At 35.4% G+C, this 968,485-nt stretch overlaps 1 protein-coding gene, 2 long non-coding RNA genes, 1 other non-coding gene and 1 pseudogene across 5 annotated transcripts; 4 read left to right on the top strand and 1 right to left on the bottom strand.

Annotated features, from left to right (window-relative positions):
• The first annotated feature begins 2,883 nt into the window (after positions 1-2,883).
• Positions 2,884-106,134, top strand: LOC109455449 (uncharacterized). Of its 2 annotated transcripts, XR_016021731.1 has the most exons (6): positions 2,884-3,461; positions 6,282-6,391; positions 6,518-6,881; positions 88,159-88,217; positions 88,371-88,506; positions 95,787-106,134. It is a non-coding gene; the product is annotated as an uncharacterized LOC109455449 (long non-coding RNA). The 2 variants fall into 2 exon arrangements; XR_012491585.2 differs by having other exon boundaries at positions 88,159-88,506.
• An 11,475-nt stretch (positions 106,135-117,609) lies between these two features.
• On the top strand, positions 117,610-127,560 carry LOC148757789 (uncharacterized). The gene is made up of 3 exons (XR_016021732.1): positions 117,610-120,854; positions 123,916-124,037; positions 124,666-127,560. It is a non-coding gene; the product is annotated as an uncharacterized LOC148757789 (long non-coding RNA).
• A 5,612-nt stretch (positions 127,561-133,172) lies between these two features.
• DPYD (dihydropyrimidine dehydrogenase) lies at positions 133,173-930,212 on the top strand. The gene is made up of 23 exons (XM_019747023.3): positions 133,173-133,505; positions 167,618-167,728; positions 215,061-215,143; positions 291,423-291,510; positions 310,155-310,316; positions 331,692-331,888; positions 342,478-342,559; positions 353,703-353,790; positions 430,339-430,446; positions 432,201-432,370; positions 457,088-457,298; positions 488,796-488,980; positions 516,871-517,086; positions 563,805-563,969; positions 622,301-622,369; positions 631,622-631,705; positions 686,802-686,922; positions 687,768-687,887; positions 781,589-781,731; positions 809,461-809,640; positions 912,763-912,906; positions 925,573-925,713; positions 928,770-930,212. Exons 1-23 carry the CDS (start codon positions 133,467-133,469, stop codon positions 928,938-928,940), a joined length of 3,078 nt encoding a protein of 1,025 aa, XP_019602582.3. The 5' UTR covers positions 133,173-133,466; the 3' UTR covers positions 928,941-930,212.
• LOC141568769 (U6 spliceosomal RNA) lies at positions 146,017-146,123 on the top strand. Its single transcript, XR_012491963.2, has one exon. It is a non-coding gene; the product is annotated as a U6 spliceosomal RNA (small nuclear RNA).
• Positions 297,406-298,097, bottom strand: LOC109455461 (N-alpha-acetyltransferase 10-like; annotated as a pseudogene).
• Positions 930,213-968,485: the final 38,273 nt, after the last annotated feature.

Genomic DNA, 968,485 nt, shown 5'->3' with positions numbered 1-968,485 from the left:
GGAGAGCTAGAAAACGTCCCCCTTGATTCAAACCCACAGGTCAAATGACACCATCTCCCTTGCTAGACGCTAATTAAAAGCAACTGTTGATAGGCATTTGAATCAAAATAGTTGAAATTTTCTAGCTCAATAACAATGTGCTTCTATATATATAATCATATGTAATCATATATGACTTTGGAAGAGAGGTGAATTTTATTTTCTTGAAAAATGTCCACTCACAGACAACTAGAAATGTTGGCTGCAGGCAACCAGTCGCTATTCTGGCTTCAACTTGTGCAATTATTAGTACAACAGCCTACTCCAAAGCCTCTCTTTGCTTGGAGTAAGAGTGTTAGTGAACTGTAGAGGGCAAGATCTTAATTTACAGATGTAGTGTTCTTCTGAAAATTAACAACACGCTTTAAAAATGTAATAAAACAAGGATAGGCATTCAGGTTTTTGTTGGTTGCTTGGTGGGTGGGTTGGTTTTCTTTTTAGATTTGTTTAATATATGACATATCCCCTCCCCCCAGCTCCTATCCCATATTTCAATTCTGGAGGATGTGGAAAGAGGATCCGTGGTTAGGGTAAAAAACCCTCCAAGAAAGCCCTGAGTTTTGCCACTATCCTGTATTTAATATTTTTGTGAGCATCTCAGATACCTCTAAGATAGCAGAATACATTTCATATTTCTAATTATTTCAGCACAATGTGGAAATAATACTTAGAACACTTCACTGGGTAAAATTCTTAATGGTTGTTAAGTTGGCATTAGAATTGGTATTTTTCATAATGATATTCCATTTCTCAATGAGATATGTATTTAAATAATAAGGAAATACCATTGCAGCGTTCTTTACAAGTCAGTGTGAGTAGCCATATATGACTTCCAAAATATAAAAGAATCTTCCCATAAACCTTATGAAATTATTCCCGTAAGCCTGCTCTACTATCTAATACTGTGGAAAAGTTGATGCAATTTGATTTATATTCTGTCAACAATAAATTTATTTCATCTTGGCAAGGTGCCTTGTTTGGAAAAGTTGATTGTAGGGAAGGAGGATGGGATGGCAGGAGCATGAAGTTTGAAATTATGTTTCGTTTCATAATCAAGAAAAACAGTGTAATTGTCCCCATCATATCAGCAATAGGAAGAATCTGAAAGGGTTTGATTTGAATGCACTTCAGTGAGTCTACGAAGAGCACACTGACATCCAGGAGAAAATTATTCAGGATTTTTTTTAATTATTGAGAAATCATAATCCCAATTCTGCTGCATTTGTTTTTGAGTTGTGCTGGGTCTTGTGGGAAAAGGATAAGGGAAGGTGAAAAAACTATGTTAACTACATCAAGGTACTGTGTGACAAGAAAGTGATGGTCTGCTTCACCCCGGCAAAATTTTCAGAAGGAAAATTGAAATCACCTATATTTAAATCTCAGTTTTGAAAATTTAATAGCTATCTCTAACTAAATAGTTTAAACTATAATGTAAACAAACTTAAAGTTAAAAAGTCAACTCTACTTAAATATTGCGAGAGAGTGAATGGCAGGACTACCATAAATTTCCTGAGGACTTGGCCAAATTGTGCCTGCACTTTCAGCCTAACCTGCAGGGGGCAATAGCTTGACACGAATGACAACAATGGCTGCTGAGCTATTAGACTTGGATTTCTGACTATGACCCTGGAATGTTGTGTAGGTTGAAAAGAGTGTTTAATGTATATTGAAACAAAATATCAGGTAAATTGTTTGATTTCTTTTCAAGCTATATTTTTAGACTAATCTAATTCATAACTGTTAGTTTTTTTCTTAAAGAGATTATCAAAGTTTTCAGAGACATGTTCAGCTATCTCAAGAATTAGCCTAAACGCTGTTTACTACGAATATACGTAATTATGTTCTCAAAAAAGGCAATAAAGTAAATACAAACAGTTTTCAGTTTTGAAATGGATGACAAATCAGAGGAAATGCGGAGTATTAGATCTAGATAATGAAAGGATGTCACATATCTAGATAATACACTGTATTTCATTTTTTAATCTTAAAATTACAAATGGATGGGGTACAGTCACACTGTTGCTTGCAATATATATTTTTCACATATAAAACATTAATTTTGGAAACTGATTTATATTTAAATATTATGATTGACAAATAGTAAATGATCTCTTTTATTGCCATCATTTTTTTCTTATTACAGATGGAATATGATTTATTGGCTATTGACAATCTACATTCCCCAGTGCCAGTCATCCCCCGATATCTCCAGTCCCTCCTCAATTCTTATTGATCAGGAAAGGAATGGAAACAGACCAAAAAGGGGTTTGGCTGGAAGGAATAATTGTAGAATTAAGAAAGAAAACTCTACCCAACTCCTCACTGCAATCACATTTAACATTTATTATGTCACTTTTCAATGATGCAAAATGTCTTGCCCAAGAGGCATCCTGATTTCAAGAAGTCAAAAGGGTACCTGGCATTAAACAACCTCCAGTCAATCCTGGTGGGATTAACTGGGCTGAGTTTCTATATACTGCACTTGCTATGGGATCTATTTTGATCACCGTAAGGAAAAAAATATAATAGGTTCTTTTTTTTTCTTTTTCTTTTTTTTTAGGATGGCTGCACAGGAGTGCTGTTTCTTTCTATGGCAGAGTTTAATCTTGATAAAAACCTTTTAAAACATCCTTTTTCTTCCACTGTGGTAAAGATATGGTATGTATTTTTGCTTTTCTTTAAGGAAAGATGATGGGGATTGCTTATACTGGGAAAGAAAATTTTATTCTGAACCCTCCCTCCCCCCATTCTACTAAACCGTTTTAGTCGACATATGTTTGTTATCAGAGAGAGGTGCTGTGAACACACAGCCATTTTCTTAGCAGCTTTTTGACTGTATGTTACCATAGTCCCACAAGGCATTGGTCCTTTCCCATTGGGAAGTCATGAATAAGAGACTATGAAGCTTGCACGTCAGATCTTCCTCAATTAATCCACCATTAGCATGTTTGGGAGCCACTACTGGATGGTGAACAGCAGCTTTGTAACTGTACGCCGACCATCCCCAATTACGCTCTGCTAAAAATGAACTCTTTGCAGACCAACCCTCTCGGGCTGTCAGTGTTTTCCGTTTTCCTATTTTAACGTTTGTGTATAGTGGCAGGCGACAGATGGTGTAGATCAGATCGATTTGATTGCATTAGATGATTTTTTTCCCTTCCCCACTCCTTTCTGGAAGCTCGCATCAGCTGAAGGCTATCGCCTGGGACTCCTCGGAAGCGTGAACAAGCCGCCACCACGCGAAGGCACTGGGGCACAGCCAGCGCGAGGCACCGAGGTCCCTTCCCAGGGCTTGTTAACACTGTAACCCGGCAGTCGGAGGGAAACAGCTCCCACTGCCCGGAGCCTACCTAGCCGCTCGTCTGACGACTCTCTGGCTTCTACACACAGTTGGAGTTCCGAGTGAAACCTGGATTTAGAGGGTAAGCACTTCAATCGAGATGGATTTGTGACAGTTACTTTGCTATACCGCAAGACAAATCTCAGCAAACGTAAAGGATGGAGTATGTGTGCAAGAGGGTGACTATGTTTACATCGATAAATGTGTTTCTTTTTGTCTGAGAAACAGTATTATTCAGTAAAGATGTGTAGTGTTTTTCCATTGATTGTAAGAGTCCACTACCACCCTCCTCCCGAATTTTTCCCTCTCCTTGGTGTTTCTCCCTTTCTACTTGAGAGGGAAGGAAAGGGAGAGGGAGGGAGGCAAGGGGGATAAGGGGGTGGGAGAGAGAGAAGCATTTCTGCTTTAGCTTAATTGGCTTATTTCCTCAAACCGATTGCTTTGTCGCGTTTCTTTATGTATATTTGGTTGCAAATTACCAAGCGTTTGACTGGGATGGATTTTGGAGTGTGGGGGACAGGGTGTGAAAGTAGTGGGGACTGGCAGTCAGTCGCGGTGGCCTTGAGAGATCAAAAGGTGCTGAAAGCCCCCCTGCCCGCAAAACACATCTTTAGTTATTGGGGCGCGAGAGAAATGTAGATTCTAATAAACATGGCTTGCAGGAGTCGATGAACAAAGGTACTTAATGCGGACCTAAGCCTCCGTTGATATTGCTCCGCTAGCAGTATCTAAATATTCAAAAGCAAAGTGTAAGTTGATCAACATACGCCCTGATGGTATTGGGCTTCTTCCCTCTTCTGTTTTTTGTGTGGAGGGTGGAGAAGGGGGGGAGGGTGGATGGGTGGGGGAAATCCGACAGCTTAAGGAGGTTTGAATTGAATATGCACCCAGCGGCAGTGGCCTCGTAGGAAATGGTGTTCTCGCAAGTCAGGCTGCCCCGCTGAAGCACGAGAGAGCTTTGGTTAGAGCTCAGAGCGTCAGTACGGCTGCGACTGCTGCCGGCAGTCGGCCCGGGCTGAGCTGTCCACTCCTCCAGGTGCTGAAGCTGGTGGAACATTTGTGTAGGTAGGGAAAGGACTGGCAGTGGCTACTTGGATAAAAAGAAAGCATATCAACTGCGTTGTTTTAGTTTCTTAAAGCTTGTGAGTCTATGGGTCAATGTGTGTGTGTGTGTGTGTGTGTGTGTGTGTGTGTGTGTTTTATTTCGATTGGGAGGAAGCAAACTAAAGGGGATTACTCAGAAAGCATTGAAAAGCTGTGTGGATATTTATGCTGTGATTCTGATATGCCATGTATTGTGTGCGTGTGTGTGTGTGTGTGTGTGTCTGTGTTTGTGTGTGTGGTGTATATATGACTTGATAATCCTTTTTATTAAAAAGGAACATGCAATGTACTAAATCCGAGTCTATCTGTATAATGTGTTTCTTTTTTTTCCTTTTAATGTTAGTTGAGATTTAAATGGAAGAGTTCAGAAGCAAATGTACACTTTACTCATAGACTATTGCATTACTTTCCCTAAGGGCTTTTGTTTCTAAGAGTTCAAGCTGAAGAGAACCTGTCAGTTCTCTCTCTCTCTCTCTCTCTCTCTCTCTCTCTCTCTCTCTCTCTCTGTCTGTTTGGATGTACCATCCCCAGGGAAAAGCTCCACTTTATAGCTATGTTAGGTAATGGCAGAAAATAGTACTTATTAATTTGTTTAATTGGTATAAGTCTTTTTGTGAAAAGTATACTTAAGAGTCATCTGAAAAAAACTGTAAAATAGGCTGTTAATTGGGCAATGCTGCTTTTCTTTTGAGTTATTTTAGGCATCAGACATTATATGTTAAACAACTGTTCGTAAAAACTAAAATTCATGTTTATTTGTCTATTTGTAAGTAACATGTCAGGGAAATGATGAGTTGGTGTGTCTGGAGAAGTGATATATTAAAAAATAAAAAGAACAAGGACAACCTAAGTGCCTTAAATTGCAACCAGGTCAGTTAGAGATGAGTAGTGGTAGTGGGAGAGATTCTGTTATATAATTACCCCTTGATGAAGAGCTATTTGCACTTACATAATTTGAGGAATCAGAATGTCTATTGCCATGTTTCCCTATCCCCTCTGTATTTCACTCACATGGATGTAGTTCCATGTATTTGAGAGTACAAGAAAAAGCAAATTGAGAACTTTCTAATGGAGCTACAACATGTCTTGGGTAGTGACGTTGCACTTGTTCATTTTATCTAGTGAACAATAAACCCTTATTATCACAATATTCACTGCAAGGTCTTAAGACAAAGCTTTTGCAGTAAGAGCCATATTGATCATCAAAGAATCACAGAGATTCTCTCTCTGAAAGCAAAAATTACAGTCACTTTGCAAATGAATTTTTATTGTTTTTTTTCTTACAATATGTTTTTTTTTTTTTATGAAGACAATGCTTCAAAGTTTTTTTTCTGTAAAGGTGTTCACAACGACTGCACAGCAATGCATTTATACTGTATATTAAAAATGTGGGCTATGGAATTACACATTGTGGTCTTACAAAACCATGCTTAAATCATGAAAACTCTCCCAGCTTGTCAAACTCAGTGAGTTTTGATACTATAGAAAATGAGTTTAATCATTTTGTGCTTTGAAGCTTTTTTTCCCCTTTAAAAATCATTATGGTATATAGCTCTAAGGCCTTCAAAGGAGAGATGCCTATTTTTGTAGATCTATAAGTATTTGATTTCAAGTAGTAAATTGAACTAGTGTTTATTTTCTGTGATCCGGGGCTTGAGAAAATGCATTTCCAAAACACACTGCTGAAAATTTCACCCATGCATGACCCTATCTTTATTTGAGCCTCACTTCTTCTTAAAGCCGTCTAGGCAAATACATTTGTAATATTTGTGTGCTTAACTATGCATGTCTCTTACAGGGCTCTCTCGCTGCCATGAAGCCCAATCAAAGCACCTAGAGTGGTCTGGCGGAGACCAGAGGGGGCACCAAGCAGAGCAAGGACAGGGGAAGGCACTGGGAGAGCACCAGGTAAACTAAAGGTTCCTTGTCACACCCATCCTGTGTCCAAAGAGCCTAACTACATCCTCCTTCCTCACCGGGAAGACAGCACTCTTCTTCTATGTTAAGTGCTTGGTTTTGTGATTTGTCTTTCAGAATTGGAAATAGAGCAGCCATTTGGATTTGGGCAGGAAGCAGCCGAGCACAGCTTTGGATCCTTCTTTAGGGAAATCGAGTTATGGATTTATGGTCCTGGTCAAGCTCAGCCCAGCCCCAGCCAGGGGCGGGCCCAGCAGCAAGAGTTCTGGTGGCGGCGGCGGCGGCAGTAGCAGCGGTAGCAGCGGCAGCAGCAGCTTGATCCTCTGACTCTCTTCGGTGACGGGTATTCTTGGGTGGATAATACGGATTACGTTGTTATTGCTTAAGAATACGCGTAGTCGAGGAGAGTACCAGCGGCAGGCAGGCAGCGGCCGCCCCTCCCATCCCACCAGCCGGCCTCTGAACGCCTGTGGTTGTCAAGGTAGCACTTTTTTTTTTTTTTATCTTTTCCTTTCCTCGCTGTTTTCGCTCTTGGTGTTGTGTTAAGTGATTACAAGTCACATCCCACCAGAAAGGTTCTATGCGCCGCACCTCTGGTGACCAGGGCTGTAGAATGGGTGCGCGCAGAGGGGCGGGGGTCGAGGCGGAGGGGAGGGGCTGGGAAAGGATGGGGTTTGTTCTGCTGAACCTGCTGGGAGTTTCCGCGTCACCTGCCTGAAAGTCTCTCCCCGGTGGGGTGCGGCTGGGGGAAAATTCGCGGACAGGGCAAGTCTCTAAAGTTGGGAATGATTGAAAGGCCCTGAGCAGTTTGGCAGGGTCGCGAGCGAGGAGCTGGAGCTCAGCAGAGGGTCGCGGGGGGCTGCGTCCGCAGGAAGGGCGTGTCCGTGGGCAAAGGTGCCCCTGCAAGCCGCGGAAGCGCGTGACTTCGCAAATCGCGGGCCCGGGGTGGTGCTGGAGCCCCACCCCCGGCGGTGCCAGTCCGCAGCCAGACGTGGTGTCCCGGGCGGGGGAGGGAGTGGGGGCAGGAGCCTGGGTTCCCGCGGAACCTCCAGATTGGAAGTGTGGCGGGTCTCCCAGGAACCCATAGTTTCTTTTCGGATTCTCCGCGAAGGGGTGGAGAAACAAGATGGGAACCGGATTGGTTGCGGTGTGACCCAGAACTGGAACCTTCCTGAAAGTGGCGGGGGCAGGCAGTGCCTGTTCAGTCGTCCAGTTTCTTTGGGACACGTCTTCAGCGTTGTCTTCCCTGCCTGCGCCTATGGGACGAGTCTCAAACACCAGCAAACCCCGAGCACGTTCCCCCTCTCAGGTCTGCTGCGAAGGGACGAGAGGAAGAGCCAGTCTTTCCCTTCTTCTACTTGTAGCTTTTGTTTCTTTCAAATACTAACGGACGATGAAACTATACGGATTCGTCCCCTCTTAGCGAAGAGCAGCCACCCACCCACCGAGCCCCTCAAACACACCCGGGCATCGCGGCATCGCTGGAGACAACCTGACATAACAGGAGTTGAGATGTCCAAGATGGAGCTGGAAAAGATGGTCCACCGTGGAAGGAGCGAACCCAGAAGTCTCCTGCTCTCAGCTCTTGCGGGAGGCAGATCCGGCAGTTCGGCTACTCTCCTTTCCCTGTTCCCGGTGGTGGTGCTTCGAAACTGGGGCCAAGAAGGCACCAGGCGCCTAGAAGGTTTCACTAGGCTCGGGAAGAACCTCCTAGGACACTAGAACCACGTTTCCTCCCTGCGTGGTGGCGGTTGGTTGGGCACGGGCTGTGAAGACTGAATTCCTGACAAGTCGGAAGCGACAGGAGAGAGAGAGAGAGAGAGAGAGAGAGAGAGAGAGAGAGAGAGAGAGAGAGAGAGAGAGAGAGAGAGAGAGAGAGAGAGAGTAGGGGGGGGAGAGAGAGAGAGAGAGAGAGAGAGAGAGAGAGAGAGAGAGAGAGAAGAGAAGAGAGAGAGAGAGATTGATTCTCCCCCACGGCGCTCCCAGACCAGCTCTAAGCTGAGCTACGCCCCAGACACCTTTTCCCTTTGGAGGACGGGCCTTTCCCTGGCGCGATGTGCCTGTTCCCCACTGGACTCTGGCCCACAAGAGCAGCTCTGGTCCCTGGAGTCGATGAGAGCCAGGTGCCTCAGAAGGAAACAAGCACACTCTCCAGCTTTCCCATCTAGAGTCTCGCTCTACTTTCAGTACCTTGGATTCCTAGTAAGGGATACACCAGATCACTCCTCAACCTGTCCTTTTTTCTACCACACCGTGGCTGATCCCATAATTACTCGCAGGGTATCAACACTCAAGGCTTTTGTGCTCAGGGAAGATTGTTTACAAGGAAAATGAGTGGGGTCCTTCTTAGGATCTCCTAGGGCAAGTCAATTTTAAGAATGAGTTCCAAATAGAAAACAGACGCTATCTTTGCACTTGACATTCTGTCACCAGTAAGAAAATATGTAATTACTGTTCTTTCTTTCATTGTTCCATGAATTACCCTCTTTCTCTAGGGATCCACCAGTTGATGATTAACGACTTTTAAATATTGTGCTTGTTATGTATTTAACCAAAGTCAATATGTCTACTGGTGGCATTATTTTATTGGAAATTAGGAAAGTAAAGAGAAGCTACAAATGGATGATCATTTGAAAGTTGGCCTCAAGCGGGTTGACTAAATATGTGTATAAGATGTGAAAGGCGGAAAGAGAAATGGGAGCCTAGGGATAGAGTCTTCCAGAAATGAAAGATGTAATACTCCAATATTTGTATAGAAAATGAGGAAGAACTTTTGAAAAATAAGTGATTTCATTCAGTTCTTTGCCACTGGTACTTTAGCTTATGACTGCAATTGCTTCCTAAGTGAATAATAATAAGTTTTAGACTGGGAGAATTGTAAATGCTAGTGATGAAATCTAGAGAAAACCTTTACTCATCTTATGGTCAACAATAAGTATTTGATTTCCTTGGTTCAAGTGGTTTAAATATTTATCTCATTGCTTTCTTTCCTTTGCAGAATTATTTTCTTATAAAAGTTTCCATTAGGTGTCAGTCTGACTGAGCTGGTTCTTATTTAAATTTGAAAAGGAAAAAAAAAAGAGTTTTTGTCAGACTCGGCCTTTTTAGATAAGGAGGAGGAAAACAAAAACCAAAACTTTATTAAATTGAAATTACTGTAGTTAATTTTAATTGTTATAAGACAGCTTTTTTCCCTCAGAAAATAGAATTTTAAATTACATCACCACTTGCCGGTTATAACTTTTGTCCTGTCAGTATCCATAGACAAGATTAAAGAAGTAAAAAGTTTATTGTGTGTGTTTTTCATGCGAGATCCAAGTGATTTTAAGTACTTATAATAATTGACTTGTTTTTCAACTCATGTCCAAATGCTAGTAGGGTATGCATTCCTTTTCTAAAATTTGGTTTTCATTACAAAGGTGATAGATTTCTATTTGAGAAAAGCATGTGGATACAGCTGACTATTCATATTACAGTAATACTTGGGGTACAATGGAGAGGAAGTAACAAAGCTTATCAAAATTGCTTTAGTCAATTATTTTTATCTTCGTTAAGTTTGCCTAAGTACTTAAATTTTTGTGAGCACAATTTATGGTTTATAGATGGAAGATTTTAGATTTCCCATTAGAAATTTAATAATGCCTATGACTACTTGAATTTATACTGTGATATTTACTAATAGGTGTAAGAAACATCATCTTGGTTGATGAGTGTCAGTAGGGACTTGATGGGAATTGTCTTAGCATGAATTTGCTGATTTTGTTCTTTATTTGTGAGTTGTAGTCTGATATTTTTGCTTGAACAGAACTACAGGGAATGGTGGTAGTCAAGGTTAAAGATCCACTGAGGATTGTGACAACTCCTAATGTATATATATAATATGTATATATATTGGACAGATGATTATGCTGATGTACATTTTAAAATAAATCATCATGTCCTGGAGCCAGGATCGCTACCCCCATGTCCGCTGTTAGCCCTAGAATGATGCGGTTCTTGGAGTCACACCAGTGCCTACCTAGAACCAGAACAGAATTGTTAATGCATATCCAGGCAGAGGGGAGCAATGATGAAGTAGCATTTTGATGGATGGAAACTTCCATAAACCATATTATCTTTTTTTTTCTTATTATATTTCATATCAGTAATGGTATATTTTCAAATATAAAAATAGACATCTTTTGGTCCAGGTGAAGATGATAGCTATATTGGGGAATATTCTGTGCTTTTATGTAGGACAGAGATGAAGGACTAAGGACATAGAAGACAATATCAGACCATCAAGATGATTCACCAGCTTTTCAATAATGTGCTGTATCAGGTATCACTGTATCACAGAAATGACAGAATGATGTTCTTACATTATAGAGTAGTATAATCAGTATATTAGACTTACTATTTGAAAGCAAATTTATTTTGGAGATAAATATTTTCAATAAAAAGAAAACATATTAATGATAACACTTAAGGACTTTTTTAAATTATTGTGTTTAGGTATTACATTTAGTTATTAGTAAGTAGCTATAGACCTATAACCATAAATGCTAAATAGATTTTAAACAAAGAGTTTTGTAGTACAATTTGTTTTTTAGATGTTTCGAGATTTTCCTCCAGCACCTATACTTTAAATCATGACTTTTAACTCTTAAATTTCAATCCACAAAACATTTTTTGTGAGTGTATAAGATTTTTAAATGAGAAAACATTTTAATTCATCTAAAATGCCATAAGCTAAAAAAAGGTATTATGAAATTTTTAGTTTTTTTAAATATGTTTAGTATTTAGTGATTCGTTGAGTTTACTGATTGAAGCTTAAAAACAAAACCAATGTATTGCTGATAATTTGTATTGCCCAGATTACAAATATGTGACTACCTAAATCTTTTGAGTTCTGAGTTCTGTTATATTGTGGTTAATAATGAAAGCTAAGTAAGACAATCTAATTTTCAAAATCAATGAAAATTTATCTATACAAGTGTAAATACAACACTTTATTTTGCTGTGTTTGTGGAAATACGCTTTGAGACTCAGTAATAATCCATAGTATCTGAAAATGTATACACATGCCAAAATCAGCTAGAGTCAAAGTTTTAAAAAAAGGCTAAGAATAAACTATGAACTTTAAAACATTCAAAGGATTTTAAATAAGGCTTACTGCATTTAGTTTATTAGCTTCAAATCAATACTGAATCACAATTAAATTTCAAATTAAAACACTTATATTGCTGTAATCTATTTACTGATACTATGTTCCTGATTAAAAGTACAGTTTATATCGTAAAACACTTTTTTAAAAAAAGTTGGCAAATTATAGTATAGTAGTGGCAAAATTACATAATTTGAAAGTAGTGTCTATTTTTAAACTTGAATAAAGTGTGTGCTAAGAGACACTGTTTCTAAAAAATTCTTTTTGTAACAATGATATAATTTAATTGGAAAGTTGGTATTTCTTGCAATTTTGATTCTTAAATTTATATTTAATACGCAAAGGAAAAATAATTGTTTGAGATCTATTTTTATCTCTATGAGCAAATGTGGGCAATTTTAAGGATTGGTTCAAACAAATCCCAAGGTAAACTAAAGTTACTTAGTTGAGATAGTTTCTGTATTTCTATCACATAGTTCATTCATGTTTAGACTGGAAGAGGAAGAAGAAGAAGAATGAATGAATGAATGAATGAATGAATGAATGAATGATTGTCATGCCTAATAGTCTATCAGAAGCATACATAGAAAAAAATTTTTTTTTTAAATAATAGAAATGTATTAGGATAAGGCTTACAAATATTCTGGATTGTTTTATGCATAACTGTAGGGGAATTAAATTTATGAATGGTTACTTTATTGGTCTAGTTCCATGCACAATGTGTTTTCATAATTATTAGTTTAAACAGACTTCGACAGTGTTTAGAAAGACACAGGCAGTTACATGAGAAAACCTCGAATCTCATTTTTTTCCTCAAGTATATAATAATTAAGGGAAGAGAGTGAGTCGTATTGTAGGAAGGACTTTGGAATGAAAGCTAGAAAATCTGATTTTGAGTGTAGTTTCTATTATGAAGTATGACAACGGACTAGCCACAGAGCTTGCCTGGTCCTCAGCGTCTCATCCACAACAAGGAGGTCTGGATTTAGTTTCTCAAGGCACTTCCACCTCTTATGGACTCCATTTCAAAGAAAGCTATTTTTTCTGGCCGGAATTCTACTCTTCATTTTATATATAGACGTTATGCAAATCAATACCATAACTGAAAAAGCAGCTGTAAAGTCTTTCAAAGATATTCACCATCCTGTTTTGACTTTATATCAAACAGGAAATTGGCCTTCAAGATTTTCACTTAAATTTTTAAAACATGAAACACATAGAAACATTTTTGTCACTTCTTCGCCCTTTGATTTTTATTTCAAATTTTAATAGGCAAGAAGTCCCTCCTCCCAAATGACTTATAGATTCATCCTAGTGTGCTATTGTGGAAGTTCATGTATGTGTATATTTCTATATGTATAATATATGTGAGACCCCCCAAGCCACGGATCTGCCTCAAAACATTTCAGCCTAATAAAAGTGAATCACACACAACTCTTTTCAAAGTCAATGTATATGATTGTAGTAAATAAAGAATAAACACTGGGTCTTTAAAAAATTTTTTCTGCTTGTAAATATTTGTGCTACTAAACTTAATTACAATTTTTAGAGGAATGGGGACATTATTATTTTCTTCATTCTGATTAAAAAGGGAATACTAATATTTATCTAGGATATTTAATTCTAAAACAGCATAGCAATGGCTTAGCCTTTTAAAATACTTTATCCAGTATCTGGCACATGATAGGTGCTCAAAAATATTTATTAATTTAGTGGAAACAATTATATCCTTTCAGGACGTATTAATACCGAATTTTACATTTTTTTCCACAGTGAATATCCTTTTAAAAGTAGCTATTATATAAATTGGTTGTTGAACTGTATATATTTAATTTGAATTTCATGTTTATGCAAATTCTCAAATTTGTTTATTAATAGTGCACTTATTCTGTGTTAAGATAGAAAATTCATTTTCTCTGATTCTCAGATATAACTTCTAAATAATTGAAAAATCTATAAGAACATTTCTTTTAAGCTGGTATTCTTTTAGGAACTGCAATTAACTGTTTAATCTGGAATCATATCATTCCATATGAATTTTTATGTAGAAAATGTTACCTAATGTATTTTATTTAATATTAAATGTATAAATACTTGTTAGAATTCATACACTTTTAAAGAAATAATCAATGGAAATTTATTTTAGCCAACATAATACTTACGGTGATAGATATATTTTCAAAGACAAGGATCTGTGCAGTATTTTTTTCATTATTATTTGCAAAGCAAATTTAAATTGTAAGCAAAATTAAATTACAGTTTTATTTGAAAGGTGTTACTTTCCAGGATATTCCAAGTATAGTAAATAAAAGCTTGACGTTCTAGCCACAAAAGAGTACACCCATTATCTAAAAATTAAAATAATATGGTTTGTCAGCTATTGCTTTATTCAAATACTTTACATATTGTTTCATCCATAGTTTAATGAGGGACTTGACACATTATGTCCATTTAAAACTTTGAAGATAGGTACAGTAAAAGTTATATACAGCTTTCAAAGCAATTGATTTCAAATAGACTTCTGGAGATAGGAGCGTGTGGTTTAGAAGTCATTTACTTACACTTTTATTAAAATATCTCATATTTCTTTCTGTTGCTGTATGTGGTTGTCCAACACAGCTTTGAGATTTTTTAATGCTATATGTTAGGATAGAGTCGAAATATGAGGCATCTGTATCCCAAACAAATAGGTTAGTTGTGGGTGCTACATTAAAAATCGGGGTTGAAGTTAAATTGTTGAGACAGTTTCACATTTAGATCTGACAATTTGTGCAGATAATAACTGAATTTGACAAGAGACAAGGAAGAGAGAGAGCAAATGACAATATTAAGGATGAGGACTGTAGAGAGGATTGTGTAGTTTTTGGTGCAATGTTAAAGGAACAATATTGAAATTATTGGTAGCTGTTTTACTGGCAAACCTAATAGCTAGTACCAATGCACATTGAAAAAAATATCAATTTGGGGAAGCTTTAGAAGAGATTTTGTTCTTTATATAGTGCCGTTGTTCCAGTTGTGACGGGAAGTTGACAAAATTAATTTTATGTAGTGTATCTATAGAGTAGGAATTCTTTCATAGGATTCAAAAGTTCTTTTATTTAGATAGAAAGTCATGCTCTGATACAGAACTGTGAATCAATTAAAATAGAAAGAGTGTGTGAGTAAAATGGGCCTGGCCTGTAGGTAAAAATTGAGAAAGGCATGAAATCTGGATGTTTCGCAAGTCAAAGGAAAGATCATCAGTCTGAAAAGATAGACTTGTGTAAAATTAAGCCTAAGGGAGACATGACTTAAAAGAGATAGCCTTTTATCCATTTTCCTATTGGAAAAGATATATGTTATATTTGAATCTATACTTTAGAAATAAAGTAACCTAGGGGAATTTGTTTAAGACTGTATTAGCTATATTTCTCCATATAAAATACGGACACTCTGTCTAAGAGTTTAGTTTTTCCTATTCACTGTCATTGATTTAGATTTTAGGGAGGAGGGCGTCTGTTAATTAACCATGGTAAAGATAAAGAAGATTGACATGCTTATTCTTCTCTGGCTTGGCCTTTGTATACAAAGACATAGCATTTCCACTTGATCATTTGTTTTCTTTTGATGAAGCTATTTTCCAGTCTATTATCCACATAGAATACAAAATTTCATGAGTCTTAGGTAAGCCCATAGTAAATTCATATGGTATTTAGTTGTTATGATAATTTTTTTTATCTCAGATCCAGTTATTATATTTGGTGTATGGTCCTACTTCCATGCTTTATATGAAATCCTCACAACACAGAGAATTTTAGTTATTTGCCCATGGACACTCAGATAATATTTGGAACACATTTTCTAAGTCCTCTTGGGATGTTTGCTTTCTAACACATCACACATAAACTTGAATATTGAAGTTTTTCTTATAACTTTATTCTTCCTGGTGTCTGACAATAATTCTTATATTCTTATTAGTCAGTGATTCATCTGATTTGACCTTTTTCAGGCTCAAATATTATATGTACAGATGTGAATGTGCCAACAGATTCCAAAAATTCTATAGTGTTCTTAACTTATGCTGCAAACATTTTAGTAAAACAGGAAAATTTTAATCTCAATTAAATCAACTTGATGTAATAAGCTCCCCAAAAACATTTTTGGCTGAAAGATAGGAATAACAAATATTTGTCATGTAGTATATTCAGTGTAAAATTAAAAATAAGATTAGTAAATAACACTGACCCAATAATGTTCTCACACCAAATAACAGAAATAAAATAACATTTAATATACAAGTTAAAAATTTCACTTTTTAAATATCCAAAACTATCTTTTTGAATAAACAAAGACAAATCGATTCCTGAATTACAGCAAAGTCAATATTGTCAGTTTTACTAAACCTTTGTCCACTGCTGTTGTGTTATTTATGAAAATTGCATGGTGTTCAGCCACTGACATTCTGGGTTACCTGTAATGCTAAACATTTAGGAGGCTGAGAGGGTAATTTTTTCACTGTGTGGTCACCTAACTTATCAATCGAAGAAACATGGTTCTTATAAGTACTTGAAAGTCAACGGCTCACAAATCAGACCCCTATCTATCATAGCTGTGAGACTTTCACTTGAAAAAATGGTGTAAGTAACTATCATTATTTTAAAAATCATTAAGACCAGGGAGATAGCTTTGGGCCATTTTGTCCCTTTTCAAAGGTTTTTTTTTTTTTCATTAACTATAAACCATATCTATAAATAATTATGCCAATTATTTTCCTCAAATTTTAAAAACAATGTAAATATAACTCTAAGATAGATAGATGAGATAGGAGAGTGGAAGAGAGAGAGATTGAGAGGGCGAGGAAGAGGAGGGAGGAGAGACAGAGAGACAGAGAGAGAGGTTATTCTAATCTATTTTAGTGCTCAGTTGAAGGTAATACAGTCGCAGAATTGACTCTGAGAAGCCATACCTAAAATGACCAGCATTTTGTCCAAGGAAAGATGTTTTATGGATTCACATAATTTGGTCAAGAACAGAAGGCTTTAAAGTTTGTAGAGGATAGATTTTAATCCTCAAACCAGCTAATTAAGCTTCTTCTGTACAACATACAGTTTTAAGTTAACAGTAATTAATATGGCCAGCTTGGAACCTCGGGAAGCTAAAGCCAGCAAGTGCTTTTTGGTTCACTCCAGAGGATGTGGTTTGATTGCTGGCACCAATAAACAGGTTGGGAATTGTCAACATTGTAATTAGCAGCAAGTTTCTGGATTCTCAGCCTGCCAGACCAGTGGGCTGATGCTTGGAGCAGTGTGACCCTGGGGGGAGAGGGAAAGACAAAGGAAGGGGATTTGAGCAACCTTGCAATGCTCTGCCAGCATATGCCACTGGACCAATGTTTTTCTTGGCAAAGATCTATTTTAAGACATCTAGCAGTGGTTTCCACAAAATATGAAACTCACCATAGCAACCAAAATGGCAAGCATCTCTAGGAACCTTTCCTTGATTGGATATCAGGTCAAACTGTGTTCAGAGCTATATTGCCTTATGTGTAGTATGTGCTGTACTCTGCACAAATGTGATTAGTAACAATATGTTTAAAAGGGTTAAAATTTGTTTTGGCAGCAATCCTGAAATACTCTGCTGAAAAGCCATAAACAGTGAGGTTATGCAAACCTTATTAACCTGTCATTTAGGACAAACAGAACAGAAATGTCAACCTTAACACCATCAAGAATCCATTCTTCAGTACTTAAATGATAATTTAAATGTAGTTTTAAAAATTCCAAGCCATGTGATCATTGTGGAGAAAGATTGTCATAGATTTAAAATCCAAGCAGTATCTGTAGTGTTTCTAAGAATAAAGACTATGTTAATAAAGTTTGTAAGTAATTTATATTCCAATTCAACAAAATTTAGGCTATTTTTTGGAACCTACTTCCTAAAAGTTGAAATGTATGTGGCATACATGTGTGTATGTATAAAATTGTGCTGCCATTACGTGAGCAGAATATGATCTGAAATAAATAACATACTCAGTAGTTATAGGATAAGTACTAAATCCACCTACTTTGTGGTGAAAGCGTAACAACAAAATTTTACTTTTTCTTTATAGTAGCTCTGCAGTAAATTAATTTTCCCTCCCAGTCAAAAAAGGTCAAGGTTGCTGAGCATTGCTAAAATACACATATTAATTTCTCCCAAATAAATGCTTGGAATCACATCAGGGATGTTCTTACTGTCACTTTCTACCTTTGCCAAAAGAGGAGGAGGAGGCTTCAAAGAGATAAACAGCCTGCAGAGAAACAAACAAACTAATTTTATTTACTGTAAAAAAAAAAAAAGTTCTCAAATAGATCAACATTCTATATTAAGCAATTGCCATGTGGCAATTTCTGCCGGTGAATTATAAAAAGTGCCCAAGAAATGGCTGTGTAGATCTGGCACCGGGGTGTGTGGTGTTGCATGTAGCGGACTCTTTTGTGGGGAGAAGGATTGCTCATATTTGTTGGAGAGAGCACAGTTCTCTAATCCTCCTCCACAACAAATCCATGTTGGAGTGAACCAGCAACACGATTCTTATCCACTATCCTCTAGACTCTGAGGAATTCTCCACAGTTATTCATTATTTTCAGTGGAATTAGATGCCTACAGGTGGCCCCATAATGTGCCTCCAGGCATACAACCCACTGTAAATTTTTAAGTTACATTAACTCAGCAGTATGTTGTCTTATAACAACAGTGCATTCAGTTTATGAAGAAAGGGAGAAAGAAGCAGAAAGGCAGTCTTTCGTGTTAAGCACCGTTACAGTTCTTTCCTGCCCTGTCCTTTCTTTGGCTTCAGTAAGGGATGTTGGCCGCAAGCAGCGCTGCTGGCCGGTGCATTAGTGTGGGGCTCCACCTCTTAGAGAGTCCGCTGGGGGGGGTCGCGGCCAGCAAACCTCACTACTGTGTGTGCCTCAGGGATTGTTGTTGCACTGGGTGTCAGTATTAAAAACAGATGCACAGCAGTAAGACTTTTCTTTCATTTTCCTTTTTCTTTCTTCCTTTTGTTACAAAAAAACTTGTAAATGGCTCCTGTTATTAAAGTGTTTTTACTGGTTTTTCATATTCTGCCAGAAAAAAAATTAGTTCAGTTTTATCAAGACATTTAGATTTATCAGGTGTTATTGTCATTTCTCCCCTACGACGCATCCTCTATGCTATCACTGTTTTTCCTGAGTTTTTAGGTTACCAATCAGTGAGAGAAGGGGGGAACCCCTTCATAACTTTTCTGTCATTGGGTTTCATGCTCATCCTTTCTTTGTAATGATGTATTTGTCATTCATTGCATGCAGTGAATGCCCCGTGTATATTTTTGGGTACAATTCTCAGAACTGATGGAAAAACAGATAATATCTGAGCTAATATACTTTAGTAGCAGAAATTAGATTAACATTTTAGGGGCAATACACAGGTCTATTTAAGCCTCAGAGGCCCTAGTTCTAGATTATAAAGCTCCTTCTCACAGCAATAAACAGAGGAAAATCTGGCTTCCACCATTTCAGTCTCATTAAACCTGTAGCATAATTATACTACAAGTAACAGTGATGATGTGAGTATTTTAAGTATATATTTTATGTATACAGAGTCATATCTACATTATTAAAAATAAGAAAACGTGTTTTTAAATGTAGAAACACACTTTTATTGTAATGCCTGTAGCATAAACATTGGCAAAAGTAGTAACCTTAGGCCAATTTGACTCTTATCAAGTTATTTGCCTTAATGCAAGGATATTTAGACTATCCCACCTTTCATTTTATGGCATGCTGAGATCAAGCAGCTTGTACATTCAAAAGAGCTAGGATGTCTTCAGAATAAATCAGTAAATGTCTATTATGCATTTACTATTCATGAGACATATATTCAGGTCGGTCAACATTTATTAAGAACCTGCTATGTACCTGTGTTCTTTTAAATGTTGGGGTTACATTGTCCTTAAAGCATTCATGCCCTATAACACATCTCACAATCCAGGCTCTTATGTGCTCTCTGGGGAATTCAAAAGAATGTAAAAAAATATTCCTTTATTGAGCTTACTAGGTTGTGGTTAATATATCAAATAGTGTGTAAAACGATCGTTGCTACAAGCCATTACTGTTGTCTCTATTCACCAGAAGACACTTACACATCACAGATATAATAGTAATAATAAAAGTCTTTTCCAGAAATGGATTTGCTTTTTTTTTTTTTTCCTTTAAAATATAGGCAGTTTTTCAGAACTGAATAGACCAAGGAAACATCTGATAGGAAAAGAATAAAGTACACATTTTTTTTTTCACCTCAAAGCAATAGTTACTCTATTACAATTTCTGTTATTGTAACACCACTTGCAATTACCCATAATTATATTATTGTAAGAAAAACTGTTAGCATATCTATGGTTATCAAAAACCTTATTTTAGTAACTATAAAATGATGGTGAATACATGTAATTCCCAAATCCATTAATAGTATTAGGTTCTATAGTCAATAAATGCTTTTTGAGAATATGTTGATAGGCTTTATCAAAGAAAATGCTAAAAGGATTGTGCTACAATTCAGATCAGTGTTTCTCAAAATGTGGTCCTCTGATCAGTAGTACAGCATCACCTGGGAACTTGCTGGAAATGCAGATTCTCAGATGGCCTCACAGGCCCACTTAATCCAAAACTCTGGCGATACAGGCCTCCTAATCAGTGCTGTAACAAGCCTGTTAGAATTTGAGAACCATTGCTTTCTACTGGTTAAAAAATTACAGTTAGATTTAGGTTCTATGCAATGCTGACCCAAATAATTTAAGTTCTGTCGTAGATTTATAGTAACAAGTTATTATTAATTGTTATAGAAGGTATTTTAAATTAAAAATCAGGACTTTACCTGACTGGCAAATTCTATAACATTTAGGAAATATTTTAAGCTCCCAAACATTCACTGCATTTGGAGTTCTGTTTACATAGAATTTATACAGTATTCTTATTAGTATTATATAATACTCTTAATAGTACTCTTATTGCTAATAGCTTTATAATTATGATAATATATATTGAATTGAATTTCTCCAGGTCTTGAACTCTTCTTTTGACTTAAGTTATTTTTATTGTGGTAGTTTCAATAGCTGCTCAAATTTTACTCTGGTATTAAATTATTTCCCAGTTTAGAAGAAAGGAGAATCAGCTTCATTTTGTAGTGTTGAATAAGAACTTCAGATCGTCTGTGTGTGTGTGTGTGTGTGTGTGTGTGTGTGTGTTTGACTATCCTATGGACCATTATTAAAACTTTCTCATTCATCTATGACACAACGAATTCTTAAGTTCTCATGTAAGGGAATTGCCATGACCAAATGCTTTGAGCATTTACATATTGGTCCAGTAATATAGTAGTATAAAATAAATTTCCTAAATATGTTTATTAGAACGATTTGATAAAAATTTATTTAGGACATTGATTATTATATAACAGTAAAAATGAATGTTATTGGTTAAATAATTTGATTAGGTCAGTTTTTATTATGCCAATTGGAGACTTTCATAGAGCTATAATATGTTTTTAGTTTTTCAGACCATAGCTTTTTATTCAAACTTTCCTGGAGATACTAAAAATTCAAAGGCTAAAATGTTTACTATGTAGCTCTAAAGTGCAGTGAATTGTTTCTTGTTTATGCTTTAAATTCAAATTTAAAAGGACAACTCTTATACTCTGGACTGTAAGACGTAGAATAGTCCTCTGATCCATAAAAGTTGGCTTTTGTATTTAACACAGAATATAATCTCAAGCTTCCTTCGATTTAATGTTAAAGTAACCGATTGACAATATAACTGGGAGATTTCTCAGTCTAACATCTTCTTTTATTAATGTCTTCTTTCTATATTAGGTCAAAGTATAAATTTAATCACATACATTATAGGATGCCAGAATATGTAATGAAGATTTAATTATAATGTTTTTTAGTAAAATACAACTTTTGCTAATATGTAAAGAAAGTGATGGCCTGAGTATAAAAAATTTTCTTAACAGAGACTATACGTAACATTAAATAATAAATTATGTAGTATTTTTCTTTATGACTTTAATGCATTAATGTGTTCTGTAATATTGTTTTCTTAAATATTATATTTTACAATTGCTCCCTTACTTGCCAGAATAATAGAATTTTCCCACTCTAAAAATGCATCCTTATGATAAGCATAGAAGTGTAAATCCGTTTTAGGATATGATCTTATTCTTTTTCACAGTAGAGATGAGCAACACTGCCCAGACTTAAACTCTAACTTAAGAGAGAGTTTCAGTGGCAGAACAATTTATGCACACCCAGTTTAGATAGAATGGTTGACAAGAGATATGTAAGAAATCCAAGTTATTCTTATGAAGGAAAAAAATGTCCATTATTTTCACAGTTAACATTTTCAGATTAAACGCTTTAGACTAACCAGAAAGGAAAATGAAATCATTTTAGTAGGCCCGTAGTTTGATGTATTTAGTAATTAAATTAAATAGACACTAATTTAAAGGTTAATACTTCAAATCTCAAACAAAGGAATTTTGACTACAAAAAGAATATGAAATCATTACCAAATAGCTTATATTTAGGCAGAGAAGATACTTAAGATATATATATATATATATATATATATATATATATATATATGTGAAAAACAGCTCATTTTTTATTGTATTTTAATGAAGTGTTTCAGTTTATTATTGGTTCTGGTTCTTAGATTGTATGGTAGATTCATAGATGTTCAATTATTATTGTTGTCGATGTTTCACATATTTTTTAAAGTAACAAATGTTACGTTAAATATTTTCTAAAGGAAAAGTCAGTTTGAAAAAAAATTGTTACTATTACATAACCCATTGAAATCTTTCTCAACCAAGTACAGTATTCCTCCCTTATCCATGTTTTCACTTCCTGCAGTTTCAGTTTCCCCACAATCAACTGCAGTCTGAAAATATTACATGGAAAATTCCATGAATAAACAATTTATAAGTTTTAAATTGCACTCCATTTTGAGTAGCCTGATGAAATCTCTCGATGTCTGGCTGTGTCCCACCCTGGACATGATTCATCCCTTTATCCATCTTCTCCAGGCTGCACATCTTCCTAGCCCATTAGTCATATAGTAATTATATTGGTGATCAGATCAACTGTCGAGGAGGTATTGCAGTGTTTGTGTTCAAGTAACCCTTACTTTATTTAATAATGGGCACAAAGCACAGGAATAGTGATGCTGGCAATTTGGATATGACAAAGCGAAACCATCAAGTGCTTCCTTCAAATGAACAGGTGAGTACAGCACCACAATATAAAGGTCAGACAATTAAGTTCGCGAACTCATCCTAGAAAAAGTGTGACATACCTCATTGCTGAATATCACTTTGGTCATCTTCAAAATACTCCCCTTGGGACGTTATGCACCAATGCCAGCGGCTAGTCCACCCTTCAAAGCAATTTTGGAACTCTTTCTGGAATGGCCATCAGTGCTGTCATCGTATTACCCTTTATGTCCTGAATATCATCAAAATGTCTTCCTTTCAATATTTTCTTTATCTTCAGGTTAAGAAAGAAATCATTGGGGGGCAGATCAGGCGAGTAGGGAGGGTGTTCCAATACAGTTGTTTACTTGCTAAAAACTCCCTCACAGACAGTGCCATGTGAGCTGGTCCATTGTTGTGATTCAAGAGCCATGAATTGTTGGCGAAAAGTTTAGGTCGTTTAACTTTTTCATGCAGCCTTTTCAGCATTTCCAAATAGTAAATCTGGATAACTGTTTGTCCAGTTGGTACAAATTCATAATGAATAATCCCTGTGATATCAAAAAAAGATTAGCAAAATCACTGCAATAAGTTCATCAACTTAATTGTCAGATCTCATATGTTTTGAGAGACAGACCACATTCACATAACTTTTATTACAGTATATTGTTATATTGTTTTATTTTATTATTAGCTATTTTTAAGTTTCTTTACATACCTAATTTATAAATTAGACTTTATGATAGGTACGCATGTATAGGAAAAAATGGTATATATAGGATTTAGTACTATCCACGGTTTCACGCATCCACTGGGGGTCTTCGAACGTATCTTATAAGTAGATTTGTTTTTAACTGCATATTATTTGAATTATTCTGGGCCTATATTTCTGATAATCTCATCACCGTGGGGTTTATACTTAATGCAAATGTGTATGTTAACAGCTGGAAAAATTATCAGATATAAATAATCTTACTAATTATCAACAGTAAAACACTAATGACTTAACATCATTTCTTGCAGAATGCATGAAGTGTTTTGCAAAATGGATTTTGTCACACCTCTTGACCATTTTTTTTTGGCAGACTGCTACCTTATGCTACTTAGAAAGTTTTTGAGTATGCCTAGTAAAGCAGATCTATGAAGGAAATTTCAAACAATCATTCACCTAAAAATGTGTTATTTATAGTTTTGAAATAATGTAAGCTTAAAGTTTGTAGTAAATAAAATTTACATTTATAAAAAACTAAATATTTAATTTATTATAAATTACCATTCAAAAAAGAATGATGGATTGTGTTAGGAACTATTTATAACAGGAAACTACTGCATATTTCAGTCAGGTATTAAGTCCAGGCACTAAAATTAGCATACTAAAATAAAAAATATTAGGTGTAACATGTTTATTGAATCACCATATTTCTATTGTCCTTCCTTTTTGTTCTTTCTTTTTGATATACATATATCTTCTTTAATGCCACAACTGGCTTACTAGTAAATATCAGGCAAGATCTTAATTTTAGCACTTACCTCAAATTACATGAAAATAGAATTCAGAAGTGGCATACTGCAACAAGGTCTATTCTCTCAGACCAAAATGGATTATTGTGCATTAAAAATGATACTCCTTTATGTTTTTGTAACGATTCATGAACCTATGGGGCTGACATGTTTGTGCAAAGATTTCCATAAAATGCTAAGAAAGTAGGAAAAATTGCAAGGTACTTCTAGATGATGATAAAGCAAGATATTCAAATAATTCTAATCCTTTTCTACTTCTTATACTATTTTTAATACTTTAAAAAATCTATAAATACAATAAACGTACTTTTAATAGCTAAATTAATGGTGATTCTTACAAATCAAAGCTAGACAAGGATAAAAGACCATCACATAATAATTAAACTTTTGCTTTTAATCGCTTAGAAAAACATAACTACATAGAAAATGCCCCGTCTTGTGATTCAGTATCTTAGCCTAATATAGAAACAATTATAACATATAAAGAGTTATCATTTATTTCCTTTTAAAATTATGATCTACTTTTCTTAAACATTAGATAAAATTTGAAATTATACTCTGATTTATTAACTTTTATTCTAGTTTATTTCAGTTTCTTAATCTTTAAAAAGAAATCCCATATGTCTCACAGGCATGTCATATACATTAAATTCATTCAGATACAGTTTAAAATGTAAAATAATATTTTAAATAATTTTCACTTGTTAATTATATTGGTTTATTTGAAAAAAAACCTAGGCTTACTGTGTCAAGGAAGCTACTTCTTATTTTCAATCAAGAGATAAAAATCTAGTTTGACTTAAAAGATTCTGAGATGATTTCTGAAAATGGTATTTGGTACATGGTGATTACTATTTACATTTTCCTCTTTAACTTTCAATGTTGTTTATCAGCAGAAAGAATACTTATGGTAAAAATGTGTTTACAAAAATTTGTTTAAAAAAATTAGCTTCATTTTGATATCTCTATTTTTGGTAGGAGGGATATTTACGTGAATTTACCATTTTACATTTATTTTAATACGTAATTACAGTAATTTAAGTATAAAGTTTATATTCAGAAAAAGCATTTTCCTTATTTTATTTTTATTTTGTTATACACATAATTTGCTTTCTGTGGCTAGACCCATATGGTTACAAAATTAATTATTTTGGAAAAAGTACATTAATCTTTAATATTTAAGTTCCTTTTGTAGTATATTTTTTCAGAACTATTTATGTTCTCATTAAATGTTATACATACATATCTATATATTTGATTTACATTGATTTGTGAGGGTTATTGTGTTTCCCATCTGTCTTTACTGTGATTATTATATTCACTCCCAAGGTATCTAATTTTAACCAAAAAAGTAATCTGTCAACATGAACTTTTTGGGATAGCAAATTTAAAATTTCATCTACAAATAGAAGTAGATGGGAGCACATTTACTTAGCGTTTAATATGGACTCAATTTCTGTGAATTTCTTGCTCACTTATCCCCTTCATTTCTTTTTGCAAGTGGCCACTTTGTCATATGTTTTAACTGTAGGAGGATGAAAAACTCTAAAAGTGCCCACCATCAACATAAAGTGAGGCATTTTGAGCTCCACTGTGCAAAATGAAAGTGTAACAGTCACTGCAAAGAAGACTTAGAGTTCTATTATCCTGTCATTTATACTTAAAAGCACTTCGATTTCTAAATAGGTTAAACAAAGGAAATTTGGAATGATGTTCTTTAAAAGTATAAAAAAATTGGAATTCTGTGGCTAGAAGACCACTGAATACCTTCAGCCATGTTCCAGACAATACATGGATGGAGGAAAATTTGTGATACAATAAGCTATCAGTGTCAAGATTTGTGAGCATTAAAAAAGGAGCTTATTTTGTGACCTTACTGATATCACAGACTGATATCACATGAAAATGGGTTAGCACACTGCAACTGATACCCAGTTCTGGAAAATGGTGCGGTTCTGCTTCTGTCCCTGAATTTGGAATTTCCTGTTGAAATCAAAACTAGGTTTATGCTGTCCTGAAGGGTCAGGAACAAAATAGGTTGTGAATATGGAAGCTGTATTTCTGGGCTCACCCCTAAATCCTCTAATGCTCCTGGGTTATGGCTTGATCCATTCTGGGTCCATGTATAGGAAGAAAGACTCTACCTTTGAACTGGTGATAGAATTGTTTTCAGAGGTTAGTGCTTGAAGAGCGTTAAGTGGTCATTTGGTACAATCCCTCTTATTTTAAACATGAGTAACTGAGCTTTAGAGATATTACAACTTTCACTCTGAATATAATAATATTTTCTTGAGTAAAATTTGCTGATAGCAATAACTTCAAAGTCACATCCACTTCAACACACATTTGGTTGGACCAACTGAGTATTTATCGTGACTATCACTATTATTATTACAGAAATGATTATTACTACAAAAATATTTCTTCCTCAATGCAGTTTATCACTAATTTCCTCATTATTTACTCAATCACTAGATAATCTTTTGAAACTAATTTAGAAGCTACTTTAACACCTTTATTTGAAGTAAAAATACTGTTCAAATATAACATGACCAACAAACATTCTTTTCTCCTTTATGAAACATAAAAGCTGGAGGGACAACTCTATGTCCCGTTATTACTGCTAATGATTACATTAACATTAAAAATAACTGATTTTCACAGTGCATATTCTGATTGGTATTCACATAATGGCACAATCTCCTCCTTTTCCGTGTAAATCTGATTAAGGGGCTGCCCCTGCTGTCATTTTGCACACAAAACTTCCGTTCTGTTTCGACAACAATCGTATTTACTCAAGAACCTCTACGTTGAACATTTGGAAGCACCTAACCATTACTGAATACTGAATCACTTATCTCCACATAAAATTATAAATATGGTCTGAGAGCCTGTAGAGCCTGAGAGACTGTAGAATGCTGTAACATTACTCAATGATTACAAATCATTACATTATAGTAATGATTTGCTATAAAAACAATGCAAATTGTAAATAATAATAATAATAGGTACACTTTATTTGAATGTCTAACATGTGGCAGGCATTGTATACAGTATCTATTATCTCCTTTCCTTTACTTCAGAAAATGATCATATTCATCAGGTATTATTATTGACATTTTATAAATAAGAAAACTGAGTTTCAGAGGGATTGTCAGATACACAAAGTCACACAGCTAATAAATACAAGAGCCTAAGCATACTTTCTATTAAAGCCCTTGTTCAGTTCTTCCCATTACACTGCCATTTCCATGTCTTCTTAAAACGACCAGTGGAGATAAGTGATGCCTGAGAAGAACATCAATTTGGGAACTACTGCAGTAGCATTGAGTTCTATTCCTGCCTCTGCTACTAGCTGAAATGGGACTTTAGGCCAGCACTTCATGTCTCGTTTTTGCCATCTGCAGAATTACGTGACAGAACTAGCTTTAGCCTTCTGTGATTTTAAGTAATCTCAAAGAGGTCTATTATTTTTCTTTTTTTTTTTTTTTTGAGAAAGAAAATTGGAAAAAAAAAGTTAATAATAATACCACTGAACACTATTTCTCATCAATCTGGTTCTCATCTGATTTCATGGCTTCAATCACGGAACAAAATCCTTGTTGATATAAAAGGAAGTTCATATTCTGACTAGATCAGTGAAGCACAAAGAAAGACGAAATTGAGTTATCGTGGGTCAGACTCTTACAAAGTTCAAATTTTATATCATGCATTTATTATGCTGCATATATAAAAAAATTAAATGGATGATGTGAAGCAAAGTGGGCATATAGCACAAACATAAAGGATATTTACAGTATGCGTGATGAAGCATAAAAATACATTTCTCTCCCTCAAAAAGAAAAATGTTAGATATATTCATATAAAATACCTTAGGCTACCTCAAGAAAACTATGTTCAAATACTTAAATACATTTACATACTATTCATGTAAATATATTGACTTAGTCATAGCAGCTCTAGGGATTTATGATAAGCTGTGAAACTTATCTATAAAAGATAAGTGTATGACCCTTCAAAATAGAATAAAAATTAATTATAGCACAGCAGCAATTTTAGACATATATACATACCATTTTGAAAATCTGTGCTTTTGAAATGTGAGCAGTTCAGTTCCTTATGTAGTTCTCACAGTGATGCATCTATATTACGTATACAATTTCCTAAACATACTGTATTTTTCTTAGAACATTAAATAACGTTATATCCTATGTCAATTTTGTAATATTTTGAAAGAACAAAATATGGTATAGTGAGCTGACATATTTTCCTTCACTGAAATAATCTTTTGTGTGTAAACTCTTCACAGATTTTTTTCTCACCATTTTCTCCTTTTCAAAAATTGACAAAGATGTAAATCATGGCAAAGTCAATTATCATTTCTTTCAGCAGTTATTACTTGTGTTCTCACATTGCTATTGCATAAATATTGACATAAATTAACAACTTTTGTATTAGAAATAAATAATTGTTCCACATAATTTGTAAGCACCTAGAACAAGAACACCTTGGAATATATGATTTTTCCCACTAAAAATATGCCACTTAAGGTGATTTTGATTTAGTAGGAATTTTGGTTAAAAACCAAAACAACAGTGTGGTCAAGTCCAATTTCACTTATTTATGTATGCAACACATATTTACTGAATTACTATGTTCTAGGCACTAGGCAAGGTACTGAGTCTATATTGGTAAAAAATACTAAGTTGATACCTACGTAAAGCTTCCAACATGATAAGAGAGATCAATGAATGATTTAACAAAGAGAAAAAATAATTACAAATTGTGAAAACTTCCACAGAGGAAATTAACCCCTTGAGGAGTGAGAGATTAAACAGAAGAGCACAATTTATTATTTTATTTTATTTTTACTGTTTTATTCATTTTTATTAAATTTATTGGGGTGACATTCGTTAGTAAAACTATATAGGTTTCAAGTGTACAGTTCTATGATACATCATCTATATATTGCATTCGGTGTTCAAACCCCAGAGTCAGTTCTCCTTCCATCACCATATATTTGACCCCCTTTTCCTTCTTCTACCACCCTTCTCCCCGTTTACCCTCTGGTAACAACCAAACTGTTGTCTGTGTCTATGAGTTTTTGTTTGTGTGTTTGTTTGTCTTGTTCATTTTTGCTTTCAGTTTTATATCCCACATATGAGTGAAATCATATGGTTCTTGACTTTTTCTGTCTGACTGATTTTGCTTAGCATGATAATCTCAACATTGATCTACGAGATCTGACAGTTATGTTTGCCAACATATTGCAATGATGTTGCTAACCTTTTTTGATAACAGAGGGATTATTCATTATGAATTTGTACCAACTGGACAAACAGTTAACCAAGTTTACTGTTTGGAACTGCTGAAAAGTCTGCCTGAAAAAGACGAAAACGACCTGAACTTTCGCCAGCAATACATGGCTCTTACATCAGGACAATGCACCAGTTCACACAGCACTGTCTGTGAGGGAGTTTTTAGCCAGTAAACACATAACTGTATTGGAACACCCTCGCTACTCACCTGATCTGCCCAAATGACTTCTTTCTTTACCCAGAGATAAAGGAAATATTGAAAGGAAGACATTTTGATGACATTCAGGATATCAAGGTAATACGATGACAACTCTGATGGCCATTCCAGAAAAAGAGCTCTAAAATTGCTTTGAAGTGTGGACTAGGCGCTGGCATCAGTGCATAGCTTCCCAAGGGTAGTACTTCGAAGGTAACCATAGTGATATTCAGCAATAAGGTGTGTAGTACTTTTTCTAGGATGAGTTCATGAACTTAATTGTCTGACCTTGTATGTTGCCGCAAATGGTATTATTTCATCTTTTCTTATGGCTGAGTAATACTCCATTGTATGTATGTACCAAATCTTCTTTAGCCAATCATCTATTAAAGGACAGTTTGGTTGTTTTCATGTCTTGGCCTTCATAAATAATGCTGCAATGAACATAGGGACATATATACCGTTACAGGTAAAGGTTTTCAGAGTTTTTTGGTAGATACCCAAAAGAAGGATTGCTAGGTCATGTGGTAATTCTATTCTTAGTTTTTTGAAGACCCTTTATACTGTTTTCCTTAGTGGCTATACTAATTTACATTCCCACTGGCAGTGTATGAGTGTTCTTTCTCCCCCACAGCCTCTTCAACACTTCTTATTACTTGTGTTGTTGACAATAGCCATTCTAACAAGTGTGAGGTGATATGTCATTATAGTTTTGATTTGCATTTCCCTAAAGCTAATGAAGTTGAGCATTTTTTTCATGTACCTGTTGGCCGTTTATATGTCTTCTTGGGAGAAGTGTCTGTTCAGATCCTCTGCCCATTTTTTAATTAGATTGTTTATTTTTGTTGTTGAGCTGTATGAGCTCTTTATATTTTTTTTAGAGATTAGCCCCTTATCAGAAGTGTTGTTTGCAAATATCTTCATCTATTCAGTTGTTGCCTCTTTGTTTTGTTGATGGTTTCTTTTGCTGTGTGGAAGCTTTTTAGTTTGATATAGCCCCATTCATTTACTTTTGCTTTCACTTCCCTTGCCTTTGAGATCAAATTAATAAAATCTGGAAGAGGCCAATTTATATTAGGAGGAATGGGGGTATTTCTGAGATCTTGAAAGACAAGAATGAAACCAAGCGATGAAGAGTTTTCTAAGCCAAGTAATACCAAGTGCAGAGACATTATGACATATCAAAATATTTTTGGAATACATTCTCTGCTTTGTACTTCATTTATAATTAGCATGAGTCTCAGGGAAATTCCAACTCTGCACAATGATTTGTTGAAGAAATAGGCATTTTTGAAAAATTGTAATAATTTAGATAAATAAATTACTTCTAAGAAACAGTGTTAAAAGTAGAGATGGATGAAGTGCTTAACATTTAAAATATTTTTGCTGGATATTATGTTTTTAAGAAACTGATATCTCAGAGCAGTGATCTTTACTTGGATTTTCTGTTTATAATAAGTCTATAAGAAAGATTAATGTATTTTTATAGAATATAAAACTTATTCTGATAACATTTTTGTCCTTAGTGTAGTAACTGCTTCTTATTTATTTCTTCTTATTCACCATGAATGCATTTGATTTCCAAAATATACATAATGTTTGGAGAAGACAGAAAATACTAAAAATGGTCCAAAAAGCTGAATATATTTTCGTATGAACTCATCATTTCAGAAAAAATACACAGATTGTCTCCAAGATTAATTACTAACGTATCCTGTCATCTTATTACCTTATACCTGTGTGCTAGTTTGAAGATATTTTATTTTGTTTTGAAATGTTTATATTGTACCACCAAAAATAAATAACACTGTATAAAGCTATTAGAGTAGTTTTTATGAAAATAAATTTTATCAATTTTACGTAAAAACTATGATAATAATGGCATAACATATCTACATAATGACACACCAAATTAATAAAAAGGGAAAAATAAATTAAATTGGTTTTGTGTACATAATGTGAGGGTTTGCCTTTTTTATGACTATTATGACATTTTTTTTAGGTACAAGTGTTCTTAATTGACTAATGCAAAGTGACAAGGATTAAATACAGAATTGTGTTCGTTCACTAACTTTGCATTTCTCTGCTAATGATAATGCTACTAGACTTAAAATAAATAAACTAAAACCAGGATGTTTTATGAAACGTTGGCCTAATACTAGAAGTAGGCACTACTCAATCTTCAGATTATTTCCAAAAATTCTAATTCTTTTTAAAGTATAATTCCAAAACATAGACATCAGTGAAATGTCACTTTCTATCAATTTTTAAATACATTTATAGTTTAATAGGGAGCTAACACATCTCTTCTGAGTTGAAAGTAACAGAATCCAAATTCACGTTCAAGAAAGTAAATTCTAAAGCAAGAATTTTGCAAAACTTGGAGACGTGAGATAATCTAACATAGAGGCTAAAGCTTAAAAGTCAAAGCTAAATTCTTGTCCCATTTTCAAGGTTATAAAATAAAGCTTCATTCAAAATATGAATGGACACCAGGTAAGATTAATGAACATCTTTTCCATTTTTACATAATATTAAGAGGGAATAATTAATTCAGAAACATTTTACACATTCATTACACAGATGAAGTAAATAGAAAATTATGTTCCAATTTCACTCAGGGTTTGCTTGTTAAGGTTTAAGCCAGCTAGAAGTACTTCCACTTATACAACAATTGATGTCATTGAACATCCTTCAGTAAATCTTGTGTGAAAGAAAAATAAAGCAGATATTTATATGCAGATAGTGATTCAGGAAAACATGAAACCATATTAATCTGGATTAAATTTGGCAGAGTTAGGGGGTTTCTGTAGTTTTATATTTTCTTATGAATACTTTATGGTGCCCATCACATTTTATTGTAAGTATTCGTTCACATACCTTCTTCCTCCTCATTAAGGGCTCCCTGAATACACAGTAGTCCCCTCCAAATTTTCCATTGTCTTTCCTAAATCTCTGGTAGCTCAGTTACTGTGAAAGTAAAGTATAAATGAATGAATGAGAAGAGAGAATGGGAAATGTAACTAAGATAAAATTAAAATCAGCTAAGCATAAAACAAAAGTTGGTGAGAGAGGGCGAAAACAACATTTTTACCCCATCCTATTTACAAAACATGGAGAAATGTTGAATGATAAATTAAGAAACTATAAACTTTTGGTGCTCCAAAATTCATTAAAGCTTTGACATGTTTTGCTAAAGTGGCAGAAACGAGGTTGATAAACAATGACCACTTTTAGGCACGTTATATTCACATAATGATATACATCACAATTTCCTCACATCTTTACACTCTTGCCTCATATCACATCATCATGGTAGCATTATGGTCTGATTCCATGTCCATTGATTGATCCTTATAGCTCTGTTGGTCTGCCTCACTGTTCTGCAGAAATTAAATTTCATATGCTCTCTTATTTCAATAGTTGTCCTTCAAGCAACAAAGATGATATGTATGTAAGGATGCTGTTTGCACTAAAAATGTCATCTTAGCCAGTATAGAAGGATAAAAATAGAAACAATTTTGGATAACTAACACTATAAGAGTAGCCATCTGCTTCTCAGAAAGATAGGAATGTGTTTTCTTGTTTCGCTCCTTAAACTATCCAAAAGATTTCATTCCTAAAATCTAAGATTATGATATTTCTCCAAATAAAATTTCTGATATTTTATGACCAAATAATTAACTTGAGAACACCCTGGATAAACTTTAAATAACCCATCAAATATTGTTGGTGGATACTACATAGAATGATCCAGCAGCCATCTGGAGACACGTTGGATGATCATGCTACCATTTTCCAGACTGAGAAAGCAATCAAAATGAGGAAAATGGAAAGAGTACAACACCAGATGGTATTCCAGATGAACTGTACAAGTGTGGGTACACAGCAAATAGTGAATACTTTCACCACTTTTTCAAAACCATATGGACACAGAAAGACACAGATATTTGAGGGACACTTACTTCTTAAGAGAAAGTAAGAGACACTAAAGAGGGTACTAAAAGCTAGCATGCTAACTAACAGGAAGTTGCTATTTAAATTTTGCTATATTCTCTGTTATCTAAAATAATTTACTTTGGGATAATATCATGGCAATTTCTTAGAACTTCAAAAATATCAGTGAAATAATAGAATAAAAATAGTTTACAGAATATATTGAAATACGTTGAGTTAATTTGAACTGAACTTATTTTTTTCGGATCAAAGTTAATAAAAACGCAAACACTCTCAACTTTAGGTATTAATCTATTATTTATTTATGGTGTGAATCCCACAACTTTATATTACTTGAAGTCATAGTTGCTTTTTAAAATGTCAATGGAATGAAAAGCACTTAAAATAAAATATTATTAAGAGATAATATTTATGATTTGTTTGAATTATAATACTAGGTAATACATACTTACTCCTATCGTTGAGAAAAATTATTATCTAATAGAAGCCCATAGTGAAGTGTTTTTTTTTTTTTTCTGTATAAATATAGCAGATGATTTATTTGCTACTTATTACAAAAGTCTTGGGCAATCTCAGACACAGCAAAGGACTATATTCTTGCATGGTTTTGACCTCTGACCTCATACAGCAGCACCATGTTCACTAATTGTGCATTCAGTACAATATTGGAAAGCTCAGCCCAAACAAGAGAATTATGAAGTATTGAATGAACGTTTACATAAAGAGAACATATAGGAACATGTCCTGATTTTTTTCCTTATCTATGTTAGTTACTTTTTCTTACTTAGAATTTTATTATAAACCTGCTTGGAATACTTACTATAAATGATACATCAATAGTGGTAACTCCAAAGATAATTGAACCAATGAAACTGTTTAAACCCATGCTGATTATTGCAAAATATTTTATTTATATGTTAGTATACAATACAAGCTACAGGAAAAAAATAAGAGGCTTTTGGAGGTAATTTTAGAGATAGGGTCTTAGAAACATGTATAAATGGTGGTTCAAATGCTAGGCAAACAACTGAAGTTCCATGTTTAAGTTGCAGGAAAGACAGAAGTCAGAAATATGATCTCTCACAAACATATTATTAAGATTTGATAAAATCAACACCTTCAAATAAGTTGTAAGTAAAAATTTCAAACCTCCCAGTCTTAAAATTTACTAATTTATTTTTAAATGGAAACTATCTCAATTTTAATGAAGTTATTATTCTTATATCAAAAAGTATGGAGCATTTTTTATGTGCTAGGCACAGTGCTTAGTTTAAATGGATTATTTTGTTTAATTCTCACAATTATTCTGTGAGATAAGAATTATTATTTCTTCATTTTATTGATAGAAAAATGGACACAAAGCAATTAAGCAATTTGGCCAAGAGAAAATGTCAGAGTAGGACTTAAAAAAAACAAAGCAGTCCAACTGAACAGCTCTTTTTTGAACTTTATCCCCATGATATGCTGATTCTAGAATAATCTACCTAAAATATTCTAGTGTTTGTGATTTTTAGAAGTGAAGAAATCTCATAACATTTAAAAAGAATCATACTCAATTTGGTAACTAACATAAGATTTAGTTGCTTCTAGATGACATTCAATATAGCTATTTCTTTGCCTAAGGGTTTGGTAAAAATTAATATGCCAAGAGTTCTTGATACAGGTAAATCAATTTGCCAATTCAGTGAAAATTAACTGTCGTTATTTTTATTTATAACTGATCAATACATTCCTAAGGTATTTTACCCTTCACATGTAGTCTTTCTTTGTAGGAGAAATATTGATAATGCCTAGGTCTATATGAATAACTCATATTGAAAACCTGGAAAATTTCAAGCATTGGAGTCAGTTGAAGTCATGAAAATTAATCAAAATATTAGGAATCATGAATGTGTAAAATTTAAGGCATGGCTGCTCTAAGTTTAAATGGGTGAAATCAGTTATTCAAATATTAACTCTTTGACCTGCAGAGCTAAATCCTAAGAAAGAAACAGGTAGATATGGATTAGATTTAAAATTAATATTTGTATGCTAATGAGATATTATTACAATGCTGAACTGAAAAATAAACTTCTCAGCTACAATCATGAAAATATAGTTTTTTTCACTTGTGGAGTCTTACCTTAAGTTGCAAAACTGAAAAAGAGGAAATCAATTTTGTATCATATCTAAATGTTTTCTATGATGTCAGAGGTCTGATACAGTCTACTTCTTGGCTTGTGACTGTATATCTGTAGTTGTTATTCATGAAACCAATTAGAGCACTGGTGTTGGACCTGATTCCTGCCTCATAACCTCATAGCCAATTCATTCTTAGCATGTAAAGTTACATAATAGATGTGTTTGGGGCTTCTTCTGCTGCTGCTTCTCTTCCTCTTCCTCCTCTCTCTCTCTCTCTCTCTCTCTCTCTCTTTCTCTCTCTCTCTCTCTCTCTCTCTCTCTCAGCTTTTATTAAGCATGGAAAAATAAATAGTCACCAAAGTGACATAGGGGAGATAATTCTTACATATTCTATGTGTATCGTAAGTAACAGTCCAATTTACCTCAAATACGAAAACCTGAGCAGATTTTTTTCTTCAACTCCTTTGTTGTAAGGTTTATAAAATTAGCCTGTTGGTGAGATAAATAATATACTCTAAATTATTCTTGACAACAATTTCCTTAGTGATTAACAAATAAATGTCTTTGCGGTTCTTAACTTTTCTGCCAGGTGATATACAAATGCTAAATATTTGCTGTTTATACTACTTATAACGAATATGAATACACACACACAGCCAACATCCGCTGGCTTCATGTAGTTATACTTTGGTGAAAACCTCTGAAATATATCTTCACTTTTTGAAGGATTTCTCAAATTTTCACAATTACATAATTTCCACTTTTAGTAATTCAAGTTCAATAACTATTTCAGTTGTCTTTTTTTGAAAAACTTTCCCTCATTCTTCTATAATGTTAATTTATAATAAGTGACCAATTACTTCTAATGATGGAATTTATTTTTTCAAAACAAAAAGAAAAGAGCATTTGAGTATTTTTAAATAACATACAGATTTTTGATTTATATATATGTACACATATATTCATCAAAAAAATTGTGGTAAGAACACTGAAGGTGAGATCTGTGCTCTTAACAGAGTTGTAAGTGTACAGTATAGTAGTGTTAGCTATAGGCACAATCTTGTACAGAAGATTGCTAGAACTTACTCATCATACACAACTGAAACCTTATACCCACTGACTAGCAACTCATTTCTCCCTATCCCCAGCCCCTGGCAACCATCATTGTACTCTAGTTCTATGACTTTGACTATTTTAGGTACCTCATATAAATAGTATCATGTAGTACTTGTCCTTCTGTGACTGGCTTATTTCACTTAGCATAATGTCCTGTAGGTTCATCTATGTTGTTGCCTATAGCAGAATTTCCTTCTTTTTAAAGACTGAATGATATTCCACTGTGTGTGTGTGTGTGTGTGTGTGTGTGTGTGTGTGTGTGTGTATTTGTTTTGTTTTTTTTCTTTATTCCTCATTGAAGGGCATTTAGGTTCTTTCCAGTGTTGGCTATTATGAATGGTGCTGCCACGAACTTGAAATCCTAATAATATGTCACTATCCTGAATTCAATTCTTTTGGAAAAATATTCAGAAGTGGAATTACTGGGTCACATAGTAGCTTGAATTTTAATGTTCTGAGGAAGTTCCATACTATTTTCCATAGCAGTTGTACCATTTTGCATTCCGACAAACAGTGTATAAGGGTTCGACATCCTCACCAACACTCGTCTTTTGTTTTTTGATAACAGCCCTTCTAAAAGGTGGGAGGAAATAGCTCATGGTGGTTTTGACTTGGGTTTTCCTGATAATTACGGTTGGTGAGCATCTTTTCTTATACCTATTGGCCATTCATAAGTCTTCTTTGGAGAAATATTTTTTAAGTCCAGGACTCTTTTTAAAACTCAGGTTTTTAGATTTTTTTTTTTTTTGCTATGGAATTGTAGGAGTTTCTTACATATTTTGAAAATTAACCCCTTATGAGTTATACGGTTTGTAAATATTTTCTACATTCATTGGTTGTCTGTTCACTCTGTTCATTGTTGTTTCCTAAACACGACACACAGACAGACACACACACACATACATACCCCTATTAGCACTAAGAAACAAATTTAGTAAAGTTGCAGGATACAAACAAATATATAAAAATTAGTTGCATTTTTATACAAAAACACACTAATGATGAACTATTTGAAAAAGATATTGGGAAAATGGTCCCATTTACAGTAATCTCAAAAAGAATAACATACTTAGGAATAAACTTGACTAAGAAGATAAAGAACAAATTTAACTAAGGATACATACGAGGTGTGACAATTAAGTTCGTGAACTACTCCTAGAAAAAATGCTACATGCCTCATTGCTGAATATCACTACGGTCACCTTTGGAGTACTCCCCTTGGGAAGCTATGAACTGATGCCAGCACCAAGTCCATCCTTCAAAGCAATTTTGGAACTCTTTTTCTGGAATGGCGATCAGAGGTGTCGTCATATTCCCTTGGTGCCCCAAATGTCATCAAAATGTCTTCCTTTCAAGATTTCCTTTACCTTCAGGTAAAGAAAGAAGTCATTGGGGGCCAGATCAGGTCAGTAGGGAGGGGGTTCCAATACAGTTATTTGTTTACTGGCTAAAAACTCCCTCACAGACAGTGCCTTGTGAGCTGGTGCATTGTCCTGATGTAAAAGCCATGAATTGTTGGCAAAAAGTTCATGTCATTTTCGTCTAACTTTTTCACGCAGCCTTTTCAGTGCTTCCAAAGAGTAAACTTGGTTAACTGTATATCCAAATTCATAACATTGATACAAATTCATAATGAATAATCCCTCTGATATTAAAAATGCTTAGCAACATTGTTTTGACTCTTAATTTGGATTGATGGAAATTTTTTGGTCGTGGATAATTGGTTGACTTCTATTGCGCACGTTGACACTTTGTGTCAGGGTTGTATTGGTACACCCATGTTTCATCACCAGTGATAACATGGCCTAGAACATTGTCTTGCCTCTCCAAAAGGTGTTGGCAAACTTCGACTCTCCTTTGCTTTTGTTCATCAGTGAGCTCTTTTGGGACCATTTTTGCACACACTTTTCTCATGCCAAGTTTTCAGTTAAGATTTTCCTAACTGTTCTCTGTTGATGCTTAATTGGTCTGCTATGCTTCTCACAGTCAGCACAATTCAACAAATTTTTGCAATGTTTTCATCAGTTCTGCTTGTTACTGGCCATCCTGACCTCTCTTCATCAGTGACGTGTTCTATCCCCTCAGAAAAACATTGAATCCATTTGTACACTGCCATTTTCTTCATGGCATTATCCCTATAAGCTTGGACTAACATGTTCCTTATTTCACTTCCACTCTCGCCAGATTTAACAAGAAATTTTATGTTTGTTCATTGCTCTAATTCAAGCTCAGACATTCTCGCAACAGCTCACAAAAATTGTTTCCTTTTGTATTAACTTAGAGTAATTAACTAAAAATGTAAAATATATGGTATGTGATAATAATTAGCCTATTCATAACAATTATATCACTTTTCCTATTAATAGACTACAAATATGTTCCTATAATCTGAATTCAGTATATTTAGAGCATTTAGGCATGTGCAAATATAAACTATACAATATCATTATATTGGAAATAAAATACATATTTCTTGAGAATTTTATGCAGAATTGTACCAAATTATAAACAAATATGAATATGTTGATTTGTTACAATGAGTTTTGTATTTACTACAGAATTGAGGAATCCTGGCAAAAATGTAAAGTTTTGTGAGAATAGAGATTCAAATTCAGATATTTTTCCTAGGAGATTATAGTCATGACAATATTGTAAGAATAATTTATGACATAAGCTCCTTCAAAAGTATTTTGGTCTAAATGCTGTAATATCACTTAGTTCTGTGTTGAAACATGTTCATGGATTGGAAGAAACAACACAGTTAGGATAGCCCTATTACCCAAAGCAATATACAGATTTAGTGTAATCCTCATCAAAATTCTAATGGCATTTTTAAAGAAATAAGACCAAAAAATCATCAGATTTGTATGGAATCACAAAAGCCCCGAATAGCCAAAACAATCCTGAGAAAAGAGAACAAGGTTGGAGGTATCACACTCCCTGACTTCAATTCATGCTACAAAGCGACAATAATCAAAACAGCATAGTATTGGCAGAAAAGCAGACACACAGACTAATGGAACAGACTGAGAACCCAGAAATAAACTCACGTCTACATGGGTAACTAATTTTTGACAAAGGAGCCAAAAACTTACAATGGAGAAAAGAAAGCCTCCTGGTGCTGGGAAGATTGAAAAGCTACGTGCAAAAGAATTAAACTAGAGCTATCTGTCACCATATACAAAATTACTCAAAATGGATCAAAACCTAAATAAGAGACCTAAAACAATGAATTATACAGAAGAAAATATAGGTACTAATCTTATGGACCTTGGTCTTAGAGGATTTTATGAATTTGACCTCAAAGGCAAGGGAAGTAAAAGCAAAAATAAACGAAAAGGGATTGTATCAAGACAAAAAGCTTCTGTATAGCAAAAGAAACCATCAACAAAACAAAGAGGCAACCAACCAAATGGGAGATGATATTTGCAAACAACAGCTATGATAAGGGGTTAATATCCAAAATATACATAGAACTCATACAACTCAACAAGAAAAAACAAACAACACAATTAAAAAATGGGCACAGGATCTGAACAGACACTTCTTCCAAGAAGACATACAAATAGCCAACAAATAAATGAAAAATGCTCAGCTTCACTAGCTATTAGAGAAATGCCAATCAAAACCACAATGAGATACTACCTCACATCTGTTAGAATGGCTATTATTACCAAGACAAGTAATAACAAGTGTTGGAGAGGCTATGGAGAAGAGAGAACCCACATACACTGCTGGTGGGAATGTAAATTGGTACAGCCTCTATGGAATACAGTATGGAGGTTTCTAAAAAAATTAAGAATAGAATTACCAGGATAGAGGGGTGGCTCAGCTGGAGTGCGAGCTCTGGGCAATGGGGCTGCCTGTTGGATTTCCACATGGGCCAGCGTGTGGCACCCTCCCCAACTAGAATGAAGTCAATGAGCTGCCATTCAGCTCCTGGGTGGCCAGATGGCTCAGTTTGTTGGAGCACGGGCTCTCAACCACAAGGCTGCCCATTTGACTCCCGCAATGGATGGTGGGCTGTGCCCTCTGCAACTAACAACGACAACTGGACCTGGAGCTGAGCTGCGCCCTCCACAACTAAGATTGAAAGGACAACAACTTGACTTGGAAAAATCCTGGAAGTACACACTGTTCCCCAATAAAGTCCTGTTCCCCTTCCCTTGTAAAATTGTTTTTTTAAAAAAGAAAGAATAGAATCACCATTCGACCCAATCCCTCTATTTAGTATATACCCACAAAATCTGAAAATATTTATCTGTAAAGATATATGTACTCCTATGTTCATTGCAGCATTATTCATTGTGGCCAAGACATGGTAACAATGGAAGTGTCTTTTCATAAATGATTAGATAAAGCAGATGTAATACATATATACAATGGAATATTACTCAGCCATAAGAAGAGATGAAATATTGCCATTTGCGACAACATGGATGGATCTTGAGATTATCCATCCGCTAAGCGAAATAAGTCAGAAAATGTTGAGAACCATATGATTTCACTTATATGTGGGATATAAAACTGAAAGCAAGAAATGAACAAGACAAACAAACAAAAACTCATAGACACAGACAACAGTTTACGGGTTACCAGAGGAAAAAGGGGACGAGAAAGGGGTAGAAAAGGGTAAAGGTGGTCAAATGTATGGTGATGGAAGGAGAACTGACTCTGGGTGGTGAACACACAATGCAATATATAGATGACGTATTATAGAACTGTACACTCAAAAACTGTGTAATTTTATTAATTAGTGTCACTCCAATGTATTTAATTAATGTCTTTTTAAATGAAAGTTAACTTTTAACATGTGACATTAACTCTTCATTCTACAAATATATGAGGTTTTTGGTTTACTCAGAAAATCTTTTAAAAAGTGATGGAGCCACTTTAGGTCCAGGAGTGAAGTATGGAGAGCTTTATTTATTTCCATTTTCCTGTTTCTATCCTCAAGTTCCTGCCCTAAGCCATGTATGTGTTGAAATAATCATAGAGGCAAAGTTGAATCTCAGATATGCCCACTTGAGGCAAAGTTGAATCTCAGATATGCCCACTAGGTGCATTCTTTCATTTATTCAGCAAGTACTTATTGAGAACTATTCCCTGTTCTAGAAACTTTGAATTTAGCTACATACAAAGTCCATGCTCTCATGTAGTCTTTAATGTGGACAATAAATAATAAGCATATAATAATAACACCTTTGGAAAAAAATAAAGCCATGGAAGGAGATGGGAATTACAGATTAGGGAGCGCTACATAACATTTGATCAGAGAACTGACTGAAATGAAAGACTAAACCACTTGAATTCCTGGAAGACAAGCATTGCAGAAGGGAGAAGAGCAAGTCAAAGGCCCTAAGATGGGCACGTGCTTGGTGTATTCAAGGATTTCACTCATCAGGTACTTTGTTTTTTAGTCCTGTGTCCTGGTACTTGGTATCTTACTTGCCTGAAATTCCCTCCCTACTTCTTCACCCCCTATCGTTTATCCTTAAGACTAAGCATAATCTCCACCGTATGTTTTCAAGCCCTCAAACGGCCCATTGCCTTTCCCTCTTGCTTGCAGAAACCTCTAGCTAATTATTCTTCAGATACTGGCTTTTTTTAAATTCTTGTCTGTCTTCTTTACTTGACTACTAATGCCTCAAAAGCAGGGATTTTCTCTGATGGATTTTGGTTGTCACAGGGCCCAGTATGGTGCTCAGGATATCACAGCACTCAATGAAAAAATATAATAATATTTGGTCATAAAATAATTTTATGTAACCTATTTTCCTTTCCACAGATTATAATTGGAAAATCTTGATTTAAGTCACATCCTCAGGCAAAAACAAATAGCTAGTCCCACTTTTTGGATATGTTATCGTTATAGAAGACTCCAAATCTTAAAAATCAGCACTTCCCTGGGAATCTTATTTGTAAAAATTCTGAAAGGAGCTTAGACAAAATTAAGTAAAATAATATATTAAAAACTATTTGTTTCATGTCAGAAGATAGCAAATGACCCTGAATGGCATTTTTATTTAAAATTTTTATAGGAGAATCAAAAAAGTAGAGCTCTTCCAGATTGAATTCTCACTTCATCAGATTTTCATAATGAGAACAATTATCTAACTAAGAAATAATTTGTCTGGATCTGGTATCTATATTATTTAATATTATAATAAGAAAGCATGTAAGAGCATAAAGATCATTACAAAGATTATTCAGTGGCATACAGTTCAAATTTCCCGTTTTGACTGCAGAGACGACTGCAATTACATATGTGGTTGAAGTTTATAATTTATGCATTTCAAAAAAAGATACTCTATTTGTATTTTTTTAATTTGAAACATTATTGGGTTATCTTAAATGTTGTATTTCCTCCGAATATGAAACACATCTAGTTGGACCATACTGACAAAACTCTGCCTGGTAGACCCTGAATCTAACCCAATCATATGGTCATTGAACAAATGGCCATTGTATTATTTCTTGGATATGATGCAATTTTATTCTTCAGCGTAGTCGCTTCTTTCTCATTTGGCGGTGCACTGTGAGCTCTCAATGAACTGTGCATTGATGCTTTGTATATACTGACCACTGCTGCCTCTCTGCGTTTCCTTCCTTTCAGGACAGTGTCTACTTTACCTCATCATCTTGTTCTCCCAGATGGGCATTTTTCTTCATCTGGTTCTCTTATCAGAAATTCAGTAAATGTTTACTCTTCTAGACACTTTGATATGCACTAGAGATACCCTAATGAAAAGACATGGCCTAGTACTTTAATAAGCTAAAGTTTTAGTGATGGAGATATCAGTGTGGAGATAAGTGCGTGAATGGATAATCTTAATATAATAGGAAATATCATGAGAAGTCTGTATAGAATGCTGAGTAGACTCAAGGAAAGATGCTCAAATCTGCTTGGCAAGGTTTCCTGGAGAAATGAACACCTGAGCTGAATCTAGAATGAAAATAGCTCTAAGGTATAGAGATCATTTAAAGGTGGAGAAAGGCCATAGGTAAGGATACAGCCGAGTAAAAAAGACTGTGTGACTGATCAGTGGACCATATCACTGGAAATAGAAGTCTTTAAATTTAGAGAGTGAGGAGTATCTCTGGAAGGAACCTTATTTGTAACAATAATTCATTTCACTCTGTTAATCCCGTAGTCTGCATAAATAGGCACTCAGTGGGTGTTTTCTGTTTCAGCAAATGAAGATTAAACTGGCCTTTTAGCAAACTCAAAGCTGTCCATTGTTTAAAATAAGAGAATCAGTATTAAAGGATATACTGAAAGGATAGTAGACTCTTGATATTTTCAATTTTGAAACATGAAGTTTCGAAATTTACAGACATAGAAATGCTGGTACACTGTCTGCCTCTCTCAGTGAGAAATCCTTTCACCAGAAGTTAATCACTTTTGATTTTGAATCTAACGCCTTTATTGTTTGAAGACAACTTTCTTTCCACAAAGAACCAGTTTGTTTTATTTTAATCATCCTAAAAGAGATGCTTTGTATGCAGAGATGGTTAGAAAATAACACACAACACTGATGCCTAGTGGGTGACTAGACTCACACACCAGCTAAGTGATTCTCTCCAAATTACCAGAGTTGAAATGAAAATAACTTAAATTTTGAGCTTCATAAAATAATCACAATTTTTAAATGTCATAACTTTTGGGGCAGTTTGTGAGTAGTCAAATTTCAAATGGTAAATCCATAAATGATAACTCTCACATTTCTGCAGTTTTCCCATATATTGTTTCTCCTCTTATCTACTTATCAGAATCATTAAATCTCTCAGTCTTAAGGACTGCTGAACTGGAAAGAAAAGTGCTGAAGCAGTTACCCTCCTTTTTGAGCTACCCTTGTTCCTACTTCCATTAGGTTAAATATCCTAACATTGACTTAATTGCGATACCTAAAGGCAAGTTTGCAGTATGTGAAACTGCTTTAGAAAAAAAAAGAAGTGCTCTAATATTAGCAGAGCTTCTGAAAGATGAGTGACACATCAAAGAAATTTGAGCTGGTTTTTCCATGATAATCTAAGGGACTCAAAGTCCTTCTAAATCAAATCAGTTCTCTAATATATACTCTAGTTTAAGATTCAACAAAGCACAAGGAATAGAAATTTAGTGTTATATTTATTAACCAACACAAACAAATCGTGATACAGGTTTTTATGTTTTTTCCTCAAGAGGAAACTCTCTTCAAATTTCCTATAGAACTGTAAAAATTTAAAATAACAGGAAATACTGTACCCTACTAAACCATTTTAATAATAACATCATCATCATCACCAGGTAGAAAAGACTAGAAAAGAAAAACAACTATAAAATTTGATGGACTCATTTGTTTGCCCACCTATATTCTGCTTGTTTGTATTATTTTTTTCTAATTACAAGATGACATACAAATTTAAATTAATACCAATATATAAAGAATAAAAAGAAACTTGATCTCCGTCCAACCCAGTTCCCCTCCATTTTCTGTCATTCTTACGGATAATGAATATTAAAAATTACATTTAATTGTGGGTGCCTTATTATCTGAAGTAATATTAGGTTTCTGGATTTGATTCCACACTCATCATAGAATACCTGGATTCTATGCTGCTTCACTACTACCTGAAAAAACGATCTGCCTTTGACCAGTAGACTGGAATTCAAATCTTTTGTTTCTTTATAGTCAAATTGGTAAGGTCCAAATAATTAAATGTGGGATTTTTTAAAGTTACACTATTCCCTGGATGTCAGAGCAGCGTCAGTGACTACACAGAAGTGTATACATCTCTAACCCACACTTTAGAAGATTTCATCTTGTATTGCAACACATTATGCATTATTAAAAATGACAGTTTCCTATAAATTGTTCAAGTTTCCAGGCCAGTCTTTTAGGATTACAACTGCCAATAGGGGACAGTCAGGTACAGTAAATGTGTGAAATGGGTCTGCGGGGGCTGTGCTGAAATGGAAAGTACAGGTTGAGGGTGGAGGGAACAGCTGCTATTCAGTTCTAGCCAGTCTTTACCATGTGAGAATATGGGTCCAGTGTCGTCAGAGCTTACAACATTTCTAGAGAAGCTGGAAACACAGAGATTCATATAAAAAGCAAATACCCTGGTGTTTAAATACTGGCTTAAATGTTTAAAACATATTATGCAGGACAAACAACACATTTATGGGTCAAATTCAGTCCACTGGCAGCCAATTTGCAATTTCTGCTATCCATATAATATCAGAACTTTGTTAATTTTATCCAATGATTAATTTACAGTCAACATGTTTGATCATTGATCCAAATATGTCTGAGGGTGGTATCAATAATCTGGATCAACACATTTGCATTTGTGCCGCTCAGTTTTAATGATAAAAAGGAATTTGCTTTCCCTACCTTTGTTGTGGAGACATTTTCTTTTCTTTTAAATCCAATCCTCACTGAAATATTCAGATAAAATCTTGATTGTATAAATAATCCTTTAAGAAACTTTTGAACGGATACAATAAGTTAGGTACAGTTTACAATAAGCTTGCTTTCCAATCTGAAGAGAAATAAACATTTTCTAAGGAATTGAAGATGTTATAATACAACATTAACCCAGTGTTTTTCAAACTTTGTTCCATGGAAACTAAACGGTTTGAAATTCTTTAGAAGCCACATCAGGAAGCTAACTGAAGCCTGTCATTTAAAATATGGATTGTATTTAAAAACAAAAAGGTTGAGAATATTTGTCGATTAGCCCATAGAATAAAAAATTTGATCTGCAAGGAAAGAGGTCTTATCTTTAGATCAATGGATTCCTGTGTCCATAGAAAGATTTCAGAGGATCCATGAGACCAGATATACAAAGGTGTCTGCAAATGGAATTTTTTATTACTTTTATCATGTTCTCAACGGACCTTGTGAATCAACATATGATATTTAGAATAAATGATTGTAAGTGTTTAAAAGCATGGACTCTAAAGTTAGATCTACAGAAGTGGTTCATCTGGGACTAATTGCAAACATTTTCAGTGTCAGTTTGCTCATCTTTAGAATAGGAATAAAATAGCATCCACCTTATTGTGTTGTAGTGAGGTCCAAAAGAGATGAGCAACATAAAGGGCACAGCACAATGCCTGCATATAGTGAACACTCCACAAGTGTTCATTATTACTGTTGTCCTTATTATCAAACTGAAGTCCATCCTGGAAAAGTCACAAGAAATTAGCATAGTATTATGTTTGTCAATAAAGTGATGCATAGCAGAGGACAGAATATTTCTTCTTGGGTGAGTCATGGTAGACTTCCAGATGTGCCATTTTATCTGGGTCTTGAAGATGAATAGGAGTTTTACCAAGAGAAGAGGTAGGAAAAGACTTTCCAAAGTAGGGCAGGAACAGTACGGATAAAACACAGAGGGTTCATGAGGATTGGAGAGCTCAGTGGTGCAACTTAATCAAGAGGGGGCAGGAGAGGAGAGGCAGGAAATGAAGTTGTAGAAGTAAATTGGAGTTAAAATATCCAACTGAGTTTGATGTGTAAGCAATGTAAAGTCAATAAAGATTTTCAATAGGAGAATATGATCCAAAATTTTAAGTGAAGCTAATTTTTATGGTCTTATTTAGGATAAATTGAAGTATAAAGGTCAGCAACACTTGTATACATTTAATATATGCCAGGAATTGTATTATATTATACATTAATTTTCTCATCAAATTTGAAATGTTCAGATTATTCATGTTACACATGAGAAAACTGAGGCTTAGAATAATTAGCTATCTAAGACCACAGGACTAGTCAGCAGTGCAGCTGTGCTTTCAATATTTTGAAAGATTCCAAAACCCCATATATTTTCACTACTATCCATGGTAGGGAAATGAGATATGAAACTATTGCCATTCATCCAGATGAGAGGTGATGTAGTATTGAAATAAGAAAGTAGCGATGGGGATTAATATTCAGAAGCCATTTCTGAGGAAAATAAGCAGACTTTTTTTTTTTTTTAACAGATTCACTATAAAAGAGGAAATAGAAAGCACCAGTCAAGGATGACTTAGAGGTTATGAGACTGGGAAAGCATTAACACAAGTGGTAACAATCAAGATTGAGAATCCAGTAAATAAACAATTATTTTTTATTTATTTATTTATTTTTTGGAGGTTAAAGGAGCATTGGTCAGAGAAAATTTAATGTGTGACACATTGAGTTTTAAGTGCCTGGAGGACATCCAAAGAATGAGGTCCAGTAAAGAGCTGGAACTACAGCTGTAGATAAAAAGTGTCAAGGATGGTTAGGACGTACTGTGTTGAAGCCTTGAGGATCAGTGACCTTACTCAGGCAGAATGTGGAGCGAAGAGAACCACCGATATTATCCAGCTGGAATGATAGGCTTACATGCTTTTTTTCCCATTAAAGGTTGAAGTCTTCAGAACAGTACCTTTGTCGTCTGCACTCTTGAATCCCTCAGAAGTCTTTACATTATAGTTCACATCATAAATACCTCATAAATGTTCTTTGGGTAAATAAATGAGAATAGCATCAAAAAATGGAATCTACGGAACAGGAAAACGTAAGGGGCCCAGAAAGAAAGTTGACAAAGATTGGTTGGGTAGTGGGATGAGAAGAGAAGAAAACCAAAGGAAAAGAATATTTCAAAATACAGACAATTGTCGCAGAGATTGAAATGTTTCAGAGAGATAAGTTGAGACAAGGACTTAAAGTGGGCCATGGGGTTTGACAATAGGAGAACAATGGAAATGTGTTTCTTATTCTAAACTGATCACTAGAATTACTCCCTGGGATTTTGCAATGTATCCTTTGATGAATTGGGAGTCAATCTGAATGAAGCAAGTTTCCAAGCCCGCAATTTAGCAGTATAATTGACAGTATAGATCTAGTGTAAGAGACTAACAGGCAATTAAGTATGCTGAGTTTCATTATAGGTGTCCTAATTCAAAGAGTTTTCTACTGATAGGGCAGGCTAAGTGTAAATTAAAGGAAAAAAAATGAAACAAAATATATTTCCACTGTAATTCTTTAATAATTAAAAACCTTAAAACGCAAACAATGCACTGATTCGCCTCAAGATTGAAAATTGGGGCTCAGTTAACATCATCTCACACTGAAAAATATACTGAGAATACAAATATGAATAAAAGAACCACAATACTTTGAAAGAAAGCAGATGTCTGATATTTCTGTTTTTATCTTTCATTACTTCCAATGCCTGTATCTTTCCATGACAAGCAAATAGCCATTTAACAACTCAATCTAATAAGAATCATTATGTTGTTTTTGGAAAATTAAAGACTCATAAATATGTTATATCTTTCTGTAACTCAAATATTTTCATTATTCTCTTTAATCAGGTGGACTTTTTGCATAATATTCAGACATATTCAATTATGTATGATATGGTGCTGTTATAATATTTCATTGGAATGCTTTGAGAGAAAGGGATGAAAATCTCATAATAATCACATTTCAGTAGTGTTGTTTTATTATTAAAAAAATAATGGTAGAAAAGCAAGTGTCATTTCTTCACAAAAAAATCAGGATGGATGTCCTCTAGGCATAGGATACATAACAATACTTTACAATTTTATTTAGATAATGTCTTATCTTTATAAGATAATGACAACCAAGATTCTTCTTTTTTTTTAAACCCACAAGAGAATCTGACACCTCTGAATTACTGAGCAGTCACTGATGGAGAACCAGCATGGCCTCTTAAAGCCCGCAATAGCTAATGGGAAGTATAGCTATAGGCTATAGAGTTAGGGATTTTAAAATGTCAAGGAACACTAATAATTCATGCGTCCTGGGACCATAAAGCCAGCAGCATGTCAACAAGAATGGCATGCTCGTTGGAAAACAGGTAAAATTAACATGCTAGTGTTTTAAGTTAAGAGAATATTACAGAACTTTTGTAAAAGAAATCATTTTCTCTGGCATATGAGGTTGCTGATTTGTGTCCTATACTCTCCTATACTTTTATACTTATTATGCCTCCTAGACATATATCCCGAATAAGGGGCTACACATACTGTCAATTGACAAAGGGCCTTACATAGAGTAATAGCAAAATGGGTAGGTAATAAAAAGAAATGCACAAAATAAATATCAATACATGAGCAAGTCAAGTGTGCTAGAGGATACAAGAGATTTTACACACAGGAAACAGTTAAGAAAAGAGATGACAGAATAATGAAGGATGCCTTGAGGAAGCTTACTCTTTTGTTAAAATAAAATTTGCTGAGATTTATTTTTATTTTTATTATTTCAAGAGAGCCTGTTTTAGAAGCCAGACTTAGAAGCCAGACTTCAGTTCCGTGCCTAAAAAGCTTCTTGGCTCTTCAGATACCGTCCGCTTTTTTTTTTTTTTTTTCCCCATGGTCTTCACTTCAGAAAGAAGCTTTAAGTAAACAGCTACATTTGAAGAGGAGTACCCGACACAGAGAAAAGGAAAATTGTATTTTATTGAACAATTTTTTTTATTACCACTCTGGGAACCAAAAAAGTGACTACTGCTATCAAATAAGTCTCCCTCAAAAAAATTTTAGATCAATCTTTAATGAGAAAGAAAAACAAAAGATGTTCACTGAGGTCTTGTTTTATGCACACAATTCTATAGCTTTTCCTAACTCATCAGTATGCTCATGGTTCTTAAATGTAGTATTTGAATTAAATGCCTAAGAGCTTGAGTGATAGTCACCCACCCATTAAAAGATATATAGATCAATTATACAGCACTGATGAAATCCTTGATATGATTTGTGACCCTTTATCTACCGACATTTCCACTAAAGTGACAAAGTCACAACAAAACATAAAAAAAGAGTGCTTCATTAAAAGGAACCTGCCATACATTATTTAAATCTTTCCCTCTGAGAGAGCAAGAGCAAGAATGCATACTGAGTAACTGCTACTCAACATGAAACGACTCTTTTTCATGGAACTCAGTACTGATTTTTGACTGGTCATTCTGAGAAAAACAAATACCATCTGCAAGCAATAATTATAATGTAATACTATTTAAGCTTCTGAAAAGAACATAAAATATGTATCTAGAAGCTCTGAAGCTAATAAAAATATAATGTAGGTTACTTCAAAGCATTTCACATTTATATTGCTCAACCACTAATAAACTGAAACAATGTTAAATCCACTTTCTTAAGGCCTATTAAAAAATATCTCAGTTGATAAAATTGAACACAGCACCTTGAGCTGAGCTGCCGCTGAGCTCCGGAATGGCTCAGTTGGGTGGAGTGCATCCTCTAAACCACAAGGTTGCCGGTTCGACTCCTGCAAGGGATGGTGGGCTGCGCCCCCTGCAACTAGCAATGGCAACTGGACCTGGAGCTGGGCTATGCCCTCCACAACTAAGATTGAAAGGACAACAACTTGACTTGGAAAAAAAGTCCTGGAAGTACACACTGTTCCCCAATAAAGTCCTGTACCCCTTCCCCAATAAAATCTCAAAAAAAAAAAAAAAAGTGTAATATACGTAACACAAAATGTACCATTAAAAAAAAAAACAAAACTCAGTTGAATCAAGAATGGTTCAGTTCACTTAAAGTTACAGCCTGATTTAAGAAAACTACATTTTATTGCTCCTCTATTGATTTTTAGCAAATTTAAAACTGTCATTATCTGCTGATTCTGCTTATCTTTGAATTTAAAATGTCCATAGTATTTACATAGCACTGAAAAATTACTGTTTCAACGAATTGTATTTTTAATGCATCTTTCGTTTTGTGGTTTATATAGCTAGCTTGCTATGAAGAGGACACTTTGATGTCACCTTCCTTTGTAACATACAATGAAATCTCCTATTTTTATTTAATCAGCAACAACATTGATTGATAAAACGATTTATCATTTCCTTCCTCTTTTTCTATCTTTTTTTTTTTTTAATGATCAGTATTTCAATTGCTTTGCACCGATAGTTTTCAATAAAACTCATACTTAGTATTATTGGGTAGTTCAATACCTTAAAATTATGTTCCAACAAATAAAATGTCATCTTACAATTAGCCTAAGTAAAGATGTCAAAGTTCTAGTTTCTTAGTTAACGTACTGATACAAATTTTACCTAAATATTCAGCTCCTGCTCGCCATAAAACTATGTATATAAAAGACACATAAAATTGAAATCACGAGGCATTTGTTAAGTGCTAGTGCCATCAATTATATTTTATTTCCCCATGATTTTGTAAATGAGTTATTCAGAAGATGGGCTTGGGTAATGTTTAAATATCTTGGTAAACAATTAATGAGCATCAATCAATATAAAAAACAGATATTTTTCTAAACTTGAAAGTGATTCTTTTCCTAAAGTAGACATTATCAAACAAAAGCTATAGGTTCAGTTGCTAAGCATCCATTAACAATGTAATAGCCACATGTGATGAAAGTCACATCACTATGCAAAAATGAAATTTACATTATTCGTGTAAATTCATCATGATTGCAGCTCTAAGTAGTACTGCAGGGGCCTATCAGTAATTTTCTTTTAATCATGAAAACATATATTATGCAGTTATAATTTAGGCACATATGAAAATTTCTACTTACCTGAGACAAGAATTTAACTAAAAATCATAGCATTTTTCCAACTATTTGAATTTACTTCATTCTGGAAATTTAAAAATTTTGTTAGTCAAAACAAATTTATTATCATTGGGTTGTAGCCTGATAAATACATTTTTGTTTGTTTGTTTTATATCATTTTTAACATGAAATTTTCCAGGACACACTGCAGACTTGAATTTTTGACTTAGCTGTCAGTTAAGGAAGAAACAGAGATGAATTGAGGGGTGGGGATCAGGGCTCATTACATGCATATCATTTATTTCTTCATTTAACATACTTTCAACATGTTCCTATTACGTATGGAACACAGGCTACAGTGTGCCTTGTGCTGAGAAAACTTCATGCACATTCATTGCATGCAATTCACTCATGAACATTTTCCATACCTACATTTATTCCACAAAAAAGTGCTGAACTAAAGGTGTTAGCTGTGGTATTTACCATGAACAAAACCATCTCATAGCACCATTGTTCTTCCACAGACATCTATTATTGGGACAAAACTAAGCAGTTATGCCTATTTCCAAGATATTCTTGTCCTAAAATCATTCTTCCATTTCTGTAGCTACCAGCTTGGTGGCAATATAAAAAAACAACACTGTTAGTACTGAGGCAAAAGTCCTTCAACAACTGTAAGACTTGGCTTTGAAATAGCCTAAATGAAACTAATCACCTTCTATTAGTTTTCAAACATTATCAAGTTCACCATATTGTTTGTACAAAGGTACTTAAAGTATACATTAAAATAATGTTCATGTGTAACAAATTAATTTTATAGTATGTTCGATGGGTTATAAAGGTCTTATTCTATACGATTTTATAATTATGTCTTAGTCCTTATTTTCATCCTTTCTGTGGGATTTTAGAAAAACTTGCTCTTAATTATTTTTCACTTGACAAAGGAGAAGTATTAGAAATTTTACTATACAGTAAGCCAAGTGCCCTATTGTTAATAATAATTATGCAAACCAAGTTATCACATATATCTCAATTTGTCACCCGTGAGTAAGTGATAGGACATTTCAGTATTTGGCTACAATCTGACAGTGTTTATTGTGCTTGACAGGCAGGGACACATCAGATGATGAAGAGCTCTCTTTTTCTCCACTACCGGGTGCTGAGTCTGTTCTGTTAAATAAAATTTTTGTGATTATAAAAATAATTTCATGCAATTTTGAACATGTGTAAAGTGCAAAGAAATGTAAAAGAAGAGATGGGCATTTTATTATTTCCTTGAAGGTTCTATGTATTTTAAATATAGTCAGAAAGATGCAGAAATAGGTACTAATAGAGATATGCACATACACATGCAGATATAATTCCTCATAAATCTGTGTGATCCTTTTTAATAGTAGTTGTTTTTTAAATTGTCAGTTTTCATTTATTTCCACAGATTTCCCATATTATGAACAATCTTACAATTTTAGTTATTTGTGATCTATTTTCCTCATATGGATGTATTATAATTTATTTACCCAGTGTATTTTGTTGGATGTTTAAGTTATTCCCATATTTTGATATTACAAATGTCATTGTCATAAAAACCTTTCAATACAACTTTCAATCAGTATCCTAGTTTTTCCTTATGGCAGATCCTCGGAAATATAATTTATTACCTCAAAAGATACAATATTTTAAAATTCCTGATGCATTTTGCCAAACTGAATTTTAAAGGGATTTTCAATTAATTCCCACTACACCTGTTTTAAAGTGTTGATCTCACTGTATTTATATCATTTGTATTCAAATTTCAGTAACGTGTTGCTAATTCGATAGCTAGGAAGTGACAGCATGTGCTATTTAAATGTGTATTCCTCATCAGCTGAAGATATGGGCCCATAGCAGATGGTGGTGTCCTGCAGGTGACCTGGTCTGGCTAGAATTTCTCACTAATAAATGTATAACTAGACTTTCAGATGACGCTGAGGGCTAGGCAACTCAGGATTTTACACAACACATGCTTTGAACTTGACCTTCAAACAAATGATCTCTGTTGAGGTAGAAAGAAAAATAAAATTTCCCAAATACAAGACCAATATAGCACTCCCTGTCTTTAAAATATGGACTGCATGTTGAAATATATTTATACATTTGTAGATGAAGCTTCTTCAGCACGCAACCAGATACACAACCTGTCCATTCATGCTGTAGCAGTAAGTTTTAGATATAACCGTGATAATTATCTTTGAAAGATGATAGTCAATTACAATGGCAGTTTTCTGAGTAGCTGCTGAATGATTTGGAAGGAACCTCATGTGATTCGCCAAAAAAAAAATGGTTTCATCGGTATGCCTTACATAACTTTATGTATAGAAACAAGTAAGAACGTATAACTGTATCACTAACAATCAGATCAGGAAATTATTTTGACTTTTCTACTTTCTAATAATAGTTCACTTATTAGTCTATATATTGGGCTATTGGCATTATTTATGTAATAAGTGAATAGGACTACACTGCTGAAATTAAATTTTGTTATTTAAATCACCTTAACACAAGATCATTTAGATTAATTCTACATGTGGCCAAAATAAATTCATTCAGATTGATTATTGAATTATAGAGAAAATCTTGGGCCTACCCAGTTCATAAAAAAGGTAGTATTGTAATTACCTGATAGCTCAAATCAAGAACCTAAAAATAAAAAGAATAGCAAAGTCTATTTGACTGAGTTAAAAAACAGGTTTACGTAATTGGCGCTGATAAGAGACTGTTACAAGCAAAATCATAGCTCAGAAATGGCAAAATTTATATCAACTCGAAATTATGAAGTAGTTTAATAGAAAATATTAGTTGAAAGTGGTCTGGAAATAAATTTAACTATCATATAAATTTTTTCATGAATGAAATTTTTTGTATGGGCATCTTGAAATCTTCTGTTTGGACAGAACTTCAGAAGTTATACATGGCCAGAAAGACATTCCCCCAAATCTACTAGTGTTCAAGATTTATTTAATTATCAATTTGGAAAAATTTGAGAGGCAGAATGATTTCTAGATAATCAGTGAGATAGCAACAACTCACTTTGTTTCTCTAAATGCTATAAAATAAGATAGTGTGTATTTCCTCTGTGTTTAATAATTTTTAGGCATTGTTACTATGTTTGTATTAATTTACTGTTTACAATAAAACTAATAAATAGTGAATATATTTATTCACTAAATTTAGTATATTATACATACAATTATTGAGGCTCATTATAGGTAATGTTATAAATATGTTAGAAATAGTTGGTAGTTTCATGTCTTCTACATTTCAAAATGATAAGGAAATGAATACATCAGGTCCTACAAAGATGAGAAAAATGCAATATTTATCCATTCAAAGCACAAAATAAAAGGTACAATCAAGGGACACTTACTTTGAAACCAACAGTTTCTCTAGAACGTCCTATGACTTTTAAGGGTATGAGAAACTTCAAATAAACTTCAATAAGTTCTTCAGAAAATATTTTATGTTGAACAGTCTTCTCTAAGTTATTTCAAGTACAAGAGCTGACATTAAGAAGTCTGAGACAAATAGTTAGAGACTGGGTATTTTTCTGTAATTGTGATCCAATTTCACATGGGGTTTAAGGTCACAAAAGCTCAAAGGGTATTCCTGATGCATGATCTTAATCTCCAACAGCTGAGACTAGCCCTCATGAGTACATGTCGCAGTAAGACTGTCTTCAAAATTGAAGTGATTATTATGGAAGAATGTGCAGAACAAAGTGTCAGGAAATATGCAAAGGGTTGTTAATAAAGCAAAATGAGCACAGCAATCAATGGCTTAAGTGTTATTGACATCATAATGATGGCAAACAACTTCTTTTAGACATTTTTTGTTGTTGTTTTTAAGAGCTTTTAAAAGAAAAACAATTGACCTAACCTCTCATGGATAGACAGACTCATGATTGTTTTCCTCTGAAAAACAAAGCAGACTTTTTTTTTTTTTTTTTAATTTTCCACTGTTGGACACTATTTCCAAAGTTTAAAGGCTATAGAACAAGAGAATAGCTTTCATTTTATAGTTGTGTCAACACTATCCAATCATGGTTGTAGAGCTGGTTATTCTTTAACTTCTCTTACACTCCTGGGGCCCTCTGTGCTCCAAGACATAAAAAAAGGAAATAAAGTTGCATTGTAGTAGAAGAGATTAAAGCTACATATAACAATTTCTAGACAGGAAAAATTGTTAAATTTTGAACACACTAAGGGAAACTGATAAATCCATGTGTCTGTGTTTTGGTCTTTCTCTCTCTCCCTCTCACCTTTCTAATTCCTTTAAAAACATTTCTCTCTAAAGTTAAACTAGTTATCAAGCTTCATTCTCTCTTAGACATTGCCATTATTATCCCCTAGTTAGATGAGAAACGTTATATTTTAAACTAAAAATTAAAAGATATTTACAACAAATCAAGTTACATATGCAAACCAATTTATTCTTTTCCCAAAAATCATTAATAATTACCTTACTTGGGAAAAATTACTCAGGAATTCAGTTTGCTACTTTGAACCTGCATTTTTTTTCCCCTGGAATTTTTGAAAATTCCAGGAAAAAGGATAATCCCAGATCAAAAACAGTTTTACATTTGCTAGTTGCATTTACTTGAGATGTAAAGATCAAATAGTTATCTCTCTGCTTCATCATTGATAATGAATCATCAGAGATATTGGAAATAATCTATTTCAACAGAAAGCTAATATACAACATATAAAATTACTTCCTGCTAAAATTTAGGCTTCAAAGAAAAAAGAAGCTCTGGTCATGATGGCAAGTAGGCAAATACTGTGCTCACCTCCTCCTAGACCACATTAAAATGAAAACTAAACTACAGAACAACCATCATTGAGAATCACCTGAAGTCTAGCTGTATGTAAGTACTATAACTAAGGACATGCAGAAAAAGCCACGTCGAGACTGGTAGGAGGGGCAGAGCTGTGGAACATGCTGGTCCCACACCCATGTGTGTCAGTCAAAAACTGGGAGGGATATCTCAGCTGCAGAGATCCCTGAGAAGCGAGGGGTCCCAGCCCCACATCAGGCACCCCAGCCCAGGGTTCCAGTGCCGAGAAGAGAAGTCCCCATAACTTCTGGCTGTGAATACAAGTGGAGATTGTGGCTAAGTGAATAGGAGGGCACCTGAAGTCTCAGGAGTTCCTCTTAAAGTGTCTACGCATGGACTTACTCACTGATGACTCACTCGCTCTGCGCTCCAGCACTGGGTCAGCAGTTCAAAAGGCACCAGGGCCATATGGGGAGAAACTGTAAAATCTGGCTTTAGGGAGAGAGCTGGAGTGGCAGCTTTCTCCCAGATAGAAGTGCTGGTAGAAGCCATTGTTCCTTTCTTAAGCCTTCTCCCTCCCAGCCTGCACTCGCAGGCGGGCACCATAACTGAGTTTCCATCAATCTGGCTAACACCATTCATCCCACTCTGGTGATTCCCTGAGACCTCTCCCCACTCAACTTCCAGGTCCACCCAAGCCACTTCTACTGGTTTTTCCATACAAACAATCTGTCTTGGCTCATGCTGTGAAGTTATTAAAATCTCTCAAAAGTTACAAATCCCAAACAAGCAGCATCTCCCTTGACATGTCCCGTACCTCTTCCTAAGTAGCCCCCAAGTTGTCATTAGTGGCAACCAGCCTTGGTTCACAATTTTGTCACTCCCAGGCACCTCCAAGCCCAGAACAAGTGACAACCATCTGGAGATCACTTTGTAGCTCATACCAAATGGCCTGAGACAGGGCACTGGCAGTGGATGATCTTGGCCTGCATCACAGCTCCTCCCAAGAAGCCCAGAACCAACACACGCATGACCAGCTTGAGACCACACCAGAGCACCACCCAACCACCTCCACAAATTACATACCCAAAAGGCAGACTCAGCAGGCACCAGACCCTGCTAAAGTGAATCCTGCTCCATAGGATAAGGTAAGCTCCTTCTCCATGATAGTGACAGCCAATCCTCACAATCAATTAGCTTGAGGGTTAATCCCTCCCACTGATATGCCAACAGAAATCGAGGCTCAACTGCAACAGGTGGGCGCACACAACCCACACAAGAGACACACCTGGAGCACATGGCTCAGGTGACCAGGGAGACTGTGCCACTGGGCCCCACAGGACACCTACTACATAAGACCACTCTGCTAAGACAGGGAGACATAGAAGCTTTACTTAATGCATAGAAACAAACACAAGGAACCAGCCAAAATGAGGAGACAAAGAAACATGTGCCGAATGAAAGAACAGAACTTCAGAAAAAGAACTTAAACAAAACGGAGAGAAGCAATCTAACAGATACAGAATTAAAAAACACTGGCTATACGGATGCTCAATGATATCAGTGATAACTTCAACAAAAAGATAAGAAACATAAAAATGTAAAAAAGAATAATTCAGAAATTAATATAACTAAAATGAAGAATACATTAGAGGGAATCAACAGTAAATTAGATGGAGCAGAGGATCAAATCAGCAATTTGGAAGGTAAGGTAAAAGAAAACACCGAACCAGAACAGCACAAAGAAAAAAAAATTTTAAATAAATGAGGATAGTTTAAGGGGCCTCTGAGACAACATCCAGGGTACCAACATTTGCATCATATGGGTACCAGAAGGAGAAGAGAGAGATCAAAGAATTGGATACTTATTTGAAGAAATAATGATGGGAAACTTCCCTAACCTGGTGAAAGAAATAGGCATACAAGGCCAGGAAGTGATTAGAGTCCCAAACAAGATGAATCCAAACAGGTCCACACTAAGACACATCATAATTTAAATGCTAAAGTTTAAAGACAAAGAGAGAATCTTAAAAGCACAAGAGAAAAGCAGTTAGTTACCTACAAAGGAGCTACCATAAGACTGCCAGCTGATTTGTCAACTGAAACTTTGCAGGCCCAAAGGGATTGCACGAAATATTTAAAGTGATGAAAAGCAAAGACTTGTGACTTAGATTACACTACCTAGCAAAGCTATCATTTAGAATCAAAGGACAGGTAAAGAGTTTGCCAGACAAGAAAACACTAAAGGAGTTCATCACTATCAAACCAGTATTACAAGAAATGTTATTAAAGAGACTTCTATAAGAAGAAGAAAAAGAAGTTCAAAAATATGAATAATAAAAAGGTAATAACTACATATCTATCAATAACACTTTGTTGTAAATGTAAATGTACTAAATGCTCCAATCAAAAGTCATAGGGTGGCTGAATGGATAAGAATACGAGACCCTTATATATGCTGCTTATAAGAGACTTGCTTTAGATCAAAAGATACACACAGACTGAAAATAAAGGGATAGAAAAAGATAAATCTTGGAGAAAAATAGTTGGGGTAGCAATACTTATACCAGACAAAACAGACTTTCAAACAAAACTATAACAAGAGACAAAGAAGGACCCAGTAATTCCACTTCTGGGTAGTTATCCTAAGAAACCCAAACACTAGCTCAAACAGACATGCATCCATATGTTCATTGCAGCATTATTTACAATAGCCAGGATATGGAAGCAACCTAGTGTCCAAAGCATCCACACCTATTAAGCTGTTTTATTTAAAAACAAAGAACCTCATACTTAATATTTTGTTATTACTTTTTGTATGTGCAGGCTTCCATTTTTAAATTGAAGTTACCTCAATATGGCCTTTTATTGTCCTTAGATTTAATTTAGCAGACTTTGTCTTTAAGCAATTTCCTTGTGAAAATATAGCAAGAGGTATATATTTATATAAGGTTGGACAATTAAGTTCATGCACTTTGTTGCAATGATGTTACTAACTTTTTTTGATATCAGAGGGATTATTTATTATGAATTTGTACCAACTGGACAGTTAACCAAGTTTATTATTTGGAAGTGCTGAAAAGGCTGCTTGAAAAAGTTAGACGACCTGAACTTTTCACCAACAATTCATGGCTCTTGCATCATGACAATGCACCAGCTCACATGGCACTGTCTGTGTGGGAGTTTTTAGCCAGTAAACAAATAACTGTATTGGAACACCCTCCCTACTCACCTGATCTGGCCCCCAATGACTTCTTTCTTTACCTGAAGATAAAGGAAATCTTGAAAGGAAGACATTTTGATGACATTCAGGACATCAAGGGTAATACGACGACAGCTCTGATGGCCATTCCAGAAAAAGAGTTCCAAAATTGCTTTGAAGGGTAGAATAGGCACTGGCGTTTGTGCATAGCTTCCCAAGGGGAGTACTTCAAAGGTGACTGTAGTGATATTCAGCAAAGAGATATGTAGCTCCTTTTCTAGGATGAGTTCTCGAACTTAATTGTCTGACCTTGTATATCATATATATGTCACATATATCATATATATGTCATAATCTGTTTTTTTTTAAATGGAACTAATGCTATAGAAAAGTGCATTATTATACTAAGAAATCTAAGCCTTGATCACCACACAGAATTTTAAAAATATGTAGTAGCAGTAGGAAACTGCTTGTTTCAGGGCCATCATATTAATTTACCACATTTCATAGAAACATTGGGTGTACTAAAAAGTTGACAATATTTTAAAACACTTCTCTGTTACTATAAGTATATATTTACACATTGTCTCAGCCACCTCAAACCTCTATTCCTATAAAATGCAGGTAAATTATATTTAACGGATAGGTGTTAAATGCCAGTCACTATAACACTCTATTTTATAGCTCACTTAATTTCTGTTTGTGAGGTAGGAACTATTCTCCCCACATCAGCATCCTGCCTCTGTATCTTGAAATATTTATAGAATTATTGAAGTGAGAAGAAAAAGGATAAAATAAGACAAACAATATATTTCCACTTCAAATGATAGACATGGTCAGAAACTCAGGGATAGGCTTAGAATGAACTCCTTAGTCAAAGATATAAATGGGCCTAATAAGGTGAGAAATGGTGCCTGGTAATCTGAACCCAATGTACAGAGAACATGGAAACCCCTCTAGAGTTTTCAGTTAAACCAAAAAACCTGAGCACTTATTTTTAACAAGGATAATGATATCTGTTTGGGGATGATTATTTTCAATTTGTGTAAGAATGAAATGGTATTAAAGCAACTCTTTACTGGAGAGTTCTAGAGACAAGCATGGTGAGTTGTGACATATCAGCTGAAAGAAGGCAGAGTGTGTGTGTTATGTTATTGTTATATCCCTAACACCTAAAATTGTACTTGGCACAAAACAGGTATTCAAGAGATAGTTGCTAACTGTATAAACAAACTTGGGAATTAGAGCAGGAATTTCCTTAGAATCTTTGAAAATTGGTTATAACTCTCTAGATCTGGTGACACTTGGACCCAGTCATTTGTCCCTAAACTCCCTTCTGCATTTTGGTAAATCAAATCAATCAACTGCATAAACTGTAACCTCCACTAGAAGGTAATACCCTAAACTTCATGGAAGGGGATGAATTTGGGGTCATACAGTCCAGCTTCCCACATTGAGTAGCCATCTAGTCTCCAGATATTAACTACTACCCTATGATATCTTCCCCCATCTGCCTAAACATGAGAATCAATTAGAGCAATTATTTTAAAAAAATTAAGATTCTAAAGACTTTCTTTGGAAATTCTGACTCCAAAAATTTTGATTTTTAAAAACACACCTCAGATCATTTTTATGAACAAGCAAGTGTGTGAAATGCTTTCCTAGAGCATCCATCTCCATTTTGAAAGAGCATGATTAGAAACTTCTATGGACGAACTCACCTGCCCAAAATTTGGCATGATGGAGTACACTAGAAATGATCTTCATTTGTTTAGTCATGCAACATTTGTTTAACAATGTCTAATGAGACACTTGGGGGAGAGAAATGAAAAGACCAGACTTTTTCATACACTCCCAGAACTAAGTCCAAGTAAAACAACATTGTAATCTAATTAAATTTGTTGTGGAGTGAAGGGTAGCCACTGAAGAATTCCGAACCATGAGTGTGACATAATCAGATCTGAGTGTTGGAAAGATCACTCTGGGAAGGAAGTCAGACATAGAGTGGGTGGTGAAATTTGACTTGTGTCAAGTAGGTTGTACGAAGGCTGTTTCTGTGGTTCAACCAATAGAGGATGGTAGCCTGAAGCAGGAAAAGGCAGTCTAGACAGAGAAGAGAATTGCACAGGATTATTTTCATAAAATTTCTACAAACGAATATTAAGCTGAAACAATTACATTGAAAGCCATATTTATAAAAATTTGAAACCTACGTAACTTTACTAACCATTGTCACCACAATAAACTTTAATTAAGAAAAACTAATTGGGTATCAGCCAGCATTAAATATTGATAAGTCGTGCCATTCACATCTTAAAAAAAATTAATCAAGTACATATATGTTTGGAGCTGGGTTGGATATAAAGGTGTATACAATGAAGACGACACAAACCCTGCTCTCAGGGGTTTACTTTTAGCAGAAGAATCACAATCATAATTTGCAGAGACCATTATAAAAACATAATATTTAAAAGAAGGGCTATAATGTTAATATTAAAAAGGGAAGAAGATGCTTTTAATGGTTTAGGGAATATTTACAGGGAACATAATGAATAAATAATACTTTCAGAAACAGTCATTTCTTGCATAGTCTTCTGTAAATTATGTAATGGTTTAATACATCAATTTACAGTCCATTCTCTTTGAAAAGTAGTGATGGGTGACAGGATGACATTACTGATCCCAATATATTGAGAGAGGTATACAACTCCAACAGTAAAATTAAGTCCATAAAAAGCACAGAAGACTTCCCTGAATATTATTTACAAAAATCATCACATCATGAATCAAGCTTCTATTTAAAATTGTTTTGCCATATTTCTCTATTGAGGCTTCCTACTTAATGAGATATCTGATAGGGAAGATTTGGGGAACATTTATCCAAAATGCCAGAACTGCTTTCCACCCTGCTAAAATGCGAGCAAGGAGCTTTGAAAATGGCAACACATTTGCAAGACATCATTGTCAAATTTCCCCTGAAGGAACAATATGAATAGATAGTAAGAGAGCCGTGAATCAGATTGTCAATGCCAGGCTTATGATATTGAGTTTCCATAAACATGTTCCTAATTTTGCAGTCACTTCTCCACTTTAGATTCAAGTTCAACTTTTCAAATCATTTTTTACAAATGGCTAATCCCTTGTGACCCTTTATTCTATTTATTCTATCAGTCATCATATTTTATCGTGCATCCTATGTCTAGATCAGGGTGAGAAAAAAATATGTACAAGTGGACACTTTGGTCAGCGTTGTTTAAGCAGTATTTCACTTGTTACCAGAAATGTCTGGACGCTGACGGTAACCACTTTGCACACCTCTTGTAATTGCAGAAGTCAAACATGATTTGTATTCATCTTTTGTTAATGGTATATATTGAGTATTACAATTTTTATAGTTTTTTTTCCTTTCTTAAAATGTGTATATATTTTTTGTCACCCTCTGTATATAAGGAATTAAACCAATTCAAGGATTAGCCAATCCAACACAAAAGTTAATAAAATAAATTTGCTTAGCAACAATCAGAATGCATTCCAAATTGAAACAGAAGTAACATTCATTGCCTGCCAGGTTGGATTACTATCCAAAGGTCTCTCGGTGACTCGGCACATGTCTATGATAGATCTGACTACATTGTATTGGAGTTAGTTTCCACATCCACAACATCTACCTTTCCTACTAAAGCATGTGTTTTTGGAGGGGGCATCCTATGTCTTACCTTAGCATCTAAAGAAATCCCTGGCACAAAGTTAGACTTTCCATAATTGTATGTTGAATGACTGACTGACTGCCTGAAAGAATTAATGTGATTCTTCTGTCTTACTATTTGTGTTGGGCTTATGCTTTTATTAAAGCTCTGAATTGGACTCAGATTTTATTCTAAATTCTTTAAATTTATATTTGAACTGAAAGCCATGATATAAACTAAATACTGCATTAGCTGTTTTTCCATTCTAAAAATGAACAAATATATTACTAGGTTTTTAAGTTCATGAGTTTTTAAATAGATAATATTTATCTGAGCACTTGCACATTTCTGGAATATTTTTTTCAAACAGAAAGAAAAAAATTACCAGCAATAAGCTTGAAACACTGTCATGAAAAAAAATAAAAGTAACCTAGAGGAAAAATATGTGAAGGTAAGAAGAAAACAGTCACTGAGACTTCCAGAAATAATATAATTATTCAGTAATTCCTTTCCAGTATTCACCCATTTGTTCAACAACATTTTCTTCCAATGTTCTCTGAAGCGTAATTAGGTAAATACTTTGCATAATAATAATAATAATAATAATAATAAAGGCATTTTGCCATTTAGAGAAAATAAACAATCTAACAAGGGAAAGAATGCTAAAGAATAGACACGCGAGATCTAAGGGGAGAATAAGCATAAAAGAAGCAAATAACATAATTAACAAAGGTGTCATAATATAAATCAGTGGAAAACAAAATTGTTCTTTGATCTATAAATAAGACAATGGCCCAATATAATTTTTACTGTCTCTTTATGATCTCTGTTGTCATTTACACTGAAAACAGTGCTATATGAAATGTTGCCATTTGTATATGAAGATGGTTCTATAACCCGTCAATAACAAATCTACAAAATTGTTTTGTTTTTGGAGTAGAAAAGGGTTGGCAATATTTTCATTCACCCTCTCTCATCTGGTCCTCTTGTGAGCAATGGTATATGTTGGCAAGTTGAAGTTACAGCTGCATTCAGTGAATGTACAGCAAAACAAAACATAGCAAAAATCCAGGGAGTGAAAAATCAATCAGATTGGAATTAGTGCATGGAGGAGGCTGAATCCCCTACTATGACATATTTGCACTGATTCTGACCAGTTAAGCTTAACTATCCATAAGGTGTCAAATAACGCATCTATATTTAGTCCAGTCTTTAAAAAACAGACTGTATTGTTACACCTTGATGAATTTCCGAAAGTATCCCCAGTTCCTCCTTACTGTACAGCCTTCAGCATATGCATTAGAAATAGAATGGCAGGCATCACTTAACATTCTAACTATGAGAAAATAAGAGGAAAATGCTTGGTATGTCTCAACCTGTTTATAGTGGAAAAATAAAACCTATGTAATACGTTTTTAATAGTTTCAGGTGTACAAAGCAACATAATAGACATTTACACTCTTCACAAAGTGATAATCCCCCTCCCCCAAGCTACTACCCCTCTGACATCTTATATGACTATTACAATACCATTGACTATATATATATATATATATATATATATATATATATATATATATATGTATATTTAATTATAGGTGACATACAATATTCTTCTTCTTCAGCTTTAGGTGTATAGAGCAGTGCTCAGGCATCTACACAGTCTATGAAGTGATCCCCTTGATAAGTCCAGTGCCCATGTGGCACCTTACACAATCTTTACAACATTATTGATTATATTCCCCATTCTGTATTTCATATCCCCATGACTATATTGTGTCTTTCTAATCCCTTCACCTTCTCCCTCACCCCCCCTCCCATCAAACAACCAACAGTTGTTGTTTTTTTCCATATCTCTGTGTTTATTTCCGTTTTGTTTGCTCATTTAGTCTGTTCTTTAGATTACACATATAGTGAGATCATATGGTATTTGTCTTTCTCAGTCTGACTTATTTCACTTAGCATAATATTCTCAAGGTCCAGCCATGTTATTACAAATGGTAAGATTTCATTCTTCTTTTCTGGCTGAGTAATACTCTATCCTATAAATGTACCACAATTTCTTCATCCAATTGTCAATCAATGGACATTTTGGTTGTTTCCATATCTTGGCTATAGTAAATAGTGCTGCAATAAACAGGGGTGCATATATTTTTTCAAATTAGTGTTTTGTATTTCTTTGGATACATACCCAGAAATGTATGTATGGAATGGCTGGGTCATAAGGTAGTTCCTTTTTCAATTTTTTGAGGTACTTCCATACTGTTTTCCATAGAGGTTGCACCAACTATGTAATATTTTGAGTTGTTGATTTTTAGGAGCCAGCCCAATCACTGCAAGTGAGTTTGATGACCCCACAAAATAAGTAAATTCAGTAAGAATCATTACATTTTTGACTGAATGCCTCTGGAGAATGTTGTAAGGTGTGTTTAAAAGACAAAAGCCTAATCCAGAGCAGGTTTTGTAACCAAGCATGAAAAGGAACTATCATTGACTCAGAAACTACCCTGTACCAGGTGCTATACCAGTTCCTTAAATAATATAATGTGCTGGAGCCTAACAATAGAACTATGTGGTAGGTATTATCATCATTTTCTAGATAAGAAACTAAATCTTGGAGTAAAAAATCTTCTCCAGGGTCAAAAATAGTGAAAGCTTCAGAATTTGGCTCCAAAGGCTCCAAAGTCCATGATCTTTTTTATTTAAAATAAAGATAATATAAATATAACCAAAAAACTTGATAGAATTCATATAATTTGTATTATTTATATTAACCTATGGATGTAACTACTTGACCTAAAACCCAAGTGGAAGAACATGGAGTTGTCAAATGAACAGAATTTGTGACCAAGAGTTTTACACACGCAGGGCACATTGACAGAAATACCCTATTTTCACAGTCATTTTAGCCTTATCTTAAAGACTTTGCTAGATTGGCATAATTCCTGGGTAGCTACAACATTCCAGTGATTGTGATGTTTTGAGAGATGGTTATAACTCACAAATTAAATATCTCTTAGTTAAAAATAAAAGCATTTCTTTCATTAATTTGTCCAAGACTTTTTAAAATGCCATTATCAGCATGGCTTATCAAGACCTCTATAAATATAGATAGCCCAATATCCATTGTATTAAACTGCATGCTCCAAGCCCAATCAAAACAATTCTAATTTACCATTCTCCATGAGGTTTTCCTATTTGAACAAACTTGGGAACGTTATTTTAGTTACAAATTAGATGGCAACTCAGTTTAAAGTTACACACTACATATATACAAACTTGCAATCATTGATGTGCATGTACATAAATGAATCACAGTGAAATAATTATTTCAAAAATGACTGGAAGTTTGGTTCAAAGGCTCTTTGTCTGCGCTTCCTCGGCCTCCTATGAATTCTATTAAATTACCTTCCATGTTGTATTGTCAATTCCTTTTTTCCCTGACCAGAGTAGCTTCGTGAGGTCAGAGACTGTGTCTTTTCCTTTGTGATCCAGTGTAAAACATAGTTCTGGTGTTCACTGATTACTTATTGAACAAATAAATGAATGGTAGGAAACAAAATATCAAATTACATAATGGCATCGTAGGTTATAATCCATGTTTATATTTGTGAATTGATCTGGTTTCTTCCTACACACCCTTGAATGCTTGAAAGTACATCTTTAGTTCATCCAGGCACAAATTTTATAGAAGAAAGTTATATTTAATCATGTATAGATGAAATAGAATTATTACTCAAAAGCAACAGGAGCCACCTATAGTGCTTATGACAGAAGCTGAAAGGAGCTGACTGTCCTTGAATTCTAAGCAATTGTTGCATGCAGGTCCCTGGACAATAATACAAAGCTGGTAAAGTTTGTGTTTGAGATGACTTCCACCCTCCATTTTTTGAACTTTGACCTTTTGCCTCTGTTCCCAGACATCCAGAGCTTTTGGGATGTGCTCTGACTGTCAAGACTCTGATGTTGCAGAATAGAACATAAGCTTTGCTTCCACTCAAACCAAGTAACTGGCTTTGGTGTGAGTTAATTTCTCTGACAGTCTCAGTGTAAATTTAGAAAAATAATGATGTTCCTCTGAGAGAAATGGTGTGGGCCTATATTAAAGGATGCAAGTGAGAATGCTCTGTAAACTATAAGGCATTAAACAGATATTTGATGTACTTAAAAGAGACTTAAAATTGGGGAATGCTAACATCCTCTCTGCCCTAAAGTCTCTATGTTCTAAATAACTTCGTTCTCTCCCCATCCAAACTCCCATCTCTCCATCTCTCATCACAATTGTTGGGACATAAAACACAATGTGACTTATTCACTTTAAGCTAAAATGTCCAATAAACATAAAACCACCTTAGTTTGTTAATATTTTTAAAGAGGGGATTGTGAATCCAGTTTTTCTGGAGGCTGTTGGGTACAAATCCTTCTTTTGTCTAATCTGACTGCTTATCCCTACCCTAAGAAACACAGAGGTCAGGAAGATGGTATCCCAGAAAGAAAGGCTATTCATCTCAATTTTAAGGCTCCAACACATAAAGGATAGTAATTTAATTTCCTGGAATTTGCTAGTATGAAAGTTTAATTAAGAGAAACCAAGACACTAAAATAGTTTGATATCAAGTATTTAGAATTGTAATACTTAACTACTAGATGATTTATGTTTCCATAGTGATTGTTAAAATTATATTTATAAAAGAAACCAAGTGTAACCGTTTTAGCAATTCTAGAAAGGCACACTCTAAGAGGTAAAATTAAAATTAGGGAAAATGAGACCATTTATAATGGGTCATTATGACTCTGAATAACGATGATTATTGGTTCTGCTTAATAAAACTGTCACCTAAAACGAAATAGATATTAAGCTAAATCATATTACATTATCATTCTATCATGCTACAAAATTCAATGCAAGGTTAAAAAAAAATCCGCAAGAAAACAGACCCAATATTAACCTTTTCTACCTATTTCCAAATGGTTTTAATTAATAAAGAAACCCATGGGAAGAAGAAAAAATAACATGTTGTAAATGCTGCTATTTACTAAAGCTAATGACCAAATATTTATTATTTACATGTTTTGATTCTAGCTTTGATATGATACTTGATGAGGCCAGGGTCAGACTTTCTTAAACTTTTCTCCTGTTACTCAGCCTTTGCTCCTTTATCCCAAAGCTTTTCTTTCCCACCAGCATCTGCTGTCCTCTCTGCTGACTGAATCAGGTAGGGGAACCCTTGGTTTAGCTATCAATCACTATACCATTTCTACATCTGATTGCACTCAGGCAATATTTTTCTCAAGGATGCTCCTTGTGCTCCCAGAATGAAAATCAAACATGTTGTGAAAATATGGATTTCTAGATCTTTCCCCAGGCCTACTGAAACTGCGGTGAGGCCTGTGAATATGCATTTAATGTTCTCCCGAGGTGTTTCGTAATACCTCTGGTTTGAGAATCATTGTAATTGAGCTACTGACAATTAGTAAAGACAACCTATTAATGTTATTACTATGTTGAACTCTTAGTTGGTTTATATTTAATCAATTACTGAAAAATTTATTGAGAATGTACAATTTTTCAGGCTATTTAGTAGGTAATAGGGTTACCAAGATAATGAGACATCTTTTCTATCAAGCATCTTATAGCTTAATCAAAGGATTTTCCTCTCTGGAACTACTATCTCAATATTATAACATTATTTCTTCAAGACTTAGTATAGAATCCTGAGCTCCCTGCTTCCACAAGTATAAATCAGAGAGAGTTTTCAATCAAATAAAATAACAGAGTCATTGAAATAAAATAATAAGAAGAAGTATATAAAGTAGACTAGACATAGATGAAGAGAAAATGAGTACATAGGAAGATTGAAGCATTCAAAATGCAACACAGAAAGAGATAGAAAAGAAAGATATTAAAGATAATTTAAGGGACATGGAGGAAAAAAAAATCCAAGAAGTTTTGATATATGTATAATAAGAATTCCAGTAATATATAATAGTGTTCATAAGGAAGAGAAAATATTTGAAATAATGGCTGAAAAATTTCTTGAACTGAAGACAGTGAGGCGTTCTCAAAGCAAAAAGTTAGAGAAAAAGTAAAACAAATTAATCCCTTCACCTTTTTAAGAAACACAAATTGGTAGTTACAAAATAGTCACAGGGATGTGAAATAAAGCATAGGGAATATAGTCAATAATATGGTAATAACTATATGTGGTGTCAGATGAGTGCTGGACTAATCAAGGGGATCACTGCATAAACCATATCTAACCACTATGCTGTACACTTGAAACTAATATAAAATAATATTAAATGTCAACTGTAACTGAAGCAAAAAATAAATAATTAACAAAATAATGAAAGTGTAAAGATGGACATGGACACTCACTTGCCAACCTTAGGACAGTGATGATCGCTGGGCGTGAAGGGTTAGGAATTCTGAAAACCAATATGACAAAATGGTAGTAGGTGGTAGGTAATGGGTGACTAGTTTATTTTTTCTGTACTTTTTGGTAGGTCTAAAATATTTCATAATTAAACTCTATACAAACACTGACTTTAAAATACATTAAATATATGTAAAAAAGTGAACCAAAATAAAATACACACACAAGCACAATAAAACAAATTATGCTTATGTACTTTGTAGTATGGGTTGCAGAACATCAAGGACGAAGAGAAAAATTGGAGCCACACAGACATGAAGGAGAAATAAGTTCCTTATTACAAAGGAACAATCAGACTGGTAACAGACCTTCATCAGCATTAGAAAAGGCTAGAAGAGAGTGGAGTAATAACTTCAAACTGCTAAGGGAACAACATTCAAAGTAAAGTTAAACATTTGAGAGAGGGAGTGTAATAAAAAAGTTTACAGACATACAATGACACAGTTTCCTACCCTCACTTGAAAGAAATACTAAAGGATATATTTTATTCATAAATAAATTCCTAAAGGAGTGTGATTCAGGAAGAAACTGTGCAAGTAAGTCAGTAAAACATATTGTTAAATCTAACTAGGAATTGGGTAAAAATGACAATAATATTGCAAACACTATTTTTATTGTTTAGATGAAAATAGAACTAAATTATGCATAATGCAAATCTCTCTTGTCAAGATATTTATAAAAATAAAAAATTATTTATAAAAGTCTTGTCAACATGCAATGTTATAGCTTAAATTAATACGAGGAACTATCAAGAGGCTTGAATTAACATTAAAAGTGTCATCAAAGTCAGTTTATTTTCCTTTATATGACCAATTTAATAGCAACTTAAACTCTATTGATCTGAAAACAGATTTTATTTTTACCAGTTTCCCCCAAAAGGATTATTTTGTTATAAAACAATTTTGTTATATAATTTGGAAAATGTAAAATATGTCAAACATGTGATTGTTGAATAATTAGCTCTCCACAAAGAATTAAGTCCCCTATCTCAAAAATTATTTTCACTTATCAGAGGGAGTCTGGTTTTTCAAGTTAAAGACATTAGCTACTAGTACAGAAGTATTGACAAAGGGAAGTGGTAATATGTACCAGAAAAAAGAGCAATTTGTTTTTATATAGTTTAGGAGATTTCTTATAACGTTGGATTGGTGTGCTGCAGATCAATAACTTATTTATATTGTAGCTATACTTAAAAAAAAAATCATTCTTTCAATATTGTCACTGCTTAGTAGTGTAGAATCTTCCCTGAATTTAAAAAAGAAAAAGAAAAAAATCAAACAAGTTCTGAGTAACAGTTTCTGGTAAAGTCAAAGTTTGAGTAAGAGTTCCTGGTTAAAAAGACATGTTTGTCCTTTTTTGTAAGAGTATCTTTAAGAGGACAGCAAATAATTAAATATTAACTTTCATATTTAATGAGAAAATATGATTTCAGTTCAGTATTTTATATATGTATATGAACAAAGGGTGCTAAAAAATGTATACACATTTTAAGAAAGAAAAAAACTGTATTAAAATTATGCTGATGGTATCCACTTTGAACACCTCTTATAATTGCAGAAGTCAAATGTGATTTGTATTCATCTTTTGTTGTCAGTATATATTGACCATTATAATTTTAATGCAGTTTTTTCCTTTCTTAAAATGTGTATACATTTTTTGACACCCTCTGTATATATACTATAGATAGATAGATGATAGATAGATAGATGATAGATAGATAGATAGATAGATAGATAGATAGATAGATAGATAGATAGATAGATGGAATATATGTACAAACTGTTGGCCTTACTGACATCCATGTATTCAATACCGACTAAAAGTTATCAAGTATTTGGTTAGTTCACTCAATCATGAAAAAAATAGGTATTCAATTTACTGAAAACTTAATCTAATCATTTTGGTGTAGGTAACGCTTTTCGAATCTTTTTGTGTGAGGGATGTGACAATAAAATGCTGATTAATTAAAGTTTTCTTTTTTCTGCTAATTATTGCAGAAATATATTTTTTAGTCTTTTTTCCAGAATCATTTTTACTACATTTCCATGTAATTAGGAAAATGATCCTCTTATTTCTTTCTCTACAATTAATGTTCTTCTCTCAGACTCCCTAATCTTTTGTGCCTCACGAGCAACTCTCTAGTTATGTCACCATGACTTCATTCCTGAATGCAGGTTGTAACTGTGAAACATGAAGATAGAAGTGCCCTTTTCTCTCTCATGCTTCCGCATTTGAGGATTTTTTTTCTGTATAAGGAAAAGGCTAAAAATACACTAAAGTACCAGCACAATTAAAAGAAACACTATTATGAAAAAGTACATTCTACCATAAAATTTTCAAAAAACAAGCAAAAAAATCTGCTTTAAATAGGGCTACATAAAATGGAAGAAAACAGGTCAATATAGATATTGAGACCACATTAAATCCATCTTACAGTAATTCAAACACATTAAGTACTCTAATATACTTAAAATAATCTATGGTAAAGAATCTGAAGAATGAAAGAAAAGAAATTGTGAGAAATTTTAATTTGTTATAGTTTTATGTGAAAGTAAGAAGATGAATAGAAAAAGAATTATTGAGAAATGTTAGGAGAAAGTTAAAGAACATGAAGAAGCAGCTTAGAAAAAAGAGCAGGTAAAAGGAGTTCATTATGATGAAAAACTACGGCTGTTTTATTGATCGGTTGTCTCAATTCATCAAATCTGGGCATTCCCTGTATTTAACAATTAATTATTGTTATAAATCTTATAAATATTTCACATTATCTTCAGATTTGAAATAATGTTGGTTACAATGTTACTACCTCTTTGTTAAATCTTATTCTTGTGCAGCATATGTTCTAATGTAAATCTAAGATTCTGGTTTTCCATACCCATATTTTAAAAAGGAAATTTCAGAGACTGTAATCAATGAGTTGATTATTCATCTGTATTTGCTTGCAGGAAATTAATAGTGTAACTTGTCATAATACAATAAGCCAGAAAAGTGTTCTAAATGTATTGATAAGAAGTACGCTGCATAAATTTAACAAGGTTATCATGTATAGCATGCCTACTACATTCTAGGCATTTTACATTTGTTGTAGTAATTATTCTCACATTGAAAGGACAAGTAAAAAGAGGTTAAATTTTAAGCACTATGGATTTAAATTAATTATAAGGAAGATTTTCTTATAATATAAATTGTTAATCTTTATTTTAAAAAGGTAGATATTTGTTTATTTCAGATGATTTAAAAATGATCCCTTCTGGAAACAGGATTTTGAACATTTGGACTTATTTAGTTCAATTTCAATCCGATAATTCTGTACCTGACAGGTTCTCAGCTGCTTTTATTAAATAACAGATTTTATAAATAATGACTACAGTCAAACTCACTAAAGTCATCACTGTTCATAGCCTGATTTCTTAGTTTCATAGTTAACATGCAGCATTTGTCAAATTACAACCGTATAGGATACTCATTACTTATTTAAAATGGCCAAAGTGTAATAATTTTGATAACCACTTAGTAAATTGTTTAATTACATAAACTTTCAGTTTCTGATGTAGTGTTTTTTGAAGCATTTATTTATGTTTTTTTTATCAAATGTAAAATTCTCTATCAAGGACAAGGAAAGACAAAGGTGTTCCACAGTGAATGGTTGTGCAGGTTGCTCACTGCACAAACCTTAGAGGAGTCATTCACATTTTAGACTTTACACATTTAAGTATTTGTTACAACGTTTTTCTGGCAGATGGCAGTATAGTGCCTTGTTCCAATAAAATCAGTTTACTATGACAAATTGCCTACAGATGGACCGGAAGTGTCTTGAAGGATGGCACCTTTCCCAAATTGGGCCACAATGCCATAAGAATTAGTGGCTGGAGGCCCTATTAGGTCTGATTGTCCAGTGCTCTACACATAGAGAACACTGGGGAAATGCTGTATGTTCAATGAAGATAATTTGAGAACAAGGGATTTAATAAGAACAATTACTAAACTCTGCTGAGTTCTTATGAATAGGATTATATGTAATATGTAGTTATTTCATTCTGAATAATACTTATATAACTACATAAATCCACTGAATTGAAATAGGAATCCCAATTGAGTGTAATCTCACTGCGTGAATAATAAAATAAATTAATACTTTGAAGATATTTTATACCCATTTGTACTATTTGCGTTAATGAACATATTGTTTAAGTGTAAACTTTATCCTTATCTCTACTTTTCAATCATAGTCAATTTCTGAAGGCACCAAGTATCATTTGCTATTAACTGAGAAGAGTATTTGATAATTTAGTGAATAACTATAAGAAAATTGAGATTATAGCTGGATGTGATAACAGATAGGAGAAAGATCACTCTGTAAAGAATCAAGTTAAAATAAAATGTTACATTTGCTCTCATAGAGGAGTGAGTGGGCAAGCAGAAGCAAAAGGCTGGGGGTACAGTGGCGGGAGTCGGGTGAAGTGAACACTGTGGATTAAACCCACCTGAAAGAAGAGCCGGGACCAGCTTCAAACTGAAGATAATATCTGAAGGGAGCCTTAAAACTAGGCTTTTAAAGTAGGACAAGACAAGAGAAGTCAGATCAAGCGGAGGAAGTGGTATGAACAATCATTAAACATTGCGAAATTCCTAAAATGTCTTATTGTTAAACTACAGACACCTTGATTGTGCTCTCAGAACTCACTGTGCCTCCCTCTGTCTTATCATTTGCTACCTTATATTGACATATGTACTCAGAGTTGTTTTCTCCTATAGTCTGTTACTATATTTTCCAGGTCAGAAACAATACCTGCAACACCTAGGGCAGAACCGGGTATCATCAGTTTGCGAATTAGATTGAGCTCTGGTATTGCCCCCTTCACCACACTATCCATCATCCCCATTTCTACCTTCCTTTAGTACCCTGCATATTTCGTGTAAAGCACTCACCACTCTGAGTTCAATTATTAATATATTCTCTTCCTAATTAGACTGAGATTCTTGAGGACAGAGAGTTATTCCTATTCACCTTTAGGTTGTCAGTGTCTTGCTTGGCACATAGTAGGGTTCCTGTTTTTTTGTTTGTTTTTGGTTGTTGTCATTGTTTTTATAATGAACTAATATTAAGTAATGAACTAATATTAAGAGTCTGCAATAGGTAGGCGTGAGAGGAGGACAGATGCATCAACACATAAGGCTGGAAAAGTAGGGGGGATTTCATTGTTGGGATTTACTGATTAAAACAGAGGATTCTCTGTTTGCTGTGATGACGACATTCACCAAGGTAAACTACACTAGAAGAATAATTTGGGGAGATGATACTAAGTTGAGACACCTGTAGAATATCCAAGCATTTAGTAGAGTTGGATACATAGATCTGGAACTCATGAAATTGGGAACAAAGGTAGAGAATGAGCTATCTCGAGAGGCGATATAGAGTAATAATATAAGTAACTATTAAACCATTTTTATAAGTGCTGAGTATTCTTTTAAGTGCCTTATATATGTTATCCCACTGAATACAGAAACACTGGGAGACAGGCATAATTATCCCGATTTTCTAAAATGGAAATTGAGGCACAGATCCGGTAAGTTGTTTATGTCAGTCCACACAGCTCCAAGCCAAACAGTTTTCAAACCCAGTGTGCCTCTTTAATCCATACTCAGTATAGACCCAAAGTAGAAACCCAGATTTCCAGTGCTTCCTTTACCATCCATGAACTGTGTGACTTTGGTTATGTTACCTACCCATTTTCTGCCTCAGTTTCCTCATTTGCAAAATGACGATAATAATACTACCTATCTCAAAACAGTGCTGGGTATGTAGAGGTATTCGATCATTGTTGCCACTACTTTTATTAACCTATTAATGAATGTTGAAATCATGGAGGGGAAGGAGATTGGTGGGGTAAATGTGAGGAATGAGAAAAATGAGAGGATCTTTGATCCTTTAAGGGATGGTTAGATAGAGAGAAGCCTACTATGGAAGCTGTATGATCATTCCAAGGAGAAAAATGAGGCTTCCAGACCTGGGGCCAGGGCAGACTCTGAGAATCCTGGTCCAGTGAAGAGAGGAGAGTGTGCACTACTTATCTACAAAAAGCACTGCCTGGTGTTAAAGGGTGAATTGGGAAAGAAGATGCAAAATCAAAACCTAGTATTCCACCCAAGGGTAAGGTCCATGTAAAGGCATGGAGCAAAGAAAAATGAAAAGATTCTACTTAGAAGGTAGCAGGCAAGGCTCGGAGAAGCTTCTTAAGCAGGTGGCAGGGACTTTGTAGGAAGCCTGTGACTTGGAGGGTGGGCTAGAAGGCAGCTATTAAAGACAGTGGTCTTACCTGAGTGGAGTTTGGAGAAAATAGTAAAGGTAATAGGAAGGCATGAGGATGAAACAGCATCACAGAGCCAAGGGAGGAAACAGATGTGAAATATGTATGTGGGGAGTTGGCAGATTTGGGTGACAACACATTCTCTCCAGCATCCCCAGCTCAGTTAATTCCTGTAGCAGTTTTATGAGGTAAGCACTCCATTTCTTCCCATTTTATTACAATTTACAAAAATTAAGCAACAATAATTGCCAATACCTTGCCAAGGGTCACACAGCTTCTGAGTTTTAGAGCTGGGGATTGAACCCAGGAAGTCTGGCACCAGGGTCCATGCTTGTACCATCTATTACACATTCTTTATTCCCATCTCCTTTATTCTTTCAGGGCTCACTTTGTCACTTCCCTTCTATGGTTCTGAAGAGAGATAACCTCTTTATATCACTTCCCCTCTACTTTCTCCATGTCCAACAAGCCTGGATGCAGGTGGGGGAGTGACACATTTTTAGTTTTTAAGGAATTTCCCTCTCAATATATATCTATACTGTGAGTCTCTATTCCCCCAAGGGCTTCAGGTTTTTTGTAATCAGTCTCAGAAAAAAAAAGAAAACAAACAATATTTTTCTGCTTTTTATTTCTATACTTTGTTGAAATATTGACATTTTTGGAGCAAAATTAGGGATGAGGAGGGAAGGAAGTGGCAAAAGAAGAACGTATTACGAAAAAAAAACACTTGTTACTCTTTCAATATTAGTCAACGAATTACTGAGTCACCAACGGTGGTATTAAAAACAGTCAATTAATTTTTAAAACAAGAAGGGTTAAACAATACCGATTGGCCTCTTGGCAATATCAAAAATATAAAAAGCATTTCCAACTATGTGTTATATCTGCATTTAAAGAGAGAGCAAGGCAAATTAATGGGAACATTAAAAACTCAGAAGTGATTATGTCATTTATGCCATTTCTTTCTTTTAAGCTTAGTAATCAGTTCAAAACCTGTAATGAGCTTAAAGGTCCTACCAGGGTCCCAGTGACTCCAAAGATAATCAATACTGCTTATGATCCCATGAGGTGTATTAAGATTCAAAAAACTCTACCATTTTAAGTAGCCTGATATGGAATCACTTATGTACAAAATAAAATTTCCAATATGAAGAATGATAACTTAATTGAATATTAATGTTGGCTAAATGAATAGATAATAGATAATAAGTGTATGAATAAAATAAAAAGCCCAGCTTAAATTATGATGGTTTGCTTTCTGGTTTTGTAACATATGCTTTTTGAATAGTCTAATTTCAGATAATTACTTATAGATTTTGAAAGTCTAATTATCTGTTAAAATGAGTTGTTTTCTCTATGTGTATTTTCCATTAGCTATAGGTCTATTAAAATCTCATGCTAGAGACAATGAAAGGATTCATTTAGGCAAATTCGATTATTGGGGCAAATATAGCACATGAAAATTAATCTTTAACTAAATTCAAAATTCAAATTTCCCCAGCCTACACTTACTCTCTAGCTCAAAAGTTTTCAGCTTTGGGCATACTACAAATTGCCTGGGGAACGCTTAAAAATACCATTTACTGAATCCCACCCAGGACATTAAATCAGAATCTGAATTACGAATAGAATTGCCATATGACCCAGCAATCCCTCTCCTGGGTATCTACCCAAAAAATCTGAAAACATTTATACATAAAGACACGTGTGCTCCAATGTTCATTGCAGCTTTGTTTACGGTGGCCAAGACATGGAAACAACCAAAATGTCCTTCAATAGATGAATGGATAAAGAAGTTGTGGTGTATATATAATGAAATACTATTTGGCGGTAAGAAAAGATGATATAGGAATGTTTGTGACAACATGGATGGATCTTGAAAGTGTAATGCTGAGCGAAGTAAGTCAGACAGAAAAAGCAGAGAACAATGTGATTTCACTGATATGTGGTATATAAACCAAAAACAACAAAAGTACAAGACAAACAAATGAGAAACAGAAACTCATAGACAGAGACAATAGTTTAGTGGTTACCAGAGGATAAGGGGAGTGGGGGGGGTGGGAGATGACGGTAATGGGGTAAAATATATGGTGATGGAAAGAGAACTGACTCTGGGTGGTGAACACAAAATGGGATTTATAGATGATGTAATACAGAATTGTACACCTAAAATCTATGTAATTTTATTAACAATTGTCACCCCAATAAATTTAAAAAATAAATTAAAATAAATAAAAAAATAAAAAATAAAAAAAATCAGAATCTGGAGTTGGAGCATTATTGTTTCTCAAAATCTTCCCAGTGATTCCCGTCTGCATCCAGGGCTGAGAACCCTTAGTCTTTTTTTTTTTTAGCTTTGATCTGAAGAGAATTCTGTTTGCCAGCCTGGGATGGCCAGAATTGCTAGGATGAAGAGATGGTGGGTAAAGTCTACTTCACTCTCCCTGACTTCAAGTTGTACTACAGAGCAACAATAATCAAAACAGCATGGTATTGGCAGAAAAACAGATACACAGATCAATGGAATAGAATTGAAAATCCAAAATAAACCCACATAAATATGGACAGATAATTTTCAACAAAGGAGCCAAAAACATACAGTGGATAAAAGAAAGCCTTGCCAATAAATGGTGCTGGGAGAATTGGAAAGCCACGTGCAAAAGAATGAAACTAGACTTCTATATGTCACCATATACCAAAATTAACTCAAAATGGATCAAAGACCTAAACATAAGACCTGAAACAATCAACTGCATAGAAGAAAACATAGGTACTAAACTTAAGGACCTTGGGTTCAAAGAGGATTTTATGAATTTGACCTCAAAGCAAGGGAAGTAAAAGCTAAAATAAGTGAATGGGACTATGTCAAACTAAAAAGCTACTGCACAGCAAAAGAAACCATTGACAAAACAAAGTCAAGAAACCAAATGGGAAAGATATTTGCAAACAATGCCTCTGATAAGAGGCAAATATCCGAAATGTATAAGGAACTCATACAACTCAACAGCAACAACAACAAAAACACAATCTAATTAAAAAGTGGGCAGAGGACCTGAATAGACATTTCTCCAAAGAAGACATACACATGGGCAATTGACATACGAAAAGATGCTCAACATCACTAATCATCAGAGAAATGCAAATAAAACCACAATGAGATATCACCTCACACCTGTCAGATGGCTATCATCAACATGACTAATAACAAGTGTTGGAGCAGCTGTGGAGAAAAAGGAACCCTCGTACACTATCGGTGGGATGCAGACTGGTGCAGCTGCTCTGGAAGGCTGTGTGGAGGTTCCTCAAAAAAATTACGAATAGAATTAACATATGACCCAGCAATCCCTCTCCTGGGTATCTACCCCCAAAAATCTGAAAACATTTATTTGTAAAGATACATGTGCTCCACTGTTCATTGCAGCTTTATTTACAGTGGCCAAGACATGGAAACAACCAAAGTGTCCTTTAATAGATGATTGGATAAAGAAGATATAAACAATGGAATATTACTCTGCCATAAGAAAAGATGAAATAGTGCCATTTGTGCCAATATGGATGGATCTTGAGATTAATATGAAAAATAAAATAAATCAGACAGAAAAAGTTGAGAACCATATGACTTCACTGATATGTGGGATATAAACTGAAAGCAACAAAGGAACAAGACAAACAAATAAACAAACAAAAACTCATAGATGTAGACAATAGTTTACTGGTTACCAGAGGGTAAGGGGATGGGTGTGGTAGTTAAGGGTAAAAGGGATCAAATATATGATGATGGAAGGAGAACTGACTCTGGGTGGTGAACATACAATGTGATATATAGACAATATATTATAGAATTGTAAATGTGAAACCTATGTAATTTTACTAACCATTGTCACCCTAATAAATTTTAATAAAAAAGAAAAAAGCTACTTTACTCATTTTTTCATTCACAATGAAAACCTGTATTTTAAAATCCTAGAATACAGTGTTTGAAGGTCTAGGGGACACAAAGACAAAGAACACAAAGCCCCATATCTCAAAAAACTTAGTTTGTCATAAGGAGGAAAAGACAGAAGGAATATATCTTAAAAGATACAGAATAAAAAAGTAAAATCATACAGCCAAAACTTATATAATGTTATTAACCAATGTTACTCCAATAAACGTAGTTAAAAAACAAGGCCACACAATTCTATTTAGCCAAATATTAGAAAAATACTAGAAAATACTAGAAAAATAAAAATTTTTTAAATTATCCTAAAAAAGTCATTGGAGGTTTCTGTACATGGTCGAGTTATTTTTTGCAAGAAGGAAGTAGCTGGAAAGAATCAAGTTACGTAATTATTTTTATATTTTAGATCAAAGTTAAACGAAAGGCTAAAATGAGAATCCAGAGAATGGGGCAGATATTAGGAATATTGTGGAGGCAAAGCCCACACAGTATATAAACTGAAGATGTGTGGTGAAGAGGGTGGGAGGGGGAGTCCAATCCAACTCCAGAATTCAAGCCTGGGTTTCTACAATTATAATACTGCTACCCAAGAAATAAAGAACTGTGTGGAGAAAAGAGAGAGATGCTTTTGGACACATTGGATTTGAGGGGCTGGTTAGATGTCCAGCAGGTAACATGGATAAGAGATAATGATTTGGGGAAAAGCCTCACAGAGATTAAAGTAGGGAGAGACAACAGCTATATTAGAGAGAAGGTTAGAGATGTAAAAGAAAGAAAGCTGATTTTTAGGAAATAACTACCAGCATTCCAGGACAAAAAAAAGGATGAGGCCTCAGAAAAATTGTCAGAATTAAGAAAAGTCAAGGAAGCCAAGAGAAATAAGCTTTAAGATGGGTATTAAAGTAACAATCAAAAGGAAATTCAGAATTAATTTGGAGAAAAGGCCATGAGTTTGATTACTAAGTGTCCTCTTATCTTCACCAGAAACATTTGGATATAGGAAACCAAATGGCAAACAGTTCAGGAGTGAATGTCTGTGAACAGCAAGGCAATGAATATTGACTATTCTTTGAAGAAACAATCTTTAGAAGAAAAAGATGACCTTCTTTTGATGCTATATAATATAGGGCTATAATGTGTTTTTTAAATGATAGGAATAAATTTAACTGGTTCTCTGCAGAAGAATTTGTGAAAAGGAGGGACTATAGATGAAAAGAAAAAAGTAGAAGGAAAAGTTAGCTAGCTGACTAAAAATGATTTGATAACCATGATCTCACTACACCTGTTCCTCAGGAGAAATCAACTAGTATGGCTTGATTAATATTGAACCTCAATTGTACTGACAATTAATAGTAGGATAATGATAAGGCTGGTACTATGGGTACTTTATTTGAATATTGTTAAAGGGTAATGAAAAAAAGCAAAATTAAATATTCTGTGCATTTTAAATATAAATTTATATTTATGAACACATTATCAAGCAGAATGCAAAAAGTAAATTTATATTGTGAATATTAAAAATCATTTTCACATTAATTATTCAGATTCAATTAATAAAAATAAAGTATTATTGAAATAAATAAAATATGAGAAAAATGAAGAAAATAACACAAGACAAATTGAAAGCAAAATAATTTCTTTGGTTTTATAAATTAATGCATTTTTTGGTAATATTTCTAACTGCTCGATCAGCTCCTTCCACATCTACATGGGGGAAATGCTGCAGAGCAAGTTAAAAAACTATTTCTACACACCTTACTCTTTTTGATTCTTCTTCAGATAATTCTACTTTTTGTCTGATAGTTTTAAGGTCTATTTAATTACCTTTTCTTCTTTTTGGGAACTGCAGGGTTTAAATTAAATTAGAGCTGTGGTTTCTATTTCTCTTTTGTTTAGACATTTCCAGTTTGTCTTTACCATCTTTAATTTTATTTTGTGTCCTTGGAGGTTCCTACAGGGCTACCTCTTTCTTCCTTTCAATACCGTCTTATTTACGTGCCACCAGAGGAGGATTATTCCACTAATACAAGTTCGCAGCACCACAGCGTGCTTACGTACCTCGTTAGGCAGCAATGTCTTTACAGTTGCAGATCTTTGTCTTTTTGTGTATAAATTGAACAATTAAATCATTGATTTTAGTCTTATGGTGTAAAAAATAAAACAATATTATACAAAGTTACCAGGACCTTGAGACTTCAAATTGGTGTTTTATATAGTTGAATGCTGAAATACCAGAAACCGGTACTGAAGTCACTAAATTGCACTACTAACAATATCATAGCTCTTATGCCTTAAAATAATAGCATTCATATCAGGTGGACTTTTCTAAGTGAGGCATTGTATGTACAAAGGTTCATATTTACATAATGCTTTCTAATATTCTGTAATTTTATTACTATGATCCTATTGTAAAGTAATAAAATTGCTAAAGTGATAAAGTTGGCTATTAGAGGAAACAATTCTCTTGCATTTTAGTTGTGCATTCTTTACGTTAGACTGAGATGTCAGATGGCCACAGGAAAGCATACTGATATTTTAATAATTGTGTTTTTATTTTTTGAATTGTTTGAGATTTTTAACAATTATCATTTAATATAAAATATTATGTTTATTTGGAGAAAATTATTTGTTAAATTATTTTGTATTTGTAACATTTACATTTAAGATATGTGACAGTAAAAGATATACATGTGAAAGCAATTCTATTTCAAGAGTCCCAGTTTTAATAATTAAATATCATGCTTTGGTTGGGGAAAACTACAAAAAAATTAAGATTGCCTATTGTAAGTTAATTTTCAGTGTTTTAAATTTAGTTTATTTTCTGTTTCTAATTTTATTTGTTTTCTGACATTATTTATCTATCTATCCACTGATCATCTAGCTATCTTCCTATCTATCTATCTATCTATCTATCTATCTATCTATCTATCTATCTATCTATCTATCTCACCCACACATATTCACACACATATACATAGGTGTACTGACTTTACCCTGCTGTTTGAAAGTTTTGCCCTATCTAGAATAACCTAGTTTTTCCTTCCCACATTTATAAATCTCATCCATTCTTCAAGATGTTGTACAAATCCTACCTGTTCTCTAAATCTCCTCTGATGACCAGTGTGAAATCTTCTCTCCTTTCTTTGAATATCTGTTGTCTTTAATATTTGTATCGTTAACTTATTAAATATACACTTCCTCCTCATAATTCTTGGAATATTATGCTGCTTATTTTTTTAAATTTAACTTTTATATACAACCAACTAATTATTAAGAACAGAGTGCTTCCTGAATAAATCTTAATCAGTTTATGTCTAATTGTCTTTTGTAGAATCTAGCAAGAAAAACATAAACAAGCAATAAAATCTACACTGCCATATCTTACATTTTATATGGGAAAGCGATAAGACTTCAAATAAATATATTTATGATGAATATGTTGAGTATATACTCCTAATTCTCCCATGTGACATGTATCTCTGTGTGTGTATATATCTATATATACATACACATATATATACACATATATGTATAGAGAGACTAATAACAGTGAAATATAACAACTTAATTCTGATTAGCCTGTTACAACTTTTCAAAATTTGTTCTGTTGTATTGTCTCGTGACTGATAATAACATGGGAAATTGATGAGTGCCATTATAGTCCACATTTGTTTAAAAGGAAACTCGTATTCAGAGGCTTTAATTTGACCATAAATATTTGATCATTATTACTTAATTGGTTGGGGGTGTACCACAATTAGAGTCTAGGATTCTTTTAAACCAGTGCCACTCAAAATATCTGTACTGAAAGACCAGTTTCCCACCCATCCCCACTCTGTCATTAACCAGTATTTTTTAATAATATAAATGAATTGCTAGAAAAATGAATGAAAAAGTTATACAGAAAATAAATCCAAATTTTTAATTATTAGATTCAACATTCAATCAGATGACTTTAGCAAATAGCTCTAAGAGTTCTGAATGATTATCCTTAATATGCTTATGGTTTTGGACGGATAATAAATAGCACATGGGCCAGCTCCACTCTCTGGACCTGTGTCAACCATGACATATCCGTTCTAAAAGAATCATTCTCATGCAGAACATCAGCCATCCAAGTGGCCATGTTTACTCACAAGTGATCTCTGCCTTCTACCATTTACAACTGATTGGACTGGGACCAAAGGATAGGCTGGCCGGCAATGTAAGAACTGTGGCCAAGCTTCAAAAGATGAGCTGAGCCCATTTTTTTTTTTTTTTTTTTTTTTTGTCTCTGGATTTAGATTGAATAAGTGCATAAAGAATTTTCTATGATATCCCAAGGTTTTATACATGCTTAAAATATGAGCTAGTGGAAACTCTGATTAAGCTGTGGAAATTGGATTGGGGCTGGGGAAAAAGAGGAAGATGTGAAACATAGTTGAGTCATATTATAGTGGATAACTAAAGGTTCAAAAACTGCTGATGCTGAGACATAAAAAGCTGCCACGCTCTAGAATTACCCTCCGACTCCAATATCCCTTAGCCCCAGGTGTGAAACTGCATTTTCTTTGAATGTCCTAAGCTATATAGGACATACTTCTTTCAATGTGCATATATATTTAGTTGGCATAAATGGGTCTCTGAATTATTCAAGAAACTTAGTTTATCTAATACACAGTCCAAGGCTTTTCCCATTATACCAAATAAGCTTATTTCAGAAACAGTAAGTGCCATATTTGAATGACATGTTGTTAGTATCCACCTCTCCAGTTGACTTTCAGTCTGCAAAGATTGTAAGCCAAACAGGATTGTTCTGGTGGAATGGTTTGTTACCAAATACCTCCCTTCTACCTCCCTGCATATCTACTTTTCTACTGCTTTGTTTTCAACATACTCCCCCCCAAAATTGATTACAACATTTTCTGTAGTTAGTTATAGTCTGATTTTGCTCAAGATCCCTTAACATCTGTACCCAGTTATCTCATGTATCAAATGAGCCTCCACATTTCACTTGCCCTCTGTATGTCCTTTGATTTGCAGAGTTCTTTAGACCCAGACCACTGTCTGATGGACCACATATGTGCTTTTAGTTTGTACTAACTCAGACGCATATCATGTGTTAGTGGTTTCTGGAATCACCCCAGAAATCAAAGGTGCAGGTTTGAGATTGTGTGCAGTGATTCTCAAAACATGTTTTATGGCACAGATGCTTGTTTGTTTGTTTGTTTGTTTTAAAGGAATTGTTTAAGATTATTTTTAACTCCTTAGCTATTTTAAAATAGCATACTTGCCATGTAGTGAAGAAGTAGCTCTTAGTATAAAAAATGGAAACATAACTTTTATATGATTCTCCAGTAAATTCTAAATTTTAAATTTACTGCTAGATGAAATGGTTTACGTCAGAAGTTGACAATATGAGGTATTAGATTAAAACAAGCTCCATGTAATCTCATTGAGCCAGTAGGTCACAGAAATAAGAGAAAATGTGTTTGAATCACAGGACAGAAGGGATGTTCGATGGATCTATGAAATACTTTACGTTGTAGTATCAGCTGATTGATAGCAGTGATTCTCAGAAGGGTTCCAATATTATGCCATTTAAAAGCTGGAGATTAGTGCAACCATCGTGAACAGCACAGGGACATTCTGGCAAAGAAAAAGGGTCAGGGCTGGCAAATGTGGCAGGTGTCAAAATAAAAGGCTAGGCTCTGTGCCTGGGGACCCATCTGTCAGATATAAGTATGATGAGGCAATTAATGTATTTATTTATATTGCTCATGACAAACCATGTATTCCATAAAAAGGCTCAATTTAAACATTCTCCACTGTTCTCTAGAAATTAGAATTAATATAAAAATAAAATTCAAGATTAAAAAAACAACAACCAAGGTTTAACAATTAAATGGGTTGCTTACATAAATAAAGCTTTGATAAATTATAGCAGCCTATGAAAAATTAAAAACTATTAAATATAGCATCTTGACAATATAGTGATTATATTAAGGACTTATAAAATCAATGTTTATATCGCAAGATAATTTGGGTAGCATTCCTTGTAAGTTCTGCATGCTAAAAATAAAATGAAGCCCAGAAAAATTATGAGAAAATAGAAATTTAAGAATCCAAGATGTGTGTCTTGCATTTTCCTTAAATGTTTTGTTCACAACCTTGTCATTATTAGAGCTTTCATTTTCACTTTGTGATGAATCCTGACTCCTCTTTATTTATTATTTATTCCGCTTTCTCACCACTTCTGCTTTACAATCTGTTTAAAATAGAGTATGTTTAGGCTTAATATTCATTGGTGCTATCTTTTTTAAGTACAAGATGAATTATCATAAAATTTTAAAAGTCATATTATTTTACTAGTCAATAATAATCTAACCCAGAATTACAAGAGTCATGAGATTTACTACAGTCCAAAGTTTTATGTTAAAACTAACCACCTCCAATATTTTTCTCTGAATAAAATAAAGTTAAAGCTCTTAATTATCATGTTTTAATAAGTGCAACTCACACATTATGGTAATATCAAAATTTGAAGAGAAACAACATGAAAGTCTATAGTGTAATATGCTATACAGAGAGAAATTTCAAGTTCTTAATTATAGGGGGGAAATGCCAATATGACTATGTTATTGCCAAGTTGCACATTCTGTCTGCTAAGCGATGAAATTTCACAAGTAAAGCCATTGGAAGAGTAAAGTGGATCATTTATTTGGCTTTGGAAAGAACAGAGGTATTATACTAAATAGACATATTCTTTTTGTTGAAATAGCATTTATGCCATCATTACATTTATTAGAAGGATATTGTTTAAATTTTACATAAATAATTTTTCTCCCTAGAATTTCCTTCCAGCCTCTGCCATTATTATAGTCTTAAACTATCTTCTATTGGTCATATGAAACTTGGCTTTCTATAGTACAATAGCAATGTCCTATTTTGATGGTCTGATACATGATTTACAAATTAAGTTTGAAGTTTATTTATAATTAACCACTATTTAAATCAAATTCACTAATGGCTTCATTTCCTTAATAAGAGTTCAATGTTGTTCCTCTTGCCAGTTGTATTTCATTTGAACCTCAATCTTCTAAATTAGCTCTGTTTTCTATCTATTTATTTTCATTTGCGTGGATGCACTTGAAAATGCATCAGATAAAAAATAATTCCTTATTCATCATTCTGTACAACTCTTCAAAACTCTAGGATATGCTACATAATAAAACTAATAATTTCAACAGAAAAATCAAGATGTCACTGAATTTTGTCATGGAGCCACAAGAATAACACATCAAAGAAGGTAAGAGTTTTATTTTACTTGTTTACAATGCAAATTATTTTAAGTTAGCTCTTTTGTAGCCTATAGTCTGTCTTTACATGGGACGAAAATATACCATGGGCTTATTTTATAAAAATAAAAATCAACTTATGGTTTACTTTTATTTTTCTACAGAAGTATATGAGAAAATTTTGGCTTGGTATCCACTCACTTCAATTCTCTCATTTTAAGGAATTATGAAAATTCTGATGATTTTTAAAACTCTCATTTGTTGTGGCATATACAAACATGCATTGATCCATCACCACAGGTATGCTTTCATAAATTTCCTCTTACCAATCAGATATAAATTCATATCAATTTGCAAAATTGTTTTCTTTATTTTTTAAAGTTTAGCACATATATGATTATTTGGGAAAAAATAGATTTTCTCATTTGTCCTTCTTTCAATTCATGATGATGGTAAATGGTACCCATGAGTATCTTAATTATTTTAGAAAGTGATGAAAATTCTTAGTATATAATTTGTTATGTGAAGAAAGTACCCAAGTACAATTTTATTTCATGTTGTGAAAAAAAAATGCTATCACTTTCAAAAGTTCTATCGTTTCTAAATCTTTGAGATGTGTTCCCATCAAATATGAAATCATTTTTTGCATCAGCATAAAATAGTGTTGAATTTCACCTCTCAAGGCATCATCTGTACCTCATCTCCGACCCTTTATATTTGTGTTTCCTATTGTTCTTGTTTTTTTTTTCTTTAATGATCAATCATTCATACAACATAAGGTAAGTACTATAATTATCCTCATTTGGAGATGAGGATTTTCTGGCACTTAGCAGTTAAATAATTCTTAAAATGTGAACCCACCTTATTTTAGTAATTAGACATCTATTCATCTAGTTACTTGCTCAAACAAGGAATGTCAAAATGTTCAAGAATTAAAGAGTAGAAGTGTTCAAGTTAGGCTATAAGGTAAGGAAAAATAAAACAAACTATGAAAAGGATAAAAGCGGCAAACAGTATGAAACAGCAAAGGAATTTGTTGGGGGCCAAGTATAAGGATTTTAAGATGTAAAGTGGCAATCAAATATGAATAAGAAGTAACACTAGCAAAAATTGTGAAAGCTTAAGATAAGAACAGAAAGGGAAGAATAATGGAAAGGTTGACTGAGGAAGCACACAGATTTTCTTGGGCTCTAACATCTGTTTATTGATAATTCTGAGAGAATAGTCCCTGTATTAGTTTCCAAAATAGAATTAAAAAGAGTCTGCATTTCCGGGATTAAAGATTTCATGGTTTTTGTGATTTGTCAGGGGAATCATTTATGATGTCAGAAGGAATTATTATGCAATGGCTAAGAGGATGGCCTTTGTAGATAACCAGAAACTCAAGTTCTGGTTCTCAAATTTCGTATTGTGTTTCTGGTCTTGACAGTCATGTGCCAGAGCCACCTCCTACTGGCTCACAATAGTTTATAATGTGTGTGTCTTCCCAACATCATGTACAGTGACTTCACACTGGAAGTCTGAAATAAGCCAAGTTGAGATTATTTACACCCCCCAAATTGGCAAGTGGTATAAATCAGTGCTTAGTCTCCCATGAAGCAGCTTACCAGCACACCACTGGACCATGGGCAAATTCCCTAATCTCTCTGAAAAGAAAAAAAAAAAAAATAGATATGACAGGTCCTCATAGGATTCTGCAGATTTTTCAATGGATGATGTATTTCATAGGATGCCCACTACGCAGTAAACATCAATAATGGTAGCACTTTAGTAATTTAATCCAGTGTATTACACAGAACATTGAACAATTCTGTTTTTCTAACATACTAGAAAGCACTTCAGTTGGTTCATCAAAATTCCAAGAGAGGAGGATTTGTAAACATTATTTTACTGACTTTACAGATGAAATGGTTTCTCCTATATATTATTAGATTTTTGTAAAGAAGATGAACAATTACTAACACTTATATTGTAAATTTCTTCTGTATGATTAGTTTAGAAAAATTCTGTTTTCTAAAGTGATTCATATGTAGAAGCTCAAAGGTATCTCTTGGGGGTTTAACCCACCACACCCTAAACTAGTTTAAACCCATAGCTTCAGTTCTTTAAAACTTCTCGGTAAGGTAATAGAAGGCTTGACCCCAGTTTTTGGAAAGCTTGAACAGAAAATTATGAGCCAGAGGCCATTATAACTATCAAGATGACAAGCATGCTGTATACCTTGAAACTTCAAAGGTAGGCACTGCGGGAAATAGGAATTTAAGAAAAGATTAAACAGTCTAGAGGTAACTCTGCTTAGTTGTATAGCTAACAACTCTCACATCTAGGTAGTTTTAATGTAGATTATTTATTCTTAAAATCCTTATTTCATTTTTCTGTCCTTGGAATATAATTCTGTATATTTTAAAGTAAGTTATATGTGTACAATTTCTCTATAGCTCACAAAGTTTGAAGATGTTTTATTGTTAAAAATATTTTTAAATTTATTTAAGTAGTTTTGTGGTAGGAAAAGAAACTATTGAAGTTGAATTGAATTGTAATGTCCTTCGTTACATCAAAGGCTTTGTGGTAGATTGTTTACAAAGACAAATAAAATAATTCTTCCCATTTCCTACGCATACACCTTTGCAATATGCCTGCTGTTTCTCTCATCAAGAGCTAAAGTTTCTCTACCCCTTCGATCTGGGCTTTGCCAAGTTTCCGTCAGTTGGACACTAGCAAACATGACGAAAGCAGAGGTTTGACAAGCACTTGCACATTAGGCCTTGCTATATTGCTGCCCTGAGACCACCGTGTGAAAAAGTTTGAGCTAGCTTCCTGGAGAATGAGAGACCACATGGGGTGGAGATGAGCCATACCAGTCGAGGCCCCTGGACCAACCAATCTGCCAAACATCAGGCAGAGTGAGGCCAATTGAAACGACTTAGTCTCAGAGGACCTATCTGCTAACTGGACAACTGACTTACCATCCCACAGAATCATAAGCAAAGAAAGAATAATTGTTTTAAGCCAGAGGTCAGAATTGAATAGTTGCAACAGAAACCATATGGTCTACAAAGCCAAATATTTACTCTCTTCCTCTTTACAGAAAAAGTTTTCTGATCCCTGTTTTAAGCCACTGAGTTCTGGGGTGGTTTATTATGTAGCAAGAGAAAAATGGCTCTTATTTTAAAAAAGGGACTTATTGTCAAAAGACTTATTTTCAAAAATGGAATGTGCCTCATTTCTTTTTTTTAAATATTTTTATTAAAATATAGCTAACATACAATATTATATTAGTTTCAGGTGTACAACATAGTTATTCAACAATACCCACTTAGCAATATACAGATTTATTACCACATTATTGATTATATTCTCTATGCTAAAGATGTGACCACCATAAGTCCAACAACCATTTGACACTATACCATGCTAAGTCTTGTGCTCATGAAAAAAATAGGGACCTTGGGCAAATTCTTGAATTTTTCTTTAGGGTCAATAATTTCTTTTATGGCAAAAGCAATACTGTTCAGTTTGCATTTCTAAAGTATAGTTATGAAGACTGCTAGCTATCAACAAATATCTGTTCTTCCCTTTTTCCATAGTAATGTAATTGGAGCTGGACATGTCACTACTCAGTCAGAGATTACACTTAAGTGCCCCATTCTCTGCTACATGTGACCATAGGACTAGGCTTTCACTTCTGGACAATGAATGGAAGTGATGTATGCATTGCTTGGGCTTTCTCCATGCTCTCATTCCCTTTCTCTGGAACCTATGCAACCTGGTTTACCATGCAGACAGGCAGAATGCTCTAGAGAATGGAGGAATACACAATGAAAGAAACCTTAGTCACTTAAAAACCATGTGGAGCAGAGTCACTCCTCAACTTGGACCACTTATCTTAGATTATTAACATGAGACAGAAATAAACTTAAATCTTCCTTAAGCCACTAAATTATCATTGGCTATCTTTTATGCAGCAAGCTATTTTTATCCAAACTAATTCAATAGTTTTGTGCAATATACTTTGGCACCTAAAATGATATAGTTTGTAGAACGTTGGATCTTGGGTCAAAAATTCTAGGGTACTTTGAAAAATTTTGCCCCAATTTTCTGAATTGGCCAGAGGCTAGTCACTTATAATAATTGTGATTTTGTTTATCTAGATAAAAATATGCAACTCCAGATGGGCTATACAGGAATTTTGAAAACTGACCTTCCTAATTCCTACTTCTGCTAAGTAAGCGTGTTCCAATAACTGGTGATTGACCTAGGCATGTGTCATATTACTCCCAAGAAATGTTTATATACCAACATAGTGCCTTAGGTAATATAATGGGAAATAATCAAGGTGAGTTTTTGGCACTTGTGCAGCTAGGGATCGTTTTCCCTTGAAAACAGACACACACATATACTCCTATTTGAGACAATTGGAAGAAAATTTGGGGAAAGGATTTCAGTTACACACTGAATATATACTCAATGATGGCAAGCAATGTGTCTGAAATTGTAGTGTGTATGAGGGGAACTTGTTAAACTTGCAAATTTGAGTTTTCTGTCTGTCTCTCCTCATACTCCCAGAGATTATGTTTCCATAAGACTAGTGTGGCCACCTATAACCTCCACATTTAAATATCACCCTAAGTAATTCTAATATGGGGGGTCTATGACTTTCTTTGAGAAACCACAGCCACAGCAGAAATTAAATTCAGACATTAAGGCTCACTTCCTGGAAGAGAAGAAATCTAGACGTGGCAGATAAATTCTGGAGAAAAAGAGTTAAATCAAGGTTTCCAGAAGAAAGCCTACTAGATTTTAAAATATTCTTTTATGAATGATTTTGTTGAAAAACTAATAAGGAAAAATTACCAAATACAACAACAAAAGTTGAATTGGACCATTTTGCATGTGAACTTCCTACTCAGCACCCAGTGTGCAGTTTAAAAGGAATCTTGTTTGGAAGTTATGTTAGGTATCTCTGCCACGTAATTTCATCACACTCCATAATTTCTGGATCAGAGCAAGTAGCATGTTGAGTTTGGTTATCTAATTGCATGTCTTCTCTGCTGGACTAAGTGCTCTGTAAGGAAAGAAGAGTTATCTCTCTTGCTCACCAGAGTATCCCCAAAGCTTATCAGGATGCCAGGAATATGCCAAGTGCTTAACTAATATTTATTGAGGAATAAATCTCTGAATAGAAAATAGCTGGTTGAGTTTACATAGAAAATGGACATGAATAGTAATGAGACCAAGTGGAAATTGTCTAAAGGATGTGCTTATATCAAACAGATCATGACTTAAGTAGTATAGACCCAACAGAGGTATATTCAGAAAACAATGTTGGGCTATGTCCCATGAGTGCGTTCTAGTTGGGAGGATGGAGTAGGATCAAGGATTGGAGATAAAAACTCTTATTAAGACCAATTGCCCTGCAAGGACTATACATAACTTTGGAGAAGGGACCTGGAACCACTTTGATTTTCTGTTCTGTTATTCTTCTATAATTACTGTGGTTATTCTTCTATGTTACTAACTGTTCTTTTGGATAACACTGAGGATGGTGTGCTTGTGAGGAATGGAATTAATAATGTTTAGATTTCCCAGCTATCGGATAAGTGACCATTTCAGATATTGAAATCCACATTTGAACAAATAAAAGCACAACTGGAATGTGAAATCTAAAAGAGTCAAACTCATAGAAACAAAATAAGACAGTGGTTGTAAGATGTTGAGTGGTGGAGTAAATGGGGAGATTTTGGTCGAAGTGTACAAACTTCAAGTTACAAGTTGAATAAGTTCTGGGGATCTAATGTATAGCATGGTGACTGTAGTTTGTAATACAGACTTGTATACTTGAAATTTGCTAATAGAGTAGATCTTAAGTGTTCTAACTACAAAATATAAACAGTAGCTACGAGTACGATGATAGATGTGTTAATTAGCTTGATTGTGGTAATCACGTCACAGTGTACATGTACAGTCCACCCTCTGTATCTAGGATTTCCCATCCGCAGATTCAACCAAGTGCAGATGGAAAATATGTGGAAAAAAAAATCCAAGAATGTTCCAAAAAGCAAAACGTGAATTTACCATGCACAATATACTACACTGAATCCTCAAAAACGAAGTGACGTGTAGGCACACCCCGCTGTAGCCTATATGCAAATAAATATAGGTTATATGTAAATAACATGCCATTTTATATAAGGGACTTGAGCATCCTTGGATTTTGGCACCAGTGAGTGGTCCTCGAACCAATCTTCCAGATACCAAGGCATGACTGTATCAAACAATATATTGTACACCTTAGATATATGTAATTTTTATTTGTCAATTATACTTCAATAAACTGGGGGGCAAAAAGCACAACTAACTTAAAATATAATCCATATCTTCAGATTAGGTTTCTAACAGAATCGTTTAAAATTTAATTGAAAGATATAATTTTCGTGCTTTAAAATGCAGGTGTTAGGGTTTTGCGTATTCATACTGTGAAAGAAGTAAAAATGAAGGACACTAATACATCAAAGGAGAAAATGGAAAACACTTGTGAAAAAGGTATAAATGAAGAGCCAGTCCTACCAAGCAGTTAGCCAGAGGTTAAGTGAACTGGGAAAAGTCACTTAACCTCTTCTCTACCTGGATCTCATTAGTAAAATTAGGAGGCAGGATGAAATAATTTATAAGATTGCTGTTAGCTTTAAATTTTTTATGAGTTCAGAGCCTTTAAAAACATGGTGTATTCAGCAAAAAGCACCACTGCAAACTTTTTTTTTTCAATATTCCTTTTATCTATAATAAAAACAAGTTAAAAATAATAGGATTGTTTACAAATCCATTAAATATTTACAGGTTTCTCTCTTGATGATCATTTTGATTCAATATATGTATGTATAAATCATCAATATTTTCAAAATTCAAAAATGTGCATGAAGGACTTTTATAGCTTCTACGATGGCTTTGAACTGAAGTATGAAAAACTTTCTTGTTTATGTAAGTGGTTTTATGCTTTTCATTTGTCAGTAAGGCTAAGATTTTAAGAATGGTGTATTATCCATACACAATAAGTGCTTAGCTTGCCATTATAATTTTCCTCTTGAATTGTAAATTGTGTAACTTTTCTACATTCCCTCATTTATTTTTAAAATGTTAGTATCCAGTAACAACCACAAAGAGGAATTTCTCCATACCATGTGGTATGTTAATACTAAAAATTAGTGTTATTTCCCGTGAGGGAAATGTAATTAAGGATAAAGAGGAGATACTTATCAATAAGAACATTTGTTTATCCATACATCATGTGACAGCACTATTTTATAATTCTGTGTATTTATCTTATTTTACTTAATTCTAGTATTTTTGCCTTTTAATAAAAAAATATCATTTATTTTGCTTCTTAATGACATATCTATCATAATGTTTTTGTATTTTGCCAAAATATTTATAGAATGGTTCTCTGTACTAGATATTGTACAACAAATATTTGTTGATTGATTAACCTTTTCATTGCTGCTTCCAACACCTCCTTCCTATCCTCAGTGTGACAAATACTGTCAATTAGCTATCTTAACAGCCTGCCACCTCACTTCTTCTAGGGGCATGAGATGCAATTGTGGACAATGACACATAAGACGACATCTTCTAGAAAGATTTTTCTATGCTCTTCAGACAAAAGGAAGAGATGCCCTTTCATCTAACCTTTGAACATCCTTGTGAGAAGCTACCTGACGCTGCTGTTGTCATCTTGTAAAGCTAGAGAGATAACAAATATGCTGAGAATGGCAGAAAAGAGAGATTCTGAACCAACCCCATACAACCGTACCTCTATAAAAAATTCTTGATATGTGACATAATGCATTTTCCTTGTTGTTTAAGCCACTTTTACTTGAGTCTTCTTTTTCTTGTAGCTGAAACTGATACACACATTGTTTCTTTCTTTCTAATCTCCCCATATATAAATATAATCTATCAATATGTTTATTGATTATACTCGTAATTCATATAACCTTTTTCTGCCATCTGACAGTATAATTCTTTAATTTTTTAATTAAAAATTATTAAATTTATTGGTTTAACATTTGTTAGCAAAATTATATAGGTTTCAAGTGTACATTTCTATAATACATCATCTATATATTGCATTGTGTGTTCACCACCCAGAGTCAGTTCTTGTTCCATATATTTTACCCCTTTTCACTCTTCTACCATCCCCCGGCCCCTTACCTGCTGATAACCATTAAACTGTAGTCTGTATGTATTAATTTTTGTTTATTTGTTTGTTTGTCTTGTTACTTTGTTGTTTTCAGTTTTATATCCCAAATATGAGTGAAATCACATGGTTTTCAACTTTTTCTGTCTGACTTATTTGCTTAGCATGATAATCTCAAGATCTATCCATGTTGTTGCAAATGGCAGTATTTCGTCATTTCTTATGGCCGAGTAATATTCTATTGCATATATGTACCACACCTTTAGCCAATCATCTTTTAAAGGACACTTGGTTGTTTCCATGTCTTGGCCACCATGAATAATGTTGCGATGAACATATATATTTACGGATAAAGATTTTCAGATTTTTGGGGGTAGATATCCGGGAGAGGGATTGCTGGGTCATATGGAAATTATATTCTTAATTTTTTGAGGAACCTCCACACTGCCTTCCATAGAGGCTGCAGCAATTTACATTCATACCAGCATGTATGAGGGTTCCTTCTTCTCCAGAACCTCCCTGGTACTTGTTATTATTTCTCTTGTTGATAAGAGCCATTCTAATGGGTGTGAGTTGGTATCTCATTGTGGTTTTGATTTGTATTTCCCTGATAGCTAGTGAAGTTGAGTACCTTTAAATACATCTGTTGGCTGTTTGTATCCTTGGAAGAAGTGTCTGTTCAGATCCTTTGCCCATTTTTTAATTAGATTGTTTATCTTTTTGTTGTTGAGTATGAATTCCTTATATATTTTGGATATTAGCCCCTTATCAGAGGCATTGTTTTCAAATATCTTCTCCCATTCAGCTGATTTCCTCTTTGTTTTCTTGATGGTTTCTTTTGCTGTGCAGAAGCTTTTAAGTTTCATATAGTCCCATTCATTTATTTTTGCTTTCACTGCCCTTGCCTTTGAGGTCAAATTCATAAAATCCTCTCTGAATCCAAGGTCCAAAAGTTTAGTACCTATTTTCTTCTATGCAATTTATTGTTGCAGGTCTTATATTTAAGTCTTTGGTCCAATTTGAGTTAATTTTGGTACATGGTGACACGTAACAGTCTAGTTTCATTTTTTTGCATGTGGCTTTCCAATTTTCCTGCAGTCTTTATTGAAGAGGACTTCTTTTCTCCATTGTATGGTTTTGGCTTCTTTGTCAAAAATTAACTGCCCATACACTTGTCTTATTAGGGAGACCACTTCAGAGATGGTGTAGATGCCTCACCACTGCACTGTACACCTAAGGTTGAAGATGACTAACAATGAATGTCAACTGTAATTTAATATATATATATATATAGTCACAGGATGTGGAGTACAGCATAGGGAATAGAGTCAATGTAATTGTAACAGCTATATAATATGTCAGAGGGATAGTAGATTGGGGGAAGGGGTTATCACTTTATGAGCAGTATAAATGTCTAACTATTGCATTGCTTTGTCCTATTGCATTGTTTTGTATTGCATTGTTTTGTTTACTGAAACCGAAAAAAAAAAAAATCTGTCCCTATAGCTGTAGGTTTATTTATGGGTTCTCAGTTCTATTCCATTGGTCTGTGTATCTGTTTTTCTACCAATACCACACTGTGTTGATTATTGTCACCTTGTAGTCTAAATTCAAGTCAGGGAGTGTTATATTTCCAGCCTTGTTCTTTTTTCTTAGGATCGCTTTGGATATTCGGGGTCTTTTATGAATCCATACAAATTTGATGATTTTTTTGTTCCATTTCTTAAAGAAAATGCCGTTTTGATTTTGATGGGGATTGCTTTGGGTAATATGGCCATTTTAACTATGTTGATTCTTCCAATTCATGAACACAGAATATCTTCCTCTTTCTTTCTGTCTTCTTCAATTTATTGGAAGAATATGTTAAAATACCTTAAAATAGTTTTCAGTGTATAGGTCCTTCACATCCTTTGTTAAGTTTATTTCTAGGTATTTGATTCTTTTTGTTGCAATTGCAAAATGAATTTTTTTTTTAATTGAAATTTTTTGTTAGTATCTAGGAATGCAATGGATTTTTGTATTTTGATTTTGTATTCTGCAACTTTATTGTATTTGTTTCTAACAGTTTTATGGTGGAGTCTGTAGGGTTTTTAATATAAAGAATAATGTCATTTGCAAAAAGTGACAATTTAACTTCTTCATTACCAATTTGGATGTCTTTTATTTCTTTCTCTTGCCTGATTGCTCTGGCTAAGACTTCCCATATTATGTTGAATAACAGTGGTGATAGGGAGCATTGCCATTTTGTTCCTGATTTTAGAGGAAAAGCTTTCATTTTTTTCACCCTTGAAAATGATGTTAGCTGAGAATTTGTCATATATTGCCTTTATTACGTTGAGGTACTTTCCTTCTATAGCATTTTATTAAGTATTTTAATCATAAATGGATGTTGTATTATGATTAAGTAATCATAAATGGATATCTTATCAAATGCTTTTTCTGAAACTATTGATGTAATCATATGATTTTTTCCCTTTATTTTGTTTATGTGGTGTTTCACATTGATTGATTTGCATATGTTGAACCATGAGCTTTATATTGAGACTACCCAGTCTGAAATCTTAGATAAGAGTAAAATAACACACCAGTGGTGTTTCCTTTGAGAAAGAACTGGTCACAGGTAAAGCATTATCCCAATCATATATAATAATGACAACCGCTGACAATTAGTGCTTTCAATGAATAAAAAGTACGTTGTGCTATGAAATTCACATATATTAGTATTTTATCTTCAAAAAGAACCTCTAAATTGGGGAATACTATTATCACCATTTTTTTAAATGCAGAAAATGTGACAGAGAGATAGTAAGTAAGCTGCTAAGTTCCCACAGGTAATAAGTGAACAAACTCAAGGTCTGAGTGGAATCAGCTAGTAATCATTATGCTATCTCTTAATGCATGTGTACATAACAGACTAGCTCTACTTCTACTAGCATGTCATCTTGGTATTTTCTAAGATTGTCACTTATATATGATAGCTCTGTGCTTGAACTACACGACTGGTATGCAGGTATGGGAGTGGGGGGTATATAGCTCTATACATAGAGCATATGTAATTCAAGGAAAAGTAGTTAAATGACATCTAGCAATGTTGATATCAGTCTACATTAAGAAAAGTTTACATGTTTATTGGTGTTTCAACATTATAGAAACCTCACTAAATACAATTAGGTAAAACATGCCAAATTTCCCTGGACAAACTATATAGCTATTCTATATTGAAGAAATAGTGAAGTGAATTGGAAAGCAGACCATTATGATGAATCAGAGTTTAACAGCTTAAAAATTATAATTTTCTTGATTTTGAGAATTTAGGATGCTCAGAATAGTAAAGTATGATCTTTTCTGAGTAAATCAAAACTCAAGATCTACAGTAAACAAAACTTGGTGGTGAAATTTTTAAAACTCATTTTCCTAAATAATTTTATCAGTAAATAAATTGCTCTACTTTATAGACATGATCCTTAAAACTAATTAAAAAAAATCATATCATTTTATTATTTGATATATAAAATTTGGTATACAAAACTTGGTATATATCAATAAAAATAGTTGATGCATAAAAATAATGAAGCATGAAAATAAAACAGTCATGAACCTTCCAGCCAGCTCAGGAGGTAGAATATCTCTGAGGCTATATCTATGTTTGCCTCCAAATCTCATCTCCCTTTGAAACCCAAAAGGTAACCAATATTGTGAATGTTGGGCTTATTGTTATTTTCCTTTTTCAAATAGTTTCTATTATAAAAGTACCAATTTCTATATTTTGAGGTTTATAATATGGTACCATTGTGTATGTGGCCTGCAACTTTTCTCCCTCAAGACTATGTTTTTTAGATTCATCTCCTTGTTGCATGTAGCTGTAATTTGTTCATTTTCATGGCGACATAACATCCCACTAAGTGACTACATGACAATATTTTAATTCAGTCACTTATCAAAGAGTATTTTGGGTTTTCAAATTGCTATTAGAAATATATATTAATGTGTGTTCAAATTACTTCTATTTTTAAATTTCTTTCTGCTTAATGTTTCAAAATTGAAAGAAGTGAATGGAAGTCGCACTATGATTAGGGATTTGTCACTTTGTTTCAACCACTTTTGCTTTATATATTTTGAAGATGTTTTGTTAGGTGCATACAATTTAAGAATCAGTAAATCCTTCTGATGAATTTATTATTATTATTATTATTATTATTATTATTGTTATGTATTTAGCCACTTTATTCCTAATTATGCTGTTTTATTCATTAAAGTTTATTTTATCAGTCTTCAATACAACTACAGTAGATTCTTTAAAGTGAATATTTGCCTGCTGTTTATTTTTCTACACTATTTCAACATTTCCATGTCCTTTTAGTGGTGGTTGTTTAGAAAAGGGAATTGAAAATGTCTTTTTCAGCTAAGGTTTAGTACATGTCTTAAATATGCTTCCCTAGAAAACAGACCTTAGGCAAAAGCTTATGTGCGACTGCTTTCTTTGGGGTGCAATCCTAGAGAAGCAGGAGTAAAGAAAATACTGAGGCTAGTAAGTAGTATATTTCTGGGCTGGTCACAACTCTGCATCATAATTTGTTGTTAGTTGTTGCAGGAAATCTCCAGAAGGGCTCTATGAAACTATTGCTACTTGGAAAGTCCACGGAGGGGAATGTGAGACAAACAATTTATTTGATGGCTCCTCCTGCTTCCTATCCTTTTTTGGCTATAGTCTGCAGCATGCTGCATAAACTCCTTGCATTTTTGGGTTGTGTTAGCTGGCCTCTCCTTCTAGGTATATGTTGGGTAGCCTGAGCCTCCAGGTGTCCAATACAGCCAACGGGCAGGGGCAGTGTCTTTATGTCAGTTGGTGCAATGTGTGGAGGCTCCTAAATTCATGGTGATGGAGATGATAGTACCAGTGGCAGTGTCTAGGTTTTCACAGCTATGGAAGGTGTGTGTGCTAGAGCCTCTCTCTACCTCATCATCAGAAAGGCAACTGGCTAAGGCCTAGAGAGGTGGGTGGTTTCATGCAGAACTCAGGCAATGCGTAAAGAGAACCCAGTACCGTCCATCCCTGCACCACTAGGCTTGGCTTGCAGTCAACCTCATGTGAGTACAAGTGTCACAGTTTCTCTCTGAAGGCTGAAGTGCAAGTCCAATCTGTTTAGGAGGTAGTGAATTGTAGGAAACTGAAAAACTTAACAGAATTTTAGTAAATCATAGTTACAGTCCTCACTGCTACAGCTGGTCCAGTGCTATAATTAAAAGATTTAAGGAATAAAAAGTGCAGAGAGAGTAATAGAAATTCAGAGAGAAGAGAAGATGACATTATGTTAGGTTTAGAATATTTAAAATTTGTAAGGATTCAGAAATTATATCATCTCTAGTTTTCTCTTATTTTCATCCCCCTCCCACTAACCAGATGTTAAACGTATTTTTGCTAATTATGGAATTGATCTTTTTAACATTTACCCCTTCATGAATATTTTTAGAATGAAAAATATATTTTCTAACCTCTCCTGTAATGACAATGGATTTGCTGTGTAATTTCTATAACTGATTATACTTATGAGCAGTCCATCATGAACAAAATGTCAATTAGATAATGAAGTGTCTCACAATTCTACTTTAAACTTTGAGGGGGGCTATGAAGTTAAGCCACTGTAAAAAACGTAAAAACAAAACAGAAAGCCAATTGTTGTAGATTTTATACAGAGTTTATAGTTAGTACAAAATTACTTTGAAATATTAAACCAAAAAAATTTTCTAGTTGCAACTTGATGGGATATAATTCAATACTGGAAGAGAGAAAAGAACGTTACATATATTTAAAAAGAGGCTTTGTGGAAGGGGGATAGAAATAGCATTTTATGACAAGAAGATATTCCACACATCTTTAAGTGGAAATCTTTAAACTTTGGAAGGGATAGAGGGGATAAGGAAATGAAGGGAGGGGACAACAGAAGTAAAACCATTGGAGGATTTTGTAAAGAATCCCCATGACACTCTCCCGATAAAAAATCTCAAGGCAATTGTGAAGACATGGCAGTGTTTGTGAAAAAGGGACTTCCACCACCTGAGCTTTCTCCCAAAGCAGAAAATATGTTCATTATATTGATAATAAATGTATGCCCTAAAGTGTGCCAGGAAAGCAATAAGAGAATATCTAGAATTAATTTTCATTAATGTGGAAAAACCTACTGGTTTTACAAAAATGACAGGACCATTAGAAATACAGTGGGCATATAATCAATATGGTTCTTCTCTTTTCTGTTTGCTAGTTTTCTGCCTGCTTACCTGACATCTTACAGTTTCCCTTCCAAGGAAGGGCTCTGAGGGCAATTCCTGGGTTAGAGTCTGTGAGATAGGCCTGGTCTTGTAAGTAGGGTGAAATTCGTTCACAGACTGTAGACTATGGAGTAGAGAAAGGTTAGTAAGTCTAAATCACATAGGTCATATACATTTTTTAAATCTCCTTTTTTTATTGTCTCAACAGCAATTTATTTCTACTGAAAATACATACTCTATTATACCAACAAGTGGATGGACCTCTTAAGCAATACTTTTCAAAGGGATCACTATATTAAAAAAGAAACATTAATTCAATATCTACATAAAAGTTCTCTAAGTTAAAAATAAGTATATTTATATATTTAAATAAAAGACTGGTAAATATTGTCAGCAAATATAAAATGAGTGAATATATTATACAAAGAATTTATAGGAGTTGAGCAAACTACTAAGCACTTATCAGTTTCCTCAGCTTTGCAATGTAGCGATCCTTTCTGATAAGGTTCTGTAGCAGAAATAAATGAGACAAAGTATGTAAAGCACCTGGTACATAGAATATGCTATAAAAATATTGATTTATTGGGGCACCCCCATTCGGGACACCCTCCTGCTAGGGAGCTCTGACCCTTTGCTTTCAATAAACTATCCTCCTTTTTTAAAAAAAGAACTCCTCACCTCTCCTTGGTCCGTGTTTCCATTCTTCGGTCTCATGAGACACGATCCCGGTGTTCACAAAGAAAATATCCTACATCATTTTGACACAGAACCTTGATTTATTTCCATACTCAGTTTCTTCTCCCATTAACTTTACCCAGTCCTCACTAGTTTTATTTCATTCACGCAAACAACTCTCAGATCCATACCTACATGGAGCACATGAGGAGAGCACAAAATGTATGTGAAGCAAACCCAAGACTGGATCAGCTAAATTGGTCCTGAGAAAGGCAACAGGAGCATTTCCAATTGAAGACAGGAGATGATGACAGAGTAAAGAATGCCTAAGTAAAAAGAGGTCTTCAGCACAAACATGATTAAAATTACACTTCCCACATAATATCACAAAAATGTATAACCTACTTTTCCTTAGTATAAAACATGTCTCACCCACTTATGGGCTTCTATAAGCTTATTTGTCTAATAATAATGTTACTATTATTACAATAGATAACATTAAGTTCTTGCTATATGCCACATACAAGATAGGAACAACTATGTAAATCATAAGGGCAGTAAAATTAAAAATGAAAGTTTTGTGTAGCAAAAACAGACAGCCTATTTTGAAAGAATGGGATTTGACCAAGTTTAGCAAAAACCTTGCTGTCTTAACAAAAGATACCCAGGAGGGGACAGGTATCTTTTGATGAATACCAAGGGATAAAGACTTTAATTCCTGTGGTAGACACTGAAGAATGGTACAAAGACTATCAATACTAGCACTTGATAACAGGTCAGAAGTAGGAGAAGGGTGAGGAGAGAATAAAAACTAGCATTATGAGAACTCTCTTAGTATTTCATTAAATGCTAACTTAAAAAAAAAATCAGGATGTAGTATTATATTTCCAGAAGAAAGCCTGAGGATAACTTCATAAGGGCCAGAACTGGAATCCAAACTTAGCTGGGTTTCATTTCAAAGCCCATGTTCGACCCTTGAAATTGTCTGCCTTTGGACACCAACCAGAGCAGACATGCTGCTCTAGCCAGCGCTGAAAATGTCCTTAGCCCAGACCTACTGCAGATGGATTCTGGTAAACATCTAAAGCTAAAGTATAGTCACATATGTCACATTGGAATGTCAGGAGGTCATTTTCTAGTTGCTATAGACTGGCTTTGGATCATTGGGTGCAATTAACGCGAAATATTTTACAGCTTCAGGGATACAATTCTGGAATCAGGTTTTCTGAATTGATACCAAATTGAATAAAAGCAGTTCGTGGTAATTGTCACCAAAATGCAACCTCCTTAACTGGATATCACATTAATTGGGAATCCAGATGGATGGTAGTCCATCATGAAATAGTATCATTCCAGTTTCTCAGGCTACCAAATAAAAATATATTGATTTCTTTCCTTCTCTGATTTTGATGATTCATATTTCCAACATCTCCTTAAATTGATGTTATTATAACAGATTTATATATTGATTATTTTACAGACACAATCTTTTTGAGGGAGAGGGTCTATTAACTAATTAAAATTAAGGTCCTGATACTTGTGTCAAGTGCTTGCTAGACACTGTACTAGGTGATGATATCTGCTTATAATCATTAACCTTCCTTGATAACTGTGGTTATATTCTCTCTTTTATACGTAATGTAAAGGGCTTCTTTTTTTTTATTGACTAGGGTTTTCTGCAGTTTATCTGTTTTAATGGTCTTTTGAAGAGCCAGCATTTACATTTATTTATCATTCAACTATTTTTTTTTCTCATTATAAATTATTAATCTACAATTTTATATTTCTTCATGCTTTTCTTATACTCACTTTAAATATTTCTAGCTTCTTCACTTAAATGATTTTGTTTTCATTCTTTCTTGTTTAATGTAAACTCATTTAAGCTTTTCATCTTTTTCTGAGTAAGGTTGAGCAGTATTTCACCAGTTGTAAACCTTCTGTAATTATAGTTTTGATTTCATCTTGTATCTGAGTTAAGATAATTTTTCCATTTACGGTGGCCAAAGCTCCTGGCTGTCCCAGTACTCCAATACTCCTTTTTACGTGGTAATGTAGTTTTCAGCTGAGCTCATGGTCACCAATCTAAAGACTCCTACTTCCTAGTCACTCATAGCTAGGCATTGCCAGGTAACTTAATTCCACAAGGAGATCTGAGTGAATGTTATGTAGTGATGAAGTGATAAAAACTCTTTCCCTGAAAATGAAAGAGTGTGTCTTCCCTTTCTCAATGTCTGAAATGCGGACATGAAAGAGAGGAGCTGAGCAGCTAACTTAGACCACAGTATGGAGGTGACAGGTTGAGGCGTATGGAATAAGCCAATAGAAGACTCCTGGGTCCCTGACACCAAGGAGCTGCCCTGTCTACCCTGATGATTTATGACAGAATTGTTTGAGAGAAATGAACTTGTATCTCATTCAAGAACTGTTATTTCGAGGCTCTGCAAGAACAGCTAATTATAACTAATAGTTAATAATTTTTTGTTTCATTACATTGTTTTCAAACAATATAGAATGTACAATTTCTGCCCAGAATATGTTGACATATTTTAGTTGCCTAATAAATGATCGAGTTTGGTAAATATTTCCTGTATTGTTTGTTAGTTTTCAAAGCTACATAACTATGTGTATGTATAAGTTTTGAGTATTATTTATATATTATTCAATTTACCTAATTTGTGTATTATTCCATCTACCTAATTAATGTTACCACTTTCCATATCACGCTTTATGAAACACTACACTTATGAAATATTAATAAGCTTGCTGTAAAATAAAACATTTGATGATCCATATATGTTCTGTTTCATGTCTTTATTGTAGTGGTTAATAATGCAAACTCAGGACCAAATTGTTTGAATCCTAGAATTTACTAACTGTGTGAACTTGAGCAAGTTACTTAATCTCAATTTCCTTAGTTTTCATGTCAGTAAAATAGGGACAATAATAGAACGTACCTCACAGAATTGTTATGAGGATTGGAAGATGAATATATGTTGAACACTAACTTAGAACAGTGCCTGACAGAGAGTAAGCATTTTTATAAACAGCTAGATACTGATACATTGCAAAAGGTTCTGAGAATTAATGAAGTAATGGAATCTGCTTAATATTGCTTATCCTAACATTTCCCAAATTTACTTGAGTGTGGGATACTTTGGTCATAGTCAATCGGGGAAAAAAGGGTTCCTTGAAATATTCGTTTTGGAAATGGTGAACTAGATGTTTCAGAGCCACTGCATTACTGAGAGTCCTTCACCTTCACATGGGCACACGGGTGTAATCTGGGGAGGTCTGTTAAACTCTTGGAATTGATGAGTTTTATATTTAGAGGGGAAAGATCCATGAGTTGATCTTATTCTCAAATTTCTCCACATGTATTTTTATGCTTAATTGAAACATCAGAAACAAAAAATAGGGTAAGTTGTTTTCTACTGCTTGATTATTCTTTTTTTTCTCTTTGTTGTTGACCTTCTTCTCAGGTTTATTCTCCACATTATCATAAAGTTTTTTGGAGTACCAATGAATTTTCATTGTTTTAATATAATTTTTAATTTACTTACAATCCTTTCTTATTTTAAGTCATCCCCTTACCATTTCATCTGAATATTGTCTCTCTAAATTACTTTCTCCTTCTGTTACAAAAAGCAATGATTTCTTGCATATTTTATTTGAATGCTAATTGTTTTGTAGTATTTCCTTCTGGTTCCCACAGCAGCAAACAATTTTCAGAAACAAAGCCCTTCCCCTAGGTCATCCAGATGCTGTTTCCTTTCCATTGTTTGTATTGTTATTTCATATACTCAGGTTTGGCCTTTATTTGTTTTTCTCATTTTTAAACAAGATAATATCTAACCCCACTTTACATGGTGAGTAAGCTTTCTTGTTCCAGCACATTTTTCTTTCCAGCACATTTTTCAATAGTGATTTTGAATAACCATTTCAGATACAAAGCCGATGGGGAGAATGATAACGATGGGGAGAATGTATATTTCCCATACATTTAGAAATTTCTGTCACATTTTGGCTATTATTCCTCCCTCATTTGAGAGAACATCTTTTTATACCCATGACTGATACTCTGATACTTCAAAATAATGGAAATATCTTTGCATAAAATATAATTGAAATAACTCAGTTTATTAGGTTGGTGTTACTCTGATACACAAACTGGACAATGAATTGAGAGAAATAAAAATTCAGACAATAGTTCTCATGAATATAGATGGTAACAAATAGTAGTTACATCTTTATTTTTCTTATCTGTCCTAACATCCTTTTGATTGCACATTATTTTTATTTCAATCTTTACAACATCGTCTACCTCTTGCTTTCCATTATTTCTGTTATTGTCCTATTTCAGATTCTTAATACCTAAAATCTGGATTATTATAGTAACTTTCCAACTTGTCTCCACACCGTCACTCCTTGATTTTCACTGCCCTCCACCAGAGTTTTCTTCCTAAACCTAACATCTCATCATGTCAATCCAGGATTTGAGTGAAAGACTTTCAATAGTTTTATAGGTTTATTTAATACAATTAGTGACTCCTATCCCAGCATTTATAATTCTCCATTACAATAGTCCACCTATTTTTTTAGACTTTCATAACACTATACACACCAAATGCTCAGTCAGAGCTACTCTATAATCTTTCTCCATCTTTCTAACGTTAGTATTCTTGCTATATTGCTTTTTTCACATGAAATCTTGCCTATTAAAATCCTACTTCTTCCCCAGTTTTAATCTCTCCACTTTTTATGCTCCCATGCTATTTGGTTTTATCACACTCTACCTTATATCATAGCTGAATATAGCACTTATTGTTTGTTACGTATATTTGGGACATAGCAAATATCAGGTCTTATTTTCTTTCTATGGGTATTTACTGAATTTCTAATAAGACTATAAAACTTCAGAAAATAATGATCCTCTATTTTCTCATTACTTAACATAGTATTGTACATACATACATGTTAGATTATTAAAAAAAAAAACTTGTTGATGATGGAATCATATAGATTTAGTGGTGGATTAGAATAAAATCTGAAATGTCTGCCCCTTCTTCCAGATGCAAGCCTCATTTGGAAATATCTGAACTTGTTTCTCTACTTCTATTTAGCAGCATCTTTTAAACTGAAACTAAATCATACATATCCAAATGTGTGGATTTTCTGCATCCCTGATTCTGTAATTTTCTTGTCCAATGAATAATAAAAGTATTCTCACACTTTGGGTTAGTTCATGGCTATCCTTACTTATATCCCTATCCATCTTCAATCCTCTTTCTCCTCTCCCAACTCTAAGCTTTCTGTAAGCATTCTTCTATACAGTAGAAAAGCTCCTTTAATGTATATAACCATAAAATTTATTTTGAATATTTAAGAACACTTACTCATTTAACATACAGACAACTTGGGGTACTGAAATTCTCACTCAGCCACAGGAAGTATGATTTATTTTTCCATTTATTGTGAAATACAACATTAACCCAAATATATACCGAGTCATACACACAGCAGCAACTCATTTTAGCATAATTTCTTATGCATTTTAGAAATTTCTTACCTTCAGTTTGAGTGGCTATAGCTTAAGAAATACTCCTCTAAATATTTCACTTACTATCTAGATGCTTTCACTGTTTCTTATGTTGCTCAGGTTTATATTTTAAAACTACATGTTCAAGATGCATTGTTGGAAAGATCAATGCATTTGATACACAACTAATTGCCTTTAATACTTTCTAGGAATCAGACATCAGACATTTATACACTAGAAATAGAAATATTAAATCAAAATGTTACAAATCACAAATTTGCTTTATAAAATCACAAATAATGGCATCAAAATTCATATTTCCTTATTGTGTCTAATCAATAAGATAGAAAAATAAACCATAATTTTCATTAAATTAAAATAAGCAGCATATACAGAAGATTTATAATTAGTGGACAGTTTCATTTAGCATTAATTTAAAAAATATTTATTGAGCACCTACTTTATGCAAGGCATTAATTCAGTAAAGGATGATTGCTTTCTTAGCAACAAACAATTTCAGTTTAATTTTAAAATGAATACTTTGTGGGGAAATGTAATCAATAATTTGTCTCTCAACCTCAGAACAATTAAGTTGTCCTGTTTTCAAATACCCAATTGGAGCGTTTCCAACTTTCCTATGTCTCCATTGTATAATGAATAGTGTTTCTAGCTCACTAAATTTGCTGCTAATCAAACACTAAAAAGAGATTCTTTATATTTTCAGATATGCTTTGCAAAGAAGGCCTCCCAAAATATGCACAAGGGAATGATAAGCTCATTAGTATACAGGATTTCAAATCTTAGATTCATGGTTCATTATGTTACCTTAGAGATAGAACACAATTTTACACTTATATGACAGTAGAAAGAATTAGAATTAACATCTGATTATGAGCTTCAATTTTTTGAAATTAATCTACAGGCATCTCTAATTTAAATATCTCAAATCAAAAACTACCTTTAATATTTTTATCACATTTCACTGATATGTGGTATATAAACCAAAACAACAAAAGAACAAGACAAACAAATGAGAAACAGAAACTCATAGACACAGACAATGGTTTGGTGGTTGCCAGAGGGTAAGGGGGGTGGGGGTTGGGGGGTGGGAGATGAGGGTAAGGGGGATCGAATATATGGTGATGGAAGGAGAACTGACTCTGGGTGATGAACACACAACGGGATTTATAGATGATGTAATACAGAATTGTACACCTGAAATCTATGTAATTTTACTAACAATTGTCACCTCAATAAATTTAATAAAAAAAAAGAAAAAAAAATATTTTATCACAAACAATACTTAGAACTGAATTTAGATCCATTTACAGTATGTTTTTGAAAAACATGCAGTATTTTCAGATCTTAAAAGAATGTCCATCTTTTAAAGTGTAGATTCTCATGTAGACAAACCTAAAAATATATACAGACTTTGTATTTTAGAAATATTTGCCATGATTCTTATTTGACTCATTCTTTATTCAGTTAAAGTTTGTGGCTATATACTTCAATGGGAATTGATTGCCTGTAATCCAGTGATATGACATAACACTCTCAATTACAGAAGCACATATCACATCAATTTTGGCCATAGGAAATGTCTCATGTTGTTACTCCATGTCACTAAAGACCTAAATTAGCTTTGAGACCAATCCAGGAAATTTAGCTAAATACTAAGCCATCTAAAAGAACTTTTACCAAATTTGGAAAGTCTTCCACTGATTTCTACAAAGTTGTATAGGCTAGGATAGCCAGGTTGTGTGTCAGAAGAAATCCTAATCCAGCTGTCCTCACAAGAATATAAATTGCACAGATCTAACTGTAGCCATAACTGGGTACTAAACATAAAGCTTGCCCATTAAGTAGTATTTGTGTACAAACAAATTCTTTGATTGCAAAGCTTATAAAGGTAATAAATTCCAACAAAATATTTGTCTCTAGTTCCTGTGATACTCTCTATGGAATTACAAACAATAGTATGAAGTATGGTATAGGCCACCCTAAAAGAGATTTTGGACTAAACTAAGAATTGAGGAGGATTTTTTTCTTTTCTTTTTCATCCTGACTTAATTATTCTTTTAGTGACTTGCTGACTTTTTAGTTTTTGAATGTCTTTTACATCACAAGAAGACACGTTCACATTTATTTCAGTGACATTTAAATGTGTAAGGAAATGCTCTGCTGTTTAATGTCCAGTCAAAATATGACGATTTTGTCCAAAATAAGAAACTAAAATAGAAAAACAGGTATATACAAATACATGCACAATACCATTGTCAAGGAAAGTCAATATAAACAAAATTGTTCCAGCATGCCAGAGGTTATTCCTAAAAAAACTTTACATTTTTAAATTTAGTGTCATGAAATATACCAGGGCGATCATCAAAGTTACTTAACTAAAGAATTGACATTTTGATCTCTTAAGAGATATGGTAGCATTTCTAATTTGTTGCTATACGACATTATATGAAAGTATTTGACTCAATTGCAGAAGTACTTATTGACATGTATTGCAATTATTTTATATTTCTGTTTTTAAAGAAACTCATTTGAGATACTAGGGAAAGCTGCTGAAAACATTGCATGTCTGTAAGATACTTCATGATTTTGTCAGATCTCTTCCTCTTCTACCTTGTCCTGGGAATTGTCGCCAAATTCATACATCTGAAACATGACCTAATCATGTAATTTCCTTGCTCAGTCACCTTTGGGTAAATTCTTTAAAATCCCATTCACACATCCAGTGTGATCCTGAAGCACATCTTTATGTGTCCTTCTCAACATGGCAGTTTCCGCCCTGCTGCTGTGTCTCTGACCATGTCACACTTCATTTAGAATGTCTGTCTTGTTCCTGTGTGCCTGGCTCTTTCCAACTCCTTCCTATCAGTTCCTGATACCAAAGTGGCTTGTGTCTTTCTTCAATCGCTCAGGCAGGTCCAAATGTCTCCCTTGCTTGAATTACTGCAATAATTGGACATTACACCTTGAAGGTCTGCATGTGATGATACAGGCAACACCCAGTAAATTAATATGTTCTAAAAGTTCATTTATAAGTTACCTATTAGAAGTTGAAAATTCATTCTCTCACAAAGTGCTAAACACAATTAATATTCCATGCTATATTTTAAATAATCTAAAGTGTAGCTAACATATATTACTAACAAAAATACAATTTCCCAAATTTTCAGTAAAAAGATGCATATGGTAGTTGAGCTCAAAAGCTAAAAGTCAATTATGTGAAGTATTTAATTGGCCAGATTCATAAAATCAGAGTGGAATGGTGGTTGCCAGGGTCTGGTCGGGAGGGAGAAGTGGGTAGTTATTAATTAATAGGTATAAAGTTTCGGTTAGGCCGCATGAGTAAGTTCTAGAGACCTGTTGTACAGTATTGTACCTATAGTCAACAGCAACGTACTGTACACTTAATTTGTTAGGAGAGTCGATCTCCTGTTAAGCGTTCTCACCACAATAAAATAAAATAAAACTGGAAGTTAAACACGCATGACTCAATCATCTATTCTTTGTACTTCCTTGACAACTATGCAGTGTCAGATATTTAGGAGGTGCATTTTCTGCTTATTCATTGCTTCAAAACTAAACACACCAAAACTTACTGGCTTGAATCCACTATTTTATTTTCCTACCAGTTTGCACCTTTGCCCAGATTTCAGCTTCTGATTCTTCTGCTGGTCATCAAGTGGCAAGTCCGCTGTGGGCAGTGAGGAGGTGGAGGGTGCTAAGTATCTCTTTCCGTGTAGTCTCAGGGCCTCTCACTTTCCTCGTTGCTGCTTCACATGGTGTTTCTAGAAGCACAGCTGAACATCTTACGTGAGCTCAAGGTTCCTATGAGTGCAAAGTGGAAGCTGACAGACTTTTGAAGGCTTAGGCCTGCAACTGGAACAGTGTCACCTTAGACGTCGTTGTTTAGTTGAGCACATAATGACTCCAGCTCAGATTCAAGGGGAGAGGATTGCACAAGCGGGCGAACACCAGGAGACTGATTCATCAGGGGCCATTGATAGAACAGAATCACAGGGCTTAATCACTGCTTATTAAGCCGACTGCTGGTAATATAGAACAATGTATTCAAGTCTGTAATGGCTAGGGGTAAAATGAATTTAGAATTTTGGCAACATGCAAAATTCTAGTATGTTGCAAATTAAATGCTTTAGTTTGGCCTCCATTATTCTTTTGACAAAGTTTCACTTCCTCACAACTTAAGCTATAATTTCTACCAATAGGAGCTAAATTGAAAACTTTTTACTTTTTTTTATGCTAATTCCTGGTTTACAATGTTGAATACATTAGCAAAATACTAAGCCTTCTAAAATAATATATCACACGATTTGAATAAACTTGGAAAGCACTGGCTTTTTTTCCCTACCCAAATATTTAATTTGCAGTTGGCTTCAATTTCATAATTTGGAGTGTTTTCAGAAACCAATTTATTAGCGTCACATAGAAAAAAGTAACTAACAAAGTATCCCAAATAATAAGCTTGCCAGGTAAATATTTAAAGATATCACAATTACTTGCAATGTTTTAACCACAATGCAAATATTAGCCCTAACAGCTTATAATGAATAACTCCAGAGTAAATTGGGAACTTGAAGCTCCCTCTTCAAATTCCACCCTCTCTTCATCTCTATAGAAAAAAAAAAAAAAAAAAAAAAAAAAAAAAAAATATATATATATATATATATATATATATATATATGAGTTAGCATCTTTCGATTGCCAAAACCAGACACTCAGGTAATTCAAATAATGTTAGATAATCATAATGAAGATACAAATATAAATAAGAAAAACAAGAATCTCAAGGGACTCAGGGCTTGTCATATAGAGATTATAACATAAACAGGTCCCAGGATGATTTAAGACTCAAGACAACTCTAGGAAGATCTTATCACCTCTCAGAAAGTTGTCAGTTAACCACTATTGCCTTTCCAAACTGGCTTTTATTACTTCAAAATTAAAAACTCTATACTTTTCTATCTTTGTGTTTTTGCTGATTCATATGTCTGCATATTATTTTAGTCTGTGACATTTGAGATAGGGCATTTCATAACGCAAGACTCTTTCACACACGGCACAACGTTGATTGGTCCTCAAACACTAAATGCCTGTAACACGTATTAGCCATTGTCACAACAGAAAGTACTCCAACACTTTGTCAGACTCCCCTAGGGGGCAACATCTCTCCTCCTCATACTCAGGGAAGAACTAAGTAGAGCAATATGAGATTTCTGCCTCCTCTCTGGCTAACAAATGGCTAGCTGTCATAGTATGTAACAAGTAGGAGTTGTTCCGCAAATATCAGTTGCGATCTGTATCATATTCATTTGATCGAATAAAGAAACCATAGTCTTAGCACATATTTCAACAACAGTGTGTCTAGGTGTATTTACCAAATTGATTTGAGAATTATGCTTATACAAAAATCCGCACATGAAGCACGTGAAAAGCTTCTCACTGTCATTAGTCATTAGAGAAATGCAAATCATGAGTCTGATAAGATACACCTCACAATCATTAGATGGCTTTAATGAAAAATACGGACATTAACGAGTATTAGTAAGGATGTGGAGAAATTGAAATTTTCATACACTGTTGATGGGAATTTAAAATGGTACAACTGCTTTGGAAAATAGTCCGGCAGTTCCTCAAAAAATAAAGCATAGAGTAATCATATGACTCAGCAATTTCACTCCTAGATATATAGCCAAGAGAAACGAAAATATACATTCCTATAAAAATTGTACATAAATGACATAAATGTTTTCAGCAGTATTATTTTTAATAGCCCAAAAGTAGAAACAACCCAAATGCCCATCAACTGAAGAAAAGATAAACAAAGTGTGCTATATGCATATAACAGAATATAATTCTGACATAAAGAAGAACTATTATGGATTCGTAACTCAAGAAGTGCTTATTCTTCTAAAAAACCCTCCACCAAAATGACTACATAATCTACTTATGTATCTTTGATAAGCAGGAAGATTGGAAAGTAACTCCTTAGAAACATAATGATGGGGCTTCCTTCCCAGGAAGTAGATGAAGGGACAGAGGGAATTACATTTACTAATGAGTCACCTTCCTCAAATGATGGACAATATGCTTCTTCTAAAGAGACAACCAACCAACAAATGAATAAATAACAACAGTCCCCTTTCTCCTCAACACCACTTCTGAAAAGATTTTATTCCTGGGAACACCTGAATCTCTGCATAAAATTGTAAGGTTGAAAATATGATTGGGCCACACATTATTACAGGAAAATTTTGGCTCCAGGATCCCTAACAAACACTGGACAGTTAGATATTATTGTATGACCCCCTCACACAGAAGAAACCAGTCATGAGTACTTGGTCAGCAGATTACAGAATAATATTTTGATAAATTGGTATGCATTTTTCTTTTCCTTTCTCATTTTTGTTTTGCCTTTCCTCTATGATTCAGTGAGCTTATAGCCTCAAATGATGGTTGTTAAACAAAATGTGAATAAAAGGAGTCAATTTTAAACTTTTTCATTAGGAACAAGGTTGTTCTACATCGTAAGATAGACATAAGAGAATACATCGTTTGTCAATTTCTACACTGTTCATCTTTTCCATCAAGGATGGAAAAGTAGTCACTTGTGGGTCTCTGAGAAAAGAGCCTGAGCCGAGCCTGTTTCACAGCCCCTCACCCTCATCTCATCCCTGATAAATTTCCAGTGTGTTCTCTGTGCATCATAGGAGCCCAGCAATAACAGAGATAATAGGAAGCTTTGGAAGCCTTGCCTTCAGGAAATAGAAGCACATTGTACTTTCATGTGTGGACCAGTGAACAGGACGGATGATGTTCATCTCATCATTCATTACACGGGAACATGAAAATGACTGAGGACCAGGTGTCCACCCTCCTTACTGGTACAATGGCACGTTGTCAATGTCCTAGAATTTAGAAGTAATTCTAAGCAAAAGGGAGAAAAAGCCTTAAATACACTGAGATTTTGATTTTGACATTTGGCTGATTAAGGATTCAAAATAAAAATTAATGTTTATTATAGAACAAGCTAAGTTATAGTTCTGGTGAGCCTAACAAAGTCTGAGGTCTAAGGTTAGTAATGACTACATTTTTATCAACACTTGCAAAATAGGAAGAGTACCTTTCTTGATAATTATAACTTTGAGAAATCTTTGTTAAATATAAAGCAGAAGGAATTATATTAAAGGAATAAGTTGAGGAGGATTAGTTATATAAAATATTCCATGTGCTTTTTTTTTTTTTAACAGCTTTCCGTCCCCTTCCATCTAGGCAGGGTCATATAACTTATTCTGCCCATTGGACTATTAGTGGAAATGTCATGAGTCATTTCTGGTGTAAGTATTTAATTTCCAAGGAGAAAACTCTCTGCATCTTTTTAACATGCTGCAGTTCCAGAAAGAAAGAGAAAGTGGCATCTCTGGAAACCTCGGTCCCAGCATGATTGTATGGAGCAGAGGCTCCCTGTAAACCCACCTGAGTTATATAGCATTAGCAAGACATAAGCCTTTGTAGTATTAAGCCTCTAAAATTTCTGGAGTAATTTGTTATTGTAGCATAACTGAGCCTATACCTACTAACGCATTATAGAACACTCAAAATTTAGAATAATATGAATCTACTAAATATTATGTCTTATGTTAAGTGAAACAAAATCAGATTACAAATCAAATTTATTAAAATAATTTCAATTGTATAAAACAATTGTGTAAATTTGCCTACATTGAAGCATTGATGGTGGAATTATGAGTATTATATATTTTCTTCCTTACTTTTTCTCATCACGTATCTTGAAAAAATTTGAATAAAAAATTATCACATATCCCTTAAAACCTCACTAGTAGAAAACCAGGATATGCACTGTATCCAGTCTTAGGTACTGCAATAGGAGGTAGTGTTATTATTATTATTTTTTTTCACATTAAAACCAAGATTTCCAGGGGCATAGGTCTCTGAATTTCCATGATTTGATATTTTATCAGAATATCAATTGAAAGCTATATGCATTTGTTGAGCATTTATTCAGTGCCCAATAATGTGCTATATATTTACAAAGACAAAACAAAACAAAACAAAAAAAAAAAAACGCAAGTCAGTTCCTGGATTATTACTCTCAAAATCTTACCTGGTGTCAGAGACTTAGACCAACAAGAATTGGTATACAATGGCATATAAACACACTCTCCTTCTTCATTCCACTATATGTGTTAAATAAAGTACTGAGTTGAATGTACCAGCATAGCAATTTCTTACATCAAGCTTAGAAAGTGGTGGTAGAATCTAAAACTGGATCTTTAGGTGCTTAAATAGGATGAGCAAATCACAGAATATTAGGATTTGAAGAGATTGTGTGTAACACTTGTTAAGAAAATAGGCCGTTGAGTTAGAAATATCTGGGTTTAGTCTGAAACTTTGATATTTCAGGCAGTTTGATTATAGTAAAGGTGCTTAAACACCTGAAGGCCTAATTTCTTTTACTGTAAACCTCGCATAATAATATCTCCTGAGATTGATTTAAGAATTGAATGAGATAATGTACATAACACACTTAATGCAGTGCCTAGCATAAAATAATCTCAATAAATGATAGCTATTTTTATTACTCAGTCCCACCATCCAGTTTTACTCATGGTAAAAAGCATATAAATCTCCAGTTATGAAAACAGTTATGAGTATGTAAAGTAAAAGCACAGGGAATATAGTCAATATCGTAATACCTATGTATGGTGTTAGATAGGTACTAGATTTATCGTGTGATCACTTCGTAAGTTATATAAATGTCTAATCACTATGTTGTACACCTGAAACTAATATAATATTACACATTAACTCTAATTGAAAATAATAAAAATAAAAACATACAAGCTTAGGATATGGGAAATTGCCCAAAGTCATAAGGCTAAATTAACTCATAATATACTTGAAAAGTAGTATTAAGTGTACTAAGTTTCCCCCCAAACAACAAATGAAACTAATATATATTGGAAAATTGACTATAAAATGTAATCACTATGTAATTTTCCAACCCAGTTTTCTCAGAATGTACCTGTACCTTTGGATCTTACCCCATGCCTGACACTCTCCACCCACTTTCCCTTTCATCCACTTTATTGTGTCAAGTGGATGGAGACTTCCCTGGTTATAAGCATTTATTGTGTCCTTCATGGCTTAGGGTGGATAGGAAAGCAAGTTAGGGGAGGCAGTGGCACAATAAGGGCACCAGAACCACAGGTTGTCAGGGCAAAAAGCCAGGTGAGATTGTGGAGTAAGAAGCAGGATATGGCTCCAGGGTATGTAGTTAATTAATGGTGGTGGAAGCTGGGAAGGAGAAATGAAGAGAGAGAGAGTGAGGACAGAGGAGTTCAAGAAGAGTTACGAGGTGGCGACATTTATTCTCCCATCTACAACAGTGTTACTGATGCTGGTATTATAGCTACCATCAGGTAATTGGATTCCAGCAAGGTCATAAATGAGAGAATCTACTAATTGCAGGGATTATTGGGGAAAGTATCATGGACCTGGAGAGAGAATGAGTTGGGTTATTTGAAGGACTAGATTAGGTATGAAGAAAAATTGGACAACAATCCAGATGAGGACAATAGCATGAGAAAATGAAGACCGAGATAAAAGGAGACTGGCTTGCATTTGGGGTAATGAGGATATTGCCCTAAGTTTGTCCTTATTGGTCATATTCTCCATGGCAATTGAGAATAACAGGAATAGCTTTTTTATGACAAATGGACCTGACCATAAAGAAAGGAGCTTGAGAGCACTGGCACAGTTCATATAATGCTACAAACCACTGTCTTCAGCCCGTAAGCCACCTACCTGTGCCAGACTCAGACCGATGACTTTAAGGGAAACGGTTCTATTATCACAACATTTCTGATCACTAAGGCTTTCCACGTTTCCTAAACTCTTTTCCTTAATATTCTACAGTGTGTTTATTTTCATGGCTATAAAGTAGTCCTCAGATTTGCAATGATATTTACTACTCTATTGCAGAGTATTTTAACTGATGTTAGCTCAAATCAATTCCGGAGAAACTTTCCAGCCAAGGGAATTGCAAGCTAGCTGGTTGACATTGGAGGTCAAATACCCCAGGGTATGGGTCTCAAATCACTTAATTCTTCACAGCAAATTAGAAATGGGACTCCAGCTGGTGCTAAAGAATAAGACAGACTTGCTGTATAAGGACAAGCTGCTGCTTGGATTTCCGAGTCTTTATATTCCTAAAATAAAAAATATGAAACTCAACTTCCCTCCCCCAATCTCATTCTTTAGAGTAAAAGCTTTCTTAACAACAGCAAAAATCTGGCCATCTGATTTCAATACATAAATCTTGCCAAGGTATAAAAATAAAATATGATTTAAACAGCAACCTGTAATCTCCTGTCGACGACCAGCTGTGCCTCCTATTAGTATTAATGGAAGTTACACAGGCATAATAAGAAGGAGGCGAAATGCCACCTTATGCTTTTTGCACACCTTAACATTTTTACAGCAAGTCTGATTACAAGGGTTTACTTGAGCGGCAATTAAACACTGATTGATTACTAAGTACAATTTGTATTCCAGGCAACATGCAAATGGCAATGAAATTCTCAGATAAGAAATGGAATAAATTCTTCTCACATGGAGAGAGGATCACATTTTTTTAAACAGCAAATGTTTTCTTATATGGAGAAAAGAAGTTCATTCTAAGTTTTTTTATAATATATTTTAACCCAAAGACAATAAGCCTTGATTCCTTTTAGAAAGAATAAATGGTATGTTTTCTGCAAATTGCACTTCCCACTTCACCTTTAGACTGCAGCTTTCTTTCCATGATGACAAACCATATGGGTGGAAAGAATAACATTCAGTTACAAATATACTGACTTTGGCTATAGTTACAATTATAAACAATATTTTTTCATCAGATTTTGAAATAATTTCTACCTTTAATTTGAAAAGTGAAGTGAAAGGTTGACTTATTAAATGTCTGCCATGTGCCAGACACTATTCTAGGTGTAGGCAACATAGAAGACAGTAAGAAAGAAAATAATCCTTGACCTCAGTGCTCATAATAGAGAAGGAGAAGCTCACAATAAACAAGTGGACAAATGCAGATATAATGTCAGCGTGTACGCAGCGAAGAAAAATGTCCTGGGGAAAGAGATGGATGTTTATGTGTATGTGTGTCCATGCTTGTTCTGGGGACTTGGTGGAAAGAGAGTTCAGAGCTTTGCACTTGCTGTTCGTGTATGAAATACCCTGGTTCAACATTGTGGGATGGTCGCCTGTTCTGTATCATTTTGGTGTTAATCTAAGGACAAAGGATAGAAAGAGCTAAGAAGTGGTCTGTTAAATAAATGGTAAGGCCAGAGTGGCTGAAGTGGTGCTAGCTGGAGAAGAATGGGAGATGAGATCAGAGATATAGAGATCTTGAGATCATGTCAGGCCCTGTAGACCATTGTAAGGAATTGGGTTTTACTTTAATTGTAATGAGAAGCCATCGATAGGTTTTGAACAGGAGAAGGTTATGATTAAAATATGTTTTTCAATCATCAGTCTATGGATTCATTATAAAAGGGATCTACCTGGAATCTGCAATTTTTTTTCCTGAAAACCAGTGGATCCATAACTGTTTTTACTTTTGACAATGGAATGTAAAAGAGAAACAGCAATTAGTAATTTTATAATCAGATGTGTTTAAAAATAAAAGCCAGAAATTGCCTAGGGTATTGGTATGAATGGCAGGGAAAGCTGGAAGAAATGTAAGGAGAGAGTTATGATGCCTATAAAACAAAATGTAGGAAAGACTACTTGAGATGTCCAGAAGCTTGCCTTTTGTGGGGCAGGGATAAATGTCTGTTTATGTTCTTTTGCAGACTTCCAGGTATAAAGACTTCATATCTTCCTCAGTAGTCCGTGCTAATGTTTTATCATTTTGACATAAAGGTTGGTTTTCTTATATCCAATTAAACTTATATACTATTAAACCCATTTCCTTGTCTGTCAAAATAGAAAACTACTGCTCACTATTCTTATTAAAAAGAAAAAAAACCAACTTCATTTAATAACTTATTCAAACTTAGCTAGCTTTATCTTCTCTAACCTAATGGTCTCATATTCTTTCATCTTTCTCTATTTTTATTACTTTAGCCAAATTTTTTCTTATTTTTGAACAATCTATTTTAAAGTATAAATTGCTTCTTGTATAAATGAATCATATGAATTATTTAGAAATTTATGTTACATGTTTAGCAATTTAGCTTAGTTAAAACAATGGGAGAAAAAGACAATATTTAACATATTACATTTGTGTGAAAATCTGTGGTCCAGCTCATCACTTAGGCATGGATTTACTGTATGTATCAACGACAAATATATATGTTTACTTAGGATGTGGTTGATACATATAGTTGTAGACATAATTTATATGTAGTCCTATATATAATGTTTGTTTCTTATGGAGAACAAAAATGGTGATATAGGTAATATCATTCCCCAGACATCAGGATTATTATAAGTCATAGACATAAGAGATTAGAATAGTATAGAATAGATGATAGGTGATAAATATATAGGTAGATAGATAGGTAGATTGATAGATAGATACATAGATACATAGATATTGTAGGGGAACATAGGCTACTATTACTCTATTTCAAGGCAGAATAGTAAGATGAAAAGTATATTGAGTGAAGGAGGCCTGGGCAAACATCCAGGATAGGCCACCTACCAGTCTTGTGAAAATATACAGTTACCTTACTAAACCTGTTTTCCTTACACTGTGGTAATTAATATATAGTCTAATGCATTGTTGAGCAAAGTAGGAATTTTAAAAGTTAGTATCATTCTCCATGAAGAAAATTAAAAACGCACTTTTTACTTTTTATACATTTAAAACAAAATCCATAAATTTCTAGCACTGTTTTAAAAACTACCAAAAATTTGTTACCAGAAATTCCAATATGGTATAGAAGCATCAGTTTCTCTATCTTTAAATTCAAATTATTGTGCTGATTGAATAAAAAATTCTGTGTAATGTCTTAGGCATACAGTAGATGATCAATATAAACAGGTATTTTTATTAGCTCTAAGTAAAGTTAATGATTAGGCATGCATGGTTCAACAGAGGACGCAACACAGCAATCGATGGCAGTTAGGCTAGTACAGATGGGAAAGTGGCTTTGTCCATTCACTCTAGTTATTCATTATCCAGCAAAAACAAGTGTGGGCCAGGAAAATCTTTCCATAGAACAATAGTGGATGCCAAGATCCTAACCACTCAATATAATCTCTCAGAAAGAAACATTTGGTGGCCTTTAAATAGAAAATATGATGCCAAAAGAATGCTTTTGCTGCCATATTTTTAATCTCCAAATTGCCACTAGTGGCATTGAAATGTTTCTTGACTGAAAGATGTATTATATTTGTTAGAGGACCAAAGTCAATCCTGAAAGATATTAATGTTGTATATTCTAAGGGAGGTGCTGAGGGAGGACAAAAAAATATCAAAAAACCCTTCAGAAACAAACTTTTGTGTGTGTGTGACACAGATGGTTGGAATAAATTATGGAACTCAATAAAAGCCGTTCAACTCACTTAGTTTTAAAATCCATTTGGACATTCATCAAAGTTCACATTGTGAAATGTGTTTGTGCTACTGGAAAAGTCACACTAATCAGCATTCCCATCTCTCCACTCCACCTCACCGCTCGCCCCCCCCCCCCTAAAAAGGAAAAGAAGCAGGAAAAAACTAAAAGTTCTTTCAATTGAACCCTAAAACAAGACAGCTGACTTATGAGTTCTGTGATGACTCATCTCAAGCAATGATATGGGTGGATATGTATACACATATATATATACACAGAGACACATACACATCACATACAATGGCACAAACATGTAATGTATTAGTCATTCTAAAAGGATGTGGAAATATGTTAGGAATGGTTACTCTGCCTGAGATGTGAACTACCAAATAATTCTTCCCTCCTTTTTGTTTTTTTTCACCTTTTAAAAAAATTCTTCCCTTCTTGCAAATCACATGAAAATATTTTAAAAAACACATAATTTGATAACATTTTCAATAGATGGAGAAAAGACTACTCAGAATACTTGAAAAAACAAAACTAATGAAACTCTTTCAATGTGTTTAAGACATAAAATAAGGAAGTGGAACACATTTTTAGATTTATTGAAAATACTCTAGTTACTTTACATGAATGATTATACATACCAAATATTGCCAAGTGAGTTGCTAAGTAAGACAAGAATGGGAACAGGAAATATGTTTCAGAGTAAGTGTCTAACTTAGAGTTTCTCTGATTGGCATACATGATAAATTTCATTTTAAACATCTAAAGATGCATTGGTGTGCGAGCTATTGGGAAAGTACAAACATTCTGATTTTTAATCCATTTGTTTATTCATTCAACACATATTTGAGTACACCTACTTATTTCCAGATACTATGTAAGATAGGGATTCAAAGATTAATACGACATACTCCTTGCCTTGAACGATTCCCTCTGGTGGGTTAGACAGACACATAAATGTACAACATTCAATATTAAATACTAACACAGAAGTATGAAAATATGATAAGGGACTATAACCTACTAGCTGTTTCATGCATTCACCCAAAATACTTGTTGAGTATATACAGTGTGCTAGGCACTGGTCCAGGCACTGGGGATACAGCTGTGAGCAAAACAACCTTATAGAATTTACATTCCTGTAGAGGCAGTTATGTGATAAGCAGACAAATAATTAAGACAAATAGAATGTCAGTTTGTAAAAGGTGCTATGGAGAAAAACAAAGCAAGGAATGTAATAGGTGCTATGGAGAAAAACAAAGCAAGGAATATTGAATGTGAAACATTGGAGCTACAATTTTAAACACGGTGGTCAGACCTTTTGGTAAAACCTTATCAAAAAGGTGAACTTTCTGTGAATGCTTGAAGCTGATGAGGAGCTAACCATTGAAATATCTGGTGGAATATCATTGCAGGCAGAGGGAACAGCAAGTGGAAAAGCCTATGTGGATGGATGGAGTTGAAGTGAACATGAAGAGCAGGAATTAGGGGGAGAGAGGAAACAAGCAGTTGGATGATACATGCCTTCTCCGGCACTGTAAGTACTTTTTTCTGCTGAGTGAATTGGGAAGGCATGATGGGTTTGCAATAAAAGATCAACAGGGCTTATTGCTTTATAGATTAAATAAATCAGTACATTCAAACAATTATTTTGTCATAGAACATCATTCAAACATTCAGATTATTTTGTCTAGTTATGTAAAGCTTAAGTAGTTCTCACTATTTGCCAGTCTCTATAACAACAACAACAGAAATGTACCCAGGACAATGATGATCATTAATAATTCTATTTGCCAGATTCTATGAGTCAAAAACTTTTCATCAAGGAATATGATGATATTAATAATTATTTTCATAGAATGGACTGAAAATTGTATAGACAATTTTGGTATTCCATTTTTAATATTTCATACTTCACATAAAAATTACAGACTGCCTAAATATGTGCCAAGCACCATGGTAAGAACAAGTGTCTTAATGCATGCATACACATACAAATTTATAAAAGTTATATGTGTTTGTGTATTTGCTCATAATGCAATGAAGTTTTTAAATAACTTATGCTTTTTCCTATAATTAACCTATACATATTTGTTACTTGTCCATGAATTTAGACATTATACTCTCATATGTTCTTTGATACAGTTATTCACTCTTATCTGCAGGGGATATGTTCCAAGACCCCCAGTGGATGTCTGAAACGGCAGATATTACGGAACCATACATATGTTTTTTCTTCTGCATACATAAGTACCTATGATAAAGTTTAATTTATAAATTAGGCAATTTCACGGATAGAAGATTCATCCTTACTATAGATCTTAGCAAATTCAGCATATGATTTTTTTTCTTTCTTTATTAAGCCAAGAACTTTCACACTTTATTAAAAGAAATGCTTTCTGTTTGGTGTATCCGAATCGCCAGCATCACTGCTCTGTACTTCGGGGTCATTATTAAGCAAAATCTGGGATACCTTGACAGTTGATCTGATACCAAGATGGCGGCTATTAAGTGACTAACAGGTGGGTGGGGAGAATCGATAGCGTGGAGACACTGGACAAAGTGGGGATTCATGTCCTCCTAGGTGGGACAGAGTGGGATTTGAGAGATTTCATCATGCTACTAAGAACGGTGCAGGCACACAATTTAAAACTTATGAATTGGGTATTTCTGGAATTTTCCATTTAATATTTTTGGACTATTATTGACCACAAGTAACAGAGACCTCAAAAGACAAAAACATGGATAAGGTAGGACTGCTGTATATTCTACTACATATTGCCAATATTTTTTCCTGTTAATATTCTACAACCTCATTTTTAAAGACTACATAAAATTGAATTGTATCAATTCAATATATTTATTGATTAGTCAACTATTGTATGACATTTATGTTGTTACTTTTTTATTTTTGCATAAACAACTTTGGAATGAACCATATTTTTAGGTAAATTTTGCTATAAGCATAACTGTTTTCTTAAGATAAAAATATCAGAAACGAAGTTGCCTCAAAGAAAATGCACATGTTTAATGTTTGGCTACATATTGCTAAACCTCTCTATCTATATACTTACACCAAGTTTTTACTCAGAATAGAATCTTATGAATCTGTTAATTTTTCTTTTCCTTAACCATGCCTTAAACAATTTTTGTCAATCTGATAGATGAAAATCATATTTCATTATTATAATTGGCATTTTTAGTTCAGTTGATACAATTTCACTTTATCAACCACTTGTATTTTGTGTGTGTGTGTGTGTGTGTGTGTGTGTGTAAATTGCCCATTAATGCCCTTTATCTAATCTCATATTACTAGAAATAGTTCCCCCTTAGGCTTTCCATACCCTCTGTCATGTTTAGAGAGAGTAATAATGAATACTTTCTCATAAATATTTATGTACCTACTATTACTAGGTATACTGTGTTAGGCAGGAAGATAAAAAGATGAGATCCATTCAAAACCACCAAGGACCTTGCGCTCTAAGGGAGCTGGTGATCATGAAAACAAACTACAGAACAGGGCAGCATATCACTCATTATTCAGATGTTTAAAAATGGATCATTATAGTTTTATGTTGGAAAACAGAAAGATAGCCACTGATTGAAAGACAGAAATCCTTCTGGGGTGTAGGTTTTCTTTCCAGATGCTGATTAAAAACATAGATTGCTGCTTCATACATGTAAAAAATGCTCAATAACAATTGATATGGTAAGAAATTGATATGGTAAGAAATTGGTTTCCAATGACAATGATAATTGCCATCCAGTTTAGCATGTGGAGAAAAAGAGTGAGCCCACCCCCAAAAACAACCTGCCTGGGCTGGTTTTCACACATTCACCCAAGTGAGTATATGAATATGCAATTATACATACATTGCAATCAAAGTGATACTTCAAAATACATATTTGATCATGTTATTCCTCTGCTTTAAAAAACTTCCATGGCCTCCCATTTCTTATGGGATAAAGTTCAAAATCCTAAATTAAGACTAAAACACTGCGTGGTATTCTCGTTTCCATAGTTTCATTCTGGGTTACTCTCCTCACTAGCTGCTTGAGCTCCAGCCATCACAGCCGACTTCCCTTTTATGGGGATGCCTCTGGCCTTGGAGCCTTTGCACAGCTTACTTCCTTGTCTGGAATGTTTTTGATCGTCTTCACTTCCTCCTCTTGTTCCTCCTCCTCCCTCTCCCCTTCCTTCTTCTTTTTATATTAAATAAATAAAGAGCCATTTACCTTCTCAACTTTTTTTTTTTTTCTTTTTTAACTCTTACTGTCCTTCAGATCTTAGCAGCAAGGACATTTCATCAAGGAGTCCTTTACTGATTTCTCAGGTCCGTCTGCTACAACAGTGCTCCATTTTCTCTTGGTATTGTTATTCACAATAAATATTATATTTTTGTGTGATTACTTGATGAATGTTCATTTCCTTAACTCATCTGCAAGCTGTGTTGAGTATAGAGTTTGCTTCTATTTTGCTCACCGTGGTACCTGCAGTATCTTACACTGTACCTAGTATACATGAGATACACTGTTATTTGTGATATGAATAAATGGATGATAAGAATCCATTTATTTGTGGTATGAATAAATGGATAAAAGGTAGGACTATCTCAGAACATTGAAATAAATGAGGGGACCTTATTATATCAGTCAATTTTTATATCCAGACATGTGGATAGTTAAGTACATTTTACATGCAATATATTCTATCAGTTAAACAACATACAGTGGTGACAAACACAGCTTAGATTCCCTGGAAAGTGAACTTTGAGATAAAAATGTGCATACAGGAAGTTTATTTATTGGGAAGTGCTGTCTGGATGAGGACTTGTGAGGGTGGAGGCTGAAGCAGGATGGACAGAGGGAGAAGTTGAACTCCATTGTCATCCCAACAAATACCTCAGATGATTCCTCGAGGGACCTCTGAAGTTGGGATGGCCCCTCAAAGTTGTCTTGAATTGAGGCTAGTGCCAGGCCTTTATAGCTCCACATCAAGCAGTCATTGGAGGTTTGTTACCCAAGGAAGAGACATGATCCTTAGGTGAATGGCTCTTTGTAACCAGGGACAATTGCCAGGGAGGGACTCAGCAGAGAGCTATCAACCACCAACCCTCCCAGCAGTTGTGGGAATGAGAATGAGAACCTCAGTCGTGAATGGGTTGTGGGGAACTATGGGGATCTGGGAGGCACATCACAGCATCCACTACAGCTGACAAAAAAGAACAATAAATCATTTAAAGAAGGTTCTCTCTCAATTCCAAATATAAATGTACTTGAAACTACGAAAGAATAGAAGTCCAGCAAGAAAACAAAGAGATAGCTTTAAACACCAGTTGCTGGAATTATGGTAACTTTTGATGGTGAGAGAGAGGAAACAAGCTTAAAGAAAAAGCCTAGAGGTAATGAGGGGGATTCAGGAAATACTCATTCTAGAGGGTGTTTTTTTCCTGCTTTAAAGTCAGAAAAGTCTATAAACCTACTCACACTGCATTTTACCCCAAATCATTCAGAGTCAATCATATGTCAATCATACAAACTACTATCACATGCAATTTGCCATTAACTCTCACAATAATCCCATTCAGTTAGATCACTTACTCAAAACCATTAGGAGACAGTGTGTTTTTGAGCTAGTGGTTTAAGGTTTGTGATGCCAGGACCATGCCTTTATTATACACTGAGGTATCACTAATGCTTATCACAGTGCGGGAAACAGTAGCACACAACAAATAATTGTTGAATAAATTTCTGAGACAGGTTTGTAGTTTCTCTGTGTTATTTGTGCTTTTTATGGTATCACATAATATACATACATATATATAGAACCCGTGTGTGTGTGTGCGTGCACATGTGCATTCATACAGGGTACATGGTATATGTAGTGGAATAAATTATACCAAGTTTATCCATAAAATACAACTAATATATACGTTATGAGTGGTTTGTGTAGGAATACTAGAAATATTTGGACCCAGCTGATTTTAGGTCTTAATCCTCTTGGGCAGTTTGGATAGGAGTTAATCTGGACTTAGGAAATCAGGAGCGGGGGAAATAGGTCTCCTTGATCAATCAAAGTCTCTGACTTTTTTGGGAGAAAATTACCTTCCAAAGAGTATCTGGAAAGCAATCGCTTAATGCTAGACTAGAAGGGGGAAATGAAAGTACAGGGAAGTCTGAATTTTTATTGTGTTTCTAAATTTATGGTACTGAATAATTTCTCAGAAATGAAAGATGACTCATAAGCTTTCCTTCTGACTATGGTAATAATAACAACAATAATAATTTGTACAATGTAAACTATTAAACTGAGATACATCTTGGTAATTTGTATACTATTAGATGAAATGTCTCTTCAAAGCCTACAAAATAATAATGTAGAACACCTGATATTTGACTGTCTTCCAGATGGAGGGACAGCTTGAAAAATGCCATCATAATTTACAACTTTTAGAAAGTGGTGTGAATGCATTTGCACTTAGCTTTAAACAGCTTGGATTATTTACAGGTATAACTGTGTCTAACGTGGTATTTCAGTACATTTAAAATATTATTAGATTCAGTTGCTGATAACAGAGTATAGGTGTGTCCTGTGAGCAATTGATTAGATGCCTTAATTAAATATCTCAGAACAGAATACATCTGTTTGGTGAGGTGGGGGGGGGGGATGGTAAAATAGCATTTAAATTCTAAATTTGATTATTTAGTGTCACTGAAGAACCTCTTACCTTTCTAAAGACGTTGTATTTTGGGCTTATCTTCTGTGGTGTTTAGGAGAATAATAATCATGAAAAACAAATATGGAAATACAGTGTCTAACTCTAAAGGATAACTGGGACATTTGTACCCATAAAACAACTAAAGTATGGATTGCTAACTGGTCAGATTTATATTAGAGTGAAACCTAAAGGAGCACATGAGTCTATATCTCTGGAGGTTAGGAAACTTACATTGAGTCTTTCTGGTTAAATTAGAGAAGGAACCATAACATTATAATTATATATCATATTATATATATATATATATATATATATATATATATATATATATATATATATATATATATATATTATATATGTATGTATGTGTATAATTCTTTTACTCTCCTACCTATCAGTCCTAGGCTAGGAACTGAATATCCAGTAGACAACCAAGTCAGACACGGGCCCTCTCTTCCTGGAGCTTACATTCTAAAGGGAAGACAAGTATTAAAAAAGTCTCCCTCAAATAAATATCTAAATAAAATCTGACAGAGCTATGAGGAAAAAAATAGTGTGTCCCACAGAGACAAGGTGGGTCTAATTTTGCTGCTAGTGGGGAATGCATCAAGGAAGGCTTCCCTGAGAATGCTAAAGAATGAGTAGAATGGGAAGAGTACTCCAAAGGAGAAAAGTGATTGGAGGATAGAAAGATAGGAACATACCAGTCATAGCAAGAGTGGCCCTTGGCGAGGTTGGAGAAGAGGAAAAGGGCAGATTATTCAGAGGTCACCAATGGAGTTTACATTTTATTCTGATTGTAATGGGAACCATTGAATGATTTATGAGTGTGTGTGTGTGTGTGTGTGTGTGTGATGAGCCAATTTTAATACTTTTTAAAACTCAATCTGGAGTAGAGAGGGATAAGAATAGAAGCTGAATATCAGTAGCTTGGACCTTGGTGGGTGCAGTGAACATGGAGAAATGAAGAAACACTCCAAGATCTATTTAGGAGGTTGAATCCTGAGAACTTTGGGACAGATTAAATGCGGGAGAAAAAGAGATTCAAGGATGATTCCAAGGTTTCTATGTAACTTTCTAATTTTTTTAAATAATATTATTTGATTTAAGTGTTGACTCTGAGAAGAATCATATGAGGTTGGACAATTAAGTTCATGAACTCATCCTAGCAAAATGCTATGTACCTCATTGCTGAGTATCACTATGGTCACCTTCGAAGTACTCCCCTTGGGAAGCTATGCACTGATGCCAGTGCCTAGTCCACCCTTCAAAGCAATTTTCGAACTCTTTTCCTGGAATAGCAATCAGTGCTGTCGTCATATTACTCTTGATGTCCTGAATGTCATCAAAATGTCTTCCTTTCAATATTTCCTTTATCTACAGGTAAAGAAAGAAGTCATTGGGGGCCAGATCAGGTGAACAGGGAGGGTGTTCCAATACAGCTTTTTGTTTACTGGCTAAAAACTCCCTCACAGACAGTGCCATGTGAGCTGGTGCATTAACGTGATGCAAGAGCCATGAATTGTTGGTGAAAAGTTCAGGTCATCTAATTTTTCATGCCACCTTTTTAGCACTTCCAAATAGTAAACTTGGTTAAGTGTTTGTCCAGTTGGTACAAATTCATAATGAATAATCCCTCTGATATTTAAAAAAAAGGTTAGCAACCTGGTTGCAACCAGTTCATGAACTTAATTGTCACACCCCCTACATGCCAAGAAGGACTCCTTGTGGTTAACTGGCTCAAACTCATAATCAGAGTCTAGCAGCCTTTGCTGACAGGACCCTGTCACACAGGCTGCATAAAAAGGTAGAGACACAGATCGAGCTGCCAAGACTTCTGCACCTTGTCCCTGATGGCTGGTCCAACGCTTATAAAGAAGTTCTTGGAATCATCTTTTGACCAAGTGGCTGAGACCTGTCCCATCTCTTTGAAGCTGTACAATCATATCCTCATTTGCATGTTTACTGATCAATCAGAGTGGATTCGTAATGACCATAAGGACAGTACTATTTGGACAAAACTGTGAAATTTGGAGTCCTCGTTTGCATAAAATGGACCAATTAGGGACCAGAACAGATACTTTCTCTATAAAAAGTGGCCTCCCCTTTATCTTGGGGAGGGCACTTAACAGTTTCCTCCTGAGGCTGTGTTTCCCAGGTTTACAAACTGTTCATCTAAATAGTTTCTCCTTTTATTGCACTTTAGATTGGAGACTCCTGTTGGTATTGGATTGGTGGCAGCAACCTCTTGTTGACAGAAGGAAAAATGTTACCTACCTTCTAGTAAATTCCAGGTTCTGGAAGGTAATCTGATGGTTTGTTTAGAAAAGCCTTCCCCAGCCACTCAAGCTAGTGAGCACCCACACTCTAGTTATTCTGTCCTATTCCTGTTTTATCTTCCAAACACTCTGTTATCCCTCTGTTTACTTGCTTACTGAATATTATCTCCATTAGGGTGATGTGTCTTCTTGAAGACTACTATATTCAAAGCACCTAACACAGTGTTTGGCATATTGAAAACATTCAGTAAATACTTGTTGAATTAAATGATGAAGGAACTAAAGAAAGAATAACAATAAAGAGGAAATACTTGAATCCAAGGTGATCACAATCTGGCCAAGAGCAAATCAAATCAAATTCACCCTAGTGCAAATCAAATTCATGCTAGTGCAAATCAAATTCATGTTAGTGCAAATCAAATTCATGCTTGTAAAAAAAAAATTCACCCTCGTAAATCAAATTCACCAGTGTGCAAATCAAATTCTCATGTGTGCAGAGAATTCTCATCAAATTCACACTTGTGCAGAGCAAATTCACACTTGTGCAAAACAAATTCACATTTGTTTAAATCTAATTCACATTTGTGCAAATCAAATTCACCCATGTGCAAATCAATTTCAACCTTGTACAAATCAAATTCACCATTGTGCAAATGAACTTCACGCATGTGCAAAACAAATTCATCCTTCTGCAAATCAAATTCACCCTTTTGAGAATCAAATTCACCTGTGTGCAAATCAAGAGCACTAAGAAGTATGATGAGGGGCGGCGGGGTTATCTCAGTCGGTTAGGGCTCAGTGCTCTTAACAATAAGGTTGCAGGTTGGATCCCCACATGGGCCAGCCACTGTGAGCTGCACCCTCCACAACTAGATTGAAACAATTACTTGACTTGGAGCTGATGGGTTTTGGAAAAACACACTTAAATAAATAAAAAGTTTTTAAAAAAAATTAAAAAAAAGAAGTACAATGAAAGCCTTAATAGAAGTATGCAGAAAGTGTTATGGGAGAAGGGTGAATTCTGCATCTATCTAACTGGGGAAGAAGAAGGAAAGTCTGGAGTACAGATATACTTGAAGATGAGGTGAATATTTTCTGGATTGAGACCACCTGTAAATAAAATCGCTTCATATCCTAAGCAAGCTCTAAAACAAAATATAAAGTGCAAGTTTTCAAAAGAGCTTCACATTTTAGAATTAGTTTTTAAAAGAGCCATGAGAATGGATTATTCTGCAAAAAACACAACTTTGATTTTGTACCACCTACAGCACCTACTACTTGTCTCTTGTGGCTTGTAGGAATTATTGCTGGCCTGGTCCTCACATCCCTTTTCCCCACCCCCAGGGATTGTCAACTCTCAGAAGGCCCACACCCTGGCCTTCTCCACCTCAGTCCAGATCCTTGCCAGACTATTTGTTGGGTGGATGGAGGAACATTTACCAGCTTGTTCCTGAAATGCAATGTTTCTGCTTCTCGAGGGGTTCTTGCGGAAGGAAAGAAAAGGAACAATTTGTTACTTAGAGCGCGGACTGTTTCTACCTTTAATCCGTGGGTCTGTCACATCTGGTCCTCGCCTACCTAGCTCAGCATTAAACAGTTTATAGAGCAAAGAACAGTTCTCAGAGCGAGCACTCTCTCCCACCCTTCCTTCCGCCGGCAAAAGAAAAACAAGCCGCCAGGTTGGGGGTAGGGAACCGGAAGGGCTACCAAAATCTGCTCTCTTGGGCAGTTCAGCGGGCTGAAGCTGGCCCCAGATCCACAGGACGGAGCGCGAGCCCCGCCGGGGGCGTGGCCTCACAGCTCGCCCCGCCCCCGCCCCGGGCGTCACCGCCCCCCGCCCCGCCCCTGCGCAGCTCGCCCTGGGCTTGCTGTTTCCACGCGCGCTCCCGGAAGGTGTCACTTCGGTCTCTGAAGCCTGAGGACGCACGGAGCTTCTGCCTCTAGGGGACTCCGGACTTAGGCACTGCCATGGCCCCTGTGCTCAGCAAGGACACGGCGGACATCGAGGTACCGACTGCGCGCTGGCTTTCCGGGGGCGGGTGGGGGGCCCAGATGGTGGGGGCCCCTAAGGCACCCGGGCCACCGCCGCGCCCGGGGAAGAGTGGGAGCCAGGGAAACTTGGCCTCCGCGGGAGGTCGGCGGGGTGGCGGAACAGCCAGTTCCCCGCGCGGGCGGGGACCCGGTGGAGGAGTCCCATGACCCGAGCCGCTGCCCTTTGGGTTGGGACCGGGCTGTTGACTTCGGAGGGGACTAAGGAAGCCTGTCCTGTCCGGCTCTGAACGGCGGGACTGAAGAAGCACAAGAGTTGGAGAGAGGTGGAGTCTGCCGGACAGGAGCTCCCGCTTCCCAGTCCTGCCTCTCCGCGCCTCCCCTTGCACCCCGCGTGTGCTTTCAGCACACCTGTCTGCTGCTCCCACCTCCAGTGCCTGAATCCTGGATATTTGCCAAGGTGGAGTGTATCAAGGAAGATCTGTGTGTCACCGATTAGTATTGCTTATAAACTAATTTAACGTAGGAAAGAATGAAACAATGTATTGAGAACATGAAAATGCAGTGCTGCCAGAAAAACAAATAAACCGTGGTTTTTCTCTCAACAGTTTTTTTATTCCGTCTTGCCCTCTGTTTCTGTATAAATATCATCTTTCTTCCTGTGAATGAGATCTTACCTGAACTGGGCATAACTTTGAGTTCTCCCTAGGACCTTTATGTGTGAAATGAGAAGGATTTAATTATAAACAGTGACTTTAGACATACTAACCCATGTCAGCGTAGCTGAGATAAGATATACCGGTTTTTACTTTTTTTGTTGGGTTTTGTTTGGGGATTTTCTTTGTTTCACTCTCCTACTCTGGTGTATACGTGTGTGTTTGTTTTCTTTAGAAATGACAAAATTTCCTTTCCTCAGTCCTTTCAGTGGTTCAAGTAAAAGTTTAAAACGACCTGTTTGAAGAATAGCTGCTTTTGCCCCATTTTGCCATGTCATTGGTTGAAAGAACTTTGTGTTCTGTTTGGGGGATGGTAGTAATGTTTTCTCCAAATTCCATACACTGGCTTGAAAAATCCATTTTAGCAACAAGAGCCAAAGTATATTATATGGACCTCTCCAGTTAATTTACTTGTGGTTTCTCTTGTGGATAATTTACCTTTTCATATTAACCAATATGATACATTTAACCCAGTATTTATTTATGTGTGCACTGGGTAAAAGATACTTCATTTACTCATAGTCCTCATAGTACTCATACTTCATTTACTTCATTTACTCATTTGGCCCTTGTTACTTTGACTCAATCTAATCCTTTTTTTCCCCCTATCGAGTCAATAATAGCAAACTTCTGACAGCATTCAGGCAGTACGATTTCAGAAATAAGTGTCAGGATAGGTGGTTTTTGGCTTTTGACTTTTGAATTTTAGAATGGCATGTTATCTGCTTAACTGATTTCTTTCTCTGTACTCTCTTGCAGTTGTCTTTGAAATCAGTTCTTAACTACAATACACAAAAGAAAAAAAATGTCAGCGAAACATTAAGTAGTCTTATAAGTCTTATAAGGCTTAATGTCTTAAACTGTTTCAACCAAGACTAAGAAATCCAAGCTGTCTCATGTACTTGCCTCATCTAACCTTTGTCTAAGTGACCAGTCTGCCTGATGTTACTTGTCATCTAGAATAGTGGTTTTCAAGGGTTTTCAGCTTTTATGTTGTTCGTATATGCAAGACACTTTAATGAGTAACATCTTTCATCACACATAGTACCTTACTTTTCCCTCAAAGCAATACCCGTGATTCATGAGTACCACGAAAGAGCATGGAATCAGTAAAATATAATGCAGTGAGGAAAAATACATTAAGCCTAGAGGAACACGTTCAAGCATAGATGTCTTAGTTGGTCCTGACTCACGAAAGCTCACTTTTGTTTGAAGAATCAGAATGAATTATGAAAGGTCAGTTTTCTGTCTAATTTGAGTGCATACGCTGGATTGGCTTTCCTTGAATGAATTTATTAAATCTATTGTCTAGAGATTGATCTGATTGTGTGACCACTGCCTTAGTCTCAAATACATGGAGAAGGAAGTAATCTTTAAAAAAATGTATCAGTAAGAAACAGATTTACGTTCACCAGATAAATGTGAAAAGAACAGAAAGTGATGGTGACAACCCACTATACTAGTGATTTAGTTTTCCCTGAAAGCTATCTACAGAACCTTTGGTTTCAGTGAAGCAGCCAGGAAATATCTTTGTTTCTGAGGAAAAAGGTTATTGAGGTATAAAAAGTTGCTTTGTGTGCTCACTCCATGATTTCTAGCCTCAATCCAACATCACATCAGGGTTTGAAGGGTTGGGAGCATGAAAAAAATCAGGTCACTAAATTCCAAAACTGGAATGTCCCTAGGCTGGAAGATAGGCATAGCAAGGATGCATTAGTAGATAATAGATACTAGGCAATAGAACCTAGCTCATATACTCAAAAATTGTTGTCATTGTAATGGAGAAGTTGCAAGAGAAGTCACATTTTTTTTTCCAGACTCAATGTGGTTCGGAGCAAAGAATCTGGAGCTAACTGCCTGGGGTTAAGGTCTAGTTCAACCCTTTTTGGCCCTGTGCCTTTAGGCTAGTTACCAAGCTTCTCTAAGTCATATTTGCGTAATATGTTAAGTAAGGAAAGTAATACTTGAAAAGATAATTAACAAATATAAGTTCACATTTTCTTGTCAGCAAAAAGGACAAACGTGTTAAAAAATATATAGAAAAATATCAGGAACATCAATGCTAATGAAATAATTAGTATTCTAAAGTTCATTAGCAGTATCTATATACTTTTAAAAGTTACTTTACTTTGTGGACTCACTTTTTGGATACAGCTGAATTTTGTCAAGGATGGTTTTTGAATACAAGTTCTCCTGAGAAGATTACAAAGAAGGTGAATGTCAGACATGGATCACTGTCCCTAACATCAGCAGTACTTGCACAGTACTTTATTTAGTTTGAATTGATAACCAATATAGTATCTGCACATTTAAAAGCAAGTAAGAATGATTTTGGAAGAGTTCACTATCTTGTTCCCCTCCACTGACATGGATAATTGAGAACAGACTATAAAAGTGTAGCTGAAGGAAAATGTGTGCAGCTTCAGGGAGCTTTTAACTCTTTGAATGCTAGTAATTTTGATAAACATTTACAACCCAACTAAATTGCTACCAACCACTCCACTGCTTCCACAATCATAAGTCAAGTCCATCCTTTGAATTACCAGTTAGTATTAAGGGGTTATAAGCCCATTTCAAATTTACCCTGGATAAAAAGGGATTTCCGTCCATTGTCCACAAAATTGCAATGCATTTTGAGTCAAATAAAAATGATTTCTGAATTATACAGTAGCTTCTATTCATTTGAGGAGATAATTGAGAATTTTCTGTGTTTATTAGGAAAATAAGATAATAAAAGGATGGATTTGGAAGATGGAGTATAATGGAAACAACTCCGAGGAAGTCAATTTTAAGGAGTATTTTGAAAAAAGGAAAGTCATGGGGAATGAATTGGTAGAGATGGCAAAAGATTATTTCAGAATACCCTTTGTCATAACTGCTTTTGTCCCTAGGGAGAAAGGTCCTGGATCCAAGGAGAGAATAAGGATTCAATTTGCAGAAGCTATGGGTTATTTATTTATTTACTTAAACTTACATGCTTTTTACTCAGTGTAAAAGTAATAGTCTTTTCTTGTCTTTTTATTGACTGGGCACCACAGATCAATGGAAATGCTATCTTGACTTGCTAAGGCTTTTAAAGCATTTTTTAAAATTTAAACTTGAAACCTGTTTTGTGAGTTTGAGTTATTAAAAATGTGTTCGTCCTCCCTACTTTAAGTTGTCTAGTAGACCATACTTATTTTTGTGTTAAACTATTTCTCCTTTCTAAGGAATTTAGGTGAAAAGTAGAAATGTGTCTGATTATGTGATGTGAAAAGTGACTTCATTCTTGTGATGGCTCCTGGTAGTTTTAAGGTACTACACATTTCTATAGCTAAGTATGATCACATATATATTTTAGTACAGTTAAAAAAATTCTACCTCCTACACGTGAATTCAGATGACTGGGTTTAGTAGTTTAATTAAAAACTGTGAGATTAATGACTAATGATGAATCTGTCACTAGGGAGATTGTTTTAGATTGGATCTGCTTAACATTAATCATAGCCGATAGTGTTGACTCGTTGTTTAATTGTAAAAATATGCTAGAATTTCAGTAGCCTCCTTTCTTACATTTTGGAAGAAAAATTCAGTTTTGGAAAGCTGGATATTTACAGTAAGGAATTAATAAGAGTCCCCAGAAGATATAGAGTCAAAATACCAAGATAATTGGATGAAATTTAAGCAATCATATCTTTCTTTAACTATTTGAGTATAGCATTTCACCAAACTCTGTATATAAACAGGCAACAACAGAAGAACTGAAAAATAGAAGTTCCAGTGAGGTAAACGTGTCTGGTCACTATGGGAGACTTCTAATAATTAGCATAAGCCTAAATTACAAAGTTAGAAACACTAAAATTAAAGACAATGAGACTAAAAAGAAAAATAAGTAATAAAATTATAAGACAAAGAAAATATAAGAGATTTGATGTAGTTCAGGTATCAATGCAGCTACAGAGATTGAAAAGTAAGATTGGCCAATTTATTTTTCTGACTCTTAGCTATATAAATACAATGACAAATAGGCAGAAACCTTTAGTACTTAAAACGATAAGGAAAATTCTGTCATCTATACCCTGCCTTGATTTGAAAATATTTAATAAGACATTCTAAGCTTATAAATTTATCTATAATCAGGATTTTTATTTTCAAATGTAACATGTTTACCTTCTGGACTTCATTTGCTTTTAATCCTCTGAGACAAGTCAGGAGTTTTTGGCTTCAAACATCAATAGTGTGGGTGTTCACAGATATCCTGGAGACAGTTACACTACTGAGATAACTCTTAATAAGATTATGTCTTTCCTGTGGTTTATAATGATTACTTCTTTCATTGCTCTTAATTAAAATGTTATAGTAGTAGATATGAAATATCTGCATTTAACTCAGCATTTAACTTTTCTTTTAGACTGAGCAGGTATCTGTTTATTGATGTTAGAAATTCAGTACTTTTGTATAAAGTTATATATTTTGTATTTCACAACATCAAGCTTCAGTTCATGGTTAGTTAAAAAAAAACCCACAACATTATATTAAGGGTTCAAATCCTGGCACTATTATTTTTTATTTATTTATGCGATTGTGGTGGAGTTCTTTCTGGACTGTCATTTCTTCCTCTGTCATTTGTATTTAATCTTAATGATTTCATGCAGTAATTGGAGTCACATACATAAGATGCTTCAGACAGCATCTGTCATATGAAATGTATGTTTTTTTAACGGTAGTAAGTTTAAATATTATTATTGCATATGTCGTGTGTTATATCAACATCATTTGGCTATAGTTTTGTTCAACTCTAAGAATTATCTAGCAGTATCAAAGTCTTAAAATATATGAGGGAGGGTAATGAAGTTAAAAGAAATGTGGGGAGGCTCATTATAGATGCAAAAATGTTGCAGATATGTCTGATGGGAAAGTTCCTGCATTCTAGTTGTTAGTATTACCAATGAGATGAGGAACTCTCTGAAATTCAGGTCAAATTAAAGAGACACACCCCTTTTGCCTTTTGTCTCTGTTTTAAAAATATTTTTAATACTGACTGTATTGCCAGCCCTCTAGTGTAAGCTACAGGAGATTAAAGTATGTGTCATAGGCTTTGTCTATACAGGATCATCCACATCTAATACACTGCAGAATAAGATTCAAACCCAGGACTGGTCCCCCCCTCCCCCAACCCCACTGTTTTACTGCAGTGGATTGATTCTTTAGTGTTTTCCTGATTGTTTTTTGAGATTATATCGAGACCAATGCACTGGTGAATATTATTTCTTGGCATTCTGAGTATTTAGAAAGGATTTGGGTTGTCCTTTTCTGAAAAGAAATCCTTACACAATTATTTAAAAAAAAAAAAGCAACTCAGATTATTTCTTTGTACAAACAAGACTAAGCTTATAATTTCTCTAAGAAGCATATTAGCTTCAAATAAAGTTTTTTTCTCGATGTCTAAGCATCCCTGTACCTACTGTATTTTTTCATAAATAACGTTTGAAATCCTATGAAGGAGGGAGTTGGAGATCAACCTATTTTGCACCAGGAAAGGTAAACCATGCCCTTTCTGAAGTATGATTCAGATAATAAACTTTTTGCACTAGGTTGTAATAATTTTGTTTCTTTGCGAATTTCAGCTTGGTTGTATAATAGCATTCTCACTGTCTCTACCTCAACCATAATAATTAAAGAGACAATCTGTGTCCCTACCTCCCAGGTGTTTGGAAATTGATATTATGAGTGCTTATGAATGTCCCCTTGAGGCACTCCTGACTGGGCCACTTTGAAGAAAAATCTCTTCATCAATAATGAAGCCCTGAGGGCCACTTCTCTGGAGACCCACACAAAATTACCTGTCAACTCCAGGCCTGATTTATACAGATGGTGCTCATGGATGGAGCCCTGACTCTTCCTCCCCCTCCCCCATATTTTATACCAGCCACTCTCTGCTGTTACCCACTCCCCACCCACAGGACTTTCACTTCTCTCCCAAAACTTCATCCCCCAATTTTCAACTTGTTTTACCTACCCAGGATTGACTTACCTTTGTGGATTATTTGTTAAATCTTTGTGAAATCCTTTGACTGATATTAAAAATTTGTTATAGTAGCATACTAAAAGTTGGAAAATGTTAGTCTAATATGAAGACCATGTGAAAATCTTCAGCAAAACAGTAGAAGAAAATGAATATTTACTATATCTTAATTAAAATAAGTATTCTGGGATAGGGGTCAAGTCTGAGGATGTTTTGCTCTATGTGTTGCTATCTGACCTTGTGGAAATCATTTAACCCCTGTGAAGAGTGTGCTGATTCCTCAGTGAGTTTGCTATTGATTAGTCTTTTAAGGGTGGTTTGTAATAAAATATGGCAATGGTGCAATTGTTTGGAAATGTGACCTGCTGAGTGATCATATTAAAGGAATGCAGAGGTGGTGCTGTCTTAACTGCTCTGTTTTACGTGCCAGGTAGGATTAAGTGTACTATTTATATCAGCTATATGGATTTTATATACTTATTCACTTGTCTTCATGCTTGCCTGCTTCCTTTTCTTTTTAATTGAACAAATGAGCAAAATCTCTTGTGAGCACATAGAAAAAAAACCTGTTCCTTCTATATATGGCTGGACTTCTATAAGGTGATCTGGAATTAATAAATTCATATTTTGTGTCTCTAGGATAGCTCTTTTTAGCTAGGAATTAAGACCAGAAATTCAAAAAAAAAAAAAAAAAAAAAAAAAAAAAAGATGGGACTCTGTAAGTCAGTGTTTGTTATTGATAACTGTCAGTGGAAACCAGAGTACAAATGATGGCGTCCTCAGCCCCACGGGGAATTTCAGCTACCTTTCTCTAACTCTGTACCACAGGGAACTCAAATTTTGGGGGACATTCTTTTAGATATTCTTCTATGATAAATATTAGGGACTGCTGGGGGAAAATGTTTGAAATCCTACATAATTCAAAGATCCCTAGGGTTAAAGCATAACTTTCACAACAAAATATTCTTTTAGTGTTAATTTTCATTAAATTTTTTTTTTGATTTTTTTTGTTCCTCTGATTTAATTTTTAAATTATTTTTCATGATCATTACATAAATTTAAATAATACCAAAAAAAGGGAAAAGAAGACCCCAAACAGTCATACCACCTAAAACAGCCATGCTGAAGTGATGTAGTACTTTTCTTTCCTATGAATAAAGTTTCTTTTTTTCTTTCTAAATATGAAATATATAATTTTATATTTGCTTTCTTATCCTGTTAGAAGTATCAGCCCACATTCTTAGTACTAACAGCATGATATTCCATGGGAGTGGAGATACCAAAGTTTATTCAAGCCTCTCCTTTATTATCAAACATTTACTTTGTTTTTAGTAGTAGTTGTTAAGAATAATGCTTAAACTATTTATTTATTTATTTTTTGTGCTTAAAGCATTGTTTTGTAAATAGATGTGAGAGAGTTGGCTTCAATGATATATAGTGCATTTCATTTCTGTCCTTCCCATCTAAATGATTCAACTGAATTTCGTCAGAAAAGACCAAATGGCATTGGAACCAATTACCCATTTGTTTCATCCTCCCACAACTAATACAAGGCTACATAACACTTAGGCATCTGGATAGTGTCTTATGATGTGGACGTGGCTGGTGTGGACTCAATCCTGATCTGATGCTTCCTTGTAGATCGTGGCTTGATTGCATAGTTCCTTATTTTTATTCCTCTGTGAGAACAGGACGAGTAATTGGGGCTCAGATTGTTACTGTGAATGGATAAATCTCAGGTTGTAATATTGAATGAATAAATGTAACATCAAGAGCAGATATTTCAACAAGTGACCAAAGATAGAAACTTTCATATTGTACACATATTGTACCCCCCACCCCCACCAACCACTCTGACAGACCAGATTCTAAAAGAATTCTTATATCCTGGGCCTTTTACCTTAGAACTATGAGTGATGTGTGTGTGTGTGTGTGTGTGTGTGTGTGTGTGTGTGTGTATGTGTGTGTGTACAATTTTTCTTTTTTTCCTCATGGTACTGAAAGAGAAAAGGGGTAGTAAGAGTAACTACTTTGACTCAACACATTTTTCTCATGATGACAAATTTAATAAAGCAAAACAATTTCTATCATAGGTGTGTTAAACAAAATAACTTTAGATTCATGCTGCATTTTAAAGCTAAAATTTACTTGCAATCTGAACTCCAAACATTGGTATGCTTAAGCCTCAATCTTTTTGAAAGAGATAGAAACAGTTGAAGGAAATTCTTACATGGTTCGTGAAAGTTATTGCCCCTCACTAGATAGTAATAAACAAAACTTAAAACATTCTTTATATTTGTTTAAGATCACATTATATGAAAAGATTCTAGAATGAAAGTTGTCAATGCTAAGTATGACTTTTGTAAGGGTTTGAAATGTTTGTAGTTGTACCAATTCATATGGCTGCTATTAGTGTATAAAACAATACCATTTTCAATGTTAGTAATTATTTTTAATTTTTTAGTGAACTATTAGGTGAAAAGGAAAGTAGCTAGAAGGGAGAATAGAACATGTACATATGTTAATGAAAGAGATCCAGTAGAAAGAGACAGTAGTGCTGAAGGACATAGAGGGCACAAATGATTTGTTTGATGAGAGGGAATAGGATTGATAGTAAAAGCATTAGAGTCGGATGGAAGGCAGAGAGGATATATATGGGGTGGTAGGAAGAACAGGGAGTCCCACCTGATTGTTTTTATTTTTTTCAGCAAGAGTGTGATGCAAGATCACTGAGAATAAGAGGAAAACAGGATATAGATTTGAAGCACAAATAAAAGTATGAATCGATTTTCTGGAAAGTGAGAGAATGAAAATAGTAAGAAAGTATAATACGTTTGTAAGCAGTATTTGTTTTCCATTTTAAATTTGTCAAGAATTTACATGAGAGCAATGAATGTCATTGTGGCTTCTCTAGCCACTTTTACTGCTTGGGTTCAAAGTAGTTAAAGAAATGGATTTAATTGGGTTAAGATTTGCCTGGGCAATAAAATAAAAAAAAAAGAGAGAGAGAGACAGGGACAGGGAATTAAAGGTGTTGTGAGGATGTCATAATGGTGGATCATGAAATCTTTTCTGAGGGAAGTCGGAATAGAAAGGGAAGATGGGTGGTGAGAATACACGGGGGTGTGGGGTGGTGCTCAGTGGATTGGCTGTCTCAAGGTCAAAGAGTTCTGGGAAGGTGGAAGAGTATAAGGAGTGAGGATTAGAGTGGCATGTTTGACATAAAGCTTTTGGAGATAGTGCAGTAATTAATACCAATGTCAAGGGAGATGGTGGCTGAGGCAGTGTGGAAGGAAACAAAAAAATTATATATATAGATATAGATATAGATATAGATATAGATATAGATATAGATATAGATATAGATATAGATATATATAGAGATGGTGAGATGGTTAAGTAAGAGGCAGAGGCCAGATGTTCCAAGTGGCGGTGGAAGTCTAAGAATTGAAGGTAGTGAAAGACTGAGAACTCAATGTAAAATTCTGAGTTTGCGCAGAAGGTGGTGTTTTGACCAACAGGTTGGTAGATGACAGGAGCACAGAGTAATAAGAAATAGAAAACAGAAGAAAGAGGATGTGAAGATATGTTAGAAAAGATGGCCATATGACCACAGAGGCAGAGCTTGGAGTGATGCATCTAGAAGCCAATGAATGCCGAGAACTGCTAGCAAACACCAGACCTAGAAGAGGCAATGAAGGAGTGTGCACCTCAGGTTCCAGAGGAAATATGTCTCGGCCGACACCTTAATTTCAAACATCTAGCCTCCAGAACTCTGAGACAGTAAGTTCCTGTTGTTTTAAGCCACCCAGTTTGTGGTAATTTTTTATGGCAGCCCTAGCAAATGAATGCAGATTTTAGTATGAATTGTAAAGAAGCTGGGATAGTTGTGGAAAAGAAGGGAAAGAGGGGAAGGTATTTTGGAAGTAGATATTGTGAATCTAGGGATATCTAACATTTGTAAGAGAGAAGATCTTTATTAAATTCAAATTCATAGTTTAAGGAAGTAATTAGGGTTATATTTTAGAACCTAGCTATGCTGTTAAAGTCATACTTCTGCCACTTTTAGCTTTGTCAACTTAAGATAATTTCCTTGTCTGTAAAATGGTGATCAAGGTGCTTGTCCTGTCTACCTCACAGTTATTGTTTGGAGCAAATGAATTCAGATAATTCATACCAGTGTATGTCTGCTGGTATTACCATGAATTTGTTTAACCTGTATAGTCCTTGTATGAGGGGAAAGTATATTTATTATCAAATATGGTAAAGAATCAAGTAGATAACTTTTAAAATCTACACTAAAATTTAAATATACATTTTCCAAAGCTTAAGTTACCAACAAAATATTTATACCTTTATTTAATTTTATAACTTATTGTTAAGTATCTGCTATATCCTAGGCAGTACATTAAGTACTATGTGGGGACTGGCTAGAAAGATAAATGTGTCTCTCCTAAATGAGCTTATGATACCAGAATAGAATTTGAGGCAAATTCACAAATAACTATAAATCAGCTCAGAAAGTGAAAAGTGCCTGGGGGTTAAAGTATGCAGATTATAAACTCACATTCATGCAATTCAATGATTTAGTTTTATATTGTTTTTATTTTATTTAATAATTTATAATAAATTCATTTCAGTTTTGTTACAGTCTCCTCTCACCTTCATTCCAATTTCCAGTAATTCAGGGGCTATAAAATGAGATGGGTGTCTTTTTCAAAGCACAGGTGTAGAAGGGCTATCCAGGCTGAAATGGGCCAAGACAGGGGTTGGCAGAGTAAAAAGGGGTGAATATGTGTCTGCACTCTCACAGTAATTTTTTCCTTGATGCCTTACTTGAAAACCTGTTTCCAGCCGTAAAAGATGTCTCAGTTTCAGAAATGATGAAGCCAAGGGCATAGAAAGGTTGAATAGCTTGATGAAGTCACTAGGGAACTGGAGACTAAAACCCTACGAAGATGAGCCCAGTTTTACCTGGCTGTTTATTCAGACATTAAAATACATGACATGAAAATGCGGAATCAATCAAAAAAGTATAGGAGTGGGAAGTTCTTCAAACTGTATGCATTCACAAAGTGTTTCAATAAGATGTTTTGTATTCAGTTCTTCAAAGAGTCCTTCATATGTGTGAATGAAGCAAGGTATGAATGGCTTCTAAACCACAGGCCAGATGGTTGCAGTGGAGGGAGCTGATGAGATACCATCAATCACTTTTCAACATGGTGTCAACTGACCAGTTTTGCCCTTTGCCAGGCTACTTTGACCTCTGACAGGACAGATTCTGCATTTGTTGAAGAAAGTAGGAAAAAGAAATATGTTAAATAGGACCGTAAGACTGGAATTGGTTTTGGGATTCTGTATATTCTTTTCTTCACCCTTTAGTTTCTATACACTTACACATGTATGGTAAAACTTTGATTCACTGGACCCTTTTACTGAAGTACATTTTTCTTTTGCATTCAACTTTGTAACAACAATGATGTCACTGTCAAGACAACCAGTTCATATTTGAGGATTTTAAAAAATGTCATTACAAGGCTATGATCTATGATTAACTTATATTAGCTAACCCTTGCCCCTTTTGCATCTTTAGTACTGTACAATTTTGAATTAATTATGCCACAATGGCAATTTCTTAGAAGTACTTATTGTGTAATTCTAATTGCACTACAATGTTCAAAACAAAACGATGTGTCTAGTTCTCAGTTAATCAGAAGATGAAAAAAATCAGGAATCTATGCAATTATTTAGTGTCTCGATTTTAAAATAGTATACCTTCATAAAACTATGTGGCTTAAAAATAAATATAGTGTTCGTTTCGGCAGCACATATACTAAAATTGGAGCGATACAGAGAAGATTAGCATGGCCCCTGCGCAAGGATGACTCAACAATTCGTGAAGCCTTCCATATTTTTGGTGATGGAAGGAGAACTGACTCTGGGTGGTGAAGACAATGTGATTCATAGATGATGTAATACAGAATTGTACACCTGAAATCTATGTAACTTGGCTAACAATTGCCACCCCAATCAACTGTAATTTAAATAAATAAATAAAACGTTTGGTTATATTTATGGAAGGAGAACCGACTCTGGGTGGTGAGCACACAATGTGATATATAGATGATGTATTACAGAATTGTACACTGGAAATCTATGTAATTTTACTAACCATTGTTACCCCAATAAATTTAATTTAAAAATAAATATAACATTTGGGTTTGATAACTTTTATTCCTTTAGTCAACTTTTCTGGGGAAATTAAGTCACACTGACTAGTTATGCAAGTTCTCATACTCAAGCTCACAAGTGTCTTTTCATACCCATGGAAACTACCTTGGAGTGACATGGAACTGCGAGTTCCTTCCATTATTATTAAGGTATTGTCACTGAAATGTTGTGATTACCTTGCTGCCCAGTGAATACTGTGGAATAATCTCTGAATTACCCCATTGTTTTAATACTGGCATCTTTAAATGTGGTTTAATTTTTATTAGTATGCACAATATCAAAATGAAAAAGAAATTAAGAGCTTTAAGGAAAAGCAGTGGTGCTCTTTATTGTTCCTCCCAGTGACATGCTGGTAAATGACTAATTGGGAGTAAGGGAGAGGGGGAGCAAGGAAGACCTGATTTGTAGTGTTTGCTGATTAACATTGGGTGAACACATCCTGATCGGCAGATTAAAAGCTCTAAAAATGTGGAGTTGGAAAGAGATGTTAACTATAGGCTCTCCCATTGGAGGTGGGTGGGTCCAGCCCACCACTGACTTCTCTGCACTCCTCTCCATCTTGTTGTAGGATTCCAATTGCTATTCATCTGTCATATCTTGGGACACTGTTGTTTTTGTCTTTGGCCATATGACTAGCAGTTTTGGAAAAGTACAGTGTTTTTTTTTTTTTTAAAAGACCAACTGAAGTTTAAGATTTGAAAACACTAAATATTTGGATCTCTGTGTTACTCTAGTATAGTTTAACTAATGTAAATGACCAAATGATGAGTTAGAAAGTGGAAAGCAATGCATTTTAAGATATTACCAACAAAAGTTTTCCAAGGAATAATTTAAAAAAGTATTATTGATTCTAAATATACTGCTATGCTTATAACAGAATTAATTTAATAACCACAGGACATTTCCACAGCCTTGCCCATGTTAGATATTGGTTTGCTAAGCTACCATATTTTGCTATGTATAATGGGCACTTCTTTGCCCAAATTTGTGAGGGAAAAATAAGGATGCACATTATACATGGGGAGTACTAATTCCAAATCTGTATAAATAGTTTTAATTCTTTTATTTATGCTTATGAGTTAAAAATGTAACTCTAGAAATTAATAACGATATCCGTATGCAAAATAATACCCTGGAATACAATAATTGGTTTTGTTGAACTTATGACAAACTTGCAATGACTAAGAGTTCTTGACCTTTTATAATGCGTAAATGTCATAAATTTGTTACTGGTACTTAAAATTTCTTGTACCTTATGTCTGTTCTTGTGTTTTGTAATTATTTGTTACATAAAATTTCTTGTACATAATATGTTAAACAATAAATGCTGAAATTCCTTTATAATACAAAAAACAAGTACATAAATGTAAACAAGTAAAAATGTGAGTTGAAAAATTAAAACGAGAGATTTTTTCCCCTGAAAGTTTGGGCCAAAAATGTGGGTGCACACTATACACAGGAGCATATTATACATGGCATAATATGGTAGTATGTTTTGCCTATTTCAAGATTCTGGTTATAGCAGAAGCTCTATTTTGGAACTTATAAATGAATTGTGAGAAATACCATTTAAAAGTTATCAAGTGCTTCATCCAGTATAAAATAGTGGATAACTCAAAATATTTATTATCCTGCATTTTTAGGAGGGTTAAATTTCATTTTAATTAAACTTTTCTTTTTCCAGTAAAAATATATTATATCCGATATAGCAAATTTTAAGGCAAAAGGAATCTGAGATACATTTTTTGTGATATTGTTAAATACATTGTTCTGAGTCCTTTAAGTTTTTGTTTCACTTCATATAAATACTACAATAAGATGTATTAATCATCTACCTAGCTTTTGCTTTCTTAAATCTTAACAAGTACGTAAATAGCACGAATATGCTATGTAATTAAGTAGCAACCTTGTTAACTCCTATTACAGTTTTCCATTAAGTCAAATCCTCTTCTACGCAAGCACAATAACCTTAATTATAACTAGTATCTATCATCCTTGAGAAAAAATGTTTATACCTTTGAATAAGTTTAAGTTCCAGGAAAGCTTACAGAAAGTATGTTGATCATACAGTGATAGAAAGTACCTTTTATCAAACACCTGGAAGTTATTACACTTATTTAATTTGAGATGGAGAATAATAGCAGATTGTTTCCTAGTGGTATGCCTTATTGAAGAAAAGTCTTAAAAGGTACATGGTTCTGTTTCATATGTTCCTTTTAGAAAATAGTCTATGAATAAAATAAATCTCACTAGAAGCTGAATGCTACTAATTTGGCAAAATTATTACTTATTAAACAGCAATGTAACTGCTTAAAATTTATTTTCAGTATGAATCTGTAAAATGACAGCCAAAGTGATAGAAGCCCGTGTTGAAAGTCAAGGTGGTGATTTACTCATCTTGAGATGAGTATTCCAATGGCAATGGAAAATTTTTAATGCTTAAGTAATTATTTTAAATATAGAGATCATGTAGTCTTTCTTGGGAAAATAACAGAACTCCAGCTTTGTACAGTAAATCTAAAACACTGAACTTCTGACCTTTCTCCTGTCTTATTATTTATACATCTCCTGATTCTTGCTCCATTTCTACTTCTTTTACATGGCTTCCCATGAGATGTAGGTAGTAGGATCAGAGGACATATACAGTAATGGGTAAGTCAAAATATTTGGGAGCTTCTTGATAGTAATATTTTTGTATGAATTTGGTGATGTAATGGAGTCAGAAAACTTGGTCGTAATCTTCATAGCCCTTAACTCGTGTTGTCTTTTCACCTTACTAGGTCCATCTATAAATGGACGTCCCTGTGGCTCTTAACGCAAGAGGTGCAATTGAATTCATTGCAAGCTTCCTTTATATTATGTCCTGTACAAGGTACTGAAGGTATTGAGTCGTAGCCAGTCACTATACTTAATAAGCTCAAAACTGGTGGAAAAGATAGTCACATAAGCAAAAATTTTAGGCAGTGTGGATTTCAATAGAAATACATGATCTAATAATTTATAAATCAAAAGTGTTAAGTGTATAACTTCTATTATAAGGGAAGTAGTCTTACTTGGCATTTCTCAGTTGTAAACTGCATTTTTGGGCTTGAGAATATCTGGGATTTCTTCACAATTAAGGAAAAATCTTAGCTTTTCAGATAAGATGTCTGGATTTAATTTAAATCCAATAATTGAAAGGCACTTGAAGCATGCTGTATTTCACTGTCAAATTTTTTTTGGCCCATATGTCATTTGTAACATGACACCAATATGCAAGTGATGTGCCAGAAAGAATTGAACATTTTTTCCTAAGCTAGTTCTCTATCTTAACTTTTATTTGCTGTAGTTACCATTCCCCTTGTATCACAAATGTTGATATGGGAGATACATTTATTTTTCTGTCTTTCCATGCCTCTATTCATTGACATCAACTCCTGCTAGAACTTTCTTACCAATTTTTCTAAATTTTGCCTCTTTCTCTTCATTTAAACCAATAACAGATAACCAATGTATACTAGGCAGCTTGTTAGATACTGCAGCTAATAGACAGATGATAGACTTTTCTTTAAGGATGACTTCAGGTCTTGTTTACATTGTTACATGCAAAACTGAAAAGGAAAGCAAAACTGATTTCATTATTTACACTGAATGTACAGCAATCCTTGAGTTACATACATTAAAAATAAACATGAAGCTAATCGTGCTGCCTATGAAGAAAGCACAGAGTACTGATTAACAATGTAGACTCTGAAGCCAATATATGTGAGTGAGAATCTCTGTTACTTTCTAGGCAAGTTATTCAGCCATCTTGTAATTTTGTTTCCGTGCTTATAAACTGACAATAATAATACTAATGTCATCATGGGATGGTTGTGATGCTCAACTTTGAAAACGCTTAGATAGGTGCCTGGTATGCTGGAAGCCCACATTCAACATCAGCTATTAAGCAGTCATTTGATGCAAGAACATTAGAAAATTTATCTAAGTATTTTCTTCAATTAAGAAACAAAATTTTGAGAAAAAGGAGTTAAACTCTCTTCTTGTTTGAGATATATATTAAGCTGAAAACAAATCCTGAAATTACGTCAGAGAATATTGATGGAAGTGGTGTATCTTGGGAGATCAGAAGTGTGTTATCTCCCACAGCCTGGTGGGAGGTGTTTTAACACAGCTTGTTTGGGAGTGTGGATTGAAGGGAGGGAGTTGTGTGCAGGGGATGATTATGAAGGTTTCCAGAAAATAGTTTACAAAGGAACACTGCGTAAATTTTTATTCACATTGTTTTGCCATATTATAAAAAATTCATATCATTTAAAATGGAGAAACCTATTAGCAGCCGATCAATGGAGATTAAAATGAATCTTTTTTTTTTTTTTTTTTTTTTTCCTATGCTGGCACAACAACATTTCCATTGATTATTTTTTGAAGTGAGTAATTTTTGGTTTAGGATTTTTGACATGTTGATGTATTTCAAGAAAAATACTAACTTATGCTGATGTGATTTCCCATTTGTCTTTTAAGTACATAAGCCAAATGCTTCCATTTTGACATTTATATATACTCTGGCTCTGAATATTTTCCCTGTTGATTGGTCTATCAGTGCTTCCCACACCTAGTTGGCCACTAGAATCACCTCGGGCACTGTGAGAACCAGATTATCAGGCATAATGTAAAAAAATTAATAAAAGAGACATAAATAAGACAGTAATTTATTTCTTCCTCATGTAAAGAAGTCCAGAGATACTTAGTACAGGGTATGCGGTACCTTTTTCTTGTCAACTGGTTTTTATCTTTCTGCTCTTGTATCCTCAAGTCCACGTCACTGTTTAAGTTGGAAGTTAGGGCTCCAAAAGGAGACAGGAAGGGGAAAAGAAGGGTGCACCCATCCCTTTGATGAAACTTCCCAAAAGACCAACACTTCTAAATATGTCTTACTGTCTGGTACTTAGTTGAATATAAAAGAGTGGAATAATCACTTTAGTGACATTTTGAGAATTTTTCTGTGTGCTTTTGGTCAATTTGCTTTACAAAGTTAAGGCTGTAGGAGGGAGTGGCCATTAAAATATGATTCTCCTGTCTCTATTTCCACTTCTGCTCAAGGAAGCATAACGGGAAATGGGCTTACATTTTCTGTCAGGAGTCCCCATCAGGCTCTTTGATTCACTAGAAGTATTCACAGAACACAGAAGTTGTTATATTCATTGTTATAGTTTATTACAAAGAAAGATAGATTAAAGTGAACAAAGAGAAAAGGCACGTAAGTCAAAATCCAAAGGAAACCAGGCACAAGCTTCTAGGTGTCCTTTCTCAATGGCATTATCCAGGACATGTTTAACTCTCCCAGCAATGATATGTAACAATATGTATGAAGTGTTGCCAACCAGGGAGGCTGAACCAAGCCTTAGTGTCCAGAGTTTTTATTGGGCATTAGTATAGTAGGTATATAGTGCTGCATGACTGATTTTAGTTACCCAAACCTCAGATCAGCAAAGAAAAAGCAGATGTTCATCATTAATCACACTGTTAGCTTAAAATATCTACTCAAACTGGTACAGTGTGGCCCAAGGCTTTTGGCATGCACTGCACTCTTACCAGACAACATTGTCAGCTTGGTTCTCAGGAATAGGTGAAGGGCCACTTCTGAAAATAGGCCTTTTTGGGGAATGTGCAGGATTGGAGCAACTCAGGCCTGCTGAATGAACCCTTTCCTGCGTAAATTGCCACCTGAAATGATAAAAAAGGAAAAAAAAGTGTGTGAAGCAGTGGTTTTCAAGGTATTAGACATCAGGCAACAAAAAAAATTGTCCCTGAGAGACAATAAACAAACAAGGAGAGCCCCAGTATTTCCACAGCTTACTTTCTTAAGAGAGTTTATAAGCTTCAGCTCAGGAAAGGGGAGGCCACACAGAGCCTGGTGGACTCCTTCAGGTGAGGAGGCAGAGCTGACAGTCTGGGGAGACCAAGAAACTAGAGTTTATAGAACAGCGTAACAGATAAGAGAGCATCTCAAAGAGAAACCTGGAGATCTGCAGAGGATCCCCAGTGAGCCTTCCACAGAGTAATAATCAGCACATAAATGTAAGAAAAATGACCCAGGGCTGGGTAAAGAACAATCTGAGGAAACTAGAAGAAACAGTATGACATTCACACTGGTTTGGGAAGAGTGCCTGCTCCCACTCGCCAGACTGGAAACCTTGTGATTCACAGGACATTGGATACTCAGAAGTCTCTTGCCTCAGTAGTTTGAAGTAATTAGCCCTAGACCACATGCTGCTCAAGTACCACCTCACAAATCTTAAAAGGAAGACCCAAAAGGATCAAGCTATTTCCATGTAAGTCAACTGTCTTAGATCAAAACTCAAGAATATTCATGGGAATACAAAAACATCTCGCACCCAACAATACCTGACATCCAATTAAACATTACCAGGCATATTTGAAAAGAAGGAGGAACATACAACCTGTAATGAGGATAAAAATCAATGAGTTGAAACAAACTCAAAACTGCCATAGATGTTAGAATTAGCAGAAAACATTAAAAGTTATTATACTGTATTCTACATGTTAAAAAAGTTAAGTAGAGGCATAGGAGATAAAAGAGCCAAAATGAATTTCTAGCTAGAAATGGTAATTACAATGTCTAAGAGGAAAGATGCACTGGATAGGATTAAAAATAGATAGTGCAGAATTAAAAATAGTGAACTTGAGGACATAGCAATAGTAACTTGACCAAATGAAACAGGGAGAGAGAAACAATTTAACTGTGGGACAACCTCAGTGGCCTAATATGTATGCAAATGGAATCCCTCCAAAAAGAGGAGTGGTGGAAGGGATGGGAAGACAGAAAAACTTGAAAAAATAAATCAAAGGTCCAAAAAGCACAATGGAGCCCAAGCAGAAAAAATGTGAAGAAAACTAAAGCAAGGCATATAATACTCAACTTGCCCAAAACCAGCAATAAACGGAAAATCCTCAAGGTAGACAGAGGGAAAAAGGCACTCTAGGCACGGAAGAATAAAGATAATGTAAAAACAGACATCTTGTTGGAAACAATGCAAGTGAGAAGACAGCAGAGAAACATATTTGAATTACTGGGGGGAAAAAAGCTCTCAACTAAGAATTCTATATACTCAATGAAATTAGAGTTCAAAAACCTAGGTGAAAAAAGACTTTTTCAGACAAAAAAAGCTGAAAATTTACCAGCAGTAGCCCTGCACTATAAATTATGTTAAAGGAAGTCATGTTCTTCAGACTAGAAGGAAAATGATACAAGGTGGAATTATACAAAGGAATATAAAACTACAAAAATGGTGACTAGTTGGGTAAATAAATGATTTCTACCTATTAAACCTCATTAAAAGATAACTGTTTAAATAAAAATATATAGTGTGCAGTTTATAACATTTATAAAAATAAAAGACAACATGGATAATTCTTGAAAGCATTGTGCTAAGTGAAAGAAATCAGTTACAAAAGACCATCTATTGTGTGATTCTATTTATATAACATGTCAGAATGGGTGAATTTATAGCAAAAAAACAAATAAACCAATTAAAAATGGGCACAGTATCCAAACAGACATTTCTCAAAAGAAGACATGCAAATGGCCATTAGGTATATGAAAAGGTGTTCATCATCTCTAATCAATAGTAAAATGCAAATATAAATTGCAATGAGAATGGTTTTTACCAAAAAAATAAAAGACAACAAATATAAGATAAAAGTTCTGGTGAAGATGTGGAGAAAAGGGAACCGTTGTACACTCTTGGTGGGAATGTAAATTGGTACAGCCATTATGGAAAAGGGTAGGGAAGTCATGAAAAAATATTTAAAAAATACAACTATGATCCAGTGATCACACTTCTGGATATATATCTAAAGGCTAGAAATCATTATTTAAAGAGATATTTGCAGTCCTATGTTCATTGCAACACTATTCACAATAGCCAAGTTATAGAAACGACTCAAGTGTTCATGAATGGATAAATGGATAAATAAAATGTGGTATATACATACCATGGAATATTATCTTGCCATGAAAAGAAGTAAATTCTGTCATTTGCAACATCATGGATGAAACTGGAGAACATTATACTAAGTAATCCAGGCACAGAAAGACAAGCACTATGTGATCTCACTTATATGTAGAATCTGAAAAAGTCAGTTTCATAAAGGCAGAGATTAGAATGGTGGTGTTCCAAGGACTGAGAGTGGGGGAAATTGGAAGATGATGGTCAAAGGGTACAAAGTTTCAGTTAAACAGTGTGAATAAGTTCTAGAGATCAAATATGAGGTGTAATCAAACAAGATGGTGAACATTTAAATAAAAAATATTATAGTAAAAGACACATTGCTGTTAATCCCCCTCAGAATATTCCCCCTCGCTTCGAACACACTTATCCCATCATTCTTGCCACTTTCTGAAGCAGTTCTGGAAGTCCTCTTTCGTGAGTGTCTCTAGTTGCACTGTCATGGCTGCCTTGATGTCCTGAATCATTTTGACTTTGGAGAAGAGCCAGAAGTTGCACAGTACCAGATATGCTGAATAAGGTGGATGAGGACACACTGAAATGTTTTTATTTGACAGAAATTGCCATACCAGAAGCGATGTGTGACACAGAGCATTGTCATGATGGAAGATAATTTACAGCACACTTTAAAACATACCTTCTCTCAACTGTAGCTCACACCCAACTGACTGCACCGAACAAGTTGAAACTTGCCACACACTGTTAACTACGGTTCAGTGCGCAGCTTCCGGTATTGAACATCCCTGCCTTTCTTCTGTAGGATGGCACTGGTCAGCAGCATTCACCATACTTTGTGATCACAACGAAAAGGCTCCATGTCACACATCGCTTCTGGTACAGCAATTTCTCTCAAATATAAACATTACTGTATGTCCTCATCCACCTTATTCACTGGAATTGGCACTGTGTGACTTCTGCTCTTCACCAAAGTCAAAATGACCATGAAAGGTAAATGTTTTGAATCAATTCAGGACATCGAGACAACCATGGCAGTGCAACTAGACACTCATGAAAGAGGACTTCCATAACTGCTTCAGAAAGTGGCAAGAATGACGGGATAAGTATGTTTGAAGCGAGAGGGAGTATTTTCAGGGAGATTAATGGTACTATGTCATTGCTATAATTTTTTAAATTTAAATATTCATTGTATTTTTTTTATCACACCTCATATGTATAGCTTGGTAACTATAGTTAATAGTATTGTATTGTGTACTTGAAATTTACTGAGAGTAGGTATTAAATGTTCTTCCCACGAAACTAAAAAAAGTTAACTATGTGAGGTGATAGGTACATTAATTAGCTTGATTTGTGTGATTATTTCATAATATGTATGTATATCAAAACATCACATTGTACACCTTTAATACATGCAATTTTTATTTGTCAATTGTACCTCAGTAAAACTGGGAAAAAATAGACAAACCTGTAGAGTCAGACAGTAGCATTTGAGGACAATAAGAAATGACTGTTAATGGGTATGGATATTTTTTGGGAGAGAGATTGATGAAGTGTTCTAAAATTGATTATAATAATAGTTGCACAACTCAGAATATACTAAAAACCATTGAATTATACACTTTAAATATGTAAATTGTGTGGTAAGTGAATAATATCTCAATAAAGCTTTTATAAAAATCCCTTGGAAAGAAAAAGACACATTAAATATTTAAAAAAGTAAAATGTATGACAGCAGAAGCACAAAGAGAAGTATTGGGCAGTGTATTCATCATCGGGAACTTGACAAGAGTATTTCAGGTAATGATAAGAGCGGAAACTTATTTGCAGTGAAGACCATTTCTCTCTCTTAAATTGGAAATATGCATGCATTCCTCTGTGAAATGTTCATGCCATTTTCCTATTTACCTAATAGCACTTTCTTTGATAAATTCAGTTGATATAGTTCAATGAGTGTTTGGAATAGGAATTCCGAATTACGATGGGATATCAAATGTTAATATGTAAAGTCCATTACAACTCTAATGTACTAAATCCTAGAGACCCAAAGAAGAAGCAGAGAGTTAATTTTCTTTATCCTTGGATGGAAACCAGTTTGGGTCAAGTAGTGTTTAATTAGAAATGAAGAGTAGTAAAAGAAGCATTATTTCTTTACATCTTACTTTAGGTTTAAATTTAAATTATTTAAAGTGAGGTATTTATGCCCCTAAATTGGAATTGCTAGGTCATGTTTGGTAAAGAACTGAGATATGTTGATCTGACCTTATACTATAGATTTTCCACTTTATTTTTATTTATTTCTGCCTGTTCCCTGAAGTGGAACCACGTCTTTCATAAGTTGGAGATGTCTGTGTTGTGTAATAAAATCCAAAAATTTGACCCTAGAACATTTTGAGAGTGGATAGATAACAAATAACATTTGTTTTCTTGTCAGAACTCATTGCAGACGTTATTATCACAGATTGCCAATTTTACTTCAAAGTGTTTCACTGCTACTTCAGTGAGTACATTGCATAAGACTCCAATGAAAGTGGTGAATACAGTGACCTCCCATTTGGGAGTAATTAATGATTATATGGCTTAAAATATTTGTAACTGGTGAAAAGTACACTTTGTCCTCTGCAACAGAATCAACACTAAAAAGAAAACACAATTCTGTTTATTTTGCCGGAATTAAAGTCCCTTCACTCTTCAGTGGGAGTTTCTTGCTGCTTTTTGAGATTGTTTTGCTGAAGAATTTTTCTCATTAACAATTTATCTTTGCATATTTTCACTAATGAAGTATTATGCTTGGTTTTGAAGATATGAGGATATGTAAATTATATCCTTGCTTTTGAGGGTTTTGCTGACCAGTTTGATGGGAGATGGTTTATGTATATATTAATAATTACTTGATATATATCTGATGTGTCAAATGAATGACAGTGGCAACAGATTCTCTAGAAGTACATGGGTACAATCTAAATAGAGGGAGAATTATTTCTTCTTCATTTTTAGAGGAAATGGTTCTTAGAACTTAAAGAAAACTTACTACTTAAACTAACATAACTGGCTGCATTCTAGACATAGGCAGTGATGTGGACAGAGGTATGGACGTAGATTGTACATAGACTCAATAAACAAGAAGTAGGTGAGAATGGAGGTAGGTTGGAGTGGTAAATGGGTACCAGACTGGGTAGCAAGGTCATAGTTTTTATTGATATGTGTGTAATGTGGAGCCATTTAATCTCTGTGTGTGTGTGCACGCATTTATATGTGTGGATGGAGGATAAGAAAAAGTACAGACTTGTGAACAGTTTAATTAAGGAGTATTATTATCCTATAACCCAAGCATACTACGATCTGCAGTGGGTTGGAGAAATAGATAATGCAAAGGACAGGCCAGACAGGAATAACATTGACTGACATCGTAGTCAATAGTAGTTATGGACTGACCACAATATGAAGTCCAATTTACTGCAGAAATGGTGGTATTATTGACAGAAGTCAAGTGGAGTTAAAAAGTTGTGGGGAAAAAAAGGCAATGCATTGCTTGCTTTTTGATGTGAAGAAACTGGATGATGATGGGGCATGGAAGTGGGTTGCTTGGCATCCAGTGAAGTGGATGACTGTAGGTCAAGGCAGAGATCTCCAGATCTGGAAAACAGATATATAAAACTCAGCTGCAGAAAAGTAATCATTAGTAGAGGGGCATGCAGTAGAGATCTAAGAACATTTCCGTGTGGTCAAGAGGGGAAATGGAAGTCACAAAAGTATGGCGAGTGAATAGAAAAAGAAGTCTTAATGTCATGATGTCAAGGAAACCAAAGCATCTTCTATCTTCTGGATAGAAGAGCACATCAGCAGTATTGACTACTGCATAACAATTATGCAGAGTTGAGAATCATACTAACGCTAATAGCATAATAATAAAAGTGTTTTCAAATGTAGCATTTTATTGATTTTAAATAGTCCAGCTGCCTAACTCACCACATATTCCTTACCCCACTCTTATCCTTCTCAGGAGAAAAAGTATCTTATGATAATCCTTCATATTAATAAAATCCAAAATTAATTGTGTGTTTTTTAAAAATTATTTAATTCTTATGTCTGATATCAGTTACTTGTTAGCCCATACATGTTTCCTTTTAGCTGTTAACCAAATAGATGATGGACAACTAGTTGATTCTTGGTGTATTATAATTTTGTGAACCTGAAAATCATGCTACTTGCTCATTTAGTTAATTAAAAAAAAAAAAAATCTAAACTCAGCCCAGGTCTTACTTCTGTCCTTCTGCTTGTCTAGTTTCCCAGCTTTTTTATTTGCTGGCCAGTATTGCTTTATTTTTAGCATCCTAGTGTATACACTTAGCCTCTTTGGAACTAAAATGAACCTTGGTCTTGTAAATATAGCTTTTTTGAAAAACAATTTATCTTAAACACAAAAGTTAATAGATTAAAGGTAAATTATAAAGTTACTTTGAGGCCAAACATTTTCTGTAAACAAGTTTTGAAATAAAAAGACTACTTTTTCTTGAATGAAAAATTATAAATTCTCAAATATGAATTTTCTTAATTAACTAATGGACTGGTGAACTTTTTTTTTTTTTTTTTGGTAATGTAATAATCCTCATCAATTCTCTCCATACATAATTCTGTCTTGGGTTTTTATATATAGATTCATATATTTATTCAAATCTTGCAAGCAGATATTTTAACATGGATTTTCATAGCTATGCCTTTTCCAAATATTGATTTTTCACGTAAGTATATCATGCATGGATGCATACTAAATAAAAAATAGTTAATGATTAAAGTAGTGAAATTTTAAAATAACTATAGCACAGATTCTCATCTTTTTAACATTTTTTTATTACTTAATAAGTATTTGCACATGGTATATACCATGTTTCCCCGAAAATAAGACCTAGCCAGATGATTAGCTATAATGTGTCTTTTGGAGCAAAAATTACTGGAAGACCCGGTATTATATTATATTATATTATATTATATTATATTATATTATATTATATTATATTATATTAAGACCATGCCTTATATTATAATAAAATAAGACTGGGTCTTATATTAATTTTTGCTCCAAAAGATGCATTAGAGCTGATGTTCTGGCTTGGTCTTATATTCGGGAAAACATGGTATTTTTCAATTCCTGTAATGAAACTGTATAAACAGTATGTAAATTAGTGTGCATATTATTATTAATGCTTTGCTATTCAAATAGTTTAAAAAATAATTAATGGGTGTTGTTAATCTTTTTGTTAATGTTATTTTTAATTTAAACAATGTCATACGTGTTTTGTTATTCTGACGTTTCTTCTTGATAAAAGTGTAGACTCAGTGTGGTACCATTTGCAATCAAGATAAAACTGTTTTACGTTAATGCCCAATATTAGCAGTATTTGCATAGTTCCACAGATGGCAGAACCCTTTCCGTGACTGTTACAGAGTGAATGTTTGTGTCCCCCTTAAATGTCACGTGTTGAAGCCCTAACTCTCAATGTAATTGTATTTGGAGATGGGGCTCTTGGGAGGTAATTAGGGTTAGATGAGGTCATGAGGGGGTCCTCATAATAGGGGTAGTGCCTTTGTATGAAGAGACTTCAGAGAGCCCTTTGTGTCTCTCTGCCTTGCAAGGACATAGCAAGTAGATGGCTGTCTGCAAGCCAGGAAGTGGACTCTCACTAGTAACTGAATAGGCCAGTACCTTCATCTCGGAATTCTCAGCCTCCAGAACTGTGAAAAAGAAATGTCTCTTGTTTAAGCCATTCAATCTATGAGATTCTTTTATAGCAGCCAGAGCTGTCTAATGCCATGTCTAAGTCAGAATCAGTTACCACCTTTGGAATGCTCTGTTTTGTATTAAGAATTGTGAGATTAATACCAGATGTGTAAGTTATGGTTCCTGTATTTGAGTTCTCAATCTTTTGAGAAAGACAATAAAAAGACATTTTTTCCCAATTAGAGAGCACTTAGGTGCCTGGTGTGTGGTGTGTACTCTATAAGTGATGGAAAATCACTGGACCTTGCAAAGCCAGACCATAGTTTCACATGGCAGATCTTCTCATGTGGAATAGGAGAGTGACATGGTGAATGTGATATTTTATGATGTACAAACTATTTTATTTGTGTTAACTATTTGTTCAATAGAAATAAATCAAATTTTCCAGGGAATGTGACTAGCATTCTCAGGGGTTCATTCATTTCCAGTTGATGAATTTTTTGATGTTTTATAAATTCATCACTTTTGATCTGGCCTGTTTTTCTTGGGAAGGAAATGTAATGTGAATTCACCTAAACATGTTGGGACCAAAGGTCCATGAGTTATATACTGTCATATGTATTATAAAATGATATCTATATTGTTATATGTACATAGTAGATTTTAAAACTCTGTATTTGAATTTCATGACCCTTCTACACTATGATATTAATTTGTGAAGAGCATGTTGCATTTTTAGGCAGTCTGCCTTTGAAATTGCTGGCTTAGGGCAAAGATAAGTTCAGAACCAATGACTGTTTCATCTGGGATACATATTTGTCGTTCCTTTTGTCTTATTTATAGTTACCTATTCACCTTTCACCTTCGTCTTTTTCTATATCTGTATTTTAGAAAGATGATTCCCAGGTATATATTCAGAATTGGCAATACAGGATCATGAATATACATTGGTTGAATGGAGTCTAAAATCTTGTTCCATCACATGCTAATTGATAACAGGTAGTAAGCACTTAGTGCATGCACCATTCCAGACAGTTTTATGTATCATCTTATTTAACCCTGAAAACAACCCTACCCAGGTTGAGGTAGGTGCTATTACTAATTACCACTTTATAGTTGAAGAAGTAGAGAGTTTGAGAGTTTAAATAACCAGGAAGATTGGTAGAGCTAAGATCTAAGACCAAATTTAACCCCAGATGCTATGCAAAGTGGTTAGCTGAATACTTAATAAAATGAAAGTTGTAAGATTTAGAATTGTCAGAGTCCCCTTTCTTCATCAAGTATTTATTAACTGCAATGAGTTAGCATTGTGCATTAAGCCACTGCGTAGAGCTAGTAAATGAAAAACATGGAAGATAAATTATTTGGAAAGGCAGTCCAACCTAAGAGAAAATAATGCTGAGCCAGGACAAAGAATAGAAGTGCATTAAAAAAAAAAAAAAAAGAAAATGTGAAAGTCTCTGAATAGGGCTGATTACCATGGATTTTTAAGGTTTTTAGATCTTGAAGTTGTTTATATCTCAAGTGTGGGCCTGGGGTGCAAAATTCTTTCCTCTTCTGCTCCCAACCAAGAACATACGGAGTTTTGAAAATTAATTTGGGAGCGTAATCAATAACGTAAAGATTTTGTAGGGTATCCGATGGACACGTGTCCCATTGGGGAGACCACCTCAGAGATGATGTAGATGCCTGATATATGTATATGGTTACAGGAAGCGGAGTACAGCATTAGGAATAGAGACAGTGGAAATGTAATGGCTCTGTGCGATGTCAGAGGGATAGTGGATGGGAGGAGGGGGGTTCACACAGTGTGAGGGATATAAATGATAAACGTATAAGTAGTGCTTTGTCTTGTGCACCTGAAACTAAAAAAAAAAAAAAAAAAAAGAACATACCAGTTTTGAGCTTATCCAGGAACCAAGGGTGTCTTGTTAAATTTCTTAAAATACTTCCTTAATTTCACCCTACACTGTGACTAATGATGGACATGGCAAAAGGTGGGATAATTGCCTGAGACTGGGGGCTTGCAAGCATGAGAATGTTAAGCAAGGAAGTACTGAAAAGTTCAGTTCTCCATCGATTAATTTGTTAGATTGTTGTCTGAATGGAGTAACAAATACTAATCAAAAGCATTAATCAACAGGTATTTCTGTTTTCCTGTTAGCTGAGAATATTTATCAAGGAAAAAATGGCAACATGATTCAATGTTTTTATCAAAATATAGATTATTTATGCCCAATTGTCGAAACATGAGAAAAGCATGGTTTTTGTTTTTTATTTATTTTTATTGTTTTACTTGATGCAATGGAAAGTAGAAGATGATTTCCGTGTTGCCCCCAAAATAAAACCTAGCTGGGCCATCAGGTCTAATGCGTCTTTTGGAGCAAAAATTAATAGAAGACCCGGTCTTATTTTACTATAATATAAGACCCAGTCTTATTTTACTATAAGACCGGATCTTCTATTAATTTTTTGCTTCAAAAGACACATTAGAACTGATTGTCCAGTTAGGTCTTATTTTGGGGGGAAACATGGTTCTAGAGTACAAAGCATAAGCCATCAAAGACAAAATTTAGGGATAATTTAAATAAAACAAAATGTAACTCATCAAGTTCAGCCCGTAAATCTAAAGTGTCACTATATATGTATCATTTTAATGACTCAGAATTACAGTAAGTAATGACCAGTATTGAAGAGGGAATGTTTGTTTATAATTTAAAATGGAAAGAGTGAAGGATGCTTAATGGTGCATTATGCTTGGATAATCAATATTGTGATATAAAACAAAGCCATGATTTTAGAAGGAGGATATGTTGTCCAAGTGGCATCCTGCAATTGAAATTCAAGCTCTCAAATAATACTGCAGTTCCAGTATCTTCAGGCTAATACTTTGTGCTTTTATTTGTGAAATGAGGGCCTATGATTGTAGTTATCAATATAATGGAATCTTCTTTGTGCTCTCTCTGTTAGCATGGAAATATACCCTCAGACGCAGAATTCTAGTTTGTATATGGAGACATTCCAACCACTTCCCAGAACAGTGTTGACAGACAAAAGAGTGACAGCATATAACCCTGATTTGATCTCTTGTGTAAATGTCTCTGGATCAAATTCTATAATTTCATAAAATAAAATTAGTGCAGTGAAATGTTCTCAAATTCTGTTATTCTGCCTCTAGAATCACCAGTACATTTTTTATTGTGTTCCTGAAAGTGATTGGGAAAGCCAAAGGCCAAATTCTTTGCATGGGAGAAAAATCTCCCTCTATAAGTAAAATACCTTACATCTGAAAGGGTTAACTGGCTTTTTAAAGTGTTCAATTTATCCAGAGAGGGGAACTTGTGACCCTGTTAGGACCTGGCTCTGGTCATTTTTTAGGAAGAATGTAATTTAGAACTCCCCTGTATTATTCTGCCAGCTTCTTAGTTATTGATGATATTGACTTTTAGTTTTAAAAAGTCTTGCTTTTGAAAATTGTTTTTAACAGCTCTCAACCACTCATGTCCTGTATTTTTATTTTATATCACTTTTCATTTGGGATATTATTAAGTCAAATCCTTGGTAACCATTCTCTACAATTCAATTTATTTTTACCCAAGATCCATTAAATTCAAGTCACTGCCTTTTTGCAAAAGGTTAACCCAATATTTTATGTTATGTTATACTTTCTACTTTTGCTATGTAAAAGAAAAGTTACTGTGATAAGCAGCCAATAAATTGTATTCAGAATGCTTAGTCTCAAAAGTTACATTACTCTGCTGACATAGATAAACATAATCATTTATCACAATATAGATTATGGAAGTAAAAACTGAAATAAATGCAGCTATCTTTCTTGCAGGTTACCAGTTTTTTTTCGTTATTGTTTTTTTCGTTATTGCTTTGTTTTTGCTTTAAATGTTGGCTACAATAACTGCTTTTAAAAAATGTTATCTTTTTATTTATCTCTTTGAATTAATAGGGTTCAAGTTTAAATAACTAGATAAAAATACTATTTTATAATAAGAAAATATTTTTAATTTTTTTGTGTAAAAATGAGAGTAATTATATTTTAATGTTTGTTCTTATCAATAAGTGGCTTTGGTATTGTTTAACAAGGAATACACCATTTAAAACTCATAGCTATAGTGTATGTTTGTTGTCCAGAAGACATAGACATCTAAACAGATAGATTGAAGAAATGTCATGTCCGTCATATATAGGAATTACTAAAAATTATCGTCATTTGTATTGGGCTAATAAAGTAAGTCCCAATTATGTTTATTAGGGTGAATATAGTATATAGTGAAATCCACTGAATGTAGAATGTAGTGATTATATATTTTTGGTAACGGCTTTATTGAGATGTAATTTGCATACCACACACTGCACCCATATGAAGTATAGAATTCAGAGGCTTTTAATGTATTTATAGAGTTGTGATATTATCATCACAATCAATTTTCATCACCCCAAAATGAAACCATATACCCTTTAGTAGGCATTCTCATTTCTCTCTAATTCCCCAGCCCCTGGCAACGACAATCTACTTTCTGTCTCTATAGATTTGCCTATTCTGGACATTTTATATAAATGAAATCATACAATATGTGGTATTTTATAACTGGCTTCTCTCAGCATGTTTCATGTGTTCATTTATATTGTTTGTAAATTTCTCAAATTTCTTTTTGTTATTAATATCGAATTCCATTCCATAGTGGTTGGAGAACTATTTTGTGTGATTTTTAATTCTTTCAAATTCATCCCACTACTTTCTGACATTTATTCCGGATGTGAAGTCAACTTAAACTTGTTGGAGTTCTCTTGTACATGATGAGTCATTTTTTTGGTTTTCCTCTTGTCGCTTCCAAGATTTCCTTTTTGGTGTTGACTTTTAGCCTTTTTACTACTGGGTCTATGAGTGGAACTCCTCCTTTCTTTCCTCTTATTCTGGTACTCCCATTATAGTATTTTGTGTACTTAATAGTGTACCACATAGCTCTAAAGTTAATCTTTTTATTCTTTTTTGCTCCGTATTAATTGGATTGCATAATCTCTCTTGATATATCTCTCTTTAAGTTTGCTGATCTTTCTTATGCCAGTTAAAATCTACTACTGAACCGCTCTAGCAAATTTTTCCATTTAATTATTGTAGTTTTCAGCTCCAGAATGGCTATTTGTTGCTGTTGTTTTTTCTTATAATTTCTCTCTCAGCATGGATATTCTCTATTTAATGAGACATTGTTGTCATGTGTTCCTTATAATGGCTGCTTTGAAGTTTTTGTTAAATTTGATACCTGGGCTCTTTGAAAGGCAATTTCTGTTGTCTGCTTTTTTTCCCTTATATGGAAACACAGTCCTGTTTCGTTAAATGTCCTGTAATTTTTGAATTAAAAACTGAACATTTTAGATAACTTATTGTAGGAATTCTGGATACTAGTACCCTCATAATAATGGGGTCTTACTGTTATTGTTTGCTTATTTGTCGAGTAACTTGATGGAGTATTTTAGGGAAGTCTATTTCCCTCACACTGTGAACCTCTGATAGCACTTGCACTGGGTGAAGCCCTGGGCATGTGCACAATAACTGTGATGACAGTGGTTTTTAACAGGGCTCTCCATGCCTTTCCCATGATTTCTTTGTTAAACCATCTACCTGTGTTGGCATCACACCCAGCTATTAGTCTCCACTGATTGCTGGTGGATTCTTCTATTATTTTTGACAATGCCTTGGGATAGAAATTACCCCACAGTGTTATTCAATTAAATCTGGGTCCTTTCGCAGGGGCAGTTTTTGAGGTGAATCTTTGGTTTCTTTGTGACCCCAGGGGAGCTGTTCTTAGCTATTTCTTTCTCTGGTTCTCTCTGGTAAACTATCTGCCTTATGATTTTGTTTATTGCTGTCAGGGAGCTGCAAGAATGTTCTTATTTGTTTGCCATCAAAATCTTTATTGGTTTTGAGAGTACCTCTAGGCTTGAGTTTATCCACATACAAATTCAAATAAAGTCAGTTCCTTTTGGGAGAGCTGTATGTTTTTATGGCTTTTCTCTTCCTTTTGGATAAAATCTCTGAACCACAGTTCCAGAGCTAGTGGTAGTGACAGTGGCCTTCTTCTCTCAGAGTGATACTCCTGCTTTATGAGCAGGGCAGTGGTGTAGGCAGTAGCCTCTGATATCAGTTTGCTTCTCCTGATTATGTTCACTCCAAACTGTAAGGGAGCTGAGCTGAGGGTGATCAGGACCCCAGTCTTACTGGCATGCTGCTCCTGAGGTACAGCTTCTGCTCTATTAGTGGGGACTGGATGAAACAAGGGAGCTCCTGACTACTCAGCTGCACTTTCCCGGAATTTAGCTGCTGCATAATGGTGTGTGTGTGGTGGGGCAGGGACAAGGGATGAGAAATTATGACAGCCTGCCCCTCCCTGAGAGATACCACAACCTTAACTGGAAGCTGGGGCACAGGGAGCCCTGTGCTTTCGCTGCACTCACCTCAGGGGGTTTTCTGTCCCGCTGAATTGGAAATGTGGAAAGTGGGGGGCTGGTTTTACTTCAAATGTTAAACATCCTCACCATTCTTACCAGATTTCAATACATTTTTTTTTTTTTTGAACAAATGTTTCTTCATGTGCTATATGGCTTTAAGGACATTTCTGGAGACTTTAAAGGACTCTTTATTTTTATCAGTTATGTTTGTTTTGCTGGGGAGTTGATCTACAGAGGTCCTTACATCGACATTCCAGAAATGACCCCTAGTGGTTATGTTTTAAAGGTTTGCCTAAGACAGGGCTTTGAAATTAATTCTTTATTGAGTGACTCAGATGCCATATAGTATTATTTACACATGTGGTTGAAAAGGTTTTCTATTCTACTTCATACTTCACCCAGTCATAGTAAAATATAGACTTTATTTTTGGATGTATTTGAATGTAAGCCCAGCACTCAGAAGAACTGAGTTCTAATTTAGTCTCTCTGCGTGTTAATGCAGAGGGACTCTAGCAGGTTTCTTAACCACTGAATTTCATTGCTCATCCAAAATTTTGAGACAATAGTAGTTGATGTAAGTTTAATTAGATAGTGCATGTGAAAGCAATTTACAAACTATATAAACTTAAAAGTGGAGAGTATTGATATTACTATTTTAAATCAAATCTGGAATAAAGTGCTTATTTTCTGACATCATTTTCATCTAAGAATACTAAATATAAAATTTATATTAAAAAGTCATTTGTTATAGTTCACATGATTTTTAAATCCTTCATATTATTACTAATAAATATTCCTATAAAATCAGCTAGGATATCACCTAACAAATGATTACTTGAGATAAGTTTATTGTGGAATTACAATAGTAGGAGAAAATGACATTTTTAGGGTATGTCTTTGTGTGTGTGTGTGTGTGTGCATCCATGTGTGTGTGTGTGCGTGTGTGTGTGTGTGTATATGGGATCTTAAAATAAAAATTGATTTTTTATGCCACCATATTTACATATGTTAATACCTTGTTTATACTTCAGAGTATCCTGGCGTTAAATCCTCGAACACAAACTCATGCAACTCTGCGTTCCACATCAGCCAAGAAATTAGACAAGAAACATTGGAAAAGAAATCATGATAAGAACTGCTTTGTAAGTACCATTGATACTTGATTTCACACTGAAAATTATCTCATTCTACACATTGTCTGACAAAATTATGCATGTACTTACAAATACAATTAAATATACATAAAATACAGCTGTGATTTTTTTCTTATTTTAAATATTTTATATTAGAATAATCTCCAAATGTGCTTAGTTTTACTGCTTAAAAAAAATCTAGTGAAACAGTTAAACAACATATACATTTATTTTGGTGCCAGAATTTTTTTCTTATAAATCTATGAACTTTCTCTTAAAATTTTTCATATAATGACACTATGGTACAGAAGAATTTCCATATACAGATGTAATTGAACTGAAAAAGGGTAAACTGTTCTATAAATCTTTTGTAAAGTATGTCCTTGGGGAACATATGACATGAGATGTTCAATATGAACATGTAATATATCCAGGTGCAGTGCAGGAGCAAAAATCTCTGAGATTATTCATTGTTAGAATATTTTGGGCCTATGAGGTGATAACAAGGCTGGGGCTGTGAAACTATAAATGGGGATTAAGTACAACCTGCAAGACAATGTTTAAAATGCTATCTCAGGGATTATAAATCTTTAAATTTGTAAAGCAATTTCCTTTTTACCTGATTTTCTAAAATTGATTTTCCCAACATTAATTTTTTCAAATTAATTAGTAAAACAATAAATAGTATTAGCTTTTTTTAAACATTAGCTCCTTTGGTGCTTTGCATATACTGCTTAATATAATAATTTCGGTTTATTTCCATGTACTTCTTCCTTCCTTCATATGAACTCTTTGAGCAGGGGAATTGAGTGTACATATAAGTTTATAAATATGATTTTTTATTTTTCTGTCACTGGACAGCCAATAAAGTTTTTTGAATGAAACAAGAAATAGTGGCATTTGCGACAAAATGATGGATCTTGAGATTATTATGCTAAGTGAAATAAGTCACACAGAAAAAGTCGAGAACCATATGATTTCACTGATATGTGGGGTATAAAACTGAAAGCAACAAAGGAACAAGACAAACAAATAAAGAAACAAGAACTAATAGACACAGACAATAGTTTAGTGGTTACCAGAGGGTAAGGGGGGTGGGGGGTGGTATGAGGATAAACGGGATCAAATATATGGTGATGGAAGGAGAACTGACTCTGGGTAGTGAACACACAATGGGATTTATAGATGATGTAATACAGAATTGTACACTTGAAACCTATGTAATTTTACTAACCATTGTCACCCCAATAAATTTTAATTAAAAAAAAGAATAAAAATACAGAGAAACAGTATTACTTGCGATGATAACACAGCCACTTAATAGCAAATCTGGGTTTGGAAGTGTTTTCCTGGCTCCAGTTCTGTGAGCTTTGCATGATACTTCTAGTAGAGGTCCATATAAGGACACTAGTCTACATTAGGTCAAGGAATAGACCAACTATAAGATGTAATCCTATAGACTGATGTGAACAATTAAAGAGCACTGAAAAAAAATCATGTAATTTTCAGACATAGAAAGCTGTTTGAATTTTCAAGTCTGAATCTCTAATTTTAAAGGTGTGACAACTATGATCCAGATAAATTAGATGACTTCTTGAGGTCTCATTTATAGATTATAAAATGATTTGTGGTCAGAATTTTATTTGGAAAGAAGGCTTTCTTTATTATGATTGTTGTTATTATTTTTTGGAAATACCATTTTTATTCCATAATGTTATCTTCTAAATTGAGTGTCTTATTTTATCATACTTTTTTTAATTGGCAACGATGCAGTGAGATGGACCGTCTCCCTTAAATGTATAGTGGTACAAATTCCTAGAAAGCAGTTTGATAATATCTTTGACAATATTCATTAACACCTGTGTTAGTTTGCTAGGGCTGCTATAACAAAGACTGGGTGGTAACAGAACAGAAATTTTTTCCTCAATGTTCTGGAGGCTAGGAGTCTGAGATCAAGATGTCAGCAGATTGATTTCCTCAGAGTCCTCTCCCTTGGATTATAGATGGCTGTCTTTTTCTTGTGTCTTCACACGGTCTTCCCTCTGTACATACCTATGTCCAAATTTCCCCTTAAAATGACACCAATCATACTCGGTCAGGACCCATCCTAATGACCTCATTTTAATTGAATTACCACTTTAAAGAGTCTCTAAATGCAGGTACATTCTAAGGTCTTGGGGGTTAGGACTTCAACATATCACTTTGGGGAAAACAGTTCAGTCCATAACAATGCCTTTAAATTATCAAACACACACCTAGTAATTCATCTTCTAGTAAATAAACTATCCTAAGAAAAGAATTAGGAATGTAGATAAAGAATTGAGTAGAAAGAAGATTTTCACATTATATGTTCAATATAGAAAATACAGGGGAAAACCTACTGAATTCCAACCACTGGGTTATGATTCAGTAAGGTAGGGCAAATCCACTCAGTGGTAAATTATGTAACAATTAAAATTATTTTTGAAATAATTAACAATTTATAAAAATACAATCTATATTACATGAAAAAAACACATATGTCACTGTATTTAATATTGTGTGCGTTTGGATGTCTAACATGCATCTCAAACATAACATGCTGAAAATCCAAGGTCTGATTTTACCTCCAAAATCTGTTCTTGAAGTCATCACCATCCATTCTTTCACTGACAGTAAACTATTATGGTCCTAAATTTTCTTTTTCCTCTCACTTTCCATACCTAATTAGAAGATGCTTTTGGCTGTGCCTTCAGATATATCCAGAATCTGATTGCCTCTCACCACCTTCAACCATACCAACCTTTTAAAGCCACCACCATTATCTCTCGCCTGGATTATTTCAATAGCATTGAAATGTTATTGTCTTTTCCTGCTAAAGTCTTTTCTTAATACATCTGAGGAATCCTTTCAAAATTCCTCTGCTCAGACTGTTTCGGTGGTTTTCCAGCTTACTGAGAGTTTGCAGTTTCCTTTCATAGTGGTCACCTCAGCAAGGCCTTCTCCAGTGACCCTGTTTAAAACTGTAACCAGCCTCAGTATCTAGCTCTACTTAGACTTCACTGCTCAAATTTTCTTCACAGAAGTCATTACTAGTATATTCTGTTTTTCACTCACTAATTTGTTCCTCTGTTTTGTTCCACTAGAATATAAAGTAGAGGCGGGCAGGGATTTTTGCATTTTGTTCTTCATATGTTTTGTTTCACTAGCTGTGTCCCCAGCTTTTAGAACAGTTAGTGCTCACTAAATATCTGTTGAATGAATACATGAATGAATATGACTCTTCTTTTACGTATTCTTTACATGCAAAGGATTACATATTTTCTTATGCAGTGCTGTACAATTTCCAGAGTAGCTTTGCATATTGCATTCAGTTTTTACTGCGATGCACATGGACAACTCAGATATGCTTCCTAGTTTTACTGATGAAGCAGACTATGCTGAAAATGTTAAATCATTTACTTGAGCTTGTTAAAATTACTTCGTTTTGCAGCCAGATCTAGAATTCTGGTCATCTTACTCTATTGTGTCCTTTCCAATATATCCCATCTTCCTTAGAAAAGACAAATAAGATCATGAGAAAATAGATGCGTCAAAGTTAAGGAAACTAGATTACAATGGTTGTCATATGTATGACCAGTCATCTTACATATTTTTGGAAGACCACCAAAGAGGTACATTTTCAGCCAACTCTCTGACCACCAAATATAAAGGTTTTGTTTACTTATTTTTTATTTTGTTTGATTTTCTAACTCTCTTGTTTTGGCTTTACAATTTTTTTAAATTTGATTCAGAAAACCACAGACTTATCAATCTTTGCATATCTGCAAGAGGCTTGTGGATTCGGTTTCTTTGAAATCTCAGAGAAGTAGTTTTTCATGAGCTGTTTCTTGAGGTGTGATAAAAAAGTATGGTGAATGTTTAAATGAAAAATTTTATTACTGTAAAAGACACATTGCCATTAATCCCACTCAAAATACTCCCGCTCGCTTTGAATACACTTATCCCATCATGATTGCCACTGTCTGAAACAGTTCTGGAAGTCCCCTTTTGTGAGTGTCTTTAGTTGCACTGTCGTGGCCACCTCGATGTCTTGAATTGATTCAAAACATTTTCCTTTCATGGTCATTTTGATCTCTTGGAAGAGCCAGAAGTTGCATGGTGCCAGATCCAATGAATAAGGTAGATGAAGACACACCGCAGTGTTTTTATTGACAGACATTGCTTTACCAGAAGCCATGTGTCACATTGAGCATTGTCCTTATGGAGGATGAAACTGTTGCCCATTTCATATTAATGCATTGTGTGTGATCCATGATTTATGGCACACTTTAAAATATACTTTCTCTCAACCGTAGCTCACACCCAACTGACTAAATGGAACAAGTTGAAACTTGTCACACACTGTTACTAAGGTTCGATGTGCCGTTTCCCGTATTTACAATCCTTGCCTTACCATTGGATGGCACTCGGCAGCAGCCTTCACCATATCTTTTGATCACACCTCGTAGTTCTCTCTATCTGCCTTTTCCTTCTTCCCATCTTGGTCCTTGAAACAACCATATTTCAGGCACTGTGTTGAATGTTACCCAAAGATGAAGAAAATCTGCAAAATAAGTCTAAATTTGTCTATTAAAATAGATAAATTTGGTTTTAATAAATGAATTAGAAAATAGACATTTTCTTAGAAAATAGGCGTCTGTTTGACCTGTGAAAGTACCCTTAAGAATGACAATTCTGATTTTTTTTTTTACTCAGGAATTTCTTTCCTTGGCAGTTTTAATACCATTTTAGTACTAATTGGAAATTCTGAATTCAGTAGGGAATTTAAACTGGCAAATGTGTTTATACTGGTTAATGAAGCACAAAGCCGTTATTTCCAGTATCTTTTAAGCAGGTGTTCCATAACTGCTGTTTATTTTTGCCATTTTTGAAAATGTTGAACTATTCTAATTACATAAATATTTTGCACTCATTTTCCATTAGCAATTTTTGAAGACCAGGAAATGTTACAAATCAGAAAACATCAGAGTGAAAGTATAAAGGAAGGCATTAAAGACAGCCAATGATTAGGTGTTTTTAAGAATTTCAGCTAATTTGTTCCAAATACATGAGCCATAGTAGGTGCTCACAGTAAAAAAAATAAAAATAGGAATAAACCATAATTATAGTAATAATTTGCTAACTATAGTTATATTTCTGAGTCTTTTTTGTGAACTAACTCATTTAAGTAACTCAGAACCACATATAAAGTAGACACAGCATTTTATCTCCATTTATAGATGAGGAAACTGAGGCACAGGGCAGCTTAAAGCAACATGTGAAAAGTTTCACAACCAAATAGTTGAACTACAGGTTGAATCAATGCAACATGGCACCAGAGCTTTTTAAGTAGAAGTTTTTGAAGTAAATAAAAATGAATCATTGACTTTTTTCCTTCTAGACAACGATAAATGACTAAGTAATATATAGGTTTTGATAAATCTTTTTTTTTTTTTTTCTCATGTGAGCTGCACAACCTCAGCCATTACTTTGTTTCTGCATTTATTGCCTATTTACAATGGACCAGATATTGTGTCACTTTTCAAACTGGAATAAAGATGAAAATGATATAGGCCTTGCCAACAAGTTCTCACCTTCTTTTGAAGAAGGCAGAAATATCAATAACATAATAATAGTACCCTTTCAAAGGAAGGAGTTTTAATTATCAATGTGAGTCGGTCAGATTTACCTTTAGCTGAATCAATCTAACTTTCATTGTTAAAGAAGGATTTAAGGAGGAAGATGGGTGGCAAGGACTCTGGGACTGGTGTGGAAGGCTGGAAGACAAATGAGGAAGACACGGGGCAGTGGGTGTGCAGGAGAGAGGATCAGCATGGATACATTTAGGAGTTGTCTTAGTCTGTTAGAGCTGCTTTAACAAAAATATCATAGACTGGGCAGCTTAAACAACAAATATTTATTTCTCAGAGTTCTGGACTCTGGGAAATCCAAGATCAACGCACTGGCAGATTCAGTATCTGGTGAGGGCCGCTTCCTAGTTTATAGATGTTCATCTTACTGCTGTTTATCCACATGGCAGAGGGCAGGAGAGCTCTCTGTTTTGTAAGGAAGGGACCTATTCATGAGGACTCGATCTTCATGACCTAATCACCTCTCAGAGGCCCCACCACCAGGTACCATCACATTGGGGGTAGGATTTCAACATAGGAATTTTTGAGGGACGTGAACACACAGTCCATAGCAGGAGGTAAAATAAGTAGGACTTGTGAATTGACCTTATGTGTACATTTAATTGTTTTATAGGATAAATTGAGAGAAATAGTGAATTCAGTTTGGAATCTTACGAGTTTCTTGTGCCCGTGGGACATCCTGCTTAGTTATAAAAGTTGTAGCTCAGTAAAGGGGTCAGGGATGGAGATGAAGAGTTTTGAATCATCTGAATATATGTGGATAGTTAAAAGTCTGTGTGTAGAGTTACCCAGGAGGAGGGTATGGATAAGAAGAGAGTAGAGGTTAGACCTCTGGGACCTTTGGACAGGGATTAGGGAGAGGCAAGTGAGGTACTGGCCTCAGTGCAGAACATAAGGGGACACCAAAAAACTCAGTAATCAAGAGAACCACAGAGTAGTACAAATGCCAATAGCAGTAATAATGATGAGGATGATATTAATAATTACAGTTATTGGAAAGTTCTATAGTCTAGTTAAGAATTAAGATAAGTATGTGTCATCTTATTAAGCAAGCACAATCTCTGCTACATGATATAATTTAGAATTTTGCCATATATTAGACTCTCTTTGAACATATGTGTTTTCTTGGTGCGCCATTCCACGTTTAGAATAGCATTGTCAGAGATTTATTCTCCAGGCATAAATATATAATAAAATGTTAATTGACTAACAAGAAGAAAAGTGTTAACTCTTGATTTCCGGAGGGTGTTACAAGAAAGCTATGCTTTAATTATTTATTTCAGACTGATGACAACTTTCTCCACATCCATGTGACACACAAATTAAACTCGTTTATAATTGTCAGCCATCAGCCCTGTTACTTTTAGTTTGCGTTTCTTTAGTTTGAAATTTTTATAATGCTTAAGTGGTAGCTATGTTTGTTTGTTTTTAACCAACTTTAATTAGAATGGCACGTAGTATCTAGTCAGGGTTTAAATTGAACTGGAACAAACTTTTACCTAAGTAAGCTGTGTTTTACTTAGCTTTATTAGAAAAAGAAAGAAAAAACTTTCCCTTTAAAGCTAGCTTTCTTATTTTTGAGGTTGGGTTTTTATGAAAGAAGACAGTAGAACCAAAAGGGATGAGCTATCAGCTGAAAGAATGAGCTCCACAGATAAACTAATTGGGTTCAATTATTGGTTCTGCCATTTACTAGCTGTGTGACCTTGAGTAAATCCCTTAATCTTTTCCTGCTGCCATTTTCTCTTCTGTAAAATGAGGATAATAATAGCACCTACCTGATACAGTTGTTGTTAGGATTAAGAGTCAACGTGCCTACTATACTTAAAATAGTGCCTGGCTCTTATGTAATCCTCTATAAGTGTTATTGATTATCATTATCACCATTGATGGGTGATGCTCCCAGGTTTGATTCTTTTACTACGTATGTAATGTAGGTCCATCATGACAGTGGATATAGAACAGAATAACTAAACATGGAGAGGTAATAAACAGGAAAATACTAGGGACGATAATGGAAAACAAAGCATCTCCACTATTGCTCAGAAATTTCCTGGCAGCATATAGTGTGTGTGTGTGTGTGTGTGTGTGTGTGTGTGAGAGAGAGAGAGAGAGAGAGAGAGAGAGAGAGAGAGAGACTGACAGAGACAGAAATAGAGGAACAGAAAGACACCAGATTTTTTGAGCACTGCCTCATATATGAGAAAAGTTGTAATGAATTATCGTCCTGTGAATGTGTTTTTTTGTTTGTTTGTTTTTTTTTGCCACACTATCCCTTCCCAAAATGCTTCAGTGTGATGCCTCTGTCCTGCCCCATTTCATCAGTCTACAGCTCTGTGTTGTCATGGGGACTCCACCCTGACTGATGCTCTCTTGTGTGAGTCTCTGCAGGGTACTGACTGCTAACCTGACAGGTGCTCCTTTCTTAGAATGGCCTGAGAGTGAAATATTTCCTCTCCATGTTTGAGAAGGAAATTTCTCCTTAGAGAAGTTGCCATATAGATTACATAATAGTCCAAGAATATTGCAAAGGTACCCAAAATATCTGGAACCAAACTGATTTGATTTATTTATATAGAAATTCTTTGCCTAGTCATAAATATTAAACTGGAATTCTATGATGTATTATAGGTCAATGAGTACTATATAATAAAGCAGATGTGCGTTAAGACTATGTCTATAAAAACAATATGTATATTTTAAAAGATATTAATGAGCATATTACTGTATTTGCAAATAAGAAATATCTTTGCATATGGGAAAATAGAATGCTCTGAACAAAAGAAATCAGCTAAATTGTCTATAGAGCTTAATGGTATATTTTACCTTTGCAAAACATTTATTTGGTGCTCTTAGCAAATAAATATGCCAGTTTTGCTGTTTTCGAAATGGGCATACAATGGCAGCCGTCTTTTTAATCGCTCCCCTATTCAAACACTAATCGGTAGAACCCACTTAGAATGCTAGATGCCTGAATAGTAGACAATGGCAGCAGCGTTTTTAATCACAGTCCCATTCAAGCACTAATCGGAGTGATGATTAAGGGACATTAGAGGGAGCACTTTGACATCTGATCCTTTGAACTGACTTCTGTGCAGGCTGCACTCCACAGAGCTCACATGGTCAGACTGATTTCCTTAAATAAAGTGCCATGATTTCCAATGTAGGAAATATTACATTAGAGCCTATTGAAATGATTAGGAATTGAGGAGCTTTTCTTTGAGTTGGGATTCGGTGTATGCTGTATACTCACAAACTGAGAACATTATTATTGCATGCATTACTCTGTGAACATCAGGAACCATAGAGAAAAAGCATGAAAAAGATCCTCCTGTAGTCACATACTTGCAGTTGAATATGAATGGACCTGTGGAACTCAACTGTCATAGTTCTCCATTATGGAAGTTTATGAATTTAAAATTATTTGGATTTTCATATAACCCAATCAAGAACAGCACATCCTAACCACATTACAGTTTTTGTTTTCTTTAAAACAGGATAATTTTTAAGTTACCTCTCTTGAATTGTTTTAATCATAATTTTAAAAAGTCGTGCTATACCCTATCTGCCATGGTCATGCTTTGACTCAATGGTCTTTAATAAGACAGATGGAATCTTTCCTTTTTTTTGCTCTTGGAATTTTTAATATTAATTTTTAATATTAATGTTTAGATTTTACTGACCTGTTCTCCATAAAATTTCACGTGATTGATCCTGAAAATATTATCTATACAACATTTTCAGATTGGGTCAGTAGTTATAATTTCAGCATCAACATTTGAAGATGTAGCTCCAAATATCTATATCTACTTATATATATGTATGTATGTATGTACGTACGTATGTATGTATGCATGTATCTATCATCCACCTATTACCTATTTATCTTTATAATGTATGTAAAGGTGAAAAAAATGTTCTTCTACCCTTTTATGTTCATGAAATGAGGCCTATGAATTAAACTAGCGAAAACATTAACAAAAGAAAAGGTGTACACATTTTTTTTTTGATGTTACTATTTTATTTTTATGTGCACAGAGCAGTTAGACTCAGGGGCTTGTATACCGTTTTAACAAAGGGTGATGAATTGTGGAAAAGTGACAAGACAAAGGAAAAGGGGTTTGGGCTTGTATGGTGGTTAATTGTGGGAAGATAAATATGTGGGGAAAACTAATGAAAGATAAGAGTTATTTTAGTAAGATTTTTTTGTGCATCTTGGCTCCAACTTTCTGGCTACAGTGATAAGGGTTGTTCTTCTGGTATAGGAGAGGGGAAGAGGAACACTTCCACAAAGGGAAATGTATTCCTGCTTTTAGGTAGATAGGGGGAGGGCAAAGAGCTCTGTCTGTGTTTGTTTTTTCTTAATGGCTTTTAGCTCAGAATGACCTTCATGAAGCATGTTTGGGTTAGCATATTCTGATATTCTTTATGTACAACATATTATGACTGAGTTCCCTATATTTTAATGTTCTTTAGTTATAGGATTATTTTCTACAAGAGGTAAATTTTAGCATAAGTTCTGGAATAAATGTGACTGTGGTGTATACTTTTGAGAGTATCTGCCCTTAGAGCTGTATTTGTACCTCCTGACTCTGACCCCAATTCTGGTGACTTGAATCTGATCGGAAGAACTGACCAAGCCAGGAATCTCAGATTCTCTCCCAGAAGTCTGGGACAAGAGATTCTATTTCACTCTGTGCTGTCTGAACAGTTAAAAAAAAAAAAAAAGAAAGAAAGAAACATTGATATTTTGGGGTGTCCATTTTCCAGGTTCCACGTATGTTAAAGAGCAGAAAAAGCCAGTCTGAAAAGAAGATGGAGGCAGGTGTAGACACAAAAGCTGCCTGGGTTACTCATGGCTTTTCATAGAGTTTTGCAAGTTGTGTTTTATGAGTTGCTCTTGTATCCAAATATAGTCTGTCTCTCTCTTTTTTTCTTCTTAAAATATCTAAAACAGGTTTCAGATATAGACAACTAAAAAATCCTAAGGAACACAGTGGCATATGTCAAATTCTAATGACTTAGAAAAAGGTGCTTTATTTTTAGGGAACAAGTTAAAATCATAATTACTAAGATATAATCAGGCAAGTTTCCTGGGTTTGTGCAACGTTCAATATTTTTTCCCCAGAGAAATGTATTTGCAATAGAGTGATCTCAATATGCTCAGCACTGTAATATGTCTGACAGATAATTGTCTCAATGCAATAATGTTATTTGTATTGGCACATGGGGCAATAACTTAAAGAAAAAATACTTTATTATTAATTAAAATACAGAAGCAAAGATATTTTAATAATGGGAATCAATACTGAGAAAGATACATGTGAAAGATCAGTAACATTCAGTAATGTTGAAAACAGCACTGAAATACTGAAAGCAGTAATGTTGATGAATTTTTTTCGGTTAAGACTTACATTGTATTTGAATCTTTCACTGATCCTTTAGCTATACCATTATCTGTTAACACAATATTGGCATCAGGAGAGAACCTAGATAGAGAATATGCTCTAAGAAATCATTTGAAAACTATCATAAATGTAATATCAAGATAGCAACCCCAGATTGCATTTATAGAATGTCTTCCTCCAAGGAACTCAAAACACTTGACATTCATCTTACCACCTTGATGAAGAATTTCTATAGTAGGTATTGTTGTTATGCCATTCCTGAGGAGAAAATGCATTAACAGCTCAGCAGTTCTTTTCTGACAGTTACTTAAAGTTTTTCAGAACTCTCTTCAGAGATCTTCTTTGACCCCTGTGTTTTTTAGAATGTGTTGTTAAATCTCCACGTATTTTGTGATTTTCCAGTTGTCTTTCTGTTAATTGATCTAGTTTAATTCCATTGTGGTCGGAGAGTAGACATTGTATGTTTTCTATTCTTTTAAATATGTTAAGGTATGTTTTATGGCCAAGAATGTGGTCTATCTTGGTAAGTGTTCCAAGTGAGCTTGAAAAAAAATGTGTATTCTGCTGTTATCGGATGAAGTAGTCTATAGATGTTAATTATATCCAGTTGTTGATGTAATTGTTGAGTTCAATTATGTCATTACTGATTTTGTGCGTGCTGGATCTGTCCATTTCTTATACAGTGGTGTTGAAGTCTTCACCTATAAAAGTGGATTCATCTATTTCTACTTGCAATTCTATTAGTTTTGATCTCACATACTTTAATGCATGCACTATTGTTAGGCGTATACACATTAAGGATTTTTATAAGGTTTATTATAACATAGAATTGACTCCATTATAATTACGTAATGTCCTTTTTTCCTAAGAATTCTCCTCATAAACTTAATTAATGCATTCATAACTCACATATTTCCTTTTTCGTGTGAGAATATTTGTTATACTCTCTTAGCAAATTTTAATTATACATTACACTATTATCAGCTATACTCACCATGTTATATATTAGATCTTCAGACCATATTCATCTTATAATGGAACATTTACACCCTTTACCAACCTCTCCCTTCCCCTGGCAACCACTTTGTTTCTGAGTTTGACTTTTTTTTTTAGATGCCACATGGACGTGATACCATGTAGTATTTGTCTTTCTCTGTCTGGCTTATGTCACTTACCATAACTCCTTCCAGGTTTATGCATGTTGTTGAAAATCACAGGATAGCTGTTTTTTTAAAAAGGTTGAATAATATTCTATTGTACATCCATACTACATCTTCTTGATTCATTCTTCCATCAATGGACACTTAGGTAATTTCCATACTCTGGCTATTGCAAATAATGCTTCAGTGAACATTGCAATACAGATAATCTCTTTGACATAATGATTTTGTTTTCGTTGGATATATATCCAAATGTGGGATTGGTGAGAAGTACATCAGTATCTGAATCAGTTTTTTCAGAACTATATCCTCAGGACCAAAACAAATACTTGGCAATAGTAAATATACAAATTAATGAAGCAAAGATTCTGAGACTAGATTATGCTACTGTTATCCGAAAGTGGGCCCTTGTCTGTAAGGTGTCCAGGTTCTTGGCTTCTCGGGCAAAGAATTGAAGGAGATACCGAGATAAAGTAGTGAAAAAGCAGTTTATTAGAAGAGATAGTACACTTCAAGGAAATAGGAGCAGACCTGAGCAGTAGAGAAGGCTCAAGGTCCCAAGGTGGCATTATTAGGAGCAAAAGAGGCTCAAAAGGCAAAAAGCCCCAAAGAGCCAAGGGCCCGGGCTCAAAAACAAAAAGGGCATGACTGGCGAAAACTTGGACTTTTTATCTTTTTCCCCCCTATAATGCGCTGTTCTTTTCTGGGGGTGGGACCACTTGATTGACACGTGTGATTGACAACGTGTCATCTTTTTAAACTGCTCAGGTGTGACTGGTTTAATCTAGTTGGGCATCTTGTATGCATTTGTTTACAATGAAAAGGGGAAGTTTTGGACAGAGAAGGGAGGTCTTTAAGGGGGTTGAATACTATGGGTTATGCAGGAATGCAGAAACCACTGCCTATCTCTAACTGCCTGCTTTGTTTTCCCTTTGAGAGACATGATCCCCATATTTCTATGGGAAGTTGAGGGACAGGAAGTCTGTTCTCCTGTATCTGCTTCCTGCTAGGCAGGGGCATAGAGCTGTCCCTACCTATGGGAGGATTCATGGAACTCTCGCCCTATCTGATGTCAGATGAGAAGAGATCCAACTGGAAGACCATGTTGGCTTTTTTGGTTGCGACTGGCAATCTTTCTGGGGCATCCTCTGTATCCCCAAGGCCTCTGAATGAGAAAAAATAGATTTTAATTAATAAATCTGTTCTATAGAGTCTGTGGCCATTCAACCAGACGTTTAAGTGGCATCAATTGTCCAGAAGCAGGGCCCAGAATGGTTTGGACAATGATTACCGGCTTGGGGGGGTCTGGAATGGTTTGGGGGATGTTGAGAAGTCACAGGCTTTTAAGTAGTTATCTGAGCGACATCCTGTGATTCAGGCTAGGAGCAATCTTTAGTCTAGGATTCAGAAACTGATTAGAAGAGTAATCAAAGCCAGGGGCTAAGGAGCTAAGAAACTAGGAAAAAGGAGACTTAAAATTTCTATAGTGAGAGAGGCTTAAAACTTTTGTAGTGAGGGAGCTCTCCCATATCACTACTATTTCAAATCGAATTAAAGAAATTTAAATAAATACAGTCACACCTGTATCAAAATTGGAGTTCATATTTAAAGTTTTGTTTTTCAAATTCATTTGCTTCTTTGAACACCAGTAGTTTCATGTTGTATCAATTTTAAGGTAGATTAAAATTAGAAATGTTTATCCCCAGTGTATTTTTTAAAAAGGACTGTAGTAGTAGAATGCTTGATTTTCTCTTTTAGGATACCACCTAACAGTATCTTTTTTTTTTTTTTTTTTTTTTTTTTTAAGGTTTTATTGGGGAAGGGGAACAGGACTTTATTGGGGAACAATGTTCATTTCCAGGACTTTTTTCCAAGTCAAGTTGTTGTCCTTTCAATCTTAGTTCTGGAGGGTGCTGTTTATCTTCAAGTTGTTGTCCTTTCAGTCTTAGTTGTGGAGGGCGTAGCTCAGCTCCAGGTCCAATTGCCGTTGCTAGTTGCAGGGGGAACAGCCCACCATCCCTTGCGGGACTCGAGGAATTGAACTGGCAACCTTGTGGTTGAGAGTCCACTGGCCCATGTCGGAATCGAACTGGCAGCCTTTGGAGTTAGGAGCACGGAGCTCTAACCGCCTGAGACACCGAGCCGGCCCCCTAACAGTATCTTTTAGTGATGAAAATGATTCTCAAATTCTATAAGTAAATAATACAACCCAGCTGTCGCCTAGCCTTTTGACTAAAAAGGCTGTTTTAGGTCATAAGAAGTAAAATATCAGATATCTTCTATCTTTGGACTCTTATGCTGATAAGTTTTTATTTTATCTGGAATTATTCTGCGTAGTGGACTGGAAGAGGAGCATATTATGATTTTTCTATGGTGCCCGAATGAAATCAGGAATAATGTTTCTCACCCTGAGGCACCTAAGACCTGAACATTTTATAAAATTGTGAGGTTCTTGGTGAAATATTTTGTAATATTGTTTATAGGGTAAAATGTCACAAACGAATTAATCGAACTGATGAGATCACCACTGATTTTACTGCAAAGATTTGTCAGTTTTCCCTTCGTTACAAATTGAGGAATCGTTTAGTGTAGCACCTGCCAAACTTTTCTTTCTTTTGTTTTAAAACGCCATGACACACATAGATATTGATAATATTTGCATACCACACTGAAGTGCCAGGAAGGATTTTGAGGTGTCTATATGGGGCTTGGTGAATAAGTTAATCACATTTCCCTGTATCATATAAATAAGCTTACATAAAAAAATATTTATACATAAATAAACATATAACAAATATGTCATTATATATAAAAACAAATATATAAGTAATATACAATAAAAATCAAATATAGAAGTAATACATTAAGTATTTATAATTTTCAAATTAAGATTAATAAGTTAGCAGGACTGGTACAAATATTATCAAATATATTTTCAAGTGTAAATTTTATCAATAATTTTATCACCATAAGAAATGCTATCACTTTAAATACATCAATATGACCTGTTCCACCTCTGACCCATTTGCAGAAGGCCAGTTAATATGCTCCATTATGGAAGTCGTATTGAGAGGCCCTACCAGTGTGATTAGTCTGCATTTGTACCAATTAGACCACCTCCTGTGGCATCTCTTGATTGAACCGTGTGTTTCACTTCAAAGACTGTGGCAAAGAGGTTAGGAGGGTGAGTTGAAAGTAAAGATTCTTATGTATGTTTGGAAGTGTGTCTTGAGGATTCATCCCAGTTTTAAGGAAGAAAGTTTTCTGAGTGGCCGTGCAACTGCATGGATTCCCATTTCTTCTATTAATGTTGCGGGAAAGTGGTGAGGACCAAGAGAGTCAAGCAGCACACAGAGATCAGGGAGAACACAGCTTTATTATGCCAGTGGGCTCAGCAGGATTGTTCCCAAAGACTGAGCACTTACTGGGATCAGGCGCTTTGTATTATAGGGTTAGGCCTCCGGGTTGGGGGGGAATCTGGCTGCGGTGCCCGGGAGGTCCGTCCCTAACAGCTGTGATTGCTCAACACTGTTTTGACAGGAAAGCTTCTAACTGCTGTGTTTGTAGAAAATTGTTCCGAAAAGGAATCGGACGAGGAGGAGGGGGACGGAAAGCTCCTAGTGGCGGTGCCCACAGGAAAAAAAGTCCCAACATGATAACATCGGAGATGATTTGAGCTACTTGATGATAGTGCTTGTGTCTTAGGCATCTTTGCTTCACCTATGTCTGTATAACCATTTATAGCTCTACAATTTAATGAATAATAGAAATAAATGGAAATGTCCTATGTGTGGTCTTATGTATGTCAATTAAATTTGTGTCAGTTTTGATATTTTAAATTATTTTAGATACTTGTTTGTATTAGACACCTTTTTAAAACTAGGGGTTAGGCAAACATTTAGGGCATGGTTTGACCAGACAATTGGTGCTCAAATAAAAGTTTGTTGGTCTGACCATACACAGTTCTCCCAATTACCCAAGGAGTTCACTGATTCAAAAAGTTTTGACTTCCCATATTTTGAATTATTAGCATTTCACAATGGTCTATAATTTTCACTTTGCTTGAATAAGGACAACAGAAATTACATATATGCATATGGAAATTAGATGATAGTTTGTGTTCCAAAATTACAACTTTTTAGAAACTGACATTTTTGAAAAAAATCTAAATTAAAATATCCTTCCATGTATATCCTTTATATTACTATAGAGATGGGTACTTCCTTTGTCAAATATTATCTATTGAGCATTGTTGCTTCATGAAATGATACAAAACAGTGACATACTTAACTCAGAAAAGCTGTTAAAGTTCTATTTTGCTGTTTTCCATAAAATGTGTTGTTTTGTTTTATCCATAAACTAAGAAAAAAGAGGACAATGCAGTTTTTCCCTTTCATTAGAAAATTAGAAAGGAATCATGGGAGATATATTCTAAAATAGGACAGGTATTTAAAAAATCATCATTGGTTTGATTTTTAATATATCATTTATAGAAGAACTGATGGCAGAATTATAGTTATAAGCAATGAAATAAAAAAATCACCTAGCCTTATGGCTTTTTAGTAGGCAATTTGCATGATCAAATTAAGTTGGAAAAATAGACTTAATTCTATAGATGACATTATTGGTAGTTTTATTTTCCCTATGATCTCATGTATTTTTTTTTTCTGGCATGATTGCACGGCACCCCTCATATTATTCCTTTTCTCATTTTTCCTCCTATTCAGTTACTCTAGTATTCTGGGGCTGATTTTTTAGAGATTTTAAATCAGATTCTAGTGTGAAAATCCATTTATGTTAAAGATTTTATATGAAATAAAAGGACTATTGAATGAAAGCACAAAATTGTTCATTAAGAAGCATTGTAGAAATGAATAATATCCTAATAAAGAGTTTTAGATTTCATTTTCATAACTAAGAATTTAGTTAAGCATATCTTAATTTACTTTCTTAATTAATTCCTGTATTGTAAATTAAGTAACAGAAAAAAGTGGAAATTTAACCTACATTTTACCATTTGTAAGAGAGGTGCAAAAATATTCTATACCAGTTGTAATCATGCATGACTTTAATGAGATATTTGGAAATCTATTTCAATTGCCTGCAGTGTTAGCTATTCAAACTCAAAATATTCTTTAAGATTCCCTTATAACTTGGGAACCAGATGACTCATTTCACAACTCAGCCTGTGCAATTTTAACCGTGGATAACGAGCTGTCCATTACTCTTTATCACCATTCTCTGCTGAATGCGTGTACTCCTTCTTCCTTTCTATGGCTTGTGTTTGTTTTGTCTAATTTGGACTATTAGCATGCCATAATGGTCTATAATTTTTCCCCTCAGTCATTTACTTCTCAGGCAGGAAACTTCTTAGTGCTCTTAAGGACAACACTACTACGTGATATTTTGTTTTTGTTAAAGGAAAGTCACAAAATTAAAAGTTTAGAAAAGACTCAAGTCTTTAGGAAAAGTTTTATTCAAACATTGCTGCAGAATATTTGCACATGTTTTTTTCCTGTAAATACACATAAAAGGAGATACTGATCTTGGTGATAAATGCTAAGCGTGACAGCCTTAAATTCATTGTTCCCTTAATTTTTAATATAACTATGTATAATGCTTTGAAAATTATGAAGATAATTCAGTTATTTGTGGAATGCTTTGCGTATGGTGTACTTCCTGGTACCAAGCCAGAAGGTTTAAATCTAGGCTCTGTCAGTTTCTGCTTAGGAATCCATAGGCAAGTTATTTAACCTCTGTGTTCCAGTTTCCCCATCTGAAAAATGAATGTAGTAATGGCTTTTTTTAGGGCCTTTGTAGGGTTTAAAGGAATAAGACATATAAAGCACTTAGAACAATACCTGATATAGAGCAAGAATTTAGTAAGAGCTACTAAAGGATTTTTTATAGTGTAGAGAATTTTAAGAAATACATATGGACAGAGCAAAGAAGAGTGAAATCGCTTGAAATGCTATGACTCAGTCACTAACATTTTGAAGTGTGTTGTTTCAGTCTCAGTCTATGCTTCTATATTTTTATTAAAAATGGGATTATAGCATATATCTTAGTTTGTAACATTTTGTTTACTTTAAATAATATTTAAAATTTCCATATTATATATCATACTACATATTATTTAAATGCCTTTAGTATCACAGTAATATGATAATTTATGTCTAATGCCTTAGAACTGAACAGTGGGTATTGTTGTAATCATTTCACATATTTACATATTTAAGGTTATTTCCTTTAGATATATGAGAAATTTCTTCTTCATATCTACCTTTCAGTTATAAGTTATAACTGAAAGCAAATTGAAATGATACCATTTCAAATATTTGGAAACACATGACTCATAATCTTGTAATACACAGAGAAAAGCCTTTAATCTTTCCTCATTGTTTTCCTCTGAAAATTCTTTGATTTTTATTTGAGTTTCTCCAAAACAAAGATAGTACTGAAGATGCTGACCAGTGATGACATACAGAGGGAGATAACTACTTGCTGTTATTTATACAGCACAGTTTTTTCTTTCGTAACTATGCCTGAGTAACATTGATTCATATTTAATTAAAAATAATTGTATAGTCATTTCAAATAATATAGATTTATATTAATATTTTTAAATAAGCAATTTAAATGTGCATTATACACATGTGTATTTTAAATGATGATATACTAGTGGTACATGCTATATACACTTAAAGAAAACTTCTTTTAGTATATATGCTGCCCTAATAACATAATTGCGTATCACAGTCCAACCTCTGATCTCCTCTGCAGTGATATTTTTAACATTCTCTTAAAGGATGAACTCTGTTTGGATTTATTTTACTTACTCATTATGACATTTTAAGAGAATAGTTACAATCTTTAAAATATTCTTGAACAGAAATGGTATTTTCTCATTGTTAAGTAGAGAGATGTATTAAGGTTTTCGATTGATATTGACTATTTCTAAAATATTTTAAATGCTATGTTTTCATCTCAGTTTCCTACGATTATACCTTCTTTGTGGATTTTACCATTTGTCAATATAAAAGAATCTTGTGCTTTACATCTGCCTGGCACATCCTTTCATTTTAAAACTGACATTTGATATGGAAGTATATCTTGTTATTTTTCAATTCTGAGAATCTTTGTCTTTAATCGAGAAGTGTAACCATTTTGCATTTATGTTTAATTGGTATATTTGGACTTGCCTTCTAATGCTATCTCAGTCCCCACCCTATCCTCATCACATCTATGATTTTCTTTTTTTGCTGAAATTTTAATTCTTTTTGAATAGATGATTAAGTCACACACTATATTTTGATGCTGTAAGTATGTAATATTAAATTTTTAACATGTGAATTAATTGACATCTCTACCACAGTCAATAAATACTGAGTGAATAAATGGAGTTAAGCTCTGTCCCTTCATTTAAGCTGATAAATTTATTATGATTTTATTTCCTGCCTAAAAATCCCTTCTGTTATTTTGCTAGGATAAGCTTGTATTTAAAATATGTTTTATTTTTTAGGTACTATGAAACTTCCCTTTTAAGGATAATTTTAAATATTTCACTAAGCTTCATAGGTATATTAAGGACAATTATATTACCAGTTGCTTGAGTTTTTTTACGCTTTTATTTTTTATTTGTCTTTTTTTTTATACTACATCTTCTTTGTACTTAAAAAATAAAACAAATGGAGGGAGTTCTTGTTTGAATAATGATTTGACATTTTTTCATAGAGATTGGATTCTTAGTTTTCAGCTATCACTGTATCCCAAAATTATTTTGTTGTTCCTGAGAGAAAAATAGTTTATTTTGAGGAAAACATACAGTTCAGTGTCAAACATGTTGTGTGACATCGCCCAGTTTTAAATTCCTAGCAGTGAGTTGGAAATAAAAGACTGATTCTTAAGTAGAGATCAGCAGTGCAAGTTACATTTGATGGTGAATAACTAAAAATGATAATTGGGGCAGCCATTCTCCCCTCCCCTGTATTCTTCTTATTTAATTCCATAGTCTAAAAGGTAATGTATCATTTGTGCTACTTTTTTAGAAACCTTTATTTCCTGATGAATATGTCTGTTATAAAAACACATGATAAGCTAATACTTTAAAAAGTTAAAAAAATTAGTAAAGAAGGAATAATGATTTAAAAAGAGAACAGAAAGTATGATGTGCTGTGTGTTTTTTTTCTGTGTTTTTTTTTTCTGTGCTTTTAAGACAATGATGCTAAGCAACTATTTCCGTGTAAAGGCTTTATGCTGTAATTCCAATAGATTACAAACTTCTTGTCATGGTTTAGCAGATCTCTATGATGCGGACTGTGTCCATGTCTCCTGTTTTACCTTCCGTCATTATGTACTTTATCATGCTTTAGTCAGTCTCTCTCTCTCTCTCTCTCTCTCTCTCTCTCTCTCTCTCTCCTTTGCTTTCCTTGATATGGTAGCCAAGTTAATAGTCATCTCACAGTCTTTTCCCTCTCATAACATTAGAAAGTCCTTCCTGAGCCATGCTGTTTGTACCAGGCCCACATCTCCCTCACTATCACATTACACTCCTTTCTTTTCCTAAAGCATTTGACACTATCTGAAGCTACCATTGTTAAATGTTGACATTTGAAGTGTGTATGTGTACCATATTTAAATATGAGGTCGGACAATTAAGATTTTGAACTTATCCTAGAAAAAGTACTACATACCTCATTGCTGAATATCACTATAGTCACCTTCAAAGTCTCCCCTTGGGAAGCTATGCACTGATGCCAGCACCTAGTCCACTCTTCAAAGCAATTTTGGAACTCTTTTTCTGGAATGGCCATCAGAGCTGTCTGTATATTATCCTTGATGTACTGAATGTCATCAAAGTGTCTTCCTTTCAATATTTCCTTTATCTTCGGGTAAAGAAAGAAGTCATTGGGGGCCACATCAGGTGAGTAGGGAGGGTGTTCCAAAACAGTTATTGGTTTACTGGCTAAAAACTCCCTCACAGACAGTGCCGTGTGAGCTGGTGCTTTGTTGTGATGCCAGAGCTCCTTCGGGACCATTTTTGCACACACCTTTCTCATGACAAGATTTTCAGTTAAGATTTTCTTAACTGTTTCTCTATGGGTATTTACTTGGTCTGCTATGCTTTTCACAGACAGCCCATGATTTTGACACACAATTTGACACATTTTTGCAATATTTTCATCAGTGCTGCTTGTTACTGGCTACCCTGACCTCTCTTCATCAGTGGTGCATTCTCTCCCCTCAGAAAAAACGTTTAATGCATTTGTACACTGTGGTTTTCTTCATGACATTATCCCCATAAACTTGGATTAACATGTCCCTGATTTAACTTCCACTCTTGCCAAGTTTAACAAGAAATTTAATGTTGTTCAATGCTCTAATTCAAGCTCAGACATTCTCACGGTGGCACACAAAAACATGCAACAACAATAATGAACGCCACTCTGCAAGACACCGCCACACGTCTACACGAACACAACTATGAGACATCGTTATACCAAGGTTATGAAACCTTACCGAGCTGTTTGTACAGTGCTGTGTGCACGGTGTCAAGTTCGCGAATTTAATTGTCAGACTTTGTATGTCTATATCATTTCCCTGTCCTCTATTAAAATGTAAGCTTTGTGAGAACGGAGTGCTAGAATATTTAGAATAAAATCTAAAAAAAATAATTAATTTATTTCTAGTAAACCCATAAAAATCAAAATCATACAAGTGATTCATGTATACAAATACTATGGGTTTCTACTTAATTAATAAACATTTAACTTTCTCAAAGAAAGAAATGTGGCTATCATGTAATCTACCTTTTACACTAAACAAGGCAGCCTGATCATATGCTACGTTGAGTGTTTAAAAAATCAAGTTTATGTTTTCAACTTGGCTGGGAAAATAAAAGTTCGATACAGCCAAAATCATACTGTTTACTGGAAATCATTGGAAGGCTCCATAAATAATGTATTTGGGCCAGACAATGGAATTATCCAAAATCACCATATAATGGTAAATGGATGTTTTTAATCTATTTTGAATTGTCTTAAAATTGTATTCAGTTTACATGTAATCAGCTTATGCTAAGGGAAATTATGATAAAACCCTGTTTACTACACTAAAGGGAAGTGTACTATTTGCTATAAGAGAAAACAGTTTCTGCCACTAAATCAGTATGTTCTAGTGCAGGGGTGTCCAAACTTTTTTCAATGTTTTTTACCAAGGGCCATATGCGGTAAAATACACAAACAGCCAGGCCACTCACTCGAGGTGAAGTATGTATTGCCTCACCTGGTTTATTTAAGTAAACTAAATATATTTTTGGAATTTGCTGCGGGCCAATTAACAATGGATTGCAGACCGCAGTTGGCCCGCGGGCAGCAGTTTTGACACCCCTGTTCTAGTGAGTCCAAGTGTTACTTTGATTCCTAAGAACCTCTAGATTGAGGGGTCAGGAAGGGAGTTAATACTATAGTGAGAAGTTGGAAAGCAGTATTTTGTTGATTATGTTCAAAATTGGTTAAATTCATAGAACACGTTGTCCATTTTTGAGCTCTATTTATAAGAAGGGAAGTTGGAGAACCTGAAGTGGATTCCGTGTATAAATTGAGAGTTGAAAACAAATCAGAATGATGAAGCCAGGCTAAAGGATTGGATTGTTCATGATTGAGACTAGAAGAGTGGGGAGTTAATAACAGTCTTTAAGGATGAAGGGTTCTTACAAAAGAAAGATGACTAGCTCTTTTCCATCTCCAGTTAGTACAGGACAAGAGGACGGGATTTAACAAATATTTATTGAATATCTCCATTGAGTACAGAACAAGAGGACGGGAAGCATACGGGCTTTAGATTAGAACTACAGAATATCCTAAGAGTGAAGATTTTAATTTCTTGGGAGGATCTGAATTCGGTTTTCCAATCTTTTAAACAATATAGATTTTCACTTTATAACTCTCCCGATAGGCACTAGTGTTGCATTCTTAAGTCCTCCTCCAGTTCAGTGATCTCATCTGTAGGTGAGTAATGGGATGCTGAGCAGATCTTTGTAGAACTAGTAACATTTAAGCTCTTTACTATAACAATAACCACAATCAAGTTAATTATGATAATAATAATTTAGTGAAATTAGTAAAAGAATAAAAGTAAACAGTGGTAATAGTGCCATTTAGTAGAGAATCATTACACTAAGTTAGTCTCTATATGAACTGTAGAATATATTTGTATGTATGTATGCAATACATGTAATATGTCCGTAATGTTTAATTGAAGCATTAAGATATTTGGACTATTCAAATATGTAATATAGATGTCTCTGATAGAAATAAATAAATGATGTATTAGCAAGAGGGGAAATCATCTTGAATTGCAGTGTAGTATGATTTTCCTTAAAAATGTCCTTTTGAAAATTAAGCTCTAAAAGAATTTTTCTCTTTGCAATTTTAACATATTCACTGACAGTTTAATTTTATTATACTTGTTATTTTAGTAATGATTGAAGCCAATGTTTATTCCAACAAGAATGGCAAGATAGCTACCCAGTTTATCAAATTGAAATCTTTAATATGTTTAATAGAAATATTACCTTATAATTATTTAAATAATGCATTACTTTATGTACTACTAATGGTTATTTAAAAAAAAAAAAAAGATATGCTTATCATGTTCCCCTGTGTAGCAAGTCAGTTTTTAAGAACTGTATCAATAAAGCAGTGCTTATCAAAGAAGCTACTGCATACTAGATAAGGTCTCTGGGCCTTTAGCCCACAGGGAAAATGTCTATGAAATCTTTCCTTTGTTTAATTTTAATATTTATGCAAATTTTGCATTCTACATATAAAATGGTTTTTATTCATTCATTAAACACCTAGTAAGGTCAGGCACTGTTTATCTCCCTGGGGACACAGAAATGAACAAAATAGAGGAAAATTCCTTCTTTGTGTAGTTTGCATTCTAGTTTGCTAAAATTAAGGACAAACAAAATCAGTAAATAAAGTATATAGTATGTGAGATGAGTTTAAAATTTGTTCATTCTGACATTAAAATATTTCAATTGCTTTTGCCGAAACAAACATTTTTTCCCTAGCTACTCCTCTTGGGTAGCTGATAAGATGCTGTTTCAATGATCCTATCAGTGGTAGGAAACTGGTTTAAATTAAGAAGTACTTACGTATTTCACATAATTTGTCTCAGCAATGTAGTATTACCCTTCTTTTTTAGCCTTCACATCATTGGAGATTGCACACAGTTATGTAGGGAGAGATGCCATCACTTTCCTTTTTCATTGCTTACTAAGTACATCCAGATAATCACTAATAACAGATACCCAGAATCAAGTCGGAGGCAGTGCAGTGCAAGATTTCCAGGCTGTGTTGATGGAAATTTTGATAAGTATATTTTTTGATGACAAGTTAAGCCACTTGTGTTTTATGATGGGATAAAAAGGATGAAAGGGTCACTAATCTTTTGGTCAATCTTCTTTTGTCTCTGTGATAATCTCATAAAAGGCCTGGCTCAGGAAATAAAGATGACTGATAATGCCATTAATTTAAAAACTGATACTGTAATTTTCATCACATGTAAATTATCTGAGCCTTGCAATCTACATAATCAACTCTTCATTCAATTTTCAAATTTCATTTTCGTTGCAGCATTTTGGTCATGTACTATAAATATACTGTTTTCCTTACAATTTTTTTTTTTTTTTTTTTTATGAATCATGCTCAAACTTGTAAGGATATTTAAGTAGGCCAAATTTGCACATCTCTCTATTAGGAGGAGCAATGAATTTAAGTTGATTTATCTTATTTCAGTTTTTACACTCTGACAGAGCATCATTTTTCCTTCATGAAGAAGAATTCTTGGACCAGCACTTTCCTCCAGTGAAGTGCAACAGAGAAAACTACATATTCCTGTCTATTTTATTAAAAATGTCTAAGATACTGTTCTTAATATTTCAAACATTTAAAAAATAAAATTCAACTGTTTTGTCACTTAAACACACCAATAAAAAAGAGGCAAACTCTTGGAGACAAAGCACAATTTGGGAATGAGGTTCTAGCTTCTGGAGCATTCAGAAAGTGGCACGATCCTGATGAAAGTGAATCCTCTGCACGTCTTGCCTTTTCACGTGTGGCATCGCTGTGCATGTGATTCCGTGCATTTTTCTAATTAACATAATATTTGCTTAATAATTTAAAAAAGAGATAATAGCCTCTAGGTCCACCCATGTTGTTGCAAATGGTAAGATTTCATTAATTTTTATGGCCCAGTAATATTCTGTTATATAAATGTCCCACCTCTTCTTTATCCAGTCGTCTATTGATGGGCACTTGGGTTCCTTCCATATCTTGGCTATTGTGAATAGTTCTGCAGTGAACACAGGGGTGCATGTATCTTTTCAAATTAATGTTTTGGATTTCTTTGGATAAATACTATGCTTAGTGAAATAAGTCAGACAAAGAAAGAAATACCATATGATCTCACTTATATATGGAATCTAAAGAATAAAATGAAAGAACAAACAAAACAGAAGCAGACTGATGGATACAAAGAACAAACTGATGCTTGCCATGTGGGAGGGGGTGTACGGGGCTGGGTGAAAAAGATGAGGAGATTAAGAAGTACAAGTTGGTAGTTACAAAATAGTCACAGAGATATAAAGTTCAGCATAAGGCATATAGTCAATAATATTGTAATAACTCTGTATAGTGCCAGATGGGTACTAGACTAACTGGGGGGGATTACTTTGTTAATTATTTGTCTAATCACTATGCTATACACCTGAACCAATATAAAATAGTATTGAATGTCAATTGTAATTGAAAAATAATTTAAAAAAAGAAATAGTAGGAAAAAAACTCAAATAGCCTTCTGACATTCTCTACACTGATTATTTTAACTATTTGAAAGTTGAACCCATCATCAGAAATCAAAGGGTAAAATGGTGAATATAGCAAAAATAAGGGAAATTAGTGATGTTGATTCTTTCATCCAAGAAAAAGACAGTATCTTAACCTCTATTCTCCACCAGTTATTCAGATGTCATTTGAATGTATAAAATTTTATGGTTTAAACATAAATAAGTAACAACCACATTTTCTGCTTGGTTGCTTCTTTTTGGCCCAAAATAGACACAACTAAAATGTTACGGTACTGGGGCTTCAACAAGTGACTCCTATCTCATTAGACAAGTGGGAGGGGTTCTCTTTTCATTTTCTTTATTATAAATTGTTTTAAACACTTTACAATTTTCAGTACTTTATTTGTGTTTGTGTCCTTAGTTATCTCTTTTCATAAAAGCTATAAATTTTTCTCCAAGTTTCCATTTTAACTTGATCTCATAGATTTTTGTGTCTTTTTTGTTATTGTTTTTAATATATCCTAAAAGCAAACAAAATTAATAAGGAACATATGTGGCAAAATGTGCCCTAAACAAGTCAAATATAAACAATTGTCTGGGAGTAAATTTATAACGTAATGATAAAGAGAAATGTCAAAGGATATGAACAGGCAATATCTAAAAGAGAGAATATTAACAGCCAATAAACACATGAAAAAATGCTCAAACTCATTAGTAGCCAGGGGATTATAAAATGGTTTTAGTCTCAGATTGGCAAATGTATAGGAGATTGATAACATCAAGTTAACAAACTTTCAGGTAACTAAGCACTTCCATATACTGCTTTTGGTGACATATCTAGTAATGTATATTGAAATTTCCACTGTGAAGAATTTATCCTACAATGATAAAAATCACCATTACCCATGCACAATGGTACATATTATAGTATTATTTGTAACAATAAAATGGTAGGATAACAGCTACATTTCTATCATTAACAAAATTATTAGACAAAATACAGAATTTTAAGCAGCTTTGGAATTTTGGAGACATATTTATTGATCTGATAGGATACACACATATCCATGTTATGTGAAAAAAAAATTTGAGTGTTTAAAAAGTTGAAACACACACACACACACACACACACACACACACACACACACACCACATAAACCATGTGTTTGTGTGAGCTGGAAAACTCTATAGAAAGATAGTAATTGTGCTTAGAATGGCTAGCACAGAGGAGTGGAATTAGATAGGTTGGGGGTAGGAGATTATTACTTTTTATATAACTTTCTATTTCCTGTAGTTTAAAATTAAAGAAAAATTAACTTAAAAATGCAGATTCATTTATAAAATGCAGAATTTTCAATATATATATATTTTTAATATTGGGGAGTATGCTGTGAAAAGAGTGACAATTACTGATGTATTTATTACTAAATCATTTTTAAAGAAGTTGTGAAAGATGTTGATGTATTTTGCAGGAGAGAGTTTTGTCTATTGGTTGGTTTAACCAATGAGGAAAGAAACCTGATTTCAAAGGCTACAAACTAATTTTTCAGAAAATTGATTCACAAGGGTCTGCTGAAATCACGAATTTTAGTTCCTACATGCCTTTTTGGGCTAGCAGTGGTCCTGTTAATTTGATGTGACTGCAGAGTTTATGTTAAATATGGTAGTAATACTCAATTTCCATATTTGCTAATTATTGAATGCCAATAACTTTTCCACTCTGAGATTTCATGGAAAGCACACTGTATTAAGTAACATAGAAAAGGAGACTCTATTGATTATAGTTGGTGGGCAAAATTTCAAAACTTTTCCCCGAATGTCTTTTATGAAACTAATGTTCCAGGAAAATGTACCATTTTTTAAAAATTTGCCTTTAACTATTACATCTAAACATTATGGTAAGTTATAGCATTGAAGTATACAGAGACCTGGAATTTTTATCTTTGCTATTCTTAAAATGCTTGACATGGTGAGAAACACATGCTTTCTGGTATAGCTAATTAAATATAAAGATCACTGTCTAAGACTTTGGTTTTATTATGATTATTGAGCTTATCTCAAAATTCCATCTTTTGGTCTTCTCTCTTTAATCAGGGAAAAATCAAAACCCAGTTATAATTTATGATTATTGGAAGAGAGGGAGAGAATTTATTTTTTATTTCATACTTTCTGAAATGAAGGTCATATTTTATAAGAAAGACAGAAAATCATATATTGACAGATGATAAGTAACATATTTGATACATATTTCAGACACACAGATACTGTATTTCATGTGCCTCAGGTGTTGAAATAAATTGTATATATATAACTTAGAATTTCTAATCAAATCTATATTTCTATGTGCCTACAATCTGCTATGTTAGATTTTTATGTAGTGAATATATATTTTTAAATTCTTTACCACATTTAAATGTTTAGTTCTTTAGGATGGAGGGTTCATGAATGCTGAATTTATACCTTCCATATTGATCTACTTATTACTGATACTTAAAATTTTAGAACTGATAATTACTTATTATTCTGGGGACTATGAATTATTTAATTAGTTCCAAACTTTTGAAATAACTGTCTTGTGTTTTAGAAATCAGAAACAAAAATTATAATAGGAGTTTAGACTGTAATATATTGCTGCAAGGATAATTATTAAGGGAAAACACAGCTGACATTTTCTGATTTATGCACACAATCAGAGATGGAGTCCAAGGACTGTGACATAATTATCTTCATGCTAACAATTTTTGTAAATCTCTTGACAGAATTTTAGCTAATTTTAAAATGCCTTCTGAAGATTAGCACTTAAAATTGTTGGGGAAAATAGCACAATTTATTAGCAAGGGTATAATTGTAAACCTTCTAAATACTCATTGTGAATATCATTTAGACAGTAACTCCTGCTTTAGCAGCTGGTATATAAGACACCAGTTTATGGAGTCTTGAAACAACAGAGAATGGAATCTAATTAAAGAGGATTACATGCCAAAGAAAAATTATTAAAAACAGACTAATAGACAATTGTTATGAATTTAGAAGTCTCTGCCAACTTCTCTTTTTGATACACATTTGTGTAACTGTCAAGTAAAAGCCTTTATTTCTTCAAAACCAAAAGGCGATCAGGAGGTTTTATCTTTTGTGACAAAAATGATTGCTTTCCTGAATTGTAACTTAACACAGGAACTTAAATGGTTCTGTTAATCTTTTCTCACATATTTAAAACACATCTTCTTTTATTGATAAATGATTAAAAATACTGTTTTAGTTTTTTTTTTCTTTGTTTGATATCTATTTGATACCAACGATTCCATAAGTCTACATGGTGACATCTTAGGCATATTTTTCTTTATAAACAAAATCAGTTTATAAATTTACGTACTATTTGTGGAAGCTTATGTTGAATTGGTTTGCATATTTTTCTCTGTAGTGTACATTTAAAGTTTGTGATGCACTAAAGATTGTTCAATTCCAGTATCCCAATCTACTAAATCCCTCCTTTCTGTTTGAATTGACTCTCTTTGCTGAAGGTGTTTTATTCTAAACAAGAGAATTGGGGTTACTTAAAACATATAGCCAGATTTCAATTAGTTTTTAAAAAAATAGAATTTGAAAATAGCCTTCCCAGCGCTAGAACAAGGACTAAGTTCACATCTGTGAGTTTGCCAGGTGTCTAGCTTTACACCTTGCATACTCTGTATGGTACTGCTTCATGCTTTGCCTTACACAGCCCTGTGGTCTAAGTAGACTTTCGTAGATTTTGACCAATTTAAATATATTAAAAACCAGAGAATAAATGCTGAGAATAATGTGTTTTAATGTAACTAATAAGTGCATGAACAAACACATTGGACTCTGTAAATGAGACATTTGTTTAGCCTGGGTAATATTCCTAAAAATAATCCTCTTTATGAAAAAACATAACTATTTAAAATTATCTTTGATATGTAGAGAAACACCACAGATGACGGAGTAATAACAGAATTATTTGATTTTGTCCCGCTTCACATCCTTGACCCCAAAGTTTTCCTCATTTGCTTAGATGGCAGCTATTCTAGGACTACCTACTGCTTCCGTGAGAGATTCCCCAAGGGCAAGGGATTGTATTAAGTTTAAAGTCTCCAGATTACATCAAATTTTTTATCCGGAACAACTTTGTACCTATGGCTTCATCATGGTGGTAATTAATTTAGTGGTTACATGCTGATGTTAGTAAAAAACTATTAGTAAATAGTTTCTTTTCAAGCTTCCACATGACAAAGCTGTTGGATCGTGTGGTTGATGATCATTTTAATACAGGTTGCTCAGGATGACATTAGTGCTTATGTATGACAACAAGTCAGCCAGTGTGTGAAGTGCTTGGTACTGTGAATTTATTAGTATTAAAAAAATGAATGTAATTTTCTGTGTTAGTAGAAATACTTTTTATTTAAATAGAAGTTAATTCATAAATATATAATACCTGAAAACTTGTCTTTTGGGAAAATTCTAATCTTCTTGGAATTAAGATTTTCCTATTGGCCTCATTTAGCATAGCAGGGCTTAAACTATCCACCAGCAGGGCCTTTGAAGGAGCATGACGTTCTCTCATTCACTGGACAATCGTAGCAGGGAACTGGCAGCAGGGAGGTAACCTGCGGTGCTGCGGTCTGCAGCCGCTCTTAGTGCTAGAGAAGATTAAATGTGGGCTCACACACAAGCTTAGGCAACAAATAAGATGATCAAAGCTTCCATTCCTTCTGTAGCATTCTCTCCATCTTCCACAGCTTCATTGAACATAAGAAGGTGAGTTTGGCAAGTAGGTTTTTGCCATTCAATAAAAAACAAAAAAATACATATACCCATACTATTGAGTAGGTATTATAGAGCTGAACTGGAATGAGAGTCCTGTAAATGAACTAGGAATTGAAGCGGTCTTCAGAAAATGATATAAATGTAGATTATTTACCATCCAACTTTCCCACTTATTTTTATCAGATAGACTCTATATGAGTAAACACATCAGTTTCTGGCATTTTCAATTTTCTTTTTGTTTGCTTGTTTTTTCCTCCTCTATTTTTAGCAATTTGTTGAATATTTAATTGGGAGTCATTTCTTTCTTACTATCTGTGGTTTGCAAACAATTTTCTTTTTGATTGTTTTTTAATATTCCAGAAAGTGCCTTTGGTGTGACTTATGAGTATATATGTAGGAAAAATTTTCTTAAAAGAGTTCAGGAGATTCAACGGGCAGATCAAAATTGGTTTGGGTTAAGTCTACCAAAATGTCCTTCAGGAGGGTTTAACTCTAGAATCAAAGGAGACCATGAGTTATAAAGCCCAACAAGGGCAGTATCCATTCAAGCCAAATAATAACATTGGTAATGATCTCTCTGTGGAATACAAGATCACTCCACATAGTCTTTTTTTGAAATGAAGCTTTTTAAAATCTTTGGATTTGTTTTAATTAGAATCTAGTCATAGGCTCACTGAGCAACATTTGATTTTTATTTGCCATTCCATATTGAGTTTCCCAAAAGTTAAATTTCACTGATCATGTTATCATAATAGTCCAGTCCCTATGACAGTTTCATGTAATAAATGAGTGCATTTGCACTCTGGTTTTGTACATCTGTTTCTATTAACTTGGTTAATGTGAGGCAGAATGTGAAAGACAGACTACTCATGGAATGACAAAATTAACTTTGTTAGTTTGCAAGGTTCAAGAACCAAATTTGGACCATGACATAGTCATCAAGATGAGGCTACAATGGAAGGTCTCTTGGAGGAAAGATAGCTAGCTTCCTTCACTGACTTCATTTTGCATTCTTAATTGAAGCTAAAGCTAGCATCTGATTCATGTATGACTAAATATATGGGAAAGTTCCTAGAACATCCATGAGACAAACCTTTAATGCTTAAGTATTATGTGGAAATAAGTAGACAACAAACAATCTCTTGCCTTCATAAATACAGTCAAAATTTAAAAATAGAGCAACCACCTTTTACATTTATAAATTAGTATTTTAAAAATACCATAACATAATGTAATGTTATGTGTACTAAATGTTATGAGGAATAATAGTGACACAGGGCATGGAGGCAGAGAGTGAGGATGAGTTTATTTAAGCAGAGACCTGAATGAGATGAGAGAGCAAGCCATGTGAATATTTGAGGGAAGAACATTTCAGGAAGAGGGGAGAGCAAGTTTGAGGAGAGAGAGGGTGCTTTTGTGTAGAAAGAACAGCAAGGAGGCACTGGGACTGCAGCAAATAGAGGACAGGAAGCCTCGTAGGAAATGAGGTTGATCAGATGATACAGAGCTTGAAGGTGAGCAAATTCTCTGGGTTGATATAGGTTTTCTTTCTTTTAAAAGATTTCTATTAAAATATAGCTAAAACATAGCATTATGTTAGTTTCAGGTGTACACCGTATTTATTCAACATGTATACACCTAAAGAACTGATCATCATGATAAGTACAGCAAACATCTGACGTCATATAGGCTATCACAATATTATTGACTATATTCCCTATGCTGTACATTACATTCTCATGGCTTGTTTGTTTTATACCTGGATAGTAGAACCTTATTCCCTTCCACTCCCCCTTTTTCAGTTTTTCAATTACTGTTGACATTCAGTATTACTTTATATTAATTTTGGGAGTACAGCGTAGTGGTTAGGTATTTGTATATTTAAGAAATGATGCCCCTGACTAGTCTAGTACCTGCCTGATGCTATACATAGTTATATCCATATTATTGACTATATTCCCTATGCTTTATTTTACATCCCCATGACTATTTTATAAATATCATTTTGTATTTCTTACTCCTTTCACCTTTTACACCCTGCCCCACAACCCCCTCCCACCTATCAGCCAAACAAATCTTGTAGCAATATGACATCATACATACTTATTACAATATTATTGACTATATTCCTTGTGTTCTACCCTACACCCCATGACTACTTTGTAGCAGCCAATTTGCATTGACCCCAACCCCCCTCCCATCTGGCAATCATCAAAATGTTCTCTGTATCTATGAGTTTGTGTGTTTCTTTTGTTCTTTAGATTCCACATATAAGCAAAATCACATTGCATCTGACTTTCTCTATCTGACATACTCCACTCAGCACAATACCCTCCAGGTCCATCCATGCCACCGCAGATGGCAAGAACCCATTCCCTTCCCTGGCCGAGCAATAAAACCACATCCTCTTTATCCAGTCATACATCAACAGACACCCAGGCTGCCTCCACATCTTGGCCATTGTAAACAATGCTGCAATGAACATATGGATGCACATGTCCTCTCAAAGAAGTGTTTGGATTTCTTCAGATAAATACCCTGAAGTGGGATTACTAGGTCCTTCTTTGTCTCTTGTTATAGCCTTTGTTTTAAAGTCTATTTTGTCTGGTATTAGTATTACAACCCCAGCTTTTTTTTTTTTTTTTTTTCATGAAATATTCTTTCCATCCCTTTCCTTTCCATCTGTGTGTGTGTCTTTCAATCTGAAGCGAGTCTCTTGTAGGCAGCCTATGTAAGGGTCTTGTTTTCTTATTCATTCAGCCCTCTCATGTCTTTTGAGTGTAGCATTTAATCCATTTACATTGAAAGTAATTGTTGATAGGTATGTAGCTATTGCCATTTTATTATTCGTAATTTAGCTTTTTTTTTTTTTCCATCCTAAGTCCCTCTAAGATTCCTTGTAATACTGGTTTGGTGGCAATGAACTCCTTTAGCTTTTTCTTGCCTGCGAAGGTCTTTATCTGTCCTTCGATTCTAAATGATAGCTTTGCTGGGTAGACTAATCTTGGTTGTAAGTCATTGTTTTTTCATCACGTTGAATATTTGTGCCAGTCCCTTCTGGCTGGCAAAGTTTCTGTTGAGAAATCAGCTGACAATCCTATGGGAGCACCCTTCTAAGTTACTAGTGCCTTTCTCTTGCTTCTTTTAGGATTATCTCTTTGTCTTTCACCTTTGCCATTCTAATTATAATGTGTCTTGGTGTGGGCCTGTTTGGGTTCATCTTTTTTGGGATTCTTGGCACTTCCTGGACTTGTGTGTCTATTTTCTTTGCCAGGTTAGGAAAGTTTTCAGTAATTATTTCTTCAAATAGGTTCTCAAACCCTTGCTTTTTCTCTTCTTCTTCTGGTACCCCTACGATGCAAATGTTATTATGCTTCATGTTGTCCCAAAGGTCTCTTAAATTATCCTCATTTTTTTTGGATTCTTTTTTCTTTTTGCTGTTCCAATTGTGTGTTTTCTGTTATGGTGTCTTCCAAATTCTGATTCGATCCTCTGCTTTATCTCCTCTGCTGGTGATTCCTTCTAGTGCATTCCTCATTTCAGTTGTTGTAATCTTTGCATCTGACTGATTCTTTTTTATGATTTCTATATCCTTTTTAATGCTTGCCGTCTCTTTGTTGAAGTTCTCACTAAGTTCATCCTTATAACCATTGTTTTCAACTCTGTCTCTAGTAGGTTGCCTCCATTTCTTTTAGTTCTTTTTCTGGAGTTTTCTCCTGTTCTATCATTTGGGTTGTATTTCTTTGTTTCCTCATTTAGGCTGCTTTTCTGTTTGTTTCTATATATTACGTAGATCTGCTGCATCCTCTAGTCTTGGGCAGGTGGCCTTATGTATTAGGTGCCCTGTAGGGATCAGTGGCACAGTCTTCCTGGTCACCTGCATTGGGTGCTCCAGGAATGTCCCTTGTGTGGGTTATGTGTGACCTCCTGTTATAGTTGAGCCTTGGTTGCTATTGGCAGATCAGTGGGTGGGATTGACCCTCAGCCTGATTAGCTGTGGGGTTTGGCTACCTCCACAGCTTACAGCCTGCTGTGTGGGGGGCTCACCCCATTGATTGGTATTTGTGCCAGTGGGCTCTGGTGCCTGTTGAGGTCACCTTCTGGGAGTCCCAATTGTCGGGTTTTGGATGGTGCTCTGCTGTCGTGTGTAGCCAACCTCCCCAAGTATGTTGGTTCTGGGCCTCTTGCGAGGGGTTCCAGTGCAGGCCCAGGTCGCCTACTGTCTGTTACTGTTTGGAGACTAGCTGATAAGAGCTACAAAGTGATTTGCAGTTGTTTGCTGCTTATGCTAACCCTGGAGGCACATGGGAGAGGCCACACTACAAACTGAGGATATCCGCTACCAGTAGTGGGCCTGGGGTAGCTCTGCAAATTGCCAGGACACCCTGACGCCTACTGCCACCTGTGAGCTCCCTAAGGTTCAGCCCCTGATAAAGCCTCATACAGTATGCAGGTTGGTTGAGGCAGCATCTCAGGGAGACAGTAGAGTGGGAAGAATTATGGTCACCAGATTAATGTATATTCTGGTTTGGTGCCAGTGCTGAGCCTGCAGCTACTCAGCAAAAGTCTCAGTGCAAACTGAGACGAGTTGCCACCTGCCTGGGATCTGTCAGACTGATAGTTTTCAATAAAAGAGTGAAATGTGGACAGGGCTGTCTGCTCTTGGAGGAAGTACCTCCAGCATTCGGAGACTTGGGTGGAGTGGTATCCCAGTGAGTTACCAGGGAAGAGCTGTGGAGCTCACCAGACCAATCAGATTCAGTTTTGGCCATAAGCATAGGGGGAGGGCTCAACACAGGAAAGATGGCAACAGCCTACTGGCTGCACAGGGGAAGGACCCCACACAGAAAAATGCTGACTGTTCTCCAGCCCTCGTCCCCAAGGTACACAACTTAGTCTGCCTTGTGAATGTCTCTGAGACACTTGAGTCACCATCCCTCTACCAGAGTCCAAGGTGAGTTCCTGGGAGTGAGAGAGTTTGGCAGTGGGCCCTCAAGAGGACGACTGGGTTTCCTACTGCCCTCTGTCCCATCCGGATGGTTGGGATCCCCACTTTTCTCCACAGTCAGATGTTGTGGGGGCTTCTCCTCCCAACACCAGCACTTGGGCTGGGGAGACCAGCATAGGGCTGGGGTCCCTTGCTTCTCTGGGGGAGGAATCTCCATGGCCGAGGCATCCCTCCTGGTTCTCTAGATTTTCTTATTTAGATTTATCTTTGAAAGCCTTCCCCTTGTCAAGATTAGGTTAATCAGTAAATAAAATGACTTCTGAAAAGCACATATTAAGATATGTGTGGTGATTTGAGATTGGCAGTACATGACACATAGTACTCCACAATACTTGTTAAAATACTCATACTGCATTTTGTTTGATTATTCTGTAAACCATGTGAGACTCAATCAAAACGTAACCCAGTATTATATAAAGAACTGTGTGGTAAGTTTGAATAAGAAATTAAGTTAAAAAGTAAATACTTAATCTTGAATTTTGTTGCTCTCCTTCAGATATAGGAATTGATGATCAGCAGATAGAAATCAGCAGAACTCTTTCTATTTTTATTTTTGCTTATATTAGGAAAGTCCTAAAATATTACTTACTTCCTACCATGAATGAGGGTTGAACTCTTAAAATATCTCAAAGTAAATATAACTAAAATACATTTTGATTTAGACTATGAACCTGCAAATGAGATTTGTTCTAGCCATTTACAAATGTATAGTGATATTTGAACAGTGCTTTCTTGTTTAGAATATATTTTCACATACATGATCTCATTTAATTTACCCTCACAACAATACTTTGAAATGGGTATCGTTACTTTTATCATGTTCACTTATATCTTCATTTCATGAGGGAATATTTGCAGATTGAGATGTTAAACATTTTCCTAAGAACACGTAAGCAGTTTAGTTGGAAAACTGGAACTCAAAAACAAATTTAGTGTCTCCACAGCTTCTATTTCTTCTGTTATATTCCATTTCACTGTGACTCACATTAGATTCTACTAGACAGGGCCGGATTTTAAGCTGGCCACCATTAGTGAAATGACTTTAGCTAAATGTGATTATGTCTTAATGTTCCCTGAAAGGATTAGAGTAGCTAAGACATACTGAAGGGAAAAGCAATTATCTATTGAAATATGAATCTCTTGATTAGAAGTGGAAATCATATATTGGTATTAGGATGTTCATCTGGAATTTTTAAAAATCTGAATATCATAATTATTTCTTACTTGACTTGTAAAGAACTTCAGTGGGGCTAGTTTTGAGGCTTTTTCATTGAGCGCAGAATTAAAATATAACATTTTACCGGAACAGTAAGTTCACCTAACTGACTCATTCTCTAGGCCTTAGGAATTTCTAACTGCATGAGAAACATATGTGCTGTTATTATCTTTTCCCAATTGACCTTACTGCCTAAAGAAAACTATTACATTAATCAACATTAAATCACCTAAGAATTCTAGTAGTAAAACATGGAGTGTGCTATTTTACTCTAATTCTTCTGATTTTAAAATGTAAATTTATAATTGGTGATAATTCCCTATGGGTCCTTCAGAATATAGTATGCTGCAGGCTTCCCACCATCTGAGATTTGTAATGATCATTAATACATGATTAATATATGGCAATGATTCTCCCACTGGACATGGGCAAACTTGCCTGATGATAATTACCTTATTGCATTGGAATTTTATTTTTTGAAAAAGAAGAGGTTTTTTGTTTGTTTTGTTTTGTTTGTTTGTTTGTTTAAGCTTTCATATTCCCAGTGACTAATGTAGTATCTGGCACCTATTAGATTCTAAATAAATATTGAATGAATGAATTAGTAAATGACTGGCTTTCATTTCTAGCCTGGCAAAGGGATTGACTTTCATATCATATTTTTTATTAGTAATTTGAATACTTGAACTTGGTGTCATTATCCAACATTAATAGAAATTTGCCAACTATTGGACCCCTTGCTTCTCAAGTTACTGGACAACTGGTTATGGACAAAAAATATAACTGGTTATATTTGTAACTTTCATTTCCATATCATCTAGGTCCATTGCAAAATTATCCATCTTGGTATTAAAATGTTGTGAGCATAGACATAGCTCCATAGATGGGTTTCAGGGCATGCATTTGCCCACTGAAATTGTATATGGTATATTGTACGTATGTGCGTATGTATTGTTTTAAATATTTAATTTTTAAAAGGAAATGTTCATGATTTTCATTATACTTTCATAGGGTTCTTACGAACAAAAATTTTAAAATCTTTCTTTATAAATGCTGTACTTAATTTTACTTTATTATTCATAAGAATCACTAGGAAAACATGAAAAATGCACATTTTTTCTCTTACTCCATAAAATCTGATCCATTAAGAAAAAGGTGGGATTTATGGACACTCTTCCTGTTCTTCATCTTTATTATTTTCCTCCACCATTTCCATCATTTATTGAAAACCTTGTATTTGTTCAATGTAGTGAGTGATTTCCATATATTATCTCCTTTAATTCTGCTGGCAACTCTAGAAGGTAAGTATATTTCATATAGAATAAACTGAGTTAAGTAATCTGCTTAAGCACACCTAGTTTATAGGCGATGCCACTGAGTTGTAAGGCTAGAGCCAATTCTACTACCTTAGCCTTTTGTTTTTCTGAATCTGAAGAATTTTGACTCATTTCAAAGACACTTTCAGAAGTAATAAACTTGCAGACATCTCTACACCAGGAGAATTAATTTCTCTCTTCTCTGTATTCTCACTAGATTGTGATCAACTTGGCGTCTTATCTTATTTACCTTTATATCCTTGGAACTTGGTATGATGCCTGACAAATAGTAGATTTTCGATAATATTTTTCTGATTTGAAACTTAATTGATTAGTTTGAGCTTTTGTTATTTAATAATTCCGAGACTTAGGTTGTAGTAGCTGTGCTATTAACTCTCTGTGACCTCAATAGTGTAGGACTGAGTTTTCTCATTTATTAAAATTAGTTATCTAATCTAAAAAATTTAAGTTAGTATATAAATCTCAGATCCAACCTGTTTAGTTTTAGTTATTGTGATTATTTCATAAAGGAAATTCAGTCCTATGGAAATTAAGTCCAATAGTAATTACAAATTCTTTTATTTAATAATGTAATTTGCTATCGGTTTGCTTCTTTGCTGTTTCATGCAGCATATGAATCAGTAGATGTTTGGTTCAATTTGTTATTGTTTGTTTTAGTTTAAACAAAGATGACTCAGTTATCTTATTTAAATTTTTCAGCATCCAGATATTTGCTAGTGTGTTATTTTGCTCCTGTGTTGATGTTCTACTCATTTGTTTTATTATACTTTTATACAGTTCTTAACACAGAAGAGATATAAAATCTATCACAGTTGAAACTCTAGACCTTCCCTCAACCCATGGGGATTCACTTGGCAGGAGGCCACCAGAACCAGTTCTTTTTGATGCTTAGTTTCTGGTTTCTACTTTAATTGTTGCCAAAACCTGAGCACTTGGGAATTTGATTGCTCATTATATTTGTCACAGTGGTATCACAAACCCAAAGAAAGACTGTTGCATGCAAAATATTTATGGGTATTAATTTGGCCTAAACATGTGTATATTGAGTTCCTTATTTTTCTGCATTGTAAAGTATAACATCTCTAGACAGAAATAAGAATTCTGCAAGAACTTGTGCCTACCCCACTCACTTTACTGGTAGACTATTATCCATCCAGTCTAGTGCCCAAATTTAACAACGAACACCTAAAGAAGGACCTATTACCGAACTTTATTACATACACTTTATTTAATTTACTCTTTTGAAGTTGTCAGTCTCTAGGGGATTTGCGTCTGACTCTGAGGACAGACTACTTGGGTTCAAATCCCTGCCTTGTCCCTTAATATCTATATGACTTGAGGCAAATTACCTTAATCTCCCTGAGCCAATTTCCTCATTTGTAAAGTAAGGATATCTATGGTTCTTCTGCAGATTGAATGGGTAGAGTTCCTAGAAAAGTATCTAACACAGTAAGCCTTCAATATTAGCTAGTTTCCTATTATTCTTCCATATATGCCAAAAACTTACAACATTTACCATGATTGCTAATATGGATTTCCAGTTTCCTTCTAATTAAAGTAGAGATAATCTTTGCCTGTTGTGGCAAATGGAATATATAGTCAGCACTAAATTTAATACCTTTTATGTTTTTCTATTTTCCCTATGTGCTCCCAACTTGCTTGATCCACAATGTTCAGGTTAGTAGGCCTGCTTCTTATTCCAGTTTTATTACTAATCACTGATTTTTCTTCTTGTTGTACTTGCTAATCTGAGAAGTAGTTCATTTATTCTCTCCCTGTGTCCCCTCTTCCCTTTCATTTACTCTCTGCCTTTCCCTTCCTTCTTTCCTACACCTTGCTTCTGCTATGATGGTTGCAGCATTCTCATGCAGTTGTTTTGATCAGAGGAAATTATGATGCAATTAAAAGTTGGAAGTGTAAATTATCACCACGGACAAGGTAATTTTTAAAAATTGTTTGGTAGTTTTTTATATCCTGGAAAAAAAGTTGCCTATGTCTGAAATTGTGTTCTGGGAAAGTCCTCCTAACATATAGAATCCACTAGGATGAACAACATATTGATATTGGTTACTTAAAAATGAGTTTTTTTCTCAGATTCATACTGGTGAGCTGTGCTGAAAATAGACTTTGATAGGAGGATATTGGCTCCACTTTACATATAGTTTTCCTGAATGTTAGGAAAATATTATTCATAGTAGACATGACAGTGAATCTGTTTGCCTCTCACTCAATGGATCTGAGGCTTAATTTTATTTATGGAGATGATGAACAGATAAAGATGTTAGTTGCTTGAGATGTATATCTCATTATGTCTGAATTAGAATTCAACTCTTGTATCTTCTTGGTACTTTTATATATTGTTCTAGGGGGGAAATATATATATATATACATATTTATATATATCTATATAGTTCTATATAGATATATAGGTCTATAGATATATAGATATATATAGACATATATAGATATAGATATAGATATATAGATATATATAGACATATATATCTATATATATCTTGGATTTGATTTCCATTTCAGGACACAGAAGTAATTTTGGTCAAGATAACAATTAGATTTTTTGCATCTTTACTGACCAGTCAGAGCAGCTCCATAACAACCAATCAGAATGCACAATTTCGACCAATCAGGATAGTGCTATATGGACCAATCAGATTGTACAAATCTGGATTCCTCATTTACATAGAAATGGACCAATCGGGGACCATGTCAGGAACTTTTTCTATATAAATGTGCCACCTGTTTGTCTCAGAGGAGTGCACTTTTTATTTCCTCCAGAGGTTACATCTTACTGGTTCGCAAAATGTTCATCTGAATAAAGTTTCTCCTTTTTCCACATCCCAGAGCAGGGGCTTCTTTTGGCATTGGATTAGTGGCCGTGAACTTTTGTTGATCATTTCTTCTTTAATGTCTTTTATCAACTTGTTCTTCTACAGCTGTAGAGGCCAAGATAAAGTACAAATTACAATGCAGAAGGTGAAGAGGAGGAAGGTTATCTTTCCCTAGGCCAGCTACTCACTCTCCTGGATTACTACTTCAAGCTTTTTCATTTCTCCTGTAAGTCTTAATGACTTCTGTATCATTTTCATTCTAACATCACTTCCCATCTCATTGAGAATAAAGCAAACATGAAAAATGTTAACTCCATATCTATTTAACTACCTTCCTTGTTTCCTCCCATTATTGTGGGCATGCTGTGTGCATATGAGTATCAATCCTCACACTCTCTTCTAGATTCCGTTGCCATTTGCCTATTCAAGAACTTTGACTGCAGCAGCTTAACTCTCTCCCTCTCCTGTTCCATCAAAGCTTATCTAAATCATTACTACTAGCATATATTATTATGCTGATGTATATGTGATGCACAGGCATATTATTTATACGTTACTTGTGCTGTTAAAAATTTAACTCTCTAGTGACTGCCATTTTCCCATTTATCTGTCACATATTTTTATTTTCTCTTTGGGAGAAAAATTCCTTGATAAAGTTGTTCATACTAGTAGCCTAAAATTCTCTCCATATACACTCCCTTGAATCTATTCAAAAGACTTTCGCACCTAAATTTCTACCCAAATTCCTCTCTTAAGTCCAGTGGTTGTTTTCCAGTTCTCATCTTCAAAAAAGAAAAAAAAAAAGAAATAATAAAAGGTTATTTTTTATTTTTGTTTATTATATTTTATTCTACAGTTTTTCTCAAAGGACTTGAGACCTGGATTTGGGGATGACAAGATGTGTTTGCTTTTGATTCTAAGCTACTGTGTCATGCTATTGTAGCAGGCTGCCTTAAATATTTGCTATCTGTGACTTCCTTTTGCTGTGGGCATTATTGCTCTAGTTTAGAGAGAAACTTTAAATGGCTAAATTGAGATCTTAAAATTCTCTCTTAATTACAGTATTGCAATTATCAGGCCCTTCCATTGGTTTTAATGATTACATCTCACATTTCCTATAGCATTGTGGGCCTTAAAGTCAGTACCCTAACTCAAAACAATTGCTTTAAAATAAAGAGATTCAGATACACTGTTAATTGATTTTGTTAATCTCTGGTAAATGAAAAGTTTCTAAGGTTTTCTTTAAAACCAACCATACAAAACAAAAATATCCTATCAAGGGAAAGATTTCTTTCTATTAAATGACTCCATTTAGCAAAGATGATCATTGGAAAACAAAGTGCTAATTGGAAATTTTGAGGAGACAATTTGAAATATATAGACGAGGGTAAAGGGGATCAAATATATGGTGATGGAAAGAGAACTGACTCTGGGAGGTGAACACACATGTCACACATAGATGATGTAATACAGAATTGTACACCTGAATCCTATTGTACACCTGAAACTTTACTAATAATTGTCACTCCAATAAACTTTAATTAAAAAAATCAAACAAACAAACAAAAATATGAAAACTTTCATAAATTAATTGGCAAATAATCAAAGTAGGCAAAATTGTAATCAGTGACGTATATCTTTAATTGGAAAATTAAGAAATATTTTAAAAGTCCCGTCCTGTTTTAGTTTCTCTTGTTACTAGCATGTATTTTGTTGTGTTATATTTTCTGAAAACAGCATGTTTGACAGGGAATATACAAATATTTCCCAAATCTTTAAAAATCTTATTTATGAATTATCTTGAAGTAAAAAAGAAACATAAACCCATAATTGAAAGTTTGGAAAATAATGAAAAGTATAAGTGAAAAAGAGACACCCTTATTTATTCAACATTCTGAGATAATCTGAGTTAAACTATTTCATTTCTCATCTTTTTAAATCTGTTTGTTTTCCAAAATTGTAATCATATCACACATGATACTCAGTTTTATAGCGTCTTTAAAAAGTTACATGCTGTCATAAAAACATTGGCTTGTTAAAATTCTACCTTAACAGCATTTGTAATAAATGCATAACACCCTCAAATTTAAAAAGCCCTATTTATTGAACCATTCCTTTATTATTGAAAGTTTAAGATTTTTCACCCAATTTTTCACTGCCACGAAAATGCTGCAATAAACATCTATGAGCAAAAAATTATTTTGAAAAATTATCCCCATAGAAATATTCAAAAGGGCATTATGGTTTGTAAAGTGAAAAATTTATATTTGTCCTACCCCCTTTTTTTTTGGTCTCACTGCCACTACTAAAGCAAACAATAAAGAAAAACTATACTTTCTACTCTAGAGGCCCGGTCTCTAACTGGACTTATTTTTATTCCAGAAGTACTGGAAAAATATCCTTCAAAGGCCGTTTAATCCAAATAATGTAGTTGTTCATCTTTGCAATTATAATTGTATAAATGTCATCCTTTAATACTATTGACTATAGAGAGAAAAAGATCATAATTTTATTAATGAAGTATCAAAGCATATCAGGATAAGGAATTGGATTTTTAGTACAGAATTTTAACAAATAACAAAGTGTTATTTTATTAGTATTAGCTGGTAGCTAACATTTACCAAGTTTTTGATACTTGAATCTATTTATATGCGTTCTTTAATTTTAATTACAGTGATATGTGATTGCATTATAACTTCTTAAACAGAGTTCAAACTCTTTTCTTAAAACTTCTTTATTGCAGGGTAATTTTATGTGGAAAAGTAAACATATTTTAAGTATTTAATCATATGAGTTTTCACAAAATGAATTAAATAGTGTCCAGAAGACCTTCTTATGCCTCTTATAGTCCTGTCCACCAACTTTGAACATCTTGGTTAGTTTTGCCTGTTTTTAAAATAACAGCTTTATTGAGATATAATTCACACGCCATGAAGTGCATTCTTTTGAAGTGTATAATGCAGTAGTTTTTAGTATATTCAGAGTTGTGCATCCATCACCACTAATTCAGAACACTTTAGTCTCCCTAAAAAGTAAACCCATTACCATTAGCAATCATTCCACTGTTTCTCCAGCTGCTGCCAAGCAGTAATCTCCTTTCTATCTCTAAGGATTTGCCTATATGTACTGCCAGTTTCATAGACGTAGAATCATACAATGTGGCCTTGAGTATCTGGCTTTTTCATTTGGCATAATGTTTTCAAGGCTCATCCATGTTGTAGCATGTATTAAACTTCGCTTTTTATGGCCAAATAATATTCCATTGTATCAGTATACCACATTTGCTTCCATTTATCCTTTGATTGACTTGGTTTTTTCCTACTTTTTGTCTTTTACGAATAATGCTGTTATGAAAATTTGTGTACAAATATTTGTGCAGTTACATGTTGCTCTATATGTCTATTCTTATGCCAGTACCACACTATCTTAATTATTATAGTTTTGTAGTAAGTGTTGAAATCAGGAAGTATGATTCTTCAACTTTGCTCTTTTGTTTTTAAGAATGTTTTCATTATTCTGGGTGCCTTGCAATTTCATATGAAATTTAGGATCATCTTGTCAAACTCTGCAAAAAAAATTCAGCTGGGATTTTGACAGGACTTGCATTGAATCTTTAGATTAATTTAGGGAGTACTACCATCTTAACAAATTAAGTATTCTAATCCATGAACATGGATATGGATGTCTTTCCATTTATTTTATTCTTCTTTATTAATATCATTTTTTGGTGATGTTTTATTCTTTGTCTTATGCTTCTTTTCTTAACTTTATTTGGAAGTATTTTATTCTTTTTTATGCTCATAAATGTAATTACCTTATTTTCAATTTTGGATTATTCATTGTAGCTTTGCCTATTTTTGAACTTCAAGTAAGTGTAATAATTTTGCTATGTGTTCTTTTGTGTATCACTTTTTTGGCTCAGTACTGTCTCTGTGAGATGCATCTATATTACTCCACATAGCTATAATTTGTTTATTCTCTATGTAGCTTCCCACTGTATTAATATACTAATATTTATATATTCCATCTTGATGTGCATTTGATTTGTTTCCAGTTTTCAGCTATTCTAAAAAGTGGCACTATTAAAATTCTTGTAAAAGACTTTAGGTGAGCATATTATACGTTTGTTCTGAGTGTATTCCAAGGTGTGAATGTTGAGCTTTTGACAGTGCTGCCAAATCGCTTTACAAAGTGGTTGTAACAATTTACATTTCCATCAGCAGTACTTCAGTTGCTTTTTATACTAAAAACAAAACAAAGCAAAACAAAATACTTTCCGTGATCTATTTTTTTCACTTTAGGCATTTCCAAAGTCTGTCGTGGTGTATCATAGTTTAAATTTGCATCTTCCTCATGACTAATGATGTTGAGTATGTTTTTTCTTTCTTTTTTTAATTGGCTATTTGGATATTCTCTTTTACATAGTGTTTATATAAGTCTTTTGCCCATTGGGTTATTTGTCTTTTTCATATTTATTTGTGGGAGTTTTAAATTTATTATGGACATAAGTCATTTAAATGGTGTGATACTGGCATAAGTATAGGAAATTGAGCAGTTGGCCATAATGGACTCTAGAAACAGACGCCATACACAATGTGACTTACTTTATGGAAAGATGATTCTGAATTATAGTGGGGAAAATGATGGTCTTTTCAATAAATGGTGCCAATTTAATTGATTACCTATATGGTGTATTTCCTAATTTACACCGCATATAAATATCAATCCCAGATAGATTGCACATCTAAATATGAAATGTAAAATAATAAAGCTTTGTGAAAAGATACAGGAAGATCTATTCATAACCTTGAGGAAGTCAAAAGTTTCTTAAATAGGACACAAGCACTAAACATAAATTTAAGCAATAATACATTGGGCCTCATTAAAAATAAGAAGTTCTCTTCATGAAAAGACACTACTAAAAAAGTGAAAAGACAGAGGGCATGAGATGCTATTTCCAATTTACATACCTAAAAGAGGACAGTTATTCACAATTCAAATTATTTTAGATACTTTTTGGTAATTTTCATTATAAAGTATATAAATATGTATCAAAATAGATCTTTGCCTTAATTTAGCTGATTCAAAAATCGAAGTGAATATAGTAGTATATATACCCATAGGTTTTAAATAAATTAATTCTTAAACATTGGAAATTATTAATCTAGATTCTGTAGTTTTCTAAAATGCAGCATATTATTTACAATTCGAGACTAGAACTAACACATTAAGATTTAAAATTTTATTTAATTTTTCTGTTTGTTAACTAAAACAGTCAGTTCATATATGTTATTACTTAAGTACAATTAAATTCTACATGAAATTTAAAGTGCCAAAGATTCATATGGATTTATTTAGTCTAAAATTATATTTTCAAAACTTACTAGGGTCATGTAAGATTAAGTTAGTTTTAAATAAAAAATAGTTAAAATTGTAATAAAATTAAAAAAAGACTTTTAGAAAATTTAGCCCATTGATGCTAAGAACCTGATATAATGTCACTTAATTATAAGAAATGTGTGTGTGTTTAAAATTGTAAACATTATGTATACAATTGTTATTTAAAGATGTTATAAAATTTTTATTCCAAAATGTTGGAACTTTTAGTATCATATTATACCTGGGCTCTCTCTTTTCATCTCAGTAAATGCTAATTTATTTAGAATTAAATATTTATGATATACAGTTTATTGTGATTTCAAACTTTATTGACTTTCTCTTGTGAATTTAAATTGGCTTTGCTATACTCAAGATTATTTCAGAGAAGTGATTTTTATTCCCCCAAACTCAATAAGAAATACTAATTTCTTCTATTTTCCCAATTTTGGAAAATTGGTAAAAAAGACTACTGTGACAGCTGTATCATAAGAGGTTTTTATTTTGTTATTGTTGAATTCACACTGTCAATTTTAATGAATCCTACCCAATTAAAGTGGTATGCATATCTTTCATGAGCCCATAATCTATATAATCAATTATATTTTTACATAATTGCATAGATATAATTTTATCTCAGGATGTTGGAGGATTAATGCATTTTTTAATATGTTGCAGAATTGTGAGAAACTAGAGAATAATTTTGATGACATCAAGCACACGACTCTTGGTGAGAGAGGAGCTCTCAGAGAAGCAATGAGGTAAGTCTGAGTCACCATAGCAACAGTCACAGATGTGGTAAAGAAAAAGTCATTCTTCATTATTGGGGGAACAAATGAGTTCATTGCCACCATTCAGCTCTGTTCTCTAAGGTATTAATTTGTCAGTGGAGAGACTTCCCTTGAGGCTGTACTTTGGTTTTGAAGCTGCATAAATGTTAAGCCTCAGTGCACAGTAAAAAATGTAAATGTTTAATTTGTTACTTAAAATGCTTAAGGGGTGTCTTGTTTTATATTTATACTAAACTGTGTGATTGAATGGAAATATTGTTCATCTAAATTCTGTCAATATATAAAAAAATAAACAATACAATGGTGGTTTAACTGAGTAGTATTTCCTCCTAATTAATATTTAATTAAAAAAGAGGCACTTAAAATTTCATATTATGTTAGATTTTATAGGATTATATCATCATATTTTTAAACTGATTTACATTTTCACACTATTATAGAACATATGGATTTTTTTTCAAAGAAAGTAGCCTATAATAAGCCTGATGTTTTCTCTTTTTTCACAATTTAACACTATTATTTATGAATATTTCTCTGAATTTCATCCCAAACTGGATGCCTTTTTAATAACTTTTAGAAAGTAGTCTTTAAATCTATCTGATCAGAATCAAGGAATGTTTTTTACTAGACATTAAATATATGTGAGAAATAAAACTCATTATCGTTATAGCTATAAAACAATAACAAGTAATATTAACTTAAATGTTCTGAGTTGAACTTTTGAGTGGGATAATTTCCTACATCATGGTGCAGAAATAGCATATTTACCTTTATTTAGCTTATGAAATTAAAATTGATTTATATATATAGTACATCTAATATATATATATATATATATTTAAAAATATAGCTCCTATTAATGCTCATTTTTTTTAGGATCTTAGCTCAAGGCAAAAAAAATTTAAAATAAAAGAAAAGACAAACCACGAGGTTTCCTAGAAGGGTAGTTTGAGTACAATTTTGTTATTGCTAGCACACTGTTACCATATACTTTAGTTTAGAAGCTGCTCTCATTTAGCAACCTCTCTTTTACCATGCAAGCAGCAGGGGAAAGTAATTAAATTTAATAGAAGCTACCCTCATTTTGAAGCCACTTCTATTTAAAACCACAGGGGGAGGTAATTAAATTTAATGGAAACAGTAGCTTCTACACAAAGATACATGGTACTTCTGTATAGATGATTATGATGTCACAAAAAGAGGAATAATATATTACTAGTACAGAGAAATTACCAGATGGAGCAGTGAGCCTATTTTGTTGCTAATGTCTTTACTAATAAAAAAAAGAGGGAAAAATAAAACTGAGTACACAATAGAGAATTTAGATCTATAAAATGCAATCAGACATCCTCAGAAAGTTAAACTTATTGATAATAGTAGTGGATTAAAAATGAAGTGTAGAGTATATTGTGGAAGAGTTCAATGCAGAAATTATGAATGAACTTCTATTTTTCAATAGTTTCTATCCTCTGTCTAAAACTACCACAGTTATAAATTGAACACATCATTTTTGTGTATGCCTATTATAATAATTTTGAATATATTAAGCATGCAAACCAATATTTATTTAGAAAGCTATTCTCTGCATTTTTGTATCTATTCAGTTTAAAGTAAACACATAGATGTGTAGGAAGACGAAAAGAATGAAAGAATTGCAGAGAGACAATATGAATGAAAATAGATGTGAGAGGGAACTATAATGAACAGGGAAAGAACATGTAATTAGTATAGAAAATTTGTCATTAAGAAAAAACAAATTGAATTATGGGAGAAATGTGTATGAAGAGATTATTAAATTCTGCCAAATTTTGTAACAATTGCCATTTTGAAAAATACTAGGATATTCTGCTTTTTAAAAAGTAGAGATGAACTAATGAGAAAAACAAGTATTACTCAGTTGGAATAACCTCTGTAGCACCATGCTATGAGATAAAGCAGTAGTAGTCTAGATAATTTCAATCAGCATTTAATTTTATGGCTGTGTAATGTACTTTCTTTGCATAGTTTGCATATATTGCACACATACACAGACATATTATTGGTAATGTTTACATTCACTAAACACAATTAAATAATTTAGTAACCAAAAACATTTAACAATTTAGTATACTGTGGGCCTGGCACTTTTTTTTTTTCTTCTGCCTTTAGAAAATTCAGCAGGAGTTCATTCCTTTACGTGTGAGATTATGGAAACATAAACAAAAAATTATAATGCCGTGTGACTAATAGAGTAAGAGAAAAATGCACGAAGGGACAAAAATTAATTGCTCTCTCATCTATGATCATCTTTTGCCTTACATGAGGGGTGTCTGGATCGGAGAAGACCATGGAGAGGATGAGAAATTTGATCTAGGCCTTGAAAGATGGCCAGAGTTGCAGGTAGAGGGAACAGTTTGGGGCAAAGGCATGGAGGTAGGTAGGTGCAAGGAGGATTCCAGGAACAGTAAGTGCTCTGATACAGAGCACAATTTTTCAAGCTTTTTTGACTATACGTTTTACCACAAAACTGACATAGGCAGAGTTTTATAGGCAATAATATCTCTCCTTAGATGCCAAGAATCCCTGGGTGGAAATGGAGCAATAGGAGGTTGCCAAGGATAATGAGAGCAATTCAGAATCTCAGAGTGAGAGAGGGGACAGTGGGAGACAGGTATGAATAGTTTGCCAAAAACCTCCCTTAGCACAGGGGCTGGTCTCAGGAGCCTGGTTGGAAATGTGTTTTGTTGCCATATTCTAGAGGCCAGTTACCTAACATCTAGTTTGCCATGATAAAGAATTTAAGTTGTTTCAGGGAGTCATTGTGGTTTTTAAGAAAGGGAAGAGAAGATTAGATATAAAAACTATGAAGATAATTTTATAGCTCTGTAGAATTCTAGTAGGGGAAGAAGATACAATGCAGGGATGGATAAAGCCAGTCATTTAGTTAATAAACATTTATGGAGTTTCTCTAATATATCAGATAATGGGGTTACAGATATGAATGAGACACAGTCCCTGCTCTCAAGGAGCTGACAGTCTAGTGGAGGAGACAGGTACAAAAATCAAATGCTTGATGTGAAGACAGACCCCCAGTACTAATTTCTTGCCCTGGGCCCAAAACTCCACTCTAGCTTTCTGTAGATCCACGGTCAGGGCATTGCTTGGCTATGGAAGAGTCATCTTCTCTCACTACTTAGTCTCTGTGGCAGCCCTCAGTTGGTTCCAGTCACCCACAGTGGTGCTCTACTCCTGAGTATGTCTAACCTGGAGAAGCTGGAGCGGAACTGGACTGAATCTGAAGACTGACCTTTTGTGGCTACTCATTTGGGGTCCTTTCTCCAAGTTGAGTATACATCCTTGTTGATTAAGGCTCTCTTATTTGGATGAACTTAGAACAAAAAAGAGAGGATTCTGCCCTTGTTCAGTTCTCTGCCACCTCGTCCAGTCCTTCTTCCTGGCCCTTCCTCGCCATGCAGTCTTGAACCTGTTCTGTCAAGATCTCATCCATGAATCATTTCAGACACCTCCCGTTCTTCCCCCAACCCCCTAGTCCTCTGGCTGGCTGTATGAACAGACAAGGAGCTACAGCCTACACTGGAGTGTGCTGGCTAAATACAGCAGCTGTTGGGTTAGGTTTTAGTCCATAATCAAGATGGGAAAAATAACTTTAAAATTTTCACAGCAGAGAGTGGTGGGAATGAGAGCGCTGGAGAGCTCAGTGACCCCACTAAGATAAGGGTAGGAGGGTGTCAAGGTCACCAGAGGGGAGAGAAATGTGAGAAATTTAGAAATTTTAGAACATAAACCTGATGTGACTTTGTGACTGAATAGTCTCAATAAATCGTAAACCTGATTTAATCTGTGTGTTTAAAAGCTTTTAAAGTTTTCTTCTGCTTTTGGAATAAAATTGAATTTATTTGTGTGTCTTGGTAGATAGTAAATTGCATGAGGGCAGGAGGATTGCTATTTTGCTTCTCCTTTGTATTCTTACCCTTACTGTACTGTTGTATCATTGGAATTAACCTCAAGTCATTCGTAAAAGGTAAAGAAATTCATAGACTCAGCCTGAAATTCATAGACTCAGCCTGAAATGAAAGGAAGGAAGTTTATTCAAGGAGAAAGATGCCGGCATAGAAGTTGCCGGGGCAGACAACTGCCCCTCACTTCAGGTCAGCTTTTTCTTCTATAGGAAACGGTAGGTAAATTTCCTTACATTAGGAGATGTGACGTACAGACTGAGGTAATTTGATTCATATATGTTGGTTATATAAGTAGTTTCTTTCAGTGCATGCTCTTACCCAGAATGCATACAGAAAACCCACGGTGGTGGGGGGAGAAGCCTTAATGTTCATTTTATTTTAATTGTATAATATTGAGGCTAGAGTTGAAGTAATGGACAGATTTCAACAGTTTTCGCAGGTGTCAAAACCAGATTACTCCGGTTAAGGTCTTATCTCCTCCTATTAGGAGAGTTTGGACATCTTAGATTTATTTCTAGGGGATGAGCCTGGGCGGTTCCTGGGGAGGGGATGCGGCCTGGGCAGTCCCCCTTCAGGGTCACTTTTATTAACCCATTTTTGCCTCATCACATACTATTAGCATATAGTAGGTGCTTAGTAATTATTTGTTGGATTATTGATAAAGATAAAGGTAAGAAGGAGACTTATTAAAGGCCAGTGAAAAGTTTTTATTTTGAGTATTTGGATATGCATTCATTGAGATAGGGAAAGAGAAAAAAGAAGAGGATTAAGGAAAAATATTTTGGTTTTCAAATTAATGTGAGATAACTATAGTAAACTCACGTACAAATTTGCAGTAGGCAGAAGGAAAATAATTTACTATAGTTCAGCAAAAAGACTAGGGGTTAATGTGCCCATTTGGGACTTGTTAGCATTTTAATACTTGTAGCCATCGAAAGGCATATCATTTCTAAGAATAATGCATCGAATCAGAAAGGAGAGTCTAACCAGATGCCTAAGAAAATACTGGGCTTAGAAAAATATGCATCAGAGGGAAATGTATTTTGGGATTAAAAAAATTTAAATAGCCTTCTCCAGTAGTCAGTGGGGACTATAATATGGTGTGTCCAAGAAGAAAAGGGTGGGTGTCATTCTTGCCCAGTGTTCTGTGGCTCATGCAGACATTTAGAGCAGTGTTGCCCAGTAGAACTTTCTGCTATGATAGAGATGTTCTATATCTGTGTCCTTCGTTATAGTAGCCACTGGGCACATGTGGTTACTGAGCATTCGAATTGTGACTAGTGTAGGTAAAGAACCAAATGGTTAAATTTATTGAATTTTCTCTAATTTAAATGTAAATAGTTTCATGTGGTTAGTGACTATGATTTGGGCAGCATTGTGTTGCCCCAGAGGGATGTTTTTCTATTGCTATAGAGACATTCATCTGCCTCTTACTGATGGAATTCTCAGCAGTGGTGACGGTAAGCCTAAACCACATTCACACACATCACACATATACGTACATTACACACACTCTCACTTCCTCAGACAACAAAGAGTAAAAGGTGGATTCATAACATAGTAATGGATGTGAAAACCGAAATTAACAAGTATGACTTGATATGGATGAGACAAAGTGACTGTTACTCTCCAAAGGCACAATGTATATCTAGAAAGCCCAAAAGAGTTAACAACAAAGACACCCTCAGAATTAATAAGAGAATTTAGTAATGTGGTCAGATTTAATATAAAGATGGAAATTCATGAGCTTTTCTATATATTACCTACAACCAGTATGTGGTTGTTAGTCCTATGAACATCCTATGAAGTTGGTATATTATATAAAGTACCCCAAGTCTTCTAGGACATGCTAAATCAGTCACTAAATGGTATAAGAGGCAGTTATTTTGCTTTTTGGAAAAAATAATGCTTTATAGTCTCCTACATGCTAAAGGAAATAAATGAAACAGCCAAAGTCCAGTAGGTTATGGAAGTGACTGTCTTTTTGAGGCTTGGATGGGGAAAGAGAATAAGCCAAAAAGTAGTCGAAGAAATCGCTAAGTTTTGTTTCTCTATGTATGAAAAAGAAAATCACAAAATTAAACGACAACATCAATGTATTGTGTTCCCATGTGTATAACAGATTCAAAAAGATTAGGAGCTCAGTGGATAATTGGCAAAGTATGATTAAGAAACCCTTGACACTATTCAACTCTAATGACAAAAAATTATATATATATATGTGTGTATATATATATATATATATAATATATATATATATATATAATATATTATATATATATATATATATATATAATGCTTAAAATACTAATTTTTTGGTTATTGACATTACTACAATTTAGTGGCAAGGGGATTATGAGGGCTAGTGATGGAATGGTAAGAGAGCCATACTTGCATTCTTAGAGCCCAAGAGGAGTGGGAATGATTGCTGTCTTTAAAGAAAGGTGGTACCAATAAGTACTAAGAGCCTTAAATAAACTTACCCTTTTCATATTAATTTAACTTCCTGAAATATATTATGCAGAAGACTTGGAAATTATGGACAATCTGAATCTGTTCCTTAAACTATAGAATATAATGGTAAACAAATTTAATAGAACCTAATTGTCTACCATTAAGGAAAAAAGTAAGGAAATGAAGATTTTATATATGTAAATTGTGGCATAATTAATTCTATCTGGATATTAAAACTACCTTTAATACAATATTTTTAGTGACTTAAGAATCCCCATGTTATAATGTTCAGTGAAAAATACCAGGAAACTGAATTGTATGTAGAACATGATCTCCACCAAATATGAAGAATACAGAGAAAAAAGGTAGAAATGAAGTATAACAAAATAGTTATTATATCTGGTTGATGGGCTTACAGATACTTTTTTCAGGCTTACAATTTTCTGTTCTCCCAAATTTTCTATCCTGGGAGCATATTATAGATGATTAGAAAAATAATCAAGTAAGAAATGGAAAAAATGGAAAGAAAAAAGTATGACATGAATAGTAGGATAGATAGTACAAACCAGATTTGAGATCCAACTGTGATTTTAGCTAATTAATCTTTTGTTCAATCTTAATTTATTTTGTAATATAGGACATATGAAGAATGAGGATAATACAGGAGAAAATGCTTTGTAATTTATGACATTGACAAAATGAAAATATAAAGTTTTAAAGTATTTGCATATATAATTTTTATTTAATAGTGTGTAATGCTTATTTTAAAGCATTTACATATGTCATATATAGTGGAATTAACTAGAAAAGTTCAGTGTAGTCTTAGAATGTAGAAAAGCATAAGGAATAGTTCTTGTCTAACTTATACACAGTTTATTGTAGTTCCACAGCTGTGTGGATTTATGAAAATTATGACATAAGAAGAAAAATTTCAGGAAAGAAAAGAATGCATCATCTCTAGCTTAAATCTCTGACTACAGTATAATAATAGTGAATTTAGAGGTAAAATTCTCAACTTCTTTTCATCACATTTTCTTCTTATCTCTGCCAGCTCATCACTGTTATCATGCCAAAGTGATTTGATTTCTATATAATCATATTTTGCACTTGTCTTAGTCCTTGTAATAAATTCTAAACATGAATGGGAAAAGTTGGACTGTTTTTAACATTATTTGTCTCCCATTTTCAGTTCTAGAGGCAGTACTGGGCCATGTGTAGTAGATATATGAAACTGGAAGGTATTTGAACTGAATAACTTGAGAAAAGGGAGTTTCAAATTCTGAAAAAGAAAGGTACATATAATATATAGTTAATTAAGAAAAAAGTAAAAATGCTATGCAAAGCATTTTGAGAATAACAATACACAAAAATACAGATTTGTGGTATAAATTCTCTATGGCAAGAATATAAATTACATTTTTTGAGTACAAAAATTGCCAATTGGGGATTAGTATTTTACTTGCAGAACCAAGCCTATTCAATGGAAGCACTTATATTTAGATTATTATTATACAGGTGAACTATCAGAATGTCTCTGATATCTACTCTTCCGTTTTGCTTGGCGTTGTCACGTGTTAGGATTTCTGTCACTAGATGGTGATGTTGAGTTGCACAGTTTATGTTCCTGGCTCTTTTTCTGGTGTGTGTAATAGCAATTGTAGGTATGCCATAAACTCAGCCATTCATACAGAGTTAAAAATTAAAGTATAACTATGTAAACTTGGGAAAGAGTTTCAAAAGATACAACACATTCTAAATATTAAGTTGATAATTTAAAATTGCTGTAATGTGCTTGTTTCTTTAGACTCAAAGATTTGAGAGGTGAAAAGAATGTAAACAGTAATCTTACTTTTTTTTTAAGCAATCTTACTTCTCATTGAAAGACTGAGGTCTGAAGCGATATTCAAAGACATTTAAAGGACGTCTTTTTCAGTTTTTCCTTTTTAGATGTATTAGTCTAAAAATTATATCTTTAGTTTTACTCCTATGTTAATATCCATTGATACTGGGGCCATTTACAATCTGATCTAAGGGTTTGTTACTCCTGGTATATAGACATTGTTTTAGCTGTTATTTTTCAGTTATGTTAATCTTGCATCCCTTTAAAGCATAGTGGGTAAACTTCAGGATACATACTTCTTAAATTGATACTTCTGCATGAACTGGAGTAAATTTTGTTCATCTGAGTAAGACTTGAAGATAAGAATATTGTCATTATCTGATTTAATCTTTTCCTTGTAGATAAATTTGTATGTATGTGCATATATCATCTGTGTGTAAATGTGCGTTTCTGCATATATATATATGTATTTGTATATGTGCACTATCTATCTCTATCTCTATCTAAATCTCCCCCTTCTAGTCAAGAAAATGTTACATATGACAGCATTTAGAATTTGGGGATCCCTTTGCTTTTCAAAATATCCATTATGGTCACAAAGATTTATGTACAGGAGGTTCAATGAAATTGTTTTATAATGGTAAAAAAAGGTGCAGGGGAGGGGAAGGCCAACTATTAGGTTGATGCAAAAGTAATTGTGGTTTAAAAGGTTAAAAATAATGGCAAAAACCGCAATTACTTTTGCACCAACCTAATAAATATTTATGACTAGTGAATTAAATAAGTATTCTAGAAAACAAATGTAAGGCTGTGAGAAAACTTCAGGTAATGTTGAAGAAAAATATAAAATGAATAAAACAAGAAAGTATTAAAAAAATACTTCAAGTGAAATCAGCAGGTTGTTTAATAATGATTATAGATGATTTAACATTTGCAACGTATTTTTAGATTTCAAGCACAAACATAAATTACTTACATAATCATGAATGCCTGTGTGTGTCTGTCTATGTTTTTTAACCATATGAGAAGTTTGACCTGTAAAATTGGATTCAGAAGGAATGTGTTAGCTTTCTATTTTAATCATATTTCTTGATCTTATCATAATCATATTTCTCCAAGTTTTCTTTCACTCAGTGAATCAATAGGACTCTCTTGAAAGCACAATGCCTCCAAAACATCAGATACAAGAGTATCCTATTTTCTTCTATTCAGAGGAGAACATCTTGTTTTTATCATTTTTATTATAGGGAGGCTCATATTCCTTCTCCATGTCCACAGTGGGTTCCTGGATTTGGTTTATTTCACCTAACACGCGGATAGGGCAACACATGGATAGGCTGAATATATTTGGATTTTGTGAAATCTAAAGACAAAAGCACACCATCACTTTTTCTAGATAATGATGCATCTACTCTAATAAACATCATTAGAATGCTGCTTAGAAAATACAGGTTAGACATGTGCAAAATGATTAATTACATAAAACTATTTGTAACTAATTGTATTTGATTATATATTTTATGTAATCAAATATGTAATTTGTATAATATGAATGTATGTGTATATGTATACACACAGTTTATGCACATATGTATGCAAATGTACACACGTACACTGATGTATATAAAGTGAGACAATTAAGTTCACAAATTCATCCTAGAATAAGTGCTACATCCATCATTGTTGAATATCACTGCAGTCACCTTCGAAGTACTCCCCTTGGGAAGCTATGTACCAACGCCAGTGCCTAGTCCACCATTCAAAGCAATTTTGGAACTCTTTTTCTGGAATGGCCATCAGAGCTGTCATCATATTTTCCTTGATGTCCTGAATGTCATCAAAATATCTTCCTTTCAATATTTCCTTTATCTTTGGATAAAGAAATAAGTCATTGGAGGCTAGATCAGGTGAGTAGGGAGACTGTTCCAATATAGTTACTTTTAATGGCTAAAAACTCCTTCACAGACAGTGTCATGTGAGCTGGTGCATTGTCGTGATGCAAGAGCCATGAATCATAGTTGGTGAAAAGTTCAGGTCATTTCCGTTTAACTTTTTCATGCAGCCTTTTCAGCACCTTCAAATAGTAAACTTGGTTAACTGTTTGTCCAGTTGGTACAAATTCATAATGAATAATCCCTCTGGTATGAAACAAAGTTAGCAACATCATTGCAACAAGTTTGCAAACAATTGTCACACCTCTTACATTTGGTATCATCTGTTTACCACATAAGTTTGGAATATTATTTTCATTAACTCCACGGGTGAGTGAAAGATTTGCTGTTCAGTTTCAAATGGACCAAAGATAATTTAATTTTTTCATTATTTATGGGGAATATAAGAAAACTTCTATATTAATTCTCAGCTAATGTTTAATAAAACCAAGTATGTGCTTAGCATTAATACTTCTGGATTATTTATGGATTTGGTAATAATTGGCATATATGAATTTGGAACTATGTTTATTTACAATATTTTTCTCTACTTTGAACTTTAATTTGAAGCTGAATGTCAGAAATATTGACTACATACTTATCAATTATAAGCTTTGTGAAGCAATAGCACAAATGAAATCAGGCATAGGTTAATTTAACTATATGTTTGTAAAATGCATTATTATATTCATTAATTGAAGCATTGACTTATTCAGCCTGGCACCTAGTATGCACCAGACAATGTTTATTTAAAAGCAGTGTTTCTAAATTCAGTAGTACTCATTTTGTTCACAGTGTGGGAAATATGCTCTTGGATAAAGAAAAGTTTTATTATAGAAATGGAATTTGGAATAGGCCTCAAAATAGGGTGACTTTTGACTAATAGAGATTTTAATCTAGTCTTGTGGTTTTATTGGTATAGGTAGAATGAATGGGGAATACTGTGAACATAAATTACACGTTCAGCTCTACCACATACAGTGTTTCCCCCAAAATAAGATCTAACCGGAAAATAAGCCCTAGCACGATTTTTCAGGATGACATTCCCTGAACATAAGCCCTAATGCGTCTTTTGGAGCAAAACTTAATATAAGACCCAGTCTTATTTTCGGGGAAACATGGTACTAACTAAGTCAGGAACGTTTCTTAATGTTCATGTGAGTCAGTTTCCTCCTTTATAAGATGGATAAATAATGGTACCTACCTCAATTGGAGGTTATTATGAGGATTATGTTTTCAAAATATGTAACATGCTTAGAATAATTTATAGCATATAAGTACTATAATAATACATCTTTGACTTTTATTAATAAATAAAGTGGTTCTGAATCTATCTTGCATGATGGAAAAGTTGTCTGTCAATTGTAGAAAAGCTAGGGAAGGCATGTTATGGACACTGCTGTTAAAATATGCATATGTACTGATATGAAATATTTAAAAAACAAAATAAACAAAACCAGTATTTGCAGAAAAAATCAAATTAATATTATAACTGCCATTTTATGACAACTTGATATATTTAGAATAATAAAACTATAAAGAAAACACATTGTTGGCATATAGGATGTTTCTATTTAAAACAACAGCATAAATAAATATCATTTAGCTAAGGTTAAAAAAAGGCATTTTTCCCCTTAATAGCAAAAGATTGTGTATTAAAGACTAGAAAGGAAGCTTTTGCTTACTATCAAGGAAAAGTGCAGATCTAGGTCTTACTCTACAGTAGTTATCATTTTAGATACAGACTTTGAATGAGCAGCTAATAGCTAAAATTATTTAGGAGATAAAAATTGGTACTGTGAGGATTAGCTTTAATTTTAAGTATCCATAATTGAAGTGCCACATTATGATTTTAATGTTATGATAATCTTGTTAACAAGCTGTTGTATATATACTATCATATTTTAATGTAGTTCCAAAGCTTAAGTAAACCATAAAGTAAATTGCTTTTTGAATCAGGCATTTACAAGTGGAAAATTAGTGGTTTGCATGTTTCGAATATGTGTTTTGTAACTAAATTTGTCATTTTCTACAACTTTAAGAATAATAGAATAAGTTTATAGACAATGCATTATTATTTATGAGCAATTGGCATTTTTTGTTATTGCTCATTCTAATTAATTTAGGTTCATTGCTCATATACTATAATAGGTGATTGTATGTTGGTTTTTTTTGTTTTTGTTTTTTCTGTGATGGTCTTCTCTTCTGGAAGTATGCATTGCAGTTTAGTTATGATATTCCTCATTTCTCATACATTAGCAAATTACATTGAACAGAAAATCAATACCTTATCTAGTATTTATACAGGTGGTTATGATGTGTACTAGATTCCATCCATTGGGAGTGCTTATTTTATTTTTGGGAAAAAGTGTCCCATTCTGACAATTGGTGAAGATAGCTAGTAGGTCCCATTCATTTATTTTAGCTATTACTTCTCTGCCTTTGAGGTCAAATTCATAAAATCCTTTTTGAACCTAAGGTCCATAAATTTAGTACCTATGTTTTCTTCTATGCAGTTTATTGTTTCAGGTCTTATGTTTTGGTCTTTGATCCATTTTGAGTTAATTTTGGTACACGGTGACAGATAGCAGTCTAGTTTCATTCTTTTGCATGTAGCTTTACAATTCTCCCAGCAACTTTTATTGAAGATATCAAACTAAAAAGATTCTGCACAGCAAAATAAATCATTGACAAAGTAAAGAGGCAACTAATCGAATGGGAGAAGATATTTGCAAATAATGCCTCTTATAAGGGGCTAATATCCAAAATGTATAAAGAACTCATACAGCTCAATAACAAAAAAATAAACCTGATTAAAAAATGGGCAGAGGACCTGAAGAGACATTTCTCCAAAGATGCTCAACATCACTAATCATCAGAGAAATGCAAATAAAAACCACAATGAGATATCACCTCACATCTGTTAGAATAGCTATCATCAACAAGACAAATAGTAACAAGTGTTGGAGAGGCTGTGGAGAAAAAGGAACCCTCATGCACTGTTGGTGGGAATGCAGATTGGTCCAGCCACTATGGAAGGCAGTGTGGAGGTTCCTCAAAAAATTACGAATAGAATTACCATATGACCCAGCAATGCCTCTCCTGGGTATCTACCCAAAACATCTGAAAACATTTATTCGTAAAGATATATATGCTCAGATGTTCACTGCAGCTTTGTTTACGCTGGCCAAGACTTGGAAACAACCAAAGTGTTCTTCAGGAGATGATTGGATAAAGAAGTTGTGGTATATATACACAATGGAATACTACTCTGCCATAAGAAAAGATGAAATAATGCCACTTGTGAGAAAATGGATGGATCTTGAGATTATTATGCTAAACGAAATAAGACAGAAAAAGTTGAGAACCACATGTTTTCACTGACATGTAGGATATAAAACTGAAAGCAACAAAGGAACACGACAAACAAATAAATAAACAAAAACTCATAGACACAGACAATAGTTTAGTGGTTACCAGAGGGTAACTACTGGGGGTGGTAGATGAGGGTAAGCGGGGTTAAATATGTGGTGTTGGAAGGAGAACTGACTCTGGGTATTGAACACACAATGTAATATATAGATGATGTATTACAGTATTGTACACTTGAAACCCATGCAATTTTACTAAACATTTTCACCCCAATAAATTTTAATAAAAATAGAAATATGTAAGCAAGTTTAAAAGAAAAAGATAGCTAGTAAGTTAAAGTTACTTTTTTCTGAACGTGTTGCTTCGATTTACAAAGCATGGTAATGTGATAGTCTAAAGCAGAAGTAAGCAGACATCTTAAGTAAAATTAGTCCAGATAGTAAATATTTCCAGTTTTCTGAGTTATATGGTCTCTGTTGCAGTTGTTCAGTTGTGCTGATGTAATGCAAAAGCAGCCATAGAGACAATATGTGAACTAATGGGCATGGTTATGTTGGTGTTGGTGTGTTCTAATAAAATTTTATTTAAAGAAACATGTGACCAGCTAGATTTGTTCCATGGGTCATAGTTTACTGACCTGTGGTTAAGAGAAGACTTGTTCTAAAGTACATACATGATACCTGATATTGATTGGAAATTATTGATTGTGTTGTGTTCTGTGGTCCATTATATTAACTCCCTTATAAAATTTATACCCATGGGACTATCTTAAGGGATTGCCTCCATTTCCAAAATTTGATCAATCAATATTTACTTTATCAATCAGTGAATAAAGAATAGTTTTTTTCTAATCCACAAAGAAGTTTTTTTTGGATTAAATGAGATGCCATATGAGATAATCTGAGCTCTTTTTAAAAAATGCTCTTGATGTTTATAGTTCAATCTTCCTAATGTCTTTCAAGGAGCCTAATAAATTTAGTTTAATTTAGTGTATTTCTAACTTTTAGCCCCGTAGTGCTCTTCCATTTTCAGGGCCATTACTTTGGCTGGTGGATAAAATAAATGATATAATCGTTTTATTTAGAGAACTTCCCTAACATCAACTAACAGCAAATTTTAGTGGAAATGGGTGTTTGTCATTGGATCACAGAGGTACTACTTTTAGTGGATATCTGTGTGGTGTTTACAAAACAATTATCTTTCCAGTATCTTCCTCTATCTTTCTGGAGAGTGAGTAATCTTTTCTTTTCTTCTTCTTCTTTTTTTTTTTTTTTTTAGATGGGGAAGAAAAATGATTTACAATAAGGTTAAATTACTTACTGGTGTTATATTTGTCATTGTCATATTTTTCCTTCATATTTCATTTCTTCCTTCATTCCCTTAGATGTTGTTTATAATTTCATATTCTGTGAGGGAATATTGCTTGAGACATTTCTCACCCAGAGATAGGAACTGTGTTGAAATTTAAACAGTTTGGATGAAAAAGCTGTGTGGGGATTCAGATTTCTTTCTTTACAGTAATGAAACAAGATAAGACTTTTTTTTCACTGTAAAGAAAAAGTACTACTTTTGACACATAATTAGAGTTAAATTATTGCACATGAATAAAATGTGTTAAATAATTTAAGAAGCATTAGGTAGCCAGTTTGGGCCAGTCACTACCATTAAGTGAAGCCTGAGAATCATTCCTTGAATTGGGTCATTCCATTAAAATGAAACTTTGTTGTTATTTGGTATTAATATTAGACTTGTCCTTTAAATTATGTCTATTCAGATTTATTCTGCTCATCTGAAATTTTTAGAGAATAGATTGTTATTTCAGTAGTCCCACGAAAATATCTGCCTCTTTTTAAGGGTCATGAAAAATATTATTTGCAATAAATTACTGCATGCCTCTGATTATTAATTCTTTTATGTACTTATATATAACAACAAATACCTTTTAAATATGATGATAGCAATTGTGTATTTTAACAAATTACCAAACAATCCATTTAGGGCCATGAATAAATCTCCTTAAACTAAATTTTATATTTTATATCCTCCGAAGTATGTAACATGGTCAATTAATTGGAATTGACTAAATCCAGATTCTTGTGTTACTGTTATGGTGCTCAGTTTTTAAAATGCACTTTGGAAAGGAAAAAAAAAGAAACCTTTGTTGTTTGATAATATATAAATATTAAACGTACACATATGCAAAGCATATATATTATATACACACAGAGAAATACACATTCATTGTAGCATAATTCAAATTGAATAATTTTGAATATGTTACCACATTCCAGGTTTATTTTTAGTGTTACCGAAAGTGATTGTAGTTACCATATATATTTACTAAAAACAAAAGTAGGCACACATTTTTCTGTTCTTGGTTATTCAGTTCAGTTCAGTCACGGGCCTACCAAATATCAAGCATAATGCTGGATGCCAGAATGGAAGGGTGAGCGGCTCTGTCTCTGCTTTCAAAGCAGAGTGCCCACGGGTGGATTTACTGGTGAAAGAGGTGGCTTTTTTGAAAGTGTTTAGATGGAAGCCAGTGATGTGAAAAACATTTTGTAAGTCATTAGCATGCATTTATTAATTTTAAAATCATTAGAGAAGGTGAAAACAAAACAGTTTTGAGGAGCAGTGAATAAAACTAAAAACCTGGAACTAGTCACAGGGGATAATTGATAAGGAAGCAAAGAAGGTACCATCAGGAAGGGGTGATTCTCCTGTGTTAGTTTTTAAAATCTCAGTTTATACTTAGTGCTCTTCTGATCTTGATAGATATTCTTAAAATATATATTAATCAGGTTCTTATTTGTGGTTTTAAATTAATTTATTTAGGTGAATGACTTCAGGCTCCTTATCTATGTTTGGTAATTAAATGGTATTAGAGTTTATCAGGACTATCTGAAGCTAAGAATTACAGTGTGCCTCTATATAAACCTTGAATTCTAATCTACAATTTGGAGATTAAAATTTAAGAAAAGGTGTATAAATTTGCAACATGATTATGTAGTCTAATAGAATGTTAAAAATGTGTATGTATATTGGGTTGTAATTAAAATGCTGATTGATGGTAATTTATTGAATTTTAGTATGAAGTTATATTTTATACACAAGTCTCAGATCTCATCTATGACATTTTAGAGGATTTAAGAGAGCTTTGTTATTACATTAAAATATTTATTGCTTAGAGTAATGTTTGTATTGTGAACACTAATAGCATACGAGTATTATATCTAAAAGGGTGACTCTAGTATGATAAAGCCACTGAAAACACAGTGGCATTGAAAGGTTTTGGAGATAGCTACTCTTGTACATGGTTCATTCTTTCAAATATTTATTGAGTTATTTAATACGGAAAGCACAAGTAGAAACTGGCGATACAATTATGAGCAAATTTTCACGAGCTTTACTCTCATAAAGTCTAACGGGAGGGAAGGTGAGCATTTATCAAATTACCACACAACTGTATATAGAATTATGTATAACTGAGGTAATTATTCAAAGGAGATGAAGTATTGCTAAGAGGGAGTGTTACTAAATTATATGATAATTTGACAAGGAAGAGTTACATGAGCTGAGATCTGAAGGAAGGCTAAGGGACTATAGACTAAGAGAAGAGGGCAAGACATAAATGAGAGACCATTGTGGTGCAGAGCTCATTGGGGAAGGTCTCAGGCACCCTAGACCTTTTTATTATCACTAACTTACCTTGTAGTTCAACAGAAGTTAGCCTAGCCAAAAACTTGGGTCATTTTTGACACTTTGTCCCCCTCCCACTCTACATCACATCAGAGTATATCACAAAATATTGTTGACTGTCCTTTAAAAATATCTCCAGATTCAACACAATCCTGCTCAAAATCTCAGCAAGTTATTTTGTAGCTATCAATAAATTGATTCTAAAGTGTGTATGGAGAGGTAGAAGACCCAGAATAGGCAATATGATATTGAAGGAGAAAAACAAAGTCAGAGGACTGACACTATCCAATTTAAACACATACTATAAAGAATACTGTATAATCAAGATGGTGTGGTATACTGGCAAATAGACAAGTAGATTGATAGAACAGATTAAAGAGTCCATAAATAGACCCACATAGTCAATTGATCTTTGACAAAGAAGTGAAGGTAATACAATGGAGAAGGCATAATCTTTTCAACAAATGGTGTTGGACCAACTGGACATCCACATACAAAAAAAAAATGAATCTAAACATAGACCTTATGCTCATCACAAAAACTAACTCCAAAATGATCATAGACTTAAATGTAAAATGCGAAACTAGAATATTGCCAGAAGATAATATAAGAGAAAAACTAGTTGATCTTGAAGTAACAATGACTTTTAGGTGCAACACCAAGGCATAATTCATGAAAGAAAGATTAATAATGGGAACTTCATTAAAATGAAAAGCTTCTGCTCTGAGAAAGATAATGTCAAAAGAGTGTGAAGCCAAGCAGCAGTTTGGGAGAAAATATTTGCAAAATATATATCTGATAAAGGACTGTTATTCAAAATATACAATGAACTTCTAAAACTCAAAGTAAAAAAAAATAATTCAATTTCTAAATGTGCCAAAGATCTGAACATACACCTAAGCAAAGAAGATATACAGATGGAAAATAAGTATGTGAAAAGATGCTCAATATCATACATCATTAGAGCATTGAAAATTAAAATGGGATACTACTCTACACCTATTAGAATGGCAAAAATCTGAAACACTGACACCAAATGCTGGCGAGGATATGGAACAAAAGGAGCTCTCATTCATTGCTGATGAGACTGTAACATGGTACAGCCGCTTTGGAAAACAGTTTGGCTGTTTCTTGCAAAACTAAGCATACTAATCTTACTATATGACCCAGCAATCACACTTCTTGATATTTACCCAAATGAACTGAAAACTTATTTACGCACAAATACCTCCATGCAGATGTAGCTTTATTCATAATTGCAAAAATTGGAAGCAACCAAGATATCCTTCAGTAGATAAATAAACTGTGGTACTTCCAGACAAAGAAATATCTATGCTAAAAAGAAATGAGCTATTAAGCCATGCAAAGACATGGAGGAAATATAAGTGCACATTATTAAATGAAAGAATTCAATATGAGAAGGCTACATTCTGTATAATTCCAACTATATGGGATTTTAGGGCAGATAAACGGTTCTATCTGATACTATGATGGTGGGTATATGTCATTTCCTATTTGTCAAAGCCCAGAGACTGTGCAACACCATGAGTGGTCCCTAATGTAAATTGCAGACTTTGAGTGACAATGACGTGTCAATGTTGGTTCATTTTTGTAAAAAAATACAGCACTCTGGCATGGTATGTTAACATTAAGGGCATATGTGTGGTAGGAGGGGATGCATGAGAACTCTCTGTACTTTCCACTCAATTTTTCTGTGAATGTGAAACTTCTCTAAAAGATAAAGAACATTTATAGAACTTTTGTTTTAAATGGTGAAAAGTTTTTGAATAAAAGATATCAAAAAAATACCAATTTATGTGCACTTAATTAGTATTAAGCAGACTGACAAAAAACAAATTTGTTGGTGGAGCTCTTGTACATTTGTTGGTAGAACTCTGGTAGATTTTATTGTTATGGACTTTTAATTCATTTCCATCATGGTCATAATATAAAACTTTAAGATTTTAATCCTTTGAAAGGTCATTTTTTTTCTCAGCATATGGTTTCTTCTTGGTGGATGTTTCATGTGGATTTGACAAGAATATTTATTCTGCAATTGTTGGATGTAGCATCCTATAAATGTCAGTTAGAGGGGGTTGATAGTGTTACCTAGCTCTTTAATATCCTTACTGATTTTTATTTATTTAAATGTTTATTATTTCTGAGAGGTTGTTGTTAAAACCTTTAACTATGATTTAAGATCTGTCCAATTTCTCCTTTTGGTTCTAACAGTTTTCATTTCCTGTCCCCCTGTTCCCTTTTCTGTCTGCCTTTTAGAATTTTTAGCTTTTCTTGTAAGCCTCCCACATTCTATTGGAATTCCGCATATGTCCAGCAGAAAAACAGACATGTGTTTGTCCTCTTAATTTTCCAATAATAGCACCCCTTCCCCAATGCCAACAATCACTAAAAGATTTCCTAATCTCTCTTCAATTCATCTTGAGAACGTCTCCCCCTGCAAGAATTTCAGTTTGAGTGATATTTCTTGCTCTCTCAGATCTCTGATGCCTCTAAAAATATAATGTTTGTGGTTTTTCCAGCTATTTTTAGTTTTTGCCCATGGAAGCATTGATTGGTCTCCTGTGACCTTCTACATTCTACCTACAAGTTGAAGTCCCCCTCCATTTACCTTACCACATTTTTCAGTGAACAAAGTTATGTACTGGTTGAATAAAACCAACTGCATATCATTATAGGTTTAAAGAACAACGTATCTTGGGTATATTTTTTAATTTAGTTTTTGTTTTATTCATTTTAAGTAGAATATTTAATCTACTGTCTTTTTTTAATTCTATTATTTCTGAAATATAAGCATGTAAGAAGCTTTCATCTCTGCTCCTCTTCTCACTGTGCGTTCATGCCTTTGGTGATCTCATCTACTTCTTTTGCCTTTATGTATTCACAGTGTGTATGTTAGGGTCTCCTGAGTCTGTAGTATCTGCACCGTCACCCTCTTGAATACCAGACCGGTGGTTCTAAATGTTTATTTGCCATTTGAATATTCTTCGGGAACCTCACACTCAAGTGCTTAAAACCAAAATTTAGAATATTTGCTTTACCTTCCAATGGTAAATATTTGCTTTACCTGCATTCCTGGGGTTCTAATTTTACCTGCAGTCCCTGTCACTAGGACTGACTATAATTTTTTTTTTTGTAAGCTTCTTTAACCTACGAGCCTTATTTTTCAAAGCATTTTCCCATTTATATTTCATTTAAATGAATCAAAATAGAGTGAGGTCATTGCTTGTTTCAATAAAATATTTTATCAAGTGTCAAATTAGTACGGGTATTTATCTTTTTTCAAAGCCAAAATAGTATATGTTCAGGTTACCACACATGTAAATGAAATATTCTCTACTTTGATAAGAATTAGTTATTAATTGGTCAAGGTAAACAAGGGACAATTAAAGGATAACTTGGACCTGACAACTCAGTTCAATGCTCAAAAGTGTAGAGTCACAAATCCTAAGAGATAAAACTAAATTAGTTTTAATTGAGCTTTTTATATGACCACTTAAGCATTTACCTTTCCTAAAGTGTCTGTTTTTACAATTAGAATATGCAACTTGTTATCGTCTAATTTCTTTAATTCCCTCTTCTTTTCTCAGGAGAGAGTTCTGTATCATTGAGTGTGCTACACCTGGATGAACACAATCAAATGATTTAGACTTTGGTGTAGGCAGAAAAAATCAGTGAAATTCTGTAGGGAGAGATAATGTCAAAGAGACATTGTAGGATGTGTCTAATTAAAGTTTTATGAAATAAATGCGTTTATTTTTCTTAATGAATTTGTATAACATGTTAAAATCATTGCAGCTTCTCCAATACTGAGTTTTAGGATAGAATTTTAGGACATTATACCATTGGATATAATTTACAATATTATGTTTAGTTCCTTTCTATTTTTGTTACTATTATATTCACAAGTGTGTCTGTTCCTGAAGAAAGTCTGTATGTGGTTTTGTGTGAAATAAAATCTTTTGGTACCCTTATACTCTGATCCTCTGTAAATACTGATAGTACTTAAAGAACAGGTGTAATTTATATAAAACTCCAAGTTGGATGTTATATTAAATTTCGTTGTCATTTAGCACAATTGTTCATAAAGTACTTCATAAAACCATTTAAATGAATTTTATTACTTCAGTAGTAAAATAACTTCATGAAATGTTATTGTGACTTTTAAGATGGTCTTAACATGTGGAATCCAGGGAGAGATAGGGTAGAATTATTAACCATTTTCTAAAGATCACTTTTAATTCTTTGATGAACATATTAGCACTTTCATAAAAGTCATCTATTTAGCCATGGAGCACATGATAATATATAAAACACCATGGACAGTAACCCTAAATGATAGTCTCCAGATATACAAAGGACACTTCGCATTCAAGAAGACTGTTTTTTAGCCACATTGTATTTAATAATCAAAAAGGAAAAACCCCAACAACTTTGTAATCTTTGAGTAGTAACACATATGCTGTTAATCATTTTTTTTGAATTCAGAGAAGACACATTTTTCAGAATGCTTCTCAACTCTCTATTTCTGAATAGCACCATTTCATAGATATTTGGATATAATAAGAATGTATGCCCATATTTCTATTGTCAAAAAATATATGCATTGTCCAAAAAAATCGTATTAGGAGCAATTGTCATTACAAGGAGTTCTGAAACACCTTTTTGATTAAAGCCTTTAAAATCTTTTGTCATACTATTTTTATTCTGCATGTAAAACAATAAATCAGAAATTATTTTGGTGTATATAAAGGAAGAGCATGAAACAAGACTATTATAGTAACTCAGTGATATAAAGAAGAGTGTTTCCTGTAGGGTAGTCCAATTACAAAATAGTAAAACAGGAACAAAACACAATAAAGTGTTTTTTCTATTTGTTTCAGTAAGTTTAGCACAGCAGGAATTGTGGCATTCCTCTTGGCTGGTGCGTCAAATCTGCAGTTTGAAGTGTAACTGCAAATGGGAGTTATTTTAAAGACATCGTATATAAGCTAATAACCTTAGCCATACAAATGAGATAATTATACAGCACTTAATATATTTAATTTTCTTTTATTGTAATAATTTCATACCTTTGGTTTGAGAAAATAATGTGTTTATTTGAAAAGATTAATAAACTTGTATGTTGAAAGCATGCAGGAAAAAACTTTAAATCATTTAAAAGCTATTTTTGCCTTTATCATTTTTTTGCAGCTATCTATTTACTTCACTATGTCTTGATGAGACACTTCAGTTTAGCTTGAGGAAAAAATATTACTGGTGGTGTAAATTAAACAACAACAACAACCATAACAAAAATGTGATAGAGGATCCAATAGAACTTTTGAAAAATAACCTGAAATCATTATCATGGCCATACCTTGGACTGTAGCATGAGAAGAAAAAATATGTTCACTGTATGGACTTGTAGACTATATATATATATATATCTCAAGAGGTTTAAGTTTCAGAAAGGTCAGCCAAGGTAAGAGGGTAAGTAGGAGAGCTCTGACCTCCACATTAAAGAGAGTAAGATTCCAAAAGTCCGGGTTCCATACAGCGAGTCTTGAAAAGACATAGCTAGAGTCTTGGTAACACAAATATCTGAGGAATATGTCTGGGACATCCAAAGGAAAAAGAACACTTTGAGTAGTAGAAATTTCTTCTGACTCGGGATCCTTGTGTATTTCTTATACACATCCAGAGTTCTCACTGGAGCAGAGATGGCCCTGAACCTGTGCGTGAAGCTGTTCAGCTTAGTGGTTCCTGGTAGCATGGTGCATTGTACACTTTGTAAAATGAGTTCAGACAGCAACTTTTAGTCCTGCCCTCAGACATCTTGGCAGTTCGTATTCAGGCAAAAGAAAGATTTGTCTTAATTAAGGCTTATGTTCATATGTTCACAATTAAATAGTTTTAGAAACCTCAAAGAATTCACTAAGAGCCAACTGTCAGAACTGTGCTGTATCCAACTACAAATTTATCTGGAAGGCGTTTCACTGCCAAGATTTCAGAATATGTAGTCCGAACAGCGTCACTCCATGTCTTTATCTCCCAGTCATTCTTCAACCCACTACAATCTGGCTTCTTTGCATCTCTTTTTCTATTAGGCATAGTGCCCTTTACAAAGTAAAAGCTCAATTGACATATTGATGTATTTTAATTTGATTCATTCTGTTATTTATTACTTATACCCTGCTTACTTCTAAAATAAATTAAAAGGGGATCTGTTTGCATGAAGATAAGACACTACTAGTCAAATAATAAAATAAACAATATTTATCACTTATTGCAAAGTAAACAATTAGGGAGTCAGAAATTTAAAAAACCCTGCCATGCAGAGAATAGTTATTGTACATGGCTGAATATTCAGTAAAAGGGAGAGGAGACAAACCGTAAAAAAGTTTCACAGAATATAGGAGAAAAGATAAAGCACAGAGAAAAATATTTCTTTGCGTTGACAGTTCCCTCTTCCCCTAGACATCTGCATGCCCCGCTTCCTCTCAGTCTTCAGCTTCTCTCACATGTTGCCTTCTCAGGTAACTATCTAAAAGGAAGCTAACTTACATCCTCAACATTTTTTATCTGTCCTTCCCAACTTATTTTTCTCCTGAGAACTCATAAGTATCTAAGATACTGTGTATCTTACTGTTTATTTTTAATGCATCTTCCTTAGTAGAATGTAAGCGCTGTGACAGTTTTGTGTTTTGTTCACTGTACATCCCCAGCAGGTAGAGCTATTCCCTGGACATGGCAAGTACTTAGTAAGTATTTGTTGAATAAGTGAATGAATAAATGATTTAATAATTACACACATGTCTAAAGATGAGTGTGGAGATCTGAGAACGATGGACATATAGACAATAAATGTGGAGATATAATTGGAGCCATGGAAAGGAGAGTGGAATGAGACAAAGGGAAAAAAAATACAACAAAGGAGAAACTTGAAGAACTCTAATATTTACAATTATTTAGGAAAACAAAGGAGACTAAGTAATGGCCAAATAAGCATTGGGAAAATATTGTGTTTTAAAAGAAAAAGAAGAGAATGCTTTAAGATGGAGAGAGTAGCCAACTTTATTAAATGCTTCAGAAAGATCAAATAAGAGATCTGAAAAAAGTGTTCTCTGTGTGAGTGGTATGGACATAATTAGTGACATGAGGTATATTCATGGAGAAGTGGAAGCAGAAGCCAGATTGGACTAGACTACAGAATGCATGAATAAATTAATGGACAGAAAGGAAATGGGGACAGTCAGTATAGATGACAAACTGATTTTTTTGGCTATGCAGGGGAGGAAGGATATTCAAGGATGCATGTTATTAGATTGGAGTGATCAAAATAATACTAATAAGGAGGTTTCAGGAAATAAAAGAAGAGATTAATATTGAAAGCATGTGATTTTAGAGAAGGAAGAAGGAGATGAAATGCAGTTACTTTTGTGGTAATTCATCTTTGACAGTAAGAGGGCCAGAAACACCTTTCTGATGAGGGGCAGAAGAAAAGACAGTGGTCATGACAAATGTTATACTTTTAGAGAAGTGGTGGCAGCAGTGTTAGGGAATACCACCTACAGGCTTTCATTTAGTCACAAAAATTGAAAGGAAATTTAAGGAAATTTATCTGCTGAGGGTAAACTAATGGAACAGAAGTGTCTTGAAAATCAGAAGGAAAGAAGCGAGTTTTAAATTGTTCCTTTGGAGAGTGGAAGATTAGCCAAAGAAATTCGTCCCACTGCTTGGTGGAGTCTTGAGAACTCAGTTAATTGATAACACTGGCTATATCATGAGGCTGGCGTTTCTGCATCATGCTTTTTTTCTCTGTCAACATGGGTGTTTTCTTTCAGAATATGAATTTTCTAAGAAAGACATGATAGAAGAACTGAGCAACAAGGGCCTAGACATGTTTACAAAAGTTTCTATGAAATGATGAAAAATGGAGTATAAGCTGAATAAAAACAGTTGAACTGAATGGATAAAGAAGAATTGGAGAAATTAATAATATAGCTATATTTTATTGCTTACCATCTGCCAAGAACTTTTCTAAATAATTTACAGTGTTTTCTCAATTTTTGTTACGATTCAATGAGGTAGGTTATTATTACTTAAAGTTAAGGTATTATTCTTATATTAATTTTACAGTTAAGGGTATCATACCTAAGATTGCACAGCTAATAAAGAGCAAATCAGAGATTAGAACCCTGTGGTAGTGTATTTCTGGTGTCTTCACTTTAACCACTTTTCAACACAGAGTACAGCAGAGTTCTCGAAGAGCATGAACACCAGTATGAACAGAGGAATTGAACAAGCAAAATGGGAGGCTAGGAGATTCACGCTGAAAGCATTGGGTGTTTGGATTAGTGAATTCAGAAGGAATACACTTTATGGTGACATCAAGGTTCTAGTCTTGGCCTATGAACTTTTATTTCTTTCCTGCTCTCCTCTGATGGAAAAAAAAATCAACTCTGCAGGTATAAAATACTTTAGCCACATTTACTAAAGATTATGTTTTTCATGTATCATTTTGGAAAACATAGCAATTTAGGTAAATCATTGAGACCCTAGTAATTTCTATGGAGTTTTAAGAAACGGAGCTGAAGTATTCTCAGTAAAACTCCAAGGGAGAGCATCTTGAGGTAACAGTCTGAAGAAATGGGTCAGACTAGGATAAAGATCAAAATCACAGAGTAGCAACACATGTTTATTTCATGTTATGATGGATCATGTAGTTTGTACTTCACTTGTGTCCCTTCAGATAACTAACATGGACTTTCAGAAGGTGATTTTTTTTTTCAGGATGAGAACTTATTCATGCATGTATAAATTTGCCTCTAGAAATTTCTGTCATATACTCAGTAACTTCCTTGAAAATTTGCCGATTGATCACAGTTATCAGGGCCACGTTAGATTGCAAGGCTAGAATAATCATTAGTGTTTTCTAAGAAGTACGAAAGTTACTTAGCTGTATAAATTTCATGGAAATCTGTTACTCTTAGTTGACGTAATTTGACTAACCATTATATAAATCCTATTTCTCCATATTGAGTTCCATGGGTGAGGGGAGGGGTCCCACTGTGGTCAAGTACGTGGTGTTCCAGGATCACCTTGATCTGCGAACAAGCTTGGCATGTTTGAGGGCTCTGAAGAAGGTGGCTTGGATGGAGGTGGGTAGAGGAAGTTGAGTTCTAAAACAATATCTGAACTGTTGGCCATGAAAAGGAGTATGTATTTTATTTTAGCAATTATAAGCAGCAAGAAGAGACTTATAATCTCTACCCTGTTTTAGATAGAAAATTAAGATTCAAAAAGGTTCATTAATTTGCAGATGGGAACTCTCTTAAGTGTTCTTTTGTCAATACTACCTTTTGTTCCTGGTACATAGTAGATAACTTAGCAAAGGTTTCTGAATATATATGGGCTACATGATGTGGCATATAGAAAATTTAATCATTGAAGTAAATACATCTTAATTAAGTACTTTAGATGTGTTTAATAAATTATAACAATAACATAATCTTTCTGTTTTTCAATACTATGCTAAAAATACTTTGCATGGATTATCTTGTTTCTTTATAACAATCCCATGAGGTACTATTACTATCCTCATTTTATGTATGACGAGACTAACATTCAAATGGGTCAAGAAACTTGTATATATACACAGTGTGTATGTTCATATACTGAGTAAGTAGGGTAAATTCTTATTGGCAAAAGCTATTTCTCTATTTCTTTGACTGTCACAGAGAATTCTGTTAATCCATGGTTTATTAGCCTAGTTGGTGATTAACCTATTTGTGGTTAGTTACTATTAAAAATAAATAAAATAAAGTAAAATCAAATAGTAAAATCAAATACTGTAATTCACATTTTCCATGGTCTTTTCCAAGACAATGGCAAAGAGAATATTCAGAGATCTAAATTAGGAGAATAATTCTGGAGAAGTAGATTTCACAGCAGAGGACTCGAAATGTGGGGTAGGATATGTCCTTATTGGGGAGATGGCCATATAATACTTTTGAAAATATTTATTCAATTATTAAAATAATATTGAAAATCTACCATGTGCCAGACCCTTGGGAAAAAAACAAAAGGATTGGTTGGTAGGAGCCAACTAAGATCAATGAATTTCTGTCTGTGACTTAACTCTTTTTCTGAACTTATCACAACATAATAGTCCCTGAAATCAGTTATTTTGGTTGATAGGAATCTATGATATGCCAAATAAAAGACTTTCTAGTAACTATTAACCTTGCATTGCATATATGAGGAAACTATTACTCATCGAAAGCTTATTTTAAGTCTTAAGATGCAGTCATATCTCTAGAAATGGTTTGATCATTTCCAAATAGAAAATATTTTTTACAAAGTCTTATACTAAATTCTGAAGGATTCATATTTTCTATCTGATAAGTGACAAAATCATGCCATTCTCAGGGTGCTTGGTGTAGCACAGATACATGAATGTTAGCTAATCTAAACAGTATGCCCAGCCAATTCATTATCATCCTGGAATGACATTCAGGCTGACTAATATCATGAAAGATGTGTAGAAGGGGTGAGTTGGAGAAGGTGGCCACTGCCTCTTGCTTGTTAACCTATGCAAAGCTTGGGATGCACGGCTCTTTAAGTACATACCTCCAATTCAGGATTTTTTAAGATGTCATATATTTATGTTCTTCCATTTTAGTGTATACTGTCTTCAGCATTTCATGCTGAAAAAGTAGAAATGTAAGTTACTATCCTTTTGACCAAATGTCAGCTTTTCCTTCTGTGACTTTGAAGATAGTAGACTGCAGATGTAACAGATGTTCCTTCTTAAATGAATTTCCTTAAGCAAAATTGTTTTAAAAATATTCCTGGTGTCTTTGTTTATACCTAAGGGTTGTCTGGCTATCAGCTGTATGCATGATTTTCATTGAAGCATGTGTGTGTGTGTGTGTGTGTGTGTGTGTGTGTGTGTGTACATTTGTATATCTTCTAATAGCATAGGGGAGGAAAGAGAAAAGAGAGCAAGATAAGTGTATTACATTTTTATACTTTCTCCTTGTATTTCTTTTAAAGATAAGAAGTTGCTAAATATAAACTAGTAATTTGATCATTACTTGCTATTTATTGGAGCTACTATAGTCAACAGATAATGGACAGTGAATGGAGAGAACTCTTCTAGTAAGCCATGTAGTTTTTCCATGGGTGATTGAGATGCTATGTGTTTTTAGATAGAAGCTTTCCCCTGTATAATCAGCTTGCCCATTTTACTGCCAAGCATTCCTTCTCTATGGTAGCACAATATTGTTACCAAGGGAACAGCTTATGGCCGACACTTACAGTAGTGCCACAAATTAATTTCACAGTTATCAGGATATAGGGCGATAACAGAAACGTGAGCTACTGTGAAATTACCATTGTTCCCCTGGAGTTACAGTGTAATTATTACTTTTGTGGTAACTAAGCGCATAATTCACATCACCACTGCTGGATTTTTTACTCTCTTCTCTCTGTTTCTCTGTCTCTCCCTCCTTCTCTCTCTTTTCCCTTCCCTTTCAATATTTCTCTCCTTCATTGGTTCAGAATCTCCCTGATACCTTTTTCACAACTAACAATATGGAGTAATTTTTATATTGTCATTAAGAAAGAGTTACAGTGAATTGGGGTGAAGACTTAGTTATCTAAGTCCTGCCCATAGTTAGGATGTTTACTTACATCAAAAACATATAAGGAGTAAAACATAGATTTTTTTCTGATGTATTGAGAGTATATATTCAATTTGCAATTAGTGTGGAATGAGAAATTGCAATCTTGTTTTCATAGAAAATTAAATCCATATGTTGAATAGAGGGATCTGTTTAACATGATTAAAAACACTGAAGAAAATTGAATACCAACCTTCCTTAATGAGCGGTGAGATTTGACACAGGCTAAACAACTTCCTTAAGCCTCAATATTTCCAGTTATGAAATGGGGATGATAATACCTACCTAACAGAATTGATACATATATTAAAAGGGATTCTTGTGACAGTGAGTTTTAAACTGTACAGCACAATAAGAGTTTAATATGTTACCTTCGTTGCCCTGTCTTTAATGGGGGCATCTCTTGATAAAATATTGTTCTTATGAGTAAGAGAAAACTTATAGGGGTACTTCCAAATAACAATCATGCAGGGAACGATCAGTTTTATTAGAATAAGAAAGAGTATTTCATATCTAGGGTATAACAAAATGAGGTGTAATCATTATAATATCATAACGTTAATTTTTAACAATTAAATTCCTCAGAGAATGAAATTCACATTTTACACAATCTTTATTAAGCATATATATGTATGTATATTAAACAGAAGTTAATAATTGAAACGTAAAATAACAAGCATATGTATAATATGCTTATTTTAAAAAACTGCAATGATGACTATATGTGAAATTTTAATTGTTCACTAAGTCAAAAGGCAAAATCGTTGCAGTAAAGGTAAAAGTATATAAAAGAAGGTCAAATTTATATAGGAATATTTGTTCTGATCATTTGCTGTAATGTGCAGTGTGATTTTTATTCTTCATGTTAGTTTGCTTTTTAATGTATTTTCATGTATTCTATTAGGATCCACATATCACTTACAGTTAACATTTTTCACTAAATGTTCAATAGTTGATTGCAAGTTTTTTATTCCAACACTATAAATCACATACCTCTAGAATTTAAAAATTGATGCATGATGGAATAAAATAACCATGTGAAATTTATTGTGGGCAGATACATTTGTTGCATGAACAACTGAATGATGATGAATATGCAGTGAGCTGCCTCCCGTTGCTGGAGGACAGGAAATTACACATAGAAACTTTTTTCTCTCTCATGTTTTTACACTACCCATTTTGAAGTTACTTAACACTGGTAACTTACTAAGAAGCCTGACTTTAAGCTTTCTCCTTATCTCATTAATCATCACTGTTTTCTTATATTGTTTTAATGACACTATGGTATGCGTGGTGTGACATGACTGAGGCTTAGTATCATCATTGGTAAAGTGGAGATGCTGCTGCTGAAATGCTGTGAGGACTAAGGAAAAAATGTATAAAGTATTGAGCACAAGGAAGGTCTGATGCTGACTAAAGAGTGCAGTAGCAGTATGTTTCTCTTTTTTTCTCTCTGGGAGATGTACAGGGCCATGTGACTAAACTGGTGTCCGAGCAATGTCTATGTTTAAGGTCTTTTTACAGTACGATCCTTCCTTGTGGGTGATGGACACACAAAACAATTTTAAATTCAAGTATCTTCACTGTATACTGCATTATGACTATGCAGAATGGATAATAAAAGGAGGTTTTCTTTGACTTAGAGCTACTAAGAAGCATGAATCTATTCCCTCTTTTTTGTATGTATAATTTTTGAAATAATTTTCTTAAAGCCAAAATATGACGAATACTGCTTCCTAGAGCAATTGAGAAAATCTTAGTTTTTTTTTCCCTTTTCCCAGTACTAACTCCTTTTCTATATTTCCATTTCCTTGTCTTTCCCCACAATTTAACAACAACAAAAAAAAGATCGAACAAAATATTGGTGTAGCTGAATATTTAAGTATACGAATTTCAGTGATGATGATAGCTTTAGACAAGTCTATAAAATATTTATTTTTCTCTTGTCCAAAAATGTGTGATACTGATTGGGATGAATTAGCTCAGTTTATTTACTATCATTTAAATATTCTTTTTCTCAAAAGAAGGGGGTTGTGAAGTAGTAAAAAGAACTGTTGCTGGGGCCAACTGATTCATTAGCAGACCATGATGTTGTTACAAGACTTAAGGATGGTTTCCCTGTCAGCTTTCTGCGTTATCAAAATGCAGATTTCTCGGGCTGGCCTGGTGGCTCAGGCGGTTAGAGCTCCGTGCTCCTAACTCTGAAGGTTGCCGGTTCGATTCCCACATGGGCCAGTGGGCTCTCAACCACAAGGCTGCCAGTTCAATTCCTTGAGTCCCGCAAAGGATGGTGGGCAGCGCCCCCTGCAACTAAGATTGAACATGGCACCTTGAGCTGAGCTGCCTCCCGGATGGCTCAGTTGGTTGGAGCGCATCCTCTCAACCACAAGGTTGCCAGTTCAATTCCTCGAGTCCCGCAAGGGATGGTGGGCTGTACCCCCTGCAACTAGCAATGGCAACTGGACCTGGAGCTGAGCTGCGCTCTCCACAACTAAGATTGAAAGGACAACAACTTGACTTGGAAAACAGTCCTGGAAGTACACACTGTTCCCCAATAAAGTCCTGTTCCCCTTCCCCAATAAAATCTTAAAAAACAAATGCAGATTTCTCACTCCTTCAAAAATATTTAGCGCAGACACACTATAAATACTAGGCCATAAAACTTGTTACAGTACCGCTAATGCTACAGTTGCAGATGCAGATTGTGGTTTCCAAGTTAAGTAGAGGTTTCAGTTTTGTAAAAGATATTTTCCCTCCTGAATCATAAAATATATCTAGTAGTTCTTAACTGGGGAACATTACCCCTCAAAGGACATTTGGAAATGTGGAGAGGCAGTTTTTGGGTTGTCACAACGACGGCTGTGTGCTTTGGCATTTAAAAGGAGGAGATGAGAGGTATCAGCGTTCCACAAAAAGGAAGAGTTGTTTCTTACAAAATGTGAATGATGCCTCTTGAAAAGCTAGATAGAGCTCAGCTATTGCATTATTTGTTTATATTATATAGTAAACTCTTTATTTATACATACTTTGAACCAACTCTTAATTTCATGGCTGACTATATAAACAATAAAGAAGCTATACGCTCAATAGAGTACCATCTATTTATAAAATATATCACAGTAATTGAATAGATAACTGGAAATGTATTTTTCAATTGCGACTTATACTAAAGCAAAGGAGGACTTATTAACATGTAATAATTGTAGATAATCTTTAATCATGAATATAAATGTGATTAAACTTTCTATTTTTTCTAATTGAATATTTTGAATTCAACAGAATGTCCTCTGTACCAAATCTACTTTTCCAGTATAAGTAACCTTACATGAGCCTAGTCTTTTGAAGAATTCTAAACAAAAGTAAAGATGAGATGTAAAGAGAGTAACAAATAATATCCAAGTGATAAGAGGACATAATATCCAAATGATAAGAGAACTGTTTTCTACTTTCCCCACATATGTTATTATCCACATTCTGCAGAAAAATAGAATGTATTCAGGCGATTTCTGTGAAACAAATGTCAAAAATGTAGGAGAACCATATAAATCATACCTTTGCAGAATATTCTGTGCCCTGTGTGGAAACATTGTATTTTTGTTTGAAATGCATAGATTCTGTAGAAAATCCGTTCTCTCCTGGGTCCCCTGATGCAGAATCCCTGCGGGCATTGTACCATCGTTTTCAATATGTTTAAGAAAGAACTCTCAGACTAAAATGCTAATATTGTTGCTCTCCTTATGCAAGAGGACTGACCTCTTCAGCAGCGACTTTTCTGTTGCAAAAGAGCGTAATTCTGAAATCAGCTGGGTCTCTGAGTCCTGTCTGTTTGGAGCTCAGACTAACTCCAAAACAGAATTTATCACTTTTCTCCATCACCAGAAAGAGTTCACTCTTAGAAATTATTAGTAAGCAGTGCACGCACTGTCTGAGGGAGATGGATGAAGGATTTACAACGGAAGTCCAAACTTCCTGTGAAGGAGGGTCCTCAGTAGCTTTGCCCCTTTGCCAAAAGTGCCCCCCCCCCACACACACACACATCCCTTCATGTGCTGCTCCTGTGGCTCTGTGGTTCTTCTCTGCTCTTTGACTTGATTTTCTCCCTCGTAACCTTGAAGGCCTCCTCCATTATTTTTCTAAACCTTTCATCTCTAAGCCTATCAGATTTAAAGCATTATATAAATTAATCATTATATGTTAAAGCTTTCTTGCTAATAAGTAGCTGAGGTCAGTTCTACTCAGAGACTGAGCGTGTTGATTTGGGGAAAAGAGTTGAGTGATTTGGAGGCATGGAGTCCTTTGGGAGATATATCTGAAAAGACATATTTATGTTATACTTAATTTTATTATTCACATATTGCTTTTCGGGTGAATTGAGAAAATTGTGAAATAGCAAAAGGAACTCAGGCCAGCATGAAATCCCATGGGCTGAAAAATAAGTGTGGGAGGTGAGAGAAAAGTGTAGAAAAAGAAATGGGGCTATTCAACATTTTGCTTAACACCTATAATGAAAATATGATTTATTTTCTGGGAAGAAAAGCCTAAAATTCACATTCATAACTATTTTCCCAGAAATTAAATTACTAGAATTTACCACATAGATTTTTCTATCCTAGTGATCAGTAGTAGAATGTGAGTAATGCCTTATCATTCAGTTTTACAAAAGAATGAATTGCTGTTTAGTGATGGATACTATCACCAGTACAGACAGAAGCCATGTCCATTAAACCACATCTCAGACAAACCATTTCTGAGGGAGGCCGAGCTCACCTGGTCTAGTTATATTGGTTTCTGAAATGTAATATACGGATAGCACTTTCAAAATTTTAATGCTGAAGAGTAGGCAAATTAATTGTAGTATCTCAAAGTGGGGCTGTTATATGAATATCTGCCTGATTCTGGTTCATTGTGAATTGAGTATTGGATGAGGATATTAATGTAGGCCATCTCTTGTGTTGATTAAGATGAGTCATTTTCAGACACAGAATTTTGAGTTCAACTTGAGAACAGAGCTTGTGTTCTCGCCTTTGCTCTGCACACCAGTCCTGGATGAGGATTCAGGGAAATTGGCTTTTTGTTCTTTACTAGCTGATTATTCTTGCCAGAAGCAGATTAGATTCTATAAGCTTATGAGCTCCATGATTACTTTTTCTTTCCTTATCTCAGTTATACATTGCTACGTAACAAACCATCCCAAAACCTGTGGCCTAAACATTTTACTGTTTCCTGCAGTTCGTTTGTCTGGGCCCAGCTGGCTAACTCTTCTGCTCATTTTGGTTGGCTCACATACATGGCTGCAGTCGTGAGGGAGCTCAGCAGGCTCTGGGATGGCCAAGGCCTCCCTCACTTGACTCTCCAGCAAGGCCTCTGATCCTCCAGGAGGCTAAATTGACATCTTATAGCATAGCAGTTGAATTCTAAGAGAGCAAAGGTGAAAGTTGCCCAGCCTCTAAGCCTGGGATCAGAACTGGTACAGTGTTACTTGTGCTGCAATTTTATTGTGGTCATTGGGAGTCACAAAAGTCGTCCAGATTCCAAGGGAGAGGAAACAGACTCCATCTCTTAATGGGAAAAGCAGCATGGTATGGGAGGGATTGTAGGTACCCTATGAAGAAAATCTACCACGTATTACTAATTAAGTTGTTGGAACATTGTATTGCAGTTTTATCATTTCAACCTGTTATTGCGTGTTCCCCCACTACGGTATAATTTTCCTAGGGGAAGACTTATTAAACTTTGTCTCGGGGGTGGCCTGGTGGTTCAGATGGTTGAAGCACCGTGTTCCTAATGCCGAAGGCCACCAGTTCTATTCCCACATGGGCCAGGGAGCTGCACTCTCTACAGCTAAGATTGTGAACAACGGCTCTCCCTGGAGCTGGGCTGTGGTGAGCAGCCGGAGGTTGGTGTGAGCTACCTTGGGCTACTATGAGCTGCTATGGGCTGCTGTGTGCTGACCTGTGCTACCATGAATGGCCGGTGGCCGCGCTGGCCGGCAGCGGCTGGCAGCTGGTGAGAGCTGCCATGAGCTGCTGTGAGTGGCCAACTGATTGCCTCAGCCGGGGGGAGTGCAAGTCTCATAATACCAGCATGGGCCACAGAGCTGTACCCTACAACTAGACTGAGAAACAATGGGTTAAAAACCGGGAGGAGGAGATGGGAGGGCGGGGGCAAAAAACAAAACAAAACAAAAACAAACACCAAAAATCTTTGTCTCAGATGTGTGCAGTAGGTGACTAATAATGGTCCATGGAAGAGTGAGCTCTGTGCAGATGTACTGATAATGATATCAATGTTAATATATACTTAGAGCTCAGCATTTCCATAAATATCTTTTTTTCTCAAAAGAACATTTTGAAATTAACTGTTTTTAAAAGTACTGTTATTACCATAGCCTTACTCAACTGAACTTTTATTTGTTCAGAATTTCCCCTAAGACTTTAGCTTTTTCTTTTTGTTTTAAGTAGCAGACATCATAAAAATTGCATATGGATCATTATTTTGACTTTGTATCTTAGTCTTGTAGTATTTGCCAAGCATTATTCTTTAAAATGTTTGCTATTTCTCTGCCTTAGGGTAAGTTGAATCTTGTAAATAGCCCTCTCTCTTCTTCACCACCTATTTCAGACTAGCAGAGAAGTTGGCCGTGGAAGACTGCCACGATGCTAAATGAAGACTAGAGATGAAGGTTGACAGTTTAAACTAGCACTTACGATATAGCATCTTGAAATTTTTTCTTTCCAAAATGTTGTTATTATGATCTATTGCACTGTTTGGGATGAAAGTCTCACTTATTCCATTTCACTTTAGATATATATGCAATTATGGCTTATTAAGTTATGCTTTCAAATATTTTCACTGCCAGTATGAAGTATCCTACTGGGAAACCTGTGAAATGAGAGGGGAGGTTTTATTTTCTTCCTGAATTTAGGTATTATTTGTGTGCATATGTAACTTGAAATTTTTAGTGGTCTTTTCTGTAATTGAACAGAATGTTCAATTTTCTCATTACTGTTGTATGGAGAATAGAAAGAGGTATAAATATTTTAAGGACTGCTCTTAGTTCACAGTGACCTGTGTATTTTTCCCCCAAAGCCAAGGAAATAAAGCACAAAATATGAAGCTGTGATTAAGTAGTCTAGAAGTTAGGAACTTCCATGCAAAAAAAAGAACGATTTATACAATTTCCCCCCTCAGCAGTTATACCAGCATTAGCTTTTTATTTCAACCCAAATTCTTGCAGGTATATGCTATGTTTTAACAAACTTTGTCTTTGCATATTTTTTGCTATTTTTAAATCAAACAAAATAAGTGATAACTGCTTGTTGCCAAGATAGTGTAAATTAACTCATTGGCTTCAGAATGTGTAAATTAATAGCAGTCCCCAGCATTCACACTCTTGAGCCTAAAAAGAGTGCTACTCTTTAGGTGTAAACTTTAGGTGTCTATTCTAAGTTTCATTCAGAGACGAGTTAATAAAATGACTAATACAAATATCCTCTCAGGTGGGGAGGGCCCTGAATCTGTGTGAGCACATTTCCAGGATCAGGAGGATGAATATTTAATGGATGTTCCCTTGGTATAAAATAAGATAATCTCTGACAGATGGTGGTTTTATATGAGAACATTACAATAATTCAAAGTAGACTGGGCACATTTTATCTATATGCTTTATAAAAAAAATCATTTACTAGGGTGTTACCTTTTGTGTAGAAATGAAGGCTAATTACAGTCACAAATGTACATATTTTCATGTATCACCCTATTTTTTTCTCATCTGTACATTAATAGAAGGCATGGATTTCTGAAAAATATCAAACTTTTTTTAGGCACCAACCATCGAATTTGAAAGCATTGGTAAAGTAATAGCTACTAATAAATATATTGTAAAAAGAAAAAGGAATGCTTTTTAAAAAATAACCTTTGTTCTTTTTAGCATAATAAGATTTAAATGCCAGTTATCTTTTATGATTGTCTTAAATTGAGTATTTTTGGAGAAATGTTGAGTCTTTTATTTTATTTTTTTCTAATTTGGCAGAGGCATATTATTGACCTAAGATTTAAAGTCTAAATTGGGCACACATTATTTTAGTTAGGAGACAGTGACCTACAGGGAAAGGTCATTTTTCTTTTTCAACTAGCATAAAGATCTATTAATAAACTGGAGGCGTCTAATGTGCTTGAAATTCACTGCATATTTAGGTTTTCTTTGTGTTTAGAGAACTGCTATAAAAACATACGGCATGAAAGACTTGACGGATGGGTTTCATTGCCTAAATGAAAGCTTTGAATCACAAATGTGTATGTAGTAGTTCCTTTTTAACATTTGTAAAATACTACTCTAAATATATATTCAAACTGAATATGCATAGCATACAACAATAATCCAAGCCACTTTATGTGATACTAGTAGAGAAAATGTGTATTTTATCTGTGGCACATAGTTAAAAAGATAAATTTTGACTTTTCTCATATCTAGTAAAAGCCTTTTAAGATATGGTAAATGTTATCAAAATGACCAATGAAATATGTATATTCATTAAATTATTTAGTGGACTTCATGGTGTCTGAAGCTTGTTGGAAAGACAAGTGTGTTTTTATTGTGCTGCTATAGTTTTTTCCTTTCTACAAACCAAGGTCTGAGTTAACTTATATCCTCATTTAATGATTTTACTAAAGAACGTGATGTAAATCTAATTTCCATTAAACAACAAAAATTTAATAAATGTACTTATGTTTACTAAAGTCAGAACACTATGAAACTATAAAGTATTATTTTTTACGGATAGCTTCTTGACTTTCTTACCTTCACTCATAGTTGTACAGTAGTACCCGCTTATCCAGGGTTTTCACCTGCTCTCCGTGGTTTCAGGTACCTGTAGTCAACGGTGGTCTGAAACTATTAAATGGAAAATTCCAGAAGTAAACAATTCATGAGATTTAAATTGTGAACCTGAGACATTCTGAGTAGCGTGATGAACTCTCAGGAGCCCCATTTCCTCCCACCGGGGGAATCATCCTTTAGGCAGTCTCCATGCTATAAATGATCCCTGCCTGTTAGTCACTTAGTGGCCATCTCCGTGATCAGATCAACTGTTGTGGCATCACGGTTCTTTTGTTCAGGTAATGCTTATTTTACTTAATAATGGCCCCAAAGTACAAGAGTAGTGATGCTGGCAATTCAGACATGCCAAAGAGAAACTATAAACGGCTCCCTTTAAGTGAAAAGGTGGGTACACTACAGTAAAATATTTTGAGAGACCACATTCACATAACTATTATTACAGTACATTGTTTTAATTGTTCTATTTTATTATTATTATTATTATTATTGTTAATCTCTTACTGTGCTTAATTTATAACCTAAACTTTATCACGGATGTATATGTATAGGAAAAAATAGTATATATAGGGTTCGGCACTGTCTGAGATTTCAGGCATCCACTGGGGGTCTTAATATGTATCCCCGTGGAGACAAGGGGGGTTATTTCCTGACACAAAAATTACTAGCACAGGATTATTTTCCCAGCTTCTGTTTGTTGTTAGAATTACTCTGGGCACACATTTTTATGTATTGGTTGTCTTTGAAGGTGGTGTGTATCACTCTCGTAACAGTGCCACTTTGGATAACATACATTGGGCTAGCCAGTCCAGTAATATAAATCCCTCACATGTTTTTCACAGAAGTAGTTAGAAAGGACATTTTGAAAGGGAAGCAGAGGGAGGAGAGGTATTTGAACAAAGACCATCCATGAGAGAGAGTGCCTTCGTAGTGCCCTTATGGATAATAGGAAATATAATCTTTTTTCCCCTTTCTTATCAAATTAAAAGCCTATTGTATTAAGTGAGAATCACCCAGAATATATTGTGTATTTCATTTTTTCAAGACAATGGCTTAGTCCTTAAATTGTGTATATTTTACATTATTCTTAACACACTTAAGAGACTGAAGTATAGTCTCTTGTCCTGTGTGTCCTCTTCTAAAGAGCTACTTCATATATTCCCTAGAACTTTTTGCCAGGGAGACATGGTTACTGAATAGATATCTGTACTTTCAACTTTTGGTATGAAGAGCTGAAAAATTGGTTTTATTTGCACTGTTAGAGTAATAAAAAAAAGGAAATGGAAAAGTATGGCTCACACCTAAGGAAACATTACTGCTTGGGAGGTAATTATTACTGGGGATTGAAATGTCTTTAGGTTTGCTTACTATTCCTCCCATATTGAACATTTTTAATCTCTTGGGAAGAGAAATTCAAATGGGAACAAGTATTGCGTGTCAAGTTGGTTGTACCATAATGTGACTTCTGTCTCTTGCAAACTCTTACTACTGTTACTAACAAAAAAAGGAAGAGAAAAATATTGTCAGTGTAGTGTCAGTCTGGCTCCTGAAGCCACAATGTTTATTATTTCTACTCTGAACTTGCTTCTCCTGTTGCCATGGGAAACATAATTTTATTAGAAGTATGAGGGATTGTGTGGAAAAGCTGATGCTTCCTATTACCATGAGTTAGGGTCAGGTTTGGGATTTAGGACAAAGTACTGCTCTTAAGAAAGGAGTATTCATCCACTGAACGAGTTGTGCTCTGAGTCTACTCCTTTCTCTCTTCCCCAGCTTTATGACTCCCAATAACTGATGCCTTCTTATTCCTTGTGGAAGTAAAATAGTGTAGATTGTTTCTTCAGGTATAAACATTATATCTGGGGTAATAACCCCTCCCTCTCAACCCAATAAAGAAAGGACCTCTGATTTTCTATGGTCTGAGGTAGGTCATATAAAAATATTTAAAATAATGATCAATACATGTCCATATAAAATGGGCTGGGGAGTTCATTATATTGTAGAATAAAAATGATTTTAAGTCATGACTGTTCAAAAATTACTTTGTCAAAATCAAAAATTTTGATTGTGTTCTCATGTTCAACAACTTTTTTCTATAAGAATTAAAAAGGGAACCACTAGTGGTTACCAGAGGGTAAGGGGCGATGGTAGCAGAAGAGAGTAAAGGGGGTCAAATATATGGTGATGTTAGGAAAACTGACCCTGGGTAGTGAGCACACAATGTGATACACAGATGATGTATTATAGAATTGTACACTTCAAACGTATATAATTTTACTAACCATTGTCACCCAAATAGATTTAGTTAAAAATAATTAAAAAGGGAATATTTGAGGGATGGGTAACACAAGAGTTATAAAAATTAACATTTTGTGGTTCTCCCCCAAGCCAACCCTCCCTCACGCTTATAGAATTCTCTTGTGCCTGCCTCATCATTACACGTTTCTCTAGGATCATGCCTTCTTATATTGTCTTACATTTTATATTTTTAGTAACAAAGAACCATACAGCACCCTCACGGTATTGCCAGCTGATTTTTGGGGAGTATTTTATTAGCATTGATTCATATTGACAAATGCAGAAAAGGAGTTTCGTCATTTATTCTCTTCTAATTGTGGCAAAGGAAAATTGACTCTTTATAAATAACTTACGACAGTTTATTAATCCTGTTAATGATAGAGTGGGTATATATACAATAGTAGCTATGATTTTCTGACCTGTTTCTGAGTGGTCCTTCTCCCCCTCACCCCCACTGGTGTTGCCTTTGCATCACTTTCACTTGCTGTGCATTTGTTGGAAGTTTTAAATGTAAATAGGCAGCTGAATAAAATTAGAGTGCAGCTTAGTAGGGTGGGAAGAAAAGTGTGTATGGCAGTGTCCCCAGCAAATGGGTCATTAATTCCCAGTGCAGATGATGAAGAGCTCTCAGTGGTAGGCTTCCACAATCCAGGAAAGAGGTAGCTGCTAGGGTGAGGACCTCCTGCAGGACATGCCCCAAGTAAGGCTACAGTGATGGGTGCATTGTAGGTTTAACCACAGCAACTATCCGGTGCCACAAAAGGAAAGTGCAATGGTGGTTTGAAAAGAAAGGTGGCTTATTTTTGCTTTTACTCCCCTTGCCTTTGAGGTCAAATTCATAAAATCCTCTCCGAAGCCAAGGTCCCTAAGGTTAGGTCCTATGCTTTCTTCTATGCAATTTATTGTTTCAGATCTTATGTTTAGGTCTTTGAGTTAATTTTGAGTTAATTTTGGTACATGGTGACAGCAGTCTAGTTTCATTCTGCACGTGGCTTTCCAATTTTCCCAGCACCATTTATTGAAGAGTCTTTCTTTTCTCCGTTGTATGTTTTTGGCTCCTTTGTCAAAAATTATCTGCCCATATAGATGTGGGTTTGTTTCTGGGTTTCTCAATTCTATTCCATTGGTCTGTGTGTCTGTTTTTCTTCCAGTATCATGTTGTTTGATTATTGTCACTTTGTAGTACAAATTGAAGTCAAGGAGTGTGAAACTTCCAGCCTTGTTCTTTTTCCGCAGGACTTAAAACTGAAAGGCTTGTACACAACAAAAGAAACCATCAGCAAAATAATGAGGCAACCAACCAAATGGGAGAAAATATGTGCAAACAACACCTCCAATAAGGGGCTAATATCCAAAATATGTAAAGAACTCATAGACTCAACAAAAAACCAAACAATCCAAATAAAAAATGAACAGATACTTGTCCCAAGAAAATGTACAAACAGCCAACAGATATATGAAAAAAATGCTCAGCTTCACTAGCTATTAGAGAAATGCAAATCAAAACCACAGTGAGATACCACCTCACACCTGTTAGAATGGCTGTCATCAGCAAAACAGATAAAGCAGGTGCTGGAGAGGCTGTGGAGAAAGGGAGCCCTCATATGCGTTCACTGTTGGTGGGAATGTAAACTGGTGTAGCCACTATGGAAAAGAGTATGGAGATCCCTCAAAAAATTAAGAATATCTACTCAAAAAATCTGAAAACGTTTGTTCATAAAGATGTATGTACCACTATGTTCATTGCAGCATTATTCACGGTGGCCAAAACATGGAAACAACTGAAGTGTCCTTCAATAAATAATTGGATAATGATATGGTACATACGGGGTCAGACAATTAAGTTTGCGAACTCTCCTAGAAAAAGTGCTACGTACCTCATTGCTGAAGATCACTAGTCACCTTTGAAGTACTCCCCTTGGGAAGCTATGCACCAATGCCAGTGCCTCGTCCACCCTTCAAAGCAATTGTGGAACTCTTTTTCTGGAGTGGCCATCAGAGCTGTCGTCATATTACCCTTGATGTCCTGAATGTCATCAAAATGTCTTCCTTTCAATATTCCCTTTATTTTTGGGTAAAGAAAGACATCATTGAGGGCCAGATCAGGTGAGTAGGGAGGGTGTTCCAATACAGTTATTTGTTTACTGGCTAAAAACTCCCTCAACGACAGTGCTATATGAGCTGGTGCGTTGTCGTGATGCAAGAGCCATGAATTGTTGGCCAAATGTTCAGGTTGTCTAACTTTTCCACACAACCTTTTCAGCACTTCCAAATAGTAAACTTGGTTAACTATTTGTCCAGTTGGTACAAATTCATAATGAATAATCACTCTGATATCAAAAAAAGGTAGCAACATCATTGCAACAAGTTCGTGAACTTAATTACTAGACGTTGTATATATTATACAGTGGGATATTACTCAGCCATAGATGAAACACTGCCATTTGAGATTATCTTGAGATTAGCATGCTAAGTGAAATAGAAACGTCGAGAACCATATAATCACTCATGTGAGATATAAAACTGAAAGCAACAAACAAACAAAAAATCATAGACACTTACAACAGTTTAGTGATTACCAGAAATTAAGGAGGGAGAGGTGGTGAAGAAGAAGGTAAAGTGGGTCAAATATATGGTGATGAAAGGAGAACTGACTCTGGGTGGGAACACACACAATGCAATATATAGATAATGTATTATAAAGTTGTACACACGAAACCTATATAATTTTACTAACCAATGTCACCCTAAGAAATTTAATGAAAAGTGAAAAAAAAGTAGAAAGGTGACTTAAAAGATCTGTGAAGAAGTGAGGATTACGGGAAGTCGTAGAGTTGCAAGTACATCTTCCACAATGAAATATGTAACTCACAGAAACTAGGAAGTATGAACAATGCCTCCAACGCAGACCTTCTTTGCAGTGGCTTAGTTGTGCATCTATTAGTGTGAGAGGATGAGGTAGAGAGGATGCAGAAAATAGTGACTGAGTTTCCAACCTCAACCACTTAAATGCGATCTTTCAGTTTTCTTAATAGTTGCCTTACACCATGTGCAAAAGAACATCTTTCAGTATTTAACTTTTCTGCCTAAAAGATGATCAAGGGATAATGAACTCGACAGAAACTTGGATTGGACACAGTCGTGAATTAAATAGAATCATGGTACTCTCACTTTCTATGTGGTCTTAAGCAGCTCTCTCAACCTTGGTGAGGCTTATATAGATGCAATATATAGCTTTCTCATCTGTAGTATGGGTGGAAAGATGCCAATTTCTCATGAATAATGTGGTTATTGAATTAAAATAATGTAAAATAAGCATTTGAAAAGTGTATATTAATAAAATATTATTTAGTGTTGATTAAATACATTAAGATGTGTCACTGGTATAGAACAATGAGTCGACTTAAAATCATTTATATAATTTTTAGATTTTATTTACAAGGGAAGCAAAATGATTTGTGTCATTATGAATCTGATAAGAAATTGTTTGTACCACAGAGTTTTGTGAGAAATGTTAGGATTGCTCACGGGGACTCAGTGATCTCTATGACACTATGGTTAGACTGTCATACCCAGAGAAGACTGTTCATGATGTAATTAAGGTTCTTGATACAAGTCATTCTCTTTCAGGATTTGTAGGGTATATTTCCTGCCCTAAGCAAGACTGTAAAAGAAATGTGTAGTGATGTTGAAGGGATGACTCCATGGAAATGAAAATGTTATATTGTGAGCACTCAACAAATGTTTTTATGCAGACATACAAGAATGAATGAACAAATAAATTGACACATTTCCAGTCACACCTCATAGTAAACCTGGAACTCTCAATATGAAAAAAATCATATATGTCCAATTACAGTCTTAAGATCATAAGTAATTTTTGGTAGCAGAAATACAAAAAAAAATTACTAGTTTCTGATCTTTGTATACATATATTCACAATTAAATCTAGCCACAATATATTTAAAATTATTGTGGTAATTTCATATCGATAGAAATAAAAGTCTTGCACAGAGATGCAGGTGGAGGTTTAGCCATATAGCACAGCTAGGACTGCTATAGCATGAATAATCCAGCTTGTTTTCTGGGTTCTGTGGCTGTGTATGAAGCAGATTGCACCACTAACTGTTGTGAGAGGTGCCTGGTCATCCTGCAGGCAGAGTCATTCTGGACATTATTAAACATCTAGAATGATGCCTTTTACTTCTTTATTCTGATATTCTGTTAAAGGTGTAATCATATTCTCATTGTCTTTACTTTTATCGTATTCTTTTAAAGGTGTGGTACTGCCTTTACCGGGAATAACATCAAGCAGCTTTAGTTTTTTTTTAAATAGCAGTGAAAGTATTCTGCAAATTGAGCGACCACGTATTTAAAGCTGAACATGCAGACATCCATGCAGTACAATTTATAGTAATTTTTCACTTGCAATTTGACAAGTTGCATGTTTCCATCTGGCTTCTTTTCAGTTAAAAGAAGGGACAGAATAAGGTTTTGTGGAGTACTACTTGCTTGGTAGAACTTAGAATATACCTCCTTCTGAGTTGACAGCTGTTGCAGTATGTTCAAGAAGTACCCATGAATTCCTCCCTGTGGCGTCACCAGGTGCTGCTATGCCTAAAGGAGTTAAACGTGGCACTAACTTTTACAGATGTCTCCATTGTTATCCACGTGTAAAAAATCTCTTGATTAAAACTTTGGGCAAACAGCAAATCAGTAATTAAACTAAGCAGTATGTTATTGTGCACAAATTCTTTTCTTAATTTTTGTTCCTTTGCTCATTTCCATTTAACAGAAATGGAAAACTTCAGTGAATTGTCAACTTTTTTTGTTAAAACTACAGTGTCAAAGTCTTTATTACATTCTTTGTTTATTGATTTCTTATTTTTCTTCATTTACGATTTAACTTCAACTGAGCATTTCATTGAAATATTTTTGTTAATAATTCTGCATAGTTCAAAGAGAGTGTGAGATGTACAGCACAATGAATTAGTACTGTTTTTCCTTAATTCCAAGACATTACTGATTTAAAAACTGCTTTTTGGGGGAGAACACTACTGCATTAAATGTAACTAATAAATAAAACTTGCTTTCAGAAGCTTTATTCAAATAAAAAATGTAGAAATTGAGTTACATAAGTAGCCATTATATAGTAGGCACCTGATAAATATTAGATATCTCTAATCATTACGATAATTGTGTAAGGAAGATATTTTTCATCTTGATTTATAAATGTCAAATCTATAGTTTATCCTAGAGATCAAATAATTAATCAGGACGTTGTAGCTACTAAAATTTAGAGTTGGTTTTGGTTATTTAGGTTCCAAAATCCCTATTCTTTCCACAGTATGAAGTATTATATATACATAAAAATAAAAGTAAATGATACTATCAGGCCACAGTAAAACTGACGCAGAAAGTAAGATATAACCAAGAGTGTTAGTAGAGTACAAAATGCATGCAGTGACTTCTTATGTACTTGATAAATATGGACTATGAATGCCTCTGTAAGTACTTGAGCAGCTAATGCAAAAAAAAAGGAAAAGAAAGCCCATTCCAAACATGAATCACTGGATCCATAAAGAAAAATACACCAGCTATTGGGTAAAATCTCCATGTTTTCTAGTACAATAGAGATTTCTACTGTGGACATTCAAAAAGAGGATTCTGTGTAAATAACTACTTTATTTTGATATAATAATAGTATTTTATAGCAGTATTTATTTTGACTTATTTTAAATTTCACATAATAATGATTTTTTTTCAGATATACAGTCTTTTTTTTTTTCATTTTAGTGTCTCTTTCCCTTATACTTCCTTCTAATCTGAGCCATCGCAATTTTTATATAGATCCAATGAGGGGTAAATACTTTGGATATAACTCTAAAACTATAATTGAAGGTAGACCCAAAATTTTAGGTCCATTGCCAACATATAATCAGTTATATCCTGGTCTCTTGGATTTAAAAATGCTTATGTCATCAAAATCATTGTTATTCAAAATCTAAAAAATATTCTCTTAAATACAGCATTTTTCCCTCAGGCTATTTTCAATAAAAGGAGTAATTTTTTTTTTTTTTAATCAGATAATTTCTGTATTTTATGGTCATATTCCTGAATTTATTTTTAAAACAAAGTTTTCTGAAAATTAAGATATAAAAAGAATTGTCATAAGGTGGCAGTATGTTTCAGGGATAACTATCAGTATAGAAATAGAACTTGTTGCACCAAGAGGTTCCTTAGCCAGTGTTGAGCTGTGCATAGAAACTTACAGTACGTGAGGTTTTTTTGAGGAAAATTGAGCAGCTATTTCTTAGACAAAATGTGGAAAATTATTATAGATACTATGCTTTTGAGTTTTACTAGTCCTAACTCCAACGATCATTAGGAATTAGATTTATTCAGTATTTACTGCTACATAAAGGGAACCTTTTCCTTCACTCTATGCCTATAGACAATGATATAGCAGTGAGAAGAAATGCTTTCTGTTAGATCATTGACACATTTTAGTGAGAAGACACAAGTTTACATGTTTTAAGAAATATATTTTAGATTATATTTATTTATTTATTTAATTTTGAGTTAGCTCAAGATTTTTTTTTATTAGTTTCAGGTGTACAAAACAATGTAATAGTTAGACATTTATACCTCCACAAAGTGATGACCCCCCTCCCCAATTTACTATCTCTCTGACATTCTATATAGCTGTTACAATTCCACTAACTTTATTCCCTATGGTGTACTCCATATCCTGTGACTATATATGTGTGTGTATTTATATATATATATATATATATATATATATATATATATATATATATATATATATATATATATATAAAATTATAGTTAACATGCAATATAATTCAGTTTCAGCTTCAGGTGTACACTGCAGTAGTCAGGCATCTACACTGTCCTTGAAGTAGTCTCCCTAATAAGACAAGTGTCCATCAGATACCCTTCAAAATCTTTACAACATTATTGATTATATTCCCTAAAATGTCTTCCATATCCCTGTGGCAATCGTGTGGTTACCAATTTATACTTTCTAATCTCCTCACCTTCTCCCTCATCCAAATACCACATAATCTCACTTATATGTGTAATCTAAAGAATAGAATAAATGAGCAAACTAAATCAGAAACAGTCTCAGAGATATAGAGGAAAAACTGAGGGTTGCTAGATTGGAGGGGGGTGGTTATAGCTATTTTAAATGTTAAGTGTAATAATTTTTCATTTTGGTGGTGTTGAATACAAGAGTTTTGGGACATGGTTTACTAACTAGCATTAGTCTGTGGAAAAGCGATAGAAAGAATTTCAGCTTTTTAGTGAAATGTACTAATTTTAATTTCCTGCCTTCCCACTCAATAGCTTTGAGACATTGAACCAGTTACTTTGCCTCTGAGATGTTTCTTCTTATTAATAATTTGGAGATAATAATAATGCTTACTCAAAAAGGCCATTGAAAGATTAAATGAAATGCTGTTATTGGTGTCCTTACTAAGCTTGGAGACATTTTAAAATTATTATTAAAATCAAGGAAAATACTAGAGTGTATTTTGAAGTATTTTCTGTGTGAACTTCGTTTGAGAGAAAAATATGAGGGTTTGTGTTTGTTTTGTTTTTTTTGTCACATTACAGTATTATGATATGGTACATAATTGCTGTGTAACCATGCAGCCAAGTTAGAACAACAACAGAAAAACGCAAGCTCGTCTTGCTCAATATCCATCGTACATCAACATGTAAACATTTTTACTATCTACCAATGTTATGAGTGTGAAAGAGATTACTAAGGACAGAAAAGACATCAGAACTTTCCTTAAATGCCTTGCCATTTGGCAAGAAAAATAAACCTGGAAAAGAAATTGGGAGATCTGTGTTCCAGCCTCAGTTCTTGAGTAAGTCTGTATTCTTGAATAAGTCTCAGTGATTCTGTTCTCTCATTTGTAAATTGAACTTGATCATGTGTATAGTCCCTCTGGCACTTGTATACTAAGAATATTTCGTACCATGATTTTGTAAAGAATTAAGTACTAAATTGCATGTTACTGAGTGAACGTGCAATGTCTCCCCTGAAAGACAGGAGACTTTAGTGTGGACTTCGGTATTTGGAATATCTCTGATACTATTTCAAGGAACAGATATATAATTGGTCATAAGCAAAAGGAAATTCATTTTTATGATTGAGTCTTTTTTTTCTCTTTTGTAAGTGAAAAAGCAGACACATAACATTACGATAAACTGGTATATTTTGATTTTAAATATTATTATTATTTTAAATAATCTGGGTAAAAAAAGTTAATCCTTTGGATTTTTCACTACCAGCAGGAAGGTGGCAAATAATAAGTACCCAGGGAAGTAAAATATACAAATAAACAATTATTAGTTGCAGTTTTTAGTAGTTCAATCACGGTATCACACTTAATAAGGTAGCTTTCTAATTTCATTGAAAGTATATAATATCTGTCAAAGATATCTGTCACTTTAAGGATTTCTAGAAGCCCCTATTCTTCTATTTTCTTCTCCTACTAGACATCACTTAATTCTTTTAGAGCTCTTAGCAAAGGGTCTTATAGCCACAGCCTTGATTTGATTGTATTCCTTTGACATCATTTTACTTTGAAAATTCTTTTGCCAGCTGGATGATGAGAAACAATTTTATTTTTCAAATCAGCTACCCTTGGCTTCTCTATAATTCCTATAAAATTGGCTTGCAAGTAGACAAGTGCTTTTTGACTCTCCCCTTATCAATATCCCTTGTCATATGAAGCAAAACGAACTGACGTTCTGTATATATCGCCGGAAAAATCATCTTGCCAAGGTTCACAAATTCATTAGGTATATGATCTTGCTTTAAATTTACTACAAGTCACAATGTTACATTTGGGCCTACAGAACACAGGTCACCATTTTTTTCCAGCCTAGACTAATAATTTACTTGCCATTTTTCTAGCTTTGGTAGCAATTACCAGCCTTGCCCACTACCTCATTATAGAACCAATGCCACATAATTTATGTTTTTGGTATGATAGTACAGTACTTCTAGTTATATTCTTTCTATCAATTAGCTATTGTCACATAACAAACTGCTCAGTCATTGGTTTAAATCAATCTGCATATACTGATTGATTTTGATTGATTGATTGATTGATTTTCTCCCATTTGTCAGTACGTCCTCCAGAGTAAGGCTGTCAAGCACCTCTCATTTCATTTCCCAAGCCCACCTGAGAGGTGTGAGCTATTGAGTTGAGATGGCATTTGGAATTCCTCAGGTGGATACCTTGTATTGACTGTCAGAGCTGCTTGTCCTCCATGGCTCTGTGTCCACTGAGCTTGCGCCTGAATCACTCCATGTTCAGCCTTAGTCTAATGGGTTGTGAGTATATAGTGGCCCTGAGCTATCCAGTAGCCTGTCGCCGTAGCTCATAGAAATATATTAAACACAGATTTCTGCAAACATTTTGATGACGTCTATTAAATAATCAATAAAACCTAAACTACAAAAGCACGTTCTTCCCACAAACTCTATAAAGAACCTCAGAACAAGTTTAATGGCATATACATAAAACAAAAACCAAACAATCTTATCAGAGTGAATATTAAGTATTGGATAGTATTTAAATCTATAACTGAATGGAAAGAAGCTTAAAAGCATTTAAGCTTTCAAGTTTTAGAAAGGATGAGTTATTTCAGTGTTTTAGTATGGGGGATATCATTATGAAATATTTAAATGAAATTAGCTTGGTAGTGATGGGTGGGCTAAATGGAAGAAGCAGACACAAATGTGTCAAAAGTATGCAAAGGTTAGTTCACATAGGAATTAATCAAAGTATACATAAGTCATAACATCTCATTGATTCATTAATTCATTCAATATCATTTGTTGAATGTATAAACTTTTGGGCACTGTGCAAAGAATGAGAGCTGTAACGTCAATTAGAATTAATATTGCTTTCAAAGAATTTTCAGTCTACAAGAAGAACTGTGTAATCTACAAAATAAATCTTGCACATAAAATATGAGAAGCTACTAATAAGTCAGCATTGATCAAAATAAAATACCATTATTATTTATTCTTTGGGAAAATAATCTTATTCCTGGATTTTCATAGCTATTTTCAAATGTAAGTTAATTATGAATAAAACTAATTTACCTCTTTCAACATAAAATTTAAAAACTTAAAATTTGACAGATGACTGTGTAAAGCAATCAAGTTAAAAGTTTATTCTTTGTCTTAAAACTGCATGATGAATGCTGATAAGTATTAACTACTATTAACTTGAACATATAACACATATATGTAATGTTGCCTTTGTGCCAAACCACAATAGACTGTTTTAATCTAAATTAAAAGTGTCTTGGAATTGCACAAGAATTCCTCTGTTGGGAATGGGCCAAATACTATAAAAAAAATTCTGTCTTGGGAAGGCCGAGTTGTTTAACATTACACTATATTTTGATTATGTAATGCTAAAATTTTATACATGGTAAGTACCTTATCCATGTAAGATTTTTCCCCTTCTCTATTCTCTAATATTCTCTTTCCTTGTTTTTCTCTTTATTCTGTACTCTTCCTTCTTGTTTCACTGCTACATTTTATTTTATATTCACCCTTTCATCAGTTCCTTTTCTTTTTTATTCCATTCTTTTTGTTTCTTTATCCTTCTTTCTCAACATTATCACCTCTTCCTTCCAGTTTCTTATTCTCCGTTTCCCCCGTCTTTTTCATGCTTTCCATCTTACCTTAAAAGATTTTCAGCAATGTTCTCTTATTTTATTTTTATTATAATGTGATATTTTACTTCATGTTTATTGTAAATTAGTAAAATACATAGTAGCTATTAGTGCAAACAATTATGAACTGACTGGAAAAAATAAAATCATTGAGGATGTTTTCACACACAATAAATGCATGCTAATTAGGCTGGTATGAAGCTTCATTTTCAGAAAGAAATAAGATTCATAATAGATGTTTAGATGAAGACTGAGAATCGTAATATCCTATTTGGATTTTTCAATCCGCATTTCAAGTTCCTGGGAATAAATCAAAGTAATCAAATTAATAAATCACAATAATTTAAAATGTGCATTATTACCTTTTTACATGGTGCATGCTATTGCTATGTAAAAATCTTTTAATGAATAAACAAGATTATTCAAGTCAATTCAACTAATTTGAGCTCCTACTATGTGTGAGAAACGAGGCTAAGGAACAGAATATATTATTGGATATGATAGTTAAGGTCCTTTCTCTTTCCTTTCTTGGTTGAGGAGTTCAGAGAAGGGATAGGTCAGTTCTGAGAAAGATAATGAACAAAACCAGTGGAAGAGGTAGATTGGTTGTGCTTCTGCCAGGAAGAAGAAAGCTCAGGGGAATAACAGAAGAGCAGAAGAGGAAGAGAAATGTAAAGATAATTTAAGAAGTCTGTACTATGCAGTTTAAAAAAGCATTGGTTGTATGCAGTGCCAGTGAGTGGAAGATAAATGACTGTAGCAACATTAATTTGTTCATCTAACATTTATTAAGCCTCTACTATTAGCTGGGCACTGGGCTAGATATAGAGTGATACCAAAAGGAATAAAATTGGGCACTGCTCTGAAAGGATTTTATAGAGTAGTAGGGGGGAAAGCTGTGTAAATAAATTAGTTTAACAGAAACAGCCAAAGGTAAGGCACACCAGAGGCATTGGTCTTCTCTTTTTTGGTTAGGAAAATTACAGAATGGCTTATTTTGCTGGTTGTTAATGGGGATGAGAAAATAACATTTATTGAACATTTATTATATTACAAACATTTTGCTAGACTCTGGAGATATCTAGCCTACTTTGTTCCTCATAATAACTCTAGGTACCAGGAGTTTTTTGTTCCACTTCTACAGATTAAGAAAGTGAGGCTCACAGAAATTGACTTGTCACATACTTAATAAATAGAGACAAGATTTGAACCTGTAGCCATTTGACATTTAAGATAGAACTATTACTATTATCATTTCAGGAGTCTATCCTTGATTTGACAGTTATTGAAAAATAGTATTCCTGCCATGCTTAAAACAAATTGGAGATACATAGTCATTTTGAAAAGGAATAATACTCTGGGCAGCAAATAATAATGAGGCTCTATGCTAGGTGGATTGGAAGGAAAGGATGGAGATAGGAATACATGTGGAGAAAGGATCCGAGGCCGAGGAGGAGAGGATTCAAAAAATAACTGAAGATGGTTTTTCATCTAAGATACTTTTAAATATGGAAACTAACTTAGTGAAGTCAGAGAAAAGCTGGCGAAAAGAATGAATCTATTTCCATTCCTTCTACCACCTGTTTGTTCATGCCTTCATGATGCCTTGGCAGGAATATGACAGTAACCTGTTGTTCATTCTTTACACTGCCACCAGAATTGATTTTCCAAAGAATTGCCTTTGATGACTCATCACTATCTTTTTTTTGGGGGGGGGTATTTTATTTGTTTTTTTTAATTAAATTTATTTTTATATTAGTTGCTGGTATACAAAACAACATAATGATTAGACATTTACACCCCTCACAAAGTGATAAGCCTCCCCCCAAGTCTACTACCCCTCTGACATTATATATAGCTGTTACTATATCATTGACTATATACCCTATGCTGTACTTTTACATCCTGTGAATATATATATATATATATATATATATATATATATATAATATACATATGATATATATATATATGATATATATGATATATATATATATATATATATATATATATATATATATATATTATAGTTGACATTCAATATTATTCTACTTCAGTTTCAAGTGTACAGTGTGGTGGTCCTTTATACAATAATATCCAAGCTCCTTGTCCCAGAATATAAATTTGTTAATCTTTGTCTCTTTGTGCTTTATATGAATTACTGAGCACCATATTACAATTCACTAAATTTCTGAGTATGTCCTCTCTAGAATGGATCCCATCTATTATATTTTCATTTCAACGATAAATATTTCTATTTCCAGAATATCTATTTGGTTCTTTTTAATACCCTCCCACTTCTCTTTCATTTTTCTTGTTTTTGTTTCATACATTATTATTTTGTTTTTAGGGGATGGTATTCACTCCTTCATTATATTTTATAATAAGAATTATAAACATAATAATCTTAAAGAATTTTCAGATTTGTAATAAATTCAAATTTCACTTTGTAATAAATTCAGTTCCTGATTATTGGAGGTCTTTTAATGTGAGTTTTTCCTTTTCTGTTTTTAGAAATACTGTGTATTTGTGAATCTTGAGTGATTGTTGTGCTGATTTGTTTTTCTCTTAATGAACTCTCCCCTTCCCATCTACTAACTCCGTGGTTGCCTCAATATGCTTTATACAGAATCATGTCCTATATTAGTGGTTCTGGGAGTAATCCAATAGTAATGTTGTGTTGATGTTGTATGTGTGGAAACCAAGGTGGTGGTTTGACCCGTGCTTTAGGTTCCAGCCTGTGTTGGCTTCCTCCTGTCTCTCTTTGGCATAAAGCTTTATATTAGTCTTTGTCTAAATTAGTGTTTTCCTAGCACCTTACTTGAGAAAGGGAGTCCCACCCACTGAGCCCATGATCTTAAGCAAGAAGTCTTATTCCAGCCCCCTACCTCAGGTGGGGCACTTCTACAAAGGTGGGGCACAGTTATACAAAGGACTTAATAGGGGCTCTCAATGCTTACTCAGAACCTGGAGCCCATCAGGCCTGGTGCTTCAGTTCTGCCTGCTACTCCGTGATTTTGTTTCTTTTCTGATCTATTGATGTATCTCAGTTGTTCTTTACATTGCCTCTGTATTTTTAACTATATATATGTGAAGTGTGTGTGTGTGTGTGCGCGTGTGTGTGTTGTGTATGTGTGTGTGTGAATATGATATGACTGTATGTCTGAAATGAAGATGAGCTTCAAATCAAAATTTTAGTGTCATTGTAGCCAAAATTCTTCGAGAACTAGTAAAACTTAGTACTAGTCCAAACTAGATTTCTGCTCCTTTTTAAATTTTTTTAGCTACTCTCTGTCAGGTGCCTGTTATTCTAACTCTCCTGAAGGACAGAGATATCCCCTGAATACATTATGTACTTTTTTTGTCCCATGACTTTTCTCATTCTGCTTCTTCCACCTGAATACCCCATTCCATTCTCTTTCTGTCAGTCATTATTCTTTAAGACCTAGATCAAAAGCCACTTTCCATGGAAAACTTCTTACTATGAAGTTATCCTTTATTTCTTTATGTTTGTAGAGCATTTTGCACATTCTTTTAATTTATCTCATCCTGTATACCTATGGTCGGGTGTTTAAATATCTGATACACAACAGTATGTTTATTGTATAAAGTCATGCATCACATTCTGTTCACCTTTGAAATCCTGGTGCTTAGTATGGTGTTTGTTTCGTGGAGGGTATTTAAAAATTGCCCAATAAATAAAGATGCAGTTGTTGCTAAAACAGATAAATCAAATTAGAGTAATAGCATCTTAGCTTTGGAATGTGAGTCATATTAATAACATCTTAGTTTGGAATATGAATATACATGTAAAAGATTGTAGAAGATGACAATACATGTAAAATGTCTGTGTCTTACAAATAGTCATCTAAAACAAAAGTTTTTGTTCTGTTTTTTTAAAATAAGTGTGTAGTGGTTTCTATACAATATTAAACAAAGATATAGTCCTTTACTTGTCTTGTTAGAAAAGTATACCAATGTTAGTTTGGATAAAAGCTATTTGCCACTATTATAGAACTTGATGGCTAGGAGGGAAAGAAAACATCAGAGTTGTGAGGTCAGACGCCATATGGATAAATTTTTTGGATTACCTAATGGTAGATGAGCATAATATTAAAAGATAACCAGTCAGTTAAGACTCAAAAGCCAGGATTGTAGCAATTTTAAGAAACATAGACTAGAAACAAGGAGAAAGACAGGACAACAGGAATACAAAATCTGATGTAATGAGTCATTAACAGATGCTTTGGAGTTTTAGGGCCTTAGGAAAGTTAATGAAATGTTTCTGAATATCATCCCAGCATAGGTTCATTCATGTCTACAGGATTTAGTAATGCTGCTTTATAGCAGGGCAACAAGTAAGCAAAACACAAGCCAAAAGACAGCCCCAGAGAGGCAGCTAAGGTAAGGTGTTAATGGGGTAGGTCTGAATACCAGCAAACTGAATGTAAAAGTGAATTAAGTAAGTGTGTTTTGAATAGCTACTTACGCTGTGGCATTTCATGTGCATTATTAAATTCTCATGATTTGAAGGTAAGGGTTATTTCATTTCCTAGAAGGAAAAAGTTAGACATAGAAACATTAGGAGGCTTACCCAAACCCCACAACCTCCAAGTGGTAGTGACAAGATATTAACCCATGTTGATACGCTCCACCCAGTGTTCTTTGGAGTACTATTTTTTTCTAGTAATTTCGTTCTATTTATTAAATTTATTGGGGTGACATTAGTTAGTAAAATTATGAGTTTCAAGTGTACATTTCTATAATACATCATCTATATATTGCATTATTTTGTGGTATGCTTTTTAAAGGATTTTTATTAAAACATAACTAACATATAATACTATATTAGTTTCAGATGTACATCATTGTTACTGAACATTTATATACCTAAAGAAGTGATCACCAGGATAAAATCAGCAACCATATGACACTGTACCACACTATCACAGTATTATTCACTATATTCCCTATGCTGTATGTTACAACCCCATGACTTACTTGTTTTATAACCGGAGATTTGACTGTCTTATTCCCCTTCACCTTTTTCTTGCCTTTTTAAAATTTTCAGTTATAGTAGACATTCATTCAATATAATTTTATATTAACCTCAGGTATACAGCATAATAGTTAGACGTTTATGTAATTTAATCATTGATCCCCTGTCTAATCTAGTACTCACCTGGCACTATACATAGTTACTAAAATATTATTGACTATATTCCCTATGCTTTATGTTACATCCCCATGATTATTTTGTACCTACCAATTTGTACTTCTTAATGCCGTCACCTTTATCACCCTGTCCCCCAAGACCCATCCCATCTATCACCCCAATAAATCTAATACCTATCTGAAACTATACATAGTTACTACAATATTATTGACTACCTTGTTTCCCCGAAAATAAGACCTAGCCAAACAATCAGCTCTAATGTGTCTTTTGGAGCAAAAATTAATATAAGACCCCGTATTATTTTACTGTAATATAAGACTGGATATATAATATAGTATAATATAATATAATATAATATAATATAATATAATAATAATATAAGGCTGGGTCTTATATTAATTTTTGCTCCAAAAGATGCATTAAAGCTGATTGTCCAGCTAGGTCTTACTTTTGGGGAAACACAGTACATTCCTTATGCTATACCCTACATTTCCATGACTACTTCATAACATCTAATTTGTACTGCTTAATCTCTTCTCCTTTTTCACCCATTCCCAACCCCCTCCCACATGGCAATTATCAAAATATTCTCTGTACCTATGAGTTTGTTTCTGTTTTGTTTATTTTCTTCTTTAGTTTCCATATATAAGTGAAATCACATTGCATCTGTCTTTCTCTGTCTGACATACTATACTACACTCAGCCTGATACCCTCCAAGTCCATCCATGCCACCGCAGATGGCAAAAACCAATTCCCTTCCATGACTGAGCAATATTCCATTGTATATATGTACCACCTACTCTTTATTCATTCATTCATTGACAGATGCCCAGGCTGCCTCCGCATCTTGGCCATTGTAAATAATGCTGTAATGAAAATATGGGTGCACACATCCCCTCGAAATAGTGTTTTGGGTTTCTTTGGGTAAACACTCAGAAGTGGAATTACTGGGTCCTTCTTTGTCTCTTGTTATAGCCTTTGTTTTAAAGTTTGTTTCATCTAGTACAATGATTACTACCACATCTTTTTTTTTTTTGGTTTCCATTTTCATGAAATATCTTTTCCCCATATTTTGCTTTCAGTCTGTGTGTGTTTTTCAATCTGAAGTGAGTATCTCATAGGGAGCACATGTAAGGGTTTTATTTTCTTATCCATTCAGCCACCCTGTCTTTTAATTGGAGCATTTAATCCATTTAAATTTAAAGTAATTGTTGATAGTTGATAGATATATACTCATTGCCATTTTATTATTCATAATTTTATTTATTTTATTTATTTATTTAGTCTTAAAGAAATCTCTAAGATTCCTTGGAAAACTGGTGGTGGTGAGGATCTCTTTTAGCTTGTTCTTATCTGGGAAGCTCTTTATCTGTCCTTGGATTCTAAATGATAGCTTTGCTGGGTGAAGTAATATTGGTTGTAGGTCCTTATTTTCCATCACTTTGAATATTTCCTGCCAATCCCCCTTGCCTGCAAAGTTACTGTTCAGAAATCAGCTGATAGTCTTATGGGAGCTCCCTTGTAGGTAATTAATTGCTTTTCTCTTGCTGTTTAAGATTCTCTCTTCATCTTTAACCTTTGACATTTTAATTATGGTGTGCCTTGGTGTGGGCCTCTTTAGGTTCACTTTTTTTGGGACTCTATACTTCCTGAGCTCGTATATCTGTTTCCTTCACCAGATTCGGGAAGTTTTCAGTCAACCTTTTTTCAAGTAGGTTTTCAATTCCTTCTTCTCTCTTCTCCTTCTGGTATCCTTATGATACAAATGTTGATATGCTTGATGTTGTCCCAGAGGCCCCTTAAACTATCCTCATTTTTTTGGATTTGTTTTTCTTTTTTCTGTTCTATTTGGTGTTCTCTGCTACTGTATCTTCTAAATCGCTGATTTGATCCTCTGCTTCATCTAGTCTACTACTGATTCCTTCTAATGTATTCTTCATTTCCGTTATTGTATTCGTTATTTCTGACTGATTCTTTTTTATGTTTTCTATCACCATTTTTATGTTTCCTATCTCTTTGTTGAAGTTCTCCTTGAGATCATTGAGCATCCTTATAAACAGTATTTTTAACTCTGTATCTGGCAGATTACTTGTCTCCATTTTGTTTACTTCTGTTTCTAGAGCTTTGTTCTGTTATTTGTGACATGTTTCTTTGTCTCCTCATTTTTGCTACCTCCCTGTGTTTGTTTCTATATATTAAATAGGGCTGCTATGCTTCTGGTCTTAGTAGAGTGGCCTTATGTAGTAGGTGTTTTATGGGACCCAGTGGTGCAGTCTCCCTGGTCACCTGAGCTGGTTGCTCCAGGTGTGTCCCTTGTGCAGAGTGTGTGTGCCCTCCTGTTGTAGATGAAGTTGGTTGCTGTTTGCACATCAATGGGAGGGATTGACTATCAGGCTGATTGTTTTTGAGGACTGGCAGTGACTACACTAGAGGAGCTATTATGCAGGGGATGACCCTACAGAGCAAGGATCGCTTTAGCAGGGCTCTGGTGCCTGCCCAGTTTGCCCTTTTGTATCATCCTTGGAGGTGGCCAGGTGATGCTCCAATTCAGTTCAAAGCTGGCCACTGGGCGTACCAGCCCTGGGGCCTCCTGGGAGGGGTCAGACTGTGGGCCAAGCTCAGCTGCAGTCTGTGCCCTGCCCTGAGCCACCTGGCATGAGCCACAAATCAATCCACAGGTGGCTGCTGCCTGCACTGTGCTCAGAGTTGCCTCAGGAAGCCAAGCAGCAAACCAAGTCTAGCTGTCGCTTAACCAGGACTAGCTTAACCAGAAATATGGGACATCCTGAAACAAAATGCTGCTTGTTTTGGTTTTGTAAACCTTTCGGAGTTTTTGAGAAAGTCTGCATCATGACCCAAGACAGGCTATTTATGTGGAAAAGACACTGGAAGTGGTTTGGGTATGCCAGGAAGTTGGGTGGGGTGTGGTTTCAGGGAATCACTAGGGTGGGGCAGACAAAAGGTGGTAAGCAGCTTGATGGAGAGTCAGATGGGTCATCTGGCTGCATGCAGGGAGCGGGAGGGCTCAACAAAGAAACAATGGCTTCTGTCAGCATCTCCATTGGGGGAGAAAGCTGCCCCTCCAGCCCTCACCCTGCAGCTACACAATTCAGTTCCTCCCCATATGTCCCTTGTGTCCTTTGAGCTGCTGCCCCAGCCCTGGAGCTCAGAGAGAGTGAGTATGTCAGCAGGTAAGTCTATGTGGGGTCCCTTTAAGAGGAATGCCTAGAAGTGCAGCCACCCTCTGTCTCACTCAGCCACAATCTCTGCTGGTTTTTACAACCAGAAGGCATAGGGACTTCTCTCCCAAGTGCTGAAACACTGGGCTGGGGAGGGGGTGGACTCCTTGCTCCTAGAGGGGACCTCTGAAGTGGAAAAATCCCTCCCAACTTATAATGATCACATGCAAGTGTGGGACCAGCTGGTTCCATGTCTCTGCCCCTCCTACCAGTCTTGAGGTGGCTTTTTCTGTATGTCCATAGTTGTAGGGCTTTGGTTCAGCTAGACTTCAGGTGATTCTCAGTAATGGTTGTTTTGTGGTTTAGTTGTAATTGATGTGATCCTGAGAGGAGGTGAGCACTGCATTTACCTACTCTGCCATCTTGACTGAAAGGAAAACTGTGGTACACTTTTTAGAAAGTAGTTTGATGTTCTGCTGGATGCTAAAATAGCACTGTATAGATAGAAATAAATGGGGATTTCTGACTGTAGTGTAAGCAGAGGAGGTCAGTTCCTAACCCCTGAAAATGGAATTAAATGGCTTTTTTAATGACCTAATCCAAATTAGGTCAGACTGCCAAGAATACAGAGTGGAGAAATTGGAAACGTTTTATATCCTCATCACTTAATGTAGCTGAACATTTTGGACCTGGTCAGGGTTGTCAAATATTTTACCATTTATATTGGTGTGGGTTGGAGTTCTTTCAAGTTCTTTAAATTCCTTTTAATATAAGGATTTCCACAGTGCTAATGAAATTTTAGGAGAGGTTTCACTATTAGGTTCAAACTATGTTTCATTTTTTGAAAGATTTATTTTTCTCATTTTAAAGAATATGTTCAGAATTTTAAATTTTGGTGATTCTTTATAGACTTCCCCAAACTGAAACTGAATGTGGTTCTTATTATTGTTTTTTCTTTTTTAATATTTTCACTCTAATGATCTCATAGCATTTGAGAAACATGTGAAGAGGACATTGGATCATAGCTCTTTAGAAGGCACTTTGGAAACCACCTAATCATATACACATCTCTAAAAGATAAGAAAACTGAGGCCTAATAAGGTTAAATGATTTTATCAGGGTTAGTTAATTTGTTGATAATAATAGAACAGGATCTAGAAAGCCCTCTTTGTCCAGGGCTCTTTCAATGTAGAGGGGCAATTACAAATTAGATTTCTAAATTTGTCTTTCCCTAATAGTTTATTTTTAGGGTTCTTTGCCACATGACTGAATCACTTTGTGATGGGAGATGTCTATACATGAGATCATCAATCAGGAGCAGGTGTTCTTTGTTTTTTTTCAGGCAGTGTGTATTATGGGGATTCAGTAGTGCAAACAAACAAACAAAAAATTGTTAGTGCTCAAACTGGCTTTTTGGATATTTGTTTGGTAACGCTATGTGGAAAATGATAATCTTTCTTTTTTTTTTTCCTAAAGCGATTATATAATTTATATCCCTTTGGAATCCACAGTGAAACTTTTTAAATATTATAAATGTTTTCTCTGAATGCAGAAGTATGTAAGATGCTTATTTTTCAAGTGAGCTGCAGCATACATACTTTATATACTGTATACCTCTCTAAATTACTAAATATACTAAATATACCTCTCTAAATTACTTTTAAATACATGAAAAGGGAAAAGTCTTAACAAGGCAAAAATATTCCCATTTGTAGTAATGGGAAATAAATTACCTTGTAAAACTTTTAATTTTCCCAAGATAGGAATAATATAAATCCTCAAAATCCGGGCAAGTGCATAGTCCTATTATTATTATTATTATTATTATTATTATTATTATTATTAATGTATTTAATCAACGAGTGTTTGTTTAGCACCTGGTCTGGCCAGCTGCTGGCACTACCAGACTAAATCAGCAGTCTCCCTCCCCTTGTCAGCCTCTCTCTCCCTCACCTCCTGTTCCAGGCACCATGTTCTTCCTTCAAAGCCCCAACTTGCTGAGCCTCCTGCCATCTCATGGCATTTGCACATTTGTTTCCTCTGCCTCCTCCTTTCCTCTCCGCATTCAGGTAACTCCTACTCATTCTGAGATGGCAGGAAGACTTCCCTAATCCCATTGTTCTGTACTATCATCATTTATGTTCATCTACAATGAAATGTTTCTTTCTTTCTTTGTTTAATCCTAAGCTACAGAAAGGATGTGTCTTTGTCAGTCTCTAGCCATCATTTTCCCATGGCCTTGCACCAAATAGTCTCTCAACAAATATTTGTCGAATGAATGAATGTCCTCCTGGGACCTGTCAGCTACTTGGGGATACAGTTAGTTTAAAAATAATTATAGTATAGTGTGAAAATCTGGGGATATGAATAAATAAATGAATAACCTTTAACGGGGAGAGGGGATTGTTGAGGGAGGCTCCTCAAGAGATGATACATGTACTGCATCCTGAGGGAATGTTAGGTGAGGAGTATGAGTGATTAGTCACACATTTTGTATTGAGGGAAAAGCAAGAGAAAAGGCAAGAAAATGGAAAAATATATAGCAAGTTTAACTGAAAACACTGCTTTTATGTCAGCATTCCCCAAATTGATATTGTATTGTCGTCTTATATGTAGAATTTTAGCAACACCTATTCAATAAGAAAGGATTTATGTACCCTCTACTCTAGGAGCACAGATTAATATCTTTCTAGCTTGCAAAACAATTTCCTCTCAGTGGGATTATTCTGAAAAGTTCACCTTAAAAAAAAATATCTAGAAGGGAGCAGGTGGGACGCTTCACAGCTTGAATGAAAATGTAATACATAAGAAAAATGTGTTTGCTACAATTATTTTTTAAAATAAGTTTCTATTATTTCTCTTTCTGTTTGCTTAAAGTGGAAAATTTGGATGTTTCATCATCTGAAAGGCATTCATATATTGAAAAAATATCCATTTTACATGTTGGAAATAATGGAGGCAAAATATTGTACCTCTGTCGAGAACTTCCCTTCATAAAGGGAGAGACATGTGCCTCCTGGCCTATGGCTTGGCCGCCACCACAGACTCCGGTACCTGCTGTCACTGTCCATGTATACATCTGCCTACACAAGCTGCCCAAACACTGAATCCATTGCTGTAGCAGTTACATCAGAACTATTAATAATGAACTAAAGAAGAGGTGATTTGGAGAAACGAGATAAAGATTGTCAAGTCACTGCTATAAGTGACTCATCATGCTAGTGGGCTATCTGGAGAGCAGCTAATGTTTGGGTGTGGTGTGGCTTCTGCTTGTATTATAAACCTTATGGCTGCACATGGTAATCACGTCTCACATGTGTTATTCCTTATGATCTCTTATGGTTGTACAGTTTATTTTTATTCACAATGCTACCACTTCACTTCCGTAATTGACTTGGAAGATTAAGTTATTTTTCAAAATGTTTTCTAGTTATTTATTGAGAAATTACTATGAGCATGGCATTGTTGTTGGTGCTCTTCATAATTATCTCATTTAATTGTCACTGCAACCTATGAGGTAGTCATTATTTTATAGTTGCACCATAGCACTGTGTTTCCAGTAGCTGTTGAAAGACAGTGCTCCTTTACTCCATTGTTCCTAGATAATAATACAAATGATTTAAAACAATGATTGACATTACTGAGCACTTTCTATATGGCAGGCACTAAAAGTTTTACATACATTAATTTATTTAATCCTCCCTAAAATGGTGTGGTGTCTGCCTATAATTAGCAAGTTAAATGAGGAAGCTGCAACACAAATAATTTAAATAACTTTTCCAATATCACAAAGCTAATAAGAGATAGAGCTGGATTTAAATCCAGAATCTATCAAACTATATTTTCTCTTACATATTGTGTAGCAATGGATACCTAATGAAAAGTATATGGATAAAAGAGGAGAGATCAGTTGAAGAAAGAGATGATCTATTTACAGTGGAAGTGAATCTAAAAGCAGTTGGACAGAGAGCTGTATGCCACTTTCAGTAGATAGAAGTAATAAATACAGTCCCTCCCATTGAATATCTTCCTCAAGCCCTGTATTACTTGTCCTGTACACAGGTCACACACACACATTCTGAAGAAACATTCATTCAATGTGTCTTTAGCATTCTACTAGGCATTGAAAGATAGAGAAGTCAATGGATGGGAGTGCCTCTAAACTGAGGGCAAATCTGTACCTCTCTCACCTCTCCCTTACCAGAGAGTGTGTATTCATTTATCTGACTTCTTCACTGTGAGTTTCTCAGAACCCATGCCTTACTCATCTTGTTATCTCCAGCACCTAGCAAAATCCCCAGCAAATAACAAGTTCTCTATAGAAATTTATTGCTTGAAGAAGGAGAGAAGGAAAGATAAAAGCAAATGAACATAGGACATAACATGTTAGGATTTAACAGACCACAAACACTTTAAGTTCTATTACTTTCACTCAAATTCTTCATTCAGCTTTCTTAAATTTAATGGTGAATGTGCAAACTATGACAGCATTGTAATCCATTTCATTAGAAGCATACTTGATGGGATTTTCCATCAAGTATGTTGGAAAAATATATGTTGTTTGCCTTTATTTATTTTTTTTCTGTATTTAGAGTTTATGACATATTAATATGTAGGCAGGTAATTTTGATGAATGTGTTCAAGATTTTGTTGCTGAACATTGTATACTTTGGAGTCTACGCTAATTTTTTTTTCAAAAATCTTTTCGTAATGATCAGACCATCGTCAATTTAGTTCATTTTCCAAGCAATGTTATTGACTGAAACTTTGGTCCACCTTAAGATATGAATTAAATTGAAAAGATGAAACATTTATATTTTTATCTGTTTTTCTCCCATATTCATTAATTTCCTGAAATTTCTGCCTATTCTCCATGTACAATGTCAGCATTGTTTCTTAGGCATTAAACTCCTAAGCACTGAAATAGTGACAAAATCACTTTGAACAAACCTAGTGGAAAGTAATAGTGGTCTGCACAACAGCTTTAACTGGGAAAATTTGGGGCTTAACTATTTTTTGGCCACAATGTGTAATGTTCCAAGTGTTACTTAGTGACATATTTTAGGCTTGATCATGATTCTAGATGTGGAATGTACTTTTATTTGATCTCTTATCACTCGTACTTGTGGTATTTCTACATAGTGTTTCTAGTTGCTTTTATTTTGTCTGCTGGAAAGATTGATCTTAATTATTTCTATAGGTAATTTATGTAAAATAAAATGCTTTGTAAAGAACAACATGATATGCAAGCATTATTGCTGGGCACTTCCTAAAGTAAATGAGAAGTTTTGTTAGATTGCTTTAAGTCAACCATCTATGGAATATATTGTATAATAATCACTATAACATGTATGGTTTTTACATATTTTATCAGAAAACTTTTTCAAATTATCTGGATATTGTTATGAGAACTACTGTAGAAATATAATGATGATGCTCACAGGCTGGGCTTTGGAGAAAGTCAGATTTAGAAAGTCCTGAATCTGGCTTTCACAAACTGTGAGGCAAACTCTGACATCACCATATGGTGTTGGATTTTAGAATGAAGTAGAAGAGAAAACCAAGAATCACAGACCCTTAGAAGCTTTTTATTTTCTTCTCAATGATCACCAGGATCACAGAAACAGGCAATAAAATATTTCAAACCTGAATCAGAGAAAGAAATTCTGTGCCTTAGTATCTTTATCTTTAAAATGAGAATAACAACAGTATCTACATTATCAGGTTCTTATAAAGGTATAGTGAGTTAATATTTATATGTGTCTATATCATTGAGTGATTATGAAGATTAAATGAGTTAATATTACAAAACACATGTAAGTGCTCGCATATAGTATCACCTATATAAGTATTGATTAAATAAAGTAAACCAATTACAGATATTTTTCATTATAAGTGTATATTATTTATAGAAGTTTGCAATTATTCAAAAGAACTATTTTCCCAAACATTAAAAGCAATAGCTGGAGTATTCGCAGAATTCTGGCTGTCCTTTTCTTCCAATTTCAAATTAATCTATTGCCAAGCAGACCAACACCAAAGACAAAGGAACCCACCCATTTTTCTCACTGGAGGAGGAAACAGAAGGGAGAACAGAAAAGTCAATCCGTTGTTGCAGTCCCATGTGGCAACTGCTTTGATAAAACAGGGTACTCTGGGAGACACCTATGCTGAATTCTGAAACAAGCTTGAAGTGTGGCTCTTCAGGTAGGGGAACAGCGTGTTGGAATGCACAGAGGTTGAAAAATGACTCGACCTACTCATGGAACTAGGGAATTCTCAAGTGGGGCACGTGTTGCCACCGGAGCTATAGGAGTGAAATAGGCAGGAGCCAAGGCTCAAGGATCATTTCTGCCAAAAGTCTCCCTGTAAGTGGGAGAATGTCATGATCAGAAGGGTTTTTATAAAGATCCTCCAGGATTGTGTTAAAACACCTTTTTAAAAAAAAAAAAGATAAATAAAGTTGTGCTGAATACATTTTTTTTTTTTACTGGGGGTACTCAACATAGATACGTAAAAGGAATGAATATTTAAATATAAATGAAATGTGGGGGGTGTTTACCTTTTACTTTAGATAAAAGGGGGAGTGGCATCATTTTTATAGAGTAAAACTTTTAAATTAATCTGTATGGTCCCACACATGAGAATGAACAGTTCCAAATGGAAGAAAATTCAGATCTGGCTATTGCTCTTCAAATCTGTTCTTTCAGCATCTAAAATTTTGCAATCACTGTTGCATTTACAAAGGAAAAAATTTAGACAAAAATCTCTTTTACATGAAGTAAGCCCAGTATATTCTTAAGTCACCATCTTCCAAGTTACATTCAGTAAATCCCCACTTTCACCAGCACAGAACTTAAAATATAGTAGCTTTTTAATAAATAATTTTGACTTGAATTTTTTCTATTGCTCTATAATATCTAGATAGCTAAGATTTGGACTAATTTGTTTCTAAACTCTATTACTGGTGAATGTTATCTTATAACTTTAAGCCCATCTATTTTCTTCCACCTTTGTTTTAACTTAATTGACTTCCTCAGCACGTGTGCTGTTGCTGTTTATTTCTTTGGCCAGACATGACCCTTTGTTCTGTTAGCTTTGTGAACCATCAAATACTCCGAAGTAGATTCCATTGTGGTCATCCTATTAAAAGCTGTTAACTGGATCCTTTGTAAAACTCTTGAAGTATTTAGGGGAGAGAAAAAGAGACTATGGTAGCATCCTGGGTTTATTTTTGCCTGGTCAATTCAAATGACCAATGTGAAAAGAAAAAAAAAGAATTAGGGTAATGTGGTTTTAGTTGCTAACAGCATCTAAAATTTTTTAAAGTCCATGTTATATTTGCTCACTACAAAAATATTCAAACAATATAACACTGTATAAAGTAAAATCTACCCCACATCTTAGTCCACATGCCCTTAGGTTTATATATTTATACAAGTATTATTTTTTCATAATCAACATATCCCAGAAATCTAGGATTTTTATCGTAATAAATAACTTATTTTATTTATAGCTTAACCTATTTGACTTTGTTTCTCTTCTACATCTTTATCAGAAACCAGGTAAAAATCTATATGTCATTATTACTATTATATTATTTCTAAAATTGCCTGCAAATAAGTCATAAAATATACCGCTTTTTCAGTTTTATAATTTGCTGTAAAATTTTAGGGCATCTATGACTAACATCCATGACTCTTTTTGTGTTACCCTTCCTAAAAGGTCTTCACTGACATTAAGGTAAACATATAACACGTGTTTCGAAATTTGAAAAGCTCATCTGCACAGCATGTGGATATGCTACAAACATAACGTCTTTTTTCTCAGAAGCCTGGGAGGATTCTCGATATAAATCAAAGATTTTATGACACTACTGGGGAAATAGTCCAGGTGAAATAAGATTATTGAGTAGTAGGAAAGCTATAATAAAAACTGTCAGTACTGTCACCCAGGTCCCTCTAAGATCTGTAAAGGATCAGAAGTATATTGAGCATCACGTAACAGCTGTCTAGAATGTGAGGGGAGCCACAACTGTAGTGAGCAACATGATGTGGTTTGGAAAAAAATTCCCTGTGGCTTGTAGTTAAATTAAAAATAGTAGGTTGGACTATAAAAGGTATTGTGAAGCTTGGATTTTTGAAAATGACTGCATGCTAACTAGACTATGCTAATCCATTTAACTGATCTTTATTGTGGATGTATGTGGTCACCTGCATATAAAACTTATTCAAATTAAAATGCTATATAAAATATAGGCATTTTCTTAATTATTAACAGTTACATAAGGAAAGGCCATATTTGTACATATATAACATATTTTGTCAGGGGAAAGTGCTACCTTACTCTGGAGGGTGAGAAATACTTTGTTACCATCTTATCAGCTGACAGCCATTGAGAAGGGGAAGGGAGAAATATGGGCACTGAACATGTAGAGGTGCTAGGAGCTAATGAGCAGAGAAGGGATGGAAGAAAGCCTCTTATCACATGGATTTTTATGTTTACTAATTGCATCCTTTAGATGTTCAACAATACATCCATAATAAAGATCAGTTACACTGTTAGTTGTTTCCAAAGCACAGGTTTCACAGTGTACTGTGAAATTTCACAGTCCAACCTATCATCTTGAGTTAACTGATTTTTAGGATGAGAGTATTTTTATATCATACCACTAGCATGGAGAACCAACCAGAAGAAGAAAGGATTTCGTATAAATAGCATTGGATGAGATTGACATGTTGTGTTTTAGTGATTTGGTTCCTGCAGAAGTGCAGCGACTAACTGAGGAATTTTCCATAAACATGTATGGAAACTATATATGTGCCAGCTACTAGCATAGATACTGAGAACCAAATGTCAATTATAGTCTCTGCCCTGGATGAACCCATCATATATATTTTTTAATGGATTGCATCGGGCAATAGATTTTCCTTCCCATCCCTCTTTTTCCCTTCCCTTCCCTTCCCTTTCATTCATTCATTCATTTACATTATTGGGCGGCTAAAATGTACATGGTGCAGTCGTAGCTGCTGTGTGGAATACAGAGAATCACATGTGAATCTAGAACTTGCTGTCAATATTAAGCTCTAGTAAACTCACATCCACAGGGTAAAATCCTACTTGTTCTTTAGTATCCAGCATAAGTACCTCTGTCTGAGAAGGCGTCTTTCATTCTCCTAATGAAAATATTTTTTTCTTGTTCTGAAATCCCCTAAAGAGAAAAGGAAGACTTAAATCATATATTTGTTTTTTAGATAGCCACTATATTTAATGTATGTATGAGGTCTGACAATTTAGATCGTGAACTGCTTACAACGATGTTGCTAACCTTTTTCTATATGAGAGGGATTATTCATGATGAATTTGTACCAACTGGACAAACAGTTAACCAAGTTTACTATTTGGAAGTGCTGAAAAGGCTGCATGAAAAAATTAGATGACCTGAACTTTCGCCAACAATTCATGGCTCTTGCATCACGACAATGCACCAGCTCACACTGCACTGTCTGGGAGGGAGTTTTTAGCCAGTAAACAAATAACTGTATTGGAACACCCTCCCTATTCACTTGATCTGGCCCTGGATGACTTTTTTCTTTATCTGAAGATAAAGGAAATATTGAAAGGAAGACACTTGGATGACATTCAGTACATCAAGGGTAATATGACAATAGCTCTGATGGCCATTCCAGAAAAAGAGTTCCAAAATTGCTTTGAAGGGTGGACTAGGTGCTGGTGTCGGTGCATAGCTTCCTAAGGGGAATACTTTGAAGGTGATCATAGTGCAATTCAGCAATGAAGTAAGTAGCACTTTTTTCTAGGATGAGTTTGCGAACTTAATTATTAGACCTTTAAAAAATTCTTAAATGTCTGAAGTACAAATTATTTTCTCCATTTGCCTAGGGTTGTTAGGTCATTTGCCTAAAGTCTTAAAACCAGTATAGTGCAGTCAGCAATTAAGTATAGGCAATCAAGCACCAGAGCCCGTTCTTTTAACATTTATACTATGGTTTAAAACATTTAAAGGCTTTGGACAAGCAAGCACATCGAGCACTTAATTAATATTAGCATACACATAAGTACAGAAATCTGGGTGCATGCACACAGAATAGGTAGGTAGGTAGGTAGATGAATAGATAGATAGATAGATAGATAGATAGATAGATAGATAGATAGATAGATAAATGTCATACTTATATGCTATGTATTACCTGATTTGCTTATGCTGTCTATATTTATTCTGTCCAGATCTTACAAGGAACCCTATTTTAGGGACGGGTTATCACTCTCATTACTGCAAGACAGAGGAAACTCTATCTGCCTCTTGAATCTATCCATCTTCAATCCCTTTAAGTACTCTCAATCCCCACCATCTTTAAAGTGGATAAAGAATGGTTTCCTAAAACAGTGTTGCCAAGAAGACCATTGCCACAGGACATAAAGCAGAGCTTTTATCTACGCTATTCTCTGGTTTTCTTGATTAAAGAGTACCTCTGTTGTAGCTACACATGACGGATGAAATTTTATCAGAGGTTTTAGGGTCTAGATGTCTACTGGGCAGAAAAACATTTAATAAACTCTAATTTGTTCTGTATTCTTTGACTTTACTGTAACTGTATTATTGATGTATTCAAATTATGAATGTGTAATATTTAATTACTTCTAATAGTTGCAATATAACGTTTTTATTATATTTCAACAATTCAGTTTGTAAGTCATGGTCTCGTACTCTTTAAATAAATTTGTAACAGAGGAAGGGAAATGGGGATGCTCTTCCTTCACTGCTGCAACCTACCGTGATCTCATTTTCTCCAATAATCTCAGCATAATTATCAGCAGTACCATTCATGTGGCAAATAAAACTATTTTCTTTAGATATTTTGGTATTGTTGTTTAGTATTGTTAATTAAATCTTGTCTTATTGTTTATTATTTTTATTTCTAGTATCATAAAGCCCCAGTAGATTCAAAAAGCCTTAAGGACTGACCCCCCCGCTTCCTTTAGTTAGACTCAGTTCTCTGTTCATACCTAATTAATTCTATCTTATGCATATATGCATGATGTGTGTTTATTTCCTTTCAATAAATCTTCCTGCAGTTATTAATTTACTCTAATTCCATCCCATCCTTTTATTCTACCTCTGTACAACAAAAACATATTTTTAAGTTTCATCTTCTCTTGTAAGAAAGAGAAAAATATAAGTTTCAGCATTCTTTAGATATTCATGATGATACTCTCTGTGTTATTAAAATAGGACAATATGTTTGTTTAAAGTTTTCAGAAGGTGATACGTACTGATTTGTGTAAATATTTTATTTGCTTTCCGGGCAATACATATGCAAGTTTATGACTTCTTATGCTGTTGAGGTTTTTGTAGCATACTTAATTCTTAAAAAATAAGAATCTGATAGAAAAGTATCTTTCCAATAGAAGTGGCTATGCTAAAGTTGTTTAAAATTGTAATTAAAGTAGCTTCTTAATTTTAAGAATTAGTGCCTTGATGACTACTAATAGTTAAGGTAAAACCTTAACATTGTCTTCTTGACTTGAGAAACCTCTTGAGGAGACTACCTTTTACTTCTTTTTCTCCTTAAATTAAAATTGGACTCCAGGAGAGAGGATTCTATAGCCTTTTTCTAGCTGTGACTTAACTGCTTTTTTCTCAGTCTTCAAATTACTCTGGCAATGAAGAACTGATGTTGCCAAGAGATGAGGTCAGTACAATATTATCTTTTAAAATTCTAACCTGTCTTCATACATGAATAGGATAGTTCTGGGTGTAAGATGGTACATGTGTTCTAGTAGTTTCTTCGGCTGCCTTCACCACTGGCCTCATTAGGCTACTGGGAGATTTCTGGAGCTTCAATATGCTCATCTATTTATGAAGTGGATATAAAAATAGTCTTATTAATTTTTAAGAATCAGTTATATATGAAGATCAAAAATGAGTGTTAAATTTAACTTAGGTTTTTTCATTTAATTTAAAATATGCAAAAAGTGTATAATACACATTTTTTAGCCATTAGTGTCTGAGAAAACTAATAATGCTCTGACAGATTGCAGAAAGATTGTAGAAAAGTTTTTAACCATGTTTTATTTCTAGTCTCATGATCAAGATCACTCAGCAAACTATTTTGAGCATCAGTGGTATGAATTGTGTACGGTAATACATTTTGCTTCTTTTGAATTGTCTTGAAGTACCCACATGTGAATGGAAATTTTTAGTAGATAATTACCTCTATTTAAAAACTATGTTTTGGCCTTAACCTATACATTCAAATGTATTTTAAGAGCCTTAAACGTGAACATCATCGGTGTGACTAAAAGGCAGAATGGTGGCCAGCTTAAAAAAACTAAGTTGGTTTCACTCAGGTTGCCTTTGCTTTCTAGCCCAGCAGAATGTAGAAGCTGGGCCAAGGTGCATGTTGGAAATATTCAGAGAAATACCCCTGAGCTAGTAAAAACCTATGGTGTAATCAGAGAAGCAGAGTCAGAAAGTATATAGGAAAGGATATTAATGGAACATTGAGAGAAGTGAAGAGAATTATTGGAAGCTGAGAATGGTTCTTAACTGTTCAATGTATCAGAGTATTGAATTAGTCCCTTCATGTTTTAATTAGTCCCATCATGTCTTGGGTCCTTTCATTAAGACAGGTTCTGGGCACAAGGGACGTAAGCTGTGGAACTCAGACATATGTATGACACTTCTAACCTCCATGCCTTGATTCACACTCCTTATTCAACCTGATATTCAATTCTACTCAGTTTCAGTAGGAATATTGCTATTTGGGAAGGATATTAGACTATATATTTGCCTACACTGGTGATTTTTAGGGTAGTGAAGTTAGATACTGTACCCATATGCTACAATTAGTGTTTAATTAGTTAGAAATTCCAAATAAATGTACTGAACATCAAAGATCTGAGGAAATACGACATCAGTATTGCAAAATAGTTTAATTTTTTAAATATAAATACCAACTTGTCCAGTTTGATTGTGTATGGACTAATATAGATTATACATAGCTAGATGAAACAGTCCTGACATGGTTGAACCAAAGACTAGCAAAAGAAAAACAAACACAATGCAGTGTAAGGTGTTAAGCTTTTCAAATAGACCTGTGATTTTTTTTTTTTTAAACTGAGAAATTATTTAAATTCGTGGATTAGAAAATTCTTTAACAACCATAGTTTACAATTGTAACTGCTGTGGATGCTTAGCAGAAAAAGAAGCAGGAGTCTGTTTTTCGATGTGTGCAGAATGAAATGCCGCTTATTTCATTACTCACTATGATATTTTGGGGGTCATACTATGGAGTAAAACTGTTCAGCTTCACTGATATTTGAGGAGAGAAATGATAGCTCTCTTTCCCTGAATAAATGTATATCTAATAGTTTTTGTTCTTAAGTAGCAGCACTAAAGTTTTCATACATTTTTTTATGGTCATGTTGAATCAGGAACGATTAACATTGTTAAGGATTCTATACTTTGCTTGTAATGAAATCCATGGTTATGCTGTCTATTAAATATGGAACTGAAAACAAGTTTATCACTAGTAAAAAGCTACGATATTTCATTGCTTTAAAAATAATTTATATACTCAGTATAAATGTAATTATTTGGGGATTAAAATATTATGTAATTGTTTATCTGAATTAACTTTTGTCTCTTACAATGCATTTAAAAATAAACTTCATTATAACAGAGTAACTTTGAAACATAAAAAGGGAATTAAATGACTGGGGATAAAAACAAGTCTAATTTAAATGTTACTTCTAAGGGAAAATTTATGTAGAACTGTGGTTTGCAATAATTGTTGACATATTCCCCTAAGTACTGTGTCTGTGATTTTTCATGGTATCAATCATTTAAAGCAATTTAGGTAATAGCATTCTGACATGCATTTCTGCTATTTTATTTACACCATTTGCCTACATCATTGTAATACAGTACCTTTCTGATTTGGTACAGTAAATGTACTCTGTAATATCTATTATGGCATGGTCAAAGGACAATTTATTGTCAAATAGAAAAATAGGTCAACACTAATGTCACTTGATGATCAACCCCCACCAAGTTTAATAAAACATCTCACCAGTATGCATTCCAGTGCAGTGGCTGATATTTTATTAGGACTACCTGGCTATAGCAGTAGTGTAATTACTGAGCTGTCAGAGTGATAAGTGGGATTAATGGCAGCCTGATGCACTTTAGGTCTGCAGAGCGCTTAGAGAATTGCAAGATGGTATTATTATCAGAGTCAGCCCATTCTGGCATATTCATGGCGCCAAAGAAAAAAAAAGAATGCTACAATTCAGGTTTGCGTTGCCCTGCCTCATTAACATCTGACATTTCCAACAGCTGTTATTTGTGAACTAGCTCAATAATAAAAGGAGAATTATTTGGTAAAGAGGCTTAATAACCACAACTAAAAATCCTTACATTGTCAGTGTTGTTAAGTGAAACTATTTATGTCAAATTTAAGATTTCTCTGGAAGAACAGAAAAATACACTGGGAACTAATTTGAGTCATTCATACCTGGTGACATTATAACTTTATTTTTTAATTGCTTATTATTCAAGTGGGATGTTTAAAAAAAAGCAGAAAACTTCATTAGGGATAACACACACATGATAAGTGAGATTAATGGCAGTGGATCCCTGTGCATTTATATGTATATATACAAACATATATATGTATATATATGTTGCTTTATTCTTATTAAATGATAGATATTTTTAAAAACTGTTGAAATGGCTTTTTTATAAATTAGAAGATACTTAAGATGGTGTATGATTTGCTGCATTTTTAGCTATTTTATTTTACTACATATTAGGAAATTCTTGTAAACTATTATGAATGCTCAACATAACTATAAGTATCACCTCATTTCAACATCAAGAACCAAAAAGATGATGCATTCTGCTCTGTATGCATTGTTGTCCAATGTATGCTGCTGATAATACTTTCAATAAATTCTTTTTGAACTCAGTGACAGTGTTTTAGGAAAAAAATCATAAGGATGAGAAGATAGGAATTCAATTAAATGATAGATGTGAATCTAACAATGGCATTTAGAGAAATGATAGGAGAGAGGTTTAATGACTACATTTCAGAGAGGACAATTGATTATGAAAAGCCTTCGGTACTCATTGTGTAAAATTTAATTTAGAGTGAAAGCTAGGGGCATAAACCAGAGAAAAGAGATCAGATTTAAAAAACAAGATATTAATTAGGTACTGAGAAATTGGTTCAGATAATAAAGAGGACTCTTCTACTTACAAAAGAATGACAACGAGACTGGTATTGTTTTCTCGAAGGAAATGAACCAAGGTCTTTACACATGGAAGTGGATAGAAAATGAGCCAGCTAGTCACCTTTGTCACTGAGCAACGTAGAATTCATTCTCAGTGAAATTCTCAGAGAATTCTGGTCTTCTGACAAATGTGACAGTATTACATCTTAAGTTTTAGATCTCCAGTCCAATTTTTCTTACTCCTATTCTCACTTTATGCCAGACCAAATTCTACTAGTTCACTTATCCTTTCATATTGTTTCTCTCCAGGCCTTGGCACTGACTGTTTCTGTTCTTGGATTATTGTCTTGAGTGACCCTGAACTCCAAATCCCACCCGCCTTTTCGTCCCTAATGCCCATTCATTCTCCAAGCTTCCTTTAAGCGTTACTGCCCCCAAATATCTTTGCTTGACTTTCTCCCTCCAGTTCTACTGTTCCTCTTATACATTTCCTTGGCAGGCTATTTTCCACCCAAATTTACACTGACTACTACAAGTATGTTTTATATGACTGTAGTTCCTCCAAGCTGCAAACTCCATGACAGCAGAACCATAGTGGTCTTGTTAGTCACTTTTATATTCTCATATCGCAGGTTGCCATGTCACAAGGGTCATTAAATATTTAATAACTGAATGAATGAACATATATTAATGTATAAATTAAGGGCTATATTAGCCAGTGGTTCCAGACCTGAAGTAGTAATTATAGAATCGTGATTCTCACTATGTGGATACAACCACGTATATCAGAATCATTGCAAAGGCTTTTTCAAAAGGCAAATTCCCAGGCTGATCACTCAGACTCACGAGCGGCTCGTTTGTGGAAACTGAGACATTTACCAAGCTTTCCAGATGGTTCTGAGGCACACCAAGTTTGAGCAAGCCTCTGGTCAGTTCCACAGGAAGCAGATTCTAAGAGACTTAGTATGCAGGAAGTATAGAAGATTAACATCTACACAAGAGTGAAGGAATCGGAACTGGACAGACACAGCCACAATGAAGGCTGCAGTGGATCCTGCAGACTTGTTCCCCAAAAGATGGCAAAGGGACTGGGCCTCTAACCCCCTCATTGACCTGTAATTGGAGGCAGGCTGCCACTGGAAAGGGGGCATGACCTTGGTTGAGCCTGTTCTCTTCAGCTGAGGGCAGAGCAGCTGGGGGAGTAAATGCTTCAGTCTGGAAGGGTGTGGATTTGGGCTGTGCACTGAAGCATATATCACAAAGCTCAATTGCCATATGGACAGTATGTAGATTAAAAGACATCAGAAAACTGGATGAGGGGAAGGATGATGAGAGCAAAAGAAGGAGGAGAAAAAGGAAAGATGAAAGGAAAAGTGGGAAGGATGAAGGAAGGAAGAAAAGATGTTACAAGTGGTAAAATGAGAAACTACCTTTCTCACTTGTACAATACTTGTGGTCTACATAGCATAGAAAACTTTTCTCAAAAAAGTGTGTATTTTCTAAGTGTTATCAGTGTAGTGAGGGATCAAAACAAGACTGATTTAGTAAGTGAGTGAATAATGTATCTTAAATAATCATGATCCTCTTAAACTCTAAGAGGAACACCGAAAGAAGAGATGGTTATTAGCCTGAGTGGTACTAGTTTATACATCTCTGAAGGTGTGCAAAAAGTGAAAGAATATGATTACTTTATTGCTTAAAAAAAGATTTTGTACTTAAGAATGGTACAATTTTATCTGTTCTTACTAAACACTAACTGAATGGGCACAGGGCAGACAATATATACTTAGAAAGCTTCTTTAATCCATTGTTTTTTATTTCCTAGATGCCTGAAATGTGCAGATGCCCCCTGTCAGAAGAGCTGTCCAACCAATCTAGATATCAAATCGTTCATCACAAGTATCGCAAACAAGGTAAATTCAGATTTATCTCTGCAAATGAAATTAATAATGATCTCTATTTTGACCTGTGATTAAAGCATAAAGCTTGTCTTAGTGAATTGTGTGAACATATTAAAATATGATTTCTATAGGTATGTGAAAAAAGTGGCACATTTTATTAATTAGTCTCTTCCAAGTTGTGATATGATTATTGTGAAAATGAACATTATTGTTTATTGTCTTAATGATTAGTTTATGTTGAAATTAATGATCTTTTAACCCAGGCATTCACTGAATATATTGACACTAGCTTAAGCTTGCTAAATGCTTATGGATAGGAACTGTCATTGTTTATGAAAACACTTTTCAAACTTGATACTGAAAAAGAGTATTAAGCATGTAAAATATCTTTGTTTTATTTTATTTTATTTTTTTAAATTTTATTTTATTAAATTTATTGGGGTGACAATTGTTAGTAAAATTACCTAGATTTCAGGTGTACAATTCTGTATTACATCATCTATAAATCCCATTGTGTGTTCATCACCCAGAGTCAGTTCTCCTTCCATCACCATATATTCAATCCCCCTTACCCTCATATCTTTGTTTTAAAATGTGCTTTGGTATTAAGTCTGGCGCACCGAGCTACATCAAGGCAGAGGACTTCTCTGTTCTAAAATTCAGTTAATTAAAAGTTTGGAATAATTCATAGAGAATGATAGAGTTGTAAACAAAGATCTCCCCCAAACCAAAATAAATAAATAAATAAATAAATAAATAAATAAATAAATAAATAAAACAGAAAACAGGAGTTTATGGACATGAGTAGAACAAAAGTAATTTTGAGCTTCAAGGGTTTTTGTTTGTTTGTTTGTTTTAATCAACTTAAGACTAAACCCAAGCTCAGTTTTCATTCACTAAGTAAATGGTTGATTGAATGATTAGTAGTATCTTTTGTTTGTGAGTGGAGCATTGTAAGCTCTTAGCCAAGTGTCTTATCTTTTAACAATTGAGAAGAATCTGAAGGAACTCTTACCATAAGGATGCAGAGAATTATTTTCATAAGGTTTAACACTTATTTCCTAAAATGCTACAAAAATCCAATGTGCTCCTTCAACAACCAGGTCGCTTTTTATATATAAAAATCTTTACTTAATATGTCAATTATTTTAAAATATTTTAGGAGAAAAATGATAAATTTATATAGTGTTAGGATTTCAAAAGAATTAAAGATTATTACTTAGGTAAAGGGAATGAATGGTAGTAATCTACATGGTTAGATTTACTAGGATTTGAAATCTAGATTGAATTTTTAGATTGACTGCTTATTGTGAATCCAGAGAAAATTACTTATTTCTTTATTAATTTATGAAAGAAAGATCACATGTGTCTTACAAGGTTGTGGTATAAACTGAATAATACGAGTATGTGAAAATGTCTAACATAGTAATTATTCAACAAGTAATTGCTGATGTGGAATTATTAAATTTCCTATTCATTCAGTGGTAAATACGATACAAATTATTACTATTTTTATAGTTGTTATTTATTGAACACCTATTACCTACCAAACATTTCTGCCTTTTAGAAGTTCATAATCTATGAGCAATTACAGATATATTAAAAAAATAAATAACCATAACTCAATGTGTTTAGTGCTGCAATCCAGGAAGAGAATTAAGCATGTAAAATGGCAGGAATGTGGGTGTATACATGGCAGGTTTGGGGAAATGTAATAAATTCATTGTAACTAGAACAGAACCTAGATACATGAAAAAGAATGGTGGAAAGAGAATGATAGGATTAGGCTATGAAAATCTTTGAATTTTATGGTCAATATTTGAGATTTAATCCTGTAGGTACTAGGAAATATTCAATGCTATAAATTTGTTTTGTATCTAATAAGATGAATTCTGGGAAGGGATCTGTTATTTACTTCAGAATATACCAAACAGCCATCATCACAGGACCTTTGTCTTATATGTAAAAATAAATAACTCATCTGGAACATATATATGAAATCTCATTTGTTTAAGCTTGATGTTATGAGACAAGGAGTGAAACAAAATGTCCAAAGTTTAAAGTCTATAATGTTTTGGCTATAATTTTACCCAAGGTCGCATTCCTGACTTCAAATTATAATACATGCTAGCTAAATTTTCCCTAGATGTTCCAAAATTCAGTAGCGACTTTGTGACTCTAATTAGTGTATACCTCCTTCATTCAAATTATTAAAAATAAAAAAGATAATAATGGTATTCTTTGAACAGTTTATAAAATGTCTAAGCAAGATCAGAATCATCTGTATTTTAGGAAAACTTTGTTTTATTAATTTGCCCATATTATTTACTACCTAATGAAGCATTGCACTTAGGGTATTTATTTAAACAGATTTCTATATGAAGAGAAGATATTTGGAAATATTTAATTGAAAATTAAATTTTTTGCCAGACATTTAAGGAACTCTATTGTAAGTAGTATTTTGTTGAAGAATCACTGTAGCAATCATAAAAGGTTAGAGACTCTTGTTTTTTAAAGCCTGCAGCTTTTTAGATATTTACCAGCTGTGTACAATGTAGGCTGTCCCACATTGCTCTGCCAGTGGACCTGAACTCAGGAGGGGGGTTCTTTCCAGGTTGAGAGGGTAATTGAATCGCCAGACTCAATGAGCCTTACGCCTCTTTGAGAAAAGGATGTCACTTGTGTTGTATTGTGTTAGGTTTCTGTGATTCAGTGGAGTTTAGGCCAATACTTCCATTCTTTATTTTCTTACAAACTGGATTACAGCTATAGTTTCCAAAGGTACACTCAATTCTTTTGTAACTCCTCAGTCAGTTTTTCTCTGTTTCGTTCATGCAGGCTGTTGTTTGCAATTGTAACTCTCAATTGGAAGTACACGTTTCAGATTCATCAAACTGTGAATACTGGCTTATATTTCTTGATAGTTTTCCTTTGGGAAAAAATAGTACTTTATATTAGAATGCATGAGGTCAATCTATAAATGTAGTTAAAAATAAGGACTGTTTTAAAAAAATGTTCCTTTGTTTGCTTTATTTTAAACAATAGAGATATTTTCTCTTCAAAATTTTACATTAAATTGTAACACATTGATTTTTCCACTGATTGGCATATTTTATAGAATTTGTGTGCTCAGATTTGTGTGGCTTTGGTATCTAGATAAATAAATTTAATAATACACAGAGAAAAGCTGAGTGAATGACTCAATGTAAAATAAAAGGCTCTTTATCATAGATCCCTGTTGAAAGTAACAAGTCAAAGGAGTAACAAGAAGTCAGAGGATCAACAAGATTTAAGCAGCAGAATTTATTGAGAAATACTATTGACAACAATATTTTTATTTTTAAAAACTGTCAATATATGTGTATATGTGTATACATACATACGCGCACACACACACACACACATATACACATGATGCACATTACAAAGTAGAAGTATAATAAATAGCTTTAGTCCGTCCTCCTTTTGGGTTTGTTTTTCAAATTCAATGGCTAAATTCAATACCCTTATCCAATAAAACGTTGATAATTCCCAGAATAATTTTCTCAAAGCATCATAGCTCTAATTATCACTTCCTTTTTCAAAAACCTTAAGTAGCTCCCCAGTACCTAGAAACTATTGTCCAAATACATATCTATTATGTAAGCCTATGGGGCTTTCTCCCATTATTATGATAGGAGTAAGTAGATGAAAAAAATATATTAGGAAATCCACCCAGTATTTTGAAAATATACATGAATATTTTATATATATATTTTAAAAAATAATGATAAGATGTCAGGTTTTCTTCAGTACACAAGTCTAGTTTCCTAACTTTTTTGCAAGATAGTAATTATGAGCACCTGTATCCATTTCAAGCAGACTGACAGAAACTTACCTACCTGTATAAGATGGTGCTCAAGTGAAAACAACTTTTAAAAACTCTCTCTGTTATGCTCCCAGAGAGTAAACAAGCCATCATCATACACTGAATATGCCATTTTGTTTAAATAAATACTTCTGAAGTCATGTATCAATTTCCTTTATAGTTTAGATACCAATTTTTGAGTAATGTGAAAGAAAATGTATTTTTTTTCTAGGACTGAATATATTCTAAATTTTACAACAGCTGTATATTATGGGTCTGTGTCACGTGGGGTCTTAACCTGAGTGGTCTTGTGGCATAGAGTAAGGTACAGTAATACTAATGAGCTCCTCCATATCGCAGAAGATAATGTTTTCTGTATATTAATTCTATCCTTATAAAACTTGATAGATAGTATTGTTAATTCTTTATTAATCAATATTGGATTAGTTTTGTTCACATTTTTGCCAGTTTTCTTTATTCCTTTTTTTCTTTTCATCTTTTCTTTTTTTTGGTTGGAATTTCCATGGGAAAGCAGCTTACTTTTGGTTGAAATGCATACTTAAAATTTTTATTTAGTAAGAGTTTGTTATTGGCAAGCTCCTGTAGTTTTTGTTTCTGATTCTGTTTTTACATTTATTCACTTTTGAAAAATACCTGCACTAGGTGTAGAATTCAGGCCTGGCAGTTATTATTATTATATATTTCACCTCTTGAAAGATACTATTTCAGTGTCATTTTGCATGGTTTGATGCTATTGGAAAAAATCAACAGAAGCCTAATTGTTGATCATTTTAGAATAATATGTCTTTGGAGGGGTGCTGTTTTGAAGATCTTTTCAGCTTTAGTGTTCAACAATTTTATAATGATATATTTAAGTCTGGAGTTATTTTTGTTTATCCTGCTTGGTTTTCATTGGAATTCTTCACTCTGTGGATTGATGTCTTTCACCATTTTAAGGAATTTCTCATTGTCTCTCTTCTCTCTTTTTTGGAACTGTCTCTCTCTCTCTCTCTCTCTCTCTCTCTCTCTCTATATATATATATATATATATATATATATATATATATATATATATATATATATATAGCCAAAAAAATGTATACACATTTTAATAAAGGAAAAAAACTATGTTAATTGTAATATTCAATATATACTGATGACAAAAGATGAATACAAGTCATGTTTGACTTCTGCAATTACAAGAGGTGTTCAAAGTGGTTACCATCAGTATCCAGACACTTCTGATTATGGCAAACTACTGAGTGAGCAACGTTGACCGAAGTGTCCACTTGTATACATTTTTTTTTGGCACTCTAGGTGTATACGAGATCTGACAATTACATTCATGAACTTTTGCAATGATGTTGCTAAACTTTTTTGATATCAGAGGGATTATTCATTATGAATTTGTACCAACTGGACAAACAGTTAACCAAGTTTACTATTTGGAAATGCTGAAAAGACTGTGGAAAAGTTAGATGACCTGAACTTTTTGCCAACAATTCATCACAACAATGCACCAGCTCACCCGGCACTGTCTGTGAGGGAATTTTTAGCCAGGAAATAAATAACTTTATTGGAACACCCTCCCTACTCACCTGATCTGGCCACCAGTGACTTCTTTCTTTACCAGAAGATAAAGGAAATATTGAAAGGAAGACATTTTGATGACATTCAGGTCATCAAGGGTAATACAACGACAGTTCTGAAGGCCATTCCAGAAAAAGAGTTCCAAAATTGCTTTGAAGTGTGGACTAGGCTCTGGTGTGTACCTAGCTTCGCAAGGGGAGTGCTTTGAAGGTAACCATAGTGATATTCAGCAATGAGTTAGCACTTTTTCTAGGATGAGTTCTGGAATTGTCAGACCTCGTATGTATGTGTATGTGTATGTGTATAGATATATAAATTTAAAACACTGGTAGCTTTTAATTCATTTTTCAAGCCTATCTATAACTTCTTCCCTCTGCCAACAGGGTGACGTTTATTGTGAAACCTGGCGGGGAGAGGATAGGATGGGCAGGCCAGGGCTTAGAGAGGCGTGCTTGCAGGCAATGGGAGTCCTACTCGGAGGCTTCTGATCTGTCCTTGACATCGTGCTCTCTGTGGTCTTGCTGATCTTACTGGGGTCCTTGCTGTCACCACCGCTGTCCTTGACAGCCAGACCCTTCTCCTCACAACACGCCTCTCCTGAGCTTGGCAGTGACTTGCCCTTGCTCTCCAACTTATTCTCCATGGAGCCCACCATGTGCCTGCCGTTCTCCTTCAGCTCCAGGTGCCACCTCCACTCCTCCTCCATCTGGGTGAGATCCCGCTGTGTATGCACCTTTCCCATCTGCATAGTGTTTGGGCTTCACTTCGCTGATCTGAATGAAAGTTGTGGGTGTTGAAATAGAGGTGCAGGGTGACCCAGTTACACATCCTGTTATACAGGGAGATGTATTTAGCATTGATGTTCTCAATCATGGCAGCGAGGCCTGGTTGCTCAGCTTCAGAACCGGGCCGAGGTGGGGGTGGGAAGGCTTCACAGCCAGTGAGGTGGTAGGTCCATGGGGCGCGTCATCTGGATCCTCTTCCGTTATGGCCAGGACATACTCCACAATCCCCCCATTCTCGTTCTCAGCAGTGTAAGAGAGCTGGGCCAGGGGAGGCTGTAGTAGAAGTAGTGTTTCATCCGGTAGTTTTCAGGCAGCCATAGCAGGTTGGGCTGCTGTTTGCCCATCAGGTCCTCAGGCCTCACGTTGCAGATGCTCATAACCGCATCTGGGCTCCCAGCTCCCAGCCGCCGTGAATGTGCTGCTAAGTCACTGGGTGGCCGGGCGTCAGCCATGGCGGGCAGGGGTTGGGAGGAGGTGGGGGGGGGGCATCATTTCTTAAAATATAAATACTTATTTTTGTACTCTGAGAGTTCCATGATCCATAGTTTCTATGAGTCTGATTATACTGTCTGTGATTTCTACTGGCCACTCACTCAGAGTACTGTTTCCTTGTATATTTATTTATTTATTTTACCTTAGCTGCTTATGTTTTAGCTGTATTTGAAGTTCTGTGAGGATTGAGATGAATACATGATTGTTTAAGGGATTTACATTTGCTTTCTCAGAGGAACTGAAAATGTAAGCCTGTGTTCACCTGGTTTGGCAAATGCCTTTAAGGTGATTCCATTTATTTCTCTGGCTTAGTGCCTTGTCATTTTCAGACCCTGGACATGGCAGCTAGCTCATAGATGCATTCGTGATGACTTCTAAAAAAAGCGTTTTACCTATAATTTTAACTTTTAAAATTAGAAGAGTAACAGCAGATAACTATGTGCTCAATACCTGTGGAAAAGTGCGATACATATTTAAGATCTAATAGATAGTCTAGATTGCTTGGGACACAAATTTTTATTGGTAAATACTGGAATAGTAATTGGCAAGGTGTATGGAAGAAGGAAACTTGAAAAATAAGAAAATAAAGATTTGCCACATCAGCTACTGAAACTCACTATAAAACTACTATAATCAAAACAATATGATATTGGTACAAGAATACACATTTCTGGAACAGATGAAAGTCTGTAAATAGAACCAATTAAATATCAGACCATAACTTATAATGAAGAGGACATTTCAATTCAGTGAAAAATCATGGATTCTTTGAAAAGTGGTTCTGGTATAATTTTTACTTTTAGAACATTTCATCTGGCCATCTAACATAAATTTTAGGTGGACTAAACTTTTAAGTGTAAAAAGAAACATTTAAGGATAATTTTGAAGCTAAAAACTACATGAGGGCAAATTTTATTATGTGCATTGCATTTTAAAATAAAACTAACCAAGCTTGAAACCAAGTGAAAAAATTTTGCCATGTATATTTTAGGCTAAGTGCTAACTTCTCTGTTTATCAGGGTTCCTGAAAATTTAAATAAGATTAAATAAGTAATAACCCAACATACTATATGCATGGGCAAAGGTTATAAACATTATAGAAGAGGTAATACAAATAATAACAATATTGGAGATGTCCTAATTCCATATTATTCAGAAATATGTAAATCAAAGGATGGGGCATCAATTTTCTCTCATACGATTATTGAAATTGAAAGGTTCAGTAATCTCCTATCTTGTTCAGTAAGAAGAAAACAAGACGTCTTATACAGTGAAAATATATTTGACTATTACAAATATGTATACTGTTGTGCCATCCGTGTATTATTTTTTTCTTCCTGGAGAAATAAAAGTGCCACCATGTAATAGCATATGAACAATACTAGTTGTAATGATTGTAGGATTGTTTAAAGTAATGAAAAACTTGAGGCAACTATAGTGCCCATCATTAGGAAATTTGCTAAAATGTTATACTACATATTATGGAATATTATGAGGCTATTGTTTAATTAAAAATGCATTATTTATTGATCTACAAGTGTATCCCTATTAAGTGAAAAAAAGTAAGTTGGATGTTAATATGAATAGCATGACACTGTCTTTAGAAAAATTCATATATATACATATATGTATATATATTTAGGTGATATATGTATATATATATATATATGTGTGTGTATATATATGTATATAAGCTAAATATGTCGTAGAAGGATATAATTTAAACTTTAGTTTCCTTAGTTGATTGAGATTGAGGGAAGGGTGAAGAGAGGTTATTGACATTTTTCTTATAAATCTCCGTATAATTTTACTTCTACAGTTAGCATGTTTATTTTTAATAAAAATAATAATTAACATTCAATAGTAAAATAAAATAAAGCTGAAAGTTTACAGAGTAACATGTGACAAGCCCTAGTCTAAGTTTTTATTTTGGTGTAGAGTGCAAGATTTCTTTTCCTAAATGACTAATAGTTCCAAATCTGTTGGTTAAATAATGTATTTTCCCACTATTCTGGAATGCCACATTTATCACGTATTTAATTTCATATTCATTTGGATCTATTTCCAAACTCTCTATTTGTCCTAGTGATCTATCTATCTTTGACAGGACCATGATGTTTTTATTATTATGCTGTATAATACACCTTATCATTAAGTAAGACCATTCCCCAGATATTGCATTTATTTTCAGAATATCCTAACTTTTCTCACGTGTGATAAAACTAGTTTTATAAAATGAATAAATGTTGTACAAAATAATTATGGAATACTGCGTTCAGACTACAATAAAATACAAATTTAAAAGTATTAATGCAAATGTATGCTCATCTTGCCTCATTCATGTATCAGTTGGTATACCATTTGCCAAATTTTCCAGAACACAACCTTTACTTCTAATATATAACTTCATAGTATTGAATCTGTCAAATGGTAGGATACTAAATTTACTAGTGGTAAAGACAAAGGGCTGGAATATTATTTTCAAAATGTCCCATCTTTAATGTATTGTGCTGAAAAAGATTTATGGATGTTATGTTGTTTATTAAATCATTAATGCTTATATAAAATCTATCTCATTTTTGTTTTGTAATACAACCTTTGCAGCTTTAAAAGACTGTAGTTTTACTTTTAACCATAGCCAATACAATATGTGAGAGTAACCGCTTTTTCTCATATTTCCTTTAAAAAATGAGCATTTGCTTCTGAAAAACCTTCTATAACTCAAAGAATTTAGTCATTCATTACAAAATGTAAGCAATATAAAATTTAAAGTAATGTCAGTATAACTAAATGGGAAAAGGTTTTTATTGTACATCTTAAGCCATTTTTATATGAAATAATACCACATTGTTTGTTGTTGTGTGTATGTGCGGATGCATTTAAACATACTTTTGTGAATATTTTTTTAAAATTTAAACTTTTTAAAACAGATCAATGATTAATAGTCTATATATGTATATGTAAATTAACTGGAATTACAACTTTTTTCTTTAGTATAATCAAGACAAAGAAAACCTGTATAAACACATAAAATACTAGTTAGAATATGTTAGTATTAATAAAAGTCAATGTAACAGCATCTAGACAAATGAAATTTTAATCTAACTAGCCATGTCATTGTATAAAAAGGAAACTTGAAACCCAGCAAGGCTAAGTTATTTATTCCAGGTTACACAATACTTGATAATGTAACTGAATATTCCTGAATTCTTGCCCAGTGTGCTTTTGTCTGCATCACACTACACCAAATATATGAATAACATATGTATATTCTGCGTCATTATTAAAATATAAAGTGATAAATAAGTAATGCATTTGCTATTATGACAGAGTTTTATAAGTACTATTAACATTTTGAATAGCACAATAGACTATCTTGAAGAAATTGCAGTTTAGTGTTTGAACACTACTTTCATAAATTTAAGAATTTTAAGTAAATTATTATAATCAAAAACATTTATAATTTTGAAAGTCATAATGGGTTTAAATTAGTGTACGTGGAATGGAAGTTTTTCTGATAAAGCTATTTGTATCCACTGTACAAATAGTGGCTGACAGCTGGTTATCAGCCATAATATAATAACACACTATGGTAGATACCACAACACCCTGTCAATTAAAAAAATTTCTCATTCTTGTCAGTGAAGAGCAAACTCTCACAAAATAACTTTATTTTATTTGAATAGAAGAAAATAGGAGTGTTCAATTAGAGTCTAGCTCTACTAGCATAAATAATGAAATTCTGTCCTTGTTAAGTAATTGTCTTACACCTAAGATGTTCAACAATGGTCACTGAGTTTGTTTTAAATTTTGTTTGGGCTAAGATTATTTGGGGTGAGATTTTTGGAGCTCTTTCTCACTTTCAATTTGTAATTTTGCTATTACATCTATTTGTTATTAAGAATATCAATTCATTTTTAAAACTTGGCTAACAATTTCACTGAGCTGAATATTTTTGCCTTTTTAATAACAAATGATTTTTTAAAAACAACAAAAACCTGCAGAGTTTATTTCTGTGTTGCCAAACATTAGTATATTTTAAATTAAATCAGAGATGGAATAGTTATCAATTATTTGCTGAGTAGACAGTAACATGTGTGATATTGCTTTGTTTTCAGTATAACATCTTTCAGAAGAGGGAGATATATGAGTGCAATAGTAAACCCAGACACTAAATTTCTACTTCAAGCTCCTAGAAACCAAATTCCCTTTTAGTATATAGTATGTGTATATTTCTGTCTGTTCAAGTAAAAATAATCATTTTTGATCCATAATTATGGTTACCTTTAACAAAATATATAATTCAGTTGGGTTGTTACGAAAAATGATCTCAATTAGAAATAACATTTATGAAATAAAATTAGAGACAAATCTTTTAGCATTTTTTATGTGGCATATCATGGGATATTCTATCAGTATTAATCTTACTTCAGTTTCAGTCATTTCAGAAATTAATACATTTTCATTTGCTTGCAAGCTATGTAATATTTATAAGCGATACTTGTAGAGTTCTACTTTTGCCTTTTTCCCCTTAGCTTTATTTAATGATATTAACTCTAACATGTCTTTTTTATATTTGCATTGAAGTTTAGATGTAGAAAGGCATCTGTCTCCTTGAAAATAATTATATTATGAATTATTGTATATTATTATACATGAACTCTAGCATACACTGAATAAAATCATGCATCTTATTGTTTATCTCCAAATATAATAACCCAGTAGAAATGAAAAAAAAATCATACCTCTGTAAATTTCTTACAAAATCTATTGCACATTTTATTATTTGCTCTGGATAAAGTGAGCATTTTCATTTTCACTGCAGATATTCACGTTTACTTTAAAATGGTCATTCAAAAATTGTCAAGCACATTATTCTTTTTGAATTTTATAGAAATGTTTATTTTTGATAGTAAAAGATAAATGTAACCAAGTGAATTTCTAGTATATTTTACTAACTGCTTACAGGCAAGGAGAATAGATTAGATATGATCTCGGACCTCAAAAAAATAATAGACACGTGTCAGAAAAATATTCAATTATTGTAAATATACATTAACAGATATGATGATCAAAAGGATCTAATATAAAGAAAATATTCTGGTATTGTGCTTCTAGTTGGAAAATGGCTGAAATATTGAGAAAGCTTTTTAAAGAAAACCTTTGAACAATGATATAAGATATGTAAAGGATGGTTTTTGGTACAGACAAAAATGCTTTTCTGTTTAGCTGGAACAATCTACAGGCAACGATACTCATTCTTCATGCGTATACCAAAAGGCCTCTCATATAACAGATAGTTAATAAATACTTGACGGTTAATGAATTGAATACATGTGCATGTGTACACTATGTTATTATCTTAACTAACTCATGAGGAAAATGGTAAGTTCTCAAGTTAATCAAATACAGAAAGGTAGCTAGGGTGCAGAAAATAGGAGAAGTAGAAGTATAATTTCTATAAGATATGTAAAGAATTATGCCTCTATTTACATGCCTCCATGCCATTTTTTTATGGCTTAGTAGAGTGAAGATAGTTTTTCTTTCTATATATATTTTTTGCTTTTCTTATTCTATCTACTTCCCAACATAGTTTTCTTTAATAAACATTAAAATTTTAAACTTTTAGAATTAACATTTTAAGAAAATCTTTTTAGGGGAGAAAGCCCAGGGAGATGGCATGGGGACTTAATCTAACAAATTTATTCTATACTACATAATATACTAGGCATCTTATCTGTGTCGAGTTTAAAAAAAATCTTAATATAAATATAACTAATGAAGAAGGAATTTTGATCTGTGTTTCTCAAGTGACAAAACAGAAGCTAAGAGCTATTACATTTTCCCCCAATCATATGGTATAAGCAGGCTTCACATCCAGGACTGTACTGCTCTGAAGTCCGTCCATGCACACGTGTGTGTGCGTGCACGCGCATGTGTACCAATGTGTGTTTTTCAGTTTAGTGTCTCAAGGTCACATAAAATTTTATAAGAATGGCTATTTATTTCCTTGCACGTTAAGTTTAAGTAAGACTAAAGTAAATTCATAGTTCTAAAGGTCTACTCATATAACTTTTCTAAAATGTAGTATTTCTGAGATATGAAGAGAGGATTTTTCTTACTAAAACTAGCCAAACCTATTCTTGTGTCTCCATTTCTCCTTACAAGAATGTGAGTACTGTAACGGCAGACATTTTTGTGTGTTCTCTTCATGATTTATCCTCACTCTCCTTTGCCAAAGGTATGAAGATCCATAGGTTGTCTATTGAGGAATGGTGACAGCCTGACAGAGTGTTCCTTGTGTTGTTATTTTCCATATGTGTTACATTGAGACATTTTGTATTCAATGAATGTACATCAGTACACTCACCATTATTTAGCTCCATCCAGAAATATAAGTAATGTTAATTCACCCTTGTCATTCATGCAAACTTTTCTGAATTTTAGCCCAAGTATTTTTTTTTTTAAATGCAACAGATTGGAGTTTATCTTGGAAGGGTGCTTCCATCTGTGAAAACTGTCATTGGAAAAAGGAAGAACACTTTAAAATAAATCCACCAGCTGTATTGATAATGTTGCAGTGCTATGAAGGCCTGGATATGATAGAACTATTTGTGAAATTAGTTATACCATATGAGAGAATATAGCTGGCTTGTGGGTTTTTCATGTTTCTTTGTAATTAATGACTTTAAAAACCATTAAAGTGTAGAGGTATGGCACTAATGCGGTCTCAAGCTATAACTTTAAAATAAAAAGCGAAGAATAAAAGTTAAGGTTATTTTAAAGTTAACTTGCATAAATGGTACATGTTATACCTTAGAACTTGTTTTATAAACCCCAAAGAGTAATAGAAAATTCAACACCTATAAATAATGGGTAAGTTGATGGGCTGGAGAACATCCAATGCGTAGTCTTTTGTGTTGATATAAATACAACAAACATATCAAACATCATTTTTGTCTTTTAGATTTTGTTCAAAGAAGAGGTAAAAGACTTCATGCTTTATACATAAATCTATGCACAGAAGATCAAATATTTATATTTGATTCCTCCTAACATAGCTCTGTACATTTTTCTTCACACAATAGAAGGCTAAAATGCTTGTGACTGATTGAATAACATGAAGAAACCAGTTGAAGTGGTTCTATATTTTCTAGAAGGACACTGCTGGGGTGCCTTTAAAGTGCCCTTCTAAATTTAAATTTTATAGCCTTTCCTTTTAGAAAAGCTTAAGAGCTCACAGAATAGGAGTGAAACCTCTTGTTTAAAAGGAGGACTCAAGAAAAGTTCCCACTTACTATGGAGAGACAAAGTTGATATTGCTCTTGATGTTCAGGATGGGAAGAGTGGAGGTGTTCCCTGTCTAACAAAGTGCTGACTGTCTCTGGTTCTGAGGACACAGATCCCTGCTCAGCTGAGTTCTCTAGCGTGTCTTCAAAGCTATTTGTGAGAGATGGATTGCAAATGTGACTTCTGAATCGCTGCTTAATGTAGGCTCAACCCATTTTCATGTTTCTGTGTTGTGATACATGCCAGTGCTTTTCTTTTTTTAGGTGTGATCATGTCTGCTCCTTCCATTCCCTATCTTTGTACTCCCTTTCTGAGAATTTCCGCATGATCTATACAGTAATCTTTCCAGTTAGTGCCTTAATACTGTCACCTTCTTTTAAAAAGTGGCAATTAAATACTAAACCCTTAGGTTGGTAGTCAAGATTCTCCATAACTAGTTGCAAGCACTTTTTTCAAATATATCTTCTAATCATCATTTCCTAAGTGAGTGAAAGAACTATTGTAGCAAAATTGCCCAATCGTTATGCCAAGACATTTCTGAACTTTCTTGAATATTTACTGATATCAGTCCAGAGTGACTCATATGTCATTCTCTCTCTTCTCTTAGTCCAGAATCATTTTGACAGCCACCCATTTAAAACTGATTTTAAACCTCAGCCTGAAATGACTACTTTCTCTGATACCAAAATATCTTGATGTCAGGAAGCATATATTTACCTTTTAAAAAAATTCCTGTGGTTCTTTTTATTTACAAAGCATTTACTAATTTTTAAAAATTTCATACCCTCCCACAATTTCATTGTAAGGATTACACTTGGAGTTGTAAGAATGTTGAAAAATTACCAGACAGTTTCATCATCAGTGATATGCTGTGATAGATCAGGCCCTAGTAGTTTCACAGCTGTAGCAAACCATGAGTCATGAGTGTAATTTTAAATGTTTTATTTGTTGCACTTTTTAAACATATACCTCTTTCTCTTCTTGTGTCATCATTTTGTGTAATCTTGAAACTCAATTTGGGGTTCATAAAACAATCAATACTCTGTAGAAACATCCCTTGGTGTTTAATTACGTTATATTATTTCTGTGCTTTTTTTTTTTTTTTGGGGGGGGGGGCGGTAATATCCTTAAAAGTAATCTGCAATTGACATTTTTTCCCCATTATAGTGTTTTGATATTACAAGGTTGTTTCTCATTATGAAATAGGATTTTTGAGTCAGTGAGTCAGTCAATAAATATTTGTTAATCAAATATGTCAAATGTTCCTGAGAGATCAAATAAGAAGAGGAAAGAATACTGACATGACTTTGAGATTTTTTTCTAGCAGTGATTAACTGCTTAGTTGCTGGTGCTGAGTGAGGGGATCGATGGGCTTAAACAGGAACTAGGGTTGTTTTCTTAGGAATACACCAGTTAATTTTAAGCTATCAGTTGTCTATCATGACTGTTTTTCAGTAAAATTATCCAAAACCAGAAACTGAGGCCAATAAAGTAAGTTTGTATTATTTATTATCATACTAAAACATTTTTAAATACAAGGTGATATCTAAGTGTTATTTAATTTTCTAGGAAAAAGAACCATTGGTTGACTCTCCTATTTAATATTAATTAAAAGTTGAGACTGCCATTTTACATCTAAACTTGTAGATTTGTGTACAGTAGAGATGCAAATTATTTCTGTTCAGTAGAGGAGATAACGCCAAAAGTTATTTTGGAAGTATATGTGAGGAGTTTGTATAAACTGTTATTTAAATATTCTGTAGAATTAACCATTTAAGTCATGTCAGCCTCAAATGCCCTTTGAGTCATTTTTACTCTATTAACGATTCCTTATTTATTGAGTCAAGTAAAATCTTTGGCACGTTCTCCTTCTGTATGTGTAAGGGCGTAGTACTATGTTAACTATTGAAAATTATACTTTGACAGTTTAGTGCTTTATTATTGGTGCCTATTACTGACATTAATGAAGATATAACAAAGACAGTGGAAAATATGACCAAATTTTGGGGAACAAACAGATCTTAATCTCTGGAATGAAGAGAAAAAGACATTTACCTTATAATAACTTTCCACTGTACTCATGGAAAGATCAAAACTAAAGGAACTATGCGAGCAAAAAATCATCTAATGATATATAAAGCATAAGTAAGCTAATGGGCTAGCTACATGCCTTCTTGTTTATATTGAAAAGAGCTATATGCATGTATTTTACATCAAGATATGTAGTAGAGCTGAATAATAATACTGTAACTAGATTTTATAATCTATTAAGTAATGAACAGTATGATTTAATATTACCATATATCTTTGTTCTTTTTTTTTAAATTTATTGGGGTGACAATTGTTAGTAAAATTACCTAGATTTCAGGTGTACAATTCTGTATTACATCATCTATAAATCCCATTGTGTGTTCACCACCCAGAGTCAGTTCTCCTTCCATCACCATATATTTGATCCCCCTTACCCTCTTCTCCCACCCCCTACCCCCCTTACCCTCTGGTAACCACTAAACTATTGTCTGTGTCTATGAGTTTCTGTTTCTCATTTGTTTGTCTTGTTCTTTTGTTGTTTTTGGTTTATATATCACATATCAGTGAAATCACATGGTTCTCTGCTTTTTCTGTCTGACTTATTTCGCTCAGCATTACACTCTCAAGATCCATCCATGTTGTCACAAATGTTCCTATATCATCTTTTCTTACCGCTGAATAGTATTCTTTGTTCTTAAGAAGTCAGAAATATGGTTTTGAATGCCGGCTCTACCACTTTTGCATATACTGTAAGATCTGTTGGCAAATTATTTACCCTTTCTACCTCAGTTACCTTATTTATGAATTTAATTTCATAACACATTCCTCCTATGCATTAAGAAAATATGTATTGAAGAAGCATTCTTATGTATCAGACATGGCTGTTGGTTGCTAAGGAGACACATTGATAAAGCAAATGCAGTTAAAACACCATGAATTGTGTTAAAAACATGCATTAAAATCTATTTTTAAATGTTTTATTCAGTTATAGAATGTCAATTTGATTTTTTAAAGTAGATTACTTAGTATTCTGTTTATAATTTCAATTGTTCATCTATTTTGTTTGCCTTTTCTTTGCCTGAATTTTCATCAATATTATTTTAGTCTGTCTCTGCTAACTTCAATTTCTGGGTCACCTCTGAGTCTGCTTCATTTATTTATTTTTTTTCTCTGTTTATGAGACATTTAATTCTGTCTCCTGCCTAGAAATTTTTGATTGAGTGTTGGGCATCTTATATAAGATGACTGGTGGTAAAGAATAAATAAAAGCCTGGCAAAGTGCCAGGAATGCACTAAAGAGTCAATAAATAGTAAAGGTTATTGCTGTTGTTTATAATCATCAGTATTTTGTAGTCTCTCAGAATTTGTATTTATTATTGAGGTTAATCATGGAAGCAATGCATGTGTTTTCAAAGACCTTCAGAAATATCTTAAACAAAAGCTAAAGGAAAAATAAATGCATTAGTTTTATGTTGTTAAGTACATTCTACCATCTTTTAAAAATGCATTTTAGAATAGTTTTATATTTATAGAAAAATTGTGATAAAAGTAGAAAGAATTCCCATATACATCTGTACACAGTTGCAGCTATTACTAACATCTGACATTAGTATAGCACATTTGCTAAACATTTGTTAATGAAAGATTATTTATATATTGTTAGTAACTAGTTTGATAGTTTCTCCAGATGTCCACAGCTTTTACCCAATACCCTTTTTCTGATCCAGGATTCTGTCCAGACTAACAATTATATTTAGTTGTCATGTCTCTTTAGGATCCTCTTGACTGTTAAAGTGTCTCAAAAGTATCCTTATTTTTGATGTACTTGACAGTTTTGAGGAATACTGGTTAGGTCCAGTTCTTACTTTTGATTAGTGGAGAAAATGCTCCTGATATACTCAACTTATTATTCATTATTTAGTAAATAATGACATAGTTGTATAATTTTTGTACAAGTTGGATTCCAAACACTCTTGATAAAATGGGTGTGATTCTAAGTTGCTCTGTAATAGTCAAATATGCAGAAGGAAATGATGAGAGATGAACTAATCAAGATCTGGTCCAGGAATCCCTATAAAATGAGTTTCATCTGCATCTCTAGTTAGTAGGATGTTATTGAAGGGTGATAACACAGAATTCATAATACATAGTGTCCCTGTACAAGCCCGATGAATGAAGGGAAAGAGGGCCCTGGATGGTTTTAATTTATTTAAATGGAAGAAACCTGAGTACAACTTTTTTTTTTTTTTTAAGTTTTAAGATTTAAATTTTAAGCTTGTTCAAGCAATCTATCTAACTTACCTTTGTTAAAAAAAAAAGACTAATTCATGGTAGGGTATAGTCAGATGCCTTGTGAAAGAAAACTATAGAACATTTGTATTTTAAATTTCAATTTTCCAAAATTGATTAATTGTTCATTTAATATACCATATATTGAATATTCCTATCTGATAGATACTCTGCTAGTGATTACTGATGGTTCTGATGGTAAACAGTATTGTAAAGTCTGCATCTTAATATATGTCTTGATCTTCAACCCAATTTTCTAATAGAAAAATTAGGTCGTAATTTGAATGTTTAAGGTACATTGTTACATAATAAAATTTATTTTATTTTTGCAGAATTATTATGGAGCTGCTAAGATGATTTTTTCAGACAACCCACTTGGTCTGACCTGTGGAATGGTATGTCCAACCTCTGATCTTTGTGTAGGTGGATGCAATTTATATGCCACTGAAGAGGGACCAATTAATATTGGTGGATTACAACAGTTTGCTACTGAGGTATGTAAGATGTATGTGTACATATTTCTTTTTCCCTCCTTAAAGTACAAAAATGTTAAAGTAACTTTAATCCTTGGTGCTTTGTTGATATCCAACAATTTTAGTGTGATACGCAGCTAAAGGGTAAGTGTTTTGTGCCATAAACAGTATTTTTATTCAACAACTTAGCTACAAAAATGAAATTTTATAAAACCATGTCAGACTAATTGCAATCCCAGAAGGTTATTAAAATACGTTGACTGAAAGTTAACATAAATTAGAAGATCTAATAATAGAATTTATTTATTAACATTACAGTGGAGTGTGGTAAGGGGATCCCATTATGAAAAGGCTGATTCTTTTCCCTGCAACTCTCTTTAATCTTTATGGCTTAGAATAATATATCAGTATTATTTTGTAATATTTTTTGAGTAATAGAAGTTAGAGAATTTTCAAAAACCCTGAAACTGAATATTGTTATTTAACATTAGATTTTGTAGACTTATAGATTAGAAGTATATTACTTGGATACAAGTACATAATGAAATAAAATGAAAACATTTTTTCACTGTTTATGCCATTAGTTTAGGTCATGGTTTTCTCTTTTATGAATCCTTTGTAAATGACTTTGATTCTCTGGCACATCTTATTCTCTCTGGGGTCTCCTGTTCAGAGTCAACTACCAGGTCAAGTCCCATGTATCATTTAAATGATCAGCTTATATGGAGGTTACAGTAAGATTTTGTAACCCTTGGAGTCCAGTTGGCTAGAAGGCCAAATTAAATGCCTGTCAACCCTAGATTTTTAGTTAATGACTTCCCTATCTAGTTTTGTCAACTTAAATGCAACATATTCTTTCCTTTTAGGGCCCTTCCCATAATATCCTTTAAGCTTAAGTCTCACTTTGCTTTTAGTAATAAATCAGAGTTATTCCCTTCCTGCTTTCTGACAGGTTAATTCTAAAGAAGGGCTCCTGGGAATGAGAAAATAGAAACAATTTGAGGTTTTGAGTTGTTGCAATAAATTCTTGTATTTAATTTCTTTTCTTACGAAATTCAGAATTGCATTAGGCTTACCTGACCAGGGCAAAGTATGATCTTTACAACCTGAGAAAATCCTTAGTTGATGGAGAAGATTTACTTGAATTCTTCCACATCTTTCTTTGGGGACCCCGCGTCTTTTCATTGAACCAGGGCAAGCTTGCAAGGATGTAGTAAGTGAAAGGTCACACAACATGCATATGGACTAACACTGCATTTCAAAACAAAATGAGTTAATATGATATTGTTAGTGTGTCAGTGACCTGGATGATAAAGAAAGAGAGAAACACCATTTCTCTGAGAACTCTCACTTGGTTTTAATAAATTCCTACCACCCCTTCCCAAAGCAAGGTCTATTTATTTAAGACATAGCATAGAATAGGACGGCATTAAATGCATTTTAAGTGAATCATGGAATTTAGAATAGGAATATATTTTTTTTATTTCATTCCAATTATACTTTGTATAACTGTGACTTCCAATATATCTATCAAATCATAAATAAAAATTTCCCAGTGAGACTATGTAAAAAAGCTTTCCATTCATTTTTCTTTAAGTTGGCCTCTTAGGGCAAGTTAATTTAGAAAGTTCGGTAATCCCTAAGTCAGAGGGTGTTTCTCTTAAATTTACCCAGCTGTCAAAATTGTTGTGAAGATAAGCAAAACACAAACAGTGTGTTAATTTAATGCCAGTGAAAAAGAAAGATATAATATGAAAATACCTTCATCAAACTATTAAACTATTGATGTCAGTACTTAAGTCAGAGCTGAACATGATGAAAATAATTTTCTGTTTTGGTTGTTTGATAAAACAATACCTGGTTTTTGACCTTTAAAGAAATACTGACTCTGGGTGGTAAACACACAATGCAATATATAATTTTACTAACCAATGTCACCCCAATAAATTTAATAAAAAAATTTAAAAATACAAATTTATTTTTCAACCAAATTAAGTAAAGTTTAGGAAAGCAGACTTAAAATAGTATGATCGTTTTCAAAATTGTTTTCCTATAACTCATAAGTGATTTTAAAAATATCAACTCTGTAATCTGCCATTATTGGTTAAATCCATGCCTTATACTTTTCTATTTGAACATGGGTATATGATTTGGAAGGACTGTAGTAGAAAAGAAATAAATCACACAAAGGATAGCCTGCAGCCTGCAGTAGAATCAAGAGACCAGCTGCTCTTTTTATTTATTTATTTTTTGTCCTGTGTTGTCATTATTATTCAATCCTTTGCAATCCCCACATCTGCGGTGACCTTGCTTCAGACACTTTTGTGTGCCTTTGGGACAAATAGGCTATAGGGTGATTCCAACTCTCTCTAGGAGGCAGTTTTTCTTAGTTCAATTAGGTCTAGCAATATTGCTTCAAGATATTTGGCAATAATAATATTAATTTGGTTGGAATTTCTTATTAATCTCATGAGAGGTTTAACATTTTTTTACACAAATGTAACCCTTGAAATTTTAATTTTAAAATGTGTTTGCGAATTTAATTGAATTTTTTAAGAAATATATTTATCGCATAGAACAACTAGACTCTCATTGCCTATAAAATTTAACTAACGAATTGTTGCAAAAAGAGAATGAAATGAGAACAGATCTTTCTACTCATTTCCTCAAGAGTGAATAGTAACTATAAGTAGATAATTAACTGCATTTCAAATCAGTTCCCTTCTACTGATATTAAAGAGTTATGAAGGCCATATAGAAACATTAAAATCAAAATTCCAGGGCTCTAAAGTTCTAGTTTAATTGTCAGTGAGGGCCATAGGTCTGGTATTTAAACAATGCTGCCTCAATTATGAATTTTTAGGAATACAGTAGATTATGAAATTGGTATCTGAAAACAGTATTTGTTTTTTGCAATAAACACTCTGAGATAATTTATTTTAATACCTACTAAATATACTATTTGTGTGGTATATGCTTCTTGATACTGTACTTTTAGTTTAGTTTTTATATTTTTAGTTGAGAATGGCACTGACATGAAATTCCAGACTAAATCAGGTGACTCACTGAGAAGAGACTTACTCTTTAGATTTTTCTTTGATTGTGTCTTTCAGTAGGTTTTTTTTATATCACCTCTCATTTGACGTTACCCAGTTCTTGTCCCACCATCATACGCTATTTATACACCATCGTATACTATTTGCATTTATTTCTATATTTTATTGAATAAACAGGTTAAGTCAATTTGATCAGTACTTATAATACAGTAAAAATACAGTATTAAAATTTAAATAGCTAGTTGTTAATGAGACTACATTAATGAACATTTTTCAATTACTTAAATTACATCACCATTTATATTTTCCTTAAATGCTACAATAATTAGTTTGAAGAATTGTGAATGAATAAGGAACATGCTTACTTGCATTACTTTGTGATTGTTTTAATAGGACAAATATTCCTAACGTATCTTTTTTAAACATGGAGGTCTCTAAAAGCCTTCAACTTTTGCCTTGTATAAGCATATTCGAGGAGAATATAGAAATATATATGCTGATAAATAATAGAGTATTTCATGTCTTCTCTCAAAAAATGTATTGTTGTGATACATGACATCTACCAAATAGGAAAGTGGAGGCAAAGAAAAAGGATAAGCACAGTCCTCAAATTAAAACCAATTATTAAAAAATGTACATAAACTGAAATCTGAGACTGGATTCTAACTGCATGTTTTACTGAATGCTCTATAAGTAAAATAATCCAATTACTGAGATAGTTTGGGGAGTGAACGAGGACATTACTAATAATTAATCCAGTGCAGCAGGCACAAACCAGACTATCCCAGGCAAATTGGCTCGTATGAACATGCACTGTAATAAGCTCCTACTAGGTAAGGATTCAATTAATCAAGCAAACATTGATTGAGCATCGATCAGAACTAAGTGTTGTTGTAGGCTGCTTCTAAACTACAGGTCCTGAGAAACTACAATGTTTCTCAGGAAATAATAAAAGCCAACAACTGCAATTCCGTGGCCAACTTAATAAGACATGTGCGTTTGCATCAGCATCCTTGGACTGATAATCCAATCTTCATTAATTTTTGTCATTGGGTTTTAGAGGTGATTAGACCTTACTACAAAGGAAAGGATCACACAGGGCGGAAATGGAGTTAGGATACACCACACTTGCATAGCACTTCCATGCACTTTTGTGATATCTCACTTTAAAATGGGGATAAATCACCCTAGGGACGTGTAAACTAGGTAATGTTTTACCCATTTTGGACATGAGGAAACAAAGGATCAAAGTGACTGAAAAATCATAGTTAACATTAAACGAACTTCTGTTGCTCTAGAGAATGTTAGGTACTTTACTTAGAACTTGACTAATCCCCAAAATAACCCTCTAGGTAAATGCTATCATTTCATTTTATGTATGAGTAACAAGAGGTTCCATGAAATTCTTTAACTTCCACAAGCTCACATCTGATAAAGGCAGATATAGAATACAACGCTAGTGCTTTAATTTGTATTATTTCACAAACTCTTTCTTGCCCCAGATAATGTTACAAGTCATCAATACAAACTCAGTGTAAACCCAGGTTTTCTGGCTGCAAGTTCACAGTATTGCACCTTGTTGGCTCAGCCACATATAACTCAGTCACTGTATCTCACCACTCACGAAATGAGGTCACTGTGCCTCATTTTCTGTGAGATGTGAAGCAACTATATTGAAATAGGGTGTGTAAGATGAACACATATGGTTTAATCATTTTCTTTGTTTATGCATGTTACCAAGTAAAAGCTTTTATTTCTTCTTTTTTTCTCCCGGCCATTGAAGGGTTATTGGATAGCCAGGATCCGGGTTTGTGGGGTTCGAGATGATAAATTGGGTTTCTTCTATGGAAAATTACACAAAAGCACCTCTGCAATATTTAAATACATGGCCTTGGAAGGGGCCCATGCAATGAGGGACCCTGAAGCTTATGCTTATATCTAAAGTTTTAATTTGGAAAGCCTAAAGCTGATTTTATGATAACTGATCTATAAGCAAACTTAAGAATGAGTCTAGCCAATTTACAATATAGTGGCAAACTGATCAGTAAGATTTGTTGGTTTAAGTAGCTAATCTAAAATTAAAATATTACCATAAAATGAATAATAACCAATATTTATCACTAATACCTTTTCCAGGGTATTTATAAATAGAATGTGGATTAGAGAATATTTGTTAGAATAGTGATATCTCACACTTGCCTCATGGTCCCAAACTTGTATCACCTTTGACTAAAGTTTCTCTATACTACTCCTATTTAAAACAGTACTATAAATTTTCCTCCAAAATCTTTCGAAATACTCATATATTAAAAATACTTAGTACTGACACAATAATTGATAATAAAACTTCAGGACTGAATGAATTGCTAGATGATTATCATCACAATGTTTTAAAAATATATTATTTGTATCTGGTGCTTTAAAATGTAAAACTAAGCTTCAGAGATTTGAGGCAATAACTTTGAAATTTGACAAAATTGCATGCTGGTTATGATTATTTGCTTTACTTTTTTTTCTGAGTTTGTTTTTATAAGATCAAACATATATACTTTTGTGGGTACCTCACAGTTTAGAATGATGGAATTTCATTGATTTGAGTCTTAACAACTTAAAAATATGTACATTTTAATAAATATATTTTATGAATAGTATATAAAGTATATTAAAGTAATATAAAGCAATGATATCATATCAGTATGAGTCACTTTAAGAATTATGATGCTGTAAATTATGATCTAAACCACCCATTTTTTCCCAAAGTATAATGATAAAAGGAATATAATAAGCACTCAATAAAAATTAATAGCTGAGATAAAGAGGAAAATAGATACCTTTAGGGGCCAGAAATGGTATAGAAATACTCAACAGTAAATAGAGGACTTGGGCCTCTCTTTGCCAGGCTCTGCATAAACAATCTGGGGCTAATGGGGGTCTGACTGGTGTGAGGTAAGAAGTACCAAAAACGTTATGCATGGTAGACAGCTGGACTCTCCAATTCCAGTAGAAAGTTAGAAAAAGTAAATACAACTACTGTGCAGTTCTGGAGCCTCTGTGAAGCTGCAGCGAGAAGCAGAGCGGGCTGTGCCTCAGTGCTTTGGCTGTGTGCCTGGTAGCACAGTAACTTGCTTCTGTGATACCTCTAAATGTTGCCTGGGGACTAGAACCAGTATGAAACCTGGTTCTGCAGTTGGGTAGAAGTAGAGGAATGATGCTGGGTGGTGGGCACTACATATTTGATATAGAAAGCAAGATGGTAAGAAATAACTTTACTCAGAAAACGTCTGAAACAAAAAGTTCAAAAGGGGTGGTTACCAGAAGGGAAGGAGTGGGGGGATGGGTGAAAAAAGGGAAGGGGAGTATAGTCCATAATATTGTGATGAGTTTGCATGGTCACAGATCACTACTAGAATTAGTAGTGTGATCACATTGTAAGGTATAAAAATGTCAAATCACTATATTCTATACCTGAAACTAATATAACCAATATAAGATTATTTACCAACTATACTTATATATACTTAAATTTTAAAAAAAAAAAAAACCAAACCAAAAAAAACTATACTAGAAAAGCTAATGCTGCCTATAATGATCAAAAGACTCAATCCAGGGCGGCCGGATGGCTCAGTTGGCTAGAGTGCAAGCTCTGAACAACAAACAGGGTTGCCAGTTTGATTCCCACATGGGCCAGTGAGCTGCACCCTCCACAATTAGATTGAAGTCAACAAGCTGCCGCTGAGCTGCCAGAGGGGTGGCTGGATGGTTCAGTTGGTTAGAGTGCGAGCTCTCAACAACAAGGTTGCCAGTTCAATTCCCACATGGGATGGTGGGCTGCGCCCCCGGTAATTAAGATTGAAAAACAGCGACTGGACTTGGAGCTGAGCTGCACCCTCCACAACTAGATTGAAGGACAACAACATGGAGCTGATGGGCCCTGGAAAAACACATTGTTCTCCAATATTCCCCAATAAAATTTGTTTAAAAAAAAAAACTCAACCCATAGATAACTTTATCCTAATGAATCACAAATAATACCATAATTAGTCCTTTAAAATAAATCGGCATAAATTAAGAGCCCTAAAATAAGATTAAATCATGAAATAAATAATGAGTTTGGTATGAAAAATAGTTGATGGAAAATAGTCACTGAAATGAGAATACCAATACGACTTAAGTTTTGAACTGGTTACAGACACAGATATAATTGAACTAAAAAAAAAAAAAAAAAATCTGAGAAATTCAACAAGAGTACAGTAAAGAGATATAAATTTAAGAAGCTTAGAAGACTCCAGTATACATATAAAAGGAGTTCCTGAGGTCAAAAGCGATTGACAAAAGCAGCCTCAAAGCAGGTATGATGGAGAATTTTCCCCAGCAAAGGAGAGATGTAAATCCCTCATATGGACTCACGATTGTAATATTGTGAAATACTGAGGATCAGGAAAGAATCAGAGCTTCCAGAAAAGACTAAAAGAGATTACTTTAAAACCAAGCGACAATTAGACTGACCCCAGACTTCTCATCAGCATCAATAGACATAGAAGCCAAGAGCACATATTTTTAAAGGACTAAGATAAAGAACTTCATTTCTCCTTTAACAATAAGGACATTAATCAAGATATTTTTCAGGCTTTTTAAATCTAAATTGACATGTTAGGTGTTTGAGGTGGGGATGGGGGAGTATGATGGGTAGTTGAGTTGCTAAAGGACTTTCATGTTGGCAGGAGGAGAGCCTCCATACCACGAGAATATGTGCTTTTAAAACATTGAAATATCTATGTTAAAAATTAAAAAGGAATCACAAAAAATATGGAAATACAATCTGTAACTTCCAAGCAATAATAGAAACAAAATGGGGTGGGTGGGGAGAAAACTTAATCCAGTGAGAGACAGAAAATGAAAACTAAAACACTAAAGAGAAAGAAGCAAAGAAAAAGCATGGTAAACAGGAAAGAACAACAACAACAAAACGGGTAGTAATACATCCAAATATATAATTAGTCACAGTGATTCATATTTATTAAATTTGTCTACTAAAACATAAGTGACTCTAGTATGGATTAAAATAAGTACTACAAACAGCTATAGCAAAACACTTGAAAATAAGGTGAGTGAAGAAATATATACTCTGCAAACACTAACCATAAGAAACTTAGTGTACTGACATTAATATGTAACAAAAGAAGAAGTTTAAGGAAAATTGTTAATAAAAATAGAGAACTAAGTAATAAAAAGAATAAATGTCTTAAAAATTAACACTTATAAACTTCTATTTACATTACAACATAGGCTTACTCAAAATTAGTGAGGTATTACGTAAAGTTTATGAGATTGATTTAAGAAATCTATAAAGATTCTTGTGCCCAACTACTATAGAGTGAGTGCAACCTTCTCATGCACTTATGTAACAGTTATCAAAATTTACCATGTACTACATGAGAAACAGTTAAATATATACTTTTCTAAATAAGTATATACAAACTATTATTTTTCTATAACATAACTAAATTGGAAATAAAAAATAAAAATATAAAATGGAAACAATACCAAAAACAAATTTATGTTTGGAAATTTAAAAAACACATTTGTAAATAATTCATGGGTTAAAAAGGTCATCATAATAGAAATTACAAAATATTTAGACTTGATTGATAGCTTCCATTAACAACTTGTGAAATGCAGCCAGTCGTTTTTACATGAAAATTTATTGTGTTAAATGTGCATAAGATAAAGATAAAGATTATGTATAAATAGTGTTCATCTCAAGGAGCTAGAAAGAGAGCAAAAGAAAGGGTGTGATGGTGGTGGTGGTGATGGTAAATGCTGAAAAAATAGAAAAATGGAAATGAATATAATAGATAATGAAATGCAGCATAGAAGCAAAGACAATGTTGATCTACAAAGCAAAAAGCTGACACTTTGGAAATATTTTAGTAAATGATTGTCTGGCATATCACATAAAACCAGTGCATTTCTATTATGACTGTCTTCTAATTACTGTTCTTTTATTTTTTATTAATCTGCTTATAAGTAGCATTGGCTCCATAGTTAATCACTGCTGCTATTTCTAAAAAAAAATCGTATAAATACAGAACAGCCAGCTGAAGCTGATTGGATGGAGGAGGATCTCTCCAGTCCACCATGTCTCCATCATTCTCTGTTGTCTCTCTGCTATCCTTTTGTCCCCAGCAAGCGGTAACGGATTGACTGGCCCTTGGCAGTTCTAGTTTCCAACTCCAGCACTGAACACATATCTGAGTGACTAGGTGCGAGGCAGTGTCTGTGTGAGAAGGATACAGAGGTGAACAAGGTAGAAATGATAGTAGCCCCAGGGAGCTCATTGCCTAGTGAGAAAGAAAATTAAGTAGGCAAATTACAATGATGTGCTAAGAAGGGTCAGTGAGACAATAGCTACCCTATTTCCCCGAAAATAAGATGCAGCTGGACAATCAGCTCTAATGCGTATTTTGGAGCAAAAATTAATATAAGACCCAGTATTTATATTATATTATATTATATTATATTATATTATATTATATTATATTATATTATATTATATTTATTATAGACCCAGTCTTATATTATCATAAAATAAGACCAGGTCTTATTTTCAACTATTTCAACTATTTTCAACTTCAACTATTTCATTCCGTTGCAATCTCAAATATATATATATATATATATATATATATATATATATATATATATATATATATATATAAATTCATGGTAAAGATATGAACTATAACATAAGAATAATAACCTAAGAATCGATTACGTTGCCTGTAAAATGAGCCATCATACCTAACTTTGAAGATTTTTATGATCGGAGATAGGAATTTAAGCACCTAGAACAGTGCCTTATAAAGAAAAGGTGTTAATCCTAGGAAGTTATCATTGATTCATTCAGTCTTCACAATAAATTGCTTAAGTAATTCTTACTCTCTTAATTCAGAGGTGATATTTAGAGCGGTGTAGGCTTCTCCGAGGTAACACTTGCCATTTTATAAAAGATTTGGCTCAGGTGTTATCTTTCCTCCCTTCTGGGTAAGATTTTCTTTTTCCTCATGGGCTCCAAGAGAACCATATGTAAAAATGAACCCTACACATGACAGTTTGATTGTAATAATTTTTCTATATTTAAGACATATAAGCGCTCTTTTACCCAGGGAGCTACTTACTGAAGGGTCTATGTTTGTCATATACTGGTGTCTAGTGCACAGAGGGCACATAAAGGTATTTGCAAAACTAAAGTAAAATTGAATGGAACAGAGTATTCTGATCTTAAAATTACACACTATGTTTACCATGCCAGCGATGTCTCACAATACAGGCTATATTAGTAATAAGAAAATAATGAAACAACGTCTAAGAATTACTAATACATGAGTAATTTTGATAACTGAAAATTTGCCATAGCATGAAATGTTTCTTATTTCTGAGACATTTGAAACAAAGTTCCTACTTTTTGTGTCCCTTATGTAATTGTGAGCAAAACTCTCAGGGAGCCCAAGAGTATTTCTTCTCAAAGGATGAGTGAAATGAATAGTATGTATTCATTATTTCCTTTCACTTATTTTACAAAAGGAAGCAAGTTTCAAAGAAAATTACATAGCAGTGTCTCCTAGAAGGCACGTAATTTGAGGTAACTGAAGTTTGGATGCACAAATAGCAATCTTTCTCCATTCATGAATTCAAAAGATAACCAGACTGTCATACTGCTAATTAAATAACAAAAAAAACTGAAACCAGCAAAATAAAAATCAATGTATTATTTTTATTAATATTTCTTTTAGACCTATACTGATGAAATAATGTCTGTAGAGAAATTATCAGAAATTATGTTTTATTTTATAATGAAATCAATTTAAATACTTGCAAAAATATAAACCTCTTAAGAGGTATGCAGAATATAACCATCCTTTTATAATTTATCTTTCAACTAGTGGAGACAATCCGAAATTTCCAAGAATATTTTATTTGTCATGATTTCCCAAAGTTTATTTTTGCTATTGCTTGGTTAATAAGAATGAACAGAGTAATTGAGGAAGAATTAGAGCTACCAAACATTTGTTTTTATTTTCATTATGTACCATTTCAGAAAGAGAGATTAAAATGAAAAAGAGTTACACTCAAATTAGAATTGGTAAATATCCTTACATTTGGCATGTTACATCCCTTTTCATTTAGAGAGCGCTATATAATGATTAGAAAACTATAGTGTTTCTGTCTCCAGAATGTGAGGAGGCGTGGGGTAAAATCCCATGGACCCTCTCTGTGTCTCAATCTTTCCATTTTTTAAATCAAGATAATCTCTCCCTTGCCTCAAAATAATGTGAAAAATTATGGAGAAAATGCTAGTAAAGTCAATTTAGAGTGATGAAAGAAATGCACTTTCTAGATGAGTGAAAGGTCAGAAATCACAGGGTAATTATGCAAGGAAATGTGTTTTTAAATGCTCCTCATGAAGAATATTCACTTATAAATAACCTCCTTCTGTATCACTGATGAAGAACTGTCTTTCCTTGGTGACTGTTACTCATTTGTGGAGCCTATCACTGGTAGTGCAAGAATTTTGAAATTCACGGAAATCTCGGATGCCTACGATGTGGTAAAATTCTACTGTGCCCTAGGGTTACAGATCCGAGAAAAAACCCTTTGATTACTTCATAACCTATAGGGAAAGTCAGATTGCAGCTCTGCTGTTAAGTGGGGGAAAAAATACACACACACACACACACACACACACACACAGCCCCAGCAGAGTGCCTAACAGACAGTCAGTGTTCAGTTATTGGTAGCTAAACATAATTTCAACAGCAGTAAACCTAGTAATAAGCCCCCAACTAGCTCTTTCAGGGCTAATTCAAGGCCCTTTTCATTGTTTTCTATAATGCAGTGCTTTTATATTGTAGGGCTCTATAAATGTTGGTTATATACTACTGATGAAAAGTAAAATAATCTTAATATAGTCTAAGTGCTACAGCATTGGTAGGGAAGGGAACGCCTTTAAAATATAAACATAAAACATTTCAGTAGTTCACAGGATCATACTCCCTTTAATGCAGAGGAGTTTCTCAGGTCACAGAATAGCATGGTAAAAAAACAAGGTGGTGTAGTGCAGTGTTTTCAGATATTTTATGAACAAGTGGTGGTTTGTAAATTTAATTTATGAAGTATAACAACCAACTTTTGTTGTTAATAGATGAACTATTATAAATGTATTAGACTTAGGAAAGATAAATTCATGTAATACTTTTTTTGGTTATACATTCCCTATTGAAATATTTTATGTATATAGTGATTTCCTATTGAAAATCACTCTAAAAAATTAACAGCAACAGTGTTTAAAAGTTCAGGATTTGAAGTCAGATCCTGAAGTCAGATTTGGAGTCAGATTTGAAGTCAGACTTGGAATAAAATCCTTAGTATGTGAACTGGGCAACAGTTTCCTCATCTGGGAAGTGGAATTTATATTTGTAACCTCAAAACAGGACTACTGACGACTAAGTAAGATCATCTAAGAGACTTAGCATAAAGCCCAGCACTTAGTATGTGCTCTTACTTTGTACTCATAGTATTGGCTTTCTTACTATTGTGGGGGAATACATATTGGGAATACTTTTCAATATTTATTTTACTGTTGCCAACAAATATTTTTTGCAAATGTGTTTATTTCACCTTTACATTTGAAGAATGTTTTCCTTCTGAGAAAAATTCTAGATAGAAGTTACTTTCTTTCATTGCTCAAAAATACCATCTGTATGACTGCCATCATAAATGCCCTTGAAATCTTCAGAACAGGTCTGCCTTTGCTTCAAAACTCTTTGCTCCAGGCCTGTAGCCAACACAACTCTTCACACCTTTACATAAAAGTTTTCCAAAATCTGCACCCCGAGCATGCTGTGCACGGATACAATGTGTCCAGTAGCATATGATGGCAATCATACAGCTGACCTGTTGAAAGACAGCTGGATGGATGGATGCTCATGGGATAGAAGATCAAACAACTATCAATTTAAATAAATTTCTATAAACCATAAAAAAATACCATTTTATAGTCAGTAGAGTTACCTAGGTTTCAGGTATACAATTCTGTAATACATCATCTATACATCACGTTGTGTGTTCACCACCCAGAGTTAGTTGTCTTTCCATTACCATATATTTGATCCCCTTTACTCTTAGCTACCAACCCTTTCCCCCCTTACCTTCTGGTAACCACTAAACTATTGCCTGTGTTTATGAGTTTTTGTTTCTTCATTTGTTGGTCTTGTTCCTTTGTTGTTTCGAGTTTATAGCCCACATATCAGTGAAGTCATATGGTTCTCAACTTTTTCTGTCACCCCAATAAACTGGAATTTAAAAAAATATCTTTTTATTGCCTTCTAACTTCCATCGGTCCTTTTGAGAGGAAGGATCTCAGATTTTATGCTGCTTACTGACAGGACTGTGTCTTTATTCTGTGGTTGTTTTCAGTGCTTTATTTTTCTTACTTTGGTTGCAGCACTTTTACTCTGATGTGTATAAGTTTCTTTAAATTGGTTTTAAAACTTCTTTAATTTGTGCTTTGATGTCTTTCATTAGTTTGGAGAAATTCTTGGTGTATCTCTTTTCAAATATTTCATATGCTTCATTCTGTCTTCTCCTTTTACAATTTCAGTTATGCATACATTAGATCTCTTATTTTGTTCTTTTTGTCTCATGTTCCATTTTGTGCTTTCCACACTTTGGCCTAGATAGATTTTACTGACCCATCTTCAGTTCATTAGTCTCTTTGTACTCACCTGTCCAATCTGCTTTTAAATACTTTAATTTAGTTTTTAATTTTAAGTTTACACTGTTTTCTTTTGTTAAATTTCTTTTTTAACAAGTTACAGTTTCCTAGGGAAGTTCACAGTCTTTTTCTAAAAAGACTTTTATTAAAATATAGCTAACATACAATATCATATTAGTTTCAGGTGTACATCATAGTTATTCAACAGTACCCACATGGCATTATACAGAATTATTACCACATTATTGATGATATTCCCTATGCTAAAGAAGTGATCACCATGATAAGTCCACCAACCATCTAACACTGCACCACACTATCACAGTATTATTGACTGTATTTCCTATGCTGTATGTTACATCCCCAAGACTTTTTGTTTTATATCTGGAACTTTGAACCTCTTATTCTTCTTTATCTTTTCCCCGTTTTTTAATTTTTCAAATTAGAGTTTACATTTACTATTAATTTACATTTGTTTAAGGTATTCAGCATAGTGGTTAGACATTTATATAATATAGGAAGTGATTCCCCTAACTAGTACCACTTGGCACTATACATAGTTATTACCATATTATTGATTATATTCCCTACAATTTACATCCTCATGACTATTTTGTAACTACCAATTTGTATTTCTTAATCCCTTCACCTTTTTTACCCTGCCCATAACCCCCCTCCCATCTATCACCCCATCGATCTAGTACCCATCTGACACCATACAGTTATTACAATATTATTGACTATATTCCTTATGCTATATCCTACATCCCCATGACTACTGTGTAACAACCAATTTGTACTTCTTAATCCCTTTCCTTCTCACTCACCCCAAATCTCACTACCATGTGGTAACCATCAAAATGTTCTCTGTATTTATGAGTTTATTTCTGTTTCATTTGTTTGTTTATTTTATTCTTTAGATCCCACATATAAGTCTTTTAAGACATATGACATTTGTCTTTCACTATCGGACTAATTACATTCAGCACAATACCTCTAGGTCCATCTATGTTGTCACAGATAACAAGATTTCGTTCTTTTTTTGTGGCTGAGTAAAATTCCATTGTATATATGTAGCATTTCTTTATGCATTCATCCAGTCAGGGACACCCAGGTTGCCTTCATATCTTGGCTTATGTATATAATGCTGCAATGAACATATGGAAGAGCACGTCCCCTTGAAGTAGCATTTTGAGTTTGTTTGGATAAATATAGAAAAGTGGGATTACTAGGTCCTTCTTTGTCTCTTGATATAGTCTTTGTTTAAAGTCTATTTTGTGTTGTATAAGTATTGCTACCCCACATTTTTTATGTTTGTTTCCATTTTCATGAATTATCTTTCCCATACCTTTACTTTCTATATGTGTCTTTTGATCTGAAGTGAGTCTCCTATAGGCAGCATATGTAAGGGTCTTGCTTTTTTTTTAATCAATTCAGTTCCCCTATCTTTTGATTGGAACATTTAATCCATTTACATTAAAAGTAATTGTTGATTGGTAGGTGGTTATTGCCATTTTATTACTCATATTTTTTATTTTTTTTCCATCTTAAATAAGTCCCTCTAAGATTCCTTGTAATACTGGTTTGGTGGTGAGGAACTCATTTAGCTTTTTCTTCTCTGGGAAGCTCTTTATCTGTCCTTTGATTCTAAATGATAGCTTTACTGGGTAGAGCAATCTTGGTTGTAGGTCCTTGCTTTTCATTACTTTGAATCTTTCCTGCCAATCTGTTCTGGCCTGCAAAGTTTCTGTTGAGAAATCATCTGACAGTGTTCTGAGAGCTCCCTTATAGATAACTAAATTGCTTTTTCTCTTGCTGCTTTTAAGAGTCTCTCTATTTTTAACCTTTTAATTTTGATGTTTCTTGATCTTGGCCTTTTTGGATTCATCTCGTTTGGGACTCTCTGTGCTTCCTGAGCTTATGTATCTAGTTCCTTCACCAGGTTAGGAAAATTTTCTGTCATTATTTCTTCAAATAGGTTTTAATGCCTTGCTCCCTATTCTCCTTCTGGTACCCCTGTGATCCCAGTGTTGGTACGCTTGATGTTGTCCAAGAGGCCCTTTAAACTCTCCTCAATGTTTTGGATTCTTTTGTTTCTGGTATTCTGATTGGATGTTTTCTGCTACCTTATCCTCTATATCACTGGTTGGATCCTCTGCTTCACCTAATCTACTGTTGATTTCCTTTAATGTATTCTTCATTTCCATTAATGTATTCTTTATTTCTGACTGTTCATATTTTCTATCTCCACTTTTATGTTTTCTATCTCTTTGTTGAAGTTCTCCCTGAGATCACTGAGCATCCTTATAACCAGTGTTTGGAACTGCATCTGGTAGATCACTTGTCTCCACTTTGTTTAGTTCTTTTTCCAGAGTTTTATTCTGTTCTTTTATTTGGGACATGTTTCTTTGTCCCCCCATTTTGGCTGCCTCCTGGTGTATGTTTCTATGTATTAGGTAGGGCTACTATGTCTCCCAGTCTTAGTAGAGTGGCCTTATGTAGTATGTGTGCTGTGGGGCTCAGTGGCACAGTCTTCCTAGTTATTTGAGCCATGCATTTCAGGTGTGTCCCTTGTGTGGGTTGTGTATGCCCTTCTCTTGTAGTTGAGCCTTGGTTGCAATTTGCACATCAATCGAAGGGATTGACCCTTGGGCTCATTGGTTGTGAGGACTGGCCGTGGCTACAGTGGAAGAGTTGTTGTGCAGGGGCTGATCCTACAGGGCAGGATCTGCATCAGCAGGGCTCTCGTGCCTGCCCAATATCCCCCTTGGTTGTGTGTCGTGCGGGAGACCCTGCTTGCTGCACCATTTATCATGCGAGGCGGCCTGCGGGGTCTCTGCTCCCGCTCCCCACATAAGAACGCAGGATATGCCTAAGCCAAAAAGGAACACCCACGGAGCCATAGGTAGGGGAGTCATACTACTATAGTCTCATTGGAGGCTGGATCCATACAACCTGTAACCTGCTGTCCACTTCTCTGCCTGCAAACCAACCAACTGACCAACTAGCGCAGCCACAGCAGTTATATCAGTGGCTAATTGGCTAACTGGTTACAGCTGACGGCCATCTACTACCCGAACCAGCACCTTTGCATGTGAGGCCGAGAGCCTGGAAACTGCTCTCTGGGGCTCTGTCCCCACAATGTGTCATTCTTTGAGGCAGCTGGGTGATGCTCCAGCTTGTTTCCAAGCTGGCCACTAGGGTTGCCAGCCCCAGGGCCACCTGTGAGGGGATGTACTACAGGTCAAGTTCAGCCACAGCCAGTACTCTACCCAGGGCCACTGGGCAAAAGCCACAAAGTAATCCACAGATGTCCACCACTCATGCTGTGCTTGGAAGAACCTTGAGAGGCCAAGCTGTGAACCAAGGCTGGCTGCTGCCAATGCTGGGCTTTGGGCTGCTCAGCCAGAGGTACAGGACACACTCAAGCCAGATGCTGCTTCTCTGGATTCCGTGAACCTCTAAGAGACCCTAAGAAAGTCTACGGCATGAGCTAGGACAGGCGTTTTGTAGGAAAAAGCCACCAGAAGCGGCTTGGGTTTGCCTGAAATTTGGGTGGGGTGGGGTCTTGAATCACCAGGGCATGGTGAACAAATGTGGACACTGAGATATAGTGGCTGCCCGTGTCTATACACCGGAAAGGCGGAGGACTCAAGAAAGAAACAGTGGCTTCTGCCAGTTCCTCCATCCAGAAGAAAGCTCCTCCTATAGCCCCCATTATGAAACTAGACAACTACTTCCCCACCATATGTCCCTGCTGCCTCTTCAACTGCTGTCCCAGTGCTGGAACTCAGAGCCAGTGATTCTGTCAGTGAGTCTTTGCATGGTCGCTTTAACAGGAGCACCTGGGAGTGCAGCTGCCCTCCGCCATCTCACTCACAATCTCTGCTGGTTTTCACAGCCAGAAACTATGGGACTTCTCTCCCCAGCACTGGAACCCTGGTCGCGGGAGGAGCTGGGACCCCTGCCATGGAGGGTCTCAGCTCCTGCTCCCTGCAGAAGAACACAGAATATGGTGAGGCCAAAAAAGAACAACAATGGAGCCACCGATAGGAGAGTCATACCACTATATTCTCCATGGCGGCTGGTCGAGACAGAAAAGCAAACATCCATCAGTACCCCAACAGGGGTTCTTCCTGCACTCCAGTCTCGCTGGCTGTCGGCTGAGACACAGGAAGTAAGGTCCACACGATCCGCAATCCGCCGATCGCATTTGCTAACCCCACTTGCTAACTGCAATCCCCCATCCACTTCTCTGCCAACCAACCAACCAACCCCGTAGCGTAGCCATGGCAGTTATATTAGTGGCTAATGGCTAACCGGTAACAGCTGATGGCCACCCAGCCAAAGTGGATGGCCATCTGATTACAGCTGATGGTCATGTAATAACTGAGCCAGCACCTTTCCATGTGAGGCTGAGAGCCTGGAAACTGCTCTTTGGAAGTCTGTCCCCACAATCCCTCCCTCCTCTGGGGGGACCTGTGCAGCCAAAATATCCCTCCTGACTTTTAACGGTCACATGCGGGTGTGGGACCAGCCCGTTCTGCGTCTCTGGCCCTCCTACCAGCCTTGAGGCAGCTTCTTCTGCAAATACTTACCGGTAGTTGTAGGGCTTCAGTTCAGCAAGATTTTAGGTGATTCTCAACGATCGTTGTTTTGTAGTTTAGTTCTCATTTTGATGTGGTTGTGAGAGAAGGTAAGCACAGCATTTACCTACTGCACCATCTTGACTAGAAATGCACATTCTTATTATATATTATTTAACATGTCCACTATAGTTATTCTGCAGTCTATGTTTGATAACTACACTTGTTAGATTATATATACATCTCTTTCTGTTTTCTTAATTCTTGGGAGTTTTTAGTTTTTAGTTGTTGGCAGGCCTGGGCTTTTTGATCAAAACACAGGTGTTGTGTGTGAAAATTGTAGATGCTGTGGTTGATTTACCTTCCACAGAAGGTTTACTCTATCACTTAGTAGATAGATACAGTGAGGACTAATCACCTTCGTTGAAAACGGGTTGAGCTGATTCTGGCTGGGCTGCTTCTCTGTCTCTGGTTTTCCCCACTTGGAGAGTGTTGCCCTCCACAAGTTCCAGCTGTGTGCTGTATTGTTTACTATGGCTCTTCCTTCTTTAGCTACTCCTGCACTCTGCTTTTTGTTTCCTCTGGACGATCTGAGCATAGAAAGCTTTTCTCTACAGAGACTTTGTGTTTAAATTCTTAGCCTTTTGTTTCATACAGTTCAAGAATTAAGCTTACTTTTCTGCACTTTGCTCTGCATCTGGTTTCTCGCCTCTTACAGTCCCCAAAACCTGTCCATCTCTAATCCTGAAAGATAGCCAAAATCTTCTGGTTGTCTCTTCTGAGCTGTGGTCCTCTACCAGATTCTTAGTTTTCCTCCCTCTGCTAATAAGCGGTTGATTTCCTCAGGGTAAAAGTAACTCCTAAACTGTCACTTCTCTGCTCGTCCTTTTTCCATGACGTCTTGGTCCCACTAGTCTGACTTACTTCAGTAGTTCTCCAATGATTCCAACAGACTTTTGAAATGTTATGCTTCAAATGCTAAGCTATCAAAACCAGAAGCGGATATCAACATATAGTTACTGAATGTGTACTGTGTGCCAGGATAGTGCTAACTGCTAGTAGTACAATGATAACATGTTTTTAAAAATACCTAAAACATGTTATTAAGTTATATGTGCCTGTGTGTTAATATATGACATACTATCTGACTCAAGGAACTAACGTCCTACTGACTAACATGGAAATGTGAAACACAGATATGTATGTTAGAGGCATGCAAAGTATGCTACAGAAACTCAGAGGAAGAGCCCTTAACTTGACCTAGAAGTGGGTATAAGGAAAACAACCTAGGAATGCTTCGTATAGGAGGTGCCACCCTAGAAAGGAATTTTAAAGATTGAGAAAAAGATAGTCAATATAACTTGTCATCTTACTTGACCTTATACAACTTACAAGTGTGTCATATTACTACTGAAAATGTACTGCTTATTTCTACTATAAACACTTACGCAGTTGAAACATTAAAAAAATATATTTGAGGTAAAGGCCTAAAACATTTGGGATTTAATTGCATATTGCTAAGTGAAAGAAGCCAGTCTGCAAATACATACTATATGATTCCAATTATATGACAATCTGGAAAAGACAAAACAATCAATACTGCAACAAGCTCAGTGGTTTTCAGGTTTTGGAGTGGGGGTGGGGAGTGAGGAGGGATGGATAGGTGAAGCATAGGGCATTTTTAGTGTACTGAAATTATTCTATATGATACTGTAACAGTGGATACACGACATTATGCATTTGACAAAACTCAAATAAAGACTTCTAATATAAACTATGATCTTCTGTTAATAATAATGTCAGTATTGTTTCAACAATTATGATATGTGTACCATACCTATGCAAGATTACATGTTCTCCAAAATTACCAAATGTATACAATTATAGAAACATTATAATTACAAGAGACTTTTTAGATCATGAGTTTGTTTTTGCCCATATACTGGATAGGTGCAATAGTTTAATCACTATTTTTTCTGAATTTGCTGTTACAGCATGTGCTTATGTTTTATAAAAAAAATGAAATAGAAATATTTGACAAGGATAGTGTGGGGGCAGAGCCCCAGAAAGTAGTTTACAGGCTCTCGGCCTCACGTGGAGGAGTGCTGGCTCGGGTAGTAGATGGCCGTCAGCTGTGGCTGATTGGCCGTCAGCTGTAGCCAGTTAGCCAATTAGCCGCCAATATAACTGCTGCGGCTACGGAGGAGAGGAGAGGAGAGTGGAGGAGAGTGAAAGAGAGTCGTCGGTGGGTTGCAGACAAAACGGACAGCAGGTCGCACGTCCAGTGAACCCAGCCTCCAGTGAGACCGTAGTGGTATGACTCCCCTACCTATGGCTCCGTGGGTGTTCCTTTTTGGCCTCACCTTATCCTGTGTTCTTGTATGGGGAGCGGGAGCTGAGACCCTGCAGGCCGCCCTGCGCGACAAATGGCGCAGCGAGCAGGGTCTCCCGCATGACAGATAGTTTTAAACAATGATATATTTTACAACACAGTAGATAAAATAGAATTTGGAACCCTTCTGATATCTTTATATTCTAGTCCCGTTAGCTCAAAAGATGATTTTTAGTAGTATAAACTGTCACAAATTATCATATGTCTGTGTAAATATGTAATGTCTGTGTTTCCCAAAATGATGGCTGACATTATAAATATTCTTTTATATAACAATTTAGATGGGACTAGAGATCAACTTCACTACATATTTCGATTTCCATTTTGCTTAACTAAATAGGGTTAAACAGATAATATTAACTCAGAGACTTTTATACTGAAGGTACTGACTCTCAACAACTTTTTTTAAGTTGATTTAATATAAGGCTCTGCTTCTCTTCTCATGCTCACTGTTACGCATCTAAAAACTTTAAACTGAAGTAACACAGAGATTCTAAGGTTGAATAAAAACAAGTATTTAAAAAAAAATGTTTGAGGATGTAAAAATTAGTTTAAATTTTTTAACCATGACAATTGATTTCTCCATAGGTGTTCAAAGCAATGAATATACCACAAATCAGAAATCCTTCTCTACCTCCCCCAGAAAAAATGCCTGACGTCTATTCCGCAAAGATTGCTCTTTTTGGTGCTGGGCCTGCAAGTATAAGTTGTGCTACCTTTTTGGCTCGATTAGGCTACTCTGACATCACCATATTTGAAAAACAAGAATACGTTGGTGGTTTAAGGTAATGTCTGCATTTATTTCATGTTTATAGTATCAAAAATGATGGGGTAAAACAGTTACGAATATTGTTGGTTCATTATTATATAGGAACTTCAGGCACACAGATGGTATTTTAAATGTTCTTTTTTCAAATGCTCAAATTTTGATTTTATTATTCACTTTGATTTGCAGTTGGCTTTAAGCTCTATTTACTTTAAAATGTCTCTGTCTAGTTCTGTGACTTTAAGAGAAATCTCAGCAAATTAATTTATGGATAGAGGAACCAATCATATGAAAACTTATTTCATCCCTGTGAATTTTTCCTGTAATAGAGATATATCTAAAAATAATGAAAATTGGACATAGGGGAAAACCTAGCTCTGCAGAATCTTGGATGATTCATTTGTTGTGTAACAGATATGTTGTCCTGCTCACGTACGTTCGGTTTACAGTCTCTTAGTTTCATATTTGATTATGCCAAAGTCTACTAAACATGTTTAATTTTAATGTACATTTATGCAGTTTAACTCATAAATGCCATAAATATCAAAAATAATGTTTGATATTAACCAGTATTATTTGTGTAAACCAAGATTTAGTCATGGAGTCTTTTATTTCCATGGAGAGTAATATATTGAAAGGAAAATGTTCACTTTGTATCAGCAACTTTCAGATATTTAAACCAAGCTTAGAAATTGGATGGAGTTTGTTTAAAATACATGGAATACTATAGTAACATATATTACATTTACGATCATAAAGAAATAAAATTTATTATAAATAGGGAGTAGATATTGCTTAAAACATTTGATGTATAAATGAGAAAGTATTCGGACAATAAGTTAATAATATTACTCAATTTATTGTTATTTTCCCTAAATGTGTCATCATGCATCAGAAAATCATGGATTATAAAATATAACCATTTTGCATCTGTTGCAACATTAGTATCTGTTGCTATACTTAACATTTAAGTTTTGATGGCTACTGAATTATTATTTAAACAACACATTTCTGTATTTAATAATCACAGAGAACAAATTTAATCAAGTTATGAATAAAATTTGTGCTTATGTTTTTGACATTTTATGACACCTATAAATATGCCAATAAATGTATAAATCTCAATATTGGTCAAATCACAATATTGAGATTTATACATTTATTGACATATTTATAGGTCAATATGCTAAATCCAAGATAAGCTTGCATTAATATAAAACTATTTGAATTACCAAGCAAATATATCACATAATAGGAATACTCATACAAGAGCATAGAAAGCATAAACTGAAGAAAAAGTAATCTGATTGTCCAGAAATAAATATTTTTCTGTATTGATGTTTCACCACTATGAGTTTTAAGAGATTTCACATATTTTATAATTTTCATGGAAAGTAAAGTACCTAATATATTGTTTTGCTGGAATTATTTAGACTATCTTTTTCAATGGCATTTTACTACAGCTTTATTAATTAAGAAAAACGCAATCTATTAGCAACATATGTATAAGCATTGCACATTTTTTTCAATTATACACATCAACGAATATGTGAGCTACTTTGAAAAATAGAACTTAATTGTTGTATTAGTAGTAGGCTAGGAAAAATCTTTTTGCCCCTTAATTGCATTTTCACAAGAAGCCTAAAATGGAACAAGGCCTGTTTGTGAATTATTCTCTGTTGACAATTTTGGTAGAAGACTTATGGTTGTTAGCATCTTTTTCTCTTTTTAACTCAAATGCAGGATAGACATTTCTAAATCATACAAATTGGCACTAAACTTGTGTTTTTATATATTTGCTGAACACTTTTAGTGGGACACTGGGACAGATTCCTCTGGATTAATGCCCAAACATGTTATTTTTTTCAAAATTATTTTCTGATTTATTTTCTTTCCTTTGCCTTTGAATCCTCCCAGTCCCTAGGGACGATATGAAATGTGACAACATTATAAAAATGGACACTGGAATTTAGTTAGAATTACAACCACAACACTTTTCTGTTAATTCATTTTCTCACTTACAGATGTCTCTCATTCCCTTGTATCTTCAAAGTGGCTAAAAAAGATTAAATTAGCTTTGTATTTGAAATCAATTGCTTGAAGAGGTGATGTCAAGTTTTATCTTTCCTTTTCCTTTATCTTTCCTTTTCCTCTGCATCCAAATAGATTCTTTTATGCCTGGTAAATTAAGATCCCAACTACTTTTTAAAAAATCACTAGAGTTGGTGAAAGATATACAGGACTTAGTCCCTATTTTATTGAACACAAGCAATTGATTATTTTTGATGCTGCAATAAATTCATAAAAAGTTTTGCTTTCCTCCAACTATGGCTTCATTTTTCAGGACATGAGTTTAAAATGGTTAAATGGCTTGCTGCAAAGATAAATAAAGACGGTGTTAAGAGGCTTTAAGTATATATATATATATATATACTTAATATATATATATATATATATATATATATATATATATATATATTTTTTTTTTTTTTTTTTTTTTTTTTTTTTTGTCTTTTACCTATAAAATTAATACGAATTATGGCATTTTTGTTAGGTGGAATAGTCAGAGCAATGCTGTCCTTTGCTTTAGCTATTTCAGATGTTACAATGTTTTCACTATGTTTATTGCATTTCATATTGATTGACAATAAAGAGAAATGGGGTTTAGGTGAAATAGTTATACCATAGGAAATTTTTTTGACAACATGTATGATGCAACACAAATTGAAAGTCTGGTACCTGTACCATAATAAATGTAAGCAAAGCTCTATCAAAGTATGAGAATTGTGCTTTAAAAACAATTGAAGGGTGTTGTTAGTAAGTAAATTCCATTTACATGAAAGAAACATGAACATGAAAGATAGATGATTTTTTTTCAGGTTATCTGGCATTCCACTGACTGTACTAAAAGATTTATGGTTGCCACAAGAAAAAAACTTCTTTCAAAACTTTAGATTGTTAAAAGAGCACAGATAGGAGAATAAAAGTGTTTTTATAAGCACCATGAACTGGGGAAATAATCATTCCAATCAAATTCCATTTTCTGTTCTTTTATCCCTTTTCTCCCCATTCAGTCTTATGGGTAATCCCATTTACTTTCATGGTTTCAATTAACACCAATATGCAAATTGTTAAAATCTATATCGGTCCTGACCTCTCTCTCTATCCTGGTCAACACTGAAATCCTGGATATTTCCTCTATACACTTCACCAAACCAATATTGATCCTCTTCCTGAGTTTGCTTTCTCTGGGGATGGCATCACCAGAACCCATGGGTATCATCTATACTACTCTTCAGTATCTTGGCCATTTATATTTTGTGAATGTTTTTAAAAAATATCTTCTCATCTCTTTATCTCTGATGTCTTTAACATCTCACTTCCTTATCACTGAAGTAACCTCCAAATGGTTCTCTGCTTTCTGATTTGTCTTTTTAAATCCATTTTCTTTGTAGTTTCCAAATCTTATTACATCACTCTTTTACTTGAAATCTATCAATAACACCTATAACCTCAGAGACAAAGGATCTGGCTTGGCACAAAAAGCCTTCTTTCTTCCTTCCTTCAATATCTATTGATCTGCTATTGTGTACTAGTCATTATCTCAAACACTAGAGCTACAAAAGTAAACAAATCAAACTGCCTTTCTTACGGGGCTTATACTCTAGTGATGGGGAGGCAGACAATAAACAAATAATAAAGCAAATATAGAATATGTCAGGTAATGACAAATACACTAGGGGGTTTTAAAAATGGCATTTTAATGGTATACCTTACATTTTATGTCTGGAATAAATTATTATTTTTTTTAGAATATGTACTGCCGAAGCGAGCACTGTAGAAGATTATTTTTAACATGCTTACCCACTAGTCTATACACTAGAGTTACTTTCAGTAAGAATCATAATAATCAGTAATAATAACTACTTTGAATTGTTCCTATGAAACAAACATTAATACTTAAAATAAGTTCAACATGAAAGATATAATTTATACTATTTTAAATTTTAAACACAAAAACTTTTTGTAGTAGTGCTAAATTACAGAATGGAAGTAATTCATGTTGCTTCATGTGCCATCATGTTATCAATTCCAAATAAACTGTTTAAACATTGGAATAGGTAATATTGCAGGGGTAGAGACACATGCTGTCTGTGGGCAATTGGAATGAGGAATGCTTATAGCTGAATCAGCATGTGCTAGTGGGCACTCTGACTAGAGTTCTCTATATTAACTTCCTTTTAGGACTCAATGTTTATTAAAGATTGGGAAATAAATATGGGACCATTTAAAACTTATACTGTTGTGTTCGATTTGCTAGTCTTTTGTTTATGATTTTTGTGTCTGTGTTCATCAGAGATATTGGTCTGTAGTGTGTGTGTGTGTGTGTGTGTGTGTGTGTGTGTGTGTGTGTGTGTGTGGAATCCTTACCAGGTTCTGGTATCAGGGTCATGTTGGCCTTATAAAATGAATTGGAAAGTATTGCCTCTTCTTCAGTATTTTGGAAGAGCTTGAGGAGGATGGTATTAAAGCATCTTTGAATGTTTGGTAGAATTCACTAGTGAAGCCATCTGGTCCTGGACTTTTGCTTTCCGGGAGTTTTTGGATGATTATTTCAATTTCTTTACTGTTGATCGGTCTATTTAGATTTTCCAGTTCTTCATGATTCAGTCTAGGAAGGCTATATGATCCTTAAAACTGCCCATTTCTTCTAGGTTATTGAATTTGGTGGCATATAGTCATTCATAGTACTGTGTTTCCCCGAAAATAAGACCTAGCCAGACCATCAGCACTAATGCGTCGTTTGGAGCAAAAATTAATATAAGGTCTGTTATTATATTATATTATATTATATTATATTATATTATATTATATTATATTATATTATATTATATTATATTATATTATATTATATTATATTATCTAAGACCTGGTCTTATATTAATTTTTGCTCCAAAAGACGCATTAGATCTGATGGACCAGACAGGTCCTATTTTGGGGGAAACATGATATTCTTGGACGATCCTTTGTATTTCTGTGGTATCCATCATAACTTATCCTCTTTAATTTCTAATTTTGTTTATTTGAAATGTCTTTTCTTTTTTCTTTAGTGCGTCTAGCCAGGGGTCTGTCAATTTTATAAATCTTTTCCAAGAACCAGTTCTTGGTTGCATTAAATTTTTCTATTGTCTTTTTGTTCTCTATTCCATTTAATTCTTCTCTAATTTGTATGATTTCTTTCTTTCTGCTGACTTTAGGTTTCATTTGTTCTTATTTTTCTAGTTCTTTACGATGTAATGTTAGGGTGTTTTATTTGCGATTTTTCTTGCTCCTTGAGATAGGCCTGTAATGATATAAATTTCCTTCTTTAATAGTGCTTTTGCAGATTCGAACAATTTTGATAGGATGCATTTTCATTCTCATTTGTTCCTATATATCTTTTGATCTCTCCTTTTATTTCTTCTTTGACCCAGTAGTTCTTTAGTAGCATGTAGTTTAATTTCATATTTCTGGGGTTTTTTTGTTTGTTTGTTTTTTTTTACCCACATTCTTTTTGCAGTTGATCTCCAATTTCAAAGTGTTGTGGTTGGAGAATATGCTTGGTATGATTTCAATCTTCTTAAATTTTCTGAGGCTAGTTTTGTGTCGCATTTGGTGTATCCTTGAGAATGTTCATGTGCACTAGAAAAGAACGTATAATCTGGTGTTCTGGTATGAAAGGTTCTGTAAATGTCAATTATGTCCATTGGTTTAATGTGTCATTTAAGGCTGATATTGGAAAGTCACATGCAAAAGAATGAAACTAGGCTGCTATTTATCACTGATACCAAAATGAACTCAAAATGGATCAAAAACCTTAACATAAGACCTAAAACAGTAAATTGCATAGAAGAAAGCATAGGTACTAAACTTACGGACTCTGGGTTCCGAGAGGATTTTATGAATTTGACCTCAAAGGCAAAGGAAGTAAAGGCAAAAATAAATGAATGGGTCTATATCAAACTAAAAAGCTCCTGCACAGCAAAAGAAACCATCAGCAAAACAAAGAGACAATCAACTGAATGGAAGAAGATATTTGCAAACAACACCTCCAATAAGAGGCTAATATCCAAAATATATAAAGAAATCATATAAATCAACAACAGCAACAGCAACAACAACCCAAACAATCCTATTAAAAAATGGGCAGAGGACCTGAACAGACACTTCTCCCAAGAAGACAAACAAATGTCCCACAGATATATGAAAAGATGCTCAATTTCACTAGCCATTAAAGAAATGCAAATCAAAACCACGGTGAGCTACCACCTCATATCTGTTAGAATGGCTATTATCAACAAGACAAATAATAACGATTGTTGGAGAGGTTGTGTAGCAAAAAGAACACTCATATACTGCTGGTGAGATTGTAAATTGGTATAGCCACTATGGAAAACAGTATGATGTTTCCTGAAAAAATTAAAAATAGTATTACCATACAACCCAGCAATTCCTCTTCTGGGTAACTACCCAAAAAAATCTGAAAACATTTATCTATAAAGATATATGTACCTCTATGTTCAATATAGCATTATTCACTGTGGCCAAGACATGGAAACAACCAAAGTCTCCTTTGATAGTTGATTGGAGAAAGCAGATGTGGTACGTATATACCATGGAATATTACTTGGCTATAAAAAAAATGCAATACTGCCATTTGTGACAACATTGAGGGATTTTGAGATTATCATGCCAAGCAAAATAAGTCGGACAGAAAAAATTGAGAACTATATGATTTCATTCATATGTGGCATATAAAACTGAAAGCAACAAGCAAATAAGACAAACAAACAAAGAAAGAAACAGAAACTCGTAGACACAGACGACAGTTTAGTGGTTACCAGAGCGTTAGTGGGGAGAGGTGGTGGTAGAAGAGGGTAAAGTGGGTCGAATGTCTGGTGATGGAAGGAGAACTGACTCTGCATGGTGAACACACAATGCAATAAATAGATGCTGTATTGTAGAATTGTACACTTCAAAGCTACATAATTTTACTAACCAATGTCACCCCAATAAATTTAATATATTTTTTTAAATTAAAAAGTAAAACTTATACACACCTATTACTAAAACTCAGTAATAGCCATAGTAATTATTAAGAATTTAGGTCCACCAAAGATTTATTTTGGGAGAAACAATGTCTATAATATCACTGACATTGTTTAGAGTTATCAGCTCATAAATAAAAAATTAGCTTATTTTAGTCAGCTTTATAACTTTTTGAATAGTCTAAAAACAATATAGTCCTTATTGTCTGAGTCTGATAAGGGTTTGAGTATGATGAGGGATTTGGGGGCTTGAACGATGCATAGAGTGGATGTGTCTGAGGAGCAGTGTTGGGGTGGAGGAACCAAAGTTAGGTTTGGGCCATGATAAGTTTGAGGTACTTGTTAGATATCCAAGGTACTCTAAAGGTCCTGAATTAGGTCTGAGAATAAAAATGTTGCAGTCATCATATATTGAGGGCATTTAAAGCTCTGAAACAAGGAGAAATTCACCTGGTACCCAGGGTGTCTGATTCCATATTGGTGGTATTCCTGCTAAAATGTCCTGGCACCCCTCGGTGCCATTTCCCATCTCCTGTAAACAGCATGCACTCTTTACCCCTCTCCCCTTCTCTTACTCCTCCTTGTCATTCCCCCATCCTCAAGTGCTTCCCCTCTTCTTCACTTATCTGAAAGCTGATCATTGGTCACATTTCACAGTAAGTCTTCCCTCTTTTGAAACACTCTTGCTCACACTGATATTTTACACTTGTCACATTGTACTGTGTATGTGCGTATATCTCCCATCTGTCTGCTGACCTCACCATTGGTGAACAATATATTTGCCAAATTTATAATACTCAGTAATCACCTTGCTACCCCCTGCCTACTTGATTATGACCAAATCTAACCAGCAGTTTTCAGTATCTTATTTTTCACTTCTTTTCTGTAGGAGATGCTTAGAGCTGTTACTCTCATACATTTATTCATTTGGTACATGTGCTGATCACTGTGTAAAGTGTTGGCTGCAGTGCTTGTGGCAGTAGGAGGGTCTAAGCAGAGCTGCTAAAACCCTTGCAGCCTGGCATCCTGTTTGCTCTGACACCTACTTCAGCTTTCAAAGTGACACTTCCTCCTTGCTTGGATTTCTTCCTGCTAGTTAGGGTATGTCCTCTTTTCTTTTTCATCAACAGAAAGTTGTTCCTGCTTCTTGCAGCCTGCTCTTTCAGAGCTGTTTCTTAAATCAGGACCATTAGCCTGGCCAAGAATCATTTTTTTTTGTTTGTTTTTGTTTTTGTTTCTATACTGTGTACTTCTACTGAGAGCCCATAAAAATTCCAAGTTAAGGCTTAGTCAGGAGAAGGTACTCAGCTCACAATGTACCTGGATGTGTTTAGAGCCTTCCTTTGATGCAATTGGTTTATGTGGCTGGAATTCTTTATTTGCATTCCCTTGTCTTTGCTTTGCTGTCTAACCTTTCAGGAATTTCCTCAGATCCCAATTTTAGTCCATTTCAATCTCTCTCCCTTAGCTCCCCATGCCTACCAAAACTGGGTGTCTGTGTCCACATATAATCCATAATATTTAAGAATCTCTCTGCTTAAACTTTGAAAATTTTGGGAGGAAAAAAATATTCTCTACTCTCTTAGGTTCACTGGCTGGGCATATGAAATAAAATGAGAAAAAACAGATTAACAAGAAAAGCAGAGTTTATTAACACATGTATTGTACACACACATCACACATGGGAGTTATGAATCACAAAGCGGTGCTCAGTACTTGAGGTTTATATAACATCTTAAGAAAGAATAATAAATTTGTGAAAAAAAAGTGACGAGTCAAAGGAAAAGGGGGCTTTTAGAGGCAGCACACTGTGGGAAAGTAGGTATATGGGGGAAACTCACAGAAGATAAGGGCTATTAAGTTTTACAGTTTAGATTCCTCTTGGTGCCCATCTCTGGGCTAATTAGTTTCTAGAATTGTCTCTTGGTGATAAAGAGTCTGCCCTTTCTGGTAGGGAGACGGAGACACACCTTTGCAAATTTATGTCCTGCTTTTAGGCAGATAGTGGGGGGGTCAGAGAGCTTTTCCTTGTATCTGCTTCATCTCAGTTGCCTTCAGCTCAAAATAATCCTTATGCCAAAGTAGTATTTTTGGGGGGTAGAATATTCTGATACCCTACAAAGGCAAGCCATCTGTGGTGCCCTGGATATTATGACTTCTGAGGTAGTGTGGCTGGAGTTCACAAGCTATATTTAAGACATTCTTATCGCTGACCCAGGCCTAAATTCATTCTTATGTATAATCTCATGTTCTAACCAGATGGAAAGCTTCTTTAGTATAATAAGGCCTTGATTTTATTCTGTTTAATACTTTACATTTTATATAGCACTGAGCATGGTGCCTTGCTGATTGTTTGACATATTGAAATTAATTGAATGATCAAGATCTTAAGCCACCAAAGAATGAAAAGTCTGCGTACACACTTTGGGAGACTTTGCACGGCATGGTCCAGCAGCTTCATCTTCCACAATTATTTGTTTATTTTATAAAATGATCTATGTAAGGCCTGCATGTATCATTGCATGTACCATAATCCACTATAAGCAGCTGTTTTTTTGGAGCTTTCTCTATTAGAATGAGAGGTAATTAAAAGTGGGAATTTGGTAAAATTCACCATCAAATCATGGCAGCTAACACTGTACCTCGCAATTTGTAAATGCTTGTTAAATAAATAGATAAATGAATCCATGCTATATATTGGTATATATTCATGAATATAGTCTTTGAATTGCTATATGTTCTATGTATTCATGAATGTAGTCTTTTTGTTATATTTATGAATAGCTACATATTCATGAATATAGTCTTTTTATTACTATAAAGCATTGAAAAATTATTTTTGCTTACCTTTAATACTCTAAACTGTTCTACTATTGAGATGATTGTATTTTAGGACTCTTTTTTTTAAGTGCAGAGAGTGAGCACTGATATTATTTATGACTGTATGCTTTGGGGATCCTTGTTCTTTTCATAGAAAAAGATAGGTTTACTACAAAAATATTCTATAGATCACATGGAGCTAATCCTGTAATATCCTAAACATAGTAATCTAAAGTTACAGATTTTAATTTGAACAAGCTGGAAGTGTATTTATAGAATGTGTATGTATGTATGTATCTATGTGTATGTATACATGTGTATTAAAAAGATATACTTTCAACCCATTTTAGTTTTTTAAGATTTTGTTTTCTTACGAATTTCTTATGGAATTATCAGTAGATAAATCAACTAAATACTTTAATAAACTTAATAGTTTTGGAAATGCTTTTGAGCAATTTTCTATTTACTGTTTTCCATTGTTTATATTTATTTTCACATCTGTTTCTACTGGTTTTACTGCAGCCCATGTAATATTTAATCATGCATATAAAAGTTTGGATGACGTCATACTCATGTGATATGAAAATACCCTTAGAAGAGACACTTAGTCCTTTATTATTGATCAGAAAGACATGTTGCAGTTTTTAACATTGGTGATTTTTTCACAAATTCTTCTTTTTCTTTTTTTTTTTTTTTTCAGTACTTCTGAAATACCTCAGTTCCGGCTGCCATATGATGTAGTAAATTTTGAGATTGAGCTTATGAAGGACCTTGGTGTAAAGGTAAATGAAAAACATAACATGTGTATTGTTTAAAGAGAAAGGAGTAAGCTCTACACTAAAGTTTAACAGCAAAATGTCACATATTTTAGGAAAGAACAATTAAAAGCTACACCAGGCAGAAGCAGAAAGATGCTTCTCCTTGCTTAGGGCATTTGTCTGTCTACTGTCTGAATGCCACTAGCCTGGAAAAGGGCAATCAATAGTTCTCATCTGGCACGCCTGCATGTGATTAACTGTCTGTAAGAAACAAATTCCTAAATTGCTTTAGGGGTTCAGTGCAGCTAACAGAAGGATTTGGTTTCTTTAATCATGTTTTTTCCATGCAAGTTGTGTGCACTCTGAAACATTCGTAATTCACAATTTGGAACATAATTTCTTACGGAGGTTTATTTTATTATTATATGCATCATGTCAGTAGTGTTAATGTGATAATCCTTTCTCAACATAAGCAATAAATCAGTGGGGTAGAAAGCAACGACTTTGTATTTTTTTATTGTTTTGTGAAATAAATATTGTGGTGTTCTTTTAAAGATGGTCAAAAAGTTGACACATTGTACTTTCAGAATATAGCTTTATATATTTCTGTTCTTTTCTATTATTTAAGAGTATTGCACTGTGGCTCTTCCCTTGAACATATTGCTATTTTGGTTTCAAAAATGTTAATTTTCCATAATCTAACACAATAGATTAATAAAATCCTGTGGTTTACATAATACATTCTGTAAGTACATGCAAATGATATTTTGAAAAGTAATTAACAAACTACTCATGGCTGTTGCATTTAGAAATAAAAATTAAAATAATCAATAAAAAGGGAAAACACTCAAAACAATATTGTATGCTTTTACACTTTTAACTGTGCTTTATTTGGCGGTAGTTTGGTGGTGAAACAATTACACATAATCACTAAACAAAGAATCTTATAGCAAGTAGACAGTACAGATGTGCACAACTTTATGAAAACTCAGTGTTCAAAAATAATGTTTGAAATAGATGATTTAAGGGTGATTATCTACTTATTAAAATATATTCTAAAAAGTTATTTAAATGTCTTTCATTTGGAGTACAAGTTCTTAATCAAATCTCATTAAATAGGGAAATGATTATTTATTGAGTCTTCAAACTAATATACTTGGCGTTACTACCAATTGAAGATAAATTAGAAATTAAGGCACTTCTAAATTTATCTTATAAGTAATTGCAAAGTTGTATTCAATTTTTGCAGTTCCAGATTCATTGCATAAATTAGGGTATACCATTTGCTGTTATTAGGTAACTCATCAAAAGACACAGTAGTAGTTAATGAATTCAGTGCCAGAAAATACACATTTTAGTTATTTTCTAATTTTATAGCCAGGTACCTTGACACAGTCAAGTAATATTGCTACTTTGGTCAATATCTGTTCAAGATAAAAGTATGTTACTTTTATTTGTACAAAACATAAACTTACCTGCTTATATATGAAGAGAATGTCTCTGGACAGATAGAAGAATCTGATAGCATAGATTGCCTTTGGGAAATTGTGGAAAGGCTTTATCATCTTTTTGTATATTTGATTTTTAAACCCTATAAATTTATTATATTGTCAAGAAGAACTTAGAACCTAAATTAAAGAGGAAGTTATATTATCTTGTCCGCCTCTGGTTGTTTTAAGATGTGAAGTATTCAAGCTTGCTTTGTAAACCGTAAATTGTATGTGCAATTCTGAGGAGTAAGAGCAGCAAGATTCTTTTTCAGCTTTGAGAACCTGCATCCATTGATGAGATACTGCAGCTTCTTATGACCTATCAACTCTAGCCACACCTTTTTAAAACGTGTTCTACTTGTTACCTCTTTATCATCATCACCAGATTCTTTTTAACCTACCCTCTACTTCTCAGCTAACATTGTGTGTTTTTGAAATCAACAATAATTTCCTGGCAATTAAATGAATTGTGCTCTAGGTTCATACTGTTTAATTTCTGTGCAGCTATGACACATTCCTGTATGTATGTGTGTATATGTGTGTGTATTTGGGGCTTTCTGGTCTAGCATTACCTTCATTATCTGATTTTTCTTTTTCTTCCTCTTTCTAATGTGTTTGTTCATTTATTCAACAAATAATTATCGAGAATTTACTTTTGCCAAGTATTATGCTAAGGGCTAGTCTACAACCATAATTCTTCAGAACTCCAGTCTTATATTCTTAGGAGTTTAATGAGCACATCCATCATCCAAATAACATAAACTCATCATATCCAAAACCAAGTTTAATTCATCATCTTCACTCCCGACTGTGTTCTTTAGCTAAATTTCTTGTTGAATAATTTTAAGTTATTTCATATCTAATAGCTTGATAGATTACTTCTTGTTAATAGTAAGATGAATTTTTCTAGTGGAATATTGTGTCACAAAAAATAATGAGAATTTTATCTGCTCTCTATTTGTACATTATATATATTTTTTCTTCTACTATTTCATTGGCTGGAATCTCTAGTATATCAAAAGTGTGATAATACATGGCACTTTTTTGCATTTATGAGAGAACATATTAATCATACTGAGTATTTTATTTTTCTAGACTTAGAATGTTAGATTTTTATTTAGTTTTTTGGTTATTTTGTGGAGAAAGGATGTTAAATTTTTAATTGCCCTTTTAAAAACTTATGTTCAGTTAGTAAATTGAATTATATTAACATTTATACTCTGGACTATATCCACTTTGCATAATGTTTTATTATATTTGTACATAAAGAACTAGATTTGTTTTGTTAGTCTTCTTAAAAATTTTTTTTTGTATTCACTTACTTATGAAATAAATATTAAAACTGAAAATATTTCAGGGAATAGTAAAGTATTGTTGTCGTTCTTGTAGAGTTTGAAATCTACTGAACACCCTTATTTGTTTATTTTTCTCTATTTATTTTTATTTATCTTCATGAGTTTGTGTAACAGAATTATGCTAGCCTTATAAAAATAAACTTCCCAGCATTTAATTATTTTATTGTTGGTAAGAATATTGTCTTGAGAATTACCTTTTTTGTCAGATTCGACAATTTTATTCTTCTGACCTCAAAGCCTTTTTTGAGAGACATAATTTTGACCTTTTCTTTTTTCATGTGATTACTAGTCTTTCCACCTATTTTATTCTCATGGCAATTTGGCCAATATATATTTTCTTTAAAAGAAAGTTCTGTTTCATTGAGATTTTTTAATTAATTAGCATATGAGTAGATTTAAACTATAAGATAAAAATATCTAATCTGTACCTGTGATTATTTTTGCTTTTGTGTTTCTAAACCTGTACATTGTGCTTTCTTAACTTTTCTTCTTGATAAGACTAGATAGTGGTTTCTCTAGTTACTGTATTCTTTAAAAGAACCAGCTCTCAGAGTTTTATGTTCCTGTATTCATTAATTGCTGATTTTATCTTTATTAATTCTTTCCCTCTGCTATCCTTACACTTGTTATTCTTTTTTAAACTCTTGAGTAACACACTTATTTTCATTTTTCTAGGTTGAATAATGAAACAATTTAAAATGATTAGTTTCTCTCTGAATAGATCCTTGTCAGCATCCATATCTTTTTTATTAGTATTATTGTTATTTTTGTTGAGTAATTGTAGTTTTGTTTTTCTCTTTTATACAGAATTGTTTCAGATAATATTTTTATTTGATTCTGTATTCTTGTGATCGAATTCAAATTTTTTCACTTTACTTATCAGCAGGAAATATAATTTTTAATTTATCGAGTGTACTCTCAATTGATTTCATATCAAAGGATTATTTCTAAAATAATAAAATTATTCTGTAAAAAATAGTCTCTTAGCTGTTATATTTTTATAAAATCAAGAGATTTTATAAAAATTTCAATATAGACCACTGCAAATTATTTTCAACCCTAGGTGGACTTTAACAAAGGCTCTTTTGATATTTGTGTCAGATGATATTACTCATCTTTTAGATTATCTGCTCTTTACTCTTTATCTGTTGGTTTTGCAATTCAGAATTTAGGTGGCTATAAATATTTTCAAATAATTGATAAAATTCTATTGTGATTTAACTTAATTTGTAATTGCTTGGCATTTGTTCTGCTTCATGAGTTCAGTAAAAAATACCTAACTGAAATCTCTTCCTTGATAAGCTCTCCTCATCATCCTTTTTTTTTTAGTACAGTTATTTGAAGCAAGCATTTTTGTTATTATAGGATATTATTGGAAAACATATAAAATCACGTCATATCTGTACTGGAAGGGAAAAACATGTCCGATAATAGTTGACAAAATAATTTTTTTTTCTAAAGAAAGCTAAACATTATTTTTAAATTCTTCCATCTCATCTTCTGTCTTAGAAATTCTAAAAATATTTAATCTATTTAGCCAAATGTTCTGTCAGAAAAATGTGAAGAGCATGTACATTGTTTTCTGTATATTTTATAATGGGTATCACATAGTTCATTTTAAGTAAGTGTTCCACTCCAAAACAGTTGTAAACCTTTATCCTACATTATATTTAGATATATATAATATATACAGGAAATATAATATATACAGGAGGTGCCAAAAAATGTACACACATTTTAAGAAAGGAAAACTGTATTAAAATTGTAGTACTCAATATATACCAATAACAAAAGATGAATACAAGTCATGTTTGACTTCTGCAATTACGAGAGGTGCTCAGAGTGGTTACCACCAGCATCTAGACACTTCTGATGACGGCGAACTACTGCTTGAGAAACATTGACCAAAGTGTCCACTTGGATACATTTTTTGGCACCCCCGATATATTCATATACTCCTATACTGGGGTACCAAAAAAAATGTATACACATGACTTGTATTCATCTTTCGTTGTTGGTATATATTTAGTATTACAATTGTAATACAGTTTTTTCCATTCTTAAAATGTGTATACCTTTTTTTGGCTCCCTCTGTATATATATATGAATAAATATTATGGATGTATAAAGAAAGTCTTCATCGAATCCAAAGTGGATATTGCAATGAACTTGGTTCAGGGCTTATTATATTCAGTCTTTATATTGATAGTAATAACTCTTACTCTGAGTGATAACTTTTATGCCAAAGTGGAGTGAATTTTATTTTGAATTTAGATAAGCAATTTGAGTATCCAGTCATATATCACTAAAGCCATTAAAGGAAGGTATAATATACGCTGTAGTCCCCATCTAAGAAAATCAAGTTGGGAAAATATTGCATATATAAAAGTACAGAGGAATAAAAGGAACAAAAATACAAACGGAATGTCCATCAGGTGATTTTTGTAACATCATATCTATTTAACAAATGTTAGGATTTCGTAGTATAGCAGACACAGGAATGTTTGTGATGTCTGTAATTGTCTGTAATACTAGTTTTAGTGAAGTTCTACACATCTCAGCCCGATTTCTCAAGGCGTAATACAAACAAAATTGTAACTTTTTTGTCACAAAATTATCTTTCTCCTTGTTCTCTCTGACTGAGATTGAGTTATTGATTGGATGGCAAATATTCGGGAGTCTGAGGCTTTATTAAAGGGAAATTTAACCAGATTGCTCAGCGCCAACAGGGAAGGGTCTTAGTGCTAAGGGCTATTCTCCTCCTTTCCCACAGTGCTTATCCACAATGTAGCCTTCCTGGTCCCAGCGCAATATATTAATGCCAAGAGTCAACTTACTTTTCTTTCTAGTTTTCAATACAGAGAAACTGTAACTCAACTATTTACCTCCCACAGTTGCACAGTTGCCTACTAGGGTAGAAATAGACTGTAGAAGTGTAAAATATCTGTGGATCTTTCCTGCATGTTACAAACTCAGAGACATATTCACTACCCAGGATGGAAGGATTGAGATGTCTTCATTCTCATTTGATAAATCACATGTTGCCACTAGTAAATTAAACTCCTGCTTTACACACACACACACACACACACACACACACACCACCTTATGAAGGATGGAAGGTCTTTCTTGAATATGTTTGCTGAGGCAGATGACAATCTAAACCTAAAGTCAAGTATTCTGTGGATCATTTCTACTTGTTAACTCATTGGTAGGGCATTCTACTGCTCATCTTTGCAAACTGCATTCTTCTTCTATTTGCTTAAACTTTACCAAGCATATTTGGACCTATAGTTTGCTTTTATGTCTAACCTTTATCATATATTGATATTAAGTTTGTTTATTTCATAAAATAACCAGTAGAACTTTCCACTTTCTTAACAATCAGAAAAAAATAAATAAAATATCTATTTTTAAAAGTAAAAATTAAAATTTTAAAGCCTCCTTATCAGATACATTTAATAGCATCTAATTCTACTAACTCTAATAATAACACACATTATTAGAAACTTAGTATTAAACATTTTTAATAGTACACGATTACTTAATGTTCTGCTTTATTCTATGGTATTTGATATGTTCCAGAATTCTTAATATTAATTATTAATCTCACGTTGGTTGCCCCCTGCTTATAAACATTGCAACAGGTATTCTGTCTATTAATATAAGAATGAGAGAGCACAATTTGCTACTGCAACTCAGAAATGAATTTGTGACAATACAAACATAGAAGGGAAGAGGTGAAAATCTGAATTTGCAAAGGGGGTTAATCTGGAGATAAGATGCATGCTAAAGAAAAAGGCCTACTGTACTTGTACTTATGAATTTTATGTAAACTTAATGGTAACCACTCAAAAAAGAAAATAAAATCCAGAACTGTGACACATAGCATATAAAAAGAGGAAACAGGGAAAAAAATCATAGAATACCACAAAATAAAATAACAGACAGAAACACAAAAGCAAAGGAACAGTGGAGACACTGAGCTATCAGAAAACAGATAGAATGGCTATAGGAAATCTTCATATATCAACAATCACCCGAAGTGTAAATGGACTTAACTCACCAATAAAAAGGCACAGAATAGCACATTGGATCAAACCACGAAATCCAACCATATGCTGCCTTCAAGGGATACATCTCAGCTACAAGGACAAATACAGACTCAAATTGAAAGGGTGGAACTATAAAAGAAAAAATAAAAGGAGTGGTCAAAAGATACATAGAAACAAATGAGAATGAAAATACATTGTATCAAAATTATTGGCAAGCTGTAAAAGCAGTATTAAGAGGGAAATTTATGTCATTACAGGTTATGTCAAGAAATAGGCCTATCTTAAGAAATAAGGAAAATCCCAAATAAGCAACCTAACAGTACATCTTAAATAACTAGAAGAAAAAGAAAAAAATGACACCCAAAGTCAGCATAAGGAAGGAAATAATAAAAATTTGGGAATTACATGAAATAGAGAATGAAAAGACAATAGAAATATTAATGCAACAGAGAGCTGGTTCTTGGAAAAGATTAAAGAAATTGACAAACCCCTGGATAGTCTCACTAAGGCAAAAAGAATAGACGCAAATAAACAAAATCAGAAATGAAAGCGGAGAAGTTATAACAGATACCACAGAAATACAAAGGATCTTCCAAGAATACTATAAAGGACTATATGCCACCACATTCAATAACCTAGAAAAAATGGACAAGTTCTTAGAAATATATAACCTTCCTGGACTGAATCATGAAGAAGCAGAAAATCTAAATAGACCAATCAACAGTAAGGAAATTGAAACCATCATCCAAAACCTCCCCAAAAGCAAAAGTTCAAGACCGGATGGCTTGGCTAGTGAATTCTACCAAACATTCAAAGATTATCTAACACCTGTCCTTCTCAAACTCTTCCACAAAATTAAAGGCAATACTTCCTTATTCATTTTATGAGGCCAACATTACTCTGATACCAAAACCTGGTAAGGATACCACAAAAAAAGAAAATTACAGACCAATATCTTTGATGAGTATAGACACAAAAATCATAAACAAAATACTAGCAAATCAAATACAATACATTAAAAAGATTATGCAACATGACCAAGTGGGGTTCATCCCCGGGGCACAAGGATGGTTCAACATATGCAGATTGATCAATGTGATACATCACATAAACAAAATAAAGGGTAAAAATCATATCATATCAATAGATGCAGAAAAAGCATTTGACAAGATACAGCATCCATTTATGATTAAAACACTTAATAAAATAGGTATAGAAGGAAAATACCTTAACATAATAAAGGCCATATGTGACAAGCCCTCAGCTAATCTCATAATTAATGGTGAAAAACTGAAACCCTTTGCGCTACGTTCAGGAACACGACAGGGCTGTCCCCTATCACCTCTGCTTTTCAACATAGTGTTGGAAGTCCTTGCCAGAGCAATCAGGCAAGAGAAAGAAATAAAAGGCATCCAAATTGGGAATGAAGAAGTTAAATTGTCACTTTTTGCAGATGACATGATGCTATATATTTTAGAAAAACAAAATGGCCCTGTGTGGTGTTGTCCCAGTGATCTTCTTCCCTTACTGTCTCTCTTCTTTGCACTTTATACTCCAAAAACACTACAGGTTTGGTAGGTATCCACATATGAGGTGTGCTCACAAAATACGGTGAATGTTTAAATTTTAAAAATATATATTACAGTAAAAGACACATTGCCATTAATTTCTTTCAAAATAGTACCCCTCACTTCAAACACACTTATCGTTTTTGCCACTTTCTGAAGCAGGTCTGGAAGTCCTTTTTCATGAGTGTTTTTGGTTGTGCTGCCATGGCTGCCTTGATGTCCTGAATCATTTTGACTTTGGGGAAGAGCCAGAAGTCACACGGTGCCAGATCCAGTGAATAAGGTGGATGAGGACACACCATAATGTTTTTATTTGACAGAAATTGCCATCTATCAGAGCAATGTGTGACATGGAGTGTTTTCATGATGGAGTATGAAGTAAACACACTCATGAAAGAGGACTTCCATAACTGCTTCAGAAAGTGGCAACAATGGTGGGATAAGTGTATTTGAAGTAAAGGGGAGTATTTTGAGGGGGATTAATGGCAATGTGTCTTTTACTGTGATACTTCTTTTTTTAAAAATTTAAGCATTCACTGTATTTTCAGGGCACACCTCGTATAATGTGTTGTTGTGTGCCTTTGGGCATAGTGCCAGTTCTGCTTGTAACCTCCTTCATTCTCCTTATAACCTCCAAAGACATCAGAGCGTCGCTGTTACTCTTGCTCTGCAATTAGAGTACACATGGGACTTTGATAAAGGTCCTCTACACTCTCTTGCTCCTTAGTACCCTCATCTGTAAAATGAGGACACTGATACCACTTCATAGGTTAATTGTGAGGATTAAATGAGTCTGTACATGCAGCATTTAGAAGATAACCTTGCACCTGGTCAAGGCTCTATGCAGGTTAGTTGCGATTATTGTTTCGTAGGTAAAATTCATTCTTCCTCTGTAACTTAATTTAAAAACTTGTTTTTAGGAACATGCTGTCTTCAGAACCTAAGGAAGCCTACCAGGCACTTATACTTCCTTCTTTATGGTAGTAAATGAGAGCAAAATTGCAGCAAAACCTTTTACTTTAGAGAGGCTATATTGGCACATGACTGATGAGTGGGCCCCTAAACTTCACTCAAGGGGCTTGTCTCTGGTCATCCTAGAGTTCCGTTTCTGCCATCTGGAGCGCATGTGGCTGAACAAAGTCTCTGGCACACCCGTCACCACTTGCTCATGTTGTCTGGTCTACATGATGTTTTCAGTGTAACGGATCACTGTGGTGTTTTGTGAGATGGCCAGGTCATTTCAGAGTATGTGTACTCTTACACGACAATCGACATATTCTTGAGGCAAAACTGTAAATGAGTATTATCTTTCCCCCGTGAATGTGAACTATTTTTGATCCCCTTTCCTCGGAAGCAGTATGGAAAAGTATGCCACATGCATTGTACCTGTGGCCTTATTAATCGGCTGTAGAAATCATACCACATTGGTCATAGAAACCGCAGTCAGAGCTACTCTTTGGTCAAACCTCTAGTACTTTACAGTTATTTTCCTGGAATCATCTTGTCTCAGCAGGGGCGAGACTGGTGAATTAAACAGAAATATAACATAGACCACCACCATCTCTCCTCATCGCATCCATCCCCAGGATATGATAACATGTTTGATTTACCCTCAGCCAGGGTTTTAGAAGTTATCTGGCCTTTCTAATTATTATAGCTATTGTAGCTCTTACTGCACAGAGATCCAATGTGGGTTACTTTAGCTGACAAACACAACAATTTTGATATTGCAGTTGAAACTGAGAAAAGAATCACTAACTGGGGCTGGGATTTCAGTGGGCCCACTGTGAGCTAGACATTAGCCAGACTTCGGTTTTTCTTTCATCGCTCTAGGTCCCCATTCTTACATCTTCAGATATCAGTATCAATGAAGAATCTGGGTCCAATGTCCTTGAAATGTGTGATTATTTCCCTTTACCCAGTATACGGTCACCTAGGAAAATGACCATAGTTCCCTTTGGAGAATGACTAGGGTAAGCATCACAGTATTTATTTGCCTGGATGTTGCAGGGTCCTTTTTCCTAGGAGCTGGCCACCTCTACAGTTAGTAGATTCCAGATCTGAAAATTGACTCACGTCTGGGAACTGGACAAAATATTGTGACTTTTAATAGGGATGGCTCCTCTCTGTTTCCTGAGTTTATTCGTCTTCCCCGGAAAATGTTCCCAGTCAAAATTCTATCCATTCTTTAAAAATGTCTTATTGAAATCCCACTACTTCCCTTTATCCTCATCCTTATGACCTTAGCCAGAATGAATCTCTTTTTCCTCTAAATTCTCCTAGACGTGTGTTGATTACACTCTGTTTTATATTTATTTGTGTACATTTTCTGCACATATCTTGACTACACATTGAGGCAGAAATGGTCTCATTTATCATTTCATTGTTTAAAGCACCCCCATATAGTGCCTTGAACATAGTAATCAAGCTATGAAATTTTACTGATGTGATTTTAAATATATTAGCTTTTCTTCACTACTTTATTCAAAGGTAAAATGCACTTAGCCTTTAAGCAAAACATGTTAGTGTTCCACTTATATACCACTTTGTATATGTAACCTCTATACTAAAACATAAAAATATTTCTACACATGTATGGAAATTGATATATATCAAGTTTCTGTTATTTTTGCTGTTGGAAATTAAGCTTTTATTAATCAAATACCAAAACATCATTATTCACATATTGTTTCTTATAGATAATTTGCGGTAAAACCCTTTCAGTGAATGAAGTGACTCTTCGCACTTTGAAAGAAGAAGGATACCAAGCTGCTTTCATAGGAATAGGTGAGTAGCTTACTTTTAAATATTTTTCCTTATAATATTCTTTTACATTTCCTGACAAGATACAGAATAACTGCCTTCAGACATGTCTGTGGTAGAAGTTATATCTGTTCAGAGAATAGTAGACAGAAATAAGTAGGCAGAGAAAATTGTCTATTTTACAACTGGTTGTGCTGTCTCACCTGCATTATGGATAGACTCTGGCGAGACCATCTTTATCTTCCCATTCTCTCACTGTAGCATCATCACCAGTGAACATTTCTAAGAAGCAAAATGTTCTCAAGTCATGACATGGAAGCTCAGGATTTGGGCTCAGAGACGTTTAGATGCTGTAGCTTTCTCTTTATGATCAAACAAAATGTCTATATTGATAGTAAAGCACAGAATTGACTTGTCTTCTTGTTCTATTCATTTGTTTTCAAAATTTCCTGAAGACTTTTCCTATTTGGCTGAATTTGAAAGCTGTATAACCATAGTTCTGAAATATACATGGACACTCGTAGCTGCAAAACACAATGTGTCTTATGGCTTCATATTTTACCTAAATATCCTATAGGTATTGAGTTTTTCTAACATTTTTTTTCTGCCCACTTATTGTTAGTTGAGAGACCAGAGAGAACAGTTGGTTTAATTTAGTCTTTGTCTCATGAACTTGGTATCCTTCTCTCATATGAGTAAATCCATCCTGATGTATTTAGTTTCTCTGTCTCTTCTGCAGTTCACACACTTTGAATATGAATATCTAAGTAATGAATCTACTCAGAGATTGAAAAGCTGTTCCACCTCTTTAAGTGATCACACACTGGGTAGCATTTGTTTTGGGACTAACCCTTTTCATAGCATTTCTAGAGTGAAAACATCAGGAATTCTTCTTAGCCTACCAAATTTTCTTTTCAGTATGCCATATGATCCCTTTCTAGGTAATTGCTACCAAGCCTAAGACCATTTCTGTCACTCCCTTCATTTAGATGAAGAATTATGGAGAGGAAAATAAATTTTCACTATTTTCTAGCTTCTAAATGTATTGGACCTCCTTCTTATCAGAAGCTTGAATGCCATTGTCATCACCATTTTTCTATATTATCTTAATTTAAGTACAATAATCATTGTGTAGATCAAAACTAGGAAGGAGAAAATGTCTTAAATTTTCTCTAGGTTCCGTTTTGAGAGGCATTATAGAGACTTTGGTTTTACTTTTCCAACTTTACAGTTGTGTTGAGAATTTAACATAAAGAAATAAGGCAAGTATTTATCAAGTATATTCTACTACCATATTTCCCTGAAAATAAGACCTAACTGGAATATAAGCCCTAGCACGATTTTTCAGGATGACGTCCCCTAAACATAAGCCCTAATGTGTATTTTGGAGCAAAAATTAATATAAAACCTGGTCTTATTTTTGGGGAAACATGGTAATAAAAGCAGCATTGGATCAGTAAGTTGTTGTTACTCTCAACAAACACTTGCTCAGAAATGCTTTGTTGGTAATAAAAGGACAATTTAGTCAAGCAATATGTCTGAGATATTGGTGATGTTTTCAAATAGCTATTTGAAATTCACCATTGTGGTTTCCTACAGCAGTTGTATATAAAAGATATGTTTTCCATTAAAGGAGTTGTATATGCCAGTGCAGTTTTGCGTATCTCTATGAATGCTGTCTAAAAAGAATCTCTGTACTGAAGAGATAGAGGCCAAATAAATAAAAATGCATTGAAATAGCTCTAAATCAATAATATAAGAAGCAAATTATAACAAAATTTTGGAATAATTAAAAGGTTTGTCACTCTGAGTGATTTCAACCAAGTGCTGTCTTCCATCTGTAAGAATCTAATGTTTCAGGTTTTTTTTTTTCCTTTTATTTTATTCCATTAAGTCCCCTTACATATGTTTCTTGATAATGCTACATCCCTTCACAGTACTCCATTTGACTCTGCACTAATGGTGTGAATACTGCGTTTAAAATGTGGAGTCCTTTCATATTGATGTTGCTGTGCATTTTCATGCTGGGAAATCTTCATGCTGGGAAATCTTTTGACATTTTGGTATAGTGATGTGTAGAACGCAGTTATGTTCTATTTCAGTATTTGATATGAATATATACAAGAAAGTTTCATCTTGTCAAAAAAAAAAAAAAAAAAAAGCTGCTGTCTGTAGAAGACAAGTAGCTTCCTCCTCCAGGAGTTGTTTATTTGACGCTCTTGATTGCTGAGGTGGGAGTTTTGACCTTTCTGTTACCATATAGCTGCCTGTCACTTGGGCAGCCTCACGTCCTTTCATGCTTTTGTTCATTAACCATGCGTCTCTATCAGATTTAAACTTCACTCACTATTTTCCTGTTTCCCACTCAGTTTGGACAAGTTAATTTTGGAATAGGACTTCCATATTATTTAGGACATAGGTTTGGGCACTTTAAGAAAGGGTAATAATAGAGGCTTAAGAAAGATCACACATTTAACAGTGTGATCCATCCTCAATACCGGATTTTCATCTTTGGTCATTAATGGCCACTTTGTCCACATTGCTGTTAACAAAAATGGAAAATAGGGAGGGGAACTTGCACATACCAGTTTTATCTCTGTCTGCAACATGGTCACAGAAACGTGCCTAGCAGCAAAGGATGCTGGGAATTATAGCCTTCAGCTGGGTGGGCATATACCCCATTAAACTTCTGTTACTATAGAAAAAGAGGATGCTCGAGCTATAGAGAGAAAAGAAGGAAAGGTCTCTGCCATAGGTTTGCATCATCATTGGTATTTGATACATGGATTCCTTATTGAGAAAAATCAATAAAGCACTTAGTAGCAAAGAAAACCCTTTTTGAACTTAGTGCTTATATATTGGTTACAGAGTTTACTTAAGAAAATGGAATATATTTATCTTACTGTAGTTGGAAATTCCAATATATAGATCTATATTTATAAGTACTGTCCAGTATATGTTACTTTGTATAAGAGAAAAAAGTGACTTTATTTTTATTAAATATAGTTTATTAAGGTTAGCTTAATAAATCCATTTGCTAATACTAGTGCGTTCTCATGTTTCTTATTTTTAATATTGTGTGTGATGTTGCTGGTGAAAACTTTCTCACTTTTAGGCTTTTTCCTAACTGATGCTAACAGTGTCTGTTAAAGAAATTATCTCATTGTACATACATCAGTGTGAGACTTAAAGAGTTACATCTCTTTGTTCGTGAGAGATTTTGTTTCTTCTAAGTAAAATCAAGATAAGTGAGATTAAGCTCTGTGTCTTATTGAAAATGTATTGCGTTGTTTGGAGACAATTGGGATTTTTTAAAAGACTGAAATTTTGGTATTTTTTATTGAAATAAAAGTGTTTGCACAGTATGTTAATGTCAATGTTCAGAAATAGAATTAGAACATCCAGTATAAAAGGGCTTTTTCAAAGTATTGGATGGTTCCCTTTGCTTGGTATTATAATCAATATAATGAACTATAACCATAATTTATCTTTTATTTAAAAAAAATGTACACGAAAGACTGGAAAGTATCAAAGTGTGTTATACATGGTTAGGCCAAGTGTTATTTTCTTAAAAATATTTTTCAGTTGTATGTGTATTTTTTGGATATGTTTTCTTGCATATGCACACTACATAATATGAAATGTATATTTTTAAATGTGGCTTAGTAGCCAATGTTTGAAAGCCAGTGCTGTACATTGTAAAGACCCTGAAATACTAACTGCCTGTCGCCATATCATGTCCAACACCTATTAATAAGTAGCTGTTGAGTGAATTAAATAAGTATTGAAATATTGCAATATTGCAAGCACTATGCTGAAATTAAAAATGTAAATAAATCAAAATTTATTTTAATTACCTAGATTTTAATTTCAGTCAGGAAAATCATGAAATATCCCAACAGCAATATTCACACAATTTTGGGAATGAGAAGTATATGGACCTGAGTATAGTTTTTCTTTTTTCGTTAAAGTCCTTTAGTGTGATTAAATTCTAGAGCTACTGTTCTAGATGACTGAAGAACTGAACCCTTAGTCTTTGCTTTAAAAAGGCCCATTTTTGTTGCCTTTTCTGATTGTCCATTTTCTGGTAGTTTACCTCTTGTATTCTCACAAAACATGGTGGCGTTGAAAAGTTTAAACAAGCATGAGAGGGAAAGAACATACACTAAGACACCCTCAGATAAATAGCAAAACTTTTTATATTTTTCTGACAGATATTTTTTTTTCTGAATTTTTGGTTTTAATACTTGGGAGAAAAAAAGGAGTACAGGGGAAGCAGCAGTAAAATCTATTACTACAGTCACAATAGACACAAAGGGAGCAGGAAAATGTGGAGATAGCTAACTGTCTCCCCGCAGGATATTCTACTTGTGTCTGCCTCAAAGACTGTTCTTAAAATCATTTCCGACTATTACCATTCCCTTACCTGAATGCTGCTAGACCATTGCTATAGCCTCCTAACCAAGTCTCCTTGGCCACAGTTATTCACACAGCAGAAATAGTGATCTTTCGAAAATTAGATTTTATCATGGCATTCCCTTATTAAGTTCCCTCCTCCTCACCGTGGCTCCCTATTTTCTTCAACATACAAGAAGAACTCCTCAAAGTAAGACTTTCAAGACTCTTTATGATTTGGTCAACAGTTTATGCCTCCAGTCACTTTACCCATTAGATTGTGTTTCAGCGTTTTTAACTGTGTTCAGTTTTACCTCATCTCAATTTTTTTTGGTCTCAGTTTTTGGACATGAACTATCATTATTTTCATAGTTAAGTTCATAGCTTCGATGTCCTTTTTTTAACTTCACATAGTTCTCTTTTCTTGTAATGATCCACTCCCTACCTTCACTCTTTAGCCTGAATAAGTGAAGTCATTTCCTTTGCTCCAACCCCCAAACTATTATGTTCCTGTTTCCTTTCTGGATGTCCACACTAAACTTTGTACTTTATTACAGCACTTATTTTCTGAATGTGTTATAATTGGCTGCTTACACGTTTGTTTCCTCTACTAGAAGTTATAATCTTGCAGGCTTATTCTGTCTGCCTTATTCATAGATCTTCAGTGCCTAGCCATGTGTCTGGCACATAGCTGGAACACTAAGTATTTTTAACTATTTATTTATTTTTATTTTTTATTATTGATTTGTAATGCAACTGTTTTGACTATTTTCCAAAATAAATTGATAGGATGTTAAAACATGCTGTGGAGGGCTATTATAACACTGAACACACCCAGAAAGAAATAGATATTATATTACTGTAAAGTTTGTATTATACTACAAATGAAATAAACAAGTGGGAGTAATGGTATTAATGGTGGTGATATTGGTAGTAGTAGTAGTAATAAGTAAAATATCATGTGCTTAATTATTTTCTCTCAATTTTAAATATAATCTATGCCATTAAATCTTAAAATGGCTCTTGAAGTGGATATTAACTCTATTTTATGGATAAAAAATTAAGATAAAAGAAAAGTACTAAATGGCAACTAAAATGTGGAAAGTGAATTTTATACAGAAGAGAGGAAAAGCATAGCAAATGCAAACATCTGTATGTCAATATAAAAAGCTGTTATAGACACAGTGACTCAAAGCCAATAAATCAGCTGATGGCACCTGACTACCTTGAGGTGTTGAACTGAAGGATCCCAACGTGGGGCCCTTGCAAGAACTATGGCTGCAAGAACTAGTCTTTCTACTTAGCCTCACTTATTGTTGCCTCCAGTTGGTTTTTTTCAGTTACTATCAGAAAAGAATATTTTTTAAATGTGATGATTCCCAAATATTGTAGCAGGTAAAGAAGAGGTCATTACAGTAAAGAAAATCCATTGAGAGATTGTGGTATTAAATTTGCTACAGTATGGCCTTTAGTTAAATCTCTTGTGCCTTCTTAGAGCTAGAATTTTTCTCGGGAAAAAGTTATTCTTAATCAGGAGTTTCTAAATTGTACACAATCAGATTTGTTTAAAAGAAAATGCAGTAAGGTTTTTACACCACCCTCTTTACTTCTGTTCACTGGTATTTAGGGATGCACAATTCTGAATAGACTGTTTTAAAATAATAAACCTGACTTAATTTTAAGCAAAAAGAAAAAAAAGGCAGGAATATTTTGCCAACCAGCTTTTTTTTATTTGTAATATTGTCTAATCTAGTGTCACTTATAAGTACTCAATTATAATTGTGAGGTGGCTTCCAAGAAATCAGAAATGAGGAAAATAGAATTCCAGCTGAGAGTTCATTAAATCATCACTTAATGAGCTCAAGCAAATCCCCCAGAAGGAGATAAAATAGATGTATGGCAATTACTCTTTGATCATATTAACATACGAGTATCTATAGAAGGTGCATCTTAATCTTCAGAATCAGGTAATAGGGACTGGTCACCTGTACGAGTACAGAAAAAAAAGGTATATACATATATATTCAAATTCCAAGGATCTGGATTATTTGAGCCCATATTGTGAAGATATACAGGTAAATCCATGTTAAAGACCTCTAAATCTCCTTGTTCTAGTTCTTAGTTCACCAAGCTGCCATTGATTCCTAAACAGTTTGATTATATTAGGGGAATGCTAATCACATCAATAATAGTAATCCTGTTCCCTATGATGGTAATTGTTGTCACCCCAAATCACTCTGCTTCTCTTAGTAATATGATACTGTAATATGAAGAACGCTCCATATGAGGTAACACTGCTCACAAACTGTAAATGTTTCAGATATTTTTAGTGGTTATCACTGCATTTAGAATAAGTCAAATTTTCTTTCTTTTTTTTATACATTAATATACCAATACCTTTATTGTTCCATGTTATAGTGTAACATTTCGGTAGTTCTTTTCATGGTTCAGTTAAATCCTAAGCCAATGACAAAAAAGAAAGAAAGAGAGAGAGAGAGAGAGAGAGAGAGAGAGAGAGAGAGAGAGAGAGAGAAAGAAAAAGAAAAAGAAAAATGGTATCTACATGTGAGACTCGGCTTCCTCTTTCTCTCCTTTGTGGCATCTCAGTTGGTTTTCGTATTGTCTGAAGAACAGATAGATTTGCAGAGATTCCGTGAGGCTGGGTTTCTATAAAAGTTGAAGCAAACAGTTTCGATGTATCACATGTAAACAGTTGATCTTAATTGGATGATCCCATACCCTGGCATTTTGTTGTTGGTTCACTTTCTTCTCCTTGTCCGAGAGTAGATGAGGGTAGAGGGTAGTGGTATTTTCTGTTGGAGACAGTAGACCCAGTTGATGAAGAAGGAGACTTGGCAGGAGATAAAGTCCTGTCTTCCTGACGTTGGCCATCTTGGGAGTGATAGGTGAGGGTGAGATGTTTTGAATGTGAGTGCATGTGTATGAGGTTCAGTGGGAAAGTAGTAGAAGCAAAGGGACTCAAATTTTCTTAGTATGACTTTCAACTGCCTACTATAGCTGTCCTAATATACTCTTTTAGCCTTCAATCTACCACTTTATAGGCCTCTCCCACCATCATTTATCTAGCCATTCCTAAAAAGTAACCTGTATCTCCCACCATTGTACCTTGGCTCTCTTTCCTTTCCTGGGAAAATTTTTCAGTCTGTTTCTACATGGTAAAGTCAATACTTACAATATTCATCTCAAATGCCACTTCCTACATAAGACTTTCATAGTCATCCTGCTGAGATAAATGTTTAGTTTGTGTTCCTACACAGCAAAATGTTTTATACGTCATTTATAGGACTGCATATAGTTATCCTTTTATTATCTTTGGTGGTGTGCGTATTTCCACTCCCCCACTCCATGCACAAACACACTATGTTAAAAACATGTAAGACTTGGGATTAATTTTTTTAAATCTTTGTGTACACAATTTCAGCACATTTTGTGACACGTGAATAAAATTTTTGAAAGTAAAATCATTGAAAGAGTAAAAAGAAAAGAGGAAACAAAGGAAGAAATGAAGAACAATGTAATAAGTTCTTGAGAAGTTTGAAACTATACTTGATTATTCAGCCTTTTTTATTTAGTTTTTAATTTTTATTATTTTTTATAGATTTTATTGGAGAAGGGGAACAGGACTTTATTGGGGAACAGTGTGTACTTCCAGGACTTTTTTCCAAGTCAAGTTGTTGTCCTTTCACTCCTAGCTGTGGAGGGTGCCGTTCAGCTTCAAATTGTTGTCCTTTCAGTCTTAGTTGTGGAGGGTGCAGCTCAGCTCCAGGTCCAGTTGCCATTGCTAGTTGTAGGGGGCACAGCCCATCATCCCTTGCGGGACTTGAGGACTTGAACTGGAAACCTTGTGGTTGAGAGCCCGCGCTCCAACCAACAACTGAGCCCTCTGGGAGGCAGCTCAGCCCAAGGTGCCGTGCTCAATTTTAGTTGCAGGGGTTAGAGCCCACCATCCCATGTGGGACTCAAGGAATTGAACTGGCAACCTTGTGGTTGAGAGCCCACTGGCCCAGGTGGGAATTGAACCAGCAGCCTTTGGAGTTAGGAGCATGGAGCTCTAACTGCCTGAGCCACCGGGCCGGCCCCTATTTAGCCTTTTTTAAATTCATGGATCTTTCCAAGCATTCTGATATATCTTTTCGTTTTGTTTTTTTTTTTTACAAAATTCAAAGACCTGATTATGGTTTTGATTACCCACTCAAAGGCAATGAATTTCAAATTCTAAATGTTGTAGTTAATGTCATTCTTACATTTATACTTTATCATTACATAAAGTATTATATTGCTATGTTGAATATTAGGTATTTTCTTTGAGCATTTTGGAAAAGGTAATGTTAATTTCTTGACAGTTTTTAATATGAATTGTATGATGAAGATGGTGATGTAACAAAATCTTTTTTAAAAAGTGGCCTTTGTAGCTGGTAGAATTCCTAGAACATTGTAGATTTTTGTTAAATATCTATGAATTAATTAATTACTTAATTAATTAAAAGACATCTACTTTTTCCATAACACAGTCAAAAGAAGTAATTTATTCAGCAAAAGGATTATTTTCAAGTATTCTATACTCCATGTTCTTTTTATTCAACACTTTCTATAAAAGAGTGTAAATTGTGTTTCAAAATATTGAACACTTCTTTGGATTTCTTTTGATGGAGACATGGAGGAATATTTATTACATTTCTCTCTCTCTCTCTCTCTCTCTCTCTCTATATATATATATATATATATATATATATATATATTTCAAGGAATGAAAATATATTTTACTTACATGAATTGCTTAAATTGAAGGAGAAAGAGACTCTTTTGTTCTTTTCATTGTTCAAGCACTATATATGGAGGGTGCCAAAAAAATGTTACACATTTTAAGGAAGGAAAAAACTACTAAAATTGTAATAATATATATCGATAATAAAAGATGTATACAAGTCACATTTGACTTCTGCACTTACAAAAGGTGCTCACTATAGTTCTGGGTTGTCTTCTAGAGGTAGGATGTTGATGATAAAGGAAAATCTTTCGAATAATTAATAAAATTAGAAGTCACTGAGGTAGTCGATAGTGTCACAGAGGAATTAGGGAATATCATAATACACCACCACCCCCCAATTCAATGAAGTTGAATCTGGAATTTTTGATTACATTGAACACATGTGTACAACACATCAGTGATTTCCAATTAGAGCTGGGGGCATACTACTGGATAGCTCTATGCACAGCACTAACCACACAGCTCTGCTTAGCTTACACTTTTGCAAATCACTGTACATAAAAGTGGGTAAAATAAGGGAACCCATTACACACAAGGAAAAAGATTAATAAGAGAGGCTTGAAAAATGATATGGAAATGGCAGAAGCTGGTGCAAATTAGAGGAAAGTAGGTACATGGCTATTTGTGCTTTAGATTGCATTGTAGAAATCATCTTTCCGAAGAATAGAAATGAGAAACTTTGCAAATTAATTTGTGTCTTATTTATCACTTATTTCCTATATACACTTTTTATAAGTTAGGCTATGCCATCTTTGGCTACCAGCATTAGATCAGATGAACACTGTTCTTTTTCGTTGACATTTGAACACTTTTTGACATTAAATGCTTAGAAGCAATATGTTCTACAGCAAGACCATCACTTTTAAGACTTCATTAAAATACTGTATTTTAAGTAATAACTATGTTTAAAAGAAATTCAATTGAAATTTATATCAAATTATTTTTTCTCCGGATACTGCCTTTAAATTGTCTAAGGGTGTCCAGCAAAATGACGTTGTTCTAAATTCCCCAATGCTCTTATTGTATGACGCAAATTTACTTAAATGAGTAAATTAAAAATTAATAGGGGAGAACCTACTTTGGTTAAATTACTCTTTCTCAATTTCTTAAACTCATGTTACTTGATAATATTGTTTAAGTTATACAAGGAATTAGTATATGGGAAAAACAGTACTGGAATCCTGATGAATTTATACCATTAACTCAAATAACATAACCCTTTAAAGTACATTATTAAGAGTATTTACTGTGGACATTTAAGAAAAAGTTTTTGAAACAAATTTTTGGTGTATTTACTTTTTTATCTTCAAATATGTAAGAAATCTTGATGCATGTGATTGTCTGATTAACCATGCAGTGCCACCTGGTGTGTAAATGACAAGAACATTACACATCAAAGGCTCTGTTCACACCCACCCACCCCCTTCACAAACTTAAGTAGCAGAAAGTTAACAGAGGCTCACTTTGCTGTGTTACTGAGATAAATTGTGCATCCAACTCTTAATTCATAAGTGAAATTTGGAGAAGAAAATATTGAAATATTGACATTTGGGTTAATCAGTCAAAGACTATATGAATACATCCAGTTTAGTGGAAGAAAGTCATATTTAATTGGAAAATTGCTTCCTTGGATCTTTATATTCTTATTTTGTGTTTCCACTCTTTCTATTTTTGTGTACACAGTAGTTTTGTTTGTTGAGCCTTAATATCTATATTTCACTGATTAATTTATCTGTGTTAGAATACCATGTTTTAAAATTGACTGCTATTTTATTTCCCTATGATTGTTTCCTTTCTTTTTTCTTTTATAAAGACCATATCATAGTCAGGTGCTTTTCTGCTGTTCTTATTCCTTTAACCTTATCATTGGCTGATCACGTTTTAAAGTATGTTATTAAACTTCTGTCATATGTCTAGCAGTGTGACGCAGATTACAGATTGCAAATAAATTTAAAAGGTTACCATTTATTTAGAAACACAATAAAACTACATTAATGCAATTAATAAATAAGAGTTTTTTGTTTGTTTGTTTTTTTAAAGATTTTATTGGGGAAGAGGAACAGGACTTTATTGGGGGAACAGTGTGTACTTCCAGGACTTTTTTTCCAGGTCAAATTGTTGTTGAGGGTGGGAGGAGCCCACCCTCCCTTGCGGGATTCAAACTGGCAACCTTGTGGTTGAGAGGACGTGCTCCAACCAACTGAGCCATCCCGGAGCTCAGTGGCAGCTCAGCTCAAGGTGCCATGTTCAATCTTAGTTGCAGGGGGCACTGCCCACCATCCCTTTGCGGGACTCGAGGAGTTGAACCGGCAACCTTGTGGTTGAGAGCCCACTGGCCCATGTGGGAATCGAACCGGCAGCCTTCGGAGTTAGGAGCATGGAGCTCTAACTGCCTGAGCCACTGGGCCCGCCCAGTAAATAAGAGTTTTGTATATATGAATATAATATGTAGCTAAATTTCTTGGACTAATTGCTGAGTTCTTTGCATAAATTATTTTAATTCTCACATGTAATTTTGGATTGATATTATTGATACCTCTATTTCACATATACATAAATTGTGTCTCAGATGTTAAGTAGTTTTCAGTACTAGAACCTGGATTTGTACTAGGTCCCTTTGAATCTGAAGCCCTACTCTTAACCAATGCTCTAAGTTGGCATTACTCTTAAATAATGATTTTTAAACTATAAATATCCTCTGAAAATTTTATTTTTTGATTGTGGTAAAATACACAAAACATACAATTTACTGTCTTAACCATTTTTTAAGTGTACATTTCAGAGGCATTAAAAACATTCACATTATTGCGCTACCATCACACTGTTCATCCACAGACCTCTATTCATCTTGCAAAATTGACACACTGTAATCTATTTAACAACGGTTCCCTATTCTCTCCGCCCCCCAGCCATTCTACTTTCTGTCTCTATGAATTTGACTACTCTTGGTACCTCATATAAGTGGAATCACACAGCATTTATTCTTTTGTGCTGGCTTATTTCACTTAGAATAATGTCCTCAAGATTCATCTATGTTGTAGCATGTGTCAGAATTTCCTTTATTTTTGAGGCTGACTAATATCCCATTGTACATTTTCACCATGTTTTGTTTTTTCTTTTATTCATCAAGGGACACTTCCTACCTTTTGGCTATTGTGAATAATACCACTGAAAATATGGGTATGCAAATATTTCTTCAAGTCTCTGTTTTTAGTTCTTTTTGGTATACCCAGAAGTGGAATTGCTGGATTATATAGTATTTCTACTTTTATATTTTTGAGGAGCTGCCATACTGTTTTCTGTATTAGCTTAACCCTTTTGTATTCCTACCAACAGTGCACAAAGGTTCCCTTTTCTCCACATTCTGCGAACAGTTTTTCTGTTTTTTAATAATAGCCATTCTAGTGGATATGAGATGGTCTATAGTGATTTTTTATGCCTTTATTTAATACTTTTATTCCTGTCTATTACCAACAGCAACTTGCAGTGATAATATAGATAATAAATGTTAAAATTATATCGGTCAAGTGCAGAATTAATCAACAGAATTAACAAACAAGAACCATTCTCAGTAATAATGAAATTGCATTTTTTGTGATATTATGCGGGCCTCAGTTGGAGTGTATGCCAAATGATGAGGAGAGAGGACCAAATTCAGCAAGAAGATCAGTTTAAAAGAAGAAAATTATAGAGAGGAATACGCATATTAATAGACCAAACTTAAATATCTTACATTTAAGCTTCTAAATAGTGAAAATTAAAAAGAGTTAAATGAGGAATTGGCAAATTTTTTCTATAAACAGATGGTACATATTTTAGGTTTTGTGGGTCATATGGCCTCTGTCGCAACTACTGAACTTTCTGCCTTTGCAGTGCAAAAGCAACCATAGAATAGAGTCTATGTAAACAAATGAGCATGGATGTGGGTCAGTAAAAACGGTGCAGGGCCAGATTTTGTCGGCGACTGTGGACTAAGGAATTAATTAAGAGCATTAATCGCTTACCTTTTCTTATAGTTATGAGACAAGAGAAACCTTTATATGGAAGTCCATGTGCAATATAAATCAAGTTAACTTTTTTTTTCTGATATGACCTAACTTGTTTTGAGAGTATGAACCTGTTTATCGACTACTTTAAAGAACACCAAGATAGAATCTATCATTGAAGCAGAAGATATATCCATCACTGGTTATTTTGTACTGGCACTTTAAAATAGCCTGATTTAGGTGGGTCTCCACATTTTAACATTCACTAAAGCACCTGGCTTTCTCACATCTTATTTACTATTTCAGCATGTAGCTTATCTGAAAGTTGTATCTGGAAGAATTTTTCTTCCTGATGTCATGCCTGTATTAATTTTTTAAAACATTATGCAAGCCTGCTATTTTTGTTTATTTCTCAGGTGTAATGTTTTATCCACTTATAGCAAATAAGTACATATTTGTTTAAAGAAAAAACAAAATACATCTATGAATTAAAATCACAAAAGGAATGAAGTGAGAACTGAAATTAGTTTCCTATGAAGTGACTGACAATTCTAAAGGTGTGATCTTTGAAACTGTGATTAATGCTTAGTCTTATGTTTTTCATCAATTTTTGATAAATTAAGAAAACGGAAAACATATATACAAAATAAAAATCTTCTTTGCTTACATTAAAAAAGGTTATGACTCAACATTATATTAGAAATTAGTTTTTAAGAGTTTTACACATAGCTATATTTTACTTAATTAGTCTCACATAACCTTAAAATGCTATTTGAAAAAATCTAATATTTGTAAGTTATCTTTATAATTCAACTCTGATACCACTGACAAAATATGAACAGAATGTGCTTAAAGAGTAACAATAATAAATAACTTTCATTTTCATAATTTTTATAGGCTTTCACTTTCATTTTTGCCTATATTACTTCATTTACTCGTTCATTTGGTAAATATCAAGTTCTTGGTAAGTAATTAATCTGTCTTTGCTATCAAGCCTACAGTTTTGAGGGGAGATAGACATACAGACATTTCCTGATTGTTTCTTTCCCTCAGTATGTGACATAGTGGCACAATATCTAAACAGTTTATTCACTTCCTTATATGCACCTCTATTTAGTCATCCTACATTCTACAGGGACTATCAACTTCTGTAGAAAAGGACAAATCAAGGGGCGTGTGGGTAGTGGAAGTTGAGAAGGGCACCCAGATAAAGGCAATATTATATGTTTCAGCTCCATATTGTTGCTGGAGCTTCCACTGCCAGGAATGTGTGCTGACAAGTAGGACCAAACAGCTATAACAGAATTAGATTCTGCAGATGTTTCATGGTATACACATGAGTTTACTTTAGTTAGTTATTGTGTTTCCTTTTTACGGTGGAAGATGAAGGATTTTGACATGAGAGGTAAGCGATTAGAAAGATTGATTGGGTGGCACTGTGGAAATGGATTGGGGAAGGACAAGACCAGATACTGGGAGATTTTACAGTGTAGCTATTGCAATAACTCAGGTAAGAGAAAATTAACCATCTGAAGTTGGGGCTGTGAAAGCTGAGAATAGGGAACAAGTATAAGGAAATACCATGAGTAAGTTTTAGCATCTAAGTACATATGCTCAGGAATAGGAGGAATAGGAGTAAGAAGAAGCCAGGCAAGTTAAGAATGTAAGGATTAGCTACAACTACAAGTCAAGGATGTCGTCAACACATCTTTAGATCAATTAGATGGATGGTGGTGACAACTTACCAGCTGAATAACATTGGGGAAGATTATGAGTTCTGATGTGACTTCTGATGTTAGGATTCCTTGTGCTATCCTGGTGGAAAGATCCATTAAGCCCTCAGGTGTACCCACTTAGGTCTGGAAATCAGCTGTGATGTTTGTGGCTAAAGACATAGATTTGGTATTTGTTGATGTATACTCTAGCAGGAAAACTATGAGCCTTGAAGCTGGTCAGATTCAATCAGTATCCCACAAGTCATATTGTTGGGAGTAATAGAAATAATTTAGTACCTTTTCACTGAAATTGGCATATGGTAAGATTTTTAAAATGACAGTCATTAATATCAGCTTATAGTTATTAGTATGTGAAGACATGGCATTGATGAGATTACATATTCATTCTTCATAACCACCCTTGGTGGCATGAGAAAACTAAGGCCCAGTGAAATTGTGTGACTGTCCACGCTCACAGAGTGTGATATTAAAACACACTGCAATGAATATGTTCTAATTCCATGTTGAAGGATGCTATTTCAACATGACTTATTCACAGTGTACTTTTAGTTTTGTTATTGTCCCATCTTTCTTTTGACTACAGCATATATTAGATAACTCTGTGGCTAGAGAGATCTTTCGTGATAATAGAGAAAAAGTAAAGTTAACCTACATGAGGATTGAACTTCTTTAGCATGATGTTTTAATGTCAGCTGTTGATGTACAGGGCCAATATACTCAAACACCGATGAACCTAGTCATTACTTGTTAAGGAGTTGACTTGGAAATACTGGATATTTGTTCTAAGTGAGTTCAGAATAGTAAATAAGTACATGAAAATATACCCTTTTAAAGAAAATGTAGTATATCCTATGTGTATATTTAGAAAGGAGCTAAATTGGGAAAGAAAATGCTTTACTCTAAAAAAATATCTTGAGGTCCTTAAAAAAGTAGATTTCCTTAACAAAAATTAGCATAAGATATTGTTATAAAATTGATTGATTGTTTTATAGAGACATGTTCATCATATAAAAGCAAGATGTGAATTTACCCCCTTTTTCTCAGTAATCAATAAAATTGCCCTGCAAAAAAAATTCCATTTTGCCATGATTTGTTTCTTTTTAAGTTTGCTTCTTCCCCAGAGCATTGTTCCTGACTTTCTATATTTTATATTTTATCAAAATGTAATATTAGTATATGAATTAACGTTTAGAAATTCTCTTAATTTTGTAACTATTAAATGATTCTCTAAAATTAACTTTTTGCCATAATCGGAGTTAAATCTTGTATTCCCTTAAAGTGTGGTAAGAAAATTTATGTGCATTATGGAAATGTAAAATAAATTCTGAAAGATTCTGCAAGTTTTCATAATGTGGAATAACAACATATGGTCTCCACTAACCACTGTAGGTTGATTGTTATAGAAAATAAAAGGGAGGGTAAAAATTTTAGGCCGGTCTTTGATCTTATAACAAAATGTTTATGTTTACCCTCATAACAAAATGAATGTATAATAATTAGTTGCATTAAATGCTACTTAATAATTATTACTACACATACAACATATGTTAAATCAAAGAAACAGATCTTTTTAAACATTTGTAATTGTTATAGTAAAATATTTTCCCCTAACATTGTAACTTTTTAGAATCCTGGCACAAAATTTAATATTACTAATAATGACATTCATTAAATATGTTCAATTTTATAAATTATACTGATTTTACTTATTTTAATAAAAAGAACTAATGTTCAAAAAAATGTTCAAACCTGCTATTAAGAGCACCTAGGTGAATAAGTGATGTGCACTTTTCTTATCAAATTGGCTTTTGTGGAGAGTTCCCTTTCATTTATAATGGGATGCTAACGGGTTGCTGGGGCCCTGTGGGAATTCTTCCCGTGTTCCTCATCATTCTACCCACCAGTGTTGTGAGTGACAGGAAACGGATTGGTTAAACACTGTCACATTGTAAATATCAAATTTGGTATTAGCCATCAATGCCTAAGAGTTTTGCCAACATTTGTGAATGCCTACTATGATGTGTTAGGGGCTTTGCAGCAATGATCTCATTGGATCTTATTTATTCATATCACTCCCTAATCCCAGGGAGTAGGTATTAGTTACATGCCTTTTTAATGCTGAAGAAATTGTATCTAGGGTGGGTAAGTGTTCCCAAGAACAAACTGAAATCTAAATTTGTGGTTTTCCCACCATTCCACAGCACTCCATACAATAATCATCAGGAAATAAGGGTGGTGTAATGGTTTACAGCAGGGAGAGAGGTAAGAAAGTTGTTATTTTAATAAAGAAACCTGAATACATTTTATGGTGAGGTAAAGAAGTAAATGAAAACAAAAGCTTGAAATGATATTAAGGTAGGGAAGTAGGGGAAGAATAAGAACAAGAAGAGACTAGAAAAGAAGAGCATAGGCAGATGTGTCAGTTTTTGAAAGTAGTAAGGATACTTTTTACTTATTGATAGAAAAATAGTTTGGTGAAGATGGAAAGAATTCTAAGGGGGAGCATGTCAGCCAAGTGAATTCACTTTGTGTTGGGGCAGGGATGGGAGGAGAGAATGCGAGAACCTGAACTTATCTACAGGAATGCACACAACAGAAAATGTTAAGTGCGGAGAAGAAACTGTGTACAAAAGTAGAGAAATACAGACAAAACCATTAAATTGTTACTTTACTAATTTTACATTTATAGTAGGTCTTAATACCAGTTTACTTTTATGGGGTGGAAGGAAAATAAGAATAAAATAAAGCATTTTATTACATGGAGGGAATAAGAGGGATGATACATTTATTAAACATTGGTTTTATTGTTTATTTGTAATTAAAACAAAAGTAATGTCCCTTTAACTTCTTATAATGAAATTAGCGATTATTTATTAAATGAATATTCTAGGAGACCTACAAAATTATTAACGCTTCAAGCACATAAAAATAAAACCAACAAACGAACTGGTTTGAGCCAGTTTGTTCAGCTATAGGTTTTACTCAGGTTGTAATTAATTGCTTTGAAAAGGAGTTAATTCTGTCAGGTCATTAAATAACCCCACTAGTAAATTATTTTGACAAACATATTATTTGCAAAAATACAGGAACAGTAGCATTTTAGCAAATCTTTGTCCTTAGCGACAACCTGTGTTCCCCTTAAGTATAGTAATAGAATCAGCCACCATGCTATTAGAGAATATTATTAGAAAAAATGTAGGGCATTTTATAAGCTGAAAATTGAAGAAAAAATTATCTTTAAGAATATTATGCTGTGACCAGAGCTTTGTAGGCTGGACTTCTGTAAAAATTGGATGACCATATCACTATGTAATTCTCATGTATGGTGAGGTGGAAATGGCAGAAATGAAGGTGAATGAGGAGAAAGAGACAAGAGAACAAAATAAATGTATGTGAAGTTCAGTGAAGGGCAGCCTAATTTACCTAGCATTCATTAAAAAACTTGAGTTCTTACACTATGTGTATGTATTTCACTTTTAAATATTCTAGGTCAACTACATATTAGTATGACATGAATGAAAAAAATAGCAAGGTGAAAAGTCTTATTTGCTCATTTGAGAAATTAGGTAATTTATTTTGAGCTAAGCCTTTAGGCCAATGTTTAGTCAAAGGAAAAAAAGTGAGTTCTGATTTCTACCAACAACTTAATTAGCCATATGTTAAAAAAAAAACAGCAGTTCAATAAACATGGTGTGGAAAATACTTCTCGTTATAGATTGATCTGTTTAAATTATAATTATTCAGAGTAACAGAAAACCAAAGAATTTCCGTCATTGACTGTATGGAGCAGATATCACGCACATACCCATGCAAAAACTGTGTTCTGTAATATAGAAATGGTCATTGGAATTCTCTAAATCTCTGGAGTGCGAATTACAAGCAGCTGGTTTGGGCTTATCCGATTACCTCAAAATGGTATATCTTTTCTACAACATTTACCATGATCTGTACTAGGAATAAAAACCATCTAGATCCTTAAAATTCCCAGTGATCTTCAAAATTTCCAGTCTAACCATCACCTGGGTTTAAAATTATAGAGCCAGTAAAGGTTAGGAACCGGGAGTTCCAGGTCAGACAGACCTGAATTTAATCCCATGTGTCTCTTACTAGCTGTGTGCCCTTGTGTAAATTATTTAACCACTCACTGTTTAGGTTTCCTTATCTTCTTTTTGGGAGAGAAGGGGAGTTAATTGCTTATTTATTTTTTTCAGTTACAGTTGACATTCAGCATTATTTTATACTAGTCGGCTTTCCTTATCTTTTAAGTGGAGATGATAATTAGCCTCACAGGGGTCACTCTGACGATTAAATTAATTCAGTATAGTAAGGACTCAGGGGTTGTTAGTATAATTTCATTAAAAAATGGATTTCCCTTAGAAGAAATCTTTGTGACCAGTAGATAGGTTACAATAAACTTTTTAGATAGGAAAACAAAAAAAAGAAACAGTTAAAACTTGAGAAATAAATATACTTTGTCAAAATTAAAAACTGCTCTTCCAATGAAATGTCAAGTCATAAAGTGGGAGAAAATATTCACTATCTATATCTGATAAAGGTACTTGTATATTTTCAGAATATGAAAAGAATTGTTTGCAAGTATATAAGATAAATAACCCAATTTAAAAAATGGAGCAAATGGTTTCAACAGCTAAATAAATATATAAGAATAGACAGTAAACACATGACAAGATGCTCAGTCATTAGTCATTAGAGAAATGGAAATTAAAACCACAAAGGGAAGCCACTAGAATGACTAAAGTTAAAAAGACTAATAATGCCACAGATTGGCATGGGTGTGAAGCACCTGCAGCTTTCACACATTGATGGTTGGAATGTGCAGTGTATTTTGGAAAACAGTTTAGTATTTTTTCTATAACTAAACATACACCGACCCTGTGATACATTAATGCCACTTCTAGATATTTAACCAAGAGAAATAAAAACATATGTCCAAAAGATTCCTACATGAAAATTCATATTACCCCCAAAATGGAAACAAAAAACATAAATGTCCATTAACAAATGAATTGATTACACAAATTCTGGAAGTTCAGTCAACAAAAGGGAATGAACTATTGATACATGCAACAACATGGATGAATGTTCTCAGAAATTGTGGTGAACAAAAGAAGCTATAGGTACAGCTTGTTAGGCATTCAGTAATGGGGAAGACATTTTCCTTGACTTCATGAAGTTCAAAGTCTCTAGGTGCAAAGTAACATAATTACAACACAGTATGGTAATATGTGTAGTGACAGAGAGATGTGCAGAGTTTTGTGGAGGCACAGTGAGGATGCCCAATGTTATCCATGACCCTGATGAATTTAAGTGTAAGAATGTCTGTTGGGGTGGGGGAAGGGAGTCATGGAAACTTACTAGAAGGAGTGGCATCTTTACTGAGTTGAAAAGATAATTGGGAGTTAGCTGGAAAAGAGAGGTTGGAGGGAGGGGGTTATTCCTGACAGAGGGCTCAAGAGAGGTTTTCAGGGATCTAGCATGATAAATCCTGAGTAGTTTTGTGTTTCTAGAGTGTGTGAATCTGATTTCTGAATCTCTGGGCTGGAGAGGTAGGCACGAAGCAGATCATGGAGGCCTGCTTAGCATGCCAAAGAACTTGGGCTGCCATTCTATTGAAAAGTGATTGAAAGGTTTTAAGCAGCATAGTCTCTCTGGGTAGGATATGAATTTGAGAGTAACAATACCGGATATGTGTAGGCAAGCTGGGTAACTCTTAAACAAGCAGATAAGAGATGGTTAGAGCTTGAACTTGGGCAAAGGATGAATTAAATAACTGATATTTAGGTCTAAATGCTTAGGTCTTTTTTCTTATAATTTAAAATTAGGAACCTAAATAAGGACATTGGGAAATAAATGACCACTTAATAAGTAGTTATTAAAATTATACTTTTACTCCTAAATTCCTGTAGTTTAGTGTTTTCAATGTTGTGTTAATCTCAGTGTACACAGGATAACACCTAACATTATCATAAAAGTCAAAATAATTATTTTCAACCAATAAAGCTATGTCATCCCATAATAGGCATTATTGCAATGATATATTTTGATCAGCATTTGCAGGTTATATAAGATTATTCCTATAACTGTTTTCAAAGCATTTTCTCATATTTATGTCTTTGAATATTAAAGCTCATTAGGAAATTTATGTTTAGATATGTAGAGAAGATTAATTTATAAAACTAAAAGTAAACATAACTAATTGAAATGCTTAATAGAGCCTTAACAAGAATTGAATTCTGTTATAACCAAATAAAATGTTTTCTTGATTTTGTTCTTGTGGTTTATTTGATGCAAACTGCAGGCACTATCTATAGAATAAAACTAATAGAATCTTATGAATAGGAACAGGCAAGTGAATAATTTCTTTAGGTGTAATCCTCTAGGTATATTTCAACAATTACCAGGCCTTAAACACTTTGAAGTTTTCATGTGAAACTCAAAAATATAACTATATATTTTAACAATTATTCAGGAATCATTCTACTTAGCCAGTTTTGCTAGATGATCTGGAGAATGGTGATCTGAGTAGATGATCTGAGAAGAATTTATGAAAACAGTCTTTAATTCCTTGTTAGTTACATAATAAATATCTTTGTAATTAGAATATGTTATTGGTGTCAATTTACCTGTTTTCTGATACCACTATTAAGAGATAAATGCAATATAAATTGATTTTCCTGGACACCTGTTGTTCCTTTGTTAGGGAAACTTCTTCTATCAGATGTATCTGTGACCATAACTAGATGGTCACTAATGCATTTATATACAATGCATTAAAAATAAAATCAGTAGCTTCCTCAGTAATGACAATAGGATGTGATGTCATTGATTGATAGGAGCCCCAATAGTGTCAAAAAAAAATTTTGGTTTTATATTACATTCACCTGCATAAAACATTGACAGCTTTAAAAACCACAAGAGTGAGGCAATTTACGGGCAAGGCTGTGTATGTTAGAGTTCAGAAATTTATTTTTAAAATACAGATTTTAATGTTCTCTATAATTTCTGGTAAATAAATACGTATAGAAAGCTATAGCTGATTTTGTGTGCTCTACGTCTTGCTTACTGGTGTAGCTGAATAGTGAAGGTGCTAAAGAATACAATTATGCAACAGGCTTAAGAAATTGCAACCGAATTTGAAATCAAGCTCAAGTTCATTCTTGGAATATAGATTAAAGAAAGAAAAGTCATACCTACAAATAAGTTTTCTAGTTCTATTTAGTCTTTTGAAAAGAAACTAGAAATGTTCCCAAGTATTAACATAAAGTAAGTTATGGAAATTCTTATTTTTTATCATTAGTTCAGTGAGATTTCCGTTTGAAATGTCAGGCCGAATACAAGCATTTCCTTCTATCTTATCCTGAAATGACTAAAATGAAAGCAACAGGATTTTTCAAATGTCATTAGCCCAAAAGAGGAAAAAGAGAATAGGAGAGGAAACAACAGTCAAACTTTGGAAGCTGAAAAGCAGATGGCTATATGGGATTGGAATGAGCAGACCCTAAAAAACTGAAACCTGAACAGGACCCAAGAAGTAACATGATGTGAGCTATTGAATCTATTTAAAGTTTCAAGATTTAAGATACCAGGTAGCTGTGGAGTGGGAGTGAAGGAGGGGATGTGTCAAAAGTCTGTTAAATAATAGCTCAATATCTTGACTCCCTTGTCCACCTTGAATAGCTCAAGAACCCCATTTGTTCAGTGGACAGAGTAAACCCAGGGCCTAGACTGGAGGACACAAGGCAGAGGGTACTCCAGTGAGCAGACGGGGATTAAGTGAATTCCTGCATGCTGACCAATTGAGAACCTTACTCTCCCTTCTCTCACTTTGTTCCCAAAGCAACTGCTTTGTAAGTAGAATATCACACACAGTTGGGCATGGTTGTTTGTTGCATAAGATGTGTTGTTATGACTTGTAATAATATCAGTACCTAATGGAAAATGGCACATTTAGATTTGTAAGAAAAATGGATATATGATCAAGTGAGAACTCAAGAGATGTTGCTATTTTGAAAAGTCCCTGCAATCTTCTAAGCCCTCATTCTTACAGAATAAATAATGTTCTTTAGCAATTATATTTTATTAAAAATTAAAGAGGAAAATGTGTAGTTGAGTTTCCTCGGCATGCTAACTCCCTTTTCGGCTTAATTTTCCCTAAACAATGAAAGCTAGATGACTCAAGAAAAATACTGAAAACTCAATATATCTATTAATTGGCTCAAACCACAAGATAATACAAGTTCATTCAAATTTATATCATATGTGTACAATTTTTAGAGTTTTTATTTCATCGAGTGAGGGGAGATGCCAGTGTTGTTGGTTTTTTTTTTTGTGTGTGTGTGTGTGTTTGTTTTTTGTATTTATGTGTGTGTGTTATACTCATTTGATTGCTTCTCCTTTAAAAAGAGTGTTCTTACTTAACGTTATTATTAAGTCCCAAAAGTTTTATTTTCCTTGTCCAAGCTGAATTTTAGAAATCAACTTGTTTAAACTAAAACAAAACAAAACTATAAAATGCCCTGAGAAATTACCGCTATCACTTTGGAGCTGGAAGGGCTAGATGTGTTTCAGCAGGCAGCACTGAAAGTAACTCCACAAAAAGCATCTTCTGAGAGCAGAAACAGCAGTCAAAATGTGTTTCGCTCTGCTTGAGGCTTAACAGAGTAGCGGAGCTGAACTTCAGAGAGACCATGTCTTAGCCTCTAAGGAAAAAGATATACATACTGTTTTGTGAAAAAGCTGAGCAGTAATTTTAAATATCAAATTGGTGACACTTCATTGTAGTACCACAGAGGATTTTATTTATTTTATTTTTTTCGATTAGAGTTGGCATTCAATATTATTTTATATTAGTTTCAGGTGTACAGCATAGTGGTTAGACATTTATGTGGTTTACGAAGTGATTCCCCAATTAGTTTAGTATCCATCTAGCACTAAACATAGTTATTGCAGTATTATTGACTATATTTCCTATGCCATACTTCACATCCCCATGATTATTTTGTAACAACTAATTTGTACTTCTTAGAGGATTTTATTTTCAAAATTCTTCTTTGAAAAAGTAATCATCCAGACTTTTTTTTTAGGAAATGCCAGGATTCAAGTATATTTGTATATACTCAAGTAGGTCTCAACAGGTAGAAAATATTCCCTTTACAGTAGTAGCCCACATTTGATTTTGATAGATTATTTTCCAAGTAAGTTTTATTATTATTTGCCATTTAAAAGTTTCTATTTCTGAAATGTTATTTCTTTTTTATAAATAATATTTCTGATAAAAGAGGACAATATAGTCATCAAATTATTCTTTCTAATGGTATGCATTTGCTGCTCAGGTCAAGTGATACACATAAAGAAATATATCCTTTGTAAAATCATTATTGAACATTGTCTATTATATTAGCTAGTAAATTTTATATATGTATATATTGATTGGTGTCATAAAATTCCTTAAAGAATTTTGTGATAGGAAAATAATTTGTCTCTCTTGATGAAGTGGTAAACTTCATTTCATCAGATATTGATATCTACATAATTTATAACAATTTCATTTTGACTCTATTGCCAGGAAGTTGAGATAATTTTAGTGTTCAATCATTGTAATTATCCAACTATTGTATTAGATTATCTCAAATACATTATGGAAGCAGGAGAGTATATGTTATAGCTACATATTCTGTAACCTTTTTGGCCCTACACAAATTTATGAATGGTGTCTCTACTTAACCCATTAATTTTTGAGATTGTTGGGTTAGTTGAGGTAAGATGGAATTATAAACTATAGATGACGCCTTGGTAAATTATTGTACACATGTATCTAGAGCACACACACACAATATTGATCACTGTAAAACAGTGAATAGACTGTTAGATGTAAATAGAAGTCCGATTCTGATTTCTCTCCTCAAACACTCTTGAGCCCAACATACAGTTTCACAACTAAAGTCTTATTATTTGGCATAAGGACAACATCTTATGCCTATCTTTAGTTAAATGCATATGTCCCTGGGAAGAATAAAATCTTAGTATTATCATTCATTTAAAAAAAAGAAAAGTATTTCAGATCCTTTCCTGTAAAGAGGTAAAAAAAGAAGGTAGAATGACAGAGAAGGGGGGGATTGAACTCATGAAAATATAAGGGCAAGAAAATATCAAGGTACAAATAAGGGATTGAGATTCTGAACACCAAAGACAACTTTTACGTATTTCCAATATGTTTTCAATTATTTGTTATAATTTTAACAATTATTATTGGTCCTGACATTATGCTAGTCATTGGGGATTCAATGATTAATTTAGGCATACTCTCTTCCAAGAGATGCACATCGATTTTTAGGGAAAAAACAATTACTGTACTAAAGTACAAAGGGGAAACAGATGATCTCTACTGAACATCTAGAAGGCTGAGACCTTAACTGGTAGAGTGGGAGTTTGTTAGAGAAATTCAAACAAGTCCATTACTGGCAAATGAGATGGTGTTCACCATAACAGAGTCCTGAAGGAACAGAATAAATTTGCAAACTGTGTCAAATATGGTATGAAATATTCCTAAGATGCATACTGAGAAGTTAGAAAGTAAATGACAGTAAATAGAGCATGAGAATAGGGAAAGAATAAATTGTTACATATGTGAATAAATTGTCATATATGTGAAGTTAAGACATTTGTGGAGTTTGGATTTTTCCCGAAGGCAGTGGAGAGGCTTCTGAGTTTTAGGGTTGATGTCACCAGGGTACTGCTTTAGGCCTTCATGCTCATCAGTGGCCCCATATAAAACATTGCAATGGTGTTGTTCCTCCAATTAATATTCTGTAGGGTTAGCTGAGACCTGAGTGAAATCATGGTTGGGTCACATATTTTTCATGAAGCTTTTCTAATTGACTTTGGATCCCTCAGATCTTGATCTGGAAAATGATCTTGCAAAAATTCACATAATTTTTATTATAAATTTACGGGGAAGGGGGTCATATTAATGTGTATAGCTTTTAGCACCATACCTTAATGGGAGAGGGTTTATATATGTACAATACCTAATGATACCGATTCATGATAAAACAAAGTATTTATAAAACATTTTCTTTATGTTTAATTGCATGGTAACCTCCAGTTCATTAACTCATTGTAAGATAAAATTGGGAAGTGGTTGTTGGCTTCAAATTCCTATGTTCAGGATTTGTTAGTCAAACAGGATGAATAATGTGAGACTGTTTTTGAAGAGCAAAGGAAAGTGGTCGCTGAAATTATTTTTTATTTTTTCAGTACCTATATTATTGGGCTATTTTAGGGCAATAAAGAAATGCAGTTTATATCAGTTGTCTTCTCTTTAGGTCATAAGGATGCTATAGGGTTTCTCTACTTACTCATCATTCAGATGATCCTCTGTGATGCCTTGAATTACAAGTTAATCCATTTTCTGTAATGTGTTTCCTTAGAGAAGGAAAAACAATCGAGGAAGATTTTACGTTTGTCTCTAACTTTGTTCCAATTTTGTTTTGTGGATTTAAAAGTTACTGTAGGTAGACAAATTGCCTTTCATTGTCTTTTGAAATAAATTAAATAGTTTAAGCTAAATTAAAAAAAAAAAAAAAATATATATATATATATATATATATATATATATATCCCTGCATGTGTGTTCTAGAAAGTTGATACACTAAATATATTCATAGAAACACAGCAGCTTACACTATAAATGTATTGTTTTTTGGATCTAATTTTAAATGGATATTATGAATGCATTTATTTGCCATTTTAGGTATACAGTTTGATTTAGCTCAGAATAAAGCAGTATGGAATTCAAAAAAATATAATACCATTTAGGACTTTTGCTGTAAAATCTATTACACTGTAGGAGGTTTCACATTTCTAAAATCCAAGCAGTAAGTACTGTGGGGTCAGGGACTAAGCAGTGAATGAAAGTCACAACTCAGAATGAAGTACCTTTTCTGTCTAATGCTGGGCACTGATAGAAACTGATAATGTTTGATTAATGAACAGCAGCCTTGCAGCAGGTGAAAACATCTGCAAGAAGTGATTTATTATTTCAAAAGTATTGGAAGCTTGCAGTATCTTGCAGATTTAAGTATGTGTGCCTGAATAAAATAAATGAGATGCAACATGTGAAAAATGAAAACACATTACTTGTAAAAGATGTGTCACAAGCAGGGTATTTATGTTCAAGTACACTTCGTCATGGGGACTTTTAATGCTGTTCTGAATACAAATCATTTAACTGGTTCATAAAATCGCCTCAGTTGGAATTCTTGCATCTATCATCCAAGACGTAAATGAGGGTTAAACTTAATGTGGTGTAACATCCCCTAAATGTTCAAATTGTGCATCATATACAACTATTAAAATTGCACATATGTTTTATGTATAAAGATGAATAAATTGTAGATACTTAAAACAACAGTCTCCAAAGAGAAACAAGGGTTGAAGTCTTGAGGTCTTAATTGAATGCTCATCAGTTACTCAGAGTTAAGGATTTTCACTGCAACTATTATGGCTAGACATATAAATAATCTATCATTTTATGATTGAACAATTTTTAGTTAGGTGACATGTTATATGATAAATAATAGAATGCAATAAAGGGAATGGTACTATTTTAAGTACTGCTATTGGAGTTCTAATGTGTGTGTGTACTATACACACTGAGAATCACTCACTGTTGCTTAGGTAAAAATCATACCTTTTCTGTAAATGCAGTTACCTTATATTTCACATATACTAGATAATTATTTACAGAAAATAGAATTTAAAATTCTTTCAAGTTACTAGTAACCTGATAATAGTCATAATGGGTTAAAGTTGGTGAAAATGTGAAAATAGAAACAATAGGAAAGTTATGCCATTAGAGAGTTGTGCCAGTAATTTTTTGTTTTGTTTGTGAGATGTATCTGCTTGTTTAACTCTTCCCTAAAAGTCATGTTTGCAAAGTTAGGTGTTATAACTATGAGGGATCTTCTTTTCAGAGCAACAGGGTTGAAAAAAAAAAAAAAAAGCATAATTCCATCATAAGCAAACTGAATTCTATGAAAGAAAATACATTTTTAAAAAATATTATGAAACTTTATAATTGTATATGTAACCCTTTTGACTGGTAGCCTTAGGACTGAGTATAAACTAAATCCCTATTAAATGTTTTGTTGAGTGATCGAATAAATGATGGGATTAATAAAGGAAATACTATTCACGGCCATTTACTCGTTTATTTAATAGAATACTGGACAACCTGCTTTATGCCAAGCAATGGGCTGCACCTGGAAATGCCACTTTGAAGAGACCAGACACAGTCCTTGCTCTGATGGAGCTCCTAGGCTGGTTATAGTCAGATATTAAATAGATTACATATCACATAGTAAAACGTTTTGAAAAGTGATGTACGTGACGAAGAGGCTATGAGGTTGCATTGCAAGGCAGGCAGTGTGTCCAGAGTGGGAGACAAGAGGCAGAGACTGCTAACCGAGCTTGAAGAGACCAAAGAAAGGAGGCCAGTGGCAGGAGATGTTAGATAGCTGGATTGGGAAGTGAAATGATCTGATTTATATTGTAACGGAATCACTTCGGCAGTTGTGTAGAGAAAAGAGTAGAGGTGGGAAAAATCATTTCAGGGCTTTTGTAATAAGAACACAGACGATGACATTGATTCTACTCTTCTCAGGAATACAAATTTCTGCCTATTATGGTCCGTCAACCTCCCCTGTTCTCCCAGAGTGGCCGTGGCCTAAAAATGAGGGGTCATTCATCATTACTTTCATCATTACTTAGAATTATTTATTAAATCTTTACTACCATTTAAATTGAACACAGTGATACTTGTCTGGCAAATAGACAGTTTCAGTAGGATTTTCTTATATTTTAAAAGTTTTGACTCCATTGAAATGTCAAAAAATTTTAAGGCCACCTCTTCATTACCAAATAGTAATACATGATTAATGGCAATGTGATTGGATTTGAACATATTGCTATTTGCAGCCACAGAAACATTCAAAATAGGCAAAGAAGCATATTTTAAGTAACTTGTTCTTTTGCAGACAGAATCATAACTAGAATAAGAAATATGAGGAAAATATAACATTTATAGAAAGAATTTCCATAATCTGTCTATTTTCTAAAATTTGCTAACCTTCACTGAAAGGAATGTTTTCCTCATTTTTTTTGCTACCCTATAAATCAGTTTTTAAGTGGAAATAGGCATGATCATCTTGAGAGGTCCTTATGTAACTGAAAGATCTTCATTAAATTGACTTCAGGCTGAATAATTACAGTTCAAATTAATTAAAGACTAAAAATTACTTCCTCAATTAAACTGAAATATGTAGGCAAACATATGAAAATATAAACCTTCTAGATTTAGGAGTTTCTTAGAAGTCATTGCTAAGATGTCAAATATTAATACAGCCTAACATCCTTAACATCAAAGAACATATAGAGATGTGTTCTTCTTCCTAATTATGTAGATATAACATATGTAAAACAAAATTAATATCCAGGGCATACTTAGTAGTAATCTAATAAGAATTTAGAATAAATATAGGACACTGCTTTCGAGTTCTCAGTGTATTTAAAATGAGTTGGCAACTCTGGACAAGTCAAAACCCTTCCTAGTTCCCAAGTGCAGGGTTGTTGATATGAGGATGAAAAGAAATGGCACATGTGAGAACTTTGATAATTGTATCTCAATCTATAACCCATGTAAATATTAACTATTGGAGCTGAAATTGATTCTCAGTTTTCATCTCCCATAAAATTAAGTGCAGTTTCAGACCCATGTAAATATCACGAGCAGACTCTGTGTCCTTACTTGAGTCCTTCATAAAAAAATTTGCACACCAACTAATCATGCCTTAAGATTATTTTCCCCCAGTTTTTCATATTCATCTTAGAATTGTGGGAAAATTTTTGAGGCTAGCTATGGAGGCAGAAGGTAGCAGTTGGTGATTTTTACAGCTATAAGCTAATTGTCAATATTGCGAGATATTCATAATGGGTGAAAGTTTGACAGTTTAGACTTTTAGTATGGTTTCTATCCTGGAGAAAAACCCAGGGTAACAAAAGAAAGACATACTTTATGTTTTTTATAATAAAAATGTAATAATATAATAAAAGTGTTTATTATTTTGTGAGCTTCAGGTAAACAAAGCAACATTGTGATTAGACATTTACCCCCCTCAGAAAGTGATAACCCCACCAAGTCTACTACCCATCTGACACCATATATAGCTATTAAAGTACCATTGACTGTATTCCCTGTGCTGTACTCCACATCCCGTGCCTACACATACACACACACACTCATACACACACACACACTCACACACACACACACTCATACACACACACACTCACACACATACACACACACACTCACACACACACACACACATACATAAATAGTTATAGTTCACCCTCAATATTATTGTGTATGTAATTCCAGATGTACAGTACAGTGTTTAGCCATTTATATAATCTATGCAGTGATCCCTCCAACAAGTCCAGTACCCATCTGGCACCCAACATAGTCTTTACAAAATTGTTGACTCTGTTATCCATACTGTATTTCACATCCCCATTACTATTTTGTTTTTTTTAAAGATTTTATTGGGGAAGGGGAACAGGACTTTTTGGGGAACAGTGTGTACTTCCAGGCCTTTTTTCCCAAGTCAAATCGTTGTCCTTTCAATTTCAGTTGTGGAGGGTGCTGTTCAGCTTCAAGTTGTTGTTCTTTCAGTCTTAGTTGTGGAGAGCACAGCTCAGCTCCAGGTTCAGTTGCCGTTGCTAGTTGCAGGGGGCACAGCCCACCATCCCTTGCAGGAGTCGAACCGGCAACCTTGTGGTTGAGAGGATGCGCTCCAACCAACTGAGCCATCAGGGAGCTCAGCGGCAGCTCAGCTCAAGGTGCCGTGTTCAATTTTAGTTGCAGGGGGCGCTGCCCACCATCCCTTGCAGGAGTCGAGGAACCAAACTGGCAACCTTGTGGTTGAGAGCCCGCGCTCCAACCAACTGAGCCACCCGGGAGGCAGCTCAGCTCAAGGTGCCGTGTTCAACCTTAGTTGCAGGGGGCAGAGCCCACCATCCCTTGCAGGACTCGAAGACTTGAACTGGCAACCTTGTGGTTGAGAGCCCACTGGCCCATGTGGGAATCGAACCAGCAGCCTTCGGAGTTAGGAGCATGGAGCTCTAACCTCCTGAGCCACCGGGCCGGTCCCCCCATTCCCCCGTGACTATTTTTTGACTCCAAACTTGTACTTCCTAAAGAACAGAAGAAACAAACAAAACAGAAATAGACTCATAGATATAGAGAAAGGTAAAGAGATTAGAAAGTACAAATTGGTAAGTTTCACTTTGTAGTATATTACCATCTGATGTATATGCACAAATATTTACAGCATGTAAAGCCCTGATAACCAAGGGTAGAAAAGAGAGTAGACAGCAATGGATGAATTTTTAACATGACCTTTTGGTAGTTATATAAAATTACAATTTTTTATTACATCTTAGAGATGGAGGAGCTTGAGATTTTCTAGCTCAAATTCCCCTACTTTATAGACATAGAGGATCAGTAAATACTCAGTAAATGTTTGCTGCTGATGTTCTCAGTGGTCGCCTTCTTTGCAGAGCCACTGCATCTAGCTCAAGTAAAGGGTAATTCATAGTAAATAGAGGAAATGAAATATTGCCAGTCTTTATGGGAGCTGGGAAGCATCAGAAAGAGAAGTAAAGTTTTTCATTCCTTGGTGGTCAAAAACTCTTTAATATCTGATCTGTTTTTGTTGCTATCTCCATCCCCTGCTTTTATCTATACCTTTATATGTGCTTATTGTACATGTCTCCAAAGGAGTCTTTAACCCTCTGTGTTACAGCTTTGGACTAAATTCCTCACTACTGACTGCATATAGTATCTGGGTGGATTGGTCAGAGGTTTGAACGTGGATTAGGCACTCATCCCCCATCCAATCAGTTGTGTCCAAAGAAAAGATCATTTGTTTTGGCCCCAGTGCAAGATGGGACAGGCTAAGCAGTGCCAGATGTCTTTTATGGTCCATCTGTATGTCAGCGAGGCAGGCATACCCTTCATCTAAGAAAGACAGGGAAGCTAAACTCACTTCTCAGATTGAAGAGGAGAAGTGAAGCATGGGCTTCATGAGGAGCATTTTGTGTTAGAAGGTCAGCTACTGGGGTCTATCTCTTTAAGGGGTTGACCCCTTAAAGTCAATAATAAACAATGTATTTAAACTAACTTTCAATCCTTAGAGTTGGAGCTACAGAGTCAAGTAGGAGGCACACTTTTCTGCTATCAGTATATTGAACTCTGTGACTGTTGTATAAAAGTGACCGTTTCATTCGCTCAGGGAAAATTTCCATGATGCATAACTTATGTGAACTGGTTAGGAGCTGCATGGCAGTGGCAACTGTTGCAAATGCAGGCTCTGTCCGAACTTCTGTACATCTATCAGGGAACTTCTCACACTGGTTAGGCCATGGTGTGGTTGTGCAACTTGTACAATTATAGACTCAGGTATTCTTCTAACAAAATAAATATGTAAGTGAAAATGCCACTGCAAGAGGCTGAAAGCAGTACTAAAAATATTTTAAATGCATAACGGGGTCTTGGGAAATGTCTTTGTTCCTGTTTAGGAATTTCTTCTTAAAAACGAATGAAAGAATTTGTACTCTAAATTCTGTACGTCACTATGTAACCTAACTTCACTCATAAGTTGAAATATTTTGATGAGTTGTCAGTTATATATGCAGAATATATAAAAAGATATATTCTCTGATGACTGATTGATCTTGGGTTACTATTGTTTTGAGAGTTAAGTCCTCATTTGTGATGTTGTAAAAATAGTCTCTGCCCCCATGTTTAAATTAGATTGAGTAGAATAAGAACCAGCTTTCACATGACTGTTGACCTTTTCAGTGTCACTCAGAAATGACATTGGCTTGCACAGGAACGTGAAGCATCATCTAGTGATGCATACATGTGTTCGAAGATTTAATATGGTCATTTTTTTTAATGGCTCTTAAGCCTCCTGTAGGCTTCTTAAAATAACAATGGGATAATTGGAGTCAATGTTGTAGCTAAAAAATCTTATTTCTTTGTTTACCTACCAATTATATGAAATTAAATACACACACATACACCACTGAAACTCAAAGACCCAGCTTCACAGACTATTTGTAAGACTGCTGTCTTGTTTTTAATGAGACCATTGATTATTTGATATAGCACATCATTCTAACGATCATTAGAAAGTGAGAAGTTTCTAAATGTCCAGAAAATTCAATTGTTTCTTTTTTATACTTTTTAAAATGTGCAATACTTGAAATTTCTTTTTTCTAAAATTTATGTAATAGGTAAGAAATAGACAGCATAAGAAGAAGCAACCAAATACACATGCACAAAATGACAATTACTATTCAGTACAATACAGTAATTTTGTTCAGTGCCTGAGCCATGGGGCAGTAGATAACAGAAGGCAATGAATATTATTTTTAATTTAGTACACATACATTTATTTTATGATAATGGCATTACCAATAAGGGGTAAGGAATGAGCATTTATTAACAGTTTATATATACCAATCATACATAATGCGTTTTTAAATCATTATAGCAATCCTGAGAATAGACAGATATATTCCCATGTTATAAATGTGGAGACCAAAATTAAATTATTTAAAAACTTTATTTAAATCACACAATTAATAAATGGGGATAGCTGGCCCATAGTAATCTAGTGCCTATATTATTTCTACCTCGTCCACTGCCTGCAGACAAGCTTTGCCTTAAGACACTGGCAATTGAATAACATAATCCAACAACTGTTCTCTGGAGAAAAATACATGCTTAAAGCTTCAAAAAGTATATATTGAATCCATTATGATATCATCTCCCAATATGAATGTTATCCCTCACACAGTATCAGGAGCTTTATACTTAATTCTTGAATTGTCTTAGCTGCTTAGCCCATATCAATAATAAAGATTTGGTAAGCGCAGGGATGGTCTTCTATTAGAAAGCAGCTTCTCCCAGGTGATTTAGCAATCTGTGGCAAGTGCCCACACATGTAAAACATGCCTGCCTTATTCTGTCAGGCATAGATCCCTAGGATACAGTACTCACAGCAATAATGGAGCATCATTTAAAGGGAGACAGCGAGGTCCATATGTCTATGTTCCTCTCTTCCCCAAATCCTGATGTGCTGGACGGGGGTCAGGAGAAGGTGTATGCATTTGGAAAAAAACAAGTTATCCGTGTGATTCTTACGTAGCTGTAACTCCAGATGAAAACCACTCTTGTAAAGTAAGACCAGGGAAGAGAGCAAGCAGCGTTTTCCTGGGAACACCATTAATATTTCATGTTAGGTGAGGTGCCTGTGCTTAGAGTGAAAAGGGCTCATGAGGCAAGTTCTGGGCGATGCTGCTGGCCACTAAAACAGTGCACGTCCCCAATACCGGGACCTCAGCAAAGCCACTCGCTTTCTCTGCTCTGTACCTCATGCTCTCAAAATGATCCTTATTATAGAATTTCACAAAAGCTGTCAGTGAGGTCAATAGTTCCTTGAGGTATTATATTTGAATAGAATATGGAAATGATGTGTGTATCAAAGCAATGAAAAATTTATCAAAAAGCAAAGTAGACATCATTTTTCTTAAAATATCCTGACCAGCAGCTTTCATGGAATCAAGTCCCAGCTACCCTTTTCTGACTTCAGAAAGAAGCCTTCTTCTCTGTTCTTTCTTTTGACCTTTTATCTTTTTTTTTTTTTTTTATGTCTTAAGGAAAAAAGGCAGATATTTGCCTGGTAATATCAGTATCTTTCCTTTTAAAGTGTCTAAGATTTACTTTTGAGTGCGTTCTATTTGTACAATATGGACACTGAGGATACTCAGATTTTAACAGACACCCTCCCTGCCCTTGAGGAATTCCAGGCTGGCTGATTTAGAAACACACCCATATATTTAATAGCTAGAGAATAATTTCAAGGCAATTTGTAAACAAATCCATTCCTTGGGTAGGAACTACACTGGTGGTTTAAAAGTGTAGTCGCCAATTATTTTGTTCACACATCACACCATGTAGGAGCAGCTGAAGGAATAAGCAGTATATCCACTTCCCACCCCAACCCACTGCACTCGGGCCACCCCTACCATTTAGTGTGCAAATATGTCATCTGAGAAGTAGAGCACCAAGGAAGAGGCTGTAGGCCCAGGAGACAGGCTCAGGCCTTTTGGGAAGGGAATTCCAGACTCCTAATTGGGAAGAGAAATGTGTGCTATAGGTGGGCACATACCTTAGCCTCCATGGAACTCCACCCTGTGGAGGACAATCAAGGAATCGCTAGAGAGGTGTCTTCTGAAGTCAAGAGCCAAGGGCCCAGGAAGCCTGGGCAGAAAGGCAGTGCCTTTCTCTTCAGAGGCATCACTCTCCTCAACAGCATCTCTTCTGGTGCTTTGTGCCTCTTCTTTTTTGAACACTCAACCTAAATAAACAGACCATGGGCTGAATACGAGTACATTCTTCCTCCCTGGTTATTTGCATTTTCAGCCTTTTATCTCCAACTATAGATTGAAAGGCTTTGTTTCCAGTGATAGGAATTGCAGGCAATTGTAACTGGATGGAGGAGATTGGATTTGGTCCTGAAAAGCTTCTCTTTGTCCTTAAAAATCTTACTATTATCAGTTGTGCTACATACAGACATGAATAGGTTTTGTTCTGACATTTTTCTATAAGCCTTATGGAAATATGCATGACCACTTTGGCCACCAATAGTAGTAAAATACTCACCTACTATTTTTTCAAATAGTGCTTCTCTATCTTCCCATTTTCTTGGACCTTCAAAGTCATCTGTTGGTAACTCTCATATCTTCTACCGGCTTATTCATATTTTTTCTCTGCCTTATGGATGAGTTCTTCAGTATCATCACCAGGTGTCTCTTTGAGATCTTCAGAGCAAGAGTTATCTTTTCAATTGTTTTTATTTTATTGATTGTATTCTATTTATATTATTTTATATCAATTACTTTTCTCAAATCTGTTGTTTCATATCTAATTGCTCTCTTTTTGTATGGTAAGTTGATTCTTTGTTTTAAGAAATGCCAATGTGTCATTTTACATTTTGAGCATCCTAGACATACTTATTTTAATGTTTTTGTTAAAATTAAAAATTAATCTTTGTGAATTCATGGTTCACATGTTGACTTAATTGCTTTTCTTTCATAGTATTAGAATCTTTTGCATGATTTAAGGTTTTTTCAGCATTACTTAAAATAGGCTTTTTTTGTTTCCTTTACTTATTCATTTATTTATTTATATTTATTTGTTTAATTTTTAAAAGATAAAAATTAAAAGATTTTTAAAAGATATTTGTTTAATTTTTAATAGATAGAAATATACCAACATAATCATAGTGCAGATTTCCAAGCAATGGAATTATTATGTGATTTACATTTTGTTGGTTATATTTTTCTGTAGGTCCTAATTTTTCTATGATGAATATGCATTATTTTTTTCAATTAAATTTATTGGGTGACAATGGTTAGTAAAATTACATAGGTTTCAAGTGTACAGTTCTGTAATACGTCATCTATATATCACGTTGTGTGTTCACCACCCAGAGTCAGTTCTTCTTCCATCACGATTTGATCACCTTTACCCTTTTCTACCACCTCCCTCCCCCTTTACCCTCTGGTAACCACTAAACTATTGTCTGTGTCTATGAGTTTTTGTTTCTTCATTTGTTTGTCTTGTTCCTTTGTTGCTTTCAGTTTTATATCCCACATATCTTATGGCAGAGTAGGATGCCAAATAGAATTTTTGAAATTCCTGTTGGTTTTACTTTCCTCTCTCTTCTCATCTGTACTCTCCCCTCCTATCTAAGCAGTTTTGCAATTTCCTCTCTTATTTGTAGAGGACTCTTGTCTTAAATCAGGTCTTTTAAAGAGGGTCAGCATATGTCACCCCAAAATATGCCACTCTGGTAAGAATTATTTTGAGTTGAAAGCAATTGTGACTCAGTTACAGGAAGAGTTATCTGCCCTCTCCTTATCTACCTAATAGGAAGGCATAAATTTCCCTTTGAAAAGTTGCCCCTCCCCTCCCCCACCAGGAAGTGAAGAGCAGCTCATCATGAGAGACAGGATGCAACATCTGAGATAGGTTTGCTTAAACAGACCTTAATAAATAACCCTCATTTTCCTTTATTTTCCTCCTATATTTCCTAGTCACTTCCCCACAATTTGTCCTTCCTTGAAGCTCAACCCCTTTTTCCTTTATAAAAAGAGTATAGAAGCCCCAAGTTGAACCACTTCTTTGAATTTCACTTTTTTCCTGTGAACTCCCATGCATATAAATATTAATAAAAAATGTATGCCTTTGCTTCTGTTAATCTGTCTTTTGTTAAATTAACTCACAGGCCCCAAACACTGAACCTAAGAGCATAACAGAAAAGTTTTCACTCCTCAACATCTTAATAATGTGTTTGGGGGCTTCTTCCCACAGTGATCTAATGTCTGATGTGGCCCATGTCTTGGTTTGTTTAATCATGAAGAGATGTGACTATGCCCAACTATCTTCTCAGGTCTACCTTTTCAAATGTCAGTTCCAGTCAGAGGGTTGGCAATAGTTTGGGCCACATTCCCCTGGTAAGTTAGCCTGGTTCCAGACCCTCATCTCACTTTTAGTCACTTTTATAAGGGGGCTTAATATTGCTTGCTATTTTACATTTCTGAATAATTTTCTGGTCCAAGATGATCTTTATCTTATATTTGCCACTAAGTGTTTTCTTGGTTTTTCTTTTTTTTTAATCTAACTTATTGTTAATATATCCTATCTTGACCCAAAAATTTCATGTGTTTGACTTCACGTTTTACTTTTGCCTTTTAGATCTCTAAAATACATACGTGTGTGTGTGTGTGTGTGTGTGTGTGTGTGTGTGTGTGTGTGTATTTGGAGCCTCTTAATCAAAAGCATGAAATTAGCAAGAAAACCAAAGAAGGCCGTGTGGCTTGAGCAAATTTGTAGTGTTAAAAAAGCATGCCCCACCATTTTGTGTTAGAATTACTTATATTTTTGAAACCTAAAGAACCCAGGGACATTTTTCTTAGTAATGTGTATGTTGTCCACATCCTTAGGCTTTAAAGACTAAGATAAAATAGTAATTGCAAGTGTTGACTGCTCTAAAATGGTTTTCTACATTTCACCTTTAAAAAAATGGCCCATCTTCAAACATAGTCATATAGTTTACACAAATGAAAGTAATGAGACCTGTACATATATTAAGAATTCAGTGATCATCATTTTTGAATAATGACAGTGAACAATCATTTCAACAAAGAACACATCCCTGAACATCTGTACCAGTCGATCTTGTGAAAGTCATAGTAGGACTGGGGCCATTATTTGGCTTAAAAGTATTTCAGTGAGAGTTAAATGTCAGTGATGAATAGCAATAGACATGTATGACTAATATTCCAAGAGGTTTTTATTTACATGTTGTATGCATTAAAATACTTTGTTAATTTCATTCATGTCCAGCTTTTGAGCAAGTTTGACAGTATATCTGTATGTCTATAGTAGTATGACTAATTATCTCTGCATGCATTTATCATTAAATAAACCTCACAGGAGACAGCAAGATTGTTTACTTAAGCAGTATAATACTGGGGATGGTAGATAGCTCTAGAACACAGGATTACATTGCCAGAATGGCACTATTTATTAAGCTATGATAACGCTAATGTTCCTCTTTGATGTATAGCATGTGCGACTTTAGCTGAACTTGTCTAGAGCCTTAAGGATGTTGCATTGAACATTTAGTATGGCAGCCAGCCAGAATACATTTAGCCTAAGCCTCAATGACGGGCTGGTAATGAGGTAGTGATTGATGACCACAACTTCCTTATGAAAACCTGCTTGATATGCTGGGGGGGAAATGCATTGCCAGCTTTTTTCATTTCTTTCTGTTATATTACTTATTTTTACAGTGGAAGACGTTAGATGGGCTTGTGCTTATGTACTCTTGGCATTACTTTTAGGTTACAATTGAGCCGTGGTAGGGAATTTTAGAAGTCCAACCCTGTGGCTATATTTATGTATAATTCAAATCTCAATTTCAAAGTGGTCTTTAAAAATCATTTTTAAAAATTGTAACTGTATTATCCATAAAATGCTCTAATATTCTTACTTTGTATCTTTTTAATGTTATGGTTTCTCTGACTCTTTTATCCCCCTACTGTAGTATAAAGATCTCTCCACAAATTTCTCTCCCCACTCTCATAACTTAAAGAGCTATTGACCTTAAGCAAATGGACAGCTAGATATTTCTCCAGCAAAATGGGTTTATATGGGAACAACAAAGACTTGTAATTCCAGACATGCAGTCTAATGGTGAGTGTCGGGAAGCAAGCAAGTCCAGAAAACAAAGGAGACGTCCTTTTATAGAGGAAGGGAGTTTAGAGGGACTGTTGTAAACAAAGAGTCCATTGGGGAAAAGTGGATGTTTGAAGTGTACTGACTTTTCATTGGCTGAGTTGTAAGAGTCTTTCATTGGCTGAGTGGTTGTTGGGTGAGGAGAAAATTCTCTTTCTTTGTGCTGGAGTAATAGACTGTAAAAGCATCTTCCTGTTCAGATAGAAAGTAGTCTCTTTCTGTTTGGGGTAATTGATGATGAGTGATAGGGTATGACAGCCCCCCCTACAGGTCTTCTCAACTGATGTTTAAATGAGGTTTTTGTTAGTCTTCGTAGAGTCGATATTTGTGTTGAAAATTGCGAAATATGTTTCAAGAAAATTGTATTTTCAATTTTAACATTTTAGTGCTGTCTCTGTGTGTCCATTTTCCTAAACACAATATAGAAAAATTAGTAATTTATATTTTTATATATGAAACTCCTTTGACTTAGTTCTGAATAGAACACTGCATAGAAGCACCTTTTATTGTTTTGTTCACCTCTTTATTGCTATATGAATTTGCTCTGTTACTCTTTCGCAACATAAATCATTTCTCAAATTGTTTCACATAAGCCCTTATGATTGCAAAATGCCACTTACTAGAATGGCCGCTCTGGTTGCCTATTGACCTGGGACAAGGTGGAGCAAGGCCTAAGATTGACATCTCACCCTTAATAAGTCTTGCTTGTTGAAATGCCAGCAACAAATAGGATTTGTGGAGATTGACAAAGGAAAATAAACAGTGCTCTGAGCTGGCTTGATGGTGGCTGGCTGGACTTTCAATTTTGCTGATCAGAAGAGAGTTTCTGTATATAACATCAAGTCATCTGCAAAAAGTGACAATTTAACTGCTTCATTCCCAATTTAGATGCCTTTTATTTCTTTCTCCTGCCTGATTGCTCTGGTGAGGACTTCTAATACTATTTGAAAAGGAGAGGTGATAGGGGACAGCCCTGTCTTGTTCCTGAATGTAGAGCAAAGGGCTTCAGTTTTTCACCGTAAATTATGATATTAGCTGAGGGTTTGTCATAGATGGCCTTTATTATGTTGAGGAATTTTCCTTCTATACCCATTTTATTAAGTGTTTTAATCATAAATAGATGTTGTATCTTGTCAAATGCTTTTTCTGCCTCTATTGATATAATCATATGCTTTGTGTCCTTTATTTTGTTTATGTGATGTATCATGTTGATTGATGTGCATATGTTGAACCCTCCTTGTACCCTTGGGATGAATCCCACTTGATCATGATGTATAATCTTTTCAAAGCTTTGTAGCATTCAATTTGATAGAATTTTGTTCAGGATTTTTGCATCTGTGTTCATCAGAGATATTATATATAGAAAACCCTAAAGACTCCACCAAAAAGCTATTAGAAACAATAAATGAATAAAGTTTCCAGCTACAAAATCAACATGCAAAAATCAATTGCATTCCTATATACTAAAAATGAAATCTCAGAAAAAGAAATAATAAAACAAAATTCCTTTTCCAATTGCTATAAAAAGAATAAAATACCTAGGAATAAACTAAACAAGGATGTGAAAGACCTATATACTGAAAACTATAAGACATTTTCATAAGAAATTAAAGAAGACACAAAGAAATGGAAAGACATTCCGTGCTCATGGATTGGAAGAATCACCATAGTTAAAATGGCCATATTACCCAAAGCAAGATACAGATTCAATGCAATCTCCGTCAAAATCCCAATGGCATGTTTTAAAGAAATAGAACAAAAAAATAATCAGATTTGTATGGAACCACAAAAGACCCCAAAAAGCAAAACCAATCCTAAGAAAAAAGAATAATGCTGGCGGTATCACACTCCCTGACTTCAGCTTGTACTACAGAGCAACAATAATCAAAACAGCATGGTATTGGCAGAAAAGCAGGCACACAGACTAATGGAATACAATTGAAAACCCAGAAATAAACCCACATAAATATGGACAGATAATTTTCTACAAAGGAGTCGTAAGCATACAATGGAGAAAAGAAAGTCTCTTCGATAAAAGATGCTGGAAGAATTGGAAAACCACGTGAAAAAGAACGTCACATGCTATCTGTCACCAAGTACCAAAATTAACTCAAAATGGATCAAAGACCTAAACATAAGTCCGAAACAATAAACTGCATAGAAGACAACATAGGTACTAAACTTATGGACCTTGGGTTCAAAGAGGATTTTATGAATTTGACCTCAAAGGCAAGAAAGGTAAAAGCTAAAATAAATGAATGGGACTCTATCAAACTAAAAAGCTTCTGCACAGCAAAAGAAACCACCTACAAAACAAAGAGGCAACCAACCGAATGGGAGAAAATATTTGCAAACAGCACCTCTGATAAGGGACTAATATCCAAAATATATAAGGAACTCATGCAACTCAACAACAAAAAACAAACAAACAACCCAATTAAAAATGGGCAGAACCTGAAGAAACATTTCTCCAAAGAGGACATACAAATGGCAGATAGACATATGAAAAGATGCTCAATATCACTAATAATCAGAGAAATGCAAATCAAAACCACAATGAGCTATCACCTCACACCAGTCAGAATGGCTATCATCAACAAGACAATAACAAGTGTTGGAGAGGCTGTGGAGAAAAAAGAACCCTCGGATACACTGTTGGTGGGAATGGAGATTGGTGCAGCTGCTATGGAAGGCAGTGTGGAGGTTCCTTAAAAAATTAAGAGTAGAATTATCTTACGACCCAGAAATCCCTGTCCTGGGTATATAGCCAAGAAATCTGAAAACATTTGTCTGTTAAGATGTATGTGCTCCAATGTACAATGAAGCTTTATTTTCAGCAGCCAAGATACGGAAACAATCAAAATGTCCTTCGATAGATGACTGGATAAAGAAGTTGTGGTGTATATACACAATGGAATACTACTCTGCCATAAGAAAAGGTGAAATAGTGTCATTTGCGAGAAAATGGACGGATCTTGAGATTATTATGCTGAGCAAAATAAGTCACACAGAAAAAGTTGAGAACCATATGATTTCATTGGCGTGTGGGACATAAAACTGAAAGCAACAAAGAAACAAGACAAACAAAGAAACAAAAACTCATAGACACAGACAATAGTTTAGTGGTTCCCAGAGGGGTGAGGGGGCTGGTAGATGAGGGTAAATGGGGTCAAATATATGGTGATGGAAGGAGAACTGACTCTGGGTGGTGAGCACACAATGTGATATATAGATGATGTATTATAGAATTGTACACTTGAAACCTATGTAATTTTACTAACCATTGTCACCCCAATACATTTTAATTTAAAGAGGAAGAGGAGGGGGAGGGGGAGAGAATTTGTGCCTTTTTTGTACCGTGCAGCCGTTACTCCTTTGGGCTGGGAGTGACCAACAGAATGCCCAAAGCTGCTGATCCCAACCCCATCACTGGGGCAGCTCAGATCCTTTGAAGTAACTGAGAAATCCCTTTGGGATCCTGAACCCACATTAGGTGTGGTATCAGCCGAATGAGAATTGGTGAGCTGCTCTCAGAGGCCTGCTACACACTTACTTTTTTGTTGTTTCAACTATCTTTGTTTCTTCAATTATTTGAAGAGAATGTAGAATGAAACACATTGAGACAAGAGGAGGATTAATGTCCCATTGAGGCGGGGCTTCTCTCTTCATGCTCTTGACAATACTGCCTGTTGACAGGCTTTGAAAAGGGCGGGAAGTTGAATTATCACTGTAATTCTTACTTCACTCGCAACAAAAACTAGTAGCACAATCAGTGTTGTACCAACGTGGAAGACTTACACCTTTCTATTATAGAACTTACCTTTTATTAATAAGTTGCTTACCAGTATTACAACTAAACCATACTTCCTTACTGGAGATAAACTTGTTATTTACTGGGAAAAGTTTCTGGTAGCAAAAACTTGACCTAAAATGCATTATTTACAAGTTTCGAAGAAAGACTTGCTAAGTCAATGCTACAGCTGAGAAAAAAACCAACACTTTCTCCAGAACAGCTTGAAGCTGACAAAACACTGAGTTCCGAGGTCCTAGAGAAGCAGCAGTTCAGGGTCTTGTTAGCTTCAAGCTGCAGGAGAGACAATACTGGCAGAATGCTCAGAGGAAGACATGAACCCCCACGAGGAGGATGTGAACGGAGCTCGAAATAGAATGACTGAGAAGTCCTGGAGAAATAGAGCAGCGCCAGATTGATTGGCCTTGCAAGAGATGGTGAGGCGTATAAAGTATTTGAAGTAACTTAGGAAGTAAACAATTGTACAGAAACACTCTGGACAAAATATTTTAAAATGTTAAGTATAAGAACATTACGTTTGTATTACATTATATAATGCTTTATTTGTATTAGTTTATTCAATTCTCACAGCCCTGGGGTATAGATTTTATTATCATTTTACAGGAGAACAATACAAATAAAAAGACTTACACCAATGATAGTGTTGTCTAGAGCTTAATTTCTAAAATCCAGTCATAGAATTTGCTGAATATATTGATCTAGGACAAAGATTGCTAACACTTTACATAATTTTTTTTTTTGTCTTTTAAGGAGGGTGGGACACTATTTTAAATATGATTATCAGAAATGTCCTTTCTGAGGAGAATCATTTAAGTAATTGAATAATTGAGTCATGCTGGCTTTACTGCGTTTGACAAAATATGGTTGTATCAAACTAACATAAGGGGCAAGTAGGAGATGACAGTACAGAGGTAGCATGTACCAGAAGAGCCAGTAGCTCTGCCAGCAGCCTTCAAACAATGAATGATGCCTGCTACGTGCCCCAGGTCCCTGTGGTGGGATAGCTCTGAGCATGTACCCTATGTTGGCTTCCAGAATCCCTGGCAGGACTGAGCTCTTACTCATAGTGTTAATCTGCTTGAAAACACGCTTTGCTTTCTTCCTTTTCCTGTCTCCTGTCCTCATTCCCCAACAGGTTTTTCCTGGAATCATCTCCCAAATAAACTACTTGCAATTGATTTCTTGTCTCAGGCTCTGCTTCTGGGAGAACCCAAACTAAGATAGTGATAACAAAGTAAGTGATAAGAGGTTGTCAGATTCCGCATGTAATTTAGAGGTGGTACTGATAGTAGTTATTGCTAGATTAGTTAGGGGATAGAAGGAAAACAGAAAATCAAATAAATCAGCAATTTTCACTTTTTAAAAAAGATAACTATTAAGTTAGACGCAACAGTAATAATGTGTAATGTGTATGAGAATTTACAAATTGCAAGGCAGTCTTCTAATCCTGTTACATGTGTTAAGTTAAATGAATTATGCCTATATTCCCATCATTATGATTCCCAATTGAAAATTCATCCCAGATCCTTTAGTTGAGGCTGGGATTTGAACCTAGATGTCTAGTTTCAAAGTCTAAGCACATAAGCACTGTGCTCTTTTGCATACATAGCACCTGGGCCATAAAACAGCAGTCATACATTAGTATTTACTAGTTCTGTTTGCACATAATGAAATGATACTCCTGAATTTTTCTTCTAACCTTTTTTTTTTTTTTTTTTTTTTTGCTTATCTAAAGCATTTTGTAAGTCTAAATAGAACTTAGCTATCATTTCACAAATTACGGCCCTTATAAAAATAAGAAAGAGGTATTATTATTATCATTGTTGTTATTGGCAAGATTTCTAAGTGGTATTGGATGTCCTATAATTAACTGTTATTTGATACAATTGTTTCAGAATGTTGCTGTGTGCTTGATTGCAGGACCTAAAACAGCAGATAAAACATACATAGTAGAATACCAAAGGCATTTTCTCTTATTACTAGCTGATTTTCAAATGACAATTAAACAATCAATGTCTGAGAATATGTTCCCTTTGGCGTACACAATAAAAGAATCCCTGTGCAGACTGGCTGATAATGTAGGAATGAGCTACGTATTCCTCAAAATTTCAGTTGCTTTAAAATCAAGATATAGGGAGGAATGATGATTGCACATAGGGAGTAAGCTGAAGGAGAATGTGGAAATAGGTTCTTAAAGCAAACAGCCCACCTGGACCTAGAGTATAGATTGAGGGTGTTGGAGATGGGGACAGCAGGATGGGTGAACCGCGAAGCAGGAGTTTATGAACATTTGGTCCATGAAAGTGACCAAGGTTTCAAAGACTCTTCCTCTCCCTTTGCAACACAGCTATGATAGGCAATTTTCATATCCTAAGGAGGCTACTTTTAAATGTCTCTGAAGTGGGTCCCTTTCTTTACATTCCTTAGTCAAGGCATTTGTCTTTTTGCTGCCAGGTAGTTACAATTCAGCTTGCAAACAGGTCTTTTCTCAGCCTTTAGCATGGCTCAAAAAGCTCTTTATAATTTTGCCTGCTTGACCATGTTAGTATTATAATTATAATAATATATTTTATTTGTACATGATACATGCTCTATAAATACACAAAATATATATGATAATATAATGTTATTATCAACATAATGTTAGATGATAATCTGTTGATAGTATTCAATCCCCATAGGTCATCCAGGATGGAGAAATGTTCCAAGATGCAGTCCTTGGAGAGAAGAGACTGAGTGTTACTCAGAGCAGGGTTTTCTGTGAAAGACAAGGTGGAGATTGGGAGAAATTATGAAATTGCTGGCACTGTGGCAGTTGATAACATAAAAGGGTAAGACAGAGGCGTCCAAGTGCAGTGTCATAACCAGGAAGACAAAAGCCACATGCATAATTTCTTTGGTACCTAGAACCTGAGAAATGGAAGAACAGGAGGGTGAATCTGGGGAAAATGCCTTAAATAACATGAGTTGCCACAGGCTATCATGTACAGTAGAACAAGGGCTGATTAACCAGGTAACAGCACTTCCTTATAGGAGATCATTGAAAACTTTGTTTCTAAAAATGATATTTATTAAACTGTCAGTGCTAGTATTTACATATGAAAGTATCATTAATCCTGAAAAGCACAGTATAGTAAGTTAAAGTCTGGGGGCTTTGAATTCAAATCCTGGATCTGCCCCTGAGTACGATGTTTTACATTGATTGGAAAGGTATGTCAATTTATTTAAAGCTCCAGTCTCCTCTTAAATAAATTAAAAATAATAATACATTTTGCCGAGATGGTATGGCTATTGAATGTTAAGTCACCTAGAAAATACCTAGCACATAATATAAAATTTAAGAATTATAGTTCTCCTCAAATCTCTTTCCTTTCTGTGTCTTTTATTTGACAACTGTCAAGCTAATATAAAAAACATGCAAAGATCGATCCTTCTCACCTGTACAAGTCAGGCAAATACTAACAACTGATAGCAGTTTGACATTGTTTTAGAAGACTGTTGTTTATGTTGGGAAATCTATGAATATACGTCATGTAGACTGAAGTAGAAATAGGAGAGAGAAGACAAACCTATTTTCAATTAGGTAGAGGTTTTGGAGTTGCTTGGATGTCATTGCTTGTTTCTTTTCCTGTATTTGGGGTAACCGATTATAAGCATTGGAAGTATTCCCTTCAAAATTAAATTGAGATTAAAATAATTTTAAAGTACTTGAAGTAGCTGGATATTTGCATGAATTTTCCCATCACTTTAATAATTGTTTTCTCATTTACGTTATGTTGGTATCATTGACATTTAAAAATAATTACAACTTTGACTAAAGCTTAAAACATTTTTTACTGCTGATATGTCTCAAAAAACATTAACGAAGCATTGACAAATGCAAGAGACTTTGAGCTTGGCACTGTGGGAAATATGAATTCATTCATCCAGCAAATATTTGTATATCTCCTACTGTTTCAACATCACAGATAGCGTCACAGGTAAGCAAGAAGTGATCTCAGACCTAACTTTGCCCACAGCCTAGTAGGTATGGGAGTCAAAAGGACAAGCTTTCTTATCATTGATTTTTTTTTAAATGACCCAAAGAGGACAATGATTTATTAGTATTAAGGCATTCGTCATCTGCCACAGACTAGGTGGCTTAAATAACAAAAGTTAGTTTACTCACAATTTTGGTGGCTAGACGTCTGGGATCAAGGTGTCAGCAGGGTTGGTTTCTTTCAAGGCCTCTTTCCATAACTTATAGGTGACCTTCTTTTCCCTGAGTCTTTACATGGTCTTTTCTTTGTGTTTGTCTGTGTCTTAATTTCCTCCTCTTATGAGGACACCAGTCATAATAAAGTAGGGCCCACCTCAATTACCTTTACTTAATTTTAACTTAATTACCTCTTTAAAGACCCTGTCTCCAAATACAGTCACAATGTGAGTCACTGGAAGTTGAGTATGAATATCAGGGAACACAACTCAGCCCATAAAAATTACTGTCCTGTATTATCACCTACAATCAGTCTGTCATTATTTTATATCCTTTCTTCTTCTACTATGTCAACTGTTACTCTAATCCAGATGTTATAAACAATCGTGTTTATAGACCATCTCTCTGTATCAGAACTGTTTCTTTCATTTTGTCCTTCCAAGTAAGAATTGTCTTCCTTCATAGTTGTTCTCATTACATTACGGCCTTGATCGAAAGTCTCTCATCAAAATGCTTCTTATGCCTATGGCTGACTTTGTGAAGTATCTGCTAATCACTCACTCTGACCCTCCAAATTTATTTCCGATTATTCCGTGGTGAATCAGTTCCACTCTAGATTGGACATTCTTTTCACTTTCCGTAATAGGACACCTTTAGCAACTTGCTCTAGGCTACTTGGCTAAAACAGTGTATGCCAGGCTTCCTAACTAGAAAGTTATTCTTTTTTTCCCCCTCTTTCATACCTTTTTATACTGTTTGGAAGGAAGTCACCATGAGCAGGCTAAACCTAAGGAATTAGGACTCATGCTTCACTTCCTTGAAGGTAGAATAGCTGCATAAATTATTTGGAATTATTTTGCATGGATATTTGTCTATTCTCTCTCTTTATTCATTCATTCATTCATTTATTCATTCAATCATTTACATAAATATGGAATCATGGATATTTATTTCATACTTTGGGCTAATAATCTAATATTTTATTTTATTTCTTACATTGTTCCAGGCATAGCTATTAGGAGTTCTTTTAGTCAGGTCCTATGTTCCTTTGATATAATGCCATTTGTGTGTGTGTGTGTGTGTGTGTGTGTGTGTGTGTGTGTGTGTGTGTGTTTTAGTACTTAATTTCTGGCACTGTAAGAGGCTACAGGCATATCTTATGTATCACTTGCTCTAGTCCTATAGTCAACCATTTCTCTAAGGAACTGGAGATAAATCTATTAAAAACCAAGATCTGGGAGCTAAGTATGCTCTTTGCTACCACAGCATCTCTTAGCTGACAGAGTAAGAAATATGTATGTATATGCTCACTTGTGTGTATACATGTACCTATAAATATGTATTATCATCTCTATATTAAGTTGAACATGAGTACATACTGTTGTCTCCAACTTTAATTCATTACCTCAAGGATCATTTTAGAATATTCCCCTTATTTTTCTGTATCCTCCTACTCCAACAGTGCAAAACTTGACTCCCATAATCTGCCAATGATGTACTTAATTGTTCAATTCCAGTGTAAATGTATAGTGGTAATCAAATTAACTCATACCCCCACCCTACTCCATTGTGTTTAAAATAATATATAAGTGCCAGGTACTATATTTCTGTATTATTCAAAGGACCTAGAAGAATGATCAATTCATAGCAGGTCCTCAATGTTTATTCTATTGATGGATTTCCAAAATAATTAATGTTTTTATTATACTCAGTGAAATTCAAATTTATTTGATATCCAAAAGACATCGCAGCTTCTTGAAATGCTGCCAAAGCCATAATTGTCAATTTAGGTAGACTTCTCCCATAGATGTATAAATATGCCAATTATTAGATAGTTGAGCTTTAAGTAAATATGATAGGCCTCTTATTGGGCTGAAAACATCTAATTATCCAGTTTTCATATAAAGCTATAATATATTTGCAAGTAGGAGGCTCACTTTTTTAATTAAAAAATGAATCAAAATGGAACCAGAAAACTAATTAAAGTGATTAGATGAGGGCAGAAGTATGAAGGAAGGCTTAGAAGATTAGACCTTCACATTTTGGGACAGTGAAGAATGAAAGAGCATATCCTAATTAAAGTCACACGATTGTGAATAGTATAAAAGGTAAATATAGATTTATGTTCTAATATGTGAAATTGTAAGCTACTTGAAGCTTAATTGTAATAAGTTTTGGTCAACTGAGCTTACCTAATTTTAAGAGGGTAATAAGCAGATGGTTCTCAGTAACCCATGAGATGTTGCCAGTAACAAATCTAAGTCTATTCAGAACCAGAACGAGTATGGAAACACCAAAACGCAGCAGAACTTTAAAATTAATGTCCTATGTATCCCTGAGTTAGTTACGTAGCCAAATCTCCCTGAAATCTGAATGTGATCCAGAGAGGCTCTATATTTTTTTCACTTACGCAAGGGATTTTGCCAAATCATAAATGAGAAAGAATGGCTAAAAATGGTTCTCATAGCACTCAGCTCTTCTTGTATTTGGAATTAGTCATGGAAATCACAGACATTTGAATTTGATTTAACTTCTCCGAATCTGTTTTCCACATGAAAAGAAACTATCAAACAGTATAGGAACAAAGGCAATACTTAAAAAGGCTTTACGCCCACATAATAACATTGCCATATTAAAAATATCCATTTACAGAAGTTACCTCCAGATTTCCTAGAAACTAAGTGAAATTAGAAAGTTTGTATATATGGCAAAAATACAAAAGATAACAAGACAAAAGAAGTAAACCAAAACTTTTCAGATGGTAAGAAATGCAGCTTTTGGATTGTTGATGCTACTCAGTGTTACAGGACCTGACGTTAAAATGAGTTAGACTCTCCTGCATTTATTAAAGCATGGGCAGGTATTGAACATATGCAATACATTTGAAAGAAAAGTAAATTATTCTTTCAGAATTCTCCTGTGACATTCTGAACAATTAAGTACAAAAATACTTGATTACAATTTCATGAAAAGTGGTTAACTTGTTATCTTTATATATTACCAAAGGCAACTGAATCAAATAGAGCACTATTTTGTCCTGTCAACCAGCATATCCATTGTGATCAGAAACTGGTAGTTGTCAGCTTGATATAAATACGATGCTTGAATATAATTTGACACAAAGTGTCTAAAGTAGAAGTAATATTGTTAGACATCTCTAGCAATTCTAAAAAAATGAAAATATGTTATAACTACCTAATTGATTTGAAACCAGTTGACTATCTTTTATAGAACATTAGATTTTATAAATTACCAATCTAATCTATGGAAAATAAAATAATAAAACTTTGTCCAAGTGTATAATCCTTATAAAAACCCAGTGACGTGATATGTTATTCCCAGTTACATTCTGGTGTGTATCACACACCAAATATAAACAAAAATAATGAAGATAAATGAAAACATCTTTATCGAGATGTCTGTGGGTAGAGACAGTTATTAATATGTGTGATTCTTAAATTTAATAATATTACCATGCTTGGAAATCTTGGTTTTCACACATCCAAGTTGTTTGTATGAATAATTAAGTAAATAATAGATAAGTAGCCAACATTTCTGTATTGTTTCTTGGGTCTCTAAATGATAATCCTATCTTGCCTCAAAAAGATAATATTTTGAATAAGAATTTTCTTCTTAACTTAGAATAATTTTCAATCCCATCATCCTAAAATTACAGTTGGATCCTTGGATATTCACACACAAAAAAAGGATGATTCATTCACATATGTAAGGAACCTTTCTTCTATGATGCTGAGAAAAATTGAAAAATGAACAAATAAAATCTGAATTTACCATTCCTTCATTGTAATAATATTTGTTGCATACCTACTGTGTGGTGGTAGGCAAAAAGAATACATAGAAGAACAAAGCAAGGACTTGTCCTTTAAAAATTCACTAATAAAAATAAGAAGTTCATTAAAGTGCATTAATGATAATAAAGAGAGAGAACACAGAGTAAGAATCTGTTATCTCTGTCTGGGGGAGGGGTGACACTGGTCTGCAAATTTTCTCAAAGGAGTTGATGTATCATTTGCATCTTAGAGGTATGTAAGAGGTAGCCAGGCAAAGGAGGTAAGGTGGGGCATTCTGATCACCAGGAACCCACAGGCATGGAGTAAAGAGAGAAAATGCTGTGTTCAGGGCACAGTTGAAAAATTCAAATTGGTCCATCAGAAATGAAGGGAAAATGTTAAAGAAGTGGGAGAGATGAGACTAGAGTTCAAATAATGAATGTTCTTACATTCCGTGCGAAGGAATTAAACTCTAGGGAGTTCCTGAGAGTGATAGGGCGAATTTTCCATTTCAGAAAACTTTCTCTGCCAGTAAGGTGGAGGATGACTCCGACAAAGACAGCCTAGAAGCAGGAAGATCAGTCTGGGAGATTATTTGTATCAGCCGCTATAGAAATGATAAGGGCCTGAACTATGGCAGTCAGATTGAGAATGTTAACTTGAGATATTATTAAGTGAAAAGAATAGGAGTTTGGGTTTTAATAGAAATGAGGTTTGATGAAGAGGAAGACATGTAGATGGATAATTCCTAGTTTTCTACTTATCTGATGAGTTGGATGGTTGATATGTATATTGAACTAGACTTTTTTTTTCTTTTTTTTTTTAACATGAAAGCAGGAATCAATTCAGCATTGGTCATCATAGATTCTCAGAACTCAGCACAGTGTCTGGCTCATAGCAAGTACTCTATAAATATATTTCAAATGAATGATAATCTTACAGTTCATAAAAAGGGACTCTAGGATCAAGAGTACATTTAGGGAGGAAGTTTTGGACATGTCGAATTTGATGTGTTATTAGGCCAACCAGTGGGAAATGTTCGGTAAATACTTTTTATATATGAATATATAGATTTATTAATTTCTTAAATAAGAATTATGTCTTAGTCATCTTTTGTATCCACCAGAGCAATGTTATGTAGTTCTCTAAGTGTTCTCTAAATGTTATGTAGAGAACTACATAACAGTCAACAAACGTAATACTATTCAACAAATGTAATACTATTCAATAAATGTAAATAGTATTGCAAAGTTTAGCTAAACTTGTTTTTTGAGTATATGTAAAAAATTAGAAATGACTCTAGATTTTTAAAAGCTACAGTATTTATCCATTTATCTATCAATGGACACTTAGGTTGTTTCCATATCTTGGCTATTGTGAATGATGCTGCAGTCAATGTTGAAGTGTAGATTTCTCTTCATGGTACCAATTTCATTTTCTTTGGTTACAAATTCAGAAATGGGATTGCTAGATCATATGGTAGTTCTATTATTACTTTTTATTATTTTTTATTTTTTTTTACTTTTTGAGGACCTTCCATACTATTTTCTGTAGTGGCCATATCAGTTTTCATTATCACTAACAGTGTACAAAGGTTCCTAAAGAAAATGTGGTATATGTATAGAATGGAATATTATTCAGCTGTAAAAGAACAAAAGAAAGAGAGAGAAAGAAATCTGGCCATTTGCAACAAGGGTGAACCCAAGATGCACTATGCTAAGTGAAATAAGCCAGGAACAGAAAGACAAGTACTGTATGATCTCACTTATATATGGAATCTAAAAATAAGTCAAAGTCATAGAATCAGACAGTAGAATGGTGGTTACCAGGGACTAAGGGATGGGGGAAATGGGGAGAAGTTGGGGAAATGGGAAGTTGGTCAAACGGTGTAAACTTCCAGTGTAAGATGAGTAAGTTCTGGGATCTAATGTGTATCATGCTGACTAGTTAGTAATACTGTATTATATAGTTGACATTTACTAAGAGAGTAGATCTTAAATGTTCTTAACACACACACACACACACACACACACAATAACTGTGAGGCAATGAATGTTTTAATTAACGTCATTGTGATAATCATTTTATGATGTATACATATATTAAATCACACTGCACACCTTAAATATGTACAGTTTTTATTTGTCAATTATACCTCAACAAATCTGAGGTAAAAATAAGTAGATCAAAGCCTGTTTAAAATAGAAGCCTATCGTTACACAATAGATAAGGCAGAAATAAGAGGTAGTGCTAATGGTGGACAGAGCATGGATGAAAATGAAGTGGACTGAGAATTAAGTAACTGGGTCCCGGCCCCACTGCTGTTACTAATTGACTATGTAATTTTGGACAAGTCAAGCCTCTTCTAAAAGCTAATCATCCTTGAAGTACCTTTTATCTCAGTTTTCTTTGGTTTTATAAAAAATTTCTTTTTTATTTTACTCCATCAATCTTACAAGGTAAATCCCCTCAGTGTGTTGTAAATATCATATGCTATAATATCTACTAAGGTGACTCTTGATCTACTGCAAACATGGTGAATATATATAGATCATCCAGCAGAAACATTGATGTTTGATTAGTTCTTCTAGCCCCAAGCCTCTGTCCCTTGTAGTTCCTTAACATCTTACCCATAACTTTGTAATTTTTCCTTCGTAAATGACATCTGCTGGAGTTGTCCTACTTTAAGTGTGAGATCTGTTTCTTATGGGGACCCTGTTTGATACACCTTGCTATAAAACTTTTTTGAAAAATTTGAATCAACTTTAAAGATTGAGTTCGTTTAAAAACACTTATTAAGATTTTTAAAAAAATTTATTAAATTTATTGGGGTGATATTCATTAGTAAAATTGTATAGGTTTCAAATGTACAATTCTATAATACATCATCTAGCTAGTGCATTGTGTGTTCACCACTCAGAGTCAGTTCTCCATCCGTCACCAAGTATTTGACCCCTTTACCCTCTTCTAAAGTAGTTACTGGCTCTGTGCCATTATCCTCTATATGTTCAAGGAATCTAGTTTTGTTTTCTTCTTTATACTTGTGCCTTTACTCATTATTGGTGTTTATTAATATGTAATGATACCCATTATTATTTATCATATTTCTGTACCATGGCCTTTATGCATAAATATGATGAAATACAGTTCATTAATTATGTTTATTTCATACCCTAGCACTTTCCAATTGTAATTTTAATTAGTATGTATATGTTAAATAAATGAATATTTTGGCAAATCAGGCATTTGGAAGCAGGTGTTTTGGAAAGTCTCACCAGCACACATCAGGTGCCTTTTTCTCTGTCCTCTTCTCCTCCCTGCATCCTGATCCCCTCCACTATCCTGGGCTCTGCTCTTCCAGCGACTCATCCCTCACCTTGATCTGCCGCACAGTGGAAAACATTTTTGCCTTAGGTTATTCAATGAGAAATGGTATGTAATCCAAATTTCTAGGTATAGCATCTAAATGCTGTTCCACTTTTTGTGATTGAAATTACCTAATAATTTATGTAAACAGGTGATGAGCATTGTGTTAACAGAACATGAATATGATAATTTATTAAAGATTTTAGTGACATACGCACTCTTTTCCTAATCATTTTCAGAGAGGTATGATTGATTTCAATGAGTACACCGAACAAAGAGCTTGTTCCCTTATGTTATCAAGACAGAAAATATTTTTTCTGATAAAAGAGTTTTTAGATTTAACTCTATCAACTATTGACAACTGAAATTATGCTTTGATTGTGCAAATAGACTTTACATTAAATTAGAACATGATTTAAACAAATTTAGATGTTTACCTAGAAGAGAACAGTGCCTATTATATCAAGGCTGCTTAATAAATATATATTGAAAGGAGGAAGGAATCAAGGGAAGGGGAGAAAGAATGGAGGGGGAGAGGGAGAGAGGAAAAATGTCTGCCTATCTTGGCTTCAACCTTTTTATTATGACATTTCACATTTTAAGATAGCAATAAAAATATGATTCATAACATTCACTAGATTATTCAATATTCTTCATTAATCGATAAGAAAATGTCAAAATTAGATACGAGACTCTTACTGGAAAAACATTCATATAGTTTTGTCTTGCCCTTGTCTCAGTATTTCAGAGAAGTGCGTGCTCATAGAAAGGAAGCTTAAGATAAATTACAGCCTTGTCTAGCACTGGGGGTTAGTGGAGGGTGGGAGGGAGAAGAAACAAAACCTATTGCCAGGGCATAATTTGTCCTGGGGTTTTGGAAGACATTTTTCATATAGTCATTAAAGCTAAAATTAAAGATATATTAAAGCCAAAATTAAAGATATAATTTTCTGCTTAATAAATGATATATGTTTTATAATTTCATTAAGCTTACTACCTTCCTTAATTTTTGCAGACCAGGAGATTTTCAGTGAGGTGCATATTAACTGCAGAGATAATAATGTTTCTATATGTTAATAATTTTAAATGAAAAACACTTGAGCTATTTTCCAGCCACAAGGGAGGAATCATTTACATCCTTAAAGGCTTATTTTACCATTAACCCCTTCATTTGAGTAGAGTGGATAGCCATATGTAAAGTATTAATTCTTTTTACATTAGTGCTAATAGCAAGTATTTTAGACCCACTGGTGTGAGAGGATTAAAAGCCACAAGATTAGGCATGCACCAGGGTATCTGAGATTAATCCTTGTTAGAGCAACCTAGCGGGAACATGTAACTTGATTTTCTGTTTATTGATCAGATGCTTCCTGTTTCTTTTATCATGTGAAATGAAACTCTACAGAGACAATATCATATTGCATTAATATGCTGAATTAAAAAATGCAACACAGGCTTAAGTTGGTCTAATTTTACCCTTCCTCCTTTTAATACAACTTACTATAAAAGCAGGTTTTAAAGGAAGATCTGTGGAAATAAGATACACCCTAAGTATTTGGCATATGGCCCAAGTAATAGATGAACCATTCATGCTTTTTCTCATCATACACTAATGCTTGAAAGTCCTGTAAACAATGAAGCTCTGAGAATATTTATTTCTGTTTGTTGGATATGGGTATTAAAGAGTCAGTGAAAAGTAGATGCACTCAGATTTTGGTATATACTTTGAAAAAGGAAAGGGATAATATCTCTGTAGCTTTTCATTTCTCAGTTACTCCTACCCCTACCCCACCCCAGCTCGCCTGTTGCCATATAAATATTTTCTGGCCTCTCATCCTCATGTTCACTTTAATCTGGCTAGATCCCAGGAGTGACATTCAAATATTGACTAACCAGCTGAACATGGGCACAGACCAATCAGGAGGTTCATCAACTATGAGCTGATACCTGATTGATTCATTCATTTCTTTTCTGACATAAGCATAGCATATATCCATCCATCCATCTAGCCACCCATCCATCCATCCATCCATCCATCCATCCATCCATCCATCCATCCATGCATCCATCCGTTCAGTTCTTTATTCCTTCATTCAGTAAACATTTATTGACCATCCCTGGTGTGTAGCTGGTGCTATGATTGGCTCTCTACATAATTAATTGCATTTGGTCCTCACAGCAGTCTTCCAAGACAAATATAAGTATCATAATACTACATACAAGAAGGCAGATGCCCAAAAGTCAAGCTTGCCAACATTAGATTCTTAAGAGTATTATGTGCATCTTTGTTTCCTAACACAGTCCTTGCAACCCAGGGAGCCCTTAATGAATGTTTATGAATGAATGAATGAATGAATGAATGAATGAATGAATGAATGAATGAACCAGAATACATTTTACTACATCTAACACCTACTTAGTGTCCATTAAATCCCACAAACACTTCTATGTTTGCCTATATTCCCTCATTTACTTATTTACTTCGAAGCTTGGTGCTATTAATGATCTTATTTTACAGATGAGGAATATGTGGTAAACATGGTAAATTCACGTGCTCAAGACCATACAGCTGCAAAGTAGGGTCGGGAATTGAACTTAAGTTCTGGCTCTGTGGTCCGTGCCCATCACGGTCATGCTCTGTGTGTTGTCTAGCACAGGCCATGCTGCATTGTGAGTGCTCAGAAACTGCTGCTATGACGACAGTGATGATGTGGAATGGGAAATTTTGTCTGATGTGTTGAAAAGGCTATTTTGTAGTAATATAAAATTTTCAAATACAGTCACATGGACTGTCTTTGCAAATCCCTAGAACTCTGCTTTTAGCAATGAAATATCTTATTTACTCTGCTTTTAACAATGAAATATCTTATTTTTTTATCTTTGTAGAAAAATAAAAATATACCTGCATTGTGTGTAAATGCAATACCGTATATACAGAGGGTGTCAAAAATGTATATACATTTTAGAAAATGAAAGTTGCATTACAATTGTAATACTGAACATATACTGATAACAAAAAATGAATACAAGTCACATTTGACTTCTGCAATTACAAGAGGTGCTCAAAGTGGTTACCGTCAGCATCCAGACATTTCTGATTATAGCAAACTACTGCTTGAGCAATGTTGACCAAAGTGTCCACTTGTATACATTTTTTGGCACCCCAGGTATGCATGTGCATAAATATATAGACCTGGGTATAGTTATAGAGATATGAAACTAATGCTTAAATTGGTGATGTTTTCTCTTTTTCACATCAAAGTCAATTTGCATTTTAAAACCCCCAAAATGTGCCAGTGTACCTGGATATATGCTTTGCAAACAACTAACCATAGTTTTAGTAAATTATGCATTCTTTATTTAATTGTTTAAAAATAATGGTTTTCAGCTGAAGTTTGGCAAAAAAGGAAATTTGAGATAGAAAAAGTGATATCATCTTAAATTATATAGCAATAAAACAAACCACTATGCAATCTGTTTCTGTAGTCAGTTGACCATATGTCCACAAAGATAGCTTTGCTTTTTAACCCATTGTGTACTCATTTTTCAGTATTTAGTTGTGTCAGTAGAGGACCCTGGAAGCAGTGAGAGTAATGAGGAGGAATGATAGTTTAGATGTATTCTTTCCTGGAATGGTGGTTGAATTAAATCTTTCATTCCCACTGCAGACGTACAAATCTATAATCTCCTTTTAAGATGAATCCAGAATCAGGAGTCTGCATTCTTTTATTCTTAGTCAGGAGATTAAAATTGATCACTGGCCACACAAGGGAGTCAGCTGCAGTATCACAGCTCAGTGTGGTTAACGAGGATGGCGCTTGCCTTCTGTTCGCCTTAACCATGCACTTACAAGTTACAAATATTATCGATTCCAGGAGTCATCTGAGGCTGTGGGGAGGTGGTGTGACTTGACAATGTTTTGCTGTTTTTTAAGGATAAACCTATGAGCCCTGATAGCAACTGGGACAGACATAGTTTAAATTTGACAAATGAAAATTTATACTTTATTAAACTGGCAGAATCCTTCATGTAGAATTAATAAATGAAAATTTCGTAGTTGATTTCACATAGGTCAAATGATTGCAGTGAAAGAAGAAACATAACACTTTAATTATTACCCTTTCATCACAATGAATTGATGATAGGTTTGTCATTGTAGATCTGGGCTTTAAACAAATGAATAGTGTTAGAAAATCCTTTCACAAGACATCATTTAAATTTAAGTAGGCATAGTTTACTTAAAATGATTTGAAAATGTAGTGTGGGTGGGATGATATGTGAATAATTACCTGTGAATCTTTAAAGCATGTTGTTTCCTTTGTTGTGAATAAAACTACTGTATGAATTCTGAAAATTTAAGGCGCCACAGATCATTGTATGCTAAATTTTCAAAGACTGAATTGAAGCTCTTTCTTTTTATTCTCTGATAATGAAGAACACATGCTCTCCTAAATACATATTTTATGTAATGGTGGAAGAAACACTGTGTTTAAGAGTTTTTATTGAATTAAATCTCGCTTTGGCATTAATTAGCTATGAGATTTTAAAAAGCTTTACTGCCCTGAACCTCAGTTTGCTCATCTGTAAATGGTCACAAAGATATCTAGCCCACAGTGTTTTTGTAGAACTCAAATATACAGAGATATTTTAAGTACTATAACATTCTACAAACATAAACTCTTTAAATATTTATTATTGCTGAGCTCTTAAATACATTGAGCCTGTATTTAAGACGGTGGTGAAAAGATCTCCTGAACTACATTATTTCTCTTCTTTAAGATTTTTATTAAAATATAGCTAACATAGAATACTATATTAATTTCAGGTGTGCACCATAGTTATTCAACATTTATATATCTGAAGAAGTGATCACCATAAGTCTAGCAACCATATGACACCACATTATGCTGTGACAATAATTGACTATATTCTTCAAGCTATACTTTACAACCACATGACTTATTTTTTTAAACCTGGAAATTTGAACCTCTTAGCCCCCTTCACCTTTTTCTTCCCTTTAAAATTTTTCAATTACAGTAGACATTCAGTATTATTTTATGTTAATTCAGATGTACAGCACAGTGCTTGGACATTTATATAATTTAAGAATGATCCCCCTGACTAGTCTTGTATCCACCTGGCATTATACATAGTCGCTACCATATTATTGACTATATTCCCTATGCTTTACTTTACATCCCCATGACTATTTTGTAGCTACCAATTTGCACTTTTTAATGCCTTCACCTTTTTCATCCTGTCCCCCAAACCCCTCCCATCTATCACCCCAATAAACCAAGTGCCCATCTGTCACCATACATAGTTTTTACAATATTCTTTATGCTATACCCTACATCCCCATGACTACTGTGTAACAACCAGTTTATACTTCTTAATCCCTTCCCCTTTTTTCACCCATTCCCAATCCCACTCCCATCTGGCATTCATCAAAATGTTCTCTGTATCTATGAGTTTGTAACTCTTTTGTTTGTTTATTTTGTTCTTTAGATTCTTCATATAAGCAAAATCACATTGCCTCTGTCTTTTGCTATCTGACATACTTCACTCATCACAATACCCTTCATTTCCATCCATGTCACCACAGATGGTGAAAATCCATTCCCTTCCATGGCCAAGCAATACTCCATTGTATATATGTACCACCCCCTCTTGATCCATTCTTCCTTCGACAGATACCTACTCTGCCTCCGTATCTTGACCATTGTAACCAATGCTGCAATGAATAAATGGATGCACACATCCCCGCAAAATAGCATTTTGGGTTTCTTTGAATAACTACCCAGAGTAGGATTACTGGGTCCTTCTTTGTCACTTGTTAGAGCCTTTGTTTTGTCTGGTATAAATATGGCTACCACAGCTCTTCTTTTTTTTTTTTTTTCATTTCCATTTTCATGCAATATCTTTTACCATCCCTTTACTTTCAGTCTGTATGTGCCTTTTGATCTGAAGCGAGTCTCTTGTAGGCAGCATACGCAAGGGTCTCGTTTTCTTATCCATTCAGCCACCCTGTCATTTGATTGGAGCATTTCATCCATTTATAGTTAAAGCAATTGTTGATAGATATGTAGTTATTGCCATTTTGTTATGCATATTTTTAATTTTTTTTTGTTTTTTGGGTCTTAAGTCCCTCTAAGATTCCCTGTAATACTGGTTTGGTGGTGAGGAACCCTAGCTTCCTCTTGTCTGGGAAGCTCTTTATCTGTCCTTCAAGTCTAATGATAGCTTTGCTAGGTAGAGTAATCTTGGTTATAGGTCCTTGCTTTTCATCACTTTGAATCTTTCCTTTGAATCTAGGCCAATACTTTCTAGCCTGAAAAGTTTCTGTTGAGAAATCAGCTGACAGTTTTATGGGAGCTCCTTTGTAGGTAACTAATTAGATTTTTCTTGCTGCTTTAGAGATTCTCTCTGTCTTTAACCTTTATTGTTTTAATTATGATGTGTCTTGGTGTGGGCCTCTTTGGGTTCAACTTGTTTGTGACTCTCTGCACTTTCTGGACTTGTATATCTATTTCCTTCACAGATTAGGGAAATTTTCAGTCATTATTTCTTCAAATAGGTTTTCAATTCCTTGCTCTCTTTGTTATCTTTCTGGTACCCCTATTATGTAAATGTTGGTACCATTGATGTTGTCCCAGAGGCTTCTTAAACTCTCCTCATTCTTTTGGATTTTTGTTTTCTTTTTACTGTTCTGATTGGGTGATTTTTGTTACCTTGTCTTCTAAATCACTGATTCAATCCTCTGCTTCATCTAATCTACTGTTGATTCCTTGTAATATATTCTTCATTTCTATTATTGTGTTCTTCATTTCTGACTGGTTCTTTTTTATGCTTTCTATCTCCATTTTTGTGTTTCCTATCTCTTTGTTAAAGTTCTCCCTGAGATCACTGAGCATCGTTATAACCAGTGTTTGGCACTTTGTGTCTGGCAGATGAATTCTCTCCATTTATATTTTTCCTGGAGCTTTGTTCTCTTCTTTTATTAGGGAAATGTTTCTTGTCTCCTCATTTTGGCTGCCTCCCTGTGTTTGTTTCTATGTAGAGATGCTATGCCTTCTGGACTTAGTAGAGAGACCTTAGGTAATAGGTGTCTGGTGGGACCCTGTGGCACAGTCTCCCTGATCACCAGAGCCAGGTGCTCCAGGTATGTCCCCCATATGGGTGTGTGTGCCTTCCTGTTGAGACCTGATTGCTGTTTGCATGTCTATATCATCAGTTTTATGTTGGCTTTTAAAAGTGTGAGATTTTTGGGCTGGCCTGGTGGCTCAGGTGGTTGGAGCTCCGTGCTCCTAACTCCGAAGCTGCTGGTTCGATTCCCACGTGGTCCAGTGGGCTATCAACCACAAGGTTGCCAGTTTGATTCCTTGAGTCCCGCAAGGGATGGTGAGCTCCGCCCCCTGCAACTAACAACTAACAACGGCAACTGAACCTGGATTTGAGCTGCGCTCTCCACAACTAAAACTGAAAGGACAACAACTTGAAGCTGAACGGCACCCTCCACAACTAAGATTGAAAGATAACAACTTGACTTGGAAAAAAGTCCTGGAAGTACACACTATTCCCCAATAAAGTCCTGTTCCCCTTCCCCAATAAAACCTTTAAAAAAAAAAAAAAGTGAGATTTTTTTTTTTATATATATACTGTCAAGATATGTGCTCTATATACTATGGTTTGAGTGGTTCAAGTGCTTTTAAATATAATTTAATTTTTCCTTGTATGTCTATTTCATAGGGAATGAAATAGTGTGTGTAGTTCATAGGGAGTTTCATTCCTTAAGAGCAACCTGAATTTCAATTTGATCTTCTTTATTAATCTACCATCCACTGTTACTATAGTTTTTCCACCTAGTAGTAGGAAAAGAGAAGATGAGATTGCCTATGTAATGGGCCTCAATTATAATGAAACTGTATTCAATTCTTAGTTAAATCTCTCATGTCACTGTAATGCATCATGATTCAAGAGTTTTTGAAGTCGCTCAGGGAAGGTGGTGCTAATAGCTTCATTTTTCTTTTTTTTTTTCTTTTTGTTTTTACATTTATTGGGGTCACAATTGTTAGTAAAATTATATAGATTTCAGGTGTACAATTCTGTATTACATCATTTTCAAAAGAGGAAACTAAGGTACAGATAGGCTGATTTGTTACACATCATACAGCTGGTAGTGAGGGAACTGAGAGCAAACCTAAGTGTCACTCTCTTGGCCATACATTTCAACGATCAGGAAGTCTTTACTTGTTTTTTCTTTCAGAAGTCAGAAAATTTGTTGCAGGATGAACGACGCATGAATATGCCCTTTTGTGGGATTTCTAAACCTGGTAGAGGAGGAACAATACCTCCCTAAATCAAAGTTTCAGTTTCGATGAAATTCTTTGAGAATACGGGCAGCCCTTTTAAAGGTTGTTTTTAATCAAACAAATATTAAGCTAAGTTACATCCATTTTGTGTTATCCACTCAGAATTTAATTAGTGTAGAGTTGCCATTGTTGACGAATTCTTTCTTCTTAAGAAAGCACTCTAATGTGACTATATTCTCCATTAATGCTGATTCCTTGGGAGGAATGTGATATATTTCTCCTCTGGCAAAATCTTTCCTTCCATACTTCAGCTGGAATTACACTTAGAATACCTTGTAGTGTGGGTATCAGTATAGGGTTTACCCCATCTTCTGATTTGCCTTATTTAAATTGATTCTTAGAATTAAAATTCATCTATTTCTATTTTGTTGTTTTGTTTTGTATTTTCTGTCTCATTAAATTTCCTTTAGTGATATTATTTCTAAAGTTAATTGTAGGTCTGTGGCCTTCCTTGTACTCTACTTAAAGTTCAAGAAGGATGAGTCCTGAGATCAAAAGTACTCTTTAAACATTTGTTTCTTGGTGCTTTATAATGTACATTTCTATACACTGGATATATTTTTTTAAAAATTTGTGTCTATTTTTCTGCTGTGGACAAGAAAGTCTTAAGTCATATCTCTCTTCTCTTGGTTTCTAGCAAGACACTTTCTCCTTCCTCTCCAATCTGACTAATCTGTCCTCAATGTTCATTGGTTTGCCTCTTCCTCTTTTAAATATTGGTATGTTATCATGTCATCTGCGGCTCCACCCTAGGCTTCTTTTCTGTTTACGGTATACACTCTCTGCATTTAGTCCCTTAGCATCCATGGCTTCCAGTGCCCTTGCTTTGCTGATAATTTGTCCAGACCAAATTTCTTTCATGAGCTTGAGACTTGAATTTTTATATGTTTGTTACTACCTATAGGACAACACACTTCGTTGTCCGACACCCCATTAAATATGTCCACACTGAAACAGCATTGCCCCCAGGATCTGCTCCTCCTCTGCTATACTGGACCCCAGTCAAACATACCACTATTGAGTTACTCATCCAAACTGAAAGTGGAAACTCAACTTTGATCCTGCATTTTCTTCTACTCCCTACAACTGCTAGGTACCAAATCCTATGAAATTAACTCCTAAATATCTAAAGGATATGGTTTTATTCTCCTGTATCCCCATTGTCAGTATCATAGCCAGTCCCTTTTTTCCCTATTAAAGCTACTACTGTAATAGGGGAAGAGAGTGAGAACAGAACTCTAGGGAATCCACAGGCATGGTTTCAAATGCCGTGTACAGAATTTTTTAGAAGTATTAAAATTTTATTCAAAATTTGCATTTCATTCCTCAGTATCTTCATATTTGTCTTCATATAAGCACCGTAATTTAAATTACTTACCTTTGAGTGAAAGTGTTGCCCCACAAGGTAAACTATGTTTATACAAGGCTATGGACACTCCCTACAATGCCATGTTAGTGGAGGTTACTAGTAATAATCCAAGTTGAGAAGTACAAGGTAAGTGTTCCTTTTTTATCTGAATTTATGCAGCATCCCCTTACATGATCTACTTCCTTGATTCCCACTGCTTGTTAATCAGCCTCTACATGCTGCTACCAATTCATCCTTGTTACTATACAAAGCTGATTATATGATTTCCCTCCACTGCCTCCTCAGTGTAAAGTCCACACTTCTTGGTGTGACTTGCATGTCCCATTAAGGTCTGGGACCTTCAGATCTTTCATATTTCAAGTTTTATTATTTCCTGTTCCCTCCTATCTGCTCCCCTGACCATACCCTACTTACAGTCAGATTGAACTCTTACCTCTTCATACCTTTGTACATGTTGCTCATTCTTTGCCTTTTTTCTGCCACTGGAAACATTCATCTTTCAAGGCTCAGCTTGAGTATCCTTGTCTCCAGTCCAGGTGAAGTGTGCTTTGTGAGTGAGCCTGTGCATCTCTCTATCAGAGCGCTTATCTTGCTTTTTTCTAAGTTTCTGATTACATGACCTCCCACTAGATTACCTATCACTTAATATGGTAGCTGGCACATACAAGGCACTCAATAAATATTAATGAATAAGTGGTTAAGTAAGTTAAATACCTAAGATTTCTGTTTCTAACTGATCATAATCATAATTTAAAAATCACAGCTGTATCCAAATCTAAAAGTTGAACATGATAGACTGTATTTTTGTTTGACTTTTTTTATCTAACAAGATGTCAGAGCTAGATATGTGACAGATGTACATTGAACTTGCCAAGTTTTATACAGTTAGTTACCAATATTTAAGGAAATTTCAACCGGCACTAATTTAAAAAAAAAAATTTATCTGTTGTTTTGTTACTGCTATGGTTGTTGTTATGGTGCTTTACAGTAAAATTGTGTCATTATAAAGGCAGGTATGTATAAGTATGGAAATAATAGATTTTAAAAGTTTAAAGTACATAAAAACCAATGCATTTATTAGCATTTGCCATATGCCAGTCACTGTGCTAGGCAATTATCATATTATTGAGATATATTATCTCAATCTCCCCACAAGGCAGTTTTTATAGATAAGGAAATTGAGATTTAAAATTTAAATAACTGATTATTCAAGGTTACACAGCTAATATATAGTGGAATAGTGATGTGAACATAGTTATGTCTGATGTTAAAACCATTACTTTCCTTTATACCAGGACTAATATACTTACAAATTCTTATATAAACTGGTATTCATTTGTGATGTGTAGTGACTGTCAGGTGTGGATAATTACATTACAGTTTGGCATTTATGGCCATACTCTCTTAACTTGGAATGCCATTTGGATAAATGGTATAGTGCAATTGATTTAATCTAGGTGAATGTGAGTCTTTAATCATGTCTGAGTAACAGGCTCCTTAGAGAATGTAATGAAAAGTATGGACCCTCTGTACACATACACAATAAAATGCATACATATACAAAGATACATTTTTTTGATAGTCTTGGATTCCTTGAGAAACCTACACAAGCTTCAGAACTCTGTTTCTAGATAATCTACCTATTTTGTGAATGAACAAACAAGTTCAGGAAGGACAACTGCATGTTTTTGAAATTGTTCACCATGTCTACTTATCAAGAATGTGTTTTGGAAAGTGTTTACTTTGTACAATTTTCTGAATTCCTAGAAAACTATTCTAATTTCGAGACTTGCTCAGCAACAAGTCAGTAATGCTAAATATGTTCTCAGCATATGTAAGCATGGAAATAATTTAATATTTTTCTTATACATATTTCTTGAAAACTATTAAGATAAATATTTTCTTATAAAGTTATGGTGTGATTTAAAGTACAATACATTTGCATGGAAATGTATCATTTGAGTATAAGAGGAAAATGAATAATTAAAGTGAAATGACACTGATTTGCAAATACAGTCTCAAGGTAAAATAATTATATGGTAACTTGTCTCAATAACAGTTCTATAAGGAAATACATTTTTGTAACTCTTTTATTTTTAAAGATGAGGAAACTGAGTTTCAACGTTTAATGACTTGGTAATGAACTTATAGCTAATAAGTAATGGACTCAAGAGTCCATTAAAAGTCTTCTGATTCTGAACCAAGCAGTTCTGCATGGTTTTCACAGACATGCCTGGAGAGAATTTCATGGATGAAGAAAACACGTTCCAGCAGCTAAGAGACTCACCAAGCACATTTGGTGCATGGTCTTTATTTTAAACCCTGCCACTTGCTTCCTCAGATTATATTGTTTCACTTTGCAGAGTTCTGAAGGCCAAAGCTCACATTAAGTAATTCAAAATGATTCTTAGCTTTCATTTCACTTTTAATCCATAACCCTAACTTGTATTGTGTTTCACCTCATTTTATTCCAATACTGTAGCTAAGATTATTTGGCTTTAAAGAAAAGAGTTTAACTGCATTATCTAAACTCATGTTATGTTAAAAATTATTACATAATTTTTTTTTATATACAGAATACTTTAGCCTGACAGTATAGCTGTAAATTTCCCTAGAACAGTTACAAATAAAGAGGTTACCAGTGCCGGTATTTAAGAATTTATTTGAATAAAAAATGTAGAAGTACAATTTAAAAAAATACCTTAGAGAAAGTAACTAATACAATACAATAAATGTGTGGTACATTTACTGGTGATTAACACATTAGTAATACTTCTGAGATTACATTTTTAAAGGGGTCTTCTCCCTTCTACAGAAAGTGTGTTTATGGTGGCAGCTGTAATGCCGTTTCTTGCTGTGCAGTTCAATACAGTAGGTTTTTAGGTGGTTGGTAGAGGGTTTTTTCGTTATGCATGTCAATGGAGATAAGTGTTTTAATTACTTTTTTAATGTCTGTGCTTTTGTATTTTTCTCTTCTCTTCCCTTTTATTTCCTGCTGTTGAGATTACTGCCTCATCTGCACAGCAGGTGGCTGTTGCAAATTTGTTTTCTTTGTAAGCCTGGTGGATTTATTTTGTAATATAACTGTTCCTTTTTAGTATTTTATTATTAATGATTTCTTTACTTTGGAATATAGTATACTTAGATAGTCCTAAATAGTAATTTGCTAAGACCATGTAAGAATTCCAGTCATTAAGAAAACAACCTTTGCCTGAGGCATAGTGGAGCTTTTTTGCTTCACAATGTGAGGATTAAAATGTAAGGATATTGTTTTATAGCAAAAACCAAATGACAATAAGAAACAGAGAAAAGAGAAGGGAGGGAAATAAAAAAGAGAAAAGGCCCAAGAGATAAAGTGCATTTTAATAAATAATACCCCAAATCAAAGGGATAGGTAGAATTTTGTGAAGGTAATAGGAAATTACATTAATATATCTTTTCTGGAAAAGCGTTTTTAATAAGATCTTATGTTGATATTAAAATTAAATTTTAATTATTAAAATAACCTGCTAATTATAGGAAATTTGAATATTACAAAAATATAAAGAAAAGTACTTTGTATATTTTTTTTGTCCAAGATTTTGTTGTTTTGGTTGTTTTATTTGTCCTTTTATATAAAAAAGAACAATAGATAAGATGGGTCCTGAGTACAGAAATTATTTGTTGGCAAAGTAAAATACACTCAAGCATATTTTGTCCAACTTGGATTTCTTGGGAATTAATTTATTAATTAAAATAAAGTCTCTATATTTTTTCCAAATGTATAAAGGAAGTGGAAATTATAAGACCAAAAATGCATAGTGAAGCATATTCTCATTTTGTTGTATGAAATTGCTGGATATTTTATTACAGATCAAGAAATCCTCTAGAAGAATTTTTAACTACTTAGATTCAGTTTATTTCGTATGTATTATACTTGTTAATGAACTGCTTTCTTAATATGTTTATATTGTTTCTCATCTGTACATATTCTAAATTGGAGCTTGGTATTAAGTTGTAATAAGAAGTTACATGAACAGATCTCATTGGTATGATAGAATTTGTGCATATTTTCTACATGAAATCGTAAAAGTGAACTGAAATACATTTTTAACTTTGTAGGAATTGTCGTTTTTGGTTATTTTACTCTTCTCTCCAATGCTCTTTATTTTTGTAAAAAATATTTTTATTAAAATATAGCTAACATACAATACTATATTAGTTTCAGGAGTACACCATTGTTATTCAACATTTATATACCTGAAGAAGTGATCACAATGGTTAAGTCCAGCAACCATCTGACACCACACTATGCTATCACAAATATTATTGACTACGTTCCCCATGCTGTACATTACATCCCCATGACTTGTTTGTTTTATATCTGGAAATTTGAAACTCTTATTCCTCTTTACATTTCCCCCCCTTTTTAATTTTTTTAATTATAGTTAACATTCAATATTATTTTGTATTAATTTCAGGTGTACTGCATAGTAGTTAGACATAGTTTAAGAAGGGATCCACCTGACTAGTCTTGTACCCACCTAGCACTATCTATATTTATTATCATATTATTGACTATATTCCCTATGCTTTACTTTACATTCCCATGGCAATTTTGTAACTACCAACTTGTACTCCTTAATCCCCTCATCTTTTTCACCTTGCCCTCCAATTTCCCCTCCCATCTATCACCCCAATAAATCTAGCACCCATCTGTCCATGGCTATGTTGTAACAACCAATTTGTACTTCTTAATCCCCTTCCCTTTTTCACCAATGCTTTTTAAACTTCACTGTTTTATAAATTAAATACAAAAAGAAGACCTTAGTTCAGCATCTATCAGATTTTCAAAATGGTGTTAGTGTTCTGTTCCTCTGTTGGTTCTGGACTTCAGTATTACTTGTTTCTGTGATGAAAAATACCTCATATAATGGGGAAAATTATAATTTGAGATGGTGACTCCATTCATAACATTTTTTAAGTCTTCATCTTGTTATGCTCTAACCAATTGTGTGATACCCACCATTAATGCATGTGGTCACATTGAGAAAGAGACTAGACAGCAGTTTATGAAACAGATGTTTAATAGGGATTTGAAAAAAATCAATGAAATGAATACTATTGTGATGCATGGTGATCTGATTTCATGTGTGTTATATCGAATCATTCAATTCTTTCTGAATTCAGTCTGAACACTCAGAATTAAATGTATTTACAGTAGGGTGTCGGGGAAAAGATGGGGAGTTTTATTGAGAAAAGAATCACAATAGGGTATCATTGATCTGTGCTCTTTCTAATCAATATATAGATTCTAGAATGATAACCCGTATGGCACTATTATCTCTTGGAAATAAGATATAAATCCTTTGAGTCATATAAGTGATCTTTAAGTGACAGGTGAAGAACTTTATAATCCATTGTGGAATTATGGAGTGCTTAGGCCTGTGAAAGGAATATTTTACTTCTGTACTGTAATCACAACTGTTTGGGCTTGATATAGGAAAATTTGCCTATTCTAATAAGTATTAAACAAATATATTAATAGATACATATAGTTATGATTTTGTACCTACATTTACATACCTTATGTACATCTATTTAAAGGGCTTCTTATTATTAATTGCAATATCTTCTGTTTTTTAAAGCGTTTATTATTACTCTTTTTATCATGTGAATATTTTCCATAGTTTTTATATTTTGCCCAAAACAATAAAAATGACTTACATTTGAATGTTGTTTTAAATTTACCAGATTATTTTTATATACACTTTCTTCCTAATTTTTAGAACTACCCCATGCACCAAGCAGGGCTATCTTCATTCCAAAATTGAGGAATTTGAGAGCCACTGTAATAAGTAATTTTACCCAAGTACAGTTAGGGGTGGTGATGGGGGGAATGAAACTAAGAACCCAGTTTTCCAGACTGCTAGGTCAGTGCTCTCTGAAGCATGATGTTACCCTAGTCCAGTTTGAATTACACATTGAACATTAGAGGGCCTTAATCTTGCTACTTTCCTGGTCTTGAAGTACATGTGGTTTGAGGCACTTGTAGTCTATAGGCAATTGTAGTCTATAGAATGAATGAAGGTAGAACACCCTTGCCTGACCACAGGCTTTCATTCAAGCCAAAATGCTAAGTTTCATGGTCTCTGATACCAATCTCTCAAACACTGACCACTTAAATGGTCAGTAACAATATTAAGCGTGTATATCATGAGTTAGGTGAACATTTAATGTATGTCTATCCAAATATGTCATCTTATTAAACCAAACAAAGGCTTTTAGGGAGAGAAGCAAATAGAAGGAAACATTTCACATTTATGCAAAGAGCTTTACATACATTGTTTCCATTTTGTTCTCCTAACAATACTGTGATGAGACTGCTGCTGCTCAGAAAGAATAATTTGCTTGCCCAAGGTCATAATAGCTAGTAAATGCTAGAACTAGAATTGTAATGCAGAAAGTCTGACTTCAGAGGTTTTGTTCTTATTCAATGTACTCAGTTTACAAACAGTTATTATAAAAATAAGTTCATTGACATGAAGAAGTTTTAAAAGGATTTAATAAACAAAACTAAGGAAAAACAGTGGTTACTCAGGGACATTTCTTGCACCAAGACCTGGGTGGGTAGCTGTGGTAGGTAGCCCAGTGCCCTTCAGGAGAGTCTGTTTCATGAATCTGTCTTTAATCTGCACATGTTCATGCTCTTCTTCAAGCAGCACCATTCCCTAATCCTGGCTTAGAAAATGAGGACTGGGATCACAAAACAGGCTTTCTTCCCTGAGGAGAAAGTGAGATCTCAGATGCAAAAGTTCTTGGAAAAGTGAAAAACGTTGGCCATTTAGCTACATTTTGCTGTGCTCAGCCAGTAAACTTGAGAGTAGTGACAGCAGCAGTGGGATTTTGTGCACTAACATCTTCTTAAGGAAAAGGCGCTTGTGTGAAATAACAGGAACCGATGTACCTGCAGAGACAGTTCAGTGTGCTAGAGCACTGGCCATTTCTGTACGTCAATCTTTTGCCAGGAACCTAAGGCAGCCTCTCAGAGTTGTGTGCTGTCTTCTCCACTTCGGTGGCATTTGTGAGGCTGTCTCCAGTGACAGGTCTCTCTGATCACTGTCTTTCCCATAAAAGCTTAGCTGTGATTCATGTGGGTGCCTTCCAGACTGCGTGGCATCACACAAATGCTTGCTCAGTTCAATTAACACTGAATAAGTGACTCAGTAAGGTAACACAGGCACATATTATAAAATCTGAGAAGTTCTTCAACATGTCTGACCATAGCTATGAAGACTCAGCCTTAAGAACTTATTCCTCCTTTATTACTTCCTAGATGATAACATGAAACAGAATATTTAATATCTTTTTAATGTTAATAACATGTGCACAACTTAATATGAGCACAAAGAATTTACTATATACACTGCTGTTATTTATTCTGTCTTTGTTCCAGAGGGAAGTGCTCTGGAAACAAAGCAGAGATAATATATTTCAAAGAATATCAAATAATGAAAAATAACTAGCAGATAATGAAAGGGAATGCACTTAAGAAGGAAAACATTTCAGGAAGGAATTTACTAGAGAAAATAATCACAAAATAAAGATGCAGCCTGGAGAAGCAGCCAGTGTTTTTGCTGCCACTAGACTGGAAGCTGGCCACAGAAACATTCTGTGTTGTATGCATATGGGTAGCCTGAGCGAAACTTAACACATAATGTCGAATGATTAATCTAGACATCACTTGTTACATAGCATCACATTCTAACAGGACTGAATTATAACCTTATACATGAAAAAGGCAGCATTTTGAAGTTGCAGTATGAGGTCTACAGCCAGACTGTGGAGGTTAGACAGTCTGCTACTTTGTATAAAAACATACTGAAACACTAAAAACGTTAGTAACTCTTCTAAAGGAACAAAGAAACTATCTGGATTTCTTAAAAAATAAAAAACGCTATACATACACTACACTGAGCTGTTTTGTTTGTCAAATCTTTGTCAATCTTCTTTATTCATAAACCTTCTTCTCACTTAAAGGTGAATTAAAAAGTCATTTCAGTGTCATTTTGAAATCATCCTGGTATAGACACATACCTTATTTATTAATATGCTGTCTACTCTCAGGAAATCTTCCTTTGATAGATGGGTATTTGCAAGTTTCATTATCTGTCATATTTCACTTACAGTTGCTTCATTTTTCTTTCTTTGTAGTATTTTGTTTAAATTTGCTAAGGTTTAATACTTTACTATGATTTAAGCTTTTTTCTTTCCTTGATTTAAGATGTGAAAATTGATAAGCTACAGAATAAATAAACTTATCTTAATAGCTAATGTTTATATATACGTGTATATATACACGTATATAGATATATATATACATATACATATACATACGTGTATATATACATTATATATATATATATATATATATATATATATATATATATATATATATATATCTCTCCTAATGGTTTGTTTCTCTGAAGAACCCTAAAACAACAGTTCCTTAATCTCTCTCTCTCTCTCTCCCCATATATATATATATATATCAAGGAATTGTCTTATACAATTGTGGGAGCTAGCAAATTTGAAATCTGTAGGTCAGGCCTGCAGACAAAGAGAATTTCTTCTTCCTCAGGGAAACCTCAGGTTCAGTCCTCAGGCCATTGGGCTGATTGGATGAGGCCTACCCAGACATAGAGGTAATCTTTACTTGAAATCAACTGATTGTAGATGTTAACTACATCTATAAAATGCCTTCACAGGAATACCTAGATTACTGTTTGACCAGATAATTTGACACTGTAGCCTAGCCAAGTAGACACTAAAATTAACCATGACAGAATTTACACAGATCACAAAACAGGTAAATGGGAGAGGATAACTCACACTAAAGTCTGTCTGATGAAAAAGACCCTGGTCCTACATAATCACCCACAACCGTCATGGTTAGTGGAAAACAGGGCACTATGCCAGTTGGGCCAGACGACTGAAGAGTGTGTGAGGAGAGCTGCAGATTGGTGACTGTCCTAGGGTATAGGGATGACCTGTTACGAGGTTGGGGAGAAGGGCTCCACGGAGCTTGGAAATCTAAGAGTATGAAAAAAATAAAACATAGCAGTGTGCATGACCTGGGGTGTGGCTAAGTAGACTGCAGAGATTTCCCTGTCCAGTCACGGGCTCCTTCTTCCTCTCTTTGAACCCAGTATACATAGGTCAGAGCAGGAAACTGCTATCCTCGTGAACATTTATGTGGAGGATCTGACCTAGTAAATGTGAAATACATTATAGTGATAAATACAGAATGTGGTGAAGCACTGGAGACTCCGTTTTCCTTGTCTGTGTCTTGTTCCAAGTGAAAAAATGGAATTTAAATTTTACCAAAGCTTTTTTCTTATGAAATAATCCTTGCAAGAGAGAAAAAGTCATCTCTGGGGCCTGGTGGTATGCTGAATGAGAATACCTTGTATGTGTCTTCAGGTAAGTTATTTTAGCAGTGGGCCTACAGAAAATTATCACAGATGTAAAGCTCCCTCTCTGCCTTAACCAGGATGAGTAGTGAGAAAGCTCAGAATAGGAGTTAGTGAAGGAAGAATCTCAGACTTTATTGCTAGTAACTGTGGAACTCTTATCCACTACTTACATTCTGTGTCTTGTTTTTGACCCGCCTTAGAGATTTTTGCTTATCATATCACCTTGAAATTGCATAGCACTGCAGGCTGTTTTTCTTGGTGTTTGTGGTTTTTTTAACAGGAAAATGAAGAGCTCCAGTACATATGCTATCTGTATAGTAGAGTAATATGAAGGAGAGAAAATTCCTTATTTAAGGCTTAATATGTAACATATGTATATGTTGGTTTGACTAATCAAGTGTAGCTTAAACTCTGGTTATTTTTAAATAGATTTCAAGGAAAAATGTTTTGTCATTAGAGTCTTCAAGAACATGTTCAGCTATTTTTATGTAACTGTAACCACCCCCGACTCCAGGCTTTCTAAAAGAATTACATAAATAAGCACACATTTATGCAATAGTTTTCTTACAAATATACCTAAGGAATATCACTCTAAGTCAGAAAATGAAGAAATAGCCTTATCCCCATTTCTTATAGACAAGCCAAGGCAAAGGCAAGTCGAATGACTTGCCTAATCCTCTTAGATAATTAAAATAATTTAAAAAATAAATGGTCTGAAAATAATCTATAAGGACAGGGCAGCCTTCTGGGCGAGGGGATTGAGGGAGTGCTGGACAGGGAAGAAAAATGTTTGGTTTAATTTGAAGGGACAGCGGCGGTTTACTGCTGGTTACACACTCAATCCACATGCACCTTCTGCTTTCAGATCAGATATGGTACCTACCCTATCTCATATGACAAAAATCATCCTGGAGCCATGCTTAGCACTTTATGTGTCCACTGGCAACTGCACGTAGGCCTTCATTTAAATATAAAATAAACTTCTACCTCTCTGGAATCACTCACAGGTAGAATGAGTCTTGGACAGTAAAATAAAATGAGACTATAAATTTCCCCTAGTCCTTATGGAATTGAGATGAATTAATTTTCCACTTTCCTGTGGTGAGGTGATCACTATCAGATTCACTTTGTTTATACTTTGAAATAAATTTACTCTGCTATTCATGTTCTTTTCAAAACTTTGGCAATTATTTCCTGATTATGTAGTCGATATGTGCATGTAGTAGACAATTTGGATCTTGAGATTGCATACTAAGCGAAATAAGTCAGAAAAAGTCGAGAACCATATGACTTCACTCATATGTAGGATATCAAACTGAAAGCAACAAACGAACAAGACAAACAAGCAAACAAACAAAAAAATCATAGACAGAGGCAACAGTTTAGTGGTTACCAGAGGGTAAAGATGGGAAGGTAAGGAGGGATGGGGGGGGTAGAAGAGGGTAAAGGAGGTTAAATATATGGTGATGGAAGGAGAACTGACTCTGGGTGGTGAACACACAATGCAATGTAAAGATGATGTATTATAGAAATATACACTTGAAACTTATGTACTTTTATGAACCAATGTCACCCCAATAAATTTAATAAAATTTTTAAAAAAGAAAATTGGGAAAAAAGAGATACAATATAAAATAGAATGTATATCTTTCCACAACCAGAAGTGATCACTGTTCAGATTACATAGTTTATATATTCTTTTTAAAAAAAACTGACTCATACTATATAGTTTTGTATCTTGCTAGTTCATTTAGAACTGTATTTTGACTATCATCTGATACTACATTTTTCAAATATTTGTTTTAATCACTGCATTTTGTTTTGTTGTCTTTTTGTTTTTTAAAGTAAGTCTAATTCATTCCTTTGGCATAGTGGTGTTCCTCCATTTTTATTTTTTCCATCTCTATTTTTCTAAATTTTTGCATTAACCATTTTTGACATTAAATCTATTTTTGCATGTCTTGGTGTTTCCCTAGGATAGATTAAAAACAGTCCTCTAGAAATCGAGCACCAGCGTGTATGTCTACCAAAGGAGTATAACAAACCCCATCTCTGCTCTTGCCATGTAGTCTAAGTTTCTTAAATTTCTTTATTTATTAGTTGAGGGGAAATCATATCTCATTGTTTTAATTTGCAGTTCTTAAATTACTAATATAGTTAAAATTTTGGTGCTTATAAGCTATATTTTTTCTTATTCAAATTTTTGTTATAGTCTGTTTATGCTTCAGTTGAAAAGATCATCTTGAAACTGGGAAACTTCTTTATACAGTAAAGACATTTTGTTTGCTAAAATACTCTCCTAGTGAATAATTTTCCTTTTAATTTTTTAATAATATTTTTGAAATGTAGAAGCAGCTGAAGTTTTGCACTAAAACATTATTTTTCCTTGTTTTCTTTTTCTAGAACCATCTTCCATATTCAGAAACTAGATAAATGTCCTTTTTTTTTTTCAGGTTTTGTTTTTTTAGTTTTTGTGATGAGCTTTTTATATTTAGCATTTTAATGCATCAGGAACTTACTTTTACATATGACATGAGGAAAAAGTATGACCTGATTTTCCTCTTAATACGATATACATGTGTATGTGTCCATGTTTCTGTGTATGTAAATGTGTACGTGAAGATGTGATTTATCACGCGTGCTTAGTTATATGTTAAGTGTGTACTCTGAGGTCTGTTACATTGTATTACTCATATGTACACTCTTTTATGTTAATTTGCTTATAGGTTTTTTTTTTTCCTCTAAGAACTACATTATTTTAATGATTGCAGCTTTCTACTGTTTTTTAAATGTCCAATCGGAAAAGTTCCTCCTCCTGCTAATAATATTTTATACATTTTTGTTACTTAGGTTTGCCAGAACCCAATAAAGACCACATCTTTCAAGGCCTGACACAGGACCAGGGGTTTTATACATCCAAAGACTTTTTGCCACTTGTAGCCAAAGGCAGTAAAGCAGGTATAACATATTATCTTTTACTCTTAATGTTGCCTATGTTGTTATATGTGTTGTAAATTTATTTTAAATTCAGGCTCAGTAGGACATTGTTCAGATCTCAGATTGATCCTTTCATAACACTGATATAAAGAAAAATAGAAAATAAAAAAGGCCTGATATAACAGTTTGCCAGAATCGTCTGTTTGTTCATTCTTCCAATTAAACATCATCATAAGGATTTTTCACTGTATTATATACAGGTCTAAACTGCATCATGAAAATGTGCTTCAAAGTGATGAAGTTGTGAACAAACACTAGAAGATTTTCTTAAAAGAAAGGGCTGGAACATCAGTTTGGGAACTATTATATTTAATTTATTTTTAAATGGACAAATTATTGTCTAGCTTACATGATTTGTGTCCCAGCAGGCAGAAAGATTGACTCTTCGGGAATAACAAATTTATGAAGTAAAAGCAAAACACTTTGATAGGCATCCCGGTACACAGTTTCTGTGTAACATCACTTCATAGATCCCAGGAACAACAACCTGAAGCAAAACCTGGGCTGTATTTTGATTGGGCTGCAGTCATTGTCTTAGTGAACAAAGTAGCGTAATATATTCTCCAAAGCAAGATCATCTAAGTCCTTTAAACATATAATTTTTAAAAAGTCTATTCTGACATCTAATTACATGTGGAAAAGATAGGTGCTTAAATTTTTCTCCCAAAATTAAGGGGGGGAAAAGTAGCTTTCTCTATTAGATCATTCTGCGGAAGTTTATGGCTAAGGATGTGGGCCATCTCTCCACCTTCCTTCTTCCAGGAGAAGAGGATGCCATTCTTAGGAAGGTCATAGTACACATCACATAGAATTACAGAGGGACAATTGTGTAATCCCAAACGCAGACTCTTCTAAACACAATGATTACACTTACAGAAACTGCAGGTCTATACTATCCGTGATGCCATTTCAAAAATTATAGTAATTTATCTTAGCAACAGTATAATCTGAAAATATACTGCCACTTAACCCATAGAGAACACCTGCATTTTTTTACATGAATTTTTATATGGACATTAAATCATATAGATGCTCTTGAGAAATGGATACTTAGAAAGTCATTCTTTAATTGCTCAGTTTTATAAACAAAACGATGGAAAGTGGTAAAAGGAAGAAAGTTTTACTTTGCTATTTTAAAAATAGTTAATTTTAGAAATTCTAATTTATTACTACATAATAATAACAATAATTAAATAATTATTCAGTTACATAAACACTTATTCAGCATGTTAAGTTTCAAAGTTTACTAAATGTAATATATAGCAGGCTATATGTGAGAAATCTTATAGTAACCATGTAACGTATTTTCATGAAATGTGAATAATTAGCCCAAATCATAAGGACCAGTTTTTCCTTCTAACAAACAGAAATTTAATGATGCCAAGTTAAAAAATATATATCACCACTTTGCCAAAGAGAGTTTTAATTGATTGGTCCCAGTTTGTTATGACCTAAATACTTCAAAATGTGCTGCAGCTTTCCTTCTAGAAGGAAAAAAGGGTTAAAGGTACTGACTATGAAATTATATATATGAGCATATTTTTAAAATGGGAATAAAACTGTCTTTCAATGAAGCAGAATAATTTGATAGTGACACTCCATCCTCGAAAACTGCAAGATGCAATTTTACACTGCTTTGAGTACAAGTATCTTTTGAGCTGTCATGCAGAAATGGTTTCTCTACTTGAAAATGGGGTTTTCCTTTCATCATTCAGGAATGTGCGCCTGTCACTCTTCATTGCCGTCCATACGGGGAGCCGTGATTGTTCTCGGAGCTGGAGACACTGCTTTTGACTGTGCAACATCCGCTTTACGTTGTGGAGCCCGCCGCGTGTTCATCGTCTTCAGAAAAGGCTTTGTTAATATAAGAGCTGTCCCTGAGGAGGTAAAATAGAACCATCAGAAAATATGGGGTTGTAATGCAACAGATTTTAGGAGATGCAACTGTTAATGTGCAGTCTCCTAGTTTGCATTATTAGAATGTTCTTGGAATTGTGAAATACAAATTTCAAAATTTCTGGGCTAACCAGAGTTGTTTTTCTAATTCAGACATTCAGAGTAAAAGACAATTATTTTAAAATACTGATTTGGATAAAATGAGAAATTTATCAATATACTAGTTCTCCTTATTTTCTGTGTTAATATCTTTGAAATATACTTAACTAGTTAACAGTGGAATGTGCTAAATCTTCCATGTCCTGAACAATAGGTACTCTCCTCAAAATGTATAGATATTAGGAAAATGCAATAATTAGAGACATTCAAAAATTTCCATAAGCTAAATTTACAAGCTGCAAAGATACATACCTTGGTCACACTTACTGTCAATTCATTCTGCTCTGAAGCCAACAGAACAAAGAGATGCAGTTTATTTTTTTAAAAGAGCTCTACTGTAAGCATTATTTAGAATTAATAATTAGTTAACTTACTAAACATGACAGATTTAAAATCATTTCATTCTCACAGGTGACTGGTGACTAATCTTGGGTGACTCATCAGCTGGGTACATGTACCACAGACTTCTCAAATTTCCATGCTAATAGAGAATCTAATGCCTTACAAAAGATATTAGTTCTGAGAACAAGAACCACATGTATTTATAGTAAGATAAATTTCTCCTTTTATCCAAATCAGTATTATGAATGTGATTTGCTTTAGAATGCCCGAACAGATTTGGAGTCTCTATACTAGGCAAGAATTTTAACTGTCGTCAATAGGTAATTTGTCACATATAGATTAACTATATTAGCGCTTAATTTCAATAAATATCAGAATCACCACTGGTTCGTGGTTGAGCTTCAAATGCCAACTTTATTCTCTGGGCTTTGCTCCATCCAGTCTACCCTTTCAGACTTTTTTTTCAAAATTCAGATGGAGATGGTCTTATATGAGTTTTTTCTGGGGTTTTAGGCATCACTCAGTACTGTCTCATCATGGTACAGATAATAGGAAAACAGCCATACTGTAGTTAAGTGACTTGCTTAAGATGAAGCAACACAGGGGCTGATTTTATTTATCTTGGTATCCCTCAGCAAATAATAAGCACTTGAGAAATACATTTTGAACTACATATTTTAAATCATATTCTGATCCTAGTGTCAGAATTTTCATTTTGTAAGCCTGCACCATGAGAGTTGGAAAGTAAAATGACCCTAAATGGCAATCGATGTCAGTTTACTCCACGCTTTATATTATAGTCACCTTCCATTGGGAAGAGGAACTAGAAATGAGTGGTGACTATTTCTTTTGCCTAAGTACAACACACACACACACACACACACACACACACACACACAAATGAGACCAGATAATTATTTGAGAGGGCACAGATAGATGTTTATTTATTTATTTAGTCAACCTACATTTATGGAACATCCACTGTGTACCAGGCATTATTCTAAGCAATTTGAATAAATTGGATAGAAATTCTTGCCCTCATGAAGCTTGTACTTCGTGAGGGAAGACGCTCAATCAAACAAATAAACTGTCACATAAATTGTGTATTGAAGGTGGTAGTGCTATGGAGAAAAGTTAATTAATATAGAAGTATAAGAAAGATGCATATTGGGAGGGCGTATCATGGACAAGGAGGCAGGATTTGCCATTTTATACAAAGTGGCCCAGGAAGGAAGTTTCTCTAATAAGATGACTTTTAGGCGCAAAGATGAAGACATTAAGGGAAAATAGACATCTGGGAGAAAAACATTCCACATCAAGACAAACATTCACCCTTGACTGAGGAAGGCTCTGAGACTCCTGGGAACAGAAAAGAAAAAAAAAGGTCAGAGTGGCTGGAACAGAGTAGAGAGGGCAGCATGAGGCAGATCAACTAAGGTCTTGTAGGCTTTCATAAGACCTTTAGTTTTTACTGAGTGAAAGAGGAAATCATTATACTGTTTTGAGCAGAGAAGCACCAAGATCTGAGTTGTATTTTAAGAGGCAGAAGCAGGGAAGCTAGTCAGGGGCTAGTTGAAAGAGTAGCTATTCGTTAATATGACTGGATTACAGGAAGGAAATGGTCAGAGTCCAGGCACAGCTCAGTCAGAAGGCCAGAGCTCAGTGGACTGGTCCGTGGGTACCAAAATGCTGAGAGGAAGCAGTGAGTCCATGGGACCCCACGTCACATAGTTGCCACAGAGCTTAGTAGAACTCTAGTGGATTGGGGCTTAATTAAAGCTGGAACGAATGTTTGGATGTTTATTATTAGCCTACAAGAAACCAAATCATTTATGTGTTCTTAAAACTACTTGACCATGAGCTCCGTGACAGCAGGGCCGTGGTCATCTCTCCTGGTCACTTTTTTCTTCTGCCTAGCACAATGGGCGCCATATATAAAGTGTGCAACAAATAATCGTGGAATGAATGTTATCTGGAAGGAATCAGCATCCAAGGTTTCTAGCGTCAAAAGGGCTGATACTTTCCAACATGGATCAGTGTTACAATGGTTGGCCTTTGAAGGGTCATTTGGTAATTTTAGGCAGAATTCCTCAGCATGAGAAGGAATAATAAATAATGTATTATCAGAATGTGCATAGATTTCAGAGTTGGGTCACTGGTCAGTGTTTATGCTTTTTTAGGATTGGGACTTTCAGCACTTGTAGAGATTCCACGTTTATCCCTCATGATCATTTTGTGTACATCAAAAAAATGGGCCCATGACATGGTAATGTTAACACTTAGGAAGCTGGAAAGTCAGGAGGATGTCCAATAGCATGTATCTAATTCAGGATAGGGTTTTTGAAAGAATGTGTTTTAGGACAAACCTTTTTTTAAATAATTGTTTTATTTTATTTTATTTATATGGGTTGACATACAATATTATATTAATTTCAGGTGTGCACCATAGTAATTAAACATTTATATAATTTACCACCTTGAATGTACCCAATCTCCTCTAGGACAAACTTTTAACTGATATGAGGAATTTAATATTATACCTGATTTCTTTGTATTTCTCTTATTCTTCCGATGCTCTCTACCCCCAGCACACACAACTGCAACCATGCTTGGTTTCTTTAAAATCAGTGAAGTGTGAGGAACAGGAGCATTTAGAGTTTTTCTCAAATATGTATATTGTCTAATGGGTTTGGACTCTTGGATGTAATTTGGGAACAACATAATTTGTCTTTTGGTAGATGGCCTTACCGCTAGGCGTCAGCATGTGTACTGTATCCAAGGCTGAAGTCGCATTCACAGATGGTTCGTGAGGGAGGCAAATGCAGAACAACGTACAGTTCTCTCATCCATTAGTGACAAATATGGATTATTATTATAGAGGCCAGTTACATTAACATGGAATTGTTTCAGACTGTGTACATTGCATGATTGGTAAAAAATAACAAAATGATTGGATCCAGAATGTTTTAATCTACAAGTTAGGAGGCACCACCCAGCAGATTTTGCAGAGACAACCACATTCTGTTTCTCTAATGAAGAGGTCCTCAAACTTTCATTTGCATCAAAGTCACCTGGAGCGCTTATGAAACACAGCTTGCTGGGCCCTTGTCTCAGAGTTTCTGATGCAGTAGGTCTGGGGTGGGCCTGAGAATTTGCGTTTTTAACAAATTCCCTGGTGAGGCTGCGGCTGCTAGTCCCCTGCTCTAAGGTATCGTCGGTGTAGTTTCCAGCTCTCTAATTAGAGCCATCAGCAGTGGGCTGTTTGGGGGCACGCACCATCTTAGTTAAGAAAGCATTCATGCTCCAGGATATAGGTTTGATGAAGATACGGAGGCATCATCGGCATATTGATGTGATTCTGATTCCAAATGTCTTTCAGGCTCCCTTGTGGCCTCACACATATGCTAAACAGGATGCTACTGACAAACTCTGGCTTCTCAGCCTGGGTCCTTAGGGAAAGCAGCCAATCACGCAGCACTATCCGCTAAGAAGATGAGGGAACTCTGTTAATAATTCCCTGCAGGACGTTCTGCAAGCTTAAATAGGTGAGATTAGATTTCACAGGATGACAGAAGCCCCCAAAAAGCTGGTATTAAAAGCTGTTGACAGATCAGATAGACCTGCAAGACTGCTTTAGGCAGTTGGGAATCCCTAAAAGGAGGCATGAAGGTCAGAACTCAACATTCCCACTTGAGTGGATCATTGTAAAGGATCAGGCTGGGGAAGGACTTTGTAATTTGTATTAATTAGTACTGAGAAGAATATGGTATAAAATTATTTTAATAGCAAAATCCCACACACGAAGAATATTTCAAGAATCTGTTGTTCACATATTCAGTTTCCCAAATACCAGCAAAACATGATGTGTCTTTAAATCTGCTATATTTTACAGGGGCTCTCTGTACTTCTCAAGAGTGCCCTTGACTTCCCCTATCTGTTTGCACACTTGGTAACAGCTTTACCAAGTTTACCAAGATATGTCTGTTTCCACATATTTTATCATTCAGAGGTCAACTGTTCTGATAATTAATGCTACTTTATTATTTTTAATAACAAAAATAACAGTACCAGATTGCCTGGTCTGTTAGTCAAAAATTTCTTCATCTGTTACTGCAGTTCTGAAATAATACATCTTCATGGGAGAGAATGGGCCTTTTAATAGAGTCCTTCTGGTCCACAGGACTCAGCCCATAAAGATTATGCATGTGGCATGATGTGCAGTTCTCCCCGCTCGCATGTTTTTTAGTAAAAATCAATGCTGTTTTTGTATTACCTAAATGATAACAACGTTGACACACCCCAGAGTTTCTGGTTTGGAAAATGGCAAAAGAAAATTGAAATTGAGTACATATAGTTACATAGGAAATGTTTTGTAGATTTTCTTTAGAACCTTGACCTGAGTAAGTGAATTAGTATAGAAATTGGTTTCAATTGGCAAATTTTAATTAATAAAAACTAGCACTTTCCACCCCTACAAAATCACATTTAACAAATATTAAATTAAAGCGAGGAACTAAATTTTAGCCAGCACAAAATGTCTATGTGTTTTTCTTTTTAAATATTTTAATTAAAATATAGCTAGCGTAAAATATTATATTAGTTTCAGGGGCACACCATAGTTATTCAATGTTTATATACCTAAAAAGTGATCACCATGATAAGTCCAGCAACCATCTGACACCGTACTATGCTATCACAATATTATTGACTATATTCTCCATACTGTACATTACATCCCCATGACTTATTTTATAACTGCAAATTTGAGCCTCTTATTACCCTTCACCTCTCCCCCCTTTTTAAATTTTCCAATTACAATTGACATTCAACATAATTTTATATTAATTTCCGGTGTACAGCATACTAGTTAGACATAGTGGTTATGTAATTTAAGATGTGATCTCCCTGACTAGTGTAGTACCCACCTGGCACTATACATAGTTATCACCATGTCATTGACTATACTCCCTATGCTTTACTTTACATCCCCATAACTTTCTTGTCTACCAATTTGTACTTTTTAATCCCTTCACTTTTTTCACCTTACCCCCTAAACCCCCTCCCATCTATCACCCTGATAAATCTAGTACTCATCTGACATTGTACATAGTTATTACAATATTATTAATTATATTCCTTATGCTATACACTACATCCCCATAATTACTTTGTAACAACCAATTTGTACTTCGTAATCCCTTCCTCTTTATTCGCATCCCCAAAACCCCCTCCTATCTGTCAGCCATCAAAATGTTCTCTGTATCTATAAGTTTGTTTTTGTTTTCTTTGTTTATTTTGTTCTTTAGATTCCACACATAAGCAAAATCACACCGCATCTGCCTTTCTTTGTTTGACATACAGCACTCAGCACAGTATCATCCAGGTCTATCTATGCTGCTGCAGATGACAAGAACCCATTCCCTTCCCTGGTCTAGCAATAGCCCATCGTATACGTGTACCATTTCCTCATTATCTATTCATCCATGGATGGACACCCAGGCTGCCTCCATGTCTTGGCCATTGTAAACAATGCTGCAATGGACATATGGATACACACATCCCTTCGAAGTAGTGTTATGGGTTTCTTCAGATAAATACCCAGAAGTGGGATTACTGGGTCCTTCTTTGTCTCTTGTTATATCGCCTTTGTTTCTTTGTTTTAAAGTCTATTTTGTTTGGTATAGGTATTGCTACCACAGCAGTTTTTCTTAGTTTATTTCCATTTTCATGAGATATCTTGTTTTATTCCTTTACTTTTAGTCTATGTCTGTATTTCTATCTGGTGAGTCTCTTGTAGGCAGCATATGTAAGGGTGTTGTTTTCTTATCCATTCAGCCACCCTATCATGTGACTGGAGCATTTCATCCATTTTACAGTTTAAGTAATTATTGCAGATATACATTATAGTTATTGCCATTTTATTATTCATACTTTTGATTTCTTCTTCTTCTTCTTCTCCTCCTCCTCCTCCTCCTCCTCCTCCTCCTCCTCCTCCTCCTCCTCCTCCTTCTTCTTCTTCTTCTTCTTCTTCAAGTAGTCCCTCTAAGATTCCTTTTAATACTGTTTGGTGTTGATAAACTCTTTTAGCTTTTCTTATCTGGGAAGCTATTTATCTGTTTTTCCATTTTAACTGATTGCATTGCTGGGTAGAACAATCTTGGTCGTAGGTCCTTGCTTTTCATCATTTTGACTCTTTCCTGCCAATCTCTTCTGGCCTGCAAAGTTTCTGTTGAGAGATCAGCTGACAGTCTTCTGGAAGCAACCTTATACATAACTAACTGCTTTTCTCTTGCTGCTATTAAGATTCTCCCTTTGTCTTTAACCTTTGTCATTTTAATTGTGATGTGTCTTGGCGTGGGCCTCTTTGGATTCATCTTGTTTGGGACTCTCTGTACTTCCTGGGCTTGTATATCTGTTTCCTTCACCAGGTTAGGGAAGTTTGCAATCATTGTTTCTTCAAATAGGTTTTCATTCCTTGCTCTTTCTCTTTTCCTTCTGGTACCCTTATGATGTGAATGTTGGTATGCTTGATATTGTCCCAGAGGCCCCTTAAACTCTCCTCATTTTTTTTGGATTCTTTCTTCTTTTTGCTGTTCTGATTGGGTATTTTCTGATACCTTAACCTCTAAATCGCTGATTAGATTCTCCGCTTCATCTTATCTATTGTTGATTCCCTCTAATGTATTTTTCACTTCAGTTATTGTATTTTTCATTTCTGACTAGTCCTTTTTATGTTTTCTATCTCCATTTTTATGTTTCCTATCTTTTTATTGAAGTTCTCCCTTAGGTCATTGAGCATCCTTGTAACCAGTGTTTTGAACTCTGCATCTAGAAGGTTGCTTTTCTCCATTTTGTTTAGTCATTTTTCTTGAGTTTTGTTCTGTTTTTTCATTTGGGCATGTTTTTTTGTCTCCTATTTTGGCTGCTTCCCTGTGTTTGTTTCTACGTAGGGCTGCTGTGTCTCCTGGCCTTTGTAGAGTGGCCTTATGTAGTAGGTGTCTGGTGGGACCCAGTGGCGCAGTCTCTCTGGTCATGAGAGCCAGGTTCTTCAGGTGTGTTTTTTATGGGTTGTATGTGCCCTCCTGTTGTAAGTGAGCCTTAGTTGCTGTTTGCACATCAATGGGAGGGACTGACCCTTGGGCTGATCGGTTGTGAGAACTGGTTGTGACAACACTAGAGGAGCTGTGGTGCAGGGCTGACCCTACAGAGCAGGATTGACTTTAGCTGGGCTCTGGTGCCTGCCCTGTCTGCCCTTTACGTGTGTCAACCTTGGAGGTGGCTGGGTGATGCTCTGGCTTGGTCCATTGCTGGCCCCTGGGTGGCCAGCCCAAAGCTTCCTGGGAGGGGCTCCAGCACAGGCGAAGTTCAGCAGGAGCTATGTACTGCTCATTACCACTTGGCATAAGTGAAAAGCAATCAGTAGATGTCCACCACCCTCACTAGGCTTGGAGACCACGCCATGAACTAAGGCTGGCTGCCACCAGTGCTGGGCTTAGGGCTGCTCAGCAAGATGTACAAGATGCTGAAGTCAGATGCTGTTTGTTTGGGTTTTGGGAAACTTTAAGAGATTTTAGGAAAGTCTGAAGCATGAGTCAAGACAGGTAGTTTGTATGGAAAAGCCACTGGAAATGCCTTTGTGTGCCCCAGATTTGGTTTGGGCACGGTCTCAGGGAGTCACAAGGGCAGGGTGAATAAAAAATGATAGCTAGGTTGTTGGAGGATTAGATATAGTAGCTGCCTGAGTCTGCACGCCGGGAGGGAGCAGGGCTCAACAAGGAAACAGTGGATTCTGCCAGCACTTCTGAAGGAAAGCTGCCACACCAGCCCTTGCCCTGAAACCAGTTTCACCCTGTATGTCTCCAGTGCCTTTCAAGCTGCTGCCCCAGTGCTGGAGCTCAGAGTGAGTGAGTCTGTCAGTGTGTAAGTCTGTGCTCGGTCCCTTTAGGAGTAACACCTGTGAGTGCAGCAGCTCACCCTCTTACTCAGCCACAATCTCCGCTGGTTCTCACAGGGAGATTTTATGGTGCCTTCTCTCCCCAGCACCAGAACCCTGAGCTAGGGGGCCTGGTCTGAGGCTGGGACCCCTGGCTTCTCTGGGGGGAACCTATGCAGCTGTATATCTCTCCTGATTTTTAACCATCACATGCAGGTGTGGGGACAGACTTTTCTGCATCTCTGTGCCTCCTGTCAGTCTCAAGGTGGCTTCTTCTGTATGTCCTTAGTTGTAGGACTTCTGTTCAGCTAGACTTCAGGCGATTCGTGATGGTTGTTCTGTAATTGTAATTTTGATGTAGTCATGAGAGGAAGTGAGCACAGCATTTACTTACTTCATCATTTTGACCGGAAATCCCCTCTCACATTTTTAATATCAAATGAACGTGTTAAAGCTACATCCACACTTTTCTCATCTACATCTTGCTGACTAAACAGGCATTTTCCTACCAGTAACTGATGCTTTTTAGTTTTTATTTAATTTTAAGAAATATGAACCTGGGACTATTTTTAGAAAATAACCTCTATTAGCTAACAAATTTAATTTTGCTTAGTAAAGGTAATGCTTATAGCAGATATTCAACATTTGGCACCTGCACATCATTTGAGTTGGTGTTCTTCACAGGGAGTAATCAGAGACCTGTTAGCATGATTGGTGATTCAAAGATGCCTGGAAACAAATAAACATATACAATTGCCCCCAGGTACACAACATTAATTAATAGATATGAAGTACATCTTCAGTACTTTATGATGACATGGGAATGATATTCCAAAGATCTATACATGTGTACGTTTTTGAAAAGTGTGAAAATTCAATGTAGTTTGAGCAGGTAGAATGGAAGAGTTGAAAATGACCAAACTAAACTTTAGAGCACTTGGTTCTAGGCAATATACTCTGGTGTGAGTCTGCCCAGAGTTTCTTCTATTCCCCAAAGTCTACATTTTAAACATTCAGAGAAAGATATGTGAATGACATGGAATCTAGACAGAAAGGCTCTATCTTCTCACAGAATGACAGCAGCTCTATATCGAACATTTTGGCAATATCTATAAATACTACACTTGAAACAATTGCAACGAGTGTATACCTAACCAGTTGGTGAGGTAAAATCTGCTGCCTTCAGGACATGGATATCAAAGAAGCTGACAAATGAAGTTGTCAGAATTGTACCCTACATGTGATAATTCAGATGGTGAGTAGAAAAAAAAAAGAACCAAACAGGCCAGGAGCCAACAAAAGCCTCTGTCCATCCAACATTATATATTTTAAAAGCTTAACTAACCATTTTCAAAAATTCCACGGTCATGGCTATATTGTGTTGACTAGCAATATCTGTAGAGCTGAAAACTATTTACCTTTAAAAGGTTTACCAATCATTTATATATATATATATATATATATATATATATATATATATATATATATAAAATATATATTATATTTGTAAATTATATATTTATATAACAGTAAATTATATACTACATTTTATAATAAAAGTTGTATAATATGAGATTTATGTGATATATTTATACAATAATAAATTATAGAATATATGATATATTTATATAATGTATATACACACATATCTATATATGTATGTATATGTGTATATACATATATACGCACAGGTTTATCAACAATGAATATTTTAAACTGGTATCAAGTCATTATCAAGCCTTATTAAATAATGATATGTTGTTATTACTCTTAACTTTCATATGAAAGTTAGAAACCTCTCTTCCGTTAATAGTATTCCCCTCAGTTTTCCAATGTATTCTTTTCTTGTCTTATAAACTAAAAACGTTAAAAAGTAATCTGTTTGTATATATTTTTTACAATAAACATGTTGGTTATGCTTCATACAATTCAAAACATAAAAATAAATGCAAACCACACATGAATTAATGAATTAATGTAAAACCAAAGAATTGTCATTCTTTTTAAGAGTGATTTTTTTTCTCTTAAAATGTCATTTAAGTCCTTTAAGTTCCACCCCAATGTCGTTCTCTCTTTGAAGGCTTTCTTAGTTCTTTCCCAAGTAGCCTCTCCCTCCTGTGAGCTCTGATAGCTCTTTATGCTTCCTATGTTATGGCACTCATCACATTGGGTAGTTATTACTTTATATTCATCCTACAAATTAAAATACAAGCTCCTTCAAATGGATTGACCCATTCAGCTTGGTTTCTGACTCAAAGTATAGAACAGTGCTGTTTGAATGCAATAGATCAGTGAAGGATGTTGAATAAATATATATTGTAGGAAATTAGAAACCCTCTAGGAATAATTTAAATAAATATCAAATATTGAAAATATATAATTTATATGTATATACATATATACCTCAAAATTACTTCCACTAGCTTTAAAATAAATCATTTTATTTTTAATTTAAATGTTTGGAAGTATCATTTAATTATGTTACAATATCAACCTAACATTAGAAGATTGAAGAAAAGTTAATTATTTCTGGTCTACAGCCTCTTAAAAGATAGCTGAGATTTTTTTTTTTTTTAAAAGGAGAGGAGAAATATAACCAAGCAATATATAAAAAGTAAAAATTAATAAAAAGTTGTAAGAATTAGAGAGGATTAGCAGGTTGTATAAAAAGACAGAGGATTCTGATTTGTACAGAATTTATATTAAGAGGTATTTCAATATTGAAGAAGCTACTGCAAAGGCACAAACGTTATGCATATGCAGAGGATAATTTTGTCAGACACTCCAACAGCAACCAGAAATGCTTGACTGAAGCTAGATCTAAGATGAGGAGTAAGAAGAGCTAGTCAGATTTAAGAAAATGTTATTAATGTAAATGAGTAGTATTTTTAAATGCTTCTTTCATGTTAGAAAAGATGTATTTTATGATACCTGTGCAAAGGCATTGTAAGCCTCTAAGATATCCCAATGCATTGCATTTATGGAGCTCAGTTGTGACACAATAAAATAGTTAAGGGGAAACTATATTTATTCAATGTGTTGTATAACTCTCATATGGAGAAATATTTCATTCTCTTCAAGATTCTTCAATTTTAAGACTGTAACACGAAAATAAACTAAAAGGTTGTAACACCATAGCAGGTACTGAAAGAAGGAACCGCAACTTGTGGTTTCAGCAAACTTTTTTGCTCAAGAAAAGAATAATTGCAGAATCAGCTTATCAGAGAATAGTAAGAATATCAAAATTGTCCTGCATTCCACCACTGACTGTGAGTCTGTGTAAACCAAAAAGTACAAAATATATTAAGAACTTTTTATTAAGTTAAAGAAGATGAGATCAAGTGTGGATGGGCAGAAATTGCTGCCTCTTTTTTTATCCTCCTTTATTTTCTCAGTAACACAGATATGAAGATGATTGGTTTATAAAATCAAAGTCACATGAATTAGAGATATAAGCATTTTTAATAGTTTCAATGATACAGGTAAATAGGAAGTGTCAGGTGAAAAAGGAGAGGTGTGGGACCATTTTGTTCTATCAGGACAGACTTTAACCCAGATTAATATGTGTTCTCCAACATAAAGAGCTCTATAACTTCTTACACAAAAGGAAGCTGTTTTAACTATGAAACATCTCCAGTATATATTCAGATAGTTGTATAATGTATATACATGACTCTTTACAAAGAACCATGCTCCATTAATCCATAGTTTCCACCTTTGTTTACTGTAACACTCCTAGACAAGAGGTATATCTTGTCCAAAGCACTCCACAGATAAGGGCTCACCCACATGTAAATGCTGATATACATGTTTACAGTGTATTTAACCAAATCACTTACCTTCCTTCTTCCTAGAGATAAACTCCTTTACCCTCCTATCCCTTCCCTCACCAAAGAAAGATAATCTATTTTATACCAGAACTTCCCAGTAATAGTTCCTTCCCAGTAACTAATTGCTACCATGTTTCACCATAAATAAGACCTAGCCGGACAATCAGCTCTAATGCAACTTTTGGAGCAAAAATTAATATAATTTATTATATTAATAAGACCGGGTCTTATATAATATAAAATAGTCTTATGTTACTATAGTATAAAATCGGGTATAATATAATATAATACAATTAATATAATATATAATATAATATAATACTGGGTGTTATATTAATTTTTGCTCCAAAAGACGCATAAGAGCTGATTGTCCGGCGAGGTCTTATTTTCAGGGAAACACGGTATGCATCATTCAAAATTAGTTTATATAGAAGTAACTCTTCCAGTCTGTCCTTTCTTTTATTTCTTTTTTAAAAATTTATTTATTGGGGCGACAATTGTTAGCAAAATTACATAGTTTTCAGGTGTACAATTCTGTATTACATCATCTATAAATCCCATTGTGTGTTCACCACCCAGAGTCAGTTCTCCTTCCATCACCATATATTTGATCCCCCTTACCCTCATCTCCCACCCCCCACCACCCTTACCCTCTGGTAACCACTAAACTATTGTCTGTGTCTATGAGTTTCTGTTTCTCATTTGTTTGTCTTGTTCATTTGTTGTTTTTGGTTTATGTACTACATTTCAGTGAAATCATATGGTTCAATACTTTTTCTGTCTGACTTATTTCACTTAGCATTATACTCTCAAGATCCATCCATGTTGTCACAAATGGTCCTATATCATCTTTTCTTACTGCCGAATAGTATTCCATTGTGCACATATACCACAACTTCTTTATCCATTCATCTATCAAAGGACATTTTGGTTGTTTCCATGTCTTGGCCACTGTAATCAAAGCTGCAGTGAACATTGGAGCACACAAGTGTTTATGTATAAATGTTTTCAGATTTTTGGGGTCGATACCCAGGAGAGGGATTGCTGAGTCATATGGTAATTCTATTCATAATTTTTTTAAGGAACCTCCACACTGCCTTCCATAATGGCTGCACCAGTCTGCATTCCCACCAACAGTGTATGAGGGTTCCTTTTTCTCCACAGCCTCTCCAACACTTGTTACTATTTGTCTTGTTGATGATAGCCATTCTGAATGGGGTGAGGTGATATCTCATTGTGCAATTGCAAAAGGAATTGTTTTTTGTATTTCTTTTTCTGAGATTTCATTGTTAGTATATAGGAATGCAATGGACTTTTGTACATTGATTTTGTAGCCAGCAACTTTGCTGTATTCGTTGACTGTTTCTAACAGCTTTTTGGTGGAGTCTTTAGGGTTTTCTATATATAGCATCATGTCATCTGCAAAGAGTGACAATTTAACTTCTTCGTTCCCAATTTGTATGCCTTTTATTTCTTTCTCTTGCCTGATTGCTCTGGCAAGGACTTCCAACACTATGTGGAAAAGCAGAGGTGATAGGGGACAGCCCTGTTGTGTTCCTGAACAAAGAGCAAAGGGCTTCAGTTTTTCACCATCAATTATGAGATTAGCTGAGGGTTTGTCATATATGGCCTTTATTATGTTAAGGTATTTTCCTTTTATAGCAATTTTATTAAGTGTTTTAATCATAAATGGATGTTGTATCTTGTCAAATGCTTTTTCTGCATCAATTGATATAATCATATGATTTTTGTCCTTTATTTTGATTATGTGATGTATCACATTGATGAATTTGTGGATGTTGAACTATCCTTGTGCCCTGGGGATGAACCCCACTTGGTCGTGATGAATAATCTTTTTAATGCATTGTTGTATTCGATTTGCTAGAATTTTGTTTAGGATTTTTGCATCTGTATTCATCAGAGATATTGGTCTGTAGTTTTCTTTTTTTGTGTTGTCCTTACCAGGTTTTGGTATCAGGGTAATGTTGGCCTCATAAAATGAGTTAGGGAGTACTGTCTCTTCTTCAATTTTTTGAAAGAGTTTGAGCAGGATTGGTATTAGATCCTCTTTGAAGGTTTGGTAGAATTCACTAGTGAAGCAATCTGGTCCAGGACTTTTGCTTTTGGGAAGGTTTTGGAAGACTGATTCAATTTTGTTATTGGTGATCGGTCTGTTTAGATTTTCCAGTTCTTCGTGGTTCAGCCTAGGAAGGCTATATGTTTCTAAGAACTTGCCCATTTCTTCTAGGTTATTGAATTTGGTGGCATATAGTCCTTCATAGTATTCTTGGGTGATCCTTTGTGATCCTGTGGTGTCCGTGATAACTTCCCCTTTTTCTTTTCTGATTTTGTTAATTAGCATCTTCTCTCTTTTTATCTTAGTGAGTCTAGCCAAGGGTTTGTCAGTTTTGTTAATCTTTTTAAAGAACCAGCTCTTTGTCACATTAATTTTTTCTATTGTCTTTTTGTTCTCTATTTCATTTAGTTCTGCTCTGATTTTTGCTATTTCCTTTCTTCTGCTTACCTTGGATTTCATTTGTTCTTCTTTTTCTAGTTCTTTAAGGTATACCATGAGGTTATTTATTTGGGATTTTTCTTGTTTCTTGAGATAGGCCTGTAATGATATAAATTTCCCTCTTAAAACTGCTTTCGCTGCATCCCAAAAAATTTGGTAGGATGTATTTTCATTGGCATTTGTTTCTATGTATCTTTTGATCTCTCCTCTAATTTCTTCTTTGACCCAGTCGTTCTTTAAAAGTATGTTGTTTAATCTCCATGTATTTGTGGTTATTCCTGCTTTCTTTTTGCAGTTGATATCCAATTTCAAAGCCTTGTGTTAAGAGAGTATGCTTGGTATGATACAATCTTCTTCAATTTGCTGAGGCTGATTTTATGTCCCAATATATGATCTATCCTTGAGAATGTTCCATGTACACTAGAAAGCAATGTATAGTCTGATGTTTTAGGATGAAGTGCTCTATATATGTCAACTACGTCCATTTCATCTAATGTGTCATTTAGGGCTGCTATTTCATTATTTATTTTCTGTTTGGAGGATCTATCCATAGCTGTCAATGATATATTTAAGTCTCCTAGTATAATTGTGTTTTGGTCAATTCCTCCCTTTAGTTCTGTTAGTAGTTGCTTGGTATATTTCAGTGCTCCCTGATTGGGGGCATAAATATTGATGACTGTTATGTCTTCTTGTTGTATAGTCCCCTTTACCATTATGAAATGTCCATCTTTGTCTCTTGTTACCTTTTTCACCCTGAAGTCTGTTTCATCTGATATCAGTATGGCTACAGGTGATTTTCTCTGGATACCATTTGCTTGGAGTGTCAATTTCCACCCTTTCACTTTGAGTCTTTGCTTGTCCTTGTAGTTGAGATGTGTCTCTTGGAGACAACATATGGTTGGGTTTAGTTTTTTGATCCAATCTGCTGCTCTGTGCCTTTTTATTGGTGAGTTCAGTCCATTTCCATTTAGGGTGATTATTGATATGTGAGAATTTCCTATCATTCTATCTTTAGTTGTCTGGTAAGTCTGTGTCTCCATTGTTTCTTTGCCTTTTTTTTGTTGTCTGTTATTTCTGTGTGGTGGTATTCTGTGATGTTTCCCTCTGTTTCTTCTTTTATTACAGTACATATTTCAGTTCTGGATTTTTTTGAGTGATTACCCTTAAGTTTATATAAAAGAAAGTTTGATCCATTTTCTTCAGCACGCTTACTTTCTCCATTTTTATATTCCGGTTCAGGCCTTTACTCTCCCCCTTTTTACGTTTTGGTTGCCACAAATCATCCCTGTTGATGGTGGTCGAATAGCCTCCTTTAGTATTTCTTGTAGTTCAGATCGTATATTAGAAAATCCCCTCAGCTTCTGTATGTCTTGAAAGATCTTTATTCCTCCTTCATATATAAAGGATATCTTTGCTGGATATATTATTCTTGGCTCATAATTTCTCTCTTTCAACAGTTTGAATATTTGGTTCCACTCCCTCCTGGCTCGTAGAGTTTCTGCTGAAAAATCTGATGATAATCTAATGGGCTTTCCTTTGTAGGTTACTGTCTTCTTTTCCCTGGCTTCCTTCAGGATTCTTTGTTTGTTGTTGATTTTAGACAGCTTCAATACAATGTGCCTTGAAGAAGGTTTGTTGGGATTGAGGTAATTAGGTGTTCTATTTGCTTCTTGGATTCGAGGAGCCAGTTTTGTCCACAAGTTTGGGAAGTTCTCATCGACAATTTGTTTGAATATAGTCTCTGTTCCCTTCTCTCTTTCTTCTCCTTCTGGTATGCCCATTATTCTTATATTGCTCTTTCTGATGGAGTCAGAACGTTCTTGTAGAGTTCTTTCATTTCTTTTAAGTCTCAAGTCTCTTTCTTCTTACATCTGTGTCATTTTCAGGTTTCTATCTTCAATGTCACCGATTCTTTCCTCTATCTGGTCAACTCTACTCCCTAAGGTGGCTATTTCATTCTTAATTTCCTCTATTGAGTTCTTAATCTTCAGAAATTCTACTTGGTTCTTTTTTGAAATTTCAATCTCTTTCGTAAAATGCTCATGTTGTTCTTTGTGTTTCCGAGTTCATTAAACTCCCTTTCTGTGTTTTCTTGCATCTTGTTGAGTTTTTTCAGAACTGCAATCTTGAATTCTCTGTAATGCAATTCACATATTTCCATATCTTTAACTTCATTTTCTGGAGACTTTTCACCTCTTTCTGAGCTGTCTTGTTGCCTTGGTTATTCATGGCAATTACTGATTTATTATTTCTCTTCCTAGACATCTACAGAAGTGGCTTCTGCAACAGGTTGATAGGAAGGGTCTTTCTTTTGTTTTCCAGTACTTGTTGGTAGAATGTTTTATTTTCTCTTAACTGCAGCCTTTTTTCTCTCTCACATGTTAGTGCTATGTTTTCTTAGCACTATTCCAGCTTCTCACACAATGGGGGGATTCCATGGGAGACAGGCTTCTCCTCTGTTCAGTTTGCCTGGGTCACAAGGCACAGTGTCTGTGTGGGTATGGGGAGAGCTTTTGAAGTTCCAAAGCTCTTCCTTCACCAGATTCAGAGCCTGTATATTCCAGCAGTTCTGTTTACTCCTGCAGTGATCCGCCCAGATAGGTGGGACCAGGGGCTGGGTGAGTTGTGAGAGGTGGCCCAGAGCAATGGCGGCGACCACTACCACAGCCGGTCCTGCTTCCACATCTCCCTCCTCTTTGCCGGATCTAGTTGGGCTGGGAATCTGTGTCTGAGGTCCACAGTTCCACAGTTCTCAGAACAGCAAATATTCTGTTCTTTTCATCTGACACTGCTACTGTTCCACTTCTAGCACTGGGCAGGTGGGGGCGGGGCGAGCTCTGGGAGGGTAGGGAGGGGACGGCTAGTCTCAGTGCCTAAGGCTTCCGTTCTCTGCTCCGCAGTGAGTGCTTAAGCCACCGTTTTTAGTCTTTTTCCCTCAGTCTTTTCTCTGAGGTCTCTACCATTTGCATTGGGTTCAGCCATTTTGTATACTGCCCCCTCAGCCCTGCGGGCCATAAATGGAGCTCTAGCAGTCCGAGTTCTTCCCTCTCCCGCAGCTGTGGTAGTCCGGGGTGCAGCGAGCTCGGAGCACTGAACTAGATCTGTGTCCTGCACCAGCGCATCTCCGTCTCCGCACTTCTCCTTTCCCTCCTCCCCAGCTCGCGCGATTTGCCCACCTTTAGGTGAATTCAGTAGTGGGCCTCTTCATCTTGCCTGTCTGCTGGGCAGGGAGTCCTTTGTGGAGTTATAGTTGTTCGATTAGTTGTAAATTCCATCGGAGATTTACAGAGGCACACCTCACTCTGCCATTTTGATGATGTCTCTGTCTGTCTTTTCTTTACCTGCAGTACTACTGTGTAAAATTCCCTTTAATGTCTCATTAGGGTACAGTGTGTTTATATGTTATCACACTGAATATAATTACTGATTTGTTTTCCTCTATGAGATTTTTAAAAGCAGCGATTGTTTTATTAATCATAGCACTTTGTACCATTTTTTGTATGTAATAGGTAGTTAATAAATGTCTGATAAATTATTAATGAATGAGACTCACGTAGTTATGAATGTTTATGGTGCATCCAATAATTTAACAGTGATGAAATGAAAGATAATATTTCCCAGGATTATCACTGGCCAAAGCAGACTACCAAACAGTTTTGATTTGAAATACCATTTTTGAGGTCCTTGTGTACATGAAAAATTGATAACTTCTTAAATGTGTAGGTATTAGAGGATAATATTTACAAAGAATACTGGTCCTTCATATTGTTTCCTTCAAACTTTGGCATATTAGAATTTAATGCATGCTGGTTTTAAGTTCTGCTTATTATAGTTTATGACCTATGCTTGCTTTGCCTATATGCAATCTAAAAATGAGTTGACATCATGTTTTTAATTATAGCAAATTAAGTTGTTTCATAATTTCCACAGTATGATGCCTGTAATATTAATCAGATCAAATCACCACATTACATAAAGTTAATCATTAAAATGATGATCATTATTGCATGCTATAGCAGTCTATTTTTATTTCACTCAGCATCAACCACAAATCTTCCGTGATGAATATGGAGGTAAAAATCAAAGCTGCATAGCATATATTGTTCACTTTCCTCATATGGTGTGAAAAGAAAGTAACAATTTGATTTATTGAACCTCAAAAAATGGAAATTTATAGATGCTTCTCCTTTATTCCCTTGAGCTATTATTGATGTAGATAAGTCCAAGGGAGACTGTTTGTTTATTGTACCAGTTGTCCCTCATGAGAATAGGTGCCATCAAACAAATAAATATGCGTGTCCTGAACACAAGTGTTCATATACCAAACTCACAGAGATGCTAATTATTAATACTTTTTTTTAATTTTTATCATTTTTTAGTTTCATGTGTACAAAGCAATGTAATAGTTAGACATTTACACCCCTTCAAAGTGATAACCCCTCTAACATCGTATATAGCTGTTACAATACCATTAACTCTATTCTCTGTGCTCCACATCCTGTGACTATATATACATAGGGTGCCAAAAAAATGTATACACATTTTAAGAAAGGACAACTGTATTAAAATTACGCTGATGGTAACCACTTTGAGCACCTCTTGTAATTGCAGAATTCAAACTTGACTTGTATTCATCTTTTGTTATCGGTACATATTGAGTAGTACAATTTTAATAGTTTTTCCTTTCTTAAAACATGTATGTATTTTTGACACTGTGTGTGTGTGTGTGTGTGTGTGTGTGTGTATGTGTGTGTTTAATTATACTTGACATTCAATATTATTCTATTTTATCTTCAGATGTATAGCGTATTCGTCAGACATATACAAAGTCTATGATGTGATCCCCCTGATAAATCCAGTACCCATCTGGCACCTTATATGATCTTTACAACATTCTTGATTATATTCCCCATACTATATTTCACATCCCTGTGACTATATTATGTCTACTAATTTGCACTTTCTGACTCCGTTAATGGTTATATACATTAGGTATTAAAAAGCACTAACACTGACATCTGTGAATAATTACCACAGAAGGCTGATTAATTTGAACAATAAAATGTCAAGACCCAACGTATGAGGTTAGACCACTGGTCAGTCTGGGCCATCGTTTTCTCATGACTGTGTGACTGACAACTGAGAAAGAACACCATTTTTTAAATTTTTTTTATTTCAACCCCACAGCATGGAGGGTTCTGGTCAGGTAGTGTGTCTTCCACGTGCCCGGGGTTACTTGCTTTGGGACTGGTGTTTAATAGCCATTGACTCCATATGTGTACTACTAGCTGATTGTCCTTTTAACTTGAGTGCGCTTTGGGTTTTCATGTCATTCATTTTGGTAAGCAAAGTTTATTCAAGATCTACTGTATGTCAGTCATTTTGATAGACACCAGTAGGGCTGAAATTCACTTGATGCCCTTCCATGTGTCATATTGGCTGGAGTATATTCTGATTTGCCAGGCATCTGAATGTTCATTTGCTTATACTCATCATTTGTTAAGTATTTGAATATCACTTCTGGACACTGGGGTTAGAAAATTAAATAGGATCTTCTTTCTGTACTTAAAGAATTTGTGAGAGTTTACAGCCCAACAAATATTTCTTTTATTCTATTTTAATTTTCCACCTTTATATTTTGACATACTGTGCCTCTACTATCTACTTTATAAAGTAGTACTCCTTTGTTCTAAACTTACCCTTTGTCTGGATTCAGGGAGTCTCTATTAACTTGTTTACAATATTGGGTTCATAAGTCCATCACTTAGCTCCTGTATTTCATGATTTTATAGTAACCTCTAAACTTACTTAGACTGAGAAGCTTGAATCTCCTATTCCCACCACGGGCAGCCTTTATTGAGCCAACTCCTTGACCTTTAATTTGCCTTTGACTAGATCATTTCTTGTTCCAATTATCCTCATTTTGAGATTCAACAACTAGAGCCATAGAAAGTCTCATTCTTTGAAATATTCTACAATTGCTGTCTTTGGACATAATGAATTCTGCGTTGGAGTTTGTTTCAGCCATATCAGAATTGCAGCTAGCTTTGTCATCCCTTAATATACCTTTGGTGTCTTTCAGCCTCAGTTTCAATTTCTCTTCTGTAGTAAGGAAATAGTGCTTCTTCCTACACAGGGTTGGTTGTGAGGACAGCAAGCAGCAGAGTGCCTGAGTTTGGGTGATAAATCTATAAATCAGGATGATATCCAGTGTATTATTAGCCTTTTGAGCCACACAGAGGAAAAGTTGATTTGAAGCTAACTATGTTTTTTAAATAACTCCCACATAGGTGTCATAAAATACCTTCTGTGTGAAGATTAAAATGAGGTATATATAAAGCACTTAAAAGAATGCCTGCTGTATATTAATCATTGTTATCATCATCTTGGTAGATTTCTTAAATATTGAAAGTAAATTTCTCTGTTTTCCACAAATAACTGAAAGAATATTTTACTTGACATGTGACTTCACCTACTTGTCTTCTGATTTTCCTAGTATTTCCGTACTTCCTAAGATAAATCTTATCTCAGTTCTTCTTTTCTCAATATTATATCAATATTTTTCAAGTAAATAAATATGCTCAAATGATATCTTCCTATTTTTCCTCTAAAATTATTTCCCTCTTTTAGGTAAAATAAAAAATCTGGCTACTTAAAAGCAAAATAGCAAGAAGTGGTGTGATGTATGTCTGCTGCCCAATAGTCTGCTCCTACATGTTTAGAAAGTAAAGAATACCTCTAAAATTTCAAAAGCAGAAATTCATAATAATCTCTGTGGGGGCCAGTGTTCATACCACCCAACTTCTGTGCACTGTCAGACAGTTGGCCCAAATACTAAATATCTGAATACAAGTTATCAATCCTGATGCATGTGGGTAGTTACGATATGAGCTGAGGATACCATTTCTTCATGTTCGTAACTGTACATAATTTTTGGGCCCCCAGAAGTCTAAGACATGGTAAGAGTACTACTGAGGCTTGTTCACACATTAAATCATTGGTAATATTTATTTTAAATATTTAAAAGTTTTGATTTTTTTTTTTAGTGTCCAACTTTTGTTTCTAAACTTAATGCTAAATTTGCCAAAAAGTATAAAATTACCTATATATAATAATATTTACCTACATATAACTATCTTAGTGTTAATAGGCAAAGATAAAACGAGACAAAACAGATTCTAAATGAGTCTGAGACATGATCCTAATATATGCAGCATAGTTCAGAATTGTATTTCAGTCCAACACAGAAAAGAGTAGTATTATAAACAAATTTGTGTACTGATTTATTCAAACCATAAACATTTGACATTGTTACTCAATCAAGTTTGGCATTATCATGAAAATTTAGCATTACTTGACGTTTTCGGAACACAATAAACTGGTTTATATTGATGAGTTACAAGGTGCTACATTACGCAAAAGTGGTACAGAAAACATATCTTACAAACTGGAGTCACATTTATTTTATAATTTGAAATATTTAGGGAATAGTTTGCCTTCCAGAAATCATACATTTTTGTTTTGTAGAAAATGAAAGAGGAGCCTAAGTTTCATCTGTGGCCTCCCCCCTCCCTTTTTTTTTTTTTTTTTTTTACCTTTGCTATTGGGCCACCTTTTTTTTGGAATCATAATCTCATTGCTAACTGACGTTAAATAGGCTGAAGAATGAGTTGGGGGGAAAGTGAATTCAGAGAATATCAACTACAAATACATGACATTTATTAGTACCTTCTGTATGTTAAGGTCTGCTTTAGGGGCTTTACATGTCTGAATTGCCTAAAATAGCATCACATACCAATTAATTAGGAATTATTATTCCCATTTTATATAAAAGGAACCCGAAGGGCAGAGTTTTAGTGACTATCCCAAATAAACAGTGGTTGCAGATTTCAAACCTCATCCAATTTGACTTACCGGCAGTTTCCCTGTCTAAACAGTGGATAGTTTTTGAACCACTGTTTATATACTTACCGCCCACCATATCCCACATATCTATTCCTTCTGATATAGCCAATCTCTTAATTTTTTTTTTTAATTAGAGTTTATTGGGGTGACAATTGTTAGTAAAGTTACATAGATTTCAGTTGTACAATTCTGTAATACATCATCTATAAATCCATTGTGTGTTCACCACCCAGAGTCAGTTCTCCTTCCATCACCATATGTTTGATTCCTCTTACCCTCATCTCCCACCCCCTCCCCCCTTACCCTCTGGTAACCACTAAACTATTGTCTGTGTCTATGAGTTTTTGTTTCTCATTTGTTTGTCTTGTTCTTTTGTGCTTTTTGGTTTATATACCACATGTCAGTGAAATCATATGAAATCTCTTAATTTTATAACGAAAAGAAAAATACTGTGTAATAATAGTTTGTGCAGTCTATCTTTTAATCCTTTAAGGCCAATAATAAAAAAAATACCATAAGTAAAACATAGACTGAACAGCTTCATGCTAATATATACTAATGACCAGTGTCAATCAATTATTTTTTATCGTCATCTCCCTGGGAGTTCTTTTAGAATCTCTTGCCCTAATTACTACCTCTCTCATCACTGTAATTTTAATTTATCTGTTTTTGTACTGTGGTTCTTTTGGTGGGGGGTAGGGAATGTCACAAACCATTATGATATCTAAGAATTTTTTATTCCCTGAGAATTGGTGTTCACTCCGTTGTGGGTGAGATTACTCTCACTGAGAATGCATAGTACAGACCAAGTTCAAAGCCAGTCTGCTATAGTCTAATTAAGACAGTGGTTCACAAAGTGTCACCTCTGGACCAGCAGCATAGCATCACCTAAAAGTATGTTACAAATGCAGTTCCTCAGGTCTCACCCAGTCCTACAGAATCAGAAACTCTGGGGGTGGGCCCACGTAGTCTATTTTAACAAGCCCTCCAGGTGAATCCGATGCATGGCAAAGCATGGGACCACTAGTAATGAACAGAGTGCTGAGAGGTGGGTCCATGGCAGGAGGACAACATTGAGCAAGTTACATTATGTCTCAGTTTCCCATTTTGAGGTAGCGCAGGTAACTCCTGGTATGAAGCCTCAAACATGGCCTTCTGAATCACTTGTCAGGGGATTCATCACCTACTGAGAATCCACCTGTCTTCGACAGGGGAGAGAAAGAATGAGACTCAATACTCCTCGACCTCTTCATATTTTTTGAAAAAGACTCCTCAGCATACTAGTTAGGATTATATTCACAAAAGCCTGGATTCCCAAAAGCAGTAAGTAGAAAAATAAGTAAATATTTATATTCTGTGTTGATAAACATCCCATTATAGGGATGAAAACAAACACAAACTAGGGTATCTCATTTTATGGCAAAATGAATTATGTAAGAGATGCAGAAGATGGAATTTTTCAAGAAGAGTGTGCTTGTTTCTCTTTCTAAAAAAATTTTATTTGTTTTTTTACAAAAATAAGATTAAGTGTTATTTATTTCTTAGTTTCACAGAGTTTCTTCAGTCTCCTTCCTTTTCACTGGCCTACCATTCTAATTGTGCACTTCACAGACGGGTTCACCCACTTGGTTGACTTTCTTCCAGCTTAGATATATGCAACCTGGTAATAATAAAAAGTATTTATTCTCATATGTGGCATGAGTAAAGAGAAATGAAAGCATAAGGAGACCAGAAACCTCACACACCACCAACCGTAGGGCATACGATATCTAACTATCTTGTGATCTGAGAAAAATCTTGTGAGGCCATGACTTATAAACTTCCACAGAACAACTGCAATTCAAGACATCTCCCTGGTCAGTGATTTACCAAATGTAAATGGTGGATAACTGAATCTCAGCTTTGGTGACAGAAAATATTTCAAGTTGATTTAAACATCATATGCTTTAGTTTGTACAATTTGAATTAAAAATCAAATGTTCAACGGAGATGAAACATTTTCTGTGTTCTGTTTTATTTTAGATGGATCTTGCTAAGGAAGAAAAGTGTGAATTTTTGCCTTTTCTGTCCCCACGGAAGGTTATAGTAAAAGGTGGGAGAATTGTTGCTATGCAGTTTGTTCGGACAGAGCAAGATGAAACTGGAAACTGGACTGAAGATGAAGATCAGATAGTCCATCTGAAAGCTGATGTGGTCATCAGTGCCTTTGGTTCAGTTCTGAGTGATCCTAAAGGTAGGGTGCTCAGGCCCTGACATGTGTTGTGCACTGTCTGTTGTTTTACTGACATAATAGTTTCCAGCTTTGGGGAAATTGTTTTTCGCTTTAACATTTATTTCCTTCTTCTTGTAGGAAATGCAAGCCATCTTGATTTAAAGGACTTAGAAATACGTTTAACGCTATACAGGACTATTTTTAAAATGTGGGAACTGAACATGAATCTTCTTTTTAAACTGATAATCGAAATACATACTTTATTTTGTAATAATGTTTGCCTCGTTTCTTCTGTAAGGATGGCTTTTTCTTCAATTAGTCCTAGAGGAAGGAAATGTGACAGAGAAGTTGTAACAGACAGTCTTCAATGATTCGGACAAATTAGGATTTAATGAATAGACAAAAACAGAATTCATGTTTACTACTATCCTCATCTCAAACCACCACTAGAAACATCAAAATTGTCAAATTAGAAAGTTTGAACTCCTGTCATTCATCTGAATAGCATAAATTGACATGCTGAGGAAGAATGAAATGCTTTTTTAAAAAGTGATGATGAGAAAGGAAATATTTTATATAGCATTTTAACTGAAGAATAAGTCAATTAGTTAAGACTATTTTGTGATATATTTTCCCCACACACTGTTTTTGTTGGCCATTGAAGATGAAAGTTGAGGTAGTTAGGTGCCTTCATTCATTTTGCAAAGCCTTTTTACCTTTTAATAAAAACTATTGAAATGACAATTAACTATTTACTGAAAGGAAAGTAAAAGAAAGTCATTTCTCTAGATGAGAGATTCATTCATTAAGAACAATAACCAAAAAAAATCTAAACTTGACAAATCCTGTCTATGACTTCCTACTATATCCATGCTAAAATTACAGTTTGTGTCTGCAATAAGAAGAAATATATGCTTGCAAATATGCATTTATATGCAACAGATAAGTAAAAAATTCAATCAGTCATCAGTATATTTTATCTGCAGGACATCAAATATCTCCATATCTGGAAACATCCAGATGTTTAGTGTCATCAAGATAAATGTTTTCAAATAGCTGGATGATGGCATGGATTTGTCACTTTTCATCTAGATGTTTATGTGATATGTAGATACAGTCACAGTGTGGTTTGTTTATTCATTAACTGGGTTTCAGGGAAAGAGAAGAGCAAAGCATAAACTTCTTTCTATTATGAAGAAATCATACTTTTCTTGCTGCTCTGCACATCACCAAAAACTGAGTAAAAAGTTGAATCATATTTAACTAGCAATTCTGTTGATGACTCACCTATCAAAAAATAACTAAGCTTACCCATCTGAATTCATGTTCCACATCTGACAACTCTAATATTATGAAAAATGTATCATTTCCTAAGCAAACCTAAGTAAATGTGACTCAGATCATAGAAAACAGCTTTTGCAATCTCAGATGTGATTTTACTAAGCTTATTCTAGTGTGCAAGTGTGCGAGTGTGTGTGTGTGTAGAGTGAAAGATCTAACTTAATTTTTAAAATATGGCGTAGAAGAAAAAGTGATCTATTCATGTTTATTTGACAAAGTCATTCCAGAATTTCAATTTGTGCATTTATTCCAGAATTTACCAGTGCTTCATATGTACTACCCCATATCCATTTAGTGATTTAGAGAATTCAAGTAAAAATGGCTCTTCAGTTTTCTCTTTTTTCTTTTCTTTTCCCCTCTCTTCTTGACTTGAAATAACAAACTGCCTGGAAAAAAAATTGTCCTTTAGTGGAATTACCTGCATTACCAGGGCCCTTCGATGTTTACGTTAATAAGAAGTTGCTTTCCAAGTGAGAGGGGAGCTGGAAGAGCTGGGATGTGAAATAGCATTCATACCTCTTACCCCCATCTAAATATTTTCAACACAGCTTTTTAAGTGGAAAACATTAAAGAAAGGGGTTGAGGGAATCACTGTTACAAGTTGATTAAGGTCTTAACCCAAATGGCATTTAAAATCTTACAATAATAATTTCAAAGTCAGAAAACTTCCATGTACACACATAATAGGTGTAGTGACACATAATAGGTATAGTGAAAATCAGTTCACAGGAACCAACGTTGTCATTTGGGTAAGAAAAGAAGACATTCATGTTTTCCCTCTTCTACCCTGAATCTTATCCCATCCTCATAGCTATGTAGTGTGATTTATGTGTGATACCTTTGTGATATACATTTGCTACTATATAATTTAACTTATTTATCTATATTAAACCTCTGCTTTACAATCTGTCTTTAAAACCTCTGCCTTAAGAAAACATCAACCTGAAATCTATGTAATTTTACTAACAATTGTCACCCCAATAAATTTAAAAAATAAATTAAAAAAAACATGAACCTGCTTTTCCACCCTTCTCCGTCCCTGCTTCCCAACCTCACTGGCTCCAGTGAACTGCATGCCAATGTCAGTGACATCTTTTTAGCCCTTATTCTATTTTCTGCATTTGACAATGTTAAATGTTTCTTTCTATTTGAAATGCTCTCCTCCAAGCCACTTAAGCTTTCTGAACCTCAGCTTCTTCCTCTAGTGGAGAGAGAGAGAGAGAGAGAGAGAGAGAGAGAGAGAGAGAGAGAGAGAGAGAGAGGCATAATAATACCTTTTCTCCCTATCTCTCAGGACTGTTGAGATTTTGTTTAATTAAAACAAAATCATGTGAAAGTGCTTTGAAAATGAAACTGCAACATGTAACTGTTGTTTATGATACTCCGTTTTTTCTTAACTATTCCTTCTCAAGCCTATCAGTGACTGCTTTTCTTCCTCCAACTTGTTAATTTTTAGTACTTTCCAAAATTCAAAGTTGCCCAATTTTTTCATCTTAACGTATATATTCCTTCAGTGAACTGATTGTCCTCATTCATTCATTCATTCATTCATTCATTCATTCATTCATTCATTCCTGTAAGCAATATTTAATGAACAACTTCTGTGTGCCAGGTAGTGGCTAGGCTCACAGCAGGCATATTTCACTTCTGAGTGAAATGACTCCAAAATTTCTTTCTCCACTCTCCATGCCTCAGAAGACATTCCATCCTATGTTTATGCTAACGCATGTGACAAACATTTTCTGAGCATCTAGTGAATGAATAGCAAGTGTCAAGTTGTATTCTGGAGAGTACAAAGATGAATGAGGCACTTTTAAAACCTCATAGACTGGGGTTGGAGGCAGACCTTTAAACAAATAATTGTTTTTACCAAGTGAAGAATACATTTTGACAGAGAAGCACAAGGTAAGGAAGGGTGACCTCATCAGATATCCCTAAGACAGATCTCTTCAACTTTGCTATTATTGTAAATAGTACCATAGTTCTCTTAACATGAAAGTTCAAAATGTCATCCAGGATTCTAACTTCTAATTCCAGTGTCTCTTTTCATTGAATTCACCAGTGTCACCCTACACTATAGGTTAAAGGTCCTAGCACTTCAGCGAGTGACTTCACATGTACTATGTATCCAACTCTCTTTTCCATTGTTCTCTATTGAGTTATTCCTACCAGAATCCGCAGGATAGATTCCATAGTGGTAACTCAGAATGTCCTTGGTGAATGCATTATATAAATACATGCTGAAGAACTCAAGGAATGAAGTAAATTTGACAGAATACATACAAATGATAATTTATACTCTCAGCATTTTCTGATTACAATAATATTTTAAATGAAAATACTTGTAGTGTCTCAATTGCATCATAATATGTATTTGTAAAGGTAATCCAAAATGGGAAATTTGAATGAAATTAAACTTTGAATCTCAGTTTTTTCCTCTGATTTACTGCATTATGTTTGCAAGTCCTTTAATCTGTGTGTTTCATAAAGGAGAATATAAAATAAGTTTATTTTGTATTACTAAGCACCCAGTATATCTTTTCTATACATTTCCTGTCATAAGAATGTTAAATGCCTTAACAGCTTATAGAAAAGATAAGTATGTGAAATTTACAAAACAAATTTGGATAATATCCTTGGATTACAGTAACTAATTGTTTCATTGCTACTGACTAATAACAATTGTAACTAATTATCATTATTTTACCCAATTCTATTTTATTTCTGTCTCTTTTTTTGAAGGGTAGCAGTGAGTAGGAAATAGGAACAAAAGACTATGTATCCCATATCCCTGTGCGTGGAATATTTGTGTGCCTATTATGAGCACAATTTAAAGGAATCCTTCATCAACTACTGTCTTAAGTTCTAGAGACTGTGCGGTGTCCAATTCTAATTTGATTGAGATAATAAAGCCTTAGTCTTACTTCGTATCATTCCTGTGAAAAACTCAAAGTGGTTCTTCCTTTTAGAAATTATCATCCATTTCCTCAAAATGTGTAAGATTCCAAATTACATTAAATTGGGATTTTTATTGTTCAAGACTGATTTTAAAGGCTGTCAGTAAATTAAGCACAGGATAGGATACCTCTAATTGGCATTTCTGCTCTACAAATATTGCCCTTCCCTGGAAATTGTATTTATTTATTTTAAAAATATACATTTTGTAATATAGAAGTCTCCTCTTCTGCTAAACATCAGTGTTTGAATTTTCTCCCTTTTTGTTTGTTTGCACAATGTCAGATTTAAGAGACTTCTTGCTTCTTTTAAGTTTATCCTCCCTTCTCTTTAGACTTGGAATCAAACTGCCAATTGTAAAAAGGTGCATATCTTTTCTGTTAGTTTTGAATTGAGGAAGAGAATATGTTACTATTTTTATCAACCTCACAATGGAGGTAGTAACAGTGGGCCTCGTCCTCACATTCCTGGGAGGTCCAGATGACATAATTCAGTGTGGCTTTGAATATGCTTTCAGACAACTGAAGGAAGCCACTTCTGCCCTACCATGACCTCTGTGCTTCTTCCATATGCTGCACCACAGCCACCCTCTCATTCTCTGCAAATGTCCACTTTGAAAAGAGCTATGTGCTTTGATCTTCTAGAACATATTATAATGTATCTTCCAATTAGATTGCGAACCCTAAAAGGCAGATTGTACCATTATAGTAAATCGTAGTCCCAGTAGCAGACAACATATTAATCTGCACAAAACAGATACACAGTGTATATTTGTGCATTTCACTTGACTTGATTCATATAAGATACTAATTTTATTACACTTAGTTATGTTTTTTCTACTATGGGCCATGTTTGGCTTATGTTTCTTAGAAAATATAAGAAAAAATTGAATTTTTCTATTTCTACTGGGTATTTTTTGTTTTTGTGTTTTTTGTGGGGTTTTTTTTTGGCTGTTTTGGCATAAGTTGTTGCATTCTTTATAGTCCAATAAATAGTACACTAAATTAGATTCTGTCTAGTGTAGCAGCTTAGAGCAGGGGCTCTGGATCCAAGCTGCCCAGCTGGAAAACCTGGCTCCCTTAGTCTCTTTGTATTTCATGGTTCTGATCTCTTCAGGGGAGTGACTTTAATATCTATTTTCTAGAATTGTTTTAATAATAAATTAACTAATAATATGTGCAAAGCACTAAAATGTATGCTAGTAAATAGTAAACATCTCTTAAGTTTCAGATGTTATTATCCTTAAATAACAAAACCATATTTTAATAATTAAATTGAGTTATATTACACCCTTATTATGGTATGAATGTTGCCCAGGAATGAAAATATTTGAAAATCATGACTTTATCTGGGGCCTTCCAGGCTCTGACAACATGTCTTTGTAAACAAGTGAAGCAGATGCTCTTACATTTATGATTTTTAAATGAGAACATGTTTCATATATTTGTTTATTTTTATTTGCAGATAAAAAGATTGTACAGGTTGTAACTATATCACATATTTTTAAAGTGTTTTGTTATCAACTCTGACATTTTTCATACCATCAAAAGGAATTGTTTTTCAATAAATTTTCAATAGTTAGAAATCTCCATTTTGAATTTTCACAAGCCAGGTATTTAAAAAGCAAAGGATTTTTAAATAACTTTGTTTTTCCTCTTAACAATGGTAAAATTGGGCCAAATATTTTGTTTGTTTAACCTAAGATGATTGCTCGTTTTTCTTCTAAGTAAGAAAAAGATAAGCACTTTTGAGGATCTAAGTTTGAATTTTAAGTGCTTGAAAATTACGCAATGAAATAACTAAGATTAAAAATCTATATTTTGGGAAAGAAGAGGTAGGATAAATGGTGGCAATAAAATTGACTCAGCATATGGTACATGACACTACTCAGGAGAACACATGAGAAGCTAACTGACTGAACTCTCTTGCTATATATGGCAGAGGATGCATGGCCTTTCTTCTAGGAAAGGAGTTTATATACTTCACCAGTGCTTGCATTTTCTTTCTGCTCCTCGCACTAGAGATAACAATGAAACACCAGGCCCAGTTCTTTCTGAATCTTTAATGTAACTCTCAGAAACTAACTCCCTTGATTGCGTTAATTGCGGTTATCCATAGAGTGGTTTTGGGGGAAAAAGTTTTAAAATCTTTCAGTTTCTCTTATTAGAAGGCTCTCAGAAAAGTTTTTAAAAGACTCATGGTGTTAATCAAAGATTCTGACAATATTAGCTTCAAAGGTACCTTTTATTCACTTGCTCCCCGACTGAGAAAAGGTACAGGTCATGAGTTAATTTGTCTTGTTCTGGGCTAAGTCAGAACTCCAACAAATTTGCCAGTTAGTCAAGAAATGGTGTGCATAAGACTCTTGACATTCAGGATTTTTTTTCAAATGTGTCCATTTTCCCCCTCAATTATTTAGGTTTGGGGAAAAACATAGGGAAAATGTTTTAATGTGAGTACTAGATGAGTCAGGTGCCTAATAATAATATTCTGTGCTTTAAAAGAATTGGCATCAGTGTGTTTGGGTTTCTTTTACGCCTATTAAAATGTTACTCATATGGTAATTCACTAGTAGGATTGGGAGCACTAAGACATTGTAATAACTCACCCTCTTTTTCTTAACCAGCATGATCCATTTTTCAAGCAATAAAACATCTCCTCCAGAAGCTGTTGTGGCTTCTTAGAGGTTCATCAAAATTTTCTTTGAACAATTGTCCACTCTGGGGCTTTCAGCTTGCCTAATCCCTCTTCTGCCTTACATACATACATACATACATACATACATACATAAATGGAAGCAGGAAAGAATGGAGGATCAAGTTGAGAAACTGTCATGATCGCTCAAATTTTCACTGTTGTATGCATTTTTTTAAACTTTTTAAAAAAAAATTAGTTTCAGATGTACAAAACAATGTAATCGTTAGACACTTATACCCCTCACAAAGTGATAACCCACCCTCCCCCAATGTACTACCCCTCTGACATCACACATAGCTGTTCTATTTCCACTGTTTCTATTTTCTATTCCTTATTCTGTACTCCACATGCTGTGATTATATATATATATGCATATATAATTATACTTGACATTCATTATTCTTCAGCTTCAGCTTCAGATGTACACTGCAGTGATCAGGCATCTACATCATCCCTGAGGTGGTCTCCCTAAGAAGACAAGTGTCCATAGGATACTTGTTGATTATATTCCCCAAACTGTCTTTCGTATACCTGTAGCAATCTTGTGGTTACCGACTATACTTTCTAATACCCTCACCTTCTCCCTCATCTCAAGCCCCTTCCCATCTAGCAACCCTCAGTTTTTCTTCTATGTCTCTGAGACTCTTTCTGATTAGTTTGTTCATTTATTCTATTCTTTAGATTCCACATATAAGGGAGATCATGTGGTATTTGTCTTTCTCTGTCTGACTTATTTCACTTAGGATAATGTTCATTAGGTCCATCCATATTGTTGTAAATGGTTAAGATTTCATTCTTCTTTATGGCTGAGTAATACTCCATTGTATAAATGTATCACCATTTCTTGATCCAGTTATCTACCAATGGTCATTTCAATTGTTTCCATGTCTTGGTTATTGTGGATAGTGCTGCAATAAACTTAGGGATGCATAAATTTTTTCGAATTAGTGCTTTGGATTTCTCTGGATAGATACCTAGGAGTGGAATTCCTGGGTTATAAGGTAATTCCATTTCGAGTTTCTTGAGATACCTCCATACTGATTTCCATAGTGGCTACACCAATCTGCAATCCCACCAGCAGTGCACGAGGGATATCCATTTTCTCCACATCCTCAGCAGCACTTGTTGTTTGTTGATTTATTTATGGTAGCCATTTTGACTGGGGTGAGGTGGCATCTCATTGTGGTATTCATTTGCATTTCTCTTATGATTAGTGAGGTTGAGCATTCTTTCATACGTCTGTTTGCCATCTGTATCATCTTTAGAAAAATTTATCTTCATGTCCTCTGCCCATTTTTTAATTGGGTTGTTTGTTTTTTTGGTGTTAAGTTGAATGAGTTTTTTATAAATTTTTTGTTAACCCCTTATCAGATATATCATTGACAAACATCTTCTCCCGTTTAGTAGGATGCCTTTTGTTTTATTGATGGTTTCCTTTGCTGTGAAAAAATTTTTAATTTGACGTAATCCCATATGTTTATTTTTTCTCTTACTTCCCTTGCCCTAGGGTATACATCAGTAAAAATATTACTACGGGTAATGTCTACAAACTTTCTTCCTATATTTTCTTCCAGAAGTTTTATGATTTCAGATCTTACACTTAAGTCTTTAATCCATTTTTAATTTATTCTTGTATATGGTGTAAGGAGGTGGTCCACATTCATTTTTTTGCATGTGTCTGTCCAGGTTTCCCAGCACCATTTATTGAATAGACTGTCTGTATCCCAACATAAATTCTTGCTTCCACTGTCGTAGATTAAATGACCAAATAGGCATGGATTTATTTCTGGGCTCTCTAATCTGTTCTATTGATCTATGTGTCTGTTTTTATGCCAGTACCATGCTATTTTGATTACTGTAGTCTTGTAGTGTAATTTGATGTCAGGTATCATGATACCTCCCACTTTGTTCTTAATTTCTCAAGATTGCTGTGGCTATCCAAGGTCTGTTATGGTTCCATATAAATTTTAGGATTGTATGTTCTATTTCTGTGATCCTTGGTAGTTTGATAAGAATTGTGTTGAATCTGTATATTGCCTTAGGCAGTATGGACATTTTAACTATATTAATTCTTCCTATCCATGAGCATGGTATGTGTTTCCATCTATTTGTATTTTCTTTAATTTCTTTCTTCAGTGTATTATAATTTTCTGAGTACAGGTCTTTTACTTTGGTTAAATTTATTTCTAAGTATTTTATAATCTTTGAAGCAATTGAAAATGGGATTGTTTTCTTAATTTCTCCTTCTGATAATTTATTATTGGTATATACAAATGCAACGGATTTCTGAAGATTAATTTTGTATCCTGCTACTTTACTAAATTCATGTATCAGTTCTAATAGATTTTTGGTGGAGTCTTTGGGGTTCTCTCTATATAGTATAATGTCATCCTCATATATAATAATTTTACTTCCTCCTTATCGATTTGGATGCCTTTTATTTATTTTTCTTGTCTAATTGCTGTGGCTAGAACTTCCAGAACTATGTTGAATAGAAGTGAAGAAAGTGGGTAACCTTCCCTTGTTCCTGATCTTAAGGGGAATGGTTTTAGCTTTTCCCCATTGAGTATGATGTTAGTTTGAGTTTATCATATATGGCCTTTATTATGTTGAGATATGGTCCCTCTATTCTCATTTTCTTAAGAGTTTTTATCATAAATGGCTGCTGGATTTTCTCAAATGCTTTTTCTGCATCTATTGATATGATCATGTGATTTTTATTTTTCATTTTGTTAATGTGGTGTATCACTTTAATTTATTTGCAGATGTTTAGTCACCCTTTCATACAGGGAATGAATCCCTCTTGATCATGGTGTATGATCTTTTTAATGTATTGCTGAATTCTGTTTGCTAATATTTTGTTGAGGATTTTTTCATCTATGTTTATTAGGGATATCAACCTGTAGTTTTCTTTTTTTGTAATGTCTTTGTCTGATTTGGGGATCAGGGTGATAGTGGCCTTGTAAAACGTGTCTGGGAGCCTTCCCTTCTTCTAGATTTTTTGGAATAGTTTGAGGAGAATAGGTAATAAGTCTTTTTTGAATGTTTTGTAAAATTCACCTGTAAAGCCATCTGGTCCAGGGCTTTTGTTTGTTGGGAGCTTGTTGATTACTGATTCAATTTCCCTGGTAGTAATCACTCTATTCAGGTTTTCGTTTCTTCTTGAGTTAGCCTTGGAAGGTTGCATGTTTCTAGAAAATTATTCATTTCTTCCAGATTGCCTAATTTGTCGCCTTATAGATGCTTATGGTAATTTCTTAATTTTTTTTTTTGTATTTCTGTGGTGTCTGTTGTCACTTCTTCTCTTTCATTTCTGACTTTATTTATTTGGGTCCTCTCTCTCGCGCTCTCTCTCTCTCTCTCTCTCTCTCTCTTTTCTTTTTTTGATGAGTCTGGCTAAAGGCTTGTCGATTTTGTTTATCTTCCCCAAAAGCCAGCTCTTCATTTCATTGATCTTTTGTATTGTTTTTTTGGTCTCTTATTTCATTTATTTCTGCTCTCAACTATATTATCTCCTTCCTTGTACTCCCTTTGGGCTTATTTTGCTGTTCTTTTTCCAGATCCTTTAAATGTATGGATAAACTGTTGATTTGATATTTTTCTTGTTTCTTTAGGTAGGCCTGCATTGCTATCTCCCATAGATTTTGAGTCGTTGTGTTTTCATTTTCATTTGTCTCAAGATATCTTTTGATTTCTTCCTTGATATTATTGTTGACTCATTCATTATTCAGTAACATATTATTCAGCCTCCATGTGTTTGTGTGTCTTTCAGTTTTGTTTTGTTTTTTCGTGTAATTGATTTTTAATTTCATAGCACTGTGCTCAGAGAAGACACTTGATATGATTTCAATTTTCTTAAATTTATTGAGACTTGTTTTGTGGCCTAACGTGATCTATCTTGGAAAATGTTCCATGTGTGCTTGAGAAACATGTGTGTTCTGCAGCTTCAGGGTGAAATTCTCTAAAAATATCCATTAAATTGAACTTGTCCAATGTGTCATTTAAGGCCACTGTTTCCATATTGATTTTCTGTCTGGAAGACCTGTCCCTTGTTGTCAGAAGTGTGTTGAAGTCCCCTACTATGATAGTGTTACTGTTGATCTCTGTTTTTATGTCAGTCAATATCTGTTTTATATATTTAGGTGCTCCTATGTTGGATGCATAGATGTTTACTAGGGTTATGTCCTCTTGTTGGATTGATCCCTTTATTATTATGTAGTGCCCATCTTTGTCTTTTAGTAAATTCTTCATTTTAAAGTCTACTTTGTCAGATATAAGTATTGCTACTTCAGCTTGTTTCTCATTACCATTCACCAGAAATATCTTACTCCACCCCTTCACTTTCAGCCTGTGTGTCTTTTGATCCGAGGTGAGTCTCTTGTATACAGCATATGCAAGGGTCTTGTTTTCTTATCCACTCAGCCAGCCTATCTTTTGAATGGAGCATTTAATCCATTTACATTTAAAGTGATTATTGATAGGTACATAGTTATTGCCACTTTATTATTTGTAGTTAGATTGTTTTCATCTTTCTTCTGTTTACAGTAGCGCTTTCAACATTTCCTTCATTGCTGGCTTGGTTCTTTAGCTTATTCTTTTCTGGGAAGCTCTTTATCTCTCCTTCAAATTTAAATTACAGCCTTGCTGGATAAAGCAATCTAGGTTGTAGGTCTTTGTTTTTCATCACGTTGAATACCTCCTGCTACTCCCTTCTGGTCTACAAAGTTTCTGTAGAAAAGTCATTTGATAGTCTTATGGGAGTTCCCTTGTATGTAACCTGCTGTCTTTCTCTTGCTGCTTTTAGGATTCTTTCTTCGTCTTTAACCTTTGCCATTTTAACTATAATGTGTTAGTGTGGGCCTGTTTGGGTTCATCTTGGTTGGAACTCTCTGCACTTCCTGGGCTTGTATGTTGATTTCCTTTACCAGATTAGGGAAGTTTTCAGTCATTATTACTTCAAATATGTTCCCGAACCCTTGCTTCCTCTCTTCATCTTCTGGTATTCCTATGACGTGTATGCTGTTGTGCTTCATGTTATCTCACAGGTCTCTTAAACCATTTTCATTGTTTTTTTCTTTTTTTCTTTTTGTTGTTCCGCTTGGATGATCTCTGCTAGCTTGTCTTCTAAATCACTGATTCAACCCTCTGCCTCATTTAACCTGCTGGTAATTCTATCAAGTGTGTTCTTTATTTCAGTTATTGTATTCTTTAGTTCTAATTGGTTGTTCTTTATGACTTCTTTATCCTTCTTTATGTCATCACTAAGCTCCTTAAACATTCTTATCATCAGTGTTCTAAATTCTGTGTCTGGTAGGTTGGTTACCTCTATTTCGTTTAGTTCCAATTCTGGAGTTTTCTTCTGTTTTTTTATTTGGGACATGTTTCTTTGTTTCCCCATTCTGGCTGACTCTCTGAGTTTGCTTCGATGTATTAGGTATATCCCTTAGGGTTCTCAGTCTTTGATGGGTTGTCTTATGTAATATGAGTCCTTTATATTTGACTTGCACCACTTTCCTATTCTCCCGTGCATGTGCTCCAGAGGTGACCCTTGTGTTGTGTGTATTCTCCTGTTAAAAGTAGAGCTTTAAATTGCTTTTGGCTTGTCAGTAGGTGGGATTGACTCCTAGGCTGACTAGTTATGAGAATTGACTATGCCTGCAGTGGATGAGCTGCTGTGTCAGGGTTGACCCCTCAAATGAGGCTTGGTTCCTATGGGCTCTTGTGCCTGTAGAGAATTCCCTCTGGGTGTGTCACTTATAGGTGAAACCCAGTAATACTCTGGTTTGGTCTGGAGTTGAACTCTGGGCATGTTGAATCTTGTACCTCTTGGGCTCGGCCCTGGTGTAAAGTGATTTCAGAACAAATCAAATCAACAAGCACAGCAACTACAACAAGAAAAAAGCCAGTACACTCACAACTGATAACCAACGTTCAACACAGGCAAAAATATCAAAAATACAAAAAAAAAAAAAAAAAAAAATTCAATACAGAAGAATGGAAAGAGGGAGGAAAAGTAAGGTAAGGAAAAGCATAAAGAGAGAGAGAGAAAGGGGATAATGTGTGTGTGTGTGTGTGTGTGTGTGTGTGTGTGTGTGTGTGTGTATGCTAAAAATGATATTAAAAAAAGAAGAAGAAGAAAAAAAGCAGTGCCAGTCTTGAGCCCACCAAGCTATCTGCAGGTTCTCCTCTGCTGTACAAAGAATCCTCTGCATCTTGTGGAGGCAGAGCCAGCCACCTGGTGCCCAGTGACCTTGGCACTGCAGTTCTAGATGAATGGGGCTATGGGGTGTGGTTCGTAGTTGTGGGGACAGAGCAAGGAGTGCAGTTTCCAGGCTCTAGGCCTCACGTGTAAAGGTACTGGCTCAGGTAGTAAATGGCCATCAACTGTGATTGGATGGCCATCATCTTTGGCTAGTTGGCCATCAGCTGTAACCAGTGAGCCATTGGCCACTAATATAACTGCTGTGGCTACGCTAGCAGAAAATGGGGGCTATTGAGAAGTTGGTGGCTGAGCTAGCAAGAGCGGATTGCAGTTAGCACCGCGGATTGCAGCTAGCAAGTGAGGTTGGATACCGGGGAGAAGTGGACGGCAGGTTGTGGATAGTGTGGCTCCTGCTTCCTGTGTCTCCAACCCAGCTGCCAGCGAGAATATAGTGGTGTGACTCCCTTATCTATAGCTCCATGGGTGTTCCTTTTTGGCCTCATCTTATCCTGTGTTCTTATGTGGAGCAGGGCTAGAGACCTCACCTGTTACCCCGTGTGACAGTAGTGTTTAAAAAGTCAGTGCAGTTTCTGCTCTCTCCGGCACAAACACGCTGAAAGCACCACAAGCAGCCACTGTGAGGTGGCTTTATTCCCTGTGCCCAGGTCTCCTGAGTCTTAAGGCACTTCTTCTGTTAGGGGTGCGGGTGCGCGAGATTTCTGAGCTGCTGAATGCCCAGAGCTGCCTCTGTCACCTGCTGCTGACCCGTGGGTGTGTCTCCGCCACTGTAGTAGCCCTGGTGCTAGCAGCCCAGAAAAGGGGGGCTGGTGAGGGAGGAGTCTTTTGTCTCTGCTCTGGACTCTTCCCTAGGTCACAGCTGCAAACCCGGCTTTTCCCAGATCCTGAGTGCTCAGCAACTCTGTAATCTGACACTGCTCCTCAGTTTAGGGACCAACTTGAGACTCTGGAAGGCAGGGGTAGGATTGCTGTGGGAGAGTGGGGGGAAGGGCCCGGGTATGGAGTTTGCTTTTTGTCTGTCCTGGGGCCCAGCTAGAGATGTCAGCTGAGGTTACTGCCTCAAACGCTGGATACTCTGACCTCTTGGCAGGACAGAGATCAGCTGTTGGGCGCAGGGAGAGAGCCCAGAGCCTGGTTGCTGCAATCTCTGGTCTGCGTTCTGGGGCCCCGTGTCACCACCGCCATGGATGCTCGCCGCGTCTCCACAGTGCTCCCTTCCCTCTTCCCCTGCTCGCCCAGTTTGCCCTCCTTCAAGCAATCCTCCTGTGAGTCTTTTAGCTGTTCTGTGTGATGAGCAGAGAGTCCTTTGATGGGTTATAGATGTTCAGTTTGTGGTAAGTTCCGGAGGAGAACTCAAGAAGCCCATCTCATTGCCACCATTCCTTGTATTTTTTATAAACAGAAATATTTACATAAAGTTTTAAAGATCAGATTAAGGTATACTGCACTTTATTGCTAGATTGGAGACCCTTTTTGATCGATGGCAAAAACATTCGAGGAAGAGGCTTACTAATGATTAATATAACTAAGAAGGGATGAGATAGAATTGAAAACTAAAGTTCCAGTCCTGGATATGTTGCAATACAATAACTTGCATTGGAGTTTTTCGTATTTATATTTGCAAACATTCTGGAAGGGATCTATGAAAACATATATTCTAGTCCCCTAATGTCACAGGTTTATTTGTTTAGTAACTTCTGATGGCCTGCTATCCCACGCACTGAGCTAGGTCCTGGGGGTAAAAGGGTGAACATAAATGCAGACCTTGCCACCAGCAATGCAATTTAACAGGGAGACCCATAATTGCAATAAGTTGTGCTGGGAGAAGTTGAGCGTCCTCTGGAAGCACGGAACACAATCTGAGGGTTCAGAGAAGCTTCTTAGAGGAAGTGGGGTGTAAACTGAAGTCTGAGTGCTGTGTGGGAGTTTCCAGGTGGAGTGGGGGTGGGAGGGAGGGAGCCACAGGGAAATTATGCAACTTGCTTAACACCACAATGTTAGAAAAAGTACTCATTTTACAGTCACTTTCAAAAGCTATATATTTTTTTAAAAAGCATGTCTTTGGAAAGTTGTCATCAGCCTACTTATTTCATGCATGTTCTCATCTTTATAAATGAAGATCTGAATTTTCCATTTTTATTTCTAAAATTTAACTTTTTATGATTTCTACTGTTCATTTTCTCGTTATCACACAGTGAACATTTCTTAATGTTCGGCTATGTTATAAGCACTAGGAATACGAGCATGAGTAAGAGAGTCTTTGCCCTTCGGGGACTCACAGGGTAATGGGAGAAGCAAGCATATAAATACATTGTGACATAATGTGCTAATCTGAGGTCACGTTTGGACTGGGTTTTAGAGGTTGAGTAAAAGTTTCTCTGTTACAGTGAATATTATGCTCCAAAATATGAGCTGACAAATGGCCTCATGTGAACAGACAATGGTAAGAAATTCTGTTTAGATGGAGAAGATGATGTATGGGAAAACATGGCAGCAAGTGGATAGGGATAAGATAGCAGAAAATTTGGCTACAAATTTATGTGGGGTCAAGAGACTTAGACACTAAGCTGGGGAGTTTCAGTTTTAGCCTATAGAAATCCAGGTGACAAATGGGGAGGTTTAAATATGGGAGAGATTGTCATTGTCAATGAGCTAACTCTGGTAGGTGCTGGATGTTCCTTCTGTCTACTTGGGTTTTGATCTTTTTGTCATATTCTTCAAATAGTTGGGAATTAGAAACCGTGAAATCACCTTTGAGGTGGTTCCTATCAAAGCAAATGTGTTTTCTAGTATCGAATGTCTGGGTTAGGTAAAGTAACTCACCCGATCACCAGTATGCCCCAACACTGTAGGTTCCCTGATGGGAAGCTGCTCTAGCAAGAAGTTTAGTATTAAGGAAGGGAGAGAACTATGCTCAAATGGACAGCTCCCAAACTATAGGCACGACAGGGGAATTGTACCTGCCTAATTTCTTCTTCCAGATTCACTAATTACAATTACTAATGTCAACTTCTTAAGGAGAGGTAAATAAGATACAGACAGACACCATGAGTGTTATAGCAGTAACTGTTTCCCCATATCGGAGGAGAAGTCAGGGTGTATAATAAGCGTATTCCTCCTGGTTGCAGTAGTGTTTAAAAAAAAATGGCCTGGAATTAAGACAGTTAAAAGACTGTTTTCATTAGTTTAAGTGGCTACTGTTAAGGCCTAGATTAAGGTAGAGGAGGCAGAACTATAGAAGAACATTCAGAATCAAGACGTATATTTTTAAGTAGATTAGTCAGGATTTTGTCATCTGTTTGATAAGAGGTTGAATGTGGAGTATGTAGCGTGGGAGTCTGACCAGATGTCCAGATGCAGATAGAACTCACAAATGCTGCAGGTGGGGCAGATCTGAGGGAAATGGTGATGTGTGGTATTTGAATTTGCTAATCCATTCAACAACTGGAAATGGGATGAGAACTAAGAAAACAGAGAATGAATGAAAGCAAACATTGGGAATCATTGTATGAAGATAGGACAATTAAGTTTGCAAACTTTCCACCATGTGAGCACACAGTGGAAAGTTCGCGAACTTAATTGTCAGATCTTTCGTATAGCATTTGTCTTTTCACTGTCATAACCTAGTGCTTAGAATAGTGGCTATTCATGATTGAATGAATGAATGAAAGCCATAATAACATAGAGTTTAGATAACAACTTCTTAAAAGTATGATAGAGTGTATGTGGCATTTCTTCTGGAAATCCAGAAGCATCTCACCTCAATTCCATGAAGAGGAAAAAGTCAGCTTTTATTACCGCTGCTTTTCCGATGGTCAATATCTTAAGTAGAACATGGCATTCAGGACAGTTTTATTCTATGGTTCTTTACCGTCTTCCACTTACTAATGCATGTGGTTCCTTCTGCTATCATTTCATTTTATAATGCCTGAGTAATAAAACACTGACATATGCTTTGTATTGGACATATCACGTATTGAGCATGAGCCCTTTTCAGTCTTTTCTGTACATTGCCTTGCTTTTAACTGTATTTTGTGGGAGGGTGGGGGTGGGGGAGGACATTCTCAGGAACCCAATAGTAAAACTATACGTATTTTCTTAACAATTGTCCTTCCTAATTATCAGATTTTTTTTCTGGCTGAGAGATTTATTGTTTTTCTATTATAAAATATACTGTGCACAGTGAGCATGAAGTGGTGGAATCTAATACAAGTACTGGCATTTCTTCAAAATAACCATCCAAAATAATGGAATCTTTGCACAGTTCTTTGAAATTATTTTAAAAGGGTGGAGGTGATGAGGAGGGAGGTCAAACTGATAACAGTGTTGGAAATGATTGGGAATCAACATCACATCACTTACAGCTGCCTGAGACATCCATTTGAAGCACAACATGATATTTCTGTAATTATTTTATTTCCCTCTAATAACTGCATAGGAATAGGTTTGTTTCCCCCAGTGAATAGCTCTGTTCAGATTCCCTTATCTTTATTTTTCAGGTTTCACTAGTGGTTGATATCATAAGCATTCTTACAGGGAGACAGTGGATAAATCAGTAGTTTTCCATCAAATCAAAGATTACATACAAGAAGTAGAGCAGTGGCATGTATTAAGTTTTGTCCTGGAAAGAAGGTAGAAAATGGAAAAATATCATAATTGTTTCACAGAACAGAAATCATAAAACATAGCCGATGTTATTCAACGTGTCCTCGTATAAGTGAATGGAACAGATGTCCTGAGGTTTACTGACGATGGCCTGTGGTATTTGTCTTTGAGACACTAGCTTAGCTTATGGTATAGGAGAAGTTTATTCTGAAACCTAATAGTCTTGTGAAATGTTAAACTACACTAAGCTGCTTTGAGAGGTAAAAATCAAGATGCAAAATCTAGGTAAATTATAAAGTGCTGATGCAGAATTTATACTAACATTCTTAGTAACATGTATGCTGTGTTGCAGATTATTATTGTTAATTGCTTTGTGTTCTTGGCTCCAAGCACAAAAATAACAATATACCTATTTACGATAGTCTTTGATTATATTAGACATTGACCTGCATAAATGTAAGCTGTAATTATATAAGTTGAAAAATTACTTTGACTCATATTTAATAGCTATCCTCTAAATATGGATGGTACCCAATTCAAATGTAATATGCATGTATGCATGTGTAATTTATTAGGCGTGCCTACTCTCTAATATTCATCAGAGGTCCCACCCAATCTTTACACGTACATGGACTAATGTTATCCAGTGCCAACCTTTTTTCTATGCTAGCCATACTTATAATATTTTTAATTATGAAGTTCTCTAAAGTTTTTTCAAAGGACTTTTACTCACATAACCATTTTTTTTCCCCACACAAGTGCATGAAAGAGTTTTAAGCATACTATGCAGTAAGTGTTCGGCAAATACCCAATGACATTCCAAGCCCTCTGGAAAGTGTATTGACAATTCAGTTGGTTTAATATGGCCCCATGTTTCCCCTATATTTGCACACTGCTGCCAAGTGAACTTCTGCATCACCAGCATTGTTACATTACTCTCACACTTTAAGATCTAAAATTATTCTCCCCGATGGTAGGATTGAAACCAATTGCCTCAATTTAATTTTGACGCTTCTAATCTGCTCACCTACATACTTGTGGAACCTTATTTTCCATTCTTTCTTTCTGTATTTATTAAGTATATAAGATTCTGTGTTAGGTTCTGGGTACACAAAAATGAATACATTTTCCCTGCTATGGGAGCTTGCAGTCTAATAGAGGAAAAAAATGCACATAAATAAAAATGTCATTAACTAAAAAGTGACTCAAGGAAAAATAGATAAACTGCTCGTGTTACACACGAAATGGAGAGATGACTTCCAGCTGTAAGAATCAAAGAAGGTTTTGTGGAGGCAATGGCGTTTGTAATAGAGTTGAGGACTGGGTAGGAATTAAGAGAACAGAGACATGGGAAAGCACATTCCATCAGAGTGAACAAACTGGATACATACATGGAGTAGTTCCTTCAGCTAGATCATAAGGCACAGCATGAGAAATAAAGGTGGAAACTGCTAATTCACAAAGTATTTTTAGGGTTAGGCTAAGGTATCTGAATTTTATTCCAAAGTTGGTGGGTACTGGAAATCTAAAGGGGCATGTTGATTAAATATGTTTCCCTCACACACAGAGGAACAGGTAATTAAATATGTGTCTCCTTTTTGGCCCCTGCTCTTTTCCAATTTCACTCTATATATCTTCTATATTCTAAATCATATTGAGAATAGGACTACAGGGCTGTAAATCAACAGGAGGAAAAGAAATTTAATTGTGTATGTACAAGAGGCCCATAAGAATATGAGACCCACGGGCAGTTGGGTAATTGAGGCTTACATGCCATCCTGAACTAAGTACAAAGGGGTAAGGGTCTGGGACTTCAGAGGGGAGGAAGAACACCTACAGGTAGATGGGAAGAGCAACCCGTTGCCGTACCGCACAGCCCCAAGGACCTCAGACAGGACTGTGAGTTCCAGGCCTGCTGCTCACACCCAGCCGCCACGCCGAGCCCACACTTTCGGTCATTGCTAGGCATAGTTCTCTTTCTGCCTGAGACCCTCTATCTAAACTCTTTCAGGCAGTTAAGGGGAGGTGAAAAAAAAAAAAAAAAAAAAAAGCTCTTCCTGAGTCTTTTGGGCCTTGATTGTCTTCAGCTCAAAATTGTCCATGTGCCAAAGTAGCACACGGTGTGTCGGCCTTTCCTGAACCCATCAGAATAAATGAAGAGATGGATAAATATAGGGATGATAGTGTTGGGATGAAGAGAATGAACTTGTTGCTTTATTCTCCATGTCCCCACAGAAAATTCACCGTAAACACAAGAGTATATGAAAGTGGTGTTTATGTGTAGTGTCGTCTGAGGGCCAGCGAGCCATCCTCCTGTGGAGAGAATGGCTAGATGCTGGGCACTTTCACTTACATAGAAGCGCAGATTCCTACTGGTCACCCCGCTTCTGCTCCTGCTGCCTTGTAATCCGACCAGAATCAGCCTTGAAACAGCAATTACATCATTCCATTCCCCTGTTGCAAACCCTCCAGCAGTTTCCTACTTTATTTAGACTAAATTCTTCCCAATTCTCAAAGCCCTCCTTCGTCAGGCCTCTGCCGATCTCTCAGGCGTCCTCTCTTCTCACTTTGTTGCCTTGTTCCACCCCCACAAAGCCCCCCTTCTACCTTTCAAGTGCCTCCACCTCCTGTTCTCCTAATTCCTCCGCAACCCTTCCCTCTGCCTGGAAAGATCTGCCTCAAGGTCTTCCCATGCTGCCTCACTCTTATCCTTTATGTTTTAGCTCAGATGGCATCTCCTCACAGAGCCCTCCATGACCCTCCATCCCCTCTGTGACCTAAAGTACCTCTCCCGCTTCTCACACTCCTCACCTTATTAACACTCTCTTTCATGTAATACGCTTCATAGCCATTTTCACTACCACATAGTTCACTTGTTTACTTTTTATGTTTTATCTTCTGCCAGCTGGGATATATACCCCACAAGGACAGGCCCCTCATCTGTGGTTTACTACAGTGCCTACAGCAGGATTTAGTACATGGTAGACAATACATATTTGCTGACTGAATATATGAATACAAGCTAGCGCCTTAATTTGCTTCTATGCAATCATTAAACTTCCAGAGGGTTAGTCCTGTGTGCACTGCGTTGCCATCTTTGCAGAGCTTCTCTCCTTAACCCCTTTATGCTGCCCTTTTTCACTCATCATTTACCTGCAAATGTCATCTTTCACTGCTCATTGACCTCCAGATTGCCAAATCTAGTTGCCTACCTTACATTTCTCTTGTATTTGATGTTTCTTGAAATGATTTCTTCCTGGCTTGTGTGAGCCAGAAATATCTTGATTTTCATGCAACTCTGATGTTTCCTCCTCTTGGCTTTCGTTCAGGTTGTGCTTGATGTCACTTTAAAAAAAATAACTGGTTGACTCCATTTTTACCTGGATTTCCGTTTTTCTTCAGGAACTTTATCCATGCTTATGATTATAGCTAATCCTAAAGAGGTATCTCCAAATGCTCCTAAAGACCTCCAGGCTTCTCTACTTGGTACATCTGTTGCTGATTTGTAGTTAGATTCAAACTCTAAGAGTGTGACCTGGGCAACTTACCATATTCTGCCGTGTATAATGCGCACCTCTTTGCCCAAATTTGTGAGGGAAAAATAAGGATGCACATTATACATGGGTAGAACTAATTCCATATCTGTTATATATAAATGTTTTTAATTCTTCTATTCATGCTTATTAGTTAAAAGTGTGACTCTAGAAATCAATAACGATATCCATATGCAAAATGATACCCTGAAATAACGATAATCAGTTTTGTTGAACTTATGATGAACTTGCAACGATGAAGAGCTCTTGGCCTTCTATGATGCATAAATATCGTAAATTTGTTACTGGCACATCAAATTTCTTGGATCTTGTGTCTGTGCTTGTGTTTTGTAACTATTTGTTACATAAAGTTTCTTGTACCATAATGTTTAAAAAAATGGTAACATTCCTTTATAATACAAAAAACAAGTACCTAAATGTAAACAAAAATTTGAATTAAAAAATTAAAATGCAAGATTTTTCCCCCTAACAGTTTGGGCCAAACATGTGGTTGTGTATTAAACACAGTAGCATATTTATACACAGCAAAATACGGTACCTCAGTCTCAGTTTCCTCAACTATAAGATTGAAATAGTACATATTCTGTGAGGATCCAAAGAGACAGTATATGTGTTGCCTGGTTTAGAACCAGCCACACATTTGTGGAAGCACTCAACAAATGTTTGTCATTATAATCATTATGAATCCCATTGAATCTAGTCTTTGTCAAAACCACAGGTAAGGTATTCCTTGACTGTATGGTATTATACCTAGTACTCTATGTAAAGAAACTATATTTCTGGATTGTGCATTTACTTATGTACTAAAATTGTCTAAAAGAAATTCTACTGTGTGTTTTAAGTTTGCATTGAAGTACGCCTACAGCCGATTGACAAGGAAAAAAAGTCATAAGATGGATATCAAAAAATAACATTAATGAGCTGCTAAAGCTAAAATTACAGGAACTTATGAAATTGGTTAAACATAAAAACCATTAAACTGTTTACTGAAGCTTCACAGATATACTGCAGCTAATGAGCATTTCTGCTATTTAAATAAGCCCAAATTGAACACACATTACATGGATACATAATTAGTCATGGCAGTCAAACACACACAGACTTACTTTTAAAGCTCTATTTAGGGATCTTTTCCATTTGATTTATTTTGTTAATTAAAATATTTTTCAGTATTCAGTTATATTTTAATAATATTGTTTTTACAAGTAGTATAATTTACTACTGGCTTTCTGTTTGTTTTTATTTAGTCTTTAAATGGAACCAATGGGGATCTTATATTAAACATTTTTCTTAACCCTTTTCTGTAATTATTTATGTCACTCATGGTATCATTCAGCATTTTAGAAATTTCTTTCACTGAAAAGTATATATAAAACATTTCAGTAGCCTTCTACTTTTTTCACTCTCTTCTAATTATCGAGAAGTATTAAGCACCCAAATGTGCATAGAATTATGATGATTATGGTCCAAATCAGATTAAAGGATAATCTATTCCTTCAAGGAGTTTGTAGTCTTAAGTAGATGGTATCATTGAATATAAATAAGCAAATCAAAGTGTAGCATTTGGGAATCCAACAGAGAATTTGAAAACAATCCCCATATATTTCCTTCAAGGACACTAGCCTCCTTGAGGAGATGTCTTCCAGATAAAATGAAATCAAATCTTCAAGGAGGTTAGAGTTTTAAATAGATGGAATTATTGCAGAGAAATAAGCAAATCAAGGTGAAGTGCTTGGACAATTTTAATTCTGAATTGATTAGTTGGTCAGTTTAGGAAATGAGAATGAGATTCCCCATAGAATACAAGGAAAACAAAAGGAGTTGCTACAGGCTATTATTGACATCCATCTTTTGTATTTAATTCAGGGAGCCTACGCTTGTCCTGAGCATGGAGGAGAACAAAAGTAAATCTGTATTTTATATTGCCTGGATTCTACAAGCATATCCAAACTGAACATTATTTAACCATAGCAGTAGGGAAACCAAATAGTTACATCAATCAAAAGAAATTAGCCAAGTGGCTGTTTTTTCCTAGTCAGTGTGTTTGCCACTGTAGAGGCTTTTTTATTCATGTATTTTTATTTTTCTTAAAGAAAAATATTTGGGCTTCCTCTCTACAATGAGCTGACTTTCTGATTGTGGAAATAAGACTTACAAGAAAAATAATAAATTAAGAAAACATAATATGAGTGCTAAATAATGGAACAACAATTACATTTTTCGTATTATATTTTTCAAACAAAAAACATTTATTGAGTTCCTCTTGTATGCCAATTATTGTGCTAGATGCTGGGGAAGGCTCTGACTCAGATTTGGGTCCTGAAGTCAAGGAGGGAAGGAGGCAAAGCAAATAGTAACTGAAATCAAGTCACATGGGCACTAGTTTAACAGAAAGTGGTTGTGGGTAATTTAGCAGAAAGGAAACAGAGATGGTTCCATTGGAAGAGATGACCTAAAGTCTGTATCTGTAAAGCTGGTTAATACTAGAATTCTTTGCTATCCCTCCACCCTCCATCTGCTTCATTTTAGTTACTACCATGGTTCCCAGTAGCGAAGATTTAGGAGACTTTTGTTGGCCCATTCTTAGCTTTCTCTTGCCCCCATACCAAGGGCTAGTGGCAAGGGGGACTTTGGAGTCACAAAGAACTATGCTCAAATACTGGCTCTGCCACCTACTGGCTAGCTTCAGGATGATAATATCTACCTTAAAGAGTTGTTTTGTGGTCTACATGAGATATCGTATGGCAATATTCAGTATCATGCCTGCCTCATTCAAGAGGTCAATAATTGCTTTTCTTAACATTCTTTATTATATGAAGATGATATAAATGAGAGGTAAGAAGTAACAGGAGAGTTTCCTTTGGATGAATTGTCACAACATGGTCACTGACTGGGTGTTGAGATAACCAGAGAGAGAAGATTCAAAGATCATGCCAAGGAGTTTATGATCTACTTCTAGGCCGTTTGAGGAAGCAGAAGAGGAAAACACAGCAGTGAAGACTTCAAGAGTCCTCATGGAATCAGGTTGAAAAGCATAAAGTATGGTGTCTGTCATGCAGGGTCTCTGGTCCTGTTCCCCACACAAGAACGCAGGACGTGGTGAGGCCAAAAAGGAACACCAATGGAGCCATGGATGGGGGGTTCATATCACTATATTCTTGCTGGCAGCTGGGCTGGAGATACAGGAAGCAGGCTTCACATGATGCACAATCTGCCGTCCGCTTCTCTGCCAACCAACCCCACTGCCAGTATAGCCACGGCAGTTATATTAGTGGCTAATGGCTAACTGGTTACAGCTGATGGCCATCTACTACCCAAGCCAGCATCTTTCTACATGAGGTCGAGAGCCTGGAAACTGCTCTTCTGGCTCTGTCCCCACAGTGTCCTTGAAGCCAAAAGAGACTTTTATGAGGAAGAATTGATTGTCTTGAATGCTGCTGAGAAATCAAGGAAGGTAGTGCCATAATTAGGGTGAGACAGGTGAGGTGCCTGTCTGTACTTGCACAGTCTTGAGCCCAGGGACCTTCTTAAGTCTTATTCTTTGGGTGACTTGCTCAACTAACTCTTGCTCTGGACCTGAACCAAGGTGTTCACTGAGAAGAGTCACTGAATGTGGCAACCTGGGGCTAATTAATCGTCTTCATGAAAAGAGTTCTGATGAAGCTTTGGGAGACAAATGCAGGGCTGTAATCATTTAAAAATTGGAGATACTGTACATGTATGTACACGGTTATGGGAAACATGTAATTCAGGGGGAGTGACTGGTAACAGAGAAGAGAGAGCATATAACCTAAGGAACAAAAGCCCTACAAGGTAAGAGGAGAGAATCCTGGGGTTAATGTGCAGGGACTGGCCTTGGATAAGAGGGGGTAGAGTGGGCACAGATCCAGTAAGTTGGTAGTTTGGGCAATGAGAAGACAAAGGAGTTCCCAATGATAGCTTCTGTATTCTTTATGAAGTACGAGTCAAGTTCTTCTCCTGACAGCGGGGAAAAGAGAAAGGAACCAGTTGCTTAGAGAATAGAAAATGTATAAATGGAGGTCACTGATAACCAGTCATGAAAAGGAGGAAGGCCCAGAGGAAGCTTTGAACTGGGGTTTCCATATGATGATTTGGAAGGGACAGTAGAGCATTCAGGTTGGAGTCTACCAGGTAGCTGAAAGGGCCAGAATAAAGGAATTTGAGATAATGTTTGAGGTCGTTTTCATAGAGGGGAAGTTAAAGGCACAAGATGACTACACTTTCTAACACATAAAAATGTGGTAGACTGACTCTTTTAGCGCTGGTAAGAGGAAAATAAAGAGGGAAGAAGGAGTAGGAGCCCAAGAAAGGCAGTTTCAAATGAGGAAAGCCCGAATGAAATAGTATTCTGCATAGCGAAGAAGGAGATCAAAATGAATGTGATTCAACTTGGATGCTACAGAAGGCAAAAGGGAGGTGGACCGAGGTCCCAGAATGTGGTGACTGTGGAGACCATGCTTTCCTTAGAGGGACAGACTGGAAGGAATAATTGGGCAGTGAAAACAGTAGACAGTCTGTAAATTATTCTAAGAAATTTGGTAAATGAAGATGTGAGAATAGCAGTGAGAACAGAGAACCATGTCAAAACCAGCTTTCAAAATAGGAGATGAGAGGAGAGGAGAGCAGAAGAAGTAGAATATACTAAGGGGAGTCAGAGATGATATTTGAGGTCCTGGAGGAGCCGGATGGTGCAGAATCAAGGTTAACTTTTGAGGGTTTTACAGAAATAAAATGATGAATCTTCATTGTGGGTGACATTGTGTTTGGGAATGGGTAGCATGCTGCTTCAAGTACTTAGAGGCAGAGGGAGCTGTAGTAAAGGCAAAACCCATGCCATCTGGGCTTGATTATTCTTAGTTGAAGGCACTCTCTGGTTCTGTGTCTTCCCTAGTTGTCCTATTGAAAGAGATCTCTGCTACCCTGACCCTGCAATTAGAATTTATTTGTTCTGGCTAAGATTTTGCTTTCAGCTCTGATTTACCAAGATTGTTGCCTCAGCCTGCCCTTTTGTTTCATTGTGCTTTTGTCCTAATGGCTAACAGGTTATGTAAAATTAAAAAAACAAGAACACAGATGAATTCATCTATGTTTTCAAGATAGCATTTTATTATAAATGTTGAAATTTTGTATTTCTCCCCCATCGTTTTATAACATCTCAAACTCTCCATAGAATACTAACAATTCTTCTTCATTATGATTTCTGTTGAATTGTTTATGGAGAATTAATTTATATTTATGTACAAAAATATAACATTCTTAACACCATTTTATAAATACTGAGGAATATACTTGTCATATGCTTGTGGGTTTCTCTTCTACATATATGACAGCACAGCTACATCAGTTTAATTGACCTTGGCAATCTGCATCTCCAAGTGATATGTCCCTGAGGGACGTTTTCTGCAATTTTAAGCTGTGGCTTATTGAAGAACTTGTGTGTCACAATACAATTAAGTCTATATAAAAAACAACATTTCATGCATAACATTAAATTGACTAAAAGTTCCTATTTCAAAACCATTTCTTGTTTTAAATCTACCTCAGAGTGTCTTTGTGTTTTTTTTTAAATAAGCTCATTCAAACATAGTAGTAATTAAAACAGAAAATTAACATAAATCTCTAATGTTTGGTATGAATTGAGGATGTTTTTGTTCTTTTTAAAGACTGCATAAAATTCTAGACACCATATCATTTAACACATTTCTCTCCCATTTGCAGAATAATATAGACTGTGAATAAGCATGTTTTGGGGTTTTTTTTTTCAAGTGCTTTTTCTGTTCAACTATGGAGCTACTGGGACATATGCTGCCTTCTCCGTCAAGATGCAATCTCATAGAAATCTGTGGGAATACTGTGCCTGATCATAACAGAAAATCTCTTTCCCCCACCCCTGTTATGTTATAAACAAGAAAGAAAGGATACAGTCCTATTAATATTCATTTAACACTTCATAGGAAATGGCAAGTAGTTATTTGGTTTGCAAATGTAAATATACATTTTTCATCCACTTATGCTTTCACTCCTTCCAAGCTAGAAAACGGCAGAACAGAAGATGTGTGTCTGAGATTTGTTTTCATTGTGTTTAAAGTGAATTGTATCAGCAGAGATGTAAGAGAGCCCTGAGGAGCTCATAGAAGGGTACTTACCATGAGGACGAGGGTGACAATCTAAGTAGTTAAATAAACGAACTCTTTTCTGTCAAATTATGAATAAAATGCATGTGGATTTTTTTTAACTCAATCTTTGATTTGAGCTATAAGTTAAATACTTTGGAGCTTAAAAATATGGGTAAATAATAGAAATAACTCTATTATATTTCAAAAGAGTCATTGAAATCATGAAAGGTGTTGTTTGGATCCATAATACCAAATTCAACAAAGTTTCAATAAATTCATGAATTTATTCTCTCTCTCTCTCTCTCTCTCTCTCTCTCTCTCTCTCCCTCCTTCCCTACACATACACACACACACACACACACACACAGAGGGTGTCAAAAATGTATATACGTTTTAAGAAGGGAAAAAAACTGTATTAAAATTGCATTGATAGTAACCACTTTGAGCACCTCTTGTAATTGCAGAAGTCAAACATGACTTGTGTTCATCTTTTGCTATTGGTATATATTGAGTACTACAATTTTAATACAGCTTTTTTTCCTTTCTTAAAATGTGTATACATTTTTTGGGCACCCTCTGTATGTATGGGTGTGTGTGTGTATGTGTCTGTGTGTGTTTGTGTGTGTGTATATATGTTTACATTGAGTCCACTGTGCCTACAGGAAAATGATCCTAACCATTTGATGTTCAAGTTGTAATGAACAGTCATCTTTGCATTGGCTACTTAGTGCCGCTGACAGAAACCGTTTGTGACCCACCGTGCACTGGTTTTATTCATATAAGTTGTTCATGTCCTACTTTTCCAAGGATCCTTTATAGATATTGAAAGTCAAAGTGTTAGATACTAAAATGGAAACAAATGATCTCTATTTTGTTTGACATAAGCGTTACTATAAGATGTTAAATACCCTTACAACCAGCTGCATGGCCTCTCATTATCGTTTCTATTTATTTCTTAAGTAAAAGAGCATATTCAATTTGAAGTCCTCCAAAAAGACTAAGGGGGGAATTCAGTAGATAATTTTCAAAAGGTGGCCTAGATAATTTTCAGTGTGAAAGAAAATACTTTTCTATTTTGGAATACAGTGTGAGAGAGTTGTTTATTAGTGAGGTTATCTGGATTATTAACAATGATAAAAATAATCAAAATAGTTGATATTGAGGTCCAAGATTTCACAGTATAAATGAATCAAATATTGAGGAAAAGAGCATATTTTTAAAGTAAATATTAGTATGTGTGAATGTTTAGGGACATACAATAATGCAATGTGTATACAATGGAAAGAACCATGAATAAAACAACACTTTTGAATTCACAAATAAATGCTGCTCAGTGACTTATGGTGTTGCTGCTAAATATTTTAAGAAATGCAAGAGTTATTTATTAAACTTGAAGTAACATCTCCTGACTACTATCTGACTGAGTTAGTGATGGAGCTCTAATATTAAAGTGAATCATACTATGTACATTTTTAAAGCATAAGAAATTATCAAGCACATTACTCAAGAACTTCAATTTAATTCCACAAGCATTTATGCAGCACCTACTGTGTATAATACAGTGTACTCAAGGGTAGATTCAAGCACTATAAGCCCTGAAGTTTATATAATTTGAGGACTCCTCTATAAAGAAAAAAAATTACGTATTCAAATTTCGTCACTGGGCCCTGAAAGAGACCCATGTAAGTCAGGGACCCTGGAGCTTAAGCTTCAATAATTTCACAGTATATATGTCTTTAACTATAATAGCTGCTGAGGGAAATCAAAGATAGCTAAATCATAATCCCTCGTTGCTCAAGCTTAGAGTGAAGTCTGTGCTAACTGTCAAGGATATTCTTGTAAAATATAAAAAAAATGTGTAAATGAGCTTTGATCACCTAGTGAAATAATCTTGAATTCCTTCTCATTTAAAAACCATTTTTATTTCATATCACTATAAAAGACAAAGTTATATCACAGGTTTTTTTTATTAAAGTTTATTGGGGTGACAATTGTTAGTAAAGTTACACAGATTTCAGGTGTACAATTCTGCAATACATCATCTATATATCACATTGTGTGTTCACCACCCAGAGTCAGTTCTCCTTCCATCACCATATATTTGATCCCATTTACCCTCATCTACCACCCCCCTTTGGTAACCACTAAACTGTTGTCTCTCTCTATGATTTTTTGTTTCTTCATTTGTTTGTCTTATTCTTTTGTTGTGTTCAGTTTTATATACCACACATCAGTGAAGTCATATGGGTCAAAGTCTTATATAAAATAGGTCATTTTTTACATAGGAAAATTCTTTTTTACCCCTTGCATATGTATATATCCCATTACATAAACCATTTAGTGATGGTGTGTTAACAGTTACCATTATTATAAAAGGTTGAATTGATAAGCAATACTCACTACTGACTTTCTTGCACCTCAAGTAACTGTCAACAGATGGTACTGATGATCTGTTATGCAATAGGGAACAAATGATAAAGGTCTCATTTCCTGTGACCTTTAAAAACATTAGAAAAATCTTCTCAATGTGCCATTCTGCATTGAAAATAATTACACAAATATTTAATTTTACTCTCAATGAAAGGTGATATTGCATCAGAGATACAAACAGTAGCAGATCTAAAATAAAAACCTGAGCACAATAGTGCTGAGCCATCTACTCATTCATTTATTCATTCATCCATCCATTGAACTGAGAGTCTCCTCATTTCCTAATACTCTGTGGTATAGCAGTGAGTAACATGGACTCATTCCTGTTCTCATGGTACGTACAGTCTTGTGGGGAAAACAATCAATAGTAATCCCTTAGTAGGCTTCTAAAATTCTAATATTCTTTAAGTAGAAGGTTACAAATATGTACCAAGGTTTATTTTTACTTCTATTATTGCTCAGAAGAAACTGGTTTTAGTTGCTAGAATAATATTTTTTACATTTCGTTATTTTATATTTGACTCATTAATCTATTCAACAATTAACTTCCAGAATCTTCCAATCTGTTCTTCTTTAGTATAAATTGTTATATTATCTTTTGTATTGGAGTAAAGAATAGCTCCTTTAATCTATCCTGAGATACTGAAATTAAAATTCGTGAGATGAATACCCGGAGAGAACATTGTATCCTAAAAACTGGCTCAGTTTGCTCCATCATATATGGTGCCATCTACCTTTCTTCATTTATTTTCTTAATCAACTCTGTTTCTATTTTACATTCTTTTATGTCTTCAAAATATCAGGAACATGTGTCTGAAGTTTCCTTTAGATATTTTTCTTAAAGGAACACAACGTCTTCCTTGTTCCATGACATTATATTCATTGAAACACAGCATATTTAGCATCTATTTAAGCATATTTAAAACTATTTTAAGGAATTATTGGTAATGTTTGCGTTTGTTGACTTTTGCAAGATAAAACAGAAATTGATACCTAAATGTAACTCTATTCCTGGATCCATTAAATTGTTTAACATTAAGTGCGAATGATTTAGTTTAAATGTTTTCTTTATAGAAGTTCCTGTTGTGAAAGGAAAAGATTGGCCATCGATCCAAATTCACATCATAACTGACACCTGTGACACAGGAACAAGTTTGGAATCATCTGAGTTATAACAAATTTGTGAAAATAATGGTTATGGACAAATAAAGTTTTAGAAAATGCATTTAAAATCCATTTAAAGTGATTTAAGTGGATTTTATATTCATTAAAATATTTGAAGGGGTATACTTTTCTACTTCATGGATTCATACTTCTTAAACATAAATACCAGATCTGTAACATTACCCAAATCTGTGGTCTTTAATTTGTACATGTGAGGTATATTTTGAGTTGGTTAAGTCAATACTTTGAATGTATTAACTCAGATATTTCATTAAATTTCCATTTTTATGCTTCATTAAAAACAGTTGTTTGAATCCCTAGAACAATAATTAAATCAGAATTTTTCTTAATTTTCAAATTATTGTTATGTCATGCACAGATTAGTCATTGCCTGTTGTCTTTCACTTGTTTTCAGTAAAAGAAGCCTTAAGCCCGATAAAATTTAACAGATGGGGTCTCCCAGAAGTAGATCCAGAAACTATGCAAACCAGTGAACCATGGGTGTTTGCAGGTGGTGATATTGTTGGTATGGCTAACACGACAGTGGAGTCGGTGAATGATGGAAAGCAAGCTTCTTGGTTCATTCACAAATATATACAGGTAGGCATTTGCAATAAATTTCAGTTAATTGTTTCCAATGCATAAGTACTTCTTTATTTTTGCTACTCATTTATATGAATATTTCTATATAGTATGTACTAACTATATATGAAATAGGTCACATACATATTTACTCCGATAAGATGTTTTAAATGTGGATTGGATAACAGAACTGTTTAATTGATTGATATTTCATTGTGCACTTCTACCAGTGGAATGCCATGAAGTTATTAGTCCTGCTGTGTTCAAAATACTTACCAATGGCTTAAAGACACCAATAATATTTTTATCAAATCTGAGGGGTACACAATATAATAGGAGAATCTATATTCCCAATGATCTTATACAATACAGAAAACTATGTTGTATATTCATTTGGATCGGATGAGATCCTATCCACTATCCACCAAATTGTATGCACTTAATTGAAGAGAAAACAAATATTTCATAAATTTCCATGCAATTATTTTTTTTTTTTTCACTATCTAGTTTTGTGATACAAATGTAGAATTTAAAAGTGATAAAATATAAAGTTGAACATGCTCTGGTACAATAACTGTGTGGTCTTTGGGGAAAAAGCCATACTGCTAATACCAGATCTGTTGTCGTACTTTTTGAAGAAATGCTTCATTTTCTTCTTGCTCTATAATTTAATTAGGTTTAGCGACAGTGACCTCATTTACATAAAGTGTTTTTGGAAAAGCTTGCTTTTGTTAATAAAATTCTTAATCTTTCTCCGGATAGGCTTCCTGTCTCTCTTCTTTTGCTTTCTTTGTTTGTTTTCACATGCTAACAAAATTCATTTTGTCTTTAATACTTTCTTGACTATTTTATTTCCCTTTGCCGTGATCACTTTGTCTATTCTGATTGTCCTACTGTTTCTGTAATTTGTGCAAGACTACTTATCTCCTAGGTAAGGTCTGTACTTAGTACTGATTCTGTCATAATTCTTATGTTCAGTTCACCTACCTACTCCCTCTTCACTCCAGCATCTCGGAGTAGTGGGGCTTTTAAGATGTTTCGGGGTTTGGGCCAGAGTGTGGTGTCCCAGAAATGTAGGGCTGCAGGTATGGATGTAACCAATCTACAGGTTTTGCATGGAGACAAAGATTTAGGAAGCGGTGTTTGGGGAGATGACAATCTAAAATTAAGAAAGCCACCCCATCCGTCATAAATCAAAATGGACTAGGCTAGGAAGAAAAGGGAAAAGGGAATGCAATTTTAACAGAAACCCGGGAAGCCAAGGGGATGAGTAGGTAATGGTGCTGGCTACAAGCTCTGTAGCACTTGTACCCTGGAGTCTCCTTGGCTCAGAAATTCACAGAAGGGGCCGTTCAAGACGAATACCCAGGATTGACTCCTGCTTTACCTCCTTTAGCTCGTCCTGTCCCAAAGCTTCTCACCCTGTATTTTTCTCATTCCACTCTTATTTTCATAAACTCTCAAGGCTCCCAATGGCACCCCTTCCTGCATAACTCCTTAACCCGTATCCCCAGAAGTGTATTCTCTCCCATGATTCAGCTGGTACTGAACATCTTCACTGGTGTGTGTAACCTACCTTTCAAATTTACTGGGCATTTCCACTTGGCTATATATCATACCTACACCTCCAATTCATTTCTTTTAAACCAATCACGCTCTCCCAAACCTGTTCCACTTCCAATGTGTAACATTTCTGATTCCTAGGTTCAAGTCCCCTAAATCAGTAGGGGACTCAGACTTCTAGATTACTCAGATTAATAAATTTTCAAAATCAATTTGAAAACCAATATAGGGCTGAGCTTCTTATTTTACTGAATAATAGCATTAAAAGAAACATTCAAACACATGAAATTATAATATTGACTCACATATATTAACAAGGTTCATGAGAAAAGTAGGAAGCGGCACAGTCTGAGAATAAGAGATACCTCTTCAGAGAACACAGTTGAAAGATTTACACTAGCATGTTCACACACACACACACACACACACACACATTTTTCTCATTCTAAAATAGCACTATAGTACATGCCTTTATTTATGAACTGTTTGTCTAAATTTTCTTCATCTCTCTTGTATGTGTCTATCTCTGTAAAAACTCTTTCATATACTTATTTTAATTTGCTTATTTTGAGTGGAGTATGATTTTTGGTTAACCAGCTATCTCACTGACCAGTCTTTCATCATCTTGAAGAAATGAACATGGAATCAAGAGATAGGTGAAAAGACTCTTGTCTTAGTCCAGACAAAACCTAGTGAATGTGTGAATTCAGGTTGCAGGAGTGAAAATGGAGGGAAGGCAGAGAGCCTAAAGAGATTTGAAAGGTAAAATTGAACATGTAGAAAATGGAAGGTGTTGATGTTTTTCCAAATTATTTAACTCCACTTACAGCTTTTAAATTAAAATGCATCGAGAATATTTACTATGTTTTATGATGATTGTGGTTTTATAGTGCTTCACAATTGTCATTCGAAGTAGTCTTAAGGGTATTTTTCTTTTGACTTCACTTTTTTTATTTTTATTTCCCTAACTCTGATAAAAGAATACTGAAAAGAAAATGATCAATTATTTTACGTTACTACTTATTCATGAAAGGAACAAAATAGACTTTCGGGTATGATTTAAATATATTTAAATCATACCTGAAAGTCTATTTTGGGTAGTGATATATATATATATATATATATATATATATATATATATATATATATATATATATATATATATCACTAGAGAAAATAGTGTTTGAAATATAAAATAGAAAAATTGTGACCAGTAAGAGTTTTAGATTTGCCTGAAGGGTTCAGATTTGTCAAATAAAGTGTTTAATTGCCTTTTGCAAATAAAATAGAAATGGAAGATAGGTACAGTCTCTGTCAGGTAAAATCAACATTTCCACCTGCCTGCCAGTGTGTTGGGTGAAAAGTGCTAAGTAGTGATAAGATTACAAATGAACATACACGCAAAGTGGGATTTTTCTTTCTGCATACTGTCATTAACTTAGTTTTAGCCTCTATCACCTCTTAAAATTACCTACACTTTCTCCCCTGTCAAATCCAATGCCCCTACATTGCAGCCAGAGTCATTTTTCTAGAATATAAGTTCGATAGTAATTTCCTTATTTAAAACCCTTCAGAGGCTCCTCTTTGCACTCAAGATAAAGCCCATACTCTTTAGCTGATAATGCCAATTGGAATTTCACCAACATACCAAGATTTCTGTTCAATCTCAGCCTTTCCCCTACTCCACCCGTTTCATCTGTCTGGATCCTACTTGTCCTTCAGGTTTTGTTTCCTCCTCCTCTTCCTGGAACATACTGCTCCTGGTATGTTCTGTAGCACCCTAAGTTGCCCTGATTGAAGCATTCTTACTGGTCTGTCTCTGTGCAAACCAGTGACCATGCTTGTTTATTGTTATACCCTCAAAATAATGTATTCATTCATTAAAGATACGTAGAGTGACATAATTCATTTTAAAGGAATTTAAACAAACCTATTAGTTTGTTACATAAGTTTATTATCACTGCAAATGAATAGTGTTTTCTTACAAATATAGCATTCATTAAGAAAAATTTTTATAATGTTCGAGGTGTATTCATGAATGAAGTTTTATATGAAATTTTATAACATCTTGCCTTATGGTTTACATTAGTTTGTTTGGGGGAAAGCATAACACTAGATAATGTGCTTTAAAAATGATTTAATGCACACATTAGAGTAATAATTCATGCTTGCAATCATTGCAACTGGTTATTTAGAATTTGTTCGTAATATATTTTTTTCAGATAAATGTGGTTATTTAAAGACATCATGTTGGGATTTCAGTAATTCCCATAGTTGTCTGAGAGAGCTTCATTTAAATTTCATTAGTTGATTTGATCAATTACTACTTATCGAGTAGCAGCTGTTGGGCCCAACACTTGACTTTGGGAGGGTACCAGAATGAATAAGTGAGAAGAGGTATAACACAGTGGTTAGAAATTTGGGCTCTGAATTAAAACAGACCTGGTTTCAAACCCAGTTCCAACACTTTCAAACTGTGTGACGTTGGGCAAGTGACTTACTGCTCCAAGACATGCTCTTCTTGGGGTAAATAGACAATGTATTGATAAAAGAGCAATAATGTTTTGAGTTGCTGCGATATTGGGTTGCAGAGATGATTCTGTAAGATAATTTAGTAGTGAGTCTGAGCTTAAACATTTGTTGTTTGTGTTGTGGATTAGTAGGGATCATTGCTTTTGGATTGCTAAAATGGTATCAGAGGAAAATTATAAAAGGAAATTTGAATAGAAAGACAAAGTGTAGGGTTTTAACAGATGAAGATTGAAAGAGGCTATTTTAGGTAATTATAAAAGCATTTTATTTAGCCATTCATTTATTCATTCTTAGGCAACTGTCTATCCATGTAGTCATTCATATATGGTTTCATTCATTCATTCATTCATTCATTCATTCATTCAATAACCAACAAATTTTTTAAAATAGTGCTATCTTTTATAGATAGCACTAATCGCTAGGTTTATAAATGTGAATTAGAACATGAAACTTGCCGTTAATAATCTTACTGTCTGGTAGGGAAGATGGTTGTGTAAACAGACATCTAATACAATATAATAAATGCAATAATAAAAAATGTAAAGGCACAAGGTAGTATGGAAGAGATGATTGATTCTGCGTGGATGTGGGTTTCAGGATGTGGAGTCAGCAAAAGCTTAACAGAAATCAAGATACAAATAAAGAGGGAGGATAAAAAAAACTGGAAGAATACTGAGCTATTTGAATAGAACTTAAAGAGGGCTGCTGGATAAATTGTATAGCTTGCTCACTCCACAAGGGGTACTCAGATGAGGGTACCAGCTGGCTGAAATCCAGACCAAGCTCCACTCACCAAACAATGGTATCTTTTGTTGTGCCATTTCTATTCAGAGGAAGTAGTGCCTTCCTTGAATTTTCACAAAGGTACTTTCTACTTGCTCTGTAAGCCTTGCACCTGTGCAACAGCTTTTTATTTCACCAAAAGGCAATCTGGGCTAGTGGAGGCCCCTAATATAGAGAATCTATAGGGAAAAATGGAAGGAAGGATCTGTAATTATACTGGGGTTACCCGAACATGATGAGAATACACTGTTTAAGATTTTAATGTGGGGTATGAAATGAGGCAGAATGTGGTAGGAATTATTTGCCTAAAGAAGTGATAGTGTCAGATCTGCTATTAATATATAGAGAAACATTTTCTAATTTGTCAACATTTCCCTCCTTAAGAGTCAATATTTTATAATATTAAACTTACTCTTCTTTAATTAATATTAGTAATCAGTGGTCTAATATGATTTCACCTTAATTTTTGTGTAGGTTGGTGCAAAAATGATTGCGGTTTAAAAGGATACAAACAAATTGCAAAAACTGCAATTACTTTTGCACCATCCTAATAATATTATGCTAGTGAAATCCAGGCATAATTGAGTTTTCTTCTTCCACTTGAAAAGAATTACTGAATATCAAAGGTAATTTTTACAGTGTACCCAAAGAAAGGGTATATAACTGAAAGAATGACTATAGCTAAACATAAAATTGTATAAATTTTAAAATGTATTTGTACTTTTACTTGCATCTTTCTAATGTATTTATTTAATGTGTGTGTGTGTGTGTGTGTGTGTGTGTGTGTGTGGTGTGTTGTGTGGTCAGATGGATAGATAAAAGGTTCTGTACTAGAAAAAAAATAGCCACACTGACCTATCATAATGATGTTTGAATTCAAAGATTACCCACATAAAATGGAGAAAAATATACAATATGACATGATGGAAAACTAAATTTACTACAGCCAGTCAACACTAAAATAGTCAAGAGATAGAGTTCCATTTTAACTAAAATTATGGAAAAAATCTCATGAAAGAAGTGGTCCCTGATTTTTCTCCTCCTTGTAATATACCTTTTATATTCACTTGTCAATTATTGTAATAATGCTACTATTTGTTTAACATCTATTATACATTGTGCATTTGTTGGTTACAATGAATTTGTGAAATGGGTATCATTGTCCTTGTCTCCCAGCTTTAAAAAATAAAGTCTCAAATGATAAAGAAACCTATTCCAGGTCAGTATCTTGTGAGTAAGGCACCCAGGATTTGAACACAGGCATGTCCAGGTATTATCGTCCCCTGGACTGAACTACTTCCCTGGTACTTTTAACTCTGGATTCTTACTCTCCTTGCCAATCAGCAGCAGTCCTACAGTACGTCTTAAAATTTAAAAATATAATACTGCATTAGAACTTAACCTGAGAGTTCCTCTGTAGTTTGCGACTGAAATTAGAAGATTGTGATTGGAGGCTGTAATCTGTGTGAAACTTCGTTCTGGTTAAAAATACGCCTGAACCAGAATGTGGATAGGAAAGTTCTAAGAATATGAACAGTCCACATCTTCTAAGTTCCAAAGAAAATAGAGGGACAGTTAGCTCAATTAGTATGACTGAAGTCCTAAATCTAATTGTTAATTGAGGATAAAAATGAGGCATTTTAGTTATACAGATGAATCCAGAATATTCATTAACAATAAATTGGTTTAATCCAGAATATTTATTTAAAAACACAGGAGGAAAAATAAATTATCTTATCTGTTACGTCATTGGAATTAACCCCTGGTTGTTCACAAAAGGTGGAAAGAATTCACAGACTCAGCCTGAAATGAGGAGAGCAAGGAAATTAAGTTCATTCAAGAAGAAGGAAGATGGCCTAGATGTTGCCAGGGCAGAGGACTGCACCTAACTTTAGGTTAGCCTTTTCTTATATAGGAGAGTGTAGGCAAATTTCCTAACAGCAGGGGATATGACATATAGACTGAGGTCATTTGATTGACATGTTGGTTATATAACTAGTTTCTTTCTGCGCATGCTCTTACCCAGAATGCATACAGAAAAGCCCACAGGGGGGCCAACCTTAATGTTGATTCCATTTTAATTGCATTATAATTAGGTTAGAGTTCAACTAACGGGCAGGTTTTGGCAGTTTGCGCATGTGTGAAGAACCAGTTAAAACCAGTTGGGTCTTGTCTCCTCTTTTTATGAGGGTTTAGACATCTGAGATTTATTTCTAGGGGATGAGTCTGGGTGGTTCCTGGGGAGGGGATGCAGGCCTGGGCAGTCCCCCTTCAGGGTCATTTTTATTAACCCTTTTCTGCCGCATGATTATCCTATGAAACAAAAATCAATAATTAGCTGGTTAATCAGAAAAAATTAAAATGGGGAACTGTAAAAAGGATAGATATGCACGTGAAGCATGTCGTTTTAATTTAAAGCCTATAGATGTTTCCTCATTTTCATTTCTCATAAAAAAATGCAGTGCCAAGACCTTTTGAATCCAATAGTTGAAGTTCTATCATGTTCCTTACTAAACTTATCTATAATATATTGTCTACAATTTCTAGTTTTGTTTTTAAAGTGGGGCAACACCTTCAGGAAAAAGATATAGTATATTCCAGAAAATTGCTTTTTATGACATATGGTTGCCGTGTAGTCATTGTTTATCCCACACCTACTTTGACAGCAAATGTCTAGTAACATTTTTTACGATATCTTTCAAAAACATTTAACTTAATTTTCACAGAATCACCCCTCTTTGGTTTTACATTCATATAACTCACCAATTTATGTAATTTTTATTTACATTTATAACCAACACAAATAGGGTGAGAAACACACACGTGAGTCTCAGTGGGCGCACAGCTAACTTGGCTGGTGGGAGTAGAAAGTTTCCAGGCACACGAGGGTACTCCACTGGTGACAAAGACTCGGCACTCCTTTGCCGTTCTCTGTGAGTCTCACACAGGAAAAGGAGAGAAGATATTAGTGCAGTGAATCTGTTAGGTGCAACCAACTTGATTAAGAGAGCCTACAATGTGCCTCGGGTCCTTCTGTACAAAAGCACCAAAGAAACGGCTTAATACCAAATGTTATTAACTTACAAAAATGCAATCATTCAGAAAATTGAGCACTCACTGTGTTCTAGTATGAGCATATAAAGAATTCAGTCACTAAAGTAGAGAAAAAGGCTATGTGATATCTTACCATGCTATATTCTTCATTGAAAACAAACTTGGAGATGGAATACAGGCTAAGAGTTCCTAAATTCTAATCTCAGATCAGAAGCACATATTTCCTTAAAGTAGTCATGGTCGTACTGTGAAGATGATCTGATAAACATGGGAATATTTGTCAGGTAAAGTTGGTCTAAATATATGGAAATTATAATGTCAAAACTCACTAGTTTGATTACATCATTAGAGTGAACCTTTGGTCGTGTCATTGTTCTGTGATTCAGGGTTCTGTTTTAAATTCACTATCTCTTAGATGCAACATTTGAAAACTACAATATTGATTACTAGTAGTGGTCAACTAAATTTACATGTTATTGTTATGAAAGCACTTGTAATGGGAGTAACATAAATATTAAGAAATAAGGATAAGAATTATTACCGGAAGGATAAATATGGAATGAATGGGTAGGGATAGAATTTGAAATAAAGGAAAGCATTTGCATAGACCTTATTCAAGTACAGGCAAGAAATGGAAAGGAAAAGATCTGTTTTTTTTTTTTTTTTTTTCCAGGTAGAATTAATTTGGTGAAAATCAAACAATTATGAGAAACTGCAAAGATTAAGGAAGGAGGCATTGGGACATAAAACATTTAAAAGAAGTTTTGGTTACTATGTTTACAAGTGATTTTAGGAGTTGGTGAAAACTTAGTTACAGAATAGTTGAAGTTAAATAGTTATAGATTATTGTTTATTGACAGCCAGCATTTGAGGTAACTTCCAACAACAATGAAAAGTTATTTTTTCACTGTTGGTTTAGTTTCAATGTTTCTGTTATATACATGAGTTTGTCTAATGTGTGTTCCCAAATGATATTAATTTTTTCTTCCTCAAGCTTTATTCTTTATTAAAATATGCTGTATTTTTATAGCTACCCATGTTAAGGTACCTGATACTATTGTGATTATTTCAGTTGTGAATCTATTATTCTTTCAATTTGTCAGTCTCCTCTGAAACTAATTTTTGTGGCAGAATTATCTTAAAACAGATATACAAAATATTCTGGCATCATACTAGCTCAAAAGTGTCTTTCTTAGCCCTGTAAGATCACAGAGCACAAGTATCTTTTAAGTTTTAGATTTCTACAGTGTTTTCCAGCTCAGCGACAAAGCTTATATATTTTTAAAAGTTCTCTAATAGTTAACGTTATTCTACTCAGATGTATATAGAATATGGCTATATTTTGAAATAAGTGTTTGTAAAATTCTTTAAAACTATCATAAATGCCTTGCATTGATTATCCACTTTTCTGCTGCTTGAAGTTTTTGTGTATTTTCTTCTGATTTGATGGAGCACACAAGAATCACTAGTTGTTGAGGGAACTCGGTATCTCAGAGGACTGGTAGTGAGCTACAGAGCCTTTAACCTCTTGGCTACTAGTTCAGATCTGCCCCAGGTCAAGAGTGACAGAAAGTCATTACCATTTGATGGCAGTTCAATAGGCCATGTGAAAGGAATTTGTGATTTTAGTACCTGGTAGAGAGAGATTCGTGCCATAGTCCTGCCCCAGAATGAGTCAGTACAAAATGGTAGTTGTGATTTTAGTTCGAAGAGAAAGGAGTCCGATCATTGATTGCTAAGGATTCCATGCCCTTCCTGTGAGCTGAGCCTCCTCTTGGTGAACTTGTTGATGGAACGGAGTGGAAAAACCTGACTGTGCTGGTGTTGGTTTGGGATTTGAGGCCTCGGTGCACATCCCTAGGAATCCCTATCTGTCATTGCTGGTAATGAAGAACAATTCAGCATCACTACATTGACTTTTAAAAAGTGATTTCAGTCCCAGATGGTGATTAATTCAAGGCTGAAAGTTACATCATGCACACCTCCTGTTTTTTCAATGCCCTCTGCATATATTTTTTAAACCTTTAATTTTCCTTTTTAATCATATTCATCTACATTTGGACATATGACTGAACATTTCGATAGGCCTATTCATTCCCATCAATCTTTCACTGGAGAAATATTGAGTTAACAAACAAGAATAGAACACTGTAAGGACACTGTGAAGATGGAGAATTTGAAAATGAGCACAGTGCTAAAGGATCATTGCTATAAAAGTAATTGAATGATGTGTGTTCCTATCAGTAAATGAAATCTTTCACCTTCTGTCATTTTTAGGGATTGAGATTATGTGAGGGATTTTTGTCTTTCTGATATCTTTAGTGACCAGTCGGGTTACTAACGCTTTCTGATTTGGAGTTTCTTTAAAAGGAATTATCTTCTAAACAGGAAAAAGGCACATGTTTATACTTGAAAGATTTATATAAGATCACAGGGTTTCTTACTACTGGAATATTTACAATTTTATTTTATATTGGGCTCCATGACTTTCAAAATGAACCCACATTGTCAGATTGTAAGAATTTTAAAACTATCTTTAATAATTTTTATGATGTGAAAATAACACCTAAAATAACGATGGTGATTGTGCCTCATGTTAAAGATTTCTGCTCTGGACAAAGATGAACAGTTGCTAAAAATATGACAGTCTGGGATTTTAGAAAACAAACTTAGAAGAACTTATCCATACCCAAGTCTATGGTGCTTAGAAGACCTTCTATGCCAACTTTAAATAAAATACTCTTGTTATCATTATCATTTCTGAAAATATCACTTTCATTCCACATCTTCATAGGCTTTCTTTTGCCCTGAAATATACCAGTGGTTTCTACAATATCTGAAGAACTATGATTTGAGAATTAGAAATTTAAATTGCACAGGCTTAATATTAGAGTATTTCCGTTACCCTTTGCAGGTTTTGAGGCAGCTTATTCGACCTTACAGTCTCACCAGGAAGCTAATGGGAAAGCCTTGCAGCAATCTTCACAGGAAAGTTTCCAAATGTCAAGTGTCATCTTTCCAGCTGTTAGATGAATGGGTAGCCAAGAGGCATTTATTTGGGTGGGCAGCCCCTGTGAAATCTGGGTGAGGCAGGAGAAAGGCTATAATTTGGTGGTTAGTTTACCAGCATTGGTATAGTTACAAATCTCCTAGGCAGGCAAAGGACTTCATTTTGTGGTTTTAATGATTGGCGGCCAACTGCAGTGTTCTTGCACTTGGAGAATAAAAGTGCCTTAAAGGGGGGAAGGGGGGAGTCATCGATATGTCTTATTAATTTTTGAGTCCTCTTCTGCTTAGGATAAAAACAGCCTTATCCACAGAGCTCACTTCTACTTCTCTAAACCCCTCTCTTCAACTGAGAGGAGGTAGGGCTTTTCAAACGACAACATATTAAAGTCTTGAGTCCTATTGAAAAAGTGTCCTTCAGTTTAAGATATATTGCAAACTCTTTAATTCCTATGTTAAAAGAAGATTGATATAAATCATTGGCCACTGTCAGGTTGAAAAACAATGAATATCAATAAAATGCAGTTTTAAATCATAATGGATTCAGTTTGAGGTAGTGATAGATTCCAAAAAATAATATTGAAGTATGTCATGGCTAAATGCTGTTTCCATGCTAAGTTTTTCTACTTGGTCAGGATCACAGTGCTGATAGGAGCTCAGCCCAATTTCTCATTGGGAAACTGGGCCTTGAGACTGAACTAAAATCAGAAGTGCATGGGATCTCATTTTTATACCTTTCAATGGGAGAAGTAAAGTTAAATTTGCTTATAGTTATTGAAAAATGAAGTCCATTTCAAGTGCTTATAAGTAAACATACAGTGAACTCTATAATACCGTCTATAGATTTTGCCTCTTTCATGATACATTCAGGTTGATTTTTTGGTATACTCCCTAGCTAATATTTTTAAATAATTATTAAGTACCAGGGGCATGACATTCCTTCTATTAAAAATCCTATTTTTAATAATGTGTAGTTTTTTTGTATACAAAGGAGGATTTATTATTTTTTATAACGTCTATCTGTTGTAAAAGGACATCAAGGGAAAAAAGAATGATCATATATCAACTGAAGCTATCAAAACAAAACTAGTTGGTGATAGCAGAAGAAAATACCACAACTAATAAGTAATTTTAATGCCTCTTACTATAGACTTTGTATAGTGTTCCAAACCTTTATTAAATTGCAGTGTTTGACCTGAAAAGTAATTTAAAATGAAATTGTCTCCATAAAGGCAGAATATTTCCTTACTAATATAGCAGTAGATTGCTACTGCAGGCTGATAACTCAAGATTAGAAAGGGTAGAAAACAATAACTCTGAAAAATCTGATTCTGATGTACGGAACCTGATTTCAGTATATGCTGATGGAGTATGAAAGAAATTAGCCACTGCTGTGTCGCTTGGTCCAAGTGGGCTATAGGTGTTAAGAACTCCAAACCTAATCTCCAACGCCTTGATGCCTGGGGCTATACGGCACTAATGCCAATATCACAGTAGAACAAAGCACAGAAAACCTTTAGTTTGCTGGGGGAGATTCAAATGCAAAATAACTCAATTAGGAATTTTATCCAAAATTGTGTTACTCTGCATTCAGTGATTTGGTCAAGTTGAATCATACACAAGTTGTAAAGGATCAGATTGAAAAATATCTAGATTCTGGAAGTGTAATTGAAGCCTATGTCTAGTTTTTAATTAATTACGCATTAATTCTGGGACCTTTGGGAATGCCATTTTGCCTTTTGGTTTTCTCGCGTATGGCTCTGAGACAGCACATTGTAGTCACAAAGGTGGAGTCCCAGCTCAAGGATTTAAAAACTTTTAAAATCTCAGATACAGTATCTTGAGCCTCATTATTTTCATCCATAAAAGAAAAAAATTATAATTTTTTGTTGTTGTTCTGAAACCCAAAACTAAAAAACTAATTTATTCAATACACATTATATGCTGATTAACTTTTTAGGGGCTTAACATTCCCATTATGCTCAAAAGTGCCTCTGGAGGAACCATTTTTCCCCCCCATTTTACAAATTACAAAACCTGTGCTGAAGTTGAGTATGTCCCTAGAAGTCATTTGATTCAACCACTTAACATGTTGTTCAGGAAGATGAACAGATTTTAGAAGAGTAACTCAAGTATCGGAAGAATTCATTCAGGAGACTACAACAATAGAATTAATTTAGGAGAAAAGAACAAAGGGTTTTAAAATAAATATATTAAATATCTTCAAAGGCATAAAGACATCAATAAGATCCATAAAAAAGAACAGGAAAAATAAGACCTTTCTTAAGGTTGTTTGGACTAGGTAATGGCCATTCTGGGGCTAGAACCCATTCTCAGACATTGAGTTCTTCTCAATCACTGCCTTGCCTGTTCCTCATGTGTTCTCGTTGGTTGAGCTTCTGCAGAACACCAGGTAAGTCCCTGCCAGTCATCAGAGAACTCTGTGCCAAAGTGGGGATGAGAACAATGGCACTCAACATTTGAAATCCATGTAATAGGCCTCAACATTATCTTATTTTATTTTTGGATCGCTTCTCATCTATGATGCAATCACTGTATGCTAGACAACATCCCACATGAATGTAGCCTTCAAACTGATTCTTTTGGCAGTTTTGCTCTGTGGTATCCTTGGTGTCTAGAACAATGCCTACTTCATAGTAGGTGGTTGGCCAGGGAAATGCCCCCATATGGTAGGCACATTATAAATACAGTTGAAAAACTGAATATGCTGAGAAAATGTTTTAAATTACAGGGTACATGAGGTGGAGGAAGCAGATTTTACAATTTCACTTGGCTCTGGTGATAAATACAGAGGGTGCCAAAAAAATGTACACACATTTTAAGAAAGGAAAAAACGATATTAAAATTGTAATACTCAATATATACCAATAACAAAAGATTAATACAAGTCATGTGTATACTTTTTCTTTGGCACCCCTGGTACTACTTTAGATTGCTAAAACAGGTGATGGAGGTACAGTTACATGGAGATGGAAGGATGAAAATGAGCATACCAGTGCCTTATAATTCTTCTGGTTTGATCCTCATAATTAATCATCATTCATAATAACTGCTTTAAAGATGAGACAAATGAGTTTTAAAAAAGCCTAACGGACCTGTTTAGGGTCACAAAGTGACCTCTGAGCAGCTACACTGATTTTATCCCTGCATCCTGTCCCCATCTTAGCCTATATCGGAGACTTCTCCTTCCAGAAATACAAGGGTTAATAGGTCAACACAGAAGCAGGTATTGGCTGGTAGGTTGTTGACTTGCAATTTTGAGCTTTGTATTCCAAGTCTTAATATTTAACATTGCTACTGTCACCTTTCTTAAATGTCAGCTTCTTTTATTTACCTTCATCACTCCCACCTTGATCGCACTGCCGTCTTTGTGCAACAAGGGTTTGCTGTCAGGCATTACCCTATGCTGGTCACTAGGCTTCTCTCACTGCAGTCACTGACATCCTGTCAACCGTGTCACCACCTTTGCCCCTGGGTCTCTGAATATAGCAATTGTTACCTTCTTGATTGATACTTTTGAAAATGTGTCAACATGTTTCTTTTTTTTTTTTTGGGGGGGGCGCAGTCCATGGCTAACTTACAAGCCATTTCTTAAAGTTAATTTACTACCTTTTAAGAGACCCTTTGGGCTGTATGAAATAGAGACTGTGTAATAGTCTACGTGCTGTTATCTTAATTGATGTATTGTACTTAGTAAAAGGTAAAAGAAACCAACATTATTGCTAAAGCTAAATTGATAAATTGGACCATTCATTTTGAAGTTATAAAGAAAGTATACCAAAACTCTGTTGACACATGCATAATAACTCTGCTCACTTCCTTCTGGTATCTGCTCAGATGTTATTTTATTTTATTTATTTTATTTTCTGTTCAGGTGTTTGTTCATCTATTTATTGACTTGTTGGAAATTTTACATAAGAAGATGCAATGACTACCATTTGTGTTGCAAATTTTTTTCTTGAGCTTTATATATCTTTTTATTCTTTTATTAAATTAAAGAAGCCTCCATGGGTAGCAAATGAAAACCTTCCCTGGCCCCAGCCACACTACTCCCAAACCCACATACCCTTGCTTTCTGTGTCTCAGGAGAAGCCACTTACATGCACACTATGCTGGGTTCCTGAATCCAATTCCAATGTGTGTATATCGGAGGGGACAGTTTCCCTACACCACCAAGTGATGCTCGGGACATTGGGTATCCTACAATTTAACTCAATTATGACACTATCTACTTGGAGATAGTATCAGGTCCCACAGGTAAGGGGCCAATCCTATGAAACTGCCCCCCTTTCTTTCCCTACCTCTTCAGATGCCAGTTACCACCTGTGCTTCTGGCCAACCTGCTATATATTGGAGGTTCCAATGACACCCTCCAACTCAGACACCAGTCACAAGTCCAGGTACTTCGACGGACCAACTGACTTCCATGTCCTCTCCAGGCACATCACTTTCCCCACAGGTCCATGTGGTCACCAACTCAGAATCTCTCCAAACCTGTCCTTTTGGTTTTTATGGATGCTTCATTACATAGGCATGATTGATTAAATCAGTGGCCATTGGTGATTGATTCAACCTCCAGCCCTTCTCTCCTCCCCAGAAGTCAGGGGGTCAGGCAGGTGGGACTGAAATTCCCAACCCTGTAAACATAGGCTTGGTTCTCCTGGCAACCAGCCCCCATTTTTTGGTGTTTTCCAAGAGTCACCTCATTAACATAACAGACACCTTCATTGCTCTTATCACTTAGTAAATTCTAAGGGTTTTGGAAGCAATATGCCAGAAACAGGATGAAGTCCAAATATATGTTTCTTATTATAAATCGTGATATCACACACACATACACACACACACACACACACACACACACACTCATCTGTTTTTGTCTGTCTCCTTCCTCCCCTCACCATCACTTTGTAATGTGAGACCTATGAGACCAGAAAATATACTTCGTTTATTGCTGTGTTCCTAGTACCTGGTCACAATGTCTACTATCTCATAGGTGCTTCATAAGTATTGTTGAAAAACTGAATATGCTGAGGAAACATTTTAGATCACAAAATGCATGAGTTTCAGGAAGCGAATTTGGCTCATTGGTGTTTCTAGCTCATGCTGCCATAACAAAATATCATAGACCGGGTGGTTTTCAACACCAGAAATTTATTTTCTCGTAGTTCTGGAAATCTGAGATCAGGGTCCCAGCATGATTGGGTTCTGGTGAGTGCTGTCTTCTTGGCTTGTAGATGGTACCTTCTTGCTGTGTCCTCGTATGGCAGAGAGAGAGAGAGAGAGAGAGAGAGAGAGAGAGAGAGAGAGAGAGGAGAGAGGAGAGAGAGAGAGCAATTAGCTGTCTGGTGTCTCTTCTTACAAAGGCACTAATCCCATCATGGGGGCCTCACTTCCATGATCTTGTCTAAGTTTAAGTAACTCCCAAATGCTCACTCCCAAATCACTTTGGGAGTTAGGGCTTCAACATATGATTTAGGGGAAGTGCAATGCAGTCCATAGCAAATGCTAAAGGAGCTGGTACTTGGCATTGGGAGTCAAGTTTACATGGAAACAGAAGAATGAAAACAGAGCATGCCAGGTAGAGAGAATAGCAAAAGCAAACACCCAGGGAAAGACAGAGTTTGGTGGGAGTCACCTGTGACAGGTGTGTTTACATAGAGAGTGGCATAAGGTAAGTTTGGATAGGAGCACAGGACCAGATCATGAAGGATTCTGTAGGCTATAATATAGAGTTTGAATATTAACAAAATGCAATGAGAAACTAATGAAAAGTTTTAAACAGTCAAATTTGTGGTTTTAAAAGGCTATTCTGGTGCAAAGTAAAGAGTGGATTCCTATAGGGGGGAAGGAAAATGGGGAAACCAGTAAGATATAATTCCAGTAAGATTTAATGGTGGCAATGAGAATGGATAGAAGTTTAAGGATTCATATATTTTGAAGATGGAGTCATTAGACTTCGAGTGAAAGAGAGAATGGGGAATGATGCACAGGGTTTGGCTTAAGCTGGATGAATGGTAGTGTCATGAAATAAATGGTAACAACTGGGGAAGGAGTTTTCACATGATAACTACCTTGAATTGCCTAAGAGCTAATAGTTGGAGTGGTGGTGAAGTTTAGATGGAGAAAAAGATCACGTAGATTTGAGTTAATATCATTTAATTTTGTATAGCCTTATTAAGAGCAATGTAATATATCCTTTAAAGATGCGAATAAAATAGTATCATTATTTTTTAGAAACTTTTCTATAGCCTTGTTTCTTTTCTAAAATTTTCATTACAAATAGTAATCTCTCAAAATGGAGAAATGAAATCTGATTTAATGTTATAATTACAATCACTGTACCTAGGCCTTTCCACCATGGAAGCAGCTAATCCAAATTAATTTCTGCTTTGCAAGTTTTTCCCCTCAATAGGTATTTCTTCAAAGGGGGAAGTAACTGAGCTGGAGTTAATTAATTCATTAATCCATCCTATGAATTAATCTAGCCATAAGTAGCTACACAATGCTATTTATCCTTTGCCTTAGAATAATCCTAGAATGGATGCTCCTAGAGCAGCTGTATCCCAAGATAGGGGCCATTGTAGTTATATCACAATGAAATATAAATAAAATGAATAAGTAAAAGCTGTTTGATGATTTGAAATTGGATGGAACATAGTGGTGGTTATTTTCTCTTCTTCAGTCAAATATAACACTACCAATAGTCTTGCTTTTAACAGTGCTTTTAAAAAAAAGTTTTCATTCTACTAAAGCAAATTAAGGAAATTGGAATACATAATTATGATGTGATTTGCTTTTCCTCAACAACATAACCATTATACATGCAAATTTATCTATAATTCCATAACCCAGCCAGGTATAATAGAAATATACTAGTGATAAAGAATAATAATGTAATAGTAAAATAATAGGCCATTATTGTTTGATTGTATTTGTTTTTATTTCCATTCGCAAATGAAAGGCATTACAATTGATTATCTGATTAATATCTGAGTGGCATATACTTGTTATTTTTGAGAATAGATTTTTCAGTGTTTGTGTATGTTTTGTGTGTATGTGTGCATGGTGTGTGTGTGTGTTCAATTGAACTATCATGAATAATTTTCAGGTCAGCTTCCTATTTTGAGGACATTAATACTTTAGAAAAGTAATGTTTATGTAAACAGGAGCAGCTGGATATAATGCAGTAAATGCAAGCTTTGAATTCAGGTCTTACTCTATCACTTCTCAGCTGCTTGTCTTTGGACAAGTTGTTTATTTTCTATGAGCCTCACTTTCCTCATCTTAACAGGGGAATAATGACTAACTTGAAGAGTTGTAATAAAAAAGAGAATAAGTACAAAATACTTGTCACTGGGTCTGGCATAAGTATTATTTACAAATAGACAAGTGTCTTGTTGATTTTGAGAATAAAGTAAGCAACCTATTTTTACACTAGACCTGACATTTGGACAATGTATTGTTGATCATCAGAATTGATACCTTATAAGCAGACAAAGTGTGGGGACAGAGTCCCAGAGAGCAGTTTCCAGGCTCTCAGCCTCATGTGGAAAGGTGCTGGCTCGGTTATTGGATGGCCATCAGCTGTGACTAGTTGGCCATCAGCTGTAACCAGTTAGCCATTAGCCACTAATAAAACTGCCGTGGCTACACTGGGGAGTTGGTTGGTTGGCGGAGAAGCGGATGGCGGATCACAGACCGTGTGGAGCCTGCTTCCTGTATGTCCAACATAGCCACCCAGCGAGAATATATTGGAAGAACGTCCCATCAATGGCTCCGTGGGTGTTCCTTTTTGGCCTCACCATATCCTGCGTTCTTATGCAGGGAGTGGGAGCTGAGACCCTGCATGACACAAAGGTTCCCATAGGAGCACATTTTTAGAACATCTGCCCAGCTTACGGTAATAATCTATTCTTTTGAACAGTTCCTGGTAACCGTTTATTTGAATACGGTAGACTTAAACACAATCATGGCCCAACTTGAATGTCTCACTTGAGAATTAGGAGTTAGGAGGAGCATTCACATGCTAAATAAGTGATTCTCAGCCTTGGATGCACAGTGCAATCCCCAGGAGAGATTTAAAAACAAAACAAAACACTAATGCTTGAGTCCTACTGATACCGTGCTAAGGTCTGGCTGCCTGCCTCTTGAAAAAGTTAAAAATCGACAGACAAGGTTGGTGGAAAGAAAAGGAGGTTTATTCAGAATGCCAGAATTCTGGGAGGATGGCAGACTCCTGTCCAAAGGTGTGGGGACAGAGCCCCAGAAAGTAGTTTACAGGCTCTCGGCCTCACGTGGAGGGGTGCTGGCTTGGGTGGTGGATGGCCGTCGGCTGTGGCCGGTTAGCTGATTGGCCGCTGGTATAGCTGCTGCGACTACCGAGGAGAGCCGAGGAGAGCGGAAGAGAGCGGAGGAACAGAGTCGAGGAGAGTGGAGGAGAGTCGTTGGTCGGTTGGCGGAAAAAGCGGATGGCAGGTCGTGCGACCGGTGGGCCCAGCCTCCAGTGAGACCATAGTGGTGTGACTCCCCTACCTATGGCTCCATGGGTGTTCCTTTTTGGCCTCATTATATCCTGCGTTCTTGTGTGGGGAGCGGGACCAGAGACCCCGCAGGCCACCCCGCATGACAAAAGGCCATCTCCCCGTTCCTAGACTGGTCAGAAGGTTTTATAGGTAGGTACACAAAAAGAACAAAGGAAAGGGGGAGTCGGTCAGGCAGGTCCGAGGGCTGACATCATTGCCTGGGGTCTGGTCTGTTTTAAGATAGTTATCTCCAGACTGTGACTGGAACTTGGACTCGCCACCGCGTCCTGGGACTTCATGTCTCACCAGTAAGAACTGCAAGGGAGCTGCACATTGGATTCCAGTGTTGGAGCACCTTAGGGTTAAGAAATTGCTCTTTTCAGGTTAGGATCCTGTTGATTAAAAGGATTCATGAGGTATGGGTAGCCTTGAGAAAGGGAACAAAGTTCTTAAGTCAATCAGTGAAGGGAGAAACAAAGAGGAAACAGCTGAATATAAGGATGGATCAAACTGAGAACTAGCTAAGTCCCCTAAGGTGGCTACATGGCGAGCTGTGTGGTGAGTCAAAGTGCAAATGAGCTATGTCTAACTGCATTATTTTATTTACCAAATTTCACCCTTACACTACTAAGTGATTCTGATGTAATTAGTATGGACTCTGTCTGGTCAGGACATCAGAATTTTAAAAACTCCAAATGTTTTTAATATGTATAGTTAAAAATGACTGAGCTAAACCTATAAAACATCAACCATTGTGAATAAAGAAGCAGAGGAAGCCTGTTGGCAGAGACAAAAGAATAAACTAGATACACACAGAAGAGGAGAGAGAGACACAGATTAGATGGCCTTTCTTGAGGATTTCCTGGAGGCCTCACTGCATATCTGCTTCAGTTTCATGAGATACTTCTATACTTTCATAATAACCATCTGAGGCTAGTTCTGTTACTTGCAACCAAAGGAGTCCATTCTAAGCTGTAAGTTTAACATAATGGAGAGCAGATAAATGCTTTATTTTAAGATGGTGTCGTGCGGGGAGGCCTGCGAGGTCTCTGGTCCTGCTCCCCACATAAGAACGCAGGACATGGTGAGGCCAAAAAGGAACACCCATGGAGCCATAGATGGGGGAGTCATACCACTATATTCTCGCTGGTGGCTGGGTTGGAAAAACAGGAAACAGGAGCCATATAATTCTCAACCCTCATTGCTCCGCTTGCAGGCTCAGCCACCATCTTCTTGCCAGCCCCCATTTTTTCTGCTAGCCTAGCCACAGCAGTTATATTAGTGGCCAATGGCTCACTGGTTACAGCTGATGGCCAACTAACCACAGCTGATGGCCATGCAATCACAGTTGATGGCCATTTACTACCTGAGCCAGCACCTGTCTATGTGAGACCGAGAGCCTGGAAACTGCTTTTTGGGGTTCTGTCCCCACAGACGAATACTGACAAAATTGTAAGGTCAATGAATTTTATTTCATGTCATTTTATATGACTGAATTATAGCATGCATATATTTACATAATGACTTAATTGCCCAGAGTAATTATTTACCATTTGTAGGGACGGAGTCCCAGAGAGCAGTTTCTAGGCTCTCGACCTCACGTGGAAAGGTGCTAGCTTGGTGTGGGGGCAGAGCCCCAGAAAGTAGTTTCCAGGCTCTCGGCCTCACATAGACAGGTGCTGGCTCAGGTAGTAAATGGCCAACTGTGATTGCATGGCCATCAGCTGTGGCTAGTTGGCCGTCAGCTGTAACCAGTGAGCCATTGGCCACAATATAACTGCTGTGGCTACGCTAGCAGAGAAGAGAGAGAGAATGGGGGCTAGCAAGAAGATGGCGGCTGGGCTGGCAAGCATGGATGGCGGTTTGCGGACAGTGTGGATCCAGCCTCCAGTGAGAGTATAGTGCCGCCAGAGAGAGTGTGGTGGTGTGGCTCCCCTGCCTGTGGCTCCGTGGGTGTTCCTTTTTGGCCTCACCATATCCTGCGTTCTTGTATGGGGAGCGGGAGCGGAGACCCCACAGGCCTCCCCGCCTGACAAATGGCGCAGCGAGCAGGGTCTCCAGCACGACACTTGGGTAGTAGATGGCCATCAGCTGTAAATAGTTGGTCTTCAGCTGTAACCAGTTAGCCATTAGCCACTAATATAACTACCGTAGCTACACTAGCAAACGCGGATTGTGGCTAGCAAGTAGAGTCGGCAGAGAAGTGGATGGTGGATTGTGGATCATGTGGTTCCTGCTTCCTGGGTCTCCAACCCAGCCGCCAGCGAGGATATATAGTGGTATAAACCCCCTATCCATGGCTCCATTGGTGTTCCTTTTTGGCCTCACCATATTCTGTGTCCACCCGCCGAGAGCGGGAGCTGAGTCCCTGCATTACACCATTTCTATGGATGGCTGTTTCGAGAACCTTTGCTAAATTCTACAGTCTTTCAGAGGTAAGAGTTGAATGCTACTGTCGTGCGGGAGACCCTGCTCGCTGCGCCATTTGTCGTGCAGGGCGACCTGCGGGGTCTCTGGTCCCGCTCCCCACATAAGAACGCAGGACATGGTGAGGCCAAAAAGGAACACCCACGGAGCCATAGGTAGGGGAGTCATACCACTATATTCTCTCTGGCGGCACTATAGTCTCACTAGAGGCTGGATCCACACTGTCCGCAAACCGCCATCCACGCTTGCCAGCCCAGCCGCCATCTTCTTGGTAGCCCCCATTCTTCCTCTCTTTGCTAGCACAGCCACAGCAGTTATATTAGTGGCCAATGGCTCACTGGTTACAGCTGACGGCCAACTAGCCACAGCTGATGGCCATGCAATCACAGTTGATGGCCATTTACTACCTGAGCCAGCACCTGTCTATGTGAGGCTGAGAGCCTGGAAACTACTTTCTGGGGCTCTGCCCCCACAGCTACTCTACATTAGAATCATAGAATATAATGGAGTTTTATATCTGGAATACAGCTGATGATTATGGCATCTAAACTGATTATTATCTAACTAGGAACTGATGTAAAAAGTGGCTAAGTACCCAAGGTCACTAATCTGATGCATTGAACAAATATTTTGAGTATCTTTCTGCCAAATGTTATGCTAGGTGCTGAAATTCAATTAGGTAGGAGATACAGACACATAAGCAAACGATAGTGAGTGTCATAAGGGAATAACTTTGCATGTAGATAGCTAGGGACGTTTCCTAGTGGAGATGGCAAGGGGACTCACTGGGAGGATTGGTTGGAATGTTCAAAGAAGAAAAGCCAGGCAGGAAAGAATATTTTAGGGAAAAGAAAACTCAAAATGCATACATGCATTAATTATATTGTTTTGTTTGAGAAATTATATAATGGCTTAATAAACTGACTGAAGGTGTTCTGAGTGAGTAGTTGTAGATGAGATAAGAAAGTGTGGGAGGGAGAAGAGCCTAGATAACAACTGGGATTATATAATGCCAAGGACTTCCGTATTCTGCACAGTGAAGAAAGAGCCTTGAAGGATTTTACAGATGCAGATGAAATGAGAAAACTTAAGTGTAACCCATATAAATGTGGGCCCTCTCATGATCTATGCATGTCATAGTTATTTTTTTTAATTGAATTGTAAGTGACTAAAATCTTCATCAGTCTCCAATAAAAAATTCTAAGGGGAAAAGGTAAACTTTTTAAAAGTCATTTTTAGACATCCCTCTCATTTTCACTGTCTTATATGGCTAACAATGGTTTCTATAAAAGAAATGTGACTTTTTATCTTTCCACTCTAAAAGTCTGCTGGACATCTAACTTTTCCTTAATCTCTATTCTAACTGCCACCCCAGCCGCATCTCTGTTCTTTGTCACTTCAGCCTCTTTCGAGTCTGTGGTTTCCATTCGGTGTTTCCATTAAATGTATTTTGAATGACCAAAGAGATTGTGATGATGTGAAGATTATAAGATGCTTCCTGCTTTAAAAAAGGAAGGGAAGTGGGGAAATTGTAATTGTAAAAATTCAAGTGCTTGTATTTCATCCTTTCGACTATATTGGCAGGTTCCTCAGTTTCAGAGCTTAAAAGGTGAATGAGATGTCCAACCAAGGCAATGAGAATGTTGATAAGATTTATGTATTAAAAATAATTATAAAGATATAAATGCTCAACCTGGGGAAAAAAGGAAATTTAGAAAATGTATAATTCTTTTAAACATATTTGAGGGTTGCCATGTGGAAAAGTGGTTTTATTTATATTTGTACAGAAGAGGGCAGAGTTACCTTTAAGAGTAAGTATTGTAAATGTAATATAATATAGTATAATATCATATAAATTACATATATTTCTAACGGAGATACTAATTTGAACAGGATATGGTCACTGCCCTCAAGGAGCCTGTGTTCTATTTGAAAAGAAAATCAACATGTACAGCACAGTATGATGACTACTGAGGTGGAGGCGTATTTTAAATTGTAAAATAGCAGGAAAAGAGTCTGCTCCATTAGACAAGCATGTGGAGTGTACTGAGGAATGTCCCAGGAAACACATACTTGCGTGAATGAGTTGAGTTTTGAGGGATGATTAGGAGTTCAATGGATGAAGAAATTCTTGGATTATATATTAGGCCAGTGGAAATACATATGATCATACATGGAGACGTAGCAGTGTGATGAACTGTCTGTGGTTTTACTTTGTGTTTCGTTGGTTGGTAACGCTATTCACATTTTTTTTTTAATGTGAGCTCCAGGGACCTTGTCTGTTTTGTTCATCTCTATATTCTCAAGTTCTCTATAAATACCTGCTGCATAAATAAATGAGTGAAAATATTTCCATGTGAATGTTAAGAATTGTGTCTAACTGAAGACATGTGTACTGTGTTACGGAAGCAATCAGTATATGCCGTGCAAGGAAATTTAAATTTGGTTTCCTGAAGATATGAATAAATTTTAGCATGTTAGTGATTAAACATATAATCAAATATTTTCAATGTAATTAAAAAATTAAAATAATGCTACTTTTTTATGCCCTGCGAGTAGCCCAGATAAAATTATTTATCTCTAGGGGTTAAGGAGAGCTTCAGAGTGGGTAATATTTTAGTAGGTAGGAAAGAAAATATGAAATGTAAAAGGGTGCAGAGTCAGGGAGGCACAGAGTATTTCTGAGGAGGAATGGTTGAAACATACTATTTCTGAGGTATGGTGCAAGGTAGTGGAAAGAACATAAGCCAAACAGACAGAAAAAATACATTTTATTCTGGCTTTGTCACTAACTGAATAACTTACAGCTATTCACTTAACCTCCCTTGCCCTTAGTTTTCTGTGTATAAGATAAAGCTTTTAAGGTTGACCATCTCTTTGTTCTAGTTCTAAATATTTTTACCTTTTATGAATAATAAATATAGCTGAAAAGATTGATTTGGCACAATCTGTGAAGGAAACTAAAGAGTAGTCTATTTACTTTGATTTTTACTTAATGAGTTTATCATTGCTTTTTTAAAAAAATTACTTTAGTATGTCTTTAAGTCTATTTGTTTTATATAAGTTAATTTATGTTCATTATTGAAAATATGAAAATACAATAGGCAAAAATTTAAAAATTGAAGGTCATTCCTATTCCAATTCAGATAACTCCAGTTAACATATTGATGTTTACCCTTATCATAGATGGCTAAACAGAGAGACATATAGCTACATATATATTTATTTTTTTATGGAAAACTTTTGGATTTACATACACTGTTGACTCACTGTTTTTCCACCACACTCTTTCATGTTATATATATATATAGCTGTATTGTTTCTGATGCCAATATAGCATTTCTTTGTAGAGTAGTATCATTGGGGAACTAATCCTCATAGAAACTAGGTTGTTTCTTACATCTATTATTTACTAACACTATTGGACAACTGGAAAAATAGTATGGTCTGAGATTGAATATCTAAACATATTCTTTAGAAAGGTATACGATTAGATACATTTTAAAGGAGTTGAGTTTGAATTAATGACAAAGCATCCACATCCCAAAGTCTTGACATCTCTTGAAAATCTGAGTTTGGAGATTGGGATTGGGATTTGGGAAGAATCAGTCTTGTGATGAGAGCTGAAAATTGAGATCTTTAAGTTTCCTGAGCACAGGTACAAGGGGAACCTGCTTTTAAGTTTCAGAAAAGGAAGAGGACATTAGGGCAGGAATATATCCTGAGGTTGCACAGACTGGGCTGGTGTAGCACCACACTGTGGCAAAAAGTCACAAAGACAAAATAAAAACTTGTCCTGTATGCACAGTATGAAAAAGACTGCCTTCTACATGTAAATATTTTAGGTTATCTCTTAGATGCATACACAACAGTAGTATTTTTGTCAATAAAAGAAAAAATATATTTTATAAGAAGCTATACTTCTCACTTGGAAGAGTTTTTTGTGTTTATTTTTTGCTATTTGTTGTTTGCTTTGGTTGTTTCCTTTTTTATTTTGTTTTGAAGTTTTAGGATAATCTTGCCATTGGTTCAAATCATTCCCTTTATATGTTTTAAAGCAGCAATGTGCTTATGAATTTCAGAGCAATGCTTTATTAAAATTTGCGTAAGTTAACAAACCCACGTTGAACTGCACATACACATATGCACCCTTGAGCTGTTGCCTACTGCCATATATTGCCTACAATTATTAACAAATTGAATACATCTGTAACATTAAAGACATTCGCTATTTCAATACAAAGCCATAAAAAAGAAGAATACTTACATCATTCATCTCACCTAATGAAGAATACGGAACCATGTGTGTTTCTGCTATCAGATCAGACACAATATTGCGTGAAGTTTCTAAGATTCTTCAGATACAGAAGGTGCTTCTAAATTTTTCCCAGTGTTAACCAATCTGTGGTGTCAGGAAATTCTTCCTTAGACTAACCTAAACTTATTTGGTTCACTTTAAATTATGATTATGCGGAGCTAAGAAAATCTCATCAAAGGTATTTTTTTTCACCCAACTCTGTACATACTTACACAAACAGACACAACACATACCACAAATGAAGGCCTCAATTTATCCCCCACTTCCCTGTATTATACATTATAGCTTTTGTCTTTGCTAATAATCCTTCTGATGGTATTGAAATCCTATGTGAAGACAGGAGAAATTATGGTCATGATGGGACTGACCAATATTCAGAAATATGCTTTGAAACCCAGAATATTCCTGGTAGAAGCCATAGCTGAAGACCAGATACCATCAGACACCTCTTTGCAGGTACCAGAGGCACATTAGTCTTTCAACTGACAAGTTGGTGCCTTTTTACATATTAAGTGAAATTTACTTTGCATTATAAATAGTGGAGGTCCAGAAATAATTTCTATGCAAGTCATGGCATTTTTTATCTACACAAGACACACTCCTGTAAAATTAAAGTTCTGCTCAAATAAACTTTTCTTATGAGTGATGATTCATAAGAAAAAGGCATTCTTACTTTGGAAGTAACTAGCCCTGTCCATTCAGTAACCACTTTGCCTGTCAAAATTCATCCCTTTTTATATTTGCCAGTATTTGTCTTTTGGAGGTAAAAAGAGAAAAATGGTGGAAGGAAGAGAAGGAGAGAGAGGCAGAGACATAGACACTTTACAAACAGAAGGTCTGATGAGATCTTTAATAATCTCCCAGTCAGAAAGAGAACATTTATCAAGCACCTACTACACGTATGCTTCAGTGTGCCATGTACTTTGCGTGTTTTTATTAAATCTTTCGCATAATACAAGGTGCATTATTACAATGTTCATTTAACAACAGCAGTTTTACAGGTTGGGGAGCTAGTTAAAGATTTCAACACTAACTGCCTGGAACCTGTTTGGTTTCTGAAAAAAGAAACCCCTCTCATGCACATGAGTACATTACCCACTTTCCAGATTAGATGTCTCTCTGGGGTTTACAATCTCTTGCATTTCCCAATATCCCTCAGGTAGGAAATTAGGCAACCTGCATTCCTGCTGCTATACGGAAAACAGTGGAGGAGAAAAGACAAGGGCTGCCTTTAGGTGGCTTTCCTAAAATCTCATAAACAGTAGTGAAATTACTGGGAATTGAATGTGGGCCTCCTGACTTGCTGTTGCCCCATCTCTAACCACTAAAGATAACTCCACAAGTGAAGTACAGAAAGCCTGGGTTAATGGGACCAGGGAGATGAATTCTGAAGTTACTCCCTTCCATGTTTAAATCTCAGTTTGTTTTAAACAGTTTTTGTTTGTTTATTTAAATGATTTTATTTGTGTTAATACTCTATACTGCTTTTTAAATTAGAAAAGGATGGTATTATATGAATTTGGTTCACTGCTCACTGACTCTGCCAGTTTTCATCATTTTAAGCAGAGTAATATAATCTCTATTAATTCAAATACTATGTTGAAGTGATTTTTGTAAAAGATTATGTGGAAAAATCAGATATGACACAAGAACAATTGTTGTCTATTTGTTTTTTGCAGTCACAATATGGAAACTCAGTGTCTGCCACGCCCAAACTACCCCTCTTTTACACGCCTATTGATCTGGTGGACATCAGCGTGGAGATGGCTGGACTGAAGTTTACAAATCCTTTCGGTCTTGCTAGTGCAACTCCCGCTACCAGCACCTCAATGATTCGAAGAGCTTTTGAAGCTGGATGGGGTTTTGCCCTGACCAAAACTTTCTCTCTTGATAAGGTAAGAAAATATTTTTGAAGTCATGTTTACACATCTATCATGTGTTTTAATTAGGGCATAAATATTATAATGGAAATATTTTTCTGGTGGAGAAATCATAGTTATTAAACTACCAGGTAAGACCTATTATTACACGCTAGTCTTTACTTCCCTTCTATGCTTTCCCATTGAAAGGGAGGTGCATATATTTCTCATTTTGTTTTGTTTAGGAAGCATCAAAAACATAAGTATTTCAAAAGTGACTGTTTCATTTAATAATCACAAACTCATGAGTTCTTATTTCTGTATTTTTGTTTTGTGATTTCTGGATGTGTATGAATGAGGACATTTGCCTCCACTCAAAGTTGGAGAGATAATGGATTTGGTTTGCACATAATCCTGGGATCTAATACATGTCGGAAGGAATCTCTCAGTGTAACTCATTGGTGCTAGTAATAAATAAGATTTTTCTGGAATTTTTAAGTACATAAACTTCACTCAGAGTACATAAACTTGAGTTTAATTTGTCATGGTCACTCCGTAAGTGGATATACTTAGTAGAAAGTACACTACATATTAAAGTTGAGATTGATTCTTTAAAGTATATGAATGTGTTTTTCAAAGTAGGATGATTTATATAATATATGGTTTTGAATTACAAAAGAGCTGCAGAATTTAACATTCCTTAGACCCTTTATTGATAAAATTTTAAATGATATACCTATTGATATATCTAGTACTAACTGGAAGTTAGTAATAATTAATGTATAAGAATGTGTGAATCTAGTGACTAAAACAAGAGTATCATTATGTAAATCAGCCTTATCCTTAGACAAAGAAAATAATAGAGAACAAAATTGCCCCATTAAGCACGTTCTCTCTTTTTTCCTCTTACTAGGATCAATAGCTAGCATTATTATGGCTAAGATACCAGGACTCTTTTATTCTGACAGCTTTACAAGATGCTTTGTACAACTGTGGTCAAGGAAATCTAGAGAATCCTCAAAAGTTAGAAAAAATAGTGCATGGAAAAATACTTCTTAAATATATTTATGTTTAAATAGGTAAAGGGAGGTATTTTTCAAATAAGTTGGTGAATATTTAGAAATACTTTGGTTAAACAAAGTGTAAAAACATACAGAACATACTAGATTCAGTTGTAGAATATTATTAATTGTTTACAACCTTGGAGAATATTGACAATATATTTGTCTTTGTTTCAGTTCGTCTTTTACAAATTACTGGGAAATCATAATCAAATGTTTAATCCATTGTGAAAAACTGAGTCTCTGATAACATTAATAAATAATTAGTTATACTATTTTGCAACTTGTATATGTAAACAGAAATAGGGGGTTACTCAGGTACTATGGGAAAATTGTAGCCAAAAAAAAGTATTTGCTTTGAATTTGGTGTTTTCTTTGCTTGCAAAAATTGAATTCTACTTAATCAGAGATACCTGTCTTTACTCTGTTGGTAACATGCATTGATTTGTGACGCTCTTTCTGTAACCAGGGAGAAGTTCCCTGGTTTAAGATTACCAGCAGAAATAAATGTGGAAGCTAACTTCCTTCTAAACCTCCAATTCAAATTTAGTCTGTCTATTCAGAAGTCTGTGATGCTGGTTCAGAAGGAGTTACGAACAAATGCAAATTAAATTTGGCACATAAACCAAAATGATAGGGGGTTTTAGAAAGCTCTGTTTTACTTACTTTGTGGGTAAGACAAAATATTTGTGCAAAGACTATTTTAAATGTATTTGTGCAGATTTTAGTGACATAAATAATGATGCCACCTTGGACTTACAAAATGCCACTTTCAAAAACTATTATTTCCCGTGCGTGATTTTGCAAAGTAGCCTGTTGCTTCACAGAGATCAACTTTTTTTTTTTTTGGTTTTTTATATTGTCCCTAATTACTAATTAAACCTGCTGTGAATATATAATGTGTTATGAGCTTCTGTGCTATGTCCTTGATGAAACGTTGCAGTATAGAACTCAGTAGTATAAACACAGGCTTTTACTGAAGCCTCTTACTAAAAATATCTATTAAAATATTACATGTACTATACATTTATGTGACATTATAGCATACCAATTTAGATTAGCCTTATTATAATTTATTATGCCAATTCAAGAATCTACTTAAAATGTATTAAAATTCAAAATCTTGGCGTTTGAAATTTGGATGGTTTTAATATAACAAAGGTTATTCTACGGTTTTGTTATCATATGAAATATTAATATTTCACAATACAGTTTTGATGAAGTACAATTTGCCGAGCCTGCATATGATAAAGAAATTAAATGCTTACCAAGGGAGTTCAGTAAAAAATTAGAGCCCTGGCTGAACATCTGCTGGAAATTTTATTATCCTGTCCTACTGACAGTGTGGATCCCTTGTTGTTTCTCTAGATTGACAGCTGAATATTACACTGATTTCTACAGCAAATATGTTTAGGTGAACTTTGTTTCCTTTTTTTATTTTTTTGGGTATTCGGAACATGCTTTTGATTTTCATCCTATATATATATTTTTTATACTCTTGACATTTGTTGATGCCAGATTGAGGTCTAATACGCTGTAGCAACGATAGACCATTGACTTACAGTGAAATGCCAGTTGATATCTCAGTAAACAGAAATATTATTATTCTTTACTGTGTGGTCGGTATAAAAGCTATATGTGCTTTCTTAGCAACACAGATGATCAGATTTTTAATGTCAAATATAAAAAGATCTGTTTGCTTTTGTGTTAAATAACATCAAAGATGGATTTTATTAACTGTCTTCTTCCTTCCCAAATCAGTCTTTCCTAGAATGTCCCAAATTACTGACATTGCTTTTTCTAGAGATTGTTTGTTTTCTAATCATGATTTTAAAATGTCATCGTAAAAGTATTTAAATATAATTGAAAATTATTTTTCTGTATAAGTATATATTGAGTTCAAGTTTAAATTTTAAAAGGTGGGAGAGAAATCAATCTGTCAACTCGATGAAAGCTAAACTGTCATGACAAACCAGAGAAATGCTTGGTTTAACTGGGAATATTAGAAATTGTTTAGGCTTCACATAAAATAACCTCCTGACCTATATTCACATTATACTAATAGGAAATAGATTAAAACATTTTGTTTTTGTTAATTATATCATAACTTTTTTTTCTCTCAGGTAGCTACATATTATACACTGCAAATATATAGCATCTAACTGCAAATTGCATGTATCTTTATCATTACACAGATAAACTCAGAAGTGTTTATTACTATCCTAGATCAAATTTAAACCTAAGCAGAAAGTTCATTTCGTTTATAAGCTAGATATAAATATTAGAGTAAACTTGTGATTGATTTTTAGTAAGAAACTGTCTTGGATGCATATATTTTTTTCTAATAAGTATCAAATAATTAAGTAAATAGGTGCATGTATGAGTTTCAACATAAAATATTGAAAACTAAACTCTGAAAAATATTTAAGGTTCTTTATTATTTCTTTAGAATCAAAGTATTGTTTCTAAATATTTTGTTTCCATAAAATACAAACTTATACCAAATAGCACAATGCTTAGTGTATAGGAAGAGTTTGATAAATGCTTCATAAATATTCTTTGGATAAATGAATAAACAAATGAATAGATTTTTTGACAACAGCATATTGAGTTCTTTTTCATCCATGTGAACAGATAGTTAACACATAAAACATTGACTGTTCTGAGTATTGATCTCCATCAAAGAAGAAAAGGCCAATTAAAATTTTTCATGTCCTATGTTATTTCTGTAGTACATCTATACACATGTGCAACTGAAAATATAAGTGGAATTTCTAAATGCATGGGTTGTATATTAAGATTTAGGTTGTTGAGTAAGCATTTAAAATGCAGAGAACTTTTGAGAAAATAGAGTAAGTATTGCACAAGTTTAGGAAGGGTCATAAAAATTATATGGCCAAACTAAGGTCATGTGTCACTAGCTCTGACAGAAGAAATGTAATCTCTTCTTGAATGCTTTTAATGACAAGGAATATGCTAGAGCTTTAAAGGCAATGCAGCCTCTCAGAGCTACGAAAAGATCCTTTAGAAATATGTTCTTTTTATTGATCCCAAATCAGCCTTCCCATAAGTTCCATCCATATTTTGTGGTTCTGCCCTTAGAGACAGCATGGCATTAATTAGTGTAACATATTGACATTAACAAATTGTTGATTTTACAGTATGGTATTCTTTTTTTTTTTTTTTTTTTTTTAAGTAAATAACTAACCTTGAGAGAGGCTAAAAGTATGGAGAGGCAGTGTTGTCTAGGGAAAAGAAATTTGACCTGGGAGACTCTGGTTTCCATCCAAAGCTGCTTCTAAATCACTATCTTAGACTTGTTTAATATTGTAGGTGGTGATTATTATTAGTATTATTATGATTATGATTATACACATTAACTACCATTTATTGAGTTCTTAGGATATATAGACATTGATGAATAATTTTCGTAAGTTATTCATTGAATGTTCATAATATCCCTATAAGACAGATAGTAATTTATTTTTTTCCAGGTCACATAATAGGCTGAGAAAGTGAAATAAATTGCTCAGGACTTAGAACAACAATTATTCATTTGCTTACAATCATGTATATTGCAATTTGGCTGAGCTCATATGAGCTGTTTTTCTGCTTTACATGGTGTCTGCTAGACTCATTCCTGCATCTACAGTCAGTTGGAGGGATGCCTGGATACTGGCAAGATGGCCCCACTCGTGTGTCTGGACCCTCCATAGGAGTTGCTATAATTGCTGATATTCCTGAGCCCCTATCTCTGTTTCTGCACAATCTCTTTTGCCTTGTTGTGTCTTACCATCAAAGGAGGTAGCTTGGGCTTGTTCACGAGCTAGTAGTGTTCCAAGAGGGCAAGAGAAGCAACTGCAAGGACTGTTGAAACAGAGCCTAAAAAGTCACATATTGTCACTTCTTGGTCAAAGCAAGTTACAAGGTACAATATATATGCTATATTCAAGAAGCAGGTAAATACCATCTGCCTATTGATGGGGAGAACAGCAAAATCATATCACAAAGGAGCATGCATACAGCAAGGAAGGACTACTGTAGACACCTGTGCAAACATTCTAACTTGCCCTCTGGTCACAGTAATTCACGTCCCTTCCACATGCAAAATGTACAATTTCTTTCCATCCACCCCATTCCAAGACATTTTTTGGTGTCATTCAATCATGGCATTAGGCTTAACATCTTGTGTTAAGCTTATATTAGGTCCCAATGCATAGAAAGTTACTTGGGTTCAGCTTCTCTTTATTCAGGACTCTGGAAAATGGAAAGATAAGTTGTCTATTGCCTATATGTCCAACAAAAAATTGTATGATCAATAAAATCACAGTAGATACTCTCATTCAGAAACAGGAGAAATGGAAGAAACGTAGCAATTACTTGTCCATACCAATTTTGCAATTCAGTTGAGCATGTATTATCAGGGCCCCTTACTTCAGGGGTAGGGTATGTTTCTTGATTAGGATACAGTTCTCTCTGGTAGTGGTTCTTTAATCCATTGTTCCAGTCTCCTATTGGCTCAGTCATCATGATTCTATCCTTTGAGTTTTGTTTTGTTTAGAAATGGCCAGTGGTAGCCCATGTGTCTCTCCTTGTTGAATATGTCTTGCTGCTGTGGCATAATGTCCTCAAGATTCTTAGAATCAAGATTGTCAACTTAGGAGAATCTACTAGGACATGGTTTAAATTTGTCTAAAGACTTACCAAAATATCATATAGCAGCACTTTTGATGTGACCTTTACCCTAAGGTCATTTCTTACATTGAAAATAATTTTCCTTCTAGGAGAGCGAAGTATAAAAATTGGTTTATTTTTCCAACCAAGCAAGTCCTGGGCCCTTTTGCTTTGCTGTAAGTTTGCTTAGCAAATTGAATATATCCTTACTTAGCTCTTTTCTGTCTCTCACAGTACCTTATTATCCTTGGGTTAGAAATACTCAACTGACACTTTCAGCTTTCTGTCTGGAGATTTCTTTAGCCAGATGCACAAATGCATTATGTACATTTCTGTCTTATGAATTATCATCAGCAACATTCTCGCCCATTTTTCTGTCACTATATAATACAGGCCACTCTTGTCTAGTCTCCAGTCACAATTGTCATACTGCATTTCAAGCCTCCACTAACAGTTTGTTCACCATTCTTCGAAGCTTTACTAACTGTCTACTCTTGATCTTTCAAGAGAGGCCTCTGCCTGCCTCTCCATCTGAAAGCCACTACCACATGTTTTAGATTCTGGTATTCTAGCAAACATTTCTGTATCATTTATCTATTGCTGCATATCAAACCACCCCACAATTGTTGGCTTACAACAACAAGTCATCTGCTCTTGATTCTATAGTTTGGCAGTCTGGTCAGGGCTCAGCTGGGTAAGCTTGCTTTGCTCCATGTGGTGTTCGTTCTCGTTCATTCATTTGCAGTCCGTTGACAGACTGCATGGAGTCTGGCTGGCTTGACGGGGCTGGGATCTCCATGTGGTCCCATCTTCGAGGAGACTACACTGGACTTGTTCACAAGGTGGCAGTGTTTTAAAAAGGGAAGAGGGGAAATTGTGAGGCTGCTGCTCAGAATTGCACAAGATAATCTCCACTGTATTCTGTTGATTAGAGCAAGTCGTAAGGCTGGACCAGGATCCTGGAGCATGCAAATGGCTCCTCTCATCCAAAGGCTTAAATCCACCACAACAGAATTTGAACCAAGGTCTATTTGATACAAATCCAGGCACTTTCTCTATATCATGCTGTTTCCTAATTTATCCTCTCTGGACCTCATTACTTTATGTCTAAAATGAAGGCAGTTTGACTCCATCAGTATTCGCCAGAGACCTGGAGTTCAGCTGAGCAGGTGCACTGATGGCCTTCTACTCCTGCTTTAAACAGACAAGCACCTATGATTTTATTTCTATCTTGGTTGTATGTACAATTTCATATAGAGATAGAGTGGGAGCGGGAGGGAGAAAAAGAATTAGAGAGAGACAAGAAAGAAAGAATTTTTATAAAAGGCCTTCTGGGAATCCATTGTCATGAAAAGCTAGTCCCCTCTTGCACCATTTTTCTGCAGACATTTTTCTCCAGACACACTGGCCCTCTGTCTAAAACTCCAACATGGCAGCTCCTCCCTCTCTTAGGGATGTTTGGCTAGTGTTTGCTCGTCCTAGAATGCTCTGCCCTCAAGTCTTTAAACAACTGCTCTTGCTTCTCATTCAGTTCTCACATCAAAACTTGCCTCCTCAGAGAAGTCTTTGCTGACCACACGCAACTCAGTCTGTCTGTGCCGCGTTTCCCTGGTTGTCTGTTTTTCCTCACTACACTTATAACCATCTGAAATTGCCATGCTCTTGACCACTTATTTGTTTACTTGTTCATTTTCTGTTTTACCCACTTGAAGTAAGAAGAGGGATGCTGTCATTCTTGCTCACTACTGTGTGCCAAGTGCCAAGAACCATGTCTGGCAGATAGGAAGGGAGCAATACATACTTAGATGAAGGAATAATTTTAGGATTCTAATTTGAACCAAAATTCCACATGACAGCTCCTCATTTGCTGGGAGACAGCTCTCATGTCCTATCTGGAAGTCTTTTCTTTTTCCTTTCTAAACAGTCCTGTTTTCCTTTCCATAATAAGCTTTACAGACTTTTACCATGAAGGTTGTCCGTTCTTCTATGTGGATTTCAAGAAACTCGTTTCAATCCACATTGTATTAATTGAGAGGAAGTTGCTTATATTTGCACAAATTGCCAGCACCTATGAGCCAGACAAGAATTCAGGAATAACATTGTCAGGACTATAAATGCTAAGAATAGTATTTAGAATTGTTAAGAAAAATTTCACAAATATGTTACATAATAATGTTTTAGAGCCTGATTACATCCGTTTGGATTATAATACAGAAAATCACAATTTACTTTTGTAACTCGTTTTAGAAACCTTATTAGAAATTAAGATCTGGATTTTTTAAAGATTAAATGAAACATATATTTTACCATTATTGAGTTTCTACATTACCGTATCATGAAAGTCTATGAAACCATAAATGAACAACATTCCAGTGCGTTATTTTCACTGCTATAGCTCTAGTTTCAAATTTGGCACATAATTTATTTCTATTTATTGGGTAGTGTTGTCTCCGGATCTATACTTATGCATAAAACTAAGGAGTTATAATTATTTAAACATATTCAATGTAAACTTCTCATCTGAGAGATTTTAAAATGCTAAAACTATAGTAATAGTTCTATTTTTACCCGGTTAGGCCCTTTCATTGTTATTTAGATTTATTGTATTGAAATTCATAAAATTGACTCATCCTCAAATGATAGAGAATGAGATTATTAAAAGGCTACAGTTTACTTGTAGTAGCCCGAGGGGAGATTTCATCCAAATGTTCACCTCAGGACTCTAGCAGTCTCTTCTGTGAAGTAGTCTTGATCTCTTCAGCAAGAACAAATGTGTGTGTGCTTGCAGCCATTTGTGTGCACTTGGAAGATTGAAGGCAAATCTTGCAAGTTAGAATTTTACAAAAACTACGTCCCATTTCTCCCCAAAGTTCTAAAGTAATTACCATTTTTAACCATGTTATGTATACCAGACTTAGTTTGTCCAATAGAAAATATAGATTATGATGTTTCCAAACACAAGTTAATGAGCGTACTGCTAATATTAAGTATAACTTGTTTAATTGTAGCCAAAGTAATACTTTTAACCAGGTACATTATTAAAGTGATTTAAACTGCTCCCAGTATTTTTTTTTTTTTTTACCTTTTATTTCGCATTTTGGGCTAGTTGACTATGAAGAAGCTCAATCAATTTTCCAATATAATTACTCCTTCACCTTTTTTCTGTTTCAGGCTGTGATTTCACACTTGTTAATTAGTTAACCATTTTGGTATAGTGGACAAGGGGAGAGTCAAATAGACTTTTTAATAATATAAATTCACATGTACAATTTGATCTGGGATAGCTGTTAGAAGAACCTAACTTGTAATGGAAAATAACTCTTATTCAATTCTTTTGTTTTGTTTTGTAAGCAACCGGTATCAAAGTTAATGGAAAATTCTCACAATTTGACTAAAGGAAATGTCCTTAAAGTATAGTGTTGCTGTTTAAAAAATTTATTTTACCCTTCTCCTGTCTCACATAATTATTTTGCAGGATTTAAATTTAACTAGTTAAAAATATCCATATTCTGGGTATGTTTGGATGGTACAGTCTTTGGTTGAAATTAACATGGCTTACATGCATAATATCCTCCTTGACTTTGTAGTTTATTGATTTTTAACAAGATTTCGTGTCATTACTATGTATGGATACTCTTTATCATTCCTTAAAAATTTTAAATATAAAACCCAGTGATTACTTCATGTCAATGTTTTTAAAGATTTTTATTAAAATACAGCTAACATACAATACTGTATTACCTTCAGGTTTACCTCATAGTTATTCAACAGTACCCACCTAGCTCTATACAGTGTTATTACCACATTATTGTTTTTATTCCCTATACTAAAGATGTGATCACCATGATAAGTTCAGCAACCATCTGTCACCGTACCACGCTATCACAATGTTATTGATCTTTTCCTCCCTTTTAAAAATTTTCAATTAGAGTTGACATTCAATATTATATTAGTTTCAAGTGTATAATGTAGAGGTTAAACATTTATATAATTTAGGATATGATCCGCCTAACTAGTACTACCTGGCATTCTACATAGTTTTTACCATATGATTGATTATATTCCCCATATTTTACATCCCCATGACTATTTTGTAATTACCAACTTGTACTTCTTAATCTCTTCACTGTTTTCACCCTGCCACCAACCACTTCCCATCTATCACTCCGATAGATCTAATACCCATATGACACCACACATAGTTATTACAATATTATTGACTATATTTCTTATTGTATACGCTACATCCCCATGACTACTGTGTAACAACCAATCTGTACTTCTTAATCCCTTACCCTTTTCACCCATCCCTAAACCTGCCTCCCATCTTAAAGAAGTCCCTCTAAGATTCCTTGTAATACTGGTTTGGTGGTGATGAACTCCTTTAGCTTTTTCTTGTCTGGGAAGCTCTTTATTTGTCCTTCAATTCTTTTTTTTTTTTTTTAAATTTTATTAGTTTCAGGTGCACAAGACAAAGCAAAACTTAGACATTTATCATTTATATCCCTCACACTGTGTGAACCCCCCTCCCTCCATCCACTATCTCTCCGACATTGCACAGAGCCATTACATTTCCACTGTCTCTATTCCTAATGTTGTACTCCGCTTCCTGTAACCATATGCATACATATACATACATAATTATACACATAATTATATATATATAATTATAGTTGGCATTCATTATTGTTCAGCTTCAGGTGTACCGTGCAGAGATCAGGCATCTATATCATCCCCGAGGTGGTCTCCCAAATGTCCTTCAATTCTAAATGAAAGTTTTTCTGGGTAGAGTAATCTTTGTTGTATGTTGTTGCTTTTCATTGCTTTGAATATTTCCTGCCAATCCCTTCTTGCCTACAAATTTTTGTGGAGAAGTCAGCTGATAGTCTTATGGGGGCTCCTTTGGGTAACTGACTGCTTTTCTCTTGCGTCTTGGTGTTGGCCTCTTTGGGTTCACCTTGTTTGGGACTCTCTGCATTTTCTGGGCTTGTATATTTATTTACTTTGCTAGGTTAGGGAAGTTTTCTGTCATTATTTCTTCAAATAGGTTTTCAATTCCTTGCTCTCTCTCTTCTCCTTCTGGTACCCCTATAATGTTAGTGTTAGTATGCTTGATATTATCCCTGATGCCCCTTAAACTATCCTATATTTTTTGGATTCTTTTTTTTTTTTGCTGTTCTGGTTGGGTGTTTTCCGCTAACTTATTTTCTACCTCACTGGTTCCATCCTCCACTTCACCTAATCTACTGTTGTTCCCCTGTAATATATTCTTCATTTCCATTATTGTATTCTTTATTTTTGACTGGTTCTTTTTCACATTTTTTTATCTTCATTTTTATGTTTCCTATCTCTTTGTTAAAGTTCTCCCTGAGATCAGTGAGTATCCCTTCTTTTTTTTTTTTTTTAACTTTTGTTTATTTTTAGTGTGTTTTTCCAGGACCCATCAGCTCCAAGTCAAGTAGTTGTTTCAATCTAGTTATGGAGAGCACAACTCAAAATGTCCAATGTGGGAATCGAACTGGCAACCTTCTTGTTAAGAGTACCGCACTCTAAACAGCTGAGCTAACCAGCTGTCCCCGAGCAGTCTTATAATCAGTGTTTGGAACTCTGCCTCTGGTGGATTGCTTGTCTCCATTTTGTTTAGTTCTTTTTCTGGAGCTTTGTTCTGTTCTTGTATTTGGGACATGTTTCTTTGTCTTTCCATTTTGGCTACCTCGCTGTGTTTGTTTCTATGTATTAGGTAGGGCTGCTATGTCTTCTGGTCTTAGTAGGGTGACCTTATATAGTAGGTGTGCTGTGGAGCTCAGTGGAACAGTCTTTCTGGTCACCTGAGCCACACACTTCAGGTGTGTCCCTTGTGTGGGTTGTGTGTGCCCTCCTCTTGTAGGTGAGCCTTGGTTGATAATTCCATATCAATGGAAGGGACTGACCCTTGAGCTCACTGGCTGTGAGGACTGGCTTTTACTACAGTGGAGGAGTTGTTGTGCAGGGGCTGAGCACACAGAGCAGGATCTGCCTCAGCAGGACTCTGGTGCCTGCCCAATGTGTCCCTTGGTTGTGTCGTACTAGAGGTGGCTGGGTGATGCTCCAGCTCATTTTGAAGCTGGCTACTGGGGGTGCCAGCCCCAGGACCACCTTGGAGGGGATCTGCTATAGGTCAAATTCAGCCACAGCCTGTGCCCCACCTGGAGACACCTGACAGGAGCCACAAAGAATTCTGCAGATGGCCACCACCTGTGCCATGGTTGGAACTGCCTTGAAAGGCCAAGCCTTGAACCAAGACTAGCTGCCACTACTGCCCACTTAGGGCTGCTCAGCCAGAGGTACAGGCCACGCTCAAGCCAGGTGCTGCTTCTCTGGGTTCTGTGAACATTTGAGAGACCCTAGGAAAGTCTGCAGTATAAGCCAAGGCAGGAGGTTTGTACAAAAAAGCACCCAGAAGCACCTTGGGTGTGCCCAAAAGCTGGGTGGGGCAGGGTCTCGAATCGCCAGGACACACGAATGAAAGGTGGAGACTCAGATATGGTGGCCATGTCTGCACACTGGGACAGGGGAGGTCTCAGCAAAGAAACAATGGCCTCCATCCGCTCCCCCGTCCAGGAGAAAGCCACCTCTCCAGCCCCCATCCCAAACCAGACAACTCAATTCCCCACCATTTGTCCCTGCCACCTTTCCAGGTGCTGCCCCAGCACTGGAGCTCAGAGCGAGTGATTCCATTGGTGGGTAAGTCTGCACATACAGTCCCTTTAAGAGGAGCATCTGGGAGTGCAGCCGCCCTCTGTATCACTCCGTCACAATCTCCGCTGGTTTTCACAACCAGAAATTATGGGGACTTCTCTTCCCAGTACTGGAACCCTGGGCTGGGGTGGCACTGGGATCTCTCACTCCTCTGGTGTATAGGGAGGATCTCCACAGCCGAGATAGGTCTCCCGATCTTTAATGGTCACAGCCCGTTCCTTGTCTCTGCCACTCCTACTATTCTTGAGGTGTCTTTTTTATTTGTTTAATTAATTAATTAATTAATTAATTTATTTATTTATTTATTTTATTGGGTAAGGGGAACATGACTGTATTGGGGAACAGTGTGTACTTCCAGGACTTTTTCCAAGTCAAGTTGTTGTCCTTTCAGTCTTAGTTGTGGAGGGCACAGCTCAGCTCCAGGGCCAGTTGCCATTGTTAGTTGCAGGGCGAGGAGCCCACCATCCCTTGTGGGAGCCAAACCGGCAACCTTGTGGTTGAGAGGATGTGTTCCAATCAACTAAGCCATCCAGGAGCTCAGTGGCAGCTCAGCTCAAGGTGCCGTGTTCAATCTTAGTTGCAGGGGGCACAGCCCACCATCTGTTGCAGGAATCAAGGAATCGAACCAGCAGCCTTGTGGTTGAGAGCCCACTGGCCCATGTGGGAATCAAACTGGCAGCCTTCAGCGTTAGGAGCATGGATCTCTAACCGCCTGAGCCACCGGCCCAGCCCAAGATGGCTTCTTCTGCATGTCCTTAATTGTAGGGCTTCGGTTCAGCAAGATTTTAGGTGATTCTCAATGCTGGTTGTTTTGTAGTTTAGTAATTTTGATGTGGTCGTGAGAGAAGGTAAGCACAGTGTTACCTACTGAGCCATCTTAGTATCCTCATGTCAAACTTTTATTAAAGACATACTTATATTTTGTTGGAAAACTCAGTTTTAAAGTTGCAATTTTTTTTTCTGCTTTTTCTTTTTATTTACAATGAACCTCATATTAAATCACCACTATCTTTGAAGTAGGGTGTCATTAGATGCTCATGGAAATGACTGTTGTTTTTAGAGAAATCTTCAGCCAAACTGTCTTTTCATACACTACTTACCTTTACTTAACCGACTTCCCCATCTGCTGCTTTCACTTCATCTAAGTCCACTGCCCTTTTCATCCTGTTCTGCTTATTTATTTGCGTATTTCCCACAGTATCCCATATGTTTGAAACAACCCGCTATTACCTTTCTCCCAAATTCACCCTCAAATATAGTTCAAATTTACCTAAAAATGTAATCAAGTAGTGTCACTTTCAAGTATATTGACTAGACTAGATGACTACATGTATCCTGAGAACTCTTACTAATGTACTATATATACATTATAGTACGAGAGAGAGAGAGAGAGAGAGAGAGAGAGAGAGAGAGAGAGATATTATATGTGTTTACTGCAGAAAAGTTAAACTCGTAGTTCTAGTTCAGAACGTATACACATCAAAAGACACAGAATAACTGACTGTTGAAATAAGGCAACCGGGATTCTTACACTAAACACGTTACTTAATAAGCAGGATTTTCCATAACTTTTTTAAAGAAAAAAATGACTTTATATTTTGAGTTGTGTCCTTATTCTAGACAGAAGGGATAGCACATGGACATCCATGGTCATGAGAATTCTAAGCATACTTAAGATTTAGCAGCTGAATCCTAAGTAAGTCACTATAGAACTACAGGAAGGCCTGTTAGGCTAGAAATTTAAATGTAATTATATAGACACCACGGAACCTGAAGAGATTTTAAGCAGAACCATTATATAATTCAATTTGGAAGTCACTGTTCATCATAATGGAACTCCTATTCATCGTTTCAATAATGACTTCACTTTTCCCCTCATGCAACCTCTTTTCTGATTAAACCAGTACAGTCACTAGGTTTATGTTTGCATCATCTATACCGTAATTTTACCGTTCCTCATTTTTAAGACTTTCCTGTTCAAGTATTAAAAGGCCAGCGATGACTCAAGTCCTCTGTACCTTTGTTGACCAATGGTTATCTTCTCTTTCTTTTCTGAGCTTTTATAGAATTTTACTCAATTGGCACAAGATAGAATATTAGATTGGTAAATATCACTACTTCATGATGAACAATTTCACTTCCTTGATAAATATAAGAGAAATGTAATATTCTTCTTAGGAGAATACATTTTTTAGGCTCTTTTCTGAGAGGGCTTTCATGGGGTCTTCAAAATTTCCTACCATCAGTAGGGAAGACGCCCCTCTGGTTCTTTTGAGTCTTTCATAGCTCATTCCCCACACAACTCCTAGGAGTCCTTGAAGTTCTTTAATTTTTCTCTGTTGAGACCCATTTGCCTGTCCAGGGGTCCCTATTGAATAGAGCTTAGGGTGACCTCATAGTGCCTTATTTTATGTAAGTCCCTTAACTGGTCCACAGGAAAGTCTTGCATTTTCTTTGCCCTGACAAATCCTAGGAATGCAGGCTGGTCAAGGTACAGTTGCATGTGTTTTAGCAGCAAACAACAGAGGCTTTACCCTTGAGACATATCAAACACAGTAGGACATGTGCACTGTGTTCCCCTCCTCAAAGAAAAAAAAAAGCGTAGAACACATATCAACACATAACCCTTTTCTTGGTGTTTGGGATGGCAGTTAGACTCATAATACACCATCAGCATGCTACAAATAAGTTATTACATGATCTCTAGCATCCCTAACTTTTTGTATCCTTATTAAGGACAAAGGATATAAGAGTTTTCTAAGCAGGTTTTTGTCCTCTACGTGGACATTTCTCCAAGGGGAAAATTTATTTTAGTAATTTATTTAAACACCCCAAAATTTACACTTTGATGCTTTGTTACATTTCTAAAAATCTATGTAGAATTTTAATTATCAACATTAATTACATAAAAGCACATTATAAAAAAAATTCTTAAATTTTATAAAATTTCCCTCATACTGAGATTTTTTTTCCTAGATTTTGTTGATAACAATGTTTAATTTTTTAACATTGCATCAGAGTTGTTTTAATCTAGGTCTTCCATGAAACCATTACCAAGATGGGAGTAAACATGCAAAAATTTTATTAGGTGAAATATCTGAGAGAAAAATATGAAGGTAGGTGGAGAAAGCTGGGAGACCTATAAGGCAACAGTGTAAGTTTGGCCCCAGAGGTAGGAGAGGAGGAAGGAAGGTAGGGTGGGAGCTTCCTAGAGTGCCTTGCAGTCTAAGTAAGTTTCAGCAAAGCCACCAAGGAGTCCTTGTCTCTCAGGAAAGGGTCTGCCCTCGCGTCTCTGTCCTGTTAGACACTGACTGAGCAGTGGGAAGCATGCCTGCTGTACAGTGCAGGGGTAGATTTCACAGCAGAAGAGCTGGGCTCTGCTCAGTAATACTCCCAGTAGTTGGAGTTCTTTAAAGTTTACACAAGAATACTTGAATTTCTACAACAGCCGGCATAATATAAGCAGCCACTTACTGTATGGTTTTTAAATGGGTGAATCAGCAAACATTGGCATTGTATTTGCAATCTTCCCTTGATCAATATGAAGAGAAATGGTATGGACCAAAGGTAAATTAAATGTATACAAAGACTCTCTTGTTAACTATTAAAGTATGAATAGAAAAAAACAATGTTGCGTGCAGAAGACTGGAGGTGATATTTTACCCTAAATTTTATATTGTTTTTACAGTAAATCATACTAGTTTTTATTCAAGTATTACAATTACCTCCTTTTGTTTGGAAGAAAGTGTTGAGGGTCACCTCTTTCCTAAGTAATGTGACTGTCAATAAATTACTTAACTTCTCTAAACCTCAGCGTGTTCACTTATACAATAAGACCATAGTACCTGTTTTGCCTTTCTTACAGTAGTCTAGTAATACTCAGTTTGAATTTTAAAAAAAATAAAAGATGTAAAAAGGATTTGTAACATACGAAATACTGTATCAGTAGACGTTGTAAGTATTGTTACGACAACATGTATGCCAAACAAAAATATGAATAGATACGTAATCATTTCTTAAAGAGTAGAAATTCACTATAATTTTGCCCTTCTCATTTAAGAACTCGGCTCCATTAGTACCACCCACATCCAAATCCCCATCTTTTCTCACTGAATACTATTCCAGCCCCCACAACCATCTCTTCCCTTCCACTCTTGTCTGCCTTATGTTCCAGCCTCCAAACCACAGCCTAAGGGGTCTCTTACAAGTTAAATCATGTTGTGTCCCTGCTTTGCTTAAAATATTCCAATGGCTTCCCATAGCCCTCAAGATATCCTAAATCCTTGTACAAATCACTGTACCATATAGCTCCCACATGTCTCTCAGACCTCATTTCTTTCTACTTTACCTGGTACCAATTAAGCTACAGGCACAATGGCCTTTTCTAGGTTTTCCAACAAGTTAACCTCATTCTCATCTTTGTCCTTTCACTAACTATTCTCCTTGCCTGGAATTTGTGGGCACTTTCATTCAAAAAGAAGAAAGAAAAAATTGTTGCTATTGGCAAAGTGTAAATAATACAGGAGTAATTATGCTATAATAGGTAGCTCATTTTTATTGTAGTTCATGAGATATCAGACAACGTAAATGACAACTAACCAATTAAATGATAAAAGAATGGTCATATATTCTTCCTTTTTTGTTCCTTTCCATTAACAGAAGATTTTATGATTTTTAAATCATTCAATAAAATCCATCTTTTTAAATATTTCTCAAAAGAATAAAGCATTAAGAATCATTTTTCCATATAGCTGTTGGTATCTCTTTAGTTACCAACCATGAAATCCCCAGAAAATGGAAAGCATTTTATAGGGGTCAGTAATTGTACCACAAAGAACAGTGGGTGTGACGTGACATACACCTGGGCTTAGAAAAAAACATTTTTAAAAACACTTTTCCATGTAAAATTAATAAGTGTTAATGTAAATATCAAAACGCCAAGTTGTGATTCCTGGTTTCTGAACCTCTTCATAATTCACTAAAAGAAAATTGGAAAATGCTTCCTGGTCCTAGAGTTCCTTCCATCACTGTGTGTGGGATTTGTGTCTATAACTGCTATTAACATTAATGGGATCTAATCAAGTAGATCTCCTTCTCACAGATCAAAAAATGTACTCAAATTACTATAGGCATAGCCAATCATGAAGTATAATTCATAGTACATGCAATTAAAGTGTTTTACATTAAGACATGAAATAAAACATAATAAGGAGTTGGCTCTATATCCCTTTTTGGAACAAATACCTAACGTGTCTTCAATATTGGACTACCAGTGTTAATAAAAGACAACCTTATAAACAGTTCAATAATTGGACAGGCTACATATTGATTTCTTCCTTTGTTATATAATATTACCCACTTTTCCATCCAGATTCATGTGGCACGGGGTGGAAGAGTGCTAGAAACATGGTCGCTGTTGTGTATTGGAATGTAGAGAGATGGAAAGGCTGTCACAGCAGTCAATAAGATCTGAGAGGTGTTGACTAATTGCCTGCTAATTACACAGTAAATTGTCTAATTAAGCTGATGGTTAATTAGGGTACGCTTGCACAGCAGTCTTGTGGAATTTGTGTCTGATGTCTGGGAAGCAGCTTGTGTAATTGGCAAACTGGTAAGGACTGGCACAGAACATGACTGGAAACCTCACTGCCAGTGGATGACAGGATAAGGATTTAGTGGGAACAAAAGGGATGCCATTTTTATACTGAAGGTTTCGTTTCAGTTCTGCAGCCATTCTTCAGTGAGCAATTGAGAAATACATCTGAAACCTAAGTTACCTCAGTAAAGCAAGCTTAAAATGTGCTTCAACATGTAAAATATGCTTCCTGCTGCCCATGTATCAGCTCTAGATGCATTATATGGCATCCTATTAATATATACATTGTGTCTTTACAGCTGCTTCTTTTAACATGTTATTTGGTGTTCATGTGCAAAAAAAATACATCTTTTATGAAAGTATAAGAAAGTAAATATGACTGATGAGAACACATTTGAGATAAGAACTTTGAGTTCATTGTTTAATTTTAAATTTATGCATCACCGTTAACTCTAAAATATTAGACATAATATAAATATAGTTTGGATCATACTTTAAAGAAATTAAAAAATGTATTTGCAATGAGTTTTACTTTTATCATTTATACAATTTACCATGTAACTGGCTTTTGCTTTTAATTTAGTAAAATGTAAAAACAGAATATTTCAATACCTACTTAAATGCATTTCATTTCTGAATGGATATGAGCTTTTTTGATGAATTTACCTGTGAGATTTGAGTGCCCTTAGGAGTCTGTGTTGTTTGTTGTTCTTTATAGCTGAGAACTTCTCATTTCAATAGTTATCTGTGGTTGAAATATAAACATAAGATTTCATCCTGTAAGTAAATCAAACTAATTCATTGAAGAATACAGGTCCTTTATAATGAAGTTAGGCACACACACACAGCAGCCCTCTGTAAAAGAATTGAATATAAATGATCACTTCTTTCACCGTTTGCCACTCAGATTTAAACATTTTTTGAGGATTTTGAAGTAAGATTTTGAGTAGAACATGAGGTTGCAGTTGAAACAAAGGGTCACAGATACACAATTAATCTTGGATTTACACTTTTGTGTTAATGAAGAAAGAGAAAAATGTAAGCATTTCAAAACTAGAATTCTAAAACATAAGGCGGCCTTAATTGAATTACAGTATCATTTTTTCCCCTGCTTTCTTAGCAAATAAAATATATGTCTGCATGTGGTTGTGCAGGCCTGTATGTTTTTTGTTTCTATTGTTTTCCATGGAGAATTTGAATTTGTGTGTATACTATATTTTTAAACAGCAAGAGAGAAGTGCACATTATGTACTATCTAACAGGTCTTTGCATTAGCATTAACTTTGGAGATATATGTATGGTAAATGAAAATATTTGCTATTTTAACAGGAAAGGTGTTTTTCAACCTGTTTTAAAGCAATCCTTTGAAATGTAAAGTCACAGATAAAAATAAATAAAAAGATGTGAAATAAAAATAATCGTTATTGTGAGAATAAAGAAAGCGATATTCATTTCATTTATAGTCTTAGGTTATGAAATCTTGGAAGATTTATTTAAAAATTATTCAAGATAGAAGAAAAGTGAATTACCAAAGGGATACAATGCTAAACATTGAAATTGCTTACTTAAAATATATCTTTAGAGGGAGAAAAATTAGATGGAGGTCAGTGTTGCAACTCCAACCATTCTATATTTTGATCTAGTCAGTTTTTCACTTCATTTCTTGGAGAGAAAATATAAAAAGTTTATTGTAAGTGATACAAGTTTGCATAAAAAGAAAAAGAAAGCAAGTAGGTCTATCGTTGTAATTAAGGTTGTAAAGAAGAATTTTTTACAAACACAAGCTTTATGAAAAATTCCTTTTATTAGGAATTAGGTTTAAATATAAATTTCCATATTTTTTTCTAAGTCAAAATTTAGATGGTTTCCAATAATATATAGCTATTACAGGAATAAATTCTATATATCATGGGATCATGTAGTCATCTTTTGAGAACTTACTGTAATAAACTTTACTTTGGCCTTTAAATACATATGTATATAAATATATGTAAAACATCTTTGTATATGTGTGTGTGATAAGTAATCAGTTTTTTTAATTTATTGGAAAGTTTTATAAAATTTTTAAAAAATTAATGAAAAATACAATATTTAGCTACCTTAGCCATCAACCTCATTATAGAATGATTTTGTTTTCTTTTATAATTTACACATTGTAAAATTCACTTTTAAAATATACATTTTTATGGTTTTTAGTATTAGGTTGGTGCAAAAGTAATTGCAGTTTAAAAGGTTAAAAATAATTGCAAAAACCACAATTAATTTCGCAGCAACCTAATATAGTCACAGAATTGTGTAACCATCACCATCAAATTAATTTCAGAACATTTTTATCACTCCAAAAAAGAAATGCCTACCTTTTAGTAGTTGCTCCCCATTCCTTATAGCCCCATCCCCTGGAGACCATTATTGTATATTTTGGACATTTTGTATAACCGGAATGTTACATATGCTACATACAATATGTAATGCTACATAGGAATAATAACATAATAGCAATATGAATGCTACATACAATATGTAACCTTTTATGTCTAGTTGCTTTTACTTGACATAATATTTTCAGAGATCATCCATGTTGTAGCATGTATCAAAACATCATTCTTTTTTGTTTATATATTACATTTTGTTTATCCTTTTATTGGTTCATGGACATTGGGGTTTTTTTTCCTACTTTTTGCCCATTATATGTAGTATTTTTTTGAACTTTCATGCATAAGTTTTTGAGTGGATGTATGTATTCAACTCTCTCATGAATATACATAGCAGTAGAGTTGCTGTTTAACTTTCTGATGAACTACCAAACTATTTTGCAAAGTGGCTGTACCCAGTTTCCATTCCCACCAGCAGTGTGTGAGATCTGAATTTCTTCACGTCTTCACCAACATTATGGTCTGTCGTTTTTGTTACAGCCATCAAAATGAGTGTGAAGTTATTTCTCGTTGTGCTATTGACACATTCTAGTATAACTGGTTACTAGAATGGTAAAAAATATGAGGGCTTAATAATTGCCTTAATATTCTTAATAACATATCACTGTGACAACTAGTTGATATGAACAGCAGCTAAATTAGCTGCCATTGTTCATCCTTCCCTCTTGTTCCAGAGCTTATGGTCATCAGGAAAGGCTGGCCCAGTTCCACTGGAGGCCTGAGTTCCGTAAGAGTAAGCCTGAAAGTAGAGCTGGGGTTTGAAAGCAGTGGTTACCTCTGAAGAAGAGCCAGTTTCTGTGGATTGCTGGCCTTTGAGAGAAAATGTTAAAGGATGGTGTATATTCAAAGAGTAGTCTCTTACTGTTTGGTGATTTATGTAGTTCACCGAAATGAATAAATGTTCCAAGCTAAATTTTGAGCATAACTTGCAGTTTCAGTACATCCACACAAAGGAAGTAAAAATCACAAGGTATTAATTACACATTTCAGAAATGGGAGAGGGGCACAGTGAGCAAGGGGAAGGCCGTCCCCCAACCCAGGTGAGAAGGAGAGAGAGAGCAGGGTAGCAAGCACCCGTTACTTGTAAGGTGGTTAGGGCAGAGATCACTAATTTTTCGCAGGCTGAACTCTGTCTACGTGGTTATAACTCGAAGTGCACTGGGAAGAGCAAAGCGGGAACTTGGGGCGGAATCCTAAGCTCAGGTCTTTATCCAAATGTCTAGACTCTGGGTGAGAGTAGAATTGTCTGTAAAATGCCTAGGCAGCAACTCAAAATAGCTGTTTTCTCAGTGACTGGCTTCATGAAGCTACACATGGAGAGGAAGAAGGCAAGAATGACCCCGGTTTTGCTGACTTGAGTGCTCTTTGTGGTTGTTCCACTGACACAAATAAAGGAGGAGAAATGGTTGTTTCTGTGCCAGTTACTGAAGCAGGACTTTTCAATATCAAAAGAAAACTATCAATAGGTACTTTTATTCTCCAACTATAATTACTTCAAATATTTGGAAGGAAAAGGTCATTCTAATAGAAGAATTACAGTTATTAAACTTGAATTGAAAATGTTATTTTTTTTTCAGATGAGGTACTAATGTAGAGTTCTAAAGTTTGAACTCTAATGATCTAAAATTAAATTTAAAACTAACATCTAAAGGGAAAAAGTTAAATAACACAGCAGGATGTTAAATCAATATGATGAATTAATTTGATATAAATAACTTGAGTATTGCTATGTTTATCTGTAAGTCATTTATCATGGTACCAGCTGTAAAAGAAAATCTTAATAATAATGATAATGATGTGTGTCATCCTCCCACCCACCAGAAGTGTCATGACAAATTGTTAACAAACCGTCTTGGAGCACTTCACAGATTCAAATGCTATATAATAATATAATCGATAATAATAAAATCAACAATGGAACAAATAATTTTGATGTGGCTCAGAAAGGGAAACATTAAAACTATGAGTTCTCATGTGTGAATAAAGTACAAGAAGAGTAGTCTCTGTCCATTTAAGTCCATATTTACATTTTGACTTTCAGTGAGGGGAGAAGGGAGCACAGAGACTGGCTGGAAAAACATTTGTACAATTTATTAAGATGAGGAAACTGATCTGTCTTTCTGTCCCTGCCGCCTTCTCCTTTTCCCTTTCCCTCCCCTTTCTCAAATGGAGCCTTGGCTATTCCCGTAGAACAATTACAAAACCAAGACCAGTACACAAATATGTTATCTTCCATCCCCACACTGACTGTCATGGTACAAGGCCTCTTTGGTACTCACTTAGAACATTGCATGAACCTCTGAAAAGGTCTGATTTCCATCTCCTGACAGAAATCAGCTTACTTATTTTCAACCACACTTATCTCCCTAAAGTATATTTGGACATGTGTCTCCCCACCTACCTATAGGAGAAGCTTCACACTCTGTAGTGTGTCCAACGAGGCCCTCGATCATCTCAACCCAACTTTATACAGCCCTAATTTCCTCCCCATCTTTTCACACAAAGCAAATTTAACAACAGAAGCCCTATAATTTTACAAATATAAGTGCCCCGTTGAAACCTTAGAAAACTTGTCAGACCCCATATGTCCTTTCTATTATCCAGCCTACAGACCACGCTCATGCGCACTGAGGCCAATCCCTCAGGATGCCTGCCCCCCCCACCCCGCCCCCCAGCACTGTTCACATGCATGGTCTCTTCCGAAGAGCCCTCCCCAACATCCTGTCAATCAGGAATTCCATTCACCCTCAGGAGTCAGTTAAGATGTGGCTCTCCCTAGAAACTTTTCTCTTCCCTTAAAATTGTGTTCCCATAAACCTTTGGAGTTCTAGAACTGCCTGCTTTAATAGGAATTTAATTGCAATGGAATTACAATTCTGCCACTAATACACGATGTAGCCTTATAAAATGAGGTAGGTGAACCAACTATGAGCTCTCTTTCCTGTTCTACCATTCTAAATATTTAATTGGACTTTTATTTTTCTTTAGAGTTATATGAATACCAGATCCCCTCCCTCTGATAAACTAGCATTGAGGATTGATTGTCTGTGTACTGTATGCTAAGCATTCTGAAAGCCACATAGCTTACATTTTCCGTTTTTCTACTTACACCTCAGTACAGTAGATGTCATAATCCCAATTGCATGGATAAACTGAGGCTTAGCAATTTCTGAATTCCTGTTCTTTATATCCCCTACAGTCATAGCTCAGTACCAGGAGCACGGCGGACAGTCAGCAAAGGCTGAATTCCTCTCTTCTATTTCACATTAGCAGTTTTTGTTCTTCCATATGGAAATAGGATATAACCTATCATGTGAGGGAAGTTGATCCATAATATTTTGTCATCATTTAGCTGCAGGTTAAATTTAAGTTGCTGTAGATTTTTAGGAAATGTATTAAAAGCCCGTTAAAAGATTTACTATGGGCCTCTTTTTAACTACCTTATTTTATGGAACAAGATTTCTCCTAAGTCTCACAGCTCACGGGATCATGTTAACTAGTCATTGGTAACCATTGTTTTGTTGGCTTTATCTCCCTGGCCCTTGTTCCAGTAAGAGGTTTTACATCTCATGACTCACAATGTCCAGTTCTTGGACAAAAATGACTCTACTCGAGTGTTCACCAAGTTTACTAGCAAGGTTGTATGTTAGGTAGAGCAGATTCAAATCAAGGAGCCCTACAGGAAAGGCTATGACCCTAGCCTCACACCTTCATTTCTTAAATTTAAACATTACAAATAATTTCATAGGCAATGAAAAAGTCTTTGTGTGTGTGTGTGTGTGTGTGTGTGTGTGTGTGTGTGTGTGTTTATGAAATCGATTCCAGATTTCCATGGCTTCCTTCACTGCTTGTGTTTTAGTGCAGTGGTATGACTACAAAAAGGGTTAGCACTAGGGGATTATCCTCTCTCCAGTGCTGTGTGCAATATTTTAAAGGTATCCTGACATCATAGATTATGCTGAAATAATACAGCCTACTAGGTATTGCATTCTGCATTCATATTTACTATAAAATGTCTTGCTACAGCACATTCCTTAACTTCCTATACAGAAGGATGTAATATACAACAGAGAAGTGCATTTTTTAGAAACACTAAAATGAAAGTTGTTGATTTTAAAAGACATTTTGTCACAGATGAGTGAGGGAAAAAGAGATCAAACCAGCAAGTCTAGCCAATCCAAGGTTTCATTCATGCATCTCTTCTGCTTAGTGCTTTCCCCTTCGGTATCATTAGCATTTTCATTTCGAAAAATGACAGTCTGCAGTGGAAGCAGTAAAAATGTTCAACCTGTGGTTTAAATTATTGATTTTTTAGAATATTGAAGCTGTATTTCAAATGGATTTTGTTAGAGATACTTCTGGATGGGGGGTTTCAAAGGTAATTTGGTATCCAAAAGCCTGTGTATTTCAAAGACTTTCCATTCTTTGAATTTCTTTAGACTCTGGTTGATTGGATAAAAATGTTTGTTGTCTTCAGGACTATAAGTAGCAGATCATTGCAGCTTGAACTTGAAACATGTATTTGTAGACTATGCTGTTTGTGATTTATGGCTTATGTTCAGAGTATAATCTACTGGCAAAATAAATCTTCATTTGGAAACAAAAGCTGATTTTAAAATGAAGGAAAACATACTATAATTTGCATGCATAAAAGGTCAAAAGTCCAAATGATAGCTAGCTCATTGTGATAAAGCAAGGTATGGTTCTGTAAGAATGGATTTTAATGAAGCTCCTCAAATTGTGTCATGTGAATAGAGTGTGACTACAGAAATATTTTTGAAAATCTTTTAAATCTTTCACCACAGTCAACTCTCACATATAAACAGAAAATGTTTTGGCAAGGGGTAGTATTACTCACTGCTGTGTATATGCTGTGCAGGTAGTTTGCTATTCACAGCATGTTTCTACTTATGGAAAAAAAGCTACTTAAAAAATTACATTATATCAAAATGGTTTGATCTGCAATCACATTACAAGTCAAAGCCCTACTGAAGTCAATGAGGGCTTGGAGTGCAACTTTATGACTGTATCAAACTTAGTATGTGGAGAGTTGCATATTATTTTGTGATGTCAAGTATCACACAACAGTAGATGATACAAATTTAAAATAAAACCTAATAATTCCCTTCTTGACAAGTGGAAATTAATTAAAAATACAGTATCAGAAGAGACATTGGGACATAAAAGGGAAACCTGCTACTGAATACATGAGATGTATCCATAATAAGTCCTGTTAATGTTTAAACCAGTTTAAAAATGTCTTCCAATGGCAGTGATACTATGCAAGTTGATAGAAGAACTTGATGTTGTTACTTTGGGGAAAAAATATATTTAATCTGAGGGTACAATACCCTAGGACCAGATTTTTTTGTAGAGTCCCCCCACTTCCCCTGAAAACTTTATCCAATGGACAATGATTGAAACAACTTATGTCTTATTATGACATAGATCATTTGATTTAATTTTTATAACATCTCTTAAAAGTAAGAATTTTATATCTTTTCATATTGTTGCATAATATAATTAAGAAAAAAGTCAGAAAGAAGTGAGTAAACTATTCACGGTCATATAGCTGAGTTTTTACTCAGGTTTATTTAACTCCAAAACCAATGCTTTTCTACTACATAACACTGCCCCCCCCCCCTTATTATTTTAAAAAAACGTTACTTTAAAAATAACATCAAAAGCATCTTGAAAAGGAAAATGAAGACACAGAAGAGCAGCGAGCCCTCACAGTATATATGACATTTAGTTCTTCTTTTAGTTTCTGGGATGAATCCATTCATATCTGCTCCCTTCCCCCATCCATTAGGTGCTTCCCTCATTGAAAACACTACAAAGATTGTAATAAGAGGCATTTACATAATGATAAAGGGGTCAATCTAACAAGAGGATATAACATTTGTAAATATTTATGCACCCAACATATAAGCGCCTAACTATATAAAGCAAATATTAACGTATCTAAAAGAAGAAATAGACAATAATACAATAATAGCAGGGAACATTAGCACTCCACTTATATCATTGGATAGATCTCCAGACAGAAAATCAATAAGGAAACATTGGCCTTAAATGACAGGTTAGATCAGGTGGAGTTAACAGATATTTATAGATCATTCCATCTCAAAGCACATTCTTCTCATGTGCACATGGAACATTTTCCAAGATACATCATATGTTAGGCCACAAACAAGGCTTAATATATTTAATAGGATTGAAGTCATATCAAGCATCTTTTCCAACCACAGCAGTATGAAACTACAAATTAAGTACCTGAAAAAAACTGAAAAATTAACTGATACATGGAGATAAAACAACATGCTACTGAATAACCAATAGGTCAAAAAAAATGAGAACAGAAAAAAAAATAATAACTGAGGCAAATGGAAAGTGCAATCAAAATGTAAATACCAAATTTATGGGATGCAGAAAAAACAGTTCTAAGGGGGAAGTCATAGCGGTAAATGCCTTCCTCAAGAAACAAGAAAGGTCCCAAAATAACAACATAATTTTACACCTCAAGGAACTAGAAAAAGAAGAACAAACCAAGCTCAAAGTTAGTAGAAGGAAGGAAATAGCAGAAATTAAAGCAGAAATAAATAAAATAGAGATTAAAAACATAAAAGATCAATGAAACTAAGAGTTGGTTCTTTGAAAAGGTAAAATTGACAAACTTTAGCTAGACTAACCAAGGGGAAAGAGAGAGAGAGAGTGAGAGGAAGAACTCAAATAAATTAAATCAGAAATAAGAGATGTAACAACTGATACTAAAAATACAAAAAATCATGAGACTACTGTGAACAATTATATACCAACAAACTGAACAACCTAGAAGAAATGGATGAATTCCTAGAAACATATAACCTACCAAGACTGAGTCATGATGAAATAGAATATCTGAACATACCAATTACTAGCATGGAGATTAGTAATAAAAAATCAGTAATCAAAACCTCCCAACAAACAAAAGGCCAGAAACAGATAGATGACTTCACTGGTGAATTCTTCCAAACATTCAAAGAATTAAGACCAATCTTTCTCAAACTCTTGCAAAAAATAGAAGAGAAGGGAACAGTTCCATACTCATTTACAAAGCCAGCATTACCCTGATACCAACACTATATAAAGACACCACAAAAAAAGAAAATTACAGGCCAATATTCCTGATAACCATAGTTGCAAAAATCCTCAATAAAATATTGGCAGACCAAATTCAACAATATATTAAAAGGAGCCTGCACTATGTCAAAGTGGGATTTAATCCAGGGATGCAAGGATGGTTCAACATCCACAAATCAGTCAATGTGATAAGCCACATGAACAACATAAAGGATAAAAATCATGATGTTTTCAATGGATGATGAAGAAAAAGAATTTGACAAAATTCAACATCCATTTATGATAAAATCTCTCAACAAAGCAGGTCTAGAGGAAACATACCTCAATATAATAAAGGCCATATATGACAAATGCACAGCTACATATATAAACGGCGGTGAAAAGCTTTCTTCCAAGATAAAGGACAACACAAGGATGACTATTCTTACCACTTTTATTCAACATAGTAATGGAAATCCCAGTGAGAACAAGGACGTACCAATATGTTTCTTAATTGAATTAGTTAAAATTAATTGAAGTTTTAGTTTTTCATTTCTTAGAACACATGTGAAATATGACCTTAAGGGTACAGATAAAAGGATTCTTAGAAAATACATTTCCAAACTACCCTTATTTTTACTTAGTTTTTATATAGTTCTGTCTCTTCTTTCTTCACTCATTAGCTAATGATTATTTTACTAGTGATATTTGAAACTTTGTAAAAATTATAAAATGGATAATTTGTGGAGAGAAAAATCTATTCTGCATATATACTTGGACATAGCAGATTCAAAAAAGGAAACGTTTGTTTAATTCTAGGATTTTTCTGTGGATTAGTGTTCTAAATACTAAAAGGTAAATCCATAAGATGAATAAAAGAACAAAAGATAAAGTCCCAATGAAAATATCCCAATCTCTTTAGAATTTTAGAAATTCTGACTTAATCTTAAATTCATATAAAAATTAATTTGAATAAGACTTAACAGTGATGTATCTCCCTGTTATATAGAGAACAACATTAAATTTAAAGGATTCTACATTAATATGATGCTTCTGGACAGTGGAAATGGAATGAGTAACAGTTTGTCGTTACATTAACATCTTGTACTAGTAATTTAGATTATATAAATTATGTATTCTCTATCCATGATCATGATGGCGTACATTCTGTATTATTTTTCAAGTCACACATTAGAATCATGAAATTCATGAGAAATTTGTCATAAAGTTTGGGAGGACTCAAATTTAACAAAAAGTGTGTTTATATTTTCATACATAATACAATATATTAGTGAAAAATGTATTATTCCTTTCAGCCCTTAAAAATTATATGAATAGAGGACTAAAGTAATTTAATAATGTATTCCCATATATTTTGTACTTAGTTTTTATTTTTACATAGTTTACATATATATGACAAATTTGCTGTTATTAACCATGATCTTCCTAAATTTTCAAAGGTACAATATATAAGGAGAACAGAATCCAAAAATGCAATATTAGAAATTAGAAGACAATGTCTTTAAAAATCTGAGACACTGTTTCTAATACTGAAATGTACACCAACCAAAGTATCAATCAGATATGAAGGGAAGACAAAACACATTTACTTTCCATGAGCCCTTTCTCAGGAAGCTACTGGAAACATGCTGCACCAAAACGAAATAAATGAAGCACTGAGGCAAAGGAATTTCTGACAGTATTCCAAAGGAAAATTCCAGGATAAGATGTGTGCTGTAGCACTTGAGAGCAATCTGGTCAGGCCTCCAGGAGGAATTTCAGGAAATGGATGCAACTGCTCAGTTATCTGACAGGTTTAGTCTTGTAGGAAATCAGATTATGAGTCATTTTGTGGAGTTACCATGGCAAATAGAAAGATTTGCCAGTGATAGAGGAAAAGCCAAGTAAATGAAGAAAGAACATTTAACCTGGGGTGAGAGTGGGAAGAGAAAGCAGTACAAGAAAACAAAGGGGAATCACTATTTGGCTATACAATAACCAATATTTATAGTTACAAATGTAACAATGTTGATTGCAGATTTTACTGAAAGTGTGTTTAGATGTGTTGGGAGGTTGGAGGAGAATAAATATGCATGAGAGATTATATAAAATAACTAAATTCTTAGTTTCCATGATGGGAAGTTCAAGGTGAATGAAGACAGAGTCAGGGGGGAGACTTATCTTTTTCTAGTTCTTTAAGGTGTAACATGAGGTTATTTATTTTGGATTTTTCTTGTTTCTTGAGATAGGCCTGTAGTGATATAAATTTCCCTCTTAAAACTGCTTTCGCTGCATCACAAAAATTTTGGTAGGATGTATTTTCATTTTCATTTGTTTCTATGTATCTTTTGATCTCTCCTCTTATTATTTCTTTGACCCAGTTGTTCTTTAAAAGTATGTTGTTTACTTTCCACATATTTGTTGTTTTTCCTGCTTTCTTTTTGCAGTTGATAATCCAATTTCAAAGCCTTATGATCAGAGAATATGCTTGGTATGATTTCAATCTTCTTAAAATTTCTGAGGTTCGTTTTATGTCCCAATATATGGTCTATTCTTGAGAATGTTCCATGTACACTGGAAAAGAATGTATCGTCTGATGTTCTAGGATGAAGTGCTCTACAAATGTCAATCTAATGTGTCATTTAGGGCTGCTATTTCTTTCTTTATTTTCTGTTTGGATGATCTATGCATAGCTGTCAATGATGTATTTAGGTCCCCTACTATGATTGTGTTTTGTTCAGTTTCTCCCTTTAGTTCTGTTAGTAGTTGCTTTATATATTTCGGTGCTCCCTGATTGGAGGAATCAATATTGATGTTTGTACAGTGCTGCCAATGTAAGTGCTTGATGGCAAGTTCATGAACTTAATTGTTAAATTGCGTATATATAGATACATATATGTTTGTAATATATATATATATGTGTGTGTGTATATATATATATATATATATATATATATATATATATATATATCAACAGTAGCACTATGCATCTTCAGTTGTCATGTTGACATGTAATATATCTTTTATAACTTTTAATGTGATAAACCTTTCCTTTTCCCTACCCCCCATGGGGGACCAGATTGCATATATTTTAGTAAAAGGAATATAAAGTGCTTTTACTAAAATACTTTCAATGCAGTGATGATTTATAATTCACTATCAGTGCTTCATCTCCTTCTATAGGAATGTGTGTGTGCTCACGTGCACATGTGTATATCTAAATATATTTGTGTGTGTGAATGAATACACACACACACACACACACACACACACACAGAGGGAGAAAGTAGAGCTCATATGACTTTTCTATGAGGAACTGATAATTTAAAATATTTGTTACATTAAAAAAAGCACAAATGCAGGTATTGTTAGTTGAATAAAACAATCAAAGAAACCATGCCTTTTTATTTAAAAAAACTGTTTTAACTTCATCATGTTTTAAGGTTCTGTTAATACACGTTGTTTTATTTACCTGTTTACTGTCTAGCCCTCGTAGTAGAACATAAGATCCATGAAGGTAAGTACCTCATTTGTATTATTCACTCATTTTTTAATAGCTGCAGAATTCCCATATTGGATATTGCAGGATCTATCCAACCATTTATTTCTTGATGGATGTTTGGGTTTTACAAATTTTGTCACTATTGGATGTTCATTTTTGTTGTCTTGTACTATTATTTCTCTATGCTAGATTCCTAAAAGGAATTTCGCATTCAAAAGTATAGATATTATTTAATTTTGAGAAACACTGAACATTAATTTTTAAAAATGTCCAGGAAGTTCACAGTTCACTCACCGAGTATTGTAAGAGCATCTACCTCCCCTCCCCCACTTCCAGCACTGGATGTTATCAATTTTTATTTTTTTATTTTTGGCCATATTATAGTCATTTGGGGGAAAATAGCATTTCCTGGTTCTCATGTGCATCTCCCTGACTACTAATAAGGTTGAGCACCTTTTCATATTTTTCATATTGTTATTGATGTTTACTTTTCTTCTTCTATGAAATGACTGTACTCACCCTTTGACTATTTTCTCCCCCCCTCCAAGCTCTGTTGAGGAGTAATTAATAAATATTGGCTATTATTTCTGTTGACTCATTTGTCTCTAACATTTTGAGTAGTACTTTTGTACATAGGGGATCAGAATCTTTAACATATCATTTTTGTATCATTTTCTTTCAGCTACTTTTTATAACTTTTTAAAAGATAAAGTTTGCCGTTAGCTAAACAGTATGCTACACAAGGTTAAACATCAACTAATACAATAGTATTGTTTTTTAAATTCAGCGGTTCCCTGCCCCACCTTTTTTACACTCTCCTTTCTTGCTCTAAGCAACTACTTTCAATTCTTACCATTTTAAGTTTTTTTAAATCCATGCTTCTAAATAATACTCTTATTGACATTTTTTAGTTAAAACATTTTCTGTTGACTTCCTGTTATACTTCCTGAGGATTTAGTTCTCAATGATTGATATTTACCTGACTATGTCTGTGTAAATATTGTTCTTTGTTGACCCAAGTGTTAATTATGTTTCCTTTGTCTTAAAAATGTTTGTTTTATGTCGACTTATTAATTGTAGAGAGAATACAGCTTTTCTGTCTCCGGCTTCCAATGACATAGTCTGTTTGATTTCTAGTTGATCATGTGACGATGCCCATGTATACAGTCATCAGTTCAGTTGTTTGAAGCATGTGTTTGCAATGGGCAAGTTGTTGACTACACCGATATCCATGAGGCGACCTCCTGTTTCATTTCTAAACCCCTGGTCCAAATTTCCAACAAGATTTGATTCTGTTTTGTTTCCTACATTTTGTATTCCAAGCACCTATAATTATTAGCATGTCTTGTTTTGGTGTGTGATCAGTTTCTTCTTGGATACTTGCCTAAAAGTTTTCAATTTCATCTTCTTTAGCCCTTTGTAGTTGGGACATAGACTTGAATGATGGTTATGTTAGTAGGTTTTCCTAGAAGTCTAATTGACATTATTCGGTCAGATCTTGTATTATAGCCCCTAACTGCCTGTGCTACATCTTGTCTCAGTAGTAAAGCCACTCCATTTACTCTGAGTTTGTCATTTTCATAGTAGAACACTTTGTAGTTGTTGACTGGAAATGTTCCACGCCAGTCCATGTTAGTTACCTGACACCAAGCACTGCAACGTTTAGCTGTTCCACTTCTTGCTGGACAATTTCCAGTTGACCTTGGTTCATGCTTCCTGTTCCAGGTTCTGATTTTATGCATTGTACAGCATCATACTTTCTCCCATCTTGGTATATACCAGCCGCTGGACATCCTTCCATCTTTGGTCTAGTTGTATCATCAGCAACAATGTTTTTCGTGATAGTTCTCTGCTCTTCCCAGTAAATATTTGAGTGGTTTCCAACCCGAGAGTCTCATCTTTCAGCACTCCTTCAGATTTCATTTTGGACTATTTCATCATTGAGTTTTCAAGGTAAAATGAAAAGAAAAAAAATGAGAAAAGAAAATGCAGCAGTGGTTTACTGCTGCCTCTGCTGCCCAGTATGTGGGTCTATACCACACGTGCTCAGGTCTGTGGCATAGCAGCCACCAAACACCTATGAAATGGAAGTGCCCCTATGGTGGAGCTGTTGTTAGGTTAAGAGTTATCTTTAGCCAGACAGAGGTCTGGACGTGTGACCATGAGTCATGTCTGGGCTACCTCTGGGTTTGCTGATTATCTGGGGGAAAGCCTAGGTTTCTGCAAGGTGTATATATAGAGAGAGGAATATTTTTTCTAGAGCTAGTATTTAAAACTAAATTTAATCAAAGTCATAGGACCCTCGGTTTCACTGTATTTTCTCTGCCAGAAAAAGACTGAGCAGATTGTGGTACTTACCGTGAACTGTTGATAATAAACGTTAGAGTAAATCTGAAGAAGAGCACTGAAAGAAATGTAGGGCCAAAATGACAAAAAAATAACATCCCTGATGGATTTAAATTCCAAATAAAAAAACAGATTTACATTGTTAAACTCAATTGACCCAGAACCGGAAGAGCTCTGGACTGAAAGTGGAAATATTATTAGGCAAGAATGCAAAAAGACAATGCCAGAAGTAAAAAGGAGAGAAAAATTTAGATGGATGACAGAAGAAACACTTAAAATCGTTAAGGGCAGCAAGAGGCAAAGTAAAAGGTGACAAAAGCAGGGTTAGAATCCTGAATGCAGTTCAGAGAAACCATCAGCTCTGGAATCTGTTGAATCGTTTTCACCTTGCAAGTCCATGGCTCCCTCAGAGGTAGATAACTTAGCTCCCATCCTCTGATGTGGCTGCATCTCATCATTTACAGGTTACTTAATGACCAAACTCAACAACAAGGTCCCGTAGAGTGGACTTCCACAGGACTCTCAAGTATCTCACTCTCACATTCCTGGAGTTATTGTTGTAGGGAGGATTTGGCCAGAGGTCAGGTCTTCGGGAATCCCTGAGGCTAGAGCAGAGGTCAGCAAACTAAGCCTACCACAGGCTAAATCTGGCCTTGTGCTTAGTTTTGTAAATAAAGTCTTATTGGAATACAGCCATGCCCATTTTCTACAATAGTGTCTAAAAAGTGGTCTTGATAGTTCAAATAGAGTCCTATTATGAATAACACATTCTGACGTCCAGAATTCTCAGTTTCTTTGTTTTCTTGGCTATTTATTTTTGTTTTGATTCTAACTTATAAAGCCTTTCCCTATGAAGCCAGTTGGATCTCCCATTAAGTGTAACATGATTATCCCTTATGAAAGTGGAAAAAAAAAAAAAAAAAACTTGAAAAAACTTTAGAGGACACCAACAGGAAGTTTTTCAAATGTCCTTCAATTTACTTGTTTGCATTTCTTCAAAAGACACTTGTGCAAAGCAGTTTGGAGTTTAGAATAGCTTTGAAAGCATATATTGTTCCAAGGCTAATTTTAACCTGTGATAAAGATGGCTTTTTGTATTCAGTTGAATGTGAGATCCAGTAATTGTTTGTCAAGGCTAAGTGCTGTAGTACATAATACGTTTTTTAAATGGTGTTTTGTAATTATAATACAAGCATCTTTATATCCTGATGTATGGAAGAATGCTATTGAGTTGGGATATTAGAATTATGAGAAAACAGACTTTAAACTTTATTTTTTCAATTATTAAATCTCATGGCTGCTTAACTTACATTAGGGGAGTTTCACTTTGTTTATTTGCTCAAATGAATGATTTTTCATTAACTGAATGTCTTCACAGATTCTTGGCAGAAATAAACTTTTTCTTTCTCCCTCCTACTGCATCTCCCGATTTTAGTCAATAGGATATTGGTGGGGAGGATTCCCTAAGATAGCCAAAGCGTGTGTGTAGATTGCCTGAAGTGATTTTCATATGAGTTTAAGATTACAAAACAAAAGTTTCTTCTCTCCTTTTCTAGGTTCTTCTGGTTTAACAATTGACAAGAGACAGATTAACAGGAGAAAATCAAATTTAATTTTGTATGTATGAGAGCTCCATAAGAATAATACGGGGGCCCTCAGGCAGTTGGGGCATATATGTCATTTTAAATTAAGGAGAAGAGGTAGGAGTCTGGGACTTAAAACAGGAGGAAGGCAAGTCCATGGAGATGGAGAAACCAACATTTAATAAACGTGTTTGCTGGGCCATGCAGAGACACTGGGACACAGAGGACTTCGGTCTCCAAGCCCTACTGAGTTCCCTGTACCACACCCAGCCCATTATCTCTGGTTATAGTTATATGCCTGGAACATGTCTTAGGCAGTTAAGAGGAAGGTAAAAATGGTCTTCCTGAGCCTTTTGTTTCTTAAGACTAAGCCTAAAATAATCCTCATGCCAAAGAGACATATTTTGTGGTGGCAAAATCCTATTTCCCCACACCTCCAAGTCATAAATTTGTCTCATGGACCAAAAAAAGGGTTTCAGAAAGCACCATTTCTTTTTTTTTTTCCCCCCCAGATTTTATTGGGGAAGGGGAGCAGGACTTTTTTGGGGAACAGTGTGTACTTCTGGAACTTTTCCAAGTCAAGTTGTTGTCATTTCAGTCTTAGTTGCAAGGGGCGCAGCCCACCATCCCTTGTGGGAGTCGAACCGTCAAACTTGTGGTTGAGAACCCGCGCTCTAACCAACTGAGCCACCCGTCCGCCCCAGAAAGCACCATTTCTGAAATGTTTTCATGTTGTACATTTTATAGTTTTGTGGATAAATGATTTTTGTTGTGCTAATCAGTGGTAGCTGCAAATGATATTAGGGATCCCATCGTGTACAACCTCATCATTCTGTTAGAGGAATGACTAGAAGCCGTGCTCTCTGAAACATCATTCAGGGCCGTGTGTAAACAGTGGAAGTCGTGTGGAGGAAAAACATACCAATCTTAAGTCTCAGATGGCTGAGTCCAGAATACTTCCACCCTCGGGTCTGCATCCTCTTTTTTTTTTTATTCCCTGCTTGATAGATTTTCTTGTTTTCTGGGTTTGTTGTTTTGTCTTGTTTTTTACTTTTTTTAAACTATGAAATATAGATGTGTCCAAAAAAAGTATATATAATTTAGATATACTGTTTAAGAAATAATAAAATGAATACCCTTTTCCTCATTTCACAGGATGAGATCTAGAATTTAAGATATTCCTGTTCCTTTGATTTTCTCTGTTCTCCTCAATTATATCCCTTTCTCTTCCCTTTACAGGTAATGACTTAGATTTTGTGATAATCATTTTCTTGCTTTTTTATATGTTTTATCACATACAGTAGTACCCCCTTATCCACACTTTCGCTTTTTGTGGTTTCAGTTATCCCATCAACTGCAGTCTGAAAATATAAATGGGTAATTCCAGAAATGAATAATTTATACATTTTAAATTGGTACTCTTCTGAGTAACATAATGAAATCACGTGAGTCCCATTCTCTTCTGCCCAGGATGTGAAACATCCCTTTGTACAGTGTATCCAGGCTGTGTGCGCTACCTAGCCGGTAGTCACTTAGTAGCCCGGTTGGTTATCAGATCTACTGTCTTAGCATCACAGTCTTTTATGTGCCTAAATTATAAATTAAACTTCATCAAAAGTATATATGTATAGAAATAAATAGTATATGTAGGATTCAGTACTATCTGCATTTTCAGATATCCACTGGGGGTCTTGGAACGTATATACCATGTATGTGGGGGACAGTGTATGTATTCCCACACAGTATGCTGTTTAGTTTTGCCTTTTTATACTTTTATAAATATAATCACACAGTTTATATTTTTATGCAACTTGCTTTTTTCTTATATTGTTCAATAATTTTCATATCCATCTTAGTTGAATTAGTAATAGTTAATTCATGTTCTTTGCTGTATACTATTTGTATCATTTCTTTTGTTTGAAAATGTCCTTATTTTATCCTCATTCTTGAGTTATAATTTTGAAGGTATGCGATTCTCAGTTCACATTTTTTCTTTATGGAATGTAGTTTACTGTCGTCTAACTTCCATTAGCACTGACAGGAGGTTCACTATCAGTTGGTTTTTCCTTTGTAGGTACCATATTTTGCCACATGTAATGCACACACATGTTTTTGGCCCAAACTTTCAGGGAAAAAAATCTTTCATTTTAATTTTTTAATTCAAATTTTTATTTGTTTACATTTAGGTACTTGTTTTTTGTATTATAAAGGAATTGATTGTAGCACTTACTTTTTAGCATATTATGATACAAGAAATTTTATGTAACAAATAATCACAAAACACAAGAACAGATACAAGGTTCAAGAAATTTTATGTACCGGTAACAAATGTACAGTATTTATGCATCATAGAAGGCCATGAACTCTTCATCGTTGCAAGTTTGTCGTGTTCAACAAAACCGATTATCATGTTCCAGGGTATTATTTTGCATATGGATATCATTGTTGATTTCTAGAGTTACACTTTTATCTCATACGCACTCATAAATAAAAGAATTAAAAACATTTATATAGATATGAAATTAGTACTACCCATGTATAATGCACATCCTTATTTTTCCCTGACAAATTTGGGCAAAAAGGTGCGCATTATACACAGCAAAGCACAGTAATTTTTTGTTTTTGTTTTTGTTTTTTTTAATTCTCTAGTTACTTTTAAAGTCTTGTCTTTGTTTTTGGTGCTTTTATTTACTACAATGTGTGAATTTAAAAAATTTCCTTGAGCCTGTGGGTGTCCCTGAATCTGAAGATTGGTGTCCCTCTGACAATATCAGTTGAAATATTTCCTCTCCCGATTCTCTACCATTATATTTTTGTGAGCTCCAATTAGATTTCTTCTTTAATTCTCACTCTATCTTCCTTGTCTCTTTACCTCCACATCATGTTTTGTATTTCATTGGTTTGTGCTGCCTTTCTGGCAACTCTCTCAGATGTATCATCACGTTGATAATCCTCTTCAGCCATGTCTAATCTCTTGTTTACTCCAAACTATTAAGGTTTTCTTATTCCCAATTATTGTTGTTGTTTTTTTAAATATTATTTCCAGAAATGCTTATTGCTTATATTTTAAATTGTCATGGTAAGTTTTTGAGTTTCTTATTCTTTGATTATACATTCAAGTCCATCTTTGATTTTTAAAAAATATTAAACTTTCATTTTATATTCTATATCTGAAAATCTCAGGATCTGATTTTATACCTTTTTTCTTCTCACTGTAACTTATCGTGCCTTTTTCCTCATTATTTTATCACAATTCTATTGTGAACCTACATTCCTTGGAAATGTATGTATGGGAATTTTTTGATACCTGGGGTAAAAATTCCTCCACAGAGGGTTTGCCATTGCTTCTACTACTTATCTGAGGACACCATGACCAGGAGCCACTTTTAAACCAAATTTTCAGCTTGTGGTTTTGGGGCCCACACAAGTTAAATTGTCCAGGAAGACCTTTTCTTTTCCATCCAATATGAAGGCTTTTCAGGATACATACCCCACCATTGCCGTATAGTTATTTTCTAGCTCACAAATGAAGAACACCCATTTTGGTTGGTCCTACCTTTATGTGGTGATTTCTAATCTACCTACCACCATGCTCAGGCCTTCGCTTTGCTCTCTCAGATGTTTCTAAGCCATTAGAACTCAGGTTCTAGGCCACCAGGGACTGGAGAAAACTTGAGGGCAAATCACCCTACAGCTAGTTTGTCCTGGGGGATCTTTGCTTTGTTGTCATTTCTGTTCTCTGAGAAATTTCCTTGTTTGTTACCAATAAAGCTGTGCATCTTTTGCTTTCGTCTAGTATTTTTAAATGTGCTCTATTATGAGGGCTTTTTCTCAATATCTTGTTTAACCATATTGCAGAAATGGAAAACACCTGTCTTTTAGATGCTCCCATCCTTAAATAATGACCATTTCATTTACAGTGGCTTCTAGAGTAAAACCCAAATATAAAGTTTTATGTAAAGTTTTTAAAAATTATTTATCATTTTCAATGAAAATTCTGCTCTAATACTTGTAGATGATTAATAATTATTAAAACCGACTCATGCTTACACCTTCACAGCTGCTGTTTTGGGTCGTAAAAGATTTCTTCAAAGCATATCACATGAGCATCTTATAAGCAGGCTAGCAGAAACTTCTAAGTTAATTACAGTTTGGCAGAGTGTATCTAAAACCTCTTATCTGAACAGTGAACCCAATAATTTAATCAGTCTGTCTGTTGATTAATCATGTTCTAATCCATCTGATATCAGCACCAAAAAAGCTCTTCATCTGTTTCTTGCAAAAGTTATCTCTGTGAATGCACAGCTGCTGGGAGCTATTGGTATTAATAACTTGAATAGGAGTCAGAATACAATGGATTCTCAAAGGCTGCAGAAAAAAGTTTCAACTCCTTAAAACAGTTCCAGTTCTGAGTTCCATTCAGAACTCTCTAATCTGACTCAACTCTTAACAATCTTCACACCCTCATTTGCTGCCGAGCTCCTGGTTTTAGCCCTTGCACAAGTTAAGGCCAGTTGCCCAAACTTTCACAACTTCTGCTTTGTTTCTGAAGTTGGTGAGTTGATGAATGAATAAATATTTGTTTATCAAATGCCACACGTCAAGCATGTGCTATAATATTTCACGTAATACCCTATAACCTCTCTATGATATAGAGAAGCCAATTTGACAGACGGGAAAGTCAAAAAGCAAAATGGATTACTTTTTAGTGTCCTGTTTACAAAGTTATGAGCTCTTTGAAAAAAGGCAAGAGGATAGACAAAAGCTACACAAATCTGGAACCCAGTATTTTACCAGCCAGACATAAATAAAATTTTAAAAGTTAATCTCCATACTTGTGCAGTGTGAGACACCAAATCTTTTAAATGTTTGACACTATCCAGGATGTGGGGGACATTTGGCCTCATGTAAGCACTAGAAGACATGAATAAAATCCCTTCCTTGGCATATACCATGTTTCCCCGAAAATAAGACCTAGCCAGACCATCAGCTCTAATGCATCTTTTGAAGCAAAAATTAATATAAGACCCATTCTTATTTTAATATGAGACCCAAGTCTTGTGTAATATAATGTAATATAACAATAATGATTATAATATGATATATGATATGATATGATATGATATGATATGATATGATATGATATAACATAACACAATACTGGGTCTTATATTTTTGCTCCAAAAGACACATGAGAGCGAATGGTCCAGCTAGGTCTTATTTTCGGTCAAACATGGCAGTAGACATTCAGTACATTCAGTTTTCATTCATTGTTTTCCTTTAGGCCTAATCAGGTTGTAGATTGTTTTCCTATTCATTCTAGAATACAATGTGTTATTGTTTGTTTTTCCCTTTACTTCTTCAACATTCTTATCCTCCTAACATAGGGTTTCCATTCACTCAGTTCAGCCCAGCGCTGTACTCCAGGCCATTTTGTGTCACCAGTCTTTAGCACAGCAACACATTGAAATTACAGCATGCCCATTGTAGTCTAAAATATGAGATGATTTCAAAGGATCCTTAGAACCTTGATCTTGCATGGTTTGGGGTCACAAGAATAGGAAATGGATTATAATGGTTGATTCAAGACTGGAAAGTTTCATTTCACTAAATGATAATATTTTTGTCTTTTTTACAGCCATTTTCTGGTTAATTCCACTTAATCAATGTTCATCTGGTATATTCTTCTGAACTTTCTAAATGAACCTACTTAGACTAGTCCTGCTGCAGTGTACTCCTTCAAGACCACTTGTTCAACTTCCATTACTTCACCTTTGTTTACATGAACATCTCTGTGAATCCTGATTAATTCTACCCTGCTAGACATAGTTAATCAGACAAGGGGTGAATACTGAACCCAAGTTCAGCCCATCAGAGTCTCTGCCACCAGTGTTAAAATTGGGCCAGAGAGATTATAAGTTTTGGGGAGTGATTATACCTATAATGTGTATCTTGGGACATGTCCATTATATGAACTGAGACAGAGGAAGCCCTTTGTAGGCAGAAAGAAGAATGAAGATATGATATATACAAATAGAAGTGGAGAGAAGAGACAGAGATATTCCTAACTGCATTACCTTCCTTGCATTGTGTGAAATACTAATTTTCCTTAAAGTAAATGTACCACATCTCACTTTTTAAAATTTAATTTGTTCAAGCTGATTTTATTGCAAATAAAATGAGTCCTAATATATCGTATACATCATTCAGTCTTCACTATTATTATTATTATTATTATTATTATTATTATTATTATTCATGTCACATAAATACACCTGAATTCCAGGTTCATCTCTAATGGCTAGAACTGTGCAACAGTGGACAAGTCACTTAATTCTCTAAGCCCCAGTTTTAGCCTGAGCAGCAGGATGATAGAGTTGTGAAGATCAAATAAGATGATGTATGTGAAAGATTTGTGCTATAAAAATCTAAATTATTATTGTTTCTGCAATTTCAATCCCACTATTTCTCTGATAATATCTCTTGTATTTCTAGGATAACATTGTTATTCTTGTTTACTGTATTTTCCATCTGGATAGACAGATTTAAATTTCCTGATGACAAAGGGGTAAATTTTGTCACTAATTCAGGTGTTTGGGTACTATCTTTAAGAAACTATGGTGGAAAAATTGATGTATTAAGAACAAATTCTCATCCTACCCATTTCACCCATCCAAAACAACCAACTAGACATTATTCTGGCATATAAAGTTTATTTTTGAGAGGGATCAAATATTGATATACTTAGTTCATGAAAAAAATAAAATGTTAGAGAGTTCTTCTATTATAGTGGAGTTGCATTGGAAACTGGGCCACTGGTACATTTTATTTTACTTGTTGCTATTCCCAGGGTAGCAGTATGCCAGATTTATAATAATGGAATCACATCATATCATATAGCAGTGTATTATTGTTAGATTTATTTGCAATGTGATTCTCCTCTTTTATGGATAATGTATAGTTAAAGTGATATATTTTAGAAGACTATTTGTACTTCAGTGCATTTCATTTTTGAAATCCTAGCTTTAAAACCAAATAATTAAAATATTTGTTTGACAAAAATAACCAGTTCACAGCAGAATCTTGGAAATTAAAAATGAAACAAATATCCCTAGGATTTAAGTTACAGATTTTCACGTAAACCAATCAAACTTCCTTGATAGCTTATAACAATATTCACTATGCTACCACAAGTCTCATTAAACAGATTTCTCATTCTACCATGCGTTTCTGCCTTTCAGGAATAAAGCTTCTTTAAAATACTTTGAGAAATCCATTCATCCCCAATTTTTCTCTTATCATCTACCTACTCTAATAGGTAACCATTCTCTAAATTATTTTTAATTATTCTCTTACATTTACATTTTGTCACATAAGTATGTTTCACTAAATAATATGTTGTATCATTTTGCTTGATTTAGGCATTATATTCTATATATTTTTTCACAGTTTGATCTTTTCATTCAACAACATATTTCTAAAATTTATCTGTTCTGGTACAGTAGCTGTGGTTCACTCCTCAAATTTTACATGTAAGTTTCATCTGACTTTTTTGGACCCTGACTCTTTTCTTCATATCTTACCAAGACATCTTTGCATAATGGCCTTTTTCTATTTATTGAGGCCACTGTGACTATCTTAATCCAGTAGTAACCATGGAAACACTATAGTTATTTTTTAGGATAAGAAAGTTCAAGTAAATGATCTTAAACAAATATAATCAGTCTGTTTACCATTTAAATCTCTTTACTAATGCTGAAAAATCACTATAATCACTTCAAATGTTAAGAGGTCACTAACACTTGATTGTTACAATGGTAGTTAAAATATCACATAAAGCAGCAATATCACCTAACACTTCCTTATCTATAAACATCATCTTTTTTTAAATCTGAATATTTTTAATGCTGAAGATTAGAACTATGGTAATTCATCTTCTTTGTGATAGAGAATGAACTCTTATTTGTTCTAACTACCCTTGAATATGTTTATTTTCATATTAACTCCCTTAAGCAAAGCTAATATGATTTAGCTATTAAATACTAAAGCAAATTATTATCTTATAAAGTCATACCCAAATTCTAGTTTTCCCAGATTAAAAGCTTTAGTAAGTTGTTGCCCAATTATTGAAGCTCTAACCCTAATCATATCATCATGGATAATTGTATAAGTTTTCATTCATTTTTCACTTACTTTAAAAATTATAAGAAGCCTCAAGTCAGTAGAGAAGGTTTTTGACAAAATAGTAGCAAATATAACTGAATTTGGGAAAGAAAATCCAGAATAAAATATCTAGTACTGATTTATCACTGGGCGACAATGAATTTTGACATTTGAGTTGAATTTGGAATATGCTTAATTTTTAAGTTGCTATGATGGTAACAATTGACTCGTGGATAGTTGACAAATTTTACATGGTAGGCATCTGTAATTTGAGTGGTTATTAAGTATCTTTTATTTGTTTGAATTAAAGAAAGAGAAAACTGACTTGTTTAGAGAAGTACTGCCTATCATAATTCAATCAAAAGGAGTAAACAATCCCTGTCATAAAATAGATAAAATTTCCCTTTGATTTGCCTTGTTCCTGTTCAATCTTGGTTAAGGAGATCATTAATAATCCTCCCATGATATATTTACAGTTTAGCACTGGATTATACAAAAGTAAAATAACCACAACATTAATAATAAACTTAACTCACAGTACATAAAGGAAAAACCTCTAATGGTAGAATTTTAAGTTTTAAGGTATCACTGGGTGGTGGGAGGCATTTTAAGAAGGAAGCATTTGCTTAACTGTCCTCCAATTAAATTATAAGTTTGTTGACTCTTTTGGATATTGTGGGTTGCTGGACTAATTGATATTATGGTTACTATAAAATAGCATATGGCTTAGAATGCTGGAGAATCAAGTTTTAACTTAGTATAGGTAAAATTCTTCCATTCTGTGTTTTTTTAATTTTGTGATACTAAAAATCTTCCTATACATGCTCTGAAGATGTGGGCCTAGCCTAGGGCACAGATAAAAGAGGCAACTATCGGTGGGTAAGGTCCTGAGAGGAAGAAACCATCTAAGAAGTCTGCTATGTGACCATGGGCCAGGTTAGGAGTTCACAGCCACCTGAATGAGAAAAACTTACAAGTCAGTTTGTATCTGAATGGGGCCATTCTGTTTGGTATTTGGATCCTAGAGATCAGGTAAACCCAACAATTTAGGGCCAACAATCAGGAAGGTCTTAGAAGCTACATGGTGATCAAGTTGAAGAATGCTGCCTGTCATTGAGGCCGTATGTAGGGTGGCACAGAGAGAGCTGGGGTCATGGGCAAGCTGTATTAGAGCACGCTGGTACCACGATCCAGACATAGTGGGAGGTGGGTCTGTATTCAGAGAGAGTCCCCAAGGAGTCAGAGGAAGCAAGTAAAGACCCCGATTCTAAAGGAATGGACTAGTAGGAAAGGATGCAAGCACAGAACCAGTACCTGAAATGTGAATATAAGCCTAAATCCCCATGTCTGGCCAGTAATAAGTACTTTAGACTCCCCGCGGCTCCGGACAGAACCTAGTCTAGTTCTTAGGGTTTTAGTCTAGCCTCCTTCAACAAACATTTGAACACCTACTGAATGCTAGACTGAAAGCTGAGCACTTAATAGTGAACAAGTTATAGCTTCTTCCCTTCCAAAGTTTGTACTCAGTGAAAGGCCCAGATAAGAATATAGGCAATCACAATAGAGGACATCAGGGGTGCCAGCTGAGGGATATATATGTTGCTACGGGGGGGCTTGAGCCAAAGACTAATGGTGTCAGAGGGATCAGAAAGGCTTCTCTAAGGGACTGAAGTCTAGGCTAAGACCTAAAGAATGGGCAGGAGTAGGGACCATGCTAACACAAATCAGATTTGTTGAATAAGCTGAAAGTACCGCTTTCAGGCCAATAAATTACAAAATGGTCATTTAAAACAGGTGCCCCTTCATTTGGGAACTACCCAGTGCCAGGGCACGTGTCTTGGTGAACTGAATATGGACTCTCTTCACCAACTTGGCCGAGTTGTCCTGTGCAGACACCATGGTTCATTTAGGTGAAGAGCATTTGGAGTAGGGGGCATAACTGAGAAAAGGAGGCTCTCAAGGCTTACAGTATGGCTTTTTTGGGACAAAGAAGAAAAGCAGCCTCATCTGAGTGAACCATTTCCAGAATTGTCCCCTCAGGCCAGGGCGGCACAGCAGCAGAGGACTGTGGGGCAGCTGAACTGGCGCCACCGCAGGAAGGCAGAGCACTGGTTTCAGCTTTTGCCAACGTGGAAATGTGACACAGGCGGCTGGAGCTTCCTAGAGTGATTCTACTTGTCATTTTCCCATTAAAATCATGTAACATGGTTTCATAATAGCAAATCAAAGTAAGGCTGGTGATGTGGCCCACAATTACAATAGAAGTGGAATGGCTTAATTAGTAAAACATAAACTGGCAGAATTCCTATAAGTAAAAATGTACATATTTAAGGAGTCTTATTGTAACATTTATACCATTTATTTTATAATATACTAATTCAAATGTAAAAGTGAATGTAAATTACCAGAAATTAACATGCAATGTGAAGAAAAGTCCTTTTATCTTCTGCAACTGTAGCATTTGGCAGATTCAGGAATAAATAATCTTTTGTGGCAAGGGTATGCCTTATCAAACATATGCAGATCAGCACTAATTAATGCTAATTAAGGTTTCCTGTCTATCTAGTTGGAAAAACGTCCAAATGTTATGAAATCTAGTTAGTATGCCTATTACGCTAATTGTTTTATATGGGGTGGTTCTTAATTAAAATATGTAAATTGACCTTAATTGCTATATACTAATGGGGGTTCATGTTATCTCACTAAAAGTGACAAGATGGTGAGGAGGGGGTACTTAAATGACTAATTCTGATAAATCCTTAACTATGTGACCTTTACTCAAAATTAATTTTAATTGGAATTTGGCTGAAGAAACATTTTTCTTTGTTTCTTTTTACTTTTTGGTAATGTAAGAATGTTACTCTTCTTTGTTAATACAGCCCTAGAAGCCATTGTTGATTGTTAATTACACTTAACAAGCAAGTTAACTTGACAGTTTACTGTATTTATTGTTATCAGGAAGTTAACTTGTTCACTCTTGGGAAAAGTAAACTCTCATTGAATGTGAAATTATAGACTCCATAGGTAAGTTGGCCCAGTTAGTTTGTTAGAGTATGTGTTCAAGTTTGATGAGCCAGTACTACTAATGTGTATTCGGCTGATTTACATTGGGATTACTTTTTAGGAAATTATTTTTTCTTTACAAACCTTAACTCTTATTAATTGCAATTAAAATCTCATTGGAGATACTTAAATTAAATGGACTGAAATGATATTCTTACATTTTACTTATGTTTTTATTTATTACTTAGTTGCAAACAAATTAAAATGTGTGTGCCCAAAACCAGTGTGAAGGAATTTATATTTTTTTGGTTTTTTCACTATGCTAACCTTACAATTACAGGAAATAATTTAAATAACACTAACAAATAATGTACTTTACTCTTTCATTTGGAAGTAGTTAATGTTCAACTGTAATTTAAAATATATTTTAAAAATTAATCTGTGAAAATGTGAGAAGGGACTTGGCAAAATACTGTCATATGGAAATGAGCATAGAATAAAAATCATAGGTTTCCTTTGTCAGAAAGAGACTGAATATTTTTACTCTTTCATCAGGACATTGTGACAAATGTTTCACCCAGAATCATCAGGGGGACTACCTCGGGCCCCACGTATGGTCCTGGACAAAGCTCCTTCCTGAATATCGAGCTCATCAGTGAAAAAACAGCAGCATATTGGTGTCAAAGTGTCACTGAACTAAAGGCTGACTTTCCAGACAATGTAAGTGTGATTTAATGTCTAAAACAAAAGAATTGGCATAAGTTGGTGAATGTTTATTTAAACATCCAATTCATAGGCTTATAAATATTAATGCGTATGATATATTTTATTAAAGAAACTGCCAGTTGCTTTGCTGATGCATAGAAAGATTAAAAATTAAAAAAAGAAAGAAAATCTTGAGAACTCGTAAAAATCTGCATAGTGTGAGGCTTTGTTATAAATGGGTGACATGTAGATGGAAGAAGTATCTACAGAAGCAGGAGGAAGAGAAATGAAATACTCATTTTATTGAGTTGGTTTTCACTGTATGTGGCTAGTATTTATGAAGGTGATGACCTTACAAAGAAATTGCAGACTATAAATCATTTTAAATATAAACCAGAGGCAGAAGCAGAATATCTTTTTTATATACTTTATTTCTGTCTTTTCAGTGGAAAATAATGTACCTAATAATTTTAATACCCTATACTAAATGAGTCAGTGGTCCTTTATAAAACGCCTTTTTCTTTTAAAATACTGTGCACAAATATTATAGTAAAATGAGACTTACATATAATATTTCCTTGTGGACTTTCATATGTTGCCTGTAGTTTTCAACCTATAGATAGTATTTTCTCTTCAATAATTGGTTAGGGTCGTCCTTAATATTATTCTTTCATTCTCTCTCCCTTCCCCTTTCCCCCCATACACACAAATGCACACATGCACACATACTCATTTCTCTCTCTCTCTCTCTCTCATTCTCTCTCCCTCCTTCCCTCCTTCCCCCTTCTTCCCTCTCCCTCTCCCTCCCTACCTCCCTCTAAATGAGCTGGTGGTGAATCGAAGTTTGAGGCAATGTGTGTGTTTATGTTGTAGAAAAAATTTTTCTACATTGATCCTTTGAAGACAAATAAGAACAGTTCAAGTATTCTAATGATAAATAGTTTAAAATCTAATGAAACTTGTGGATGTTTGCCCACAAACTGATAAAAGAAAAGCGTACAAGGGACTTTATATGTCAACTATTGCCTAACCCATTGAGGTTTTTTGTTTGTTTCAGAAAGCTCTAAGTGTTTCAAAATTCTCTCTTCCCTTGAAACAAAATATGATAGCATAGACTATAATTTATCTTCCTCAAGTCAACCTTTCAGATGTGAAGGGAACTGTCAAGAATCATCTGAAATCTATAGCTTCTGCTTATTAGGAATTTTTCACTTTTTGAGCTTGATGATGCAATTATCCCAATTTTCTCATTATATAATCAAGTCTAATAATAATTATGTTGATCTGTTTGTTTTTCTAAAGGGCATACATCTTTTAGGAAGCTTTTCTTAGAATGACAAAGACAGAAAGTGGTCAACCATGAAAAGAATTGATATATTTTTAAGCTTGGTCTATTGTGTTAAGCTCTCTGCTAGGTATTGACCATGAAATAAGATAATAATAACAACAATAATAGTAACAATAATAACACTAATAATAAGTGTGGGTGCTATAGTAGTCTGTGCTAGGTATGGTTATAAATGTTTTATAAGTTTTTACATTATTTAATCTTTCAACAACCTTATAAGATAGGTACTATTATTTTCCCCATGTCACAGATGAGGAAACTGAGGCACACAGAGGTTAAATAACATGCCCAAGGTTACAAAACTGTTATATGGTGAGGCCAGATTTTGAACTAAAAGTTTGCTTTTAGCACCCATGTTCCTGCCCAATAATAGTGCTCTCTCATGCATATGCCTATGTTGCGATATTATTTCAGACCCTTAAAAGTTCAGTATGACTTTTTAATGCAACATAAGAATGGTATGAAATATAATTTCTCAAATATTGCTTCAATAGTATTTAGATAAACCAATGTATCAGGAAAAATAAATCCGTTTTCCTGAAAAATGACTCCCACCAATTGCTTATAGTAAGCTCACCTGATACTTTCTATCCTCTCTCGGGCTGGAATAAGATGTTATAATAATGGCCTCCAAGAAATGACAGTAAGTAGACAAGAAAGCTGAGATGAAGCTCTCGTTTTGCGAGTCCACAGTCAAGTAGGAAGAAGAGACATATTTGAATGTTCTTTTCAATTTCCTTGGAAACAATTTTCCTTTCCTATAATGCTTTTTCTTCTGAGGAAACAATGCATGCTTTTCTTGTTCCTAATTCTTCCACCATTTAGATTATGCTCATCATTCTGTTTCTGTATTCTCAGAACTAATTTTTAAGATTTTTACTCCCCGTATTAAAAAGATAACATTTTAAATACAATTCAAATGGCATTCCCATTTGAACCCATAGAAATAACATGTGTGCACCTAGATACAGCCATGCTGAGAGTAGAATATCCCCCACTGTTTTGGAATTACTCTGATGCCAAACCCAATGAGCTGAATGAAAGGCAGTGACCCTTCATTTTTCAAGTTTAATTATCACTCTCACTGGAGTTTTCCCACATCATTCTCGAGTGTGCGGCTGCCACCTTTAATGACAGGGATTGGATAATTCAGCTCAGTGTGGCAAATTTTAAGCAAGGGCTAACTTTTCTGAAAAATAAATTGTGCTGGGGGGAGGGGTGGTGCATAAAGGTCTGCTAATATCAGCATCTAGTATCTCTGTTTCAGAGAGGGTAGGCACTAGGTGACCGTGAACTAGAAGAGACAGCTGGAAGAACAGCTTGACTATAAAGGCATTGAGACCCCCTGAAATATGTTGTAAGGGGTTGTTTCTTAACTATCACAGAGTTATACCAAAGCCTACACTTACACTAGATTTCTGCTCAGCTTTCAAGATTTCCTTTTATTTATCTGTGATTTAAATTTGGCACGCTGATCACTGTAGTGACAATTTATTACTAAGAGTTTTTTTGTTCCTAAACTGTGATTTTGCTATGCTTATTATGAAATCTACTGTATAATTAGGGCTTACAGGAATCAATTTTAAGTGAATCCTTTTATTCTCACTGCCTTAGAAACCATATACTTTAGTCTTGGAAAAAATTGTACTGAAAAATACATGCTGCTTTTTGTCTGAATGCACTGAATTAGCAAGCAAAGACTGACATTTTCTGTCATTTGTGGCAGCTATAGTAAGAGTTAGGCAAAAGATAGGGGGATTCAGCAATGAATCAGCAGGTGAAGATAGAAAAGGGAGTGATGGCCTTGTTAGAGAAATTGATAAAGGAAGAACAATAGATATGTGCTCGTAAATACACTTCTATTACAATACACCTAATTTCTACTGAGATGCTTTCTCAGTTCATTACTGAGAGATGAGCATTAACCACATTTAGTTCATAATAACTTCAGAGTAGTTGTTCCTCATAGGATTCCTGAAGGTGTTTTCCTGACCAGTAGCCTGTACATGCAGAGTGCTTACCCTTGTGTATGCACCACGGACTCCTTAGGCACCTGGTGAAGTCTAAGGGCCTCTTTTCTGAAAAATGTTTTTGAATGCATAAAATAAAATATATAAGGTTACAAAAGATTCCCATTATATTACACTAAAATTCTCAAAATATTTTTAAGAATATGTGGTATAGTAATATACATTACTCTTTAGTAAGCCTCTAAAAAACACAATATAGTGGGAGGTCTAATAACTACTGCTATTTTGACCTAATGGCGACTATAAGTGACACCTAGAGAAGTCTGCAGCAGCTGTACAATGATTTTCTGTCACTGTTGTTGGTGCAAAGTTACAGGTATTAATAGTGCTATTGTGTTTTATTGCATTCATGGTTGAGGAAATGCTAAATTTCAATGGGAGGTCAGTGAAAATAAAGACCGAAATTTTTTCGCATTCAAGTTCATGAATTCCCTGTATTCTATCAAGAGTTCAGTGGGCCTCAGATTAAGAATTTATGTCCAGTGATTCTCAATTCTGGTTGCATATTATAATCGCTTGGGAAGCTTCAAGAAGAGTGTTTATGATTAGACCCTATCCTAGTTCAATCATTGAAGAAATTCTGGCATGGATACAATGAATATATATCTATGTGTATGTGTGTATGTAAGTATGTGTGTATGTCTACATACATATGTATGTATACATTTGTAGGTGTGTATGTATTTTTATAAAGCTTATCTATTGATTTTATTGCATGTATAACCAGTATCATTCATGACCCTTGCCATACGCATATATCACTAAATATTTATGAAACTCCTCAAAGTTAGGGAGCTTTTCATACGTGCCTTGAACTACACTAAAGGCTTTATGTATCTGTGAAGCAGAAAATTTTCCCTTTTTACATATGAGGAACCTGATGTTTAGATATGTTGCATTAACTGTCTTGCCTCACATAGCTAGTAAGTGAAGGCAATGGGACCAGAAATCTTTCTGTTGCACCTTGAAGAGGTAGTCCATTTGTCCCTAAGGAGTCTGAGGAATTAAGAATATATGGTATTCCAATCCTCCTTTGTGCATCCACTCAGATGGGCCAATTATATTGTACCCTCTTACCTGCAGACACTCAAAAAAGAAAACAAAATATTTTCTTTTGAAGAAAGAAGTTCTGTCTTCAGCCAACCATGATTTTCTCATTAGTCCTAGTGTAGCACGTTTTATAGCCCAGCTCTTACTGCTTTGCAGGGATGGAACTGACTATAGAAAACAATGGCAGGACTCAAGGTGACCTCGATTTGAACTGTTAGCTGGCCCCATCTTGACATCTGTATTTGAAGATAGAGAAGTTGAGGGATTGAGCCAGGTCCAGCTCTCCTTCACGAAAGGAAGCTGCTCACTGCTTATTCAGTGGATACTCTTCACCTGAGAATCCCTGGACTGTCCTACAGGGGCCGCAAAGGCTGACTCAGCAGAAGTGGGCTTCCTTTTCTTTGCAGTATTTACAGTTAAGTCCCACTCATTAGAAATAGTGGGGTTTAGTTACTCAATCTGTTTAGAAAAATGAAATTTGGTAACAGATAAAACTACAATATGTGTATTGTTAGGCCAGCAATGACCTGTACCGGGTAATTTTTGCTTTCTTATCACAGAGTTTGCAAAGTCCAAGCTCTTCACAAGCTCTTCTCTGCTCAAATCCCAAAGAGGATATTTACTAACAGAAATGTAAACATCCTTGCACAGGAGGGAGACCTCCTTCGCTCCCTCTGGAATTTTTTGAGCTTGTCAAGTCCCTGTTTCTGTCAATTTCTACATGTTTCCATGCGGATTTATTTTAAATAAAGTAGGAAACTACTGGAGCAGGTATTGAAAGGAAGGCTAGAATATCCCCAGGAAATGCTTCCCTTCTTTATACCAGAGCTCAAGTAGTGATTTTCTAACATCATTCATGAATTCTAGAGGGCCTCTCCTACTTACTTCCTAACCTCCCCTTTTGCTGAAATCCAGGATGATTATCTAGTGGCATTACTGGTATTTTTAAAAACTATCTCATTTGCAAAAAATAAAAATGAATCATAACAATAACAGAAATTTTAAAAGTTAGGGTGCGTGGAGGCAAAGCAGTCAAGTTATCCTAACAAATCTCTGTTTTTACTTTCTAGAGTTAATAGATTCTAGACTCTTAAGACATAGGGTTTACATCCAGGATGGATTTGAATTTCAGCATCATTTGCTATATATTGATACTCTCAGCCTCGACTTCCTCCTCTGTGTGATACAATACCTACTCCCAGGTTGTTGTAAAGACTAAATGAAGTGTGTGTGTGTGTGTGTGTGTGTGTGTGTGTGTTTGACACATAGCAGTTATTCAAGACTATAAATTATTAGGTTGGTGCAAAAGTAATTGCGGTTTAAAAGGTTAAAAATAATTGAAAAACCGCAATTACTTTTGCACCAACCTAATATATTGCATAGAATACCTTTAAGCACTTAGTTCTTATTCACATATAAAATAATAATTTGTTTTCATGAAATGTTCTGAGAGGAATATTTGAGAAGTGGAAGATAAAAGTATTTTTGTAATTCTTGGAGTATATTGCCCAATTGATTTTCAAAACATGTGTGAACTAACAGTTTATCTAAAAGGCACTATTTCACAAATAATTACCAATTAAAAAAATTATAGACAAACTTCTAAATACGCTTTTTAGTGATTGTTCTGAACTTGCGTTGATTATATGTCATAGAATGTAAGGTCTTCTGATTCCTTGTCCAATGTTTTATTCATTATATGTCCTTGCTTTAATATTATTCATTTATTTGACTTAACAGCTTCCAATTAAAATAAGACTTAAATAATTGACAGTTATTTTCTTGGTATCAGCATAGAAGCAAATAAAATTAAAAGCTGTTTGATTCCACAAAACAAGAATAGCTAAAATGAATTGGAATATATAGTATAGCTCATAGTTCTATGATTGATTACTGGCTCCATGTACCCATGTATTTTATTGAGATAGCATATTCCTAGTTCCTTAAAAGAAAATGCTAGCTGTAGCCTATATGGGATATTGGAAACTGGATTTACCCTCCCAGCTGAAAGCAGCATCAAAATACTTATAAAATATATGAAACAAAAAGACCAAGAACATCAGTAGATGAGGACAGTGGTCACTGAGAGATGGAAAACAAGGAGGTGAGCTGCACCATAGCCCCAATAAGTTTCCAGACCACATTAAGGGAGCTGACCCCAGAGACCTCCCTGAGTTGAGGAGACAAAGCTGAGAGTTCAGAGAGACCAAGGTGGCTAGAATTCACAAGACAGAGCACCAGGAAGCAGAGAGCTGCATACAGAGAGAACTCCAGAGATATGCAGAGGGTTTCTCTTGAATATTCAGGAGGGTACAGATCTGCTTCATGCATGTGAGTGAATTGTGAGACAATGCAGAAAGAACTTCCAAGTGCATTAGAGGGACTAGTACTCAGTTCTTACCTACATCTGGACATAGTGACTCTTGCAGCCAACCAGACTAGAAAACCCTATGATTCACAATGAGCCGTGGGCTGAGCACTGCTTTAGTCATGCCAAACAAACATTAAAAGCAAGATCTGAATGGATCAAAATGGTACCAAATAGCTTAACTGCAACTCAAGGATATCTATAGGAATACAAAAATATCTAGTACCAAGCAAGATAAAATTCACAGTCTGGCATCCAATTAAAAATTACCCAGTATGTAAGGAAGTAGGAAAATATAACCCCAAATATGCCTAAGTGGAAAATCAATCAATTAAAATTGTGCCAGAACTGATGCGATGTTAGACTTAGCAGGCAAGTACATTAAAATTGTTACTAAAGCTATATCCCACATGTTCAAAAAGTTAAGGCATGGAGGATTGATAAAAGACTTAATCAAACTTCTAGACATGAAAACTACGAGTGAGATGAAAAATATACTGGAGGTTATTAAGACCATATTAGGCACTGAAAAAGAAATGATTAATAAACTTGGAGATACAGCAATAAAAACTATCCAAAGTGAAACACACACACACACACACACACACACACACACACACACACACAGAAAGAGAGAGGGTGGGGGTAGTAAACATGATTAGTGAGCTGGGGGGCAACTTCAGTAGCCTAATATTTACTGGCCTCCCCAAAATTTGAACAAATGATGCCCCAAACTTTTCCAGTTTTGCTTAAAACTACAAGCGCCCAGCCCTCCAGAAAAAACAAACAAAACCAGAAACACACCAAGAAACTTGATGAACGCCAAGCATAAGAAACATGAAGAAAATTATACCAAAGTAGTACGTTATAATCAAATTAATCAAACTTTTGATAAAAAGAAAAATCTTAAAAGTAGCCCAAGACAAAAAACATGTTCCATACAAAGAAACAAACGTAAGGATTACTGCTATGATAATCATGAAAAACAATGCATACTAGAAAACACCATCTTTAAAGAGCTGAAAAAAGAAAAAAGAAACTTGTTGACCTAGGTTTTAAAATTCAGCTACATATTTTTCAAAAATACAGGTGAAATAAATGTACTTCAAACACATAAAAATGGAAAGAATTCATCACCAGGAAATCTGTACTACAGCAAATGTTAAAAGAAAATGTTTTCGGTAGAAGGAAATTAATGCCAGGTTGAAACATGGGTCTACACGAAGAAATTAAGCGCACCAGAGTTTGTAATTACCCTGTTTCCTCCAAAATACAACTTAGCCAGACAATCAGCTCTAATGTGTCTTTTGAGCTGATTGTCCGGCTAGGTCTTATTTTCGGGGAAACACGGTACATGGGTAAATATATGAGTTTTTCTTATTAACTCACATTAGAAGAGAATCGGTTGTTTAAACAAAAATATAAAATAGTGTGAGGGTTTATATCACATGCAAAGGCAAAATGTAGAACAATGATACAGAAGTTGTGAGGAAAAAATTGAAGTATGCTATTTTAAGCTCCTAACACCTTGTGTAAAGTTTTATATCACTTGAAGGTAGACTGTGATATATCCTCTAAGATCTACACAACCACTAAAATAATGTGACAGAGTTATAGCTAAAAAGCCAGCAATAAAACTATAAAATGCAATCATACAAAGTAATCAGATCAAAAGAAGGTAGAAAAGGAGGAAAAGGGAATAAAAAAAGAGATGAGATGAGTAGAAACCATATAGTAAGGTGATAGAGTTCAACCAAACCATATCAATAATCACATTAAATGTAAATGGTCTAAACACTCCAATTAAGTCAGAGAATTTCAGATTGGATAAAAATGCAAGACTCAACTGCATGCTCCTTTCAAGAAAAATTTAAATATAAAAACACAAATAGGATAAAATTGAAGCAATGGAAAAAGATATACCATGCTAACTAATCAAATATAGTCTTGTTATATTAGATTAATAGCAGACAAAGTAGACATCAAAGCAAAGAATATTAACAGGGATTAAAAGATCATTTTATAATGATGAAATGGTCAGTTCATCCAGAGGTGATAACAACCCTAAATGTTTATGTACTTAGTAACAGAGCTTCAAGATACATAAATCAAAAACTGATAGAAATGCAAGGAGCATTGAAAAAACTCATAATTATCATAAGAGATTTTCATCCTTGCCTGCCATTGATTAATAAAATAATGGTGTAAGGCTACTAAAGATTTGAAAAACATGATCAACTTATCTAATTAACATTTATAGGACGTATCATCCAATGACAGCACAATACACAGTTTTTTCTAGTACATACATAGCATTTTCTAAAATAGGCCATATTCTGGGTCATAAAAGAAGTCTCAATAATTTTAAAGAACTCAAATAGTGAAAGTTGAACCACAACAGAATTAAATTAATAATCAACAAGAGTTGTAAAATCTCCAAATATTTAGAAAATAACTAGTACATCTATATAATCCTTGGATGAAAGAAGAAATCATAATGGAAATTAAGAATTATTTTGAACTGCATTAATATTAAAATAAAAATATCAAAATTTGCAGTATGCCATAACATCTTTACTTGTAGCAAAATTTACAGAGTTAGTTGCATATGTCAAATGGAGAAAGGTCTCAAATTAATGACTGCATTCACCTTTAACAACCAGGAAAAAAAAGAGCAAATTAAACCCAAAGTAAATTTTAAAAGGATATCAGATCAGAAGAGGAAATTGATGAAAAGGAAAACAGAAAACATAATAGAGAATATCAAGAATGGTAAAGCTGATTCCTTGAGGTACTAAATAAAATTGATAAAACTTTAGCCAGTCCAATAAAGAAAAAAAGAGAGAAGAAACACAAATTACCAACATAAGGAATGAGAGAGGTAACATCACTGCAGATTCTACAGATCTTAAAAGGAAAATAACAGAACATTATGAACAATTTCATGCAAATAAATTCATCAACTTGGGTGAACTGGACAAATTCCTTGAAAGACAAACTATCAAAGCTTGGTTAAGAAGCAATTGATAACATTAGAGAAATTGAATTTCTAGTTCAAAACATTTTTATGAAGAAAACTGCAGACCCGGATGGCTTCATGAGTGGATTATTCTAACCATTTAACAAAGAATAACTCCAGTTCTACACATACACTTTCAGAAAATTAAAATAGAGGGAATACTTCCCAACTAAATCTGTCGGCCAATTCCCTGATACCACAATTAGACAAAGACAAAGAAAATTGTGGAACAGTGTCTCTCATGAACATAGATATGAAAGTTCTAAACAGATTCTAACAAATATAATCTAACAATATGTAAAGAATATAATACATCGTAAGCAAAAGAGGTTCATTGCAGGAATTCCAGGTCAGTTTGGCAATTAATATAATTCACATGTTACAAACTAAATAACAACACGAACTATATAATCATATCCATAAACTGAACAGAAAGACATTTGAAGAAATCCTAATTTTTAAGATATCTCAGCAAATTAAAAATAAAAGTGTAATTCCTTAACCTGATAAAAAAAGAATTAAAAACAAAACAAAACAAATCCTACAGCTAATGTCATAGTTAATGGTGAAAGACTGAATGTTTTCTTCCTAAGAGAAGTAAGATACAGTATCTGCTTTTGCCACTTCTGTTCTACACTGTGCTAGAGTTTCTGCCCTGTTCAATAAGAGAATAAAAAGAAATAAAAGATATGCAGATTACAAGGAAGAAAAACTGTTTTTATTCACAGATGACATGATTGTTTATGTAGAAAATCCAATTGTAGCAATAAAAAACACTTTATTTACTAAAGAAGGCAGCTAGCCTACAAGCTGTTGTTTTCAGATTTGAGTTTTTAAAATACAGCATTAAAATATTATTTATCATCATTACTAACTTTTCTTGCACTGCCTTAAGTTGTGCACTCCATTCATCTCATCTTGGTCTGGTCTGCCAAAATATTACCTTAAATAATACGTGAGTTTAGCAAGGTTGCAAGATATAAGATCAAGTTATAGAAATCATTTGTACTTTTTATATACTAGTAGTAGACAATTGTAAACTGAAATAAATATGTGATATTATATCAATATACCAATAGCAGCAAAAACATGAAATAGGGATAAATCTGACAAAAGATGTGAAAGACATGAACAGTGACAACTACCATATTTTGCTGATAGAAATTAAAGACCTAAATAAATGGGACGTTATACTATGTTCAGTGGTCAGAAGCATTCACTGTGAAAAGATGTCAAGTATCCTAGTATTGATCTGAAGATAAAGTGCAACCCCAATCAAAATATTAGCATGATATTTTTTTTTAGAACTTGGCAAGTTGATTTTGAGATTTCTTTCAAAATGCAAAAGCAGTGTAGCCAAAACATAGTAGCCAAAACAGTTCAAGAAGAACCAAGTTGAATGTTAAAATGCTATGATTTCAAGACTTATTTTTAAACTATAGTAATCAGGGAAGTATGGTGTTGACAGAAAGATAGGTAGACAAATAGATTAATGGAACAATGACAAGTCCTAAACAACAATCCACAAATTAATTGTATGAACAACTCATTTTTGATAAAGGTGCAAAAAGAAAATTCAATGAACAAAATATGTATACTCTTCAACAAGTGATGCTGGTAAAAGTGAGTTTTCACAAGCAAAAAAAGAGTAAATGTTGATTCTTCTCTGACACAGCATTTAAAAAGGTTGTAGACCTAAATGTAAAACCTAAAACTATAAAACTTCTTAAAGATAACATAGGAGAAAATCCCTTTTACCTTAGACAAATATTTCTTAGATATATACCAAAAGCACAGTCCTTGAAAGAAAAAAAAAAGATAAATGTGATTTCATTCCAATTTTAAAAGTGTTGCTCTCCAAACCCATGTTTAAGATGAGAATACAAACCACAGACTAGAAGAAAATACTTGCAAATCATATATCTGATAAAGAATTTGTTTCCAGAATATTTGAAGAACTTTCAAAACCTATATAACATATCAACTTTATATAACATATAGCATGTATACAATTATACTTCAATAAATCTGTTTTAAGAAATTTGTTCAATTTAAAATTGTAATAGTGCTTTTTATGGGATGTGCCCTGAGGATTAATCCCAGGTTGCGGTGAGTGGCTAAAGCTCCGTCTCCCGGTCCTAAATCCTTACCCTTTTGCCCCGGCTACCAGGCAATTACCACCCACCACAAAACGGTCCAGCATTTCGATCACATTCACTTTGATACCGAGTCATGGGAATTAACAGGAGGTTAAAAATGACCTTATGCAGTATTAAGAAACAAAAGAAATGGGTGAATTTTTAAGCTTCTGCTTTGTGAGAGATTAAAGTGCTAGTCATTCAAAAGGCAAAAATCTTAAGAAAATCCATCAAAGCTTTTCAAATAGTCACATTATACAGCATTAACTGCCTACAACATACCTTTTCTCAAATTCCTTTCATTTTGTAATTTCTCATGCTGCCTTTTGGATAACAATATGGTCTCCTCAGGTTGGAAGTACGGCATCTAACACACTGAACCATGTTGAAAGAGACCTTGGGGATGGCAATGATGCATTGAATTTAGCTTTTTCTTGGTATAAACTAGCTCATGAGAGAGGCATTGGAAACAATTTATAAATTGTGTGTTTGCTACATAAGAGACCATGTCATAAAATGAAAACAAAGTTTATACTCAAACAGCTAAAGAGGTTTGTTCAGGGGGCTCATTATTTAATATCGATTTGGTAATATTTCATACAGTGTTCTGTTTTTCTGGAGAACTCAACTCTAATGCAGTCTTCTCTTAAAGTATTAGGGAAATCAGGAGAGAGAGAGGATAAAGTACAACTTCCTACTTCTTCCTTTCTTCCCCCCAACCTCATACCCATCATGCAAGTCCCTTAAAGTAGATCTTTTTTTATCTCGAAGGGCTCATTTCATCTGTTATTTTGAAAACAATCTTAGAAAAAAAGCACCACTGTTTTATAAGAGGCTTAAAAGTAGGAACTATAAAGTTTGTTATTTAATATAAGATACTACAATTCTATGTATTGCATTAACTTTATTACAAACTACTTATCCTATGTTACTTTTTTTTTTTTTTTTTTTTTTTGGCTTGCTTATAAAGACAACACTTTCCCCCTCGGCTTCTTTTTTTGCCACTAGGTATTTTATTTTTTACATTGTACCCTACAGGGAATATGCCAGAGATTTATTTTTCACAGGAACTAATTTCATATTTTCCCTTTAGGTCTCCTAAGACATTTACTTAAAAGCATTCTCTTTATTTTTGAAGATGATTTTTTAAAATAAATACTTAACAGTAATGTCTTAAAGGTTTGTATACTTTAATAACTGTTTTCCTTTTTTAACCATTATTTATGGTTGAATAATTGATTCACTTTAAGCAGAATTTAAGACTTTATTTGTAACCCACAAATATGATCTAATTACTTGTAAAACATCTAAAAGGAGAATGGTCGTGGAGGCACTGGATAACTAATTTAATCACCAGGCAAACAAACATTCTTAACATATCACAAATAAAGTAAACTTTGATAGAACAAACATGTATACAATGAATTCTCTAATTTACTGAAAACTATACTCTGTGGGATATGTCTTCATTTTAAGACCCAAAGTTATGAAAATATATATTAGATATACATTAGCATGAGGGCCATTTTGGTAAGAATATATATTAATGCAGGCAAACTGTGACTATCAATTTTAATAGCAGCTAGGGAGAATTGATTAATGAAATCCATCAGCTGCAACAATACTTTTACCAGTCTCTTCTACTTTTCTACCAAGAGTATATTTCAGAACCACGTTAGAGAGAACGTGGAGGACTTTTTAAAAAGAAAGAAGAAAAATAAAAATATATTATTTGGCAATGAGCTTTTTGCCTAGGCAAGCCCTGAATGTTATAAGTCAAAGAAGCAAAAGTTGACAAAGGGGTTTTATGACTTCAAAACATAACAACTTATTAGCTTTGTATAGCCATTTACAGTTAACAGATTTATATTTCTCTGAGTTGATCTCACAATAACCTTGTAAAGATGACATGAACATCATCCCCATTTCATATTAGAATCGCATATCTAGACAAAGGTAAGTAATTTCCCAAAGATATTTCTCAGACTGTAAGTGATAGAATTTCAAATTGATAGCAGAATGTCTGACATACACACACTCACATAGAACAAACAGTTGTTTTTAAAGTCAACCTTCATAGTACTTAAAAATGCCCATGTATGATTCACTTTATTTTCACCTGGATTTTCTTGCGCTTCTGGTGGAGGTGCTAATGAGCAGAGAAATGGGAAAGGTAGTCAGCCAGAGGGAAGAGAAGAATCAAAGACCTAGATAATTCACAAACTGGAAAATGAGCTCCTAACTAATCAAGACTGGATTGTAAATAGGATAGAAAGAATTTATGCATCCCTGGTATTGGCCTGAATAGCATTTGTTCCCAATCCAAGGAAAGTATTTGTGAATTTCACAGTTGGCTATTTTTTCTCCTTTTGAGATTTTTTTTTTTTCCTGAACTAATTATCCATTGTGTACATGAAGCAAAGAAATAACATTAAACTCATTTTTGAGGTGGATATTTCATTTTTCATGTTGTTAAAAATGCGTAGACCATTAATAAGGAATGAATTAACTTTACTAATACAGCTTCTTTGGTGGAGTTTCTGATCTATATATTGATCACCCAAAAAGAAATTTTGTGTAATATTTTATTCGTGTAAAAGTTAGGTAAGTAACTAGATTGACGGATCTTTCCATAATAAATAATTTAACTTTTTGCTGCTTTTTGCATTTTAATTTTTCATAATGTGTCCTTTAAAACCTCCAATATTAAAATGGTCAGCTCCTGTTTTGTACTTGATTTAGTTTAAATTGTAAATTTAGTTATGGTTCTTGGGTTATATAAGGTATGGGGGTGGTGTCTTAATATAGGAAATGAACATCTAATCAAAAATCTATGTGTGCAATAAGTTTCTAAATATTAGAAACAGTATAGAAATCAATGTGAACAATGACATATCACAACACATAGCAATAATTGTTACCCAGACTATAATTACATCTTAACTACTTTACATTTCATATACTGTCATACCTATTATTCAACTGGAGAGTTCTGTGTCATGTTTTATGACTCAGTGTTGTTGCCTTATCTCTGCTTCACAGCTTCCAAGACCTTCCCAATTCAGACTCAAATAGCCAGGATGGATTCAATGTGGTTAGATTATGACTTTGCAATGCAGGTAGGACTTCTGCTGCTAGTTGGATGTAGAGAGCCAGAAGAGATCACCAGAACAAGTCAGATAAACTGCAGAATCAGATTTTTACAAAGCAACAGGGATCTGAGAATACAGATTAACCTAAATGAACTCAATCCCAGAAAGCCGTAAGATTGTTTTAGGGAGAGGACACTCCTGACTGCTTTGTTCCCTGGAGGACTGAAAGGTGAGAGGAGCAGGTAGTCACCATAGAGAAACCAGGACAGTTTTAAAGAACATTTAATGCATGTGTTTGGAGTGGCATTATGTGTGAGAATCCCAAGGAGCCAAGGTAGAGACCTTATCAGCCTTTCACAGCCAACTTTTCCCCATGTTATTTTGTTGAGTCACCTACCAGACTTGAGGCCAAGGCAGCAGAGCAGAGAAGCCCTCTCTGAGGTGAGCAGGACCTTCTCCATTTACCAGGCGGAGAAGTCTGGAGCCAGGCAAAGAGACTCCAAAGAAATCTCTCCAGGCATTCCAGGCCTTCTCCAGCCCTATGTCATGGCTCTTTGGAAGGCTTGAGGATGGGAAGCTCAGCAGGAAGGTATTCCGAAGCACAGAAAGCCAGTGTGAGGATGGAGAACAAAAGAGAACTCCGCAGCAACACAAAAAGCTAGCAGCTGGTCTCCAGCAGCAAGAGATATCCCATGGTTTGGACAGCTGGTGGCTGGACTAATCATAACAGAGATTCTGGTGTTTTTCTGGGGTAATTTCCAAGTCCTGCTGAAGAGAAAGTTCTGATCTGTCCCTCAAAACATGTGAAGTCAGTGAGAACTGAATCTAAGTAAAGCCACAGCAATGCCCCGACTCAGCTTAACTGCAGAGTTGATCACCTCAGTCTCCTATACGAGCAGTGGGGTAACAGGAGTGCACCCTAACTGGAGGTAATTATTAGTTATGTAAATATCTACTGTTCTTTCACACAAACTATCTATCTGGCATGCCATCCGAACTTCTAAGACATGAGAAAAAATTGTGGTCCAGGGTCAAGAGAGTTATATTGCAAGCGTTGTGTAGAAACAGATCCAAAGGCAGAGTAGGAATTACCAGATAGAGACTTTAAAATTACCTTGTTACATGTGAAGAGAAAAAGAAAGATCTAGTGGGAAAACATTCATGAAAAGACGTGGAATTTTATCAGAGGGCTGTAAAATATTAAAAAGATCCAAGTGGAAATAAACAAAAAATACTGGCTCATGAATGAGGACATGCTTGAGGAAGATGTAGTACAGGGAAGAATCAGTGAAGGTAAAGACCGAGTAATAGAAATTACCTGAGCTGAAACACTCGAGCAACATTTATGGATACACACTAAATGCCAACACTATTTTAGAACATAGCATTGAACTAGACAGACATGGTCTCTCATGAAACTTATTTCTCCTCTAGAGTGTAAGTTTCATAAGGGTACGGTCCTTCTTTATTTTTTCTCATTTACCCCTGAATCTCGATGCACCTAGAACAGTATGTGGTGCACAATCAGAGCTCAAGTAATATTTCTTAGGAAAAATTAATAAATGAATTTTTCTAGGGGTCATTTCCAAGGCCCTGTTTTATACTGTCTCTTCCAAAAATGTCTGGCAAAAACCTATAAGCCTGATCTGCTATGTATTATTTCTCTTTCTTTTTTCTCTCTAATCCCTAGGCTCCACTTTTTCTACATTTTCAAAAAGATTGGTTCACATATAGGCAATTATACAAAAAGGTGTAGAGGTGTAAACTAGAATTTTGATAAGAGGAACCAGATGTGGGTGAAGGATAATTATAGTTCCATCAATGCATATATCACTCTATCCTTTAATTATTTGCACATAGGTCTCTGTTCCCTCCAGACAGTGAAGTCTTGGTGTTCTGAGGGCCCAGCCAGGTCAACTGCTTCTCTTTCAATGCATCATAACCTCTTACTAAATTTCATGTGAAAGTTGACATTTCTCAAAGTTTTCAATAAATTATGAAAATCTGCCATACAAGTAAAGGATACATGCCATAATAGGTGCTTTTGTTTTTGTTTTTTGGCAACTGTTAAAATACTTTCTTAAAATGATTATTCTTATTTAAAATCTATGTCCCCAAGGCCATGTTGGCTGAGTCTAAGAAACAGATGACCAAATCTGTCAAAGTAGATCCATAGAATATATCAACTCACACAGTAGAATTCTCTAAGGGTCTTATTTCATTCTTATAATTCTAACTAAGGAACTTATATACATCTCCTGTGATTTTCTGATTTATATTAAGATTTGCTATCTGTCATCATTGGACGGCCTTCTAATCTTAGAGGGAACTTTAATGACAGAAAAAAATGGACTTGCAATTCTTTTCTATTCTCAATAAACGTAACTGAATTGTTAATCATAGAGCCTTTGAATGCCAGCGAATACGTGGTAGGACAATTAAGCTCTCGGGTTTGTTGCAATGATGATGCTAACCTTTTCTGAAATCAGAGGGATTATTCATTATGAATTTGTACCAACTGGACAAACAATTAACTAAGTTTACTATTTGGAAGTATCGAGAAGACTATGAGAAAAAGTGAGATGACCTGAACTTTTCACAAACAATTCATGGCTCTTGTATCACGTCAATGCACCAGCTCACACGGCACTGTCTGTGAGGGAGTTTTTAGCCAGTAAACAAATAACTGTATTGGAACACCCTCCCTACTCACCTGATCTGGCCCCAATGACTTCTTTCTTTACCCAAAGATAAAGGAAATATTGAAAAGAAGACGTTTTGATGGCATTCAGGACATCAAGGGTAATACAATAACAGCTCTGATGGCCATTCCAGAAAAAGAGTTCCAAAATTGCTTTGAAGGATGGACTAGGTGCTGGTGTTGGTGCATAGCTTCCCAAAGAGAGTACTTTGAAGGTGACCACAGTGATATTCAGCAATGAGGCATGTACGGTAGCACTTTTTCTAGGATGGTTCTCGAAGTTAATTGTCAGACCTCATATTTGAATCATTAACTATTAAGCATCATTTGGCCCAATCTGTTTGTTTACTAAAGGAAAAAAATGAAGTTCAGAGATATTGGTCCCAAAGTTGTGCAAACTGCTGTTCAGTTTGTCCACATTTATTAAGAACACCGAGCCTCTTTGCCTAAATATGTTTTGGGTTATTGCTAACCTCTCCCCTCACTCCCAAATAAAACACCAAAAAACATAGTACTGAAGCTAGCTAGGGAGCACATCCTTTAGAATTACATGTTGCCATATCTATTAGGGTATCGCAATTAATGATGACTAAATTCATGAGTAATAACTACCCATTATTGTGCTGGTTGCTATGCTGAATAACAGATATACTTTACCACTAATGCTGTCATCACAATTTTCAATAGGAGGCATTATTTTCCTCACTTTACAAACTAATCCCAGAAACTAAGAAGTAACTTACCAAAATAAAAGCGCTAGAAAGTGTCAAAGCCAGGAATTGAACTTCACAAAGTTTCAGTCTCTCCAGTACACAACACAGTTACTTGTTACAATATCTACCTAATCATACCTCCAGATCAAAAAACAAAAGACAAAAAAAGGAAAGAAAAATGAAAAATGAATAAATTACAGAACACTAGGATAAATATTGCTTTCTATTTAGGAGTAAGGCTGAGAAATTTGTGCTAAATCTGTTTTTTATATAAAAAATCTCTGCCAATATATTATTGATTTACTAAAATTTAAGAAGTATACTAGTTGATTAGGTAAAATATAAAATCAAGTTATGTGAAATAAAAAAATTATGAAGCATACCAATCTTTGCAACTCTACACATAGCACAATTGTATTTTCTTCATTAACTCAAATTTACCAAGATGAATATCGTGTTACCCTGAGTAATAGGTTGAGCTAAACATTTAACATATCTTTTTATAGTTATAAGGGCTGCATGATCATTTGTATTAATTCTACCAAAATAATCTCAAGCGCCAACAAAAACCTACATAAATTTCCAAATATATGTTTAATGTTCAGTTCTAAATGTGCTTATTTTAATACTAAGCTCATAAATTTCCTGATCTTTTGATATCATTTGCATTCTTGTAAAATTTTCTAAATGCTTCAAAAATTTTAATACCCTATTTATCCGATATTCTGTTAACAAAATAAGCCTTTTTTTTTTCAATCCAAGTTATACTGCAGTTTAATTATAACCACATGCACATTTTGAAAAGAAACCTTCCTTACTGGTATTCATGAACAAACTTAACACCTACACACACTCAAAAAAATTTAATGACTTGCTGAATTTTGAACAATATGTTCATTTTCAAATTATATGAATCATTTATTTCTGTAAGATATTCAAGTTATTTTTTTGCAAGCCTCAGGTAGCTTTCATTGTTGCTTAGCTTTTATTTATTGTTGTTTCTTGAGTGGTTGATTGGACTTCGCAGTCTTAGCTGCCTGCTACCACAGGGTCCACTTGTTACTGCTAAATAATGAGCTCAAACTCTGAGACTTCCATATGTGAACAAAACCTGTGCCTTCCTACCTCTACTGCTTCCATCTTAGTTATTTTATTCTACAGTGCCTGACACATTGTAATACTCAAATATTTGTTAACCATTAACCTTTTGAATTTTTCTTGTAATGTTTAGAATCTGAAGAGCCTTTCTTTCTAAAATAATTTCATGTAGATTGATAGATTATGGAGGCTGCAATTTTGTTGGGGGAGGGGAAGATGGCTATTGGAGAAAATTATGACATGTAAGGAAATAAATACTGAACCAAGGCCTAGGAGAACTACAGTCTTCCACAGCTCTGTCACCAACTTTATGAACTTGGGCAAGTCACAGTCTCATCTATAAAAAAAGAGGTGGGGTGATGTTTCCACTGCCCAAAAGCTACTATGCTTCTGACAATGATTTGATTAAATGGATTTCTTAATGAGGCTGTGAAATCACTTTTGTAGCCTATACCTTACCTTGCAGTGGTAGTTCTTACAGTGGGTGTTGAATAGTAGAAGAGAAAGCTTTTACATTTTAACTGACCCATAAATACTTAAGTCATTTTTTCAGGCATCTTTGAATTGCGCATAAGAGAAGCCAGTGGGATCTTATGCTCAGAAAATATATGAGATCATTCCAGAGGTGAATATATACTATTTTCTATTCCCTACTCCATTTTAGTCATATGTGATGATATGGTTTGATGGGAGCAGCATAGAAAATTACTGAGAATTTTTATATTCTGAGGTTCTTTGACTATTGGCTGAGTGGGCAAAGGGGCAGGATTAATAATATCTATTTCTAGGGAAAAAAATTTTGAGACAGAGGTATATTTTCAGAGAGATATTTTTCTTCTTGCTTCATTGGACAAGAAAGCTTTATCTTGTTCTGTGAGGTTAACTATGAGAACAGACCACTGCTGGGAGCTGGGGAACACATGGCGGAGAGGGGAAGGGAGAGGATGCTCTGTTAGTTTCTCAGCTCGACAGGTCACATTGCACTCAGAGCATGAAGATGAGGGTAAGAGTTTTAAATCAGCTGTGAAATTATTTTGGTACCTAGCGTTGAGTGAAGGACTTGGGTTATGTTTTCTTAGTAATTTTCTAGAATAGACAAAGTTTTATATTATAGCTTATATGTGATGAACGTATGGACAGATCTTTGGGCACACAAAAATGTCAGTCGTTTGGCCAAACAGAAATAGGAGTAGGTTGGTTGGCTCTTGAGATAATTATCAAGGGGAAAAAAATCAAGAAGGACATTTTTGTCTAATTTTCTAGACTTTCTGTATCAGAAAGCTTATTTTTTAGATGGATACACCAACAAACAGATAATTCAAAAACAAATAAAGAACAAATTCTTAGTTATATGCCACTCCTTTTGTGTCATAATTTCCCAAGTCAGTGGTTGTTGATAGTTTTCCCAAAGAACATAACTGAGGATTAAATATGAAATAGTGCAGGGTTCAAACCACTGGATTAATATATTGCATGCTGCATAAATGATGAAGTTCTTTTACCAAACTCTGAATCTGAAATCTCTCATGCCACAGGACTTGCGGGAACATCAGACATAAAAAAAAATGATTTAGCTCCTCTCCTGTTTTATCATAATAGTCCTGCATCATTGCTGAAGGTTAGTTCCCTTGAATCAGTTATCTTTGCTCTTTAGGACTGAACTTTGCTCTTTCCTAGAGTACATTCCATCTGTTTACTCTGCCCTCTGAAACCCATATCCTCTTGATATCTCCTAATAACCATAATTTTTTCTAGACTGTTGCATCTACCTCTTGTCCTTAACTAAAATACCTGTTTCCCCCTGAGAAGGGGGAACAGTTTTCAAAACTCTGGGATACAGGTCACTTTTTGCCTCCTCCCTGCCTACCGTCCACCACACAACACATCCATATCTCTATCCGTAGGCCAGTAGCTGCATCCAGCACCCTGCTAGTCTCCCACTGCCACTCTAGGTATTTAGTCAACCCTGCCTTGTTAGTGAGCCATATTCCATGAAATTAAGCCTTCCGTCCTACAGCCTTGGGGGTGTTCTGTGGTCCCTTCTCTTCTTCCTCCTCACCTATAATATTCACAAGCTCTTCAGCATATGACTTTTAATTTTTATCTGCCACCATCCTAGGCAAATTGAGCATAAACATTTTTGCCACTAGCTTTTTTCCATATACAGCTTTTGGTCCTGTTTTCCCAAAGAACTGTGCCATGTCTACCATCTTGAGAGCTGAGATCCTGTTATGTGAACAAAAGCCCACACCTTCTACTTTTCCCATCACATGTGCTTTTTCTTCTTCATGACCTTTCACCTCTTAATTCCTCTCTGTTCTCTAACACTTGGCCCACTCCTGGTTCCACAACTCTCCGTTTCCAGCTTATATTCAATAAACATGAATTACAATTAATGCTTTTATTTTAATTTTGGAAAAAAGTAAAATAATGACAATTATGTAAAATAATGCAACAAATATCTTTGAGTGCACCACCCATAACTAACAAATATTAAGATTTTTTTATGTTTGCTTTACTATGTCCTTTGATTATAACTAAAAATTCAGAAGATGCAGATTTATTTTTTGGTAACTTGAAGACCATATGATAATATGTATGAAATTGTGCAGTTAAAATGAAAGCAAGGATTGTTGATTATATTTCCCATACTGTATTTCATATCCCCATGACTATATTGTGACTACTGATTTACTCTTTCTAATCCCTTCACCTTTTCCTCCATCCCCTCCCTCTTCCATCTAGCAACCAAGTTTTTTTTTTTTTTTCTCTCTCTATATCTGAGTCTATTTCTGTTTTGTTTGTTCATTTATTCTGGTCTTTAGAGTCCACATATAAGTGCGATCATATGGTATTTGTCTTTTTCCGTCTGACTTATTTCACTTAGCATAATATTCTCAAGGTCCATCCACATTGTTGCAAATGGTAAGATTTCATTCTTTTTTATAGCCAAGTAATACTCCATTGTATAAATGTACCACAGTTTCTTTTTCCAATCATCTATCAATGGGCATTTCCGTTGTTGCTATATCTTGGCTGTTGTGAATAGCGCTGCAGTAAACATAAGGGTGCATATATTTTTTCGAATTAGTGTTTTGGATTTCTTTAGATAGATACCTAGGAGTGGAATTGTTGGGTCATAAGGTAGTTTCATTTTCAATTTTTTGAGGTACTTCCATGCCATATCAAGGGGATAAATTCATAGACTGTGTAGATGCATGACCAGTGTGCTGTACAGCTGAAGCTGAAGTAGAATACTATTGTATGTCAAATATAAGTAAATACACACACACACACACACACACACACACACACACACACACCCGAGGTCTAACAATCATTTCACGAATTTGCCACCCTGTGCTTTCATTGGCAGCACTGTACAAACAACTCGGTAAGGTTTCATGACCTTGGTTTATTAGTGTCTAACAGCTCTGTTTGGTCGATGTGTTGTGGTATCTTGCTAAGTGGCATTCATTATTGTTGTGTGTGTCTGTGTGCCATCGCGAGAATGTCAGAGCTTGAATTAGAGCAATGAACAAACATTACATTTTTGGTTAAACTTGGCAAGACTGGAAGTGAAATCAGGGACATGTTATTCCAAGTTCATGGGGATAATGCCAGGAAGAAAACGGCAGTGTAAGTGGATTAAACGTTTTTCTGATGGGAGAGAACGCGTCACTGATGAAGAGAGGTCAGGGTGGCCAGTAACAAGCAGAACTGACAAAAACATTGCAAAAATTCATTGAACTGTACGTCAAAATTGTCCTACTCATGGGAGGTGGAGTACAGCATAAACAAGATAATCAGTGGTATTGTAACAGGTACAGAAGACGTCAGAGGGTTAGTAGCTTGGGGGAGGGGTTATACTGTGAGGGTTGTAAATGTCTACCTATTATGTTGCTTTGTACAAGTGAAACTAATTCAAAAAAAAAGAAGAACTCATAAGCCACAGAGAAAAAAAAAGAAAGCAAGGAGTGAAACTTGTGAAAAAGAATAATTAAAAGAATGCTGTCAGGTGTTCAAGTGAGAATTCTTTTAGGATATTATGCAGAAGGATTTGACTAGAGTTAGAGATTGGGGTGCAGCCATAGCATGCCTGGATGAAGTCTGTTTTGTCAAATGCCAAATACACTTTTATCTACATTGAAGTTTACCTGTAATGTAGGAGCACAACCATATCTGAAATCTTACTAATCAGAGACCTCCATTTCTATAAAATGTCTCTTCTAAATTTTCTTTTGGGTTAATGAAGAGCTGAGTCATTAAAGGAGATTAGAGTTCTTAAAAAATTGTAGTCATAAAGGGAGAATTGAAATGTCTAATTTTCCATTTTCTTATTATATCTTTATAGTTTTAGTAATAAAATATCCCTGGCTAATATTTAACTAACAAGACAATATAATAATTTTACCATCTACTTTGATAATTGTTGCTTTTATAGAATTCTTATGTTACACTCAAATATCTTGATTTGCCTAATGTGTTTTACGAAGAGGTTCTAAATAGGCATATCATCAATTTATTGGAGACCAGTTTAATAATCTATTGTATTGTAAGGAGGATACCAGGTATTTTGCATTTGTTTTTCCTGAGTTAAAATATTTTGGTGACATCTAGTTGTCCTGCTGATTTTAACCTACACTTAATAAAAAACTAATTATGTATGCCAAATGTGCACATATTTACTGTCTGGGAATTTCAAATTAATGAATGCATACCCCCCAAATTTAATAATTGTTATAATGTACTACCCTAAGCATAGTCATCGTATACCCTCAAATTTCTAAGGCAGACTCATTCTTTATGTAATTTATATTTAATAAATATGATTCTATTATTATAACTTTATATGGTTTTTAATACTAAGAAAGTTTTAAGATAAATTGAGTTGGTTAATCTATGCATTTGGAACATGTTATAATAAAGATAATGTGGGAATCTGGCAATGACCAGTCTAGGAACTCTTAATTGCTCGGGTTTGTATATTGTAGAAAACTCTAAGAAACTGTAACCTTCAATAGAACAGCATTTGGAAGAGCATTTTGTTCACTCCAGCACAAGAATCTAGAATATAATACTCAAGAGCCCAGTAGATCATATACCGGTATCAGTGTCTGATGAAGGGGAAGGGTCTTTAGAATTGATTTTATGAAGGTGACAGAAGGATCCATGTAAAAATTACTGACCCCAAACTGTGTAATAATTGTTATAGGTAATTTCATTATAAATATTTGCATAGCAAATAATAAAAGATGCATAGTTAATACTATAATCTATTTTCATTTTCTCCTTCACTATGGTTCTGGTAATGGACTCTAACTATTAGAGCCAAAGGATCCTTCTTTTACTGTCTCAGAAGTCTTGTTTTCATACCCTCTTTCTCTTTCTTGTTTGAGCAGAGCATCTATATTTCCCTTGTCAATAGTATTCTGACTGCCACTCTCAGATGTCTTTTCTATTTATTAAATGAAAGATACCTTTCCATCCTGTGCCCATCCAGCAGCATCATGGCTCTTCCTTCATAAGTCATCTTAGCAGTTCTAGAGCTTCCCCATGTAACCCCTGAACACCATTATTATAGGGACTACTTTTCCACATGTCCTTTGAAAGAGCATTAAGTATTTTCTAGACACCATTTCTATTGGTTTTTTGAACTGCTCGGGAAGTGTTGTTGTTTTTTTGTTTTGTTTTGTTGTTTTTTTTTAATTGTCTTTGGCTGTATATTTTATTGACATTGTCTCTTATCATCAGGAGATAAAAATAAATGTAACAATTATATACTGGGAAAGGTCTACACCAAAAGGCAAGCAAATATAATATAGCATTGGTATATTAAAGAGGTGCAGATCTTAGCATCCAGCGCTACGTAGCTGTATTTCTGGGTACACCTGGTTTTATTGAGCTGACAGGCAAGAGTTTGCGTTCAGAGGCTGATAGAAAGATGATCAGCAACATTAATATTCTTATTTTAAAATCACTGTCAAAGAAAATTTTCAGTGCAAAATGCCTGAAAAGAGAGAGCTGGAAAGTAAAGGGCCCATGAAACTGGAATCTGAAGTGATGGTGCTGTGTTACATTGTGGAGATTCTGCACTATGTCGAAGGGCAGTTGGTTTAATTGTGTGATTACATGATTTGTTGAGTCAGTTTAGAGGAGAGCAAACTGGACCTGTCACTGAAATCACAATGGGTAAAAATGGACCTATTCAGCCTGCCTCTCAATGCCCCAAATTCTTCCTGGTTGTAAATTAGAGCTTCTGGACAATGATTTAACTCATTCGGGTTACCAGGGTACTATGTCAGCTCAGTGCTCATAATTGCCCATGACCAATTCTGCACTCTCCCCAGCAGGAGGGATGCAATGTCATTTTGTTCTCTCTTCTTTAGGATAATATCAGGTCTGAAAGGAAAGGGACAAAAGAAGTTGCTGCTTTCCTTCCACCCTCCTCGCTTAGCCATAATCATACCCCTCCTCCCATTTGGCCAGACTACAAACCAGACAAAATGAGCTTCACGGATGGATATGTGGTTACCTACAGACTTGAATAAAATCAAGAATTCAGGGCTGTTCATTTCTATCCTTGAGTCAAAGAAAATGGGCATATGGGCAGCATGGGAAAGCTAGAGAGTTTCCTAGCTCATCCATAGTAAAATCATCACAGTACGGTTTCTCTTGCTAGGACCAACATTTTACTGTGGCTGCTGTCGGCTCTCCTGACAGCATCTCATTGCAATCCCTCCTCATCGCTACCATCCAGCAACGCTTGTCTGCCTTTATGTGTTTAAACGTGCCTGGTACTCAGTGCATCTAGGCCTTGAACATGATATTCCCCTTACTTGAGTTGAACCATTCTTTACCCAATAAATTCCACCCCATCTGTTGGATTCCCACTTGCAAGTCACGTCTATGGGAGGGCATTATTGGAAAGGGTGATTGTATTAAATCCCCATTATTTTATTTATGTATATACTTATTTAGCATAGCAACCTATTTGCAACACTCATCACAGTTTTTAGTCATATACCATTTTGTTATGTTCCTTAAATGTTTCTATTTCTCACTAGACCATAACCTTGAAGTTCATAAGCTGGTATCACATCTGTTTTCTTGACTACTGTGTACCTGAAACCTGGCACATAGTAGGTGCTCAGCAGTGAAGTACCAAGACCGCCAACCTGTCATGTGCTCAGGGTCTCTATTCTGACCTATAGGATCTGAGGGAATGCCACTGACCCAACAACACCACAGAAGTAGAAAATGAGACATCTCAGACCCAGATCAGAAAAATAAATTTAAGTAAAGTGACTGTACTTCACCCCCTTCAGTTTGCTGCCTCCGTGGTCTTGTCCTTGGGTCAACCTACCACAATCCCTGGTCAACAGTGAGCATGTTGTCAGAGGAAGTCTATAAAAGTGGCCTTGATCCCCCTCATTCAATATGATTTGTCCTGTGAGGCTCTGTGGTGATAAGGACGAAACAATCAAATTCTGAAAGCCCTCTTCCCTTTCATTGTAAAACTCTCCCTCATGAATGTATCATTTGTTTGAAATGTGTGTTTTCTAAATTACAAACAATTCCTTATCCAAATGTTAGTACCTTTATTAATACCTGTGTTATAACATAATGTAAAAATCAGAATTTTGCCTTTTTTAATTCATAATACTACTTACAATGAATGCTAAGAATAATTGTCACTCTTGCTTTTCCCGGAAAAAAACAAGGGGTAGGAATGAATCACAGTTTCAGGAGTATTTGACTCAAAAGCAGCCACACTCAGTATTAACACAGAGCCCCAACCCCTGATGCTCCTATCCCCATCTCCTGTTCTGTCCTCAGAGCTAGCTGCACAAGTCTTCCTGTTTCACGCTTACTATTTCAGAATATCTCCTCTTACAGAACTTCTTCTTGCTTCTGCTCTTGGAAACATTCTTCCTATTGCTGCTGCCATGGGGACTTCAAAGCTGAGGGAGACTTTCTCTGTAGAGATAACAGTTTTTAAGACCCTCGAATTGTCATGCTCTTTGAATGGTGTGTTTCTACCCCCCTGAGGAGTTGCAATAATTTCTCTTGGCACTGAGACAAAGGGGTTCTGTGTCATCTCAGGACACAGCAGTGGTCCCTGTTGATAAGCAGTTTGTGTCCCAAACTAAGGAATGCAATGAATATTCTTCCAACAAATATTTACTATGACCAGTTCTGTACTAGGTACTCTTGTGTCCTATGAATTACACCCAGATTTGAGGATCCACTGGTTTCTTCTCTCTGCTCAGAAATCTTAAATTTGATATCCTCAAGAATTCTGGTGTCAGACCCAAAAACTTCCCACATTTCTCCAGGGAAATCTAGTGGGTTTTCATGCAAATGTCACTTTGAACCTCTCGGAAATATGGTCCCTGGTGGCTTGATACAATACGTAAACATTCTGGAGCTAACAAAATTAATGACTAACATTTATTCAGTGCTTCTATAGTAGACATAGTGCTAAGGGCTTGGGAAAGTTAAAACTCTTAAATCTCACAATAAACTTAAGAAGAGGGCGCCATGATCACGTCCATTTTACAGCTAAGAAACTTGGACAAATTAAAGGACTTTACCAAGAACACACAGGACTCACACCTAGGCCATCAGACATTAAAGGCTGTGCTGACTACTGAACAGAGAGATGAACAAAGGGAGAAAGCAACATATCCTGCTCTTTAGTTTTTCAGAACCTAAAAGGGGAGATGAGCATGTAAACAGGTTGGAAAAATTGTGTTCAGGTGAGAAATGCACAAGCTAGAGGCTGAAGTGCCTAACTCAGCCATGAGAGAGTGGTTAGGGGAAGGCTTCCAAAGGAGGGGACGCCGGAGTGATGTGCAGAGGAGGAGGCGGCACGGCTGGCAGGTGTGAGAAGATGTCTCACAACCGGGACCTGCAAATGGCTCAGTATTTCTCGAGTGCTGGATACAAACAGGCATTTGGGGGTAGCAGGCATGATGGCTGACAGATGCCCCAACACCACAGAGACTAAATTATGAAGGGCCAGTGGTTCTGGCCTAGGAGTTTCAACTTCATTCTGGAAAGACGGAGAACTACTGAGAGATTTCATGCAGAGAAATGACACCGTCCCACTTGCCTTTTGGAAAGATCCGTGAGTGGCTCTGAAGAAACTTGATGGAAAGGAGAGCGAGAGGGGCGACAACAAAACCAGTTCTTAAAGCAGTACATAATGGTTAAGAAACCAACATGACAGGATAAAAATATCTACACGCTTTAGCATCAGACACAGACTCTTTTTGGTTTTCAAGTCTGGAAAATTATAAGGCCTGGTCGAAACATCTTCAATTTGCTGCTAGGATCCACTCACCTCCCTTCCAAATAGTGTCTGTATCTGGAAGGCTGGGCCACATTAGTAGGTCACCTTGTCTTCTGGTCCCCAGTTGGGCTCATTGGAGGGAAACCGGAAACACTGGGGAGAGAGGGACCTCCCTCCCTGCGGAGTAACTGTGAGGCAGCTGAGAAAGCCACTGAAATCTCCACTCCTGTCTCCACTCTTTTTACCAGCGTTAGGTCTTGGGGTGTTAATGTCTCCTCCAGTTTCCTCTACTGTCTCTGTGTTTTTCCTGCACAAGTCCGCACCTTTGTAAATAGCCCCTTTATTAATCTTCACGCAAATTACCCAAATCGAGTGTGCCATCTGTTTCCTGCCAGGACTATTATTAATATAACAGAATATGGGAAAAGAGGCATTTTCATACACTCTTAGTGGGGTTATTAATTAGTGCACCCTTTGTACAAAACAGTTTGACCATAGCAATAAAAATTTTGAATGCATGTTTTCTTTGACCCAGAAATCTCTTAATTAAGAATTTACTCATTGGATATAATCCCCAACATATGTGTAGAAAAATGTTTATTGTGGTATTGTTTAGTGATTTTTTAAAAAATGCTGGGAAAAATATTTATCCACCATAGAGGCTGATTCAATAAATATCTAAGATAAATTTTGAAATTAAAGTTCAGGTTGCAGAAGAGTGTGCATAATATTATCTCTTTGGTATAAAAATGGATATTTTTATATACATAAACAACATTAATAGTGTTCACATTTGTGCAAAGTGCCTAGAGGCAGAGGGTAGTTTTGAAGGTGGGTTTTACTTCCCATTTTGCATTTTTCTAAACTGTTTCAGTTATCTAACCTTTAATGAAAGTTACTTTTAATTTTTAAAAATATCTTTAAATGGAAACATTGACGTCTATCTCATAAAATTATTGTGAGAATTAAAGTTACAATATATCTTACGTAGCTAAAAGGACCTGGTGTACGTAATTAACGAGAACAACCTGAACAAGAGTTTTGGACATGGAAGTTTTAGAATGGTGTAGGAGTTGGAATTGCCAGAGATGGTGACTGTTCAAGTAGCAAGGGTAGGGATTCTTACATAAGGGAAGTGGACTGTGGAATGATTCTCGGTTCTCATTTAAGCAACGGTGTGTTTCGTGGTTCCATTTACTAATGATAGAAGATAGCAGGACACATAGATTTGGGGAGGGAGACGATGGGTTTGGTTTGGGTTATAGTGTTTCTGGTGCCTGTGGGATGCCTAATTGGGTTACCCAGAATGCATTTGGACAATGATCTTATAACAAGTTGGCCGTCTCTTCACCCTGAAATATCATTGTTTGGGGTGAGGAGAGGGAAGTAAGAGTTCAAAATCATTCAGAAGTTTTAAGAGCCTTTTCTAAAATCCCTACTTCCATCTTGAACTTCTTTTCCAAATATTTATTCTTCCTTATTCAGTTTTTAAGAGTTAAGGATATCATTGCTTCTTCGCTTCAACTAAAACCTGTGTCCATTAGTGCAATTTAATTTGCACCCGTAATCAATGAAACCAAAACAGCTCAGCTACTGAACTGATTTCTTGCTTCCTGCTGTCCTTACAATGTATTTTTGTATTGAGAACAATTTCATTCTTTTCTACTATTGCATGTTTGATTGATATATTTATATTTATAATTTCTACTATTCTTATCATATTTTCTCATGGGAAGATGTACAATACTTTGAATGTAAGGAATCATCTTATAGCCATCTGAATGAGAACTAGAGGCAACCTTAATACAAAACAACAAAGGTAAACTGTGTTTTGCAGAAAGCTTGCAAAAACAAATAGCTAAATCAATACCTTATATCTACTTCCTATCTCTCTATATAATTATTAATACTTCATTCCTCTAAAACCTCAGAAACATATTTACATGCAGGTTATGCTAGGGGAAAAAAGAAAGGAGAAGAAAGTTTGTTAAATTATTTACTAAGCCCTTCCGCAAAATATTTTTTAAAAGGATTATAGATCAGTAATGTCAAGATATGCTGCATAGCTTGTCTTTATCAAAATAAGGAATCGTTTTATTAAGGAATCCCATGAAGGGTAGATTTCTGGATTGAAGGGAGTATGTTTAATATGTCCATACACATCTAGACTGACAGTTCTCACACACATGAATTTCCCTAGAGAGTCAGTGTTACTGGTGTCAGTGGATGGCATCATTTACTTCAGTGTTCCATTATTGAATTGATAACAAGATAATTCCTCTGCTTCTCAGAGACATGACAGGATTATAATGGTTAACATTCTTATTGCATGGGATTTGATGTTCTAGGTAGTTTTTAATGAGAAACATATTTGTATTTCAATATTGAAAAAAATGAAATGAAAACAACATAGTAAAATAAAATCAAAATCAGATATAACAGGTAACAGAATATGTCTATTTAAAGAATTTGACCTACTATATTTAGATTTGTTTAAAAGAAATGGACTTCTTATACTTTTTTGACCCATTCAGCTAATGCAGTTCTACTGTTTAGTCATATATTGTAATATGTTATTTGTTGAAATTAAAGTGTACATATTTAGTGTAGTATTTGTATGTAAGACATATATGGTAATTTTTAATCATTCCAGAGGCAAAGGAACTAGCTAATACTTATTGAGTCCTTTGTTTATCATATAGAAACATAGGTATAAAAGTAGAGATGGAGATAGGATTAGAGATAGCCAATAGAGACAGATATAGAAATAGACAAATAAATAGAAATGCTTTAAAAATAATAACTCAGGGATTCACTAAGACAGTTATTATTAATCCGTGTTACAGATACAGAGACCAAGGCTCACAGAGATTATGAAACTCACCTGAGGTCCACAGCTAGGAAATGTGGAAGTCCATGCTCTTTTCACTATCTCCTGTAACCTCCCTTGTAGAGTTTAAGGAAGTTTATGTCAGTGGTCAACCAGCGGGCAAGCAGAGGAGATGGTAGTCAAATATCTTTCCATACACTTCTTAGAAAATTAACAATTAATGATTTGTATGGCTATGTTATACTTGAGGGTAAATGTTGACAACAAATGACAGGACAATATGAGTCAATAAGAAAATTTTTAGGGTGGAGATGAAGCCAGGGCCTAACTAAAGGCGATTGGGTGAGCACCTCTGGGTTAAGGATATCCCAGAGGGGTTGAGTAATCTTTTAACCAGTGATGAGTAGAGCAACACTTTCAATGTATATTTAAAATTGTGTTGTGTTTGCACATAGCTTTATAGGTCATGGATCCTTGACCTATGGAAATCCAATGATTTCCTTAATGGATTCTTATTGATTTTTTCTGTTTCAATAATGTGACATTTTGGTAACTGCTAACTACCACAAGAAGTACTTCAAGAGAAGTGCTATGCCAGTGGCTTAAATGTATTCTACCATCCATTTCTGATGGAGAAATGTTGCTGTGTGCCTAGGAGCTAAAACAAAATAGTGTTTTCAAAATTAAAATGAGGGAAGTCGAAATGTTTGATGCTTATGGGTTAAGCAAATCAGAGAGTAATGCAATTACTCAGCCGATGATTCAGCCCCATGCACAGTCACCGGATACATTTTCTTCACCTATTCCAAATTATAGCTCTACATCAGGGGTGTCCAAACTGTGGCCTGCGGGCCAACTGCGGCCCACAATCCATTTTTAATTGGCCTGCAGCAAATTCCAAAAATATATTTAGTTTACTTAAATAAACCAGGTGAGGGAATATGTACTTCACCTCGAGTGAGTGGCCCAGCTGTTTGTGTATTTTACCGCATATGGCCCTTGGTGAAAAACATTGAAAAAAGTTTGGACACCCCTGCTCTACATGAACCATTGACAAAACAATAAGTTTATGCACCACATTGCATGAGTGAGAGGCTAATTCATGTGAATTTAGTCCTCATAGATAAACGAAATGACACAGTTTGAAATCCTTTCAAAGCTATAAAGAATCAAATTGCCCTCTTTGTGAAGCATCCTATATTGTGACATGTTTTTCAGGTTCTCAACAAAAAGTGATTTAACACCAGATTCTGACAAAATGAGAACTGAAACAGTCAATGGTCCTTAAACATCAATATTATGGGATTGCTCTTGCTGTACTAATCATTCCCTTCACCTTTTTTATGGTCAGACAGTTGATATTGAATAGTTGCCATATATACTAGTCAGGAGTGTGGCTAATATATGTAAGACACTGTACATGGGAACATAAAGTGTATAAGAAAGAGTTCCTGCCATCAAAGGGGTATAAACTTGTTGGGCAGACAGGACAAACACATACAAAATAACAATTAATAAAATAAAGACATTACTTCACAAAGTTGACATCTTTGTAAGCTATAAATGCTACAGCAGTAAATACACACAAGCACACACGCACACACACACACCTGCCAGTATAACTATATCACAAAAAAGGGATGATGCTACAGGGATGGCATGAAAAATAAGTCATAAGTCATGGAAGATGCTAAAATTACTGATAAATATCTCATGTACATATGGACAATGCAGGAAGCACAGCAGTTTTTATTATTGTAAGTCAAGTGTTTCATCAAGGATGGCGATCATGGAAACATCTGACATCGGATTAAATTAGTTAGGCTGGCTGACTGCTACACCAATAGCTTAAATAAAGAAGTCCTTGAATAATATATAGATTGATAGTAGTTTTCCATCTTTTCATTCTACAAGTCTCCTAGAGTTATTTTTTTTTTTCCTTAAAGAAGATTTCCTTCTTCATCATAGTTTCAGGATGGGTGGCTTCATATAAGGTAAAAACAGCCATGCTACTGGCACACACATTTTATTTTATTTTTTTTCTAATTAAAGTGTATTGGGGTGACAATTGCTAATAAAGTTATACAGATTTCAGGTGTACAATTCTGCATTACATCATCTATAAATCCCATTGTGTGTTCACCACCCAGAGTCAGTTCTCCTTCCATCACCATATATTTGATCCCACTTACCCTCATCTACCATTCACCTTCCCACTTACCCTCTGGTAACCACTAAACTATCGTCTGTGTCTATGAGTTTTTGTTTCTCATTTGTTTCTCTTGTTCTTTTGTTGTTTTTGGTTTATATACCACATATCAGTGAAATCATATGGTTCTCTGCTTTTTCTGTCTGACTTATTTTGCTTAGCGTTATAATATCAAGATCCATTGAAGTTGTCACAAATGGTCCTATTTCATCTTTTCTAACCTCCAGATAGTATTCCATTGTGTTTATATACCACAACTTCTTTATCCATTCATCTATCGAAGGACATTTTGGTTGTTTCCATGTCTTGGCCACTGTAAATAAAGCTGCAATGAACATTGGAGCACACGTGTCTTTATGTATAAATGTTTTCAGATTTTTTGGGTAGATACCCAGGAGAGGGATTGCTGGGTCATATGGTAGTTCTAGTCATAATTTATTGAGGAACCTCCACACTGCTTTCCATAGCGGCTGCACCAGTCTGCATTCCCACCAATAGTGTATGAGGGTTTCTTTTTCTCCACAGCCTCTCCAACACTTGTTACTATTTGTCCTGTTGAGGGTAGCCATTCTAAATGGGGTTCGGTGATATCTCATAGTGGTTCTTATTTGCATTTCTCTGATGATTAGTGATGTTGAGCATTTTTTTCATATGTCTATTTGCCATTTGTATGTCCTCTTTGGAGAAATGTCTCTTCAGGTCCTCTGCCCATTTTTCAATTGTGTTATTTGTTTTTTTGTTGTTGAGTTGCATGAGTTCCTTGTATATTTTGGATATTAGCCCCTTACTGGAGGCACTGTTTGCAAAAATCTTTTTCCATTCAGTTGGTTGCCTCTCTATTTTTCAATGGTTCTTTTGCTGTGCAGAAGCTTTAAGTTTGATATAGTCCCATTCATTTATTTTAGCTTTTACTTCCCTTGCCTTTGGAGTCAAATTCATAAAATGCTCTTTGAACCCAAGGTCCATAAGTTTAGTACCTATGTTTTCTTCTATGCAGTTTCTTGTTTCAGGTCTTATGCTTAAGTCTTTGATCCATTTTGAATTAATTATGACACATGGTGACAGATAGCCGTATAGGTTCATTCTTTTGCACGTGGTTATCCAATTCTCCCAGCACCATTTATTGAAGAGGTTGTCTTTTCTCCACTGCATGTTTTTTGCTCCTTTGTCAAAAACTATCTGTCCATATTTATGTGGTTTTATTTCTGAGTTCTCAATGCTATTCCATTGGTCTATGTGTCTGTTTTTCTGCCAGTACCATGCTGTTTTGATTATTGTTGCCCTGTAGTACAAGCTAAAGTCAGGGAATGTGATCCCTCCAGTATTGTTCTTTTTTCTTAAGGTTGCTTTGGCTATTTGGGACCTTTTATAGTTCAAAACAAATTTAATGATTTTCTTTTCTATTTCTTTTAAAAATGCCATTGGGATTTTGATGGAGATTGCATTAAATCTGTATGTTGCTTTGGGTAATGTTACCATTTTAACTATGTTGATTCTTCCAATCCATGAGCATAGAATGTCTTTCCATTTCTTTGTGTCTTCTTTAATTTCTTTTTAAAATGTCTTATACTTTTCAGCATATAGGTCTTTCACATCCTTGGTTAAGTTTATTCCTAGGTATTTTATTCTTTTTGCTGCAATTGCAAAATGAATTGTTTATTTTTTTTATTTCTTTTTCTGAGATTTCATTGTTAGTATAAATGAATGCAGTGGAATTTTGTACATTGTCTGTAGCCGGCAACTTTTCTGTATTCGTTGATTGTTTCTAATAGCTTTTTGGTGGAGTCTTGAGGTTTTCTATATGTAGCATCATGTCATCTGCAAAGAGTGACAGTTTAACTTCTTCATTCCCAATTTGGATGCCTTTTATTTGGTTCTCTTGCCTGATTGCTCTGGCAAGGACTTCCAACACTATGTTGAAAAGCAGAGGTGATAGGGGACAGCCCTGTCGTGTTCCTGAACGTAGAATAAAGGGCTTCAGTTTTTCACCATTAATTATGAGATTAGCTGAGGGTTTGTCATATATGGCCTTTATTATGTTTCCTTCTATACCTATTTTATTAAATGTTTCAATCATAAATGGATGTTGTATCTTGTCAAATGCTTTTCCTGTATCAACTGATATAATTATTTGATTTTTGTCCTTTACTTTGTTTATGTGATGTATCACATTGATAGATTTGCAGATGTTGAACCGTCCTTGTGCCTCAGGGATGAACCCCACTTGGTCGTGATGAATAATCTTTTTAATGCATTGTTGTATTCGATTTGCTAGAATTTTATTTAGGATATTTGCATCTGTATTCATCAGAGATATTGGTCTGTAGTTTTCTTTTTTTGTGCTGTCCTTACCAGGTTTTGGTATCAGGGTAATGTTGGCCTCATAAAATGAGTTAGGGAGTACTGTCTCTTCTTCAGTTTTTTGGAAGAGTTTGAGCAGGATTGGTATCAGATCCTCTTTGAAGGTTTGGTAGAATTCACTAGTGAAGCCATCTGGTCCAGGACTTTTGCTTTTGGGAAGGTTTTGGATGACTGATTCAATTTCATTACTGGTGATCCGTCTGTTTGGATTTTCTGATTCTTCATGGTTCAGCCTAGGAAGGCTATATGTTTCTAAGAACTTGCCCATTTCTTCTAGGTTATTGAATTTGGTGGCATACAGTCCTTCATAATATTCTTGGATGATCCTTTGTATTTCTGTGGCATCCGTGATAACTTCCCCTTTTACGTTTCTGATTTTGTTTATTAGTGTCTTCTCTATTTTTATCTTAGTGAGTCTAGCCAAGGGTTTGTCAGTTTTGTTAATCTTTTCAAAGAACCAGCTCTTTGTCACATTAGTTTTTTTCTATTGTCTTTTTGTTCTCTATTTAATTTAGTTATGCTGTGGTTTTTATTATTTCCTTTCTTCTGCTGACCTTGGGTTTCATTTGTTCTTCTTTTTCTAGTTCTTTAAGGTGTAACGTGAGGTTATTTATATGGGATTTTTCTTGTTTCTTGGGATAGTCCTGTAATGATATAAATTTCCCTCTTAAAACTGCTTTCTCTGCATCCCAAAAATTTTGGTAGGATGTATTTTCATTGTCATTTGTTTCTATGTATCTTTTGATCTCTCCTCTAATTTCTTCTTTGACCTGGTCATTCTTTAAAAGTATTGTTTAATCTCCATCTATTTGTGGTTTTTCCTGCTTTCTTTTTGCATTTGATATCCAATTTCAAAGCCTTGTGATCAGAGAATATGCTTGGTATGATTTCAATCTTCTTAAATTTGCTGAGGTTAGTTTTATGTCCCAATGTATGGTCTATCCTTGAGAATGTTCCTGTACACTATAAAAAAGTGTATAGTCTGATGTTTTAGTATGAAGTGCTCTATAAATGTCAATTATGTCCATTTCATCTAATGTGTCATTTAGGGCTGCTATTTCATTATTTATTTTCTGTTTGGATGATCTATCTGTAGCTGTCAATGATGTATTTAGGTCCCCTAGTATAATTGTATTTTGGTCAATGTCTCCCTTTACTTCTGTTAATAGTTGCTTGGTATATTTTGGTGCTCCCTCATTGGGGGCATAAATATTGATGACTGTTATTGTTGTATAGTCCCCTTTATCATTTTCAAATGTCCATTTTTGTCCCTTGTTACCTTTTGAACCCTGAAGTCTGTTCCTCTGATATCATTATGGTTACTCCTGATTTTCTCTGGATACCATTTGCTTGGAGTGTCAATTTCTACCCTTTCTCTTTGAGTCTATAATTGTCCTTGTAGCTGAGATGTGTTTCTTGGAGACAGCATATGGTTGGGCTTAGTTTTTTGATCCAATCTGCTACTCTGTGCCTTTTTATTGGTAAGTTCAGTCCATTTACATAGGGGGATTATCGATATGTGAGTATTTCCTGTCATTCTATCTTTAGTTTTCTGGGAAGACTGTGTCTCCATTGTTTCTTTGTCTTTTTGTTATTGCCTATTGTTTCTGTGTGGTGGTATTCTATGATGTTTCCCTCTGTTTCTTCTTTTATTACAGTATGTATTTCAGTTCTGGATTTTTTTTGGTTACCCTTAAGTTTATGTAAAAGAAAGTTTGATATTTAGAGTAGTCCAGTTTCTTCAGTATGCCTACTTTCTCCATTCCATATTCTGGTTCAGGCCTTTACTCTCCCCCATTTTATGTTTTGGTTGCCACAAATTGTCCCTGTTGATGGTAGTTAAATAGCCTCCTTTAGTATTTCTTGTAGTGCAGGTCGTGTGTTAGAAAATTCCCTCAGCTTCTGTATGTCTGAAAAGGTCTTCATGCCTCCTTCATATCTAGAGCATATCTTTGCTGGCTATATTATTCTTGTCTCATAATTTCTCTCTTTAAGTAGTTTGAATATTTGGTTCCACTCCCTCCTGGCTTATAGAGTGTCTGCTGAAAAATCTGATGATAATCTAATGGGCTTTCCTTTGTAAGTTACCGTCTTCTTTTGCCTGGCTGCCTTGAGGATTCTTTCTTTGTTGTTGATTTTAGACAGCTTCAATATAATGTGCCTTGGAGAAGGCCTGTTGGGTTTGAAGTAATTAGGCATTCTATTTGCTTCTTGGATTCAAGGATCCAGTTCTTTCCACAAGTTTAGGAAGTCCTCATTGACTATTTGTTTGACTATAGTCTCTGTTCGCTTCTCCCTTTCTTCCCCTTCTGGTATGCCAATTATTCTTATATTGCTCTTTCTGATGGAGTCAGAAAGTTTTTCTAGCGTTCTTGTATTTCTTTTAAGTCTCAAGTCTCTTTCTTCTTCCATCCCTGTGATTTCCGTGTTTCTGTGTTCGATGTCACTGGTTCTTTCCTCCATCTGGTCAACTCTACTACCTAAGCTGGCTATTTCATTCTTGATTTCTTCTATTAATTTCTTAATCTCGAGAAATTCTATTTGGTTCTTTTTTAAAATTTCAATCTCTTTGGTAAAATGTTCATGTTGTTCTTTAATTGTATTTCTGAGTTCATTAAACTGCCTTTCTGTGTTTTCTTGCATCTCGTTTTTTCAGAACTGCAATCTTGAATTTTCTGTCATTTAAATCACATATTTCCATATCTTTAAGTTTATATTCTGGAGACTTTTCACTTTCTTTCTGAGCTGTCTTGTTGCCTTGGTTATTCATGGCTGTTAAAGATGTATTGTTTCTCTTCCTAGACATCTACAGGAGTGGGTTCTGCAACAGGTTGATAGGAAGGTGTCTTTCTTTTGTTTTCCAGTACGTGCTTGTAGACTGTTTTATTTTCTCTCCCACACTGGAGTGTTATGTTTTCTCTGCAGTATTCCTTTCTCACACAGTGGGGGTATTCCCTGGAAGGCAGGCTTCTCCTCTGTTAACAGTTCGCCTGGGTCATGAGGCACCACGTCCCTGTGGGAATGTGGAGAGCTTTTGAATTTCCAAAGCTGTTCCTGCACCAGATTCAGAGCCCGTATGTTTCAGCAGTTCTGTTTACTCCTGCAGGATTCTGCCCAGATAGGTGGGGACAGAGGTGGGGTGGGTTGTGAGAGGTGGCCCAGAGTAATGGCGGTGACCTCCACCACAGCCGGTCCTGCTTCCATAGCTCCCTCCCCTTTGCCGGAATTAGTTGGGCTATGAATCTGTGTCTGTGGACCACAGTTCTCAGAACTGCAAATGTTCTGTTCTTTTGATCTGACACTGCTACTGTTCTGCTTCTAGCACCGGGCAGGTGGGGGCGGGGCGAGCTCTGGGAGGGTAAGGAGGGGCGGCTTCTCTCAGTGCCTAAGGCTTCTATTCTGTGCTCGGCAGTGAGGGCTTAAACCACCGTTTTTAGCCTTCTTTTTTCAGTCTTTGCTCCAAGGTCTCTCTCGTGAACGTTGTGGTCAGCCATGTTATATGTTTCCCCCTCAGCCCTGTGGGCCATAAGCGGAGCCCTAGTAGTCTGAATTCTTCCTTCTCCCGCAGCTGTGGTAGTTCCGAGATGCCGTGAGTTCGGAGCACTGAGCTAGGTCTGCGTCCTGAGTCCCCGTGGCCTCATCTGCACCTCTCCCTTCCCTCCTCCCCACCCCTGCTTGCGCGATTTGCCCACCTTTAGGTGAATTCAGTAGTGGGCCTCTTCGTCTTGCCCGTCTGCTGTGTAGGGAGTCCTTTGTGGAGTTATAGTTGTTCAATTTGTTGTAAATTCCAGGGGAGATTTCCAGAGGCTCACCTCACGCCGCCATTTTGATGACGTTTTGAAATTTTAATTTGATAAAGGAAAATTTAGTGGAAATATAGGGAAGAGTAATGAGTTTTTTTGTAAAGAAGGAGATACTTGTTTAATAAATATTCTTTAGAGTGGCCTAAAATAGATTCATTGACAAAGTAATTTAAGATAAATTGAGAAGGTGAAGAAGCTGACCCTTTAAACCAGACCAAAAGCCAAGGCAGGCAATAGAAATGATTCAGTGCAGTTGTTAGTGAGCTTAGTTGTGAACTAAAATACTTGGCACCTAGAAAGACTCGACTTTTAGAAATGTTATAGCTACAGCATAGTCAAGGGAGAATGAAACCTCTTGCTCAGATAAATAAGTGGGCAGTCATAAATGGAGTGGGCAGAGTATTTTTACAAGATGAGCATCTTCAGCTGCTAGTTAAAAAGGCAAGTTAATTTTCCACTATGGGTCCCTTCTGGTGCACATCAGTAAAACAGCCGCATGAAACCAACACCAGGCCGAAAGCATACATGTTCTTTAATACATGAAATGTAGACCCTAATTTGATTGAGTGAATTTTTCCCACCATTTCTACACACCATAAGCATAAGATAGGGCTAACACCCCATATAATGAGCTTTACAACACCTGCAGCTTATTTGCTATGGTGTTTTTGATACAGTGAGTCCTTTACTGGAAATGGCTTGTGTGCTCAATGAAGGCTGGTAACTAAAAGAGAGACTAATTGCAATAAATTACAATTTGAAAACAAGGACTTTGCATAGATAGGACAAAAATTTGAGGTTAAATTTGTATACTAAGATTTTTCCTCCCAATGTATACTATTTTTAATATGTTTGTGTATGTGTATATATGTATACTCATGTGTGTGTTCAGCTGAGTAATTTGGGTGCATAGGGGTCTGTTTTATGGTAGAGTTATTAGGGTAGTTGATTGATATTGTATATGTGTATATATGTATATAATCTATATGATTTATATATACATATATAACACGTATATATTATTTACATAAACAGTTTTGGGGCAATATTATACATTTGGCAAAGGTAGTAAATCTCTCTTGCTTGGCTGAATAATATATACTAAGGTATAGTATGCCAAGTCATTAGAATATATTTAAAGAAAAGAGGAAAGAGATTGCTTAATCTGGTTGGAGAGGCCTACTTAAGAGTATCTTGCGGGGAGAAAGGGAAAAAGAAAAAGTACTGTCATTGTACAAGTATACTGAAGGCAACCCTTCCTGCTGTACTGTAGCCAGCAGTTCATCCTTTATGTGGAGAAAATGGATTGGGTGGCACATGAAGTGTACCACATTCATACCTCTTTTCCTCCCTATCTGTCCCTCATTGAACACTTTGTCTCAAGGAAGAGAAGCATGATATCCAAAGAAGCTTCCACTCATTCTTTACAATGTGCATTCATTCTTTTAGTTAGTGAAAATGTAAGAGGTTTTTGTTTTGCTTTTATATTTGTTTGTCCCACATACAAGGCCAGGGACCACTTGCCCTTTGTTCTTGGTAGTAGTTGAAAAATGCAGCATATGGTAAACCTTTTCACTGAATAGGCATTCACAATCATGCATGTGAAATGCATTAGAAAAATTTATGAGACATGTGGGGACATGGGCTGCATCTGAGACTAAAATCCTCATCACAAACTTTTATGGTTTCTACTATGAGGGCTTATGTGGTGGGGGAGGGAAGGATGCCTCTCTTTTCCTTTGTTAAGTGATAGAAAAATTGGAGGGGTTTGTAAATAATTCAAAACGTTCTGAACCAGAATTTGTCTTTTAAATAAAATTATTCTAGAGTCCATTCTTTGCCTTATTTTAAGTAATTAAAACAATCAGTGGTATAGTTTGTATAATGCTCTTTGAAAATGTATAGTAACTATTAAATCAGAAAGCACTTGATGACCTGAAATTGCAGTCTTATACTTTTTCTTAACTTTTAATTGTGTGTACACCTTTATACAATAATTCCTAAGACAAGTGTATGCTTATAAATTTATTTTTAAACAAACTTTCAAATTGGCAAGTCTTACATAATAGGAAAAAATGCATAATCTACCCTTAATTTAGAGGACTACAAACCCAGCTATACAATTACTTCATTTTGAAAGGCTACTTTTCTCCTATTTGTTTTGAAAGTTTCAAAGATCATGTAATTATATGTAGGAGACTCAAGAGAAAAGATTACAAAACAAACACCTCATTGTTATTCCTTAAAAACAGCATTGATATTAACATCTGTGCATTCATGAGCAAGCCAGAAAGTATAAACAATGAGAAAAGGAACATTTAAGAGGCACAAATAAACTTTTTTATTTGTAAACTTCCAATATATTATTGTGAAAAAACATCATATTGTAAGCTCTGAGAACGTCCTTCAGAGTTTGCTTTAGATTATAACTGCTAATGCGTTAATTATAGACAAATGTGACTTTAGCCCAGCAGTTGAAATAGCTAATATTGATATTAGAAATATTTTATAAAATGATTAATTTAGCAAAGAAATTTGGGGATTTTTTTCCTGTATGTTTAATGATGTGTATACCCTTTGCATGCACTATAAATATTAGTACATATGTATTATCTTAGTATATAAGTATGCCTTGAATACAATTTCTTGAGTTTAATTAGGTTATATTGCTTTTTTAGTTTCTACATTTAACAGCTAGCATGAGTTTAACAAGGACTTTGTTGTACACTCTGTTTTATTTTTATAGTATGCAAATAAGGACCAAATGCCAGCACATTCATTATGCTGTATAAAGTTTATACCAGAAAGGTTCCAATCACTTCAAAAAAAGGTCCTGTCATTATTTCTATTGTAAATCACTCTGCCAACTTCTGAGAAGGAACATTTTGAACTAAAATTTGGAATATAGATGAAACCCTAAGATGTTTACAAAATGTGGGACATACCTTTGGTTGATTCCTAAGTATCAACAGCATATTAAGGCAAGGGAACCATTTATCAATATCAGTGGTGCAATGAATGTTTTATTAGTTAAGCATCATTAATCATTACCCTGGAAAGTGAAGCCTGTGAGAGGTTTGTTTCTGTTGCTGTTTACCAAGGTGTCCATGGTTGGCAGATGTGGCAGCTCAAAATGGCAGAGGTAGAAGCACATGAGGCAAAACATGGAAATAGATCACTGTTCAGAAAGGTCTGATTGAGGGGAGGGAAATTATGTGGGATGGGGTGTGATGAAGAGGAGGAAGAAGAGCAGAAAAAATAAGTGAAGGTGGTATCATTAGTTTATTCATTCACCTAATTTTCACTCATCTCCTTCTCTGTGCCTGTCTCAAGGTGGGGCATTGAAGGAGGTGGTCTCCTGGAGAGAAAGGTGATGAATGAGTAATTACAGAAGTGCATAGGAGAAAGACAGGTGCACTGGACATACTTGTGTCTCATGCAGAGCATGGGTTGGAAGGAAAGCTTCCAGCTTCGTGGTTTAGAATGCATGCCCGTTAGACCTCTCAGGTATAGGGCATGATCTTGAACTCGTGCCACACTCCATCCCTTCCTCGCCTAACATTGCAGCCAGTGCCAGCATCCTACTATATCCTTAGTGTGGCATCTGTTTGCAGTAGTGATCCTCCAGATCAGGGAAGCACAGAAGTCTGGGCTTACAGTTCTTAGAATTTTTCTGAGTAAGTAGGAAAAAATAATTAATCTCAGTTCTGATAAAGCAATGTCAGCCAAAAAACATAATTCAATGAAAAGGTGTCCTAGCATTTTAGTGAAATCTTAAAATAATTGTTAAAGTATCTATAAAAGGTGAAACTATAAAATGTGTTTCTGTGTTTCTTAAACTACAGTAAATTACAAATAAAATATGCCCACAATGTGACAATAGAGAAAAATCAAAGGAGCATTAAATGTGTGCTCCCTACCCTTTTCAATGACATATTTTTAAAAGTCTTATCTGTGTATGTTTAAAACCAAAGTATTGTGCTAATTCAAAATGTCATTATTTGCACTGTAACTAAATTGTATAAAATGGCAAATCTGAATATGACATTATTCTATTAGTTAAAAATAATCATTAAATTTCATTGAAAAGTACTTAATGTCACATATATAATACCATGTAATTCTAAGAATAATCCCTACGGTGTAAGTCTGGTAAACCAATTTACTCCCATTTTATAGATCAGGTAGTTAATGTAGAAAGACATTTGGATGATATGTCAGTATTTGATTATGCATTCCACAAGTAAGGGGCATCTACTATTAACACATGTATCAAAAACAACGAGCCTTACTCTAGTGGAGTTTACATTCCAGCTGAGGGGAGAAAGACATTAAATATATTAAATATGAAAGTGATATAATAGAAAGTGCCGTGGAAAAGAAAATAGAGCTGGGAGGGGATGCTTTGTAATCTTAAATAGAATGTCACTGAGACAATGACATTTGAGCAGAGACTGGAAGGAAATGTGGGAGAGTGCCTGTGGATGTTGGGGGAGAATATGTAAGTGTGAGGAGGCAGCCAGGACAGATTCTCTCAAGGGTGCACAGCATTTTCCAATGTGAATTACATTTAAGCCTTCCTATAGAAGTTTTGTGACATAATAGCATATAGTTGGAAAATACTAAGTTGTGTGTTTTTAGAAGTCCTTGACTTCTTAAAAGCATTGCATTTAATAAACATTTATTGCATTCCTACTATTATTTATTTCTCCATTCAACAAATATTTTGTGAGTTCCTAATATGTGTTCATTGGTAAACAGAGCAGGCAGTCTCAGCCCACAAGGGGCATATGCTGAGGTGGAAGACACAACCTATATCCTCTAGAAGCTTACCATCCAGTACTTCAGACATAGTATCACTAACTTACACAACATGATTATCTAATTGAATGTGCAGTAAATATGCAATCCTAGTTAATGAGAGAAAAAGAGCTACATCTCACAAAATAATCACAATAACACTTAGTATTTACATAAAATTTGCATTTGGGGATTTAAAGTCTTAACAGAAAATGTTTCAATAATCTTTACAACAACCATGCACTATCTGTATGGTACTGAAAGAAGTGCCCAAACTGTTTAATGATAATTCATGTAATTATCATAAGAGTTATTTTTATTATTTTCTTTCACTTCTTTTTTCCAAATTCCTATATCACTTTTTAACACTGTATTAATTATTAGCCTTATTAATTTATAAAGGCAGTTCATTAAATGAATATTTGTTGTAGCCTCTGAATTGAAAAGTGTACACTTGGAATATAGATAACTTCATAACATATTTCAAATCAACTCCTTTATGTGCCTTTGGAAGACCATGTCTCTGAATGAACCACATCAATACAGGCAACATACTTGACCTTATAAATAAAAGTAAAATCAAGTCTCCTACACAGGTCTTATGTATGAAACATGTGTGTGTGTGTGTGTGTGTGTGTGTGTGTGTGTGTGTGTGTGTAGTGAATTCAAATCTCATGACTTCAGTTGATTTACTACAAACTCAGTGAAGGATCAATAGTGCCTGAACAACCACAAAATCCAGTGAGACATCATTTATTAAAGTCAGTGCCAAAGTCATGCAATGAAGATAGTAAATGGTTTATAGGAATAAAAATATATGGTAATCGCAATATTTCACATATGTACTTTTTCTCTATGTGTGCAGCAAGAACTAGTCTTTATAGGAATGAATCAGAAACTTTAAAAAATAATAATAAAATAAATAACAATAATAGAAAAAATAACATCCTTCTACAGACATTTATTAAATATAAATTAGATGCTGTGCAAAGCTGAACCAAATACTAAGAAAACAAAGGTAAATAAAAATTAGCATGTTACCCCACCGAGTGGAATAAGAGAAGATAGTGGTATAAACAAACATGCATCTGTGATGCAATGTGACAGGAACTGGAATAAAAGTAGGCACATCACATTCAAGTACACAGTAAAAACGGTGATTTTATCTCTGAGGTCACTGAAGGTGTTATAATAGAAATTACAGTTAGACCTTGAAAAGTGAATAGTAGATGTACTGTCAGAGGAGTCAGGAGGTACTATAAGAAGGACCAGGGGCTTCTGGTCAAGAAGGCAGAGTAGGTAAACACTGTGCTACCCTCCTCTCATGACCACATCAAAATTATAACTAAACTACAGAACAACCATCATTGTGAATTGCCTAAAATCTACTGACCAGAGTCCAATAACTCAGGATATGTAGAATAAGCCATGCCGAGACTGGTAGGAGGGATGGAGATGCAGGCTAGTCCCAAACCTATGTGTGGTGGTTAAAAATATGGAGGGATATCTTGATTGTGGAGGTCCACCCTGATGTATGAGGGGTCACAGCCCCACACCAGGCTCCCCAGCCTAGGATTCCAGTGAAAGGGAGAGAAGTCCCCATAACAGTGGAGATTGTGACTAAGTGAGAAATAGGGCAGCTGGAGTCCCAGGACCCGTGCAGGGATATACTTCCCAATGGACTCATTCACTTTGAGTTCTAGTGCTGGGGCAGCAGCCCTAGAGGCTCTGGGGACATACGGGGAGGTACTGAATTGTCAGATTGCGGGGCGAGGGCTAGTGGGGCAGCTTTTTCCCAGACAGAAGTGCTGGCAGAGCTATTGTTCCTTTCTTTAGCATTCTCCTCATCCAGCCCGCATACACAGGTGGGTGTCATAACTGAGTCTTCATCAACCTAGCTAACACCATTCACCCTGCCCTGATGATTCCGAGACCCCACCCTATGCAACTTGCAGGCCCACCCAAGCCACTTCCAGTGGCGTTTCTATACAAATGTCTTGACTTGGTTCATATGCATCCTTAACTATAAAATCTCAAAGGTTCACAAATCCTGAACAAGCAATTTCTGGCTTCAATGTGGCCTGTGCCTCTTGATAAGCTACCCCAAGCCTGGCAGCCAGCCTCAGTACACACCTTAGCCTCTCCCAGGCATCTTCAAGCCCAGCACAAATGGCAACCACCTACAGATCACTTTATAGACCATACCAAGTGGCCCCAAGCAGGGCACAGGGAGCTGCTGACTTTAGCCTGCATTAGAGCTCTTTCCAAGAGGTCCAAGAACCAACATATCCACAGGCCAGCTTTAGAACACAACAGAGCACCACCCAATCACCTCCACAAATGACACTCCCAAAGTGTAGACTTGGCAGGCACCAGAGCCTCCTAAACTGAATCCTGTTCCTTAGGGTCAGCCCCTGCACAACAGTTCCTCCACTGTAGTCACGGCCAGTCCTCACAACCAATCAGCCTGAGGGTCGAGCAAGGCTCAACTGTAATAGGAAGGCACACACATCCCACACCAGGGACACACCTGGAGCACACAGCTCAGGTGACCAGGGAGACTGTGCCACTGGGCCCCACAGGATCTCTACTACATAAAGCCACTCTACCAAGACTGGGAGACATAGCTACTCTAACTAATACATAGAAACAAATACAGGGAGGCAGCCAAAATGAGGAGATAAAGGAACATGTCCCAAATGAAAGAGCAGAACAAAACTCCAGAAAAAACAACTAAACAAAATGGAGACAAGCAAACTACCAGATGCAGAGTTCAATACACTGGTTATAAGGATGCTCAGTGCCCTCAGGAAGAACTTCAACAAAGAGGAAACATAACAATGGAGATAGAAAGCATGAAAAAGCACCAGTCAGAAATGAAGAATACAATAACTAAAATCAAGAATACATTAGAGGGAATCAACAGTAGATTTGATGAAGCAGAAGATTTTTATCAGCAATTTAGAAGATAAGGTAGAAGAAAACACCCAATACTCAGCTATAAAAAGAAATGAAATCTTGACAACTACAACAACAAGGATGGACCTATAGAGTAATATGGTGAGTGAAACATGTCAGATACAGAAAGATAAATACCATATGATTGCACTTATATGTGAGATCTAAGAAACAAAATAGAAGAAACAAAACAGAAATAAACTCATAGATACAGAGAACATTTTGATGGTTGCCAGATGCAAGGGGGTTGGGGGGTGGGTGATGGGGGAGAAGAGATTAAGTGGTACAAATTGGTAATTACAAAATAGTCATGGGGATGTAAAATACAGCACAAAGAATATAGTCAATAATATTGTAATAACTCTGTATGACGTCAGATGGGTACTAAACTTATTGTGGTGATTACGTCCTAAGTTATATAAATGTCTAATCACAATGTTGTATACCTGAAAGTAATATAATATTGTACGACAACTATAATTGGAAAATAAAAACTTATTAAAAAGAAAAAAGTGACCGTCATGGCGAAAAGAGTGGAAGCCTAAAAGGACATCTGAGGGCAGTATATATAAGGGGTTCAGTTTGGTGTGTCAAGATAAGGAGCAGCAAGATGATTTGGGGCCAGATTATAAAGGGCCAACACTACCCTATCTTCATTTTTTAACATGTCTAAGTAGTTAGGAAACAGTGAATCATCTCATTGGGTTTTGCTCACTTGATCTTTCCTCTGACTTTGTGGTTTCTAGGTAGTTCCATCTGCCTATCTAGCTTAAATGTTATTTATAGAGTTACAATGAAATAACCCGTTGGCCAAGAACATAGAATCAAGGTTAGCATTCGGGAATGGAAGTAATAAAAATTGACACACATTGAAAGCGCTATGTTGAAATATAAACCTGCAAGATTTTCTGTAATTGTAATTAAGAAACACAGAAAAGTAATTTAGAAAAATGTATTATAGCCAGATAGTTCAAGATTTGTATTTACTTTTATTAGCTGAACAACCATGAGTAGTTATTGGTCTTGAATTTGTTTTTGGTTTTCTATCTGTAAAATGGGGCTGATGATTTCTACTTTGTCATGTTGTTCTAAGGATTCGAGAGAACACATGTGAGATGCTCACCACTGTGCTGGCACAGGCAGGAACGCAACATGTGCTAGCTCTTACTGTGTCGTCGTACTTACTCTGGTGGTATCAGTGAGCTTTGGCTACATAACACATCACCACAAACTTAGTAGATTGAAGCAATATTAACTTAGTTCACAATTTCATATATTAACAATTTGGGCTAAGCTAAGCTGCATGGTTTTTCTGGTCTCAGTTGGTCTCACTTCATCTGTAATCAGCTTTCAGGTGGGCTAGGGACTGGCAGGCCTCAGGCCCATCCTTCCCTGTTTTATTGATCTCGGTTTCTTCAGCAGGCTATGACAGCTGGGTCATAGGGCTAGGCCGAATTTCAAGAATAAGCAGAAGAGGACAAAGCCTCTTTAAGCCTTGGTTTGGCCCTGGCACTTCACTTTTGCCATGTTCTATTGATTAAAAAAGTCGCAGTCGCCCAGATTCAAGGGTATGTAAATGAATCCCCCACTTGATGGGAATAGCTGTATAGTTACACTGCAAAGGGGCATGGATACAGGGAGGGAATCACTTTTTTCCAAATAATCTCCCCAAAAGGGTGGTAGATGCAAAACCAACTAGAATCTTGAATGTAAACCAAAAGGATAGGAAATCAATATGGTACAGTCTTGATGATGGTACAGAGGAGCTTGGAGTCAAAAGACCAGATGTTAATCCTTGCTTCTGCCATTGATTAGCTTGACCTGGTAAAATAGTTTAAATTATCTGTGCTCATTATTCTCAGTATAAGGTTTTCTAAACTCAAAGTTATTGTCTGAAATAAATGAGATAATGTATGTGAAAATGTATATTAAGTGTAAATATATAAAAAAAATAATGGATTATTACTCTGATATGAAGTATGCTTTATAAAATATAAGAGCTTCTTGAACCTCTTACCATGTACCATTTATCTGTCCTTCCCATTCTCTCTCTAGAATGTAAAAATGTGCTTACATTTAGATCCTGGGATTGGTAATAAGAGTATGCATTACTTGGAATTCGTTATCTCAGCTTCCTGTTTTTGTATTCCTTTGAGGCAAATATTTATTGAATCCCAGTTGCCTACAAGGCACAATACTAGGTATTGAAGATATAGAGGTGAAAAATTGGGCCCTGCCCCAAGAAACTTCATTCATCTATTGAAAAACATACAAAACAACAATTTAATATGGTATAATAATATTGTGGGGTCTCAGAAAAGGGATGCCTGACACAATTAGTGGGGGAAGCGAGAACAGGGAAGACTTCTTATAGGAGGTAATGTCTAAAAAAGGAGCAGGAACTTACTAGACAGACTAATGGAAAATTCAAATCTATTCAGCTTGGCTGATTGGAAACTATTATTTTAGCCACTTGCCTGAATAAACCTGGTTCCTACCTATGCATCCAGCTCCACTGTCCATGAAGTGTAGCCATTCATTTCACCAGAGCTAAATTGAACTACTTGAGATTTTAAACAGAGCAAATTCTTTAACACAGCATCCTGTGCCTTTGCGTCTGCTGCTCACTCCATCTAGAGAACTTCTGTACCTTGTGTTTCTAATCTAATCAATGCCCAACAACTACCCCTGCATGATTTCCAAATCAATTAAGAATTACATTTCTATGATGCCTTCCCTGCTTTATGCGGGTACAAATGACTGTCCTTTCCTTTCTGCTCTCACTGTATCCTGGTTTCATACACTATAATTATTTTCATATCAATTCGCATGTGTCTTCTTTATTATAATATATGCTCCTAGAGCACAGGGTTCATTCCTTATTCATTTAGAAAAAAGGAATAGACATACGGTCAATAGAATTCAGAATATATCTTAAATTCAGGAAGTGAAATAATTCAATGTGGTTGGTCGTTCTGGTCTTATATCACATATTAGTTGGATTTTATCCCGAAGTTGAAGCAGATCAGGTTTATCTCATTAGGAGGATCTGCTGATGGCATAGACTGGAAGCAGAAATAGGGAGATTACCAAGGAAGCTACTTCAGTAATCCAGGGGAGCAGAGGAGAGGATCTTAACTAAGACAGTCATGATGAAGAGTCAGGAACACTTAGAAGAGATATCTGGGAAGTAACTGTGGGGACAGAGCCCCAGAAAGCAGTTTCCAGGCTCTCAGCCTCACATAGAAAGGTGCTGGCTCAGGTAGTAAATGGCCATCAACTGTGATTGGATGGCCATCAGCTGTGGCTAGTTGGCCGTCAGCTGTAACCAGTGAGCCATTGGCCACTAATATAACTGCTGTGGCTACGCTAGCAGAAAATGGGGGCTAGCAAGAAGATGGTGGCTGAGCCTGCAAGCAGCGCAATGAGGGTTGAGAATTGTGTGGCTCCTGTTTCCTGTGTCTCCAACCCAGCCGCCAGTGAGAATATAGTGGTATGACTCCCCTATCTATGGCTCCGTGGGTGTTCCTTTTTGGCTTCACCATGTTCTGCATTCTTGTGCGGGGAGCGGGAGCAGAGACCCCGCAGGCTACCCCGCACGACAGTAACTAAGAGCAGTACTTCTCAAACTTTCTTACACATTTGAATTACCTGGAGATCGTTGAAAAACCCTGATGTCTGGGCCTAACTATACAAGTTAACTCAGAATCCTTGGGGGTATTTATTTACTTTTTACTCTCCAGGTGATTTCAGTGTTGTGGGGACAGAACCCCAAAAAGCAGTTTCCAGGCTCTCGGCCTCACATAGACAGGTGCCTGGCTCAGGTACTAAATGGCCATCAACTGTGATTGCATGGCCATCAGCTGTGGCTAGTTGGCCGTCAGCTGTAACCAGTGAGCCATTGGCCACTAATATAACTGCTGTGGCTACACTAGCAGAGAGAGAAAAATGAGGGCTAGCAAGAAGATGGCATCTGGGCTAGCAAGAGTGGATTGCAGAGAGTTGGATGCCGCCAGTGAGAATATAGTGGCGTGACTCCCCCATATATGGCTCCGTGGATGTTCCTTTTTGGCCTCACCATATCCTGCGTTCTTATGTGGGGAGCGGGACCAGAGACCCCGCACGACAAATGGTGCAGCGAGCAGGGTATGGTGCCGGCCAAGTCTCTCCCAAGAGTGGTGGAGCAGTTTGTGTGTATGAACACTCAGTCTCTGGAAGACCAGGAGGAGCAGCTGCCGGAGAGCTGGACCCCCGTGGAGGGGTGGGAGGACGTGGACGGTTCTCCCACCAGCACAGGAAAAGCCATGCAGCTGCTGGAAAAATGGAGCCCCGTGGAGAGGTGGAAAGATGTGGACGGTTCCCCAACCAGCACAGGCCGGAGAAAGCAAAGGTCGTTGCGGCCCTGTGGGCCGGGAAGTTCCTGCTCAGGCAGCCCAGATGCAGGACTTGTCCCAGGAGGAAAGGCTTGCTGAGTCCTCCGTGGGAGATGAGGGTGAGGTCAAGGTCATCCCTCACCCCCAGGACAGCCCTGGCGAATGACTGTGGACTATGGGGAATTGCCTTCCATCCCTAATTTAATGGACAGCGTGACTGTTTGTTTAGGAACATACCACCATGTAGTGGAACTGGGGGATATTTGCTTTTGTGTCTTGACTGGCCACCATCGAGAATATGTAAGCACCTTGATTGAGAGTCGCTGTTGTTCCAGCAGGGTACCCTGAGAGGCCCAGAGAGAGAGTGGCAGTGCCCTGAGAGACCTGGCTGAGTCCAGGAAGTCTGGCTGAGCCCTGTAGATACCCTGGCTGTGCCTAGGAAGTCGGGCTGTTCCCAGAGAGAGTGGCAGTGCCCTGAGAGACCTGGCTGAGTCCAGGAAGTCTGGCTGAGCCCTGAAGATACCCTGGCTGTGCCCAGGAAGTCGGGCTGTTCCCAGAGAGAGTGGCAGTGCCCTGAGAAATCCTAGCTGTGCCCGGGGAAACTAGTGGTACCCTAAGAAGCCCAGGAAGTCTGGCTGTGCCCAGAAGTACTGGTGGTGCCCTGAGAAACCCTGGCTGTGTCCGGGAAAACTAGTGGTACCCTAAGAAGTCCAGGAAGTCTGGCCGTGCCCAGAAGTACTGGTGGTGCCCTGAGAAACCCTGGCTGTGTCTGGGGAGAATGGTGGTACCCTAAGAAGTCCAGGAAGTCTGGCTGTGCCCAGAAGTACTGGTGGTGCCCTGAGAAACCCTAGCTGTGTCCGGGAAAACTAGTGGTACCCTAAGAAGCCCAGGAAGTCTGGCTGTGCCCGGAAGTACTGGTGCCCTGAGAAACCCTGGCTGTGCCCAGAGAGCCTGGCTGTGTCCAGGATGTTGCGTTCACCTCCAGGCTCCTCGCACAGGTCCCCTCGCGGAAGACGCTTGTCGCGTAGATTGTGAGGCGAGAGCCTGTAGGGGTGGAGTGTGGGGGCAGAGCCCCAGAAAGCAGTTTACAGGCTCTTGGCCTCACGTAGACAGGTGCCTGGCTCAGGTAGTAAATGGCCATCAACTGTGATTGCATGGCCATCGGCTGTGGCTAGTTGGCCGTCAGCTATAACCAGTGAGCCATTGGCCACTAATATGCTGTGGCTACGCTAGCAGAGAGAGAAAAATGGAGGCTAGCAAGAAGATGGCGGCTGGGCTAGCAAGAGTGGATTGCAGAGAGGTGGATGCTGCCAGTGAGAATATAGTGGTATGACTCCCCCATCTATGGCTCCATGGGTGTTCCTTTTGGGCCTCACCATATCCTGCGTTCTTATGTGGGGAGTGGGACCAGAGACCCCACAGGCCGCCCCGCACGACAAGTGTTCAGCCAAGTTTGAGAACCAGTGAACTAGAGAATAACTTGGTGATTAGTTAGATGTAGGCAATGAGAGAAAGGAAATCTTGAAGTTTTCTTATTTTTGGACGAAAGGGTAGAGTATAAGCATATTTAATGTGGAGAAATAAGCAACATCAGGGTGGAGGAATTTAAGTGTGGTTTTGGCAAATTAAAGTGTTAGAAGATAGTTGGATATGCTGTTCTAGCACTCAAGAGAGATATAGGTTGGAGGTGTACACTTTATGAATTTTCTACATTTAGGTAGCTGAAATCATTGTGAATATGATGTCTAAAGAATGTGTAGGAAGCGACACTGTCATGCAGGGTGTCAGGTGGGTCTCAGCTACCGTTCCCCACATAAGAACGCAGGACATGGTAAGGCCAAACAGGAATACCCACAGAGCCATAGAGAGGGGAGTCATACCATTATACTCTCGCTGACAGCTGGGTTGGAGACACAGGAAGCAGGAGCCACACTGTCCGCAACCCGCTGTCCACTTGTCTCTGCCAACCAACCTTACTTGCTAGCTGCAATCCACACTTGCTAGCTCAGCCACCATCTTCTTGCTAGCTCCCACTTTCTGCTAGCATAGCCACGGCAGTTATATTAGTGACCAGTGGCTCACTGGTTACAGCTGATGGCCAACTAGCCACAGCTGATGGCCATCCGATCACAGTTGATGGCCATTTACTACCTGAGCCAGCACCTTTCCACATGAGGGCGAGAGCCTGGAAACTGCACTCCTGGCTCTGTCCCCACAGACACTAAAAGAGGACCATGAGTAGACTTGGAGGATATTGACGTGTAAAAGATAGTCAGACGTCAAAGAACCTGAGAAGGAACAACAAAAATAGAAAAATTAAGGAAAAGAGGTATTTGCAAAGCTCATATGGAAGAGGGTTTCTGAAAGCTGGAGGTGTTAACTGTCTCAGTGCTGAAGAGAGTTTCAGTAAAGATTCAGGCTGAAAAGTGTCTAATATATTTGTCAAGGTCACTGGTGATCTTGCGGAGAGCAGTTGCTATACACATTGGGGCAGAAACTAGATAAAAATATATTAAGAAGTGATCAAAAGGAGAGGAAGAAGCATCGGTTACTGTGGTTCCAGAGTAGTCTACAGTGTTTTGTTTTGTTTTGTTTTTTTCTCATCTAGTGGAAAACATCTCTAATTTTCTATGGTAACTATGTGCATATTGTTTAACTTTAAATACATTAGGAATAGTTGTATAAACAAGACATTTATTGGTCCCAAAATAAATACAGAAAATGATGAATTTTAAAATAATATAAAAAGGCAACTTTAAGAATAACATTTTCATCTCCAACCATTTAATGAGCAATGACAATATAAAATTTGAAGAGCTTATGAGTTTCACTTTTAACATCCCATTCTCTATGTGTACATTTCAGAAAAACTGTATCAATCTCACTTCCACTATACTTGTACTAAGGTATAAAGACCATTTAAAATTTGAATGTTGTACAGTTAATTAATATTTAATAAGCATGTTTTCTTAGTTTAAATGTCTTTGAGGATCATGTCCCATTTCCTTTTCAATATAATCCCAGTAGTGTTAGGAATGATTTTGTTAAATTGTTTGACAAAATCTAACTCATCTACTTGTAATTTATAGTTGTTCACCTTTGTCATTTTGTAGTTTTTCCCTACTTAAAAATTTAGGTTGCCTTGAAGCTGAATTGTTGACTGTATTTCCAGTATAGTTCACAGTATGGTTACAGAATACCAAAACAGTGTTGGCAACATGTGTTTTAAGCATAGACATTAAGTAAATGGGAATTTGATGAGATAGCCTGCTTGTAACCAATTGGAAGTTTTATATTGTTCTTCACCTTAATTTATGATCTGTAAGCTTTATTGTAATTCAATTTGAACAAAACAAGAAAAGAGACTTAATAAAATCATTTTACTTATTCCATAAAGAAATGTAATTATAAAAGAATAATTTGACCATGAATTGTAATTTTTTAATTTAAAAGTTAAAAAAAAAAAAAAATAAATAAAAGTTTGGAAAGATAACCTACACAACCCTTCGTCTGCTATCTCATTTCTCGTTGAGCTAGCCCACCAAAACCTTTAGAGAAATTTGTGGATCACTCCTCTTCACTTCTTCATATTTATTCACTCAATCTATTCCAATCTGACTTCTGTCCCCCGCTTCACTGAAACCCTTCTTGTAAAGAGGGTTCTGTATTGCCAAATCCATGACACTTTGTCATCTTACACAAACTCTCAGAAGAATTTATCACAGGTGATTGTTCCTTACTTTTTGGATCATTCCCCTCTCTTGGCATTTGTGACACCATTGGCCTGACTTTTTGAAAAATCCTAGTATTTTTTAATAAAGAATAAATACTTTGGGGGGGTCATCTTTATTCCTCCAAAATAGAATGTCACCATATATTTTTACAAACCATCCCTTGGTTTTAGATAAAGATATTTAGACTGCTCAATTTAGCATTTAAAATAATGTATAAATTTATTTTTTTCCTATATTTACTTGACAGTTAAAAATTTGCTTAGGAAGTTATTACAAAAGTGGTAGTCTTAGTTTTGCATATAGTAATTGTCAAGACTCTAACTGATAGAAACCAGAATATAACTTGAATTTTCTTAAGCCAGAAGAGGTACTTACTAGTTCACATGCACAGGTATGTTAGCGGGACACCTGGCTTAAAAGTGGCTGTAAGTATAAGTCTCTCCCCATCTTGCATCTCTACTTTCCTCTGTCTCAGCTGTTTTCTCTAAAGCAACTAGCTTTGGGTGTGAGTGGGAGGGTTGGTTACATGAGTTAATGGTCACCTGCAGCTCTGAACACACTTGTTCTAGTTTAGGGACTAATGAGAACAAAAGCTTTTACCTTCCCAGCTCCAGGGAGGGACTCCTGGGGGTAGGGAGCTGATCACTATGATAAGCCCTGTGATCAGGTCTCTGTTTCCATCAGCTACTTCCCCAGCTTTTGGGGCAAGAGGGTAGAATCCATTTTCAAAAGATCAGGAAAGGAGATCGGGGCAGTGCTTGGCTGCTCAGAACACATGAATAAAACCTGCTTCAGCTTAACATAATGTCTCTACCCAGTGGTCACTCCTTCCCGGTGACAGCTGCCCAAAGTCATACCCGGTCCGTACATCCCAGGCACTTGAAGGCACCAGCGCTCGTGATATTCAATTCTTTGAGGGATACTTATTTCTCTCCATCAGGCCCTCATCAGCTTTTCATGACCCTCAGAGCCTAGAGGGCAAATGATGATTTTAACCAACTCTGGCACAATCAATACATATTTGAAGCAAAAACAGCTTTATCAAAATTCGAATTGTCATTTAGTAAAGAGGAACCATGTTAGTCACTAGTTGAGAGCATATATCATATCCTGTTGTCAGTGCTGGGAAGCCTGCCTTCCTCGGCTGTGGGTTTCTCTGGTCAGTCCGTAAAAACCATTGAAATAGTATATAGCATATCATAAGGTATATATAAGTCATCTATATATATATACACATGTGGGGACAGAACCCCAAAAAGCAGTTTCCAGGCTCTCGGCCTCACATAGATAGGTGCCTGGCTCAGGTAGTAAATGGCCATCAACTGTGATTGCATGGCCATCAGCTGTGGCTAGTTGGCTGTCAGCTGTAACCAGTGAGCCATTGGCCACTAATATAACTGCTGTGGCTACGCTAGCAGAGAGAGAGGAGAGAAGAATGGGGGCTAGCAAGAAGATGGTGGCTGGGCTGGCAAGCGCGTATTGCAGTTAGGATGGCGGTTTGCGGACAGTGTGGATTCAGCCTCCAGTGAGAGTATAGTGCCGCCAGAGAGAATATAGTGGTATGACTCCCCTACCTATGGCTCCGTGGGTGTTCCTTTTTGGCCTCACCACATCCTGCGTTATGTGGGGAGCGGGACCAGAGACCCCGCAGGCCGCCCTGCACGACAAATGGCGCAGCGAGCAGGGTCTCCCGCACGACAACACATATATATATTGTCTTAGCAATTTCTATTATTAGTTTTTCTAAGTAGGTAATACTATTATCCACATTTAACCAATGAGGAAGTGAAATGTCTTGCCCAGGGCAACACAGTAAGTGGTAAAGTCAGAGTTCTAATGTGAATGTCTGGTTTCAGATCAGGTGCTTGTAATTTACTACTCTGTAAAGCCACCAATATAGGATGAGTAACATTTAACAAAATTTAAAACTATAATGTAATATGTAAGGTATTATTATCCATACTATAAGATATGACTGAAGAAGACACTAACTTATTTGTCTTCCATACCTTGAAACCTTTTACTTTATCAGTAATTATATTAATAAGCATTTTTATTTCAATGCACAATTTAGGCAACCTATCATATACACATTTACATACTTCTCACTGTTGTTTTCTGAGGTTGGCAAGTCAGTATTATTATCTTCATTTTTAAAACGAGAATGCTGAGAGTCAGGAAAGTTAAAGTCGAGTAGTCAAAGATAGCAAATGAGAAAGTCTCTAACATAAGTCTGAAGTCTCAAATTTTATCCTTTGTTTCACTATAATATCCTGCTGTTTTTAAATGATTTGTCTTTCAACGATCAAAAACTAATATTTATAATACGGTTTACCATTATAAACATATATATGTAAATATTAATATGTCCTCCTGCACAAAGTCATAACTGTTTGATATTCTTTCCTTTTTCTTTTTTAAAGATTGTGATTGCTAGCATCATGTGCACTTACAACAAAAGTGACTGGATGGAACTCTCCAAAATGGCTGAGGTAATGATTTCTTTAGTATCTATTTATTTCTTCTCATCTGTTTTTATTAGTTTTAAATAAAGAGCTGCCATGAAAACTAACCCAGTAGAAGTAAAATTGAATGGAAAATAGTAACTTAAAACAGTTCTATTATAATTTGTTTACCCTGTGTTTTCATTAAAATGATGGAAATGTAAATTTAAAAGGAATCTATTTTATAAAAGTAGTCCCTTGGATTTCACACATTACCTAAAAATCCTGTATTCTTTGAATCCATATACTCTTTATTTGCATATTAAGGGAACTGTAAATTATGATGGATGTCATGATAAAATTTAATTCTACCTTTGAGAGTCTAACTTGATCTTACCTTGCCTTTAGGCAAACTCGTTTGACAGCAAGAGAAGAAATTTCGAATATAAAACTCTTGAATATTTAAAATGTAAAAGGTTCATTTAATACTATTGAGTTTGAATACAGACATGCATAAAATGATAGGACAGAATGCTCCTGAATGGAACACTAGTCAGCAGGTTTTCTATAATATAAATGGAATCTTTCACAAATGCAAACAAGTAACCATGTGCCTCAAATTTGTATTTCAAATAGAAAAATACATACTTAAAATTATACACTTATGTCCATCATTCTGTCATGAAAAATAGCTCTAGACAGATTTAGCTGAGGTTTCTTGAAAACCTCTTAGAAATATAGAAGACTAAATCTAACAATACCTTATAAACTAAAAACTCTACCTTACAAAATATTATAAAGCATTCAATAGTGTTCAGAAATGTTGACTGCACAGTTTATTTGGACATCTTAAAACTATGAGGGAACAAATTACTTCTGGGACTTAGAAGGGTGAAATTAAACATGATCAGTAATTGGCTTCATGATCTTTGGTGCTGGGTCCATTTTGTACGTGTATTTACCTAATTGACCATGAAATCTTCCACAGAGCCCTGCTTGGCATGAGCTTTGCCAACTTTAAGCTGACTATGATGAATGGCTTTATCATGCTGCTTGCTTGCTTCTCTTTCTGCAGAATAAAATACTTAAAAAATACATTTTCTTCAGTAATGAGCATTAATTTTTAAATAACTGAATTTAACTTTTAAAAAGTCAAAAATCCCTTGTATTAGTAACATACTAACCAACTTAAAGATGTTTTTCACATTTCTCACACTCCATATTTATTCCTGTAATTGCAGTTTAATTTAATATCATTTTCTAAGTACTAATAGCAAAAAATAAAAGGAAGGGAAGGAGGGAGGGAGGAAAAGAAGGAAGGAAAGAAGACAGAAAAATTTTTAAAGGAAGAAGCAAATGATGCCTTTCATTCAGTCAAAAGTCTGTGTAATCTCTCCACAGGAAAGCAATCTACATATCAGGAAGGTCAATCTATAGATGGTGTCACCTGAAAAAAAATCCCTGTAACCTTAAAATATGGACCCACCCCGTGCACATCACATGAAGGAACTGTCCCCAGGCCTTCACCTCCCCTTGTAGGGCAGTGTCAGTCAGCACGATTCTGTCACAGCTCTTATGGCAAGCACTCAATAAAGCTTTGTAGAGTCAATATTTGGCTTTCTTTTTATGAATACATGCTTCAGAACAGATTAAAACAGATTTACTTACAATGAAGAGCTCACATTAAAATAAATCAACAAAAACAAAGTATTCAAGCCAAAGTTATTTTACCATTTACAATGTACATTTCTTTGAGGGTGGTGATAATGGGCTGTAAGAAATCCAAGAGAGCACACCACTGGTTTTAAGTTCAGCAAATGACTTAATGTGAAAATGGATATATTTTAAATTCATGGAGTTCCTCTCCTTATAGTAGAAAAATTCTTGAATTATGTAATAGGGAATTAGTGAAATCTTCTATCAGCTCTTTACTGTTATATCTGAAAACAGAAATGACACATGTGTAACAGCAGAACAGATCCAGTTGGACACGAACATGAAAAAATGAAGAGTGAGAATCTCTGTCAGAATGAAAATTTGCACCAGGAGAGATTATTATTACTTGTTCATTTCACCAGAGGTTAACATTTTATTTTACTGTTTTGAATAAACATTTAAGATCACATGGATGGTTAAAAAAAAAATAGAACCTGGGTACATTCTTAAAATACAGTAAATTCAACTAAATGCTGTTTTTATAAGTTAAGGTATATCCAGTATATCTTCCTTATCATACACATATCCTTGAGAAAGTTTTGTTTTCTCCTGGAATTAGAACCATGCTGAACCAAAACTTCCTTTTTAGTCAAACACTAGAATGCATATGTTTTAAGGTATTTTATGCATTTCTCAACTTGATTTAAATCTGACATGTGTTTTGAGCACCATAAAAAAAGAAGCAGCCTCTGAAATCAGTAACATTGTTAGGCTCTCCCACTTTTCTGTGTCATTGACAACCTATTCCAATTCCATGCAAAGGAAGATCTATGAAGCACCTATGATGTCCTTGGTCACCCAAAACAAAGGTGAACAAGATAGAGCCTCGGCTATGTGGATGTGTTCACAGTTTAAATACGTAATCAGATACATACAAATTGAACCATATTGAAGATTTACGATACTAGGTCTTGCATAGATCTGGAACTCATTTCTTTCCTAACGTGTATTAGTTTATAAAGCAGAGGCTGAGTCAATGTTAATGTAAAGATGCTTTATTGAACGATACAATCCAGGAGCAATAAGGGTGAGGAAAAAAGTGAAAGGAGGTAGGAAGAAAGGAAAGCAGATACAGTGTGGTACATTACGGAGCTGGCCCCACCTCCCAAGGAAATGGAGCCCATTGCTCAGTCATAGAGTTGGGGAGCACTATATGGGATCATCCTGCCTCACAACAATTTAGTTAAGAAGGGTCAAGGATGTATCTGCTGGTTCCCTCCTGTCTCGTGTCTCTCATTGGTCAAATTCCATACCACAGAGCTTTATTTTCCGCTGCACTTTTGGGTTGGGTACCCTGCCTCCTTTGGGCAGCTGCTACGGGAGCCAAATCCCACGCCATGTTGTGAGATGCTTCAACTAAACCTAAAATTAGGGAGAAAGGCCAGAGCCTCAGGGTTAGGCCTTGACACTGGCATTCCTGGTGCTCCCACTTTGGCAGGTACATTGAAGGCTATGACAAAGCCCAGCTGCCACCCTGAGGGAGCTGTGAGAGCTGGCAGTGATAGGAGATGTGAGCAGGGCAACAGGGACTGAGGTTTCTTTTAAGGCTAGTGGCTAAGCTTGGGGGCAAGGCCATCAAATTTGAGGCTTCCTATCACTGGGTGTGGTTCAGTATGCATCACTACCACACTCATCCAAGTTTATCCAGGAAAATCCCACTGATCTTCTTGCCCTCATGCAATCCAACATCTTCCCACTATCTTAAGATGCAGACCCCTTGACCTGTAAGTCCTACATAGTCTGGCCCCTCCTTCCTTCCTACCACCATCTGGGGTTTGTTCTCTACATGCCAGTTCCGGCTGGCCTTCTTTTACTCCTTCAGCACATTCCCTACTCAGAGCCTTTGCTGTTCCCTTGGCCTGGAATGTCCTTTCTTCCTCATGCAGTCTTCTCTCTTCTTCAACTCTGAGCCTCCTGGCTAGTAGGTTAAACCCCTGCCCTACTCCTGAGATCCTATCCTCAGAAGCCAGCTTACTATACTTCTGTTTCACAGCCCTTACTTGCCCAAGCTACTTCCAAGACCCTATTTGACATTTTGTGTTTGTAATTTTTTATTATTTTTTTCTTAAAGAAGTTTTCTCAAATTGTTTAAGTTTCAGGTTCCCCCAAAACTATGTCTACCTCTGCCTGTGCTTTTCCTCTGTAGCACTTAATAAAGCGGTGATTAACAGTGGTGTCATTAGCTCTTTAATCTCTGTCCTGCTTATTACAAAGCAAGCTCCATGGGGGTGGAGACCCCTGTCTGTCCACTGCTTAACCCCCAGTTCCAAGCACAGGGCTTGGTCTGCTCCTGGGTATTCCTCAAATACTTGTTGAGTGAAGTAAAATAGAGGTACAGAGCTGGTGTATTGACATGTGACAAACAAAAAGGAGGCCATTACAGAATAAATGGGAAGAATGGCAATTTACTTGGCACCAGTAAGGTGATTAAAATCCAAAGCTGAAAGTTTTAAGTTAGGGACCTGATGAGGGATAGGCCAAAGTCTGCCCACAAGTGGTAGGATGAGACAAGGAAGGTCCAGGGGAGAGGCACACATGTCAAAACCAGGTGGCCACACTATGCCTAGCAGAGAGTTCAAATAAATCACTTAGAAGCCAGGCTCTCATCACGTTTTACCTGAATCTGGGCTAGCAGTATGTCATGCAGTTAAATAGGTGTTAGAGTTAAGAGAGCTCAGATAGGCTTGGGGTAAAAAGCAGGCAGAGGCACATTATAGAAATATGTAGAGCCTGTTGAGTTTACAGGACAGGGTGGAACACAAAGTCCAGGAAAGATGGACACCTAGTTGGGGACAGAAATAGTCACTGACTTAGTGTCCAGTGAGGCCCAAGCTAGATCAGTATTTGCCTGTTCCAGGTCCACTTCAGAGTGGTTTAAGATTCTGGAGAACTTGTATCTCCAGTTTTGGATAGTCGAGACTACACGGCAGTGTTGCTACATTGAAAGTCAACATTGGACTTTGTGTATTCTTTTAATGGGAGAAAATAAGAGCGAATCAAAGCAGTGCACATTTGATGCCTCACCAAGGGAACGCCTTCCTCACACTGCTTCAGATCTGATGCCCTTTGTCATCCCCCACCACCAGGGAAGCCTTCCCTTCTCACTTGAGCCCTGATACACTATTCAAAGCCACCCTCCACATGGGCATCCTTCTCACTGTGCTTGGGCTCTGATACCTCACACTGGTCCCTCAGGGCTGTTCCTCAAATCCTCCTGGGCACCTGTCTTGCTCTACCTCACCCAAAGAACTACATTGATCAGGAAGGAAAGGAGAAGTAACAAAAGGGGAAGAGGAAGAGCTTTGTACCTGATTCTGCTGTTTATATTGTACAAATGTCTGTGGTTTTGCTACCCTAGTTTCTCTGAGAGTTTTTATAAAGTGATTCAAAGAATTTAGAAACGACATTACTACCACTATTCTGAGAATTATTCTGAATGGTTTTATTTTCTTTTTTTACCTCCTGAAGAAATCTATTTTCAGATCAAGGCTGGGGAAGGGCAAGTGAGAGATTCTAGTTGGATGAATGAATGGATGGATGCATGCATGGACACACTGACAGACAGAACTGACAGATAGATAGGTAGACAGATGAGAGATAGATGATAGAGTAATTGCTTACACTTACATGGTATTGACTACAATCTAGGCACTGTTTTAACTCATTCACTTTTATTAAATTTGTTTATACCTTAGAAAAGTTACACTATGAGTTACTTTTGTTATTTTCCACATTTTAGAGATGAGGAAAGCAAGGCAAAAAGTTGTTAAATAATATACCCAAGTTCACACAGCTAGTATGTGGTCAAAGTGCGATTCAAACCCATGAAAACTAGCTGCAGAGTCCATACTATTAACATATACATTCTACCTCATGTAAATAAATGGATAATAAACAGATAACGTATGAAATTAGAAAGAGCAAATTTTCTATGTCACTGCCTTCACTAAATTATTTTATTGTAGAATCCTTTAGATGAGGTAGAATAAACTCCGCTAAGTGACTAAACCAAAAAGCTTGTGACTAACAGGCGTCAGAATGCATGCCCAGTTTCAGTTAATTTAACAGTTCATGCTAATTCAGCAGTTAAGGATTTCTGAATGCATATAGTTGCCTGGAAATGGAATTAAATGTCTCTTAAGGTGGTATAGATCCTGTGACAGCAATATTTGAGTGGAGGCCAAATTAATATTTCTGATATTTTTGTATCATCTTGAGCAGGATTATCTCAGTTTCTGAGACCTAGATGTTCATTTCAAAGGCCTTCCAGGTGTGTTTGGTGGGTCAGTGTTTGCATATGTGTATAATACTGGAGAAATGTTTAATAATTAGTCACTGAAAAGGCTTTAAATCAGATAAGTGGTTTTATAAGATTTTAATTTGTATTTCAAGTTTAGAAACTTTATTATATATTTTTAACACACTGTCACGACACAGGCCGTGGAATAAGTGATTTCTACCTAATTATGATAGTAAGAATGCAGACTCTGGACTCAGAGTGCTTGGGTCCAAAAGCCTACTCTCATTCACAAGCTGTAGAACATGAAGTCACTTGAACTCTTTGTACCTCGGTTTTATCAAGCTAATTGTAAGCTTGCACTTATGAGTATATTTTAGGGAATATGTATAATGTAAATATGTATACAAAGGCAGCCTAGAACTAAGTATTCCAAAATGTTGTTGAATTGATTTGCTATAAATTGTTGCATTTCAGCTAAATAAGGAAGTCTAGAAGAAATACTTCAAATAACTAAGAAACAATAAGAAAAGTACAGTATTGTATATAATTGCAATGCACAATCTTTTAATTAAGCTGATAATTTCCATATGACATGGTTTTGAAATAGGTCATATTATCTACTGCTTGGAATTGAGTAGATGGAAACAAAGAACGTTAACTGACTTCCCCAAAGCATCCCCAATTCCTTAGCCAAACATAGATTAGTTATGCTTCATCCATGTTCACTACCAAACCAACAGGGGAAAAAAATTGCATAATTAAAGGTAATTTTCAAGTAATATGAAGCACAGAGAACAAACTGCTGGTTACCAGGTTGGGGGAGGTTAGGGGCTGGGTGAAAACCATGGCGGGATTGGGAAATACAAATTGGTGCTTGTGAGGTGGTCCCGAGGATGTAGAGTAAAGCCTAGGGAATATAGTCAATCATATTGTAGTAATGACTATGTATAATGCCAGGTGGGTACTAGAGTAATTGGGGGGTCACTTCATAAATTATATAAATATCTAACTCCTACACTATACGCCAGAAACTAATATAAAATAATACTGAATGTCAACTATAATTTTAAAATGTTTAAAAATTTGAAAAAACTGAATTAGAGAAGCAAACACCACAGTGAAACCTTGTTAGACAATAGGCTGAATGATCAAATGAACTTTCACAGCCATGCAGAAGAAAAAGCAGGCTCACTGATGAATAAAGATAGGTAAGAAACTCACCTGAGAAATAGCTAACTAGAATTTTTAACTTTGATGAGTTCCCACTTAAAATTCATAAAGCAGGAAAAAATAGGATAAAATCTTGAGTAATTAGGAAGAAAAGAGAGATATTGAAGAAACAGTTGTTGGCCTAATGAAAGGTCTGATACACTTAGAAAATAGTGTATTTTTTAAAGGCTCGACATGATTTGATAGACATGTTATAATATTATGGAAACTGATTCAAGCTTCTAGTTGACCTTACTTAAAAAGAAATTGTGTCTGACTTATTTCTTTTAGCATGATATTCTCAAGATCCATCCATCTTGTCACAAATGGCAGTATTTTATCTTTTCTTATGGCCGAGTCTTATTCCATTGTATATATGTATCACATCTGTGGGGACAGAGCCCCAGAAAGTAGTTTACAGGCTCTCGGCCTCACGTGGAGGAGTGCTGGCTCGGGTAGTAGATGGCCGTCAGCTGTGGCTGATTGGCCGTCAGCTGTAGCCAGTTAGCCAATTAGCCGCTAATATAACTGCTGCGGCTACGGAGGAGAGGAGAGGAGAGTGAAAGAGAGTCGTCGGTGGGTTGCAGACAAAAGGGACAGCAGGTCGCACGTCCAGTGAACCCAGCCTCCAGTGAGACCGTAGTGGTATGACTCCCCTACCTATGGCTCCGTGGGTGTTCCTTTTTGGCCTCACCATATCCTGCGTTCTCTTGTGGGGAGCGGGAGCAGAGACCCCGCAGGCCGCCCTGCACGACAAATGGCGCAGCGAGCAGGGTCTCCCGCACGACAACATCTTTATCCAATCATCTGGCAAAAGGCACTTTGGTTGTTTCTATGTTCTGGCCACTAGGAATAATGCTGCAATGAACATAGGGGTGCATATATCTTTATGGATAAATGTTTTCATATTTTTTTGGGCAGATACCCAGAAGAGGGATTGATGGGTCATATGGTAATTCTATTCTTAAGTTTTTTGGAACCTCTGTACTGTTTCCCATAGAGGCTGTACCAATTTACATTCCCATCATCAGTGTATGAGGGTTCCTTTTTCTCCACAACATCTCCAACACTTGTTAATTATTTGTCTTGTTGATGATAGCCATTCTAACAGGTGTAAGGTTCTATCTCATGGTTTTGATTTGCATTTCCCGACTTTGGGTGGTGAACACACCATGCAATATACAGATGATGTATTGTAGAACTGTACACTTGAAACCGATATAATCTTATTAACCAGTGTCACATTAATAAATTTAATTGTGGTGTTGGAGAAATTCTATAAGTTAGGTGAAAGATCATAAAACTTGAATCATTTATTTTATCTCTCACCCCTTAAATTACTATATTAAACTATAAAAAAAAAAGTATTTTGCTTATTCTTGGAGTTTTTCACAGAAGGTTTCTCAAGAATTCCATGATTTTCTAAGTATTCTTAGGGTAGTTAGAACTATTTTGTTCATTTTGCAGGACCCGTTTGTGTGCTAATAAAATAATGAGTTAAATAAGAAGGATTTCTATTTAATTATTAAAGTAAGACAAATTATCTGCACATATTTCTGAGTGTGGACTTTTTAAAATACAATAAAACTGATTTTCAGTTTAAAATATTTTAAAATTTACTTGTATTCATTTCTACTACTTTTTTCTTTGCCCTGCCACTTCCAGAACCAATGATTCAGAATTAGAAACATTTGTTTCCATGAAAATAGAAGCTGTTTAGGGCAAAATAAATGTGATGTCAACACACCTGTGTTAAAATCCCTGCTGTGTCACTTAATAACCAGGCTTGTCATTTTAACCCTCTGTGCTTCAGTTTTTAACCCTCTGTGCTTTCTTATGTGTAAAATTGATAACGCAATAATCCAAGTATTGTGAGACTTCAAAATAAGTGTAAAACACATAGAGTAGTAAATGTCCTCTTATAAGCATTCAATAAATGTTTGCTGTTGTTATTGTTGTAGTTATACGCACTCTAATTTGAAAGAATCAGAATATACCTCACAAGATAGCTGTGATGCAGAAAGCAGAATAGTTAAAATTTGATAAACGTGACCTATGTGGAGTTACAATGGTGAAAGCATATCAGTTCACAGATAAAACTGCCTTTTCTTTCGGTTTCTATCCGTATCTTAAAGGCTTCTGGAGCAGATGCCCTGGAGTTAAATTTATCGTGTCCACATGGCATGGGAGAAAGAGGAATGGGTCTGGCGTGCGGTCAGGTAAGAACCTCAGCAGCTGTCATTATGGATGTCTGTGTGACAGAACAGGCCCCTGTACGGGTACTTACTGTACCTTAGGTAAGAAGATGTGTGGATCAGATGACCGGCTTGCGACTTCCAGGTCTGCATTGTTTAAATATTTAGTGCTTAAAAGGTGGAAAATGAAGGAAGCTGAAATTACAGCAACTGTTTCGTTTTATTGAGGAAAATACCACATTATGTGCTTGACAGGAAGTAATATCATAACAAACAGTTTTTAAAAGCGCTGAAGCAGAATTAGCTGATTTCAAATGCAATGTTCTTTTTTCATTCTTGATGCTGATCCAGTTCCCCTGGAGCAATATACTGTACAAAATGCATTGTTCGTAGTGATTTTGTAGTAAATGGGGCATGGCATAAATTGCATTTTACATTTTTTAGCATATGATCATTATTCCCGAACTGTGTTTTGGGAGTTTCAAAAAGACTTTGATGCTATTTTTATTTTTGGATACAATAAATGGAAACTTCATGCTAAAATACTTTCAAAAACCTAATGAATAAAATGTGGAAATATATGTTAATATGTAGAAATTACCGCATCTTAATGTAACTAGAAAGCTTAATGCTAAAAAGGTAAGTGTTTTGTATCTAATTTAGCTTTTAAGCCCAGAGGGAAATGGTGTGAATTAAATAATACAAAATGTAGTAATTTATGACAAGTTTCCTAGTCCTGGAAAGTTTACTTTTATCTCCACATCGGGCACAGGCCTTGTACATAGTAGGTGCTTGATTCTTTTTTTTTTTTTTTGTAAGTCATCATATTATTTGAATTAAACTCAGAGGCCAGAGGCTCTTAATTTTCTGCTTATTCAAATGAACATAGGTTACTATTTCATATTAGCATTCAGGGAGGATTTTAAAGTGCCTTGTGAATATTTAATTGACATTCTGAATAGATTTGTGACTTAGGAAGAAACCATTCTTTCGTAGCAGCAGGAGAGGAGGGCTTAGTCAAATGTTTTTGAAGTACATCCTCTTTCCACAAATAACAGGTTACCCCGAAGATCAGTAAATGTGGTAACAGAACCAAGCCTCAGAATTATCTAGTAGAAGGAAAATATTACATTGAATGACTTTTATGACTCACAGGATTAGGTAACAGTCAGTAGGTCACGATATGTAACTTGAATAAAATGAGCAAGGCTGGAACAGGGCCTGAGGACTCAAGGTACTCGCCTTAAACCTTTCACAGTCTTTGAAACTTAGAACCAATTTTTTTTTTTTTTCAGTTACATGGCTAAAAACCTCTATGGAAAACTAGAAATCTATTGACTAATTTTTAATGAAGAATGCATTTTCATATATATTCTTTGCCACAAAAATGGTAATTATTTTGAAAATGTTGCCCAGCCTTGAGTTTATTTTTTAGAGTAGGTGTTCGCTCCATGAACATATCTGAACTTACCCAGCTGTTGAGTGTCTCAGGTGTATCCTCTCCAGAGAATTATTTAGCCACATCAACTTTTTCACAGCTTTTGGCTGAACAAGGGTGCCAAGTGCGAAAGTTTTATAGTTAAAATCATCGTTAAGATTTGTAAAACTCTTGGAAAACATATGTTCTAAAGACCATCATATCTTACTTAGGCTGAAGGAAACAGAACACTTCCTTTTCACTTGTTAGGTCTCATCTCTAAAACTAAAATCAATTCTTCCTATTAGTCAAGTTTAAAAATTTTCTTTTGAATTACATTCTCTTGTAAATTATATAATTGAAAACTAAAGCTAATTTAATTATTTTTGCTCCAATATATTTTAAATGATTGTTCTGCCTCAGGATGCTTGAATATTCAATATTTTAAATGGAGGCAAGGAAGGATATTAGTGCATTAAAAAAATTAAAGACTTTACCGTAACTGTGACTCTTTAGAGTGAGCATAAACACATCTGGGGCTTACTCAACTTCTTCTTTGCTTCCTTTTTCCTTTTCTCTACTTCCTGTTCCAGTGCCTCTTCCTCCCTACGTTTCATAGTCCCGAGGCCTTGCAAGTGGTGGGATGGGGAATTTGTGCTCACTGTTGGGAGATTGAAGAGCCATTCCAATTCTCCTTCCCCATCTCGGTGTGATCCAGGCTTCTGTCTGTTTAAAGCTCTCTGTTTGCAAAGCATAGAGCTGTGTGCATCACCAGAGCCTGATAAATATTTACTTTATGAATGAAACAAACTGACATTCGTTCCATGGCTAGAATATTTATCTGCTAGAAACATTCTCTTGTATGTACTTTCTACATTTCTGTTGTTTCTAGAAGTCATAATAATTTTAGTCCCTTAAGAAGAGGCAAGGTATCACAGTACAGTACATTTTCATCTTTAAACATCTGTTTTTTTCCTCCTTTATCTCAAATATTTTCTCGCAAATATTTAATAAGTGAAAAATTCTGCCTTTGTACCCAAGTGCTTTTAAATTAGCTACATGTGTACCGTATTTCCTCGAAAATAAGATTTAACTGGACAATCAGCTCTAATGCATCGTTTGGAGCAAAAATTAATGTAAGACCCGGTCTTATTTTACTGTAAGACCCAGTCTTATATTACGTAATATAAGTCCTGGTCTTACATTAATTTTTGCTCCAAAAGATGCATTAGAACTGATTGTCCAGCTAGGTCTTATTTTCAGGGAAACCCGGTATATATTTAAATTTAAACATATATATTTAAACTCTTCTTAAATGTTCCTATAAATGACTAAAAATAGTGAAATTTGTGAACAGAGAAAGCTATAACCTCTGCAACATATAGACGTCATATTTATTTATGGAATTTGTAGAAATAAAATATGAAGCTGACCTTGGGAATTTGATTTATGTATTTCCCGCAAAGCGAAACTTCATACAATATCTTAACTACTTAGCATAACAACTTGCTAAGTGTTTAAAGGAAACATCACACTTTATTCTTTCCATCAACCACCTATGTCACCTTGATCAAGCCACTTACTCTCCTGAAGCATCAGTTTCCATCTCTAAAATGTGGGATTTGAGCTAGATGATCTTAAAATCCCCTTCCAGCTTTAATATTCTGTAAATGCTGAGTTATAAATAGCAGGCTAAAGTGTTATTTCTAACCTCTCCATAAAGACCATTGATAAAACAAAAGCAACTAAAGAAATAAACAAATGCATATTATGCTGTTCTTTTAAAAATAAAAACACTTTAACATTTTCCTTGGCCTGCATAAAAGTCAATGTTTTACTTCAGCGATTCCTAATTATTTTTCCATCAACTAGTGCTGCTCAATTTTTGGTATATTTTACTTTATTTTAATAATGAGTATCTACATAGTAGTTGTTTTTTTAAAACAAATATTTTGTTTAATAGACATCTTGTACCTAATGTGGCTAAAATAGAACCCTTGGTCTTTTGTATGTCTGTGTGCTCTTCTATTAGATTTTGCCACTTGAGTTAATAGTACACCACCCCTTCCCAAATCCTTGATGTTCAAGCAAAGGTGAAATATGCTCTAGTTTTGGTTGTGTACACGCCAGAGTCAGAGTTATATTACAACAACAACAACAAAAAGATTTTAGTCTTCTTCCATCTCTTCACAACAACCCTCTGAAGTCGGTTGGGTTTTTACCTCATTCAACACATTGGAAACACACTGAGTCCTCCATGTTTTCCCGCTGAGGCTTCTGGTCAGCAGTGGCAAGGACCTGAGTGTTAATTAGCATGTAAGCCTGAATATATGAACGGCATGAAGAACAGATCCTAATAAATTAGTATTCCAATATTGGTGTTCAATATTATTATTATTAACTGAAAATTAAATGCAGGATTAAGTAAAATCTAAAGTCTTTTGTGGTTCTAAATTCGCATTTCCCTAAATATATAAAAACACAAGGAAACCTGAACCCACTATTTCGGTGTTCCGTCTCCCTGGAGCAAGGGCGCTTCTCTGGTGTCGTCACACTCAGATAAAGTCGTCTACATGCAGTCTGTGTAAACCAGTTTCTTATGACAGCATGTTACCTGGTAAATGTAATTGAACTATAAAAAAGCCTATGAAATCCAGATAGAATGGGACCTTTTTGAGGTCTCTCCATTTTCTAGATGCTAACTGTTCTCATGGCATTGAGTGAATAACCCTCTATTGTCCTTTTATAATAATATTGAATATTTTTATTTCCATCCTGCAGAACCTTCTAACCCAGATTCAGACAAGTGTTGAATAGTCCCTGAATAGATTTCTGTTGTTAGGGTGGTTGTGTTTTTGAAACTATCACCAACATTTTAACAATAGGTGGATTTGACAGATAAATCCTATTTCTTTTTTTCTTTAATTTGACTGATTTATTGCTATTCTAGCTAAAATGCTAGAGTAATAATCTAGCTCGAGGAGACATTCCCCTCTCATACACTTGAAGTTTACTTCAGTTAGTGAAGAATCCTGTTTCTTACTTCTCTTGAAACAATGGGAATATAAGGCCACACTTGGCCTGCACTGCCACGCATCAGTGAGGAACTGGAGCTTCGTTAGTCTCCTTAACACTGTATGTGGTCCATGTAAATAGCAGCAAGCATTGGACCAAGGATAAGTGCTGATTCTCAAACATGAGTTTAATCAGTACATGCCTCTCTGATTCAGTCTTTAAATATCAGAACCAACCCTTCCCAGGAGTTTTGCTACTTCTCTGGGTTGCTGACATTGAAGAGTCTCTAGGCTGCTGTCTTTAGCCAGAAGTACCTTTAATTCTTAGACTCTCCATCAGGTACCAATAGAAGAATAGTTGGGGATGGTGGTAGAAAGTATTCATATGGTATAAGATGTCTTGCCTTCCTACTTCCTGTTTTGTCTTCCACATGGCAAAAAGAAAAAGAAAAAAGAAAAGCAAGAAGCAGCATGCTCCACAGGACTTCTCAGTACTGGTTGTATAGTAATCCTCTTGAAATGATTGTTTTCCTGTCATCAGGACACATACATTTTTATAGGATTTTCTTAAGTTATTTTTCACGTAGGCTGTTTACTTCTTTGCCTTACGTCAATGAATGATGTGGTATAGTGAAACACAGAGTGTTAGAACTGAGAGGTTTTCCAGTTCAACCCCCTTATTTCCAGGAAGAATTAGACACGAGGAATGAGTCTGATTTGCCCTTTCCTGTAGTAGCCAACTGGCAAGGCCCCATAGTCTTTGGTGCCCTTGTCACTGACCGAGTGACTGTGTCCAGTACTTCCGCTATGTCACGTGGGTATGTCTAAATGTGCAATTAAACCGAATAAGTCAGTAAAATGCCCTGGGAACTCCTGACTCTGTACCTTTTGAGATACTATTATTTCTTCTGCCTGGAATTCATATCTTTTCAACTGAAGTCATCCAAATAGAGATCACCTATGCAATTCTATTTCAAATGACACCTAATTTATTAACTGGTTATGTCTTGTCAATCAACTAAACTTGCATGAGAAAAGAAAAAGAATATATTGTATGTGAACGGATTTAAAGGTAGAAACTAGATGCACACTTTCCTTTGAATCTGTGGTGACTTAGAGATTGAAATCACTGTCAATGAATTTGTATTTCTTTACCTGACAGTTCTAAGAGGCTACAAAGATGTTATTTTCCACGCCCTTGTAGGATTCCCACTGTTTAGTGGTTTGGATGGCTTCTATGTAGGTGTGATTGCTAAATAGTGCACAACTATTTCAGTAATAATTCCATTACATGGAAAATTCTAAAGTGATAGTATAATTGGAGGGAAGACTGCTCTAGCTTCACAGTCAAAGCAATGTCATGAATAAAAATGGTATTGCCACTGTTATCACCTGCTACGTCTTGCTATATCATAGCCCTCTTCATTTATTTACACATACCCTGTGCATAGAATTTCTGAACACTGGAATGTTCAATTCAAACAGTCTTTATATTAATTGTCATCAGAAAATACATATATAAGTCTGCTTTCATGATGGTTTTTAGCTAAGCAAGAACAAGCAGGTTTAAAAGTGGTAAATCTTAAAAATGTTTAGTAATCTCAAATAATTATTGACTTAAATTAAGATCACCCAAAGCAATATTTTGATATTTCCCTCACGATCTGTTCTGTGTCCAAACTCAATTTACACAAACTCTGTATGCTTATTAAAAAAGAGAGAAAGCATTGTTTCTGTTATAACACGCCAACATTTTTCATAAAACATTAACCACAGATTTATAACTCTTACCCTTGCCAGAGAGTAAACATCTGTCACCAGGAAGAGAATCCAAAACTAAGTCTGAGGACCACATTGCCCCAGATGTGCTAGAATTTCCCCTGGGAAATAAACCTTCCTCCAGCAGCTGGGATCACAGGCCCTCTATCTCATATGCAATGACCACAGCCCTGTCTGGATCAGGTCCCTATTAGATGTCTGTGGAAGAGACAATATAAAGATACTGTTTCTAAAGCCAACACAACCGATAAGTCATAGTACACCCTATATTTCCCAGAGGGGTGAAATTCAGGAACTCAGGAGTATGAGAAATCCCAAAGGTTAAAGAAAAGAATACAGGAGCCCTACCAGTGGTAAATACAACAACCTGAATCCACAGTGACCCCTCTGGCCTCTCCTGGGCGACCTACAGTGAGGATCACAGCTGATTTAGATGTGCTTTTGGATACTGGTCACATGTGTGCCCATGAGACCTCCTCTGTTTCAGTCTCTTGATTCCTCTCACTCCTTCTGACTCCAGCCCTTATAAGACACAGGTGTGGCAAAGCTCCACACTATCCTGAATGTGATACTGAATCTTGCACTAATCAGCATGGACACATATATTTTCAGGCTAAAGAGCTGGAACTCGAAGTCTATGAGTTGATTGGAAAAATATGGAATAGGCTAGGTTGGTCTCAGTGGGTTGAGCCCCTGAGACATCACAGCCACAGGTTGGGAAATCATTGCACTACAAAATAACATCATTCCACAAAGAGCTATGATAAATGGCTGCGTGGTTCAGCTTCTGCCAAAGTGACTGAAATCTGATATTACTCATATACGTTTGATTTACCCTGTTCTCTTTTATTTTCCTTTATTTTAGAAGTGCTTTAAAATAAATTATCAACTTGTTTATGAGACAAAGTACTGTGATCAAAAAGAAATATTTGCTTTATACTATATTATAATGCCCCAATTTTTATTTGATTTTAATTCTTAGTCATTTGCATAGACATGGATTCTTGGTTAAGTAGATAACTGTAGGAGATCTGTAAGAGGCATTTATATAACTGCCAATATTTTGCCTTAAGTTAGTTCTCCATGAGATTTTCAATTTTAGTTACTAATGTTGATTAACAATATAAAAATGATTGCTTTCTTTTAAAAATTATAAATTTTTAGTAGAAAGAAGCACCATTTAAATCTAACTGGAATACCAGGTTTGCATCGGGGGCAGCATTGTTTTTGCCTAGGACAATCATGTGACAGTGAAAACATTATATGTAGGACAAATAGGTGGACCTCCTGGTGAATGGTTGCAGGAAAAACATCTAAATGTGTATTTTTAATTAATGTGATTTTTATTGTACTCATCACTTGTTATAGTCCTAAAATAAAGCAGCAGTAGCATTTCAAAACATTTTTTATCACCCTCAGATGATCACATACCTTGAGTGTTGGAGGTGTAGCAGAGTTTTCTATATGTCTGTTGACTGTAGCATAAAGGTAAGCTAGAATTATCTTTGCTCTAAAGAGATAGACATAGGAGTGAGGTTGGGTGAAGCTGTGATCTTACTGTAGGCTATCACGGAGAGTTCACAGAGCATCATTTCACACCAGAATTAACAGGTATCAGAGTGCAAAGTAGTAACAAAATTGGAAACCAAGATTACTAAGATATAAATATTGGCAATGAAATGGGCATTTTAGTCATAGGATCTAACTAGCCTAGGTTATTTAAGATTGAGTCATGCATTCAAGCCACAAAATACTCAGGAGTGAAGGACATTGCTTATTAGGCTAAAAAGCAAGTTTGGACCAGAAAACTAGTAAGCACTCAGGTGCCAGGAGACTGGGAGGCAGCAGAGTTCAAGGTAAGGCAAAAAAGGATAGTGAATAAGACAAATCAGGGAAGGCATAAGAGGCACCACTTTTAAGAAGACCTTAAAATTAAGGCAACTTCTACTCAGAGAGAGTTTTTGCACGTTCCCCGCTGGGGTAGAAGTGGTCTTTTAGAGGGCAATCAGTTTCCAGCTTCCAGCTGGGAGTAGGTGTGCATTTTCAGGCAGGAGGTACTTGCGTTTACCTGACTGGAGAAATATCCTCCCCCGCAAAAAGTAAGCCAAGGAAAATAAATTTATTAAAATTGTGACATTTTACAGCCTGGGAGTATTGATTCAAGACTGAAGACTATGGCTTTTGTTACCATCATTTGGTAGCCACATTCCCAGAGAACTATTACTACCGCCCAGAGACATATCAGTTGGTGGTGCTTTACGTTGCAGAAATATTAATGAAACCATGTTTTGTAGCTAACTTGTTTTTTGTATTTCACCAAAAAATAAATCATGTTATTAACTAGCCATACACTTAATTATTATATTATACTCTAGAAGAAAGTTTTATTTAAGGAGATACCAGTTTAAAGCATGACTATCTATTTTAGCCACTTTGAGGTGTTTGAATATCTTTGGTTCTTTCCTCATATTATTTGCCATTTATTTTTTCTAGAATTCAGTTTGAGTGTTTCCTTTCCTCTCCCCATCTGGTGTTACTGTGTGTATTCAGCTTTAAAATTCTGCACAGATCAAGTTGCAAATACAGTGATTCTTAATGTATGTTAATAACTCACCACAAAAGAGCACACAGATTTTTTTATCTTATTTGTAAGATTTCTAGCCCTCGATCAAATGAACAGAGATCTCTGTTGCCAATTTTCCTTTGCCAACGTTTTTCTTTTCTTGACTACACCAGAAATTGTATGGCAACGTCGTAGGCATGCCGTTCCTCAAACTTTTAGAGATTACCTTTTTTATTTAGGATAAATATGTTCTAGAGACTGTGTATTTATTGTACACCCCGAATTGTCAGAGTTTCTCTTATTTGCATTCACTTCGTGTACCAAGAATTGTGTGAAATGCTGCAAATATAGACATGTTCTCTGTCCTCATGGAGCTTTCCATTTAGTAGAGTAGACAGATATTGGACAAATAGCCCCACAAACACTAAAATGTAACTGACATGGTAACCATGAAGCAATGGAAGCAATGGGTGCCATGATACTTGAAAAGCATGAAATGTGATATTTCTGGACTAGTCTGAAGGGTCAAGGAAGGATCATATACGGAAGTGATGTTTGATTTCATAACGGAAATATTTAGACGATTTCCAACTAAGTAGAATGATTAGGGTGGTTTAGAGCATTCCCAGGCAATGGAAACAGCACAAGCAGGAGCTTGTGTTTGAAACAAGCATTGTCGGAGGGAAAGAAAGAAGAATGGGGTGCTTAAAGCAGACATTTGTTGGGAATTATAGATTTTACACAAACATTAAATCTGTCTTGGTGTTGATAACATCTTGTGGTACAAGATGACATCGGAGAGGAAAATGTATGTCAGACTATGTAAAACCCCGTAAGTTAGGTTTTATTAAGCATTTTCATCCTATCCAAACAGCACTGGAAAGGTATTAAAAGGTTTGTTGTGTGTGTGCATGGGTCTGTGCCTCTGTGTGGTGGGTAGGATGGTGACAACATTAGGGATGATATAATTATGTATATTTTCATTTTGAGACAATGGAATAAAGGGTCATGAGAAGAGAATAGAGGGCTTGAATGACCTGCTGAAATCTCTGTAGTAGTTCATGTGAGAAATAATGGTGGTTTATAGCTTTGATTTGGGAAATGATAGGAGAGAGAGAAAAAATGGATATGCCAAAACAAGAAGCATTTGAGGATGGGTTGAATATGATGGGTGTTGAGGAAGAAAAAGTGGCAAGATAGTTCTTAGCTGTCTGGCTTGGGCAGATGGAGTGATTCTGACATTACAAATAAAAACGGATGTATTAGCTAATATAACTGATGGCATAAGGTGAAGTTGACTTCATGATGGTCTGGGTCCAGAAAAACAGATGAGTTTTCAACATTCCCACTTACTCTAGCTTTCTCATGTTTGTTCCATGGTGTAGTGGAAGACTCATTCTAACCCACAACAGATAAGCATTCTTCATTGATTTGATAACCTAGCCTCAGACAAATCCATGGTTCCTAATCCCAACTCCCAAGGATCTTCACCTTTCCAACCCTGGACCACCCACTGATATCTGTGATTCTGGCATTTTCAGTATACTGTCTCCAAACCTCACTACTAAGCTCTTATTAAAAACTTTCTTTTAAATGGAGCCATCTTTATTTTAAGTAATTAAAAACTTACACATAAAATATTTTGAATATTAAACATATTAGATATTATCTCTACATATAGAGAGGATAAATTTAGGATAAAGTGAAATACGATTTCTACAAGAGATAATAAATAAGGAACTCTATTTTTGAGGTGGCTACAATGAAAGCATATGAGGTCTGACTATTAAGTTCACGAACTCATCCTAGAAAAAGTGCTACATACGTCATTACTGAATATCAAAATCACTACAGTCACCTTAGAAGCACTCCTCTTGGGAAGCTATGCACCAACTCCAGTGCCTAGTCTACACTCAAAGCAATTTTGGAACTCTTTTTCTGGAATGGCCATCAGAGCTTTTGTCATATTACCTGAATGTCCTCAAAATATCTTCCTTTCAATATTTCCTTTATCTTTGGGTAAAGAAATAAGTCATTGGGGGTAAGGTCACGTGAGTAGGGAGGGTGTTCCAATACAGTTATTTGTTTACTGGCTAAAAACTCTCTCACAAACAGTGCCATGTGAGCTGGTGCATTGTTGTGATGCAAGAGCCATGAATTGTTGGTGAAAAGTTCAGGTCATCTAACTTTTTCATGTAGCCTTTTCAGAACTTCCAAATAGTAAACTTGGTTAACTGTTTCTCCAGTTGGTACAAATTCATAGTGAATAATCCCTCTGGTGTCCAAAAAGGTTAGCAACATCGTTTTGACTCTTGATTTGGACTGATGGAACTTTTTTGGTCTTGAATTGGCTGACTTCCTTTGTGCACTTTGACGCTTTGTTTCAGGTCGTATTGGTACACCCATGTTTCATCACCAGTGACAACGCAGCTTAAAACATCGTCTTGCCTCTCCAAAAGGTCTTGGCAAACTTTGACTCTCTTTTGCTTTTGTCCATCAGTGAGCTCCTTCGGACAATTTTTGCACATACCTTTCTCATGCCAAGATTTTCAGTTAAGATTTTCCTGTTTCTCTGTCAATGTTTACTTGGTCTGCTTTGCTTCTCACAGTCAGCCAATGATTTTGATACACAATTCGACAATTTTTTGTAATGCTTTCGTCAGTTCTGCTTGTTACTGGCCGCCCGGACCTGTCTTCCTCAGTGTCACATTCTCTCCCCTCAGAAAAACGTTTAATCCATTTGTACACTGCCATTTTCTTCATGGCATTATCCCCATAAACTTGCACTAATATGTCCCTGATTTCCCTTCCACTCTTGCCAAGTTTAACAAGAAATTTAATGTTTTTTTGTTGCTCTAATTCAAGCTCAGACATTCTTGCAACAGCACACAAAAACACACAGCAACAATAATGAACGCCACTCAGCAAGACACCGCCACACGTCGACACAAACACAGCTGTGAGACACTGATATACCAAAGTTATGAAACCTTACCGAGCTGTTTGTACAGTGCTGCCAACATAAGTGCACGGTGGCAAGTTCGCAAACTTAATTGTCTGACCTCATAGTTAGCATGATTTGGATATATCCCAAGATAATAAATTCACAAAGGATTTTTTGGGAGAATAGAAATTGAGTTTATTCACTTAGTGCTTGCTGTATTCTAGGCATTGTCCTAGGTATTTCTACACATGGTATCACCTCTACTCCTTGATTAATTTTGAGGGAGAAGATGGAAAATTCTCCATATTACACACAAAGGAACTGAGTTTACAGTGACTTGCTCCACATTGAATTCCTGGGGGCTGATGTTACTCTGCCACACAGTAGGTTCAGTAAATAATTTTTGAGCAGAGTAATGAAAGTATGAATGAGTGAATGAATGAATGAATGAATGAATGAAGACTTCATACAAAATCTTTTTCTGTGCCATTGGCAATAAGAAGATCCTGGGCAGGGTGTTTTAAGAACATCACTCAGTAAAGCAGTTCTTAATGTTTTGTAAGTTGAGAACTATATTTCAAATCATTTTACTTCCTTCTAAAACTAATCTCAATAACTTATTCTGATTTTTTTGTTTTCTTTCCACCTCCATCATTTTAGGTTTCGTGTGTCTGATTTCTCCAATTTGTATCTTGAATCCGTTCTAAATATGTTTGTCCAGAAGTACATACTCTTCACATATACATATTATTCACAATTCCCTGTACCCTCAATAGCAGTCTATCTCCTTCCCAAATATTTCAACTTTGAAACTCAAAATCATCTTATTTTTTAAGAATGAGCATTTTTTAGATGTTATTATAGGAGTTTGAAGGATGAAAGACATTAAAATGGCTCACTCTGACTTCTTTTTGTGAACTTGCTGTCCCCAGCGAGGAACAGAGGGAAGAGGAGCATACCTGGCCCCCAGTGGGCTTGAGGACCTTTTTTCAGTTGCCTACCTGCTCACCACTCATGGCAGACCATTCTTGATTACAAACACCTCTAACTGTCCCCTCACACATTATTTGAGAGCAGGTAGGACAGCTGATACCTGCCATGCTGCTTGGTAGGCTCTGATTCCAGGTCTCACTCGTGTAATCCTCACTACAACTCTGTGCTGTACTTCCCATTATTATTCCCATTTTATAGCTGGAAGAACCCAAAGGCAGAAAGTGAAGGTTACTGTGGCAGGTCACACGGCAAGGAAATGGCAGCATCAGGATCCAAATTCTGATCATCTGGCTGAAGAGACTGTGCTCCTACCCTCAGGCATGACTCCCTCGCAAAACATAATTTCAGAGGAGTAATTCCTGGCTTTGCTATCCATAGAAATCATTGATGCATGTGTTAATGATGCGTCTTTTTTTGAAGCTAGTGCTGTTGTGGAAGTCATGAGAGCTCCTCTAAATAAATACCACTGAAAAGGCCAGTTTCCTGAACATGATTGGTAAAAACAATTTGAATGATCTTTATTTTTGTATTATTTGATTTTTTCTGTGTCTAAATTCATTTGTAAAGAGGAAACCTAACAGTTTTTTTAATCCCCATACATGATTAGAATATAATGCAATTTTCCAATTATTAATATTAATTGTCAAGGTCTATTTTTATTTAAAAAATCCATTTTTTTTGGTTGGTTAAATTTGACATCACCCTCCCGTAACAGAGGTAGTATGTAATATTGGACATTAAGAAACTACTCCTGGTAGTTGGTAATTTTTCTGGAGAAGCTGAAGAGGGGGCCAAAAAACCCCTCAGAGGTGCCTGGAGCGTAAATGCACCCTTTCTTCCAAGGGTGGCGGTCACCAAGTATGCAGAGCGCCCTCCATCCCCATCAGGGGTCTTCCTTGCCCGCCATTCCCCAGCCCTAAAGCTCTACAAAGGGTAGATCATTAAGCCATCCAGTGATGGGGAGTATTTTCATATAGCTGTTGCCCTTTATAGCAGTCTGGCAGTGAGTGACCATAATAAATTATGCACTGCTCTGTGAGACTGTGACACAATGCACTGGCAGAACAGCAGGGGTGTTAGAAAATCCATTATTTGAAATTTTTGTTTCTTTTTCTTACTAGATTCCATGCTGCTCTTTTCCTGTCATCTTGTTCTTTTTTTTCCTATCTATTGTTTTGAGGGTTTTGTGTCTGACAGTTCTTTTCTCCTGCTGGCTTTGTGCTTTTTGTTACTTTGTTTCTGCCTTCGTGGGCTCCCCCACCCCCCTTTCTCTGTCTTGTGTGCTGCGAGCCTCCTCCTTTTCTGTCATGCAGTCATTTGCTTTACTTTTCTTTCTTTTTTTGCCTTATTGTCTCATATGACGCAGAAAAACAAATTCTCTTTTTGTCGGCATTCTTTTACATGGTGTTATGTGGTTGTCATTTTCCCTTCAGCATAGATTCACTGTGTGTACTATTCATTTTGGTTCCAAGAATCCCAAACACATGTCCAGAGCAGTGCCAAAGCCGATGGCTGTAAAAACAATGAAAGCAACCAGGAGAACAGTTCTTTGAGAATAGTGCAGACCTATTTCTTCCCTCTAGATCAATTCACATGGAATCTGTAAGTTTTTGTTCCTCAATTCAGAATATTCAGTGTTTTCATCTTTTCTCCAAAAGTAGATCTATATACCAAAGTGACAATTGTTTTGACACTAATCCTTGCAAATCTACCTATTTCCTTTTTCCGTTTTTGTTTTTCCATTGATGAACAGAGCCTGAAAAGGTAGTTCTGGTAGTTGGAACATTCACTGATTCAGTTACTTAACTAGTTATTAATTGAGCAACTATTATTTGGCAATAATTGTGCAGGTGTTGAGGATACTGTACACCATCAGTTTTGTTCTCCCTTTTTGCATTCCTTAGTTGGTCAAGTCCCTTGTTCCCAAGTTTTTTCCTTTCTGTGGACACATCACATTATTTGTCATCCTGCCTTCTCCATTTTTCTCTTCTTGATCCTTTTGGATCTAGCGTTCCTATTTTGTATTTAGATTTACTTACAGACAACTTCCAATTTTCTGCCTAAATTCACTGCATTGGATTAGAAAGCTCAAATCTTCTTAGCCGTGAATACCCTAGAATATGCCAGATTCTTCAATCCCATTTTTGTGTTGGTTTAAAAACAATCCTCATCTCTGGTGTGGCTATGGATTTTTTTTAATATTTGTAATTGCTGAGTTTAATTGTATTGATATGTGTGCTTATATCAGTGAATTCAATCAAAATCTACAATTAAACTCTTCCTTTCTCAGGATTTACTTCCTTTTTCTTTTAAATGCTTTTCTCTGTTTTCTTTTATTTGCTTGGTTATTTTCTCTTTTTATAAACTTACTCCGTTCTTATCCTCTTTCTCCTAGGTCACCTTTGATTTTCTGTATCTATTACTATTGTATTTTTTATATATTTTTTACTTTATTGTGTTCCAGTATAATTGCTGTTTTTATTTTTGTTGTGATTGTTACTTCAAACAAGAATTCCTATTGTCACTCAAAAAAGTTAGTTTACTGTTTTCTACCACTTACATGATTTCTTCTATTTCTGTACTCGTTTCCTTTATACTTTTAATCTCTCCACTCTTCTGCATGTCTCCAAATTTCCAGTTCAGTGTTTCTTTCATTCTATGATTTGTTTTCTATTTTTCTTGCCCCTTTGAATTCTCCAGCTTAACATTTTCCTGTATCAGTTTTCTTTCTTTCTTTTCTTTTGTTTTTAAGAAACACGGTCCCTTTAATATCATTTTGCAAATGCTATGGACACTTTTATTTTATTTTGACTAGTTGAGCTTACAGAGTAAACTCTCCAACTTGTAATATAGTTCATTCTATGCACCCACAAGAAGAATAAGTCAGTTGTCTTTCCAGGTTCCAAATGCAGGAAAATGACCGCATTACATTCTCAAATATTTCACGCTTTCAATTTTTAATTATTTTCTTTTCAGTTGGGGGAAGAGAAGAGGGAAGAACAGCAATAAAGATAGCTGTGAAAGTGAAAGGGAAATAAAATAATAGACTGAAAGTAAATAAGTAAATCTGTTAACTAGGACACTTGCATCCTTAAAGGATGTCACAGGGAGACTGTTTTTGGTGACGGGATTGAGGAGAAGTTCAGAAAACCCCCCACAGGTTCATCCCTAAAGGGCAGGGCTTTTATAGCCAGTTCCACCAAACAAAACTGACTTTCGTTATTAAGTTCACGCAGATACCCTGTAGAGTTCCATTCATTTAATTACTAAATGGCTCTGCCTTGACAAGGCATTGTATGCTTTTTGACATGGTGCCCTAATTTTTAAAAGTTAACAGTATCAGTCTCTTCTGAATCTCCTATTGTATTTTTGTCAACCAGATTCCATTTGTGACAAACACTTGAGTAAATGTGCCTTGGCTAGTGCCAGGTTTAATACAAAACCTGTCATCTTTAAAAACAACCTCTCCAAAAATAAGTTATTGATTTATCTGTTAATTTATTTCACTGAACCCTGTACCCAAATCTTAGATCTTGGATTTGTCAAATGGTATAGTTGCCTACAACACTTGTCCAGTCTTATATGTGGATGAGTAAATATAAAAATGTTATGGGCAGCCCACATTTCAGTATAAACTATGAACATAAGAGAGAAAGTAAATACATTTGGAAGACTAGTTTTTTGTTTTGTTTTTTAGTGATTGTATACAGTGTTAAACTTCCAATTAATAAGCTTTTAAGTAAGGTGCTTTGGACTAAATCTTATGACATGAGTATTTAATTCCTTACTCTCACTACCAATAAATATCCCAGCCAGTATCATAATAAAGTTTAATTTTATTTAGTTTAAAAGGAACTTTCAATTTCTTTATGACTTTCTTTCCTTTTGGTCACCCTTTCCTGTCATTCTTACTGTTCTTTCTCTCCTAGCCTTCAAGAGGAGCAGGCCCCAGGCCTGAGACTACTTCTGTCTCACAAAATTAAAAAAAAAAAAAAGAAAAAGTTTACTCATATTTAACTTGAGCATTTTATCTCTTTAATTATGTGTTTCTTCTCTTTATGCTTACTTAGCATTTTTTTGGTTTGAATCTGCCTCATGGTTTCTGATTCTCTTAAAATCATCACTTTTGTTTTTTTATAAGAACTTGTAAGGTTGCCTTACACTGTTGAGAACAAATAGCTCTCATTTTTTTGAGGGTTTATTATACGCCAGGAAATGTGTTAACATTTTAGGTAGATTATATTATTTAACTCTCAACCAACCCTCTGAGCTAGTACTGCCATTATCCCTGTTTTTCCAGATAAAGAAACCTAAGCATAAAAAAGCTAAGCAATTTGTCCAAAGTCCTGCAGCCAGGAAGTGGCCAAACCAGGACTTGGAGTCAGTGTCCGACGGCAGGCCTGCTCACTGCACGACTGTTCCATAGCTCCTGCTGTAAAATGATGTGGCTTATGTTAATTTGCTTTTAATCTCGATGTAACAATAGGTGCTTCCCTCCCTGGCTCTTTCTTCATCATAATTCTCATGAGAGCAGAATTGTACGTATATAGGGGGTTGAATCTTTTGGTGTTAACATGTTGATCCATATTCAGCTGGCCACTGTCTTCTTGTTTTCCTTCTGTCCACCAACTGCATGAGATTAGTTTTCACATGAAAGTAACTCTTGTTTTATCTCCATTGCTAGAGTAAACCCTTTCTAAGGGCAAGGTCTCTGGCACTGTCTTTTTTATATCCTTCCTAGTGCCTTCTATATTAACAGTTTCCAAGTAAAGGGCCAAAATTACAGGTCCTGCAGGAGGAGCACTTCCAGGCACTATTGCTGCTCAGTGCTCATGTGGTAACAGATGTTTTCCCCATAATACAGGAGAAGAGAAGACAGAGCATCACTCTTCCTTCGATGCAGGCATCTTCTAGTCCTTCCCAAGTGGTCTGTTTTGCAAGAACTTCATTTAGTTTTACACATTTTCATTTTCCTCCTTCGCTGGAATTGGGTATAAAAGAGGAAGCAGGATAACTTGGCTAAGCAGTTAACTGTTTTATTTTGTAGACTCCAACAATCTCATGTACTTGAAAAGGTTTTGTAGGATTTTTAGTAAATACTCCCAAAGAGCTTATGTTTTTGTTTTGAATTATAATTCAACAACACATAATCCTTTGCCATTGCATTGTCAGACAACTTTTAATTGAATTATTCAAAACATGAAACAAAAGGAAATAATTGTAGATAGCACACTAATATTAGCAGAATTAGCAGAGTGCTGAGAATTATTAAAGAGGACATTATGTTTGTTAATCGGGCATTTAATTTTGCTTCTGTTTGTTGATGGAAAACATGCTCTTGGAAAGGATTTTTTTTAAAAAAAACCTCAATTGTGACAGTGCTTCTTAACATCCATGAATATATTGTACAAGCAAAAGCTGTTTGAAACCTAATTAGTCAAAAAGATTCTTAATTTCCATTTTAACTATAGAATGGCTGACCCACATTCCAGTCTGATTGGTCTTTAAAGCACAGGAAAAGCAGGCCTTCCAAATTTGGCCTTAAAAAATGAGAACTGGAGAAAAAATTTTAACCTATTACAGACTATAGACCAAAAAAGAAGAAGAAAAAAAAAAAAAAAACAGGAAATACCCTCTCAACTCCTTTTATGAGGCAGGCATAACCTTGATATTGCAAGGTCAGTACAAGAAAGGAAACTGCAGGCTAATTTCACTGGTGAACATTGATACAAAATACCAAACAAAATATTAACATGTTGAATCCAGCAGAGTATCAAAAAATGTGAACATGGCATGACCATGTGGGGCTTACCTCAATAAAGCAAAGTTGAGGTAACTAACTAACTAACTAACTAAATAAATAAATAAATAAATAGAAGTAATGCAAATCATCATATAAACTGGAAAAGGAAAAAAATCATATCATCTCAGTAGATGCAGAATAAACATTTGATAAAATTCAACATCAATTCATAACTTTAAAAACATCTTAGAAAACTATAAATAGGAAGCAAATTCCTCAAAGTGATTAAACATATTTGTGAAATAACTGCAGAAAATATAAAACTTAATGGTGAAATGTGGTGAGCATTTTTTTTAAGAACAGAAATGAAATGAAGATGCCAACTATTTGCATATCTATTCTTCATTGTATTAAACATACAGCACCAATACAGTATGGCTAGAAAATTTTTTTTAAATAAAATGAAAGTGTAAAAATAAAAAAAATAAGAATTGGAAAAAAATTAAATTATTCACATATCTTCTGATTATCTATAATAAAGTCTAAAATAATACACTGATAAATGATTAGAATTAATAAGAGAATTTAGAAAATTTTCTGGGGAAAAAAATCTATAAGCAAACATCAATTTCATGTCTATACACTAGCTACACCAAGTTAGAAATGTATATAAAAAACTATATGCTATTTTGCATTAAAAATAGGAGTAAGATTTAATATAACAAAAGATGTGTGCAGTTATTATGTGGAAAAATTAACGAATTTTTATTGAAAGTTATTTAAGAAATATGAAAAATGGAGAATACCATGTTCAGGAATTAGATATTGTAACAAAGATTTTCATTTTTTCCAGATTATTCACTAGCGTCATTGCAGACCCAATCAAAATCCCAGCAGAATTATTTTATTGAACTTGACCAACTGACTCTAAAGTTTATATCGATGATAAAAAGGATAAAATAGCCAAGGCATTCAATAATAATATTATAATAATAGAAAAAATTTATATAGCATTTTTTCTGTGCTACACATTGTTCTAAGCACTTAACATATAATGATTTGGACTTAGTCACTATCAAAAATTCTTATAAAGCTACAGCTCTTAAGATAGTGGTTTTGGCACAGGTTTAGGTAGATTGTACAAAGTTTCAGAATATATAATTCATTTAAAAAGATCCCAGACACATATGGAAACTTGATTTACATGAGCTGTTATTGCCAGCCACTGCAAAAATGTTGAATTATTAACTAAATGGTACTAGGACAATCGTTATCTATACCCAGAAATCAACTACAAGTAATTATAGACCTAAATACCGTAAGCAATAATGTAAATGTTTAGAAAACAAGACTAGAGTATGTGTTATTGACCTTATGATCTGGAACAAGGCATGATCCTTTAAACAAGGCAGAAAAAACAAATTATAAATGAAAAGTCTGATAACAAATACCATAAAGAGAGTGAAAAGACAAAAAACAAACTGGAAATAAACATTTGCTCTACAAACAACTAACAGAAGAGTAATATTTAGAATGTATACATTTCTTAAAATTAAGAAGAAAAAGGCAAACAGTTCAATAGAAATATGGGGAAAACAATGGAACAGCCACATGGCAAAAGAGACAGTGATAACATAAAAAATATAAACAACCAAATGCCCATCTACAATAGTAAAATATAGAAGAACTTGTAATGATATGATGGAATATTTTATAGCAATACTAAATGAATGTCATACACCTACATACAAACACATAAATGAATCTTAGGACCATAACATTGAGATGAAAAAGGAAGTTGTGGAAGAAAAAGTAAGAGTATTTTTCCATGTATATATAATGTAAAAGCATTTCATATTAAAGTATATGTTTTTTAGGGAAAGCAAGGGAATGAGAAAAGCAAATAATTTATGTAAAAGTATTTTATGAATATTATTTTGTATTCTATTTAAATCATGGGAAAAAAACCTATTTTAAAATACTTGCAATGTGTTGGGAAAAACATTAAAAAAACACACGACTGAAGTGCAAGTGATTTCGTTTCGTTGCTGCTTTTGTACTTCCACAGGCAGATTGCAGAGAGCACAGATTCCAGAATTGGATTCCTGGTTTTAGGCTCTGTGCATCCTATATATTATCATAAGGCACGTGATCTTGCATTCAGTTCCTCTTCCATAAAATGCAGTTAATAATAGCACTCATCTCCTAGAGTCATAGTAAAGATTAAAATACATGTAACATATTTACAAGAATAGAGCCTGTTTGCACACGTAATTGCAATTGAGGTACCCAACACTTTTCTTCCTGCTGTTTCCCACTTGTCAGTTAAACGACATTTTCTTGCATTCCCGAGTCACTATGATCCAGTAGAGGATATGAGTTATGAGAGGAAGCGGATCGAGCATCTCTGCTTTCATTCAATTTTTATTTTCAGTTTTCAAAATGAAATTTTGCTTGGTGGAAGGATTTTAGTATATTCTTATTTTTGGTTTGTTTTGATTAAAGTTTGAAAATCGTAGTTGTGGATGAACATTTAGAGGTGTAGAAAACTGCCCAGGCTATGTTGTTAAGTGAACAGAAGAGGTGGCAGAAGAGAATGGACAGAATGATCTTATGTCATCATTGATGCTACTAAAAAAACATATGCCAAAAATAGTATCCCTATATGGGTAGAAATATGGACAGCTTTCATCTTCTTTTGACCTACATGTATTTTGTAAAATGAGCATTCATTATCCATGTAAGCTGGAAAACACACACACACACACACACACACACACACACACACACACACACGATGAAAAGATACTCAACCCAGTCGGTCAGCATGGAACTGCAAATGAAACCAGCACAGATACTCAATTTTTCACCAACTGGACTGGCAGAATGATGGCCTTCTCTGCTCTTGAGGGTGTGGGGAAGCAGGCACTTTCACATCTTGTTAGTGGGGAAGTAAAAAGCACCACTCCCTGGGCAAGTAGTTTCCGAAAACTGAACAGATTTCAGGGCATGAACTTTTAGACCCAATAATCCAATCCTAGGAATCTATCCTATAAAAAAATCATAGTATATGCACAAACATGGTTAATATAATGCAATGCAGCACTGTTCGTAATCACACAAAAACTGGAAACAACTTAACTGTTCATCTTTAGCAGGAAAATAAAAGTAAATTATGGCACATTCATACAACAGGATACTCTGCTACTATTGAAAAGAATGAGCTAGATCTCTATGTTTTGATCAGAGGAGAAAAATGAAAAATAAGTGTCATGTATATCAATGTGTGTGGTGTGTGGATATACTTACATAAAACCAAATACGTATACATGTATAAATATATATAAATATATATAAATATATGTATAAATACACACACTGTGCAAAGCAAACAATGGAATTTTTAGTAAATAATAATATGTAAGTATATATAGATATGCCTATATAAATGTAGGGTAAAAAAGGAAAAGAATACAAACTAGTGGTTAGAAACTGGGATTTGGAAAGGGGGAAATTTTATTTCTTATTTTATATAATTGTCAATATAGGAATAATTGTTAATTCTTGTGTTTTAAAATATAAAATCTCAATTAGTCGTATTTTAAAAGGATATTTTTATATTTGAGTGCATAAAATGTAACTCTGTAGTTAAAATAATTTCACTACCATCATTGTTATGAAGCTGTGAAATACTATTCCATGGCATTAACTCAGGCCCAAATGTTGGTCTATCTATTCAAAGAATAAACAGGTTTATTTGGAAATATATTGCCCCATTGCCAAAATTCCTTAGAGTGATTACTAACAGGTACAATTTGATTTTTAGAAAGAGTCACATTATTATTTTTTTTTAAGAAATATGATCAATGATTATCCTAAACTCATTTACTTGATCTAGGATTCCTTTCTATGAAATAGTCCATAACTGGCTGCTGTCCATCTAATGAGAACTATAATTTGATAGTGCTCTATAAATTCTTAATTATAATATATTAATCAATAAAAATTAAAATTATTAGAGTAATTTAAAAAATAAAATGCTTGTTAAAAAAATTTACAGTGTACACAGTACATGAAACTTAATTTACCATTTACCAGTAGGATAAATAAGTAATAAATCATGATATAAATATAAACAAGTTGGAATTGTAAAGACTAGTAGACATTTTTTATTTGCCATTGCTTTTGTGAAGATTTATAATATCTTACCAGCTATTTTCTGCCTATTTAGTATAGTGAGGGGAATTTTGTTCTTTCATACCTGAACACCAGAGAAAGCCATGTGTAGCTTCTGCACTCATATATTAAAGAAGTTGTATGCTTTCCTTTAAAATTTCTCATGGAAGACATAAAACTAATCAAACCTTTCTCCCCTCTAGCTGGTAACCTCTGCATGAACTAAAAGGTTGAAATATTGTTTAATCATGCTCCATACCACTTTTTACTGTTATGAGAAACATTATTTTGCTACAATGGAAGCAACAAAACAAAACGCTTTTACTCTGTGCGAGGAGAAATATATTTTTAAATTATTTATTATATTAAACAGCATGATTTCTTATGAAACTACATTTTCCTTTTCTGTATTTCAAATATTGCTTTGGGGAGAGAGGCGTGTTTTTAAAATGATGATGATACACGTGTAATCTGGGGGCCATGGACCCTTGTACTGACTTAGGACTCAAAGAATAAGTAAGTGCTAATTTCAGTTGGCAATCTTTACTTGATTTCTTCAATTCAAATTCAACTACTATTAACCTTTGTTTGTGACAATTGAAGAGAATAATGGTTGAATTTGGGGCCTTTAATGTCATATTGAAATCAATAGCTGTAAATGGTAGTTGCCACAGTTCTAACTGATCTGTCACATTCAAACAAAAGAAGGCCTTTCTCAATTCATAGAAGATAGCTGAGACAATTAAACACACACACAAGAATCGCAGAAGACCTTTATAACATTGAGGAAATGTACTGATTCTCAGTTTTTATAATAAGGTTTTATTTTGTGTGTTTGTTTTTGTTTTGTTTGTTTTAATAATGTTTTTAAAAATACCTGAAACTGTAAGTCAAATACAGGACAGGTAGCAGATTTCATCCAGACCTCAAAAACCCCGGTCTCTGTCATAAAAATAAATTGAATTGTCCTTCTTAGAGTGGCGGTGATAGTGAGTGGTGGGGAGGAGACAGATGATAAGCCCCTTCATGAGCTGGCAAGGGCAGAAATTGCAAAAGCCACTAAATAAAAACAACTCAAAACGCTTAGAGCCAGAGCTCTGCCTGCTCCTGACATTCCTCTTATCGTGTCTTCAACTCCCCACACAAATCCATCTTTCAGACCTCTGCACATTCATCAGTGTTAAACTTTCAGTGCTCAGTTCTGACCTTATCTTTGCCTTTCTTATTTTTATGGACATTTTGTGGATGCAAATTAAGGGGTTTTAGTCCATGTTTTTCCATGCATGGCATTGATAAGCCTATTCGCCAGCTCTGAACCTAATACTGGCTATAATCGTCTGGACATTGATTAATTCCATTAAGAACATAAGTCCACTTCTGCGTAGCATTGTTAAGTACTATGAAGTATAATAAGAATGATTCAGTGCTTTATCAGAAAGTAAAAACTTTGGTATTTTTCCCCCATATAATACTAACAGATCTCCAGTTTTATTAAGGCATAATATGAAAAATTCTTATTCACTGAAATGCCATTCCAACCATCCTTTGATAGATTAAATTAGTTGTTCGTGGAAGTAAAACTAGAAAAATTCAATACTATAAGAATATAGATTAAAAAGAGGAAAGTAGACAAGATCATCTTTTTAACTTGCCTTAAGCAAAGGTACTATTTTTTCTCAGCTTACAAATTTATAAGACAATTTTTCAGCCTTAACATTTCCCAAAATTATTAGTTTAAGGACTTCGTGACTTTTTTAAAGAAATTATACTTCTCAGAAATAAACTCACTTAAGAGGAACATAACCAGTTTCTAATGGACCTTTTTTCCTACTTTATTTCCTCCCACTAGAGGATGAGATTCCAAACTGTCAAATCAACTCCTTGGGACAAAAATCAGTAGTGTGCTGGCTAACTAGCTCAATGGAAAACAAACCCCTGATAAGTAGCATTTGCGGGTTTCTGTGATATAAATGCTCCCACCATGACCAATTTCATGCTATAACCTGATGTCCCTGAATATAGAGTTGACCCCAGCCTACCGCTGGGATAGTTAAGCTTCATCTATGGAGAGACCTAGTTCTGCAGCCCTATTAGCACTACTAGAGCACAGGCAACAGGAAAGGATGTGCCAATCTTCATCAAGGAGACAAACATCAAGAGATAAGATGGCTGACCGAGAAACAGGCTGTTCTTATGGGATCATCATGCTTATCTTTTTTGAGATAAAGGAAATAAGAACCATTAACTTTGTAGGTAAAATTACGAGGTCTTTAGGTTAAGTTTCACCTTTTAAAATGCTAAGCCAGAAAACTCAGAATCTTCACCTTTAATGGTGTGGTCTGTGTTCAGTGAAAATTTAAATATTTGACAATTCCGTGGGTTCCTAAGTATATCCTACACTCACATCTTTTTCTTAAATTATATTATGCTGAGGAAGAAAAGAAAGGCTTATTAGAAAAATAACTTGTCAAGGCTTGTGCATTAGATATGAATCAGGACATCTGCATTAATTTGGAGCCTTTGCAATTCAACATGACATATTTGAAGATGTTTGTGTAAATTCAATATACATGTCTTCATATATACATGGAGAAAGAGAGAGAGCATCTTGGGTTAGCTGGTCCTTTTTTGAATACATAACAAGATGACAAACTAGCCAAATGAGGCCAAATCACAGGAATGGTAGTACAGCTAACTCCAGGAAATTGGGGACAAGAGTCAGATGCCACAGCATCCTCTCCATCTATTGAATCAATTTCTCTATTACTCAGTTATTGTCTCTTTCCTACAAATATCAGTAGTGGCTGAAGGAGTATGGTAGGTGGTTAATGCATAGCCTTATTGGACTGTAGTAAAAAACAAAACAAAACAAAACAAAACAAAACAAAACAAAACAAAACACCAGTGAATAAAACTACTATTTGGGGGAGACTACTGAGGTGTTCTTCATGTGGCCAATTGTATGTCCAGTCTATTCAAATGGGTATAGGAGAAAAATATGTGCTATGTGTGTTGCAGAGTTCCACAATTATCTATTAAATCAAACTTGTTATTTGTATCATTCAAATTATCTACATCCTTGCTTATTTTTCGGTCAGGCTGATTGGTCAAAATCTAAAGGAGGTGTATTAAAATCTCTATTATCATTGTGTTCTCATATATTTAACCCATTTGTTTAATAAAGTTATAAGTCTCATGCTAAACCTTAAAACTTAAAGTTATGTTGTATGCCTTATCTTTTTGCTATACAGTTTATGCATATTGTTTTCAGAATCATACCTGTTACCATTATATAATATTGCTCCTTTTTTTCATTAATGCTTTTGGTCTAGATTTTTACTCTTATTATTGATTACCATTCCTGCATTTTTTTAGCTATTTTATTTTATTATTTTGACCAATTCTGGACTTTTTATTCAGCCTATTCAACATATAGTGGTGATTGATCTATTTGACTTATTATTTCATATTATTTTGTGCTTACTATTTATTTTGTTGTTTTTTTCTTGTTTATTTTTCCTCACTTAATTTGGGATTCTTATTCTGTTCACAATATATAAAACAATATTTCTCGATTAGCATATCAAGTTCAGTATTGATGATGGCGCTCCTGAGACAGCCTACTCACCCATTTTACCCCTGAACTCCTCTTCCCTCTACTACTTTAAGGGACTTTTAGACTCCTTCTTTCCTTCATCCTGCTTTCTTCACTCCACAGTTCTTGGGTTTTGCCTGAGTAGTTGAAAAATTTTACTTGCAGGTTTTTATGAAGCGTTCATTATATAGATAGGTATATATATATCAAATGTATAATTATATACATTTAATTTTAAGAACCATGTCTTATAATGTCTAAGTCTTGGTTATATTATTGTCATCTTATAAATTAAAACAAGTTGCTTAACACTGTTTATTGCACTATTCTTCTTTCTTCTTCCTCTTCTTGGGAAGACATTTGCTTCTGATTGAATTCTTATGAAGTTGGGAGTACTTCCTTGAGTATCTTCTGCATGTAAGATACATGGTGCCATAGTTCTGAATCCTCGGATGTTGAAAACCACTGTTTTTTTCCTTAACATTTGAGTATTATATTGGCTGGTATAAAGATTCTTGGATCTTTTCTTTTAATAGTCAGATAATCTTTCTTTTGTCAGAAAATTATTTTTTGTTCTTGGTAAAAGAAAGAAGTTTTTCATTATCATTGGAGGTCAGACATTTTCCTGATTATGTCTAGGTGTGTGGCTTTTTGTGAAATTAATTCTGTCTGAGTCTTAGTGAACCCATTCAGTCAAAAGACACATGCCTTTCTTCAATTCAGGGACTATTAATTCTGTTGCTTCCTTGATTATCTCTTTTATTCAAGCTTAATTTTTTCTCCATCCAGAACTCATCTTCTTTGCATGTTATGTCACCTATATTGTTCTACAAATCTCTTATTTTGTGCTAATTTTCTTTTTTCCCCCTTCTTTTTATTATCTAGACAATTAATTCAGTTCTCAGAAGTGGCTACTCTCTTTTTCAATTCTTCGATTTGATTTTAGAACTTGGAAAATCATTATTGTCCATTCAAGTAATTATTATTTTTACTTTCTAATTGCATCTCCTTGAGAATACGTGTTACATTTAAATTAACATTCTCCTCAATCTCACTCAATAGCTTTTCCTTAATAATCACTACCTATTCAGCTTGACCTCCTTTCCCACAAGTTACTGAGTCCATGAAATAGGTCCCCCTTTCCAAGACAAAGCTCTCTGTTAATTGCTTAATCCCAGCCTTGTCTACTTCTTTATTATACTTACTTGTCTTACTTGCTTCTCCATCTTCTATATTTTTTCATTTTTCCATCTTTTATTATTATTATTATTATTATTATTATTATTATTATTATTATTGGGGAATGTTGGGGAACAGTGTGTTTCTCCAGGACCCATCAGATCCAAGTCAGGTAATTGTCCTGCAATATAGTTGTGGAGGGTGCAGCTCAGCTCCAAGTCATTGCTGTTTTCAATCTTTAGTTGCAGGGGGCACAACCCACAATCCGTGTCGGAATTGAACCGGCAACCTTGTTGTTAAGAGCTCGTGCTCTAACCAACTGAGCCATCCGGCCGCCCCCATTTCGCCATCTTAATTCTTCTTTGACTTCCCTGTAATATAGGCTTTGTCACACCAGAGCAAGTCAGGATTTGAGTTTCTCCTGAGCTATGGTAAACTGGAAGGTTGTGGATGATGTGGTGATTTTGTGAGCTAGTGATTATACACTAGCATACCCGAACCCACTCACTGAGAAGATTGTGAAAGCAGGTGCTGTGACTCTCTAAGTGCAATTGGGAGGAAGTCAGTTCCTCCCAAAATATGAATACTTGGAACAACTTATCCTATCTATACACCATCCTCCAACCTTCCGAAAACTGTCTGTCCAGTAGAATTAGGTAGCCTCACAGAGGAGCAGGTGAGTCACCTACATGACTGGAGCCCCACTGGCCCATGTTGGCTAAGCCCTCTTCAGTGGCCAGGAATCTGCTGTATTAATGTCAGAACTGCTGAGACCTCTGCTCTTCTCCCTTCCCCAAGGTTAATGAAGCCTCACACTTGCTCTCTTCTCTGGGAAATTCAAAGCTTCAGAGGTACTAGTCAGCTTATTTAGGTATTGCCTTACTCTGGCAACTTTCTATCTTCCCAGAAACTATTTGCACAATTTTAAATACTGCCATCAGGTGCAAAGTTTTAATCTTATACAAATTTTTACTTTCGCTTTTATTTTCTTTGGGTTATTTCTTCCAAATCTAATTTTCCCAGTGTCTCAGTCAATATCTTTGGGGTTAAAATCGTAGGTCAAAATAATGGGATGATAATGTCATGCTGCTTCATCTACAAAATTCTGTAACATGGACGACATACTTAATAAAGTATAATGTAAGAACCATCCACTTAGAAAATGAGGAGGGAATTGAGGTATGGTTGCCAGTGGTACTAAGCAGAGATCACATTCTGTTTGTAGGTTTAGTGGTAACTCACTTTCCATGAAGTAAACCAATCTCTTTATTTAGCCAGTCCAGCCGCCATAGGTTCAGGTTCTGTAGGCTGAGGGATAGCTCCTGCCCAGTGTTGACACAGCCAAGCCTGTTAACATAGTTAAGTGGTGCATAGCCATTAAGCAGTCTCGCCATTTCGCCAGACTTAGAATTCTCTGGCAGTACAGCTCTTTTCAAATCCTACTCAGCTTCTTGTTAATTCCATTTGGGGCACTTTCTTAGCTGGAAACCAATTTCAAAAAATGTGTTGAGTTGTAATTCTTCAATTTAGACCTGCTTTAGTAGTTTCTTAGCAAAAGACCTAGGAGTTCAGCCCATTGGCTAAGATGTCTTTTGAAAATCTTCTGCCTTAGAGCAGTGGGAGACAGTAGGGGTCTTTCCTGGGAGACCTAACTGAATGGATACATTGTAGCACAGAGTTGGGCTGGTATATGGTGGTCAGAGCAGAGGCAATTAGTACTTTTCTTTGGATGGGCAGTACAACTGGAGCTATTTGGTAGAGTCCTGAGGAGGATTTCTGCTTCCTCATTGCCCTAACTCCCCTGGGAATATTTCTCTCTAGTCCGCACTGTCCTTTAACTTCAGTGTCAGATAGAAGGGTCCCTCTTGCTTTCCAAGACGAACCTCTCTATTAATGTACTTAATCCCAGCCTTGTCTACTTCTTTCCTGTCTTACTTGCTTCCCCATCTTTTATATTTTTCATTTCTCTATCTTCCTGGCCCCTTCCCATTCTCTCACATGCATGATAAAAATCCTGAAATAAACCTTACTCCAATCCTACCACCCTCTCACCACACCTGTCCGTTTTCTTCATCACTTCATTGCCCGTCGTCTAGAAAACTGTCTTCTTCATCTTTCTCTCCAAACTCCTTCTGTCTGACTTTTCTCCCACTCTTCTCAAAACACTATCAGAAATGTTACCAAAAACATTTTTGTAATGTTCTACTGTGTCTTCTGCTCAGAATTTGATCTTATTTAAAGACTCTTCTTGGAATGATTTCCTGTTTTTAGAAGTATACATTTCTTGTTTATTTTCCATCTCTCTAAGCACTTTTTTCTCCCTTTTCTGGTCTATTTTCACCTTGTTTCTAAGTCAGGACTAGAACTCAGGTTTCCTGGCTCCTGGTTTAATTCTGTTTCCTTGACATTATGTAAAGATGTTGGCATACTCATTCATTCTACACTTACTGAGCACCTACTGGATATAAAAGCCATTGGGTTTAATTTCGGGTGGCTTTTCTATACTTGGTTCTTTAAATAATTTTGTGATTATATTTAAAACACTGTTGTAAGATTTTAAAAATTGATTTGTGCTCATCAATATGGTATCCACCTTTTCCCTGCCAGGCTTTGAACGGGCTGCAAGGTGTGATCCAAGAGGCACTTCCTAACAGCTTCAGTATATCTTTTCTACCGTTGCTCTGTAGTGTCTGAATTATCCACCATGATTCAGTCATTTTTGGGGGTGGAGACATTGTTACATTGTTGCTTTCTTTTTAAAAATTTGAATAGTCTTTATGAGGGAGGAAAAAATCCTTAAGTTGTTTATAACTTCATGATTTAAATTTATGAAACAAGTTAACATTGAAGAGTGACTGAGACATAAGACAGGATACAAGACACCGGGGATAAAACAGCCCATGGGAGTTAAAGGGAGAAGGAGGTCTGGGTCACCTCACACATCACTGCGACGGAGGTGGAGGAAAGGAAGAATAAAGAAAATCAGGAAGAGCAAATTGAGTCAAGTGTCTTTGTCTTGAAAAGGCACATAGACTCATTTTAGGGAATGCAGCAACTGTATTATTGTATTTTCCAACCAACGTTATTTTTAAATGTAAGGAATGTCGAGTTATCCTTGGTTCTGTCTGTGAGTCAGCCGAGTAGAGGAGGTAATGCAGAGGGCTTGGGGACCAACCGAGCCAGAGCGCTGCCATAAGTAGAGCAGGCTCTTGCGTATTGACCACTCTATAATGAATACCACATGGTGATGTATTTTGTCTTTTAAGGAGAAATGTAGTTGTTCCAAGGCAAAACAAGAGTGCTATCATATCTGAACAGTAACTGTCTTCAATCCTTTTAAAGAATTGCTAACAAAGAAGATAGAGCTAAAATTTCTCCCCCAATAATTTCTGAAGATTAATACCATGTGTGAGGCTCTTTTTAAAAAGTCTATGGACAGACGTCATAGGAATGGTGGCAGCGGGGCACACTTTTTGAGTTCTCCTCCGGATCTTATCACAAACGGGACATACAACCCATCAAAGGACTCTCTGCTCATCACGCAGAACAGCTAAGAGACTCGTGCAAGGATTACTTGCAGGTGGGCAAATTGGGCGAGCAGAGGAAGAGGGAAGGGAGTGGAGTGGATACTTGGCCGGCACCTGTGGCTGTGGAAATGCGGCCTGCATCCACAGCTGCAGAGACAGAACGGAGAACACAAAAGCCAGGAGGTGGGGTCTTTCCCTGCGTCCCACAGCTGCTCTCTCCCACCGAGGGGTCAGCATATCCAGCATTTGAGGCAGAAACCTCAGCTGAGACCTCCAGCTGGGCCCTAGGCAGGACAAAGGACACAAACTCCATACCTGGGCCCCTCTCTCCCTCTTCCAATCCTACCCCCGCCCTTCCAGAGACTTGAACTGGCCCCTGAACTGAGGAGTAGTGTCAGATTACAGAGGAGCCTTAGTGCTCAGGCTCTGGGAAGACTGGCGGGCAGCTCTGACCCAGGGAAGAGGCTGGGAAGAGTGTGATTTTTGCTGGGCTAGGAGAGAAGAGACTCCTCCACCCCCAGCCACCACCTTTTCTGGCCTGCGGGAAGAGTGTGACACTGCTGGACTGGGAGAGAGAAGACCCCTCCATTCCCAGCCCCCACCCTTTCTGGCCTGCCTAGGGCAATTACAACTGCGGAGGCCCTCCCAGGGATCAGCAGTAAATGGCAGACACAGCTCCCGGCTTTCAGCAGCTCAGAAATCTCCCACCCACCACAGACACACACACACACACACACACACACACACACACGGAAGAAGTGCCCTAAGACTCAGGAGAACTGGACACAGGGCTGGTGGTGCTACTCTCAGTGCACATATGTGCAGGCAAGGGCAGAAACTGCACTGACTTTGTAGAAACTACCCTCCAGACCCCTCAGCCCCATGAATCAAAATCTGTAGTCCCAACGTCACTCTGGGCACCAGGTGACCGGCTCTGCCTGCACAATACACAGAGGACTCTTTGGTACAGCAGAGGACAACCTGGAGATTACTTGGTGGGCTTAAGCCAAGACTCGTGCTGCTTTTTGTTTTTTTGTTTTTTGTCTTTATATCTTTGATATCTTTGCCCGTGTTGAGTGGGGGTTGTCGGTTGTTTTTACATGTGAATGTATTTGATTTTTTCTTTGTTGTTGTTGTTGTGCTTGGTGATTTGCTTTGTTCTGAAATTGCCCTATGAGGGCCCAGCTTAAGAGGCACAAGATTCAACATATCCAGAGGCCAACTGCAGACCAAACCAGAGTACTACAGGGTTTGACCTACAAGTGACACACCCAGAGGGAATTCTCTACAGGCACAAGAGCCCATAGAGGCCAAACCACATTTAAGCGGTCAACCCTCACGCAGCAGAATATCTGCTGTGGGCAGAGCCAAGTCTCACAACTAGTCAGCCTAGGAGTTAACCCCACCTACTCACAAGTGAAAAGCAATTAAAGATCTTCTTTAACAGGACAATACACACAACACAAGAGTCACCTTTGGAGCACAAGGAGAGGAGAAGAATGAATTAGTGCAAGTCAAATATAAAGGACACATACTACATAAGATAACCCAGCAAGAACTAAGAACTCTAGGGGATCTACCTAATACATCAAAGCAAGCACAGAGAGTCAGCCAGAATAGGGAAACAAAGAAACATGTCCCAAATAAAAGAAAAGAAGAAAACTCCAGAAGTGGAACCAAATGAAACAGAGGTAACCAACCTATCAGAGACAGAGTTCAGAACACTGATGATAAGAATGTTTAAGGGGCTTAGAGATGACATAAAGAAGGATATAGAAATCATAACAAACAACCAGTTAGAACTAAAGAACACAATTACTGAAATAAAGAACTCACTTGAAGGAATTATCAGCAGGTTAGATGAAGCAGAGGATCGAATCAGCAACTTAGAAGACAAGTTAGCAGAGATCACCCAAACAGAACAACAGAAAGAAGAAAGAATAAAAAACAATGAAGATGGTTTAAGAGACCTCTGGGATAACATCAAGCGCAACAACATGCACATCGTAGGAATACCAGAAGGTGAAGAGAGGAAGCAAGGGGTTGAGAACATATTTGAAGTAATAAATGTCCGAAAAGTTCCCTAACCTGATGAAGGAAATCAACATACAAGTCCAAGAAGTGCAGAGAGTTCCAACCAGGATAAACCCAAACAGGTCCACACCAAGACACATTACAGTTAAAATGGCAAAGGTTAAAGACAGAGAGAATCCTAAAAGCAGCAAGAGAAAGACAGAGGGTTACATACAAGGGAACTCCCATAAGACTATCAAATGACTTTTCTACAGAAACATTGAAGGCCAGAAGGGAGTGGCAGGAGATACTCAAAGTGATGGAAAACAAAGGCCTACAACCTGGATTGCTTTATCCAGGAAGGCTATCATTTAAAAGAAGAGATAAAGAGCTTCCCAGAAAAGAGTAAGCTAAAGGAATTTGTTACCACCAAGCCAGCATTGCAAGAAATACTAAAAGAACTTCTGTAAATAGAAGAAAGATGAAAACAATCTAACTACAAACTTAAAAATGGCAATAACTATGTACTTATCAATAATCACTTTAAATGTAAACGGATTAAATGCTCCAATCAAGAGACATAGGGTGGCTGAGTGGATAAGAAAGCAAGACCCGTGTGTATGCTGTATACAAGAGACTCACCTCAGATCAAAAGACAAACACAGGCTGAAAGTGAAGGGTTGGAGTAAGATATTTCATGCAAATGGAAATGAGAAAAAAGCTGGAGTTGCAATACTTATATCTAACAAAATAGACTTTAAAATGTAGAACATATTAAAAGACAAAGTTGGGCACCACATAAAAGCAAAGGGATAGATCCAACAAGAGGACATAACCCTAGTAAACATCTATGCACCCAACATAGGAGCACCTAAATATATAAAACAGATATTGACTGACATAAAGACAGAGATCAACAGTAACACTATCATAGTAGGGGACTTCAACACACCTCTGACAACAAGGGACAGGTCTTCCAGGCAGAAAATCAATGTGGAAACAGCCTTAAAAGATAAATTGGACCACTTGGATTTAATCGATATTTTCAGAGCATTTCACCCCAATGCTGCAAAATACAGGTTCTTCTCAAGTGCACATGAAACATTTTCCAAGATAGACCATATGTTAGACCACAAAACAAGTCTTGATAAATTTAAGAAAATTGAAATCATACCAATTGTCTTCTCTGACCACAGTGTTATGAAATTAGAAATGAACTACAGGAAAAAAACTGGAAGACACACAAATTCATGGAGGCTGAATAACATGTTACTAAATAATGAATGTATCCCCTCGCACGAGGGAAGTAAGAGAAAAAATAAACATGTGGGATTACATCTAACTAAAAAGTTTTTTCATAGCAAAGGAAACCATCAATAAAACAAAAAGTGATCCTACTGAATGGGAAAAGATATTTGCCAATGATATATCTGATAAGGGGTTAATATCACAAACTTATAAAAGCTCACTCAACTCAACTCCAAAAAAACAAACAACCCAATTAAAAAATGGGCAGAGGACATGAAGAGACATTTTTCTAAAAAGGACATACAGATGGCAAACAGACATATGAAGAAATGCTCAACCTCACTAACCATCAGAGAAATGCAAATAAAAACCACAATGAGATACCACCTCACCCCAGTCAAAATGGCTATCATCAATAAATCAACAAACAAGTGCTGGCGCGGATGTGGAGAAAAGGGAACGCTTGTGCACTGTTGGTGGAATTGCAGATTGGTGCAGCCACTATGGAAAACAGTATGGAGGCATCTCAAAAATCTGAAAATGGAACTACCTTATGAGCCAGCAATTCCACTCCTAGGTATCTATCCGGAGAAATCCAAAACTCCAATTCAAAAATCTTTATGCACTCCTATGTTTATTGCAGCACTATACACAATAGCCAAGACATGGAAATTACGGAAATGCCCATCAGTAGATGACTGGATTAAGAAACTGTGGTACATTTATACAATGGAGTATTACGCAGCCATAAAGAAGTAAGAAATCTTACCATTTGCAACAACATGGATGGATCTAGAGAGCATTATGTTAAGTGAAATAAGTCAGACAGAGAAAGACAAATACCATATGATCTCACTTATATGTGGAATCTAAAGAAAAGAATAAGTGAATGAACTAATCAGAGACAGTTTTGGAAACATGGAGGAAAAACAGAGGGTTGCTAGATGGGCGGGGGGTGGGGATAAGGGGGAAGGTGAGGGGATTAGAAAACAGTCGGTAACAACAAGTTGGCCACGGCGTTTTGAAAATTAATTTGGGGAACGTAATCAATAATGTTGTAAAGATTTTGTAGGGTATCCAATGGACACTTGTCCCATTTGAGAGACAGTGGAAATGGCTCTGTGCAATGTCAGAGGGATAGTGGATCGGGGGAGGAGAGTTCACACAGTGTGAGGGATATAAATGATAAACGTGTAAGTATTACTTTGTCTTGTGCACCTGAAACTAATTAAAAATAAAAATAAAATAAAAAAATTAAAAAAAATCAAAACAACTAAATTTTATCACAGGTCAACTGCAATAGAATGCTTAGAAAATAAAAGTCTCAAAATGTAAAGAGAAATTCCATAGTGAAGCCAGCTTCAGTTCACAAATGTAAAGGTAAATATTGCAGGAAGAATAAAACGAAGCAATGTATTGGTTTTCTAAAAAAAAAAAAAAAAAGTCTATGGACCCCTTTTCCCTGAGAATCTCCAGGAATTCTGGACCCAGGCATCTGTGTGTGTGAGAGAGAGAGAGAGAGAGAGAGAGAGAGAGAGAGAGAGAGAGAGAGAGAGAGAGAGAGATTGAGAGAGAGATTGTGATGCACAGCCATTGTTGAGTTTGATTAGATAAACTGCAACCCTGGCAAGAAGAGAGGAGACTCTGCTTCCTTATATGAAGCATCGTCTAATTAAATTTAGGAAGCAGCGTCTACAAAAGCTCACAGCAAAACTTCCTGTGCATGCTGCAAAGGAAAGCATGATGAGAAACAAAGAAAGTACCCTCTCCAGAAGCGTGTCACAGAGCTAGGCATCCTGTCTTTCTTTAAAAACCTACAGTTTGGGTCCAATTTCCCCCCACCTCGCCACAAAACCTCCCTGTTACAACACTTAAACACTCTGCTTTCCCCATTATGCACTAGGCTTTCCTGTCCCCCAAACACCTGTGTTCATGCCGTGTTTGTGGCACAGATTTCCTTCCAAGGACAGATACGAATATCTCTACTGATCACTGCTGCTCAGTGACCTTTTCTTTTTCTGAGCTCTGCAGCAGTTTGTTCTGTCACATATCTGGTAAGTGACAGAGCCAGGAAAACAGAGGTATTGCTGATTCCAGTCCCGTATTCTTTTCATTATGTCATGTATGCTGCCTCCCTGACCCCATACCATGCTGTCCTATGAGTACTTGTCGCCTTTGCTTCCTTTCTAGACTGTAAGCCACTTACGGCCATAGACCATATAATATGCATATGAGAAATCCCATAATGTCTGCATTGGTTTCAAAAATGAGTTAAAGAATGACCAAGCAACAAAAATTAGCGGCCACTCGGGATATAATTTTAACCATGGCTCGTGATATAGCAGGAGGACCGCTGGAAAGGTTGCACTGCGTAAGGCCTCGTAAGTCCTAAGTTTCTAGGTACTGTCAAATTTACAAATATCTTGTAAAAAAAGTCTACATCTTGAAAAAAATGTTTCATAATAAACTGAATAAGCCAAATTTTAGCAATTACCAAAGAATTAACAAGAAAGTATAGGAGAAAAGTAAGTCTATAAGCACTGAGACTTAGATATTAATGAGTCATATGTCCCAAGACCTTCTCAAATCCCTAAGTATCACTATAATATATAATTTTCTTCATAAAAAGCAGTAAAGTATAACTGAAATATTTAAATGATCCCTGTAGACCCCTAATGATTCTATAGAAACAGAACTAAAGTCATTTATAATGCTATTAACATCAATTCTGAATGGGGCACTGGCTGAAACATTTTCAAACATTGTTTTGTCTTGTTTCCCATACAGACCATATGGTGTACTCATTTTTTGTCTGTACCATCACCAAATTTTTCCAGAACTTCTAATTTCTAAGATGCATCAAATTTTAAAAACTGTTTCACTTTTTCTTAATTTCTGTTGTGAGAATCAGCAATTGGCTTTCTTCAGGGATCACTTTACACGAAAGTGTTTTGATCAGTTCAAAAAACTATTTTGTACTTGTAAGTAGGGAGAAACAAATGTCAAGGCTGCACTGCAATGCACGTGCCAGCTGGAAAAACCCTTCAAGTTCAGCTCGTTCCTAGCCAGGTGACTCACCCCAGCTTTCCTTTATGACCAAAATTTCTTACAAAATGATAGATTAACACATGTTAATATGTAAATAATTGAAACTGCAAACGTTTAGTCTGTGAATACAGAGATTTACTCTATTATGTAGTAGTTTTCTTTCATTCTTGCTTCTTTTGTGTTTTTCAGTATATCCCTCATTAAAAATAAAGAATTTACTTATGTATTGACTATGCATTTACAATTTATTTTCCCAGAGCTTGTGATTTGTATCACTGCTTATTCTATGCCAGGAACCCAATAAATGGTAAATATTTAGTCTCTGTCACATGAGGTGGCACCACCATCATGTGTTGATGACTATCCTGAGTTACACTCTTGCTCAGGCATGAAGACACGTACTTGGCTGGGAGCAGATGAAGATGCCTTTGAGGTACAGAACCAAACAAAATGGTCAGACTTTCAAAGACAGAATTTCTAGTTCAAAAATTTGCGTATAGTGGTACTATTCCTAGTCTTTGATATTATTACCACCGTTAATATACTTAATGGTGGTACATATATATTCTTATGTGTGCATATATATGTATGCACAAACACGTACATATATGCCTGTATGTCTTCAATAAAAACTGAATGCATGTAGGAGACATTTTAAATCATTTTATTTTATACATGTAATTTTTATTTAGCTGTCTTAAATTTTTTAGAAGCAGTATGACCCTTTAAAGTAAATACACTGTAAAACAGAAACAGGAGAACTTCTCAAAGACCCGGTGTATAGACAGGATATACCATCATTTTAAGGAGGCAGCTCAGACCTCAGAGCTGCAAATAGCAGAGCCAGGCCCAGAAACATCAAGTGTGTTCTCAGTGTTCCTAGGTATAGGATTAGGAGATAATTAGTGATTATCTCAGTAGCATCTCAGATGGAATAAAAAGCACCTGGAGATATAAAACTTGAAGATGATAGAAATAAAGCATTCTTTTTCTAATGTAAAGGTTCCTAGATAATGGATAGTAACAAGAATCTCCCATTAGTATTATGGAGCTGTATTTCTTTGAATTCTTGCTTTACCATAAGCATTATATAGCTTTAAGTAAAAATTTGATCAAAGCCATTATCTTAATAAAAGCACAGGCATTCAATTAATCTTATAAAATTCTATGTTTATGTCTGAAAAAGAAATACTACCCATTACTCTTAAGCCACTCTAAACAGATGGCATTATCATTTAATTTGTAACAAAAACCAAATGCCATAATGTTTTAGAGGAGTTAATTTAATTTCTTAGATCTAGCTTTCTTTGGCCTTCTTTCCTTCTTTCTTTCCTTCCTTCTTTCCTTCTCTCCTTCCTTCCTTCCTTCCTTCCACAGGCAGCCCAGCTCTATGCAAAGAAGATAAATACGGCTGATGATACCTTATTGTTTACCATGGCACAGGTTTTAGCTATTATATGGATTCGAATCTTCTTTACGCAACAACTATAACAATGAACAGCAATAAAATGGTATGAAAGAAAACAGACTGATCATCTTTGTAATTTCTTTATGGCTTCTGCTAACTCACTGACATGGGCCTCACCCTGATTTCTTTTATAGCCAGAAAAAGCAATATTTATTTTTATGGCTTCATTTCATATTAGGATGAATTATAAGATATTTAATGTTCAAACAGTTGTCCATTCCCTAATTAAGAAGTGAAGAATACAAGTATGAGTAAAATGTTCTTTGTATATTAAGGTTTTACATGTGTATATAATAATAAAAACTGGACTAAGATTGGATTTTTAAATTTTCAAAAATTCTGAATACACTGTTAAGTGTTCTTGAAACACATTGTATATCCTTGGTATCATTGAAGTTGTGGGAAATAGCATAGAAATATCAAAGTATGTATATTCTTTTGTAAATTTTAATACTTTATTGATAAAAACTCACAAATACAGTATAAGATAATCTGATAGTTATTCTTTTTTGTGTATATTTGTGTTTTAAACGTAGAGTCAGATATTTATCTACTGTGCCATAAACGCATGATGCCTCAAAGATATTTCTTACTCTTACCTGTTGGTTGCCTGTAGAATGCTCATCAAGCACTGCTTTAAGCCAAGATTAAATACTGGAGGTAAAGAAGGTTAACACTGTACATTTGTGATTCTGATTACACCTCAAAGGGAAATATATGTAATTTTGAATGTGCTTGTAATATTAATGGCTCTGTAATATGGATAATTCAACGTTAATGGCATAAAACCATAAAAATGAACTTATGCAGGATTCAAATTAGTAGCAATTCCATATCCTAAAATATATTTTTTGTTAATTCTCATTACTATTCATGCAATCTTAACAAAATTTAGATTTACAGCTATTCTTTTTTCCCTTTTCTTTAATAGCTGTTTTAGGCTATCAAATTCATCTGACCAAATCGCCCCCAAATCTAGGAGGTAATATGTGATGGTTATCCCTCACTCACCTTGGAAAACATTTTCACTACTTTTTCACACTTTAAACAAATTGTTAGCTTTAATTAAATGTGAAATAAAACAAAAAAATAAACTAAAAAGTCCTTTGTATGAAGAACTGATACAGTAAGATTGTCTTAAAAATTCACAAATGATAACCTTTTTCTATAATGATTGATTTTAACATAATCGATGATAGTAAAATTTCAGCAAACGTTAAGTAAATTTAATTGTATAATGTAAATATAGGATTCTTAGATGATTAGCATTAAATTACATACGGATGTTTTATAAAAGCAAACCTGAATTTTATGTAGCATGGCCAGTTTTTTTCCCATTTACAAGTATGTAGTTCTCATCTTCTCTAACTAATGTGTCTTGGAAAATGTATAACCCTATAGATATGTTTCAAATACTTTTATCATATGATCTGGCTATATACTAAATAATATCCATTTAATCAGTAAATTTCTATGGAAGAATAAAAATACAAGTATGTATAAAATCGTAAAAAAAGATAAATGAGGAAATTAATTCTCTGAAGAGTGGAGCAAGTATGTGTGATGTGAATGGGGACGATATTATGGATGGAGGAAAAAATATTAATAAAGTGTTATGTGGTAGTTAACCATAAGCAGACAAATACAACTGTCCTAATATGATGCAGTGACTGATTGTGACTGCCTATCATGGTTTATATGTATAGTATAAGTTGTTTGTTTCTTAATTATTTAGAAACAACTGTGTTTCTACAGTGTAATAGCATTATCATTTTATCCCTGAATGGGATCTCTATGGTGTATAAGGTTTAGGAAAATCCTATTATGAATGACACTGGCTTAAGTTAAACCTTGTAGAGGGATAAAATTATACATGTGCTATCTGAGGGAAGCTCTTATATGCTCTAGAAGGAGAGGATGAGATGTTAACAGCTGACTGTGAGTGTGGATGGGCTCTGGTCTATTTTGCATCAGTTAAAAGACCCAATTCTGTCCCTTTAGCCAGTTGCCCCATGATAACATACAGTGACATAAGCTTCCACTAATGTTAGGCCCAGGGCTATTGACTACCGAGGGAGTCCTAGCTTCTAAATGCCTATTTTTGTTTGTCTGTTTTTTACCTAATAAACACAGCACCTAGCAACAAAAGCAAGGGAATTATGATCACCCATCACCAGAAGAGATTTAGCCCAATATTATCTATAAGAAATCCTGGAAATAATCTCAAAATGAAAAAAAAGGGGGAAAATAAGTAAATCAGGGTATATCTATAATGAAATATTTAATGAACATTAAAATGGCATTTTTCAATAAGTTTAATGACATAGGGGATGCATAATATAGAAATGAAGGATCTAAAGCTATAAACATTGTAAGAATTAAATTTCAAGGAAAGTATTTTTACACAAAGAAATTTGAAGGAAATACACCTTTTTAATAGTTCTGTTGTTCGGTTGATTTATTAGGAGTAATTTTTATTCTTTATTGAATAACTTTTCAAAATAATTTATTCAAAAATATTCCATAATAATTATGTCATCATCTTTTTATAATCAGGAAAAAAATCTTAAAAGTAACGTATGAAGAAAGATTTAATGAAAGGATATTGTATAAAATATATTAAACAGTTGTTATTTTTCTCTTTCAAAGTGAGGCAAAAAATATAATTTTAATCTGTAACAGGATGGGAAAGAGATTCATGTGAATTTGTTTTCAAATATTGTGAGAAGCAGGGTGTACTCTGTCTCACTAGGGATAAAACCAAAAGCTGGCATTATTTAAGCACGATTTGTATGAGAGCACTTCGTAAATGATTAAGTATATGTTTATTAGTTTTAATATTGTCTGAGAATGATCTTCATAACCTCTTTGGGTCCCATCTAGGTTTGTGATTCTAATTATACATGTAATTAATAAAGTTCATCCTTTAAGTCTCAAATTGTCATTGACTCCACATTGTAAGAATTCAGAGATATTGTTTAAACTACATCCAATTCCTTTAAAAATGACGTACAGTCTCTTCACCTTCACATATATGCATTGCCTCCTAACAACAAATAATCTTTCACTATGTCATTACTTCTAATTGTTATAACTATAAAATGATAGTTAATCAATATATATTTGTTGCATACACCTTTTATGCCCTGCACAGTTCTAGGCTCTGATAGTTCAGATTAATTTTATTGTTGTCTTTCCTGAGCTATGCAACATATGGGTTTGTAAATATTAATTTCTGAATCCATTGCTATCTGTTTTCATCCCTATTATGTCTATCCATATGTACTTGTAAATTGCCAATGACTCTAGGTGGTATATCTATTGTCTACATTTTTTAACTTATATCTGAATTCTCTGCAATATTTTATATCAAGAACTACATCTACAACTCTTTAATTGGAGTTTCTCTTCTCTGTTGTATTTTTCCTGGTAGTTCTCTTTCTCTGACCAGTGCAAGGATTTCTACACCTTAGTTTTAATGATCCCAAGGTTTCAGTCCTTTTCTTTCAATCTTCGCATGCATTTACAAGACTTCAGTCACCATTTTCATGCTAACAACCCTTAAATCTATGCTTCCCTAACTCCTCCTGAGATCCAGACTCCTATTAACTCTCAACCAACTTCTGCCAGTGAGGTGTCCTAAAGGAACCTTACACTCAAGTATCTAAAACTAATCATCATTTTCTTCAAAAACCTACTTCTCTTGTATTTCCAAACTTGATTGATGAAATCGCTATGCCCCAGCAATGACAAAGCACAGAATTAGTCTCAATTTTCATTCCGCAACTCCAGTTTGCCCTAATCGTGAAAAAAATTTATGATATTGCATTGCACTTGAAGTTCTTGATTTTCACTGGCACTCCTTCACTGTAAATCTTTCTCTTTCCCATTGGTCTCCCTGCTTGCACTGTGGCTGAGTATCTTATCCTACTCAGCCACAGATATATATGGAATCACGTTTCTAGAACATGTATCTAAATATATGACCTTCCACGTTTTCTTATTGCCTAAAGGATAAGGCATAGAATCTTTAGGAAGCTGACCCTAAACTGTAGCTGAACCATTTAGCCATGTATCCTCCCTGCTCCCTCATGTGCAGTAGTTTTCTATTTCCCTTTATGAAATGCATTTGCATTCTTACACACTTTTCCTGTGTATTCATGTGTTGTTCCACAGGCCCTACTCCAGCCAGTTCCATTTCGTGAATCCTTCAAGATTCCAAACTACAGTCACCTTCACTATTGTCTCCTCGACCCCCGAATACACACACACACACACACACACACACACACACACTCACACGCACAGTGGGTAAAAGTAATCACTCCACCACTAAGTTCCCACTCACGTTGTATACACTTCAAGTAGAGCAAATTGGGGTTGTCTTTATGTCTGTTTCTTATACTAAAATGAAACTGTTCATAAAGACTTCATTATTTATTGCATATGATTGCAAATATCCAATTAAAGACATCAGTCCAAATGCAATAGCTCTCAGTATTTCCACAAACCTCTTATCAGAAAAAGGACAAAGCAGTGTGTGTGTGTCACGTTTATGATTTTCACTGTTGTATGTTAAAATCTAGGAATATTAGCAATTGGAAAGATATGAGTAAAATATGCTTTGTAATGCTGGCTGCTGCTTTGGCCCAGTCCTCTAAAAAACAAATTAGGTGCTAGTGGCATCTAGATGTTATTTACATACCATTAAAGTTCATCACAATATGCTGTTTTTAAGTGAAAAAAAAAAGCAAAATTTTAAACTATCTAAATTTAGCAGTCTTCTGGGTACTTTACATTTGTCGAATATTGCAAAAGTAAATACCCATCTGTTTTTAGTACTAATATGATTTTGTGTATCAAGCAGTTTGAAGATTTTTCCCCAATGCAAGCTTCATCAACTGTTTTATCAACAATGTAGACTTCAGGCTCTTCCATAAAGTTGAGTTGGGATAAAGGAAAGATCCTTGTCGAATCGGTAATCATGTAGGTATTCAAAGTGAAAGAGAGATCATATTTTAATTTAATTTCAGTGCCTCATGGTATTTTTCTTTATGGGCTATATTATCATTCTGTGTTTACATATTCATTTTTAAAGAAATCAATGCTCCTTCTAATACATTCAAATGAAGCTTTCCTGGATATATAGCTAGAGATTGAGATATATAGAGATACAGATCTCTCTCTCTCTCTCTCTCTCTCTCTCTCTCTCTCTATATATATATATATATATATATATATATATATATATATATATATATATATATTCTGTTATTCTGTTTGTGTATATATATATATATATTTTTTTTTTTCTTCTAGGGACTCTTGAATTATATGAGAGCTTGACCATTATGACATATTCAAATGCTAAATTATTTATAGAGGAATAGAGACACATTATAATCCCAAAGCCACTCTGATAAATTTTAGTGCCCTGAGTGTTTATAATTTGATTGTAAGTTCTTTGAGGACGAAGTTGATGCCTTAGTAATCCCTATATTTCATGGAAAGTTTCATGTTAATTATTAGGTGCTAACTAGCAATTGACATTTTCTTACAATACAGTCCATGAAGATGGACACACCCACAGCTCCTTTCTAAAGGAAAATAGCCAGAGGTGGTATTTGTATATAAGCTGCCACAAAGGCAGGTGTCCTGGCTACCCTGACCGCAATTCATTGTACCCAATGTTGTATCCAGAGCAAAAAGTGACCACCTATGGTCTAAATAATAGAGGTCAGCAGCCTGTCAGGCAGTGGGTGCCATAATTTGGGCAATAAGGTCACTCTGTCCTGGATAGTGGCTACCTGACTGTCTCATTTAGCACTCTTAAATGCAAGCAACAGAAACTGATTCTGGCTGTCAGAAGCGGAAAAGAGATTTATTGGCAAGATTCAAGATGTGTTAGAGAATCAGGAAAGGTAGGAAGAGCAGGCTTAGAAGAGGGGCAGAAACAAAAGGGGTCCAGAGAATGGGCAGAAAAATTGTCCAGCTAACATGTCTCCTCTACCAGTGCTGATATCTGCTACTACTGCCACTGTTGGATACCGTAAGGATACACTGCACCACACACCACCACAAATAACACAACCACCATTCTGATTGTGAGATTAAACCACTTCTCAGCACTACACACTAATGCACACACACGCACACAGATTTTATGATATGTGCTCTTATCAACCACACAAGTAAAAAAAAAAATTAATTGGTAAGGATTAAATAATGAGGATTGCTCAAAATTTGGGGTGAAATCTATCAAGAGTCTCTGAATATCACCCTTGCAGAAGGTCATGTCGCATGTCTTCGCATCCCACGCTTTCACACAAAGACTTTTCATAGTCTCCTCACTTTTCGTATCGCCAAATCCTTTTCAGCTCAAAGAGGGAAATCAGTCTACAGATCTGGCAAAACAAACAAAGGCCTAGATATTTCTTTCTCGCTCTCACAGCAGCAGTAGGAAGAAATCCCTTAAGGAACTCTACCAACTTGTTATGGATGAGTTCCCCGTAGCTGAAACTGTGCATTGCCAAGGATTGACGTTTTCCCCACTATGTTATTTAAAACTGCCTGAGCAGTAATTCCTTCTGCTTGGATTTCATATCATTCCCAGGACAGAAGCATGACTTCCCTGGACTCTCTTCATCCTAAATGTGTTATCACGGTGAGCGCTCCAGGGCAGAAGGCTACTTTACATGAGCCTCCTTCCTGGGTCGGTTAATCACTCACACCAACATGGGATTATAGAGCTACTGAGGTTTGTGCTTGTGGTTGTTTTCTAACTCTGGCCCTTGAAATCAGAGGCTAAGTGAATAGACCAATAGATGTATAAAATACCAATTGTTAACGCTGTTTACACTAATGCTTTGCATTAAGTAGACAAATGCCAAGCTGTCTGAAGTCTGTAAAGAATAAAAACCCCTTATTATACACTGAAATACTCACTTGCCCTTATCTAAAATGAATCCATACATAGTAGTACAAGCGCCTCCCTGCACTTCATTACCCACTAAAGTCTTTTTGGTGTGTTCTGAGCAGTGATTGGGAAGCCTGCTGAGTTTCAGTTTGGCTCAGCTGGTTCAGTTTTGAACCCCTACTGGTGTATCAACAAAGCATGTACATAACCTCTTTCTTCATATATTAAGATTTTCCAGGTTGCACTGCATACCCTCATTTAAACAACAACAACAACAATGGCCAACACTCTTTTTGCATGATAGATAATACTAGCCTTTGAATTCACATCTCATATATATAAGGAAAGATTAAGGTCTTTTGGGGAGCTCAGTATAAAGAATGTTATAAAGAATAAGCCATTTTCAAAAATGTTTTAATGTAGAGGATTCTGAAGTATCTTAATTTCTGTGAACTGTGGTCAATATATGGTTCTCAAAGGGCATTTGTTTTTCTGTGAAGATAGACATACGGAGCCTGTGTCTATCTTGATTTTGGAGGGGAAAAAGGATGATAAAAGTTAAGACGAGAAATATAAATGGAAATAACTTGCAGAGGCAAAGGAAAATCTTTGTGAATCAGAACAGAATGATTGCCTGTAAATGACCAACAAGAAGTCATGAATCAAGTATGGATGCAAGGAGGGTAACTGCAGGTCAACTCGGGCAGGTGTCAAGACTCAGAGGGATCCAGTCCAGACAGAAGTGAGCAAGGGATAAGTCCAAAAATGCAAGAATTCAGGAAACAGAATTGATTGTGACAGCAAAAGCAGACTTTAGAACAAAGTATTAGAGCCCCAATACCTGGAAGAAGTTTCCAGATGACCTGCTCATGATATTATTAACAGGGTTGCTATTAATTGGTTTCATCAACAAGTAAAATGGGCCAGCGGTAGGAATTAGCATATACACAGATTCTCCTGGCTATACTCCCTTGATGGGTGGACCTGGCTTTCAGATGCAAAGGTATCATCTCCTTAATTCACAATCATTTCCAACGTCTCACATCACAGTAGTGATTCTTTCAGCAGGTACTGAACCAGACAATCAAATAGGTGTCTAAACTTTCCAAAGATGTCTCTGAACTGTCTCTAAATGAAGGACACCCAATAATTGCCCCATACCATGTCTCATACTACAATCTTTTCCTAGGGAAAAAAAAATTACCCCTCCTTCTTCATATTGGCCCTTTCTTAACGAGAAGCACAGATTGGTCATTGTTGGGTAAACTAGATTTGATTGTTTCCAGGACCTTCCAGGAAAGTTGGAATTAAGAGGCTTGTTTGGACTCAGATTAGGTAAATTTCTTTTTCTTCTTTGGCTTTCTTAGAATGTCGCCTAATCGTATCACAGGATTCCAAGTCTAAGTAGGAAATTGCGGTGTCAGGTGAGGTCTCCACGAATCAGACACATACGAGGTATGATAAAAATAATACGGTGAATGTTTAAATTTTTTTTAAATTTATTACAATGAAAGACATATTGCCATTAATCCCCCTCAAAATACATCCCCTCGCTTCAAACACATTTTGTCCCATCATTCTTACCACTTTCTGAAGCAGTTCTGGAAGTCCTCTTTCCTCAGTATCTTTAGTGGCACTGTCATGGCTGCCTCGATGTCCTGAATCAATTCAAAACATTTACCTTTCATGCTCATTTTGACTTTGGGGAAGAGCCAGAAGTCGCATGGTGCCAGGTCCCAGATTCGGGAATGAGGTGTCTGAGGACACCCCGTAATGTTGTTATTTGACAGAAATTGCCATACCAGAAGTGATGTGTGACATGGAGCATTGTCATGATGGAGAATGAAGTTAAGACACTCATGAAAGAGGACTTCCAGAACTGCTTCAGAAAGTGACAAGAACAATGGGATAAGTGTGTTTGAAGTGAGGAGTGGGGGGTATTTTGAGGAGGATTAATGGCAATGTGTCTTTTACAGTGATATTTTTTTATTTAAGCATTCTCTGTATCTTTTGATCACACCTTGTAGGAGAGTTAGTTTATTGGGAAGTAATACTTATGAAAGGAAAAGGGATGAAGCCAGATTGGGCCAGGGGAGCAGTCAGCCCTGAGACAGATATGAGAAATATCTTCACCAGCCCAACAGGAGCACTCTAGGATTGCCTATTAGAGGGGTCCTGAGTTGGACAGAAATGCCTGGGCCCTGGTAGCACAGTTTTGCTGTCATGGGCTGGGACCTACCCATGGGAAGCCTGACCTCATCTTAAAAGATGAGGACGACCTTAACGGGTGAGCATAGAGGCTGTCAGCTCAGCACGGTGAGGCAGCTGGGCATGTGGCTTTTCCTCAGGGGGGACCTGCGTCTTCCACGCTTGCCTGCTCCTACGTGTATTCCATAAGAACATTTTAGATCTTAGTTATGTCACCTGAGCATATCTGCTCAGCAGTTCTGATGAAAGCTTATAGGATTCTTCAACAATTTGAAAAGTTAAGCCCTTAATTTACAGCATCTGAGCTCAGCTTCTATTTTGGGAGGCATTTATGTGGGGTTCCTGGAATAAAGACTGGAGGCATTTACTCAATAAGACAGCAGTAGTGCTGTGAAGAATAGTCTCCCATTGACGGGAGTAACACATGGAACTGTGGGTAGGAGATGTTCACTGCCCTGCTTATTAAGCAGGTACATCTTCTCCAGCTTCATTACCACGGCCTGATAAGGCAGTGGGTTTCTAGTTGGGATTAGCCAGTAGGTTCAAGATGACCCGAGGAAATCTGAATCTAATTCCATAGGGACATTGCAGAGAGGAAGATTTGAAATTCGAGCCGTTTTCAGAGCTGGCTTTCATCATTAGCACCACCATGTGGGACTAACAAAGTGAGCTGGTAGAGAAGTAGCTAGAGAACCATAGGGTCATCAGAAGGGATAAAAATAGTGACTCAAAGGATACCTAGCTGTCAGAAATTACCTAAACAGTGCAGGGCAATTCTTGTCCATTTGTTAAAAATTTAAACTTCTCAGACTGTGTGGGAATGAGGAACACTGACAGCAGAAATGTCAGAGGAATGGTACACGAGGGGAATGCTGTCTGAAAGGAAGAAAAAACAGCATCAAGCCTTAGCTGTAGTCACAGGAAATGGTATTTAAGGAATGAAAAAGGAATGCAGATTCCATTTAGTCGTAAAAGTAGAAGCAGGTTTCCCCACCATGCCTCAGGAACCAAGGAGCAGGAGTTAAAGCAGGGTTAGGGGAGCAAACTCTAGAGAACCCTCAATGTCTTAAAGATTTACACAGAGAACCATGGGCAGCCTAGGACCTCAGGACGTTTTCATGCGTTGACAGGCCACAGGAGGGGACAATTGCCCTCCAAGTACTTTAGCTCACTGATAGGGAGATCAAAAGACTGATTCCAAACTCCATTAGCTGTGTGTGGGGCAAGAACAACTAATAACTCCTGCTTGTTTTTGTCTCCATGGAAGGGAAAAAGCAAATGTTTTTTGCACATTTAGTAATTCTTTATTCTTCCATTCAACACTGTACGTTTCAGACTATATGTTAGGTGATCAAGATGAAAGAATAGAGTATATCTCTTAAAAGACTAATAGTCTAGTAGAAAGAGAGAAGAAAAACATAAATGGATAATTATAAAACACTGCAACAAATGAAGTAATAAAGAAACATTATGGAAGTATTCAAAAGGGAGTAATTTACTAATCCATCCTGTGCTGAGGCAGGATGGGAGGACTGGTTGTGGAGGGCTGCTCTGAGGGGTGTTATTCAAGGAACAAGAAGTGAAGGCTATTCTGGGCAGAGAAAAAGAAAGGACTGAAATGAGAAACAAAATGGAGAAGGCGGTATGTCTGGGGAGGAGAGAACACACAAGCAGTTCTGTGTCGTCTGTAATTTAAGGCACAAGAGAAGGAGAGTTTAAAAATTGTGTGTGTGTGTGTGTGTGTGTGTGTGTGTGTGAAATATTTTATACACACATATACATACACTGCATGATTATACACTTACAATATTGTATATTCACATTATTTGTTTCTTATATACATTCCCCCCACCAGATTATGAAATATTTTTGTTTGTTTGTTTTTAAGAATAGGGACTAGCATATTATACAGCTTTAAATCCCCATTGCCTAACATGATGCATAGTGCCTAAAACAGTTGTTTGTTAGATTATCCTTCACTCCACAATTGTGTACACCCAATTTTATTCTAAGTAAATAGAAATAAGAAAGTCGGTGTTACTTTATGCAATGTGAACTCTACCAATTCAGCGCTATTCGTTGAGTGCCTACTATGTACCAAACGCTGTGCTACATGCTCTAAAATAATCTGAAACAAGAAAGACTAATCAGGATCTTTTTTATACTACAGTCGATATGCAGTTTATCTGTGTGTCTGGGTTGTATTTCCTAGTAGACTCTGCCTTCCTTGTTCCATTCATCTTAGTCTCTAGTACCAGACCAATTACAATGCTTTATGGTCAACAAATATTTGTTGAAAGGATGGAACCCACATTACCTAGAATGCCACCTCCTTTCATTTTTCTGTTTATATTTGAATATCCTTAGAATTATGTTTAAAATTTAAATGAAATCTGTGGTGGTATAATTTATCTATAATAGAAAACAACACATTAAAATGTAGAGTTTGATGTGTTTCAGCAAATGTCTACAATCATATAAACACAACCACAATCAAGATATAGAACATTTCCAGTACTCTCGAAATTTTTCTTGTGTCTCTTCTCACTTAATCCCTTCTCATCCCCAGCTCCAATCCCAGCAGCCGTTGCTCTGCTATCAGCATAGTTTTTCCTTTGTGGAATTTCATATAAATGTGAACATATAGCATTTATTCCTTTGTGTGCTTTTTTAACTCTAATGTTTTCTTGACTAATTCCAAGTTGTTGCATGATTTGGTATTTTGTTTCTTTTTATTGCTGAATAATATTCCATTGTGTGGATATGCTACAGTTTGTTTTTTCTTTCACATACTAATGAATATTTGCGTTGTTTACAATTAGCGGCTATATGAAAATTCATGTGCAAGTTTTTGTGTGGATACATGTTTGTATCTTTTTGATATATAACTAAGAGTGGAATTGCTGGGTTGATTGGTAAGTGCATGTTTACCTTTATAAGAAACTACAGAAAGGTTTTCCAAGGCAATTATACCATCGTTAGAATTCTTAAGTCTGATAAACCGTTGCAGGAAGACACATGCTACAACATAAATTAATTGAAAACAGCCCCACTCCAATGCACAATCTTTGCATTTACTAATAATTCTACCTGGAGTACTTCACTACCTGGAGTAGTGAACTCTTTCTGTGCCATTTTATTGTCACAGAAGGATAAATGCATCCCTTTTGCCTACTACTCTGAAGCTACATCTAGTCTTACAGGTATAAACGAAGTGGAAGCACTTTACACGTCTAGTTTACAACTGATGGCTGAATTTCACTTTAGGGAGCAATTTTGCTCAAGAAGATGATGGTTTAGGACATGATAATGGAAAAGAAAATTAAGAAGTTGAAATAGGTACTCAGATTGATCTTCTGGGCCCCAGTTCTCTCTATCAGAAAAGTGGACATAATAAAATGCTAGCTACTTCCTGACATGTCATGTGAATTAAGACTTAGGAGTTCCTTAGTGGAAAACATTTTATAACTGGTAAAATTTTTCAGTGGACTCATTGAAATGTCACCTTCTAAGAAAGCCATTTTGAAAAGAATTGTACAGAGTGAAAATTACCAGGTAAATTGGAGAGAAATGTTTCTTACAGTCAAAAATTTCACTTGTAATTTAGCTTATCAAGAAATTCTCACAATCTCATTCTGTAGTGCTTTTTCCTTGTACAGGGCATGAAACCAGTGAGATTTGATGTCCTAGGGAATAGGTGGAAATGCCTGTTCTACAATGGAGAGGTCAGTGTAGAGGCCTCAAAAGCAGCAGGGTGTATCATTAACAGAATCCCCGTAATGTTTAACTGGAGAAATACTTGTTACTAGAATTAAAAATTATCTTATGGCCCAGATAGAAAATTAAGCTTTAAAAACAACCAGTTTGGGACAATGGAAACTACTAAAGCAAAGTCTACTCAGCACTACATTTCCTATCTTTTGCTGTTGTAATTGTTCATAGGAATCTATTCCAGAGTGTCTTCTTTGCAGGCAGACACAGGGCTGTTCCTCATTGAGATTGTCAAAGAAGCCAAATTTGGCTGTAGCTTGCTTTCATCCTATTGTCAGCACTTCACAAGTCTGGTCTGGTCTCTTTGCCTCAGGTAGTACTCTCAAGACCTCCATGTGCTCCCAGGTGCATCAGCCATCCCTTTAAGGACTTCAGTGCTTTCCTGCATGTCCTATTGCACACCTCCATCGCAGAAAAGCCCATTCTGCTGCCTCCGCGCTTTCTTTGGTGATCACATGAATAACAAAAGGGTGAACAGGCATTAAAGAAGAACACACACACACACACAAACACACGAGCTCTTGCTGTGGGAGAGACTGTAAATCATGGTCAGGATGGGCATTATTGATATGTGTAGGAAGAGATGATAAAAGCTTGGTGATCCAAGCAGACTTTTTGTGAATTAGACGCTAAAAAATGTGTTAAGCTGTGTTTTTTGGTTTTTTTTTTGCATGATTATCCACCATTTTTCTTGAAAGGTAACAGAGATTTGTAAACAAATCTTGGATTTCATACTTTTAGACATTATCTATCATAAATTATATCTGGGTATTTCTTAAAGTATGTCTATATTTTGATGACTATATAAAGAAACCAATTGAAAATGTGCCGAGTTTTCATTTGTCATAATAGCTATTTTTTTGAGTACCCACAATATTTTTGTGCTTAGAAATAGAAAAGAAGTGCAGAATTATTTTTGTTTTATTATATTTTTTGTTGGTGTGGATAATGTTAAAGTCTCAATTTGTCTGAGACTAGTAGTACTTTTGTATATGTCATATCCTGAAGATTTTTTTTGGGGGGGGGATTAGAAATTGTCTCAAATTTATTCCTTTCAATAAGATTCTAAAAACTGGCTTGTTAGGAAAGGCGGCACCATGTGATGCTGTCACTAGAAAATGAGAAGGTCAAGATACAGAAACACTATTAATTGCTTTTAGATCTTGAACATTAATATCAAAAGTGTGAGGAAACCAGGAAAGTGTGAATGTTATAGTCTATCCTTTAATTCTCCAAAGTATACAGATTCATGTTATCTTCTTATTAGCTTTACTACATTTCGTGGTATATTAGAATGTTCTCTAATATGCCTGTCAAACAAAACTTTGCAGTCTATAGAACAGTCATTAATTTTCACAATAATGTTGGTCAGAAGTTGCTTTTAAAATTCCCAGGTAATCAAATTATGTTTCATCTGGGTATGAGGATTGGTCAGCAGCTGGTTGGCTAAGTAGGAAGATGAGGAAAATATATCTGAACACTATGAACCTTACTCATAGGGTCAAATTATGGTCTCTCAAAATAGAGATGGATGATTCAAGTAAATATCATTAACAAAGGACCATGCTTAAAAAAAAAAAAAAAAAAGAACTTTGAACAAATTCCAAATTGTTGAATAATGAGTAAAAGGCATTCATTCAGAATCAACAGAAAAATATGTGACAAATGTTCAAAGTAAATTATAAAGACATGGTGGTCAATAGTATCGATAGCCACTTAGAAGCCTATGTCAGATTATTAGTGTTTACTCAATTGGAACCAAATAATATTTTAAATTTGTTTCAGTAATTCTTATTAGGCTACCTTCCATGTATTATGCAGTTCAAGTGATCTTTAAATTATTGTCAAATTCTACCTTAAAGAGAGCTTTCACAAAGGACATGCAATTCATATCATCTAGAGTTACTGTCATTTCTAGGCTAAGTCCCATGGAAATTCATAACTTAAAAATGAAAGTCACAAAGATGCAACTGCCTTCATAATGCCAATGTAGCAGTTATAAATATTTCATGAGCATTGCATGGGCAGGGGCAGATCTCCATTTTCATGAGTTAGAATTTGTACAGCTAAGTCTCCAGATTTTACTATTCATAATGCACAGTATGCCCTGTAGAGCATTCCATATAGTGTGGTTTTTTTTAATATTTATGTTTAATGAAGAAATTACTGTTCTGAAAAAAGAATGAGGTAAGCCAAAGAATTTTTTGTTAAAATTATTTTGAATAGAGACAAACTATTGAATAGAGACAAAAACAATCAACAGAAATTACCTCATGGCAGTATCTTAGCACATAAACACATAAGTTTTAGAGGAATACAAGATGATGGATCAAGACACATTAAACCTAAGTGAAAAGGTTCTTTCTAAAGGTTATAACATTAGAAATCTCATCTTAAAATAATTTGAAAGGTTAAAATGCAGAGTAACTTTCCTACATATAAAAATATTAATTACAAATGATATACTTGCCTACTGTTTCATAGTTTAAATATCTGTCTATATTTTTCTGGTTTTTTTCTTTTATTCAAAAAACATTTTAACTTGCTAAGATATTACCAAGTTCAATAATGAATTGCTATTGCATATTTTAAGGTAATTTATCAAAGTGCCTTATCAGTACCTGTCAGAATAAATTTTGCACTAAAAGTAATGAAAAAAGGGACTATTGTATCTGTTGAAATCAAAGAACATTACTACCGCTCAGTTATTTTCAATGGAAAGGAGAGGTGATTGCCCTCTAAATTATACTTGTCCCCTGAGAACACAGAAGCCTGAAAAATCACAGGAAACAGGCACAGGAAAATGTCTATTCCTTGCTTTTAAAAATGAGCATTTGATATTTCATTTCATTTTTGTCATTTTGATCAATTCTTTCAAGTAGATAAATGTTGAAAAGTGCTGCACAGATCTTGGTAACGTTTACAAAAGTAAGCTAAAGGTACTGATCAGCTCATGTATAATCCAAGGCTGAATTATTCCATATTAGCATATACTGTACATTATAATTAGATTGATTAGGAAGTCACAGAATTTCTTCTGAATATACTTCAGCAAGACTAAGTTTTCTAATAATGAAAACAAGCTTCCGATTTAATAGCATTCACCTGGGAGTCAGCAGTTTAAATATTTTTTATTAGATGTAAACGAAGGAGGTCGGTAGGCGTTCTGTAATGTTTCCCAAACTTACCACCAGAAGTTTATGTTTTATCGCTGCTATTATTTAACTGGAAGTGGGAAACACATTCTTCCATTTGTTTCTTTGTAATTTTATTTTCCAAAGGCTCCCTTGAGGCATGTAACCTTTATGTGATGAATTTGCAGTTCACTTGAAGTGTGTTAACCTTAGTTCCTTAATGAGTCTAGGTGTAATACTGAGGAGGAATTTGAGAAATAGATCATGGAGCTCAATGTCAAGTTGGATTTGTCTTGCACATCTCCAACTTTACTGTTGTTCCAGTACACGTTTTAATCACAATTCTTTAATTATGTTCTATATTTAACTGACCTATTTGAACAGGATCCAGAGCTGGTGCGGAACATCTGTCGCTGGGTTAGACAAGCTGTTCAAGTTCCTTTTTTTGCCAAGTTGACCCCAAATGTCACTGATATCGTCAGCATTGCAAGAGCTGCAAAGGAAGGTAAGAATTCCAGACTTGCATCAATTGCCTAGTTATGGAAGTATGGGCCTGAATTATGTAGCCATATTAAGTATATCTCTAGCCACAAATATATGTGTATATCTTTGTTTAGAGTTTTAAGAAAAGTATTAAATTGAGCAGCTGATCTAACAAATGCCGTAAATTCACACCTGCACAAGCTTATAAATGGACTCCAAACTTTGGCCAGGGAAAACAAGAGCATTTATAACCTTTACTAATAAACACATCTTTCACACAAAGACTTATGAAACAAAACCACAGTCACAGCAAACCACTCCAAAACAAATGACCTCATTATGGAACAATCCAGCAATAGCATTTGAACCCTTAATGAAGTAAAAACAGCAATAACAACAGCAAAAACGATACCAGCTTCCACAATGTGAAATTTCTATGAGTTCCCATTATATTTTATAAGGCCTAGTACACTGCCTTAAACATATGTTTAGTAACAGTCCATTGATTAATAAATCATACAGTCAATGCATGATTTTACAAATCATATATGCTGTGTTCTATCCAGTGGAAAATACATTCTGATTTGCAAAAATATGGTAAATTACATATAAAATAGCACTGAACACAAAACATTTGCCATCCTTAAATCTGTATAATAATTGTAAAAGTGCAATGGTGGTAATTAAAATTTTTATGTCTAGCATTTTAAGCACAATTGTAGGAGTGAAATTAGTAAAGACATTTGATGTGATGGAATGTTCTCAACAGGAAGTAGAGTGTGCTTTTCCTGGGTTGTGTGGGTTTGAATGGGTTTTAACAATTGTCCCTTTAAAAGTTGCAGGTAAATGTTGATGTGTTTTTCATAGGTGGTGCAGACGGTGTTACAGCCACAAATACTGTCTCAGGTCTGATGGGATTAAAAGCCGATGGCACACCCTGGCCAGCAGTGGGCATTGGGAAGAGGACTACATATGGAGGAGTGTCTGGTAGGTGTTGCCCTCTCTTTGCATTTTGCTTTCTTGGATGCTGCTGAAAACTCAGTAGGTCTTGTCACAGGCAAGGGTATTTTGTCTTCTAAGATCCCTAATTGTTATAACTCATTGCTGGCTAAAATTTCTAATAATTATGACACATGGGGGAGTTTGAGTGTGTAGGCTCAAGTAACTGCTAGCACAAGATGAGAGAATACTGACATAGGTTTTAATGTAAATTCTATTCTCTCACTCTCTGTGCTTTCCTCAGGATTTCTCATTGTCACAAGTGTCTTTTCACTTATTAGAAAGGGCTAATACCAGGGCCTTCTAAGAGGAAAACATAAGCACCCTGATTATATCTTTTTCATAGTCTGGATTAGTTTCCACTTTTCCTAGAATTGTGAAATACCTTTTCCAAAAAATCTTGCTTTCCCAACTGTCCGAAACGAATCGTTAAAATGTTGCTTTTGTAGCTTCAGCTGATGAGACATGTGCAGGCCTCACACCTTTGCACACTCTTTTTCATCCTCAAACGCTTGCATTTAAAACATAAAAAGAAGTTTTCATCCCAAAGTTCCGTTCAGCATCTTTGCCCTGTGTACTCTGTTGCCATGACAACATGAACTTGGTCTTGCAAAGACAATGCTGTGAGGTTCTTGACTGTATGGGTATGGGGATTAATCTCCTTGGTGATAGAGACAGCGGTGAATATACAAAACATAGCAGTGTCCCACTGCTTGAGAAAGCATTGCTGAATCAGACCGAAACGTGCTTTTGGAATAAGCTGGATGGACACAAATAAAGCACTATCCATACTGAGGCATTATGTTTTCGGAGCAGGAAGTGTGCCTATGAGCAGTGATTTAAAAAAAGAAAAAACATGATTATATTCTGCATTTAATTGAATGCCATTCCCATCCCTGCAATGTCAGGAAGAGGAAAGCAGGTGAGCAGCACCTGCTCAGCGTCCAGCTGCAGCTCCTTTTTATCCGGAGCTATCACACACAGGGCCTTAAATATTATTGTAATGCAGAATAACGCGGACTGCGTCGGTGTGTGCCACAGGAAGAGAGTCAGGAGACTTCAGAGAAGGGCTGTAACGTGCACTATGTTTTCTGTCAGCCCATTTCAATTTTTCCAGCCTGCCATGTTGACAGCAAGAGAATAAAGGAGGTCACAGAGGGTGCTGAGCATTAAAAATTAATAAAAGAACTATTGCAGTAGTATTTTATATAAGTAACACCATTCACGTTTTCTCATTTAAGCTGCAATTTCTGAATATTCTCCTATACTATAACTCAGTCTAATAAAACTACAAAATTACAGCATTAGAAAAAGTCATTTGTGTTGCAGTCTTTAAGCATACACACACTGGAAATTATAGCGGTACCTGAACACAAGTTCAGCTATACCTAAGGCCTGTTAACATTTCTATAAAACTCCATTTCTAGGATTTATGAATTTGTATGTAAATATTCACTTGGGCTATAAGCTCAGCTAAGCCTGGGTGGAACTTTCAAAAAGTCCCTAACATTTTTAAGGGCTTGTACCTCATTTCTAATAGGGTCTATATTGAGTCCCTACACGTTAGGCAATCTGTTTTGAAAATAGCCTTTCTTCATAAAGAAAAAATTAATAGTTTTTCTCCTTTAAAGCAATGTTTGCTTTAATTTGAAGGTAATAGAATCTGAAAAAAATGGTTTAAATGACAATGATAATAGAAGAAAGTTGTATAATAAAGTACCTTTAGTACCTTGCTTAGCAAATTGTATTAAATAATAATGGCTTCAAATTTTAGGAGTGATGAGAACATCAAAATAGCTACCATTCCTAGTTTTATCAAATATGGCTCTCAAGACTCCAATGCAGCTTAAATATAGAGTATTACACAAAATATGCCAGACACTTTTATAAAATTAAAAAAAAAAACAAAAACAAAGCACAGTGCTAATACATCCCCCAAGTGTTCTCTCAGAGTACTAGAATGTCTGCTTTTATAGGAGCTGCTTGAATCACATATTTTTCTTTTTAAGTGAAAACTACGTAGAAGTTTTGGATAGCCACCTGAAATACGACACATATCTTCCATTGCTAGAGAAGGACATTTTTCCTTTTCAGTGTTCTCTAGCTCTTCATTCAGTCTTAGTTATTTTTTCTGAGAATAAAATTTCTGCTATTTGAAAGGAAGGTTTTGATTTGTTTAAATGGCAAGATAGTGCAGTACTTGGGGTATTGCATCTGCTACAGGAAATTGGTCACATTTCAGTAATGTTCTTCTTTTTAAAATGCGTTAACTAATAAAGGGAGGTGATAGCATTAGGGAGACAAAACTTCAAGTAAGGAAAGTCAGTGAATTATTTCAAGTATGATTAGTCTGAAATCTAGAGTAAAGCAATGTTTTTCCAACTTTGGTTCCCAATTTATGAATATGCTTTGGAGTCAAGTTTAATGAACTGTAATCAACATTTTTTTAAACAAATGAAATAGACTAGAAAACATGTCAGAATGCTTTGTACAGTTAGGATAAACACTGTTTGGTCAAACCTTTTTCAGTTATACATGTAATACACACATGTATATAATTTCTGTACTGGGTCATGATATAAAAAGCATTTTTTATTGTGGTTAACTTCAAAATGTCTGAAATGTATTGTTTTAGAGGGAGGGCTCTTTGTTAAATAAAAAAGTCACTAAGCCTATAAAAGTCATTAAATGAAGTAATTTCCGCTTGTTACAATTTAAAATTTGTATCAAGAGGGAGAGTTAGCACCTCATTCCAAGATCTCATCCTCAGCTTTGTTATTAATGTTTTAGAAACTATTTTTCCAACTCACATGTGTGTGTGTGTGGCTGGGGAGGGGGCAAAATATATGAACCACATTCATAATAGAATGATTTATAAATTTGAAATTCAACTGTGGGAGAAATACCTGGCAATTCATGCTCACAGTGTGAGTCCATTCATAGTTGAATTATGGAAGTAAAGGTGATTTCATAGTCATAATGGTATCATGAAACTAGGATGAGTAAACTCTCCACCATGCGAGTATTTCTGTCTAGATCATTAACTCTAAAGAAACAATATTCTCTAGCCTTCTTTGGACACTAGAGATTTTTACACTGTAAGTTTTTTGCCACTTGATTTTTCTTTTTCTAGCATCCATGCAGAAAGTTTCTGTTAATATCAGACAACAGTTTGTTCAAGTAACACCACACAGTTGAGTAGATTATTGGGTGGTTTTGTTGTTGTTGTTTGTTTGTTTTTTGAGAGGGGAAGGGAAAAAATTCCTTGGCTTTATTTATTTGACTGAAAGAAACACTCATCAGTAACTTTACAATTCCATCTTCAAGTGGATTACTTATGATTTTTTCAAGTCTTAGTTTAGTTATTTTTTTTCTTGTTTTAATTCCAAATTTTGGCCTTTTTCTTTTCCCTGTCCCCAAATAATGTCATCTTAAGATAGTCCCTAACTCAGAGATTACTACTACATAAATGGTGTTATCCAGTTTGGGTGTTACATTTTCACATGAAGTTCTCGCTGTGGGTAAGATCGTTTTAGAAATGGTTATGCCTGCACAGCATAACTGAAATCATGGCTTTTGTGTAGCTGACTTCATGGGGATAACATTTATGCATTTACAGCTACATCAGAGAAACAGGAATCAAGCGTCTTTCAAACACATTTGAAGGAGTTTTTGTTGTTCCTTGTGTTTTAAATGTTCTCTTTATTAATGGGGGATGGGCATATTCCTTAGGTTTATGTTATTTCATTGTCCTGTACATATTTTGTTTGTTATAAACACACACAAACACACTTAAGGAAAAGTTCTAAATTTCTCTGAAGAAGAAACTTTGAAACCATGATAGATACTTTGGGCTCAATATAATTTATTTCCTACAAGCATGAAAAATTAACAGTTTTACATTATTTTATTTGCCAAATTTGTTTTAATTTACCAAAAGAGGAATTCTTGTTCTCAATTTCAAATTTTGGACGCTTATTTGAAATTACTGATTCTGTATCAACTTATTCAGTTAAAACAATCGGTCACATTTTGTTCAATATTAATGCTTGTAAGCTTGTTACTGATGTCTGAGTAATTCATCAGAGATGACCATCAAGATTTGATCTCTATTTCAGGAACCCACATTTACTAATCATATATAAGATATTGCAGAAGGTTTCAGAAATGATCGTGTATTGCTCAACAAATGGTAATAGCATACTCCAGAAATGCTCTAAGATTCTACAAATAAACAATGAATAATTTGATACCTAGTTATGTGGGCTATTAGACACTGAAGTCTACCTGAGCTCTTACAGTTACAAGCATCCTAAAGGTGATTTCACTGAAAAATCAACATGAGAAATACCAGTAAATGAAGGTACAAGATAGAAGTGTTGCTAGTAATTTTAAACTCTGTGCCAGTATATGGCTGGAAGTAAGTACAAAGTGTATAGTTCAGAAAACTTGGGTGAATCAATGTAGTAGTTTAGAAAAGAATCTTAAGCACTGACTCCACAGCGTATGACTTAGGCATGAATTGTGGGGACCATGTGGTAACTTAGCAGCATGCCTGCAGCTACTGGGCATTACGTAAATACAAATCCAATGTAACCCACTCCAATCAGAAAATTAAACTTATTTTTTTAATGTATTGCTTAGTGACTATTTGTTTAAAATGGGAAGGATGACAAAACATATAACATTGGAAAACCAGAAGTTTTAGCTGAATTTTGCTTTGAATAACTATTTTCACACATGCAAGCAACTGAAGGTTTTGGCAGGATTGCTTTAAGTTCTTACATTATACATTACAATTATACCATAAAATGCAGTATTAGTATTTGTTTTATAGAAAGTAGTTCTAAATGGGCTGGATTTTTTTATGTGTCAATCATATGATTATTGGTGCATTAAATTGTTTTAGAAAAACACACCTACTGTCATGTAATTTCAGCTATCTATTGTAACCATCTTTATCAATAAAAGCTTAGATTTTAATATTGAAATGTCTAAAACATCTGATAAAGATAGTATTTAATGAATTTTAAAAAGTGATAAATCATGCAAAAAGAATAATTCAAAGAACTTTCTACTTTATACACACTCATGTCTTTTCTTTTTCGTGTGTACCAAAATAATGCAAAAAAGGAGCCTACTATTCACATATGTAAAAACATTCTTAGACTATCACAAGTTTAACTGATCAGATAAAGACCTTGTTATATAAATGCATATGCTATATGTGCAGAATAGTCAAAAGTAGGTATATCAAATAAAAATGCTGAATTACAATTTTCATTATAAATTATCAGTTTGAGAGAAGCCCACCATTAGAACTATTCTCATTTAAATCATGCTCATTTGAATATATCCCTGTACAGATTGACAAAGAATTCCCTTTCACATTATATTGCCTTTCCTGAAGCTGAGTTTCTCACTGTTTGGCCGCCGTTGGTCTGTGCAGGAGATCAGAGCCCTAATAATAGATTTTTTGACAGTGAGCTCACCTGCTACCTGCCCTACACAAATCCTTAGTGTTCGTGTTTGCTTCATGGCAACAAAGCAGACAGAAGGAAAATGCCAAGTGCTGAGTTTGAGGTACAGCCTTGCCTTGGCTTGACATTTCAGCAGAATAGCAGCTTATGAGATGCATAATTTTTCATCTGGGACTCAGCTGCCATATTCATAGATTCTTACAGCTCATCGAAGGACTGGAGTAAGGGCAAAGGTTTAAAGCATAGATCAAGTTCTACATCCTTTTCTTAGGTATTTTAAAATAACTGTGGCCCTGCAGATTGATGATAAAATCAAATAGTATTTAAGATCAAATTCATGGGGGTATGGATATTATATATTTTTCTTTTGTTCAAAATTATGAAAATGAATTCATGCCATGTTTCCCCGAAAATAAGACCTAGCCAGACAATCAGCTCTGATGCATCTTTTGGAGCAAAAATTAATATAAGACGGGTCTTATATAAGACCTGGTCTTATAGTAAAATAAGACCAGGTATTGTAGTATAGTACAGTATAGTATAGTATAGTATAGTATAGTATAGTATAGTATAGTACAGTATAGTATAGTATAAACCTGGTCTAATAATATAGTAAAATAAGACCAGGTCTTATATTAATTTTTGCTCCAAAAGATGTATTAGAGCTCATTGTCTGGCTAGGTCTTATTTTTGGGGAAACACAGTGTCTGTACCTGCTCCTTAAAAAAATACTCAATAGACTTTGTAAACAAAAGGACTCTGACAAGCGTATTAAGAAAACTTACCTTTGCAGCAGTGGTAATGAATTATTAAATTTCTTTCCTCCGTGTATGTGTATGTGTGTGCGTGTGTGTGTGTTTTCATAAAGAATGATTTCAAGCTTGAAATTAGTCAAAAAATGTTCTATTATGAAAATAAAGCTAGAGAATATTGTGTCACTGTTTGAGCTTGAATTTAAATATTCACAGATTCATGCATATCTACTGTACTAAAAAATCAGTGTAGGTACACGTCAGTGACTGTTTAATTTGGAACTACACATCTCTGTAAGCTTCAGAAACAGTTCACCATGTCACAGTCTCATACAGAACAATGGTAGAGTACATTCGATTAATTAAAGAAGCCTTGCAGAGAACTGAGTTCTCAGTATGTCAAGATTTCAGTTTTATGTTAAATATTTTCTAAAGGCCAGACCCTTAAATCTCAGGGGTTGTACCAAGCAGTGAGCTGTGAATTTAACCATAGGCTAACTGCTAATGATAAGGAAAAGAGTCCTAGTTGAGGCAGCTGTAATACAGTCATTGGATTAGGCTATCAATCACTCGACTCCCTAAGGAAAAAGGAAGAAGACCCAACAGTGAAAAGGGAAATTAGGAAAGGAGGGCATGACTAGAATGAGAATCCTCACCATCCTTATCCATTCGTCACTTAAATCCCTAAAGCATCAGACCAAACTTTCCAGCATTACTCTGACTATAAAGCCAACATATTTATTCCTAACATCTAGAGAACTAGCAGAATGTCATTGGCTCTCAGTGGTTGAAACTCACTAGAAGCAAATGCCTGATTGCATAATAAAAATTAGATTAACCCTTAATTTTTGGATTTAAGATTTATGTATATAATACTTTTTTTATTAGTTTTAGGTATACATGTATATGATACTTTTATTTATAAGGATTCATGTATTTTGGTAAGGGAAATAATCTTATTTAACTTCTCAACTGTAACTAAGTTTTATTATGGAAGTCCTATTGGTGAGGTGAGATTGATAGCTCAGCGGTTCTCAAAATTTGTGTGCACCAGAACCTGAAGAACTTGTTAGAATACAGATTGCTGGATGCCTCCCCCAGAGTGCCTGACACAAAAGTCTGTGAGGGCCTGAGCGTCTGCATTGAACAGTAGATGAGGAAAGGTTAGTGTCACTGAGCTTTGTGCTTTAAGTATCTTATTTCCAAAATAATGTCAAAGGCTTTAATCAATCATAAAGTTAGAGAATCATGGTATTCCATAAATAAATGCTGAATCTCTGCCCACAGCTAACTATCTGACATAAACTGTAGTGAATAGGGTCAGAATTCCTTCTTAAGAAAAGTAGCAAAATACAATATTTGAGGTCTCAGAAAGTAAAGAATATGTCACTCCATTTAATATTAAATTTGGGAAGCTTCTAGTCAAGATGGTGGAATAGGTAAATGCTTTGCTCGCATCCTCCCAAGACCACATCAGAATTACATTTAAATTATAGAACAACCATCATTAAGAACCACCTGAAGTCTAGTTGACCAGAAGTCCTATAACTAAGGATATACAGAAAAAGCCACGTTGAGATTGGTAGGAAGGGAGGAGACGCAGAAAGTCTGGATTGTTGTCATGTGTCAGTTGAGAATCAGGAGGGATATCTTGGTCTGAAGAGCAAGGAGTCCCAGCTCCACACCAGGCTCCCCAGATTGGGGTTCCAGTGATAAAGAGAGAAGTCCCCATAATTTCAGGCTGTGAAAACAAGTGGAGATTGTAGCTGAGTGAGACTGAGGTCTGCTGGACTCTCAGGCGTTCCTCTTAAAGGGCCTATGCATGTACTTACTCACTGACTCACTCGCTCTGAGCTCTAGTGCTGGGACAGCAGCTCAAAAGCCTGCCAGGGACACATGGGGAGGAACCAAATGGTCTGGCTAAAGGGTAAGTAATGGAGGGGCAGTTTTCTCCCAGAAAGAAGTGTGGTCAAAAGCCATCATTTCTTTGTTCAGCCCTCCCGCCACCCAGCATGCAGACACAGGTGGTCACCATATTAGAATCTCCATCAAACTAATACCTTTCATCCCACCCTGGTGATTCCCTGAGTCCCCACGCCACCCAACTCGCAGGCACACCTAAGTTCCTTCCAGTAGCATTTCCATACAAACAGCCTGTCTTGGCTCATGCTGCATACTTAACTAAAATCTCTCAAAAGTTCACAAAACTCAAACAAGCTGCAACTGGCCTCAGTGTGGCCTATACCTCTTGCTAAGCAGCCCCAAGACCAGTATCAGTGGCAGCCCACCTCCATTCACAGCTTAGTGTCTCCCGGGCATCTTCAAGCCCAGCACAAGTGACAACCAACTGCAGATTACTTTGTAGCTCATACTAAGTGGCTCTGGGTAGGGCACAGGCAGCAGCTGGTCTTGACCTGCGTCTGAGCCCCTTCCAAGAGGCCCCAGAACCAACACATCTGGCGGCCAGTTTCAGACCAAACTAGAGCACCATATAATGACTTCCACAAAGAACACACCCAGCAGTTAGACTTGACAGGCACCAGCCCCACTAAAGTGAATCCTGCTCAGTAGGGTCAACCCCCGAACAACAGCTCCTCCACTGCAGTTACAATCAGTCCTCACACCAATCAGCCTAAGAGTGAATCCTTCCCTCTGATGTGCAAACAGCAACAAAGGCTCAACTACAACAGGAGGGCACACACAAGGGACATACATGGAATACCTGGCTCAGGTGACCAGGGAGACTGTGGCACTGTCCCCCATAGTACCTCTACTACATAAGACCACTCTACTAAGACCAGGAGACATAGCAGCCCTACCTAATATGTAGAAACAAGCACTGGGAGGCAGCCAAATAAGAAGACAAAGGAATATGTCCCACATGAAAGAAGAGAATAAAACTCCAGAAAAAAAAAAAAAAAAGACAACTAAACAAAATGGAGACAATCTACCACACGCAGAGTTCAATACACTGGTAATAAGGATGCTCAATGGTCTCAGGGAGAACTTCAAAAAAGAGCTAGAAAACATAAAATGGAGATAGAAAGCATAAAAACGAACCAGTCAGAAATGAAGTATACAATAAGTAAAATGAAGAATACAGTAGAGGGAATCAATAGTAGAATTAGAAGAAGCAGAGGATCGAATCAGCAATTTGGAAGATAAGGTATCAGAAAATACCCATCAGAACAGCAACAACAAAAACGAATTAAAAAAAATGAGAATAGTTTAAGAGGCTTCTGGGACAACATCTAGTGTACCAACATATATGTGTGTGTGTGTGCGTGTGTGTGTGAGAACAGTTTAAGAGGCTTCTGGGACAACATCTAGTGTACCAACATATGCACCATAGGGGTACCAGAAGGAGAAGAGACAGAGCAAGGAGTTGAAAACATATTTGAAGACTTAATGATGGAAAACTTCCCTATCCTGGCATAGTAAATAGACACAGAAGCCCAGGAAGCACAGAGAGTCCCAAACAAGATGAACCTAAACAGGCCCACACCAAGACACATCATAATTAAAATGGCAAAGTTTAAAGACAAAGAGAGAATCTTAAAAGCAGCAAGAGAAAACCAGTTACCTACAAGAGAGTTCCCATAAGACTTTCAGCTGATTTCTCAATAGAAACTGCAGGCCAGAAGGGATTGACATGAAATATTCCAAGTGATGAAAAGCAAGGACCTACGACCAAGATTAGTCTACCCAGCAAAGCTATCATTCAAAATCAAAGGACAGATAAAGAGCTTTCCAGACAAGACAAAGTTAAAGAAGTTCATCACCACCAAACCAGTATTACAAGAAATGTTAAAGGGACTTCTATAAGAAGATGAAGAAAAAAAAAAAAGATAAAAAATATGAATAATGAAATGGCAATAACTACATATCTATCAACATTACTTTAAATGTAAAAGGATTAAGTGCTCTAATCAAAAAGCATAAGAAGGGTGAATGGATAAGAAGACAAGACCGTTACACATGCTGTCTATGAGAGGCTTCCTTCATATCAAAAGTCACACACGGAGTGAAAGTAAAGGAATGGAAAAAGACATTTAATGAAAATACAAACAAATGAAAAAAGCTGGGGTAGCAGTATTTATACCAGACAAAATAGACTTTAAAACATAGGCTATAACAAGAGACAGAGAACAACCCAGTAATTTCACTTCTGGGTATTTATCAGAAGAAACCCAAAAGACGTATGCATCCATTTGTTCATTGCCGCATTTTTACAATAGCCAAGATATGGAAGCAATGTGCATATCTACCAATGGATTAATGTATAAAGAAGAGGCAGTATATATATATATATACACACACAATGAAATGTTACTCAGCCATAAAAAGAATGAAATCTTGCTATTTGCAACAATATGGATGGACCTAGAGGGTATTATGCTAGGTGAAATAAGTCAGACAGAGAAAGACAAAACCATATAATTTCACTTATATGTGGAAATTTTGTTTTGTTTTGTTTTGTTTTTTTTTTTTTAGATTTCACTTAATCTAAAAATAAATGAACAAAACAATAACAAACTCAGATACAGAGAACATTTTGACAGTTGTTAGATGGGAGTGGTGTCAGAGGGAATGAGTGAAAAAGGGAAGGGATTAAGAAGTACAATCAGTAGTTAGAATATAGTCATGGGGATGCAAAGTTTAGCGTAAGGAATATAATCAATATTGTAGTAAGTATGTATGACAGATGGGTACTAGATTAATCAGCATGAGCCCTTCATAAGTTATATAAATACCTAATCACTGTGTTGTATACCTGAAACTAATATAACATTGTATGTCAACTATAACTGAAAAAAAATTGTTTAATTAGTAAAAGAAGATTTAATGTTGAATGCAAACCATTGTTTATGCAAAAAGAATCCATTCTGAGTGCCACTAAAGTCAATTTTTGGATATTAGCAATTCTTTGGAAAGGAAACAGGGTCGGGACAGACAAGGGTAAAATGAAGCTTACAATTGTGAAATAGTATGCTTTTTTTCTTTTTGACTTTGTGTAGTTACTAATGTATTGAATAATGACAGTTCTCTCCCAGGATAAGTGCCTACATATCAGTGAAACTGGTTATTTTCTCTGGCTCGTAAAATGGAGACAACAGTATTTGTAGCCCCCTGCTCTTCTCTCTTCATTAATTCTTTCCTGTAATCCCTGTAAAGTGATATCCTTTTATCAGTAGAAGAGAGGAGACAACCAATGTTGTGGGGATAGGCTGTTTCAATACCTGGTACCTCTGCCTGTTAGCATAGATACACTATGTACAGAGTCTTCCAAAGTCTGTTTGCAACACTGTTTTTCAACCATGGAAGCTCTTGCAGCCTTCCAAGATGGAGGAGTGTCCTGGTATGCAGTCCTCACATCAGTACCATATGAATCACTGACAGCAAGCTGCACCAAAATTCTAAGAGGTCCTTAAGTGTGGGGCATGGAGAGCCCTTGAGACACTTGCAGTATGTTATGGTGAAAGGTGCATACTGCCAAGATGACAAAGGAATGATGACACAGGAAGAGTTAGGATTGGAATACAGGAGGCAAAGCAACCTGGTCCAGCCAGTTGAACATCACTTGCTACGCTTTTGGAGAGTCCAATACTTTGATTCAATGTGTGTAAGAATTTTACATACACTATTTTAGTGTTCTTTAAGTTTTTATGCTCACGAATACTCTACATTAAAAATTATAAACTATGTACACCTCACCCATTTTAATCAAAATTACAAATTATAGCCATAAGTTTAAGTGTAGCAAAAGACAATCTACCATGTTCTGAAGATAATTCCTAAATCATCACTACATCACTCTGTTAAATAAACCTAATAGAGTCTAATAGCATAGTGATTTCTTCCCCCCTTTCCATTTTACTTCCTCACCAAATTTTATCTGCTTTTGTATATTTTCAAGCTTAAACATCTTTTATGGATCATCCTATGAAATTTCTCTGTTAGAAAATGTATGTCTATAGATGGACATTACATATTATTTTTTTTAATTTCTGGGATAAGTCTTTAAGTGATAATTTTTCTTTTGTCTTGTTAGAATTTATAATTTATCCTTCATCATAATAATGTAGATACATTATGAACAGTGATAATCATTCAACAAAAAGTAAAATTTATTGGAAATGCATTTCTTACTGAGAAATATGGCTTTTTAAAAACAAATTTTTCATGTACCTATTAATGCATATTGTTCCTTAAAATGTCATCATTCTATTCTTTTTAGTTTTTTAGATATGAACACTGAATATTCTCATTCATCTAAATTTATTATAGTTATTTCACTCAAATCTTTGAACACCTTTCGCATTATAAGCTAAATATTACTTAGTGATCTTCACCAAAAATAATTAGGCAATTTGATGAGTTTCTCTTTCAGTTTTTGTTGAAGCAATAACTTTGAAGTCACCTGATTTGCAAAAGTATTTAACCAATCATAAGTCACGTCCTTAAAACCAACACCAATATTTGAATTATTTTGTTTGGTACTCCATCATTTTTTCATTATAGAGCTATATGTAATTGTAATATTTGAAATCATTGAGAAATATGCCTTTTTTCTAAGTTGGAAAGAACTGTGGAAACATGGGAATTGGGAACAGAAGAACCAGCATGCTATCTTGTCTACACTTTTTCTCAGGCATATAAAATTTAGGAAATATTACATATGCAAATTTGGGATCTAGAAAATAATTTATTTAAAAGCAGTTTTTCCCTTTGGGTATATACTTATGTGTGAAGTACAACACTGGGCATAACTACTTCTATGAGAATACCAATAGTTTATTTCACCAAATCTTCACACAACTTTATGACAGCTAAGCAGTACCTTGGTTTTCCATTTTATATAAACTCAAAAATGTCTCTTAAAGTAGCACCAGCCATTCTAAAAAAAATTTCATGCATGGGTTAATAAATCTCAGTATGTAAGTTTGTATATGCTTGTGGTAGTATTTGAAAAGTTATATTGCTACCCTTTTGTGTTATTGGCAAAATGGATCAGCATTTCTCATTCCTCAGCACTGACTATTGAAGCAACGGGTGGTAGCTATGGGGAAATATCAAGGCCTTTGAATAATATATTTATGTGCCTGGCACTGTATTGCCCACTTTATATGCATTCTTATTTAAATAACTCTATGAGGGCCCATTTAACAAACTTAGAAACTCAAACTCCAGATGGTTAAGCAACTTGCCAAAGTTTACATAGTCAGAATGTGTCATATCTGGATTCAAACTCAGACCTGTCTCCAAGGACGAACTGCTAGGCATTTTTTTATCAATGTCTTCATCCAATATCTGCCATGATAACTCTGTCTAAATATAGTATAGTCATTAAGTATAGGCTACAACTGTCATTCAAGTTTATTCTATCTGGATTTGAAAATCTATGAGTGTTCTCTTCTGTGACCATTGTCAAAATCATGCCCTTTATTAGCTATATCATTCCATTTCATGTTAGAAAATTTAGTCAAATAGGTGAATTAGGGAAAAATTCTTGAATGCATTTCAAACAACAAAAAAATAACAAGAAACATTCAAGCATTTTTCTTAAAATGGAGGCATGCAGCATTCACTCAAAATGAAGCTGTCATCAACATAACAATAAATAACCGTATTTCTTACTGACTTAAACTGAGCACTTCATCCAGCCAAATGCTGAGAATAAACTTTGGGTGTCTTTCATAATTTCTTCTTTGTAATCTTCAATCAGTTACAAATGACCATGTGCTACTGCAACTGTCTCACCTTCTTTTCAGACAGATCCATCCTTTTCACCATAGCAGTATCATCTTCTTTATAATTTTAACTGAGTTTGCAAGAAGCACAACTCAGTAATTCAGAGATGCTACTCTTTCATTTTGTGGGGAGAGAGAAGGATGTTTTGAAGGTGGTGAGGTGGGGAAGAAATTGGGCCAAAAACCTATGTTAAGCCCTTTCTGAAAGGGAAAAAAGAAATGACACAATTTCTCACTTTCTCTGGTTGAAAACAAAACAAAACAAGATAAAATATAAATAAAATAAGAAGGGGAAACTCTCTTAGCACACATATGGCATGAGAAATTTTAATCAGTATGAGTTAATTTGAAAAGAGGTATATAGATCAGAAGTCAAGAGCCCAAGGAATGTCCCTAAATGGCTCTCAGTTCATTTAGCACATCTGGTTAATGACTGACTCATTTGTATTAGAAGCTTCTTAAAAGTAGGATGCTGTTTCTTCATCATCTCCTCCAAAGCCTATGAGAGTTAAAAGCACATCATAGACATACAAGAAACACCATTTGATTCTTTGTTTTTTAATTCAAGTTTATTGGGGTGACAATTGTTAGTAAAGTTACATAGGTTTCAGGTGTACAATTCTGTAATACATCATCTATAAATCCCATTGTGTGTTTACCACCCAGAGTCAGTTCGACTTCCAACACCATATATTTGATCCCTTTTACTCTCATCTACCCCCCCACCCCCCTTACCCTCTGGTAACCATTAAACTATTGTCTGTGTCTATGAGTTTTTGTTTCTTCATTTGTTTGTCTTGTTTCTTTGTTGTTTTCAGTTTTATATACCGCATACCAGTGAAATCATATGGTTCTCTACTTTTTCTGTCTGACTTACTTCGCTTGGCATTATAATCTCAAGATCCATCTATGTTGTCGCAACTAGAATTATTTCATATTTTCTTATGGCAGAACAGTATTCCATTGTGTATCTGTACCACAACTTCTTTATCCAGTCATTTATGGAAGAACACTTTGGATATTTCCATGTGTTGGCCAATGTAAATAAAACTGCAATGAACATTGGAGCACATGTGTCTTTATGTATAAATGTTTTCAGATATTTTGGGTAGATACCCAGGAGAGGGGTTCTTGGGTCATATGGTAATTCTATTTGTAATTTTTTGAGGAACCTCCACACTGCCTTCCATAGCGGCTGCACCAATCTGCATTCCCACCAACAGTGTATGAAGGTTCCTTTATCTCCACAGCCTCTCCAACACTTGTTACTATTTGTCTTGTTGATGATAGCCATTCTGACTGGGGTGAGGTGATATCTCATTGTGGTTTTTATTTGCATTTCTCTGATGATTAGTCATGTTGAACATTTTTTCATATCTATTGCCCATTTGTATTTCCTCTTTGGAGAAATGTCTACTCAGGTCCTCTGCCCAGTTTTTAATTAGATTTTTTGTTTTGATTTTGTTGAATTGTATGAGTTCCTTACATATTTTGGATATTAGCCCCTTATCGGAGGTGCTTTTTGCAAAAATCTTCTCCCATTCTGTTGGCTGCCTCTATATTTTGTTGACAGTTTCTTTTGCTGTGCAGAAGCATTTTAGTTTGATATAATCCCATTAATTTATTTTAGCTTTTACTTCCCTTGCCTTTGAAGTCAAATTCATAAAATCCTCTTTGAACCCAAGGTCCATAAGTTTAGTACCTATGTTTTCTTCTATGCCGTTGTTTCAGGTCTTATGTTTAGGGCTTGGATCCATTTTGAATTAATTTTTGTACACTGTGACAGCAGTGTAGTTTCATTCTTTTGCACGTGGCTTTCCAATTCTCACAGCACCATTTATTGAAGGGCTGTCTTTTCTTCATTGTACATTTTTGGCTTCTTTGTCAAAAATTGTCTGTACATATTTATGTGGGTTTCTTTCTGGGTTCTCAGTTCTATTCCATTGGTCTGTGTGTCTGTTTTTCTGCCGATATCATACTGTTTTGATTTTTGTTGCCCAAGCTGTAGTACAAGCTGAAGTCAGGGAGTGTGATACCTCCAGCACTGTTCTTTTTTCTTAGGATTGCTTTGGCTATTCAGGGTCTTTTGTGGTTCCATAAAAATCTGTTGATTTTGTTTTGTTCTATTTCTTTAAAAAATGCCATTGGGATTTTGATGGGAATTGCATTAAATCTGTATATTGCTTTGGGTAATATGGCCATTTTAACTATATTGATTCTTCCAATCTATGAGCACAGAATGTCTTTCCAGTTATTTTTGTCTTCCTCAATTTCTTTTGAAAATGTCTTATAGTTTTATGTCTTATAATTTTCAGTGTCTTATAGTATAGCTCTTTCACATCTTTGGTTATGTTTATTCCTAGGTATTATATTCTATTTGTTGCAATTGCAAAAGGAATTTTTTGTGTATTAATTTCTTTTTCTGAGATTTCATTATTAGACTTTTGTACATTGATTTTGAGCAACTTTACTGTATTCATTTATTGTTTCTAATAGATTTTTGGTGGTCTTTAGGGTTTTCTATGTATATCATCATGTCATCTGCAAAAAGTGACAATTTAACTTCTTCATTGCCAGTTTGGATGCCTTTTATTTCTTTCCTTGCCTGATTGCTCTGCCAGGACTTCCAATACTATTTTGAAAAGTGGAGGTGATAGGAGACAGCCTTGTCGTGTTCCTGAACGTAGAATGAAGCACTTCAGTTTTTCACCATTAATTATGATATTAGCTGAAGTTTTATCATATATGGCCTTTATTATGTTAAGGTATTTTCCTTCTATACCCATTTTATTAAGTGGTTTAATCATAAGTGGATGTTGTATCTTGTCAAATGCTTTATCTGCATCAATTGATATAATAGTATGATTTTTGTCCTTTCTTTCATTTATGTGCTGTATCACATTGATGGATTTTCATCCATCCTTGTGCTCCTGGGATGAACCCTACTTGGTTGTGATGTATAATCTTTTTAATGCATTGTTCTATTCGGTTTGCTAGAATTTTGTTTAGAATTTTTGCATCTGTATTCATCAGAGATATTGGTCTATAGTTCTCTTTTTTTGTGTTGTCCTTACCAGGTTTTGCTATCAGGGTAATGTTGGCCTCAAAAAATGAATTAGGAAGTGCTACCTCTTCTTCCTTTTTCTGGAAGACTTGGAGGCAGTCAGGTGTTAGATCCTTTTTGAATATTTCATAGAATTCACTAGTGAAGCCATCTGGTCCTGGATTTTTGATTTTGGGAAGATTTTGGATGACTAATTCAATTTCCTTACTGTTGATCAGTTTATTTAGATTTTCCAGTTCTTCTTGATTAAACCTAGAAAGGCTATATGTTTCTAAGAACTTCTCTATTTCTTCTAGGTTATTGAATTTGGTGGCATATAGTCCTTCATAGTAATTTTGTATGATCCTTTGTGTTTCTGTGGCATCCATTGCAACATCTCTTTCATTTCTGATTTTGTTTATTAGTGCCTTTTCTCTTTTTATCTGTCTAGCCATGGGTTTGTCAATTTTATTAATCTTTTCAAAGAACTAGCTCTTTGTTGCATCAAATTTTTCTATGGTCTTTTTGTTCTCTATTTCATTTAGTTCTACTCTGATTTTTATTATTTCCTTCCTTCTACTGACTTTGGGTTTCATTTGTTCTTCTTTTTCTAGTTCTTTAAGGTGTAACGTGAGGTTGTTTATCTGGAATTCTTTTTTCTTGAGCTAGGTCTATAATGATATAAATTTCCCTCTAAAACTGCTATTGCTGCATCCCAAAACATTTTAGTAGGATGTATTTTCATTCTTATTTGTTTCTATGTAACTTTTATTCTCTCCACTTATTCCTTTCGACCCAGTCATTCTTTAAAGTTATGTTGTTTAGTGTCCACATATTTGTGGTTTTTCCTGCTTTCTTTTTGTAGTTGATGTCCAATTTCAAAGCCTTGTGATCAGAGATTATTCGTGGCATGACTTCAATCTTCTTAAATTTGCTGAGGCTAATTATATGTCCCAATATATGGTCTATCCTTGAGAATGTTCCATGTACACTAGAAAAGAATGTATAGTCTGATTGTCTAGGATGAAGTGCTCTATAAATGTCAATTATGTCCATTTCATCTAATGTGTCATTTAGGGCTGCTATTTCTTTATTTACTTTCTGTTTAGATGATCTATCCATAGCTCAGTGATGTATTTAGGTCCCCTACTATAATTGTGTTTTGGTCAGTTTCTCTCTTTAGTTCTGTTATTAGTTGCTTTGTATATTTCAATCCTCTCTGAATGGGGGCATAAAGATTGATGACTGTTACGTCCTTTTGTTGTACAGTTCCCTTTATTATTATGAAATGTTGATCTTTGTCTCTTGTTACCTTTTTTATCCTGAAGTCTGTTTCATCTTATATCAGTATGACTACACCGCTTTTCTCTGAATACCATTTGCTTGGAGCATCAATTTCCACCCTCTCATTTTGAGTCTGTATTTGTTCTTGTAGCTGAGATGTGTCTCTTGGAGGCAACATATGGTTGGGTTTAGTTTTTTGATCCAATCTGCTACTGTGTGCTTTTTATTGGTGAGTTCAGTCCATTTACATTTCGGGTGTTTATTGATATATGAGGATTTCCTATCATTCTTTCTTTGGTTTTCTGGTAGGAGTACGTCTCCATTGGTTTTTGTCTTTTTGTTGCTGTCTATTATTTCAGTGTGGTAGTATTCTATGATTTGTCCCTCTTTTCTTCTTTTTTTATGTTATATATTTCAATCTGGATTTTTTTGAGTGGTTACCATTAATTTTATGTAAAAGAAAGTTTGATGTTTAGAGTATTCCATTTTCTTCATCATGCTTCCTTTCTCCATTTCCTTTTGCCGGTTCAGACCTTTACTCTCCCCCTTCTATATTTTTGTTGTCACAAAATATCCCTTTTATGTTGTGACTTGATATCTGTTCTGCAGTAACAATTGTCTTTTTCCTTTTTTTTTAAATGTTTTTTTCCTTCTTTACCCTGTATGTTATGTTTAAGTGTATAATGTCCTATTTGGTGTAGGGGTTGCCATTTCCTGCATCTGCCTGTTCGTAAGACTACTCATGGTTTTGTATTCTTTTGCTTTTTTGTTTCAGATTGAATGGCCTCCTTCAGTATTTCTTGTAGTGCAGGTTATGTGCTAGAGAATTCCCTCAGCTTCTGTATGTCTGGAGAGGTCTTTATTCCTCCTTCATATCTAAAGGATATCTTTGCTGGATACATTACTTTTGGCTCATAATTTCTCTTTTTCAATAATTTGAATATTTGATTCCACTCCCTCCTGGCTTGTAGAAGTTCTGTTGAAAAATCTGATGATAATCTAATGAGCTTTCCTTTGTAGTTTGCCATCTTCTTTTCCCTGGCTGCCTTGAGGATTCTTTTTTTGTAATTAATTTTAGACAGCTTCAATATAATGTGCCTTGGAGAAGGCCTATTGGGAACGAGGTAATTAGGTATTCTATTTGCTTCTTGGATTCGAGGATCCAGTTCTGTCTACAAGTTTGGGAAGTTCTTTTTGACTGTTTGAATATATTCTCTGTTCCCTTCTTCATTTCTTCTCCATCTGGTATGACCATTATTATTATATTGCTCTTTCTGATGGAGTCAGAAAGTTCTTGCAGAGTTCTTTCATTTCTTTTAATGCTCAAGTCTCTTTCTTCTTTCATCTGTGTTATTTCCAGATTTCTATTTTGATGTCACTGATTCTTCCCTCCATCTGGTCAGCTCTATTACCTAAGCTGGCTATTTCATTCTTTATTTCTTTTACTGAGTTATTAATCTCCAGAAATTCTATTTGATTCTTTTTTAAAATTTCACTCTTTTTGGTAAAATGTTCATTTTGTTCTTTGATTGTGTTTCTGAGTTCATTAAACTGCCTGTCTGTGTTTTCTTGGATCGCTCTGAGTTTTTCCAGAACTGCAATCTTGAATTCTCTTTCATTTGAGTCACATATTTCCATGTCTTTAAGTCCATTTTCTGGAGACTTTTCATTTCCTTTCTGAGCTGCCTTGTTACCTTGGTTATTCATGGCAATTCATGAATTATTATTTCTCTTCCTAGGCATCTACAGGAGTGGGTTCTGCAACAGGTTGATATGAAGAGGTCTTTCTTTTGCTTTCCAGTAGGTGTTGGTGGAATGCTTTATTTTCTGTCCCGCTGCAGCCTTATGTGCTCTCTCATGCTGTAGTGTTATGTTTTCTCTACGCTGTTCTGGCTTCTCACACAATAGGGCGTTTCCCTGGAAGGTGGGCTTCTCCTCTGTGAGCAGGTCGCCTGGGTCACTGGGCACTCCCACTGTGGGGGGATGTGGAGAGCTTCTGAAGTTCCAAGGCTTTTCCTGCACCAGTTTCAGAGCCTGTATGTTTCTGCAGCTCTATTTACCCCTGCAGGGATCCGCCCAGATAGGTGGGGTCTGGGGTGGGGTCGGTTGTGAGACGTGGCTCTGAACAATGGCGGTGACCACCAGCACAACCCGTCCTCCTTCCATGGCTCTCTCCCCTTCGCCGGAACTAGTTGGGCTGTGAGTCCGTGGCTGTCAGCCACAGTTCTCAGAACTGCAAATATTCTATTCTTTTGATCTGACACTGCTACCATTCAGCTTCTAGCCCTGGGCAGGTGGGGACAAAACAAGCTCTGGGAGGGGGCAGCTAGGCTCCATGCCTAAATCTTCCATCCTGTGCTTGTCAGTGAGGGCTTAAACCACCGCCTTCACCCTTCTTCCCTCAGTCTTTGCTCCGAGATCTCTGCTGTGAGCGTTGTGTTCAGCCGCGTTATATGCTGATCCCTTAGGCGAGACTGTGGGCCATAAGGGGAGCGCTAGCTGTCCAAGTTCTTTTCTCTCCCGCCGCTGCGGTAGCTCTGGAATGCTAGGAGCTCGGAGTACCGAGCTAGGTCTGGTCCTGCGCCCACGCGCCTGCATCTCAGCACTTCCCACTTCCCTCCTTTCCCACTCGCCCAATTTGCCCACCTTTGGAAGATTTCAGCTGCACGTCTCTTAGTCTTGCCTGTCTGCTGGGCAGGGAGTCCTTTGTGTAATTATAGTTGCTCAATTTGTTGTAAATGTCGGGAGATTTTAAGAGGCTCACTTCCCCCTCCCATTTCTATGACGTAATCCAACACCATTTGATTATTAATATTTGGCTGTGTACAATTCAGAAGGTTTTGGAGATCAGACTGCCTCTTAATCTCTTTCATTTATCTTGATATGGTGAGGTTTTGGTAGCTGAGTAAGAAATTCTAACAGATAGAATATAGGCTGTTTTACCAGATGCCAAGGGCTTTTCACGTGTTATGCCATTTCATCATTATGACAATCTGGTCAGCTGGTCACAATTAGTGACCCATTTGACTGAAAAAGAAGCAGACACAGAGAGGTCAAGTAAATTCTGTAATGTCACAGAGCTAGTACCTGGTATATTGGGACTCATGCTGTCTGACCACTGTGTTACAGCACCTTCCCCATTTCTGCTCATTCTGTATTAATTTACTTTATTATGCTTTTGTAATTTTCTTAACATTGTAGGATGAAAATATAGAGAGATCCTCTTATGTATTTCTTTAAAAAATACATTTAGACTGAAAATAATCTATAAATATAGCACTAAGATTATCATTGCTTAAAATTTTTCACAGCAATGACAGGTCACAATTATACTATAAGTGATCTAGTAAACCTCTCTATATACTGTAACAGGTCTAGTAAACTAGTCGTATTAACATCTATCTTTCATGAATTTCTCATATTAGTATGCTGAGAAATAACACAGAGAAAGGTGTACTTTCCAAGGCAGATGCCAAAGGTTTAATGGATCAAATTACTTCTGTGCTGGATTTTTATTCACTAGTTGTGAACATTTGTTCTTTTACTTTAGTTCAATATTAAAAGGGAATCATACATTTCTCTATTAAATTGTGTAAAAAAAAACTTAGTAGAAATAAATTGGGCTAACAATAATAGTTTGAATAGTTGAAATATCTTTTTACTTTATCCTTCCTAGATCCCTTAATCTTTGTTTTAACAGTAAATTTATACTAGGTGAGGGTATGGTAACTTTTTCTGAAGAAATAATGGGTGTGGTATTTGCACGTTTGTTTCTTATTCATTATTCTAAATCATCCCAAAAGACTTTTTCTTTAGTTTCACCCTTTTTATATAGGTTTGTAATATTGCAGTATCACCAACATCTTTACTGTGATAATAGTCACCTCAAGACGTTGTTACATGTGTCCATTTCTGGGCTCAGAAAGTATCTAATGCAGTAAATCTGAGATGAGACCAAGATTCTTACAAGAATCTCAGAATATTTTAATAACCATAATCTTCAGTCCTCTTTTTTTTTTTTTTTTTTTTTTTAATTGGAGAATATTGAGGAACAGCATATTTCTCCAAAAGGGTGCAGCCCACCATCCCATGCAGGAATTGAACCGGCAATCTTATTGAGAGCTCGCGCTCTAACCACCTGAGCCATCTGGCCGCCCCTCCAGCAGCTCAGTGGCAGCTCATTTTCTTCAATCTAGTTGTGGAGGGTGCAGCTCACTGGCCCATGTGGGAAGCGAACCGGCAACCCTGTTCAGAGCTCGCGCTCTAATCAACTGAGCCATCCCATCGCCCTTTTCAGTCCCCATTTTGAGGGGGGAAATAAAAACCTAATATGGAGAATGCCACCATTACAAAGTGTAATATTTTTGTATAATAAAAATTTGAAATATTTGTTTTGGGGCAATGAAATGAATCAATATATCTTTGATATGTTAAACTTAGTCAATGATCATTCTAATAATAATGTAGATTTTAAATGGGAAGACCCTCAGATGGACTCTCTAAAATTCTCAATCAAATATATGATGTTTTAACAAGTGATAAAAGTTCAAAGGAGCAACCCAAAACTGATTTGATATTTAGCCAAATGTCAGAATGATCAAGTAACTTTCTATTTGGTGAGCTTCATATGGATATTAAAATTTAGGCTATGGGATATATCATGAGAAGTCCTTCTTTGCCACTCCTAATTCCTAACCAGGTACTTCTGAGAATGTGTATATGATTGGATATATCCAAAGAGCTGTTATTATAAAAATGTTTTCAATAAGTGGTCCAGATTTTTTAAATAAGTAGTCCAGGAGAAAAACAGAAGCAAGAAGCACGTAGATAAAAACAGAGGCAAGAAGCACATTGCACTTTTATACCTCCTTTAAGGCAAGCAGGGTTACTGTTGTTCCAGGGCCACAGGAGAGACTCGAGAATGAAAAACTTTCTCTCTCTCTCTCTCTCTCTCTCTCTCTCTCTCTCTCTCTCTCTCTCTCTCTCTCTGTCTCTGTAGCAAGCAGTAGCTGGAGATAATCCCTAATGTTTACAAGCTCTACTCATAAACTAAGATCTTCAAGTAGAATTAGAGACTCCAGAACTCCTTGTATCCGTTCACAGGGAATTATGTATGTTTACTTATATTTCATCATCTGTACAGTGTCAGAGTTCAAGACACAAAGAAAAAGATAAAACTTTCACACATCAGTCTCACAGAATTCCAGGGTCTTCCAGATTCTGGCATTTGAACTGTACATCAGTGTTGTGTCAACTTTTAGTCCTGAAAAGGGAACTTGCCAAACCAAGCAGATGGAAAAAGCAGGGGCAATTCACACTGCACTGAGATGAGAAGATACAGAATGGATAGGGAAATAGTTGAAAAGCAATAACAGGAAACAAGCAAAAATACAGCAGCACAAATAAAATCCACATTGCTGTTATGGCAAAACAAAATGGAAACCTTGGAAACTTAAATCATCGTTGTGAAGGATAGCCTTAGGAATCTCTCCAAAAGTGAGACAAACAGGACAGAAAAATTTTAAAAATCATGAAAGTGAAGGTGATGGATGTACAGACTATCCATAAAGGGTATTCATGATGAAGGTAGCAGTATGGAAGTGGGGCCGCAGATAATTGAAGAAGAAAAAAATAGTCATGCTTAACAGTTACTGAGCACATGCTATGCGTCAGTCATTATTCTAAGCTCACTTCCTAGAGTTTAGCTCCTTTAATAGGCACTTTCCATATGTTAATTCATAATGAAAGGCGTACATTAAAAAAAACTAACTTTCCTGAATTAAAAAAAAAATATATAGCTAGTAAGAATTCACTGATTACCAGAAAAAAAGAGACTTTTACCTAGCTCATTCTGTAAAATATTTTGAGTTATAGAAACACAGAGATAAAGTTAGGCGTGCCACAGATATGGCCTCAACAACACTAAACGTTAAAAGATAATGAAGTGGTACATATATTTAGCAGACAGGGTAATCACAGATCCAAGTTAATATTCATGTGTCAGTTCAGGAGGAAAATTCTCAGATATACAAAGACTCAGAAAATAGAACACATCATTCTTATTGAAGATGTTTATACTAAATAACTGAATTACAAATTACAACAGTGGTTTTGAAATTAGGGTTTCTGGAGCAGCAGCAAGCATTACCTGGGAATTTATTAGGAGCACACATTTTTCAGGGCCAACCCCGGACCTAGTAAATCAAAACTCCGAAGTGTGGGGCCCAGCAGTCTGTTTTAACAAGCCCTCCAGATGATTCTGATGCTTACTAAAGTATGAGAACTATTGAATTAAATTAATAAATTCAAGAATTAGAAGGACATTGTATAAATGTTAAGCTTTTAAAAAATTAAACATACTTAAGCCTAAATAAGTATTGGAAATTGAGTTTTAAAACTGAATGCCTGTATCAAAAATTAATCCTAAAACAGAAACCACAAATATTAACTAAATTTTAAAAGACAACAACTTAGATCTAAAACCCAGATTATTTTAACAAAGAACAATTTATGAGAAATAAAAAAAGTAGGTGGTTGAGGATTCAGGTGTGCAAATTGCTTCTCCTAAATAGATTTTCTTTTAAGTTTCATTCTTCACTTAGATATTTAAAATATATAGGTTTAAATAGTCTTTTGAAAAACTTAAGGATAACTATTATTTTAAGTAGTGAAATTTTAAAACCATATGTATGTTTCACTTATAATTCTCTATCATTTTAATGTCTTAGGATCTATAGTTACTATTCTCTTTCATTCATGCTATTTGTAATTTGTGTATTATTTTATTTCTTGGTCAGTCTAGTTAGAAGTTATTAATTTTATTGATCTTTTCAAAGAACCAGCTTTTAACTTTATTGATTTTCTCTAGCTTTTGTTCATTTTCTCTTTTCATTTTTATCTCTATTTTTTAATTTCTTCTGCTTATTTTGGATTTAATTTTGCTCCTGTTTTTCTAGATTTTTAGGGTACAACATGGACATACAATTGACTTTAGACCTTTTTTTTTTACATATAAGCATATAAAATTGTAAATTTCCCTCTAAGCATTGCGTTAATCACACCCCACAAATAATTTACTTATTCATTATATTTATGGTCTGCAACTACTCACTAAAATGTAAACTTCACAAAAGCAAATATGTTTTGCTCACTTATATATCTCCTGTTGCTTGAAGAGTGGCTGGCACATAGTAGGTACTCAGTAAACATTGTTGAGTAAATGAATCGTCAGAAGTGGGGGCTGACCTAAAGAATGGTGTTCTTGTAATATAATTAGAAAATAATATTCATGAAAGACATGGTAAATAGCATGGTGCTCAAAAGCATATCCTTTTTTTTTTTCAGGTGTACAAAACAACGCAATAGTTGCAATAGTTAGACATTTCACTCCTCACAAAGTGATAACCTCCCCTCCCCCTATCTGTTTCCCCTCTGACATCGTATATATCTAGACTTTTGAGTTAATATATTTTGAGACCTTGGGAAACGTAACATTTGTCTGCCTGATTTTTCTCATCCATATTATAGAAAGAAGAAACATTTATATAGTGCTTCCTCATTGTCAGTACTACAAAAATAGTCCCAGAATATTTCCCAGTAATGGAAAAGTCATTATGAAGCTAGCATACTAAAAGATGAATTTTGAAGAAGCACCAAGTAAAAGTTTTGGTTCAGTTTAACTTATGAATCTAAATATATATTAACTTCTAGGAGATTAATTTAATACTATATTAAAATAATTATACACCTCGACCAAAGAAGTCTATTCCTGGAATGCAAGAATGGCTTAATATTATGAGTATTATGTACATAATATACTATATGACTACCTCCAATATGAAAAAAAGTTAATTATCTCAAAGGTCTGAAAGGGCATTCCAAAATTTCAATATCAATTTTTGTCTTAAAATATTAGAACACCAAAAGTAGTTTCTAATAAATACTAATTAATATGATAAAGAATATCAATCTTTAACCAAAAGTCCAAGTCATATTTAATGGTTTACCATTAAGAATAATCACATAAAAATAAAGGATAAGGTGAGTGTACATATCATCAGCTTTATTTAATGTTGTTCTGGAAGTTAAGTGTAACTTGTTAACATGAAAGAAGAGATATAAATTTTTAGAACACATAGTATCTGGACATGCTCACATACCTAGGAAATGCAAAACAAAACATTAACTCTCAGATCAATGAAAGTGTAGGACAGTGTAGTGACAGTGGTGGCACCGTGGTATTGTGGCAGCTACCTCTTATTAAGGGACCCCTGAGTCGCAGACAGTGAGCTAAGCCTCCTTAATAAAGAATTATTTCATAAATGATAAAAATTGTACCAGAGTCTCAGGTTCATTGTTATTTGAGGACAGGTCAGATTCCAAAGCCTATGCAATTAGGGTAGCAGTGCCTACACTGTGGAGCAGGCATACAAACATGAGTTGCTTTCCTATACACCAGTATTCACACTAGGAAAAAAAAAAGACAAAATATTCATACTTAACAGATGATATACAGATGAAAGAAACTATGTAACTGTAGCATAGAGAAACAGACTTGAATAAATGACAGAACATAGTATGCTCTTATGGTAAAAAACTCATTATTTTAAATATGATACTTATTTATAGGCTTAATGAAATTACAACATTACAATGACCTTTTTCTTAAGGCACACAAAATTATTTTAAAGTTCAGAAGCAAGAAAAAACAGAAAAAAAAAATTTTTTTTTAATTAGAAGAAAGGTGAGGGCCGGCCTGGTGGCTCAGGTGGTTGGAGCTCCGTGCTCCTAACTCCGAAGGCTGCCGGTTTGATTCCCACATGGGCCAGTGGTCTCTCAACCACAAGGTTGCCGGTTTTACTCCTCGACTCCCTTAAGGGATGGTGGGCTGCGCCCCCTGCAACTAACAAGGGCAACTGGACCTGGAGCTGAGCTGCGCCCTCACAACTAAGATTGAAAAGGACAACAACTTGACTTGGTAAAAGCCCTGGAAATACACACTGTTCCCCAATAAAATCCTGTCCACCTTCCCCAGTTAAAAAAAAAAAAAAAAGAAAGAAAGAAGAAAGGTAAATAAGGACATACATAACCAATGATTTAAACCAATTTCAAAATTATGATAATTAAAAAATGTCTGGCACAAGAATCAGAAGACAAACAATTGGGGAAAAAGGGAAACCCTAAAATAGACTCTGTATTCCCAAGAACGTAACATATTTTAAAAGAAGATTCTCAAGTCAATTGGGAAAACATGTTTTATTAAGTATATAATGAATGGCTAAATAAGCTATTTGGAAAAAAAATAGCTATATCCTTTCTTCAAAATAAATTATAGATGAATAAAGAACTACTGTACTAAATTAAGCTATTAAAAAATAAAATGAGAGATGAATATTCTGTTTGAAAATCAAAAAGAAAAGGTTTCTAAAGATGAAAGAAATGGAAAAAATATCATAGTGAAGACGTGGAATGTGTTCGACTGCATATAAGATTTAAATTTATATGTTAAAAAAAACACTAACAAAGTTAAAAGATAAATGTAAAACAGTGTTCAGAAGATAATAATGCCATTGCTTCAGAACAAAGGTTCATGCCTCTCATTAAGAGACTATGATGTGTCAGAGAGTTGTTGGACTTGGTGGGGGGGGGTTGGGGGGGGCCACTGCGCTATACACCTGAAACTAATATAAAATAGTATCAAATGTCAACTATAATTAAATGTGTGTGTGTGTGTGTGTGTGTGTGTGTGTGTGTGTGTGTGTGTAGCCATGGGATGTAAAGAACAGCATAGGAAATACAGTCAATGGTATTGTAATAGCAATGTATGGTGTCAGATGGATAGTAGACTTGCTGGGGTTATCACTTTGTGAGGGGTGTAAATGTCTAATCATTATGTTGTTTTGTACACCTGAAACTAATAATAAAAAAGTAAATAAATAGCAAATAAATAAAAAGGAGGAAATTATTTCCCACCAAAAAAAAAAAAAAAGAGAGAATATCATGTGATATTATAGTTGTATCCTCAACAAAAAGTTACAGTCAATATACTAACACCAGTGAGTTTGCTTTTTCATGAAATCCCTGTTTATAGCATAATATCAAGGTTTAAGTCAGTAAAAGCAACTCTTTGCTGGTCTGGCTTCAGCTCGAGTTAGATTTTTAAAGTTCTTTGAGCAAAGGATAGAAAATAGGCAATAAACACAAGGAAAAATCTTTTAAAACTCAATTTGCAGCGACATGCAGTGAGTTATTTTTGAGTATCAGTTGGTAACATATTTTAAAGGCAATATTTAATTCAAAAGATGGTAATGAAGTAGAGATTTTTATACTCTATTGGTGGAATTGTAACTTGATATACTTTTTTTTTTTTTTAAATGCCCTGTATGCCTAATTGTTGTTATTTAAGGATGTACCTTATTTTACTACTGTGTTTGATCTCTATTTCTGGTTCCCATATATTCTTCATTCTTAATATATTTACTTATTTTTCTGGATCTTGAGAACTTCCTGACATATTCTAAGCATTCTGAGAAATTTTCACTAAAATGTTCAGTTCATTGATATTTGAAAATGTCTTTATTCTATCTTCATAGTTAGTCATTTGATTGAGTATAAAATTCTACATTAAAAAGTGTTTTTAACTAAATATTTTAAGCCATTGTTCCAATTTATTCTATAAGTTATTTAAAAAATCTGATCTTAATTGATATCTGATCTTTCGATATATATGTGTAAATATCTATATATATACACACGTATATGTATATATTATATATGTGTATATATATATATATATATATATATATATATATATATATATATATATCCTTTTAGTAGTATTTACTCTTTATCCTTTGTTATCTGGTTTTCACAATGAGGATTCTCCCTTTAGTATATTATTGAGTTCTCAGACCTTTTCTGTCCAGATATTTATACCTTTAGGTCTAAGAAATTTTCTGGTATTATTTTCTTTGGTATAATTTTTCTTTTTCTTTTTCCCATTCTTCTCATTCTCTTTTCTAATTTTTTAAAAAATCTTTTTTCTTCTATTTGAATCTTATTGTTCTCTCCTTTGAGAGATTTATTGGTCCTTTTTTTGAGAGGTTTTCTGATATCATTTTGAACCCTCTAATTTCTTTTATTTTATTGGTTGTGCTTATATTTAATTTTCTTACAATTCTTTCTTGTTTTCCAATAGTATTTTTATTTTGCATCCTGATCTTTTGAATGCAGTGCCTTCTCTTACTCTTTCTAAGGATATTAACTGTTTTTGCTTTTTCTTTCTTTCAGCTTTCCTTCAATTCTTCTTTGATCTTAATTTCCTCTGAATCTCTATTCAGTTATTTATATCAATGATTTGTTTTTGTTTCTCTAGGACATGTGAGAGACCTTCTAAAATGTCTGGGGATTTAGGCCTCTCTTTCTTGATTCAGTTTTATAGTGTGAGACACTAAAAGGCTAGTGGAAGATTTGAGTGTGTGAGTAAAGTTTACCAGTTAGACAATTTAAATGTAGAGTGAATGATAACCTATCCTTTACCCTGGAGCTCAAAAAATTTGAGCATCTGAGGTCTTTTCCGTGGGAATAGCTAGTTTCTTCGGAGAAGAATTCTCAGGTCTCTTATCATGGAAGCATATATCTTCCTATATAAAAGGGAAAGAGGGTGAGTGGTATTCTGCGTGTTCAATGTGCACACTTTCCTTTCATTTTCCTACTTTTCATCATCATCTCAATCACAACTTGCCACTAATTTTGATATCTGTTGTATCTCTGGTACAATTCCACCATAAAAATAAATCTCTGGTCTCCAGTGGGCCACTAGAAACCTTATTGTGCAAAGTGAGATAGGGGACCTCGGGTCCAGTTGACTCCACATACCAATCCTCAAAAACATGTTCTCATTTTCAGCCCCTTGTGATCCCTGCTTTCCACAGTCCTGTTGTGTTCCTCAGTCCTTGGCCTTTCTGAGTTCTGCACAGTAAATGCTCTTAGGTTTCTGCTATGTCAGTTAGCGATTCTGTCTGTTTCCATCTTTCACAGTTTCTCATCCACAGATGATGCTTTCTTCATGTGTTTATGCTCATTGCCATTGAGCTGGGTTTCACAGGAAGGACTGTATAGTTGTACTGAATCTGCAATGTTTAACCCAAAAGTGTTACATTTAATATAATTGAAAACCAATTCTTGAAAAATTCAATATCAGAGCCTGGATATCAGAGATTCAACATGTCACATATTATTTTAAAAGTGAACTCTTGCCATTTATAAACTCAAATTTAGTGTCTACTAAGAGCTATGAAAAAAAGGATTTTTATGAAATACCATTGTCTTAGTAAAAAGTAATATATATGTATATATATTTGTGTGTGGTTTTGTGTGTGTGTGTGTGTGTGTACACATGCACAAACAATTGAAATTGATAAGCTAATAGTAAATTTCATTATGCAAGGAAAAAAACGTATTGTCTGCACTATCAGAATTCAGGATTTTAGATTTCTCTAGCCCTTTGCATCATTGCCACATGACAGGAAACAATGATATTTTTCCCTTAAATAATGCCTTCTTTCCAATTATACACATCAAGTTAGCCTCATTTGGTTGTCCTCATTTTCCTCTACAGTTTTTAAACTTTTTGAGGGGAGCTACTGTAGGAAGTCTGCTTGGGGCTTAGTAAAACCACCAGGTAATTCAGCATAATTGAAGCACTGGTCTGTGACTTTCTAAATCTAGGCATTGAGTTAAGAACACTGAGGAACATTGAACTAGCACAGCTTAGTCATATGCTAGCGCGTTAACAACAAATGCATCTCTTTCTCTGTCCATTCACCTTCTGGAATTTCTGGTTGTCATGCCCTGAATTGTAATGTGATAAAGGGACAGTCACATAGTAAATGTAACTGAAAAATTGGAACCTCTAAGAATACTGCTCTGTTATAGACTGACAACTTACTTTTGACTTTTCTGGTACTTTCTTAACTAAAATGTGTCCCTGAGTAGGCAGACTTTCATTGACATTACTGGTCTTTAGATATTGTTTCAGATGGAGTGTAAATACCTCTGAATATGAAAAACATTAAGCCACGATCAAGAAAAAATTAATATTTTCTTGATCTTGGCATTTCCTGGAATAGTCTGAGTCATGAACTGAATGACACTAAGCACTTACATGGCACATTAGTCAGAGTTCGTTACATAAGGTAAGGTGGGGGGTCACAAACTTAATACATCGATCAGCACTACCAAAGAAAACAAGTTAAAGAAATCACCTTACAGTAGAAATCTAGAAGGTAAGCTATTTCCATAATGCTCAGTTTAATTACAAAGAAAATATTAGCGGATTAGGAGACAAATTGAATATGAACTTGATAAAAAATGTATCCAAATGCTAAATTGATCCATAACTTAAAATAAGTTACTCAACTATATTTACAATTCCTATTTTATTAAATATCTATTAATTGGATATTGTAACTATTAAGTTTTTGCCATTCTCAATTACTCGGGAATGTGAGACTGAACATGGTAGATAAATTCTCTGCCATTGTGGAGCTTAACATTCTAATAGAGAAGACAGAAATTACATAAATAAATAGATATCTAATGCAATATAATGGTAAGTTCTATAAAGAAAAGAACAGATAAGGGACAAGGGTGGAATATGATCACTGTTTTAGAAGGCGTGGTTAGGAAAGACCTGAATGGAGTATGAGCACAAGTCATGTTTGTACCTGCAGAAGGAAGCACAGCACACAGGCCCTGCGATGGCAAAATACCCAGGAACAGCAGTGAGGTTTTGTGATGTGAAGTAAGGTGAATAGAAGGAGAGTGGTTGGTAATGCGATTAGAAGGATAGCCAGAGATCAGGTAGGCCTGTATGGATTTTGAATTTTATTCTAATTTTTAGGATAGTTATATGATCTGACTTCTATTTTTAAATGAAAGGTCACATGGCTATGTGTCAGAAGACAGACTATAAGGAATAAGCATGGAGGCAGGGAGATCATTTTGAAGGCTAATATAGAAATTCAGGGAACAGATGATGGTGGCTTAGACCACTGTGGTAGCATAGAGGCAGTGGAGAAGGGGGAATGTTATATTCAGCGCATGTTTTATAGGTAAATCAATGGGATTGGCTGATGGATTGACTGTTGAAAATAAAAGGTAGGGGAAATTATAGATAACTCCATGTAGTTTGGGCCAAGCATCTGAATGAATAATGGTGTCATTTTTAAAGCAGTGGGTAACCTTAGAAAAGAACAACTTTATGGCGGGAGAGTGGGGCGAAGCTCAGTAGTTGGTTTCTGGATGTGTTGAACTTTAGATGTCTATTAGACCTCGAAGTGAAGATAGATGCACAATCACTGGTTGGCTATTTGCTTCTGAAGCGCAGGAAAAGGAAGGGCTTAATACCTAAATTGAGCATCCATAAACAACACATAGTATTTAGAAGTCATGGGACCTCATGAGATAAAATACAACTTGCATACAGGTAAAGCCAAGAGGAGATCCAAGGACTATTTCAGCATGTTGTGATCATGAAGAGGAGGATCCAGCAAAGGAAGCTGAGAGACGGCAAATCAGGAGATAGAATATTATGGCAAGCGCAGTGCAGTAGCTATGCACATCTCCATGTACTGAGAAAAGGAGAGAGACTAAGAGAAGGTTTCCTGGAAGAAGTAACAATTGAGATAAATCTTCAAGGTTTTATATTTATAAATAATTGGCAAACTATACTATCCACCCCTCATAGAGTCTAAATCTTGCTCCCTTTTAAGGATTGTACATTCTTATATAAAATATGTGATATATACTCAAATAGCTCAAGTGACACTTCCAGATTTCCAAAGCACTTTCACATTCAACAACTCGGTATGGCAAATGTTTGTAAGTATTACCCAGAATTTATAGATAAGGAAAATTAGGTTAACGAATCCATCCAAAGGCAGATAGACTACAGCTATGTGACAAGACCACATACTGACAGTAAGAAAATAGATCCCTTGCCTTCTGAATTCTAGTTCCTTATTATCACTCCACCACCTATTGCAATAGGTGAATGCCAGCAAAGCAACTCAAAGAAAGTTCTGTAGGAGCTCTGTGGAGAGAGAGATCACCTCTCCCTGGAAGGATCTGGGAAAGCTTTGTGAAAGAGGTGGCATTAAAACCAGGACTTGAAGAAGAGATAGAATTCCAGGATAGAAGTTGCCTAACCATGGCATTCAGGCCCCTGGAAGATTTTGCCCCAGCCTGCGTAGGCAATCTCATCTGCTGTGACGCCTCACAGCTGCCCTCGGCCATGATGGACCATGCTGAGCAACTCATACTTCTATGTCATGTCAAGGTCTCTGTTGCTGGTATACCTGCAGATGTACTGCTCTCTTAGACATAGAGGCATTCTTACCATGGATTCTTCAAGGTGCAGGCCAGTGTTTTCCTTAGATGCCCCAAACCATTTTAGAAGCCCCTTCTCCTGAGTCCACGCACCCTGTACATCTCTGTATGGCATTCTGCTTCTAATTTCTCGTCTGTCTGTCTTAGACTGTGAACTTCAGGAGAGAAGGGACTTGCCTGGCATATAATTGTCACTAGTCCTACATACTAAGGTACAGTGGTGACCAGTACTGATCACTCTTTGTCCTCATGGAGTTTCCAGTGTAGCAACACTTAGTAAATGCTCAATGGATTTTTTTCTGTTCTTATTATTATTATCATTGTTAATGAGTATATGTACTTTGGTTTGTATTGCGCCAAATTCCTTCTGCTTACATGTATGTATCTGAGCTAATGTTTATTTTACTTTATTTTTTCTTTGAAGTATAAACTTCTAAAGCAAAAATTGCCTTAGTTTTATGGTGTAGCATAGTCTTCTGTGAGCAAAATGGACATCAAATAATAATCCACAGGCTAGGATGATAATAATTTAGAGTCTTCAAAATAGGTATTTTCTCCAATTTTACCCCTAAAATTCAGCAGGAAAATTGAAAAGATGGCTTGTGAACTGGTTGTTGTATATGTGCTTCATTAAACATTCTCTTACTCCTGGAATATTATCTTTTTTTTTTCATGAATTGTGCAGACATCAAGAAATTTGGGGACTGCAGGGTTTCAAATAATTCAAGTGACATACATCACACAAGCAAGACACCTGCATTTTATATGTGTGAATTCATGCAAGAAAGAGAACAAGATTGAGAGAGCTGGATAAATGTCTTACAAAAAAAGCAATAAACACAGAAATCCTCCAGGAAATGGCACAGTAATTTAATCACATATTGACAATATCTGTATTCCTAGGTAAATGCAAAAGACCTTCCAATTTATAAATATAATAGCTTGCCACCTTCCTCATCCCTCTCCAGTGCTTTGATAGCCATGGCTGGTAAACACACAGAAGCAAAGATTTACACTTTAAAGTTTTAACTGCCATATTGCAGTCACTATGGAGGTAATTGTACTACATAAAAAAGTGATACCTTGAACCTATGTAATTTTACTAACCAATGTCACCCCAATAAATTTAATAAAGATAAAAAGAAATTTAAATGATACCTTGTGAGAGGGAATACAGTATAGATGAATATCAATGTTGTCTCATTAACATACTTTATAAAATTTCTGTGTTGATTTCCCACATTCTTTTGTTGCAAAGATTTCAGAGGTCAGAAAATACTGAGTTTTACCCACAGCTTGCTGGGCTCATGGCAAACTATATTTTGAAAGGCTTAAACAGGTTAGAAAATTACATTTCTAAAATTCATCTCTTGGCTGGAGACTATTAACTAATTTGCTTTAAAACTAAATTTAATTCCAAAAATTGTGCATGATGAATTTAAAAAACAGTCATCTACAAGTTACCTTTTTGAAATATCTATTCGTATTTAACAAAAGGAAATATTTCACATTTCTGTCTCTTTGATTTTGTGGTACCATGTTTATATGCCCTTATTTTCTATTCTAAATAACTATGGAGTTGAAAGTGTTGCACATTGATTTGAGCTCAAATATAATTTTATTATTAATTGCCAGTCATCTCTAAAACTGAGGGGAAATGGCACTTTGTTTATTTTACCACAAACTAAAAATAAAGACCAATGATAGGCCACGTGCTACTTATATAATCTCAGATACCTTATAATCATAAAGTTTCAAGGTGCTGGTTGTTAAATATTCTAGAGAAATTATCCTCTTACGTCTGGTCCAAGAGATAGCTTGTAGTGAAGCATCTTTTCCTCAGTCAAAAAAAAAAAGAAAGAAAGAAAACTTGAAATGGGTAAAGATTACTATGTCATTAATCTACTTAAAGATTAACCTTTTAAACAGCCAAGATTTGTAACATACTTGTTCTTATTCAAAGTTCAATTGTGTTCAGCACCATGGAAAGTTTTATGATTGAATATATGTAATTATAGTATATGAAAATTTAAAAATAACTCAAGGGATTGAATAAAGTTTTCCAGTAGTTAATCATTAATGAAAATCTTAAATCTGTGCTTTAAATACAGACAAAACTAGTTATAATGATCTCATTAGTGCCTTATTAAGGTTATCTATTTTAGTATTTGTCAGGAGAATTCAGATGGAAATGAAGTCCTTAACATATTTAGAAAGGGTTGTTGATCACTTCCTCAGATAAAAGACATACCATAGCTGATTAATTGTTTTATAAATAAAGATTCCATTTAGAAGCAACAGAATATTCTTCTATCTCAGTGTAGCCCTCTCAGAAAATAAGCTTCTATGCCTGTGCTCTCTGCCATGTTTTTGTTTGTTTTTACTAAATTAGCCAGGAAATAATTTTGAAATGTAGTGGAAGTTGGAGAAAAACATAGAGAAAAAATAAACATGACTGTGATTTGAGTTTTCCTAGGGCTTGGCTGAGTGTCAAATTAAATTGAGACCTTTCACAGGTGTTCAAAACTTGGGTTTTTAAAAGAGAGAAAATGTGCTTGTTTGCTTTTGACAGTCTGTTGCCCTAAATTCAAATTGCATAAAAAAACAATCTTTCAAAAAGAAGGTCACAATTATTGCAGGGTACCGGTTTGCTCTTTAAATGGCATTTTGTGATATAAGGGCAAATGAAGCCAAGATTATTGACATAAATATACCTCAGAAAGAAGAACACAGTGAATGTTACATCATAAGGGAGCGTGCTTGATTGAGATCAATTATTCAAAGTGTGGAAGCCCTTCCCTTAGAATCCTAAGGGAAGGTTCACCAGCTGGGATTCAGTGGTTCACCAAGTGGGAGAATAGAGAACACAACTATTTGGGAATGTGGTGAAGTAGACAGCAGTGATAAATGGGTAATAAATTGAAAATGGTCTGCGTTTTTATGCCCTGGTAATTTCTTCTCTACATTATTTTAATCTGCATTAACAAAATTGATGTTTTTGTAGGGCTTTCAATATACAGTCTCAGCAGAGTGTGGAGAATATGCAGATTTCTTGAAAAATATTGAATTTAAGATGACAATCTCTTTGATTTTTATTATAATTTTACCTTCAATGCATATTACCTTTTCTAAGATGATAAGGGTTGAGGCTATGATAAGTATTATCATAGGTGATTGATCTCTAAAGCCTGAAAAACCTACTTGCTTAGTGTTTTTCTGAGCTAGTTTTTTCTTCTTCCCCACAAGATTATCTCTGACTGGGAATATTGAAATAAATTCCCACCTGATTTTACTTCCTTCATTTCTCTCCCATCTCCTGTCCATCTACTACAATACACCCAACTTTCTTTAATTTTCAAACTTTTCATACTCACAAACTCATTGCTTAGCCCCTTTTTAGCCTAAGTTTTCCCTGACCCCTTAGCTCCCCAGACAGGGCTGTGCTCCAGTCAGAGAACCACTCTCTGCTTTCAAGGCACCATACTCCCCACGGTGCTTGTGTATCTCTTGCTTTTCCCCAACTCTGAGGAAATCCCAGTTTTCCTTCAATATGCTAACAAATCTTCTCTTTGGAATCTTTTGCTAAATTAGATGTTCCCTTCAATGGCTCCCACATACTCTCTGTGCACTTCTGTTAAAGCACTTATCATTTGGGGGAGTTATTATGTGTTTACATCTCTCTTACTAGTTCGAAAGTTCTTTCAGCACAAAAATGCTCTGTAGGTCATTTTTATTTAATCTCCCAGTAGCAAAGCCCCTGGTATGTAGGAGTAGGCACTCAATAAATGCTCGGGAAGTCAACACAAGAGGCAGATGTTAAGTGAAGAGCAGAAATCTTCCTGATTAAAATTGCTCAAACTACCTAAGTTTGTGAGAGAACTTATATAATTAACTTGCATTTGTAATGTTCAGCATAGGCAGTGCTGGCTCTAGAACTTAACTAGGCAAAGTTTATCTTTGTCCCTCTTACTTTTACTTCCTCTTTTAGCAAATCCCCACTGTTCATTTGCCTTTCCTCATTTAAACCCACATTTATTTCTTAGGCTCCAACTATAGGTAGGGCTTATATTCCAAATATTTTCTGGCTCCACACTTACAGCAAAATTTACCTCTCTTATGTTTTATCTCCTCATTGCCTTCATAGCTTGAGTCCATGTGAATGAGAAATGGTGTAAATGGCTTAGCTAATGAACTTCCACAGATAATGTATGTGTATTTTAATGAGATTCTTCTGAAGATCTGTGATTTAACCCAAAGGAGTACCTGCCATCTGAGGAACATCAGCACTCATTCAGATATTCAAGAAGGCAGATTTGGGAAAGGAGAAGAATCAAGGATTGCAGGGTCTAAAGACACTCTACTGAAGTACCATGATGCCTTTCAGCACCAAAATGGCACAAATCCTTTCTTTGGGAAAGTTAAATCCATTCTCCCACACTTTATAAATTCAACTCCAAATGGGAGTTTGTGGTTGCTTAGTGATTCTGTTGCCTTCCTGCCTATTTTCCAACCTTCCTTCCTTCCTTTAACAAATATTGAGTACTAAATATATATGCCTGGTGGTATGTCCTAAACAGTATAAAAAAAACTACCAATTAAATGAGCATCTGTTTCCCTACTTCAATATAGTATCCACAGAGTTAGTGTTAAACACTATTTTGTATGTAGTTCACACATTACAATTTTGTGGATTGTCTCTGATAATGGCATTTATTCCCAAATACAAGGTGCCTTTAATTACAAGGCAGTCCTCCATTTTCCAGTGAAAAGATTGAAAAAAACACTTTTCAGCTAATTTGAATAAATTTTATGAATGTGAAGAAAATTTTCAAATACTATGAATAATATTTAATATTGAAATTTCCTTACCTGTACATATATAAAATTTCATTGTATGTAAAATGTTAATTTGGAGATATTTTCCAATGCTTGTTTGATGACCAATTTTATTCAAACTCTCACACACATTATCTATAACAGTGATTTCTCATCAATGAACCTACTTTTTCAGTTTTTGAATGAAGTTTTCACAAAGACATTTTATGTCCATCTAAGTCATTTGAGATAAAACAGTATTTGAAATCATGTATGACTTTGCCAGTGAAAATTTTATATCAGACTACAAATGCCAATTTCAGGTGTACAGCATAGTGGTTAGATATTTGTATAATTTAAGAGCTGATCCCCCTGACTAGCCTAGTACCCACCCACCTGGCACTATGCATAGTTATTGCCATATTATTGAATATATTCTCTATGCTTTACTTTACATCCCCATGCTATTTTGTAACTATGCATTTGAACTTCTTAATCTCTTCACCTTTTTCACCCTGTCCCCCAACCCCCCACCTAGCTGTTACTTGATAAGTCTAGAACCATCTACACTTTACATAGTTATCACAATATTATTGACTATATTCCCTATGCTATGCACTATATCCCCATGATTACTGTGTAACAACTAATTTGTACATTTTTAATCCATTCCTTTTTTCCACTCATCCCCAACCGCCCTCCCATCTGGCAACCATCAAAATAGTCTCTGTATCTGAGTGTGTTTCTGTTTTGTTTGTTTGTTTTGTTTTGTTTTGTTTTTTTAGATTCCACATATAAACGAAATCACATTATATCTGTCTTTCTCTGTCTGACATACTCCACAAACCACAATTTCCACCAGGTCCATCCATGATGCTGCAGATGGCAAGAACCCCTTCCCTTCCATGGCCAAGCAATATTCTATTGTGTATGTGTACCACCTCCTATCCGTCCTTTCCTTCATTGACGGATACCCAGGCTGCCGACACATCTTGACCATAGTAAACAGTGCTGTAATGAACATATGAATGCACTTGTCCCCTCCAAGTAGCATTTTGGGTTTCTTGTGATAAATATACAGAAGTGTGATTACTGTGTACATCTTTGTCTCTTGTTATAGCCTTTATTTTAAAGTTTATTTTGTCTAGTATAAGTATTGCTAACCCAGCTTTTTATTTTCTTCTTTTTATTTTTCATTTTCGTGAAATATCTTTCTCCCATTCCTTTACTTTCAGTCTGTGTGTGCCTTTTGATCTGAAGTGAGTCTCTTGTGGCAGTATGTGTAAGGGTCTTGTTTTCTTATACATTCAGCCACCCTATGTCTTCTGATTGGAGCATTTAATCTTTTTACAGTTAAAGTAATTGTTAATAGATATGTAGTTATTGCCTTTTATTATTCATATTTTTTTATCTTTTCCCCCCCCCCTAAAGAAATCCGTCTAAGGTTCCTTGTAATACTGGTTTTGTGATGATGAACTCCTATAGCTTTCTCTTGTTTGGGAAACTCTTTGTTCTTCGACTCTTAATGATAGCTTTGCAGAGTAGAGTAATCTTGCTTGTAGGTCCTTGCTTTTCATCACTTTCAATATTTCTTGCCAATCCCTTCTGGTCTGCAAAGTTTCTGTTGAGAAATCAACTGACAGTCTTATGGGGGCTCCCTTGTAGGTAACTAACTGCTTACCTCTTGCTGCTTTTAAGATTCTCTTTGTCTTTAATCTTTGGCATTTTAATTATGATGTGTCTTGGTGTCAGCCTCTTTGGGTTCATCTCGTTTGGGACTCTCAGTGCTTCCTGGACTTGTATGTCCATTTCCGTCTCCAGGTTACGGAAGTTTTCCATCATTATTTCTTCAAATAGGTTTTAAATTCCTTGGTCTGTCCCTTCTCCTTTCTGGGACAGAAAGAGATATGAATGTTGGTAAACTTGATGTTGTCCCAGAGGCCCCTTAAACTATCCTCATTTTTTGGATTCTTTTTTCTTTTTACTATTCTGATTGGGTGTTTTCTGCTGCCTAATCTTCTAAATCGATAATTCAGTCCTCTGCTTCATCTGATCTAGTATTAATGCACACTAATGGATTCTTAATTTCAGTTATTGTATTCTTTTCTGACTGGTTCTTCTTGGTTTTCTACTTCAATTTTTATGTTTCGTATCTCTTTGTTGAAGTTCTCCCTGAGATCATAGAGCATCCTTATAACCAGTATTTTGAAGTCTGTCTGGTAGATTGATTGTCTGCATTTTGTTTAGTTCTTTTCTGGAGCTTTGTTCTGTTCTTTCATTTGGGACACATTTCTTTGTCTCCTCATTTTGGCTGTCTCCCTGTGTTTGTTTCTATGTATTAGGTGGGCTACTATGCCTCCCGGTCTTAGTAGACTGGCCTTATGTAGTAGGTGTCCTGTGGGACCCAGTGGTGCAGGCTCCCTGGTCACCAGAGCCGGGTGTTCCAGGTGGGCCCTCCTATTGTAGTTGAACTTGGTTGCTCTTTGCACATCAATGGGAGTGATTGAGCTTGGGCTGATTGGTTGTGAGGACCGGCTGTGACTACAGTGCAGGAGCTGTGGTCAAGGGCTGACCCTGCAGAGCTGGGGTTGCTTCATCATGGCTCTGGTGCCTGCGCACTCTTCAGTTTGGGTGTGTTGTCCTTGGAGGCAGCCAGATGATGCTCCAGATTGGTCCAAAGCTGGCCACAAGGTGTGCCAGCCCTGGGGCTTCCTGGGAGGGAAGTCAAGTTTAGCTGCAGCCTGTGCCCTGCCTTGGGCCACCTGATATGAGCCACAAAGCCATCTACATATGACTGCCACCTGCACTGGTCTTGGAGGTGCCTCAAGAGGCCAATTTGTGAACCTAGGATAGCTGTTGCTAGTACTAGGCTTCGGGTTGCTCAGCCAGAGTTATGGGGCATGTGGAAGACAGATGCTGCTTGTTTGGGTTTTGTGATCCTTTGAGAGATTTTAGGAAAGTATGCAGCATGAGCCAAGACAGGCTATTTATATGGAAAAGCCAGTGGAAGCAGCTTAGTTGTGCCTGGAAGTTGGGTGGGGCATGGTCTCGGGGAATCACCAGGGTGGGTCAGACCAAAGGTGATAGCCAGTTTGATGGAGATTAGGATGTGGGGTCTGCCTACATCTGCACACAGGGAGGGGGAGGGCTCAACAAAAAAACAATGACGTCTACCAGCTCCTCCTTCTGGGAGAAAGCTGCCCCTCCAGCCTTTGCTCTGAATCCAGACAATTCAGTTCCTCCCCGTATGTCCCTGGCATCTTTTGAGCTGCTGCCCCAGCATTGGACCTTAGAGCGAGTAAGTCCATCAGCAAGAAAATGTGTACAGGCCCTTTAAGAGGAGCACCTAGGACTGCTGCCACCTTCCATCTCACTCAGCCACAATCTCTGCTGGTTTTCACAGCCAGTAGTTATTGGGACTTCTTTCACTGGCACTGGAACCCTGGGTTAGAGAGCCTGTTGTGGGGCTGGGACCCCTCACTCCACTGGGGGTGACCTCAGCAGCCGAGGTATCTCTCCTGATTTTTAATGGTCACACGCAGGTATGGGACCAGCATATTCTACATCTCAAAACCTCCTAACAGTCTCAAAGTAGCTTCTTCTGTACAAGGTAAGACAATTAAGTTCATGAACTCATCCTAGAAAAAGTGCTACATACCTCATTGCTGAATATCACTATGGTCACCTTCAAAGTACTCCCCACTGGGAAGCTATGCACTGATGCCAGTGTCGAGTCAACAATTTTGGAACTCTTTTTCTGGAATTGCCATCAGAGCTGTCATTGTATTACCCTTGATGTCCTGAATGTCATCAAAATGTCTTCCTTTCAATATTTCCTTTATCTTCAGGTAAAGAAAGAAGTCATTGGGGGCCAGATCAGGTGAGTAGGGAGGGTATTCCAATACAATTATTTGTTTACTGCCTAAAACTCCCTCACAGACAGTGCCATGTGAGCTGATGCATTGTTGTGATGCAAGAGCGATGAATTGTTGGCAAAAAGTTCAGGTCGTCTAACTTTTTCACGCAGCCTTTTCAGCACTTCCAAATAGTAAACTTGGTTAACTGTTTGTCCAGTTGGTATAAATTCATAATGACTAATCTCTGTGATATCAAAAAGGGTTAGCAACATCTTTGCAAGAAGTTCACGAACTTAATTGTCAGACCGCATGTGTCCATAATTGTAGGGCTTCGGTTCAGTGAGGCTTCAGGTGATTCTCAATAATGGTTGTTGTGTAGTTTAATTGTAATTGATGTGTTCTTGAGAGAAGCTGAGCATAGCATTTACCTACTCTGCCATCTTGACCAGAAATGACTGATTAAATCAGTTTAAAATTTATATCCCTGTGACTATTATATCCCTGTAACTACCAATTTGTACTTCTTAATCCTTTCACCTTTCTCACCCAGCCCCTCTGACACCCCTCCCATCTAGTAACCATCAGTTTGTTCTCTGTAGCTATGGGTATGTTTCTGTTTTGTTTGCCTCCTTCTTTAAAATCTATCAGACAAATACTGAAATATCCAAAATATCATATTAAGTATTGTCTTTTTCAAAATATGTTTATTGGGACAGTACTACATAACTGAAAGACTATAAGGTCTTGAATATAAGGTAACACTCTATTCAGAGGGATAATTTAAGAAGTTAAGCTTCTTTTAAATTGAAGTGTTTATGCAAATTTGAGTATTCATAGCTAAGTTTAAGTGAATTATTCAGCTATGGACTGAATTATGTTCCCCAAAATTCATAGTTTGAAACCCTAACCCCCAGGATATTTGGAAATAAGGTCTGTGAGTAGGTAACAAAGGTTCAATGAGGTCATTACAATGGTACCCTTATAAGAAGAGGAAGAGACATCACAGCTTTCCTCCATTTAAGGACATAGCAAGGAGACTGCTGGCTGAAAGCCAAGAAGAAGGTGCTCCCAAGGAACTGAATCAGGTGGCACCTTGATCTTGAACTTCTCAGCCTCTAGAACAATGAGAAATAAATTTCTATTGTTTCAGCTTCCAGTCTATGTTATTTTGTTATGGAAGCCCAAGCTGATTAATACAGTGAGAAAGTACACATTTACAGCAGGCAGACATCTATGGTAAAAGTCAAGCTGTCATGCAACAGCATCTGGGGTAAAGGCATCAAATCTTTTATCAAAATATAAAAATCATCAGTAATTTTATCATCTGGATCTAATTATTATTTGCTATTAATATATATGTATGTGTGTTTACACATACACACATGGTCTGACAATTAACTTTGTGAACTTGTTGCAATGATGTTGCTAACCTTTTTTGATATCATAGGGATTAGTCGTTATGAATTTGTACCAACTGGATAAAATAAATGACTATTACAGTTAAAAAAAAAATTACCAGTTGGAAGTGTTGGAAAGGCTGCATAAAAAAGTTAGAGGACCTGAATTTTTCACCAACAATTCACAGTTCTTACATCACAATCACATGGCACTGTCTGTGAGGGAGTTTTTAACAAGTAAACAAATAACTGTGTTGGCACTCCCTCCCTACTCACTGATCTGGCCCCCAATGTCTTCTGTCTTTACCCAAAGATAAAGGAAATATTGAAAGGAAGACATTTTGATGACATTCAGGACATCAAGAGTAATACAATGACAGCTCTGATGGCCATTCCAGAAAAAGGGTTCCAAAATTGCTTTGAAGGGTGGACTAGGTGCTGGCATCAGTGCATGGCTTCCCAAGGGGAGTACTTCGAAGGTGACCATAGTGATTTTCAGCAATGAGGTATGTAGCAGTCTTTCTAGGATGAGTTTGCAAACATAATTGTCAGACCTCATATATGCATACATATACATACACAGAGGGTGCCAAAAAAATGTATACACATTTTAAGAAGAGAAAAAGCTATTACAATTACGCTGATGGTAACCACTTTGAGCACCTCTTGTAATTGCAGAAGTCAAACATGACTTGTATTCATCTTTTGTTATCAGTATATATTGAATATTACAATTTTAATAGTTTTTTCCTTCCTTAAAATATGCATACACTTTTGGCACCTTCTGTATATGTTTGGAGATATATATATGTATACACATACATACAACCTACAATATATTCAATTATGTTTTATTCTTTCTACCCTTCAAATTATATCATCAAAAGTACTTTATCATACCATTAGAAATTCTTCATGATTATCATTTGTGATAGTTACACAATATTCCTAGATTGCCTAGAATATGAGAAAATAATAGAAAACACACTTAAAAGTTATCATTAGGCATTCACAAATCTTGTCTTTGAAGCAAGTGGGGGGCCAGTCAGAGCTGTTGACAAGTCTATTCTTCAGGGGCTAATGGTGGTGATTCCCAAAGAGAAGGTCTCTGCTTGGTGTGATTTTTGCCCCAAGCACAAATTTTGAGCTCTCCCCAGAGCTAATAGGGACCCTGTGCTCAGTTAACCAAGCTGACAGAAAAGCCAAATGATGTGCGTCCATGTGGGACTTAGAGCTCCCTTGCTTTCATGTTTCTTCTCACATTCAATTTTCTGAACAATCCCAAGGAATACTTCTAGATAAAAGAACCAAAATTCACAGAGGGGAAGTGGTTGTCCATGTATGCTAATCAAATTAAGGTCCAAATGAAAGGTGTGGTTTTAAGTACAATACTCTCTCACTGACGATAAAGCCTCTCAATGGCTTAGCAGAAAGCACACTGCTGAAAAAGACTATACCACCTGACCTTTTGGACAGGCTATGGAGTTCTGTGAAGTTCATTTCCTTAAAACTGACCGACACAAAATCAGATCTCATGACTTCTTGTCCTCACCAAAATTGAAGAAGGATCTGGAATATAATCCTCTGCAACCTACAACTTCAGGCTGCCTTGAAAGCTTACCACAGCTCAAAGAGGAAAAAAATTGTTTTTCCCAACTCCATACTGTCTTTTTAAATCAGCATTTGGGCTAAGATGCTAAGTTCTTCAGGAATTTTCTGCTGTGGGTCAGATAAATTACTTGACCTAAATAAAGCTCTTGTTTCGTACCAGTCTGCTAAAGGAAGTGACAGAACTAGAAGATGTAGCATTCATTTGACAATTTACATAAAATATGAAGAAATTTTCAAATCTACCAGAGGTCATTTGACAAAATATAATGGAGGCCAAACATCCAGGACCCTGAATTGCAGGCCACAGCCATGTTATTTAATCAGGTATTGGGTAACGCTGCTAAGTTCTGCCTTGATACGCCTCATGCACTCTGTCCATGGTGCTGAGTTTCTTCTCTTAGCAGCTGAGCATTCTGAGCACAGCTGCACTATTTTGCATTCCCTGGATAGTGTTCTCCCTTGATGTGCTAAGGCAGGTGGGTGTTGCTGCCTAGGAACATTGATTAATACCCTTCTGAACTCAGAGGGACAAATCATACAGATTTTATAGCACAGTATTTCTCTGAAATTCATATTCTATTAAAATTATTATGAGCCAATTTTGAGATAACTTAGACTTAAGTTCTTTATTTCTGGATATCTCCGTCTTTTTATCTGAAAAAAAGTAATAATTTAATCAGTTACTTTTAAGTCATTGAATTTAGATAAATGATTTATCTACTTATCTGCATTCATATGACTTAAAAGTAGTTTTTACTTTTACTCAAAGCACACTGCATTACTTTTTTCAATAAAAGTGTTACAAAATAAATCTGATATGAATGTTTAATTTACAAATTTCTGAGTGGAGGAATCAAACTTATACTACAGTAAAGGAATGGTGTTTTCTTAGAAATTTGGTCATCTAAGTGAAGAATACCAAAATGTTCTGACATATGAGTAGATTGGTTGCATATTTGAAATTGAGCAAGTCAGTAGGAGACATGGAATGATTAAAGAAAAGTTGTGCTTTAAAGTTTAATGAGAATACTAAAAGATCGGGTTTATCTCATAATCAGCATTGATATAAAAACATACACTACTGAATGGAAGATAGACAGTGAGATTTTTTACATATCACAGTGACACAAATCCTGCTGCATTCAATTCCTAGAGATGGGGCTAATAAAGGCAACTGTTATTCTTAAAATAATTTTTGTAGGATACTATTACATCTGGATGGTAAAGAGACTGATTTAGTTACTTATCCATTAAACACATATTTATAAGAGAAGCTTCCATATGCAAGGTACTGTTCTAAATTCAGCATAGAGCAATGAGCAGAACAGGAGAAGACAGGGAGAGGACAAACAAACAAGTAAGAATAATCTCAGATACTTCTAACTGTTGTGAAAATAGTAAAACTAGGTGATATGTTATAATTGTGATAGAGAAAAAAAAGGGGTAGAGCTTTAGATTGGGGCTCAGGGTAGATACCTCTGACATTTGAGCTGAGACTGATATCATAAAAAGGTGCCAATCATGCAATAATATGGATACTTAGAGCACCAGGCAGAGGGAAAGGGCATGCAAAGTACCTACTACATGATTTTAGGAATTTAAGAAACAGCAAATACTAGTAAGGCAGGAGTGTGATAAACTAAGGCCAGAGTAGTATGATATAATTTACAATTAGAATTCCTAGCATCCAATAAGGCAGTGTACAAGGATAAAAGAGATAGTGAATAAAAACTGATTTTGCCATTATTATCTATTGGGGAGAAATTGAAGGGTTTTTGTTTTCTTTTGTTTTTAAGAAAAGACAAGGCAAAAATATAACTGAAACCTGTAAAGTTTTGCCTTCCCCATAATTAAATATTTGACACATTCTGGAGAGTAATCTTTCTCTGAAAATCAAAACACTTTTAAGTCCGGAAGTCTCACCATGTTTTTATTCAAACTTTGCCTCCATCAAGAAACTTTGCCTCCATCATGTGTTGATGACAGACCATCAAGGTTGTAATCAGCAGACTCAGGTTCAAGTCCTGGTTTAAATAGATTTTAGCTTTGTAGTGTTGGATTGTGCTCACTTGATCCATCTGAGCCCAATTTCTTGTCTGTAAAATATGATGAGTTGTGAGGCTCAACTGACATGTAGGAAGTTTAAGGTAGGGGCAATGATGGAAAAATGTATTGCTACATAAAAACTCAAATAGTACTTAAGAACTTATCTTACACATTTTCCTAAACTCAGTAAAACAAATATGATATATCAAAATTGGTATTGTTTGAATAGATCATTGGAGTTTCCATTCAGAAATTGATAGACTGGGAAGAGAAATGTGCCATTAATGTATTTAACATCAGAATTGCAATCACAGGTATCTGTAGCTAACCAAAAATAGCTGGTTCTTGTGGCCTGCCTCTTCTGCTATCTGATTTCATCTTCAGTCATTATTTTTAGATAAAAAAACTAAGGTAGGTTATATCAAGGCCATTTTCAGTCATCTTATAAGGACATATGAAAAGTTTGGTCACCAAATGAAGGAGAGAATTGTTCAATTATCTGAGATATGTGTTTAAAATTTTGATTTTATTTTTATCATAATCTTTATCATACCCAATCTCATAGACTGCTTTGTACGGCCCAATAAAAAGGTAAATGTAGATTTCTAATTCATATCTATTAAGCCATAAAAGTCAGATGGCAAAGCAAAATATATTAATTTAGGAAAAATGCTAATTTCATCTGCTTTATTCTTAATCACAAGAGAGGGTGTAGGTTTTCTTCATTCTAAGATTGATTCCCACTCTATTTTCTTAAGTGTAAAAAATAGTTGCTACAGAAGCTCAGAAACGTCACAGCATCATTATATTAAGTTGGTGCCAAACTAATTGCGGAGTAAAAGGTTAAAAATAATTGCAAAAAACGCAATTACTTTTGCACCAACCTAATAGCAGAAAGTTTGAAGTGTGGAGTTATTGACATTGCAAACTATTTTTTTAAGTTTTGGGGAATCATGACACATCATCTTATCTGTATTACACTTGTTTCTAAAATACAGATTAACGTTTTTTCAAGCTTTTTTATATATTGTTGTCATGATGGGTAAATAGTATTTTAAAACTCAGATAAATGCTTTGTAGTAACTTTATGTGACAGAATTTTATCTGGGTTTCAAGAAACCCTAATAACAGTATTTACAATTCTATGTGATTTGTCCTCTTCTCCTTACTGTAGGAGTATGGAAAACACGTTCCTGGTTTAAAAGCTAAGAGAAAAAAATCAGCAGTTTAATCTGAGTGTTAGGAAAAGGATCACAAATCTTGCTGTAGTATTTTGTATTTAAGCTAGTTTCTGTAAAGACCTCTGACATGCCCCCTGGGAGCTAAATATTGACAAGCATGCTCTGGCAATCAAGATCAAGCTTGTTGAATTAACACAGCTCGAGTCTTGCATTGACACTATAACCCAAGACTGAGAACTCTTATCTTACCCCATTTAGTTGGGCTTCATAGATGTTACTGTACACTTGAGTTAGGGATTTTCATTGCATCTTAAATGCTACGACTGTGGATTAATTTGATTTGAGAATATACTAGTCCTTATCCTGTTCACAGTGGAAATTATAAATGAAATGTAACATTCATTGTTTTATCTCCCAGCATGGATCCAGAATAAAACTATCTATACACTTAAGGCTGATACTATCTTTTCTATCAGAAAATGTCTTATAATTTCCACCTCCTAAAGGAAAAGAGATGTAAGAAGAAAAATAGCCTTTATTTTTCTTCCAGTAAAAGCAAATGTATTCCAAATTGTTACTTCTTTGAAAGCTTTGATCAAAATTTAAGACAAAATATCAAACATAAAAAATAAAGATTATTTTTCATCATAACTCTAAAAACTCAAATGACATTCTTCCAATGACAGTAGTATTTATAAAACTTAAAATTAATCATTTTCAAGTTTTAGAGGAAAATGTAACCCTTTTCAATTCTTCAGGAAGTTGAGGTCTGAATTTTATTAATTACTAAGAATAATGTGATGGTGGTGTTAGTGATTGTAAGAACTAATATTAATTAAGGGCTTATAATGTGTCAGACTCTATGCAGAATATTTTACATGTGCTTATTTAACTCTAAGAGGTAGGTACTTTCATTGGCCCCATTTAACATAATGAGGAAACAGACTCAAAAGAGCTTTAGGAACTTGTCTGGCCATGCCCTGTTTCCTAAATCTTACCCTTATTTTCTTTCCATGGATAGACTCATAGTCAAGGTAGTAACTAGGTATTTTTCCTCTCCTCCCATAGCTCTTGCCATAAAAGAAGAGGCATGTGTGTATCGCTATCATTCCAGATGATGTTCCACTAGTACTAGAGGCAAAAAACAAGGAAAGAACATGGCGATTGAGGATGTCTCAGGAAGGCCCCCAAAAGGATGTAATATTTGGTATGGGCCTTAAAGGATAAATAGGAGAAGAAGGTGAAGAACCTTTCAGGCAGTAGAAATCATAAGATAAATGACAGAGTTGTGAATAAATTTGATATCCTTAAGAAACTGCGGATAGTTCAGTGTTTCCAGAGACGCCACATGAATGATGCAAATAATTTAGTGAATTTAAATCACAAACACACTTAACAGCTGCTGACCTCCATTTCTTCCCTGCGAACTGAAGATAATAGCCAAAACTGTACTTCTCAATTCTAAGAACACTCTTTTAGCTTCCCAAGTAAATTCATATCCTGTGCTACCCTCAGGAGTCATTTTGAACTATCTTCTCAAACAAATTCCTTTAAACAAAATAGCCATTTGGTACAATTTCCCTTCTAACTTTCCTCCTTCCTATGGCAAGTTAGGACAGAGACACAAATTGGTTCTTTCTTGATACACATGTTCTTCCTTTATCTGTTTCTCAAAGAGGGTTATCAGAACTTCATCCCTATTGGCAAGTGTCACTGGTATTAATATTCCCCTATTTGTGCAATTAGATTTCTAAAATACTTTTGAATTGATGTGATTTCAAATGTTCTTCATAAGAAGACCATTTTGTAAATCATACGTGTCCGTCACAGTGCCCAGAATATAGAGTCATCTAGTTAGTTCCCCTTTTCTTTCTCTTCATCTTTATATTAAAATTCCCTTCAAAATCTACTCAACAAACTGCACAGAAAGAGAACTCTGCATTTGGCCAATGGCCTGTTTGTCAGACTTCTTAGTCAATCTAAAGTCTCCACAATCAACCAATTGGCTACATCCCAACCTACGTCACAGTGTTCATTTTACATACTGTCTATGTAATGTGAATATTTATCTCCTTGTTCCTTAAAATCAGTATATGCGTTCTCACTTCCATGCCTTCTCTCAAAACATTTCTGAAATTTGGAGTGCCTAAAGTGTTCTAATCCGGTGTTGTATTTTTGATAATCACATCCCCAAGTATATCCTGGACCTCATCCATTCTCTGAACTTTTTTGGAACTGCCCACTGGTCTTTGGCATCTGAACGTATTACATTATCTAGTTACGGTCAGTCTACAAATCCTGTCTCCAGCAAAATATGACTCCATTTAAGTTAGGGACCTAGTTTCTCTATGTATTTCACATAAAATGAAATTTAGCTTTTGAAAATAAAAATTATCCTGTTTTCTACCAAACCAAACATTCAATAAAGTATATATATATATATATATATATATATACATATATATATATATATATACACACACACACATATATCGTAACATATGTATATCCACGTAACATATATATCCACGTAACTATTTCATAAATTGCTTAAATATTTCAACTTCAGGGTAATTGTAAGATGTATCACAAACATTCTTACTTCAAGTCCATATTTTTGCAATAAATTTAAATGCTCTCAAACATCTCTTTAGTGATTGTTTAAGTGGGGTGCTTTTCAAATTAAATGTAGTCTCATTGCATCTCCCCAGAATACGTCCTTGTAGTTTTTGAATATATTTCCATATCTTATGTCAGTAGAACACTTCCATATATGTTTCATTATCAAAAGGATACAGAAGTCTTAAAAATTAAATATTTGGAAACTGATGTAACTTGTTTTAAAACCATAATTATATAAGAGAGTGTTCTTTTATAGCAGGAAGTCTTTATATCTGCCACCCAATGTTTTAATGCCTCTAGTACTTGTTAGCCGTCTATTTCTATTATTACCATTCTACAAGCGTCTGCCATTCTTGAAACTGATTGATGTTTAGGAATAAAGAACATTTATTATATGTTGCCAACTTCAGAGGAGCAATCTTATAACCTACAGTGGTTTTTGAGAAGTGATGATACCTTATATTTCTGGAACTAATCACTGCCAAAGAAAGTAAAAGGATGAAAACATAATTTATTTTCCTGTGAAGACGTTTCATTGCATTATATGCCATTCAACTATAAAATGATTATAGTGTTTTGTCTGCTAAGAACAACAGTGATGAAAAGTAAATATGTGTGTGTGTGTGTGTGTGTGTGTGTGTGTGTGTGTGTGTGTATGTGTATGGAGTCATATATATGCCATTGTCCTGTCTGTATATGGCATTGTCCATATTATTTCCCTATTTTATTCTGGCTATCATACCTTGAACAGATATGAAGGAAGGATGAGAATAGAATACAAGAATTAAACCTCTTGTTGAATTAAACCTTTTTTTGGGGGGTTTACAATGGTTAGTAAAATTATGCAGGTTTCAATTGTATAATTCTGTAATACATCATCTATATATCACATTGTGTGCTCACCACCCAGAGTCAGTTCTCCTTCCATCACCATATATTTGACCATGTTTACCCACTTCTACCACCACCACCCCTTACCCTCTGGTAACCACTAAACTGTTTTCAGTGTCTATGAGTTTGTGGGTTTTTTTGTTTGTCTTCTTACTTTGTTGCTTTGTTTTATATCCCACATATGAGTTAAGTCATATGGCTCTCGACTTTTTCCATCTGACTTATTTCACTTAGCATAATAATATTAAGATCCATCCATGTTTGCACAAATGGCACAAATGGCATATTTTCTTATGGCAGAGAAGTATTCCATTGTGTATACAAGTATATACTACACCTTCTTCATCTTATTGTTTACATGTCTTGGCCACTCTAAATAAAGCTGAAATGAACATCAGAGTACAGATATCTTTACAAATAAATGTTTTCAGATTTTTTGGGTAGATACCCAGGAGACGGATTGCTGGGTAATATGGTAATTCTATTCTTAACTTTTTGAAGAACCTCAATACTGTTTTCCATGGTGGCTGTACCAATTTACATTCTTACCAACAGTATATGAGGGTTCCTTTTTCTCCACAGCCTCTCCAGCACTTGCTATTATTTGTTTTGTTGATGATAGCCATTCTAACCAAAGTGAGGTGGTACACCATTGTGGTTTTTATTTGCATATGTGAAATTGAACATTTTTTCATATATCTGTTGGCCGTTTGTATGTCTTTTTGGGAGAAGTCTCTGTTCATGTCCTCTGCCCATTTTTTAATTGGATTGTCTTTTTGTTGTTGTATGAGTTCTTTATATATTTTGTTATTAGCCCCTTATTGGAGGTATTGTTTGCAAATATCTTCTCCCATTCAGTTGGTCACCTCTTTGTTTTGTTGATGGTTTCTTTTGCTGTGCAAAAGCTTTTAATTTTGATATACTCATAGTCCCAATTATTTATTTTAGCTTTTACTTCCCTTGTCTTTGAGGTCAAATTCATAAAATCCTCTTGGAACCTAAGGTCCATTAAGTTTAGTACCTATGCTTTCTTCTATGCAGTTTATTGTTTCAGGTGTTTTGTTCAGGTTTTTGATCCATTTTGAGTTAATTTTGCTATATGATGAGAGATAGCAGTCTAGTTTCATTCTTTTGCACGTGGCTTTCCAGTTCTCCTAGCACCATTTATTGAAGAGGCTGTCTTTTCTCCATTGTATGTTTTTGGCTTCTTTGTTGAAAATTATCTGCACATATTTATGTGGGTTTATTTCTGTATTTTCAATTCTAGTCCACTGATCTCTGTGTCTGTTTTTCTGCCAATACCATACTGTTTTGATTATTGTCATTTTGTAGTACAAGCTGAAGTCAGGGAGTGTGGTGTCTCCAGCCTTATTCTTTTTAGTTAGGATTCCTTTGGCTACTTGTGGGTCTTTTGTGATTTAATACAAATCTGATGATTTTTTGTTCTACTTCTTTAAAAAAATGCCATTGGTATTTTGATGGGGTTTGCATTAAATCTGTATATTGCTTTGGGTAATATGACCATTTTAACTGTATTGATTCTTCCAATCCACGAACACAGAATGTCTTTCCATTTCTTGATGTGTCCTTCAATTTCTGTTCAAAATGTCTGGTAGTTTTCAGTGCATAGGTCCTTCACATCCTTTGTTAAGTTTATTCCTAGGTATTTTATTTGTTTTGTTGCATTTACAAAAGGAATTGTTTTTTCATTCATTTTTCTGAAATTTCGTTGTTAGTATATAGGAAAGCTATGAAATTTTGTGCATTGATTTTATAGCCAGCAACTTTACTGTGTTCATTTATTGTTTCTAATAGCATTTTGGTGGAGTCTTTAGGGTTTTCTGTATAAAGAATCATGTCATCTGCAAAAAGTGACAATTTAACTTCTTCATTGCCAATTCGGATGCCTTTTATTTCTTTATCTTGCCTGATTGCTCTGGCTAGAACTTCCAATACTATGTTGAATAACAGTGGTGATAGGGGCAACCCTGTCTTGTTCCTGAACATACCCCAAAAGCTTTAGTTTTTCACCATTAATTATGATATTAGCTGAGGGTTTGTCGTATATGGCCTTTATTATGTTAAGGTATTTTCCTTCTTTACTCATTTTATTAAGTGTTTTATTAAGTGGGTGTTGTATCTTGTCAAATGCTTTTTCTGCATCTATTGATATAATCATATGATTTTTATGTTTTATTTTGTTTATGTAGTGTATCACATTGATTGATTTGCATATGTTAAACCGTCTTTGTGCTCCTGGGATGAACCCTACTTGATTGTGATATATAATCTTTTTAATGTATTGTTATATTTGGTTTCCTACAAGTTTGTTTAGGATTTTTGCATCTGTATTCATTAGAGATATTGGTCTGTAATTTTCTTTTTTGTGTGTGTTATCCTTACCAGGTTTTGGTATCAGGATAATGTTGACCTCATAAAATTAGTTAGGAAGTACAGCCTCTTCTTCAATTTTTTGAAGACTATGAGGTAGACAGGTGTTAGATTCTCTTTGAATGTATGGTGGAATTCACTGGTGAAGCCATCTGGTCCTGGATTTTTGTTTTTGGGAAGGTTATGGATGATTGATTAAGTTGTCTTACTCTAGATCCATCCATTTAGATTTTTCAGTCCTTTGTGATTCAGTCTAGGAAGGCTATATGTTTCTAAGAACTTGTCAATATCTTCTAGGTTATTGAATTTGGTGGCATATAGTTTTCATAGTGTTCTCATATGATCCTTTGTATTTCTTAACTTCTCCTCTTTCATATCTGATTTTGTCTTTTATCTTTTTATCTTAGTGAGTCTAACCAAGGGTTTGTCAATTTTATTAATTCTTTCAAAGAATAATCTCTTTATTGCATTAGTTTTTTCCTATTGTGTTTTTGTTCTGTATTTAATTTAGTTCTGCTCTAATTTTTATTTCCTTCCTTCTGCTGACTTTGGGTTTCATTTGTTCTTCTTTTTCTAGTTCTTTAAGGTGTAATCTTAGCTTGTTGATTTAGGATTTTTCGTGTTTCTTGAGATAGGCCTGTTATAATATAAATTTCCCTGTTTTTTTTTTTTTTTTACTGCTTTTGCTGCGTCCCATTAATTTTGATAGGATGTATATGTATTCTCTCCTTTTTGATCTTTTGATCTCTCCTTTTATTTCTTCTTTGACTGAGTCATTCTTTAATAGCATATTGTTCATATTGTTTAATCTCCACATATTTGGTTTTTCCTGCTTTCTTTTCACAGTTGATATCCAATTTCAAAGCCTTGTGATCAGAGAATATGCTTGATATGATTTCAGTCTTAAATTTGCTGAGGCTAGTTTTATGTCCCAACATATGGTCTATCTTTGAGAATGTTCTATATACACTAGAAAAGACTGTATAGTCTGATGTTCTAGGATGAAATGCTCAATAAATGTCTGTTATGTCAATTTGGTCTGATGTGTTATTTAAGGCTGATATTTCCTTACTGATTTTCTGTTTGGATGATCTACTATATCTGTCAATGTTGTATTTAGGTCCCCTATTATAATTGGTTTTGGTCAATTCTCCCTTTAGTTCTGTTAATAGTTGCTTTGCATATTTTAGTGCTCCCTGATTCAGGGCATATATATTGATAAGTGTTAGTTTTCTTGTTGTGTTTTCCCCTTTATCATTATGAAATGTCCATCTCTGTCTCCTGTTACCTTTTTTATCATGAAGTCTGTTTTGTCTGATGTAAGGATGGATACAACTGCTTTTCTCTGGATGCCATTGCTTGGAGTATCGATTTCCACCCTTAACTTTGAGTCTATATTTGTCCTGGTAGCTGAGATGTATCTCTTGGAGGCAGGATGTGGTTGTTTTTTGATCCAGTCTGCTACTTTGTGCTTCTTTATTGGTGAGTTCAGTCATTTACATCTAGGGTGATTATTGATATATGAGGATTTCCTATCATTCTATCTTTTGTTTTCTGGTATCTCAGTGTCTCCATTGTTTCTTTGCCTTTGGTTGCTCACTATTATTTTAGTGTGGTGATAGTCCATGATTTTTCCCCATGTCTTCCTTTTTTATGCTAAATGTCTCAGTTCTGGATTTTTTTTTTTTTTTTTTTAGTGATTACCATTACATTTATGTAAAAGGTTTCATATATACAGTAGTCCTTTTTCTTCAGAATGCTTCTTATCTCCATTCCCCTTTGCAGATCGAGATCTTTACTCTCTCCCCTTATATGTTTTTTTGTTTGTTTGTTTTTGTTTTTGTCACAAGTTGTCCCTACTTAAGCTGTGAGTTGATTTCTGAGTTGCAGTAACAAGTTGTCCTTTTCTTCTCTTTTTCCTTTTTTAAAATGTTTTTATCTTCTTTACCCTTTATGTTACATTTAAGTGTATAGTGTCCTACTTTGTGTAGGGGTTCCCATTTCCTGCTTCTATCTGTCTGTTAGTAATCTTGTTCATGGTTTTGTATTCTTTTGATTTTTTTGTTTCAGGTTGAATAACCTCCTTCAGTATTTCCTGTAATGCAGGTCATGTGTTCGAAAATTCCTTCAGCTTCTTATGTCTGGAAAGGTCTTTATTCTGCCTTCATATCTAAAGGATATCTTTGCTGGATATATTATCCTTGGCTGATAATTTCTCTATTTTAAAAATTTGAATATTCGGTTCCACTCCTTCCTGGCTTGTAGAGTTTCTGCTGTAAAGTCTGATGATAGTCTAATGGGCTTTCCCTTATAGGATACTGCTTTTTTTTTTTTTTTTTTTCCCCTCCTGGCTGCCTTGAGGATTCTTTCTTTGTCATTAATTTTTGACAGCTTCAATATAATGTGCCTTGGAAAAGGTCTGTTGGGATTGAGGTAATTAGGTGTTCTATTTGCTTCTTGGATTAGAGGATCCAGTTATTTCCATGGGTTTGGGAAGTTCTCCTTGACTATTTGTTTGAATATACTCTCTGTTCCCTTTTCCTTCTCTTCTCCTTCTGGTATGCCCATTATTCATATGTTGCTCTTTCTGATGGAGTCAAAAAATTCTTGTAGAGTTTTTTCATTTCCTTTAACTCTCAAGTCTCTCTTTTCTTCCATCTTTGTCATTTCCAGGTTTCTGTCTTCAATATCACTAATTCTTTCTTCCATCTGGTCAGCTCTGTTACCGAAGCTGGCTCTTTCATTCTTCATTTCTTTTACTGAGTTCTTTATCTCCACAATTTCAATTTGGTTCTTTTTTTTTTTTTATAATTTCAATTTCTTTGGTAAAATATTTGTTTGTTGATTGTGTTTCTGAGTTTATTAAATGGCATGTCTGTGTTTTCTTGCATGTCATTAAGTTTTTTCAGAACTGCAATCTTGAATTCTCTGTCATTTAAGTCACATATTTCCATGTCTTTAAGTTCATTTTCTGGAGACTTTTCATTTTACTTGCTGAGCTGTCATGTTATCTTTGTTATTCATGGCAATTCATGAATTATTATTTCTCTTTCTGAGCATCTACAGGAGTGAGTTCTGTAGCAGGTTGATATGAAGAGGTCTTTCTTTTGCTTTCCAGTAGGTGCTACTGGAATGTTTTATTTTCTCTCCCGCTGCAGCCTTTTATTTTCTCTCACGCTATAGCATTTTATTTTCTCTTGTGAAATGGGGGCTTCCTGAAAAGTGGGCTTCTCCTCTGTGAGCATGTTCCCTGTGTCTCAGGGTACCACCTCTGTGGGAGGATGTGAAGGGTGATAGACTTCTGGGCTTCTAAAATCCCAATGTTGCTCCTGCAACCCAATTCAGAGCTTGTGTGTCTCAACAGCTCTGGTTGACCCCAGAGTGATCTGCCGAGAAAGGTAGGGGTGTGGTGGGCTGTGAGAAGTGGCTGGTGTGTTTGTGGTGCCGAGTAAACTCAACTTCAGCCCACAGCTGTCTCGCCCCTACAGTTCCTTCTCTATTGCCAGAAGTAGTGGCACTGTGCATCTGCCATAGCAGACTGTCTCTCCAGTCCTCAAGGCTATAGATATTCTGTTCTTTAATCTAACACTGCTATCCTTTCTTCTGTAGCCCACTTCTAACACTGGGAGTGGGGAGGGGCTAGCTCTAGGAGGGTGGAGTGGAGTCCGCCAGGCTCTGTGTCTTTGTTTTCTGTTTTCTGCCTGGCGGTGAGAGCTTAAACCATAGTTCTCACCCTTCTGTGTTGGGTCTTTGCTCTGAGGTCTCTGCTGCGAAGGCTAGGTTCAGCCATATTAGATGCTGATCCCTGAGGCAGGCCAGTGGGCCACAAGGAGTGCACCTGCACCCTGAGTTCTTCCCTCTCCCAAGAATGCAGTGAGCTCTGAACTGTGTCCTGTGGCCCGTGGCCCACATCTCTGCACTTCCCCCTTGCACCACTACTGCTCATCTGATTTGCCTACCTTCAGATAATTCTATGTGTGGATCCCTCCGAGACGCTTGTGTTATCCCTTGTTGAATTATAGCTGTTCAATTTTTGTAAATTGCAGTGGAGATTTCAAGAAGCACTCCTCATGCCACAATTTTTTGTGAAGTAATAATTCTCTCTTGTTAAGTTTTATTGTGAACAAAAATTAATAATATTAATATAATGGTTTATTATTTCACTACTTCTTCCAAGTTATTGTTTTGTAGTCTTTAATCACCATTCTTTGAAACCTTGGTTTTGTTATACCACCTTGACTTTTGGCACTGTCCTTGTCTTAGTTTTGCCACCTGATCTCATCTACTAACCTTAAGTCAGTACCCCACCATGATTGAATACTTTAGTCCTTGGTTCACTGGACTTTCTATTTCTTCAAATTCTGTCATCATTACTAAGGGATAATAATTGTAAAAGTACTTAAAGTTCTAGCTAACACATGGTAAGGGAAATAAATTTTAATTTTTATTGTCATCATCATCCTCATTACAAATTTTATAGTCCATGTTGTTATCTGTCCATCAATTTCTAAAACTTTTTAAATGATGTGGTAACTAATATTTGCGTAACACTTTATTGTTTCAAAGCATTTTTAGAATTTCATTTAATTCTTACAACAAACTCTTAACATAGATGCTGTTAGCTTTATTTTTCGATCGATTAAGATACAACTCATGGTTGCTATTTAGAGAGTAAAGCAGAAGTTTATACCAAGGTTTGATGACCTGAAAGTCCACACATGGTTTTTCAGTTAGATATCATTTTAGCAAATGCTTTCCATTAGTCAACACTGTATAACTTCTTTCAGCTCAAGGCTACTGTACATAAATAAGACATTTACAGAATCCCAATTATATCATACACTATGCATGGCAAACCAAAATATGAATAATGGGTTACATACCATGTTTTAAAGTAGCTCTGATATTTTCCACCTCGACAAAGTCAGGTATGTACCCAAATCCAAATTTTTTATTCTCTAAACACCTTAAAAATTATTATGGTTAATGATATTAACCTCTGAGTCTTCTTGATGCCACCCACCCTCTTAGTCTGCACATCTAATTAATCATAGAATTCTATATAGTCCTTCTCTGAATGTGACTGAACTTTTTTACCTTATTTTCTATCTTGATAGCCTTGATTTAGTCCAAGCCCTTGTTCTTAAAGACTTAATTTTAAAATGACCTTTTTGATAATCACTTCACTTCCACTTTCATCTCCTTTTGAGCATTATGTAACACCAATACCATGTATAAAGTCTAAAGTGCCATTTGATCTCATGACCACTCTGTTCAAAATTCTCAGAGGCCCCACTCCTGTAAGAAAAACTCCAAAATGCTGAGTATGGAGATTAGGACCCTTCACAAACTGGTCCCATTGTATCTCTTGTATCCTTAGTTTTTGAGTTCTCATGAAAGACAAACCTGAGACAAAAGTTTGGATGAGAATAATTTATTTGGGATTTGATCTCAGGAAGCCAGCATGAGGGAAGAAAGAATATGAGGCAATAAGCAGTAGAAGCCAATTTAAAAGTGTTATTTTAAGATCATAATTGCAAACTCCTGAGAAGTATAGAGAAGGCAGAACTCCTTGCAGAATTGTCTCCCCAAAGGATGGAAAGCTGGAGCATTTATCCAGTGGTGCCCATCAAACTCTGCTTGAGGGTTGTCCTGGGGCACATTAACTCCTCTGCCCTTCTGTGGATGCAGTTACACAGGCCTCCTCACTCTTGTGGTGCCCACAGCGGCCTGGGGCAAAAGTGGAAAGAAGCCTAGCAGAATGAATGTAGGCCCTGCCTTCTTGGGATTAGAACACGCTGTCATGGAACTGTGTGTAACAGCTACAGTTGAAATCAGAGGTGGTTTAGAAAATGAGATGTGGGTCACGGAAATACTTGCCCCACACGCTCCATCCAGACTTGTTCCCTCCCTGCCCCTCCTCATTGTTCCTTTACTCTAGGCCTTGTTACATGCCTGATGTGCCAGTTACTGCAAGATCTTTATCCTTTGGCTCATGCAGTTCTCACTGTCTGTGACTCCTATCTTTGCCTTCTCTGCCTTCTAAAATGCCACTTATTTTTAAGACTTAGCTCATATTTTCCATCTTCAATGAAAGAGGACCCAACCAAACAAAGTACATTATACCTTCCTCTGAATTATCATGGTCATTTGCTCAGGTTTTACTGGAAATATTAGCATATATTACAATAAAATACATCACAACCTCCAAACATAATAACATAATAACTATTTATAGTTAGCATTCAATTCAATAAGTCTGTTGATTTAATGGATTTTTGAACACTTTAAATGTGTAGTTTAAATTTGTATTAAAATGCATTTTTAATTCAAATTCTGTTTCCAATTGATGGTGTGGAACTTTTTTTTTTTTAATTAAAGTTTATTGGGGTGATAATGGTTAGTAAAGTTACATAGGTTTCAAGTGTACAACTGTGTAATACATCATCTATATATCACATTGTGTGTTCTCCATGGGATCAAATATATGGTGATGGAAGAACTGACTCTGGGTGGAACTTTTCTTAAATTGAAGAAAAGCTGGGAAGATATTAGTTCCATTGGTAAATATCAAAGTTTGCTCTTAATAATGTTCCTTAAATATCAGATATCATTTATAACAAGATCTCATTTATCTAGTATATATAGTATATGATAAATAATTATCAGCTACATTAATTGAAGTATTTTATATTCCAATAACAAGATATCAAATATAGAGATTTTATAAATATATTTTAATATTATTTAACCTATTATTTGAAAAAAATCCCATGACTCTTTTTTGTTCAATACATTTCATAATTTTGCTACACTTTATTTTTTTTACTGTCTTTTAAAAAATCATTTGTCTATTTTTTTCAGTTACAGTTGATGTTTAGTATTATTTTATATTAGTTTTAGGTGTATAGCATAGTGGTTAGACATTTATATAATTTATGCAGTGATCCCCCCAATGAGTCTAGTACCCACCTGGTGCTATACATAGTTGTTGTAACATCATTTCTCTTTTGAAATGTTAAATATCCTTATAATTCATAATGCACTATCTCAGAATTTTTCTTTGCATTGTGGTATGTTCAAAGTATGTTCTTCATATGTCAAATGCCCATGGTCTCCTGACTTTTTATTACCAACTTTTGGCATTGAGACTGCCAAAGGGATTGGTATGGACTGAATATTTGTGAACTCCCAAAATTCATATGTAAATCCCAAATGTGATGGTGTTAGTTGGTGGGACCTTTCAGAGATGATTAGTTGAATAGGAAATGAGCCTGGTGAATGGAATTAGTGAGCTTATAAAAGACACACCAGAGAGAGCTTCAGAATATGAAGTCTGCTACTATTGTGTTTGCTTGAAAATGGAAACATTTATCAGCATTTTTATCAGATGTCATAGGGACATCCTGGAGGGATATAGTTCAGTCACTATAAGACATTCCCATTTTAATCATAGATATTCAAACTTTTGTAGTAGAATAAAATCTGAAAATAGGAAAAGCTGAAAGAATGAATAATCAACTGTCATCAGTCATCAGTCAATACTAATTTCATGTAGAAATGTCATTTTTGTTTATTTAGACCATGAGACACTGTTCTATTTCTAAAAGGCAGCAGTCTAGCACAAGGATGGTGTGGGGACTCTGGAGCTAACTGCTCAGCTAACTGCTCGGGGTAAAATTCTAGTGTCACCCCTCTTAGTTTCCCTTGGATAGGTTACTCAGCCATTGGTACCTCAATTTTATCATCTGGGAAAAAAAAGGCAGAAATATGAGAACCTTCATCTCTAACATTGTTATGAGGATTAGATTAGTTACTGTTTGTACAGCATTTAGAACAGAACTTGGTGTTATAAAACATGTTATATAATCATATGCATTTAATATGTTTATGAAACTCTGCCTTTATTCTTGGAAGCTTTATTTACTGAAGGGTTTGAGTTATAGCAGGCTCTCCTAATAAGTGGAGACATGAAACAAAACTTATATTTTCTTTGTAGGGATACCCCCAACCAGTAACATTTCATTTGCAGTTTGATGGTCAGGCATGCCCTGAAGTCTCGCAATCGGTTAAGATAAATGTGTCATTTAAATGAAACCAGTGTATTAGGTGGGTACACAAGTAATTGCGGTTTTCGACTTCTTAAACTGCAATTACTTTTGTACCAACTTGATAGGCGGTATTGGTGAAGAGCTTACCACATCCACAGAGCTTTTACCAGATGTGAGGCATCAAAGCTCCCATCATGCCTTCTGATTCAGCCTCCCCAAAACAAGTGCTCTAGCATCACAACTTTTATTTTAGCCTCTGTGTCTTGGCCTCTTGACATACTCTTAGCAAATGAAATCTTTCCTTTTTGTCTGGGTGAATCTTCTAAAGTAAAAAGTGTTGAAATAAATGGCTTATGACATGTATAGTGTTGAAATAAACGTTTATTTTAACACTTCATAAGTCATGAGCCATTTATTTTAACACTTTTCACTTGAATTGTTTAAATAATAGGTTTGATACAGGAATGTGTCATCCACTCTGTTTAATGTAAAAGTGAATATGTAAATATATCCATCTATCTAATCTGGATTTTATATCGTTTGACTGCCAAACAGCCCAGTTGCCACAGTTTCTGGAGTAGCCAGAAATTAAATTTTCTTCTCCTTCTTTCTCAGTTGATAGGTAATTTGGTGATATATAAGGTAATTGGACATCATTCCATTAATGCAGAAATGGTTAAATACATCTTTCTTTTTTCAGAAAACTGAAGAAGTGTCAGCAGAGACTAGAGATGACAGTGAAATGCTTTTATAACTAGAATAACTTTTACTAAAAAAAAAAAAAGTCAGGATTTTTCCTTTTGTTTTTAAGACTAATAGCCACTTGTTTGCAGGGTTATTTTTTAGTACTCCTACAGATACATAACCTAGCATAGGGCATTCGCACCATATTTGTATGAACACAGGTACTACATACAAATACTAACTTTTTGGAGGAAGGCAATGTGGAAAGCAGCACTGATTTGGGAGTCAATAGATTTGTGTGGAATCTAAGATCTTCCATTTACGATTACAAGGGCAGAATATGTAACCATTTTGAGCATTAAGAGTAATAGTTCCTGGGATATTATGAGATTTAAATGAAATAACATACATGAAAACCTTAGTAGAGTGCTTTGTACATATTAGGCAGTTCAATAAAAGATAGCTATTATTGGTATTATTCTTAGTAAGAAATGGTAATTAATAAAAACAACTATAAATGCTTTATTAAAAAATTCCAGTATTCATAAGTTTGTGTCTTTGTTTTTGCCAAAAATTATAGACAAACTGATATTTTTATAAAAGCAAGAAGAATCCAAGTGTTTTATAAGGAATTTTTTAAAAAATAAACTTTTTGTTTTGGAATGACTGAATTTACAGAAAAATTGAAAAGATAGTACATGGAGTGTCCATATATCCCTCACCCGATTTATTCTATTTTTAATTATAAGGAGTATTTTAATTTAAGAATTTACTAATATAATATCTTGTGGTAGAAAGTATTTGTGCCAGAGCCTTTATTGTGAAGTGTAATGAAGGGAACAAAAACTTTGGGAGAATCAGGAGAAAGGCCAAAAGAAGGGACATGGACTAAAGGGTAAAACTTGGAAAAACTTTAGTTCTGATGGAGACTTGTCATTTTCCTGTATATAAAACAGCACCCTGAAAAATCTAAATCTGTTGAAAGAGTTAATTAAGACATGAAAGGACACATTTTGCTTTTGTTATGAGGTTCTAGGAAATCTTTTAAGGAATAATTAAAATCTAAGTAGTAAGAATGCTCCAGAAAGAATACAAGTACTGGCATTCATTTTCCATTTGACATTTTCCAATATCTATAAATGTTATTGATTTCAAATTCTACATTATTTCACTTCTGAACACTCCTGGTAGAATTATTACAATGCTATTTGTATGGGCTTGTAATTATTGATTGCAACATTATACTCTCCATAAATGTGCCATTGTGAATAATTAAACTTGTTAGCATTTTGTTTGCCTACAGTCTTTAAAGTGCTAGCCCTTTTTGGCAATCACAGATATGTTTCTCTAGTTCATTTTGTGCTAGATGTGGTATATATATCATTTTCCCCTGCAACTTTTTAATACTTTGCCATTTTTAGGTTTCACATTTCAAGAGTTTCCCTATAACAATTTAGCATTTAGTCAGAAATCTGGGAGTCTTAGGATTTGTGTTCTGCAGTTTATAAATAAATGATCTTCTAGAATGCAAACAGGAGACCTTTTTCAAGCAACTTACTTCCTGTGAGCTGCCATTTCTCACACCGTCATTCTTATTACCTACGGTAAAACAAATATTAGTGTTAGAAAAAGGTATACATTGTGACTGCTGGCCCTATTTACACTCATTGCAGATAGACTTGAAAAGATTTGAAGACTGGTATAGTCTAATATGATTTCTGTTAGTTCTGCATAATTACAGTCTCTGAGCTCTGTTGAGAAAACAATACATAGCAGTTTGGGCAAAGGTCACCAAAAAAGTATCTCCCCTTGAGGCATGGAAACCACATCCTAGCCATGCTCTGTAAGTGAATCTTGCACATCTGTGATGCCCAGTGCCCAATTCTGAATGGCTCAATGCTGTTTGGAATCATTATGCACAATTTAAGCATTTGGATGATGAAACACTTATGGCAACAATATAAATTGAATGAGCATCTATGAATGAGGAAAAACATATGTGTGACATTTCTGCTTAGATATGTGCATTAGATACTGACTATATATCCCTTTTCCACCAACTTGGTCCGATAATAGACTGTCTCTCCTTTTCATGCATGCAGAAGTTAGCTAAATGCCATTTGGCAAAGAGTTGAATCATCCGAGGTTTCACACTTGCCAGTTCAGCCTAAATATCCATGCCAATCAACAAAGTAACGACCTTAATTTGACAAGAGCCTGAAATTTCATCAGTAAATATAAAAGATTGGAAAAGTAGAAAATAGAGGATATTTCACTGCAAACCCATCATGGACTTGACATAAGCAATAAGCCAAGTATTCTTTAAAGATTCAGCTGGGAGGATAAGTTTATGATGACAAGGTTTTAATAGGAATAACACCCTGGAGTGCTTGCTCTCTTGTTTTGGAGAGGTAAAGATACACTCAAACAGCAATTTGGGCATAAAGTGCAGAAACAGAAACTCTCATTATATGCTAACAGCATTTGTGATCAGTTGATGACATGTTTGCAATTTGGCTCTGGGGCCTTACTTAGTACAACAGTCAGCAAAGGGCCAAACTACCTTTGCGGCTTGCTGGAGCGGTGCCTGTCTACACAGAGTGGTGCTCAGCACGCCGGGCTAATTCAGGGTCTGGGATTCAGACCTAATGTTCAGCCATAATCACTGTCTTTATATGTGCATCATTCTTGTGCTCCATGTGTCCTTTTCTTAACAATCACTGATTATCACTGATAGTGTATATGTGTGTATGTGTACATTCTTTTTTTTTGACATATGTGGCTTCTTTAAAAGCACTGCTTTCAAGACAATTTCACAGAGATTACAAACACTGAAGAGGCCAACACCATAAAAAGTGCTCTCAATGGGTCATCTCATTCTCTACATTTTTCTTTCATGATGTACTGCAGATGATGGTCTTTCAATCCATTTACCTTTAAAATATAAGAATCAGTGTCTCCAGATTTAGTTTCTACCCACAAATGGGAAGATGCTCTCATATTTTATAAATGAAGCCTTTGAATGATCTCACCATCAAAAGATATCTTACAAGTGGATCCAAACGGAAGAGTCTCACTTTTGAGATGAACTTTCTTGGTTCTCCTTAAATATGATTTCATATTTTTAATTTTTGAATGAAGTATATTTTACATACAATACAATGCATGGATATTGTCAGCTAAGTTTGCTTTGAAAATTGTATATATCTGTAGTAACTATAATCAGAAACAAAACAGGATATTTCCTTCATACCAGAAAATTCCCTTATATTGCTTGCAGTCAATTCCTCCACTCCCAGCTGAGATTTATATCACCATAAATTCTTTTCAACTGTTCTTAAATTTTATATAAATGAAATAATATACATTCTCTCTCTCTCACTCCCCTACCCGTGTGTGTGTGTTTTGTGTATGTGTGTGTGTGTGTTTTGTGTGTGTGTTTTTTTTGTTTTGTTTTGTTTTGTTGTGTGTGTGTGTGTGTGTGTAGAGTTAGGCTTTATTTGCTCAAAATATTTTCTTATATCCATCTATGTTGTTGCAGGTATCAGCATGTGAGTCCTTTTTATTACTTACAGCTTTCATCAAATTAATTGACCACAATTTGTTTATCCACTCTCATTGATGGACATATGAGTTGTTCCCACTTTGAGGCTGTTATAAATAAGGCTGCTGTGAACATTCTTTTACATACACTTTTTTTTCACTTATAGATGGTATTCAATATTATTTTGTATTAGTTTCAGGTATACAGCATAGTGGTTAGACATTTATATAATTTATGAAGTGATCTCCCAGATACATCTACTATCCACCCAGCACTATACATAGTTATTACAATATTATTGACTATATTCTCTGTTCTACTTTACACTCCCATGACTATTTTGTAACTATCAATTTGTGTTTCTTAATTCTTCTTCACCCAAACCTCTAAAACCCCTCCCACTGGTAGCCATCAGTTTGTTGTCTGTATCTATGAGTCTGTTTCTGTTTTGTTTGTTCATTTATTTTGTTCTTTAAATTCCAGTAAGTGAAAACATATGGTAATCGTCTCTCTCTGTCTGACTTATTTCACTTAACATAATACATACTAATTCCATTCATATTGCTGCAAACAGTAAGGTGTCATTTTTTTATGGCTGAATAATATTTCATTCTATATATGTACCACATCTTCTTTATCCAATCATCTATTGATGGACATTTGGTTGTTTCCATACCTGGGCTATTGCACATAGTGCTGCAGTGAACATACAAGTGCATATTTCTTTTCAAATTAGTGTTTTGGATTTATCTGGATAAATACCCAGAAATATACTTGCTGGGTCATAAGGTAGTTTAATTTTTAATTGTTTGAGGAACTTCCAAACCATTTTCCATAGTGACCACCAATTTGCAATCCCACCAACAGTGCAGGAGGGTTCCTTTTTCTCCACATCCTCGCCAACACTTATTTGTTGATTTATTGATGATGGCCATTCTGACAGATGTGACATGATATATCATTGTTTTAAATTTGCATTTCTCCGATGATTATGGATATTGAGCATTTCTTCACATGTCTATTGACCATGTGTATGAAGTCTTTGGAGAAATGTTTATTCAGGTCCTCTGCTCATTTTTTGATTGGGTTGTTTTTCTAGTGTTTAGTTATATGAGTTCTTTATAAATTTTCGATATTAAACCCTTATCAGATGGATCATTGTTGAATATCTTCTCCTATTCAGTAGGTTGTGTTTTCATTTTGTTGATGGTTTCATTTGCTGTGCAAAAACCTTTAGATTCATGTAGTCCCATTTGTTTATTTTTCCTTTTGCTTCCCTTGCCCAAGGAGATAGATCAGATAAAATATTACTAAGAGCAATGTCAAAGAATTTACTGCCTATGTTTTCTCCTACGACTTTTACAGTTTCAAGTCTTGCATTTAAATTTTTCATACTTTTTGAGTTTATTCTTGTATATGGTATAAGATGGTGGTCCAGTTTCATTTTTCTGCATGTATCTTTCCAGTGTCCTAATAGCATTTATTGAATAAACTGTTTTTACCTCATTGTGTATTCTCACCTCCTTGTCATAGATTAAACTACATTTAGCAATATTTGGCTATACAGGCATGGGTTTACTTCTGGGCACTTTATTCTCTTCCATTGATCTACATGTCTGTTTTGATCCCAGTACCATACTGTTTTGATTACTATGGCCTTGTAGTAGAGTTTGATGTCAGGTAATGTGATACATCCAACTTTGTTTTCTTTCTCAAGTTTGCTGTGGCTATTTGCAGTCTTTCATGGTTTCATATAAATTTTAGGATTATTTGTTCTGTAAAAAATACCATTGGTATTTTGATAGGCATTGCATTAAACCTATAGACTGGTTAGGGTAGTATGGATATTTTAAGGATGTTAATTCTTCCTATTCGTGAGCATGGTACATGCTTCCATTTATTTGTATTATCTTCAATTTCTTTCTTCAGTGTCATAGTTTTCTGAGTATAGGTCTTTTACCCCTGGGTTAAATTTATTCATATATATATATATGTGTATATATATATATATATATATATATATATATATATATACACATATATATAATATATATGTATATGTGTGTATATATATATATATACATATATATATAATATATATGTATATGTATATATATACAGACATATATAATATATGTGTATATATGTATGTATATATATGAATAAATTCATATATATATGAATATATATAAAAGAACCATATACAATTGCATATATTGTATATGGTATTCTTTTTTTATTTCCCTTTCTGCTAGTTTGTTATTGGTGTAGAAAAATGCAACCAATTTCTGAATATTAATTTTGTATCCTTCTACTTTATTCATTCATCAGTTGTAATAGTTTTTTGGTGGAATCTATGGGGTTCTCTTTATATACTATTATGTCATTTTCAAATAATGACAGTTTTACTTCTTCCTTTCCAATTTGGATGCTTTTTCTTATCTGATTGCTGTGGCAAGGACTTCAAGTCTATGTTGAATAAAAGTGGTGAAAGTGGACATCCTTGTCTTGTTCCTGATCTTAAGGAGAATGCTTTTAGCTTCTCCCCATTAAATACGATGTTGGCTGTGGTCTTTATTACATTGGTCTTTATTACATTGAGGTACGTTACCTGTATTCCCACTTTGCTGAGAGTTTTATCATAAATGGATGCTGGATTGTGTCAAACACTTTTTCTGTATCTATTGATATAATCATATGATTTTTCTTTCATTTGTTTAAGTGGTGTATCATGCTAATTGATTTGCCGATATTGAACCAACCTTGTGTCCCAAGAATAAATCCCCTTGACCATGATGTACAATGTGTTTAATGCATTGCTGAATTCAGTTTGCTAATATTTTGTTGAGGATCGTTGCATCTATGTTCATTAGGGGTATTGGCCTGTAGTTTTTTGGGTTTTTTTGTATTGTCTTTGTCTGGTTTTGGAATCGGTAATGGTGGCCTCCTAAAATAAGATTGGGAGACTTCCTTCATCTTGAATTTTTTGGAATATGTTTGGAAGAATAGGTGCTAATTGATCTTTGAAGGTTTGGTAAAATTCACCTGTGAAGCCATCCCAGCCCAGGACTTTTGTTTGTTGGGAGTTTTTTTTGATTACTAACTGGATTTCATTAGTAGTAATGGGTCTGTTCAGATTTGTTTTTATTTCTCCTGGATGAAAATCCAAGAATGAAATTGCTGAATCATAGGATAGATGTATGTTTAATTATTTTAAAAATTTCAGGCAATTCTTCAAAGTGATTTTATCATTTCATACTCTTACCAACAATGTATGAGAGTTCTACTTGTTTCACATGTTTGGCTACACTTTATGTTATCAGTCTTCTTTATTTGTAGCTATTTTCTAATGGGTGTGAAATGGTGTCTCACGGTGATTTTGATTTGTATTTCCCTGATGTTGAGCACCTTTTCATGTACTAATTGCCCATCTGTATATCTTGTTTTTTGAAATGTCTGCTTAAGTTTTGCCCATTTTAATTGAGATAGCCATCTTGGAATTGTTGTTTTATAGGAGTTCTTTATATATTTTGCATATGAGTTGTTTTTCAAATATATGTGTGTGAATATAATATTTTTCCTAGACTTTGGCTTCTTTAGTTTTTGATAAAATCCAATTTACCATTTTTTAAATAAAATGTAGTTGTTGCTTTTAATGTCCTTTCCAAGAAATCTATGCCTGACTCAAGGTTACAAAGATATCTCTTATGGTTTTTTTTCTAGGAACTTTATAGTTTCAGGTTTTACATTTAGATCTTCAATTCATATCGAATCTTTATATATATATATATTTTTTTGTATGGGGTGAAGGTTGTTTTTTGTTTGTTTCTTTCTTCTAACCAGTTGTAGCATGATTTGTTAAAACAACTTATCTCCATTGAACTGATTTGGTGAGTTGGTCAAAAGTCACTTGACCTTTTATGTGGGAACTATTTGTGGATTCCATTTGTTCTATATTCTTATACTGTTATGTTGACGCTCTAGATTTATAGGCAATGCTTAAGTAAAATATTGTCTTTGAATTATGTTTTTGTTTTTATGATTGTTTTGATTATTCCTGATTGTTTATATTTCCATATAATTCTAGAATCAGCTTATCAGTTTCTTCAAAGAAAGCTTACTAGAAGTTTGATTTGGGGTTTGTTGAATCTATAGATCTGTTTGGAGAGATTTAACATCTTGATAGTACTGACTCTTCCTGCCTATGAATGTAGCATATCTCTTCTTTTCCTTCAGTCTCTGACTTTCCTCAGGAATATTTTATAGTTTTTGGTGTAGAGATCTTGCATATCTTTAACAAAATTATTCCTATTTGTTTCTTTTTTGTGTATTGTAAATGTTATCTTAAATTTTAATTTCTGATTGCTTATTCCTACTATACAGAAAAGGATGGAGTATATAGTATGCAGAAAAAAATGCAAAGTATATAAAGACAAACATCATTAAGCATGATGTTAGCTATAAGCTTTTCGTTAGATGCCTTTTGTCAAATAGAGGAGATTCAGCTCTTTGTTTTCTATTTGCCAATTGTTTTCATCATGGACAGATTTTGAATTTTTTTTAAGTGTACTTTCTGCACTCTTTTGAGATGCTGACAGCTTTTTTTCTTTTGTATTCTTTTATTTTATGTTGCTATGGTGAATTACATTAATTGATTTCCAAATGTTATGCCAACCTTACATTCTTGGGATAAACCCCCTTTGATCACAATGCCTTACCTCCTCCCCTTATATATTGCTAAATATTGTTTTCTCATGTTTTATTAAAGGTATTTCTGTCTATGTTAATGAAAGATATTGGCCTATAATTTTATTTTATTTTAGTTTATTTGTTAGGTTTTTGTATCAGGATTATACCGGCTTCATAAAATGAATTGGGATTTGTTCCTTCTTTTCCTATATTCTGCAAGAGTTTGTATAAGATGGTATTATTTCTGTCTTGAATTTGATAGAATTTACCACTGAAGCCATTGGGGCCTGTGGTTTCCTTGGTAAAATTTTTTGTTCTTGTTATGAATTCAATTTCTGTAATAATTATGGGGCTATTTTTTTCTATTTTGATCAGTTTTGGTTAGTTGTTTTTGCTTGGAATTTGTCCATTTCATTTCAGTTGTTAACTTTATTGCATAAAGTTGTTCATATTATTTTCTTATTACATTTTCATTGTTTTTAGATTCTGTAGTGATTGTACTGTTTATTAAGCACTTACTATGTGCTTATCACTGTGCTACCTGCTTTACATAGATTATTTTATTTTATTTTACCTGGTTCTATTTAAGTCCATGAGCAGTCATTTCCCACTTTATAGTTATCCAAATAGCTACTGTTTTCCAACCACCCACTTGCATAAGGAGCATCCTAGCTTCTAGCTAAAAAACCTAAAATATCAGGGGCCCCAGGGGCCTTACTGATATGCACAAGTTGGAGCTAGATGACCACTTCTGGCCTGTAGCTGCCCTCTGGAATTGTAAGGGAGGTTGCCAGATGGATGCCTATCCCCATAATCTAGAGTAGTATAAGAGCTTTTTTAGGTAATACTTTGCGAGAGCTTGTCTGGAGTAATGTAATGTTAAATTCTTTTCCCTTTTCTAATTGATTGATCAATGCTATATGCATGCCAAAGATCCCCACAGTATTTATGATATTTGTTATCTATGAAAATGAAAATTTACATTACTGGCAACGGTTGTTGAATGAGTAGAATCTGTATTCCCTCTATCACATGAGCTCTTTACACCGTGAAAAAGGGAATCTTACTATTATACTTTAACTGTAATCCTTGTTTCTTCTGACCGATCAAAATCTTATTTTTAAATCAGACTAGAAAGATCCTCATGATTTGCAGAAAGGTTACAGCCAGGGACATGTATATAGAGTACATATTCTCTTTAGTTTCTTCCTGATAAATTTTTTTTTAACAATAAAATAAATTTGGACTTTCCTCATTTTATGATATGATATGTTTTCTTCACACATTGCTGGAGTTCAAACCTGTTTATTCTTATGCCAGATCAACAAATTAAAAATTATTTTTAAAAATAAAATATTGTATAGAAATTGATGGTGTTAACTGGAGGAGCCGGGGAAGGGCTGGCTGTCCCTCTGCTCACAGGCAATACCCTCCCCACCTACACGCACTGTATACCATTTCCTACCTGATAGGCTACTTTAGTTTTGCTATTAACACAAGTATTTCATAAGTATGATTGGCTAATTACTGTATCTGCAATTTTGCTCACCTTGTCCCCAACCTCTGCCAGAGTTTGAAATATCCTAGTTGTCACCCCAAAACTACGTACCCATCTTTCAAGAGCCCAGTTGAAGTCCTGCATCTTGCTATAGTCTTTCTGGACCACTTTAGTCTTCCTGGATCATCCCATCCTGAGCATTTGAGCAGTTTTGTTGTCTGCTCCACACCATCAGGATGTGGTCATGCCCATGCTTTCAACTCATCTACTCAGCCTCATAAGCTCCCTAAGAAGTGGCTCCTCTACTGTTGACTTTTAGCAACTAACACAATGCTGGGTACAAGGAATAATTTTGACTGAAAATGGTTTCTTATGTTTTATCCTATTGAAATGTAGGAAGATATTTTATTGTCAACTAATTGAGAGAGCAATTACTAATCAGTAGAGTAAATATTAATTAGTAGAGCCCCTCCTTTCCAAAGTACCTAGTCAGCATACAGAGAGCTTTGGTTCTCAGAGGGTTCAGGTAGGGCAGCTGGAGATGTGCTTGTCTACATCACTGTCTTTGAGAGTTGTCCAACCCAAACAAGAGAACAAAACCTTATTGTCTGCTGTATAGCCTGGGTTTCAGCACTCCAAGCAACTCTTATACAGGGCACACAGATTTACAAATATAATTCATTGCAAAGTGAACAGAGGATGTATTCCTGAGAATGAAAGTAAAGGTTTTACAGATGGCAAATGCTACCATGGACACCCAGATCATGGAACCACCCACAGAATAAACAGAGTACAGAATTTCAGCGAGAAAAGAAATCGTGGTTTTCCAAAGAAAGAAATATGATCCTGGTGGATGTGAGAACTCTTTTTGTTATTTATATATTTATTTTTATGTTGTCAGAAAAATACGCACTTCTAATTATCTTGGGTTCTCTAAGGGTAAAATGTAATCTGGTCATCAGCATTATCATCATTGTTATAATCTTCCTCTTCTCCTCAAATAACCATTTTTTGATACACACAGACTGGTGAGATCTTTATGTGGTTTCATAACATTTGCCCTGAACATCCTTAAGCAAAATCACATGCAAGATGTTTATACACCAAATCTACTAAGTCAGTCAGGATTCAGAATTTCTTGTCTAAGTAAATAGAAATATTTTTAAATTCTCTATATATTTATATTTAGAGATAAATTAATCATATTTATAAGCTAAAGGCACTGCTAGAAGTACTTACATGGGAGGGACTGAGACATACAGTAATCTGGAAATGAAGAAAAACCCTCAAATTCAAACCCAGCACTGAATTTTCTGATCACATTGTAGACTGATTGTTTTATTGTTGTAGTCATTATTTTAGCAAACAATCCTGCCTTTTTTACATGCATATACCACTTAACCTTTTTGAGCCTGAATTTCCTCCGCTGTATAATGGGGATAATACCTATGTGACTTGTGAGGGTATAAATAATGTGGAATTTAGCAGAAACAACTGGTATTCAGTAGGCTCTCAAAATTATTTCATTTTAGCCATAAAACATTATTGCTGTTGGCTTTAATTCTAGTTCTGTTTTATTGTGTGAAGACCAACAGCTTAAAAACTATAGAAGTCAGAAAGAGTTTTATCACTGGCAATTCAGAAACATGGTTTGAGCCCTCATCAACAGTACTTAGTGGAATGGGGAGCTGACAAGCAAGGAAGAACCTGAGACTTGGAACTCCAGTTTACTTTAAATGCTAAATATTAACTGAGATCTAAAAGCCATTTATAGTTTTCTTTGATAACTCTACTTTGAAAATTTTCCCCATTTTGTAATTAAAAGCATACTTAAATATTTAAAAATGATAATAAGAATAATCTCCTCTTTGTTTTCTCTTGTGTAGAGATACTGAACAAATAATACGAGTATATTTTATATATTCATAGATTCATATGATTTTAGTTTATACCAGCCAGTTACATGAATCATTTTACAAAACTCCATTTTTGTTTTGAAAGAGAGTAAGTATGTTTTATCATCTACTATGAAAACTAAACCAAGTTGGAAATAGCAATAATGTACCTATTTCAATAGTGCTTTTTCTTTGGGCTCTGTCTTTCTTCTGTGTAAACATGTATGCACACTGGATTTCTTTCTGAATCTGAACGTCCTCGCTGGCCATATTGAAGAATGTGCTTACCGTACTGTTTCATTAAACTGCTGTGTTATCGGGTAATTGTTTAAACATAATGCCATAGCACTATCAAAAGGAAAGGTGAACTAATGGCATTTGCAAATGTCAGGGATTATCTTAACACTTTTATTATAGTTTATAAAAAACTAGGTTCAGGGCATTTCATGGCAATTATTTCTACAGAAATTGGTTATTTAAATAAATTGCTAATTATCTGAAGATGACAGTATTGAAAATGCTACTAATGAGTTGTTTAATAAGTGTAGCTTGTGGTGGCCACCTACAGGTTGAAAATAGGAAGAACATACTCGTATAGACTATGCCTAGATACCACATATGAATGCCCTGTATTTCCCCTCTAGTAACAAGCTTAAACACATTTATCTCTTCATGCCATCCTTTGAGTCTCAGACACTGCAGTTAGTTTCTAAGTTTTTTATAGATTATGGTTCTGTTTTAAATCAAATTTCACTTTGCTTTCATGATTATTTTTGTCCTATAATTCCTGGATATAATTACCATTATAATCTATCATCCAAACCAGTATACTTTTAGAGTGAAAAGGGTGTTGTTTATAATTACATCATGTAATTACAAATAAATAGAGGTATAATAAACTGGGTCCATCTCATTGTGTGTGTGTATGGTGGGAGTGGATTCAGAAAAAGAGATATCCTGTTTACCCTGTTCTGGACATATTTTAAGTTTATGTCTTACCTAAAATATTGAATACAAAACCGAACGTGTTCTTCTGAATGTATAGATGGTAGAATCATTGTACAGAATCTGATAATGCCAATTCCTGTGCTGTGAGTTTTAGGAGCAGTATAAAACATAGTCATTTTTTTATTATAGAAGTGAATCAAAAATACTCTTACCTAAAATAATCAAATAATACGGAAATATAGATATCAAACTTGGAAGTTCCTTTTCAACCCATTCACCAAAGATGGTAAATAGTACCAGTTTAAAACTCAAGATTTTATGTATTTACTAAATGTAGTCATATTGTTTTTACCAAAAATGGAGTCACATTATATATATATTGTTCTGCTATTTCTGATTAACATTTAACATTATATCTTAAAGATATTTCCATGTCCATTTTAAGGGTTTCCTAGGAGATCATACGTGGATGAACTATAATTTATTTAATAATATAACTACTAGTGATCAGTTAGGTTGTTTTCACTGTTTTGCTCTAAGAAACAATACTTCAAGGAACATCTTTGTACATGTCACTTTGTGTCTAGGTACTAATGGAATAGACTCCTCAAAGTGTAGTTTCTAGGTGAAAAGGCATATACATTTAGGTATTGCATTATTGATCGAGTAAAGATTTACTCACAGAAATTGTGCTTTTATAATCATAGACTCAAACTGTAATCTTTTTAGAAATGAAATGACATAGGAATGATAAGAATATCTCGAAATTTACTATCTCGGAGATTAATACCCCGCACATGTCAAATGTTTATCCCCGCATGTTTACAGCTGAATGTTCATTTTTCTGATCAACTTTCTCTGGCGTTGATCCTGATATTAGCCTATGTATACTACGAACCAGGCACTGTGACAAGTGCTTTCTACAAATTGCTGTGATAGTATTGCTCTTAATATCACTGTTTTATAGGTAGGGAGAACTGATGTTTTCTTAGGAAGTGAAGGAGCTTTCTCAGTCACGACTGTGTAAAGTCACAGCTGAGACTTACACCAAGTTGGTTTGACTTTAGATCCTGTGCTTTTAGTGTTAGGCCATAGGTGGTACTGATACTGGTTTCCTAAGGCCAAGACAATATGAAGATGATCCTCGGCGTCATTTCTGTACTGCCATTTCTCAATAACAACTGAGAAGTCCGAACTTTCGAGTCTCAGAGACTTGGTGTTTGGTCCCAGTCTATCCATTTTAGACTGTGTGACGTCAAACAAGTTATTTATTTAGCTAGAACTTCCCTTTTCTCACATACGAAATAGAGATGACAGCATGCACCCTCACAGCATTGTAACAGTTAACTTACCTAAGCATATGAAGCCACGATCTCAGTGTCCAGCGTATGGAACTCACTCCATTAATGAGTACTTCTACTTGTTCCACTACCAGCAGCAGGGAAAAAAAATCTTGAAATAGTCAAAAAAAGTAAAACATTTTCATAGGAAAACTTTCAGCTTTTCCAATAAATCTAAAATAACAACAACATAAAACAATTGCTTTTCTTTCTTCCATTCCTCCTCTGTAGATTTCACATCTCTATTTATAATCCTGGGTCCAAAACTTCAGTTTCTGGATGAATTATGCTAATTTTCTTGAGGACTTTAACCCATGTGTAAAGATGTATTTTTTTCTTTTAAGATTTTTTTATTGGGGAAGGGGAACAGGACTTTATTGGGGAACAGTGTGTACTTCCAGGCCTTTTTTCCAAGTCAAGTTGTTGTCCTTTCAATCTTAGTTGTGGAGGGCGCAGCTCAACTCCAGGTCGAGTTGCCGTTGTTAGTTGCAGGGGGCGCAGCCCACCATCCCTTTCAGGAGTCCAACCAGCAACCTTGTGGTTGAGAGCCCGTGCTCTAACCAACTGAGCCATCTGGCCACCCGGGAGCTGAGTGGCAGCTCATTGACTTCATTCTAGTTGCGGAGGGCGCAACTCGCTGGCCCTTTTGGGAATTGAACTGGCAGCCCCGTTGCCTAGAGCTCGTGCTCTAACCAACTGAGCCACCCGTCCGCCCTGAAGATGTGTTTTTAAATAGCCATATTTCACATATTAGTATATTAGGTTCATTAACATTTTAAGCTTGCATTAGTGAAGTATAAATTTTTGAGATGCTTGATTTATATGTATTTTTAAAAAATTAATCTCTTAACTACTAAATCCTTGAAATTATTGATTTCCTAAAAGTATTTTCTTCTGGATGATGTTAAAATAATTAACAATTAGACAGTCAAAGTTAAACTTCTAATGAATTTTTTATCCACTTAATTCATTATATTTTAATTAATATAAGCAAATTAAAACTACATTTTCTTTTAGTATACACAGTGAGCACGAGTATTATAACCCAATTTCTGTTTTACAGCTAGCTAGAGCTATTATCAGGGTGTTTATTGTGGACTTAGTTCTAACAATTAATTGTGTAGCAGTGGCTGTCCTAGGAATCAAATGATTAGGGGGGGAAAAAAGACTGAATAAAACTCAATTATTCAAAATTCCAGTTATCCAAAATTAGCATATGTTCCACACTATCTTGCCCATTAAAAATGTCTTTTCTCTTCAGGGATTTAGTCATGCAGAGTAAAGCTCTGCCTCCTCTTCACCAACAAACTTGAGTTCTGATGCTGTCATTAAAATCCCTTGTATATTGGTTTAGTGCAGAAACCTTTTGATTCTCAAAAAAAACTGTTTAAAGATATTGACGTTTGCTTTTGAGATTTTTACTTTTGGGGTCAGTTAATCTTGCCAACACTAGTAAACAAGAGCTCTTAGGAGAGAAGAAAAAGGAGGGGGGAGGGGGAGGTTCACCCAAGGTATCAGATGATATAACGTTCTATCATCATAGGCATCATCCTTTTGTCTCCAATAAAATAAAAATGTTTTCATTACATGACTAAGCCTACAGTAATAACATAAAAGGCACTATCAAAGTAAATGAAATAAAGCCTCCCTCTGAAATCAATTGTCCTTATGGGTAGTACAGATTATAATAGCAAAGGCCTGTACAATTTTTATTATGCACTAGCCCTTTACATATGTTAAATCATTCAATCCTCAAAACATCTCTGTGAAGTTATTTTAATTTTATTGTTTTGTAGATGAAAAAACAGAGATTTAGTGAAATTAAAATCTCACAAAAGTCACACAGATTATATGTAGTGTAGCTAGAATTTTAACCTAAGCAGTTGGCCCAAATTGTCTAATTTATAACTATTTCATCCTCAAATTGCCTTCTTCCTAGAATTTATATTAATATTACTTATAAAATGTATGCTGTTTAAATGAATGTGAGTTTTTTCCTAATGGAATACCTGTACAGAATGAATAAATGGACTCATATTATTTACCTTGAAACAACCTCCTAAGATCATCAGAGTTGATGTTTTGGGTGCCTATCCTGGGTTATATTATAGTTAGGACACAAAGTAGTTAACTGGAATGATTCTTTCAAGCTTTTCAAATTCAGATACAATTATCTATTTTTGTTTTTTTAATGATTTTTTTGTTACACTTGACATTTAATATTACTTTACATTAGTTTCAGGTATATAGCCTAGTGGTTAGACATTTATATATTTTATGCAATGATCACCCCAATTAGTCTAATACCCATCTGGCACTATACATAGTTGTTTCAACATTATGGACTGTATTCTCTAGGCTGTACTTTACATCCTGTGACTATTTTGTAACTATGAATTTGTGTTTCTTAATCCCTTCACCTTTTCACCCAGTCCCCCAACTCCCCTCAACTCTGGCAACTATCAATTTGTTCTCTGTATCTATGGGTCTGTTACTCTTTTGTTTGTTCATTTATTTTGTTCTTTAAGTCCCACATATAAGTGAAATTATATGGTATTTGTCTGTCTCTGATTCTTTTCACCTGGTATAATACTCTTTAGTTCCATCCATGTTGTCGCAAGTATTCAGATTTCATTCTTTTTTGCGGCCCAGTAATATTCCATTGTATGTGTGTGCCACTTCTTTATCCAGTCATTCATTGATGGGCGCTTGGGTTGCTTCCATATCTTGGCTATTGTAAATAGTGCTGCAGTGAACATAGGGATACATATGTGTTTTCAAATTAATGTTTTGGATTTCTTCAGATATTACCCACAAGTAGAATTACTGGGTCATAAGACAGTTCTGTTTTTATTTTTTTTAGGAAACTCCAAACCGTTTTCTGTAGTGGCTGAACCAATTTACAATCCCACCAACAGTGCACGAGGGTTCCCTTTTCTCTGGATCCTCACCAACACTTGTTTGTTGATTTATTGATGATGGCCATTCTGACAGGAGTGAGTTGGTATCTCACTGTGTTTTAAATTTGTATTTCTCTGATGGTTAGTGAGGTTGAGCATCTTTTTATATGTCTATTGGCCATGTGTATGTACTCTTTGGAGAAATATGTATTCAGGTCTTGTGCCTGTTTTTTAATTAGATTGTTTTTTTAGTGTTGACTTATATAAATTTTTTATAAATTTTGCATATTGATCCTTTAACAGATGTATCATTGGCGAATATCTTCTCCCATTCAGTAGGCTATCTTTTCTTTTGTTGGTGGTTTCCTGTACTGTGCAAAATGTTTTTGTTTGATGTAGTCCTATTTGTTTATTTTTTCTTTTGTTTCCCTTGCCAAAGAAGATAAGTCAGAAAAAAAATGTCACTAAGATCAGTGTCTGAGAGTTTACTGCCTATTTTTTCTTCTAGGAGTTTTATGGTTTTGGGTCTTATATTTAAGTCTTGAATCCATTTTGAGTTTATTTTTGTATGTGGTATAAGAAGGTTGTCCATTTCCATTTTTTTGCATATATCTGTCCAGTTTTCCCAACACCATTTATTGAATAGAGTGTATTTACCCAAATGTATATTCTTTCCCCCTTTGTCATAGATTAAATGACCATATAGCATGGGTTTATTCCTGGGGTCTCTATTCTGTTCCATTGATCTATATGTCTGTTTTGATGCCAGTACTATGCTGTTTTGATTACTATAGCATAGTTTGATATCACGTAATGATACCTTTAAGTTTTTTCTTCTTTCTCACGTGGCTATTCACGGTCTTTTATGGTTCCATATAAATTTTAAGATTTTTTTCTAGTTCTGTGAAAAATGCCTTTAGTATTTTGATAGGGATTGCACAGAATTTATAGATTGCTTTGGGTAGTATGGACAACTTAACAATGCTAATTCTTCCTATCTATGAACACAGTATATGCTTCCATTTATTTGTATTTCCTTCTATTTCTTTCTTCAGTGTCCTATAGTTTTCTGAGGACAGATTTTTTACCCCCTTGGTTAAATTTATTCCTAGGTATTTTATTTATTTTTTTTTGATGCAATTGTATTCGGTATTTTTTTTCTCTTTCTAATAGTTTGTTATTGGTGTGTAAAAATGCAACCAATTTCTGAATATTAATTTTAGTCACTGGGGTTCTCTTTATATAGCATCATGTTATCTGCAAATAATGACAGTTTTATTTCTTCCTTTCCTATTGTATGCCTTTTATGTCTTTTTCTTTTCTCATTTCTGTGGCTAGAAATTCCAATATTATGTTGAATAAAAGTGGTGAAAGTGGACATCCTTGTCTTGTTGCTGATCGTAAGGAAAATAATTTTAGCTTTTCCCCATTGAGTATGATGTTAGCTGTGGGTTTGTCATATATGGCCTTTATTACATTTAGGTATGTTCCCTGTATTCCCACTTTGCTGAGAGTTTTTATCATAAATGGATGCTGGATTTTGTCAAACACTTTTTCTGCATCTGTTGATTTTTATCTTTCATTTTGTTTAAGTGGTGTATGACATTAATTGATTTGTGGATATTGAGCCAACCTTGCAGCCCAGGAATAAACCCCACTTGTTCATGGTGTATGATGTTTTTAATGCATTGCTGAATTCGGCTTGCTAATATTTTGTTGAGGATTTTTGTATCTATGTTCATCAAGAATATTGGCCTATAGGTTTTTTGTTGTTTTTTGTTTGTTTTGTTATGTTTTTTGTAATGTCTTTTGTTTTGGAATCAGGGTAATGGTGGCCTCCTAAATTGAGCTTGGGAGACTTCCTTCCTTTTGAATATTTATGAATAGTTTGAGAAGAATAGGTATTAATTCATCTTTGAATGTTTGGTAAAATTCACCTGTGAAGCCATCTGATCCAGGGAGTTTGTTTGCTTGGAGTTTTTTGATTAGTGATTCAATTCTGTTAGTAGTAATGGGTCTGTTCAGATTTTCTATTTCTTCTTGATTCACTCTTAGGAGATTGTATGTTTAGATGAATTTATCCATTTCTTTCAGATTGTCCAATTAGTTGGCATACAATTGCTCATAGTATTTTTTTGTACTTCTTTGAATTCTGTGGTCCATTGTCACTTCTCTTTCATTTCTGACTTTATCTATTTGGGTTCTCTCTCTTTTTTTTCTTGATGAGTCTGGTTAAAGGTTTATCAATTTTGTTTATATTTTCAAAGCACCAGCTCTTGGTTTCATTGATCTTTTGTATTGTGTCTTTAGACTCTATTTTGTTTATTTCTACTCTGACATTTATTATTTCCTTTTTTCTACTCACTTTGGGCCGTCTTGCTATTCTTTTTCCATATCTTTTAGGTGTAAATTAGATTGTTTATCTGAAATTTTTCTTGTTTTTTTAATCTAGGCCTGTTATGCCATGAATTTCTCTCTTAGGTCTGCATTCACCGTGTCCCATAGATTTTAGGTTGCTGTGTTTTCATTTTTCTCAAGTTGTCTTTTGATTTCTTTCTTGATCTCGTTGACCCATTCATTATTTAGTAGCATGTTATTTAGCCTCCTTGTTTGTTTTTCAGTTTTTTTCTTGTAATTGATTTCTAGTTTCATACCATTGTAGTCAGAGAAGATGCTTGATATGATTTCAATTTTATTAAATTTATCAAGACTTGTTTTGCGGCCTAACATGTGGTCAATCATGGAAAATGTTCCATCTGCACTTGAAAAGAATGTATATTCTGCTGCTTTGGGATAAAATGCTCTAAAAATATCAATTAAATCCATCGTATCTACTGTGTTATTTAAGGCTGTTGTTTCCTTACTGACTGTCTGTCTGGAAAATATATTATCCATTGATGTAATGGGATGTTAAATTCCCCTGCTATGACTGTATTGCTATCAATCTTTCCCTTTATGTTGGGTAACATTTGCTTTATATGTTTAGGTGCTTCTATGTTGGATGCAAAATTGTTTACAAGGGTTACATCCTCTTGTTGGATTGATCCCTTTTATCATTATGTAATGTCCCTTTTGTCTTTATTATACCCTTTGAAGTATATTTTGTCCCATATAAGTAGTGAAACCTCAGCTTTTTGTTTGTTTGTTTCTATTCACATGGAATATCCTTTTTCATCCTTTTACTTTCAGTCTGTGTGTTTTAGCTCTTTCAATCTGTAGTGAGTCTGTTGTAGACAGCATATGTATGGCTCTTGTTTTCTTATCCATTCAGCTACGCTATGCCTTTAATTGGGGTGTTTAATCTATTTACATTTAAAATGAGTATTGATAGATACATAGTTTTTGCCATTTCATTACTCATATTTTTATTCTACCTGCCCCCCCTTTCTTTTTTTCTTTTTTTTAAAGAAGTCCCTTATGGTTTGGGGGTGATTAGCTGTAGCTTTTTCTTGTCTGTGAATCTCTATCTCTCTTTCAGTTTTAAATAATAGCCTTGCTAGATAGAGTAGTTTTGGTTGTAGGTCCTTTCTTTTCATCCTTTTTAATATTTCATGCTACTCCCTTCTGGCAAAGTTTCTGTTGAGAAATCAAGTGACAATCTAATAGGAGCTTCCTTATGAGTAACTAGTTGCCTGTCTTTTGCTGCTTTTAGTATTCTTTCTTCATCTTTAATGTTTGGCATTTTATCATGATGTGTCTTAGTGATGGCCTCACTGGGTTTGGTTAATGTTGTTTGGGACTCCACGTTTTCTGGAGTTGTATGTCTATTTCCTTCACCAGGTTAGAAAAGTTTTCAGTCATTAATTCTTCAAATAGCATCTCAATCTCTTGCTCTCTCTCTTCTTCTTCTGGTACCCCTATGAGGTAAATGTTATGCTTGATGTTGTCCTGCAGTTCTCTTAAACTATCCTCATTTTTTTTCTTTCTTTTTTTTCTTTTTGCTATTCTGATTGGGTGTTTTTTTTCTATCTTGTCTTCCAAATTGCTAATTTGACTCTCTGCTTCGTCTAGTCTGCTCATGATTACTTCTAGTACATTCTTCTTTTCAGTTATTGTATTCTTCACTTCCGGCTCATTCTTTTTTTATGGTTTTTATATCATTTTTATGCTTGCTATCTCTTGTTGAAATTCTCACTACATTCCTTGAGCCTCCTTATAACCATTGTTTTGAACTCTGTATCTGGTAAGTTGCATACATCCATTTTATTTAGCTCTTTTTCTGGAATTTTCTCCTGGTCTTTCACTTGGGACATATTTCTTTAGGCTGCCTCTCTGTGTTTATTACTATCTGTTGTTTTATCTGCCAGTCTTAGCTGGGTGGTCTTATGTAGTAGTTGCCATGTGGGGTCCAGTGGCACAGTGTACCTGGTCACCTGTGTGTGGTGCTCCAGGAGTGTCCCTGTATCAGTTGTATGTGACCTCCTGTTATAGTTGAGCCAAGGTTGCTATTGGCACATCAGTGGGTGGGATTGATGCTCAGGCTGACCAGACTCTGGAGTTTGACCACGTCCACAGTTTATGAGCTGTTGTGTGGGGAGCTTACCTCATGGAGCAGGATTCACCCCAGGGGCCTCTGTTGCCCGCTGAAACCACCCTTTGGGTGTGCCACTTGTGGGGCTAATTTGGTGGTGCTGTGCTGTGGTCTGAAGCCAACCTTCCACAAAGCATTTACACAAAGGCCATTTTTGTACAAATCAGAATAACTGTTTGCTGCCCTGTTGGTACTCAGAGTTCTAGTTCACTTTTTGTTTGTTTGTTCATTCGTTCAAAACTACAGCTTGTTTCAAAATTTGAGGACTCATTCCACACAGTTGAAACACAATGGCTTGATATAACTAAGCTTCTATCAGGTTCATTTGGCTACCCTTATGCAGATGAGGGCTTAATTTAAATTGCATGTTGCCTATTAATTCATTGAAGCTGATAGTATTTCAATTTTTTTATTTAAACCTTGTCATTTTCTGAATGATGGAGAGCAGCTTCTATTCCTTTAGCCTCTCAAACTGGCTTCTTCTTCCATAGTCTTTGGTCTAAAATCCTTAGTTACTGTAGCAGTGACAGATTTAAAAAATCCTCTTCTCAATAACTGTGATTCTCGAAATTTTTATGCATTTAACATATGTGCAACTTTATATGGTATTGATATATGAATCTTCTTTATATCAAAAGTTTTATTTTGATCTTGAACCTGTTATGTCTTAATTTCTTTTGATTTGAAACTAAAAAGTAATTTCTATATGACAATTTAGAAAAATCCTTTTATAATTATTTGCTTTCCTTCCAGAAACTTTCATGGTGGATGAAAGTAATTTTTAAAACCTAGTCCCCTTAAAAATTCTTAAAACAGATAGATTACATTTCATATTAAATTAATTGAGTTATAAAGGAAACCAATCAAATGGAATTTTATTTAAATTTATTTAAATTTTAATTAAAACAGGAATTTACTATTACCCAGCAACAGCAAGACCAGCTTCTTCATTTTGGGATCATATTTCCTCAGACAACATAATTACTCTTATTTTTTTTTAAAAAAATACCTTTATTAGTTTGAAAGGTTTTCATGTTCATTAGGTAGATTAGAAAAGTTTCAAAAAAGGAAGAAAAACATGAAATTAAAAATGTCTTATTGATCTAATTGAATATCTTCAAAGGCCATTGAAGATTTGCCGATGTATTAAACACCTGTGTAATAATGTTGCCCTTTAAATGTAACTGGTTACATTTTCAAAGCTGTGTTCTGGGATTTTGTCACTTGATGTTCATTAATATCAATTCGAATATGTGGCCAGATCCCTCTGTACCACTTTAAATTTTACCCCTTAGTGTTAATAATCTTCTAATAGTGCAGTTAGCAATAAATTATTTATCGTCTTAGCTCAAATTTCTTTTACTCTCTAGGGCTCACTAAATAAGAAAAAAAAAATCCCAATATTTCTTTATTACTGTACTTCAAAGTAACAAGCATGTAAAAAGGACACCAGTTTAGTATATATTGAACATGTCAGGTATATTGTGCAGAGATAGCTATATGTCTAAATGGTTTATTTGAGTTACAGAGTTACAGATTATCTTAAAAATGCTTTCCTTTAACGTTTATTCTTAGATTTCTTTTTAGTATACCTAAAGATATGTGTATGTAAATTTGTGTGTGTGTGTGTGTGTGTGTGTATTCTTGCTATGCATTCTCCTGTCCACTGTTGTTAGCCTTTTTTATGGTTAAAACATAAAGACTAAGAAGAGGTTAATAATAAATATTTTGTAATAGAAATAGAATCTTGACGTTCAGTTTCTAATTTTCCCAAACTTAATGCCCTGCATTTAACTGTCATTTATGCTGTTCCAAAGTGTCAGCATTGAACAGCCTTGATTAAGAAACACTAATATCTAGAGGAAGCTTTTTATATGTGGGAGCAACAAATAGGCATTTCCACAAACATTTTTTAGTGTTGAGTGCAAAAGCATCTGCTACACTAAAATTCAATTTTATCTGAAATGGATAAAGAGAAAACCACTGATTTTAAGGAAAGTTCCTTATGCTTCTCCCCAGAGTGAGCACTCCAGTAAATACATACTGATAATGCTGGTGAAGGTGCTTGTGGCAGTGGAAGTGATGATAAAATACTCACCACATGAGGCTGATTTTACCAGTTGCTTGTTTTTTGTTGTTGTTTGCTTGTTTGTTTGTTGTGAAGCCCTAGTTTGATGCAATGTCAAATTCTTGAACAAACACCACTATTTTTAGTTCAGAAAATGCTTTTAAAGGATCATTGACTTAAGAGGCCACACTAGAAATATCAAATTACATTTCTGTGTTATGAAAGCATTAATTTACTCCAAGGTACGTTAATCCTTTAGAGTCAAAAAGAGCTTTTAGTACTGTATAATCATAAAAAGTAACGTCAAAGTGTTCTGTCCATCCATAACATTTTCATTATGATAGGGAATAGTATGTTGGTAATGTCTGGCTGAATAAAGTGTAAAACATTAAACACATACTCTCTAATTACTGAATTCTAGTAAATTCTCTTCAACTTGGTTAAAACTTTCTAATGTATGAAAAAATTAGATTGGTCTCACTATGTTTCATCAAATTAAGGAAAATATGTGTAAAAAGTAGACTGAAAATGGTGGTTAAAGCCCTCATTGCCAAGCAGAGGATGGAAGCCTTAGGCACTGAGACTAGCCCCCCTCCTTACCCTCCCAGAGCTCGCCCCACCCCCACCTGCCTGGTGCTAGAAACGGAACAGTTGCAGTGTCAGATCAAAAGAATAGAGTATTTGCTGTTCTAAGAACTGTGGACCGCAGACACAGATTCGCAACCCAACTAGTTACGGCAAAGGGGAAGGAGCTGTGGAAACAGGACTGGCTGTCGTGGTGGTCACTGCCATTGCTCTGCGCCACCTCTCAAAACTCACCCTGTCCTTGGCCCACCTATCTGGGCGGATCCCTGCAGGAGTAAACAGAACTACTTAAGCACACAGGCTCTGAAATTGGTACAGGAAGAGCTTTGGAACTTCAAAAGCTCTCTGCATACCCAAAAAGACACTGCGCCCTGTGACCCAGGTGAACTATTAACAGAGGAGAAGCCCATCTCCCAGGGAATACCCCCATTGTGTGGGAAGCTGGAATAGTGCAGAGAAAACACAGCACTACCGTGTGAGAGGAAAAAAAAAGGCTGCAGTCAGAAAGAAAATAAAACATTCTACCAACACATACTGGAAAACAAAAGAAAGACCTCTTCCTATCAACCTGTTGCAGAACCCACTCCTGTAGATGTCTAGGAAGAGAAATAACAAATAAGTAATTGCCATGAATAACCAAGGCAACAAGACAGCTCAGAAAGAGGTGAAAAGTCTCCAGAAAATGAAGTTAAAGATATGGAAATATGTGACTTGCATTACAGAGAATTCAAGATTGCAGTTCTGAAAAAACTCAACGAGATGCAAGAAAACACAGAAAGGCAGTTTAATGAACTCAGAAAGATAATCAAAGAACAACATGAGCATTTTACGAAAGAGATTGAAATTTTAAAAAAGAACCAAATAGAATTTCTGGAGATTAAGAACTCAATAGAAGAAATTAAGAATGAAATAACCAGCTTAGGTAGTAGAGTTGACCAGATGGAGGAAAGAATCAGTGACATCGAAGATAGACACCTGGAAATGACACTGATGGAAGAAGAAAGAGACTTGAGACTTAAAAGAAATGAAAGAACTCTACAAGAACTTTCTGACTCCATCAGAAAGAGCAATATAAGAATAATGGGCATACCAGAAGGAGAAGAAAGAGAGAAGGGAACAGAGAATATATTCAAACAAATTGTCGATGAGAACTTCCCAAACTTGTGGACAGAACTGGACCCTGGAATCCAAGAAGCAAATAGAACACCTAATTACCTCAATCCCAACGGGCCTTCTCCAAGGCACATTGTATTGAAGCTGTCTAAAATCAACGACAAAGAAAGAATCCTCAAGGCAGCCAGGGAAAAGAAGACAGTAACCTACAAAGGAAAGCCCATTAGATTATCGTCAGATTTTTCAGGAGAAACTCTATGAGCCAGGAGGGAGTGGAACCAAATATTCAAACTATTGAAAGAGAGAAATTATGAGCCAAGAATAATATATCCAGCAAAGATATCCTTTAGATATGAAGGAGGAATAAAGACCTTCCAAGACATACAGAAGCTGAGGGAATTTTATAATACACGACCTGCACTACAAGAAATACTAAAGGAGGCTATATGACCACCATCAACAGGGACAAATTGTGGCAACCAAAACACAAAAAGGACGAGAGTAAAGGCCTGAACCGGAATATTGGAATGAAGAAATCAAGCATGCTGAAGAAAATGGAATACTCTAAATATCAAACTTTCTTTTACATAAACTTAAGGGTAACCACTCAAAAAAAATCCAGAACTGAAATATATACTGTAATAAAAGAAGAAACACAGGGAAACATTATAGAATACCACCAAACAGAAATAATAGACAACAACAAAAAGGCAAAGTAACAATGGAGACACAGCCTTACCAGAAAACTAAAGATAGAATGACAGGAAATCCTCACATATCAATAGTCCCCCTAAATATACTCACCAATAAAAAGGCACAGAGTAGTAGATTGGATCAAAAAACTAAACCCAACCATATGCTGTATCTAAGAGACACATCTCAGCTACAAGGACAAGCATAGACTCAAAGTGAAAGGGTGGAAATTGGCATTCCAAGCAAATGGTACCCAGAGAAAATCAGGAGTAGTTATAATGATATCAGATGAAACAAACTTCAAGGTGAAAAAGATAACAAGAGACAAAGATGGATATTTCATAATGGTAAAGGGGACTATACAACAAGAAGACATAACAGTCATCAATATTTATGCCCCCAATCAGGGAACACCGAAATATACCAAGCAACTACTAACAGAACTAAAGGGAGAAATTGACCAAAACACAATTATACTAGGGGACTTAAATACATCATTGACAGCTATGGATAGATCATCCAAACAGAAAATAAATAACGAAATAGCCCTAAATGACACATTAGATGAAATGGATATAATTGACATTTATAGAGCACTTCATCCTAAAACATCAGACTATACATTCTTTTCTAGTGTACATGGAACATTCTCAAGGTTAGACTGTATATTGAGACATAAAATCAGCCTAGGCAAATTTAAGAAGATTGAAATCATACCAAGCATATTCTCTGATCACAAGGCTTTGAAATTGGATATCAACTGCAAAAACAAAGCAGGAAAAACCACAAATACATGGAGATTAAACAACATACTTTTAAAGAACGACTGGGTCAAAGAAGAAGTTAGAGGAGAAATCAAAAGATACATAGAAACAAATGACAATGAAAATACATCCTACCAAAATTTTTGGGATGCAGCGAAGGCAGTTTTAAGAGGGAAATTTATATCATTACAGGCCTATCTCAAGAAACAAGAAAAATCCCAAATAAATAACCTCATGGTACACCTTAAAGAACTAGAAAAAGAAGAACACATGAAACCCAAGGTCAGCAGAAGAAAGGAAATAACAAAAATCAGAGCAGAACTAAATGAAATAGAGAACAAAAAGACAATAGAAAAAATTAATGTGACAAAGAGCTGGTGCTTTGAAAAGATTAGCAAAATTCATAAACCCTTGTCTAGAGTCACTAAGATAAAAAGAGAGAAGACACTATTTAACAAAATCAGAAATGAAAATGGGGAAGTTATCACGGACACCACAGAAATACAAAGGATCATCCAAGAATACTATGAAGGACTATATGCCACCAAATTCAATAACCTAGAAGAAATGGACAAGTTCTTAGGAACATATAGCCTTCCTGGCTGAACCATGAAGAACTGGAAAATCTAAACAGACCGGTCACCAGTAACAAAATTGAATCAGTCATCCAAAACCTTCCCAAAAGCAAAAGTCCTGGACCAGATGGCTTCACTAGTGAATTCTACCAAACCTTCAAAGAGGATCTAATACAAATCCTGCTCAAACTCTTCCAAAGACTTGAAGAAGAGACAGTACTCCCTAACTCATATTTTGAGGCCAACATTACCCTGATAACAAAACCTGGTAAGGATAAAACATAAAAAGAAAACTACAGACTAATATCTCTGATAAATACAGATGCAAAAATCCTGAACAAAATTCTAGCAAATCAAATACAACAATGCATTGAAAAGATTATTCATCACGACCAAGTGGGGTTCATCCCAGGGCACAAGGATGGTTCAAATCCGCAAATCCATCAATGTGATACATCACATAAACAAAATAAAGGACAAAAATCTTGATTATATCAATTGATGCAGAAAAAGCATTTGACAAGATACAACATCCATTTATGATTAAAACACTTAAAAAACGAGGTATAGAAGGAAAATACGTTAAGAAAATAAAAACCATATATGACAAATCCTCAGCTAATCTCATAATTAATGGTGAAAAACTGAAGCCCTTTGCTCTACGTTCAGGAAGACGACAGGGCTGTCCCCTATCACCTCTGCTTTTCAGCATAGTGTTGGAAGTCCTTGCCAGAGCAATCAGGCAAGAGAAAGAAATAAAAGGCATCCAAATTGGGAATGAAGAAGTTAAATTGTCACTCTTTGCAGATGACATGATGCTAGATATAGAAAACCCTAAAGACTCCACCAAAAAGCTATTAGAAACAATCAACAAATACAGTAAATTTGTTGGCTACAAAATCAACGTAACAAAAGTCCATTGCATTCCTTTATACTAACAATGAAATCTCAGAAAAAGAAATACAAAAAACAATTCCTTTTGCAATTGCAGCAAAAAGAATAAAATACCTAGGAATAAACTTAACCAAGGATGTGAAAGACCTATATGCTGAAAACTATAAGACATTTTTAAAAGAAATTGAGTACACACAAAGAAATGGAAAGACATTCCATGCTCATGGATTGGAAGAATCAACATAGTTAAAACAGCCATATTACCTAAAGCAATATACAGATTTAATGTAATCCCCATTAAAATCCCAATGACATTTTTTAATGAAATAGAACAAAAAATCATCAGATTTGTTTGGAACCACAAAAGACCCCGAATAGCCAAAGCACTCCTAAGAAAAAGAACAATACTGGAGATATCACACTCCCTGACTTTATCTTGTACTACAGGGCTACAATAATCAAAACAGCATGGTAATGGCAGAAAAACAGACACATAGACCAATGGAATAGAATTGAGAACCCAGAAATAAAACCACATAAATATGGACAGATAATTTTTGACAAAGAAGCAAAAAACATGCAATTGAGAAAAGACAGCGTCTTCAATAAATGGTGCTGGGAGAATTGGATAGCCACGTGCAAAAGAATGAAACTGGACCTGTGTCTGTCACCATGTACCAAAATTAATTCAAAATGGATCAAAGACTTAAGCATAAGACCTGATACAATAAACTGCATAGAAGAAAACATAGGTACTAAACTTATGGACCTTGGGTTCAAAGAGCATTTTATGAATTTGACTCCAAAGACAAGGGAAGTAAAAGCTAAAATAAATGAATGGGACTTTATGAAACTTAAAAGCTTCTGCACAGCAAAAGAAACCATAGATAAAATAAAGAGGCAACCAACTGAATGGGAGAAGATTTTTGCAAACAGTGCCTCAGATAAGGGGCTAATATCCAAAATATGCAAGGAACTTATGCAACTCAAGAACAAAAAAACAAACAACACAATTGATAAATGGGCAGACGACCTGAAGAGATGTTTCTCTAAAGAGGACATACAAATGGCAAATAGACATATGAAAAAAATGCTCAACATCACTAATCATCAGAGAAATGCAAATAAAAACCACAATGAGATATCACCTCACCACAGTTAGAATGGCTATCATCAACAAGACAAATAGTAACAAGTGTTGGAGAGGCTGTGGAGAAAAAGGAACCCTCATACACTGTTGGTGGGAATGCAGATTGGTGCAGCCGTTATGGAAGGCAGTGTGGAAGTTCCTCAAAAAATTACGAATAGAATTACCATATGACCCAGCAATCCCTCTCCTGGGTATCTACCCAAAAAATCTGAAAACATTTATACATAAAGACACGTGTGCTCCAATGTTCATTGCAGCTTTGTTTACAGTGGCCAAGACATGGAAACAACCAAAATGTCCTTCGATAGATGAATGGATAAAGAAGTTGTGGTATATATACACAATGGAATACTATTCGGTGGTAAGAAAAGATGATATAGGAACATTTGTGACAACATGGATGGATCTTGAGAGTATAATGCTAAGCGAAATAAGTCAGACAGAAAAAGCAGAGAACCATGTCATTTCACTGATATGTGGTATATAAACCAAAAACAACAAAAGAACAAGACAAACAAATGAGAAACAAAAACTCATAGACACCGACAATAGTTTAGTGGATACCAGAGGGTAAGAGGGGTGGGAGGTGGGAGATGAGGGTAAAGGGGATCAAATATATGGTGATGGAAGGAGAACTGACTCGGTGATGAACACACAATGGGATTTATAGATGATGTAATACAGAATTGTACACCTGAAATCTATGTAATTTTACTAACAATTGTCTCCCCAATAAAATAAAATATATATAAAAAGCAATATGGAATTTGAAATCTTATCGACACCTTGCTTGATTTCATAGTATCTGTAGTCACACAGCTGCTTTATACTTAGTGGCAACATAACAGAGCTGTATATCTATTTATGCACTGTATGTGATTGTGTTTCTTTCTCAAAATGTTGTGTTCCTTGCCCTTTTTGAAGCAGATGCTTGAATGTTTCATACAGTCTTTTACACATAACTGTCTATCAAACTGTAATATACATATACTCAATGGGAGAGTTCTAGGGTTGCTATACTCACTTGCATAACACATCTGCATGCAATAATAGCACCAGAGCACTTAAAATAAATATACATCCATTTAAAAAGGAACATACTTTGAAACAACAGCATTTTTATTATATATGTATATACCTTAAATAAAGATAAGTAAATTTGTCTAATACAGCACTTTTATCACACAATAGTGTTTAGAAGGCAATGTGTTCAAATTGTCAATATGCTAACCATTGATCATTCTGCTTTTCTGTAGGCACAGCAATCAGACCTATTGCTTTGAGAGCTGTGACCTCCATTGCTCGTGCTTTGCCTGGATTTCCCATTTTGGCCACTGGTGGAATTGATTCAGCTGAAAGTGGTCTTCAGTTTCTCCACAGTGGAGCTTCGGTCCTCCAGGTAGTACTTGTGTTTGTCTGTCCGTTCAAGAAGCTCCATCTAACAGATACAGTGTAAATTATGTGACAACAAGTATATTCTTGTAGGGTCTCTTGAGAAAGAATGTGGCAAAATGGCAATACTCATTAAGTTTCTATTTTGAGTCAAGAAGAAACCTAAGATTTATTCCCTATCCTGATCGAGAGCTTACAAACCCTCTATATTTTTTAAATGTATTCATTTTAAATGTATTCATTTTAAATGTATTCATTTACCACTCTTTTTTAAACACAAATGAAATCGGGTACTAAAATTCACTGTACTACTAGAAAAAAAGAAACTGATATATGAGGAAATTTGAGTAAATGTAAATAAAATCTTAATTGAAAAATAAAGTCAAGAGTAAGGCCAGTACACAAAATCTATGCCAAAAAGTACAGGAGGGATCACAATTTTCTTTTTCATTCTTTCTTTTTATTAGTTTCCGGTGCACAAAACAATGTAATAGTTAGACATTTATCATTTATATCCCTTACACTGTGTCACCCCCCCCCCATCCACTATCTCTCTGACATCGCACAGAGCCATTACATTTCCACTGTCTCTATTCCTAATGCTGTATTCCACTTCTTGTAAGTATATACGTACATATATATATATATATATATATATATATATATATATATATATACACACACACACACACACACACACACACATATATACATACATATATACATATAAACTTGTAGTTGACATTCATTATTGTTCAGCTTCAGCTTCAGGTGTACAGTGCAGTGATGAGGCATCTACATCATCCCTGAGGTGGTCTCCCTAATGAGACAAGTGTCCATCGGATACCCTACAAAATCTTTACAACGTTATTGATCACATTCCCCAAATTAACTTTCGGAAGGATTACAAAGTTTGACTTTGAACTTACTGGCAGTTAAAACAAGGAAATCATGGCTTCATAAATTTCAAAATATAAATATAAATTGGTTGTTCAGTTTTTTCTGGTACAAAGCTGAGGAAAATTCTCCATTGTCTTCATAAAGTGATAATTTGAGATGTAGTGCATTGTACTCTTAATAGCACCCCTACAAAAAAGTAGTTTTTTATTACTTATACACTTACTTTTTATAATGTTGCTCAGCATTGGCCCAGTAGAATGGTTGACACATAGCATAAGCATTTTTTTGAGGGGACAGGTATGCTTATTTGAATGGTCTGACCTGATACTGGGATAAAATTTTTCATATGATGACTGTGCCTTGACTACTCAGGAAATCCTTCATTAATATGGCTTCTTATTACTTAGCACCGATGGTATTGGGAAGCAGAGCATGTAGCATCACTTATAATTCCTGGCAAGAAATTGGAGTGCAAATGTTTTGTGTTGCCAATTTGATAATCAGAGTTAATATCCTCTTATGACATACAATCTAACATGGAAATAACATGTATCGAAATGCTAATGGAGGTGGACTTCTGCTTCCAAGAAGATGGAGTAGATGTACTTTTTCCCATGCGTCCCACTAAGTAAAACTCAAATCCTTTATATATAAAACTAACATAAAGAGACTCGGAAAGGTGGCAATGAGGCAGTCTGCCTAGGAACCTCAGGACCCAAGGAACAACACAGCAGCGAGTTCCCTGGGTTTTCTTTTCTTCATCTCTCCAAGAGTTGGAGCCAAAGAAGACAGCAACCCAGAAACAACAACTGGTACAGACAAGGAATCCTGCTCCCTCTGGCCAAAAAACCAGGAAAGAGGCAGATTAACAAGACAGAGAACATGTAGACAATAACTGCCCCCTTCTCTAGCAAAACACCACAGGTAAAAACTGTGACCCTGAATCCATCTATACAAACAAAGGACAAGTGGGGTCTTACACTTCCATATGGGAAGCCTGGACTCTCAGCCCCGCCTGACAGTAATGAAGTATCTCTTTGCCTCCCCTCTGGGGTTTTGCCAGAAGAGATGTAGTGAAGAGTCAGGACTTCCGTCACCACCCAGGAGTGACAAGCCTACTCTCCTTCCACATGCCACCCATGGTGTCAGTGAAGCCAAGTGGGAGCGGTAACAAGGCACTTCTGCCCCTCCCAGCCAGGGAGGTATCAGTGGAGGGCTGGTAAGAAGCCAGAACCCCCATACTCTCCCAGCAGTAACAAGGAGCCGTGTCCCTAAGTGTTAAAGAAAGCCAGGGAGGGAACCTGGGCAGTAACTCGGCAGCATCCTCCCTTTCACTTGTCAAGATGGTGTCAAAGAAAACCAATTGAAACAGAAGGTTTAAATAAGATCAGAGCCTCTTAGCATAATACCCACAATGTTAACGTTTCAATTGAAAATTACTCACATACCAAGACCCAGAAAGATCTCAAGCTGAATGGTAAAAGACAATTAATAGATCCCAACACCATGATTAAAGAGATGTTAAAATTATTTGACAAAAAAATTTAAGACAGTCATTATAAAATTACTTTAACAATTGATTACAGACATGTTTAAAACAAATAAAAAAATTGCTAGAATTAGTGGGGTGATCACATTGTAAAATATAAAAATGCCAAATCACTATATATACACCTGGAACTAATATAACTAACATAGTATTGTATACCAACTATATTTAAGTAAAAAAGGATAGAACAGTCTCAAGAAATAAAGGATATAAGGAAGAACTAAATGAAAATTTCAAGACTAAAAATTATAGTAACCAAAATGCAAAACTCAGTTAATGAGCTCAACAGCAGAATGGAGAGAAGATGAGAAAGAATCAGTGAACTAGGAGGTAGAACAATAGAAATTAACCAATCTGAATGACAGAGAAATTGAAAAAAATAATAACAATAAACAGAGCCTCAAGAAACTGTGAACTCCTCTCAAGGGACTATAACAAAATCTCTACAATCCATGTCATTCCATTGCCAGAGGAGAAGTCAAAGAAGGAGGGGATGAAAAAAAAAAAATCATGTTTGAAAACTTCCCATTTTTTTTGCAAAAAAACCTGTTTGGCTCACTTTATCTTTTCATGCCAGGCCCTCTTATAAAACACTGGTCACCCAATGTATTGACTGCTTAGTGTGTAGCAGAAACACACTAAATATTTGTTGAATTAAGTTATGAAATGAATGTGCTTGAGTTGCATTTTTTTTTACTGGATTGTGAACAGGGGATGAAACGGTTAACATGGTATAAAAAATGATTGCCAAAGAACTGCTCCTTCAGCTCTGACTAGCAATGCTCGGAGACTTTCCAGCTATGTAAAATATTGGCTACTAAATTATTGTGTTAAAAAAGGAAAGTTCCACACGTAGGCTTTTACTGGTACAGAAATCACAGATTATGTATCATTTCTACCATTAGCTTGAGTCAGATTTTCATTGAGCCAGAAAATATTTTTAAACCAATTTTAGCTAAAGTATGAACTAAAATCAGTATTAAGATATGCTTAGGACAGTTATGAGTAGGAAAACCTTTGAATTTAGAATTTTGGCTTGGCATTTGAATGGGGTAGAGAACGTATAATATTTCCATCTCTGTTCCTTTGCAACTGAATTTCTTCCTATTCCATTTCCTAGTCCTGGGTTAATCTAACCTTTCATTTTCTATACTTCTGGTCTGCTAAATGTTATTAGAGAAATTCAAGTAACTCTGCCAATTGGATTTACTCCAAATTCACAGGGTCTAATGTCAGCTGGACCTTGGATATTAGTCAGCATCCGCTTTTATTCACCATTTTTTAAAAAAAGAAATCCCATCAAATTCCCTCTATCCATTAGTTCAGATCTTTTTCATACACTCAAGGCCCTGAATCTGTCTGTCACCACCCTCCCTTTTCTCTGATTCCACTTGCTCACGGGCTCTTATTGCCCAACTGAATCCCCTTCTCTGTTTCTGTATTTCTCTTGAAGAGCTCATCCACTTACGTATCTTCAGGTGGATTCCTATCAAATCTCCCTTTCTAACTGTTTCTATGCAGAAGTGAAGACATATGACAAAATGCATTTTTATAAGATGTGATAAGGCAAATTAAATGTATTTAAGTATCAGGGTGATGGAGCTGATACACTGGAGTACAGAGAGAAGGGTACAGAAATAGTGATATAAATAAATATTTTGCTTCTGATTTTCTTGATACACATACATGGACTATGGAGATAGGTGAGTTTACTACTGGAATAAGGATTTATATTGAAAGTAATTTCAAATTCAGTTTTAAATGAATTCAATAATTGTGATGTTCTATGTGACTTTAGAAAAAGTACTGATATTTCAGAAATGGGAAGCTAAAATATTTTCCCTAAGTTTGATAAGTGTGATAGAACATGCCTTCCTAAGTAACCAGTATGCATCACAGAGAACCATTCATTCATTTATTAATGTGATAACTATTGATTGAGAACCTATAGCATGGCTAGCACTGTTCTAGGAATTTGGAATTCTATGTATAGAGCAGACAAAAGTGCGTTACCTCATGAGGCTTACATTCCAGTGATGAGCAAGATATATAATTAGTATGAAACTTAAGTATATAATCTGGTATGTAAGATGGTAAGTGCTGTGAAAAAAAATAAAGAGGTTCATTGAAAAGGTAATATAAAAAAATTGAAGATGGCGAATCATGAAAATTTTTATTGAAGGAAAATATTTAGGTTATAGCATCGTTTGCTTACATTTTTGTTAACTGAGAATTTTACTGAAATATAAAAATCACAAAATATTGTAGACCACCTTGTGTCTCTGATTTTCATCTTATTTGGTAGGCTCTCATTAATTAGAATATGCAAGTTAGAGCTATAAGAAGGACAGATGAAAATTATTAGTAAATTTCAGATGCTGAAATTTATAAATGCCTCTTTTTAAAATTGTATTCTCAAACTCTTGAGGTCTTAAAATCTTTTGGAGGTCTACTCTGAAGAAAAGACATTTGCTTCTGGTTGCCAATTAGTTATTCATGAAGAGGACTGTAAATAAATAACTTGAATAATTGCTCTTTAAAACATTGTTAAGAGAAGACTTTAATAAATTAACAGTTTTTTGGTTGTTTTTTTTTTACTTTTAGTTTTGTTGGTTTAGTCCGAGACCTAGGCTTCCCAGTGAATCCCATATCCCCTTCATCTGATTTTAGTCCTAGTCACTTTCTATTAATTCAAACTAGTTAGGGATTTCTACTGCACCCAAAACCCAGCCTACCTTAACGATAGGTTTCATCACAAAATGTCCACTCTCCTCTGTTGTATGTAGGTAGAGAATATAAGTACTATATTACCCTTTTTTCACTGAATGACTATGGGTTACTGTAACTTAATTTAATGATATTGCCATACAATTCACTCTGTTAAGGACTTTGATTCAGGACATCAGACATTATAGGAAGCCCTCAGTTCCTTCATGTACAGTTATGACCTGTGCCTTCATTGAGATGCTATAGGTGGGATGTTTTTGTTCCATTTCTTTTTTATGGATTTGTCACTAAAATTAATAGAAAATCCTGAAATACAACAGAAATAGTGAGCATAGTGGGTATTTGCGTGAAGAGTCATGGTCACGTGATGGACACTCATGAAACTTAGATAACCAAACCAATGTTCAACAATAATCAAAGCTGCTTTGATGGAGCTAGTTCAAGCTCAATGGAAAACTTTATTGTGATCAGGAGATGTATTATTTTATTAAAACTAGAGAATAAGAAGTAATTGAAGCAGCATAACAATTTCCATATGAGCACAGATGCCTTACCAACATTCTCTGTTGGTCATCACACACAGAAAGACTTCAGTGCTTCAACTATATTGATGGGGGTCTTTTGTGATACAAATTGTGCATTCCATGTTCTAAAGTTTTATTGGGTGAGTGGAAAATATTTGTTCTACGATTTCTTATCTTTTCTTCCATTATCATGCTCTTTAAAGACAGACTATGATATACAAAGGAAGAATCGTTGATACCATTCAAAGTTATTTTAAATGGCATTGGAACTGTTTCACATAGTTAGTTAAAACAGACATGTTTTTCTTTCCGCTATGCAATTTCTTGTTTCTTAAATTTAATGACTGTTTCACTTACAATTTTTAGAACAATATGGAAGTGGGTATTTAAAAAAATAGAAACCCTATGTTCTTAGACTAATATATAAGAAAAAATATGCTGTTAGTATCTATCCAATGAAATTATATTACTGTGTCAATTATTACAATATTTTAAATTACTTTAATGGGTGTTTACTTTAATGGAAGCGGTTTTAATTTTTGAAAAGCATCTTGATTCCAGTGCAACAATGTTGTTTATAAGCAAATAGAAGACATTAAATGGAAACCTGCTAGGCCTTCGCATGATTACACACTCTCCACTTGATAGAAAGAGTAACATCTAGATTCAAAGGAAATTAATTGAAATTAAATCTAATCTTTCTGAAAGACAGTTTTACTATAAGAAAAAGTAACAGTATTACATGATGACTATGCTATGTGAGAAAATAACCATGAGTTAGCTAAGATTCGTATATGAAATTTCTGACCTTGTATAAACTTTCTTGGCAAAATTTTTTCCTGAATCTGCCCAGCTCCTTTATGTTTCCTGTTCCTTTTTGCATTGTATACAGAGATATGATTAATGACTGGTTTCGCTTCCTCGTCAAAAAATCTTCATATGCCTGACCAAAGATTTAAACTACTATTTACCGTTTTATTTTTCAATTTAAAGAATACCAGTTGTTTAGATATTCTTATTTCACATATTATTTTCTAAACATTGTATTTTCTTGGTTGATTTTCTCTGAATCTTTCCAATTTATCAATATCATTTGAAATGAGTTGTGTTTGGACATAACTGATTTTTTCATAACCATCACATAACTTGTCCATCCAAAGGACTATTTAGAAGACGTCACTTTGGGAGGATATGTATTTTGAACACCATCAGGAACTAGTCTTCATTCTTTGAGAATGGATTTAATTTCCTATAAACAAAGCTTAGGAGAGCCAAGTTCAGTAAACAAAGTTGGTTGTTGAACTGAGATATACAGAGTCATGTATCTCTTTTTCTGTCAGTTCATAAACTGATTTTAATAAACAGTTCAAAAAGAAGTGTTACAAAATTATTCTGAGCAGTGCCAACTTCCACCAAGGTGATTATTTTGAAAAAGCCACATTCATTTGGATGTGTATAATTGTATATTTGTTTTAAAATTCACCTAAATATATTATAGACTCTGTTTTGTACTAAGTTCGGGTTCAGAGTTCAGACTGCATAAAAATTTGGAAAGCTCTAAGCCATAGCAAATATATTGTAAAGAATATTGATCTGATGAACATTACCTTGTTTTTCAGAAAGGCTTTTCCAGTTATTAATTTGTTTGGCTTTTACAAAGCAATGGGGACATCAGTAAGCATTTTTAAACCCATTTTACAGATTTGCAAATTTCTAATTTCCTTGAGTTTATTTCATTAGTTGGCTACCAGTAGTATTAGAAACCATGTTTCCTGATTTCTACTCCATGACTTGTCTTTATATCCCCTACCGTCCATGTATGTTATTGTGCTCAAGAAATGTACTAGCAAAACGAAAGAGAAATTTATCATAATAAATATGTGAATACTTGCTCTGTCCTTGATTCGTTCTCAGTTCTTGAATGACACCTATGCATAGTTCGTTTACCCCGTCTTATAATTTTACAGGTGAACTGCTTGCTCTTTATTAAATATTTATCCATGATCTCTTCAGTTTCCAAAATTATTTTCAATTCTGACAAATGTTGCTATATGCTGAGTAAAGGAAATTTTGAGATTTCTAAGTTCTGTTTGGGGAAAACAGAAATCCAGTTGATCAAATTCTTGAGTAATATTAAATATGGAGGCAGAGTAAGTTACAAGGTAGATCAAGAAAAGCAAGAGATACATACACGACTGATAAAAAATAAGAATATAAAGCTGATTATTGATAAATTTAAGGCCCCATCCTTGAGTGCAGAAATTTAATTGCACATCTAAGATGGAGGTTGCTATGGCAAAGATTTTTGGTTTGTTTGTTTTTGAAAAACTAGAGGGATTTAATAACAATAAGGTCAAGAAAAGTGATGTGTTAATAATGCTTCCATAAAAGTTGATATGATCTTGGTTGCATTTGAAATATAATATCTAAAAAAAGGAAAATGGTATCCTTAGTGAACTCTCACCAGATGATGTCTTTGTTCATCACATGGTAGGTGGCCACTATGTGCCAAATGTCGTGCTAGCCCCAGGGACACAAGAATGTTCTCGGACAACTGAGTATGCTCTCAGGAACCTTGTATGCCAGAAGCTTACTCAAAAGAGTGATAGGATATTTGAGCTGTGACTTGAATGAGTAAAAAAAAGTCAGCCGTGCAGAGGCCTGTAGAAAAGATTCCCCCTGGCAGAAGGGAGAACAAGAACATAAATACAAAGCCCTAGGGTGCAAAATGAGAGTGGTCTAGCCCTGATTTAGAACTGGGAAGACACGGTAGCGGTGAGGATGATAGGAGATGAAGGTCAGTCATAGGCAGAGACGGTTCTTGTGGGGTACTGTAGGCCATGACAAAGATTTTAGATGCTGTTCTGTGTTCAGTGGGAAGCTACTGAACAGAGTGGCAAGGTCTTACATTTTCACATGCCGACACCACACCCCTTCTCTCTCTCCTCAGATCCAGGAGCTGATAAATCCTCAGTGGGCCCTTTCCCCTTTTTTACTTCCAGGACATCTTGTTCAATTTTTAATGAATGGTTATTATCCTCCATGATTTCAATTTTCCTCTCTTCCAGGACTACTGATAGCCTCCGTCATCTTTGGTTAGCTGCCTCACAAATATTTTTGACTAGCTCAATACAAATCCTTCACTCATAAAGGAAATATATCTCCAAGCACATGTTCTATTAATGGTAGAACATCAACTTTCTATACACAAAAAAAAAGGCAATATTAAGTATTAATTCAAAAATCAGACTAACACAAATACTTTTCCAGAATCATTCAGTTTTGTCATGTGCTTAATATATTTGGATTTTTTCCCCAAGGGTTTAGATCAGAGTAGAAGTTTGTGCCATTGTAAGAATTTCTCTTGCAAGAAACAATGAAAATTCAGACCACAGAAAGACATTTCACAGTTGGTTCCTCATAAGTGCCTACCTCCCTAAGAGTTTTTAATCATGACATTCAATTTTGTACCGTACAATTTTCCTTTGTATGTGCTGTCCCAATTCTTTGTCACTTTTCTTAATTACATTTTTGAAGTGACACTGAATTATTAGCTTATTACAATAATGATGTTCCTGGGTTATGGCTACTCTTCTTTTTACATGACTTCTCTCTCTGCTTTATGCTTACTATCTTTGTTCTAATGGGTACAACAGAGATTTAGATATTTTTCCAGGCTATTTTAAGACTGATTCCTTTGATTTTTTTTATGCATCTTTCTATTTCAAAGCAGCAATTTCTTTTTGCAATCATAACAAACCAAACCTTAGAAACTTTTATCCTCCTGACACACACCCATGTATGTACAAGTCCATTTATAGTCAGCCTATAATATTTTGGGCATTATTGCCACAATATATTCAGAACAATCTAGACCCTCTGAAGTAATCTTCTTCTGAAAAGACCCTGTCATCATTTGGGTTGTGGGGCATTCTGTACTTACTCCATTTTTCTTTTAAATTTCTGTTGCGCTACTCCTGATTTTCTTCCTAGTTCTTTTATTATGAAGTAGATTTGAAAAGGTCTTATTTCTAACCCTCTTGGAAGATTAGAAAGTACGAAGATTTATTTATTCACTTTCTGATCTTGATATAAGATGTGTCTAAGGCTGAGGTAGAAAAGAAAATAGGAAAAGGAAGGAAGACACAGTTGGATAGTAGCTGCTCTGCAGAATGCCAGGGGCTCTGCACCAGATATATAACTGAGCTCTGAGAGCTGCGTTACAAAGACTAGTGGTCTCTCTTCTTAGTGAGGTAAAATAAAAACCAAACACTTCTGCTTTGTGCCTCTATGTCATTCACCAATATGTGGATTTTATTTTGTTTTGTTTTATCTTGAAAAGCAATGTTCTCAAGTTCTTTATTCTTAATGCTTTTATTTATGAAACACTCTTGTTGGTCCCTAGCATTTTTCAAACACCTTAGTTTATTTTTTAGTTTTGAATATTCTTGACAGTATTTGTGTGCAACTATTATGTATCCAAATATGTTTGTATTGCCATGGATAGCGTGGTAGTTCAGAGAAGGAACTTTGAAGTTCTGCAGTTCTTTGCTCAACTCCTGGCCTCACAGTTTAATAGTTGGATGAATCTGGCCTAATCATTTAACTTCTATAAATCTTGGTTTATTCCCCTATCAAATGGAAGTTATAGTTCCTATCTCATTAAGTTGCAGTAAGGGAAAAATAATACTAATATGTTAAAAGGGTATCAGAGTCCCAGTCCCTGGGGTGTCTCCTTCTGTTCCAGCCACCTTGGCCTGTGCCCTTTTCTTCATCCCGCAGCGCCTGGCTCATCAGGGAAGCTTGAGCACCCTGGTCCAGCTCTAAGACTGGTTGTCAAATGAGTATCAACTCTGATTGTATCTGTTTCTAATTATAAACTCCTAGAAGAAAGAGTACCAGGATTATGTCATTCTAGTCATGCAGCTGACATTTATGAAAGGTTTTCTTGGTACAGACGATAATGATTTACGGAGAAATAGAGAATAAGCAAACAATTTGGGTGCACATTCATTTTTGCCATATTCATTGTGACTCTTGATGCAAATAATGACTATGAAAGAAATTACAGTAAAACATCAAAGTTCTTACAGGTCTAAAAATCATTTTTAAAAGACTTTTACTAGAAATCACACTATGTCTTCCATATAGAAGTTTAGAAAATAAATGGAATGTTTAAGGTTTATGAGAAGTTGTAAAGGAAATTGCTATCAGAATATCTGTCCAGTTCAAGGGACACATAACTCTCAGTTCGGTCCATTGACACAAATGACACAAGTGACTCCTAACTCTCAATTCAGAAACTAGGCTTAGGCCAGATGACTTCTGCCTACACTATGAGCATGATCACGTTCAGAATAGAAATACAAGCTTATGATCGGTTCTGCCAGAGAGGAGAATTATTTTCAATTAAAAGATTGATATAACATGAGGAAATCTAGATTTTGTGACATATTCTGTGCAGATGTATATAAATATTTACTGGATTTTTGCATCTTTTTCTTACATCTTCACTCTTTAAAAATATTCATCTCTGAAATGTATTGTTCACTTACATGTTAAAAGTTTGCTCTAGGAAAGAAAGTAACATAATCAGTGCTCCCAAGTAAAATGCTTTTAGGGGAAATTTTTAAATGTTTTATTGCAGACTATTCAACAAATTGTAACTTCAAATAGAGGACCAAATGGATTTCTGTTTCATTTAAGTAAAAACAACAACAAAAAATCATTCAGCTGCTGGGCTCTCTAGAAATATGTATCTGTGCATCATGTATGTGTTTTATGGCATCAAAGTTACAGTTCAGTAAATTTCTAAAAAGGTTTTTGAGACAGAGATATGAATTTTTACAGATTCTAATTACAATTTAAAAGTCACCTCACTGTGCAAAATTAAAAATGGAGACAATTAGAGAAAATTCCAGTTGAAAGAAAAATGCATTATGGAAAAGCAATAAAAGCCAAAAAAAAATAGCAAAGCAAAAATGACTCCTCAGTAGCCTCTATGATTCAACTGTAGATCAATAGTGTGTAGTTAATGCATTACCAGGAGAGCATTAATTTGCAATTACCACTGGTGATCTGATCCTCTGTGTTCTGTGCATTGACACAAATGACCTTTTGTTGAGAGAGATTCTGTAGTCATTATTTTAAATAGAGCAACAGAAAGGCAAAAGGAAAGTACAGGTCACTTTCAGTCATAAATATCTTACACCACCCAAAGTGTAACCCTTTGTAGTGCAGCCCCAAATAGTCACCTAATGGAGTATAATGAGCCCGAGCTTGGTGTATCTGTGTACAGGATGGATGTAATATGTACTGTACAATGGTGGTTAAAAATGATTCAAGGGGAGATTAAAAATGCTTTGAATTAAGCATATAATAAAGTAGACCTTTCATAAGCCTCTACAACAAGGGAAGACATGAGAGACTTTGGTTCAAATAAGTGTGTTGAACATGAAAGCTGAGTAGCCTGGGAGGTAGAGTCTGATGCCCCCAAAGCAGGCATGCTTGAAAGACAGTGGACCTCAGCTCTGTAGAGACAATACTCTAACATAAACAGTGTGGTGGTGACCCACACGGACTTTTCCAGAGTCTGTGACACAGACAGTACTACCAACCTCAGAATTGCCAGTGAGCCACAGTAAACCTCAGAGAACTGCACCTTTCTGACGATGCTTCAACACAAATAAAAATGCGTAAATTGTTCGGGGTGAATCCCAGCTCTGCAGCTCATTGACTGTAGGACCTTGGTTTATTCACTGTGTGAGCTTTATATACTTCACTATTGTTATCTTTAAAGTGGGGATAACAGGATGGTTGTGAGGATGAAATGTGATCATATGTAAAGCACTTCAAACAGTACCTGCAACTAAGAGCCCCGCAGATGTTAGATATTAATGATCACCATTGTCGTTATCCCCTCTGCTAGCATTTTCATGCACTGATGAAGAATTTTGAAACAAAATTTACAACCTTCTATTCTAGCTTTTTACTAACTTGTATGTTAGCTCAAGCTGGTTGAAAACAGAGCCTGAGGAAAGGGTCAAGTGCAAGTGTTTTGTTGGAAGGCAAACTCTAGGGTAGCTAGAGTAAAAGAAAATGGAAATAAAATAGGGAAGATGGGATCTGAACAAGGTAAGGCAATACTGAGCTGGCCACTGCTCCACAAGCTGCAGAGAGATGCAGATATTCAGTCGACCAGATGGACTGTCTCCAGATGTACCGGATAGAAAACAGAGCCTTGGGATGATACATCACAATGAAAATGGAAAAAAAATGTATCTACCATTCCCTTCAGCCTCTCTCTCCCACTCGCTGAGGTTCATCCTTCAAGACAGTTAACTCTCCCATCCTTCTGGGTTTTGCCACCTCTCATGAATGGATAAACAAAATATGGCACATCCATACAACTAAATATTATTCAGCAATGAAATGGACTGATACCATAACAGCATAGATTGTCTTAACGTGTAAAAAACATCATGTTAAGTGAAGGAAAATGGACACAAAATACTGTCATATTTATATTTCATAATTTCATTTATATGAAATGATCAGACGTGGCAAACCTACAAAGACAGAAGACAGATCAGCAGTTGCCTACAGCTTGGGGAGGAAGTGGGAGAGTGACTCTACCAGGGCACAAGGGAACTTTTGGGTGATGGAAGTATTTTAAAACTGGGTTATGGCTATGATTGCGCAACTCTATAAATTTAAAAATCATTGACTTGCACTTAACATAGATAAGTTTTATCGTATTAAATTATACCTTAATAATGTTTCTTTTAAAAAACCCACATACTTAGTGATAGCTTAAGTATGGTACATAACAAAGTTATTAAATATAAATGTTTGCAATCTGGGGTAAGAGTGATTCAGAGTGAAAATCCTGAAAAGCAAGTAAGAGGGATATCGATTCTTAGGAGGTCTATTCCTTTAATCTTACTGGAAAAATGACATAACACATTTTTAAAGTATCCATTGCTATTTATATTGCATTTAGTATCGCAAATGTAATCAAATTAAATAAGTGTTTATGAACCCTGGCTAATTTAAAAGTAAGCACATTCAAATAAATCTGCCTAATTAAGGGATCCTTGAAGAGGCATTCCTGGATTTCTCAAATGTGTTCTATGCATTGAAGTATTAAAATTAGACTGTTTTCTTACAAATACACACTGATCATACTTGGTATAAATGTTTATGTGTGATGCAACTATTTTAATTTTTAAAAGTCTGTATTATTTAGAATAGTTAAATAGGTCCGGAGGAGATTGGCTTTGTAGTAACAATAACCAGCACTGTTGAGAACTTTAGTAATGAGGGTCATGTTATCGAGCATTGTTATATAATGTCACAATGTCCATTCATCCTATGAATAGTTAACTGAGTGTCTAGTGGGTACCAGGCACAGTGATAAGAAACAAATATGTTTAAAAAATGCAAATAGTGATAAGTGCTATGTAGAGAATTTAAAATAGAAAAGGGGGCTGGATTGTCTTGTTGGGGAAGTCCTCTCTGGAGAGGTAACATTGAAGTGGAGGACTGAAGGAGAAGATTGACCCGGTTATGTGAAAATATAGAGGAGAGCATTTCAGGCAGACAGGACAAGCCCTCAGGCAAAAATAAAGGAATGAATGACACAATAAAAGGTATGCCTTTTTCACATGCTCAAAAAAGGCCAATGTGGCTAGATCACAGTGGGCATGAGAAAAAGGAATGAGCAGGGACCAGATCATACACTACTTCATATCAGGTATTCTCATTTTTCCAAAGTGAGGTAAGACATTGGTTTTAAGCAGTGATGAGATATTATCTAATTTATATTTTTAAATAATCATTCTAGCTGTTGTGTACACAATTTTGAATGGTTAACAGTGGAAGGTGAGACTATTGCAATAGTCCAGGTGAGAGATGATGATGGATTTGAATAACAAAAAGCAACGGATGCAGAGGAAAATGGATAGATGCACAATAGTATATATTTGAGGTAGTGCAACAAGACTTGCTGAGAGATTGGAGTTCTGTGGGCAGGAAAAGACAGGAATGAGGAATGATTTCTAGGTTTGTGACTACTGTATTAGATGAGTATGTTGCAGGGAGTGGGAAAATTAAGGATGCTATTCTTAATTTCTGGCATAGTTAAGATGCCTAGGAAACATCTCTGGAGCTGTCATATGGGCAGTTGTCTCTCTCTCTCTCTCTCTCTTTTTTTAATCCTACTTTCCAGAGATGTACCAAGCTTTCTAATGCATGTGTAACCCAATGCTGATAAATGAATGTATGTCTTCTCTCCCATCTATGATGCATATTTCTTTCCACTCTTATGAGTGCCTCACAGTGATTAGAAGAATTGGGCACAAAGTAAATATATGGATACACGCTCCTGGATAGATGCTGAGAGATGAATGACTAGGTGGCTGTCTAGATCAGTGAATGTTAGAAATAGATAATAAGCCTCTGGGTATTGAGTAGTTCAGAGTTCAGTGTCAGTGATTAACTCTTATCATTCTCAGAAATATATTCCTGAAGCTGAGCTTTAGAAGATCATGAGTGTTAAAGAAAAAAATGAAAAGAAATAAAATTTACATCAAATGTGTATTTTTAAATAAAGTAAATAAAATATATAGAAAACATTCCCTTCCAAAGAGGGAAAAAAACACCCTAAATTTATTAGCCTTTAAAACCATGCTCATCCATTTCTCTAACTCATCTTCAAATATTCAGGAACTTTTGCTTCTCTGTTGTGTGTAAGTGCTCAGATATCCCACCCATTTAATGTTTTTGTAACTCTTGGGTCTTTTGAAACTTTCAAACCATATTCTCCTGGCTTGAAATATACATATTCCTATTTAAACACCTCTCTTACTCTGTTCACTGATCCCGCCCCACTAAATAAGACGAAAGAAAGACAATGGTTGCTGTTGGCATCTTATGTTCAATCTGACAGATACGAACCTGGAGGACCTAAAAACTTCTTGGAATTAAAAATTGGGCATGCATATATAAATGTTTATTATCCTCAAATCAATTATGTTGTGTATATAAGACAAAAGAAGGTAGTATGTCTAAGGATATAAATGTATCTCTTTTTCAGATAGCTGGCTTAACCCGACAGTGATAGACATGTCAGATATTATAATATTAAACATATTTCCTCATGTTCAAAGTGATAGGATTTCAGTTGTCATGCTTTAAGGACAGGAGCCATAATCTCATTATCATCTCCTTAAGTCAATCATCATATCCTGGATATTAACTCCATCCTAACAACACCAGATACAGTAATGAATATGAGGCAAGAGAAAAGTTCCATGACTCATCATTGGGCCAGAAAACAATGATGCAAGCTAAAAATCAATTTAATTACTGGTGAATTCAGTATGGCCAAATACAACGCACATTGTCTATGCCTGGCCTTGCAGAGCTAAATTAAGAATAATGGTGTATATTCATAGGGCCTGATGTTTCTAAAACACAAAGTAAATGTGAGTAATTTAGAGAGAATTAAAAACAAAATAAGCCAGTTCTATTGCATTTTCGAGCATTATATAAGTAGGTAATGTTCCTTATTACCAGTTTTGGTATATAACCAATTGTTTACTTTACAGTGTGACATTTTATAGACAAGGGGAAATGTAAAACACATAAAATTCACTTACCTGCATCGATTCAAGGGTCAACTGTGTATATATTTTTCTTTTTCTCACATGAGAGCCAGGTGCCTTTGTGCTGGTTAAAACTGAAAAGCAAGGTTTCACAGTAATTATGAGAAAGAATCCTGGGAGCAGATTGACCCAGGATTTGAACCCTTGCTCTGCTATGTATTAGCTGTATGATCTTAATCCTTGTCCTTAGTCTCTGACCTTCTGTTTACCCATCTGCTAATTGAAGAAATAATAATGCATACTTCATGGTGCTATTGTGAGGTTTAAATATGGTACTACATGTGAACATATTTAGCACAGTGTTTGGAACGTAATAACCTTTAAGGGAATTTCAAAGTGCAGTAAGCCTCAAGGAATGTGGGTAATGCATAAAGAAATGACAGTTACGAAGGAATAGTCTATTAAGTATGTAAATTACATCAAAATTTTTCACCCTTAAGGGTGGTTTCATTTGGCTTACAGGATTCGGATTGGGGTAGTCCTTTACCCTTCCTTTCCTTGAGTTGTTCCTATGTTGAAGACCTTTGGAGGCCCAGAGGGGACTCCTTAAACCTAGGGTCATCTGGATCAGGTCAGGTCTTGACATTCCAAGTCCCCACACGAGCAGTGAAGGCCCTGTGACTTCAACCTAAGTCTAATGTGCTGAGGGTTGCTTAAGTGCCTAAAGGACCCGGATGTTAAACCAAACCAGGAGACAGCCCAGTACAGAATGCATTCCATGAGGACACGTGAAAATCTCCTTACAATCTGAAGATGGGGAAAAAAAACTTCTATTAAGTAGGGGAGTCATAGACCTAGGTTTGTCCAGACCAATTCCAGTGTATGCTAGTTGTCCTGGTATTTTTATTACTAGTTTCCCTGTTTATCTCAAGTGTCACAGTTTGGATGATAAATTATATAGTCAACTCTATGCAGCCTCTGAAAACCCTCAGCCTAGAACTTTTACTAGTCTGGGTAGACTTTCTTCAAGGTAATTGTCATATTCACAAATCATAAAATAGGTGCTATTTTAGTAAGAAATGCACAAATAAAACTGTTTCTTTCATCACTGCATTCATTCATCTATAACCATGTTCTAGCAATCCATCTTTGGAGGCTGAAGACAGGCATTTTATTTTTAGGTTCTTGGTCTTCATTAGGGGAAAAAAAAAAAAAACCCAAAATACTAACATACAATTTATTTCTCTGTTTTTCATTTTATTTTATTTTTTTTCACAAAACCACAAACTTTGTGAACCTTATATTTTCTGCCTGTGTAGTAAAGGAATTAAGAAACAGTCTTTAATATTTTTTTTAAAAAGCTCCTTTTTAAAAATAAAAATCTTTTTGCTTTGGTTCTTTAGCCCTCCATAGATATGCTCCATGCTTTCAATATATTAACTTGAATATCGGTGTTTTGTATTTTTTTTTCTATAGAACTTTACCCTTAAATAGATTATTCACTGTTAATCAGCTGAACTTTGTTTAACTTTTGTGTCTCAGACTATCTTGACAACTCAGTAAAGATTGTTTACTTACTGATAATAGTCACATGCTACTCTCACAAATTTCTGATTTTATCAATAATAGATTAACCATAAAATCAACTACTGAATTGTGAATGCTTTGGCTTAAGAGGTGGACAAGTGCTGAGATGCTATTTTCAATGGTTTTCTCATTGCAGGCAAATAGTCCTCTTTCCTCAGAATCTTAAGTGTCTGTTTATATTATTGCATAGCCAAATACCTTTATCCATCTTCAAGGTCCAAAAAAATATTTGCATGTGTTAACTTGGCCAATAGATTTTTCTTCTCTAGGCATTATGAGTTATTCTCCTTCTGTTATCTAAACCCCATGTGGTATTTTAGTAAATTATTTTGTAAGTCAAGTTTTCCCATCTGTTTTGACTCTTGAAAAAGAGAGGTTACCTAAAATTATGAATTTTAGTCATCTGACAGCTGTTGTTTGGATATAGTAGTTTCCCCCTCATCCGTGGTTTCACTTTCTGTGGTTTCAGTTACCCATGGTTAATCACGGTCTGAAAAAATTAAATGGAAAATTCCAGAAGTAAACAATTCATAAGTTTTAAACTGTGCATTGTTCAAAGTAGCAGGATGCAATCTCGCAAAATCCCGCTCCGTCACACCTGGGATGTGAATCAACGTTCTGTCCAGCACATCCATACTTCATATGCCACCCACCCATTAATCACTTATTAGCTGTTTTGGTTATCAGACTGGTTATCAGAGAGAGAAAGACAGAGACAGAGAGAGACCACATTCACAGCTTTATTACAGTATATTGTTATAATTGTTTTGTTTTATTATGTGTTATTGTTGTTAATCTCTTACTGTGCCTAATTCGTAAATTAAACTTCATCATAGGTATGCATGTATGTATAGAAAAAAAACTTAATATATGTAAGGTCCGGTACTATCCATGGTTTCAGGAATCCAGGGGTCTTGGAATGAGTTCCCTGTGGATAACAGAGAACTATGTATTTCGTTTCCGTTTTTTGCCCCACTTTCATCATGGGACTTGCTGAGCTTGCACACTGCTGCGTGCACACCTCGCACTGCCACCTGTGTTACTGCAGAGCAATTGAAAATCACTGTGTTAACTGATGCTGCCCCACAGCAAATGCCCAGGACAGTGAGAATCTATTTTAGTACAGAAATCCTACTGCCCCTGAAACAAAGTGGCTGAGCTTTCTCAAACTGCAGCCACAGCCTCCTGCCACAGAATGGCCTGCATTGGAGCCTGCTGTGCAGAGGACTCTGGGTTTTGCCTCAGTCATTTTTAGGCTTGTATTTATGTCTGTGGGGGAAGCATGGCCATCAACAACAATGTCTTTGAAGAGGCAAGATGGCAGTCACCATTGTTTGGCCCTCCATGTTGTGCGTGGCTCACCCTTTTTCTCTCTAGCCTCTCATAAAAGGCAGATGGAGGGGTGTGTCTCTATAGAGTTCTTTTAATTATTATTTCTTGGTTCAGGTCATTATTGAGATCTGAGTCCAATTGGAGCTGACTTTTAAAGGAAGAGGACAGAGGCGTCTTGCCTGCAGGGTTCATCCCTTTGACCAATCAGCCCAGACCATCTTCAGTCAACTTGCATCATCAACAGACTGCAACAAGGCAGTCCCATGACACTGTTCTAGAAAAGAGGCCAGCAGGTGGCCCATCACCAGTGCTGCCCTTGAGAAAATATTCTCAGTTGGAGAATTGATGGTTATATTCTGGTTGGCAAAGTGTGGTCTGGATCCCAATGCAAAATACCTTAAAAACACTTTATTGTCTTTAGTATACCTTCAGCTGAACTTGGGTTAAGAAATTAATCAGATAGAGAATGACCACAGATGGACACTGAAACACAGCTTTTCAACAACCATAAAATTTCTTCTTGATTAGGGAAAAAGAGGTAGTTCATACACTTAGATGTGTCAGAAAATATATAATTTAAAAGGCTAGATAAGATTGATGGTGAAATATCTGATGTACCAAACAAGCGAAGTAGCTCCTACACCTTTAGGATTTATCAATGAGTAACAATTACAGTACAACTTTGAAGAAACTAAGTAGAACTGCTTATCCCTCAGATTTTTTCTGAGCTGACTCTGAAAAACAACATCTGTGGGGTTATTTGTTTGTTTGTTTGTTTTCCCCAATCCAATTTGCTATTGTCAGAACATAGAAAACTGAACTCAAAGTCAAATTTCTTGACAGGATGGCATTTGGACAACTATTTCACTTAGTGATCCTGAGCAGTTTAGTAGCAAAGCTGAAATAAGCCCTGTCCTTCGGGGGGAAACAAGATGGTATTCTGCTGAATGCTACGATTTTACCACTTTGGGGGTGGGGGGGGGGAGGGAATGCTTGAGAGACCTAAGAGTATAAAAGCATTTGAGATCTCAGAAGGAGTTTAAATCAATTCACTGCCACAGTTACGGAGCAGATGAAAGAGCCTGCTGTCTCAATTGCCAGGAAACTACTTAGAAACTCTCACTTTGATTTCTGCACGTCGTCCATTACATTACTGCTAAATGCAATACATAGGGACATCATGACTTTGATGTTGTACAGCTTCAACAAATGGAAACTAATGTGCTAGAACAACTAAGATTTGTGGTTTTATGTGGATATACAAATATATCCCCATCTAGCGCCCTAGGTGTTACGCCTCTCCAGGGGCTGTCTTCTCACCTATATCTTTATGAAATTATAATTTGGGTGTTTTATTCATGAATTCTACTAAGTAGTGCCATGTTTATGTAGTACCAAAAACTCATAGGGAGATATTGTTATTCTGAATTATTACTTTAACTATATGTATTGTACACCAGTTTCAAAAGTACAATGTAGTTTTATACATCTGTTTGTCAGCACTGGACAGAACTCAATTCAGTAAGGAATAACTGATTCCAGGCCTTTGGAAAATCTGATGTTTTCAATCAGTGGGTATGCACAGATGGGATTGGAAACTACTTTTCTATTCAACAACAGCAAAGGTCTGTTTTCGAGTTTTAGTAGTAAACCTCCCAGTGGTCATTCAATTAAAATCCTACATTTTAAAGATCTGTGGATTTTTGCCATTATTCATTAAGTACATTGGAAATCATTTTGCATAATGTACTTCTTCTTATTGAAAATTATAAATATGTGCTTGTTTAACTATGTGTAACATCAGGTTTAATATTTTGAAATTTACAAAAACAAGAGAGCAGAAGTCAAAAGATCTGAATCTGATCATTGCCTCTACTACCTACTAATCTCTTGAGTTGGGGCATAGCATTTAGTATTTAGATTTGATTTCCTCACTTTCCTAAACACCTGATAGCACCTTCTCTGTCTTCCTCTCAGAGCTGGTGTGTGGACTAAATAAGATGGCACTAGAGAGGCAGTGCTATAGCAGAGAGAGCTGCAGACCAGGTGGGAGACTGGTGATGCCTCTAGCTAGCTGTGTGACTGTGCAGGTCATCTCACCCTGCTGGAGTTCTAAACTGGGAAATAAGGCTGGTCTGAAAAATGCCTAATTTTCCTTTTGCCTCATTTGTCAGTTTGCTCTGACAACTGCAAATCACGGTGTAAATACTTTATGACAGCCAGCTTTGAAAACTATAAACATTAAGAAAATATTATAGATGTTAAACATTGTTTAAACAGTTTAACGCTTTATCAAAATAGATTAGTAAGGGGGGATCATAGGATTACTTTTTTCCTTTTTCTGATAAATCTTTAAGAATTGGGTGGATAATCTTCCTTATTCAGTGTTTCCCCTATGGACCATGTTCATCAAAGACTCTTGCACTTCTTCCAGCTGCATAAGACTCTTTTAGAGGGTAATTTTAGATATGATAAGCATTGCAGGAGAATTTCCACTTTTGTTTAAACGTGGTTACTCTCCAACATATCCTTTTAGTAATGAGTCAACAAAAACTTGAAACTACTTTGGACTTAAATTGTAAACATATATTTTACTTGCATGTAGCTTCACAACACACATTTCTAAGACCTGGAGTGTAGTTTGTCCACTTTTGTGGTAAGAAATGAAAGGTGGTAATTATGATCATGGGTCCATCTGAGTTGTATCTAATGTTCAAGATCCCTATTTAAAAACCTTGTCACATTTTAACATATCATTTGAAAGATGGGCTGCTCTAATATACAAATTCACATGCCAGACTCACAGTGTTCTAGTTCTGTAGAGCTCTTCTTTGCAAATTATTTACCTGGCATAACTATTTTTAGTACAGTTTGGATTTTATTTGCTAACTTCCTAGTAAACTCTGTTTTGCATTTCAAAGAAGTTGGATTTTTCTTTACAGGCAAAACTTTCCCGTTTGATCTCCACTCAGCACTTTAAATTCCAGCTTACCTGATAATAACTATAAGGTTTAGTACCGTTCTGAGCTCGTCTGAGCGTTATAATTTCCATAGCACTTCCACCTACATGATGTAATTTAATCCTTACATCAATAAAGTAGATATCTCATTCATTTTTTGCAAGTTGGGAAGTGGGAGGGAGGACTCAAGAGGCTAAATGACTAGCCTCAGTCACCCGCTGCTGCGTGACGGTGCTGGCTTTCAGACATGTCTTCTGATGACAAGACCGAAGCTTTTTTGAGATCATTACCTCGTGTAAATAAAGGTCAGGTCCATGGCCTTCCTTTACTGCACTGGGCCAAAAAGCATTAGATTTCAAAATTATATCCTGCCTAATTCATGCTCTGATTTTTCATATTATGAAATTTATTTTTGGTGCCAATCCAGCTTACTAAGTACTAACTACTAATTGAGCACTTAAATATATTGCCTTTCAGTTCCCTATGTGCTAAGTATTTAATCTCCATTTTGAAGTGAAGAAAGTTGCTCCTACTTACACAGCTAAGATGTAGTTTAAACCTGATTTGGCATGACTTCTACATGCATGTGCTTAACCTCTAAGTGGTGTTACTTGACATGGCATAAAAACCACTAGATTTGACTTTCAGAAATAGTTCTACAAGTGCGAGCTCTTCCCATTTCCAAAGTAAGAAAATTACCTTAGCTCCTGCCTAACTCATAGGCTTATTCTGAGTATGGAGGAAATAATATATACAAAGGAGACTTTAGAAATGTAAATAACCATAAATAGGAAAATTACTATTAATGTTGTTAATCTCGTTTAATGAGAAATAATGAGAAAGGAATAGCACCCCAATACCCCCTGTCATCTCTCAGGTATTTGTACAGCTGCTTGCATAGACAGGCTTTAATTAAAGCCTGCACCTAATGTGAAAATTCAGGGCACTGTGTCACACCTTTGGAGAAGACTATTCAGTGGCAAGGGGAACTTTACAGCATACCTCAAATCATGCTGCACAAGACGCCACCTACTCAGCCCCTGCAAAGGGCTGGTCCTGCAGAGAATCCAGGGTCCCTACTTAAAACAACTCACTGTAGGGGGATTCACGTTTATAGAAATAATTAATGGTGGCAATGATCCTTATAATGGCACCTGATACCCTGCTGGGAAAAAAGATAAACCAGCCTTCACCATAAAGAACTTACAAATTATACTAAGCAAACATGTTAACAGCTATTAAGGACCCTAATCAGAGCTGTTAAACAAACAATTAAGAGATGTCATATAAAACACCCATTTAGGAATAGCAGCTACATGTTTGGAGTTTTAAAAGGAACCATTTACCTTTGAGATAGAGAGAAAGCCCTCAATGGAGTGTAAACTTTCGGCAAGAACAAGGCACCTTTCGGAGCAAATCCATTTTCTGAGCCTCAAATCCCATGAACAAAACCCTGTTCCCAGTGGTGTGCTTACACCCTAAGATTTATTTTGGGTCTTATTACTATTTAATCAGAAAATTACTCTTGTTTCTTCAGACATGACTTATTATTATAAATAGTGCTTCTTTTAAGGGCCATGAAAATGTTGCTACAATCTAATAGTAAAAATTAAGATGAAATTATTTGTTTGGAAGAAATTTACTTGGCAGACAGCATTTCAGGTTAAGATGCGATTCATCCCTACTGGTGCTTAAAACATGCTCTTCTAAGTGTGGCCCCGTGGCAGCTGCAGCAGCTTGGAGCTTGTCACAAATGCAGGGTCTTGGGCCTCACTCTAAACCTACAGAATCAGAATGTGCATTTTAATAAGACCCTCAGATAATTGATATGGATATTAAAAATTTAAAAGAAAATATCAACGTGCAAAGTTGCTACTACTAGAAACTCTGATAGGAAAATTAATGTTTAATCTTATTGGAAAGTAAAAATTAAATTACTCACATTAGGAAGGTATAGAATAGTGTGACATTTGTCTTATGATTGAATGTATGTGAAATTGTCCCCTCCAGCATCCATGTCTGATGGTGGCTTCCAGGGTTTCCAGCCTAGCACACCATCCCAGCCATGTTTGGTCACTATCTTGTAGTCTTTCCTCCCTCTCCAAGTTTTGTGTCCCCTTCACATTTTCAGTATAGCTCTCAATTATGTGTAACACTAGCACTGTAGACTAAAGAGCATGTGAGAGGGTAAAAGATCCTAGACTCATGCCCCACCTAAGAGGCCCCACTCTTCCTGGCCTTAGGTCCCACTTTGTTTGTCCCTGGTGGGCACACCAAGACTACTTTTTGATTACTCCAGCACGACTTGGCTGAATCTACTATATACAAGTTGTGCCATGCCTGTGGATTAATAGAATTAGTGGCTTTTATATTTTCTCACTGAAAAATACCACAAATGACTGAAATTATACTTTACTATTTATACATTGCAAAGTATCTAGATTCCTTTAAAAGTAGGTTTTTACAACAGTCATGAACATCTCATAAAGGACATGACATGATATGGTTTTCAAAATCTGATTTTTTTATGTTCATGGTGAACTATTTTAAGATGATAGTAAAAGTATACTCATAAGCATATACTACAAAAAAAATAGAATCTCACAGTGAACAAAGAAGATTATGTGAAGCATCAGTTGACCTTTATAGTTAAATTATAATGATGTTCTTTATAATTGTTCTGAAAATAAATCAACTATAAGAAAGTTATAACAGACCTAATTAATGCTCAAATTTTTCCTCCCAAGAAAGATCATGGAAAATATTATTGTCTGTGTTTAGTGGTTATTCAATATTCTTTCCTACATTATAGTAACACAGAGCACTTCAAAATAGGAAACAAAGGGTTTTTTGTTCCACTTTTTCATTTCGATTTGTTTTTCTTTACTCATGCTATACAAGTAAAAAGGTAAATAAAGTCAGAGGACATTGACAATTTTAATCTAGCAGTATGGATTTTTCAAAAACAATGGTTATATTTGGGTTGAAGATAATTTGATTTTTTTTTAAACAAGTGTGTTGGGTTCATGAAATGGTTGAAGGAAAAGATCATTGTAATTACATTTAAATGTTTTTTTTCCTCTGTCAATGTCTGTGTCTTACTCACATTAGATTGCATGGTCATATTCCTGGCCGCACCATTTTCTAACCAGGTGGTCCAGGGCAAGTCATTTAACTTCTCTAAGACTCAGTTTGATCATCTCCAAAACAGGGCTAAAAATTAAACCTACCTCTTAGGGTTATACTGAGGACTGAGTGAAAAAAAAAAAAAAAAAGTGTTTAACAGAGAACCTGTCCCATAGTAAGAGTTCACATCATATTAGTTATTACATTATTTTATTTTTATCACACAATCCTTCAGCCAATTTTGACAGAAAATTAATATACAATAGACATTTTGTCCTATTCTGAAATGTAAAATGGTCACATTGCCTTAAAACCATCCTTTAAGAAGTAAGATAAAAAAGAAGTAAGATATTGCCATCCTTTAAGAAGTAAGATAAAAAACCCTCCTACTTATAACCCTAGCTCTCCTCTATCTTTTACTGGAGCCAAACTTCTTATAAGAACAGTCTGGCTCTGTGTCTTCACTTCTTCAATCCTCATCCATTCCTCAGCCCACCATAAAATGGCTTCTGCTCTGTTGCAGAACTTCTCCCCTCTAAATACACATGTCAGTCATTATGTTTCTGATTGCTAAATCCCGCTTTTCAGCTCTGATGCTATTGGTCTTCGTACAGCTCTTGACATCTTCTTTGATGTTGCCTTGGATCTCTTCTGTGCAGTGTCTTTCATGATCTTCCTTAGCCTTCCTTTTAAATACTCTTGTTCTCAAAATTCCACACTTGGCCTTCTTTTCCATACACACCGTGGAATCACTACCACTTCCTGCTCAGAACTCCTATATATTTTTCCTGCCCTTTCTCTTTCTATCTACTTCCTATTTTCTAATTTAGAACACCACAGTGTATTTTCAATAAATTCTCTCAACCAACCAATCAACAGCTAGGTATCAGACAGTATGCTAGGCACAAGGATTACAATTAATTTTATTAATTAAAGACCCAGAGGCTTTAAGAGACCTTGAAACAGAATCTAATTTATTCTCCTATTTTCAGGTATTTCCTTATTTTCATTCATGTATGATAAGATTTTTCTTTATTGCCTGCCACTGCCAAGCACCATGATACCTGCTAAGAATCTAACACCTGGGAAAATGGGATAGAAATGAGTTTTCCTTTGCTTAGTTTTGTTTGGATAGCTGTTTCTTTGGACTGATTTGGAATATAGATGAGGAGAGGTGTTGAATTCTGTATTGCAAATTTTGGATTTGAAGTGACGGGGGGCCATCTTAGGTGAAGAGGTCCTATTGGCAGTCGTAAATGAATCTCTAGGGTCCACACGTAGTGTCAAAATTGGAGAGGGGTCTTGTAAATAATCAACCTAGAAATATTTACCTGATTCAAGCTCTCGCTCAAATCCCAACACAGACTCTCACGTCTATTTTTGTTGAAAGCATCTTAATTTCTCAGATTCGAACTTCCTTTCCTCTGGAAATTTTTTAATCTCTATTTTCTGACATATAGTTACTCAAATTAAAATATCTCTTCCAAATTATCCATTCATTCAATGTATATTTATTGAGAGCCAGAATAAGTGACAAACCCTGCGCTAGTCACTGGGGATAATATGGTGACTAAGATAAATACAGGTTTTTCCCTCCGAGGTTTTGGTTTATTTGGGTAGTGTTGAACTGTCAATCAAATAATCATCAACCAAATAATTATCAACCAAAGATGTATGAATAAAAGAAAGCCTTAATTATTCTGGACTCCTGGAGGCCTCCTTAAATCAGTGATACTTATCCTGAGACTGAGGAAGGACGGGTAGTTAGCCATCTGTAGATGATAAAGGCCTTCTAGGCAGTAAGAGCTTATAAAAAGGTCTTAAGGCAAAGAAATAATTTGGCAAATTTGAGGAAAAGAAGAAAGACCTGGGTGATTAGAGCAGAAGGAATGAAAAGGAAAACAATACTAGATAAGGCTGAAGGGGTCAGCAGTGGTAAGTGGTGGCTGAATTAACTGATGGAGAACACTCCAGCCTTAGTGTGACCACCTCCAGGCATAAGAATGGCCTCCAGGCAACACACCCCAATGGAGGAAAAGGAGACTGATAAAATATCTTTTCTTATTTTGTGCCAAATTTGACTCCTTGGAAATTTAGTTCATTGGATCTGATTTTTAACAGTCATATGCAATGAGGGATACATTGCAAAATAAACTGTGCATATTTAAAGTGTACAATCTGATAAGTTTTGAAATATGTGTACATCTGTGAGACCATCACCACAACAAGTTAATGAAAGTATTCATTGTCCCTGATGGTTTTCTTGTGCCCCATTGTAGTCCCTCCTTCCCCACCACTCCCATCTCCAGGCAATGACTGAACAGTTCATGGCACATAAAATGAATTTTGTTGAGTAAATGAAAAATGAGTCTGGAGAATTAGCTCTCGGCTTCATATTTGGTTGATTGCTCTGTTTTTTTCTAGGTATGCAGTGCTGTTCAGAATCAGGATTTCACTGTGATCGAAGACTACTGCGCTGGTCTCAGAGCCCTGCTTTATCTGAAAAGCATTGAAGAACTACAAGACTGGGATGGGCAGAGTCCAGCTACCGTGAGTCACCAGAAAGGAAAACCAGTTCCTCGAATTGCTGAACTCATGGGAAAGGTATGTGCTCACCTACTCTGTGTTGTCCTTAAGAACTCTGTCTTGGTCACTTTGTATTTCAGGTCTTGTTTCCCTCCCACTTTCTCACTAACAGGAATCACAGTGCCTGTTGGATGTGAGTTCTACAATAGAATCATTCTGAAGGAGGCTTGATTATAGCTATACGATAGGTCTGCGAGTTACATTTTTATAAACCAATATAACACAAGGTCGTATAAAAGAAAAAAGATTGAAGTGTGTGTGTAAAGTGCCCCCAAATTCTTGCTTACTGTGGCTATTACTGGCATTCTTTCCAGTGGGAGGCTGGAGATTTCTTTATTCTTTAACAAGCTCTGGAAATTATAACATTCCCTTTCTATTTTCAAGATAATCAAATCACTGGAGCCCTGAATAATATGATGAAGTTTTTAAAATTAAAATTGAATCAGTGTCTTTTGTAACTGTGTCTGTTATGTAGTTAAACCTGGGCTCAAAAGGTTATATCCCAACTTTCTCACTTACTGCTATTTTCAGAGAAATATACACTACATTTACATTTTGTATAATATGGTGATTTTAGCAAATCTTTTCTAAAACAACACTCAGCATTTTGCCTTTGTATTTCCTTGGTATTATTCTAAATAGACAACCACTGTCAGAAGACATTTCTTGAGACCTGAATGAGGGGAGGAAAAAATTATAATTCTTAGTCTTTTCAGCTTGTCACTACATCAATAATTAACTTTCAAAAAAAAGAGAGGCAAGTATAAAAAAGATTCTTTAAGGAAGCATTTAATAATTCAAATAAATCCTAACTTGAAACAGGTCACATGAAAAAGAATAGAAAACAAAAACCCTGGGTACTCTGCCTTGGATGGCAGGGTTAGGGACTCAAAGAATAAGAAAATATCATATAACTGACTTACATTTGGCTAGTTTTAATGGAAAATACATCACTGTTCTTCTCCTAACAGATAGCTAAAAATAAGAGCTTCTTGAAGAATAATTTGTATGATTTCAAGTATGGTAATGAAAAACAAAAGGGAGAAAGAAATAAAATGTTACAGTGTGGATTCCAGGAAAATATGGTGATGAATGACTCCATGAGTGGCAATCAAACAGAAAGACTGGGTGACATTAATATTTATAATATTGTAATTAGTAAGACTGTGCCTAAGCTGCATTATTAGTGTAACTAATCATGTTATCATAAACTGAGTCTGCAGTATTTGGACAGTGAGTATTCTTACCTGTATCAATGACCATCAATACCCTAAACTTGTTCATAATCAGAAAAATATAACAAATAATTTTACCCTCATTCAATCTAAATATCTCAAGTAAATTGTGTTTGACATGATAGTTTTAATAGTTTCTGACCATCTATAAAAGCATTGTCTTAAATTTGAGTGGTCACCATGCGAGCTGAAATATAAGTAGCTGCACTGCACTGTGCCATTTTGTCTTTAAAGGACTTCCACACTCATTTCAAAACTTACATATTCAAATAAAAGATGGCTAATGCTGGAGACACTTGTGTCAATGACATAAGTGGAAATTGATTTTCTGATAGTGTGAGTCTAGATTCAGACTTTACTTTGGTAAGCCAAGCCTTCATCAAAATTGTAAGTGTAATTTTGGGCATTATCATTTGTTAAAAAAAAAAAAAATCTTGCCTATGTGATTAGATTAGTGATTCATTTCTCAACACTAAGTTAAGGAACAAGCAGATGGTCTGGTAATAAATCTATGCTCCTGGATTGTCTGGTGTGGGCTGACATGACTAAAATATAGGAGACTATCCCCTTTAGGTCAATATTCCTAACAGTGAATCAAAACATTGTATCCAAGCTATAGGTGACCTCCTAATTGTTCCTTCCTGGTGTTGCTGGAGTGTGTGTGTGTGTGTGTGTGTGTGTGTGTGTGTGTGAAAAAACAATTCATATTATACTCTCACTGGCTAAAGAATAGTAAGCTGCTCCTTACAGTGTTTTCATGCTACAGGGGGAACAAGAAAAGATGTAGACCCTTTTTAGAAAGACACCCCCCCCACCCCCACCAGAAGTAGCTGGCTTCTTTAGACAGGAAAGATTAATTTGGAAAGTACAATTGTTACTCTACTTAATCTTTCACTCAAGAGGTCAGGCTAGAATAAATTAGAGTAGAAATTTAGAAGAAACCAATTATAATACAGTGTTTGAAGATGGAGAGAAAATAAGACTTGAGCCAGAGAAGCAAGGATTTAGCCAAATTAGTCATGTTATCTTTCAAATAATCAGTATATTTAATATATTCTCCCTGTGCACACATCACTTAATTGATTAAACTTCCCAAGCAATGTTTTTCAGGGGGCTTTGGAAGAGCAAGAAATCAGGCCTTTATAGTTTGCTCTGGTCTTATGGTGCAAGTATAAATCTGTACCCGCAAGCATGGGAACAAATCCTGTAGGAAGAGTAGTCACCAGCTTTGCCACACCACAGAGCAGTTGAAGGGTTGGTCTCAAACTGTTGGCACTTAAAAACCTTGTGAAAAGTGTAGATGCCCTGGCCCGACACCCTAGTCCTGATTCAGCTGGTCAGCAGTGGGTCCCGGAATCTGCATTTTAACATTGTGATACTGACGGAGGGATCCAAGAATCCATGTTGCCGAAAGGAATAAAGAAGAGAATAGCAATAGAAAATAGTCAGAGATCGAATAGTTAGCGATGAGCACACACAAGCTTCCCTTGATGGAGAAAGTTGGCAGTACATGGTTTTGAGCTAGAAGAGTAATGAAACATAGAGAGACAGGAGAGGAAATCCAGAGGAGCAGCTCACTGGGTTTTGAATGGCCAGAGGCTGAAATTACCCTCTGAGTAGCCGGGGGCAGGGAAGTAGTGCAGCAGTGGACAAAAGACATGTAAGCAAAGTGAATTGCTGTGAAAATATGACACCCAGAGCCCATGCAGACAGTCTGCAATGAGGAAATCTGTGCAGATAAGGAAGAAGACACTATTTACAGCAGCATCAGAAAGGAAGGGTCTCCATAGCAAAATTTACCGTTATTTTATACTGTTAGCTTCATCTCCCCTTCTCCCTGGCAAAAACCTAGGTTATTCAATAACAGTGGTTGCTTGCTGCATAGAGGACAGTGGTTGCTAGCAGAGGTGCGGGTAAGACTGTTTGGTTCACATGATGCCTCGTTACTTACCAGCTAGGCTATGTGGAAACATTAATTAATCTTTCTAAATCTGTTTCTAAATCTATGATGGGAAGATAATCGCAATACAAGCCTACAATTCCTCATTAACAATTCCTAAATCCAAAAAGCACTGAAACCAAATGTTTCCCATAACTCATTTGGCAGCAAACCTGGCCTGAGCTGATGTGAGGCTATTTATAATCTTTATTTATTCCTCTTAGGGTGAACATTTAAATGTTTACTGCAAGACTAATGTGTTTGATTCTAGGTTGTTACTTCAGACCTTGCCGGGAGTATTAGGTAAAATGTGGTATGTGCACCATTTCTAAATGGTCCTCTAAAGTCCAAAAAGCAATCCTGAATTCTGAGATGCATTTGGCACCAAGAATCTTAGGTAAGGGGTTGTGAAGAACACTTAAATGAAAACATAACTGCAATTATACCTTTATCCACAAATTATTCCTTAGAGTTGGAGGCAACCTGTACATTTTAGTGATATCAAAAAATAAAATATTAGTATTTGGCATTTTTAGATGAGGCAGGTAAGAATTACTCGTATGTTGAGATTAATCACTTGAGAAACATGAAGGGAATTGGATGCGCCAATATTAGAATAGAAAATTTTGCCATCAGAAGGCATGGAAGGAAATGACTTCACTTTCCTGTGCTTGGGATGAGAGCAGGATTCCCGTGCAAGAGCCTGTGTAAGGGAAACAGCGCCGGCCAAGACTACTGGGTGCTGGGGGTCTGCTGTGCGCATCTTCACATGCGTTTCCTGCATCTCAATGTCTGTGCAGTTCACTAAAGGGAAGCGCTCAAGCCTCCCCTTTTTTCTGAGTTCTTCTCTGACATCTGCACCACGATGAATTTCTCCTTCTCTTCCTCAACCTTAGTTGCAACACGTATCACACAGCATTCGAATTTTTACATGTGTTTCCTCTACCAGACACTCACTGTCCTATTCATCTTTGTGTCCCAATTCCTTAGACACCCACTGATACACAGTAAATGCTTAATAAATTCTAATTGAATAAATAAATTAATATATAAATGAATGTAAGAAATCTACTAAGTGGTAGCATTAAAAATTAGTCGTCATTTGACTTACCCAGCTATTGCTTTTTCCATTAAGTCAGAAATGAAAAGAACGTAAAAGAAAAACATAACTTTGAACCTATCGTCCCTTTTGTGTCTGAGTCTAGTTTAGTAAAAATGAGATGGAAAGAAGCCAGAGTGGAAAGAGTGAGGGAGGCAGGTGAGCAATCTTATTTCTTCTTGGCTTGGCAAAATGTACCTAGAGTACAAGCTTCCTGAGGCCCTAGATCAGGGTACACGCTGTGTGCCAATGCCCGACAGCATCTACCATGTAGGAGCAATGGCCTGGCAGCTGAATTGCTGAATGAAAATATTGATCAATCACTCGCTTACTTTAAGATCTACCTTAAATGTCATTTGCTTTGTGGAATCGTCTATGACCCTCTTTCTCTCCCTCCAGAAAAAGGGGATCCCTCCTTTCTCTGTTCTCCTATAGCCCTTTTTCATATAACTAGTAGTGCAGTTATTGCATTATCTTCTAGTTACATGTCTTCTTGTCCATCACTGAGTTCATTATGGGCATCTTGAAAGCAGAGGTCATATCTTACTTATCCTTGAGTTTTCAAGCACCTAGCGTAATGCTACATGTTTATAGAATTACACTGCACAAACTATCTGTGGTGTCCTAATTTAGAAGGAGAAAGAAAGGCACTTTATAATTCAAATTCCAGCCAGGCCCTTTCAAGAATAACAGTCATTTTAGAAGAAAACCGTAAATGTGTCAAATTACTTTCAGTATGTATTAGAATATCATGAAATGATATCAGTGATATTAATAAGTGGACATAACCTGTGCACTTTAAAAAGCTTTCATTAGGATAAAATCAGAAAAACTGTCATGGTGCTTGTATAGCAACCCCCTAAAACAAGGCATTGTTTTGATGATAGAAACCAAAAATGACCAGATGCATCATTCTCCTATTACTTTAAAGCCGAAAGTAATACGATTTTATATAACTACTGCTATCTAGTTGTGGTAATTTATATGTAGATGTCTAACTATTTATTTGTTTCTGGCATATTATCCAACACACAGAACAAAGAAATATCTAAAGGGAATATATGTCACAAGCAAAACCATTATAAAAGACCTAATAGTAATAGTCTCAGAAAAGAAGGGTGCTATCTCCTATTTACCACAACTATAAAAGTTTTTATGTCTTGCAAGCTATTTATTTTTCCATGCTTTTTATTTTTTCAAATTGAGATAAAATTTACATAAATAAAAAATGCATAGGTCTTAAATGAACCATTTGACACATTTTGACAAACGCATACACTCATGAAATCCTCACTTCTAACATGTAGAATGTTGCCAACCCCTCAGATGATTCCTGCTGCATTTGTCCAGTTATTATCTGTCCTGCCACTTGAAGCAAACACAGTCTAGTTTCTGTTGTTTAGCATCAAATCATTAGAATTCCACAGAATGTATATTTTGTGTGCTTCCTGTCACTCAGCACAATGTTTTGGAGATTCATCCATGTTGTGGGTGTTAAGTAATTTATTTCTTGTTATTGGTAAATAATTATCTATTGTACAGACATACCACAATTTGATTATTCATTAAAACTTACATTTGGGCTCTTTTCACTCTTTCAATATTATAAATATATAATATTAAATAATCATTTAAGCATAACTGTTTTGTGAACACATTTTTTTTTAATGAAGCTTATACATTTCTCACACAGGACACAAAAGTAATTTTAAGTATATCATAGATGTAAAAATAAAAGCTAAGACTATAAAATTTTAAAAGAAAACGTAAGTAAATATCTTCGTGACCTTGGGATAAGGAAAAATTTCTTAGATAGGGTACAAAAACCACTAACCATACAAGGAAACAATTGATGTTATTAACCATTCATCAAAATTAACTTCTGCTCAACAAATGACAGTTAAAAAATGAAAATTCAAGTCACAGAATGGGAGAAAATATCCATGATACTTATATCTCAGAAAGAACTTATAACCAGAATAAATGTATAGAATATGTTATAAATGTAAGCCGGGATAATTTTAAATAATCTAATCTTATCAACTGAAGATACAGAATGTTACAATGAGAAATCCATTGTGAAGGACTTAAGGGTGGGTAGGCTCTTAGCAGCTAACTCCCATCCATCTACCATGCCTTTTTTTTGCTCTTGTCTGTAATAACCACTTGCAGAGCGAGCCCAGAAAAGAGGGTGCAAGGGAAATGAAAAGCACTTTCCTTCATGTTCATCCAATGGTCCTGTTGTTCTTGTCCATGTTATTTTTTCCCATTGTACCTTTCACCCTGCGGCTACTCTCCCTGGGGCTGCCACTGTGGTATATTATAATGATAGAAAAGCTCCAGATGATATTTTACATTTCTATCAGTTCCTTGGGTAATGACTGCGATAGAAAGAAGTATCTTGAGGTCACTTTCTATGACTGTAGCCAGATTGCATGAGGCTAAATATTTTTTTTTATTGTTTTAGTACATTTCATAAGACATGGCCAAAACAAAAAGTACCAGTTCCTGGAAGTTGAAACTTTCAAAAATTACCAAATCAGAGTCTACTGCATAGATATTATGGGGACCTAGCTACATCTCTAAATATCATCAAATGGTTTGAGTAGTATCAGGTAGACCACTGAAATCCCAAATATTCTTTAAGAATAGGGCAGACATCTGTTTATAGATGGTGATTATTTCTACTTAGAAGCAAACAATGTCAGATAAAATTTGATAGCCCCCTCTGACAGTTCTGAGTGTCTAATCAGTTCATTAATGTGTAGTGATCCCGCAAAGAAGCCGATGTGCTGTAGTGAAAAAGAGCACAGTGTTTACAGTAAAATAGTTATGGATTTGAATCCAGGCTTCCTGTCTCACCACTGGCTCAACTTGGGCCAGCTTCATAAACCCCACAATCCTCCATCCCTCTAACAGCAAATTGAGATAATGATACCTATTTCACAGGTACTTTGTGAGGATTACAAACCATCTGTAAAGTGTATGGCACATAGCAGACACTCAATACATGACAGTTATTATAATTAATCCTAAGATACATAGATAGATGATAGATAGATAGATAGGAGTAATTTGTATATGTGATATGTCCATATGCAAAATATATGAATAATATTAGCATAAACATAAACATTTGAAGATATTTTATGAGTTGATTTTTTTGTACCTTTTGTATGGATTTTCCAGCTGATACTTACATATTATTTTTATACTTACTCTTGGCCTTCTATTGATAGCATGATCTTACTTGCTTAGTTTTGTTTGATCTGGGCCAAAGCTAGCCTTTTTGTCCCTCGAAGCACTCTGTTTCACCAAAAAGGTTTCTAAACAATTCAGAAATATTCACTTTCCAGGTGAAATGGAGATACATTTGTTAATTTGAGGTTTGGGCACTAAAAGGGCAATGAGTGGTCTGTCATTGGTCTTAAAATAGGTGGAAGGGAGGAGCCTACTGCTGTTGCCAAATCAGGGTAACAATGTCAGAATTTAATATGAACTCTTAGAGGAGGTGCTGGTAGAAGTCTCTCATGTTATGGAAAAAAGTTTTGCATTGCTTATAGCCAGAATAGTTTGTGCCCCTGTAAGCCTTCCCAGCTTAGTTTCTTTCCCATCTCTGGGGTAAGTGGGTTCATTTCACAGGGAAACTCTGATCAGTTGGTAGTGGTTGCCAGGAGCACTATGTAGAAGAGGGTTGTGACACAAAGCCAAGCCCAGCAGAGGTGCTTGATCGATTGGCAATGCCTGCACGGGCATGGACACAGGACAAGATGTTGCAGAATATGGCTTCCCACTTCTCTGTATGTGGAGCACCTACAGTTTGTCTGATCTAGGCATTTGGGCAGAAATGAGCTTTTAAATTTGTAACCACTACAGCTGCCTCATTGTGGTCCACCATTGTATGCCTGAAATAAAATGTAAAACATAAAACATTTTTACTCTTTTGACAGCATCCCATCATGCTTTGCATTTATCCATTATGCTTTTAAAAATTATGAGTCCTTATTTGTCCTCACTTATAAAATGGACATCTAATTGACAAACATAGTTATCATTATTTCCTTTGTCACTTTCATGAAAGTAAGTGGTTAAGTATAATTCCTCATACTTCATCAAATATACTACTTTAATCAGAATGCACCTTATTAATATTAATTATATACTTCTATATAAAGTAAGAACTTCTATAAAAGTGCTTTATATTTTCAACATGACTTTCCCACATTAATTCTGCTGTTATTTTTTATCCAGGAAAAAAATATATAGGATTTTTCTTGTTTTGAGTAGGGATTGAGGATTTATAAAGAAACCATTACCATAAGCATGAAAGATAAAATTGAAATTCAAACAGTGTCCTTGAACTCCTCCCCTATCCTCCCTCCCAAGAACTCTACAAAATCAGTGGACCTTTATTGCAAACCAGTTAGCTTTGTTCCTAATCCTGGTTTTATGGAGTAAGGCAAAATATCTCTGTGTAATTCTCTACATCTCTGAGATTCTTTCTGAGGGAAAAAATATGTATTTGTTATATTTCTTTCTAAGCCATCTGCCTGCTAGGGTAAAGGGAGTATTAGATAAAAGATATACTTTTCTGGTAATTAAAGGAGTCAAAAAAGTTATTTTGATAATGTAAAGAGTCAACAGAAACTCTAATTATATTCAGCTTTATGCCAATTTGTTCTAATCTAATATTTGAGGAAAATTTAAACGTCTATTATTTGAAATTAAAAAGGGAATCTGATGTACACCCCTCCCCCCAAAAAAATCTAACAAAACAAACCATAATTAATTTTTTTGGCTTTCAAATTATATGGATTGTAACTGCTATTGAACAGTTTTACCAACATTCTGGAAGCTTAGGAAAGATAGACCAAGATACCCTCAACTGCACTGAATAATCGGCATCTCAGTTAACCGCACAGTTGAGACATCCAGATGAAACATCTACCCCTTTTCCTCTTCTCCTTAGAAACCTGGTTACTCTGTTTGTTTGTCCATACTGATCTAATTAACCACCTAGTTTCTAAACATTCCCTCTACTTTATGTTGTATAGATACTAGAAAACAATTTTCTTGGGTCCCAAATTCATAGCCTATAATAGTCCATGCTTCATGGTCACAGGTGACCCCTAGAAATGTGTTTGAGGAGATGTGACTACAACCTGCACAGAGAATCCTTTGATTTATAGCTTCAGGTGCTGAAAGTTGCCTCATTGACAGGAAATGCCCTGAAGCCTTCACTCCCAGCTCCTCATGCCATGCTGGTTGGTCTGCTGTGGACTGTTGGCAGCAAACCATGTCAAGATCTTGCCTTTTGAAACTTTGTTGCCATACCTATATCTTTAAAGCATTTCACCTGTCTTCCCTCCTTGCCAATTTTATCCTATTTCATCTCAAACTGTAGAACCTTCTCTAGATCCTTTGCTGGCAGTTATTCTCTTCATGTATCCAGTTCAACTGAACTACAGAATATCACCCATCATTTCAGGGCTGTCAAGCTGGTCGTCTTTCAAAACTCAAATGTCCCCAAGTTTTTCTTTCCATTTACTGTAGGTCCCAAGGAAAAAAATGAAAGTAAACATATGGCTGTCATACAGGGTGTCATGCAGGGTCTCGGGTCCTGCTCCCCACATAAGAACGCAGGATATGGTAAGGCCAAAAAGGAACACCCACGGAGCCATAGATAGAGGCGTCCTATTACTATAGTCTCCCTGGCAGCTGGGTTGGAGACACAGGAAGCAGGAGCCACACTATCTGCAACCTACCATCCACTTCTCTCTGCCAACCAACCTCACTTGCTAACTGCAATCCGTGCTTGCTAGCTCAGCCACCATCTTCTTGCTAGCCTCCCATTTGCTGCTAGCGTAGCCATGGCAGTTTTATTAGTGTCCAGTGGAGCACTGGTTACAGCTGACGGCCAACTAGCCACAGCTGATGGCCATCCAATCACAGTTGATGGCCATTTACTACCCGAGTGAGCACCTTTCCACGTGAGGGCGAGAGCCTGGAAACTGCACTCCTGGCTCTGTCCCCACAGTGGCACTCATGGGAAGCCAGTCCTCATTGGAAAATAGAATTTTCCTAGTACTACTGTATACAATCTTCTCTGAGATATAGAACAGGCCTGCAAGATTATCCTGCTCAGTCCATGCCTTTGGTGTTTGCGGCAGGCATTGGTGGCACTCACTTGTATTTCCTGGTTCCATAGGAAAAGGAAAGCTTTGTGCCTCACAGGTGTTCCATATGACTAGGGCAGTTGCTTTAGTTAATGAAATATGAGGAAAGTGTGCATGGTGTGTGAATCTGGGTGGAAGCACTGAAGATCTGGCATTCAGTTTTCCATATTCCCTTGCTTTGCCCCAGCGAACACTGAAGTCTCGTGTAAAAGGTGGCCAAACAGAAAATGGATGGCCAGGGTTGCTGACACACCACATATAAAAAACACACTCCTTTTGGAGTGAGCAATCAACTTTTACTGTGTTAAGTCACCGAGATTTGGGAATTGATTATTACCACAGTACAACCATCCGGTCAGGATTAATACAGAATTCCAAATAACTTGCAGCTATTGCCAGAGGGCTTGATGACTCTGTAGGCCTTTGAAAACTGTACATTGGAAGAGCTTATTTTCAGTGATCATTTCCCTTTGTGCACCTTTTCCCATGTGCCGGCAGCTAGTACCACAATGCAGTTTCCCATTACATCACTGCACCCCAAGTCTGATCTCTCAGCAAAATGCCTGAGGATACCAAATTGCCTTTCTTTCCAAACCATACAGTGAAGATAATGTTTACTTATGCATTGTACCTGGTTTTAAATAAATTATTGTGAAGATACACACAGTTGGCCTAATCTAACTGAAGAAACTGAGCAGAGTGTGTACCTCCCATGTAGCCTCCTTCCTAGTAGTAGTAAGGCCTTGAGCAACTTACATACTTTCTTTTAGCCACCATTTCTTTATCCAAAAACTTGGGATAATAATAAATATCTCATAGGATTGTTGAAAAAAGTAAGTAACAGGGTCTGAATTTCTTTTTCCTTTCACAGGTCAGGTTGTAGAAAACATTATCTCCACTCACTGTCTCTTGTTCCTTACTTGCTTTTCTATGTTCAACTCATCAAAATTAGATTTCTCCTCATCCACACTCCCAAAATCACTAAAAGGGCTCCCACTAAAGTTATTAATGATTTAGTGATCATCACATCCAGTAATTTCTCAGTCTTTATTACTTTATTTATTTTATTAGCTCTTGTTATGTTCAACAACTTCATATTTGAAATTTCTTCTTTGATTTCTCCTTTACTTTTTATCAAGCAAACAACTGTTAGCACCTACCATGTTTCCCCAAAAATAAGACCTAGCCGAACAATAAGCTCTAAAGCATCTTTTGGAGCAAAAATTCATATAAGACCCAGTCTTATTTTACTATAAGACCACGTCATATAATATAATATAATATAATATAATGTAATGTAATGTAATGTAATGTAATGTAATGTAATGTAATGTAACGTAACGTAACGTAACATAATATAATATAATAATACTGGGTCTTATATTAATTTTTGCTCCAAAAGACACATTAGAGCTGATTGTCCAGTTAGGTCTTATTCTCAGGGAAACACGGTAGTATTTGCTAGGCATTATAGATGCAAATATTAATCATAATGATACTGCCCTTCCTTGAAAGGATCACAGACTAGTGTTGCAATTAGACAATTAAAGAGTCATTTAAATATAGTATAATAATTACAGACAAACATAGGATAGCAGAGGTGGAAAGGAGTTTGAGAATGTTTTCCAGAACAATCTGAAACTTAAGGCCTAGTAAGTGTAGAAAGACTACCCCAGGCTAAGGCAGGAAGCATGGCAAAGGCCGGGAGTAAACAACATTTCTGTGTGTGGAGAGAACTTTCTTGGATTTAATCTTTTAGGACCCCTCGCCTATCTTTGGGCCCTTAAATACTAGTATTCCCCTGTCCATAGCTCTCACAGACCTGTAGGTGCACATCTGGCCCTTGAATCCAATTTTACTCTCCATGTTGTTATCATCCAAATATGTAGTCTCACCAAAGAACCCCCTCTGGACCCTAAACCCCTATCTATTCAGCTTTCTGTGGACTTTGCCACCCAATAACGCAATTCAGTGCTCTTCCTACAACTCAGGAATAAAACAACAGTAGCGATTATCCCTGACAATTATATAAGCACTTTATAATTTACAAAGCACTTTGGCATACATTATCTTACCAGCTGCTTCCTTAATGTAATAGCAGCAGTAGGCAAAAAACCGTGTCACTGACAGCAGTGCTTTTCTGACCTTGGTCTCCCAGCCCCACCTACAAAAAACATGAGAGCAGCTGGATGGAAGCAGATTAGAGGCTGGAAACTGACCTTGTTTGGGAACCAGGGGAGTGTGACAGCAGTAGTTGCCACCTCCACCTTCTCCATCCCCGAGAGGTAACAGAGCAAGCCAGAGGTCTCATGGCAAAGTGTGGGAGGCTGCACAGAGCAGCAAGGCTTCTCATGGCTGCCTAATCATGGGCTGAGGGTGGCAGGTATCAGCTTGTGGAAGGTTAAGCACTTATCCACTCGCCCTCCACTTTTCTGATTTCTCATTTCTTACATGCATTAACTATCATTTTGAAAGTTTCAGTGGGTTAATTAAATTCTTCTAGTGTTGATGCTAAGGAAGCTGAAACATTTTCAACTGAGATTGACACTACTCAAGACATAGGCTTCACTGATGTTTGTTCAGTAACACTCCAGTATGTCACAGGATTGCCAAGAGAACATCTGAGAGCTATAATGAGCTAAAAGTCAAGTACAGGGGAAAATATGTTCCAGACTGTTGCAGATGTTCTCAAATCAAATCATGTTTCTGTGAAATGCCATATAGAATATTCAATGGTGGAAAGATGCAACATGAAAGGACAGTTCTATTGATTTACACTGTGTTGAAAACATTTATTTAGCCTAAATTATATGAAATGTGGGTGTGTTGTTTTTTTTCACTTTGAATCCATTAATAAGAGGTGCACTTGATTCTAATGAGCTAGAAGGATAATTTCCCTGGGCTAAGAGGAATGCATTAACTGCTTCAGTAGGAGTCAAGGCCTCAAGAATAGGCCTTGCTGTATGAGTCCATTAAATAAAGGAAACAGGGTAGAGTCAAAGCACAGGCATTCTAAAGGCCCACTCTCTTGCCTTTACTCTTTCTTTGTTCCTTTTGCACAAAATTGAACAGAACGCTGCTTAATTAATTCACCATGATTCTGCTAAACCTCTCTGTGATGGTGGTTCATTCTGCCCCTCAGGGAAACTCACAGGAAGCTTAGCAGAAGTGGGTCAAAGAAATGTTTGGTAGATGAATATTTTATCATCATCGACTTACATTTCATCACACAGGTGGCCTTGCACATCACTATAGTTTATGTAGCCTGGCATCTAATTAGGAATGATATTCTCCTAATTGGAGGACACCCATAGGTAAGAACTGACAAACCTGGTTAAGGAAAAACAGAAAGATGCTTAGGTAACGTTAGAAAGTGCAGGTAAACACCACAGTGTGATAGCACTTCACACCCAATCCAATAGCTAAAATTAAAAAGATTGACAACATCAAACGATGGCAAGAATGTGGAGCAACTAGAATTCTTGTACTTTGCTAATGGGCATATAAAATGCCACAACCACTTTGGAGAAATCTTCTGTACTTCCTTATGAGACCCAACAATTCTATTCCCAGGTATGGATCCAAGAGAAATGAAAACACATCTCCATAAAGTTTGAGATAGATCAATTTCAAAAGTATTATGTTAATGGAAAGAAGCCAGACACAAAAGAGTATTTACTAACTAATGCCCTTTAAGTGCAGTTCGAGTATGAGAAAAACAAATCTATGTTATTAGAAATCACAACAGTGATAAGTAGAGATTGACTGTAAAAAGACACAAGGGAATTTTCTGGAGTGATAAAAATTTTTTGTACCTTAATTAGGGTGATAGTTTCATGGATATATTTATTTCTCCAAACTCCTCCAACTGTACACTTATAATATGTACATTTTTCTGTGTGTAAATATACATAAATACACTTACATTAATTTTTAGAAGTAAACAACTGACTCTGAAAGAAACTAGAGGACAAGTATCCAGTAGTACTTCTGGGGGAAAAGTAAGACATATCATATAAGAAATATTAAAGGCATGTTTTATGTCCAAATTACTCTAATCAGGTAGCCTTTGGGATTTAACTATTGGACAAGGATAACTGGTACCTAGATAAAGTCTCAGCTGGAAACCAGCTTAAAGAAAATGGATAGCTGGGGGCATAAACAAATGTATTTCCTTCTGTCAACTTGCTGGCAGCTGGGTGTGGACTGGAACACCTTCGGCTTTGTGCATCAGGGAAGCTGTCTAGAGCTTAGAGCTTAGATGTTGTCGAGAAGGGCAACATCTGGCTCCTTGAGGAGTGGTGTAGGTAGGGAGGTGGCTTCACAAGGCAAATGGGAAGCTGCTTCTTAAAGATGGATTTGATTCAGTAGGCCTTCTCCTCCCTGGGCTTTGTAGGATCAGCCAGTGCCTGCAGTGTCTGTGAACAAAACTGGCTTTGCCTGAGGCCACAGCTCCCAGAACAGAACCTTAAATGGACTGCTGATAGAGTGTTCCGTGCAGGACTGGGTTCTTGTCCCCTAATGTCCTCCCCACTTTTCCACATACAAACCAGTGGGACAGTTATTTGGAAATTCTAAGTCAAATACATTTCTAATGCTTTAATATATGCATTGATAGTTTGTTTTATAATACACTATTATTAATGGATAATAAAATTATAACATTTGTAGAAATAAAGGCAAAACTCTTAAGGTAGAATTTCTATTCACTCAGTTACATTTTGTGCATTTTGTGGGCATTACTATTGCAAAGTTGTAAAGAGCCCAAAAGAATGTTTTGATTTTGCTGTTTTTTTCCTTCAAGTTTCAGCTTTTGTACTTCCTATCATCTAAGATGCATCCCCTAAAACATTACGCTGGAAACAAATACCGTATATCGTTTCTGAACTCACAGAATTTTTGTGACAGATTTGATTTTTGATACTAATTAGAATTTTTTTTTATATCTTTCTACCTAGCTTGGGAACTTTAATTTGAGTTTGTATTTTAATCATTAAATATATATCTACTCATTTAATAAATACTGAGTATCTGTTACACACCAGGCACTGTGGTAGATAATTGAGATTGAATAATGAACAAGATAAACGCTTTATCATCGAGGGACAATCCATTATAAAAAGTAATAAGATGACTGTAATAAACTCTTTAAGTATTTTACATAATTATTTATACATATACACATTTACATATATCAATATATTTGCATATATAGTGCCATTTTACAAAGGTGAAAACTGAGGCTTATAGAGGTTTAGGTATTCAGTAGTGGAAGTGTGATGCAAACCCTTAGCCGCTTAACTGCTCTTCCTCTTGTGGACTTTCCACCTCCCTTCCGGTGACCTGCGGTAGTCGATTATACTGAGAATAACGTGACACCTGCTTGCTCCCCTGAATTCAGGGGACTCAGGATAAATCTCAGCATAACTGCTATTATGATATCACAGTTATAGAAGCAGAAAAGAGCAAATGTCCATCTCAACCTAGGGGATCAGAAGCAACTGGGAAGAGACAGATGAACTATGTCTGGAGGGATGAATACAGTATAAGCTTTGTAAATGTCTTCATTAATTCCAATCAATAGACAATGGCTGTGGCCAAATGATCATTTATGAAAATTGCTATGTTTTTATTTACAATGGACAAAGGGTTACAAATCTGTTAGATAATTAATTATATCCCCTGAGAGGACACGGGTTTCATTCTTGGTTTGTGCTTTTGGGTGTCGTTTAGTATAAATACCATCAAATCTTTGTGAGATTTGCTTTACATTTCCTTCATCTGTGATGAAAAGATTCTATTAGCAACCTTGGCACCTTCCATTAAAGTCTACAACTTCCAACTGCCAGGAAGCGTTATAATGAAGTGATAAATTTTATTTGTTACCAAAAAACGTAAGGCAGCGATATCTAAGTCAATTTATAGCATTAGCTATGTCTTTCCTCTTAGCATTAACCAAAGTTTTATGGCAAGTTATCAAATCAGTGTGACAAATTCAAATTTGTATGAATTTCCACACACCAAAATCCAATCTACTACTCTGTATCATAGCATGTCTTTCTCTCTTCTTCTTAGCATTTCTAGGCTCATCAGAACGTAATACAATGAGTTTTAAGTATTTTATTACTTGAAGGATGTCAAAAAACTGTTAACCAGACTAAGAAATACTTTTTACTCATTACTGTATGTAACCTGGAGTTTATGATTATGAACCCCCTTCTCATACCCTGAAGAGACTCTACAATGCTATGAAGCAAGATTACAATATCACCTACCTATGATTGTGACAATGAGAGTGTTTCAAATTCTCTCAGACACAAAATCTACTTTCACCTGATCTCTTAAATCTTTGTCATGATCATAAACAGAACGATTCTTTAGTATGAAAACTTTCCTATATCTTCTCCATACACTAACATTCCCACTTCAAGAATTTCTTTGTTCCTTAAACTGTATCTTATAGTGTCTCATAATGCCGTATTTTAGCAGTAGGATCAGCCTTAGTTTTCCAGGGGGCAGTGACGCCCCTAAACTGTACCCACTGAATACACAGCCAGGTTAAGTTGTGCTTCTACCATTCAATTATGTATGTGTTCATTTTGTGAAACAGACAAAGCTGTTAATGTCAGTTTATGACTTCAAGGTCATTGGCCCAAAGAAATGCAGAATTAATAATGATGATGATGATAAAAACAAAGTACCTTCAACTGCTTATTCCGCACTATTGTCCTGAGGGCTTTTTATGTTGCCTATGTTAGTCCTGACAACAATCTATGGAAGGCTGGAGTCACTATTCTCTTTTTCCTCTTGAGAAAAGATTCCACTCTAATAAGAGCAGAGGCAGCATGCGAGCCAAGGTTTACATGCTCATAAACCCTGCACACTTGCCTACCACCTTTTACTGCCTCTTCTTATCATCCTGTGCAAAGAAGGTTATTGCTTCTAATGCTTTAGATGTGATGATGGGTTGACACATAGCAGATTAAGATTCTGTTAATCTGTGGGCAAAAATTGTGGACTTTCCACCTCCCTTCCAGTGATCTGCGGTAGTCGATTATACTGAGAATAACGTGACACCTGCTTGCTCCCCTGAATTCAGGAGACTCAGGATAAATTATTACTTCTCCAGGTACATCACATCCTGTCCTCAGGCCCTTAACCACTGGCATCAAGAGCATTAGCCATCCTACCAGCAGTGTTGATCCTCACCGTGTACTCTGTTTGGTGGCAAAATCATGGCTCATCTCTTCCTCCTTCTGTTCTGTCTCTTTCTTTTGGAGTACTTGACTTTTAGCTTGTTTACAAGTCCAGTGTGGGCTTCATGTATTTAGTGATATGCATGTAGTTCCCTCACCAATTACCTTAATAAACCTAGTCCTTCTGCTCTGCTGATTTATATCTTTGAAAGCATTTGAGATAAAGAGAGCGAGAGTAATGGAGAAGAGAGAGCCTCGGACACTGGGGAGAAGCCTGGATCCTGATGTCCACAGAGGCTTCCCACGGCTGCTTTGTTCTCCCCATCTCTGGGCTTCTCCTTCAGCAGCTACAATGCCTGTCTAGATATGTTTGGAAGTCTGGCAGTATGCCCAGCGAAACAACTGATATGAACATTACTTTCTTTCTCTCTTAAGTCACCCGAGTTTCATGTAAAAACAGCCATCTAGGCAGTAACTGGATATTTGAATGGAATTTAGACCCTTCTATGGCAAACAATCGCGTAAGGGCTTGTAGTGCCATTACTGCCCAAGGTACCAGGTGATGACTGATTTATACTTAATGGTAAGCAAACCCCTGGACATACCTGCCAAAGACAGTAGATCGTCTTTGTTACAACTCCAGGTGAAAAATCCCATTCATACAGCCCTTATTCGCGCATTGTGGTGTATGCAGGTCTGCAGAGAACGCAAAGAACACCTACCAGGGTGTCTGAAAGTACCCTAGGTCTGTATGTATGTTGGTGCTCTCTCCTATACTACACTGCTTGTGTATTTTATGTAAATACTCCTATATGTCTCTCTCTGAAAGTCCCTGTACTCACACTCTTGGGCCAAAGAAAAATTCCCCGAAAAATGATTTAAATTTTTATCCACTTCTTGGTTTTTATTGAGTGTTACAAGATGTAAAATGCTAGAGCTGGGGTGGAGTGGGGTGCAGGTGAGGCTGGGGTTGGGGGGGTGGAGAACTCCACGTTATCTTTGAGGAGATTTCAGTGCAGTGAGTATATAGAGTCAAGCAACAATCTAAATCACAGCATAATTGTGCGTACAACAAGAGTTACCCCAGCAGTCACCATCGGAGAATATTTTTAAGGGTTTTATGTACTATGCCAAATATGTATAGAATACAGGTTAGAAAAATATAACCTGAGTCAGTAGTGATTAACAAGCTGAGAATAGAGTTTATTAACAGAGGAAAGTGTGACTGTGTTTCAAAATTTATCCCAGTTTATTTTTTTTAAACTTATCATTCCCACAGGGATTTGTAAGTGTCGTGCGGGAGACCCCGCTTGCTGCACCATGTGTCATGTGGGGTGGCCTGCGGGGTCTCAGCTCCCGCTCCCCACATAAGAAGGCAGGATATGGCTAGGCCAAAAAGGAACACCCACGGAGCCATAGATAGGGGAGTCAGACTACTATAGTCTCTCTGGCGGCCAGGCAAGACACACGCATTAGTAGCCACACGATCCACAGTCTGCCATTCACTCCTCTGCCTGCCAACCAACCAACCAATCAATGCAGCCCCGCAGTTACATCAGTAGCCAATTGGCTAACTGGTTACAGCTGACGGCCAACCTATCACAGTCTATGGTCATTCACCACCTGAACCAGCACCTCCCCACGTGAGGCCAAAAGCCTGGAAACTGCTCTCCGGGGATTTGTCCCCACAGAAACCATATATTTACGCTAAGCATTTTCCCCCAAATGTTTTGCCTTGCAAAGAAATGAGTGCTTACTTTATGATGGTGTAAGGAGGATGCCAATAGGTAGACATTTTGAGTTGGAAAGAAAATAATAAATATGAATAATATCAATCTCATCAGTAAATATTGTCATTTTGGAGCTCCAGATGAAAATGAGTAATGATCAGACCATTCCTTAAGAAAGTAAATGTAAAATTGCTAAATGTTTACAAGTGACACAAAGTTGGAAAACATGCTCAACTCCTATTCTGTTTCCATTTTTTCCACTGGAAGATTCATCTCAATCTGGAAAGAACAGGACATAGGAATGGAAGCCTTGTCTCTACATGAGTGAGTTTAGTCAGGTAGTACTTAGCCACTTTAAATTCTAGTCTCTAGTCCCAGACAAATTGCATCACAGGGAATTGAAAAACTTGGAGATGTGGTCAAACAGAACTACTGGTCATCTGAGAAATCCACACACAGGGAAGTGCCGAAACTGAAAATGCACTGGTTTTACCAAATTCTGAAAATTTTTGTATTCTGAAAATTTCTGGATGTTCAGTTCAATTTGGTCCCATAGAAAATATTTAAACTCATTGGATATTGTGTATATATATATATATATATATATATATATATATATATATATATATATATTTTTTTTTTTTTTAAGAAAAGTAGACAGTGTTCCTTTGGAAGCAGGATTTCTCTAAAACCATGTGTGTAGGTAGGGGTAAGGGAAATGAAAACTCAGTAAGAACAATTCATACCGAATGAACCTCATTTCCTTTTTTGATATAGTGTAGACAAAAATAACAATTGGTAACTTTCTCTTGGCTCTTACTGAATACCATGTCTGGGCTAAGTGCCGTACTGCAGTTACCTTTTCAAACCCTCAGAGCAACCTGTGAAGTCCGTCTTACTGAGATCCCTGCTTTACAGATGAGAGAGACTAGTAAATAGTCAAACCAAGATCTGGACCCAGTTAACAGGAAATCAAAATCCAATCCCTGAAATACTCTACATCCCTCTCCAAAGAGGGAAGAACCACTTCTGACAAGGTAGAACTCGATTTCCAGAAGGCATTTGACAGCTGACTGTGATAGCTTGTTGGGCGCTGTGAAGAAGATTGTCACTGAGCTGGGTAGATATTAGTTCAGCCTCATAATATTCTTATTTCCCTACAAAAAACTTAACTTGCTATTTGGAGAATACCATACTTATAAAAAGATTTCATTTTCTCAGAGTTCCTTAGATTTACAATTAGAATCTGGGGATATATGACTGAAAGAAATACTTTATAGGCTTATTGTTTACTACAAAAATCTGTCATCGAAATTTGAAAACATTACTCTATCAGGAAATAATAATATTTAATTAAAGTAATATATTTATGAATATTGAATGAGAGTAATGGAACTCTGAAAGAAAGGCCTAGAATTTTTCCAGAGTAAGAATGAAAAACTGCAAACTTACAAATGTTAGATATAACTCATTTAAAATGCAGGCTGTTTAGTCATTAGAAACTGCAACATACGTTTATGCTATAATATAAAACGGCTTGCTTTGCTAAACAAATTATTAGTATAAACACATTTCAAGGAAACTGTTTAACCAACTTAAGATAATTAGCAGATTTCAAGTACGCTATCAAATTTCATATAAACCAACAATGAATGTGCAGTTTTAAATGAGCATTTGTTAGCAATTCCTTCCAGTGGATATACCTGAAAAGTGCATTTCTTTCCTAATAATGTATAGTTCAGAATTTTCAGAAGAGCTCTTCACACAATTCATCCAAATTAGTGAGCTAGTACTTTAGACTTTGTAGAATATAGAGAGCACCATATTCTCTATGGATATAATTTGATCTCAGTTATGTACTCATTGTCTCATTCTATCTGCTTCTACCAGGAATCTTTCATTAGTTGTTTACTGATCTTACTCTAGAGACTCAAAGTAATTATGTCCAAGAATTGTACAGTGTCAAGAAGTAGTAACTTACAGGAAATGGAGTGATATGTGCTTTAATTTTTAAATCTAATAGTGGGATACTAAATAAATCCTGGGAGTATATAAATATGAAGTAGATACTGCACAGAAGTGTATGTTATATTCTTCCTGTGGTCAAAACGATTTTAACTTTTAATCAGTGCTAAAACATCTGAACAATAAAAACTTTTCATTGAACATCTTGTGAAAGGAAAAAAAAATAAAAATTTTCACCATAAAAACTTGTTATATAAATCTATTCTTGAAAAGCATCATCTAAAGCATAATTCCATATTTTTATAAATATAAACTTTTGGTATCAGAAACATTCCCATTTCCTAATTTAGCATTAATGTACTCTCTAAAGTGATTGAAAACATTAGTGACAATAAAATGAAAACATAAGGAAATTTTCCAAAATGCTCAAATAATATGGTACCTAGATACTATTCCCGTATCTGCATTACATTTTTCTTTTTAAAAAATACTTTAAAGTACAAGTATTGTCCCATATGGCAAATTTTGGGATTCCTGCTTATGTCTGGGGAGTTCTTAATTACAAAATGTAATTCCTGGGTTTTTCCAAGTACCTCTGAATTAAGAGAAAAAGGAAGTTTGGAAGAAGTAGGTAGCTGAGTTGGTTAGCTGCCAGAGGCTGAGTGGGCAATACAGGTAAACCACCAAGCATCTTAAGGAAACCAACCCTAAGAGGAAAGTGAATTATTTTCCCTTTGCATGAAGCCTCAGTTTCACTATATAACTTTTTAGCCTACCGCTTTTTCTTAAGAACTGAACTCTATGGACCAGAAACAAATGAAGATCACATGGTCCTCTCAACCCTGTTTCTAAAAGAGGGTCATCCCATTTACTTCTGATGCTCATGAGGCTTAGAGTGTGGACTCACATGGTAGGTTGTTTTTTTAATTATTATTAAATATTGCGATGATATTTCTTAATAAAATTATATAGGTTTCAAGTGTACAATTCTATAATACATCATCTGTATATTGCATTGTGTGTTCACTACCCAAAGTCAAATCTCCTTCGTTAACCGTATGTTTCACCCCCTTTACTCTTTTCTACCTCTCCCTCCCCACTTTTTCTCTGGTAACCACTAAACTGTTGTCTGAGTCTATGAGTTTTTGTTTTGTTGTCTTGTTCATTTGTTGCTTTCAGTTTTATATCCCACATATGAGTGAAATCATGTGGTTCTTGACTTTTTCCTTCTCACTTGTTTTCCTTAGCATGATAATCTCAAGATCCATCCATATTATCGCAAATGGCAGTATTTCATCTTTTCTTATGGCTGAGTAATATTCTATTGTATATCTATGTACTACATCATCTTTATCAAATCATCTTTTGAAGGACACTTTGGTTGTTTCCATGCTTTGGCCACTGTGAACAAGGCTGCAATGAATATAAGGATACACATATCTTTACAGATAAATGTTTTCAGATTTTTTGGATAGATACTCAGAAGAGGGATTGCTGGGTTGTATAGTAATTCTATTTCTAAGTTTTTGAGGAACCTCCATACTGTTTTCCATAGTGACTGTACCAATTTACATTCCCACCAGCAGCGTAGGAGGGTTTCTTTTTCCCCCACAACCTCTCCAACACTTGTTATTTCTTGTCTTGTTGATAATAGCCATTTTAACATGTGTTGAGAGGGTATTTCATTGTGGTTTTGACTTGCATTTCACTAATAGCTACCAAAGTTGAGCAGTTTTTCATATATCTGTTGGCTGTTTGTATGTCTTCTTGGGAAAAGTGTCTGTTGAGATCCTCTGCCCATTTTTTAATTGGATTGTTTGGGTTTTTTGTTGTTGTTGTTGAGTTACATGAGTTCTTTATTTTGATAGCTCTGTTGGGTTGTTTGCATTCCATTTCAAAAATCACTTTAACTATACATGGTTTAGGTTTCATGCTGAACTAAGAAAGAAGGAGAATGTCTCTATAGATTTCAAATACATTGTTCTCTGTTGACTAGTTTAGAAACCCTCAGATCTGTCACAATTGTGGGCTTTCAGAAGGTCAGAGTACTTCTATAGAAAGTCTTAATATATTGGAACATCGATACTCTAATTTCTTGTACTGTATCAATGTGGTAGAATAATGATGGATCACCTCCCACAGAGTTTTGAGGCTGTTCTCTATGACAGAAATCTAACATTAAAAATGAAAATAGTCATAGATAGTGCTGTATTATATAGTTGGGCTATTTGAGAAACTCCCTGCAGTTGTGTAGAAAAGATGCGTTGTTTAAGGAAAAACCCTTGGAGTAATTAATTGATATGAGGCAGAAGTTGTTCACCAATTTAATCGCTAATCTGCTGTTGTTTCTAAATTGTATGAGGTACAGAAGGAAGTCTGCCTGCCTCCAAATCAGCTAATTCAAGTTATGAACACAGGATTGAATTTAGACCACTATATGCTAAAATACCTGCTTGAAATTAAATAGGCTTGACTTGGGGTAGGGGTGAGGGAGAGATTAGCCAAGTTGTTAAACATGCGAATTCACTTTTGATGGCGTTTTGCCAAGTCAACTAAAGCTATCCTGAGCTATTTGAGAAATTAACTGGAAAACAGTGACTAGGTCCAAATTTCTTTTTCCAAAATTTGTTAAAAACTGGGCTTTGAAAAAAAAATGAAAGCAGTAATTAAACTAAGTCTTTTATTTAGATATCACATTATTGAATCCCAGTAATGGTACAATCTCTATAGACAAAGTAAATACTTTGGGTGGTATCGTTCCAGCTATGACTGATTCTATGTGTAAAGCTGTCATGTTCTCTTTAAAATTCAGATATTCAGAATGTATGACAATAAGAGAAAATTCAACTACCAATGAAATGATAATTGATTAAAGCTTGGGAACTAGTGGGGATCTAATAGGTGGAGTAAATCTCGTACATACTTTTTGTTCTGTTTAAAGAGTTAACATATCTCTCGGAATAAGACACCGCATCTTTTGGCCTTCAGAATTCTGCTGGACTCTCCTAATCTCACATTTGTCAGGCAGTATATTAAAGAGGCAACTATTTTCAACTCTCATAAGTATTATAGAAAAGATACAGAGTGTTGCTTCAGTTGAGAACGTATAACCTGTTAAGAGTAACTTAAAGAAAACATTCTGTTTTGCATTTCAAGTGTAGCTTCCTAGTTACCCTTTTCTAATATTCTACATTGATAAAGGATAAAAGTTGACTTTGTTGTTATTTTTATCACTTATTTTTATAAAATAACTTTCTGTTTTATTTTATGTCTTTTAAATAGAAATCATCCTGAATTTATCTTGGAAAGCTCAACACCCTATGATATTAGTAATTGTGGAGAAGTTAGTTAAATATGCAACGTTATAAATAAAAAAACTATTGGTTATCACAATGACTGTTGGCCCAAATAACAAAATGTCATTTCTTCCTCACTCTAGTGGTATCAATAAGAAAAGCTGCATCCTTTGCCTTTCCCCAGGATAAGGGGTAAGGGGAGCAGAGGGAGGGAGAGAGGGAAATCTTAGGGCTTATTAAAATGGCATAGCAACTGAATAATATTATTTCTATTTAATTATCTAATGGATAAAGTCATTCTTATAACACTCCTCTTTAACACTAATAATAGAGTCAGAATGTATTTTTAATTCATTTATGTTATTTTCCCATTTTTCTATATCCATTTTGGTACAGGTTTCTCCAGACATATTTCAAATTCGGAATCCCAACCCTTTCCTTAACTTTCCCTCTACATAATATTAAAATGTTATAAACGTTCAAAAATTAGCTATAGTATTAATTTATCTTAAGCTTCTCTGGGCTTCTTGAACCTGTAAATGGCTTGCATTTACCAAATTTGTTCAACATTTAGTCATTATTTCTTCAGATAGTTTTTGTGTCCCATTCATTCTTTTCTCTTTTCTGGGACTCCTATAAAATGCATATTGGACTTTTTATATTGTTCAACAGGTTCCTGAGATTTTTTTTTCAATTGTTTATTTTCTCTATTTTTTCAGATAGAATAATTTCTGTTGACCTCCCTTCAAATTCACTGAGTCTTTCTTCTTATGTCATCTCAATTCTGAATTTTTTTATTCCAGATATCACACCTTTCAGTTCTAGATTGTCTTTTTGGTTCATTTTTATAGTTTTTATTTATTGCAAGGGTTTTAATCTTATCATTTATGATCAAACTATTTTTACATATATCCTGAGCCTAGTTATAAAAGCACCTTAGAATCCTTGACCGCTAATTCTAGTATGTGGATTGAGTACATATGCAGAATCTGATGGTCTTTCTTTGTAGCTTTCCCCTTTCTTAGATATTCATGCAGTTTCTAGTTGCTTTCATGGTATTGAACTCTGATTTCTCAACCAGTAGGACTATGGATTTCTCTCTGAATTTTTACTTCCCTGCTTGGTATCACCTGGGCCTGTCCTCAGGCAAAAATGATGGTGCCATTCCCTTCTTCAAAGTATCATATTCCCTCCAGTTTCTGCCCTTTTTAAGACATTCTTCAGTACCTTAGAATGATGATGATGATAGTGTGTGTGTGTGTGTGTGTGTGTGTGTGTGTGTGTGTGTGGTGAGCTACCTGCACAAGAAGTCCAACACAGATACTCTGCCATTATCAGAAGTGGAACTCTCTGAAAAGCATCTTTGTAAAATAAGGAACATGAAGAATCTTCATAGAAAGAACATCCATCTCGTTATAAAACTTTCTGAAATTGCAAATTTGTACAATTTGAAGACTTAAATGCTTTTTGCCATTTTTGTTTTTAAATTCTCATCCTATGTACTGCCATCTCTAAATCAAAGTCATGAATCCAGTGGTGGTGAGCAACTTGACATGATTTGTAGAAGCACAAAAGGCCCTGGGGAATTGGATTTAGTATTGCTCACTTTTAAGCTAATAAAGAGAAAACCCTACAATCAAATCCAGTGAAGGGTATAATTGGTGCAATATTGCTTGCTAGCAGTGTACTTTTCAGGGTCATTTTTGTTAACTGCGGAATGAAGTAAAACATTTTTAAGCACCCAGCACTTCAGTAAGAATACATATGGTTTCCCTGAGCAGTCAAGTCCAAATACATGATGTCTAATTATTACAGAAGCACCTATTCAACATTGCTATTATAAAGAATCTTACTATCTAGTTGTAGATACACATCACCTGAAATTAAGCCATGTCTAAAAAATATATCACTTTTAGCTCCATGCACCAGTAATGGTGAATAAAATTGTCAAAAGTAAAAGAGAGCTTATATACATATTATAGGTATGGGAATGCGTGTACAACTTGAAAATACATCCATCAAGAAGTGTAGGCAGTTTTTATAGAAAGCAAAATATTTCAGAAATGATACTCTGTTCTGTGCCATGGAATACATATATCCCAAATCTGAAGAAATTTCAAGCCTTTTTTATTTTTTTTTAATTTATTTATTTTACTGTCTCTTATATTCTGGCTGACTCCTTATAATCCTTACTTCTTCATTCAGTCACCATGGAAATGAGAGGGACTTCGTTGTTCTGGATAGAGAACGGACTCAATGATAGGAAGCTATAGATAGAAATAACTAGCATTTGTGTTCCTTGGGTGTCAGTAATAAAAACTATGTCATTTGAGGAATATAATCCCACATAAGTAGATAAGTCTTCCCAATAAGCAAAAGACAAGATGATGGTATTACACTGGGCAGGGATCTCTAAATTTATGAATGGGCAGAAAAGGTGACATGCGTTTGAATGTGGGCAAACACTAGGTAACATAGTTTACCATCAAGAGAGTTTGAAAAGGACCAAGTAAACATTTTCCTACCCAAGAAAAGAACCGTAGGGCCTGAAGAAAGGAAAACCAAGTTCTAAACTCCCTCTTAGGTCATATTAAAGTGAGAGATTTTCTTTAACCCAAAGTCAAAGAAATTAATTCATTTCAAATAACCACCATGTCAAAAAATTTCCATGTAGACATTTTCCTTAAAACGGTACTTGAAATCAATTAGGTTGTTTATGTTGTGTGCATGAACTGGACTCGTCTCGGAAGTGCTACTTAAAGTATGGTATCTGAGCCAGCGATACCAGCACACCTGGAACTTGTTTGAAATGCAGAATCTCAGGCTCACACCCAGATTCACTGACTCACAACCTGCATTTTAATAAGATTTCCAGGTGATTGATATGCATGTTAAAGTTTGAGAACCACTGGTGCAGATAATACAATAAAATAGAATCTCAGTGTAAGAAGCACCTATGTCTTCTTTAGTGACATCATTGAAAAGTGAGGTCAAAATGAAGGAAATTTATAGGTGGTTATAATTTAGGAGCTACTTTCAATTCTCAGGAAAAGATAATTCACACAAAAGATCGAAAGGGGTTACAAAAAAGGAAAAAGAAATGAAATGAAACCTGAGTAAATGTAAGATATGAATCTGTGAAATAATCATGCCAAATAAGACATTTAATAGACACAATTTAGAAAGCAGTATTATCAGGAGACCTAGTGCTGGGATGAAAGTGAAGAACAAATTATAGTGAAATCAGACTTTCAATGCATTAGGATAATAACAACAACTAATGCAATTTGGGGCCTCCTACCCAGAGACAAATCATGGAAGAGGCAGATAATGCTTCTTTTTTACTGACTCAGGTGAAAATTCAAAGAGAATATTTGGACACAAAAGCAGACAGGCTCAGGCTTCATGCAGGATCCAGAGAACAACAGGTTATAAAGTTTGATAGATGAAAAGAACTATGACTAGTTTAAATAATGATTCCGAGGTCAGACCTATGACAATACATGGAAATATGAAATGTGAAAAGACTTTGATTTTAGGAAGCATGAAATTTGAAGTATAGTAGTAAAATCAAACAGAAAAATATGTCCCAAATATTAATATAGATCCCACAGATTTACTAGTACCTAGCCTAATCTGTGTGCTCAACTCTTCAGGATGAGCATGCCTCCAAAGAGAAAATAACCAGTTGCCTCTAACCCCCCACTTCATTACCAGGTCTTGAGAAAAGCTCAATCTAATTTAGCTCTAGCTTGCTCCACTTCCTCAATGACACGGGCAAAGCACAGTAACTTACCTAGGGCGAGGCTACCTACCGTGTACATTACCTAGACACGTGCTCTTACTGCTGTCCTCAGCATGTTCTGCAGCACACAGTCAGGCCTCAACCCACAGGTCATCCATGTCAGCATGTTGTCCATGAACATGATAATGACAGTATGGGAGAGGAATGTAGATGCAGGATACCTGGCATCCTCTTTTCCCCCATCTGAACCTAAACCCTGTCTTCTGGATAGCAATTCTGCTCATTAGACTCTACATTAGTTTCGTTACAGTAGTAAAACGAAAACAAAAAAAAAATGCTATCAGCTGTCATCAGATTAAGCTGCAGAATACTTCAGGTTTGCCCTGCCAAATAATATCTCTATGCTGTGAAAATCAGTAGTTAAAGTACAAATAAATAAATGGCAGATCACAAAAGATTTTCTCACATTTCAAAAGGCTTCTCCATAGGGTTCCTTTTAAAAAATGAACTCCTCTAGTGTTTTTAAGTGTTTTACAGTACATGGCAGAGGGGCAATGAGAAGGGATTTCTAAATTTAATGAGCTAGGATGCACTCAAATTGAGGACAGATAAAAATAAGACAAGTTATATTTAAAATTCCGCTTTATCAGTGGGAAAACACAACAAAAATCATCTAACCATAAACTTGAAAAAGTATATATCTATTTTTCAATCATGCTATACCTGAAAGAATAACAACAACAAAACTGATAGTATTAATATCATAGAGGTATGATATTTATATGCTAATATATTCTTTATAATATGTCACTATCATAATATACATTATATATTGACATCTATTGTATGTGTCTCTGTGTGTGTGCATATATATATAATTAAATATGGTTGTCTATGTATATATGTGATATTATATCACTATTCAATAGATATATTAATAGATATTAAATATGTGCACCTGTATACATATGTATTCATATATCTGTGTATATATTTGTGAATCAGTAATCACCTAACAAAGTGAGAACGTCATTTAAATTTCCTACCTTTGCATTTTACATCTTAATTTAATACTGACATTGACCTTGCAAATCTCATTCTTCTGAATATAATGTAACCCAACATTATATTTATTCCCAGCTTTTAAACTCTTAAATCTCATTTACAGATGGCTTAGGCCAGAAAATAAATCAGCCACATCCCTAGAAACTTAGGCTGAAATTGTATAGTGTGTTTTTCCACTAGAAGTATTTAAAATGCTCCCTCTAAAGTTAAGTGCTTTACAAAGTTAGCAGAAGGAGTTTCCTGAAAATACCAGTGTAAATATGCTCAACTGTATTTTGATAGGAAACCAAGAGGTCATGTTAATTAATACTTTTTCCATAAAATTAAATCAGGCTAGAAACAGTTCTTAAATAACTACAATGTTAATTTAATACACTTTAATGGAGAGAGGCGGAAGAGGGCTTAGTAAATCATACTAGACAGATTCAGATAATGTAGTATTGTAAAATCTTTTCATAAATTAAACTTTTTGCTATTAAGGTATTTCATGGAATAGTAAGAGTATATTTATTAAATTTTTTTATCTAAAATGCATTTTATATCTGCTGTATTTGTTAAACATAGAACAGTAAAATAGAACAGGAATCTGAAAATCTGAGTTCTGACTCTACTGTTACCTAGCTGATTGCATAGTCACAGATAATCTTTCTGAGCCTCAGTTTTCTCTTCTAGAGAATGGAGGTAATTAAGTCTCCCCCTGCTGATTTCACAGAACTGTCATAGGGCATCAAAAAGAGATTATATAGTACATTATCTATGGGAGATACATTCCAAGACCCGAGTGTATACCTGAAACTGTGGATAGTAGTGAACCCTATATATATATATATATATATATATGCATGCTATATTTTTTCCTATAATATATTCCTTCTCACCTAACGGATGCACTTTATGGTTTCTTTTTGGCATTTGAATTGCCAGCATCACTACTCATGTGCTTGGGCCATTATTAGGTAAAATAGGGGTTACTTGAACACAAGCACTGTAACACCACACAGTCGATCTGATAACCGAGCCAGCTACTAAGTGACTAACGGGTAGGGAGCATATATAGTGTGTATATGCTAGACAAAGGGATGAGTCATGTCCCAAGTGGGATACAGTCGGATGGCGCAAGATTTCATCATGCTATTCAGAATGGTGCACAATTTAAAACTTATAAATTGTTTATTTCTGGAATTTTTTATTTAATATTTTTTGACCACAGTTGACCCCAGGTAACTGAAATGAGAAAAAAGTGAAACTGCAGGTAAGAGGCAAGACTACTATATATATACTCCTAAATTAAGACATTGTATATTGTATAAATAAATATCAAGTATTTTGATGTTTTCTGTAGTGTTCAAGTTACAAAAGGAGTACATTTCGTAGAAGAATTTTATAAGAATATAATGATATTTTTCATCAGCTAGATCTGATGTCAGTGTTAATTTTCCATGTGTGTATTGACTTAGCTTTGCTGCCTCTCTTACAAGGGGTCATAATCCTAGCATAGTTTTATTCCATTGACTATGTTACTTTATCAAAGCCCGTAATTATACTTTTAGTGTTTCCAGATCACTACTTTTAGTGTTTGCAGATCAACAAAAACAGTTGAACATAATGCAATGAATATTGCTATGAAAAACATTGGTCATAATAATGTACTAGAATTCTAGGAAGATGCAATGTACATTGTATGCAGTTTCTTACAAACAGCTTTAGTGCTATTTGAAGCCGTAGAAGAACAAGGTGACCAGTGGAAAATAACAGCTTATTCTTCTGAAACAGAATAGAAAATGGAAAAGAGAAGGCCCTAGAAAGAGGCATAATACCTCAACCCATCCAGAAGCCATGAAAGCAGATGATGTGGAAATGTACTTAGTTCTGGGATCCTATTTTGTATCAAATAAATAAATATTAATGAATACTTATTTTCCTCAGAAAATAGCTTCTTTATGGGTACAGAATAGAGCCCGGTAACCCCCCCCCCAAATGCCTGAGTGACATCATTATATTTTTGGTTGCCCAAATAAATCTTAACTTCGTGAAAAGAATAATAACAAGAAGAATATCACTAAGCATTTGAATGGCCCTTTCATTCATTCATTCAACAAATCTATGTATTTTACAAATGTATTAAGCACCTACTGTAAGCTAGACAAGGTGCTAAATGTTGTTACACTGTGGTGAGTAAGATACACTGGTTCTTACCCTCTCAGAGATTACAGTCAGATAATGGAGAGAAACAGTTGTATTTTATTTTTTAAGTTACAGTTCATGATAACTATCAAAAGGAGCAAAAGGCTTGCTTAGGAGAATAATGGGGAATGCCTATGTTTAGTTTGTGTATCAGGAAAGAATTTTCTGAGGGAGCAACATTTGAAACGATATCTGAAGGATGAAAAGGAGCCAGGGACTAGCATTCCACGGGGAGTGAACAGCATCTGTGAAGGTGCATAATAACCCAAAAGAAGGTCTGTATGCCCAGTCAGAGAAAAGGGACAAAAGTGACACCACATGGGATTAGAGGGTTTGGCAGTGGCCATATTATGTAGAACCTTATTGGCCATGATACAGAATTTGGGTTATATTAAAGGTGCCAAAGATTTTGCACAAAAACAATGATATTATTCAAATTTCTTTTTAAATATGTCATCATGCTCCCATGTGAAAATAGACAGGAAATGTGCAGAATCATTTTCAGAGAGATCATTTTGGAGACTGTTATCATGGGTATGTGACAAGGCTACCTTCTTCTAAAGCATCCTACTCCTGTTTAAATGTTCTACTGGCTTCATCTTGAAGTTATTAATTTTTAAACCAGAGGACTTGCATTTTTATTTTACTTTGGGCCCCCAAATTATGTAGATGGTAATGGCTGTTACCAGAAATCTAGTTGCAAGGTAATGTTGCAATAGACTAGGATGGTGGCACTGAGGATAGAGAAAAGTGACCTCTGTTTTGCAGGTGAAATACAATTAGAATCCAATATCCAATTGCCACCAATAGTAGCATTCAGTTTGGACCACGTGGAACATTTTAATTGTTGGTACAACATTAACTTATGATAATCAACACATCCCATCCGTTTAATAAATAATAGTTTTGAAAAGATTGCTATTTTTTGTCATCCTATTAGTGCATCTGGTTATCATATATTTATAATAGCGATGAACTCTGAAGAATGTGATACCTTTGCTTTCCACTAATATCAATTGAGCCCAAAGCACACAAAAGGCTCTGTGCTGTGAACTTGGAGTGATGCAGGTGTTATCTATTAAGAATTTATAAGTTAGTCGAAACATAAGACTGAGTTATAATACTAGGAAGAATATACAATACAAAGGAGACACAAACAACACATTCTGAGGGATTGCATTTTTTTTTGAAGGACCATTGAAAGGTTTATCAAGTGTTTCTGCTTAGTTAACAGTGGTTCAGTGATTTTGTCATGACATCTGAATGTGGAATGACATTGTGACATTTCATTTTAATTAAAACCAGATATTGCCAGGGATTCCATAGTAGACATCTCCCTTATGTAATAAGCCATAAGATTGTCCTAGAGTATTTGAAGATTCCATTTAGAAGATAAATATTATTGAGGTCTTTAAAGAAAAAAATTCAAAATACTTCTTATTTCCTACAAAGTGAAATAAAGCTAAAAGTAAAATAATTCTTAGTAGTCATTATCACAGCCAAAAAAATAAAACCAGAATTTTGACCAGTAGATGGAAATCTAATGAAATTAAGAGATAAATGAAAGCATTCTGGTTTCTGTACAGCAGATCTGTCTTCAGTTTAGTAAGTTACACAAACTGCACGCAAATGTGGATGTTTTCTCTCCAGAATGGAGCTCTCAGGGAAAAGCTGAATTTGATGACCAGACTTCAAAGCAAATGTCCCAAAGGGAACACACACACACACACACACACACACACACACACACACACGACACTTGGGCAATGGAGAGATGTACTAGTACCCCAGAGACGGAGACCTTTGGCGCTGAAGAGCATCGCATGTCATGCATCACAGCTTTAGGACTCCAGGCATTACTCCCAGGCCATTTGTTACACTTTCAGGCTTCCACAATTCAACTATGGGCAGAGCGTCTAGCTTGTATCTCCTGAGATGAACTCTGGGCTCCGGTTCGCCTCACACTCATTTTCCTTTTCAATCCTTCACCCATAGAATAAAGTGGTTATGTCCCCAAAGTGCTCACACTTTTAAACATTAAGGCAAAATAAAATGCCCAGTACTTTAGGCTCCATACCAAGTCACGTAAATAGACTCGCCCTCTTGGTCCTGCACATTCTCAAAGTAGAGCTCAAGCACTGTTACCTGCTCTGCAGTCTCTGGGCCTAAGACAATGCGCAGGAGACATGGGCATGAGAGTAAGATGGACTGGCGGGCTGAGGATACAGAAGAGAGTGAGAAGATATGACACAACTTGGGAAATATATGTAAGTCTTACAGGAGGAATATTTCAGGAAAGAATAGGAACACTTTGAGCAGCCGTATCTAGCCAACTCAAAGGTCAGTATCCTAGTTTAGGCTTTGAGGACTTCTCTCCTGGTCTGTAACTGCACACTGTGTCTTCTCAGCTTCTCCCCTTCTGGCTCTCATATACCACTGCCAGGTTACTCTTTCCAAAACTCATTTTCCTGTTCAGAGCCTTCAATGACTGATCAACAGATGTAAAGAATCCTTTCACCCGGCATTCAAGTTCCTTTGTGATCTCACTGCAACCTGGTTTGCCAATATGACTTTTGCTACTTGTGTATTATCTCTGTGGTCCTAACCATGCCCTGCCCTTTCCTAGCACATCAGCATCTTGGCTTATGAAATGCAATTCTCCTGACTTTTTTTCTCTCTGCCTAATTAAATTCTACTAATTCTTCAAGCTATCTTTACCTACTCCAGAAAGCTTTGTTCATTTCCCCCCAGAAGATAGGTTTTTTCTCTCCCCTGAACTAAGAGATCATCTGGTTGTTACCCATATTAACATTTGCTACGTACGCACCTATTTGTTGGGGTCACCGTGGCAGTGGTCTTCAACCACCTTTCCTCCTCTCCAACCCTGACTGTAAACACCATGAGACCCTACTCATATCTCCTTGTCCCTCATAGTGCCAGCTGATCATAACACAAAAGTTTGGTAACATTTGTTTAAATGAGTGACTAGAAAAGAGTGGAGAGTGGATTCGTCTCCCTATTCTGAGACTGTCTTCCACAATTATTGTATTTCTAGGCAGACCTCATGGAGAGTCCATTGGCTGAAGGTAAAAAACCAAACCAAACGAAAAACCCTAGAGGTTTATACAGACTGCCTGAAATAACAGAACGTGTCTGCTGCCTTTGGCCATGGTGTGCTTCCTCACATTTGCCAGCCTGAGACCCTGTGATTGGGGTGATCACATAGGCCAGTTGGCCTGTGACAGGCCTGCTTTCTATACCTGTCATTTTGCACACCCTTCTCTCTTCCATTCTCAAAAGACTTCTGGTTTAGATGGTAAATTATATGGTCACTCTTCCTGAGGACCATTTTTATTGACAAGTAGAAAGACTAGACTTATTATATTAAGTCTTTTTTTTTTAAAACAAGCTAGTATGGAAGTGGAATGGGATACCATCCCATCTATTTTACCCCAAAATTTGAGGTTAATCCAAAATAGCAAACCAACCAACACAGAAAAATAAATAAATAAAACAAACAAAAACCCAGGAAAAAAACAAAAACAAAAAACAAGTCCCAAAGGCTAAGCCATTTGAAGTAAGAGAGGATAAAACATAAGGCTCAGTATCATTGAAGTGATTTTCTTATCCTTTTTTTCTTTTTGTCTCCAGGGAATTCTTCATTAGACTCAATTTAAGCGTTGAGTTTGTGGTTTTATATTCTCAGTTGGTAAGCACACCTATTAAAAAGAATGTATTCATGTTAACTCCCTGGCACCAGCAGGCTCTATTCACTGCTGGTAGTGGACACCCTGCCAGGAGAACCTGACTCATAGTGCAAAAAGATTTACAAAAAATTGAGCAATGTCCCCCCACAAAACAAAAAAAAAATGTAATTTTTTTCAGTACTCCGTAGTTTGTTTTACTTAGGAAAACGACCTGGTTTTACCCTGCAGCACGCATTCATTACAGTGATCTTTGACTGGCAGATGCAGAGTAATAGGATGCATATTTTAGTGCTTATTATAATACCCTGTCCAAAAACAACTTGACAAATTTGTGATTTCGACAATATCTCATTTTGCTGGCTGCAGTGCTCTGTGATTGTCTGGCCCACGTGGCCTGCAGATTATGCATACCACCAATACTTCTCATTAAAATGGCCACAGTTCACCAGTTTCGGTAGCTTGGAACGAACTTGGAATGAATTATTATACAACAAAGAGGCTGCTGTCATGCAGAACAAAAGACAAGCAAAAGAGAGCTTTGGCTTAATGAGGCTAAGTGAGTGTCTCCCCTGCATCACAGCTACTTGACGGCCTTTGAGCATGGATTTTTTTCTCCACAGGCCAAAACCTTTGGTCTATTATTTTGTGTTTATGCACCTTGAGGCTAATATACATTTTAATATGCTGCACATGGAGAAAAAAAATCAGCCATTAGATTAGAACATGTGCACTCCCTGTTAAATTAATGACAACCGAACATAGAGATAAATTTAGGTTTTCATATTTAATTATAGCACACTGCAATACGTTTAGCAAGGATAAATTGCACTATTATTATGCTTCATTTTTCTTGACATTTTCTCCTATTAACGGTGCACACTTGCCCCCCGCCCCACCACCACCCTTTGCCATACTAACATCTCTACATATCATCCTCCCCTCAATGTCACACAATTTTAGCCACCACACTGAAAGGTACACTATTTTGTTAAATTTAGCGAGAGAACTGATGCTATTTTGGCATATCTGTAGAATGAATAAGAATGTTATTTTTAAGAAAAAAACGATAGCTCATCTAAGAACACCGCAGTTGTCATTCCTTCTTGCTGCATCAGATTATAGAGATGGACCCAAGTTCTGTTTTTTTCTGATCTGCCGAGGCACAAAGCACAGCATGTAACTCTGAATAGTTGATGTTTCACTATGACTCAAATGACCTGTGTATAAAAAAGAAATCATAACAATCTCAAGAAAAATCCCAAAAATCCTGTCACTCTTTGGAACTTTTATTCATTGATTTTTAATCTATTTGTTGCAGAAATGAGAACATGACAAGTAGCAAAAAGTTGTAGGGTTCTAAATATCCAGTGGTCTTCAAAAAATTTAACAAAGTTGATAGTAGAGATTATGAATATTGCTGTTCGTTCTTCCAAAGCCACCAAAGCAGGAACAGATTGTCAATACAACAGAAATGTCAAAATGGACTTTTCATGGAGAGTGACCTGATAACTATTAGTTCTCCCTATCTGGGCACTGTGACTTTACCTTCCATTGATTGAGTATTTATTCCCTGTCATACCTGGAACATATAGTTTAGTTTACTTCATCTACTAGTTCATAGAGTTCTGCTTGGTTGCCCAGAATGTAAAAGATTCTTTACTATCTTTGTGTGAAGCAGAAAGAAAAAGCATTAGCCTGTGTCTATGTGAAGGAAGCATACTTATTTCTTGTCCTTTTGCTTTAAAAAGTCACTTGAATTAGTAAAGGCCTTAAATACTTTTCCAGGATCTGAGAGTCAAAACCCAGCTCTAGGGTTATTCAGAGATGATGATTTATTGGACATTTACTTCATGACAATACATACTGGAGTTTGATAACCAGAGAATCATGGCAGGATTAATAATTATCATGTAAGGAAGGCCTGTAACTGGGGATAAAATATACAATAAAGGAAACAGTTAGCACTTGGTGCTGGACAACTCTTCCTAATAACACAGAAAAACAGCCTTTACACATTAAAGAATAATCCTCTTTGCTCAAATGCTGGTAGAGTGAAATTTGCAAGACGACATATAAGAAATGACCTTGCAAAGATGAGTTGTCCAATTCATTTTCAAAGTGTTTTTAGTTTAAAATCTTACTTAACCAGAAACTTAAAGTGTGAGGTAATGAATAGCTAAGTAACCTGGTAATAAAATGTGGTAAAAATTTCGTATGATTAAAACGAACTAGTTTCTAATCTGTAAGTGCTTGATAAACTTAACTTCTAAGAAAGTCCTTGTGGCATATAGATGAAGATTATATTTACTATTTTATAGATGTTGACACTGAATCACTAGATAAAAGGATCTACCTAATTGGTGCAGTCTCCTAAATACTAAAATTCTTTGTCAATAATATAGACCCACTCATCCCTGAGGTTTCTTTCCACCTGTGGACAAGTTGTTCAGATATTTCAGTCAGTATTAGTTAGTGGTCATCCAGTCACTTTTCTGGGTTTATTCACTTTGCAGTTCAAAGAATTTACTCTAATTAATCATATATTCTCAGTTCCAAATACCCTGACCATTAGACATTTTATTGTGTTTAAAACAGATGCTGAGACACCCCACTTCTTATATAACTGTTCTACTAAGCAGGATTTCAAAAATAGTCCTTGTTCCAAATATCCTTGGTAAAATTAAAGTAACTTCTTTTAAAAATAAGTATATTTTTAAAAATAATATATACTAGCCCTAGGAAATGTTCGTATTATTAAGTTCAAAAAGAAAGAAACTAAATTATGTCTAAATATGATTCCAGTTTTGTTCAAAAATACGTATATGTGGACAGTAAGCAATGATAATATCCATATATTTACATGCATTTCTGAAAACGGACATTTCAAATTTTGGTTTCCTTCTTTTTCTTCCTATATTTCCTCAAGTTCCCATAATGACTATATATTTTTGTAGGGAGAAAGACTAAAAGTGAAAGTAATAGCTTTAGAAAGTTTTGTATGAGTCTCTAAAGAATATTGATCAAATATTTCATCAAAATAGTCCTGGAAGAGCCAAATTTAAAAGAATAAAGACTATTCAGGCACCAAAAAGCAAAATCAGTAAGGGTGTAACAAACTGGCATTATTTAGCTTATAGAATAAATTAAACTTAGTTTAGGCAGCAAAGAAAGGCTGAGAAAAAATTACTACTTTTCTTTAAAAAAAAAAAAAAGGGTTATCATGTAAAGTATATAAAAAGGAGTGACAGTTTTCAAGTCTACTACTGAGGAAGGGAAATTAAATCAATACACAAAAGTTAAATCTGACAGAAATATGCTTTCTTGAGAATGAGCTATTTGAAGGGAACTGAAAAAAATCTCTGGACTCTTTCTTTTTTTCCCCTCTTCATTTCTTTTCTTAGATCTTTGCAAAAAAAGAGAGATTGTCACATATTTGTAATTCTAAATGTGTAGAACGATACGAAGGAAGCTGGTTTCTTTACCTTCCCTAATGTTACATGAAGTTTTCTTTAAGCTACATTTATCAGAATTTTCAAGTTGGTTCTTCACACAAAATACCAAAAATACTTGGTGAAATCACACTGAAGTTAAATTTGCCTGAACTCAAAGTGAAGTATATTATCTTTTGCCAAATGCGGTCCAGTAGTCTCAGAGTACAAGTTGATTTGAAGAACTATCTAATCTAAATTTATTCCATTTCAATTTATTTTAACTTCCATAAGTTTTCAAATTCCTATCCTCTCTGCATCGTATAGGAATGGCTCTCAAGATCTAAACTTTTAGTGCGTCCACATCTGGCCAACCCTGCTTCCAAGCAGCGAAAGAATCCAGAGGTGCTCTTCCACCTGCCATTTGACTTGAGAGCCCTGAGGAGTTCTTTTCCCCCCCAGATTTATTCAAGTACAATTGATAAATAAAATTGTAAGATATTTAAAGTATATAGCATGATTATATCTGTATATATGTTTGTATATATCTATATATGTGTATATATGTATACATATATATGTATACATGTATACAAACACACATACACGCGCGCGCGCACACACACACACAGTGAAAGGATTCCCCCATCAAGTTAATTAACACATGCATCACCTCATATACTTAGCTCTTGTATTTTTCTGAGAACATTTAAGTTCTACTCTCTCAACAAATTTCAGTTATACAATACAGTGTTGTCAACAGTCAACATGTTATCCATTAGATCCCCAGACCTTATTTATCTTACACCTGAAAGTTTGAATCTTTTTACCAACTTCTTATTTCTTCTACCCCAGCCCTTGCTAACTGCTTTCTACTTTCTGTTTCTCTAAATTCAACCTTTTTTTCTTTCTTTTTTTTAGATTCTACTTATGTGATATCATGTAGTATTTGTCTTTCTGTCTGGCTTATTTCACTTAGCACAATGCCTCTAGGATTGTTCCTTGTCGTTACAAATGACAGGATTGTTTTTCTTTTTTAAGGCTGAAGAATATCTCTGTGTGTGTGTGTGTGTGTGTGTGTGTGTGTGTGTGTGATCTAGATAGATAGGTGATAGGCAGATAGATGATAGATAGCTAGATAGATAGATAGATAGATAGATAGATAGATAGATAGATAGATGGCATTTTCTTCATCCATTCCTCCATTGACAGTTAGGTTGCTTCCATACCTTGTTATTGTGAATAACACTGCGGTGCACATGGGGGTGCAGGTATCTGTTTGAGAGCCCCTGAGTAGTTCTCAAATTTAGTTTTAGAATACCCAGGATGCTGGGTTTTGGTAGAGGTTGTGGATATGCACTGCAGCTACTTGGCAAAGGAGTCGTTAATTCCTTACACGCCCCCAGCATATGTTCTGTGATGCCTCAAAGGGACCAGTTAACAGGGCACAGAAGCCTCTGGTCACCTATAGTCATTTTTCATTCAGCTAAGAGAGCAATTAGACCCATACCATTTGATAGATACTGTCCTAGATACTTGGGATATATTAATAAAAATAATAATCCCACCCTTATAGAACTTATATTCAAGTAAGGGGACATAAAAATGAACAATAAAGATAAGAAATGACAGTATGTTAGGGAACGGAGCATGGAAAACAGAAAAATGGAGCATGGACAGGGAGCCAAAAGTATGGGGTTCAGGAAACGTGTTTTAGTTAAGTGTTGGGGGGCAGTGAGTGCAGGCTTGATTCAGAAGGAGACATTTGAGCACAGATGTGACGAATAAGTCACTTGTTAGTGAGAAGTTAGTGAGATGTTAGTGAGAAGAGATTTCCAGGCGGAATAAACAGCCAGTGCTGAGGGACCACAAGGAGCTGTATGCTGGGTAGGGGAGTCAATAGGAGAGGCAGGGAGGTGAGGATGAGTGGAGGAAGGGTGCCGTCTTCACAGCCTAACTTAGTTCCCTTCTAACCTGTCAGCCAGCTTATTTGCAGTTCTACCCCATTGTCTCCCAAGCTTCATGGTTCAGCCTGACATTCATGTATCAGTTTTCTATTATGTGCCAAGGACTGTGCTAGAAAATGTAAGTACCCTCTTGCATGAAGCCAGATCACCACAGTAGCACTTACCATTCTACCCTATTTTGGATTAGAATGACAAGTTTTACAGGTGTAATATATACTCAGAAGACCACTTTTTCTACCCTCTACATGTTTACAAACCTACAAGACTTAAAGCCCACTCTCAGCTCACAGCTCTGTAGTATAACACAAAACTTACTTGACTATTGGAAAGAATGATATTAGAGTTTACTAGATGAGCTGCACTTTCCCAACAAGCCAGACACATCTTTATTTTCTACCAATTCCCTTTCCTGCTTTTGGATAAAACCCTGGACATATCTCCAGACTCTCCAGGCTTTTCTGGTCACTTTCTGATATTAGAACACTCCCAGGCAGTGAAGAGACCAGCCAGGAGATTTCTAGCTCTATTTCTGTTTATAGATTCTCTGCTTTAACCTCCACCAAAACCTTGAATTCTGTATCAGCAGCAGGGAAGTGGGTGGGCATGCTTAGGTCTTCTGTGATGTTCTCTTCTCCCTCTTCCATCCCACCTCTCCTTTCCTCAATATCACCTCTGACTCCTCCAGTGTGTTGAGAAGGCATATGCTGGTTTGGTATTGATGCCAGCCCAATGGGGCACATGCCCAAACACTGGCTTTTTTTCTGAAGGGATACTTTTGTGGGCTCTTAAGAGATTTCCCCTCCCATTCTCTAGCCCTCGTTATAACCTCTGTTTCTGCCCATTACAATGCCCTGTGCTTCAGCCTCTCTCGACCAAGATCACTTCTTGTCAGGGCTTTGAAGACACTTCTATCACAGCAGCCTACAGTGATGTCCCCAAAACGAGTTCCCATGCCATGCCGTCATGGAAGCAGAGCTTGCTCATGTGCAGACATCTTTCTCCTGACCCTATTAGTAGGGAGCCCCAATAACCAAACTCAACATTTAGATCTTTCTAAGGAATAGTCAGTCATCAACCTCCCCTGGCTATCCACCCAAAAACCAAGGGGCATGTTCATGCTCCGTCTGCCAAGACCACTCTTACTATAGTCAGCAGCTGTCCCATGATGCAGAATTTTGCAAGTAACAAACATGTAGCCCTGAGTTAAGAATGTCAGTCACCTCTTTGGGCAAACACCCCAATATTGACTGGTTCCTTGTCACTTGGCTTACATCACACAAGATTCTGCAGGACAGAGAACAGAAAAGTATAGCATTTTTTCTAAGCATATAATAAATTCTGTTCTCTAGAGTCTTTTCTCTCAGTCCCTCATCAGAGCTAGTGAGACATAAATGATGGGCCAAGATCCCAGATCTACAGAACATATTTGAATCATATCTTCCTATGTGCAATCCTGTTTAGAAATAAGGAAATTTACCAATATTCCTTTTATCTTTGGAACCGTAGAGCTCTGACTAAAAACCATCCCATAACATCTTATTACAATAGTGCTATTAAGTTTGTTTTCTGCCTTTGCCTTCAATCGGTTGTTTGTAAACATACAAAGAAATCTTCTCAGACTAGAAGTATCAGTAGTGTGGTAATAACATTAAGACCAGTGATATAATGATGCTTCAGTCAGTTAAACCAAGTTATAGGGAGATCAATTTTAAATACCGGCCGTCGAAGATTTTAAATCCATGAGTAAAACCCAGTCTTTGGGTTGGGCACTGTTTCAATGTTCTTTTGCATATCTAGAAGTTGGATTATTAAGTTTTTCACAGTGTTTTGATTTTTATTTAAAAGATTCATCTTGTGAAACCACTTTGAGAATAAATATTTGTATTTGTATGGTTTGTTTCTCAGAAGAATAAAAACTAATTTACAGTTTTCTAAAAATCTCATTTACTTGATCCAGCTATAATTGGGGAGATCCTGCTGTAGCATCAGCAATGAGGGGGAAGGATCTGAGGCACCAGGAGCTGCTCAGCCCTGAAGGGCTGGAGTTGGCATGCATCAGAGCAGGGCCAACAGAATTCCAGAATGCTTCACTTGGAGCTATCTCAGAAAGTCAATCTACATTTTGAATAATACGTGTGAATCCGCAAAGCTTAAGAAGAAATATGTAATTGTGGCAGATTTCTTATTCTTCAAAAGGACCAAACTCAATGACAAAACTTCCAAATTCCTGAAAAAAGTTAAAGTGGAAACATCTTGGTGTTTTAATCGATGATGAATGTTACGGCACTGCCCACAAGTCTTTGTTATGAATGTGGACTGCATCTAACCAAGTAAGCCACGTGACTAGAATCTGTGAAAGCTGGTCACTGCTACCGCCTAATAACCCACAAGCAGCTATAAGACAGACCCTCTCTTCTCTAAATCCCTTGAAAATGCGTTGCCTTAATTAGCAGACACCAACTTGAGTGACTTCCCCAGAGACTCCAATTAACTAAGCTTCTAGACTAGTATCATTAATACTTCTCTCTTATTAGTTCATACACATATATGTATATACATATACATTCAAGAAAAACTCTCAACACTTTGTCACCCGAAAACCCAACCCATACAAATATTTAATATTTTGGGGGACTAAATGCAAAGAATAAAATGAATGCAGTTTATTAAGCAAATAATCTTAGAAGCAGCACACAACACAGTTGCTCACCAGCTCACCAGATTATATTTCCTGCTGTTTTCAGGGACTTCTATTTATATTCCTAACTGGATAACTCGCCACGCCCCCTACTGCTTAGGAGCAATAGGAGCACAGTGCAGCCAATACAACGCATCACGCTGTTCTCTGGAGATTTATTCCCGGCCATATGCTATCTTTCAGAATGCTTGTTGAACAACGTTGTTTGTCTCCCCTTGGTCACCAATGCTAGGATAAATCTGTGGAGTCACGCTGGTAGGAGAAATGTCCTCCAGTCGGCAACAACAAAGATTCTTACTCCTGACCCCACCATCTGTCCCAATTTTCACATGCCACACTCACAGAGGAACAGGTTTCATCCAGGCCACATTTGTGTGCAGCCAACATCCACCAGTAGGGTCACCTTGAGCATCCAGATTGTATCTGTGTGTAGCCCTGTACCTAGCTAGCATTCTTCATCCAGACTGGAAAGCGGTGGGTAGACACACACACATGCACAAAACCCTTGAAAGCTCCACTGCTGGTAAGAAATGTGTTCACTAACATCTTGGATCAGGGATGTATGTGTACATAGTGGAGCCATCGGTCTTTCCATAGCAGAAGCAGAGTGTGGGTGTTACCTCCTTTATGTTGTGGTGTGCACCCACAAAGACCACTGTGCCTGTAGGCAGTGAATAGAAAGGCAGTGTTGTATGATACATTAATTATTAGCCCTTTAAAAAACTGTATAGAATAGCCAGACATATTTCCAAGATGAAGTCATTTCCTAAATTCTCATTTCAAAGAGGTAGCTGATTCTGTATACTCTGCCATTGTAGTCTCAAGGTAAATCAGTTATCCTTGTTTGCCATGTATCCATGTATCTTGAGTGCTCAAAGTATCACATTTGGTGACAAGGAAAAAAAGACAGTGCTCTCAAACCAGCAATACCAAAGTAAGTGTGCCAAGAGCACATTATGGAAAAACTGATGAGATGAAGAGCCAGCAGAATGTCTGCAGAGTACAATGAGAGAAATTGTCTTTTCCTCTTAACACCATTATGAGAAAGCTTACAGAAAAGTTGTTCCGTTGAGTATTAGTGTTATTAAAACCTATTCCCCTGTCTGGAATTTAATGCTACACAAAGTACTAAACAGTCCATCGTCAAGAGGGAAGATAAACGTGGAAGAATAGCATTACTACCCAAAGTATTGGTCATTGTACCAATTGTGATTTAAAATTTAACAACCACATTCAACACCAGGCAGAAACAGTACTTTCAGTCTCTCCAAGGCAGATGAAAGCATTGTGAGGTTGTGTGCAAGTAGCTGGGACGTGTGTCAGTGAGGCTGGCCTCCAGTGTCATCAGCTCTGGGCAGACACTACACTCTGAGCATTTTCAGAAGGTCTTTCCACAGCTACAGGACTTCCCAGCTCTCCATAGTGCCATGGCACCAACAGTGGAACATTACCTCTGGTACAAATTGAACTATTTTCTTGGCATTTGCCATATTATTGCTCAGACTCTGTCAGAAAAATTAGTAGGTGATCACCATTAGCAAATATCACTTATGGAAAGAAGAGATTTATTAGCTTGAGTTTCTCTGATTTGCATCACTTGTAAGTATTATAATGTTGACTGTCCACTTGAGCTGTCCTTTCCAAGCCAAGACAGTCTGTCCCGTTACTCTTTACGAGTGGTGAGGATGGCGTATACAAATAAAGAAACCAGATGCTTTGGGCTTAAATTTCCTTTTTTCGCATAACAAATTTGCATTTCTACATTCTTCCAAGCTGTTCCTTAATTGCATCACCTTATTTTTACTGACATTGTTTTTTGGGAAATTCAGACTATTGCTCCCTGATTGGGCTAAATATTTGGTGTCCTGTTGGATTCCAGCACTATTTGTGACTTTCATTCCTGATGAGCTGAGTATGAATTCCTGTTTTGATGGCAGGAAGTTTTGAAGAAAAAATACCTATGTGGGTAGGAATTACAAATGCCATTAGAGGAATATGAGGGTTGCCCAGTCTGGCTTGGGACAAAAAAATCCCCCTATGTATCCAAAGAGGAAAGCATGTTGGTGTTTGTACACTAACGGAGTTGTCAGGCTGTACTCACATTGGATGTGAGCTCAGCTGAATCCTGGTGCTAACCTTGGGGCCGGTCACTCATTTTCTCATCTGTAAAACAAGGAAAATAATAATACTTATTTCAGAGGGTTAGTGTGAAAATTATATGGGATGATGCAACAGTTTTTGCACAGGGCCTGGCACAGCGAGTGCTCAGGATTTGGTTATTTGTATCATGATTCCTAGCACTTTAAAGCTTAGGGTTGTATGAATGGAGATTCTGGTTAGGATCATGCAGACTTTTGAACCTTGGAAATTATGTAGGTCATTCTTATTGGTGGATGCAACAAGTGACTAAATGGACTGGCCTCACATCTGAGGCCTCACATCTGACATGCCTAGAAAATTGGAAGCCTTAATTCTAGTCTTGACTTCTTAGTGACCTAGCATGTTACCTTTACAAATGATATAAACTGACGGGACCTTGGTTTCCTAACCTTTGAAGAGGGAACTGGGCTCTATCAAAATCCCTTCCAATTTAAGGAATGACAATCCTGGATATCCTCTTCCTTACATATAGAACATAGCCTCAGTTCAATGTGGAATAATTTGAAAATAACGGAAAACACTGTCAGGTCAATATTTCTGCTATTAGCCCATCATTTTTTAATGAAAATCCATCATTACAAATCTTCTCTAGGCATCCTCTTTGAAAAGACGGCTATCAAGCAATCAAGTTATTTATTGGGTACCTATAACTGAGAGGTATAAAAGATATAAAAGAAAAAATCCTGTCCTTCTGTAGGACCTCAACATTTACTTGGGGAAAAAAAAAGAAAATAATTTACCACTATTTTTTAAAAATTAACATTTAATGAGAGTCAAATGAAGAACATGGATAATAACTATTTCATTTATGTAACCTATGTTCCCTTTAAAGCAGCTTGTAGATTTAAAATTTAAGGCAATACAATTTTTAAAATTTAAGATAGGTCAATAATCATTTAGAAAGTAAGCTATATTTGTATCAGAAACAAAAAACAAGCTATACTACTAAAAATGAACACCAAGTTCAGCTCTCAATTTATTGGCCGCCAAGAAGCTAAAGAAGCTCATGTGCTTTATAGCCCGTGTGGTCTGATAAAAGGGAATGTCCAGATTTCTCTTAAGAGACAACGTTTTGTTCTTGGCACTAAATATTGGGAAAATTTTGATACATGAATCTATATTTAAGAACCATTCATTAATATAATGTGCAGTATTCCTGCAACTTGTGCTTTGTGACAGATACAAAACTGTCCTTCCTGTAACTCACCACAGCAGTTCTCAGTGGAAGCCAGGGATTGGTTATAGCAGCTCTGCAGAAGTGCGTCTAAGCAAGACGCAGCTAATACACTCTAGGAATACTGCTTCATGCTTAAAGAGACTTAATGCTTGAAGAGACCCAGAAAAATGGTGGATTTAACTGCCCTTTAGGACGATATTTTAAAATATCAATTATCTCTGAGACACTTTTTAAACAAAAAAATATGAATATAAGTTTCTGCCTGGAAAGAGTAACCCAATAACTACTATTCACCTTTGTATATAAATTATTCTATCAGAATCTTTACCGTTTATACTCTCCACACTGGGGTACTCTCAGCACGCTACTACCGCTGAGAAGAGGTAAGTGTCAAAGGCAATACTGACATAATTTATCATTAGGACAAGGGCTACTATGAAGAAACAGTGTCCTGCATGCCCAAGCAGATCTGTGTGGAAGCTTCTGAAAGTATGCAGTGAAACTTCTCTGCTAAATAGCCAACCACCAACATTAGAAACGCATGTCAAAATGCAAAATTCCAATGTCGAACATCTACTTATATTTTAATGTCTAGCCCAGGGGTGTCCAAACTGCGGCCCGCGGGCCAACTGCAGCCCACAATCCATTTTTAATTGACCTGCAGCAAATTCCAAAAATATATTTAGTTTACTTAAATAAACCAAGTGAGGCAATACGTACTTCACCTCAAGTGAGTGGCCCGGCTGTTTGTGTATTTTACTGCATATGGCCCTTGGTGAAAAACTTTGAAAAAAGTTTGGACACCTAATGATAACAATCTCTCGGCACCCTTTGATGACACACTTCTCCCTCTTCCTTCACAACTAAGTAAAACAATATAAATATTCACTTAATACTTGTTAACAACCCAGAAGATAATGAATGTTATTATTGTCATTTTATATATGAGGGAACGTAGTGCACAAAGAGGTTAAGTAATTTGCCCCAAACTATCCAGCCTATCAATAGCAGACCAGATACTTGAACTCAGGCTGTCTGGCTTCAGAATCCCTGCTCACAAATATTATGTGATTATACAAAATTCAGTCTTATTTTAAACTAATAATTTACCAAAGAAAACAAATGTTTATACTTAGATTTAATGAAAGGGATTATTTTAATTTTGTAGATAGAATAATATCCTTATTTAAAAATTGAAAGTAATATTCTGACTCTAAATTTCTTAAAAACTTAGAGTAAGCCCAGAGACAACTCTATAAAGCCCCAGCTTGGTCAGAAGTCATTACCTAGGAAATAGAGAAATTATTATCAGTGTAATATTGCTTCCCATAATTATCATATGTTATCAGTGTGATTAGTCCATTAGAAACAATGTGGAAAGGATATTTTTATTTTTTTAAGGATATTTTTAATTTAAAATGTGTTTTAGGATAATGTATAGCAATTAAAGAAAAAAATTAATATCTGATAACACACACTAAAACAAATTTCAAAAGTATTAAATAAATTTAAAAAGAAAAGCAACAGGTAGAAAACATTAAAACTGAATATTTAGCAAACTTCTGTAGGTAATCAATTTTAAAAGCAAAAAAAGAAAAGAAAAAAAGAAAGAAAGAAAGAAAGAGAAAGACACCAACAAATAGATATCTAGACTTAAGTTAGAGATAAATATTTTTAAAAATGTAGAAGATAACAAAACTATCATACCACTGTAGGTTATCACTATCAAAAGGCAATTTTAAAATAAAATAAACAAAATAGATTTATAAGTTTATCTGCATACATTTTAAAACCTGTTTACATAGTATATAGCCCGACTTGAAAAGGCTAGCAATAGATTTCGGGAAAGTATAATAAATATGCAGAGGTAATGTTTTTATTTCAAAAAAAGTTAAATTAAAATTTTAAGAAAATTACCTTGACACCTGTATAGGCAAACAATTCACAGAATAAGAAATACAGCTAATAAAAACAAAAAATTTTGAAACTCACTGTTTTCTTAAAAATTTAAAGAAAAAATAAGGTCTCATTTTTGTATCACATACTAAATAGGCAGAAAAAATATATTGATGTATATTAAGGCAATATCAAGTATTGATTTTAAACTTGTGATGTCATAAATATTGGTGACTTTGGAAATGGTTTCAACTCTTTGGAAAAGAAATCCTATAATCTAAAGCCTTTGAATTAATTCTCAGGAAATAATATATATATATACATATATATACATATATATACATATATATATACATATATATATATACATATACATATATATATATATATATATACACATACATATACATACAAATGTGGACGCAGGAGTTCATTTTATCATTACTGAATCAAATAGTACTAAGTGTAAAAACTTGGAAGCAACATGGAAAAATAGTTGATTAAATTATGGTACATCATTGAATAGACTATTTCAGTTTCTAGGCAGCAATCTAGCAGACTCCACATGATACAATGCAAAATGAGCAAACATATTTTAAAAGGCATTTTACATCATGATGATGACTTGCACATGAAAAAGATGGAAGGAGGACCCATAAGAACGATGAGTAATTTAGATTGCTAAGTGTGTGTGTATGTGTGTGTGTGTTTTCTGCATGTCAGATTTTTCTGTACTGTTATTTTACCTTTATAATTGAAAAATGTAGAGACAAAATTTATGTATACTTTTTATTTCAAATATGTAATAAGAAATATGAAGCTGTGAAATTTCCTCCATCTTATTCATTTTCTATCCCAGTAATCTATACTGTATCCAAGTTAATGAATGTGGAATATATTAGTGGAATGGTATAGTATTTTATTTGTCTGTAGGAGCATTTCTATATCACTTAAGAGAAAAAAGAAATTTAGCATTATAAATTTTTATTATTAGTATTAGTTCTTGAGCTGACGTATTAACATCAGTCATGATATTCCTGCTTATGAAAGCATTCACAGCAATTTGACTCACTGACCTAAAAAATGCTGAGATGTAAGAAAGTCAAATGAGGATAATAAAGGAATTACATTTTTGTGTGTGTGTCTTTAAAAATATCATTGTTTAAAAAAATTTTCCTGGGTTTCTTTCCCCATGTACCTCCCAATTTTAGTTGTATTCACTTTTAATAGTACAGTAATTGTGTAGGTCACAGAAATCTTTCCAAACAGATTTTAAATTGTAGGTTCCTTAGCAACCATATATTGTTATTGAAAAAGCATTTAAAGAAAGGAAAATGAGTAACAAAAAAATTCTGTTGTGTAAAACAAAAATGCCATAAGATACGCTTAGTAACTAAAATTGTTCAGTTTAAATGATCTTCTTGCCTTATTGCCGGTCCATCTGAGTATAATGTGAAAAGTTTGTTCATAGATTTCCTTCCTGTTAGGACTGGGTCTTTTGGTTTATTGCAGTTTTATTCCTCAGGGGTTTACTTTGAACTTCTCAGTAGGAGCATCTTGATTTCACTTCTGTATTGAGTCACATATGATCAGGTTATGAAGACTGACATTTGTAGTCAGGTTTTTTCAGATCCTATGAACATTCACACACACAAATAGTTGTCTCTCCAGCTTCCACAGCTCTTGACCTTCTCAGTGTACTTTAGTTGTCTTGCTCTGACATATAGCAGGGACCAGAAATCTGTGCTCCTTGCCCTTTTTCTTGTGCACATCCTATAACACTAACCTTTCTCAGGTGAAGGTAAGAGAGATGTTGATGTTATTTTGTGACTGTCATCTAGTAGCAGAGTTAGCTAACAGAGTGGTGCCTGGGTATTATTACATGCATGGAAAGTACCACTCTCTTTCAGATCCTCCATATGAGAATTATAGTAAGGAAAAATACTGCATGTGTTGCCTCACTCCTTTACCTAAAATTATGAAGTATGAGTCACTAAGAATAAGTGAAAGCCAATAAAGACGAGTGCCATATTATTGTGTTCAACTTTCACCAAAAACCGGTTTGGGTTTCTTCAAGGGACTGACTACATCTGACCTGTAGACTTTTCCTCTGGGGTTTTTCAATACTTTGAAAGTCTTTGGATTCAATCAGGAAATTTTTGAGTACCTTCTGTGATGTGTTATGTACTATATATGAAATAGAAATTACTAGAATATTTATTCCCGAATCCTGCTCATACTTAAAACTTCTTACAATGATTTTTAATAAATAATTAATAACTGGGTAAATAGATGATGATAGATAGATAGGTAGATAGATAATACATAGATATAAAAAATCAGAAGGTAAATATTAAAGTGAAAAGAATAAAACAGAGATGGAATGGAGTAAGTAGCCGAGTATATGTCAGTGGGCCTATACATCCTAAGGAAGGTTGAAAATAAGGTTCTGAGCTGCCTAACAACAATATAAGAAGTGGAGCAATCACATACATGATTCATAAGATCTACAGGTGTAATCCAAAAGAAGAAAAGCAGTGCTTTTTCTGTTATGAACCTTAAAAGAAATGTCTGAAATATCCTTAGGAAGAAGGTATGTTCTAGAATCACTTCTCTGGTGTAAAAGCAATAGTGGGTTCCATAGTGTAGGACTTAATATTCTCCTTCACTGTTGACAATGACAGAAATTTTACAAAGGACCATCCAGTTAAGTAGATCTCTAAAGCTGAAATTTAGAGCACCTAGAAATAAAATTTAGAGAATTCAGGAAAATGTATCCTTTGGAACATTCTCCCTAAATATTTTATTTTCCTTTCTATGTTTGATCATCACTGAGTGACAGACAACATGAGAGGTACCTCTCTGACCTCCAGTGAAGTTTACCCATGTTGCTGACGAAGGCAGATTCATGCCTTTTTAGTTTACCTTTTAATAGAATATCTGCAGGAAAGGTTGGGACATTTAAAAATGTCAGGATAGAGACCAGGAGAATCCTCATGAGTAGATCCAATATTTTGTGCAAAGATAATTCGGGGCCCATTTAAATTACACTGTCAAATGGGTAATGGAAATGGGTGAAGAAGACATGAAGATGCAACTTACAGTCACTGGGTGCTACAAGAATTAAAATTATAAAACTGTAATAAAGAGCATAATAAAAAGACTGTAATGGAGATGCAGTAACAGGAGCAGAGAAGTGGGATTATTCCTAATTGGAGAAATCCAGGAGTACATACTAGAGCCTTTGAGCCACAATTTGACAGAGGAACATATTTCAGAGGGTGAAGAAGCTCAAGAGGATTTAAGGTTGAGTAGAGTGTGCAGAAGACCCTAAGTGCACCCAATGCTGCTGACACAAAGGGTGTGTGCAGCAGAGCATGGTGGGGCGGTGGGGGGGGGGAGGGTAGTGGGGTGATGCTGCGAAGATGAACTAGGTTGCAACCTTGAGGGGATGTTAATTATAAGCAAACCACCTGGACTTAGTAGACAGGAGGAAATGAGGTTGTTTATTTAATGGGTTATTTAAGTCTTTCTTAGAGGAATAGTGTCACTCTGGGTGTCAAGCGGGGTCTCTGGTCCCGCTCCCCACACAAGAGCTCAGGATATGGTGAGGCCAAAAAGGAAGACGCACGGAGCTATAGAATATAGAATATAGTGGAGTCATACCACTATATTCTCGCTGGCGGCTGGGTTGGAGACAAAGGAAGCAGGAGCCACACTATCCGCTACCTGCCATCTCCTTCTCTCTGCCAACCAACCTCACTTGCTAACTGCAATCCACTCTTGCTAGCTCAGCCACCATCTTCTTGCTAGCCCCCATTTACTGCTAACGTAGCCACAGCAATTATATTAGTGGCCAATGGCTCACTGGTTACAGCTGACGGCCAACTAACCACAGCTGATGGTCATCCAATGACAGTTGATGGCCATTTACTACCCGAGTGAGCACCTTTCCACGCGAGGGCGAGAGCCTGGAAACTGCACTCCTGGCTCTGTGCCCACAGTAGTGATCATGTGTGTGGAGCGTAATTTCAATGGGAAAGGCTAAATAGGCCATGTGAGATAAGGTCAAGGCCTAAAACTAGGGAAAAGCAATGCAGACTAAGGGTAGAAGCAGGTGGGAGAGAACTAAGTGGAGACATAACTGCACTTGGTAGGCGACTAACTAGGGAGCAAAGAGAGAAGTGAGAGATCACCCCAAGGTTTCTGGTCTATGTGTCTATGTTACTAGATCCATGATTATGACATGAAAGACAAATAGGGATAATGTCTAAGTGGCAGGTGAAAATTCAAATTTAGAGCTCAGCAAATGAAGCATTGTAAGAACACAGCAGGACCTTTCAGAATAAGGACCTGTAGCTTACAAGAATGATTATGGAAGGACAAGTTCCCCAAGGAGCACTGTCACTAACTCTGGCCCCCAAATCTAGGTGGGCTCCAGTGAGAGAGGACAGTAAAATTGTACGTCACACCTCTGTCCACAATTTCATGTTTTCTCCCTCCTAACAGATATTATTCTACAGAATTAAAGTGTTGGTTCAGGAACAATTGACTTCAATCACGGGGGGTGAAAAAACCTAAGAGAAGAAAAGTTGGCATAGTACATTCCCAGACTTCTATTCTTTGCTGAGACAGAAGGGCTCCAATTCAGCACGAGAGTCCCACGTACTGCAGTGTGTCTGCCACACGGCCAGCAGCCATCCCTCTCTGAGTCCCGTAAGAGTACTTTACATTCCTTTCCCATCTTTCAGCTCATAAACATGTTTCTCTTCAGAACACACACCATATGCCATTGGAAAAGGGTTGTAAAGTTTTATAGATATATTTGAGAGTATTATAAGGGTATAATAAAGCAAAAATAATGCAAAGGAATGGGAATTATTGAACAATGGAATTAAAATATTAGGCACAAATATAACTCTATTTGGCTTCTGTTTGTTTGTTAAAGTCATAAAAACCCAAAATTCTTATTTAGTTTAAAGATGAAGCTTTTGAGTTGGGCTTTAAAAAAAGTCAACAATGGCTATCCTTTATTGAAAGCTTACAGGCCAAACATCAGTAAATGAGAGCTAATGAGTTTATCCTGTATTATCTTAAACACCGTATATGAGGCTCTGTATTTTGAGGTGACAAAATTTATTGTTTTCTCTACTTCCTTACGAATTTTCCACAGGCATTCCTTTCTTTGAGAGAATTAATTACATTCATTTAATTAGCATTTATTAAGTATACCAGTGAGAGTGGATGAGCATGTAGAATATAAATACCTACTAATTCTTGTTACTGAGGAACATATATTCCTACATGAACCAACATTCATTCATTCATTCATTCATTCATTCATTCAGCATTTATTGCATACCTACTACTGGTTACTTGGTTCATGCAAGATCAGCAATACATATAAGGTTTATTATTGCAATATATAACAGCATGTGTGGGGGTTAATGGCTTCTGTTTGATACACTTTTTCCATAATCCAAGAAGATGTCCAAAGGAGCTTGGTTATGCGTTGATGTTTCATAAAAGAGACAACACAGAGACTTGTAGGACAAGGAAGTGGCTCCATAAATGAAAAAGTTGAGGTCAAAGGCCTCAAAAGGACTAGGAAAATACATAGTAGGTAAATTGGAATTAGAAAGATGCCAGTAGAAAACTGTGTTAGAGGCTAATTATTGGGACTTTGGACCTGATTTGTATAGTAGAACGTAAATGAGTATGGGGGTGAGGGGTGGGAATGGTTTGACAATGACCTTTCTAGCAGCCTTCAAGTTGAGCTTTTTAGAAGAAGCATTAAAAATGTCAAAATAATAGGAAAAGGAATCTGGAACAGATGAGAGGTGTTTCTGTAGTTTTTTAGGGGGAAAAAAAGTTAGATACAGAAATATTGTGTAGGAAGTTGAAGCAAGACTCAGGCAGCCAGTGAGATATTTACATAAGCTCATAAGCATCAATACTACCTTTTCTCTACTCTAACTTCAGAGCCTAGCATCAAGGATTTCCACTACCTATAGGAGTCTTCACAGTTAAGTTCGCAAACTTGTTACAATGATGTTGCTAACCATTTTTGATATCAGAGGAATTATTCATTATGAACTTGTACCAACTGGACAAACAATTAACCAAGTTTAGTATTTGGAAGTGCTGAAAAGGCTGCGTGAAAAAGTTACACGACCTGAACTTTTCACCAATGATTCATGGCCCTTGCATCACAGCAAGGCACCAGCTCACAGGGCATTGTCTGTGAGGGAGCTTTTCAGCCAGTAAACAAATAACTATATTGGAATACCCTCCCTACTCACCTGATCTGGCTCCCAATGACTTCTTTATTTACCCAAAGATAAAGGAAATATTGAGAGGAAGACATTTTGATGACATTCAGGATATCAAGTGTAATACGACGACAGCTCTGATAGCCATTCCAGAAAAAGAGTTCCAAAATTGCTTTGAAGGGTGGACTAAGCACTGGTGTCAGTGCAAAGCTTTCCAAGGGGAGTACTTTGAAGGTGACAGTAGTGATATTCAGCAATAAGGTGTGTAACACTTTTTCTATGATCAGTTCACAAACTTAATTGTCTGACCTCGTACACAGGATCCCTTTTCAGTATACCATCAGCATTGTTACAGTTTTTCATAATCAGGCTTTTGTTTGTGGTTTACACGTGCTTTGTTTTCCTCTTTCTTCTTTGCACACATTATCTTATGACTTGGAATGTCTTTCCTCTTTATGACATGATGTCCAGACACTGCACATGCTTTGAAGCTTTATTCTTGGTTATGAAGACCTCTCGTATCTCTCCAATTGGTATATTATTATCATTTTTTTCCATTTTCTACTTTGATGATAGTGTTCTTTTATTGAAATCTATTCTTTCTTTTATTGAAATCTACCTAATTTTCTACAACAAATGAGATGATTCATCTGAGTGATCAGAGAATCAGAATGTCTAAGATACAATACTTTTTTTTTTACTTTTTCTTTGTTTAAAAATTATCTCATGTGGTCGAGATAGTCTTTTGAAAAGGAGATTCATCAACATCAAAAAGGATATGTTCTGTTTCCATTCACCAACAGTTCTAACTGTACACATGAAAGGGTGATTGTTTTAAAATATTTCTTATTTTCTTTAAACATTAATCTAAGAGTTAATTTGAGAAGTTGCTACAAGGTCCTGAAACCATTTATTACTTCCATAAACAAATGGAGTGGTTTATTTCTGTCTCACTCATTAGTTTATTCTAAAAGAATCTTTTTTAAATATTTCAAAAATTATACCTAAAACAATATGCTAGAAGTTGTGGTTTTACTTACTAATTTTCCCTCCAAATGTTATTCAGGGTAAAATTAGACTTTTTCTTTCATATCCACTAGAAAAAGTTAAGTGCTCTCTAACTTCCCATGTTAGGGCCAACAGATTGTTGGAGAGAACGTATGGTCCCACATTCAGATAAAAGGAATAAGTGACTGTCCTAAATTCATGACAAAAGCCACCCAGCAAATCACCTAGAGAAGGTCAAATAAACAATTCTCTGTGTGTCTATACAAATATTTGGGGCAGGAGGAGAGGGCAGGTGGATCATTCAGGGTATTCAAAGATGCAGGCAAATTTAAGTAACATCGAACTTTTCTCAGCGGATATCTATCCATTGAAATCAAATATTTTATTCCTAATAGCTACCCAAATAGGAGGGATAAATCCCAGATAGACCATGGAGGCTATATATATTTTTTCATCCTTGGTAGACATTGAAGCATGTTGGAGGAAATAATATACATGCAAAACAAAGTCTTACGTGGACACTGAACTATTGAATTAGTGCTTGGAATGAATCTAATTTGGATTTCCTGAGCTGTCCCTTGGGAAACTGTATCTCTCCATGTTTTTAAAATTACTTAGAAAAGTTACTAAAATTATGATGTTAAAGCATTGTGACCCAGTTAACATGACTGTTTGCCTTTTCTCATAATAAAGTGTTAAGAGAAATAAATAACCTAAGGGTTAGCAGAATTATTTTATTTGCGATTAAAATCTGTCCGGTCAAACTAATGACACATTAAAATTCCAGAAATCTGTGCCATTTGGAGCAGGGCTGGGAGAGCCATTTGCTGCGGCAAAGTGATACAGAACTGCATTGTGAAGTTTTCTTCTGGTTCCGACAGATCAGGCATCTGTCATTCCAAACCAGAAGCCCACAGATTGATCAGGGATTTTCACACAGAAATTGGGAGTGTAAAATACTTCGTTTAAAGTTGTTTAATGAAACAAACTGTAAGCAGAAGTGAAATTCAAGAAACTGGATCATGATTTAAAATGCAGGGATGGAAGTTGACAAGGGCACACCAGATTTGGCAGGGACCCGGATTCGTTACTGCACATTGACCTGAATCGCCCAGACTCCTTCCTATGCTGCAGGGCTCAGCGCCTGCACCGTCCTGACAACTCAATAAAGGTGTCTGCTCACGCACACCAGTGACTTCATAGGGAATAAGATGCTTAAAATGCTGTAGTGAAGCTTTAAGAAAAAAAATCTCTGAAAGATTAGATAGAAAATAAAATAGAAAAATTAGGGAAAGATGAATGAAGGAATAAAAAAACATAAGAGTAAATGTTAATATGCATTCATGTATATTTTCTTGGTTAATAAATGCTCTCATCCATTTTTAAAGCATCTAGATTGTTCATCTTCTTACATTCAAGGGACCAATAAAGAGAAATTTCATAAATAAGCTAGTATATAAATGTGATGTCAAGGGGCATATATATTTTTCTTCACATATTTACTTTGTTTATCAGATTTGGAAAGTAAGAGAGTCCTCTGGGCTACTGAAGGTACTATATTTCAAACCCTATTCAGTTAAATTTTTAGTGGTTTTCTTAAATTCATTTGATAGTACCAATTTCAGAGGATAATAAAGGACCAAGTCTCAATGAACTCGCCAAAATCCAGCCTTAATATCAGAAGCAGAATTTATTAGAAAAATAAATTTTAACTACAGAAGTGTGGTAAACTCTTTGTGTATATCTTAGTACTGACTGGTATGCAAAGCAAATAAGTTTCCAATATATAAAAATACCCAATTTCAGGATTCGAATGAGAACCTAAAGTATTATTGATAGCATTAAAAATTTCAGTCTCTATTTCACCAACTGAAAACTGAGGTTTTACCTTTAAAAGGTAAACAAATGTGTCAGAACCATGTTTCACTCTTCCTTGACCAGACAGTAGTTGACCTTTACTTTGAAGATAATAGAAAACAGCCTGATCTAACTATGTTTAAGTACAAAGGAAGAATATCTGAAGTATGGGCAAATGCATGTTTAATTTATTCAAAGCAGTACAATTGAGGACTAAAAAGTCAATCAATGGCATAAGAGTCACAGAAGGATTATCCACTAGTCTCTACAATAGTCATACTCTTCTTAGATCAAAATATAGTTTTGTCATTTTCAGAAAAAAATATAAAGATAGCAAAGAGAGTTAAGAGCTGGGTTTTTATTTACTAAAGGGATAAAATGAAGTTATCTTTTTCTGTCTGGCTTATTTCACTTAGCATGATATTTTCAAGATCCATCCAAGTTGTCGCAAATGGCAGTATTTCATCTTCTCTTATGGCCGAGTAATATTCCATTGTATATATGTACCACATCTTCTTTATCCATTCATCTATTAAAGGACACTTTGATAGTTTCTGTGTCTTGGCCACCGTGAATAATGCCGCAATGAACATAGGGGTACATATACCTTTATGGATAAATGTTTTTTCAGATTTTTGTGTGTAGCTACTCAGAAGAGGGATTGCTGGGTCATACAGTAGCTCTAATTCTTAATTTTTGAGAAACCTCCATCCTGTATTCCACAGTGGCTGTACAATTCACATTCCCACCAGCAGTGTTTGAGAATTCCTTTTTCTCCACAGCCTCTCTAACACTTTTTGTTATTTGTCTTGTTGATGATAGCCATTCTAACTCATTGTGGTTTGATTTGCATTTTCCTGATAGCTAGTGAAGTTGAGCGCTTTTTCATATATTTTTTGACCATTTGTATGTCTTCTTGGGAGAAGTGTCTGTTCAGTTCCTCTGCCCATTTTTTAATTGGATTGTTTGTTTGTTTTCTTGTTGAGTTATATGAGGTGGTTTTTTTTTTAAATATATTGGATGTTAGCCCTTATCGGAGATGTTGTTTGCAATTATCTTTTCCCATTTGGACTATATAACTTCACTCATATGTGGGATATAAAACTGAAAGAAACAAACAAGCAAAACATACAAAGAAACAAAAACTCATAGACACAGACAACAGCTTAGTGGTAATCAGAGAGTAAGAAGGGAGGGGGATGGTAGAAGAGGGAAAAGGGGTCAAATATATGGTGATGGAAGGAGAACTGACTCGGGATGGTGAACACACACACAATGCAATATATAGATGATGTATTATAGAAATGTACACTTGAAACCTATATAATTTTAGTAACCAATGTCACCTCAATAAATTTAATAATAAAATAAGTGGCATAAGGAAAGATGAAAGCAATGGGATTTTTCTGAGAACACGTGGATTATTTCAACAAAATGTACTTCTTACTCTCTTCAGGCATATAGCAGGCTGACTTTTGACAATGCCATCTAATAATTCTCTGTGTACATAGAGGATGAAATCAGATAAAATTGGTTTTGAATATTAAAAAGTTTAGTTTGCAAATAAGGAAGAATTTCTTAACCATTCAGTGTATAGGAAGATTGATGAGCAAGGTTGCAAAGTCTCTGTCTGGGATGTCTTTGAAAAGCAAGTACATGACTCTATTCTAGAATATTTGATTTTTTTCAACTAAAAGATTAGAAGTTAGATGAATTCCATAGTTTTTAATCTTCCCAACCCAGTACTTATAAATATTTATTTACTTGACTAATTATGTTGCTTCCTATTAGTCTCACAAAAACAAAATAAAATAAAACAACCTCCCTAAAGTACAGACATCTGAAGGAGACTATCCTCTCCTTAAAAGTGATAGGTGGTTCTCCAATAATGTAATACAATATAGCATGTATAACCCAATCTCTAATAGAACTAACCAACTATTCTTCTAGAGATGTCTCCCTTTTAAACATTCTCTCTAGTAACATTTCTACAAGGTGGGTGGACTACATAAGGCTAATTGCTGGTCCTCAAAAGCATCCTGATTCTCTTAACACCATTCCCACTGCTTTTAATGACATGTGTCTCATCTTGGCTACTGAATGGATTGCCGTCCTCCAAGATTCAAGATAGTATACTTCATGTCTTGCTCTGGACTTGAAACACGTAGTCTAACCTCCTTGGATCATAATGTACTTACAGACACAGGCCAGGATGCTCTCTCCCTGCAGTACCTGGCATGGTACCTATGCCGTCATGGTCCTCACTGAATTACTTTGCGTAAAGCACGTGGGATCAACAACTGAAGCCTATGTCAAGCCAGTTAGGTTTGTCTCTGTGACACACAAGTCCCAGAATCTGACTACTTAGAAACCCGCACTAATCCTTGTTCTAGCTTTGGGTCGGGCCTCCGCTCTGTATCAGATTCCACTCTTGTAGAAGTCCTGAGGGTTCTCAGAGCAAGAGTAGGTCTTCTTCCCAAACACAGCCACTAAGTGAGTCAGCCCACAGTCACAACCGCTACAAGGGGCCTTGGTTTGGGGATGAGAATCCAGGTGCAATGCTGCCATCCCTGCACACAAAAGACAATTGGACAGATGTGGCTTTGTAACGTTTCTTTAGGAAGCACATTTATTGAGCACCTACCATGTGTTAAACACTGTGCCATGCCCCAAGGATAATTTAATGAACAATGGTCAGGACACATATATTTCTTGGGATGGAGATAGACAATAAACAAAATGAGTAAGTAAATTATAAAGTGAGGTTGAAAGTCCTAAGCGCTAAGGAGACAAAAAGGCATGGAGAGGTAAAGGTTAGGGCTAGGGACTGGCAGGAGGTAGGAAAATTTTTCAATTTAAATAGGATGGTTAGGAAAGATCTCATTAAGAGGGTGATTTGAGCAAAGACTTGCAGAACAATTCCTTTGACACAAGCTTCCTGTTCAAAAGGCAGCAGATTCAGCTGCCCTAGTGGGATCTGCATGCACACGCACGCACGCACACACACACACACACACACACACACACACACACACACACACACCGCATATCTCACCATGACACTGGTTGCTGTGCAGTGTTGAGCTGGCCTCGGTCCCCATGACAGCATCGTGCCCAGAGCAGTATAAGGCTCTGTCTGCGACTTATTCTCAGGTTCTGAAATGCGTAGAGAAAAGAATGAAACCCACCAGTCATTTAATGATGCCCCGACTGAAAACACGATATTGTTTAATACGTATAACTCTCCTTAGGTATTAATCATGATTAAGTAGCCTCAGTTTGCTAAAGTGATCCAGCTTCCCCACCAAATACACAGCTCAGACACTTGGCTTCCCATTTCTGTAGTTTCAGAAGCATCTTTAGCAAAGCTAACAAGCAATATAAGCCCAGGTTTTTTTCCCCCTGGAGACCCTACACATTTCTCCAACTTGCTGCACTCACATTGATTTCAAAAGGAGCTTTGCACTCACCAAGTGTGGGGACAGAACCAGGAGAGCAGTTTCCAGGCTCTCGGCCTCATGTGGAAAGGTGCTGGCTCAGGTAGTAAATGGCTATCAACTATGATCGGATGGCCATCAGCTGTGGCTAGTTGGCCGTCAGCTGTAACCAGTGAGCCATTGGCCACTAATATAATTGCTGTGGCTACGCTAGTAAATGGGGGCTAGCAAGAAGATGGTCGCTGAGCTAGCAAGCGCGGATTGCAGCTAGCAAGTGGGGTTGGTTGGCAGAGAAAAGTGGACGGCAAGTTGCTGATAGTGTGGATCCTATTTCCTGTGTCTCCAACCCCGAGAATATAATGGTATGACTCCCCCATCTATGGCTCCGTGGGTGGTCCTTTTTCGCCTCACCATGTCCTGCATCCTTATGTGGGGAGCAGGAGCTGAGACCCTGCATGACACCCAGCATCACACCAAGAAAAACATGGAAGCTTAGTATGTGACCCGTGGTTTTAAAGCCATACTAATTTTACAAAAGGGAAGAAACTCAAAGCACATTGACATGAATTGGCTGTTTTGACAAGGAAAAGTCACGACATAGGATTTTTCAGATAAATTACAAGAATGAAAGTGCTAAATTAAAATTGCAACATTGATTTCCTTTTTAGCTAGGCTGTGCATCATATAAAAGGGTCAGAGGCAGGATTTATTATGGGTGATGAGTCTCTGTCGTCCACTAAGAGAGACCAGTGTATAAAATAAAGTTGTCCTTTTCAGACACCTTTGTTTTAAAGGAAAGCTGTCTAGGAGGCCCATGGGTGGCAAAGGCACTGAAAGGAAATGGAAATTGATAATCGGTCCTGTTAGGCTGATTCTCTGCATGTTCAATTCATATCCTTTTGAAAGGAAGAGATTAAGATGAAACCTCATTGAGGAATACACATTTTGAAGAAAATAGAGACAAAGGTTCTGCAAGGCTATTTCAGTTGGTGTCAAATGTGAGAACAAGGCGACACAAACTTATATGAAGAAAGGGCATTAACCAAATCCCCAGACAAAGAAGGAGCTAATAGCAAATGCATGCAGCCGTCTCTGTGGATGCTCACAGGAGAAGTGCTACAACTTGATTTACAAAGGACCTGGATAATTATTTGTTACTTGGAGCCAACCCCGCTTCTCCCTCTGCAGAGGGCAGGCACTGACCATCTGCGTGTCTTGGTTTTGCTTTTGTATAGATGAGAATTAGCCACATTTTTTTGTCTGGTAAGCTTTGCATGAAGAGATCTTTGAAGCACTGGCTTTGTTTTGTTTTAAATCTTTAAATTGTTCCCTCAGCTTCAGTCAGAGGATTATTGCACATCTAACCACAAATAAATTGAAATATCAGCTGAAGAGAGCGTGTGTTGCTCACTGATGGAATAATGGACGGCAGGTGGTAGAGGGTTTTGTTTTCAGAAAAGCACAGGAGGCTAGAAGTGACAAGAGTGATTTTTGTGAAAGGGCTGAAACTGTCAGGATGAAGTCACAGGGGTCAGTAGTTCCTGAGCTGACCTTTTTAAACAAACCCTGAGAAGACCTTTTACTGGATCCTCACAGCAGTAGAGCATTCATGCCGGAAAGGTTGTCCCTCCCCCTAGATATTGAGAGTTTAAACAAAAAGCATATTTTCTATGATAGGGCCCATGTTCAACACTTTACTCACAGGGTATCTCGACACTCCCTCCCCGTCAGCCTGTGACACTGGACTATCTGCTCACCTGCTCCCTCCCCCCCCACACACACGCACACGCACACACACACACACACACAAACACACACACACTAGCACTTGTGCTTTCCCTTAAAACCTCTCTTCAGCCTTTGATATCATCTTCCTGTCAAATCATGGAAATCAAGGCACTGGGCTGCAAACAGGCCACTCAGTGTGCTAATTTCTACGTCATTGCCTTGGAAGGTATTCCAGAGCAGCGCTGTTACACAGAACTCTTGCCTGGGTTCTGCGGATGCACTGAAGGGCTGAGATGTGTTGTTGATGGCATAAAAGTCACTTCTTCATGTTAGTGAGCCAGAGTTATAAAATGCATAGCATAGGCTTTCTTTTCCAATACTGTTCTGTTCTCTATTATATAACTAGAAATCACAATAAATAACACACCTAGTATGCTTTATACTGAATGCTTTTTGTTCAAAATTGCCCACATCTGAAGATGAGTACCTTCTGTCTCCAAAGCCTGTGAAAAACAATGAGGGTATTTTTGCCTTTATCACTAAACAGTATTATGCTTTAGATCCTTTAACTAAAAATAATTTTAATGATGATAGTCTTACATAGGAGGTCAGACAATTAAGTTCGTGAATTCATCCTAAAAAAAATTTCTACATACCTCACTGCTGAATATCACTATGGTCACCTTCGAAGTACTCCCCTTGGGAAGCTATGCACAGATGCCAGTGCCTAGTCCACCCTTCAAAGCAATTTTGGAACTCTTTCTGGAATGGCCATCAGAGCTGTCATTGTATTACCCATGATGTCCTGAATGTCATCAAAATGTCTTCCTTTCAATATTTCCTTTACCTTTGGGTAAAGAAATAAGTCATTGGGGCCAGATCAGGTGAGTAGGGAGGGTGTTCCAATACAGTTATTTGTTTACTGGCTAAAAACTCCCTCACAGACGGTACCTAGTGAGCTGATATATTGTCATGATGTAAGAGCCATGAATTGTTGGCAAAAAGTTCAGGTCGTCTAACTTTTTCATGCTGCCTTTCAGCACTTCCAAATAGTAAACTTGGCTAACTGTCTAGTTGGTACAAATTCATAATGAATAATCCCTTTGATATAAAAAAAAAAGTTAGCAACATCATTGGAACAAGTTCGCGAACTTAATTGTCAGGCCTCGTACATGGCAGAGATTTTGTCTTACATCCATAAGGGGCATCCCTTAAGGATCCCAGTGCCTTGCTCAGGTTGACACGCAGATAACAGTTCATTCTGGAATCGGAGATCTCTGAAGCCATGCACCTAAATTTAGAGCCTTCTTTTGCATTTGCAAACTGGCAGAGTAATTGTCTCACTAAACTTCAATCCTCAGATAACCTAGTCTAAACCACTGAAATGAAAATCATTGAAAATACACAAACAAGCTTTTAAAGATTTGAAGCAGATTCAAGTGACTGTAAAATTTAGGATTTTTTTCAGTTAGCTCTATATGTCTCTGTAATCTACAAGGGAAATTTGGTGAGAGATCCCTTAGAGGAGACTTAATATTTAAATCTGCAGAAAAAATTATTTTAACAAAGACCTAGATCTTCAATCTCTTGATCCCAGACTCAGTACTCTTTTCAATAGACTACTGTTTGCAGGTACTTTAAACAAACAGAAAACGTAATAATGTAGCTCTTTACTGAAGGGCATAATTTTTCGTGCCATCCCCATCCTTGCCCCTCTGCAGAAGCCAAAAAGCATGGAATCTATTGTGGTTATTTTTGTTGTTGTTTGTTTGTTTGTTTGTTTTTGAGAATTGGAATATGATAGACTATATTTCTCAGATCATTAAGAAAATATAAAATTTTCAATAAATACTGCCAGTTCAATTCATTATCCACTTGGCAAAAAAATAAGGCTGGATTCACTATGCCATTTTTTTATCTCAAAAGCATTCTCAGACTTTTGAAATATATAACCGCAGTAACAATTCTAGAGAAAATATTGGTGAATATTTTAAAATTTTGTAATAGAGACAATATTTTTATGTAAGTCATGGAAGCTAAGATCTATTATAAAAGAGTTTATAGACTTGTTTACATAAGAAAGTTTAAAACTTTAAAAGACTAAAAGTTTTTAACATCTGAAATAATGTCAAACTTGAAATTTATTGCCAACATATTTGATGAAGATCTAACATCCTTAAAGCATAAAAACATTTACAATTCAAACCAGATATACACCAAGTAGACAAATGACGTTATAAGATAGAATTTCTCATCTATTTCATGGCCTATGATGAAAATGATGAACAGTAGGAAGTGTTAAAGATGATACAGAACCTGCCACATAATCTGTGCAGCACTACAGATTGGTATCACTTTTCTGGTGGACAGTCTGGCAGTACCTTTATAATATATTCCTTTTGTTTTTGATGTTTGTTTAATTATTTTTATTGTTTTTCAATTACACTTGACATTCAATATGACTTTATATAGGCCTTTGAGCCTTTGAGCCGCGCGGCCTGCTCCTAACCCTTTGGAGTGTACTTTCTCTTCTGATAATGGCCCTTGAGCCACTGCCTTCTGCTCTGGCCCGCTTCTACCTCTTTGGAGTGCACTTTTTCTTCTAATAAACTGCTCTTTCACCACTTAAAAAAAAAAAAATATATATATATATATATATATATATATATATATATATATATATATATTTATTTATATTTTATGACATATTTATATGATTTTATATTGTTTTTCAGGTATACCGCATCGTGTTTAGACATTAATATAATTTATGAAGTGATCTCCCTGATTAGGTTAGTACCCAACTGACACTATACGTAATGTTTACAATATTATTCACTATATTCCCTGTGCTGTACTTTACCTCCCCATTACTATTTTGTAACTACAAATGTGTACTTTACCTTTTTCACCCAGCCTCCCAACCCCCCTCATGTCTAGCAACCATCAGTTTCTTCTCTGTATCTATGAGTCTGTTTCTGGTTCTTTTGTGCATTTATTTCGTTCCTTAGATTCCCCATATAAGTGAGATTCTATGGTATTTGTCTGTTTCTATCTGACTTATTTCACTCAGCATAGTACCCTCTTATGTCCATCCATGTTGGTGCAAATGGCAAGATTTCATTATTTCTCATGGCTGAGTAATGTTCCACTTCTTTGTTATTCATTCATCTATGATGGACACTTAAGTTGTTTCCATAGCTGGGCTATTGTAAATAGTGCTACAGTAAACATAGGGGTGCATATATCTTTTCGAATTAGTGTTTTGGATTTTTTCAGATAATTACCAAGAATTGGAATTGTGGGGTCATAAGGTAGTTCTATTTTTAATTTTTTGGGGAACCTCCAAACTGTTTTCCATAGCGTCTGCACCAATTTGCAATCCCAGCACACTGCATGAGAGTTCCCTTTTCTCCACATCCTTGCCAACACTTGTTGTTTGTTGATTTATTGACAATGGCCATTCTGACAGATGTGAGGTGATATCTCATTGTGGTCTTAATTGGCATTTCTGTGATGATTAGTGACGTTGAGCACCTTTTCATATGTCTATTGGCCATCTGTAAGTCCTTTTTGGAGAAATTCCTGTTCAGGTCCTCTGCCCACTTAATTGGATTGTTTGGGGGTTTTTTGTTTTTGTTTTGGGTTTTTTTTGTTGTTGTTGTTTTTAGTTTTCTTTTTTTAGTGTTGAGTTGTATGAATTTTTTATTAACCTTGAATGCTCTCCCCATATTGGATGTGTCATTGGCGAATATCCTCTCCCATTCAGTAGGTTGTCTTTTCATTTTGTTGATGGTTTCCTTTGCTGTGCAAAAAAACTTTTTAATTCGATGTAGTCCCATTTATTTTTCTTTTGTTTTTCTTGCCCAAGGAGATATATCAGAAAAAAAGCATTACTAAGAGTAATGCCACAGAGTTTACTGCATATGTTTTCTCTAGAAGTTTTATTGTCTCAGGTCTTACATTTAAGTCTTTAAGTCATGAGTCATTTTGACTTTATTCTTGTATACAGTGTAAGATGGTGGTCTAGTGTCATTTTTTTTTTTTTTTGCATGTATCTGCCCAGTTTTTCCAGCACCATTTATTGAATAGACTGTCTTTACCCTCACTGTATATTCTTGCCTCCTTTGTCATAGATTAATTGACCATATAGATGTGGGTTTATTTCTGAGCTTTCTATTCTGCTCTGTTGATCTATGTGTCTGTTTTTATGCCAGTACCATGCTGCTTTGATTATAGCCTTATAGTATAGTTTTATATGTAGTATGATACCTCCAACTTTGTTCTTCTTTCTTAAAATTATTGTGGCTATTCAGGGTCATATAGTTCTATATAAATTTTAGGATTATTTGTTCTAGTTCTGTGAAAAATGTCATTAGTATTTTGATAGGGATTGGATTGAATCAATCTATAGATTGCTTGGGTAGTGTGGACATTTTAATGATGTTAAGTCTTCCTTTCCATGAGCACAGTATATGCTTACATGTATTTGTATATTCTTCAGTTTCTTTCATCAGTGTCTTATAATTTTCTGAATATAGGTCTCTTACTTCCTTGGTTAAATTTATTCCTAGATATTTTATTTTTTTGATGCAATTGTAAATGGGATTGTTTTTCTTAATTTCTATTTTTGATAGTTTGTTTTTGGTGTATAAAAATGCACCCAACTTCTGAATATTAATTTTTTATTCAACTACTTTACCAAATTCATTCATCAGTTCTAATAGCTTTTTGGTAGAATCTTTAGGGTTCTCTACATATAGTATCAGATCATCTGCAAATAATGACAGTTTTACTTCTTCCTTTCCCATTTGGATACCTTTTATTTCTTTTTCTTGTCTGATTGCTGTGGCTAGGACTTCCAATACTATGTTGAATAAAAGTGGTGAAAGTGGACATCCTTGTCTTGTTCCTGATCTTAAGGAAAATGCTTTTAGCCTTTCCCCATTGATTATGATGTTAGCTGTGGATTTATCTATATGTGGCCTTTATTATGTTGACATATGTCCCTCTACTCCCACTTTGCTGAGAGTTTTTATCATAAATGAATGTTGGATTTTGTCAGACACTTTTTCTACATCTATTGATATGATCATGACTTTTGTCCTTAATTTATTGCTGAGTTTGGTTTGCCAATTTTTTTTGAGGATTTTTGTATCTATGTTCATCAGAGATATCGGCTTATAATTTTTTTTTATTTTTATTTTTGTAATGGCTTTGTCTAGTTTTGGGATCAAGGTAATAGTGGCCTCATAAAATGAGCTTGGGAGCCTTCCCTCTTCTTGAACTTTTTGGAATAGCTTGAGAAGGATACGTTTTAATTCTTCTTTGACTGTTTAGTAAAATTCACCTGTGAAGCCACCTGGTCCAGGACTTTTATTTCTTGGGAGTTTTTTTTATTACTGATTTGATTTTGTTAGTAGTAATTGGTCAGTTCAAATTTTCTGTTGCTTCTTGATTTACTCTTGGAGACTGTACTTGTATTTTCTAGGAATTTATCCATTTCTTCCAGATTGTTGAATTTATTGGCATATAATTGTTCATAGTATTTTTTTTATAATCCTTTGTATTTCTGTGGTGTCTGTTGGCACTTCTCCTTTTTCATTTCTGATTTTATTTATTTGGGTCTTCTTTTTTTCTTGATGAGTCATGTTAAAGGTTATTGATTTTGTTTATGTTTTCAAAGAACCAGCTCTTTATTTCCATTGATCTTTTGTATTGTTCTTTTAGCCTCTATTTTGTTTATTTCCAAGCTGATATTTATTATTATTTTTTCCTTCTACTCACTTTTCAGCCTTTGTTTGTTATTCTTTTTCAAGTTCCTTTACATAAAGTTTAGATTGTTTATTTGAGATTGTTCTTGTTTCTTCAGGTAGGCCTATATGGCTATGAATTTTCCTCTTAGGTCTGCTTTCACTGTGTCCCATAAATTTGGAGTTGTTGTGTTTTCATTTTTATTTGTCTCAAGGTATCTTTGGTCCCAAGGATTTTTTTTCTTTATCTCTTTGTTAAACCACTTATTGTTTAGTATCATGTTATTTGGCCACCATGTGTTTGTGTGTTTTTCAGTTTTTTTATTTTTATTTTGTTTTGTAATTTTTTTCTAGTTTCAAACCATTGTGGTTAGAAAAGACTCTTAATATGATTTCAGTCTTTTTAAATTTATTGAGACTTGTTTTGTGGCCTAACATATGGTCTTTCTTTAAAAATGTTCCACGTGCAGTTGAAAAAGAATGTATATTCTGCTGCTTTGGAGTGAAATGCTCTAAAGATGTCAAATCCATCTGGTCTAATGTGCCACTTAAGGCGACTGTTTCTTTGTTGATTTTTTTGTCCAAAAGGTCTATCCATTGATGTCAACATGGTCTTAAAGTCCATTACAATTAATATATTACTGTTGATCTCTCCCTTGATGTCCTTCAATATTTGCTTTCTAACTTTAGGCACTCCTATGTTGGATGCATAAATATTCACAAGGGTTATAGCCTTTTGTTGGATTAACCCCTTTATCATCATGAAATGTTCTTCTTTGTCTCTCATTATAGCCTTTGTTTTAAAGTCTATTTTGCTGATACAAGTATTTCTACCCCAGCTGTTTTTCATTTCCTTTGTATAACCTGTCATTTTGCAACCCTTTACTTGCAGTCTGTGTGCCGTTTTATCTTAAATTGGTCTCTTGTAGACAGCACGTGTATGGCTCTTATTTTCTTATCCATTCAGCTACTCTATGTCTTTTGATTGGAGCATTTAATCTATTTATATTTAAAGTGATTGTTAATAGGCACATAATTACTGCCATTTTATTATTCATATTTGCATTTTCCCCCTTCTTCTTAAAGAATTCCATTTAACATTTCTTGTAATACTGGTTTGGTGTTGATAAACTCCTTTAGCTTTTTCTTGTCTGGGAAGCTAGCTCTCCAATTTTAAATGATAGCCTTGGTTGTAAGTCCTTGCTTTTTACCACTTTGAATATTTTGTGCCACTTCCTTCTGGCCTGCAAAGTTTCTGTTGAGAAATCAGCTGCCAGTCTTATGGGAACTCCCTTGTAGGTAACTAACTGTTTTTATCTTGCTGCTTTTAAGATTCTTTGTTTTTAACCTTTGACATTTTTATTATGACATGTTTTGGTGTAGGCCTCTTTGGGTTCATCTTGTTTGGGACTCTCTGAGTTTCCTGGACTTCTATATCTATTTCTTTTGCCAGGTTAGGGAAGTTTTCAATCATTATTTCTTTAAAGAGGGTCTCAATCCCTTGCTGTCTTTGTTCCCCTTTTATACCTCTATTATGAAAATGTTGTTACACTTGATGTTGTGACAGAAGTTCCTTAAACTACCCTTATTTTTCTTTTTTTTTTCTTTTTTGCTGTTCCTATTGGGTGTTTTCTGTAACCATGTCTTCCAAATCTCTGATTTGAACCTCTGCTTTGCCTAACCTGCTATTGATTCCCTCTAATGTAGTCTTCATTTCAGTTGTTGTATTCTTCATTCTGATTGGTACTTTTTTCTGATTTCTATGTGCTTTTTATGCTTACTATCTCTTTGTTGAAGTTCTTACTAAGTTCCTTGAGTATCCTATAACCAGTATTTTGAGCTCTGTGTCTAGTAGATTGTTTATTTCCATTTTGTTTAGTTCTTTTTCTGGAGTTTTCTCCTCTTTTGTCATTTGTGACTTTTTTTTTTCTTTTTTTTTTTTTTTTTTTTTTTTTTTTTGTCTTATTTTGGCTGCCTCCCTGTGTTTGTTTCTAAGTATTAAGTAGATCTGCTATGTCTCCCGGTCTTGGCAGGGTTGCCTTATATAGTAGGTGTGCTGTGCAGCCCAGCACCACACTCTCCCTGATCACCTGAGCTGGGTGCTGCAGGTGTGTCCCTTGTGTGGGTTGTGTGTGCCCTCCTGTTGCTGTTGAACCTTGTTTGCCATTTGCATGTTAGTGGGTGGGATTCACCATCAGGCTTACTGACTGTGAGAATTGGCCATGACCACAACATATGATCTGCTGTGCAGGGGTTGATAGTACAGAGCAGGATTCTCTCCAGTGGGCTAGGGAGCTGCCAAGACCACCCTTTGTGTTTGCCTTATGTGGAGCTAATTGGGTGGTGTTTTGTTGTAGTCTGAATCTGGTCACTGGGTGTGTTGGTTCTGGGGCCTCTTGGAAGGTCCTTCCATGCAGGTCAAGGTCAGCCTCTTCCTGTGGCCGACCCAGAGCTTCCTAGTAGGAGCTACAAAGTAGTTTGTGATTAGTTGTTGCCCCTGTTGAACTTGGAGGCCTGTAGAAATGACCACACTGCTAACCAAGGCCAGTGGCTACCAGTACTGAGCCTGAGGCAGTTTATCAAAAGGCCCAGGTCACCCTGAGGCCTGCCACTGCCTGCTGGCTGACCACAAGGCTCAGCCACTGTAAGAGCTAGGGTTTCCAGGCAGGAATTCCCGCCAGTTCTCAGGAATTATTTTTTGCTTTCCTGTTCCTGAATCCTGAGATATAAAATGTTTTCTGTTCTCCATGCTGAATCGTTTCCACAAAGTGACAGCTGATACTACCAACCACCTGGGTTCAAGGAGCCACTTTTCCCAATTTCCCAATCAACTTTTCTCGGGATTCAGGAATGGAAAAGTGAAAAAAAATACCAAGAACGGGCAGGAATTCCCACCCAGAAACCCTAATAAGAGCCTCTGGAGGTATGTTAGTTGAATGAGGTGGCACCTAATGGTATCACCAGGGTGGAGTGAGTGATATTCACCAGTTTAATGCAGATCCAGATATGGTGCCAGTGCTGAGCCTGGAGCCACTCAGCAAAGGGCACAGAGCCCCCAGAGGCCAGCCTACAGTTACCTAGGGCCTGCAGATCCCTATGAGTCGTCCCTAAGACTGCAGCATGGGTCAGCCACCTGCCCCTGAAAGAGCGTCTTAGTAGTACGTGAGCTAAGGATGGCTGCTTGCTGCTGAAAGAGCTCCCTGTGGTGCATGAGATGGTCAGGGCAGAGTTCCAGGAAGTCACCAGGGTGCAGCAAGTGGACTTCACCAGGGCCATGCAGATTTAGATTTGGCCATATTAGTGGAGGGCTCAACACAGGAAAGATGGTGCCCACCTGTAGGCTGCACAGGAAGAGGGCTCAATGGGGGACAGTGGTGTTCCCCCAACCCTCATCCATAGGCCGCACAACTCAGTCTCTCTCTCTCTGTATATCTCTGATGCCTCTGAAGCCTCCATCCCTCTGCTGGAGCCCAGAGCGAGTGCCTGGCAGTAAGTGAATCTGTGCACAGGTCCTTTAAGAGGACATCTGGGTTTCCAGCAGCCTTCCGTCCACTCTCATGGACAGAATCTCCACTGATGTTCACAGCCAGATGTTGTGGGGTCTCCTCTTCCTGGCACTGGTGCTCCAGGCTGGGGACCCCAATGTGAGGCTGGTAACCCTTAGTCCTCAGTGGGACCTCTGCAGCTGAGATATGCCTCCCTGTTTCCAACTGCCACACCTGGGTGTGGGGCAACATATTTTGCATCTCGGCCCCTCCTACCAGTCTCAAGGTGGCTTCTTCTGTATACCCTGCATTATAGGACTTCTGTTCAGCTAGTCTTCAGATGGTTCTCCAGATTGATTGTTCTATAATTTAGTTTTAATTTTAATGTGGTCTTGGGAGGAGGCAAGCACAGCATTCACCTAGTCTGCCATGTTGACAAGAACCCTTTAGTATGTTCCATGGAATCTATTTTATAACTGTCTATTGCTTTATACATTAAAAGAGCTGTGTGTTGGGAAGCCAAAGTTTCTGGCTTGAAAAAAAGGTGTTAAAAAGAAAGAAATGGAAAGAGCATCCTGGCAGAGGGTTTCAGAGAGTGGGGTGCAATATGAGAGAACAGAAAGAAGGTGATTTCACAATAGAACCTGAATATTATAAATAAAGCTCTGAATACCCAGAGAAAGGATGGTTACCTTGGACCAGGAGGAGAAGCATTGGATCTACCAGGAATATTGTCTAGTCCTGGGTGTTAGCAAGGTCAGTTTGGGGAATAACCAAAAAGAAAGGGAAAAATGAATAATAAAACAGAAAGTTACATTTGATAAACAAAGACCAATAAATGGAAAAAGTATTATAGAATTGTACACTTCAAACCTATATAATTTTACTAGCCAATATCACCCCAATAAATTTAATTTTAAAAAATCTCAAAAAAGGAGAAAGTATAAAATATTCTGTAAGGATAAAAACAGAACTGTAACTTCAGATACAGAAGAGAATTAAAGACTAACAAAGTATTATGTATAACTTTTTGGCAATAAAATCTAGAAGGAAGAGGTAATTGCTGATCAAATATAAACAACCAAAACTTTCAAAATGTATATAACCAGTAATCATCTATAAAATGGGACAGCAAATTTTAAAATTTACCATAAAAATGTATCAGGCACAAGTAGGTTCGCAGCTGAATAGCTGATAGTTTTTTCAGAGTTTCTATGGTATTTAAACAATTCCAGCTTATTGAAAGATACAGAAAACTCCCCAAAAAATTTATGAACCTCGATCAAGTTTACTACCCAAACCAGCTAATACTACAGAGGAAAAAAATATATAGAGACCATTTTCCACTAAGGAATAAAGATGCAAAATTCTAAACCAAATAATATTAAAAATTGCATCTTTGACATTATAATGAAACTGAAATTTCCATGCAATATCTGTACAATGGGTTAACTTCCTCTTCTGATGTTCTCTGTATTAACTTTGTAAAATGTGGATAAACTCCAGTCTATAGGTTGAATCAGTATATGAGAAAGGTAACAACAGTTCTTGACTTTGTTTCATCTAAGCCTCTAATTCTGAAGTGATCTTTTAGTGAAGATTGTTCAGGAAGTCTTCGTTTATCCACACATTCACATATACATGAAAGCATCAGATAAATGAGTCATTCTTGATAAGGCATTTAATCAATAAAGATTTTACTTAGGAAACCTGTAGTGTTAGCATATTCAACCTGCCATTATGTTTTTTATCCCAGGGAGACTTGAGTTGCTTGTTCAATCATCTGTCAGGGTAGATATTAGAAGACAATAACCAAAATCAGCAATTCATCTACAATATAAAGCATGACAGGGAAGAGATTATGTACAGATATTAATTCTGAGAGAAAAGGTACCCATTTATATAGCAGATCCATGATTTGTCATTTCACACCCATTGTATATACCTAAGCCTCCTAAATTGGTGTCCCAGGAAGGCGCACCATAGACACCCTTGAAAGGTATCCATGGTGCAGTCACCTTGGGTTTCCTCACTGAACAGTGAGTCAGCTAGAGAGATCAATGCCTAAAACATTGTAGGTGCTCAGCAAACAATAGGTTAGCTTAATTGAATCACTGAGACAGAAGTTTGTCCAGGCTTTCAAGTCACTTCAGGTGATTCAGCAACTGCAGTCTCCACAGTTACTTTTTCTGAACTTCAATATAATATATGGTGGGAAAAATCAATGTTTTATTAACTCATTAACATTTTCCTTCACTTCCCTTTTTCAGATCATGTGCACATGCCCAGGTTTCTTTTTATGCTTTTGTCGTTTGCTTTTAGAGGAAGATGGAGTTTACATGGCCGTTGGCTTCTCTCCATGTGTATGCATGCGTGTGTGTATGTGTGTATACACAGCATGTATATTTATTTATTACATATTTATATATATTATGTGTGTGTGTGTGTGTGTGTGTGTGTGTGTGTGTGTGGTAGGCCTTAGTGAAATATGAGTCCCAATTTTTAAATGCCCATGAAGTAGATGTTACCTTTAGGGGTCTTCAAAGCTTATCAAGTCTCAACCTTCACTCTGTCTCTCACTGACTATTGTTTACAGATCCTCAACCTCTCTATTGACACCTTATTTTTCCCATGTCACTATATTTGTTGCTACTGCCTCTAATCTGTAGATAGTCTTTGTTTCATATTTTTATAAATTGGTTTCATAATTCTAGTGAAACTTTCCCATACTCACTGACTTATACATAAAAAGACTGGTCTATAAAACACATCACCAGCCAATCAAATGTTCTTTTTCAATCTACAAATGGACCAATTGGAACTTAGTGTGAGGATGATAACAGTTCTGCAGCTCTTCTCAATTATGTTCATTCTGTCTAGAAATGCAGATGATACTTGCCACCAAAGATCCTTCTCGAGATGCAGTATTTTCAGGCTCAGGGATAGTCAGGAAACTACAGTTGTTTAGGTAGCTCAACTTTGTAGGAAGAAAGCTTTATTCTATGTATTTGTGTATAAATATTTTCATATTTATAGCTATCCAAATGTATATCTCCTTTAAGAAATATAAAAGAAAAACAACTAATAAAAGCGAGCATTAGAGTTTTAGTTTTTGGAAGGTTTGTATTACAGTTTAATTTTTGGAGGTTCATTAATTTGCCAACAGCCCATACAGGATGAAAATTTAGTCATATACTCAGAAATAAAAATATATACAATATTTTGCTGGAGTGGATGAACACTTCTTATTTAATATCTACTTAACCATATTTTAGAATTAGGCCTGAGGTCTGCTTATCATATTTCTCTGTTTAGTCATCCATATGCATTGTGCCACAGCTTAGATTTGCTTAGTAGCTAGTATTCTAAATTATTATTTGAGGCTCGTGTTTAAAAAAAACAACAGGATAACAATTTTGGCAATAATAATAATTGTAATTTTATTCCTGCCAAGATTTTTGTAATAGTTCCCACTAGTGTGCCTTTTAAGACAATATTTGTTTTAATAACATTTTTCTGATTATAAAAATAATATGTGCTCACTGTAGAAAATTAGCAAAATACGTAAGTATAAAAAAGATCATCTGTAATCTCACTACTCAGAGATCCCAGCTGTGTGTGCAGGTGTGTGTATATACATATAAACAATAATTTCTTAAACTAAATTGGCTCATACTACATATACTGCTGTAGTTTTGCCATTTATTCCTCTTAAAAATATACTAAGCATTTTATATACTTCTTATAATCCCCCTAAATGTGGGTTTCTTTTTAATGGTCATCTAGGATTTGGAAGAATAACTGCCAATTTAGCCAATCTGCTATTTTGGAACTTTTTAAATTATAAAATCAAAATCCATTTTGAGGACAGACCAAAAGATTTACTGCAGCCAGTTCTGACCCTCAAGGGCTTTGATCTCAAACACAAAAATGCTAGACCATTTGAAAGAAGTCAGAGCAGGAGAGAACCCCAAAGTCAGTACCCAGCCTTAATTCTATGTGTTGACATGAAACATGGATGAAGGCCAGTGAGCAGGGAGGCTCTCCAGATTGTCATATGTGTAATGGAACCCAGACCATTATATAACCAGTAATGGCTTCTTTGGTTCTAACTCAGATTCTATTTACACTACAGTCCTTGTTTCAGTAGTGAATAGATTGCATTTAAATTATAAACTTGGAAAGAAGAGGTAAAAGGATTACTGAGTGTGAGAGATGAATAAAGAAAACCAGGAAAGCCTGTAAGATCAGCAGGATAAGTTCACAGCTCCTCTGACATGAGAGATGGATTAGATGGCTCTGAAGTGGGGAACAGTTTACTTAGGAATTTAGCACTAATTTGCATTTAAGGAATCCATTAGTGCCATCATCAACACAGTTCCATCATTGATGACTAACAGAAATATATGGTATTTGCTTATGATTTTATTGATTCTAATAAAATGTGACATGTTTTTTAATCATTCTTGTTCAGGGAAAACCTGCTTTCCTTGGGCTGTTGGCTGACATAACCCACCTCAGCTGTTAAATGGCATAATGATGCTGTATCTTTTGATATTTTCTTATGTATCTTTCTCCCTGTGGCTCAGTCTGTTCTAGAAAAAGTATCTCTAAGGGGCAATACTAGAATTAATCCTTGCATGCTGCTCAACAGAAATTTCTTGTACATATAACTAAATCTATCAATTGTTCAGGTATTTAGCTTATGCAAAGACATTCATAGAGAAATACAAGAGGAAAATCTTGCTCTTAAAAAAAAGGGTCTCTCATTTGTTTGTCTTGTTCTTTTGTTGTTTTTGGTTTATATACCACATATCAGTGAAATCACATGGTTCTCTGCTTTTTCTGTCTGACTTGTTTCGCTCAACAAATGAGAAACAGAAACTCATAGACACAGACAATAGTTTAGTGGTTGCCAGAGGGTAACGGGGGCGGGGGGTGGGGGGTGGGAGATGAGGGTAAGGGGGATCGAATATATGGTGATGGAAGGAGAACTGACTCTGGGTGGTGAACACACAATGGGATTTATAGATGATGTAATACAGCATTGTACACCTGAAATCTATGTAATTTTACTAACAATTGTCACCCCAATAAATTTAATTAAAAAAGAAAAAAGAAAAAAAAAAGAAAAAGAAAAAGAAAAAAAAAAGGGTCAACCTCATAATTTTATTTGAAGGAACAATATTGCTTATGACATATTTTTTAATTTAAAAAAAAAAAAAAAACTTTGGCATTACCTACTTCTAGAGAGATATGGGGGTGGGAGAATGAAATTCAAGAAACAAAAGACACTTATCTCAGAAGCATTCACATCTGGACTCAACTCAAGCCCGAAATATCCAGTGACTTCTCCTCTCTGCTTTCTCTTTCTTTCAAATACTCACATTGCTTTCTGGGATAAAGCTGGAAAACATAACACTATTTATTCCCTGCTTTTCTCTCATAATGAGGTTTTGTTTTGTTTTATACCTCTAAAATTTGGAGTTTTATTTATGAGGTCTGACAAGTTCGTGAACTTGTTGCAATTATGTTGCTAACCTTTTTGATATCAGAGGGATTATTCCTTATGAATTTGTACCAACTGGACAAACAGTTAACCAAGTTTCCTACTTGGAACTGCGGAAAAGGCTGCATGAAAAAGTTAGAAGACCTGAACTTTTCGCCAACAATTCACGGCTCTTGCATCATGACAGTGCATCAGCTCACATGGCACTGTCTGAGTGGGAGTTTTTAGCCAGTCAACAAATAACTGTATTGGAACACCCTCCCTACTCACCTGATCTGGCCCCCAAAGGAAGATAAAGGAAATATTGAATGGAAGACATTTTGATGACATTCAGGACATCAAGAGTAATATGACAATAGCTCTGATGACCATTCCAGGAAGAGTTCCAAAATTGCTTTGAAGGGTGGACTAGGAGCTGGTGTCAGTGCATAGCTTCCCAAGGGGAGTACTTTGAAGGTGACCATAGTGATATTCAGCAAGGAGGTATGTAGCGCTTTTTCTAGAATGAGTTGTGAACTTAATTGTCTGACCTTGTATAAATAGGATTTTAGGAATGATGATGTAATTTTTACATAGCATTGTTCTAGGAATAATGACATACCAGTGTTATGACTGCTAACAGTGATGAGACAGAAATATAGAACTGAGTCAGTCAGTATTTGGGAAACATAATGCATTTCATAATTCTAAGATACATTTTTTCATATTTTAATATCTCTGAATCAGAATGTCTTGCAATTACCATGGTACCTCTGTTTTCGAATATCTCTGTTGACAAACATTTCAGTTTATGAACGCCGTAAATTTTATGAATATATGGTATCATTAGACAGTAAAATTCATGCTAAACTTGCAGTTTTAGGGATTGATTTTAAAGGTTTGGAATGGGTTAATCCATTTTGAATTACTTTCTATGGGGAAACCGTGCCTCGGTTTTCTAACGTTTCAGAACTCAAACGGTCTTCCGAAACAGATTACGTTTGAAAACCGAGTACCACTGTCATTAACTGGTGGCATCTTTATTTTTTTAAGATTTAGTATCTTACTTTTTAATACTTTCTTTTTTCAATTACAGTTCACATACGATATTATATTAGTTTCGTATGTGCCACACTGATTATACATTTATATAATTTACGAAGTTATGTAAATCACCATGATAAATCTAGTATCCAGTCATTACAATACTACTGACTATATTCCATATGCTATACTCTATACCTCCATGATTATTTTGTAATTTATAATCCCCTCCCCCACTTCACCCATCTACCCAATACTGACCCCCAATCCAACAACCATCAATCTGTATCTATGAGTTTGTTTCTATTGCTTGCTCAATTATTTTGTTCTTTAGATTCTGCGTATAATGGAAATCATATGGTATTTGTCTTTCTGTGTCTGACTATTTCATTCAGCATGATATTCTCTATGTTCACCCAAGTGTTTGCAGATGGCAAGGTTTCATTCTTTTTATGGCTGAGTTACGTTCTATTGTGTATATGTACCATGTCTTCTTTATCCATTCATCCATTGATGGACACCCCAGTTGCCTCCATATCTTGGATATTATAAAAAGGCTGCAATAAACATATGGATGGATATGTCTTTTCAAGGTCATGTTTTGGGTTTCTTCTGATAAATACCCAGAAGTGGGATTAGTGGGTCCTTCTTTGCGTTTTGTTATAGCATTTGTTTTAAAGTCTGTTTTATCTGGTATGAGTATTGCTACCCCGTTTTTTTTTTCTGTTTTTTTTTTTCATTTTCATGAAATAACTTTTCCACCTCTTTATTTTCAGTCTGTGGGTGCCTTTCAATCTGAAGGGAGTCTCTTGTAGACAGCATATGTAAGGATTTTCTTTTCTTATCCATTCAGCTACCAATGTCTTCTGACTAGAGTATTTAATCCATTGACATTTAAAGTAATTATTGATAGATATGTAGTTATTGCCATTTTATTATTCATATTTTTTTATTGGGGTGACAATTGTTAGTAAAATTACATAGAGTTCAGTTGTACAATTCTGTATTACATCATCTATAAATCCCATTGTGTGTTCACCACCCAGAGTCAGTTCTCCTTCCATCACCATATATTTGATCCCCCTTACCCTCATCTCCCACCCCCCATCCCCTCTGGTAACCACTAAACAATTGTCTGTGTCTATGAGTTTTTGTTTCTCATTTGTTTGTCTTGTTCTTTTGTTGTTTTTGGTTTATATACCCCATATCAGTGAAATCATATGGTTCTCTGCTTTTTCTGTCTGACTTATTTCGCTTAGCATTATACTCTCAAGATCCATCCATGTTGTCACAAATGTTCCTATATCATCTTTTCTTACCGCCGAATAGTATTCCATTGTGTATATATACCACAACTTCTTTATCCATTCATCTATCGAAGGACATTTTGGTTGTTTCCATGTCTTGGCCACCAGAAACAAAACTGCAATGAACGTTAGAGCACACGGGTCTTTATGTATAAATGTTTTCACATTTTTTGGGTAGATCCCCGGGAGAAGGATTTCTGCGTCATATGGTAATTCTATTCGTAATTTTTTCAGGACCCTCCACACTGCCTTCCATAACGGCTGCACCAGTCTGCATTCCCACCAACAGTGTATGAGGGTTCCTTTTTCTCCACAGCCTCTCCAACACTTGTTACTATTTGTCTTGTTGATGATAGCCATTCTAACTGGGGTGAGGTGATATCTCATTGTGGTTTTTATTTGCATTTCTCTGATGATTAGTGGTGTTGAGCATTTTTTCATATGTCTATTTGCCAATTGTATGTCCTCTTTAGAGAAACATCTCTTCAGGTCGTCTGCCCATTTTTTCAATTGGGTTTTTTGTTTTTTTGTTGTTGAGTTTCATGAGTTCCTTGCATATTTTGGATATTAGCCCCTCATCTGAGGCACTGTTTGCAGAAATCTTCTCCCATTCAGTTGGTTGCCTCTTTATTTTGTTGATTGTTTATTTTGCTGTGCAGAAGCTTTTAAGTTTCACATAGTCCCATTAATTTATTTTAGCTTTTACTTCCCTTGCCCAAGGTCCATAAGTTTAGTACTTATGTTTTCTTCTATATGGTTTATTGTGTCAGGTCTTATGCTTAAGTCTTTGATCCATTTTGAATTAATTTTGGTACATGGTGACAGATAGCAGTCCAGTTTCATTCTTTTGCACGTGGCTATCCAATTCTGCCAGCAACATTTATTGAAGAGGCTGTCTTTTCTCTATTGTATGTTTTTTGCTTCTTTGTCAAAAATTATCTGTCCATATTTATGTGGTTTTATTTCTGGGTTCTCAATTCTATTCCATTGGTCTATGTGTCTGTTTTTCTGCCAATACCATGCTGTTTTGATTATTGTAGCCCTGTAGTACAAGCTAAAGTCAGGGAGTGTGATATCTCCATTATTGTTCTTTTTTCTTAAGATTGCTTTGGCTATTTGGAGTCTTTTGTGGTTCCAAACAAATCTGATGATTTTTTGTTCTATTTCTTTAAAAAATGCCATTGGAATTTAATGGGGATTGCATTAAATCTGTATATTGCTTTGGGTAATCTGGCCATTTTAAATATGTTGATTCTTCCAATCCATGAGCATGGACTGTCTTTCCATTTCTTTGTGTCTTCTTCATATTTTTAAAAAAATGTCTTATAGTTTTCAGCATATAAGTCTTTCACATCCTTGGTTAAGTTAATTCCCAGGTATTTTATTCTTTTTGCTGCAATTTGCAAAAGGAATTGTTTTTTTGTATTTCTTTTTCTGAGATTTCATTGTTAGTATATAGGAATGCAATGAACTTTTGTACGTTGATTATGTAGCCGGCTACTTTACTGTATCCGTTGATTATTTCTAATAGCTTTTTGGTGGAGTCTTTAGGGTTTTCTATATATAGCATCATGTCATCTGCAAAGAGTGACAATTTAACTTCTTCATTCCCAATTTGGATGCCTTTTATTTCTTTCTCTTGCCTGATAGCTCTGGCGAGGACTTCCAATACTATGTTGAAAAGCAGGGGTGTTAGGGGACAGCCCTGTCGTGTTCCTGAACGTAGAGCAAAGGGCTTCAGTTTTTCACCATTAATTATGAGATTAGCTGAGGGTTTGTCATATACAGTCTTTATTATATTAAGGTAGTTTCCTTCTATACTTATTTTATTGTTTTAATCATAAATGGATGTTGTATCTTGTCAAATGCTTTTTCTGCATCAATTGACATAACATATGATTTTTGTCCTTTATTTTGTTTACGTAATGTATCCCATTGATGGATTTGCGGATGTTGAACCATCCTTGTTCCCTGGGGATGAACCCCACTTGGTCGTGATGAATAATCTTTTCAATGCATTGTTGTATTCGATTTGCTAGAATTCTGTTTAGGATTTTTGTGTCTGTATTTATCAGAGATATTGTTCTATAGTTTTCTTTTTTGTGTTGTCCTTACCAGGTTTTGGTATCAGGGTAATGTTGGCCTCATAAAATGAGTTAGGGAGTACTGTCTATTCTTCAATTCTTTGGAAGAGTTTGAGCAGGATTGGTATTAGATCCTCTTTGAAGGTTTGGTAGAGTTCACTAGTGAAGCCATCTGGTCCAGGACTTTTGCTTTTGGGAAGGTTTTGGATGACTGATTCAATTTCATTACTGGTGATTGGTCTGTTTAGATTTTCCAGTTCTTCATGGTTCAGCCTAGGAAGGCTATATGTTTCTAAGAACTTGTACATTTCTTCTAGGTTATTGAATTTAGTGGCATATAGTCCTTCATAGTATTCTTGGATGATCCTTTGTATTTCTGTGGTGTCCATGATAACTTCCCCTTTTTCATTTCTGATTTTGTTAATTAGTGTCTTCTCTCTTTTTATCTTAGTGACTCTAGCCAAGGGTTTGTCAATTTTGTTAATCTATTCAAAGAACCAGCTCTTTGTCACATTAATTTTTTCTATTGTCTTTTTGTTCTCTATTTCATTTAGTTCTGCTCTGATTTTTGTTATTTCCTTTCTTCTGCTGACCTTGGGTTTCACTTGTTCTTCTTTTTCTAGTTCTTTAAGGTGTACCATGAGGTTATTTATTTGGGATTTTTCTTGTTTCTTGAGATAGGCCTGTAATGAGATAAATTTCTCTCTTAAACTGCTTTCGCTGCATCCCCAAAATTTTGGTAGGATATATTTTCATTGTATTTTGTTTCTATGTATCTTATGATCTCTCCTCTAATTTCTTCTTTGACCCAGTCGTTCTTTAAAAGTATGTTGTTTAATCTCCATGTATTTGTGTTTTTTCCTGCCTTCTTTTTGCAGTTGATATCCAATTTCAAAGCCTTGTGATCAGAGAATGTACTTGGTATGATTTCAATCTTCTTAAATTTGCTGAGGCTGATTTTATGCCCCAATATATGGTCTATCCTTGAGAATGTTCCATGTACACTAGAAAAAAATTACAGTCTGATGTTTTAGGATGAAGTTGTCTACATATGTCAATTATGTCCATTTCATCTAATGTGTCATTTAGGGCTGCTATTTCGTTATTTGTTTTCTGTTTGGATGATCTATCCATAGCTGTCAATGATGTATTTAAGTGCCCTAGTATAATTGTGTTTTGGTCAGTTTCTCCCTTTAGTTCTGTTAGTAGTTGCTTGGTATATTTCGGTGCTCCCTGATTGGGGGCATAAATATTGATGATTGTTATGTCTTCTCGTTGTATAGTCCCCTTTACCATATTATTCCATTTTTTTATATATTTTTTTCCTCCTTCTTCTTAAAGAAGTCTCTTTAACATTTCTAGTACTGATGTGGTAGTGATGAACTACCTTACTTTTTTCTTGTCTGGGAAGTTCTTTATTTCTCCTTCGATTCTAAATGATAGCTCTGCTGGGGACAGTAATCTTGGTTGTAGGTCCTTGCTTTTCATCATTGAATATTTCATGCCAATCCCTTCTGTCCTGCAAAGCTTTTGTTCAGAAATCAGCTTATAGTCTTATGGGAGCTCCCTTGTAGGTAACTAGTATACTTTTCTCTTGCTGCTTTTAAGATTTTCTGTTTGTCTTTAACCTCTGGCATTTTAATTATAATGGGTCTAAGTGTGGGCCTCTTTGGGTTCATCTTTTTAGGAACTCTCTGCAGTTATTGGGCTTATATGTGTATTTCCTACACCAGGATTAGGAAGTTTTATATCATTAGTTCTTCAGAAAAGTTTTTATTTCCTTGCTCTCTCTCTTTTCCTTCTGGTACCCCAGTGATGTGTGCTTGATGTTGTCCAGGAGATCCCTTAAACGCTCCTCATTTTTTTGGATTCTTCTTTCTTTTTCCTGTTCTGACATTATCTTCCAAATCACTGATCTGATCCTCTGCCTCATGTAATTTACTGTTGATTCCCTCTAGTGTATTCTTCATTTCAGTTATTGTAGTCTTCATTTCTAACTGGTTCTTTTTTTTATGCTTTCTATCTTCATTTTTATATTTCTTATTTCTTTGTTGAAGTTCTCACTGATGTTACTGAGTGTTCTTATAACCAGTGTTTTGAACTCTATATCTGGGAGATTGCTTGTCTCAATTTTGTTTAGTTCTTTTTCTGGAGCTCTGTACTATCTTTTCATATGTTACATGTTTCTTTGTCTCCTAATTTTGGCTGCCTCTTCATGTTTGTTTCTATGTATTAGGTAGAGCTGCGGTATCTCCCAGTCTTATTAGAGTGGCCTTATGTAGTAGTGTCTTGTGTTTCCCAGGGGCACAGTCTCCCTGGTTACCTGAGCTGGGTGCTGCAGGTGTGTCCCTTGTGTGGGTCGTGTGTGCCCTCCTGTTGTAATTGAGCTTTTGGCTGCTGTTTGCATGTCAATAGATTTGTTGTGAGGACTGACAGTGACTACAGTGATGGTGCTGTTGTGCAGGGGCTGACCCTATGGAGCAAGTTTTGCCTTTGCAGGGCTCTGGTGCCTGCCCAGTCTGCCTGTTTTGTGTGTCATTTGTGGAGGTGGTTTGGTGGTGCCCTGGTGTCTGAAGTTGGCCACCAGGTGCATTGGTTGTGGAGCCTCTAGACAAGGGTTCTGATGCAGGCCAAGGTCAACTACTGCCTGTGCCCTACCCAGGGCTATTTAGTATGAGCTACAAAGAGATTTGCAGATGGTTGGCACTGGGTTTGGAGGTGCCCGGGAGAGGCCAAGTTGTGAACAAAGCCAGCTGCCATTAGTGCCGGGCTCGGGGCTGCTTAGCAAGAGATACCCAGTATGCTGTGGCCAGATGCTGCTTGCTTGGGTTTTATGAACCTTTGAGAGATTTTAGGAAAGTCCACAGCATGAGCCAAGACAGGCCATTTGTATGGAAAAGCCACTGGAAGCAGCTTGGGTGGGCCCACAAGTTGGATGGAGCAGGGTCTCAGGGAATAATCAGAGCAGGGTGAATAGTGTTACCAAGGTTGATGGAGATTTAGATATGGCAGCTGCCTGTGTCAACACACTGGGTCGGGGGAGAGCTCAACAAGGGAACAAAATGGTGTCTGCCCAGACAGAGCTGCCCCTCCAGCCCTCACTCTGAGGCCAGATAATTCAGTTCCTCCCTGTATGTCTCTGGAGCCTTTTGAGCTGCTGCCCCAGCACTGGAGCTCAGAGCAAATGAGTCTGTAAGCAAGCAAGTTCATGCATGGGTTAAGAGGAATAACTGGGACTCCAGGCACCCTCCATCTCACTGAGCCACAATCTCCACTGGTTTTCACAGCCAGAAATTGTGGGACTTCTCTCCCCAGCACTGGATCCCCGGGCTGGAACCCTATTCCTCAGGGGGGACCTGTGCAGCCCAGATATCCCTCCCTATTTTTAACTTCCATACGTGGGTGTTGGACCAGCCCGTCCCATGTCTCTACCCCTCCTACCAGTATAGATGTTGCTTCTCTTGCATGTCCTTAGTTATAGGACGTCTGCTTAGTTAGTTCAGGCAATTCTGAATAATTGGTAGCATGTTTAAATTAGCAGACCCTGAATGTGAAAAAATTTTGGTGATATTTTAAACAATTTATTTTGCATATATTTTTCCTCTTATTGTGCACATAAGAATAATGTATGATAACACCTTAAAAGTGATAAAATACAATGCTGTGCTTTCAATTTATAATAGGTAAAGATAAAATTACTGTGTTTTGGGAGTACTTGTAACTGGCTTCTAATACATCAACATAGATTCTTTCCCAAACTCCACTAGACAGAGAAAAACATATTTTCTTGGAAAGATCTCCCACACAAGGAAATTTGAAATCTCATCCTCATTCTGTTTAAAAAGTCGCTGTCTGAAATCTAACTAATGGGATATTGGGCCAGGGTAGATTAATGAATTCCATTGATAATTCCCCCAAACTCAATTTATTCATTAAATTCACTTTTTTCTCTACTAAATATATTCCCAAAGCTTGATGGGTCACCAGAGTAATTAATTTGTTACATATTCTTACCCTTTCTTTCTGTTCACCAACAATGAAAATAATGCAAAGAAGCAGCACACGGACTGAGAGAATCCCTAACTGCTGAACCATTCCTGGATACACAGTGTCTACTACATTTTAAGTCTTCCTATAGAATTAAAAATATTGAATTAGAGTATAGATGTAAGTGTGTATGTATGTGTGTGTGTGTATGTACACACATTTAGTTCCATAGTTACATGTATTAAAAAGACTTTGGCCATAATGTCCTAAAGGCACTATTAAGAAGGTAAAAATATTCATTGGAAGTTTCTTTCTACATTAATAGACATGAGGGGAAAAGTTATTGGGGTTTGAAAATTTATTCTAAACAAATTCTTTAAAAATACCCAGTGACCTACATTTATGGAAAGAAAAAACAGTCAACTACAATTGTAATTGTTATTCTGTCAGTTATTTATTAATAGACAGGCTGCTGTCATCTTTGTTAAAATGCTCTAAGTTGACAGAATTTCATTTACATAAATGGGTGGGAAGTCCTTTTCTTACTTGTCCAACAAACTGTAGACAAAGTGCCAGCCAATGTTTTAATTTCTTTTTCATGTACTGGTTAGAGAGTGAGAAGAATACTTTCACTCCACAGTGTCATGAATATGATAATCTATGGAAATCACGGAAGGCAGGTACTTAAGTTAAGCATATACTGTACTGTGGAAATCCCTGATGAATTCAAGTCTCTTCTGTTTAGAGAAGATGTTGCCCGTGCAGTGACAGACTGCCAGATGTTCATGAAGTAGCACAGCAATGGGCTCAGATCTCAGCATCTTTCCCCATCCCCACATATGACAGCAATTACTTTAGGCTACACAATGGTCTTGCCTTCATTCTCTAAGCACTAGGGTTTACATTTACTTCTGAACTATCAAATCATTTTCTTAATTTTATTTATTTAAATATGTGGAGCATAAAATTACGTAACTATGTGAGCAATCCCGACTTTATAGAGTGTGTGCAGTCTAAATGTGAAATAAGCAATTCTCCATCATGTAAAACATGCTTAATCCATTAACATCTGTTTAAAAAGCTGGAAATTGGTTTACTGAAAGGAGGAGGAATGTTTACTGTAGCATAATATTAAACACAGCAAAATATGCTAAAGCATATGTAAGTTAATAATAGAAATAAAACTATACCACATTGCCAGGATTTCTATAATAGTAATATTGATGATAAGGACTAATATTTATTAAGTACCTATTGTGTACAAACTCTGGCTTCATTTTATATAATTTCCAGACATTATACAAAGGGTGCCAAAATATGTATACACATTTTAAGAAAGGAAAACACTGTATTAAAATTGTAATAATATATACCAATAATAAAAGATAAATACAAGTCACGTGTATACATTGTTTTTGGCACCCCTGGTATGATCCTTACTACAACCCTGTAAAAGATTAGCCCCATTTTCTGAATGAGGCAACTAAGATCTTATGAAGGTTAAGCAAATTTTGACCAGGTCAAAAACCTAGTAAATAATTGAACCACGCTAAGTTCAAGGACTGTACATTGCTACCCAGTACATTCATTTGTTTGGGAATGTACAATGGGCCAGGCATTGCTCAAGGTTCTGGGGAGACATTAGTGAACAAAGTTGATGAGCAACCTATTCTAATAGTTCACACCTTCTAGGGAGGATGGAGGTACAAAATAGATGAATAAAGAATAGGATGAATATTAAAAGGGAGATATGCAGAACATGATTTGGAGAGCCTACTTTAAGTATAAAGGCCTTAAAGCAACAAGACCTTGTACGGCTTTGAGAACAGCAACAAGACCAGTACGGGTACAGTGTAGTGAATTAAGAGGAGACATAAAAAAAAAATAAAAGTGAAGTAGGCAGGGGCCAGGTGGGCATGCAGTTATTGTGAAACTTTTAGATTTTAAGTGTAATGGGAAATCATTGGAGTTTTAAGCAGAGAAGTGACGTGTTTTCATTTCTATTTAGGACAAATGCTTACATTACTATATGGACAACACATTATAACAAGTCAAAGACAAAGTGGGCAGATCATTTAGGAGGCTACTCTAGCGTTCCAGGTAAAGGACAATTGAGCCTTAAACTGCAGCCATATCAATGGTGATAGTGAGAAGTGGAGAGATTTGGGGTGTTTGTTGGGGGTGCAGCTCAGAAGATTCGCTGAAGGATTAAACCTACAGGAGAAAGCAAGTGAAAGAAATAAAGACTAACCCTAGGTTTTTGACTTAAAAAAATGGGTCAACAATCATTCCATTAACTGAGAAGGGGAGAATTGGAGAGGAAATATATTTGGAATGAAATAATATGTTTAGTTTGAGATCACTTTTGAACATTTAATTAAATATGTTAATTAAGTTGCTGGATATAGAGTGTGGAGTTCAGTATAAAGAACAGAACTGGAGCTATAAATTTGAAAGCCATACTTTAAAGGATATTCAAGTCCAAAAGTCCAGATTAAATCACTTAGAAAGAGCATGCCGACAGAGAGAAAAAGTGTCTATGACTGAGCCATGGATAATCTAAGTTATAGGTTTCACAGAGAAAAACTGACCTAGCAAAGGAAGTACAGAAGTGGTGTAGAAGAAAAAGTAGAATAATATTTTAAGAAAGAAGGAGGGGTCATGGGGTAATAATGAGAGATATGATGCTAAGAGATAAAGTAAGGTGAGTACAAAAATGTGTCCATCTGATTTGCACAATAAAGTTTGTTGTTGACCCCATTACCAAAGCATTTCTGTGGCTTGGAATGGAGGACAAATTCCTGCAAAGAAAATATTAAAGAGTTAATTGAAGGCTAAGGATGTGAGGACAGACAATATTAATGCTTATAGGAAGTTTGAAGGGGAATAGATAAATGATATCTACAAGCAGCTGCAGAGTCAAAGGAGTTTTGTGTATTTGTTTTTGGGATGAGAGAGCTTAAAGCACATTTGTGTACTAATAAAACGAATGAAAAAAAGAAAGTTAATTGTAGAATGGTCAGAGATAAAAATTACAGAAGCAAATGCTTTCAGATGGTCAGACATATGTGAGCTAGAACCCTTAGTGGATCCTTTGAGAGAAGCTAGACACTTCCCATCATAACAGATGAAAAGATGAAGGTGGATTTATAAAATTCAGAGTAGTAAAATTACTTCAGTGTTTTTAACTGCTAATGTGAGGCAAGATCATCAACTTAGAATGAAAAGGAGGGGCAGTTAAGACTTTATGAGAGAGAAGAAGGTATAAAAATGTCATTTTGTACAATGAGAAAGCAGAAAGTGACAGTAGTAACATAGCAAGACTTCTTGGGCAATACTTGGTGCCCCATCTGAGATTGTTGTTGTGAATCTGAGTGGCGGGAGCAGTCATATTCTCCAGCCATATTCAGTTTCTCAAGTGTAAATATGGGGTAACTGGATAATTGCCTTAAATATGGGCTAAGATTTTGAGATTGTTGTCTGATAAGATTAGAACTTAAATGATCACATAAATACATATCATTGAAAATTGTGATAAATGTTATATATGTTTACAGGATTATTTGTTTATGTTTAATCCTATTATATTATAAACGATTACAAATTTCCTAAGACTAGGAATCATACCTGTTTTGTCCTCAATGCCTGGCATATAGAATGAGCCTTTGATAAGAACACATTTTATTAGCTCTTTCCTTTAGTATCTTCTATTAAAACACCAAAGCCAGTATTTTTAGGTGAAATAGGAGCCTAAAAGCTCAGGAATGACATGGCCAGTCAATGAGGAGGAAAAGTCTCTAGGCTTAGAGGTAGGAGACCTGGGTTTGAGTTTGCTCTGTGCTTCCTGTTATGTGGCATTGTGTATTATGTGCTTGCCACACCTGTGGGCCTTGGGTTTCTTCAATATTATAATAATGTTATTATGGAAATTAAATGAGATAATATGCAAAAACAATTTCTAAAACTGTTAAGAGCTGTAACCCTGTTACTGAGTTTTAGACATTGGCGTTAATGCCTCTTGGAACATGGCGATGTTTAGCAACTCGCTGATGTCTGATGAAGCTCAGCAAACTGTACAGGTTATTCTGCTCCAAGCCTAATGGCTGCTTTCTTGAATTGCTGTTCTCACTTATGGTATTAGCCATTGTCAAATTAGCCTCTCTTCTAGAATAGAATACGGCAGCCAAGGGAAGGGGGCTCTAAAACCAGCAGCATGGGCTGCATAGCCATAGGGCCTCCATAAAACCTAAAAAATCAAGGGATTATTCTTCCCCAGAAGCTGAATCTTTATCCTCATGCAATAATTGCACAGATTCAGAATTGTTCAAAGTAAATTTTCAATGAAATAATGTTTTTTATAATAACTATGGTCTACAAATTATGTTGTTGTTTTTTTTTTTTTATTTGTTTATTATGAAGCAGGAGAGTAAAGTAGTTGGTGATCATTATTTTTTTGATAAAAACCTTTAAACAAAAATCCTGGAAAAGACAAAAAAATTATTTGCACTGAACTCTGAGCCATTGAATCTAAATTGATTGTTGGAACTATACCTAACAATACCTTATTACTACAAATGCTATTACTACAAAGGCTGTAGGATGTTATTAGAATTCACAGTAAGTGTTTTTATCGGAGATTGGCTTATGTAATATTATGGACCAGGCCAAATATTATTTGTTTGATTATTAAGTATTAAGTGAATCCCACTCTTGGCAGGCACTGTGTCCAGAGAGAACTTTTCTGAATATTTTATATGAAAATGTTCAATCAAACTAGATCAGATGTCATCATTAATCTGTGACCACATAAATTGAGCTGAAATTTTTTATCAAAGTAGGTTTTTGTTAATTTTATTCTCATTCATTATAAAATATTTCATTAAGGCCAGCTATGCACAGAGGATTAAGTGGAATGATAAAACATCTTCAAGAAGTATTCTATCCTCAAAATGTGTACTATCTACTCAGAAAGATAGTGAGTGCATCAAAATGGCAATGTAGTTTAGAAAGTGATGAAGAAGAGACAGGGAGGAAATCCTAATTCCACTGGACAACAATTGCCTTCAGTCGTGACCCAGGTTTGGAGATGAGTTTTCTCTTAGGGATGTGTGCTGGTGTTTTGTATCTGAATGCAGACACTATTGTCTATGGAGCACTTTCCCACGCACATAAAAGATTATTTTCCCATGTTAAATACTTCCTACTAGTGTGGTAATTAATTATCTTAGACTTCCTTTCAACTAAAAACTTATACTTACTTTCATTTTCTCTCCAACATAACTCATCTGCTGAGCATATAGACCCTAAAAATTGACTTTCAAAATGATGACCATTGTTTCCAATAAGTAAGTTTCGATTAGGTCAAAATATAATATTTTATGCCTTGTGCCACTTTCAGGCAAAAAGGCTTAAAGCGGTTATTCAGGTGTTAGGTAAAAAAGAAATAGTATCATTGAATTATTATGCAAAATATCAATTAATCTTCTACTCTTGCTCCAAAGATAGCTTGAATCTTGTATGTCTTTTTTCATATTTATAGCAGTCTCATTTTATTCATTACCACATTTCTCTGTTGTCCTTTCCTTCCATGCCATTGTCTGAAGTAATTTTCATTCCATTTTCCTTCATTTGTTTTTGACCTTGACAATCTATGCAACATTTAACCATGAAAGCAGTGGCGTTTTGAAGGTGGATTTCAAGGGCAAATTATTTCATCCAAGTCCTCCTAAGGCTTTGGAAGGACTACAGCTGAGGAATTTTTTTTTTTTTCATGTGTAACTAACATTTTGTGACATTTTTATAATTCTGATACTTATTTCAACTTTACATTGTTTATTATATTGAGCATCAGTTGTACTTATGCTCAATATAATAAAAGAATACTTTGTTTCTGTACTGCTTTATAGCTTCCAAAATAGGTTAAGCTGTATTTTAATAATCTGTTAGAGCTGTATTATTTCAAATGTTTGTTGTGAAGAACAAGTAGGCAGGATGATCATTGCTATTTCTATTTTACATGGATGAAAACTGAGGCTCACAGTAGACAATTGACTTGCCCCAAGTCATTCAGTTCTTCTGTATCTCAAGACAAGTGTTCATTCTGTATATTGCGCTATGTTAGTAGGAGGCTCTGTTTTCCCTCCAACATATACCAAATGCAAACACAAGTGTGTGTATATATATATATATATGTCTTACTACATGGCAGATGCATGCCTGGTATCAGTTATATCCACTTCTAATATGTGTGGTTGATGTTGTATAGATGTGTCTCAGGTAGGTTTGTAACTAGACATCAAATATTGAAAAGAAAGTTACAGTGTAGTGATAGTGGTAGTGTTAGCTTTCATTTTAAAAATTATTTTGGGGCCAGCTGGGTGGCTCAGGTGGTTTGAGCTCCATGCTCCTAATGCCGCGTTCGCTGGTTCAATTCCCACACCAGGCAGTGAGCTGCCCTCTACAGCTAAGATTGTGAACAATAGCTTTCCATGGAGCTGGGCTGTCATAAGCAGCCAGAGGTTGGCGTGAGCAGCCGTGAGCTGTGGCAGGCTACTGTGTGCCACCATGAGCGGCTGGTGGCCAGCCTGAGTGGCTGGAAGCCAGCATGAGTGGCCCGTAACCATTGTGAGCTGCTGTGTACTGCTGTGGGCTGCCATGAGTGGCCGGCAGCTGGCGAGAGCTGCCGTGAACTGCTGTGAGCGGCCAACCTGATGACTGCCAACCGACTGCCTCACCTAGGGGAAACGCAAGGCTCATAATACCAGTATGGGCCAGGGACCTGTGTCCTACACAACTGGACTGGGAAATAACAGCTTAAACTGGAGGGGGTAAAGCAGAAGAAGAGGGGAAAAATTATTTTTTATTAACTGTCTATACTAATTTCATTATTTAATAATGAGACAAAATAGCTATGATATCTGTGGTTGTTCCTTTCACCAGTGGAGCCTAAAACATTTTATGAACTCATCCAATCTTGTGAGTTTGGTAAACATTATTCATATTTTACAGCTTAAATAGATCCAGAATGTTCTACAGTTAAATAGGAGGGAAACAGTTACAATTTGTGACTTACTCCATTGTTTTATCTGTAGACTATGTGATGCCACCTGGACATAAACCCTGGGGGTTTCTAACTGAATTTGAGAAACAAAGCATGTCCCTGGAAGGCACCTTATAAATTATCTGGCCCAACACCCTCATTTTACAGGTGAGAAAATAGACTAAGAGGTAATCACAACTCTTGCCTTAGGTCACAAAATGAGCTGAGAGCAAGGCTAAGATCTTGCCCATTTCCTAACTCAAGTGAGTGTTATTTGCAATATATCACGTTAGCTCCTGCAGAAAGATGCCTCCCATACAGCATTGCTTCTTGAGAATAAAGTTTATTAAATTCACATTTGGCTTCTAATCATTTTCTTAGCAGCTCTATGGTATTTCATTAACTGCTGCACGTAACACTATGGCCTTTCACCTGCATTAACTTGAGCTCATTAAACTTGAGGCCAGTAATAAACAGGAGTGAACTAATACAGATATTTTGCATGGTATGTGTTCAACATCTTTCTTAATGTCTACTGTGTGAAACATTTTCCCTTCTCAGTTTATAAAATGAGAAAAACAGAAAGCACAGATTTCAAGGAATGGAATATATGTGTAGTATATCTCTGCATATCAATAAAAAGAAATATGAAATACTGTCATGCAGGGTCTCCCCACACAAGAATGCAGGATATGGTGAGGCCAAAAAGGAACAACAACGGAGCCATAGCTAGGGGAGTCATACCACTATATTCTCGATGGCAGCTGGTCAAGACACAAAAGTAAACATCTGCTAGTACCCCAACAGGGGGTCTTCCTGCACTCCAGTCTCTCCGGTGGCCAGGCGAGACACAGGAAGCAGGAGTCACATGATCCGCCATCTGCTTCTCTGCCAACCAATCAACCAACCAACTCCCCAGCATATCCCGGAAGTTATATCAGTGGCTAATTGGCTAACTGCTTACAGCTGATGGCCAACTAGTCACAGCTGATGGCCATCTACTACCCAAACCAGCCCCTTTCCACGTGAGGTCCAGAGCCTGGAAACTGCTCTCTGGGATTCTGTCCCCACAAATACTCAACTTATACAAAGTTTTGTAACATGGATGACAGCATAACACAGTATCTGTCACTTACTGGGATTTAAATACTGTCTCTACTGTTTATGAATGGTGAGAATTGGAACAAGTTACTTAGCTTTCTGAATCTCAGTTTTTCTCATCTGTAAATGAGGAGAAGAACAAGACCCACCTCACAATGTTGCAACGAAGAACAGATAATTAATTACTCATACACTTTACAATGGGTCTGAGATGGAGCTGGCGGAATAAATGTATTGATTTTGATGAAGATGAGAATGATAGTTCCTTCCTTCATAAAACTCACTACAGCTATTGTTGAGGAACTTGATTTTCTCCAACTCTTCACTTGCAATTCCTCATCACTCTAAGACACAAGCAGAGGACCTCCAGAATGCAATGAAACAAAGACTAATCCTACCTCAGGCTTCCCAGGTTCCCCACCAACATTAATTTATGTACATTTTGACTAAGAAGTAGCTCTTCTGCAGCTCCCAACCAGCAGTTCACACAAGTTCCTATGTGATTTTGAAAGTATGTAAGATTCTGACTGAGCAGGGGCTGGTGAGAGAGGTGGGGTCATCTGCAGAAAGATGAGCAGCAAAGAGGTAGAGAAAGGTCTGCCAGAGAGGCGTTCTGTGTCAGAAAGAATGACAACTGTGTGGTTTCAGGCAGGAGTCACCGTCAAAGTAGGGATGTAACAGTGAGCGGGCAATGTGAGGGTGAAGGTCGGTGTCAGACTGTTAGGGTTGGGATGTATAATCAGTATTATTTCTCTATTTTCCAGAGTACCAGACAATTTTTTTAAAAAAATCTTGTAAGTCATCTCTTTTGTTTTTCTGCTACTATCAGAATCCCATCTCCAACATTCTGGATCATTATTTCTTTCTGCCACAAACATCCTCCCACAATCCACCCTTCTTTCTGCCACCATAGGGATCTGATCACATATTTTCAAATAGCTGGTGTTTCCCTACACAGGAAAGAATAAACATCCAAACCACTCTGCTCAGAATTCAGAGCCCTATATAGATTTTTCCAGTTTTGTCCATTATTGTTCCCCAATCACTTATACTTTAGCCTTATGAGAACAAGTTCGTCCTGTAGTTTCTTAACTTTTCATTCCTTTACTCATCCATTCCTTTATCTCTCTATCTTCTCTTTCCAGCACCACCCACTATTTCTTGCTCTTACAACCTTTCATCACAGTTTAAATCCCTCCTTCACAAGAAAGTCTTCCTTAATCTCTTAATTGGAATTTATTGCTCATTGAGTGAGGGTTATATCAAACCATTTGTACATCTCTTCCTCTACTTACCCCATTCTTATAATTACTTACACAACCCAGATGTCAGCTGAGATCACCCAGTCCTGTCCTTCTGGAAATTGCTACAAAATCCCTGGAGAGTATATCCTCTAGGTCACTTATAAATTCCTCCTCTCATGGAATTCTGACTCTTCCTCAATCTTACTTCTTGTTGGTTTCTAGTCTTTGAGCTATATGTCAACCAAACCATGAAACTCAAGCCAATTTTGCTGCTTTTCTTCCAAAATTATCTCCAAGACATGTAAAATTTAAGGTTTAGGGGCCATAGAGGAGGATTTGGATTGCAGCAACATAAACAGCTTAAAATGGAATATTAGCTCTTCCTGTTAGTGAAAATCCTCAGCCATCACACTCTCAGGCTCTGCTCCCTCTCTGTCCCCCACCTTCATTCTCTTTTTGCTCTTTCCTCTCCCCTCTTCTCTCTCTTCTTTTCTCCCTCTGCTTCAGAATTCTGCATTTCTCATGCTTAAGGATTCAGCCATTTTTTTTTGTTTGTTTCTCCTAAATCATGCTATCAGCACCTACTCTCCCAAACTTGACGCTGAAGTTATTGCTTTAAAAGTTATTGCTTTAAACAATGATGTTTGCTTCTTTAGAGGAACCTGATGTGCTTCATTTAAATAATATTTCAATATAAAATAGTAATTGTCTCACCTCAGTTCCATTAAGTGTGAGTCAGTCCTCCCAGAAGGCCATGCTGCTTTTGGAAAGAACCACTTCCTGGTCATCTCTGTGGCCCAACACCTGCACGATGCTTGGGAAAAAGCAAGCCTCACCTCCATCATTTTTTCAGGCATTCCATTAACGTTAGATTTTCTTTTCTTGATTGACATTCTTTCTAACATATGCATCCGTTCCAACTTCATCTCTTCACAACAAAATGCGCTCTGCTTCCTCTTTACAGAGAAAACTCCTCACCCTCTGGCATTTTATTAAATACAGAGCAGAGTCTTGGCACTCTGCTGGCTCTTCAGGCCTCTTCCAGATTGTCACCCTTCTCCCTCGGTGTTTCTTCCACCTGGAATATGTTCTTCTCCTTTTCTGACCCTCACACCTCCATCTTCACTACTTGCCAACCTAGCTTCACCTTAGCCTTCTGTGGGGACAGAGTCCCAGAGAGCAGTTTCCAGGCTCTCGGCCTCACATGAAAGGTGCTGGCTAGGGTAGTAGATGGCCGTCAGCTGTGGCTAATTGGCCGTCAGCTGTAACCAGTTAGCCAGTTAGCCCCTGATATAACTGCTGTGGCTGCGCTGGTTGGTGAGTCGAGGGTGAGTTGGTCGGTTGGCAGGCAGAGAAGCTGACAGCAGGTTGCAGGTTGTGTGACTCCAGCCACCAGTGAGACTATAGTGGTTTGACTCCCCTACCTATGGCTCCGTGGGTGTTCCTTTTTGGCCTAGCCACATCCTGTATTCTTATGTGGGGAGCGGGACCAGAGACCCCGCAGGCCGCCCTGCACAACAAATGGCAGAGCTAGCAGGGTCTCCCGTACGACACCTTCAAAACTTAGCTCATATGTCACCTTTTGGGGAAGACCTCTGACCCCTCAGTCTAGGGGTCAGATACACATTGTCTTTGCTCATCTACCATCCTGTGTCACCTCTGCCATAGCCCTTTTCTCAGGGTACTGCAATTGTTATTAACTATAGGCTCTCGAAAGTCACAGATTGTGTTTTATATATAAATTTTGTCTGGCACTTTATGTTTTTTGAATCAATGAATCAGAGCTGTTGTGTAAGTATATTTTTACTTTACACAATTTTAAATATTAAAAGAACCTATTTCTATAATTTCTTTTTGAAAGTAATTGTTGGGGATCGTCTGACATTGCAAACACCCGGCAGGATTTTTAAAATACATTGAAGATATTCATTCATTCCTTCATTTATCTGTGAAGTTTTTTAAAGCATATTGAGTATCTATTATGTGCTGAATCAAAAACTAACTCTCTAGGGCCTCAGGTGGGAAATGGAGTCACAGGTTAATAGTGATAAGGCAGAGTAGTAAGTACTAGGATGAAATGGGCATCGAGCACCGTGAGAGGCTGCTGACACTGAGTGGAGGGGAGTCAGCAAAGGAGATTACTTAGATGCTGTGTTGATAGAACCAAAACTAAAATGCCCAATGGGCATGTAACTGGTGAAAAAGATGGGGAGGGGGCATTCTGAGAGAGGGCTTGCATGAGCAAACAGAAACACGGAGCATGGTACACAATGCAGTATCAGCAGTTAAGGCTTATGGGGACAAATTGGTAGACATGCACTTTACAAATATTATTCCATTTAATGCTTATACCAACATCGTGAGTTAAATACTGTCATTCTCATTTCATTGATAAGGAAAATTAGTAGCAGGATGGTTAAGTAATTGGCTCATAGACACACAGCTAATGAGTGTAAAACTGTGATTTTTAATGCAAATTTGACTTCTAAATCAGTGACCTCACCACTCTGCAAAGGGTGGCTTGCTAGTTTCACTATGAAGCATAAACTATTATTGCTTCTGACTGACATAGACATCAGATTTTGATCAAAGGTTATATGCAGGTTAAACTAAGTTATATTTCATTAATTTCATATATTGCATGTCCAAGTTCATTGTCCCAATTTGCACCACTGGGCACCGGCATAGTGTTATGATATAGTACATACCAGGGGTGCCAAAAAATGTATACAAGTGGACACTTTGGTCAGCGTTGCTCAAGCAGTAGTTCACCACAATCAGAAGTGCCTGGACGCTGATGGTAACCACTTTGAGCACCTCTTGTAACTGCAGACGTCAAACGCGACTTGTGTTCATCTTTTGTTTTTGAGTATTGAGTATTACAATTTTAATACAGGTTTTTCCCTTTATTAAAATGTGTATACATTTTTTTGGCACCCTCTGTAGCTGATCTTTCTTTTCTCTCTCTGTCTTCTTATTGTTTTTCACTGTCCAAATTTTAATAATATCATGAAACATTGCTTACTGTTATCAGTGATTAAGCATTACATGCTAATTTCTCATGAGGAAAATCTGAGTTTCTGAATTTAAGCCATGGTGAAATGGATTTGGAAATAAAAATCAGGGTCAAATGTAAGCAATTGATTAGTCTCATAATTGAGGGAAAGGAAGATGAAAAGTAACTAAATTCAGACAGAACAGAACAGAGATTTCTTATCTTTACTCCCATCCTACCTTGCAGCATGCTGAATGCACAATGACTGAAAATAGGTTATGTTAGGAACAGACTCAGGGAACCCATTCTCCCAGTCCTGTGCTCCCACATTTTTTTGTATTTATTTTAGATATCCAAAAAGTTCTCCAATGCTTTCTTGACTTTGTTAAAGAACCCTTTAAATAGATAAACTCTTGGAAGGTTTATTCTCTTCATTTTTCTCTCCAATTGGTGGTCATTTGATGAGATCAAACAGTTTTCCCAGGATTTTAGTATACAATGCTTTTAGATAACTGCAAAAACCAGGTATACTTGACATATGATTTAATCTGTCACAAGCCCTTAATGAATAACAGAGATACTTATAAAATTAACAACAATGATAATTGTACACATAACATGAGGAAATTAGTTAACTTTTAATCATGCACAGAATAGTTTCTGACCCAGAGTAGTCATTGGATATTATATTTGTTGAATAAATGGTAAAAGATAAATAATGTAACTAAGTCATATGTGAACATGTTTTTTGTAAAAAGGAAAAAGCTAATTCTTAGTTGTGAAACATATTCTTTATATCTAACTTATTCCCAGTTTGTCAGTATAAACACACACACACACACACACACACACACACACACCAATACATAATATATATTTATCCATATGTAAAAATCCATATGTATGGATATCAGATTCATACTGAATATATATTGCACTCAGTGTATATGTATGTGTATATATATAGTATATACACACACACTATATATATATATATATGTACATATACATATATATATATCACTCTCAGTATACACCTAAAATCCTTTTCTTTTTTAACTTATTACCATTTAGATATCAAAGTAATTACTTTTCTTGCTATTATTGTTATCAGTCAGATAAGAGTATGATTAGGAAAATAGAGTTGATTCATTACAGCACTGTAGACCAGTGCTATTAGCCAACTTGCTGCCATTCTCATAAAAATTATGCAATTTAAACTAGAAGATACCAGTGCCTGTTTCTATTAGAAACAAGAATGCTATTCTACTTCGTAATATGCTCAATTACCTTTAGATTGATCCATGAATAAATTATAATCCAAATAGACTTCTTTACCTTAAAGCTTTGCTGGCTTAAGGTATCATTGTTGATTCATTATGTTGTCACTTTTCTAGCAGCAACGTAATGCTTTTTATATCTGGACAGAGACAGTTTTAGCGTGAGATACTGTTATCTTTAAATGAGTAGGATTTAGCTTTTCTGGTGAGAACAAATTCATCAGTGATGAATCCCTGGAGAAACTATTGAAACAAAAATCACACCATTTCTGAGCTTTGTTCAGTTCATCAGTCACAAAGCGGCTTTTGATAGTCCTGAAGGACTTTTTTCTTTCTTTAAAAAATATAGCATGACGCTCAAAACCTCTCGCTTTGAGTTACCACAGGCTACAACTTTTTCTGTACGAAAGTAATGAATGAAGAGGATAAGCTCCTGCTGCTTCTCCTCCTGCAAGAGGAAATCAATTAACTATATGTTCAGGCAGAGATTTGAACTAAATGCTTTATTAATCATCACTGACTGCACACACACACAGTGGCCAACTCGATTCATTCATCTACACTCTTTCTTAGTTTTGTTTTCCTTTTGGCTTGTTTCTTTGGCAAGATCAGAACACAAATATATGCCTAAAGGTAGTACGTGTAAAGGTGATCCTTTGGTGCAGGGGAAAATTGATCTTTTATATTTTGGGAAAACTTAACTTTTAAACTGTTCAGTAGTTAGATGTCCTAGAGGCATTTTAATACATGTAATATAAAAAGAAAACACTTAACTTTCTTATACTAATGCAGGAAACAAAATGCTATGGCAGCCTTGAAGTTTTTGAAAGCTACCTTGGCCTCTGGAATCTCTGTGAAACAGGAAGAAACTACACACAAATGGACTCTATTTGATTTGGAGATGAATGGTAGAAAGCTGAGGGGTCAGCGCTGATATTTTGTGTGGGTGTGCTTTCAATTTAAAGAAAAATTTGGCAACAGTTTTCCTTCTTTTCTACTGATTCTTCTAACACACATGCAAAGAAAATCCTATGGGAATATTTACGTTAAATTGAGAACCTCTTCTTAGGACTAATTATAAAAAATGTGCACATTAGATCATAGCACTGTTAGCTGTGGAAAGGCTGCATAATTTAAATATGACAAATGTAGTCAACGACTGCAAAAAATTACAGAAAATACCAGGCTGGTAAATGTTTACTCAGGCTATATTCTATTCAGCACCAACGGATTTTCAAATATCATTATTATTGTTATTATTATTACCATCATTGAGACAATTTGAAATCATCATTGTTTAAATTTAACTACTTTTTTAAATCTCCCTTTGGATAAAGAATAATCAAAATGGGGAAAAAATTTTTCTCTGTGCTGTGTTTAAAGGAAGATGAATCAAAAAGTACCAAGAATGATTTCCTTTGAATAACCTTTCTGGAACTCTCAGGTGGAATTAGATGGTGCTGAGTATATGGAAAGACCCAAGTAGGGGATCGAGCCTTCCATTCCTAGGGGTCTGCTAGGACTGGAAGTCACGTGTTTCAACACTTAACTCTTCTTGATAATCTTCAAGAATATAAGATTAGGATTAAGGTGTCCTTGATGTATAACAGAAGTGGGGAGAGAGCAATAGTCTAACAAGATTTATACCATGTGGACATGCATTCATCACCTTATAAAGTGCTATTGAGACCCTGGGGGCATTTCTTTGACACCAAGTGTAATCCCTAGCACCTCACCAGAAGAAAGTCATTTCATAAGAGGACATTTCAAGCAAGCATTATCTTTTCTACATTAAAGAGGCGTATGTATGTAATAAACAGTGAAGATTTGTTTTATACTGTATTTTATGCTTTTTAAAAAGACAGCATCATTTATTTTGTGGTGAAATAGATGTAATACATTCTCTCCCTCCATCGTATTATTTCATATCATTGCAATCATTAAATATTGTAATTTGGGAAAGCATTAATGTATAGAGACAAAGTATATAGTTCTAGTTTAATTGTATATAAATTAATTTGGCATTCATAACATTGCTTCCATTTTCTTGACTTGTTGACATATTTACATTAAATTGATAATGGAAATAATCTTAGATATTGCCACATAAATATGCTCTGCTAATATAAATTTTCAGTTACAGTTTGAAACATGCTTTAAGTTCAGTTTCCCTACCCTGCTGGCATCTCTGGAGGACCAGAGAACTCATTTTTCCCAGGGCATTATGCAACCTGCAAGTGGAGGCCAGTGTTTTGAAACAAGTGTGATTTTTCACCGAAGTACTTGCTAGGTCAGAGATCAGGGCAACCTTGGAGTGCTGTAGTTTTCCAAGCCTGCATCAGCAAATAAATGGGCTTTATTCTGCAGGAGAGAAAGAGTGTGTTTTTAGTCTTTAAAAAGAGACCTAGCAATTCCAGGTTACAGGCAGACACGGAACATTTGGAATTCAGTGGTATCTATCACCAGTAGGTATGTGTCAGTAAAAGTGAAGATCAAAGGTTCTAGAAGAGGAGAAGGACAAAATGAAGAGGAAATAATTGTGTGATAATGAACAGTATGAGGGCATTTTTGTGTTAACTTGAAACCACTTAGCATTTTTCCCTGACACCCAGGTATCTTTGTAAATGAACTTTGTAAAGTAAAATTGAATAACCTTGAGATTTAAATCTCCATGATGTGATTTTGAATACTGATGGAGCTGGTTTAAGCACTATGATATTTCCTCTGCTTTTTCACTTTTGTTTTGGTCTTCTTCATGCAAAATAAAATTTATTTTCTGTACAGAGAAATCAATATTTTTACCATTTTGTTTTCATCTATTCCAGTAAATTGCAATCAACATTCGTTACAATCTTTAAAGAGATGTAGTAAGAATTTGAACACAATAAAATAGAGATACAGATTAGAACTTTGGCAAAGTACCTTTGCTATTGACAAAAGCATTTGTCAGGAACTACGGCTGTATCTATATTGTGCTGAAAACCTGATGAAGAGGGAAAAAGCATCAATAGGTTTCACCTTCTGTCTATACAAACCAAACAAATGGTCCAACTAATAGCTATTGTTTTAAGTGAATGGATTTGATTTACTATTGCAAACTTTCCATTTAGAAATGTTTTTTAATTAACATTTGTATATGTAATACATTCATATTTGGAAAGGATATTGTGCTCTTGTGTTCTTAATAATTAATGGAATCTGATATCTACAAGACTAGTGGCCCAAAAATGAATGAAGACCTTTTTATAGTATACATGAAACAATCTCAAAATACACATTTGTTGTTGATAATATTTATGTGTTTATATCCTTACATTTTTCTCTTCTATGAGCTAACATGCTTTCTTATTTGTGTGTCCTCCTTTTAGAAACTGCCAAGTTTTGGACCTTATCTTGAGCAGCGCAAGAAAATCATAGCAGAGAACAAGATTAAACTGAAAGAAGAAAAGGCAGCTTTTGTACCACTCGAGAGAAACTGTTTTATCCCCAAAAAGCCTATTCCCACCATCAAGGTAAAAATTAAGCCTTATGTAAAAATATGCCTATTTTACTGTTTAAATATGCAGTGCACTTTGTTTATTTACTGTTTAAATGTATGACTTCCACCAGGATAGTGTAAACCAGGAACACAAGGGCCACCAAACTTTGGGCTGGTGATCATCCCTTTCAAACCTGCCCTCCCTCCTGAGTCCTATTGTCAATGAGCAGCACCCTGCCCGCCTCTTTTCTAAGCCAGAAACCTGAGACGCAGCCTGATACCGTGCTATGACTCCTCCCATCATGAATCAGTCACTGCGTCTATTGTTTTCATCCCTCATGTTCCCTTCCTGTCCTGTTCTTCCCTACTGCAGAGGCCTTAGTGCAGATCTTCACACATTGTTTCCGGGAATTCTGAAACATTCTACCAACTGGCCTCCCACCTTCATTTATTCTTATCTAATGTATCCTCCAACTATTATGGAGTATTATTTTTAAAATGCAAATCTGATTATTTCACCACTAGCTTAAGATTCTCACATCTTAGCCATGGTCTTAAGGTAAATTCCTTAGCATAACCTTCAGAGCCTTTATATTTTAGCTTACCTTGGCCTAAGCAGCTGCAATGGAGTAGTGAAAAGTAGAATCTGGAAGTGGTAAGCTGAAGAACAAGTAAAGGTTGAGAAAGTAAGAAGGTGTGTGGAATACTCTTAGGAACTCTAGAAAGATCAGAAGAATAGATGAGAGGAAATGGAGAATATGGCAAAGGTTGGTTTGTTTATATTAAAATAATCTAGGCTTGAGTGTGTTTATATGACAGCAAAGAGTAGCTAAACCTACCAGAGAAGGAGTCATTATGGAAGCTGTATCGCTGGCAAGTAAGGAGGGATGGAATCCAGACAATGCATTAAGCCACTTTGAATAACAGGAGGGACAGCTCTTATGATTTTCTGCCCACTGCATTCCTTATGCATTTAGTAAGCTGAGTGTGGGATTACCAGTGTCATTTTAGTAAGTAGCCATGTCTAAAGAAAGTGACCATAAAAAAGTCTTAAGAAGCTATTTTCCCCATTGAAATACATAGCAAAGTTTGTAAGATTTTAGCAGATTACATTTGTGGAAGAAGAGTTTCCTGAATTAAACATGGGACTACTCTGTCACACTACCTGGGTTTAAATTATGACCCTGCCATTTAGTAGCTGCATGAACTTGCCTCAGTTAACTAATCTGTGCGATGGAGATAATAAAAGTGTCTGCATCATGAGGTTATGAATTAAGTAATGTGTGAAGTGCTTTTAGCCTGTGCCAAATATGTCCTAAATGTATGGTACTTACTATTAGTTATTATGTTAGGAAGGAACAGATTGAAGGAGATAACAAGTTAAGGTGACTGTTTCCATTTTGTCCAATAAAATCAACAAGAATGAAAGTAGGAATACATAAAACTCTGGAGTCTGACCAAGTTGGAAGCTTTGGAGAAGCTCATATATTTTCCCAGAAGTCTTTATTGCATACTTACCCTGAGACAAGCACTATGATAGGAATTGGGCATCTGTAGTACAATTAATAAAACAGACACAACCTCTGTCCTCATGAAGCATACAGAACAGAGAAAGAAGCAGTTATTAAACAATGAACCACACTAATAATATAAAATTATATTTGTGACATGAGCTACATAGGAAAAATACAAGATGTATGAAGTCTCTTTCAGACCTAATTTAGATTGAAAGGGCCAAGGAAGGCATCTCTGAGGTAGTGGCATTTAAGGAGCCCTATAGACTGGGTAAGGATTAGAAAGGTAAGGGGAAAAAAAATGTTCCTGGTTACCTATAACGTGTTCCTGGATAAGGTGAGTGGCCATGTTTATGGAGAGAGGAAGAGATTACATTGATAAAAAATTGTTACTTCTTCCTCTAAGACCTAGAGATTCTCAATATATATTGAGGGATAAGGAGTTGAATATAAGGAGACTAAGATGATTAGATTTTTGATAGTCCCACTAACTGAAAGAAAATAAAAGATAATGAATCAGGTCTTTGTTCTCAGTGTTTTCAGGTGTAGTATTTTTTGTTTGTTTGTTTGTTTTGTTTTGTTTTTTGATGCAGGAAGAAAAATTTGAGCATGTTGAAAAAAGATTTGAGTATATTGAAATAAATGAACTCTAGTAACTTATGGGTCTGTGATAGATGATATAAAGAAAAAAGAACTGACATACTGCCTGCCTACTGTGTGGGAGACACAAGATGAGAGCTTCACATACAGTTTCTTACTTCTTACTTAACCCAATACCTTATGGGGGAGTAGGAAGTTCTGGCAAAGCAAATGAGAATAAATGATCAAAGACATAGGAGAACAACCAGAAGAAAATGATGACATGGGGGAAATCAAAAAAGGAGGAATGAGGAAGTAGTCCTGAGGTCAGAAAGCACTGCTTATCTTAGCAATACTTGGTATTGTTTCATTTTATCTTTCATATGTAACCACTGAGATTCCAATCTCCAGCTGGTAACAGTTGTCATATTCACCCATATATCCATTTTGTCATTCATTCAACAATTGTTGATGTATACCCACTAGGTTGCAGCACTGCTGTAGTCACTAGTGATTCAGTGGTGAACGAAATGAAAATCCAGCTCTCGTGGCACTTACATTTTAGTTAGGAGAAACAGACAATCAACAAATCAACTAATCAACAATCAAATACATACTATGTCACATGGTCATGGTATGTATGGCCAAAGAGTGCTATGGAGAAAATACAGCAGGATTAGGAGAATAGGAATTGCTAGAAAGGTTGGTCAGGAAATGCCTACCTGATTAAATGCCATTTGAGTAAACACTTACAAAGTGAGAATGAACGATGTGGCTAGATATCTGTGGGAAGAACACTCCATTCAGAAGGAACAGAAAGGGCAAAGATCCTGAAATAGGAAAGTCTTTGGCAGGAAACCATTGAGGCTTTAAAAGGCAGAATGATACGACCTGACACAAATTTTGAAAGGATCATTCTGGCTGAGGTGTTGATTTCAGATCCTAGATGGGCAACACAAGGGCAAAAGCAGGGAGACCAGTCAGAAGGCTACTGAACACACAATGTGATATGTAGATGATGTTTTATAGAATTATGCACTTGAAACCTATCTAACTTTACTAACCATTGCTACCCCAATAAACTTTAATTAAAAAAAAAAAAAGAGGAAGAAGAAAGCTATTGTAACAATCTAGGGTAGTGATTGGCAGGAGGGAGAATAAATACCAGATAATGTCACAAGGCCTCAACTCCATTGTTTTAAATGAAATGACGTGTGTGGAAGCATTATAGACAGCACAGGTCTATTCAAATGTAAGGAGCCATGGTTATTGTCATTTTCATGCGAGTCCTTTGCCCCTTCACCCATTATTCCAGACCCCATCTGCATAACGTGGCCATGTGGTTATTCAGTGCCCACTGAGGTGAACACTTTTCCTGTAAGGGTCATTTTCTCTCTGCGTGTGAATCAGACATTGCTCCTTATGCTTTATTGCTTTATTCTAGCACACACCCCCAAGCATGGCCTGTGCTTCCCTCTGCTGCTTCATTATTACTTTGTGTTCTCCCTACAGAGTTTATATTCTTGACATACCATTTTTCCTTCTTCCCCTTTTCCTGGAGGGCCTGGGTTATCTGTTTCTGTGCTTAATATTTCCTCTGTCCACCCATCTGTTTATTTTAGCTTGTTTCTTCCCTCCACTGTGCTGGCCTCTTTATAGATTCCTCTGTTCAATAGCTTAAACTCCATGACAGTGCTTTGTTTATCCTCTCAGATAACACAGTGTATTATTCCCCATCTGCTGTGGGAAGAGTCACAGTGTCCCACAGTTAACTAAGCCCCTCTTGTCTGAACAAGTTTTTCAGTCATGCATTCAAGTTTCTAATCTACCCCATCTTCCCTGGTTATGAGTGTAACAATATTATTTCTAAGCAAGCCATGCTCAATAGATCTCTTTTTTTGTTATTCTTTTTTCCTTTCAAATGCCTCAGATAATATTTAATGGCCTGTTGCCTCAGAAGTAGGCAGTTTCAATCAGTAAGTATCTATTGGGTATTTGCTATGTGGCCAGCAGTGTGCTAAGGACCGGTCTGTGACCAAGGACATACAAGGCATGGTCCATGGCTCAGGGTTTTCACAATCTTGGTAGAGATGTAGCACTAGCATATGTTTATTATGCACTCACTGCAATCCAGGAACTGTGCTAAAAACTAGGAATACAACATGAATTTTAAGAAGAAAGGAATCTCTACTTATGGAGCTCATAGTCTAACAAGGGAGAAAGACACATGTTAAAAATTATTTACAGTGCAATCAAATATGTACAAAATGCTCTGGGAACACAGAGTAGTGAAAGGGATTAGTTCTGCCTTGGGTAATTGTGGAAAGCTTCTCAAAGATGGTGATATTTAACATGGAGTTTAATAAATTAGTGTTAATTAAGCAGAGAATTAATAATAAAAGCTAATATTTATCGAGTCCTTCTGAGGTTTCAGTTATTGTTCTCCGTGCTTGTGAATTAACTCATTTAATGCTCACAATAACCCTATCAGATACCTGTATTTTCCCTATTTTACTGATTAAGTAATTGACAAACAGGTTAAATAACTTGCCCAAGGTCACACAGCTAAGAAAGTATCAGCGCCAAGATTTCATTCCTAAGTCTGGCTCTAGAACTTGGGCCCTTATGCACTAGCCTCTGCTGTCCCTCACACAGCGAAAAAAAAGAAGGTAGCATGTCAAGTATATCAGCATGTGTGAAAAGCACAGTGTTCATACATACTTGGAACAGGATGAAGCTACGGGCCTTAGATCTACTCCACAATGTCTGCCTCACCCAGGTAGTGGCGTCCAAGTGGTAAACTCATTCCTTGTTCAATAGGAATCATAGAAAGGACAGCATGGACAGATAGCAATGAGGAAAATAATAGTTTCCTTGATCATTCTTAACAAAGGGTGGGGAGATGTAAAGATTAAACTGCTAGGAATTTTAGTTAGAGCATCAAGAGTGGTCCTTCCCTATGTTACACCATGACTAGGAGGTCCTTGAGAACAAGAAGTCTCTACTAGCCAACATGCTATCCAGCTTTTCCTCACCTCCTGAGAAACTGAAAAATGGCCTCAGGTGCTCTCAGTCCTGCACCAGAGAATGGTCTGGGGCTCAGGGGACCCTCGCCCTGGCATCCAGTCGATTTCCTCTATCCACCCCACATCTCGATTTGCATTGCATAATGACACAGCATTTATCAGGCATATTGCCATATTCTGGAGCTGCCAATTCTGTGAAGGAAGCAGAAAAGGATTCTGAGGAAGAAGAGGGTAATCAAAGACAGTGCTGGAAGGCTGAGGGGGGAAAAGGAGCCAAAGTAAGAAAAGGAGAGCTGGCTTCTGCAAAACGTGTGACCGTCTCCTTCTAAAGACAGAACAGGACCTTCTGAAGAAGCTCCTGAAAAGTAACCAAAGAGGAGGCAGCTTTGTCTCCTCCCTGAGGAGAGCTGAAGTGACAGTGTGCGCGTTTGGCTGGGCTAAATGAGAAATGTGCTTTATTCCCAGGCAGCGTATAACAGACTTGAAAGTCTGCCAAGACTTATAAAGTTCCCCGAATGCTTCCCACTTCTGTTGATATATATGAGAATGAATTCTCATTCTCTTTATGAAGCCAAGAATGTATCTCTAATGCCTTTGAATTTCTGGGTAGGAAAATGAATGGTTTAAGGGCACTAGTGATGTTTTCATCTCTTCTTCCTGCTGCTTCTAGTGAGAGATGGACTGCATCTCATAAGACTGGCAAGAAAGTGTTGGCAGGAGACCAGTCAGCCTGATCGAGTGGTTTATTATTTCAATTGAATTGTGAGAGAAAAGAGAAAAGTACTCAGATAAAACTGTAAGACCATATTAGATACTATGAAGCATAAAAGAGATGGCACAGAAAGAAAAACAGCAAAGGACTTTGCAAGCAATTTTCAGAAGATACCAGAGAAATGGGCTGGGGGCACCATTAACATTCTCAGTTGTCTATACACCAACAGATCACAGATGGAAAATTATCAAACTGAACTTTAAAAAGCATGGACAAATTTGGTAAAAATCATCTCTTAAGTCTTCAGCAGACGTTTTGAGATGTCATTCCTGACTGGAATATGATGGTGGAAAGGTATATCTTGTTTGGAATAAACAGGTCTAATCATAGGGCTAGGGAGGAGCAGTATATGTCAGAAAGATACACACATGCATGGAAATCACAAAGCTGAAGGTGAAGCATGGAAGAAGCGGCTGCAGGAGAGTAAAGTGAAAGAAAAGCAGAAATGTTATCCTGGGACGACATCAGAGACATCGTAACCAGATGGTTAATGTGGACAGGCAAGATAGAGGAGCAATGTAAGCCTTTACAGACTTCAGATGAAAATCTCACTCCACTAAAGGCAAAACATCTGAAAAATTATTGAATGGCCTTGTGTCGCGCAGGGCGCCCTGCGGGGCCTCTGGTCCCGCTCCCCACATAAGAACACAGGATATGGTGAGGCCAAAAAGGAACACCCACGGAGCCATAGGTAGGGGAGTCAGACCACTATATTCTCTCTGGGGCAAGACACCCGCAGTAGTAGCCACACGATCCACAGTCCGCCATTCACTTCTCTGCCTGCCAACCAACCAACCAATCAACGCAGCCCCCCAGTTACACCAGTAGCCAATTGGCTAACCGGTTACAGCTGATGGCCAACCAATCACAGTTGATGGTTATTCACCACCTAAGCCAGCACCTCCCCACGCAAGGCCTAGAGCCTGGAAACTGCTCTCTGGGACTCTGTCCCCACACCTTGTTAGAAATTTAATCTCACAAAAGAGAAAGAATCAGTGAGGGGACTTGCTGCATTGGCTTATTTCTGGCTCCTTATAAAAACCTGTTTGGGGGAAATGGCAGTGAAGGAATCTTGAAGGAGAAGGAAAGTAAACCCAATCATCTTAGAGTTCATTAGGCCACAGAAAGGAAGTCTGAGCTTAGATATACAAGTATCCCACTTTTAGTACATCCATATTTCCATTTTCAGATAATTTCAGAACGTTCATAGAAAACAATCCTGTAATCAACGACTCTAACCTGAAGATGTATCAAGAAGAATGAGAAATTATCAAATAGAAATTTGATGACATAATCACTAAATTAAGTAAGAAAAGGATTAAACATTAAGATAACTAAGTATTCAATGGTCAGAGGAGAAAATACAGGTCACAAATTACCAGTGATGATCATCGGAGTGGCATCAAGATTTTAGGATGGGTCAGAGATGCCAAAGCCTGAAATTATCTGAAAATGGAAATATATTCTATTAAAAGTAAAAAATAAAAAAAAAGAAAGAAAGAAAAAGGAAAATACACCCACTGCCTAGAGCAGATGGTATACTGTTAACTTACAATTAGAGAGAAGAACTCTTCAACTCCTATTATTTTTCTAGCATCTCCATACAGAATGTTCTTAGAACTGAAAAGAATAGGGAAAACATATTTGAGTTGATGCCTAAGATAGGTAAGGATATAGTAAAGTCAAATTTAGCTTCATTAAATGTATTTAAATCCAAAGTGTCTGGCAAGAACTTGCTGTAATACTTTAAAGCCTTAGCCCACCCTCATAAAAAGAATACGGTTATCAGGGCCACAGATCTGTATTGAACCAACCTTGGTCACACCCCAACCTCACCTACTTCTCTCTTTCACTAATAAGCTCCCTTCCCACCCCCACCACCCTCTCTCACTCACTTCAATTTCCAGATTCTCACTTGCTTTTATTCTACCTCTTGATTTACTTGCTTCTCTCACCTTCTCTGCCAATCTATTTTATCTCCTGTCTCATATTTTGTCTCTGTCCTCCCATCTCAGTATATTCATACTGGGTCCTCGTTATCAGAGTTCTACTGAATTTAAGCTCAAGACTTCTTTTTCTAACTGTACAGTCTCCCTCCCAGCCTCCTGGCTCATAGGGTATTATACAGGGTATCAAAAATAAATTGCATGCTATATATTTTTAAGTATTTTTGTATGGTATTGCTGAATCACACTGCTAAAAAATAATGTTGCCCTAGATTCTCTAAAAAAAGAAAAAAAATGGATGTGATTAAAAGAGTGGGGAAAAGCTATAAGTAGACCAGAACGCTTGACATATAACCTCAGTGAAATTCTGCAATGATCATTCAACTTTTGACTTGAGAGCATTACCAAAGGGTGACGTTATTAAAAGACAACATAAATTCAGTGAGAAGAAATCAAATTATCTCATTTACTATTTTGATAGATTTATTAGGCAAGTAGTAAACTTGGAGTAAAAAATAAGAACATGCAACATTGGTAATAGTCCAAATAAGGAAATAGTAAAGTTATTGAACAACTAGGCCCAAATAATTTAAATATTGGATCCCTTTTAGATAGAAGTCACAGTGATTGCCCACAGCTTCTCTCTGGTCCTAGCCTTTGAATAACACTTATTTACAGGTATTGCAAAAAGTATGCTAATCAGATGTGTAGAAGATTTAAAGCTAGAAAGAACAGTTAACTTGACAGATAACAATCACAACTTGAAAATACTTCAATCACCTATAAAAAATAGGTCACAACTAACAAATTCATACTAAGCATAATAAATTAAGTATGCTAAAACAGGGATACGATTAAGGCTTTCTAGTTCCTCATTCCTTGGTCCTAAACTTTATATCAAACAGAAATGTTAATTGAACTGTAGTTTTTAAAAATACTTTTGATTATCGCAAACAAAAATTAATTGACAAAGATGTGATTCTAGAATTCTGTAGTCCTTCCCAACATTATATTTGCGAACATACATTTAAATAAAATGTATCATCTATACTTTAAAGAATGTAGCATCACTTTCTCCACACATACATTCATGCATAAACATTTCCACAAATCAAGGGAGGCTACAGCAGATCGTCTGACCTCTGTATATCCGCACCCTGCTTGAAATAATGAATGTAGTTTCCCTGATCACCGCAGATGTGTGTAAGAGGGACTAGACTAGTCATATGTGCTTTTCTGATTATACATGCCTTTCAGTGAGCTCCAAATTCCAAGGCATGTGCCCAAGGGTACTGATACTAGAAGTACTACCTGAAAGCTTTGAGTTTTAAACAAATGTCCACACTTTCAGCCACATAGGATGATGATTCATTTTCTTTGATACTCTTTCCCAAAATAGTTTTTAATAGTTGTCATTCTTTGATCATCTTCCAGATTAAACATATTTTTTAATTTTCTTAAGAGCTATGATGAATGAGGGGGGACTTTTTAACACCAAGTTCTAATAACTTATAGAGGCTCCAGGGACTTTGTTTTATTTAGTTTCACATTAAACAATGATGTTTTAATAAATGACAACAGCAAATCTCCAAAATAGAGCAAAAGTCATATTTAATGTACACAAAATGTGAACTTGCTCTGACAATAAAATCTATTACAATCATGCATTGTTTATTTTGAATAAGCCTTATAAGCTTGATAACTGTTTAGGGAGTTTCCTGTCTAAATATCTTTTGAATATTTCCTGGTGATTTTAGTCAAGACATAATCTGATTCAATGAAAGAACTGTTTTAACTGATATATTTTCTGTCATATATAAATAGCCTTTTATAGCCAGAGAATGATCTCATGCATTTACTATCTTAAAAAAATATTAGAAAATATTAAACATATCCAGATACTTTAACAATGATTATTTTGTAAAGAAGTGCTCAAATTTTTTTGTGAATCTCATAAAATTGCAATTAGCCCATGCAACTGTGTGCCTAATATTATGCTGTATATTTAGTACAAAGATAAACAAAATATGTTTTTATTTTAACAAGTATTTGAGTGCCCATTATGTTTCAGAGAGGTGCAGGAGCACGCTACACCATACGAGGCACAAAAATGAATAAAGCCTACTAAGAGACTGCATGTGGGAACCTAAATTGAGAAATATCTGTAACATGAAATAGAAACTGCTGAATAGAGAAGTGACAGATGAGTCATCTGAATGTCAGCAGAGTGATCATATGATCATAGAATTTTAGGTCTGGCAACACTGGTTTGAGCCTCTGCTTCATCCTTCACAACTGAGCCTTGAACAACATTGGTTTGAACTGCGTGGGTTCACATATATCTGTGTTTGTTTGTTTGTTTGTTTGTTTGTTTGTTTGTTTGTTTGTTAATAAATGCAGTTGGCCCTTTGTATCCATGGGTTTTGCATCAGCAGATTCAACCAACCGTGAATCAAAAACAGTATTTTCAAATTCCCAACAGCAGTTGATTGAATACAGTGCAAAAGTTTTACTGTAGAGTCAAATCTACAAATCTGCATAGATTTTCAACTGCTCAGGGGTTGGTACCCCCAACCCCCTCATTGTTCAAGGGTCAACTGTACTGAATTTTATTCCTTAAATCTCAATCACTTTGTCATCTATAAAATATGTGAGGTTTAAATGAGAAAATGCTTAAATTATAGCACTGGCCTGAACATAGTAAGAACTTAAAAGTTATCTGTTGTCATTAGTTCCACCTAATGGATAAAACACTGCAGGCCAAAAGGGGAAGAAAAACAGAGGATAAAAAGGGTAGGAAGGGAGGATGGGAAGAGGGAGTAGGGGAAGGAAGAAGAGAAAGAGGAAGAGAGAAAGATCATATCTTTTGGTTAGGAAAGGAGAAGGCGGGATTGAGGAAATCTTCATGAAGTAGTGGCATGTGAGCTGTCTTTGAAGGATGGATAAGATTTTTCAAAGCCGAGATAGGAAGGCAGGGTAGTCTAGACAGAGGACTCAATGTAAACTTATGTGCCAGAGAAGTTGATTGACAAATGTGCTCAGTGTGCAGGACGTGTGCAGTATAGCTGAAGTGCACTGTGCTTGGAGGTGAGAAATAAGACCAAAAGACACGTGTTGGTAGAAAGCTTTAGATGCTAGACTTAAATGTGAGCCTGTGTTTAATTAATCAGATTTTTTAAGTAAGGTAGTGAGAAATTTATTTTCTGCTGTGCAGCCTAGATTAAGATGACCACACTACATGGGGTGGAGTGGAAACGGAAGAACATGTGGAGGAGTCTTATCAAGTAGGCTCTTGCCACTGTGTTAGCAGTAATGGGAAATTAATTAGCAATGGGCAAAGATTATAGTAGGTGAGGAACAAGGATTCAAAATATAGCGCAGATCCAGGATTTGGAAGACTTTGCAACAGATGAGACAGTAGAGTAGGGAGAAGTAGGAGTGAACTGTAAGTCTGAAATTTCAAGGCTCAGTGATTGGAAAAATCCCAACACTGTTCACAAAACTAAGGAAATCAGAAGGAAGATCCAATCTTGTGGTGTTGATGATAAGTTCAGTGAATGGTGAATTTGAGGCACCAATTTCTAGTGACAATGCTTGTCATGCAGCTGATAAATGTAAGTCTTGAGTTTGTGAGAGCAGTTCAGAACGGAGGTATTGATTTGGACATCAAGTGCCCACGTACAAATAGACTGCAGGATAGTTGAAATTATACCTTCAATGCAGTGAAAAAACAGTGAAGACAGTATTGTAAGTTTTCTATCATCTGACTCCTTGAGAGATGCACAAATAATCTGTATATAATAATGTAAACTTCGCTTCAGTTTGAAAACTCGATGTCATCAGCATATTGTCATTTTGAACTAAATGGAGGGAAAAAGTAAAAAAGGGTAACCAAGGTCATAAAATAGAGCAGAAAATAAAATGGCAAAGAGAATAGAGGAAGGTGGCTTAAAGTAAGAGTCAAACCTGCTTGAATATGGACCTTGCATTCAAACAAAAGATTCTCCTGTTAAAAGTTAAAAACAAAAGCAGACAATCTTGACAGCTTACTAATTTGACAAACATTGTTGCATTCTTTGTTTTGTTTTATGAAACAAAGTGTTTCTTATTGTTGATGAAACGTCTCTGTGCTTCACATATTAAACACACTTTTAATTAATATGGGAAACAATGCAATGTGTAACCGCGTGAAAAATCTTCTGTAGTGAACGAAGAAAATCCTAGTTCTTTAAAAGTGAACAAGCAGCTTATTTAGCTATTAGATGAACCTAATTAATTAACATAAATTAGAATTTTTAAGTAATGCAATATACTCTTCAAGACATGACAGGTGAGTATGCTATCAAAGCACTTTTCTAAATGAAAATCTAGAATCCAAATGCAGTGCTATAAATGCATAGTATTTTTATTCCCCTCATTCCTAGGAATCTAGTTTTCTAGTAGAAGTACATTATCCTTTGTCGTTTTTCTTTATTTTGGATCCTTCAAAGTCCAAAATTGAGAAAAATTAAGCCACGACCGCTGAAAAGGGTGTCATTTCTTCTGTCCACAGAAGCATTCTTTTAGATTGTCTAGTAGAAAACTTATTGAATGCATTTAATTAGCTCTTGCGTTTCTAAGCCATATATCTATATATATATATATATATATATATATATATATATATATATATCCATCTTTCAGAAGACAGGAATATTTAAGCTACAATTATAAAAGGTGTATCTATGAGAACTACAATATCCAAAGCCTCCTAATTATTTAAAGCATCAACATATGAAAACAAGGAAACATGGACTGATATTAATTATTACCAGGTAATGTTTTAAAATGAATATTATAAGTAATTCCATGCCTTTCTTTTAGGATGTCATTGGAAAGGCACTGCAGTACCTTGGGGCATTTGGTGAGCTGAGCAGCGCAGAGCAAGTTGTGGCTAAGATAGATGAAGAAATGTGCATCAACTGTGGCAAATGCTACATGACCTGTAATGATTCTGGCTACCAGGTAAGAATTCCGCTGTAATTAGGATGCTATGAAGCATGTTTTTCTGGCTTTTGTAGGAGAAAGCATCTTCTGTTGCTAAGTCTGCGATTCAGACCAGACATGACAAATATTGCACCTCAGCAGTGGCATATCTGTCCTCTCACCCTCAAAGCATAGTATTTTTTTTTAAAGGAAAGCCATACCTTATACTAACTATGCCACTATTCAATGCATAGTATTATTTTAATGTCATTTCATCATCTACAAAATTGGAGGGAAAAATACAACCGAAAAGAGAAAGTCACAAAATTATAGAAAATAGGGAACATTACGTTATTTTTAAACAATTTATTTTTCAATTACAGTTGACATACAATATTGTATTAGTTTCAGGTATTCAACATAGTGATTAGACATTTAAATAACTTACCCATTGTTTTAATACACAAGGAAGGAAAAAGAAAACCCATTTATTTCTATTACCCTGAAAGGACTTGATTCCTTCTACCAAAAAAGAATTCTCTTCCATTCACTATTGGTTGGGCTTTTGCTACAGTTAGAATGAAAATGCACTTTCACACCAACTAGTTGTGTAGCTTGGGAACAGGAAAAGCCAACAAGTTGCATTACTACCACACGAAGTGAACCACAGATTCATCCAGTTCCTTGCCCTTCAGCTCAGAGTCTGCCCTGGGGCAATACAGAAAAAGTGGGAATTCAACTGTCTTCAGGCTACAAACTGCGGAATAATATTATTTTCATAAAACTTTTTAAGCTATAATGGAGTATAACAAAGTAAAGTAAGATATCTTTGAGATGGTAAATGGAATTTTCAAGGTAGATAAAATGGCGTATTTGTAAAAATTAAAGTTCATTTACCTTATGCAGCCTGAAGGAAGGTCCCTTGTTGCTTATGATGGGATTTGGCATTATTCTTCTGACCATCTAATAGAGATATGACAGACATATTTTTTTTTTTTTAAATCTCTTCTGCCTTAATTTGACATTAGTTCTAGACCACATTTTTAACTCATGTATCATATTTTGTTCTAGTTGAAAGGTGTCTCTTCTAACAGTTATTTTGAAAATGCTAATCGTATCATATTCACTTGCATGTCATCTTTCCTCTAATTAACCAATCAGAGATAAGTCAAGAACTCCTATCACTAAAATCATAACATCAGGGCTCAAATATATTAAATCTTTTAAATTATGACTCTCACCTTAGAATTCTAGCCTACATAGCCCTTCACAAAAAACTAATCTTATTAATGAGGGGAAAAAAAATCACAGCTCATATGCACTTAAAAGATTTTGAAAGTCATCCTTTGACTCTTCTATCTCAAAAAGATAAAAAATAGAAAATCAAAATCTTCAACTGAATGTAATATTTTTGTTTGCGTTTTCAAAGTATGAGATTTCTAAGACATAATTTTTATTTTCATCAAGGGCTTCTGTATAAAAGTGTGCATAAAGAGAAGAAACAGTTTTTACTCATTCAAATAACCATCCAAGATGTTATTCTACAAAACATGGCAACAATTTGTGTGGACAAATTTTCTTATGGTTTGTCATAACTACAGTTCTTGTACAGATATAGTACTTAGAGAGAGAGAAAGAGAGAAACAAAAAAAAAAAAAATGAATACACATTTTAAGAAAGGAAAAAACTGTATTAAAATTATAATACTCAATATATACTGATAACAAAAGATAAATACAAGTCATGTATATATGTTTTTTGGCACCCCGGTATATATTAATATAATGGGACAAACTATATATATATATATATATATATATATATATATATATATATGTATTAATCTGACATAATTCACTCTAATAAGACCATTTTCAATTTTATGTGTATAAAAGAGTAAAGAATTCTAGTTATAAGTAGTTTCATTTGGGGGATGGAAATCTTCAAACAAAAATAATTGTTTTGCATTGGATTATAACACATTGTTTATGACACAGGGGGAAAAAATCAGCATCAGGTAATTATTTGAAACTGTAAGATTTGCAGACCTGGCTTCAAGGAGTATCTGGAGGACAGTGGGACTTCATGTCCCTGCAGTTTTCTTCAGCCCCTACCTCGTCACTCCAAATTAGTGTGCAGTCTGAGAAAGGACACTGTACTTGTCTGCAACTGAAAGGACCAGACACATGCCCTGAGTCCCCTCTGGCCCCACATAGCGGCCCTAACGTCCTCCTAGATGGAAATTCTTGCAAGTTGTTTCCACCATTGAAATGTTTCTCTTAACAGGCAAATAGTCATCATGATTTTAAATTAAAATCTCAATTGTAAATTTCATGCTAGGTGTTTTATTATGTGTTGCATCATGTTTAAGAAAAAGAAAAAGAAAAAAAAGAAAGGGAGAGAGGGAGAAATAAATTATCAAATTTCTCAAAATCCTGACCCGGTTCCGAGCTGAAGGCCTCTCCTGGTTCTCACGGCTGAGTGAGTGTCAGGCGGGGCCTGCAAGCCAGGTGTCCATGCTCTCCGTCTTGTAGTGCTTTTTCCCTTTGCGGTGGGACTACACCTAGAATGAGTTTGGAAATCCTCAAACCTCAAAGCTGGCTCTTAATTTTTTCCTACTGCTTCCTTATAAAAACTACACATGTAATTTGAAATCCAAAGAAGTGCATTCCTTGCCCCATCTGATGGTGACATTTTTCACTGACCAGGAGTGTGAGGAGGAAAAAGAGGATGTGTGAAAGCGCCCCACCATCCTCAGGTAGCAGACACCCCATCCTGGTGGGGTAGAAGGACCTGAGCTCTTAGAAACAAGGACACTGGAGAGTGACTATGTTATGTAATTTTTCCCTCACACGACACAAGAAAAATATCTCTAAGGAATTTTAAACCTTGTGTTTCTAATTTAAATGGATTTCTTTTCTGTCTTTTTTCCCCTCCTCTCCGGCAGCTCAACTGTTGCTATAGCTGCACCACAGCGTCCTGCGTAGCTGTCTCCCAGGGCAGCTCCACTGCAGTGGAGAAGAGCGTTCATGCTACAACGGGGGCCTTCTCGACCTTTGTGGCAGTGACAGTATACTCTTTCTTTGTGTTTGCAGGCCATACAGTTTGATGCCGAAACCCACCTGCCCACCATTACCGACGCGTGCACAGGCTGCACTCTGTGTGTCAGCGTCTGCCCTGTTATCGACTGCCTCAAAATGGTTTCCAGGACAACACCTTATGAACCAAAGAGAGGCTTGCCCTTAGCAGCGAATCCAGTGTGTTAAGGTGATTTGTGAAGCAGTGGCTGTGAACTTCGCGGTCATCCACATATGCTTATCTTTTTAATTGTGATCATTATGTGCAGCTCTTTCTAAACTGAAACACACACATAATTTCTAGATAAATACATAATATCTAAATAAATTTCTAAATTTTAAAAATGTCTGCTACCAGTGACCATTCAATTAATGGTCAAAAAATAGAATAATTATTTTCTGAAGATACTTGTTAAATAACTGTGTCGCAGTTAATTGGATGTTCACTGTCAGTTGTCCATTGTGAAAAATATTAATTTTTTATGGCAACTGATGCAACAATTTCTAAATTGCCCTGTGCTGTGCTCTGTCTTTGATTTCTAATTCTAAGTAAAATTAAGTATTTTAGAACAAAGTACAATTTAACATACAGGAGAATGTTTCCAAGGAAACATTTTATAATTAAAAGTTACAGTTAATTTTAACACTGTTTCTAAGCAAATATAATTAGCTCCATAAAGCATAAATGAAGAAAGACAAATAATTTTTTACTGTGTCAGGAAAAGAAAGCCAAAGAGGGTTTGGTTTGCAAAACTTTTTAAAGGCTCCTTCACTGAAATAGCTTCTTTTTGGTGCTAGATACTGAAAACAAGAGTATTTAGTAACCATTCATATTACTCTGTGCTATTCACCACTCATGCTTGAGGCAGGTGTCCAAATGCCACTAACGAATCAACATGATCTTCTTATTGAAATGTTTAAACTATGTTCCTAACAAAATGTTAGAATGGAACTCTGGTTAAAACCACTCTTTTGCTGTGCACAAATATGCTCTGTTTTTAATAGTAATCTTCATGATTATAGCAATTAATGCTTGAACAAAACCCAAATTATACAGCAGTGAGTGGTTCATGTGCTTCATTATTCAAGAATGAAAAGTATAGTATTAGCAATATATGTGAAATGTTCAAAAACCATTTGACTACTCTATTTTAGTGCTTATATTAAATTTCAAAAGTAATGCAATAAAAAATATTTTATCTATCATTGCCAAACATTATTTTTACATTTCTCTATTTTCATAATCAGCAAATAGCACCATATAAATTCATTTATCTTTTATTTGTGGCATATACATATGAACTCATAAGGAGTAAATCTTTAAGTAACAATCTGTGGCATATTTCTATGACAAATGCAAGAAAAATAAAATATTTGATTACACACTTTTAGAAATGAACATTTACCACAAAATCTATATGACTGAATGATGTCAAATAAAATTTCAAAAAGCATTGTAAACATCGTGGTCTTTTGCTGCCTCTTTTGAAAATACAATCGCATGCCAACCATTTAGACTTTGAGGTGGGGAAGTTTGGGGTTAATTCTGCAGTGAATTCCATCCAAATGCATACATAATCCTAGTTGAACTCTAATGTGGGTAATGACAGTGTAGTTATTTCAATGTTTCACTTCCTGTTCCTCTTACCCAGGTTTCCATACAGAGTTCAACTCTACGCTGCCAAATGCGTCTTTCACTGGACATAGGCCAGGTTTCTTGTGACAGCTCATGGGCAGAGATAAATGGAAACTGGCAGCCACCACTGAAGGTGCCAACTTCACTATAAGAAACATCCATGTCACTTAATATTACTCCTTCAATAGTGGTGAGATATTAAGAACTCATATAGACTGGCTCGCTTTTGTCACCTTCGGGGCATTTTACCTTACAGACATGGTAACAGCTTAGCAAAGAGTTCAGGTTGTCCCGAAAAGAAATTTGCCAGAGCCATGTGGATGCCATCGTAATGCATTATCACCTCTCTCATATGATGAGAGGTTTTTGCTCTGGTAGTTCATCAGGTAGCCTTTTAGGAATTTTATGAAAAGACATCCAGGGCACATATGCTTGAGTCCTCTTCAAGACACTTCCTGCCGGGCAGAAATTCCCTTAATAGAGATTAAAGAAAAAGTGGTTTATACCTTTGCATCCTCCTCTGAGAAAGAGTACACACAGTGCTTTCACTTCTCTGGAACTACTTTGCAGAACTACGAGTGACCAGGGCTTGGAGTTAGCCATGGTAAGCCATGATTTTACAAGTTTGTTTTTCACATACATTTCTTTTCGTTGTGTCTACTTTCTGCTTTACACTATGAAGCATTTCTTATTCATGTTCTTTATAGGAAGCATAGTTCAATTTTACATGTGTGGTTTGCAGAGAGACTCAGATAGAGGAAGAAGGAAAAATCACAATATTCCATCCAGCAGGAGATCACAAGCCACTGGCCCTACCACACGCATTCTCTTGGCTCCTTGAATGAAGGCCTGAATGAAGACATAGGACCTGACCGAGGAGTCCAGTTAGGGATTGTTCCCTATGTCTAAGAAGTTGTACTAAATGTTCTACATAAGATAATTTTATGTGTCAGCTTGGCTGGGCCACAGTACCCAGATACTTGACCAAGCATTATTCTTGATGTTTCTCTGAGGGTGTTTTTGGATGAGATTTACATTTAAATCGGTAGACTCTGAGTAGAGAAGACTGCTCTCCATAATGTGGGTGGCCTCATCCAACAAGTTAAAGGCCTGAGTAGAACAAAAGGCTGACCTCCCCTTAGCCAGAGGGAATTCTCCCCCAGGTGGCCTTTGCACTTTTTCTGCATGGTCAACTCTTCCTGGTTCTACAGCAGACTGTCATTGCCTTCAAACTGTAACTGTCCTAAATCTCCAGCTGGCTAGCCTTCCCTCTCAGATTTTGAACTTGCCAACTCTCCACAATCACATGAGTCAATTCCTTAAAACAAAAATCTGTACACACACACACACACACACACACACACCGTAAAGGTTCTGTTTCACTGGAGAACTCTCACTAATAAAACATATATTAATCTTGTTTGAATGTTAAAATGATCAAAGTTGGGTTCTATTTTTTTTTCCCATTAACAAATGAGGACATGGATGCTTAGAGTCTAAGTAACTTGTTCCAGGTCTCATAGCTAATTAGGTATTTAGCTAGGTATGTTCGTTATGTCCATTATACCACTTGCTTTTCCTCTATTGTTCATCCAGACATTCATCCACTCAATAAATATTTATCAAACCACTACCATGTACCACGCACTGGACTAAGGGCGGAGGGTGTGAACTCAAATGATGAAAGTTCCCTAAATTCCAGCCACTTACAATCTATGGGGGAAATGGGCATGTAACAGTTATTACAGCACATGTGGAAAGCTCTATGAAAACAGTCTTGAGAGAAGGGACATCTAAAAGATCCTTCCTTGACAAGATGATAAAGTAAGCCACGTTTTTAGATCATAAAAGAATTTCCTAAATAGGTAATGAAAGAAGAACATCTCAAGCAGTGACAGCAATAAGGAAAGCACAAGGGTGTGAAAAGTCGGGAAGGTTCAGAAAACTCTTAAGAGCTTGGAATTGGGTAGAACAAAAGGAACATGTGTTGGGAGGTAAGGAGGGAGGGGGAGAGAGAGAGAGAGAGAGAGAGAGAGAGAGAGAGGTTTGAATCATCTTAGGATCCCTCGGGGAGTCACAATCATCATTTTGTTCATTCATTCATTCAAAAAGTTAAGTACCTCTCTTATGCCAAGCACTTGCTAGTTGATGGTGATTCAAGTATGAATAAGATAGACATGGTTCCTGCCTTGCGGAGCTTACATCTTAGTGAAGGATACAAAAGCAAGCAAATAAATAAACTACAAATCTTAGGCAGTAACAACAAGGACCTGGGGTAGAGAGGAGGAGGGCATTCATTCTTCACAGGATAAGCAAGTAGGTCCTAAATCAGGGGGAAGAGACAACCACATGAACAACAGGGAAGGGTGTGCTCTAGAAGTGGAAACAGCCAGTGCAAAGGCCCTGAGGTTGAAAAGAGCCTGAGGTATTTAAATTACTAAAAAGATAGTTTGAAGTAGGGTAATAGAAGGCAAGATCTACGATCATAGAAATGGTGAACTAGAAGCAGTTTTGAAGGTGTCCTTGAGATTTTTATCCCTCCCTTCCCCTTTGATGATTGCAATCACCCTTTCTATACAGATGATGTCAACTTTTTTTCATACTTGTTTAATGCAGAACAAGTTCTGTTTTAAAACAAAGCATTGTTTTAAAACTGACAGCCAAAAAAAAAAAAAAAAAAGCTAAAATTAAAATGTAGATAGAATATCTCATTTAAGCACAAGGTAATGTGATCAGAGTACACGTTATTAACCCCATTTCATAGACGAAAAAAAAACAAGGCTCAAAGAGTTTATGTGATTTGCCCAAGACCATACATTGCAGAGGGCTACGTGTATTCAAACCCAGGCTGCAATCACCCACTACACAGCCCACAGGGCCTGTTCCCTGACTTCACTTGAGCTTGTCAAACCTTCCTACCAATATCAAAATAGTCATCTTACACACAGATTAGTAGAATCTAGATCTGCACTTGGCTAATATGTGAACTAGACCATTGAACCTTAATTGTTTCATCTATGAAATAGAGATGATAGTAGCTGTGCATTTCAAAAATTAGATATAATTTCTGTTGCTATTATTTATAGGCATAGAAATTCCAAATACAGTTTAAAGAAATAAAAGGCTACCAACAAAAATCTACATTTACTATGCTCAAAATCAGACTGTCCTAATAGAACTGTTGGTACAACTTCCTAAGTTAACATTCATCACCTGTAGCCATCTGGAAAAAGACATCTCATGCGGTTGGGAAACCAAAATTTTTTAACAGAAAGTAGGATAACCAATTCTGACAAAAATGAAATACCCAGTAGTAAAAATTAACATATATAAACATATGTATAATTATCTCATTGTATATCTATAATAATCTCATTTTCCTTTCCCAATTCTATGAGCTGGATAGAGCAGGTAGTATTCTTTCCTTCCTTCCTTCCTTCCTTCCTTCCTTCCTTCCTTCCTTCCTTCCTTCCTTTCTTTATTTTTTCTTTCTTCTTTTTTTTTTTTAATTAAGAGGAAATTTAAAGCCAAAGCAGCTAAGTGACTTACATAAATCAGTATGTTTAATTGTTATCTATTTGGAAATTGAGCTCAGCTGACTTGACTTTCAGTCAGTGCCCTCTCTTCCAGATCATTTTGCAGAGCAGGTATTTGACATTTTTCTACAATATAGGTATTTGGAGATGCATTATTCACTTTTGGTGGTCTTAGGGTACCAGTAATAGCCCGAAGAAATCATGTAATAACTGTTGTCTGAATGGGTTAAGATATTACCCTTAGAAATGAGTTTATTACCTGGCAGGATCTCATCTACTTCTAGCCTATGAAGTTAATTCAATTAACAGGAAAGCCATTAGACACACTATTACCTACCCAGGGCTGTAACTTTTCCTCTTACCCACAGATGCACAAAATTCAGCAAACTACCTGCAGAGCAAAAAGTTGGATCAGATCCTTAATGATTCTGGGGGAGTTGGTGTAGTCTGGCTCTCTCTTTTCTTAATTACTATGGTAGCATTAATTAATATGGTACCTCTTTTATTAATTAATATAGATTTTCTGCTTAGATTTTTAAAATTACAGATGACATCTTTAAATTGAATAGTCCCATTCAGGTTGGAAAGAAGCATGTCTGACTGTTCCTTTGAGCGTGTTAGCCTTTCATTAACTAATCTGGAGCATTTATAAACTCTAGATTGGTTTCACTGTATATGGAATTACAATTATCTTTCATTATGTCTACACTTACTGTTCTTCCAATATGCACTGTAAAATGCTGCATCATAAAGAGCCAACTCATTTTGTCACTGGTAAGTAGCCTATAGCAGTGAGTCACCTTGATTAATGTATCTGTGCAGCGATTTGTTTACAGAATTTATACAGTGCTTTTCCACATGCTGTGTTCTGCAAGCACCAAGAGCCGTCTGTATGCTCCTGTCTTTCTATGTCCCTGCCTGCTTTATTTCACTACAGTTGATGAATTCAAGTTTATATACTACTGGCAGTTTTCGAAGATTTGCATTAGTCATACCAGTCAAGACTTCCTCTCTTACCAGTAATTTTCCTTTATGTATTTCTATTGAAAATAAGACCTACCTGCCTATTAATAATGCTGGCTTATTCATCTTTCTGGACCTTGTGTAGTACCCATCTCCATGGAATCTACATATTTGGTCAAAGATGAAACACCAAATATGTATATATGAAGTTCTGACAATTAGCAAACTCATCCTAGAAAAAGTGCTGCATACCTCATTGCTGAATATCACTACTGTCACCATTGAAGTACTCCCCTTGGGAAGCTATGCACTGATGCTAGCATCTAGTCCACCCTTCAAAACAATTTTGGAACTCTTTTTCTGGAATGGCCATCAAAGCTGTCATTGTATTACCCTTGATGTCCTGAATGGCATCAAGATGTCTTCTTTTAAATATTTCCTTTATCTTTGGGTAAAGAAAGAAGTCATTGCGGGCCAGATCAGGTGAGTAGGGACGGTGTTCCAATACAGTTATTTGTTTACTGGCTAAAAACTCCCTCACAGACAGTGCTGTGTGAGCTGGTCCATTGTCATGATGCAAGAGCCATGAATTGTTGGCAAAAAGTTCAGGTCGTCTAACTTTCATGCAGCCTTTTCAACACTTCCAGATATAAACTTGGTTAACTGTCCCATTGGTACAAATTCATAATGAATAATCAAAAAAGGTTAGCAACATTGTTGCAACAAGGTCATGAACTTAATTGTGCAACCTCGTACACATATACACACATATAAGTGTGCATAAATGCACAGGTATATTAAGATATAAGATACTAAAAAGATTAAGTCTGCATATTTTTCTTGGAAGTATAAAAACCGAAGTGGAAGGTAAGAACCTTTCCATTCAACTTATGTCTTTTGACAGGAAACTCAAAATGCTTATTTTAAAAGAGCCTCTTTTGAGGGAAAGGGGTTGGCAGGGCTTAGGGATTTGGAACAGGACTGTAGGAAGCTAATCATGAACTTTTTTATATTCCATTTCTGTTTTGCAACGTTTGGAAGACTGCATCTTGCTCCTTCTTCTTATAGGCTGTGATGTTTTGATGGGGCTTGGGTGTGGAGTGTGGAATACTTAATAATTACAGTTACTTTTCTCTTTTGAGACTATAATCGAGAGTAATTTTTATCACACATGAAAGTCTTGCCAACAAATAGCCAACAACAATACCTCCTATTGTAATATTATTCTGAGCTAACCCTTACAATTAAACCTTTGAAAGTTTCCTAAAGACGAGTATATTGTATGTTCTTTTCTGCTTAAAATAGTAATATAAGGGTCCAAGGACCTAGCAAACTAAAATAGATAAAGCATCTACATTAAAGATAAGAGAAAAAAGATGAGAGACTCTAAAATGTATTTGCATCATCCTCCCTTCTCTGAATTTCAAAGCTATATATATCAGAGTGCTTATTGGACAGTGGATATCTAAATGCAAACCCAAACTTAATATGCCTGAAGTCAACTCTATGTCTCCTTAGTTAACATCTTATCTTTCTTCTTTCCGTATAGTAGTTCCACCCTCTTCCCAGTCACCCAGGATGAATAATTAGATGAACTCTTCCTTTTCTTTTCTGCCCCATATCAGGCAGGATGCTTGATTTCTAATGCCAGAAAAACCCAACTGAAATTAGATAATGAAAATAAAAAATAATTTTATTGGCTTACATAACTAAAAACCCAGGGGTCGAGTTCACGGAAGATTTTATTGGATCCAGAGTTTCAAACAGTGGCATCATCACAACTCAGTTACCCTTCATCTCTCTGTTCTGCCTTCTGGGGCTTTATTCTTAGAATCTACATGCAACACCTGGAGCTCAAAGTTTATATCATCTTTATTATATCATATCAAATAATATATTTATTATTGTGTGGTAGGCAAAATAATGTCCCCTCAGTAAGTTGCTGATTTCCTAATGCTTGGAACCTGTGAATATATTACTCTACATGTCAAGGAAGAATTAAGTATGCAGATGTAGGTAAAGTGGCTAATCAACTGACCTTAAAATCAGAAGATCACCCTAGGTTATCTGGGTGGGCCCAATGTAATCACAAGAGTCCTTATCAGCGGAAGAGGGAGGCAGAAGAAAGAGTGTCAGAGTATTACGACTGAGAAATACTCAGCTGGCTATTTACAACCTTGAAAACGGAAGGGAGATCACAAGGCAAGGAATGCAGGCAGCCTTTTCAATTAGGAAAAAGCAAGGAAATGGATTCTCCGCTAGAGCCTTTGAAAAGGAGCCCAGCTTTGTCCACATCTTGCTTTTAGCCCAATGAGACCCATTTTAGACTCTGACCCCCAGAACTGTGAGATAATAAATTTTTCTGTTGCTTTTAGGTTCTGGTAATTTGTTACAGCAGCCAGAGGAAACTCGTACATTCTGTAAGGATCAAGAACCTCCTGCGGCTTCTATTAATAATTCCTTGCTGTTACCAAATTGGGCTGAATGTATGAAGGGTGGGTGGGCCAAAAAAATACTGATTCCAATCTGTCCATATTTTATTCCTCCCATCCTTTGCCAATTCCTATCAATTCTACCTCTGAAATAAGAAGCGTCCTCATGTCTACTTCTGTTGTCACTGCTCTACTCAAGGTCTTTATCAGAGGATTTAGAGAGTGATTTTTTAAGGTCCACATTAGTTCTGTGTTTCTAGAATCTGGTATCTAACATGTGAAGGAAAAATGTCTAAAGTAGCTACTTACATGAACTTAGAATTAAAAAGTAAGCATTTATTTCTGCTTAAGAAATAGAATATGTAGATATGGGAAATGAGACTTAAAAAATAGAGTCAAATATTTTCAAAAGGAAATTTAATGCGATTTTTGCCTTATGCATTAACTTTAATTTTTATAAATTTCTTTTATTAAAATAAAACACATTCAGAAAGTTGCAGAGCAAGTCTTAAGTTTCAGCTTATCACACAAAGAGCACAACACTCATTTAACCACCATCCAAACCAAGATATGTCCCTGCATCCCTAAAGCCATCCTTGGACCCCCTTCCTTTCTGCCTAAAAGTAACCACTATCCTGACCTCTCTAACCCCATGGCAGTTTGCCTATTTTTGAACTTCATATAAATGTAACCACAGAATATATACTTTTTTAATGACTGGTTTCTTTCACCCAGTGTCGTCATTGGGAGAGTCATTGATGTCATTGCATGTAATAGTAACATAGTCATTTTCGTTGCTGTGTAGTATTCCAGTACGTGAGTAGGTCATAACTTTGAACTTCTATTATTATTGGAGAAGATATGGGTTGTTGGTGATCTTTTTTACTATTACAAATAATGCTGCTATGAAGATTCTTGTGCGTGTCTTTTGGTGCACAAATGTATCCACTTAGAATAAGTAAACAGGCGTGGAGTTGCTGAATCATAGGAATTGTGTGGGTTTCGGTTTATTTGTGCTACCAGAGTGTTTCCCAAAATGATCATAGGCCCTTGTACTTCACCAGCAGCATTCAAGTTGCTCTACATCTCTGTTAACACTTTATATTGTGAGGGAAAATCTGATGGATGCACAATGGCAAATATTTACTAACAGGAAACAAAGCACTGATCCTGAAGGGAAAAGTTGATAAAGACTACATTAAAATCAGGACTTTCTTTTTCATCAAAAGACCATTAAGAGAATGAACAAATAAGTTGCAGAGCAAGAAAATATATTTGCAATACATATAACTGACAAAGGACTCATATAAAAACCATAAAAGCAACTCCTACAAATCAATAAGAACAGGGCAGATCACCAATAGAGCAAATGGGCAAAGACTTGAATAGACACTATACAAAAAGCGGATATTTGAATGATCGATAAATGTATAAAAACATGCTTAACTTCATCAGTCAAGATATTGAAAATTAAAACACTATGATTTCAGAATCTAAATCTTGAATAAGATGCAAAACCACTAGATAGGGAAAAAAAACCTGAAAGAAATGCAGCAAATAGAAAATTCTGAACCTGGTAGGCGCCTAACCAGATTACGTAATTGAACAGTTAATAAAATTTCGCCTACAAGTTCCATGCTGAGGCAAAATGAGAAATGAAGTATCTTAACCTTTATGCATTGTAAAGAGTTTATTTATTTAGGAAATGAAATTTATTAATTTCTGCATCAAGTGAGATTTTAATGACTCAGTTTTAGCGTTTAGAAGATACCTTTCTTCAAAAAGATGTCCTTGATCATAGACCCACATGGGATTTGTCAGGCAGTTGAAATTGTAGATGGCTTCTTGGTAAAGAAACAGAAAACTATATTTTGACTATTACGATGAAGTCAACTATTTTTACACTCACCAAGAAGTGTTTACAAGTCAATACTCTTCATCACTATGACTTAAATAGCAGACACAGTTCCACATTCACCAAATAATAATGATGAAGAATGTTCAGGTGGCAGGGCTGTCCAAATTATCATGAAAGTAAGGGGCCTAAGTGTATATGCATTTAGCTTTTGGATCAATTTTCTCAGCTGGGAAACTGTCGAGTCTTTTGATTGGACAGAATAGAGAATCACTAAGTGTACCTGATATCAGCTATGGTGAAGGGTATGGTAGCACAAATTCTAAGTTACTTCTGTTACATGTGTTCCAGCAAGAATTTTTGAGAACCTGAATTAATAAGGCAGCAATAGTGGGGTTCAGGAGTAGGAAATTGATTAAAAAAATATTTAGCAATAGAGTTGAAAACAGCAACCTATATTTATTAAGGATAATAAGCCACTATGTAAGGTAATGGGAAAATGCCAGAAATACACAGTATTATATACTTGTAATAAAATTTTAAACATGCTATTATGGAAACACCAATAAAGCCATCCTTAAATCCATTTGGGGAAGACAAAGGATGCCTCACACAGGATATATGCAAGGTAAACTGAATCTTATGGACAGGAGATGTGGTGTATGTGTTTACATACAAAATCTGGAATCAAACTCCCTGTGTTTTCCTGGCTCTGCCTCTTAGCTGTGTCTTCCTGTGGAAGATACTTCATAACCTCAACCTGTTTCTCAGTTGTAACAGAAGTAGAAAGAAAATTATTGATAACAACTAACACTTAAACAGCTGACACCACATGTCAGGCACTATTCCAAACATTGTACATCCCACAATCCTTTCAGCCATCACAACAATCCAATGAAGTAGGTCCTATTATTTTTGCCAATTTAGAGATGGGAAACTGAGGCACTGAGCTGTTAAACAATATGGGCAGGCCACACTGCTAGTAAATGACAGAGCTAAGATTTGAAAACGGGCATTCTAGCTCCTGATGCATATTGTTGACCAATACGCCTCTTAAGGGTCAACTTCTCAGCATTATCTTGAGGTCAAAAAATGATACTGCATGCAAACTGCTTAGCACAGTGCCTGAATGTGGAAAAGTGTTTTAATGAATATTAGTTTGATTATACCGATATTATAATATAATATCAAATATTAATAAATATTACCTATTCAGAATAGTCCGCCTTGTGGTATTATCTGCTGGCTGGATGTTATAAGGAGTATAAAGGAAGGACTGAGGCAGCTGTCCTGAAACCCGAGACCAGGACCTCCACTCCCCAAATCTCTTGTTATAAGTAGTACAGTGCACTTTCTCAGAGCAGGGCTTCCTAGCATGGTCTTTTTGGGTGGACAGATAGGAGAGCTGGATTCAATCCATCAACAATCATTTCCCAAGGAACAGCAATGGGCCAAGGCTGTGCCAGCTTTCTCAGGGTATGAAAAAGTGGGAAAATGTCTTCAAAACAGACTAGTGGCCAAGAGCTCAGGTTCTGGAGACAGTTTTCCTGGGTTTGAATCCCAACTCAGCCACTTAGCAGCTTTCGACTTTGGGCAAGTCACCTAACCTCTCTGTGCCTCACTACCTTTGTCTGAAAAATAGAGAAAAGAGTAAACAGGCCTCCTAGGGCTGTGTGCACATGAAAAGAGTTAATATATACAGGTCCAGAGAAATAAAAACATCTGTCCACACCAAAACTTGTACATTAATGTTCATAACAGCCTTATTCATAATAACTAAAAAATGAAAACAATCCAAGGGTCTGTCAACTAACAAATGGGTAAATAAAATACGTTACAAGCCATACGATGGAATGTCATGCAGCCATGAAAAGTATTGCTGGCTTGTATGGTAACTATTTTCCTTTCACTTTCAAGGAATTGCCATATCATTTTTCTCAAGTGGCTGGACCATTTCACATTCCCACTAACTGTGTATGAGGGTCCAGTTTCTCCACATTCTTGCCAAAACTCGTTATCCCCTGTCCTTTTGAGTATAGCCATCCTTGTGCTGTGAAGTGGTATTTCACTGTGGTTTTGACTTGCATTTTCCTGATCGTTTTTGATGTTAAGCATCTTATCATGTGTGTAATGGTTATTTTTATATCTTCTTTGGAGACATGTCTATTCATATTCTCTGCTTATTTTTAATTGGGTTATTTGTCTTTTATATGTTGAGTTGTAGAAATTCTTTATATTTTCTAGATGAGTCCCTTATTAGATATATGATTTGCAAAAACTTTTCCCAGCCTGTAGGCTGCCTTTTCACTTTCTTAATAGTATTTTTGAAGCAGAGAAGTTTTTAATTCTAATGTTGTCCAGTTTATCTATTATTTTATTTTGTTGCTTATATTTTAGTGTATTATCTAAGAAATTATTACCTAAACAAAGTTACAAAATTTACACAAATGTTTACTTCATATGTTTACTTCTAAGATTTTTATATATTTAGCTTTAACATTTATGTTTTTGATCCATTTTGAGTTAATTTTTTTAGATAGTGTAAGGTAGGGGTTCAACTTCATTTTATTGCATATGGACATCCATTTTTCCCAGAACCACATGTTAAAAAGACCATTCTTTCCTCATACTAATTTTTTTAGTTAAACAGCATTCTACCCGACTCCTCCCTTCCAGGAACTGATAGTACAATGATACACACTGGTAGGTACACCAGAAAAACCACAATGCAACATAACAATATTCACACATCCCAGAAGAACACAGCTAGGAACCTATTCTTTTGGGTTTCTCGATTGAGACCTGATATTGAACATAGCCTTACCACCAACAATGGTTCTCTCTTCCTGTAAGACATCGTTGAAAGTGAGAGCTGCATAACACCTGAATTTGTGGAGGACACAAGTTTTTCCACATATGCAAGTCCCATCAATTAGTACTCACCGAGAATAAAGGCACATTCCTCAGATTAAAAAGAATAAAAAGAATGATAAGAACAAGCTAAGAAATGAAGGCAGGTCTCCCTTGAAGTACACCTCCTCTTGTCTTTAATAACATTGTCCCAATTGTGATTAAATCAATCCATTAGTTTTATTTTATTTCATTTACTTATTTTTTTTGATTGAAGTTTATTGGGGTGACAATTGTTAGTAAACTTACTGAGATTTCAGGTGTACAATTCTGTATTACATCATCTGTAAATCACATTGTGTGTTCACCACCCAGAGTCAGTTCTCCTTCCATCACCATATATTTGATCCCCTTTACCCTCATCTCCCACCCCCCACCCCCGTTACCCTCTGGTAACCACTAAACTATTGTCTGTGTCTATGAGTTTTTGTTCCTTCATTTGTTTGTATTGTTCTTTTGCTGTTTTCAGTTTTATATACCACATATCAGTGAAATCATATGGTTCTCGCCTTTTTCTGTCTGACTTATTTCGCTTAGCATTACACTCTCAAGATCCATCCATGTTGTTACAAATGGTCCTATTTCATCTTTTCTTACCACCGAATGGTATTCCATTGTGTATATATACCACAACTTGTTTATCCATTCATCTATCGAAGGACATTTTGGTTATTTCCATGTCTTGGCCACCGTAAACAAAGCTGCAATGAACATTGGAGCACACGTGTCTTTAGGTATAAATGTTTTCAGATTTTTTGGGTAGATACCCAGGAGAGGGATTGCTGGGTCATATGGTAATTCTGTTTGTAATTTTTTGAGGAACCTCCACACTGCCTTCCGTAGCGTCTGAACCAGTCTGCATTCCCACCAACAGTGTATGAGGGTTCCTTTTTCTTCACAGCCTCTCCAACACTTGTCACTATTTGTCTTGTTGATGATAGCCATTCTAACTGGGGTGAGGTGATATCTCATTGTGGTTTTTATTTGCATTTCTCTGCTGATTAGTGATATTGAGCATTTTTTCATATGTCTATTTGCCATTTGTATGTCCTCTTTGGAGAAATGTCTCTTCAGGTCCTCTGCCCATTTTTCAACTGGGTTGTTTTTTTTGTTGTTGTTGATTGTATGAGTTCCTTATATATTTTGGATATTAACCCCTTATTGGAAGCACTGTTTGCAAAAATCTTCTCCCATTCAGTTGGTTGCCTCCTTATTTTGTCTATGGTTTCTTTTGCTGTGCAGAAGCTTTTAAGTTTCATATAGTCCCATTCATTTATTTTAGCTTTTACTTCCATTGCCTTTGGAGTCAAATTCATAAAATGCTCTTTGAACCCAAGGTCCATAAGTTTAGTATCTATGTTTTCTTCTATGCAGTTTATTGTGTCAGGCCTTATGCTTAGGTCTTTGATCCATTTTGAATTAATTTGCGTACATGGTGACAAATAGCAGTCCAGTTTCATTCTTTTGCATGGGGCTTTCCAATTCTGCCAGCACCATTTATTGAAGAGGCTGTCTTTTCTCCATTGCATGTTTTTGGCTTCTTTGTTAAAAATTATCTGTCCATATTAATGTGGGTTTATTTCTGGGTTTTCAATTCTATTCTATTTGTCTGTGTGTCTGTATTTCTGCCAATACAATGCTGTTTTGATTATTGTTGCCCTATAGTACAAGCTAAAGTCAGGGAGTGTGATACCTCCAGCATTGTTCTTTTTTCTAAAGATTGCTTTGGCTATTCAGGGTCTTTTGTGGTTCCAAACAAATCTGATGATTTTGTTCTATTTCTTTAAAAAATACAATTGGGATTTTGATGGGGATTACATTAAATCTGTATATTGCTTTGGGTAATATGGCCATTTTAACTATATTGATTCTTCCAATCCATAAGCACGAATGTCTTTCCATTTCTTTGTATCTTCTTCAATTTCTTTTAAAAATGTCTCATAGTTTTCAGTATAGGTCTTTCAAATCCTTGGGTAAGTTTATTCCTAGGTATTTTATTCTTTTTGTTGCAATTGCAAAAGGAATTGTTTCTTTAATTTATTTTTCTGAGATTTCATTGTTAATATATAGGAATACAATGAACTTTTGTACGTTGATTTTGTAGCCAACAAATTTATTGTATTTGTTTATTGTTTCTCATAGCTTTTTGGTGGAGTCTTTAAGGTTTTCTACATATAGCATTATATCATCTGCAAAGAGTGACAATTTAACTTCTTCATTCCCAATTTGGATGCCTTTTATTTCTCTCTTGCCTGATTGCTCTGGCGAGGTCTTACAACACTCTGTTGAAAAGCAAAGGTGATAAGGGACAGCCTTCCTGAATGTAGAGCAAAGGGCTTCAGTTTTTCACCATTAATTATGATATTAGCTGAGGGTTTGTTATATATGGTGTTTATTGTGTTAAGGTATTTTCCTTCTATACCTATTTTATTAAGTGTTTTAATCATAAATGGATGTTGTATCTTGTCAAACACTTTTTCTACATCAGTTGATATAATCATATGATTTTTGTCCTTTATTTTGTTTATGTGATGTACATTGATGTACACTGATGGATTTGTGTATGTTGAACCATCCTTGTGCCCCTGGGATGAGCCCCACTTGGTCGTGATGAATAATCTTTTTAATTCATTGTGGCATTCTATTTGCTAGAATTTTGTTTAAGATTTTTCAATCTGTATTCATCAGAGATATTGGTCTGTAGTTTTCTTTTTTTGTGTTATCATTGCCAGGTTTTGGTATCAGGGTAATGTTGGCCTCATAAAACGAATTAGGGAGTACTGTCTCTTCTTCAATTCTTTGGAGGAGTTTGAGCAGGATTGGTACTAGATCCTCTTTGAAGGTTTGGTAGATCACTAGTGAAGCCATCTGGTCCCGGACTTTTGCTTTGGGAAGATTTTGGATGACCGATTCGATTTCCTTACTGGTGATCGGTCTATTAAGATTTTTCAGTTCTTTGTGATTCAGAGTAGGAAGGCTATATGTTTCTAAGAATGTGTCCATTTCTTCTAGGTTATTGAATTTGAACGGCATATAGTCCTTCATAGTATTCTTGGATGATCCTTTGTATTTCTGTGGTGTCCGTGATAACTTCCCTTCTTTAATTTCTGATTTTGTTTATTAGTGTCTTTTCTCTTTTTATATTAGTGAGTCTAGCCAAGGGTTTGTCAATTTTGTTAATCTTTTCAAAGAACAAGCTCTTTGTCACATTAATTTTTTCTATTGTCTTTTTGTTCTCTATTTCATTTATTTCAGCTCTGATTTTTGTTATTTCCTTTCTTCTGCTGACTTTGGGTTTCATTTGTTCTTCTTTTTCTAGTTCTTTAAGGTGTAACATGATGTTATTTATCTGGGATTTTTCTTGTTTCTTGAGATAAGCCTGTAATGATCTAAATTTCCCTTAAAACTGATTTTGTTGCATCCCGAAAATTTTGGTAGGATGTATTTTCATTCTCATTTGTTTCTATGTATCTTTTGATCTCTCCTCTTATTTTTTCTTTGACCCAGTCGTTCCTTAAAAGTATGTTGTTTAACCTCCACATATTTGTGGTTTTCCTGCTTTCTTTTTGCAGTTGGTATCCAATTTCAAAGTTTTGCGATCAGAGAATATGCTTGGTATGATTTCAATCTTTCTAAATCTGCTGAGGCTAGTTTTATGCCTCAGTATATGGTCTCTCCTTGAGAATGTTCCATGTACACTAGAAAAAAATGTATAGTCTGATGTTCTAGGATGATCTGCTCTATAAATGTCAATTATGTCCATTTCATCTAATGAGTCATTTAGGGCTGCTATTTCTTTATTTATTTTCTGTTTGGATGATCTATCCATAGCTTCAATGATGTATTTAGGTCCCTTATTATAATTGTTTTGGTCAATTTCTCTCTTTAGTTCTTTTAGTAGTTGCTTGGTATATTTTGGTGCTCCCTGATTGAGGGCATAAAGATTGATGACTGTTATGTCTTTTTGTTGTATAGTCCTTTTTATCATTATGAAATGTCCATCTTTGTCTCTTGTTGTGTTTTTTATCCTGAAGTCTGTTTCATCTGATATCAGTATGGCTACACCTGATTTTCTCTGAACACCATTTGCATGGAGTGTCAATTTCCACTCTTTCACTTTGAGTCTATGTTTGTCCTCATAGCTAAGATGTGTCTCTTGGAGGCAGTGTATGGTTGGGTTTACTTTTTTGATCCAGTCAGCGACTCTGTGTCTTTTTATTCATGAATTCAATCCATTTACATTTAGGGTGATTATTATTTTTTTTTAATTTGAATATATATTTTTTTAAGATTTTATTGGGGGAAGGGGAATAGGACTTTATTGGGGAACAGTGTGTATTTGTAGGACTTTTTTTTTATTGGCGAACATTAGTGCGTTTTCCCCAGGATTCATCAGCTCCATCCAAGTCAAGTTGTTGTCCTTTCAATCTTAGTTGTGGAGGGTGCAGCTCAGTTCCAGGTCCAGTCACTGTCGTTAGCTGCAGGGGGCACAGCCCACCATCCCTTACAGGAGTTGAACTGGCAACCTTGTGGTTGAGAGCCTGAGCGCCAACCAACTGAGGCATCTGGCCACCTGGGAGCTCAGCATCAGCTCAATGACTTCATTCTAGTTGTGGAGGTTGCAGCTCGCTGGCCTTTGTGGGAAATGAACCATCAGCCCTGTTACCCAGAGCTCACATTCTAACCAACTGAGCCACCCGTCTGCCCCTAGGGTGATTATTGATATGTGAAGATTTCCTATCATTCTATCTTTGGTTGTCTGGTAATACTGTGTCTCCATTGTTTCTTTGCTTTTTTTGTTGTTGTCTATTACTTCTGTGTAGTGGTGTTCTATGATTTCTCCCTCTGTTTCTTCTTATATTACGTTATATATTTTAGTTCTGGTGTTTTTTTTCCCCGTGGTTACCATTAAGTTTATGTAAAAGAAAGTTTCATATTTACAGTATTCCATTTTCTTCAGCATCCTTACTTTCTCCATTCCCATATTCCAGTTCAGGCCTTTATTCTCCCCCCTTTTATGATTTGGTTGCCACAAATTATTGCTATTGATGCTGGTCAAATAGCATCCTTCAGTATTCCTTGTAGTGCAGGTCATGTGTTAGAAAATTCCCTCAGCTTCTTAATGTCTGGAAAGGCCTTTATTCTGCTTTCATATCTAAAAGATATCTTTTCTGGATATATTATTCTTGGCTCATATTTTCTCTCTTTCAATAGCTAGAATATTTGATTCCACTTCCTCCTGGCTTGTAGAGTTTCTGCTGAAAAAAAATCTGGTGATAATCTAATGGGCTTACTTTGTAGGTTACCGTCTTCTTTTCCTTGACTGCCTTGAGGATTCTTTCTTTGTCGTTAATTTTTGATAGCTTCAATACAGTGTGCCTTGGAGAAAGCCTGCTGGGGTGGAGGTAATTAGGTGTTCTATTTGCTTCTTGGATTCAAGGATCCAGTTCTTTCCACAAATTGGGAAGTTCTCATCGACTATTTGTTTGAATATACTCTGTGTTCCCTTCTCTCTTTCTTCTCCTTTTGGTATGCCCATCATTCTTATATTGCTCTTTCTGATGAAGTCATAAAGTTCTTGTAGAGTTCTTCACTTCTTTTAAGTCTCAAGTCGCTTTCTTCTTCCATCCGTGTCATTTCCAGATTACTATCTTCGATATCACTGATTCTTTCTTCCATCTGGTCAACTCTACTACCTAAGGTGGCTATTTCTTTCTTCATTTCTTTTATTGAGGTCTTAATCTCCAGAAATTTTATTTGGCTCTTTTTTAAAATTTCAATCTCTTTGTTAAAATGTTCATTTTGTTCTTGATTGTGTTTTTGAGTTCATTAAACTGTCTTTCTGTGTTTTCTTGCATCTCATTGAGTTTTTCTAAGAACTGCAATCTTGACCTCTCTGGCATTTAAGTCACATATTTCCATGTCTTTAAGTTCATTTACTGGAGACTTGTCATTGCTTTCTGAGCTATCTTGTTACCTTAGTTATTCATGATAATTAATGATTTATTGTTTCTCTTCCTAGACATCTATAGGAGTGGGTTCTGCAACAGGTTGATAGAGGTCTTTCTTTTGTTTTCCAGTAGGTGTTGGTAAAATGTTTTATTTTCTCTCTGACTGCAGCCTTTTATTCTCTCTCACACTGTAGTGTTATATTTGCTCTGCACTATTCCCACTTCTTACACAATGGGGGGATTCCCTGGAAGGTGGGCTTCTCCTCTGTGAACAGTTCACTTGGGTCATAGGGTGCTGCTTCCGTGGGGTGATGTGGAGAGCTTCTGAAGTTCCAAAGCTCTTCCTGCACCAGATTCAGAGCCCGTGTGTTTCAGCAGTTTTGTTTACTACTGCAGGGTTCCGCCCAGATAGGTGGGGACAGGGTCAGGGTACATTGTGAGAGGTGGCTCAGGGCAATGGCGTCGCCCACCACCACAGCTGGTCCTGCTTCCACAGCTCCCTCACTTTTGCCAGAACTAGTTGGGCTGTGAGTCTGTGTCTGCAGACCACAGTTCTCAGAACTGCAAATATTCTGTTCTTTTGATCTGACAATGCTACTGTTGTACTTCTAGCACTTGGCAGGTGGGGGCAGGGCGAGCTCTGGAAGGGTAGGGAGGGGGCTGCTAGGCTCAGTGCCTAAAGCTTCTGTTCTCTGCTTCGCAGTGAGGGCTTAAACTACTGTTTTCAGCCTTCTTCCCTCATTCTTTGCTCCGAGGTCTCTGCCATGAGCGTTGGGCTCAATCATGTTATGGGCTGTCCCCTCAGCCCTATGGGCCATAAACGGAGCCCTAGCAGTCAAAATTCTTCCCTCTCCCACAGCTGCGGTAGTTCCGGGATGCAGCGAGCTAGGAGCACTGAGCTATGTCTGCGCCCTGTGCCCGTGCAGCCCCATCTCACTTCTCCCTTCCCTCCTCCCCAGCTCGTGCAATTTGCCCACCTTTAGATGATTTTGGTAGTGCACCTCTTAATCTTGCCTGTCTGCTGCTCAGGGAGTCCTTTGTAGAGTTATAGTTGTTCAATTTGTTGTAAATTCCAGTGGAGATTTCAAGAGGCTCACTTCACGCCACTATTTTTTATGATGCCATTCCTTATTTTTGTTAATTAAAGTTTATTGGGGTGAAAATTGTTAGTAAAGTTACATAGTTTTCAGGGATACAATTCTGTAACACGTCATCTATATATTACATTGTGTGCTCACCACCCAGAGTCAGTTCTCTTTCCATCATCATACATTTGATCCCCTTTACCCTCATCTACAACACCCCTCCCCCCTGGTAAGGTAAGCACTAAACTATTGTCTGTGTCTATGAGTTTTTGTTTCTTCATTTGTTTGTCTTGTTCTTTTTTGTTTTCAGTTTTATATACCACATATCAGTGAAATCATATGGTTCTTGACTTTTTCTGTTTGATTTATTTCGCTTAGCATAATAATCTCAAGATCCATCCATGTTGTCACAAATGGTACTATTTCATCTTTTTTTATGGCACAATAAAAAGAGCCCATTTTTAATAAGAAGGACAAGTGATATAGAAAGGCAGCTCAGAGCAAAAAAATACACATGGTTAATAAACATCTGTAAAGATGCTAAAGTTTTATAACAAATTTTAAAAAGCAAAAATTAAAACAAAGTGGTAATTTTTTACTTATCAAATCAATTAATCCAATTAACATATTTTACTTTTTTATTATTAGTTTCAGGTGTACAAAACAGTGTAATAGTTAGACATTTATACCCATTACAAGGTGATAACCCCCTGCCCCCTATCTACTACCTCTCTGACATTATATACAGCTGTTACAGTTCCACTGACTCTATTCCCTGTGCTGTACTGCACATCCTGTGACCATATACATATACATATATATATATATATATATATATATATATATATATATATATATAAAATTATAGTTGACATTCATTATTATTCAGCTTCAGTTTCAGGTGTGCACTGCAGTGGTCAGGTACATACCCTGTCCATGAAGTGGTCTTCCTAAAAAGACAAGTGTCCATTGGATACCCTATAAAATCTTCACAACATTATTGATTATGTTCCCCAAACTGTCTTCCGTATCCCCATGGCAATCTTGTGGTTACCAATTATGCTTTCTAATCCCCTCACCTTCTCCTTCATCCCCACCCCCTCCCATCTAGCAACTCTCAGTTTCTCCTCTATATCTCTGAGACTGTTTCTGATCAGTTTGTTCCTTTATTCTATTCTTTAGATTCCACAGATTAGTGAGATCATACGGTATTTGTCTTTCTCCATCTGACCTATTTCACTTAGCATAATGTTCTGTAGGTCCATCCATATCTTTGCAAATGGTAAGATTTCATTCTTCTTTATGGCTGAGTAATACTCCATTGTATAAATGTACCACAGTTTCTTAATCCAGTCGCCTGTCTACCACTGGGCATTTTGGTTGTTTCCATGCCCTGGCTATTGATTTATTTTTTAATTGTAGTTGACATATAATATTATATTTGTTTCTGGTGTGCAACATAGTGATTAGACATTTATATACTTTCCAAAGTGATCACCAGGATAAAACTAGTAACTGTCGTCACTGTACGTAGTTATTATGATATTATTGACTATATTTCCTATACTGTACATTACATAAGGATGTCACTTATTTATTTTATAACTAGCAGTTTATAGCTCTTAATCCGTTTCACCTTTTGGCCTATTCCTCACCCCCTCCCATGTGACAACAATCCCGTTGTTCTCTGTATCGATGAGTTTCTTTCTGTTTTGTTTTGTTGGTTGGTTTTGTTTTTTAGATACCACATATAAAAGAAATCATAGTCCATTAGTCTTAAATAGAAAGCCAGCACATTTCTTGTTCTCAGCCCTTTTTCTTTTTTCCTTTTTTAAAATTTATTTTTTAAATTTATTGGGGTGACAATTGTCAGCAAAATTACATAGATTTCAGGTGTACAACGCTGCACTACATCATCCAAAATCCCACTGTGCGTTCACCACCCAGAGTCAGCCCTCCTTCCATCACCATATATTTGATCCCCCTTACCCTCATCTCCCACCCCCTACCCCCCTTACCCTCTGGTAACCACTAAACTGTTGTCTGTGTCCATGAGTTTCTGTTTCTCATTTGTCTTGTTCTTTTGTTGTTTTTGGTTTATATACCACATATCAGTGAAATCACATGGTTCTCTGCTTTTTCTGTCTGACTTATTTCGCTCAGCATTATACTCTCAAGATCCATCCATGTTGTCACAAATATTCCTATATCATCTTTTCTTACCGCCGAATAGTATTCCATTGTGTATATATACCACAACTTCTTGTTCCATTCATCTATCGAAGGACATTTTGGTTGCTTCCATGTCTTGGCCATCGTAAACAAAGCTGCAATGAACATTGGAGCACACGTGTCTTTATGGATAAATGTTTTCAGATGTTTTGGGTAGATACCCAGGAGAGGGATTGCTGGGTCATATGGCAATTCTATTCATAATTTTTTGAGGAACCTCCACACTGCCTTCCATAACGGCTCAGCCCTTTTTCGTGCTCTGCATTTGGAATCTGGGCACCGGGCTTCTCTGCAGACATTGCTGAAATCACCAGACTCAGTTAGCTGGAAGGACCTGCACTACATGTCCTCAATGTCTGTTAGTATGTCACAAAGCTGTGCTGTGCTGTGCTGAAGGTTAGAGACTAAACAGGGCTTTTCAGTCACAGCTCCTGTTGGATACTTCTAAGGTGATTAGATACTTCAACATGAAATGATATTATTCATCAAAATTTGCCATTTATCTCTAAATTACAACAAATTAACAACATACTAGAATCATTTCTTTCCTTAACCTGACACCATATTTATGGATGTGCACAAATATGAGCATGGAGTGTTCCATAATTATGCCTTTCCAGTGATGAAAATATCGGTATGATCATTTTTATCTGTTGAATAGCATGGAGCGTTTTACCCATAAAGATCGAAAATATTATTTCGTTATATAAAGAAACATACTAGGGGGCTATCATTTGCTTAAATGTGTATCACCACTTTGCTGATGACCCATGGAAGGGTGTTTGCCCCACCAGCATCTGGCTACCTGGCAGACTCCATAGGCAGCTGGGGAAGAGATTTCAGACTTGCTTCTGGGTCTTCCACATAATTAGCCTGTTTATGGGCCATCTGGGTGGCTTTGATTTCACCATCGCCGTTTCTTTCTTTCTGAAGAATTTCTCTGTCTCTTCCTTTGGGACTGAAATCATTAATAAATCCTTTCTTAGGGACTGTAGCTTCTTTAATGTGTCTGGCAGCTCTCTGTGCCTCTGGATCCATCTCATTATGAAGAACACTAGACCAAAGGAGGGAGGTGTTTATACTGGATGATGCTGTCATCAAGTGAACAGACCTCATTAGAAGTAAATTAGAGATTTGGGGCTCCCTAATGGAATAGACTCTTAGAAAACCTCATCCAAAGAATTACAAAGGGCTCCTAAAGAGAACTATTACAAGAAGGGGTGAATTTGAGAGAGGCTGCTCTGATAGCAGACGTGTGGACCATTGGTGCTGTGCTAACTAAACTGTGCTGATACAAATTTTAACCTAACCTGCATATCCTCAGGCCTCCCTAGCCTATGTAGCCCACTGTGGTCACATTAACATGATGAAATAAATGTCGTTGGTTAATTCACCCTCACCTGCAAAACCACCTATGTAAGCCCATTTTTAAGAAAACACCGCACTCCCAAGTTCCAGCAACAAAAGGATTAGCATGAGTCTCCAAAGGGTCACGTGCTAGCCCATCTGCCTACATGCCAGAGCTGGGCCTAGAGACACCGTTGTCTCATCACTCTAAACCTGGGTTCTGCTGATCTGAGTTTCTACTGCATTATCACATCCTCTTGTTCAATCCCTCCAGTGTCCAGAGCCACCAAAACTCTCAATCCTCTTAGTGTTACATCAGCTCTACTTTGGGGCAAAAGAATAAAAGCTGCCGCTACCCCCTGTATTACCTTCTGTTAAAAATGATCCAATGACACGGCGCTAATATTTATGGGGCACGGGTAAACCTTTCTCTCCCACCCTCTGTCTGCCCCTATCTGTATGTGATCCAGATAAAAGCCTGTGTTCAAATCAGTGAAATAAAAACTTCTTTTTCTCCAAAGAGGCTGTCCCTTTGCGTAAGGGTGTGCACATCACATGGGAGGGTATGCCTTTGGAAGAGGACCTGGGAAATAGGCCTGGGCCAGCCCTAGATGTACTATTGAGCTGTTGGGAAGTCTGAGTTCCTGCTGCATAATCTCAGGGAATCTCCTCTCACCTCAGGCCGACAGGGGACACCCTCTTCTTACAGTAATGTAACAATGCTCTTAATTGTTCGTTAAGTTTTGTTGCAAATGCCACATGTAAGATAATGTCTGCTGTCAGAAATACGCATTTTGGGGAAGGCAGTGACATGCATTCAAGTGGCTTCCAAACTTTTTTTTTTTTTTCCATGTGAGCTTCTGTCTATGATCTTAGAGGATAAAATAGATGAAAGTCGAGTTGCTCTGGTTAAAACGGACCAAGAAAGAAGGTCCTATGTGCCTTCTTTCCTTCTTTCTTTCCTTTCTTCATTCCTTCCTTCCTTCCTTCCTCCTTTCTTCCTTCCTTCTTTCCTGTATTCAAATACCTAATGCATATTCTAGACCTTGGTGATCTCAACGTAAAGACAAACAAGATCTCTGCTCACAAGAAGCTTATGGTCGCTTTCCCAAACCCTAGAGTTCCACAGGACACATTCTTAAAAATTCCAGCTATAGAAGAACAAAGAACATGAGCATGGGCGTTAGATCTGCTTTCAGTTTCTGCCACTGCAGCAAGTACTAGACTCAGAGGGTTGAGGAAGGCTGTCATATTTACTTCACAGGATTGTGGTAAGAACTGCGATAACTTATGGAGCAATTAGCATGTCATAGACTTCCTTAGATGTCCTTTCTCTGTTCTTCTGCCCTAGGTGGTATTTATATGTCTGTTTCTAGTCTACTGGTCCCCTTTAGGACCAAGAGACACATTTGCAGGGTAAGTGACTGGTCGGGAGTGACATTTGACTCTGGACCAACAGGAAGTTGTCTGCCTGAATGAAATTTAATAATCTGCATTACAAATAAGAAAACACATATACTGATGAGAAATGTATGGTGAGTGACGTAATTGTCACTTATTCCTAATCGTAAATGGCCTAAAATCTAGCTTGTTATTTAAATGTCCTCATAACAGGTCTTTTTATTATTATTAACCCAGTAGCTATTTGGTGATTCCTCTGGGCCTGGGATTGTTTTAAGAAATTTTATGAATAATAACTCATTTAATCCTTACAATGAAGAAGTGGGGAAATCCAGGTCTGGGCGGTGAGGGCATTTGTCCCATGTCTCATAGCTGGTGGACAGTAGAGCTGGGATCTGATCCTGGCTGGTCTGGTGCTAGCATCGATACTCCCAAACCACCCACCACGAGTGCCTTGCGTCCCTTGGTCACCCTTCTCATGCTATTCTTCTAATTAGAAAGGCTACCTTTCTCCTCTTCAGTTATTAAATCCTACTTACATTTAAAACTTCTATTAAATCTTACTGAGAATATGCAAATTGGCTGCAGTGGTCATCAAAATGCTGTTGTTTGCATCAGATGTTAAAATTTTCCTGAGCCTACATCTAAAAGTTAAAATATTTCACATTACAATCCTGATTTCTAAATCCTTCTGAAAACTCAGATCCAACAACCATCAGTTCTAGAGCGGGGGTTGCCATACTTCAGCGGCCACATCAAGATGCCTGGTTTTTCGTGAACTTTTACTAGAACAAAGCCACACCCATTCACTATTCAAATTGTGGATGGCTGCTTTCATGAGTAATAGAGTTGCATAATCAAGTTGTGACAAAGACAGTATGGCCCGCAAAGGATAAATATTCGCTGTCTGGAATTTTACAGGAAAAGTTTGCTGACCCCTGAGCTAAAACTAGAAGCAACAGTGCCTTCAGGCAGGGCTCCCGCTCTGCAGGTGGACAGACCATCCCCACTCACCCTCCCATCACCTGCCTGGCCCCTGCAGACATGCACATGTCTTCTCTGTTTACAAGTTTTCAGAACCTCTCACCACCAAGTCAGCTCATGCCTCTCTCACTCTCCTTTTACCAAGTCAGTCCCCAATTCTCCTCACTGTCAATCAAAACCCCACACTTACCTGCCCTGGATTAGCTGCAGAAATTTTTCTTCCTGTTTAAAGTTTGTTAGTGTTATCTCTCCAGGGCAAGAACTTTTTTATTTTTTGCATGCCCCTAAGGCCTGTCACTGTGTGGATGAAACAATAGACGACTGATAAATATTTTTATTTGACTAATATATTGTCAACCTGATGTACCCTAACCTTAGAAAAGAATAAATAATACTAAAATAGATGTTTTGCTTCAGGAAGAAAAACTCAAGGGGAAGATGCACATTTCCCACCTGAAAACTAGAGAAGTTACCTTCGTCAGCTTCACCTGATCCCCAGCTGGTGTTTGCGTACAAAGGTGGGGAGACTCAGTGGGTGCTGCTGACTGCCTGCGAGAAGTCCTCCCAGGGTACTGACTCGAGTTGCTCAGTCTCGTTAGCACACACACTGCTTACTAGCTTCACATCTTGAGGCAGGCTCTTACTACCTCCGCTCACAAACGCAGTTATGTAAAACAGAATGTGTGATAAGAACTAAAATAACCACGGAGTCTGGACTCTCAAGCCTTTGGGCCAGCATGATTTTTTTTTCCTTCCAGACAACGAAAACATAGGAATAAAGTAAGGGGAATTGGTTAGATGGTTGGAATGTTCTCTGACATCAGTTTCTAACCATCCAGAGCATTTGGGTTGACAAGTCACCTGCCCTGGCCAACGTCCCCTTCCCTCCGTGGTGCTTTAATGATTTCTGTCTGTGATATTATTTCAAAAACTTCACTACTGAACAAACTCCCTTCTAATTCATATATTTCTTGTCTAGAATATATCATAGTAGCATCCATGCCTTGCTTAGGCCTAGGAGCCCTGTATCTCTTTACCATGACTTTATATATCTGCTGTGAGTTGTTACATAAAAATCTTTGAGTCTAAACCTCAGAGGTAATATTTTATTTTCAAAATGAGTAGGGAAAGAGGATAGATATCATTCCAGAATTGTCCGAAGTCCTAGAAACATTACTAGGAGGGCAACATAGGGACAGCTCCTAGGGTAGAAACACACAACACTAAACTGAAAGCCCAAGGTCAATTTGAGTGAGAACCCCAGTCTCCAATACACAAAAGCCGTATTGGAACCAGAAAGGTTGGGCCCGCAAGGCCACATCCTAATCTCACTAGGGATAGGTCCCTAGTAGGTTGAATACCTCCCTTCAGGTTGAATTCTAATTATCCATATACCACGTTTCCCCGAAAGTAAGACCAAGTGTTATATTAAGTTTTGTTCCGAAAGACGCATTAGGACTTATGATCAGAGGATGTCATCCTGAAAAATCTAGGGCTTATTTTCCAGTTAGGTCTTATTTTCAGGGAAACACGATAGTCTCTAAATAGTGACTCCTGGCTTCAAACAAGCAAGGAGAGACTGCTTTCTCTAAGGCAAGAAATCACCATATGGCTGTGACCTTGGTTTTGATGGCCTCCCTTCTCTCTGGGAGCCCAGGAAGCAGGAATTCAGAGGTGGAGGCGCAGGGAGGAGACGATGAATTACACTGGGTTGGCTCACTTTACTAGACCAAAGTGAATCTGTGAGTTGGTATAGTTCTTGATCCCTTATCCACAAAGCTTGGGGCCACACATTTTCTATTTCAGAATTTTTCAGTTTTGGAAAAAATGCATAATGACTGTTATATACTCGTATATTATATACAGCCCCAGTCAAGTCCAGGGCAGCACTCCATATGCAAAGTCATTGATATTTCTGGATTAATGCATTCACTCTAAGGGCAATGATGCTAAAATAAACTCACATCATATCAGTTCAGATTTCACCCCCAAATGAGTGTAGTTCAGGTTAGTGTGCTGACAAATGTTAAGTTACAAAAAAACAAACTTTGGGTATTTGGAACTTTTTAGATTTCAGAACAATGCAAAGACATCACGGAACTATATTGCCAAATAAAACTGTGAATTGATCACCATCAACTCTTGATTCATCCTTTGAGCTATCTTAGCACCGTGGGAACCACTGGTTTGCCCCGGACCTGGCTCAGGCTCCCACTCTTTCTCTCCAAACTACAGGTCTGAAAAACTTGGGTTGCTTCCTTCTTCATGTTAAATGGGACACAATGATCTTTAATGTTTGAGAATGCTTCTCTCCAGAAGGACAATGTCACTTCCTAATCTCCCCTAAATATAAACACTCTGCATTTTTCATTTTACAGACTTTACTGCTAAACATTACAGGGACCAGAGAAAATTTATCAATAATAATCATAAAAGCAGAAAATAATCACATTAACAATAGTTCTGACAGTAATAATAATTGTTAATATTTATTGAGCCCTTAAACAATGTATCATCCATTGTCCTAACAGCTTGTTTATATTATTTGAATTAACTTAAAACTAAGTCAATGACATAGATACTGTGATTATCTTCATTTTATAGATAAGAATATTGAGGCATTGTTAGATTAATTTACAAACTTACAACTTAAAAAACTTCCTGACTTTATTGATGAGATGGTAACATTATAACTGGGTTAACTTTAGGTCTCAGTTTGTTGTCTTTTTAATTATTGAGAATAGATTTGCACATCATGCTTTTTTCCCTATAGTAACCCTCTTGAAATGGTTGAAAAACCATTAAGAGTTTAGGAGAAATTATGACAGAACAGTAGAAGCCACCTTTCCCCACAAGTAGGTAATTGATTTCTTCCAAGGCTTTCTGACTGTGAAAAACATTGCTCTCCTTTTTTTCTTGTACAAATCTAAAACAGATAAGTCCACTGTTGTGTCCAAGACTTCCTACAATCATTCCTATTAACTGTTGAGAAGAAAAAATGAGAAATCTTAAAAAATGTCTTGTTGCTTTAGGAACTCTATAATCAGTTGTCCTGTAAAAGGACTAAACGAATGATCCTGAGCCAACCAACAAGGTTTAGTAAGTATAATAGGGCAATGCATTGGCCAGAGTAAGGGATGATGCCAGTTCAACTTAATGCAAGTTAACAAGCAGTTTAGAATTCACCAATAATTAGACAACTGCCCTGTGTTTCCCAGAAATGTGTTTCTGTCTGGAAAAGCTAAAGATTATAATACATTCATTTTCTCTATTTGCAGTCAAAACACTTTTTTTCTGTCTTCAAAGCCATTACCAAATATATCAAAGTGTACATTCCCACCCACCGGTAGTGATTTACCCTCAAATCAGAAGACAGAAGCAGAATTCAGAGTGATACTAACGATTGTAAAAATTCCCACCCTGTGGAATGCTACCATAAATTTAAAACAAAAGTGCTTTAATCTCCAGTGTAAATGCTTCACATTAAAAAAATCTGCCTGTCAAATATTAGCTTACGAAGAAAAAAATACATCCCACTACTACAATAGTTGTCAATGTTCAATTTAACTAGAAAAATAAAACCCCACACACACTACCGATTGTCTTTTCTATTTACACATGAATGACTAGGTAACTCGAATTTATCATCTGCCAAAAGAACATTTTCTTTATTCATAAGTTCTTGAGACTTCTTGCAATCACCATTTCTATTTGCCCTTGTTAGAAAAAGGTTCAAATATAGAAACCAGTGATGATATACCTAATATCTAGGAGTTAAAGTTTCACAGGAAATGAGTAACTAGTATCATGCAGATTAGAGAGCCTGTGGATGAAATCATCCAATTTGATTATGTGGATAATGACATTGGTGTTCTGATTCAAATGACTGAGGAATACATAGACAACTTCTATTTAAAGAATATTGTCTTGTTGATAATCAAAACAATTTTAACTGACTTATAATCTGATCCCACCACTTCTAATAAAGAAGGAGAGGAGACAGTTCCAGTAGATGACTGGAGTTCCATTTTTAATTAAAGATGAATTCTCCTAGAAAAAAAAAAATGAAAAAGTTATTATTTGCCTGATCCCTCCCTATACCTCTCCCTTTAGGAGTCATCACCTCTTTTGGGGGCCCCAGAGTAGTAACCCACTTAGTTTATCTATTCCAAACAAAACTCTTTGCTGTAGATGTTTCTCAGTCTTCTACTAACTCCTAATTTATTTGAATTGTCCACACTGTTACTTATTAAATGAGTGTGTGGGGGGGGAACTATCAAATAAATGGACAATATATCTGAAAAATACAAGGCTCAATTACTTTCTCTACATTTCACTCATCAATACACTTTTTCCAAGTATCTAGTAAGTACTAGGAATCATGCTAGGCACAGACAACATAGGATGTACCCACAGACAGTATTTCTTCTTTCATTAATCCATTCTATGCTACTTACTTGCAAAATCTGCATTGCATTACAATTTACTTATATTCTCAGTGCCAGGCACAGTTCCTGGCACATAGTAGGTGCTCAATAAGTATTTGCTGAATGAATTCAATCAAATGTTATTGTGTACCGACCATGCCAGACACTGAGCCAGGCTGCAGGAATATAAAAGACACAATCAAGAGTTCAACGAGAGGAAGGATTTTCCCTGACCTCCCCCAAAGCCACAAAAGTGTCTGAAGATCTTCAGGGGGAAACATGACAACCGGGGTAGTTTTGTTTCTTACATATAGAATTTTTTTCATTTTTAATTATAAAAGTAATTCATGTTTATTATGGAAAAGTTAGGGGAAAACTAAGAAAAGAAAAATCACCTATAATTCTATTACCCAGTGGTACTCCTCACTATGAACCTGTTGGTGCACATCTTCCCAGGTTTTTTCCTGTGTTTGATAGATGTCTTTATATGATTTATTATTACAAAAATATAATCACATGAAAATTTCTACTCCTTAAAAGAAACTATTAGGAAAAGCAAAGGCAAGCCATAGACAGGAAGAAAATATGTAATAGTATGTAAACATTGTGTGTAATATTACGCATAGACATATTGTATGTATAATATACATGTAAAATGGAGGACTTGTTTCCAGAAAAATAATTAATTCTTACAACTCAAGAAAAAGACAAATTAAAAAATAAGCAAAAGATTGAAATAGACACTCACCAAACAGATATAGAGGTAGCCAATAAGGACACGAAGAGATGCTCAGTATCATTAATCATCAGATAAATGCAAACAAAAAACAGTGAGATACTATTACACACCTACTAGGAGGGCCAAATTTTTTTTAAAGGAATGATAATATTAAATTTGGTAAGACTACAAAGCACCTGGGATTCTCATGCATTACTGATGGAAATGCAAATTGTTGAACCACTTTGCAATAATACGATTTGGCATTTTTCCTATAACATTAAAATATACTTACCAATTAACTGAGCAATTATTTTAGATATTTACCCAAGAGAAATGAAAACAAATGTCTATGTAAGGACTTGAATCTTCATAGCAGCTTTATTCATATTGGGCAAAAACTGGAAATAACCCAAATATCCACCAACATGTAAAGAGATAAATTACTGACTATCCAAGTAGAGTATTACTAAGCAATAAAAGTGAAGGGAATAGTGATCCATACAATGGCATACGGAATCTCCAAATCACTGGACTGACAGAAAAAAGCCAGACACATGAACTATAGGGTTTCATTCTCATGAAATCTAGGAAAGAAAACTCTATAGTGATAGAAGGCAAATCACTGTTTGTCTGGGGCCAGGGGTGGCAGTGGGATTGATTACAAAGGAGAACAAGAAATCCTTCGGTTGGTGGAATGTTCTAGATCTTAATTGTGGTGATGGTTTCATGGTAGTATACATTGTGTAAAAACTTCATCAAATCGTACTTACAATATCTGCATTTTATAGTACACATAGATAAATTATTCATCAATAAAGTCAGTTTTTTAAAAACTCAATCACAGTGAACATACAATTCTTTTCACCTCATAGTCACCTAAGAAGACAGCAACAAATGTTTTCTGTATCAATACATGTATGTATCTGGCATAGATTGTGATGGCTTCAAAGTATTTCATATAGTGACTGTGCCACAATTTATTTAACTAAATTACTCAACTGTGGGGAATTTAAGTTTTCACCATTTTTAATCATTATATTGAATACTGTGTTGCCCATCTTTGAAAACATGTGTTCAATTTTAAATTACAAATTGGAGAGCGTTAGAGAAGAAAAAAAGAAAGATTCAAATTAAAGGAAGAAAAAGTCATAAAATGGCATAGACATTGAGACTTATTGCCCATTCAGAGAGCTTCCGAAGGTCTATTCGACTAGAGGGGAAGATACAGGGCATCAAAGGAGACGAAGGTGAGGTCGCTGAGATTCAGATCAGGAGGTGCCGTCTAAGAAAGAGACCCTCCATGTGCAGCAACATGAGTGAAGCTGCAGGACATTATTCTAAGTGAAATAAGCCAGACACGGAAAGAAAAATACTGCACAATCTCATACGTGGCATCTAGAAAAGTCAAATAAACAGAAGCAGAGAATAGAACCATAGTTACCAGGGTTGGGAGGTAGGAGAAATGAGATGTTGGTCCAACTATATAAACTTGTGGGTACGTAGGATGAGTAAGTCTATGTGCTAATGTACAGCATGATGACTGTAGTTAATAATACGGTATTGAATGCGGGAAATTTGCTAAGAGAGTAGATTTCAGGTGCTCTCTGTACAAAAAAAAAAGGTACCTGTAAGGAGATGGCTATGTTAATCAGGTTGCCTAATCATTTCACTATGTGTGTGTATATCAAATCATCATGCTGTACACCTTAAATATATACCAATTTTATTTTTAAACTAAAACCAGGTGATTAAATAAAAAGAAAGCAGTTGGATTTCTCTTTAAAAGTAAAGCGAGAATATCTGAAAGATTTGAAGACAAGTGACACATTTTGATTTGTGTTTTAGAACGATCACTTTGACATCTGAGTAGACAGTGGACTGGGCGCCATTGATTATTATAGTAAATATGGATGTCTGAGCCAAGGACGTGGAGGAGAGTAGAGAGGGTAATCCTGATAGAGGCCTATGAGGAGAAGACATGAGGAAGTCCAAAACCTCTAGAACACGTCACAGGGACCAGAAGAAGGTGGAGAGAAGAGGTTTACAAATAAAGGTGAAACATAAGATGGGTCTTTATCAGAGTCTGAAATTTATCTACAATCTGAGATGGATCTACTGGTATGATATATTCGACAGATTATAGCAAACTCACTTTCACACAAACCTTGATGAGCCTGGAAAAAAACTCTGTTACTTACATTATTATGTTTGGTGAGTTTTTTAAATTGAATTACTTTTGCTGTTGCCTTGCTGTTGTTGTGGATGGTGAGGTTATTATCTCAAATATAATACATTCCTACTGCCTGGCTAGATAATAATGTGTTTGATAATTACTCTGCTATGCCATTTGAACATATTTTATTTTTTACAGTTTCTACTCAGGATAGGTTTTTATTTTTGCAGGAACATATGTTTACTTTCCAGATCCCCTCTTCAGATTGAGCATAGGTAAACTTCTTTTATAAGGTTTATAATGTGCAAACATATATTCCTTTTTATGCTACTGGTTTATTTATTGGATTAACTGGAAGGATTTGATGTGAAAGCTTAGGATGATATTGAAAGCACGTCACTTCTATTGTAGCTAAGAAAATCAGCTTGCAACTAGAGAGACCTTGTGTTGGGCATTATGTATAGACCTTTAGCTTTTTATCACAGCTGTTCTTTGTTGCCATGACAACAGAATTAACTATTTCATTAATATCATTGAGAAAAGAGATATATTTATGCATGTCTGACTTGGAACGTAGTCTCTGTTCAGATTTCAAGATCTTTGGCAGGTTTGCGTGCTTGATTTTACCCCCCAATATTTTGCTTAATGCTTCTACAGGATATTTAAAGCAAAGCTTCATATTTTTAAAATAAATTTTTATTGGCTACATTGGTTTGGCTGCTTTCAAATGTCCCCTGAGTGGCAAAATAGGCTTCAGAATTTGAAGCTGGTGAAAGCAATAGGAAATGAAATTTAATACAAAAGAAAACAGTTGCCTGTTATAAGAAAAGTCACTTATTTGTTGTTTTTTCCTTCTTTGGGGCTCCACTTGGTGAAATGGGTGTTACTATAAATACTGAAGAGTGATCCCTTATCAGAATGGGTGATCCAGCTGTTTCTGTTGCTGCTATAAGCAGGTAGTGTGCTGATTGCTACTGTGATGAAAACACAGGGAAAAAAATTCCTAGGACAAGTAAAAACCATTATTTTGAAAATAATACCCGAAAAGAATAAGTTTACTCACTCCCTTCAAAGTTATGATGATTCCTATCTAGTTTATTCTGTTAAAGAAAAAAAAATTCGTAATATTGAACTCTATAAATATTCATATTTTTAAAGACCAGTGCAAAAACTGCCTACTTAACATTAAAGCAGCTTGAGGAAGCTGTTAACTCTGTTTTCTATTCATGTACTTTAGTTAAATAAATAGAATCCTATCCTTCAGAACTATCATTATTAATTTCCATCTTTTTTGAACACGTACCACTCATTAAGCAACCTTGCACAATGCTTAAAATGCATTACCTTGTCTAATACATGAAACAACAGCTGTGTGAAGAAGGTACCAGTATGCCCACTTTCCAGCTAAGGAAACAGAGACTCAAAAAAGAACTTGTGCAACACTTTACATCTAATAAGTGGGGTTTGGAGCCTCACTACTCACAGCTGTGCGTCATCGCTAGCGAGAGTGCTGCCCTTGGCTCTTTGTTTCTACTCCTATCAATATTGTAACAACACTTAAAATATTTACATTCCCTCCAAGACATTTGGTTCTGAAAGAGAAAAAAAAAAGTCTGAGGGAATATTATTCATAATAATTAAACTCATAAAACAAGAAGGCAGATTTGAACTAGTGACATAAAATCTTTAAAAGCCAAGGAAGGTTCTACGAGGCTAACTGCATACATGTGAAGAATTTTGAATGCTGAATATTAGCCTTTGAAATAAAGAAAAAGACTTTTTACAGAACACAGTGGGTTTTTTAAATTTTTTTATTTTTTGAGTTTTTCTTTTTCTTAAATAACAGCTTTATTGAGATATAGTTCCAATTCCATAAACATCATCTAAAATGTACAATTCAGTGGTTTTTAATATATTCATAAAGTTGTGCAACCATCACCACAATCAATTTTAGAACATTTTAACCCCCTAAAAAACCCTGTGCCCATTAGTAGTCATTCCCTTCCCTCTACTCCCCCCCCACACTCCATAACTTCTACTCCTAGGAAAACACTAATATGCTCTCTATCTCTATAGATTTGCTTATTCCGAACATTTTATAAAAATGGAATCATATATTATGTAGCCTTCTCTGTCTGGCTTCTTTTACTTAGCATAATGTTTTCAAGATTCATCTGTGTTGTAACAGGTATCAGTACTTCAATTTTTATGGCTGAATAATATTCTATTATATGATTAAAGCACATTGTGTCCATTGTTGGACATTTGGGTTGTTTCTGTAATTAGGATTAATGTTGCTATGAACATTTGTGTACAACTTTTTGTGTGGACATATATTTTCATTTTTCTTGGGGCTCTGGTTTTTAGTCATTCTTATCTTCTAAAAAGATGGAGCACAAACATTCACCGATTACTAAAGATCTCGTGGAATTCTAAACTGTAACCCACATCAAAGATTTACTTCTACATTCTGTGATTTATGGATTAGAGACAGAGTAATTAATTCAGGTAACATTACTCAGGATTCTTAGCCACTCGGATAACAAAGATAGTCAACTAATTTGTTTCTGACAATAATTATTTGTTAAGTTCTTTAAAACCTTAAATTATAAAAGTACAAGAAAGTATTTGCATAAAATACAACTTATTATTAAAGTTTCAGATATAAATAATCCATCTATCTTATCTACTTATCAAATAGCATTTTGGAAGCACTACTTCTTCAGTGGAACTAATAACTTGGAAAAATAAGACCAAAAACAAGATGGGAGAGTGTGTGCACTCTTTTTTCTACTTTTAAATGTTAATCTTAAAAAGGATTAATCCTTCAAAGCACTGAAGGATTCTCTACCTTTCTTCACTCCCACAATGACAAAGTCAAGATCTTGCCTTCAGCAGACCAAGGGGAGTGGTACTGACTTCTTTTCAGTTTAGTTATATGACTCTATTCATTAACAGATCAGATGCTTTTGTAATAAGAAATGAGCACATCATTATTTTTCTGAAGGGAAACCCTGCAGGTTCTTCCTACTAGTGCACTGTTTTCTTGTATTGATGGTGTGAGTTTATCTTTGGTCTGAGCTGTATAAAGAAACCATGGAAATCGTAATACAAGGAGTCCAAAGGAAGGTTAAGAGTGAATTGGGATTTCTACATGATGACTTGGGGGTGCCAAGCATAGCATTAATGTCCGTTTCAAAATCCAGCAGACATTGCATTTCAAAATCCAGCAGACATTGCATCAGCTGACAAGGTGAATGAGGCTTTTAAAGAGTTGCTTCTCATCTTTGCACCAGAGGGCAGCCTTTCACCAAAACCATGGAAACACTTGGGCAGAACTTTTTGTTAATTTGTACAGAGACCCCGCCACTCTTAGAATTTACAAGAGCAGCTTCCTTGATGTAAAGAATGAAGAAATTATGAGAGTTAATATCATGTGCTGTCAATCCCAGAAAATATCTTCACATCTAGATCACCACACAGATGTTTGCCATTTCAGTGATGTTTTGCCTTTACTGTTACATAAATTTTTGCATTTCTTAAACTACTGTGGACAATTATAAACTTCTGAAATTAATGCTAGACATAAGGTATTTTTTAAAAAACCTGCTCCTGAAATCAAATCATTCAACCCCAAAAGACAGTACTTTTTTCTGTATCTCACATTAACGTTTTCTTGTTGGTTATCTATAATCAGATTTCAAGGTTTTAGAATCAAATTGCCAAAATCAATTTGAAATGAGTAATAATTCATATTGGTACAATTATAAATTTAAATTATAGAATATAGTTGAAGATATTTACCAAGAAATTAAGAGAAGCCAAAAAGAGTTCCTATAATGCGTACACTTTCAAAATAATTAACCACCCCTGACAGATAATACGTGATTTAAATGTATTATGATGGGATTCCAAACACTGTTAAAAAGAGGGTTAAAGTTAATTTGTCACACAGAGAAGCAAATCTAACTATCTCTATGTCCAAAGCTTTGAATGATCTTTTCATGAAGTATAAACTAACTACAGCCTTTTTTTTCTCTTAAAGTTTATGAAACCTGCAACTAAATTTTTCACAGGAAATTACTGTCTCCAAGAATATAAAGGGTTTTATATGAAGGATGATCAGTTGTTCTCCATGGATACAGAGAAGCAAACAAGCAGAAACTGGTTTAATAAAGCAGAAGAGATTTCAATTGGATGTTAGGAAGAACTTGTTGACTATCATGGTGATAAAGAAAAATGGAGGAATGTTTTCAATAATTTTTCAAAGATAACTGTCCAAAAATATCCAGTGAAATGGATAGGAGATGTCTTTACTGTTATTACTTATATTTATAAAATTCAGGACTAGACAGGGAAATTAATATATACCTAAAACCATTTCCACAATTTTATATATTTTCCAACAAACAGTAATCATTTCATACTAGTTAATCAGCTAATAATGCAAACAACGAACAGTATTTCAATCTCCTTCAGGTTTAGTTTTGTAAATAAATACGACATATTTCTTATAGACCCAGCTAAAAATTCAGCAGACTACCTGACTTCCATTTTCCTCTAGGTAACATTTACAAGTGGAGAAATTAGAAAGACAGACAATATAAAAATGTTCTTTGATTCTCACTTGCTCAACAAATTTTACCAAATCAAGAGTTCCTAAAATGTAGGGTCAGTAGGTGCCAAGCACACTGCCTGGCACACGGAAGAATCATAATGTAGGTTTACTGAATTGTGTCTCCATAAATTGCATTTGTTTTGTATCATTAGAGGATCAAACTCTAAGTGCTATTATCAATTCACAGATCCCAAGAGGGACTAGAGACTGAGCTAAAGGAAAACTAAAGGTATGCTTGATTATTTGTAAATCCTTTCATAATCGATATGAACTTGTACTACTTTTAACTTGTTTTTTAGCAAACTATACTAACCAAACACTTACAGAGTCTTACTTTACTGAACGTAAACTTCATTCAACAACAAATATTTATCTAACATTTATATTGTAAAGACATTGTACCAACTGTTAAGGACACAGCCTTAAACAGGGTAGGCATACTTTCAGCCCCTCCTGGACCTTACATTCTAGAAAATGTAAGCAAATTAAGTTGGCAATGAAGCATTTAATTACAGTTGCTGTAAATGCTAGAGAGGAGAAGTCCAGGATGTTATGAAAGAATATAATGATGGGAGCAGTGATCACAAAACCTACTGATGGTGGCGGAAAGACAGTTACAAAATAGAGCTGATTGATATTGAGAATTGATTTTATAAACTGAGATCCAATGGATGAATAGGAGTAGCCACGGAGGCAGTTAGAGGGGAGTGTCGGCAGGGGTGGGGGTGGGGGCTGGGGATTGCATTTCAAGTGGAGAGAAGAAGGTGTGTAAAGACTGAAATTGGGAAAATATGGCACCAGAGAGGGAAGAAAATAAAGCCAAAGTGTTGGAACATAGAGAAGGAGGGGGAGTTTCTCAGCCCAATCGATAGAAAGAGGAAACCAGGCACAAAAAGAAAGCGATGTAAGGCCAAATCAGGTACTGCCTGCTGAGGAGAGGCTCAGGTGCCACTGGTCTTTCCCTTCCTCCACACCAACACTCCTTTTTGTCCTTCCTCCACAACTGATTTCTACAACGCCTTACCATCTTCTTAACCATGTGTCAGTGCCTACTCTCTAGTAAAGGTGATATAGACCCTACTCCAGTTATTTTTATGGAGTTTACTTCCCTATGGAAGCATCCCTTTGAGGATTTAATCATAACGTGGAACATTCTCTAGCAGAGCAATGCTGAAATGGGAGGCATAAATGAAGCATAATTCTTGAAAAGCCCATTGTAGTCTTGGGTCTTTATAACAAAATAAAAGCTCTATATTAAACTAGAAGGCATTACACTTCTGTAAAATAAATTAAGTAAATGGCCAGCAGGGGTGTTTTGCACAATTTATTGCTGCCCTCTGCAGTCAGTGCTACATCTCATTAGCGGGTCTGTCACTCATGAAGAATGTGGCACCCATCAGCATCACTCATTAACTTAAAACATGTGCCCACACATCAAATATATATTTTTTAATTATGGGAAC

This window comes from Rhinolophus sinicus, chromosome 7 (genome assembly GCF_057876585.1).
Source record: "Rhinolophus sinicus isolate RSI-liver-muscle chromosome 7, RSI-T2T, whole genome shotgun sequence".
Classification (NCBI taxonomy): domain Eukaryota; kingdom Metazoa; phylum Chordata; class Mammalia; order Chiroptera; family Rhinolophidae; genus Rhinolophus; species Rhinolophus sinicus.
The sequence above is the reverse complement of the archived record's forward strand: the minus strand, read 5'-3'. Positions and strand labels throughout refer to the sequence as shown.

Coding starts and splice junctions, on each gene's coding strand:
- DPYD (XM_019747023.3), top strand. CDS start 133,467: ATGGCCCCTGTGCTCAGCAAGGACACGGCGGACATCGAG. Junction 342,560..353,702: donor TGAAGGACCTTGGTGTAAAG/GTAAATGAAAAA, acceptor TGTTTCTTATAG/ATAATTTGCGGTAAAACCCT. Junction 432,371..457,087: donor TAAGAGCTGTCCCTGAGGAG/GTAAAATAGAAC, acceptor GTTTTATTTTAG/ATGGATCTTGCTAAGGAAGA.